This window comes from Saccopteryx leptura, chromosome 1 (genome assembly GCF_036850995.1).
Source record: "Saccopteryx leptura isolate mSacLep1 chromosome 1, mSacLep1_pri_phased_curated, whole genome shotgun sequence".
Classification (NCBI taxonomy): domain Eukaryota; kingdom Metazoa; phylum Chordata; class Mammalia; order Chiroptera; family Emballonuridae; genus Saccopteryx; species Saccopteryx leptura.
This window is the reverse complement of record NC_089503.1, coordinates 212,340,199-213,427,464: the sequence shown is the minus strand read 5'-3', so window position 1 is coordinate 213,427,464 and position 1,087,266 is coordinate 212,340,199. Positions and strand designations below refer to the sequence as shown.

Below are 1,087,266 nucleotides of genomic sequence, written 5' to 3'. Positions count from 1 at the left end.
GATACCAACTGGAGGGGCAAACAGAGGGGGATCCACCAGGGCTCGCGTGGGCTGGTTCCCGGGGAAGCCCTGCCAGAGTGTGGAAAGGCTTAAGATTTGGAGGGGCCAAAGGATTTGATTGAGTCTATCTCTGGCGCAATTTAAAGTTTCACACTGCCTCTTTTTGTTTCCAGTTTGTTCCACTTGACGTATTTGTTTAAAATCTACTCTTGGGATGTAGGGCTAGAAAAGGCAAACTTACTAGATGTTCTATGAGCCTACTTGTGTTTTACAATTATGATAACCTGGTTCTTAGTTGAACATGATCCTGTAATAGAAGTATCTCTTCAAAGTTATTTATGAAAAAGAAAGCCCCAAAACAAATTGAGGAGGTAATATAAATAATAAGATAAAACTGCTAAAAATATTAGAAGATAAATATTTCAGGAAACAATAACCTCAGGCATTTTCTTATTAATACACGTTTGTATTCAGGGGCTCCTCTGAGTTTGAAAATGTACAATTGTATCAAGAAATTAGATGCTGGTGGTGGTGACATACAAAGGCCCCTGCACTCACTGAAGTGGCATTCCGATGATGGCGTAAACTAGTAAACAAACATAAGATCCACATAGTACAGCAGTAATAAATGTGCCCTGAGGGATATAAACAGTGACACAAAAGAAGGAGGGGTTGGGACTAGGTCAGCTAGGATAAGAGAGAAGTGTTCCTGGAGGAGGCATGTAGTCAGGTATTTGAAAGATGGAGAGAGGAGAGATCAGACTTGTTTTGAGGAGTAAAAGGCACAACCACAAGAAGGACTGAGAGAGAAAGAACAAACAAAAGGGTTTGTTGTAAAGACTTTTGAGAACATACGTGAGCGTAATGTTTATGGTAGCTGTTAAACCAGAGCAATCCTCTTTAAGTATGTGGGCACAAATTTTGCCACAAGTTGTCCAAGTGAAAATACGTTATCACTTTTGTTTTCGGCTCTGGCGGGTTAGCTCAGTGAGTTAGAGCTGGCTCTAGAAAGACCTAGGTTGTGGTTTGATCCCAGGTCAAGGCACATAGGAGGAGCAACCAATGAGTATACAATGAAGTGGAACAACAAATGACTGCTTCTCTCTCCTTCTCTCTTTCTTCCTCTCTCTGTCTCTCTTAACTCAATCAATAAATTTTTTTTAAATGTGTTTTTTTCTCTTTTTTTGTGTATTTTTCCGAAGCCAGAAACGGGGAGGCAGTCAGACAGACTTCCGCATGCGCCCGACCGGGATCCACCCGGCTCGCCCACCAGGAGGGGATGCTCTGCCCATTCAGGGGTCGCTCTGTTGTGACCAGAGCCACTCTAGTGCCTGAGGCAGAGGCCACAGAGCCATCCTCAGCGCCCTGGCCAACTTTGCTCCAATGGAGCCTTACTGCGGAAGGGGAAGAGAGAGACAGAGAGAAAGGAGAGGGGGAGGAGTGGAGAAGCAGATGGGTGCTTCTCCTGTGTGCCCTGGCCGGGAATTGAACCCGGGACTCCTGCATGCTAGGCTGACGCTCTACCACTGAACCAACCGGCCAGGGCCAAAAAATTGTTTTTTATTTATCCCATAGGCATAATGTCTGTACACTGAGTCAAAATCACTTATAATTAACATTGGTAAGACTAGTTTATTGTTACATAGCTGTTGGCTTTCAAAAATTTACTACTCCTCCACTCTCCTGTTATAAAGTTCTTTTTAATGAAAAATTGTAATATACATTGTCTATTTAGATTTTGGAAGTTTCAATATATATTTTTTAATATTTTAAATAAAAGATTTAATTATCTTGTTTCTAAATATATTAGAAATTTTTAAGTATTTTTCCCAACCATCAACTATGTTGTTTTAGATTAGTATTTCTAGAGACCAAATAAAGATCAAGGAGAGACTGAAGCTAGATATATCTCTATGTATGTATTTTAGAAAGGAAATTTGCATTATATTTACATTATATGTCATTTTAGATTTTATATATTTATACATTAAAAGGTATGCTGGAAAAACCTATCACATGTAAATATCTTAAATTTCATTCTGGAAATATTTTATGGAATGTCCCAGTATGATCAAGTTCTCAAAGACCCCAGATACCATAGGGAGGAAAGCCAGACCTATTCCTGTACTCCGTATCCTACAGAAAAACATTTTACAGATGATTAAAACCCCTTAACTTCTATAATAAAATTATATTCATATATATATATATATGAATATATATATATATGAATGCAAGAATATATATATATATGTCTTTATTATATGCGGCTTAAGTGTCTATTTGTTGCTGATAGCTTATTGGTTGCTTGCGTAACTGTACTAGCCAATGGGGTGAAGTTGCCATGGCTGAACACAAATTGAGCGGGTCAGGGGGAAGGTGAACATTTGTTTGCATTGGCAATCATCTGTTTTACATAAAAACTACGTCTTAATGTAATTTCTTTTAAGAATGCCTCCTAGAAAATACAGCACTGAAGAGGAGAGAAAAGGAGCTAAAGCTGCACAAAAACGGCTTTCTCGACAGAAAGAAACCACTGAGCAGAGAAAGACAAGGCTTGCTTCAGTCGCAGAGCAAATGCGTCTTTCTCGGCAAAATGAGACTGATGATGAAAAATAATGTCATAATAGCTAAGTCTTTGACTGGCTCCTCTAAAGGTGAAATACATGTCATTCCAAGAATTGATTTGGCTCCATCTCAAACAGGGTTGCCGTTTCAATTGAGATATAGACAATTTTCTGTAAAACTTGCCTTTGCTATGACCATCAATAAGTCTCAAGGCCAAACGCTTAAGCGTGTTGGCATTTTTTTAACCTGAGCCTGCATTTAGACACGGTCAACTTTATGTTGCCTGTTCAAGAGTTCGTGAAAGAACGGACGTAAAATTAAAAATAATTGATGGTCCTCTGCAAGGCGAGCTTAAAAATGATGGAAAGATCTACACAAGAAATGTTGTGTACAAAGAGATCTTTGACATGTGAATTAACATTTTATTATTTAAATCACCTTTATTTAGTGGCTCTTAAGAAATGTACCGCCAGTGGTTTCCTTCATTGCACTCTACTTTAAGCAATTAAGCAAGTAGAAGGGGGAAACCCCGTGGGGCACTAAGCAAAGGGGCATCCTCTCCGCCTGCCCTGGGTAATTCAGTTTGAATTAGCAGACACCTTTGCACAAATCATTTTAATTACAATTTATAATATCTAGAACAGCGGTCATTTTGTATGACCGCCGGGCTTTCTAGTATATATATATGCAAGAAAAACAGAGTCTTATTTGGGTGTATAACAGTATCTACCCCCCCGGAAAAAAATGGGCAGCTTGGGAAAGACTTCCCTTAGGAAACACTTGAAGCCGAGATCCTTAGGATGAGTAGGAATTGGCCTGGCCCAAGAGTGGAGAAGAGTATTTCAGACAGAAGAGAAACTGTTAGGTGTACAAGTTCCCAGGCCAGAGGGAGCTCCTGAGTACCTGAATGAAGGCAGCAGTGAGGTGAGGGAAAGGGACACCGGGTGAGAGGGCAAGGCTCCAGAGGCGGGCAAGGCGGGACTGTGCAGACCCTGGGACAGCATCTCAGAGTTCAGACTTTTCCTCACAGCAAATGACCATGTGATCTCCTGTGTCCTTCAAATCACCTCAAATAATCACCCATGTGACCTCTATCATTCACCTCCAGCCTCCCACTTTATATAGCTTCCCACTTGATCTTTCAAGTTCTTCCTGTGTAATTTCTTCTCAACAGCTTGTGTAGCCTGTGGATACTTCTGTTTTCTCACGACCCATCAGACCTCTGCCTTCTTTATTTCCCCCCTTATCCAGTTTAAATTTTGTGGTTCACATTTTTACTAACTGCTCCCAACTCACAAAACCCCAACTCTAAATGAACCCAACTCAACATTCTTCTGCACCCAAGCAGCCAAGTGATGTTGGGGCAAGTTACACAACAGGATAAGTGACACCACTAAATAGTCATATTCAGTGACCTCAAATAGATCCTCAGCTGTCTAATAGATCCAGGGCCAGACCTTGGTTTTCAGGAACCTGAAGCTTATATGGTTTGAGTAGTCCTTCTAAAGAAAAAGAATATACAATTGCAAACATGAAATCAGGATGAATATGTATTTAGAATGAGAAATTAAAGAACAAATTACTGGAGCCTTGGAGATATAGATGCCTTTCTTTAGGTGATTTACCAGAAACTTTTCATAGATATGCTTCCCCTCCCAACTAGGATATTCTACCCCTCCCAGCAGCTCCCTATTCTCATGGGGTCCTGTGCAATGAGTGGCCCCCAGGTGAAGCCTCATTACCTACGTGGATGTCTCTGCTACCTGGGAATCCTAATTCCTTTATCTAGACCATCTATTCTCTGAAATAACTTCTTTTTAAAATAACTTTATTGAGATATAATTCACATACCATGAGATTCACATTTTCAAGTGTACAATTGAATGGTTTTTAGTATACTCACAAAATTTTTCAACCCCACTACTAACTAATATCAGAATATTTCATTGTCCCAAACAGAAACCCATTCCCATTTGCTGTCACTCCTCATGTCCCCATCCCCTCAGCCCCTGATCTTTCTGTTTCTGTGGATTTGCCTCTTTCAAGCATCTCATATGAATGGAATCATACATTTTGTGACCTTTTATGACTAGTTTGTTTCACTTAGCATAAGTTAACAAGTTTATTCATGTTTTAGCATGAATACTACAGTACTGCATATACTGATACATGATGTATCAGTACTTCATTTCTACTGTTAAATAATATCCCATGATGTGGATACACCACATATTGTTTATCCATTTTATCAGTTGATGGACATTTAGATTTTTTTTTTTACTTTTTGGCTGTTATGAATAATGCTTACAATAACTCTTAAACCTTCTTCAGATTTCTCAAATTTCAAATCCTCCACCTTCCCCATCAACTGAATATCTTCTTTTTTTTTTTTTTTCTGAATAGCTTTCTTATAGCTCAGGGGTTGGGAACCTTTTTGGCTGAGAGAGCCATGAATGCCACATATTTTAAAATGTAATTCAGTGAGAACCATACAATATGTTTAACACTAAATACAAGTAAATGTGTGCATTTTATGTAAGACCAACACTTTTAAAGTATAATAAGTCTCTGAATTCTTTTTAATAATGTTGTTATGCTGTTGCTAACCAGTGATGAATAAAGTACTTCTTACCATTAATGCAACTTCTGGTGCTGCATGGTTTTGCTGATAGCTTTGTAGTCTGGTTAATACGTGGTGAGGTTAAGCTTCATGCAGGCATTGAGACTGCCATCCGTTAAATGTGATCGTAGGTTGGTCTTAACGTTCTTTAGATGTGAGAAAGACTGCTCACATGCATATGTACAGCCAAACATTGTCAGTTCACATGCTGCAGTGTGTAGTATGTGATGGGAAGCGCGTTCCAAGTTTTGACAATCAGCTGGTCCACGGGTTGAAGTTTATTTATTTCTCCCCACTTGTGTTTGCTTGCTATCGTGCAGGTCTTTCCAAATCTTCATTCAGTGACTTGAACTTATTCACCCACATGTTTGAGGCCTTCCGGTCAGCAGCTTGTAGCTCAAAATCTTTGACGGAGACACCGGGGATGTAACTCAGGTCAGCACTGTCCACTGCACACTCTTGTGGATGGGTGATGAACTTAAAAAGATGAGTGCACTCACAAAATTCTCCAAAGCACGCTTTGAATGACTGCAGGAGATTAGATGTGAAGCCCGCTAGCTGCTGGAGATCAAGATGTTGAGCAGGGTCACTTCCTGTGCATGCATCTTTAAATTCTCCCAGTTTTTCAAAGTGTAGTAAATGACCTGTTTCAATGTCAGTAATGAAGAGTTCCAGCTTGTTTTCAAATGCAAACACTGCTTGTTGAAGGGATACGACTGTATTTCCAACGCCTTGCATTTTCACATTGAGCTGGTTCAGATGTTCAGTCATGTCCACGAGATAGTAGAACTTCAGGAGCCAGTCAGTGTTAGCTAACTCAGGATGTTTGATGTTTTTCATTTCAAGAAAAGTCTGGATTTCGCTCAGACAAGCTGCGAAATGGCTGAGCACCTTTCCTCTTGACAACCAGTGCACATTGCTGTGCAGAAGCAGACCAGGATAATTATGCCTAACTTCATCCAGCAGTGTTCTAAACTGGTGATCATTTAAAGCTCGGGCAACAATAAAGTTGACCACCCGAATGACCAGCGACATCACCTCACCAAGCTGCTCGCCACACATCTGAGCACAAAGTGCCTCCTGCTGTACGATGCAGTGAAAACATAGGATGGGTCTCTCTTCATGTTCACGAAGAAGTACTATGAATCCTCTGTTTTTCCCCACCATGCACAGCCTCCATGCGCGGAGCACCATCAGTACACATCGAAATAAGTTTATCCATTGGTAGATTTTTTTCTTTATCAAACTCAGTGAAAGACTTGAATAAATCCTCCCCTCTTGTTGTCTCTTTCATAGGCAAAACAACAAGACTTTCCTCACATAGTGTGTCACCGACAGCATACCTTGCAATCACGCTGAACTGGGATAAATGGCTTATGTCTGTTGACTCATCCAAAGCGAGAGAAAATAATGGTGCTGCATTTATGTCCTTCACTTGTGTTGCCTCAGTTTGATTTGCCATCATGATGATACGATTGTGAACAGTTCTTGCCAATAGAGGCATGCCTTTTATTCATTTGATTATTTTGTCTTTATCCGAAAAGTCATCAAAAAGTTCATTGGCAACATCACGCATGAATGTTTTGGCATACTTCTCATCTGTGAATGGCTTTCCATTTCTCACAACTGCTAAAGCATCAGCAAAGCTAGCTGAATTCCAGTCACCTTGTTGGGTCCAAACACAGAGTTGCTGCTGACTATCTTGCACTCTGTGCAGTAGCTCTTGACATCCTTTCTTCCTGCTTTCCCTCTGCTTATTTCGATGCAAATGTAGTATGGTGTGTGTCAAAGTGCCACTTTATATTTGACCGTTTCATCAATGCAATTTTATCATTGCATATTAGACACACTGCAGAACCTGCTCTCTCCACAAAGGCGAATTCCTCTGTCCATTCCTGCTGAAAAGTACAATATTCCTCATCTTTATTTCTTTTAGCCATCTTTTTCGTCAAAAAGGGTTTCTGCAATTAGCTAGCTGACTACTTGATTAAAAGGAGGGAAGTTTACTTCCTGACCTCACAACGACCCGTGTACGTTTAAGCATTATCCAATAAAAATTTGGTGTTGTTCCAGAGGACAGCTTTGATTGGCTCCAGCCACCTGTAACCATGAACATGAGCAGTAGGAAATGAATGGATTGTAATACATGAGAATGTTTTATATTTTTAACGTTATTATTTTTTTTATTAAAGATTTGACTGTGAGCCAGATGAAGCCATCAAAAGAGCCACATCTTGCTCACGAGCCATAAGTTCCCGACCCCTGTTATAGCTTCACCAGAAAACCATAGTGCTCAAATGGAAACTCCTTTGACCTTTAGCCATCAAACCTCAAACATGTAATCCTACATATATCTTTACTTCCCCCACTCTCCCTCCTTGTTGTGGCAAATAAAGGACATTGCTGTCCTCCTACGAAAGGTCAATCCCTCCACTTATGCTTTAGATTTTATCCCATTGTACTTTCTCAAGAACCTCACTCTAAAAATTATATATATATATATATATATATATATATATATATATATATATATATACACACACACACACACACACACACACACACACACACACACACACACCTAAATACTCTACACTCAATGTAATTTTTTCCATCATCTTCATGTGTGTTTCAGGAAAACTGTATTTGCCAAAAGCAGTGAGGCAGATTTGGCCAAGGGCCATAGTTTGCCAAATTTTGCTTTATACTACCATGATCTGATTGGGTGTACACAGCCATCCACCCCCACACACAGCATTTTAAAGAATGGAGATGAACCATTACTGTGATGCCTTTTAAAGTAGCAGTTGTAAGTGGAAATCTCATATGAAGTTGCTGACAACATGCAGTTGTAGATTATTTAATTCTTTCCTAATATTAGCATTAGTCTTCTGCATAAACTACCAAATAATTAAAATAAAAGTTGGCTGCACTGTATTTGACTAAAGGATTATAAGCAACAGAGTACAGTTCTTTTCAGTTTTAGTGAAAGTAGAATTAAATTGTTCATCACATTTTAAACATACAGCTCTTCTGTTAAAGTATTATTTGCAACCCACTCACATCTCTTCTGATAAAACAATGTGAAAAAAATCTCTGCACCTTCTGTTCCTTTTTAGCTACTGACTTTTCTCTCTTCTTTCACATCCAGACTTCTGTTAAGTGTTGCTATAGTTTCTATTTCTATTTCATCTTTCTTCCCTCCTCAGTCTGCTTCATTCCAGATACTATCCCAATTTTTCTTTAATATTTGCCAAGGTCACTATGACCCCCCACATCACAAAATCAGAAAAAAATATTCAGTTTTTATGTTTTTCAATCAGTCCTTCCTAAAGCTTTCTGTTCTCTTGGTCACTTAGACATTGCAGTTATGTTGAGTGTGAGCCTGCAGATTTTTCTCTTAGTGGTCCGTAACACTCTGGTTTTTCTCTTAATGGTCCTTAACACTCTGAAGTCTAGCCCTCTCTTCTCATTCTGCACTTTCTCATGTATGGTGGTATCCTGCCTTTGTCTATGTATAGGCACTTCACAAATTCCCATCCCTAGCCTACTTCTCGCTCTGAACAACCAACTTGCAAATCCAACTACCCTCTTTATATGCTGGTTGGTTCCACAAAGTCAACAAAATTAGAATCATGATCTCCTCCCTAGCTCTCAGATCAGAGCCCAGGAGATCCCCACTCAAGTGGTCCCTTTAAGTCTTCAGCTGAATACCAACCAGCAGATGCAGGTGAAGAAACACTTGACAATGGGCAAGAACCACTGGAAAGAATTACAAGGAAAAATTGCCAGAGAATCACAGAGAGTAGAAATAGTCCCTGTTCTCCTAGGCCAGAGTGAAAAACATCGTAATTCACAAGGCACTGCAAAGTACTCTGAAGGACTATATCTCAATAGTGGGACAAAATTAGCCCTAGACTAAGTGCTGCTGTGGTCCTGAGAAAACTTAGCAGCAAGAACCCACAGGATCAGGCTGTTTGCAAGTAACTTAACTCTTTCCCAGATAAAAGCTCAATATATTTTATAAGAAAACAAAAATACCTGGTACCCAACAAGATAGTCTTCAATGTTTGACATCCAACCAGAAATTTAAAAGAAGCAGGTAATTATGACATGACCCCAAAATGAGGAGAAATACCAATGGAAGCCAACCCAGAAATGACACAGATGATAAAATTAGTTGACAAAAACAGAACAGTTGTTATAACTATATCCTATGTTTAAGAAACTACAGGGTGGCCCTGGCCGGTTGGCTCAGTGGTAGAGCGTTGGCCTGGCGTGCAGAAGTCCTGGGTTCAATTCCCGGCCAGGGCACATAGGAGAAGCGCCCATCTGCTTCTCTACCCCTCCCCCTCTCCTTCCTCTCTGTCTCTCTCTTCCCCTCCCACAGCCAAGGCTCCATTGGAGCAAAGATGGCCCGGGCACTGGGGATGGCTCCTTGGCCTCTGCCCCAGGCGCTAGAATGGCTCTGGTCGCAACAGAGCGACGCCCCGGATGGGCAGAGCATCGCCCCCTGGTGGGTGTGCCAGGTGGATCCCGGTCGGGCGCATGTGGGTGTCTGTCTGTCTCCCCGTTTCCAGCTTCAGAAAAGTACAAAAAAAAAAAAAAAAAAAAAGACTTTCATTTGTGATTTAAAAAAAAAATTTTGTAAATTGAGAGGTGTATTATTTATCAGAGAGGACTTTTCGGATGATTTTTTAAAGTGATCTGATCTTGAAAACAATAAATACAGCGAAATGTAAAAAAAAATAAATAAAAAAAAAAGAAACTACAGGAATGACTTAACATATTAAGCAGAGACCTGGAGGATATTACAAAGACCTAAATAAAACTTCTAGAGGTGAAAAATACAACAACTGACATGAAAAATATACTGCAAGCAATTAACAACAAATTAAACAGTGCAGAAGAAAAAAAACTAGTGAATCTGAACACCTACAATATGAGAGAACAAAAGATCAAAGATAATAAATAGAACATCAATAAAAATGTGACCACTTCTAGTTGCCTAATATTTATGTAAAAGAAGGGGGAGTGCACAGAAAAATATTTGAAGATATACTGGCCAAAAACGACACAAATCAGTTGTAAATTTAAATCCATAGATTCAAGACATAACATTACTAGGAGAAATTAAAGAAGACCAAAGTAAGATACACTGAGCTCATAAATCAAAATATTACTAAGTTGTTAGTTTTCCCCCAGATGGATCTATAAGTTCAACACAATTCCAATTACTTTCCCAGCAAGCTTCTCTCCCTCCCCAAAATTGCTAAACTAATTTTCAAAGTTATATGGAAATGCACGCAAAGGACTTAGAATATCTAAAACAACTGATACACAACAGAGTTAAAGAACTTGTATGACCTGACTTCAAGACTTTATATAAAGCCACAATAATAAAGACAGTGTAGTATTGGCATCAAGAAAGACAAATGGAATAATGGAAAAAAAAATAGAAAGTCCAGAAATAGACTTATACATACATGGGCAATTGATTTTTGACCAAGGCAATTCAAGGAAGAAAGAATGTTCTTTTCAATAATTGATGCCGAAGCAATTGGCTACCAACATCAAAAATATGAAAACCAACTTCAATGCACACCTTTTAGCACTTACACAGATGTACTCACAATCGATCATACAGATAAATGTAACCCCTGATAGAAATAAAACTTCTGAGAGAAAACAGGAGAAAATCTGTGTGACTTTCACTCAGGTCAATATCTCTTGAACATGATACCCAAAATATGACCCATGGAAAAAAAATGATAAATTTGTCTTTATCAAAATTAAGAATCTCTGCTCTTTGAAAGATACTGTTGAGGGAATGAAAAGACAAGCCACAAACTAGGAGGCTTTTTATTTGCAAATAAAATATTTGATAAAGGACTTGTATCCAGATAATATAAAGAACTATCAGAACACAATAATAGGAAAATGACCTTATTAAAACAGGCAGGAGAATTATACAATCAAAAAAGACATACAGATCACAAAAACATAAAAAAACGTGTGCAAAAATCATTAATGATTAGGGAAGTGCAAATTGAAATCACAATGAGATATAATACACAGATTAGAATGTCTAAAATTAAAAAGATTGATCATATCAACTGTTATTGAGAGTTCAAGCAACTGAAACTCCCATTAACAGTGTATAATGAAAGATGTTTTGGCAGTTTTTTATAATGTTAAAACTTGTGTGCAAATGTTCTTAGCAGCTTTATTTTAAATAGCCCCAGACTGGAAACAACTCAAATACCCATCATTAAGTTAACAGATAAACAAAGTGTGATATAGACATAGGATGGGATACTACTGAGAAATAAAAAGAAATGAACTAAGAATAATACATGTAAAGTTGCGGATGAATCTTAAAATAATTGTGCTGAGTTAAAGAAAGCAGGTAAAAATATGGACATATTATATGATTTCATTTAGGTAAAATTCTAGAAATTACAAACCAACCTACAATAGCAGAAGGTGGATCAATAGTTGGCTGGGATTGAGAAGGATGGATTCAGTATCTTGACAGTAGTGATCTTTTCTTGCTATGCACATTTGCTAAAATTCAAAGAAGAAATAATGGTCTTTTGTATACTTTAAATCAAACTGTACACTTTAAATATGTGGGCTTTATTGCATGTCAATTATATCTTAATAAAGTTGCTTTAAAAAAAAAAAAGCCTGACCAGGCAGTGGTGCAGTGGATAGAGCATCGGCCTGGGATGCTGAGGACCCAGGTTTGAAACCCAGAGGTCACTGGCTTGAGCACAGGCTCATTCAGCTTAAGTGTGGGCTCACCAGCTTAAACTTGCAGTCACCGGCTTGAGAATGGGATCATAGACATGACCCATGGTCACTGGCTTGAGCAAGGGGTCACTGGCTTGGCTGTAGCCCCTCCGTCAAGGCACATACAAGAAAACAATCAATGAACAACTAAAGTACTACAACTATGAGTTGATGCTTCTCATTTCTCTCCCTTCCTGTCTGTCCCTCTGTCTCTCTCTCTAAAACAAAGAAACAAACAAACAAACAAACAAAAAACCCCACAAAAACACAAGATAGGAAAACACTTAATAGGAAAAAAGAGGCAAGGACTTAAACTAATCTGTGGAGTCAGGAGAATGGTTACCTTTGGGATGGTGTGGGGGATATTGCTTCTACAGGGTAGTTTCTTGATGTGGGCGCTGATTACATCAGTGTATTTACTTTTGGAAATTCATCCAAATGAATATTTATGATTTGTGCACATTTCTGAATTTATGTTATACTTCAATTTTTAAAAAAATTACTTATTATAAAAACAGTTATATATACATTTGTCATCATGATGTAGACTTTTGAGACAAGTTGGCTCCGTTTCTGAATAAAGTCTCTGCCACTTGTATTCTGGGAGATGAATCCTCTTACTGTGCTTTTCCAGGTGGTAAAAAAAATTTTTTTCTCAGAAGTTTCTCAGAAAGCTGTTTATTATTTTTATAAGTGAGGGATGTGCCTATTTTAACTTCAAAGAAATCAGCAACCTCTTCCAGACAGGAAATTGCTAGGGAAATGAAATTAGATTGTTCAGAATGTTAATGCGGTTAGATTCCGATGGGATGGTGCCTTGGTGAGCTAGCAAATCTGCCTGTTCAGCTCTTGTGCTGCTTCCTTGCCCAAGCCCACCAGTGTGGATTCCTTGGCCATAGCCTCATTCTTTGATGCTATTGTCTCTGGTAACAGCTGATGGTACCATTTAACATACGGGAAAACAATTGATAATCTGTGCCAAGCCAATCAGATTTACTCTTAAAGGATCTGGATTTGAGACAGAGACTGTAATTGGTTAGCGATGGGGCCCTGGAGCTGGGAAGTCTCCCAGTTCTCCAATGAGGAGAAACGAGATGTCTGCTGGGCACCAGAAAGGCAGAGACAATTCAGGTTTCAGCTTCTGAAAGGGCCACCCTGGAATTCTTGCCCTTGGGATCCATGAGATCCCACGCATTAAATTAAAACTTCCCTTTTTAGTTACTGTAATCTGGGTGGTTTTTACTCTTTGCATCCAAATGCTTCCTGTCTTAAAAAAAGAACAAACAAACAAAAAAATTTGGCACATTAAAATAAATCTAAGTAAGTAAAAATATGGGTTATGCTGGAAGAAGGAAAGAATCCTATCATGCAGAATCTTAGATTTGCAATGAAACTTCGAAGTTTCCAAGCCAAACTTCTCCCTCATTTTACAAATTCCTTCTATGCGATAGCCACTCCATCTTTGCTTGACCATTTCAAGTTTTTTCCCTCTCTTTTCCTCCTTTTCTTCTTCTCTTCTTCCAACAAATATCCACTGAGTGTCCACTATTAGCCAGGCAATGTTCTAGGTGCTTAGGATTAAGCAACCAGACTAAAAAAAAATTAAAAACAAAATCCACTGCCTTCATGGAGCTGATATTCAAGTAAGGAGAAACAGATGATAAAAAAAGAATACATGCAATTTATATAGTATGTTAGAAGGTGTTAAGTCCTAGAGGTAAAGACAGTGAGTAGGATAAGGGGTGTGGAGAGGAACAGTGATGATAGGGTAGTAGGAGAAACGCAATTTAAAACAGGGTGGATCTTACCCTGGCTAGATAGCATGGTGGGTTAGAGCATTGTCCCAAAGCACAGGGGTTGCCGGTTCCATTCCTGATCAGGGCCTATACAGGAACAGACTGATGTGCTTGTCTCTTTCTTTCTCTCCCTCTCTCTCTCTCTCTCAAAAACACCACCGATAATACAAATTTTAAAACAAGGTGGCCTTATTCAGAACATGCCACTGGCAGAGATTTAAGGAGGTAGTGGGATTTAAAGAGAAGAATCAAATGGAGCTGGAGGTGCAGTGGAGGAGGTGGTGAAGTGTGAAGCATGAAAGGGACCAGGTCATGTGGAGCCGCTCTGGCCAACGCAGGGACTGTGGCCGTTACTGTCACTGAGCTGGGGAGCCACCGCAAGGCACTGAGCAGAGGGTATGTCTGACCTACGTTCTGTGGTGAGAACTGATTACAGAAGGGAAAGAAAAGTGAGATTCAGGGATATTGTGGTTGTCCCCAAGGCAGCTACTACCACTGAGTCAAAATCTGTGTTCTTCTTAGTTTCATCTACTATCCCAAACTCAGTCTGAAGTATTTGAAAACTTAATTACTTTTGTTTAAAACAAATTTTTAATTATTTATTCATTTTAAAGAGATGAGGGGAAAGTGAGGGGAGGTAGGGGAGGAGCAGGAAGCATCAACTCCCATATGTGCCTTGACTGGGTAAGCCTAGGGATTCAAACCAGCGACCTTAGCGTTCCACGTCAATGCTTTATCCACTGTGCCACCACAGGTTAGACCTACTTTTGCTTTTAAAAAATGCTTTATCTGATTATAAAACTAGCCATATATGTTCCTGTAGGATAAAAAAACACACAATAAAATAAGAAGTATCCATATACTACATCTGAAGATAATCACATTTTCAATTTTATATAGCATTCTAATCTTTTCATTATACATATATTTACTCATTTTAATCCCCTTCTCCAACAATTCTTCAACTATTTAAAGGCAGATATTTATATTTTCTCCCTTAAGTATTTCATTTTCTAGGCCAGAATTTTTTATTTTGGGATCCATGGATATATTCCAAGGTTTTAGGAACGTTTTGAAAGCATAAATGAAACTCTGTGTGTTTGTGTAAAAGAAAACATAAGTTTCTTCAACTTTTCAAAGGGGTCTGTGACATCAAAGAGAGCTAAGAAACTGACACAAAACATTTTTGGTATTTATCTGGTGCAGAATAATTCATTCATCATTCCCACCTCCATTCATAGGGATGGTTTTCTAGCAGCCATATTTGTCTAAAGCACTCCATTCACTTGGTCTCAGTTGATAGGCACAGGCTTACACACATTGACCATGCTGACACTAAGCAGAATTCCTTCTATCAGGGGCTCGGAAGTGGGGTCAAAGGGTCAAAAGAAAGACAGTTTCTGCCAAGTGGACTAGGGACAGGAGAAAGCTGCCTCACACAGATGAAGAATAAAGAAGTAGAGAGGAGAAGCAGAGAGCCAATACCGCCAGCCTTCCCAGTGACAGTTCATTTCCTGGCTGGAGCCCTTCCTAAAGCTAGGCTGTATTTCTAACCTTGGATGCTGAGGTACTCCTCCTCCTGGGGATGATATTCAAAATATTTAAAGCGGGTATTCTAGATATGATTTCATTCATATGCAGAATCTAATGAACAAAACAAACTAACAAACAGAATAGAAACAGACTCATAGAGAACAGACCGACAGCTGTCAGAAGGGAGGGAGGTTGTGAGGCTTGGTGACAAAGGTGAAGGAATTAAGCAAAAATCAAACAAACAAAAACCCCCCAAAAAATCATAGACACAGACAACAGCATGATGATCACCAGAGGGAAAGGGGTGGGATGGTCGAGGAGGTCGAGGAGGATATGAGGGGATAAATGGTGATGGAAGGAGACTTGGCTTGGGGCGGCAAGCACACAACACAATATCTAGATGATATAGTATGGAACTGTACACCTGAAATCTATATAATTTTATTAACAAATATCACCCTGATACATTCAATAATAAATAAATAAATTGGCATTGTAAGATGTGTTCTAAATACATAAAGCTGGTACTCTGTGGGGATCAGTGAATCAGAGTAGATGCCAGAGATAAACAGCTAGTTCAGCTATAACCACATGTCTTTTCTGAGTGGCTGCCCTGTCTATATCGCTAAGCTTTATGATCCCTTCTTAGCCTAAACCACCTGAGTTTTCTGTTGAACCAACAATGTTTTAACTGATATAGAGCTGCTGCTCTGGCTAAGCAGTTGTCCAGACAACTCCCTGTATAATGGCGAGCCCAGACCTCTTCATCCTGGTTTGCTTCCCCTGAGTTGTCTGTAGTTGTTAATGACCTTCTTCTAGAGTGGAGGTCACAGTTGAGTAGTCAGCTGTTGCCTGACCCATTGAAGGTGAGTCTACTGAGATTATTGCCTTGCATGATTTGGACATGATCCTATTAGTGCAGCCCACAAGAGGATTAGCTTTTAGAGCAGCTAAGTCACATCTCAATGAATTCATAGGCAACAAAACACTTCAGTCTTTTCACATAAAATAGTCAAGCCATTTTTTTCCATCACCTGTATTTATGAGATGGTACTTGGAACCCACACTTAGGGCTATTAAATCTCATTCTGTTGCTTTTGAATCAGCTTTCCAATGTCTCAAGAGCTTTGAAAAGTCTTCATCATGTTAGCCATCTCTCGCAGATTTGTCATTCACAGATGTGAAAACTGCTCTATTGCACCGTAGCATGATTCAACTTGCCTGAAACCCAGTCTGGGGGCATTCTTAGTCAGTGAGCGGAGCCTCAGTTGGGTATCAGATGTTGCCCAATATCTAGAAGGCTGGACTGTGGTCAGACAGCTGAGCTGGCAATGGGTATTCTTGTAAGAGGTGCTGAGATAGGTTTTAGGGGTGTCAGAAATCTATAGTCAGGGACGAGCTGAATTGCAAACCAAATAGAATAACACCTATTGGAGACAATTGCTGACATAAATTTCAAATCCAGCACGGAAGTATGGGGAACCCAGCTATACTGATAAAGGGCTCAGCCAGAACTACTGTTATCTGTGTGAGTGAATGACCTTTGTTGCCTCATTGGCCTCGCTGACCCGGCCACTGGCCACCGGGAGCAGCCTTTTCTTCACCTCAGCATTCTTCTGAGTTGTTTGATGAAAACACTGATCAGGGAAGCATCAAAGACAAAGGCACTAAAACCTGGATATCACTAGATGTGTAAATCTATGAAGAGCTGAGGTTGGGAAGCATGAGAGAAAAGAAGATGCTGAATCTAAATAGGAATGGGAATTCAAGGCTCAGGTCTGAGAAGTGGGCAACAGATCCAGAGAGCGTTTTGCTGCAACGGAGACCCCCGAGGGACAGCTCTTTGACCTCCGGCTTTCAACACCACATCCCCCCCAACTCATGATGCAAAAGTATGGTTGTCTGAACCCAGTGTCTGACTGTGTTCATTGTAAAAGTTATTTTGCACAAATTATAGCCAATGGTTTAGCCACGTTTTACTGTAGTTTCTCTTTATTTTCATGAAATGTTAAATCCAGAGATTTCATCATTAAAAACACTGATGTATTCATTCAGAAATAGTTACATCTTGGAATGCCTGGATAAGTGATTAATGATTTTCAAATTGTTAGTTGCATGACAAAAAGATGAGGCTGGCAATGAGCCAAAAATAAAACAAAAACTATAGTTATTATCTTATTACAATTGTGAGCTATTTTGGGTCAATAAAAAGGAAGTTAACATGTTAAAGACGTGTATACTACTCTGATTTCCAAAAAGTGGTATTGCTTTCTAGTCAAGGTTTTATTATCCTATTATTTCAAAAGATTTTATATCCAATTATTACAGGAATATATGCTATCTTATAGTGTATTAGAAAACTGTTATAACCTATTTATTGTTCTAGAATTTCTTTTTAAAATTTTTTCTAAAGTCATTAAAATTTTTTTTAAATTTATTGATTTTAGAGAGAGAGAAAGAGAGAAACAGCAATTTGTTTTCCCACTTGTTTTGCATTCATTGGTTGATTCTTGTATGTGTCCTGACCAGGGATCAAACCTGCTACCTTATCAGGACAACACTCTGACCAACTGAGTTATCTGGCCAGGGCTTTCTAAGGTCATTTAGAATTAAGTAATAATGTATTACAAAAATTATCCTTCTTTTTTTTTTCTTAAATCTTGGCACTTAGATGCCTAAATAAAAATGTTCAGTAAATTGATGGAAATTCATACATTATCAACAGTATAGAAAGATATAGAACATTTAATAAAGACATTTCCTCTGGTGCCTGTGAGAGAAGTAAGCTCTCTGAGGCCTACTTGGGATAGCAATCACTACAAAGAACTCCATGGTCTATGTCCATTGTTAACATTTAAAACAGAGACCTTAATCTGGACAGAAATTGGAAGCACCTGTGGGAGGGGCTAGGACCTGCGGGAGAAGCTCTTAGTCTATGTCATCACCTGAGCCCTGTAGAAAGAACTCTATACTTACAACCTGGCTCTGTGGCTGTAACAGCCCCTTCCCATGACTTTCTCTTCCTCTCTATAAAGTACTTCCTCTGTCATTGTCTGCTTCAGTTTGTGTATATGGCTTGCCATGACTCCATGTACCAGCTTGCAATCCTTCCTTTTTCCCCAAATAAAAATCCTTTTTGGTGGTGGAATACCTAGTTGACTTTTGTTTAGTAGTCGACACTATAATGAAGACACAACAATGACGAGGTGCGATGTGGACCCCAGAAACGCATTCACCAGCCCCCGTTCATGTGAACAGTGGGCCTTCTTGGGGCTAACATATCCTTTTCTGTCCACAGTGGGACGAAGAGTCTTTTTACCCGAGTTCCCATATTGTGTGTGCAGTAACATAGTGTAGGACATTACTGGTTGGCTTAGAGGAATATATTTCTTTTGGAGACTCCAGTGTGAGAACTCAAATTTCCTTCTAGGAAACATGACTTATTCAGTTACTCATTTATCTTTCTGGTAAAAGACACCACTGGGTGAGGAGATAATAAAAAGAAATTCTGTGACATCATTGCCATCAAGAAGGGTTAATCGCCAGGTTGTAGTGTTAATAGTATCAAGATATTGGGAAAGGGTCCATCTGCTCCCTGAGTCATTTGGTCATTTGTTTTTATCTAGATTGTTCTTTTTTTTTTTTTTTTAATCTAGATTGCCACCAAGATGTCTTCCATGCCTAAAAGGTCTGCATAGACCCTTTAGATCTTGCAATGTGACAGATGTAGATATGATCCGAAATGTGTGTGGGGGAGTGAATGGTCTATCTCTATCTGACAGTTTCTTACATGGATAATTGGAAGGAAGATCAGATAATGCCACTAAATAAAACAGGAAATTTTTTAAACCATGCTCGATTAAACCAAGGTATTTGCTTCAGCATTTTATGTGCTGAGAGTTATCAAAGAAGTGGATATAATGTGCAATGTTTTCTAAAGGCAGATGACCTCCCTTTTGCTTTCTCAAGAGAAGAGAATGAACAATGGTGCAAGGCATCCTCGTGTTATCATGATTATCATCAACCACATCAACTGAAATGGTGTCTGAGACAACGGACCTACCAGAAAACGGAAGAGAGGATGCTGAGTAAAACTGGTAGAGGAAGAATCCCAGGTCTTTGCCAAGTTAGTTGATCTTTCTGGTCCTCTGTGGTTTCTTCATGGTCTCATGGGTCAGGCTCATTTTTGCCTCATTCAGGGCCCAGCTGAAGAGGAAGGAAGCTGGTAAGAGCTGAGGCTGCAGAGTGAGACAGACCTTGGCTTCAGTCCTGGCTCTGCCCCTTCCTCACTGAGTGGCCCCTGGGTAATTATCTAACGTCTCTGATCCTCAGTCTATACACCTGGAGTGAAGAATGTCTATCTAGCTCACCACTGTTAAGAGAGAATGATGTAAAGTTCATACATCTTCTTTAAAATAGGCACTCGGTAAAGGTTCCTTCCTTTTCCTGCCTCCCACTGAGGGAGCCAGTTCTCAGGCCCAGGTTTTCTTCTCTAGAGTTTATTTTATAATACAGTGATACCTCGGTTCTCGAACGCCTTGACTTTCGACCAAATCGGTATTCGACCAGGAAATTCGAGAAAATTTTGTCTTGGAATCCGAACAAATATTTGGAACTCGAACGTCCGAGATTAGCCAAGTTGAGCCGAATGGCGTTCATTCGGCCGAGCGCGCCTTGCCTGCGTCATCAGTGTGAGTCACGCTTTGTCACGCTTTGTGGAGAGAGAGAATCACGTTTTTGTGGAGAGAGTCACGCTTTGTGGTGAGAGTCACGCTTTGTGGTGAGACTCACGCTTTGTGGAGAGACTCACGCTTTGTGGAGAGACTCACGCTTTGTGCACGCTTTGTACACTGAATTTAACCCTTAGACATGGGTCCAAAGAAAGCCAGAAGTGGTAATGCAGACAAAGGTAAGCGGAAAGCTGTGAGAACAACGACTGAGCTGAAAAAAGAAATCATTGCCAAATATGAACAGGGCACACGTGTTTCAGATCTGTCTGCTGAGTATGGCATGCCAAGATCTACTATCTCAACTTTCCTTAAGAATAAAGCTGTTATAAAGGCTGCCAATGTTGCCAAAGGTGTTACATTGTTAACAAAGCAAAGGCCTCAGATAATGGAGGAAATGGAGAAGCTGCTTCTTATTTTCATTAAAGAAAAAGAGTTAGCAGGTGACAGCATCAATGAAGTCGTTATTTGTGAGAAAGCACCAGTAAATAGGCATATTTTTGGGGCTTGGAACAAATTAATCCAGTTTCCATTATTTCCTATGGGTTTCGTTGTTTCGGTTCTCGAACAATTTGGTTCTCGACCGTTCTCCCGGAACGAATTATGTTCGAGAACCGAGGTATCACTGTATCTGCCTTCCAGGCCTTAAAAAAAATACTGTGGGAAAAACAGCTGTGTTAGGCTTGCTCGCTGGTTTACCGGCTGCAAGCACTTTGTGCAGTTACCGCTTGAGCACCTGGCAGAAAGCCACGTGTGTGTCTCTGTGAAAAGCTACTGGTGCTTTCCTTCAAAGGCAATTCTCCCAGATGGCTCTCCCGCCACTGCGAGGTGTAGTTTTCCTGATCCCTTGCCCTCCGCTTCCAAGGCAGGTTTTCCGTTGTTTATTTGCTCACCTCCAATAAATGGTATGGCCCAACGTTTCTGGCTTCGTAGTTTCTCTACCATCTGCCCAAATCCAGTGTGAACCTGCCTGGCCTCAACCACCAGTGTTACAAGCACCAACTCATAAAGGGCTGAAACTTGTTCAAGTTTTATTCTCAGTTGAGAACCCTTGTCAAATCAAGGTCTTCATTTCAGCCTGGTGCTCACCCTTCTCTGTCTCTAGAAATAACCTGTGTTGTTATGCCAAAGGGATCCTGGCTGGTGTCAGCTCTCTTTTTGGCCTTTCAGGGTGACCTGTCTCTCTGGACCTCAGAACCTCCAGTCCTTTATAGCTCCAAGCCCTTGTGAAGGTTAAGTTAGAAAAGAACAAAAGCTCTTGTTGCAGAGAACCAAGAAGCCTGTCAACATGCATTCTCTTCTTCTTCCTCAGTAAGAGGAAGAAGGCACCTCCTTCCTTACCTGCCTTTTGCTTTCTGGGGTTCAGCTACCTACAGTCAATCAATGGTTCAAATATATTAGGTGGAAAACTCCAGAAATAAACAATTCATAAGTTTTAAGCTTCAGACCATTTTGACTAGCATGATGAGATCTCACGAGCCTTGCTCCTTTCTGCCCAGGACATGGGTCACCCTTTGTCCAGTGTCTGCATGCAGCTGCAGGTGCTCCATACCGTTAGTTACTGAGTAGCCATCTTGGGCTGTCGTGGTATCCAGCACTTGTGTTCAAGGCACCCTTGTTTTTTTTTAATTATTTTTTTATTATTTTTATTTATTCATTCATTTTAGAGGAGAGAGGGAGAGAAGGGGGAGGAGCAGGAAGCTTCAACTCCCATATGTGCATTGACCGGGCAAGCCCAGGGTTTTGAACCAGCAACCTCTGCATTCCAGGTCGAGGCTTTATCCACTGTGCCGCCACAGGTCAGGCAAGGCACCCTTGTTTTACTTAATAATATCCCCAGAGTGCTAGAGTAGTGATGCTGGCAGTTCAGACATGCCAAAGAGAAGCCATTCACCTTTTAGGTGAAAGGGTAAGTATAGCACATAAGTTACTTTGAGAGACAGAGAGAGAAAACACACATTCACATAACTTATATTGTAGAATACTATTATGATTGTTCTATTTTATTATTAGCTATCATTAATCTCCAACTGTGCTTAAGTTATAAATTAAACGTTGTCACAGTATGCATGCTTAGGAAAAAACAGCATATCCAGGGTTCAGAGCTACCTGTGGTTTCAGGCATCCACTGGGGGTCCTGGAACGTATTCCCCTCAGATTAGGAGGGATGACCGTCATTTTATCTGGGAAAACAAAGTGCCCAGCTGAAAAAAAAACACCAAAAACAAAAAACTACCTTTCCCAGCCCACTTTGCTGCTAGGTGCGGCCATATAATTATGTTCCGGCTAATGAAGTGTAAACAAGAATTTTTAGACTCTGACCTAAAGGAGACAAACAGCTGTCTGTGATTCAGATGTCATGGCTAGAGCTTCATCTCATGAAGTAACCTTAAGGAAAGGAGCAACATAATAAAGAGGCCTGAGCAAAGAGAAATAGGATCCTATGTCCCTCGTGACCTCAGGTCACAATACCTGCCCTGGCTACCCATTGCTTTTTCCTGTGTGAGAGAGAGAGAATGAGAAAGAGGGAGAAAGAATATTCTGTTTTGTTTAAACCCTGTTATTTCAAGTCTCTGTTATCAGTAACTAAACATAGTTTGTGGCAACAGCGGGCAGATGCCACCCCTCTGCCCCCAACCATTTGGCACAGAGAGCTGATCTTTTTATACAAGTTAGTAGATAACTTATGGAAGGATTAGGCAGGTCTCTGCTAGGCACTTAACATACATCAACTCATGTAATTCTTAGACTAATCCTATGAGGTAAGTATTATAATTTTCATTTTATAGGTGAAGAAAGCAAGACTGTGGAACTTGCCAAAGGTTATATAGCCAATAAGTGGTAGCATAGTGATTCAAACCCCATTCTGTCTGCCTCTAGAGCTCATGCTTTTTGATCTCCACACCACCGTATGCTTGAGCTGCAATTATTCTGATTTGATATTTATCAGTAATCCAAATAATAACATGGCTTGCCCTGTCTCAATGTACTTTTATTTAGAAATAAAAAGACCCCCCTTTTTAAAAGAAGACCAGAGTATTATAGTACGTTTGGCAATTATATTTAATATTGTGAATTAAGTGGGCCCTATAGATCAGCCATTTGGTTACAAGGTTACCTCTACTTGATCATGCTGAGTGTGTATTGCGTGGAAAGTGGAGGACCAGCCGTTGGATCTATCATGCTCAACCAATGTGCTATGCCTCAGAAGTCCCAGGTTAGAGAAAAGCCCCAGCCTGACCCCTCTTTCCTTCTGGCAGCTGTAACCCCTAGACATTCTTGCTGCTCTTTCACGGTGAAAGTGGACAAAGGCCTGTAAGTGCAAATCTAAGCAGCAACCTGAACCCCAGGATCACATCTTCTGACAGTACAATGAAGTGGAGAAATGTTCTTTTCTCGAACTCCAGTAGTTTTTGAGAGGGCAGGCAGGCCTGGTCAGGGGCCCAGCCCGCACTTCCCAGGAAGCTTCAGGTGGTGTGAGTCGTCCCTGAAGGTGGAGTGAGTGTGAGGGAGAGGCCGAGGGGAGGCCGAGGCTGCAGTCTGGGGTTGTACAGTCGCGGCTCTGGGGAACCCAAGGTAGTAACCTCAGGAGAGGCATGGCATGACAGATGTGCTGGTGTTCCCTGGGCAAGGGGCAGGGCTTTGAGCCCGCGCCTACAGGGCATGTGTGTTAGTGTCATAGAGCTGCTGTAGCAAAATGCCACAGACCAGATGGCTTGAACAACAGAAACGTGTTGTCTCACAGGTATGGAGCCCACAGGTCCAAAACTAAGCTGTCAGCAGGGTGTTTTTTCTTGGAAGACACTAGAAAAGGACCTCTTCTGGCTTCTGGTAGCCTGAAGTTTCCTCATCTTGGAGATGGCTGTCTTTTCTTCATGTTCTTCATCTTTCCTCTGTGCATGCCTTTTTCTGGACCTCAATTTTCCCTTTTGAGAAGGACAGCTGTCATGTTGCATTAGGGCCCATCTTTATGACTTCATCTCAACTTGACTACACGTGTGAAGGCTCCATATCCAAATAAGATCACATTCTGAGGTTCCTGGGGTGAGAATGTCAACGTATCTTTCTTTGGAGATGTAATTCAACCCATAACAGTATGAAACCCAGAGTCCAGAAACAGATGTAGGAGCAAAGATAGAGGGAACCAGGGTTAAAAGGCCAGGAATTCTTGGGAAAATGTGGGGAGGCCCTGGGCTCATACAAGCTGTAACTCTGGAAATTCAAAGCAAGTTTACCTAAATCTCCAAGGATTAAGGAGGACTCCTCATAAGATCTGGGCTGCAGAGGAACAGGAAGAGGCAAGGATACTACCTTCTGGAAGGGAACACCCTGTTTAATGGAGCTGTAAGAATCCTCACATTGTGGGGTGGATTCACTGCCTACAGGAAGCACATCTCACAGTTCAATTTTCAAGTATTTTTAATATTGATGTTAAGATTCTTTTCCAGCTGCCACCAGGAAACATTAACTAAAAATACAATCTTACATCATGTTGCAACAACATCATCAAAGTACAGAGTGGGGAAGTGGGAGATAGCCCATGCGTTTGTACTTAAACACAGAAGGGAATCTTGAATAAAGAGAGCTGGGAAATAATGGTTTTTGTTTGTTTGTTTGTTTGTTTTTCATTCTATCTAAGGTAGAGGGTGGTGATTCTAGATCAACAGTCTCCAGTAATTATCTCCAATGGAAATAGTTAGCTTTTTTTCAGCCACCCAGGGTCCCTGCTTCTACTGCCCACAGGGACTCAGATAAGCTGCTGGTTTCTCCTCATGTGACTCAGTTCTGGTCACTTCCCAGAACAAGTCTGACTTGAGGCAGGATTCATTTCGATAGGCCAGTACATGTTCATTGCACATAGTGTACCAAACCCTGCCTCTGTGCCACAAATCTGTCCTGACCACCACGTTTCACGATTTGTAGTTTGCTTCTGTGTGGGGTGGGCTCTCACGCCAATTATGAGGTTGTTCCCTTTAAATTTTTGAATTTACACACACACACACACACACACACACACACACACACACACACACACACACACACCCTTCCCCACTCTCTGGTTCATAAGCCCATTTGGAAGAACCATGCATCTACTTTGGGTTACATTTTGAATTGCCACCTAGCTCATTTATTTGGTTATGTAGTCCTGTGGTGAGTTCTGGAATCTGGCCTTCCTTTGGCTATTTCCTTCTTTCTAGTGGCTGTGGGCCATGCAAGTTTCTACATGCCTATCGCCTTATGCCTAGATTTTAGGGCATTTAACCTAGATTCCCTGTTGCTACGCTAGTCCATCTTGTGCTATCCTTGTTAATTCCTCTGGGATCCTTCCTTGACTTGAGAACATAGAGTATTATTTTTTCTATTTGTTCTCCTGTTGTCTTGATTTGTCAAGTTGGTCCAACTCAGGGGTCAGCAAACTTTTCTGTAAAGGGCTACCATAGCAAACTTTTACACTTTGCAGGCCCTATGGTCTATGTTGCAACTCTACTATTGTAGCACACCAGCAACCAGAGGTAGTGTGCAAACCAGTGGGCATGACTGTGTACCAATACATTTTTATTTATAAAACAGGCAACAGGTGGGATTTGGCTCAAGGACCAGTTTGATAACCCCCGATCTAGTCTGTAACTGGTATCTTTATTGCTTAATCTTCCCTTCTCTCACTCCCATGCCCTCCCCACTCACCCCCTTCTTACTCTTATTACTGAGAGTGAAACATCATGCCTTGATATCAAATCCTAAGAGAAGACATTAATTACCACCAGTTATTTTCAATAGAATTTAGTTTTTGTACCTGAGTAACAAGTCTAAGTTGGTGTCCGCATAAAGGAAGCAGATAGATTAGGGTCCCAGGTGGTTAAGACTTTAATCAGAGGTCATTTAGGCCATTTCTGCTGTTCCTTCCCTAGGAAGCAGAACACTGCCTTGACTCTGATACAATCTAGGTGGTAGCGGACATTGCCACTGGTTGCCTTAGCAAACATGGTTCCTTCCTTATTCCTTGAATAAGAACTCTGACTTTTTTTGTTCGGCTGCGGGAGCAGTGTACTCAGGGAGGGCATATCCCTCCCCAGTGCAGGAAATGAATGTTTACCTGCAGCTCACGTTAGATGATGGTGCCTGGGGACAATCTCCTCGGGGCTTCCAGAAAAATGTTTTTCTCTGTGATAACAGAGAGCAACATGAGGGGAAAGCCACGTCCTTCTCTCTCTCCCTGTCATTGCATGAGAAAGGTATTTTCTGAGGTTGTTAGGCCAGTCTTGAAACCACGAGGGGAGACATGATCAACACTTAAACGCTGGAAGAAGATAAAACTGGGATCTGTTTGATTATGGGAGTGGCTGCCCTATCCTCTCTGAGAAGTAGAGTATATACTTTTAAAAACCTCTGAGAGCCCAAATTCTAAAACATATCTGGCCTGCGAGGTTTTGAATAATGGATTGTGGGCTTGTACTATAATTTGTATCCTGCCTGGGGTAATGCAATCCTATTCCCAGGAGGAAGAGAGCCCCCAGCCCCGGGAAAGCCTGTGTTCTCTATGCTAACATCGAAACAGCCTTTCTGCCCCAACACCTCCCTAGAGTCTTTACCGCGCTAAATTCAGGCCCATAAATGAGAAGAAATGACTGGCTACACCCTGTGAGAATTCGGGGTAGCTCCTCCCTTGGCACCATCTGTTTTCGTGAGAAAACCCTGTAGGAGGGCACCACGAGCTGGGGGTCGCCCTCCTTCCTCAAGACCCCGGGCGGGGAGAGGCAGCAAAGCAGCGTGGACTCAGACCCCTCCTCTCCCCTGGACCTGTGTGCGGATCAGCCTGCACCATGCAATGATAACATGTGACTGATCATTCTCACTGGAGCTTCTCATTTCCACAGATTTCCCCACTGTCTCATACAATTCCACTGCATGTGCTTGCCTGATAAAATCGGTTTCAATTAGGCCCATGTACTTTTGGGCAGTCCATTGCATCTTGGAAATGCAGGCTTTTTGGAAATGCGTCTGCAGCAGGACTCTGGGGGATTTAAATGCGGAGGGATTTGCAAGGTTTGCATTTTTCATTCATTAAGGCTGTATCGCTGCCAAACTTCTCTTCCTGTTAGTCATACAGGGAGGAGGGCTCAACGCAACGGTCTGCTCATAGATTACTGTGCGGCTCAAGACATCCCAAATGGAACAGCGAGGGGGCCGGAGACCTTGGCGCAGGGTTTGTGAACGAGTTCTGAGAAATCCCAATGTATGGAAAAATCACATGTTTACAGAGGAAGGAGAGTCAAGGCTATCTTTAAATTCAGTGGGCCAGGAATTAAGCCTGACCTTTATCTAAACCAGTGTGAGCAACCCAGAGTTATATGACTGTGAATAGTCTATTTTTGTGCCATTCCTTAGGAAAATTACTACAATTAGATGATTCTTTAGTCTTGATCTGGGCTTCTTAACCATTTCTTTCCCCCCTCACCCCCTTTTGGGATCCCTTTGAGGATTGGAAGAAAGCTGTGGACCTTCTGACTAGAAATTGCCCACAAACTTGCACACAATTGTGTACGATTCCAGGAGGTCCGTGGGTCCTCTGAGCCTCATTCAGGATTAACAATCCCTGCTCTATATGCTAGAAGATCCTCGACGGTAACAAGTCTGTCTTTCCGTAATGTCTAATTGCATCTAATCTGCATAATATCCCTCTTGCTTATGCCTAAAATCCCATTACTTACCCCAAAATTCTAGTGTTCCCAGACAGGAACCCACAGAAAAAATAATAAAAAAGGGTGAACCTTCTCTCTGGCTCCAGAATTGCCCTGAACCAAATGTATACTTGGGCAAAATCGAAAATGCAATTGCTGCTGCTGAGAACTTCCCACTAGCTGCGTAACTTCTGCTCCACGTGGACTTTTAAAGGTCTTTCTTTTTACTTACATTGTCTGAGAGCTACAGGGTAAAATATCCCCCCGGGTGTCACACTGAGCAGTTCCAGGAAGCGCCATTCACATAGGTCACCAAGTGGACCTGAACGCTTACTCTGTAGGGGGAGGGCCTCCAGTCTTGAGTCCTTACATGGCAAAGGATGCGTCTTTTATTCACAAGCCCTGGCACGTTTAGTGTGGTCTCCCCGATTCCCTTGAGAAAACCAAGGCCAAGAAAGCCAGAGTAATGTGCTCAAAGCCATAAAACTCAAATCACAATGTCATAGTTTGAGCCCAGTCTATTCTGGCTTCAGCACCCTGTACTTCTCTATTATGCTTACCCTCTTCCGTGGATTTGAGAATTTGCTGAAGAAAATCCGATTAGAGAAGTGGATGGGGAAGAGCTCCATTATCCTTCCTCCTCTTCTAGGGAAAAATCCCCAGGAGATGTGACAGAGGATCTTCAAGACATTGGCACTCCATGCGTACCAGCCAGTGTTCCTGATGACATGTGATGGGATGTCCCTGGGATGACACCTTTGCAAATAACTTTTATTATTGGAGCAGAGTGGAAGAGGAATTGTTGAGGATGATGTAGGGTGGCCCCAGAAAACTGTAAAGCAGGTAGACATGGTCAGTTCTTTCATCCTTCTAGCATCACGTGAGTAACATTACCCTTTTCATAGGTGACAGAGCATTGATGTGGGGAGTTTGGGTGTCTTCTCACTGACCTGTAGATAAGTGGTGGCAGTTTGCTGTACAGGCTTTTGTTGCTAGGTAACCAAGGTAGGGAGTACACAGGAAGAGGGTCTCGCAGAGAAGGCTATGGAATCTGGGAAGTTCAGAGCCTGCTGCAGGTGTGTGTCGAAAGGTAGGAAGGTGGGATTGCTGTGCAAGCTAGCTAAAAAGAGACCAATGTCTCTTTTCTCGGGTCTGATTCACATAGGAGGTGCTTCTGGGGACACTGTGCTGGAGAAGGATTTGTCCTCTAGCCTGAGAACACTAATCATATCACCTGACTCTCTCAGCAATGCTCACCCAACCTTTAATTGGGGAAAGAAAAGAGGTGTGGGCAAAACCAAATTCTGACTAGTTAGTGAAGAAGCTAAAGGAGGATAAACAGATGCTTTTCAGTTTTCTACTTCCAGCTAGACCTTGGGTGATGGAAATAGATTAGCATGGAGTTTATGTCTTAGTGAAGGTGCACTAGAAGAGAGTTGCCTGGCTGGAGCCAAGGTTGGCAGAGTGCGCAGGGCAGAGGGAGGGAGCGGGGAGGCTGTGTGGGAACGTACTATATAGAAATGTTCAGGATAGAAGCATGGGAGCTAAGGTCTAGCCTTCCCTTAATCTCACCATCCTGGGAGAGGGGCCAAAGCCCCCTGGAAACTGCATACTGCCCAGTGGACTTCTGGCCAGCAGTTCTGGCCATTTCAGAGCACTGTCCCTTTGTCTACAAGGCTGGACCCCTGAACGCCAATGGGCAATGCTTTTGTGTGTGTGTGTGGGGGGGGGGAGGCCACTCTGGGATGGTGGTGAAATCTACCTTTGTAGTAACATGAACAACTAAGTTAGTAGAAGTAAAATGCCCCAAGGGTAATCAGGCAACATTTAAAAATTTAACATGGAGGCTCTTTTCTGATTGTTATTTAAACCAAAACTTACATTGAGGTTAAAATATTAGGTTGATTATATTATTGTTTGGAGAGGATTACAAAGCCACAAGCTAGGAGTCTGTTGGAGATCCCCACATGTGAAAAAAGTCACAAGCAAGCTACATTTTTTTTTTTTACTACTCTAAAGCCCTAATATAGACATTGACCTGCAAGGCCACCAAACAAGTTCAGCAACAATCCTGGTTGTCTGAAATCAGGTCTCCTATTCCTTCTCTGAATGTTTAGTATTAGCATATCCCTACTCTTATCCCTGTACAAGTAGTCTCAACTCCGGGGTAGATCACAGCTACCCAAAGGAAAAGTACAAGAATGATAAACTCAATTTCACATTCAAAGCAAAGCAGCACAAGAGTCCCAGAAAATGGAAAGAGTTTTAAAAATATCCTTCTTTGCCTGACCCGTGGTGGCATAGTGGATACAGCATCAACCCGGAATGCCAGGTCCCTGGCTCAATCCTGAGGTGACGGGCTTGAGCATGGGGTCACCAGTTTGATCTCTGGTCAAGGCACATATGAGAAGTGATCAACGCACAACTAAGTGGAGCAATGAGTTGATGCTTCTCTTTCTCTCTCTCTTAAAAACAAAAGTATCTTTCTTTGCTTTTCCAAGAGAGAATAAAGAATATATTCTAGGATTATATCTCTTCTTTACCCTTCTACAATTTTCTTCTCACTTCCATTAAAAACATGTTTTTTTTTTTTCTGATAAGCGTTCTAGAAGGGGGAATATACCAACTATTAAGCACAAATAACTATACAGTAATACAAAGCAGTGGTGGGGTTCCGCCGGTTTGCACCGGTTCAGCAGAACTGATGCCTAATTTTTTTGTTGAGTTCTGCAAACCGGTTGTTAAAATGGCACTTGTAATCAGGGTTCTCTCTAAGGCTGGTGCCTGGGTAGCCGCCCAATGTGGAAATCACAAATTTACATTTCTTACTCTTTTTTAATGTTCATCTGCACAACAGTATATTCTAAGCGCGTGTAGTAATATTCATTCTGTCCATAGGTGAAAAGAATCGCAAGTGAGGACGCCAATCAAGAAGCAATATGGAAATATCTTAAATAACAGTTTTATTGTTTTTTGTCAGGCATTATTTAATATTTTTTCATTAACATTTTAAAACTTTTTCTTATAACATAATCTAGTTTTTGTGTACCTCTTTTATTGTTCTTATTTAAGTATTAAATGCATGAAATAATAAACTACCCTTTGGTATATCTTTTTTTATACTTAAAGTGATCATTAGGGCAGAGAACCGGTTGTTAAATTATTTGAATCCCACCCCCGATACAAAGCCCTTTTAGTAAATACAAAGATAGTACTTGAGAGGCTCCAACAGGGAGCTATGCACCCCTGTTGGGAAGGATCAGAAAAGACATCTCAAGGAAAATAACATTTGAAATGGGCCTTGAGAAATGAATAGTGGGTGATCAGTGGGAGGAAGACAGATTTGGGTGAGTGGGTGCCCGGAGAAGGAAACATCCTGAACAGAGGCCCAAGGACAGAGGGGTCTGGGGTATGGCTGAGCACTAGCGAGGGGACCATGGGGACTGAAGTATATGGAATGTATTGACGAGGACCCCTGGAGGGATGGTTTGCAATAATCTGCTCTTCTGACCCCACTAACATAGCCTACCGCCATAGCAGGTGCCTTAAAAGCCAGTGATTGGGTGGAATGTCACCCATATATGGGTTATAGAGAGCTGGGGGCAAGGCTCTTTACGCTCTCACCTATGTTTCCTCCTCCCACTGTACTTATATCCCCCCCCTTCTCTTTCCAATTGTTATAGGAAGCAAGCTGGGTCTTCACAACAGTAAGGAACCTCTGTCCATTCTGCTTCGGAAAGTACAGCACTGGATTTTTAAATACATAGTTCATTTTTCCTTAACAATAAATCAAAGACAGCCTATGCCTTGGAAGTATGTATCGAGTTTAATATTTCAGCTTCTCAGAATTGATGTGGCTGTAGCGATATGTGTTCTGAGGCTAAGCAAGACAGGACTGACCAGCTCTTCAACAATCCTCAGCAAGCAGCATGTCTGAACAAAGAATTGTTTGACTATATAAAAAATTTTAAGTTTTTTGACATATAGTATTTAATAAAATATTTTCTTTGGGAAACTACACTGTTCAGTTCTTCGGGGGTTTTGGAAATTCCTATGGCTGCCTTGGCTACAGTGGGCTTTCTTGGCATTTTTTCATTTTTGGGTCTATGATTGTTCATGGAAAGATGAAATCTCTTCATTCGGAAGAAACCAGAGCAGCAGAAAGGCTCACCAAGTCACAGCCTGGTAATGTTAGGTCAGACTTTCACAAACTTTCCTATGGGGGTTGGCTGCACAAGCAGTTCTCTTGGAGCTCAGGGAGTGAGAGTGAAGAATGATAGAGCCAGGAAGGGATGCATTGAGAAATTCCTCAGCTCATAAAATTCTCCACCCAGTCTTAGAAATTCACTGAGAGCTCCACACGCAGACATTTCTGAAGAGTTGAACGTACTTGTCATTCGGGTGGTACCAAATATTTTACTCAGATACATTTAACTCTCATTTCACAAGTTGAGTCCAGGTATACGGAAACATGTGGAGTGTGGACAAGAGGGTGATGGTGGGGAAGGAAGGATTCTTTTTAAAGCAAGAGTGTTTGTCTCCCTATTAGTATTAGAGGGGTTTGTTCTTGTACAGGGGAGTAGACACCAGTACGATTGCAGGGTCTTTGTGACTTTGCATGGGAGACCTCACCAAGGGTTTGGAAAACTTGAGGAGCTGGAACAGAGCTCTGATAGAAAGGATTATCTGGGTCCTAGGTGGGGGAAAGGGAGATTGGGAGATGGGAAAGTTGTAAATGCAACATCACCTACTTTGAAATGTTGCTGGCTTGCTGGTGGGAATCACTTCTTGACACTGATAAAAATTTGCAGACAATTTTTGCCCCACTCTGAATGGCTTAAAGTAAACATTGTAGGGCTGTTTTAAATTTGTCCCCTTCCCGTAGTTAATTAAAAGGATCTGGTAGACGTGGTTACTTTGGATGAAACAGGCTCTGATCCTTATCTAAGTTCTGTCACTGATGTGCTGTGTGATGCTGGGCATATTACTTAATACCCCTGAACACCCCCTTATCCCACACGTATAATGGAAGAGGCAATGATTCCTGTCTTTTAGGGTTAATATAAGCACTAAATCAAATTGTGCATGTTTAAAAAGCTCCGCAGGATAGTTTCAATAAATACTACATTTCTTTCCCATTGTGCTTCATCCCGTTTTGGAATTCTGCAAGGGCAATCTCTCAGCCAAAAGGAGGTAGGGCATTGGGGTTATTCTTCATAGGGTCCTCCAGGCCTCAGCTGCAGCCCACACCTTCAGGGCCTTGAAGCTGACTCATTCTGTGGAGGGACCTGGGAGCCGCAGAAGAAACGGACCTTGGTTCGGTGCCAGCTAGAGCAGAGTCTTTCTAGATCTGTCCCAAGCCCAAGGCATTTTCCTGGAACTGGACCAGCCCTGAATGGAAGAAGCCTGGCTTCACCGCGCTTGGCTTGCAGCGGGGTTTCCAGTGAACCCTGCCAGGGTCCTGCCAGACGTGAGATGCTGCTCCCTTTTTCCTCAAAGCACTTTATGGTCATTGATCCAGGTGTTTTGGAGCGAGAACTCTTTATGGAGAGGATATTTCCCACAAGCATTCCAGCCTGCAACACATCTTCCAAGCTAAAACTGTTTTACAGGTTCTAAACCCTAAAACTTCATAAATTACCATTCAAGCTGGAAGAAGTGATCGTATATTTGTACATGTTCCTTACTTGAAAGTCATTTGAGGTAAAAAACAAACAAACAAACAAATGATAGTTATCCCGGCAACTATCTAATACATTATACAATTAACTTCAGCCTCTCTAGTTCGCATGGTTAGATCACTTTCAGAAACCATAGGTCTAAAGAGAAAAAGCAATTGGGGAACTGCCACACATTCGTTCGTTTGTTCTCTTGGTGTGTTGATTCATTTTAGTGTGCGCTTCTCTGAGATGGACAAATAAAATTTCTGAGAGAATATTTGTAGTAGACGTGTCAGCTCCTTTATTTTTATGGTAAACGTCTTCATAAAATGTCATTCATCTGATACAGCCCGAGACTGTAAATCTGGTTAGTGACAGATCCAAGCTTAATTGGGCTCTGCCACTAACGAGAAGATGGATGATCGGGTCCTGTGGTAAGGAGTGGACTTTCTCGGGGAGGAACAAGGTTCATGTTGTCTCCTACTCGTTTGCAAGGGGAGGGGGACTTATTTTGCTCCTCAGATTATTTAAAAAAAATTTTTTTATTTTTATGTGGCTGGTTCAAAGAAAGGTGGGACTGAGGTGGTCCTAGAAAGAACTGTGTAGGGCTCTGGGGAAGAGAGGCATTAGCCAGCTCTTCCTGGCCAGGTGCTCTTTCCTTGCATTGTCTTTTCTGCCCCGCCCCCCTTTTGGAGATGGAAGACCCCGGGACAAAGTTGGAATGTGCATATCTAAGGGCGACTGTCAAAACATGCTCTCCAGACTAGCTGCATTGGCCTCACTGGAGAAGCTGGCATGCACAGTCTCAGGCCCCACCCCAGAAATGCAGGGTTCTCCAGCCTCACCCCGCAACCACTGACTCAGAACCGCTGTGGGTGGAGCCCAGCAACCAACCCATGTTTTAACAAGCGCTCAAGGTTTTGCTAGGACAAGGTTTTTGCTAGCACTCTGGCCTCAGAAAGTTCAGCCTCCTTCTAGGCTAAGCCTGAACTAACCTAGAGGGGCTGTGCCTCCCAGCTCAACAGAAGAAAGAGATCTGGGGTCAAAACCTCAGTGGGTAACGAGGTACGTGGGCACAGGATGACTATATGCCTTTTGGTACAGCGACAATTTCTGACTGAGGAATCAAGATTTTGACTCAATTTACTTCTTGAAGATGCAGTATAGACACCAGCCGTGTCTTCCAAATATATTTTCTGTACTAGCAACTGGGAACTCTGAGCCCTGTAGATGGTTGAAGCACTGCTCTGTTGAAAGACCTTTTCTACGCCATTCTCCCTGCATCGGATGGGGAGTGCTTCCAGCCGGGGCAAGCTTAGCTTGATCTTTGAGGTGAGGCCATTTTCTCCCAGGTGTCTAATGCCCTCATGTTGCCACTTCTATGTTGAGAGCTCTTTTGACTAAAGTGCCTCTCAGGCCCGACCAAAGGGGGTGCAGTAGATAGAACATCCAACTGGGACACGGAAGACCCAGGTTAGAAGCCCCAAGGTCGCTGGCTTGAGTAAGGGGTCACTCTGTTTGCAGTAGCACCCCACCCCCAGCTCAAGGCACATATGAGAAAGCAATCAATGAACAACGAAGGTGCCACAACAAAGAATTGATGCTCTCATCTCTCTTCCTTCCTGTCTGTCCCTATCTGTCCCTCTCTCTGTCTCTGTCACACACATACACAAAAATAAAAACAATAAAAAAGAATAAAGTGTCTCTCAGGACTTTCCCCTCAAGTTCACTGGTTATTATGCTATCCAATCTAGCTAGCTCTTTAAATTAACTAGTTCTTCTGGCGGGCTGGTAGCAGTGTGAACATTTCAAGCCCTAAGTCAGCCCAGTGGTGAAGATTTGTAGGCACTGGTCCCATTTCATAATTCTCAGTCTTGGGACATTCTACCCCCAATATGAGGAGTTGGGAAGTCATTATACAAAGGGTTGTACATATAAACAGCTCTTTGTCATAGATGTTAGTGCAGTAGGGAGAATATAAGTTTATCAACAAGAAAGTCCTAGTTTGAATCCAGGTTCTAGCACTTGGTAGGTCAATGGCCTTAAACAGTTTGCTTAATTTTAGTTTTGTCAACTTGATACAGGGATAATAATTTCTACTTTCTCCATTAGAGTGAATGTAATAATGCCTAATGGTCATTTTTATTGCTGGTATTGATAAAGTGATTGATTACTTTTTTTTTTTAATTTGAAAAATCTTTCCTGTTTGACCTGGAATGAATCATGTATCTTGATGTTGTTTTTCCACTTTGGCTTTATTTTTGCTATGCCATGTTTTGAGGGCTTCTATTAATAACATTTTTTTTCAGTTAATGAGCACTTACATTCACAGGCCCTGAAAGTTACTAGATATATGGAAAAGGCCAGCAGTCACCGTAGATAGCTGACAAACTGTAAGGCTGGAAACTTGAGCCAGAAGTTAAATTTTTTGATCATGAATTTAAAGAGAGGGAGTGTTTCCCCTCATTTCACTGTGCTCTATGTTTTATTGGGAGGATAGTATCTTACCAAGGTAAGTGAGGTTGAAAAGCTGGCTCCTCCCAGCTATGTAACCTGGGGCAACTTGCTTAACCTCTGATACTTATTTTCATTATCTATAAAAACAGACAAATGCCTAGTCTTCAGCGGTGGTGTAAGGTTAGAGAATCCAGGTAACCTCAATGATCTGCCCTAATGGAGGGGAATAATAGATGATCCAAAGATAATAAAATTCTCTTTGGCTTTGGAGGCCTCAAAGGATTCCTTTTTAGCTACAGATTTATCTACTTGATCCTTTGCTTAGGCAGAGATGAAACTTCCTTTATATTGTGAGAATTATCCCCTTGTACTTTGGACCTACACCTCTGTGGCAGGAGCTTTCCAAGGAGATGTGCACGCCTTTTGCAGGCGATTGAGTGCTGTCTGTCGAACACTGGTCCATTCAAAGGTCATTGGCCATTGGAAATAGTGCTGCTTTATGTTACCAGCTGGTGTTTCCTGTGTGTACCTGACAGAGGGTGAGCATAACAATGCAGAGCTGGTGAGTGGGAAGTGCTTCGGTGATCAGGTAGCATGGCTGGCCAAGGTGGGGCCAGAGAGGACCCCTTTCCTTGTGGAAGGTGGCCAGTTCTCAGAAAGTGACATGTGGCCCTGGCCAGCTAGCTCAGTGGTAGAGCATCAGCCCGGTGTGGGGAAGTCCCGGGTTTGATTCCCGGTCAGGGCACACAGGAGAAGCGCCCATCTGCTTCTCCACCTTCCCCCTCTCCTTCCTCTCTGTCTCTCTCTTCCCCTCCCGCAGCCAAGGCTCCATTGGAGCAAAGATGGCCCAGGTGCTGAGGATGGCTCTGTGGCCTCTGCTTCAGGTGCTAGAGTGGCTCTGGTTGCAACTGAGCAGCACCCCAGATGGGCAGAGCATTGCCGCCTGGTGGGCATGCCGGGTGGATCCCAGTCAGGCACATGCGGGAGTCTGTCTCTGTGCTTCCCCACTTCTCACTTTAGAAAAATATGATAAGGAAAAAAGAAAAAAAAAAGAAAGCAGTATTCAGAGACACCATGGGAAAAGTGCAAGGCTCATTGCACCTCAATTTGCTCACCGCACTCACCTGCAGAACAGTGTACAGCATACGCTCACATTCCTGTCCTAAGGATGAAATGAGACAGCTGTCTGCAGCCAGCCTGAAACAGACTACTTTATCAAGGAGTCTCTTCAGACCCTTATTGGCCTTGAATATTTTTCGAGATTTTATGTTTTCGTGTTCTCTCCCAGAAAAGCAACTTCAGTTTCAATCTGAAATGGGATTACAAATGCAAAAACAATTTCAATCTGTAATGCATAAAAGTAGATTATTTCTACCAGATATCTCATACTACATATATTTGACCTGCCAGTAAGCAAATGTCTTCATTTCTTGAGAAGAGCTACCTAATTCTTTCTCTTCATAGTCTAGAATACAGCGATAGCCTGGTCCTTTCTTCCTTTCTAGATAAGACAGGCATGCTAGGTTTTGAGTTCAAACATAAATTCGGAAAACCTCCCAACGTTTTCAGGCCCTTAATCTGTTCAAGTGTCGAACCAAAAAAAAAAAAAAAATAGCATAGGACATGGACCTCTGCAAGAATCTTCACACTTATTTTTGGTCTCAAATTCTAAGTTGTCTTATCTCATATAAGAATACCATTGAGAGTAACTTGTATTTTTTTCTTGAAATATGATAAATCAATCTTTTTCTCAATGATTCTTTTATCAATCCCATTTCGATGGCTGCCATATTAACTTGTTCAGTCATACTTTTTTTGTTCTTTTATGCAAAGTAGAGACTATTGTGGAAAGGCAGTGTGGTGGCGTGGAGATTACTCATGCTCTCGGATTCTGTAGGCCCAGGTTCAATAGACTCAGCAGTCTGCTGAATGCCAGCCATGTGACTTCAGACAAATCACTTCAATCTCTCTGGCCTTCAAATTGCTTATCTAGATAAGGAGGACAATGGTGCCTGTTTCACAGGATTATTGTGGAGGTCAAATATAATATACCAAGGGACTTGCACAAAGTAAACAATAAACAAAGTATAGCTATACTTAAATCCCAGTTTTAGAAATTGTAACATTTGTCTGAAAAGTTTAACGAAATTATGCTGTTCACAGTTACCCTTGTTCTCTTTTTTTGTAGACAAAGGAAAGGAGGCTCAGAGAGGTTAAGTAACATGCTCAGAGGTATGCCTCTCGAGAATGAAAGAACTATAATTCAGCCCTGGCTGGGTAGCTTGGTTGGACAGAGCATCATTTTGAAGCACCCAGGTTGCGGGATTGATCCCTGGTCAGTGCACATGCAGGAACAGATTGAGGCTCCTGTCTCTCTCTTTCTCCCCTCCTCTCTTGCTAAAATCAATCAATAAAAAAAGTTAAAGAACTACAATTCAGCCCAGACTTTATTTTAATCCTAAATTTAGGGTTCCTTTTCCTCCATACCAGCTACCTCCCATGATGAAAACAAAATTCTTTGTGGTTATCATGGGACCAAAAACGGTGAATGCCAAAAACACACACTTTGTCTTTAGTGCTGATTACCTTCTGCCTCAGTATAATTCCTTATGTATATGTAATAGTTTTCTGTTAGTCTATGCAAAAACAAAACAAAACCAAAAAACAAACAAACAACAAAAAAACGAAAAACCAAAGCACAGAACCTGACTGAGCATTCTTGTATTCCCCTTAGCATCAGCAGAAGGCCTTGGAGCCAGTGGGTTCTCGACACATGTCCATTGAACAAATACAGAGCCGAGTGCTACAGGTGTGTACTCAGGTTGGGGTGATTGTTACTTATACCAGCATGCCCATCCACTCCTCTTCTGTGTCTCCCAGAGTTCAGATTTCAGATTATGAAAATAAACTTTTACACCTGTCTCTGTTCCCAGCATGCTTAATGTGGTTCATTATTCAAATTAATCTGTACCTGACTTTGTTGACTCACTTGAAGAGATCAACAAGTTCACATGCTGATGTGAACAAAGAAAAGGGTGGGGACAGACAGGCATTTTATCCTGTGTCAAGCGATAAATGCGGGCACATCAAAACAATTGGTATGCAAATTGATTGAACAAATCAGTTCACAAAAGTACATGTTGCAATCATTTCCAGGCAATGCTGTGAAAAAAAAATTAATGTAGTTCATGTACTTAACAAATCTAAAAGCGTTCATCTGCTTGGCTAAATCATTCTGTGGACTCCTTATTCACTGCCCCTCATCCCCCTCAACCCCCCCCCCCCCGCCATCCTGCCCATAAGCAGCTCTGCTCTCAGTATAGGTTCTAAGCCAGGGGTCCCCAAACTTTTTACACAGGGGGCCAGTTCACTGTCCCTCAGACCATTGGAGGCCGGACTATAAAAAAAACTATGAACAAATCCTTATGCACACTGCACATATCTTATTTTAAAGTAAAAAAACAAAACGGGAACAAATACAATATTTAAAATAAAGAACAAGTAAATTTAAATCAACAAACTGACCAGTATTTCAATGGGAACTATGGGCCTGCTTTTGGCTAATGAGATGGTCAATGTGCTCCTCTCACTGACCACCAATGAAAGAGGTGCCCCTTCTGGAAGTGCGGCGGGGCCGGATAAATGGCCTCAGGGGCCTCTATTTGGCCCGTGGGCCGTAGTTTGGGGACCCCTGTTCTAAGCTATAAATGATTTCGCATGTACAGTTACAGCATTGCTTTGGGTCCATTTCATGCTATATGAACTCGTCCCCTTGGAGAGAGGGTTTAGTCTCAGAACCCACTTAGTGACTCCCAGGGGAATAACATCAATCAGACATCCTTAACACAGTCGAGCATTCAGTTTAGCATGCAGGGGAAATTTACTCTGGCGACACTTGGGCAGGTGTATTTTCAGAAATAACCCCAGGGATAAATTAGGGACTCAGGTGAACTTCCACTGAGGCCACGTGCTCAAGATACAGGAGCCATCAGTTTTCTTCTTCCAGTTCGGCAACTGCCTTTTAGCTGGGCACTATCGTGTACGTTTATTGACTGCTCTGTGCCTTGGTTTGTTAGTTTGTTCACTTAGAACAGTGGTTCTTACCTGACCAGGGAGTGGAGCAGTGGATAGCGTGTCGGACTGGAACGCAGAGAACCCAGGTTCGAGACCCTGAGGTCGCCAGCTTGAGTTGTGGGCTCATTTGGTTTGAGCAAAGCTCACCAGCTTGAGCACAAGGTTGCTGGCTCAGCAAGGGGTCACTTGGTCTGCTATAGCCCATGGCCAAAGCACATATGAGAAAGCAATCAATGAACAACTAAGGTGCCACACGAAGAACTGATGCTTCTCATCTCTCTCCCTTCCTGTCTGTCCCTGTCTCTTTCTCTGTTTCTATCACAAATAAAAAAGAACAGTGGTTCTCAACCAGGGGTCAGTAAGCCCCCTAAAGGACACATGGTAATATCAGGAGACAGTTTTGGTTGGTTAGATACAGATTAATTTGAGCAATGAACCACATTAAGCATTTTGGGCATAAAGACAGGTGTAAAAACTTCCTTTTATAGCCGGACTCTGGGAGACACAGGAGTGGGGTGGCATGACGATTACACAGAGCTGGATATAAACCTGTAACACTCTGCTCTATATTTAGCCTTGGATAAAAGTTGCTATGTAAGTTTTTTATTTAAAAAATCATGTTGCTACAAGTCCCCAGGTCTCAGTGAAGGTTGTTGACAGGGCCTGACTCAGCTTCTTCCCACATTTTAAAGAGTTATCTTTGCTCTCGTTGGGGTTTGTCTTTTTTTAAGCTAGTTTTCCTTCCCTGAGTATTTTACATTTTAAAGGTTTGGTGCTACACCACTGAGCTCTCTAAGTCATTTCTGGCACAGTTACCAAGATTCGCAAAGAGAACTTTTCGAACTCACCCTACCTAGACCGAAGGATGCGTGTTTTGCTGAGGCTGAGGAAGCAGGTGTGCGTCGAGCAGTGATCCCTCGGCTGGCTGACCAAACTAGCTCACCCACAGGTGAGAAAGAGTTAAGTTAGTAAGCGCACACTGAGTCTTTCCCTGCCTCTTCCTTTCAATTCTGGAAAATTCTCTTCAACAACCCCTTGGGAGTCCCACAGAGAATGACAAAGAAGGGAAAAAACAAGGTCCAAAGTAGACACTCACAAGAATTGTATTTTATTTTTTCTGGAACCATCTAGGAAAAAAGAAAACAACCATACAGACAAGACCATTTTAAACCAAGCCTGCTTCTGATTTAAGTCATTTCCTCTCTGCTTGCTGTCAAAATTCAACTGCATCGTATCAAGTTGGTCTGAAAACCAGATTGGTGCAGGAGGCATTTTTGGAAGTGCTTTGACTTTGGCCGAGTCTAGAATATCAAATGTGTCAGAGAATGGGAGTCTAGGGCAATGGAAAAACAAAGTTTATTTTCATGGAAAGTTGGTTGTGCATGTAGGTTGCTGAGAATATTTTTCCCTATGAAAAGACAATTTAAAATAAGGCCAAAGATTGGGGTGGGGGGAGGGGAAGAAATGAAAAGACTGAAGACCAGGCAAAGAAAAAGAATTTCTATCCAAGAATATTGATTTTGGCATAGAAACCTCTACCTCACTACACAAGGATGAGCCCTGACTGCAATATTTCATATTCATTCAATGAATGCCTCTCGTGGATGGCAAGGGTCATAAAAAATATCGTGAGCTGGAGGGCCCACAGGAAAAGCACTGAAGAAAAATGCAGGCAGACTGTTCTAGTACTTGGGAGGCAGGAGCTAGAGAAACATTACCCCTGCCTGTTGGAAACTGAAGTATTGCATCAGCCTTACCTTTGAGGTTCCTGGGATAGACATTTCTCCAGCTTTCTTCCTTCCACTGTATGAAAGGGATTGTGGGAATTTAGCTGGCTGCTAGTGATGACATTAGCTTTATGAATAATGCTTGGGGGCTAGACTAGGGTGCTGAAAACTGCCTGTTGGCTTCCCAGAACGTTTTACACAATGATGTCTGGGATGCCAGGTCAGCAGAGTGACTGTCAGAGGAAATGCAGGCAGCAGAAATCCATTGGAAGTAGACGCTGAAAACAAGACATTTCAACAGAGGATTTTGCAACAGTTTCTTCATTTTGTTTGACTTGTGGTATGGTGGTGTTTACTTTGCCATAATTTTGTTATTCTCTATTCACAGAATTATATAGCTTGAAAAAATATTGCTGCTACTTAAGTGTAATCTCACTTGGTTTCCTGTGATTCCTATGATCTGTCATAGGTTTGGCAGAAATTCATGGTTTATCAAGAAACCAGCAGTCACAGCTATAGGCTTGTTTAGATTTTTCTCTTCCATGCAGACAGTTATTTAAGAAGAAAGTAGTTTCTGCCCCAGCCGGGTAGCTCAGTTGGTGAGAGTGTTGTCCAAGCATATTACAAGAATTAACGAATGAATGCATGAATAATCAGAACAACAAATTTCTCTCTCCCTCCCTTCCTCTCTCTAAAAATCAATAAAAAAAAAAAGAAAGTAGTTTAATCTGATTGATAAAACATTAAAGTAGGTATAGAGCAGAGGTCTGCAAATGTTACCTGGCTTAAAGGACCCATAGTAAATATTTTAGGTTATAGACCATGGGTTGGGAACCTATGGCTTGCGAGCCAGATGTGGCTCTTTTGATGGCTGCATCTGACTCGCAGACAAATCTTTAATAAAAAAATATAAAACATTCTCATGTATTACAATCCATTCATTTCCTACCGCTCATGTTCATGGTTGCGGGTGGCTGGAGCCAATCACAGCTGTCCTCTGGGACACCACCAAATTTTTATCGGATAATGCGTAAGGTACACGGGTCATTGTATGGCTCTCATGGAATTACATTTTAAAATTTGTGGCGTTCTTGGCTCTCTCAGCCAAAAAGATTCCCGACCCCTGTTATAGATTATATGGCCTCTGTATCAAACATTGACTCTGCCATCGTACTGAGAATGCAGCATAGACAATGAATGGGCATGGCTGGGTTCCAATAAAACTTTATTTCTGGAAACAGAAATTTGAATTTCATTCAGTTGTCATGTGTCAAAATAGCATTCTTCTTCTGATTCCCCCCACCCCCAACCATTTAGAGATGTAAAATCTGTTCTGGGTTTGCAGTCCCTGAGGGAGCGCAGCAGACTTGACACTGGTCTGAAGCACAGTGATAGTGGTGTTACTTACACACAGGTTAAAGGTCTCTAGCCTCACCCACCACTAACAAACTGCTCCTTTGCCTGGGAGCCACTTTTCTAAGTTTCAGTTTCCTCAACTGGAAAAGGGGGATGGTAAAGTCTCCCATTTGTGTTATGAATATTAAAAAAAGATAACATAAGTAAAATGCGTAGTACTTTGCCTCTTCTTCCTTAACAGATGGTAGCACGATAGTAAAAACTATTATTGTTAACGACATAACTTTTAGAATCTACCAACTTTTAGAATCACCTACATTTGCAATTTATTGAAATTGTACATTTCTTTGAACCGTAACCCGAGATCACATTTTTCTCACATCGGTCACTTTAGTTTTGGTCTATAAAGATTTTCCTCATCTAAATGCTTTTTTGCGGTCTCCTGACAGGATCGCCAAATCCAGGAGTATAAGTATAAACTGAGATCCGTGTACCCTTTCCCATGGGAATGAGCAGACAGGTTGACAATCAAAGCATGTTTCCCTGAACCTTTCTTACATTGCTCTAGGGAGAAGCTTGTTAGGTTCAGACTGCAATTTAAATCTGAGTTGCTGTGTTCCTGGTTTACTCTTCTCGTCAGACTCAGCAGGACAAGAGTCTTTGATTTCACCTCGGGGCCTTCTATCTGTGATAGAGCAAGACATAAGCTTGAGAATATTGCTTGCACGGTTATGGTGAGGATGCGTAAATGAACACTTGGAAGAAACTTTATTCAGAGTAAGTCTTCACATCTTAATTCCTCAAGGAGCATAGCCTCGCCACAGAGTTTACGGCCTCAAATCTATATTTGGTTGAACCCAGACACTTACCCAGACTTTCTATTTGAAAGAAATACCTCCATCTCCTATTTTGATGCTGCCAAAGCAAATTTGGAGGAACAGTATGATCTATGGGCAGTGGTGGGATTCAGCTGGTTCGCACTGGTTCGGCAGAACTGATACCTAGTTTTTTGTGGAGTTCGTCGAACTGGTTGTTAAAATGGCACTTGTAATCAGCGTTTTCTCTGAGGTGGGTGCCTGGGCAGCCAGCCGCCCAATATGGAAATCACAAATTTACATTCCTTACTCTCTTTTTAAAAAATTTTTTTTTTATTTATTCATTTTAGAAAGGAGAGAGAGAGGGGCAGAGAGAGAGAGGAGAGAGAGAATGGGGGGGGGGGGGAGCAGGAAACATCAACTCCCATATGTGCCTTGACCAGGAAAGCCCAGGGTTTCGAACTGGCGACCTCAGCATTTCCAGGTCGACACTTTATCCACTGCGCCACCATAGGTCAGGCTCCTTACTCTTTTTTAATGTTCATCTTTGCAACAGCGTATTCTAAGTGCCCGTAGTAATGTCCATTCCGTCCACAGGTGGAAAAAAAAAATTGCAAGTGAGGACATCAATCAAGAAGCAATATGGAAATATCTTAAATAACAGTTTTATTGTTTTTTTGTCAGGTATTACTTAGTATTTTTTCATTAATATTTTGAAACTTTTTCTGATAACATAATCAAGTTTTGTGCACCTCTTTTACTGTCCTTATTTAACTATTAAGTGCATGAAATAAACTACCTTTTGGTATATCATTTTTTTATACTTAAAAGTCATTAGAGCAGAGAACAAGTGACATTATTTGAATCCCACCACTGTCTGTGGGGCCAGGATTAGGATTAGGTGAATCACATTCACTGTGGGTGCAAAGTTTAAAGAGTGCTCAAAAGCTCAGTAATCAAGATAAATGACATTTTAACACAACATTAAAAAATAGAATAAAATCCAAAATAAACAAACTTTCAAAATTTTACATGAAGACATGATCAGTAATAATGCTGGCCACGCCATATTGGAGCTTAATGCAAAAGGAAAAGATCAGTAATACCGGTCCAACAGAACTCAGACTCCTCCATAACTATTTCTCCCCTTGGACACTGTGCCTAACCTTACTCTGAAATTAAAAACTGAGTTGGTTCTGTTGTACTGTTTCCCCCTCTTCAGTGCTTACTCTTTCTTTCCACAATCTCTTCTTTGGCTGTTCTTTTCTCTCTTCTTTAATTTGTTGCCACTCACATTTCCCCCCCCACTACTTTCTTCCTGCACAGCAGCTTTGAGCCATTTACTCTTCCTCAGAGTTTGCAAGGAAAATGGTTTGAGAGCTCATTCATTTATAACCACTGAATGGTTTCTTATAAGTCAATACTAGCTCTAAGCCAGAAATGCCTTTCACTGATGGTGGTTTATATCCTGTTGGCGCAAAGCCGACATGGTGACCTCTTGAACAATTCCCATGATTCCCTGGAGAATGGAAGTCTCCAATCTGGGGAACATTGTGCTGTGTGAAAGCTGATAAACCACAAGACAGCCTAGGGGTTTCCCTTTATTCTAATCTATCAGTGGCGATTTTGGAGGAAGCCTTCGTGAATGTAGTGGGTCCCTCCTCTGTGACTCTTGACAGTTATCAGCACATTCTTTAGAGAGGAGAGTTTGAAAACCAAATATCTGAAGCAAGCGCCATTGGGATATGTAGGACCTTTAATGTGACAGCATCTGGCATTTATAATCTGAACAAAAAAGCTCCCTCCCTCATTTTTTAATCTTTATCCCAGATGGGAGCATGGCTCAGTACCAAGAACGTTTTCAGTTTTTCTTCCCAGGGAAAGCTAAGCCAGAAGCACAGAATGCCACAGGGAAGTGAGCATGGGAATAGGGGCCGGAGCTTTTCTGTATTCCGTGCAGTAGCTGGAGTACCATGGGACATAACCTTTGACGAACACGTTTAAATGCAAGCGATTACATTAACACTAATTAAACCCAGCCCTGCGATTCTGTAGCAGATATTAGAGTGGAATCATATTTTGGATGCATTTTTACTAGTATACACTATTTAAAAATATATTTGGCTCCTCTGTTGCCCAAGAGTATATATACACTCTAGTCCTTTTAGTTCAGAAGTTTAAGCTCTCACACAGGAAAAGAATTGTGCCACATGTTTGTGCACATGTTGTCCAAACACACACCAAGAGCTTTTCATGGTTGGTTTGAAGTTTTGATTCTGGTTTTCTGAATTTATTTATTTTTCTTTTAAGAAACAATGTGAATATCCTGTGCTGAGATAGGATGGGAGTTGGGGGAGGTGGCTCTTTCCAGATGATGGGAGAAACGAAATTTAATTCCTCCAGGCTTGGAAAGCTTCCTGAATTAAGTGGATGAGCTTCAACAAAATAAAAAAAAAAGTTTTCTGAGGATAAGGGGAAGCCTTTTTCTTTTCTTTTTTAACGGACTTTTTGAGGTGACACTGGTTGATAAAATTACATAGGTTTCAGGTGTACCTTTCCATAATTCATCATCTCTGTGTGCTGCCCGATGTGTTCAGCACCATCTCCTCTCCATCTCCGTCTTCTCTCCATTAATGTAAAGCCAGGAGGCAGGGCCAAGGCCACCATCAGAGCAGCCCGGCCCATGCAGGTTCGCATTGGATTCGGACAGTCGGTAAAGAAACCATGGAGCCAAAAACTGATGGGCCATAGCCTTTAATCCTACCTTGCACCCGGCGGGCAAGTAAAAATACACACTGGGCTCCAAAACCCAGTCACACTCAGGGCTCACAAAGCCACTGACTTATCCGAGTTTCCTAGAATCAAAGGTTTCTAGCTCACCAGCCTTCTCCTCAGTTCCCCATCTGCATCCTTATCCCAGATACAAACTCTACACAAACTGGCATCTCACTCAGCACTCCGCCATCTTGGCTGCTTCTCCTGGCCTCCTCCACGTGGCCTCCTTTAGCTGCTGGCTCTACTCTCTCCGCTCTCTCATGCTAACCTCAGGAACCAAGAAGCAAACTCCCGCTCCGTTCCCATTTTATAGTGTAGAAATCCAAACCCTTAATCCAATATACATAATAGGGAAGTCTCTAATACAAAGTCACTTCTCTGAGGCATGATAGGATTGTACCACCTTACACCAAAAAGGGTAGGAAAGGCTTAATCCCAAAACCAAGCCCCAGGCTACAAGGATTCTGCCTGCCTTTAGCCCACCCCAACACACATTAATACCACCTGGGCAACGGCCTCTTTAACAAAGTGAGCATAATACATTTTATCTGCCCAACAATTACCATCCGACCCCCTCTAGCCTCTTCTGCTCTCTCTAACCCCCTTTTCCTCCCATAATCACCTTTTATCTCTATGAGCTTTTTTTTTTCTTTGCTTCATCCCTTCATCTTTTTCACCCAGCCCCCAAATCCCTTCAAGGGGAAGCCTTTTTCTGCGTGACTTTCTGCATAAATCCCAGGGAAGTATAGAGCAGTGTTCTCAAACGTTAGCGCGCATAGAATTACCTGAACACGTACATCACAGGGCCCTACCCTCGGACTCAGCAGGTCTGGGTGAGGTGTAAGTACCTTCAGTTTTAACAAGATCCCAGATGAGGCTGCTACTGGTGGCATAGAGACTACAAACTTTAAGAACTATATAGTATTGAGTAAAATTTTCTAATCTCTACTGGGTTATAGATGCCTTCAGAAATCCTTAGAAAGCTACTATTAGGTTCTCCCCAGGAAAACTGCACAAACAAAAATATGAGATTTTGGACCTAGTTCAGTGTAAAGCCAGTAGCCACAGCCACCATCACACAGCCTGGCCCATGCAGGTTTGCATTAAATTCGGACAGATGGTAATGAAACGATGGAGCCATAAACTGGTGGGCCATTACCTTTAATCCAATTTGCACCCGGCGGGTAAGAAATACACACAGTGGGAAAACACTTCCCTTTCCATTTAGGGCTCCCAAAGCCACTGACTTATCCGAGTTTCCTAGAATCAAACGTTTCTAACTCACCAGACTTATTCACCTCATTCCCCATCTCCTTCTCTCTGCACAAACTCTGCACAAACTGGCTTCTCCTTCAGCACTCTGCCATCTTGGCTGCTTCTCCTGGCCTCCTTCATGTGGCCTTTCTCTGCTCTCCTCTATGCTCTCATCTCTAATGCTAAACTCAGGAACTGACAGAGAGCAAGCTCCCGGTCTGCCCCACTTTATAGTGTAGAAATCCAAACCTTTAATGCAATATACAAACAAGGAAGTCTCTGATACAAAGTCACTTATCTGAGGCATAATGGAATTCCTCATGAGAGTGCACCACCCCACATCAAAAAGGGTGGGAAAGGCTTAGTCTTAAAAACTAAGCCTTAGGCTATAAGAATCCTTCCTGCTTACAGCCTGCCCCCCCCCCATCCAATGCAAACATATATATCATTATTTACAAACTTATTTGACCAACATTTCACCCCTTTTGCTTGCTTCACAATCTAAAGTACAGGTATTCCTGCACAAGGAAATTAGGCACATTACACAAATTACAACAACATGACAAATCATACAATTTCAACAATTACAAAATGTAAAGCCAGTAGCCCTGGCTAGCATCACAGCAGCCCAGCCCATGCAGGTTCGCATTGGATTCGGACAGTCGGTAAAGAAAAAATGGAGCCAAAAACTGATGGGCTGTCATCTTTAATCCTAGCTTGCACCCGGCAGCCAAGTAAAAATACACACTGGGCTCCAAAACCCACTCACATTCAGTGCTCACAAAGCTACTGACTTAACCGAGTTTCCTAGAATCAAAGGTTTCTAGCTCACCAGACTTATTCACCTCAGTTCCCCATCTCCTTCCTTATCCCAGATACAAACTCTGCACAAACTGGCCTCTCACTCAATACTCCGCCATCTTGGCTGCTTCTCCTGGCCACATGGCCTATTTCCGCTGCTCTCTGCTCTGCTCCCTCTGCTCTCTCATGCTAATCATCCCAGGAACCAAGAGCGCAAGCTCCCGTTCTGCCCCTATTTTATAGTGTAGAAATCCAAACCTTTAATCCAATATACAAAATAGGGAAGTCTCTAATACAAAGTCACTTATCTGGGGCATGATGGGATTGTACCACCCCACATCAAAACGGGTGGGAAAGGCTTAATCCCAAAACCAAGCCCCAGGCTACAAGGATTCTGCTTGCCCACAGCCAGCCCCCAACACACATTAATATCACCTGGGCGACGGCCTCCTCGTGGGCAGCGCCATCTTTAACAAAGTGAGCATAATATATTTTATCTGCCCAACACAAAGGTACATTTTACTAGTCTCTGAGCACTTTGCCAAAAGTGCAAAATGTCCTCAGCCTTCTTTCTAGCCATGAGAAAAACTTCCCGGGGCAGGAGGGCCTTCAGCAAGGCCCCCCTCCTTCACCCCAATCAGGGTATTTCACATTGTCCAAAATCCGTAAGTCCGTCTAACAAAGGAGTCAGTGCCTACTCTGGTTGTAGGCCAGGAATCAGTCCACACACATGGGGCCTCAGCCACCCCCTTCATCCCTGCCGTCCTGGCAGGTCTTACACTGTCCCAAAGAGGAGCACGTGGCAATGGTAGTCAGCATTTCCATCTCTGCTCCGGAGAGCATGATGGTGTCTACCCCTATGTCCCAAGATCGCAGACCTACCAGGGGTGTAATAAGTATTCCTTGCTGCTGAGCTCTCACCTTTTGGAGACTGTGGATTGCAACTCCAGCCCGATTCTCCTCATCCTCCAAAGAGGAACTGAAAACATCAGCTCCTGCTGTCGGCTCGAGCTCCGGGCTGCCACTGCCTTCTGCTCAGCGGGCCTTGCAGCTCCAGCTCCAGCCTCAGCCTCAGCCCCTGCCTCCCGCCACTGCTGGCTCTCCACAATGTCCAGGGCAATCTGCAACTCACGAACCTGTGATTCCTTCTCCAGCATCTGCTCTATTTCCAGGTGAATCTCACAAACCTGGTTGGCCTCCTCCTCCAGTGCTTCCTTCAGCTCCAGGGTCAGTATCTCTTTCTCCCACGTTTGCTCCAGCTCCTTCCACTGCTCAGTTTGCAGGTCCCAGGCAGCCTCTTCCACAGAGCTCTTGGTTTCCTCACGCATGGCTGTAAAAGTCAGCCAGCCTACGGTCCTGTAAGGCCAGGAACCGCCATTGTGGCCATTCACATGCAGGTTCCCATCGGATTCGGACAGTAGGTAAAGAAACAACGGAGCCAAAAACTGATAGGCCATTATCTTTAATCCTAGCTTGCACCTGGGGGGCAAGTAAAAACACACAGTGGGCTCCAAAACCCACTCACATTCAGTGCTCACAAAGCCACTGACTTATCCGAGTTTCCTAGAATCAAAGGTTTCTAGCTCACCAGACTTATTCTCCTCAGTTCCCCATCTCCTGCCTTATCCCAGATACAAACTCTGCACAAACTGGCATCTCACTCAGCACTCTGCCATCTTGGCTGCTTCTCCTGGCCACATGGCCTCTTTCTGCTCTCTGCTCTGCTCCCTCTGCTCTCTCATGCTAATCATCCCAGGAACCAAGAGAGCAAGCTCTCGTTCTGCCCCCATTTTATAGTGTAGATTCAAAACTTTAATCCAATATACAAAATAGGGAAGTCTCTAATACAAAGTCACTTCTCTGAGGCATAATTGGATTGTACCACCCCACATCAAAACGGGTGGGAAAGGCTTAATCCCAAAACCAAGCCCCAGGCTGCAAGGATTCTCAACACACATTAATATCACCTGGGCGACGGCCTCACGTGGGCAGCACCATCTTTAACAAAGTGAGCATAATACATTTTATCTGCCCAACAGGTCCCCAAAAGGACAGCCATAGGGAACCATAACAGCAGCCAGTCCTCTACTCCACCGCTCTAGGTAGTAGTGGCTCCTTGCTGATCTGTATTGAATCCTGCCACAGACTACACCTAATGTAAAGCCAGTAGCCGTGGCCACCATCACAGCTGCCTGGCCCATGCAGGTTTGCATTAAATTCGGACAGTTGGTAAAGAGACAACGGAGCCAAAAACTGGTGGGCCATCATCTTTAATCCTAGCTTGCACCCAGCGGGCAAGTAATACACACAGTGGGAAGACACTTCCCTTTCTATTCAGGGCTCCCAAAGTGTAAAGCCAGTAGCCACAGCCCCCATCACAGCCGCCTGGCCCGTTGTAAAGCTAGGAGGCAGGGCCAGGGCCACTATCACAGCCGCCTGGCCCATGCAGGTTCGCATTGGATTCGGACAGTCGGTAAAGAAACAGCGGAGCCAAAAACTGGTGGGCCATAGCCTTTAATCCTACCTTGCACCCGGCGGGCAAGTAAAAATACACACTGGGCTCCAAAACCCAGTCACACTCAGTGCTCACAAAGCCACTGACTTATCCGAGTTTCCTAGAATCAAAGGTTTCTAGCTCACCAACCTTATTCTCCTCAGTTCCCCATCTCCTTCCTTCTCCCAGATACAAACTCTACACAGACTGGCATCTCACTCAGTACTCCGCCATCTTGGCTGCTTCTCCTGGCCTACTCCACGTGGCCTCCTTCTGCTCTCCTCTGCTCTCTCTTGCTAATCTCAGGAACCCAGCATCAAGTCCCGTTCTGCCCCCATTTTATAGTGTAGCTTCACAACCTTTAATCCAATATACAAAATAGGGTAGTCTCTAATACAGTCACTTCTCTGAGGCATGATTGGATTGTACCGCCCTACAGCAAAAAGGGTGGGAAAGGCTTAATCCCAAAACCAAGCCCCAGGTTACAACGATCTCCAACACACATTAATATCACCTGGGCGATGGCCTATTTAGTAAAGTGAGCATAATACATTTTATCTGCCCAACACCCGTGCATGTTCGCATTAGATTTGGACAGACAGTAATGAATCAACGGAGCCAAAAACTGGTGAGCCATCAGCTTTAATCCTAGCTTGTACCTGGTGGGCAAGTAAAAACACACACTGAGCTCCAAAACCCACTCATTCAGTGCTCACAAAGCTACTGACTTATCCGAGTTTCCTAGGATCAAGTTTTCTAGCTCACTAGCCTTATTCACCTCTGTTTCCCATCTCCTTCTCTCTGCACAAACTCTACACAAACTGGCTTCTCTTTCAGCACTCTGCCATCTTGGCTACTTCTCCTCTCTTCCATGTGACCTTTATCTGCTCTCCTCTCTAATGCTAATCTCAGGAACCGAGAGAGCAAGCTCCGGGTCTGCTCCACTTTATTGTGTAGAAACCAAAACTTTAATCCAATATACAAACAAGGAAGTCTCTGATACAAAGTCACTTATCTGAGGCATAATGGGATTCCTCATGAGAGTACACCACCCCACATCAGAAAGGGTGGGAAAGGCTTAGTTTTAAAACTAAGCCTTAGGCTATAAGAATCCTGCATGCCCACAGCCTGCCCCCAACAAACATTAATATAATCATGCCCATTCCAAGCAAGAAGAGCAACCAATACCATCACCTGGGTGATGGGCTTCCACGTGGCAGTGCCATCTTTAACAAAGTGAACATAATATATTTTATCTACCCAACAAAAGCCACTGACTTATCTGAGTTTTCTAGAAAAAAAGGTTCCTAGCTCACTAGCCTTATTCACCTCTGTTTCCCATCTTCTTCCTTCTGCACAAATTCTGCACAAACTGGCTTCTCCTTCAGCACACTGCCATCTTGGTTGCTTCTCCTGGACAGAGAGCAAGCTCCCGGTCTGTCCCACATTATAGTGTAGAAATCCAAACCTTTAATGCAATATACAAACAAGGAAGTCTCTGATACAAAGTCACTTATCTGAGGCATAATGGAATTCCTCATGAGAGTGCACCACCCCACATCAGAAAGGGTGGGAAAGGCTTAGTCTTAAAACTAAGCCTTAGGCTATAAGAATCCTTTCTGCTTACAGCCTGTCACCCCCCCCTGCCCCATCCAGTGCAAGCCATTGATATAAGCGAGCAAACATATATATCATTATTTACAAACTTATTTGACCAATATTCAGGATTCCAGTGATCCAGATGAAGGACACCCCTTTAGTATTGCTCAGTCTGAGATGCCCACACTAACACCAACTCCACGGTTCCTCAGTTAGGGACTTCATTGATTCATTCCACCACACTTTGTAAGGTGTTATATAATACTGACTTCAGGGATGACTTAATTAAGGCCCCTGGATTTTACTAACATTTTTGAAGATGGAAAAACTTTTGAGGGGGGGAAATAATTTTTTAAAAGGAAACAAATATTTTAAAACTCTGTGTGGCCCTGGCCAGTTGGCTCAGCAGTAGAGCGTCGGCCTGGTGTGCAGGGGACCTGGGTTCGATTCCCGGCCAGGGCACATAGGAGAAGCGCCCATTTGCTTCTCCACCCCCCCCCCTTCCTCTCTGTCTCTCTCTTCCCCTCCCGCAGCCAAGGCTCCATTGGAGCAAAGATGGCCCGGGCGCTGGGGATGGCTCCTTGGCCTCTGCCCCAGGCGCTAGAGTGGCACTGGTCGCAGCAGAGCGATGCCCCAGAGGGGCAGAGCATCGCCCCCTGGTGGGCAGAGCATCGCTCCTGGTGGGCGTGCCGGGTGGATCCTGGTCGGGCGCATGTGGGAGTCTGTCTGACTATCTCTCCCCGTTTCCAGCTTCAGAAAACAAAAAACAAACAAAAAAAACACAACAAAAACAACAACAACAACAACAAAAAACTCTGTGTAAATGATTTTTACAGAGTTTTTTCTGGTGTACCATAGGTACTCAACCCATTTTTAAATGAATCAAACAAAACTATAACCCTCTTCTAAAGACAGTTAGTTGACTTCAGCCTGGCCTGTGGTGGTACAGTGGATAAAGAGTTGACCTGAAACGCTGAGGTTGCCAGTTAGAAACCCTGGGCTTTTCTGGTCAAGACACACATAGGAGATGATGCTTCCTGCTCCTCTCCCCATTCTCTCTTTCTCTCCTCTCTAAAATGAATAAGTAAAAGAAAATAAAAGACATTTATAGAAAATACTAAAATATAGTAGACCTTGAATTAAAGGATGAAGGACAGCTGCAGCATTCATAAGCTATGTGGAGTACATACGTTTTGTGTCGCGTCATTCATTTATTAATGAAGGGAGGAGATCTCCAGCAAATAAGTAAAGAAAAGCTAATCCTCTCACATTTTGTCAATACCAGGTTATGATGTAAGCAGAGAGAGTACAGCAAACTGCGAAAGATGTGTTTTCTGATCAGAAGATTTAATCTTGAATCCTGGCGTTGACATTTACTAGCTGTGTAACCATGCACGTCATTTCCTTAGACTTAATCTTGAATCCTGGTATTGACATTTACTAGCTGTGTGACCCTGTACGTCATTACCTTCTGGAACACCAGATCCCTGTTCTGTGGAATGAGAATATTATGTATCTATCTCATCTGATAGGTCCCTGTGAAGATAGGATGGACATGTTAGCTTGCCTGGCATATAGGAGTCACTCAATAAATACCCTATGGTGCATCTTTTCTCTTGATTCAATACTGTCCCCTTTGGTCCTGTCAGATGGTTCTTTCACTAAATTTGGATGTTTTCTTCATTTGCATGTGTTCATGAGAACTCTGCTGAATTCTCAAAGGGAACTCTCCGCAGATCTCTGGTTCCCTCTGCATGCAGCTTTTCTGTCTCTGGTCCTTGGTCCTGTGAACTCCTGCCATATTGGTCTCCAGGACTGCCATACATTTCAACTCTAGACATCTCCTGGCCTCTGATCGAATTCCTCCTTTGCTACTCCAGCTAGACACTCTCTCAAAGCGCGAGCATGCTGATGGTAAGGCTCACTTCATTTGTTTCCTGTCTCTCAGGGTTAACTCTCCTTCAAAGACTGATGCTCAGTGTTGGAGACTGTTGTTTCATTTATTTTGTCTATTTTTTTGGTGGTTATTTCAGGCAACAGGATAAATTTGGTCTCTGTTACTCAATCTTGAATAGAAGCAAAGATTTATAATTTTTTAAATTCATTTTTTGTCTTGAAATCTATGATATACACACAAGAGCATTTAAAATCTATATGTACATTTTTAATAACAAAACAATCGAGTTATAAATTGAAGCATTGACAGTGTATTGGAATTTCCCTCTGTCTCTCCCCAATTGTACTCTCTTTCTTTCTCCCAGAGAGAACAATTTCCCTGAATTTTATGTCTATTAATAAGGTGACCAACTTTTTTACAATGAAAAGGAGGACAAAAATAAATTGAAGAAAACAATATCGTAAATAAAAGAAACATTTTACTCATTATAACAATATATACTATAATATGATAAATGCATAATAAAACATTAGTAATATTTTATATTATAATTATGTTTACATGCCTATTAATTTTTAATAATAATTATAAGAAAAAAGTACCCATTTAGATACAAATATTTCACATCACATGCAATGGATTGACTCTGCATCGATCAAATACAGATATTTACAGATTAGTCTTCCAATATCAAAAAGGAGGACATGTAGGAGGACACTTTTAAGGGAGGACGGAACTTACAAAAGAAGGACTGTCTTCCCTAAAGGAGGATGATTGGTCACCTTACTATTAATCAATTTTTTCTTTACATTTTTGCCACCAATGTGTGCATGCTTAATTGATAAATATTTTAGTATTTTCTATAAATGAAACCATAGTGTAAGTAGACTTTTATAAAGACTTGTTTTGTTTTTTATTGTACATTATATTGGTGATAATCATTTGGGTAGATGTAGTTCTTTCTCTTCCACTGCTGTGTAGTAACCACCTTTTATTTATCCATTCGGCTCTTTATGGACTTGGGTGGTTTTAAGCTTGGAGCTATTGTGAACAATGCTGCTTTCTAGTTGTCTCTAGGTGTTCGTGTGCATGAATAATCTAGTCTAGGGTATGTATGTTGGAATGAAATTATGGATATTGCAGTGTATGTACAAGCGTAAATTTACTAGTGATGAAAAGTTCCTTTCAAAGCTGTCATCCCTATTAATTCTCCCCAAAATGTGTGCATGAGAATTCCCATTGACTCACTTCTACACTTCACATTGCCACACTTTTAAAAATCTGCACAACTGGTGGGTGTGTAATGATATCTTATTTTGGTTTTTCATTTGTTTCCCTAATTACTGATGAAGTTGAGTATTTTTTTTAAAAAAAAAGATTTTACAGAGAGAGGAGGGTGGGGGAGTAGTGAGAGGTATCAGTTCATAGTTGCTTCACTTTAGTTGTTCACTGCTTGCTTGTTGCTTGTGGTATGTGTCTTGACCAGACAAGCCCAGTGACCTCAGCATTCCAGGTCAACGCTGTATCCACTGTGCCATCAAAGGCCAGGCTGAAGTTGGATTTTTTCAGAGACAGATTAAGGTCAGTTGAGGCCCCAGGCACAAAAGAAAATATTGGGCCCCTTAAAAAAAAGAGAGACAGGGAAAAGAAAAATACATGTTAACAATATTTTTAAATAAATAAAAAAAATATTTTGTACTATTCATGTTAAAATTGCACATATGAAACCAAACTTGGTGTCATTAAAAAGAAGTATAAAGTTGGGGTTTTGCGGGGCCCTTCAGAAGTCGGGGCCCAGGGTGCATGCCCGGTGCGCCTGCCATTAAATCCACCTCTTTTAGTATGTTTATCTCTTTTTTATTTTAGTGATACTTACCTTTTGCCCAATTTTTCCCCCTCATTTTTAAATTCAATGGTGTTCTTTTATATTTTGAATACCAGTCTTTTGTGCTTATTATGTTACAAATATCTCTTCACATTTTATGGTTTGCTTTTCTACTCTTTTTCATGATGGTTTTTAGAGGAATTCTTAATTTTCATGTAACTGGATTTATTAACTTTCCTTTAAAACTGTCCACTAAGAAAAATCTTTTTAAAAGTCTTGCATTATCCTCAAGGTCATGGAAATATTCTTTGTTATATTCTTACATCTTTATTTTTTGGTTTTCATATTTAGATCTTGACTCTTCTTGAAACTGGTTCAGTGGTGCTTTGAACTGCACAATGACTTTGCACTAAACTGCAGTGCCAACTTGATCATTTATCAGATGACTAGAGATGCATTCTCTTTCCTAGCTTGTTTATCTGTTCCTGAGCCAAAGCCTTACTGTCTTAATTACAATGACTTTACAACAAACATGGCTGCTGGTAAAGACAGTCTGGACTTTCTTTCTGAAGTACTGACATTTTCACAGTAAGTTCTCTAGTCCAAGAATATGATATATACATGTCCATTTACTTAGCCCTTATATATTTTATAATTTTTATAAGAATTTATTTGAGCCTGGCCAGGCGGTAGCGCAGTGGATAGAGCGTCAAACTGGGATGCGGAGACCCCAAGGTCGCCAGCTTGAGCGCGGGCTCATCTGGTTTGAGCAAAGCTTGGACTCAAGGTCGCTGGCTTGAGCAAGGGGTTACTCGATCTGCTGACGGCCCACGGCCAAGACACATATGAGAAAGCAATCAATGAACAACTAAGGTGTTGCAACGAAAAACTGATGATTGATGCTTCTCATCTCTCTCTGTTTCTGTCTGTCTGTTCCTATCTATCCCTCTTTCTGACTCTCTCTGTCTCTGTAAAAGAAAAAGAATTTATTTGAGCCAAACTGATGACAGTTGCTGGGAAGCAGGATCTCAAATGCTCTGCCTTTCTTAATCTGTTTTGAACTGCTTATGATTTTCTCCATAAAAGTTTTCACATCTTTTGTTAGATTTATCTTAGGTGCATATTTTTTATATTCTTGAAAATGGCATTTTAAAAACTGCATTTTATCTGTTTGTTGCAGGTCTATAAAGACGCAACTCATTTTATATGTTACCTTTATATCCAGCTATATTGTAAAGTTCCCATTAATTTTAATAATTTGCCCCTAAATTCTTATGTATTTTCTGTGTATTCACCCATGCCACCTATAATAATGATAGTTTTGTTTCTTTCTTTTGAATCTCCATGCTTTTTTTCCCTTCATGTTTCCTCACTGACTACAGTTTTCAATATGATATTGAGTTTAAGTGGTGATAACGAGTACCTTTATCTCAACTCCCAAAATTAAAGGGATTATTTTATCATTTCACTGTTAGATCTATTAACCGAAGGATTTTTGAAGATACTGTTTTAGTACATTGCATACATTTATAATATTATTGTCTTCAGGCTTTTGTTTTTTTAATGAGCACTTACCTGTCAGTGTAATGTTCACTCTTCTGACCGCCTTTAAAATCCTCTCTGATTTTAGTTTTCTGCAATTTTACTATGAAGTATCCAGTTAAAATTTCTTTTGATTTATCTTTCTTGGATCTGTAAGATTTTTTTAAACTGTGGGTGCTATATGTTAAGAAAATTTTAACTGTTCTGTCATCAAATATTTTTCTCTGCCAAATTCTCTCTCGTCTCTTTTTGGAACTCTAATTAGCTTTATATCAATTTTTCTTGCTCTATTTTTATAACTTCTCTTTTACAATTATCCTCTGTTTCTTTATGATGGCTCCTGAATAATTGAAGCCCAAGGTTTCTGGCTTGAGCAAGGGGTCACTCGCTCTGCTGTAGCCCCTCAGTTAAGGCACATATGAACAACTAAGGTGCTGCAACAAAGAGTTGATGCTTCTCATCTCTCTTTCTTCCTGTCTGTTTGTCCCTCTCTGTTCTTCTCTCTCGCTAAAAAAGAAAGAAAGAAAGAAAGAAGAAGTACTTTATGTAGCTGATATGGGTCCTACTTCGTGAATCACATCATGGCATCACAATGTCAGTGTGTCCCATTATTGATAATAATGAATTTGATCATTTGGTTAAGGTACTTTCTACTAGAGTTCTATATAACAAAAGTACCTTTTATCTTTCATATTAAAATTAATATTAAAGTAAAAGTTTGTGACTGTGTGAATTTTTCCCCAAATAATCATTTACACATTAGGTTTGGCACTCATTTTTAGTTTTTGCTGTCTCAGTTATTACTGTAGTGACTGTAAAAATGGGCATTTCTTATTTCTGTCATTTTTTTGTTTGTTTTTTGTTTTTGTATTTTTCTGGAGCTGGAAATGGGGAGAGACAGTCAGACAGACTCCCGCATGCGCCCGACCAGGATCCACCCGGCACGCCCACCAGGGGCAATGCTCTGCCCACCAGGGGGTGATGCTCTGCCCCTCCCGGGCGTCGCTCTGCCGCGACCAGAGCCACTCTAGCGCCTGGGGCAGAGGCCAAGGAGCCATCCCCAGCACCCGGGCCATCTTTGCTCCAATGGGGCCTTGGCTGCGGGAGGGGAAGAGAGAGACAGAGAGGAAGAAGGGGGGGGGGGTGGAGAAGCAAATGGATGCTTCTCCTATGTGCCCTGCCTGGGAATCGAACCTGGGTTCCCTGCACGCCAGGCCGACGCTCTACCACTGAGCCAACCGGCCAGGGCCCTGTCATTCTTTTGCATTGATCAATTTGTATATTTCTTTTGTAAAGAGTAATTCTTCTTCCACTTAGACTTCCTAAAAGTTTTTTTTTTTTATCATCGTCAATATCAACTTTATGGATCCCTTTTCTTCAATGTGTAACATCCATCCCGGTCCACATTTGTTATAAATGCACTGTCTAGAATGTTGCCAGTTGTTGCGTCTTCATGCTGACCCGTGCTCTTCTCAAAGGCCCTCATTAGTTTTGAGCCCTATCTTACTCTCTGGCACTTTCTGACTCTTCTATAGCATGGTGTCCCAAGCTTATAGAGGTCCCATTTAGGGTCTTTTGTCTCTGCTCATTACACACTGCCCATTCATAACTCAAATCTTTCCCAATTTCTTCCATCATTTTCTCTCCTTACTTTTTCTTATCTCCTTTGATTCTCTCATTCATTTCAGTGATGTGCTGATGACAGGGTGGTCTTTTATAAATATGACAGGTAACCCAAATGTATTGTTTATGCCATAAAACTTGGTCCAAAATGGACTCTGAAATAGCCTCCTAACTTGCCTCCTATAGTCCATTCTTCTAAAAGCAGCCAGAACAATCTTTTAAAAACATAAATAAAATATCAGTTACTTTTCTGCTTAAAACCCTCCAGTGCCCTGGCAGGTTGGCTCAGTGGTAGAGCGTCGGCCTGGCGTGCAGGAGTCCTGGGTTCAATTCCTGGTCAGGGCACACAGGAGAAGCACCCATCTGCTTCTCCACCCCTCCCCCTGCCTGACCTGTGGTGGCGCAGTGGATCAAGCGTCGACCTGGAATGCTGAGGTCGCCAGTTCAAAACCCTGGGCATGCACATATGGGAGTTGCTGCTTCCTGCTCCTCCCCCTTCTCTCTCTCTCTCTCTCTCTCTCTCTCTCTCTCTCTCTCTCTGTCTCTGTCTCTCTTCTCTAAAATGAATAAATAAATTTAAAAAAACCCTCCAGTGGCATCCCACTGCACATAGAATAAAAACAAAACTACTTCCTGCGGCTTCGATGGGGTTCTCTAATCTTCCCTCCTATCGCGGTTTCTCGCTTCCATGCTGTAATTATTTCTCCATCAACACACTAGGCTTATTTTGACTTCTGAGCCCTTGCCCTTAACTTGTCTCTCTCTGGGATACTTGTCCTTAGATCTTTGCACGGGGACTTTTCATCACTTCCTTGTCTTAGCTTGAAGGCCTTTCTTGTTCACATCCAAATAAGCCCACTCACTATATTATCTTTTTGTCTTAGCTTTCGTCAAAGCATTATCATTGATCTTCTCCACCATCCCGGAACACAGATTTCATAAGAGCAGGAGACTTGTCTGTCTTATCTACTGCCATCCCCTCACCCTCTTGAATAGAACTCATAGATGGCAAATAAGTATTTGTTGAATAAATCTATAGTGAGTGAATGAATAAGTCATAGGCAGCGCCTCAGAATATCATCAGGTGTGGAAGGTGTAATCTATAGATGGAGGGAGATTTGAGGTTTTTTGTTTGTTTTGTTTGTTTTACTAGATGCTTAGTTACTTTCCTTATTATTGTTTTATTATTATTGGGTGAATGTGTGAGAACGGAGGGGTCAAAATGACTTCTAGGTTCAGATCCACTTGAAAAACCATAGGGCTCTGGAAGGCTGTCTTTCAATAGCTGAATTTTTACTGTGTTTGTAGATGAAATGAACTATTATATATACATGAGGAGTCTGGCTGTGTGGAGCTGGGTACCAGATGGGAGCTCACTGTGAAAGCACACGAAGAGAGCTCACTGTGTGTCAAGCCATAGGCTCTTCAAGAGCTATTAGATAAGGTGACCAACTTTTTTACAATGAAAAGGAGGACAAAAATAAATTGAAGAAAACAGTATTGTAAATAAAAAAAACATTTTATTCATTTCAACAATACACTATAATATGATAAATGCATAATAAAAACATTTGTAATATTTTATATTGTAGTTATGCTTATATGCCTATTGATTTTTAATAATAATTGTAAGAAAAAAGTACTCATTTAGTAAAACTAAATATCAAACAAAACCACTAATTTGGAGTGATATTCAGGTGTATTTATAATTTTCTAATTAAAAAAATGTCTGTTTATGCAACTATTTAATAAAAATGCATTATTAATAGATATGGTTTGAGGTTAGATTTCTACTTTAAAACTCATACTTTGGGAAAATACTCGTAAATAAAATTATACGTATTTGGAAATTATTAAATAGATAATGAGTTAACAAAACGTGAATAGTGCATACCTGTCTATGATTGAATATTCACTGAGAAAGAAATAATCATGAGTGTACAATGTTGTATGTGCTGTGTTGTGTTTCAGTAAGACGTACACATTTGCGCACTCGGTATATCGCGCGCTCTCTCAAGGTCTCCCGTGTGGAGTGCATGCGTCTCATAATCTCGTCTCGCTGCACTGTATGGATCCTTGACGAATCGTCATGTCAAATACAAATACATCACATCACACGCAATGGATAGACTCTGCATCAATCGAATACGGAAATTTACAGATGAGTCTTCCAATATCAAAAAGGAGGACATGTAGGAGGACACTTTTCGAGGGAGGACAGAACTTACAAAAGAAGGACTGTCCTCCCTAAAGAAGGACGATTGGTCATAATTAGAGACAGTGATGGAAGAGGCCCTTGCCTGGTGCTGCTTGTGCACAAAGGCTACTCCTTCTAGTTGTGAGACCTTTTTTGAAGAGAAGCCTGTGTTACTTAGCGATGCCACTCATACCTCTGTAGAGTTTTGTAGCACTCCAGCCTGCTGGGAGCTACCAGTGTTGCGTGGAAGAAACCTACCAAGACACAAACTGATGTCAAAAGGAAGAGGGGGGAGCCCTGCCAAGGAAGGCAAAGAAGACCTCCTGAATCTCCTTCTCCCTCAGCTTTTATTATCAGAAGCAGAACAGAGGTAACAGGATTACAAGAGAGGGAGGCCAGGTAATAAGGGGAAAGAATGACTAATGGCCATTTTGCTGACATGGAGAAAGGGCTGATTTGGGTCAGTACATTCTTTTTCTTTTGCTAATTAACAAGCACAAAGGAAGGGACAATCTAGAACCTCTAGGCTAATTTTTTAAAGCCGTTCACATGCATTCCTTTGTGTCTGCACAAAGGTCACTCTCTCACAGCTTCTTGGTGTTTGCATCCAAGAGACATTCACTCAGGGCTTTTAATTAAAGTTCTCCAATCCACATACAGGGTTCAAGGTCAGGTGGGTGATTCCTTACAAGTTTAGATACTGAACAAAAATCTCTTTGAGTTATAATTACATCTCTCATTTTCTGTGGAATAGGCTCACAGCAGAGAATACCGGTCCCAAGAACAATATTTTTAGTATTCTAAAAAGAATTTAGAATCCTGATCTTGCAAATGCAAAAAAATAAATAAAACATATACTAAATACAACCTAGTATCCATATGATGGTGGGTACACGTGACAGCTAAGGAAGGGGAATTCAGTCAGGTTTTCTGCCTTTGTCTACACATTTGGTCATTTCCTATCATGTGGACAAACACTGCCTAGTTTTTAAGTTTGTTTTGGATGTTTAGGCTTTCTTTAGAGTTTTGTTTGGCAAATCATTTTTCTTCTTAGCCCTCCAAGTTCTTAGATATAAGTAAGTTTACAAATAATGCTGAGAACTTTTATTACCTCTTCAAATTGCAGTGATAGTTCAGGAGAAAAAGCTAATTGAATTTTTTTCTGAATTATAAAAATGGCAATTATGCAAACTGTCATCACCAAACACTGAATATTTCTGACTTTTTTCACTACTGAGATAATTTTAAAAAACCTCACAACCTAAAAATAAAAAATATAAAAAACAATAAAACACTATTGTCAAATAAAGCTAGCAGAGGCAAAATAAATGTTCACAAAAATTAGGGGATCAGGAAAGTGCAGATACTCCAGTACTTTTAGCCCCCCCCCTTTTTTTGTATTTTTCTGAAGTGAGAAGCATGAGGAGGCAGACAGACAGACTCCCACATGTGCTTGATCAGGATCCACCCTGCATGCCCACCAGGGGGCAATGCTCGATCCCTCTGGGGCACTGATCCACTGCAATCAGAGCCATTCTAACGCCTGAGGTGGAGGCCGTGGAGCCATCCTCAGCGCCCCGAGCCAACTTTGCTCCAATGGAGCCTTGGCTACAGGAGGGGAAAAAGAGAGAGAGAGAGAGAGAGGAGAGGGAGATGGGTGGAGAAAAAGATGGGCACTTCTCCTGTGTGCCCTGGCCGGGAATCAAACCTAGGGCATCCACACACCAGGCTGATGCTCTACCGCTGAGCCAACCGGCCAGGGCCCTTTCAGCCTTTTTGTATAGTGCATTTTCACCAATGAAACAAAAGTTGGTTTTGCATCTCATTTGCATAATCAAACACTTTCTTTGACTTGTCTTTTGCTTTTCTGATGTTCTTGTTAAATAAAAAAGACTCAAATGCTTCTATTTTTTATCACTTCATATTCATTTTGAAATAGCCTTTAGTTTTTGTGAGCAGTATATAATATAGGTGTATATAGAATATATATATATAATTATATGTATATCATATATAAACTTTTTTCCTCCAAATTCTGGGTTCATGGCAGAATGCTATTAATCTTGTGGCAAATTGCTTGTGGGTATTATTGCAAGAGTGACTTTCTTACTCTATTTTTCTGAGAAAGTGGATGAAAAGCCAAAAGCATTGACGCAGCTGGGGCTAGATGCAAATATCAGCTCTTCAAATTCACCAACAAATGGACACTTAAAATAGTCTGGTTAAGTTAATACTTTTGGCCTAAGTACTAATGAGCTAGGTCATCCTCCACCAGTATGACTCCCTTGGACACTTACAGTAGTTGTTAGAAGTCAAAGTGCTGCCTTTCTTTGTGATGATGGCCCTAGTGTCCCACCCTTGTTGAGGCACAAACCCTGGGTGTCTTTCTAATAGTGATGAAGGTTTCTCTTAAGTTCCTCACACACATAAGTCAACCCCCTTGGGGATGAATGCCATGTATTTATGAGGCATAGCCAGCAGTCAGGAAGAGTTTTTCCCCTTGCAAACCTTACTGGCCTCATATTGAGAACACGAAAGTGGTAATTTAAGAAAATGAACTTAGAGACCTAAATCAACGTGGACTTCTTTCTACTCAGAGGCTCTAACATTATGAAATACAATTGTCAACACAAGATCTGCAGCTTCACTGTTTGATTCCCTTTCTTCTCCAACTTTCTATTTAAAAAATGTCCAATCCCACAGAAAAGTCAAAACAATAAGACAGTGAATATTTGTGTGCCCTCTATCTTGATTTAAAAAATTATAAATTTTGCCACATCAGAACATTGAAAGTAAGTTTCAGAGAGCACGACCATATTTCTTCAACATAAGCCTCTTAAAAATTAAGAGCATTCTTTCAACTGCCGTTGCCATGTCTAAAACAATTAACAGTGGCTCCATATTGTAATCTAAGGTCTAGGTCATATTTAAATTTTGTCAGTTGCCACCAAAAATGCTATAAAATATTATAGCTATTTTGTTTTTTTTTTAACCAAGATCCAACATGTTTTAGGAATTAAAATTGGTGGTTAGTCTTCATTCTTTTAAAATCTAGAACAATAGCTGCCCCCTTTTTTTACTGATAACATTTATTTTTATAATTGTCAAAACAATGTATCTTACTAGCAAAAAAATCTCTACTGTTAGGCCTTGGCTAGTTGGCTCAGTGGTAAAGAATCACCTGAAGTGTGGATGTCCCGGGCTCTATTCCTGGTCAGGGCACCTTGGAGAAGTGACCATCTATCTGCTTCTCCACACCTCCCCCTTCTCTCTCTCTCTGTCTTCCCCTCCCACAGCCATGGCCGGATTGGTTTGAGTGCATTGGCCCAGTGTTTAGGATGGCTCTGTGGAGCCTTCGCTTCAGGCGCTAAAAGTAGCTCATTGCGAGCATGGCCCCATATGGACAGAGCATTGACCCCAGACAGGGTTGCCAGGTGAATCCTGGTTGGTGCGCATGCGGGAGTCTATCTCCCTTCCTCTCACTTGGAAAAGAAGAAAAAAAATCTCTACTATCCATGTTATCTTTAAAAGAAACACATATTGGTTTGACCTGGGGTGTCACAGTGGATGAAATGTTGACCTGAAATGGTGAGGTTGCAGGTTCAAAGCCCTGGGCTTGCTCAGTCAACACACATACAAGAAGCATCTACTACAAGTTGATGCTTCCCACTTCTCCTTGCTCTTTCTCTCTCTCCCTCTCTTTCTCTCTTTCTGCTCTCTCTAAAAATCAATCAATAAAAAAGACATCTTTACTGAAATATGTATATTTATTATAACCTTTTAAATCATGGTATTTATCTTTGTTTATACTGTTACTTTGTATTTTTCACAAGTAGCTTTTTAATAGCCTCTACTTATTTTATGCTTATGTATTTTTTTTTGCTTTAACAGATTCTGAATTTTGTAAAGAAGGTCAGTTTTTGGTATCTTTTTTATAGAGAAACTATTTTATGACTCAATTTTAAAACCATATTTTTCAGGTATTTTCATATATAGTTGCTGGTAATATAGATTAAAGTAATCTTTTTAAAAAACTATTTAGGAAGTATCTTTCAAAATTTAAAATACATATACTGTTTGACTAACAATTCTGTACTTAGGAATTTTTCTAACAAATATTTTAGTAAATGAATAAGGATATTTGTATAAGGATAATAATTGTAATATTAGTTGTAACAGCCCAAACTATCAACAATGTACAGGTACATTCAGAGGTGGCTGATTTATTCCTGGTAAATCTACAAAATGGAAAACTGAGTAAATGAGGTAGATTTCAAAATAGCTGTGAGAAAAGATATTCATGAAATATGAAATGGCATATTGCCTAATCCTGTTTTGTTTAAAAAGTTTTATATATGCATATGCTTTTTTATAGTTTTATATATGCATATGCTTTTTTTTAATTGGTACATAGGTATGTTCTTGCATGAATTATATGCATTTATATATGCATGGGAAAATATCTTGAATGTAAAAGTTATTGTGTCTGCTTCAGCTTTTCTTAAGAAACTTAAAATATGTTTTCTCCAGCTGTGAGTTTTGGAAAATGAGGAAAGAAAATCTTCCCTTTTTTTGTCTGTGAACTTCTTTACAGATTGTATTTTGCAATGAAAACATATTGCTTTTATAACTAAAAAGTTAACAAATATTTTAAACCTTTGTCAAATCAAAATAAGTTATATCATATATCAAAATTATTTCCAGAGAATTCAAAGGTAAATGTTAAAATCCAATCTTTTAAAGAAAACAAATAAATATTTATCATTTAAAAGTAAAGGAGAAAATAAATAAGAAACGTTTATAAATTTTATACTTCCATATGTAAACCAATAGGCACCCTAATTAAAAACTGTGCTTATTTAAATATTGTTTTCAATGTTAGATTAAGAAGTTTTGCTAAAGCAAATTAAGTTAGCTTTTAAAAGAGCTTCAAAAACAAGATGAAACAGTGCTGGTGACCTGTTGCATCATAAAAACATCTTTGCCTATGTTTTAAAAAGTCAGAAAGGAGAAAAGGAGGCCCCCATGGCCGACTGTTCTCCCGCTAGAACATTGTATAACAGAAAAGGTTTAGAAGAGGGCCATTGTCAGACTGGGTCAAGGGAGGAAAAGCCAGAAAGAAATGTCTGTAATGAAGGTTACTGTGCTGCCAAGTAGTCTCTTCCCTTTTTTCGTTTGACCACATGTAAAAACCTGAGGGGAGGCGGAAACAGAGCATCCACTTGAAAAGGAACATCTGGTAGACCAGCCTCCTTCTCAGGCCCACCAGCCTGCGTCACGGCATAAAGGGAGGACGCGGCAGTAGAGACGAACACGCTGTGGTTTTGGACACCGATCTGACACGAAAAGCCCCGGGAGGGCCTCACGTTGAAAGGAGACTCAGGGTCAGTGAGGGAGAAAGCCAGCCTGGAGCAGGTGATTAGATTTCAATCAAGCTGTCGTTACTCACAGGAAAGAAAAGGGAGAAAAGCACTTCATTGCTCATATTTCTTTAACCGTTTTTTGTTCATTTTGCTGTCAGTGTAAGCATAGCATTCAGAAATATCAGCTAAGCTTTATGCACAGATTTTTTCCCCCTAAATGAGATAGTTGTCTCAGGTTCACTGCCTCGATCTTCTGTCGTCCTCACCCTCCTGTTGAACCTACCCAGTGAGTTTTTATTTGTGTTATTGCCTTTTCCACTTCTTTTTCTATTTGGTTCTTTTTTCTCTTCTTCCTCTTCTTCTTCTTCTTCTTCTTTTTTTTTTTTTTTTTACTACTAACTTCTGTTTCTTTGCTGAGATTTTCTATTTCTTCATTTGCTGGAAGAGAATTTGTTTTTAACGAAGCATGGTTATGACATCTGTTTTAAAAACCCTTGTCGGGTCGTTGTTACCTTCGCTTTGTCTTGGTGTCAGCCCCCGTTGATAGTCTTTCCTTATTTGAATCGTGATTTGCTTGGTTCTTGGTATGATGGTGATTTTCAGCTGTATCCTGGAATTCTGTATTATGTTCAGCTACTCTGGGCTCCGTTTAAATCTTTTATTTTGGCAGGCATTCACTGTGTTTAGGTTGAGCCTGCAGATCCTGGCCTACTTTCGTGGTCTGTGGTTTTATTGGCAGTTTAATTCCTGGAACCTTTGTGGTGCTATTTTAGTTGGCTTGGGTTACCAGTCCCTAGGGGCATGCATGCTCTGTGCTGGTGCTGGCTGACGGGTGGGAAGGGTGGCCCCCAGGGTTGGGTGCCGAGTGACTTGGAGAGGAGTGGGATAGGAGGCCCCGAATGCCCCCGGCTGCGTCAGTGTCTCTGGGTAGAGGAAAGTCTTGGATTCCTGGGAATTAAGAGGTCTCTTGGACTTGGCTGCTTTCTGTAGCCAAGTCTCTTTTGTCAGTTCTGTCCACCTGCCTCAGTTTCTCTTAGCAGAAAAGGGAAGTCTCAAGCCCTACAGGGAAGAAAAGTGCCTTGCAATTTCCAACGGCTCACCAAGGCCTGTGGACGTGGGCTTTCCTGATGTGTCAAATGAACTCTTGTTCAGTGGAGGAGGAATGCACCTGCTCACACTGCTTCCACTGCTAGGTCAGGAGTGGGAAAATGGTATGTCCAGTGGTTTTCTTCTGTTGGTTTCAGTGCGGGACAGAAGGTATCCTGCCTGTGCTGTTCCTGTCCTCCGGGGGTTGCAAGCCAGCTGGCCTTTTTCTTATCACTTGTAAGTGTTCTTCAGTGCCATTTCCAGAGTTTATAACTGAGCAGGAAAAAAAATAACTCTGTACCTGTCCATATTGGAAGTCTGTGTATGTGTTTTATGTCTCCTACTATTTCCCCTCGAGATGCTGGGCTGGGATTTAGAAACACAGAAAGCTGTTGGATGCAGAAGGCACATATTAAATAAAGCAAGGGAAGAGTTACTTCTCATTGACTTAGAATTTGGTATGTTACTTACTGTTGGTTTATTTCCAGGAGATTTTCCCTTCATTTGCCTCAGAACATTATTTTTCCCAAGCAACACCTTTTGCTCTAGCACAGATTTGTGTAATGGCAGAGGAGTCCTTCTGTTCACACATGCTGGAAGGTCACATGATGTGCTGAAGAGTGACAAACAGCTTTTCTGTCTTGTTTCATCTTACCTTTACTGGCACTTATCCAAGGAACAGGCAATGTTTCTAAGAAGCAACAGACAACTACTTACCTAGTTTACCAAACTTCACACTAGCTTCAGAGTTGTAAACTAACATACATGCAATAAATCAGCAATCATTATCAGGTGAATGAATGATTCATAATTTTGATTTACATTTTTATTTTCTTAGTGTCTCTGAATCCCCGTTTTTCACATTTAGAAAATTGTTTACTCACAATTCAATTGAATGTGTATTGAAACGAGGTTGTGTGTTTTGGCTGTGTGTTTCCCCAGCCAGAAGTCCCGTTCACTGAACTTCTCGTGAACGATGCTCACACTTGTGTTAGCATAAGCATACTGTCTTTAAGAATATATAAAAAGAAATTTATTAAAAGGGACAGTCGGCAAAGTTGAGGAGTTGGAGTAGCTGCAGTTCCTTCCTCCCCAAAGTTTCAGAATGTCTTCAGGGACCCATTCTAGTTGCATGCCTATACAGTCTGGGGCGAGACTCCCAGGATTCTTGTCAAAAAACTCAAAATACTGGGAACTTACTCCACTTCCCAAGAATTCATACTCAACCTCATTTTATGGTATTGAAGCAAACCACATTTCATTTCATCAGGGAAATACCACCCTGAGGGACTCAGAATGCAGGCATACCATCAAAAGAAACCCTTACTCAACACCTCAAATCCTATCACAGGGTGCCCAGTATTTTGTTGTTAATGCTCATTCAATTGTATCTCTTCTCCATTCCAGACTTTAAGCAGTGGGTGAAGAGAATGGTACTAATTTGTCTCTGGTAGTCAACACAGCACATGACACACCGTGGGAGTTCGTATTTAATAATGAATTATTTCAGACACTGATGGTGGTGAGGAGGAGACAAAAAGGGGAGAGAACTGGCTGTTTCCCCATGAACTTACAGCTTTGGGGAGGACGATTAATGGGAAAAAACTAACAGTAGTGTTAAGTCAGTAAAATAAATGCTAGGAAACAATTGAAATGATTGGCCCTGGGAACTACTCCCAGGACAGAGAAGATAATTGCTAAGTTATGGAATCAAGGAAGGCTTTGCAAAGGAAGTGGTTTTCAACGGCATCCGGAAATCATGCTGTCTAGTATAGGGTAGGTTCCTTCTCTAGAATGCAGCCCCCTTTTCCTGACTTCTATTTTTTTTCCTGAAAGGAGAAATTTTTACAAGGTCTTCCTGTTACTAAGGGTCTGCTTCCTGCGGATAGTCTTGAATAACATTCAAAGATTTAAAAACAAAAATCCTCCATGTTAATAATGGATCCAGATCTAGGTGCTTAAGTCTGGAAGGAAAACATTAACCAAAATTTGAACCCAAATACTATCCCTGGGCTTTTGGGAGTCACTCTGTTTTGGTTTAAGCAATTTGTTGTTTTGGCTCATAAGTAACCTCAGTGGGTAACAGCATTCCTAATGAGATCTTAGTCCTGCTGACTATAATTCCCTTAAGAGTGTGACTATTTTATTTTTTTAAAAATGAGTTCCCAATGTTTCTGAATTCTTTAATGACCAGAAGAAATTATATAGACTTCAGTAATTGGATTTTTCAACTGAAGAGCTATTAACTCTCTCAAGAAGAGAGAGAATACATAAATCCATTTGAGCTTTGTTATTGTCTTATAAAAAGACTACGTATTTGTATAAAATATATTGTGGAAATAGTTCCAAGTTTTTTCAGGGCCATCTTACTGATACTCACTAGGAACTTGGTTGGCAAGCTGGGAAAGAAGCAAATCATGTTCTTTTTCTTTAAATGTTTTTTTTCAGCCCAGAAAGGTTAAGTGACTTGCTATTTATTGCACAGCAGACCAGGAGCAGAATCATTAACTGTATCCTATACTATGTGCTTGTTTTGTGGCTATAAAAGAGATTTAGAGAACCTTTGCCCCTGATAATAGAATTTTCACTAACCACTCAGAAAATTAGGGTCTGGGTCAGGGATGGAGGAGTTAGAATGAATCTCCTGAAAAAGGCTAGAGAAGGAGGAGAAGATGACAGAAGGAAGCAGGATTTCTGGAGGCAATCTCTAAGGCCACACCACTGGCCCCTGCCACCAACATGGTAGGTTATGTAACACCAGAAAAGGCTGTGACCGTGGGGTGAGAGGTGACCAGAAAGAGCTGCGGCATAGCTGACTACATGATGGTTAGTTGAATGAATCAAACATTTCTAGGCCTTTCCTCTTTTACCTGCAGTAGTTCGTGGACCATTATTTTCAACAAAGCTTGTTAGGGCCAATGCATTTATTGTCGACTGTACCTCATAATTAGCTCTCATCTACTCATAGCGGCATTTATACCAGCTTCTCCTCAAGTAGACTGTAAACTCCTTAGGCACAAGGACCCAAGTTTATAGATTGTATTCCACAGAATCGGGCACAATTTCTTCTACAAGTTAGGAGGTCAATAAATACCTTTTGCTGGTATTTCACTTAACCGAGAAGGAAGGGATATACATTGTGTTTATCTCTGGCTGAAGACAATTCCCATTCTTTGAGGACCGATGCTCTCATCTTTCTCACCTGTAAGTCATCAGAGGAGGCACCATGAGCCCTGCCATCACTTTGAAGTTCCCCTTGATAGGCCAGATGGAACCAATAAGATTCTTTCTGTAGGCCTTAGAGTTTGACCAAGGGCATTGAGTTTCTTGCTAATGGAAATCTATTCATAGAAGAAAGGAAAGTCCATACACTCCCTTGTTCCCATAGGTGGCACACACTCTAGCTGTCTACCAAGAGGTATAGATAGCTTCTACTCTTTTTTTTTTTTTTTTTTTTTTAGAGAGAGAGAGAAATGAGATGCATTAACTCATAGTTGCAGCACATTAGTTGCTCATTGATTGTTTCTCATATGTGCCTTGGGGGGGGTGGGGAGGGATTCAATGGAGTCAATGACTCCTTGCTGAAGCCAACGACCTTTGGGCTCAAGCCACTGACCATGGGATTATGTTGATGATCCCATGTTCAAGCCAGCAACCTTGTGCTCAAGCTGGTGAGCCCGCGCTTAAGCTGTTGACCTCGGGGGTTTTGAACCTGGGACCTCCATATCCCGGATCAATGCTCTGTCTACTGTGCTACCACCTGTCAGGCCATTGCTTCTACTCTTCCCACTGCCCAACACCATAATTTCCCTCCAGTGTCAGCTAATGAGTCTTTAATCTCATGGAAAATGGGCCTAACTTCTGGTCTAGAAATGGTCATAAACCTATAAGCTAGTACTACCTGAAGCTATTCATAAACCCAGTTCTACATAATGAGACATAATAAGAAGTCTGATGAGTATTTAGTGTTCCTTGAGAAATAAGGAAAGAATAATAAGTTTCTCTCTGCCTTAGCCTCCATTCTCACCCCCTGCTTTCTGCCTTTGAAAAAACTGCCTCGTTAAGGCAGCCATCTTGTGACCCTGAGGCAACCAAACCCCAGAATGATTGCATACAGGGACAGGTGCAAGGAAAGGAGGGAGATCTTTGGTTACTTGCAATAAAATGTATCCTGAGAAGAGACTTTACGACCCAGATATTCCTTATATTCTATCAGATTCACTAATACACTTCCTACAAATTCTTTTCTCCCAAGGGGAGCTGGAGTAAATTTGTATTCTGGGCAGCCAAAGAAACATTAAGTTGTTATATAGAATTTTCACAAAATATTTGAGTTTTTCCTTTACATCACACACAGGAGGAAGTCTGGAAAATATTTATCGATATATACAAACAGTAAATAATACTTCCTCTGTCTTCCTTGAGAGTTTTCTTCTGCAATTTAACTTAACTCTGGATGAAAGCAACGAGGAGCCAATAAGCTGCTTGCTGTTACAAGCTCAGCTTTGAGAAAGAATTACAAAAAAGAGATGAGAGAATTCAGTCACAGCTTAATCAGATAGTAACCAAAGAAATGCAATTCAGAGTTACCACTTTATGTCACCTGAGGTGACAGTGAAGTTTAGACACAAATATGTAGCAAAGAGCATTTCAAATCAGCACATCTCAGTTTTAAAGGGATAAGATAACATTTAGTAGAAGCTACAAAGACATTCACGTCCTTTGAGCAAGTAATCCTACACTAGAGAATTTTTCCTAAGGAAATATTTTGACAGATGTAGGACAGATGTTTCTTTCTGTACTAGTGAAAAGAAACTGAAAAAGAAAAACATTAAATATTCAACACCAAGAGAATAATGGAGTTAATTACACCATATCAATAAGAGGAGTTACAATACAACCATTAAATATAATTATATAAGAAAGGTAAGAATGCAGAAAACATTTGTGACATAGTTTTTTTAATGCACAATATACAATGATATATAAAATATGATTGCAATTATAAATAAGATCTGGAAGGTAGATGAAAAAACAAAAAATAATTTGGAGCTAGTAATTGAAGAGTTCTTTCTTTCTTTTTTTCAGTGCCATTCCAATGTCTTGCATTGTTATGCCAGCACTGTGTCATGCCAAGATTATCACCTGCACTTAGGAGAAAAGTTCTCCCGCTTTCCAACATCATGTGGATGGACTGGAGGACTTGCTCTTTTATGTTTTTACGCTGAATAATGTGAGCGTTGGAAAACCCTTGAGGAGTATAGAACTGAGAATTGACGACACCACCATCAGAAGGGACACAAATGTTCAAAGCAAAGCTCTTTAAGGTCTTAGCAGATGGATGATCTATGGGGGTTTTTTTGTTTGTTTGTTTGTTTTTTTGTGATAGAGACAGAGAGAGGAACAGATAGATAGGAAAGAAGAGAGATGAGAAGCATCAATTCCTCATTGTGGCACCTTAGTTGTTCATTGATTGCTCTCTCATATGTGCCTTGACCAGGGGGCTACAGCAGACTGAGTGACCCCTTGCTCAAGCCCGAGACCTTGGGCACAAGCTGGTGAGCCTTGCTCAAACCAGATGAGTCCACGCTCAAGGCTGGCGATCTTAGGGTTTCGAACCTGGGTTCTCCATGTCCCAGTTCGACACTCTATCCACTGTGCCACCGCCTGGTCAAGCTGATATATGGTCTTAACTGGTATCAGAGTGACCTCCATTCTTTTTAATCCATAATTTCTCCTTGTTGCATCCTGGGAGGCTATTAATCTCTTCTTCTTGGGAAGGTTTCTGAGCCTGCGAAGTCCTCTCCTCAGTCTTCTGAAGCTCACTCCCATGGCTGAGGTTGTGTTCAAGGACACATTACATGTATTGCCAGGAAAATATCTCAATGAATAAAAGTAGGCCCTCCTACTAGAACTGATAGTTCGTTGTTTTTTTTTTATTGGAAAGCATATTGTAGTTGGTACAACAGCAACATCTAGAAAATACTTTGTTCCTTCAGATGAGACAGTGCAGGGATGTGATTGAGGAGGGCTGGGTATGAACTCCTGAGGGAAGAAAACACACTATGTTGTGCCTCCATATTTGTCTGTGTCTTTAAATAAGATAAGGAAATACAAAACAGCAGTGGTCATGTGTAGTGGTCAGAATGGACCCATGTTCCGAGGGAACCACACTTTTAGCAGAGATGAATATATCCCGGGAGAGAAACCTCTGCATAATTAGTAAGCCCTCTCATGTCCCAATTATAAGAAGTATAAGTTGCCTTTCAGGGGCTTCAAGAGATAGCGGTTGATCAGACAGAGATACACATTTGAGGTGTAGTGTCCCTTAACCACATGAGTATCACATCGCGGTAGCATTTGGAAATGTGGGGGAGAATTTGTGCTGTCAGAATGACCGGGAGGTGTTACTAAACTCAGTGAGCAAGGGCTAGGCATGCTAACTTCCTACAATGTTGTAGACTGTCCTGAACAGTGAAGAAGCATCTTGCATAAAATTCTGATAATGCTCCTATAGGGAAACCCTAGGAAATCAAAGCTGGGAATAGTCATGAAATTATTGTCAAGGATGGAAGGAGTAGAGAGGCTACAGAAGAAAAACATATTTCTCTGAATGTTGAGTTTTGTGTTGGTGGTAATGATTCAACATTTCAGGAACGCATCTTGTGTGTTAGGAAAGGCTTTTACTAGAGACCCTTATCCAACCCTGTCCCAGGAAACCCTGCTGCTTTGGAATGCTTCAGTTAGATGCATTCTGGAAAAAGGTGATATTGTTTTAAAGAGGAGCGTACAGGATTCAGGTTTCAAGAAATATACTTGCTGGAATTTTTATCAGCCTTTGTCATTTCTCTGGGTTTTATAATTTTATCCAGTCTTCTGTGATGGTAAATTCGATGATAGAGTACACCAATCAGTGAAAAGGATGTATAAATAATAATTTTCATTTACATTGTGAGCCTAATTCTTACTCAAAACAATCTGCTCATTTTCTGTTTGTTTGTTTGACCTCATATATATTTTTCCAGTTTGTGGGTAGCAGGGTTTGTGCTTATATGTTTAGTTATATAGCATAATAAACTTTCAATGAATAAACCTTTTGCATGATGAACTGATTGAGCATGAGGAAGTCTTTGTAACACATATCCCTTATCCATTAGCTTCATGCAAAGCTATTTCTTTTTTTTTTTTTTTTTTTTTTTTTTTTTATATATAATTTTATTATTTTAATGGGGTGACATCAATAAATCAGGATACATATATTCAAAGATAACAAGTCCAGGTTATCTTGTCGTTCAATTATGTTGCATACCCACCACCCAAAGTCAGATTGTCCTCTGTCACCTTCTATCTTGTTTTCTTTGTGCCCCTCCCCACCCCCTATCCCTCTCCCATTCCCCCCTCCCCCCCGTAACCACCACACTCTTATAAATGTCTCTTAGTTTCACTATTATGTCCCACCTACGTATGGAATAATACAGTTCCTGGTTTTTTCTGATTTACTTATTTCGCTTCGTATCATGTTATCAAGATCCCACCATTTTGCTGTAAATGTTCCGATGTCATCATTTCTTATGGCTGAGTAGTATTCCATAGTGTATATGTGCCACATCTTCTTTATCCAGTCATCTATTGATGGGCTTTTTGGTTGTTTCCATGTCCTGGCCACTGTGAACAATGCTGCAATAAACATGGGGCTGCATGTGTCTTTACGTATCAATGTTTCTGAGTTTTTGGGATATATACCCAGTAGAGGGATTGCTGGGTCATAAGGTAGTTCTATTTTCAGTTTTTTGAGGAACCACCATACTTTCTTCCATAATGGTTGTACTACTTTACATTCCCACCAACAGTGGATGAGGGTTCACAAAGCTATTTCTGTAATCACACAACTGCAGTTATGTTTACGCAACCTATTGTTTTAGGATTTGACTAAACCCTTTCATTTTAATCTCCTTTCCCCAATGACTTATTATTTATTATTATAGAGGATTGATATAAGACAAGGATTAGTCTAGTGATGGTTCCTCCTTAACTGCATTCTACACTATATAATTAGGAAAAGCATAAATTGAAGCATACCACCTATCAGGCTGAGGGCTAGTGAATACCTTAAAAAGTGAATACCTTGCCTGACCAGGTGGTGGCACAATGGATGGAGCGTCGGAATGGGATGCGGAGGACCTAGGTTCGAGACCCCGAGGTCGCCAACTTGAGCTCATCTGGTTTGAGCAAAGCTCACCGGCTTAGACCCAAGGTCTCTGGCTTGAGCAAGGGGTTACTTGGTCTGCTGAAGGCCCATGGTCAAAGCACATACGAGAAAGCAATCAATGAACAAATAAGGTGTCGCAATGAAAAACTGATGATTGATGCTTCTCATCTCTCTTCGTTCCTGTCTGTCCCTATCTATATTCTATCCCTCTCTCTAACTCTGTCTCTGTAAAATAAAGAAAGAAAGAAAGAAAGAAAGAAAGAAAGAAAGAAAGAAAGAAAGACAATTAATAAAAAAATTAAAAAAACTGAATACCTTATTATCAGTATTTTCTGTGTTATTAATATATATGAAAGTTTTTGCAACCCTAAATCCAGGCTTTTCTCATATTAGAGATTTTATTCCCTTTAAAGGAAAGTTGAAGCCCCCTCCCTGCATTCCCCTTCTCGCTCTTGTGAAAAGGGTCCTAATGCTTTCGCTAGTTCTCAGTGTGTTTTTACTCTCTGAGTGCTTTATATAATATTTACCCATCTTGAGTAATAAAACCCAGTGGGTGGGGGAAAAGTCACTTTAAAATCTTAATACAAATTCTCACCCCTTTCCTTCTCTCCTGGCCCAGTTTTTGCCATGCTGCTTTCGGTTGAGACCTCAGTGAGTAGACTGTGAAGGCTGCTGGAGGGAAGGGCTGTGGATCTTGACCAGCCGTGGATCATCTTCCCAGGCGGCTTTTTGGAGCCCGAACTTTCACTGCACTTCCGAGAGAAAGACTCTCTAGGGACTGGAGGAGAAGAGATAAAAGAGTGTTTTTCTTCGTTTACAGATCACAGTAGAAACCTGATCCTTGGCCATGATTTTCCTCACTTCCTAACCCTGAGGAAAACAGGGAGAAGAGGAGGGCAGGGCGCTCCTGTCCGCTTAGGAGGCTCTAAGCCCGTTCCCAGAGGCTCACAGCTTGGGTGGTCAGGAAAGCTCCCTCCTGGAGAGCTGAACCGAGAGCAAGGGAGCGGCCAGAGCATGAGGGCAGGTGAGAGGTTTTGCTTATTCTTCCTTGGGAAGATTGTCCTGGGATCCTCAACTGGGAGTTCAAGTTGGGAGGGCTGATAGAAACAATTCCTTTGTTTTGCATTTTGCGTTCCCTTAAATGAGAGGAACCTGATGACATAATTCCACTCTTCGTTTTCTCCTTAGCCTGACTTCTAGAGTATGTTGTTTTCCCCCCTCCCCTCGCCCAACAGATATCACCCACCTAAGTGGGTTTGTAATGAAGGTCTCTTGAGTGGCTTTGGGAAGACAGGCCAGGCAGTCAGGAGAGACACTTCCCCTGTCTGTACATTGTCACAGACACTTATCGCAGGCTGTTTTTATTGACTTAAATATCCAATGCTTTCTTGTCTGTTCAGAAGACTGATACTAGAATTTCAACCTTCCTCTGCGAAAGGTCACTGGAGAGCATCCACCTTTTCCTCCCCAGGGTCTTACGCCCTCCCAGTGCATCAAATTACACAGCCTTGTGGAAGTAAACCTTTCTTAAAACATCATTCTCTAAGCAGTCCACAGGCAAGCTGCTTATCAGGTTTTGTTCCTTCTGGGGCAACAGGGCAAGTAGTCAGAGGAGTCTACCCAGGCCACTTACTTTTCTGTGATGGCACCTAGAGGTATTCTTGAACATTAAATTTCTAGGAAGACAACAACAAAACTACAAAAGGAGATGACTAAATCCGCAGGATGAATGCAAATGACTTACATTTGGTTATAGACTTAACTCTGTGCTCTCCTTAGCAACCTGCCCACTCTTGTCTATTTCTCTTAGTATGGTAGGGTCTGGAAGACTGGAAACGACACTTTCCAAACTGCTTTGTCATCAGGTTTCTGGTTGAGGTTCCACAAATGGGAGACACTCCTTGAGATTAAAACAGAACATAAGGAGAGAGAGAGAGAGAGAGAGAGAGAGAGAGAGAGAGAGAGAGAGGAACTCTCATTGACTCAGCAGCTATGGACAAGCATGTAAGCTTTGGAAGAGGGTTGACGTGAGGCTCTGTCAGATGCATCTAGGTATTCTTCTGGAAATCACCCACTTTAGTGCTGCAGGAAGCTGGGCTCACTGGCAGAGGTGAGCTTCCTGATTTCCAGAGTGCTAGAAGGCGCTTCCATGACCTTTGTTCTCCCCTCCCAGTGGTTTTGTGTAAGGGCTCTGATTCTCTGCATTAAATTCTTTCCTGCTTAAAATACCTGGAGTGGTTTCTGTTTTCTTGACCAAACTCTGACTGATACAATTTATATAACCAAAGCAGAAAAGATATTAAGAGCTAAAGGGTAGATTTTGATATGAGCTCTTAGCTACTACTCATTGAAGCTCAGATGATTAAAACAAGAGTCATCTTTTTTTTTTAATTTTTTTTTTTTTTTTGTATTTTTCTGAAGCTGGAAACGGAGAGAGACAGTCAGACAGACTCCCGCATGCGCCCGACCGGGATCCACCCGGTACGCCCACCAGGGGCGATGCTCTGCCCCTTTGGGGCATCGCTCTACCGCGACCAGAGCCACTCTAGAGCCTGGGGCAGAGGCCAAGGAGCCATCCCCAGCTCCAGGGCCATCTTTGCTCCAATGGAGCCTTGGCTGTGGGAGGGGAAGAGAGAGACAGAGAGAAAGGAGGGGGGGGATGGAGAAGCAAATGGGCGCTTCTCCTATGTGCCCTGGCCGGGAATCGAACCCGGGTCCCCCACACGCCAGGCCGACACTCTACCGCTGAGCCAACCGGCCAAGGCCAAGAGTCATCTTTTTTTTCTCATGGATCCAAACAGCTCATTCTCTTTTGTGTGTCCCACTTCTGCTTCATGTCTTACCTGCATTATGATTTGCTTTTCATGTAAGGGATCTTACTCTTATATATTACAATGTATTGCATGCAGTAGATCCATAATATTTATTTGTTGAATTAAAAAAAATGAAGTATGCTTATGCCCTTGCTTTAAAATCATTTCAGATACAATATCTGTCAATCGAATATCAAACAAACCAGGTTACTGCACTCCCAAACATTTTTTTTTTAATTGCTGGTGCTTATTATACCAAGGAATGGTTCACGTCAGTTGATCATTTCTCATCATGTGGGATCACTGCTTATTCACTTACTCATATACTCAGTAAATATTTACTGATCATTGACTGCGTGTCAGGAATCACCGAAAGGAAGTGGCACGCCTCAGGGAATGAGACAGGCAGCAGTCTGGGCCCCGTTCCTCTCACTGCTCTGATTTGATCTGAATCCTGAGACTGGTGCTCTTCTCTTTGCTCCTTTGTGCTAAGCGCCTCCCTGTGACTAAGGCAATTGTTCTTGTGGGAATAACAAGCGTCCTGATTCCAGATCAAAATGGAAACCTGGCTCTCTGTGTGAAGAAGAAGCACAGAGTCCGAGAGCCTGTCTTTGAACTTCATCTTCCTGGGGTCCTAAATGTAAGGATGCCACTCCCTGTCTTTCTTGTTACTTGACGTCCAGTAGGTATATGGATAAACTTTCTTCCCATGTGAAAACCTGCTCTCCTACTTTTGATTAGTAACCACGGAGATTAGGCACACTTTCCCCCAAACCTTGGTGAGTGGTTGTTCTATTGGGACGGATAACCCTTAGCAGCACTCTGGTCAGGTTCTTTCTTACCTGTGGGTTACAATATTGCTCTTGTTTATATTTAGACATAAAATAGTTTGGAGTGATTTCAAATTCTACATACTGTGTTTTGTCCTATTTTCACTGAAGAAGCCCTTATTATCTCTGCTTATAAGTGCCCTCTGAGTAATTTCTAGGATGAGACTGACTCATTGCTTATGACTAAGTTTGGTAAATTTGCTTTGAAGTGGATAACTCTATGGTTAATCTCAATACATCATCGTTCTGAAATATTAAGTAATATAGTTGTGGGTAAAGGATGGAAAATGTATTGATGTCATGTATGTCTTTTGTCCTTCTTCGTAAATTTAATATAGGGAGAAGAGAAGTTACTCAATGTCATGTAAGGGGTAATTTTACCTTTAATTATGAATAAAGGTGACTGAAGGAGTTGCTGTCCTCCTGTGGTCCCAGAGAGTGGCCAGAAAGGAAGCAGGGACCATTATCAGTTCTAGTAGATGAAGGCTCCCAGGCACCTCTGCCTTCTTCAGGCTCTGCTTCCTGCCTTCCGTGGAAGGAGTGGAGTTCTGACCAGTGCTGCCAAGGGCGGGGCAGGGAGTGGGTGTGGTTAGATCTGCCCATCTGGCCAGAACGCAGTGGGATCCAGGTGATAGCTTTGCCTATTTTCCAGCCTGAAAGGTGTTTGAACAGCTGGGATTTGGCCCTATTCAGAAGAACCTGTGATTAAAATTGTAACATAGAAACTTGGATTTCAAAAATTCCAGCCAAGTATTACAGCATGCATTATTATTATTATTATTATTATTTTATTATTATTTTAGAATATGGAAAACTTATGCTGCTAGGTTCTTCCTCTCTATGTCCCAACATGAAGATAGAAAACAAAGTCAGGCCGAATGTGTTTTACAGTGTGTATGCTGTTGGCTGCGTGAATATAGAAGCAGGCTGAGCTAGGTAGAAGACCCCAAAAATTGTAAAGGGCAGAAGGAGAACGGAGAAAAGTACTTGAAAAGACTTTTAAATTATTCATAAAAAAATACAAGGAAAGAAAATACAGGACCCCTGCTTTTAAATAACGTCTATGAATTCTTTTAAATTAACAAAAAATTAGGCAATCAACAGCTAATTTTCATATATTTTCTATCCAAGCTTACTTGAGTACTGAAAAAGAAAAAAACCCTAAACAAACTTCATAAGATAGCACACCAGTAGAAAAGTTTATTTTACTGTGTGTCAAATAAGAACAACAATAATAAACAATTTTTTTAATACCTTGCCCGTGGCAGAGTTGGGGAGCAGAAGGATGAGGCTCAAAGGTTGCTCTCTCTTTTGTAGTGTGTTTCCACTGTAATCCATCTATTCACATTCTGTATGGTATTCATATACATAGAGGAAGATACGTAAATACACTAACACAGGAAGGCACAGCTCGTGGGAGGTAGAAGGGCATCAAGCTGCCCTGGCCGGCACATTCCTGCCCTGCTGGCTAACCACCAGGTGGTACTGCGAAGAAATCCCGAGCAAATATTTTTTCAGCTAATGGGCACAATTATTGAAATTTCACACAATACTTCAGTCTTGCTCTGCAGTTCAATTTCCCTTCCACATTCAATATCCAACCTTTTAAAACACACATTTATAGACCAAAATTTGCTTTGACAAGTTTTGAAAAGCCCTACCAAATGGGTGGAAACTTGCTTTGGCCTGGTTCAGCCTGTGAATTTCTTCTCTTTTCCATTTCTTTTTCTCCAGGTTTTTTCCTGTTCTAGTTGAGGGAATGGGTGGAGGGCAAGGAAGAAATGAAGTCAGGAGCAGGGAGGCGGTGTCCGTGTATTGCTACCTGGAATTTCTTTTCTTAGGATGAAATCTCCTCGAGGAGCAGCTGCATTTTTTTTGCTTGTTTTTTTGCTTTTTTGTATTTTTCTGAAGTTGGAAACGGGGAGGCAGTCAGACAGACTCCTGCATGCGCCCGACCGGGATCTACCTGGCATGCCCACCAGGGGGCGATGCTCTGCCCATTGGGGCATTGCTACATTGCAACTGGATCCATTCTAGCACCTGAGGCGGAGGCCATGGAGCCATCCTCAGCGCCTGGGCCAACTTTGCTCCAATGGAGCCTTGGTTGTGGGAGGGGAAGAGAGAGACAGAGAGGAAGGAGAGGGGGAGGGATGGAGAAACAGATGGGCGCTTCTCCTGTGTGCCCTGGCCCAGAATTGAACCCGGGACTCCTGCATGCCAGGCCGATGCTCTACCACTGAGCCAACCAGCCAGGGCCTGCAGCTGCATTTTTTTATATGCCAGTTGACATGTGTTTAATATCTTATCTTCTTTATTTCTACTGAGGTTACTTCCACCAAGATTATTTCTGCCAAGAAAAATTTGAGATTATCATTAAAACCATATACAATGAGGCTTTTGAAGATGGCAGCGGAGTAGGTGGATGCACAGACGCCCAGCTCTCAACACCAAACTGGAATACAAATCAATTTAGGAAAAATCAGCATGAAAAACCAACACTGAACTGCAAGAACAGCTCTCAAAAACCAAGGAGCAAAGAGGAAGCCACAATAATCCTGGTAAGGAGTGCCTGAATCTCCTCTGCTTACAGGAACGGAAGGGGGGGGGGGGTGAGGCTGAGAGCCCAGAGAGGATTTCACAGAGGAAAAAGAGCAGAAACTACTGCTCACAGCCACTTACCTGACGACCAGGGAGCAAGGTGGGTTGAAAAGACCAGCTTATCTCCCAAGTGGAAAGGACAAGGAGAGGGACAGACTGTGAGGGGCTAAGGTATACAAGAAACGAAATAAAAAAGCTGACTCATTCGTGCCGGCCATAGCTGGGGGAGGGACTGAACCTTTCACAAAACAGAGCTGAAGTGCTTCCGGATCAGAGATCTCCGGACATCTATCCAGCTCCAATCAGCGCAACAAGACACAGCTGAAAACAAGAAGTGGGGAGGAGGGGCAGTAACTCAGGTCTCCATGGAGATCTGAGATACACCTCCCCCTACTGAAGCTGAGAAAAAACCCTGCCCCCAGTGAGATTAGTTGGTGGAAGAGACCTTCAGCGTCTCAGGTTACACCCACAGCATTCCTGGTTACAGTTTCAAGGAAGCCCCCTGCTGAGATCAGTTAACAAGACTATCACCTGTTAAGAAAACAAACAAATCAAGACTTCAAAGCTGCCCAAATCCGAAAGTGGATTACAAATAATAGCTGATACCAACCCAAGAAGACCTAGAAATAACACAACTGAAAACTGGAGGCAGACAACACCAAGCCTAGACTCAACCAGTCTACAAATAAAACACCATTATGAGAAGACAAAGGAGTGCAACCCAAATGAAACGACAAGAGACACCTTTGAGAGATGAGCTGAGTGATATGGAAATAATCAAACTTCTAGATGCGGAGTTCAAAATAATGATTGTAAGGATGCTTAGGGATCTTAGAACAACAATGGAGGGGAAGTTTGAAAACCTAAATAAAGATATAGCAAGTATAAAAAAGGATATTGAAATATTAAAAAAGAGTCAGTCAGAGATGACAAATACAATATCAGAAATGAAGAACACAATGGAAGGAATTAAAAACAGGATGGATACAGCTGAGGATCGAATCAGTGAGTTGGAGGACAACTGGAATGAAGGCATGAAAGCAGAGAAGAAAAGGGAAAAGAGACTCAAAAAGTCAGAGGAAACACTTAGAGAGCTCTGTGACAACATGAAGAGAAATAACATCCGCATCATAGGGGTTCCTGAAGAAGAAGAAAAAGAACAAGGGATAGAGACTTTGTTCAATCATATCATAACTGAAAACTTCCCTAAATTAATGCAAGAGAAACTCTCACAAGTCCAAGAAGCACAGAGAACTCCATTAAAGGGAAACCCAAAGAAACCTACACCAAGACACATCATAATTAAAATACCAAAGCTAAGCGATAAAGAGAAAATATTAAAAGCTGCAAGAGAAAAAAAAGTTATCACATACAAAGGAGCCCCCATAAGGATGACATCTGACTTCTCAACAGAAACACTTGAGGCCAGAAGGGAATGGCAAGAAATATTCAGAGTAATGCAGAACAAGCACCTACAACCAAGACTACTTTATCCAGCAAGGCTATCGTTTAAAATCGAAGGAGAAATAAAAAGCTTCCCAGACAAAAAACAACTCAAGGAATTCATTACAACCAAACCAACGCTGCAAGAAATGTTAAGGGGCCTGTTGTAAACAGATCAAAGTTGGAAAAGAATATAGCAAAAAAAAGAATACACCTTTAACGAAGAAAATGGCAATAAACAACTACATATCAATAATAACCTTAAATGTAAATGGATTAAATGATCCAATCAAAAGACATAGGGTAGCTGCGTGGATAAGAAAACAGGACCCATACATATGTTGTCTACAAGAGACACACCTTAGAACAAAAGACACACATAGATTGAAAGTAAAAGGATGGAAAAAAACATTTCATGCAAACGGAAATGAAAAAAAGCTGGGGTAGCAATACTTATATCAGACAAATTGGACTTTAAAACAAAGGATATAGTAAGAGATAAACAAGGCCACTACATAATGATAAAGGGAGTAATCCAAAAGGAAGATATAACTATTATAAATATCTATGCACCTAATATACGAGCACCCAAATATATAAAACAGACTTTGATGGATTTAAAGGGCGAGATCAACAGCAATACTATAATAGTAGGGAATTTCAATACCCCACTAACATCACTAGATAGATCCTCAAGAAAGAAAATTAACAAAGAAACAGCAGACTTTAGTACAACCATTATGGAGGAAAATATGGTGGTTCCTCAAAAAACTGCAAATAGAACTACCTTATGACCCAGCAATCCCTCTACTGGGTATATACCCCAAAACCTCAGAAACATTGATACGTAAAGACACATGTAGCCCCATGTTCATTGCAGCACTGTTCACAGTGGCCAAGACATGGAAACAACCAAAAAGCCCTTCAATAGAAGACTGGATAAAGAAGATGTGGCACATATACACTATGGAATACTACTCAGCCATAAGAAATGATGACATCAGATCATTTACAGCAAAATGGTGGGATCTTGATAACATTATACGGAGTGAAATAAGTAAATCAGAAAAAAACAAGAACTACATGATTTCATACATTGGTGGAATATAAAAACGAGACTAAGAGACATGGACAAGAGTGTGGTGGTTACCAGGGGTGGGGGGAGGGAGGACATGGGAGGGAGGGAGGGAGAGAGTTAGGGGGAGGGGGAGGGGCACAGAGAACTAGATAGAGGGAGGCGGAGGACAATCTGACTTTGGGCGAGGGGTATGCAACATAATTTAATGACAAAATAACCTAGACATGTTTTCTTTGAATATATGTACCCTGATTTATTAATGTCATCCCATTATCATTAATAAAAATTTATTAAAAAAAAAATTAAGAAACTAAAACCAAAAAAAAAAAAAAAGAAACAGCAGACTTATTGGAAACACTAGATCAACTCGATTTAATAGATATCTTCAGATCCTTTCACCCTAAAGCAGCAGAATATACATTCTTTTCAAGTGCTCATGGTACATTCTCTAGGATAGACCACATGTTAGGGCACAAAAGTGCTCTCAACAAATTTAAGAAGCCTGAAATCATATCAAGCACTTTCTCCGATCACAACGGCATGAAACTAGAAATGAATCACAGCAGAAAAGCTCAAAAATTCTCAAACACATGGAAACTAAATAGCAGGGTGTTAAATAATGAATGGATTAAGAATGAGATCAAAGAAGAAATAAAAAAATTCCTAGAAACGAATGACAACGAGCATACAACAACTCAAAATTTATGGGACACAGCGAAAGCAGTGCTGAGAGGGAAGTTCATAGCACAACAGGCACACTTTCAGAAGCTAGAAAAAGCTCAAATAAACAACTTAACCCTGCATCTAAAAGAATTAGAAAAAGAACAGCAAGTAAAGCCCAAATGTAGTAGAAGGAAGGAAATAATAAAGATCAGAGCAGAAATAAATGACATAGAGGCTAAAGAAACAATACAGAGGATAAATGAAACTAGGAGCTGGTTCTTTGAAAAGGTAAACAAGATTGATGAACCTTTAAGTAGACTCACCAAGAAAAAGAGAGAGAGGACTCAAATAAATAAAATTAGAAATGAGAGAGGAGAAATAACAACTGACACAACAGAAATACAAAATATTGTAAGAAAATACTATGAAGAACTGTATGCCAAAAAACTAGACAACCTAGATGAAATGGACAAATTCCTTGAAACATACAATCTTCCAAAAATCAATCTGGAAGAATCAGAAAACCTAAACAGACCGATTACACCAAATGAGATCGAAACAGTTATCAAAAAACTCCCAACAAAGAAAAGTCCAGGGCCCGATGGCTTCACAATGGAATTCTACCAAATATTCAAAGAAGAACTAACTCCTATCCTTCTCAAACTATTTCAAAAAATTCAAGAGGAAGGAAGACTTCCAAGCTCCTTTTATGAGGCGAGCATAATTCTGATTTCAAAACCAGGCAAAGACAACACAAAGAAAGAAAATTATGGCCCTGGCCGGTTGGCTCAGCGGTAGAGCGTCGGCCTAGCGTGCGGAGGACCCGGGTTCGATTCCCGGCCAGGGCACACAGGAGAAGCGCCCATTTGCTTCTCCACCCCTCCGCCGTGCTTTCCTCTCTGTCTCTCTCTTCCCCTCCCGCAGCCGAGGCTCCATTGGAGCAAAGATGGCCCGGGCGCTGGGGATGGCTCCTTGGCCGCTGCCCCAGGTGCTAGAGTGGCTCTGGTCGCAACATGGCGACGCCCAGGATGGGCAGAGCATCGCCCCCTGGTGGGCAGAGCATCGCCCCATGGTGGGCGTGCCGGGTGGATCCCAGTCGGGCGCATGCGGGAGTCTGTCTGACTGTCTCTCCCTGTTTCCAGCTTCAGAAAAATGAAAAAAAATAAATAAATAATAAAAAAAGAAAATTATAGGCCAATATCTCTGATGAATATAGATGCTAAAATCCTCAACAAAATATTAGCAAACCGGATCCAACAATATGTGGAAAAAATCATACACCATGATCAAGTGGGATTTATTCTGGGGAGGCAAGGCTGGTACAATATTCGTAAATCAATCAATGTGATTCATCACATAAACAAAAAGAAGGAGAAAAAACATATGATAATTTCAATAGATGCAGAAAAAGCATTTGATAAAATCCAGCACCCATTCATGATCAAAACTCTCAGCAAAGTGGGAATACAGGGAACATACCTCAACATGATAAAAGCCATCTATGAGAAACCCACAGCCAACATCATACTCAATGGGAAAAAATTAAAAGCAATACCCTTAAGATCAGGAACAAGGCAGGGGTGCCCCCTTTCACCACTCTTATTTAACATAGTCCTGGAAGTCCTAGCCACAGCAATCAGACAAGAAGAAGAAATAAAAGGCATTCAAGTTGGAAAAGAAGAAGTAAAACTATCATTATTTGCAGATGATATGATATTGTATATAGAAAACCCTAAAGTCTCAGTCAAAAAACTACTGGACCTGATAAATAAATTCAGCAAAGTGGCAGGATATAAAATCAATACTCAGAAATCAGAAGCATTTTTATACACCAACAATGAACAGTCAGAAAGAGAAATTAAGGAAACAATCCCCTTCACAATTACAACCAAAAAAATAAAGTACCTAGGAGTAAACTTAACCAAGGAGACTAAAGACTTGTACTCGGAAAATTACAAAGCATTGATAAAAGAAATCAAGGAAGATACAAACAAGTGGAAGCATATACCGTGCTCATGGTTAGGAAGAATAAACATCATTAAAATGTCTATATTACCCAAAGCAATCTATAAATTCAATGCAATACCAATTAAAATACCAATGACATACTTCAAAGATATAGAACACATATTCCAAAAATTTATATGGAACCAAAAGAGGACACGAATAGCCTCAGCAATCTTAAAAAAGAAGAATAAAGTGGGAGGTATCACACTTCCTGATATCAAGTTATACTACAAGGCCGTTGTACTCAAAACAGCCTGGTACTGGCATAAGAACAGGCATATAGATCAATGGAACAGAACTAAGAACCCAGAAATAAACCCACACTTTTATGGACAACTGGTATTTGACAAAGGAGGTAAGAGCATACATTAGAGTAAAGACAGCCTCTTTAACAAATGGTGTTGGAAAAATTGGACAGCTACCTGCAAAAAAATGAAATTAGACCACCAACTTACACAATTCACAAAAATAAACTCAAAATGGATAAAAGACTTAAATGTAAGCTGTAAAACCATAAGCATCTTAGAAGAAAACATAGGCAGTAAGCTCTCGGACATCTCTCGCAGCAATATATTTCCCGATATGTCTCCACAGGCAAGTGAAATAAAAGACAGGATAAACAAATGGGACTTTATCAAATTAAAAAGCTTCTGCACAGCTAAAGACAATAAGAACAGAATAAAAAGACAAACTACACAATGGGAGAATATATTTGACAATGTGTCTGATAAGGGGTTAATAACCAAAATTTATAAAGAACTTGTAAAACTCAATACCAGGAATACAAACAACCCAATCCAAAAATGGGCAAAAGAGATGAATAGACACTTCTCCAAAGAGGACATACAGATGGCCAATAGGCATATGAAAAAATGCTCAACATCATTAATCATTAGAGAAATGCAAATTAAAACCACAATGAGATATCACCTCACACCAGTCAGAATGGCGCTTATCAACAAAACAACACAGAATAAGTGCTGGCGAGGATGTGGAGAAAAGGGAACCCTCCTGCACTGCTGGTGGGAATGCAGACTGGTGCAGCCACTGTGGAAAACAGTATGGAGATTCCTCAAAAATCTGAAAATTGAACTGCCTTTTGACCCAGCTATCCCACTTTTAGGAATATACCCCAAGGACACCATAGAACGGCTCGAAAAGGAGAAATGCACCTGCATGTTTGTGGCAGCATTGTTCACAATAGCAAAGATCTGGAAACAGCCCAAGTGTCCGTCAGAGGACGAGTGGATTAAAAAGCTTTGGTACATATTTACTATGGAATACTACTCAGCCATAAGAAATGATGACATCGGATCATTTACAATAACATGGATGGACCTTGACAACATTATACGGAGTGAAATAAGTAAATCAGAAAAAAAAAACTAAGATGAATCCATACATAGAAGGGACATAAAACTGAGACTCAGAGACATGAACAAGAATGTGATGGCAACAGGGGCGGGAGGTTGGGGGAGGGGGAAGGGGGTGAAGAAAGAGAGAGGGGTTAGGGGAGGGGAGGGGCACAAAGAAAACCAGATAGAAGGTGACAGAAGACAATTTAACTTTGGGGGAGGGGTATACAGCACAATCAAATGTCAAAATAATCTAGAGATATTTTCTCTCAACATATGTACCCTGATTTATCAATGTCACTGCATTAAATTTAATAAAACAAAACAAACAAACAAAAAAAAAACCATATACAATGAATGAGGTAACAAAATCCAGATGTGAATTTAAAAGCCACATAGTACAAGCAAAGAAAACACAATGGACCATGAATTTTATTCAAAACTTTACAGTAAACCAAATAAACAGACACAAGAAAAACAGGCATGTATTAATTGTGTGAGGTCTCGCAAAGTGCCCAGCTCTGTTATCTGAACACAAAATACCACTTATGATCATGCATACTAATGTCCAGTTATAGCATCTTTGGTGTCTTTACTCTGGAGAAAAATTTTGTATTAATTAGCTTTATTCTGACTGTGGTTAACTAAGAACATCAAAACATTCCTTAAGCAACAGTCATGTCTAGGGATGAGAAAAGGTGCTGTTACCATTTGTAATTGAGGAGTCTGGCTCCAGGCCAAACCCTACCCTGACCATGGGCAATGACAAAGCTTCACGTGGCCGACCTCTTGGGGAAGGCTGCCCTGCCACCCTGGATGTACAGTCTGGAAGGAGTTAGAGTCAGAGACGCAGCCCCAACACTGCTGACCTTATCCTTCCACATATCTACCTTCCTAGGCCAAGTTCCTCCATTCAGAAACCTCCTTACAAAGGGCCGTCACGACACTTTTCGACACTCTCAGTGTTCAGCTCTTTTCCACCCCTTTGTCCCTCCATCCCAGGTTTCCCTCAGCAAGGAGACAATGCCCCATACGCACTGACACATCTGACCTTTGCCTGAAAACTGAGTGGGGAGAGGGGAACGGGACATCCAGGGAGCCGGGGCTGCTCCTTGTTCTGCCTCTGGGTCCACTAACCTGGTGGGTGAGTCAAGGCTTAGCTCCTAGTTTCAGTTTGGCTTAAGTCACCACCTTAATACCTGACTACTTAGCTTTTGTTTTATACCCCCTCCCCACCCCAATTCAGCTCTTGGTAATAATATTAAACTTTGGAATAGAGACACAATTTACAGTTCTTACTCAAGGTTGAATGGTTGTTTATCCATAACAGTCAGGCCCCTTCACTGAGTTTCAGAGTCTCTTTGCTCTTTGAGGGGAATTGAATAGTTTTGTAGTTTCATGGACAGGACACAGAACAAAATGTCTGAAGTCTTGGGTTCTAATATACTTTGCTGTGTAGTTTGGTCATAAAGCATCATCCAGATTTTCTAAGTTTCAGTTTTCTCAACTATAAAAGAAGAACTTTGGACAAGTGGATATATGTATATAAGATGCCTTTCACTCTATGGTCTTACAAAGAGAGTGCTCACCTGAGGGATCACTTCTTCATTCCTGGATATAGGTCAAAATACTTATCATTCAACTTGACTAGGAGATGGGAGTGGTGGAGAGAGGAGGCAGGGGCAGAGAGTATAGTCTTCAATGCCTTAGGAACAACTGCCTAGTCCTCAGTGACCTAAAGGAGAGCTAGAGGATTTGATAAAAGTTTGGGTTTTCTCCGAAAACAAGACTAATTTGGCCTGGGAATTTTCCATTTTATGTGTATTTCCCAGAGCAGGCAAGTTCATGATTTAGTTTTAGGGCATCCTCAGGTTAGTTTCTAAACACTTGGTAAATGATACTCTCTCTATTTATGAACATAAGAGATTACCAATTATAATATTTACTAATTGTGCTGATTTTGAACAAACCTGGGAGTAATGAACTGAACAGTGTCCTTCCAAAATTTGTATGTTAAAACCCTAATCTCCAATGTGATTGTATTTGGAAAAGGGTCTTTAGGGTGGTAATTAAGGTTAAATGAGATAATAAAAATGGACTTCCATTTCCATAAGACTTGTATCCTGGTAAGGAAGATCACTGGTGAGATCTTCCTCTCCCTATCTGTGTGTGGAGTAAATAAAGGCCACATGAGGACAAGAGAGAATGTGGCCATCCACAAGCTAGGAAGAGAGGTCTCACCAGAAAACAACTTTTGGTACCTTGATCTTGGACTCCAGAACTGTGATAAAAATCAATATCTGTTGTTGAAACCACCCTGTTTGTGGTATTTTGTTATGGCAGCCTGAGCAGACTAAGACAATGGGGAAAAGCAATCACTGGTATAAAACTCATTGTCTGAATGCCAAGCAAACAAGAAGTGTGGCATGGTATTGAGTGACTGATGAACTGTAAGAAAAGAAAACCCATTTGACCCTGACATTGGAAAAGGTTCCTTCAAAGGGCACAGGTTTATTGATAAAGGATTATGTTACATTCCTGATGTGTCTAATCACATCGTTTGTTCTGTAGACAATATCATTATTTCAATCATATTTTAAATATATACTTATAATTGTTTTTCAGTTTTCATAATTCAGCCTTTTGGCAGTTTAGAACATTTGATTGTAACATTGCATATATGTAAATCTACATAAAATAAAATTATTATCAATTTTAATGGAGTAAAAATAAAAGGTAGAGCTAATAAGCTGGGAGATGGTATAGGAGGAGAGTTGGAGCAAAATGTAGAGAACTAATTCTTCATTTTGTAAATTGGAGAGTAGAGAAATACTATCTGAAGTAGATAAAGAACTAGAAGACACCGTTCCTTAAAGTTACAAAGATTACCAGTAGAAGAGCTAAACAGTTTTTAAATGTTAAGTTCTTGGAGGAAAAGGAGCTAGTTAATGAGCTTGATCCTACATTATTTGTTTTTGTTTTTTGTTTGTTTGTTTTTTTTACAGAGACAGAGAGAGTCAGAGAGAGAGATAGTTAGGGACAGACAGATGGGAACGGAGAGAGATGAGAAGCATCAATCATTAGTTTTTTTGTTGTGATACCTTAGTTGTTCATTGATTGATTTCCCATATGTGCTTTGACTGCGGGCCTTCAGCAGATCTAGTAACCCCTTGCTGAAGCCAGTGACCTTGGGTCCAAGCTGGTGAGCCTTGCTCAAACCAGATGAGCCCGTGCTCAAGCTGGCAACCTCGGGGTCTCGAACCTGGGTCTTCCGCATCCCAGTCTGACGCTCCATCCACTGCGCCACCGCCTGGTCAGGCTAGATCCTACATTATTTGTAAAAATCAACAAACTACTCCAAAAATCAATACATCAAGAAATAGAAATATAAGCATATTATTATAAACTAAAAATCAAAGAGTAATAAGTAGGTGGCATTGGAGTCTCTATCAATATAACCCCAGGTTTCTAAATAAATTGGGGAATAAGACAAGCAGTAAGGCTGATGGGAGATTCATTTCAACTGTACCATTAATAAAGACTAAGTTGGATGGAGCATGTGGCATACTGCAAGAGCTAAACGGCTTGTTTAATGCACTACAGGAAGAGGAACTTCTCCCGTGTAATTATAAAAGTGCTGGAACAGCGCAGCTATTTCCATATTGAGGGAAGAGTCCACATTTGGAAAAGCTGAAGAAAATGCCTTCCTTGGGGCTCCAGATCCCAGGAGATAAAAAGTAAGAAGAAAGGAGTAAATGTCAACTCGATACCATAAGTCTTCAACCCACATCATCTCAGATGTAGAAGTCCCACCTGAATCTGCTGATTTTGTTCACTAAGGCATGGGCTTGCGATGACATCTCATCCACCCTGTTCCATTTTTTGGATGCTCAATAGCCTTGTTTTCTTTTCTTCCATGTAAATAAATCCTAAGAGTGAGAGTTCAGAAAGTACAGACCTTTGTGCCCTTTGAATATTCAAACTTTTTGAAGTCGGGGTGCATTTAAAATCCTACAAATAATTGTAGGCACACTATATACAAATTTCTGAGAAATAAGTTATAATAATTAAGTCAAATATTAAAGAAAAAATATAAAGTCCAAGCGTGCTTTTATGGTAATTAAATGAAATAAGTACGACAAAATTAAATTTGTTCTGACATTAAAAAACATTTTTATGTTATATTTTTTTAGTTATGCTTTTTAGAATTCATAAAAAAGAGGGGTTAAAAAATTAAAAATGACAAAAAGTTATTTTTTATATATATAGATACATTCTTAGTAAGATTTGGTAAATTCAGTAGGTCCCGGCGCAAATGTATTTTTACATTCTTGTGTTTATGAGAAAAATGAGCCTGATGTGTCCTAGTGAATTCTTCAATGTTTGGGCATGTATTTGAAAGGCCAACAAACTCTTATTTCCTCATCAATACATTGAAGAATTCCTCTCTTTTTACTCTTAATTGTGTTGAGGGTAGAAAATCCTAAATAAGATGTTGAAAATTGTAGTAAAATGTTCAAAGCTTTTTTAGATATTGCCACATATTCTTCTTTTATAGAAATCCAAAAGGCTTCAAGAGACAATTTCTTATGTTTAATCATCAATTCAAAACCCTCACCATACATATCATCTTAACTTCACACCAAACAAAGGACAGAAGAAACTTGCCTCCAGTCTTTCTGGAGAACATGGGGGGTAGTGTAAATAATCTAGCACCACAGTTTAACAGCCTTTTGCAACCTAATCAGGCAAGTGAGGTGGGGGGTTGGGCAGACTCTCAGGTTACAGCCAATTCCCCACACCTCTGTCCTTCAAAAATCTAAACTCCAAAAACCCTGTTGGTTTTTTGGTCCCCAATAGGCACATATTTCTTTGGAATACCATAGGGCGCACCTGAAAATCTCCTAAGGCACACCAGTGTGCCCTGGTGCACACTTTGAGAACCACTGGAGTAGGGTCTTCTTCACACAATTGAGGTCTCTTAGACTTGGGTATTTGCGTTCTCTCCAGTGAGATTTAAAGCTCTAGAGAGAACATACTCTTTCAGGCTGCAAGGGAATGATAAATCTTTTGAGGAGATTAGAATTCAAAGGTTCAGAGTTCACTTCCACATGTATCTATTAAGTACCTACTAAATAAATGTCAGATGCTATGGTACATACAAGGATGCAAAGATGTAGAAGTCATTCCTTCAGAGGGAATTTAATCTAGTTGCAGACAGCCATATTCCCAAATATACAGAATTAACAATCAACTGTCTCAACATTTTAAAGAAAGTTGTTTTAAATATATATATTCTTTTAAGAATGCGCAATGGCAAAAAAACAAAACAAAACAAAATTACATCAATCAGCGCCTGACCTGTGGTGGCGCAGTGGATAAAGCGTCGACCTGGAATGCTGATGTTGCCGGTTCAAAACCCTGGGCTTGCCTGGTCAAGGCACATGTGGGAGTTGATGCTTCCTGCTCCTCCCTCCCCTTCTCTCTCTCTCTCTCTCTCACTCTCTTCCTCTCTAAAAATTAATAAAAGTAAAATAAAAAAAAATCACATCAATCAATATATTTGAAGTGTGAAAATTTATAAGAAACTTTCTACCTACAAATGGTGTATCAGAGGAGTATATTCACAAATCAAATAGCTCAGTACATTAATGATTAATGTTAAAAGTTATTTGATAACCATTAAAACAACTCCTCTAGTTGTTGCAGATTTTCCTAATGAAAACCAACGCACTCTTTCATATGCCTGATTACTGGATCAATAGATGATTCAGGTCCTTAATTTTCCCATTTTTCTGTTGTCAACTTTTGGGGCACTTCATTTTTTAATTAAAAATTCTCTTAAAGATGGCAGGAAATGAAGGTGAGAGCAAAGTACAAGTATGCTTGTTGTTCAACTGGCTCCTTGTTAGTCATTCTGTTAAATTCCTATGGAGAAGGTAAGTCATCTACTAACATGAGCCTTTGATGTTATCACCGAAGTCTTCCCAACTCTAATCAGACATCTTTTTTTCTAGTTTTACCATTTTATATTTAATACAGGATGGCTTTGCTTACCATTGCCTTTTGATTTAAAATGACTTCTTTCTTGTAAGTTGCTTTTTTTTAATAAATAAATTTTTATTAATTTTAATGGGGTGACATCAATAAATCAGGGTACATATATTCAAAGAAAACAATCCAGGTTATCTTGTCATTCAATTATATTGCATACCCATCACCCAAAGTCAGATTGTCCTCCGTCACCTTCTATCTAGTTTTCTTTGTGCCCCTCCCCCTCCCCCTGCCTCTCTCCCTCCTTCACTCCCTCCGCCCCCCGTAACTACCACACTCTGGTCCATGTCTCTTAGTCTCGTTTTTATGTCCCAGCAATGTATGGAATCCTGCAGTTCTTGTTTTTTTCTGATTTACTTATTTCACTCTGTATAATGTTATCAAGATCCCACCATTTTGTTGTAAATGATCCGATGTCATCATTTCTTATGGCTGAATAGTATACCATGGTTTATATGTGCCACATCTTCTTTATCCAGTCTTCTATTTTCTTTTTTACAGTGATTAAAGCCTTTAAGCAAACTCTTGGCCAATACAGCAAGAATCCATAAAAGAGTAGTGTCCTTATCATGTTCACCAAGTCCAAGTTGGCACCATCACCATGCCAAGTCCCTGAAAAATGCAACCCAACCCCAGTTCAGTCTGTGTAAGGTGCTTTTTATCAATTAATATATCAATTTTTCAGTTCTGAGTTTAATGACATACAAATTAACATGTTCTTTTTTAGTTCTGAGTTTAATGACATACAAATTAATGTGTTCTTTTTTATGCTGTAATAACACAAAACACGTTTGGAGTGAGTCCTTCAATTTGTTTTTGTTTGTTATTTACTTTCTTTTTTTTTGTATAGGTTTCATGTGTACAGTTTAGGGGTTAGACAATCATATATGTGCAGAGTGTTCCTCTTAGTATTTCCAACACCCAACTGACAGCATACATAGCGCAATATTATTGACTCTATTCCCTGTGCTTTACTTTCCATCCCTGTGACTACTCTGTAACTACCATTTGTAGTTTTTAATTCTTTCACCTCTTTCTCCTAGTCCCCCAATTCTCTCCTTTTTGGTAACCACCAGTTTGCTCTCTGTGTTTGGGAGTTGGTTTCAAGCTATTGCACATATATACAATGGAATATTACTTGGCCTTCAAAAGGAATGAAATCTTACTATTTGCAACAGCATGAATAAATCTAGAGGGTATTATGCTCAGTGAAATAAGTCAGAGAAAGACAAATACCATATGATTTAACCTATATTTGGAATCTAAAGAGCAACATACATTTTTTTAAAAATGAAGATCCTCTATAAACAACACTATCACTCTGTCATTGTTATTTCTCCAAACCACGCCTTCAGTATATGAGGTGTTGGTAACTGATGCTGGGTTGCCTAGAAAATAAAAATATGGGCTGTTTAAGGCATTTATTCTGAGTCACTGGTAGATTGAGGAAGATAACTTATTTGACAGATGTTAGCCAATCTACTTTGTCTTCAATATTTAACACAAACTTAGCCCTTTATACACTTTATATACTTATATGTATCGTCTATGATGAATAGTAAAATACTTATCGTGTTCTAGAAGATTGCTGACCTATTTTTATGCATAGCCAGTGTCACAACAGGACATTTTGAGCAACTGCTTCCCAAAGAAAGATTCTTAGTTTTGCTTGGAATTCTTATCGCTATTTTGTTGGGATATAGGGCAGGGCAGTGGAGATTGAGAGTCAAATTTTATATTGTTATCATCATTATTATTTTATTTTTAGTTTTGTGTTCATCTTAGCCATGTCTGAGGAAAGTAGCAAATTTGTCTCTGACCATTGGCTAATTTGATTATGCAATTGCTTCTGGTATTACTAAAAGCCAAGAGGGTGGAAATTCTCCAAGGCAAGAAGTTATTCGGCAGAGACACACAGAATTGTTGTACCATCAGTTACAACAGAAAATTACTTTTCCATGTTTTCAACCTAGTTTTTAATATTTCCTCATTAACTCTGGACCATGTTTGAGAACAAACTGCTCCAGACAGAACCAAACTAAGGTCAGGTCTGTTCTTCACACAATGATCAAGTTCTCTGGAAATACAAGCTGTCAAAAACACAGCGTGAATAGTATTTAGAAACATGTGCCTTGGATTTAGCCAAGTGTCGGTCATGGAGAAATTCAATGGCAGCAGTGCTCTCTACTGGAATGTTGTGACTTTCATATCAAGATGACATACCACAAGGCAGGCGTCCTGAACAGTGTTCACCTCTATTCTTGCCTGCTTTTTTTTTTTTAATTTTCAATTATAGTTGATACTCATTATTATCTTAGTTTCAGGTATAGTCTGTAAAGAAACTAGTGTCAGTGCTAGGGAGTGGAGGACAGAGTATAATTCCAGACCCAAGATTAAAGTAAACTCAAAAAGAAGACAAGATGTTCTAATAGGGCAAGCAAACATTGGGAGTTATTTTCTTTTTTATAGACATGGACACACTGGTTGAGAAGTGGTCAACAAAAGCAGCATTAAAATAAGTCTATTGCTCTGTTGCCTTAATAACAGAGAAATTGTTAATAAGTTCCTCTTTCAGATATTGTATGCGGTCTATTTTCTAAATATGATTGAGACTGAAATTTCTAAGGTGGGTACCCAGAATTTTTTTCTTAAACATTTTCAATTACTTCATAATTAGAGAATAGATATGTATTTTTTTAAAAGGGTACCCGGACAATCGGTACCCAGGATGGGAAAGAGACATAAGATTACAAAATATAGTTTACTGCCGCCATGGCTCGCCATTGTTTTGAGTTGTCCTGTTTGTGATGATAGCCATGAGCCACCTGGGGCCACTGACCACATAAAGTCTGGCTAGCATACCCATGTAACTGACATTTTAATTAAATGAAAAATACTCAATTTACATATATGCAGACAATTCATTTTCACCCTCCCTGTTTTATGCAACTCTCTTGACTTCTTAACTGCTTTCTTGCCTCTGACCTCACACTTTGCTAGGCCAGTCTCATAAGAACTGCCAGTTACAGTGAAACTTTAAAACTCTTTTCAAAGTCTAAACAGCATACAGAAAAGTACAAAATTGTAAGGGTACAGTTTGATGAGTATGTATTCCTTGTGTCTAGTTTGTTTTCCTCAAGATTATGCTTGCAAAACGTCCACAAAGTTAATTCATTTTCACTGTTCTATAGGAACAAACCACAATGTATTCTTCTTTTCATAAACAATTTGGTTATTTCAAATTTTAGGCTACTATGAATAATACTTTGAACACTTTAAAATGTGTTCGGTGCACACATTTCTGTAGGATCTGTTCCTAATAGCGAGTTACTAGGTAATAATATATACATGTCCAAATTGAGAAGATACTGCAGTTTTCCAAAGTAGTTTTTCTAATTCACACTCTGTAAGTGTATGAAAGGTTATGTTCCACGCTTCCATCAATACTTAATACTGTCAATCTTTAAAAGTTTGTTCATTTCATGAGCTTTTAATGGTGTGCCATTATGGTTTCATTTACATTTCTTGATTAATGAAGATCAACATCTTTTGTATGTTTATTAGAAATTCGTTGTCTTTTGAAGTTCCTGCTCCTCTTTTGCCCGTTCTATGGACCCTCTCTTTAAACGACTTGCGGCAGCTCTTTCTCTACTCACTTTAGGGTGAAATATCCCACCTCATGGCTGTCTTTTTCATTCTGAAGGGTGTTTTTGATGGCAGAACTTTTCCGTTTTATGTTATCCATTTTACCATTGTTTTCCTTTATGACAAAGTCTTTTTTTTAGGTTCCATTTAAGGAATCTTTCCTATCCCTAGGATTTGAAGATATTTGACCAAGTAATCGTTTAGAAATATTATTTTGCCTTTTAGATTTACAATCAACCTGAAATGCATCTTTGCATGTTGTGTGAGGTAAGGGTTTCTTTTATTTTACATGATTATCCAATTATCCCACTATAATTCATTGAAAAGGCCATCTTTTTCTCTCTGTGTTTAAGTGCCATCTTTGTTTAGGGTGACCAACTCATCCTAATTTTTTTCTGGAACTCTCCAAGTTTTAGCTTTGAAAGTTCTGTATGCTTGGAACAGTCCCAGTCTCAGGAAAACCAGGATGGATGGTCATCTTATTTTTGACATAAACCATATGCTCATATAAAGATGATGGGTCTATTTCTGCATTCTCTTGAACAGAATAGTATGCCCACTCTCTCCATTATTTCAGCTTTATCATAAGGCTTGTTATCCTGTATGGAAAGTCATCCTAACTTGTTCTTTATTTCAGAGTCTTGACTATGTTTAGAATTTTTCCATTTCCATTTTAGAATCAGCTTCTTCTTTAATACAGATAAACATTTCAAGATTAGGAATGCTTTGGTTCTATAGGTCAATTTGAGGAAAATTAGATGAACTTTCTAAGCCATGATTTATTTAGGTTTTCAAATTCCTAGACACTGTTTTGTAGTATTCTGTGTGGAGGTCTTGTACATCTACTGTTAGGTTTCTAAAAAACTGATTTTTAAAATATTGTATTTAATATTATTAATTGTTATATTCTAATACATTTTTCTGTTATATTACACTTGAATTTCATACATTGGCTTTATATTCAGGGAACTTATTAAACTCACTAACCCTAAAAGTTTAGATATAAGTTTAACATCCATAAATTAATTATTTTGGATTTTCTATGTATATAAGCAGGTGGCTGGCTCATGAGCTGTATTTGCCAAACTGCTTTCAATCATGTTTAAACTTTTCCTGGGAGCATCTTGTCTGTCTGTGTATAGTGTGCTGGATACACGGTGGCTGCAGCAGGAGGTCCAGATTGCTGCTCATGAGCACAGGATGGGTCTTGAGCTTTCCAAAGCTGTCCCCCTTTTCCTGGATAGTCTGTAAAGTGAGTCAGGTGCCAAATCCATTTCCAGCATACCATTTCTTTGTGTAGTTCCCATCTGGTATCACTTTTCTTCAGCCTGGAGAATTTTTTGTAACACAGCATGTAGTGCAAGGATGAAAAAAAAAAGCCTCTTCACTTTTGTGTAAAAATGTCTTTAACCTTCATTTTGCATGATATTTTCTTTGGCATAATACAGTGACTATTCACTAGGTTGACAGTTTTTCCCCCTGCATTTTTAGATGTCATTCCATTGCTTTCTAGCTTGAATAATTTCTAATAAGACTGCTGTCTTTCTTGTTTTTCTATACCAGGGATTACAAACTTTTTTTGTAACTACTCCAATAACTATTTTTGGCTTTGCAGGCCTTATAGGCTCTGTTACAACTACTCAACCCTGCCATTGTAATGTGAAAGCAGCCCTAGACAATAGGTAAATAGGTGGGTGTGGCAGTGTTCCAATGAATACTACAAATAAAAGAGAGAGGCTAGATTTAGCTTGAGGGCGGTATTCAGTTTGCTGACCTCTGTTGTGTATGTGTTCCTTTTCTCTAGCCGCTTTTAAGTTTCTCTTTATCACTTAAAATTTTTTGCCAATTACAATTGACACAGTGATTCACGTGTGCAACACAGTGATTAGACATTTATATAGCTTATGAAATGATCTCCCCAATAAGTCCAATACCCATTTGGCACCATGTATAGTTATTACAGTATTATTATGTTTCCTATGCTGTATTTTTAATCCCTTGACTGTTTTTTTTTTATCTGGCAATTTGTACATCTTAATTCCTTCTTCCCCGTACCCTCTTTCTCACCGTTTTTAATGACTTTGATTATGATGTGCCTTAGTGTGGTTCCCTTTATATCTATTCTGCCGGGATGTTGTTGAGCTTCTTGGATTTTTCATTTCTTTATTCACTGTGTTCATGTTTTCCTTTACATTCCTTTTAGCTGCTACTTTGTCAACTCCTTCCTTTCCATAATTTCCTGAATGTTTTTATTGATTGTTTTCCCCTGGGTAGGAGTTATATTTTCCTCTTCTGAATGCATGATAATGGTTGATCAGATGCTAGATATTCTGGCTCTTACTTTCTTAAATGCTCCATGTTTTGTATTCCTTTAGGGGGCTGGCCTCTGTTCTCCATGCAGTGAAGTTATTTACGAATGAATCCGATTCTTTCAAGGACTGCTTTTCATCTTTGTTGGATGTAAAGGGTCAGCCTGTACTCTAGGGCTAATTTAGCTCCACTACTAAGCCATAGCCTATTCAAGAAGCACAAGATACAACCTGGGATAAAGGGGAGATCAGACTGTTAGGTTAGTACAAAACCTGAGCATAGTGAAAGGTGGGCAGGATTTGTCACTGAAAACAAGAAGGGAACGGTGGGGTAAGACCTGCATGTGTGAAAAGCAGAGAGATGGCAGGTACACGATGTCATTTGAACAAGAACTGTGCAAGGTTCGGTATGACTGAGGGAAGACAGAAAGAATGGAAAAGATGAGGCTAGCAAAGCTAGTAAGTAGAGACTCAACAAGTATAGCAAATATGTTTGCTAAGAACCATGTTTCTCAACCATTCAGAACACTACCTACATGTTTTAACAAAGCAAGGCAGAACGTTTTGTTGTTGTAGGAATCATGTTGGGAGCGCAAAAGCCTAAGTGACACAGATTGTAGAAATGTTATTTCAAAAAATTCATTGCCTTAGGAAACAAACCACTTTTCTCTAGCCTAGAAGTTCTTGATCCAGGCTGCACATTAAAATCACATGAGAAACTTCAAAAAATATTGATGTCCAGTCTTCACGTAAGTTAATAGGTCTGGGGTGGAGGCTAGAGTTATAGGTGTTATATAATATAGGTGTTACATTAAAAAAGCTTTTTAAAGTGATTTTAACATGAACGCAAGGTTTAAAACTGCTGATCTTGCAAAAAAAAAAACCCTACCTTTATATTCCTCTGAAATCGAGGGGTGTGTGTGTGTGTGTGTGTGTTTGTGTGTTTGTGTCTCTAGCACACAAAGCAAAACATTAAAACGAACTGTTAAGAAAAAACAACTGCAGGCCATAACTGACACCAACGAGAGCTGGCGGCACACTTGGCTGACTTCTTAGATTCTATTTTTAATGTTACATGCACACTGGTTATATAACATCGGGGCCAAAGGTTTTACATAACAGATCCCTTTGAGTTTGTAAACATTATATTGTTGATTTTACAAAAATCTTTACTCCATTTCTTTAAAAAATATTTCCATGGCAAAATATTTTTATTCGGGAAAGCTGCTGTTTCTTTACAAACTAGTGGGTTTTTTTTCAAAGCGCTGTTTATTTTGGATCCTTGTTTTTCAAAATTTCCCCACTTATTCTGAGGTTCATTCACTTCTAAATAGGATTCAATAAGAAAATTAACTTAGTAAAAACAAAATAAAGATAGCACTACGATGATATACAGCAGTTTGAGAAATGCTTATAAATACATAAATATATGGAACTTCTATTTTAGACTTATTTTTTAAACTTGGGATAACTTTGAACTCAAATTCCTTTCTGTTGCACTTTAACTCTGTTTGAGGATCACATTAACCATATTCCTCTAGATGATGTTACTGAGTTATTAGTAAGTTAACATTTCCTAAGTTTTTATAAAATGTAACTTATCCGTCTCTACTTCATAAATATTTCGTTTTAGAAATCTAAACTATTTAGGAAAAAACAAGATGAAAGTATAATATATACAAAGTGGTGTATTCTTATGAGAAAAGATACTATATATAAATGTGCAATTTAGTTATTCTGAAATATTCATTTAAAAAGCTCTCTTTGGATAGAATATATTATTATATGAAGCATACAATCCTAAAATTTAAGAACTGCACCAAAGGACACGACAGTAAAATGGTGGTCTGTGTAAGATCTGTGTACTGGACACACTATCCCAATTGTGTTCCTGAAACTGTGCTGGGCACACAGCATTCCACAATTTTAGAAGAGGGTAGGGAAAAGCTTTTAGAGGTAGCCTATGGAAAACAACTATTTTTACAAATAACATTGTCATAAAAAGAACAAAACCAAGTGAGAAAGATCATTATAGATTTGAGTTCAAGACTTATTTTTGAAATATTTTGTTCTTTCCAAATGATAAAAATATCATATGAGGCATTGTAGACCTGTCACAAGGTCCCCCAATAGCCCTAGACACTACGAAGGACCTTGATTTCTACATCTAAAGGGCATTTCTGCAATCTTACAGTACTGAGACATGTCAGGGGTCTCTGGTCCATGCTTGCCCGAGTCTCTGATTCTTCTCTGATTGTTCACCTAGGTGGTGGGAATCAAGTTATCTAAACAGTTTCAGCATTATTACATAACTATAGAGTTTCATCTTTTTGTCATCATTCTGAAAATTCAATACATATTACTTCGACACATAAACTCCTTAAATGACCTGCTAGTTGTAGATAAAACTGTGTATTGGTCTGCTTTTATGGAAGTTTCTAGAAGCAGCTGAGCCCGATATCAACCCACCAAGCATTAAATGATTTTACCAATTTCAGTAAATGTGAAGATGTATAGAATCTGATTATAAATCATGATCTAATCTGTGGATAACTGAACGCACAGGGAGCTAAGAAATTCCGATTAGAAAAAGAGGAAGCCCATAGGAAAGGAAGTGAGACAAAAATTCCTCTGGTTCATTCATTTGTAGGGAAGGGAAATATTAATTCTGCAAAGAATTTCCAGTGATTAACTAATCCAGTTTCCCTAATCCTCCTGGTGACGGGAAGGTTAGGAGGTGAACGCAGTGGAAGGAAGACAAGGCGTGCTGTTTTTACCCATGACTGTGAAAAGCTTGGGGAAAAAGATAAACCTCAAATCACCAAAGAACATTCTTTCCTTAAAATGTTTTCAAAATAAATGAGACCAGTCAGAACAGTGTATAGCTACGGATAAGTTCAAACATTTAGGAAGGAAGACAATGGGATCACTTCTGAACACTATATTATCAAGACTCGGGAGAAGGGGCTTGTTTCAGTTTCCTGGTCTGACATGTTGACATCTTATCTGAAACGATGAAGCAGAAACAACGATGCAAAACATCACTTAAATGAAAAAGAGAAAAACCAAACGTACAACTCTAAATATTATGTGATCAATGTTTAATATTCTGAGGACGGAGTAACAAAATCAAAACAGATTTTTTACTTGACTAGGTTCATTTCCTCTGAATTCTTCTAAGAGTTAAAAACAAAGTTCACACACTGATTTAGAACCATCAGATTTTACTTCAGGAAAATCTAATACCTTTCAAAAAGTTATAATTTTAATGTCAGCACAAAAAATTACTTCCTAACATTTCATTTGAAAATAGTTTTTCCGCAGCCAAAGATGACTATATTTGAATTACGGTACTGCAAGGCACATACAAAACTCCTTTCTTCAAAACATACAGAAGACTCCCTGAAATAGAATTTTTAAATCCTTAATGATTAGAAACACTACAAAGTTAGCATTTTTAGGTAAAAATGTTGCTTCTATAGGATCATGCACCTTTCTTAAAATCAATTCAGCACGTATGTATAAATAATCCCTTTAAAAACATTTGCACTTGAAATGCAGATACGGTGATGCTGAAGATAACACTAACGAAACCTGAAAGGTACTACAGCTTGATACATTTTGTTATTGCCTTCATCAGAGACTGTATTATCTCCAGTATTTTCAAAGATTTGAACTTAATCATAGGACATAAAGGATTCTTTTCTTTTTAAACAATATTTCCTTCATCTCTAACATAATTCTTTTATAAAGGATGCTAAAATGAATTCTATCTTTTGTTCAGTAAAACTGAGGACAGAAGCATTTAAATGCCTCTATTAAATTCAATGCAGCTTAATTAGGGACCAGGTACATCTTTTTCTCTGAAAAGTTTTGGTCAAGCATGTCTAACTATAAAAGCAAATGGAATTTTAAGAGGTAGATTTTTTCCCCATGATGCATTTTGTTAATAAATGTATTGTCAAGAAAATAAAAACAAGCACTGAGTGTGTTTTCTTAAAGTACAGGGTCTAATGAAAAAAAAAAAAGATAGATATGATACTTATTACAGTCTGACATTTTAACAGTCATAGTATTAGATATTTTGTGACCAGTGCATTTTGAACTCTCTCAGGATCAAAATACGAGTCTGCTGACTGTATTAAATCCTCCTCCACCCCCTCCACCAGTTGGTCCACAGCTTCCTGGTGGGTCATTGTCATCAAATCCATTTGGCCGAAATGAACAGGAGGCAGATGCAGCTTGGAGGGCCCGGGCTCGAGCATTCAACTCTTGTTCCTAAAATTAAAAATAATTTTAACAAAATTAAAATCCTAAATACAATGGATGGACATATCACCTATATAAATATTTAAAAACTGCTTTAATTCTTATAAGCATCCTTCAGATCTTATTAACTTTAAAAATACTGACTACACTAATCCTTTCAAATCTTACTAAAGTATATAATCGCAGATGGAGCAAACGAGAGAGAGAGCAAAGTCTTGGTGTAAGTCTACAGAATGACAGGTCATAAGGGCTGTTTATTTCAATATCACACTTTACAGAAGAAACTGAAGCCCACAGTCCAAAATTTTCTCTACAGAAATATTACAGTTCTTGTCAACACTCATCAACACATACAAGAAAAGATTTCTTTTCTTATACACAGACTGCAGAATTTAAAGGTTATGACAATGGATGATTACTTTCTAACAAGTGGGGCTACTTTGGAAGTGAGTCGTTACAGTAAAAGGTAAGAATAATGAAAAAAGGCTGAATTTTTTTCTACCCTTTCCTTGGACTATTTCCCAGTAAATAAAACATCTCAAAACACTGGAAATTGGAACCTATCTTCTTACAGTAATACTTAAAACTTTTCTCTACCAAACCATTAAAAATCTTATCAGGAAACATATTCACCTATGTGCCAGATACATATTAAGTTCTCAATAAATATCAATGATCTCAAGTTAGAATACTGTTAGGTACTTAGCCACAAAAAGAGAAAAAGTGAATAAATAATGGAAAATTCATTTGGCAAGTTACAAAACTGGGTTCTCAAAACTGGCACAGACTATTTGAAAGAATATGTAAAATATTCTGGCATGTGCCAATACTTCTGGGAAAGAACCTATAACTTTCAAATGAGGTCCATGTCACTAGGTCTAAAAAATGCTGAGATCACATAACCCTTAACCTGTTAGGCATAATCATTCTGAAGAACTTTTGAAATACAATTAACAATAACAAACACTGTACTGTATCCCCCCCTTTTTAAACTAAAAGCCCATTTATTTTGCTCCATCTGGCAAGGCAATGTTACTATGTAATTTCTAGTCAGCTTTTTTTTTCTAGTTAGAAATTAAATAGTTGTCTAGTAATTAAAATTAAGTAGTTAACTATTAAATAAAATTAAATTTTAATTAATTTAGTGATATCCTTTTTGCTTTAAACAATGTGAGACTTAAAATTTAGAACTGCACAACACTGGAAAACTGAATGAAAGTATGTAACACTTTTCCTTTACAGTGACAATAGGACAATAATGAATGGCTCATCACACCAAATACTGTATAATTCGGATGGAACGGGGTAAGCGGCAAGAGAGAGACAGTCATTTAGAACTAGGCTGCCGTACAAGTAGTTGTTACAGTTCTAAGAGCTTTGGGCAGTCCTAGGTCAGAAATTAGACTCGTTTCTCATCTTTTCAAAATCCATGTTTCTCCTTTAATAATATCTCACCCAATCACTGATATATACTGTATTTCCCCATGGATAAGACGCTCCCATGTATAAGACACACCTTAATTTTGGGAACCGAAATTTGAAACAAATGTCTTATATAAAATGACTGAACTCAAGTTTTATTCATCATAAAATTCAATATAACTCCTCATCACTGTTAAAACTCCCACCTATTAGCTTGTCCTCATCTATGTCTGATGACTCTGATGACGAATCACTGTCCTCAGTGATTCGTCCTCAGTTCCATCTATGGCATTTGAAATGCCACCACTGTATAAAAGCACCCAGTTTTTAGACCACAAATTTTTCGAAAAAGAGTGCATCTTATACCTGGGGAAATATGGTAGGTAATTGGCATATTTCCAAAAATTAAGATGGCATCGGCTCATATTTTCTCTATTTTATATTATAAAAATTTTCTGTTTCAACCTAACCCTCTTACACTCACCCTGCCTCTTTAATCTTTATGAACCATACTTAACATGTAGTGTTTACGTGCTATCTAGCCAGGACATGGCTGAATACATTCTATTCCCTGGATCATACACCTTCTGACTAGATGAGAGTCTTTGCGAAGCAGCTCTAACAAATAGTCTGAATTTCTTATTTTTTTCTGTAAAATGTATTGTCATTGTCAATCTAGTACACTGACATACTCCTTTAAAAATGTATCATATTTGAGTATTTTATAATAAATTTCAAAACTTCTGAGAAAAATTCCCTCTAAAAATTAGTAAAGTCAGTACAGTAGTTGACCATTTCTTCTCTCATATTATCTGCTCCTTTTAGGAGTTTTGAGACTTTCAAACACAAAAGTTCTAGAAACTAATTTAAACTCATAAAATTACTTGGATTACCCAGTTAATACACCTACAGTTTCACCTATAATTTACTGCTGGTCCTTTCTATTAATAGCAATTTGACAAGTTTCAAAGAAAAACAGTTCTTTTATCTCCTTGATTTTATTGCTCAGATTGTTAAATAATACTAATATCCTTTCTCTACATATTCCACCTTTTAGTGTCCTTCATTTTATCTATCCAAATGTCAATAAGTAGCCCTTAAAATACTTATAAAGGTCTAGAAAGAATTAACACCAAATTTAGCAGTTGTTTCTCCTGGTAGGTGGAACTAAAGGGAAGAGGGAAGATACCTCCATTTTATTAAACTCTATATTTCTGTATGATTTTAGAATAATCACATCTTCTATAATTAAAAACAAGATCTTTAATTGCTTGAAAATGTAGAAGTTGGGTTTCAAAATTAGGATTCTCATTTAACCAACTGTCCAATGTTTAAGTATTTTCCACAAATGGAGCTTGTGTTTCCAACTTACCTGTAAGTATAGTTTATTGTCTTTTGTTATAGCATCCATAAGTTCTTTCTGTAGAGGTGGGTCTCCATTTATCCAGAGTCCAGTGGTTGATTTATTACCGCTTAAACCATTAGTGCTGTTCTGTTTTCTATACAAAAGCACATACGCTGTGTCCTTTGGAAATCTACTCGTGATTTTCTGGACGGACTGAAATGAAGTAAACGTCACTCTGCTGTCATTAAATAAAAACCACTCTTTCGACACTTCTTTATTTTCCAAATCCTGTTCAATAACTGCATTGGGACTATCTCTTGCGAGTATGTGACTTGGGGGGGAAGCTAATGCCAGAGTGTCAGACTGGTGGCACATCTGGTACGAGGACTCTGTACCGGTGATGTTTCTGGCGTAAGAGTAGTAATGCCCGCTTTCTGAGGATATACCAGAGTGAACAACAACAGAACTTAATAGATAGGGCACCAACTTGGAGCAGCAAGCTTCTTCAGTCCCAGAAGGCTTTAATTTTTTAGCTAGGTTTTCACTAATATCGGTGAAGTCAACATCTACAGACCAACTTTCTGACAATGAAGAGAAAGAAGTAGTTCTTTTAACTGGCAACTCCAAAACCAGTGGCAGTGACACATTGTCTAAAATTTTTCTTCTCACGTGATACTTCTGATCATACGAGAATCTCAGGAGAGTAAGAATAAGGTACTCAGGTTCCTCTGTGATTTGCATAGTTTTCTCGGCATTCTGCAGAGAGGCACAGTTTTCGCAATAATACTGGTTGTCCCCCGTGAGGATTTCTGGAGCCAAAAAATAATTTAGTAAGTCAGTTACTGAAGGTGTGGGTTCGCCTCCTGCTCTCTGAGGTACGTCTTTAGTAACACAAATCTTGCTAGACTCATCAGGGACAGAAGTGTTTTCGTTACAGCAACATTCCTCAGGAGGACGGCCCACCATGCTTTCACTCATCGCTGAGTCACAGACAAAGGCAGCTGTAGCTGGATTATAAAGGCCTGGGTCTTGCAAAGGACCGGGCACACAGGCTCGCATTAGACCACTATCCCGTGCGCTTGGGGATGATGCTGGATCCTGAAAAGACAAGCTGTCCATAGAGGAAGGAGGGCAAAAGGCAAGGGAGAGGTCTGTAAAGGCTTCCACTTTCTGTGAGGTACTCCTGCAGTTCAAACAACAGATGTGAGTTTTTAGTTTTCCTCCGAACATTTTTTCTATCAGAGTCTTCTCACCATCACTTGTGTAAGGGGTCTCTGTCAGTATCGCTGCCTTACTGGCCACTTCCTGCAAAGAGGTTTCAATGCACCCCAGACTTTCAGAAGGCTTGTGTGAGGACTGGACTTTCAAGATCTTTTCTTCTTCATGGAGCCTGCAGGAGAATATATCATTACACAGCTACTTACTCAAGCTTAAAGTTCATTGCTATTTAAAAATATCAATGGCTTATATTATATAAACAAATTTTTATCAGATATAATGTTTATGTATAAAAATCAAATTTCTTCTCTTTTAATCAAGAGGAATATATTTGTGGACAAAAGTAGGTTTACAGTTGTGAGTACACAAAACATAGGTTTTAATCTTGTATTATTATTTATTACCGTATTATTTTCCAAATGAACAACTACAAACCTATTTCTGCTTACCCCTGTATCGACTAGTTTGAGAACATAGATCGAAGAGAAGCTATGGGCTATTACTAGCCTATATTTCATTAAACTTTCCTCACACTACTATTTTATAGCACTTACTACGTTGTAGTTAATATACCAAATCCACCCAATTATGAACCGGTCTAAAGGTTTATACACTTTTTGGTCTCAGGACCCCTTTGTACTCTTAAAAATAATTGAGGAACCCAGGAGCTGAAATGAAGTAAACGTCACTCTGCTGTCATTAAATAAAAACCACTCTTTCGACACTTCTTTATTTTCCAAATCCTGTTCAATAACTGCATTGGGACTATCTCTTGCGAGTATGTGACTTGGGGGGGAAGCTAATGCCAGAGTGTCAGACTGGTGGCACATCTGGTACGAGGACTCTGTACCGGTGATGTTTCTGGCATAAGAGTAGTAATGCCCGCTTTCTGAGGATATACCAGAGTGAACAACAACAGAACTTAATAGATAGGGCACCAACTTGGAGCAGCAAGCTTCTTCAGTCCCAGAAGGCTTTAATTTTTTAGCTAGGTTTTCACTAATATCGGTGAAGTCAACATCTACAGACCAACTTTCTGACAATGAAGAGAAAGAAGTAGTTCTTTTAACTGGCAACTCCAAAACCAGTGGCAGTGACACATTGTCTTATGTGGTTACATCTATCAATATTTACTGTATTCAAAATCTGAGAATAAAAGTAATAACAAAATATGTAAAAACCAATAATAAATCCATTTAACATTTTTACTGAAAAAGTTATATTTCATAAAACCAAAAAAATTTAGTTAGAAAAAGGAAACTTTTATTTTGCAAGTTTTTCAAGTATTTGGCTTTAATAGAAGACAGCCAGATCTTTGAATCTGCTCTGCATTCAACCTAACATGATACGTTATTTTCTAAAAGTGCGTGAAGGAAATCTGGCTTCGACTACATGTCCGCAGAAGTATAATTAGAAAAGACCCTTGAAAGTGTTTTTGGGGATCCTAGTTATTCCTCATACCACACTTTAGACCAACCACAGTTGAATGGATTGTAATACATGAGAATGTTTTCTATTTTTAACATTTTTTTTTATTATTAAAGATTTGTCTGCAAGCCAGATGCAGCCATCAAAAGAGCCACATCTGGCTCGTGAGCCATAGGTTCCCGACCCCACAGTTGGTCTAAAGTGAGAAAATTACAAAAAACAAATTAATAATAAAAAGGATCCTTAAAATACATAATAAAAGCAAGGTATTTTAAAAATTAACACTTGAAATGTATTTTTAAGACTAAAACAATACTGTGTAGAAGTGTTATGAAAGAACACAATTCAAATCATAACTTCAAAAATAATTTTTACCTGTCTAGCAGAAACCTGAGGTATTCAGAACAGTCTTGCTGTGATCTGGGGGTGAACCATGGAGGTCTAGAAGCCTCGAAGAATATCCGAGGTGCATATGCTTCTCTCTTGTTATCAGTAGAGAAAATACAGGAGGTAATTCTCACACCATGAACCAAATAACTGAAATCTTAATATATGGTTAATAAAGATTACTTAAAATTACATTGCGCTTAACCTTTACTATAAGCTGTTAAAATGAGGGCAGATAAATTAATAAAAAATAGATTTAGATAACCTTCAGTTATAACTTCTCACTCTGCAGATGAGAATTAAGATCTAGAGAAACTATGTGACTTGCCCAAGGTCATACAGCTAGCTACATTAGTGACAGAGATTGTATTACAACCCAGGTCTAACTCTTAATGTAATGTTCTTGGTATTATCTTCTATGACAGTCATATAGTTATGTGCTTTGCTCCACAAAATTATGTTAATTGTTCATTACTGTGAAAATCTATTAACTCAGTACCTACAAACTATTAAAAATGCATTTAGGCCCCAGCCGGTGGCTCAGTGGATAAGAGTATTGGCGTGGCATATGGACATCCTGGGTTCGATTCCCAGTCAGGGCACACAGAAGAAGCGACCATCTGCTTCTCCCCTCTTCCCTTTCCCCTTCCTGCATCCAGTGGCTCGATTGGTTCGAGTGTGGCCCTGGGTTCTGATAGCTCCGTTGGTCAGAGCGCCTCATCCTCAGGCACTAAAAATAGCTCGGTACTTGAGCATTGGTCCCAGATAGGGGTTGCTGGGTAGATCCTGGTTGGAGTGTACGTAGGAATCTGCCTCACTATCTCCCTTCCTCTCACCTAAAAAATAAATAAAAAAAAAATAAAAGATTTCTACATGAAGGTGCTTATTAAATAAAAATAAAATTTATCTGTAATAATTAGGAAAATGGGTAAGCATAAAAGGGAAAATGGGAGGAAGAAAAAAAACTGGTATATCCTTAAGTATCTCTTAAGCATTTCTAAGTGGATTTGTTGTGCTGGGTGATATATGATTTCATCAGTTGAAAGGGGCTTTTCAAGTTTGATACAATGTGAAATTTAAAGAATATTATGATATTAACATGTATACTATAGGGCAGGGGTTGGGAACCTATGGCTCGGGAGCCAGATGTGGCTCTCTTGATGGCTGCATCTGGCTTGCAGACAAATCTTTAATAAAAATAATAATGTTGAAAATATAAAACATTCTCATGTATTACAATCCATTCATTTCCTACGGCTCATGTTCATGGCTGTGGGTGGCTGGAGCCAATCACAGCTGTCCTCCGGGACAACACCAAAGTTTTATTGGATAATGCATAACGTACACAGGTCGTTGTATGGCTCTCACGGAATTACATTTTAAAATATGTGGCGTTCATGTCTCTCTCATCCAAAATGGTTCCCGATCCCTGCTATAGGGATTAACATATATTCACTACCTACATTTATACTCACCTGTGTATGAGCCAAAAAGGCAAAGAGATGCTGTAATTTTTTCATTAATGAGTTGCACCCATTTAGATTTAAAGATAATACTTGTCTCCTGAAACTGAAAGACAATAAAATATAATAATTTTTGTACATACACATGCATTTTTTAAAGCTAAAAGGAAGTTAGTTTAAGAATTTATACTCAAAGTAAAGATATTTGTACTTGAGGACACAAACTCTGGCTCAAGGTGAATCTCTCTGTTACACCAAATATCAAATCAAAATAAACTGTTCACAAAAATTAGGGGATATTTTCTCGCTTCATATTCATTTTGAAATATTCTCTAATTTTTGTGAGCAGTATAATTCATAAGAATATATTATATATGATATAATAGAAACATAAAGTAGAATTTATATGAGTTAGTATTCTAATACTTCCTGAGCACTAAAACCACTTTGGTTTCTGAATAAGGCAATTATATGAAAATAATAATATTTCTGCCATTTATAAGAAATAATATGAAAACAATCTTACCAGTTTACATTTCATCAGCATGCATCAATTTTTTCAGTTAAAATGAATATAAAAATGTTCAAATTTAAACTTACTCTGTGGCCATAAACAATGCTTGTATAACACTGTTCATATAACATGTATTTCCTAGATTAATAAGGCCAGTTTTCCCAGTTTCAGATTTTCCAGAAAGTCTGGACAAGCAAGATGCCAAAGCATTGGACTGAGACGTCCAGGCACTTTGATTGAGAATCAATTTAATCTTCTCTTCACTGGGTTTAGGGAAGTCCTGTAGATCATAAAAAAAAAGTTGAAAAATAAACTATTTTTGTTATTAAATTAACTAACACCTTAAAGAAGTTTCTTCCACTGACACTTAACCATTTCCTCCTTCCACTTAGTTTTGATAGTATTTAGTCATCAAAAATAAATGAAATTACCCTTTATGTAAAAATAATTGTCTGAAAAGAAATGAAAAACAAAGTAGGGTTTATCAGTTGAGGAATACTAAAAAACCAAGAATTCAAATCACATTTTTACTATTTGTTTCCAATTTGTCAGCAAAATGTTTTAAAAGTAAAACTTTGAGCCTGATCAGTAGTGGCGCAGTGGATAGAACAATGACCTGGGATGCTGGGGACCTAGGTTTGAAACCCTGAGGTCACTGACTTGAGCCCAGGGTCACTGGCTCGGCTAGAGTCCCCCTGCCCCTGTCAAGACATGTATGAGAAGCAATTAACGAATGACTACAAGTGCTGCAACTACAAGTTGATGCTTCTCATCTCTCTCCCTTCCTGTATCTCTGTCTCTCTCTCACAAAATAAATCTAACTTTGAGATCAGAGAGTATACTGCATTTCCATTCAAAGACAGCAGAAGACTTAAATTAGCACACAATTGAAAAAGCTACACGAACAATTTGCTTTTAAATTTTGTAATGAAAATAAAAAATATCTTTTTCATTCACTACTAATTATTTACCCAGTATTAACCCTTATCAATAAAATTTCAAGGGAATCAGTGGATGAAACATGAAAGCATCTAAGTATTTATACAATGACCTGTGACTGAAAAATAACATTCAATCTCACATTTAACCATATTGAAAATAATTACAAAATACAGACTCTTCTTACCTGCTTTGTGATATATGACATAAAAATTTAAGAGTAAGTAATTTCAAACATGAGTAGAGCACTGGAGAATTAGAAAATCATTAAGGTTCTTTTGTGTTGCTATTATCATCTGGTGCTTATACCTCAGAAAACAAGTAATTTCTGAAGGAATTTTAATCTGTTTTTGTATTGCTATTAGAAAGTGCTTTCCTGGGTTCAGCGCGAGATCCTAAGACTATTTCAGTCAATAGAATTTTCAACAATTAACATCACTAGCTTTCATCATTGGATATAGTGACATCACAGAGAGAGATTAACTTGACTATCAAATCCATGACAAACAGCTCCTACCCCAAAAGACAATTACTTCTGTGTCAAATGTCATATCAGTAGTATGCACTAATTGCTGAACAGTGTTGTGTTCTGGGCTCAACCACTATAATTTTGACTTAGCTAACTATTATATATAGTAAAAATAAAATGTTTTTATTCATTTCAGATACAGAAGTAAAGATAATGAGACCTTATTGTATTTCAGACCTTAAGAAGAAATACTATGGATAGACTGATTTATAATAACTTCTGATTAAGTCCGGCTGAGGTAACCCCTCCAATCCTTTTGTTACACCCTTATTATGCAGTACGTTTACTAAAAGAAAGTTGTGCTTATTGTGACCCATTCTTCAAGACAAACAGAACCACCGCATTTCAGATCCAAATGAACACAACTTGAAAAACAAGGTAAGTTCACAAATCATTCAAGTAAAGATTCTTTGAAATATGGATATTCATGAACAGTCCATAGATAACATGGAATAAAAAGCAGCAAAGAAGCAAAGTCTAATATTTGACTTTCTTGATTCTATGATGCACCTTACATACTTTTAACACTTCTGATATTTAGAGCAATTCTTATGTATACATCACTTAACATGGCATTTCTTTAATAAATGTCCCCAGAAGCTGTTACAAATTTAAAGATATGCCTTATAATTGATAGCATTATAGAACTGAAGAAATATGGTTATTATTTAGATTAGTTACAGAAAATAAGAGAAGACATTATCTCCTAAATATTAAAAAACACTGATTTCAATTGCATTTTCCAAACATAAAGCATATTACCATACAGTAGTAAAATGAGTAGCTAGTTATAGGAATGTTTCACCCCATCATCTATCACATCATGGGCTACAGATCCACAAATATTGGTGCAACTCCTATCATACCTTTATTGCTTCCAGAATCGGTTCATAAAGATCTGGGAACCCAGAATAATGATACATCATACAGTGTATCAATTCTGTTAACTGCACTAAGAAGGCGGTACTGGAGGGCAGACCATCACTTCTGAAGGAGTGAACCAAACTCACTACATGAGGAACAATCTGAAGACAAAAGAAGATAAACATTTCTCAATTCATACAAATTGGCAACAAAGTTTCTAGGCTACACAATCAGCAAATACCTTTCTATATGTCCCGCCAGACTTTTCCTAAAAAATTTGAGAAGTAAAAAATTTCTGGACTATCAAGGTAAATCTACTTTTCAAAGTTACATAATTGTAATTTCATATAAAACCCTTTCTTCATCCTTATTTCTTCATCTAAAACACAAACAAAGGTACAAAGTAGGAGCCTTAGTCACTGCATTCTAAAAAATGCCAAATTGTTCAATGGGAACAAAGTTTTAAAAGATAAACTTAGTATTAGCTTAAGAGCTCCATCTAGTGTAAATTTTAGATCTTTCATCCTTTACACATTATAAAGTTTATGTAAAGAAAAGTCTTCAAAATACCTTATGCATGTAACTAAAATGGCAACTCAGGCTGCAGGATTACCTTTCTTCTGGATAAGCACAGGGGATGTCTCATGCTAGCACGGTTATCCTCACAAAACCACCTCTATTCTTCACTTTAGAAATAAAGGGATTAGAAGCTATTTTTTCTTTCTTTTTAAAAAACGGAATGTTTTGGGGTGACGCTGATTAATAAAATCACAAAGGTTTCAGGTGTATCATTCCACTACACCTTGGGTTCACCACTCCAAGTCAGGAACTATTGTTTATTATTCTAAAGGGATTGAGGTTGAAAACAAAAGGGAAATCTAAAGTGCTTACTGCTCATAAACATACAGGAAATTGTTAGTAGTATAAGCACAACAATGTCCTTTCACTATAAAATTAGACTAAAAAGTCAGTAAGAACCAATTGCATGTTATTAATAAACTATTTTGCTCATTCCATTAGGACAGTGCTATACTTGCTCCCACTAATTATTAATTATAATCTGATACTATCTATTTACATTTCATATGTAAAAGCACCTTCCGTTTGTAGAACATTTTGTTTTTGGTTGCTAACTAGTGATAAAAGTGAAGTTATAGTTCTATGGTCTTATCATCAAAGAGCATTAACAACAATTATACTAATATCCCAATCAATTCCCTTGCCTTCCCCCTGAAAAGAACAACCACATTCTTGCCTTAATACCACTATTCCAAAAAAAAACAAAACAAAAAACCACTATTCCCATTCTGCTCTGTCTGGTTTACACTTATGCTTGAGGTCTTAAATCACATTTCAATTTCTGCACCACCTTCTTTAATCTTTATCAAAGGTCTATTTGGACACAAAACTACCGCTTCCTAATAGGTTAACTCTATTCCTATTGCCTCTTCATTTCTAAGCAAATCTGAATTATAATTTTGTTGCATCTATCAGATACCCCCTTGCTAAAATAGAAATATAAATTTATTTTGTTTCTTTAGAGGTGAAGGGGGAGAGAGATGAAAGAGAAGAAGATAATTTTTAAAATGATTATTTATTTAAGATTCCAAATCTTCCAAAAGCTTTTGGGATGTAAATTTGGTCTTTGTAATCTATGATTACATCCTATATAGTCAAAATTATCACTGACATAGAAATAAGACTAAGTTCTTCACAGGCATATAGATTTATATGCTTGGAAATGGATTATTTTTTTGAATGAGCAAATATAAATATAGGGGTGGGCAAAAGAAGATTTACAGTTGTCCATATGGAAAATATACAATGATTAATAAATAACAATACAAGAATAAACTGTTTCGAGTACTCCCAACTATAAATCTACTTTTGCCCATCCCTGTATTTGTAGATATTATTGTAATCCTCATTAAACTTAAGATACTATTTGAGAAAATGTGTATTAAATTTATTTACTTAGAAGCTTTGATATTTTTATTTAAGTTTAAGTATCTTTCCAATTATAAAAAGCACATGAAAAGCACCTTAGTCCATAATAATACATATAACAATCTTGATTTGCTCTAAAATACTCTAAACATATAACAAATAATGACGCTGGTGATTCCAGATTACTGCTCAACTTAACTCCTAACCTGAGTCCTTTGCTAAGTTTTTAGAGTTATAGGTGATTTAACTACCATATGACCCAATACTATATGCCCAAGTTAATTTGAGTTGAGCGGCAGGTCAGGCTAATCCAAGTATGCAGGCAGTAATAAGGTCTTTGTTTTTAGGCCTTCCTAAGCCAGGTCACATTTTCCATATCAGATCTAACTATTCCTTAAATAAATGACTTCATATTTCCTTACTTTAATAAGTCAAATATTTCAAAGGCAGCCATTTATCTCAACTACCTTTTTCTTCTTTCAGAGAGATTAAGAAATGTGTTCCATGATTAGAGTAATGAACCATAGAGTGGATGATCAAGTCATATTAGAGAATCTCCATCTTGGAATTTTGAAAATAAACTCTTTCTCAAATGGCACACACATGACTGTGTCTGAGACAGAGGAAATAATTGATGGTTTTGTTCCTTGGGAGACTTTGCTAGTCTACGTGCTCTATTAGCCCAAGCCTGAGTCCTGTTTGTATATAAACGATATAAGGTTGTTGACTGATAAGCAAGCTCAACAATTAGGGCAATTAACTGCAGAAGCCACTCATCCTAAGTGATACGTACAATGTAATTACCTGTTAGCAAGGCTTCCTACAAAGCCTGCAAATTTTCCTTCAGCAGAAAGGAGACACTGAGTAGTCTAGGTCAGTATATGGTGCTCCAAGACTAGCTCCATTTCCAGCTAATAATAAGTGAATCCTATGTGTCATCAGTATCCTCCGAATTTGTCTGTGGTGGGTTGGTATTGCCGAGATTTACAATGTTGGTGCACCCATGAGTTCTAGTTCTGAACAACTGAGGAGCAGACCGTGGAGGAGGCGAGTGACCAGATAAATGCACTGCCTGCCTGTGACGCCCGAGATAAATGCAGCTTCCCCAAATAACACCGTGTCATTTCTCATGGGCAGTAACTGAGAGTTCAATTACTGAAGTAAAATCAAATCAAAACCAGTGATGTAGCTGGTTCAAAGTGGTAGGATTCAGATTGTATTTTAAAAGAGGAGTCAACAGAATTTGTAGGCTGTAGTTTGAGCCCTAATTCTGGAGCTGATGTTTTCATGCTTTTGGAATTCTAAAGTGGTTTTCAACCATTTTATTCCTTCTATACTGTTCGCATGTGCAACTGGCAACTGTCAGTGACAATGACATGTGACACCTCACGCAGAGCAGTAACTTCACAATTGCTGGTTGTGGTGACAGGAGGAGTGGTCTTGGTGAGATCCATAATATTCTGACATACATTCCTTGGAGGGAAATCCCACAATCTCAAATTTCTAAGAAGTCATAAAGCTACATGCAAATAGATTTAGAACCAACCTACAATCTTTTCACTATATACAAATGTGACTCAGTATTAAACTAAAACTCTAGGACAGGTTTTTCAATGGAGAAAGCTTGTGTCATAACTCACCAAATGGAACGCCTCCGGAGAATGCTGAAAACTAAGCAGCATGTGAGAAAGAACTGCAAGAGCACCAGGTCTCACAAGAGGAAACCGAAGTCGATTAAAGACCTTCAAAAAAGACAAGATGTCCATCTATAGGGTTTGTAAGGAAGCTGTGAACCCAATCAGAGGTTATTTTCCTAGGCTAAAATTTATTTACGTGCACATTGCCCGTCCTGGAAGGTTCTATCATAACCTGTTACCCTAGTAAACTTTAGGAGCAGGAGAAAGTTGGGAAATAACATGACAGAGATCAAGGGAATATAATGGCCTAACAAACTCTTTAAACCTTCTGATCAAATGGAAACACATGTTTAAAGATGATACTCTCCTCCTCCAGTATTCACTCAATTCTTTCGACACCTGTGTATTGAGCACTCACTATTGCTTAGCACTGGTCTAGGCCCTGAGGGTAGAACAGTGGATAAACCCATCTCTTACAGGGCTTACGGTCGAGGGTGGCTAGGGACACTAACAAGTAACACAGACATAGTGCTGTGAAACAAAGAGTGATAAATAGGAGACGCAGCCTGGCAAAGGGCTCTGCTATTTTATACAGGGGATTTAAAAAAAAGTTCATGAGAAAGGTGACATCTGACTATAAAAAACTGACGGAGCCCAGGCCGGATAGCTCAGGTGGTTAGAGCATAACCCTGAAGCACAGAGGTTGCCGGTTCGATTCCCGGTCAGGGTACAAACAGGAGCTGATCAATGTTCCTGTCTTTCTCTCTCTCTAAATTAAAAACAAACAAACAAAAACCTGGAGGAAGTGAGAGTAAGCCTGACAGATACCTAGAGAAAAGCACAGCAAGCAGGGCGGAGCCCCAGCACTGCAAGGGCTCGAGGCCCACACCCCGCTGTACTAGATACAGCAGGAGGCCCGGGTAAGGAAAGCACAGAAACAGGCAATTTAACACTGGAGACTGGACAAGAAGCAGCAGTGGGCCAGACCAGGAAGGGCCTGGGTGACACCTGTAGCAGACCAAGGACAGGAGCCAGGTGGCTACTGCAATCGTTACAGCAAGAGGTGATGACTTGGACCAGGGTGGTAGTGATGTAGCTGGTTAGCAGTTGTAGCATTCTGGACATGTTTTAAAGGTGGAATCAATAGGATTTGTAGGACAAGGGCTGAGAGAAAGTGAAGAGAAAAGGATAGCTTCAAGGTTTTTGGTCTGAGCAAGTGGAAAATTGAGCGGCCATTTGAGTTAGAGAAGACCAGGTCTAAGAGGAGAAAGAAATTAAGGGTTAGATTGGGATAAGCTGCATCTGAGATCCAATTAGACACCTGGATATGTGAATATGGAGTTTATGGAGGAATAATGGTTTATATTTCTAGTTCATTAACTTAGAGATGTGCTAAGTATGGGCTGAGAAGAAAGTAGATCCAAGAAGAAACTCAAAGGCACTCTAAACATAGAAAGACTCACTATAGAGATGCCAGTTACCAAAAACAAAAACCAGGAATGTGTACGTCCTGGAAACTAAGTGAGCGAGTGATCAACTGTGTCAAATGCTGCTATGAGGGCAAATGAGAGGGGGCCTGAGAAATAACTCCTGCGTTTAGCAACACTGGAAAGTACTGGTGTCAAAGACAGTTTGGGCAGAATAATCTTTGTAAAGCTTAATTAGTTGGATTCAAGGGATAATGGAAAAAATGGGTTTTTGTATTAGATATGAAAACAGCAAGATTATTCTGGTTACCTATGCTTAGATAACATTTTAAATTTCCATAGCCTATCCAAAATTATTATCCAAAGCCAAACAAAACAAGAACCCATTCAAAATTAGATGCCTTAAAGGGGACAACCCCAAAATAAAAAGATTGATTATACGAGTTCATACATTCTAATAGATTTATATACTCCCACTTACCAGTTCTATTTTCAGTAAAGTGACATCTATCAAAATAGTAAACTTTTGGACAGCTGCCAGTCCCTTCAAGAGTGCAATCACCCATGTGTCTACAAACTGAGCCAACGGCCAGGACAGCCAGTCAATCATTCTGAAAAAGAAAAAGAAAACTATTGTTATTGACAATATTTTCAACATTATTTAGTTAGAAGCAACAGGTGATAGTAGATAACCACTCACTTTGTGACTCAATATTTACTGAGCTTGTTTGTGCAAAGCACTGATCAAGACGTAGGAAACAAGTATAATCGGTGCTGGTGCTCAAGGAATTCCCAGTCTCGTAAGCTGAGTTTCTTATAACACATTTCCATAAAAAGAATTTCTGATAAATTATGGTTTCACAACAGGCTTTAAATTTGTTACGTATTGATATTTAGAATTTATTAGTCAAATTTACTCCAAGAAGAGTAGTTCAAATACAGCTATCTGAACTAGACATATGAATGTAAACCAAAATTTTTCCTCTCTGGAAATAGGAAATTCCGTTAAGAAATTGGGCCAAATGTTCATATTATTTGACCCAGTAATCCAATTTTTGAGATTATATAATAAGAAAATAGTAGTGAGGCCCTGGCTGGTTGGCTCAGTAGTAGAGCGTTGGCCTGGTACGTGGAAGTCCTGGGTTCGATTCCTGGTCAGGGCACACAGGAGAAGTGACCATCTGCTTCTTTACCTTTCCCCTCCCCTCTTCTCCTTTCTCTCTCTTCCCCTCCTGCAGCCATGGCTCAAATGGTTCAAGTGAGTTGGCCCTGGGCACTGAGGACAGCTCCATGGCCTTGCCTCAGGTGCTAAAATAGCTTGGTTGCTAAGCAACAACCCCAGATGGGCAGAGCATCCTGCGGTGGGGGCTTGCCAGGTGGATCCTGGTGGGGCGCATGCAGGAGTCTGTCTCACTGCTTCTCCACCTCTCCCTTAAAAAAAAAAAAAAGTAGTGAAAAACAAAAAACAAAAAGCCAGGATTCTAAACTCAGAGTAATCTGGTTTAAAAATTTCAATTCACCATTTATTAGCTGAGGGGCCCTAAATACTTATGTAAATTATTTAACCTCTTTGTGTCTGTTTCTCTCATCTGTAGATTATAGGTAAACATGCTTACTGTATAGGGCTGGTATGAAGTGAATGAGTTAATACATAACACTGGAAAGTCACTGTGATGCCTTTCTTCCATCAAATATTAATGCTGTGGCAATAAGTAAATACTTTGTATAAAATGTAAACTATATATAAATACTAAGTACGCAAACATGACTTTTTTAAAACTAATATTTTAAAAGGACTGACTTCTAAATTGAAATGGTTATTTTCATAACAGCTAAGTTATAATTATAACTGTCTACATTAATTCTGGAGTATTATCTTTATTAATGATTTTGCTCTTAAAATTTAAATGTTCCATTAGACATTAAGAGCAGCCCCAGAGTTCAAATGCATGTTAACTATAAGTTATCAGTATGTTCCCTGTTTCCTACACACATTTTGTTTCCCTTCCAACAACGATAGTTATGTTATTAAAGTAGTTCCTGCCAACTGTTTCACGTCTTCCAGCTACTATTAGGCTGATTTTCCTAAAAGTCTGTGGTCATTCCACACACATCTTTATATATTTGATTCCACAATTTCAGTTTTAAACTGTTTTCCCTTATTGACAAAAACAACAAAATATCTCCTCCTCCCAAATATACAGTTACTATCTATAGCCGTGATAGCGAAGCTATGACACACGTCAGCACTGACATGTGTAGCCATTTTCGATGACACGCGGCCACATGCGGCCGCATACCAGAGAAGTATGGGGCCGTATGCCAATAAGGACGTTTCATCCTCGGCTCCTGCACGGCCAGGTGCAGGAGCCGAGGATAAAACATTTGCTGTAGTGTAGACAGTCTGTGCTGGAGAACTGTAGGCCAAAACAACAGAACTCCGGCACAGAGCATTTAGTTCCAGGACTTCCGGTCAGGCTGTTAGGGGATCTTTGACTTCACTTCTGGCTGGCGGAGCAGGGAGCAGCGGAATGCTGCGGGGAACACATCTCTGGGGGTCCTGTGATCGCCATTACCAGCAACCACATAACCACAGCAACCATCACCCAATCTACTGTTCTGGGTGTTGTGGATTTCTAATTGACCATCATTACTGAGATAAGTGAGGGGGAGGCTGGGAGAGACGAGTTGCCTGTGCTATGGGTGCCATTTCCCGCCATTAGAAATAGCGGCAGCCATCTTAATTTACATAAGATGCAACTTGCAGAATTTCAAGACAGCATCTGGGCTCAGGTGTTTGTCGACTTGAGGTCAAAGCTTGAGAATCTGGAAAGGGGCCGCTTGGAGAATCAAGAGGAGTGCCACTACGAACAGGAAATTTGGAGTGCCTGGAACTGATTACCAGACACTTTTAGCACCCTGAAAAATATAGCAATGGCTTTACTCACAATTTTTCCCTCTACGTATTTTTGTGAGACCTTATTCTCAGCGTTAAATAATATCAAAACCAACAAAAGAAACAGACTGACAGATGAAGTTAGTAGCACTTGCTTGGGCTTGAAGTGTACAAAATACCAACCTTCAATTGAAGATTTAGCCAATGAAATTCAGCAACAAAAAAGTCACTAATAGGTAGGTTAGTTAAGGAATTCCCCTCCCCCTCACTTATCTTAGTTCACGGCACCCCACACAAGTTAAATAATATCAAGAGCAACAAAAGAAATCGACTGACAGGTGAACAAAGAAGTCACTAAGCAGGTAAGTTAAATAATTAGTTTTTGGTTTATTAAATACAGTTATGTATTACAATTATACATTTTTGTTATTTAAACTATAAATATTGTGAATTATGTTTTTTTTCTCAAAGTGACACACCACCCGAGTTATGCTCGGTTTTTTGGTGAATTCTGACACACCAAGCTCAAAAGATTGCCCATCACTGGCCTATAGTGTGATAAGTACCTGCAAAGAGCTTGGGTCATACTTGCATCTTTGACATTGGGATCCGTAGTAAGGCTCCTGATGAGAACTGTGATCATCTGAAGAGGAATATGCTGCACCAGGCTTGCCAACGCTACAGAAGGTTCAAATGTTGCATCTGTTTTTTAATTGAAAAGAAAAAGGGATAGGACAAGGATGCTCAAGTCAAGCATAGAGAGAACAATTAACAACAACAAAAAGTAACTGCAGCAAAGGTGTTCATCAGGAAGCAGTTGCTATGCTCCACATCATGGGTACTCTAACATAAGAGGAATGTTACATTATAGAAATTAGAGAGTAAGAGTAACCATGGTTACTCATTCTATAGACAAAACTATCCCACACCACTATAAAAACTGTTGTTTACTACTGCCATATTTAGTCCCAAAGTTACTTTAGTTTCTTGAATTCTTTGCTAAAATTTTCACTTATAAAGCAGAAATGCAAGGTATTTGAATTCCCACGTTAGGTCCCCCAAAGAAACTTACATCTATTAATTACAGTAGCTTTTAAATTGTACTAACGAAGATTTAAAAAAAATCTTTTAAAGTAGAAATTAAGGTAAATTTTGGAGGGACTCTGCTTAAATAGCAAACTCAAGGTGAGCACTGCGCCTCCAAAAATGGGGCAAAGTGCTGAACCAACAAGCTCAGGGGAGCCCTGCACGGTGGCCTTGCTAACTCGGAGACCTAGAGTACCATACAGGATGATTTGAAATGAAAACTTTCTAATTCAAAGCAGTTCATCGTGGGTAGTCATGTTCTAGGGCGGCATTTTCCTCTACCAAAGGTCTGTACTGACCCTTAACTGAGCCTGTCTGTGGTCTCTCTGCATCTACAATAACATACCTGACTGATAATGCACCTTTAAAATGTTAAGAGTGACCACCCTTTCCTGTCCCTTCCAGGGAACAGGCACCCACCAGAACAGAAACCACAAACCCCCTTGTTGTTATTATCATCTTCATTGTTGACCATCTTATGCCTATCTCTATAAAAGAAGTTTGGAGTCTATAAATTTTTACTTTTAATCCAATCCCAATGATTTCCCCGCTCTGCTTTTTTCTGGCTTCCCTCATCTATCACCAATGAATTTCATGTAACCCTTTTTTGCCTTCCCCTTTGATTCTAATGTATAAAATAAATGGTAAAATTGTCATTTCGCAGAGCATTTTTTCAATCCGTTGAGATTTGGCTTCCTGGCAACTGTTGAAAGTTTGCCTCAAATAAACTCATAAAAATTCTTACAGGTTTGGAAATTTCTTAGGTTGACAGCACCTATACTGCTACAGTTGAAAATGTTCTGGGGAAATATAACAGTTCTAGCAACACAGGCAATACAAGAAAGATTACAATTAAAAAAATAAACCAACTCAGATACTACAAATGCACAGCTGATAATTCTTTCGTAAATGTACTTAGTTCATCAGCATGCATAGAGCTTGTTAAAACTGGACTCTTATTTTTGGTTCTCAAGATAAAGGAGAACATCTCTTTGACAAGTTCAGTTTCCACCAATATCCAGGGAGAATGACTATATCAAGTAGAAAGAAAGTGGACAAGATTCTGGATCTATTGTTTCACAACCTACAGAAATAGAAGCTCCACGTCCAAACAAGAAATGTAAATGTACAGGTACAATTACTGAATGACAAAGCATTTTTTTGGCTTAGTATCACTTGACCCCTCCCTGCTTTCGAGGGATGCAGTTCATGGGCTAAAGCACGAGTGGAAAAACACCTATTTAGGTCCTCATGTTGTTTCCCTTCCCTCATTCTAGCCGCCACCTTTCATGAACACTACACAGACAGAAAATGTCAATATCCAAAAACTACAGAGCTAACTGGCATAAGTCAATAATAAAACAAACTGCAGTCCACGAACTTTTAAAACATGGGAAATTTAAAGATAGGGGGGAACTCATGTAACAAAATGACAGGGTTACAATACAATCAATAATAATATGGTAAGCATTACTACACTACCCTTAGTCACTAATGAATAGAAGCTTTATATAGTAGCTGTCATCCTGGAAGCATTCCGTCACTTGGGCGGAGGACGGGTAATTAAGCAACTTGTTTAGTGCCAAAGGTCTTAGACCTCCACATTCTCGATATATAAATAACCCGAGTAGGTTAGTGGATGGGAATAAAATTTCGGATGAGGCACTCAGATTTTCTCTAACAATATTTTCAGGGTGGGGAAGCAACATGGTGTGTATGAGTGGGAGAGAGAGATTGAATTTCCGAGATTTCCTGGGACTACAATGACGCTTACCCGTGGAAGAAATGCTTGCAAAAATTTCTTGCAGCGAAGGCAGCAGCGTGGAGGGCTCGGCCTTCCAGATGTTCTGCAGCAAGTTACTCACTTTCGTCACCTGAGAGACGTATTCCCGCAGCTCTTTCTCCTGGGTGGACTGGCACTGGAAGTGGCCTATGGTGCGAACCAGCTGTTGACAGAAGGTGATGGACAGTTTCCCCTTGGGGATGCATTGCACGAAGTCGGTCAGGAGGTCGCTCAGCCGGGCACACAGCTGCGGCTCCGGCCTCTCACACACCAGGCGTAGCACCTCCACCTGCAGCAGGCTGAAGAGATCCAGCACCGAGGGGCAGCTCATGATGAGCTTCAGGCCGTTGTGAATGTAGTCCAGGACGGCAACATCCTTCCTGTCCAGCGAGTGGTAGCCTTGCTGAAGGAGGCCCAACACGAACGTCTTGTTGAAGAAGGCCTCGAACTCGGGCCGGTGGTACCGTGCGTAGGCCTCCAGCACCTGGTGCCCCACCTGCCGCTGAAAGGGGTCCTGGCCCTCCAGGATGAGCCGAGTGGTCAGGTCGAACATGGCCTCGCACTGCGCCTTGTCCAGCCAATGCTCGGCCGACTCCACCACCTTCCGCACGATAGCTCGCTTCAGGGGGAGCGGGTGCGAGGAACTCACCAGGCCCTCCAGGATCTTGTCCATTGTCGCCACGCTGCGAGGCCAGGGGGCAGAGGGCGGGCGGATACAGCTCCGAAGTGGGGCAGGCGAGCCCCGGGGCGCAGATGAACTGGGAGCACAGCAGCAGCGGGACCGACCACCGCCACGGCCGCCTCAGCAGCCACATTTATCGGGCAGGGGGGCCCATCCAAGCCCGAGCAGGGGGGGTTGGCAAGCTTGGGGCGAGTCAGAAGCCGCACTGTCCGCGGCGGGTCTCAGGAGCCAGAGGCCCGCACTCCGCCCCGGGCCCGCGGTCCTTCTCAGCATCAGCTCGGAGGCGCCAGCGGGGGCCCTCGGCGGCGGGGGCGGGGGCGGGGGCGCTTAGGCTCCGGGGCTGCGAGCCGGCCGGTGGAGGAAGTGCGCCTCCGCGTCCCGGGACAGGTGTGGGCGTCCGGGCCCCAGGCGATCTTCAGATACAACGGGTCCTGGTCTGAGCCTGGAGTCGCTGTCACCGAGACTGCCGGATCAGCCAGGAAGAGGAGGTGAACACCCTTGACCCGGATTCAGAAGGTCCCGCAAACAGGAAGTGACGTATGAATATCGGGGAAGGCCCGCCGTCCCACCCCCTCCGCCGTCCCACCCCCTCCGCCGTCCCACCCCCTCCGCCGTCCCACCCCCTCCGCCCCGCCCCAACCGTCTCTTCCTCTTCGCTGCGGTGCCCCAGCTCGTCTGCTCCCTCCGGGCTGTGCTCGGACCCCTCCTCGCCCACTTCGCTGCTGTCCGCGCACGGCCGCCTCCAGTCGCGTCGCGGGGCGACGCTCGCGTCATTAGGGATCGAATGTCGAGTCACAGGCGCCTTTCCGGGAGGAGGGTCCGAAGCGCAGGCGATGGCGGTGGCCTTGAATCTAGGATTCCCACCTTCAGATCTCTGTAGGTTCTGTCCGGGTCAGGTTACTCGTTAAAGCCCGAGAAAGTGCTGTTTATGTAAAATCAAAGTTTTGGAAATCCGAGCACTCGGAGAGAATGAAAGGAAAAACCTCAAAACTCAGATTGTGGAGAAATCGGCTTGGCGTATCCACCAAGACTCCTGTGGTGGATTCAAGTTCCCAACCACCTTGGCGAATCCACCAGGGTTCCTAAATGCGAGTGTCTTTCTCCTCTGGGGTTAATAAAGAACCGTGCTGGCCTTGGCGGCATTGGCGACAGTCAGCATCAGGAGAGCTGTGTTTAATCAAACCTCTAGCATATCTTTCTGGTGAGCTTTTGTGGCGTATAGAAAATTTCGAAGCTGTTGAAAAAGAATGGGAGGAGAGTTACGGGAAAATGAAAGACAGCCTGTCATATTAAAGAGTACTTTGAAAATAGAAAACGAGGTGGAAATTTTACATTATTTAATATGTGGATGCTGACATTGAACATGGTTTACAGTAAGGAAGAACAGATCCAGTCATGCTGTACTCATTCAGGTTAAATTCCAAAGATTCACAGTTAAGAATTTAAGCTTTAATCAGAGGCCTTTATATTAGAAAATGATCCCTAATTATAGCTCTCCACAGAGTTGGCCTATAGTAGTTGGGAACTTGAAGCCAGAATTATCGGAGTTTGTGCTGCCTGTCACCAATTCAGCCAAATAAGTAGAGAGAGATAGAATCTTGATGGGTGCTTTATTCAAATGGCCAGTGACCTGGAGAGACAGGGGTTATATAGGTATACCCAAATCATCTCAACACCCTATTCCCAGCCAGCCTTTTTTAGGGGAAGAAAAGGGTAGGTAAGTGTTTGTAATTTTAAGGGAGAGTTCATCAGATCATAATTAAAGCTAATTGGGTCATAGTCAGCAGACATTCTACATCCAAAGTACAAAGGCTTTGCATGCAGTTCCCTGAGCCACAAAGGTGGGTCACTTGTAGATCTGCTGGGGCAGAAAAGTGGATTTCTTGTGATTTCCTGGGGCACAAAGGTGGATCACTCCCAGATCTAATTAAGTCATGTAAACCTGTTCAGGTACCCCAGTTCCTGAAATAAAGCTTTTACTTGCATTAACCATTGTCCCCACTAACCATAAACAAAGCCATCTATTCAAGCTGTAGTTTTAACTCTTGAGTTGCTCTTATCAAACTCAGACATTAATGGCTTTTAATACAGACACAAAAATGGCTTGTTTAAAAAGATCCAATGCAAAAGCAAACAACACTGAAAGCTGTTTACTTTGCTAAATACCATTTTGTTTTTTACCAATTTTAACAAGCCGGGGTTCAAGTTGCCCATCGCTGCTGAGTCGCAGAACCAGGGCCCGAGGGGTATAAAAATGTCTTCTATTTAGATTGCTAGCAATCCGAGAAGGCAGGGGACTCTTGTTCAACAGAACTGCCTTAATAGTCTTGGCTGACTGACGTGTACATCTATTTTGGGGAGACTAGTGATTTATCATAAAGCATGCAGTTAGTCGCATAGCAGTGTGCGGAGGTATGAGATGGGTCTGTTGGAGTGCCTTCCTGGAATGTCCCCCTGATGCTAGCTCAGATCTGTCTGGCATCCTTGCTGTTTTCTCTGGAATAGCCGGGGTTGTGATGCCTCTGGGAACTTGCTGTGAGAGAACTCTATTTTTTGGGCAACCAAATAAAGATTAAGGTTTGTGAATTAAGCTTCTGGTTATCTGCAGTGCCTTAACTCCCTATAAAAAATTCTGTGGCTTAGTCTTTACGATATATTATTACAATAAAATATTGTAATTTAACCCCTTATGTGAAGATTGGTGAACAATGGTAGTGAAGTGATTACTCCAAAGCAGAGCGGAAAAATATATTGGTTACTTAAAAACTTGACAGATTACTCTGAATCATCAATAACACTTTCCTTTTTCTGTTTAATATTATAGCTTCAGAAACTGAATGTTGTAAAATAAGATGTGTGGGACGTACATAGTGCAATTTGTTCTTAGTCTGTATAACACAGATAACGTAATTTCATACTAGCAGACTTCCAAAAACTCCATGACTCAGTATTTTTAAAGTACATCTTGAGTGATAGATACATGAAATAAAATATTTAGTTGGTTTTTTATGCCAAAGTGTTCAAAACATGTTTCCTTCTTTTGCCATTAGTAAAAAAATTTTGCATAGTATGTTCTCTATGATTAAGAATGCAGTTGGGAGTGGTCTACTTTAAATAACCTAATTTATTATATAACCAAAAATTATATAACAGTACCATAGTCCTGTTCAGCATTTTAAACTATTTTCAGAAGTCTGTAAAAGGTTTGCTGTAGTATGCCTTGCCACTAATGATTAGATTAGAAGGTGCTGTTCCTACAGGCTTTAAGATTCTGCGTAAAGATTTAGTCTAAGGCCCCAATTGCTAAATAAATGGTTTTACAAATATCATACATCTGGGAATGGGAATTAAGTGATGGGGATGAAAGAAAGAAACCTCAGGATAGGGAATTATTATTTATTAAATGCCCACTATTTGCCTGAAACTCAATAATTATACTTTATCCGTAGTCCTCAAAACACTTTTGGAAATAGATGCTGATAGCTTCATTTTATAGATAAGCAATGAAGCCTGAGGTTAAAGAAAGAGGTGCTAGGTGAAAATTATGTTTGTTTGTTTTTGTTTGTGATTGGCAAAGAGAGAAAGCATTTCCAGAGGTAGCGGTTAGAATTGGTGGACTGAAACATCTCTGCAATGAGGTTAACTTTCCCTGAGGATATTTATGTCACCCTTTAGCATCAAAAGCTAACTCATTGGATAGATAGAACTCTGATTAATAAATCATTATGTGAAGTAATTATAAATAGTCCTTTAAACATTGTAGTTTATGTTTTTTGTACACTTTATTAATTATAAGAAAAAACTGGAAAGAAATATACCAACCACTTTAATAAGGTGAGTTAATATTTTTTTGTGATTTGTAAGGTACACCAAGCTAATCTCACGACCCTATTTTAAATCCTCCAGTGCTTCCCATTTTATTTAGAATAAAAGTCAAGTGCCTGTCTTTGACTACAACACCTTACATGAAGGGACTCAAATCTTTTTCTGCCACTCTTCGCTTTACTATGTGAGCCACACTGGCCCTCTCATGGTTCTTCCTCAGGTCAAACTCTTTCACGTGTTCGGGGGTTTTGAAACTTTCTTTTTTGGATCCTGTAATTTCTCTGTTTGGAAGTCATCTAATGGAGTCAGTGCTAGATTATCTGCCACTCTACTCTGTATCTTTCTTTTTTTATTTTCCTTCTCTTCCTTCCCTTCCTTCCTTCCTTCCTTCCTTCCTTCCTTCCTTCCTTCCTTCCTTCCTTCCTTCCTTCCTGCCTGCCTGCCTGCCTGCCTGCCTGCCTGCCTACAAGAAGGAAGACAGATAAGAAGCATCCACTGTAGTTGCAGCACTTTAGTTGCTCGTTAATTGCTTTCCATATGTGCATTGACTGGGAGGCTCCAGCCAAGCCAGTGACCTTTGGGATCAAGCCAGCAACCATGAAATCATGTCAATGACCCTGTGCTCAAGCTGGTGACCCCACACTCAAGCCAGCAACCTCAGGGTGTTAGATCCTGTGACCTCAGTGTCCCAGGTCAATGCTCTCTCCACTGCGCCACCATTGGTCAGGCTGTTTGTTTATTTTATTTTTTTTTTGTATTTTTATTTTTTTTGGTATTTTTCTGAAGCTGGAAACGGGGAGAGACAGTCAGACAGACTCCTGCATGCACCCGACCGGGATCCACCTGGCACGCCCACCAGGGGCAACGCTCTGCCCACCAGGGGGCGATGCTCTGCCCCTCCAGGGCGTTGCTCTGTCGCGACCAGAGCCACTCTAGCGCCTGGGGCAGAGGCCAAGGAGCCATCCTCAGCGCCCAGGCCATATTTGCTCCAATGGAGTCTTGGCTGCAGGAGGGGAAGAGAGAGACAGAGAGGAAGGAGAGGGGGAGGGGTGGAGAAGCAGATGGGCGCTTCTCCTGTGTGCCTTGGCCGGGAATCGAACCCGGGACTTCTGCACGCCAGGCTGACGCTCTACCACTGGGCCAACCGGCCAGGGCCATATGTTTATTTTTTAAATTAAAGTATAATTGACATAAGATATATTCACTTCAGGTGTACAGTGTAGTGATTCTACATTTATATACCTTAAGTGAAAATAATGGTAAGTCTAGTAACTGTCTGTCACCATGTGAAGTTATTATGATATTATTGACTATATCCTCTGTGCTGTGCATTACATTCCTGTGACTTATTTATTTATTTACTTCATGAGGTCAAGAAACTAACTGCCTTGGTAACCTTTATGTCTACTACATGTACTGTAGTTAGAACAGTACTTGGCACAAAATAAACAGTCTAATAATATGTTAAATGAATAAACATTTTTTTAAATGAAATGAAATGCATGCTTTAAAAATCCACATAATAACTTCTAGAATAAGTGAATTCAGAAAAGTTTTAGGATATAAGATAAAAGACAAGTTAATTCTACTTTTATATACTAGCAATGAATAAGTGGGAAACAAAATAAAAATATATACCATTAACAATTATTGAGAAACAGAACAACTTTGGTATGAATCTAACATGTACAGAACTCATATACTAAAATCAACAAAACACAGATGGAAGAAATCAAAAAACTAAATATATGAAGAAACGTATTGTGATGGATTGGAAGACTCAATATAGTAAAGGTGTTAGTTACCCCCAAATTGGTATATAGGTTTAACAAAATTCCTGTTAAAATTCTAGCAAGATTTTTTTTTGTAGATTCAGACAAGATTGTTCTAAAATTTATATGAAAAACAAAGAAACAAGAACAGTGACAACAATTTTTATTTTTTATTTATTTATTCATTTTAGAGAGGAGAGGGAGAGACAAGAGAGAGAAGGGGGGGAGGAACTGGAAGCATCAACTCCCATATGTGCCTTGACCAAGCAAGCCCAGGGTTTCAAACCAGCGACCTCAGCATTTCCAGGTTGACACTTTATCCACTGTGCCAACCACAGGTCAGGCAGTGACAACAATTTTGAAAAAGAAGTAGGAGGAATCACTCTACTCAAATTTAATTCTTATTATATACTACAGTAATCAAGAGTGTGTGCTGTTGGCAGAGGGATAGACACATAAATCAACAAAACAGATTAGAGTACCCAGAAATCGGAGCATAGAAATATACTCAACTGAATTTTGACAAAGGTGTAAAGTCATTCAATGGAGGAAGGATAGCCTTCTCAACAAATGGCACTGGAGTAATTGGGTATCCATAGGCAAAACATAAACCTTGACCTCAACCTTCCACCTTATACAAAAATTAACTGAAAGTGGATCATAAATTTAAGTGTAAAACATAAAGCCATAACTCTTTTTAGAAGAAAACATAGGAAAAAACATTTGGGACCTAGGGCTTGCTAAGAGTACATAGAACACCAAAAGCAAATAGGTAAATTGGACTTCATCAACATTAAAACTGTTCCTCAATGAAAGACCCCGTTAAGAGAATGAAAAAGCAAGCTACAGACCTGGAGAAAATATTTGTAAGCTAGGTATCTGACAACAGACTTGTATGTAAAACTCTTAACACTCAACAGTAAAAGACTATTGTATATAAAAGGACACTATCATGAGAGTGCAAAGACCATGCACAGAATAGGAGAGAATATTTGCAAGGCCTATATCTGGTAAGTGACCAATATTCAGGATATAGAAAGAACTTTTACAACACAACAATAGTGAAACAACCCAATTTAAAAATGACTAAAGTTCCTGAATAGATATTTCTTCAAAGAAAATATACAAGTGACCATTAAGCACATGAAAAGATGCTTAACATCACTAGCCATCAGGGAGATGCAAATCAAAAATCACCATGAGATATCACTTCATATGTATTAGGATGGCTTTTATTTTTAAAAAGGTTAGAAAATGTGTTGGTGAGGATGTGAAGAAATTGTGCATTGCTGTTGGGAAACAATTTGGTGGTTCCTCAGAAAGTTAAAAATAGAATTATCATATGATCTGATCCTTCAATTCTAGGTATATACCTAAAAGAATTGAAATCAGGAACTTAAATAGATAGTTGTACACCAGATGTTTATATCAGCATTATTCACAATACCCAAAAGGTGGGAGCAACCCTAATGTTCATGAACAGATGAATGGATAAACAAATATGAGCGATTATATTCTTATATATATGAATGTTATTCAACCTTAAAAAGGAATGGAATACATGCTACCACATGGATGAACCTTGAAAACATGCTAAGTTAAATAATCCAGGCAGAAAAGGACAACTATTATATGATTCTATTTATGTGAGTTACCTAAAATAGTGAAGTTTATAGAGACAGAAAATTGAATGGAGGTTACCAGAGACTGGAAGAAAGAAGAAATGAAGATTTATCATTTAATGGGTATAGTGTTTCTGTTTGGGAGGATAACAAAATTTAGAAGTGGATAGTGGTAGTGATTGTACAACATTATGAATGTCATTGAACTGTGCAGTTAAAAATGGTTTAAATGCTAAGTTATATGTATATTTCATCACAAATTTTAGGGGTAAAATAAAGCAATCCAATTAAAAATGAGCAAAGACACTACATTTCATTGAAGAGAGTATACAGATGGCCAATAAGCACAGGAAAAGATGTTCAACAACAGTAGCCATTAGGAAAATAGATTTTAAAGCAACCAGATGTCATTGCACACCTATTAGAACAGCAAAAATAAAAAATAGTGAGAATATCAATGCTGCCAAGAATGCAGAGAAACAATCTTTGGAATATCTCTGGTAGGAATGCAAAATGATTCAGCTATTTTGGAAAAAATAGTTGGCAGTTTTTAAAAATTAAATATGCAACTACTTTATGACCAAACAATTGTACTAGATCTGTATTCCAGGGAAATGAGAATTTATATAAAAATGTATACAAATGTTCATCACAGTTGTCTTTATAAAAGTCAATGACTAGAAACAACCAAAATATTTGTCATTCGGTGAGTGACTAAATGAACTGTGGTCCATCATTACCACGAAATTCTCCTCAAAACAAAAAGGAGCAAACTTTTGATAGACATGACAACTTGGATGGATCTCAAGGACATTGTGTTAAGCAGAAAAAGCCAATATCAAAGGTCACATAATGTGTTATTTATATAACATGCTTGAAATAAGAAAATATTAGAGAAGGACAGATTTGTAGTTTCTAGGGGTTAAGGAAGGTGGAGGGGGGGGGGGAGAGGAGGATGGGTGTGACTGTGAAGCACGTGGTAATGAAATAGTTTTACAGTTTTGTGTTAGTGTGAGTTCTCCACAGAAACAGAACTAACAGAAATAGAACCATATGAGGAATTGGTTTACACAGCTGCAGAGTACCAGAATCTGCTATTTGAAGTCCCAAGACGGTTGTGATATAGTTCTAGCCTGTGTCTGAAGGCAGTCAGAGAGCGTGAATTCTCTTACTCCACCTTTTTGTTCTGTTCAGTCATGGATCGGATGAGGCCTACCACATTTGTTAGGAAGATCTAGTTTACTTAAACCTATTTAGTCAAATGTTAATCTCATTCAGAAACATCCTTACAGACACAACCGGGATTAATATTTAACTGAATATCTGGGCATCCTGTGGCCCAATCAAGGTGAAAAAATGATCATAAATTCACCCTTGGTAGCCATACACATCTCAAACCATATTCAATCTCCAAATAAAGACAAGATCATAATTCTACCTAACATATATACAACCAGAAACACTAACCCCTTCCCCATAAGAGGAAGCAAAGTCCTTGAGTGATACTTACTCTTTTCCTTGATATCCTGTCATTTAAATACTATGATGTAAAATTAACAATACTTAAATATTGTATGTCATATGTTGTGTTACTTAATAAAGGAATAAGAGGAAAGAAAAGAAAAATATTTGTTTAGATATAAATATATATGCAAAGCTAATATTTTTGTTGTATAGACAGACTAAGCAAATATATTACATAAACATATTCATAACAAAATAAAGGGAAAATACTATGACCATTAGCTTTCATTATTATAACTGGTCCTGTGGTTGTAGATGGTATTTATAACAACCCTTTTACACTATTTTGTATTTCAGCAAACACTTCAGCAGGTTGTGGTTCTTTGCCTGGTGGAGTGACCCAACCCTTTATTCCTGAAGCGTCTGGGCCATTAATAGTCCTGTGTAGATTGAATTGCTGTAGGTTTCCATTGACTTTAATTACAGGGCATGTAATACTAAGAGGTGTCCTAAGGCAGTGGTCCCCAACCTTTTTTTGGGCCACGAACCGGTTTAATGTCAGAAAATATTTTCACGGACCGACCTTTAGGGTGAGATGGATAAATGTATCTCGTGACCGAGACAAGCATCAAGAGTGTTTTAGATGGATGTAACAGAGGGAATCGGGTCATTTTAAAAAAATAAAACATCGTTCAGACTTAAATATAAATAAAATGGAAATAATGTAAGTTATTTATTTCTCTGTGGACTGGTACCAAATGGCCCACGGACCGTTACCGGTCCACGGCCCAGGGTTGGGGACCACTGTCCTAAGGTATCTCTTGTAATACAGACAGAGTACATTCCTTATCACCATTGTAGAGTAACAAACCAATTTCCCCTTGATAGTCAGGATAGTGACCCCAGCCAGCAGAGCCCTTCTTTGCCATTGACTCCTACGTATGGGGAGTCCAAACTGGCTAGTGTTATTCCTAGCTCAGAGTTCAGTGGAATCATTGTGTTTCCTGATGGAAACATCCCTCACTTTGGAACTAAGATTTTTAAGCCAGCAGAGCATAAGATAGGGAGAAAATTTTTTTTTTTTGCTAATATGTTAATAGGTCACTAGGGGTAAGAGTGAGTGATGCCACTCCCATTTCTACCCCTTGATTTTTGGACCTGTGAATCCTGGATATGAGAGAGGCAGCACCACATATCAGATGTCGAGTCAGGGCATATACTGTACAGCCTTCTGGAGAACTTTTCTCAAGTCCTGCAAATTATTGTCACTTAGCTGGCGCTGTAATGGAGTCTTTAAAGGACGATTCCATTGTCTGTCAAGGTAGCTGCTTCAGGATGTTGGGGAACATGGTAAGGCCAGTGAATTCCATGATCATGTGTTATTGCCACACTTCATCTGCTGTGAAATGAATTCCTTGATCAGAAGCAATGCTGTATAGAATACCATGATAGTGAACAAGGTATTCTATAAGTTCACAGATGGTAGTTTTTGCATGAAATATATGCAGGGAAGGCAAATACATATATACATTTAATATATATATATATTTAATATATATACATTTAATATATATATTAAATGTCTATTTTGGTAAAAATAAAACACTGACTCCTCCATAATGGAATAAGTCCAATGAAATCGATCATATCAGGGACTCAGGGTTGGTTTCTGCTATTGGCAGATTGAGTACTCAGCAGTGGCCATAGCCAGGATGGCCTTGTTGAGTGGAAGTCTGTGTTCCTGACCACATGTATAACTTTCATCCCTGTCCCCATGGCCACTTTGTTTATGAGCCCATTGGGTGATAACAGGGGTAGCTGGGAAAAAAGTAATTGGCCAGAGACTGTGAATTGGTATATAACCGTGTGCCTGGCCATTTCTCCTTCCAAGCAATGTGAACAATGAGGTTCATTGCTCAAAGTTATGCCCACTGAGAGAATTTCTTTTTTCCACCATCCTTCAGGGATGTCCCAGAAAGAGGAACTGTCACGCTGCAGTTGCCCACTTTTAAGTGGTGCCTGCATGTTTTCCAAGACTATCTACAAACCAGGCTAGTCTTCTCTTCCCCTGTCAACTGATGATAAGCGACTCCCTATGACAACAGGGATGCAGGCTGGGAGAGAGATGGTAGTGTGCAGGAGTGGGGACTATAGGTAGTTGGGTCCCTTCTACAGGTAACTTGTGCTTTCAGGGTCTGCTTAGGCCCAATCACGTATCATTTCCATCTGAGGATGGAGTTCGACTGTGCATTGTACGTTCATAGCTTGCTGGGTCAGATAATACCCAGTTCATGGTAGGCAACTCAGGTCACATGGTGTCTTGGTGGCTCATGGTTGTGCATTCAGTTTCTAATAAAAATCAATAAGTCAGAGAGCTGTTTTTCAAAAGGAGAGAAGTATATCTGCATGCAGATGTCTTACCAAAGTCTATAGTAGTTACTGCATTTTGTTCACCAGTCCAGTCAGCATAATGTCATCAATTAATGGACTTGTGTGCTATCTTGTGGAAGGGAAAAATGACCAAGATAACTGCAAATTAAATTATGACCTCTAGGTTAAAGCTAGAGAGAGATTATAGTTCTGTGAGGTAGGAAAATGAAGGTGTATTTCTAGCCTTATTAGCTGTAAACAAACTGCTTCTGGTGGTCTTTACTAACAGGTACCAAGAAAAAAACATTTGCCAGATCAAGCGCTGCATACCAAGTACCAGGGGATGTACGTGTTCATTTGCTGCAGCAGTGAAACCGCATCTGGTAGAGCAACTGCAGCTGGAGTATCCACCTGGGTAAGCTAATGATAATCCACTGTCATTCTCTAAGTCTTCTGTTTTGTGAACAGGTTAAATAAGTGAGATAAGTGCAGACATGGGAATCACCACTCCTTGTTGTTGTGAGTCGGGGGCGCAGAGAGAGAGATCAGCAGACGGAATCATCAAGGACTAGCAAAGGACCACCGCTCGCTCAGGCAAATTGCCCTGAGTTCATGCAGTGTCCTAATTTTATTCACAAGACTTCAAAAAGCCTGTTTACTGAGAAATTGGCATAACATCAAGAGTAACTTTTGCTTAAAGATACATAGAGTGCACCTGCAAGATAGCTTAGTAACAACATAATATCAGAAGGCATTAATTGCTATTGCTTCTATGGATCCCACAACATTCCTCTTCTTATCTTAAGCCTTAAGGGATAACCTTGGAAAGTACAGAAATCTTATGAGAATGTTTTACTGAGAAAAGCCCAGCACTGCCTTCAGTCACATAGACTTGTTTCAGTGACTCGCCTTCAAGTCACAAAACAACTTTCTTGGCAAAACATTCTTTTCTTGTTGGCTGTGTTCCCATCCAAGGCCATGCAATGGGTTATTCCGCTGCAACTCCTGCATCTTTCAAGTCCTTGATTGTGGCACTAATCTCGGCTATCTATTCAGGAATATGGCGTTGCTTTTGGCTTGCTATTTTCCTAGGTTGAGGCAGTTCTAATGGATTCTACTTGGCCTTTCCCACTTTAACCAACTGCACTCCACAGGTCAGGGAAGCAGTATGCAGATTCTGCTAGTTGCTGAGTATGACTGTTCTAATGAGGGATTCTGGACTCCACTTGGCTTTTCCTCTTTAATTGCTCTCACTCTGCTGGTAATGGAACAAATGTGGGGATTTGGTTAGTTGCTAAGTGTATGTACTCTAAGTATTAATTCTGGAATTGAGGAGGTAATCACAGAATGGGTTAGGAGACCGACTGGGCCCACTGTGAGACAGACTTGAGCTACAATTCCATTGATCACTTGACTTCTATACTCTGACTAGCGGATCACAGTGATGTTTTGGATCTCCTACAATTAGTGTTAGTTCTGAGTCAGTGTCCAGTAGTCCCTTAAAGCTCTGACAATTATTTTTTATCCAGTGCACAAGTACCCTGGCAAAAGGTCACTTTGGGGAAGGCTGAGAGAAAGATTAACAGCATACATTTTTGGCAGTGTAGTGAGGTCCTTCCTTAAGAGTACCCAGCCTCTCCTTGATTCAGGAGTTCTGGGTCTGCTAACTGGCTTAAGTCTGGGAATTGATTGAAGGGTTATCTCTCTCTCTTATTTTTTATGATTTACATTAGACTTTTGTTCACTTGATCTAGAATTTTCCTGCTTATACAAATAAAGTAAGAATTTAGTAGGCCTCCTGTCTACTTTACTTCTAGCAACATCATGATAAACTAGCCAACTTGATAGGTTTCTGTAAGTCAGACCATTCTGATTGCTGTTTTGACTTTGCTTTCCATTATGGTAACCACGCCCACCTTGCCTGTGGTAATAGAGGGATGCCACTTGACTTCTACCACCCCAAGATCCAATTACTTCCATTGCTTTTAAGTTTCCCAATTCAGTGACTTCAATCTCTGCTGTAAGGTCTGGCCTATGGAGAAGAGCAATCACTGAGCTCTCCAAAGATGTTGCGGTTCCCCACACAAATTTATTTCTCATGCTAACAATGAAAATGAAACCAGAAATATCAGAGTTTGTGCTTCCTGTCATCAATTCAGCCCAAGACAGGGATTGCATCTTTATGGGTGCTTTATTCAGATGGGCAGCAATCTGGAGAGATGTGAGTTACATTCCCAAATCATGTCAACCCCCTACCCCCAGCCAAACTTTTTATTTAAAAAAATATTTTATTTATTGATTTTTTTAGTGATTGGAGAGAGAGAGAGAGAGAGAGAGAGAGAGAGAGAGAGAGGGAGAGAGAGAAAGTGAGGTGGTGGTGGGGAGGAACAGGATGCATCAACTTATAGTTGTTTCTCATATATGTGCATGTGCCTTGACCAGGCAAGCCAGGGGTTTTGAACCAGCGACTTTAGCATTCCAGGTTGATGCTTTATCCACTGAGCCACCATAGGTCAGGCCCTAACCAATCTTTTTATAAGGGGAAGAGTCAATACAATTAGTAAGATTAATGATTAAGGTAAATAAAAAGCTTTATTTCAGGAGCTGGATACTTAAATAAGCCTACATGACTTCATGAGGCTATAAGCAATCCACCTTTGTGCCCCAGGCCCAGGAGGTCCACAAACACAAAGCTATCTAAGCCCTGATGCTCCAAGGACAGGACACTCACCCACTGACAAGGACGCAGATAAAGAAGTATTGGTCAGCAGATGAAGAAATGCTAGAAGAATCCCTGGACTACAACTTAAATTTTCCGTAAAATTCCACCTTATCTATCCCTTTCTTCCCCTTATAAAAAAAGGTTGGCTGAGATGAGGTGTTAAGATGGTTTTGTGGTACAGAAACCCCATCTTCTCAGATTGCTGGCCATCTGAGAAACAATACCCATGAAGATTCAATCTTTGTTTCTACTTATTTGGCTGAGTGGTGACAGGCAGCACAAACATGGGTATTTTTCTGGTTTCAAAATGACAAGTCCACTCTAGCATCACAGTCTCTGTAAGCCTTTGAATCTCTTTCTCTGCCTTAAACCAAGGAAGTTCTGGCATTTCTAGTTGAGATCACTGAGGGAATTTGTGTACATAGGAGAAGAGAAATAGCTCTAAGCTGGGCACCCAAATATTAAGATAGGTTATGAGGAGTGAGAGACAATACAAAGATGTTAGAATAAAGCAATTGTGGTTTCTAGCAGGGTCAGAGGGCGTTGGAACATAGGCAGTGAGCTAGAAAGAGAGGAGATGGTGGTCAAAGAGTGGGATGCTTCAGACTAAGATGGTTGAAAGGCTACAGTTATTGGGCATGACAAGGATTAAGGTATGGTGATGAGAGTAAGTAGCTGGCATAGGGTGGAGGATAAAATTGTTGGAAGACAGGAGCTCAAGGCACTAAGTGAAAATCTTTTAGATTAATCATCTGTGTGAACACAGGTCAACTGAGAATTATGACAGGAATTGGGTTTGAGACAGTGCCTGGGAAATAGAAACTAAAATTTTCAAGAATGGAGGGGAAGGCCTGATACTGACCTGGGTGTGTTTGAGCATTGCAGTAGGGAAACGCTCTTAGTGCTATAGTTTGATGTCATAAAATTTAAATGTTAGTGTTTATGGAAGAGGGAAGAAGGAGTAGCAAGGAGGAAGAATGTCATCTTCTCCACCTGGAGGCCTAGCAGTGGTGGAGTTTGGGCTGCAGAGGAGAGAGCTATGGGATTGAGCAAGTTTTAAATCAAGAAGTGACAGGAATGTTCAGAGAAGGCAAGTTTGCTGCTGATTCTGTCCTAGAGGGCAAGTGGAAAGATTTGAAATGTTGGACAGGGTAAGAAATGGATCAGAAAAGGGGATGTAAGGAGCCTATGGAAATTAGAGTTCCAAATATGACAGGCTTTTTGTGGCAACTAAATTCAACAGGCATAAAAGGCATGATGGAATTAATCTTGATGAAAGTCTTTGATAAAAAAAAACCTTTCAGAATGGAAGATATAATGAAACAAATATGAAACTTCAATGGCTATTCAAGGACAAGCTTGAACTTAAATTAGTCATGAGTGAAATGCCTGTTGGCAAAATGTCTGCCTGGTAAAGGGCACAGGGTGGCATATGGGTTATGAAGAAATCTAAAGTCCTTGAAGATAATCAAGGTTTATTACTCATTACATTTAATTTACATCATACAGCAATTATGGCTGCTGTCTCAAAGACCTTCATTATCATAAGAGGTGCTCTTTCAAAAGCTGGGTGGTAAATTTCTACCTTCTTGCCTGAGAGGAGTTTGAACAGCAGTAGCATCTTGTGGACTTAAAGATATTTTACCAATTGTTGCATTCAAACAAAATTGGATACTTGACATTTAATTTTTTTAAAAAAATCCCAAAAGATCAAAGCAGCCATAAATGGCTAATATGAATTCAAAATAAAGATGGTGAGGGACGCCAAACCTAAAAAATGGACGTAAATGTTTATAGGCACATGAAAAACTAATGGTTCTTCCTATGGTGCCTAAAATCATCAATACATGATGCAGGAAAAAACAGTAGGTGGGACTATTAATTATTGCTTGATTCCTGTTTTGGTCAACCTCCTTATCTTCTCCCTAAGTCTAGACCTGTGTGTCTCCTCTTATTTATAACAGGAATTCAGAATAATGGTTACTTTTGAAAGTTGAGAGGTGAACAATTTTCTGGTCAGGGACAATCAAGGCTTTGACTGGCTTGGAGACGAGATATTTATTACAAGTAGGAGTGAGGTGTAGAGCAGGTGTCTGTGGCATGGTTGTAGTTTAACTTGTTTTGTGGTTTGGGGTGTTGGCAAATCTGAAAACTCATGTATGCTAAGATGGGAAGAGCACTGGAATGGATAATCATGCAATGCTTTTGTACAGGTTTTAAAGATTTAGATGGAAGGCATGAATGAGAACTTTCTCATTTACTGTTTAGGGTATTTTGAAAGGTTCTGCAATGATATTAGTGTGGAAGACACACAGTGGCATTGCAAATGTAGAGAGAATAAACCAGGGTCTGTAAAGCTCATAGTTTTGTGTTGTTGTACAAGTAAATTAAATGAAATATGCAAGTCACATAACCTAAGTCTGGTCTTAAGCTGAAATTTTTTTCCCCTTAAAATTATTGTAGAAATTATCCTCTTAGTTTGGGGAGGATTTATATAAAATAATGACTCTGGTTGCAACATACCTCTCTAGTTATTTAGATAGGCGCTTTAATGTTGTGACTTTATTGTAATGTTTTTCTTCTCATGGTCCTTTTCCCAAGTCTCACCAACTCATTCTTCCAGATGTCAACTGTCCCCTCTTCAGGGGAAGCCTTACCTAACTTTACAGAATAGGTCAAATATTTTGTAAAGTATCTTCAGAACATCCTGTATTACTCTTTAGCAATTATCACAAATTATTTTTTCTTTAATTCTTGAATGTCTTTCTTCTACCCAAGGAGGTAAGTTCTAGGAGGACAGGGTCATGTTTATCTTCCATCCTGCTCCTTGCCAAGCACCCAGCACATGTGCCCCACTGCTCAGCACTCAGTGGTTATTCAATAATGAATTTGGGTTTTAGTGAAAATTCATTTTGAGAGATCCTCATTTGGCATATACCAATATTCTTACTGAGAGATTTGACAGGAAATAAGTTCTGTAGTGATGTTATATATCTTTAGAAATTGTGCACATTAGCTTTCTTTACTGTAACTGTAATATCTGTTGAAGATAACGGTTGAATTTACTTAAATGACATGAACATTGACAACATATTGGTTATTAAATATTTAAATAATATTTTATTGCCTTATTTCCGAGGCTTTCTACATGCTTCTTTTCAGACATGTGTCAACAGGGAGCTTTATTTCTTAGATAAAACAAGTGGGATAGTCGATCATAGGCTTTAATGTAGTAGAAAGTATTTGTATTTTAGGAAAATGGTGCTTGAATCAGCTTTAGTTTTAAAGTAAGTACTCTCATGTAAAGAACAAACCGTAGTATTCATTTGAAGTGTCCCTTCTAGCTCTAAAATGTAGACTGTGGTGGTAGTAAACAGAACCAAAGAATTAGGAACAAAGCAGGCCGAGTTATGTGTTTCTGTTTTTTAATGTCATATACTTTTTTGCTTTCAGACTAATGAAGGCAAAATATTACTTTTTTTTTTTTAAACAGACCTAAGTGTATGGACTCTACCTTCTCTTTTATGTTATGGCTTTGGGTAAGTTACATACTTGGAACTCTGCTTCTCCATCTGCAAGATGAGGCTAGTACCACCTTATTCCCAGAGCTGTTTTGTGGGTTAAATGTTCTAGTGTCTGTCAAGTATCTGACCATAATGGCACAAAAAAATATTTCTTTCCCCTTTTTTATCAGTTAGTGGTTAAAGGGAAAGGAGGAATGAAGAGATAGAGCACAGGGGAATTCTATGGCAGTGAAACTATTCTATGAGACAGTATAATGATGGCCACATGATGTGACACATTTGCTAAATGCACAGAACATATAACAGAAAGAGTAAATCCTAATGCACACTGTAGCCTTTAGTTGATAATGTACCAATATTGGTTGATCAATTGTCACAAATGCACCACACAATACAAGTTGTTAATAATAGGGAAAAATTGGGGATGGGGGAGTATGAAAATCATTTAAACTTTCTACGGAATTTTTTTATAACCCAAAACTGCTCTACAAAAACCTATTAAAAAAAACAAACACATACAAAAGATGTTGTTCAATTTGATTTTACCATGCTGGCAACCTAATCAGTTAGCCTGCTACTGTTTCATTGAGGCAGCAGTATGTTTGCTTCTGTTCCCTTGCCTCTCATTCCCATGGGGCACACGGAGGGCCTGGTTAGGAGCCCACACATGCAGTCAGTTTTCTTATAAGACAGGAACACTGAGCTTGGGAACCCACTGTTTTTGTAGCAAGCAGTAAGCAAACCTTCTCTTTGTGTGGGGCAGGTGTATTACCTTATCTCTCAGTTGCTCTCTGCAAACAACCTGGAGAAATGGCCTGGGCAGGGAGTGGCCATGGCTGTCTGTGCATTCCTGGCACACCCTGAAAGACCATGCAGATGCTAACTGCCCACTGCAGGTTGCTTCTCCTGGCAGGTTCTTTTAGTTCTGGCATCTCTTTCTAACCATACTTAGGGAAAGAAGGTCTTGACATAAGGACTTCTACACACAACAAATAACATCTTTATGTACAGTTGACTTATGTGTAGGTGTGTAAAATTAAATATTAAAATGGGGTACCACTGTCAATTTCCATTTCCTCCTTAGTAAGTATTTTTATCTCTTTTGGTCTGATTTAGATTTATTTTTTTCCATGTCCTAATCTTTCTCTGGAGGGTTCCATGTAGATCTGCCATGGAATGGTGGCATCAAAGCCCTTTTACTATTTGCAGAAATTTTTTTACTTTTGCATCTGCATTTCCTACTGCTTACTTCAAATATGGTCTTTTTTTTTTTTTTTTTTTTTTAACTTTTTAAATATGACCGTTGTGGCCTGACCAGGCAGTGGCGCAGTGGATAGAGCATTGGACTGGAATGCAGAAGACCCAGATTCGAGACCCCGAGGTCACCAGCTTGAGCGTGGGCTCATCTGGTTTGAGCAAAAAGCTTACCAGCTTGGACCCAAGGTTGCTGGCTTGAGCAAGGGGTTACTCAGTCTGCTGAAGGCCCGCGGTCAAGGCACATATGAGAAAGCAATCAATGAACAACTAAGATGTCACAACGAAAAACTGATGATTGATGCTTCTCGTCTCTCCGTTCCCGTCTGTCCCTATCTATCCCTCTCTCTGACTGTCTCTCTCTGTCTCAGTAAATAAAATAAAAATTAAAAAATAAATAAATATGACTGTTGTGTACCTTGTTTTCTTTGTCATGCCCTATTTTCTGTGATGGCAAAGGCTATGGTCTGCTGCCTTTGGCAGGAAAAATTGCTTCCTATTTGATATTCAGACTGAGAACCAAACCACAATGGGCAGAAGCATGGCCACCATAATGCTTCTTAGATAGTATTATTAGATAATCTTCCATTTACCTGCATCAGTGCCAGAGACATTGTTGTTATTCCTTCTCAGTATTGTGTGGATTGTAAAAACCCCTGGAAATAGGACTTACTGCTCAATCTACAGATATTTTACAAAAATAGATGTCCTTTGCTTAAGGAATAAAATGGGATAAGAGTAAATTGAGTGCCTATGGTTTATAACTATCATTTATCCAATAAAGTCTGTGGAATGTCTAAGCCATTTTTAAATATAATTTCAAATCCCATCAACATCTAAATTGGGGGAGACATAATTCAGTCCATAACAAAGACTGTCTCACTGGCATCATTTGGTGAAATGATTGTTCGGCATAATTAACTTTTCTCCAAGTTTGCCAGTGGGTTTGCCATTAGTATTTTAATAAGGGAATTTAAGTAGGGCAACTTTCTTCTTTGCTAGGGGCTTCCCTTTAGTAAAGGAGAGAATGGATTACAGGAATACTGCTAGCTAGTTTCTTTCCAGGCAGGCATAGTATTATTCCCATTTTAAGGCTGAAGTAATTGGAGCACAAAGAGGTTAAGTTAGTTTCATAAAGTCAGCCACCTAGTAAATGATGGAGCTTAGCTAAAAAAGATTATAGTTTATTGAATACCTATGTATATGAGGCCCTAAATCTCATAAACATCTTCAAATTCACATTTAGGTTTTTTAAAAAATATTTTTGTATTTTTCTGAAGTGAGAAGTGGGGAGACAGAGAGACAGACTTCCGCATGTGCCCAACTGGGACCCACCCAGCATGTCCACTAGGGGGCGATGCTCTGCCCATCTGGTGCGTTGCTCCATTTGCAAGCGGAGCCATTCTAGCACCTGAGGCAGAGGCCATGGAGCCATCCTCAGGACCCAGGCCAACTTTGCTCCAATGGAGCCTTGGCTGAGGGAGGGGAAGAGAGAGATAGAGAGAAAAGAAAGGGGAAGGGTGGAGAAGCAGATGGGCGCTTCTCCTGTGTGCCCTGACTGGGATTCGAACCTGGGACTTCCACATGCTAGGCTGATTCTCTACCACTGAGCCAACCAGCCAGAGCCCACATTTAATTGATTAATAACTGAAATTTAAAAGAATATAATACATAAAATATATAAATACATAGCAAAACATTGAAAGAGACTATTATACAAATATGGTCTTCTAGTTTTCCCTTAATGGGAATGACATCAGCATCAAGTTATATAAACCAGAAGTGCTGCAATTATTCAAGACACTTTGCTTTTCTTCAGTCTTATACTCAATATCCTCCAACAATTGTGTTGCTTCTACCTCCTAAATAACTCTGTACGCAATTTTCTTCACTCCACTTTCTGCCACCCCCTAGTCTAAGTACCATCCTTTCTTTCCTGAACTATTGCAATAATAACTTTCCAGGTAAGAAAACAATCTATACCAGTACACTTTTGTGTGTGTGTGTGTGTGTGTGTGTGACAGAGACAGTGAGAGAAATAGACAGAAAGGGAGAGAGATAAGAAGCATCAATTCTTTGTTGCTGCTCCTTATTCATTGATTGCGTTCTCATATGTGCCTTGAAGGGGGCGGGGGCGACAGCAGAGCGAGTGACCCTTTACTCAAACCAGTGACCTTTGGGCTCAAGCCAGCAACCATAGGGTCATGTCCATGATCCCACGCTCAAGACAGTGATCCCACACTCAAGCTGGTGAGCCCGCGCTCAAGTCGGCCACCTCGGAGTTTCGAACCTGGGTTCTCTGTGTCCCATTCCAACACTCTATCCACTGTGCCACCGCCTGGTCAGACTATACCAGTACACTCTTAAGATGTGGTCTCCACACCATTTGCAAAGTGATCTTTCAAAATGCAAAACTGATTGTGTCATTCCTCTACTTAAAATATATTGAGGAGTCCCATTTTTAAAATAAGAACAGAAGTCTTTATTATGGTCTGTGAGACACAGCATGGTCTAGCTTCCAGTGATATTTCTAACTTCAGTTCATACTATGTTCCACCCCTACGCCCCACCCCCCACCCCCAGGGTTCCCTGTGCTCCAGCCACACTGGTTATTTTGCAAACTCTTGCAATTTCAGTGCTTCTTCCTCCACATTTTTGCATATACTGTCCCCTTTGTTTCCTCCTGTGTTTTGCTTGGTTGCATTTTAAAATTTATCCTTCTGACCTCAGTTCAGTTACTTTTTCTCCACTAGTCTGACAAGGCTAAATTCCCTAGTTTCAAAGCAAGAACTCTAGATAATTTCCCTGAGAAAGAGTTAACTAGAATCTATTCCGCCGACCTGTGGTGGCACAGCAGATGAACTGTTGACCCGGAATGCTGAGGTCGCCAGTTTGAAACCCCAGGCTTGCTTGGTCAAGGCACATCCGAAAAGCAACTATGAATTGATGCTTCTGGACCCTCTTCTGGTCTCTTTTTCTCCCCCACCCCCAAAATAAAATCTTTAAAAAGGAGTCAATTCCATGAATGACCCATTTACTAAAAATAAACTTGGCAGATTGCAGAAGACTGCTTCATCACTCTGTTCTAGGATAGTTCTCTGTGTTCTAGGTTGGTTCTCTGCAGCTGACTTTCTGGAAGAGGCAGAGACAAGCAGAAATTGAAGTCTGAAGACCGACCGTTAACTGCATTGAAGGAGAAGCCCAGTATGTGCTTACATTGGGACACTGGGTCATTGGGCACAGGAAAAGAGCTTGGCAGCAGAAATGTGAAAACATGGAATTGACTTTCAGCCCAGACAGACTGTCAAATTTGGGGTTAAAGAGCTGTAATGAAAGGACTGTGCTGAAACGTCTGTGACATGATGACTTAAAAACATCCCCAATAATTCACTGAATTGGTCATTTGGTGAAATTATGATTTGGCAGGTTATGTTTCGTCAAATTGATTTTCCAGAAATTGGCTTATGGCAAACTAGCCCTCAATGAATTGTCTGTTAAAAAATTCAGAGAATTGGTCATTTGGAAAATTAACTTTTGGCAAATTGGCTTCACACAAATTGTTTTTTTGGCAAATTGGCCTTCTTACCTTCATATACCTCACCCTGTAACATTTTTTTGTAGTTAATGTTTTCCATTTGTTTATTACTTGATTGATGGTACTCTTACCTGCTATTCATTAAGTATCACCAGGGAGAGATAATATGTTTTTTTTTTATTAAGACAATTAAATTTAACAGGGTGACATTGGTCAACCAGAGTACATAGATTTAGAGAAAACATCTCTACATCATTTGGACAGTTGATTGTGTTGTATACCCATCACCCAAAGTCAAATCATCCTCCGTCACCCTGTATTTGTTTCTAGATAATATATTTGTATTCACCACTATGTTCTCAGCTCCCAGCACAGTGCTGGCACATAGTAAATACTCAATAAATTTATGTAGAAAAATATGACATCTTTGCTGCAGATAAAGATAAATTTTAGGCACCACTCAGTGAAGATGATTACCATATATCTATAGGAGCTCATTACAAAGCAGTTGCTTTTAGCTAAGTGCTTATATGAATGCTGTATATGTATTTATAAGATGGTACCATTTTAGCTTATTAATAATAGCAACTGATAAACTTCATAGATCACTAAGTTCATGCCAAACTTTACAGTTATTAACTCATTTAGTCCTTGCAACAATCCTATGGGTGGAGTACTACTGTCACCCTCATTTTACAGGAGAGGAAGCTGAGAGTTACGGAGGAGACAAGGAACTGCTCATGTCACCCACCTGCCTGAACACAGGCACTCTGACTCCAGCATTAGCCAGTCTATTGTAGCTCTCTTGATTTCGGAAAACTAAAATTTTGGTCAAAATCAGATGATGGGGAATGAGTAGCTTATAACTTTTAACATCTCTTAAGGTCAGCTCAGGGGAATAAACCACTAGTGAGATCCAGGGTGTGGATACTCCTGTGACCTAGGAATGCAGTTGTGAAATGTGTCATGGAGCATGATGTTTGGTGACGGGGTCAATGACGGTGGGTCACGCTGGAAGAAGGGGGATTTTAAGGTCCTTTGCCTCTCCATCAGTCTCCTTCATAGCTACTTAAACAGAATAAATAAAAACGGGTCGATGTAACGATCCCTCTGTTTTCACTGTAACCAATGCAGCGTCCTCGCTGTATGAACTCAGTTTTAAGACAATTTTTCTGATATCTCCTTCTTACCAGACTGTTGCTCCAAGTTCGTGCTAGGGAGAAATTCTGGAGCTGACTCCAGTTCTGAAAGGGTCACCTGCATGAGAATGAAAGCAACGGAGGTGAGAAATGGATCAATGGTAACTATGGAGCGCAGGGCGTGAAACTAAGCAGTTCACAGAGCTTGTTAGCAGGATTAAAACACAAAGCATTCATTACATTGCTGTGCAGAGAGATAGAGATCCAAAAGAGGGAAAAAAGTTACTGCTTTAATGTAAGCCTTTGTAGTTACCATTTGACAGGAGGGGAGTACATCTATACATGTACTACATCTATCTAATTTTTATAACAAACTGGCAAAGAAAGCATTGTTCTTTCTGTTTTACAAATAATGAAGCAAATACAGGGTAGGTAATTTTTTCCAAGGTCATATATCTAGTAGGTGATCTTAGGATTCTAACCAAGATCTGCCTTATTTCAAAACCTGTGTAATTTCTACTACACCACATGGCTCTTGTAGGCTATTATAAGGTAGGGAAAATAACTGTGTGGAAAAATGGATGTTTGTTCTCAAGCACATATTGCTCAGAATATGAAGGAAAGCAAAGTTTATGATAAGAAATGAGTGTTGGTGAATGATACAAAAGAAAGGGTTAGATGCCTGTGTTTAATAGAGCCCATTTAACTAAATGGAGTAATCTGTCACCCTAGCCATCTGTCAAAACAGCAATATATTAGCAGCAGAGTAATCTTTGGTTTGAATATAAGACTGACTGAGAGGCTGTTCTGAAGAACAAACCATTGAATTTATCTCCAGAAATTGGACATACACTGGAAAGAGATTCAATGCATCAAATGAAAGATAAGCCACTACTTCATGAAAATGTCTTTTCCCAATAAGATGAAATGTTGATTATTGCTAAAGATTTTTCTGAAGAATGCAATAGCTGTAGACCAAAATTAAAAGGTTCAAAATGATTCGTGCAATCTTTCGCAGAGTTTCTCCAGTAGTTTTAATTAGCCTTGCAGAGAATTGTTAATTTAATCAAATTCTATAGAGACAACAGGAATGGATTCATGTATATTTCTTTCACCACATTAAGCTGTTTTTCTCCTGTTGCCACCTATGGGAACTGCTGTTGCTAGGTTAAAGGTTAGATATATTATTGGCCATATTCATTGTTAAACTTTGTTTTGAATTAAATACATTATTTCCCATATGCACTAAAGGTCTGACTGGCACAATAAATAAATATGTATACATCTTTAGACTTGTGCATCTTTTTATTCTAGACAGAGCTAAGGGAGGTATAAACTTGGGTCCAAATTTATTTTTTAATGATTTTATTTAGTGATTTTAGAGAGAAGAGGGAGAGAGAACTGTGGGGAGTAGGAGCAGAAAGCATCAACTCCATAGTTGTTTCCTGTATGTGCCTTGACCAGGCCAGCCCAGGGTTTCAAATCAGCAACCTCAGCGTCTCAGATTGATGCTCTATTCACTGTGCCACCACAGGTCAGGTGGGTCCCAAATATTTTACAAAGAATCCAATGCATTGTTTCCTTTTTTTAAAAATATTATTTTTTTTAAATTTTGTGTGGGGGCAGAATTTAAAAAATACCTTTCTCTTTAGAATTGTTTCTAGTCTCTAGCCATTTTAAAAAAATCTCTAAACAAATTCCTTTCCCAACTCTCCAAATGCATGCATGCAAAATGACATAAATTTGTGACCAGGCTTTTTTGTGTGATGATATGGAAGTATGCCTTTTAACGTTTTTTATTTTTTGTAGTATAATAGCAGTAAAAGTTGTACATTTTCTTCTGTTGCTGTTTGAATAATGCTGCCTCACTAATTTTGTGGTTTCATCTTTGAAGGAACTAATTATGATCTTCATATCTCTATATTTTATAACTTTTTAATAATACAACTTAAGATAGGATTACACGACAGATGAAATTACTTCCAGAAAAAGCAGTAATGAAGACATCAGTTATTTTGTAAGGTTTAGTATGCTGCAAAATCTTCTCAAAGTTGAGCTGATTCAACAGAAAAAAATAAGATGTTCTGGATATTTCTTTCCTCTGGCTCTTCTGAGTTGATAATCAAGAGAGTAACATTGCCTTGTTTAAAGGTGAACAATATGAATTTTCTGTGTGTTTGACTAAAAATGTGGTTAAATAAATAATAGAGAAAATGCTGTTTCATGCAGTTATTTTTTTTTAGGACATGGTATAAAGGTTGATTAAATTTTTACTAATTATTTGCACATTTTTAAAATTAATTCTTTTGCCTTGCTGAACTTACTAAGCAATGCCTTTCTGAAGTATTTTACCAATCTGAGTGATACACATATGTGTATGTTGATTTGATTATATTTTAATCAAGACAAGACAGAATGTGACTGGCAGTTGACATGATGAAGTAGGCTAGAATCTGATAGATCGGTATTTATGGATACAAATGATATTAGCCTGTTCCAGTTTATCAGATTAAGAAGAATTTTCTCTTAACTTTTTTTGTAACACCACATTACTAGGAAGTGGGTTCCATCCTATTTTTACAAAGGTTTCTCCTATAAGGTTTCTCCCACTTTAGAGTAGGGACATAGGATTCAGTGGTGTAATTTTGTTCTTTAGCAAGTTTTTCATAATACAGTGTGTCCGTAACGTCATGGTGCACTTTTGACCGGTTACAGGAAAGCAACAAAAGACGATAGAAATGTGAAATCTGCACCAGATAAAAGGAAAACCCTCCCAGTTTCTGTGGGATGATGTGGCAGCATGTGCACATATGCAGATGATGACGTAACACCGTGTATACAGTAGAGCAGCCCACGGCCATGCCAGTCGAGATGTGGACAGTATAGAGCAGGGGTCCCCAAACTACTGCCCGTGGGCTGCATGCGGCCCCCTGAGGCCATTTATCCGGCCCCGCCGCACTTCCGGAAGGGGCACCTCTTACATTGGTGGTCAGTGAAAGGAGCATAGTTCCCATTGAAATACTGGTCAGTTTATTGATTTAAATTTACTAGTTCTTTATTTTAAATATTGTATTTGTTCCCATTTTGTTTTTTTACTTTTAAATAAGATATGTGCAGTGTGCATAGAGATTTGTTCATAGTTTGTTTTTATAGTCCAGCTCTCCAACAGTCTGAGGGACAGTGAACTGGCCCCCTATGTAAAAAGTTTGGGGACCTCTGGTATAGAGGAAAGTTCAGTGTGTTCTGTGGCTCACTAAATTTGAATCCGTGACCAAAGTGCAACATGAATATTGGCACGTTTATAATGAAGTGCCACCACATAGGAATAACATTACTTGGTGGGATAAGCAGTTGAAGGAAACCAGCAGTTTGGTGGAGAAACCCCGTTCTGGTAGGCCAGTCAGTGACGAGTCTGTAGAGGCTATACAAGATAGCTACCTAAGGAGCCCTAAAAAATCTGTGTGTGAGCCCACATCGAACTGCATTGAATAGGTATGAGACTGGGAGAGTTTTCCTTTTATTTGGTGCAGTTTTCATATTTCTATCGTCTTTTGTTGCTTTCCTGTGACCTGTCAAAAGTGCACCATGACATTACGGACACACTGTATATCAAATGATAACTGTTTTGCCAACATGAGTTAACATTGCCTAGCTTTTAATGGTTGTTCTTAGGTTAAAATAATAAATTTCAACTAAATATTTTTTCAAGCTGCATCACTATAAGCCCTCAAACTTCTTTAGTTTGTTGATAATTCAGTTTTTAAAATGCTTATAAATATTCAGTACTACTCAGCTCTTCTTAGTAGACCTTTGATTTTGAAGACAGTCATCTTCATTATGCTTTTACCAATTAACAAAGAATTAGGAACCAGGGTCTTGTAATAAAATGACCTTCACCACTTGCTTTGGTTAGTTAGACCAAGATTAATGGATATGAATAGTATTTGCTGTGGAAGAAGTTTGCCAATATTTTGCAAATGTGATTTGTGTCTGAAAGTTGATTAAAAGTCTCTTTCTTTACCACTGACCTGAAACTAATTCTCAGGTAAATGCAATTTGGGGAGACTTTTTCACTCCATATGTGATTTATTAAGGGACTGTAAACTGTTCACTTTATAGTTCACTGCATTTCTGTTTTATGCTAATGTGTTTTAGATCAGATTTTTGGACAATGATATAAAGAACGGGCTGAGGAGGGACAAGATAAGACACAAGAAGACCAATTAGAATGTTTTTGCAGACCAGTTAGGGTGTTAGCCAAGAAGGGACAGAGATTTGAATTAATACAGTTTCAATAGGGATGATGTTAATGAAATAATATTTATTTGTTGAATACTTTCTATGTGCTAGACACAGCTGTACATAGATTGTTTCATTTATTACTCACCACATCATTGTGAAGTAGGTTCCATCCTCATTTTACAAAGGAGAAGAATGAGGTCAGGAGAGGTAAATCAACTTTTGTTTAATGTTATGCATCCAACAGTGGTATAGCTGTGATTGGACTCCAGCGCCTGGGCACATAACCACCGTACAACAGGTCAATATATTTAAGAGGTAGGAATTAGCAACTGACTAGAAGCAGGGAGGATAATAATGCAGAGCTCAGATGTGGCTCTTAAGATTCTGTATTGGGCACCCTGATGAATAATAATGCTTGTCTCTGGGTCAAAGAATATAGAATGAAGAACATGTTTGGAGGATTGGGGAGTAATGTATTTAGTTCTGGACCTCTTGAAGTTGAGATGCTTTTGAGACACACAGAGATAAATAAAAATTGGTTTTGTAGATCTGGAGCTCTGGCAGGAATCTGGGCCAGAGTGCTTGGCATGATGCCTGGCATGGAATAACTGTCATTAGACATTTATTTTGGGTGAAATGACAGACAGATGGGGATGGGAATAGAGATAGAGGCAGAGAACAAGATAGAAAGATGGAGACAAGGAGAATAGGTAGCTGGCATTTGGGACTGCAAGAGTGAATAAAGTTTCCCATAGACAGTGTGTCAAATGAAAAGAGAAGAGAATCCAGCAGAACTAACTCTGAGGCCCATCAGGACTTAAGACTCGGATAATGGAAGAGAAACTTGAAAAGGTGACAGAGAAGGACAAAAGCTTCAAGAGTATGCTATCACAGAAGCCAAGAAGATTGAAGATTTCAAGAAAGATATCATTAACCATATTAAATGTCATACAAAGAAGCCCAATAAAATAATGATGATAAATAAGTTATAGGGCACTTAGCATAGGTGAAGCAATACTTTAAGTAATTTATATATATTCTTCAAGTCAAATTTCTGATATAGGTTTTCAAAAATTTTTTATTAATCATGCTTTATAGATAAGTAAACAGAGAGATGAAATAACTTACTCAAGGTAAGTGGCAGAGCCAAGATTGTAAACCCTGAGAGTGACTGCAAAATTGATGTTCTTAAACCACTATGCTATTGTTGCTCACAATAGCAGGAGCTAAAATGTATCTACTGGATAGGGCAGTTAGGAGGCCATTTACAACTGGGGAAGTGCAGTTCAGTGGGAAGGTAATGTCAGCTGAAGCAGCATGCATTGGGAGGTTAGGAAGTTGGAGTGTAACAGGCTTCTCTTCCTGGGAGTTTGACTCTAACCCTCTGAGTAGTATGAACGTTCATGTATGTCCTCGTGCCTCGTGCCATCCATTACAATAATTTTTATTTTAAAAATGTGTAAGGCAACATTAAAAAAGGACAAATGTATATTCTTGTTACCATAAATTGGTTATCAAACAAACATGATTTTAAGTTAATAAAACTGTAACTGGGACAAATTATATTTTTTGAAAAAAAAAAAAAAAGCCTCACTCCTGGGGGTCAGCAAGCATGAAAAAAATTCACCACTCAAAGGGCTAAAGGAGACCAGGAGCTTGCCAAGAGAATACCAGAACTAAGGGATTATTTTTAGGATGAGGGGGGTTTTGTTGTGTCTATGTGATGAGATAAAGCATCCTGGAGAGATAGAAAATGTTTATACTTGTGCCAAATTATTTTCTGGAACCGAAAGGGAAATACAATATTACAGAATATTAAGAAACACAATGACCTTTTAGAATATAAAGTGATGAGTACTGGACAATATTGAGAGGAGTCTGAATTGTGTCCTTTATTATAAAGCTGTAATGCTAAATATAGTGCTTTCTTAAGTGCTGTGAGTTATACTCGTGAATAATTGAACCTCAGGGAGTCATGAGAACCCTTGGATTTGCAGCCATTTGGTCAGGGACCCCCTGAACTTATAGCAGTCACCTGAAGTTAGAGCAATCTTCTGGAAGACTGAGCCTTAACTTGTGGGATCTGTGTTAACCTCAGGTGGTTAGTATCAGAATTGAATTAAAGCACACCCAGTTTGGGTTGAAATGGGATACTGTCCATAATTTGAGATAGACCTCCTTCAGATGGAGTACTGTCATATACTATAGGAAACACCCTTAAGAGTCACGGTAGACATTTGTCTAATTGAGAGTACCCACTAAGTGCCATCTTAAATCTATCTGAGGTCTTAGCAAGGGGTCTTATAGCCACACCCTGGAGTTGATTTTACTTTAAGATTTTTGTTGTTGTTTTGGCTAGAGAGGCTTGGGATGAGAAATGGTTTTATATTCCAAACTAGCAATTCCAGAAGTCTCTATATTTCCTTGTTAACCTGTTTGCAGATTGATCAATTCCTTCTTTTTTTTTTTTTTTTTTTTTTTTTTTGCGTTTTTCTGAAGCTGGAAACAGGGAGAGACAGTCAGACAGACTCCCGCATGCGCCCGACCGGGATCCACCCGGCACGCCCACCATGGGGCGACGCTCTGCCCACCAGGGGGGCGATGCTCTGCCCATCCTGGGCGTCGCCATGTTGCGACCAGAGCCACTCTAGCGCCTGGGGCAGAGGCCACAGAGCCATCCCCAGTGCCCGGGCCATCTTTGCTCCAGTGGAGCCTTGGCTGCGGGAGGGGAAGAGAGAGACAGAGAGGAAAGCGTGGCGGAGGGGTGGAGAAGCAAATGGGCACTTCTCCTATGTGCCCTGGCCGGGAATCGAACCCGGGTCCTCCGCACGCTAGGCCAACGCTCTACCGCTGAGCCAACCGGCCAGGGCAATTCCTTCTTTATAATATCTCTATTTATGTGCCTTATCACATATAGCTTAAGAAAGATATTTGACACTTTCAACATTCTGTCTAACTCATTAGTTGGATCCACAGATTTGTTAGCTACATTATTTAGTTTTCAAGTTACTCCAGGTAACAGTTTTTGCAATTATTCCTCCACTATATGCCATGAGTTTTCATTTTTCTAGACTCCAGTAACAGTCATCACTGACCCTCAGACTCTCTGGTACTTGGCTCACTATTCCTGCAACCATCCTTGCTCGTTTTTTATCCTCTGCTTACCATCTGATCCCAAATACAAGGCGGCACGTTTATGTTTTGTTAAATTAGCACCTCACTTCCAGTTAAAAATTTCTGTATCAATTATTTATTGCTGCATAATTAAGTATCCTCAAACTTAGAGGCTTAATAGAGCAGCTTATTTCCTTATGATTTTGAAATTTGACTGGGTTCAGTGGGATGGTTCTTCTAGTGATCTTCCTTGGAGTCACTGGTGTGGCTGCAGTGATCTGGCTGCTCTAGTGGTGGTATGTCTGTCTGTTAACTTGGGCTATTGGCTGGGGGCTTTTAAAAAATTTCCATATCTTCTTTCGCAGTATAACCCAGGTTTCCTATACAGTTACTGCATACATTCAAGAGGGTAACAACAGAGCTCTAAAGCTTGAGTCTAATGTTTAGAAGTAACTAGCATTACTTTGCCATATTTTATTGGTCAAAGCAAATCACTGACCAGCCCTGATTCAAGGGGTTGGGACACAAACTTCACTTCTTGATAAAATGTAAAATATTTTATAGTCCAATGAAATCTTGGTATTTTGAAATAGTCTTAGTTAGCTCCCTCTGATTAGCTTTCCCAGGCAATGTCTCTCGATTCATCTCCTCCTTCATTCACTTCTTTATTCATATATTCAGGATAAATTTAACAAATAGTTATGGGATACTTACTATGTATCAGACATTGTGATGAGCATTGGTGATGCAAAGATCTATTCTTTGAAAACTGATAAATTTATAAAGTTCTTTTAAAATTGTAAAATTCTCAGAGCTCTCATGGCTTTTGCTTTTGAGTTTTGAATGCTTTATTATTGTGAAAAGCTTATAATTTATGATTCAGTTGAGCTCCTCAGTTGCAAACAAAAGTTATAAAAGCTGAATGAAATGTCAAAATGAACAATGTTTTTTCTGTAAATGAATTTTTCTAACTTCATTTGCAGTATAGCTTGGTTTTAGACCACATACATTAATAAAGAACAAGCAAGGATTTGTTTTTCTCAAAAAAAAAAAGTAAAACCAAAGATATGGCTTTTTGTTTGTTTTGTTTTAAAGGGTAATTTTGTTTGTTTGTATTTTTCTCACTGGTTCAGAGAGGTCCTTTGGATATCCAGGCATTGGGAAATGCTGTATAACCAGTTCTGATAAACTATGAATGGGAGTTATCTCTCTGGATGGAGAATTCTGATACAATGATTTCAGGTAGAATGCCAGACATCCACGATACAGAAATGACTAAGAGACTCTTTTTTTGCCATCAAATTGCCCACATCCAGTAGGCAAGGTAGACATTTAAACAAATAAGGACAGTGTAATGTGATTCATGTTTGTGAGAAATGTTCTTGCTGGGAACATAGAAGAGGAAGTAATGAATGATTTAGGGGAGGGGTGTCAGGGAAGCCTTCACTGTGGAAATAGTTTGTACTAATCCTGAAAATTGAATAGGATTTCAGCACTTTAAAAAACTTAAATTATGGTGATAACAGTTCCAATGTAAGAAATGCTCTTAGCACCCAGGGGTAAGGGTAGCATCAAGAAAAGGACACCCTAGCCCTGGTCGGCAAACCGCGGCTCGCAAGCCACATGCGGCTCTTTGGCCCCTTGAGTGTGGCTCTTCCACAAAATACCACCTGTGGGCGCTACCTCGATAAGGAATGTACTTACCTATATAGTTTAAGTTTAAAACATTTGGCCCTCAAAAGAAATTTCAATCGTTGTACTGTTGCTATTTGGCTCTGTTGACTAATGAGTTTGCCGACCACAGCCTAGGTATGATTGAAGTGTGCAACTAAAGAGTCTTAGTGATAAGGAGTCTCAGTGATGCTTTTAAAATAATTAACTGTTTTTATGTTTCAAAATTTGTCACAAACAGAATGAAATAATAAATAGCTATGTACCAACATAATAGGATATAAAATTAGGAGTTACAGTACTGAAGAGAAAGAAAAGAGTAGTGTGGAATGGAAGGTTCTGAAAGCCTTTATAAGAAATGAAGCTTGAAATAAAGCCTTGAAAACAAGAAAGAGTTGGGTAGATGGGGAAAGAGAGAGGAAGTTGGTCACAATGGTACCATAAGTGCACAGGAAGAAAAGAATGTCAAGAAAGAAGGGATGATTAATATTGATAGAATCAAATATCCCACAGCCCGAAGAGGATAAAGATGGAAAGGAGACCAACCAGGAGGAAATCATTGATGCTTTATTCCAAGAAGAGGATTGGGGGGTGGGTTTTCAGGGTTCATTGTATTTTCATTGCCTTAGGGAATGAATGGGAAATAAATATAGTGAGCAGCATATGAAGAGATACAGTGTGTTCTGCCTTTGACACCTTGGATTGTTTAGTAGGTAGCCAATTGTTTTAAGTTGAATGAAATGTCAAGATGAACATTGCTAGATTTTTAAAAAAGGATTTTATACATTGATTTTTAGAGACAGGAGAGAGAGAAAGAGATGGAGAGAGAGAGAGAGAGAGAGAGAGAGAGAGAGAGAAAGTGGGGGGAGAAGCAGGCAGCTTATCTCATAGTAGTTGCTTCCTGTGCATGCTTGACCAGGTTTTCAAACCAGTGACCTCATTGTTCCAGGTTGATGCTTTCTTTACCCACTGCGCCACCCCGGGTCAGGCTAAGCAGTGCTAGATTAAGCAATAATTAATGGCTGAAGAATGAAAGATAATAGCCTCCCCCCTCCAATGGAAGTTTTATAATTTGAGTTGAAACCCCACAGTAGTCCTAGGCTCCAGATGCCTTTCAACAGCTGATGGTTGGACAGGGCGTTTGAGCTACTTGGAGGTATTGATGTATCAATATCAGTGACTTTCAAACTTTTCTGACTATATTCTTAGTAGAAAATAAATTTTATACTGTGATCAATACATACATCGGCACACACACATAACTGAAAAAGAAATTTAAGAAAGAAACAATACTACTTCTCCTAGTATGAGAGAAACACTGATGCTTTCTCTTCCCTTCAGTTTCATTTTTTTTAATTTTTTTTTTTTTTTTTTTTTTTATAGAGACAGAGAGAGTCAGAGAGAAACAGATAGATAGGGACAGACAGACAGGAATGGAGAGAGATGAGAAGCATCAATCACCAGTTTTTTGTTGCTGCACCTTAGTTGTTCATTGATTACTTTCTCATATGTGCCTTGACTGCGGGCCTTCAGCAGACTGAGTAACCCCTTGCTTGAGCCAGCGACCTTGGGCTCAAGCTGGTGAGCTTTGCTCAAGCCAGATGAGCCCACGCTCAAGCTGGCGACCTCGGGGTTTTGAACCTGGGTCTTCGGCATCCCAGTCTGACACTCTATCCACTGCGCCACCGCCTGGTGAGGCCAGTTTCATTTTCAATTATTGATTATCATGGTTTCTGTTATGCAGTACCCTTGACTTTGGACTCTGTCAATTTGAGTTTTAGCTGTCTAAGATTAGTTTTTGACCATGGAAAGGATTATATATTTAAAAAATATGTGTTTAATATATTTTTAAAATATTTTGAATATTGCTAAAACTTTTCATGTTTGTTTATCTTAGTTTAAATTTTTTAATGTAATAATTCTATGTAAAATAAAACAACCATCTTTTAGAGGACATTTTGGTCATTGTATCTAGCTGAATACGCTCACTTGAACAATAAATCTCATTTACAAATTTAATTACATTTTTTGAAACATTTTAAATTACCTTTAATAAATTTGATATATTTGATTTTCCTTTTAAGTACTTCAAATGCATGAGTAGGCAAGCTATGACTTTCTTAAGTAATACTCCCTGATGTATTTAACTTTTGTAAATGTGCTAAATTAAGATTAAAAATAGAGCAAGTGTCCGGTTCCTCTAGAACTGTTCATGGTATGAAAGAGTCACTCCTAAACTTAGTCTGGAGCAATGTGGTCTCCTAACCTTTCTGGAAAGTGATGAACATTTCTGATGAAATGCTCAAGCAGTTTTACTGATAGATTTGGGAGCCTCTGCTGGGATACCTGCCCTGATTATGAGTCATGGAAGGACCCTTAAAACTTTTAACCAGTCTTGCAAAGAGTAATGATCTTTAATAAGATATTCTTTTATATCTAGTCTCACAAAGATTATCTAATTACTCTTTTAAAAAATCCTATAAAATATCACTAACAGGACACTAATCTTTGAATTGGTTATTCTAGAAAGTCTTCTCTCTTATAGCTAGTTTGAAATAAAATTTAAAATAAAAGAGTTTGTAACATGCTTGTGTTAAAGAATAATTTTTTTAGGAGGCAACATCATGGCTCTTGTACAAATATAAAATGAACATGTGTCTGATGTTTTATTTAGTTAATAAGAAAGCCAGTAATACAGTGTGTCCGTAAGTCATGGTGCACTTTTGACCCGTCACAGGAAAGCAACAAAAGATGATAGAAATGTGAAATCTGCACCAGATAAAAAGAAAACCCTCCCAGTTTCTGTAGGATGTGTGGCAGCATGTGCGCATGCGCAGATGATGACGTAACACTGTGTATACAGCGGAGCAACCTATGGGCATGCCAATCGAGATGTGGATGGTACAGAGGAAAGTTCAGTGTGTTCTGTGGCTTGCTAAATTCGAATTCATGACCAAAGTGCAACGTGAATATCAGCGCATTTATAATGAAGCGCCACCACATAGGAATAACATTACTTGGTGGGATAAGCAGTTGAAGGAAACCGGCAGTTTGGTGGAGAAACCCCGTTCTGGTAGGCCAGTCAGTGACGAGTCTGTAGAGGCTATATGGGATAGCTACCTAAGGAGCCCTAAAACATCTGTGTGTGAGCCCACATCGAACTGCACAGAATAGGTATGAAACTGGGAGAGTTTTCCTTTTATTTGGTGCAGATTTCACATTTCTATCGTCTTTTGTTGCTTTCCTGTGACCGGTCAAAAGTGCACCATGACTTTACGGACACACTGTATGTAAAGCAAAAATGAGCAGCCATCAGGAATTCTGGAATGAATTTGCTGATAGATACAAATACGTTCTTTCTTGGAATGGAGGTGATGATGGTAGTGAAATTGATTGTACTTCTGTGCAACAAAATTCATTTACATCTCTATGGATAAGAGTCATTTATGTGCTATCAGTTCTTTTTTAAAAAATGACAGTTGTATAATAGCTCAGTTTGTTATAATAAAAAAGGTAAGACTCCCATATAATCAGATAACCTGGAGGCATGCACTAGATAATGCCTAGTGTTCTATTGAAAAGATACTTATTAAACTTCCTTTGCCCATTTTGATGACTTTCACAATTTTCTCCACAATTTCCCCACCCAATGACCATAATATCCTCAAAGATTCTTCTTAATTTCTCACAGGTTCACATGAAGTGCTGGTCTCTGGGTTTAGCCTATTTTTTTTTACACAGGCACAGTAGAGTGTTAATATATGCCTCATTGGGTTGGTTTGCAAATCTAGAGTCATAATTCATCTATCCAGAAATTGAAACAACATTCCAATTACTGCAGTAAAATTTCCCACATCAATTTATTCAATTTTATGTTGTTCTTGCTCCACTGAATCTTAGGTTTAGTTATCTGCTTTTAGCAAGTCTTCTGCTTCATGGGAAAAAGTCCTGGAAATCACTCTACTGATAGATTTCTCGACAATGTCGGCTCAGAAATTTGTACCCCAAAGTCAGTCATTTGAAGTGTCAGTAGTTTGAAGTCCCCGTTACAGTCCTTTTCCGTGAGGATCAGGGACACTTCTTTCTCCACAGAGGCCTGTGGCTTTGCTGTTTGTATTTCCCCCATGACTAATTAGAGACATAATAAAGCCAATATAAAGTATTTAAAATATTAAGATTTCAACCTCCCAATTTTCTCAGAATTTTATAAGTGTTTGATTTATGTAAGTGCCTTTCTATTCCTTTAAAGCTATGATTGTGAGTGGGTATAAGGAGATAGAAACCTGCTTAACCATAGGGAATGTACGTAGGAAGGTCTTTTAAAAATATCCCTGCTACACTCTGAGGAAGAGTGATTTAGATGGGAGCCAGATACACTTAGGTTTCTGTGGATTCACTAGGTGAAAAAAAAATCTGTAGACTAGAAATTGATATTTACCCAATTTCTAACAATACATGATTTCTTTAGTGATCCGAGTTATTCCTGGAAATGTAGATATACAAGTTTTATTCTGAATTCTGGGGACACTTCATTTAACTATGGTGTAGTAATTTGAGATTATAGTTTTGTATGATTGTACTTACTTATTGTACTATAATTATCTCTGCCTAAAAGTCTCTCTCTCCTTTAGATTTATATAAATTCAGAGCAAGGACCTTGTTTTTCCTGTTTCCTGTCACCGTATCCCCAGTCAGCATAACACGTGGCACACAGTAAGTGCTCAAAAGCTGTTTGCTTAATAAATGACACCATTTAAACCTATGGTTAACAAAAAGTTTTTCTTTAAAAGTGGCAATATTATAAAAGGCCACAAGATGGGCGCATTACACTGTGAAAGTTTGTGAAACACTCCTGAATCATGAAATCAACCTTTCTTTCATGCAAAAAAAAAAAAAAAATGAGGAATATTTCACATGTTTCTGAATCTTAAAAAGGAATTCAAATGCTTTTTGTGACAAATCCTGACAACATTTAGTCATATTTTTCATTCATCTAAAGACTTTTATTAAACAAAGTCATAGTGTTATTTAATAATCATTGCCTCTTGTGGCTTTGAAAAAGATTAAGGCGTTATCTTTATCACTCTCCTCATATATTTCTTACTATAAAATTAAAATATCTCTCTTGCTGTTTATGGAATAATAAATTATATCTCTTCTTAGAATTTAAAATGGTGTTTGTCACTTTCTTTTTATTCAAAAGTTTATACTTACTAAATTGAATAGCCCTTTTTTCTAAACCAATAAATCTTGAAAAGTAGACTCTATGTGAGGCCAGTCTACATTGTTATCTGACTTGATACCTATCGACCAGATGAGGAAACCGAGTGAGAATCCGAGGCTTGCCAAAGCCACCTAACTAATAATTAGGGCTACATTTTCATGGGAAGGCAGATACAGATCAAAAAGAAAACACAAGCAAACAGCAAAGAAGCAGGAGAGTATGAGCCAGTGATACAGCACGATGACATGATAAAGTGACTGAGGGACGACTTCAGAGTGGCTGGCCTCTGTGAGGAGGTGACATTGCAGCTAAGCCAGGGACGATATAAGAAGTCAGAATTGTGAAGTTCTGGGACTTTTCCAAGCAGAAAGAACAGCGAAGACAAAGACCCACAGTGGGGCAGGTTATTGGATAATCCAGGAATTCTCCCCTTCTCGAGTTCATACCCATCACGACATTGTCAAAGCCCATTTTTTGTCATGTTAGTTTCCAAGGATCAAGTTGTGGACACTTTTAAGGTCATTATTTTGCTACCACACCCTTTCCTAAAAAAAAAAAAAAAGATGCACTGAGGAACGTATACATGTAACTCCGATAAATCCCCTGTAGAGAAATCCTGCTGTTTTCAGTTAAAACTCTTCTTTCATTCCTATCATTAAAAGAACATTTAAAAAAAAATCATTTTGACCAAAAAACAAACCAAAACAAAACCTTTTCTTCTTTCCTTTCTCTCCCTTCCCCGCCCTTCCCTGCAGTTTTCTTCTCCAGGAGATAGATATGGAAAGAAAGGGCAGGGAATACTCTGCTTTTGTCTGCTCAGCTGCTTTTCTCTTCTTCTAACAAAAATATCCATCTCTCAGCCTTTGCTGGGAAAGTGAGGCTTCTTCCTTTCCACTGTAATCCCGATATTCTGCTAGGGCTTTCGGTCATAGATACTCCTCTACCTCCTTGCCTCAGGGCTGTGCTCATTACCCATCCCCTTCTCCGGTTGGACTTTCATACCCACCTGGACACTGTGATTGCTTTGTTAGTGGACATTTAACCCAAGCTGGGCCAATCAGAATACTCGTCTGGAATGTTTTTCCTGTGTGGCTCTATGGTGGAAAATTTCTCTTTCTTTGTTTCGAAAACACTGAAAGTATATGATTCGAAGCTGCTGGTTCTATGTCTCTCACCACTTGCAGAAACTGAGACTGATGAGAGGTAAGAAGAGATGATCCCTGTGAGTCACTCCTTGATTTTATTTCTGGAAGGCTTGTTTCCTCTGTGAGTCTACAACTTATCCACGTTTGTTTCCAATGAATGTCACTTTTGCTTAATCTAGTTTGATTTGAGGTTTGCTTTTTGCAATGAAAAGAGTCCCAATTAATATAGGTTCTTTCTTCTCTCCTAATGCTATGTCCCCTAGCTTTATTATTTATTCTATTAATCCATGGTGTATAAAAGCCAGATCTAAGGTCAGTGATATCAAACTCAGTCATCAGAAGAGGTTCTGAGATGAGTCCGCATGATATTGTTTATGTTAATTTTTAGATCACACTCGAAAAAACATTCCCTGTTTTACAGTTCATTTTGGTTTATGCAACTCAGCTAATTAAAGAGGATTATACAAAGATGCCAGTAATCCTATTACTACAATGACTGTAATATGAAAAGCTCAAAATCTGAATATGTCTGTTTCTACAATCAGTTTCCACACTGAAATTAAAATCCTTAAAATGAAATCTCCCTTCTCATTTTTGTTCTTTTTCTCCAGGAACTTATGTTTTCCTGACAAAATCTTCAAACGCAAGGTATTCTAAACTTAGATCTCTCATGCTTTCCGTTTTTCCAAAGTTCAATAAGATAAATAGAACATTTCTACTGCAACACCATACCTAGAACATTCTGATCCAAACACAAGAATGGCCAATTTTTATAATTTGGATCTTCTCAACAGCATAGTTCTTAGACTCACAAATAGCCGTTTCTTTGTGGATGTTCCTGCCACACGAGCCGAGGCCCAGCATGCACTACCTAATGCATTGCAGCGTCCAGTTCCAGAAGGGAATTGGTGGGGAGATGAATGTCCAGCCAGTGTATGAGGCCAAGCCATTCACTTCATGTTAAAACTCGCGCAGCTGCCCATTGGAGGTGCTGGACTATATTTACTGAGGAGGGTGCCTCTTTTGTGTTCTACTTAAGTATGGGACTAATTCCCCATCTCTTACCTGTGGAGACTACCATCACAAAACCAATTTAGTTTGCTGCTCAGAAGGAGGCGCTCTCAACCAGCTGCTAAATTGGGGGCCTGTCTCAGTTTCCCTAAGAGAGAGTCACGTTTTATGCAGTAAATCAGAATGAGATCTGCCTGGTCCCCCTGATAAGTGGGGAAAGTTCATGTCAGCACAGGTATTTGAGTTAATTCCTTTGCTCCATGGTTTGTCGTGTGCTTGTGGAGTATAAGCTCGATAGTTGGTGTGTCAAGGTGGACAAAACAGGCCCGATGGCAGCTCTCATTGAGCTTGTCGTCTAGAGGGAGACACAGACACCAAATAGATAGCAAATACAAATAAAGTAGTAATTAGTGCTTACTGTATGTGCTATAAAGAAAAAGGGCAGCTTGCTTTTGGAGAGAATAATGGGAGGGACATATTTTAGGTTGAGTAACAAGGAAGACTTCTAGAAGAAGGTGACATTAATCCGAGATCTGAGTTGGTCGACAAAGAGGAACTAGTCAAAGGGAAACCCAGGACATGGGTCCAAGGCAGTGGGAGGGGCATCTAATGTTAAGCTTCATTTTTCTACCAGTTTGAACACTTTTGTCCATATCCCTCCAATTTAGACTTGTTCTCTTGCCCTGCCCCCCGGTAACTATTCTTCTCTTAGAATTGGCAAAGCTGAAATTTTGCTAATGAAGCAGTCTGTGTGTCCTGAGTGTCAAACTGCTTTTTTTTTTTTTTTAAATTTCACCCCGAGCCTCTTGCTTCTTCAGCTAAAGGAGAATGTGTCCTCCCCACGGCTTTCCTTCAGTCACGCTATTGCCTCTCGAACCAGAGGCCCTCGTCTTCCCTAGGGAAGCAGAGGAGTAGCTAATTTATCACTGTCTCTCGAAATTTTATACTTCTGTGGCAACTTCACAGATTGTGAGCATGTGTAAAAGTTTTATTTCAAACTTGCCAGAGGGAGAAGGCTCCTAAGAAAACCAATCCAAAGGTTTCTTCTTAGTAGAGATATCTTCTGGGAGAAATACTTAGATTAAGTAATCATTGTTAGATCATCTCTTTAAAATGCATGTCTACTAAAAGATTGTTAGGCTTATTGCAAGATGACTGTAAGCTGAGTGGCGTTACTCTAATTTCTCAAGAGGAGTTTGAATGTTATTATCATTTATCCAAAAATTGCTCCAGCATTTTATTATGAATCCTAGGTATTTCCCAGAAGGTGCTTCTGATTACACCATACCCGGAGTTCTGTCCCAGCTTGAGTATGGGACACTTTTTACATTATTTTATTTTATTTTTTGTATTTTTCTGAAGTTAGAAGCAGGGAGGCAGTCAGACAGACTCCCGCATGCGCCCGACCAGGATCCACCTGGAATGCCCACCAGAGGGCAATGCTCTGCTCATCTGTGGTGTTGCTCCGTTGCGGCCAGAGCCATTCTAGCACCTGAGGTGGAGGTCATGGAGCCATCCTTAGCACCCGGGCCAACTTTGCTCCAATGGAGCCTTGGCTGGGGGAGGGGAAAAGAGAGAGAGAGAGGAAAGAAAGGGGGAAGGGTGGAGAAGCAGATGGGCACTTCTCCTGTGTGCCCTGGCCAGGAATCAAACCCAGGACTTCCACACATCAGGCTGACACTCTACCACTGAGCCAACTGGCCAGGGCCAGTATGAGGCACTTTTTAACTTTCAGTCTTTTTTTAATTTATTTTGCTGAAAAAAATTTTTTTCTTTTTTTGATGATAGAGACAGATAGAGAGACAGATAAAGGGACAGATAGGAACTGACAGACAGAAAGGGAGAGAGATGAGAAGCATCAATTCTTTGTTGTGGCACCTTAGTTGTTCATTGATTGCTTTCTTATATGTGCCTTGACTGGAGGACTACAGCAGAGTGAGTGACCCCTTGCTCAAGACAGCAACCTTGGGTTCAAGCCCATGACCTTGGGCTTCAAGCCAGTGACCTTTGGGCTCAAGTCAGTGACCATGGGGTCATATCTTTGATCCCACACTCAAGCCAGTGACCCTGTGCTCAAGCTGGTGAGCCTGAGCTCAAGCCGGTGACCTCAGGGTTTCGAACCTGGGTCCTCTGTGATCCAGTCTGACACTCTATCCATTGCTCTACTGCCTGGTCGGGCTACTGAAAAATTCTTTTTAAAAGAACCATCTTGCTTAAGAAAAAGTTTGTGTCATTGCATTTTTATCTTTGTATTAATTGAGTTGGTTGCTCAGTCACTTTTTACATTGGTGAAATTACACATATGTTTAATTGGCACTATCAGCAATCATATTTGTTAATATTCCATTAAACCATCTTTTTACTTAGTATTTCTGAAATCAGGATGACTTACAACTGAATACCCACACACATACCAGTAAAGCTATTGTTGAAATGATAGTGCATCTTAAATACATATGACATTATGCAAATCGGCATATAGTTTTAGATTGTTAGCTTCCTGAGAGGTTTTTTTTCTTTCTTTTTCTGCTTCATTTGTTCAAACCCTTTATGTCATAAACATAAGAAGGTAGGGAAATACAGTCCAGTCGCCATTTTGTGAGAAGCAAGAAGTTGACTGTTTGTTGACAGTAAGCCCCTGGAATGGGAAGACTGTGTCATAGTCCATGTTGCACCCTCAGCACCTAAACAATATCTGCCACCAAGCAAACCCTTCACAATACGTGTTAATTAAATGAATGAACTTCTAGTAATGACTCTCACCTGTCATCTTCAGAAGCATGTCAGGATCATAATGCTGCATAAGCTCAGAAGAATGGACAATTATCAGAATTATGTAAAGGAATTTCAAATATGCAAACAACATGTAAATAAGGAGTCTTTTAGCGATGGAGCATGGTTCACTGGGAGGGGCAGGGGGATGTCAGTGCAAGGTGGGACTGAACAAATCAGGGACCAGCTGTGATAAAACATCCAGGCAGAGAGGTCCTGGGAAACTCCCCATTAATAAGATCTAAGTGTGTTCACAATGAATATAAGAACCCTAAAGTGATGTTTGTTTCTCTGGGAACAGAAATAGAGACTAATAATTACTATTTAAAAAGCAAATAACACCTCTGTATTCATGGTTGTCAGAGAAAAGCTTGTTATATATTAAAATATTTATGTTATTTTTGCTATCACACTGACACACCTTGTCACTTGTACTGTTTTGAAAGAGCAATAAAGCAAGAAAAAATTATTTTATTTATTTGTTTTTGGATATATGCTAAGGATATTTTTAATCCCTAGTCAAAGACTAATTTGAAAGCGTATTAGTTGGTATGGGGATGGTGAGAAATAAAGAAGAAACAAAAAGTTTTTATTTGTTCAGTGCAACATGAAGAATGGACAAAAATAAATAACATGTACTATAGTTACAGCTTAGGGAAATATAAGAAGAAAATAAATATCTAGGGCAAAGAAAGGAAGACATTTTGCACAAGAAAGAAGAGTAGAAATGCTTGCCGGAAGACAAGCTTCTGTCCCGAATGGGCCTGGCCGATGGCATTACTGGTGACTCGGGCTGGAATGGGACTGGGGGGATGCAGGATGCCACTCTAACTGGAGAGGCTGCAGCTCCTCACTGCCGGCTCTGAGCTCCCACGGGACCGGCTGTGCTGCTGCCAGATCTTCAGTGTGTTTTCAAGAGGCACCTGAAATATGGACTGTGAAGTCTTCTTATTTTCAAACTTTGGCACCTGTTTCAGGTTTTAATGAAACTTAGAGCAATTCATATAAAATATATCTTTGGGGTTGAATTCTTGAAAGGAAAGAGGGGATGGTAGAGAAATGCATAGGAATTTTGATTTTGAGGTCCAAGGGGAAAGTGGAAGACAGCCAGAGTAGGAAAAGGAGGAATGAAAAAAGGGGGAGACTCAGTGACAATAAAGGCCCTTTTTTGCCCACCCTGCCTGGTCTCCCTCTCAAGCCACCTGCTCAAAGCCTAGATGAGATCAGCCTGTCAGCACTGGCTGCTGCTCTGGCTTCCCACTGGCTCTCCATGCCCTTGGCTGAAATGTGCACTGTGTCTTTTCAGTGGTCCCACCAATTCCGTGGGTAGCACCTACAAGTTCTGCTGATGGTTTTGGGCATTCTTCAAGTGCTCCACACTATTTATCTTTCCTTCCTTCCTTCCTTCCTTCCTTCCTTCCTTCCTTCCTTCCTTCCTTCCTTCCTTCCTTCCTTCCTTCCTTCCTTCCTTCCTTCCTCCCTCCCTCCCTTCCCCTTTCCTTCCCTTCCCTTTCCTTCCCTTCCCTTTCCTTCCCTTCCCTTTCCTTCCCTTCCCTTCCCTTCCCTTCCCTTCCCTTCCCTTCCCTTCCCTTCCCTTCCCTTCCCTTCCCTTCCCTTCCCTTCCCTTCCCTTCCCTTCCCTTCCCTTCCCTTCCCTTCCCTTCCCTTCCTTTCCCTTCCCTTCCCTTCCCTTCCCTTCCCTTCCCTTCCCTTCCCTTCCCTTCCCTTCCCTTCCCTTCCCTTCCCTTCCCTTCCCTTCCCTTCCCTTCCCTTCCCTTCCCTTTCTTACCTGCCTAATTTCAGCTTTGTACCTGACTTGGTGTCTTTCCTGAGTTACCGTGCTCTCGATAGCTGAGCCAGCTTTCTTGTCTTGGAAAGATTTATTTCTCTCTTCTTCTCTTTCTCCCTTTTTCTCTCTCCCCATTCTTCCCTCCTTACTTTCTTTCTTTCCTTTTAAATAATCCTCAAATAATTCTTTTAAATGGAAAGATGTGCTTCCACTGTCCCTTAACCTTGTCTGGGGATTCATACACACACATACACGTGCACACACACATACTGGCATTTTAAAATTTGACATACATTTATCTTGGGTTTTCAATGAAGTGTTCACAAATGCTTTCCAGCTCCCTGTGGGTTATTGAATTTTTAAATGCTATCATTCAATTTCCCCCTAACTAATCTCTATAGATTCTTCAGGTTCTTTTTCTAGAATTAAATAACTGGGATAGATTTTTGTTTCATTTTGCTTTCTCTCTCTCACCGGTATGCTCAATCAAATTGGTATCCTCACAAATATTTATGCAGGGCCTGCACTGGTGAGGCCCTGGGTGCGGGAATGAAGACCACAAGAAGACTGTGGCATGGCTCTTCTTCTCAAGTTGCTGATAGTCAAGATGGGGAGGTAAGATAGCACATGAGAAGAGAAAATGATAAAAGGTCATGTATGCTAAGTGACAGAAAAGTAATATGAATGATTACTATAGGAATTCAGTGATAGGAACGATTATTATAGCCTGGGATAATTGGGGAAAAAAAGGTAGGAGCAAACACTCATTGAGTGATTATTATGTCTTAGCATTTTCCATGTGCCACTTTTTGCTATTTAATTTTTTCAAGAAACTGGCATAGTTTATACTGTTACCTCTTTTTCAACCTGATGAAACCAAGACTCAGAGTGATATAACCAAGAACACAGAGCTAGGACATTGCAGATACAGGATCTGACATGAACAGTTATGACATGTTTGTGAAGTAAGAGTCTAGAAGTGGAGGATTCTTATGGGGGAGAGAGAAAAGTTTAATGATAAAGACAGGATTGGGCAATGCTTTGCATGCTAGCTTCTCAGTACATACAATACTTAGTACATACTAGAATACTTTTAATTAAATAGTATATGTTATTTTATTATTTTATATTATGTATTACTTTAGAAAGATAATATGTCTACTAAAATATTCTTATTTCAAACTGAAGGTATTTAGAAAATACCTTCTATTTTTTTATGTACCAAACTTTTTATTTTTTTATCTTATTTTTATTAATTTTAATGCAGTGACATTGATAAATCAGGGTACATATGTTCCAAGAAAATATCTCCAGATTATTTTGACATTTGATTATGCTGCATACCCCTCACCCAAAGTCAAATTGTCTTCTGTCACCTTCTATCTGGTTTTCTTTGTGCCCCTACCCTCCTCCTCCCCCTCCCTCTCCTTCCTCGCCCCCTCCCCACCCCTCCACCCCACTCCCTGTTACCATCACATTCTTGTCCATGTCTCTGAGTCTCATTTTTATGTCCCATCTATCTATGGGTTCATATAGTTCTTAGTTTTTCCTGATTTACTTATTTCACTCTGTATAATGTTATCAAGGTCCATCCATGTTATTGTAAATGATCCGATGTCATCATTTCTTATGGCTGAGTAGTATTCCATAGTATATATGTACCAAAGCTTTTTAATCCACTCATCTTCTGACGGACACTTGGGCTGTTTCCAGATCTTCGCTATTGTGAACAATGCTGCCATAAACATGGGGGTGCATTTCTCCTTCTGGAACTGTTCTATGGTGTTCTTGGGGTATGTTCCTAAAAGTGGGATGGCTGGGTCAAAAGGCAGTTTGATTTTCAATTTTTTGAGGAATCTCCATACTGTTTTCCACAGTGGCTGCACCAGTCTGCATTCCCACCAGCAGTGCAGGAGGGTTCCTTTTTCTCCACATCCTCACCAGCACTTATTCTGTGTTGTTTTGTTGATGAGCACCATTCTGACTGGTGTGAGATGATATCTCATTGTGGTTTTAATTTGCATTTCTCTTATTTCTACAAGTCTTTTGCCTAGAAAGTCCTGGTCTAGGTATCTATCCTATAGAAATACTTGCAGAAGTGTGCAAAAATGTATTTAGAAGGTGTTTATTAAAGCATGGCTTTTTATAGTGAAACAAAATGGAATTAACCTGTGTGGTAGACATTGGCTATATACTCATCAAGCTTCCTTTCACTTCCTGGGCATAAACTCAACAAATTTTCTAGCCTTCTTGATGGGCTGTGTGACTAGTTCTTGACAGTAGAACATAAGTAGGAAAAATAAATCACTTCTAGTCGAAGGCAGTGAATACTAGTGTGCCTTTCCCTTTCTCTCCCAACCTCTTGTGTGCTGAGTGATGGCAAAGACGGAAGGGGACTGATTTCTGAAGGGTTGTGTATCCTACTATGGCTTGAGGTCCACCATAAACTTTACTGGGTTAAAATTTACTGTTGAAATTTTAGCATCATTTGTTATAGCTCTTAGCCCATCAGAATGAGTAAATTCTAATGTATGTCTAGGGGACTGTTTAATAACTAATATACCATATTTTCAGGGTTTCATATTTTAAATGCTTTACATAGAACTTTTATATTTCTATTTTTTCATTCTTTTAATTTTTCTCTTCTCTGAAGAAAACTGTATGTTTAATTTTTCAAATCTATATTTATGCATACACACACACGCACGAATAGTACATTCTCTAAGCCAGTTCATCATGTTATCTAGTCTGGGTGTAAAATGATTGCCATATCTTTTTTCTTCTCAAATTCCGAAGATAGTTCTGGTTTCAAAAAAATAGGTCTTTTTTTCATTCTAAAAAGTAATTTATTTCTTAAAATATCTATTTCTGCTTGAATTTTTATAAAATCTTATCTTGAAATTTAAATTTTTGTTTAGCTCATATTTGATTTAGCTTATTGTAAAGCCAGTAGCCACGGCCACCATCACAGCCACTCATTCAGTGTGCACAAAGCTACTGATTTATCTGAGTTTCTTAGAATCAAAGGTTCCTACCTCACCAGCCTTATTCATTTGTTTCTCATCTCCTTTTCTCTGCACAAACTGGCTTCTCCTTTAGCACTCCACCATCTTGGCTGCTTCTCCTCTCCTCCATGTGGCCTTTCTCTGCTCTCCCCTCTAATGCTAATCTCAGGAACCGAGAGAGAGCAAGCTCCCGGTCTGCCCCATTTTTTAGTATAGAAATCAAAACCTTTAATCCAATATATGAATAAAAAAGTCTCTGATACAAAGTCACTTATCTGAGGCATAATGGGATTCCTCATAAGATTGAACCACCCCCTATCATGCAACAGTCAAGGGTGTGGGGAAAAGTTTAGTCTAAAACTAAGCCTTAGGTTATAAGGACCCTGCCTGCTTACAGCCTGTCCCCCACATCCAGTGCAAACTATAAGCGAGCAAACATATTAATATATACCATATTTACAAACTTATTTGACCAACACCTATGTATTATACACTAATTTTGTCTAGAATTGAGTAGGTCTTTTTACTCTATCAATGTCTATACTTTAATTTTTTTCTACTTTAGGGCATTTTTTTTCCTTCTTATGAACTTCACAATTACCTCTGTTCTAATTCTTTTGATTGCTGTTTTAGTGGCGAGGACTACTCAAATGTAGAATTTTCTTCACTTTTTCAGAGACTTTATCTAGGTTGTTAGTAATTGAATTATATGCAGTCTCAATTCTGTACTTTACATGCTACAATATATATTTTAATTATTCTTTTCTTGAGGGTTTCATCACATGTTATTTTTCTCTGCCAGCTCAATTTTCATCTTGTGTCTTATCTCTCATTCACTGAATCCATGATTTCATACATTTCATGAAAATTTTTAAAAACCTAGAAACAATATAAACTTTTATATTTTTGGAAAACTATTATTTTTAGCTAGACATTGCTATGCATTTTTTGGTGATAACTAAGTTCTATCTTTTATATCCCAGAGGTTTTTTTAAATTTTGTTTTTTGTTTTTAAAGGTTCCCTTTACTGATTTCTCTCTAACTTTTCAAACTTGAATGAGGAATTATTTTTCCGGGCCTGGTATTTTTGAAGTAATGTGATAGTTTCATTCCCTTTGAGTTTATATATCATCCAAACCTTTATTGCTAAAACTCCCCCTCTCAGCTCTTAACCTGACATCCAACTTCATGAGTACAACCTCCAACACATTTTGGTGTATAGCAGGTATTCATTTAGGACTGAGTTGTCAGAGTGAGAAATTTCTTCTACTCAGTTTCATTCTTCAAGTGTGAAGAAATAAGTTTATTTTTGGAATTTTCAAAAATTATTTTGAAATTTGTTTTTTAATTTATTTTTTAAAAAATTTATAGGTTTAAATTATTTTTATTTATTTATTCATTTTAGAGAAGAGAGAGAAAGAGAGAGAGAGAGAGAGAAGGAAGGAGGAGCAGGAAGCATCAACTCCCGTATGTGCCTTGACCAGGCAAGCCCAGGGTTTCGAATCGGCGACCTCAGCAGTCCAGGTCGACACTTTATTCACTGTGCCACCACAGGTCAGGCCTTGAAATTTGGATAATTCAAATTTTAGAGGGCATGCTAAGTATTCAGCACTAGAAGTTTCTTCCTGAATGGCTGGAGAAAGAGAGGCAAAGGTGAGCATGGTGGGGGAATCCACAGTAGTAAGTAAAACTTAATATCCATATTTTTTAACCAATGTAAGTTATAATTAGGGATAGATAATTCATCAATAATTTATTTTTGCATGTTTCTATTGCTCTTACAACCCTGATCACTTTTTCCTTTTGTACGGGAAGATAAAGAAATGTGTCAGTTTCAGTTAGCATAATCATGACCTGAAAATTCACCTCAAAGTTGCTTTAAGCCTCTTTATGCTTTGGGGAGACTAGTTCTTATTTTTTGAACCAACAAAAAAAAAATATGAATAAATATGAACTTGGAGCTCAAAGTCATGCAGAACTGTCATTGGCATTTGCAAAGATGCTTAATTGCCTGTGGGAAGGAGTTGTTTTGTCTGAAAATTATCTGAATGCTATGAAAATTCATGGAAGTCAATTTTGTATCTCATTCTGGGTAGTGAGACTGTTTCCTAGACCTTGTATTGTATAGAAATGGTCACAGAGTGTTTTTAAACTAATGCCTTAGATATTTGTAAGAAGTACAAACATTTCTAGCAGCTTAATAGTAATGCATATCCATTTTCTACTTCAAACTTCAAAATGCTTCTTGCACAATAGCTCTGAGGATATAAATTCTTAAGGCTTTGCAAAAGATTCCCAGAAACTAAGAGAATGCATTCACCTGCACTTTGGATGTTGCATACAGGAATACCTCATTTTATTGTGCTTTGCTTTTATTGCGTTTTGCAGATATTGCATTTTTGACAAATTGAAGGTTTGTGGCAACCCTGCATCATGCAAGTCAACTGGCAACATTTTACCAACTGGCTCAGATGATGGCTAGCATTTTTTAGCAATAAAGTATTTTTTAATTAAGGTATGTATATTATTTCTCTAGACGATGCTATTGTACACTTCTAGTATAGTATAGTGTAAACATATTCATGAGAAACTAAAAATATTACATGATATGTTTTATTGAGATATTTGCTTTCTTGTAACGGTCTGGAACAAAACCTGAAATATCTCTGAGGTGACCTGTATTCATATTCTTCATCTAATCAGATGAGTCCATTTAGCATTTTTCAAATGTGAATTCCTTCTGTATGAAGTATTACACACAGGCTTTTATTCTAGAAAGAAGTAGCATGCGTTTCCTCATTGGTCTGATTCCAGTTTTGTCTTCTTCACTTTGATCTTTCATATTTCACAGGTTCTGATTGTTGATGTGATGACTTATCTAAATTTTTGGCAACTGCGTTCTTTCTAATCTGTGACGTTATGTGTCTCGTTTTGATCTCTATGTCCAAGTTGTATCGGTTTCCAACCTTTTCTAGTACTTGACCTCTAACTTTGTCCAAGTTTTACCTTTGGTTATCTGAATTTTGTTCCACTCTTAATGCTGTGTCTCAGCTGCTGAAAGTTCTGTAATTACAGAACCATTGGTAAATTCATATTTAATACATATGTATGTTTAGGTGCAGGGATCTGATTATAGTGCAATTAAAAAATGTAGTTATTATGAGCTTCCTAAATTGTGTTAAGAAACTAGCATTTAAATGAAAAAAAATTTTTTTCTGCCATGCTTTTCTCTCGATAACTTCCAGCAAATTATTTAAAGACTTCAGAATTCCAGAAATAGAAGATTCTGAATTTCCAACTGCTTGGTTTGCCTCAGGATCTAACCCAAGAACACACAGGTATGCATATCCTCTTTAAGTTAGAGATTGCTAAAAACTACTTTATCTTTGTTATGTTACATCCCACTGTACTGGTAGAAATAATAAAACTACCAAATTAAAAGTATCATTAGAGAGAGGGAGAGAGTGTAAGAAAGAAGAGAATTGGAGATATGATACTTATTTTGGGGAAACTGATGAATAAAAAAAAATGATGCTTACCTTGATAAGCCTATTTCCCCTTTAAAATAATGGGGTTGGCTAAGCTTAGGTGGCCTCCAGGGACTAATGACAGGGCTCTTTTTAGACAATTTACTTGAAATTATTGCCCTCATAACATTTTTCATCCCTATGAAAAATAAATGAGGCCTGACCTGTGGTGGCGCAGTGGATAGAGTGTCTACCTGGAACACTGAGGTCACCAGTTCAAAACCCTGGGCTTGCCTGGTCAAGGCACATGCAATAAATAATCAATGAACAACTAAAGTGAAGCAACTATGAGTTGATACTTCTCACTTCCCCTCCACCTCCCTCTCTCCTTTCTCTCTGTAAAATCAATAAATAAAATGTTTAAGAAATATATGAGGACAAGTTAATTTTATACAATATATTTCCTTTTTGAAAGTTGATAATATATTCTAGGGAGCAAATGAGTCACGAAGGTGCAGGGGGCTGACGTTTAATAATTGGGAATATTGTACCATAATTATGTAATGTAATCAATATTGCTATGTTGGCAATCATATTACAATATATTAATATATCAAAGCAACACACCATACACTTTAAACTTACACAATGTTACACATCCAATTTATTTAATTAAAAATTAAAAAAAAATTTAAAATATTAGTGACCATCTGGTAGAGTCAGCATTTATTACAAACATATAAGGGAGAAGCCAGAGTGAGGAGCCTTCACACGGGGAAAGGAATGGAGCCTAGGGGCCGATGGTGAATCTCTTAGGAAAGGTAACTATCGCTGCCATTGTAATTTAAGCGTGGCATTTTACTATTTTGCTTTAAATGCAATTTAAAATCCTTTTTTGTGTGTATGTACACTTAAAAACTTCTAATTTTTTCAGGAATTTATTCTTCCTGGTCTCATATTTGAAACTCCTTGGTGTTGTATTTTGACAAGTTGGCTACTTTCTGTTGGATCCACTTGTTAGCTATTTATATTACAAAATTGTTATTTTTTACTTTAGGGTGTTTTTATTTTGTTTTTGCTCAGCTTGTCTTTTTATTTTTTAATACTCCATCCTTTCTCAGTTATTGTGATTTTCTTCATTTGAATTGATTTATCATCGATTTTCCAACTTTATTACTGTTATTCACTTTTAGGATAGTACCAGAGATGCACCTTATATTTTATATGGTTGTTCAATACAGATAAGATGGGTAGAGCTTTCTACCTTAAAGTATGACGGTTTCAGAGCACCTCTGATACCTGAATAGCTATGACAGTTCTAATGGAGGTAAAAGGCTTTCATGGAAGATTGCTAGTATGACGAGGTCACAAAGTACCCACGTTATGCCATGGTGATAAGAATGCCACCTATAATATTTACTTATTATAGAGAAGTGATGTACCTTCTAATAGTTTAAAACTATATGTCAGCATGCATTGATAAACATAGGAAAATATATGTTAATCTCATCTATTTCCTCACCATATGACAGGGTGGTCGAAAGAAAAATCATTATAGCTCAGAACCCTGGGGCAGCTAGTAAGAGAAACATAGCGTTCGATTTGCAGAAAGCTTCCAGGCCTGCTTCTGTATACAGTAAACTGTTTTACTGAGCAAAGTAAATCAATAAGGAGAAGGAAACATAACACAAGATAGAATACATATACATAGAACTCTAAAGATGTTTTCCAACATACAAAACGACCAGACAAAACCAAAAAGATCTAAATTTGCATCACCCTCCATAATTTGTTTGAAAAATACGTATTCAATTTTTAGTGCCAGAATTAAATTAAGGTATGATATTTATACAAGGCTACAGTTTCAATGTTCTCCTGAGATTGCAATTAAAGTTACCAAAAAACCCAACACTAGTAAAGCTGCTGCCCAGCACCTTGGCTGTGAATCTTCACCTTCTATAAGCAGCTGAAGCCCTTGTGATTTTATATCGAAGATTAAAAAAAAATGTTTTGAAATTCTTCCTATGATGTGAACTTTCTTGATTATTTCCATGATCTCTGCCCAGTAGCTTTATAGTGTCTGTGACTGTGCCCTTGGGTGTTTGCAGAGACAAGGCCATTAAGTCCAAGGCCAATCCTTGTTTTGCAATGGAGGCTGGTCCAGCAATCAGCGCATGTATGAAAGATCACCATATTAGCATACTAACTAACTATTTTTTTTGTTTCATTCTCAACATAATAGTTTTAAATTTCATTTATTCAAGTTGTAGTCTCATTAGGGGCTGAGTATAACATGGGTATTTGTGGAGCATAAATTAAACTCTGCTTTAAACACAACAAACTATAATACATGGAGTTAAGAGGCTGGGCATACAAAGTAGCTTCAAGGAGCAAGAAGAGAAATGCATAGAGCCCTTAATTCTGTTAATTAAGGAGTGTTTTTCTTTTGGAAAAGTTTTAAATTTATTCATTTATTTTCTAAATTCTAAGTGAACTCTGTTAAGCAATGCAGAGTAGGGTGAGTTTAGTTTGATATTTTACTCAAAGCCCATATTCTTAGCTCTTGTTAAAATTAATATTTAAACAGAATCTCTTACCAGATTTCTGTAGACCTTCTTTTCATAAAATTGCCCAGTTCTCATGGATTTCTAGCGTGAAGATTCGGCACAGGAATCTGGACAGGTTCACAGCCCCTTTGGCCCCATGCTCAGACTCTACTGCGGGGAGTCCTAGGCAGCCTGCTTTGTCTGAGATCTGCTCTGCCCGCCTCTCCCTCCTCTGGTTTTTCCATATGTGCTTTAGAGCCAAGATGGGTGGAACTGATGGGCATCTCACCCAAGGACAGTCAGAGAATGGCTGGCAGATTACTAGAAGATGGTTCCTTATGGAAAGTTTGGCTCATGCAAAGTCTACCTGAGCCAATTAGTTCTCGCTGTGGGCCAAGTCAGTTAGGAAGTTCGGTTAGTGGAGGGAGCCAAAGCTACATGGCTGTGGACACAATGGAGGCAAAGCCACGTGTAAGCAGAAGCTATAAGAAGGAAACAAAGATAAACAGAGGATGAAGAGGTTAGGTGGTAACAGATAAAGGAAAAAGTACTAAGGGAGGAGCTCACATTAGTGATGGAACATGAAGGTGCTCCCAGTTTCCTGCTGCTCAGCGACCCAACAGCCTGATCCTCTGAACCGAGACACCAGCCCTACTGCAGTCCTGTTCTCCTTGAGAACTAACTGGATTGTTTGACTTTTTCTTGGTATCCCTGAGGTTGGCCATAGACACAGTTCTTTCTTGTGTTACCGGTCTGGCCTGCTTGCAGGGTGCTCCAGACTTGGGGTGCCAAGTTCAACTGTTGATTCACACTGACATTATAGATAAAACATGGGCACCCATCAGGGAGCTAGCTCAGCAGGAGAGTCAAGTCGCAGCCACTTGCTCCACTGAAGTTAGCCCTTCCACCATGAACTGTGATTCGGCTCACTACGCCATATGCCTTTACCCCTGACGGTGAAGCCCCCTCTGGGACTATGGTTAGTCATTCTCATCAATGGGACTATACTGATCAATTAGAAAGTTTTTAATAATAATAGTCTCAAAAGAGATGAGGTCAAGATCTCAGAGACATGTGCATACATATAATAAAGCAGAGTCATTTCAAGACTTTATATCCTTTAAAAGGACTAGTCATAAAATAAAGACATATGTAGATGTAATTTTTGTCACTTCAGTTTGATTAGATATCCTCTAATGAGAAGATGGGTTGCATTACAAACCCAGATATTTAGTATTAAATTGCAGTATGCCACAGAATTGCCTGTAAGCAAAGTAGAAAAGGACATTTCCTCACTCTGGAAGATTTTGGGCTCATAAATACTATGGAGTAGTAATAATGTATCTGCATGCCATCATCTATATTTTTCTTTCATTAACTTTGTCAAATTCTGTATTCAAAAAGCTCTGTTTGTCCTTAAAGGATAAATTCAACTTGTTAGGAAGCTGGGTCCAGTTTGTATCTTTCCCAGTGGCTGAATTCTCTTGAGATAGGAAACAGAGACATCTAAAGGGCTTTTTAGGAATTGAAGCATGTATATCTACTACCCATTTTGATTGTGTCCCCTGGAAATAAAGTGTTTGTTTATTATGAAGCTAGGAAAACTCGCTTGTAAAATTAAATCTAAAGGCAAAATAATATGCCTTTTGGAGCAACTCAAGTGAAGGTTAAAATCGCCAAAAGTTTAGAATAAAGAGTTACTGGACCACAAATATTAAATTCACTTATTTTTTTTTTAAATAAATTTTTATTAATGTTAATGGGATGACATTAATAATTCAGGGTACATATATTCAAAGAAAACATGTCTAGGTTATCTTGTCATTAAATTATGTTGCATACCCCTCGCCCAGAGTCAGATTGTCCTCCGTCACCCTCTGTCTAGTTTTCTCTGTGCCCCTCCCCCTCCCCCTAACTCTCTCCCTCCCTCCTTCCTGCGTCCTCCCTCCCCCCACCCCTGGTAACCACCACTCTCTTGTCCATGTCTCTTAGTCTCGTTTTTATGTTCCACCAATGTATGGAATCATGTAGTTCTTGTTTTTTTTCTGATTTACTTATTTCACTCCGTATAATGTTATCAAGATCCCACCATTTTGCTGTAAATGATCTGATGTCATCATTTCTTATGGCTGAGTAGTATTCCATAGTGTATATGTGCCACATCTTCTTTATCCAGTCTTCTATTGAAGGGCTTTTTGGTTGTTTCCATGTCTTGGCCACTGTGAACAGTGCTGCAATGAACATGGGGCTACATGTGTCTTTACGTATCAATGATTCTGAGGTTTTGGGGTATATACCCAGTAGAGGGATTGCTGGGTCATAAGGTAGTTCTATTTTCAGTTTTTTGAGGAACCACCATACTTTCCTCCATAATGGTTGTACTACTTTACATTCCCACCAACAGTGTATGAGGGTTCCTCTTTCTCCACAGCCTCTCCAACATTTGCTATTACCCGTCTTGTTGATAATAGCTAATCTAACAGGGGTGAGGTGGTATCTCATTGTAGTTTTGATTTGCATTTCTCTAATAACTAATGAAGCTGAGCATCTTTTCATATATCTGTTGGCCATTTGTATTTCTTCCTGGGAGAAGTGTCTGTTCATGTCCTCTTCCCATTTTTTTATTGGATTGTTTGTTTGTTTGTTGTTGAGTTTTATGAGTTCTTTGTAAATTTTGGATATTAGGTCCTTATCTGAGCTATTGTTTGAAAATATCAGTTCCCATATAGTTGGCTGTCTGTTTATTTTGATATCAGTTTCTCTTGCTGAGCAAAAACTTTTTATTCTGATGTAGTCCCATTCATTTATCTTTGCCTTCACTTCTCTTGCCATTGGAGTCAAGTTCATAAAATGTTCTTTAAAACCCAGGTCCATGAGTTTAGTACCTATGTCTTCTTCTATGTACTTTATTGTTTCAGATCTTATATTTAGGTCTTTGATCCATTTTGAATTAATTTTAGTACACGGGGACAGGTTGTAGTCGAGTTTCATTCTTTTGCATGTGGCTTTCCAGTTTTCCCAACACCATTTGTTGAAGAGGCTTTCTTTTCTCCATTTTGTGTTGTTGGCCCCCTTATCAAAGATTATTTGACCATATATATGTGGTTTTATTTCTGGACTTTCTATTCTGTTCCATTGGTCTGAGTGTCTATTTTTCTGCCAATACCATACAGTTTTGATTATTGTGGCCCTATAATATAGTTTAAAGTCAGGTATTGTAATGCCCCCAGCTTCATTCTTTTTCCTTAGGATTGCTTTAGCTATTCGGGGTTTTTTATAGTTCCATATAAATCTGATGATTTTTTGTTCCATTTCTTTAAAGAATGTCATAGGAATTTTGATGGGAATTGCATTAAATTTATATATTGCTTTGGGTAATATGGCCATTTTAATTATATTTATTCTTCCTATCCAAGAACAAGGAATATTTTTCCATCTCATTGTGTCTTTTTCTATTTCTCTTAGCAATGCCTTGTAGTTTTCGTTATATAGGTCCTTTACATTCTTTGTTATGTTTATTCCTAGGTATTTTATTTTTTTTGTTGCAATCGTGAAGGGGATTATTTTTTTGAGTTCGTTTTCTAATATTTCATTGTTGGCATATATAAAGGCTATGGACTTTTGTATGTTGATTTTGTATCCTGCGACCTTACTGTATTGGTTTATTGTTTCGAGTAATCTTTTTGTGGAGTCCTTTGGGTTTTCGATGTATAGGATCATATCATCAGCAAAAAGTGATACCTTTACTTCTTCTTTTTTGATATGGATGCCTTTTATTTCTTTGTCTTGTCTGATTGCTCTGGCCAGAACTTCTAGCACCACATTAAATAAGAGTGGAGAGAGTGGACAACCCTGTCTTGTTCCTGATTTAAGGTGGAAAGTCCTCAGTTTTACGCCATTTAATATGATGTTGGCTGATGGTTTATCATATATGGCCTTTATCATGTTGAGATATTTTCCTTCTATACCCATTTTGTTGAAAGTCTTAAACATAAAATTGTGTTATATTTTATCGAAAGCCTTTTCTGCATCTTAAATTCACTTATTTACCCTACATTGGAAGGAAATTGACTTATACTAAGCTATTTCTGCTCATATTATATTTTGGTTTTTATTGTATTTGTCCTTAGTGCTATGTATGATATAAGTGCCTTAATAAAAAGAAATAACTAAATTACTGAATTAACAATTAATTGATTGACTAATATTCCAAATATAAATCGGGTGGTTTTCTGATTGATTCTGTTTTAAGTAATAATTTTCATTTCTCAGCCTTTGAATTGATGGGGCTTATAGAAGTTATGACAGAATTGTTTGTGCAAATTTAAAATGTTAATACACACAATGACATTTTCCCCATGAGCTTTATTTTTTCAAATGGATAAAGGTAATAATGAAATTAAAATCTTCTTTTCAAAGACATTTAGATAATGTCTTCTTGTTTGACAGGCTCTGAGTTGTTAAAAGCTTTTCTCTAACCCATCTAATTGCCATAAAATATCTCCATTTGAATTACTTTTCCTGGAAACCCAGGGCCTAGTTCCAAGGCCATGGGAAAGTCAGCTTCTTTAATGTTGTATTAAAAAAATAAATATAAGAAACAATTGCAAACCACACAACAGATTTAAAAAATAGATTCATCTATTTCTTTGTTTTTTTATTTCCTTTTTATTTGATAAGTAGGTTATCATTAAGAAAGAGAAAAAGAAATAAGAAAATAACAAGAAGTGAAGGAAGTGATGTTCAAGCTCTCTGGGTTGTCCACCATTCTGGGTAGTAAAGTCTTAACTGTTAGAACACAGGTGATAGAAGAACATTTCAGAGGTCAGCGATGTTCTGAACAACAGCCAGAGTTTTACTGTTCTTTTAAATTGGACTAAATTCAATTAATTCATGAAGCTATGATATAAATTCAACCACCACCTGGCAAAAGTGAGGAGAAAACCCCCCAAATGACTGCCAATATCTTGTTCAGAGCACTTTGTACATTCTAATGCATCTAATTTCTCAGTTGATTTTAAGAATAGAAAAGCTATTTGTTTTTATGTTTTGATGACCACTGCTGGGTATTTTTAAATGTTTCAAAATAAAGTTAGGAGAAAAGTACAGGAAAGAGAGCTACATATACAATATAACAAAATTTTGCTTAAAAAAATCAAAACATTAAAGAATCAATCAGCTTAACTAAGTTATACAGCAATAGCAAATGAGTCCATAGTCTTAAGAGCACATAACAATAACAGTTTCTTTCTTGATAGCTCACGATCCAATCTATTACAGGCCTTAGTGTCCTGAGACATAAGCTGATGGAGAAACCATCTTCTGAGATGAAGGGAGGAGTGCGATGGGGAAGGAGGGTATGGATCCCTCTGGAGTGAATGGCTTCTCATTTATACTGATACTTTCTTTAACAAAAGCAAGTAAGGGCCATATCCAATACAATGAAGAAGGGAGGTGCATTTTGCCACAGGGAAGCAATGAATACCCGGCCTCTCATGATACTGGGAGGCTTGTTGAAAATCTAGCCTAACTCTTGTGATAGTAGCTGCCTGTTTTGATAAGGGCTGCCTCTGGTGACAATGCCCAGCTCTAGTGATACTATCAGACCTGTCGCAATACTGGCAGGACCCTCATGATACAGCCTGCCTCTCACGGTACTAGCTGCCTGTCATTCTGTTCGGCTGCACCTAGCTTCCCCTTGTGATAGTGCCCAGAGCTGTCACGGACGATGTTGGCGTGTTGTGCCATTCCCTGCCTGTGGTGATATTGTCTGGCCACATAACTGCTTGTCACAATATTTCTAGGTTTTACTTCTTGATGCAAGATCATGTATAAATATATGATGTTATGTACAACTTACAAGAGGAGGAACTATCAATACTGAATTTTGTCAAGCTGCTGCTTTCAGGTTCTCATGTATATTTTTGTTCAGGTTCATGTTCACATACATGTTCTGTTCATATTCTGTCTCTGAATCTGGCTCTGATTCCTGTAACTCTGAGGTTGGGAACCTATGGCTTGTGAGCCAGATGTGGCTCTTTTGATGGCTGCATCTGACTCGCAACAAATCTTTAATAAAAAAAAATAATAACGTTAAAAATATAAAACATTCTCATGTATTACAATCCATTCATCTTCTACCACTCATGTTCATGGTTGCAGGTGGCTGGAGCCAATCACAGCTGTCCTCCGGGGCAACACCAAATTTTTATTGGATAATGCGTAACATACACGGGTCATTGTGAGGTCAGGAAGTAAACTTCCCTCCTTTTAATCAAGTAGTCAGATAGCTAATTGCAGAAACCCTACTGATGAAGAAGATGTTTAAAAGAAAAAAAGATGAGGAGTATCGTACTTTTCATCAGGAATAGACAGAGGAATTTGCCTTTGTGGAGAGAGCAGGTTCTACAGTGTGTCTAATATGCAATGATAAAATTACATCAATGAAACGGTCAAATATAAAATGGCACTTCGACACACACCATACTACATTTGCCTCGAAATATCCAGCGGAGGACAGCAGGAAGAAAGCATGTCAAGAGCTACTGTGCAGAGTGGAAGCTAATCAGCAGCAACTCCGTGTTTGGACCCAACAAGGTGACTGGAATTCGGCTAGCTTTGCTGGTGCTTTAGCAATTGTGAGAAATGGCAAGTCATTCACAGATGGGGAGTATGCCAAAACATTCATGCTTGATGTTGCCAATGAACTTTTTACGATTTTTCAGATAAAGACAAGATAATCAAATGAATAAAAGACATGCCTCTATAGGCAAGAACTGTTCACGATCGTACCATCATGGTGTCAACTCAAATTGAGGCAACACAAGTGAAGGACATAAATGCAGCATCATTATTTTCTTTCGCTTTAGATGAGTCAACAGACGTAAGCCATTTATCCCAGTTCAGAGTAATTGCAAGGTATGCTGTTGGTGACACACTACGTGAGGAAAGTCTTGCTGTTTTGCCTATGAAAGAGACAACAAGAGGGGAAGATTTATTCAAGTCTTTCACCGAGTTTGCTAAAGAAAAAAAAATCTACCGATGGATAAACTTATTTTGTTGTGTACTGATGGTGCTCCGTGCATGGTGGGGAAAAACAGAGGATTCGTAGCACTTCTTCATAAACATGAAAAGAGACCCATCCTAAGTTTTCACTGCATTTTACATCAGGAGGTGCTTTGTGCTCAGATGTATGGCAAGCAGCTTGGTAAGGTGATGTCGCTGGTCATCCGGGTGGTCAACTTTATTGTTGCCCGAGCTTTAAATGATCGCCAGTTTAAAACACTGCTGGATGAAGTTGGGAATAATTATCCTGGTCTGCTTCTGCACAGCAATGTGCATTGGTTGTCAAGAGGGAAGGTGCTCAGCCTTTTCATGGCTTGTCTGAGTGAAATCCGGACTTTTTTTGAAATGAAAAACGTCGAGCATCCTGAGTTAGCTAACACTGAGTGGCTCCTGAAGTTCTATCTCATGGACATGACTGAACATCTGAACCAGCTCAATGTGAAAATGCAAGGCTTTGGAAATACAGTCTTATTCCCTCAACAAGCAGTGTTTGCATTTGAAAACAAGCTGGAACTCTTCATCGCTGACATTGAAACAGGTCGTTTACTACACTTTGAAAAACTGGGAGAGTTTAAAGATGCATGCACAGCAAGTGACCCTGCTCAACATCTTGATCTCCAGCAGCTAGCGGGCTTCACATCTAATCTCCTGCAGTCATTCAAAGCATGCTTTGGAGAATTTCATGAGCATACTCGTCTTTTTAAATTCATCACCCATCCACACGATTGTGCAGTGGACAGCGCCGACCTGAGTTATTTCCCCGGTGTCTCCGTCAGAGATTTTGAGCTACAAGCTGCTGCACTGAAGGCCTCAGACATGTGGGTGAATAAGTTCAAGTCACTGAATGAAGATTTGGAAAGACTTGCATGACAGCAAGCAGAGTTGGCGAGCAAACACAAGTGGGGAGAAATGAAAAAACTTCAACCTGCAGACCAGCTGATTGTCAAAACTTGGAACGCGCTTCCCGTCACATACCACACATTGCAGCATGTGAGTACTGCTGTTCTGACAATGTTTGGCTCTACGTATGCATGTGAGCAGTCTTTCTCACATCTAAAGAACATTAAGACCAACCTACGATCACGTTTAACGGATGGAAGTCTCAACGCCTGCATGAAGCTTAACCTCACCACGTATCAACCAGACTACAAAGCCATCAGCAAAACCATGCAGCACCAGAAGTTGCATTAATGGTAAGAAGTACTTTATTCATCAATAGTTAGCAACAGCATAACAACGTCATTAAAAAGAATTCAGAGACTTATTGTACTTTAAAAGTGTTGGTCTTACATAAAATGCACACAATACTTTTATTTAGTGTTAAACATATTGTATGGCTCTCATGGAATTACATTTTAAAATATGTGGCGTTCATGGCTCTCTCAGCCAAAAAGGTTCCCGACCCCTGCTGTAACTGGTAAACCAATCCTCAGAGCCCCATCAGGGCTGCATCTAACCACCTGATTTTTCTTGCTTAAAAAAAAAAAAATTGAAGACCTTTTGTGAAATCTCCTGAGTTTGTAATGCACTTCCTTAAACTGAAATCAACACATCCTTAATTAGAATTCAAATTCCAAATGTAAGATCTGAGCTACAGCCACTGCAGCCAAAGACAAAGCCTAAACTGAAACTTGATTATGAAGCTGAACCTGAACTTAACTTTGAACTTGAACTTGACTGTTAAGGTTCCCATTCTAGCTCACATTCACATTCAGTTTTTAATTTACGTCCAAGTTCACATTCAGCCCTGGCTGGTTGGCTCAGTAGTAGAGCATGAACCCAGCATATGGAAGTCCCATGTGGTTCGATTCCCAGTTAGGGCACACAGGAGAAGCGATCATCTGCTTCTCCTCCCCTTCTCCTCCCCTTGTCTTTCTCTCTTCCCTCCCACAGCCGTGGCTCGATTGGTTAGAGTGTGTTGGCCTTGGACACTGAGGATGGCTCTATGAAGCCTGTGCCTCAGGTGTTAAAAATAGCTCTGTTGCCAGCACTGACCCCAGATAGAGAGCATTGGCTCCAGATGAGGTGACTGGGTAGATCCCAGTCAGGGCACATGTGGGAGTCTGTCTCACTACCTCCCATCCTCTCACTTTAAAAAATATCATCATGTTCATGTTCATGTACATGTTCAGCTTCACCTTGTGGCTGAGTCCAGCTACAGTTCCTGCCAAGGCTACAGGCAGCGCTATGGCTCAGACTCCAGCCACAAGTGTGGCTCCAACTCTGGAATTTGAAGTTGAACTTGACCATGACTGTGAGCTTGACTTTGAAGTTAAACTTGAACTTGACTGTTAAGGTTCTTGTTATAATTTAGGTTCACATTTAGGTTCTCATTCACGTTCACATTCAGCTTCACATTGTGGCTCCACATGTATTAACTAAAGCATTGCAAATTGTGTTTATACATGTGTAGAATCCAGTGAGCTATTAAAAGTGGAAAGTAGATTAAAGAGCAAATATTACTCTTCTCCAAAACCATGTATTGTTGTTGAGAATTTAGAAAACAGATAAGCAAGAAAGGGGAAAAACATAATCGCAAAATGGATAGACCCATTTTGAGCATGCAGCTTTTCTTTTCCTCTTTCTCTGACCCAAGCTATGCATTATACATAATAACATCTTTCCATGTCATTGTATGTTCACCTAAAAACAGTTGTGGTGTATTATTGTGGAGATAAACTGTACCTATTTAACTAATTCCATATGGTTAAAATTTTGGGTAGTTTCTAAATGTTCAAGATGATAAACAATGGTGCTAAATTATTATATGCATCTGTTTTGTTAGAGTACATTGGGCATTTAGCATTGATAAGTTAAGAGTCCTTTTTAAAGTCTTTAATATTTATTTATTTTTCTATTTATTTACTCAATCTCTACATAGAAACATTATTCCATTTTATATTCCCATATGGTCTTGCTAATGCTAGATATCATTGTTTGTAAACATGTTGTTAATTTTTAAAAGATTTTACTTATTCATTTTAGAGAGGGGGAGAGAGAGAGAAAAAGAGAGAGAAGGGGGGAGCAGCAAGAAGCATCAACACCCATCTGTGCCTTGACTGAGCAAGCCCAGGGTTTTGACCTGGCGACCTCAGCATTCCAGGTCGACACTTGATCCACTGAGCCACCACAGGTCAGGCACATGTTGTTAATTTGATGTCCAAAATAGTGAGTCACCTTAATTTGAATTTTCTGAATTGCTAGTGAAATTAACTTTTTTTTTCTCTTTCTGATGCATGTCACTAACTCGGTGACTGACTATGCCGTAGGGGAGCCACAGTCAGTGAATAAGGTCAGCAGTTCACTCTTCGAGGACTCTAGTATGAAATTAACATATTTTCATAAACATTTTACCTTGAATATTTCTTAGGGCAGCATTTTGTGGGGAACAATTTTTGAGTCAAATGTCAGAGGAAAACAAATTAAAATTGTTTTGTGATCACTAAGCAAATTAAGAATTGTTTACTAGATTAGTATTTTAAAGTTAGTTTTACTTGAAATTTTTTATCACATCCACTTTTCTTCACTGAATAATCTCTATAGATTGCAAGGTAATGAAAACACAAGAATACCAAGAAGAAATATTGTTACAGGAAATTTTAGTCAGAATTATACTTACAGAACATTGGTGATTAAAATATAGCAGCTTGGGTTTTAATATTAATCATTTTTACATTCCCTTCCCCAAAAACCTCTCATAAAGATAGCAGCATGTAATACAATTCTGATTGTTGATGTAGTTCCACTTGTTGGTTTTTCCTTTTGTTGCTTATGTTTTTGATGTCCTATCCAAAAATATCATTGGCAAAACCCATGTTGAGGAGCTTATCTTTTAGGTGTCATTCTGGAAAATTTTTGGTTTCAGATATTACATTTGTCTTTGATCTATTTTGAGTTAATTTGTGAGTGGTGTGAAGCAGGGTCCAATTTCACTCTTTCACACGTGAATATTCACTTTTCCCAATGCCATTTATTGAAAAGACAATTATTATGTCCTCTTAATAAATAACTTCTTTGATCATATTAATTTTAGAATGCAAGTTATACATATAATAGAAATTTAAATATTCCATACTCACATATTGTTAACCCAATTATGGACATGTGATAGAAAGTAAGGCATATGGGCTTAAAGCTCGGAGGAAAGGCCTGGGTAAAGCAGATAGTTTTGGAAGTTATGCATGTATAGATGATTTTTAAATCCACAAGGCTAGACTTTATCACCTTGGAAAAAATGTGATATAGAAGAGGGAAGAGGTCTGAGGACTGAGCCCTGAGTCACCACATGCTAGTGTAGATGAGAAGAAAAATAAAAGAGACCACCAGGGAAGAAGAGGAGAATCAAGAGGAAGTGGCATCCTGGGACCCTTGTAAAGAAAATGTTTCAAAGATCAGTTGTTTAAAAGTGATGCTAGGTAAGCTAAACACTAAGAATTTATCATCGTGTATAACAATGTTGTGGCATTGGTGATCTGACATAAACAGTTTCTATTAAGTGATATTGGCAAAAGCCTGTGTGCAGTGGGTTAACAAGAAAATGAAGTTCAGGACATAAAATTAAGTTTTGGAAGAGTTTGGAATGGAGAAATGAGGCAGTGCCTAAAGAAGAATGTGGAAACAAAGCAGGGCTTTTAAAAATAGTATATGTTTGCCTGACCAGGCGGTGGCGCAGTGGATGGAGCGTTGAACTGGGATGCGGAGGACTCAGGTTCGAGACCCCAAGCTCACCAGCTTGAGCCCAAGGTCGCTGGCTCAAGCAAAGGGTTACTTGGTCTGCTGAAGGCCCGTGGTCAAGGCACGTATGAGAAAGCAATCAATGAACATTTAAGGTGTTGCAACGCACAACGAAAAACTAATGATTGATGCTTCTCATCTCTCTCCGTTCCTGTCTGTCTGTCCCTGTCAATCCTTCTCTCTGACTCTCTCTGTCTCTGTAAAAAAAAAAAAAAAAAAAAAAAAAAAAAGAAAGTATATGTTTGTATGCTAATGGTAATAAGATAAGAGAGAGGAAAAACTGATAATGAAACAGAGGAAGGATAAATGTTAGAGTGACATCTTTGAGTAGGCAAGAAATGGGCAAAGCCAGACACAAGAAGTAGGTTAGACTTCGAGAAGAGCATGGATTGTTCACTTCTAGCATCAAGTAGAAAGGCTGATACAAAAGCAGATATGGTGATGGGAGTTTGAAAAATTTCTCATGTGATCTCATCTGTCGTTTCAGAGAAATAGGAAACTAGTTCATAAGCAGAGGGGTCATGGTGTTGGAGATTTGAAGTCATGGAGTAATTGTCTGAGTGGGGGACTGAATGGACCATGAAGACAGAATGCTTGCTGGGCAAGAGTCCTCTTGAGGTCAGGGATTATGGAATAAAAGGAAGAAGGGTAGAATGGTAATATGTTTTTCTTCGGCTCCATTCAGTTGTCCAGATGCAAAGGTGGGGAGGTGGGCTTAGTGACCACTGAGGTTGAGCCAGCTGACTATACTGGCAGGAGGGAGGGGAAGTGAGTTGGGAGTTATATGGAAGAGAGTGATTATAATAACAAACTATGTTATTTAATTTGGGTAGGCAGGGAAATGGAAGACATGCTGGAGATGAGTGCCAATGAAAAGGTTATTGGGATCATTGGACTGTAGGAAAAGGATCGATGGAATATCTACTTGAGGGAGGGAGAATAAAATATTGGAGGTTTCGGTTAAAGAGTGTATGGAAGGAATGCAGATCAAAATGCAGGTCTGTCTCATCTTATCCACTTTGAATTCTGGGGTCTTTTACATACATAACCCAGTCTGGGTGCTCAATTTTCTCATGTTCAAACTCTTTTCATCATTTTTCTCTTCGCTAAACTGTCCTGCTCACAGGGAGCACTATGAAGTATATTTCTGAAGTGTCATTTGATCTTGCTACTCAAATGTTTAGAAGTCTACAATGATTCCAAGTCCATTTTCAGATCAAATTTTGGTGTTCTTCACAAATAATATCACCATAGCTTCTACTGTGGCCCCTTCTACTCCACTGTATATACTTTTTTATTTTGCAGATATAAATATGCATTTCCCAGGAGTTCACTGAATAAAAAAGGAATAGTTGTCTTCCTTTGTCTCTTACTGATTTGTTTCAAGAAACAATCTAATGTTTTTCTTTTGCTATTCTAAGTCTCTTTGTAGTACATTATCACCACCTCTCCAGAGTAATCGTATCACAGTCTGAGACCTTGATCTCCAAGTTTTGATTTAGTTCCTCCTGTGATATCTTACAGGCTCAAAGCATTGAGAGTCAGGGTTTCGTTTTTAAATTTTTTTTTAAATCCAGATATGTGGTGAGATTCAGCAACACAGTCTTCAAACCGCAGTGAGCCTCTGTCCTTTCTGTGCCCCGTGGCAGTGTGTGCATGTGATTACGTGTGGGATTTCTTCTGGTGTGTCATTAAGGAGTTTCAGATGGAACCCTCCCACTTTGTTTGCTTTCATCACTACAGTTGCTCCAGGCTCAGGTTCTAATTGGGTATCTTTCCTTTCAAAGGGACAGGTATTAGGGCTTTAAGCTATTATTATTTTTTTCCACCTAGTTGACTATTGGGTAATTTTTAATACTATGGATCTTAAAATGCTTTTTTTTCCCCCTCATGCTCACGCCCCATTATTTTTCAGGGCTTTCAGATAAATCATTACTCTGTTTACACTGATAGTTTAAGAAAAATATTCATGATGTTTCTAAAGAAGGATGCAGGCTCAGCAAAGCTAAATTTTGTTAGAAAATGGTTCTTTTGATTTTTGGATGATCCCTATGAAGCCCAATAGAGGAAGCACCCTTTAGTCACAAGACAGTTTTCTTTTTTTCCCCTTTTCAGTAGGCATGTAAGTTTTCTTGGACTGCCACAAGACCCAAAACTAGGGGGCTTAAACAACAGAAATTCATTCCCTAAATTCTGGAGGCCAGATGTCCAAAATTAAGATGTTGGCAGGGCCCTGCTCCCTCAGAAACCTGTAGTGGGGAGGTTCTTTCCTGAGTATTCCAGCTTCTGAGAGCCTAGGCTTGCCTTTTGCCTGAGCACCTGTCTCTGTCCTCAGACGTCGTGCCTCAGTGTGCGTCTGTGTCCAAATTTCTCTCTTCTTGCAAGGACTCATACTGGATTAGGGTTCGCCCATCTCAATTTAGTATATCTACAAGGATCAAAACAAGGTCACAATCTGAGTAGACATGAATTTTTAGGGAACAGCACTCAACCCAGTGCAGTGGAAAAGAGATCTATAAAAATTGCATTATAACCGTTCTGTAGAAAGCTGAATGTTTCAGAATGGTGCGCTGCCATTTGCTGCCCCTCCACCGCTGGGACTAGTCACTCCTTTTATACTTCAAGTTGACAGTAAAGAGGGAAATGACTGGGAGTGAGTGACTCATCGCAGTCATTCGAGATTATTTCCTCTAAAAACTTTCTCCAAATATATGTTTTTTAAACTACTTGCTTTGAGGAGAAATATACACCTGATAAAATATTATTAAAGTGGAAACATTAAGAAATAATGTTCTTTCCTGGATAAATGCCCCTTACCTGTAAAAGAAAAAATAAACAGCGAACAATTCCGCAGATCTTGAATTTTACTTGATTTCACTCCCCGCAGTCGATGCCTAACCTAATTCTCTCATTGGCGGCAGTGAGCTCTGTCCGGCTGCAGAGTTCTCCTCCCGGCTTCATCTCTGCACCCGCCATTCTAGCGTTTTCCTGCAGGAGGAACGATGCAATCTCTCCACCTGGGCTCTGCATCTAACCTCCTCTCCTTCCCCTGAGGTTGCATTCCTTCGATTTTTCTTCTTCTTTTGTAAATTTAATCTTTCTACTAACTCTTTCCCATACGTTGATAAACACATTTAGGTCTCCAACTCCTGACAAACTCCATTTTCTTGACTCTGTCACTAAAATCAATACTGTTTTTCTCAGATCTCAACTCTTTTTTTTTTTTTTTTGCTCTCTAAGTAGCGTTTGCTATGTTAACCATCTTTTCTTTGAATTTTCTGTTCATTCATCTTTCATCTCTTCTTGCCTTACTGATATTTCTTCCCGTTTCCTTCACTGGTTCTTGTCTCTCCTACTGTGTATTAAAGTGAAGGTGTTCCCCAAGGCTCTTGTCTCAGAACTTCTTTTCATTGATGATTTTATAAATTCTCAGCTCTACAACTTATATCTCTCTGTATCTATAGATACCTACATAGCGAGTGCTTACTGTGTGCTATACAGTGCTAAATGCTTTTTCTACCCTTTAAAAAATACTATCTTCTCTAATCCTCAAATAAACTCTATGATTTGGATAGTTTTATTCCTATTTCCCAGAGAACAAAACAGGTTTAGAAATATTAAGCCAATTTTGGAAAATGATATAGTAAGTTATGGTACCGAGAAAGCAAAGGTTCTCTGCATAGAACCCATCAACATCTTGCTAAGCCAGTGCACCTTGTTACGTCCCTTTTTAAATTTGACAGAGACAGAGTCAGAGAGAGGGACAGATAGGGACAGACACACAGGAACGGAGAGAGATGAGAAACATCAGTCATCAGATTTTCGTTGCGACACCTTAGTTGTTCATTGATTGATTTCTCATATGTGCATTGACCAGGGGCCTTCAGCAGACCGAATGACCCCTTGCTCAAGCCAGCGACCTTGGGCTCAAGCTGGTGAGCCTTGCTCAAACCAAATGAACCAGCACTCAAGCTGGTGACCTTGGGGTTTTGAACCTGGGTCTTCTGCGTCCCAGTCCAACGCTCTATCCACTGTGCCACCGCCTGGTCAGGCACATCCTGTTTTTTGTTGACAACAACTCGTCACTCCTCATTTTGTTTATTTCAGGACTCAGGTTCTAACTTTAGGGTTATCCCCCTACTTCCTTTTCAATAGGACTCTTTACACAGTCACGTAGTTATTTGCCAAGTTTTCCATAAAGTCTTGAGTCCAGTTTCAGTGCTGCCACACTAGCTCAAGTCCCCATCTCTTCATTCTCTGTTACAAAAAATATCCCCACCACTCCCTTTGCATCTTGCGCTGCACATGCCTACATGGTGATTAGCCATCCTGAAGCCCAATTAGAGGGTGTCATCCACTTTCTCCTAGTTCTTCAGAATTTCTGTTTCCTGCTGAATTAAGTATAGACTCCTCACCCTGGCAGGCGTATATAAAAAATTAGAGTTTATCCTGAGAGTAAGTTGAGAAAATGCACAGAAAGCATGTAGCACAATGTTTGTGTATAGAAAGGGCTCAGTACACATTTTGTAATGATGGTAATTCAGTGCTCCTTCCAGGGTAGTCTAAACTTGCTCGTCCAGTGCTCGTATTCCAAGGTCCTTCAACCCTACCCTCTCTTCTACCAGGACACATGAACACACGTGCACTTTTCTGCTCTTGTGCTTTTATTCATACTGTTTTCCTTTTCTGGCACTATTTATCTCTGCTTTTGAAATCCTTTCAATTGTAGGTTTTGCTCAAAGGTTATCTTCATGAAGATGTTCTTGATTCAAGATTTGTTGGTGCAAATTGATAGAATTATTTCCTACAATTGCCCCATAACACCTTGTTTATAATTCTCAGATAAAAACAAGGTAGACTAGACTATATGGTAATGTAATTGTTTGGCTACTTAGCTATCTTTTCTGGAAGAAAGTCTCCGAGGACAAAACTTGCATCTAATTAATTCAGCATCTTTATAGAGCCTGACATAATAACTTGCACAATATTCACACTCAATATAAATTTGAATTTAATTTCTATTATCTTTCTCTAAATTTATTAAGATAATATAAGTCTGCCTGACTAGCCAGTGGCACAATGGTGCTGAGGATCCAGGTTCAAAATCCCAAGGTCGCCAGCTTGAGCGCAGGGCCATCAGCTTGAGCATGGGATCAGAGACATTACCCCATGGTTGCTGGCTTGAGCCCAAGGTTGATGGCTTGAGCAGGGGGTCACTTGCTCGGCTGTAGCCCCCTGGTCAAGTCACATATGAGAGAGCAATAAATGAATAACTAAGGCTCTGCAACAAAGAATTGATTCTTCTCCTCTCTCCCAGTCTGTCTCTGTCTGTTGTCTCCCCTCCCCCACCTATAAAAAAAAGACAATATGAATCTGCTACAATAAAAAGTCCCAGAATAGCTTGGGCTCAAATGAGACAGAAGTTAATAGAGAGGTATGTGGTCTGAGGGAAGTTGGGCACCTGAGCCCTGCACAAGTAGACCCGGGGGCCCAGTTTCCTTTGTATTTTTGTTCACTGTTTCCTTGGTTGCCACTTCATCTGCATGGTAGAGGCTAGCTTCACTGCTTCATGTTCTCAGTACAGCTTGTGGGGAGAAGAGGAAGCAGAAAGCAAGCAATTTTCTTGTGAGGAAGTACCACGTAAGTTATACAATGGAGTCCATTTACATTCAAGTGATGAGAGTTTTGTCACATGGTCATATTGAGCTAGAAGGAAGACTAGGACATGAAGTCTGTAGATGAGTGGGTAGTGTTTCTAAAACGAAGACTTGGAGAATAAAAGGTGGGGGACAGTTAGCACTCTTTGCCACACCTCCTCATGAAACCATGTGCTATGTTATATTTTGTTTTTACTCTCAGTATCTTCTTATAACAAGACCACTTAGAGAGTGAACCTTTCTGGATAAATGAGTGTTCTGGATAGCTGAGTATGTTATCTATTAGGATACTAACATTTTTATTTGGCTCTTTTGAACAAAAATCTTTCAATATGTATTGCATCTTTAATTAAATTATTGAGCTTATCTTAATCATTCCTTGGATGCTTGAGGTCATCTTAACTATTTTATTGAGGTGAAATAAAAGTTCTTATAAATGAAGTTTTGAGTTCCTCTTTATAAACTTTCACTACTCTATTCTGATGTAATCAGGTGATACCTTTTGCTACTCACCTGGCTTTTATTCCCATATTCAGAAACAGTTCTTATGTCTATTTTTAGACAGTATCCTTGCTCCCTCCCTTTACTATTAGACTTTTGATTGATGGTGCTTGCTGGTATCAGTGCAAATGCCCATCGAAGTTCTAATCTTCTTCTTTCTTGCTCTTTATAATTGTTTTTAAACTTAGAAATAAAAAATAACACTATGTGCCTGGCATAGTTCTAGGTGTTTTACATATTTTAATTAATTCCATCCTCTAACAACTCTATTAAATATTTTATTATTTTATTTTCCTCCTCTTAGGGTGGTCCAGCAGAGCACTGAGTTTAAGTAACTTGCCCAAGGTCATAGGCTAGTAAACAGCAGAGTCAGGATTCATCTAACTCTGGAGTCTGTTCTCTTAGTAATGACATTGTACTACTTTTAGGTTTCTTTGAAGTCTATTCAAACTAAAAATAAATAGATTCTGAAAGAGAGTGAGAGTCCTTGTATTAATAGCACTTTTGGTCTTTTGAGCATTCTCTCCTTGCTCTATTATATGCAGATTGAATCGAAAGATAGACAAGTTCAACATAGGTGAGATAATATGGCAGCTTGAATTTGGGAAGTTATGTCAGAAAGCAGTGAGGGAGCTTACTCCATACCATGCAAAGTAGGTCAATAATAGAGCAAGGTTTCAGAGGGAATGTCAAGTGTCTCTTCTACATTTGACATCACTGTAATTAGAAACCCAGTTATTCTCCTTTTCACAGTGGCCAAACTGTTCAATGGCTCTTGATTTGGAATATAGGTGAGACTGCTATTTTACATATTGACAGTTTATGTCACCAGAATGTCAGAGGGCAAGTGTCAAAAGAAGAAAGAAAATGTTTAGAGAATGCCACCAGTGTCTTTCTTTGGTGCTAAATATGGAACATATAGTCATGCTTATAAACAATATTGATTTGAAGAAAAGATTGTCTCTTGGTCAGGGACAAAGGTATCTACCTTGTACAGAAAGTTGGTACTTTGAAAGAAAATATGTATTTGAAAAATGAAATGTAAACTATTTGGACACTGTTTTTAACTTAAAGTGTAAATATGGCGTAGACTGTCTTAAAGTGAGAAGATACTAGCTGAGAACAATGCCAATAACCAAGAAAAGTAGTGAAATGAAAAAAATGTTTCATAAATGCTGATGGTAGAAGAAGCACCGTCTAAGATTGTTATAACCTCCACAAGATTGATATTTTCAAATGACTTCGAGACTTTGCTAGTTTATTTTGATGACTAACATCAGTTTTTGGAGTGTTTCTTGGGTATTTACTCATATTTTTGCTTCAAAAACAACCCAGATCATTTTTTGTGTCTGTTTTTATAGCGGAGGTGGCTATCACTGATTGAAAAGTAAGCAGTCTCTTCTCTTTATCTATTGCTGTGAATGGTTTTATTATAAGACAGCAGCATGTTTTGGAGATCCACAATTTTGTTTATTACAAAACAAGCATATAGTAGAATTTACTATAAAATTGCATACTCCTATAACCTCATTAACTGTCAAAATGAGTGGTTTCATTCATTTTTTATAGAACAACATGTATAATTATGTTATAAAACTTGGACTGAAGCATATAAGGGAAATAAACTAGCCCATAGAGCATCAGAATGACTGTGAAGGGTACAGTGGCCTACTAGTAAGAAATTTTATATTTCTAGAATGTGCTATTGGCAGATATATATATTTCTACTTCAAATTACTAGACATTCCTGTCTTCTTCTTCTTCATTTCCCCATCTCACTCAGCTATGAGAACACAAGCTCAAGAAACACAGAGTCTCTTTGGAGTGAGGGGAGAGAATACATTGGTGCTAATTGTTGGCCCACTGCCAAAGTATCCATTAGCTTATAAAGAGTTCCTTAAATTTAAGCTGCAGGGGCCAGTGCCCATTTTCAGGGCTGTGCTAGCTTCAACTATTTAAACCTTTTCAGAGACTTCACCCCTACACTAAATGGGTATAGGAAGAGGTTGTCCAAGATCAAAGCTGAATTTCTTGAGTTCCTATTAGAACTTGAAGCTGACTTAGCCTTGTCTCTTTGAATTTGGAATAAAGCGATGTCTTGTATAGTCCTGAATACTTTATTTTGTCATTTTGGCTTGATCTTTCGAATAGGATTGTTGTCCGTTTGATCTGATCATCTATCAGATTCCCTGGCAGAGGCTGAGGCCAGGCTTCAGCTGCCGTATGGCTTTCTGGAAAGGCTGAGTACCCTTACCACCACTTGTGACTGTGAATGCACACCCAGATTGCCCGGGAGCTTCGTCCTATGACTTTCCTGTCCCTGAGTTTCATCTTCCATTTTACCCCATGTAAACTTAGATTCTAAATCCCATCCTTCAAGGCATTGCAAGAATGAAAATAGCCAGTCATACCAAGCAAGCTTTTAATGAATTTCCTAGAAGTGATTGACCACTTGAAAGTCATTGGGGTGAGTGTATTGTCATGGCCCCTGAAGGGTTTAATTTTTACTTTAAGAACTTCTAATAATTTTATTTCAGCTACAAGAGCTCTCTTCCTTAGAAGGATTACAGTGTCAACTGTCAACTGTTATAAGCTTTACCTTATTATGGGTAGTAGGTTAATAATTTTATTAATTGCCTTCCTCCTCACATCTCTCCTTTCTTCCTTCCCATTTTCCTTTCATTGTATTTTTCTTCTCTTCCTCTCTGCCTCCCTTCTTTCATTCCTGCCTTGTGTGCCTGGTATGTATTAGACACTCTTCTAGGCACTGAGATAAGGGGAATGACTATCCTTACTTTAAGAAGCATCAGTATGGAAAAGGGAAGACTCCCCAAAATTTGCAATGTCATTTCATAGTTGCTAACTTGGAGGACTGCTTTGATAGAAATGTGATTAATAAAAAATACTAGAAAATGAGAGGGTTTTAGGCAGAAATAATAAGTTTGTTTTTCAACTTGGTAAAGTTTTATGTACCTTTAAGACAACTAAAATGAGTAAACTTCAGTTTGGAGCTTTGAAAGAGATTAAAGTTGGAATATAATTTTAAGGATCAGCAGTGTGTGTGTATGGCTAGTAACTGCGGCCACCATCACAGCCACCTGGCCCATGCAGGTTCACATTTGATTTGGACAGACGATAATGAAATAATGGAGCCAAGAACTGGTGGGCCATTACCTTTAATCCTAGCTTGCATCTGGCAGGCAAGGAATACATACAGTGGGAAAACACTTCCCTTTCCATTCAAGGCTCCCAAAGCCACTGACTTATCTAAGTATTCCTGGAATCAAAGGTTTCTACCTCACCAGCCTTATTCACCTCTGTTCCCCATCTCCTTCTCTCTGCACAAACCGCACAAACTGGCTTCTCCTTCAGCACTCTGCCATCCTGGCGGCTTCTCCTCTGCAATGCTAATTTCAGAAACAGAGAGAGGGAGAGCCCCCTGGTCTCCCTTATTTTATAGTGTAGAAATTAAAGCCTTTAAGCCAGTACAGTATACAAATAAGGAAGTCTCTGATACAAAGCCAGTTATCTGAGGCATAAATGGGATTCTTCATTAAAGTGCATCACCTCACATAATGCAACAGTCAAGGGTGTGGGGAAAAGCTTAGTGTTGAGAAGATCTTAATATTAAAAGGGTGGGAAAAATGGTGGGATCTTGAGAACATTATACGAAGTGAGATAAGTAAATCAGAAAAAACCAGGAACTGCATTATTCCATACGTAGGTGGGACATAAAAGTGAGACTAAGAGACATTGATAAGAGTGTGGTGGTTACGGGGGGAGCGGGGAGAGGAAGAGGGAAAGGGGGAGGGGGAGGGGCACAAAGAAAAACTAGATAGAAGGTGACAGAGGACAATCTGACTTTGGGTGATGGGTATGCAACATAATTGAACGACAAGATAACCTGGACATGTTATCTTTGAATATATGTATCCTGATTTATTGATGTCACCCCATTAAAAAAATAAAATTATTAAAAGGGGAAAAAAAAGGGTGGAAAAGGCTTAGTCTTAAAACTAAGCCTTAGGCTATAAGGACCTTGCCTGCTTACAGCCTGTCCCCCACACCAAATGCAAACTATAAGCGAACAAACATATACATCATATTTGCAAACTTATTTGACCCACAGTGTGAGCAAGATTACTTAGGAAAGAAGAAGAGAATAAAAAGAAAAAAGGGACCCAAAAGGATATTATCTTAAATAACATTTAATTTTTACAGATAGGTGGAAACAGAGCCACAAAAAGGAAAAGCAAAAGAGTAAACAGTGAATGCCTGACTTGTGGTGGCGCTGTAGGTAAAGTGTCTACCTGAAATGCTGAGGTCACTGGTTCGAAACCCTGGTTTTGCCTGGTCAAGGCACATATGGGAGTTGATGTCCTGCTCCTCTCCCCTTCTCTCACTATCTCTCTCCTCTCTTTCTAAAAATGAATAAATGAAATCTTAGAAAAAATTAAGTAAAAAGTAAACAGTGAAAGTAAAAAATTACTTGGAGAACAACCTAGTCCATTTCCAAACTCCTGTCTTCCTTTTATGACCTTGAAACCATGAATACATGAGTGACTACTAGCAAGGTAGGATAAGAATAAAGATTAATTCTTTAGGAAAGACAGGAGCTTCATAAAGGAGGAAGTAAGTGACAGGTACAACACCTCACAAACATTAAGTTGACTGAAGACTGAAAAGAAACCATTGAGTGAGTGTTCCGTCTTCCTTACCCTATTGTAGATCCTTTCAGTTCCATCTTGTTCTATTTCAATGACAATGGAGGGAAGAAAGTAACCATCTTTCTCACTTTTCTTGCCTACTACTTTGTTTTTCCACATTTTCCATTAAGTTTTATTTGTTTAGGTATTATTTTGTGAGCCTCTTAGGAATATATTTCAGTTCCTCTAAATATATTTTGTTCCTCTAAAGCTCCCATTAAATTTTTATCTTGACAGAGTGCCACCAGTTGAATTGAGCTAATGCTTCATTTGACCTCTTTATGCTTTGATTAGTTATTGTGATATAGCACTTGCTTATTTAGAGGCATACTGAATTCCTGGATCATAGTCAACTTGTGGTACTTCATTTACATTTCTGCTTAGGCCAAATTTAGTAGATCTTAGTACATCATCATAACAACTGGTTTCAAAGGGTATGATTACAGGAAACCCAAGTATTTTGTTTTGTTTTGTTCTTTTGCCTGGGGTGGAGGGATGAAATCTGAATAAACATAATGGAAAAGACAACACAAAGATAATTATTATCTTATAATTAAATTTATTGAGGTAACATTGGTTAAAAACATAATTTTCAGATACCATATTATTATTTGATATCTTTGTGCTGCTCTATTGCATGCTCACTACCCAAAGTGTGGTTTCTGTATGGTAGGTACCATATATTTGACCTCCTTTACCCCCTTCTCCTTGATCCCACCCACTTTCGCTTCTGGTAACAACCTTTCTGATGTCTGTATGTATGAGTTTCAAAGACAATTATTAAAAAGGTTTTTTAGTTAATAGAATTTACACTGAAGGTCTTTATTTGTATGGTCAAAGATCAGTAATCTTTTGAAATAGACAGTAGTAGAATGGTTTCCAGTCCTGAAAAGGCACAAGAGGTTGAATAGATAGTGATGCTTAAAGACAGCTGGAAGTTGTCTTTTCTTAAGTGAGAACTTTGGATTTGACATCCCACAAAGTGATTTTATTTTGCTATTTTCTATAAAACATGAGATTGGCTTTATAATTATTTTGCATTATTTTATTACCTTAATAAGGATTCTTGAAATAAAGTTCAGTTTATTTTATTCAAGGAGAACAAAAAAGATAAATTGCAATGGGCTGAAATAATTCTTTCTTCTTATATCTAAATATTCATGTACATGGATTTATGTAAAACATTGTGATCATAAGGCCAAAGGGTCTAAAATCTATTTATATTTCATTCTGTTTTGGGAAAAATATATTTCTGTTCTTGTCAAAGTTGGATGCCAGGGTACCTATGACTAAGACTCCAGTCTGACCCATAAACAAATCATCAGGGATGGGACAGAAGCTGCTGGGGGACCTGGCTATAGTCTTCTGGGCCTTGAAGTTTTTCTTTATGCTCATTCATCAAAGGACACAACTGACTGTAGGGACATTTAATCTAATGGGGCTTACCATGTCAGGTGCGATAGGGGCTGAGATGCTGTTTTAAAACATTTTATTATGATATATTTCAAATATCCAGTGAACTTGAAAGATTTTTACAGTGAAAAACCACACTATATACAATCATAACCCCAATTCTATCATTTATATTGTCCTGTATGTGCTCTGTCACATATATATTTATATATCCCTTTATTCATTCTTTAATCCATTTTATCTTTTTGATGCATTTCAAAGTACATTGCAGATTACTTCTCCCTAAATATTTCAGCATGCATATCATTAACTAGAATTCAACATTGGATCCCTGCTATTGATATAAAATTTGCATGTAGTACAATGCACAAACATTACCAGCACATTTACTGAGTTTTGATCAAACACATAACAACATATAGATCACCGCTATCCAAGAAATTCCCCTATGACCCTGCATACTTAAACCCTGCTCTATCTCCATAGGCAAATACTTTACTGATTTTTTTCCACAGTAGATGTTTTCATATTCTTGAATGTCATATAAATGGAATAGTACAATATATAGTCTTTTGTGTTCACTTTTTTTACTTAGCATAATGCTTTTGAGAGTGCTTAAATGCTTCCATCCAAGTTGTTGCATGTATCAATATTTCAGCATTTTTTATTGTTGAGTAGTATTCCATTTTATATATACCAAGAATTGTGCATGCATTCTCCTATTGATGGACCCTGGACTTTTATATTTTTGGGTCATTATGTATAAGAATGGCATGGATATTTTTGTACAAGTGTTTTTTAAAAGCATGTTTTTACTTCTGTTAGGTAACTCTTAAAATGAAAAATTGCTGGTGTCAGGAATAGGAAGAATTTGTTTAGTTTTATAAGAAACTCAAAACTTTTTCCAAAGTATTTATATTATTTTACATTCCTACCAATAAGGTATGAGATATCCAGTTGCTCTACATCCTTGCAACATTTAGTGTTGTCAGTCATTTTAATTTTAGCCAGTATGGTGGGCTTGAGAACCATAGGACTTTAGAGCAAAGCCTCTTCCCATTTTCCCAGGAAACTCTTTCAGAACTTACTACCTGAGTGCAAAGACCATAGACTTTAGAGAGCTAACATAAAATTTTAATCCAAAAGGACTCTGCTTTGTGGGCTTCTTGACTTTGTATACTTTTTCCATTTTTCTTTAGCTCACTACCAGATTATATAGGGACTAATCAGATCAGCTCCCAAACCCTTGCCTCCTTTTTTATGATCTTAACACCACGGACACCACCATTTCCAGCTAGCTAATCTGAACATACAAGTAGGGGAAGAGTGTGGAATAATTATTGCCTTTTCTATGTATGTTTTATATAAGACAGAACATTTCTGCATTGATCTTAGAGTGTGTCAGGTCCATTAAGACAAAGGACAGAGGGTATAACTGGGAGATGGTATATTCCTGGTAGTTCCGCCTATATGCTCTATTTCTGTATGCTCCCTTAAAACTGTATAAAGAGCTCCTTTAAAAAACACTTTTCTTTTGGGTTTCTCAAAAGGCTAGAGTGGTTTGGGTGCATAGGACGAGAAGTGCTGCATAGGACATTGAGCATACCTTGTTTCAACCTCTTGCAAGAAGCATTTTCCTTCCTAGCTCATCCAGGTACAAACAATGATCAGTTTGCTTGTAAGACACAGGGAATTTGGTGTGTTCATTGAACATCATTTCCTAAAGAAGTCCTGATTTTTTTTTTTTTGTATTTTTCTGAAGCTGGAAACGGGGAGAGATAGTCAGACAGACTCCCGCATGCGCCCGACCGGGATCCACCCGGCACGCCCACCAGGGGCGATGCTCTGCCCACCAGGGGGCGATGCTCTGCCCCTCCGGGGCATCACTCTGCCACGACCAGAGCCACTCTAGCGCCTGGGGCAGAGGCCAAGGAGCCATCCCCAGCGCCCGGGCCATCTTTGCTCCAATGGAGCCTTGGCTGCGGGAGGGGAAGAGAGAGACAGAGAGGAAGGAGGGGGCGGGGTGGAGAAGCAAATGGGCGCTTCTCCTATGTGCCCTGGCCGGGAATCGAACCCGGGTCCCCCGCATGCCAGGCCGACGCTCTACCGCTGAGCCAGCCGGCCAGGGCCAAGAAGTCCTGATTTTTAAAGAATGATCTGCTGTTGTAAGGTCCACGGAATATCTTCTCAGTTCTTTTACCTGTTGGAGAAGAGACATGATTTGACGTGTCTAAATGGATTACTCTACTTCTTGGTTGGGAATAAACCGAAGGAGAGCAAGAGTGTAAGTAGGGAGCTCATTTGTCAAAGAAGCAGAATCTTCTTTATGGTTGGAAGGCATGAGAATTTGGGGGTGTCGTAAGGATATAACAGACCAATAAGGAAACTACCATTGTAAAGATGACTCAGAATGACTTTGTGGAAAGATTATAGTATGTTTGTGTCTGCCTTGGTTGTGGGTAAGTATTCGTTGAGCCTAAAAACTTTTTGTATGTTTATGGTGAATAAGTCTGCAATTGTGAATTTATCTTTACCCCTTGATTTCTCCTCTTTGAAGTTCTGTCTGTACTTCAAAAGTACTTTTTGTTGCTTCATTTATGTCTGATGGCTTATCTCAGTGAATATTTGCCCAACTGTCTCTGAAGAAAGTATTATAATTCTGCTCAAGGGCAAAAGCTTTGCAAAAGACAAATAATAATGAACCTGGGAAGGCATTATGTTAGAGGCCCCTCCAGCAGTAATAGACTAGACAATCTCAGGAGAGAAATATTTAGAAGAGCATGGGTCAATAGAAATCAACTAAGTGTTTAAAATAGTAAATATTTTATGTCTAAGAAAAATTAGATTTTAAAGTCATCAAGAATATGGAATTGAAGCAAATAAGAGTTCATTCTTTGCTATGAGAATATAAGAAGAATATCAAGATTCCAGGAAAATGAACAAGATAGACAGAAAAATTACTCATCAGAGTTAGCTATTCCTGAATTGTGGTATATAAATAATTAAGATAATCAAAACAAATCAAACAAAATCTTAAAGTATTAGATAGGTAGTAACTTAATTGCTCGCAAACATAGGAGTTCAAAAATATGATTTTTTTTTTTTACAACTGCAATTAATTTCTGTGCTGTCCCATTCTGCCTAGTGGCACAAGTTTAACCATTGTCCTGTTAGTCAATTCACAAATTTCTTAATCCAGTCAGATGTTCTTTGCATTAGCCCTGAGAGAGCATATGCATTCAAGGGCTTTCCCAGTGCCTCCCACCAGAAAAGGGGGGGGGGGCAACCATACCTCAGCCATTAATTGTCCTTGTTGGCATCTGTTGTTGGTATCCATCGTTATGCTAAACTAAGATTTGATTATTTTGTTCTTCGTATGCTTTGTAATTCCTCTCTGTATATGCCATTGACTTAGTGTGCAGAATGTCTAGGAATAACAAGGACATGATGAGGTGTGGAAGCGCATTCTAAGGTGGCTGGCATCCCTTCCTTCGTTACCTCTGCATCCACATGACTCCCTCATTACTCTTCATCTGTTTCATTCTCCTCCTCTTGAATCTGGACTGGCTCCATTGAATCGCTTGACTAACAGGATGGGGTGATGGTAATGTTCTGAAATTTCCACGGCTAAGCTGTAGGAATCTTGCAGCTCATGACCGGACCTCTCCAAATGCTCACAAGTGGGAACCCTAAACTTCTACCGGAAGTTCAGCTCCTCTGAGACTGTTATTCTGGAGAGGGCACATGTGAGCATTTTGGTGAACAGTTTTAGCTGAGCTCAGGCAGCCTTCCAGCCATCACAGTCAAGGTGCTAGACATGTAAGTGAAGCTGTCTTGGACCCGTTAGTGAACCCATTCACAATCTGTCACCACCAGGTGACATCTATCGACACCATGTGGAACATAAGAAATGCTCAGCTGAGACTGCCCAGATTCCTGACCTATAAAATCTTGAGAGGTGATAAACTACATGTGTTAAGCCACTAAATTTTAGTTTGTAATGCAGCACGAGGTAGTCAGAATAGTAGAGGGGCAATACATTCTTTCATGTCTCAATATTTTATCCCGCTGCCTACTGACATAATCAGGTTGGTACCACAGGGAAATGGTCTTTTCCTTGGAGAGTGGAGGCAGGCCACGACAATTCTCACCACTGTGTACTCCTTCCGTGTGTCCTCACCCACAGACATTCTACGCAGACTTTCACCAGCGGTCTTTTTTGAATGACCATCCATTCTCTTTGCTTTGAATCTGCTCCCCTAGTTTCTCTAGAATCATAGACTATGCTTATGTTCTGCTCTGGTAGACACTGTCAAGCCAATTTCAGAAGTAGTTGTGCAAATATACTTATCTACCCCCAGTGTATGAGAGTTCCAGCTGTACCACATCTGGTTCACTGGTTTATTTATTTATTTAAAAACGGTTAGCTATTCTGGTGGAAATGTAGTGATTTTTTTTTATTATGGTATTAATATTCATGCTCATGAAAAAATGATGATGCTGAACACGTATTCATGTGTTTAAAGCCATCTGATATCCTTTCTGTGAAGTGCCTGTTTAAAATTTTTCCCCATTAAAAAAATCAAGTTGTCTATATGTTTCTAATTGGTTTATAAACGTATTATAAAATTGAGGCCTTTCTTTGAACACATGGTTGCAAATATATTCTCACACTTTATAGCTTCCCTTTTTAACTCTCTTAATGGTGATTTTAATGAAATCTGATTTATCAGTCTTTTCCTTTATAGTTAATGCCTTTCTGCATCCTTTTAAAGAAGTCTTTGCCTACCTCAAAGTCATCATATTAATTTTCTATCACTCCTGAACAAATTGCTATAAACTTGACATCGTAAATAGCTTTACTTCATGCTGTCTTTGGTCAGAAGTCTGAGTGTGGCTTCACCTGGTCCTCTGATGTGGGTCTCACAGGTTGAAACTAAGTTATAGGCTGGGCTGTGTTATCATTTGGAGACTCAACTGGGAAGAATTACCTTACAGACTAACTTGTTGGCAGAATTAATGTCTCGGTGTCCGTATGACTGCTGACCTGGTATTTTTTGCTGGCTGGTGGCTGGTGGCTACCCTCAAGTCGCAGAGGCCACTTGCATTCCTGGAGACTGCCTACAGTTCTTCATCACAGGGACCCTTCAGCATGGCTTCTTACTCCTGCAGGCTTGCAAGGAAAGTCCCTCTTTGAGGGATGCTGGAGTCCTTGTACATGACTCTCACCTGGTTAAGTCATATCCTTACAGAATAATCTCTCTTTTGATAATAATTAACCCTTGAACAATGCAGGGGTTAGGGGCACCCACCCCCATACAGTAAAAAACCCACCTATAACTTTTGACTCCCCCAAAACTTAACTACAGTTTTTCCTTAGTGTCTGCAGGGCATTGGTTGCAGACAACCCCCATACCCCCACAATGGATACCAAACTCAAGGGTGCTCCAGTCCTTTATATAAAATGGTGTAGAACAATGCATGCCATCAGCCCTCCACATCTGTGGATTCCCAACTGTAGATCTAAAGTGCTGTTTTCAATCTGCAGTTGGTTGAATTCTCAGATGTGAAACCCAGGGATTTGGAGGGCTGCCTGTATTTATTGGACCCGCACAGTTTAAATCCTTATTCTTCAAGGGTCTACTGTAACTGTAAATCAATTTATTCGAGACTTTAATTACATTTGAAATCCTTCCCCCTTTGCCATAGGTTGTTGGTTATAAGCAAATCAAAGTCCCATCCAGCTCAGAGGGGATGTGAGCAACAGGAAAAGAAATGATGAGAGAAGCCCTAAAGTTAGTCCCACAATTGGAAGACTTTTTTAGTGTTATCATCCAGAAGTTTTACTATGTTACAGTTAGTCTCATAATTTACTTGGAATTGATTTTTATGTGAGATAGAGGGTAACATTCATTTTTATTTTATGTGAATAAACATCTGACCTCGTACAATGTATTCATCATCCAATGAGTATATATGTTTGCTTATTTTTCTAGCTTCTGGTTTCTAATCATTGACCTATTTATCTCTACTGTGCCCAAACCACACTTGTTATTGCTTGAATTTACAATATGTCTTTGTATCTGGGTAGCTAGCATAAGTCCTCCAAATTTGTTCTTTAAGTTTGTCTTAGCTAGTTTTTGTTTTTGTTTTTGTATTCCCATATAAATCATAGAATCAGCTTGTTAGAGTCTACAAAAATCTCTAGTGGGATTTTATTGGTATTCCATTAAATTTATAGATCAATCTGGAGGGAACTGATAACTTTAGAAAATGGGCCTTTCAATTTATGGAACCTCTTTCTCTCTCTTTGTCTCTATCTTTTAAAATGATCTCAGCACTGTTTTATAGATTTCTGTGTAGTAGTGTTACATGTCTTTCATTAAGTTTATGTCTCTAAGAAATGAACCAGTAATTATACACATAGTTGGAACTTTTAAAAATTAATCTCCAAGGATTAATTGAACCAGGAGACTGGATTGAGGAAAGATGTAATTTCCCTAAATTCCTCAGTCAAAGACTTAAAATATATTTTATTAATAAAAATTGTGACTGCTCAGAAAATTAGAGACTCTAATATTCAAGTACATGGACAAACACAATTTCAAAACAAGATCTAATGACAATTATACTGATAAAAGAATTGGCCTGTTTAGAAGTCTATACCAGCCCTGGCCGGTTGGCTCAGCAGTAGAGTGTCAACCCGGCATGTGGAGGTCCTGGGTTCGATTCCTGGCCAGGGCACACAGGAGAAGTGTCTGTCTGCTTCTTCACCCTTTCCCCTCCCTTTTCTCTCTATCTCTTTCTTCCCCTCCAACAGCCAAGGCTCCACTGGAGCAAAGTTGGTCTGGGCGCTGAGGATGGCTCCATGGCCTCCCCCTCAGGCGCTAGAATGGCTCCTATTGCAGCAGAACAATGCCCCAGATGGGCAGAGCATCGCCCTCTAGTGGGCATGCTGGGTGGATCCTGGTCAGGCACATACTGGAGTCTGTCTGCCCCCCTTACCCCTGCTAACTTCTCACTTCAGAAAAAAAAAAAAGTCTATACCAGGTATTGACAATTTTATATTTGTAAAGGGCAAGATGGTAGTTTAGGCTATGTTGACCGTAAAAGAAATGTTGTTACAAGTAGTCAACTCTGCTTTCATGGCATAAAGACAATCATAGACAGTATTTAGTATATAGGATATGGCAGTATTCCAGTAAAATTTTACTATCAAAACAGATGCTGGCTGGGTTTGGCCCAGGAGCTACAGTTTGCTGGACTCCTGTTCTAGGGCATTGCTTAGGAATTATTGCAATCTATACATATAGTCGATGTAATTGTGGGTATGAAATATTTAAGTGGTAAGCCTCTGAGTCATTGCAACAAAGAAGAATGTTCAAGAGGCAATTTGTTTCTTGACCTCATAATGTTTGCAGGCTAGTCTAAAGGAGAAAGATGCCAGCAAGGACAGAGTATTTCTTGTCCATAGCATGCTAAGAATTTTTACATATTTTTTTAATGAAGAGGGAAAGGAAAATAAGATCCCCACTGTGTATGCATGTTCTTATGTAAGTCTATGTATGCACATATTTGTGCTTGCGTTAATATACAATAGAATTTCTGTACATATTACATGTACTTCTATTTGCACAAATACTTCAAGAGCCAATTCCTTTCTTTTTGATAACTCTGTAATGCACTTATATTTAGTTTGACTTATTTGTGACTATAGACACTATTAATCAGTATAAATTATTTGATTATGGGAATTTTGCTACATACCTTTCGGTGTGCAGTGTTTTAATATAATTACATCCAGAAGATAGAAAATTCTGAACTAAAAGCTACTGATTTGAACTTTAAAAAAAATTTTTTTAATTGAGTTTATTGGGATGACAGTGGTTAATAAAAATATACAGGTTTCAGCTGCACAGTTTCACAATATGTCATCTGTATATTGCATTGTGTGTTCACCATCCCAAGTCAAGTCTCCCTCCCTCACTGTCTATTCCCCTTCTACCCATCTGTACCTCCACTACCCTCCATTCTCATACTGTTGTCTGTGTCTATAAGCTTTATTATTTTTTTCTTTGCTCAATTATTTAAAATGGGTCTTAATTACAGATCATGAAAGAAGATTAATAGGGATGGGGAAAGTACTCCCTAAGCCCAGATACAACTGTGGTAACTAGGATGTGCTTTCCAATATGTGGAGTACATGTCAGGATGGATAGATAGGCTATTATTTCCCATGAATATCTAAAACTTTCTGCTGTCATTTTAGTCTAAGGAAGCACATGGTACCATCTACCTAGGGTCTTGATTTATTTAGTTAGCTATGGTATTGGGGGTACAATTTATAATTTTTATTTTTGGCATAATTTTTTTTTAATTTAGCAACTTCCTTGACACATGGATAGACATTTTGTATACCATAAGCCATTAATGGCATAGCACTGAGGATGGCTCCATCGCCTCACCTTAGCTCTAGAATAGTTTGGTTGCTGAGCAACAGAGCAGCGGCCCCAGATGGGTGTAGTGTACATCTCCCCTAGTGGGCTTGCCAGGTGGATTCCGGTCAGGGCGCATGCTGGAGTATGTCTCTCTCTGCCTCCCCACTTCTCACCCTCTCACTTAATTAAAAAAAAAGCTATCATGGAAAAAAGAACTTGTGATTAAGTCAATCTGGGGTACATTGGATGCTAGCTCATTCTATTAGTGATTGACCACATGCATGAACATATGTGAATGTTTCCAGAAGTCTAGAAGATAAAAAATATGTTCCTGCTTAGCTTAGATTTCTTCCAGACTTTTTGGATGATGAAATGGGTTTGTTTCCCTTATAGAACATTTATATTCTGAAGTGCTAGTGTTCTAAGAGAAAAAGTTTGGGAAATAGCTATTTTAATCCATAATTTATTTTCCCATTTTTTTTTTTTGGAATCACTTCTCCTTGTTTCTGACATTTCTAATCAAAATTGTTGTATTTATTTCTGTCACTTTTTTATATACTTCTAGAGCTAGCAAACTTGAGAATAACTTAGGGAAAGAAATTTATTCTTTTCAGCATATTGATTCTTGATTAGTTGAAGACATTAGAGGCAAGTTAAATTTTGTATTTTTATCAGCAGTTTTAAAAAGTGTATTGAGAGAGAGATTTATCAGTCCAGTAAATACATTGATTATTAGTGGTTTAGTTAAGTATTATATAGTACTTGAAATTTTTATTGTTTTAAAATTTATATAAATAATATAAATTTTTGGAATAAAAATATAATCTTCCCACTCACTAAAGATAATCATTATGAACAGTTTGCCTTCCTTGGGAGCTGCTTTTTAAAAATGTTTATTTGAAAATATTTTCTTTCTGGCTTTTGAATTTAATTATGTAGGTAGAAAGGCCTCCTTTAATACCATGATTTTAAATAAAATAATTATATACTTTCTTTTTAAATAGGGTGACCAGAAGTTCTGTAGCATAAGTAAATATCCATCATACATATCTTATTGATATTGTATGACAATAAATATGTTCAAAGACATTCATGATAGGTTCAGTGTGTTGTCCCTCAATAGTGCTACAGAGTTCAATACACTACAAAGTTGTAACAAATGTGGTACATTAATATGGGATTTTCATATGGACCTGTGATGCATTGATTTATATCTCTGGTTTTCACTGGACAAATCTGAGTCTTTGTCACATCATCAAAGAGCTTCAATTTGTAAATAGAGTTACATTATATTACATTATAAATATATATCTAGAGGTATATTTAATATATAAATTTATTAATGTATTTGATAGATATCTATTAAAATATATATATATCTATACACTTAATGACCACTGTACTTTCACAGAAAACAGTTTTTAATATCTATCTTTTTAATCCATCTAGAATTGAATTTTGTATATGGTATGAAGATAAGATCTACTTTTTATTTTTCAAATGAATCGTCAGTTGTTCTAATACCCTTTATAGAACAATCCACATGGGGGTCTATGTATGCCCATGTTAACATCAAAGATAAAGACGTTTGAGTCCCCCACAAAGACAGGAAGGTGAAAGATGGGCAGGTGGATGAGACCCTGGTGGAAGGGAGTAGGTAAAGGAAGGACAGAGGATGGCTTACCAAACCCAAGACATGTGCCCCTCCAGGGCACAGGAGGAAGAAAGGAGTTCATCCAGAGGGAGGTGGAGGGACCCCAACTGGTGCCTGGGAAGTTACGGATTAAGGAAGTGTCAAGATGAGGAGAGGGCTGTAGTAACAGTAGGTGAGAAGCGAGAGTCAACTGTGAAATGGGTGGAATAACATTCAACACATCAGTTACACAGCTCATTGAATCCTGTAGTACAGCTTTGGGACAACTGGCTTTGGATTACTTTGGATTTTTTACAATTTATTCCATTGTCTGCATCCATGGATATGGATAATTATGAGTTAACTTTAGACATGGTCTGAGTAATGAAGTGAAATTTTCTAAATACATCTTAAAATGTTACTTCATTAAAATTTTATTTGGGCAGTGCTTTTGAAAAATATTTCCAATGAAAAGCCATTGAAGAGACAATGATATAATGTATAGAAAAGAACTTTTGACTTAAACACACCATTATGAATAAAAGATGCGGTTTGTATACACGGCATGTGGTGGCTATTCCTCATTCATCCAGTGAAAATATGAAGCAAGCTTGGCCAGGAATCTTAGCCTCACCATTCTGGTCAGCACCAACAGTAATATTATAAAAGATATTTTAAGCTTGCTAGTGCTTTGCTTTTATAAAACAGTCATTTCTCTGGCCTATTTGTGGCTCAGTTTTTCTTGTTTTCCTCTTCAGAAAGAGGTCGAGAGAGGTAGTGAATTCGTCCTGGTTTAGCTTGGACATACCACTTGATCAGCCTGTAGCCATGCCATAAGGATGATGATCACTCTATAAATACACAGCAACACAGCGTCACACTGGCCTTCCCGGCTGCCCTGGGAAGCAGCCAGTCTGCAAATGGCAAAGCTTTGTGTGCGGCTCTGCTCAGCTGCTCACAGGCTGCGGATGAATGGCTGCGGGACCTGGAGCAGCTGCTCTGTAGCAAGACGCACTGAGAAACATCTATCTAGGCGTGCTCCGAGAAGCCCATCAGAAATGTTGATGTGACACCAAGGGAGCTGCCCTCGGTGATGAATGAGGGGTACGGCCTCTGGGAAGGCAGGGCACACGGCAGTGTGACAGAGGCAGCTCGTTTTGATTCAAGGTACTGAGCCGCCTGCGAAGCTTGGATCAGCGCGCGGTGACAGGTCCTGCACCAGAGCCTGCAGTCGGAAGGCAGGGCTTGACCTGCTAAGCTCTCTGTTTGGAGCAGTTGGCAATTTTTTTCAAAAGCTCTATCCATAAATATGGAAAGTAATATTGCCATCATCATTATAATCAAATATGAAGGAGAGAGGCACACCCATAAATCATACTAATGAATGCCAGCTAATGGTGATGCGCTGAATGTTCTATTCCATAAACGTCTTGCTCTGTCTGCTTATCCTAATTTATTTTCCCCACTGCTTTATCTGTGCAAGATACTTTCTGGTATATCTATTTTGTTATAAATTGTTTCCTTCCTAGTCTCTACTAAATAGAAGTCTTGGGGGGGGGGTGTCAAACCTTTGAACGGTCTTGTTTCCTGCTGAATCCTCAATGCCAAGAACATAGTAATCCCCCAATATAGGTGTTTGTTGGGGGGGGGGGAGTAAAAATTCAGTCTGGCATATGTCTAGTGATTTCCTGTAATATTAGAGAGATTCAGAACATCAATTTAGAATAAGAAATGTACTCGTTAAGTGAACAGTTATTCTCTCCAAAGCAATTTCTCAATAGCTAAGTTTTACGGTATTCACAATGTATAATGCTATATTCCTGATGGATTTATCAGTTAGCATTAACCATTTAGCCAGTCAATTAATTGTTTTGCGTGCGTGCTGCCAAATAAAGGTTCTGACTAAATTTCTCACCTCCCCTTTCCTTCCCACCCATGCTGCCCTGGAGAGAGTGTTGTCACAGCACAAACACCTCCAACTCACTGTCAACACGTTGATAACAGGGATCAAACGATCTACTTCTTTTTATAGAGTGGTATGTCTTCATAAAAGCAGGTGGGAAAAAATACGAGTTTTCCTAGGTAGGGAAAACAAAATGTAATTATTTTAGGTGGAAGTGGTTTGGGCTCTTGGCTTAGAGGTGTTTGAGCAAAGAAAGGATAAACCCTCTCATGCCCAGCAGAGCTGGCAGCTGTTTCTACACCAGCCAGGACAGCAGCATCCTCTGGGAACATTAATAAAGATGCCAATACCAGTTCTCACCAGAAAATCAAGAACAAACAAACAGAAACAGGTATAAGACCCCATGCTGGAGGCACATCTGTGGAGGGACTGGTCTCCATATTGAAAACAAAACAATTTCCAGGTGATTCTCATGTACAAACACCATTGAGAACCATATAAGGCTGGGATTCTAATTTCATATAGGAAGTTGGCCCAAGATCAACCCTTCTCAGGGATCGCCGAAGGGGAACTACTCTCTAGTCAGGCTTCTTCCACAAGGAATTCCAAGTCAGTTTTGCGGGGTTGGGATCCAATAATCTTTATCTACTTTTTAAAAAAATGTTGTAAGATATTTATTTTTCAGGTATATTTAGGATACATTAATCTAGAACAGAGGTCCCCAACCCCCGGACTGCGGACCGGTACCAGTCCATGAGCCATTTGGTACCGGTCTGCAGAGAAAGAATAAATAACTTACATCATTTCTGTTTTATTTATATTTAAGTCTGAATGATGTTTTATTTTTAAAAAATGACCAGATTCCCTCTGTTACATTCGTCTAAGACTCACTCTTGATGCTTGTCTCGGTCACGTGATACATTTATCTGTCCCACACTAAAGGCCGGTCCGTGAAAATATTTTCTGACATTAAACTGGTCCATGGCTCAAAAAAGGTTGGGGACCCCTGATCTAGAAGACCTTAAGGTCTGGTCCAGTCTTCAGCTTCTAGGGTTGTACAAACAATTATCTACTTGGTGTGTAGACTCAGTCTTTCAGAATTATTATTTTTTTTGGTATTAGAAGTCATATACCTAAAATCATAGAAAGTGGGCCCTGGCCGGTTGGCTCAGCGGTAGAGCGTCGGCCTAGCGTGCGGAGGACCCGGGTTCAATTCCCGGCCAGGGCACACAGGAGAAGCGCCCATTTGCTTCTCCACCCCTCCGCCGCGCTTTCCTCTCTGTCTCTCTCTTCCCCTCCCGCAGCCAAGGCTCCATTGGAGCAAAGATGGCCCGGGCGCTGGGGATGGCTCTGTGGCCTCTGCCTCAGGCGCTAGAGTGGCTCTGGTCGCAACATGGCGACGCCCAGGATGGGCAGAGCATCGCCCCCTGGTGGGCAGAGCATTGCCCCTGGTGGGCGTGCCGGGTGGATCCCGGTCGGGCGCATGCGGGAGTCTGTCTGACTGTCTCTCCCTGTTTCCAGCTTCAGAAAAATGAAAAAAAAAAAATAAAAAAAAATAAAATAAAATCATAGAAAGTGGTTTATACATGGGCTTAAAAACAACACGAACAAACCAAGAGGCCCCATTTCATGCAAACATCACTATGTAGTGACATGCCCTGTAGATTGGGGCCCAGAAACATTTTTCGTTTGTTTGTGGGCACGCTCTGCTGTCTTGCAGTCTGTGATGTGTGGAGGTGAAAGTCAACAGCTAGAAAGATGATGACAGGAACAAAGTTTAAATACCAGAAAAGCATGTTGCATGTAAAGCAGTCTTCCAAACCTATAAGACTACCGGTGCCAATTCCTCATTATATTTTTAACGACATCGTGATTACACAACTTGAACTACCCTCCACGTTGACAAACAAATAGGACTTAGAGCAGCATTTCCCAGCAATGGTTCTGGTTTGAATTTTTCTTTTATTATTGATTTTTGCTGTATATATATATTTTTTTGGTGGATCAAACAGAGAATTTTCTTCAAGAAAACAATGTTCAGAGCCTGCTTGCTTCTCAGATGCTTACTCCATGGTCTAGTAAGTCCTTTAATGAGTTGTAATGCTGCAAGATGTTTCTGGTTCTTACATCCTTAACTCTGTCAGCATGTATTTCTGCCAGACTTTCAAAATGAATTCTCTGTTCCCAAAATGGAAAAATTTTAACAAAGAACTTACTGAAAGATTTTATTCTTATTCTACATTTTTAAGATGCCAAATTAAGGTATAAGCTATTCTTAACCCCAAGTAGGATCGAACTATTTTTTTTCCCTAGCCATCTTACATTGCTCTTTAAATTGTAGAACTCTTTGGATAATTACTTTATCTTAACAGACAATAATTACAGAAATATGGAATTTTATGATTTGAAAGAACAGCCACAATGGTTTATTATAACATCTTGTTATAATATTCTCAATTTCCAGATGTGAGAAATGAGACCCAGAAAGACTAAATGACTTGTTCAGGGCCATTTAATTCAAGGAAAGCTAATGTTAGCACCTGGGCATTCAGAAGCCAGACTCTAAGTTCTTTCCAACTCATGGATTGAGGTCAAGTGCCTTTGCCCTAACAAAATCTGTTGGTTCTAAATTATTCTTTTAAACTATTAAAAAAAGAATTATTATGGGTGATTTTTAAAACAAGGTATTTCTGCTTATATGCTATGTGCAAGTATATTTTCAGGTACACCCATGGTGATTATATTCATCATAATACACATGTACAGGTAGTAATAAAATGTCTTTCTTAGAAATGATTTTATGTGGCTTTTGTGTTCTCTTTTTCCTTTCTTTTCTTTACTTCTCCTATCCAACCCTGTGTCTTAGTTCAAGCAGCACCTCCTTAGAGAACATTCCTCTGAATGCTCAGATTAGGTCAGGATCAGTTATAATAAGGATGCTCTCTTAGCACCCTCTAATTTTGCATCACAGCACTTCTAACAACTATAATGGTATATTTATTTGTGATTTCTGAATTAATGCCTGTGTCTCCCCCATTGTAGACTGACTCTCACCATGTGAGGATCGAAGCATCTGCCATTGCTTATGACTGTCCCTTAGTGCCTGGCTAAGTGTCTGGAACTCTTCCTACAAACTCTTAGGAGGAGTTTGTAGAATGGATGAAGAAGGGAGTGAAAGGGCCTCTATCCTAAAATTGATCTATACTTGAAGTTATTGTTCTATTTCCTTCCTTCTTCCTAGTATCACATGTAGGAAAATTATTTTTGATTTGTGTTTTTCCCCCCCAAACTGCAACCTGTTGCCAGTAGTCTTTATTGAAAGCACTTCGAGGTGGTCCCTGTCTGGGGCTTACTTTAGTGGGGTATTCCAGGACAGGCTGATCTGCAGGAACACCACAGCCATCTTCCTCATGTCCTGGAGGTAAAGAGAAGAGGGAGGTGGCCATTCTTGATAGCAACAATGAGAAGCTCCACCAGACCCTGAGCAGAACTTCATCTGTACTTATAGATCAGCATTGCTCAGGGTGGACCCTCAATGTGTATCCCTGTCTGGAGAGGCAGTGCTCAACAATTAAAGACAAGCGTTTCTAAGATTCTTCTTAGGTACTCATGAAATGACAATATCCATAATTTTGTCTCGGCTCTAAGGAGATGGCCATTTCCTCAGAGGGTTTAAGGAACTCCATGGGGCCTATTGAGATATGTCACAATGATCCTTGAGTAGATCAAAGTGAATGAGTCTCTGAAAAGGGGATGAAGAAGCCAGAATGAAATAGGTGATCAAGGAAGGGATAAGGAAAGGCCAGCTGTGCCTATGGCACCTAAATAAAGGCTGGCAGCAGATGCCAATCTATAACCCTGGTTTCATACCATGGGCCAGAGGAAGGCCAGAGAGATGGTGGCAGGGAGACTTCCGCCTGCCCAGACCCACATGTTCACTTCCTGGAGTGCCAGGAGGAAATGCCGCCATACTCTTTAGGATGCTTTCGTGGTTCTGCCTTGGGTGCATATGTGCTTTGGGTAAAATACTAGGACCCTATATTTTAGAAGAAGAGTACTGGAGAAGGGCAGCCATCTTTGAGTGGAGTTGTAGGGGTTTTGCTGAGAAGGTGGAGCATGGGCTGGATGGGAGGTATAACCCTTCCCTCATTCTGGGACCATGAAAGTTGGGTCCTAGATTCCATAGCCTAAACATACAAGGTGTCCCTGACATGTGGGGACAGTGAGAAATCTTGATATTGTGAAACCAAGGTGACCTTGTGTGCCCCAGGAGAGCCACATCAGGAAGTTCAGTCATACATTTATCTCTGCATTGGATTCTTGGTCACCTCTGTACTCTCTGTGAAGCCTTGTGAGAACTTCAGTCTGATCCAAATTGTGCTTTGGGGAAGTAATCAAAGTTCTCATCCCCTGACTGTCACAGGGGGTGGGTAGCCCCACCCCTTTCCCAGCGTGGCGGTGGCACCTTCTAAAGCACATGTAAGAGGCCCTATCCTAGGCCCATCACCTCCTACTATGTTAGTTGCACAACAACCTTAAGCACAGCCCAGCATGGCCCAGGGCAGTAGAGCTTATCTCTTAGCCACCTGCCTGGGCTTCACCTGCAGGCACACAAAACCTGTTCACTCTTTGTGAACACTGTAAGGGTCCCTCTCATGCATCCTGTGTCTTTGTCTTTGTTTCCTCCAGCCATTTTCATGCCCGAATGGCACCATTTTCTCTTGGTGTTTCGTCTAAAGCTCCGAACATTTTTCATCGGTTTGTTTTATGGACCCGTTGCCTAGCTCCTCTTCCTGTCTTTCAAACGCTGGTGTCTCACGTTCTGTCCTCTGTCGACACTATCTCTGGGTGCTCTTAGTACTTCCTTGGCCCTGGCTACCACCAGGATGTCCACAAATCTTAGTTTTCTTTCTCCTCCCAGGTCTTTCTCCTGGTCTAGGGTTTATTAAGATTTTGCTTAAAAAGATGTATGCAATGTCGCCTTTTCCCTGAAAGATATTTTATTGCTATAAATTGTGTATTTTAATAGGAAACAAATACTGTCAGTGGGTCTGTTTATTTAACTATTTTTATTTGAATTTAGAATATAATAAACATTTTGTAGTTTATTTAAGTCATAATTATGTTAGATATTTAATGTGTATATTTTTTATTAGTAATAAAAATCATAATTCAAAAGTAAAGATAAGCCACTCAAGGGAATATGAAAATATTAATAACATCTTAGTACTTATATTTATAGACTTATTCTTTGAAATTACCTTTTCCAAAAAAGTAAAGCCTGAAATGAATTTTTAGATATTCAGTTTTTAAAGCACTTTTATCCATAGAAAAATCTTAGTCCCCAACATTGGCACAAACTTTGTTTATGGAGAAAACCAACATCTTCTCAGTAGGATCCATAAGTTTAGTTACCAATAGAAAATGGCAGCCTGCATTTTCCTTAGTCTCTGGACACATCAAAGGTTTTTATTTCTTTTTTAATGTAAAATGACTTCATGCCCTTCAGAATTTTCTGTCAATAGTTAACTTCTTTGGAGGTAGATCTCAGAGGAAAAGTGATTTCAGAATTATTCAGACCATCAAGAAAATCTTTCATTTCCATACAGAATACATAGTTTAAAAACCATCTCAGTTGGGGCTTTCTTTTTCGCAAAGGTTATGGCCTTAACTTTTTTTATCTTTATTTTTTCAGTTTCCTACAGATGACCTAGGCATAGAACACAAGTCAAGGAGAGGGCCAGGACATAGGTCAACCATTCCGACTGGGCATCACCCTCTGCGGAAACCGAAATGACACGTGCAGAAACATTCATATCACAGTGTATGGTGTCTCAGTAAATTACAATATAAAAGACACAGTAAGTATCATGCAAATGTGCAAAGTAGCACTGTTCTGGCTCCTCAGAATCAGCATGGCAAGTCTGTGTGAGGTCCAGGTGCCCACTTGATCACAGTGATGGTTCAGTAAACAGGCTGTGATGTGGCCAGAGCCATCTGTGTGGTGCTGCAGAGACCCACACGTAGTCCAACGAAGGAATGGCCCCTGAGCAAGGCCACCTGGCCAGGCACGTCCACAGGCTGGGCCACACCTGAGCTTCAAGGTCAAGTTATATCTGTCTGCACATCTGGACCTGTTTGTGAGTCATTCCCACTGGGAGAGGAGGTTGGAGCTGTTGGGATGGCTCAGCTGTTGGAGGCAGCTGTGAATTCAACTGGAACTGAAGAAGTCTCAGGACATGTGCATCTTTATTGCAGAGAAGACCCAGACCAGATACTGAAAGTACATGGAATGTGATTGGCTGGTTTACTCAGAGGAGTGATGTCCTCATTGGCTGGCAGTGCTTTTTGTATAGCAAGGCTGGGAAAGGAAAGGTCAAGGAAGAAGAGAGCAAGAAGAAACATCATAGAAGAGGCGGTGGGGACGTCGAGGACAGTAGCTAAGATGCCGCAAAGGGGAGAGAAGAAACATTTTCGAAGCAGAATGTGAGGCGGATACGAGGTGAGTGTACTAAGCTAGACTGCCAGGTTTCTGACTGCAGCTTTCGTGACCTTGGGAAAGTTATCCTGTCTTTGTCTCAATTTCCTCATCTATGAAATGGTAATAAAAGTAGTCTTCACCTAGGAAGGCTGTGGGGGTGTCCGAGTGAATAAGGCTAGCACTTAGAACAGCATGAAGTGCACGGTAAACTCTCTCGGTATGTTTGAGCCTATATTAGTCCTGTTGTGATAAATGTTCATACGTGGTGCCTGACTCCATCACCGCTCCATGCAAATGCCGGGCACCCGGTACACAAGCCGTGGGGTGCAGCGTGTGGGGACGCGCTAGAGCCCTTGAGTGCATCTTTGTGTTTGTGATTGAGGAATTGCCAGACGGAAAGCAGATCACCTGCTAGAGAGCATGGAACTATTGGAGCTTTTAGTGCAAGGCTATATACATCCTGCCCAGTTGGATAATGTTTTAGGACATTTTTGTAGGAAATGCATGCGTGAACACACACACACTAATGTTGTACACATTCTGTTAAGCACTTTGCTTGTATAATTTAACTTATTCCTCACAGCAGTTCTGGGAGGTAAGCCCAGTTACTACCCTCAATTTAAAGGTAAAGAAACTAAAGTTTGGGTGAGTTAAGGTCACTCAGAATCAAACAGCTGGTAAGTGGTATAGCCAGAGTTTGGGCCTAAGTCAGCCCAGCTCCAAAAAACCAATGCTCCTACCCATTGTACTAGAAGGACAGAGGTCAGAGGTCAAAGGAAGGCCAGGCCACCAAGCATCGCCTGGCATGCTCTGAGATGACCATATTCTCTGTAGTATATAAGCTGAAAATTGTCAAAGCTATGTACGTTATGTCACAGGGTCAACATCTAACAGGTACAAACAAGGATGTATGAACAGTGGAGCTTGGCTTCCTGTAGCTGAGCTGCGCTCCAGCCCTCCCTGCTGTTAATGGTAGGGAGAGGCAGACACCGTGCATCTGCGGACTGAAGGCCCAGGCAGAGATTTCTAGTTTATACCAGCCTGGTTTGGGTGAATGTTCTTCTGACTCAAAGTTCACACATCCTATGAAAGGTTGCTTCCATCCTTCTGCTTCCCAAGACAGGGGGAGCGTGGGCGTCCTCAGGGCGAGGCAGCAGACTGATTCCTCTGGCCGGGCACCATGGGGGTCTTCTCACTCATCTCTAGCTGACAGCCTCCGCACTCTACTTGTCCTCCAGCATGGCTTGACCATCAGAGGTGTGACTTCCGAGGATGCTGTTTCATCCCTGGGCCATTGGTCCCGGGAGTCTGCACTAGAGCGACTTTATTCTTCAAAAGAGGTCCACTCTCCACCCATGGCTGTGCCACAAGTGTGCCGGTTAGCAGCACCCCCCAGTGAGCTTCTCTCTCCCTTCGGGGTGTGGAAACTTCTGCAGCCACTACCCACCACTCTAGCAATAGGTGCTGCCTGGGCGTTTCCCCTGGCCGTTTCTGTGCTTTGGCTTTGGAGCCATGTTGGGAGGTGCACCATGAAGACTGTGGTTCCTCTGAGAGGCTTGCTCAGCAGGGACACGACGATGCCCCTGCTCTGAGCGGTCCCTATGGCCTGCATGGCGCAGTCACCCACCTCCACATAAGCCTCTCTCTGCAGGCAGGGTTTGGCTCCGTGAGAAGGCAGGGTTTGGACTCTTCCCCCAAAGGAGGGAGCCCCTCTGAAATTGTTTACCTTGCCTTCTTGTCTTTCTTTCTTTTCTTCAAAAAGAGGCTTTGCTGTTGGGTGAGAACTTTTAAAAATTAAAAAAAAAATTTTATTGACTTGAGAGAGAGAGAGAAACATCAATTTGTTGTTCCATTTATTTATGCATTCATTGGTTGATTCCTGTATGTGCCCTGACCCAGGATTAAACTCGCAACCTAGGCTTATCAGGACGATGTTTTAACCAACTGAGCCACTTGGCCAAGGAGCCAGGCACATATCTTGACTTCTCTGTTTCATGATCTCCAAATTTTACTGATATTTAAAGAGAGGCTTTTAGAAATCAAGGTGTGTGTGGGTGTGTGTGTGTGTGTGTGTGTGTGTGTGTTGGGGGCAATGCTCTTGCTCATGGAAACCAGGCTTTCCAGGCTAGTTTCTAACTACAAACTTTTAACAAATCTGATTTACCACAGTAAGGTGGGCAATTCCTTTATTCCTGGGCATTGTGGACTCTTCCCCCAAAGCAATGAAGCCCTGATACAACACCTGAGGGGCCAGAGGTTTACATTATTTTCAAACTATTATGGCCATCACATATATATCTGGTTTAATGTGACTTTCTGACTAGATTTACCTTTTGTGACCCTCAATTTTCATAAAATTTTTATTTAACTGCTCCAGGGTGACTTCAGTGGTGGTTTGGACAAGAGGATCAATGGAGAACAACAATACCATCCACCCCATCCAAGGGTGGCAGTGGAACTAGAATTAAGGAGAAGGTGATTTCAGGGAGAACAGAATTGGGATCTGATCCAGCTGCCCATCATTAAGTAAGCAAGTTTCTCCCAATCCTAGCCTCAAAGAGTCTAGGATTCATTTTGCTAATAAAAGGAGGCTAATGGGCCCTGGCCGGTTGGCTCAGCGGTAGAGCGTTGGCCTGGTGTGCGGGGGACCCGGGTTCGATTCCCGGCCAGGGCACATAGGAGAAGCGCCCATTTGCTTCTCCACCCCCCCCTTCCTCTCTGTCTCCCTCTTCCCCTCCGGCAGCCAAGGCTCCATTGGAGCAAAGATGGCCCGGGCGCTGGGGATGGCTCCTTGGCCTCTGCCCCAGGCGCTAGAGTGGCTCTGGTCGCGGCAGAGCGACGCCCCGGAGTGGCAGAGCATCGCCCCATGGTGGGCAGAGCGTTGCCCCTGGTGGGCGTGCCGGGTGGATCCCGGTCGGGCGCATGCGGGAGTCTGTCTGTCTCTTCCCATTTCCAGCTTCAGAAAAATACAAAAAAAAAAAAAAAAAGGAGGCTAATGGTGACCAGAAAAAATTAGTGTTTGGCAATATTTGTACTATTTTTCTGCCCGCTGATGTTAATTTTGCTTCTACATGTGTGTTACATTGTTTGTGGAGTCCAAAATATGCACTATTAATACAGAATATAGAATATTGTTATAGAAGAGATTTCATATGAAGGTTAATCTATCACGTAGGCATCCGGTAGGATTTTAAATCTTTATGTTGTTAAAGATTACATTTCATTGTGATTTGTACCTGGTGTTCTGTTGAAAGTCAAACGTTAGTGAGAACTAGGAGAAAATTGTGGTCTGTTGTGTCTGCAGAAGTGTTTTTCTGATGACAGTAAGGGAAACATGGAAACCTTTGTATAAATGGTCTCCACAATGTGAGCACGTATTTTTGTAACGTTTAGTGGTACTCTTCCCTCCCGGGATCTTCAGTTGCCTCCTTCTCACCTGCCAGCACACCTGCCCCAGTAGGGGATGCAGATGGTCCTTTCTTCTCTTTATGCTTGATTCAGTCTGTGACTTCCAATACTGTCCGCATCTGCTCCTTTTCCTACCGAACTGAGAAAGGGCAAAGGAAAAGTGCAGGGTAAGCAGTGTTGGCTCTCAGGAGATGACCTGTCCATCGCATATAAATAATTTCTGCTCCTGTGACACTAGCCGCACCTCGCTTCAAGAAGGCTGGAAATGTAGCTACTATCTGGGTGGTTACATGCCAAGCAGAAATCTTGTGGATTTTATTACTGGGAGGAAGAAAGGGAGATGTCCTGGGTGGTAATTTGTTGTCACAGCCTTAACTAAGGCATTGGAGGTGAACAGCCAGCAGGCAGTACCTTTAAGGACAAATGAAAGTATGAGAGGGTGGTCCGGAACCCATAAATCCTCTATGTGTGAGGGAGTTAGTTTTTGTCGTGAATTTGTGAGTTGGTTTATGAATTCATTTGGTTTAAGATTTTGATGTGACTATTTGATACTGAGGTGCATTTATTGATCAGAGAGCAATTATGCAGTAAGTGCCATTTTGTGTTCTTGAAGCTCATGGTGACACTCATAATTCATTTTTCTTAATATGTACTCTTTTTCAGTCATTTATTTTTGTGAGCTTATCTCTTATTTATGTTAGCTTTTTCAATTAAGATGTACACTGATGAGAGGACAAAAAGTCTAGAAGTGTTATTGGCATTAAACAAATGTACTTTACTTCATTCAACATGGATAATATTTTCAAGCTCAGAAAAGAACTTTACTATATACTTAGAAAGGCCTTACAGTCTCATATTTTGCTTTTAATCAAATAGTGGGGCAATGTATTTACTCCTATTCATGAAACTCTAAATGCTGTTGGTGGTAAGTCACAAAATTTTGACAACATTTGAAATGAAAGCAATATTAAAAGTACAGTGTGCACCACGATGAAAAGTGCAATGGTGGTTTTTGAAATTATCATTTCTGGCTGATTTTAGGCATGGTGCCAAAGAGATTATTTTTGACACTTGAAATATTATAAGAATGATGCATTGCTTCTACTTGACATTATTATTTCTGATGATGCTGATCTTTCTTAATTTTAATTCTGGAGAGTAAGATAAAAGGTTAGTCTTTTTTAGAAGATTAAATTTTTAAATCTTATTTCTCTGAGCTAAGTAGAGCAAACACTTGAGAACTTCTGTGGAAGAGTATGCAGTATTTTATGATTACTTTACCATGTACGCTGTACTGCTTTATTTACTTTTCCTGTAGTATTAGAGTGTTACTATTGTTTCTATTTTTCAGAGGAATGAAATGATATTCTAAGCTACAATATTTAAATTAATATTTTCTTTAGTATTATTATGCTTTAATAAACCTACTCTACACCATATTTTCTGTTCTTGGGGCTTAGCAACTTAACATCAGGCAATAGTAATGAAAAGCAATAGAAACAATAAAAAATAATAACAAAAGTGAGCAACAAGCACACAATTGCTAACAATATGTTGGGTGAGATGAATTGCAGTCTGTTAACTGGATATTTGTAATGGTGACTCACCAGCATAATTTTCATAGTGTGTACTCACACTTAATGATGTAATGATTGGTAAGAACTTAAAAGAACTCTCTTGAAATTTATAGGTAATATTGCACTTAATCTTAGTGAAATTTATGCAAATGAAAATGATTTCTCCTCTGAAATCATCAGAGCACTTGTAGATCATTTGCTAAGCCATAAGATCATTTTGAAAACCACACATTGAGAAACTTTGCATTAGAGTAGTACCTTGTCTTTTTTTTTTTTAAGATTTTATTTGTTGATTTTTTTAGAGAGAGGAGAGAGAGAGAGGCCAGAAGGGGGAAGGGAGGAGCTGAAAACATCATCTTGTAGTAGTTGCTTCTTGTATGTGCCTTGACCGGGTAAGTGCAGGGATTCAAACTTGCCACCTCAGCATTCCAGGTCAATGCTTTACCCACTGCGCCACCACAGGTCAGGCATGGTATTTAGAGTCTGAAAGAGGCAATAGGAGAAATATAAAAAAAATTGGCACAAGAGAAATAAGGGAGCAGGTGGGGGAAAAAGGCAACCAAGGGGACATAGTCAGGAGCAGTGCATTTGCTCCTAGGATCATTGCAGAATGAGGCAATATATCAGAAATATCAGGCAATACCACCAAGATTTGCTAATTACAATTCAGTTACAAAAAGGGCTTGGTGCTTAGAGCTCAACTACCACACTGGAGAATCCATCAGTTCATTCATTTACTTGTTCATCTGTGTTTACTCATTCAATACATATTTATTGAACATCTACTATGAGTCAAAAATAGAAGCAGAATTCACAGAGCTGAACAAGACAAACAAAACCCGTTCTCAAAATTTGTTTTCTGACGAGTGACTAAGGAAATAGTTCCTTGATTTTAGGCTGGTTATCTACTAATGCTGAGAAGCTGTAAGTCTTCCCCAATACAAGTAATTTTGATTCAGAGTGTAGTGTAGAAAGATGCTGAAAGAGAGGGGTTAGCATTCTTAGATTGGGCTTTGGAGAGATGTGGCAGCCAAAAGTAAAGCTTGTCATTTCCCTGCTTACATCTTCAGAGTGGATGGCTGAGAAATTACATAGTTTTCGTTGAAAATCTAAATTCCTGTAGAAAATTCAGGCTCTCAAACTTCTTTTATTGCCATGATAGAATTGTGTCTTGATGTACCTCGTTATTTCAACATTCCACTTGACTTTGTTATTATAGATCTAGGCTTAAGTGAAGTTTCGATTGAGAAAATGTCTAAGATTTTGCCCTATTAATGGTTGCTCTTAAAAGTAGATGCTTAACAAAGGCTCTGCTCCAAGCATTGCAGATCTGTTATAATTGTCAAATCTTAATGTTATCCTTTTGCCTCATCACTCAATCTAGTAAGTACTTACTAGATTCAAACTCTGTCTTCTGTCAACCACAGAAATATAGTTTCTGTGTTATCTCACTTTCTGGAGCTTTTATAAGCTGACGGATTTATTTTATTTTATCTTATTTTTAAATACTGAAATAGTGAGCACCAATTCATGCAATTACACTGGATAACAGTAAAATCAGACACTTCACTAGCCAGGCAAACTTCTCGTCGCTCAATGGTGAGGGAAAGAGGCTTTATTTCCATTTCATTAAAACTTTGACTGCTACTTTACTTCCTTGAAGAAATAAAATACATTCTCATGGAATTTGCTGGCAGTTTTTAAGACTTATGCAAATTGGTAGCAGAGCTTAAGCAGTTATAAAAGAAGCTGATAACTATGGAAAATATGAAAAACCTAAGTGCTTTGACGTATATACACATATATAGCTACATTTAAAGGTTGAACGTTAACAAATGGTTTAGTTAGGAAAAAAATGAGGTTTTTTTAAGTATGTGCAGTGAGCAGAACGAAACCAGCATGCTTGAGAAGATAATTTAAGTGAAAGAAAGGAAAAATATATATATTTGGGTGTTAGAGAAAATAATGAAACAATAATAGATCATTATATAATAATCCAAGTAAAAAAGGTAGAAATGAAGGCACCAAGTGAGGAACAGCATACTCGTGACAACCTGGGTTGTTTCAGTTTTCCTTTGCCAGAGACAATGGCTCTTACCACCATTCTCACGTCTGTAACAATAGCTCCTTGTCCTAGGAAAGTCATTCTGGATTTGTATTTTGATTTATGTGCCATTTACCTGTTTGTTTGTTTTTTTTGATGAATGCCATTTCTATACTTTAGGAATGTAGATCTTCTTTACAGAACTATTCTTAAACAGTATTTGAAAAACAATGGAATATTTTCAGGGAAAAAAAGCCCAAACAAATCACAGCTTTGCTGACTCTAGAATTCTTGGCTTATTGTTTATTTGTTTCAATTATAATATCTAATTAAACAATAATTCCTGCACACTTTATTGTAAGAAAGATTATGGAGGAGATGCCAAGGTTAACTATTGAACATTTGAGTCTTCAAATGAATGGCGAATGTTGTAATTACATTCATATAAAGAAAAAAGTGTGAATTTGCACTTTTTGGATGTATAAAGCCATATTATAAATGCATGTGGCTTCAAATAAACAAAGATGAATGGAAAGCTCTCTGTCCATTATCCGTACGTACTGGGCTTTGGCACGCACCGTTTGGTTCATAGGAATATGAATTGGACTGAGTGTTGGATTGAGGTGTACTGTCTAGGAGAGTAGTATCCAAACTGAACAAGAACCTGTAATAGAAACCACATCTCTACCACACAGAACAGGAACAAGTCTTGATTTGGAATCAAATGAAACTTACCTAACCATGTCAACTTAGATATACTGTATAAATATTCTGGACCTTGGTTTCTATAAAATGGAAAAGTTGGATTTAATGATCTTAAGGTTTTTTTTTAACTCTAAATATGCAACTTGTTTTTAAGTTCTATATCTGGGCTCTGGCTGGTTAGCTCAGTCAGTTAAGAGAGTTGTCCTCCCAAAACAACAAGGTTGTGGGTTTGATCCCCAGTCAGGGCACACACAGGAAGCAACCAAAAGATGCATGACTTAATGGAACAAACAACAAATGAATGCTCTCCTCTCCTCTCCTCTCCTCTCCTCTCCTCTCCTCTCCTCTCCTCTCCTCTCCTCTCCTCTCCTCTCCTCTCCTCTCCTCTCCTCTCCTCTCCTCTCCTCTCCTCTCTTTCCCCTTTGCTATGTCTCTCTAAAAAAAAATCAATAAAAATGAAGCCTTGGTCAGAAAGCTCAGTTGGTTGGAGCGTTGTTCCGGAGTGTGAGGCTGCCGGTTGGATTCCTGGTCAGGGCACATACAGGAGCAGCTCAGTGTTCCTGTCTCTCTCTCTCTCTCAAAGAGAAAGAAAACAATTCTGCATCTGGTACACTTCCCGGTCAATTCTTTTTTATTATGAAAGCAAAATCAGGTTTAATTTTTGCCATTGGCATTTCAGTCACCCCAATAAATTCAATTAAATAAATTAACAAACAGCAGCAACAACAAAGGATTAGTTAAGACAGTGTTATTCAAAGCTGGTCCTTTAGCCCTGGAATCTGGGGTAGCAGTGCAGAGTCTATGACCCGTCCCATCTACCCAGTCCAAACCTTAATTTTCATGTGTGGTCTGCAGACATGTTCTTTCCTCTGTGGTTCGGTTATGTGTGTAGTTTTATAAATTTCCTTGGGCATTTAAGCAGGGAGTGTGGATTTCTCTAATACTGTTGAATAATGCCTTAGAGCTATCTTATTGTTGTTTAGATTCTTCATAATTTTACTTTTTTTCATCTTCTTGATTTCTCATGGCATGGGAAAATTAAAATCTATTTTGTTTCTAGTTTCTTTGTTTTTTATAGTTTTGCTTTATTAGTTTTAGTGATATATATGTTGCACAAATTCATGACAGTTTATTTTGTATTGTACATTTTGTCTTTGTAAATGGTTTGTTCTGCCTTGTTCAATGTTATGTAATTCCATGAATTCAGTGTTCCTATCCAGACCTTTCATTGGCCTCTTGATTCATCACTGGTTCAGTTGGACTTTATCATCAAGTAGTAGTTTCCATAATCTCTCATAAATACTATATTCCTCAAATTCTTTATGCTTGAAATTGTTTGCCCTTACAGAAGTATGACTGTTCCACATTATTACTATGGCCACTGTGGTGAAAACTTTCCTACATCATGGAATGAACATTGCTGTGAGTAATTATACGGCCAGCCTAATTTTTTTGCCTGAAAAGTGAGTTGACTCTGGCTTTTTTTTTTTTTTTTTTTTTGTATTTGTCCGAAGCTGGAAACAGGAGAGACAGTCAGACAGACTCCCGTATGCGCCCCACCGGGATCCACCCGGCACACCCACCAGGGGGCGATGCTCTGCCCCTCCGGGCAGAGCCACTCTAGCGCCTGGGGCAGAGGCCAAGGAGCCATCCCCAGCGCCGGGGCCATCTTTGCTCCAATGGAGCCTCCGCTGCAGGAGGGGAAGAGAGAGACAGAGAGGAAGGAGAGGGGGAGGGGTGGAGAAGCAGATGGGCGCTTCTCCTGTGTGCTCTGGCCGGGAATCGAACCCGGGACCTCTGCACGCCAGGCCGACGCTCTACCACTGAGCCAACCAGCCAGGGCTGACTCTGGCTTTTATGCCTAAAGATTTGACATAGATGACTATGCGGCCCTGGAATCTGCCTCATATCACTTGCCTCAGATTTTTCATATTTTAAAAATAAAACATTTTCTTTTCTATGCGACTGCAGCCTCCATCCTGAACCCACTAGTTCTGCATGCACGAGCAGAGTTTACCATGCTGTTAAAACCACAGGCTGACCAGCGCTAATCTGTCCCGGAGCTTGTTAGACATAGAATTTCAGACCCCAGTCCAGACTTCCTGAACCAGAATCCACATTTTAATAAGATCCCATGTGATTTGTATACCCATTAAAACCCGAGAAGCACTGTTCAACAGCCCTTCCTCAAGTTGCCAGAACGAACTTGTGTGCCTTCCCGTGCACGTGACTGAGGCAGTGCAGCTATCTGAAAGTCGTTTTTTGGCCGACTGTGCTCATTCTGGTTGATTTATTACTGAAGAAAAAAAATCTTGCTTCGAGCTGATCCAATATTAGCAGAATATGTTTAGTATTGAGGGAATCATGGATTTAGAAGTGCTTTGTTCAAAAATTTAATGGGCTTGCCAGTTGATTTAGTGCGTGTTAACCGATTTATTATTTCTTTGTCGCTGAACATAAAAAGCATACCGGAGAGAATGGATGTAGGAAGCTATGGATAGTTTTATGACATGTAAAGTCAAGCTGTTTCTTTCATCAATTAGCTGATCTTAGTAGCATAGGAGACTGTAGTCTATGCTATTTGAGAAAGAGATCAGGCAGCTGGGCTTCATGTATGTCCCTAGAGGAGGCAAGTCATCTTTATCCTAGATAAAGACCTTACACACATTTAAAAACAAAGTCACAAGAGTATTTCCTGTTGTTACCGTCTTTCATGTGATTGAGAGAGATGTGTGATATCTGCTCTGATTCAGAGCCGGGAAGGGGCAAACCACAACTGGTGCCCACACGCTCCGGGAGCCAGACGGAGGCCATTAGAATCTAGTCAAAAAAAGATTTGGCGCTGCTTAAAAGTTTCTATTTCAGGAACTATCACATGACAAATTTTACCAAGAATCCTACTTTATGATCTGCCTTGAAGCTCCTTGTAGAAGGAAATCTCCCGTCATCTCTCATAATGAGTAATACCATTCAACGTTGAACATGTTAGTGCGGGGTTGTAAGGGGAATTTTCTTTCTAAGTGAAATATAGCCAGCAAATTTCCAACAACTTCAGGTTGCTTTGGGTTAAAGGAGCTAGTGCAAGATACTGATAAGATTGTGTCCAAATGTGGCCCATCGCTTTTTAAAAGCAGGCTCTAAGAATCATCAGGCGAGGTTTGATTCGGGAATTGCTATCTTGTTCTTAGTAGCTATAGATTTCTGGCCTGCTGAGATGGCTATGTTCATTTTGTTTTTCTCACAGATAAAAAAGTCATGAAAGATTTATTGGAGAGTATATTCATAAAGAAGAGGTAATTATTCAATATTATCTATTGTCTGAAGAAACACATGCCGATTTTTATCATAATTTTGTGCCCTTATTTGCATATTTCCTAAAAGAATGTAAACATAAAATAGAAACATATTTGCCAAGAGATATTGCTGCATCTTTTTAGCAATCATAACAGTTTGCAAAGCTATTTTAACTTGTTTTGATGGATTAATTGGTACTTAGAAAAAAGATTTCTTGCATAAAATTATCATTTTGTAATGTTATCTTCGACAATATATGGAAAACATCTCTGTGCTATAAGAAAAATGAGAAATTAACAACAAAATAACTGAATTGAGATACTTCTTCCCTAACGTTTTATATTTGTGTGTTTAACAGAAATGTTTCTATGATCTTTTCTTCAGTGACATGGTATATGATTTTTTACACAAATGTTTTGTGCTCACACATAGTCCTTTACATACTTGTCATACCCCTATAGCTGCCAGTCTGTCACAGTGCCTCAAAAACAAGCAGTGGGGCAGTTTCTTCTAAAGTGAAACATAAATCTACTACACTTTTCAGCAAGTTCACACATGCATATCTACCCTAGATACATAAAAACATATATCTATGTTTAAAAACCTGCATGCAAATATTCTTAGTATAGTTATTCATAATGGTAGAAACAGTGCAAATGTCCTTCAACTGGTGAATAAAGAAAACATGGTATATTCATATAGTGGAATACTATTTAGTAATAAAAGGCAAGTTTTTGTTTTTTCCTCTCTGTTGTTATGTGAACAACATAGCGCTCAAGAGTCTTAAGAAATTGAAGGATAAGTGATGCTTTAAAAGCCTTTGGTCACTTAAAAACTAAATGTTAATGATAAGTGGAAACAACCTGAATAGGTAAAACAATTTTAAAAAATAAAGAAGGGAATTCACTTCTTAATGTGAAAATTTACTGTGGATATACAGACATGAAGATGATGTGGTACTACGATAGACATACAAAAATGGGACAGAACTGGGAGTCTAGAAATAAATCCTTATATTTATGCTTAAAATGATGTCCCACAAAGGTGCCAAAGCAATTCATTTGGGAAAGAATAACCTTTTCAACACGTCATGCTAGAATAATTGGATATACATGTATAAAAAGATGAGAGTTAGACCCTACCTCACCCTGCACAAAAAATGAACTCAAAATGGATCAGAGAGGTAGATATAAAAGCTGAAAAGATCTTTTAGAAAAAAATATAGAAGGAAATCTTTGGTAACTTGGGTTAGGCAAAGACTTCTTGGATATGATCCCAAAAGTATGATTCAAAAGAGAAAAGAATGATCAACTGGACCTCATCAAAATTTAAAACTTTAGTTTTTCAAAAGACACCATTGTCTCCCTGGACGGTTGTCTCAGTGGTAAAACATCAGTTCCAGAGTGTGTAAGTCTCAGGTTCGATTCCCAGTCAGGGCACACAAGAGAAGCGACCATCTGCTTTTCATTCACTCCCCCTGCTCCCCATCTCTCTTCTCTTTGCCCTTCCTGCAGCCATGGCTCAAATGGTTCAAGAAAGTTTGGCCCCAGGCACTGAGGATGGCTCCGTGGCCTCTCCTTAGGTGCTAAATGGCTCAGTTGCGGAGCAATGGAGCAGCAGCCCAGACTGGCAGAACATCACCTGGTGGAGGGCTTGCCGGGTGGATCCCAGTCTGGTCAGGGCTCCTGCGGGAGTCTGTTTCTGCCTCCCTGCCTCCCACCTTTCTCTTAAAAAAAAAAAGACACCATTGTCAAATGAAAATACAAGCCAGAGACAGGAAGAAAATGTTTGCAAATCATATACTTAATAAAGAATGTTTATAAAGAATATACAAATAACTCTTACATTTTGTTAATAAATATAGGCAAATATTTTAATAGACATTTCACGCAAGAAGATATATAAATGGCTAGTAAGCACACAAAAGGATTCTCAACACTGTTAGTCAGTAATGAAATGCAAATTAAAACCATAGTCATACCCACTAGAATGGCTTTAATCAGAAAGAAAGATCACAGGTTGTCAAGGGCGTGGGGAGTCAGCCTCTACACTGTTGGCAAGAATGGGAAATGGTGTGGCTGATTTGGAAGCAGTGGGGCAGTTTCTTCTAAAGTGAAACATAAATCTACTACACCTTTCAGCAAGTTCACACATGCATATCTACCCTAGATACATAAAAACATATATCTATGTTTAAAAACCTGCATGCAAATATTCTTAGTATAATTATTCATAATGGTAGAAACAGTGCAAATGTCCTTCAACTGGTGAATAAAGAAAATATGGTATATTCATATAATGGAATACTATTTAGTAATAAAAAGCAATGAAATACCGATACATGATACAACATGGATGAATCTTGTAAACATGCTAAGTGAAAGAAGCCATACTCCCAAATTTGTGATTACATTTATGTAAAGTAATCCAACAAAAACTAATATGTAGATACAAAATAGATTACTGGCTGCTTGGGTCCTGATACATGGTGTGGAGACAGGAATCAACAGCTAATGGGCATGAAGGATGTTACTGATGTGATAAAAATATTCTAAAATTGGATTATAAGGAAGCTTGTACAATGCAATACATTTACTAAAATTATTGAATTGTACACTTAAAATAGGGTGATTATATAGTAAGTAAGTCATACCTCCATAAATTTGTTGACAAGATAGGTGAACGATTAAAATAAGTCAAGTCTAGATCTCTATGTGTTGATGTCCACTTGGGTTTATGGTTGTCAGAACTTTTATGTGATCTTAGTATTCCTACTTCTGAGGGCCCCCAACCTCCATCAGAACATATTTCTCCTCACCAAAAAACATGCTCTTAATATGCAGGAGACAGCTGTAGGCCCAAGGCAGATTATACCCTCAGCAGCAAGAAGGTGAAATACAACCTTCCTAAAACATAGCTAATTATCCTGTTTTCAATTGTTGCTGGACGTGAAATGCCCTCCTTCCCTAACTTATATTTTAGATATAAGCTCAAATCGTACATACTCAAGGAGTCCTATCTTCTGGATTGGGGACCCTGACCTACCTTCACTTTTATAAAACAGTCCTTTTGTTCCACTGACCTCCCGCTGTCTAGATCTTTGCTTTGTTCTGGACAGCGATGCTATTTACTGCATTACTTTTAGCACAGTAATCCTCTGATACAGTGTGACCAAGAATTGATTAAATCCTAATAACATGGGGTCTGGCTGAAAATGTAGGTTTCTAAGTCTTACTGATAAGACTGACAGCGAGTGACTTTGAAATAAGTGATTTTGAAAGACTCCAAAGATGGTTCTGTGTGTGATATGTAGACCATACACAGTTTTTGAGACACAGAAATACATTGTTAAAAATGGAATTCATCAGAGTATTTTTTAAACCTAACTTTATTGAGGCATATTTGACATATCATGTAATTCACCTATGTAAAGCATAGTATTCAATGATTTTTAATTAAATTTACCAAGTTGTGCAACCATACCCATGAATCAGTTTTAGAACATTTCCATCATCCTGATAATATCTCTCATGTCCGTCCATGTATTGCCAGTGTCCATTTACTGCTAATTTTCATTTCCATCCACACACTCTGCCTTTGGCAACCACTAATCTACTTTCTGTTTCTATAGCTTTGGCTTTTCTGAACATTAAAAAAAAATTATACAATGTGTGGTCCCTTTTGTTTGGCTTTTCTTACTTGGTGTAATGTTTGATGGTTGGCTGTTAAAGTACTAAATGTCAATGATAAGTGAATGAAAAGACTCAGAATAACCATGTCATGACATAGTACATTCCTTTTTATTGCTAAGTAGTATTCCACTGTATGAGTATACTCCATTTTGTCTATCCATTCGTCCATTGATGGATGTTTAGGTTGTTTCCAATTTTTGACTACTATGAAAAATGCTGCTAAAAATATTTATGTGCAAATCTTTGTGTGGATATGTATTTTATTTTTTCTCATAAAAGTGGAATTGCTGGGCCTTATAGTAAATTTTTATTTAACATTATCAGAAACTGTCAAACAGTGTTCAAATTGCTATATACCATTTTACACTTTCTTTTTTTTTTATAAATAAATTTTTATTTTAATGGGGTGACATCAATAAATCAGGGTACATACATTCAAAGCAAACATTTCCAGGTTATCTTGTCATTTAGTTCTGTTGCATACCCATCACCCGAAGAGAGATCGTCCTCCGCCACCCTCCATCCAGTTCTCTCTGTACCCCTCCTCCTCCCCCTCTCCCTCCTTCCCTCCCCCCACCCCCTGTAACCACCACACTCCTGTCCATGCCTCTTAGTCTCGCTTTTATGTCCCACCAATGTATGGAATCCTGCAGTTCCTGTTTTTTTCTGATTCGCTTATTTCACCCCACACAATGCTACCAAGACTCCACCATTCCGCTGTAAGTGATCCAATGTCATCATTTCTCCTAGCTGAATAGTATACCATGGTGTATATGTGCCCCATCTTCTTCATCCAGTCCTCTATTTTTTTTTACAGTGATTAAAAGCCTTTAAGCAAACTCTTGGCCAATACAGCAAGAATCCTTAAAAGAGTAGTGTCCTTAACATGTTCACCAAGTCCAAGTTGGCCCCATCACCATGCCAAATCCCTGAAAAATGCAACCCAACCACAGTTCAGTCTGTTAGGAGCTGTCACAAGGAGCAGGAGTCCAGGAAAGTTCCCCACAGGAAAAGTCCGCATGGCGCTGGAATTGTTGTCACCATTCTATACTTTGCAGCTCATGTCCAAGTCCCAATGACCACTGCTTCTAGCTGGTAATGATTCAGGTAGACTGGAAAAGCCATTTGCAGCATGTGTGGATATGGAGCTTCTGTTCTCCTCTGCCTGGAGAGTTGAGACCAGGTTGCTTTTCCCTGGAGCTCTGTGACTGTGGCCTGGTAAAGAGAACCTTGGGATACACTAAGCTGGGTGGCAAAGGTAAATTCATAATACAAGTTGGCAAAAGGAGGAAAGAGAGCTCTAAATTAGGAGTAGGTCCCAGCCTGAAATATGAGTGGGGCATTGAGGTAGGAGGGATAAAGGAAACACTATATATTAAGCAAAGCAGCAGAAAATAGGACTATCAACACCCACAACAGAGATCTTTGAGGGAAGAATAAAAAACCTGACTATTCAGGCAAAACATAGTTAAGTGGCCCTTGTGCGAATGAGATCAGTTTACCTGCTTCTTGGAAGAAATACCCTAGGCTCGTCCACAGTGTCGTAGATGGGGCCGACGGCCCTGGGCACCTTCAGCCTTCAGTGGCAAACCTCAGCTTTCTGGGCAAGGTTAGGTCATAGGTGGCTGGAGCAGGGCTGGAAGAGACTGAACCCTCCCTTAGAGGAGCGAGGGGGAAGCCCACCTTCCAGTGTCCCTGTTTCCTCACAGCAGAGGCGTGTAAGCCTGGCAAGCTTTAGCTCAATGACCTTCCTTTCCACTATTGAAGCAGGACCCAGATGGCATCCTATGAGACCTCTTTGCGGCGTTGGAGCCTTTAAGGGTGTATCCTAAAAGCTGGTAGTTCCCCTGATCTCTATTGGGCTTTTTCTGCCTCTAGGTATCTTAAAAGCCATTCTCAGAAGATCTCGCTGAGGGGTTTGAGGATCCCCGTCCGCCTATATAAATCTTTTCCATATATCTGGAGCTATTTGGAAAAAAGACAGAACAGTGTTATTAGCTAGATCTAATAAAGAAGGTAGTAGTTTGCAGGCGAAAAAGATTTGGTGTCTCCTGTTCATCAGCATTCAAAAGAAATGTAAATTTTTTTTTTTTAAGTAAAAAGCATGATATGGTAGACCCGTCGGAGTCCTTGGCCTGGTGTGCAGGATTCCCGGGTTCGATTCCTGGCCAGAGCACACAGGAAAAGCGCCCATCTACCTCTCCACCCCTCCCCCTCTCCTTCCTCTTTGTCTCTCTCCTCCCGCCCACAGCCAAGGCTCCACCGGAGCAAAGCCACCCTGGGCACTAAGGATGGCCCCATGGCCTCCGCCCCAGTCGCTAACAGAGCAACACCCCAGATGGGCAGAGCATTCCCCCCTGGTAGGCATGCCAGGTGGATCCCAGTCAGGCGCATGCAGGAGTCTGTCTGACTGCCTCCCCATCCCCATCCTCAGAAAAATACAAAAAATAAATAAATAAAAGAAAAAATACTAAAAAAAAAGGGGAGGGGCATTCCCTTGTGCTAAAGCTCCAGGGAGCATGGAGTGAGCTTGAGTATGTCCTATGAAACATGGAGCTCTATGTTGACATATAAGTCTTTGAAGAAGGAGGAACTGCTGAAATAATTTATCAGCATTTGTCCCTAAGACAGCAGTCTTTATAGTGGGAACACCATACGTAGATATTTGCTGCCTGTCTATAGATTAAGGGGGGAATATGACAAATGCTGAAAAGCCATGATCTTTGTGCCCCTCCCCTCCCCCAACCCCCACCCTCTCCTCCCCCCACCCTGTAACCCCAACACTGTTGTTCATGTCTCTGAGTCTCATCTTTATGTCCCACCTATGTATGGAAACATATAGTTCTTAGTTTTTTCTGATTTACTTCTTTCACTCAGTATAATGTTATCAAGGCCCATCCATGTTGTTGTAAAAGATCCTATGTCATCATTTCTTATGGCTGAGTAGTATTCCATAGTATATATATACCAAAGCTTTTTAATCCACTCGTCCTCTGATGGACACTTGGGCTGTTTCCAAATCTTTGCTATTGTGAACAATGCCGCCATAAACATGGGGGTGCATTTCTTCTTTTGAAACAGTGCTATGGTGTTCTTGGGGTATATTCCTAACAGTGGTATAGCTGGGTCAAAAGGCAGTTCGATTTTTAATTTCTTGAGGAATCTCCATACTGTTTTCCACAGTGGCTGCACCAGTCTGCATTCCCACCAGCAGTGCAGGAGGGTTGCCCTTTCTCCACATCCTCGCCAGCACTTATTCTGTGTTGTTTTATTGATGAGCGCCATTCTGACTGGTGTGAGGTGATATCTCATTGTGGTTTTAATTTGCATTTCTCTAATCATTAGTGATGTTGAACATTTTTCATATGCCTGTTGGCCATCTGTGTGTCCTCTTTGGAGAAGTGTCTATTCATTTCCTTTGCCCATTTCTTGATTGGATTGTTTGTCTTCCTGGTATTAAGTTTTACAAGTTCTTTATAAATTTTGGTTATTAACCCCTTATCAGACGCTATGTCAAATATATTCTCCCATTGTGTAGTTTGTCTTTTTATTCTGTTCTTATTGTCTTTAGCTGTGCAGAAGCTTTTTAGTTTGATAAAGTCCCATTTGTTTATCCTGTCTTTTATTTCACTTGCCTGTGGAGACAAATCAGCAACTATATTGCTGCGAGAGATGTCCGAGAGCTTACTGCCTATGTTTTCTTCTAAGATGCTTATGGTTTCACGGCTTACATTCAAGTCTTTTATCCATTTTGAGTTTATTTTTGTGAGTGGTGTAAGTTGGTGGTCTAGTTTCATTTTTTTGCAGGTAGCTGTCCAGTTTTCCCAACACCATTTGTTGAAGAGGCTGTCTTTACTCCATTGTATTTCCTTACCTCCTTTGTCAAATATCAGTTGTCCATAGAGTTGTGGGTTTATTTCTGAGTTCTCTGTTCTGTTCCATTGATCTATGTGCCTGTTCTTATGCCAGGACCATGCTGTTTTGAGTACAATGGCCTTTATAATATAACTTGATATCTGGAAGTGTGATACCTCCCGCTTTTTTCTTCCTTTTCAGGATTGCTGAGGCTATTCGTGTTCTTTTTTGGTTCCATATAAATTTTTGGAATATGTGTTCTATGTCTTTGAAGTAAGTCATTGGTATTTTAATCAGTATTGCATTGAATTTATAAATTGCTTTGGGTAATATAGACATTTTAATGATGTTTATTCTTCCTAACCATGAGCACGGTATATGCTTCCACTTATTCGTATCTTCCCTGATTTCTTTTATCAATGTTTTATAATTTTCCGAGTACAAGTCTTTAATCTCCTTGGTTAGATTTATTCCTAGGTACTTTATTTTTTTGGTTGCAATGGTAAAGGGGATTGATTCCCTGATTTCTCTTTCTGACAGTTCATTATTAGTGTATAAAAATGCCTCTTATTTCTGAGTATTGATTTTATATCCTGCCACCTTGCCAAATTCATTTATCAGGTCTAGTAGTTTTTTGACTGAGACTTTAGGGTTTTCTATATACAATATCATGTCATCTGCAAATAATGATAATTTTACTTCTTCTTTTCCAATTTGGATGCCTTTTATTTCTTTTTCTTGTCTGATAGCTGTGGCTAGGACTTCCAGAACTATGTTGAATAAGAGTGGTGAAAGGGGGCACCCCTGTCTTGTTCCTGATCTTTTATTTTTTTCCCATTGAGTATGATGTTGGCTGTGGGTTTGTCATAGATGGCCTTTATCATGTTGAGGTATGTTCCCTGTATTCCCACTTTGCTGAGAGTTTTGATCATGAATGGGTGCTGGACTTTATCAAATGCTTTTTCTGCATCTATTGAAATTATCATGTGGTTTTTCTCCTTTCTTTTGTTTATGTGATGAATCACATTGATTGATTTGCGAATATTGTACCAGCCTTGCCTCCCAAGAATAAATCCTACTTGATCATGGTGTATGATTTTTTCCATATATTGCTGGATCCGGTTTGCTAATATTTTGTTGAGGACTTTTGCATCTAAGTTCATCAGGGATATTGGCCTATAATTTTCTTTTTTTGTGTTGTCTTTGCCTGGTTTTGGAATGAGAATTATGCTCGCCTCATAAAAGGAGTTTGGAAGTCTTCCTTCCTCTTGAATTTTTTGAAATAGCTTGAGAAGGATAAGAGTTAGTTCTTCTTTGAATATTTGGTAGAATTCACTTGTGAAGCCATCAGGCACAGGACTTTTCTTTTTTGGGAGTTTTCTGATAGCTGTTTGAATCTCATTTGTTGTAATTGGTCTGTTTAGGTTTTCTGATTCTTCCAGATTGATTTTTGGAAGATTATATGATTCAAGGAATTTGTCCATTTCATCTAGGTTGTCTAGTTTTTTGGCGTACAGTTCTTCATAGTATTTTCTTACAATATTTTGTATTTCTGTTGTGTCAGTTGTTATTTCTCCATTCTCGTTTCTAATTTTATTTATTTGAGTCCTCTCCCTTTTTTTCTTGGTGAGTCTTGTTAAAGGTTCATCTATCTTGTTTACCTTTTCAAAGAACCAGCTCCTGGTTTCATTGATCCTCTGTATTGTTTCTTTAGCCTGTATGTCATTTATTTCTGCTCTGATCTTTATTATTTCCTTCCTTCTACTAGCTCTGGGCTTTACTTGCTGTTCTTTTTCTAGTTCTTTTAGATGCAGGGTTAAGTTGTTTATTTGAGCTTTTTCTAGCTTCTTGAGGTATGCCTGTAATGCTATAAACTTCCCTCTCAGGACTGCTTTTGCTGTGTCCCTTAAATTTTGAGTTGATGTATGCTCATTATCGTTTGTTTCTAGGAATTTTTTAATTTCTTCTTTGATCTCAATGTTAACCCATTCATTGTTTAATAACATGCTATTTAGTTTCCAAGTGTTTGAATGTTTTTCAATTTTTCTATTGTGGTTGATTTCTAGTTTAATGCCATTGTGATCAGAGAAAGTGCTCGATATGATTTCAATCTTAAATTTGTTGAGCCCGCTTTTGTGCCCTAACATGTGGTCTATTCTAGAGAATGTACCATGAGCGCTTGAAAAGAATGTATATTCTGCTGTTTTAGGGTGAAAGGTTCTGAAGATATCTATTAAATAGAGTTGATCTAATATGTCCTTTAAGTCTGCTGTTTCTTTGTTAATTTTCTTTCTTGAGGATCTATCTAGTGATGTTAATGGGGTATTGAAATCCCCTACTATTATAGTATTGCTGTTGATCTCACCCTTTAAGTCCATCAAAGTCTGCTTTATATATTTAGGTGCTCCTATATTAGGTGCGTAGGTATTTATAATGGTTATATCTTCCTTTTGGATTGCTCCCTTTATCATTATGTAGTGACCTTCTTTATCTCTAACTATGGTCTTTGTTTTAAAGTCCATTTTGTCTGATATAAGTATTGCTACCCCAGCTTTTTTTTTTCATTTCCATTTGCGTGAAATATTTTTTTCCATCCTTTTATCTTCAGCCTGTGTGCATCTTTTGATTTAAGGTGTGTCTCTTGTAGACAGCATATATATGGGTCCTGTTTTCTTATCCACGCAGCTACCCTATGTCTCTTGATCAGATCATTTAATCCATTAACATTTAAGGTTATTACTGATATGTAATTGTTTATTGCCATTTTTTTTCTTTAAAATTGTTTTTCTCTTTTGCTATATTCTTTTTTTCCTTTGATCTGTTTACAACAGGTACCTTAGCATTTCTTGCAGTCTTGGTTTGGTTGCAGTGAAATCCTTGAGTTTTTTTTTTGTCTGTAAAGCTTTTTATTTCTCCTTCAATTTTAAATGATAGCCTTGCTGGATAAAGTAGTCTTGGTTGTGGGTTCTTGTTCTGCATTACTTTGAATATTTCTTGCCATTCCCTTCTGGCCTCAAGTGTTTCTGTTGAGAAGTCAGAAGTCATCCTTATGGGGGCTCCTTTGTAGGTGATAGTCTTTTTTTCTCTAGCAGCTTTTAATATTTTCTCTTTATCATTTAGCTTTGATAATTTAATTATGATGTGTCTTGGTGTTGGTTTCTTTGGGTTTCTCCTTAATGGAGTTCTCTGTGCTTCCTGAACATGTGAAATGTTTTCCTGCCTTAATTGGGGGAAGTTTTCCGCTATAATATGTTTGAACAAAGTCTCTATCCCTTGTTCTTTCTCTTCTTCTTCAGGAACCCCTATGATGCAGAAGTTATTTCTCTTCATGTTGTCACAGAGCTCTCTTAGAGTTTCCTCAGACTTTTTGAGTCTCTTTTCTTTTTTCTGCTCTGCTTCCGTGCCTTTATTTATTGTGTCCTCTAACTCACTGATTTGATTCTCTGCTTCATCCATCCTGCTTTTAATTCCTTCCATTGTATTCTTTATTTCAGATATTGTATTTGTCATTTCTGTCTGATTCTTTTTTATTATTTCAATGTCCTCTTTTATATTTTTTATCTCTTTATTTAGGTTTTTGTAATGGCCATCTATGGTTGTTCTAATATCTTTGAGCATCCTAACAATCGTTATTTTAAACTCTGCATCTGGTAATTTGGTTATATCTGATTCACTTAGGTCCTTTTCTGGGGATTTCCCTTGGTTTATTTGTGTTGTATTTCTCTGCCTCCACATTTTCTCTTCACGGGAGTGGCTGTGATCACGTGCTCGGGTGCACAAGGGTTGGTGGCCTTGGCCTTTGCCCCACCCCCGTGTGTGACGTTATGCTCGGTCCTCAGGGCACTGGCGAGCACCTTTGCTCAGCTGCGGGTCTCCGCCTGTTTCCGAGCTTTCGCCCTGCCTTTGCAGGATGATCCCACTCAAGGAACAGCTGCTAGCCTTGGCTCTACCGCTGGGCAGGGCTGCGTGCCCAAGCTCAGCTCCGTAGCGGAACTCCGCCTCTTCTGGGCTTTTGGCTCCACCCCCGCGGGAGGAGCTGGCTACCAAGTCAGACCGCAAGCCCGGGTTGCACGGGTGGGGCAGGGCTGTGCTCCTCTGCCCTTGCTCAGGGGCTGGTCTCCACCCTATCCAGGTTCCCGCCCTTCTCCCGCAGGCTGGATTACAGGCTGCCGGCAGCTGAGCTTGACCGCTTTTTCACACCCCCTTCTCCCCAGCCGGGCAAGATTGAGCTCACACCTGAGCCCAGTGGTGGCCAGCCAGCTTCCACCCCTGCCAGCAGAACCGCGCTTTTGTCTCCCGCTGCCGCCCGCTCTCCGGTGCACCCTCAGCCACGTGGGGGGGGGGGCATTACAGCTCGGACCCTAAGACTCACTACTGTAGACCCAAAAGCTCCCTCCTTCTATGCGACTCCGCTCTGAATGCTGCGGGGGAGCTTGTTTGGCTGCTCTACTGCTGCCCTTTGCTGGTATTGCTGTTTCTGGGGGAAATATTCACTTCAGCTTTGGGGAGTGACTCGTCCCAGGGGTTAGGGTGGCTATCTCCCAAAATGTTTCTCCCTATGCCTCCTAGATTGCACTCTCTTCCTGTTACTGTAGTCCTCTCCTCCCCCCCCCCTCCCCAGGATCCCCAGGTGATTGTTTTTGAGAGAGATGTTCTGCGCGGTCCCTTTAAGAAGGATCCGGCCCTGGCCGGTTGGCTCAGTGGTAGAGCGTCGGCCTGGCGTGCGGGGGACCCGGGTTCGATTCCCGGCCAGGGCACATAGGAGAAGCGCCCATTTGCTTCTCCACCCCCACCCCCTCCTTTCTCTCTGTCTCTCTCTTCCCTTCCCGCAGCCAAGGCTCCATTGGAGCAAAGATGGCCCGGGCGCTGGGGATGGATGGCTCCTTGGCCTCTGCCCCAGGCGCTAGAGTGGCTCTGGTCGCGGCAGAGCGACGCCCCCGGAGGGGCAGAGCATCGCCCCCTGGTGGGCAGAGCGTTGCCCCTGGTGGGCGTGCTAGGTGGATCCCGGTCGGGCACATGCGGGAGTCTGTCTGACTGTCTCTCCCCGTTTCCAGCTTCAGAAAAATACAAAAAAAAGAGAAGGATCCTGGGTCTGAGAAATCAGACTCTCTCACAAACAGTATCCTGACTTGTTTCCAGTTAAATACTGCCCTTACGCCTCTTTTGGGCTCTGGGGCTGCAGGCTGGGGCTTTGTTCCTGGGGCTCAGGACCCTTTCCCCTCTGCTAAACTCACTTCCCGCCACGCGAGTCTCTCCCTGCTGCCGTTTGCTCCGAGGAGCTGGGCAGCCCTCTCCACATTTCCGCGTTTCCGCTTTTCCTACCAGTCTCTGTGTGGCTTCTTCAGCGTTCCTTGGTTGAAGAGTCCTTTTAGTTTAGTCCAAAGTTGGTTTTTCCAGATGATAGTTCATAAAATTAGTTTGTAATCCACTTTGGTTCTGGGAGGTAGATGCTGGTACGTCCGCCTACTCCAGCGCCATCTTGTCTCCCATTTTACACTTTCTACACAGTGTAAGAGGCGTCTTGATTCTTCACATTCTATGGAACACCTGTTATTGTCTGTCTTTGTATTTTAGCAATTTTAATGTGCATGAAATAGTATCTCATTGTGGCTTTAAGTTGTATTTCCCTACTGATTAATCACACAAAACATCTTTTCTTGGGCTTATCAGCCATTTACATATTATTTTTGGTGAAAATGTTTGCTCAAATCATCTGTCCATGTTTTTATTGGGTTGTTTGTTTTGTGGTTGAATTGTAAAAGTTTGTTTGTTTGTTTATATAATTATTTTTGGATATATATCGTTTATCAAATATGTTTTGCAAATATTTTTTTCTGTCTATAGCTAGTTTTTTCATTTTGTTAGTGGTGTATTTTGAAAAGCAAAAGTGTTAAATTTTGAGAAAATCTAATTTATTAAATTGTTTATGGATCATGTGTTTGATGTATTTAAGCAATCTTTACCTAGGCCAAATTCTGAAATATTTTATTATGTTATCTTCTCAGATGTTATTGTTTTAGCTCTTTAATTCTATGACCCACTTTGTGTTAATTTTTGTTTATGGCATGAGATAAGGATCTAAATTCTTTTTTTTGCATGTGGATATCCACTTATCCAGGAATCATTTGTTGAAAGCACAGTACTTTTCTCTATATAAAAAAGAATATTTCTGTCATTATGCCAATACCACATTGTCTTGATAACTGTAGTTTTATATTAAGTTTTTAAATAAGGAAGGCAAAATCTTCCCACTTTGTTCTTTTTTGTTCAAAATTATTTGGCTATTCTAGGTATTTTGCAATGATCTATCTATTTATCTATCTATACTATATCTCATATCATCAATTCCTTTTCTTTTTTGCAAGAGAGAGAGACAGAGACACAGAGAGAGAGACAGACAGACAAGGACAGATGGACAGTAGGAAAGAGAGATAAGAAGCATCAACTCATAGTTGTGTCACTTTAGTTGTTCATTAATTGCTTCTCATATGTACCTTGACCGGGGTACTACTCTAGCTGAGTCAGTGACCCCTTGTACAAGCCAGCAACTTTGGGCTTAAGCCAGGGACCTTAGGTTTCAAGCCAATGACCTCTGGGCTCAAGCCAACTACCATGGGACCTTGTCGATGATCCCATACTCAAGCCGGCTACCTTGGGGTTTCAAACCTGGTACCTCAGTATCCCAGGTCCACGCTCTGACACTGTGCCACCACTGGTCAGGCTCTTATCATCAATTTCTGCAAAAAAAGAAAAAAAAGAGAGAAAGATCTACTGGAATTGTGATAGGTATTGTGTTGAATCTATAGATCCAATTGGGGAGAATTGCCATCTTAACACTACTGAGCATTCCAAATCATGTACATGGCAGGTCTTTATAATCATTTAGAAATTAGTTTTCCTCAGTCATGTTTGTAATTTTTAGTTTACAAGTTTGCCACTACTTTGTTAAATTTATTCCTATGTATTATGTATATTTTAAATCTCACCCAAGTCCTTGGGAATCTGTCATGATTAGAGATTATTTTAAAACTTTAAACCCTAGTATTAATAGTAGTTGTGTCTGATAATGTAATAATTATAATTTTATTTTAAAATTTTTGTTTGTATTTTCCAGAAGATTTATGAATCTGCTTTTAGTTAGTGATGTCCCCCAAACATACTAAATCATCAATAAAAAAGAAAACCCATGAAAAGAAAACCCTTAGCAATAATAATTAAACCTGGTATATGCTATACTCTTTCCATATACCTGTACCAGGAACCATTCCTAAGCAATGTATATGTAGCACTGCAGTTAAACTTTTCAATAACTTCATGAGTTATTGAAAGTTATTCATGCCCACTTTATTGATGTGGAAACTGGGTCACAAAATAGGTTAGTTACTCATGCAAAGTCTCAAGGTGTGTGAATGGCAGAGAACAGTTTGAACGAGCTCTAGATCCCATGCTCTTGACCATTTAATGTTGGAATAAAATCCATAAAAATAGTAATAGTAAATTCTCTGGGTAGGTTATGATAACTATTTTTAATTGAAAATGCTTTCCTGAATTTTCTAAATGAGTGTTAATACTTTTGTAATTAGAAAAAAAATATTCTGAAAGTACCACAAAATAATTCTGCCATAAACTCTATTGGATGGGGTATTTTTTGCTTACCTGATATGTCATCTGGACATTCACAGTCCCAGTGGTGACCCAATAAATAAAACCATTCTTTTTTGTTTATGAAATACCTATTCTATTACTGTAATCAAATTTTTACACTTAGACCTTGTATTACTTTATTAAAACCAAAGGCCATTCCAGTAGCAATTTCAGTTGTATAAAAAGAAACAGTACACATTCATACATTTAGATAAATATAACATAATAAAGAACATAAAAGAAATTCATATATTTATATTTAAATATTTTTTTGAAAAAGACATACAACTCATTTTCTTTTATTCATATCCCATTAAATGAATTCCTATGAGACATTTAAATGGACATTTTCACTCAGATTTCTTTGAATTTTTGGTCTTGTTAGTGAACAGGCTTTTTAATGTCCCAAAGTCACAAAATTGTTGGGAAAGCCTTGTATCTTATAATTAAAAATTGCTGTCCCTTTTAGGTGTTCTGTTCAGTAAAGGCATAGGGCATAGTGTCTTTTTAGAGACATTGCTCCTGAGATGGGAATAAAAGATTTTGACCTTTTATTGCAATTTTCATGAGTCAGAAGAACTTCATTTATTTTAGGTGAAGAGCAAATGGAGCATTACTTATTTTCAGTAATTCAAGAACAACTGGAGTCACCTATAACTTGCCAGTCAATAGTCTTCTATAGCATTTTCCATTCTGTAAAGTATTGTACTGGTCTTTAAAACATCAGTGGCTTTTAGTTAGCAATCAAACACACGCGCACGCGCACACACACACACACACACACGACCACTGTACAGTCACTAATGAACTATAGTTTGAAAAACACTACTCCCACGTGTGAAAATCTTCCTCCATCTCCAATGAAAAGGACATATTTTTCTGACTGCCCCCCCGTTTCCAACTTCAGAAAAATACAAAAAAAAAAAAAAGAAAAGGACATATTTTTCAAAACTGAGAAATCATTCAAATATTGACTCTTTTTTTAATTTCTTGAAAGACATGTTATGGAGAGAGCTTTTAGAGAACAGGAGTTTGGAAGTGTTTCCATTAATATATGATGTTGTTGCGAAAACTTAGGAGTCCTGTAAAAACTCAAATACATGAACATTTAAGTAACTTGGGAAATTGTTCTGACTTGTTAAAAGTTTTTAGTAGTTTCATTGCATGCTAAACCTAGATGTTAAATTTTTTTAATTATAAACCCTCAACAGATAAAAATTTCCTAGTTATTTTTTAACAAAATATTATATATTTACATAATTTTGAATTAGCTTTGACAATGAGTATTATAATTTGGAAAAGATAGTCAAAGATATGCTTTTTTCCATTGAGTTTACATATTATTGGAAGAACCTTTTCAAGTATAACAGCCACTAAAATAAAGTATCTAAATAAACTGAAAATCATAGGTTTTAAATTTTCTACATAATAAAGTGTTAAACCAAGTTTTTGAATTGGAGTAAAGCATTTATTTGGTCACACAATGATGCACAGCTTAGAATTGTATGCTTATCCAGAACAGGATAATATAGCAGTTCAAGTCTCCTGGGCTCCCACAGTAATATCCAAGATGAGATGCTCATTCTCTTCTTTTATTTTTCAATTTTTGTTGAATGTATTGGGGTGACACTGGTTAATAAAATTCTATAGGTTTCAAGTATACCATTGTATAATTTATCACCTATATATTGTATGGTGTGTTCATCAAAGTCATCTCTTTCTGTCATCATTTATCCCCTTTACCCTCTTCTACCTCCCTCCACTACCTTTTCTTCTTATCATAGCCATACTGTTGTCTGTGTCTGAAGTTTTGTTTTTTGCTTAATCCCTTTACCTTTTCTACCCAGACCTCCAGGCCCCTCCCCTCTGACAGCTGTCAGTCAGTTTCTGTATCTATGAGTCTGTTTCTATCTTGTTTACTTATTTTTTTCATTAGATTACACATATAAATGAAATCCTGTGGTATTTGTCTTCCTCTGACTGGTTTATTTCACTTAGCACAATACTCTCCAGGTCCATCCAAGATGTGGCAAAGTAAGATTTCTTTCTTTTTCACAGCAGAGTATTCCACTGTGTAAAGGTACCACAGCTTTTTTATCCACTCATTTACTGATGGGCACTGGGGCTGCTTCCAGATCTTGGGTAAATAACACTGCAGTGAACACAGTGGTGCATATATTCTTCTGAAGTACTGTTTTGGCTTTCTTCAGATATATCCCCAGGAGTGGAATCGCTAGATCATAAGGCATCTCCATTTCAAAAACTGCCTTTTAAATGTAAAATAATCAGAGCCTTGGGGCTTTATATAGTTCAATGTTTAAATGTGAAAAAAGTAGCTTAAGGTCTATTTGATAGTAAGTCAACTGTATAAGCACAATTATTTCAGCTGACTCAGCTTGCTCATATATAAAATTAAGTGCATGGATAATCTCTGCATTTACTTTTATTTTAAAAGGATAAAAAGATAGGATGATAATTGAAATTTGGTAAGAAAAGTTTTTGTCACTTCTAACCTAGTCTCTTAAATCACATTTTAAAGCCATATGTAAGTGCTTAGAAAGCTAAGTTCCCTCTCTGGTTTGTTTAGATCACATGGAATTATGGACCTCTACAAATTATGTAAATTCACAAGGTGTTTGAATTATCTCGAGTTTGGACAGTCCAAGAAGAAGCAAATCTTGCGATGGCAAGTTTAGTCACTAGGATTCACCCCCGCTGCTCTAAACAATCGATATAAATTGCTGCATAATTAGCCCAGCTGCAATAATCCATCGATCACGAAGACAGGCTGCAGGGATCCACAGCTGTTGATGTCGCTGGCTGTGGCACGTTTTGTTAACTGTGTCAAGACCTGGGTGTAAACCCTGGGGAGTGTCGAGTCCGCCATGTCGTCTGCTTCTGCAATTGAAAATGAATCTGGCAACAATGAAAAAGGGGGGTTCAGAACAAACAGAAATGTCTGGGGTTTTTTCAGAGGTTTGAAAGTACAGAGGGTAGGTTTGGAAGGCGAGGTTGAAAGGGACCCAGCTTTTCTATTTCTGCTGGTCGGAAAGCCAGAGTCAATTAACACCTCTCCTGGTTGGGACCTCTTAAAGAAAAAAAGAAAGACTTAGGGATGGTGCTGATAATGGGGAGACAATGTGTTGATTTTCAAAACAGCATGAAAAGAGAAATCCGGAGTGATATTAACAAATTGTGAAGATTATGTAATTTAACAAAACTAATCTGGGAGCAATCCAGAATATATTTTTAGAATCAGATGTGTCAGACACTTTTACACAAAACCAATTTCCTAGCTCATCAAAGATAGACATCCTGGAACTATATGCCGAATACCTAATCTCCAAAAAATATATAGTGGTTGCTTTAGAACAAAATGCCTATTTTTGGTGGCACTAGTGAACGATGCAACAAGAACCTCAAATAGAAATAAAACAGAGTTTCCTCCCCATACTATATTCAACTAGATATGATCTGTGTATGAGATCAGGAATAAAATGCTGTAATGGACCAGTAATTTCAAATCAGGTGGTCAAAGCTATCAGTATTTTTGAACTCCTTTAAGATTTTTCTGTGACCAGGTAGAAAGATCATGGGGTAGTGAGGTAAATGTGATCCTTATGTGATTCACTGATAGAAAAAACACCAACAAACTTCATGAAATCTAATTATGTACAGAAAGAAGCTACATAATTTATTTTGTGCTAGTTTCTTCAAAAAAATTTTTTAAGTTCAAACATAAAGCCTCCAGAGTCAAGGAGTCTGAAAGAAAGAAGAGCTAATTAGAGTAAATCTGGTTAACGGAGGATGACTGGTCCAATAATTAATATTCTCTTGGGGACAAGAAGAAATACTTGAATCAGAAAAGTTATACTGTCTTGTATGCATACCTGAGTTAAAAGGACGATTCAAGATAGTCTTTAGTTTTTAGGTGTGAACTTGATAAATATTAATATTTTTGTTAGTAAGTTTGTAAGGGACAGTATGAATCTCCTTGAAAATTTGAATAGGAATCTATTTAGATTGATGCCATTAAAATGCCTTCATCAGTATACATTGAGATTTGATGCAATGTGTTCAAGTAGATAAGTAGATTGCATTGGGGTTGGATACCCTGGTCGGTCAGATCCTGAAAAGGATGACAAGTGGGTGTAGGAAAAGATCGGCCTAATTAGGGGGAAAAAAAGTGCATGTAAAGAATATGACAAGGAGAAGCAAGTTACAATAGTCTAGGAGAGAAGTTCATATCGAGGAGGAGTGTTAGTACCCAATAATGGGGGGAGGGTGATATTTGTCTGATAGGTGGAGACAGACAATGTATGCTCAGTCCATGGACAGAGTTGTGACAAGACAGGCAGGTGGGGACCCGGAGATCCTGCCGGGAGGCTGCAGGCTGCAGAGTTCCATCACAGGAAGGGAGCCCCCCCGCCCCCCTTTCCCCTCCCCGAAGATGTCTGTGATGGGTGCTACAGACTGGCTGGCTTAACGCTCTGGTGTGGCCTCCCACACTGCAGAGGTTGGTGACCTAAAAATCTACATTTTTCACGTTTCTGGATGTGATTTTTGCTCTGCCAGCTGGATGCTTTTACATAAGACTTCAGCCTGAAACTGAAGTAAGAGTGGAGGGACACATGGCATGAGGCTCTGGTTTGTGCCTGTGTGGATTACAGTGGAAGGGCTTTAATCTTCAGCTAGCAGCTGCCGTGTGACTTCTTGATTAATCAAAAGGCTCCCTGATTATGGCCAGGGCAATGGCACTTGTGCATCATGATTTAAGATGTCTTTTTTCCTGGAAGATAATACTGAAGTCTCTCAGTTTATAAACGATGTTATAAGCCATTTTACTAGCCCAGAAAACAAATTCCTTTCTGCTCATACCATCTAGGGTAGGTTAGTTCTCTAGAGCTGAACCTTCACAGGTGATTATTGGCTGTCTTGGACAAAAAGCAACAGATTCTCAAAGAAAGGAGATGCTAAGACTGGTTAGCTCACCAGTTTGAACGGAAGGCAGCTAAGATCCAGCTAGTATCAAACACTAGACACTGCTACCTCCTGCTGATGTATTCACTTAAATCAACACCTGGGGTTGTTTAGAAGAAGAGGCTGTCACTGGTGGTCATGATAAAGAATGCAAGAGACTGTAGGGTGGATTTTTCTATCTGTTCCAGAGAACTTAAAGGACCATCAATAAAATATGTAAAGAGTTTTGCTTAAGGCATGGTCGAAGAACCAGGGAACTTCCGTGGCTGCCTGCGGGACACTCTCTTGAACTGACAGAGTCAAAAGACAGAACCAAAGCCTGGTTCTTCAAGTTTCTGAATTGCTGTGTAGCGTGAACCCACAGACTTCGTGTCTCTTATGTGAACCCAAAGGCATTTATGGGAAAGAAAGGGACTAGGAAAATGGAAACAGGGAATTTGATAGAGTACCATGTCTTGGAGTACCTTAAAAGCCCGAATTCCACCAAGTATTCCCTGAAAGCAGAAGCGGACTAGTTTCCTATGAAGCTGTTCCTTTCTTGCCAGAGGCCCTGTGATGATTTCCCCCGGGGCAGTTGAGGGAGCAGGAGATGCCCGCCCTGCACGTGCCGCACAATACAGTGTCACTGTCAGAGTCATAAAGAGATCAGTTCTCAGCTCCCTGGTGTGGAGCCAGAGTCAAAGCTTCAGGGAAAAAGTTTATGCAACAAGTTTCACAAGATGTTGCTCGTTTGTGATGGCAAAACCCTTCAATACGTGTGTGGGTATGGACCAAAGAGAGAAAGACATAGTTTTAGATCAGGCTGATGATTTTGCACTGGGTATCCTTGCCGGAGAGTCTAGGTTGAACGTACTCACTTAGCAGCTCGGCAGGTTTGATAAAGATGTGGGTACCGTGGCCGCCGAGGCCAAGTTTCATCCTCTTTCACTAGCTAGAGCCATTTAATGGGGAGGGATATTGTCTGATCATGAGATAGAAGCAAGTCAAAATTTGACTCTTACTAGCCTAACCTCTGGTAGTGCAGTGGATAAAGCATTGACCTGTAACACTGAGGTTGCCATTTCAAAACCCTGGGCTAACCTGGTCAAGGCACATATGGGAGTTGATGCTTCCTGCTCCTCCCTCCTTCTCTCTCTCTCCTCTCTAGAATGAATAAAGTCTGAAGAAAATTTTAAAAAAATTTAATTTACTTTTATTTCTCAGATTTTCAGCAGGAAAAAAAAAATCTCTGTATCAGTAATATAAAAATAGCTATGTTCCAAGGGAATTTCAAAGAAACACTCAGAGATTGCTGAAAACCGTGTAATTGTGTAGTTGTGCAAGCAGAGATGACTTCTTTATGCATTTTAAATTGGTTTGTGCATAATAAAAAATTTAGCCTTTCATCAATACTCGGATAAATAAGCTGCGGCCTCCCTGGAATATAGATTATCAAGGGACAATCAGGCTGTGGTACGCTTTCTCTTTTGGAACTAATAAAAGCCACAACTACATGCTTTATTATAAAAAGCAGAACAAAGCAGGCAGTGTGCTCCTTATTTTAGAAAGACAACACTCAGCAATGAAGAACATACAGTATCAAGAATTTGACCTGAACAGTCAGAGATTTGACTTCCCTGTTGCCATGCTGGCTTAGCCCCATCTGTAAGTGTGGTCTGTCGTGGTGACAACTTGAACCTCTTTCTTTGTGTTCATGACCTTTGGTGGAAACACATTTTACTGGATATGCGTGTGTTTTCACCAGATGCTATTCTTTTAAGTAGTTGTTGGGCAATGAAGTGTGTTAGGCTGGCTCACTTGTACTTTGCCTGACTGGTGCATGAGCACGGGGCAGCACCATGTGTGTACAGTCTGTGTAGGCTGCAGGTGCTTGCCCTCAGGGCGGCAGACTAGATTGAGGACTGCCTGCCACCATTAGGAGGAGCCATTTTTGCTATTGTTTGCCTAAGAGGGGGCCTCCCCCTCCCCTCCCCGACCTGTTTGCATGTCAGCTTGGAGAGAGAGAGGGAAGCAGTCTTCTCTGCCTGCTTGCTTGTCCGCCTTTACGAGACTGTAATAAATGGAATCACCCACCGTCCTCCGGCTCCACGGTTCCTTCACCATCTGCTTGAATCCAGTGTGAACCTGCATGCCCACAACCACCGGCACTACAGTAGTGGAATATGCATTTTTTTTCTCGAAGGACCTTTGCTAACCCAGTGCCCAGAATCCCTCTCGAGCTGGACTCCCCAGCTCACAGTTCCCTGCTCTCAGAAACAGTGCTAGGCTGCCCTTTCTACTCTCTGGAGAAGCGTGGACACCTGGTCTGAGGCTCGCCTAACCATACGTGGGTGGGCAATGGCAATGCATGAGATAGCCTGATGCTAGAGGCTCTAAGAGGAGTGAGATTAATTTCCTCAGTCAGTCTCATGCTGTCCTTGGCCATTTGGACTGTGGACAATGCAGAGCACTCAGTCAGGGCTAGGAGGAGCAGGGGGAACCTTCAAAAAGAAGCATAGACAAGGAAAGTTGCGGACAAGCATTAATGATCAAAGGGAAGGATTCGGAGAAAAGCCAAACTAGTTCTGAATGGCGGTGGTCTCCCACAAGTTTCCTTCATCTCTCCACTCATACCTTTCTAGTACAAGGGGACCAGGACCCCTGTCGCAGCAAAGCCGTCAGCTTCTTTGGCAGAGGAAAATGAGAGATACACAGAGAGGGGACCCCACAGATTTCTAGAAGGTCATGTCTGCCCATCGTATCTCTGTTCCTTGTAACCGCAGCAGATGGGTGTGGTGTTTCTGGCCCCTCGGGATCACACCTCCTTGTGACAGACAGTTATGAATAGTTAGAGATGGCATCTCTTTTGATTTTTGGAAGTCCAGTATTTTTTGATCCCAAGAACGCTTCTGTGTTCTACCAGTTTGTTCTGGTTTAGAGAGTGCCCTCAATGAATCATCTTCTGGTTCCGAATGCAGGCTGGCTTCTCCGTGCTGTCGCTGCCTTCCTGAGCCCCCTGGAGAGGGGACAAAGTCACCAAGGCTCAGCTGAGATCTTCCCGTGGTGTTTAACACACTTCACAAATGCATAATGGGCAAAGAAAGGAATGACAATGAAGGAAGAACAAGCAAACAGAACAGGTGACTTCTGTGAGAAGGGACGTTGGGCTAGGGACACGATGGAGTGGAGAGGGGATGATACTTGGTCTGTCAACATGATGCAAGGAGCATTTTGTATCCTTCAAACAGGCATGCCCTTGAGCAGGCGCCCTGCCTTGAGTTTGGTTTTCTAAAGGCATTTTAGGTCCAACAAGAAACAGATCGGGTTTCTCTGTCATTCATCACTCCTAATCCCCAGTTCTAAAGCTGCTCCAGGAAATAAAATCATCTTCAGAGATTTTATAGAACCTAGAGTGAATAAAACCTTTTTCATTATTATGTGAAGTTGCTTGCTTCCTTATTATTTGAACATCCCATTGTAGAAAAAAACATTTGTTTTTTGGCTTTACCATCGCAAAAAACCACCGAAGTACATTTTTTTCCCCAAAATAAATATCAATCTGATTACATGGTTCAGATTAAGCCCACATTTGGAAAACCTGATAAAAATGTTCACAGTTTTAAAATAGTGGTGTTCACCTGTCCCCCGTTTTCCCCCATCCCAAGCGCTCCATCAAGTGTTTCTTTTAAACATTTGAGTCTACTCTTAGAGCTTTTGCTTATAAAACCAAAATAGGCTAACTTAGGGAGATTTTCGTTTTCATATTATAGAAAGCATAAAATGAGTCACTCATTTGTTTTCATTAAAACTTTCATGAAACTGAAATTCAGTGCTATAAATTGTTATTTCATTTTAGACCAAATAAAACGGTTGTCTTTTTACATCGATGAATCTTCTCAACCTTTTCCTGAGGTTTAAAATGACCCTATTTACCCGTTAAGTGCTGTGTTTCAAAGGAAGAGCCTTCTTGAGCTATCTATAATGATTTTGCAGCTTTTACCTTTGAGAACATTGCATTGTATTCTGTGTGAGAAGCCTATATTATATTTACAAAGAAAAATATCTGCGACTTTATATTTTTTCTGGATATATTGTAGAAATCAATACTCTAGTGTATATTTAAAAAAGTGTCTCTAGAATTTCGAAAGTCTTCACAAAGTTGATGATTACACACACAATCATGCACACACACATTTATCTATTTGTGTAGCGTGGGATAATACTTTGGAAATAACCCAGATGAATTTTTTCTGCGTGGCCACTCAAATTCTCTCCCTGCAGCTTTTCTGGCATTATCGCTCCCAAGAAAGGCAAGCATCGCTGGCACCAGAGAAAGAGGAGGATGTGATATAGGAGACTTGGGGATAGGGTAGGAAAGTGGAAAACGGGGAGGGAGAAAGGGCAGGAAGTGAGAAGAGAAGAAGAATATGGATGAGATTGGCCTTCTTCCCCCCTAGAGGTCAGTCTTCAAGGGTGAGAGAGTAGATATGCTGAGATGCTTTTGAAAACCCCCCAAACATGGCATGTCTCAGAGAAGTTCCACAGTTGGCCCAGGATAGCATGTTCAAGAGCATCAACAGAGGGGGCACTCTAGATGGATGGGCTACGGCTTCCATGACCTTCATGTGCCATGTGGGGCTCTAACGTTCCTGATGACCTTGAATGGAATGCAAAAGTGCTGAAGAAAATCCTGGGTCAGAAGAAGCTTCAAGACTGAATCAACCTCAACCCAAGCAGAAGGTCCAAAAGAGGTAATGTGGACCCAGAGAACTGATTGGTAGACTTTTCAGCTAGTGTGGTGAAAGGTACATGTCGGATATAATTTGATTTAAAAATCAATTAAGTCTAAAATTCCCTAGCTCCAAATTCTCAGAGTTTTCTGGATCCTTCACATCTGTTACATAAAGCTAAATAAAACATGGTTTCTACTCTCAGGAGGACGTTGCAACTCAGCAAAGGAGCCAAATGGATAAAGAAATCCAAGGCAATAAGTAATACAACTGAGCCAGGCTGACAGTGGTAGGGAGGTATGGAAGTTTTAAGTGGATGGTCTTCTAAGAGTAGGTGATGTCCAAATCAGGCCCTAAAGGATGAGTTTCACCAGGTAGACTTCATTCGTCTCTGTGCTGAAAAGCTTCTCGGTGTATTTCATGCCAATAATGTCCCCAGAAATCTCTCACATATAAAACATTGCCTCTTTGGCCCTGGCCAGTTGGCTCAGTGGTAGAGTGTCAGCCCACTGTGTGGAAGTCCCGGGTTCAATTCCTGACCAGGGCACACAGGAGAAGCGCCATCTCCTTCTCCACCCTTCCCCCTCTCCTTTATCTCTCTTTCCCCCTCCCATATCCAAGGCTCCATTTGAGCAAAGTTGGCCCGGGCACTGAGGATGGTTCCATGGCCTCTGCCTCAGGTGCTAGAATGGCTTTGGTTGCAATGGAGCAATGCCGCAGATGGGCAGAGCATTACCCCCTGATGGGCATGCAGGTGGATCCTAGTTGGGCGCATGAGGGAGTCTGTCTCTCTGCCTCCCTGCTTCTCATTTCAGAAAAATACAAAAAAAAAGTAAGTAAGTAAGTAAATAAATAAATAAAATAGTCAAAATAAAATAAAACATTACCTCCTTCATGAAGATTTTTCTGATCCTTCCCATTAGATTTAATTTCTCCTGTCTCCTAATTTTCATGGCAATGTGGCTTAATATCTCTCCTTGTTTTGTACCTGTCTGTATACTTGCTTTGTCCCGTCAGCTAAATTACATGCTTAACCCTGTGTCTCCATGTCCCTACACCTTTTGTCTTCTAAAGATTCAATAAGTGTAATGTCAAAGTAAATGAAGTAGTTAAGTAATAATAAACAATATGTTTAGGAAAATCAACTCTAAATGATGTGCTCCCTAAAGATAAAGTTAATACTGCCGCCTTCACTTCTGTTCCCAGATATCAGCACAATTCCCAGCAGTTAGTAGGTGCTCAGCGAGTGCTTGTCAGAGTTGACTAGGGAAGAGAGTCGTAAAGATACACTGGGAGTTGGAGCAAGCGGCTCTGGGAGACTTTCCATTTCAAACTCTGTAAAAATGTCTTCTCAGACGGCATGGACCTTAGCTACATTCCTTAGCACTGGGTTAGTTTTCACAGGTGCTGACCAGTATCTCTGTGACAAACCTTGAGTTGCAGGTAGAGATGCACTAGGGTAGCCTCAAACATAGAAATCAGAAAGTTTCATGGTGAAACTCTCCCATGTCCACCTTCTTCAGTCTTGGCACAGGGCTCTCGAACAGAACAGATAAGTTGTGCAAGATGTGTTGGCTCATGTCACGTCCTTACATTGTCTCCGAGGAGTCTCACAGTCACTCTGTGAGGCAGGTACCACCATTATCCCCATTTTACAAGTATGAAAACAGAGACGTGGAAACTTTCAGGCGCGCATCATAAGCTCACACAGCTGGTGAATGGAAGCACCACGATTGGTGCCCTGCATCATCTGACTCTGAAGCATAAATCTTGTACTGATGAGCAAAGGAAGTCTTGATGGAGAGGAACCTCTGGAGACAATGACCTGAGGAGTCTAGGCATGTCCCGAAAGTGCATTAAAAACATGAAGCGTAAAGGAGATATTTTTGGAGTTTGTAGAGTGTCTAAATTTCAGGTGCAAAAAAGTGAAACCTAACTTTTGTGCAATAAAGTGAACTTTGAGCACCCATTTGTACTCAGAAACAGAAAGCTTAGTTTCTTAGTCCTACCCAGGAATCGAAACCAATGTATCCTGATTACAAACTTAACTAGTTTAAGATAGTACTTGCTCCTTTTCTTCCTCCTCCTCTCTCACGTGAGAGTGTGTGTGTGGGTAGCTTGTTGGTCCAGATAAGATTTATGAAGCATCATGACACTGGGGGACATGTTTGGGTGCTAGGACCTCTCTTAGGTTCTGAAGAGGTGACTTGGCCTCTGCTATCCAGGTGGGAGGGAAGCATGACATCGCCCTAGTGCACACCCACAAGGGTTCTGAAGTCATTGCCTTGGCCGCCTGCCAGGTATGCGCCCTGCCACACTCTGCATACCAGTCAACAGGTCGCACCTCTCTTAGTATTTTATCTGCTTGTCCTCCCAGATGGCTCCTTTCATGTCCCGGTGGCTCTTTCTCGACTCATCTGCAGACCTCCCAGAGCTCACAGGAACTCCTTGCCCACCACTTGTGCACCCCGAGAAAGCCCAGGGGCTGGACAGGCAGTAGTGCTCAGCCCTGGAGGGTCCAGATCGGACATGCTACCAGTTCTAGTTCTACTTTACACCCCCGTGTCCTGGGCTTTTCTAGTAAGTCAGAGTTTTTCAAAAGACACCAATGGGAAAACTGGATACACGTTTCTCTGTCCTGGGCCCTCTTATTATAAAGAAGAAATCCATACCCCATGCTCACCCCCATATTCTTTCCGGAGTTTGGTGCCATGAACCCCTGTTGTGGGCTGAATTGTGTACCCCACATTTATATGTTGAAGTCCCCAACTGAATGTGACTGTATTTAGAGATAGGGTCTCAAAAGAGGTGATTAGATTAAAATGAGTCTGTTATGGTGGGCCCTCACTCTGGCTGACTGGTGTCCTAATAAGAAGGGAACTTAAGATATACCGAGAAATACCAGAGGGGCTTGCACACTGAGGAAGATCATGTGAGGACACAGAGAAAGGTGGTCATCTTCAGAAGAAGAGAGGACTCAGGAGACGCCGACCTTCCAGAATCTTGATCTTGAACTTCCAGCCTACAGAAATGTGGGGAATGAATTTCTGTTTTTTATGCCACCCAGTCTATAGTATTTTGTCATGATAGTCCTCACAAATGAATACAGCATCCTTCTCCACATTGCAACTTTCTGCCATCCTTCTGAGAGCTTTGTCTTCTTCTATATAAACAAGCCTATAGTTCATCTGTGTCTCGTTCTGGGCAGGAGTGGTGGGAGGATAACCCGTTCCCTGGGTTCTCATAGGCTCCAGCAGCTCTGCTCCCTACCAATTTTCTGGCTTTAACATACTTGGCTTTTTAAACCTTTTGTTCAAGAATCTGTAGTCTTCGTTTCACTTGTTCAAGTGAAGGTAACTGGAGGAAGACACAAGAAAAGTGATGTTGGAAGTTCCAGATTGTGAGTAAATATATCATATATTATCCCACCAATAATGTATGTTCATCTGCTTGTATATTTTTTTGGGGGGGGGAAGAGTTCATCGCTCTTTTCAAATTCTCAAAGGTGTCAATGACCACAAAAATGTTAAGATTCACCACCCTATTATTTTTGACACATAATTCATTTTCAAATATATAATTTATATACATTTTAGAAATGTAACTTTTATGTAAATGAGAACACAATGTTTATCTTCAATAAATGTAAATGGTATCACACTCATTTCTTTCATTAAAAACAAATCTCTTATTTAGTTTGCCGTGAAAAAAAGTAGCTAAAGTAAACTGTCTGTGAAATACTTGATTCCTTCTGCATGCTCATTGGTCCCATGTCAAGAGATCATCAACTCATTTACATGGACTGGGATGAGCTATCTTAGAGCACCAACCACAGCAAGAGGCATTCTGCCTCACGCAGTGTTGAAACGCGCACGTGGGTTACACACACAGACCTCTTGGTCCTTATGTTTCTCCTCCCTGCCTCTTCTGCCCTTAGTGCCAGCATTCACAGAACAACAAGGATCAAGAGATAACAGTGGTCAAAAAAGACCTATACTGCTTCCCGCATTCTGGGAATTTTTACCCTCTCCCTCCTGTCTCAGTGTGCCACTGCTATCCGCTATCCACCTGATTAGGACAGGAGCTGCTAGGAGAACACACTTAACTTCCACCCCCTGGCCATGGTTGTCTGGACAGAAGTTCGACAGCTCATGGTACTTTTTGAGAATTTGGAACTGGTTCATAGATGATGAAGTTCAAGAGCTGTTAGTAACCATGTAACTTAGTGTACACCAGAGAAGCAGAGGAAGTTCTGCATGAGAGGAAGAGAGAGCAAGGGGTGAATGAGAATGAGCAGCTAGTGCAGTGGATAAAGTCCCAATGGCATGTCCCAATTTCCAAGTTGTCACTGATGCCCAGCTGCATTCCTGTTCTTGGGTTCTAGGGACAGCCAGGTACCTATACAATAGTTTTCCCATTTTGCTCAAGTTGGGCAAAATTTCTATGTCTAAGAACATCTCTCATTAATTTAAATACATGCATATGCACCTGTGCACACCAGGTGGTAATCTTAATGTATAAATATCAAAGCTTAACTCTCCCAATGTTAAATTCCTAAAAACTGAGATGAAAACCATGACTCAACCTACAAAGTTATCATTAATATAAATGAACAACTGTGAAATAGAAAAAGTGCCTATGTCATACTTGGCACTATGTTTTAACATGGGGTGTTTAGTAGCAATCACCAAAGTATAGGGTCCTCCTAGTACCATACCAATCTCAGCTGAAGCAAAAGTCTCCAAGAACTATGAATTTATACAATGAAGAAGTATGAGCTACTTCACTAAAAAGAAAAGTGTGACGCCAGCCCTACAGGTCTTGGCTTGATTTCATTGCTTTAGACAGCAAGGTAACTAGTGGGAGTCACCTTTGGCCTCTGGCCCTACAAAGATATTTCAAAAGGAAATGAAAAATATTTTGTTCTTCATTGGCAAATGGAGTTAGGAGGTCACAAGTGACTAAAGTTCAAGGTTTAAAAAACTAGATGAGTTTAATAAGCCACAGAAACATTGGAATCCTCTGGGCTTATTCAAGAAAAACTTGTGCCAAATAACTTTAAAAAAGGAAATACTAGGCTGGTAGATGGGTTTTTTAAATGCCATGTGGTACATGCATCTGATTCATATTCCCTGCCCCTCTCACTGGAATGGAAACTTTCTAGATGATACACACAGGTACATCACATTTTCTTTAACAGCCTGTAATAGGTCTTGGTCAGCATGATGTCTGGATTTTAATTTTAAGAAGGTTTTCTGGGTATCTCGTAATGAGTGTTCATTTTCATAAAGACAACAGCTGTATTATTTCACAACTCTGTCTTTTAGAAGAAGTGGTATATTACCTCTGGTACTGTGGCAGTTTTCATAAAACACACACACACACACACACACACACACACACACACACACACACACACACCTCCATTTAAAGTTAGAGGACAGATATGTTAAACATCTCTTCAATTTAGTGACAAAGGCCCAGCGCTGTGATGTTCTAAGAAAAGGCTGAAACTGTTGCCCAATGAGAAAGTTCTATAATCTGGTTAGTAGATCCTTACAAACAGGATTTATCTATTGCATCAAGCCCCAAGTATGATGGCGATTTTTCCAAAATGGGTATGTCAGCACTGTCCCATGGAGGAGACATCTGTGTAAGGGGCTCCCCAAATGAGATGGCATTTCCACAGTTCTGCATGGACTGTCACTCACCGGCTTTCTTCCTCCCCACCCAGCTCAGCTGCAATGGTGGCTGAGCATGGCAGGAGAAGCTTGCAGAGAAGGAAAGGGAAGGGCTTCAGGAACCAGAGGAGAAAATGGGACAAGCACAGTTTCTGACCCATTGAGTTTGTTAATTCATTCTATAAACATTTATTGAAGCTACAGCATGTTAGGCATGGTTTCAATATCTGAGGAAGACTGATGGGAAAACAAAAGACACCAAAGTCTCTGTTCTCGTTGATAAAGCTTATAACCTAGTGCCAGTTAAATGTGTGGAGTGAATGGATGCCTAGGTGCAGGAAGTGACAGCCCGGTGACAGCTTAGGGGCAGCTACAGCTTCTCACTCTGTGTAACTGGACTTAACCCAAATCGATTTTCCCGTCCTAATTCGGGGATTACAGTCTCTCTGCCTGGCAAATGTAGCCCCTGTACTAGCAAACTCACTCTTTTATTTAAAACACGAATTTCAGGAGGAAAAAGGCTGAGGGAGCTCGTGTGGACGGCCGCTCTGCATTACCTTGAGCAGCTCGCTCAGCAAAACCACTCCACGAGAACCGCCAGGTGGCACTTGTAAGGCGCAGATGGGGAGACTTATTTGTCCCACACCCCACAGCCGAGAATAACCAGGCTGCGTGCCTTCCCCAGAGGGCTGTTTGCGAGGAAGTGGGGGAGTTTTAGCCTGCGTTCAGATTGTGTGATTATGAACCCCGTTTTCCTGACACTGTAAACACTCAGAGTGCAGATGTGTCCCCACGCACCCGGGCTGCCAAAGGCGCACACGCCTGTTGGGATTGGCTCGGCCTCAGTCCTCAGCCACGACATGGGAAGGTCGGTGGGTGGCCGTGGGCTGCTTTGAGCCAGTGCCCCACCAGACCCCTACCTGGGTACTGCGGAGGGGAGTGGTAAGAGAGACGGGTCCCAGGGTGGTGGCAGGCGGAAGACCGAGGGACTGGGGACACCTTCCCCCTACTACCCCACCTTCCGGGGTCTGGCTGACGCTGCCAGTGCCCTCCTCTTGCGGGTTAAAGGACCCTGTGGTTTCTCCCGCCCCAGCCGCAGAGTGGCGGCCCCGGGTCACCCCTCAGCACCACTTCGCAGCGGTGCTCTCCCAGTTCAGCCTGAGCGACCGTCCCCGCTCGGAGAGGGGCCCAGCAGAAGGCCGGGGCAGGGGGTGTCAGCACGCGGAGCAAGCGTGTTTTGGACATTTTGGGCTAGGCGGCCCGGGCACCAACTCTACTCCATCAGCAGCGGGAAGTGAGCTGCGCCAGTTGCGACTGTCGCTGCCACCGCTGCCTCTGTTCTGCCGCTGGTGACATTGGGAGGAGACCACTAGGAACGTGCAAAGGAGGAGGGGGAGGAGGAGGAGGAGGAGGAGGAGGAGGAGGAAGAGGAGGAGGAGGAGGAGGAAGAGGAGGAGGAAGGGGAGTAGGGAGAGTGGGGTGGGGGAGAAAGTAGCAGTTGTGCCAGGGGGCGTGTGAGCAGCCGGAGAGGCAGCCGCGCTGGTGACAACTTCTCTGGGGCGCGTGCGGCGGGGCGGAGAGCGAGCTGGGAGCGCGGAGCCCGAGGGAGCGGCGGCAGCCTAGGGGAGACGCGGCCCGCGCCCTGCGCCGCCGCCGCCGCCGCCGCCGCCTCCGGGTTCGCAGCCCCGGGCGCCCGGCTCTGCTCTATAAATAGCAGGTTACGGCTCGGCTCCGCGCGCACACGCTCGCCGCCTAACCCGGAAAGTCGGGCTCAAAGTGTCTGCTGCTGCTGCCGCTGCCGCCCCCCACTCCGCCTCCGGGAGAGGTAATTACCGCTTGGGATCGGAGGGCTGGCTGGGGCTTCGCAGCGGGCGGTGGGTAACGGGGGCGATTCCGAGGTGTTGGAGCGGGGCTGCGAGCGCGGGGGCTCGTCCAGGCGGGGGGAGCCTGTCTGTTTTGCATCAAGTTTCTCAGTCTTGCAGCCACGATCGCCCCCGCAGCCCTCTCGCCTAAGGAAGGGGCAGAGTGTGCTGTGTCTGGTGGTGGCTGGGGTACCCCTGTGGCTGCGCTGACCCGGTCGTCCCGCGCCCCTCGACCAGGCCAGCGCGCGTGGTCACCCGCACCCACTCACACTCCCTGGGCCCCGCTAACTCTGAGCTCTGGCCTCACTGACCTTCCAAGGCTGCGCCCACCTGTGCGGTCCGCAAAGCTGCCTCCTCCCTCCCCTCCACCCTTTCTCCTCGCCTCACCATTAAGGTGAGGGTCGTGGGATGGGGGCGGGAGTGAGGGGTACTGATCGTGAGGTCTCAGTTGACCATGTCCTGGGGCTTCCTAAAGACTCGGTGACCACCGCCGCCCCACCCGCAGCAACTCATTCCAACAGAGAAGCCAGGCACGTCTGCTCTTGGACACCAGGCATCACTGTCCTATCTCGGAAAGGGCTTAGAAATCCAAGGCCTTGGAGTGAGGCCGCGGTGGGGGACGGTTGGGGGGCCGGGTTGGGGGAGATCGTTGTTTGGGGACTGAAAACTGCGCTGCCAGCTCCACCAGCTCTCCCGGCAGCTCTGGCGGGAAGGCCCAGCCCCGAGGAGGTCCAGGAGCCAGGGCTGGTTCCTGCGCGGACTTTCAGGCTGGTAGCTGGGACTCCAATGACGATGCTGGAGCTCCTCAGACCTGTTTTTGCCGCTCCCCACGCCTCTGGAATCGCCTCCTTTGGGGGGGGGGGTGCTTCCCCTCGCCCTTCCCACCGCTCCCCCCTCCCGTGGAGAAGGACCGGCAGTTTCTGTTTGGGGACAAGAGGTTTTAGAAGAGTGAGGATACGCATATTGATTAGGCTGCTGCTGTTGCCGTTGCTGCTGCTGCAAAAAACTTACTGGAAAAACCCGGGAGGGTTTTCTATTTCTCGGTGAAATGATGCAGATTCGCTCCTTTGCCTCTGTTTTTTTTTTTTTTTTTTCAGGGTGTGTGTGTGTGTGGGGGGGGGGGGGGCCGGGACAGGTTTCCGCTCTCTTTCCGAGATGTTATTTGTGATCATTACATTTTAAGAGTCCAGGTGTTAAATTTTGCATATCTCCTTCTCAGGATGACAGAACTTGTTTAAAAGGCGTGGCTCTAGAAAATAAATAAAAACCTAGAAGGTAGGATAAATTCATCTTTCTTCCCATCAAGATGGGCACCTGGTTGGTTGCCTTTTTATAGGTGTACAACTGCATTTTAAAGACCTTGCTTGGAACAGGAGTTTTCTTTGTGGGTTCTGGACCAGAACTGGTAGTAATCTCACCCAACGCTAAAGCAGTATGTTAGGAGCAAGTATCACCAACAAGACAGTTGGTTGATAGTGTGCGAGAAGTTGAGTAAAAAGAGGACTGGCCAGGTGGGTATCGTCTCACTTAGTGGACAAAGAAATGCATCCTCTCGTGTTCTTTGCGGTCTACTCAAGGAAAGCATTGACATGAAATCAGAATAAATGATCCGTGTTTTTGCGATAAGTCCGTGGATGTTAAAAGTGGAACCGTTTGGATTTGTAGTCATACTAAATGCTACTGCAACAGGATGCTTTTTCAGAGTATTTCTTTAAAATGCGATTTAGAACATTGTCCTTGAAAGGTTATGAAATGTACATGCGAAGGCAGTCTCGCTGCTCAGTGTCATTAGGAAACATGTACTGATCGAAATACTGCTCGAACATGCTCTTTGATTAGGCAAACCAATATTTATATTTGTGGTAAATGAACGACCAATAAGAATGTACACATTTATAACCACATTTTGCTTTCGACCCTTTGATAAAGTATAAGGAAATCCAGACAGACCAAGTTTGGTCTCATCCCTGCAGCCATTGAAAGAAGCCCACAAAGTTATAAGCAGAAAATACTTTTAAAATGTTGGATTTGAACTTCACTTTGGGGAAGCAAAAATGACTTAATTTCTCATAAAATTTTTGTCAAAATACTCATAACATAGACTCATCTGTTAAATTTGATTGTAAAATAATGCTATTATATTTTAGTTGTGTGGAACAGAAAATCATTCAGCTTAGGGAAGAGCCAGATATTTGTTCTAAATTGTGCAAATTGAAAGTAATTAATTTCTCTTTTGAAACCTGGGAGTTTCTTCTAGTACAAGTAATTCAAACCCCCACATGGGTAACAGAGTTAACTTTCTCTACTTTGACGCAAAACCCAAGAGGGCAATTCTCCTCAAGATAGAGAAAATAGTGCAAACTGATCTCGTATCTCTTAGCAACCAAATAGATGTCAGTTTCCAGGCAAGTACCTGATATCTGAGAATACAAAATTAAAAAAAAATTATAAAATCATAATTAGTGAGTAAAATGCTTAATGAATACCTATTACATTTGTTTTTATTTCACAGTGCAGAATCCCTGCCAGTACTAATATTAAATATACAAATATCATAATTATAATATGTAAGAAATAAATTCTTATCTTTCATAACCATGAGGATATTAACAGATAGAAATGTGCTGTTTTAAATAATCTCAAGTTAAATGTTAATGTTTAGTTGAAAGATGTATCTATTTGTCTCTGCTGTATCCATATACAATTTTTTAATTCAGTGAGAGGAGGGGAGGCACAGTTAGACTCCCACATGCTCCTTGACCGGAATCTACCTGGCAAGCCCACTAGGGGGCAATGTTCTGCTTATCTGGGGCCTTCGCTCCATTGCTCAACAACAGAGCCATTCTTTAGCACCTGAGGTAGAGGCCATGGAGCCATCCTCAGCACCCGAGGCCAACTAGCTCAAACCAAAAGAGCCATGGCTGTGAGAAAAGGAGAGAGAGAGAAAGAGAGAGAGAGAGAGAGAGAGAAGGGAGAGGGGGAGGAGTGGAGAAGCTGATGATTGATTCTCCTACGTTCCCTGACACAGAACATCCACATGCCAGGCAGACACTCTACCAATGAGCCAAACGGCTAGGGCCTCTCTTCTGTACTCTGTACCTTAATTTTTCAACAGCCCTGGGCAATCTGCTTCATAGGCCCTTTTGTTACTACTTTCTTATGTTGAGTTAGAAATTTTTTACTATAGAACTCTTTTTAGGCCACACTTATAAATATACATGCTTTCATATTCAGGCTTAAGAAAAAGGAAGTTATTAGACAAATGATTTCAGTTTAATTATTTTTATTTATTTATTTATTTATTTGATTTTTATTGATTGATTTTTTTTATAAAGAGAGGAAGGGAGAAAGACAGAGACAGGGAGAAAGAAACATCGATTTGTTGTTTCACTCATTCATGCCATCATTGGTTAAATCTTGTATCTGCCCTAACCAGGGATTGAACCTGTAACCTCAGCATGTCAGGATGACACTCTAACCAACTGAGCTACCTGGCGAGGACCAAATATTTATTTATTTTTAATGTTTATTTATTGACTTTAGAGAAAAAGAGAAAGGGAGATAAAGAGAGAGATGGGAACATTGATCTGTTCCTCCATGTGCCCTGACCAGGGATTGAACCAGCAACCTCTGAGCTTCTGGACAATGCTACAACCAACCAAGCTATTTGGCCAGAGAAATATTTATTTTTAAATAAATCCAATGATGCTATGATTGCATTTGGTGTGCAGGAGGTACATAGCTTTTGTTTTCCAAACTGAGACATGTGAGAAAATTTTAAGGAATGTTCAGAGTCTCAGGCAGAATTTTCACTTGCATCAAGACTTGTTTATTTTTATACATTTTACCTACCTTGTAGATTAATGGGAACATTTAAAAAATGCTTATAAAGTTTTACTATTATAGCTACATATGGCTATATATATCTTAATATATATATTATAGTTATATATGTATAGCTATATATTATATATGTATAGCTATATATATGAGTATATATGAAACTGCAATGAGATTTTTCTTATATAATGCACAGTTTTAATCACTGCCTTATTTACTGGAAGTTTCTTGTTGTAGATGGTATACCATAAGGCCAATAAAATACCTGGGAGTAACAATTTTAGGCTTTTTGGCAAGTGACCTTGTAATCTGACTGAATACTGAGCGCATGATAGATGCGGTCCCAACAAAAGGTGAAGAGTTAGATTTCAATATAACATGTGTTTGTGAATCATGTTTTCCAAACTAAGTTTCTTGAATTGCAATATTGTAAGTTCTGTCTTCTGCCTTGGGGCAGCCAGCCCAACGCTGGATTCCAATGGTGTGGTGGAGGCTTCACAATAACCCTGAGTGGAACGCAGTGAAACAGACTTGGCAGCAGCCATCTGGGTAAGCTGATTAAAGGAAATCTTGAGAAGTTTTCTAGATCATGTGGCTTTGATCTGAGATTCCTTTGGGAATTATCTAAATTAATGAATTTGAGGGAGTGGAGGCAACACTTCCCTTAAAAGAGAATAAAACTCAACCTCTTTCCCTCTTTCTCCCCTTCTTTTCCTTCCCCTCTTCCCTCCCATCCATTTGTCTATCATCTATCTATCATCTATCTATCTATCTATCTATCTATCTATCTATCTATCTATCTATCTATCTATCTATCATCTATCATCTATCTATCTATTTATACCTGCCCTTCTGGTTATTTAAGTGAAGCAATGCAACAGGACTAATGTTAACTCATTGAATAGTGAGTTCTTAGTTAACCCTTTGAGTGAGGACGTACATGAACATTTGTACTACTCAAAAGGTTAAAATTGCTGGACAATGTCCTGTATTGTCTCCATTTCCAAGAATGGAGAAGTTTGTAGGATGTCCAGGCAGCCTGGACGCAAATGCTGATTTTGAATTACTGGAGTAACAACAACAAGGACAAGTATCTGAGACAAAATAAAAACATAATTCTTCAAAAATTTTTATATGCTAGTGATTTTTAATATATCACTTATTTATAAATGTGAAGTACTTAAGAAGGAGAACCCAAGATTTGTATGTTTCTCAAAAGGGAGTGTGATTTTTAAAAAGTTATGCAACAGTGATTTAAAGGGAATCCTTTTAATACTTTTTACCATGGAAAGCTTAATTGACAGACATATGGAACTTTCCCCTCTCATCTTAGTCCTTAAAATAAGTAGTTACAATGCATTCAGTAGACCAAGCTGGGACCTACCATGGCAGAATACAAGGAAGCAAATCAAATGTACTCCCCAACCATAGTGAAGTCGAGCCTTTGAATCTTTCCTTATTCCACTTTTTCAAATAGTTCTCACTTCATTTTCATGAGGATTTACTTTGCTGAAAGTCAAAAGATCAGAGATGAGCTCTAGCAATTAGCACAACCAAAACACAATGTTTATTTACTGCTTGGAAAATAAAGTAAAAATAAAAACTAGTGGCATCTTAAATTGAAATGATAACATATAGATTACAGCTGTGCCCTTAAGAAAGCTTGAAAGTGTCACCAGTGATTATTTAATATCCTATTTAATATCTTCATGTGCCAAACTTGTTGGATAATCACATATTCATTCCACTTATAGCATCGGCATATATCACGTTCCTAACAGAATCTACTTGATGCCTAGTTATTAAAAAAAATCAACCTTTAAAACTTTTTATTTATTTCTAATAGCCTTCTTATACTGAAGCAATTATGAATAAATGTTTCCAATCTGTCTTTCTGGATCAATTTGTTTTGAAATAGAGCGTTCCTGCTTTGCAGAAGATGTCCATTGTGTATTTACATTCGGAGACATTTTGCACTAGGTGGCAGTGTGCAATGCTTAGTAGCCTTGGGTCATTTTAATTGCAATATAGTCATTATTAAAGCTTTTCTTTTAAACCCAATTTATTTATGTCATGAGTGAGTTAATGAAATTAAAATCCTTAGCTGTATATTTAGTAGAGCTGTTGTTTGTAATACTTTAAAGATTTGATTGTAGTATTTAACATATCCCGGTTTTATGTGGGATCTATGTGAGGAATTGTTAGGAATTCATGGAATTAAATGTGCCAAAATTCTGATTATGACTAGGTGAAGAAAAAAAGAGAAGATTAAGTGAAGATGATAGGAAAAAAATATGGTCTTTAAAAAATATACATTGTATTTACCATTTGCATTTTAATCCTAATCCTATCATTACACGGGTTGAGTAAATTCTTTCTAGGAGTTGAAGCTATGATTGTTAATTTTTCTCTATCCATGGCCCTTGTGATAATGCAAAAAAAAAAAAAAAATGGATTGTCTCACTGACACTTGCGCTGATCCCCTAATATGCTCTGTAACAGTGATGGTCTGGCTACCATGTTGACCAAATTGGATTAGCCATGTAGCGCTATAATTTACTGGTAATTATGACAGCTGAATTTATCTAAACCATTTTTTCTTGGTTAATCTGGATGTAGACATCTCTGTTTTTGGCTGAATGATTAAATTATGGGTCATAGCAGAGTTAATCAATGTATCTCATCATCTGTGCACCAGAAAAAGAGAAAATGAGAGAAAAAAACTCATGGACACTGCGCAACAGTTTGGTGATTGCTGGGGATGGGGGGTGGGGGTGAGGGTGGAGAAAGGGACAGAGAGGGAGAGTAGAGGAGAGGATTGGAGGGGGATAATGGTGACCCAAGGAAACTTGACCTGGGGTGGGTGAACACACAATAGGGTATACAGATGATGGGTTGTAGAATTGTGCACATGAAACCTGTCTAATTTTGTTAACCAACGTCACCCCAATAAATTCAATGAAAAGGAAAAAAAATACCTCTGCATTGTCCAGGAACCTTACTGGAACCTCCTTCAAGATCGATGTGGTAGCCATTTCAACCATGTTCACAGACTGTGGACTCTGGGGGAATAGACAGAGGGTGAAAAGTTAATCAACATAAACTGGCCTCATTATGAAATATACTTCTTTAAAAAAAGAACTTTTTCTCTGTAAAATTTAAACATAATAACAAAAGAATAAAACAATACAATGAACTCCCATGTACTTGTCAGTCAGTTTCAGTAACCCTCCAATCATGGCCATTTTTTGTTCCATCCATGGCCCCAATCACATTCCTCTCCATGGAATCTTGGAAGCAAATCCTAGAAATTATACCAAAGGAGACAGAGTTATGAAGCTATTATTTACAGAAAGAGGGATCATGTGAAGGGCAACTTAAAAAATAATGACTACAGAATAAACATGACATTATTTCATTTAAAAAGTAAAAAACTTTGGCATTAGGTAAATCAAACACTTGAATGTGCTTCTGAAAAACATGGTGGACTTTATATAATTATAGATTGAATTTCAGTTTACATTCCATCATATTTTTTTCCCACCTACTTTAATCCAATGACTGAATTAGGCTTCTGAGATTAAAACCAATGTTAACTGTCTGCATGCCTGATTACCACTGTTCTCTCATATAACTTTGTTTCTACAGAGGCAGATGTTGTAGATATAGCAGACCCTTGGAGTATAAGAATTTAGTTTGCATGAGTCATTATTTTACCACCTGTCTTAAAAGCACATGACCTGTGGTAATCTGTAATTTTGCTAGAGTATAAATTTGAATCACACGGTCCTGAAAAACTGGTCTTTCAGTGTGTGAGGCCAGGCAGTGGCCCAGGGGTTACACCTCCAGGTGATTTTCTGCTCTAGGTGACATGGCACTTCACTTTCCAGGGTTAATTATTCATGGTGAGTATGTTTGAGAATTGGGGGACCTGAGAAATGGTTTGATCCTCTCCTTTGTGGATGTCATAGATCTCCTAAGGTTTTGTATAGAGTTGACATTTTAAATGAGTAGAATTATTTTCAGATCTTAAAAAATTGACAGTAACCACTATATATAAAACTTGGTAATATTATATTCCTAAGAGCAAATATAATTCAATTTTAGAGAAAACAAGTAATTTGTATCTAAAGGGTTTATGTCACACTACATTTTTTTTATGTGTGTAAATTATATAGGGAGCAAAGCCCCTGTGTAATTTTCTTAATATTAGACACATGATTATCTTTGGACTTTTTTTGAAATGTAATGTTTTCTTTCCTGGGCTGTGGTTTAAAGACTGCCTCCTAATTTATTCGTGTTATTCACATTCTTATTTCTCGTTCTATATTTTGGGTGGAAGTGAAGAATGTATATACTGAAAATAGTGTAATGAGAAGTAATCAAACCAATTGGCTTCTAGCTGCTTTCCTTCATTCTTTTTTTCTCTACTAATTTTTTTTTTTTTTTTTTCATTTTTCTGAAGCTGGAAACGGGGATAGACAGTCAGACAGACTCCCGCATGCGCCCGACCGGGATCCACCCGGCACGCCCACCAGGGGCGGTGCTCTGCCCCCCAGGGGGCGATGCTCTGCCCATCCTGGGCGTCGCCATATTGCGACCAGAGCCACTCTAGCGCCTGAGGCAGAGGCCACAGAGCCATGCCCAGCGCCCGGGCCATCTTTGCTCCAATGGAGCCTTGGCTGCGGGAGGGGAAGAGAGAGACAGAGAGGAAAGCGCGGCGGAGGGGTGGAGAAGCAAATGGGCGCTTCTCCTATGTGCCCTGGCCGGGAATCGAACCCGGGTCCTCCGCTCTACTAATTTTTTATTGATTATAAATATAATAAATCTACATTGAAAAAAATTGGCAAGTGGAGAAAAGTCTAACAAGGAAGAAAAAACGATCACCCAAAGACAGTATTTTTAGTGTTTCATCATCTTTCCTTTTAGCGTTTCCTGCGATTCTTTTACATAAAGTGAGGTTATAGTATGTGCCTATGAGTGTATGTTTGTGAAAATGAGAGTTCTGATTTTGTTTTCATTTGAATTCTGTTGTTCAATTCAGTTTAGATATTGATTGAGCACCTACTATGTGGGAGGTACTATGCTAAGCTCTGTTCTGGTTTACAGCAATGAATAAAAAAGGAAACTACTTTTCCCATGCCTCTAAACACTTCTCTGACCTTTTTTGTTTCTATCTGGTAGTTAGGCATATGAATCATTTATTTGTTTAGCTGTCTTCTCAACTTAGGTTTTTACATTATTGGCATTTGTTTCTAATATTACCTTGTGATAAATACTTTTTGTATGACTCCCATTTTCTGATATTCCTTATTTGTATATTTTCTTTTTTAAGGAGTGATCCTTAGAAGTAGTATACTAAATAAAGGGTATGAACCTTTTAAAAACTCCTTAGACACATTGCAAATTGGCTTTCTAGAATGACTGTACTCAATTTTATTTTCCCTGGAAGTATATCATAACTCCATCCTCACCAAAATTGAGGGTTATTATTATATTATTATTGTTATTATTATTATTATTATTATTTTGTGACAGACAGAGAGAGGGACAGACAGACAGGAACGGAGAGAAATGAGAAGCATCAATTCTTCGTTGTGGCACCTTAGTTGTCCATTGATTGCTTTCTCATATGTGCCTTGACCAGGGGCTACAGCAGAGTGAGTGACCCCTTGCTCAAGCCAGCAACCTTGGGCTCAAGCCAGCGACATTTGGGCTCAAGCCAGTGACCATGGGGTCATGTCTATGATCCCACACTCAAGCCAGTGACCCAGCCCTCAAGCTGGTGAGGTTTGCTCAAGCCGGATGAGCCCATGCTCAAGTCGGCGGCCTCGGGGTTTCGGACCTGGGTCCTCTATGTCTCAGTCTGACACTCTATCCACTGTGCCACCGCCTGGTCAGGCAAGGGATATTATTTTTAAAAAATGTTTGCTAATAGGAAAAGTGAAGAGAATTGTAACAACATCAAAACAGTACATCATCATCTTCAGTAACAACAACAAGATTTATTGAGCACCTCCTACAGGCCATCCATCATGCAAGACCTTTGTCTCCAGTGTCTCATTTAATCTCCACAACAGCATCATCCTGTTTTAAAGGTTAGGAAAATTACTTTTTGGGAGGGTGTGTGACTTCCTCAAGGTCACACAACTGATGTCCTGTCAGTTCTTTTATTAAATGTTGTTTTTTTCTTAAAAAAATTTTTTTTACTTTTTTTATTAATTTTTAGAGAGCAGAGAGAGAGAGAGAGAGAGGGGGAGAGAGAGAGAGAGAGAGAGAGAGAGAGAGAGAGAGAAGGGGGAGGGAGGAGCAGGAAGCATCAACTCCCAAATGTGCCTTGACCAGGCAAGCCCAGGGTTTTGAACTGGCGACCTCAGCGTTCCAGGTCGACGCTTTATCCACTGCACCACCACAGGTCAGGCTGTTTTTTTTCTTAATAACTGGTGGAATCGATAGCTTCTTCTTGTTGATTTTCTTTTTGTGTTTGTGCGTAGCTTCTCTTGAGGGTATAAGTAAAATTGAGGAGAATAGCTGCTTTACAAGATTTTGTCTTATTATTCAAGAACCTGGTGTGACTCTCAGTGAAGTTTTGATTTAAGGCATTTTTCATGCTATCCGTAAGGACCTATGTTAGACCTAGTCATTCTTATCTAAATATTTTCCTTTTTCATGATTCACTCATCAAACTGACCAAGGAATTCCACAGCATGCCCTATGCACCATGGGCCCACATTAGCTTTGATCATCCATCGTCATGGGATTGGCCAAGTAGCATCTCATCGTCCAGGACAGGAAGGGGCACATGGGGCCCGAAAGCTTCTCTTTCCCATTACTGGACTACGACCTTGCTTTAAATATATATTTATTCTTAGTTATTTTCTCTTAAATTAGCCTACGAAGAGATATTCACTATAAAGATTTAAAACATTAATATGTATAATAGTTCAACTTCTTCAACAGGTCACTAATGAGATGTCATAAAATTGTCCAAAAATATTTATTGCTTTGTAGATCAACAAAATATAATGCAGTAAGCAGCTCAGTTTGATATTTGGTTTCCAGTTGTCAAATCTGATGAAATTACCAAGAAAGATCATCAATTTTGATCCATTGCAGTGGAGTGTCAGGGTTGGGTAACTAGCCTGAAGCCATACCTTGTCTATTTGGGTCTATACTTCAGTCATAGAGATTTAAAAAAATGTAAATCCAGAAATATTTATACTCATAATTTGTTTATGTTTTCCTTAAATGCTACACAATGATATACTCTTGCTTTCTTCCATTGATCCTAGTATAGAAAAGAGTTTGCTTATTGGAATCATGCAGAAGAGGAAGTTTTGCTTTTATTAACAGGAATCCTCCAGGTTTTCTTCTGCAGACACTTGCTTATTTCAGGCTAATGGACCCTCCTTCTGCTGGTGCCCCATCTCATGAAGCTGCACATAGACAGAGAAGAGAAGTATTGTGTGCGGGATTCTTCAGGCCTACTCGCCTGTCCCTCCAATTCCAGTTGTATTATTCTCAAGGGCAGTTCTTTTGTGTAGTATATGTAGGTTTTAGATGAGTTACAAGCATTGGGGTGTGTATTGGGGTGTGTAAGAACCTCGTTCATCTCCCCGTGTAAGACAGGAAGAGCTTCCCCATGGATGGGTCAAATGTCAGATCCCACTAACACCCTCTCTCCATTTCATAGGCTAGATAATTGAGCTCAAGAACACATGAAAATAAGTGAAAAGCTTATAATCTGCTTCTGTTAAGATTTTCTAATTTTCATGCTTAGGTTTATAGATTTCTTCTTAGTTTAATGCTTAAAGCAACAATGCACTAGCAGTGATGAAATTCCTCTCAGGGCCTCAAGAGAGTAGTTCTGCTTGTTGCAATTTCCCTGTCACATTCTATTGGTGATACGATGCTGAGAAAAAGTTTGTGAGAGAGAAAAGGAGAGGCCAATGTAAACACACACACACACACACACACACACAGAAAAACTCACAGACACTGCCAGTAGTGTGGTGATTGCCAGAGGGAGGGAGAGCGGGGGAGGTGGAAGAGGGTATAGTGTGATAAATGGTGATAGACAGATACTTGACTTGGTGGGGGTGATGAACACACAATACGGTGTACAGAAGATGTGTTGTAGAATTGTGCACCTGAAACCTGTATAATTTTGTTAACCAGTGTCCCCCCAATAAATTTAATCAAAATAAAGAAAAGGTAGACCAGTGTAGACAGTGCACAGCAAGAAATTTACAGTAGGATTCTAACTCATAGAACATTTGACTTGGGATTCTCACTCATACTGATATATGTCACTATGTTCTTTTCTTTTTTTTCTTTCTTTCTTTTTTTTTACAGAGACAGAGAGTCAGAGAGAGGGATAGATAGGAACAGACAGACAGGAACGAAAAGAGGTGAGAAGCATCAATCATTAGTTTTTCGTTGCAACACCTCAGTTGTTTGTTGATTGCTTTCTCATATGTGCCTTGACCATGGGCCTTCAGCAGACTGAGTAACTCCTTGCTTGAGCTAGAAACCTTGGGTCCAAGCTGGTGAGCTTTGCTCAAACCAGATGAGCCTGCGCTCAAGCTGGCGACCTCGGGGTCTCCAACCTGGGTCCTCCGCATCCCAGTCTGACACTCTATCCACTGTGCCACTGTCTGGTCAGGCACTATGTTGTTTTCTGATTCCAGCACACAAACATTAATTATATACAAAAACTATCACTGAAAAAGACAGTCTTAATTCTAGAAGGCACCTTCAAAGACCTCTAGTTGAACTATTACGATGCTCCATTCTAGGATGATCAGCATCTTGATTTGCTCGGGACTGACAAGACTCAGTTCTAAAACCAGCAGAAACTTGGGCAAATGGGTCGGTGGTCACCTTATCTCCAAAACAAGTATGAAAAGTATAGGGAGGGTGATAGGTAAAAGTTTTCAAGTAATCTATTGTACTCAGTAGAAAGAAGAGACAGTTTGGGGCTATGACAGTGTTCCTTGAACATTTTACAGATAACAATTGCCGTGGAGATATTACTGAATTTGGATTCAACTTGTCTTTACTGGCAGCAGTTAGATTTTTAAAAAAATTTATGTATGTATTTAGTTATTCATAATTTATTCCCTGTCTCCTTGTAAGAGTGATTTGAGATAGCTTATAGTAAAACCACATATAAAGGGATTGAGTCTTTACAGCAGTTCAGTAATAATGTAAAAGCTGTATTCAGGAGCTTGACTCAAAATAGTATGTCTTAAAGGTTAAATTTGATAATATGATACTATTCCGTGAAAGACTGGAGAAGAAATATATTGGGACATTTAAAATCACTACCCAAATTTCATGATCTTAGATGACAATGTAGTAATTATTTGGGCAATTATTTGATGTTATGAGGTTCCCACTAGTCTGCGTGAGCTATTGAAGTCATGCCCAATATGGAAGCATTCTGGGCCCATCAAGACAGGATAGGATGGCAGCTTTCGGTCACATGCATGCATTTGATGCAGAAAATATAGCATTAGGCACACTTGTGTTGCGTTTGAAAGACTTGCATGTATTAAAAAAGAAAAAAATACTAATATAAATCTTTGTTCTTCCAAATCTAGACTGGTATGAGTTTTGGGAAGTCATAATCTACCTGAGCCTGTTTTCTCATCTATAAAGTAGAGATAATAACCACTTGAGAGATTTGTAATGAGAATTAAGTGGGATTGTATATAAAAACGATTTATAAACTATACTATACACAAAGAGTATTAAAAATATTGACACTCACTGATATAATTATTATTCTGTTTTATCTCATATTTAGAATGCTCATTTAGAACAGCCCAAGAAAGGTATATAGATTCATTTGGGATGGGGGAGCTGACGAAAAATATTTAATAGAGATAGACTTATTCAAGTTTGCTAACATTTTGAATTACAAATGCAATCAACTGACACCCCGGGTATCATCAATGAAATTGCTACATTTTATATAACACCCACCTAGAATTTCTAGAATAGATGACAAAAACATAAGCATATTTTAAAAATTGAATTTCAACTGCCCTCGAGCAGGAAAACACATTAGAAAAATATTGAGTTTACCTGTCCTTCAACAGAGTCAGTATATTCAGAAGGGGACCGTCTCTGCTCCTCCCGCCTGACCCACTTCACTTATGTGTCTTACTTGCCTGGTATTTTCTAAAGTTTTGACAGTAGAATTTTAAATGAAATCCCATTTTATGAAGTAGATATAATATTTTATGAGTATAGATGAATTTTGTAAGTTCACACTTAAAAAATAGGCTTATTGATAAGGTTGGCCAATAAAAACAAGAAGGTGTCTTTCTGAACATAAATATTTATAAAAGGTGAAACACAAGGTAGGTTTGCGGTTGTGAGTACGCAAAACATGGATTCTATTCTTGGATTATTACTAATTAGTTATTGTATCATTTTCTATATGAACACCTGTAAACATACAAGTGCTCTACCCTGTATGTAAAGTCTGGGTTTGTAGCTAATAGTTGAACAATTATATCAGCTTCATCATACAATTTATTTTATGTTTTATTTAGTTTCTTAGTTTTTTAATGCGGTGTCTTTGTTTGATATTGGTTTATTTGGGGGCTTTTTTTGTGTGTGTTTCTGTTTGGTTTCTATGGTTTTTCTCCTCTTAGACTGCAGATTTTTCAAGGATGGGGATCACCTCCAATTTCTGTTTTGGACCCGGTGCTCGATAGAATGCATGGGCCATGGTAGGCCTTGAAAATGTTTTTCTAGTTTTTCTGAGAAAGAGCACTATGTTTTTTTTAAGGCCAGTTGGTACATAAAGGAATTAGATCTTGAAAGAGACAGAAAATGATATAATTAAATAACATCGAAAAATCGTGCTTTCTTGCTGAAGGTCTAGAAGAACTTGAGTCTGTTAGCTAAGCTCTTGGTAAACTCAGGAAGAATCTGGGTTTTGAAAAGTACTTGTGTGTGTGCATGTGCCTGTGTTGTGTGCACATATTCTTGTTCCTTCATGCGTGTGTGTTTACAAGGGTTGGTGAGGGAGGGACACAGTGAAGAAAATGGGAACGGAGTAAACAGTGTTGGGTCCTGCCATATGTCAGGCGCTTGCTAAACACATTACCTTGGATATGGTCCACCCTCCATGAGGATTTTTGCTGCATCAGAGCCTGTTGAAAAACGGGCACTGATACTTACCTGGCAGGGGAGATGCCGTGATCATGAAGGGGATTTTCTCAGGGTGAGGCTCACCCATTACACTCTAGAGGTGCTGACTCCTGTGATTTCCCCTAATGTGGGGAACGTGACTGCACAGTTTATTGTAGTGGGGGACTGTGTTCATGCTTTTCCTGAAATAAAAGGGAAAAAGAAAAAAAGAAAAAGAAGAATGCCCACTGAAATGTTTATTACACTTTGGCAGCCAGGCTATGGAAAACAATTGCAACTATATATTTGTAGAGCTGTGGGGTCAGCTTGTCTTCTTGAGGCGGAGTAATTTGCAGAGTTCTTTATCACACCTGTCTTATCCACAAGAACCATCAATAAAAGGTAAATGGGGGGAAATGTATCCTAATGGGAGCTCACCTGATCTATTCTGATAAAAAAATAGCCCCTGGCCAGTTGGCTCAGTGGTAGAGTGTCGGCCTGGCATGCAGGAGTCCCAGGTTCGATTCTCGGCCAGGGCACACAGGAGAAGCGCCCATCTGCTTCTCCACCCCTCCCCCTCTCCTTCCTCTCTGTCTCTCTCTTCCCCTCCCGCAGCCAAGGCTCCATTGGAGCAAAGTTTGCCCGGATGCTGAGGATGGCTCTGTGGCCTCTGCCTCAGGAGCTAGAATGGCTCTGATTGCCACAGAGCAAGGTCCCCAAATGGGCAGAGCATTGCCCCTTGGTGGGCATGCCAGATGGATCCTGGTCGGGCGCATGCGGGAGTCTGTCTGATTGCCTCCCTGTTTCCAACTTCAGAAAAATACCAAAAAAAAATAAATAAATAAAAAATAAATAAATAGCAACAGCTAGCATTTACTGAATGCTATGAATGATTCACTCATACTACCTTTCTTACTCCCCACAGTTGTATGAGGTAGGCACTGATATTACCCCATTTTACCGGTGAGAAAATTGAGGCCCAGACAGGAAGTGTAACATGCTCTTTAGGAAGTGATAGATCCAGGATTCTGAGCACATTCCCTCAGCCCCCACCATGCAGGATGCTACTCTTGTCATCTGACTCATGGACCCTCAGCAGCAGAAGTAAGAGAAAGCCTCTGTGCTTGCCTGTCCCATGTGGGGGGTCTTCACGGCAGCCCCAACTGATGGGAAAGCAGCATAACTGCCCCCTTGTGGGTGGTTTGCAGCCATGGTGCCGGGGGCAGGTTGCTCTCTCTCCCTGCTGTGGTCAGGCCAGTGTGAAGACGCTTGTGTCCGTCCAGGGGGGACCTGGCTGAGAACAAGGTGGCTATCCGTAGGTTCCTTCCCTTTGCATTTGTTTCTATTTTAAGTTAGGAAAAATGGTTATTTAGCTCTGGTTGGATCAGTCTGTTAATATATACATACATATATATATCCTGAAAAAATATTATATATATGTATGAAATACCTGAAAACCCTATGATGATTATAAGCATAAACTGCCCCACAATTGGAAACCTTTATGCACTTTGAACATTCTTGCCAAGTTTCTTGGTGGCCTGAAAAATCATCATCGGTGGGAAGAAACATCTGCTGTGTTTTTCATGAGAGCTGCGGAAGCTGATATGCTTCATTTACATGGTTATTGTACGTGTGTCGGGCACACGTACAAATTTTACCTGTCACTGAATTTTCTACTCAAAACAGTTCGTGTCAATGAAAATGAACATTCGCCACTATGAAATCCGTGGGTTAAAGCCACCTGTAGACATTGGAAGCCAAACATATGAAAACCGCTGTACCGCCTCGGTTGTTTTTCGCTCCTGCTGTCTGAGAAAATAGATCTTGAGCCCAAAATATATTTTGTTTTTAGGAAAGATTTGTTTACACCGTATGGTGCCCATGATGCTAAGGTTTATTTGTGCCATGGCTACAGATACCATGGGACTTTACCAACACTGTTAAGAACAATGTATTTGAAGGCCTTGGCCAGGTAGCTCAGTTGGTTAGAGCATCGTCCCGATATTCCAAGGTTTTAGGTTCCATCCCCAGTTGGGGCGCATACAAGACCCAGCCAAGCAATGCAAGCAGCACATTGATGCTTCTCTCTCCCCCCTCCTCCTTACCTCTTTCTCTAAAATCAATCAATAAATAAAAGTTTGAAAAGAATAGTATGTTTGAAGAAAACAAGCACATCTTGGATGACAATGTTTCATTAAGATAAGCATGCATTTAGTCTCACTCTTTGAAGAATTCTCTGTCTTATAATGGAAAACCCTGTTGCGAGTTAGCGTTGTGTGACCACTGCAGATTTGTTTGCTGGTCTGTATGGGGCGGTCGCCCAGCATAAGGCTTAATCATGGGAAGAGGAGAAAATGCTTTTGAAAAACGCTAGAGGAATTGGTGTTCTCAGCCTGATCATAATTCATTGAAAGCACGAGAGGATCTGTATGAACCATGTTCTTTAAATTAATGGATAGTGAGAGGTCTTTCCTCACCCTTGTGAATCCTTATAGAAGACGTTTGCAGAGAAATTACTGGAGCCGCTCCCCCGTGGGGAGATTAATGTTTTAATATGCAAAAGCAGACAAGTCACAATTTCTTTGCTCGATGGCACTCTGAGCTGCACAGTCTTACTGCTTCATTTTCCCCTTGTGGCTTATCTTCCTAAAAACTTCTGTGGAGTCGGGTAGAGCCATTGAATGCAGAGCGATATCCTTGGTCTACACTTGAGGACTCTGCTACATGGAATCACCAAGCCATCTGTGACCCAGATCTGGTGGAATAAATGTCTCTGTGAAGGTACTGAGATTTTCCAGTGTATTTATTTGAATTTATTACTTGATTTACCAGCATCAAAGTTAGGCACTCGAAAATGGTGTTAGGGAAGAATGTATCCTTAGGCCCTCTTACCTCTTAGTTTCCAGTAAAAGTCAAAGCCAATAAAAGCATTACCTTTAATAACCCACACCAGTCTACTCCACTCACTCACGCACTGGTCCCCACCCTGTCCTCCTTCCCACGCGGCCTCCTGAAATCGCAGAGGTCTCTGCCTGGCCATCATTCCTTATTTCCTGTATCTTCACTTCTCTCTGCCTCCTTCCAACGAGCAATGAACATGCTCCAGATTTGCACACGTTCCAATGAAGAAAATACCTTCTCTGCTGAGTATTTTCACTCCAGGCACCTTCCTGTCACTTCCATAGGAGAGCCAGGCATCATGGAAACGACGTGCAACATTTCCTCTGCTCCCCCATTTCATCGTGGTCTGTGCTGTACCCCACAGCTCCAGTGGACCCGCTGCCGCCAGCGTCACTGAGATCCTTTGCGGCACCTTTCACAAGTAGCTCTCCATCTTTCTCTTACTTAACCACTTGGCAATAGCAGCATGTGTTAACTATTCCGTTAAAAAATTCTTTTTTTTTTTATTCTGAATTCTCCTATTCTTAAATTTATTTTTTCAATATAAAGTATGTTGGATAAAATGTATATAGATAGGTAGATGGATGGGTAAAGAGTCTGTATTATAAAAAGTAATGATGGAACACACTTGTGCCCCTTCTCCCTAGTAGGTCCCTCTCTTTGATTGAAATTGCACCAAATCCCTAGATCAATGTGGATTGATTAGGCCTCTTATGCTGTTGATTATAATCTTTGTATCCATGAACAATGTATCTCTCTCTTATTTAGTGTCTTTTGAGACAGTTTAAACATTTGCTCTTTAAAGGTGTTCTACATCCTGTGTTAGTTTTATTTGGTACCTCAATTTTATTGTAGTTATTTAAAATGGTATCTCTTCTAATGCTACATTTTCTTGCTATTTGTTAATGGTATATAGAAATATTGGTTTTAGGGTATTGATCTTCTAATCAGCCACTTTACCACCCTCTCTTATTCTAGTATTTTTTTCTCTGTAGCTTTCCCGCTTTGTAAGTATATTTATTATAGCCAAAAGTTTATTACTAGTAAACGCTCTTGCTTTCTGTTTATTTCAGGCCGCCTTTGTTTTGGACTTGCTGTTGAATAATAGTGTTATACAATTCCAAGCTGACAGCTTTTCTCTCAGCGTTTTGAAGATATTGTTCCACGGTTTTCTGGCTTCTACCGTTACTATTGAGAATTTTGCTGTCAGTTTAATAGCCGTTTCTTTGTAGTGATTTATCTTTTCTCTCTGGGTAGGTAGGATAAAGAGGAGCCGCAAGGAAGAGTATAACAGCTCAGGAATAACAGCAACAGAACAGTCAGAGAGGGACAGGTTACTGGGAACTGGAGGAAGGGAGGGTTGTATAGAGCGGTGCCTTTCTGTGACCTTCTGACAAGAGGCCCAGCTAGCCCTAGAGACATCACAGAGAGGGAACCCAGGTTATAAACACCTAGACTCACTCCCCTCCTCTGTCTTTTCTCTAGCCCGTGCTCTGCATTGGCTGGTCAGAAGCCAGGGGTCACGATGGGATTGATATGATGGTGGATACGGATCAGGTAAAAATGGGACTTGAGCATGGTGGGAAGGGTGGAAAGAGTGGATCTGGGATTTCAACGTAAGATATTTAGCTCATTCTATTTAGTTTTCTTTTCAAATTTCTCTTGGTGACTTTGGATCATTCTTGGCCTTTCTTGAAATATAAAGCCTGTCTTTAATTTCTTTAGTCATTTTATGCGTTGTTACTTATATTATATCTGTTAGGTCTGATGTTTAAAGCTTTGAGGTTCTATTGTTTCTGCTGATTTTTGTCACGATGGCTTGTTTTCTTGAGTTTTTGTTAATCTGAGTACATTTCTGGCTAAAATCAATCTGTGCAATTCCTAAGGGAGCTGAGTTGATGGTCCTTTTCTCCAAAGAGGATTTGTATTTATTTCTGCAAGATACCATGGACCTCCACACCTTCCCTGTGTGAGCAGTATCATTGAAAGCTGGGACTCTTGTGAAATAATAGCTATATATACACTTTTTCAGAAAAGGGTTTCCTTCTTCTTTTTCCCAGCTCAGAACTATGATGGAGGCGGTGAGATTTCCTCACCTGTTCCCTTGGTTGATGTGTGGAGTGTTCCAGCTCCACGTTTTACAAGGAGCTCTGGGGGATCAGGGTCGTGCTCCACTCAGGACACAGGTCCAAGACTTTATTTTAGCACCTGTTCTCTTATATGGGCACTTGACTTCCCCAAGGTCTGGTTTCCTGGTATTAACATTTCTGGTGCTATCTTGATTTATTGTTCATTTTAATTTGGTGTGAAAGCAGATCACCAGTTCTCCTGTTTTTCACTCCATCTCTCTTTTTTTTTTACAGAGAGAGTCAGAGACAGGGATATACAGGGACAGACAGACAGAAATGGAGAGAGATGAGAAGCATCAATCATCAGTTTTTCGTTGCAACACCTTAGTTGTTCATCGATTGCTTTCTCATATGTGCCTTGACCACGGGGCTACAGCAGACCGAGTAACCTCTTGCTCGAGCCAGCGACCTTGGGTCCAAGCTGGTGAACTTTGCTCAAACCAGATGAGCCTGTTCTCAAGCTGGTGACCTCAGGGTCTTGAACCTGGGTCCTCCACATCCCAGTCCGACGCTCTATCCACTGCGCCACTGCCCGGTCTGGCTCACTCCATCTCTTGTCTTCTTATCCTTCTCAATGTCATTTCCCTGTTTATCCTTTAAATTTCAGGTCCAAGTTTCTCAACCTATACCATCTTATATTTATGATCAATTATTACTTTGATTTGCCACCTGTTGTGCTCTCCATATGGGCAGGGATTGTATTGATAATTTTCACCCACATCTTCTTAGTGTTTAGCATACTGTCTAGCACATGGTAAGTGTCCAGTGCATGTTTGTTGAATGACTGAGTGAATGAAAGGACTGTTAATGTGTCTTGATTGAGACTGGTTGGTTTGTTGTACTCTGGTTGGGGGAGGTTGGAACAGTACTGATAATATACTGGATAAATATTTTCAATTTACTTCAGTTTCTTGAAGTTTGTACTTTTCTTCAGGAAATATGTCTATGCCTTTGGATTTGTCTCTACTTCATACTGCAGGAAATGTTAAGGATATTTTTTACACCTCCCTTAAAAATATACATGTCTGTGATGTACGTGAACACGGACGATTCCGAACAGCTACCATCGGTAGTGGGACTTCTCTGTCTGCCAAGGGGGATGTTATTGCATCCCTTCTGGTGAATGGTAACAAATTATTATTGGCGTTCTTTTCCAGTTAATATGAGGACCTTCTAGTTTGCGTGTGACTTTATTAAATTTGATGATTGGGCTTGTAGACTTAGCTGCAAGTAGAGCAGATAAAATGAAATTAACTTCTGCTAATATTCAGGGCATGCGTCACCTGAATATATGGGAAAGTGCTTTAAGTGCAGAGAGGTAGAGGGCTTGGGTGAAATCTGTCTTCATTAATATTGCACAGCTCTTATGCTAACAGCATGGGACTGGCTCATGTCTAGAAGCTTCTGTTCTCAAGGGACAGTGCAGAGAGCAAGCTACTGTTAGGTAGAGGTAAACCAGAGGCTGACGCTCCAAATAAAGAACTTCTGGCTTTTCCAAACAAGAGATGACTGACCTCAAAAGCAGGCGACAAGGCAAGACCTGGTTTGTTCTCCTGGGTGAGCCTTGGAAACAATGGTGGGGACGATGACTTTGGGAGTCACAGATACGGCAGAAAGTCACCAACAGGCCTGTGGACAGAGGTGTTGCTGTGAATTTCAGTAGCTACAAAAGAAAAGCTATTTCAACAGCGATGACAAGCTTCTAAGGATCTTTTAAAGATGAAAATGGTCATTGTACTTTATCTTGGCTATTTGTGAGAGCTTGCTGGGTTATTCATTTTTCCTGCGCATTGGAAGCTGGAGAGTTGGAGCTGTAAAGACCACATTGGTGAGAGAACTTGTCAAAGCGTATAGGAACACAGGCTTTGCTGTCTGTGAGCGTCTGCAGAGACACAGCAGCTGAAAAGAACAGTATTATGGTTGAGGACACTGTAACCCAAATGTCAGAAAGGCAGAGCCTGTGCAGGGGGGAGATATTCTGATGCAAGTAGGAAAAAATGTTGTTTGTGTTTAAGAAAACAGTTTTGCATGAGGAGAATGAAGAAGGGGACAGGGCCATGCCTACTGGGACTGGAGACTTGAGGACAGCTGGCACACACTCCAGGAGCAAACCTAAGGCACAGCAGCGTCTCAGGTAAAACGCTGGAGCGAATGCTATGGATTCTTTTGTAGCATTGTCCTGAAATACAGGAGTATTGCGAATGAAGACCTTGTTTTATACAATTTAAGGGTGTCTGAGCCTCTTTCCCCTGTGCAGGCAAATACAATACATTTACGAATATAATTTAACTGAAGCTTAGAAAAGGGATTTCTCATCCTTAAACATTGTCTTTTAGACCTGGATAAAGAAAGACATGGTAGTTATTTCTCATGTATAAGTATATTTCACAGGTGAATTTGTTACCTTTCTCTCAAACTACTGGCATTGAAATTATGTTGGAGTGTGTCTGTGGAAAAATGGGCAAAATAATCAACTTGAGAAAAAAGTGTCCAGAACAGGGTACGTAAACAGTGAAGTGCTTTTATTATCCACATTCTCAAAAGTAAGGTACCGGACAAAGGGTCCTTGGGATTCCTTCTAGCCTGAGCATTGGAAGGCTCTGAGAAGCCGCAGTGTGCATTGTCCTGTGCTCTCCATGACAGCCCACAGCCAAACAAGACTGCTTGTTTCCCCCAAATGCACCCTACTGACTTGTTCATATCTCCTCTTTTCAGAGTATGCTTCTTTTTCAATTTTGTCTCAGAATTCTGCCCAGTCTTCAACGTCCAATCCAGGTCCTAAGCCACTCTTCTGCAAAGCTGTCCCCAAGTTCCCTTGCTGAACGTGGTCCCCTGGTACTATGCACAAAAGCCCTGTGGTTCCGTTATAGGGCTTCCTGCACACTTCTTTGTATCATGCTCATTTGTTTGCGTGCCTACTCTTAACATCTCTACCGGCTTAGAAACTTCTCGAGGGCAGAGGTTCTGCTGTTGTATGCCCAATAATCTGTAGTCCCTGCTTTGCACAGAATAGGCCGCCCTCTCTATTTATATGTTGAATTGAAAGTTAGGTAAAGAAAAACAATCTGCTGGTAGATTAAAACCAGCCAGATAAAGCGACAGTAAAATCTTAAATTTATGTCCTATCTTTAGTGAAAATGATCAAAATATATGATCTTGAGTCTACAACAAGTGAATGGGAACTGTTTTTGGATCTGCAAATCCAAAAATATGAGTACTGAGGATCTAACATTTCATGATCTGCAAATGTGATAGGATGGAGCCGCTGTTTCCCTTTCACAGTATTTATATCTCTTTGGAAAGTGTGGGGTTTCTTCTAACATGACTGAGAAAATAATCGAGATGAACAATCCTACAAGACTATGATAGTATCTATCCCCAAACAAGGCATCCAAGTAAATAAAATAACAACATTTTCATATGTAAGCTTTTTAAAAACATAGACCGAATTTCTGTCGCTCTCAGTAATCTTCAATAATAAATGTATTTCACTTTAAAGTGCTTTGCTGTTGTTCACAGATCATGTAAATTGCCAAGTGTTTTCTCTTTCAAATGACCTTCACTTTCAACACTCATTCACAAAAGATGCAACAGGTTGGCTGCTGTTCTGACTGGACTGATGGCGCTCCTGCATAAGAGCTGAAGCAGATCTCTATTTGCAGATCATGAAACGTTAAATCTTCAGTACTCATATTAAAGTCATTCTATAACCACATCTCTTCTTGGAAAAGTACTTAGGCTTCTGGAAGTCAAAAGAAAGAAAATTAAAAAAAAAAACCCTACTATTTGGTAGTTTATTTACCCTTTAAATGACTTGCCCTTTAAAATATGTCAAAAACAGCATGGTTACTGGAGAAGTCTGAGATATGCTTTATTTAGCTCATCAAAGAGATTAGCATACAAATCCAAGGTTGTAGTTATTACCCAAAATTGCCAACCTTTTGACCCTTCCAGTATATTTCCGAAATAAGTTTTTTTTTTTTTTTTTTTTTTTTTTTTGTATTTTTCTGAAGCTGGAAACAGGGAGACAGTCAGACTCCCGCATGCGCCAGACCGGGATCCACCCGGCACGCCCACCAGGGGGCAACGCTCTGCCCACCAGGGGGCGATGCTCTGCCCCTCCGGGGCGTCGCTCTGTCACGACCAGAGCCACTCTAGCGCCTGGGGCAGAGGCCAAGGAGCCATCCCCAGCGCCCGGGCCATCTTTGCTCCAATGGAGCCTTGGCTGCGGGAGGGGAAGAGAGAGACAGAGAGGAAGGAGGGGGGGGTGGTGGAGAAGCAAATGGGCGCTTCTCCTATGTGCCCTGGCCGGGAATCGAACCCGGGTCCCCCGCACGTCAGGCCGACGCTCTACCGCTGAGCCAACCGGCCAGAGCCCAAAATAAGTTTTTTAAAAGTCCTCAACACTTTCTCAAGAAATGTTATCTCCAAACCCAAAGACAAAGGTTCCCGTTTTAAACATTTTATAATTTATCTCATTATAACTAAGGTGTAATTTTTAAAATTCTGAAGATATTTTTATAAGAAAATATCCTCTTTATTTAAAAAATTCATTTATGCCTTGGCCGGTTAGCTCAGTTGGTTAGAGTGTCATCCTGGAACACCAAGGTTGTGGGTTTGATTCCTCTTCATGGCACATATGGGAAGCAACCAATGAACACATGATTAAAATGGACCAATAAAGGACTGCTTCTCTCTTTCTCTGTCTCCCTCTCACTCTAAAAACAACTGATAAAAAAGATGTTTCAAAAATTCATTTGTATAAAGTGGAACAATATTGAGGTGATCAGACTGTCTCTTGGCGAGAGAGGTATAGAAGCCCTGTACCCGAATAAAGGGTTGGGCGGGGAGAGTGCGTGACAGCTCACACCCACCCCAGCAGTTCACACTTCTGATTCAGCAGAGGGGCTTTTGGACAGTGCCGGCAGAGGGAGGGATGCATGCTGGGAAAGCCATAGCTTTTGAAGTTGGAGTTATAGCTGATTTTAAATTTCAAAGTAGTCACTTATTTAACTGAGTGGGTTCAAGACAACACTTAGCAACTAGCTATTGTTAGCCTATTCTTGGGTGTCATAAGGCCTGGAGGATTTAAAGGAAGCAAAGGGTGATTAGAACGAGAGCCCAGAGGACTCCCTGCTCCTCCATGTTGCAGCCTCCACTTTCTTGATGGAGATTCTAGGGCCAGGATCCAGCTCTTATGCAGGAGCACCATCAGTCCAGTCAGAACAACAGCCAACCCATTGCATCTTTTGTGAACGAGTGTTGAAAGTTAAGGTCATTTGAAAGAGAAAACACTTGGCAATTTACATGATCTGTGAACAGCAGCAAAGCACTTTAAAGTGAAATACATTTATTATTGAAGATTACTGAGAGTGACAGAAATTCAGTCTATGTTTTTTAAAAGCCTACTTATGAAAATGTTATTTTATTTACTTGGATGCCTTGTTTGGGGAGTGGATAGATACTATCATAGTCTTGTAGGATTGTTCATCTCGATTATTTTCTCAGTCATGTTAGAAGAAACCCCACACTTTCCAAAGAGATATAAATACTGTGAAAGGGAAACAGTGGCTCCATCCTATCACATTATGGTGCTGCCAAGGACTGTCGCTGCCTTCTCATTTCCTTAGGGAACATATTTTGAGAAGCTGTGAGATTTTGGCAGCTTTTGAATGAGAGAGTGAATGCTTGAAACTTTGTAATGAAAATGTGGTTGTCATTAGTTCCATTCACCAAGTGTTTCTGGCTCTTCTGCCTTCTGAGCGATCACAGGATTGAGTTTGCTGCTCCCTTGTGTTTGGGTGGCCAAGTGACTAATTCTGACCGGTGACTTGTGAGTGAAAATGGCAGTGTTCCTTCTTTACCTGAGCATTTAATTGCCGGTGTGGCACCCTTCAGAGCACTCTCTCTTCCCTCTGCTGTGCTCATAAGTATCTTTCCTTACAGTGCTGCTCCGGCAGCCCAACCTATTGTTAGGAGATGGGGACCAGGTCTCCAGGCCGACAGTGATAAACATGTGAGTGTATGAGGAAGAAACCTTTGTAAGATGACAGAAAGATTTAGGAGTTGTTTGTTCATGTGGTATAACTTTGCAAATTTTGACTGATATAGAGGGAATTTCAAAACCACAAGACTAGGATAGGAGACTGTAAAAGAAATGATAGTGGTTTCCAGGTCTTGGGTGCCATGAATAATACTGCAATGAACATAGGGGTGCATACATCTTTACAAATAAATGTTTTCACATTTTGGGGGGAGCTACCCAAAAGAGGGATTGTAGGGACATGTGATGGAAGGAGACTTGACTTTGGGTGGTGAACACACAATGTCATATATAGCTGATGTGTACACTTGAAACTTAATGTAATGTTATTAACCAGTGTCACCCCAGTAAATTTAATACAATTTAATAAAAAGAGATGGGCTGTCCAACTGCACTGGTATTATTGAGGGGGCCTGAGTCAGGTTTATCCTGTCCTCAAGGGCACTGTAACTCAGCAGTTAAGGGCTGCTGTCTAAGGCATCGAGTCTGAGCCGTATTTCCTTGTCTGGGAAAGGGGAGTGATTATCTTAGCACTTCCCTCCCAGAGTCGTGGTGATGATGAGATGAGATGAGGCACTCGATGTGCCTCACACACAGCCACAGGATGGCATGCTGTGAGCTTTAGTGTTTATTGCTTTCTGTTATAACAGTTGTAAGGAATCTTGAATTCTTCCAGTCAAACTTCCCAGCAAGTCAAGGGATCACGTTTACAGCTTTGACTGGAAGTCTCCAGTGACCAGGAACCCCCTGCCTCCTGTGGCAGGCAGGAATTCTTCCACAGATGGAGAGAGAGTCTGTCATCCCAAAGCCTCCACCCATTGGTTCTCATCCTGGCCTTTATGGACACTCAGAGCAAAATCTAGTCTTCCTTTCAGAGAACAATGCCTGTTCCTTTAGCCAATATTTACTTTAGGTGGTATGACTTTCCAGATGTGTTCACTGCTTTTTGTGTCAGGGACCCATTCAGACTGTACATCCTGACCTAAACCAGCGACACCGTGTTGCGTAATAGTTGAGCTAGTATTCAGCAAGATCTCAGTCCCTGCCCCGCTATATTGTTATAGCTGGAAATTCACAGAATAAACTGTAAAATAAAAATATGTTAAATAAGGTGATAGAGTTGATGACAATTTGAAAAAGAAAACATGATAATAACAATATGTTAATATTAATCCGATAAACCAATAGCATAATGCAGGAAAGGTGCGTTTTTATCGGACTGATTAGTAACTTCTTGGACAATATGAAGCTACACAGAAAGAACATTATCCTCCAAAGAGTGTATAGCCACACTGTGGTGTGATTTTAATTCAGGCAGGGTGTATTTTTAATATAATATGTGAAAATAGAAAATTGACTGAAATATAAATCTAACTGTTCTGTGAGAAAATAGTTTATAAATCAAATAAATAAATGCACTCAAGGGAATTTAGATTCAAGAGAATGTAATAAATACTATATCTTCATTGAAGTATTTTATAATGTTATTACTAAAAAGTGAGAACTAAAAATAAAAAAGCAATTGACCAAGTTCTCAAGAGGCATTTTAATTCCTAGGAGAAATAACTGACTGGACAGGAGCAAGCCTGCATATTGTGAAGATAATTCACACAGTTTGCTAATAAGATGCAGGAGACAGATTAAGTTCATAACCGACTATAACCAATATAATGTTATAATAGAAACCATGAGATAGAATCCTCTTAAAATTCAGCAAGTCCACAAGACCAACTTCATAAAACAAACAAAAAAATTGAAATTAGAATAAAGGGACTTTGAGTTGGCTAAATAAATGTTTTCTTTAAGCTTCTGAGTCAGCCCTTCTACATTAACCAATTACAAACAACTACACAAACAAAAGCAAACCAACCAAGGGCATGCGTGCAGAAAAGGCACAAAGGAAGAAGGTGTTCCGGTTCTGGTACATTTCAGCATTCATTTGCATCGAGCATTTTGCTCCAGTAACTGCCACCACAGGGCTGGACCATGAGCTTGTCAACTGAAACAGGAAACGTTTTTCCTCCGCATTCAGTATCTTTGTAGTTCTGTAAACTTAGACTCGGTTAAATTCAGGTGGCCTTCAATGAGGTAGGATTTGTTCTGATTTCATCTCAGTGAAGCCGTTCGACTTTTAGAATTTAAGTCAATGGCCTCACCTGGATGGAGTGGCGTTTTCTGCCGGGTTTTCAGAAGCCGAGCCTGAGATGGGACTCCAGCACCATGAGCTATGGAGGGGCCGCCCTGAGGGAGGGGCTGCAGGGAAGGGGGAGAGGTGCAGGCCAGGTGGGGAGGGGAAGAACTGAGCAAGGCGGTGGCTTCAGGTCAGCTCTAGTCTTGGCTACATGTGCGTTTGCCGTGGGGCTGCCCAGAGGGACTGTGGAGGCACAGACCACACCACACCTTGTCAGCCAAGGGTGTCAGTCGTTGGGTGTGGGCTGTGTATGTATATTTGTGTGTATGTGTATGTACGCGTGTGCGCACTCCCCTGCGCAGGGTACCTGTGCGGAGGGTAGGGGACAGGTGGTGAGGTGATTCCTGTCTACACTGGCCCCGTCAGTGGGAGTCTGGCCAGGGTGCCAACACAGCCTCCACTAATGTACCTTTGAATTTTACCTTCACCAACTTGAAGGCTTTCAGGAATACCTTTTCTTTTCTGTCTATCTTGCTGAAGGAGGGAAATGCAGGTAGAATTTGTAACTTAAGAATTATTCTGGTGTTTTAGCCAGATTGGAGGATAGCTGTAGATTTAGATAAAGTAGGTAAACGTCTTCATTTAGAACTCTGGTGTCAGAGTTCCCTGAGACTCACTGAACTCTCTTTTTTTTCCTCTCTCTCTCTTTAATTTTCATTAATTTTTAATTTATTGTGTTTACATGGATTCAAGTGTCCCACTGAATATAACTCCCTCACCCCCACCCGTCTCCCTTTTTATACCCCCTTTGCCCCCCTCCCCGAACTCCCTCCCCCTTCCCTCTGGGATTTGCTGTCCTGCTATCTGTATCTCTGTGTTATGTGTTTATAATTTCACTAATCCCTTCACCTTCTCGGATCCCATCCCCTCATCCCCCTTCCCTCTGACTGTTATCCCTCTGGTCCCTGTGACCCCGTCTCTGGAGATTATTATGTTAAGTGAAATAAGCCAGGCAGAGAAAGAAAAATATCATATGACCTCACTTATATGTAGAAGCTAATGAACAAAGTGAACTGAGGAACGGAATGGAGGCAGTCAGTTGGAACTTTCTAGTGGCCATTTTGAGACCTCCCACTTGGTGTCCTTAGTTTACTATATGTGCAAAAAAAAGGACAAAAGAAAAAGGTGTTCTGGTACATTTCAGCATTCATTTGCATCGGGCATTTTGCTCTGGACACTGTCACAGCAGGGACAGGCAATGAACTTGTCAGCGGAAATAGGAAAGTACGTGCATGCTTAGTTCCCTTCCCCGGTGCTGGGAGGGTGACTCAGATGCTAACCAGACCCTGTGCTCTGCAGTCAGCAGGGCTCACGCCATTACAAGTCAGTTTGAAAGAAATGGATCAAATGTCCTGGCGCATTTCCCCAGGACACGTAATAAGTCTAACAAGAGCCCGGGATGCTGGCGTTTTAACATTTGAAAATGAAGTTGTTTATTGCCAAATCTGCTTACTTTCATCGGGATGTACTTCCTCCTCAATCCTGGATCTTTCTTCTACTCCAGAGCACCGGAGTCCAGGCAGGCTGTGAACACTTGTGTCCGAGTCACTTTCTTCCAGAGTGAATGCTACCAGGTGACTCCAGGACGCAGCACCAAGCTGAGAGTCATTCAGTCCTTGTCAGAGATTCACTGTGAGCCTGTGAGAGCCAGGTGCTCTTCTAGGGGCTGGCTGTGTGTGGCTATGAACCCAAGTGGCAAAGTCCCCATTCATGGCATTCATATGTGGACCAAAAGCTCACAAGTTAACATAATGGTGTATCGATGGGATTGTTACAGTGTGGGCAGAACTGACACAAGACAAAGAGTTCAGGAGTGTTGGGTGGTTGCTCTTTTATATATTTAGATGAGTGAGGGAGAAGGGGCTCTCTGCTAGAGGAACAGTTGAGCAGAGACCCGTAGAGCCACAGGGTTGGTGGATTGGCGTTCCTAGTAGCAGGCAGGCCCTCCTGAGTGTGGAGAGCCATCCTGCGGGGAGACTGTCATGGTAGCCTGGTTGGGGGCCAGCTGATGTCCAGGAGCTTACCTACCCGCAAAGGCCCTTTATTGCTAATGTCATATTGATTTTTATCTTATATTGCCATGTTTACAGTAAAGACTTTGAAGCATATTACTAATGTTATTCAAATTATGGTTCCTACAGAAATTGCAAATCTACTGAAATATAGACAGAAATATAATTGGAAACACACGCACACATATACACGCACACACATATATGTATACATTTAAATTGACTTACTTTATAAATAGAAAAAACCAAACCCTGGAATAGCCTCTAATAAGGAAAAACCACAGAAATTTGACTTTGGTAGAAGTGTCAATAATGGAATCAACAGCTGCCCTTGTGTTCTGGGGAAGCAGGCTTTGCTCAACGAAGGAATGATGGTTTTGAAATTTGGGCGTGAGCAGAGAGGAAGAGAAATGCTGGCACTGGAGGGGGATTAGCATGGAGTCGGGGCTCCACAAAGTTCAAGGGGCTCCTCGTGCTTTTTCATGTGATGCCGAGAGGAGCAAGTTTCTTACGGTCTTTTCGTTCTGTAAACATCATTGAAGGCACATTTTCTTATTATTTTGATGACCTGAACCCCCTCCCCCCCATCCTGTTGCTTTCTTGTTATTTAAAAGCCTTTTTTCTCCCTTTCTCACTCTCTCTCTCTCTCTCTCTCCCCCTTTCTTTCTCCCTTTCTCAAAAGCTGGCTGTTTAGGGTTTTGTGTGTGTGTGTGTGTGTGTGTGTGTGTGTGTGTGTGACAAGAGACAGAGAGAGGGACAGACAGACAGGAAGGGAGAGAGATGAGAAGCATCAATTCTTTGTTGCAGCTCCTTAGTTGTTCATTGATTGCTTTCTCATGTGTGCCTTGATGGGGGGGAGGGTGCTGCTACAGCAGAGCAAGTGACCCCTTGCTCGAGCCAGCGACCTTGGGCTCAAGCTGGTGAACCTTGCTCAAATCAGATGAGCCTGTGCTCAAGCTGGTGACCTTGGGGTTTCAAGCCTCGGTCCTCCACGTCCCAGTCTGATGCTCTATCCACTGTGCCACCACCTGGTCAGGCTGGCTGGTTTTTCTCTATTTCTAGTTCAAGGAAACCCCAAAACCACCCAGATAAGTTTATCTAAGAAGTTCAATATCCTGGTGTCTGTTGTTATTTTGGTTTCCTTTTTTAGGTCAGTATATAGCAGTCATAAAGTAGGTTTAGATGTTTATATTTTTATTTTTTAGGCAGATTCATCCGGAATACAAAGTTGCCCAAGTATGATAACAGAAGAGACTCAAGAAATGTTAACGTTATGTAAAATGGATTTAATTCTCCTGGGAGGCCGCCTTGCTGGGTGCTGTGCTGTGAGAGGGGCCGTCTTCCTTCCTGGCTTCTGGCATATGCGATTTGGCACGCTAAGCATTTAATCAGTTAGTCAGTACTCGACGAAGGGCCTATGTGGCCCAGCCAGCCTGTCACCTCCCTGGCCATGCCCCTTGGAACAGAGATGAATTAGACGCGTAAAAATGTGAAAGGGCTGGGGACATCTGAAGCAGCTGCATGTGCAAAGATGAAAGCATTTCATCTGCAGTCTGATTTTGAAAACACTGAATAATCAACGAGGAAGCGAGGGGAAGAAAGGGGCTTGTCAGAGGCAGCTTGCTTGGCTTATGGAAACCTGGCGGGTCTGTGACCGATAATTCCATTTCACACGTCTTTAGTTTTATGTTGCTTGTTAGCCATGGCTGGAAACCTCACTCAGAAAACATTTATCCTTTAACCAGAAGGATCAACCACCTTGTGGGATGGGTGGGTGCAATGCAAGGTGTAGGAACAGGTCTATTAACAACAAAGTCCTGTCTCTCTCTGCCTTAATCCCCATCTCAATTGCTCGTGCTCCATAGAACAACTGTTCTGATACAGAAGGCCTGGTGTTTACTGGCTTTTTAAAGGGTTCTATGGATTCTTATAGAAAGTCTTGTTTGTGTGTATCTATGTCACCCTCTGTGTTAGTCTCCTGTATTGCTGCTGCAATACAGTCCCCCAGACTTGGTGACTGAGAACAACACAATGTGTCCTCTCATGGTTCCAGAGCCTGGATCAGGGCGTCTGGTGGGGCTGTGCTGTCTCTAAAGGCTCTGTGGGAGGGTCCTTCCTTGCCCCTCTTCTCGCTTCTGTAGTTGCTGGCTGCCCTTGGCTTTCCTTGACTTGTAGATGGATCATCTAACCTCTGCCTTCACTGTCACCCGACAGTCCCCGTGTGTGTTTCAGTACAAACTCCTCTTAAGGTGGCAAGTCTGCAAAGATCCTGTTTCCAAATGAGATTCACATTGGGAGGTGCAGGTAGACATGAATTTTGGGGGGACACAATTCAACTTAGTATCCCACTAGATTATCAGCTTTTTTGAAAGACCTGACTATACCTTATCTGTTAATGTATATATCTACAGTGGCACTTGGAACAAAGTAGATGCTTAATAAGTGGTCGTTATGTAAAATGATGGTTTTACTTTGGGCATTCAAATGTACTATGTACAAGGAAAAAATAACCTAAGAGTCAAGTGGTACCTGAGAAAGTTTTTCTATATATAATTTTCTATATATAATTCACAGACATATGCATGCATGTATCTTTTTATATATGATTTTCTTAAGAACTTAGGCACCCAGAATATTGTTACTATTTGTCTTTTCAAGATAGAAAATAGTTTAAACCTGAAGGAAATGACTAAGTAGATCCTTTTTCCTCCCACTGACTCTTAACGTTTCCTATAACAGCATGTTTGACACAAGGGTATGGAAAGTATGAACACATAATTAAATATTTAAAAAGTATCATCACCACGTCCTTGATGGAATAATTTCTTATGAAATAAAAATTGGGAACTTAAGAGTTTAACCTGCATTAATCTATTCTGAGAATTACCTTCTTCACTGAAAGTCAACCTGAAGAGTGGAGAGGGGGAAAAATATTCCTTCACTCAGATATCGATGGCGAAGGACTCCATCAAGGGTCCAAGAGGTCCCCCCAAGAGAAGAAGCAGAGACATGCATTTCTGTTTGGTCCTGGAGTGGTCCCGATTGCATTTCTGACATCAGTTTGTTGCCATAGAAACAATGAATGTGACACAAATTTAGCATTATGACTTCACAATAGAAAGTAGAACTTTCCTCTCTTTACACAGTAGGGGGAAAAGATTCACTGTGAAAGGAAAAAAAAAGCATTGTGAGTACAAAGCCAGCTATTTACAAAAGTGAAGAGACGATTAATGCGTACCTGTGGAAAGACAGAAGGGTTTTAGGCAGTCGGTTTTCACCTGTCCTTCAAAGCAGGGCATCTAAATGTTTGAAATATGTCTCCAAACAATCCACCTGACTTGTAATAAACAAAAATACATAGAGAATGGAGCTAATGCATATAAATATGTATGGAATTAAGCTAATGTACTGTCTAGCTTATTTATCTCATCTGTCTTTATAAGGTTAAGAATTTAATCACTGCTAACTGCCTGCAAAAAGACATTGTTTGATTGGGATGTCAGATTTATTTTTCCATCACAGCTTATGTTTAATAGAATGATAGAATGAAAGGTAATTGTTTTGTTAAACTGAAAATTATGAGTGGCATAATAGATTTATATTTGCATAACTTTTGTTAAAATACATTTTCTATTATAGAACTGCATTGGATTCTAAAATCCAAAACCAATATAGAATTCCAATGGACTTCACACTCAGTATCCACTACTAATAACATCTTACATTATTATGATACTTTTGCTAAGATTAATGAACCAATATTGGTTCATTATTATTAACTAAGTCCAAGCTTTATTCAGATTTTCTTAGTTTTTATCTAAGGTTCTTTTTCTGTTCCAAGATGCTGTCCAGAATTATATTTGAGTTGTAGTGTGTCCAGAGGCTCCTCCTGACTGTGACTATTTTCTCAGACTTGGTGTTTTTGTTTGTTTGTTTGTTTGTTTTTTGTACTTTTCTGAAGTTTGAAATGAGGAGGCGGTCAAACTCCCGCATGCGCCCGACCGGGATCCACCCGGCATGCCCACCAGGGGGCAATGCTCTGCCCCTCTGAGGTGTTGCTCTGTTGCATCCAGAGCCATTCTACCGCCTGAGGCAGAGGCCACAGAGCTATCCTCAGTGCCCTGGCCAACTTTGCTCCAATGGAGCCTTGGCTGCAGGAGGGGAAGAGAGAGAGAGAGAGGAAGGAGAGGGGGAGGGGTGGAGAAGCAGATGGGCACTTCTCCTGTGTGCCCTGGCTAGGAATCGAATCCGGAACTCCTGCACACTAGGCCGACGCTCTACCACTAGGCCAACCAACCAGGGCCTCAGACTTGTTTTTGATGACCTTGACCAGTTTGAGGAATACTAGTTGGGGATATTGTCCCACTATTGGAATTTGACATTTTCTCATGATTTGACTGGGTTTATGTGTTCTTGGGAATATAATGCCATTTTCATCATGTTGTATCTTGAGTCCATTCTGTCCACTTGTGTTATCACTGTGGAGGTTACCTGATCATTTGGTGGGGTAGTATTTCTTTACTGTAAAGTTATTCCTCCAGAACGCTTTTCTATACTGTGCCCCTTGGATTGGAGTTACCAGGTGCAGCCCATACTTAAGGAGTCCTGGGGGTGGAGGTTAAACTCTGTCTTGAGGGTGGAGTATCTACATGTAGTATTTGGAATCCTCTGTACCAGAGAATTTTCTCTTCTCTATATTAATTTATTCAATCATTTATTTGTATTAGTGTGGCTTTATGAATATTTATGATTTGGATTACAATACTATACTACTTTATGAATTTTGTTGCTGAAATCATTCCAGCTCTGGCCACTGGGAACTCTTTCAATTGACTCCTGTGTCCTATGTATCATGTAGAGCATTGAATTTTAAGTCCATGACATTTCTTTCTCTCTTCATACACTAACTATATAAAGCAGTTGTGGAGAAGAGAACAGATTATTTGGCCATGGTAGTAATAGGTGGCTTGACCAGCTAGTAATAGATAGAAGTATCTTATTTTATGTCCTTGTTTTCATTTTTGTCTTAGCATTTGGTTAATTTCTGTGGTGTTAAGAGAAACAGATGTATGTTTTGCAGTGTATGTTGATGTATGTTTGCCAACTATTTCATGCTCTCATTTTTTTTTTTTTTTTTTTTTTTTTACCTTTTAGGTGTTGGGAAAAGCCTGGGGCTGTGGTTGGTGAAGGCACTGCCCCCTCACAATTCCCTTGTCTTCCACTGACAGTGTACTTTTTTGCTTGAAGATACTGTATTGAAAATATGATTTCTTCCCTAGAGGAAGAGGATGTGTGGTCTTATTTATTCCTCTCATCTGTTTTCTTATCATTCTTCCCCTTTTGTCTTTTGCACAGTGATGAGGAAACGCTCTGCTAGGGCCAGGATTACGTCCTGTGCCCACCATTGCCCGTTCACAGCGCCCCCTTCAGCTGGTAGTGGAGCGCACCTTCCAATCTGTTCCCCCTGGGGGAGCGGTTAGATGCTTTTTTGATGACTTTTTCCTCCTCTCAGGGACAACATCAGATTGGAGATAGTCTGATGGTTTGGAGTTAGAACATTTTTTTAGGATTTACAGAGAAATTGGTATCATGATTTTTAAAGCAGTTACTACGATGTTTTATTTGGTATTAGAAGTTCAGTTCATAATATAAATACTGCCCAGAGACAAAATGCAGCCTTCTAAAAGGAAAGGAGAGATAAGAGGTAGAGTTCTTCAGTCACTCTGTGCTTTTATCATGTATAGGACACCGATATATTGTAAATTTAGTATTCATTTATTTTGTTGTTGGCACTATAATCTTTCAAAACGGAACTTTCTATTAGCTTGGATTTATAATCTGTGTAACTAGAAAGCATTGCCATCTTCTTTTATGTGTTATTATTTCTTTATCTTTTTATTACCAGCGACATGGCACAGAGCAAAGTTTAACTGAATAACACAAAACACCATTCCATCTCTTAGCAACATGGGGGTGAAGGAAAGACGTGAGGAAACTGGTATTAGAGAAATGTGGTATTATATTTACCTCACTAACCCAGCTGTCTCCTACAAGTAAACTCTGGCCTCTGTTCATGTAGAGATACTTTAACTCCATGTGACGTCTAGTCTGGAGAGGTTTTTCCTAAAACACACACTGGAATTTCTTTATCTTTTATCAGATGAATGGTGAGGAATAACAGAATAACAGGTTGCTATGAGTATGTTTTGAAAAAGATGTTAATTTCCATTCTGAAATGGTATAATGTTTCTGAAAGGGTAGTAAGGTTTCAAGGGAATATTATCCTCCTCCCCCCATTATGGAATAGTGTATGTATTCAGTCTCCTTGCTGGAGGCTTTTAAAAGGCTTATATCACACCAGAGTGGAGTGGAAGAAACCCCCTTTACAGTGAGATTTCTTTAAAATTTTGACATGTTTTTAGAGTTAGATCACAAATATTTGGGTAGAAACAGGCATTAATAATTTGAGGAACACATGGCAGTAATACCTGGATGTGCCTCTTGTTATGGGTATGTTTGATGTCAGTCATAGGAAAGTTTTCCTCTTTTGCCATCTAAAAGATAGATGAAAATCCTCCATCTGGAACTGGTCGAATGTTCCAGAAGGGTGTTCTTCTAATACTTATAAAGGATTGTTACGCTTCTGCATCCGCATAGCTGAAGAAGTTGGATATGGTCTATGGGTTCTAGAAGTCTTTATTGCTCAAAAATATTTCACTAAAATTGGGTGTTCTGACATCTTTTTTTTTTTTTTACCTTATTTTGTTATGAATAAGTATAAATAAGGCACCAGGGAGGTGATGTAATTGTTTCTATTTTTCTTGTATGGTCGGCTAGGTATTGTTTAAACCCTTTAAGCATCTTTGTTCTTTGCTTCTCAAAATGAACAACATGTGTGCACATTTGTTACCACACATTAGGCAAGAAGACCAACATGTTTGCAAGAATGGGATTTAACAGAATTTAGTGGAATTAGTGAAACATCTATATTCATTAAGAATGTATAATATTTTCTAACTTTAAAGAGGGAAAAGCAAAGCAAAAACAAGAAAGTTTCTGATGAAGCAGCTGTTATGGTTTATAAAGCCAGAAAGTGTGATACCTTCTTTACCTGACAGCTTTGCAGGAGAGAACTTCTAGAACAATGTTGGACAGGCACCATCCTGAAATCCCAAACCATTTGTCCACTGTCAAGGTTAAAGTACCCCAGGGCATGGCCATGTATGCCTACTGTTAGGCATATCACTTCCAGAAGAGCCTGCTGTCATTAGTAGAGATTTAATTTTTATCAAGAAGCTCTATTTCGCATTTGATTTTAAGTAGTTTGAGAGCAGGAACTGGATTCTTCCTTATACTGGCCATAGGATTCCTATGGCACCTTATACTTAGTAGGTTTCCTTTTTTATTTTTATTTTCCAAGTGGGAGGAAGGGAGATAGAGAGACAGTCTCCTCCATGCACCCTGACTAGTATCTGCTGGCAAACCTATCTGGGGCCAGTGCTCTGCCCATCTGGGGCCATGCTTGCAACCAAGCTATATAGTACCTGAGACAGAGGCTTCATGGAGCCATCCTCAGAGACCAGGTTGATGTGCTTGAACCAATTGAGCCATGGCTGTGGGAGGGGAAGAGAGAGAGAGAAAAAGGGAGGAGGGGTGAAGAAGCAGATGGTTGCTTCTCTTGTGTTTCCTGACTAGAAATTGAATCTGGGACTTCTGCATGCCGGGCCAACACTCTACCACTGAGCCAACCAGCCAAGGCCTGGATTTTCAATCATACTTCTTTGAAATTGAATTGTTTACTTTGGATCTAGGGGAGTTGCAAAATTAAAACTGCTGGTAGACTATGTATTTATCCAATTATTTAATCATTTATTGCATAATATTTCGGGCCTGTTAATGTACCAGGACTATGTTTTCCTTTGGAATCGGTTGGCAAACAAATCTAGATGTAGGCCCTCACCTCACCCAAATGGACTGGGAGTAAAAAGAGCAAAATGACAAAATAATATTCAAAATATTGCTAACCAGATGTCAGGTCAGATAAATTAACATATAAATCAACCCACAAGAAAACATTTTAAATAATTTTTTTTATTTTCTAACTTAACTGGCATGTGTATTAAGACAACTTACCAAGCATTTTAAGTTGTAAAGTCATTTAACTTTATCAAATCATTCCAGCAACTTCCAAATCACTGGTTGATTTTTAAATAGTATGAATGTGATATTTTGTTCGAGGAGGTCGTCAATAGCTTTGGTGCCCTTTTCTCCATCGTGATATAGGGTAAATCACAAGCTTTCCCAAAGGCCTCTTCATTCAGCATCCCCTAGTCAGCACTTCTGTGCAGCTGGAGGGCAGCTGGCACAATGCCCTTGGCTCAGGGCAGGACACACATTTGGATGTCAATGGTTCCCTTACCGCCTGGACCAAGGAGACTCTGGGTTGACCCTCTGTTAACAACACCTTCCCCAGTACTGCCTACCCTGCCATCTACACCCCCAGCCTGTTGTTGAGGGACTGCTCTGAGCAGTGACAGCCACTGCCCATGACTCCACTGCCATGGCCACCCCTTGGTGCACGAGGCAGATGTGCAGTGGAGGGAGGGGACACATACTCACCAGCATTGCACCCGGTTTCATTCCCAGCCTCTCCTGCCACTGGTCCATGGCAGTATTCTTAGGTAACTCCTGAGAAGGCCGTTAAGTGTAGACTTTAACAGTTGGTATTTTAACAACCGGCGCAGAAAAATGTCAGTATTGTATACTGGTACCTATATACGTAATATCTTCAATTTGTAAATTGCTAGAAAAGAGCCCTCCTTTGTCTGGACCTGTAAAATTAGTAAAATCAGGAAGAGATACTTTTAAACTAATATATCTCTGTTAAGTGACAATTTGTACGCAAAACATTTTTTTTTATTCCTTTCGGGCTAGGAAGATTGAGGGTCAGAAATAGGTATAGAGTACATAAGATAACAGGATTTGGTCTTATTTCTATAGGGACTTGGGGATCACGATGTTAATAACAGCCTCACATATGAATATACCTATAGTGTGAGTGTAAAGTTTACGAGCTGGTCAGCTATATATAGAGATGATAGTAAAAGTGTCTGGGAGAGTCCTTTGTGCTTTATAGAAATTTAGTAGGTATCAGTGAGCTGAATTCTATGAAGCCACTGGTACAGTAATGAAAACATGATTGTATATATTAGCTGGTGCCCATAACGGAAATGTTAATCTCATTACATTGCTGCTCATATTTATGGCAGTGAAATATTTATATTCTGCATCAATAAATAATGCTGATGGATGGATCAAGGCATTCAGGATTATGAATAAAAGAAGAATACAATAGGATCAAAACTATATGTGGGTACATAGTGAACAAATGTAAAATATATTATTTTATAATTGATAAATGACAGCACTATTAATCAGTGGTTTGATAAAAATTTTTTTTTTTTTTTTTTTTTTTTTTTTACAGAGACAGAGAAAGAGTCAGAGAGAGGGATAGACAGGGACAGACAGACAAGAACAGAGGGATGAGAAGCATCAGTCATTAGTTTTTCATTGCGCATTGCGACACCTTAGTTGTTCATTGATTGCTTTCTCATATGTGCCTTGACTGCGGGCCTTCAGCAGACCGAGTAACCCCTTGCTCGAGCCAGTGACTTTGGGTACAAGCTGGTGAGCTTTGCTCAAACCAGATGAGCCCACGCTCAAGCTTGCGACCTTGGGGTTTCGAACCTGGGTCCTCGGCATCCCAGTCCGAGGCTCTATCCACTGCGCCACCACCTGGTCAGGCGATAAATTATTTTTTTTAAATTTGTGGTAAAATATGCCTATCAAAATTTACTATTTTAACTATACAGTTCTGTGGCATTAAGTCTTTTTACATTGTTGTTCAACTTGATGATAAATTCTTATTAAGATCAAGGCCATGTTTATATCCTATAATTTTTTTGTTTGTGTGTTTGTTTTAAACATGGGAGAACCAGATCCTTTCAAAAGTCTCTGGTGATAGCTCTACTGAGTCTTGTTGACCCAAGAACATCAATAATAGGAGGATACAGGGGAAGAATGCTGATGAGTTGGTATAATCTTCATTAGTTTGAAATAAATCCTAGAATATATTTTCGGGTGTTTATATAGTGTTTTTTTTTTTATAAATGGAAATTTAGTCTATGAATCCATCCTCAGTAATCTGCATTGAACCACATGGGCAGTGCTTGGTACCTGTTTTTGTGGAAACACAAAAATATGGGTAAGAAATGTACTGAAGGATCAAGCATTCATCCTGAATGTAATGTTGAAGGTCTTAGAGACAAATGGCGCTCCAGAGTGTTTCCTAACCAGCTGTTTTTTTCAGAAGATCTTTGTTTTTCTGAAGAGTGAAATGAACATTAATAAGTAGGTATTAAGGCCATATGCAAAGTGATGATTAAAATTTAGCCCTTGTCTTTAGTCCTGTTAATTATCTTTTCTTATATTACATGAATGGAAAGTAAATGTGAAGAAATATGTTTATATTTTGGGATCTTAAATGTTTTTCACCTTTTTCTTAAAATGTAATTATTGACCATTTTCCTTCTTATGCTTTTTTTAAATTTACATTAAGATGTCTTTAACATGCACAGGATTCCAGAACACATTTACCATTTACTGATAAGAATAAACTTTCCTTCTTTAGTAACAAGGATTTAATCTAGGACAACTGGTGAAATCACTTCATATGCAGATACTGGAAAAAGGTGAAAGAATTAAGCAGAAAAACCTGAAAAAACAAAACAAACACAACCTCATAGACACAGACAACAGTGTGGTGATCCCCAGAGGGAAGGGGTGGGGGGGGGGGTAGAAGAGGCAGAGGGGGTGGATGGGGATGGAGGGGGCTTGACTTGGGGGGTGAGCACACAGTATTGTGCACAGGGCTGTGTTGTAGAAGTGGGCACCTGAAACCTGTATAATTTTATTAACCAGTGTCACTCCAATAAAAATTTAAAAGAATAAAACATAAAACTTTTTTTCTTGCTGTAAGCATGAAAATCATGACTTCTAAGCTCTTTAGATACAAGAACTAAAACCCAAAGTTTCTGACATTATTCTTAGCCTTAAAAACTTGAAATCTTTTCTTCTTAGAAAGCAATTTATCTTTTATTTATTTTATTTTATTTTTTTGTGAGCGAGACAGAGAGAAAGAGAGAGAGAGAAGTGCAGATAGGAACAGCTAGACGGGAAGGGAGAGAGATAAGCATCAACTCATAGTTGCAGTGCCTTAGTACCTCATTGATTGCTTTCTCATACGTGCCTTGGCCATGGGGTTACAGCAGAGCAAGTAACCCTTTGCTCAAGTCAGCGACCTTGGGCTTCAAACTAGCGACCTTTGGGCTCAAGCCAGCAACCATGGAGTCATGTCTATGAGCCCACACTGAAGCCAGCGACCCTAGCTCAAGCTGGATGAGTGCGCGCTCAAGCCAGCGACCTCAGGGTTTAGAACCTGGGTCCTCTGCATCCCAGTTCAATGCTCTATCCACTGCACAACCACCTGGTCAATCTATCTCTTATTCTTTATAGTCCAATGATGCTCTCAACCATTCTGCATTCCTCTTCCCTCCCTCTGTATTGACCCTTTGCCACCGGACCCTAGCGCTTCAGGTGCTGAGCCTGCCTCTGGAACTGGTACGAAAGCAGTAAGGAGAGTCGGGCAGAAGCTGGGAACATGCCACACGAAGCGTATTACACTGTCTAGTCTTTCTAATGCATACTTCTTATCACTGTAATGTTTTTCAGAGTATGCAGAGAATTCCAAATTTCTTTTTATCATAATCACAATGTAGCAAAAAGTGGTGTCTAAAAAATGAATTTTTCACAAGAGATGCATAAAAATGAAACCGGGAACTTAAAACTGAGAAGAGGGGAAGGAAGGCAGGTCCGTGACAGTGGTCTGTGCACGGTGCCGCAGTCCCCCTCTGGCACAAGTATTACTAATATGGAAGCTAGCCAACTTAATTTAAAATCACGCTGCTTTAAAAAAGGTTAGCAGGACAAAAAGAAGAAATGCATCATTCCAGCTGAAACTGACTAGCAAGTAAGGTATGGATGGCCTTTCTTCAGTAATTCTTTTTTTTTTTTTTTTTTTTTTTTTTACAGAGACAGAGAGAGAGTCAGAGAGAGAGATAGGGACAGACAGACAGGAACGAAGAGAAGAGAAGCATCAAACATTAGTTTTTTGTTGCGCATTGCGACACCTTAGTTGTTCATTGATTGCTTTCTCATATGTGCCTTGACCACGGGCCTTCAGCAGACTGAGTAACCCCTTGCTCGAGCCAGTGACCTTGGGTCCAAGTTGGTGAACTTTGCTCAAACCAGATGAGCCCGCACTCAAGCTGGTAACCTCAGGGTCTTGAACCTGGGTCCTCGGCATCCCAACCTGACGTCCTATTCACTGTGCCACCACCTGGTCAGGTGACTTCAGTAATTCTTTAAAGCACACTAATTAAATTCTTATTGTTAATGGTTATTTTCTCATGGAAAGTCCATATTCCTGAGGTTCTCTTCCTTTTATTGTTATATTTGTTATGTTTAAGATTGTAATGCCAGTGGTGCACCCCTTAAATGAAGACTTGCATCCTAATTTATAAAGCTTTGTTTTCATTGAATCCATAGATTCTTTTCTCCCTTGCACAGTCTCCTGTCCAGGCTGCTTTTGCATCTTTGACTTGCTCTACACTTCTCAAAGTTTATTAAATCATAGATGGGAAGTGTTCATCTAATGTAGCCACAACCCTCCACTTCAGATTTGCATCTTATTTGTGCCAGTGACTGGCCTGGGTGTTTCCAGTGGCATGAGAGTCACTTTTATAAGGTGACCCATTCCACATGGAACAACACTGGCTGGAGGGAAGTTTCTTCCCATGATGAGTAAAAGGTGTTGCCTCCTGTTTCTGTCTACACAGAGTCAGGGTCTGTTCAAACCAGCACAGCCAGTGCGAAGGGGGTCAACCTATGTGTGGGAATAGGGTCAACAGTACAAAGATGGTGCAGCTGCAGAGAACTCGTGAGGGACAGGCAGTGTGCACACTGTTTTTTCATGATCAGAGGGAGAAGTGCCCACCTAGTCATCCCTATGGGACAAATCTCTGAATGAACAACCTCTCCGCCCTCTGCTTCCCTGACAGCCCCGCTCACACGGGCACCCAGTCCCACCACTGTCTTGTTGAAAACCTGCCAAGTTTTAAGAATGGCTCACGTGCACATAAAGAACCACAGCAATGATACTGTGCGTTTTTAAAAGCCCTTTTTAGCAACTTCAGTGAGCATTATGAGATTGATTTCTCTAAAGCCTCTAAGGTCTTGAGATAGGTGAGCGCATGGGCACTCTCGATATTTGTATTAATTTTATATTCGCAACTGAAAAAACCATCCCACAGCACGTGACACCTATGTGAGAAGTTCATAAAGATCAGATTCAGTCTAGACAGAATCAAATTTTGGTTTAAATCAAAAATTGTTCTTTTTCTGCAGTGTATGAATGCCTTAATTCATTAGTGCTAAATGTATGTGTCCTCAGCATGTATCAAGTCAAAAGTAACATTGCTTTCCTGTCTTGTTTCTGCCACCGTTTTGTATTTTGAATATGTCCTATTGATTCTACCCTGAACATTTATTTGAATTGAGAGGACTTCTCTCAATTCCATCTGATATTCAGCCTTAGTTGGAACTGTCATTACCACTCTTGTGAAATTTTGTTGAAAGTCAGAGATGATTTTATCACAGGTAAAGAGGCAGATACTTAGCTTTGTGGAATTGGCATTAATAAACTGTGAAAACAGTATTCACTTAAAGAAAAGATGTAATTCTCTCTAAACCGAACCTGAACTTATTCAAGCTGTCACAGAGGTGTCAGAAGTTACCCTATTCTTTCTTTGCCTGCTGTGAATATAAAAGTAACGAGACTTATTTAATAAACAGGAGCTCATTTCTCTAAGGAGCAGTGTGGTTTGCGGTCACCTGCTGCAGACTTCGTGTCTGGCTCAACTCCCTGGGCCTGGTCTCTTCTGTTTTATGCCCTTTTGTGCTGTTTGCCCCAGGACCTAATGTCACCACACGATTTTAATGGTGTTCTTTCTTTTCATCCTTTTTGCTTTCCTTCTTTTCCTTTCTTTGTTCATCTTTATCTCATTCTAGTCAAAAGTCTACTTTTCTGTTCTTTAAAAGCGAAATATAGCCTCCTGACCTCTTATTTGGAACATGGGACAACTTCTCATGGTTTCAGGCACAACTTTTTTTTTTTTTAATAATTTTATTTTTTTAATGGGGCGACATCAATAAATCAGGATACATATATTCAAAGATAACAAGTCCAGGTTATCTTGTTCAATTATGTTGCATACCCATCACCCAAAGTCAGATTGTCCTCTGTCACCTTCTATCTAGTTTTCTTTGTGCCCCTCCCCCTCCCCCTTTCCCTCTCCCTCTCCCCCTCCCCCCGTAACCACCACACTCTTATCAATGTCTCTTAGTTTCACTTTTATGTCCCACCTACATATGGAATAATGCAGTTCCTGGTTTTTTCTGATTTACTTATTTCACTTCGTATCATGTTATCAAGATCCCACCATTTTGCTGTAAATGATCCGATGTCATCATTTCTTATGGCTGAGTAGTATTCCATAGTGTATATGAAGGCACAACTTTTTATTCTATGAACATGAAACATAGAAAAAGAGGGAGGGATGCCACCCCGGAATTGACCTCATTGTGTCATGCTGGTACAACGTAATAATAATAATAATAATAATAATAATAATAATAATAGCTGGGAATTGTAGAGTCATAAGAAGAGCAGAAAGAAAAAATTTCTGCTGGGATGGTTAAACATATCAGTAAGGTATCGTCTTCTTTTTTCATAGCATTCTTTGATCTGTGCTATTGATTTAAATGTTGTAGATTCCTGTGGACCCTAAATGATGTGGAGTTTGTATTCCAAAAGTTTGTTTATAAATGTCTTGCATGGGTAACTAAACATTGTTGATAATGTTCAGTGTGCCAAGTTAGCCCACCAAATACCATTCAGCACATTATAATAAATTGAGGTTGTAATTTTAATAATTTCAATACTTATAACTGGTATTTATAAAATTGTCTCAGAAAAAAAATTCTGATTTCCATCTTAAGATGCTGGCGCCATTTGGCTGTGATTTCATTAGTGACTGAGCTGGAATGGGCTATTCGTGGTCACCTACAAGTCAGGGACATATTAAGTCTACTTATGCATATGGAAAGTTACCTTTATGTTTACATAAAATAAAATAAGTTGGTAGTTCAGCTTACTCCTCTGAAGCTTCATTGCCTCATGTGCATGGGGGTGGGCAAGTGCAAATACTATGAATGGAGACCTTCAGTCATCTTTATGAATGTCTGAACAGATCTCTCATCCAATATTAAAAGTCATATATTGCCTGAGGAAAAAGTTACATGATGGAGTGGTTAGGAGGAGCAATTTGTAAAAAGCTGTAGACTCATAAAAATGAGATAGAAAACAACTATAATGCTGTCTCATCCCTAGAAGGCAAACTGTATGGAAATCTTTTCTGAAGTAATGATTCCAAACAAAGTAACGGTGGTGAGTTATATATGTGCCTTGTTGGAATCACCAGAGAGTCTTCTTCAGTTTACCCACCTGCTTGAGTTCTTATATCTTCTTCCGTCCCCAACACTTACCCAGCTGAGCATCTCTGCTGTGATGTTTCTGATACTGGGTGGAGTGTGCAGCATTGCTCAGGGATTCTTAGATGGGAGGAAGTTCTCTAACGATTGGGTTTGTAAGAGTAGGGTAATACGATGACAGATAGCTTTTTAAAAAAGTGCTGAGATGTTTCCAAATCTGTAAATCTTTATTTAGCTTGCCAAATTTTAAAATGAATAAAATAGGAGGAAGGATCTGAAAACAACTGACAGGTCTCAAACGAAATGATCACCTTTTGGTTTTACCTGTGACCACTGTGTCTTTGGACAACTAAAGTTGCTATATTATCTGTGTTTGGAGGAAAACAGAATAAGGAAGGATGTATGTGTTTGAGGCTGATGGTTCAATAATAAGCAGACCCAGAGGAAGACTGAAAAAGAGGGTATTTATTGAGTACCTACGCTAGAACAGGAACTTCCACATGCATGCAGTTCACACTATTATGTGCTGCAGTTACTGCATGACATTTTCTACAGAGGTGTACCTTGAGGCTCAGTTTACCTAATTTGCTCAAGGCACATCTAAGATGGCAGTAAGACCCAGCTTCATGAACAGCCACACAGGTCCCTGTTCTTAGATGGGCCCAGTGCTTGCTGTAAGACTCTGCTGTCACCATCTTGTAATTCTTTAACGATTTTGAAAGGGGCCCATGCTATTGTTTTGCACCAGGTCTTAAGAATTACATAGCCAGTCTTTATCGTAGGCTATGCCAATGTCTCCATGGAGATCCCTAATGACAGACACTGATAACTCCTAAGCCTAGTAAGAAGGAGAGGTACGTAGCTCAAGGGGCTTGGATGGCAAGGATGTTGTATTCTAGAATCAGGATATTAGGCCCAGGAGGCGTGCCTCTCTCAGAAATTCATTACTTTGTATGATAGCCTAGGTGCTTTCTGGGTGCCAATGTAGCTTGATGCTTTATATTATCTTCCTTCTGCTCTGTAGCAAATCACTGCTTAGGCCAACACATATTATCCCATAGTTTCTGTGGGTCAGGGATCTGGGCATAGCGTGGCTGGGTCTCCTGCATAGTGTCACCAAGGTGCAATCAAGGTGTTGGCAGGACTGCATTCCTGTCTTGACCTCAGGGTTCTCTTCCAAGCTCATGTGGTTGTTGCAGAATTCAGTTCCTAGGTATTGTAGGACTTAGGCCCTAAAGATCAGATTGGACTAGACTAGGTCTCTGAGAAGCCACCCACGGTTCCTTGACATGCAGCTCTCTCCATAAGCAGTTCACACACAACTTCTACTTCAAGGCCAGTGGGAGAGCCTGTCTGTCCTTTTCTTTCCCCAGTCTGCTATAATGTAATCATAAAAGTGACATTCTATTACCTTTGCCATATTCTATTGATTAGAAGCAAGTTACAGGGAGCAATTTACACAAAGGAGCAATGAACACTAGAAGGTGAGGGCTATCTGGGATCACCCTAGGGTCTGTCCATAGTTGTAGAACATTCTGTTTAAGTGGGCCTCTTTCTTCACTCAGATTTCTAGACCGCCAAACACTGGACATACATCCATGAGGTAAAAGGAAGGTGATGTAGAAATTCACTCCCCATCTATGTTTATCTCATCTGTATTTTTTGCATTGCTTTTTGATAGTTTAGGAATAAGTCAAATTAAAAGTAGCCTTGAACTGAGTTCTGATTATTCACAATCATCTTCAAAGCCATGCCAGAATCTATGGCTGCCCCAGTTCACTATTAATGGATAGATCTGGTTTCTGTGTCTCTGAAATTCCTACTCTCCACTGGGCTATGAAATTTATATGTCTTACAGGACCCATTTTGAATAAGAGAATACAAAATAATAATTTACAAGAGTAGATACACACTGAATATTTAAAATTAGAAAAGTCACCACAAAATTACTCAAACCTTGGAGATTTGTCCCCCCCCCCCCCCCGAGATTTCTAAGTACTTTGCAGAAATGCTTATATAGATATGCTTGCGTAGAAATGTTTTTTAATTGCAGCTTGGTTTCCTCCCATTCACCTAGAATATTCTATAGCTCCTGGCAACTTTCAATATCCCAGGAAGGCAGTACAAGTGATGATCCTTGAAGCTTCATTGGCTGCCCAGGAAATGGGCCTCTGCTTCTCACTGTATTCGCACTACTGAGCAAGTGGTTCACAGACTGGCAGCATCACCACCTCTGGGAGCCTGTTACAATGCAGAATCTCAGGCCCCACCCACACCTTCTGAAGAAAATCCCACATTTTAGTAAGATCCTAGGTCATTTCTATGCACATTAGTGTTTGAGAAGCACCACCATATACCACATACTGAGCGGCAGCATTCTCCCTAGGGGCTACACCCAACTTGTTTTTTCTTGGCCAGCGCAAGTGGGTAATAGACCTTAGCCCACAGCTGGAAACAATTCTGACAAGAAATGGTAAGAGCACGTCAGACTGCTTTATATTAATACAAGTCTCCAGGGTCAGACAAATTACATCCTTGGGGTATAGAAAAAATTTATAGCTGTGATTAGAGAGGCACTGCGAGTGATCTCTGAAGAATCACAGGGAACCAGAGAAGGGCTCTTCCTTTTCAAAGAAACAAAAACATAGATTCTGAAAATTACTGGGTAGTGAGTCTGACAGCAATTTCTTACAGGATTCTGGAAGAAATTATTAAAGAGGTAACTTGTCAGATCTTAGGAATAAAATGGTGATCACCAGAAATTATGGTAAATTAGCTTCATTTGTTTTTCTTATAATGTGTTTAAGATGGGGGAAGCCCAGGCAAAACTATATCTGTGATGTTTGGGATTCTAGGTAGGTGATCACAGGTCTTCTAAATAATATTCTTATAGACCACATGCAGAAAAGTGGTACTGACACTATCATCTTCAAATGAATTCATGATTGGTTGAATGATTATCTCCTGTAAGTTGAATCACAAGCCAGAAGAGGAAAGGAGTTGATAGTGAGTTCCTTTATCAACCAGGATGCAATTATATAACCCCGGGGATCAATATGAAATAAGGCATTGATTACAGAGCTTTGACCTTGTGTAACCCTAGGAACTGGTTAAAGTTGCTGGGCAACTTTATGTCAGCGCAGCATAACATCAGGAAGGAGGACGGATGTGGTGGGGGTAGCAAGGACAAACGACTGTTTGGGGAGGATGGTCCGGATCCTGCTTCAGCTTCCAAGTTTCCAATTCTGATGATGCAGGTTTCTGGCAGGAGAAGCTGAGGTCCCAACGTGCACCTGACCTGGAGTTGGAGAAGCTGAAGGAGTGTGGTCTGGGCAGCTGCTGCGTGCCAGTGAGGTCAGCCAGCCCATGCATAACTGATCTGTCTGTAGTCGCTGCAGATGCACATGGCCCAGTGCCAACCTTCCAAGCTTAAAGATGGTCCCGCTCCACTTTGGCCTTCCAATCTCGCCTGAATTTCTCTTGCAATCAAGCACAGCTCAGAACCATGAGGGAAAGAAATTCTGATATTGTTCCTGCTTAGCTGAGTTGACAGAGTTCAAAGCTAATATAGCCACCAAGCTGTGTTCTTGGTCTTGCTCTGTTGATTATTTTTCATAATGCAAAATTGTGAATGAAAATACATGCTGGTGATGGGACTCCCAGGACAGTCTCTATAAACTGAGTTCTTATCCTTCAAGCATTACACGAAATGTAAGAGTCCTTCCTGACCATGCTCAGTGACCTGGCATTTCAGCTTCCCTTACCTCTTTGTACTGCCAGGCCTTGCTCTGTTTTCTCATGGTCCTTATTAGGATTTTTTTTTTCAGAGACAGAGAGAGAGTCAGAGAGAGGGATAGATAGAGACAGATAGACAGGAACGGAGAGAGATGAGAAGCATCAATCATCAGTTTTTCGTTGTGATACCTTAGTGTTCATTGATTGCTTTCTCATATATGCCTTGACTGCGGGCCTTCAGCAGACCAAGTAACCCCTTGCTCGAGCCAGCAACCTTGAGTCCAAGCTGGTGAGCTTTGCTCAAACCAGATGAGCCTGCGCTCAAGCTGGCGACCTCAAGGTCTCGAACTTGGGTCCTCGGCATCCCAGTCTGACACTCTATCCACTGTGCCACCGCCTGGTCAGGCCTTATTAGGATTTGTTGTATGTTGTGATTGATTTATTTATGCTTTGTCACCTTCACCAGAATGCATGTTTTGTGAGAGCGAGGACATTGCCTATTTTGCTCAGTGCTCAATTCCCAGCATCTTAGAATAGAATGGCATATAAAAGGCACTCAATAAATATTTGTTGAATGAATTTATAGTGAAATTTAATCATAAACGTAACATTAAGGAATAAAGACCCAACTCCCAAGAAGAGAGTGGATGGGATTGAAATTAAGAATAACTCAGGAGAGAAAATAAACTTGGGATTTTGTGGATAGCAAGCACAAATTTCCAGTCAAACTGGAAAATTAACATGTTTTATTTATCTAAGTAGAGAGAAACAAGGTAATATTCCCATTATACTCTAGGTGGAGGGACAAAAGTTACCATAAATTTAAAAGACAAAGAACTACCATATCAACAGGCCAAAGAAGAAAAAATATATGCTCATATAAATTGATGCAGAAACAGCATTTGACAAAATCTGCTACTCATTTATGACAAAAATACTTTTACTAGATTATGAATAGAAGAAATTCTTCAACTTGATAAACAATATCTATAAAACAAAACAAAACAAGACTCTATTTAACGTTATTGCTAATGGTGAGAAACTGGACACTTGCCTCCTAAGATTTGGAACAAGGAAAGGATATCCACTGTTTCCACTTCTATTTAACCTCATACTGGGAGTACTAGCTAATGAAGTATAACAATAAAGTGAATTGTATACAGATGAGGAAGGACTTGTTCGCAGATGACATGATTGTTCATGTAGAAATCCCAAAGGAATCCCAAAGAAATAAAATCCCAGAAGAAATAACCAAATGTAGCAATTTAGCAGGATACATGGAAATTTACAGAAAACTGAGTGAATCTTAATGTATGCAAACTTTAAAAAATCATTAGTATGTTGGGGAGATTTCAAGGAGAGAATGAAGAATTTAATAAAATAATATGACAGCATTACAAAAGGATAAAAGTGGCCCTGGACCGTTGGCTCATTGGTAGAGCGTCAGCCTGGCATGCAGGAGTCCCGGGTTCGATTCCCAGCCAGGGCACACAGGAGAAGTGCCCATCTGCTTCTCCACCCCTCCCCCTCTCCTTCCTCTCTGTCTCTCTCTTCTCCTCCCGCAGCCGAGGCTCCATTGGAGCAAAGTTGGCCAGGGCGCTGAGGATGGCTCTATGGCCTCTGCCTCAGGTGCTAGAATGGCTCTTGTTGCAACAGAGCAATGCCCCAGATGGGCAGAGCATCGCCCCCTGGTGGGCATGCCTGGTGGATCCCGGTAGGGCACATGCGGGTGTCTGTCTGACTGCCTCCCCATTTCCAACTTCAGAAAAATTCAAAAAAAAAAAAAAAAAAAGGATAAAAGTATCTCACTGAGTGGGGTAAGAGGAGAAAGGTAACTGTCATTAAACTAAAGTTGAAGGAAACCAGGAATAAGCACTACTTAAAGTTGTTTCTCAACTGATGACTGGCTGTCAGTTCTGATATTGCTGTACAGGTGTACTGGAATTGAACACTTAAATAAATGGGAGATGGATGGTGGGAGCCAGAATTTTCAATGTTGGAGTAGAAATTTACAGAAAAGCAAGGGAGGAGGCTAGTATGAGTCAGGTGATAATGTATTAGAATTGGAGTCACCAATATGAACTTATATTTAGCTTAATATTGGTAATTACATTAGAGATGTTTTTATATATTCCTGTAACATAGGTAAATATGCACACACACCCGCACACAGACACATATTTGCTCTGTGAGCTTAAAGGATATAGAAGCAAACATATCCCAATAGCAGTAAGCACACCTAAGTCTTAGTTCTTGGATTCTAATGCCGTTATACAATGTATAAAAACAGAATCTAGGAGGAATGGGTTATTTTATATGTGGGGCAGAAAATATGTAAGATGAGCCCAGATAATCTTGTAGTGACTGAAAATGAGGATTTGAACAAATAGTTAAACTAAGTCAGACAAACAAAAACCCTCCATGGGGGAGATATCTTAAAGAAATATAAGAGCCAACAGAAATAGCTTTCAGTAGCCAAAGCTATATAATGCTTTGGTATGAAATAAATATGAAGAGGTCCATACAGATAGTAAATATATGACTTAATAAATAAGTAAATGGGGACAAAGATAAACATTCCATGCAATGGAATTCCAGATAATGTATTTTGATACCCTACCCTGGAGGAGATGGAGCTTAACTACCCACTCTCTAGATGTAGGTCTGGAGAGTGACATTTTCCCAAAGAATACAGGATGGAAAGGAGAGGGGGGGTGCAGAACATTAGAGTGGGGAAGTGTGACAAATACTACCTCACCAGGGGACCAAGGTCAGCATCAACAGTGCTGTCATGTTCTTAGTATGTACCTTTAATACGCTGTGTTGAAAATACCTCTTTACCTCTATGGTCTCTCTCTGTAAGCCCATACCCTAGTGTAATCACGAGAAAAACATCAGACAATTCCCACCAAAAGACATTCTGCAAGGTACTTGGCCAGTATTTCTCAAAAGAGTCAAGGTCATTAAACAGAAGAAAGGTCTGAGAAACTGTCACAGTCAAGAGGAACCTAATGTAATGCTGTAGCTAAACAGGATCCTGTCACTGGGTAAACACTAAGACAATCTGAATAAAGTATGGAATTTAGTTATGTGTATTGTATGTAATGTATCAATATTCATATAATATATACGATATATGATGTATCAATATAAACTCATTAATGGTGACAAGTGTCCCATATTAATGTAAGAAATTAACAGTAGGGGAAACTGGGTATGCATTATATATGGAAATTCTCTCTTCTATCTTTGCATTTTTTTTGTAAGGCCAGAAGAGGGTGGATGGTGATGGAAGGAGACCTGACTCGGGTTGGTGAACACACAATACAGTGTGCAGATAATGTATTATAAAATTGTATACCTGAAACCTATATAATTTTATTAATTGGTCTCACCTCAATAAAGTCAATAAAAATAAATAAAATACTGAAAATAAAGAGTTTATTAAAAAGAAAAGACAAAGTGCAGAAGACAAAATCAATGAGTGAGCCTGGCAACCAGGTTATAGATGAAATGGTTAATTAAAAAAACAAAACAACGTAGAACATGTATGAGGGACTTACAATTGAATAAATGCTTGTGAGGAGATTTTAAGTGGAGGACTTATCATTCCTGCCTTTGAGAAGTTCGGAGGGTCACGTTCAATGCAGTTGCCGGTGGCTGAACAGGAGCAAACTGATCAAGTTGTGTTGCAGATGTTAACTCAGACTGGAAGAAGAAATTTACGATTATTAGAGCTCTCCAAATATGACTGATGTGCCTCTGGAGGGGTCAGAGCGCTTCTCCCTGATCTTCGGGTAGAGAGAGGCACAAGGAACCGCGCAGCGGAGAACAGTTGGAGGAGGAGCCCGAAGGCGTCTTCATCTCACACGCTGCGCTGGCGCTGCCGTGGGTCTTATCCAACTCCCCCGCCACCGCCGGATTCCAGTGGCTGCAGGCAGGTCCCAGAAACGAGTGATTTTCTTACGACGTCCAGATGGCGCGATTTTCTCTGATCATCCTGGAATGGCACACTCCAAATAGAAAGGGAGAAATAATTGCTGAGCGCTGTGAGGAGTGGGCTTAAGAAAAGCCTCTGAGATTCTATTTGCGTGCATGCGCTCTTTATTTTTCGTAAAAAAAAGTACGCTGAAAAAATTTAAGGAATACAAAATTAAGACCTGAAACCAAACCTCACCGAGGTTTTATATTGGATATTACTATCTCAGTTTCAATTCTCTCTGGTGGAATGATGCCCGAGGCCAGTGGGTAGGATTAACTTTGCAGGGCAGGCGTCCCTGGCTGTTATCCATGGGACCAGATGCCTCTTACCCTCTGGAGGTCCAGATGAATTTCATTTCCTGGGGAAATGGCACAGGCAGCAATGGTGGCCACCGCCCTTCCCTTCTGCTACCACTGGCAGCAGAGCGTGTTCTTGCTCGCGGGTTTCCATGCTCACGGGCTGCTACTTCACACATCTCTACTGTGATTCTCTGGAAATTATGGGACTTCGGGAATACAGACATGATTATGAAATGATAGTGTCTTCTACCACGTCTGCTCTCTAACAAGTGTCTAGATACCAAAGCTGAGGCAAACATTAGCCCTTCCAGTAAAAAAGAGTTTAGTCAGTCTATCTCAGATCAAGAAATATCTAATATAGCGAGGGTAATGGTGCATGTGTCTGTTTGTGTGCATGCGTGTGTGTAGCTCATGTGATGTTTAATAATAAACAAAGTGCATTCAATTAGAGAGTTCTGCCACCTTGAAACATAAATGTGTAAGCTCATGGTAAGTAGCTGATCTGTCATTTGTAGGCTCTGTGTTCCTCAGCAGTTGTTTGCATGAAATAGCAGAGGTAAGGTAATTTTTTAGTAGAAGACCCTGACCTTTGGATTTTATGTCCACTGTCATAGCACATCAGAGTTCTAATTCTTTTTGCTGATATTAATTGTAGTTAAATTAATGTTGTAGTGAATAACAAAGAGCCAGAGACAGCACAGACCGTTTTTTGTTGTTGTTGTTGTTGTTGTTTTTCTTGTGTTTTTTTTTTTTTTCAGTTGAGCATTTTCAGACATAACAGCAAATGCTCAACTCTGTCTGGCTCATCTCCCTCTTATTTCTAGTCTGGGAGAGGGCCCTTACCTTATCCTCTCCAGCACCAGTTTCTAAGTGTTCCTTTTCTGAATTCAGACCCTAAGAGCAATTATACGGCTGGATCTTTAAAGCATCAGCTTTCACTGAGTCAGTTTGCTCTCTCTCCTCCTTCCTCCGTGTGCCTCTCTGACCCCGGCAGACAGCTGCTTTCATGGCTGGTGCACACGTAGGTCTCCTTGTGCAGACTGTGCGCCTTTCGTTCTGGGGACGTGGTGTTTATCTGTTTGTTCCTTCCTGTTCCACGAAGGTGTTTTGTATTTGCTTGTGTTCCACCCTGCTCTTGCCCACACTGGACCTTCAACCCTTTCCTTTTTCATCCACCTACGAGTATCAACACATTATTTAAGGGTCACCTAAAATGTCATAGCCTCTGAGAAACAGATTGTTCGGTTGGAATTAATAGTATCTTTCACTACATACCTACTCCACTTTGCTTTGGTCTCTTGTTATATCTGTTTCCTTCTGCTGTGTATTTTACTTATTTATGGCACACACCCACCCCGGAAACACACACGTGTACACACTCTGTTGTAAGCTCCTTAAAGACAGCCATCCTATTTATCCCAGCACAAGGACTGGTATCTGCCTCACACATCGCAGATACCTTTTAATGTGAGTTGAATGATACAGCTCAGGGTGCTAAGATAGTTTCAGAACCACCTATTATGTGATGGCTCTCAAATTTTTATCCCCAGCCTGAACCTCCCTTTTACCTCTCTTTACTCTTATAATCAATTATCTACTTCTCTCCAGCTGGATTTTTAAGTAGATTCTCAAACTCAGCATGGCCGGCAAACTCTTGTTTTTGTTGTTTCCTCACTAAGCCTTCCTCATCTCTGTAAAAGTAAGAATACCATTTACAGTGTTACTCAGGCCAGACCCGAGAGTAAGCCTTGATTTTCCCTTTCCTCACATTCCATGTTAAATTCATTAATAGACCCTGGCCGTTTCTTACCAAAACACATCCCGAATCTTACTCATTTTCACCATCTTCTTATCCCTAGCCCTGGTCCACGTCTCTGTCATATCTGTCCCAGATTACTGCCACCATCATTCACACCTGAGCTACAGACACAGTCTCCTAATCAGTCTTTGGCCTTCACTGTTGCTCCTCTGAAACCCATTTTCTGCACAGGTGCCAGGGAAAACTTTCTAGGACCTACCTACATTAGACCATAGCATTCCCATTGAAAGCTTCCCAATGGCATCTACTTACAATTGCATGTAAATTTCTAACCACATTATCTGAAGGTGCATGTACTCTGACCCCAGAGAAACCTGTCACTTTTCTTCTTTCTCTGTCCCCTTTGTTTACTCTGCTACAGTGACCTTGACCCCTTCCTGTCTGTTAGACATGAAAAGCTAGTTTGTTGCTGCCTAGTGATTTTGTTTTTGCTGTAGTTTCAGCTCAGAGCTTTGCATGGCTATGTTTTTCTTCCACTCCTCAAGGAAACCTTCTCTGATCACCTTGGCTAATGGGCGCCCTCAGACCTCTTCTTTCATGATTTCATCTTTTCAAGCCCTTCCTAGGTGCAGGGTACTTTCGTCCCAACTAGAGTGTGCTCTCTGGCCTCTAAAAAGCATCTGCCTTAATAGGCATTTATTGACTGACTAGCTGACAGATGGACTAATGCCACCTTGTTGGCAGCCTCTCTTGTTTCTTCAGGTACTTGGTTCCTTTTTCTGTAGTTGAGGATTTTCACCATCTTGTAGCTGTCTGTGCTGTTTTGTCTTATGCTTCACGGTGAGCCCTTGGAAGCAGACCCCACTCTGTGTCATTGCTGTTTCTCAAAGGACGTTGCAGAATGGTACTGAATGGACGAGCCTGTGTGTTTCCCCTGTGATTCTGTGACCGCTTTTCCTCTCTCCTCTTTTCCTACTGGAATTGCTTGTTAGTTATAGGAAACTTAAATTCCTATTAGAGTCTCTTAAAACTGAGATTGGGGAATTGATGAGGCCTATAATTGGTAAAAGAAACTCTGACTTAAGGTATTTGCTTAATGAAAGAATATGGTAGGAGGGCAGTGGGAATAGTTTCCTTTAATAGAGGAGATGAAGATTTGATGCTCAGGGTACCAGTTTATTGGGCAGGAAAACCGATGCTATTAATTCACAGAGGAGATGACTGTCAGAAAAGTTTCTCCACTCTAGAAGCTGAGAGACCAGCAGAGGTCCCATAAATCACACCCTTTTACTTAGGGTAACATGCTTAAATAAAGATTTATCTTCATTATGCAATTTTACTTTATATACCATAACATTCTAAACTGAACATTGGTCTTGCATCTTACATTTCTACCTTCACTGCCAACCAAGAAGATGCGTCAGAAGGTTACTTTGCAACTTCTCAAGGTCAAGAAACCATCTGATTTTGTAACAACAGACAGACAAACACTGTTATCAGTATTCTGTAAGCATGACTCTGCTTTCAGTGTCTCCACTGTAGTTTTCTCAGACTGCACACTACACTGTACCCGATTTTGAAACTTGAGCCCAAAGAGCTAAACCAGTGAAGTCAGCCTTTAGTTATTTTCCATTTCTATGAACCCCGTCTTCAACCCAAGTCACCGCCCCTCCAGAAAGGAGCTGGACCCCTTGATGATGACTAATGATCCCAAAGAGAAAGGAGTCTCTTAACATCCCATCCTTCCCATTTGCACTAACCTCAAAGCTCCTGTTCCCTAGTGCCTCTTTTTTTCAACTAGATTAATGAAGAAAACCATGGAGTTGCTATGAGTTATGACACCTCAATGTGTGGACCCAAAGGTATTTGTACTTTTAAAATAAAACATCCCCGGAGAGGATAATATCTTAAGAGTAATAAATCATCAGTGGTGGAATTTCAGACACAACATGAATTCACATGATATTCTAAAATACCCATCATGCACCTAACATGTAATCTAATGATGATGTAGTAAATTATTGGAGTTAAAAAATGGTTGGATGTAGCTTGGAGTTTCCTAAAATATCAAGTCTACTTATTAAGGTCTACTTTCAGTTTGGGGCCCAGGAAAGTACTTCAAAGTGCCCTGCAGAGCATCATGGGAACCTCACTGGGCCGTTCTCACTTCCTTCTGGCTGACGTTACAATGGAAGCAGGCATGAGGTTGATAGGTCCCTCAGAGTCAGCATATCCAACATGAACTCATTTTCTTTCTCTCCTGCCCCGCCATGTAGTCTCTTCTTTATTTTTTGCCTTGGTTGAAAATATTACTAAATAACCAATTACTTAAGCCAGAAGAAGTTCATCTTAGAAACATTATTTTCCCTCAACTTCCATATACATTTGGTCACCAAAGCTTATACAGTTCTTATCCTCACTGCTAGTCTTTCAGATTAGTGTTGGCCTTTATCATCTTTACCTCAGATAAAGCAGGCCCAGTAGCCTCCCATCTGATTCTTTCAGAAGCAGTTGTTCTCTGCCAGTCCAACCTCCACACTTCTATCAAGTTCCTAAAAATTAAATCCTTCCATTGTCCCCCATTACCTGTCAAATTAATTCCAAACTAAGGCCTATGAGTTGTCCTTCCTGATGCTGCATTGTCTCTTCCTGATATAGCATTGTCTCTTGACACTCACTCATGGAATTCTCCACTCCAGTCCCCTTGAGCCCCTTGTGACCCTTTATAAGAGCTCATGTTTTCTTGCCCCTTTGACATGCTTTGGTATATGTTGCTCTCACTACTTGAAATGCTTCTCCCACCTGAGGCCATTCCTACTTATATGTCAAGATTCTATGAAGATACAATGTCTTCTGTTAGACCTTTTCGATTGCTATGATCTCCTGGCAGAGTGTGACATCCCAAGACACCCCAAGATTCGTCTCTGGCTGCCTCTGGTCAAGTTGGAAGGATGGGGCTAGTGGATCTCCTCTGAGGTGGAGGTGCCAGTCAGGCTTCAGAAAAGGTGGCAGATGTGGCCCCCACACCAAAGTCCCATGTCTTAGTTTGTCCTGGTTTTTCCCCAAGTTCAGCAGGGCAGAGCCAGTAGGAATTGGGTTGGTAGATCCTTGGAGCCCAGAGGGTGGATCTTCCAGCAGCCAGGAGAGTGGTTTTTCTGTTAAATCTTTTGGGAAGGGGAGGTACCAGTCAGATTCTCAGGAAAGTGGGGGGAATGGCCCCTGTCTCTAAGCCAGACAACTAAGTTACTGAGTCTGTCCAGACCCCTACTCCCTGGCCAAGGCTGCTGACTCCTCAGCAGGGCCTAATCTTCTAAGTGTGTGATGAGAGAGAGACCAGAGGGTGGGACGATTGCTTTCCCCTGGGCTGATGGCACACAGAGAGGAGTGCTTTGCCTAAGAAAGATGGCGACTGCGGTATGGGAGGATGACTAAGCACTGGGATTTTGGTAACTGTTCCCTCCTCCTACACACCCCTCAGTTTCTCTTTCTATAGGCACAAATCCCAGACTCTTCTCTTGCAACTCTATTCTGCTTGGCCCTCCCTCTGCTTGAGCCCGGGGTAAGTGGCTGTGAATGAGATTTTATATTTTGGCCCTTTAAAAGTGTGCCTGAGTCTCTGAGGACTCCTGTCTTTTTCTGGCAGACAGAAACCTTGCTGTTTTTCATAGCCTAATTCTCTGCAGGTGCCTAGTCTTGGCTCTGGTGCTCTGGGCTGGGTAGCCTGGTTTGGGGTTTAGGCCTCACCTTCTTCAGAGGAAATCCCCCTCAGCTGAGATATCCCTCCAGAACCTTAGCTGTGGCTCGTGGGAGGGGGGCACCCCTTTTTGCATCCCTGCCCGTCCTGCCAATCTCAATGTGGCTTCTTCTGTGCATTTTCGGTTATAAGACTCCTCTTCATTTGTCTTGAGTCAGTTGTTCAGAATGAGTGTTCTTAAATATAATTGTAACTCCAGTAGGGGCCTGGTAGGATATGAGTGTAACATCCACCTTCTCCACCACCATCTGGGATCTCCATTGCTCTTTTCTATAGGAGGTTATAGTGATTTAATATTTCTGTTTTCTTTAGAGAAAGAAATCTCATTAAATGATAATCTAATGGGCTGGAAAAAACTAACAGACCAACTTCAATGAACTAAATATTTATTGAAAAAATACAGAGCTCCTTGTTAGCTGGAAAAGAATGGTAGCTTGGATTTACATCACATTCTCACTATATTTTCATAAAACTGGTACCTTGTTGAATATTTTTTTGAGTTGCAATTCTAGCTTATAAAAGAGAGATAGTGATGATTAAAAGCAATGCTCAATTTTAATTCAGGTACATAAATTAAAGACAGATGTTGGCATACTATGCTATAGTACTAGATTAGTTAATGTTTTTCTTAAGAACTATAGAAATTATGATGTCATTAGCTGTGACAATCCAATACAGTTTTCTAAATCTAACCCCCCAAAATTTAATTTTGTTAATTTTGTTTTGAACCAAACTGGCTCTTGGGTGATTGATTGGAGGAGTGTGAGGAGATCTGTCTATTCCAACTATAAGGATTACTTTCCATCTGTCTACCGATGGAAGTTCTTTCTTCAAATACAATCAAAGTGATTTGTCCAATCTTACATTCTGTGCTGTATTTGGAGAGAGTGTTTTGGTGCAGCCCATCACACATCACTCAATGTGCCTAAGGACTCAGGACATACCAGGGTAACCATGACTCTTGTGTTATAATTTATAGCCTTATAGATTGAGTCTTCAACCCCCTCCTATATCATCTTGGGTCATAATTGCCTTATAGACTTCACTGGCTTGCTTGTCCCTCTGGACCCACGGTTAGTCATTTCAACACTTTCATTTTCTTGCTAATCACTAATGTTTGGTTACCCCATTATCAGCTTTCTTTACTCTCTGGCAACCAGGCCTTGTTGCAGAAAGCCATGAAAACTTTTGGACTGAGGTCTGTGTAACATTGTGCTCTCTCCTCTCAGCTATGTTCTCAGTGTGGCTTCATCTCCTATTTATATATTATCGACTTTCTAGAATATTGTTGAGAGTCACTGCACCAACTCTGTTTATTTTCAAGAACTCAATTGTCACCCCACCCCCAGTAGATGACTTACTCTACTTTACTGAGAACACATAGTTCCCTTGATTTTATGCCTTAGTAGTCCCCTATGGCCTTTCTGACCAAGTCTAACTTGGCTTTGTATTCAAGACCCCCCGTGCTCCATGCTCCTGTGTATGTATCTGAAGGTCTCCAGTTTCTTAAGTTTCCTGAGGAGCTCTTGTTCTCAGGGTAGAGTCTGAGATCCATGGCAGTGGGCAGGAGGGTGGGAATAGAGAGGATGGCTCTGACTCTTTGGGTGTTGTATCATAAAGAAATCCTCAGAGATCTACGGTGTCACTCGAGAACCTTTTTTGAAGAATAATGGCCCTCTGGATTCTAATATGCTCCTAGGAGGAGAGCTGGTTCCTCTTTGTTCTTATCAAAATGAGATGGTTATATTCACAGGGTGGGATCCCAGGGTCTTCAGGGCCCAAACTAAGTTATTTCTTTTGTTTGAAAGTAACCATAAAATCAACAGTTTCTTTGATGTCAGCCCAGTACGGTGCTGTGCCAGCTATTTTCTGATAGTTGCATTGAATTTTTCATTACTTATAGAAAACAAGAAATGACCTTTGAGGGTTTCAGTATCTGTTTGATGTATGTGCTCATTCATATACTTTTCAACTACCATTTTAAAAGGGTCCAAAAATGAATGCAACGATTTTTTGTAAGAAAAGAACTTTTGTTGTTTTTGGTTTATTTGTATGTTTTTACTTACAAAGTGCAGATTAAATGTGGTTTATGTTTTGGATGTAAATTATATAAAGTGTTGCATACACACATGCAATTTTGTCTGGCACATTAAAAACGGAGAGAAAATGTCTTGAGAATGTGATAAAAATTTTTTTTAGGAAATACAAATTTATTCTTTCATAAATTAAGTAATAAAATTAGCATTTCATCATAACTTCTTGAAGTTGAAATAAAACATCCTAAAACTGGGTAAGCTCAAAGAATTGTAAACAGCAGATTTTAGCTTTTAGGAAGCTGTTGATGAATATATTTAATTATTAATTTTGTCCAGAAATTTGTTTCCGTCTTGTAAGAGCTGGACTAATTTTATCTGTGTTGACTATTTGCTTTGCTTTTATTTTGCTTCCCCCTCCATCATTTGAATGCTCCTTCTTTTAGCAAAATTTGTTATTGTCTTTGGAAAATTTTCTAGCTTCAGAGAGAAGTAAGTGTAACAATTAAACCTTAGTTAAAATTGTTCTGGTGCCACTTTTACCCTCGTGGTAGAGCTAGCACTTTGATTTGTGGTTACTAGTTTCCTATTTCTTCATTATAATCTTTATTATTCCTTTTAAAAAGCAGCAGGTTCAAGTTGAATATATTTGATTTCTGAGTTTTCCCCTTAAGATGTGGTATTATGTTGCATCACAATTCTCAAGTTAAATTTTCTTTCCCAATCATGTGTCAGTTTCTTTGGTAAAACTCTTCCCTCGGTGTTTGCCAGGACAATATCTTGGTGGTTTTTAATGTATTCTGTTGTTTGTAGCTTGGTATTACATCTTATTATTCAGGGTTAAATTAAAAAAGGGGGGGAGTTAGTATATATTGAAGTATATTTCTCTGAAATCTATCGCTTTTATTTCATAAGTAAATTATACTAGTAACTTCTGTAAAATGATGAAAGGCTTGCATTAGTGCTGATGAGTAAATATATTTGAGAAAAGACTTAGAACATATTTAATTCACAGTATTTATATAAGTTTCTATTAAGAATGTAGTTGCAAGCAGGTAGAAATTTATGCATAGAGAATTTGAATGGCTTTTCCAAGAGGACACAGCTAGAGGCTAAGCTATTCTTGTTCTGATATCCTTTCCTCTGGCTAACACCTCTTCAATGTATGGTCCCTGCCACCCCCATTTGTACACTGCATTCTACTTCAGTGATTAAAGAGAACATCATGTTCTCCCTGTCTCTTAGAGCAGTGTGCTGCAGTGAATTGGATCTGGGCTTAACCAGGCAAGGAGAAGGATGGAAAAATTTAGGCTGGCTTACTGCAGAGTGCTTCCATAGGGTTGCTTTGCTCCTGGCAAAGTGCTGTCAGCCAGCTTAACCAGAGGAGGGTTAGCTCAGGCCAGCTATTTTTAATTCTTGAATAAACTCACCTCATAGGATTATGATGTCTCTCCGTGTTACACTGAGATTTCAAATACTAAGACGATCTACCTTCTCAAGGTCCTTCTGAACTTAAACAAGCTGTGTATATTTGTGTTTGAGGGCGGGTGGGTGGGGTAACACACATGGAGAACTGAGATGCATGTGGTCATGGATTTCTTTTGCTCAAGTCTAACTTCAAACAGTGTTTTCAGGAGCCCCACACTCTAAATGGCTCTAAAATGCTTTTAGAATGCCAGGGGGATACAAAATGAGGGCCAGGGCACTTAACACAGAACTGGAGACTGCATCCGGACAGACAAACGGAAAAAGTGTGGGCATGCATGTGCACACTTGGCACATTGTTATAGATCCCTCTGGCAGCATGAGATCATTAAGGGCATCCATCCTGAAATTTAAACTTGAGGCAGACATCCCTCAAGTTATGTAATACGTTTTTGTTTAAAATTCAATTGTGTCAGAGTCTCATGTTGAATCTAGAAGATCAGAAATGGTCGTTTTTGGCTAGCAAGCTGAACTTGGCCAGCTTCCATGTCTACACAGCTGGTCTTGTGTTCTCAAAGATTCTAAATTGTTTTATGTTCCACCCTTGGCTAAGACCTATCCTCTCTTAACTGTCCTTATGTGTGAGTGATTCATATTTGAAAGGACAGAAATTCAGAGTTACCCCAATGTTCTATTGTAACAGGGAATCCATAATGCAGTCCAGTTTATATAATATCTGACAAAACAGATTGTGTAATATTTCTACCTCTGTCAATGTGTGAAAAACAGGAAATAACAAATATCACACGTTTGGTCAGCTTGACAATAACTTTCAAGTGAATGTTCCTGATGTGGAATAGGCTTGAAAAATCTGTTGTGTCAATTATTGCAATGAGATCCACTGTGAACATTTATTTAAAATACAAAGTTAATTGATAAAAGATGACTTAGTCACCTGAAAATATTGTTATGCAAGCTAAAATGGACACATTTCTCAGTCTTGACCACATGCCATCATGGTATTTTTGTTGATAAAGGCTGTCATGGTAATTATTTAAAATAAGTTATATGATACATGTTTTTCTGGGTTTTTTTCTTTTCTTTTTTCTTTTTGTGTGTGAGAGAGAGAGAGAGACAGAGAGAGGGACAGAAAGGGACAGACAGGCAGGAAGGGAGAGATGAGAAGCATCAATTCTTCGTTATGACTTCTTAGTCTCCTTAGCTATTCATTGATTGCTTTCTCATATGTGCCTTGACCTGGGGGCTACAGCAGAGCAAGTGACCCCTTTCTCGAGCCAACAACCTTGGGCTCAAGCTAGTGGCCTTGGGCTTCAAGCCAGTGACATTGAGCTCAAGCCAGCAACCAAGGGATAATATCTATGATCCCATGCTCAAGCTAGCAACCCCTCGCTCAAGCCAGATGAGCCCACGTTCAAGCCAGAGACTTCGGGGCTTTGAACCTGGGTCCTCTGCTTCCCAATCCAATGTTCTATCCACTGTGCCACCACCTGTTAAAGCTGTTTTTTCTGCTTTCAAAGTGGGAAACAAATATGGAAACTATCCAAAGGGACCTATGCATCAAACATCAGTGTTCAATTGGTGGAAGGACTGAGGATTTCTGCTATACTGGCCAGCAGATAAAATAAGGAATGTTACAGAATACAACTAAAAATGGTCAAGAAGATTTAGATGTTTTCTTAACCAAAGGCAAAAGCAATTACTTCTTTTTATGACAACATATGGATTCATGAAAAATATGTGTGTTTGTACTATGTTCTTCATAAGTACTAGATGCTGTGTCCTGGCCCAAATGGAGCTTATAGTCTGTGTGTGTGCTTCTGCACGTGTGTGTGTGTGTGTGCATGCACACACATTACAAGATGCGGGGCGTACAAATAAATAAGACATGTTGAGACAGTGGGCTTTATGCTATATTAGGGGCCTGCACAGGGTCCTAGAGCTGGTGTTCATTTGGGGGGGAAGTTCAAGGAAGAAATCTTGAAGTTAATAACATCGTCTGAAATGTAAAGTATGAGTGCAGTGTAGGCAGAGATGGATTAAGGTCGGTTGAATCCTCAGGCACAGAAGAAAATATTGGGCCCCTTACATTAGAAAACAGCGTAAAGTTGGCGTTTTGCAGGGCCCTTCAGCAGTCAGTGCCCAGGGTGCAGTGCCCCCACCATTAAATCCACCTCTGAGTGTAGGCAGAGGAGAGGAATTGTGAGTGGGGCGGGATGGTTGACAGAGGTGTTCCTAGACGTGGCAGCGCCATTGTTTGGCCAAGGCAAAAAAGAGAGCACAGTATGTTCAGGCAAGATTTTCTTTCAGAAAAACTTATTTTCAGTGCTTTTTATACCAAATTATTACAAGAATAGAATCATTGACATAAGATTCATTTTTATTATTTACAATGAACAGTTCTTCTATGTTGGGCTTAGAGCATGACTATTCCATTTTTTTTTTGAGTCAGTCGCTGAAAAATTTTTCAGCACAATTTATTGCCCCTTAAGAGTATCTTGGCTGTTTGGCATAATTTCCTTTCTGGAGTTGACTGTGAAAACTTGCATTAATGTTGACTCAAAGTTCAAGTGCTGGCCGTTCATGGAAATTGCCAGTTTATATAAAATAATAACCTTACATAATAATATGTATTATATATATATGGCCATGTTTTTCTATCAAGTTCTCTAATTTTTCATTCTTTTCTTTGTATCTATTGTGAGAGTTGAAAGGCATTTTCTTTTTTGTTTTTTACATGTGACATGGTAGAGAAGCTATTAAAATGATTTGTTGATTTTTTTTTTAATATGGTGACATATTCCAGATTTAGTATGATGACATAAGGATTTCTAGCATTTTCCAGATTTATTTATTCAGGGAATGTGTTCTCAACTCCATGACATTATCTACTTAATTTGAAATGTTGGTTTCTGGATATACATGAACTTTGGCGATAACTCTTTAGTGATTGCCTTGCCAGATCTCAGGTTCAGGTGCTTGAGCTTGGCTTTAATTTTTTAAGGTGGAAAATCATTCAAACCTATGATATCAAATAGATTTTCTGGTTTTAAGAAAACAGAAGATTTGTCCTTAAAATCTGTACCTGGTTTTTTTTTTTTCTTGCCTCTTGGAAAGCTGGATCAAAGGTTTTTTCTTGTTTCTAGTTATCTAAGTTTGTAGCAGAGTCACTTCACGATACAATAAAAAAATAATATCAATAAAGCTGTTTGTAAGACATAGGCTCAAGTTCTGATAGAAATACAAATTAGTTTTGTGATCCTGTGCAAATCACTTAAAATCTTTGTGGTGTTTTTTTATTCATTTATTTAATCAAAAGATATTGACTATATACTTTGTGCATGAAATGCTTTCTATTTTGTGGGGAACTTTAGAAATTTGTGGAAAAAATTAGGTGTATACAAAAATTGTTCTGATGCAGATCATGCACACACGCACAGTGTACAAAGCAGAAAGCGTTAGTTCTGCAGGACAGCTAGCATAGCATGCGGTAGGCTTCTCAGGATGGAAAGCTTACTCTGAACTGAGGAGGAAGGGGGCTTGAGGGGAAAATATTTGAGTTGGTCCTTGAATAGAATTTGAGTTTAGAGAGATGAGGAGAGTAGAAGAAATGGTGCACAGCTTTAATATAAGGCTCAGAGTCAGGAGACCCTGGGCTCAAAAGGAAACAGTGCAGTTTAATTGGATCCTATATTGAATTAAGGGTACTGATGAAAGGTAAGCTTGAAAAGAGAGGTTGATGAAAGATCATAGAAGTTCTGGAATATGAAATAGGGAGTATATTTGTTTTGTAGACTTTGAGAAGTCACTAGGGGTTGTCATTTAAAAAAAACAACAACTAAGGAGTGGCTTGGCAAGACTTGGCTTTAAGTCCTATCTTTTCCACTTACTATTTAAACGCTTAAAGTAAGTTAGAGACCTTCCCAGAAAGCTGGTTTCCTTATCTATAAAAAAGAACTAATGGTATGCTTTCTCTGGGTTGTAAGAATTAGGAAAATTATATCTTTGTGTAACCCACAGTTCTGCTCCTACTATAATCTTATTATCTATTCTATCATGGTTAATAATTTTTAGAATTATTTTATCACAGTGAGGGAATAATAATCCTTCACTACATGATCTTCAAGAAACTATATTGATTTCTTTTCATATTTAGATCTACAATGTACCCAGATTTCATTTTTGCATATAGCTTGAGTAGTTGATGTTCAGCCTTCTTTGTCCATTGGCTATCCTATTGTCTCAGCCACATTTTCAGAATATTTCTTCAAATAGTCTGCCCTATTATAATCTTTTCATAAATCAATTGTTCATATACTCCTCTGTTTGTAATCTGTTCCACTGATCTGTTTTTGAGCTAAACCCTCGTTATCTTAATTGTAGTAGCTTTAAATTGACATTTAGTAGAGTAAATCCTTCTACTATGTTTTTCTTTTTCAATCGTGTCTAATTCATCTTAGTTTTTTCAATTTACATGCATGTGAGAATCAATTTGTCAAAGTTTCCTTTCTATTGACCTAAAATCTGTGACCTTCCAATGCATGTGCTAGTCCTCTAACCAGTGGTCCCTAACCCCCGAGCCACGGACCGATACCGTTTCGTGGGCCATTTGGTACTGGTCTGCAGAGAAAGAATAAATAACTTACATTATTTCCATTTTATTTATATTTATGTCTGAACGATGTTTTATTTTTAAAAAATGACCAGATTCCTTCTGTTTTTTATTTATTTGTTTGTTTATTTATTTATTTATTTTAAAATTGATTTTACTAGGGTGACATCAATAAATCAGGGTATTTATGTTCAAAGAACACATGTCCAGGTTATCTTGTCAATCAATTATGTTGCATACCAATCACCCGAAGTCAGATTGTCCTCCGTCACCTTCTATCTAGTTTTCTTTGTGCCCCTCCCCCTTTTCATCTCCCACTCTCCCCCATAACTACCACACTCTTATCAATGTCTCTTAGTCTCGTTTTTATGTCCCACCGACATATGGAATAATACAGTTCTTGTTTTTTTCTGATTTACTTATTTCACTTCGTATAATGTTATCAAGATCCCACCATTTTGTTGTAAATGATCCGATGTCATCATTTCTTATGGCTGAGTAGTATTCCATAGTGTATATGTGCCACATCTTCTTTATCCAGTCTTCTATTGAAGGGCTTTTTGGTTGTTTCCATGTCTTGGCCACTGTGAACAATGCTGCAATGAACATGGGGCTACATGTGTCTTTATGTATCAATGTTTCTGAGTTTTTGGGGTATATACCCAGTAGAGGGATTGCTGGGTCATAAGGTAGTTCTATTTTCAGTTTTTTGAGGAACCACCATACTTTCCTCCATAATGGTTGTACTACTTTACATTCCCACCAACAGTGAATGAGGGTTCCTTTTTCTCCACAGCCTCTCCAACATTTGCTATTACCTGTCTTGTTAATAATAGCTAATCTAACAGGTGTGAGGTGGTATCTCATTGTAATTTTGATTTGCATTTCTCTAATAACTAATGAAGTTGAACATCTTTTCATATATTTGTTGGCCATTTGTATTTCTTCCTGTGAGAAGTGTCTGTTCATGTCCTCTTCCTATTTTTTTTATTGGATTGTTTGTTTGTTTGTTGTTGAGTTTTATGAGTTTTTTGTATATTTTGGATATTAGGCCCTTATGTGAGCTGTTGTTTGAAAATATCATTTCCCATTTAGTTGGCTGTCTGTTTATTTTATTATCAGTTTCTCTTGCTGACCAAAAACTTCTTAGTCTGATGTAGTCCCATTCATTTATTTTTGCCTTCACTTCCCTTGCCTTTGGAGTCAAATTCATAAATTGCTCTTTAAAACCAAGGTCCATGAGTTTAGAACCTATGTCTTCTTCTATGTACTTTATTGTTTCAGGTCTTATATTTAGGTCTTTGATCCATTTTGAATTAATTTTAGTACAAGGGGATAAACTGTAGTCAAGTTTCATTCTTTTGCATGTGGCTTTCCAGTTTTTCCAGCACCATTTGTTGAAGAGGCTTTCTTTTCTCCATTGTGTGTTGTTGGCCCCTTTATCAAAAATTCTTTGATCATATATATGTGGTTTTATTTCTGGAATTTCTATTCTGTTCCATTGGTCTGAGTGTCTATTTTTCTGCCAATACCATGCTGTTTTGATTGTCCTGGCTCTATAATATAGTTTGAAGTCAGGTATTATAATGCCCCAGCTTCATTCTTTTTCTTTAGGATTGCTTTGGCACTCGGGTTTTTTTGTAGTTCCATATAAATCTGATGATTTTTTGTTCCATTTCTTTAAAAAATGTCATTGGAATTTTGTTGGGAATTGCATTAAATTTGTATATTGCTTTGGGTAATATGGCCATCTTGATTATATTTATTCTTCCTATCCAAGAACAAGGAATATTCTTCCATCTCATTGTATCTTTTTCTATTTCCCTTAACAATGGTTTGTAGTTTTTATTATATAAGTCCTTTACATTCTTTTTTTTTTTTTTAAATGAATTTTTATTAATGGTAATGGGATGACATTAATAAATCAGGGTACATATATTTAAAGAAAACATGTCTAGGTTATTTTGTCATTAGATTATGTTGCATACCCCTCGCCCAAAGTCAGATTGTCCTTCACCATCCTCTATCTAGTTCTCTGTGCCCCTCCCCCTCCCCCTAATTCTCCCCCTGTCCTCCCTCCCCCCACCCCTGGTAACCACCACACTCTTGTCCATGTCTCTTAGTCTCATTTTTATGTTCCACCAATGTATGGAATCATGTAGTTCTTGTTTTTTTCTGATTTAGTTATTTCACTCCTTATAATGTTGTCAAGATCCCACCATTTTGCTGTAAATGATCTGATGTCATCATTTCTTATGGCTGAGTAGTATTCCATAGTGTATATGTGCCACATCTTCTTTATCCAGTCTTCTATTGAAGGGCTTTTTGGTTGTTTCCATGTCTTGGCCACTGTGAACAGTGCTGCAATGAACATGGGGCTACATGTGTCTTCACGTATCAATGTTTCTGAGGTTTTGGGGTATATACCCAGTAGAGGGATTGCTGGGTCATAAGGTAGTTCTATTTGCAGTTTTTTGAGGAACCACCATACTTTCCTCCATAATGGTTGTACTACTTTACAGTCCCACCAACAGTGAATGAGGGTTCCTTTTTCTCCACAGCCTCTCCAACATTTGCTATTACCCGTCTTGTTGATAATAGCTAATCTAACAGGTGTGAGGTGGTATCTCATTGTAGTTTTGATTTGCATTTCTCTAATAACTAATGAAGCTGAGCATCTTTTCATATATCTGTTGGCCATTTGTATCTCTTCCTGGGAGAAGTGTCTATTCATGTCCTCTTCCCATTTTTTTATTGGATTGTTTGTTTGTTTATTGTTGAGTTTTATGAGTTCTTTGTAAATTTTGGATATTAGGCCCTTATCTGAGCTGTTGTTTGAAAATATCATTTCCCATTTAGTTGGCTGTCTGTTTATTTTTATATCAGTTTCTCTTGCTGAGCAAAAACTTTTTATTCTGATGTAGTCCCATTCATTTATCTTTGCCTTCACTTCTCTTGCCATTGGATTCAAGTTCATAAAATGTTCTTTAAAACCCAGGTCCATGAGTTTAGTACCTATGTCTTCTTCTATGTACTTTATTGTTTCAGGTCTTATATTTAGGTCTTTGATCCATTTTGAATTAATTTTAGTACACGGGGACAGGCTGTAGTCGAGTTTCATTCTTTTGCATGTGGCTTTCCAGTTTTCCCAACACCATTTGTTGAAGAGGCTTTCTTTTCTCCATTGTGTGTTGTTGGCCCCTTTATTAAAGATTATTTGACCATATATATGTGGTTTTATTTCTGGGCTTTCTATTCTGTTCCATTGGTCTGAGTGTCTATTTTTCTGCCAATACCATGCTGTTTTGATTATCGTGGCCCTATAATATAGTTTAAAGTCAGGTATTGTAATGCCCCCAGCTTCATTCTTTTTCCTTAGGATTGTTTTGCCTATTCGGGGTTTTTTATAGTTCCATATAAATCTGATGATTTTTTGTTCCATTTCTTTAAAAAATCTCATAGGGATTTTGATGGGAATTGCATTAAATTTGTATATTGCTTTGGGTAATATGGCCATTTGGATTATATTTATTCTTCCTATCCAAGAACAAGGAATATTTTTCCATCTCATTGTATCTTTTTTGATTTCCCTTAACAATGCTTTGTAATTTTCATTATATAGGTCCTTTACATTCTTTGTTATGTTTATTCCTAGGTATTTTATTTTTTTTGTTGCAATCGTGAAGGGGATTATTTTTTTGAGTTCGTTTTCTAATATTTCATTGTTGGCATAGAGAAAGGCTATGGACTTCTGTATGTTAATTTTGTATCCTGCGACCTTACTGTATTGGTTTATTGTTTCTAATAATCTTTTTGTGGAGTCCTTTGGGTTTTCGATGTATAGGATCATATCATCAGCAAAAAGTGATACCTTTACTTCTTCTTTTCCGATATGGATGCCTTTTATTTCTTTGTCTTGTCTGATTGCTCTGGCCAGAACTTCTAGCACCACATTAAATAAGAGTGGAGAGAGTAGACAACCCTGTCTTGTTCCTGATTTAAGGTAGAAAGTCCTCAGTTTTATGCCGTTTAAAATGATGTTGGCTGATGGTTTATCATATATGGCCTTTATCATGTTGAGATATTTTCCTTCTATACCCATTTTGTTGAGAGTCTTAAACATAAAATTGTGTTGTCTTTTATCAAAAGCCTTTTCTGCATCTATTGATAAGATCATGTGGTTTTTGTTCTTTGTTTTGTTGATATGGTGTATTACGTTAATCGTTTTGCGTATGTTGAACCATCCTTGAGATTCTGGGATGAATCCCACTTGATCATGATGTATTATTTTTTTAATATGTTGTTGTATTCGGTTTGCCAGTATTTTGTTTAGTATTTTAGCATCTGTATTCATTAGAGATATTGGTCTGTAGTTTTCTTTCTTTGTGCCATCCTTGCCAGGTTTTGGTATGAGGGTTATGTTGGCCTCATAAAATGTGTTTGGAAGTATTGCTTCTTCTTCAATTTTTTGGAAGACTTTGAGTAGAATAGGAACCAAGTCTTCTTTGAATGTTTGATAGAATTCACTAGTATAACCGTCTGGGCCTGGACTTTTATTTTTGGGGAGATTTTTAATAGTTATTTCTATTTCCTCCCTGCTGATTGGTCTGTTTAGGCTTTCTGCTTCTTCATGACTCAGTCTAGGAAGGTTGTATTGTTCTAGGAATTTATCCATTTCTTCTAGATTGTTGTATTTAGTGGCATATAATTTTTCATAGTATTCTACAATAATTCTTTGTATATCTATGATGTCTGTGGTGATCTCTCCTCTTTCATTTTGGATTTTATTTATTTGAGTCCTGTGCCTTTTTTCCTTGGTGAGTCTTGCCAAGGGTTTGTCAATTTTGTTGATCTTTTCAAAGAACCAGCTCCTTGTTTTATTGATTTTTTCTATAGTTTTTCTGTTCTCTATTTCATTTATTTCTGCTCTGATTTTTATTATCTCCTTTCTTCGGCTGGTTTTGGGTTGTCTTTGTTCTTCTTTTTCTAGTTCCTTAAGGTGTGAAGTTAAGTGGTTTACTTCGGCTCTCTCTTGTTTGTTCATATAGGCTTGAAGTGATATGAACTTTCCTCTTATTACTGCTTTTGCTGCATCCCAGAGATTCTGATATGTCGTATTTTCATTTTCATTTGTCTGTATATATCTTTTGATCTCTGCGCTTATTTCTTCTTTGACCCATTCATTTTTTAGAAGTATGTTGTTTAGTTTCCACATTTTTGTGGGTTTTCCCCCCTCTTTTTTGCAGTTGAATTCCAGTTTCAAGGCTTTATGATCAGAAAATATGCTTGGTACAATTTCAATTTTTCTAAATTTGCTGATATTGTCTTTGTGGCCCAACATATGGTCAATTCTTGAGAATGTTCCATGTACACTAGAGAAAAATGTATACTCTGTCGCTTTGGGATGAAGTGTCCTGTAGATGTCTATCATATCCAGGTGTTCTAGTATTTCGTTTAAGGCCACTATCTCTTTATTGATTCTCTGTTTGGATGACCGATCTAGAGCCGTCAGCGGAGTATTGAGGTCTCCAAGTATGATTGTATTTTTGTTAGTTTTTGTTTTAAGGTCAATAAGTAGCTGTCTTATATATTTTGGTGCTCCTTGGTTTGGTGCATATATATTAAGGATTGTTATGTCTTCTTGATTCAGTGTCCCCTTAATCATTATGAAATGACCATTTTTGTCTCTGAGTACTTTTTCTGTCTTGTAGTCAGCATTATCAGATATGAGTATTGCTACACCTGCTTTTTTTTGGGTGTTGTTTGCTTGGAGTATTGTTTTCCAGCCTTTCACTTTGAATTTGTTTTTATCCTTGTTGCTTAGATGAGTTTCTTGTAGGCAGCATATAGTTGGATTTTCTTTTTTAATCCATTCTGCTACTCTGTGTCTTTTTATTGGTAAGTTTAATCAATTTACATTTAGTGTAATTATTGACACTTGTGGGTTCCCTACTGCCATTTTATAAATTGCTTTCTGTTAGTTTTGTATCTAGTTTGATTCTTCTCTTTTGTTTTTCTATCATTTGTTTTTGTTTGTTTGTGTTCCATACTTCTTTCCTCTGTTGCTACCTTTTTTAAGTCAAGTGTTTTTGTGGTGGTTTTTTCTAGGGTGGTTACCATTAAGTAATGAAAAGGGTACCTACCATATTCATTGTAGTACCCTATCTTATAAGTATTTCTGCACTTCATCGTCCTTTGCTACTGTTAATCTCCATCCTCTCCCCCCTTTTTTTCCTTTGTTGTCACAGTTTAAGTTTGGTTTTATTGTGTTCTTGGTGGAGCTGTTACTTGTGGTGTTGTTTTCTTTTGTTCTTTGAATCTGGTTGGAAAACCCCCTTTAGTATTTCCTGGAGTGGGGGCTTTCTGTTGATAAATTCTCTCATCTTTTCTGAATTTGTGAATGTTTTTATATCTCCTTCATACTTGAAGGATAGCTTTGATGGGTATAGTATTCATGGCTGAAAGTTCCTCTCTTTCAGGGCTTTAAATATTGGGGTCCACTCTCTTCTAGCTTGTAGAGTTTCTGCTGAGAAATCTAATGATAATCTAATAGGCCTTCCTTTATATGTTGTACTCTTCTTTTCCCTGGCTGCCTTGAGAATTTTTTCTTTGTCATTGGTTTGTGTCATCTTTATTATGATGTGCCTTGGAGTGGGTTTGTTGGGGTTAAGAAAACTCGGTGTTCTGTTTGCTTCTTGAATTTGAGGCTTTAGTTCTTTCCTCAGGCTTGGGAAGTTCTCATCTATTATTTGTTTCAGTATATTCTCCATTCCATTTTCTTTTTCTTCTCCCTCTGATATACCTATTATTCTTATGTTATTCTTTCTGATGGAGTCAGACAATTCCTGTAGGGCTTTCTCGTTTTTTATTATGTTTGAGTCTCTTTCTTCTTCTCTCTGTTGTGCCTCAAGTTGTTTGTCTTCTATTTCACTAATCCTATCTTCAATCTGGGCTGTTCTGCTAGCTAAGCTTGTTACCTCGTTTTTCAGCTCGTGAATTGAGTTTTTCATTTCTGTTTGATTTGTTTTTATAGTTTCAATTTCCTTGGTAATATATTCTTTGTGTTCATTGAGTTGTTTTCTGATCTCCCTATATTGCCTTTCTGTGTTTTCTTGTATATCTCTGAGTATTTTTAAGATTTCTATTTTAAATTCTCTGTCATTTAACTCCAAGGCTTCCAATATGTTAAGTCTTTTCTCCATAGATTTTTCCACATCTATTTGTGTTACCTCTCTTTCTTTTGTATCCATAATACTTGATTTCCTCTTTATTATTGGCATCTGAGGGTGGTCTTGTTGATAGCACTAATTAGAATTAATAAAGAGTAAAAAGTAAAAAAAAAAAAAAAAAAAAAAAAAAGGGAAAACACCCCACAAACAAAAAAACAGTAATAATTTATTATTTCCCCCTTTTTTTCTTTCATCTCTTTCCCTCCTCTCCCCTCCTCAGGGAAATATCGTGCCTATAATTGAGGGCCTGATTTGGGGTGAAGAGTTCAAGGGGCAAAAAAAGGGGAGTGGGGACCTACTAAATGCAAAAAAAAAAAAAAAAAAAAAAAAAAGGAAGAAAATCTTAGACAAGCATAAGATGATTTGCTTGTGAGTGATGATCAACTAAGAGATATAATGAGAGGGATAAGAGGGAACCAGAAAAAAGGACAAAAAAAAGAATAATAAAGAAGAAAAAAATAAAAATGATAAGTAAAAATCTGTTGTATTAAGTGGAGTGAAGACTAAATACAATGGAGACCTTGGGTTGGGAGGACCCAAAATGCCACAAAAATAAACAAACAAGAAAAAAACAAAAACAAAAGCGAAAAAGAAAAATAAAGCCAAAAAAAGCCTTGAGTCCCAAATTAACTAATTTGTTCGTGATTGAGGATTAAATGGGATGAAAGTAAAACGAGAAAAGAAAAAACGAATAGAAAGGAAAAAATAAGAAAAAGAGAAAAACGAAGGAAGAAATAAAAAAGGAAGAAAAAAAAACAAGATAAAGCAAAACAAAATAAAACAAAAGAGGAGAGAGTGAGAGTTAAGTGTTTTGGAGTATAACCTTAAAGGAGGGTGAGGATGAAGAAGAGAAATAAAATGTAACACTTATGGGTAGTGTAGTTCAAGAAAAGGGAAGCATAAGATGGGCAGAGAATAGAAGGACCGAGGTGGAGGAAATAAAGGCAATAAGATAGAAGAAACAAACAACAACAACAACAAAAAATTAGTGGAACAAGTTGTAAAGTCTGTGGATTTTTCTTGATTTTGAGATGTTAACTTCTTCCTTTTTCTTTTCTCTCCCTCTTCCTGGTTGGTGACTCTACCCCAGGCTCTGCCCCTGTGTCACACTTAGGTAGGGATTTGCAGTTGATGGGATTCTATGGCAATGTCATATAATTGGCTTTAGTCTTGCTGGTAGTCAAGGCTTGTTGGCGTTTGCAGGGTCCAACGATGAGAGAGTTTGCTTTCCTGGATTCTCCCTCCTAGTCCCCCCTTCCTGAATTAGCAGCCTGGTGATCCAGCTATAAGGCTGCAACTGCTTCTGCCTGGGGAGTAAGAGGCTCAAAGAGCTGGGAAATCCCCACTCTATCCCCACTCAGTGCAAGGCTTTGGGAAAGGCTCTGGCAGTCAGGGCCTCCAGTGTAATCAGGCGGGGGTGGGAGTCAATTGTTGTCAAGGTGACTGTTCAGCGCCTAGCATTCAGTTGGACCTCTCAACCCAAGCTTTCCACACTTTGTAGCCTGTTTCGGCTGGGAAGAAGAGGCACTAGTGTCTGCTTGCGACTAGTGTAGTATAGATCTTATTATCTGCCAAGTCCTTCTTGTTAGCGTTTATCCCTGAATATGGAGGCTCTATCAATCAGAAGTTGCCCCCGCCCCTTTAGTGAGAGGCACTAAAAAATATCACGCCTCTTGTCTTGGGTCGCTGAACTGAGAGAGATCTTATCAATTAGAACCGAGGGTGCGCAGATTTCACGGGTGAAGCTAATTTCAGTGATTGGGTCGCAGCTGTGCTCCCGAAGGTATTTCAGGCTGCCTGCGCGCGCCCCTCCCCCAACGCTTGATTGTTAGCTTGAATGGCTGGGTGAGGTGCCCCGCCCACGGAGAGAATCTCCCAAGTAGGGAATACCGCCCTGGGGCCTCTCCCGCTCCCCCCGCTGCTGGCGGCTGGGGCACACCGGGTGCAGAATGATGGGGCACCCTGGGTGTGCAGGCCAGCAGGGCGCTCTGGGCGCGTGGAATGCCCAGGGTACACGCACGAATGGGGTGCTCCGGGCACCGGTGGCTGGCGACTCTCACTCACAGTGCGCGGGCCTCTGGGAACGTTAGCGGTGCTCGCTCTGCAACCGGACCGGGCGCGCCAGCGGCTGCTCGCCGCTCCGGGGTGTGGGCGGTGCTCGCTCTGCAACCAAACCGGGCACGCGCCTGCGGCTGCTGCTCGCGGCTGCTCGCGGCTGCTGCTCGCGGCTCCTGAGTGTGGGCTGACTCACCACAGGCGCACTTCCTCGGGGCTTGAATGAACGTCCCTGCGGTAGCTTCCTCCACACCCTCGTCTCTCAGATTCAAATAACAGTCCTTTCGCTTTCAGTTTTTGTGGAACTCCCGGAATGCTCCGAGGATAAATTTTCCTGTTTCTAGTTGATAAATTTGTTGTGATTTTGGGGAGATCTGTCGGACGCGCTGCTCACGGCGCCATTTCCGTGACGTCACTCCAAGTCCTTTACATTCTTTGTTATGTTTATTCCTAGGTATTTTATTTTTTTTTGTTGCAATCGTGAAGGAGATTATTTTTTTGAGTTCGTTCTCAAATGTTTCTTTGTTGGCATATAGAAAAGCTATGGACTTTTGTATGTTAATTTTGTATCCTGTGACCTTACTGTATTGGCTTATTGTTTCTAGTAGTTTTTTTGTAGATTCTTTGGGGTTTTCAATGTATAGGATCATATAATCTACAAAAAGTGTTACCTTTACTTCTCCTTTTCTGATATGGATGCGTTTTATTTCTTTGTCTTCTCTGATTGCTCTGGCTAGAACCTCTAGCACCACATTATATAAGAGTGGAGAGAGTGGTCAACCCTGTCTTGTTCCTGATTTAAGGGGGAAAGTCTTCAGTTTAGTGCCATTTAATATGATGTTAGCTGATGGTTTATCATATATGGCCTTTATCATGTTGAGATATTTTCCTTCTATACCCATTTTGTTGAGAGTCTTAAACATAAAATTGTGTTGTATTTTATCAAATGCCTTTTCTGTATCTATTGATATGATCATATGGTTTTTGTTCTTTGTTTTGTTGATATGGTATATTAAGTTAACCGTTTTACGTATGTTGAACCATCCTTGAGATTCTGGGATGAATCCCACTTGATCGTGATGTATTATTTTTTTAATATGTTGTTGTATTCGATTTGCTAGTATTTTGTTTAGTATTTTAGCATCTGTATTCATTAGAGATATTGGTCTGTAGTTTTCTTTTTTTTGTGCCATCCTTGCCAGGTTTTGGTATGAGGGTTATGTTGGCCTCATAAAATGTGTTTGGAAGTATTGCTTCTTCTTCAATTTTTTGGAAGACTTTGAGTAGAATAGGAACCAAGTCTTCTTTGAATGTTTGATAGAATTTGCTAGTATAGTTGTCTGGGCCTGGACTTTTATTTTTGGAAAGGTTTTTAATAGTTTTTTCATTTCTTCCCTACTAATTGGTCTGTTTAGGCTATCTGCTTCTTCTTGACTCAGTCTAGGAAGGTTATATTGTTCTAGGAATTTATCCATTTCTTCTAGATTGTTGAATTTAGTGGCATAAAGTTTTTCATAGTATTCTACAATAATTCTTTGTATATCTACGGTGTCCGTGGTGATTTCTCCTCTTTCATTTTGGATTTTGTTTATATGAGTTCTTTCTCTTTTTTCCTTGGTAAGTCTTGCCAAGGGTTTGTCAATTTTGTTGATCTTTTCAAGGAACCAGCTCCTTGTTCTATTAATTTTTCCTATAGTTTTTCTGTTCTCTATTTCATTTATTTCTGCTCTGATTTTTATTATCTCCTTTCTTCGGCTGGATTTCGGTTGTCTTTGTTCTTCTTTTTCCAGTTCCTTAAGGTGTGAAGTTAAGTGGTTCACTTGGGCTCTCTCTTGTTTGTTCATATAGATCTGAAGTGATATGAACTTCCCTCGTATCACTGCTTTTGCTGCATCCCATAGATTCTGATATGTCGTATTTTCATTTTCATTTGTCTGTATATGTCTTTTGATCTCTGCGCTTGTTTCTTCTTTGACCCATTCATTTTTTAAAAGTATGTTGTTTAGTTTCCACATTTTTGTAGGATTTTTTTGCAGCTGAATTCTAGTTTCAAGACTTTATGATCAGAAAATATGCTTGGTACAACTTCGATTTTTCTGAATTTGCTGATGTTGTTTTTGTGGCCCAACATATGGTCAATTCTTGAGAATGTTCCATGTACACTGGAGAAAAAAGTATACTCAGTCACTTTGGGATGAAATGTCCTGTAGATGTCTATCATATCCAGGTGCTCTAGTGTTTTGTTTAAGGCCACTATATCTTTGTTGATTCTCTGTTTGGATGACCGATCTAGAGCCGTCAGCAGTGTATTGAGGTCTCCAAGTATGATTGTATTTTTGTCAGTTTTTGTTTTAAGGTCAATAAGTAGCTGTCTTATATATTTTGGTGCTCCTTGGTTTGGTGCATATATATTAAGAATTGTTATGTCTTCTTGATTCAGTGTCCTCTTAGCCATTATGAAATGGCCATTTTTGTCTCTGAGTACTTTTGCTGTCTTGTAGTCAGCATTATCAGATATGAGTATTGCTACGCCTGCTTTTTTTTGGATGTTATTTGCTTGGAGTATTGTTTTCCAGCCTTTCACTTTGAATTTGTTTTTATCCTTGTTAATTAGATGAGTTTCCTGTAGGTAGCATACAGTTGGATTTTCTTTTTTAATCCATTCTGCTACTCTGTGCCTTTTTATTGGTGAGTTTAATCCGTTTACATTTAGTGTAATTATTGACACTTGTGAGTTCCCTATTGCCATTTTATAGATTTCTTTCTGTTAGTTTTGTGTCTTGTTTGATTCTTCTCTTTTGTTTTTCTAACTTTTGTTTTTGTTTGGTTGTATTCCATACATCTTTCCTCTGTTGCTATCTTTTTTATCTCATGTGCTTCTGTGGTGGTTTTTTCAATGGTGGTTACCTTTAAGTAATGAAAAGTGTTCCTACCCTGTTCATTGTAGTGCACTATCTTGTGAGTACTTTGCACTCCATCATTCTTTGCTACTGGTAATCTCCATCCTCTCCCCCCCTTTCTTTTAGTTGTTGTCACAGTTTAAATTTGGTTTTATTGTGTTCTTCTTGGAGCTTTTATTTGTAGCTTTGTTTTTTTTGTTCTTTGTATCTGATTGGAGAACCCCCTTTAGTGATTCCTGGAGTGGGAGTTTTCTGATGATAAATTCCCTCATCTTTTCTGTATCTGTGAATGTTTTTATTTCTCCTTCATATTTGAAGGATAGCTTTGATGGGTATAGTGTTCGTGGCTGAAAGTTCCTCTCTTTCAGGACTTTAAATATTGGGGTCCACTCTCTTCTAGCTTGTAGAGTTTCTGCTGAGAAACCTGATAATAATCTAATGGGCCTTCCTTTATATGTTGTATTCTTCTTTTCCCTGGCTGCCTTGAGAATTTTTTCTTTGCCGTTGGTTTGTGCCAATTTCATTATGATGTGCCTTGGAGTAGGTTTGTTGGGGTTAAGAAAACTCGGAGTTCTGTTTGCTTCTTGAATTTGAGGATTTAGTTCTTTCCACAGGCTTGGGAAGTTCTCATCTATTATTTGTTTGAGTATGTTCTCCATTCCATTTTCTCTCTCTTCTCCCTCTGATATATCTATTATTCTTATGTTATTCTTTTTGATGGAGTCAGATAATTCCTGTAGGGATATCTCATTTTTTAAAATTTTTGAGTCTCTTTCTTCTTCTCTCTGTTGTGCCTCAAGTTGCTTTTCTTCTATCTTACTAATCCTCTCTTCTATCTGGCCTGTTCTATTAGCTAAGCTTGTTACCTCATTTTTCAGCTTGCGAATTGAGTTTTTCATCTGTTTGATTTGTTTTTATAGTTTCAATTTCCTTGGTAATATATTCTTTGTGTTCATAGAGTTGTTTTCTGAGCTCCCTAAATTGCCTTTCTGTGTTTTCTTGTATATCTCAGAGGATTTTTAGGATTTCTCTCTTGAATTCTCTGTCATTTAACTCCAAGGTTTTCAAAATATTAAATTTTTTCTCCATAGATTTTTCCTCATCTAGCTGTGTTACCTCTCTTTCTTTTGTATCCATGATATTTGATTTTCTCTTCCTTAATGGCATCTGAGGGGGTTTTGTTGATAGTATTAATGAGATTTAATAAAAAATAAAAAGTTAAAAAAATAAAAAATTGAAAAGAGTTTTTTAAAAAAACATTAATAATGAAATAAAGAAAAATAAAATAAAATAAAAATTTTTAAAAAAAGGAAATTATTCCCCCCCCCTCCTTTTTTCCTGTCCTCTTCTCTCCCCTCTTTCTTGAGAAAATCTTGTGGTGAACTGTGAATTATATTGTATTAAATAGAACAAACAATGCCTGTAATGGAGGGCCTGAATTGGGGAAAAGTAATAAAGGGGCAAAAAAAAAAAAAGAAAAAAAGAAAAAGGAAGGGGGTATGTGGACCCACAAAAAGCAAATAAGGAAAAAATTTGGGTCAAGAATAAAATGATTTGCTTTTAGGTGTTGGTTGACTAAGAGTTATGATGAGAGGAATAAGAGGGAAACAGGAAAATGGGGGGACAAATTAAATAATTACTACTGTATTTAGTGGAACAAGAACTAGATAAAATGGAGAGCCAGGGATGGGAGCACCGCTAGTGAGTTAAAAAGGTGAAGTAAAAACCCCCCAAAATGCCACAAAAATAAGTTTGAGTCCCAGATAAGATAATTTGTTCATTATTGAGGTTTTGAATGAGAGAAGACGTAAAGGAGAAAGGAAGAAACTAATATAGAGGGAGAAAAGAAAGAGAGAGAGAGAGAGAAAAAAGAGGGAACCACTAAAAGAAGAAAAAAGAAAACAGAGGAGAGAGAGAGAGAGAGTTAAGGGTTTTGGAGTGCAACCCTCATAGAGAGAAAGGAAGAGGAAAGAAAAGATAATGGCAGATGTAATACTTATGGGTAGTGTAGTTCAAGGAGAGGAGAGAGTAAGACCAGCAGAGAGTTAATCGACCAAAATGGAGGAGGAAAAAAAATATCAAGAATGAAGATAAGAGAAACAAACGAACAAATATAATTAAATGGGATAGGTTATAAAGTCTGCAGATTATTCTTGATTTTGAGAGGTTATCTTCTTGCTTTTTATTTTCTCTCCCTCTTCCTGGTCGGTGACTCTGTACCCCAGGTTCTGCCCCTTTGGCACGCTCAGGTAGAGGTTTACAGTTGATAAGTCTCTATGGCGATGTCATGTATTGTGCTTTAGTCACGTTGCCAGTCGAGGCTCATTAGCATTTATAGGCTCCACCAGTGAGAGAGTCCGTGTTCCTGGAGCCTTTCTCCTAGTCTTTCCTTCCTCATTTAGTAGCCTGATAATCCAGCTATGGGGTTGCTACTGCCTCTGTCTGGATAGTAAGAGGCTCAAAGAGCTGGCAACTCCCCACTCTATTCCCACTCAGCACAGGGCTCTGGGTAAGGCTCAGTCAGTCAGAGCTGCTAGCATAATCAGTCGGGGCTTCCGCCCACTCAAAGAACTCTGGCTCTGCCACTCTGTCCGGTAACATGGGCGGGCGCCCACTCCCTGGGCGCTTGGAGGAAACTCTCGCTCACTATCTGCGTGCGCAGACCAGGATATCAGGCCGGCAGTCTCACATTCTGAGTGAAACCCCCACCTGCATGGAAATGTTCCAGCGTTGGAATTGGCACTCGCTCCGTCCCCGTGCGTGGCTTTTTCAAGGCGCTGGGGCAGCCTGAGATTCCGCTTTTGGCCCACACAAAGGCCCCTGACTCTACTCCTCTGTGGGATAACACGGGCACATACTACCGAGGCAATCAGAGGAATCTCTCGCTCACTATCTGCGCACGCAGACCAGGATATCAGGCCGGCTGCCTCACCCTCTGAGTGAAACCCCCACCTGCAAGGAAAAGTTCCAGTGTTGGAATTAGTTCTCGCTACCTCCCCATGCGCGGCTTTCCCAGTGCACTGGGGCGGTCCGGAGATTCTGCTTTCGGCCCACACAAAGGCCTCTGACTCTGTCCCTCTGTGGGACAACCCGGGTGCCCACTCCTGGGGCTTTGGAAGGAATCTCTCGCCCACTATCTGCGTGCGCCGACCAGGGGATTGGGGAAAATGACTGCCCCACTTGTCTTTCTTTGTCTGGGTTTGGCGTGAGTGTTAGCTTGTATTGCCCAGGTTGCCACAGGAACAGTTTTTCCTCGGCTTGGATCTCCGTGCCACAGCCTGGTTCTGCCGTTTGTGCCGTGGCCTGGATCTATTCACCCCCTTTGCCCACCTTAGTTTCTATATTCTCAGTTCCCAGTGAAAGCCGCCCTGTTTAGGTTAGTGAGGAAGGCGGAGCATTTCCTACTCCCTATTTCCTTCGGGGTTTGGTTATATATTTAGCCAATTTTTCTCTCGACCATACCTTCGGGTGTATTGCGAAACATCTGGAGGCTCCAAGGATAGGTTTTTCTGTTACTGGTTGAAGATCTTGTTGAGTTTTGGGGAGATTTATCGGTATCACTTCCTACCCCGCCATTACTCTGACCAGATATTTACATTCTTTAGAGGACACGGCTGATTATGATATTTAGTTGGGGCTGAAAATTATCTATGTCTAGACACTATACTCAATTAATAAAGGAAGATTTCATAATGTTTATGGTGGCCACATAATACTATTTGTATGTGACAAATTTGGGAACAACTAAAACCACTAGGGCTTTTTTTTAGTCCTTTTCTAAATTTGTGCACTGTGTTCTCTAGGACCTAGACCTAAGATTTTATACTTATTCCTATTGCATCTCATTGATGTCATTTCTGGCTCTCGTTCTATTCCATAGACTCTTGTATTGTTTTCAATCTTACATGCCTTATTCAGATAACCTTTAAGGATTTAGTCATTCAGGGTAGACATTTCAGAATGATAAGTATAACAAAAGTTTCAGATTCAGGTCTGTCCTTTATTTATTATCACCAGTAATACATGTTATGTACTACTCTCACTTTTTCATATTTGACGTATTTGTTATTTTGCCTAATGCTTTATGCCACCCTTCCTTTCTAAGTTATAGTAACACATGTCTATAGGTTGGAAGCTGAGAGAGAATGGGCTTAGAATGCTATACAATAAGAACAAGGCTTCTAGCCTAGCACGAGAGTGATGGACATGTCCAGGCCTTTGCAAGCATCTTGTAAAACAATATTGCTGTTGCTTCATTAGGCTGATTTTTGCTGCAAGTATCAGAAACCCCAACTTAGCATATCTTAAATAATGAGGGGATTCATTATCTTACATAGCAAAGCTTCCAGATCTAGGACAGCCCCAAGGTTAGTTAATCCAACAGCAGTTTTTTAATGTCATCGAAATCCCACTTTGCATTGTTCTTTCTACTCTGCCTCCCTCCACCTCTCCTTTCAAGCTCACCTCCTTCAGGGACCCAAGACTGGCACTGCGGTTGCTTGACAGCATGCAGACCTGATGACACCCAGGGGCAGAAGGGGAGCCCTTTCTCCAGTCTCTCTTTATAATGCTGTCACCAGTCTGAGCTGTGTCACATGTCCCAGCACAGAGCAACTGTGGGCACAGGCCACTGAGCAGACTTGGGTTCACGCCTATGTCGAGTGCCGGGCCTGGTTCCAGAAATAGGAGCCTCTCCCTGGAAGCCAGTGATGGATTTGATGCCCAGTAAACATTGTTGTTTAATGAACAAAATCTGAACAAAATTGGGATTCTGTGAGTCAGGAAAATGGTGGGTGTAGAAGTAACTTCTGGGTGGGCAACTCTGAGTGTTCATGATGCTCCTGATTCAACAGTATTTTCCTTCTTCAGAGAATAGATGTTGCTAGAATGCCACTGAAAATGTTCTCAAAATGGTGAGACACTGTAAGGACTGGCTGGTTGCTGAAGCCCAGGGAACCACTTTCTAGGGCAGAGGGAACAGGATAATCGGTTCTGCCGACCACAGGGTAACATTTTATTTCTCTCTAAAGCATATTAAAGCCCGTTTATCCAAATAATCTCTGTACAGCTCCAGATTCAACCTCTGGTCATGCTTGTTGGTTGTATGTGCGGTGCTCCACCCTTGACAGGGAGGGAGGACATTCGGCTCTCAGAAGCAGCAGCTCTTGATTTTTGTTTTTTATTTTTATTTTTGTGACACAGATTGAGACAGAAAGAGGGACAGAGAGGGACAGATAGACAGGAAGGTAGAGAGATGAGAAGCATCAATTCTTCATTGCGGCACTTTAGTTGTTCATTGATAGCTTTCTCATATGTGCCTTGACTGGGGGGCTACAGCAGACTGAGTTACCCCTTGCTCAAGCCAGCGACCTTTGGACTCAAGCCAGAGACTTTGGGGTCATGCTGGTAAGCCTTGCTCAAGCCAGATGAACCTGCACTCAAGCTGGTGACCTCGGGGTTTCAAACCTGGGACCTCTGCATCCCAGTCCAATGCTCTATCCACTGCACCACTGCCTGGTCAGGCAACAGCTCTTGATTTTTAATGTTTTTCTTCAGTCTGACGCCAACTCCTTTACAAGGAGTTAAAATTATGGCATTGCAGTTGGGAAGTAATGGGGAAAAAAGGCTTAATTGAGATCACCGACAGGGAAGAAACTATCTGGGAGAAAAAATATAATCTTCAAAGAGCTGAATAATAAAACACAAAAAATTGTTTGAAAAAGTTTGTAAAAACTCAATGTAATGTTGTTTCTAATTGATCCCAGTGAAGTCTAGAGTCGGGAAACAGAGAAATTGACATAGGCACAAAATAGAGTCGGAGGAGTTCACACGCCCTGAATTCCTCAGTGCTTTTCAGAAAGAAAGCGCGAGGGAAGGTCTGTGGTTGTCTCTTGATTTCAGTGCTAACTGGAAGAACAGACTAACAGGTAATATGAGAACATATAGAATAGGAATGTGTGTCAGCTACAGAAGAAAATGAGATCAGGAACGGGAAGAAGAGTTTCCATTTATTGTGACCTACGTGTGTGTCAGGATTTCCCTGAGTTGTTTCACCAAATCCTTGCAAACCTGAGGCAGTTGCGGCCAAGGCAGGTATAATCATGAGCAGTTACATAATTTGAAATTGTCATGTGTCAGGCAAATAGAAGATATGTTTAGCCCCCCCCCCTTTTTTTGCATGCATGTCAGGCTATTGTTGGGCACACAGGCTCAGCTCAATTCTAAGGTGAGTGTACAAAAGCCCAGGCGTGGGTGAGAGTTCATCTATAGGAGAATTATTAAGCAGTTTTATCTGATACATGTTCTCAAAGCCTTGTTTTACTTAATACATGCAGTAAAGCCGGGGTTGCAAAATCAAATTCACCAGCCATTCACCTTGAGACTGATATACATATATTTTAAGTTGATAAAATATAGATATATATACATCTTCTATATGTAATAGAAGAACCCCTCTTGGGATTAATTACTTCAACAACTTTGAAATTAATGTTTTTTTTTGGAAAAAGATACCTCTTGCTGATTAGTATAGAACTGAATTTCAAATACTGCTGCAATAATTTTTAAGCCTGTCTATGGTGTAACTGTGAGAAAAAGACGCTAACCCAAGAAGAAATAATGGTGTGGACAGAAAGTGGATGTAGAAGGAAAGAAAAGCAAAGAGGTCTGTACCTCAAAGTGCACTTGGCTTTTTCACATAAAAAGGCACCGTTTGGGTTCCCAGCAATTATTTTTACTGCTTGTCAGCACTCAGGGTCACCACTGCGTCAGCCCAAATATGGAAGCTCATTAGTAAAAGATGGCCTAGAGAGCAGTATGACTCATTTACTTGAGAAATCGAAGGCAAAAGAAACCCCCAGCTAATAATATTTTGGAGTTATTTCTGAGAAGAGGAGCGATACCGAAGAATTGCTAGAAGTGTAAAGGGGAATTCTGAATGTAAAAGTCATTTTGGAGCAGCTAGTTTGGAAATGAGCATGATTTCCACATATGCCATTAAATACGACCTCACTTGGAATTGTACCATTGTTATGCTTTTTATTTTTCAGTTGCTAGAGGTGAAAACCAGTCTCCAAAGTAATGCAGTCTAGTGCTGTCTTAGGAATCCTTAAGAACCAGCCTGAACATTTGTGGGGAAAAAAAAAGAAGAAAGACCCAGGACAGAGGAGAATCACAGTTGAGATTTCAGGAGGTGTTAACAAGCCATCTCTAGAGTTTCTCAGGAACATTGCACATACTAAGAATCCTAGAACTTTTTTTTTTTTTTTTTGGTAGCAATTTGCACAGCAGAAAATAATACTGATAAAGTTCATACATATTTTCTTTGGCATAGACATCTTGACATAAAGCTCATTTCTTTTCTTCCCATGGAGGAAAGAATTTATTTTTAAAAAATGTTTTATTTCCTCTTTGAGAGGCATATTTCTATTATAGATGAGCTTTCAATAGTAAAATTCATCCTGAAAACAAATTTGTGAAAGATTTCAGGTTTTCGCTCTTTGAAAAGACATATACTCCCAAGGGTCCCTACATCACAGCGAGCTTCAAATACAGTCAGGAAGAGACAGGGAGAGATGGAATCAATATGCAAATTTGCCTTGAGGGGTTCTCCTGGGCTGACCTGTTCTTTGTCATACCAGCTGGACTGCTGATGTCAGGGTGATAATCAGCAGGTTGACAACCAATCGATTTTGGCTTCACTCTAAGAAGGTGCGAAAGCCCACAGTGTCAGCAACCTGCCGACCTGAAGCCAGCCACCGAGTAATGTTGGACATGCTGATGTATTTCAGGACAGCGGGAAGACAGAGGCATCCTACGTCATCATGGCTGCCCCAAAATACAGTCAAAAGTTTAACCTTGACAAAAGTAAGGATTTGAAATAAAAATGGAGCTCACATTTTGTTTTTTTTAGATCAAGCGATAAACAGTCAATGTTAGGCCAACACTGATTGGTGCGAGTACTGCCGCTGTACTGTGTAACTAGTCACATCTCCATAAACGCTTATTCTCACTAAGAAGTCCTGATTTATACATTTCTAGGTCTGTCAGAAGAAAGGCTCGGCTTAGACGTGCCCCCTCCTCAGGGAGCTGTGTCCCTCGGACAGGGTACGCCAGGAACCATGTGTACTCCTCTGAACCGGATTGTTGCAATTAGCTCAGTGACCAATCAGAGGACATGGATACTCAGGAAGTGCTTCCTGGGTCCCTGGATTCTAGTAACTCTCCCTCCATATGTGCTGTGCTTTCTCTTTTCCGTAGACACATAAGGGAAAGCTGCTTTTCTTCAGAGACCTCTGAGCACGAGCAGGCCAGTAAAGAAGGCGCCCCGGCCCTCCTTTGTTGGGGGAATTTCTAGGAGGTAGATTCCCAGCTGTCAGGCCGTGGGTAACTGACAGCCTAAAGTAGGACGCTATTTGCAGAATTACGGAGGATCTGTGAGACCCCCATGCAACTCTAGCTGCCTGACAGCTATATTCTGTGACTCTTCCAAGGGCAGGAAAAGGGCTCATTAAGTCCCGAATTTCCCCAGCCACTTGCTTAAAATCAAAGAGTAAAGCAGCGGAAAGGCAAAGCCACCTCCGCCTCCTCCGCCCCGGCAGCCAGCAGGGCAATTCACTTCTGCCACATGGAAGGCGGAGTTCGAAGCCTCAGGGACAGGGCCTTGGGCAGAAATCTGCCTGTGATTCTTAAATGTGGACAAGCTGCAGCTGGAAAAGTCCTACCAATGGGGAAACTAAGGACATAGGTGGCGTGTGGACCTCTCCACAAAAGAGATTTTATTTATTTATTTATATTGATTTTAATTTGTTGTGTTTGCATAGATTCTAGTGTGTCCCCCTGCCCCATATTCCCCTCAACATCTCCCTTGCCCCCTTTGCACATCACCCTCCTCACTTCCCTTCAGGTTTATCCCTTCCTCTCATCCCCTTTTCTCTGTCCCTTTTTCCTCTGGTCCCTTTGATCCCTCCTCTGTCTCAAGAAGGATTTAATGCTGATCTTTAGAAGATTACCTGGCCGGCCTCCTCCCCGATCAGAATGTCATGTCCCAGGCCAGCATCCCCTGTCTGCAAGGCGGCTCGGGCCTCCGAAATCTGTGCTCTCCACATGGAACAATTTAATTTTCTTTTTCAGCTGCATATGATGGGATTCACTGATCTTTCCTTATGTGGCTGGCTTGCATTCTATAGCTCTGAAATAAATGTCTGTTTTCCTAAGCAAGTCTTACAAGAAACCTCAATGTTGGTAGGCTTGTGGTATTTGTGTTTTAGCCTTACATGTTATAAGGCAGGCTCCCAGAAAGGAAATAAACAGAATTCTGCATCCTAAAAATATTAAATAGTTTAAAATGGATTTTTTTTTTTGAAAAGCAGGTATGTCTTAAGATCTGGCCGCAATAACAAAGTACCATCAACTGGACGGCTTATAAACAACAGAAATGTACTTCTCAGAGTTCTGGAGGCTGGAAATCTGAGATCAAGATGCCGGTGTGGTTGGGTTCCGGTGAGGCCCTCTTCAGGGTTTCAGACTTCTCATTGTAGCTTTACATTATATCTTCACATCGCAGAATGAGAGTGAGCTAGCTCTCTGGCTTCTTCTTATAAGGGCACTCATTCAATTCATGAGGGTCCCGCCATCATGATCGAATTACCCCCAACAGTTCCCACTTCCTAACGCTGTCATATTGGGGATTAGATTTCAACATATGAATTTTGGAGGGACGCAAACATTCAGTCCATAATAGGATGTACACGGGATATGATACATTTTGGGGAGGATGAAATAAATAATTTCCAGAGTACATGAAAAAGTATTCAAGTGGAAATATGATAAAAAGTGGAACATAGGCCGAGTGAAGCAGCACCTAGATCAGGAATAGGACAATCTGAGTTTCTGACTAACTGCCTCTTTGAGCGGGGCCCCTAGACCTCCAGGCCTCAGGAACAGTTTTATAGGAGGTGTTGCAACCCCAGTGGTGTGAGGGATACTGTTAATCATTTTTAAAAAATTAGAGTCAAATGTGGAATGAGTGACAAGACCAAGACCGTAATATCTGTCACCCTTAATTGCTGGTCACCGATCTGCACATTCCAGCCCATTTCAAAGGCCCTCTCATTCTTCCCAGCTCTGCACACGGCACACCACAGGCAGAAGCCTTGTGCTTTGAGGATGACCATGCTCATGGGGTGGGAGAGTGAGACCCGGAAACCTGGGATCAGCCGTGTCTTGGGGTGGCCTTTGAGGAAGGTGAATTTATGAAGTCCCTGGAGTGTTCCTGCTTCTTGAAGATTTCCATGGAGTCGAGGGGCGGGGGAAGAGAGGGGAGTGGAAGGTCTACATTGGAAGAGGCATTATCACTTCTAGGGGAAGTCCGTCTTACTTTCCTGTGGAAACCCCTTTCCTATTACAGAGAGCGGCTGATCAGCATTTCCCTCTGTGGCTCTATCTGTCTACGCGAGGGCCTTTGCTACTATTGGGCTTAGTTTGTGACTCCATTTGGCCCCCATTACTTAGGCTCTTTTGGAAAACAGCCACAACAACACACTTTTGTTTTTGCTCCTTTGCTTATACTATTGCTGTTTCTCACTGATGAATGCAACCACCCCATGAAGTTCTGATTGTATGTCCTATTCTGGCCCTTTTTGGTCATATTCCTTTTCGATATGTTTCTTATTATGTTATTTTAACAGTTGTACTCCAAATATGACAGGTGTCTACAGAGTCTGTAGGTGTGTCTACAATATGTATATTTAGTTGTTTTGCATACTGCATTAATTGCTGAATCTTTGGTTTCTTCAGAAACTTTTCCTCATTAAGTTCTCTCATCTGGTATTTTGCATTTTATTTTATTTTTTAATTTTTATTTTTTATTTTGCATTTTATGTCCCTGTTTCTAGACTCTTCAGTGTGTTTCCCATTAAATGGTCTAAAAGATAATAGTATAGGTTGAAATCCTTCCCTACGACCTAAAAACATACTGTTTAAATTTCTTGACTTGGCATCCGTGGTCATCATCTGACCTAGTAATTACTCCTGTTCACTGTTATCCCTAAAAGACCCCACCAATCTGCCCAGACTCATCTCCCCAGAGCCCCTCTTAAATGGATCCCATAGCCTGTCCCTGTGTCTCTGCTGCTCTCCCACCTGTTTTCTGACCTCTTCCTGATGTTCCCAGTGATCTGAAGCCCCCCCATACTTTGACATAGCCTAGGGACCCCCTCCTCTACCCTACCCTGCCACCCTCTGTGTGAGACTCCTGCTTCCGCTAACTCTGTGTCTGCCCTCAGAGCCATACCCATTTAGTAAGTATTATTATAAAATGGGGCAGAGCAGGATTTTTGTCTTTTTTTTTTACCATTTTTATATTGAATTGTGTCATTTTCTTTAAAAAAAAAATAGGCCCTTATTGTTTTGTCAAGGTTAATAGAAATGAGTTTCAATTTTTTTAGCACAATTATGCAATCATGAGTGATTAATTTTCTTTTCTACATGCTTTTGTCTTTCCCCAAAATATTGCAGTTAGTGTTCTTTTTTAATAAATTTTTATTAATTTTAATGGGGTGACATCAATAAATCAGGGTACATATATTCAAAGAAAACATGTCCAGGTTATCTTGTCATTCAATTCTGTTGCATACCCATCACCCAAAGAGAGATTGTCCTCCGTCACCTTCTATCTAGTTTTCTTTGTACCCCTCCCCCTCCCCCTCTCCCTTCTTCCTCCCCGCCCCCCCCCCCCCCCCCCCCGTAACCACCACACTCTTGTCCATGTCTCTTAGTCTCGTTTTTATGTCCCACCAATGTATGGAATCCTGCAGTTCTTGTTTGTTTTCTGATTTACTTATTTCACTCCGTATAATGTTATCAAGATCCCACCATTTTGTTGTAAGTGATGCAGTTAGTGTTTATTAATAGTAACAACAAGCCCTTATTACATGGTTACAGACATATAGAGTAGGTATTCCTATCCTTGTTATACATGTGAGGTTAATTTATTTTAACCCTACCCAAATATGTCTATCTCCAAAGACTAAGCTCTTAACCATTATTGTCCTTTTAATTATTAGGGGAAAAAAGAGCTTTATTTATTATTATTATTATTTTTTACTTTTTTGAGAGCATCAGTAATCCCTTTTATGTATATCAATTACAATACTATATGTATCTGCCACTTCTTTAATCAGGGTTCATTGCAGATTGTATTTTGGCCATGCCAATATCATCCCACATGCCTTTCTCGTGTGACCAAGATGCTGAATATGGGGTCTCTTACTTCCCATTGAATCTGTGAGTAGAGGTTTGTGACTGCTCCAACTAGTAGCCTATGTATGTTGAAAGTGATACCCTGTCATCCATAGCCTATAGTTGCTGGGTCATAATGTCTGGTCCTCTCTCTCTCTCTCTCTCTTTTTCTTTCTTTCTTTCTTTCTTTCTTTCTTTCTTTCTTTCTTTCTTTCTTTCTTTCTTTCTTTCTTTCTTTCTTTCTTTCTTCCTTTCTTCCTTCCTTCCTTCCTTCCTTCCTTCCTTCCTTCCTTCCTTCCTTCCTTCCTTCCTTCCTTCCTTTCTTTCTTTCTTTCTTTCTTTCTTTCTTTCTTTCTTTCTTTCTTTCTTTCTTTCTTTCTTTCTTTCTTTCTTTCTTTCTTTCTTTCTTTCTCCCTACCTCTCCTTCTTTTGGAACCCAGTCACAACAGATAAATATGACTACTGAGCAAGAGGATAAATCTGGGAATAGAGCAGAATAAACAATACTTTAAGAAAGAAGTAAATTATAGAATTTCATGTAAAGAAAAGACATTGATTTTGAGGAAACAGGGAAATCAATTTTTAAAGAAGCAGACATGAGGAAAGGCTAGGGCAAGAAAGAGATGAGGGGTACTCTCTTGGACATGTTTACTTAGGCAGCACACAGATACAGTTTGGTTGTAGCATCGTGGCAAATGATGACAGTGAGAGTTAATGAAGGGTATAAGCGCTAAGGAGAAGATGCATTGTTCCTGACACTTGTCATTTTTTTTGAGTGTTACATTCCTTTAACTTGATAAATGATAGCATCCTTAATCATTCCCCTTTCATTGGGCAGTTAGCTTATTTCTGATTGCTTTTCATTGAAATCATGTTGTACATAATTTATAGTCTGTGAGGTGATTTCTTTTTTTGTATTTTTTAGCCTGTATATTAGTTCATCTGCTTTGTTACTTGTCTGGAGAAATCCAGCTATTGATTACTTACAATTTCCCTAAATATTTTGCAAAATAACTTATTTCCACATAGTGACATTCTATTTGTTGTAGTTTTTATTTTATTACATTTTAGTATGCAATTTTAACATGTATTTAGTTAATCTCTCCTGTGTCTAAGGATTCTCCTTCATCTCTGTAATAGTTAAAAGTTTTTATCTCATGAATGGGACTACATCAGAATAAAAAGTTTTTGCTCAGCAAGAGAAACTGATATAAAAATAAACAGACAGCCAACTAAATGGGAAATGATATTTTCAAACAACAGCTCAGATAAGGGCCTAATTTCCAAAATTTACAAAGAACTCATAAAACTCAACAACAAACAAACAAACAATCCAATAAAAAAATGGGAAGAAGACATGAATAGACACTTCTCCCAGGAAGAGATACAAATGGCCAACAGATATATGAAAAAATGCTCAGCTTCATTAGTTATTAGGGAAATGCAAATCAAAACTACAATGAGATACCACCTCACCCCTGTTAGATTAGCTATGATCAACAAGACGGGTAATAGCAAATGTTGGAGAGGCTGTGGAGAAAAAGGAACCCTCATTCACTGTTGGTGGGACTGTAAAGTAGTACAACCATTATGGAGGAAAGTATGGTGGTTCCTCAAAAAACTGCAAATAGAACTACCTTATGACCCAGCAATCCCTCTACTGGGTATATACCCCAAAACCTCAGAAACATTGATACGTGAAGACACATGTAGCCCCATGTTCATTGCAGCACTGTTCACAGTGGCCAAGACATGGAAACAACCAAAAAGCCCTTCAATAGAAGACTGGATAAAGAAGATGTGGCACATATACACTATGGAATACTACTCAGCCATAAGAAACGATGACATCAGATCATTTACAGCAAAATGGTGGGATCTTGATAACATTATAAGGAGTGAAATAAGTAAATCAGAAAAAAACAAGAACTACATGATTCCATACATTGGTGGAACATAAAAATGAGACTAAGAGACATGGACAAGAGTGTGGTGGTTACCAGGGGTGGGGGGAGGGAGGACAGGGGGAGAGTTAGGGGGAGGGGGAGGGGCACAGAGAACTAGATAGAGGGTGGCGAAGGACAATCTGACTTTGGGCGAGGGGTATGCAACATAATTTAATGACAAAATAACCTAGACATGTTTTCTTTGAATATATGTACCCTGATTTATTAATGTCATCCCATTACCATTAATAAAAATTTATTTAAAAAAAAAAAAAAAAAAGTTTTTATCTCATTCTCAGATGGGAAGAAAAACTCTTTTATATTAAAATTGTTTTAAATTATTTGATCTTTTATAGAGCCAGGAAGTTGTGAATTATGGATTTATATAATTATTTTCTACACTGTCATCTTCATTAATAGTTATTAATATCAATTCTTTCATCCATTCTTGTGTTACTTGCCATTTGGCATTTATTAAGGTCTTATAATAATTTCTTTTCTTTATTATCTTTTCTAGTCTATTAATTTACTTTTCTGTGTTAATTACTTTGTTGTTTCAGTGATTTTCACTTTAAAATGCAGGTAAGCATCTTATAAGGTAAGAACCTCAGGGCTTTAATGCTATTCTCATATAACTTTGTCTTGCTTATTCTTTCAAGTGAATTATATCATCACTTTATAATACTGTCATTGTGGAATTATCTGAGATAGGACATGAAGTGCTTGCTTAGGGATCAAGGTACATTTTAATAATCCTAACCAGGGACAATGTAAGCCTTTACATTTATTTCTATCTTCTTATATTTTCTTGTTATGATTTTTCCATGTATTTCAATAACTCTTGTATTATACACAGAACTAATACTCATAAACTGAATGTATTAGGGTTAAATGTAGAATATGCTCTTTTGAAAAAAATTAAATTTATTGGAGGGACATTGGTTATTAAGATTATATAGGTTCAGATTTAATTTCAAAATACAGCATCTGTACATAGCACTGTGTACCCATCACCCAAAGTCAAACCTTCTCTGTCACCTGTGGGTGGAGCACAGAGTGCATTCCTAGCAGCTGTGGCTGATGCAATGCAGTGAGAATACTCCAGCTCTCAGAACCCTCCTCGGCATACCCAGGAAGGAAGCTCGCCTGCTATAAAGAAGTGAGTTAGCGCCAACCACGCAGCTCCCTGATCTTTTCAGCTATTGGCTTTGAAGAACACGCTGTAACACCCTATAGGCTAAACCCATGTATATAAGCTAGCTCACTTCCTGAATAAAGTGGATCTGCGTCACTGAACCTGGACCCCAGAGTCGGGTCTTTGCGTCTCCATTGTCCTCACCCCTGGCAGGACGTGTCCACAGTCACCATCTATTTAACTCCCTTTACCCTTCACTACTCCACATCCCCCCACCTTTGTCAACCACCACACTGTCATCTGTGTAAGAATCATTCTCTTATTGTATGATACATTTCTAGCTCCATTTACTTCAGTATACATTGCAAGAAGATAAGGAAGTTTATCTTACATAACCACAGTATCATCATGGCACCTATCAGATAATTCATTCCTTTTCACCATCTAATACCTAGACTGTACCCACATATTTTTATTTTTCTGTTGGTGAAATTTTAAGAAATGATTTTCCCCTTATATTGTAAGCTCAATTTCCTCAGTTAAGAGCCCATTCTAAGAGCTAAGGTAATAAAGAAATTAGACATATATTTTTTAAAGATATGGGTGCTGGCACTTCATTGAAACAGTAGAAAATAGGCCCTGGCCGATTGGCTCAGTGGTAGAGCATTGGCCTGGCATGTGAAAGTCTTGGGTTCGATTCCCGGCCAGGGCACACAGGAGAAGCACCCATCTGCTTCTCCACCCCTCCCCCTCTCCTTCCTCTCTGTCTCTCTCTTCCCCTCCCACAGCCAAGGCTCCATTGGAGCAAAGTTGGCTTGGGCACTGAGGATGACTCCATGGCCTCCACCTCAGGTGCTAGAATGACTCCGGTTGCAATGGAGCAACGTCCCAGATGAGCAGAGCATCACCCCCTAGTGGGCTTGCCGGGTGGATCCTGGCCAGGCACATGTGGGAGTCTGTCTCTCTGCCTCCCCACTTCTTACTTCAGGAAAAAAAAAAAAAGAAAGAAAGAAACAGTAGAAAGTACTTACCAGCACAGAATTTTTTCTTACATTTTTATGGTTCATTTTCTTTTGTATTAATTACTGTTTTTGAAGCTTATTGTGATGGTTTTCAATATGGATATTTCTCTTTGTTTGAAGGTTTTAGTATTATGTTTGGTTTTGGTTTTGTTGATAGTGGTAGTTTTAGCTGGAAACGATATTCTATATTATTACTAAAATATTTTTCTGGAACCTTTTCAGGTCAACTTATCTATATAAAGCCAATATACCTCAGGGCAACTTATAAGTGAATATCGGAGAACTAAGAAATCTGGGAAGAATTCACACAGGGATTGAGATCAGCATTGTGCTACAATATAGCACAAAGTCTCCCAGGATTTTGAGAAAACAGTAGCTATTCCACTATTGATCTTTTAACTTAAGCACTCTCCTAGACATTTACAAGGCTGCTCACCAGAGCTAAAGCAAGTCAGCTCTGCTTTTTCCCAGTTGATAGCGTCTGTATTCACTTGTGGAGAACCAGGCAAACAAATAGCTTTTCAGACAACCCTTGAAGCGGGGCCTCTGTTTTAAGTCCTCAATAGTTCATTCAGCAAAATTCAGTAACATTGCAGGCAGTAAAGCTGATAGAGACAGTGAAACCCTCAATAATGATTTTAACAGGCTGAAAGACTTTATGATAAAATTGGTAAGAATATCTTTCAGGAAACCTATGGAAATAAATCAGCTGAAGCCAGGATTTAAAAAGCCTTTAGTTTAGAAGACTAATCATTAAAGTAGGTTTCTTAAACTTTAATATGCTTACAGATCACCTGAGGTTCTTATTAAATGGAAGGTTCTGACTCTGTTGGTCGGGGTGGTGCCTGGAATTCTGTATTTCCAACAAGCCTTCCAGGTCACGGTGATGCTGCTGGTTTACGGACCGCCCTTTGAGAAGAGAGGGTCTAGACTCTGACATTGGCAACAGAATGAGTTAGAAGATGAGAAATTGTACAAAAAACTATATGAAAATCAATTCAGCGACTAGTGCTGGATGAGGATGTCTGGTGAAATGGCATGATACATGTAATTTGCTTTAAACTCTTAGGAGATACTCCCCACTGTAAAGTCAAAGTATACTGTGTTTAGAGTTCTAGTGAATACATGAAAAATAAAAATAAAAAATAGCAAAAACATACACAGGATAGAATTTTTTTTAATAAAAAACATTCAAAGTAAAATGGAAGACTTCACAATAAGAAGGAAGTATTATATTTAAATACTTAGACATGTGCTCATCTGGAAATAGCAGAGGTACACTAGCTCCACGGAGGAGTCCAGGGACGGGATTGGTGACAGCTACTTGCTGCCTTCAGATTCTGCCTTTGCTTACTGGCTCTATGGCTTGGGTAACTTCTAGTAGCCAAACAATGCCTCGGTTTCCTCATCTATAAAATGGGATAATAGTGCAACCAGCTAATAAGGTTCTTAGGGGTATTAAATGTGTAAAACAGCGACTCAGAATGATGCCTAATTTGTATCTGGCAATACTAGATGTTTATTTCTATTAGTGCAATAATAGCAATAAGGCACTTCTAAAACAATTCAATTTAGAGATTTAAAAAATAGTTTTTAAAAAGTAAAAGTTTTCTTGAGTCCATTTTACTGCTGAATTGCCTATGGGGAAATATTTTGATTCTATGAATAAACAACAGAGAATGAAAATTTATGATTAAGTAAATAAAAAATTATTGGTGAAATTAGAATATAGCATTTAGAGAAGAAAATTTTCATCAACCGAGTAAAAGGTCTGATTATTAAAAAATGAAAGAGCAGAGATGAATTATTTCTAGTGTTCAATGGTTAGTATGCTGTAGCCATGGGTGTGGCTTTGGTGCTGTTGTTACTTTGTATCTGCCTTTCCTGTGACACAGATTAAGGATACATTTCAAAATGCCTGAGCATTTTGATTATTACCTGTGTAATTTTCCAATATTGATGCTTTATCTAGGGATAATTATAATTCAGAAAAGAAAAAGTGTTTTCTATCTTACTGTGTGCAGACAGAGATAAATAGGTGTTTATTGTTCTTCTTTTTTCAATGTATGTTATCTTTCCAAAGTGTAAATGCAGACAAGTATAAAAACCCATAATTCTAAACCTTTGTTTTGTTTTGTGTTTTTCATTTTCTGAAATAATTGTTTCATAAAATTATAAGCCAGGGTAAATTAGAAAGGAATTCAATTGGTAGCAGTTTTAGTATTTGCAAAAGGAAATAACTTCAAAGGTCAGGAATAATACTTATTATCTGACTATAGATGTTTTTTGGCTAGTGTAGCCCCAATATTACACATTTCTCAGTGTGTACAAATACACAGATATGTTTGTATGTTTAAAGATACAAATATGCTTTAAAATTGAATATATATGCATTTTATGGTAGATTTCCTTTTATTGATGCAAATGTAAACAAAGCCAACAATGAATAAATAATTTGAGGAGGAATGTTATACATTGAAAATATGGACAATGGCCCTGGCCGGTTGGCTCAGCGGTAGAGCGTAGGCCTGGCGCGCGGGGGACCCGGGTTCAATTCCCGGCCAGGGCACACAGGAGAAGCGCCCATTTGCTTCTCCACCCCCACCCCTCCTTCCTCTCCGTCTCTATCTTCCCCTCCCGCAGCCAAGGCTCCATTGGAGCAAAGATGGCCCGGGCGCTGGGGATGGCTCCTTGGCCTCTGCCCCAGGTGTTAGAGTGGCTCTGGTCGTGGCAGAGCGAAGCCCCGGAGGGGCAGAGCATCACCCCCTGGTGGACAGAGCGTCGCCCCTGGTGGGCGTGCCGGGTGGATCCCGGTCGGGCGCATGCGGGAGTCTGTCTGTCTCTCCCCGTTTCCAGCTTCAGAAAAATACAAAAAAAAAAGAAAATATAGACAATGGCTTGTGTTCCATTGAAACCACCAATGTTGTCCCCACGTGCTGTTCTGAATGACCACACCTGTAGATGGTGAGGAAGAGCATTTGAAATCTCCTTTTTTATTTCTTCCTGGTTATCTTTAAAATCAGGGAGTATCTTTACAGTCTATTTGTGCCTCTTTTTTTTCAAGTGGGTGGGTATCCCAATGCAGCTTTAAAAGGTACATTATTGAAGTATAACACGCATATGGAAAAGTGAGCAAATCGGAAGTGTACAACCATATACATGTTTGCAAAGTGAATACACCTGAAGATCCAGGTGGAAGCTCAAGAAAGAATAGCATGAGTACCTCCAAAGCTCCTCTTCTCTCCTCTCCTGGTCCGTCACCAAACAAGAGGTGCCCCCCCTTTTACGTAAATGCAATCATGTAGAATGTACTTTTTTCTTATGATCTTTTACCCTAAATATTGTTTGTGATATTTATGCATGTTGTCAATGTAACTGTGGTTTGTTTATTCTCATTAATGTATAGCATTTTATTGTTTGAGAATATTTTAATTTGTTAATCACTTCTACTGTTAATGGGTATCTGGGCTGTTTCTAGTTTGTCTCTACTGTGAAGAAAGCATTGTCGTATGTAATTTTGGCAGCCATCGTATGCCTTTATAGTGGTTATAAACCTAGAAGTGTTTTTTGCCCAGCAGTACCGTGTGCATATGTCCACCATTAGTAGATATAATACTATCAAATTGTTTTCTAAAATTACACCAATTTTCACTATCTGCTTCCTTCAGGTGGCGTATGACAGTACCATTGCTCTATATCCCTGCCAACTCTTAATAGTACATGTTCTTTTTATTTTAGCCACATTTGTTTGCATAAAATCATGTCTTATTGTGATTTTAATTTGTATTTCCAAAACACTAATAAAGTAGAGAAAATTTTAATATGTTTAGTGAAAATTTGAATGTCTTCTTTTGTGTAATTTTTATTTAAGTCTTTTGCCCGATTTTTCTATTGAGTTGTATGTCTTGTTCTTATTGATTTGTAGGAGTATATTTAAATATTCTGAATACTAGTCATTGAAAGGCAGAAACCATGGGCTGAACCAAAAATACGAGGCTAGTGTGTTCTGAAAGGAAAGTTGACTTTAAAAACACCTGGGTGCATGTGGCCACCCAGGGAGGGATGGGGCAGGGGTTATATGGATTCATCAAAGGGCCTTGGGCAAAGACAGCTGCAAGATCACTTCTTCTGTTTGTGGTTGAGAGTGGCACCACCGTTCCCCAAAATTGTCTTGATCCAATGGTCCCTTATCAGCATCCAGCTACAAGGGAGGTCTGAGCTGAATTACTGAGTAGGCAAGTCCGTCCTCCTTCAGGCCTGCTTTGTTCTTAAGAATCATGGTGGCTGAGTAGCCATTTTATCTATCAGTCATTATCAGATGTACGTATTGCAGATTTCTTCTTGTGCTTTGTGGCTTTTCATCCTCTATTTGGCATCTATTGATGAATAGAAGTTCTTAATTTAAATGCAGTCAAACTTGTTAATTTTTCTGTTTATGGTTACCACTTCTATGCTGTATAAGAAAGCATTGCTTACCCCATAAGAAAGGTGTTACCTTCTAAAAGTGTTAATGTTTTACCATCTACATTTAGATGTACAGTCCTCTGAAACTGATTTTTATATGGGTAGGAATTTAGATTCACCTTCTTATCCCAAATAGAGCTGTAATTCCTTCAGTATCCTGTAGGTAGAGAGATTGCCCTTTCTCTACTGTTCTATATCATCAACTTGCCACAATTTATTTGTGTAATTATTTGTCATAATTTGTGTGGTTTTATTTCTGTACTCTCTGTTTCATTATATATCTGTTTATCTGGTTTTGTACCAGTTATACATTGTGTTAATTTCAAAAGCTTTATACTAAATTTGATATCTGGTAATTGAAGACCTCCAGCTTTGTTCTTCTTGAACATCTCTGTGGCCAATCTTGGCCCTTTGCCTTTCTGTATAAATGTGAGCTTGTTACCTTGAAAAAAAAAAGCAACTACTGGGATTTCAATTGTGATTACACTAAATACATGGGTCAGTTTGAGGAGAATTGATGTCTTTATAACATCAAATCTTCCAAAATGAGCATGATATGCCTCTTTCCATGTATTTGGCTGGTTTATTTTCTCTAGATAATGTTTTGTAGGTTTTGGGTGTAGAGGTCATGAACATCTTTTGTTAGATTTATTCCAGGGCATTTGATATTTTTACATTCTATTTTAAATGTAGTTTTTGTTTTAAAATTTGTTACATAGGAAGTACAACTGGTTTTTGTACAATGACCCTAAATTTAGTCACCTTACTAAGTTTAATAATAAACCTAATAGGTCTTCTGTGAACTTATTATTTATTATTTTAATTTTAAGTGTATTTCATTTTATTATAAAAAGTGGATTTAGAATTATTATCTTTATTGGAATATTTATTTTTAAATATTAACTAAATAACAACATTAATTGATATTCATAATAAAAAATTCTGGATTCTAGATGAGAGTGTTGGATAGTGTGTTATTATTTCATCAGATGCTAGAAAAATTGGAATATTGCCTCTTCTCTGTCCTCACATGCATAATACTCTTATGAGCAAGTCTGTCAATCTGGTCTTCAGTTTCTTCATCTTTAAAATGGTGATATTGGACTAGATAAGCTTTAGTTCCTTTTTTATCAGGGTGGATGACTCAGACAACTTTTGGAGAAGTGTTGTGCTTTAGGACTTTTTCCCTTTCCTTTACTGTTCTCCTGATGGCACTGTGGCTATGGGGGCAATGGGCCTCACAGGAGCTCATTTGGGGGAAGAGTCACAAGTGGGACCATGCCCAGTCAACACTCCCATGTCTCTTGCTCAGGGCTCTTAGAAATTTCTTTCTCTGCTGGACGCCACACATTGGCTCTAGGGACAATGGAGTTTTGTCTTAGGTTCACCTCTTTAGACACCTCACTGTCTGCTGTAATGTCCTCTGTCTGCCCCTGTGTCATGTTAAATACGGAATGCTGGTCCTCCCAGAGCACCTGAGTTCTCTTCAGCTTGTCCTAATGTGGTGACATCCATGTGCACCTGGAGGTTTAGGAGAAGGGAAATGAAGACTTGATGTTTGCTCTCTTCCTCCTCTCTCTGTCCTCTTATCCAAGCAGCTTGTAAGCCCAGGCAGTTTTCGTATCTTCTACCATACCCTATGTTTTCTCCACTGTTAGAATCACAAAACTCCATGACCTAGTTCTCTAGGTTTGACTTCTAATATGTTGGTGGCAACTAAGCTTGTGTTTTTTAAAAATCTTTTTCTTTCAAAGGAAAGCCTGATATTCAAAACCAGCGTCTTGGATCCAGAATTCTTGCTGGATGTCAAACTCTAGACTCCTGCTTTCTCATTTTATTTATCTTGGAACAACCTGAATTCTCCTAGAGGCAAGTACTACCTCCAGGAGAAAGGCAAGGTCAAACACAGAGAAATGCAAAAGCTTTGCATGTGGATATATTTCTAACTATTAGCATCTTTGTTATATTGATGCCCCACATCTCTCTCCTGTTCCTTTGTTTGCTGTCTTTTTCCTGTTTCACATATTAGTTTGTTGAAATGGTCTTTGAAATTTTTGTGACAATAAGGACTTGTTATACAATTTATGTCATAGGACATGGAAGATATTTATGCCACATAAGTTAGCTCTGTCTTTATTAATAGGTATTTAATACATAGCAAGTGGGTGTATACTTATTAGGAACCTCCTTGCTATGTGCTAAACATTGAATTGAGTACCGAAGGGGACAGGTGAGAAGCAAAAGATGCAATAATGTCCTTGAGGAACTGAAAATATAGTTGGGGAGACATGACAGCACAGACCACCCAAGAAGGCAAAATAAATTATAGGCATTAACTGTAATTGCTATTCGAGGTCAGGGAGTCATAAATCAATAGAGTCCAGAGTATCTGGGGATCACTTTGTGGAGAAGTTGGCATTAAAGCTTTGACAGGGTAGTAAATTTTGAAGGTGCTGAAAAGAATTGAACCGCAACCCAGCGGAATAGACGAGGAGAATGGAACTGGGAGAGATAACATGGGAGCCATTAGCCCTCTGCCTGACTCAGTAGGACAGATTATATTGACGAGCAATGGAAAATTCATGGAATGCTCAGGAAACTTTTAAAAAAGTATATCTAGTAGACATAGTGTACAGTTTTTAGCTGCTTCTCCCATGGGTCTCTTAAAGCTCAAATGATAAAAGCTGATACCATAGGATGTAAAATTGGAAAATTTTGACCCCTTAAGGGAATAGCTATCAAATACCAAAGTGATTTATGAAATAGATCACCTTGTAGAAATTCACTAGTAGGAGCATGAGAACTTTTAGATAACTCATTCGTACTTAAACAGGGGTAGAATATTTGGAGATTAAAAGCAGATTTTTGGGGGGTGAACTGAAGGTCCACTAGGAGTATCCACAAGGAGGTAGGTTGTAGGGTATTCCCCTGTTTCCCCCTCTCATTGCTAAAAAGTGGTACTTTGAGGAGACTCGGTGAGACTGGAATGTGTGTCTCTTGAGGTTTTGGGGTGGTAGTCAGAACACTAGACTGGTTTCTGGTGACTCTGCAGACTGCTAGATGAGCTAGAGAGCCGTTTGTGGTAGAGCCAAGTGGAGATGTGTATTGGGGTTCACCCGACTTCTCGGGCTTTGTTACTGAGTTCCCCGGGGACCCAGGGGACCGAGAGTGTATGAGCATGGTCAAGAGGCTGTCCGGGTCCTTCCCCGTTTGGCAGCTCAGGGACTGGACTGGTCTCAGCAGACAGAAGACAAAGGTGTCACTTGGAGCTGTGGCTGTGGGAGACAGAGTGACTCATATCAGGGGTAGTACAGACTAGAAGCCCCCAGTGGTTGGAGAAGGGGGAGCAAATACCGATTGAGAATCAGCTTTTAGTACATACCAGTCCTCTTAGCTCAGTGACAACTGACTTTCCATCTCCCCCCCCCCCTTTTTTTTTGACAGAAACAGAGTCAGAGAGAGGGACAGACAGACAGGATGGGAGAGAGATGAGAAGCATCAGTTCTTCATTGCGGCATCTTAGTAGTTCGTTGATTGCTTATTCACTGATTGCTTTCTCATATGTGCCTTGACTGGGGGGCTACAGCAGAGTGAGTGACCCCTTGCTCGAGCCAGTAACCTTGGGCTTCAAGCCAGTGACCTTTGGGCTCAAGCCAGTGACCCTAAGGTCATGTCAATAATCCCACACTCAAGCCAGTGACCCCTCGTTTCAGCTGGTGAGCCCGCACTCAAGCTGGAGACCTTGGAGTTCCCTACTTGGGCCCTCCGCATCCCAGTCCAACACTCTATCTATTGCGCCACTGCCTGGTCAGGCTCCACTTCCATTTACTTCTTCTTTTCCTGCCCTCCCTCTTTCACTCCACTCCCATGTTGTATAGATGAGGACCTAGTTCTTATTGGCTCAAAAAATGTTGCATTAATTTCCTAGAGCTGCCGTAACAAATGACCATGAATTGGGAGGCTGGCTTTGAACAAGAGGCATTTATTTTCTCACAGTGCTGGAGGCTTCAAGTCCATAATAAAGATATCAACAGGGCCATGTTCTCTCTGAAAGCTGTAACAGATAATCTGTTGCATTAACTTCCTCTTGGCATCTGGTGTTGCCACAATGCTGGGCACTCCTTGGCTGTGGTCACATCACTTTGATCTCTGCCTCTTCACATGGTGCTCTCCTCTATGTCTTTGTCTGACATGACCCTCTCTCATGTGTGCGCTCATGTTTATGTCTCATCTTATAAGGAGACAAGTTATACTGGATTAAGGGTCTACCCTAATCATATGATGTCATCTTAACTTACATTCTAATAACATCTGGAAAGACAGTTTCCTGAGAAGATCACATTCACAGGGACTAGGGTGGTACTTCAACACATCCTTTGAGGGACACAATTCAACCCATAACAGATGTTATTCTGCATGATGTCTATATCCTGGAGGTAGGGGATGTTGTTGGTGTGAATCAAAGTCCCTTCTTAGTTTGTTTCTTAATCTTTTGTGCCCTACTCTTTCAAAATATACAGAATGAGTTTTGAGTCTAAAACAGTGTTTCTTAATCATCCCTGTCAGGGAGGCAACCACTGGAGAGGCGTCTTTATATTTTGTCCGTTTTCCTCCCAGTGGTGCTACTTGTGTTTCTCTCCTTTACTGTTGACTGAAAATTGTAATGAGTGGAGGAAGAGAAGCGGGCGCTTCCGGTCAGCCCTGTGGCGAGCCGGTCTCCATGTTTCCGAATGCTTCCAGTTCTTCAGATGCATTGCCTGTCACTCCTTACTGGCCTGTCAGGTTTTGTCCTTCAAAGTCCTTCTCATGTGCATTTCAAGACAGAACAGAATGGATGGTCAGCCTGTGTGCACAAGTTCAGCTGTCCTGATGAATTTTTTAAAGGTTATTTTTTAAATCCCCCTTTCCTGACTGCAGACTTTTCTTTCAGTCCTTTTTGTTGCTTCAACACATCATGTATTGTTTAATGATAGTACTCTCTTCATTCCTTGAAATAATTGTGTACAGCTATCTCCTCCTTTGAGCTGTTTGTTGAGTCATTTTTGTTTATTACAGTTTCTCTGAAGTCCAGTATGGACTCCAGCTTGCAGAAGGGAGGTCACTAGGTGTTTTCTGAGTTGCACTGAGTGTCGACAGGAATAGAAAAGGGTCAGTGGCTCTAAGTGAGTCCCGCAGTATATCACAATTTCTCGGAGGATTCCTTCAATTAAAACCCTCAGGAGAGTGAAGGGAAGCCATGCAGTGAAGTGGTTGGCAGCTTACTCATCTTCCTGAAGTGCTTTTAAACCTTTTTTCCTCACCTGTCCAAAGACCTTTATTTTGTTTGTCATACAGAGTCAGATTAATCAATAGGAAAATTAGGTAATGTCCAGTATGAGATTTACTGGGGTGACATTGGTTAATAAAATTATATATGTTTCAAGTAGGAGGGAGAAAATAAAGGGAAAAAGGGTCAAATATATGGTGACAGGAGATTTGACTTTGGTTGGTGAACACACAATGCAGTATACAGATACTCTTTTTTTTTTTTTAAGGAGATGATGATTAAAAGGGGTAATAATGATGTTGATAATTATATTAGCTGACATTCATTAGTTCTGTATTCTTAGTACATATTAATCTCATTTGCTTATCCTATCAGCTGTATGGAATAGAAGAAATTATCATTCTGATATCACAGAGGAAAAATGAAGGCATACAGAGTCTAATTTACTTGCCTAAGTTCACACAGCTAGTAAGATATAGTGATTGCATTTATATGACTATGCTTATAATGGCTGTTATAGCCAATTAATCAGTGTTGCTTTTAACTGGTAACATTTCTTCAAATAACTTTCTTAAGTGGTGAATTTAAATTTCTCACCTATCTTACCTGACAGTCCTCTCTGGAAGACTATTACTCAGTCTTGAATTTCTTATCCTCCAATCTACATGTTCAGATAATGATGCAATAAAATCTTTTATGGGATACTCAAGATTATTTTATGCTAAGGGAGGGAACAGATATATTTTCATAACTTTTGACTTCTATAAAGTACTTTCCTCCTCATTGCAGCATGGAATAGCTCTAAAATCACATCTAATGGGGAGAGTAATCCGCAATTATTTACAGAGACATCTCACAAAATCTCCTTTTATCACTTTTGTGGAAAAACAGAATAGAAAAGCAACCAAACTTTCATGAATATTTTAAAACCCATACAAACTAGGGAGGAAAGAAAGTAAGTTTGATCATTACAAATTCCATTTAGGTCAGCTCTATTCCAAGTACAAGTTCTATCTCAACGTGGCTTGTGCCTTGTTTTTCCCGTGATGGAAGCAAGTGCTCCTTGCTCAAGTGTGAGTCTTGTTCCCATGTGAGGAAAAGGGGAGAAGCAAAGAAAAGTGGCTGGGTATGTGCCACTGTCACCCATGTTCTTAGGGGCAAGGGGACCTTTGGGGAAGTTATTTGGTGTGTAAGCAAGCGGTTCCCAAGGCAGCAGCTGAATATTTTGTTAAATGAGTCTCTTCTCTAACCTTTATTACTAATGATTCTTCCTTAAGAAGCACTTAAAGAGTAAGAAGAAAGGTTGTGTTTATTAATCTCTTTTCCCTTTATCCACAGAACCCAAAGAAATGGTGTTACCTGGCAAGAGATCAGCACTCTTTTATGAAAAATCACACCAAGGTAATACTTAACTGTGAATTGATATTTTTTTAGTCTGCTTAATCCTGATATATTAAACTCCTTGGCTTTCCTTGATTACTGGTTTTAGCTATTGAATAACCTGTCAAAAAAGTAAATCATTATCGGAAACCTAGAAGGAATGGTTTATAGTGATTACCATATTTGTAAGTAAGAGTAAAATTTGAAATATATTTTAACTTATCAAAACATTGTGGATAATGGTTAATTTTCTGACACTACTCCTTCATTCATATTAATATATGAATAGGATCTTGACTAGAAGATTGTATTCTCTTTGTCTGGAAATAACTCCAATTAGTGTATCATATTTACAGTGATAGACAATAAGAGAATTAGATTTTTGTCAGGAAACAGTGATGAGAATTTTCTCGTCGGATGCATTTACATACTACTTTTTGAATATGCAAAAAAAATTTAGTACAAATTCCTCCAAAACTTCATTGAGTTGTATGAAGACAGCAGCATACAAAACATTTTTTTTTGGAAAGACTGAATTATATCCTACAGTTGTTGAATAGCATGCCTGATTATGCTTACCAGTTACATATTTAGTTGCTAAATTTTCAAATTGCTATGCCATTTATTTACATATGTTGGCTTAAAAATATGAACACTCATGCAAATATCCTAATGCTATGTATGTGTAAACAAAGTGTGAGATACAGATATACAATGTGTCCATATTTTATGAATGAAGGTACATACCATCTAAAGGAGTGTTTCTGAAAAGTTTCTAAAGGTTAGAAATGTCATGGGAACTAGACCCATCTATTCAATGTGATTTATTTATATGGCTGTGAAGATACAATGTTATTATATGTATGTATACCATAGATTTACTGAAATGTACATTAGATTGCATACTAATTGAAACTGATAGTGTTTCACTTTTGACAAATCCTTGAATTCCTAAAAACAAGTGAGTGTGAAACAAAGGTAGCATTTAAATTTAATGGACATCAGTAGAAAAATTATTTCTTCACTGGAGCAAAAATAAATTGTTAGGTTGAATGACAAATTGGGGTGTTTTTACCTATTTTTGATTTCAGTTGATTCTTAAAAAAAAAAAGCATAAAGCCTCAAGAAAACGACTTCTCTCTCCTAAAGGAGATTTGGAGTTATAGGCACCCTATCAGGTTTTATCTATAGTAAAATATTAATTAAGTCTACAAAATATTGTTTAAATGGCGAATGACATCAATGGAGGGCTGCCTTTTGGACAGACCTATTAGCCATGACTCCCCACAGAGATATTACAATGAGCACCGATACCTAGACAATCTGTGGAAGATGTTGAAACTGAGCTATGTGATGCATACAGGCATAGGGAGACAAAGAATAGAAAAGCATTTTTAGAGGAATTGATGAATGATGGAACAGTGAAGAGAAAGATACACATTGAAAGAGATGAAGCCAGTGAGGAGGCTGAAGGGTTCACACCCTTTAGAGTCAAAGGATAAAAGGGAGCACAGACTATCCAGGAAGCAGCTGTGTGAAATTATTTATTTAGAGGCATATGCATAGGAATATATTTAGTTCTATTAGGCTTTTTGTTGGTTGAAGATATGGGAACACTTTGAATTGAATGTAGGAAAGGGAGAATGGGGGTAGAAGGGGAGAATTTTCATCACATGATGAAATTTCCAGCATTCTGTACCCAGAGTACAAAATGCATTTCCTCCCAACATGAGAATAAAGAAACAGTTCTGCATCTTGCTGTAATCCCAGTGCTTTGATCTGATAGAACTCCCGAAGAGATTCTGCTCCAGGACGTGTGTCTGTTGGGAGAGGAGTGGTGTGTACGAGTGACTTGGGATGGGAAAATGATGTTTATGTTGTGATCTCTCTAGACTGGTCCTTTGGATTTGGTGAAAAAAGCGTGTTTGCAATCTTATAAACAGTTCCTTTTAATCAGACAATGAGTGCTACTGTATTGATGCTCTGTCTTTATTATCTCAGATGGAATATGTACATTTAAATTTAAATGTTTCAATCATAGGCTATTAAGACATATCAGTGAAGGTGCTATTTCTAGATGGCTGGGACTGGTCAGTTTTCTCAGCTGCACATGATGACTAACCTACTTATTTTGCATAGGATCAACCCTACCGGTGCAGCTCAGAGAGCAGTCTGCTGGATTAACAGACACCTTTGTGTGTATAGATCCTGAGAGTTCTGTATTAAGCCTTTTTAAAATGAGTACTTAAATAACTCTTCATATGATGTTTTATTATGTGAAACTATTTGTGTCAATTGGTCACAATATTCTTCTGAATTTTATCATCCAGAGAAAGGCAATTTATTTTATTTTATTTTTTTAGCAAGAGACACAGGGAGAGATAGAGAAGACAGACAGGAAGAAGAGTGATGAGATGCATCACTTCTTCATTGTGATACTTTAGTTGTTCATTTACTGCTTTCTCATATGTGACTTGACTGGGAGCTCCAGTTGAGCCAGTGACCCTTTGCTCAAGCCAGCGAACTTGGGCTCAAGCCAGTGACCCCATCTGGGTTTTGACCTTGGGTCCTCTGGGTCTCAGTCCATCATTCTATCCACTGTGTCACCACCTGGTCAGGCCAGAGAGAGGCAACTTTAACTAGTCACATCTAAATATACTTCTATCTAGTATGATTATGTAAAAAAAGAAAAGACTGTTCTTCTGTTCTATTTTTATATAGGTTTATATATCCTAGAACAGATTGAATTTCAATTAAGAAAATGTCATGTCTGCAATTTATTTTTATTATGTAGGAATATTAAGTTTTATTCTCACATATAGCTGACTTTTTCTGTAGGAAATTGTACTTGTAATATCAACTTTTAATTAATACTAAGGATTCAACAATTTTTTTTGATGTCCTCTAGGTTGAAATCTAGGCTTAATATGAACACAATTTTGAGACATGGAAATCAGCTGTTGTAAGGCTGGTATATAGGGTTACCTTGTGTTCAAGAGCGCTAAAAATAAGTTATAAAGATATTTTTTAGAGGTGTGTTTCATTGTGGTTTATTATTACTGGCTGCACAAAATCTTGTAGGGGTAATAAGACTTGCTGAGATTTGAAAGGATAAAAGTCTTCTGATATTTATAAGGGCTTACCACAATTATATTCTATTATTATTTCTTACATACCTATTATAACATAACAATGGAATGTAAAGCATCAGAAGTTGCAGGTTGATTAGTAAGTTAATGATCATGTAAGTGAGAATTAGAACTACCTTTACAGCATGTGATGAAAGGAGTGATGTAACTGTCACATTGCCTGAAGGAGATTCCACACATGATATATGTGATGATTTATGGAAATATGACTACAGTATCCAGCAAAACATGCTCCTAAAGAGAATTTAAACTAAATGTCAGAGAATAAATCATTGACTATTTTCTTGGAGACGTGATTAAAAAGTAATTTTTTAGCCCGGGCTGGATAGCTTGGTTAGTTAGAGCTTCATACTGAAGCGCAGAGGTTGCCAGTTTGGTCCCCAGTCAGGGAACATACAGGAGCAGATTGATGTTCCTGTCTCTCTCTCTTCCTCTTTGTAAAATTGATAAAATACACATTTTAAAAGTACTATTTTAAAAGATGAACTTACATGAGAGGTGTTTTTTTTTTTTTGGTTGTTTTTTTTTTTGTATTTTTCTGAAGCTGGAAACGGGAGGTAGACTCCCACATGCGCCCGACCGGGATCCACCCAGCATGCCCACCAGGGGGCGTAGCTCTGCTGCGACCAGAGCCATTCTAGCGCCTGAGGCAGAGGCCACGGAGCCATCCCCAGTGCCCGGGCCCTCCTTGCTCCAATGGAGCCTTAGCTGCGGGAGGGGAAGAGAGAGACAGAGAGGAAGGAGAGGGGGAGGGGTGGAGAAGCAGATGGGCGCTTCTCCTGTGTGCCCTGGCCGGGAATCGAACCCGGGACTTCTGCCCTCCAGGCCGACGCTCTACCACTGAGCCAACCGGCCAGGGCCTACATGAGAGTTATTATGATAATTTTTATGGATTTGCCTTTTTGATTTTTATGATTTTTTGCTGCTTGCAAAAGTGCCTGGTATTTACTCTTCTGAGTGTTAGATCCTGTGGGAAACTTCATTTTCTTAAAACTTAAGAAAAAAAAAACTCCCAAGACTGTACGCCTATACTCAGCTCCTGCTCATATGCAAGTGTTTCCACCGACTCCCCACCCGTGTTTCTTTTTTTTTCCCCCACCCGTGTTTCTGACCTTGTTTCTCCCCTACTTCATGACAGACCCTAAACATTCTTGTCTTTTCCTGACGCCGTAACTCCACTCAGAATGCCCGATCTTCTTTCTCTTATTCCAACGGCTGCATCACCTGACAGCTTCCCTTTACAGAACCTTCTGAATTCCTCATTCTACTACATCAGGTTCTCTCCTTAACCCGTATTCACTCAGTAAGGTCCCCTCTCATCTGCCACACTATTTGCATATGTTGCTATGCAGTAGTTCTTGTGTGTGTGTGTGTGTGTGTGTATACAATTTCATTTCATTTATTAGAAACGTACGCATTCAGATATGAGATTTCCCCCCTTCATTATGATTGTAAGGAAGATCCTTCAGTCATCATTTTTACTCCCACTTGTGAGTGAAGTAGACACACATAAATGAATGAGCTCCTTCCATTTCTAGAATTTCTATTGAAAGAGTATTTAAAAGGCTAAAAGATTTTTTGGAATTATGTGAGTTAGCATTTAGCCATGATTTGTATTATTTAGGACTACCTTGAAAATCTACTCTCCCCTTATTACATCTTTCAATGAGAATAAAATAAAAATTTAAATATACTAACTTATAAGCAAATAATTTCCAACTATTGAAATTACTCTTTTCACCAAATTACTCTCTTCACCAAAGGGAGATTGTTCAATTGTATCACCTGTTTGCCTTGGGCCACTTTGCACACATCATTGGAGAAATGTCTAACCTGAACTACTCAAAGAAGGCACTTTTGCCTAAGAGCAAACATCACCTTATGCGGATATTGTATCTCTTATATCAGAATCAATAGAAAAGATGTGTTGTACTCTGCCAACTCATTCATTCATTCATTCATTCATTCATCATTTCATTGTTTACCTACTACATTCACAAGTGCTCTAGCTGGAGTGAGAGTATGTGAGAATTTGAGAGTCTGTCTCTTATTCTAGACACACACACCACACATAAATACATATAAAGGCTACAAAATATTTTTTTTTACAAGCAGGTAGGAGTTATCTCTATGTTCCTTGTAATTTTTTATATCAATGTCCATTTCTGTATATCATCATCCATGTGGATAGTTGGAAATCATTAAAGCAGTCTATGATAGCTATTTTTAAGTTTCAATAATTGTTGAATTTCATGTCTAGGAATTTTGTGGCCCTTTTGTATTTTTCTGAAGCTGGAAACGGGGAGAGACAGTCAGACAGACTCCCGCATGCGCCCGACCGGGATCCACCCGGCACGCCCACCATGGGCGACGCTCTGTCCACCAGGGGGCGATGCTCTGCCCCTCCGGGGCGTCGCTCTGCCACGACCAGAGCCACTCTAGCGCCTGGGGCAGAGGCCAAGGAGCCATCCCCAGCGCCCGGGCCATCTTTGCTCCAATGGAGCCTCACTGCGGGAGGGGAAGAGAGAGACAGAGAGGAAGGAGGGGAGAGGGTGGAGAAGCAAATGTGCGCTTCTCCTATGTGCCCTGGCCGGGAATTGAACCCGGGTCCCCCGCACGGCAGGCCGACGCTCTACCGCTGAGCAACCGGCCAGGGCCTTGTGGCCGTTTTGAATGTGCATGTATGTTTACAGATATTAAGTCTGACATATCATATTGCCAACTTTACAGCAGAGTCTCTTTAGGCTAGGACTTTGGAAGTACCTCAACTCTAGGTGTAAAAGGGGGAAAGGACTAGGGTTATTTGGGAAGTTGAAATGAAATCAGGACGATTAGGCCAGGGACTTTGGGCAGTGGGGCTGTCAGAGAACTGGCCATTCCTAACAGAGGACCAAGGACTTAGAGGAATTGGTTCCCTTCAGGCTTTAGCCTTTATGTTTCTAGTTCTTCAGCTTTTTAATACTAGAAGTACTTTGGAAGAAACAAGTCATCAGAGGCAGAATGGTGTGGGCAGAGGCAAATAATTTGTAATGTGGGATGTCCATTAGACTTTGCAAGTGTATTATAACGGTGTTGGTTCCTTTCTCTCTCCAGATGTCTATTTTTTTTTTAAAATGCATTTGGTATTTTAAAGTTACTGCCACTAGATGTCAGCAGTAACCTCCTAGGGTTCCTATGGCTTTAATTGGTAAAAACAAAAAACAATTGCTACTTTATTAGAACACCTGTTTTGAGAATAGTAAGTACTTACTTTGAAAGTGTAAGTAGTTTTTGAAATATGAGGAGGAGGATTACAGGTATCATAAAATATTTAGAAATTGTTTTTCAAAGTGGGGATTCTGTTTACATGTAACAGTTCTTGTACTTCCAGTATTCTGTCAACCAGTGAGATGGCATGAAGGACCATGTGTGAGGTTGAGTAATTTGTCAGAAATTACCATATTTTCCCATGTATAAGACGCACTTTAATTTTGGGGCCTGAAATTTGAAAAAAGTGTATTACATAAAGTTATTGAACTCAAGTTTTATTCATCATAAAATTTATACAACTCCTCAAGCAGAAAATGCAAGTAACAAAACTACAACCACTGTATACGATGCATCCAGTTTTTAGACCCCCAAAATTTTGAAGAAATGTGCATCTTATACATGGGGGAATACGATATACATGATATCAGAGTTTCAAACTTCTCTTTCAATACCCTATGATTCAATTTATGCCAGGATTGCAGGAGTATTTGTGCTTTGCGTTTGTTTCTTTCTGTTTTTGTGGCAGAAGCATTTTGGGTGTTACAGCCCCTCAGAAGATTGCGTGGTATTCATTTTTCAGCATTCACATGTGTATGCTGTTTACTTAGATATGTTTAACCTTTTCTGGATCTGTGTTGTATTGTTTCAAAATGCTTAGAACATTTTGAAAGATGCCAAAGAGTGTTATGGGTGTTTGCTCACCAGTTGAAAAACAATCTAGAAATTGGAAAAAAAAATTTTTTATGAACTACAATACACACATTTGTTTAGTACTTACAACATCAGGTAGAAGTATCTCAGAATATTTTCCCCAGAAATTCATAAGAAAATTACAGTATTGGCCAATGTTCAACTGAAACAAATAATGTTATTTTTAAATAATATAGTTAATACCCAGTCAAATCAGATTCACACTATCAGGAAGACTCAGACTAATCTGTTGGATTTTAATCATCAGCTAGAAATCAGTCTTAGGGCTATGGATTGACCAAGTACAACGCAGATTTTAAAATAATTGTTAAAAAGGTAAACTTATCCCCATTTTTCTCCCTTGGAAAAACTCTACTTTTAATGCATTTAAAAATATTTTAGAAAAAGCTAGGAAAGAGAAATTTGAAAACATGTCCTTTCTTGAATCCAGCTGTACCAAGGGAAATACTACTGCAGGTGTTATACCCTTATTGCTTTTAAGATTTTTAGAAGATTGTTTTAGTTGCTGCAGTAAGGTGGTAGGTAACTCAATTAGTACATAGGCTAAAGAAATAATTTCATTTTACTGAAGTTGTTATAGTTGAGAATTATTGGTTTAAGTTCATAAGATTATCATTAAATTTTAGGGAGGAGTTTGTTTGCATTTTCTTTTTTTTGGTGCATTCCTATTTTAGAACCACTACTAAAAATAACTTACCAAGATTTTCCTCATGGTTGTGGCTGAGTTATGTTTGTAGGTGATGAGCCAAACATTTGGAACTATGCTGCAGTTACATGACCCATGTAATCTCCTCTCGGGGAGCAGGTGCAGTGGGTGAGTGCAGCCCATAAGTGGAAGGCACATCGTTAGCCAGATGTTCAGTGAAAGCACTCTCGACAGAGAACCTGGTGTGGGAACACAGGGTGGGCGTGATCTGTAACAGTCCATCTGATGCGTCCAGGGCTTAACCCCCAGAGGGGGTCAGGGCTGGGATGTGATTGGGAAATCTATCTTCAGTCTGTTGCTTTCTTTATCACTTACAAATAGTTAAGTGATACAGATGTTCGTGAAGTATTTTGAATTAGAGACGATGCCAATTTTAAGCCAACTGTTTTAGCGCCACATGAAGAAGTGAATTCCCACTTCCGTATGCACTAGTGAGTTTCTCCTCAACATGTTCATTTGTCTGTGCAGTGACACAAATTAAATTAAAATATAGAGAGGGTCAGGCTCCCTCTGGGCTGTTCCGGAAATTCAGGCACCTCGGCCTGACGTTGAAAGACCACTTTTCTGCTGCTGCGTCCCAAACGTCTCCTCACAAAGTGTGCTCCAGTGAAACCCAGTACTGTGGCATTCAGCGTGTGCTACATAAAAAGGCACCGAAGGAGAAGAGGTCTCATGGCCCACTAATTTTAGAAAATGCTGGGTTAAACAAAGTTAAACAGGTTTCTTTACAGCAGGCTTTTCAGAGACTAATATTGAATGTGCATCATAAAACTACAGAAGGAAGATATAAAATTCAGCATTTTCCAAAATTACCTGGTCAATTAATCATGTAATAAAAGTGTTATTGCCCTTTTTGCAGGCAAGAGGTTTGATGGGTGATGCAGTTGGTGATATGATAGCTGGATGTGGATCAGATATTAGATATTTATGCAGGATGTGCGGAAGGCTTTGGAGATCATTGGCTTCTACTGCTTTGACAATTTACTTGTTTCCTGTTATGAAAATATGCTTACTTTTTCTTATGAATTTATTAAAATTGCTCTAAATTTAATAGATCTCATGAAACTCGTGGTAGACATCTCACGTTTGATTTTGTTTGTTTTTGGACTTTAGCTTAGGAAATTTGTTTTAGGAAGTTATCCCTCTCATATCCTATGCAATATTGACAAATTGTGGATAATAATAATAGCAAATATTGACTGATTACTTATTTTATGCCAGGCACTGTTCTTAACACAGTACTAAGAATTAGGTCCCACTGTTACCTCCATTTCAGTTTCGTCGTAATGTTGCAGGAGAGCAAAACCTTGGAGGATTGACACTCAGATAGCTTATAAGAGGAGAAAGAGAATTTTATTAAGCCGGTGGAGCACGCGAGCTATAGCTACAAAGACACGTGCTCCCCGAAATTAGATTTATTACATCTTACATACCCTGTGCAGAACGTAAGTTCACATACATGGATCTTGTGATTCCTCTGTCCTCAATTACATGATTTCAGGATGGGAGGGCCTTACAGGATGCCAGAGGATAATCATTTGTAAATCACCTATTAAGGAGAAAGAAAGGGGAGAGGAAAGGACTGCTCAAATCTCCCTTCCCCCTCCTATATTCCTGGCTGTTTACCTTCTTCCTCACAGATGTGGAGAAGGGAGGGGGTCCAAGCCTCCTTCCTCCTTCTATTCAAAACCTTCTAAGTATGAAAACCTGTTTATTCACATTATAACAGCCCTTCCTAAGCAGGAATATGACCGGCCATCTTGAGATTTTGTAAATTACACAAAAAATCATATTTACAAACTCTCTCTGAACGCTTGGCCTAAATTATAAAATATCCTTGAAGCCTCTTATCTAAAGGGGGGGGTCTTCTTCCTCAGTAATACTACTGTGTAAAAAACACCCGATGAGCATAACTCATTGGCCCAAATCTGCAAATTGTGTGGTTGAGTTCAGTCCTAGCTGGGTTTGCTCACGTATCTACAGTCATCTGGAAAGCCAGCTGTGGGCTAGCTTGGCTGATCTTGGCCGAACTCTCATGTGTCTATGACTTTGGCTGGAACAAATGGGCTGCTGACTTGTCTTTGCTCCACGGGATCTCTCTTCCTCCAGCAGTCTGCACTGAGCTTGTCCTCATGACGGTGTCAGTTCTGAGAGAAGAAGAGCAGGAATGCTTAAGGGTTCTTGTGACCTAGGCTTAGAACTAGCACAGAGCCACTTCTACCACATTCTTTTGACCAAAGCACATCTCAGGGCTGGCCAAGAATTGAGAGATAGGGGAAGAGACTCCACCACTGCCTGCAAAGAGTGCAGTATCACATTGCAATTGGCTGGATAGTGGGGCAGGGAAACTTGGAACCATTTTTGCAGTGGGTCTACCAGAATCTCCATTCTACACGTGAGCAAACTGAAATGCAGCGAGATTAGGTGACCTGCCACCGGGGTGACCTCTAGGTGCCATACAGTGAAAGTTTATTTCTCAGGCCCCTTACGTTCTTTTCTAGCTCCTGGACATGTGGACATGGTTTATTTTCTCGGCTATATCGGTTTTCTTTCTTCAGTTCCGCCTGATGTTCCAAATGATTCAATTCACAGAAGTCATCTTACTAACAAAAGGCATCCCTCTGAAAATATTTAGCAGCCCTGTTCTCCCAGTAGAGAGTCCTCACAAGCACACAGGGTTTCTTTTGGCTTCCACGTGAACACCGGCTCTGGAGTGGATATTATACCCTTAAAAAAAGAACAAGAATAACTTCTAGGTAAAAGGGCCTTTCTTCTCCCTGGGTTTAAGTTTCCTTGAAAGCTTGCTTATTGATTTTCCTCATAACAACTAAGCTTGCAAGCTATAAAACAAACAAAACAAATAGAAGCAGGGAAATAATATCAACGATCAACAAGTTGACTCATCAGCTTTATCGCCTTTGTAGTCAACCACACTGGCTGTGGAAGAAAAGGCACCATGCCTCCCATTCCAGGGTTTATTGTGGAACTCATAGAATTTAGTTGGTCAAAAGGGGAAAGCAAACCCTTGAACTTTTAAGCAAGGGTTCATCCCCGTTAGAAGTGATCGTGCCCGGAGGAAGGTCACTGTGGGAGGAGAGTGGCGTACTGAAGAATGTGTGCGAGGCCACCGGGGACAATTGCGATGGTACTGAGCTTGGTCTCTCATCCATGTCCCTTCGCCCAAGATGACCTTTGTGAACAGTGTCTCTATAGGAAGTCACCTTCCTATATTTCTGATCCATGTAGTGACACTTTTAATAGTCCTGTGACCAGGTGATTTTCGACAATGCTGAATTTTATATATCTTCCTTCTGCAGTTTTATGATGCACATTCGGATATTAGCCTCTGAAAATACTGCTGTCAAGAAACCTGTTTAACTTTGTTTAACTCAGCGTTTCCTAACATTAGGGGGCCATGAGACCTTTTGTACTTTAATATATTGTTAGGTAGCCTCATTGAATTCAGCAGTACAGGGGGTTCTCAGGTTACAATAGTCTTGACAAACAATGTTTCGAGTTTACAATGCTCACTCCCATAAAAACTTTAAAAAATTGAGACATGAATGTTTCAGTTTACACTACGTGGGTGAACTAGTTTGGCTGCACATGGTGGAAGAATACGCAGTACAGATTATAGAACAGTATATTTATGTCTTTTTCCTTTTCTGTGGCTTAGTGGTATTTTTATGTTCTAGATTATGATTTTACAACTGTGTTAGGATAGGTACGTGATGCAGGCTAGGGTGTGTTTTGACTTATACCAAATTTGGGTTACACCACTGTCGTAGGAACAGAACCGTGTTGTAACCCAAAAACCCTCTGTACTGGGTTTCACTGATGCACACTTTGTGAAATGCTGCTTTAGAATGTATTCCCAAGAGGGCTTGTTTCACAACGCAAAAGTTACTTGGTATTCATCCATACAGATTAATTTTTCTAAGTAAGCTGGATCCTAAGCCCCTGATGATGTGGATATGGCCATCACATGGAGTGTTTTCCAACAAGCTCTGTTTTCAGGAGGGTTCCTCAGAAGTGTGGGGAATGGTCATCCATCGCCAACAAGGTCTGTCCTTGGACACGATTCCTTCAGAGCTATGTCTTAGGAAGGTCAATGTTAGATAGCATCAAAAGGGAGATGATTAGTTAAGAAAATTTTAACAGCTCCTATGGTTTCCAGATAGTGTTCAATCACTTCTTTCCTTTCAAACACAAGCGTTTCTCCAAAGAGTAGATTACTTTCCACAGTTTCTCCTTCCTCACCAACCATTTGCTCTTTGACTTATAACAATCTTCATTCACCCTTTCATTCCAGTGAAAGGTCTGTTTCTTAGATAACCAGTTAGTTTCTGTTTTGCAAACAGAGTGAACTCTTCTTGGATGAATGTATCAGACTTGGTGATTTTGAATCCTACCTTATGCTTCTGAATTCCACATTTACATCTACAGCCCAGGGCACAGTTCTTAGCTTCCAAATTGTGTTTCTATAGGCACCTTGAACTTACATCTGAAATTGATCTGATAAACTTGTACTCTAAACCTTCTTCTTCTGTAGGTCACTGAAAAAACCATCATTCACTAGTCGCCCAAGCCAGAAACCTAGGCATCATCTTTGACTTCACCTATTGCTTTTAACCCACTCACTACCATCACATTTCTCAAGATAGCTCCTCTAGCCCATAATCCCTATCTCCCATTCTTTAGGTTCCAGAATTAAATCATAGCTCCTCTATCCAATATGACCTTAATAACCTTTCTATTCTTTTAAGTCTCAATTTTTCATCTGCACTGATGGGGATAACAGTAACAGTAAGTAAGAGAGTTATTCTGAGTTTTTGAAAATTCAATGGGAAGAAATTAGGGGAATAGAGATTTTTTTTTTTTTTTTTTTTTTTTTTTTTTTTTTTTTTTTTTTTTTAGTGAGAGGAAGGGAGGCAGAGCGACAGACTCCCACATGTGCCCCGACTGGGATCCAGCTGGCTTGATGCTCTGCCCATCTGGGGCTTTTGCTCCATTGCAATGGGAGCCAGTTTTTAGTACCTGAGGCCAACTTGCTCGAGCCAGTTGAGCCATAGCTGCAGGAGGGAAAGAGAGAGAGAAAAGGGGGAGGGGTGGAGAGCAGATGGTCGTTTCTCGTGCCCTGACTGGAAATTGAATCTGGGACATCTACACGCCAGGCCAATGCTCTACCACTGAGCTAACTGGCCCCGGGTAGAGAGAAAATTAAATTGACTTTTTTTTGTCTCCCGATTGAGAGGAAAAAAAGTACTTTAGGGGAAAAGCCTTAAGGATTTAGTGTTTTTACAGGGGAAAATACCTTTAAAATTCTATAGTAGTGAATAAAAAGCCAAGGTTGTGAACAGGTTATAATTCATGAGGAAAATAATTTATTAGTATTTTTCTCCTTTTGTTCCACACTCATCAGCTTTTGAAAGAAAAATAAAGAAAGGAAACTGAACTGTCTTTAATACTATTTAGGCCAGTGGAAGCATTTGTGTAAATGTTGAAGTAGATATAAAAAAGAAGTATCCAAAAGAAGCATCCTTACGATACTTGAGGAATCTGTTTAGCCTGGACAGCAACTGGGTGTCTACATCTCATAAGGTTAGGCTGCTGGAACCCTGCTAACATAAGATTAAAATCTGGCTATGAGTTTCAGACAATTCCCTAGCGGTCTTTCTTATTTTTTTGCTTAATAGCCCAAATCCCTCTTAAAAATTATATTACTTATGGAGATAACTGCATAGCATAGTGTGGGAGTTACATAGCTATGTGTACTCAGGCCTATTATCATCATACAAAGAATTGACGATAGTCATTCATTTTTTTTTCAATGTTTTTGGCCTACTAGTATGGCTACCAATCCTGAATGCTGGGGATGCAGTAGTCTACAAAATAGACAGAAATCCTTGCTCTACTGGATCTTATGTCCCAATAAGAGGAGACAGATGCTAAACAAAATACATAATGGTATCATATTTTAGACAGGGCTATGGAGAAGAGTAATCAGGAGAAGGAGACAGGGCCTCTTGTAATGGCCGTAGAGTCATGTATTTACAGAGGGAAGCCTGGAAGTCCTCACTAAGCTATTTGAGCAAAGATCTGAGAAAGGTCACAGGGCCAGTGAGTGGTTCTGATCAAAGGAATAAGATGATCTGACTTTCCTTTAACCAGGGTCACTGTGGCCACCCTTTGACAACAGACAGAAGGGGAGACCGGTCACTAGCTTATTGCAGTTGTTTAGGCAAGAGATGGTAGTGGATAAGGCCAGGAGGTGAAATGTGGCAGAGACAAAGTTCAGTCTTAATTTATGTGGTATGTCTGGGGCCCATGCTCTGTTCTGTAGAAATGCCAGGATTTCAGGGGAGGACTGAGGGAGAGGATCCAGAGATCAAAACCTAGAGAAAAATACCAGCGAGATGGCAGCAGAAGCGTTAGAAAGTGATGTCACAGAAGCCAAAAGCAACACAAATTTTAAGAAGGAGGAATGATCAACATTCAATGCTGCTGAGAATTCATCTGAGAACGTATCTGAAGGGGGCACATTGGAACTGACTGATAGGAGGCCATCAGGGACATTATCCAGAAGAATTTTAGTGGGTTTGCTGCGGCAGAAACAATGGATTGACATTGGAAAGTGAAAAGGCACTAACAGAGAATGTAGAGTACTCATTTGTAAAGCTTGGTAAACACAGATCAGTGTTATACACACACACACACACACACACACACACACACACTCCACAGTAAGAAATACATATTCTACCGTGATTCATTGTGCGCATGCACAGGCACACACCAATATATGTACATAGTTTTTCACGACATAATTACTGCTTTTTATATATATGTAACTTGCACTCTACTTTTTATTTTCTTCCATATAACTTCTTTTAAAAAGTGCTTGCCACCATCCACTGAATTGATTTTGTAACCCACTCTAGGGTCTTAACTCATGATTTGGAAAACATGCTCATGGCAGCAGTCAGGGTAGAAGATCTCCCCTGAGAACCACGTCCCCCGTTCCCTACATGCCTGTCAATCTCCTGTCACGGCACTCGAGTTGAAACTTTCAAAAACATGATCTCTCCATTACATACGGAATTTTCACCCTTTCCTCTGTTGTCACAAACTAAAAACCAATAGACTAGCTAATCCCAACTGATTCAAATACAGCTTTGGGCTCAGTGCGCAGCACAAACATTGGCTGTGTTCACAGATGAGTGCTTCCTGCCAGCTAAACAATCTGAGTGCCTTTCCCACTTGGATTTTATTCTGTCTTTCTGACATGTGAGCTGGAGACCCCAACCCACAGCAGAATGTTAACTGTGCTGAGGGGCTTTAATATCAGTTGCAATGTAGAACGGATAGTTCGTGAGCAGTGCTTTGTATATTTTAATTGTTTGTTTGTTTGTTTATTTACTTTTTATTGATTTTAGCCAGAGAAGAAAGGGGAGCAAGAGAGAGGAACATTGAACTGTTCCTGTATGTGCTCTGACTGAGGATCGAACTGGCAACCTCTGAACTTCAGGCGGAAGCTCCAACCAATGGAGCTTTGCGGCCAAGGCTAGGCTAATAAGTATTTATCAACTAAGCAATGACATTAAGTGGAATATATATATATTTGAAAGTCAAAAAACATAGAGTAGGTCAGTAAATGATTTATTCCTGTAGACATTAGGTACCTCCTGCACCCCCGCCTCAAGATGATACTGTTACTAAGTTGTGCAAAAGGAGAAGGTGAAGATCTTTGAGGTAGGAGAGAAAATGAATGGAGGGGCTTTATTAGGGACCTTGGCAGGAGGATTTCTCTTAAAGAGGAGAAGGTTCCCCTCTCCTTTGAGGTTGGGTGGTTCCAATCTTCGTTAGGTGAGTAGACTGTGTTTGGGAAGAAGAGGCGGCTGTTTCCCAATGGCCGTGGGTTCTCTTTGTGAATCAGCAATGAAAATCTTTTGCTGAGAGTGAGAGAGAGAGTGTTAGGGGTGAGCTGAGGACAGCATTACCTGGCTAGTCAGTGCTACTTGTTAACCATTTTTCATTTTTTGAGATGTGTTTGGTGATCATTTCAGCCTAATTGCACCTATGGGAGTGTGGCTGTGCTCAGTGTTATTGAATCTGTGTAGCATTCCTTCAGAGATGGCTTGTAGTTGACCTTCATGGTTTTCTTGGCCATAACACACCCTTTTAAGGCACCTTTTACTGTGCAGACACTGGGCAGGAGGGGGTGACCGCTAACCACTGTGGTGGTGGAATGGGTATGATTTCCTCTCCTTTAGTCTTACAACAGTCAGAGGGTGGGGATAACTGTGACAGAACTTGGCCGCCATCTGCGCAGACTGTACTGACAACAGCATGCAGACCAAACTGTTCTCACTCTGTGACTTTTTCTGCAATTCTGGTTGCCTTCCCGGGGCTTTCCTGTTCCCACCAGTTTTCCGAAGACTGGCCCCTAGCTTCTCATCCGCCCTGACATCTTCGTCATAAATTCCATTATGGTTTAAGGTAACCAGAGACAAGTTCTGTTTTAACAGTTTGTAACTCTGACTTATACGTGATCTTAACATTTTCTGAGATAATAAATGTGTAAACTATCTGAGTTTCAACATTCTGCAATATTTTAGGTACAATATTAACTAATTATCCTTGGCCCAGATAGTTTTTATGTAAAAACTGGCATAAAAATATAAATTCAAGACATTTCACTGATGCTTAACTACAAAACCACACCTAATTTCAGAGGAAGGTCATGTGACCTATTCTAAGAATAGATTATAATCTGAGGTGGTAAAAAGCACCTGCCTCAAAAATTAAAGATATTAGTTGCATGGGGATGACCTGGCAGAAAAACAAAGGATGAGTAAATTGGACAAATACACAATATCTAGCTTTTTTCTTAATAAAAATGCTCATAACTTTTTAAAGGAGAAGTAATGATGGGGGGTAATTGAATTTGGAACAGATATTTGGAAGAAAAGAAATTCTCTCATCCACAATGGGAAGAAATACAGAAATAGAGTTCTATAGAAATCCAACACACTGCTCCCATTTTTGAAGATCTGGTTCCCTATAGATTGAATATTAGGTATAGCACAGAGAAGAATTAATGAGACCATATTCAACTCTGTATTGTGTATTTAGGCAAAGAAAAATTATGCATTCTCTCCATCCAGTGTATTTTTATGTTGAAAATGGCAGCTCATAATTTAGTACCTTAATTTTAAATAACAAAGGGTTTATACAAATACCATGTTAAGCCAGATTCCTCATTTATTGAGCAAAATCTTCATAAACTCTGCCTGAGCCTTTTTGGCTTTAGAAGTTACTACTTGGCATCACCACGACCGTCAGTCAAAGACATCCTCTGACCCTTGGATCCTATCTTAACTAGAAAAGCAGATATCACTTTCAGTTGCTGGAAACTTTGCCAGTTTTTTAGCTATTAGATCAGCAATTTTCAACTGGTGTGCTGCAAGAATTTTTGAAACATGCAATAATGGACTATTTAGTCAGGGGCACTGACTTATTTTCCCTTAGGTTGTCAAATGAAACAATGACAACAGCTAATATGACGATAGCCCTCTGGTGTGAATGAATCAAAGTTATATTTATTTTTTATTTTGTCAGATCGGCAAAATATACAATATATTTTTTGGTGTGCCACAGAATTTTAGTAATTAGTTTGTGTGCCATGAGATGAAAAAGGCTGAAATTCACTGTATTAGTCCGTGGGTACATGAGTATTGGTTATACAACTAGGATATCATTGGTAATATAACAACAGAAGTTTTGATAGGATGATGAAAACAAAAGTTTGATTGGAATGATTTCAAGGAAGAATGGAAAAGACAATTTGAGGACCTAGAGTATAGGAAAATCTATTAAGATGCTTTACTGGGAGAAAGGGCATGTTTGCTAAATAAAGTATTTATAAACAAGATCAGAATTTTAATAGAATAGAATTTTCATTATGTATTTTACCTTTTTTTGTAAATTTGAACAGGTGTTCCATTCTGAGAACCTAGTCTTAAATTATATAGCTCTTTATTTTGTTAAATATTAAGTGTTCTGGGAATTTGAAATTCCCAAATGGAATCTTTATAATCTGAGTTTATCTGGTAGGGATGTTTGTTATCATTATTCTTATTGCTATTTACCTATGAATTCAGGAGAAAAAAAGGATTTGAGAAGGCAATGCCTAGAGAGTGGTCTGCAGTGTCTTGTCCCTGCATAAGAACTTTCCCCAAGTCTTAGTGATCTGGTGTTTATACTTGAGAGCAGTCTGGGGACCTGAGGATAGTTTACTCACAAACCTGGGAGTTCTGTCGGCTACATTTCCTTCCACTTTTCCCACGTCTCCTGTGTTTTTGTAGGTTCCTGGTATATGCTCTGATCACATAAAGCAATGAAAAGCAATACTCTTTTGTCATTTAATCACATAAAAAAACTCACTAAGAATATGTTGCCCAAACCATTTTCCAGTGGAGTTTACTTGACCGTTTTATCTAATTGGGTTGGGTTTTGAAGAGAAGAGCAACAAAACATTATCATGTGATTCAAGCTTACTGCCTGAAACAATAAATTTTGCTTCCCTAGTCTGTTAGACTATTATTTTGCTTTATATACTAACATAAATATAAATAAATGATATAATAATTTACTTTCTTAGTTGATTTCACCAGATGTTTTCTTTCTTATTAATGGCAACTCCATAAATGTAGGCAGTTTTTCCAGGAATGATGCCAGTGACATTGGCGTGGCTTGGGGGAAAACTTAACAGTGTCAGTGGAGGGGGCAGTATTGGGGCCACCTGCCCTGTGTCCAGTGACAAGTCAGTTTTCATTAGAAGTCTCTTATTCAAATACCTCCTCTTCCTAGATACTGTGAAGCATTGTACAACAAATAATTTAACAACATAACTTAGGCTGCCTACAACTGACATCATCCTGTACAAGATGTGATCCCAAGACATTGCTTTCTTTTAAATTTGGTATTAGTATAATAAACTATAACTGACATACTTTTAAACTAAAAGCCTCCGTTCTCATCCCCGGGTGTTGAAAGTGCAGGCTCGCCAAGGACACCATTGTGTTTCAGTCTCTCTGACTTACCAGCCTAAGAATAAACACAACAATGGAGTGTGCTTGGCTGCACACGGAAGTTTTATCCACTCCGTGCTGGAGGAAAGTACTGTACTTCTATAAAAAACAAGTAAAACATGCAAAAGAAAGTCCTATAATAACTAATTTTACCATACAAGAGTGGAACAATGAGCCTACTTTTGCTTAGATACCCTTGGTGTTATCTAGTTTGCCCCCTGACTAGACCCCTCAACTGGCTGGCTGGTAGAGGGGTTGGTGTGTTGAGAAGCACAGTGGTGGAAGGCTGTGTGGTGCCTACTCTGGAATGTAAGTAGTAGCTGATGGTAAGACAGAGGGTGACAGGCACTGCAGATGCCAGGATAAAAGAGTTTAAACAGGGTGTAGAAGTGAAGTAAGTGACGAAGTTGGGTAACCATGGATGGTGTAGTTTGTACAGAGGTGGATTTAGGACAAGGTGGGAAGGGGAGTGTTTATACCAAAAAACTTAGGTGCTGGGTCAACTATAGCCTTGCACTGATGTGTATGAACAGCGTGTCCCAGATAGCAACATCAACTTGTTATATGAACAGCATGTCCCGGATAGCAATGCCAACTTGTTATACATTGATGAAAGACCAGAGGAACTTAACTCTTGTTAATGTCAATTAGCCTACAGTAAAATGGGTTTCATTATATTTATATGTTGTTTCACTTAAAGTCGCAGAACGGATCACCATTAAGCAAGCATACCTACATATATTGTCCCCCCAGCTAGATTTTGTGCTCTGTGGGGAGGCAGCCTGGGTTTCTAATTGCCTCCTCGAGCTGCTGGGCCCAGTTATGGAATGAGGTTGGTTTTTGCACAAGGATCTGTTGTGATGCTTTCTTGTGATTTCCCCTCTTCTTCAGGACCACAGTAGGTAGTAGGCTCAGAGACTCTCTGTCGTAGAGGACATGGTACAGGGCAGAGGGGCAAAGGCTTGTTTTAAGATCAGAGTGAGCTTTAGTTCTTCTATGATAATGTCACTAATGACTTTCGGGACCCAAAACACTGTCTTTCTAGACTTATCGTATCTTTCTAACCTTTTCTTCCTCTATGGGCTCCTTTGGCACCTAACATATTCCAACTTGACCTGGGGCATTTGTCTAATTATCATAGTCCCAGCCCACTCTTCTGAACTTGATCTCTGGCCTGATCAACAGGGTCTAGGATTGGTTTTTTTTCTGGCCCATCCTGTCCCTTCCAACCCAACATCCTAAAGAAACACTATAAAAACACTATAAAAAGAAAGAAAGTAAAACATGCAAAAGAAAGTCCTATAATAACTAATTTTACCATACAAGAGTGGAACAATGAGCCTACTTTTGCTTAGATACCCTTGGTGTTATCTAGTTTGCCCCCTGACTAGACCCCTCAACTGGCTGGCTGGTAGAGGGGTTGGTGTGTTGAGAAGCACAGTGGTGGAAGGCTGTGTGGTGCCTACTCTGGAATGTAAGTAGTAGCTGATGGTAAGACAGAGGGTGACAGGCACTGCAGATGCCAGGATAAAAGAGTTTAAACAGGGTGTAGAAGTGAAGTAAGTGACGAAGTTGAGCAAATGACACGTGTGTGACCACTGAGATTTATGCCAGACAATTACATTTTGGTTACAGTTAGTCCTGTGGTTGGATAGCTTAGGACTCCACTGGATACACTACTGTAGCTGTCTTAATGAGCATTATACAAGAAAATTTAATTCTGCTGCACAGTTTATTAAATCATATATATTGGATAGGTTCCCGCCTTTGAGGCCTGCTGTTAACAACTGGATACAACAAATTATTTTTCCTTCAGCCATTATTTTCGATCATAGACTTGTGCATAATATTTTAGAAATAAACTAGTAATTTACAGGTAATTGCATGAGGAAAGTGACAGTTGCCTAATTCTTGATCCTTTGCTTAAAAAACACATTAAGAACGAAGACATTCAGATCTTCCGCATGGGAAAGAATGTCTTCAGCATTATTAAAATTTATTTCAGTGTGTTAATTTTTTTAAATTTCTTTTTAGGGAAATAAAATAGTTATTTAGCTTAGCAGAATTATTTGTTTTTAACTTCCTGGCTAATGGAATGCATGATTCAACATTTGCAGGACAGTTCAGGAATTAGCTGCATGTTTGAGACTCTACTTTTTGGTTCATTTTTGGACCTCAATTTCAGAAAGCCATAGCTTTGTGCAACCCTGAAGCAGGGTCAGTGGTTTTGATTTCTCCATAATGGAGATTATTCCACCAGGTCATACTTTATGTAATTTATGGATAATTTTATTATTTTCACTACATAGGCACAGATATTAACTCTAAAAAAGGAAGTAAAGTAGATGATTAAGAAGTGGTTCGAGGTACAATAAATTGCATTGCTAGTTTCACAAATAACTCCTCCCCTCCTTGTCTATTGTACAAAGACTCTATGCTAACACTGGACCTATAATGAGGTATAATTTTTAAATAAGAAATTGGTCACTTCTTAAGTTTTTGCCCCTAGTGGAGTAAAAGATTTTCCTCAGGGATTTTACCTGGTATTCCTGTATATATAATAAAAGCAAATATATTTTTCAAAAGCGTTAAGTAATTTAATCATAGAACATTTCGCTAAATTTAATCTGAGAACATTTTTGGGTTCACTGTAAATCTTGTTAGCAAATGGAAGGAAATGAATTTTGAAATGGGGAGAGGGAGACCGTCTATTCGTTTTTTTAAAATAAATTTTTATTAATTTTAATGGAGTGACATCAATAAATCAGAGTACATATGTTCAAAGAAAACATGTCCAGGTTGTCTTGTCATTCAAGTATGTTGCATACCCATAACCCAAAGTCAGATTGTCGTCCATCACCTTCTGTCTGGTTTTTTTGTGCCCCTCCCCCTCCAGTAACCACCACACTCTCATCCATGTCTCTTAGTCTCGTTTTTATGTCCCACCTATGTATGGAATCATGCAGTTCTTGGTTTTTTCTGATTTGCTTATTTCACTTCGTATAATGTTATCAAGATCCCACCATTTTGCTGTAAATGATCCGACGACATCATTTCTTATGGCTGAGTAGTATTCCATAGTGTATATGTGCCACATCTTCTTTATCCAGTCTTCTATTGAAGGGCTTTTTGGTTGTTTCCATGTCTTGGCCACTGTGAACAATGCTGCAATGAACATGGGGCTGCATGTGTCTTTATGTATCAGTGTTTCTGAGTTTTTGGGGTATATACCCAGTGGAGGGATTGCTGGGTCATAAGATAGTTCTATTTTCAGTTTTTTGAGGAACCACCATATTTTCTACCATAATGGTTGTACTACTTTACATTCCCACCAACAGTGAATGAGGGTTCCTTTTTCTCCACAGCCTCTCCAACATTTGCTATTACCTGTCTTGTCGATAATAGCTAATCTAACAGGTATGAGGTGGTATCTCATTATGGTTTTGATTTGCATTTCTCTAATAACTAAAGAAGATGAGCATCTTTTCATATATTTGTTGGCCATTTGTATTTCTTCCTGGGAGAAGTGAGACCATCTATTCTTTATATTTATTTTTGCCTTTGATGTTTAGTTAGTTACCTTCTAATATGTTTTATTTGTTTGTTCCCAGTGACCTACATAAAGTAATGATGGACAGGTGAGAAGCCAGCCTAACCTGTCCCATCAGTGACATCTGAATAGAAGCCTTTACTGGGACAGAGAAGCCATTTCACGTAGCCCATTTTTTTTCTTTGTAAAGAACCTGTATTAATCTGTTTTGAGAACACTGGGTAACTCTTCATTGATTTTAAGTTGAAATGGGTCTCTTGGGTTATCTGGTCAACCCTCTTCAATTCAGGAGAGACAGTGAGGCCCAGAAAAGTGAGGAGCCTGCCTGAGCCCCATGAGTGGCAGAGTCAGAGAGGGGGCTCAGACCTCCTAGTTTTCCCCACAGGTCTCACGTCACACGTGGAAGTTTCCTGGCACTTTTGCAAAAGGGGTCTTTGCAATCCCAGTCAATAGCTTAGGGGTTTTGTAGTTGAGAGGGATCCACTTATTTTCTGAATTAGCCTGAGAAAGATCAGAGAATAGAAAACAAAAGCAGACTCTTCAGGGATCATAGGGTAAGTTGAGGTTATCTGTGTCAGGGAACTAGAATACTGACATTGTTTTCTTTCTAAATATGGATTGTCAATGGGTAAACAAGTGTGATCTTTTTAAAGATTTTTAAAACATTTATTGATGTTAGAGGAGGGAGCGGGGGGGGAGGGGAGAAAGTAAAAGAGAGAGAGAGAGAGAGAGAGAGAGAGAGAGAGAAAGGCGGGGCTGGGGCAAGCCCAGGGTTTTGAACCAGTGACCTCAGCATTTCAGGTCAACATTTTATCCACTGCGCCACCACAGGTCAGGCACAGATGTGATTGACCATATTAATGGGTTTGAGACACAGGGTACCTGCCCTGACATTTACTTCGGCGGTCTGTCCTACCTCTACCTGATTCTAATAAACATACATCATGGTTTGACCTTAAAAGGTATAACCTGAGTATTACAGTATTAATCAGAGGAAGTTTTTCTAGTACCATCTGTTTTCCGAACAGGGGCCTTGTGGCATATGTTGTATTATGTGGAGCCTGCGAAAGGAGAATGAGCAACCAAAGGCTACCCTTTTACACATTCTTTTACACATTTAGGATGCATTGCTTTTTTAAAAAAATTTCCCCCAAATGCTTCAAAATCACATTCAGGCCTTGGTGTCAGAAGGGTCGCCCTTGGGGGTTTTTTTTCAGTGGAGTTTTAGAGAGTGTTAGAAAATGTGATGCTAGTTGCAGCTAAAGATAACGTGAAGATGAGAAGGGAAGGAGACCCACTGGAGGGAGGGCCGCGGTGCGGTGCGGTGCGCTCAGACGGATTTAAACAGATAGTTCCCCGCCTTGCGTCAGGCAGGTCAGCTGCTCAGCGCACACGCAGTCGGAGCGTACGCTGCGGAGTGACAGAATTCTGTTCAGAACGTGAACCAGAAGAGTGACAGAGAGCTGCTGCTGGCCGTAAACAGCTTTTGGGTGTGCTTTTCTAAAAATAGATCCAGGGGCAAGGTTCTGCCTGCACCTGTGGTTCCGGGTCTGGTGGTGGGTGTGCAGAGACATGTGGCAGGGTCTCTGGACCAGTTGTGTGTGTGTGTGTGTGTGTGTGTGTGTGTGTGTGTGTGTGTGACAGAGAGAGAGAGGGACAGCTAGGGACAGACAGACAGGAACAGAGAGAGATGAGAAGCATCAATCATTAGTTTTTCGTTGCGACACCTTAGTTGTTCATTGATTGCTTTCTCATATGTGCCTTGACCGTGGGCCTTCAGCAGACCGAGTAACCCCTTGCTCAAGCCAGCGACTTTGGGTCCAAGCTGGTGAGCTTTGCTCAAACCAGATGAGCCCGTGCTCAAGCTGGCGACCTCGGGGTCTAGAATCCGGGTCCTCCGGGTCCCAGTCCGATGCTCTATCCACTGCACCACTCCCTGGTCAGGCTAGACCAGTTTCCAACCCTGCGCTGGGCTTTACACAAACGTCACTCTCTGTATTCACTGGAATGAAAAAGCTGGTATTGGAAGCCCTTTAAAAGTCTGAGTTGGTTTTTGTAATGAAGTTGGAGGCGCCGGAAGGCTCTCTTGGAGGAATGGGGGACGACCATTACAACTTCTTGCCTGGTCCTTTTTGCCAGTTCCCCAACAGTTCCCTGCAGGAGAGCCCGGTTTCTTTCGACAGTGTTTCAGTGTTAAATTGACACTAAATCAAGAGCACAGTAAGCCCCAACCTGGTCTTTTTAAGTGAAGAAAATTTTGAAGGCAGCCAGGTCGCCTGCGGCGAGCTGGTGCAGAAATGGGAGACAGCAGGTGATGCCGCGGAAGGAGTTGGGGGATGGGACCTCAACAATAAAAGGTTTCTATATTTCTTTAAGAATATGTCCTTTGCTATATGTCTTTTCCACACTGCAAACTCTTGTAGTGCTTGTTTTATATGGGGAATATTTTCCCCTGGTCTAAAAGAACAAAAATTACCTTTGGAACATTTCCTTTGTGCTGTCCTTAGGCCAGGACACTGTCGATAGCTCGTTTTCTACCTGCGTGATACCTTGTTGGCTCAGGGTTCCAGGCGGTGTCTCTGTGCTCTGCAACACATCCGAGTCATATAGTAATGGGTCAATAAAAGAATCCCTATTATGTCTTCAAAGGATATTAAGAACCAGCTGGTGCTGATGGTGGCTAGAGTTCTTATCAGCAAAATATAGCAAGGATGTCACTCACTTTCTTAAAAAAAAACGCTAAAGCAATAGACAGGATGGTGCATCATGGAAAATATTTTTAACTGTATAAATGTTCATTCATTTTGTTATACAGATGGTAGTTGACATCTCTGTCTATCTATTTATCTATCTGTATTTTGCAAGATAAAGAAAGTTTGTTTGACTTAAACATTGCATCAAAACAGAACTTAGTACTTCCTTGTAATTTTAGCTCTATAGCAAAGGAAGATAAATATTCTTTTCTAAAGAATTACTTAGCTGTGCATGAACATATGCATTTATGTAAGACAGAATTTGTTGATTCACAAATGTTGATCTCTAATAACTGTGAGGCTTTGTAATGCTTTCATGCGAACTGTATTGTGGCCAGGCCATACCATCAGCTTGGGCCACTTCTTTAAGAAGGTCCAAGCCCTGGTTGGTTGGCTCAGTGGTAGAGCATCAGCCTGGCATGCAGGAGTCCTGGGTTCAATTCCCGGCCAGGGCACACAGGAGAAGCGCCCATCTGTTTCTCCACCTCTCCCCCTCTCCTTCCTCTCTGTCTCTCTCTTCCCCTCCCACAGCCAAGGCTCCATTGGAGCTAAGTTGGCCCGGGCACTGAGGATGGCTCTATGGCCTCTGCCTCAGGTGCTAGAATGGCCCTGGTTGTAACAGAGCGACGCCCCAGATGGGCAGAGCATCGCCCCTGGTGGGCATGCCGGGTGGATGCTGGTCGGGTGCATGCGGGAGTCTGTCTGACTGCCTCCCCGTTTCCAACTTCAGAAAAATACCAAAAAAAACCCCAAAAACAAAAAACAAAACAAAAAAAAGAAGGTCTACATCACACATCTTGAGAATTAACTCCACTGGATAGAGAAATGTCACTAGCTCTTCAAACATTCTGCAGTCTTTTTGTTCCAGAATGATCTTGAAACAACCAGTCTGGGTAACTCTGTTGAAAGAACTATAATTTTTTTAGGGGGGGGAGGGGTTAAACTTGACCAAACAGGTTATCATTAACAGACAGCTTGGCAATGCCTATTGAAAGGACTCAACATATTTTTTGAATGAAGGATTGTAATTTCAGAAAATTGTATTCATTTAATAAATATATACTGTCTTCCATGGGCTGAGGACCTTTGCTTGGTCCCGGGTAACAGTCCTTCATCTAAGGGGTTCATAGCAAATAGACATGTGAGTTAATTGCCATGAGAGGTTCCTTTGCATCATGTATATAAGAGGTGCAGCAGGGACACAAAAGGGGACCTTTGGCTTACAGAGATGAGGTGGCTCAGGACATGTAGCAGAAATTGGGGGGAACCCTGGAGGAGGAATACTTTTCCAGAGAAAAGCATCCTAGAAAAAAAGGAAATAACAGGTGTAGAGTTGTAGAGACAAGAAATGTATCACAGCCTTATCAGAGAACTTTACATAGCCCTGCAGTGTTTCCTGTCAAAATCTTGCTCTCATTTTAGTCTTTACAAAGAAAACAAATTATACTTCCTGTAGCAGATGTGAGATACGTAAGTCCAGGAGATGATGGCTTTCAGTTAGCTGCTGAAGAGAATGACTGGCTATTGATCACACGGTTTATTCTGGTCATAAAACGAATCAGGAAAATGTGCTGAAGACAACACTTTCTGAAAATCAATGCTGTAAGATACAAAAAAAAACTGATGACGGAAGGGACAGGAGTCTGCAGGGGAAGGCTGAGTGCAGCTTTCGTATCTATCCATGGACCGAGGGTCATGGGAGAAGGAATAAGCCAGGTAGTGTGGTCAGGCAGAGGCACAGAGTGACGTTTAGTCAAGTCTGTCACAATGAGCCCGGGCTTCCATATAGGACAAGGTAGAAATAACTGGGTGAACAGTGAACAGATGAAAGGTATGAGAAGGACAAGGCAGACGTTGGTATGGGGACAAGGATAATGTCATCCTGGCAGTGGAGGTGGATGCCTGATCATGGCAGGGATAAAAAGTGTGGGGCCTGGAGTGTGCATATGGTGACTGAGAGTCTCTCAACGTCTCATTCTGTTTGCAGAATGTCAGCAGGTGCCACCCACACCATGCAGTCACCAGGACTCTGTCTGCTAGCCCTAGCAATTTCAGTGCGGTGACCAACAGGCCCTGGTGTTCTGCAGGCCTCCCACTTGCTTGCTGTTTCCAGCTGGCCCCTCCCTGCCAGGCTCTGGCTGCAGAACGCATGTAGCCCATACTGCCTGGTCCAGCCCAAGGCTTCTGTTTTTATTCAAGGGTTTTCCCTAGGAGGGGCGATTGTGTAAGAGCAAGAGTTAGCAACCTCACTGTGCTTGCATCCCTTTTTCTTTGGAATCCTGGAAATATTCAAGTGGAGCTGGTTTCCCAGATCCAGCAGCTTCTAGAAGACCAAATGCAATGTATTTATGTGTGCAAAGGCCCGTCAGAGCTGTACTAGATTTTCAATGAATATTTTCTCTCTTTCTCAGTTTTTCTTGCTGATTAATTTTGTGCTTTGACACTGTCGCTATTTTAGAAAGTCCTTCTGAAGCCCTTTGGAAGTGAATTAAAAATTAGGAAGTAAAAGTATCAAACACCCTTTATAATCTCATGCGCCCTTTGATGCGATCTTCCCCACTCTTCCCACCTTGGAGCACTGTCTTGATTTCTTGTCGGTGGGTCAACTTCACATCTTCTTCCCTCTTATGTTCCTTCTTTCTTTTTTGAAATGAAATTTATCAAGGTGACACTGGTTAATAAGATTACATAGGTTTCAAGGACACAATTCTATAATATAGTGTGTGTGTATTGCATTGGTTGCCCACCACCCCCAAAGTCAAATTTTCTGTCACCGTATATTTGACTCCCTCTACCCTTTACTACCTCCCCTCATGCCTTCCCTCTGGTAACCACCATCCTGTTGTTCGAGTCTCGTGATTTATTTGTTTGTTTTTCCTGTTTGTTCACTTGTTGCTTTCAGTTTTATGTTTCACACATGGGTGAAATTATGTGGGTCTGACGTGGCTCGCCTTAGCATGATATTTTCCCAGTTCATCCATGTTGTGGCAAATGACGGTGTTTCATTTTTCCTGTGGCTGAGCGGGTTCCGTTGTGTGTAGGCACCACATCTTCTTTATCCAGTCCTCTGTCAGAGTACATCAGTTATTTCCCTGTCTTGGTCACTGTGAATAATGCTGCGATGAACATGGGGGTGCCTGTGTCTTTACGTACCAATATTTTCACATTCTTCAGGTAGTTACCCAGAAGAGGGGTTGCTGGGTCATATGCTAATTTATTAGTTTTTTGAGAAGCCTCCATACTGTCTTCTGTGGCAGCTGTTCTTTCTTAGTAACTCTCAGCATTTATACCTTTAATAATAATAATATAATACATCTTCTTTCATATTAGTGGTAAAACTCTTCATTTATTACTAATTTTCTCAAGAATCCTGATAGTCTTTCCCCTTGAAGTCATCACGGTTTTCAGCAAACAGGAAAGGAAACTTTGCCAGACAGCTATTTTCTTCTCTAAGTCTATTCTTAATAACATGTCTTGGTCATCATCCATTATCTCCTATAGATTGATAATTTTGCTCTTTGTTTAGTTCTTGGGTTGGATGGCTTGTTTTCTGATTTCTAGGTAGTTGAGGTAAAGGGAAACAATCATTTTTCTGCTGGAGTTATTTTCTCTTAACAAAGGCTTATTTTTTCAAATTTTAAATCACATATGGAACCTAAGAATAAGCAACAATTGCCACTTATAAATGAAGTTGTTTTGGGGGTGTGCTCCACAAGCTTTGAAACATGTTTTATATTACAGCAAAGTTCCAAATGGCTGACAGTCGTCAAAGATGAACAGTATTTGGAGGATAACTGATATTCTCTTGGCATGAAAATGGTGTGACGAGGCTGTTGCCCCATGCTTTATTACTCCCTTGACCTCATCTGTTCTCCAGCCTTCACAATGAATCCTGATCACTGAGTGTCAGGGAAGCTCCCACCGAGAGCCAACTAGACTCTTGGTCTGGTTCTCAACTTGGACTTTATTTCTTGGCTTTAACCCAAGATACGACTATATATTGCTTATTCAAGTTGGCAACCAAGGTGGTCAGAACCAGTTTTTCTCTTGATTCCAGGTTTTTAACCTACAGTTGGTGACTTTGTTATGTCCTGCCTAAGCTTGTCTCAACTTTCACCTTCTGTTCAATGAACTCTAGAATAGTAATCTATGCCACTTAAACATTTAAACTCTAGCATTGTGGAGAATTTGAGAAATACTTAATGGCTGTCCAGGGAGCACAAACCACAGCTTCAGTGTCTTGGTAGCATTTCCAGTCTCTATTCCCACTCGATTCTAGAGTTAAGAAAAATCTGATCAATGTCTTAGGGGTTCAGTCATATCTATTGTTGGAAATAAGCCTGGGATTTATAACATCAGTAATTTAGTTTCTCAAATCAAATATCTTTTAATGGCTCATAGGTGCTATGCAGTTAACTTTTTGTTATTAGGCAGCATTGGATAATTTTTTAGTCTTACCTATTTAAATCAGTTGTCTTGATAAATATTTTAAAACACTGTAGATAAACTTACCCATAGGAAAGCTATTTGATTCTAAAGAGAGTATAGTTGGTATGGGAATTTAAAAGTTACCTTAGCTTGGTAGGAACATTCTTGACCATTTGTATTTGTAGAGACGATAACAGATGGTAGAATTTCAGTGAAATGACAGTACACCACATCAAAAAACCATATTATAAAATTTTTACCATGGAAATTTCTAAAATATTGTTTATAAAAAATATATTCTTTTCACCCTTGAGCAGTCTTTGAAATATTACTCCCTAAAAATGTCTCCCCAGTAAAGGATTGTCCTGAAGTACAACTGGCTTTTTTTTTTATCTTCTCTGTAGGCAGGGAGGATTTATAAAACGGTAAATATTCACATGCTTTTCTCAGGAAGTGCTCTCCGTTTCCCTGTCCCAGGAGAGTAGGGCATTGTGTTGGCAGAAGTCAGGTCCTGCTTCCTAAGTGATAGTGTTATGGCAATACGCTATAGTATTGCTTTGATATACCACTGACTAGGATGCCTTTCAGAATTATGGAACGCATCCTTAAGCATGAAGCAGGGGATAATGTCAGAGAAAATAAGTATCCTTTTTTTTTTGGCAGCAGTTTAAAATATTAAATTTTAAAAACATTCAAAGCCACATATATGTTCTTTGATTTGTTCCTTTTATTAATATATAACCAGTGTGCAATGTTTAAACTGATCTTTTGATGTTTACATTGTTACTCTGATTTATACCAGTTTAGTCCTATTACCATTTTGCCAAAGAACTAGTAATGTGGAAGTGTCTTTTTCCTTTTGGAGGAATAATGTGACCGAGATGCACCTAAGGACATATGCTTTGGCTCTTCATTTCAAGCTGATGTGGCTGTGGGTGAATATCAAGGCCACCTTCTCAAAAACAATGTCCCTGACCCCTTGGGAGAATGCAACGAAATGTTAAAGACATGTACTAAATCATAATTAAATGGTCAGCTTTTGTATTTTTTAAGTTATCAAACCCCCATTCTACACTCTTGTGAGTTATCAGGCCTTTGCCAGTTTTGTGGCTGTTGAGCTCTTTGGACTTACTGGTCGTAGAGCTCTTCTGTCTCAGTAGGAGTGGGGGAAGCGGGGAAGGAATTTTTTAGATGACTGCACATTATTAGCGTAGCCTGACCTCTAGTCTGAGCACATGGTCATATTCTTAGCTCTGCAAACAATCAATCATATGTGTTTGGACAAGTTATATAAAACTTTGTGGTATTAATACCTTGAATTTTTACAAAGGGATCATATGTGTGCAATCTTCTTTAGTTGAACCATTCCTGAAGGTCCAATTTGCCTTCTAAGAATGTCTCACTTTGTCCTGTTTCACAAAACCTGCCTGAAATCTTGGCACACCTACCTGCGTGGCCGCCGTGTGGGCTGGAGGCCACTCCCACCGTGAGTATGCATGCTAACCACAAAGATCCCAAAGAAAGTTTTATTCTGCATATCAACTGAAAGAATTTTGCAATGGACAGAATGCAAGCTATACCTTTATTTATTTATACACCAGATTTATTTGCTGTCATTTCTCCTCCATGAGTACCCTGTGCTGTGGCCTCCCTGAAGCATACTGGTTCTTGAGCAACTATCCTCTCTCTTGCCTCTCAATGTTTTCCTGGATCGCCCATCAAGCCTGCTGCTGCGGGTGATGGACACTCAGTTGTCTTGACTCGATCTAAACACCAATTACTCTGGGAAGCTTTCCGAAATTTCCCTCTCTTTCCTCAGCACTTGGCTTTAAATCATCCCATATTTATACCTGTTGTAATACTTAATAGATTGTAGTGAGATCTGCTGGTTTGTTTGCACGTGTGATTCATATATCTCCAGGTCTTTCCAGCCGGGAGAGAAAAGCATAGGGTCATGATAACGTGACAAAAAGATAGTCAGCTGACTTATTTCCCCAAAGTTGGTAGTCCTGGTCTGTCTCCTCTGTGCCTGTTGTAATCCTCTTAGCTTACAGCTGGTAGGGAGTGTTTTTCTCTTCTACCGTGTGTTCTACTGATACCCCTTAGAAGTCACCAAAGCTCAATACACTTTGCTGTATCTTTTCTCCTTCATGAGGAGGCTGGTCTGGTGTTCGGTTTAAATTACCATGCTCATTCTGTGCACCAGTGCCCTCCAAAAGCCTCCCTAACGGGAAGGTTCTTTCACTCCCTCTGGGCCTGTGGCCTGTCCCACTGTCACTGAGAAGTCCTGTTTTGTGCTCTCAGTGCTTGACAGCATTTGAATAAAATGACTCTTCTAGTGGCTCTCTTTCTCCTCCACACACACAACAATGCACCCTGGGAAAAGGTGCTCTTTTCCTCCAGGGCTGGGACACCTACATGTTGGATGTTGTCTGTGTATATAATATACACGTGCTCTATTGAAAATGACTCAGAAGTTCAAGAGCAGTATTGCTAGAGAACCAAAATCTGAATGAGAAAAAATTTAGCTGAATTAACCTTTACTTATGTAGAAGAACCATGTCTCACATTTTGAGAGATAAACTCTCCAGAAGGGCTTTTTATATTATCACATATGTATGTGTACATATATACGTAATATATAATCATTGAAATATGCATATTTCACAATACAGGTTTTTCTGGCCATCCCAAAGAGCCTTTTGTTTTTTTCGTTTTTGGCTCCGCCCCCAACCCTGCTGATTGATATCTTATAAATATTGACATTATTTTCTATAGAATATTGATATAATCTCAACCTTCCAAAATGGAATTTGTACCACTCAGTTGTTTTTGATGATGGAATGTCACTTGTCAGTTCCTTGTCTGTCTTTCAGAATCCCACTGTCAGAGTCCCTGGGAGGAAGATACTTTTCACTTGACACTCCAGGACTCTCTTGGGATGTTTTCTAGTCCCCAGTGGGGAAAGGCACTGCTTATTCAGACACTGAGTCTTATAATTGTTAAGTAAGCAAATTAAGAGTTTTGAAAATTGGTAAAATATGGATGCAAAAGGAAAGAGAATTGGCCTTTTCATAAATTAATTGACTTAATTAAGCTAACTTTGAATCTTCTGAAGAGACTTCATATAAACTATGAGAATTGGTGTGGAAAGAACTTTGATAGAGAGAAAATCTAAAAATCTAGATTTATTCTAAATCACATTGCAGGCCCTGGCTGGTTGGCTCAGTGGTAGAGCATCGGCCTGGAGTGCAGGAGTCCTGGGTTCGATTCCTGGCCAGGGCACACAGGAGAAGTGCCCATCTGTTTCTCCACCCCTCCCCCTCTCCTTCTTCTCTGTCTCTCTCTTCCCCTACCGCAGCCAAGGCTCCATTGGAGCAAAGTTGGCCCGGGCGCTGAGGATGGCTCTGTGGCCTCTGCCTCAGGCGCTAGAATGGCTCTGGATGCAACAGAGCAATGGCCCGGATGGGTGGAGCATTGCCCCCTGGTGGGCATGCCGGTGGATCCCGGTCAGGTGCATGTGGGAGTCTGTCTGACTGCGTCCCCGTTTCCAACTTCAGAAAAGTACAAAAAAAAATCACATTGCAGTGCAACCTTTAAATTCTTACTTTTATCTTGGGGATCCTCAAGACTACCCTCAGGAGTGTTGATTCTCTGGCACTCAGAAATCCTGTTGTAGTCGTAGTTACAGTTTATTCCCGAAACATACAGATGAAAGTCAGTGAATGGAAAAGGTACATAAGACAGAGTCTGGGAGACACCATGCATGAGTTTCGATTTTCCTCTCATAGTAGAGTTGCATGGGCAACACTGAACTTTCTCCCAGCAATGATATGTGATAGGTAGAAAGTGTTCCCAAACAAGGTAGCTCACTTGAACTTTGTCCAGGGTTTATTTTGGGAGTCATCCATGTAGTCGTGGAGAGACCACCTAACTGACCGAAACCACTCAGTCTCCAGCTCTCCCTGAAGTCAGTGATATGGTGGTCCAGGGCCCCAGATGATTGACAACAAAACAAAAACAGACCACATCACGTGGTTAGCATAAAATATTTGCCAACACCCAAGTGCCTAGGTACATACACGTGGTCGTATCAGGGCAAGACATTCTAAGGACTTACAGATTAATTCCCAGAAGCCAGTGAAGAACCAGCTCTTTCTTTGGCAGGTGCAAAGTTTGAGTACCATGTGTCTGGTAAGTTAACCCTGTTTTGCACGCCTCACTTCAGAGACACCCAACCTGAAATGCTGCCATATGGTTGCATTTTCTTTAAGAAAGACAGAGTGGTTCACCAATCAGAGTTGGTGTACTCAGAGAAAAGGTCATATTCCAACCTCAGAGGATTGGTAGATATTATAACATATGTCTATATTTTCAGTTAAAATGTTTAAAGTAGTATGCATCATTGTTTTTATTCCTCCCTTAAGTTGGCCTTTTAATTTCCTAACTACCCAATCTCATCTACTAAAAGCCTTTCTCATGAGCTTAAAATGATTTTAAAATTCTCACATCCACGAAGTGGCACACAATATAAAAACAGAGTGAAGATTAAAAAAAAAATTATGTGGGATATAAAACTGAAACTCACAGACACAGACAACAGGATGGTGGTTACCAGAGGGAAGGGGCAGGGGCAGTGAAGGGTAAAGGGGCCAGATGTATGCTGATAGAATTTGGCGGTTAGAATTTGGGCGGCAGGCACACAATGCAACACTCACATCAGGCATCATAGAAATGTACACCTGGAAACTATATGATTCTATTAACCACTGTTACCCCAGTGAATGTCATAAAAAAATAAAGTAACCAAATATAAATACTGTAAAACTCATCATGCAACATGTTTCAATACTGACCAGCTCCTGATGCTCATGTGTGCACAGGTATATTTCCAGGTTTCAGTATCAAACATAAGGTACTAAAGGAGGTAGACATGTAAGGAAACAAATAATAGAGTTTTATAGTGAGCAGGTGGAGAGTCCTCTTTCTGTCCTACCTTGTGCTCCAAAACATACTCCATGTAGCTGACGTGCTCCCACTCCACTCCCACGCAGACTCTAGTGCAGACAGAGGCTGTGGCTGCATCCAGCAAGCCAGTGAGGTCAGGTCTTCTCCTTGCTGCCCACATTCTGTTTTTCAAAGTGGTGTGGGACTTCTCTCCTAAAGAATCTCTCTCTTCTGCACATTGAAAGGGACATTGCCAGCTTTCTTAAAATGGGGTGGGGAGGGACCATCAGCATGACTTCTTAAAGATGTTTAACTGTGCAGTATAAGAAAGCCAGAACTGCGTGTGGAAGTCCCAGGTTTGATTCCTGGCCAGGGCACACAGGCGAAGCGCCCATCTGCTTCTCTATCCTTCCCCCTGTCCTTTCTCTCTGTCTCTCTCTTTCTCTCCCACAGCCAAGACTTCATTGGAGCAAAGTTGGACCCAGGCGCTGAGGACGGCTCCATGGCCTCCATCTCAGGTGCTAGAATGGCTCGGGTTGGAATGGAGCAACACCCTGGATGGGCAGAGCATTGCCCCCTGGTGGGCATGCCGGGTGGATCCTGGTCAGGTACATGCAGGAGTCTGTCTCTCTGCCTCCCCACTTCTCACTTCAGAAAAATACAAAGAAAAAAAAGTAAATAAAATAAATAAGAAAGCTGGAACTGCAGTGCTGGCTTAATATTAGATATGGGCCACTGGTCTGACATGGAAGCCAAAGACTGTCAGTCAGTGAGTGGGCCATCACTGTGTTATAGACCTCTATCTCTTATTAAGTCAGATGTAGAGCAGTACTGATGAATTAGCAAGAAGTTACTCATTTGGATTATGCGGTGCTGAACTTTCAGCAATCCAGACCTCCCAAAGCTCAGGATTCAATCTTAAAGAAAAATTATTCCTATGCATAATTCACAAATTTATAGTTATTTTGGGGGGGTGTTTTCATTAGAAATCTTTGCACATAGCTTTAGTAATAATGGTAAAATAATAAAATTAACATTGTAAAATCCCAAACTGGCTTCAAAATAATTTTAAGAAAATAGAAGGACTAACAGAAAATAATATTAATATTCACATTGGTGAATAAAATTATACAGGTTCCAGGTGTACAATTCTGTAATACATCATTTGTGTATTGCATTGTGAGTTCAAAAAATGTTAATAGTCATAGTACTTTTTATACCTGACAAAGGTGCACAATAAATGATTGATTTAGTGTTTATGAACTTGAATTTATCTTGAGACTTCTACCTTAGTTAGGGGAACAGCTAGAGTTTAACCTCTCTTTACTGATTATTAACCTAGGTGAGATTAGAGCAGTTCTAGGAGATACAGGATATTGACATTTTCTTCACAAAGATGTCTGGGCATGCAATTTAATTGATTCAACAACTATTTATTGCCATTTCTGTGAATGGAAAATACTAGGTGCTATGGGAAGGAAAAATCAGTGTTGTATTGGATACACGTAGCAAAAGAATGGTGTGTAAGAAGGACACCTTCATATAGAAGCAAGGTAATACATTTTGTTCCAAAACAAATATTAAATATTCAAAATGTTCACAAAACTATGAAGCTATCTTTTATGTCATGTCTCATTACTCTTTCTCCATCTAAAAATTCCCATAAAAAGTCATCAGCTTGCTCTTTCTTATATTTCATGCATTGCATGAAAACAGTATTTTATTATGTGTTGGTGGCATATTTCTACAAGTTAAGAAATTATTTCATCTCCCAAATCTTGTTTTTGCCTACATAACCAAAACAGTTACTCCGTGATAAGGCCAATGGCTTATTTTGCCTGGATAAGGTTGTGAGAGAATAAATGAAAATAATTTTTATACATTTGTATAGAAAATAATTTAAGAATTCTGAATCTGACATACTGATTTTGACCTCTTATAAAATTACGGTTCATTCTCTTAATCTGTATTATTTATTTTGGTTGATATAACTTTGTCTTATTCAATAAAATAAGTTATTGGTTTTTTTAACCATAAATTATTACAAAGTCTGTTTTTCTTCTGTCACTGAACCCTGGTTAGATGAGGAGCTTATTATTCTATAACCGTGATGTGCTTCGGGGTGTCAGGGTCCTAGCGTGATAACTGGGTACCCACGTTCTTCCTGTGAGGCTGGCTCTGCAGATCTCTCTCTCTCTCTCTCTCTCTCTCTCTCTCTCTCTTGTCTTTGTATGAAATCGACACTGTCCGCTTTAGGTAGGAGTTACTATGGATGATGATTGGTGCTATTTCAATGAAAAATAGATTATAATTATATTATCAGTGACATAACTTCATGATTCTTAAGGATTATTATTTTTGCTACCTATTGTAGGAATATCACTCCTTTTCCCAGTTTATTTTTTATTGACATTATGACAGAGTCTTCCAAAAGAAAGGGATATAATAATACTTCAAATCTATAATGTTATTTTTAAAAATAATCTGTGCTCAAGGTTAAATTGGATAGGTATGTTTATAACAGTGGAAGGTGGGGGAGATGTTTTTGCCAAGTAATTACATTACATATTCTCTGGGGAAAAAAGTGTGAAAGAACTGGGAAAGTCATGGAAACTGATAGAATAAATTAACTTCTTGTAAATCATTTTCCACATCATTAGAATGCTTGTTTTCAAATGTCAGAAGCAGATGAAATAATTTCACTACAGATATGGCTTTCAGGATGAGGCTACAACTCACAAAGTGCTAGAACAATGGAGAATAGAAACCCTTCCAAAGGCACACATTAAGATTAAATTGCACACTGAGCAGAAAAAAAATAGTGCTCATTATGACTGAACTTTTGAGTTGTTTCTGCATGGATTTGGAATAATTATACATGATGGAATATTGTAAAGTAGAGACAGTAATATCTGCCAGTCATATTTATTAAGATTGAATGCACAAGGAGTATTAAAATGTCGTACTATACAATTTATTATGTTGAATTTTAAGAAATTTCAAGGCAGATTAAAAAAAGATATTAGAACAAGTCGACTGAATTTGCCTTCTGCTAGAAATCTTCCCAATATTGTTTTTTTTCCTCTCTCATTATTAACAACCCTTATTTCTTTGGCATGTGCAGACATCATCTTCTTGAAAAGCTTTTTATTCTCTCTCTGGCTTCTATTATCCAGATGTTTGTTTTAGTGCCAAAATTAATGACACATTTATATTTACTCTTTTGTTTTAAGCTTTAGATACCTGACCTTTTCTGCCTATTTAATCTCTTATTTTTCCCCATCAGCTTTACCCACTAGTTAAAGGCAGAGAATTAATTAGCAACCACAGCAGAGGAGAAAGGTTTGCACTTGGTTGCAATGCCTTTTATCTCAATATGGAATTGCATGTAGAATTTCCTAATGTCTGGTTTGGTGCAGTGGGCTCTTCTATGTCTGGTGAGACACTCGTCCCTGGCATCCCAGGTTAAGTGGAATCTAAGACTTTGAATGAGATGCTTTTCTTTTTCACATGATAATGGAGCATAATGCCTATGTTAGGAAAGGATGTTGACTTCAGATCCATGGCTCATTAAAAAGACCAGACAGAGTTTAACAGAAATGGTGCTAACATAACTGTGTGTTTTAGACCAGTGGTCCCCAACCCCCGGGCCTTGGACCGGTACCGGTCCGTGAGCTATTTGGTACCGGTCCGCAGAGTAAGAATAAATAACTTAAATTATTTCCATTTTTATTTATATTTAAGTCTGAACGATGTTTTATTTTTAAAAAGTGACCAGATTCCCTGTTACATTCGTCTAAGACTCACTCTTGATGCTTGTCTCGGTCACGTGATACATTTATCCATCCCACCCTAAAGGCCGGTCTGTGAAAATATTTTCTGACATTAAACCAGTCTGTGGCCCAAAAAAGGTTTGGGACCACTGTTTTCTACTGTTTAAAGGGCCATGTAATTACAGTCAATGTGAGTATATGCTGAACAAAATGACAGCAAAGTAGCATTTTATGAAAACAACTAATACGACAACATAATTTTATACATTGTCTAACAGACTTGAATGGAAACTCAGTCAGCCCAGTAGCCTTTCCACATAAATGTGGAGTCATGATACTGGCCAGGATTACTCCCCTTGGCTCCGGAGAAGGTTTCTTCAAGAGCAAGTTACTGAAGAGCAAAGGAGACATGGAATTTCTGACTCTTGTGAATGTTTGTGAAGAGGGTCTGGCTCACCTTAGGGTTGTGGCTATATGTCAGAGCACACCGGGAAACAGGACAGGCCCTGGAGCACTGAAGTAGACCATGAGTGAGGGAGGAGAAACACGGCCCCTCAGCCAGCTCTAGTTTGCCCTGGTAGAACCTCTCCCAAGTCCAAAGCCTAAAACCATGAGATACACAAGGAAGTAGGAAGGCAGTTGGGAGGACATTTTTGGTGTTGGCTGCCCAGTTTCTAGCACTGTATCTGGAGAACTAGCACATCACTTGTAAAATAATTAGTACAGAGGTACTTTTCGTTTCAGTGACTTTGATTCCTAAATAGCTTGAAGGTAACCTGTTAAGTAAAAAGGCTTAAATTACACACTTGCTGGAAACTGTTTCATGTCAAGCAAGAGTCTTTGATTCTACAATTTTTCGTCTTTTTCTTTTTCGTGGTTATAGAGAGCTGAATAGGCAGCTATAAAGAAAGATTCAGGTTGTTTCACAGTAGTAGGTACTTGACAGGAGGAACTGAATGCCTTTCTAATTTGGAAGCAAACCTAAAACAAACGATCATGTTAGTTGAAGAGCTTCTCTTGGGGGATGCGGTCGGTGAGAATGGGCAGTAGGATTTGGCATGGAGTAGGGAATTTTAGAATGCTGTGTAGCTAGGAAATATTTTGATATGCTTTCCTGTTGCTTTCTTGGCTGAGGCATCTGGCCCATAGTGGGGAAATCAAATTAATAGGAGTATGTAAGTTTTAATATATCATGTTAAACTGTCATTTTAAAATTAGTTTAGAAATAATCAGGTCTAGTTTGAGGTCCCCAGCTAAGAGCTGCTATCTGAAATCAGCCAGCTGGTGTCCTGAGAAAGAGATGGGATAGAGAGAAGAGAAGCTACATCTTCACTAAGAGCTGCCATCCCTTTCTGGATGAAACTGCTCAAGTCTTAAATGTCTAGATAAGACCATAGGGTATCTACTTTTAAAATATATATTTTACACAGGGAATACTGTTGGAGGTTATACAGTACTTATTGACCCCTTGACTGCCCAATAGGAATGTTCCCTTGGTGTCATGAGAGTGATCATTAGTGTTTCCTGGGTAAGGACTGAATCTTATGTTGATAACCGAAAGGGTGTTCCGTAGAATAGTGCTTTCTGCTAGATGAGGGCTCTTCCACTCTTCGTCTTCTGGTACTCTGATGGGCTTGAGGTGCTGATGGTTCCAGAGAAGAGACTGCCTAGGCTTCAACACATGCCCCTCTATAGAGGACCCTTGTAATGATACTGATGTTACTTAGTCTTTTCTAACCTTTTTGTAACAACTATTTTGGAATACCTGCTTGGTAATCCTGAAGTAAAATTCAGAATTAATGCAACCCACCTCTCCATATAACTTTAAAAAAATCAGTCTAGTGAAAAGTAAGTTATCATAAAATAATATCTTTCAATATAGGCCAATACTCATGTAGTGTTTTACCAGAGTACAAAAATAGCTGCACAGTTTCTAAAGCCATTTAGATTCCAAGAAATTCTTAGGTGACAGCTGATCCCGTTAGGTCCCTGCTTTAAAGAAGCCTGCTATGTCTTGTCAAGCTGTAGGATTCTAGGTAGATGTTTCACTGACTTGCTCTTTTCCACAGAAATCCAGTGCAGAGGTGTAATATATAAATAGTATGTAAAGCAGACAATAGGTCTTTCCAACTTCTGTCTACCACAGCAGCCATCTCTGATGCATCATCGCTGGTCAAGGGGTCTGGATATCTGACTGTTTCAGTGACATCTTGAGAGCTAAAAATAAGTTGAAGGAGATGAAAGGAAATAATGTTTCCACTAGTGAGGAAATGGTTTCTTCCTTAAACTTTCTTCTTTTTTTATTGTTAGAACAATAGAACAATTCCCTCAGCCTTACTATCGAAAGGAATTTTTCAGGATTAAAGAGATCATATTAAGGTCTCTTGGGAGGATGTCTCAGGGATGTTTTATGTAATCCATCATTGCAGTTAAGGAAATAACAAATGTTTAAGTGGATGAGATAGTCAACTCACTAAACGCTGGTGTAACTTCAGATCAGTCACTCATGTTTAAATTAAAGCCATTTGAGGACATGTTTTCTAATATTTCTTCCTGTTCAAAATATAAATTAAAATATATATCTCATGAATGGATGTGTGACATGTACAATTTCCTTTTCCTGAGCTTTTTCTATCTCTTCCTGTGTTTTGTCAGATCTCTCTTATATTTAGTTTTTGTTTTTGGAGCAATGCATCACAGAAGTAGCACAATTTAGGGTCTGACGAAGCCTAAAAAATACCTACCCCAATCCCAACATCTAAATTTTAAAGATATAAAAACAAAACCTAGAAGTGTAAAGTAATTTGCCCAAGGTAACACATAAAATTAATTGTCTAATGAGAAACACATGCAACCAACCACAGAATCAATACCATCTAAAACTCCCCTTCCAGGAGGAACTTAAATCATTACTAGTTTGAAAATTATCAGATAATTGGAATTAAATATTTCTTCTAGCCAAACAAGATTGGTTTTATTATCTGGCAAGAACCAGGAGTGTTGCAGGACTAGAGGAAGTTTGAGCCTGTTGACCTCTCTGGTCGACTCACTTTTGATTATATTCCTAATGGCCAGTTGGCAGGCCTTGTTGGGCTTAATTCACCAGTCCATCACCATAGTGTTCTAATAAATAATGTCATTGTGGTCTGCCTTCCAATTTATATTTCTCCTGAAAAGATAAATTCATACTGATTTCAACATCACTAGGGTCTTTCCTCATCTACTCTTGAATACGGAGTTAGTTCCTGAACTGTGCTCCTATGCACAATTATCTCTACCTAGTCTTCTACTCTGAGACTTTCTTCTTGGACAGAAGGGCCTGTAGGCTCTTGTCAGTCATTCTTCTTGCTCTTGAAGTTCTTATTTAAAAAAAATTTTTTTTCCTTTTGTTGATTGATTTTAGCAAGGGAGGAAGGGAGAGAAACAGATAGAGAGAAAGGGGTAGAGAGGGAGAGAAGCAGATGGTGGCCTCTCCTGTGTGCCCTGACCAGGAATCAAATCCAGGACATCCACCCACACACCAGGCTGATGCTCTACCACTGAGCAAACCGGCCAGGGCTGAAGGCCTTATATTTTTTACTCTTCACCGATAGCCCACTCCTAGATCCATTTACCAAGTGCTGACCACACGTCTGGCTCCTCCTATGGAATCTCATTTAATTCCCAACTAAGTCCTTCAAGATATTTTCTTAAAAGGAGACACAGACTTAGAGAAGTTCAGTGACTCATTCTTGTCTACACAGTAAGCAGCTGAGACAGGACTGGACACAGTAGAATGACTCTAGAGCCTACACTCCTGACCTCTCCAATGTCCAGGTAGAGGCCATATTCAAGAAGGCCAGCAGAGTGCATCGTAGTTACTGGTCATGGGAATCTGTACTTTGTGGAACCAGATTCTGTCAGCATCGTGACCAGTACCTATCCTCCAATATGTAGCTATCAGAAACCTGCCAACTGGCTCATGACTCTAGAGAAACAGACTGGAGGACAGTTCAGGAAACCAGAAAAGGCCAGAACACGAAGATTGGACAAGTATAGCCGGAACTGAGGAAAAGGCCTCAAGTTGGGCAGGCACACAGGTCCTGAGAGCCATCCCCAGTTGCACTGTGAAATCTTTGTGGTGACACCACTTGGTGGCAGTTCTTGAGACCATTATTGTGTCATTATGGTTAGCAGTGCCCCAGAATTTCAGCCTTAATGTACCTAACTGAAATGGTTGATCCATGCTCACAAAGGTAGGTGTTGACAAACACATGTCACGTTCAGTGACTTTTTTTATGAAGTCTGTACTTTAACAGGGGGGTGGGGGGAGAGAATTTTGTGTATGTCTTTATAGCAGCTGAACCCCAGCAGCCATTACAATCTGACAGAACAGAATAAAAGTAGCTTCAGGCTGTGTTGACCTTCCACTCCTATAAAATGACTTGTTTATCAAGTGCATGAATATTAAGGGTTATTAGTCCTCATTAAGGGATTTTATCAAATTAAAAGGTTGATAGATAGCCCTTGTCTTTAGCCCTTTGTTTCTAAGGCTAGTGATGTCATTGGCCATTAATAAACTGTAGGTGCTCAGAAGCAAGGACAGTAAGCGCTCTCACGCGCATGCATGTGCGCGCACATACACACACACGCTCAATGTCATGTTTAACAATTTATTTCAGGGCTGAATCTTAGAAAAGTCTCAAAAATGTTTGAAAGGGAAATTCTTGTGATTGATTTGTTAAATATATCATCTTTCTCTGTGATTCTATGTTGTGAGCAAGGACGCTGGTGAATTTATTTATAGTTATAGAGTTACTCTAGCTCAGGGGTTGGGAACCTTTTTGGCTGTGAGAGCCATACAACAACCTGTGTATGTTATGCATTATCCAATAAAAATTTGGTGTTGTCCCAGAGGACAGCTGTGATTGGCTCCAGCCACCCGCAACCATGATCATGAGCGGTAGGAAATGAATGGATTGTAATACATGAGAATGTTTTATATTTTTAACGTTATTATTATTATTATTTTTATTAAAGATTTGTCTGTGAGCTAGATGCAGCCATCAAAAGAGCTACATCTGGCTCGGGAGCCATAGGTTCCCGACCCCTGCTCTAGCTGCTCTAATTAATAAACACCATTAAAAAATGTCCCCATGTTGGAAGAGTCCAGTGCGGGTTCTCCTGCTTAGTAGGGCAGCTTTAGTGTTCCTCCACAGGATGATTCCAGGGACCCAGGCCCCCTGCCCCTTTGGGTCCCCTCATCCCGAGGTCTGTACCTCAGATCCATCTCCTTTTTAAAAGCTGCAGGACAGAGCTTGTCAGTCCCTTCCTCTACATCCCTTTGGTGGGACCTAGTCACATGGACAAACTTGAAATGTATCTCAGATTAGGCAGCAACCTCCCTGCATGAGCACCATGCTATGAAATAGGGAGCATATTTTCGGTGGATACTGAGCCGTCCATGCCACAGAAGATGACAACTGTGAATTCTCTCAAAGATCACACAGGTGATGCTATTTAATAATGATACAATAATAAGGGGGGGGGTCGAAATTGTTCAAGAATCTTTTAAGAACATGACCACATGTATGCCAAGGGTCAAGCTGCTACATCTCTCCCGTTCGTCTGACTGGTTGTGTTAGAGAATCATGTTCACCTCCATCCCCATCTGACTCCCTGGAAGACGCGCTCAAGCCAGCACTTACTGGGCTCCATCTACTAATATCTTGCCCCCAGCTATGCATCTACTACCAGCTTCAGTTGGTCTGTCTCCTGCTTTGATGGAGAGACTTTAGCATCTGTTAATTCAGCTGGAGAAAAATACAGCCTATTTCCTAGTCAGTAGCTGGGGCATTATAGGTGTACACGGTTGAAAATTTCCCATTTTAAATAACCATCCATAAAATCTGACAGAGCATGAAAGAAAGATCTAGTTGTCTTTTTAAAGGGTTTTTCTACTCTGAAAGAACTGCTAAATTAAGAAGCCCCCATGGCTTACCTGTCACAACAGATATAACATTGCAAGTGGAAAGGCTCTCAAACAATGCCTTCCTGGTATTGAGATTGTAATCTATTTTTGAAATTTCACCTCATCTTGTTGATATTCATTTTAAGGGCTGAATATCAAGAATTTATATAGTGTTTGACTAAGTCTTCATTGTGGACTTAAACTCATTGTCCCATGAGTAGAGACAATTGCTGGGTACGGTACTTAGCATACTGAATTTTATTTTCTCATTGCCCCTCTGTTTTTTATTCTCTTATGGATAATTTTAAAATCTTCCCCAGGATTATGATTTAATTTTGCCCTCCATCTTCAGTATCAATTTTATCTGTATTTTTGCATTTCAGAATTAATGAATCAAATATTCTATACATCTGTATTACTGCCAATATTTAAGGAATAATATTAGCTTCCTAGCTGACAATAAGTCTTGCTTTTGAACCCAACAGAAATGCAGGAAGCTAGTAAGAGGACGAGTGAAAATATTGGTAGATTAGCATACTGGGAAGCTCCCCCTGCCCTTCCTGTGGACTTTCAAAGAATAATGCACGTAAATGAGGAAAACCAAATTAAATTAAGTTTATAACTTACAGTATGTTGCCACAGACTCCAATTTTTACACTTGTATAATTAACTGTGCTACTCATTAACTTGACAGAAAGTCTCGTTATTTAACCATAGGCTCATGCTAGTTAATAAAGGAAAATGTAAGGCAAGGTTTTTTTTGGGGGGAGTGTTTTTTGAAACAATTCATTCTAGTGCCTTAGAACACTTAATATACAGGGTGTGTACAAAATTAGCTGCACTTGTCAGATAATTTTCAAACCAGGATCCTCTCACTTAGATTTGGGCCAACTCTGAAAGACGGTGGTCCATTGAAATCATGGTGTGCTCCATACAAAAGGAGAATTCACCCAGGACAGAAAATGTTAATCTGCTGCTTCCTGAAAATGAAAGCTTAGAGATTAAAAGGACAAGAACTGTACCACTGTGGAGATAATGGTGCTCACCTACTGAGCTAGACCACCAAGAGAGATAATTTTCATAAGTATCCTTTTAACCAGAAAAATTGATGCCATGCAGCAATGATAAAAGGAATCACAGGAGGTTTTTAAAACTAACTGTTGTTGTTGGTTTTAAAGAGCAATATTTTTGGAAACCATGCTAAGATGCAGAAAACCCAAATTCACCAAGTATGTAACATTTCATTCTACATGTGGTTGTTGTGGGAATTGAATGAGACAATGTATCTAAAAATGACCAATGCAGGTACTAAATTCAGGAAGCTTTCAATTATGTTGTTTATTTTTGGAAGCTCTAAGAGCAGGTGTTCTCTATTGGTGTCCCTGGGATTTATCTGTTGTGAATTGTACTTAATTGGATATTTGTATCCCTTTGTGTCTTGGAACATTATTTTGAGGACAGGGTCTCTTTCTTACTCAATATTTTATCCACCTCATTGTTGAGCACAGTTCTTCCAAAATATCTTCAAAATATATGTTTTGTTACTTTAATTGAGTAATTAGGTTTCAAATGAAAATGAAGTTGTAGCCCTGACTTTGCCTTCTTCTTTGTACTGTTAGGAAAGGCTGTTCTGGGGAGGAGGGAAATATGGCTTTGAAGACAAGAACTTTATGAAAGCAGGTGGACGGCTGTTGGGGCTGCGGGCTGGGTGAGGGGGTAAAGGGATTGAGCAAAAGAGGACAAAAAAAGAGAGAGAAGGACTCGTAGACATACACATCAGTGTAGGGATTGAGGGGGCGTGGTGGGAAAGTAGAAGTGGAGGAGGGTAGAGAGGTGATAAATGGACCAAAACTTGGGGCCATGAACACACAATACAGATTGCAGAATTGTGTTGTAGAATTGGACACCTACAACCTGTATATATGAGTTAACCAGTGTCACCCCAATAAATCCAATTTTCAAAAGGATGTTATCAAATTTCCAAATAAATGGGCTTTTCTAGAAAAGAAGAACTTTGGAAAATCCCAAAGAATGTGGAATGGGAAACAAAAAAATGTAATCAAGCAAGCCCTTCGACAGTTCCTTTGAAATGATGCAATTCTACCACAGTTCTGAGTGTGTGGATCCCTGTAAGATTTATTCATTTTCACTGTATTTGCAAAGAACTGTGCAGAACAGACAGCAAAGAGAATAAGAGAACATTGCCCTTTATGGTCTTAGTTCACTAACTTATTTTATGTATTTTACTGCTAATCTGAGCCAATTCAGTTTCATAGCCCTGCAATAAAGGTAAGCGTTGCAGTTTAGCAGTGCATTAGGCAAACTAACTGAGAAAACGCCCTTTTGTAGTGGGGATGGTGTACATCAGCAGTGAGTTTCTTTGTAAGAAATGGATTCTGCATTTGGAAGTTCAAAGTTGATCCTAACTGGGACGAGAGAGAGAAGGGTGGGAGGAGAGAGAGAATTTGTATGCACACAAACAATAAGCAGATTCTTATTTAGGATTTATTAGTCAACAAATCACTTGCTACAAATAATAGGAAGCAGTGAACAATGAAGGACGAGAAAAAGTAACTTTGATCAGCATCTGCTTTGTCAGGGCCCTCCATTCAGTGCTGTTTGTTCATTATCTTATTTGATACATCAGCCCAGTGTGGAAGATATTAGCACCCCCCACAGCACTTAAGAGAAAGCTGAGGTCCGCGAAGTAACTTGCTTAAGGTGACTATGGTGATAAAGGACAGAAAGAGGGTTAGAAGTCAGAACTGCTCTCCCCCTGCCCATGGCCTGTCTGCTCACTGTGCTCTTGGGGACTGACGGACCACGCAGGGTTATCAGCAGGACTTCGTATGAGCTATAAGCACCAGAGCCTGAGAAGAAGATGAACTGTCTCTGGTGGCAATTTTATTTCCTTTTTTTGTATTTTTCTGAAGTGAGAAGAAGGGGGTGGCAGAGAGACAGACTCCCGCATGCACCCAACCAGGATCCACCCAGCAAGCCCACTAGGGGGCGATGCTCTGCCCTTCTGGGGCTTTGCTCCATTGCAACTGGAGCCATTCTTAGTGCCTGAGGTGGAGGTCATTGAGCCATCTTCAGTGCCTGGGCCAACTTTGCTCCAATGGAGCCTTGGCTGCATGAGGGGAAGAGAGAGACAGATAGAAAGAGAGGGGGAAGGGTAGAGAAGCAAATGGGTGCTTCTCCTATGTGCTCTGGCAGGGAATCAAACCTGGGACTTCCACATGCCAGGCTGACACTCTACCGCTGAGCCAACCAGCCAGGGCTCTGGTAGCAGCTTTTTCTCTGCACATAACCAGGCAGGCTGTAGGCAACATCAAATGGAGTGAATAATAGTACCTGTTATCCCAAGTGATTGCCGCTGACCTTTCCCCTTCTTTTCTTGGCATCTCTTCCTTTAGGTCCTCTGTCTTCCCTGTATCAGTGAAAACAGGAAAGGGGTGGTGTCAGCTGTTAGATGTGTGGAATTTTAGTCCCTGCATGAACTGCATTTTGTTCTTAAACTGTATTTGTTTTAAGAAATAATGCATGCATGGAGCTAAAATGTGCTTCACGTGCAACAACAACAAAGCCCGGCAGGCGCCTGCCCCACCGCAGCTGGGTGTCCAATCCCACTTCCCGGAGGCAGCCTCCTTCAGCTGTTAGAGCAAGTTCTTTTAGCATCTTCTCTCTCTCTCTCTCTCTCTCTCTCTCTCTCTCTTTATCTTAACAACAGGCCTACACAGTGACATCTTTATTTACGCATTTAATTTTAAACATTGTCTATTAACTCCTCTCCACAGAAGTTGAGGATTTAGATCTCAATCTTCCTCTACACAAGCCCTCCTTCCTACCCAGCAATCACAGTTGTAATCACAATCTTTGGTGAAATCAGTGTTTCTCAGTGTCACATGTTGCTCACAACTAAGCCACCTGTGTATTACCATTTTAGTCCTTTTTTTAAAAAAAGAAAAGAAAAAATTTTCCATTTTCCTTAGTGTTTTCAGTGTTAATTAGTTCAGGTTCCACTGCTAAAAGAAAGACCAAAATGGCAGTGGCTTGAAAGATGGAGTTTACTTCTGTCTCATGCCACAGTCTGAACAAAGAGTCCAGAGTGGATGTGACAGTCCCAGTGGCAGGGACCCCGATTCCTGCTAACCTTGGCACCTGGCTTCCACTCATGGGCAAAGATCACCCCTCTACCATGACAGTTGTGTCGGCTTTTCTAAAAGTAAAAAAGGGATAGGAGGATGTGGAGAGCACACAAGTTGCAAGACCATGTTTCCTTGGCCAAAATTTAGACTCAGTGTTACAATGACTTACTCAGCTAAATCTGGAGGTTTTATACTAAAGGAAGAAGAGATATTTGAAAATTAATAACTATATGAACTGCCTTGATTCTCACTCAAGTGTTTTTTCAGATTTCTGCCTCTACGACTGCACAGAAATTGTCCATCCCAAGATCACTGCTACATCTTAATTGTCAAACCCCATGATTTCTTTTTGGTCAAAGAGAGTATGGGTAAAGAAAACTACAGAATAAATGTGAATATGAATGCAAAATTCTCAATGCAATATTAATAAACCAAATCTAACAATATATAAAAAGAATTATACACTATGGACAAGCAGATATATTCTAGGTATGCAAAGCTATTTAAACATTCAAAAATCAGTTAATGTAAACCCTGTCAGGTTATTTGTTCACAGTCCTGTAGACTGGAAGTCTGAGCTTGTTGTAACTGTGCTCTCGGGGTCTCAGGAGGCTGAGGTCCCAGTGTGAGCTAGGCTGAAGTCCTGCCTGGGGTTCAGGGTTCTCCTCCAAGCTCTCACGGTAGTTGGAAGAATCCAGTTATTTGTGGATGTAGAACTGAGGTCCCTGATATACCCCTCACTGTTGGCAAGGGGCTGATCTGAGCTTTTGAGGCCGCTCTCAATCTTTGCCACGTGACCTTCTCCAGCCTCAAAGCCAACATTGGAGAATCTCTCACTTCAATTTTCTCTGACTTGAGGAAGGACCATATCCCTTTTAAGAATTTATCTGATTAGGCCACTCCCTTTTGAATAATCCAAAGCCAACTGATGATTAACTTAATCATGGAGATTATTGTCGGGAGCCGATCCACAACTGCTGGCTGACAAGGTCACAGCAGAAGAAGACCCACAACTGCTGGCTGACAAGGTCACAGCAGAAGAAGATCAAAAACTGCTGATTGACAAAGTCACAGCAGAGAAGACCAATGGCTGCGGGTTGACGAAGTCACCCAAAGGAGAGACACAACGATACTTCCCCCTTTGACTTTTTGAATTAATCTGGCCTTATATCCCCCCTCTTCTGGGTGTGTGCTATTATTTATGGCACAGGGATAATAGTACCGTGCTTTCCCTGTAGATTCGTAGTGATTTCTTTGGAAATGAGACAGAGGGTGTGAGTTCCACAGAAAAGCCTGTAAGCCCCTTGAACTGGGCTCATAGACATAAGAGGCTGGCTATGATATCCCTCGTAAAGGGTTAAGTTTGTAGAAGAATTCCTTCTTAATCATGTTAGAAAGAATAGATTGTGACTTGTGAATGGGTAGAAGGCAGTGGCTGTGCACAGAGCACCTCTCGGCCTTCACTTAATTCAACATTTTTCCTCCCTAGCCTTTTCATGTGATAGAGTAGAGAAACGTTCCTTTCTTCTTGCTTATTTGATCTGCAGATAGTGGTACACTCTGAGAAGAATAGAGTTAGAACTTAACTAGTGTTTAAATACAATAAATAAGTAATATTTGACTAGACAATAGTATCTTAGGTAAGGTATAGTAGAATGGCCCATTGTATGGCCTAGGATGAGAGCGCAGTCAGCAAGAAAAGAATGTTTTACTAAGAGAATTGTCTTTTGACTAAAGGCAATTGCTAGGCTTTCTCAATGAGATGTTCTCATGAGATTTACATACTTTCCAAAATTCTGTAATAATGAGAAAAATGTAGGGAAATCCATGGAAGTAATAACAGTTAATGTCTTGTGTTGCTGCTGGGCTATCTTGCAAGTGCACTCTGCATATCTTTGGGTGAAAGCTATTCTTAATGTTATGTTAATTTCTTTAGAGGCAAGCCTTTTAGAATCTTGTGAGAAAAAGTAGGACACTGCATAAACTCAAGGCCATTTACCTGAGCAAGCGGTGGTCCATTGTTAGTTGTCTGCTAAATCTCTCTCTGCCCCTTAACTCACAACAGCAGTAAAGTTAGTTAACTATTAGTACTAATACTTTAAAAGCTTTTACCGATGTTGTTATCGCTATTCAAGTTATTTTGTATTTTGAATGATTTGCTACCTGGTTTGTGATTCATAGATGTAAATTAACTGTTATCTGGAAACATGCAAACATAGTGAAACAAAAGCAATAATTAACACCATGTGATTGTAACTCAGTGTGCGTGTATAAAAAGGGAGCTATACTAGCATTTGGCAGAGATGCCTGGCAGTAAATGCTAACCAGAGAATAAAGAGAAAGAAAAGAATCCGGCTCTCTCACTCGATTTCGCCGACGCCGTCTCCTCCTGTGGGACCCCTGGATCCCCCCCGGGGCTGGACCCCGGCAGATTATAGTCATTATAATCATAGTTCTGTCCATATACTGGAGACCATCTGAGAAATCTGCCACCGCCGTGAATCTCTGTTTTAAGAGAGTGACCCTGAAAAGCAGGAGTGATAGATCAGAGTGGTGTGAAGATATAGCCAATAGGTGCCATCTTGCTTGTCAACTCCAGTTACATGATGTGGTTTCCCAGAGCATGATTCTAAGGGGTCACCAAGATGGAACCATTCTCATGACTGAGCAAAGGAGAGGGGTGAGGCAGCAAATGTACCACTCTTGACTTCTAGGATGTATGCAGGCAGGCCTGGAAGTAGGTGATGTAAGCCTGAGCCAGAGCAGTACAATAGGAGTGCAGAATATGCCGAAGAAATATACCCCAGGAGGCTGAGATAGACTTGGGAGAAGGAGACGGAGGAGAGATGAAGAGGATTCTGCCCTTGAGGCAGTTCCCACTGCTGCCTCAGGCAGTCAGAAGCACACAAGAATCGGGGATAGAAGAACATCTTTAGAAGCCTGTAAAGGAGTAGATGGGTCAAAGCATCCTTTTCAGCAGAAACTAATTTGCATGGTATTAACACAAAAATTTTTTTATTTTTATTTTATTTTTCCAAAGTTAGAAGCGGGGAGGCAGGCAGACAGACTCCTGCATGCGCCCGACTGGGATCCACCTAGCATGCCCACCAGGGGGCGATGCTCTGCCCATCTGGGGCATTATTCCCTTGCAGTGGGAGCCATTCTAGTGCCTGAGACAGAGGCCATGGAGCCATCCTCAGCACCCAGGCCAACTTTGCTCCAATAGAGCCTTGGCTGTGGGAGGGGAAGAGAGAGACAGAGAGGAAGAAGAGGGAGAGGGGTGGAGAAGCAGATGGGCGCTTCTCCTGTGTGCCCTGGCCGGGAATCAAACCCGGGACTCCTGCACGCCAGGCAGACACTCTACCGCTGAGCCAACGGTAGAGTGTTAGCCAGGGCTAACACAGATATTTTTAATAAAAAAAGAGGAGGGTCTGAGCTATATCCCATGCTAGCCTACATTTTGCACAGAAGTCACAGTCTGCTGTGCTGTGCCAATGTTCCTTCTCTTGTTCTTTCTGTTCTTTGTGCCCTTTCCTGTTCTGTTCTCTTGATCCAGGGAATTTTTCCGATGAGTTCCTTTTTCCTTCTTCACACAGGTTGGCTCACAGTCTCTCTTCTCAAAGTAAAGTGATCCATTTATCCGATTGAACTGCAAAAACATCCGCTTTGTTCTCCGTGTCGCACCCTATCACTTTATCTGCCCCAGTTCCCATCATTCTAACCATTGGGCATCTGGTTCCGGAATTCAGGGGAGAAGTTAAAGGCTAGAAACTTTTTTTTTTAATGTAAGCCTTCACTCTTGATTAACATCAGCATTTAAAAGAAATCTCTGGCCCTGGCCGGTTGGCTCAGCGGTAGAGCGTCGGCCTGGCTTGCGGGGGACCTGGGTTCGATTCCCGGCCAGGGCACACAGGAGAAGCGCCCATTTGCTTTTCCACCCCTCCCCCTCTCCTTCCTCTCTGTCTCTCTCTTCCCCTCCCGCCGCCAAGGCTCCATTGGAGCAAAGATGGCCTGGCCGCTGGGGATGGCTCCTTGGCCTCTGCCCCAGGTGCTAGAGTGGCTCTGGTCGCGGCAGAGCGACGCCCGGAGGGGCAGAACATCGCCCCCTGGTGGGCAGAGCGTCGCCCCTGGTGGGCGTGCCGGGTGGATCCCGGTCAGGCGCATACGGGAGTCTGTCTGTCTCTCCCCGTTTCCAGCTTCAGAAAAAAAAAAAAGAAAAAATAAATAAAAGAAATCTCTGACTTCACTGCATTGGTGAGGGGGAAATGTAATGAAAAGTATCACAGTGTTAGCAAAATGGTTTTATTTACATCATTAACATTTGTAGTCTTTTCCCATTTGGAGCTTCTGGGAGTCCAGTGAGGTTAGTTTGCAATAAAAAATAAAAAGCTGCAGTTACAGCAGCAACCATTAATTAAGCACCCACTCTGTGCCAAGCCATTTAGGCAAGAGACCATAATAGTGAAGTTGTTTAAGCAAATGGGCTCTGGAACCAGAATGTTTGGGCCAAGCCTCAGTTTTCCACTGATGAACTGTGTGACCTTCCGGAAGTTACTTAACCTTCTGTGTCTAAAGCTTTCCTAGCTATAAGCTGAGGATAGCAGCACATGTCTCTAAACTTTTCTGCAGACTGTACATTATGCTACTTAAAGCACTTAGAATAGTGTCTTGAACACGACAAACACTAAATAAATGTTAAATGTGATTATTTACATACATCATTGTATTTAATCCACACAGTTATCCAGCAAGGTAGAGAAGATTTTTCCATTCATCAGTTAGAACACTGAAACTCAGAGATGTTAAAAAAAAACAAAACAAAACAACTTGTCAAATATCTCAAAGTAAAAAAGAGACAGAGAGTGAAGTTTCAATTTGAATCTTAATGAGTAATTCTGGCAAGCACGTCCTTTCCACTCTGCCATGATTTTCTCATCCTTCTCCCATGTTTTCATTAAATACAGATGATTGACATAAAAATAGATTTCTTTTTCTCCAGAATGATTCTCTGGACCAGATATAATTGACACTTATATAATGCAGTCTAATACACAGAAACTCCATAGATGGTGGGTAGTTATAATTATTTTCTATTTCGCTATGAGCCATTTAAGAATAACTTAAATGGAAATAATTTTCTAAATTTTTAATAGATCCATACAGCTTACTTCTTCAGTGGTAAGCTTCTCACACACACGACAATTCTCTTTCTCTCTGTCTTTCTTTCTCGGCAGATTTGGCCTTACATTTCATTCTTATTTCCTTATTTTACATTTATGTTTGATAATAGAAGAATTGCATAGACTAAAATTGTAGGCCACCAAATACGACAGAATCAATGAATAATGGACAAAGGGATTAAAATACCCTGTATTTTATTCTTGGTTCTGTTGGAAATAACTAAGAAATTGTCATATAAAAAATTTAGATATGTTAGGTGAAAAATAATCAGCTCCTTCAATAACATTGAAGGTTATTTGTAGGTATTTTTAATTTACTTTTTGTGGTGTACAGTTCTATAAATTTTAAGACATGTATATAGACTTGTGTAAATACCACTATAATCAGAATACAGAGCAATTTCATCCTCCCAAAGAGCTCCCTCAAAGGTCATGTTTTAAATGAGTCATTGGAAAAAAAAGGAAATAAAAAGGTTAAACTGAGAGACTCAGGGAGAAATGGAAAAATAACTAAAAAAAGATTTAAAAACTTGAACAAAACCTGAAGACCAAATTCTCCTGACTTTGTGTAATTTTGTGAACATCCTTAAACTTTTTAAAGCCCCAATTTCTTATCTTTAAAATAAGGAGGTTAAGCTAAATGAGTCCTACAATTCTTCATTGGTTTCGAATTCTAGACTTAAGATTCTGTGTTATGTATGTAAACCCAAATATTTCAGAAAGAATCCTTTCTTTAGTTTCTACATAGCTATATTTCTTTCATTCCTATGATCTACCCATAAGATAGAGTCTTTAGTTTTATATTTATATTCATTTTTAATCTACTCATTGGAAATGTTACTACAGCACATAAAGTATATAGACACATATTTTAATTCCTTTTAGAATGTATGATTTGAAATACAGTTTCATCATTGTAATGACATTTTGCCATATTGCTACTTACATGTGATATTTTGATTGATAAATTGTTATACTTTTTGATAGCCCATCTCCAGCAAAAGATGAAATCTGAGGAATGACAAGTGACAAAAGAAACGCCCACTTGCAAGCTGTTCTATTGCATTCCCTGGAAGTTGCGTTAATTTGATCCTCCTCGGCCAGGCAAGGTGAGGGAAACTGAGTGGCCCCCACCCAGGGTTTTCTATAGGCTTCATGTGCAGCTGACTCTTCTAGAAAATGCTTTATTCAAGGCCTCCTCCCCGTTTCATCTGGGCTGTTTCCTTTGAACTCCAAGAGACACTATGCTTGGGATGTAGGCACTCAGAGCCTGGAATCACGCCAGCCTTTTCCTTTATTGCTCCACAGGCTGAGCTTTATGAAATTAATGGCAGAGCCTCCCCTCATTCTGTCACTGAAGCTCATTTCCCCCGACTGGCAGTTCAGTGTCCCTCTTATGGGAAGGTCTGACTGGAAGGTGGCTCCCTGCTGTGAACAGCTTCCCTGATGCTGGGCACCCTTGCTGGCTGCAGGGAAGGGAGAGTGCACGGTGGGCATTGAGCAGTGGTCCATGTGCAGGCATGCTCCCCTCCCCCCAGCCCCACTAGAGGGAGGCCGTGCCCCTGCAGGAAGGGGATGCAGGTAACTATGAATGAACGCGAGCAAGTTGGAGTGAATGTACATCAGCTGTGTTCATGTCTCCACAACCAGGGAATGGGTGAGATCTACCTTTCTCTAGTATCAATTTGTTAGCAGAGACAGTGGCTATAGGCAGAGAGACTTCTATAGGAAGTCCTGGTACTCCGGGTACTGAGTGGAATGAATCATTATGAGTTAGGAATGTAGGGCTCCCACCATGAGCATGCTGGGAACAGTTGAGGGCCTCTTTTGACCATCACCGCTGAAGTCAAGCACGAGAATCTATTAACCAAGAATCTTTCAATAGCATAGTGTGATGAAGTAGGAGACTGGCTATTTAATACATTATCCCTTGATATTTGTGGGGTCAGCATTGGAGCACTCAACCATTTGCAAGCAACCCTAAAGATTATGACATATGATTTCTTAAAAATGAAATATAGGCATGTATTTATATTTGCATAACATGCACTGTGAGACTGATGAACAAGACTAAGTCATTAGCCAATGAGTGAATCTACCCATCCACAGGCGTCTAAATAGTGATACTTCTTTGGATTCTCAATTTGTTACTGTATAGCTTTTTGTGTCATAATTTAAACATTTTTCCTTTGTAATATGCGATGAACATGTATATTCAGAGACCATGACACTCTAGGCAGAAATTATATTTGTGGAAAATTAAGGGATCTTTTCAAAGATGTATGGTTTTGTGAACTTCAGTTTTCCCAAGGATATATGGCTATAGATTTCCAAAATATTGAGTCTACTGTAATATAATTAGTGTATGTATGACGGTAATCCATTAACCTTTATTCACTTAAAGTAGAGATGACGTTGGTAGTAGAATGTAATGGTCCTTTATCCCTGTAATCCTGAAGCTATTTTTGTACATGCTGTCAGAGAAAGAGCATGTATATATTATATGTATGTTAATTTGCACTTTATAAAAATGCACTACTAATAAATCTATATGTTAAGCTTAAGCTTTTTGTATCAGCTGCATACAGTACAATAGAAATATTATTTTAGACACAAATAGTAGTGTCTAATAGTAGAAGAAATTTTATATTTCCTCCCTGTGAAATCGGGAGGTTGGCAGTCGAAGGCCGTTTGGTAGCTCCACGTGGGCATCAGGTACAAAGCCCTCATCTTTCTGAACTTCCCTCCTCACGTGGTACAGAGTAGCTGCTCGATCTCTGGCTGTTATGTTCACATTGTAAGCAGCAGCACTGCGGTTGCATCAGAGTGCCCAAACCTTAGCTGCGAGGAAGTACAGGAAATGACAATTTTTTAAGTGGCAGCATATTGAGCTAAATGTTGGGGATTTGGTCCCAGGTAGGAAAAGGAAAATGGATTTAGCAATCTATACACTGTGTATGTTAAATGTTTGTGACGCTTAATTTTTCTCTTAGTTTTTATACAACACTAAATGTAAGTAGTACCATAGTTTTTTTCTTTCTGTATACAAATGGATTACCTTATACACCTGCCAGGGTGTGGACACTTCAGCTTAGAGGCTGAAGTAACAGGGATACTGAGCATGTTTTATAAGTCAGTGGCCATTCATGTGAGAAGCACACCCAGGAGGCAATGCCCTCCTTCTCCTCTTCCTCCTCTTCTTCCCCTTCCTCCTCCTCCTTTTCTCCCTCCATCTCCTCCCCCTCCTCCTCCTCCTCCTCCTCCTCCTCCTCCTCCTCCTCCTCCTCCTCCTCCTCCTCTTCCCAAAGTGGTTAGTTGGGCAGAACTACTGACATCACACCTGTGTGTGCTGTTCTGTGGGCTGCAGACACCAGTCCCACAAGAGGGACCTCCCAGAGGATAACTGAAGCATTTGAGAATCTATTTTCTGTTTCTGTACACAAATAAAAAAAATACAAGATGTTTATTTTATAAATACCCAGGCCAGAGAAAGTGCTTACTTCATAGTGCGTGTTACATGTTTGCCATCACTTGCTCTTCTGTGAAGCAAACAAAACAAAACAAGATCTGCAAGGTTACAGAGTCTCATTTGCACACACCTGCATAGATGAAAAACTTGTGGACCAGGAACACTTACGAACTAAGCTTTCAGCATCAAGATCCTAGTCATTTTAAGAATTGGTGACAGTGGATCCTAGTTTTCTTTCATTGTGTCTGCACTGATGTGCTACTCCCCAGTTTGCCAATGGTTCAAACATACTTATTTTTTCTCATTTGATTTCCCCAAATATCCTCAAGGTAATTTGAATAGCATGAGACTGCTATAGAATGAAGTAATTTCAAAGTTGCTGATCATACATTCTACACTTTTAAGGTCCCAAGATCTAAAGCAATTTCCCCAAGACCACACAACTAGTTAAGAATATAGCTGCAAACGCTTGTCTTCTGACCCCCGGGAAATATTCTTTCCAATTATATGTTGTTATTCACGCAGAGATATCAACTGCAAGTATGAAGAACATTCACTGTTAACAATAAGTGTCATTTTATACGGAGTATTATTTACTTATCCTCTGTGACTTCAGTAAATGTATAACGTAGCAGGATTGATTATAGTGAAATGACTCTGTCCAATATGGTAGTCACTAGCTACTGGCTGTTTCATTGGACAACAATGAAAAATTCAGTCCCTGAGATTCACTAGCCACATTTCAGATGCTCAGTAGCCAGAGATAGCAAGTGGCTACTGTATCTGACAATGCATATTCCATAGCATTTCCATCATCATAGAAAGTTATGGTTAGTGCTGTGTTAAAAGGCTATCATATTCCTTGCTTATTGGTGAATGATGGTTTCTTATTTCACCTGGTGCCTGGCAGAATGGCAGGAGCAGTGAACAAACAAACAATATCAAAAGGGCTTAGGAAATCGTTGGATCTTCAAGAAATATTTGTCCTATTCAGGAGAAAATGAGTGTCTGTGAAATTAGGGTAATAAATACAACTAAACAGATTAAGCAGATAATTTTTAAGAAGTCATCAGCAAAATGGATTTTTTTTTCCTGAAGTTAGAAGCTGGGAGGCAGTCAGACAGACTCCCGCATGCACCCGACTAGGATCCACCTGGCATGCCCACCAGGGGGCGATGCTCTGCCCATCTGGGGTGTTGCTCCGTTGCAGCTGGAGCCATTCTAGCACCTGAGTACGGCCGTGGAGCCGTACTCAGTGCCCGGGCCAACCCTGCTCCAATGCAGCCTTGGCTGTGGGAGGGGAAGAGAGAGACAGAGAGGAAGGAGAGGGGGAAGGGTGGAGAAGCAGATAGGCACTTCTCCTGTGTGCCCTGGCCGGGAATTGAACCACATGCCAGGCCGATGCTCTACCCCTGAGCAAACCGGCCAGGGCCAGCAAAATAGATATTTAAGGTGACACTCTAGCTAAGCTTTTTTAGGGAGAAACCAGTTTGGATCACAATTTTTATTAGCAATAAAGTGTTTTGGAGACAGTGGTCATTTTGAGTCTTTCTCAGTGAAGTTTAAATACTTGGAATGAATATGATGTCTAACAATGTGAAGCATGGTAATATTTCATAAAAAGGGAAATGAAGTATCCAGAGAGAAACAGGACAGAAGGCTGGGTTCTGTCTTTTAGGATAAAAGCATAGATTTACTTATGCACACACAATCATATACTCACAGGCCTTTGTTCTTATGGAGCTGAAAGCTCAGATTTGTTCTCTGATATACACATAGCAAAGATGTGCATCAGACAGGACCTGGATGGTGAGTTAAATTAGCCTCTTACCAATTACTACAGAGCTCCAGTGATCTCTGACCCTCTCATGGTCAGTCTCACAGCCTTCATTTTAATCACAAGAAAACACCACCAGAATATTGTCAGAAGGTTTGAGGGAGGAATCTAGTGATTGCAAAGATGAACCATGGAAAACAATAAAAGAATGAAGGAGAAAGAAAATGTGAATTCAAAGAAAGGAAATCTCGCTGTAGAGTGAGAACAGACATGTCACGAGGCAAGATTTGAACTTCCTTTGCAGCATAAATGGGATTTTGAGGGAGAAAGAAAGGCAGACTCTTCTGAGTCAGCAACCGTCCGTCCCAGAGATGGGAACTTGCTTGCATTTTGGTAAGGACAGAGGTTGGGAACAGACCATGGGAAGGCCTGGCAGGAATAGAAAATGTTTTTTAAGATGGTGATCACAGCATGGGCTGGAGAGGTAGGATGTAAAGAGGTAGAGAAGGACTCAAAAGCAAGGGTATTGGCTGTGGATACTGTTGTGATAGGTGTCTTATTGATTCCTGGAGAAGGCTGTGACCAAACTGGCCTTTCAAATAGTTAATTCTGGAGTCTGTTCTTCAAGGTGGATCAGACAGATGGAGAGTGACCATGGAGACCAGAGGTACTACTATAACCTAGGAAGCCCACTAATACTATATTTTCATTATAACATCATATGTAAAAATGAAAAGAGTTGAATATATGTTAATCTTTTTATGTGTATGTGTGACAGAGATAGAGAGTCAGAGAGAGGGACAGATAGGGACAGACAGATAGGAAGGGAGAAAGATGAGAAGCATCGTTTCTTCGTTAAGGCTCCTTAGTTGTTCATTGATTGCTTTCTCATATGTGCCTTGACCAGGGGGCTACAACAGAGCAAGTGACCCCTTCTCAAGCCAGTGACCTTTGGGCTCAAGCCAGCGACCATGGGGTCATGTCTATGAGCTCACACTCAAGCCAGCAACCTTGGGGTTTTAACTCGGATCCTGTGCATCCGAGTCTGATGGTCTATCCACAGCACCACCACCTGGTCAGGCTATAACGTTAATAATCTTTATAAAAAGTTATATAGCTTCATTTTATTTATGTTTTATATTTATTTATTTGTTTCTATTTTTAGATTTTCCAATTATTCTACCTTGGGTATATAATCTCTTATCATAAGAAAAAAAGCCCTAGAATTTAAAAACATTTTTAATCATCACTTTTTTATTTAAAAAGTTTGCCTCTGGTTTTCACTTAAGATTTACACATATGCCATACATAGTTGTAATTGTCATTTTCAGTACTTGTCATTTTATAATTTGGTCTAAATTCAGAGCAAACTGATTTCAGAATTCCTTTTGCTAATGAAACGTAAATACTGCCAGCCGCTTCCTGGTGGAATTTTAGCACTTTCGAGGCCAGACAGAATGTTATGTGTTAAAGGATTGAAAAGTTTCTTTAGGCAAATAGTCTTAAGATCCAAAATATTTGAAAATATGTACTTGAACAGCTGTGTTTTAATCTGGTATTTTTAAATTGTTTAGCTCTTTTGATGTTGGAAGTTTGTCTTGGTCTTTAAAATTTTTTTTTTGTTGTTAGAATAGTGCTTATTTCTAGAACAAATTTACTGTGGAGTTAGGGACATTTGTTGATCAAACTGTAGATTCTTGTTTATAAAAGTGAGTTAGCTTCAGGCTTGGTGGTACTTTATTTAGTGTTGTTGCCTGTTATGGCTCTTGGTGTTCCAGAAAAAGACACAGTACCCATAGAGACAGAGGGTAGATATTTTACCAAGGTGACACAAATTGTTAATGAGTTACCACTGATTCTTAAATGACACGTATCATACTATTCATTCAATTTCTCCAAAGGAAAGATGCTTACAGATAAAGGGACTTTTATGGCAGCAAATCTGCTTTCGAAACCTGCTTACAGTCACCTTTCAGAATTTAATCCTATCTCAGGGAAATGGTTGCGGGCAGCAATTTTCAATTTTTTTCATCTCATGGCGCACAGAAGGCAAATTACTACAGTTCTGTGGCACACCAAAAAATGCACTTGTTGCTGACCTGACGAAAAATAGGTATAATTTTTATTGATTTACAAAATAATAATAGTAATTACTTATCCTTTCTTTGCTCCAAAATAACTTCCTAAAAAAACAGGTGCTTATATTTGAGTATAAGGAGGCATGGTGCCAAGAATGAACCAATCAGACACAGCCTTATTATGTGATGTGACCAGTAAGACGCAACTCTGTTATATGACCTGCATATTTATAGTTCAAGACAGGGCATCCATGTCCCGCAACTATTGCTGTGTTGGCTGTTGGTACTCTTTAATTTGACAATCTAAGGAAAAGGAGGTCAGCACCCTGACTAAACAGTGAGGTATTTAATTTTTTTAAAAAGTCTTGTGGCACACTGGTTGAAAATCGCTGGGGAATGTAAAAGAGAGTTCTGAGTGGTTCAAAGAGTCATTCAAGTGAATGACTAGGATCTAGGTCTCAGTCATCTAAAGTTGCACATTTATTCCAATTATTGTGTCTGCTGAAATTATCTGAAAAGCTTATAGAATTTGCTGTGAACTGTTGAAGAACCGAGCTGAGCCTCTTCTGAGCCCTAACTGCGGTGAATGGTGGCCTGTTGATCTGCAGAGTTCTCCTCGGGGGAACCACGTGTCTGCAGTGCCCAGGGAAAGACCCTTTCAAGAAGTCAGACCCCTGCTCACTTTGGACATTCAGACAGATACAAATAAACAGGAAGTCCCACAAGTTCTGGTGGAAGGTAGTCCTTGAATGGGACTCCCGAGCCTCTCAGTTACTATATAGGGAAACTAGAACAAGGAATTTATTCTCTCCAGTGCCACCTAATGTTGAGGATTGAATGACATAATGTAATTCCTCCAGCTCAAGACCTGGCTCATCATAATGGGAGATGTTAATGAATGAACGGAGACTCTGGAGCCCAGGCAGGAAAACGTGTTGCTTTTTGGGGGCTGTGATGCCGTTGATTTTTGGAGGCTAGAACAGAAGGCAGAAAGTAGTGCCCTCTAATCTGTGCAGGTGTGACACCCACCTGTCAGGGCTGAGTGGAACTGACCTTGACTTGGTGCACACTAAACCTTTACTTCCTTGGTTTATACTTTATACTGAGGAGGGCCCGGGGCAGGCCTATGCTGCTTTAGCTGGTAGCAGAGAAGCCATTTGCTATTGATCCTGGTGGTTTTAAAACCGGCACCATCTTTAAAATTTGGTGCCTTGGAGAAATCCCGAATAACTTCATTGTAATTATGAAACTACAAGGGTTTAAAAGCTCTGGAGGGGATAATAATTTAAGTATTTGTTACACTTATCCTCTGTTGTGTGACAGACCAACCCCAAATGACCTTGTGTAAAGCAAAACATGATCCTTTGTGTGTCATGACGGTGTGGGCTGCCTGGCAGGTATTCTGCCGCGCTTTCCTGGGCTCGGCCGTTCCAGGGTGGGTCAGCTAGGGTGGGTCTCTGCCGGGTGGGGGGCGTGAGCTTAGCTGCTGAAGCTCTCAACCTGAGCTGCTTCATGGGAAGGTGGTCTCAGGGCACAATTCCAAGAGGGCAGGGGAGGCAGCTGCCCAGTCCCTGAAGGCCTAGGCCCTCGGCATCACATAACGTCACTTCCACCACATGTTTCTATTGGTCGAGGCAAGTCACCAGACCAGTCAAAACTCAAGCAAAGGGAAACATGGGAAAGTAAGTTTTGCTTTTTTATGGAATAAGTAGCAGAATTACACAGCCAACCAGCATGAATAATTGTTGTGGCCATTTTTGAAAGAAAAACAGCAACAACAAACAAACCAGAATTGAACTCAGCATTTCATAAGAAGTAAGGCAGAGCTTGACCAGATAGTGGCACAGTGGATAGAGCATCGGACTGGGATGCAGAGGACCCAGGTTCGAGACCCCGAGCTCACCAGCTTGAGTGTGGACTCATCTGGTTTGAGCAAAAGCTCACCAGCTTGGACCCAAGCTCGCTGGCTCGAGCAAGGGGTTACTCGGTCTGCTGTAGGCCCACGGTCAAGACACATATGAAAAAGCAATCAATGAACAACTAAGGTTTTGCAATGAAAAACTGATGATTGATGCTTCTCATCTCTTTCCATTTCTGTCTGTCCATATCTATCTCTCTCTCTGACTCTCTCTCTGTCCCTGAAAAAAAAAAAAAAAAAAAAAAAAAAGAAGTAAGGTAGATTTATAACCAAGAACGCGATGCTAGGTGACCCCTGCAGGACCACTGTGGGGAAGCAGAGAGCTCCCTCAATGACTCTCTGATCGCTTGTGCACTGCCAAGTGGATTGTTTTGTGTGATGTGGATGACGGTATGTCTAGGTTTGTTCAGAACAGTTTTGTTCATGTCTGCTGACCCAGATAAAGGTATCTTCCTTTGCCCTCTCAAAATATCCAGCTGTGATGAATACATTTTACATTTATATTGAGTGTAATTCAGCTATAGACTTTGCACCTCGAGATTCCGCATGCTTTGCTAAAACTCACTTTGACAAACGTCTGACCTTTCTGCACAGTGGACACTTTGGGGGAGGGGTGTATCTGGAGAAGGCAAATTAGAACAAGTCTGCCCTCTCAGGGACTTCTGTCACTGACATATTAGTTTATAGCTGTGGGAACTATTAGCAGGAAGGGGCCTGCTGAGTGAGACTCTGTGGTGGAGCTACCTGAGGACAAACTTCATCTGAGAGCAAGAATCAGACAGAATTTGGCAGAGGGAGGGGATCCACCAGGAAAGCAAGGACTCAGTGCTCATTTCCCCATCACTGCGTCTTTGGGAATGTGGCAGATCTCCCATGTTCCGACTTAAAATGTCATTTCAACTAATTATTGTAAAAATATACCTAAATAGGCATCTCACTTAAATAATGCAATTGTTAATATTCTACTTACGAAAATTAGGGGATATTTTATCACTTTATATTCAATTTGAAATATCCCCTAATTTTTGTGAGAAGTATACTAGAAAATAACCAGGAAAGGCCCTGGGAGCTTTCTGAGATAGCATTTGGGGGAAGAAAGGGTTATCTAAAACAGTGGATTTGAAAGCGACTTCATGACACAAATAATGTTATATCTTGATGTCTTTCTACAAATCCAGCTGCTTCAATAAACTGGCTCAGTGTAATATTTACTGGAGAAATGAATGCATCTACGCACAAACAGGTATTTCAGTAGACTGAGCCCAGAGTCACGTGCTGTCTGTCCATCCCCCCACCTCACAGTCATCATCAGCACGTGTTTGCATTCCGGTGTTTGCTCGGGGCTTTGTGTCTGGGACGCCTGTGCAGAGGTGTTGAATGGGGTGAAGGATGGGACGAGAGAGAGAGGTGGTTGGAAGGGATGGCAGGCATCATTTCGGTGTTCAGTTCCTAGACCTGGGTGATACCCCATGCAAGCAGAGAAGAAGCTCAAAGACTCCCTTTGGGACACTGGCAGATTCTAGGGGAACCGGTGGGGTTTTCCTAGCTGATGGGCTGTTCATGGCCCCGGTGCAATGTGCATCACAGAGCTGGGAAGTGGATGGTGTTTCCTGGCGCTGCAGGGAAGCCAGCACTGCTTCAGCAGGTTGAGGACCAGCAGATTTGCAAGCATCTGCGGGTAGCCAATGTGGCAGAACAGAGGTGTCAGCACTGTTCCTTCTGCAGTGGTGGTGGTGGTGAGCCCCTTCTCTGAGCAGGGTGTGGGCAGCAGGGTGTCGGTAGAGCAGAAGAGGAGAGGGAGGATGACTGAGTTGATAACGCCCCTTTTCTGGAGTCTCCAAAATAGCTGATAGCGATTTTATTGAGGCAGGTAGGATCTCAGAATCCTTGTCATTTCGGCCTAAAAATAATTAGGACTCCATTAAGAGTCAAAAGTTGCTGAGGCTAGCTGGAGAGGCACATATATGTAATGTGATCTTTGGAGGTAAAAGGTACAATATTATTCTTATATCCGCTTTTTCAGAAAAAGAAAATGAGGCTTGGATAAGTTCAGATTAAGGGCACGAAGCTAAAAAAACTAGTAAAAGTGAGACTCGATCTTAGTAATATCTTCTCGGCGCCATATGCGTGTCATCCAATATAAATGGTAATTCCTCTCAGGTTGGGGGAAGGCATGCATCAGCTGGACAGCACCAGCAAGATGTGCAGCCCACAGCCTGCCAAGCCCTTAGCTCTGTGACCCGATCCCACAGACCACATTACTCATCTCGGTTTCATAGGGGACTTACGGGAGACATTGACCTTTCCGTGATTCTTAATTAGCGGGCACAGATCAACAAGTATAAAGGATGCCAAGTAGGGAGACTGCACCAGGCCTCCCACAAGTGAGCTGGCCCGTGCCCCTTTCAGAAAGAGGTTTTTTTCCCCTCACACTCTCCATACTCACTACCAAAAAGGGCCTTTGACAAAAGAATGCCTTTTCTTTTTGGTAGACCGTATTCTTTTATTTTTTTTATTTATTCATTTTAGAAAGGAGAGAGAGAAGAGAGAGAGAGAGAGAGAGAGAGAGAGAGAGAGAGATAGGAGGAGGAGCAGGAAGCATCAACTCCCATATGTGCCTTGACCAGGCAAGCCCAGGGTTTCGAACCGGCAACCTTAGCATTTCCAGGTCGACACTTATCTACTGCGCCACCACAGGTCTGACTGGACCGTATTCTTTATGGATTGGTTATGTTGCTATTAATATCTAGCACTGTCCCCTTTATAAGTCATTGAATTCTTTTGGAACATATCTAGTTCTGGGTGACCCAAGTTTCAGTGTGTATCTTTCCTGGCCAGTTTCTCCCCCCACACTGGGCAGAATAAAGTTTCACAGACCTCTGGCCACCGGGGTGACCTCCCACCCACCTGAACAGATCCACCGGAAAGCAAGTGAACGTTCCTGGGCTTCTTTCTCTTTTCCTATATCTTTGTGGTTTCACCTGACAGCTTTCAAAAACTTCGGGCACACCTTCGAGGTCCAGGCTCAGGCCTTTGACGACAAATTTATCATTTTCTAACATCTATCACGCACCCCCTGTAGCCATCCCGGAAGAGATTTATTTTCTTAGCCACTGGATGGTTCTGTTTTCTGCAGGTTCGGCAAATGTATGTGGAAGGTGTTGTGGAGCACCAGGGCCCCCGCGGTGGGAACACGTTGGCAGCAGCAGGTTAACGTGTTGGGGAAGAGGGCGGCATGTACCGCATGGCCAAATTGCTGGGTAATATACAGCGGTGGCCAGCTCCCACCATGCCTAGCTGCCGCGTATCTTTTTATGTGTGTCAAGTAGACTTTTTCCTCTGTGTGAGTAATGTGCTTTCATTTTAACACAATTGCAAAAGATGGTGAGCGTCTCTCAGCCAGCCATTACCTCGAGTAATTTTCAAGTAGCGTCCACGGCACTGCACCGTCTTCAACCCCTGTGCTTCCCGGGTCAACTGATGCAGGAGACACATTGTTGCAGGACATGGGGTCATCTGATAGGAAGAACAACATGTGGACACAAATGCCCAATTTAGAATGATTCTAATAGTCTATTTTTCTATCAGGTAATTGGAAGGAAGATGAATTGTTGGAAATTATTATGAACATCTTACTGGTAATGTTGGCTCTTGGGTCTTGAGTTTAGCTTAGAAGGAATTCAGAGCTAAGAATTCCAGGGCAAGAGGAAGTTTATTTAGCATGCAAAGCAAACATACACTCAAAGAGAAGATTCTAGCCAGCTGCTCAGAGAACTGCCTTGCCTTTTGGAAAGAAAGTCCCAGAGGCAAAAGTAAGCCAGCTGGGCTGTGTGAACTCAGGAAACAAGTTACAGAGGTAGACCAGGGGCCTTGGAGACAAGTACAGGGGCTTAGCCCAGGACAAGCTGCTGCTGCCCTGCTGCTGCCCTGGTTCAAGTCTCATGGGGACCCTTAGGGCTTGGAAGAAAGAAAGATACACACATAACAAAATCAGACACAGGCATGCTCTAGATCAGGCATGCACTGGGATCTTTGTTTTAAGGGATCTTTTTCTGTTTTCTAAAGGCAGGAATTTTAGGGAAGATCTCAGGGGAGAATCTCAATAGGATATTCATTAGCTTTCCAGGTGTGTTCTTTAATATGATGATTCATCAAATGAGTGTATGTATAGGGTTAGGGTTATGTCTGTACTGATTGGAAGGCTCTGGGGTAGGGAGTCATTGGTCATTACATCTTGTCCTGAGGTCAGCCATGTCATTGCTTCATCCAATTATGCTGCTATTATGGACTTGGAACTGAAACACAACTGAGACCTAGATGTTTTCTCTATTTTGACCACATTCTGTCTCTGGGGTCAACAGAGCCAAGGCTTTGTTCTTAAGGTTATTTGATGCTGATCAGAACCTCATTGTCTTGAGGGCTTAAGGGAGTGGTCGTGCAAGGGAGAAGGAGGCCAGTGAGACTGGGTGCAGGATGGGGCCAGCTTGAATCAGTTACCTATCTCAGTTTCCCATTCCGCTTGCCTCTTACTCTCTTGCCTCAGAAAGAACAGAACTACTCTTTTTTTTTTTTTGTAATCCAAAGTTGGTGGAGAATTGTTGTTTGCTGACCTTGGTATTCAGAAGATAGCATGTTGATCAATACCCTGTTAGTGTGACAGGAAGTTGGGTAGTCTGTTTGCTAGCTCTTGATTTCCAATAGGACTTGGGAAGCTGGATCTGAGAGATAAGTGCTGGGTAGAAATACGTGGGCTCTATTCTTTTGTGGCAGAAAACTTGGAGAAAAAAATCCCTACAGCTCTTTGGGGAATATGAAATACGTTATTTTTGCCCTCCTGATTTCACATGCTTTTTTCAAAGAGTAAACAAAAGTATATTTTTCTGAATATGATAGATATTTCTTAGTTCTCTTTTCTTGGGTTCTGTTTTTACACTGAAAATAATGACGAAACATGTCACTTTCTTCCCCTTAAACCCCATGTCCTACACTTATTTGAGACATATTTTGTTTCAGACATCTCGTAGAGATGAAGTAAAACAGGAGTCCTGAATTCCTCCTTGATCTAAGGATGAGTCCTATACATATTGTGATTTAGAAAAATGTCCTCAAGCCAGGTCAGATGCTGTATAATAACACGAAACCCCACAAAACAATGAATGCATTAGATCCGCTGAATTATGAAACAGCACCTTCTAATCTGCCCCAGAAAATGAAATTGTGTGAAAGGTAGATTAAATTATTTTGACCCAATTTATTTAATGTAGCTCTCTGTCTGGGGCTTAACTTTATCCCATAAAATGGAATAGTTCTGTCTTCTCTAATCTTGTCAACATGTTTCAGGCATTTTGGGGAGAAGAGGAGAACTAAAGGGAGAAAATTGAATATTCAATACATGTTTCTTGCCTTTTAATATTTGAGCACAAACATGGACTACCTAAACACATTCTTTGTGACCTGTATTGGGATTGTTTCTCCTGACAAAATTAACATCTGGATTTTAGCCACAGCTATCCCATGAAGCCTTTAAGTCTTAGCCTTCCCCAGCTTAGCTATACCTCTTGTTAGTGATCCTTAATCAAAGAAACTTTGTAACTATTAGAAGTTCTTCAGATGTAGGTTTATGCAAGAAGTAACAGAAAGAGAGAAAAGAGGATATTTGCTGAACACAGACTCCATGCCAGACACCCACGTGCCTGTGCCTTATGTTGTTTAACTCATGTAGTCTTTGCAATGACCTGCACATGGCACAACCCCTTGCTGCTTTCGAAGCTGAAAAGTTGCTGCTTAGTTAACACAGCCAGTGAGCGGCAGAGGCAGGACTGGAACCCAAGCCTTCATCCACACCCACCCCCTTTGCTATTTTGACCATGAGGTTTATGTCTGTGTATGTCAGCTATGGGACAGCATGAGCCGGAGCTGGATTCTCCGTCCCCTGTCCCCATTACTTTCTGGGTTCTCTTTAGGGCCTCCTACACACCCAAGTCTGCCTTGCCAGGGGGGTCTCTGCATTTGCTGGTATCTGGTTGGGAACCACTGTCCCTTCCCTCTTTACCTGGTTAGCGCTTTCTCATCCGGTGGCCTGACATGGGATGTCTCTGCCTCTGAAAGGCTGTCCCTCACCATTCACCCGCTGGTGGCTTTCTCCTCCCTCACATAATGAAATATATGAAATCCCAGCCCCTTCCTACTGTTTATCCCATTTTCTATTCACATTACAAGTGGGGTACATGTTTATCTGCTTGCTTGTTTGTCATCTGCCCCACCCCCACCCCCTGCCACCAATGTTTTCCATGGGAATGTTGGCTCCATTAATGCAGAGAACATGATGCTTTGTTTTAGGGACTCAGTAACTTGTGAGGGATGAATTAAGACAGATGTTCAATACAATGTCACTGGGTTTAGCAAAATTGCAGTTATTGGTTGTGTGTGTTTATCTTTTTGGTAGGGATAGATTACAAAACTAAGGCCTGTTTACTCTTCAGTTAGAGGCGTCCACTGTCATAAATCTCCTGAGAATGTAAGAGGAACATAATTTCTCTCTGAGAGTTAAAGTTTCACATGGCACTTAATGGATCCCAGTCAAGATGGGAAAATCACTTTAAAGAGGTTTACCGACAAGTGGGATCCAATTGTAAGCTGACTGATGTTCCTACATTTCTAAGACAGCGTGTGCACAGTGGAAAGACCATGTGAGGAGGCAGGAAGAAGGCAGCTGTCCAAAAGCCAAGGACAAACACTGCAGGAGGAACTGAACCTGCCAGCGCCTGAATATCAGACTTCTAGCCTTCAGAACTGTGAAAAAATAAATTTCTGTTCTTTAAGTCCTTCAGCTATATATCTTATTAGGTAACCTCAGCAAACTAATGCACCATCTAAGAATCAGAGGGAAGTTGGATATAGTGATGGAGAGAAGACAAGGCAAACTTTGTCAATAACTGTTTAACTATTACTCAAGGAAAGGAGAGCCCAAAGAGGCTGTGCCTTCTCATCCCGTTGGCAAGACTGTCCATGCCGGAGAGGAGATGGGTGGAGTCATCAGTCTGTCTTGGCCTGATGCCATCACGTATTCTATTCTTGTATCATGCACAAAACAGACATGGTATAGCACACAGACTTTGAAAGTGGCCCTTGGGATTCACAGTGTCTGGTGTTCACACCCTTGTGAGTGAGATCTCCTTCTGAGTGTTTGCTTGGAACTGGTGTCTTGTTTCTAACCAACAGAACCTTGCTGAGGTGGCCGGTTATACACTATTACATGCATAGAGTATGTCACATTGTATGTATGTTACAAGAGATTTGGGCACCCATCTGGCTTGAGTCTCCTTTGCTAGCTTTGAGAGAGTAAGCAGCCATGTTGGAGGACCCCACCAGGCAAGGAACTTCAGGTGACCTCTGGTGTCTGAGGGCAGCCTCTGGCCAACTGCCTAAAAGACAGTGACACTCTCACTCTTTAGTTGAAGTGTTCAGTTTCACAAGAACTGAATTCTACCAACAGCCTGAGTGAGCTTGAAAGTGGATCCTTCCCCAGTCAGGCCTCGGATGAGACCATGGCTCTGTCCAACACTGTGGTTGCAGCCTTGTGAGACCCAGCAAAACTGTTCCAAGATTCCTGACCTGCAGAAACTCTGAGATAATAAATGTGTGTTTTTTAAAGTCACCTAGTTTCTGATAATGTTGTTACCTAGCAGTATATAACTAACATACTTGGTTTCGTAAATAAGCCTCATTGTAGAGAAATAATTCACTAGTTAAACCAGCATTACAGATTCTAGGCCATGTGGTGGTAATTTCTCATTATAAATAAGGAAGCTTTCTAAATGTCCATTTTCTTTTCTTTTTTTTAATTTATTTTATTTTATTTTATTTTATTTTACAGAGACAGAGAGAGAGTCAGAGAGAGGGATAGACAGGGACAGACAGACAGGAACAGAGAGATGAGAAGCATCAATCATTAGTTTTTCATTGCGTGTTGTGACACCTTAGTTGTTCATTGATTGCCTTCTCATACGTGCCTTGACCACGGGCCTTCAGCAGACCGAGTAACCCCACGCTCAAGCTGGCGACCTCGGGGTCTCGAACCTGGGTCTTCCACATCCCAGTCCGACGCTCTATCCACTGCACCACTGCCCGGTCAGGCTAAATGTCCATTTTCATACATGGATGTTTGATTACTGGGGAAAATTGGGTTAGTCATGTTTTCATGATTATTCAAGTTTGTATATCCATTATAGTTTTCATTATAGATTGTCATTTTGGTTTTCACTAGGCTCACAAGCTTAGTGGTTATGAGTCAGCTCCTAAGACATAGATATAGCCATTAAATAACAAAACGTGGCTTCATCCAGATACCAAATATTGCTTTGAGGGGTTTCTTTGGACACTGCCCCTGCCTTCTGAATGGGCTTCCTTTCCATATCACCAGATACCGAGAGAGCCTTTTCCTACTGATGTTTCTCTATTCACGCTTACATGTTCAGCGTATTTAGTCTAAATGCTTGTGTGTTCCTGGTGTTCCAACCTGAGAGTAAACACAAGTCTTTATGGGAATTTATTTTTATTTTATTTTTTGTGTGTGACAGAGACAGAAGGAGAGACAGAGAGAGGGACAGATAGGAATAGATAGGCTGGAAGGGAAAGAGATGAGAAGCATCAATTCTTCATTCCAACACCACAGTTGTTCATTGATTGCTTTCTCATTGTGCCTTAACCAGGGATGGAGCTCCCGCGAGCGAGTGACTCCTTGGTCAAACCAGCAACCTTGGGCTTCAAGCCAGTGACATTGGGCTTCAAGCTAGTGACATTGGGCTTCAAGCCAGTGACTTTTGAACTCAAGCCAGTGACCATGGGGTCATGTCTATGATCCCATGCTCAAGCCAATGACACTGCACTCAAGCTGGTGAGCCCACATTCAAGTTGGATGAGCTTGCACTCAAGCCGGATAAGCCTGTGCTTAAGCCGGCCACCTTGGTGTTTTGAACCTGGGTCCACTGATGCTTTATCTACTGTGCCATTGCCTGGTCAGGCAATGGGAATTTATTAATGTTAGCTATTCTTGACTATAGTTTGAGTAATTGAACTAAAATGACCCAAAGCAGTACTAGCAGGTGAACTGTAATGAGGTAGTTAAATTAGTAGTTGTTTAAATTCAGTGGGTTTTCTCATTTATGGACAAGGACTGAAAATGACCACTTTTGTAAAGTTACTAATTGGACTTTCAAAATCAAGAAGCACTTTCTAGCGAATGATAAATAGGGTGAAGAAATACGTGACATGTTTTTCCATGTTCTTTGTATTCTTCCCAGTAAGAAATTAAAATAGCGTGTGAGAAAACATCAAACCAAAGTATAAAATGCCATTTTTATATTTGGGTTTTACTCTTCCTTGACCAAGTGTTACTGAATCTAGGCTATTTAATACTTAGAGCACTTATTGGATCTCTGTGATGGATAAGGCTCTGTGTCAGCTACCCTGGGGCATCCATACTAGATAAGCGAAATGTGATCCCTGGTCCCAATGACAAGAAATAAAAAGGGACACATTGCTTCTTGTGCCTCCATATGTGTTCCCCTAGAAGTATTCTGAACAACTCAATTTTTCACAGGACCACACATTCTCCTACCTCATCTGTCTGGGCCCATTTTTGCTCCCAGATGTTCCCTAGGCTTACTTCTGTCCATTCATCACAACTAGCTCAGGTGGTACTTTTTGGGAGATGTCTTCCCCAACCATTCCTTTGTCTAAGGCTGGGTTAGGTGCCCACGCCATTCTGTGCCCTCCATGACCAAGGGATGGCAAACCCACGCCACACCACTTCCGAGGCCCCATTGCAGTTTCCCTTGTCTTTCTCCTCCCTGCTCCTGGAGTGGCATCCTTCTCTCCATTCCAGACAGGAGGGTGGCTGCTCACCCTCCCACACGCATACATGGGTGTATATATAGTACATATCGTGTATGCACGTGAATGTATAAATAGATACAAATGCATAAATTCCTTATACATCTTACAGGCATAAAGGTGGCATATGACTTACCAATAATAAAATATGCAAAGTCCTATTAAATCCTACACAGTCAGCTTCTCAAATAAAGCATGTTATGTTTGAATCGTTCCTTCTACCTGTAGGTAAAGAGTCTGGATTTAGATCTGCTATTTCTGTCGCAGCAGGTGTGGAGGGAGAAGTGGTACTCTGCAGTGCCAACCCTGCGTGTGATCCTGAGCCACAAGTGCTGCTTTCGCTTTAAAAGATTTAAGTGGAGACAGAGTCAGAGAGAGACAGGTGGGCATGTTAGAGATTAGGTGAATGGCCCTCAGAGTGACTTTTGTGACGTTCTCTTTCCATGGGTGGCATAAGTTATGCCTCTCTTTTAAAGATTTGGTATTTCTGCTTTAAGTTATCTGTGATTATTATCCTCATTGCTAATAGATTTTTCTCTTGTTATTTCTTTTGATGTATTATTCTCATCTGGATTCCTTGTACAAATAAGAAAGTTCAAGGCATATCGAGTGAAATAATTGGTCTTAATGTAGAAGCCAATCCCAAGATCTTACTGAATACCTTGCACAATTTCAAGGTGAAAGAAAAACTTTTATTTAAAGAAACTCTTTATTTCAAATGTAAGGGCAGCTTATCATTGAGCTTAGAAGATGGCATTTCCAAAGGCTAACCACTTTTATTTCTGCCCTTTCCTATTCTGGATCATTATTCTACTAGAATGTCGTCCTAATATGTCAGGGATTTTAGCTTGCTTTGTTCACTGCTCTATCCTAGCGCCCAGCAAATGCCTGGTATGTATTAGAAACTCAGTAGGTATCTGTTAAATAAACAAATTTGCCCTGGCTAGGTACTGAATGGGACCAAGCGGTTACATGTGGACCATTAGGGCCATCATTTTAAGTCATAAATGATGTTCAGGCTAGTTAAAAAATAGTTGAGCTCTTATTCTATAACTCAATGCATTTGCAACAGCCATGAGGGCACAGGCAGAGAGATTCAGTTTCTTAAATGTAACATGGGTGCATACAGTATGTCGTTTTGCATACAGCACCTTGAATTATTGGAGCAGCTAGGTAGGTGATATACAGAACAGCTACCACAGGGTCAGAGGTGTAATGGTAGAGCATAGTTATCATTGGCTTCATTTTTGAGGACATGGCAGCCAAGATGTTGGGCTTGTATTAGTTCTGTTTTCATGCCAGCTTTCCCTGCAGGGTCTGTGTTGAAATCGACGTGGGTTTGAAGCAGAGGATAGTGGCTGAGAATACTAATACTTATTGAGTGTTTCCTATATGCCATCTCTGTCCTAAGCTCTTTATACTCATTATATGTAATGCTGACAGAAGCTCTGTGAATTAGCTATTGTGATCACTCCACCTTTTTGATGAGGAAATAGAGACTCAGAGGTGTTTATGTTATTATTATATGGTTATGTTATTATCTTTTACTGTAGGACTTTTAAATTCATAACAGAGCAGCAATAGAACTGTGTTCGAAAGGCATTGCAGTCCGGTGGAGAAGGTAGATGGTTGGTAGAAAATCTTGATTCAGTTTACTAATTATGTTCGCCTCCCAGCCTACTCAGGGTCTTAGTCATCTCATCTGTGACATGAGAATAGGTCTTCAAACTCCTCTGCAGTTTTTGTTTTTTTTAAGTTGCTATCATTCTCATTTTGATTTTCTCCTTGAGTGATTCCATCTATCGTTTTCATCCAATGGCAATGCTATTGTTGTCCTTTTCTTTCCATATCCTTCCCCTTTTCTGGCCTCTCATTGTGACTCTGCTATACAGTGGGTCAGATGGGATTTGGGGCTGAACTAAGAGCCAAAATAACAAGGCTTCCGCTTCCTAAGGGAAACCGTATTCCACAGTCAATTTCTCTTCTTTTGACCCTTATCAGAGTTGAAAGTTTTTCAGCTGAATTAAGGATTAACAAGGCTATTGTTGGATGGCTTGAGGCTCTCAGAGCTAGCCAGATGTCACTTAGGAAAACTGTGTTATACTTTCCACTAACACTACATTTCCACCTAGTCATTCATTCATTTATTCATTCATTCATCTGGCTATGTAACATTTAGTGACTCCTGCCTGTCTGGAGACAGTGCCATCGTGGGTCACAATGAGTGTCACTTTCCTTATGTCCAGGGAACTGTGCCGCTGAAGGCGGGAGACCGCTGTACAACTTAACAAACAGAACCTTCCACAGCGTGCGGTGGCGAGTGCTCGTTATTACGAGGATATGAGAAAGCTCACTACATTCTGATTCCAAGAGGCAGGGAAGCCCTTCTTGAGGAGAGGTTATTTAAGTTGAATCTTGACAATTTTAAAAAGTACTAGATGCGGGTGATTTTCTGTTCCCACTGACAATGCCATGGAAGGTGATGCGAGAACACAGTATCTCAGGATTAGCCCTCATCTCTTGCGCTTTAAGGCACTTTCTCCAGCCAGGGTGAGGGTGAGAGTTACTGCAGAGGCAGCATCTAATGCCAGGAGGGCCTGCTCGTCATGTCCACACGAGAGAGAAAATCACTGTGCAGGGTGCTGAAGAACGGAAGGCCAAGAGAGGTGGTGGTGATGTGGGAAACCTTAGCCCAGACAGACTGGAGAAGCCGTTTCTGAATCTCCATCCCCTTGAGGGCTCTGTGCGGGTTGATTTTTACTGCTTTTCCCCTTTATAACAGTTTATTGTGCTTGCAGTTTCCACATATATGCTTGGCTGGCCAACCCACGGAGCCTTGGCCCCACTTCCAGTCACTAGGCGGCGTGTACATACGGAGCCCTCCACCGCGGTCAGCAAGAGGAGGCACAGTGCGCTAGAGGGGCAGTGCCCCAGGTGACGTTACTGCCATCCATCGTTTCTGTGATAAGGAGCTCAGTACCGGGGCTGGCATTTCTATTTCCCTTCCTCCTGCAGGAGCAGAGTCTTTGGAGGAAGATGGCAGTAGGTGGAGGCAGCTTTGGGGGAAGGAGGGCCACACCTGTGTGACCCACCCAAACCAACCAGCCCTCCCTGCCTCTGTAATTCTTTAAAATATAGCTGACCCTGGAATGACATAGGTTTGAACTGCGCAGGTCCACTGAAATGTGGATTTTTTTTCAATAAATACTGTAATTGTATTTTGTCTTATAATTTCCTTAATGACATTTTCTTTCTCTAGCTTTATTATAAGAATATAGCAAATAATGCATATGGCATACAAAATTTGTGTTCATCAACTGTGTTATCAGAAAGGTTTCCTGTCAACAGTAGGATAATGGTTACATTTTGGAGGAGTCAAAAACTATACATGAATTTTCAGTTGGGGTGTCAGTGCCCTAACCCTGACATTATTCAAGATTCAACTGTACATATAAGCATATCTCCATATTACATATAATATATAAATATATACTATAATACAAATGTATAATATATACTATACCATTATATAATATATGATAAATATATAATTTATATTATACAATATAATATAATAATATAGTATATACCATATTAGATAGTACTACTCACAAAAGTTAGGGGATATTTCAAAATGAATATGAAGCGATAAAGTATCCCCTAATTTTTGTGAGCAGTATATAGTATGTAATGTATTATGTAACATATAATACATAATTATATTATATATAAATGTGTATATATGCATGCATATATATATATATTTGCATTTATGAGTTCCTGTTTAATGCTTGCCGGTCATTCATTGAGTATTTACTAAGTCCAATCATGGTACTCACAAGCACGGGAGGTGAGCTTCATTTTCTAACTTTTACAATGGAGAAAAGAGAGATACAGGTACAGGAAGTATAAAAATCTAGTCTTAGATCAGAGGGTAAATAAGAGAAAGAGTGGGAACCCTTTCACCCGATAAAAGATTTCATAGTTTAAAAAAATCTCATTCCTGGCCGTTGGCTCAGTGGTAGAGCATCAACCTGGGTTGTAGAAGTCCCGGGTTTGATTTCTGGTCAGGGCACACAGGACAAGTGACCATCTGCTTCTCCACCCCTCCCTTGCTCTCTCTCTCTCTCTCTCTCTCTCTCTCCCCCTTCCACAGCCATGGCTTGAATTGTTTGAGAAAATTGACCCCCGAGTGCTGAGCATGGCTCCATGGCCTGCCTCAGGCAATAAAAATAGTTCGGTTGCTGAGCCACAGAGCAGTGGCCTATGATAGCAGAGCATCATCTGGTAGGGGACTTTCTGGGGGGCTCCTGGTCGGGGCACATGCGGGAGTCTGTCTCTCTGCCTTCCTGCCTCTCACTTAATTTTTAAAAAAAATCTCAAATCACTAAATGCTTTCTTCTTTCTCTGAATCCATCCTAATCCTATGAACAGAGGAGCAGAGACAGTCTTTCTATGTAAATAATAATCACATGGAGATTTCTTAGTGACCTGTGCTTTTGCTGGAACACAGTGTTGTAATTGTGAGAGACAATATTGTATCTTGTTGTCTTTCCAACTTCCCACCAACTCCTTGACTACCCCATTTTTATGCCAACATCAACGTAACTTCTCACTTATTTCTGGAGAAACCTTAAGCAGTGGAGATACTCAGTTGCTACCTCTTACTCTCAGACCTTCCTGTATGCCAGTGCCCAGAACTACTCTGGAGACGAGGCAGCATACTCTCCTTACTACTCCGGCTGTTGTACAGAATTTTATGTGCCAGTGACATAGAGCTTTTTAGATCTAGTTGAATTCAACAACAAGGCAGTATGACAGGCAATCTTCAAAGACTGAAAGGGCTTTGGGAAGAGAAGGTAAAATTAATGAAACCTACTACTGATAATCCAAGAAAACTAAATCTTTACTGTTGACTGACTGAAGCAGTGATACATAACTGAAGAATGTAGGAAATGGCTATATATTTTCAAATTTATTTTAACAGCCTGGTAGAAACCAGGAAAGCACTTTATTCATTCACTTATTCAATTAGTTAATATTTACTACATGTTTTCTATATATCAGGTACTATGTATCAACACAGCCTTTACAAATATCACTTGGCTAAAATATCGGTCTATGTTTTCTTTAGCTACCTTGTGTTTTCTTTACTTTTGAAATGATCTAATTTGAATTACCTCTTTGCCATACCCTTTGTCAAAACCATCAGGGTATCATTTTATTTAATTCCATGGCCGTTACTCAAACTTACTTTTCCACAGGCTCTGTATTCATTCTCTAGAAAGGTGTGAAACAATGCTTCTTTGACTTTTTTATTGCAAGGAAATAATTATGCTCCTTATGCAAGAACTAAAAAAGACTGAGCACCTGTGATAAGAATGGAGTGTTGTGATTTGATAAAACTCATGACAAAGTTTCTTAGGCATTTTATGATTACATATCTTTATTATTGGCCTACTTTAAACCTAAATGCTAATCAGCATATGTGAATAAAGGTTAGCTATCTTCTTTTACATAACCAAATCAAAACTTACTCTGGGTGACCGACTGGTTGGTGGGGTGAGAAGTCAAGGTGTGGGGTCACAATGATGACTCAGAGGGAGGAAGAACAGGAAGGACAATGATGTCTACGGCCATACCACCCTGAACGCGCCCGATCTCGTCTGATCTCGGAAGCTAAGCAGGGTCGGGCCTGGTTAGTACTTGGATGGGAGGAAGGACAATGAGGCAATGGGTGGGCATGGGGGGTTGAAGCTTTCTGAATGCATAATAGGTTTCCAACGAGGGGTGCCCAGACCCCCTCATCTTCCCCTCTCCACCTGCTGCCCCACTTGGCACTCTTCCATTTCTGGGAGACAACAAAGGACTGAGTGAGGACTTCGGGAATCTTTGGGTCAGTGGGCCTGGACTAGTGAACGGAACCAGTTTTAACGGGGACCAGGTAGAAAACAGGGGGGCAGTTATAAGGTGCAACTTTAGAATAAGAGAGAAGATCTGATAAGGAACTTGGCATTGTTATAGGTTGGAAGAGGATATGTCGTGTGTGTGTGTGTGTGTGTGTGTGTGTGTGTGTGTGTGTGTAGTGAGATATAGAGAAGAGAAATGAAGCCTGAAATGAAAGAAGTATAATTTATGAACAATTAGGTGTGTGTGCTACAGTGTAGGCGGCAGGTGGTATAATCTACAATGAAAGGTTCATCTGAGGTCTGTGTAAGCATTTATTTATATGCAGAAATGTTGGAGTGACATACTGTTTAAAAATTGCTCATATGTTTCTTCCTCTTCTTTTTTGAAGTAAGGTTTACAATGACTCAATCATAGATCATTTTCTGGGGGTTGGGCATCCAGCTCATGATCAATGCACGTCCTGCCTTCAGGGAACTTGTGGTCAATTGTAGGGTGCTAAGTCTTCCCTCTCCTGTCAAATTAACTCAAAATTATTTCTACTAAACTTTCAGTCTGTATGTTATCCCCCCAAATTATGACACATTAATAAATGTTATTGCTATGACTTCATAATGAAAAAAATTTGCAGTAGAATATTAATTAATTTTCACAATGCATTGAAAATTTTCAATGGATAAAACAGCAAGTGTAATGAGGGTTCTAACTTAATTTTCAAATGAGTATTCAGGGATTTAAAAGAAAAGGGGGAGCAAGTAGTGTGGCCCCTGGGATGTGGTTGTTTCACAAGGGAATGCATTAATGTCATTGAAAATTGCTTCATTATTTGGTTTGAAACAGAATACTTAAAGAAGCGATTTTCATTTCTGTCTGTTCTTTCACCAACACTAAAAACTGATGTGACTCTTTTAGCATGTATTGGAGTTCCCTATGGGAGATACAAGCTAGTTTTTTTCTGAGTTTTATTGATTCCCTACTTTTTTCTACATTGGAGGGAGAGGGTGAGAGAGTGTTCTTGATTCTTATACCTAGGTCCTCACCCAGAGTAATAAATCATCTTTCCCTCCCATCTGGAGTGGGAGGGAAAAATCATCTCAGTTTTATTTTCCTACCTTTGTACTTCTTGTATATAGACAATATATGTTTGAAAGGTAGCATTTGTTAAATATATATAAATAAAATGCATACGTGTATTTTTAGTGGATTGCAGCACTGTATTCGTGAGTGGTGAAAGGAAAACATCTTTCCTCTTCTGTGTTGACCTGTGTTTTACAGGAAAGCTTTTCAGGAAAGAAAGCACATTTTCCATAGGCTACAGAATACCAGAATGTGAATTTGGATGTTGGTGCTGACTTTGCCATTCATCGCAGAATACTATCCTCATTTCTTTTTTAAGAGTTGCCTACCTTTTAAGGAAATTTTTGCGATTATCTAGCAGAGAAAGGAAGCAATCACCAGCACAGCGTCATGGTCGGAGTAGAGATCCAGTTATAGACCAGCTGCGTTTCAGCCCTGGCCCTTCAGCTCAGTGTCACCCATCTGTAAAGTAGGTGCGATTACAATGCTCACTGTATAACATTGGTTGTTATGCAAATTGATTGATTTGATATTTATAAAGCACTTAGAACAGATTTGGCACATAGCACTGTGGGGTTGTTAATAAATAAGTGTGTGTACATCAGTCCTTGATGGATTGGGACTATAGTTAAGCAACAGAGGAATATATGTAAAGGCAATCAAAATTCATGCTTCTTTGCAGTGGTAGTTATTTTTGCATATTTATAGGTTGTTAATTTTTTCCCTATGTCATCTTTTTGTAGCTCTTTGATGCTGATGTCCCAGAAACTTCTGTTTCTCTCTTTTTTTCTTTTTGAGTTTGCTACATATTGTAAAATCCAAATATGGTAGATTGTTTACAGTGCCACATAAGAAAGACTTTTTTCCAATTGCATTTTCATCAGGCAAGCCTCCCTGCTGGGGGGAATAAATGGGTAGGGTATTGCTCTGAAATGGATATTCTCTGTTCCTGCAGGCTATAGAATGGAAGAAACACTGGCTAGAATTACCCTTCACTTTTTCCAAATGTAAGGTCAACATTGAAATAAGTAAAAGAAGACTCTGTAGTTTCCTCTTTCCTTCTTGCCACCTAGTTGCCAGCTGGAATTTATATGTCATGGGGACAGAATTTGTGTGTGTGTGTGTGTGTGTGTGTGTGTGTGTGTGTGTGTGTGTGTGTTTGTCAGTCCTCTGTGATGGAAAAACAATTCTTTCTTATTCATGCCCAAATACAGACTAAATATGTAGGTGCTATATTAAAATAATTAATTTGCTATCTCATTCATCAAATTTTATTTATAAGTTTGAAGGGAAATATTACAACATTTTATTTATAAGTTCTAGTTTCAGCAAAACAGTGACATTTACAAAGGTCAACACTACTGACCTCTAAATATTAATAATCCTTTCACAGCTACCGCAGTAGATTATTCTATATGCCTATAAAATGTTGCTTAGAGTGACTGGATTTTCACCTACTGAGAAGTTCAAAATGATCTATTTGATATTTTTTTTCCAACTGGGAAGCAGTTCTGCCTCAATCCCAGGAGTTCTGAATTGTATCCTGAAGTATGTCCCATCAAACAGTATCATCGTTAGCAGCTATTACTTATATTTGTAATTATCTAACAAGATTCTGAATGCATTCCTTCTGCTCTTGATACATCAATGATTGGAAGGTGACCATTTTTTTTTCTTCTTTGAGATGTGCCACTTTTGAGTATTTTTGGAAAAATACCTTAAGTGTTTAGTTTTCGTTGACTTCTTTGGGACACTTGGAATATTGCCTGACAGTAAGGAGAAAGGAAGCGATGATGGTAGCAATGAAATCTAAGAATGGAGTCCTTGCTTTATTTCTTCCTCTAGTTCAGTGGTTCTCAACCTGTGGGTCACGACCCCGGTGGGGGTCAAATGACCAAAACACAGGGGTAGCCTAAAGCCATCGGAAAATACATATTTATTATACAATACATTTTTAAATAAAATATGTATTTCTGATGGCTTTAGGCGACCCCGCCAGGGTCGCAACCCACAGGTTGAGAACCGCTGCTCTAGTTACTGCTTCAACATTTCTCAACTCCATCTCCATAAGAGAGGAAAAGGGGAGAGTTCCCACAAGCAAGCTGATTTCTGGGTGGGTCAAGCATCCACTGAGTGCCGCAGCAGACTTTGGACCTCGGTGAGTCACCAGAAGGGAGAAGGCGCAGATCACACCATGTAAGATGGGGCTGGGAACCAACCTGAAAATGAAAGAAAGGACTTGAGAAAAACAACTGCCTTGGTAAGATCAGGCTGCTCTTTCTTCATTTGATTTATTATTCTATCCAACGGCAAATAGATGAGAGAAAAGGGAAAGGGAAAGGGGTCATCAAAACCAAACTAAAATCAGAGGCCACAAATGCAGAGCAGAAAGCGTCAACTCTGAGCTTACAGGTTCCTCCGTCGGAGCTCCTGAACTGTAATCTTTTCATTGAAGCTTTGTCTCTTCCTAAGCACTCAGCTGTTACTAACAAATTTTGCAGAGTGTCTATTTTGAAAACAGGGTTGTTGTTTCAGGAAGGCCAGGGTCTTAAGTAAATTTGTGTTTTAATTGCGAGAAGGTCGAGTACCTAAATTAGAAATGTTTTTTTATTCCTCTTCAGGAGCATAAACCAATAAACGGCCATAATGAAAAAGCTTCTTTAACGTATGTAATGAACTGTGGTTACGGACGGATTTAAAGGTGATTACTTTGGCTGTGGTAATTTAAGATAAGCGCTGGGCTTGAGTAAAGGATGGGCCTTTTTGTGCATTTCTCCCAACGTGAACATATTTATTTCACAGTTATGGCAGGTATCAGAAATAAGAAAGAAATACTTAGTGGGAATAAAACTTACTTGTTTCAGCATATATTTATTCAACCCATTAATGGATTACTAAACTGAAGAGATTTTCCTCATTCATTCTGTGCTTTCTGCAGGTGGTGGGGGTTGAGGGCTCTGTGTCTCCCAGCCTCACTGGGGTCTCCCTTAAGGGAGAGGCTGGAGGGGGACAGTGGTCTCCACAGCTCCCCTAACCACTGGGGTAAGCTGCTAGAAGATGACTAGTTGTAGTTAGTGATCAGCATCTTCTGCTCTTCTTTCCTGTCAAGGCTGAGTGATGCCTAAACCCCGTGGGTTGAGTGATGGGTCTCCTGCCCACCCTCTGTGCTGACCTCGGGTATGTTGCTGGATGTGGATTCAGGTGTATTCAAAGGATGTCACTCTATTCCCACGTAGTTATTCGCCAACACTTTTGCCTATTTATATAGGAAATTGAAACCTAAGACTCTTAACTCCCTTCTGCTCTTAAAATAGGCCAAGAGACCTATTGTGATTTAAATTGCATAGGTCAGCTTTCTTTCCAACTGAGTTACATATAAATATTTGAATGTGCAGGATCAGATACCTGATCTGTAAAGTGATAACATTAGAGGGAGTGAGGTCTGAGGTCGCCCAGCCTCTGACAGTCAGTCAGGTGGGTGGAAAGCCCAAGAAGGATGTAAACATGCTCCTTACTTCTGCATAAAGCCCAAAGCAACATACAGATAAAAACGGAAATTTGCTTATTCTTTTACACTTTTTAGGAGTTGCTTATAATTTTGCATGTATGTCTGATTGTTAGTGCAACTCGAAACTGACAGTTGTAGAAGTTTGCGGTTCTTTCTGATCCCTTGGGGTGTCTCAGTGGTCACAGAACTTCATACTCACCGTAGAAGCGTCTGAACTTAGATTTAAGTATAAGTACTTGTTCTGCCCCTTACTGGCCTAGTAACACTGTACAAGTTATATGTTCCTTCAAAATTAGCTTCTGAATGGGCCACGCAACCATTCCTATGGATTCTCTCTCTTGCCCAGACTGCAGACTGCCTTTCCTCTGCCTGCTCCGTCCAATAAGCAGGGGCCATCTTTTCACCCCTTTGCCTTCAGTGAGTGGAAGATAATTTTGATTCTTCTTCATATTCTTTTTCATCCTACTCTCCTCTTATTCATTTCTATAGCCAGCCCCCTAGTTGAGATGATGCCAATGTGCCTGAGCTGTTGTATAACGGATCCCCAACAGGCATGGATGTCTTTGGCAGCTGTCACATTTTTTTTTCTTCTTGATTATATTTCTTTTCTTTTCTTTTTTTTTAAAATAATTTTATTTTTTTAATGGGGCGACATCAATAAATCAGGATACATATATTCAAAGATAACAAGTCCAGGTTGTCTTGTCTTTCAATTATGTTGCATACCCATCACCCAAAGTCAGATTGTCCTCTGTCACCTTCTATCTAGTTTTCTTTGTGCCCCTCCTCCTCCCCCTTTCCCTCTCCCTCTCCCCCCTCCCCCCGTAACCACCACACTCTTATCAATGTCTCTTAGTTTCACTTTTATGTCCCACCTACCTATGGAATAATACAGTTCCTGGTTTTTTCTGATTTACTTATTTCACTTCGTATAATGTTATCAAGATCCCACCATTTTGCTGTAAATGATCCGATGTCATCATTTCTTATGGCTGAGTAGTATTCCATAATGTATATGTGCCACATCTTCTATATCCAGTCAAATATTGATGGGCTTTTTGGTTGTTTCCATGTCCTGGTCACTGTGAACAATGCTGCAATGAACATGGGGCTGCATGTGTCTTTATGTATCAATGTTTCTGAGTTTTTAGGGTATATACCCAGTAGAGGGATTGCTGGGTCATAAAGTAGTTCTATTTTCAGTTTTTTGAGGAACCACCATACTTTCTTCCATAATGGCTGTACTACTTTACATTCCCACCAACAGTGTATGAGGATTCCTTTTTCTCCACAGCCTCTCCAACATTTGCTATTACCTGTCTTGCTAATAATAGCTAATCGAACAGGTGTGAGGTGGTATCTCATTGCAGTTTTGATTTGCATTTCTCTAATAACTAAAGAAGATGAGCATCTTTTCATATATCTGTTGGCCATTTGTATTTCTTCCTGTGAGAAGTGTCTGTTCATGTCCTCTTCCCATTTTTTTATTGGATTGTTTGTTTGTTTGTTGTTGAGTTTTATGAGTTCTTTGTATATTTTGGATATTAGGCCCTTATCTGAGCTGTTGTTTAAAAATATCATTTCCCATTTAGTTGGCTGTCTGTTTATTTTGTTATCAGTTTCTCTTGCTGAGCAAAAACTTCTTAGTCTGATGTAGTCCCATTCATTAATTTTTGCCTTCACTTCTCTTGCCTTTGGAGTCAAATTCATAAAATGCTCTTTAAAACCCAGGTCCATGAGTTTAGTACCTATGTCTTCTTCTATGTACTTTATTGTTTCAGGTCTTATGTTTAGATCTTTGATCCATTTTGAGTTAATTTTAGTACAGGGGGAGAGACTGTAGTCCAGTTTCATTCTTTTGCATGTGGCTTTCCAGTTTTCCCAGCACTATTTATTGAAGAGGCTTTCTTTTCTCCATTGTGTGTTGTTGGCCCCTTTATCAAAAATTATTTGACTATATATATGTGGTTTTATTTCTGGACTTTCTATTCTGTTCCATTGGTCTGAGTGTCTATTTTTCTGCCAATACCATGCTGTTTTGTTGTCATGGCCGTATAATAGAGTTTGAAGTCAGGTATGGTAATGCCCCCAGCTTCGTTCTTTTTCTTTAGGATTGCTTTGGCTATTCTGGGGTTTTTATAGTTCCATATAAATCTGATGATTTTTTGCTCCATTTCTTTAAAAAATGTCATTGGAATTTTGTTGGGAATTGCATTAAATTTGTATATTGCTTTGGGTAATATGGCCATCTTGATTGTATTTATTCTTCCTAACCAAGAACAAGGAATATTCTTCCATCTCATTATATCTTTTTCAATTTCCCTTAACAATGGTTTATAGTTTTCATTATATAAGTCCTTTACATTCTTTGTTATGTTTATTCCTAAGTATTTTATTTTTTTTTGTTGCAATCGTGAAGGGGATTATTCTTTTGAGTTCATTCTCAAATGTTTCATTGTTGGCATATAGAAAGGCTATTGACTTCTGTATGTTAATTTTGTATCCTGCGACCTTACTGTATTGGCTTATTGTTTCTAGTAGTCTTTTTGTGGATTCTTTGGGGTTTTCGATGTATAGGATCATATCATCTGCAAAAAGTGATACTTTTACTTCTTCTTTTCCGATATGGATGCCTTTTATTTCTTTGTCTTGTCTGATTGCTCTGGCTAGAACCTCTAGTACCACATTAAATAACAGTGGAGAGAGTGGACAACCCTGTCTTGTTCCTGATTTAAGGGGGAAAGCCTTCAGTTTTGTGCCATTTAATATGTTAGCTGATGGTTTATCATATATGGCCTTTATCATGTTGAGATATTTTCCTTCTATACCCATTTTGTTGAGAGTCTTAAACATAAAATTGTGTTGTATTTTATCAAAAGCCTTTTCTGCGTCTATTGATAAGATCACGTGGTTTTTGTTCTTTGTTTTGTTGATATGGTGTATTACGTTAACCGTTTTACGTATGTTGAACCATCCTTGAGATTCTGGGATGAATCCCACTTGATCATGATGTATGATTTTTTTAATATGTTGTTGTATTCGATTTGCTAGTATTTTGTTTAGTATTTTAGCATCTGTATTCATTAGAGATATTGGTCTGTAGTTTTCTTTTTTTGTGCCATCCTTGCCTGGTTTTGGTATGAGGGTTATGTTGGCCTCATAAAATGTGTTTGGAAGTATTGCTTCTTCTTCAATTTTTTGGAAGACTCTGAGTAGAATAGGAACCAAGTCTTCTTTGAATGTTTGATAAAATTCGCTGGTATAGCCGTCAGGGCCTGGACTTTTATTTTTGGGGAGGTTTTTAATGTTTTTTTCTATTTCTTCTCTACTAATAGGTCTGTTTAGGCTTTCTGCTTCTTCTTGACTCAGTCTAGGAAGGTTGTATCGTTCTAGGAATTTATCCATTTCTTCTAGGTTGTTGAATTTAGTGGCATAAAGTTTTTCATAGTATTCTACAATAATTCTTTGTATATCTACGGTGTCCGTGGTGATTTCTCCTCTTTCATTTTGGATTTTGTTTATATGAGTTCTTTCTCTTTTTTCCTTGGTAAGTCTTGCCAAGGGTTTGTCAATTTTTTTGATCTTTTCAAAGAACCAGCTCCTTGTTCTATTGATTTTTTCTATAGTTTTTCTGTTCTCTATTTCATTTATTTCTGCTCTGATTTTTATTATCTCCTTTCTTTGGCTAGATTTGGGTTGTCTTTGTTCTTCTTTTTTCAGTTCCTTAAGGTGTGAAGTTAAGTGGTCACTTGGGCTCTCTCTTTGTTCGTATAGGCCTGAAGTGATATGAACTTCCCTCTTATCACTGCTTTTGCTGCATCCCATAGATTCTGATATGTCGTATTGTCATTTTCATTTTTCTGTATATATCTTTTGATCTCTGCACTTATTTCTTCTTTGACCCATTTATTTTTTAAAAGTATGTTGTTTAGTTTCCACATTTTGTTCATTGTAGTGCACTATTTGGTGAGTACTTTTGCCCTCCATCGTCCTTTGCTACTGTTAATCTCCATCCTCTCCCCCCCCCCCCTTTCTCTTTGTTGTTGTCACAGTTTAAATTTGGTTTTATTGTGTTCTTCTTGGAGCTTTTACATGTGGCTTTGTTTTTTTTTTGTTCTTTGTATCTGATTGGAGAACCCCCTTTAGTAATTTCTGGAGTGGGGGTTTTCTGATGATAAATTCCCTCATCTTTTCTGTATCTGTGAATGTTTTTATTTCTCCTTCATATTTGAAGGATAGCTTGATGGGTATAGTATTTGTGGCTGAAAGTTCCTCTCTTTTAGGACTTTAAATATTGGGGTCCACACTCTTCTAGCTTGTAGAGTTTCTGTTGAGAAATCAGATGATAATCTAATGGGCCTTCCTTTATATGTTGTATTCTTCTATTCCCTGGCTGCCTTTATAATTTTTTCTTTGCCGTTGGTTTGTGCCTATTTCATTATGATGTGCCTTGGAGTAGGTTTGTTGGGGTTAAGAAAACTCAGTGTTCTGTTTGCTTCTTGAATTTGAGGCTTTAGTTCTTTCCACAGGTTTGGGAAGTTCTCATCTATTATTTGTTTGAGTATGTTCTCCATTCCATTTTCTCTCTCTTCTCCCTCTGATATACCTATTATTCTTATGTTATTCTTTTTGATGAAGTCAGATAATTCCTGTAGGGCTATCTCATTTTTTTTAAATTTTTGAGTCTCTTTCTTCTTCTCTCTGTTGTGCCTCAAGTTGCTTGTCTTCTATTTCACTAATCCTACCTTCTATCTGGCCTTTTCTATTAGCTAAGCTTGTTACCTCGTTTTTCAGCTCGTGAATTGAGTTTTTTTATCTCTGTTTGATTTGTTTTTATAGTTTCAATTTTCTTGGAAATATATTCTTTGTGTTCATTGAGTTGTTTTCTGAGCTCCCTAAATTGCCTTTCTGTGTTTTCTTGTATATCTCAGAGTATTTTTAGGATTTCTATTTTAAATTCTCTGTCGTTTAACTCCAAGGTTTCCAATATATTAAATTTTTTCTCCATAGATTTTTCCTCATCTATCTGTGTTACCTCTCTTTCTTTTGCATCCATGATATTCAATTTTCTCTTCCTTAATGGCATCTGAGGGTGGTTTTGTTGATAGTATTAATGAGATTTAATAAAGAATAAAAAGTTAAAAAAATAAAATATTGAAAAGAGTTGTTTTTTTAAAAAAAATTAATAATGAAATAAAGAAAAATAAAATAAAATTTAAATTTAAAAAAAGGAAATTATTCCCCCCCTCCTTTTTTTCTCTCCTCTCCTCTCCCCTCTTTCTTGAGAAAATCTTTTGGTGAACTGTGAATTATATTGTACTAAATAGAACAAACAATGCCTGTAATGGAGGGCCTGAATTGGGGAGAAGTAATAAAGGGGCAAAAAAAAAAAAGAAAAAGAAAAAGAAAAGGGGGTATGGACCCAGAAAAAACAAATAAGGAAAAAATTTGGGTCAAGAATAAAATGATTTGCTTTTAGGTGTTGGTTGACTAAGAGTTATGATGAGAAGAATAAGAGGGAAACAGGAAAATGGGGAGACAAATTAAAAAATTACTATTGTATTTAGTGGAACAAGAACTAGACAAAATGGACTGCCAGGGATGGGAGCACTACTAGTGAGTTAAAAAGTTGAAGTAAAAACCCCCCAAAATGCCACAAACATAAGTTTGAGTCCCAGATAAGATCATTTGTTCGTTATTGAGGTTTGAATGGGAGGAGACGTAAAGGAGAAAGGAAGAAACTAATATAGAGGGAGAGAGAAAAAAAAGAGGGAACCACTAAAAGAAGAAAAAAGAAAAAAGAGGAGAGAGAGAGAGTTAAGGGTTTTGGAGTGCAACCCTCATAGAGAGAAAGGAAGAGGAAAGAAAAGATAATGGGAGATGTAACACTTATGGGTAGTGTAGTTCAAGGAGAGGAAAGAGTAAGACCAGCAGAGAGTTAAACAACCAAATTGGAGGAGGAAAAAAAAAAATCAAGAATGAAGATAAGAGAAACAAACGAACAAATATAATAAAATGGGATAGGTTATAAAGTCTGCGGATTATTCTTGGTTTTAAGAGGTTATCTACTTGCTTTTTCCTTTCTCTCCCTCTTCCTGGTTGGTGACTCTGTACCCCGGGTTCTGCCCCTTTGGCACACTCAGGTAGAGGTTTGTAGTTGATAAGTCTCTATGGCGATGTCATGTATTGTGCTTTAGTCTCATTGGCAGTTGAGGCTCATTAGCGTTTATAGGCTCTGACAGTGAGAGAGTCCTTGTTCCTGGAGCCTCTCTCCTAGTCTTTCCTTCCTCAATTAGTAGCCTGATAATCCAGCTATGGGGTTGCTACTGCCTCTGCCTGGATAGTAAGGGGCTCAAAGAGCTGGCAACTCCCCACTCTATTTCCACTCAGCACAGGGCTCTGGGTAAGGCTCAGTCAGTCAGAGCAGCTAGCATAATCAGGCGGGGCTTCTGCCCACTCAAAGACCTCTGGCTCTGCCACTCTGTCCAGTAACATGGGCGGGCGCCCACTCCAGGGGCTCTTGGAGGAAACTCTCGCTCACTATCTGCGCGCACAGACCAGGATATCAGGCTGACCGCCTCACCCTCTGAGTGAAACCCCCACCTGCTCAGAAAAGTTCCAGTGGCCTGACCTGTGGTGGCGCAGTGATTAAAGCGTCGACCTGGAAATGCTGAGGTCGCCAGTTCAAAACCCTGGGCTTGCCTGCTCAAGGCACATATGCTTCCAGCTCCTCCCCCCTTCTCTCTCTCTGTCTCTCTCTCCTTGCTCTCTCTCTCTCTCCTCTCAAAAAAAAAAAAAAAAAAGAAGAAAAGTTCCAGCGTTGGAATTGGCTCTCGCTCCTTCCCCGTGCGCGGCTTTTTCAGGGCACTGGGGCAGCCCGGAGATTCTACTTTTGGCCCACAAAAGGCCCCTGACTCTGTCCCCCTGTGGGATAACACGGGCGCCCACTGCCGAGGCACTCGGAGGAATCTCTTGCTCACTATCTGCGCGCGCAGACCAGGATATCAGGCCGGCCGCCTTACCCTCTGAGTGAAACCCCCACCCTCATGGAAAAGTTCCAGCATTGGAATTGGCTCTCGCTCCCTCCCTGTGTGTGGCTTTTTCAGGGCGCTGGGGCAGCCCAAAATTCCGCTTTTGGCCCACACAAAGGCCCCTGACTCTGCCCCTCTGTGGGATAACACGGGCTCCCACTCCTGAGGTGCTGGGAGGAGTCTCTTGCCCACTCCCCATGCGCGCCGACCAGGATATCAGGCCGGAAGTCTCACCCTCTGAGTGAAACCCCCGCCGGCACGGAAAAGTTCCAGCATTGTATTTAGTTCTTGCTCCTTCCCCGTGCGTGGCTTTTTCAGGGTGCTGGGGCGGCCCGGAGATTCTTCTTTCGGCCCACACAGAGGCCTCTGACTCTGCCTCTCTGTGGGATAATACGGGCGCCCACTCCCGGGGTTTTCGAAGGAATCTCTCGCCCACTATCTGTGCGCGCCGACCAGGAGATCGGGGAAAATGACTGCCCCACTTGTCTTTCTTTGTCTGGGTTTGGTGCGAGTGTTAGCTTGTATTGACTGGGTTGCCATAGGCACAGTTTTTCCTCGGCTTGGATCTCCGTGCCACAGCCTGGTTCGGCCATTTGTGCCGCGGCCTGGATCTGTTCACCCCCTTTGCCCGCCTCAGTTTCTATACTCTCAGTTCCCAGTGAAAGCAGCCCTATTTAGGTTAGTGAGGAAGGTGGAGCATTTCTTACTCCCTATTTCCTTTGGGGTTTGATTATATATTTAGTCAATTTTTTGCTCGACCATACCTTTGGGTGTATTGCGAAACATCTGGATGCTCCAAGGATAGGTTTTTCTGTTACTGGTTGAAGATCTTGTTGAGTTTGGGGGGAGATTTATTGGTATCGCTTCCTACCCCGCCATTACTCTGACATCATCTCCAGCTTTCACTTTTACCCCTTTTCATTTTGTAGCTTGCCCTCGCTGCCAGCTTAATCTTCTCAAGGCTCGGTTCTCATTCTGTAATTTTTCTTCTTAAAAGTCTGTAAATGGATCTCTCTGTGAACTGAATCAGGGTCAAACTGAAAGTGCATCTGACACATAGTGTACCCTAGTGTGTCTAATATTAGGTTGGTGGGGCTCTGATGATCAATATTTAAATTCAGGTTATGTACGTTGGCAAATATACCAGAAAGTGAGGTTTCTGACCTTCTCAATACATCATATTAGAAGGCATTTGATGTCAATTTGTTTTGTTACTGAAAATGGTAACTATGATCACTTGGTGAAGGTGGTGAGTTCTAGGTTTCTCCATTGAAAAGTTGCTGTATTTCTTTGTATATAACAAGGCTCTTAAGGGAAATAATTTGAGAGTATTTAAATATCTTGTCATTTATCTCATTTACCACTGATTTTAGCATTCGTTGATGACCTTGCTGGAAATAATTAATACTGTGGTGTTTGCACAATGGTGACATATTTTTTTATTTCAATAATTCTTTAATTTAAGATTTTAATTGGAAATTTATAGTAAGAAAAAGTTTACTATTCTTTCTTTATTTATTCATCCACTTATTTGTTCATTCATTATTTTTATTATATGGGTGAATGAATTCTTATTTCATTTCCCGGGTTATAATCCATCATAATCATTATTTATTTTGTTGTTCAGTTTCCTCAGATTTGGCCTTTGCTACTCACCTTCAAGTTGGCTTCTGTATCTTTTCAGAATGTTCCCCCACCCTCTTTTCAAGCACTTCCATATTTTCTGACATCACAAGACACTGCAGGCTCATCTTATATTCTTCCTGCCCAGGCTATTTCCCCAAGAGCTCATAGTTTCCTTTTATTATAGCCTGGTATTTAGAAAGCAAGATTTGGACACTAGGTGGGTTCATTGGTACTGGGGTATCACAGTGCCTAATAGTCTTGAAAATTGTCAAGGTCATGAAAAACAAAGACTGACATCCTGCTTGTGTTAAAGGAGACTAAGAAAAACATGACAACTAAATGCAAAGTGTGATTTTGGATTGAGTCCAAGACAAAAAAGAACAACTGTGAAACAATTTGAGAAATCTGAGTAAGTTCTGTAAGTTAAATAGTATTCTATATTGTACTCTATACATATTTACCTTCCTGTCACGATCAAGTCAGAATAACATGACTAACTGCATAATAACTGATATTGAAAAGAAATTTCTCAGATCTCAGAAACTGAAGAAACTGACCTGAGTTGGGGGCCAGATGATTCAGAAAAGAAATAAAAATGTACTTGATGCTGTAACTTTACCATTTAGGAATTTTGAAATGAAGTGTGATGTGTATGAAAAATTATGTAATTAATCTCTACTGGTGAGCATTTACATTGTTTCTATTTTTCTAGGATGACAGAGAACTCTGTATTAAATACATTTGTGCATACATTTTCAAACATTTGAAAACTTCTTTGGGATACATTTTTTGAAGTGAGGTCGGTTAAATCATAGTACAGTCATAAGCAGTATAAAGTCATTAAAATTATGGTATAGATCCACAGTGGGCAAACTACAGCCTATGGGAAGATCAACCCTGTGCATCCACTGACATCTTGTCCAAGGATGCTTGCGTGTTACAGTGCCTGGACAGAGCCGGGCATTGCACCGAACACCATGTGACTCAGAAAGCCCAACAGTTTCACTATCTGGCCCTTTACAGAAAAAGTTTCCCCGCCCCGATATAGATGATTAACATGTAAGTGACGATATTATTGAATAAAAAAGACAAACTTTATTACAAATTATATATATGGATATATATAAAATCAAAGATCCTATTTACTTAAAATTATATATGGACAGAGAGATTCTGCAAGGCTGTTTGCCAAACTGCTTAGGTAGTTACATACATATTTTTTGCATTTTTCTTTTATAATTTTCTGCATACCTCCTAATTTCTTAAAAGGGTTGAATAAGTTCTGTTTTCACAGTTTTTTTACCTCAGGGTAGCTACTCACACCGCTCTATTCAGTTTCCTACCCCTGGCATGTAGGGAAATGAGCCTGGCAGTGATCACAGGAGACTCTGAATGACATGTTCAGCTGTTAAGTAGGGTGACCATACATCACGGTTAGCCTGGAGCCGTCGGTGCTGGCATATGGCTGCTGGGACTGTACCACTGCTGTCGCCATGTTTTAACTCTGCGGTAGTTATTCTCTGCCTCCTAAGCTGCTATTCATCTCTTAGATGTCCTTTAAATGTTGATGCACCTCTGGAGTCTGTCATTGGCCAGTCCCTTCTCAGTCTCCTCACTCTCCCAGGGTTTATACCTGTATGCTGATGACCCCTAAATCTATAACTCGAACTTCCAAACCAGTGTATTCTGGACATTTTTTTTTTAAGATATCTAAAATCTAATTTCATTTAGGTGCCATCCTGGACACTTCCCCTTCCCTCTCTGTCTCTCCAGTCATCAAAAGTCCCTGGCAATTTAACCTCCTAAGTAGGTCATGCATCGGTCCCCACACTGACTACCACCGTCCTAACTCTGGTTCCCTGCCACCTTCGCGCAGTGCCTTCAGCTTCCCTGCCAGACCGCAGGCAGAAGGATCAGCCTGAAATGCCTGAACATCATCCAGATAGTCCCGAGTGCCCCCATTTTAAAGATCTCTTCAGGAGACCTCCCGTTGCCTTGCGATGTTTTTCAGAGTGTGGTCCATGAACAGTCACAGAGGTCCCCAAACTTTTTACACAGGGGGCCAGTTCACTGTCCCTCAGACCGTTGGAGGGTCGCCACATACAGTGCTCCTCTCACTGACCACCAATGAAAGAGGTGCCCCTTCCGGAAGTGCGGCGGGGGGCCGGATAAATGGCCTCAGGGGGCCACATGCGGCCTGTGGGCCGTAGTTTGGGGACGCCTGGCACCAGACATTCCTGGGTCACATATTAAAAAGGCCAATTTAAAACATTTGAAGCCCCAAACCTGGCCTCCATCATGGAGTTTATGGCTAGAGCCCTAGAAATTTCTATTCTTATCTCCACCAGGTTACTTTCAGTCGCCCTACTGTTTGAGAACTACTGGTCTGTTCTCGATCAATATTCCTACTCTTTTGCAAGGTATGTAGGAAGGCATCCAAAGCCTTCCATGGTCCTGTTCTTGCTAACTGCCCTAGTCTCATTTCTTGCCATTTCCTGACTAAAATTTTACGTTCTACTAATATAAACACCTGTATCTTCCTGTTTAGGCCTTGCTGTTTAACTTCTGTTTACCTTTAGTGTTTCCTCTGAAATACCTCTCCCCCCTTACTTCACTGGGCCCACTCATAAATATAGTTAAGTCCTCACTCAGGTGTCCTTGTCTGCAAACCTTCAGGGCATCCTCGGAATGGGCTGTGCCCCGGGGGGGGGGGGGGCGTTCTGTATCCATAAACACTAGTACTGAGCTTTGTCAGCCTTCTTGATGCATAGTTAATAGTCAGTGAAGGTTTGGCACACTGAGCCAGTAATAGACCTGTGAAGCTTTTTAGAAGATAGAGATTCCATCCATTATCCTATGTTGCACACACACACACACACACACACACACACACAAAATAATCACAAAACTTTGTGGCTTAAAATAACTGTGTCTTATTTAGCTCCCGATTCAATGGGTTGACACTTTGGTCTGGGATCAGCCGGCCAGTTTTTCTGCTGATACAGCCAGGGTTGCCTACAGGTCTGTGGCCAGCTGCTGTTCGCCAGGTGGCTCTGCTTCTGGGACTGGCTGATGTTGGCTGGAGCCATGGTGACAGCTATGCAGTGACCTGACTCCCTCGTCACGTGGGGACCAGCCCAGCCCAGCCGGACCTGGGGCTTGTCCAGATGGAGGGGGCAGACTCTGATAGAGAGAAAAAGAGGGGGAGAAGGCAGCAAGAGAGCAAAGTGCGTGCTCTTCTGAGGCTTATTCTCAGAACTGGCACAGTATCATTTCTGCCACTTTCCATCAGCCAAAGAAAGTTACAGCACTAGCCCCACTCGAGGGGTGGCAGACAGACTGCACTGTGTATGTCGGAGGCACTTCAAAGTGTAATGGCCGTTTTGGCACTCTACTCCGTGGGTCTAATGTATGTGAACTCGTAATTGTCATGTATGATGCAACTGTAAACTGGATTCTACATTGTTATTTCATTTCCTCTTCCAACCATCCCATTGCCGAGTGTCGCTGCTCCTCACCCAGTGCTGCCTCCGCACCTCCCTTCGATTAGCCTGCCCTGAGGTTCCCTTTGGGCCGTATTGCCCCACGGCTAAGATGCTCCCATGGATAACACGCACCTTAATTTTGGGGCCCAAAATTTGAAAAAGAATGTCTTACATAAAGTGATTGAACTCAAGTTTGATTCATCATAAAATTCATACAATTCCTCATCACTGTCAGAACTCCCGTCCATTCGCTTGTCTTCATCTGTGTCTGATGACAAATCACTGTCTCCAACAATGAGCGCAAAAACAAGCGCGAAAAAGTGGGAAAAAACCCTACAACTACTATATAAGACGCATCCAGTTTTTAGACCTCAAAAATTTTGGAAAAGGGTGCATCTTATACTTGGAGAAATGCGGTATCTCTCCAGGAGCAGTATAAACAAGCACCCCTTTGTTAATTTATTGGATTTGGTTAAATCTTAAATTGAGGCCAACATTTCAGGAACAGCAAACGACAGACTTGAGTAGGAGACTGGACATGTTGCCAGTAAGAAAACACACCATTCTTGTATCCCTGAATTTTACCTTTCAGTTTCAACTTTACTGCATTAAAAAAAAAAAATTGACAGTATCTAGCTTTCATTCTGTCATATCATTTGACCTATTTTCTGTTTTGAGAGTGATATTCATCTTTCTGCCTACTTGAGTGGCTCTCCGCTGCTAAAAAAGAAAATGAAAAAAAGCTCTCTTTAAAGGGCACAGCTGTCTAAGGTCAAGGCCAGTGCCCTCTTTGCTGGTGAGGTGAGCTGTGCTTTGACTTAATGCCCTGCTCTGAGCGCTCGCATTCATTAAGGCAATCCCCGCGTTACTGCTCTGGTTTCCGTGGTTAGTCCAGGACCTCGAACCTCACTGGCATTTAATCTCAATTTAATCTCATTTTCTCACCAGACCTTAGAAGGAAATCTAACAACGTCTAATATTTGCAAATAAAATGAGAAGAGAGAATGACATTGGAATTATTAAGTGGGCTTTTGAGATTTCTACCTTAGGACTTTTTTTTTTTTTTTTTTTTTTTTTGGTGGAGGGGGGGCAGGGGGAGGAGACATTGCCTTTCTAACTTTCCTCCTCATGGATTCTGAATTAAACTCTCAACACTCTTTCAATTTTCTTTTCTTTAACACACAAATGGATTTTCTGCAAACACCTGGGAAGTGGACAGTGTAGTTTACAAAAAGCTACAGACTATCTTATTTTTGAGGGCACCTTGGTGCCCAGGAATTCTCGCTGCCGGTGTCATTGAAGTTTAGTATCCAAGTCCGTCATTCACTGAGGGGAAGGAGTCCTCCAGTTTGCTTTGTGACCTGGGATACACGGGCTGTAAGTGTGTGTTACAAAACTTAATGCAGAAAGCTGCTACTTTTGATACAGTCTGGCTCATGGCGAGATGGGATTTAGCTGCTTGTAATGAGAATTTGATGTGACTGGAAATTGAACAGAAACATCTTTTTATCGAAGGAGCTGAGCCTTATAACAATCGTCCAGTGGCAGAAGTGATTGTTTTTCATGTTACTTTGCAACTATACAGCCTTTTGGAGCCTCATAAGAAAATTCCTGTCCTTATTCAAGCAACAAAAAACTTGGTAACTTTTTCTTTCCATCCACATAAAGTAAAATAATGTAGTAACATCTTCCCACCCTCCTCTTTAAAGATCTGTCTCAGTTTTTCTCTATGTTAATGGTCTTTTTTCCTCTTTCTAGGTCAGAACTGTTTGATAAAAATCTCATTTTCCTTTTTCTCCCCCCTGTGAGATTCTCAAGAAAAAAAAATAGAAAAGTGAGAGAGAAAAAAGAGAGAAAAGAAATTTAGATATGATGCTGGAGACTTGAAATGTACACAGGAACTCTTTGAAAAAATTAAAATGATGTTATTTGAACTTTAGTTAGAAACTCTCCAAAAATGTGTGTGTAAACATTTCAGTCTTTACAAATCTTTAGAAGTACCAAAAATTCTCAAATCATATATTTGAATTAAACTTAGAAGAAAAACATTCTTTTTCTTGCTCCCATTTTTAAAACCCCTTTTAGAAACTTAAGCAAGTCATATAATTGTCTCCTTCAGTTTTTTTTTTAAATTTGTAAATTGGGTATCTATTCAAGTGAAATAATTTTGTGAAAAGATGTCTGCTTTGAAAGTATATTTTTATCTCCCCTCAAGTCTCTTTTTTTAAGCAGTAGGAATATTTTATTCTTCCCCACCAGAAAATATGTCTAGAAAAAATCAGTGAGTAGAGAGTTTTTTAATTTTCACTCTTTGGACTTTCAGATATGATAAAAAATATTTTAAGTTCGAATATCCTGCAAATCTATGAGTTATGTCATTAGTGGGTTTAGTTCTAACATGTATTCTGTTAAATTGAAGTGTGGTCTAGTTACATATCTTTTTTGGGGAATTTATAATGCTGGCTTGGCAGCTATTTCCTACAACAAAAACAGGTAATATCAAAAGGGTCACTTCAGTTATCACCAAAATGACAGTAAAGGTTTTACCCTCCTGTGTGAGACTGGTTTTTAAAAAAATCAATACTAATGTTTTTAAGCTTTCAGGATTAAGAAGTATCTTAAATTCCATGATCAGGGCTGGTTACCTTGTGTCCGTGCTCCCTCACACCTGAAGGAGAGAGGACAGGTCAAAAATATCATCCTCGTGGGGACCCACGTCTGCTTAGGAGAGGCTGTGGGAAAAGAGGCCTTCAGAAGATGTCTTACACACTAGAGGCCTCTGGGTTGAGGACTAGCTCTTGCCATGGTGAACGCCATAGAGGAAACATTGCTGGATAAATACCATTTTGTGAAATGCAAGGAGAAATATTCGTTTATTTGTATTTCCTGCTGCTCATCTGATGTGATGTCTAGAGATGGGATGAGGCTCTAGGGAGGCCAGTTCTCACCCACCACTCAGATGGCTCTGGGAAAACTGGATGGACAGAATTAGAGCTGCCCTAATCCTATCATAGGCTTTTAAAATGTATGAAAGCCATGGCCATGAATTAAATATAAATAAATAACCCAAAACCTTATTAACATATAGGAAAGAGAGCAAGTAATAATAGAGGGTAATTTAGCAGCTTATTTTTCTCATTATTTTAAGCATACTCTTGCTAATGTGTTTGATTTATACGCTGAGAATTTTAAGTATTTTAATGCCAGGTCTAGGTAAACTAGTGTTATAATTAATATGGCTCTGATTATAAGTTGAAATATGTGTAGAAGTATAGCTGCCACTCTAGAATTAAATCACAATATTGATAAAACTGATGTGTATGATTTTACTGTTAGCAAGCCAGCTGTTGTATCAAACCACTAAAAGTTGCTTTTAACAAGACATCCTTGCTATTTTATGCTTTGGAATATATTATATATATATGTGATTACCTATAAATGTGAGAGATAAATGCTCCATTTGAAATCCTGGTTTATTAAATACAAGGTACACATTAAAAACTACATTAAAAAATCATACTCAAGCCACAAATGTAGAACAGACAACAAAGAATGGTGAAATAAGATTGCAGCTGCACAACTACTCTCTGGTAGCTTAGTTAGCTCAGCTTTTAACACATGCACTGTCATTTCCTTCTTATCAAACTTATCATGAACTTTGCATATTGTCAATTAAAAATAAGAAACATTGTCACAATGGCCAGTGCATGATCCCTTTAGCTAATGCAACAGTTGCAAGAATTTTAGAGCCATGAGGGCTGAAACTGTGCACCAGTGATTCTAGCATTCCTGGCCTCCAGTTCCTTTCTCCTTGGGGCACATGGAGAAAAGGTGGGCTCCTCAGCCCCTCTGCAGAAGCAAGGGACCCTTCACCCACCTCTAGCTAATGGGCTGTGGGAGGAAGTGATAGGTGTCCGTTTCAGGATAAGGCTCTGAAAACACCCTTGTGGTCATCCAGTCTCTCTCACCTGCCAGGAAATCAGGGGGACTTGCTCCTTTTCAGGACGCTCAAGAAGTTGAGACTTGTATCCTACGTAGCACAAATTCTCACCCACCTTCCAGCACACACTGAATATAAACCAAGATAGAGAAATAAGTCTTTCTCATAGTAATCCATGGAGATTTCCAAGTAAATTTGTTAACAGCAGCCTAATGTAGCCAACTTTGAATAACACTGGGGAACAAAATTTTTGGTGCATTCACAAAAACACTTGTTCTTACTTAATTCAAGTGTGCTGATCTCAAATCTGATGTTAGTTTTTCTCTGTAAGCTACAGTTTTTTTTGCAATTCAAGATTTTAGGTTTTTATCTTATTGTAAAATTTGAACATTTAGTTTAATATAATGAAGTAGAATGTCTTCTTGGGCATCATCTTTGTGAAAATATAATAATTTATATAATGCAATAAATACACTAATACACTAAAAGATATGATTGCATCAGAACTTGTCTACAATTTCGAAATAGAACATATTAAAACACTTATTTTAATCATAAAATTTGCACAAAACTTATTTAAACTCTATTCAGGCAAAAATTTGCGTTTGTAGCTTTTGCATTTGTGTACTTGTTGAGGACAATCTCATTTGATGCTCCAGCAGTAGTCTGCTCATCACTAACAGCTCCAAGATTTTCGGGAAACTTATCAGGGTGACTGTTCAGGAAGTGAATCTTAATGCTCATGTTACATCTAATGCCGCGGAAAGCAAACAGCATCCTTTGAACCAGAAGTTCATAGTTTTCTGTTTTTTTGATGCCAAGAAAGTTCTTTGTAACTGCCACAAAAGACTGCCATGCTGTTTTCTCCTCCTTATTCATCTTCCTGGCAAATTCTTCATCATGTATGAAGGTTCGAAGCTGAGGTCCATTGAATACCCCTGCTTTTATCTTCTCAAAAGACAAGGCAGGAAAAGCAGAAATAATATGTTGAAAGCATTCACTTTCTCTATTCAAAGCCTGAACAAACTGCTTCATTAAGCCAAGTTTGATGTGAAGTGGGGCAAAAATGATCCTGTCTCGATTAACTACAGGTTATTCACAATATTTTGCATCCCTACTTCCAGAGCTTCATGTTTCGGCCACTCCTTCTGTGTCCAGTGTTTCTCCTGAGCTCGGCTGTCCCACAAACATAGAAAGCAAGGATACTTCGTGAAACCTCTCTGTTGTCCTAGCAGGAAATTTACCATTTTAAGATCCACACAAATGATCCAGTTATGCTTCTTATACTTCAGAAAGTCAAGGACAATTTTTATGTCATTTTCATCTTCTCATAGATGAGTTGAATAACCAATTGGAACCGCTGCATAAACATTACCGTTGTGTAGGAGAACACATTTCAGACTCCGTTTAGAGCTGTCAGGAAATAGCCGCCATTCTGTTCGACTGTAAGTGGTAACACCTAGCTGGCTGAGAAGACTACTCATATCATGACAGTAAACAAAATGTTTGTCTTCAGAAAAAAGTCCACAAAAATTTGTTCACGCTTCCTGAAATGGGATACTTGAGCTGACCGGTGAAGTTCCTTCTTTTCTTGAAGCCTGGAGGCTAATAACTCAGCTGCTTTCTTTGATAGGCCCAAATCTCTTACTAAGTCATTCATTTCAGGTTGGCTAAACTGCTGAGGGGTTAATTAGACTGCTTGGCATCAGACGAAGACTGTTCAGATTCTACAACCATTTTCTCATGCATCTTATCAAAATACACTTGATCACCATATTCACTTTCTTTGTCCTTAGAAGAAATAAAACCATTGAAAACTGGAACCGGGAGTGTCTCAGAGTGCAAGATAGGTCGTATTGCTGAAGGAATATTAGGATATGCGATCATATGCTGCTTTTTCTTGCTGATGCCCTTTGTATGGATCAGATAGAAATAACAGTCACTGCTGTGGTCCTTATTAGGTTCATGCCAAACCACGGGAATACCAAAAGGCATTCCTTTGCATTTATCTTTTGTCCAGTCACGAAGCATTTCCTCACAATTATGACACACAATATGAGGAGCCCAATTCTTGTCTTGATCGCCAAGGGGAACTTGAAAATAGGCAATATATGCATGTGTCACAAATGATGAAATATTGCACCTTTGATGTTGAAGTGTGTAACAGCCACATATATAACAGAAGGTGTCAGGACTATTCTTACATTTACACCTACTCGAAGAAGCCATGATTCAATCTTAAAACAAAATAGGAAGGTGTTTTTATTAGCTAATAATTTTTTACATTTAAAAACAACTACAATTATGTAAAAGTGATATTTGTAAATCATTAATTTCCTTGTGGTTATGTTCAATCCAAGAATTGTTGCCCTTTAACTCCAATTTAAAAACCAATGCATGCCATTAACTGTAACAAAAAGAAATTAAAATTATTAATACATAAAAACTAGAGCATGCGCCAAAAAACGAATTTCAGATTTGGAATCAGCAATGCAGATATATATAGAAACAGTTCTAAAACTTCATGCAACAGAAAATGAAAAAAAAATTGTTCCCCAGTGTAATTTTTATGGATTTTAGAATTTTCTTACTTTTAGGCTTCATATATAAGGCATATTAGTAATAACAGCTTCTAAAAGAAACCTTATTTTCTCCTTAACTTTTTGTTTTTACCTTTCTTCTTTCCTGATGCCAAAATCAAATTGTTGCCAGTGTCTTATTGGGGCCTGAATGATGACATTTGGAAGATAGTAAGGGTGAAAGGAAGGGGTACAGGACAAAGTAATACCATGAACCCAGAGGGCAGAGCAGAGTCATTCTGGACGTCCAGTCACAACAGATAAAACGGGCAACGAGTGACCTGAATACACAGGCAGCACTCGGGATTTGGGGGTCAAGGTTGTAAAGAGGACTCAGACAGAGGAATGATACCAGAATTAGAGCCAGCAGGCTCTTCCAGAAGTTTGAGATGACAGGTGGAGCATAGAATTTGCATTGGAAACTGGGACCAGTGTTTTAGGGTTGCAAAGGGCAACCCTGGTCATTGTGGTTGGTACCAGGGCTGAGGGTCAAAAGCCTGCTGAGGAACTAGGGCCACAGAAGTAGAGGGATTGAACGTCAAGGTCAAGGCCAGCCCCAAGCAGCTGCGCTTCCAACACAGGGCTGAGCAACAGGCTGCCTGTCACTGAACGGCTCGGGTGGGGTTTCTTGTGGCCCCTGGACCTAAAAGGGGAAGCAGAGGGCTGAGCTCCCAGATGAGACCAGGAACTCTGCAGGGGTAGGTGTTAGTTAGACATCATGGTCATGGACAACCCTGCCATTTCTGATGGACCTGTTTTTGGGATTTCAATTCATCTCATATATTATATGGAGTATAAGTTATCTCAATTCCATCTCATATTTTATATGGAGTAAAAGTTATCTCAATTCCATCTTATATTTTATCACAGATATTCTCTATAGCTACCTCTGCAATTTATTCTGTTTATCAGCTACCTATAAGGATCCTCCATAATTTTGGAGGTTTACCACGCCCACCTCTTTAACTGGCTTTGTGATGTAGTGTAGAAAGGTAAGAAGGTCAGCTGGTGTGTGTGTGTACAATCCTGTGTCTACACCAGGGTTCTGCTGCTGACAGCTGCCTATGTGACCACCTGTAGGTCATGTGACCCCCAGCTCACTCTCTTCCTGGGTGGAGCCTGTGTTTCTGTGTGTTCCTGGGAGGTGGGGAGATGGCCTTGAACTTCAGAGAACTCTCCTCTGAAATAGTTCTCTGCGGTGAGCCTGCGTTTCACAGAAGTTCTGTTTCTGGGAACTAAAGGAGTTTCTGGGAACTAAAAGAGTCTTCGCCTCTTACCTTTGTTTATCTTGCTGTCTGATGAATTCAGCTCCCACTTTTATCCATTCCTCACGTTCTCCTCTCCATGTCTCTCTCCCACCTTGCCGACGGCAGCCTCCCCCAGCGAACTACCCGTTCTGTGGGCAGTGCTGAGTGCTTCTGAAGGTGCCACTTCTGTGCCCACAGCCACCTCCAGGGGCCCTCGAAGAGCTGTCGCAGGCCGAGCAGCTGGGGTGCTACAGGGGCCTGGCTGCGCCCCGGGGCTCCTAGCAGGGCAGTTTGTGCAGTGTCAGTTTTGAGACGTCAGAAAAAGAAGAAAGAGCCCCTTGCAGCCTCTGTCTGCTGTTCTCCAGCCTGAATCCATGGGGACAGTGCAGCTCAGTGATGGGCAATCTTTTGAGCTTGCTGTGTCAAAATTTGCCAAAAAACCGAGCATAACTCGGGTGGGTGTGTCACTTTGAGAAAAAAACCATAATTTTGCGATATTTATAGTTTAAATAACAAAAATGTATAACTGTAATATATAACTGTATTTAATAAACCAAAAACTAATTATTTAACTTGCCTGCTTAGTGACTTCTTTGTTCATTTGTCAGTCAGTTTCTTTTGTTGGTCTTGATATTATTTAACTTGTGTGTATGGGGTGCCATCAACTAAGATAAGTGAGGGGGAGTGGGAATTCTTTAACTAACCTGCCTATTAGAGACTTTTTTGTTGCTGATTTTTATTAGCTAAATCTTCAGTTGAAGGTTGGTATTTTGAACACTTCAAGCCCAAGCAAGCACTACTAACTTCATCTGTCAATCTGTTTCTTTTGTTGGTTTTGATATTATTTAACACTGCAAATAAGGTCTCACAAAAGTACATAGAGGGGAAAATTATGAGTAAAGCCATCGCTATATTTTTCAGGGTGCTAAAAGTGTCTGGTAATCAGTTCCAGGCACTCTAAATTTCCTGTTCGTGGTGGCACTCCTCTTGATTCTCCAAGCGGCACCTTCCCAGATTCTCAAGCTTTGACCTCAAGTTAACAAACACCTGAGCCCAGATGCTGTCTTGAAATTCTGCAAGTTGTATCTTATGTAAATTAAGGTGGCTGCTGCTATTTCTAATGGTGGGAAACGGCACCCATAGAACAGGCCCTCGCCTCTCCCAGCCTCCCCCTCACTTATCTCAGTAATGATGGTCAATTAGGGAGAATGTTTTATATCACCCGGGATGGTTGATGTCGTGTGGATGTTTTATATCACACGACACCCCAGAACAGTAGATTGGATGATGGTTGCTGTGGTTATGTGGTTGCTAGTAATGGCGATCACAGGGCCCCCAGAGATGCGTCCCCCATGGCATTCCGTTGCTCCCTGCTCCGCCGGCCGGAAGTGAGGTCAAAGATCCCCTAATGGCCTAACTGGAAGACTCAGAACTAGACTCTCTGTGCCGGAGTTCTGTTGTTTTGGACTACAGATCTCCAGCACAGACTGTCTACACTACAGCAAATGTTTTATCCTTGGCTGCTGCACCTGGCCGTGCAGGAACTGAGGATGAAACGTCCTTCTTGACATGCGGCCCCATACTTCTCTGGTATGCGGCCACATGTCATTGAAAATGGCCACGCGTGTCAGTGCTGACACATGTGTCATAGGTTCTCCATCACCGGTGTAGCTGATCAGAATGGCCACCGTCCTTTCCCCGGCAGCCTGGGCACCTCCTCAGGCCTGCGTCCTTCTTGCTGTAACCGCTAGGTTCGTCTTGCTGACTCAAAGTGGAAATAAAACCATCCCGGGTGATATAAAACATTCTCCCTAAATAACACATCAGCAGGTCATCACACTGCATGCGCGTCCGGCCCTCTTCTCAAATAAGTTGTCCCTGACTGAGCTCCTGCTCTTTCTCCCTGTGACCTGGGATGCCTCTCCTTCCCAGGTGACCCATCTGAGCCAGTGGTACCAGCTTTCCTCCCGGTCTCCAAGTGTTAGCTTCTTCCTCAGTACTTTTTTTCCTCCTTATCCCTTATGCCTAGTCAGGCATCAAGTTCTTTCATCGTTTTCCCAAATTGTCTCTAATACTTGCCACCCTTTTTTAAAATTTCAGTTACCATTACCCTAACCCACATCCTTATCTAAAAACCAATGATTGTTTCTCAGCTTGCATACGTATTGACTCGGGTCTGGGAGAGCCATCCGGCCACGGGGTTGCCTCGTGACGCAGGGGCACTGCGTGTGTTGCCACCGCTCCTCTGTTGGTGACAAGGGTACAGAGCCTGCTGAGACCAGAGACGTTTCTTGGTCTTGCTGGTACGGGACAAGGAGACTCATGGGGGTCTCGTTCAGGCTTTGTCCCTGGACCACAAGTGGCGGCGAAGGCAGAGCTTCCTGTGGCCGGCCGAGGTCCTGGGTTCTGCCTGCCGCTGTGGCTCTTGCCCTACGAGAAGCGAAGCCCTGAGCCTCAGTTTCCTTAATGCCATGGAAGAGGTTTTCATTCATGTCATCTCTGCAGCCTTGTTTGTGTGCCCACAGGTCACCCACAGCTAAGAACTCTCATCTTGCACCGAATGGGGGGAAAGTAAACGTATGCGTTCTCTGCCAGTAGGCGGAAACATCGGACTGCTTTTTTTTTTTTTTTTTTCCGGACTGCTTTTTAACGTTTTTTTTATTCCATCCAGCCTCAGGGGACTGTATAAATACTTTAAATGCTCACTTACAATTAGTTAGTATCTAATAAGCACAGGAGACGGACAGCACTGTAGCGAGTCACACGGCCTCAGCTCTCAGGCCTGCCTGTCCTCTCCACTGGGCTTACCGGCTTTCACTCCGGTCGCTGCGCTGGCTCTCTAAATATGACATCATGGCCATATTCTGTCCGCCTCCAATCTGTCTTTCACATTGTGCTGGAACGTCTTGAGAAAGCCCTGTGACCTCACTCTGATGGCCAGAGGAACTGCTGCAGGTCCACTTTCCACGCTCTCCCTGACAGACACCCTTTGGGTATACATGGTGGGTAGCCATCTTGCATCCTGATATTTGGATTCTATATAAATTTTTCTTGCCATCTTTCTCAACTGAGGGGTGTGGAATTCTGCTCAACTACGTGTGGTGCTGCCTGGAAAGGCAGTCTTGCAGACCCTGACCCCCCACCCAGGGGCCCCAGCGTGGATGCAGTTGTTATCCGGAGGTTGCATGGGCATTCCTAAGCAAAGGGGCGGGGCTTTCCAGGCAGAGGGAACAGCATCTGCTAAGGCTCAGTGGCAGGAGAAAACATGGCATGGTCAATGCATCATTTTGCAAACTTCTTTTGACTGTGGTGTTTAGTTATAAAAGGGTTTTACATCGTGATGCAGTACACATATTATTGAAAAAAAACTTCTGGAAAATAACACCCTGATGTGTTTTTCTTCTCCCATTTCATTAAAATAAACTGCTGATCTTGACCAACTAAATTGTTTTCACACTTCACTAAAATCCATTAGTGAGGTTGAAAGTACAAAGTGCTGGCTTGAGGTCCGGCCTGGACGGCGTGCGGGGTGTGCTGGAGGAGGGTTTATCACAGAGAAAGCTGAGAGAAAAGCCAAGCGAATCTGTGCCACTGTTTCTTCTGTTTCAGCTTGTTTGTCATTAGCCTAAAAGCCACGGAAAGCCACCGAAAGGGTTAAATACAGGGTATCTGGGAGTTGTGACATGAGCAGATTTGCATAATATTCTTTAATATTCTTGCTGCAAGCTGATTTGAGAGAGGCAAGAGTGGGTGCAGAAAACCAGTTTCATGGGAGAACGATAGAGACTGGACTAGCAGGTGGCGGAGGAGATGGAGGAGCAGACTCTGAAGCTATTGAACAGAGAGAGCTGTAGGACTTACTGAGGGTGAATCTGGAGTGGTAAGTGGGCCGGAGAGGTAGGGATGAATGAGTTACCAGCCAGTGGATCCAGGCTGATGATGCATCTACTTAGTGGGATGGGAGGACTTGAGGAAAATCAGGTGGAAGCTATGTCATGGTGTGATCTTTTCCAGAAGCAGACTCCAAGACAGGTCCAGGAGCAGGTGGTTTATTTGGGATTGATCCCATGGGAAGTGAGGCAGAGAAAGACAGGTGGCCAGAAACAGTGCATTTTTGAGGAACTCACTATGGTGTCTAAGAGCTTATAACTGCTGGGGACCTCTAGATCTGGTAGGTACCGTGGGCATCAGGGTTACCCGAGCTCCCAGCTGGGTTATCTGTGACCGGCTCCTCCCCTGCTCATCATTAGCTGACCAGTGGGCATTGATCCCCACTGTTTTCTGCTTGCCACGCAGGAAGGGTAGAGTAGACTCCCTGTGACCGAGGAAGGCCTTCGGACGAGACATGCAGGTGCTGGGAGTCGGAAGTCAGGGGTGCGAACAGAAATAACGAAGGTCCGGGGAAATGGGTAGGGCACCGGCAGCAGTCTCTGCCATGAGGTGGTGCATGGAGGGGGAAGATGGGACAGCCATCTTGACATGCTTGTGGACCTATTGCATCTGACCTAACTTACAAATAGAGACAGCAGATTGGATAGCTGTGTCTAGACTTTGAAAGAGAGTGGAGACCTGGAATCATCTCAGTAGAGGTGATAATCAAAGAAGTGGTTGACATTGACTATTGGAATGAATTACAGAGCAGAAAAACAGAAAATACTCTGCTCCAGCCCTGAGGAAACCCAATGTTTAATGGCGCCATGAGGAAGAAGGATACTGGAAAGAAAACCAAGAAGAATTCTAGAAAAATAGAACAGAAACAAGGAGAGTCTGAACACCAGGGGAAGACAGTACTTAGAGAAGAAAGGAGAGCTCTGCATTATCCATTACTACTTAGAGGACTGAAATGTGCATTGCATTGTGGAGATTATTGGTCTCTATAGCAACAACTATTTTAGTGGAGCAGTGGAGAGAGAGAATGGAGACAGCATAGTGGTTATGAGTGCAGACTGTAGAGCAGGACGGCCTGTGTTCAGACACCTGTCCTGCTGATTAGTAGCTGTGTGATCTTGGGCAAGTAACTTTCCCTGCCTGAGCCTCAGTTTCCCAATCTCTGAAGTAGAGATAACAATAGTTCCTACCTCATACAGTTACTGCGATATTAAGAATTGAGTGATAAAATACTTAAAACGACGCCTGGCAGATGGTAAACATTTAACAAATGGCAGCAATTATTTTATTTGTTATATTCTGTTTAGTTCTCTGGGAGTCAATGTGGTGGCTTCTCTAAATCCTTGAGAGTCCTTGGTATTACACGTCCCCACAGGATTCCTACTTCTGGGTGATATGTGATGCCTTCCAAAGGCTCAGAAGCCGGTCTAAACACCACTCTACTTACAGGAATCCCATTTGCCTGCCACTTGCTCTGATAGTTGTTGCAAGTTTCCAGTAAATATCTTCTTTATTTTTTCTTCCCAAAGACTCCAAGTATCAAGGCAAAACACAGAAAGGAAAATTCTCACTACTATGATGTTAATTTGTTTAATAAATGTCAGGCTCCTCCACTGACCCCAGACAGGCAGCCTGGCATGCTCTGGGACCTGGTTAGCCACGCAGAATCCCAGGTTCTAACCCTGACCTACTAAGCAGAATCTGCAATTTAACAGATTTCCTGGGTGGTTCGCATGCATACCAAAACCAGAGCAGCATGGTCTTCAGAGCCCATATAGCATTGCATATGCTTGGATTTTTGCCACAAGCATTCAACCTCAAATAGCTTCCTTACCCAAATTCTGTAAGAGGGAATTCAGAACACTTTGCACAACTTCCCTTTGACTTCGTGGGAGAAATCCCATGGCCTAATTGGCAGATGCTGAGTTAATTGCTACTCCTCTGCACTAGGCACCCCACAGTATGCTATCGTCTGCTCCTGGATCAGAACCAGACAGGGATGAACATAAAGGACTTAAACTGTCCATTATGTCAGCGTTCAAACGAACCTGAACAGGACTGCAAATAAAACTCCAGCATCAGCTGGGGTCTCCCTTCCCTCCCAAGTAAATAAAATTGGCCCAAATCCCTATCTCATGCCCTAGGACAGTTCTATACTCTCCAACTTTTGGAGTTTTTCTGCATGCAATAGATGTTCTCCAGGCTGTGTGGCACTGCGAGCTCATCCATCTCCTGAATTGGTTTAGTCCAAGGATCAGTGTGCCAGTCTTTGCATGCGGCACTGACAGTCAGTGTCAACGCAGAAACAGAGCTCCACACTTGCCAGCAGAACAAACAGAAACACTCATCCAAGATCTTTGTGTCCAGGACAAATTATAACGGGTTTGAGGAGATGGAAAGGACTTACGTCACTTTTGTGCAAACGCCTTAATGGAGGACTGTTAGCCCAGTCTGTGCTGTAACATGCCACTGCATCATTTTTACAGTTTGGGGTCCCGCTTCCTGCCTCGTCTTTCCACCCTCCCCTCTTTCCTCCCTCTCACTTCTGTGCAGCCTCAGTAAGAAAACACAGAAGAAAGAATCCCATTAACTCTTCCCACTGTGTGTCACTGTGATGTAGCATTCAGGCTCCCTTTGTAACCCAGACTCTGCTGAAGCTTTGAAAAGGCTACGTACCAGGCCACGTAACCAAAGCTGGAGTAAATGTCCTCAGACACACACATGTGGAGCGCGGGGGACGAGGGCTTAGCCGAAGAAATTGGCTAAGAAACAAGTGTCCGCTTCCTTCTGTTTCCTAGTCTTTCTCATTCTTTGGGTGGGACACTGCTGGTTCGTGTTGGCGCTTATGACTGGGTAGAAAGTACCTAATGGGTGCCAAGCACACTGTGCAGTGATTTCTACACAATGAGTCTCATACTCATGACTCCATTGGCAAGATGAGTACTGTTGTTGCTTTAAACTTGAGCAGCCTGGGGTTATGAAACTTAAGTGTCTGAGCCATCGTGACAGAGCCAGGTCATTTACTTACTTCTCTGTTTGTCGAGCTCCACTGTGGGCTTTTGTGAAAGCAAGAACCTCATTGTCTTACTCTGTCTTACTCTGCCTTTGGTGCTTGGTCCTCTAGTAGGTGGGAGGCCCCGATAATTGTTTGGATTGAATGAATACTTCAAAGCATAAGGGATAAGATGGAAACCTTGCTTCCTGGCAATGAAATAAAAGATTCATATAGCTGTATGTGGGTTTTTTTTTGTTTTGTTTTTTCATAATAGAAGTGAGATGAAGAGATGTGTGTGTGTGTGGACGGGGGGGACTTGAAAAGAACTCCTGTTCTGGGGGAGTTTCCTTATTGCTGAGAATTTCAGCTCTCCTGCCTCAAAGGCACCGACATGAAGAACAAGGTCAGTTGCCCTCTGAGCCACACCTCTCCCAAGATCACTAACATTCTGGTTTGTTCGTTTTGAGCGCACAGACCTAAATTATATACCGCCTAGCATAAATCATGCTGTGCCTACAGAGAATGCCAATTTGTCTCCCAGACTGTGCAACAAAGCAAACTGTCCTTCTGCCACTAGAGGAAAGAAGTGAGGAAGAAGGCACTGGGTCGGAGGGATTTCTCTCCCATATGGTAACAGCCTGACCTATGACCACCGCTTGGACCACTGGCTCTCCTCGTGGATGCTTTGAATGAGAGGCAATGGCCTTGCCACTGTGTCACCATGGACGAGTCATTTACCGTCTGCCCCAGAAGACTTGGTCACTTCATTTTAGACAAAAGAACAATTCTTTCAGAAAATGCGACTTCCTTCACCACCCTGCCAGGACAGGCTCGCATGTGGCTGGCTGCCTTTCAAATGCCCCTTTTCCCTCCGCCCGCTGCATTGGGCCATCACCTTACCTGATTATTGCTATGGAAACCACAGAATAGGTAGCACCTCCCCTACTCGGAGTTTAATTGTCCTGAAACTTCAGAGGACCTGGGACAGAGCCAGGAAAAGCTGTCACCAAGAAGTAAACCAATGAGACTTCTGAACCAGCCTGGACCCAGGCCTTACATCTGGCGCCTGGTGTCCCTGGTTCTATCCACCAGGTGACCTCCTCAGTCTCTGTGACACCCATGTATAACCATGCAGGGGATGAGTTCTTTTCTAAGCCACATTTGAGTCAGGATTGGCTGAGAAGCAGACTCCCTTCCTCCCTCCCTTCCACTGTGTGTATTTTCAAAATATAGTCACCCCGGAGTGGGGATAAGAGGAGGCGCCTTTGTCACTGGACTTTCCATGGACTGCCCCCAGGGCTTCCTCCTTCCTGTGCCTCCGTGTCTCTTTGGTCTCTGCTCCTCTTCCCCACACTGGCTCTGCATGCGGCTCTGACTCCAACATTTGGTTCAACCCGTGGATTGAGGTCCAGGTTGGTTTTAGGTCACTCTCCTGCATTGTACCTGGCGCTCCCCAGAACCCAACTTCAGGCCAGCACCTTCTGGCAAGCATGGGCTGCCATGGCAACCCACGGTGAGGGCATTGCAGGGCTCATCACCGGGCACACAACTATGGGATGGGGGAGAGTGAATCACCAGGTCAGTGAGCACAGACTATAACAAGGAGGAGAGAGGAGAATTCAGAACAAAACAAAAAAAACAAGCAGAGGAACGAATGACAAGCACAGATCATGGCCGGTGCTTTGAGGTGATTAGAAGGGCTCTGGAAAAGAATATGGGAGACCTGAGGGGTCACTGTATATGTCTCTTTTATTAAATAACATCATTCCTCTTTTGACAGTGTCTTCATCTGTAATTGAGAAAGCTGAGCAAACTTTTGTGTCCTGCTTAATTCTGACATTCTGTAGTTTTAAGGGCAAGAGAGAGTATACATTTCTGAGGGCCTCCCAGATGTAATTGTATTATAACGTAGCCTAATAATTAATATTTACAATGATGGGTCATCACAGAAAATTACATTATGTTCAATGTACATTTAAGGAAGGTCTCATGATGTTTAATACATTTTAGAATGATTTTCTGTTTGAATGTTAAATGAGAGAAGTATACACTGTATTTGGTACTTAGGAAGGGAACCCCTCTGTTATGCTGAAAATATGCCATCTAGAATGACTGAACGTTCCAGGGTTCTGTAGAGTGAAGCTTTAGGGTATCTATAAAGCCTCTGATCAAAATGACTGCTTCATACCAAAGCGTTTGCCAATACCAGAAAAATTTTCCAAATTAAACAATTGAGATGGGTTGTTACGGAGGCAGTTAGGTTTGCTTCCTCATTAATATGCATTCAACATTTTAATATGTTAACCTCGTGCCATACTGATTTTTCTCTGTAAGGCAGGACCATCTGAGTTCGCCTCTTCTGCTAATTTACATAGTGCTCTAATCAATTATATTTCAAGAAGTAGACTTTTTCTTTGATGACTTTTTTTTGATTCTGCATGGATATTTATATTTTTGGAATGTTTTGGCTATTGTTCCATTACAGGCAGAAGAACTTAAGGTGCTTGAATTGCTGCTTAGAGGTTCCACTCATTTGCCATCAAGCCCACATCTCTATCAGGATTCACCCATGAAGGAAACATTGCTCTGTAGTGACTGGTACTTGGCGACTTGGCTCTTCTGCTGCTGAAGCGTTCTGAGGAGATGCTTTCACAGCTTCTGGAGGGGAGTTTGGGAGGCGTGTGGACCTTCCAAAGCTGTTCCTTTGAGCTTCTCTCCATTGACCAGAGTCAGTCTGTCTCCCCCCACAATAGGAACTGTATTATAATAATAATCCTTAACTTCTCTAAGAACATTGAAGGATTTTAGCTTTTTTTCTCCATCTTTAAGCTTGTAGGCTCTCACAGAAAACACTGCTAATAAATACATGAAGTTGGGCTGCTGTTACCTGAATTTTGCAGAACCTCTGATTTCTTATGGGTTCCCCAAATACTTCAGTCTCAAAAAGAGACCAGATATCCTATATCACATTCTTAAATTTTTTTATTATTTATTCATTTTGGAGAAAGAGGAAGGGAAAGAAAGAGAAACATTGATTTGTTGTTCCATTTATTTATGCATTCAATGCTTAATTCTTGTATGTGCGTTGAGCCGGAATATCAAACTCGCAAACTTGGTGTATTGAGATGATGTTCTAACCAACTAAGCTACCTGGCCAGGCCCTAATATATCACATTCTACATTGGTCCCCAAATTTATCCTCCTTAGATATGAAAACAGGAGGTGAGGAGTCAGCATTTCGATGTAAATAATTAGAGGTGGTATTTTCCTTCCAGGAAAGGCAAAAGCAGTCTTTTCCTACCAGCCAGGCTTTGAGTCTCACTCAGTACACTTGTTACGTCAGCCAAGTGACTTCACTATCATGGTGTTTAGTTTTCCTGAGATATAAATGGGTTAAACTCAGTGACCTCCAATGGCCCATTTGGCTCTTTCTCTCTCAGATCTGCTAATGATCCACAAGACACAAAGGTCCCTTTGTTTTCGCCAAATGTTGCTAACTGGGTTGTAGAAAATTTAGTGCAGCCTGTTGGAGCCCCTCACAAGTAGTTAACATTTCACTGTTGTGCAGGCAGTCTTGCAAAGGTATAGGGGTTCAGCCGCTGAAGGATCCTTTGATACATCTGAGAAATCCCCAGAGCTTGGCAGGGGTAGAGCATGCTCACTATTTAGATAGATGGTTTTTATTAAAAAGGGTCTGGCTATCATCCTCAGACTTCTGAAACTTCAAAAATACTATTTGTACAATATTGATTTAGAGATAAGCTCTTGAGTTTCCTGGAAGTAACTGCTCAGCTTTGTGAGCTTATGTACTGTTCTGGTTGCCTTGGATTTTTAATGAAAAGTACAAAAAGTACACAAAAAGCAACACAACAGAATCAGGAAGAGGGGATAAAGAACGTGTGTATTGACATACAAGGGAAAATATACAGAGAATCAAAATTATGATTTTGAAGAGTCCTGAATGAAACCAACAAATGCTCAAAATAGTAAGTAGACCTAAGTAAAACATATGATCTTAATTTTGGACAGGAGCATAAAATATTAGTGATGTTTGCATCTTGGTGGTAAAAATTAAGGTATTTCTATATTTTCATATTTATTGATAGTATCTCACTATTATTCATAAGGTCTGTATAACTTTTATATACTGGAAAATGAAATGTATTGGGAGCTCAGAATCCACTTGCTTCCTCTGTGTCCTCAAGGGTGTGTGCTGTCCAAGGTGCGTTATTGTCGAATGGTATGACCTTGTATTTTTCAATTAACAAAGGATGTAAAAACTTCAAACTATCATTTGAGGATTCCCATATTTGTAGCTAACACTATGGGCTACAAATATATTACTGATTGGCTTTTAAGCACTTTCACTTTTACTTTCCAGTTTGACTCCTCAGACATTATTTGACAACATAACATTATAGTTTTCCTAACTCCCAAAGGCACATTATCTGACATCTATCACTGTGTCATCTCAGACACATAGATTTCTCCATTTGGGATATATATTCTGGTCAAAAGGACTCCATTGTTTGTATTTTACTGTTCTCAGATCAACATTAGATATAATGAAGAAAATGGATTTTGAAAAGTGGATGTCGTGGTTATTTTCCCTTGAAATTTACATCCCAAATTATTTGAACTACAGACCATTTGGTATAGTTATATCTATTATATCTAATATCTCTTGTTTCTCACATAGACAAGATAAAATAGTATGTGAAAATGAGCATAGTTGAGGCTAAGGAGGCTCTCTGAGAGCATTGCTTTCAGTCAGAGCTGGGTCCTACAGTAGACTGTCTTCTTGACCTCTCTTTCTCTCTGGTTATCATAGAGATTGGTTGAGTTTCTTCTCCATCAGTTATACTTATTTAGTGACCTTAAGTGACTTACTCAGTTACCTTCTTTGTGCCTCATTTTCCTTCTCCTTACAATGGGGACAATAGAAGGTGGATGAGAGCATTATGCAAGTTCCCACTATAAAGTGCTCAGGATTATATTTGGTACAAAATAAGCGCTTAGCCCATATTAGCTATCATCATCATCATCAAGCATAAAACTGCTGCACTGTAACTACATTGAATCTTTATCACACTGTGTCTTGAATTAACATAGGTGTTGTTTCCTTGATATATTGGGTTCTCATAGGGCATACCCACAGCACTTTGGGCACTGATATAGGTACATTTCTTCTTCTTTATTTCTTTTTTTAAAAAGATTTTATTTATTCATTTGAGAGAGAGAGAGAGAGAGAGAGAAAAGGGGGGAGCAGGATGCATCAACTCCCATATGCGCCTTGACCAGTCAAACCTGGGGTTTCGAACCGGCCCTTTACCCACTGTGCCACCACAGGTCAGGCACTGGTACATTTCTATAAACCAATAATTGCTGGGTCTTTTGTTCTACACACTTATAATCAGGGTCCCTGAGTTTAAATATAGATTTCTATAAATAATATATGTAACTGAAAAACAGAAACACAAATCCCAGAACAAAACCATAACATCCATCTGATTGTGTTTCCCAGTGTCCCTGTGAGATCTCTTCAGTAGGAGAAATTTCTCCTCCATTACTGAATGAAAGCTTCAACAAATTCATTACCTTTGGGTAATAGAAAGTCCTAAGGTTACTTATTCGCAAAATGCAGTCCCGATTCAGAAAATAGGCTGTCTAGTCCTATCTCTTAGTCAGCACTCAATCTCCATTCGGTCCCGTCCTCTGGCTGAGGCACAGTTCCAGGGAGCCCCCTGCCTGCGCCCATGTCTGTTCAGCCCTCTCTCTCTTCACACCCACTTCCTCCTCCTTCCTTCCCTCTAGAGCCAAAACAGGGTGGGAGAGGGGAATAGAAGGGCATGAAGATTGTTCCTTCTTGCGTGAAAATGAGAACCTGCTTTGTTCTTTCTTCTTCTCATAAGGGTGTTTAAACGATTTCTTTTCCCCGTGGATGGTTCTATAGGTTCTTTGGACGGCCTCTTCTGATGACAAAGCTTCCCAGATGTTCCATCCAGCTGTGGCAACCCACTCCACCTGTGGTTTTGTGGTGGGTCCTCCACACAGCCTCTTTCCACTCCCTCTCCTCTGTCTTTGCCTCATGGAGTTGTACATCTGACCCACAGAAAACACTTGCAAGTCCATTCTGATGAACTCTGAGAGCCGGGCTGGTTCCAGCACATTCAAAACGCTCTGGTTATGCTGCCCGACTAGTTAGTCATTCTCTCTCTCTGTGGACTTTACAGGACAGAGTCAGCCAGTGGCATAGCGAACATAACTGGCGAACCCCTCCCCCCTAACTACACTTCTGCTACGCTCTTCTTGTGTGTCTTGGAGACCATCTGGCGCTCCTCTGAAAGTGGCGCCTGGGGCATGGTAGACCCCCTCCCCCCCCCCCTTGCTACGGCACTGGAGTCAGCCCCCCGCCCGCATTGTCCCAGACACATGTGCACCCTGCACCAACCTCGCTTAACACCTGCCAGGGAGACCCGGGGAGAGCCCCTCCCTCAGTCTCAGCTACTGGGTCCAGCTTTCTCAGAGAACACGTCCACGCAGACTTTTCTCAGAATATTCCACTTCTTCCTCATTTCCCACCTGCACACAGGGTAGGGGCCACCGTAGCCGTGCCACAGGCTCGCGGTGTCTCTTCTGAGCTTCCTTCTGGTGGGCACCCACACTTTACTTTGGTGCCTGTTATCTTTAGCATCTTGGCATCTCATTTGCAATCAGGTTTAAAATCTATTTTTATGGAACAGGTAAGGATTGTTTTGTAGAGTTCGCCTATATTTCAGAAACATTTCTACAATCTCATACAACGTATAATCTGTCCAGATTCCAAATTAAAAATAACTAGGTACACCTAAAAGATTAAGCAATTGAACTTTGGGGAATAGTTGAAGCTTTTAAAAAGGAAAAAGGCCCTGCAGTGAAGGAGAGCAAACTTTACTAAGCATCATCAAGAGGTTGTTGTTTTTCTTTTGTTTGTTTGTTTGAAGATGCTGACTCTACAATTGAATTCTAAGATTAAGAAGAAAAAGAACACTTATAATACAATGTAGCAAATAACCTTTTATTTATTTATTTTATTTTTTCTTTTTTTTTTTCTGAAGCTGGAAACGGGGAGAGACAGTCAGACAGACTCCCGCATGCGCCCGACCGGGATCCACCCGGCATGCCCACCAGGGGCGACGCTCTGCGGGCGATGCTCTGCCTCTTCGGGGGGTCGCTCTGCCGCGACCAGAGCCACTCTAGCGCCCGGGTCAGAGGCCAAGGAGCCATCCCCAGCGTCCGGGCCATCTTTGCTCCAATGGAGCCTTGGCTGCGGGAGGGGAAGAGAGAGACAGAGAGGAAGGAGGGAGGGGGGGTGTGAAGAAGCAAATGGGCGCATCTCCTATGTGCCCTGGCCGGGAATCGAACCCGGGTCCCCCGCACGCCAGGCTGACGCTCTACCGGCTCTACCTGCTGAGCAAACCGGCCAGGGCTGCAAATGACCTTTTAACTGCACTGTTTGAAGTTTCACTAATGGATTTAGCTCCAACAGGAAGAAAAGTTCTATTTCATTTCTGCCTGTCAGCCACAAATCTCAGGGATGGTGAGGCGAAAGGGGAGTTCATCGTGTGTCAGTGGAAATGAGTTTGCATAAAAATTCATTTGCTTGAAAATAGAAACGCTCATAGGTACCAACAGTGCAGGTAGCTGAGAAGAGGTGATGGTGAAGGCAGAATTAAACCAGAGGACCAAGGGCTCCACTGAATGCACTGGGAAACGCATTTACATGGGGTTGACAGAGAAAGACTGAACATGTGAACAGCAGGAACGCAAGGTTTTCTGTTGGGATCAATACATTCAAGCACAGGAATATTACACGTGAACGTGTAGGTATAAACCAGATGCACTTTGAATAGTGCCTGTGCGTCAGTACTTTGAGAAATGGGCTTCCACTCCTCAGCAATGTTATTTTTTAGAGTCAAGAAGTGTGATATTTACAGAGGCTTTTGTTCACCCATGATAATGAGAAAGATACTGTTTTGAGCATGTAAATAAGCATTTTTTCTTTTCTCTGAACATCTGCTACCTTTTTTATTATACAATCAAATCATTGATGCTCATTTTGAACAAGGGAGATTTACAGTGTTTACACTGTGTAAGAGATGAACTCACCCAGTGAGTTTTCATTGGTATACATAGATCTTCTTTCATTGGAATTATGTGTATTAAAAGAAAACAATCTAGTTATTACTGATCTGGAAATATGGCTTTATTGGTTTATAGTACTCTTAATTTGAGAGGAAGATGAGATTCATATAAAATTGGTTATTTAAAAAAACCAAACAAACAAGTATCAAAAAGCCACGGCCTTGGAATTCAAGATTTATTTGTAACCTAAGAAGGGAAAAACATTTTATAAAATTTAACTCTTTAATATTTGACTCCAGGCCCTGGCTGGTTGGCTCAGTGGAAGATCATCCACCTGGCATGTGGAAGTCCCAGGTTTGATTCCTGGTCAGGGCACACAGAAGTGACCGTCTGCTTCTCCATCTCTCCCCTTCCCCTGTGTGCGCTCTCTCTCTCTCTCTCTCTTTCCCTCCCTCCCTCCCACAGCCAGGATTCTATTGATTTGAGCAAGTTGGCTCTGGGCACTGAGGATGTTTCCATGGTCTCACCTTAGGCACTAAAATAGCTTGGTTGCCAAGCAACAGAGCAACAGCCCAGATGGGCAGAGCATCACCTGGTAGGGGGCCTGGCAGGTAGATCCCAGTCAGGGCACATGCAGGAGTCATTCTCTCTGCTTCCCCATCTCACACTTAATAATAATAATAATAATAATAATAATATTTGACTCCAAAGTCCTGAATTAAGTTTCAGATACCAGACTAAACAATTGCTTCATGAATATTAAGCAAAGACAAGCAAGATTATTTAAAGATTCGGAGAAATTTCAGTAATTTTCATACATGAGAAAAGAAATGAAAGCATCTTACTTTCTAATAAAAATGTCATATTTTCTGATAAGGCAGAAGAAAGATTTTGATTATTCATTCACTGAAGGTCCAATCAGGTGATGAAAACCACACTTTAATTTGAACAGAGAAAGTTTAATAGAAAGAAATATCAATTGTAACAGAAAATTGGTATAACTAATATAAAAATAGCAGCTGTAAGGAGCAGTCACTTTTTCCAGGGCTGAGACCCAAAGAGAGTCTCCTCCCTCCTGCCAGCAACCCTGAACAGGCAAAACTATGGTCCCAGGATGGCAGAGAAGTTGCCGTGGTGCCACATAGGCAGACCTTGCTGGAAATGTGCCATCCGGAGCTTGTGGGAAAGCCACCCTGTATTTATAGGGTAGTCTACCCCCAGAGGCACTCTGCCCCAAAACCGCCTGAGGGGTGTGCCAGGGGAACCGGGTCGCTGGGGAGTAGTGTTGGCCATCATGAGCTCCAGGCGCTAGATGCACGAGCTGGTTAATTCAAGCCAAGTAGTTATCACCATGCACTTACCAAATGTTCAATAACTATTAGTTTTTGTATTAATATAAATATTAATTATTAATATTAGTCGTTGTTATTGTTGCTCTTGACCTGAAGAGATGCTCACACTAGGAAGTCTCCTGCGGGAGCTCCATAGGGTGTAGACGGCCTTACCATCACAACACGGACCACTATGTCCTGTCGTCCAAGCTAGTGGTACATTGCCCTTCTTAATTTAAACAAAATATTTCAGAATAAGTGGAAAGGCAGGATGGAAAAATGTTGGCTTTGTGGCCAGAGCACCTGGCTTCCAAATCAGGCTTTTTCAATTATTAGCTGTGTGATTGATCTTTGCCTAATTACTTCAATTTTCTCCTTCATAAAGTGAATGTGTATATATATATATATATACACACAAACCTATATATATGTAATATAATATAAATAAAGTGTACATAATTAGTTTCTATGTCATATATTATTTTTATATATAAAGAAGGAACATACATTGTGTTTATATAAATACAGACACACACACATAAATTACACAGTGCATTAAATAAGCTAATGTATATAAAGCACTGAACATCATTCCTGGCAAAACAAAGATATTCAACACCTGTTAGTTACATTTATTATAAAGTAAAGCTTCCTGTATGTTGGTAAAATAAGTTTGTAAAATATGATTTTTATGGTTGCTCACTTACAGTTTGCATTGGGGGCTGGGCAGCAACAGGTGTATGTGATCTATGAAATTGAAAATTACCTTCCTGCTTGGGAAGGGCCATTGTTTTGCTAATGTTTGCTGGAGAAGTTTTTGCCAGAAAGCTTTGAAGAGAGAGAGAAGGAGAAGAGGCAGAAAGAAGCCATGTTTGCAGAGTGAGAGCAGAGAGAATGCAGGGTGCTGAAGAAGAAGCCAGTTTGTGCAGAGAGGAGAAGGTGTGTAGATGGGAACCAGAGGTGAGGGGCTTTGCAAGCTCCGCTGAGACTGGTGAGGCCTTTGATTCTAGGAGGAACCTGAGAAGATTCTCCTGGTTGTGGAACCGGACAATGTGTCAGTGGCTTTTGGGAGCCACGTATATTTGCTTATCTGCTGATGCGAGACTTGAATAAAGGAATGGCCCACCATTTCTTGGCTCCACGGTTTCTTTACCATCTGTCCAAATTCAATGAGAACCTACATGTGCATGGCCACGATGGCCCAACGGATGCTCGACGGATGGCGCGATGACTTCCCTGACTACTGGCCGTAAACGGGCAGACCACCTCACGCCTCAGCTGAATGGCTGAGTATTTCTCGGCCCAGGCTGATGTTGGACTCGAGGACAGCGGGGAAAGGCAGAAAAAAGGAGCAGGGGTCCAGTTTGGAAAAGGGGGAATGCAGGAGTAGGACTGCTGGGGTTCCCAGCTCTGGTGTGGTCTTCCCACCCGTGGTGCTGTGTCCTGGGAGGGGGATTGTTTCCCTGCCTGCCCCCCACCCCTCCATGCGGAAGCTGCTCCAAGACCCGCTGAGAAGTCCCGTGCCCCATTGACTCACACATATGACCCACTCTTTGGAAATTAAATAGGCTGGACTCAGTAAACGGAAAGAAAACATCTTCTCTTTTATGTCTCAGGGTCTCTGCTTTCATCTCTGCCTGAGACAAAAGGTGATGCGATCATATAATTTGAGATCCCGGACTGATAAGTGGCCCCGGAGTGCTTTTTATTCCTTTCCACTCCCATTAAAATAGACACTGAAGCTTGTCTGGTAATCCTAATAGACAGGGCAACGGCGGAAAAGTTCTTCCTCAAATAGTGATTTGAAGTTAAGATGGACAGAGAACAAGAAACCTAAAAATCGGAAAGTTGAAAAGGAAACGCGTTAAAAAAGTTAACAATTCTATTAGTATAGTTTTTAGAGGCTGTCTGGCACCTGTGCAGGTTATAATTGATTTTAATATTAAAAAAAAAACAAAAAAACATCTGGCTGTGCTCTGGAAAATGTTGAAACCCAAGTGGATGTGCATTGATCCAAGATGTACCAAGAATTCTGTTCTCCACTAATAAATAGGTGTAAGTACAAAGGACCTACTGAAGATACCAGGCAGAGTTCTCCTCATTTTCAACTGGAGGGTGTAAATTTCACAGTTCATAAAATGTAGGGATTAAAAGGCATGATTCTGTCTTTCTATACTAATCTCTTTTAAACTCCTGTTCTGTCCGATGGAAGTAAACATTATCACTGCCAGTTCCACGTAACTCTCTTTTGGGCCCTGGCTGGTTGGCCCATTTGATGGAGCACCATCCCAGTGCTCCAAGTTTGTGGGTTTGATCCCTGATCAGGGCACATACAAGAAGCAACCAACGAGTGTACAACTAAATGAAACAACTAAGTGGAACAAGTAAATGCTTCTCTCTCTTTCTATTTCCATCTCTCCCTCCCCCCTTCCTCTTTCTCTCTCAAATCAATGAAAAAAGTAAAACAAAACAAAAAAACTCTCTCTCTTAGTTTGAACTCAGGCTGTTCAGAATCATTCACATCTTGTCCACTCTCGAGCTGCGTAAGTCCTGGAGGATTTATATCACATTCTGGAATAAAGAGTGGGGCCAGGGGGATGTGGTCCCTGATATTCCTTAGAATCTCCTCCACCCTCTGATGCCTATACCAGTGTAGTGTGGGTACCCCCATGCACCTGTGACCTCCACGGATTCCACATAAGGTATGTGGCACAGATGGCTATTTCCAGTTTCTCTAACATCTCTGGAGTGAAAGTTTCGGTCAAAGTCTTTCAAAAACTTTTTTTCCCTGGCTTTTTTTTTTGTTGTTTATGCTTGGGTCTGTCATTTTTTAAAAAAATATGAATTCAGGCATTTTATTGCTTTTGTTTTGTCCTGGCAACTTCTTCCTGAGGCAAGAAGAGTCTCTAAGCCAATCTGTGAAATATACTATTATTCCTGTATTGTTCTCATTCTTAATGATTCTTCTTGATCTGCTTCACAGAAGCAAACCAAGTATTTCAGATATTGTTGGGGAGACTCAAATGAGACTAACATTCTGTGATTTGAAGAGTACATGCTTATTTATAGAGCCCAATACTACATTAATGTCAACATATGCCTCAAATATTGGCTCATTAAAATTTAGTAGAACTGACACTGATACATTTTTCCTTATAAATAGCCTTCCTATTCATACATATGCTTTGGATATTAGAACCAAAGCATGGATTGAAATATTAATTGTTAAGTTTCCCACATACTAGCTTTTAAAATCTTTGGGGAACATGATTTAGTCATTTAATACAGTAGTCCCCATCCCCCGGTCCGCGGACCGGTACCAGTCCATGGGTCATTTGGTACCGGTCCACAGAGAAAGAATAAATAACTTACATTATTTCCGTTTTATTTATATTTAAGTCTGAACGATGTTTTATTTTTAAAAAATAACCAGATTCCCTCTGTTACATCCATTTAAGACTCACTCTTGACGCTTGTTTCGTAAGTTCGACAATTATATTTAAAAATATCACAGTTTTTACGCCAGTCACATAATTTTATTTTGTGCATTTATCCATCCCACCCTAAAGGCTGGTCTGTGAAAATATTTTCTGATATTAAACCGGTCCGTGGCCCCAAAAAAGGTTGGGGACCACTGATTTAATATATTTTCCATTTCACAGGACTTGATGCTTTCTATAAGTGTGAGAAAGTTACTGTCTATATTTGTATTCAATTCATTGATTAAAATTTTAAACAGGGCTAGGCCAGGTGTTGCATAACCTAAGTTATAAACAGAATCAGTTTTGGTTAACTGAGACATTTTAGTTCAATCTAACTATAATATTAAGCTGTATTATCAAGAACTATTATCAAGAGTGATAACAAAGTGAGAAAAATGCCAACTTTTTTTGTTTATTGTTGTAAAACAAACTCATCTTCTTCTGTCCCAGGAGTTTTCAGCTGGTGATGATTCTGTACCCAAACTCCCAGGGATCATTTAGCAAAGTCTGTGTGTTTTTTAATTGTTACAACTTGAAGTATCTCTGCTAAATATCCTTTACTACATAGGACAGCGGCCATAGCCAAAAACTATCCAGCCTAAAGTATCAACAGAAGACCTATTCTATAAGAATATCTACATTACTCTTTAATGCTTACTATGCTCATTAGATTTAAAGGAGATTTTTTTTCCCCACTAATTTTGGAGGGATCTGCACAATTAATGATTTTCCTCCTTCAATCCCATTGGCAGGAGAACCCTAATGCTAAAAGGTCATTATTTTCTAAACTATGTACCAATTCAAAAGATACTATTCATAGTTTTGGAAAGTAGGAATTTCAAGATCATTTGCTTTAGTTAGATTCATGTAACATATTAGCATTTTAAAATTTGAAGTATTTAAGAAAAGAAAGTTTTAAACTTTATTTATGAAGTAAACAAGCTTATTTTTATAAGGGCTGGATATTCCTCAGCACATCCACTTATTCAATAATCTCTTTCTCTGAGAACATCCTTTTGATTAGTGTTGACAGCCAATCTAGTCAAGGCTAGAAGCACATACATTAATTTGGTACTTAAATTAAAAGTTGTTCTTGAATTAGTTATGGTAACATTCATTGTTTTAGCATGTATCCCCAAATGTATGTCTTAACACAGCAGAAGTATATTGCTTGTTCATGTCACTGTCTAATGCCGTAGGCAGGCATGGATGGTGAGAACTCTGCTCCACAGAGTCATTCAGGGATTACTGTCACCTTCAATTTTTAGTGCATTCATCTTCAACACATGACCTTCAAGGTCATTTCAGGAGAAAGGAACTTAGAGAAGGCACACTAGTATGTAACCATTTTAGCCCACGATGACTTAGTCTTACATCCCATGGCCAAACCTGTTATAAAGCTGACCTAAATAAAAGAAGATGAGGAAATGTCACCCCTGTCTGGTCACTACTTCCCATCAACAGTTGTCCACTACAAAAAGGAATAACAAAACTTGGATAGTCACTCTGTCATTTCTACTATACAGAAGAAGAGTTTTTTGTTGTTGTTGTTATTGCTGTTTTTATAACAGCATTCTGGCTAGGAAGAGAATTATACTTACTTCAAAGAAAATTTGGGGAAAGCTATGTGAGACAAAGAGTAAAATGCCAGACACATACTAATAAACAAACAAACAAAAAAGAAACAATACCTTCAAAGTTCTAAGGATGTCCTTTGTCTTGCTGATCATTTAGATGAAATTGTTTACTCAGGTTGAGGATAGAAGCTGGGGCAGTTGATCTACTCTGAATGATAGAGAAGAGAGAAAATTGAAATTCAAAGATGTTTGAGCGTTCGTTGGAGGAATGAGGAGCCTGGTAAAGACTGAGGGAAGAACAAGGAAGATAAGCACCAGGTGAGGCATGCCTGCAGGAATCCTTTGAAAGTTAGAAAATGTTAAGAGGAATACCCAAAGAGTGGGCTATTGGAGTGTATGGCCGGGAGCAGGGGAGGGCAAGGAGAGCAGAGGAGAAAATGGGAGACATAGACATAGATCGTTTTAAGAATTTGAAGCAATGTTTAGCTCTGTGTTCAGCACAAGGTAAAAACAGAGATGACACAGGACAACAGCAAGGGAATACAGGCATGAGTCTCAAATACATACTCTGTAAATATATATTTCATCATCATCCAAAACACACAGAACACACTCTCTCCCTATATAATGGCAACTGTTTTTCACTTAAGGTCCAGTGCAAGAAACAGAAACAGCTCTAGGTTCTTTAGCCAAAAATGGATTTAATACAAGGATTACGTGCTGATAGAATCTTCAGTAGGCGAGTGAGTGGGAGTCAGGGAGCTGCCCTGTAATTTCTTGCATCAGACTTTTTACATGACCGCAGAGGTCAGGGGCTGCTGCTTACCACAGCCACACTGCTGCCAAAGTCACAGCCTCCGCACATGCAAATGGGGAACGTGAGGTCCGGCTGCTTCTGACACCCACGTCTGCTGGAGCCCATCTGCCCCTCTCTGTCACTGTCTCCCTTGCATTTTCCAGACCTCAGTATGGGGCAGCTCCTTGGCAGAAACTGAACTGCGTCCAGAACATCACAGCAAGGGAGTGGAGAGGCCCATGTTTGCCTTCCATGTTCAATTCTGACAAGCAGCAGAGCAGAGGAGGGGATGGAAGTGGATCCAATGTCTATCACAGTCATTTTATTTTCATATACATTGCTCTTTTTTTTCCTGAAATTGTCATTTTTTTCTATTACATAGTATGTTAGTATTTTTTTCCTTCTTTTCTAAGTGAGAGAAGGGGAGATAGAGAGACAGACTCGTGCATGCGCCCTGACAGGGATCCACCTGGCAACCCCTATCTGGGGCCGATGCTCTGCCCATCTGGGGCCATGCTTGCAACTGAGCTCTTTTTAGCACCTGAGGTAGAGGCTCCATAGAGCTATCCTTATTGCCCGGGGCCCATACACTCAAACCAATTGATCCATGGCTACACGGTGGGAAGGGAGAGAGAGAGAAGAGGGAGGAGAGGGGTGGAGAAGCCTGATGGTCGCTTCTCCTGTGTGCTCTGACCAGGAATTGAACCTGGGACATCCACATGCCAGGCCAACGCTCTATCACTGAGCCAAGTGGACAGAGTTGTATGTTAGTATTTTGAAAAGTCATCTAAAATGGACTAATTCATTTTATCGTAAATATAAGTCTCTCCTCTGCCTGTCAGTTTCCCCTTTTCCCCAGAAATTCTTTAATCAAATGTCCTAAACAGAAGCACAAAATATAAAAGAGACTCAAAAGGGGAATTGTGACATCAGAGCCAGGAAATGATGTCAGGTTTGTTCAGTTTGGCCATTCTCCTGCTTACCACGTTGTCACAGGCATTGTGACAGGGAAAGCCAAGGAGGAGACTTTGAAACTCATGGGTCTCTATAAAATAGCATAGGTTTTATTCTCACGTCAACAGGACTCAGTGTGAGAAAGAATCAATCAGGGCAAGAAAAAGGAGGAATCAGTAGTTTAAATTGTGTTCTTTACCAGGCTACTGATCAAATATTTTGATTGAACTGAGAGTCAGTACAATTGAGCTCGAGTTCTGTGCTTCCAATGAGTTTATCAACTGTTAGAATTTACCTCACTGACAGACTCGTTGACTTTAATGCAGGTAAATCTTTAAAAGCAAAAGCATTCTTTCCGTCTGGCAAAATTTTCCATTCAAATATACTTTTAAACATGTTCTATTTCAGTAGTGTTTTTCTTTCTTTTTTTCTGTTATTGTTGTTATAATTTCATGTATACATAAGCAAAATAAACATCATCTGGCTGTCTTAGGACTACCCCCGACACTGAGGTCTCTGGGTGACAAGTATAGCGAACGTCTAGCAGGTGGGTCAGCAGCCCGAAGCAGGCCTTGTGTTCTCCACCTGGAAATCCTCCAAGCTCTCTGGTTTGAGAATGAAGGCGCAGTCCTGGACTCCATCTGCAGTTAACAAATGTGGGTCTTCTCGGGGTGGAATGTATGCCTGTGTCTGTGGCAGGGGGTGGGGGTGGTAGCTTGTTTCTCATTGACGTAAAAAGAAGCCTGAACAGGGCCCAACCCAGCTTCATATAATTTATGATCCAGTTTATACAATTTCTAACCTCAGCTTGGAATCTTCCACCACCTTCTCTTTTGTTAAAAAATTTTTTGAGCTGATTCTTTTTTTGTGGTCACTAGTAAAAGAATGTGTGGTTCATAACTAAAGGTCTTTCTGCACTAAGTTGAAGGAAGTTTTATTTTGATAGGGAAATTATTTTGCTGAGACGATTCTGGGCAAAGTATATTTTTACCTTCCTTAACCTGCATGCCCTTGCCTGCAATGTGGATACGTAAATAGACACTTATCTTGGGAACAGTTAGCATTTCAAAGTAGCTTGTTCACCAAGATGCCTTTTATATGCTTCTCAGTGTTTATAATAAGAGGACCCTGCAAAATCTTTAAGGTTAGACTTAGCATGAGTTATATATTCTTCAACTGTCATAATTCAGTCAAGGTATCCTTTTAGGATCTCACAAAGAATTATGATACCCAGCATTGCAGGTACTTAGGCAAAATAAATGCGAATTTGCTCGAAAGATATTTAGCTTTGTGGTTATGTAAATTTCTATTATAACTTTTTTTTAAATATGTATATATAGTCACATACATATAAGCCTAATGAGTTTACTAGATCATAATTAGAATGTCAAGGTTATTTTTATAAATCTCTGCCCTGTCACAGAGTTTGCAAGAAATTCTTTTTTAGTATGTTACCATTTTAACACACACCAGATTGTTGGCTGCCCTTCTTGCCATGTGGAGCTAACCAATTTAGCAGTTAGTGTTGAATACGTTTGTGTTTTAAAAATAATGCTTACAAAGAAGGAGTGTGGGAAGCCACTGGCCGAAGGCTTTAGGAGGGTGATTGGCGGTCACAACTAGGCCATGCCTTTTGGTGCCTCTGTCATAAAGGTCATCCCTGATGATCGTTCCCCAGAATCTCCAAGTTTAAGTGAGGGTTTTTGTGGTCCTTTAAGGTACAGGTTTCCAAGAAAGATGGGGAGTGATAAATTCCTTGAAATAAGAATCTCTACATCTTGAATTCTAACTTACTTCAGTTTTCCATCGTGCCTTTTTTGAAAGCAGGATTTGAAAATTCTGTGTGAATTTTGGAGTAGTTAAATATTTCTAGAGTTTGTATGGGTAAGATGTTTTTCATCTTGCCTGTGTGTGTGTGTGTACATTATCTCTGATTTCCTTCTGTTCAGTCCCTTTTGACAACATCTTAGACATGTTCTCAAACTCCATCTAAGGTGTATACCAACAGGGTCTGCCCGCTCTCCTGCCCTGCCTGGTCCCTATTTCTCCCACTCCCCATTCCAGTCTTTGGAAATCTGTATCTAGCTGATCGTCCAACGACTCAAGAGCTTTCAGTTTGAATATATACCACGTGCTCAATTTGAAAGGTTTCCCTTGCTATCCATGAGTCACATTTATTGTCCTGCTAAGCATAATTACCATAATTATCTCCTCTTTCCTGGGACTTATGCCTACTAAACTCCTGGAAAGTTATTTGCGATATTTTGGAGTGGTTTTGGGTGGAGAGTGGGAAGCAGAGGTGACAGGTCTCATTAGAGAGGGCCACATTTCTACAGCCATGCTTGCCCAGCTCAGCCCCAGTTAGGCCTCAGAGGGAGGTGTGCTGGGAGCTGACTACACGCGCTGAAGCCCAAGGTGACTGCAGCGCGTGTGGGAGACAAGCTATTTCATTTCCTCTCTCGCCTCTCTCTGGAGTTCAGCATAACCGAGTTCAAGGAGCAATAGAGGAATTCAATGTAGTAGTTTGAAAGATTCGTTTCAGTGTTGAAGAAGTGGCTCCTGGCCTTTACACTTTAAATCTTACATTAAAGTAGCATGTTTGGTTTTGATTAAAAAAAAAATCTATCTTTAATTAGCTGAAAATGATTATTGACATTTACAACATGGTAGTATTTATCAAGTTTCTAAAATTAATCACTTAACAAAAAAAAAATGCAGTATGTTTTCTAGATGGTACATTTTTCTAAATACCTTAACTTTATCTATAAAATTTGTCTTATAGATGTTAACTATTGATCACTGTGATTTATAAGAATGCATGCTGTAAATATCAATTTCAATTTTAAGAGTTATGTTTGGGAGCCATAATTTGGTTTTTAACATCAGCAGGAGATTCAAGGGAAGATGCAAGTTTTGTGTACAATGTCAAGTGTGGGTAGACCACATACTGAGTAGCTGGACCAACACAGAAAACACCTCAAGTAAAACTATAGTTCATTTTAAATAAATTAGATAGAAGTAATGCTCGGCCATTTACTTTTTGCGGCAGCAGTAGTTTCAAAACCATGATGACAGGAGCACAAGGAGGATAAAATGTTAGCCTTTAGAAATTTCACGGAATAGCAATGATATTTCAAACCACTGAAGGGGGTAAAATCAGAGATATTAAAAATGTTTTCAGCCCTGGCCGGTTGGCTCAGCGGTAGAGCGTCGGCCTAGCGTGCGGAGGACCCGGGTTCGATTCCCGGCCAGGGCACATAGGAGAAGCGCCCATTTGCTTCTCCACCCCTCTGCCGCGCTTTCCTCTCTGTCTCTCTCTTCCCCTCCTGCAGCCGAGGCTCCATTGGAGCAAAGATGGCCCGGGCGCTGGGCATGGCTCTGTGGCCTCTGCCTCAGGCGCTAGAGTGGCTCTGGTCGCAATATGGCGACCCCCAGGATGGGCAGAGCATCGCCCCCTGGGGGGCAGAGCGTCGCCCCTGGTGGGCGTGCCGGGTGGATCCCGGTCGGGCGCATGCGGGAGTCTGTCTGACTGTCTCTCCCTGTTTCCAGCTTCAGAAAAATGAAAAAAAAAAAAAAAAAAAAAAAATGTTTTCATGAAGAGTAATCTTCATTGATCACTCAAGTGATTTTACTTGGTTAGCTGCTACTTTTGTTTTTGTCTTTTTTTCAAAAATATACCCTTTTTACATTTTTATTTTTTAAGTTAAATTTATTGGGGTTACATTGTTAATAAAATTATATAGGTTTCAACTGTACAGTTCTGTAACATATCGTGTTACATTGCACTGTGAGTTTACCAAAGTCAAATCTCCTCCTGTCACCATTTATTTGACCCCCTTTACATATATTACCTCCCTCCCCCCACCCTTTCCCTCTAATAACCACCACACTATTTTCTGTGTCTATGAGTTTTTGCTTGTTTTTCTTACTTGTTCATTTGTTTGTTTTTTTACAGAGACAGAGAGAATCAGAGAGAGGGATACATAGGAACAGACAGACAGGAACGGAGAGAGATGAGAAGCATCAATCATCAGTTTTTTGTTGCGATGCCTTAGTTGTTCATTGATTGCTTTCTCATATGTGCCTTGACCGTGGGGCTACAGCAGACCGAATAATCCCTTGCTCGAGCCAGCGACCTTGGGTCCAAACTGGTGAGCTTTTGCTCAAACCAGATGAGCCCGCGCTCAAGCTGGTGACCTCGGGGTCTCAAACCTGGGTCTTCCACATCCTAGTCTGATGCTCTATCCACTGTGCCACCACCTGGTCAGGCGTTACTTGTTCATTTGTTGCTTTGAGTTTTACATCCCACAGATGAGTGAAATCATATGCTTCTTGACTTTTTCTGTCTGACTTATTTTGCTTAGCATGGTATTTTCAAGATCCATCCATGTGTTTTCCAAAATCAGATGATCCCATGAGTCATAACACACAGGCAAATGGAGAGAAATGTATTTGGCACTCATTTCTCAAAATCCAACTTGTAGCATGTTTAAAGTTCCCACAGAGTGAGCATTCACTCATATGGGAGCAGAGTTTAAGATGCAAATGTTTAGTGAGAGAGGAGGAAAGAGAAATCTGGAAAAGTTTAAGTGACCTGCCCAACTGACCTGACAAATCCTTGGCAAGGCAGAAAAGAAAACCCATGCCAGCTCCCCCGACCTTGGCTCTTTGGCCTGCCTAGAGTCACGCCCACTGATGACAGAAGGGACACGCCCAGCCTCATGGTTCTGATGCGGCACCTTCCTGTTGAGCTTGGCATTGCCTCGATTCGGTAAGTTCTGGTCGGAGCTGTTAGTGAAGTGCAGAGAGGGGACTTCAGCTCTGTTCTAGAAGTTTTCGGGCACATTACTCTATGTGCAGCTGCCACTTCTTTCGATTTGAGAAAATCATTTTTCCATTTAGAGGGAAATAAGATCCTTAATTGTAGAAAGGCAGAAAATGATGATAATATAGTCTTTTGTGATTTTCAGGTGGTTAATTATCAGTTGCATTAATGGTCATTTATCTTTCCCTTGCTTCAAAATAGTTCAGTTCCAATTTTTAAAAGTTAAATCAGCAATGATTTCTGAAGTGGGAAATGGAGAGAAGGGGGGCAGCAGATTATCAAGGCATACATAGAGATGGGTTTAGCACATCAGCTAGCATTGTTTAGAGAAATATTAAATATAAGACTTCGTTAGACTTCACGAATCAAGTCTTGAATGTTTACTTTAATTTTTAGACAGATAATCGGGAAGTTTAGTTTTATACAATTAATCTGGCAGTAATTTTTCTTGCCCTTGAAAAAATAGGTCAGTTACTATATTACCATATAATAGGCCTTTTAGTTTTGCAGATTTCTTGCTCACTGGGGAGCAGTGCAGTCAGAGAAGGGCTAGGAAAATCAGGCCCCTGGCCAAGGGTCAACCTCACCCATGTGTAAGGCTAGTCCTGGATGGAGGGTATGATGCATGATGCAGGCCTACAGAGTTTGAGAAAACAATGGGACGTCCAGTTGAAAATATTCTAGAGGAAACTGAAAATAACAGCTTGGAGATCAGGGGTGAGTATGTAAATTTAGGAATCTTATTTTAGAGTTGATAATGGAAGCCAAAGAGTAAATGAGATTTCCATGGAAGGAAAGCATGGAGTGGGAAAAAGATGATGAATGAGAATCAAACTTGGGAAATACACACACATATATTTTAATTTAGATAATAATAATAACCTTGGTAATTAATTATAATAATTACCATAATAACAATTATAATTTATGGAGCCACTGCTGTGTGTCGGGCAGTTTGTATGGATGAGCTCATGGTATCCTCACAATCCTGTGATGTAAGCAATAGTATTAGCCCTAGAGTGCAGATGAGAGAACTGCTATAGCTCAATTATTTTTTTCCTATTTCTCCTTAATGAATCAAGAATAGAGGTCCCACAAGCACACTGCCTGCTTTTGCTATACTGCCATAGAGCTGGCTCTCGTTTATGTAGAGGTCCTTCTGAGAAAAGGCTGGAGATCTGCCGTGGACACAGAAATAGGTACCAGATTGCCTGAAGTCCCTGCTTGAGAATTTGTTTTTTGCTGAAACGACATGGAAATTGTTGACATTTATCTGGAAGCAGGAAAAAGATGTACCCTGCTCTGTGTAGGTGGATGAACTAAACTCTCCACCAGCTTTTCTGTGCCTCTGAGTTGTTAATTAACTCCAGGGCCATCATCAAATGGCAGACAATGAGATGCATTTCTAAGTGTTCAGGGACTTTCATTAGATCCTCAGCTGATGCATGATGTTCCTAATGTTTGGCATTCCTAATGAAACTATGCATAAGTACAGTCATATGTGCAGTCCTTCAAGATGATACGTACTCCTTTTGATAGTGTATGAACACTGGTGTTCTTTTAGATGTTTTCAATATATATCATTTAGGCTGGGCTAGGTTACACTAACTGAACTTCAACTTTTAAAAGCTTAAATGAGGAAAGGTATTAGATTGGAAAGCTCTGGAGAAGGAAGGAACCCTTGCCTCCCCAAAGAATGTATTTTAAGAACAAATGGTATAGTTTTCAGTAACCAGTAAATTCTGCTGTACTTCTGCAGTAATGCATAACAAGTGCTGTACTTTGTCTTAGATAATTCTAGAAATACATGCGACCTTCCTCTCTTAGGTGGAAAGTTTAAAAGGGAATGTGAGAGAGATGTAGAGTGAGGAATGGTAATGAATTGATACCTGAAGACAGTTTTCAATTCTTGCACTCCCAGGTCTCTTTTGTTCTGTGAATGCCTGTATGATCAATATAAACAAACAAACAAACAAAATGTGTCATAGTATAAAATTTAAAATTATTTTTGATAACTTGAGTGTGCAAATATATAATTCAAGATGGACTAGGTTATGCTAGAGAAATGAACACATTAAACCACTAAAAGCTTAAACAAGCACAGGCATATTTCTCACTCAAGAAATACAGCCACAGTAGGTTGGCTGGGGCTCTAATTCATGACTTTAATATTGGAGGCCCCGGATGAAGGTGTTTCTACTGTCTGCAGCAATGCCAGCACAGTGGCGGTAGGAACGGGACCTTGCAGATTGTGCACTATCTGCTAAAGCTTTCCGTTCCCAGTGACACACATAACTTCTAACATTCTGTTGGCCAAAGCAAGTTCCTAGCCATACTTAAATGCAACCCCACTGTGTGCACAGAAAGAAAGACAGAAAGAAGGTATTTGGTGACTTGTACTGTGCTAAACACACTAGCCTCATTCTCCCTATGTGTTCAAAGAGGCAAATGGGGGATTTGCATGCTCACAAGTTGCCCTCACAATTTTTACATTGGGCCAGATTCCTGCTATTTCTTATGAACACATTATTTCATTTGTTCAAGCATTTTGCTGATGAGGTTCAGGTGAAATTGTTATTACATTCCTGCTCTGATTTACCTCACTTTGTTCCTGAAAATCAAATTGTTCTAAGTCTAGTCTTTTAAGCAGTATATGGCAGTAGGGCTGAGTGATTAAAAATGGGTTTGTTCCTTCTTAGCAATGTCAATAATTCTTACCATGTTCATAGGAATTTTGGGGTAAACTAAAACTATAAAGCCTGACATTTTTTCATCTGATTTTTTTCAGAACTATTTTTTCACATTTTAGAATCCAGGGAAACACTGGTTTCTTTCTTTTTAAAATTATTTATTGAGTGTATTGGGGTGACATTGGTTAATAAAATTATACAAGTTTCAGGTGCACAGTTCTACCAAAATCATCTGCATATTGCGTTGTGTGTTTCACCACCCCAAGTTAGGTCTTCCTCCCTCATTGTCTACCCCTCCGCCCTCCTCCACCTTCCCCACCCCCTTGCCCACCTATTATCCCCACACTTATCTGTGTCTATAAGTTTCTTTTTCTTGGTTTCTGTTTGTTAAAAATCAAGACAAATGGCCCTGGCTGGTTTGCTCAGTGGTAGAGCGTCGGCCTGGCGTGCAGGAGTCCTGGGTTCAATTTCCGGCCAGGACACACAGGAGAAGTGCCCATCTGTTTCTCCACCCCTCCCACTCTCCTTCCTCTCTGTCTCTCTCTTCCCCTCCCACAGCCAAGGTTCCATTGGAGCAAAGTTGGCCCGGGCACTGAGGATGGCTCTGTGGCCCCTGCCTCAGGTACTAGAATGGCTCTGGTTGCAACAGAGCAATGCCCCAGATGGGCAGAGCATCACCCCCTGGTGGGCGTGCTGGGTGGATCCCGGTCTGGCGCATGCGGGAGTCTGTCTGACTGCCTCCCCGTTTCCAACTTCAGAAAAATACAAAAAAAAAAAAAAAAATCAAGACAAATGTCCAAGAGCTTATTGTTGTAAATTTAAACCAGCTGAAGATCAGATGAAGAGTCACTATATATTCTTCCTGGAAGAATACACAAATCTGTCCCGCACTGTTTTGAAAGTAGACCACCTTTTAAGCAGCGCTTTTCTATGGAATGGTCAGAACAGTTGTCTTGTGTATATGTTCATACAGTGGACACTGAGCTCATTCAGATTCTGAGATATTTTACAATACGTTTTGAACATTGGCCTCCAAAGCGAGGCCAATGTGAATGGCACAATCACTTTTTAGATCAGTAATTTTGGGCATCGTGGCACTGAAAAAAATTTCTGATTAATTTATTTCTTGAGGCTCTGTTTTTGAAGTGTGTTTCATTTGCTTTCTAAGTGCACTGATTAGTGGCATTTGAATCTCTTTCTTAGCACTAATGTAAAAACACTCGTACTTACCATTATAATTTATAACTACTAACTTACAGCAAAATAAAATTGTAAGGTATTCTGAAAACCCAAGAGTGGCAGGCCGACTGATAAGTGGCCTTTGAGTAAAATCAAAAGATCTTAATTTATCAGGCCTCTTTTCCTTCAATTATCCTTTTCACAATTACAGTTAATTATTTAAATTTCTAAATGTCTATCTTTCAGTTTTATTCAAGTATTTTGGTATATTTCATTTTGACTTTTATTTTTTTAACTTTTTTTTTTTTCTCTTTTATTTTTTTTGTATTTTTCTGAAGCTGGAAACGGGGAGAGACAGTCAGACAGACTCCCGCATGCGCCCGACCAGGATCCACCCGGAACGCCCACCAGGGGCGACGCTCTGCCCACCAGGGGGCGATGCTCTGCCCCTCCAGGACATCGCTCTGCCGCGACCAGAGCCACTCTAGCGCCTGGGTCAGAGGCCAAGGAGCCATCCCCAGCACCCGGGCCATCTTTGCACCAATGGAGCCTTGGCTGCGGGAGGGGAAGAGAGAGACAGAGAGGGGGGGTGGAGAAGCAAATGGGCACTTCTCCTATGTGCCCTGGCCGGGAATCGAACCCGGGTCCCCCGCACGCCAGGCCGATGCTCTACCGCTGAGCCAACCGGCCAGGGCCTTATTTTTTTAACTTTTATTAAATATTCCTCACCCTGGCCAGTTGGCTCAGTGGTAGAGCATCAGTCTGGCATGTGGATGTCCCAGGTTCATTTCCTGGTTAGGGCACACAGGAGAGACACCCATCTGCTTCTCCAGCCCTCCCCCTCTCCCTTCCCTATATATCTCTCTTCTTCTCCCACAGCCATAGCTCATTTGGAGTGCATTGGCCCTGGATGCTGAGGATGATTCCATGGCCTTGTCTCAGGTGCTAAAATAGCTCAGTTGCTGAGCAATGGAGCAACAGCCCCAGATGGGCAGAGAATCACCAGGTAGGGGGCTTGCTAGATTGATAACCGTTGGGGCATGTGCAAGAGAGTCTGTCTCTCTGCCTCCCCACTTCTAACTTAAGGGGGAAAAAAGAAATAAGTATTTTTCTTCTTTTATCTTGTAAATAATTTATATATACATTTAGTATTCATCAAATAGTTCCTGAGTGACTATCTTCCTCTGTGGCAGGCTGGTGAGCTTCAACTGCCATGGGTGCCTCCCTCTTGAAGTCTGCCATCTGGTGAGGGAGACTGCCATTAATTAAATAATTTCACAGATTAGTTCAAAGTTGCTACCTTCTAAATGCTATGAGCTAGAGAATGGGATGATTAGAGCACTTACAAGGGAGAAGTGACCTCTTCAGGGTAGAATGAATGATCAGGGAAATATTCCCTGAAAAAGTCAGGCAGCATGGCTAGAGAACTGATGGATCAAGGTGAGCTGAGGGAAGATGAGGATTAAGAGTGTCCCTGCAAAGGGACAGGACTGGTCTTGGAAGAGGCAGAGTCAAGAGCGGTAAGAGCAGGAGGGTTCTGGTACTGAAGAGCGTGGAGGGGCCAGTTGCTGGTATGTGCAAGTCCTCAGGTGTTTTTCATTATCCTATGAGCCAGTAGAAGCCTTTGAAAGTTTTTAAGATGAGGGAAATATTATGCAGTTTGAGTTTCAAAGAGGATCATCTGATTCCTCTGCAGAGAAATCTGGACAAGAGCTTGTCACGACGGGTGCGGAGCTCGGGAGGGAGGACATTGCTACTCCCGGCCACAGATGTCACAAGCTTGGACCAGGTGGTGGTGGTGGCAATGGGACAAGTGGATATATCTTAATAATAATAATCAGAAAATAGAAATAATATGGTGATACATTGAAAAGAGATTGGATAGTCATAACAAAATTTTTTGATGTCTGTCTTAGTGCAGCCTAACTCAGGATTTTTAATGTCTGGATTTTAATGTAAAAGTAAATTAAAACAAAAATACTATTTATTAAAAATTTTCTCATACATTAAATAGAGGTTGAATAATGTGTATGCTTATTAGTTCTATTCAGTTAAAATCAGTGCTTTAATATCAATATTTTGGAAGGAAACTGAGAACTGGCTTTTGTGGCTGGCCCCAACCAGTTCTGGCTCCATTACTGAGAAACAGTCTACCTCTGACTGGTGTCTGGGTTTATGTGGTATATAGTCTTTCCCCTTTGCCTGAGATGGTGACATTGACAGCAAATATGACCTTCATACAGGCTTGTTAAGAAATCTATTCAGAAGGAATTTTATTCTGTTCTGGGGACAGTGCCGTTTTACTCAGGTGTGGATTAGCTAACAATAAATCATGTTGTAATAATGTCCAAAGCTACATCATCAACTTGGACTCATAAAAAAGAAATTACTTCTCATAGATGACACCAGTGTGCACAAGCAACCACATGCAGATGATTTGCCTAACACCATTTCAAGTTTTTGATGCTAGATAAGCATGTTTTGATTATAGAAGATTCATCATTCTTCTGATTGATATCCAAGGACTTCCCTAAGTCACAGAATTAATTTTCCGGGAAAACCTATCCATTCTGATGCAAAAACCCTTCAAATGAAAAGTTGGGTAGCTAGAAACTTCATCTTGATAGCTTGCTTCCTTCTTTCCCTCCCTAACGCAGTAATAAAAGATATATTTTATTAGCCTACTTTTTTGCAGGCTATTCTATAGATTTTATCTTTTAAGTTAACCTGTACGTGTATGCATGCATGTGATACACAAATCACAAAGCAAAAGGAAAAACCACAATAAGAAACAGATCAGAATTATCTTGCATTTGTAAATAATAGCAGTGTTAAGCCAAATTCGGAGGGACCCAAAACATGGAAGACAGGAACACGGTTCGTCGGTTACACATCAAAGCTTTATTGTCTAGCTTGGCCAAGCGGTGGGAACTCCGACAGAAATCTGACGAAGAGCGCGCCTGCCCTTTGTTCTACTTAGTTTTTATAGTTTTGTAAGTGGGAAGTACAGAAGCAAAAATTGCAATTAGGAGCCCCTTACCACTATTGGTTATAGTCATATGTCCTTTAACATGATAGGACCACGTTCAATTTGCAAGCCGTACATCCTTTTGGGGAAAACAAAGTTTACAAGCCAACACAATGGTAGAAAGATGTCTTTTTACATATTAAAAGGCATTCCTATATTATCTAGTGTTTATCTGCCATCTCTCTGTCCAGAGTCACACGTGTTAACCACACGCATTTACATAGGAGAGGTAGTTTTGATGGGGACAAATGCCTGCAAATGGCTCATTGCTATGAGAAAAGGTTTATTTTGGCTTTTCTCTCCCTGTACCTGGCTAGCCATTCACCCCTTTCCCCACAGGTGTGGTGGAATGTCTGGGGATCCATGTTTTCCTCCCCTCTGCATTTGCAACACAATGCCAAGGGCCATCCTGACTATGCCAATCACACAGTACAGAGACTATTTTCACAATTTCTCTGCACATCTTAACCCATATCAACAAAATGTTTCTCAAGCCTCCCAAAATATTAATATTAATTCTGTAGCTTTTCGTACTTTACAACACCTGCGGGTGAAGTGGCTCAGTGGCTCCTCAGCAGTGCCATGTTTCAAGCCCCTGAAGATTGATTTTGTTTTATGAGACGTGGATTCCCAGATGTTACAAGGCAGGCGGCACTAGTCTGAAAAGCAGGTGGTCCTCCCATAGGCGTCCAGCTCCAGACATACCACGGTGGGTTTACTTATCTCAGAGGTCTACACAACTTCTTCTCGTTGCCATGATGGAGCTGATTCTTTTGTAATTGGAATTGACATATCATGGCCAAAATTAGTAAGTTGCTCAGGTCTCTGTTAGGATATTGTAATGAGAGCTCTCATTATTTCTCCACCTCCATTTCTACCAAAGAATCAATCAAACTCCCCCCAAAACAGTAGAGAGTGGAGAAATATGAAAAGAGATAAACATTTTCTATGGCTGGCTACTGCTCACCTCACTTCTTTTTTCATACTTACACCTATTGGATTTAAGGCAAAATTGGTTTTTGCAAGAAAAATTCTCTCAAATAGTACAGATAAACAGCATGTACTTTGCAGAGTTCTGTCTTTTAGGGACCAGGGAAGGGTCACTAAACATACATATATTATTGGTAACTGTTTTATATCTAATGTCCAGGGATTCCTACTGTTGAAAGCTGGGATCCAGGCTATTACTACCCTCATTTATTATTTATAAAGCTCTGTACACGTACATGACATTTAATGTTGGATGAAATTGTGCCAGACAAATTGCCTTCCCTGAGGAGACTGCAAGCTCAAAGCAGGAAGACGTGTGGGAGGGAGACGGGGAGAAGGACTGAGAGTGATTCAGGGCTGCAGACGTGGCATTGTCTTGTCGAGTAGGTGGGCTGCAAGGGGGGCTTGGAAGCTGAGTAATGATTCTGAGATTGGGAAGCTATTCAGTAAAATTAAACCAATAACTGGAAGCACGTAAAGGTGTCAGAAGAGCATTCTTGCCCTTTAACTGAGAAATCTCCATCCACAGCTCTGACTTTGCCTCGTGCACCTGGTTCACCTGGTTTCCCAACATTCCTGCATACTCACCATGTCACAAACCAGTGGGTGGCAAACCGGAGCCTGCACACAATAACCTGGGAAGGAGGGGTGTTAAAACAAAGATTCCTGGGCCTTAGCTCAGTCAGTGTCTGAGTATGTCTGGGGTCCTGATTTTGCCTTTTTAACAAGGAAGTTCTCAAGAATTGCTGCTGCGAGGGCCACACTTTAAGAGCCTGTGTCCTAAAGTGGCATCTTCAATCTGTTTTACGTCATGTCCTCCAGCTCCCAGCTTGGAATCATCTCTAATCCTCACCTTTATGGTCAACCAGCACTGCAGTTCTATCTTTTGTTTTCCAAGGAGTTTCTTTCAGATTCGTTTCATCTTTTCCAATTAACATCTGCTAACCTAATCAGGCATCACTACCCCTCTTACCAGTGTTACAAGCAACAGCAGGAACTCCAATTACTACTAGAAACCTTGCACACCTACTGTACATAAGACAATAGGGTAACCACTTTTAAATATAGTATCTCGTTAAATAATGCTATTAGATAATCCATATTGTCTCCATCTACCAGAGAAGAAATTTATTTGCAGCGATATGAATTCAGTTGTAATGAGAATTACCAAAGGGATATAAATGAAGTTCTGTCCGACACCAAAACCTATATCCTTATGTTCATCCGGTATTCACACCCTATGTGAAGGCCACTTCTTGCATACAGTCCCTCATGTGTAGTTATGTAAGTGCAATGGTAAACCATGTCCCTTGTCTCAATTACTAATGGTGCCTTCTGTATTGCAGTAACTTGGAAATCAGTATGGAAGGTTAGCTTAATCAAGAAATGTCACTGAGATAATTAAATGCCTGTGTGAAACAATAAGTAGCAGATGGAATAAAATCCTTAATATGAGAAATAAACTTTAAAAATTTTAGAACAAAATATACCAGTGTATATGCTTTATAAAGCTGACAAATATAAAAACCTCTCAATATACAACCCAAGAAATAATAAACAAATGAAAATTAAACCATAAACCAGGGAAATTATTTGCAGAGAATTTGAACAGTGAAGGATTAGTTTAGGAAATATCTAATCAACCCTGTCAAATTTTTACAGTTCACAAGAGAGGTGAACCAGATGGTCAATACTTTTATGAAATGTGTTCAGGTTTCAAAAACAATAAGGGAAATTAGCATTGTATATCAGCGCAATATAAATTCATTCACGTCAGATTAGTATAAAGTCATGTCTGAGTGTCTGCAGAGAGTGCCTGGAAATTGCTGCAGTATGATGGTTGATGTGTAACTTAGTTCAATTACTTTGGAGAGAAGTGTGAAATTTCTACTAACATTAATAATGTAGGTACCTATGACTTACCAATTCTACCTCTAGGCATATACTTTAGAACATCTCTTCAACAGACATCCAAGGATGTAGGTACAAGGATGTTCACCACAAGGTGTTTGTAACAGGAAAACATTGAAAATGAGCCTCTTGTTTTTAATAGTTTATTGGAGAATTATTTTTTGTGGTGTATTTATACGAAGAACACAATTAAAACAGATGAACAAGTCTATATGCATTATCATGGATCTATCTCCTAAATATAATGTTCACCAAATTAGTAAGTCACAGTATATAAAAAATGGTATTCTTGTAAATTTACAGCACAAATACTATATATTATCTGTGGACACAAATATACGAGTCAAAGTAAATATACAAACAAGAAGAATATATACCAATTTTAGAATGATAGTAACTTTCGGGGGAAGGATTGAAGAAAAAGGGAGGGCTAGCCTTAATTGTATAAGTAATCTATTATTACTCATTAGATTAAAACATCTGAACTAAATATGGCAAAATGCTAAGGCTTAAAAGAATAATGTGGCAAATACTTGTGTTATTTTTTTCCTTTTTACTTAAGAAATCTTTGTGATAAAAAATAGAACATTTTAACTAAAGCTTCCATGGTTAAAGAAATTTTGAATATTCTTGGTTAATCAAACTACAACCGTTTTCTTTGCTGGAAAACATTTCAGTCATTAATATGCTAATAGATATTGTGCATTGCCAAGAGAGTAGTGTCTTAAGAACTATTTCCCAAACTTATTTGACCATGGGAGACTTTTTAAAAAAAATAAAACATCTATTAATATCTCATGGATCTTTTGGGATATGCTGTTATACATCATAGCACTTAATTCTCCCTAATTGTTCCATATAATTTAACTTGATTTCTATGATCATATTTTCCACGCCCTTGATGTCAGGACCTAAGTCTTGTTACTTTTCGTTAGGCCTGTAATGGACGTGCAAGTAATAGTTTGATTTTTCTGAGAAATTATTGTGCAGATCTTTATCCTTGATGTAGGTTTTGAGGGAGAGGGAAGAGTAAAAGTAGTCCTTGCACACAATTCTATATGTCAGTAAAAAGCAAAGTCAAGAACACAAAGATCAACATAAGGATAATGGAAGTTTTCAAACAGATGGAGGATAGTGATCCCAAAACATTGCCAGAACTTATTTCTGAAATCCTCTTTCTTCATTTATTCATTCATCTCTTTCAACAGCTATCGTGACACCTGAAGAATAATAGCTTTGTAAGATATCAGAAGTAGATACAGTCCAACGCATAAAATTTCTCAGAATTAAATCAATGATTTTTCAGAGTAAAATGACTCAATTTTTTTTTGAATGATTTAAGCATAAATCCATTCACAATTTTATTTAAGAAAAAATTCAGGTAAAGATTTATAGATACTAGGTAGGTCTTAAATCCCTTGGTTCACAAGGGTATAATTTTGATGCAATAAATTAAATTGGCCTGACCAGGCAGTGGTGCAGTGGATAGAGCATTGAACTGGGATGCGGAGGACCCAGGTTCGAGACCCTGAGATCGCCAGCTTGAGCACGGGTTCATCTGGTTTGAGCAAAGTTCACCAGCTTGGACCCAAGGTTGCTGGCTCGAGCAAGGAGTTACTCAGTCTGCTGAAGGCCCACGGTCAAGGCACATATGAGAAAGCAATCAATGAACAACTAAGGTGTCGCAATGAAAAACTGATGATTGATGCTTCTCATCTCTCTCTGTTCCTGTCTGTCTGTCCCTGTCTATCCCTCTCTCTGACTCACTCTGTGTCTATGAAAAATAAATAGATAAATAAATTTGACTCAACAAAAATTTGTTTACTGATACTTTATTTTTTTGTTACCCCACACCTAAGAACTTCTCTGCTAACTTAATAAACAGAAGTGAACGTCCTTCATTCTTACCCATTTGGTAATTTATTATGTATTAAATATAGATGTTGTGTAAATATCAAACAAAATTTAAAAATTAGATATGTGAGATCTAGTACCAAGACCTAACAAGTCAACCCTTAACCATTTTAGTGATTGAGAAAAACAGATGGTCATTTTCATTCTGTAATCATTACCCTTTAGACCACTTTCTATTTAGTAAAATTCTGCTGCTATTTGCTTAAGGATAAAACTTTTGAATCCAATTCTTTTTGAGTTTTTAATTTTGTTCTAATTCTTACAGTTTTAAATGTCATTGTTTTTAAACTCATAAAATAAAAAAAAGCTCCTGCCCTTTTCAGTAGCTAAATTTGCATAGAGTAAAATCTAATTTGAAGTACACTTCAATCCCTTTCGTATTATTTAGATTAATTTATAATCTAAATTTTTCTAAGAGAAAGTCACGTCAATCATAAGAACATAACCTGTGTTTTCAGGCCTATTATTTTGTTGGAATTTCACACTGGAAACAGTTTTTAAGTGGTTTTACTCAAAAAAGTCCTCCAGTTATTCAAAAGTTTTTAGAAATGTGATTTTTCATGTTTTGATTTTTTTCTTCTCTAAGTTTATGTATGTTTCTTCTATAGTTGTATGATATTTTAAAATTGATCTGATCTGTTAATGATAAATCGATTTTATATAGAGAAGAAAACAGGTGGCAAGAATGATATATTTATCTGCTGTGGGTGCTTCCAGTATTGTTAGTATTTTAGCACTCTTGGTATAATGTCATTGTGACTCATAGTAAAGTTGCAATGAATAACTGTTTGAAATTTTACTACAGCTGAAGAGACTCATATTAGGTTTAAATGCACTACTAGACCTTTGTAGTATTTCAGCCAGATGTCCCTCTTAACCATCTTATAGTTTCAGCTGAGATACTATGACTCGATTCCAGCAGTTAACAAAGGAGTTGATGTCAGGACGGTAACTCCCTACTTATAACTGTCTGGGTAGTAAAATGATGTCACCATTTCCACTCATGCTACCATAAGACAATGGAATAATCTACTGAGTTGTAAGTAAATTAGAGTTATATGCATTTTTAAAAGCAAACATGTGGTATTTATTTTTATAAACAATTTAATGGATGAGGACATTTTTCAGAATGACTTTCATTGTTTGTACTATGAATGAGGCAACTGTGGACATGTATATCTTAGTGCATTAATTCTTTAATATTGTGTTATTATCAAAGTATGCATAACCCAGATGTTTTACTATTCTTCTGTATGGAGGGCTTGCTTGGAATATGGATATATGTGTGTCAGCATTGGGGAAAGGGTAGATATGCATCCAGGATAAACCTTGAATAGAGTAGAAAATCAGAATGAAGAGTATTTTAGTTATCTATTGCCACATAGCAAATTACCCCCAAAATCTTTATGGATTATGCCAGTATATATTTATTATCATATGCAGTTTCTTTGGATCTAGAATTTAGGAGTAGTTTAGCTGAGTGATTCCAGTTTGGAATCTCTCATGAAGTTACAGTCAAGATGTCAGCTGGAGATACATTCATCTGAAGGCTTGACTGGCGTGTGAAAATGTGTTTCCAAGACAGCTTAATCCTATGACTGGCAGTTGGTGCTGGCTCTTGATAGAAGGCCTCAGTACCTCACTATGTGAGCTATTATATTGATCAACCAGTTTCAGGGTTGAGTGATACGAGAACAAGGCAGAAGAAAAATGACTTTGTGAATTTACTTTGGAAATCACACACTATCATTTCTGTAATATCTTTTTGGATCTACAGGCTAGCCCTAATTATTATGGGAGAGAGCTATGTGAGTATATGACTACCAGAAGGTGATGGTCATTGGAGGAGGTCATTAGAGGCTGGTTACTGCAAGCTGGAAGGGAAAGAAATAGCATGTGTAATTTGAAAGAAACACTGCATCTTGACTATTTCATATGGTGAGGATCTCAGTCACTTAAATTTATTTCTGACTATTCTCTGCAAGGGGAAGTAGCACAAGGCTTTTTGATATTACTGATTTTACATATAAATCACTTCTGTTCTTGCCAATGAGTCTGTGGGCCAGGTCATACAGATAGTTGTCATTTTATAGTGGAAAATGTCATAGTGGGAGAGCTCTGTTGTCACACATCAACATGGCGCAACTAGAATTACAGAAATAAGATACAGAATTTCTGTCTTTTAATCTTTGGTCATGTTCATTGTTTCCTTCTAGGCCAGAAGTATGCCAAGAGATTCCTCAAATACTTGTTGCTATAGTGGGTCAATATATCATGCATCCATCCCCAGCCATTGTTCTATGAACCTGTAACTCAGAGCAATGTTCATTTGTTGTATCTATCCCACTGGTCTTGGACCACTAGGAGGATGAACAAGTGGGTCCTAGAGTTAATTTAGCCTGAAACATTGCTGGAGTCTTATAATGACAAAACTGAAGCTGTCCTACTTCAGGCACATCACAAGAAGGCAGGTTCTTTGGTAAAGATGATAATGTTGGGAAAAATAGAAGGCAGCAAGAAAAGAGGAAGATTAAATATGAAATGGGTTGACTCCATAAAAGAAGCCATAGGTATGAGTCTGAGTTGGGCTTTTGAGGACATGACATTGGAACATCACTCATCACAGGGTCACCAGGACTCAGAGTCTACTCTGTGGTATGTAACCAACACACACACATCCCACTGATAGTTGTGCATGCTCAAAAGTTTTAAGACCTTTGTGATGCATTCTGACGATGAAGCAATAATGTTTTTAAGCAAAGGCAGTGAATGACACACATTTAATTTTGCATTTATCAAGTCATGGTAAAAGGAAATGCATCCTGCTAACCAAGTCAGCAGAATTGTGGCCGTAAAGCTGAACTTTCCACATGGACACCAGGAGTGAAGCAGAAAGGCACTGTCCGCTAGCAAGGTGGGTTAGGGAAGAGGAGTTAGGGAACCATAGACATATTTTTTTCTTGAATTATAACTCAGTGTGTTGTTTTCACATCCCTTCAATGGAAATAACCTACCTTCTTACCACAGGGTGAGCTGTTACGGTGAATGCTAAGATCAACTGGAGATGTTTTGAAAAAAGAGATGTTATATCAGTTCAGATGCTCCATGTCTTTGAGACATAGTCATAAGCATGCATTATTTCTGATAAATGGCTGATTGGATTGAAGGGAAAAACAAGGATGCACCTGGTCTCTTTTTGCCCCATGGAATCACATTTCCTGGATATCATTTACTACCTGGGTCCAGGAAACCAAATGTCTAGTATTATCAGCTACATTGTATCAGATATTTGTGTCTTTAATTAGGCTGTCTGATTTATGAGACTTAAGTCAAAGCTTCAGTCAAGTCATTTAATTTAGAGAGACTTAACACCCAAGATGGACAGGTCTGTTACTATCTTGCTGCTTGACACTTGGGATGCTTTAATAGACCCCATGACTATGATTAGAATAAGGATGCTGTTCTATTTGTAGACCTCAATTCCTGATTTCTTAAAAAAAAGAGAGAAAGAATATTCACATATGCTTTAGTAGGTGGATTTCTTTTTTGGACAGCTGTAGAATTTATCTCCTGGGCCTCTTGTGCAGAGGCTAGGAAGTGGGGACAGTGAGGGTTATGCTGGACTTTTGTGTGTGTGTGTCCAGTGATATATGAACTAAATAGAGAAATCAATTTTCTGCTCAAGTTCTTGGAATGGTGATTTGAGGAAAGTTTAATCAAAGGACTGTTTATGAAGATGTAGTCAAGGGTTAGAGGAAATAACAAGTATGATCAGTGCCCCAGCAACTGTAAGGGTGGGGAGCTATTGTTCTGGCCGGGCAGAGGAAGGGAGAGGGAGAGAAGTGAGTCATCTGACATGAGCTGTGGATTCAACAGACGGATGCAGCTGACCCGTAGGAACCAGACTGGGGCAACCAGGAAAATAAATGCCCCAACCTTCCTCTCCCTTTGACCTCTGACCTCTGGCTATTGCCAAACCCAACCGGATGCCCATTGGGTGCTATCCGTATAGGCCAGACTCTGGTGCACAGAGCAAGGTAGAATGGCATGGGGTGTGGATCCGGAGGAGCAAAAGGAAGATATTAAACACAAAGGCATCCATATTATTGGCAGAGTTCGGATTAAAATATATAATCTTCTTCCTAGTTTCTCTGAAAGTAAAAGCTAAAACATCGTTTGGAGATCTTTCAAACCTGATTGGCTAGGTTTGAATCTTAGCCCCAACATTGACCTTGGGTGGATGGATGGCTTATTCGCTCTGGGTTTCATCTGTCAAAGAAATAATCATGGTGCTGTGTCCCTAAGGCTGTTTTCAGGAATGAATGAACCGATGCATGGACAGCACTTACCAATCCTGGCAAATGGTCACAATATACATCCTGGGTCTTATTATTTACTTAGGTTTCATACAGGATCCTGCCTTTGTGTTGCTCTCTTTTAGGGTAAATAACGGACACTGAGTTAAGTTGGATTGATGTTGTTATTATTTTTCAATATTCCTTTAGTGTTTGGCTATAACCTGGGATTAAATATCCAGGTTGCAGTAATTGAATTGAGATCCTTAGAGCCCTCACTACAACCAAAGGAGGCAGGGGATATGTCCCCAAATACCCTCATAACAACGAGGAAGCGTGGTGAGTTTCTTTATTGCAGAGGACGGCTGACTGGGCTGACCCTGTGTGAATTCAGTTTGTGACAGAAGAGTGTAGTCAGCTGCTCCTGCCTTCCCCCATGAGCGGAATCCCTCTAGGAATGTCTTTAAACGTGCTTATTGCTCAGAATGGTAAAGAGAAAAAGGGATCTGACTTGGAACAGTGCCTTTTCTTGAGATTAATTCCTAATTAAGCAATATCCCAATAATACAAGCATTTAAATTTTCACAGGAACCAAGGAACAGCAGTAGTAATACTACAAGCTAGCATTTGTAAATCATAGGACTGTTTACAAGGGGCCTTTTCATTGTGGCTCTGTTTTTAAGCTCTCATTTTAGGCATGGAATGCTTTCAACATCATGTCCTTGTATATACATCATGTGAAAATGGACGTTCTGAGTCAAGGCCCTGTGCTCAGCCCTCTTTCCCCTCCTCTGAGGTAACTCCGCTGGACGGGTGCTGGGTTTCTACGGACAGTGTGAGAGCTGCTTTAGTAGTTTCTGAATTCCCTCCCTTCCCTTGGGGTAGGACTCAGGCACCTCCCTGCCTTTGGAGCTCTATTCCAAATGCAGAGTTCTGGGCCTCAGGGCAGCCTTCTCTGAGAATATTTATGTCAGAGTGGAGAAAGTCACCTAATGAGGGTTCTGAGAACCAAAGGAAACAGGAACACTGGGAGGACTCACTCTTAGCATCACTATTTCATGCCCGATTATGATTGTGTTTGAAACTTGATATGATGTCTGTGTCCAAGAGTTGGTGGAGTGTGAGATTTCAGGTTCCCCACATCCAAGTAAAGATCGGTGGACAGCCCTTCCTAGTCAGCAGGCCCCATGCAGTTATCTAAGTGACAGTTTCAAGAGGCTCTTCACAGAATAATGTAAAAATAAAAATAGACTTATTTTTACTGCTACTAAATAAAGTCTTTATACATGCAGTATTTCAAATAACCTCAAGGGTGTGTGTGTGTGTGTGTGTGTGTGTGTGTGTGTGTGTGTGTGTGTGCGTGCGCGCGTGCGCGCGAGAGAGCAGTTTCTCTCTTTCTCTCTCTACCCATCTGACCTATTCGCTAAGGCTTGGGTGTGGCGGGCGCTAAGCTGAGTGCTGTATACCATTTCTTTAAAAACTTCACATTATTATTATTGAAATGAGAAAACTGTGATTGGCCAAAGTGGTTTTGGTTTGGTCCTGCCATTATAATCTATCCATCGTCCTTAATTTTCACTGCAGTACTAAACCAGTTGTCCAAGCTTGATACATTTCAGCTCCAACACTGACAGTAAAAAGAGCAGCACAAATTTGAAATATCAAGAATCAATGGTAAATTTTTAGGAACAATAAAGGACAACATGAATTTTAATTGGATTATATTACAAATTCTAACTACATCTTTGGTTAGAAGTTTAAGGATGAGTTTGGTCACATCAGTCCTCCTGTGATTGGTGAGCAATGTAATGGGTGAATGTAACGTCTAAGTGGCTTCTGAGGAAAAGATGAACAAAGTTTGAGATCTGACTCAGGAGAAAACATGTGAGGCCTGACACGGAAGTGACGTTTCCAAGACTTGCTCACCCTTTGTCTGTACCTCCATGTAGATCTATTCCAGGTTACTAAGAATTTCCAGGAAGACGGCATTAATCCACTGTACTTACATTTGCATATCCCTTAATAATTCCACATGGCTGATTCCTGCTTCTTTTTTTTTAAATTTTATTTATTCATTTTAGAGAGGAGAGAGAAAGGGAGAGAGAGAGACAGAGAGGGAGAGAGAGAGAGAGAAGGTGGGGAGGACCTGGAAGCATCAACTCCCATATGTGCCTTAAACAGGCAACCCCAGGGTTTCAAACCGGCGACCTCAGCATTCCAGGTCTACGCTTTATCAACTGCGCCACCACAGGGCAGGCTGATTCCTGCTTCTTATCCCGATCTCAGATCACACATTCTCTGTTTGGAGATGGATATTGCCTGAGCACCTGTCCTCTCTAATGAGCCCCCTCACCAAAATCAGAACCCCACGATTACTATGACAAGAATCACTATCTGCAATTATCTATTTGGTTTGATGTCAATGTCTGCTTCTCCCAAGCAGAATATAAGCTTTACAGAAAAGGAATCCAGTCTTTGTTCCCTTCTGTGTATATTTGTTCATTTAATTAATATTCTGAAGCTCTTGAAGTGCATTGTAACATTAAGAATTTCAGCCATATACCACTTCAAATACATTTTATAAGGAGTTCTTAATGAGATTTAAAAATTCTTAAAATGTAATGTGAAGAAAATTTAAAAGCTGCATACAGAATTTAAATTCAGTACAGCTTTAACGGTAAAAGCTTGAGAGAGAAAAGCATGTAAAGATGTCCAATATTAAATACGCTTGCTGTGGTGGTGGAGTAATTTTCCCTTGTACCTATATGCCAGTATAATAAATATAATTACTTTAATAAGGGAAATATAAAATAATCAAGAACTAAAAAAGTTCTAAATAGATTAACATTTTTTCCAATGCCAATATTTTTGCTTTCAGACACTTTAAAGTTACATTAAGAGACTCCGCCTAGCCTGACCTGTGGTGGCGCAGTGGATAAAGCGTCGACCTGGAAATGCTGAGGTTGCCGGTTCAAAACCCTGGGCTTGCCTGGTCAAGGCACATATGGGAGTTGATGCTTCCAGCTCCTCCCCCCCTTCTCTCTCTCTGTCTCTCCTCTCTGTCTCTCCCTCTCCTCTCTAAAATGAATAAATAAAAAAAAAAAAAATTAAAAAAAAAAAAAAAAGAGACTCCGCCTAGTTAGTTGTGACAATAACAGTGATGATGATGATGATGATGATGGTGGTGGTGGTGGTGGTGATGAAAAGGAGAGGCAGTGAGAAAGCAAGAAAGGAACAGAAATTGGGAGAAGTGGAGATATGAGAATGGGTTACCATGTAATATTTTTGCATAAACCTACACAAGCTCAACTAGCAGTGTTTACATTATGCCTTTTCTTGATCTTTTAGAAGATGGGGTATAAAGAAAGACATAGAATATCAACCACAATTATCTGAAAATGTTGTGTTGTATGGACAGATGACAATACATTAGGAAGTTACACAATCACCTTGGTTTTCCAAACAAACTAACATGCTAACTTGAGCTAGGTCAGGATCTATAACTGGTATTAAGTGATTTATAGAAAAAGCCCTTCCAAAAAATGTCTGTGGAAGATTTCTAGATGATAAAAAGTTTTTCCTTTAGATGGAATGTCAAGCATATCATTTGTCTTCATACTAGGGTAATTCTGGAGTTTGCCACTGTTAATAATTATTTTTTAAGTCCTTCATAGCATAAGTGTTCTGATCTGTACCTCACCGAAGTTACATTGAACGCTCCCCTTTTCAAAAGTACATTAGAGAGGACTAGTACTTTTCTTTGACTCTACATTTTAGAATAAAATTGAAAAACAAACTTAGGAGAAAATTAAAGTAAAACTAGCATATTGAACTCACCAAGATATGCCCTCTGGAACTCATAAAGAGGGAAGAAATTTAAAAACTTTAATACATCTCTACTTTATCTACAATAGAATATGAAGCAAGATCGTCTTTATTTCCCAAGACCCCAGATATCAAAATCATTTTTAATTTGGAGCTGACAAGTCTATCTGAAGAAAAATTGTGTTAGAAATTTCAGGCAAAGATACCCGTTGTTTTTGAACTGTTTCCTTTAGTTTGGTGGTTTAAAAACATCCTTTATATACTGATTTGGTAGTGGATGATTGACTGGAGACAAGGGATTTCATGCTTTTACTTCTCATGTACTGATGCATTTCTAATTTTAAACTATAGCTCTTGAGGAAACGCAGATACTCTTTAGCAAATTGCCAAGAAGGCATATGACGAATATAAATAGTAGAGGCTCTTAATGTGGGACAAATAAAAATAAGACAGTATCTCAGGTCTATTACTTAATGTGTAGTTGAGAATGCACCAGAGCCTGACATTACAAAACAAGCCACATTCATTTACATCTGAACTACATAGAACCATTTTAAGTCAGTTTGTCCTGATGTGAATTTTCTAGCTGTGTGCAAAAGAGGAGGAGGGAAGGTGTTTAATATTTTTTTATTGTTTTATTGCTTGCCAAATAAAATGAGATCAGTGTGTCACAAGTGAATTAAATCGATGCTTGTTCTTTATTATTGTGACAATAACTGCTTTTTGAGTAAATGAAAAGGAAATCGGTAATCTGTTTAAGTTAACTTGCCAGCTACTAAGAGAACATCTGCCAACTCATTCTTCTGAGGGAGCGATGGGCTAAGAAGAACCATTCTTTTGTCAGGAACATAGTGACAGGTGGTGGCAATCTATATATTAATCTGTGTTGGATTAATCATAGTTACTAGTGTACACATAAATTAACTGAGATGAAGCTCTAAAGGAGGTAATGGCAGAGTGGCAGTTCATTAGCCTATGAGGACTAATTAAAAACATCTAATTATATTCTTACTAGGAAATACCTTTAAGTGATTATGAGTTCAGAGTGACTCAGTGAGTCCACAAATTGGATTATCTAGATCTGAAATTCTTATAAAAATAATGGTGTTTGAAGAGTTAGCTTGATCCCAAAATATATTAAATGATAAGCTTAGGACTTAATTAGATGTCACTTATTTCCTCATTTATTAATTAAGTAGTCAATTCTGGGATCCCTATCTTTCTTTCTTACTGTGGTGTTAAAACCATCAGGCATCTGCTGAGAGCTTACTATAAGTTAGACAACCGCCTGAGCATTGAACATGCATCATATTTGGTGGATCTTGACAGTGACACTGAGGCAGGGGCCACTGTTCCACTTCTGTACCCAAGAGAAAACTCAGCCTAAGACTTAAATAACTGGCCCATGATGCCTCAGCTAAAGATGGCAGAAGCTGCGCATCAGCAGCAAGTGAACCATGTTCTATATACTCATAGAGATATGGTGGAAAAGTAATAATTCAGTGTTCTGTAAATGTTATTGATTCTAGTCAGTTTTCTTCAATGATATGCTCTTTAAGAGCTATTTATAACTATTTTTCAGTTGTCTGCTCTTGTCGTAGCTACTACAGTCTAACTTATTATGGTACAGGCTTTTTGGCACAACCTAAGTGCTTTGATCAAGTCAGATTTAGGGAAGAGTGCTATTATCCTATTGCTTAAAGCAGGGTTCTTCAGCATGCATTATGAACGTTTGCACCACATTATTCTCTGGTTTGAGGGGCTTCCCTGTGCATTGTAAGTGTTGAGTAGCATCCCTGACTTCTTCCCACTGGATGCAAAGAGAAAATCTAATTGTGTCCATCAAGAATGTCTCTAGACTTTATCAAATGTCCCCCGTTGTGCAAAATTGCCCTTGGTTGAGAATTGCTGGTTTATAGGGTCAAGAAACTTTGTTGAATATTTTACTAATCACAACTGTTACCACCACTACATTATGGTTGAAGTGCTCTACAGTGGCTGTCAGAGAAAAATTGCACTGAGTAAAGTTAAACAGGCAAGGCGGACTTTCACCAAGGCTATAGCAATGGGATGAGGGAGTGAACTCAACTCCACTGAAACAAAAGGCAGAAGAATTTTTCAGCACTGTGGTGAGCTAGTGGGAAAGTACTGGAGGGCATTAGTGGGGAGGCTGGTCCACACGCAGTGTGTTCAGGCCAGCTGTGTTTGCTAATTGAAGCTTTTGGTAGTTAGGCTTCTACCTTCCCACAGAGATTGGGAGGTAGAAGCACTATCTTTTTTCATTTGTTTTAAATTTAAAAACTATTTTTAAATTGAATTTATTTGGGCTACATTTGTTAGTAAAATGATACAGGTTTCAGGTGTACAGTTCTGTAACACATCATCTGTACACAGTATTGTGTGGTTACCACCCCAACTCAAGCCTCCTTCCAGGTTTCAGGTGTACAGTTCTGTAACACATCATCTGTACACAGTATTGTGTGGTCACTACCCCAAGTCAAGCCTCCTTCCATCACCATTTATCCCCTCCAAACCCTCTTCAACCTTCTCCCACCCCCTTCCTCTGGGGATCACCATACTGTTGTCAATGTCTATGATTTATTTACTTATTGCTTAATCCCTTTACCTTTTCACCCAGTCAAGCAACCCCTCTCTTAATGATTTTATTTCAAGGAATGGCTTCCAGGTCCTTAAGAAAAATATTCCTGGGTTGTAAAATTGGCCAGAGACTGGGAAAAGATTAATATATTAAAGAAGTAGAGAATGAATTTACAGCTTCAAGAATTGACTGTTCCAATTACTTCTTGAAAACCCACTCAGTTCTCAAGTCTCTCTGTAATCTCCTGACCCCAAGAGCAGGGTGACTCAATCACCCTGATGTATTTTCACTACCCCATAGGGTCCAGGGGCAACCTTATTCCATTCAGTCATCCTGCTCAGGAGCACCTAGGTTTTTGCATACCAAGTTTGTCTGCAAAAATAGAGTTTATTGCGTTTTGTCCTTGGGCTTCAATGAAGTTCCTCACAATCTTGCCAACCCTGACCCTTTAGGGAAGAAAGCATATGCATTTCTCTCATTGCCTGGCCTCTGTAGCTTCTTAAATGCTGGTTGTCAGACTCAGAATTGGCAGAAATCCTAGAGCTTGGTTTTGGTGGAAGAGGTTGTTTCACTCTGTTTCCAGAATCCAGTCTGCTTCTTAAATGGAAGAACGTTTTATAAGGCTACACAGAGACATGTCGTGGAAGACTGGGACCAGGCAGGGGATTGGGCCTTCAGGCTCTCATTAGTGATCTCAGGGAAAGTCATACCGTGGGGTGATAAGGTTCTGTTCAGATGCAGAGCTGGGGTTGGGAAAAGAAGAAGTAACGGTAGGGAGTATATAGATTACTCATTCAAGATATAGTAAGACTTAAATAATTTCATAACCGCCTGCAGATTTGATCTTTTTTAAAGAGAAGGATACTTGGAGGATGGTTGAATTGGAAATTGGTATCTTTCAGCAATCGTGACCCCTGTGGGGTGATGGTAGCAGCGTTCTCAGGATAAATAATTTCATGAGATGCCTGAATAGTCACGTATTCAGTTTTCTGGTAAAAAAAATCTACTCCTATACAGTTTATCTTAGACAAAAGATCACTTGTAAGTAAAATCACTAGAATAAAAGCAAAATTGTCTCCTAACCTGAGTAACATGATCAAATCTTAGTTTGCATTGTGAGTGTTTCCATCTAGGCACACTATAGCTTATGTACACATTTAGGTTAACAAAATTAAACATATTCTCAATTTCACTTTGTTTAAAATTTATTTGAGAGAGAGAAAGAAACATCGGCTTGTTATTCCACTTATTTATTCATTCATTGGTTGATTCTTATATTTGCCTTGAACTGGGATCTAATCCGCAACCTTGGTGCATTGGGGTGACTAATGCTAATCAACTGAACTAGCTGGCTAGGGCTAAATTTTATTTTGCATTACTTGAACTCATTGAGTTTCTTGATTAAACCTCCTTTAAGTCAAGTTATCTATGCTAAGAATAACTCCTTGTTTTCAAGTATTTGTTCCTTATGATTTGACATGGTTGAGGTCTCTATTAAATATTTTTTCCCCTCAGCATGATGAGTTGTTTACTTCTTGATAAATCAAGTAAAGAACCAGAGCTCTTCTGAGTAGTATTAAACCTCAGTTGCAGCTTTCTAGATAGGTCGAATGGGTTTTATGGTATAGAAATTTTTTTCTTTATCCTTGAAGAGTCAAGGCAGATCACATCACCCAAGTAGTCATCTACTTAAGCTTATTTTGGAGTTGTTGTTGTTTTTTTGTTTGTTTGTTTTCATTTTCTATCCATGTTATAGGTGGGGAGTGAGTAGACACCTATTAGAAATAAATCTGCATTCTTCTATTTGGCAATGTGCCAAGAATGTTATAGCCTTCCAATGCAATGACTGAAGCCAGTGATAACATACTGGTAGAAAAAGATGAAGTCTATTATTTAAAAATATTGTTGTTTCAGTATAATGTTGGAAAAATCAATGACGTTGAAAGCAAACCAAGAATTTAGAAATGGTTTTTACTATTATGGATGTTATTATTTATAACTTTGATCTTTGGGATTTTTCCTGTGTCTAGCCATGAAAGCATTCCTTAAAATACATTTTAGGTGAGGCAGAGATTAAACACTGTAACACATTTTGTGGATTTAAAAGCCTATTTGGAAGTCTTGAAGCATATTAGTCTCTTCCGTATAAATTTGAGGCTTTTATCATTAACAGATGTCACCTTGATGCTCTGTTATACTTTTTAAATGTAAATTTTTCAGAAGACAGTATTATGAAAACATATTATACTGGAAACTGTTTGACTAAATGTTGAGATAAATATCATTTGGGCATATTGCATTGCCAGTTGGTTTGGCATTGTGTGAGTCTAACAGTTATGGTTAGGCTAGGAAAACTGGAACTCAACATTGTTTATCACCTGCCCTTAGTCACAACTTAGTGATCGATGTGACATGGCTAACAAAGTGTCAGTTAAAAAGGCATGTTTTAGATGGGTAAGCTACAAACATGGTGGCCACAAACATTCAGATGTGGTATTTTATGAAAGGCCAAAGGAAGGCAAAAAAACAAAACTAAAACAAACAAAGGGTCATCTTATTAATTATGGATTCACTTTAGTCTAATTATATACCCTATAAACATTTTTAATACAGACATTTCTTGTTCTTCCTCTTTTTTTTTGCTATTTACCAATTTATACTTCTCTCTACAGTGAATCTACAGTGTTCCAATTTGTGTTATAAATATCAGTCTTAAAATGATACTTATTATTATATTGAATACTGAGAGGTAAATCTGTTGATAAGGAGTTCATTGTTGTGATCAAGTTAAAGCTTAATTATTTACGCTAACAGACTGAAGTAGGCATGCAAATAATTCAAAGTAGGACCAATCCAGAGTCATTTATACCCTATGTCTAGGACAGAGGAAATGAAAACATAAAGCACAGAATCTATGGGACTATATTTGCTGTAAATATCACAGTTAATGTCTTTATTACATATAAGATTTATCTAAATCAATGGAAAACACAATATCCCTATGAAGATATGGCAGAGGGTCTTTGAGGAGAATACAGCCAACTAAAAATATACTTTTTATATTTTATATAAAAGTATAGAGAATTTTACATTAAAAATTAAAAATATAAAAATGGAAACTCTCACCTACTACTGGTTTAAATGTAAATAAGAAAAACCACTTTGGCTACTACATGTAAGCACATATGTATCCCATGGCCTAGAACTACCATGTACATCTAAAAATATATGTTTAGCCCTGGCTGGTTGGCTCAGTGGTAGAGCGTTGGCCTGGCATGCAGGAGTCCCTGGTTTGATTCCCGGCCAGGGCACACAGGAGAAGTGCCCATCTGCTTCTCTACCCCTCCCCTTCTCCTTCCTCTCTGTCTCTCTCTTCCCCTCCTGCAACCAAGGCTCCATTGGAGTAAAGTTGGCCCAGGCACTGAGGATGGCTCCATAGCCTCTGCCTCAGGCGCTAGAATGACTCTGGTCGCAACAGAGCTACGCCCCAGATGGGCAGAGCATCACCCCCTGGTGGGCAAGCCAGGAGGATCCTGGTCGGGCACATGCAGGAGTCTGTCTGACTGCATCCCCGTTTCCAACTTCAGAAAAATACATATATATATATATATATATATATATATATATATATATATATATATATATATATATTTACATAGTCACAAAAAGACTTAAGACTTTTCAAAACAGCATTATTCATTATGGCCAGAAAGTACAAATTCCTCAAATACTCCTTAACAGTAGAATGTATAAATACAGTTTGGTCCGATCATGTAGTGCAATGCTCTCCAGCCATGAGAAGGTGTGTGAGGATGTGGATGGACATCTAAGAAGAAAAATATTGTGCAAAACTAGCCAAACAAATATAAGGAATATACATCATAGAATTCAACTTGTATTAATTTCAGAACAGGCAAATCTTGGTTTCTCTTTTTGAGTGCATAGAATGTATTGAGTCATGTGAAGCCAAAAAAACTGCTGACAGAACTAGAAACTCTGGATAGGGTACAAAAATCTGATTTCATCTGATTTTCAACTATCCTAGAAAGCTGTGGAGGCAGTGGGCTCTAGATACATTAAATTGGAAGTCCAGGAAGGGGAAACCATTTCCAAAGTGAGCTTACGATGGCAGCTGTTTATTCCCCTACAGATTTTTCCTTCTCATATGGTCTAGGGCTGAGGGCCAGGGAGTTACCCAAGAAGACCTCTCCAACCAGTGAAGTCTTAGTGAGCACTCAGCACAGAGGTAATGTAGTTAGAGACATTAGCAACTTCACACACAGGTCAGGTTTATTATGTGGTCATTTTGAGGCTTTGCATAAAACTAAGGTGCCTAGACCAAAAGCCTCTGAAAGTCAGAGTAAAGTTACTCTCCCCTCAAACTTAGGATTTAAAATAATTGAAAACATTGGTGGAAAAGTACCTGTGCCCTCTGGCTAATTAAGGTTTCTAGGATAAGCGGAGGCTGAGAATTCAGGCTAGCCACCGGCAGGGTAGTTTCAGGGCCATTTATCAATTTATTATTCTGCCTTTCCAAAGATTAGTACTGAATTCATATTATCTTTAAATTTCTTTATTAGGAAACAAAATAAAATATTTAATGTGTTTAAGTATGTAGAAAAACTTGTATTCTATTGCATAACTAATAACTATACATTGATGCAATTGTTGTGGAAATAATCTATATTATCACATATTATATTATCATATACAACATTTTATCCTCTTTTTTTGTGGTTGTTGTTTTCAAATCAGGTTTGAAGAGATTACTTTTTCAATGTTTTCAAGAACCAGAAATATACTCTTACCCTTAATCAATTTCTGGGAATCAATCACAAGGAAATTTTACTAGAGTTATTAAGAAATACATGTATAGCTTTATCTATAATATACAAAAGTGATTAAAACATATATATTAGTTAATACAAAATTATAATTAATGTGCTACTTCAGAACTTTGTAGCACATTAGTCATTAAAAAGCCTATGATATAAAACTTTTCCTCCATCGGTGACAGGATAACAAGTTTTCACCTTACCTTCCCAGTATAAGCAGCTACCTACCAACAGGCAAAATCCAGTACATGACCATCTGCTGTCATTGGGCAAGAGTCAGTGCAAGAATTTGATCCTCGTACAGAGGAAAATGTGTGATCTGAGGCTCACCTTCTTTCAGTGTTCTCACTTGAAGCAGGAAAGTAATCTTGTACAGAGAATGGCAATCTCATTGAGAAGAGAGGGTAAAGATTGGGTTGGAGTTGAAGTGTCTGGCACAAGACTACTGTGAGGTTTCATACAGGGATAAACGTAGACTGGAGTACAGGAATGGCGCAGTGCTACAGAGGATGATTATCTGGCCATCCAGAACACGATCTCAGTGATGGATACCTCAATTAACTGAAACGCCAGAAGGTTCATGCTTTGCAAATAAGAACCATACCATAGAATGAGGCCCACATCCCAGGTCTGAACAAAACCGAAGAACATCTTTCCTAAGAAAGAATAAAAAAAATCAAGACAGATGGGATGAGAGGATCTTCCAGCGATTTAGCTGCCTGTGAAAACTAAAATCAATATTATTTTCAGAGTGACGTCATGGAAATGGCGCCGTGAGCAGCGCGTCCGGCAGCTCTCCCCTAAATCACAACAAATTTATCAACTAGAAACAGAAAAATCTATCCTCGGAGCATTCCGGAATTCCACACAAACTGATAGCAAAAGGACTGTTATCACTTGAATCTGAGAGACGAGGGTGTGGAGGAAGCTACCGCAGGGATGTTCATTCAAGCCGCGAGGAAGTGCGCCTGTGGTGAGTTAGCCCACACTCGGGAGCTGCGAGCCGAGCCACCGTGAACCGAGCCGCCGTGAGCCGCCGCGAGCCGCCGCGAGCCGAGCCGCCGCGAGCCACGGGGCGCGCGCCCGGTCCGGTTGCAGAGTGAGCACCGCTTACGTTCCCAGTGGCCCGCGCACTACGAGTGAGAGTTGCCAGCCACCGGTGCCCGGAGCACCCCATTCGCGCGCGTGCCCTGGGCATTCCACGCGTCCAGAGCGCCCTACTGGCCCGCACACCCAGGGGGCCCCATTATCCTGCGCCTGGTGCGATCCAGCCGCCAGCGGCAGGGCGAGCGGGAGAGGCCTGGGAGATTCTCTCCGTGGGCGGGGCACCTCACCCAGCCATTCAAGCTAACAATCAAGCGTTGGGGGAGAGGCGCGCGCAGGCAGCCTAAAATACCTTCGGGAGCACAGCTGCGACCCAATCACTGAAATTAGCTTAACCCATGAAATCTGCGCACCCTCAATTCTAATTGATAAGATCTCTCTCAGTTCAGCGATCCAAGACAAGAGGCGTGATATTTTTTAGTGCCTCTCGCTAAAGGGGCAGGGGCAACTTCTGATTGATAGAGCCTCCATATTCAGGGATAAACGCTAACAAGAAGGACTTAGCAGATAATAAGATCTATACTACACTAGTCGCAAGCAGAGACTAGTGCCTCTTCTTCCCAGCAAAAACAGGCTACAAAGTATGGAAAGCCTGGGTTGAGAGGTCCAACTGAATGATAGGCGCTGAACAGTCACCTTGACAACAATTGACTCCCACCCCCGCCTGATTACACTGGAGGCCCTGACTGCCAGAGCCTTTCCCAAAGCTTTGCACTGAGTGGGGATAGAGTGGGGATTTCCCAGCTCTTTGAGCCTCTTACTCCCCAGGCAGAAGCAGTTGCAGCCTTATAGCTGGATCACCAGGCTGCTAATTCAGAAAGGGGGGACTAGGAGAGAGAATCCAGGAAAGCAAACTCTCTCATCATTGGACCCTGCAAACGCCAACAAGCCTTGACTACCAGCAAGACTAAAGCCAATTATATGACATTGCCATAGAATCCCATCAACTGCAAATCCATACCTAAGTGTGACACAGGGGCAGAGCCTGGGATACAGAGTCACCGACCAGGAAGAGGGAGAGAAAAGAAAAAGGAAGAAGTTAACCTCTCAAAATCAAGAAAAATCCACAGACTTTACAACTTGTTCCACTAATTCTTTTTTTGTTGTTGTTGTTTGTTTCTTCTATCTTATTGCCTTTATTTCCTCTACCTCGGTCCTTCTATTCTCTGCCCATCTTATGCTTCCCTTTTCTTGAACTACACTACCCATGAGTGTTACATTTTATTTCTCCTCTTCATCCTCACCCTCCTTTAAGGTTATACTCCAAAACACTTAACTCTCACTCTCTCCTCTTTTGTTCTTTTTGTCTTGCTTTATTTTGTTTTTTTTCTCTTCCTATTTTATTTCTTCCTTCGTTTTTCTCTTTTTCTTATTTTTTCCTTTCTATTCGTTTTTTCTTTTCTCATTTTACTTTCCTCCCATTTAATCCTCAATCACGAACAAATTAGTTAATTTGGGACTCAAGGCATTTTTTGGCTTTATTTTTCTTTTTTGCTTTTGTTTTTATTTTTTTTCTTGTTTGTTTATTTTTGTGGCATTTTGGGTCCTCCCAACCCAAGGTCTCCATTGTATTTAGTCTTCACTCCACTTAATACAACAGATTTTTACTTATTATTTTTATTTTTTTCTTCTTTATTATTCTTTATTGGTCCTTTTTTCTGGTTCCCTCTTATCCCTCTCATTATATCTCTTAGTTGACCATCACTTACAAGCAAATCATCTTATGCTTGTCTAAGATTTTCTTTCTTCCTTTTTTTTTTTTTTTGCATTTAGTAGGTCCCTACTCCCTTTTTTTGCCCCTTGAACTTTTCACCCCAAATCAGGCCCTCCATTATAGGCACGATATTTCCCTGAGGAGGGGAGAGGAGGGAAAGAGAAGAAAGAAAAAAGGGGGAAATAATAAATTATTACTGTTTTTTTTTTGTGGGGTGTTTTACCTTTTTTTTTTTTTTTTTTTTTTTTTTACTTTTTACTCTTTATTAATTCTAATTAGTGCTATCAACAAGACCACCCTCAGATGCCGATAAGAAAGATGAAATCGAATATTATGGATACAAAAGAAAGAGAGGTAACAAAAATAGATGTGGAAAAATCTATGGAGAAAAGATTTAACATATAGGAAGCCTTGGAGCTAAATGACAGAGAATTTAAAATAGAAATCTTAAAAATACTCAGAGATATACAAGAAAACACAGAAAGGCAATATAGGGAGATCAGAAAACAACTCAATGAACACAAAGAATATATTACCAAGGAAATTGAAACTATAAAAACAAATCAAACAGAAATGAAAAACTCAATTCACGAGCTGAAAAACGAGGTAACAAGCTTAGCTAACAGAACAGCCCATATTGAAGATAGGATTAGTGAAATAGAAGACAAACAACTTGAGGCACAACAGAGAGAAGAAGAAAGAGACTCAAAAATAATAAAAAACGAGAAAGCCCTACAGGAATTGTCTGACTCCATCAGAAAGAATAACATAAGAATAATAGGTATATCAGAGGGAGAAGAAAAAGAAAATGGAATGGATAATATACTCAAACAAATAATAGACGAGAATTTCCCAAGCCTGTGGAAAGAACTAAATCCTCAAATTCAAGAAGCAAACAGAACACCGAGTTTTCTTAACCCCAACAAACCCACTCCAAGGCACATCATAATAAAGATGACACAAACCAATGACAAAGAAAAAATTCTCAAGGCAGCCAGGGAAAAGAAGAGTACAACATATAAAGGAAGGCCTATTAGATTATCATCAGATTTCTCAGCAGAAACTCTACAAGCTAGAAGAGAGTGGACCCCAATATTTAAAGCCCTGAAAGAGAGGAACTTTCAGCCAAGAATACTATACCCATCAAAGCTATCCTTCAAGTATGAAGGAGATATAAAAACATTCACAAATACAGAAAAAATGAGAGAATTTATCAACAGAAAGCCCCCACTCCAGGAAATACTAAAGGGGGTTTTCCAGCCAGATTCAAAGAACAAAAGAAAACAACACCACAAGTAACAGCTCCACCAAGAACACAATAAAACCAAACTTAAACTGTGACAACAAAGGAAAAAAAGGGGGGAGAGGATGGAGATTAACAGTAGCAAAGGACGATGAAGTGCAGAAATACTTATAAGATAGGGTACTACAATGAATATGGTAGGTACCCTTTTCATTACTTAATGGTAACCACCCTTGAAAAAACCACCACAAAAACACTTGACTTAAAAAAAGTAGCAACAGAGGAAAGAAGTATGGAACACAAACAAACAAAAACAAATGATAGAAAAACAAAAGAGAAGAATCAAACTGGATACAAAACTAACAGAAAGCAATTTATAAAATGGCAGTAGGGAACCCACAAGTGTCAATAATTACACTAAATGTAAATGGATTAAACTTACCAATAAAAAGACACAGAGTAGCAGAATGGATTAAAAAAGAAAATCCAACTATATGCTGCCTACAAGAAACACATCTAAGCAACAAGGATAAAAACAAATTCAAAGTGAAAGGCTGGAAAACAATACTCCAAGCAAACAACACCCAAAAAAAAGCAGGTGTAGCAATACTCATATCTAATAATGCTGACTACAAGACAGAAAAAGTACTCAGAGACAAAAATGGTCATTTCATAATGATTAAGGGGAAGTTGAATCAAGAAGACATAACAATCCTTAATATATATGCACCAAACCAAGGAGCACCAAAATATATAAGACAGCTACTTATTGACCTTAAAACAAAAACTAACAAAAATACAATCATACTTGGAGACCTCAATACACTGCTGACGGCTCTAGATCGGTCATCCAAACAGAGAATCAACAAAGACATAGTGGCCTTAAACGAAATACTAGAACACCTGGATATGATAGACATCTACAGGACACTTCATCCCAAAGCGACAGAGTATACATTTTTCTCTAGTGTACATGGAACATCCTCAAGAATTGACCATATGTTGGGCCACAAAGACAATATCAGCAAATTTAGAAAAATTGAAATTGTACCAAGCATATTTTCTGATCATAAAGCCTTGAAACTAGAATTCAACTGCAAAAAAGAGGGGGGAAAACCCACAAAAATGTGGAAACTAAACAACATACTTCTAAAAAATGAATGGGTCAAAGAAGAAATAAGCGCAGAGATCAAAAGATATATACAGACAAATGAAAATGAAAATACGACATATCAGAATCTCTGGGATGCAGCAAAAGCAGTAATAAGAGGAAAGTTCATATCACTTCAGGCCTATATGAACAAACAAGAGAGAGCCGAAGTAAACCACTTAACTTCACACCTTAAGGAACTAGAAAAAGAAGAACAAAGACAACCCAAAACCAGCCGAAGAAAGGAGATAATAAAAATCAGAGCAGAAATAAATGAAATAGAGAACAGAAAAACTATAGAAAAAATCAATAAAACAAGGAGCTGGTTCTTTGAAAAGATCAACAAAATTGACAAACCCTTGGCAAGACTCACCAAGGAAAAAAGGCACAGGACTCAAATAAATAAAATCCAAAATGAAAGAGGAGAGATCACCACAGACATCATAGATATACAAAGAATTATTGTAGAATACTATGAAAAATTATATGCCACCAAATACAACAATCTAGAAGAAATGGATAAATTCCTAGAACAATACAACCTTCCTAGACTGAGTCATGAAGAAGCAGAAAGCCTAAACAGACCAATCAGCAGGGAGGAAATAGAAAAAACTATTAAAAACCTCCCCAAAAACAAAAGTCCAGGCCCAGACGGTTATACTAGTGAATTCTATCAAACATTCAAAGAAGACTTGGTTCCTATTCTACTCAAAGTCTTCCAAAAAATTGAAGAAGAAGCAATACTTCCAAACACATTTTATGAGGCCAACATAACCCTCATACCAAAACCTGGCAAGGATGGCACAAAGAAAGAAAACTACAGACCAATATCTCTAATGAATACAGATGCTAAAATTCTAAACAAAATACTGGCAAACCGAATACAACAACATATTAAAAAAATAATACATCATGATCAAGTGGGATTCATCCCAGAATCTCAAGGATGGTTCAACATACGTAAAACGGTTAACGTAATACACCATATCAACAAAACAAAGAACAAAAACCACACGATCTTATCAATAGATGCAGAAAAGGCTTTTGATAAAATACAACACAATTTTATGTTTAAGACTCTCAACAAAATGGGTATAGAAGGAAAATATCTCAACATGATAAAGGCCATATATGATAAACCATCAGCCAACATCCTATTAAACGGCATAAAACTGAGGACTTTCTACCTTAAATCAGGAACAAGACAGGGTTGTCCACTCTCTCCACTCTTATTTAACGTGGTGCTAGAAGTTCTGGCCAGAGCAATCAGACAAGACAAAGAAATAAAAGGCATCCATATCGGAAAAGAAGAAGTAAAGGTATCACTTTTTGCTGATGATATGATCCTATACATCGAAAACCCGAAGGACTCCACAAAAAGATTATTAGAAACAATAAACCAATACAGTAAGGTCGCAGGATACAAAATTAACATACAAAAGTCCATAGCCTTTCTATATGCCAACAATGAAATATTAGAAAACGAACTCAAAAAAATAATCCCCTTCACGATTGCAACAAAAAAAATAAAATACCTAGGAATAAACATAACAAAGAACGTAAAGGACCTATATAATGAAAATTACAAAGCATTGTTAAGAGAAATCGAAAAAGATACAATGAGATGGAAAAATATTCCTTGTTCTTGGATAGGAAGAATAAATATAATCAAAATGGCCATATTACCCAAAGCAATATACAAATTTAATGCAATTCCCATCAAAATCCCTATGAGATTTTTTAAAGAAATGGAAAAAAAAATCATCAGATTTATATGGAACTATAAAAAACCCTGAATAGCCAAAACAATCCTAAGGAAAAAGAATGAAGCTGGGGGCATTACAATACCTGACTTTAAACTATATTATAGGGCCACGATAATCAAAACAGCATGGTATTGGCAGAAAAATAGACACTCAGACCAATGGAACAGAATAGAAAGCCCAGAAATAAAACCACATATATATGGTCAAATAATCTTTGATAAAGGGGCCAACAACACACAATGGAGAAAAGAAAGCCTCTTCAACAAATGGTGTTGGGAAAACTGGAAAGCCACATGCAAAAGAATGAAACTCGACTACAGCCTGTCCCCGTGTACTAAAATTAATTCAAAATGGATCAAAGACCTAAATATAAGACCTGAAACAATAAAGTACATAGAAGAAGTCATAGGTACTAAAATCATGGACCTGGGTTTTAAAGAACATTTTATGAACTTGACTCCAATGGCAAGAGAAGTGAAGGCAAAGATAAATGAATGGGACTACATCAGAATAAAAAGTTTCTGCTCAGCAAGAGAAACTGATATCAAAATAAACAGACAGCCAACTAAATGGGAAATGATATTTTCAAACAACAGCTCAGATAAGGGCCTAATATCCAAAATTTACAAAGAACTCATAAAACTCAACAACAAACAAACAAACAATCCAATAAAAAAATGGGAAGAGGACATGAACAGACACTTCTCCCAGGAAGAGATACAAATGGCCAACAGATATATGAAAAGATGCTCAGCTTCATTAGTTATTAGAGAAATGCAAATCAAAACTACAATGAGATACCACCTCACTCCTGTTAGATTAGCTATTATCAACAAGACGGGTAATAGCAAATGTTGGAGAGGCTGTGGAGAAAAAGGAACCCTCATTCACTGTTGGTGGGAATGTAAAGTAGTACAACCATTATGGAGGAAAGTATGGTGGTTCCTCAAAAAACTGCAAATAGAACTACCTTATGACCCAGCAATCCCTCTACTGGGTATATACCCCAAAACCTCAGAAACATTGATACATGAAGACACATGTAGCCCCATGTTCATTGCAGCACTGTTCACAGTGGCCAAGACATGGAAACAACCAAAAAGCCCTTCAATAGAAGACTGGATAAAGAAGATGTGGCACATATACACTATGGAATACTACTCAGCCATAAGAAATGATGACATCAGATCATTTACAGCAAAATGGTGGGATCTTGATAACATTTTAAGGAGTGAAATAAGTAAATCAGAAAAAAACAAGAACTACATCGTTCCATACATTGGTGGAACATAAAAATGAGACTAAGAGACATGGACAAGAGTGTGGTGGTTACCAAGGGTGGGGGGAGGGAGGACATGGGAGGGAAGGAGGGAGAGAGTTAGGGGGAGGGGGAGGGGCACAGAGAACTAGATAGAGGGTGGCGGAGGACAGTCTGACTTTGGGCGAGGGGTTTGCAACATAATTTAATGACAAAATAACCTAGACATGTTTTCTTTGAATATATGTACCCTGATTTATTAATGTCATCCCATTACCATTAATAAAAATTTATTATAAAAAAATAAAAAATAAATAAATAAAATCAATATTATTTTAAGCAAAATGCCATACTGAAGACTCCTTTCGATGTAAAATCTATAATGTCTAACATAAAACAACATCAAAATTACTGACCATGTGAAAAAAGGAAGAAAATGTGCTCCAAAACTAAAAGGCAAAATAGTCAACAAGACGGGTCTATTGCTATTACCCGTCTTGTGGAATCCTCGATGACTAAGATGTTGAAAATAAAGTACTAAAATGTTTTATAACAGTATATTTACAGTTAGTATTTAAAATAGCTATCAGAAATATAATCAAGAGTTAAATAATAAAAATGAAGTAACAGTTGCAGCAGAGAAACAGAAGCTATAAAATTCATATTAAAATTCAAGAACTGAAAAGTAATAAATATGAACTTTAGCAGCAGGATGAAACTATAAAAGAAAAGGTGAGTGATCTTGTCAGGATCAACAGAAATGACCCACTTGGAAGCACAAAAAAAAATTTTCAATAAACACTTGTCAAAGTAATGTCAAAAAGGTCTAGGGTGTAAAAATAGAGTCCTTGTAAAAGAGGACAAAGGGGTGGGGCAATAAAATTTCTAAATAGATAATGGCCCACAACTTCCCAAATTTGCTGAAAATAGCACAACTAAGCTACAGGATCGAGAAGCTCAGAAGACCACAAGTGGGATGAGTACAAAAGAAACCTTTCCTAGTGATATCATAGTTAAATTGCTGAAAAGCACACATAAAGAAAAAATGTTGTGCAACCAGAGAAAAATTGCCAGTTACTTCTCAGAGAACCATGGTACAAAGTATTGATGTTATGTTTTTAATCAGAAACAATGGCAGGTAGAAAGTTTTAAGGTTTTAAAAAGGAAGTTTTAAAGTCTTTAAAAAGAAAGCAAAATCAAATCCAATAAATATGTATATGCTTTATTGAAGTTGAAACAACATTTTCTGATTCGAGGGAATGTTTGCAGAACTGTAATGCAAGAAAAGTTAAAGTAGGTCCTACCAGCGGGAGGGAAGTGATACCAGACAAGGACTTGTGTTAACAGGAAAGAATGACAAGCACTCAGAATCATAAATATAAATATATTGGCAAATATAGAAGCCTATATTTTATATTTTTGTTGTTATCTTTAACTGAAAACTTATTATTTAAAGCAAAAGTAGTATTGTCTCTGCATTTTTATGGTATGACAATAATAACACAGAGAAAAGTAAGCAAATGGGATTATGCTGTTATTTTAAATACCTATATTTTACTGAAAGTGATGCAATAATAATTAGAAGTAGAATGTGATAAATTAAGGAGTTGTATTGGGATATTTAGAGCTACCATTAAAAAGTTATACAAAGAGGGATAATATTGAAAAGGCAATAGAAGAAATAAAGTAAAATATATGCCGTCTATAAGAGTTGGACGCTTAATATAACACATATTTTGATGCAAATGATGGGAAAATAATGTAACATGCAAATGGCAGTCAGAAATTAGAAGGTTAATATAAAGTAAACTTCAAGGCTAGGATTATTACTTGAAAAGAAGAAACATTTCATAATGATAAAAAGGCCAATATATTAGTTGACATAACTATTCTCCAGGTGTATGCAACTGAATAAAAAAATTTAAAATACACAAATCAAAAGTTGGCAGAATTAAAGGGAGAATACTCAAACAAATGCTGATCATAGTATTTTAACATTCACTGTCAGTTAAAAAAAAACAGTAATCCTGAAAATGCCATCTATCAAATTGTTCTGATTTATATTTGTAGAATACCAATCTTGACATCTGCAGCACATACACATCTGCAATACTCTGGAGCACTCACCAAAACAGACCATATGCTGGGCCATAAAAGAAGTTTTGACATGTTGGAAAAGTATGACATTTTACAGAGTAGTTCCTCTGAACACAATATGTATAGAAGATTAAATTTAAATACATATGTGTGTGCGTGTATGTGTGTATATAGATATCTGGAAACTCACCAAATAATTGGGAACTAAGAAATACATATCTAAATAACTCATTGGTGAAAGGAAGAATTCTCAGGAAAAATTAGTAAACACTTTGATCTAAATAAGAAAAATAAAACATGATTGATTCCCAGTCAGGGTATGCTACCATCTGCTTCTCTCCCCCTCCTTCTCCCCCTTCTCTCTCTCTTCCTCTCCTGCAGCCAGTGTGTTGATTGGTTGGAGCATGGCCTTGGACATTGAAGATAGCTCTGTCACAGCAGGACAGTGTAAAAATTGCTCAGTACTCAAGTATTGGCCCCAGATGAGGTTGCTGGGTGGATCCTGGTCAGGGTGTATGTGGGAGTCTGCCTCACTATATCCCCTCCTTTCACCTAAGAAAATACAACATAAAATTTGTGGGATGCAGCTAGATCAGGGTTTGGAAATGAACACTTTTAAATGCTTATATTAGAAGAGAAGAAACAATTAAAATTAGTGACCTAAGTTTTCACATTAAGAAGCCAGAATAAGAAGAGTAAATTAAAGCCAAATTACATTAAAAAAAGGAAATAAATACAAGACAGAAAATCAATGATAGAAAAAGAGAAAAAGTAAAAGAGCAGAAGTTACAAAAGATCAATCAAGTGGATAAACCCCTAGCACAGCTGATCAAGAAAATGAAAAATAAATTACCAATATTGGATTTGATAAAGAGGATAATAGTATATATATATCCCAAAGTTATTAAGAACAATATAAGTGAATATTATGAAAAATGAACCACTTTTAGATCAATAAATTCTACAATTTAGATGCAATGGAGAATTTTCTTTACAATAACAATTTATCCAAATTGATACAAGAAGAAATAAAAGATATGAGCAGTCTTGTATTCAGTAAACAAATTAAATTTGTAATTCAAAATCTTCCTATAGAAAAAACTTCAGTGCCATGTGGCTTCATTGATGTATACTATTATAAATTTAAGGAGTAAAAAATTCCAATCTTATATAAACTTTCATAAAGTATAAGAAAACTGAGCAGTTCCAATCACCTTGTTAAAGACATCATGATTTTAAAACTAAAGACATTAGAAGAAAATACATTCCTTGATCCCCCATCATTCCTTGATCCCTCATTCCTTGAACAGAGATGAGAAACCTTAACAAAATATTGGCAAAATAATTCTATTATATATAAAAAGGGTAATTTATTATGAGCATTTGGAGTTTATCCAAGGAAGGCAAGATTACTTTTACATTCAAAAATTAATAATAGGCCCTGGCTTGTTAGCCTAGTCAGTTGTAGTGTGGTCCCAAAATACCAAGGTTGTGGATTCTATCCCTGGTCAAAGGTACATGTGTAAAATGACCAATGAGTACACAACTAAGTGGAACAGCAAATAAATGTTTCTCTCTCTTTCCATCTCTCCCCCTCCTGTCTCTGTCTCTCTAAAATCAATAAAAAAAAAGAATCATATGTTGTACCACATTAGTAAAAGAAAGGAAGAAATGAGCTGATCAATTAAAATGTGTACTCAACTCATCAGCATTTGAAAAATTCAACACTGACAGCAAACATCATTTTTAATGGTGAAATTGTGAATATTTTTCCAGCTAAGGTGAGGGACAAACAATGTATCAGTACTATTTAACATTGTCCTGAAGGTCCTGGTCAATCCAAAAGGACAAGAAAAAGATATAAAAGTCATAACAATTCAAAGGAATAGTTAAAACTGTCTTTGTTCATGGAAGATATATCCATGTGGGAAATCCTGACAAATCTAAAAGGCAGCTATTGTAAATAAGTTAATGGGAAGGTCATAGGACACAAAACCAATTTTACACAAATTTATTTCTATACATGTGCAGAAACAATTAGAAAATTCATTGAGACATTATTTATAAAAGCATCCCCCAAAGAGAAAATACTCCAGTAAATTTAATAAATTATGTGCAAGACTCCTACAATAAAAATTATAAGATTTTGCTCAGAGAATTTAAAGAAGATCTTTACTCCAGGTTTATGGCTTCAGTAATTCGATTTTATTAAGGTCAGTTCTCACAAAATTGATTTATAAACTTAATGCAATCCCACTCAAAATCCCAGGAGACTATACTTTTTGTGGAGGGGAAGTAATTGACAAGCTAATACTAAAATTATATGAAAATGCACAGAAGTTACTGTAATGCGATTCTTATCTAGAATAAAATAGTGGCATAAAATAAAGACAGATAGATGAATGGATCAAAATACTGCCCAGAAATAGACCGACATATAATGGTCAATTGATTTAGGAAATTCTTTGCAATAAATGTTGCTGGAACCGGATAAACCTATGTTACAAAATGAACATCAGCCCTTACTCTCATTAGATGTGCTATATTCCAGATTACACTCGCTAAAGTATAAACCTTCTAAAAGCCAACAAACTAGACTATTCTCATATACTTGTGCAGGAAATGATTTCTAATATATGGCTTTAAAAAAAGCACAAACCATAATAAGAAAGACTGATAATTGGAATTTATTTGAAAACAAAATGGCAAGTCACAGATAGGAAGAAAGTATTCTCACAAAAATCTATTTCAGCAAAAACATATTTGACAAAAGATTGTGTCAGAGTATAAATGCTGCTATCGCACAATAAAACAAAGATAAACATCCCAGGTAAGAATGGGAAAAAAGATTAGAATAGATAGTCACAAATGAACATGTAAAAAATGAGTGATAAACCTATGGAAAATGCTTAAAATGATAAGTTATCAGGAAAAGGCAAATTAAAACCACAGTTGTCACTGCATGTGGATGGACTAAATGTCTAATACGAATAAGAGTAACAACACCAAATATTGGCAAGAATATGATGCAACTGTAACTCTCATACTTTGCTGGCAGGGGTACAAAATGACCTTCGATGTGTAATATAGGAAGCCAGGTGTCTTCCTCATTCAGCTGGACTATAATGAAAGATATTATAGTCCAGGTCTGGAATCCATGCACGAGCATCTGTCTACACACTGTCAACCAGATCTCAGTCATGTGCCTGCACCTAATTGCACCAAAAGCTCGGGATGCCTTTGTAGTCTTGGTATGGGCCCAGGAGCAAAGGTAAAAGGGTTGGTGAATGTCTAATGTCTAGCCTTTATTCACACTCCACTTAGTTGTGAATGGATATGGGAGGTGATTTGTATAACAAGAACACTAGTTTGAGAGTTTGTTAGTTCTAGTAGTCAAGGCATGTTAGTTTGGACAAGGAATTTAAAATATAGGGGTTAAGAGCATGGACTTAGAATGAGAAGGATTCATTCAAATCCCAGTTTTTCAACCTAGTTGAACTTCTCATTAAACCTGTCCACACAGTGGACTTGATAAAATAGGCAGCTATTGATAAGGTTCCTAGTTCTTACAGATTGTTTTTACTTTTGCAAAATGGAAATCATGACACCTGCTCTTATACACTCTAGTATTGTACTGAAGATCAAATGAGATAGTGCCTCTGAACTATGCCATAAAAAATAAATTACTTTCCTTTTTCGCTGACAAAGGAATAGAGATCTATACAACATTTACATAAAACATAAAGCAGAGAGCCCTTTTGGAATGAGTATCATTATTTACTTTTGTTGTTGTTGCTCAGAGGTATACTACGAGTCTGTAACTTAAATACCTGTCTTTTTTTTTTTTTAAATGAGAAAATTTCCACTCCAGTGAGGTGTTCAGAAAAACATTTAAATGAAGATTGAGGCTAGGCCTGGATTCTGATTGCTTTGTTCTCTTTTCTCGGCTTTTTGGCCTAAGATCAAAGTCTTCCCTATCAAAGGAACTTTATATCTCCCTTAGTGTCAGGTTAAAAAAATGTATCTGAGAGCTATTTCTGTTCCCCAGAAAGGAGCAGACTGATCTCTAAAATCCTGCACAGAGCAAAGCTTTCCTGGTGAGCAGTCCTTATCTCTGCTTAGGGCCCAAACTGACAAATCCATTCCGAAAAGTCAGTTCCCCCTGATTGTTCAGGTATTTTAAAAATGAAAATCATTATTCATCAACAATTAATGACCCCTAATTGCAATTGTTCTCATAATGTCTGAATAAAGTCCTTTTTTTTTTCCTGAGGAATTCCCTTATTTATAGATGTTTTCTTTCAAAATATTAGGTATCAGCTCTTGTTTAAATTGCTTTTTTTTTTTTAAGCCGTTCTGGGATTTAATTAGTGTTATATTCAGACCCTTCTAATTCTAGTGTTTGATTGACATTGGACTCCTTAAGATATGGTTATTGGAAGTTTTAGCTTTTAATCCTAAAGATAAGCTATATGCAAGGTTTCCATTAATAACTGCCTATGGCTTAGTTTTGAATAAATCTGACAGATTCTTGTCAGATGTATGTGTATTTCCAGACTGTATTTCTAACTGGTGTTACGAAAATGCTGATGATCTTATTTCCTTAGCATATTCCTTTGCCTTAATACGTTAAAATTTGTTGAACAAATCTATATTAAATGTGTAAGTTATATTGATTTTTAAGCTGCTCATTTCTATGTTTATGTTGATGCTATTTTTCAGCTTCTGTTTTTCTGTGAGCAAAGTTTTCCATTTTAATCTGACTACATATGGCAGACTTCACACTTCATTCCCCTGATGGTTTTAGGTGCTGTTTTCTGTATCTTCCTAACTTTTAAAATACTCTTCTCAAGTGACAGTGATAAGAAATGTACATTATGTTTTAGGGAAGAAAACATTTTCTAATGTTTGTACAGTAACTCTTTCACGATGCACAACATTCTTTAGTTTTTATCAACTGTTCTTTGTTCCCAATCAGCAGTCTAAAGTTCATTTTCAGACCCCATCCTGGCCCTTTTTAATTAATTAGGGTCCCAGAGTCTGGGTAGATCACCTTTTCAGTATCACAAATTCCTTTAATATCCAAATAGTGATAATCTTGAGTCCTCATTCTATGCAATAGTATAAAACCCAAGAATGTTCTAGACCAGGGGTAGTCAACCTTTTTATACCTACTGCCCCCTTTTGTATCTCTGTTAGTAGTAAAATTTTCTTACTACCCACCGGTTCCACAGTAATGGTGATTTACAAAGTAGGGAGGAACTTTACTTTATAAAATTTATAAAGCAGAGTTACAGCAAGTTAAAGCATATAATAATAATTTGCCAAGTACTTTATGTCATATTTTCACTAAGTTTGGCAGAATTAATCTTTATAAAACAACTTACTATAGTTAAATCTATCTTTTTATTTATACTTTGGTTGCTCTGCTACCGCCCACCATGAAAGCTGGAATGCCCACTAGTGGGCAGTAGGGACCAGGTTGACTACCACTGTTCTAGACTCTCTAGAATTGAATTCCACAGGTCTATTCTGGGTTTTGGTCATCCATTACTTTATATCAAGTGTCTCTAATCATGTAGTTGTAGTAATCCTGTTTTAACTTTTGCTTTCCAATTTGATGCAAAATATATCCACAGGCTTCACATTAGTCTGCAAAGCACAAGATATCAAGTTGACAAAGCTGACTAAGACCTCGGAAAACTGATTCAAAAGTGAAAATCTAAAACTGAGTATCAGATATTACTGTTTAAGTCTACTCACAGAGAGTTCTTAATAGCCTTTGCTCTATGAACCTCAAGAATGCCATGACAAGGAGCTATTCTGGCAAAGAGGTAAAGGGAGAAAAACTTGCTCACAAAGCTGTTCTTATCCTGACTCTGCCACGTTTTCTACAGCACTCAGCACAGTGTCCGACGTGACACTCAACAAATGGTGGTGGTATTTCTGGCCCGAGTACCATGATTATGTACTTTGAATAATTTAGCTAACTCGACTGTCAGACCATTTACATTGGCCTGTAGAGTGCAAGCAGAAGCGCAGCATGAGTTCAGCCATCATTATTAGTTCCTATCACTATAACCATTATTCAGTTTCTATTCCCAGAGACTATTACACTCCTCCAAACAAGGGTTCCTCTTTTACATGACCCTTATTTCTGGGGACAATACATAGAAGAGGCCAAAAATTTAATGTACATCATGATCTCCACTCATACTAGAGATAATCTTTTATGTCATCTAATAAAACAATGCATTATTCCTTTATTGAGCATATCATCTCAGCGCCTGTCATTGTTCCAAGTGCTGGAAATAAAATGATAATTGAAAGATACATGTAGTCTCTTCCCTTATGAAGCCATAGAGTTCACTGTTTAATGGGAATTGTACACTATTTATTATGAATAGCACAAATTAAGATATGATGTGTCATAAGGGAGAAGAAATAGATGCTATGAAAGCAAATAATGCAGGATTAGACCAACACAAAAAGGTCAGGGAAGGGTTCATCTCAGTACACAAAGCACTTTTTTTTATATATGATTTATCATCTAGCCTTAATACAACTGATACACACAGTGCTTGTCCATATGTCTAAACGTATCATTCAGGTTGTCTCTCTCAAAACAGAGTTCACCACAAACAAATTCTACCTGGAACTTCTGATCAAAATGTGGAGCATTGAAATTTTGAGGAAGTGGGGTCAATACATTATTTTTCTTTTTCCTCCATGTTTTAGAAGGAACTGATTAGTAGGCACAGGAATCGGACACACGAAGCTCTTAATACCAGCTCCCTGAGTCCTAAGTGTTCTCTTTGGAGGACTATAATCATCTGTTCACTGAGCCTCCAATCTCCCTTCCTTTATATATTAAAAAAAAAAAAAGAAAAGCTTTTTATTTTATTTGACATTCCTTGAAAGGTAATCTTGTAAGTCGTTTTGGAGGAAACACTGTATTCCTAGATGATACTTGATCTGGAGGCTATTGTGAAGGTTTCCTTGTCATCATTCTGCTTGTCTTTCCATGTTTTCTAAGATGATTTGTAACATGCGACCATTGATGGCATTTGACGGGTACTATTTATGGCTTGTGCGTGAAACTAAGCGAAAGAGCAAAATTTCGAAGCTATATTACAGCTCAGAATTGATAGAGCTGGTTGAACTTTAAACCAGTGTAACCCTGTACTTCCCCCTTACAATCACAGCATTGTTTCCCTTGATCAGCCGTGCCTGTGGTCTTTACACATGGCGTGCATTTGCCCTGGGCTCACGGTAAGGGCTCCAGTAAGCAATCACCAGAATTCTTGTAGGCTATTATTGATTTTTTTTCTATTTTAATGTAACAAGATTTCCCAACTAGTACCCACATATTGCTGCCATTTGTCTTTCTCTCTAATATTTAACTTTTTCTTTTGTTTCCTCCCTCTCAGGAGGGGACTGAAGTTACTGTGATGATGATGACTTGGGGGCTCACTCACAGTCATCCGTTTTACTACTTCCTTTCCACTGGACCACACCAAATGGAATAAATGTTACCCTCTTGAGCACTTTTAATTACTTGTTCTCAGAAATGGATCCCAGTTCTCCCTAAACTTTCCAGTGCTACATCATATGCCCATCAGTTTACATGTGGGTAACTCAGGTTACACCTGAGCTCATTGTGCTTTTTTCTGAAATGTGGTTTCACAGTGTTACCTGAAATTTAGCAGAATTAGTCTTCTGCTTTCCCCAAAGCTAATGAAACCAGCTCATCAAGAACTTTCAAGAAATGCAGGACACCCCAGTTTTACTGATGGATACTCTTGAGTCCTCAAGGAATTCTGGTATGCAAAATGTTTAAAAACCACCAGTTTAATGTATAAATCTGGTTACTTTTCTAGTCATTCCCTCAATAACAGTTTATTTTTTTCAACTATATAAAAGGAGATATGATAGTATAAAGAATAAAAAAAGTAGATTTGTGTAACAACATACAGTAAATAACCACATAATAAGCCACCATAACATAAATAAAATGGAAATTCCAATGAGGAATAGTCCAGGAGAGGCTGTTCCAATTTTTAAATATTCCATATTTTAACCCTAATCAATAAAATTCAATTGAGTTTAATATCCCAAAATTGTTAAAAGAGAATTTTGTATTTTGTACTTACAGAAAACATTTGTCCTCATTAAGACAAATATTCTACTTAATCGTTTATTGTGAAGGTAATAGGTGTTAAATAAGGCTTTTTGTTTGCATTAACTATGGAAGATTTATTTAGGTGACCATTTACTTTGGTGGGTTTGGGTCAATGTTGGTTCTTGCTACGTGGTGGGAACTGCCAAGTCATAATATCAGAATGGGACAAAACCAGTGTGAAAGACTCGGGCTCATGTAACACAGTCTCTCCTTCTGCACCGTGAACTTTTATTCTTTGGATTTGCACAGTTATTCAGTTTACATATGATGTATTTCTCATCACTGTTGGAGGTGGTAGCCTTCTTTTGGACGCTTTCCTTGTATTTTTGAAAGTTATTTGAAGGACTTCATTGGACACTACGGACCATATGAAAGTATTTTGACCTCCATTCAGCCACACTGAAGGATAGATTTATTAACTTTGCAGATATAATGGTAACTCAAAATATCAAAGAGGTGTGCAGTCTGTTTTGGTGATAAGAACAGGACACTATGTAGAACAGAGTACTATTCTGAGCTTTAGATGGATTTTAAAAAAAAGATAAAAGAATGAATTGTAGTTTTGGTCAGGTGTTAGTATAAAGCACTACTACCTCAGACACCTAATGACAATGACTAATAAGGCTAAAACATTTTTTGCAAAGTCTACCTAAATAAAAGCTTGATTATAGCAAACATGATTTTTCTACATAACTAGCATTTTATTTTTCTCTTTTGTGTTTAGAAATCAGTAGATGATTTGCATTTTCTTTAATAACACCTGAGTGATTAGTTTCATGCTTTAGCCTATTATGAACTTTTTTCTTTATCTTTTCTTTAACTTAAAAGCAACGCTGGATGGATCAGACTCAAAAAGTTAGAAATCTTGAGAAAAATTGTGGTGAGGTGTTTCGTTTTTCTTTCCCCAAATTATATAAGTCCTGGTATGATTTAAAGTTGACTCATTGTAGTTTTCATCCTTATAGATTAAAACTCATACAGAATGGGGAGAAATATATGAGAATGTAAGAAAAATCGGTATCACATCTGCACTGGAGGAAAGTTTGTTTTAAATAAAATACAGTGGTTAAAGAAGAACTTGAACTCACAGTTGTTGGTCTCTTTTTGACAGATAAAATAAAATTTAGGTAGTTGATAATAAATTTGCATTTAAAAAATTATCATTCCTGATAATACAGTAGGAAAAAGAACCAGGCGGCATTTTTGATGCACTTAGTAAAAGGCATAAAAAACAAACAAGTATTCTGATAAACCATATAACATAGTAGTAAAATGCCCAAACCTGGAACTGGACAAATTTAAAGACTGATAATTAAACTAGCTAGGAGACTCTGATGGAATTACCTCTCCTTTCTTTGCCAATTTCTCTGTCTATAAAATGTGGATAATAGGCCTGACCTGTGGTGGCGCAGTGGATAAAGCGTCAAACTGGAAATGTTGAGGTCGCTGGTTCAAAACCGTGGACTTGCCTGGTCAAGGCACATATGAGAGTTGATACTTCCAGCTCCTCCCCCTTTCTCTCTCTCTCTCTCTCTCTCTCTGTCTCTCTCTCTCTCTCCTCTCTCTCTCTCTCTCTCTCCTCTCTAAAAATGAATAAATAAAATAAAAATATATTCTATAAAAAATGTGGATAATAGTAAAACCTCCTTCATAGGTTGGTTGTACCCCTGTTAGAATAGGCAGGTAGTTAGATATTAACAAGAAAAGCAGAAGCGAATGCAATAAAACATCTGACTAAGTAGGTGAATAGCTCTGCTGTCACGGTGGGTACAGGGGCAACTAACATAGTGCCACCAGCTCAACGAGTGTAGTGGGGAGAAAAGGGCAGAGGGAAATTCCTATTATTAGCCCATGCACATGTCACCTCAAAGTGACCTCTCCTCAATACTACCCAGATTATAGTAAATTAGCATATCAGTTTTGCCCCCCTCCCTCTGTTAACAAGCCTAGAGAATAGTGGGTAGAAGCCAAACTGGCAGGACATTGCCCAAAGGAAATCAGAGGACAGAATTGGATAGTTCAAGATAAACCTGCTCTTTTCCAAGCCCAAGAGAATGAAAAGTGTATCCCCAAGGGATTGTGCGGGTGCTCTTCCAGCTGCCCGCTTTCTCTCTCTCTCTCTCTCTCTCTCTCGTGCACTTTGCTTTAATAAATCTTGCCACTGACGCTTGAACTCCTCCTGTGTGTGTCCCTGTCCCACGACACCCCTATGGTTACCCACAGGTTCAATGATTTGCTGGAGGGGCTCCCAAGATCCCATAAAGCTGTTATTTGTACGGTCATGGTTTATTACAGTGAAAGGATTCAGATTAAACTCGGCAGAGGGAAACGGCACATAAAGTGAAAATCCAGCTGCCACCTCTCAGGTGTCTGCTCCCAGCAGAGTTACACGGGGATTTACTTAATTCTCCCAGCAACAATGTCTGAGAAGACATGTGAAGTGTGATCAGCCAGGGAAGCTCAACTGAGCTCTGGCATCTAAGAGTTTTATTGTGGGTAAGTCACGAAGTCTTATGAGGGGTCTGTCACATAGGTTTGCAGCACTAGAGAGATGGTTGACCTCAGTTATGCTGACTTCAGCCGCCACTTCCTCCAAGCCCAAACAGCTATTCACTATAAATCAAGGATTTTCAACCTGTGTGCCACAAGAATTTTTAAAACATGCAGTACCTGACTGCATAATCAGGGACAGTGACTTCTTTTCCCTTAGAGTGTCAGATAAGAAATGGCAACAGCCAACACAATAGCCATCTGGTGTGAATGAATCAGAATTTTACCTTTTTTTTTTTTGTCAGATTGGCAAAAAATTTATATTTAGGTGTGCTGCAGCATTTTAGTGATTTAGTGTCTGTGTGCCCTGAGATAACAACAGTTGAAAACGGCCGCCATAAATTTATCTGGTCAAAGGGGAAGAGCATGGCCTCGAGCAGACGAAAGCTCTACCAGGCTGGCTATTCCAGAGGTTGTCTTCCAGGAACTGAAGACAGGCCCTTCTTTGGAACGTGCAGGGTTTGCCTAACTCAGGACTGCTGAGCTAACCCTGGCCTTCCCCGTGGCTGTGAGGAATGAATGACTTAATCCATGTCATTTAGATAGTGCCCAGTCATGTGGGCAGATAAACGGGGTTCCTTCTAGGGGGAGCTCTGTGAGCGGAATGAAGCGGACTAATTTGGAATGCAAAGAAGAAGCGGCTCAGTTCCAGGGATCTTGTGACCATTAAGTCATCAGGTTCGGAATGATGGGCATTACAAGCATATTAAGTATTTTGGCGAGGGACGATTTGGTAAGAGCAGCTCCCAGTGAAAGACCAGCCCTAACATTTTGTCCTTCTGTCCTTACAGAGCTCTGAAATCAGCGCAGGAGTGTCAGGGAGCTCGGCTGAGGGACACAACAAGATAGCAGGTACCCAAGTGATTCACAGTCACTAACACACAGTACTCATTCAGCTCAATGACTGATCCAAACTTACAGCCCCTGCTATTGAAGAAGTATTTTACAAAAATACCAGTTTGTCGTCTTAGAATGTGTATGACTGCATGGATATAGATAGATGGCTGACCATATCCTAAGGGGATTGATTTCTGTGAATACATTAATCAGGTATGAGGGTTTTAGTTAGGCCAGGCCTAGACATAAGTGTGAAGGAAGTGACTAAGTAATTATTAGCATTGATTATTAAAGGACTGTTCTGTTGCAAACAGTCCTGGGTGAGGTGTTTGGTGACTTTGCAGAGTTGACCACAACTGACCGGCATCGTCCTTTCCTGCCCTCGTGGTGCTCACAGAACAGTAGAGGCGACATGAAATAAATAAGCAGCTATCAACATGTGAATAAAAAACATAATTAGTCCTACAAAGAGAAACAGCAGAGTTCTGTGCGGAAACGCTGGGTGACAAGGGAGGAAGCTACTGCAGACCGCTAACCAGGAAGACGACAATGAGCTAGGAGTTAAAGTGTCAGAAAAAAGTCCCAGGCAGGTGGAACAGTGGTGGGTAAAGAAAACGACTGAAAAAAAAGGGTAAGGTGGTATAACAAAGTCACAGAGGCAGAGGGAGACAGAAGAGGAAGCTGGGTAGAAAATGGGATGAAAAGCAATATGGAAACCGGCCCAGTCCCATAGGGCCTCAACGGCCATGCTGAGGGAGATGCCTCCGAACCAGCTCTGCCTGGCCGCCCTCTGCCCTTGGCATCTGGTCTTCTCTCTTGGTCTCCGGAATATTCATGCTTTTCAGTCTGTTACCCAACCCTGCCTTCCTTCATCTCCTGCTAACGTGCAGTGTAAACGTCTTATGACTGTGAAAAGAGGTTTTCAGATGTGTTCACTGCTCTGAACCCAGGCTCCATGATATAGTTTTCCATAAAATGGTTTGGGTGTCAAGACTGTTTGAAAATTTCTGAATACTGAAGCACTCTCAGGAGCTTTCAGTGCACACTAACATATTACAGGTTCTGGAAAGCTCTAAAGTAAACCTGTATATGATATAGGTATGCAGGTGTGCATATGTACAGTATGTGTGCATGAACCATAATTTACCTTGACAGTTCCCAAAGTTATTTCCAGGTGTACATTAGAAAATATTTCAAAAGTTTATTTCTTGGAAATATGCATTTTAAGAGATCCCTTATACTCTGAAGGCTGGCCAGTTTTTAAGTAACTGACTTATTTCATGGCTCTGCATATTAAATTATAATAGATAACTTTCTAGAATCTAGAGAATTCCAGCCAGAAAAAAAAATCTGTTTGCTTCTACAGTTCAGTTTTCTTTTTAGGCAGATTTTTCTTGACCGGACTGATATGGTTAATTGCTTAAAATTCTGATTATACTTTACGTGTGAAAATATAGCCTTCAGTACCAATAAGGAGCACTGGAGTAAGAGCTTACTAAGTAATTTTCAATATTAGTAATATCTGTTCTCTTAAAATGAAACAAAGAAAAACCACAAAAAAAATACTGTTTGCTTCTCAGCTGTTTCGAATCATTCCTTTCCACTGAAAATGCTTATTCTTCTTGATTTGTAAAATTTTCATAATTTCAGCAAGTCTTTAATGAGAAAAATGACTTGGGATAGTGCCTACTATAGCACCAAAGACTGATCTTATTTGATATTAAAAAGAACAAACAAAACACAAAATTTCAAGGCCCAGAGTATGAGTTAATATGCTTATTTCAGAAGAAAGGTTCTCAGCATCTGTGATGGGAAGGGCACTGACTTTGTAAGATCAAGTCAGTATCTTTTACCACAGTTAATTATTATTAAAAATTAAGAAAATAAATCATGGACAAAATTTCTAGGATTTCAGAAACAAAAAAGCCTTGTTTTATGCCTAGAAAGATAAGAGACAGCTGTCCCTTAATTGATACTTTTGCCATTCATTTGTTTTCTATCAGAAGATGTGTCTCAAATTTGGAATATAATTAGAAATCTTAGCCTGACCTGTGGTGGCACAGGGGATAAAGCATCAGCCAGGAATGCTGAAGTTGCCTGTTCAAAACCCTGGCCTTGCCTGGTCGAGGCACATATGGGAGTTGATGCTTCCTGCCCCCCCCCCCCCTTCTCTCTCTCTCCCTCTGAAATGAATAAATAAAATCTTAAAGATATACCTATATCTTTTAAAAAATCTTAAAATGAATTTTTAAAAAGGAAAGAAGATCAACATGGAAACATAGAAGTTGGGAAAGCTAGAAATGGAACATTCCAGCCAAACTGGATAATCTATGTTAACGTCAGCTGGCCCCTGGGGAACATGCTGTTTCCGGTTTCAGGAGGAATTTTCTCAACCAAATGACAAGTCATTTAATCTCTATACACTGTAATTTCCAGGAATTATATTTTGCTCAGTATATAAACAACGGTTTTAAAGTTTTGAGGCCTGAGTTAAATCCTAGCCCCCTAACTTCTTCCCTGTCTGACCCTCAACAAATTTTCTAACTATTCTCCGTCTCAGTTTACCCATCTCAAAAATGGAATTACTAAACCATTAAAAGTAAATGGAATTACTTTTTTCCTTCTTGCAATGTGGTTTCTTTCTTAATTTGTCTTGATTTAACACACAGACGGGTATGTAGCAGCAGATCTTGAAAGGAAGAAGAGAAGAAAGTGAAAAGGAGACAAAGCTATTTGCAGAAATCTATTGTAATATCTAGGGCAGACTATTGCATAAAGTAAACATTCGGAGATTGCTTATTGAGTCTATGCCCTGGAGGCCAAAAACTCAAATCCTTTTACTGAAGTTATTTTTTTTCTTGTAGATATTTTGGCGTCTCCTCTCCAGATTGTTAACCCCACTTAAAGGCATAGTGACATATTTTTTCTGAATTGCAGCACTTTACATGCTGTTAGGCATGATAGTTGCTCAATTAATATTTGTTTAATTGAATGAAGCTGTGAACTAACGGCGCGGGAAGTTGGATCGCCCAGCTTGTTCTAGTTCCTGGTTTACAACCTCCCTATCTAACATCTGAAGCAGGAATGATTTCACTCAGTGATAGTGCACCCACTTCCTGCTGCTTCTCCATGCATCTGCTCCCAGCAGATTAGTTAATTTCCTGTTATTTATGCCTCTACTACATGGTGGCTTTTGCCTGCATTGCCTCCATTTTCATTATTTCTTTCCCTGTTGTTTTTTATTCTTCCTTTTCCCTCTCTTCTCTCCCTTTCTTTAATCTATCCCCCCATTTTGATGTTCATATCCCTTAAAGTTCGATCAGATACTCTCTCCTTCATGAAGCAGTCTCAGGTATCTCCCGAGATGATTAATTTACCCTCTTAGATTTGTTTTGTTTTGTTTTGTTTTGTTTTGTTTCAGCTACTATTTCTGTTCCCCATCTGTGACCCTGACACTGAGTCAGTGAAAGCCCAGCTCCATATGTTAGTGAATCTGTCCCTCTATCCTCTTCTCCATCCTGTTACCTTTTACCAAAAATACCCACGAAAGGGGTGGACATCTGACACCGTGTGCTGCTTATGTCCACACTGGTTACTGGTGGCATGAATTCAGGCCATCAGTGCTAAGCTGCAGTCACATCGGTTTTCTGAGCCTGGTCGGCTTTCTGAATGTGTCCTTAGCTTGGGATGCTGTGTCCCTCGGAGTCAGGAGCCTGGCTCTGTGCTGGTGGTCTAGGTGCCCTGACTTCCAGGACACCTGTGTGCACCCCTTTCCCTGTGGCTTACCTCACTCGGGTACCTTCCCTGATCTATGATGTGGATGCCCAGGTCACGCTGGGCACTGCAGAAGCCTGCTGCACACTTCCCATCCCCACCTCAAGCTCTAGGGGGCCCTATGTATCGATCCCCATTTGGGTCAAACTTCAGTTTATCACTTACATCTTAGTAATTTGGACTCTTAGCCCCTGTAAATCAATATTTCTTTCCCAGTTTATTCTTCTTGGTCTTTTATGGGACAGCTTTCTTTTTGCTTCCTTTTATGTCTCTGCATTCTTCTTGGTGGATTCACATTAGTTATTATCAAAGCAATCCAACTGTACCTTTCTTAGGCCATTCTTCCATTTGTCCAGTCATGTCTAATAATAGTAACTATTGATACTACTAATAATGTGAGTTATATTGACAATTTGCTAAATCTTCTAATATTTTTTGTTTTATATTTTGTTTCTAATATTTTGTTTAGAGTCTACACAGTAAAATTCATACATTTTAATGTGCAGTTCTAGAATTTTTGACAAATGGAAACAGTCATGTGCTCACTATCCAATCAAGATTCACTACGTTTACATCCCCCCAAGTCTCCCTTCTTCTACCCTTTTATGGTCACCCTCCCTTGCTCACCTCCAGCCACTAGAAACCAGTGATCTGTGTTCTGTCTCTGTAGTTGCCTTTTCCAGAATGATGTAGAGATTGAGTCACACAGTGTGTGGACCTTTGAGTCTGGCTTCTGTCACTTACCATAATATGAAAACATATGTACATGATTTTAATCTTTTAAAATTTGTCACAGTTTTATGGCCAATGTCAAAAAACTTAAAAACAAACCCAGAAAGTAAAAAAAAAACCCTCCAAATACTTAGGGACTGCTTGTAGGTCAAAACCACAAGAAAAACAGAAGAAAATAAGAATTTCCCCCTATATGGTTTAAAACTTCTCCAAGTTTTAGCTTTCTCTCACAATTTTCCTATTTTTGTTTATTTTTCAAAATCCTCAGGTGGCTTGCCTTTTGTGTTTACTTCTAATCAATGGGAGATACAGTGTTTAGTTGCCTTGGTCCATTTTTACTCGAAATGGGACATCTAAAAACTTTACATATATGAATTTATTTTTCCTCACAATTAATGGGACAGATATTAACATATTCTCCACTTAAGATGAGGATGCTAAGGGACAATATAGTTAAGTAAATTGCCCAAAATTGCAGAGTCAGCGTCAGAGCCTCGGCAGTCCGGATTCATAGTAAGTCTCTCACCCGCTTGGCTATACAGCCTCTCTCGTGCTCAACTGCTGTAATAGTAAGTGCATGGGGGAGGGACTCAGACATGCGCACTACACTAACACAAAATTAAGTTATAAAAGAAAGATCCAGAACAAGCACAAGAAATTAGTCTAACAAAAGCACGTTTGTTAACTCGTCAGACCAGGGAGCAAAAACTGGTGAAGAAATTCTCAAAGTGGTTCACTGAAAAGAGCCAGAAAGTGTTAAAAGCTAAAACTTCCGTGTGGGGGAAAGTAGCGGTGAATGGGGAAGGAGAGAAGGGTGCGGAGGTAGGGGTTACCCTGGGTGTACGATTGAAGGGTGGAACACTAGTATTTTGGCAATGACAGAATATGCGAGGAAACATTTTCATGTATAACGGTATGTTTCATATAGTAGATGCTCAACAGATGCACGTCCCATGAATTGATGGTTACGGTATTTCTTTTCCTTACTCTCCCTTACACATGGGATCAAAAGCAGTCCTAAAAGTTGGAGACCTCCAGCCTGAGATTGAGAAAAGGGGAAAGAAAGAAGGCAAGTCCACCGGTGTTCAGCATTTGGGCATAAATTGATGACATACTTTTCACGCCAAGCCTGACCTTGAACTCCATACTGGCTCAGTGGTAATCCTTCTGACACTCCACATGATCACAGCAGATGATCAGTTAGGATTATAGAAGAAATTTATTAAATCAGTTCATGCTTTTGTCTAGTTCCATGAGAGGCACCAGAGAAACGCTGGTTGGATTTGCAGATGGAAAAATGGCTTAGCCTTAGAACATCACTGCACAGCCTTATCATTTTTGTAGCTATTTGTCCCAATTCCAATTTAGTCACTGAGTTTTCTTTTTTTAATGCATAAGGTTTGTTCACACTTACATTGTAGTGCAGTGTTATTGAGTAGCATTTTAAGGTAGAATGTGTAATTCTGTACATATTAGAGTAAGGAAACTGCTTATAGTGAAAGAATTAAAATTCATTATCTGTATGCAAGAGGCAGTATGAAGGGGAAAACTTAGTTATGCCATATTATATTCCTGGAGATACCCTCGGGCACTCTGTGAACTTCTCTGGAGAGCTAAAATGAAATTAGAATAATCACATATACACATTTATTCTTGCCTGTCATAATAAAAAGCAGAAGATAAAATTTTAATTAAATTCATTATCTGTCTTCCTTTGAAATTTCAATTTTCAAAAGAAAATGAGCAATTAATCATCAGAAACTATAGATCATTTAGTTCATACTAATTTGAACCTAAAATGGGTCATCATAAGGAATTCAATCAGTCTGAATTAATGACGCTGATGTCTGTATTGGACATGCCCTGCGGATACAATTGCAGCTTCAGGTTGGCTTTTGCCTGAGCACAGGGTACTTAATGGCCGTCGGTACGGGAGTGTGACAGGCTTCGTAAGGGCATTGAAACAATTGATGTTGCTGAGGTGGCCCTTCCTCAGAGTCCTCATATTTAGTAAAAGTAAAAAAAAAAAAAATCAACCTCCACCCACCCAAATTAAAATTCTCTCTATACATCTTTGCTGTTCAAGATAGGCTTGAAATGGGTGGTTTGGAGTCATTATATGTGGAACATGCATTGTTTTTGTTTGTTATAATTTTTTTTCTTGAATGTATTGGGGTGACATTGGTCAATAAGATTATTCAGGTTTTAGGTGTACAGTTCTGTAACGCCTCACCTGCACACTGTGTTGTGGGCTCCCCACCCCGAGTCCAGTCTCCTTCCGTCATCACATGCCCCCTTTAGCCTCTCCTTCCTTCCCCATCTCCTTTTGCTTTTGTAATCCCCACACTCTTGTCTGTGTCTGTGAGTTTTCTTTCCCTTTGCTTAATCCCACCACCTTTTTCCCCAAGATCCCCAACCCCTATTGTTTAATAAAAGTATCAGAGGGTAAAACAACAACCTGTTATTTTAAGTGTAGACAATAAACTCCTAGTTTCAACTTTGTTTATCAGATGACAGTAAAGGCTGTTAAAAAATACCCAAGCTTCTACTGAAGTGCTGTATAGCTGTTTGTACTATTTTTAAAAGACCTTTTCTGTGTGATGCAATTTTTCTTTTTTAAAGCAGATTTGGGGATTCAAAACCAGGTGTTTACAAGTTTTGTTAAGCAAAACCCAATGTATCACATGATGTTTTATAGAAGAAAAAAATATTAAAATAAATTTTTAAAAAGATTTTATTTATTGATTTTGGAGGGAGTGGGAAGAGAGAGAAAGGCGGTGTGGAGGAGGAGGAAACATCAATGCCTAGTTGCTTCTCATATGTGCCTTGACCAGGCAAGCCTGGGGTTTCGAACCGGTGACCTCAGCATTCCATGTCAACACTTTATCCACTGTGCCACCACAGGTCAGGCTAGCCGAAAACTTTTATAGGAGACATCAGTATTTTGTTGAAACATCCAATTTTCATCATCCTTTTGGTGGCACGTGGGAAGTGTCAAGAGTGTCCTTCTGAAGGGAAGGGTGCAAAGCCCTCCTCAGAACACAATGCCTTCTTCTGAATCCCATGGGGTCATTAGCCAGCTGGATACATGGAGCTCTTCTGTCCTGTTTCTGAGCCTCTGTGTTCTCATGCCCTAACTGGGATGACCCCAGATTCCTTTAAGTCTCTTCAGTTCTGTATTCTCTTAAAATATTTTATCCCAGATTTTAAAGTGATGATAGACATGTTATCAACCTATTGCAGAGGTGACTAAGGTCAAATCAAGCTTGTTTCACATGCTCACGTTGTAATTTTTCAGGATGCTTTCATCTTTACGACTAACACAGAATATTTTCTAACACATCAGATGGCTGACTAGCTATACAAGAGTTGGTCTGAGAGTTCCCCCTTAGGACATCATCAGGTCACTGTTGGAGTCTATTTAAATTCTGGTTCAGAAATGTCGCAGTGCTGAGGCAAAGCCCCGGAGTTCTCGGGATTAAGGGTACCTTGTCACAGGGATCAACAGAGACTCTCTTTTACTTTATAGACAGTGGAGACCAACATTGTTCTCATCCTGATTTGCGAGAGCAGAGCCGCAGACGGACCTCTGATTTATAATGAACCAGAGGTACAGTCGGTCTGCTTGTGGGGCGGAGTTCTCCGCATTGCGCTTTTGTGTTCTGTCCTTCTGAACATCAATATTGTGCCTGTTTCAATGGTCATTTAATACTCATTTTTGAGTTGAGGTTGTTATTTGACTGGATTGTGATCCCCAAAAGGGAGCCCTGTGAATCAGAGAAGCAAAGGAGAAAACACTTCTCCTTTCTGAAGTAACCAGAATGCTGGACCTGGAGAATCGGATATGTTCAATCATTAGTTTCTATTTTCAAACTTCAATTATATAGAATTTCTATTCTTGATATTTTTTCATGCTGCTTTGTCCACTGAAAATGTATTTACATCAGGACCAAGCAAAAGAACCAGAGATGCATATGTCTCAATCAGAAACGATATTATAAATAGAATTATAAAAAATATCTATCATACCCTGGCCAGGTGACTCAGTGAAGAAAGCGTTGACCCAGTGCCAGAGGCTATAGGTTTGCCGCCCAGTCAGGGCATGTACAAGAAGCAATCAATGAGTGCACAACTAAGTGGAACAACTAAGTGAAACAAAGACTTGATGTCTCTCTTTGTCTATCTCTCTCTCTCCCTCCCTTACTCCCCTTTTCTCTCTCTCCCTTCCTCTTTCTCAAATCAATGAAAAATTAAAAATATATATCTTGATATGGTTTTCTCTTCCTTGGGAGTTCTTGTACTTAGGCATTAAATATTATATTAATAGGCTATCGGTTTTCCAGAGATTTTTATTTTAAGAAAGAAAATAATGTAAATGAAAGCATAAATAAATGTCTCCTAGACCTCCCTTTTTTCTCTCTATTGCCCTAATTTCTTTCTTAAGGGATAATAAAAGTTTGTAAATTTTTGCCAAGTAAAATTAAAAGACATGGTAGGTAGAATAGAGAAAAGGCTCTGAAATCAGACACTCAAGTTCACAGTCTTAGTTCTGTAATTACTAAGTGGGACCTGGAGCAAATTTCTTTTTACCCTTCAGTTCTTCACTTGTAAAGCTGGAATTCTATCTTAAATTCGTTATGAACATTAATTTAATGCATATAAAGTGATGGCACAGAGCATCACACATAATATATACTCAAAAAAGGCAGCTAAATACTGAGAAAATTTGGCTAACATGAATTTCGTAAGCGGTGGTACAGAGCGAACTTTGTGAAAACTGGATGGGTATTAGTAGAGTCCCTTTGCTTTGATATTTGCAAGGAGGAAAGGGAAGTGTATCATGCTGGTCAGTTGTGTCTTATTGAATTGATTCTTTTGTCAACACCCCTCCTCTCTCCCCTGTTTTTTTTTGTTTGTTTGTTTTTTTCTGAAGTTGGAAATGAGGAGGCAGTCAGACAGACTTCTGCATGCACCCGACCAGGATCCACCTGGCACACACACCAGGGGGCGATGCTCTGCCCATCTGGCGCCTGAGCAATTCTAGCACCTGAGGCAGAGGCCACAGAGCCATCCTCAGCGCCTGGGCCAACTTTGCTCCAATGGAGCCTTGGCTGCAGGAGGGGAAGAGAGAGACAGAGAGGAAGGAGGGGGGGTGGAGAAGCAGATGGGCACTTCTCCTGTGTGCCCTGGCCGGGAATCGAACCCAGGACTCCTGCATGCCAGGTCGACGACGCTCTACCACTGAGCCAACTGGCCAGGGCCCTTCCCTATTTTGATGTGTCACAATAACTTGAACTCTTTGTGCCCCAAAACCCACAGTCCAGACATTTTCAGTGAATCACTAGACAATGGTCCTACATTGATGACCTGAATACACCAGTTTTTGTCATGAGCTGCCATATAAGTGTCCTTACCAAACATCACCACTGTTCTGAGTGCGGCATGCCATGACCTGGCTCCGTTTAGCCCGACAGGTACCTTGGTCTGACCCTGCCAAAAGTTGAGTAGACTGCCAAGAGTCAGGCTGCAGAGCTGAGGCTGGTGAGAGGGAAGATAAAATCAAGTCTGAGTGGAGATGGAATGTCGGCTGGGCTAAGACTCGTCAGTGGCAAGGGTCCACCACAAAGAGGCCAAGCAATAGGTGGGTGGGAGGGTGGGCAGGTGTCAGGGGTCCCCAGCAGATAACCAAGAGTAGAAGAACATGGGAAGAAAGGAGCGCTGGAGGCAGGAGGTGAGTCCACGGCTGGGGCGACCAGAGTCCAGTCGGGAACCATGACAACTCCTGGCACCAGTCTAGAAAGTCTGGTTCAGTGACATGACCTTTAGCCCCTATTGACTGAGAGAGGCAGAGAGACAGGCAGGAGGAACATTGAGCTGCTCCTGTAGGTGCCCTGACTTGGGGATCGAACCGGCAACCTCTGCGCTTCAGAACAACACTCCAACCAACTGAGTTATTTGGACAAGGCTTATTTTTTATTTTATTTTATTTTATTTTATTTTATTTATTTTTTATTTTTTAGAGACAAAGAGAGGAAGGGAGAGAGTGAGGAGGGGGAGCATTCACTTGTTCCACTTAGTTGTGCATTCATTCGTCACTTCCCGTGTGTGCCCTGACCGGGGATCAAACCTACAACCTTGTTGTTTGAGATGATGCTCTTAACTGACTGAGCTAACCAGCCAGGGCCTCCCTATTGACTTTTTAGCTACTGGAACTCCCTATGCACCTCTCCCAGCTTGTGAGCCTGGAACCTGGGTGGCCCTCTATGCCTTAAAATGTGCATAGAAATTGAATGTGCATAGAAATCACCCATGCTACAATACGATTCTAATTTTCTATCTCTGGGTCTGGCTCCATGGTCTGCATTTCTAACCAGCTTCCAGGTAATGCCAGTACTGCTGGGCCAGGGACCATGTTTCAAGTGGCGAAGCTGAAAAGACTATTGCTGTTCAGTCTTGCTACCCACCCCCCAGTCTTCTGTTCTGTCTCAAGTCAGGCCTGCTTCCTCAGGGTCAAGGTGAGGAGAACGTTGCTGCCTAGTTCAATACTGAGCCCCAGCAGCAGGGCTTCTGATCAGACTGGAGCCCTGACGACTCTCATCTTTTTTCTCCCGTGACAGAGCAGGTCCGCACGGAATTTAATATTGGTAGCAAAAGCCTACTGAAGGCCTGGAGAATTCAATTGTCTCTGATGCAATTGGTTTTCTTGGGCCAAAGAACACTGCCCCAGAATGCTAATCCATCGCTCTGACAGGAGTTACCTTCTGCCTGGCCGGGGACCTCATGAGAAGCCGGGAGGGCCTTGACCTTAAAAAAAACCAAAACGCCTGATTGTTTTTTTGGGTAAAATATCAAATTTGTCAATTGATGCCACTTTCCTCAAAGGGAGCCTTTTCCTGAAACCTTTGTTTTCATTCTGCTGTTATTTTTGAATGATTTTATAAAAGAAAAGATAAATCCCTGGTACCGAGAATAGGGGCCTAGTTGCAAAACTTTGAATATAATTATCCTGCAATGACGGTAGCCTTCCAAGTACCCTGACATTTCCTGTGACGAAAACCGGGCAGGGAAGACAGAGGGAAATCCCACGTGGGTCATGTTTCTGCTTTTGCGTCTTCTTGGCTTTATATAGCCTTCGGCTGACCTTTAGAAGCTCTGCCCCCCTGCACTCCTTACAAATTTCAGGTATTTAGGTTTTAAAGTGATTTGGCATCATGACTTATATCTGGTTGACCAGACTGTCCTGGTGTCAGAATTTTTGGGACACTGAAGTGAGCAAGTTTAGTGGCTTTGATATTGAAAGTCTACACCATCAACATAACAGAGACTGGCTATTCTATTTCTTTTTGAGATGGCTCAGAAATAATGTGATTCAACACTTCATATCAAAGCACTGTTTGGAAAGCTAAACAAAAGCCATAGGTGCATAGCATCATCAGGCTACCAACAGTCCCTGCCTGGATCTCAGCCTGAGCAGGTCAGGAAACATTGTTAACCAGAGGTCCACTTAGAACCCAAGATCAGCCCGGCGGCGTATGACGTGTCACATCCTAAACCTCAGGCTCTTGCCCATTGAGTCATCCCATTTTGCTATGGGCTTATTTGGCCATGACTCAATCTTCCCTTGATCTTCTCACCTTTAAAATATTACATAGTGTTTATGGGGGCTTTTGTTTTTGTGAAAAAAAAAGCCTCAGTTTTTATCTCTTCAGAAACTGTTTCCTTTGTCTGAGATATTTTGAGTTCACGGAAACCTGGCTTTCTGTTTCCCTGCTGCCCACACTAATGCCACTGGTCACATACCACAGCGCCTGGAGGCACAAAGGCCCCCCACAAGCTGTTAAAACCTCATTTACAATTGTAGACCTCTACCCCTATTGATCATGCTCCAGGGCAAAACGCTTGTTCTCTTGAGACTTTTCCACCAGGCATTTTGTCTTTCTCTGGTCTCCATGTCCTGCCTGCTATCCTCCTGGGAGATATCAGTTTCCATGGAAATGACCCATCTAATATCTTTGATGCACAATTTCTTTGTCTTGCTGGCTCTAGTGACCATTAACTCCACTCCAGTTCCACCACCCATTTACCCTGTGGCTGTACCTGGTTTTTCATTGGTCCTTCTCTCAGCTCCCAAGTTGCTGTGGCTTACCCCTCTAATGATGTCCCTGTCCAGCCTAGATGCTGTTCTGTCACATTAATAGTATTACATTCTTGGCTTTACCCTTCTGTCACTGCATCTGCAGATAAAACGCCACCACTGTCCACTAAACTGTTGTTCTCCACCAAGCTGCTGAACACTGCTGGAGACAGAAAGCTACACAGCTAGTCCGACTGAGACCCCCCAAATCTGTGGGCTCCAGGCCAGCTGGACCCACACAGTGGCCCATACCAGTCCCCTCCTCCAGTGCTCATAAAGGCTAGCTCTGAACTCCACCCTTTGTCTGAAAGCTCCGACCCCACTTCCTCCCGATTTCCTCTGAACGCATGCCTTTGCCTCTTTCTAATTAATTAAATGCATAATGAATATTTAGGACATACCAAAGGTATAAAGAAAAATATAGTAGATCTTTTGTACCTGTCACCTGGTTGAATAAATAGTTTTCTTAATAGAGTTGTAGAGCCCTGAGTTCTCCTCCCTGATCACATCTCCCGAAAGCCTCCTCCCAGACATCATAACTCTTCCGATTTTAGTGATTATCATGCATTTATCTGTGATTGTATGCCTTGTGTATGTACTTCTACATAACATAGACTTAGAGTATTATTTTGCATGTTTCAAAATCTTCTATAAGTGCCATCCTATCCCACCCCCCCACCCCCATGCTTCTGCTCCTCCTCACTCTAATCCTCTTCTTCTCTGTGCTTGGTTTATGAAATTAATTACTGTTGATACATGAGATGACAATCCATCCTATAGAGAATGAATAAACAACAATATATTTCTCTGTTTTCCTATTAGTGAGCATTTAGCTTGTTTTCAATATTTTATTATCAGAAGTTGATTTGCTGTGAACGCCCTGTCTTTTGGTATGCATTTGCAGGGATACCTCTAGAATATAGCTTAGTGGTGGCATGCTGTTCAACTTAATTCAATATTACCAAATTATTTTCCATTGTGGTTAGGACACCAGTAGTGCAGAGAAGTTTATATTGCGTTAAATACTCATCAATATTTGAGGTTTTGAGACTTTAAAATTTTTACTTATTGATGGTTATATATTTACAGCTCATTTGGTTTTAATTTGCATTTCCATGATAGCTAGTGAAGTTGAAAATCTCTTCAATTGTTCCTTGGCAATCTAGATTTGATATTTTTGAGTTGCCTGTTCACATATTTTGATAGGTTTTTCCATTGGGTTGTTCTGCTAACTTTTAAAAAAATATATTCTAGAAACTAAATCTTTATCAGTTATGTTTATTACATACATTATTTGCTTTTTCTTCTTGTTTTAGGTTTATTTTGCTTTTTCTAGTTATATGGTGAAAGCTTAGATCATTGCTTTGAGATCCTCTTTTCTAATATAAACATTAAATTTTCCTGCAAGCATATTTTATTATTTGGTATAGTGATTTCATTCTGATTCATATGTGTGTGTGTATCTCCTGTGAATAGCCTCAGAATAGCAAGAGAATGTATATACATGTATAATTACTTAGAACTATATTGTTTAATTTCTAAATATTGAGGATTTATCAGATACTTTTTTGAATTCTAGTTTAATTTTATTATAGTCAGAAAATATACTTGCTTTTATTTTAATTTTTAAAAATTTGTTAAGGTTTGTTTTAGAGCTAGGATATAACCTTAGTGAATGTTCCATGTACATTTTGAAAAAAAAAATCAGTGTTCTGTTGTTGAATGATTTGTGTTATAAATGTCAATGCAGTCAAGTTGTTAGTAGTGTTGTTCAGTCTTCTATATCCTCACTGACTTTCTGTCTACTCATTCTCTCCATTACTGAGAGAAAATGTTGATGTCTCTAAGTATATCATTGTGGATTTGATTTCTCCTTTCAATTTTTGTTTGCTTCATGAATTGTGAAGCTCTGTTGCGGTGCATTTATATTTAGGATTAAGTCTTCTTAATGAATTAACCATTTTATTCATTGTATAATATCCTTCTGATATTCCTTGATATAAAACCTGTTTTGTCTGATATTAATATAGCCCCTTAAGTTTTCTTTTGATTAGTATTTGCATGGTATATATTTTGATCCTATTACTTATAACCTTCCTATGTCATTATATTTAAATATAACGACACATATAGTCAGATCTTGTTTTTATTAATTTTTATCTAAGTTGATATTCTCTGTCTTTTTTTAAATTCATTTTAGAGAGGAGAGAGAAAGGGAGAGAGAGAGACAGAGAGGGAGAGAGAGAGGAGAGAGAGAGAGAGAGAGAAGGTGGGGAGGAGCTGGAAGCATCAACTCCCATATGTGCCTTGGCCAGGCAAGCCCAGGGTTTTGAACCAGTGATCTCGACCTCAGCATTTCCAGGTCGACGCTTTATCCACTGCGCCACCACAGGTCAGGCTTTCTCTGTCTTTTAATTGGTGCATGAAAATGTGTGTGTAAACTGTTAGCATTTAATATGATTATTTATGTGGTTAGATTGAAAACAAACATTTTGCTAGTTTTCTATTTAGTCCATGTGCTATTGTTTTATCCTTGCTTTTAGATTTATTGCATATTTTCTCATTCCATTTTATCTCCCCTATTGGCTTATTATTTATACTGTACTTGTGTTTTAAATAATTACCTCTTACTCTAGGAATTACTATATACATTTACTTAATCACAGTCAACCTTTAAATATTTTACTGATATAATTGTATACAAAATTTTTGGTATAAGAACTGTTCAACCATAATCCCCCTTTCCTCCCTTTCTTTTTTTTTACTATTGATGTATAAATGTCAATGCTATAAGCATACAATGCATGGCTACTATTTTTTCTCTAGATCAGTCATTGGCAAACTCTGTCCTGTAGTCCAGTGGTCAGCAAACTCATTAGTCAACAGAACCAAATATCAACAGTACAACAATTGAAATTTCTTTTGAGAGCCAAATTTTTTAAACTTAAACTATATAGGTAGGTACATTCCTTATCGAGGTAGAACCTGCGCGTGGTATTTTGTGGAAGAGCCACACTCAAGGGACCGAAGAACCGCATGTGGCTCGTGAGCCGTGGTTTGCCGACCACTGCTGTAGACCAAACCCTGAACACTACTAGTTGGTTTAGCAGATACAGTATTGTTGTAACAGGGCGAGCCCATTTGTCTGTCTATTGTCAATGGTGCTTTCATGCTACAACAGCAGAACTGAGTGGTGATCCAAGCATCTCTCTCTTGTCATGCCTGAAGAACTTCCTTCAATGTTTCTTGCAGTTGCAGGTCTGCTGATAATGAATTTGTTAGTTTTCATTTGTCTGCATAAAGATCTTTATTTCTCTTGGTTTTCACAAGTTATTTTTACTTTGTATGGAATTCTGGGTTTACAATTTTTCTTCTTCAGAAATTTAAAAGTGTCACTCAGAAACACCATGATTAAAACTAAACTCATCATCCTTGACTAACTTTCTTCTCTTTCTTTATTCTCCAAATAGTTTATTGGCCCATAAATTACTGGGTTGCATCTGACTGAATTTCTGTCTTTCTTTTCCTCAATTCTAATACCACATCAAATGCCATCACAAAAGGCAGGTAATTCTAGTTCAGAATTTTCTTTGGAATCCCGATTCTCTTCTCTAGTCATTTGCTTTTATTTTTGCTTTGATCCTCGTTATTATTTTATTTTCCTAGAATATTAAAATAACCTCCAAACATTTTGTATCATCAAGTTGACGTTTTCCAGTATATTCTCTACTTAAACACCAGTAAACTTTCTAAAAATCAAATATGATCATGTTACTCTCTGTTTAAAGAATATTTAATGTGGTTTCTTCATTTCCTAGGAATTAAGTTTAATGTCTCTAGCTGTCTGGTTTAAATATATTGTGGTATGGGATTAAGTGAGAAAAAAAACCCAAAAACCAAAAAGAAAAAAATAACCTCATAGACACAGACGACAGTATAATGATTACCAGAGAGAAAGGGGGATGGGGGAGCTAGAAGGGGGTAAAGGGGGAGATGTTAACAGATATCAAATCTGAAATTTGTTCATCAATGCAACTAAAGTAGAATGAAAGTAATAAAATTATGAGGTCATATAATCCTTGTTTTGTATATGTGACGCCATTCTTTCTAAAATTGAGGTTATTTTTCAGTTAGTATATAGCTTTGAATTGGTTATATGATGCTTAAAATGAGACCATGTTAATAAGTTTTTTAAGCATCTTATTTCAACTCTCTCTACTCACCTCCCATGAGTTCATATTTATGTTATTACCTGTTCACCATGAGTGTGCAGAGTTGTGATTCTGTTAGGATTTGTTCATATTACCTTATTTAGGTGTCTTTTAAAAATTTTAAGATGAGTGGTCAGCATTGGGGGTTGAGGCTTTGGTCAAGAAATATAGAGATGTTAACCAAATCCTGTGTCTATTTCCTACATGCATGGCAGCCTTCCACAGATATTATCCCACGAATGCTAATGCATTTGTCATAGGTTCTTGAGAAAATGTGGTACAGTGACTACATATCCGTCCTTACCTGAAAGACTTCTTAACTTAAATAGTCATAAATAAATTAGAAAGCCTTATGTTAATTCAAAATTGAATTTTCAAATTGACAGAATATGGTGCATTGACCCCAGACTCCAGCAAATATCCCTGGTTATATCTTTAGAAGCCAATGGGTATTTATCTGCAACTTAATTGTATTATTTTCTAAAGATTCAAGATGCTTCCTGGGTTTAATTTTTGCCAGATGATCTTAAACAGTGGAGTTGAATTATAAATGAAGCCGCTTTGTTAAGAACAACAGAGGGTAAGGCTGTGGGTTTGTGGAGTTGGGAGACCAAATTGGTATTCTAAACCCAACCTCTATTGCTGCTTTCTCATTAAACAGCATTGGGTAGACATTTAAAGATTTTTTATACATTTTAATTCAGCTGGACACTTGATTTAAAACTATATTGATTTTTTTCTAAGTCATTCTTGATAATGTATATAATGCTAAATATCAAAATAAATTTGAAACTCTTGGAGGCTGCCTGTATAAATGGATATTGAGGTCTTGGAGAAGCTTTCTTTCCCCGTGCTAATCTCATCATTTTGCTGTTGCTTTCATTTCCCCTTGAGCTTTAGCTTTTAAGGATTATTATTCATTCTTTTTAGCATCTACCTCGATCATTAAACAATTAAACCTTTATCAGGCAGAGCAGCAAGAGGCTCTGTGGATAATGATGAGGTTGGAAACTCCCCTGCACAACCTGTTGGCTCATCTTAGAAGAAGAGAGTCATGCCAAATTATCTTTATGTGCTCATGAATAATATTCTAACAAGGATATGGTTGGAGGGATGAGCATAAAGGGCAGTTCTAATGGAAAGAATAATAGTAATATTCACCTTGGCAAATCATTATAGCACCTTGACAAGATGCTATCTGTTCTTGCTGCTAAATTAAGTACATTTAAGTTAGCAGCCCCTCTAGCTACCTGCTATTTTACAGAATGAGATAGAAAAGAAAGATTATACCATGCAGGATTTAGATTTCCCTTGCATGACCATAAAATAATTGCAAAGAAAACACCCATTGAGCCCAGAGTTCCTGGTACATTAACTGGGTGGGTTGGTCTTGAATGTAGGAATGGTATAAGCAGTAAGGACATTCACAGGCAAGTAGTTATAGTCTCCACCCATCATTAATACTTTGTTTTAGACTGAACTCAGAAGTGACCACCATTTCTGCTGTTTGTTTCCAAATTGCAGAATTTCAGAGTGGAATATCAGGTCTTTAGTGTGGACATACGTCGATATCAAACCCAGAATCATTGGTAGTGACATCTGGGCAAAAAAAGTTGGAAAACTAAACAACTGTGAAGGTTGATCATGGAAATCAAAGAGGAAGGAACATCAGAAGAAGGCCAGCACTTCCTTCCCACACCCCAGGCAAATGATTCTGCAGACTTTCAGTTGACAAGTAAGTATGTGCACGCCCCTCCTTGGAACTCTCTGACAATGCACGTGGGGTCCACCAAACATACATATGCATGTGTACTCACAGAAACTGGGGTTCTAACAAATGGCATGAGATAAACTTATTTTTTTTCCTTTGCACTACTTATTTTGGTGTTGTGAGTCTATGAAATCCTTCTTATCTTTTATGAGAGAGATGATAGTCCATGAGACCATTAAATAGAAAAGGGTAGAATCAAGAGGTCTTGCATGTGTATTAAGACACTTAACAACCCTGGCTCATTGGTAGAGCATCAGTCCAGCATGTGAACTTCCTGGGTTCGATTCCCGGTCGGGGCACACAAGAGAAGGGACCATCTGCTTCTCCACCCCTCCCCCTCCCCTTCTCTCTTTCTCTTCTCTTCTCACAGCAATGGCTCAATTGGTTTAAGTGCATCAACCCTGAGTGCTGGGGATGGCTCCATGGAGCCTCTGCCTCAGGCACCAAAAATAGCTAGGTTATGAGCATGAGCCCAGATGGGCAGAGAGCCCCAGATGGGAGTTGCCAGGTGGATTCTGGTTGGGGTGTATGTGGAAGTCTGTCTCTCTATCTCCCCTCCTCTCACTTAGAAAAGAAGAAGAAAAAAGACACTAACAAATACTTTTTAAGTACACCTTCTATTTAGCATTTGTATAATCTCATGTGGAATTATTTTTGGAACATAGACATTTTCTCTTTAAAACCAAAGATATGTAAGTGGAAAGCATTAGGGCAAAATGGTTTCACTGCTGTCACTGCCCCACCCGAGCACACAAATAGAGCAAGCTTAGAGATCTGGACAAGATCTACATCTGAACAATACAGCTGGGATTTGTGCTACTCACATAATTAAAATCGTTGGAAAAATTGTATGTTTTACTCTCGTGTTTAAAATTCTAGGGTCCAGGTTTTATTGTTTAGCATGAATTGTCTTTTTCTTTTATTTTCAGAAGATTCCCATTGCCCAATTATTAACACTGGCAAATGTATAATTTACATTATAAAAATAATCTTTAGAAAATGGTATTGGTTGGATGCACTTTTTGAAAAATTTGGTTGTCAGAGCTTGCAGCAGAGTTAATTGTTAATAACCTTTTAAAAAATCCACAATATTTGAAATGCACAAAGACCTACCTAATGATTGTCATTCTAACCTCTCTTGGAGAGTCTAAAATTATTAACCATAACATTGTTAAATGTCAGCAGGAGAAAAAATAAAATGGTTACCATGCAAAAAAACTGTGAACTCTATAAATAAAAAATGGATGATTTTTATGCAAAGAGGTGGTTCTACCAATATATTAGTGACCAGGTACTATTAAATTTAAATTGTGTCTGATGAATCCACTGGTAAAATAAATGAGGAAAGGACTTGTATAATATTTCTACATTTACTGCCAAAATGGCTTACTTTTCCATAAATTTGCTTTTTGCTTTTTGTCCACCCATGAATGGTAACAGATGGCAATCCAGTCTTCATCCACCCTTGTTTAGGGAGCCCCTTTCTTGTGTGTAGTCTTTGGGAATCCACCTACCGCATTTATTGCTTCCCACAGCCTGGTCTTTCTACCTTTGACTGTTAGATGTTCCCATTTCCTTACCTTTGTTCTCAGACCCACTTTTCCTTCCACTTCATCTTAAATCATTGAGCCATGTTATTAGATTTCTTTTTTAATCTCCAACAAACGATATAGAGTCATTGGGCATAATGTTGATTTGAGCTACCAATAAGTTGGTGGTATAACCACCAGCGTAATATCTTTATAACCTAACTAGAACTATCCCTTTAATTAATAACCTAACACGTATAGCAGGATTAGAGTGGTTTGAAAGACAATTCTATATGGAAGAGGACTTTAGAGAGGTCATCCTTTTTTGATGGTTCTATCTCTGCCTGTATGCATCCAAAAGAAACACACAGTTGGAAAATGTCATATTTATCACAGCATATAAAATACCTATCTCTGAGATTTTGATGTCCATGGAGCTAAATTGGTTAGTCAAATCTTTAGTCATATTTGGTTATGCTACAAATATTGTGTCCTCCCCTGAGAACCCACTGCTTATAGGTCTGATCAACTGAGTTTATTCATTCTGTCAAATAATGTATTAATATATTTGGGGAATGGTGAAACATAGTTATACTCAGTGATATATTTTTGAGAATGAGTTAAATATCTTTAACCTGAATTCTTATCTATTATTTATAGGTATTCAGAAGACACCAAATGAACCACAGTTGGAATTCATCCTTGGTAAGAAATTGCATCTTTTTTATACTGATAAATATAATAATTTATATATAAAGTTTGCAAATTGTAGGTATATTATTTATGTCATTATGTTTTTACATTTTTTTATGTACATTGTTCTATAAAGATTTTTATTCCACAGAGTAAGTGCCATTTTCCTAATTTTTATATAAAGAATCTAAACAGAGGACTAAGTCAGTTCCATACCCCAAGGATATAGGGTTCAGTGGTGACAAATTTGGGCCTCTCAGCCAGGTCTGGTGACCACAGATACGGTGCCCAGAACTCCTTCTCATACAGTGACTGGGTTTTGTTGCTAATCAATCCTTCTGGAAATGGTGTCTCTACCTCTTTACTCCTCAGGCTGGAGACTGACCCAGTGTGGAGTTTTCTTTGTTTTCCTTTACAAAGTTCTTGCCCTTTTTGGTCTCAGTTGCTCAAAAATATCATTTTACTCTTCCATCTTGAAGATAGAATTATGCTTTCGTTTTGAGCAATGATTTATTGAGAAAATGATTATATATAACTTTTCATTATAGTAGTTTGTTTCTGTTTCTAATAGACTTTATTTTCAGAGCAGTTTTAGGTTAACTGCAAAATGTAGTAGAAGGTTTAGAGCGTTCCTATATACTCCCTCCCTCCACAAATGCATAGCCTCCCTCATTGTCAATGTCCCTTGCCAGAGTGGTACCTTTGTTAGAATTGATGAGCCTACCCTGACATCTTACTCCCGCCCAAAGTGCATAGGTTACACTGGAATTCTCTTTTGTTATTGCACGCTCTGTGGGTTTCCATCAGTATAGTATCATACAGAGCATTTTCACTGCTCTGAACATTCTCTGTGCTCTACCTTGTCATCCTTCTCACTCCCCTAACACCTGGCAACCACGGATCTTTTACTGGCTCCATAGTTTTGCCTTGTTCAGAAGGTCAGATAGTTAGAATTGTACAGTAGATAGCCCTTTCCGATCGGCTCCTTTCACTTAATTATATCGCATTTAAGCTTACTCTATATATCTTCATGGCTTGATAGCTCATTTCTTTATAGCATGAATAATATTCCATTTTCTGAATGTACCACAGTATATCCAATTTCCTATGTCCTTGGAAGGACATCTTGGTTTCTTCCAAGTTTTGGCAATTATGAATAAAGCAGCTATTAGCATATTGTGCAAGTTTTTGTATAAACATAGCTTTTCAACACCTTTGGGTACACACCAAGGAGATCAATTAGTGGGTCAGATGGTAAGAGTATATTTAGTTTTGTAAGAAATTGTCAAACTCTCTTACAAAGCAGCTGTCTTTTTCGCATTCCCAGCAATGTAGGAGTTCCTGTTGCTCCACAGCCTCACCAGCATTTAGTGTTGTCAGTGTTCCTGATTTCGGTATAATTTAATTTGCTAACATTTAATTTTTATTACATATGTAGCTAAAAAGTGCTGTAAGTTAAAGGGTTCTAGATTTTTTTTTCTCAAGTATTGAAAGCAGATATATGAAAACGCAAGAAACTTGTGTGGTAATACCAATGAGGTGATAGATATATTTTTCCTAGAGTTCTCAGATTCAGAAAGAACTCATTTTCAGAAAGGCAGCTGCAGGGAAAGGAGGCCTAAGCACATCTTGACTGACCCACTGTAACTCTTACTACTTGAGACTTTGCCTATCTTCTATTTATAATGAGAAAAAAATCATTATTTGACATCTTTGACGGGACTTGTGTAAAATGACGATTTGTTTGAGTGATTTGGTGTATTTCAGAGCACAGATAAAGTCTACTTATTTGCATCTGGAGAACAGGGGTAATCTGAAAAAGGCAGAGCAGTTGGAGTAGAGGATGTTAGGTAAACCTGCTGGCTGACTTTCAAGAGACAGCATGTCTGGGCCAAGCCCCTGGCTTCTATTTAAATGAAAGTGATCTATCTTGATCAAAGACATAACTGTGCTATTTGTGTTAGAAGTCTAGTCAAGTTCAGGAGCAATGCTGTTATCACTTATATTTCTGGCTCTGGATCACAGATTTAAGAGATAAGCAGCTACAAGAACTGGCTCATAATAATAGTCCTCCCATTTAAAAAAAAAATAAAACACCTCAAATACTTTTTTTCACATTTACTTAAAAATAAAGTAGGATTCTTAACAATAGATAACTTTATCTTATCACAGAGCAGGAAATGTCTGATGATTAAACAAAAGAAAGTTAAAAAAAAAGATTTGTTGATCTGGAAGGATAACTTTCCCAAGTTCTTTGTTACGTCTCCTAGTACTTTAAGATCCTCAACTGTATTATGTTTTGGAAAAAAAATACTTTTATACTACTCTCTAACAGACACTATAGTTTTTACTGTATAGTTGTCACTTTTTCTTTATTTTTATTTTTTGTATTTTTCTGAAGTTGGAAACAGGGAGGCAGTCAGACAGACTCCCGCATGCGCCCAACCGGGATCCAGCTGGCATGCCCACCAGGGGCGATGCTCCGCCCATCTGGGGCATTGCTCTGTTGCAACCAGAGCCATTCTAGCGCCTGAGGCAGAGGCCACAGAGCCATCCTCAGCACTCGGGCCAACTTTGCTCCAATGGAGCCTTGGCTGCGGGAGGGGAAGATAGAGACAGAGAGGAAGGAGAGGAGGAGGGGTGGAGAAGCAGATGGGCGCTTCTCCTGGTGCCCTGGCTGGGAATCGAACCCAGGATTCCTGCATGCCAGGCCGACGCTTTACCACTGAGCCAACTGGCCAGGGCCCTTTTCTTTATTTTTAATCCCACAAAATTCTTTAACACTTCACCAGTCATATAGTAACTTCATTTCGTAAGGAATAATGAGTAATCATTAAAAAATTTTTTTTTGTTTGTTTGTTTTTTTTGTATTTTTCTGAAGCTGGAAATGGGGAGGCAGTCAGACAGACTCCCGCATGCGCCCAACCAGGATCCACCCGGCATGCCCACCAGGGGGCGATGCTCCGCCCATCTGGGGCATTGCTCTGTTGCAACCAGGGCCATTCTAGCGCCTGAGGCAGAGGCCACAGAGCCATCCTCAGCGCTTGGGCCAACTTTGCTCCAGTGGAGCCTTGGCTACTGGAAGGGAAGAGAGAGACAGAGAGGAAGGAGAGGGGGAGGGGTGGAGAAGTAGATGGGCGCTTCTCCTGTGTGCCCTGGCCGGGAATCAAACCCGGGACTCCTGCACGCCAGGCCGACGCTCTGACACTGAGCTAACCAGCCAGGGCCAAAAATATTTTTATCATTGTTAAAGAATATGAATATTCAATTAGAAAAATATACAGCATCTTAAAAAAAATTTTATCAAAAAAACAAAAAAGAATAAAAAAATAGAGAGCATTTTCCAGTTCATTTTCCAACAAAATTTTTGATATTTGATTCTCAAGTCTTTACCAATGTATTCACATAAATTGAGAATTCCAGTAGCTTTGTTTTTCACAATTAGAAAACAGCCGCACTAAGTTTGCTCAGTGTCATATTGCTTTAGATAAGTTATTTTCTATTGAGGATTTGTTTCTGCCTTGTCTGTATGCCACTACAAAATCTCCATAGCTTGCTGAAGTGTCCCTGCTACATCTTTATTCAACTAAATGAGGTAGGAGATGCTTAGTCAATTGAGCAAAGTAGTTGGCTAAAAATATCTTGCATTGCAAGATAAGCATGTTCTGAAAAAAACGAGTATCCTGTGTCCATTGTCAACTATAATTCTAATGGTTGGCTGCATTTAAATCATATAATTCACCCTTACAACTGCAACTCTGCTTCCTCATTTCTTTCATTGTTTCATCTGAGTGTATGGAAACCCTTTTTATTTTCACAAAGGGAGAAATAATGAAAAACCCCAGAGAATGCTTATTTTGCTTATGGCTTAATAAAATTGTTTTCATTTCAACAAAGCTTGCATTTAAAAAGAGTGATCATTTCTTAAAATCTGGGTTCATTTCTTTCTGGAAACTATCATTGAAAAGGTCTAGAGAGGATTCATCTTGTCAATGATAGAGAAGAAATTTCTATGAACTCTTTCTTAACTTCATCTCCCTGATTATGTTTATAATACTTATGGTCATGTGCCTCCTTTTACTATCTCCAGAATTAACAGACTGCTTTTGAGAATGTGTTTTCATATTTTATATGGACACCACATATATCACAAATTGAAAACAGTGGGCACTAATGTGACACGTACCATCCTAGAGTTCAGCGATTAAAAATCAGTTTCATCATAGCATGTCATCATACAATGACAAGATGTCCTTAAGTAGGTTATGTCAAATAGAGTGGCTTTAAATAAGCACAGATGATCCTCTTTGGTTGTGAAGGCTTTGTCCAGGAAAGTGCTGGTTCTAAATACTCTGTTCTCTCAGATCACGTACCACCCGAGGTGTGCTGATTTTGTATAAAGAACCTCATCATTTCCAGTAGCCCACTTAGAAAAAAGAAAGTCATGTAAATCATGTGATCAGTTTTCTGCCTTCAGAATTTGAAAACATATATAAAAATGTGCCCAAATTAATAAGCTGCATAAAACAGCCTTTTCTCGTTACGGACACAGCTTTTACAGCTCGCGAGAGCCTGCATTAACCTGCGTGTCAGGTCCATTTATATTTTATGAATTGCTATAACTCAGCCATTGTTTTATATGTTTCTCTGAAAGGGAAAACTCTTAGGAGGCCAAACTTACTAATTCTCCCACGTTCACACTTGCTCTTCTGCTGGTCTGTGTTCTATAAATGATTATAAAGCTCTGACTTGTTTAAAGCTCCAGGGGACAGTGGAAGATTTTAGTATATCTTCTTCAGTATTTTTACCCTCTATGTGGTATGCAGGCCCAGCTAAAGGGAATACCAAGCACAGAGGTACATTTTTCTATTTAATCTATTGATGAAAATATTACTTCTTCATACAAGCTGCTCGATAATCTTCAGGCAACAAAGAAGCAACTGGTAAGAATTAGACAAGGCCTCTGTTGGCCCTGTTTTGTTGCCTCATTGTAAATTTATTATCGTGTTCTTGATTCTTAGAGTATGATGCTTTCTTTACGAAACATTGGATTTCACTAAATAGTCGTTTTGGGCACATCATCTAATGACAAGTGATTGTGCCAAGGGCTGGGAGAGCCCAGAGATAGCACAGTAATAGCTACCAGTTTCTGAGTATTTACTATCGGCTCACTTCCTTATAAACAGGGGCTTTGTGTTCCTCACCACAACTCTACAAGTGGTAGATAACATTAAAAGTACCTAATATTTATTGAGAGCTTATTTGCTCACCACACTTCGTTCTAAATAACTTATATAAATTATTTTAATTTTCATTATGAGATAATTGCTCTATTATCATCCTTGATTTACAGGAAAAGAAACTTAGACATGAACTGGTAAAGTAATGAGCCCCACATCTGAACCAGGAGATCTGAGTGCAGAGAGCATGCTCTCTCATATTGTCTGTACTCAAGATATAAAAAAAGTCCAAAATTCCTCATGGTCGAGTTCCCAGAGAACTGACGGAAGTTGAATGACAGTGAGGGTCTAAGTTGTGCTGTTTCTGATTCTGAAGTTCCTGCTTTTAACCACCGGGCTGTATCCCTCCTTACTGATTCCTACTTTCCATGGATTTCCATGAGGTGGTGAGACGAAGAACTGTAGAGCCAGGTAGATGGTGATCAGGGCAAAATAAAGGCATAAGCCAAGAACTCTGAACGGACTGCACAAGCAGTGGTTAAATATAACCATGGCATCAGAAACAACTTCTCAGAGGAAGTGGCCTTTGGACCAGGTCTGGAAGAACGAGCAGGATTTCAGTCAGTTTTATAAGGGGCACAAGGAATAATTCACGCAAAGAAGGTAGCTCAAAATGTGAAACAGAATCCTAGAGCTCATCTTCCAAGTTAATGCATTTAATACTCACTTACATTTCCCTCTTTAATACTTTTAATCCCACTCTAAAAATAAATTAAGTTTCAAGAAATCCTCTTGCAATATTTTATAATTGTTGCACACATATTTGGAATTTATTTTAAAATTCTAAGTGAACACAAGTCTTTGAACATTGTCTTCTTGCTAACAAATTGTATTTAGGATTCAGGAAAAATTGAGTCTTACTAACACTGGGTTATGCTAGATGAAGCTTGGAGAAGTTCAGGCCATGCTGGGCTGGACACTACAGACTCTGTAGCCATGCTGTGCCCCTGACAACTGCCTACCTGTGCAGAGTTTACACATAAAAGAATCATCCCAATGTGTCTGTCTTTGAGCTGTCTCAATTTTGATAGCAACAGAGAACTAGCAGGTAATACAGAGATGTCTTGGTACCCACAGGGTATTGGTTCCAGGATCCCACTGGATACCAAAAACCATGGATGCTCAAGTCACTATGTGAAATGGTATAGAACAATGCATGTAATTAGTTCTCCACAGATTCCCAACCCTCGGATGGAAAATATTGTTTTCAATCTGAGTTGGGTTGAATCCGCAGACTCAAAATGTGCTGATATGGAGGGCAGACTGGACTTTTGTAAAGGTATTTTTTCAAAACAGTATTTACCAACAATACAACAAACAAAATAATAGACAACTAATAAAAATGTGTTTATATTTCAGGCTCAGATTTAAGTTTACAATCTCAGTTCAGAGGCAGTCTAGCTCAATGCAAGTACAAAGCCGACCACTAGGATTTGAATTCTGTCTTTGTTAGTACCTAGCCATGTGGCCTTAGAAAACTTACACAATGTCTTTGAGTCTCTGTTTCCCTATCAGTGAAATGGGAAGGATATCTGTATCTAATATATAAAGTTTTTATTAGGGTGAAATGAGTTAATATACATAAAGCTCTTACACTGGTATCTGACATGCACTTACTGATGGGTTAACCTTCACTGTTTTGAATGTAACATTGGCCGAAGTACCTCCTCACACTCAGGGAATACTTCCTGGAGCAGAGGGTCTTGACATCGCATTTTCATGAAAAATAATTGCTATCGCAAGTATTAGGCTGCACCCTTATCACTTTGAATCTCTGCTCCTACAACAGACCTCCCACTATTTATGTTTCACAGATGAGTTTAGTCAGTAGCCCAAGGGCATAAGGCAAAGAAGTGGGAGATTACAGATGTTAACTTCAAAGGCCATGTTCTTTGTGGTTGGTTATTAAAAGTACAGGACTGGGAAAGGGAAGACAATAAAAAGTTATCAAAGACCGACATAATGTTTTTGTGTTGCTGGAATAATTAGAGATTTTATTGAAAGAAGAGAAAATGAACCAATTAGAGCTTCTTAACCGATCCGTCACGTGGGTAGTGGTTCCTGGGGACTTCAGATTTACTGTGAGCTATAGTTGGAATATAATCTGTTCTTCCTGAGGCTGGTCTAAATTCTAGTTTAGCACCACTCTTAAGGAGGTTGAGATACCTGACACCAGTGAATAAATGAGAAGTACCTGAGATGTCAAACTTTTCTTCTTCCTTCCTTTTTGCCACTACTGTATTATTTAACGGAATTTTGCCGTGATAGATTATATTTATTCTTCCCGTCAAATTTCCTTCTGTGTAATACATCACAGAAGCTTTTAATTAAAGGAGGTCTTTGACCGAGTCATAGGCCTAAATTGATTGTTCCTCGCAGGTTTAATAATTTACTTGTTAGAATTTATTTTTCAACGTACACTCTCTAACTTATTTATTTCTGTCTTTCATCCATGATCAGCATGCCCCATCCAGTTTCTTTCTCTTTAAGAGTGGTGTGCCTAATTACATTTTTCCTCCACTAATTATCGAGAGCGGTCACTTGCTGGATCAGGTCTACCTTTGTGGCATCTGTTGTTACATGGGGGTGACCGAGGAATCAGGACTGCCTGGGAACTTCGTTCTGTGTCAAGTCTAAGCCGCCGAGGGTAGGAGGGTGCTGTCTGTGAGATTGGATTTTATCAGTCAGCCTAATTGTTGAGCAGATGGCATCCGAATATATCCTGGGCCACCTGGGTGGAGTGGAGCGCAGGATTTTAAAACAAACAAACAACCTTCCTGTTTTCATTGTACAGAACAGTCTCTTCCCAAAAGCTTCACTTGGGCTTCGACCTTTTGCAGCTGGCCAAGGGGTGCCGCTGCCCTTTCACATCTCAGATACGGACTCGCGGAGGGTTCAGTGACTTGACCGCCCTTGAGTGCCTGGCCTGGTTGGAGAAAGCCCAGAGCTGTTCAAGTGCTCTGCCCCTTCCTCCTGTGTGACCTCTGCTTTACCAGGGGCAGAGCTTGCTTTCGGCTGTGACCTGCAGCGGTGGGATGGCAAAAGTCAGTCTGAACAAAAAAGGTATCCCAACCAAAACTTGCCCATTTCAGTGTATGTGCTGCCGGAGCAAGCACAGCTTGTCCAGTTCAGAATATCAGTTTTATCCCAACACAAAAAATTTGAACACGCTCTTGATCGAAGCAATTTCAAAGGTCCAAAACAATTGGACCTTTGTTTCCAAAATTTGTAAATCTTGCCTTATTTTTCCATGGAGCTCTCTACTTTCATTTTCAACTGGCTAGCAGATACCTCCGCTAGTTTGCCTCTGAGGTATTTTAAACTGAAGATAGTTAAAACCTGATTATTTGGTTCCCATTCCTGTCTTTCAAAACATTTTATTGCCCCTGATGCCCATTTCTATAAAATACATCACCATCCATTCAGATACATAAATCCCCAAACTATAAATCTTTCTTGATTCCTCTTTTTCTCAAACTTCACACCAAATACATCATGTCCTGTAACTTCTTCCCTTTCCTTAACTTTCTTTATTTATTTTATTTACTTATTTTGAAGGAGGCAGGGAAAGAGAGACAGAAACATCAAGCTGCTCCTGTATGCGCCCTGACTGGGGATCGAACCGGCAACCTCTGCACTTCAGGACAATGCACCAACTGACTGAGCTATCTGGCCAGGGCTTAATTTTATTTATTTATTTTTCATTTTTTTAGAGACAGAGAGAGGAAGGGAGAGAGCTGGGAGGGGAAGGGAAGCATTCATTTATTCCAGTCAGTCCTGCATTCATTGTTTACTTACTTTGTGTGCTCTGACCAGGGATTCAACTCACAACCTTATCGTTTTGGGATGATGCTCTTAACTGACTGAGCTTGACCAGGACCATGTCCTGTTATTTCTATGTTGAAAGAAATACTCCAAATTTGAACACCTTTCTCCATTGTGAGCCACTATCAGCTCTTACCCAGGCTGGTCAGGGCAAGTGAGGGATGTCCTCATGGGTCCCCTGGCATCCACTCTTGGCCCAGCACGGTTCCTTCCAGTCAGAAGAACCAGATAATCTTTGTAAAAATATAAACGTGATTACTTCACTTTCCTAGTTAAAATCTTCCATGGGCTTCAGTTTCCCTTAGAGTAAAATTGAAGTACCTTACCTCACTCTACAAGGGTCTTGAGCACGCTGTTTTCACCTTGCGGGGCTAATCTTCTAGCTCACTGTGCATCAACCTCATTGGCCTGCTTCTCAAAGAGGCCAAACTGTTCCAGAGTCTTTGTATTTATTTGTTGCTCCTCGCCCCCATGCACCAGTACCACCAAGCTGGCTCCTGGGTATGTTTAGGTCACATCTCAAAGTCACCTCTTAAGTGATCCATACCCCTGCCCCAAATTCTCAATTTAATCACCCAGTTTAAAATTCTCACTAAATTATTTTTTTAAACTTCATGTTCCACTATATTATAAGCTCCATAGAATAGGGAACTTGTGTTCTTACTCACTGCTGTGACACTGTCACCCAGAATCATGTTGGGCGCATTTAGACAGTCCCTAAATATGCGTGAACTGAGTGCACGCATGGGTGCCTTTGCTTTGTTCCTCTCACATTTCTTCACAAAATAAATTTATATCTGTAGATACACTTTTGAAATGTTTTTCAATTCTTGCTAGTACAGTTGTTTGTAACGAGCCATTCATTTTAGATTTCTCAAGGTATACAATTATTTAACCATTGATATTTTGCTGTTAGTAAATTCTATTAGGAAGGATGGAGACTTACTGCCTTTGGGGTCCTTCTAGAGACAACTGACAGGAAGAATCAATCATGTGCTGAGCTGAACAAATGAGTTGGTAACTAAACTGAATAGCTGACGATGGCTTACCTGTATAGAATTTCACACCTACAGTTCTTCACAGAGTACATTTAGGTTGTCTGTATTATGACAGGAAGCAAGCAATCTTGTTATGGTGATGTTAAGAACAGATAGGTAGATAGATAAATGGATGGATGGATGGATGGATGGACGATGGATGGACAGTAAGACGCATAGCAGATATATAAAATAGTAGAAATGAACTGGGGTTCAGAAATTTGAGGTCTCATTTCAGCCTCTAGCACGTAACCCTGAGCGAAGGTAGGACAAGTGTTTGACAGCGTAGGCTGAGCTGCCATTAGGAGAGTGTTTGAATCCTCATTCTGTGGATTATGCGGCTCTGCACAATTTATCTTTACTGGATTGTTTTGTGGATTGAATGAGGTAATGTACTGTAAGGCCAGTAGTCACTGCCGTCATGGCCATGCACATGCAGGTTCTCATTGAATTCGGACAGATGGTAAAGAAACAGTGGAGCCAAAAAAAATGGTGGTCCATTCCTTTATTAAAGTCTCGCACTGGCTGATGAGCAAACACACAGGGAAAACACTTCCCTCTCACTCAGGGCTCCCAAAGCCTCTGACACATTCTCCAGTTCCACAACCAGGAGAACCTTCTCTGGTTCCTCCTAGAATCAAAGGTCTCACCAGTCTCAGTAGGGCTCCCAAAGCCCTCACCTCTGGTCCCCATCTGCCCACCTTCTTCCTTCTCTGCAAACATGGCTTCTCTCTCTGCTCTCATTATGCAAACATGGCTTCTTCTTTAGCACTCTGCCTTCTCTCTGCTCTCACTCTCACTCTGCAAACATGGCTTCTCCCTGCCTCTTCTCCTTCTTCTCTCTTTTTTCAAAACTTTCTGGTGTGAAAACCTCTCCTCAAACATTAGCAAAACCATGGCCCTTTCCAAGCAGAAATGCAATCCGCAATTTACAATCAACTGCCCTGCTCTGAGGGCAAGCACACACGCAGCTGCCCGGTGCCATTTTTAACAATAAAAGTGAGCAAACTAAAAAAATACAAATTTTACAAACTCATTTGCCCAACATGTACTTAAAGCACTAAGAATGGTGCTAGGTGTTTATGTTACCTCTTAATAATAGTAAATCTAGTTATTTTCTTGGGTGAAGTTTTTACCCTTTCAGAAACTCTGATTCCTTATCTGTAAGTTGTGGATAATAAGTCCTATTTCATAGGGTATTTGAATTAATATATATGAAATTAAGAAGTACTTTATTAATACATTATTAGAAATTTAATCTACCTAGTTTTCACATATATAATTGGATCTTCACAAGCACTCAGTGGCAATAACTATAATTATTGTCCCCCTTTGCAGATGAGGATACTAGGTCTCCATCACACATTGAAAATCACCCAGTCAGGACTGTAATCTATGACCCTGATCCTTTGGGTGTTTGCCACACAAAGCATGTAAGAACTGCCATGGGACCTTCTAGTAGAAGGTGTCTCATCTTCTTATCTTCCCTAGTCGATCACGTGTCCTGGAAGAGCTGAGAAGATGGTTCTTCTTTAGTTTAATCTGAGGAGTGTAATCTACTTCTCCTTTGTTCTAAGACTTCCTGTGTGGCTAGGGCCCTGAAGCATTTTCCGTCCACATAGCAGGCGCTCTGCTGAGTGTTCGGTTTGAACTGTTCTCCTTGGAGATCCCAAACATTCGGAGACATGCTCTTTGTGCTCTTCGAACTCTGTTTCTCGCAGAACCACTCTCTACCACTCTCAAGTTATCTGATTGATGTCTTTTTTGATGAAGTGTTAAATTTGTGGCTTTTGCTCTGAATAATAGACCTTTTGTGCCCTCCAGCCTGTCCACATTTGTTTTCTCACCTACAGACTAATCTTCCTCCTCTTGTCTCATGTCTCCTAGATCACTAGTCATTTCTAGCTTTAGCTTATCTGTACCAACCTCATTTCACTTCCTGTGAGTCAACTATCTTCTGACAGAAAAACTGCCACCCCTAAAACCCTATGTTGAACACAAATATTGAGATTTTCTTTCTGCTATAGGAAAATCACACATACGATTGACTCAAGAGACTCAAGAGAAGCAGGAGTTATCTTTTTCAAACTCTCTAAAAATTGTCTTCTCCCAAAGAATGTTCTAGATCAGTGGTAGTCAACCTGGTCCCTATCGCCCACTAGTGGGTGTTCCAGCTTTCATGGTGGGTGGTAGCAGAGCAACCAAAGTATAAATGAAAAGATAGATTTAACTATAGTAAGTTGTTTTATAAAGATTTATTCTGCCAAACTTAATGAAAATCTGACATAAAGTACTTCATAAGTAATAAGTAATTATTATTATATGCTTTAACTTGCTGTAACTCTGCTTTATAAATTTTATAAAGTAAAGTTACTTCTCTACTTTATAAATCACCATTACTGTGGAACCGGTGGGCAGTTAGAAAATTTTACTACTGACAGAGATACAAAAGTGGGCGGTAGGTATAAAAAGGTTGACTACTCCTGCTCTAGATGGAGAAAATAACATGAGAGGCTGATTATCCTCTCAGAACTATCTATTAATCCCATTCTTCCTTTCACCCCATATTTCCTCTCTGTGTATGACTTTAATACTTTCAGTTGACTTGTAAAATATTTGGCATTTGAGGGACAGAAATTTCATAAAGACACCTAATAATTCCACATATAATTACCAAGCCTAATACGTTTATAGGGAAAAAATTACTGAAATTTTGAAAATTACTCTAAGTACCACCTTCTAAAATTTAAATGTGTATGTGCAAACATTTTGGTTTGGGAAAGAAATCATGTGTAAAAATTGCTTCATTCAGGATAGGGTGGAAGCCAGACCACAAATCAATGTGCTGTGTGTGAAATCATCCAGATTGAATAAGTGTGTTCCAGCTGGCTTGCTACTTCCTGCCCAGACAAATGAACCGCAGATTCCCTCAACAGAGTATCAACTCCCAAAGGCGACATTCCAGGCTCCTATTTCCTTTATTCTTTCTGAAACTCCCACATACCTGGATACCTCCTAGACATCATTTTGTGTTCTCAGTTGGAGTTCAACAATTTTGAGGATAACTCTCTTAGCCATCCATCTTTGGTGACTTGGGCCCTGATTTTTCTGTCTCCCCTCCTATAACTAATTGTGTTCGCCAGCCATGCTGGCCTCATCTTTAGATTTGGAAGTAAATCAGGTAAGCGGCCCTCCCCACTAACCCACGTGCACTGCTGGGTCCACTGATGGGCTCTACGCTTGTCCTTAACGGGAATCCTATAGCCTCTCGTGTCAAACTGGTAGTTCTGGAAAAACGTTGTCATCTTGGCTTCTGTGAGGGTCAAAAGCTTAAGGTTGTACCCTGTGTTGCTCCCTCTTACTTTGCAACCCTACCCTTGACACTACAGATTTCCACTTATTGACTCATGAGATATTTCTTTTCGTATTCAGAGGGACCAGCTCCCATTCTTAGAATATCATTTTCATTCTTCCTTAAGCAGCACATAGATTCCTGCTGAAAAGAACAGCAGAGAGCTGCGAGCACTTGTTCCTGAAGTGGAACGTGGGTTTGGGGCACAGCATGCCCCCAAAGAACCAACAGTGTATGTCACGTCAGGCTAGGATGCCAGACCAGTTTGGGGTTTACCGCAGTTAGCGTGGGATCTCAACACCAGAAGAGACGCAAGCATAGGCTTGTTTTAATTCAAAGGCTTGAGGCTGGAGTCTCAGGCCCCTGGTAATATTCATAGAAATAAGACAGAATAGAATTTTCTGAGGCTTGACATGGCGAAGCTGTTGCAGTGGGGAATAGCTAGAGAAGGAGAGTCTTCTGGAACTGACAGTACTGATTTAGACCAAATTTGTTCTTTTCATATGCAAATATACTGTCTTCTGTACATCTGTCGTCTTCATTGCTCCCCAACAGGGAGTGTCAAAGAGCATTTCCTGAGAGAGTACCATTGTCCCGGGCAGAGGCTCCTTTTATCTCTCTAAATTCTTCCATGATACTTAAGTTGACAAACGCTACTAAGTGGGTAGTTTATTTTAGTATGTATAATGTTCCCAAAGAAGGAAGTGACTTTCATCTTCTAAGCCACTTATTTTTAAAAAAGGCTAACATGGTTTTTTTGTTTTCTTTCTTCTTTTTTGTGTGTAACAGAGACAGAGAGAGACAGAGAGAGGGACAGATAGGGACAGACAGACAGGAAGGGAGAGAGATGAGAAGCATCAATTCTTTGTTGTGACACCTTAGTTGTTCACTGATTGCTTTCTCATATGTGCCTTAGCGGGGGGGGGGGGGGGGGAGGCTACAACAGACCGAGTGACCCCTTGCTCAAGCCAGCAACCTTGGGCTCAAGCTGGTAAGCCTTGCTCAAATTAGATGAGCCCGTACTCAGGCTGGCGACCTCAGGGCTTCGAGCCTGGGTCCTCTGTGTCCCAGTCTGACGCTCTATCCACTGTGCCACCACCTAGTCAGGGCTAACATGTTTTTATGCAACACACACAGACACATATAAAAATATGCTGGCGTGTCTTTATATTGTTCTATTGGTGGTGAGGGGGAGTAACACATATTATTTCAGGACCTATTTTTCTTTTTCTGAATCTAGCTTTTAGCATTAAAGAAATCAGTTTAATTTATAAGTGAATTCATTGAAATGAAATTTAGGAGTAGTGGTGCTCCAATCTTAGTGCAGCTAGAAGTCTAAAGCAGTATTTCTTTTTTTTTTTTAATTTGTTTTATTTATTCATTTTTAGAGAGGAGAGAGAGAGGGAGAGAGAGAGACAGAGAGGAAGAAAGAGGAGAGAGAGAGAGAGAAGGGGGGAGGAGCTGGAAGCATCAACTCCCATATGTGCCTTGACCAGGCAAGCCCAAGGTTTCGAACCGGCAACCTCAGTATTTCCAGGTCGACGCTTTATCCACTGTGCCACCACAGGTCAGGCTAAAGCAGTATTTCTGTCACAAAAATCTCTTCAGTTTTCTCTGGCAAATTATTGCCTATATTCCTCAATAACTGTCACCTGCCTTGACCCTATGGCATTAGTATCATCCTTTCCTCGATTTTTACTTGAATTCTGTTACCAGTATATTCAGAGTCTTAAAGTTTTTGTTGCAAAGTGAAATCACCACTGAACACACAGAGGACCAGATGGATCAGAATGATGTTATTGACAACATATTAACTCAGGGTGCCAAATATTGCGCTACTGGTGAAAATAAATAAATAGTCTTCATCCTTGAGCCGTATGTTGTGGTCTACATGGTTGACTGATATGTTAAAAATACGGACCTGGAAGTGTGGGGTAAGGCAGCAGTAGGCACATTGTAGCTCTGGACAAGAGCTAACACAAGCACAGGGTAAGCCTGACACTACCGGGCACATAGTAAGTGCTCAGTAAATGGTGCTTCCTGCTCCCTCTCCATATGCTTTGCAAGCTTCATGTGTAATCTTCAATGAGAACAACCTTAAAAGTTGTCTGGTATTAGCATTTTATTGTGGCAGTATAGAAGCAAACAAAAGCATTATTTTAGTGCATGTAAGGGATTCTCTTATTCGGATGGCTTTATTTCTTCATTTTGTGTGTGTGTGTAAATGTAAGATTTCTTATCTTGAAACATTAAACACTGAATTACTTTTTTACCCCTAACTTTCTGGAAACCTAAAATTAATGCTGTTTGTTCAAGTTACGTGAGTATATTTATTTTCCTTGAAAGACCCTCCTTTTGAATTTAGAATATTAATATTTTGAACTCAATCCACTAAAAAAAACCAGAAAAAAGTAAATCCAAATTTTTAAATAATTTTTTCTGTACCAACTTAATACATTTTTTCTTTTTTTCAAAGAAAAAAGTATTGCTTATGTTGACAGCTACGCATGGTTCACATATTATTTAAGCAACTGTGTCTTAATTAAAATCTCCCTCACAATCATTAAAAGGAAAAATAACACATTTTTGTTTTATTTCTATAAAGGCTTAAAAAATAGTTACTCCACTGAACAGAGAAGCAGTGGTTTGTTAAGAAAGTTGTATTTCTGACCCTAATAGTCCCAAGACCTATGAATATACAAGTGATGGCTTTGATCACCTCCTCTTTCAGACTGAAGAGAGAAACACATGTTAGGGAGGATGTTTGAGATAGCAGAGGACACAAAGGAATAATATCAAATCAGGAAAATTATAGAAAATAGGCCTATCAGTTGAAAATAAGCTAAAAGGAACAGGGAGGACAAGATGTGACACTCAGCTCAATTAATTAGACTCCTACAGATTCTGTACAGGAGATGGAACAGACAAAGGATGGGTATGAATGGCTATAAGTCAGCTTGGTATGATACCCAGCCACATTTTTCTAAGAAATAAACTCAAGAAAGTATTCAAGAGTGAATAGTGTTCTTCACTCTTTAGGAAATGCTCACTGTGTGGACATTAGGATGAGGCAGGGTCAGTGTATTGTCAGTCCTTTATTACACACAACTGAATCACCGTGGAATGCAGTGCCCGGGACCGAGGCAATACTGACTTCTGAATCTACTCATGGGATCTGAACTGTAGAGGTTGAGGTCCTAGTCATTAGAAGATTGTGGTTTTAATATTCCTGAGAAAAGGAAAGAATAAAACACAGACAGGCAGAAGCAACTTTTAAAAAGGAAAAGATTTCATAATGGCAAAGTAACTAGACAGAAGGGCTATTAGGCTTTTCAGTGCTACATAGATCTTTTCATGTATGATGTAAATTGATTTAATCTAGATGTAATTGGTGATATAGAATGGTAAGTGGGAAACCATATAATGAATTCCAGTAATTTACTGCACTGGAAATATAGCCCAAATTGTCGTATCAATTGATCAGTGGCATCTAATTTTCTAAGTACAAATAACAAGATATCAATGTGATGTTTTGGAAACCTGACCAAATATGATATTAAGAATTTGAAAAGTAGCCTGACCAGGTGGTGGTGTAGTAGATAGAGCATCAGCCTGGATGCAGAGGACCCAGGTTTGAAAACCTGAGGTCGCCAGCTTGAGCGAGGGTTCATCCGGCTTGAGCGCGGGTTCACCAGCTTGAGCACGGGCTTGCTGGCTTGAGCAAAAGATCATGGACATGATCCCATGGTTGCTGGCTTAAGCCCAAGGTTACTGGCTTGAGCAAAGGGTTACTCACTCTGCTGTAGCCCCCTGCCCCACTTCAAGGCACATATGAGAAAGTAATCAATGAACAACTAAAGTGTTGCAATGAAGAATTGATGCTTCTCATCTCTCTTCTTTTCTGTCTCTGTCTCTATTTGTCCCTCTTTCTGTCTCTCTCACAAAAAATAAAAAAAAGGAAAAAAAGAATTTGGAAAGTATATAAAAAACTGTTCTCTAGGATGGAAGACTCTACCCACACCACAGCCTTAGGGTCGTGGCTGATCCTTTCAGTGGTGGTAAGATCAGAATGGGAATGTTGGGGGAAGCTGGAAGCCAGATGGTTATTTCCCCAAAGTCCTGTTAGCAGAAGGCTAATAGTGTTTCTACTCAGGATGTCTCCTGTCCTCTCCACCTTGGCCTTATTTGCCCCAGAGGGACATGGATTCATGTCTTTCATTTCCCCTATAAATAGTCTTTAAAGAGTATAAAAAGTGTGCTTCTATGGAACTGTATTGGGATCTTGATGTAACATTTCTTTTAAATTGTAAGAAAAAGAAGCTTTATTAGAATTAACAATCTTCCTTTTTGATGAAGGAAGTATGCAGAGCAGAAGAGCAAGTGTTTCTGTGACCCCTCTAGTCAGTTGTTAAGATAATGCCTCCATATGGGGTATTGTCCTCAGAGTAAAGTAACTTACTTCCCAGCTTAAACCCTTCTTATAGGGTGAGTTGACTATTTACATGTAGCACAACTGAAGGCAGACAGAAAATAAAGCTTTCTTTTATATTTGGCTTCTCATTTGGAAGTTCCAGGTCACAGGTGAAATTAACGAAGGTGAGTTTGTCCATCTGGCTGCACAGAAGGGGATAGAGTCATGAAACCTATGATGTCTGAATTTAACAATTCAGTAAAAAGTTTTCACATTTCTTTTACTTATTCCCATGAAAACAAGGAGGTACACAAAAGTCACAGATATACAGTGTAATAAAATGATTTTATTGAGAAAGAATAAGGTTACACATAATCAAGACCAGCCTGGACTATCTTGAGCACATAATTGTTATAAGAATATTGACTAGGGCCCTGGCTAGTTGGCTTTGTGGATAGAGCATCATCCCTGCATGCAGATGTCCTGGCTTCAATCCCCAGTCAGGGCACACATGAGAAGCAACCATCTGCTTCTCCCCCTAATTCTTCCCCTTCTATCTCTCTTTCCCTTTCACAGCCAGTGGCTTGATTAGTTCAAGTGTCAGCCCTGAGTGCTAAGAATAGTTAGGTTGGTTTAAACATGTCAGCCTCAGGTGCTGAGGATAGCTCAATTGACTGAGCATTGGCCCCAGACAGAGATTGCTAGGCAGATCCCAGCCAGAGTGCATGCAAGAGTCTGTCTCTCTTCCTCTCACTTAAAAAAAAAAGAATATTGGATAGATAAAATCCATTCTTGTGTCAGTGTATAGCTATATTCATATTAATGTTAATAATAATTTTAAGAGCCTACTATGTGCCTACATTCTATGTACTTTACTTAATATGATATTTATAACAAAACTATAAAATTTGTTCTTTTATTTCATTTTAAAGATAAGAAAGAGGCTCAAAGAGATAGAGTCATTTATCCTATCCTTAGACTAGGTCCAGGTTTCAAATACAATTTTATCTCAAGTAAAAATAAAAAATTAATGTGTATATGTACACTGTGTACTTCCCCTCTAGCCTAACTTTTCTATGGCTAATTGAAGAACAGTACTGCAGAAATGTGGAAACAGTTGTTAAAATGCTCCACCCACATTTCCTCTGCTTGTGCCATTGCTTTGTTCTGAAGAAAAGAGCATTGCCTTTGTTAGCTGCCACCAACACTGACTAGCAAGAAGAGATGAAATGGAGTGAGGCAGGAAAAATGACCTGATTTCACAGAAGACAGAGTTCTTATGGGGAAAAGGACAGTTGCTTGGAGTGGACAGGGGACTCATACCACCCTGGTGGGTCACACCACTGCTATCGTGAGCACTCGTGGCAGGCACCTTTGCGGATTTGTGCACTCCACATCCAGGGCATGTCTTAGAACTACTAGGATGTGGTCAGTGCTGCTGTATTCAAAGGCACCTGAAAGAACAGTTGTGTTTTACTTTGAAATGGTATTGTTGGGACTGAGTTCTCTGTTAGAGGAGTCAAGAGACAGTTGTAGGCTTCCAGCCAGAGTTGACTAGAATAATAGAATGATTCTCTGGACTCGACAGACTTGGCATGATTTAGAAAGATGGCTGAATGAAACAAAAACTGATCTTTTATAAAAAATCATTTTTTCCCTGTCCAGTTGGTCCAGTTGGCATGTGGATGTCCTGGGTTTAATTCCTAGTCAGGGCACACAGGAGAAGTGCCCATCTGCTTCTCCACCCCTCCCGCTCTTGCTTCTCTCTCTCTCTCTCTTTCTCTCTCCTCTCTCTACCCTCCTCCTGCAGCCATGGTTCAATTGAAGTGAATTGGCCCCGGGTGTTGAGGATGGCTCCCTGGAGCCTCTGCCTCAGGCCTTAAGAAGAGCCCAGTTGCTGAGCAACAGAGCAATGCCCCAGATGGGCAGAGCATCACCCCCTAGTGGGCTTTCTGGCTGAATCCTGGTCAGAGTCTGTCTCTGCCTCCTCTCCTCTCAATGAATTAAAAAAACAAAAACAAAAATACCCCAGCATTTTTATGTAGACACAATATTAATACTGTAAGAGCCTGCCCTTTAACTTGTAGACTCTCAAATACTTGAAGAACTGCTGGGAAAAAGATGCTCTGTGGTCTCTTCCTGAGAATCCCAGCAGTAGCTTTAAGCATCTAGAACAGAGGTTGGCCACTTCTGGTTCTTGGACCAAATTGAGTCACAGATGAATTTGGTGTGGCTCTTACAGCTTTAGCCCTATGCAGTGGCTGGGATTTCAAACTTTGGACAAATCCTCAGATCATGCCACTGTGGGCTTTTGTTTCTTTAGGCAATGAATTTGAACAGCAGTCCCCTCTTCTGACACAGCCTAAGCTTGCCATTTGACTCAGTGCCTAGCCCTCCCCTGAGATGGTAAAGCTCCATTTGTTTTTATCATTCACTTCTACTGAGGATTTTCTTCTAGCAGAATGAGCATCCTCTGGCTCCTATACAAATCGGAGCTAGAGCTGCCCATCGGCATCTTACTTACAACTGATAATAATAGAAAGAGGGCCCTCACCGTACTAGTAATTATAGCAAAGTCAACGGGAAAAATAGTCTCTGGTAGCTCTTTTGTTTTTCATAAATAAATATTTAAAATTATAATTTTTTGAAAAACCACTCACTACTTCTAAACTGTTATTTTCCCCCTTTTCAGTAAAATAAAAAAGTAGTCAATTCAATGGACATAAGCCATTTAAATCCCAACCTATTAACATCTTGTGTCTTTTAACTCTTCTGGGCTCTGAGAATACTTTTAAATGGCTTAGTCCAAAACAAAGCCAGTAAAAGGCAGAAATAAAAGTAAAAGTCTACTGATGAATGACCAATTGCTAAGAAGCATTTATTTATCATGACCTATTTGATTCAAGAATTTTTTAAAAATACAAAACCACAGAAGCAGGTCATTTATGAGGGTCATTCCTAGAGCATAGTTCTGCTTGAGTAATGGGCAGTGGTTAAGTATGGCTGGCAGACCAATAGAACATTTTTTTTTTTTTCTGAAAACAGATTTTTCAGGCTTCTTACTGTCTATGAGTAATTCCTGTGCAAGTTAGACTTTACTGTGATTGACTGAGTAACCTCTGCATGAAACAGTACAATCACTCATCATTTCTCACCCTGTCCAGTGGGACAGTTTTAGTATGTGCAGAGCCATGGTGTGTGTGGGTTTCACATTATGAAATGCAATGAATGACTCATGTCCTGGGTTTGGTAAATACAAAGAACTGTTGGAGCTGGTGACAGCTCTTAAGGGGTTATGTGAATAGGACTGAGTCAATAAACAATTATTTTACAGAATAACACAACACTACATAGTGGTCAATTTGGAATTAATATTGATAAATATTGGTATAATGATATTAGTAAACTTTATTTTGCATTAAAAAAGTCCCTGCATAAGAAGGGCATAATTCCTTCCTCACCTCCATCCAGAGAAACAGGTGGACAGATTAGGAAATTGAGTGTCTTAAGAGTTTGAGACTTGCCCTGGCCAGATAGCTCGGTTGGTTGGAGCATCATCCCGAAGCAGAGAGGTTGCTGGTTTGATCCCCGGTCTGGGCACATTCAGGAACAGATCACTGTTTCTGTTTCTGTATCTCTCTCTCCTTCCTTTCCTCTCTAAAATCAATAAAATAAACATTAAAAAAAGAGTTTGGGAATTAATGTCACATAACTAGGAAACAGGGAATCTGAGATATACAGCTCAAATTCTTACCAATCCGAGGGCCTTTGCATGACATCATGCTCCATATGCATTAGGGAGCAGTCAATTCTCCGGGGTGTTGAGAAAAGAGATATGTGTACCCCAGCGTTTGACTTGAGTCATTGTTTTCTATACCTGCTTTTAGTTTTAGAATGTGAAGAAACACGAAGTGCCATTATTACTGTTTTGGCTTCACCTGCATTGGGGAAGCTACAGATGGGTTTGGACAGATCATTTCATTCGAATGGAGTTTTTCTCTGTTTTTATTAGGAGTGAGTCTGAGAATCTCTCTGATAAAACGGAGAACAGCTGCTCACTTCTGGGAAATAACCACAGCCCACAATCAAGTCTGATAAGAAATCAGAAGAGTAACTTATTTTGAGCCAAAGTGTCATAAGGTAGCAAGGAGACCATAAAGTGAGAGAGAGACATGGGTTTGAAACAAGAAGACTCCAGCTTTAAAATCTAAGGACAGATATATGTCAATACCAGTAAATGGGGAGAGAGCTGTACAGGGTGAGCTGAAAACCAAGAGTGATAAAATTAAACACATTCATATACAAGCAAAGGAAATGATCAAAATAACCACTTAAGAACAGTAAAGTCTAAATCTAACTTTTTTTCCCCCTTCCGGTGATATGTTGACAGTGTTGAAACCTCATATGAGTACTTTATAAAACTGTAGCTCTTTTGGGTTGAGCAATAAAGAATACTGCTAAGGGCTCTTCCAAACAGCAGCGCCATTGTGCAGGAGAGGAATTCAGAAGGCCAGGAAGAGAAATGGAACTAATGGTGTGTGATGTAAGCAAACCACCGAGAGGTCTAGTGATATAAATGTAACTGGCTAGTATTTTCAAGCTGCTCATTCCTAATATGTAAAACTGAAATAATTCAAAACACCATTTGGAGAAATAAAAAGATAAGTACTAAAATGCTTCAAAAAATAGTGAGGGTTAAATGTGGCTATTCTTTTTTTCCATACATGCTTCCCTAAGCTAGTGCATGTGGTTTAAATAAGGAAAAATGATGACAAAATGCCATACAGGAATAAAAGGGTCTCGAAAAGTCTTGCAAGATGGAGTTAATTAAGTTAACTTTGCCCAGCACTGGTTAGCTGGTAGGACTCAGGGAAAAGCAAGCCTGCTTTGTTCCAAAGCTCCTGCTGTCCCATTCTGATTCTACCAAATGAGATGATCTGTAAGCAATTGAAAGGTGATAATTATTAATACTTTGCTTTCAAGTTGCAGAGTTAGCCCTAGTCCCCCTGTCCCAGTAGTTTCAATACACGCCTCCTTCCTTCTCTTCCTGCGCTGGTTAGAGGCAGAACCTGGGACCAGGGCTACTTCTCAGTTTCCCCACAGCTCCAGCCTGCATAAAACCACACCTGAGCCAGGCTTGAACCCCTTCAGTGAGGAAACTTTGCGTCACACTTCAAGTTGCAAGTGTGGGTAGTCAAGTTACTATTTCAAAGCCAAGAAAGGAAGCACACTGAGAAGAGATGTTGGGCTTACGGCAAAGGAATACATATATATTTGGGTTTTTTCTTGGTCAAATTGTGAGAATGGTATGTGGGAGGAGAAAACATCCACGTATCTATGGGATGTGGTGATGAGAGTCTGTAATATGAGCCTGGTGTCTCAAGGGAAATTTCTTACATTGGTGGCCCCCAGGCCGGAATATAACCCATCTTTATTCCACATTTCTCCCTCCCAGACTTGGCTGGGATCCCAGACTGAGGGCGGGGTTGTTGTTTTTAACCCCTCCTCTGCCTCCTCCTCTGCCTTTCCCTAGTGGCTGAGCCCTGCCTCTCCACCCAGTTTCTGTCCCAGTGTCTGTCTATCCGAGGCTAGCTCGAGGGAATAGCTAGGTAAGGGGCTAGTGTGCATTTCAGCCTTTACACTAATCCAGCCAGTGTCAACACGGGACAGCGAAGTTTCCTGACTCAGTTTCTTTAGTCCAAGAGTGAGAATTAAAGACCAGGATTAATGACTCTTTAAGGTCCCTCAAGTCCCTGGAGCTGTGTGTGCCTAGTGACACACGAGAGCTGGGGATCCCAGGGCAGTCCGGACTTGCAAGAGCTGCAAATGTGGCCAGTGGAAATGAACTCTCAATTCAGCTCCGCAGCACGTGACTTCCTATTTCTGTAAGGTACTTCCAAGGGACTTCCTCTGTAAAGTCAGCCCGAGTCCCCACAGATTTCATTCAGCGCCGGTAGCTAAGTTTACTTCCAACTTCGAACAGAAGTTTTCCCCGAGATACGGAGTCAGTTTCTTTTCTTTCTCTTTGCTCTGCCTCTGCCAGCGTGCAAGGATCTGGTGGCTCCTGTCCGTGATCGGAAGCTGAACACCCTGGTGCAGATCTCCGTGATCCACCCCGCGGAGCAGGGGCTGACAAGATACTCCAGCACCGAGATTGTGGAGGTGAGCTCCCGCGCGCTCAGTCTCTCCGGGATTCTTGCAAGCCGCTGAAAAAAGTCAGTCCCCGGCCTGCGGCTGCGCTGTATTCCTGCCCTCTGCCCTTTCGGAACACATACCTGAGGTTATAAAGCTTGCATTGGTCACTTCCCAGAATCAACAAATGGGGGAAGAACTTGCCTTTTTCATAAAAGACCTTTTTATTTAGTAAACAGAAAGAAAAATCCCCACTTGGAATCCTGTAATAGAGAAGCAAATAGGAAAAAACACACACACACACACATTAATATAATATAATATAATATAATATAATATAATTAATATAATATAATATAATAACATTATATATATTAAATTAAATGGAATGAATGTTTATTTGGGGGGGGGAGGAAGTCGTAAAATACCCAGGGAAGTTTTAAACCTGTTGAATGTTTTGGGGGTTTTTTTGCCCTTTTCATTTTTTTCCTGTGTTCTTCAGTCTGGCTGTGCAAACTATTCTCAGCTGTTTGTGTCTGTCTTTTGAAAGAAAAATATTTTCCAGAGAGAGGTACGTGATGATTCTGAGAAATTAATATTTCTAGGCAAAAGGTGTAAATATTACTCATCAGACGAGAGATTTCCTATTTACATTTATTAGTGCTAACAGAACATTCAATATGTGTCAAGAGGAAACTGGTTATTAGGTTGGATCAGATTCAAAAGAGGAAGTGTTTCCCTTTTGATTATTTTGTTCTTATCACGTGTATTTCACAATGTTAGCGGAGGAGAGATAACTTGTTTGAATGTCTGGGACTAAAGACAGTGCTAAGACCTATGAGCCCTGTCTGTTTTGAATGAGGACTTGCTCTGTAAGAACCCACCTCAGGCCCGGCTGGCTCGGAGCTGACCTGCGTCTTGATGCACTTAGTGGAATAAATGATTCGGACTGAACTCTCATTTCTCCAATGGAAGTGAGTGACCCAGATCCTGCACGCCGCCCTGAGTCTGCCCGGTGGAAACTTTGGGCTCCAATGCTGGTGTAATTTTGTAGTGAATGCTGGAGTTGAATAAACAAAGAGAGTCTTATTCATATAAAGAAAATGACTGAAATTGTAAAGTGGTGCATTTTCTGTGAAAGAAACTTTTTTTTCAAGTATGATTCCAACTCCATTATTTTAAAAATGTCATCAGAATGTAAAAGAAAGCATTTATGATGACACACTTCCAATTTTTAGATTTGAATATATATATATATATATATATATATATATATATATATATATATATATAGTATATATATGTAGTTGTTCGGGGCTGTTTTATTCGCTTCCTGTTCTGAAGTGTCTAACACAGTGAGGAACAAAAGTAGTATTTATTGGATCAAGAGAAGAAAGAATGAATGAACCAGTGAATTACTTGGGCTTACAAAACTCTAGCAAACATCTCCATGATATTCAGCAATACTATAGATACTTAGATATAGATATGAAATTTAATGTTGGATATCAGCTCTTTAAAAATTGAATTCTGAGACAGTGAGATTTCCTGTGCTCTCTATCCTGAGCTGGTCATTTCCCAGCCCCCAATTCGTCATATTTAGTTTCTTTCATTAGTTTTCTAATTGGTCTGAGAAAAACAACAACAACAACACAGCTGAATATCTAAAAACAAATGGGCATTATCAGAGCATGACTTTCGATGGAATCATTACAGACAGGAAATAAATGGACAGCGTATGCTTCCCAAATGATTCTCTATAAGAAAACTGCTTCATTTTAATGTGATCAGTCAATACCTTAACCTGTATGCATCCATTACAGATTCTATTCAATACATGTATTCTAAATGGATGGACTGCTGACCCCAAAGAAGGGTTCTGCAGATAATGAAAATAAATTGGTTTTCAAGAGGATTAGCAGCTTGACAAGGAAGCAGGGCCATGTACTATTAACATCTTTATCAGGACGCTGGGGCCTTGGATCCTATTGTTGCCTCCCAGTATCATTTGCTAATTCAGGTCTTTCTTCATAGAACAGTTTCCTAGAAAAACAAACAGACCAGCCACCCTTTCGGCCTTCTCATGTAGTGCTGCCTGCTGCCACTGCAGTTGCTGCCTTGTTGAATCAAAGTTGTCTGCCTGTGCTCTTCCAGGGAACAAGAGACCCACTGTTCCTGACGGGTGTCACATTCCCATCGGAGTATCCCATCTATGAGGAGACCAAAATAAAGCTCACAGTCTATGATGTCAAGGATAAGTCTCATGACACTGTAAGTACTTGTACTTCTTTCTGTCTTTTGCAAAGTTATGCTTTTACACACTTTTTTAAAAATGTAACTGGCATTTTTCAAAGAGGGTATTTGTGCTGTGTCGATGCTTGTCTTCTCTTTCTAGTTTGCCTGAATTTTTTTTTCTCCAAATTCCTTTGGCTTCATGCCAGATTGGCAATTGGGTAAGATCACAAGCTTCCAAAACAGATTTTTCTCTTTTTTGGGGAGGCTGGTTTGATCTTTGAGTTGATATTTTTGTTGTTGTTTTAAGAAGTTGCTGAAGGGAGTAATACTGTGGGTAGAATGCTAGTGGAAGAAATTAAAGAATGGTTCACAACTGTCTGGATATTGTAATTACTCTGAAATGAGATTGACAAAGTGGTCTACCTTTGCAGTTTATTCTTTTACATACTGTACAGAGAGAAAGTGCCCCTGTATTTCCTGAAGTTGTTTCTGGCAGCCAAGCAAACAAAGAAGATAATGGAAGCACTAGGCAGGAGCCTTCATTCTCCTCTTTCCATGAAAGTCGTATAAAGTCCCAATGACTTTTTTGTCCCTGATTCTTCAGTCTTCCTATCTGGTCTGACTTTTCCTCCACTTCAACCTGGGTAGATAGTTAAATACCCAGTCATTGTCTCTGGAGGCCTTTCTTATAATTTCTGGACTGGAGAGAATGTGATTGGTAGGCATCAGGAACGGGGGTTAAAATGAGCCTTCTCCTTTAAGTCTCCTTTAAGATGCCTAGGCAGGGCATCTGTTTCCAAGGCAGGGCATCTTGCTGGTCAACAGGGAAACACAAACCAGGAGACACTTTGAAGGCAAGTAGGCCAATAGGTTCTAGGAGAATTCTGGATGAAGTCCAGGGATGCTGCTTGACCCAGAGAATCACAGGGCATCTTGTCCAGGGAAGACTGAACTTTATTTTATTTTTTTAAGACTTATTCATTTTAGAGAGGAGAGAGAGAGAGAAAGCGGGGAGGAGCAGGAAGCATCAACTCCCATATGTGCCTTGACCAGACAAGTGCAGGGTTTTGAACCAACGACCTCAGCGTTCCAGGTTGATGCTTTATCCACTGTGCCACCACAGGTCAGGCGAGAAGACTGAACTTTAAACTGTACCTTCACTGAGGCATTTCTGTGTTGCTCCTGACTCTGTCTTCCCTTTCTGTTCCCTACCACAAAATATATAACATAGATGGATGGTGAGTATATTTAATAGAGAAAAATATAGTCTGTATTGAAGGAATTTCTATTCATCTTAATCCCAGAAAAGTTCATTTTAAAAAATTGCAGAAGAAATGGCCTCTTAAATGCACAGCATATATGTGGAATAGAAATATTTATGGTGGAATAGTCTGGTACACCTCTTATAAAGGCTGACTGTCTGGTCTCGTTACATTTACTAGCTTTGTGACCCTGGGAGAATGAATTCTCAGTGTCTCTGTTTATTTATAGTATTTACCTTTTGGGGTTGTAAAGGTTAAATAAGTCAATACAGGTAAATATTTACAAGACTAAAAGTTACAGATTGATAAGTGTAGGTTGCTGCTTTCATCGTCTTCTTGGTCTGACTGCTGCCTCACAGCCCCTCAGAAGTCATACAAATAAAAAAGGGAATATTAACTAAATCTTTTTCTTTATTTGCTGTTTATTTTTAAGAGGGCCTATATTTATTATTTCTGATTTCCTTGGAGAAGAGGGGAAAGATAAAAACATTTTGCAATGTGAAACTGGGGTTCAAACTGGTAACCAAAAAATATTTGCTTGGGAGTTTTGTTTATTTTTTCTTTCCATTTCCCTTGATTTTTGAGGTCACGTGTGAAAAAGGAGTGGACCACTTGGACTGATCTGACAGGGTTGAGAGACTATGCACAAGGCCTCCGTGCGCAGATTGATGGCCTATTTCCCTCTGTCAGAGAAGAGAGAAAAATGAAGAGAACGGGGACAAATCATAAAGTTGGGCAGGAAAGGGAGATGGTGTAAATGGCCCGGGGGGAGGGGGACATGTAACTGTGCAGAGAAGTAATAAGCAGAGAAACAGTCAGGATGACAGGGAAGGAGAAGCTGTGACTATGAGGCTATGTTCTCTCAAGCACATGGTCAAATTCAATCTTCCCAACAGGCCCGGGGCATAGACAGGACAGAGGCTATGGGAGGCACCGAGTTCTAGAAACTCTATGCTACAGACATCGAGATGATGCTCCGAAACTCTTGGGCTTGATAAGTCTTCAGAAATATTAGCGTTAGAAATATGAAACACCAAAGGTGTTCCTGTCCCCTCCTCCCTCCCCTTGTTTATGATGTGCATGTATGTTAATGCTTTAGGGATAATTAGTTTACTCATCGATTATGCTTTTTTTGTTGGTTCTATTTCTGGAAACTAATCATATAAAGACTTTCTTCCTCAATCAGAGGTATTACCACGTGAGAGTATTGGGTGCACTGGAATCCCTGCTGTGAAGTAAGACTTGTGAAATTGGAACATACCTAAGAAAAGCAACCAGCTTTCATTTACCACGTGTTGTTAATTAAGGTATAACTTCGTCCTTAAAATAACTAACAGTTAACTCTGGTGTTGTAAATAGCAACACAGTTCATTAATATGCTAATAGTCCCCAGGGACACAGACTCTTCATCCGGGCCCTTTTTCTCTCCTGGCTGAAGTGTTTCTTTGGGGTGGAGTCGTGTGGGGGAAGGGGTGGCAGGAAGTGAGTTTAAACTACAGTTTATAATTATGAACATTTATTAACTTAAGCTTTTTAGGAACATAATACTTTTAAGGCTTAAGAAATGAGATTATGAATATTTATGAGTTTTGGAAAGTTAATGAATTGTGTGAATCCATATATTTAAAAGTAGCTTTAATATTTGATCCTAGCAACCATGGATCCTATTAGCTGACCCCGTATTATTGGCTGAATTCTAGTTAGTTGAGTCAGATGACTAAGTTGCTTATCTTTTCCTACTGAGTGTATGGTTACTTGGAGTTAACTAGTCAAGTAAATTTGTTACTTTTTTATTTTATATTCATTTGCATACATGTTACTATTAGATATTTTTACAGAGAAATGATAGCCTGTCATTTGTGCCCTTGATACAGCCATGTCTAACTAGCTGTTCTTCTTGTATTCCTCTACTAGACCTAGGATTGATTGTTTTACTAAGGTTAGTAGAAATGCAATTAATCATTGTAACAAATGAGAAGAGTCTAACTGTTTATTCAGAACGACTATTGTTTCCTCCTACTCTTTTTCATCCTCCCCATTCACTGCAGTATGGAGAGGTGGCGTATGGGGGCCATAAGGTCATCATGTGAATGAGAGTGACTTTATTATTTTCCTCACCACGAGGAAATTATTTATTTTCTGAAAATGGGCTGCTCTAACAGTCAGCTGTTTGGTGGGGACTTTAGTGTTTGAAATTAGACCCCAACTTTAGGGTATGAGAACCCAACTTCTAACAGTGAAGTTAATGTCTTCTGGATATATTCTGGTTGTATGCTCTATTTTAAAATTCCCTGAGGCCTAGCTGTGTAGCTCAGTAGGTTAGAGTGTCATCCCAGTACACCAAATTTGTGAGTTCAATCCCAGGTCCGGGCATGTACAAGAGCTAACCATACAGGGCACGTACAGAAGCATAAATAAGCAGAACAACAAATTGATGTTTCTCTCTCTCTCTCTCTTCCTCTCTCTGTAAAAATATCTCAAATTAATTTTTTTGATAAAAATGAGCTAAGTATCAAAGTTGTCTTTTTCCTCCACGGAATTTAGTTGGTGCCTTGACTGGTAAATCAGTTGTCTACTGATACATGTGGATTTGTTTCTGGATGTTCCATTCTGTCCCATTGATCTCTTTGTCTGGCTTTATGACAATAGCATGATTATTTTAGCTTTATAGTAAGTCCTGAAATTAGATAACTCAAGTGATCTATCTTTGCCAGCTTTGTTCTTTTCATCAACATTTTGAGTTTTTTCGTTTTGTTTTGTTTTGCCTATTGTAGAGGATTTGTCTTTCCTTATACATTTTCTGAAAGGTTGTCAATTTCTTCAAGAAAACCTGTTGGAATTTTTTATTAGAATTATGTTGAATCCATAGATTAATTCAGAGAGAATGGATATCTTAACAATATGTAACCTATTGATTTATAAATATGGTAGGCATATAAAATTTGATTTATTTAGATATTTAAATTTTATCAACAGTGTATTTGTGTTCAGATCATTTGTTTGTGGTTATAATAATTTTTTTTAGATTTATTTCTAGGGATATTTGATTTTTTTATACTAAGGTAATTTTTAAAGCATGGTTTTCAACACTTGTTTGTTAATAGATATAAATACAATTGTTTTGTATATTGGCCTTATATTCTACTGCCTTACTAAATTCGCATATTACTTCTAAAGGATTATTTTTAGATTACATAGAATTTTGTAGATACCCAATCATGTTATCTGTGAATAGGAAAGGTCCGTGTTCCCCTCCAGTCACTGTGTACTTTCTCTTCCCTTACGGCACCGGCCGAGGCACTGGAACGTCAGGGCAATAGTCATAGGAGTGAGAACAGTGCAAATCCTGGTTTTGTTCCTAAACTTAGCAGAAAAGTGTTTAATATTACACCAGAAAGTATGTTTTCTCATGGATTCCTTTTATCAGATTAAGGGATTTCCCTCTAGTCCTGATTTTCTGTGTTTTTATTATGAATAGTGTTCAGTTTAGTCAGCTAATTTTTGATATGTATTAAGATGCTTAAAGGTTTTTCTTATTTATTCTGTTAATGTAGTGAATTACATTAATTCATTTTTCTACATGAAACCAAGTTGAAGATTCTTGGGGCAATTTTTTTTCAACTCCCAACTGTCCCCCTTTTCCCTCCCAAGCTTCAGCCTAGGACATGGGCAGATCCCATGTCCTGCACGGGCATTGGAAAAAGCCCTGTAGAGCCCAGGATGAAGCTGTTAGCTCCCCTGGACATTGACATACCCTCCTTCACCGTGTGAAGTCTAGTGAGAAAGAGTAGGTGGATGGGTGAGACTCACGCTATGGCTGGGGCTCCGCAGGACTCAGACCTCTCATGCCAGATCATGTGTGCTCATTAAAGGGTCATTACAAGGCCAGCTGGTTTCTACAGAGGATCCCCTTTTGCCTGCTCTTCCCGGAATACCAGCAATGGGCATCTCTTCCACTAGGTCTGGTCTGTCACTCCCTGGACTTTAGTTCATTTTGGCTTATTGACATCCTCAGTTTTCTGATGGGTTTAACAAAAGCTTTGATAGTGTATCTGACTTGTCAGTATTACAATGGGGATAACAGCCTCATGGCAATTTTTTGCATCTTTTATTATTATTATTATTATTATTCAGTGTGAGACAGGGAGGCAAAGACAGACTCCCACATGCGCCCCTACTGGGATCCACCCAGCAAGCCCCTACAAAGTGATGCTCTGCCCATTTGGGGCTGCTGCTCCATTGCTCAGCAACCAAGCTATTTTAGCACCTGAATCCAAGGTCATGGAGCCATCCTCAGCACCTAGGGACAATTTTGTTCAAACCATTCAAGCCATGGCTGCGGGAGAGGGAGAGAGAGAAGGTGGAGGTGTGTGGAAAAGCAGATGGTCACTTTTCCTATGTGCCCCGACTGGGAATCAAACCCAGGACTTTCCACACACTGGGCAATGGTCTACATTAGGGGTCAGGAACCTATGGCTCTCAAGCCAGATGTGGCTCTTTTGATAGCTGCATCTGGCTCGCAGGCAAATCTTTAATAAAAAAAATAATAATAATGTTAAAAATATAAAACATTCTCATGTATTACAATGCATTCATTTCCTACCACTCATGTTCATGGTTGCGAATGGCTGGAGCCAATCACAGCTGTCCTCCGGGACAACACCAAATTTTTATTGGTTAATGCATAATGTACACGGGTCATTGTATGGCTCTCATGGAATTACATTTTAAAATATGCGGCGTTCATGGCTCTGTCAGCCAAAAAGGTTCCCGACCCCTGCTCTACTAGGTTACTTCTGTGTGCCCTGACTGGGAATCAAACGTAGGACTTCCACATGCCAGGTGATGCTCTACTGCTGAGCCAACCCTCCAGGACCCACTATTTGCTTTTTTTTCTTTTTTTTTTTTTTTTTTTGTATTTTTCCGAAGCTGGAAATGGAGAGGCAGTCAGACAGACTCCCGCATGCGCCCGACCGGGATCCACCCGGCATGCCCACCAGGGGGCGATGCTCTGCCCATCTGGGGCGTCGCTCTACTGCAATCAGAGCCATTCTAGCGCCTGAGGCAGAAGCCACAGAGCCATCCTCAGCACCCGGGCCAACTTTGCTCCAATGGAGCCTTGGCTGCGGGAGGGGAAGAGAGAGACAGAGAGGAAGGAGAGGGGGAGGGGTAGAGAAGCAGATGGGCGCTTCTCCTGTGTGCCCTGGCCAGAATCGAACCTGGGACTCCTGCACGCCAGGCCGACACTCTACCACTGAGCCAACCGGCCAGGGCCACTATTTGCATTTTAACCAGAGCAGAAGTGCTACATATTTAAGTTCTTCCCTTTGACATTTATGCACTTCTATCTGTCTTTTATTTCCCCTTGTCTGCAGTTTGCATGTCCAGTGCAGTGTATTCTGTGCCCCTCCTGACATTCTTTTCCCTTTCCTTGCGTATTTCTGCTCTCACTGTGTGCTGCTGTCATCTGCACTCGCATAGTCCTTGTTCTGTGTCATCTATTCAGGGCATATGTTAGTTTTTTCTTTTTTGTTTTCATTTGGGCTTTCATAATAAAGAAAAGGGTAGTCATGGATACCTCCTCACTTCCCCCTAGAAAATGATGCTGTTTGGCATGGAGAATGACTGACTCTTTGACAGTGAAATAAGGAATTGAATTTACTCATGAAACAAAACAAGTTTCCTACAAATATTTTTTTTGGCAATAGCAGAGCAGCTGTTTGCGAGGTAGCCTCCTCATTCATTCATGGAGCTCAGCACAACTGTCATCTCAGTACCTTTGCTGTCTACAGATGTGGAAGTTATAGAAGCATCATTTAACCTAGTCTTAAAAAGAAAAAATAATAACATCAAGAATTAATTTGCCTTTTTCTAATTAAAATAGAAACAATTAGGTAAGGCCACTTCCCCTTCTCTTGTCAGAGCTGGCAACTTCATTCATGTTCATCACAAACATGGAGAAGCCTAACCCACCCTGTGTTTCCTAATCGAATGCCGGACTCTTATTCTACACAGTCCTACCTCCATCAAACAGTCAAGAATGGCTTTTAATTTTCTACTTTCTTTAAGTGTTTAAGCAGTGAGCACTTTTATTTTGAAGCATCATGAGATATTATTGAGAAGAGTGGCAGAGGGAATTGCAGGGTGATTCTAGTTGGAGCCTGTTGAGTCCACAGATTGGAATGTAGTCATATCTACATAAATCTAATTTGATGGGTATCTTCCCAACAGTTTTGAAAAGCTCTCTGATTCCTTAGCATAAATGAACAGAAATTTAGGTAATGAGGTGATCTAGAAACACAGCCTAGATGGGAAACAGTTACTCTTTCTGGGGCATTTGTTGGCACTGTGCTGGGAATCTCTATGAATCATTGGTACCCACACAATATACCCTGGTCATAGTGGGGGGGGGAAAGAAAGCTTCCCCAGTTCATTTTGTAAAGGCTAGATAAGTTTAATACCATAAACTGATAAGTGCTAGAAACAAAAGCTATAACCAAATTTCAGTTAAAAACACAGATACAAATATTACAAATATTTATAGTATTCAGTAGAATTCATCTGTGTGGAAAAAGTTAAATGGTCTGACCAAGCAGAGTTTATTTCAGGAAAGTAATATGGTTCGATATAAGTACATCTGTCAACATAATCCATTTTATTAATAACTGAAGGAGAAAACTCATTTCATTATGTCATTGCATGGTAAATAGGCATTAAATAAATCTAGTTGCCATTGCTAATATAAAATAGATAGTATTATAAAAGCATAATAAAAATATCTTCTAATAAAATAATATAAATGTTATAAATAAAATTTTAAAATAATTTAAAATAGACAATTAAATACTATCATTATTATTATTCAGTATTTTCTTGGAAGCTATAGAAAATACAATGGGGTAATTATATTATTTGTATAAAATTTGGAAAGCAAGAAGCAAAACTAATTCTCTATTGATATGAGATATATGATACTAAAATGTCTAGAAAGCCTAAGAGACCAAATATGATTATTTGGTAAGTTGGTTGGCTACAAGTTAATATATTTAAAAGTCAATAGCTTCTCTCTTTTGTAGCATAAATTACATAGAGAAGTATAAAATATTATTGAAAAATGTAAAATAAGATTTTTTATAAATGGGAAAACACACTTGTGTGGGAAGAAAATAAAATCATAAAACAGAAATTGTATCATAAATTCAGTATAATTCCATATAAAATATCAAAAATATTTTTATGGAGAGGGATATTGAGGATTGGATAAAATGATTTTAAAGATTATTTTAAAATGTCAATATCTAAGAATAGCTAAAGACACATTTAAAATTGATGAGTTTCAAACCCCAAAACATCAAAACACTATAAAGCCCACTGCAATCAAATTTGTATGATCATAGGAATGATTAAATATGAGAACTGAAGCTGGATATCAAATCCTGAAGCAGATTCCAGGATACATGATAACTAACTCTATGATTTAGATGGTTTAAACTCAGTGGGCAAAGAATGGATTATTTAGTATAAAAAAAGTGATGGTTAAATGACTATCCATCTGGAAGAAAAAATATTTCAGCCTCATTCTATTTTACTTATAAAAATATATTTCAAGTGGATTAATTAAATATATAGACTAAATGACATTAAAGCTCTTGTAAAATAATGGAAGAGACTACAGTCTAGTGGGGAAATTTTTTAAAGAAAACTTTTAGACTATGGAGAAAGCTACCCATTTTACAGGATCAGATATGGCACAAACAAGAGGGAAAAAGTAGAAGTAGAAAATCATATCTATGCAAGCAGAGATGGTGGCTTAATTTCTGTAATATTTAAAAGTTCTTCCATGTTCATTCAGTGGAAGGGTGGGAAAATTGAACGAAGTGTTTGAATCAAAGTGTTTGAATCAAAAATATTGATTTTGCACAGGGCTGTCGGTAGTGCTGGAAGGCTATAGGATGTGGAGGAGGGCGGGGCTTCAGTGCCAGGGCAGACAGGAGGGACAGACTGTCAGAGGTCATCTGTAGGGAATGAAACATCACCCAGAGCAGAAGAGGAAGAAAATGGTAATCATTTGCAATACTTGGTGCAACCCTTGGGAACTCTCCAAAATAACTAAGGAGAACTGGCTGGGGACAGTCCCAAGTGGGAGCATCTTCATGTGCTGTGTTCATGTCAGGAAACTGGGTGATGTATCCATTTTTCCAGTTTGCTCTAGGAGCATCTGTCTTTTTATCTGCTAACAGCAATCAAGTGATGGGAGAATGGACCACTGAGATTTTCATAGTCTAACTAGGACCCTGAACTGAGAGGCATTGGTGCTTTGCCTCACTTCTCTCAACTCGGGAAGACTGACATCATTCTTAGACTTTTCAAGTATTTCCCAGTTGTCCAGTGGCTTAGGCCTTCAGCTCCTGACTGGCCAGCTCCGTCTGGTCCTGCAGCAGCGTTCTTGTCACTTGTCACAGCTGGAAGTGCAGGTGGAAGCTTAGTGAATGCTCTCTGTGGACGCACTCCCTGAAGCGGACCCACATGGGCACAGAGGATATGTGCCTCGCCTGGCTTCTCATTCCCTCTTGGTTTTGTAAAGCTGAAATGTGACGCTTGGCCAAAACATTTCTTTTCTGATTAGAAAGGGCTAGAACCCAGTGATTTAAAAGGTTAGTCTGCAGCAGCTAGGAATAGCTTTTAATTATCATAAGTTTATATATGTTGTGGCAGAGCGGAACTAAGGGAAATTCTACGGAAATGTAGACTTTCCTTAGAGTTATTTGAATGGAATGATAATTACAGCTAGGGTCAGGCTGGTATTTAGAATCACGTGAAAATTATTTTTAAGCTGACTGAGAAAAGTCATGTATACGCAAACAGAAGGTGATGTCACGCTGAAAAATGTTAAGGGACATCTGTTTCCACATCACAAAGATTTCCTTTTCATGTTGCCAGAAGTCAGGTTACTTAAGTTTCATGGTTTTAAGTCAAGCTGTCTGTTAGGATGTGCCCGCCGAGGATGGCGCCAAAGTTGAGGTGGCAGCTGTTCGTTATATCATGTCCTGAGGAATTCAGCGGGTGGAGTCACGAAGATATTGGTCTTTCATGCAAACTTGACTAATGGTTTTAACCATGATAGAAAAAGCAGCTTTTGGAAGTCACTTATGAGATTTGCTTAATCAGATATGGGGTCATAGGGATATTTACAATTTTGTTTATTTATTTATTTTGAGAGAGAGAGAATTATCAACTCGTTGATCCACTTAGTTGTGCACATTGATTGCTTCTCATATGTGCTCTGACCAGGGCTCAAACCTGTGACCTCAGCGTCGAACTGGTGCCCTTGGGATCGAATTGGGGATGCCAGGATCAAGCTGGCAAACCCCAATCAAATCAGTGACCTTGGTGCTTTGGGACACCACTCTATCTACTGCGTCACCATCCAGGGTAGTATATTTACAATTTTAAAGAATGTACTAATATTTTTTTAAACTGCTATTTGGGTTTTTTTTACAAAGGGCATTGATAGTCATAATAGTGTTTTGGAATGTATGAGAGCAGTTTCTCAAGAAAATCTTAATTGGGTAGTATTTAAATATAAACCAGAGCTCACCTACCTCCTCGAACCCTGTCCCATCCCCACCCAGTGAATTTGAAGCATAGGTTATAGCTTCTGCATCAGCTTTTCGTTTACGAATTTAGGTTGAGGCACAGTAAACTGTGCCTTGCAGCTAGCTCTGGCTTCAGAGCAACAGAGAGCCTGGGGCCACATATTAGAAAGAGTGTGCATCTTCCATAGTCACACGTACATGTGCACATGGCTTTAACTATGAATGTGCACACTGAGTAATAGTCACAAATGTTTACGTATCTGTACATTGGGTTAGGCTTTAAACTTTAAGTTCCATGATCAATTTCATTTGTTGCCCAAAAAAGCCAAAAATATCCTCAGGGTAATGTTGATCTTCGGAGAAATGTCCTTCAGTCAGGGAAGAGAACCTTTTTGGGTAGTGTAGCCTTAAAGGCAGAAGCATGTCTTTCAGATTGTCTTTCCCTGCCTTTCCCATTCTGCGCTGCCCAGCACACATCTGGAATAATACTGTATTTTTCACTCCATAAGACTCACCTGACCATAAGATGCACCTAAGGTTTTAAGGAGGAAAATAAGAAAAAAAAAATTTTGAACCAAATGGTGTGTTAAAATATTTAATAAAATATACCACAATAATATTTCAACAATGTAAACTCAACAGCAGTATTAATAACCATTAGCACTGTTATTAACAAATGAGAAGAGACTTTAATGTTCAAATACTCTTCTAGTTGTCTGAGAACCCGCAGCAGCTAAAAAAAATAAGTAAATAAACATTCACTCCATAAGGCGCATGGGCATTTTCCCCTCCACTTTTGGGGAAAAAAAGTGCATCTTATGGAGCAAAAAAATACGGTAAGTTGCTTTCCCTTGGCATTAGTTTCTTTGATTTTGAACTTGCAACCTGAACAAGTATCTGAGAAAAGACAATAAAAAAATAGAGATAAACTGTTACCATAGAGAAGACCATCTGAGGCATTTGAAAACCCCACCAGCGGATGGAGGAGCAGGGCTTCTGAATGCCATTGTGGGGCAATCAGGTGCAAGTGCCGGAAACAACTGAAGCAGGGACATTTTCAAACTCAGGGTCAAGGATACAACTCTGTCCCTGCAAGGATTCCTTCTTAACCGGGATGCCACACTGAGAACCAAGACCATAAAAGTTTAGACCCAGAAGCTCTAATCTTCGGTCTGCTACACAGGTTGTGAGACTTTGAACATAGCACCCCTTTTGGGTCTCTGGCTCTATAGTGGAAACCATGATGCCTGCTCTGTCTACTACTGGGAGAAAAAAGCCAGCTTATACATGGAACAGCACAATGGAAACTAAAAATGCAATAGATCTGCAGGTATTAGCATTATTTATCGCAGTTTTTTTTCTTGGACTCAGGAGGATCTTTCCTGAGTGATACTTCTGTATTTCCAAGAGAAAGCTTAGTGATTTTGTGACATCTGACTTCTCAAGGTTGAGCATGTTTCCAGGGAATTGCTCCGTCTGGATGTCTCATGTCTGTTCTTGTCAGGTGATTTGTGGCTGAGTGCAGAGCCTGTCCTAGTACTCCAAAGATGTTTCCACTTGAAACATAAGAACAGCTATGAATAAGAAGCTCTTGTCTCTGTTTTTGTTTTAGTGTTTCATTAATCTGATCCTCTGTGTTCTGATACTCCAACATTCATTTCCTGAGTATTTCTTTCCAAAAGGAGAGAAAAAGAACCCTGAAACTGATGATGACTGTGAAGGCATGTTCACATTTTCCATTTCCATCCTGCTACCAGATTTTCACCTTCTGCCTTGGGTTGCAGACAGCAGGTCTGTCTTCTGAAGCCAAACATGACAAAGAATAAGAGAGGGAAGTGGCTTTCTTTTTTTAAGATTCATCTTTCAGATCATACTTATGCCTGATGGGCTGACCAGCAAATCATCCTGTCCCTCTTTTTCACTCTTCCAATTCTGATTCATCATCCAGTTTGATTTTCAAGACATCATTCAAACTGCTGCAAATGAAAGGCTTTTATAGGATTCTTTGACTTTGGTTATAGCAGAAAGTAAAAGCGGCACATAAAGAATTCTTTTCTCTCTTATGTCCATTATTGGGCCCCATGGTCACCAATAATAGCAAGGGAAGCCAATGAAACCAGTATTTTTTCTTCCAAACTATCTATATTATAATGTTCAAAAATGCAAGTTGGAAATGACTTTTGAGTTAGGTCAGTAACTACAAGATTTTTGAATAAAGATGTGGAAGGCATCCTGACGGAAGTGATCTTTGAAAATGAGAGACTCAAAAAGAAAACTAGAAGGAAATGATCAAAGTCAGAATCTCTGGAAGAGTTGATCTCAGGTTTCAGTAAAATGATAAAGGCGACTTTGTACCTGGTAAGGTGGCTACTGTCAAGAAAACAGCAAATAACAAATGTTATTTCTCCGTGACTAGGTTGTGGGGGAATTGAAACCCTTGTGCACTGTTGGTAGAAATGCAAAATGGTGCAACTTCTATGGAAAACAGTCTGGAAACTCCTCAGCCAATTAAAAATAAAATTATCATAGGATCCACTGAGCTAACTTCTGAGCAAATATCCAAGAGAATTGAAATCAAGATCTCAAAGAGATATCAGGATCCATGTTCAAGCAAGCACTATTTATAATAGCCAGGAGGTAAATGCAACCCAAATGTCTGTCACTGGATGAGTAGGTAGACGGTGATACATGCATACAGTAGAATATTATGTATTCTTAAAAAGGGAGGCACCTCAGTCACATGCTACAGCTGGATGAGCTTTGAGGGCATTATGCAACATGAAACAAGCCAGCAGAAAGAGATAAATACTATATAAGTATAGATATGTTCTATCTACAGTAGTCAAATTCATAGAAACAGAAGGTAGAATAGTGGTTACCAGGGGCTCGGGAGGTGGGGGGGGAAGAAAAGTTGTTTAATGAGAATAAAGTTTCAGTTTTGCAAGATGAAAAAGTTTTGGAGATCTGCTTCACAACAGTGTGAATATACTTAACATTCCTGAGCTGTATACACTTATACATGGTTAAAATGGTACATTTTATGTTACATGTTTACCACAATAAAAACTACCTCAGCTTTTTGCTTTGGTAGGTTTGGGCTGGGGACCACAAAGTTGAACTCTAACAAGCTCCCAGGTGATGTCGCCCACCAGATCATACTTGGGAGTCACTGCTCTAACATGAGATGTATCATTCAGCACCATAATCCTCTCTGTATGTCCCTAATTCCCCATCAGACTTTGATCTCGTGGAATAAGGACCATCTTGTACAAAGTTCCTAACAGTGTTCTAACCCACTGTTTGTCCCTGAATAAATTTGTGTTGAATATACAAGATAAAAAATAAAAGAAAAAGCAGTAAGGAACAATGAGTGGAGCCAGAGAGTGGAGTGTCCTAGAAAACACATTAGGGTAGAGCTCTAAGATGGAGAGAAAAGTTCATGTTGCCTAGACTTGCCGATATCAAAGAAGGTGAAACCAATGACTGGATGTAGGACTAAAAGGTTGCTAGCCTTGCAGAAAGTAGTTAGGAGCTGAAGAGAAGCCAGAGTCCAAGGGAGTAAGGAGTATGAGTGCTATGATACTGGGAAGGGAAAAGAAAGAAGAGTGTGGATGACAGAGTGTTTTAGAGTAAATGCGGACACACTTGTGTGTGGGTGGAGCATAGAGCGCATTCCTAGCAGCTGCGGCTGATGCAATGCTGTGAGAATACTCCAGCTCCCAGAAGCCTCCTGGGCATACCCAGGAAGGGAGCTCACCCGCTATAAGGAAGTGACTTAGTGCCAACCACACAGCTCCCTGATCTTTTCAGCAATTGGCTATGAAGGACACGCTGTAAACATCCTATTGGCTGAACCCATGTGTATAAGCTAGCTTACTTCCTGAATAAAGTGGATCTGCGTCACTGAACCTGGTCCCCGGAGTCGGGTCTTTGCGTCTCTGTCATCCTCACCCCTGGCAGGACTTGTCCACACCTGTAGAAAAGAGCGAGGCCACCTCAGCACACTATGGGAGTCCCCAGGAATCCTGGAGTAGTGGGTAGTCAGGGTTCCAGAAGAGAGAGCTGGAGATTTTTTGATGAGCGGTCTTGACTTTAGTAGAAGTTCTTGATTTATTATTTTTTTAATTATAAACTTTCTCCTGCAGCAGCATCTATGTTACATTCCCTCCCACAGATCAGGTGACCAAATGAGAAATAATGAAACGCTCACCTTGAACCCGTCTCTCACATGGGCAGCAAGTGGAATTGAGCGGTATTTTTTTTTTTTCATTTTTTTTTTTCATTTTTCCGAAGCTGGAAACGGGGAGGCAGTCAGACAGACTCCCTCATGCGCCCAACCGGGATCCACCCAGCATGCCCACCAGGGGGCGATGCTTTGCCCCTCTGGGGCATCGCTCTGTTGCGTCCAGAGTCATTCTAGCGCTTGAGGCAGAGGCCACAGAGCCATCCCCAGCGCCCAGGCCATCCTTGCTCCAATGGAGCCTCGCTGCGGGAGGGAAAGAGAGACAGAGAGGAAGGAGAGGGGGAGGGGTAGAGAAGCAGATGGGCGCTTCTCCTGTGTGCCCTGGCTGGGAATCGAACCCGGGACTCCTGCATGCCAGGCCAACGCTCTACCACTGAGCCAACCGGCCAGGGCCTTGAGCGGTATTTTTATGTAGCTGGAGATTCTGATGGGGAAGACATTGTGTTATGTGAAGATCACCAGGATTGTGACTTCCATAAATAACATGGGTGTTGTCTAATTGTTTCTTCATATTTGCCATAATATCAATAAACAATATTGTTTTAGCTAGTTTGAAAAGGCATAGGAATCCATGATAAAATAAAATAAATGAGAAGTTTACAAGATGAAATGAAATTGCATGGAAGAATGAGGGAAAAGAATATATAGGAAATTTTATTCAATCGTGGCTTATTTGCTCCTTCCCCATACTATCTCAAAAATAATGCAAGATGGAAGAAAATCATCCCCCCTTCTTTGGGGGAAGAAATCTTTATGTTTTCCCAAATGAGTTTTGCTAAGAAATCCAGATCCTTAAAAAAATGATAAGGAAAAACATTAGAATGAAAAATGCATCTTTGGTTTAAAACAGGAGTCTCTGAGATTATGGTTAAGATTATGAGCTGTGGTGTTCTGAACCAGGTTTGACTTCCAGGTTCCAACACTTGCTCATGCTGTAAGCATGGTTCAGTTACTTCATCCTTCAGGGCCCCGGCTCATTCAGCAGTAAAATGATAAAAAAAGACACTACATAGGGTGGTTGTAAGGACAAAATGAGATCGTTGTAAGTCTTCTAGTACAGTGCCTGATATGTAGTAGCTACTGAGTGTGTGCTAGTTACTCCTGCTGCTATTCTTAATATTATGATGATGGTGGTGATGTTTATATGTTAGTACCATAATTAACTTTGCAAAAAGTTTGTTTTATTATTTATTGCTTTAGCAATAACTTTAGAAAGATTCCCAACTGGGAACATGATAAAAGATAGTATTCCCTAAATGACTCTTTACCTTACATATTTATGCTTAAATATTTATATTTTAATCCGTGATCATCATCTGCCTTATAATAACAACAATATTTTAATGGCACTAATCTGTGTCACACATACACACTGTTCTCTAGGCTTTATATATAATATATAATGCTCACAAAATTTAGGGGAGATTTCAAAATAAATATGAAGTTATAAAATATCTCCTATTTTTTGTGAACAGTATATTTGCTCATTTAATTTTCACAAAATACTATTGGTATCAACTCCAATTTCCAGATGTGAAAACTGAGGCACAAAGAGATTAAAAAAAAACAACTCCTAAGTAGGAGTGCTTGGATATGAAGCAGGATACTTAACCCCAGAGTCTGCTCTTAATCACTAGATTTTAAATAACCATAAAGAATATGATAAATAATATTGATATATATTTACTGTCTATTATGTTTTACTGCAACGGTATTTTTTCTTGTAAATTTTTAGGTCTCAAAGGGAGCAATTCTAACAATTTCACGAAGATGTATTTTTTTTCTCTAAGTATTTGAGATTTATGATCTTAGGTTTTCAGAACCTGAAAAGGTCAAATGTTGTTACTCTATTCATCTTCTCCAACATTTTCTGCTTTATGAAAGGGCACCGTCTATTCAATATAGATGCAAAAAATAGAATTTATGACACATACAGGTCTTGGCTCTTCAATCAGAGCTCTTTCCACTATGCCGCATACATAGAGTCTGATTTTTAAAATAGTAATTGTGAGAGCCTGCAGCTATTTGAGACTGATCCCTGTTTTGGCAAGAAAAGGAATGATTCCGTTTAAAAATCCTTTATATTTCAAGTCCAGAAGAGCAGCGCAGTGCATGCCCTTGTATTTATTTATTTGTAGGCAGACACAGGAGGGTAAGTCTTTGGCTCAGGGCTGAGACGGAGGAAAAATCTACCTCAGCCATCATGTGAGATGCTATTCGTGGTGATACCGAGGCCGCAGGAGTCAGTGTAGTGAAGTACTTGGATATGCACTTCCAATACTGGAAGACGGAGGAAATTCTCCTTCCTGGACAAGAAACACTTAGGCTGATGTGGAGGAAATGATGTCATCAACCTTATTTTTTGTCCTTGAGAATACTGTGCGGCACCATGGCTGAGCTGTTTGCACTGGGTTAAGTTTCCTTCTTCACAGCACCCCAAATTGAGGATGCCTGTTGGTGTTTCTTTGCACCAGCGACCTTGAGTTGACATTCTGTAGCCACTGCAGTTGGCCTTCCCCACCGCTAGTGGGAGGGGAAGAGGGAGGGGCCACGCTTACTGGGGACCTGCTGAAAGATAAGGGTAGAAGCAGTGTTGCAGGACTGAATAGGAACTGTAGCAGGAGATGAAAACAGCTGATTACAGAACCAGGTCTGCTTGGAAACAGCTCAGTAGAGATACAGTGTGGTTGTGAAAACAGCATGGCTGTTAGGAGGCCCTGGGCCGAGGTGGCCTTGGTGGCAGGCCCCTCTCAGGCTAGATTGCTCTGCTCTGCCCTGTGCTGTCTGCTCTGCTCCAGCAAGACATCTTCTGTGTTTTATCTTTGGCGTTTCAGGTTCAGCCCAGAAATGCAGTCTTCTGTGGAAAGTGAGTGCACTCTCAGACCCAGAACGGAACTGACTTATATAGACAGAAGTTCCCACTGATGGTCCCTAATTCGTGTGTTCTCATGCAAATGAGGACTTCAAATTCTTGTAGTTTGATAGGTCCAAAAGACACTGTTCTGATTGGTCAGAATGGAGCTGCTGTTTGGTTAGTAAAAATGCAGCTGGCCATATAGCTGTGCAACTCTGATTGGATGGGGAAAGCCTCAATCCTATTAACTGCGATGTAACTCCAGGAATTCCTTTATAAGGGCTGGCTCAGAGAGCCGGACTGCAGTACCAGCAGGTGGTTCAGGGCAGAGGTAGATAATTCACTGCAGGCTTCTCCCTGAAGTGCAGTTTGTATGAGAGGCCCCTATGTGGAAATGACTGCTAAGCTCTGTTTTTGTTGTTGTTTTTGTATCTAATTTAAGCCCAGTTAGTCCCCAGGAACCCTTCTTAGTAGGTACAGTATCTTCTTTCTCAGGGTTGCCAATACCCAGATTTTTCCCTGGGTCTTCTTGTATCTCTTGACCCTCCTATCCCTCTCCAAGTGGTCTTTTTCTTTAGTCCTCTTCACTTAAAACATCTTGAGTTTGCCATCTGTTTCTTTGTAGGTCCTGACTGATAACAGCAAATATGACTTACTTTATCATATAAGTAAGGGAATACATTGTTACCTAGCATTTTGCTGATGGTGATCCCTTCAAGCTGTAGGCCAGTGGTCCCCAACCCCTGGGCCACGGACCAGTACCAATCCGTGGGCCATTTGGTACCGGTCCTCAGAGAAAGAATAAATAACTTACATTATTTCCATTTTATTTATATTTAAGTCTGAACGATGTTTTATTTTTTAAAAATGACCAGATTCCCTCTATTACATCCATCTAAGACTCACTCTTGATGCTTGTCTTGGTCACATGATACATTTATCCATCCCACCCTAAAGGCCGGTTTGTGAAAATATTTTCTAACATTAAACTGGTCCATGGCCCAAAAAAGGTTGGGGAGCACTGCTTTAGGCCATTTATATTTGTTTCATTTTCCCTCTTTATTGACTATGTCTTATTTATCTTCGTGTTTCTGAGTCAACACCAACCCTCAACACATTGTATCTCTCACAGGATGTGTTAAGGAAATCTTTGTTTAGTTGAGCTGAATTGTATTCTTACTTGTATTGCATTGGATACCATCAGTAATAATGCTAAACTGCATTATTGGAGGTGGATTATGGAGTAACAGTTTGCTTACATAACACTAAATAGTCATTATATAACCATGTTGCATTTTATTTCTCCTTTTTCATTTATGTGATTTATCTTGTTCTCATGCAGAAACTTAATGAGTCTCTTAAATTAAAAAAAATTGCTGCCTCTAATAATATTTTACTAGAGCCATTTATTCTTTAATATTTTATGCAAAAATTATGATTGTTATTTTCTAAAATGAGAAAACAGTTTTTAAAGTTGTGGTTTAATTAAGGTAATTATAGGGTCAATTTATATAACAAGATGCAAGGTCAGATGGAAGTTACCCTAAACAAGTGGAAAAATAATTATTTTGACCAGTATTAGTAATTTGGAGAAGACCACTGTAAACATTGAATATATTTTTAAAATAGTGATGCGTGATTTATAATGCTGCTTTGTGGTTTTATGCCTCACTGAATCTTGGCTGCTTTTGCAAGATGCATGCATTATAATGAACTGCTGTGTGAAATGAATAATGTTGTGAATACTCGTCGCACTTAATTGACGAAGCTGCATGTCTGAAATAAATGTTCCTTGTAGTGTCAAGTGTAAACCTTTTTAGATTCTTTGCTGTACACTGCTCACATCTGAGTGTAAAAAAGTAGGAGTCTGAAAACTGCAGCTTCTGCTGAAACGGTGGGCTGCAAACATTCCCTTTTTTGTTTCTTCTTCTGCCTGTTTCTTATGGGGTGTTTTTATTCTAGTAAATCATCTCTGTAGAGAAGCCTAAATAATATTCTCTTTCACCGCTAAAGCCTTCATGGTCTCAGTTGATTTTTGCATCTGCATATGCTCAGTAGGGAACAGACATAGAATGGTTTTATTTTTCACCCATTTCTGCTCCCCTGTTGTGTTCTGTCAAATTCCTCTTCCCAGCTGGGTAGCAGATCCCTTAAAGACATCCTCGGCGGATACCAGAACTCACAAGTCATTTACCATTCCTCAAATTCTGGCTAGTTGGATATTCCAATCTCATTTTTTGTTTGTTAGTTGGTTTGTTTTTTACGAAACTTCCCCTCCAACATCATGGGGAGGAGGCGAGGCTCTCCTGTCTGCTCTTCCTACCTGTTCTTCGCCTGGGAGCCCAGAGGAGAATGGGTTGGCTGGCCTTCGGACATTTTTACTCTCACTCTTTCTTGTGTGCTGAGATAGGAAGAAAGAACAGTTGCTTCTTACCTGACTGGCACTGTTGGTAATTTCCTCTTTGCTGACTCCTGCCATTTTCCCAGGCTACCCCTCTTTTGGGGGGCATCCTTGAGTTTGTTGGAGAGCTCTGTGGGGCTTCCCTTCTGCACAGTCCTCAACACCGGATCCTGGTCATGTGCTCCGCAGCCTGAGGCCCTTCACCTGGCCAGCAGTCCTCTGCTGTGGGATGCTGGTCGGTGGTTCCAGTCCAGCTCTGTTCCAGGGTTCCCACTTGACAGGGGGAACCAAATACTGAAATACAAGCTGCAATACCCACATCACCTCCTTCTGCTTTTTTGTCTTTTGTCAGTTCCCTGTTCCTCTACCAGGAAGACCTTGAACTAAGGGAAACCAATGAGATACTCGAATCCCTATCTCTGTTAAGAAATTCCCTCGGATTCCTGTTCTTTGGCTTGTTTGAAGGGAGAGGTTTTACTTCCCATTAGTCCAAGTGTCTGTGGCTCTTGATAACCTCTTTGCTCTGTCCTTTCCCAGTTCCTTTTCAACAGACAGGTGAGAGAAGTGGGGGACAGGAGTAAATGCTGGGTCAGCAGGGCCACTCCAGCTGTCTTAGGGAGCCCTGCAAGTTAGAGACCCTTATTGTTCGCAGTGCTCTTTAGAATATGGGATACTTACATTCTTTTCGTTCTTAGCCTTAAGCAAGCGCCAATCATCAATTTAGAGCGACAGGAAAAGTCTCCTTAAGAGCCCGTTACCTGTCCTTTAATATTTCTATGGGCAGAGGCACAAGAGTACTGGTGAAATACCAGCATTCTGTCCCTTCTCTGTGTTCTCCCCAACCTCACTCCACTGTGCCCCCGCTGCCTGCCCTCAGCGGGCCTGTTACCCAGACCAGTAGATGGAGCCCTGGGAGGGAGACAGCCACTGGGATCCCAGTCTGAATGATGCAGAGCTCAGCAGTGCACTGTGACTTTGCCCTTCCCGCCCTCGTATAATCCATCTTGGAGAATGCAGATGAACCCACCTGTCCCTACCTATCTTTCGGTGCTGTTGAAAGACAAATGAGATAATATCTGAAAAGCCTCTGGATGAAATGTGATGTATAAATCTAGGGTGGCATTATATATGGGACACCACCTTAATCATTCTTCTACCTGCGATGAGACAAGATGTCTTTGTGCTGTTCTGGATGTAATGGAAAGTTCCCAGGACTCAATGAGTTTTGAAATCCTGGTTCTGCTTTGCTTTGAGCCATAACTGACTATTTCTTTAGGCAAGTTATAACATCTTTTTATATTTACTTCCATATCTATAAAATGTCAGCAGAACAATAATATCATTTACCTTCAGAGGCATTATGAGGGTCAAAAACACAAGAGTTAGTGAGACATAACATTTTGAAATATATAAATATAGGTATAAAATAATACAGCTCTATTGTGATTATATATAATTAATATACTTATACCTTTCCATACACAGACATATATGTCACATACATCCTTTCCATTTATGTGAAGTACATGGCACAATTGGAATTACATAGACAGCTCACTGCAACACATTTTTATAATAATTTTAAAATCTGCCATGAATGCCTGTGTGTGTGTGTGTGTGTGTGTGTGTACATGTCCGTGTGTATGTAATACTGGACTCCCTCACAGGTGACTAAAATCGATTCTAAAGCCAGACTTTATTTTTCTTGTTTTATCTTTCTGTTAAATAGCTAATCATCAGTGTTCTTAACCTGATAACCAACTGATTTCTGCCTTGACTGATTCTCATAGTGACTCCAACCTTGTACATATCCCCAGCCACCAGCGAAGCTTTTGATAGAATTTGTGCAGGACACCACATCTCTCCCGTCTCTCCTTTTTCTGCCTCCATGATGTGTTTCCTTAAATCAGCCTTGTTCAATCACAGTTACTCTTATTCCTAAGAACGAACTGGATCCTTACAAGGTGCTACATTCAGTAAGGTCTTCTAAGAAGCAGACAAATAGGAAAGATATACTTGCTTTGCATCTTTTTTTTTTTTAGATGGGCTACTCACTGTCCTCGTACCAACTTGCACTTTTTGGACGTGCCTTTGGAGTTCCTTCTGTCTGAACTGCTTTGGTTCCTACTGTTTGCCCTCATCCACTACTACTATTGCAATAACACTCAGTTTCATGGTCAGCGTAGACAGCCTCCAAGGATATGCTCCAAACACTCCAGTCATTAGGGATTTCTCTCTTGAGTTCCATAGCATCTCTACCTGTATATGTCACCCTCCTCCCTTTATGGTTATTTGTGTACATTTTTGCACCAGACAATGCATTTCTTAAGGGTTTGTTTATTTAGTATTATATTTCCCATGTCACCAAGCATGGTATTAATAATACTTTAACAAAGTAAAATAAGACAAATTATTGACATACATTTATGATAAAGTTCATACTGCTGATAAAAATTTACAACATTATTATCCAGTTAATTCTTTTGTCCAGTAATCTTTGCCTACTGTGAGAGATGGCAATATGCAGTGGTAAACCAGGCGTAAGTGTTCATTACAATCCCAGAACTTATAGAGAGGTCAGAGAGGCACAATCCAACCAACACATTCATAATCTAATTGCAAACTGCAGTCGACGTTATGACGAAATGGGACTTTGAGACAGAAATTGCCAAGAGATCATTTCATTTCATAAAGGGTAATTAGGAAAGCATCTTTGCAAAGGTGACATTCAATTAGAAACTTGAGGGAAGTCCCTCAGCATATACATGCATTTACATCTCATTGACTGAAATTTGATGGTCAGCTGTAACTACAGGGAAAGCTGGGGAAATTGCCAACCCTAAAGAAATAGGGATTCTAGTAGTAAGGACAAAGAGGCGATTTGACAAAAGTTGGGCAAGTAACGGGGCTCATCCTACCTACCAAACACATTCATGACCTTTGTTAGGGATTAGTCTGGTGACATAAGTAGTGTCTAGAAGATATTTTAATTTGATTTATCTTACTTAGGATAATTTAATTTTATCTGATTTAGGAAACCACTGAATGGCTTTAAGTAAGCAAAAGGCATAATCCTATTTGTATTGTTAAATGATCACTCTAGCAACTCTGTGGAATATGGACAGAAAAGGGTTGAGCTGAGCAAGTAGAACAGGTGACGGTGGCTGGACCATTGTACTGGCAGTAGATTGGAGAGAAGAGGTTGGATTGTAGATATACTCAGGAGAAAAAATAAATGAGGCTGAGTGAGCCATAGGATAAAGTAGTCAAAAAGAGAAAGTGTCAAATATGGCAGCCAAAGAATATACACAAAAGATAGCACATGTAAAAAACTATTTAGAATAACAACTACATATATATATATATATATATATATATATATATATATATATATATATATATATATATCTTGTGCATTAATTTAGTATTTCAGATTTCACATATAAGTGAAATGATGAAGTATTTGTCTTTCTCTGACTCATCTCTCTTAGTAACATACCCTCTAAGTCCATCCATGTTGTCGCAAATGACAAGATTTCATTCTTTTCTATGGCTGAGAAATATTATGTTGTTTATATATGCCACATCTTCTTTATCCATTCTTCTTTGGATGGACACCTAAAGTTGCTTCCATATCATATGCTGGGATTCTTTGCGGCTCCTCCTATACTTTTGGAATCTGGTCTGTCCTTACTTTGACCTGCAGAATGCAGCAGAAGGGACATCACAGGATTTAAAAAATCTACTTTTGTCCTCTTGGGATATGCCCAGCATCATGTAAAGAGCCCAGATAAAAGATTTCATGGAGAGAGCATCCTGGAAGTTACAGCTGTCCTGGCCATCCTAGCTGAGGCCCCTGACATGGGAGTGAGGTCACTTTAGAGCATCTGGCCTACCCAAGTCTCGAGATGACTGAGTCCCCCAACTGAGCCAGATGGAAGGAACAGAGCTGCCCAGTCAACTCACAGAATCATGAAGAATAACACATTATTGCTATTTTTAAGCCACTGAATATCCAAATGTTTTGTTACACAGAATTAGATAACCTATACACTGATGTTATCATTATGTTAGTTGAGTACATTTCACTTGGTGGAGTGTGCACAAGGAGAATTTTACATTTGCGTAATAGCATCTACAATAAACCCAAAATACAGTTATTTCAGTGAAGGTTTGGACCTCTTTGAGTTACAGTTTCCTAATTTGTAAAGTGAGGACATTGGATTAAATGCATTTAAGCCCTGGCCAGATGGCCCAGTTGGTTAGAGCACTGTCTGGATGTGCCGGGGTTGCGGGCTCCATCCCTGATCCGGGCACAAACAGGAGCAGATCCATGTTCCTGTCTCTTTCTCTCTTTCTCTCCCTGCCTCGCTCTTTAAAATGAATAAATAAAATTTTAAAAATGAAATGCATTTAAGATATTTCTTTGATCTGTCTTCCATAAAGCAGTTCATTTTCATAATTGGATCTGGAAGAACTGCAAATCTTGATTCTATTTTTTTTCTCTGTTCTCTGACTGAATTGTTTTGGCCATTTTATTCATTAAGTGTCCGGATAGATAAAATATACAAAATGGAAATGGGAAAGAGCTCCAGGTCGATGGGTGACAAGAATCCTCCCACTCTGCTTTTCTGTGAAAGCCTTTTTCCTCCTACATAAAATGAGGTGTACTCATTCAGACCTGTTCTGAGTTGCTACATGGCCAGAGCATAAAAAGCTGCTGGCACAGCCAGAAAGATGATTTGTGCAAAGTGTCTGTGCATTCCACTGAAGTTTTGGTGTAAGAGTCAGCGTGCACATTTGCTGAACCCGTGTCCCAGAGCTCTAAGAAGCCTGTCACACATGTTACCCAGTATGCTGGATTAAAGGCCGGTTGTGATCTGCTGGTTTAGGTTGGTTTTGGCTATTGTGTACCAAGTCACTGCGGCCAACTGGTCATGTGCATTTGACTTGAGTTCTTATGTGCTTTGCTGGATGTTTTGGGGTTTGCTCCATGACTTTGAGTGGCATTATGTCAATGAAATCCCAGTGGGGAAATTACTCAGACTGCCAAGAGTTGTTGAACAAAATTTCACTTACCATTGAAAAGACACCGATGGAGATGAAATGCATAAAATTCTGGAGCCAGAAAAAGCACTTCAGAAACCATTTACATTTCTGAATGCATAGAACATGATGATACGCCCAAAGTCATAAAACTAGTTAATGATATTCTGTTCAGTTTAAAAACAAACACTCTAGACTATTCCTCCATGGTATTAGAAATCAGAGAAAGATCTAGAGCACTGTCATATAATGGCCAAAGCATCAGAAATGCCACATATTCCTTTGCACAATATTTGCCCTCAAGAACATGGACTTGGATGGCTGAGCAGAGGCAATAATCAGATGATCCCAGGTACATTTGAATATGCATGTGTGTGTATGTGTGTGTGTATGTATAAATGTAAATACAGATATACAGAGAGAGAGAGAGGAGATTGCCGGGGTAGTGATTCAGCCAACTTGCCCCTTGGAAACAAATAGAGAATATGAAGAGAATGTGATTGCTTATGCTGACGTTTAAATAATCTGAAAGTTCCAGTTCTACAAGATGTGGTCCAATCAATGTCATGGAATCCTACCAGTGAGATCATTTACCCTAGAGCAGTTGTCCCCAGCCCCCGAGCCACGGACTGGAACCGGTCCTTGGGCCATTTGGTACCAGTCCGCAGAGAAAGAATAAATAACTTACATTATTTCCATTTTATTTATATTTAAGTCTGAATGATGCTTTATTTTTAAAAAATGACCAAATTCCCTCTGTTACATCTGTCTAAGACTCACTCTTGACATTTCTCTCGGTCACGTGATACATTTATCCATCCCACCCGAAAGGCTGGTCCATGAAAATATTTTCTGACATTAAACCAGTCCGTGGCCCAAAAAAGGTTAGGGACCACTGGATTGGAGATTTCTCCTCTACTCCTGACTAGCCTATAGGAAAATTAAGGAGAATAGCCTGGATTAGAGGCTAATATTTCTATACACAACATAAAATACTGCAGCGTGAGGACAAATTTTAACAGGATATACATCTTGAGAGAACAAGGTAAGAAATGAGAGAACAAAAGGAACCCTCCCACTTCTGTTCATTGTTGTCTATTAATCAAACACCTGCGAGAGAGCAACATGCCTTTTTTTTACAGCCCCGACATGCGCAGGATTTGCCATGGAGAAACTCATGCTGGGAGAACAGTCACAGGTATATCTCATCAATGAAAGTCTGAAGACATAGCTATGGTTTCTTTAATGATGGTCATTTAGAAAATACAGTTCATGACTTTTTACCTTTTGACTTGTGCTGTAATAGCACATTTAGGTTCTGTGAGACACATTATCAGATAATCTCCAAAGTCAAGTGCATGGGGATTTAGCTCTCTGAGCAGTGAGTTAAGAAGACTCCACCTTATAATTCTCAACACTCTAGTCATAACTGACGAGGCCACTTGTCACCAGCAAAGCCTCCTGCAGATAATTTGGCACACGGCTGTTGTAGGACACCGTCCCTCATTCGGCAGGCTGTATGTATTCAGCAACAAACAGAGGCAACTCAGACACTTCATTCAGCATGAGTTTCTCCATGGCAAATCCTGCGCATGTCGGGGCTGTAAAAAAAGGCATGTTGCTCTCTCGCAGGTGTTTGATTAATAGACAACAATGAACAGAAGTGGGAGGGTTCCTTTTGTTCTCTCATTTCTTACCTTGTTCTCTCATTTCTTACTTTGTTCTCTGTCAGTGATGCGCCGTAAGCCTCCATAAGGGAATTGAAGTCGGGTCCTATTAAATTAACAGGTGAAGTTGTTTAATTCCTGGTTAGACAGATGAACATATGGTTTGGGAATACTGTTTAGTGTAGAAAAAATACTATCTATATTTATCTTCCTATCTCTCAGGAGCAAAACTTTTATTTTTATATCAGACAAGATGTATATTTTAAAAATATATTTATATAGCATAGGCGCTGCAAATGTGACTGTACCTGTCATCTGTTTTTCCTGCGTTTCAGTCCTGAGCATCTAGGAAGAAATGAGGGAAGAAGAACAAAAGTTGATGTATTTGTTTGTGCCGTTTGTCTTCACTTTTTTTTTTTTTTTTTGCTGTAGTCTGGAGGCAGCCAGTGTGGAAGAAGGCCATTTGGGAAGTATATGCGTCTTTTTTTTCCAACTTGGTTGGGCTCAGCCCAGGCCCTCCAGTTGTACAGTAAAGGAATTGCTGTGATTTATAGGAACACAAAGCATCGTTGAGAAACACGTTCAACCAAGCAGGCGGGAGGAAGAAACAGACGTTGTGGCCAGCCAGAGTAAGGAAGCCCGTGTCTGCGAATGCTGAGCGCCCCCTCAGGAAACATTTATTACTTTCTTCTTAAACAGCAGCTCCCAAGATCTATTTTCATATTTATCGAATGTGTGCAACAAGCGCATGTAATACTGAGAGCTACTTTTTGCTTGGTATTTCGCTTTTGCTTTTTAAATTCCACTTTTAAAACTCCATAGGAAATAATGAGCTCACAAGGATGGTTTTGATGGTTGTGTTCATGAGCTCACATTTAATGAATCATGATTGTTTATTATACCACAGGTATAAGAATGCATCTCAACCCCAACTCTTAAAACTGTTAGAATGAATTAAAACTAAAGAACTTTTATGTAAAAATTAACTTGGCGTTTTGTATGAAAGATCTGACTTGAAATAGCCATCTTATCTGAATCACCCTGTATACTTTCTACCTACCTGTAGCTCCTGATGGCATGTGTAGCGTATCTATGAGAAATGCTTCATTCAGGTTGCACGTGGAAGCAGTTTCTATGCACAGTGGGCTAGGGTTGGTGTTTGCAGGCTGAGTTCAACTCCCAGGTTTCCCAGGGTTAAACTATACCTTTGTGAACATCTGTGAAGTGGGAACAATAATGCTTGCTGTAACTGCCTTCCATAGGTTATTTAACCAGTCAGGGCCCAGGTGGGAGATAGAAACCACACCAGTTATTCGGACGTAGATATTGAATGTAAGTAAGTAAGTCTGCATACCTTTTCAACAACAACAACAACAAAAATGATCACAAAGATGGCAGCTAGCAAAAGTGGCTGTCCCCTCAAGAGTTGGAGGAACAAAGGGAAGAGTTTGGAATTATGAAAATTTAGAAACTTGGAGGAAAGGACCAGTAGACTTCAAATTGAGCTCACTGTTGATGAACTTGGACAGTAAGTCCTGTAGACCCAAAGCCCGCTCTGCAGTCAGAATACAAGCAGGCTAGTGCCTGTGTCTCTGAGCAGGTACGACAGGGCTGCAAAGGTTGGGAGTATGGCAGACTCTTTGGGTGCGTGCTATAGACTGAAACAGCTGCTCCCGGGGTAAAGAAGCGTAGCTAGCACAAAGCTCTGAGGAGCAGCAAGAAGACTGGCAGCTAGCCTGCAGGAAGAAATGTGTTTCTTCCTCCTGCAGACTTTTCCATCTCCAGCTAGTGCTACCTGTTGGAAGAGCCTGGCATAGCGCCAGCCAGGAAAGCAGAAGTGTCTCCGGAGTCTCAGCCTCAACATCACGAGGCAGAGTGTAGACGATGGGTTAGGAGCCGAGAGATCATCGGCGACACAGTTGTACATCAAACTGCTTTGAGAACTGAGATACAAATACAGAGTATACTTTTGCAATGTCAGAGTAGAATTTATCATTTATTTTATAATCATGAACAGTTTTGCTCTTTTAAATCTTGAAAAATAATAGCGGCTTACATATTCTTAAACGAGTTCCGTATCATCACATATCTTACCAACAGCAGGGTATACTGAATCTTTACACCACACGAAGCCCTCTTATGGTGGACACTCAGAGGCTTCTGAGTAATATGCTAATTCTGCTATAACAAAGAATTAGAGCATTATTGCAGAATTAGGCCAATGTAGGGTAAGCGGAAGTGGGGTGAGAATATGTATCGCATTAGTACTGGTGATGTGTAAGGCCAACTGATGTAGGTTTTAGTTCTTTTGAATGGTCAGGAAGAAAGGTGATATTGAATGTTATGCTGTATGTGCTCTGATTGATGTTCTATGTTATCTTAGAGAAGTGGCAATTGAAACATGGACACCAATTATAGAACAGGCAATGTGACGCCAATTATTCCACTTTTGCTGTTTTGCTTAAATAAAGCAAGGGCATACCATATGTTCTCAATGTAGCACATCCCTGAAGATGCAGAGGAAGGCTGATAGAGTGGGCTGCTCTTAACAGTGGAAAGCAACACACAGCCCCAATTCTTCAGCCTCGCATCTCCTGGTAATTTTCTTTCTGTGGCTTATTGCACCTAAGAGCGTAAGAAGTGCCTTTGATTGGGATGAAAACTGCATGTCCTACAGCATGATTATTTTTAGAGTGCACTGAGTATCTTTAAAAAAAACAAACAAAAAAACTCCACACTTTTATTTCTGTTTTACATTGAAAAGAATAAACAGAAACTCTGGTCAGATAATGATGAAATGGTATTTTTTTTTACAACTTTTTTTGACAAGATTGATTTCAGAAAGACCTAGAATTATTTGAGCATAAAATTCTTGGTTGTCTATTTTTTGAGGTAGAGCTAACAAGTAAAGAAGTGATGTGTGATTCCTCTATCCCTTGGTGGTAGGGGTGGCAGGGAGGAGGTAATGATGTGATTTTTGTGAAAGACAATTCTTGATATTATACTCAGATACAGTGGGGCCTATTGTTTTCCTCAACAAATTTTCTTCTTCAAAGAGTATTGTGTTGATATATAATCTTCATAAGATATTTTATTTTCATAAATGATTGATGTTGAAAAAAGGCCTGTATTTTATGTTTTTAAGAAACATAATATTCTCATGCCTCTGTAAGAGAATGAAGAACCGGAGACATGAGACCCCCCTCGTCCCCACTCTTGTGTCCAGATCAGTCTCTGGTTTTAAGCTCTTTGCTAAGAGAGTAGTTTGACTTTCATTCTCTTAGCTGACCATCAGTGCTCAGCTACTATGAGAAAGCAGATCTTTCTTCTCAAGATTCTAACCTACAGAGAGTCCAAGAAACAATACCAAAAAGAGCTTCCCTTTTATGTTATCTTTCTTTTTAACCCTCATTCAGAAAGTGGCTCACAACTGTTTCTTTTATCTTTTGTGTATTAGTTGTTTTTACTGTCGGAGGGGAAATCAAGAGGTACGCTGAGAGTGGACTACCTTCCCGGATGCCGGAGATTATTACATCTAAATCAGTGTATATTGCTGCTCATGGACCCATGTTAACTTATTTTACTCAAACTCTCAATAAAAGGCTATCACCATGACGATTATGGCTACTAGACTATATAGCGACAGTTAATAAAGAGCCAAATATGGTACCGATTTGGAAGAGGGACAGGAGCCTTTCCTTTCCAAAAAAGTGTAAAAGCGTGAGGACAATAGAATCTGCTCTGCTCTGGCTCCCGGCCCCCCTCTCTGGGCTGGCTGTGGAGTCTATCCTCCCCGTAGAGGGACAGCTCTTGGGAGCAGGCTCCTCACTGAAGTGGACAGAGGGGATTCAGCCACAGAAGAGGTGCTGCTTTGCCAATCATCTGTGGCTACAGAGGGAAGGACGCTTAACTTCGATTGTGCACTAGGGATGTTTTAGACAGTCACTGTCTTGGATGGAGCCCATTCTAGTTTGCAGCCCTGCAGCTATGTGACTTTACTGTGTCACCATGCTGGCATTGAGAGAGATGTTTTTTTATTTCTTTTTATCCCAGATTTGCACTTGTCAGTTGTGAGCACAGGAAAAGAGCCTTCTACGCCCTAGCAATTTCTAGTGTCTCCTTAATCATCTATGTTGAGGAAGAATTGGACAGCAAGACAAGTGGCTGGTTCTGGGCTCCACGTTGAACGTAATTTGAGTCCACAGCTTGAGTTCAAAAGTTGACTGGCTAATGATTCTTCCTCTAAGGTAAAATAGACCAGAAATACAAGATTTTCCAGAAATGAGACCAAACACTAAAGCGACTAGATGGTGAATGTTTTAACTTCATTAACAGGGCAAAAGCCAACCCATTTCTTATCCTCTTATTAATTCAAGAGAATTAGTAGTGGAGCAATTAATTTAGAGGTCAGTGGACACAAAGGCTCTGCCTTGGTGACCCCTTTTTAATAGTAGGGTTGGGATGGGTCTTTTAAAGTGCCCCCCCCTGAGGTGTCTGTCCTCCCACCATGGCATAAGCAAAGGCTTCAAGATGGAAGAATATTATTATTCACAAGGTGGAGCTCATAGTTTATCTTTGTTATTGATATGCATTTTGTCAAAAACGTGGGATGTATATGCACTTACAAAAACAGAACTCTGAGTTTGTCTTATAATTATGTAGCAGAGTTCAGAGATGTCCCATTTAGATGTTCTGACATGTTTCTGACAATTACTGTTCCCTGAGTCATCTCTCTTTCCCTTGGGATGTCATGAAAGTGTTGTAACTTAGGGTGGGAATATTTCAACTCTAGGTGGTAGTTCTGGGACCCTTCCAACTGTTTATGGAAGATTGTCTCCCTTTTCTGAACGACCTCTCCTGTTGTACATGAACCTGAACTAAGAAAAAATATTTGCCTAGTGGACTACCTGTCTATCTCATAAATGTTTTCATATTTCATTTCCAGTCTTCTGTGTCATGGCAGCAGAGAGGTCTCAGGAGAAAAGTTCACATTGAAAGTATTTGCTCAGATATTTTAATTAATGGATTATTTGTAATAAATTTTTTATTAATTTTTAATAATTTGTATTTTGATTTTCCAATTTGGAAGTTAAACAAACATCATAACAGCTCTGCTAATCTAGCTAGAGGCAAATAAATTAATTTTGTTTCCACCCATGTGGCAGGTGCTCCAGCCAACGTTTACTTGGCTTACCCTCACCTTCACTTGGTGTCAGCCACGATGCAGCACCCTGAGTGCTTCCTAATGAGAAGAGCTGTGCTTTCCAGTCAGAGCACTGGCCAAATAATACTCGGGTAATTGGAATAGATGTGACATTTTCACCTGAAAATGCACTGACTCTTTAAGACTGTCTTTGTTATCCTCTTAAGCAGTGAGGTGAAGAATTTTGGTCTCTGGGGCTGGCATATAGTAGGTATTCAATATATATTTGTTGACTATCTATTAAAGTTGAAATATAAATCGTGACAGTATTTTATTTAAGCATTCATTTGGTTAATTTGAAAAATAAATTATTGGCCATGGCCAGTTGTAGAGCATCAGCCCCGTGTATTGGTTTAATTCATGGTCAGGGCACAGGGAAGAAGCGACCATCTGCTTCTCCACCCCTCCCCCTCTCCTTTCTCTCTCTCTCTCTCCCTCCCTTCCCTTCCCACAGCCATGGCTCAGTTAGAGCAAGTTGGCCCCTGGGCACTGAAGATGGCTCCATGGCCTCACCTTAGGGGCTAAAATAGCTAGGTTGCCAAGCAATGGAGCAACTGCCCCAGATGGGCAAAGCATCGCCCCCTAGTGGGCTTGTGGGGTGAATCCCAGTTGGAGTGCATGCGGAAGTCTGTCTCTCTGCCTCCTTGCTTCTCACTTAAGAAGATAAATAAACAATTTGCCATAAAAGGGAATCACATTGAATATGATAAAATTAAATATAATAACTCGATCTTTTCTTCACATTTAAAAGCATGGTTGCTTATCTAGGAATTTCAAGACCACACACTGGTTTGTAGAAAGGTTGCCTCGGTGTTCTTATAAGGGAGGACTGGGCTACAGCAACACAAAGTGAAATGAAAAATTAAAGGAACCTGTATAATTTAATTAAACCTGGTATCTTTACCTGTTACGTCAGGGTGAGTCATGAAACTAAACCTAGTCAGTGACACGATGTCAGGCACTACCAGGCTCTACCTTTTACATCACTTCGAATGGGGGACTCCACTTGGGGAACTGCTATTTAACACGCACCTTTATGTGAAAGTGTTAAGAAAATCCAATTTAAACTGAATAGTTCAGTTATTTAGATAGTATAGGTTTACATTACTTAATATTTGTTTTAGATTGGTCATTTTTGCTGAGTTGCTAGAGCCATAATTCCATTTAGGAAAATTTATTTTGCTTACCAGCTTCCAAGCCCTCTCTTTTTCTTTCTTTTCTTCTTCTTTTTTTTTTTTTAATATTTTTTATTCCTCATTTGTTCTTGGCCTAAATTTACAGTGTTTGATCACTTTGTTCATCCAGCTCACCTCTCTTACCACCTTTGTTTATTTGGGTGCCAGTTTGGATAATGAGAGTGACTTGTATCTTTTCCACCTCAGCAATTTGTCACTTTTTTTTGGTCTCATTTTGGCTTCTATTGTCCATGTTATTTAATGTTTGAGGTCATTTGTCTTTTTTTTTTTAATTCCCTCTGTAAGCCTTCTGGTTCCCAAAATTCTCTTTAAATTATGGAATGACAGCGGGCAGGCAGGAGTCAAAAAGGAGAAGAGTGAAATGGAAGAAACCTAATAAGCAGTTTTTCTCTCGAGTTCTAATTTGGATTTGATTAGGAAGCCCACAGGGCAGATCTCTGTTCTTCTCTTGGAAGGGAACAAGAGTGTGCTACTTATGTTTTAGTTCATAAATTCCTAGGCTGCAGAGATCCTGTCTATTTAAATTAAGTGCCCAGCTCAGCACCATACAAGATGATGATAATGATGTGAATAAATTAGAGCTAGTTGTACTGCTGTCTGTTTCCTGCTACAGTCCCATTTCCTGTTGTTGTGGCTGTGTATATGTGACTTAGATGGGTTGCTCCTGTATGTTTACATCAGCAAATTTAGGTGGACAGCTGAGATGAGAAACAGTTTTCCCAAGAAAGATCTAGAGGCTGTTTACGCAAAAGTTCACTCACTAGGCTAGGTATACGCTGTGGGAGGTGAAGTATTAGCTGTTGTGGAGAAAAGGGACAATTCTAAGCCCTAAATCTACTATGTAAGCATAGCCCTCCTTTTTTTTATTTTTTATTATTCTGGTTCTTTTGATCTTTGCTAAAGTAAATCAAATATGAATTCCTGGGACTCTGTTTTTTTTTTTTCATGGAGACCGCTGGAATTTATTGGAACTGGGCTATTTAAGTTTGACTTGAATTAAATGAATTACCTACCTGTGCTCAGATGTTATACTTTGTGATTGATGTGGTTGTGATTCATTTGGGATGCCCACCTTGTGCTTGTTTGTATGCATGTGTACTATTTCTAGTCCAAAGGGCCATGTGCATTGAATGATGTAACCGCATCCCTTTATCCACACCTGCCTTTTGTCATACCTTTGTGAATGAATGTATGTTATATATATTTTTTTCTCTACACTTTTTGTATTTTTATTTTTATCTGTTTGTTTCTTTTTCTTAAGTGAGAAGCTGGGAAGCAGAGACTGACTCCCACATGTGCCCTGACCAGGATTTACCTGGCAAGACCCCATGGGGCAATGTTCTGCCCATCTGAGCCATTGCTCATTGCTCAGCAACTGAGCTATTTTAGCGCCTGAGGCAAGGCCATGGAGATATCCTAAGTGTCTGGAGCCAATTTGCTCTAATTGAGCCATGACTGTGGGAGGAGAAGAGAGAGAGAGAGAGAAGAGGAAGGTGGAGGGGTGGAGAAGTAGATGGTTACTTCTCCTGTGTGCCCTGACCAGGAATTGGACCCAAAATATCCACACACTGGGCCAACACTTTACTGCTGAGCCAACTGGCCAGGGCAACTTTTTGTCTTTTTAAATGCTTGATTTTCCAACAGTTACCCCCCCTCCCACACACACACATGCACAAACACTCTGGCATTTTTTAAAATTAAGAAATAGTTATCTTATAGTGAATACAGATCCTTCTCACCTAGAAATGCCTTATTTTTCAACAAATTTGTCACCTTTAGTGTGTTTTGTAATAGAATCTAATTAGTTATAAGTATGTCTGTGGCTGTGTAATGTCTCTTTTTCTAGTAAAGAATAATATTATGACTTTGCAATGCACAGATACCTCCATAAAGAATTTATTATTGTGCATATTTTCCCAAATATAAGTGATTTAGGTGCACTTCAATGTTATTAAGTTGTGAATTTAATATGCATAGAAATAAGCAGCACCAAGCAAAGTTAGCTTAGAATAATTTAAGGAGAGCTTATAAAGCACTTCATACAAATCAAGTGAGACGATAGACACCAAGAGAACAATGTTTTATTTTGAATTACTCCACCTAGAGAAAATAGTGTTGTGTGCTAACTGAATGACATGAAATGGCAAAAAAAAGAAATGTAGAAATTAAGGATAATTTTACATCTTTATGTTTTAAAGAAAAACTATCAATATCTTAAGTGATGTGGTTATCACCTTGTCAAATATCTTATTCTTTGTGTGACTGATGAGTATGTTGCTGGAAAAAGAGTTGAATTGCTTGATCTAGCTAATATCATTTTTCCAGTCTCATAAATTTATGCCTCATAGAAGCTATATTATTGTGAACTCCATGGTTGTGCTGAGCTACATGAGAACAAGCATGATAGACATGGGGAAATTTGCACCATCCTCTTTTCCCAGTATGGGATTATCCTTTGGATTGCTAAACCTTGTAGTATGAGTAAAGCGCCTATACAACACTTTATATACAAATATACATTGTGTAAAATTTTGTAAGTATAGGTAGCTTTTAACCTGCTCCTTAGGTTCCCTGTTCTACAGACTGGATCCGGCTAGATTATCTGACTGTTAAGAAGACTAATGCTCTCTTTTCCATCTGCAAAGTTTTTTTCTTATTTCTGTGTTTACTTCTCTTTAAATGTATGCTATCCTTCACAGGAGGGCGGGGACTATTATAGAAAATGTGAATGTATTCAAACTAATTTATAGTGATTATTAGAAAGATAACCAAAGCACACTCAATTTTAAAAACAGCAAGTTGGTGACATCTCCAAAGCACAGTGAATCGCATTGTTAATAAATGTTATTAAATCGCAGCTTATCACTTAGTAGAAGTGATAAGTGAGCTACATATGAGCCAGAAATGGAATATTAATGTTTAATAGTAATTTTATGTTCAGTGTGTAGAGTGCCTTGCTGTTCTCAATGTGTTTTCACACATATTATTGCTCTGAGCCCCTAAAGAAAGGAAAAGAACAAAGGATAGTTTCTCTCTTTTACTAGAGACAGAGGGTGAAAGAGATAAGGTGCTTTGATCAAATTTACAATTAATTAGTGATATGAGCTAACACTAATAACAAACTATTTGAACTTAGAATTCTAGTTGAGGAAGTAAATCAGAATATAGGGTAAATAAAAGTGAGTATAAATGGTATTTGGGTACTCTGGCGCTATTGGTCATTTTCCTGTCCAATCAGCTAGGAACTCTATTTATGGAATTTATCTTAAAAAAAACAAAAACCTGGCAAATTCCAATTTCCCAGGTTAGGGAAAGACCAGTTTATATTAGTTTGATTTATTATAAATTTGCAGGTATTTTTTAAAGCCTTCACAGGTATAGGGATTTATGTGAGTTCAGAAGCAAAGAGTATTTTTTTCTTTTTTAAATTTTATCTAGAAAATTAACTTTAACACGATTACATTGATCAATAAGAGAACATGGGTTTCAGGTTAAAAATTTCTATAGCATTTGAACTGTTGATTATGTTGTATACCATCACCCAAAGTCAAACCATTTTCCGTCACCTTATATTTGTCCCTCTTTACACCTTCCCCCCACCTCCTCCCCCACATCCCCTTCCTCCTGGTAACCACTTCAACTTATCTATGTCCATGGGTCTCAGTTTTATGTACTATCTATCTGTGAAATTATACAGTTCTTAGCTTTTTCTGATTTATTTATTTCATTCAATATAATGTTCTTAAGGTCCATCCATATTGTTGTAAACGTCACTATATCATCATTTGTTATGGCTGAGTAATATTTCATTGTATATATATGTACCACATCTTCTTTATCCAGTCCTCTATCGAGGGACACTTTGATTGTTTCCATGTCTTGGCCACTGTGAATAATGCTTCAATAAACATGGGGCTGCATGTGTCTTTACATACCAATATTTTCAAGTTTTGGGGGTAGATACTCAATAGAGGAATTGCTGGGTCATATGGTAATTCTATTCTTAATTTTTGAGGAACCAAAATTCTTCCATAATGGTTGTACTAATTTGTATTCCTACCAGCAGTGAATGAGGGTTCCTTTTTCTCCACAGCCTCTCCAACACTTGTTATTACCTATCTTATTGATAATAGCTAATCTGACAGGTGTGAGGTGGTATTTCATTGTAGTTTTGATTTGTATTTCTTAAATAGGTAGTGAAGATGAGCATCTTTTCATATATCTGTTGGCCATTTGTATGTCCTCTTGGGAGAAGTGTCTGTTCAGGTCCTCTCACCATTTTCTTTTATAAATAAATTTTTATTAATTTTAATGGGGTGACATCAATAAATCAGGGTACATATATTCAAAGAAAACATGTCCAGGTTATCTTGTCATTCAATTCTGTTGCATACCCATCACCCAAAGTCAGATTGTCCTCCATCACCTTCTATCTAGTTTTCTTTGTGCCCCTCTCCCTCCCCCTCTCCCTCTCCTTCCTTCCCTCCCCACCACCCCCCGTAACCACCACACTTTTGTCCATGTCTCTTAGTCTCATTTTTATGTCCCACCAATGTATGGAATCCTGCAGTTCTTGTTTTTCTCTGATTTACTTATTTCACTCCGTATAATGTTATCAAGATCCCACCATTTTGTTGTAAGTGATCCAATGTCATCATTTCTTATGGCTGAATAGTATACCATGGTGTATATGTGCCACATCTTCTTTATCCAGTCTTCTATATATTTTTTTACAGTGATTAAAGCCTTAAGCAAACTCTTGGCCAATACAGCAAGAATCCATAAAAGAGTAGTGTCCTTAACATGTTCACCAAGTCCAAATTGGCCCCAACACCATGCCAAATCCCTGAAAAATGTAACCCAACCCCAGTTCAGTCTGTTAGGAGCTGTCACAAGGAGCAGGAGTCCAGGAAAAGTCCACATCCAGGAAGAGTCCGCATGGCACTGGAATTGTCACAATTCTATACCTTGCAGCTCAGGTCCAAGTCCCAATGACCGCTGCTTCTAGCTGGTAATGATTCAGGTAGACTGGAAAAGCCATCTGCAGCATGTGTGGATATGGAGTTTCTTTTCTCCTCTGCCTGGAGAGATGAGACCAGGTTGCTTTTCCCTGGAGCTCTGTGACTGTGGCTTGGTAAAGAGAACCTTGGGTTCTCTTTACACTAAGCCAGCGATTCTCAACCTGTGAGTCGTGACCCTGGCGGGGGTCGAATGACCAAAACACAGGGGTCGCCTAAAGCCATCGGAAAATACATATTTATTTTTTCTATTTCTTTAAAAAATGACATTGGAGTATTGATGGAGATTGCATTAAATTTGTATATTACTTTGGGTAATATGGCCATTTTAACTATGTTGATTCTTCTTCGAACATGAAATATTTTTTCATTTCATTGTGTCTTTTCAATTTCTTTCAATAATATTTTGTAATTTTCAGTATATAGGTCTTTCACATCCTTTGTTAAGTTTATTTCTAGGTATTTTTGTTGTTGCAATTGTAAAAGGAATTTTTTTTGAGTTAATTTTCTGATGTTTCATTGTTGGCTTATAGGAAAGCAGTGGACTTTTGTATATTGATTTTGTATTCTGTGACTTTATTGTATTGGCTTATTGTTTCTAATAGTTTTTTGGTAGAGTCTTTGGGGTTTTCTATGTATATACAGGATCATGTCATCTGCAAAAAGTGATACCTTTACTTCTTCTTTCCTGATATAGATGCCTTTTATTTCCTTCTCTTCCCTGATCACTCTGGCAAAAATTTCCAGAAGTATGTTGAATAAGAGTGGAGAGAGTGGGCAACCTTCTCTTGTTCCTGATTTTAGAGGAAAAATACCTTCATTTTTCACCATTTAGTATATTAGCTGATTGTATGTCATTTATGGCCTTTATTATGTTGACGTATTGTCCTTCTATTTAAATTTTATTGAGTTTTAAACATAAAGGGATGTTGTATCTTATCGAATGCCTTTTCTGCATCTATTGATAGGATCATATGGCTTTTCTTCTTTGTTTTGTTGAGGTGGTGTACTATGTTGATTGATTTCTGTATGTTGAACCATCCTTATGCTTCTGGAATGAATCCTGCTTGTTCATGGTATATTATTTTTTTAGTGTGTTGTATTCAATTTGCTAGTATTTTGTTTAGGATTTTTGCATCTGTATTCATTAGAGATATTGGTCTGTAGTTTTCTTTTTTTGTGTTGTCTTTGCTAGGTTTTGGTATGAGGGTTATGTTAGCATCATAAAATGTGTGGGGAGTATTGCTGCTTCTTTTATTTTTTGGAAGACTTTGAGAAAGATAGGTACCAAATCATCTTTGAATGTTTGGTAGAATTCACCAGTGTAGCTATCTGGTCCTGGACTTTTGTTTTTAGGGAGGGTTTTTGATAGTTGTTTCAATTGCCTCTCTGCTTATAGATCTATTAAAGTTTTCCACTTCTTCATTGACTCAGTCTAGGAAGATTGTAGAGTTCTAGGGATTTACCCATTTCTTCTAGATTGTTGAATTTGATGACATATAATCTTTCATAATATTCTTCTATGATCCTTTGTATATCTATGATGTTAGTGGTGATTTCTCCTCTTTCATTTTGGGTTTTTGTTTATATGAGTCTTTCTTCTTTATTCTTTAGTGAGTCTAGTGAGTGGTTTGTAGATTTTATTGATCTTTTTAAAGAACCAGCTCTTTGTTGTACTCATTTCTTCTATAGGTTTTTTTGTTCTCTATTTCATTTAGTTCTGCTCTAATTTTTACCATTTCCTTTCTTCTGCTGACGTTGGGTTGCCTTTGTTCTTTTTTTTTTTTCTAGTTCCTTAAAGTGTGATGCTAGATTGTTTACTTGGGATCCCTCTTGTTTCTTGATATAAGCCTGTTAGGATATATACTTCTCTCTTATTAGTGCTTTTGCTGCATCCCAGAAATTTTGATATGTTGTATTGTTACTTTCATTTGTCTGTATATATCTTTTGATCTCTGTTTTTATTTCTTCTTTGACCCAGCCATTTTTAAGAAATATGTTGTTTAATTTCTACATTTTTGTAGGATTCTTTACTTCCTTTTTATAGTTGAATTTTAATTTCAAAGCCTTATGATCAGAAAATATACTTGGTATAATTTCAATCTTCCCGAATTTGTGGATGTTAAGTTTTGTGGTCCAACATATGGTCTATCCTTGAGAATATTCCATGCACACTAGAGAAGAATGTATAATCTGATGTTTTAGGATGAAATATCCTATAAATGTCTATTATGTCCATTTGGTCCAGAGTGTCCTTTAAGGCCAATATTTATGGATTTTCTGTTTGGATGATCTATCTAAAGCTGTCAATAGTATGTTGAAAATCCAAGTATGATTGTGTTTTTGTCTGCTTCTATATTTAGATCAGTTAGTAGATGTCTTATATATTTTGGTACTCCCTGGTTTGGTGAATATATATTAAGAAGTGTTTTGTATTCTTTTTTTTTTTTTTTGTATTTTTCTTAAGTTGGAAATGGGGAGGCAGTCAGACAGACTCCTGCATGCACCCGACCAGGATCCACCCAGCATGCCCACCAGGGGCGATGCTTTGCCCATCTGGGGCATCGCTCTGCTGCAATCAGAGCCATTCTAGCGCCTGAGTGCCACAGAGCCATCCTCAGTGCCCGGGCCAACTTTGCTCCAATGGAGCCTTGGCTGCGGGAGGGGAAGAGAGAGACAGAGAGGAAGGAGAGGGGGAGGGGTGGAGAAGCAGATGGGTGCTTCTCCTGTGTGCCCTGGCTGGGAATTGAACCCAGGACTCCCGCACGCCAGGCTGACACTCTACCACTGAGCCAACCAGCCAGGACCGAAGTGTTTTGTATTCTTCATACAATGTCCCCTTTATCATTATGAAATGTCCATCCTTGTCTCTGGTTACTTTTGTTGTCTTGAAGTCAGCATTGTCAGATATGAGGATGACTACATCTGCTTTTCTTTGGATATTATTTGCTTGGAGAATTGTTTTCCAACCTTTCACTTTGCATCTACTTTTGTCCTTGCAGCTTAGATGTGTTCTTGAAGGTAGCATATGGTTAGGTTTTGCTCGATATGCTACTCTGTGCCTCTTTATGGGTGAGTTCAGTCCATTTACATTTTGAGTAATTATTGACACTTGAGGATTTTCTGTAGCTATTTTTTGTTTTGTTTTCAAGTAGTTCTGTGTCTTGTTTGGTTCTTCTTCTTCTTTTTGTTTCTGTTCCTTGTGTTTGTTTGATAGTATTCCAAACTTCTTTCTCCTGTTTGTTGTTTTTTTTAGGCTGTGTGTTTCAGTGGTGGCTTTTTGAGGGGTGGTTACCATTAGGTTCTTAAGAAAAAAATGTTCATATGTACAAGAGTCCTTTGTCTTATGAGTGCCTCTGCACTCCATCCTACTTTTTTATTGAAGAGCTTTATCTTCCCCCCCTTTTATGTTATTTATGTGACAGATTATTCTTGTTTTTATTGTGACTTTGTTGGAGTTTTTACTTTTGGTTTTGATTGGTTTGTTCTTTGTATATAATCAAATATACCCCTTGAGTATTTCCTGTAGTAGTGGTTTTCTTGTGATATGTTCCCTCAGCTTCTGTATATCTGTAAAAGTTTTATTTCTTCATCATATTTGAAGGATAACTTTGATGGGTATAGTATTATTGGCTGGTAGTTCCTTTCTTTCAGCATTTTGAATGTTTAGATCCACTCTGTTCTGGCCTGTACAGTTTCTGCTAAGAAGTCTGATGATAACCTAATGGGCTTTCCTTTATATGTTATGTTCTTTTTTTCATTAGCTGCCTTGAAAATTCTTTCTTTGTCATTGGTTGTTGACAATTTTATTACAATGTGCCTTGGGGTAGGTCTGTTTGGGTTTTGGTAACTCGGTGTTCTGTTTGCTTCTTAGATTCGAGGTTCTAACTCTTTCCATAGGTTTGGGAAATTTTCATCAATTGTTTGTCTGTATAAACTCTCTATTCCCTTCTACCTCTCTTCTTTTTCTGAATACCCATTATCCTTATATTGCTCTTTCTGATATAGTCAGACAATTCTTGTAGAGCTCTCTCAGTTTTTTAGTTTGTGAGTCTCTCTCCTCTTCTCTCTGTAGCATCTCTAGTTGCCTGTCTTTGATGTCACTGATTCTTTCCTCTATCTGGCTTGTTCTATTAGCTAAACTTGCTATCTCAGTCTTTAGTTCATGTATTAAATTCTTCATCTGTTTTTAACGTTTCAATCTCCTTGGTAAGGTATTCGTTTTGTTCATCATTTGTTTTTTTGAGCTCATAACATTGCCTATTAGTGTATTCTTGCATCTTGTTGAGTATTTTCAGAACTTCAATTATGAATTCTCTATTATTTAACTCCAAGGTTTCCATGTGTTTGGGATTTTTTTTTCTGGAGATTTTCATTTCCTTTATGAACTACATCTTTGTCTTGTGTAGACATGGTATTCAATTTCTTCTTCCTTGATGGCATTTGAGAATGATAGTGTTAAGAACCCTAACAAAAAATAACCTAGAAAAATAAAAAATTTAAAAAATACAATAAAATATAAAAATTTTGAAAATTATGACAAGAAAAGCCCCAGAAAAAGATCAAAAGCAAACAAAAAAATAAAAAACAAAACACCACATAACATAAAAATAAAAATATAATATTTAAAGAAGGTGGAACTCAAAAGAGAAAATAAAGAATAAGAAGGGAAAAAAAGAAAAGAGAAATTTATGTTTTGGGAGATTTCTTCTAGTAGGTGTCACTGTATTACAACTTTTGGCTCTGTCAGGGTCCTGGGGTCTCCACTGCTGCAATGATGTAGGCGAGGCTGCAGTCATGTTGGTGGGCGGGGCATGTAGTGAAAGGTTTATGGCTTCAGCTTATGGCTTCAGCTTTTCAGCCATAGCAATGGTGATCTCTGGTTGTTCCTGCCCACATCTGGACAGACCTGGGGACTGGATATGGAGCACCTCTGTTTTTCAGAGGAGAGAGTAGCTCTGGCGAGCTATCTGTGGGGTTTGTCTCTGCTACTCTCAGTACCACAAGGTAAGGGAGGTGGGATCTGGGTGCCTGGGGGCTGAACTTCAGCTCTTTCTGTCTCTGCCAGTGTGGGCTGCAGGCTGACTATGGGTACACTGGCTGTGACCCCGCACTCTGGTTTTTCTCCCCCTCTGTCCCTCTATCTCACCACTCCTCCCAGCAGGAGACCCAGTCACTTGGAGTTTCCTTCTCAGTATCCCTCACACAAAATCCAGAGAGCCCAAGCTTCCCTCCTCCCCATACTTCAGCAGAGAAAGAAAAACCCAGTCACTCCAGGTTTGTCTTCTCTCCTCTACAAAGCCCACTGTGAGAGCATTTTACCTGCTGCCCCCTTTCCACGCTGTCCCACCCTCAGTCCAGTTGGTGTGTGGATCTTTCAGGCATGCCTGCGAGCCCAGCTGGGGTTCCTTCACTATGTCATAGTTGTTGAATTTGTTGAAATTTCAAGGAGAGATATCAAGAGTATTTCTTACGCCACCATTACTCTGATGTCACTTGCAAAGGAAACTCTGACATCCATTAAATAAATATCCTATATCTGTCCCTTCATCCCCGGAATATCAATATCTTTGCCACTACAAAATATGAACTACACCCTTTAGAATGGGCTGTGCTGTCTACTCAGTCCTTGAAATGCCTGGTTAATTAACCAATTATGTTATCTATTTCAGTGGTTTCTGTTTGAGTGGTTATATTGGCAGCATCCTGTTTGCTCTATAGGAATAAACTGAGACCAAAAAATTGTCTCACACCAGCTACTACTCTGTTAATATTCAAATTTCCTATAAAGAGATGGTTAAATAATGGAATAATTTCATCTCCTTACTGATGATTTCTTTTTTCTGATAAAACTGAGATGAAGAAAATGTTACCCTTTTAGGTTAATGATATTGATTTGTATTGGACACTATCTTAAAATACTAGTTATTTTTTGCATTGCATTTCCCAACTAAGAATAGGTTTTCTAACCAAATTTTTTTTATGATAGCATTCACTTACACAAATTGTTATAGAACTTTTGGAACGAGGCCACTAACTATTCTAGCTTTAAAAGCATCCACATAAGTAATAACCCATTCAGTATTGGTACTTGCCTTTTATCGGTAATTAAAATGAATAATAAATAAAACTCAGTTTCTGAGATCAAGGCAGTAAGCAAAATAGTTCAGACTGCTATTAAGTAACATGATTTCATTTTCGGTACAATTTCTCTGTACAAAATGTATGAATTCTATTTTGACATTTTTATATATTATGAAAATGTTCATAGTCTTATAAACATTTTCCTGTAATTTTAATTGAACATGGGCAAATACACAACAATTCTTACATCCTGGCAGAAAAGGTTTATGTATTTCTGGTGCAGCATAAGCAATTATAAGATTTGCTACCTTAAAATAGATTTCCTGATCCTCAACATAACACCCCCTACTAAAAGATACTGAGTGCCTAAGAGCTAAGAGAGTATGCAAAGAAGTGTGTGTGTGGGGGGTGGGCTTTAAAAGAGAAGGGGAGGGCACCCAAAGCCATTGTCTTCCACTTCTCAAATTTGTTCCCAGAATCAGATGTAATAAAATTAAATTTGTCAAGTTGTTTGTTAATCGTTACTCTATTTGATTGCATCATCACTATTAACATTAGTAGATCTCATCTCTTTCTAAGGCCTATCTTATATTCACTCTTCTGAGATTTCACTTTCCAGTATACAATTAAGAATTGGGTTACCACCAATTTTTGAGAGCCCTCTATGAGCGAGGCCCTGGGATATGTGTGTTGAAAACAATATTGCATTTACAGCTTGCAACCGCTCTTGGAGGTTGTTTCATTTCTATTTTACATGCAAGGAAGCTGAGGCCTTACCAGGCGATGGTGCAGTGGATAGAGCATTGGACTGGGATGCGTGGGACCCAGGTTTGAGACCTTGAGGTCATCGGCTACAGTGCGGGCTCATTTGGTTTGAGAAAGACTCACCAGCTTGAGCCTAAGGTTGCTGGCTTGAGCAAGGGGTCACTCACTCTGCTGTAACCCCCTGGTCAAGGCACATATAAGAAAGCAATCAATGAACAACTAAGGTGCTGCAACAACGAATTGATGCTTCTCATCTCTCTCCCTTCCTGCCTGTCTGTTCCTATCTGTCCCTCTCTCTCTCTCTCCCCGTCATAAAAAAAAAGGAAGCTGAGGATTAGAGAAGTGTGTAACGAATCATCACAACTTGAGTACCTTGAAACAATATGTAATTCTCTGGGTTGGGATTTGCATTTAGCTGAGTGCCTAAGGTCTGCAATCAAGGTCTTTTTTTGTTTTTGTTTATTTCTTTTTAATTTATTGTGTTGACATTGTTTCAAGTGTCCCACTCAATATAACACCCTCAACCCCCCTCAATGTGCCCCCAATGTGCTGCCCCATGCAAAGTCCCTTTCCATTCCCATTTCACCCCCTTTTCCCACCTTCCTCCTACTTCTATCCCCTCTTTTCTTCTAGGACTTGCTACCCTGTTATCTGTATCTATGTGTTATGTAGATATAATTTGGCTAATCCATTCACCTTCTTTGATCCTGTGCCCTCTTCTCCTTCCCTCTGACAGCTGTTCATCTGTTCCCTGTGACCCTCTCTGTTTCCATTTTGTTCTTCAGTTTATTTTGTTCATTATATTCCACATATAAGTGAGATAATATATTTATCTTTCTCTTCCTGCCTTATTTTATTTAGCATAATGATCTCCAGGTCCATCCATGCTGTTGCAAAATGTAAGCCTTCCTTCTTTTTCACAGCTGTGTAGTATTCCATTGTATAAATATTCCACGGCTTTTTTATCCACTCATCCACTAATGGACACTTGGGCTGTTTTCAGATCTTAGCTATTGTCAACAATTCTGCAGTAAACATGGGTGCATATCTTCTTTTGAATCAGTGTTTTGGGATTTTTAGGATATATTCCTGAAAGTGGGCTAGCAGGGTCAAAAGGCAGTTCTATTTTTTTTTTTTTTTTGTATTTTTTTCTGAAGTTGGAAACAGGGAGACAGTCAGATAGACTCCCTCATGAGCCCGACTGGGACCCACCTGGCATGCCTACCAGGGGGCGATGCTCTGCCCATCTGGGGCATCGCTCTGTTGCAACCAGAGCCATTCTAGCACCTGAGGTAGAGGCCACAGAGCCATCTCAGTGCCCGGGCCAACTTTGCTCCAATGGAGCCTTGGCTGCAGGAGGGGAAGAGAGAGACAGAGAGGAAGGAGAGGGAGAGGGGTGGAGAAGCAGATGGGCGCTTCTCCTGTGTGCCCTGGCCAGGAATCGAACCTGGGGCTCCCGCACACCAGGCCAACGCTTTGCCACTGAGCTAACCGGCCAGGGCCTATTTTTAATTTTTTGAGGAAACTCCATACTGATTTCTACAGTGGCTGCACCAATTTGCATTCTGACCAACAATGCACAAGGGTTTCCTTTTCTCCACACCATTACCAGCACTTGTTGATGTATTGATGATAGCAATTCTGACAAGTGTGAGGTGATACCTTGTGGTGGTTTAAATTTACATTTCTCTGATGATTAGTGTCATTGAGCATCTTTCCGTATGTCTGTTGGCCATCTGTATGGGTTCTCTTTGGAGGAGTGTTTCCTCAGGTCCTTGGGGACTTTCTTCATCCTAGTTTACTCCTAAAACATACATATATGTTTTATCTCATTTGTTTAGAAACACAAGAGTAGCATTGAATTAGACACCAAATAACATTGCCAGACTCACTATTGCTTTCAATGAAGTAATGAGTAGGGTCAAGGGACAGAGGAGAGTGCCTTTTCCAATCAAATTAGTATATTTATACATTCCCTGCTAAGCACAGTGAACCTTAGTAATATCTTTCTGTTTAAAAAGTCTCACTTAGTTTTTATTGTCAGAATCTCTAGTAAAATAATGGCATGTGCAATATGAACTGCCCTCGGCATTCCTGGAGTTCAGTGTTGTAGCTAGGAAGTCTTAGCTGTCTGTTTCCTTTTTTAGTTCTTGAGAAGAAAAGCAAAAGATCTACAGTTCTCTTTTTCTCCAGATGGTATTTCAAGACTATTAGAAAGAGCTTCTCCATGAGGTCATGCCTGCGTTCGGGGCCTTCAGCTCACTTCCCACTCAGCCCTATCGTTGATTGCTGACAGAGAGGAAGCATTCCAGCTGGTAGAGGCAGGAGAAGGACCCTGGCCAGGTCATGTTTGCAAGGAAAGGGGAAATCCTCACTCAGAGGGGAGACAGGGGCTGCCTCTCACACCCTCTGGTTCTGGGATACCTGACACTGCATCTAGAAAGTTGCAGAACAACAGTTCTGAAAGTCAGCCTTCCTGTCTGTCTTCTCTGGAAATGAAGCAGCCTCATCTGTGGGTGAACAGGTGGGGAGAGTCCCCCCCCCCACAGCATGTCATTCATCAGATGCACCTGATGTATTTCCACTTCGTAATTTCAGTTAATGAAATCTCTCTGTTTGATGTGCTTTTTGTGGTATTAAACATAATGCTAGTTTGAAGGGACTTTCATTTCTGCGGTACAGAAATCATAAGGTTTGTTCTTAAGAAGACAATCTTGTAGCTGAGGAATAAAAACATTTCTTTCTAGCATTCTGAACTATTCTACTCATGTAATTAATTATAACCTGCCCCCCCCCCATGTATAATCATTGCTGTTTTGAGTTTTGCATGAACTACAAATAAGAGGAGAGACTTTTGTCATTTAAAACTGCATCAAAGCATGAGAAAAAAGGGAGCCAGACAATGGGGGATAGATAAATAAGCAGCAGCTGAACTTCCTTTTTTATTTTAGGGAAAGAGGAAAAAAACCCAGTAAGAAAAAAACAAACAACCACTGACTGACGTTCAGAGCCAGGATTCATGGGGTCACTGAAAACACAATTCACTTTCCTGCACTAAATAATGTTCCCTTTCAGTTTCAAAATGTGGCAGTGAGCATGGCTAAGGTAAAGAAGAGGGGGCCAAGTACTGTTGTGTGAGGGACATGCTTTGCACCTGCCCCAAATGGTAAACAACTGGCAGGTAATGATTAGAGTCTGCAACTTAGTCCTGGTATAAAGAACCCATCCTTCCAAGGGGAAGAATAATTTAGTTCGTCATTATTTATTATACTCCCAAGGCCCAACATCATTTTTTTGCTCCCTAATTATTCCGTTAGCGCCATAGAAAAGAGGACTTGTGCCTATGCGTGCTGTGTGTGAGCCCAGGAAGGCAGCTCTTATGGTAATCTAGCTGGATGCTTTGTTTTGCTTCCCTTTCTGCTCACACACATGGCTATTAAACCTGTATCAGTCACAGTCCCAATAGGAAACAGATGGCACTTGCAAATTAGGATAATTCCAGGAGGGTTTATTTACAAAGGGACTATTTGCAAAGTAGAACCACAAAAGGTAACATGGTAACCTGCTTTAATAACGATGGAGCTGTTATCGCTCCGTGGCCCAAAAGACAGGAGGTGGAACCATTTCCAGAAAACAGAGAGGCTTGAATAGAGGAGAGCAGTTTGGTGAAGGGCATGGCTGACCAGAAGCTAGCTGGCAGGAAGGGAATCAAGGGCATGCTTATCCCCACCTCTCTCTCTCCTCTGGGTCCCTCCAAATTACTGCCAGGATCCCCACTGTCAGAACTCAACTGAAAGCCAGAGGACAAGGAAGCCCCTCATTGTGGTACACAGAGCTCCTTGGGGGCAGAAGTCAAAGTAGAAAGGGGTAGAGTGTAGGACCTGGAAGAAGAACTAGGATTTGCACATTTGACACAAATTTCAATGTGTGGAAATTAGAATATTTCAAATGCAATTTTCTTTATGGCTTGTGATAATCAAAATAGATTAATAGCAAATATTTAATACTTATGAGGCCTTTAGGCTGTGAGAGCCTTACTTTGTTGAATATGAAAGACAGGGAAAAAAGACAACTCACTCATTAGTTGGGCCTATGTCAAGGCAAATGAGCAGACTTCGACATGCAGGATGTTATTTTCTTTCAAAGTTTTCTTTAGTTCTAAACTACTAGGACATTTGGATGGCTAGTCTCTCATGTGGCACTCAATCAACTGGATATTTTTATTGGAGCATTTGTTAGATATAGGTCAGTATCTAAGTATTAGGGTTCCATGGAAGGGAAAGTTTCAGACACATATGGGAAGTCTTAGAAGCATTTGCAAAGTAACATGTAGGCAATTTTAAGATGATACAGTTGAAAGTAGGAATTTAAGTGCTGAGACATCACTTCCAGGATGCAAAATTGGAGATAATGATATTGGATACATTCTTGAGATATAGTCTTTTAAAGGTGTAGGTTGTATAGTTCTTTTTTCTCATACTGTCTTTTTTTCTCATCTTATATATGCTTTCAGATATGGATGTTTAAGAGAGTCAGGTGAAAAAGAGTGAAGAGAGCTGTGGCACATTAGCACAATGGAAGACTTTGCACCATAAAAAAGAAGGAAATCTTACCTTTTGAGACAGCATGGATGGGCCTGGGGAGCATTATGCTAAGTGCAATAAGCCAGTCAGAGAAAGACAAGTACCATAGGATTTCACTCATATATGGAATCTAATGGACAAAATGAACTAACAAGAAAAATAGAGGCAAATTCATAGAAAATAGGCTGACAGCCAAAGGGTGGGTGGGTGGGTGGGGGCTGAGTGAGGGCGGGAGAGGGATTCAGCAAAAAAGGACTAAAAAAAAAAGAGAAAAAAACTCATGGACACGGACAACAGTGTAGTGATTGCCAGGGTGAGGGGGCAAGTGGAGCAGGGTCTGGGGGGCCAGGTGGTGATGGAGGGAGACTTGACCTAGGGGACTGAACACACAGTACAGTGTACAGAGAAGTGCTGTAGAATCGGGCACCCGGAACCTGTGCAGTGATGTTAACCAGTGTCACCTCAACAAATTAAATTTTTTGAAAATGAAAAGACAAGTTGTAAAGTGGGGGAAGACATTTGTAACACATATAAATTATAAAGGACTGAGATGCATTCTGTATATAAAAGGTGTAAAGCACAGTTACAAATCAACAAAAAGAAGACAAATAACTATAGAAAAGAAGGATGAACTACTTCAATGAACCAACTCACCAAGAAGAAAATTCAAGTGACTGGTACACATTTGAGACTCGGCCTCATTCGTAGTAGTCAGAGAAATGTTAAATGAGATATAATCACATATGAACAGTTGACAAAAATTAAAAAGTTGAATAGTTTTATGTATCAAAAGGTATGTGTGATTTTCATGTGGTTGGAAGTAAATGCTCTTACCATTTTGAGAAACCATTTTGCATTCTTGTCCAGTTGGAGATGTGATCTCTGAAGACCTAGCAGTTCCTCTCCTGGGTAATTACCCTAGAGAGTGATGTGCATATATGTGCTCCAAAAACATGTGCAAGAATTTCAAAAGCAGCAGATCGTTCTCATTCATTCCGGCCAATACATGGAAATAATCCAAACATCCATCAGAAGTAATAGGTATAAATAAATTGTGGTGTAGTCGTACAAGAAATTACTATCTGGCAATGAAAATAAATGAACCTTAGTTATATGCAACAACTTGGCTACATCTCAAAAAAACAATGTTTGGTAAACAAAATGAGACAAAGGATGGGTACAGAATCTTTGTATTTTATGTTAAGAGAACAGGTAGACAAAAAGAAAACCCACGCTCTTGTTTACAGGTACATTCTGTAGGGGAATAGGCTGAGGAAATGAAAGGAAACCATTACAAAAGACTATGGTTATCTCCGGTGGAGAAGGTTGGGGCTGGGTTGGGGGAAAGGCTCAAACGGAGGTTTACAGGCTGCAGGGTGAGTTATTTCTTTCACAGGTGGTGGTTACACTGGTGATAATTTGTACTTATTGAACTGTGTGTGTGTATTTTACAATATATATATGTAATTATCCAGTTTTCTTTCTGAAAAAAATAGGTTAACCACTTTTTAAAAGTCAAATGACTCTCCATTCTTCATGTTCCTCAATTTTATGGTTGACTCTGCATATCTCGCAAAGGCATTGAAAGCCACTATTTTTTAATTTCAGACTGCATTTAATGGTTGAGAACTCAAATATGAATACTCTAACAGGAAATGTGATTATACAGTAAATACCCACTCTCTTTGCACCCATATTTCTCTCCTGGCATATGGAAAGCAAAGACATCCTTAAGGCATGCATGAAAAGCTTGGGGTTATGAGGAAGAAGAGCATTTTTGCTCTTAATGGCTAACTTTTAGAAAGTAAGATCGTTGAGGGAGTGTGGTGAGAAGTTAACACAAGGTACTTTGGACTAGAACAGTAACAGGAACAGAGCTGAAGTGAGGGAACGAGAAGCATCCCAGACCCCAAACAAATGTTAGGAACCAGATCATTAGAGTTTTTGCCTTTGTTGTTGAAAGGTTTAATCTGAGTTACTATTAATAAAGAGAGTTGGAGAAGTGAAGAAACTCCCATGGAAATGGAGCAAATGCCTTTCTTTTTATAACTCCAACTGCTTTGAGAATTCTTGGATGCTTGCAGAAACTCAGTTTTTTTCTGCATTTTTCCCAGGAAGTAGAAGACAGAGCATTAGCAAGCCTGCTTGAGTTATAGCTGGCATCGCTGGGAGATGTTGGGAGGCCAGAATTCTAGAGAGATTTCAGGGGAGTGTTTGTCACAGGTGTGGTTTCTTCCTAAATAATTTATTCACTCAGTATTTAAAGGCATTTTACCCACTGCCTAAACGTGTATTAAATATTTAATTCAGTATGTATTTAAACAAAACACACAAGAAAGCAAACAAAAGACATGTCAATCTAGTACCTATAATAACAACATCATGCAGTTAAGTTATGCTATTGAATTATATGATCTTTATGTACAAGTCTTTATTTCTTCTTATATATGAGAACCCTGTTTGATGTAACATCGTAAAATATATCTTTATAGATTTAACTAAATGTAATTTTATTTTCCAGTTCTCTGGATTTCTAAAAAACAGAATTTTAAAAAATTATCTAAAGGAATAAAGGAAAGATTTAGTCATTCAGCAAACTGTCCTTCATTCTGAAAGAACGCATTCATTGTCTTGGGGTTTCTCAAACGTTAATGTACTGAGGTTACTTGAGCTGCTAATTCTGCAGGCTGGGGCAGGACTTGAGGTTCCACAGCGCTAAACGGGTCCCTGGAGATCCCAAAGCTGCTGATCCAAGGATCTGACTTTGAGGAAAAAGAGCACAGAGATCAGTCCTGGCTGGTTGTCTCAGTGGTAGAGTGTCGGCCTGGTGTGCAGGGGTCCGGGGTTCTATTCCCGGCCAGGGCACACAGGAGAAGCATCCATCTGCTTCTCCACCACCCCCCCTTTCTCTCTGTCTCTCTCTTCCCCTCCCGCAGCCTAGGATCCATTGGAGCAAAGTTGGCCCGGGCACTGAGGATGGCTCCATGGCCTCTGCCTCAGGTGCTAGAGTGGCCCTGGTCACAACAGAGCAACACCCCAGATGGGCAGAGCATTTTACCCCCTGGTGGACATGCCGGGTGGATCCTGGTAGGGCACATGCGGGAGTCTGTCTGACTGCTTCCGTTTTCAACTTCAGAAAAATCCAAAAAAAGCAAAAAAAAAAAAAAAAAAAGCACAGAGATCAAATGGAAGTCCCTGTTGATTTATCAGACAAGCCCACGTGCCCTCCTCACACCTGTGCTCAGGATGTATCTGACATGGGGTTCTTCCTCATGGTGGGATTCAAATAATTTAACAACCTGTTCTCTGCCCTAATGACCATTTTAAGTATCAAAAAATGGTACACTGAAAGGTAGTTTATTATTTCATGCATTTAATATTTAAATAAGAACTATAAAAGAGGTACACAAAACTCGATTATGTTATAAGAAGGAGTTTCAAAAGAGTAATGACAAAATATTAAATAATATCTGACAGAAAAGCAATAAAACTGTTAAGATATTTCTATATTGGTTCTCGATTGGCATCCTCACTTGCAATATTTTTCACCTGTGGACAGAATGAACAGTATTAGGGGCACTTAAATTACGCTGTTGTGCAGATGAACATTAAAAAAGAGTAAGGAATGTCAATTTGTGATTTCCACATTGGGCGGCTGCCCAGGCACCCACCTCAGAGAGAATCCTGATAACAAGGCCATTTTAACAACCAGTTCACTGAACTCAACAAAAAATTAGATATCAGTTTTGCCGGACTGGTGTAAACCAGCTGAATCCCACCACTGGGTTCTTCCATGTAGTCTGTCTTATGTTTAGAAGTTTTCTTACAGGTACATGTCTGTGGTTCTATAAGTTTTTAAAGGAATAAGTAGAACATTGAGTCTAGTCCTAACTCTTTTCTGAGCTAATTGTGAGACCAGGGCGACGTTGGTCAAAGTATACCCACTTCCAGGTATAAGGTAAAGGTCCGGGGACCTAACGTACAGCGTGGTGACTAATTAACAATACTCCATTGTATGCTTGACAGGTGTCAAGGGAGCAGATCAAAGGTGCTGTAACCACACTCTCAACGGTAGCTAACATGGGGGGGGGTGGAAGTGCTAACTAGCTGGACAGTAATCATTTTACAGTGTATGGCTATAGCGAATCATCACTTTTTACACCTTACATGCATACAATTTTTATTTGTCAGTTATACCTTAATAAAGCTGGAAAAACAAGAATTTTTATTTTGCATTTTTTAAGGTGTTGGATTAAATGATTCCAAATGCACCCTCTGGTGCAGTGCCCCTTAACTCATCAGTTTTAGAACACTCTGATGTGGGTTTTCATGATGATGAACTGTCTTTTCTCTATGTGTTTTTTTACTTTCTTACTATATGCGTTTTTCTTTTTCTCCCTCTTTAATAAGTTTACGTATCTGTTTCCCCAAGTTGTTGAGAAATACTTTTTTTGCTTTAAGAGTAGTGCTTCATCCTCTTCTGTTCCATTGTTGTTTTTATGAATATTGATGTGTCTGCAAAGGCTGGTAATCTGTTATTACAGAACCTATTCCAAATGTCTAGCTCTGTTTACTTCCCTTATGTTTTATTTGAAGGAAAGGGGGAAAAAACAAGAATAAAGTCTCATTATAGAGTCATAAATTTCTTTTTTTAAGTATAAAATTGTCTGAAGTCCATAGAATGTGGTAATATAAACACACACTATCATCTCATATGGCTGAGTTTGGAATTAGCTGTGAAATGAAACTTACACAGACAGCTGTTCTAAAAATGAGGTTTTTCTTAAACAGGCAAAATTATCAGCATGGTTCATTCCCTTTAAAGAAATTTGAACAATTTTTAAAACATTTCTTTGTAGAAGACTTCCTAAGAGTTTAGACTCTGGAAGTCCTGGTTATGAATACGTTTATTTATGGACGAGGGGATAGACTGGCAACCTCAGGTTTTTTCCAGCTACATGGTACGTTCAGTGAAAATACTTTGCTAAACATTGATACATCACATGGTCTGTGGCCTTTAACAATCGTAGTCACAGGCCCTGAAGATAGATCTTTTGAAGCATCCAGTAGCTCGCTGCCAGGGCTTAGAACTGACCCTAGATCTGTGGCCTTTAAAGACCATAGTCACAGGCTCTGAAGACAGATCTTTTGAAGCATCCAGTAGCTGGATGGGCTTAGAACTGACCCTGGAGCCCAGAGATGTCATGAGACTGACTCTGGGAAGCCAGATTCTTGGTGTGCTTCTGCATCTTTCCCGTGGCCAAAGTTTCCGTTGATTTGAGAAGAATTTCTCTCTCAGCAGTGACTGCGAACCGATTGAATAGCTAGTACCAGTCACCTCTTGGACAGACATTTGAATTCTGCTGAAATTAAATTAAAATCATTGTGTTTTGAGTAATGGTCTTATCCCTTGAGATGTGATACTAAAGATGGTTTTATTTACCAATTGCTGTGGGGAATAGAATTGTGTTATATTAAGTTCATTCTGAAATGGATGCCTGAGCTAGCCGTGGCCAGGCTCACAATACACTGGGATCTCAGGCAGCCTGGGTCCGCAGGCCTTCTGCTGTGCTCACTTCCCCACTGTGACCCTGTGAAGGTGTGCTGGAGTCTGCTTCCACTAGCCCTAACGAGCTTGTCTTGCACATCTCCCAACTCTACAGGCAGTTGTCTTAGGTTGGTAGCTTGAAACAGGCCAGGGTGGGAGTATTTACACCACAGAAATTGGCCCACTCTGTCCATCATAACTTCCCCTCCCTTCCTCATCTTCAGCTGATAAACATTTACAAGTACACCATGTTCCTTAAAGGCAGAGTCCCATTCAGTATGATTAGATTAAAGCCCCTGCATATCCAGCAGGTGGTCTTATCTGTGCAATAATGAAAACCCTTATCTGAGAATGTTTGAAAGTTTATTTCCGAAAGCCTCAAAGGAAGAAGGTCAAAAGGTAAAAGTACAACTCTTAGTAAGAAGGGTGTATAAAAATGCCCCTTGCTTCTTTTATCCCTGTGAGGAGACTTTGCCAAGAGCACGTGGTTTTCAATAGTTTCCTCTCGAATGTCTGAACCCATTAGCTCCAATTTTGCCTGCCTCTTTGGGCACGGAAACAGCAAGAGTACCAGGTACACACTTGAAGTATAAAGTATGCATTATAAAGAACAGAGAAATTCCAACTGTTAAGCGTTTTAAGTGTTAAGATTCTAGGTTTCAGATATTTTCTTGAGACAGTCAAGTTTTTAGACATCCAAGAAGATATATTTTAAAAGCTCTGACTGGTTTGGGGGAGTAGGAATGCTTTGGCATTGATTGAATGATTAGTCGTTTATGGAATTGAATTGCTTTACTGACTACTTCTGTGCATTTGTGAGTGCATATGTGTGTGTGTGTGTGTGTGTGTGTGTGTGTGTGTGCATGTACGCGCGTACTTGGTTCTGACTGCCGGTTTACTTTGTAAAACAGACAGAAAAACTTTGATTAGAAAATCACAGAGCCATTTAACAGGCAGTGACTAGTCCAGTGTAGATGTCAAATGTTCCACAACCTTAACTTAAAAAGCCCAGAATTGGATTTCTAAGGTGTATTTTAAGTCAGGCTCAACGATGTGCAAAATTGTGCCCATGTGAAAAGATGCTATGCAGAAGCCCTGTTAATGGGTCTCCTGTGCTAGAAAGAAAGGGTTTGGTTCAAAAATGAAGGCTGTCGCTTCTTCCTTTTATATTCTTTCTAACACGCATCACTATTTGCTATTTACGAGTCTTCAAAGCATGGCTTGCTGATCTGGCTCAAATGCAAAGATGTAACAAGGAAGATATTTTCTGAATACTACTGTCACAGGCACCTGCCACAAGTGCTGAATCCATCCATAAGCAGTCGTATTTGTAGGGCTTTCTCTTGTATTATAATTAGATTATCACCACTCAGTTTGTCTATAATTTCTTTTCAGGGAGTTGGGTTCCCTCGTGCTCTAAGGTTCTGTGCTTATTCTGAATGTGTTATTCAACTGCTGTGCTATTTTTTAATATCTATAATGTAAGGAGGATATAGTTAGTGCCATATTTCTTATTTATCACTAAATTTATTTAAATAATTATTCATTCACAAATAATCTTGGGACCAGGAGAGCATTATTATCCTCATAGATTAATGTAGCTGTACATATAGGAAATGTATATAATAACTTCATTTCTCTGTCATTATCAAAGTGCTTTCTATAAATATTCAGAGACATTAAATGACTCAAGGCTATGCAATGATTATCTCTGTGGTACCTGAACACTTGGCTTGATCTTGACTATAGAAAAAGTAGAGTAATGGTAATAAAACTAATTCACAAATGACTCAGATTGTTCATCCTTTCCGCTCTTGACCTTCTGTAGTCTGTTCTCTGTATAGAATAAGAGTAATATTTTTAAAGCATAAAAAAGATCACATAACTTCTTGGCTTAAAACCCCACTAGAGTTTCCACTGTAATTAGAACATGGGCTCTGTTTAACTAGAGCCTGCTTTTCTTTGACTCAGGGCCTTTGCACTTGATATTGTCTTGGCCTAGAATACTATTCCTTCTTCCTCATTTTTTTTGTATTTTTTCTGAAGTGAGAAGTGGGGAGGTAGAGAGACAGACTCCTGCATGCACCCGACTTGGATCCACCCGGCATGCCCACGGGGTGGGGGTGATGCTCTGCCCCCCTGGGGTGTTGGTCTGTTGCAACCGGAGCCATTCTAGTGCCTGTGGCGGAGGCCATGGAGCCGTCTTCAGCACCCAGGGCCAACTTTGCTCCAATGGAGCCTTGGCTGCAGGAGAGGAAGAGAGAGACAGAGAGAAGGGAGAGGGGGAAGGGTGGAGAAGCAGATGGGCACTTCTCCTGTGTGCCCTGACCAGGAATCGAACCAGGACTTCAACACACCAGACTGACGTTCTACCCCTGAGCCAACCAGCCAGGGCCATACTATTCCCTCTTAATTTTTTTTTGTACTGGCTCCTTTTCTTTAGGAAGGAAGGTCTAAATCAGGGGTCTCAAACTTGTGGCCCGCTGGCCGCATGTGGACCGCCGAACAATTTTGTGCGGCCCGCAGACTAATCCACGAAGTACAAAATATTTTGAATAAAATTAAGTAAGCCTAGGGGCCTACTTGTATTTTTCATTTCTCTAGCATCTTGCTCTGCGGCCCACATGCTGAGTTGAGTTTGAGACCCCTGGTCTAAATCAAAGTACCCTGCTCAGAGAAACCTACTCTCACCAATATAGGTTAAATACCCCCACACCATTAACAGTTTACTCAGCTACCCTATTTACTTCCATTTTGCTATTCACCATCTCTTCCTGATACTAGAATCTGAGTCCATGAAGTGATTATTCCTTGTTCATGACCATAACCTTAGTGTTTACAATGACAGGTCAACATATGCAAAGGCATGGAGAGAGATGAGACCAGGCAAGATCAGGGAACCACAATGATTTAAAGAGGCTGATCAGGAGGTGCACATAGTAAACATTACATCCATCTCTGAAAGAGACTCTGTAATCAAGTCGTTAAAATGGTCAGATTGACCTGGTAAGCACAAAAGACAAATCCTAACTGTTGAGGCTTACCTATAGCAGTGTTTCCCAAACTTTCGGTCTCAGGTCCCTGTTACATTCTTAAATATCATCGAGCCTGGCCTGTGGTGGCAGAGTGGATAAAGAGTCGGCCTGGAATGCTGAGGTCGCCAGTTTGAAACCCCAGGCTTGCCTGGTCAAGGCACATATGGGAGTTGATGCTTCCTGCTCCTCCCCATCTTCTCTCTCTCTCTGTATCTCTGTCTCTCCTCTCTGAAATGAATAAATAAAATAAAATAAAATAAAATAAAACAAAAATTTAAATATCATCGAGAATCCCAAAGGGCTTTTGTTTGTATGGAGTTTAAAATCTATGAGGTTTAGCACGTTAGAAACGAAAACTCAGGGAATTTTAAAACATCTGTTAATTCATTTAAAATAGCAAATAATAAACCCAATATATGTTAACAGAAACAATACACGTTTTTAAAATTACTGTGTTTTGGAAAACCAATAACACATATAGGAAGTTATATGATATATACTGAGAGAGTGGCATTGTTTAACATTTTTGCAGATTCCATTAATGTCTGACTAATAGGAGAGACCTGCATTGTTATGTCTTCTTCTGTGTACAGTCTGGTGAAATCACATTTCTTGTATCCTCTGGGGAACTCCACTGCATACTTGTGAAAGAATAAGAGTATAAAAGGGAAATACCATCTGAGGACTATAATGAAAATAATAGGACCTTGTAGATCCTCTGACTGGGCCAGACTAGAGAACTGCTGATCTATGGTTTTAATAAATTGCAGGCATTTTGTGTCCCAGGTGCTACGCACAGGTGACAGAAGTCAGTATTGCTATTACTGTCCTGGGGAGAGTTAACATTGACTTGAACAACTTGAACTCTTTCAGGACTGAGTGAGCCACACAATGGACCCTGGCCACTTGCTAACAGTGTTCCTTTGAGAAGAGTCATTTCTCATTCCTGTTTGAGATGCCACAGTCACATTGCCCTCTTCTACAAGGAAACTAGGAACTTGGCCTCAGTTTCCCTTCATTGTCTGTGCAGAATGGACGTGTTATGATATTTCAGCCCAAGGTGCAGGCAACACTGCACAGGGGTTGAAAGCATTGGTTTTTTTGGCATAAACAGATTCACGTAGGAATATTAGCTCCTCTACTTCCGAATCACATAATCTGGGGATAATGTTACTTATCGCTGAGTTTGGTTTTTTTTTTGAACACTACTTGAAGTGTAAGCCTTAGTTCCCTTATAAGGTTGTTCTGAAAATTAAGTGGGAGTAAAAATTTTGAGTGATTAAAAACAAGTCAATTAAAGGAACAGGTGGGGCCCTGACATCAGCATTTTTTAAAGCTTCTTCAGGTGATTCTCATGTGCAGCCAACATTGAGATCCATTGATCAAATTATTAGCTATTGGTAGAATTTCATAGAGAAAGAAACTGGTGTGACAGTAGAATAGAGCTATTGCAGTTGTCTCATTTTTACCTGTGACAAATATGTCATTGGATAGCTACATTGAAAGCTGTTTGCGTATATGTCCATATTCACCATTTTTTCCCCAGTTTTACTTTGTGGGTTGATATTGTATAAATCAACTGATCCTTACCCAGGACTTAGTCACTAATCTTCTTTTGACTGGGGTTACGAAACCCTGGGTTGTAAATGATCCCTTAAACCAGTGGTCCCCAACCTTTTTTGGGCCACGGACCGGTTTAATGTCAGAAAATATTTTCACGGACCAGCCTTTAGGGTGGGATAGATAAATGTATCATGTGACCGAGACAAGTGTCAAGAGTGAGTCTTAGATGGATGTAACAGAGGGAATCTGGTCATTTTTTAAAAATAAAACATCATTCAGACTTACATATAAATAAAATGGAAATAATGTAAGTTATTTATTCTTTCTCTGCAGACCAGTATCAAATGGCCCATGGACTGGTACCAGTCCGCAGCCCGGGGTTTGGGGACCAGTGCCTTAAACTACTGAATAACATCCCAATAATTTTGTTTTGTTTTAAAGCTACATAGAAATTATTTAGCCTTGTAGTGTTGGGAATGATGACTTGCAGGGAGCAACAGATTAATATACATGTGAGGGTGTTGATATTACTGTCTTTCTCTAATAGCTTGTTCATTAACTCATGACTGTGTTCTTAATTGAGGACCGTTACTACATTAGGTTGGTGTTTTTGAGTCTAGCAATGTGATACATTGTGTCTGTTTCTATTCCTTGAGGCTAATAGATCTTTGTTTTTTTAAAACTCTCATTAAGCTTGCCCAAGGGAAGACAATTAAAGCCACCATCAGCCTGGGCTCAAGATAGGCCCACTGCTGGGGACTTTGAAAGCAGACCTTTTCGTCTGATCTGCAGCTTGCTATTGAAGCAATCCTGGGCAAATGACTTCAGGTTCTGAATGGAGTTTTCTCATCTGTAAAATAGGCAAAACATTAATACCACAGCCCAGAAACAAGTGAAGACATCAATATATGTAACTGAGATAATTAACCCAGCGGTCCAGGAAGTATCTTTGTTATTTCCTTTGACTCCATTATCCTTGTTTATTAATTTTAAGCTTCTTATTATTTCCTTCTGGGCAAGTTCATACTTAATCCAGATCTAGTGTTGGAATCAAGGGGTCAGTGCCAGGGACACCCTTTCCACTTTTCTGAGGAAGGGCGCGATTCTGTTTGCATATTGGGAGACCAAAGAAGGAAGAGGAAGAGGGATGGAAGCAGTAATGGACGTCTGACCTGACAAAAAACTGTTCACATACGCACAGCATGTTTGAATTGAACCCTGTACATATTTCACATGCTGATTTTCTCATGTAGGGCTTTGCAAGTCAGCAGGAATAGAGCACCCATCTTACAACAAACAGTTGTTTAGCAAATTATCAGTTAACGTCTTCACTACCTATACAACAAGTTTTACGATTGTGTTTTCACAGTGGAAAGAGCTCCTCTGTTCTTTATTTTCAATTTAAAAGATACCTCAACATCTCTTAGTAGTAAAAAAAACCCCACAACTCTGTGGTCTTAAGTTGTACAGCTCTTTAGAGGTTGGTCCTTCTTGCTGTAGGTAAGTGCCCTGGACAGGCTTTGGCTTATAGACGCAGAGCCAGAAACCTGATGGGGTTAGAACAAGACTGCCTTTCTCAGCCTGTGTCCCTTTCAGGAAGGCGCAGGATGTGAGAGTTTGGAAGGCAGGAGAGGAAGCTCTCAGAACAGCACGAGTAGAGAGACCTCTTTTACTTCTGGGAAAGCCAGACCTCAGTGTCAGCACCTCTCGTATTGAGCCAAGCCTGCCTCTCTCAGAGATGCTCTGACGATGGAAAGCAATGTCTGAAGACATTTTTGCTGTTTCAGTCATTTTTCACCCACCTGTAATAGATCTCTCTAATAGTCGGCAGGGGGAATGGAATAAAGTGTGGGTAATGGCAGAGATACTCAGAGTTATGCGGCCCCCGAGCCACATTTGTCGTCACTATTAACCTATAGAACCACACGACTCCTGTGTGATTGGTAGAATTGAGTATAATGGCGTATTCGTATAGCAAAATTAGAAGTCTTAAAGAGCCACTAATTAAGCATAAAGGGACCCATGTGACTAGAGAACTATGGTGTGGACATCATGGTCTTAGGAAAATGAAAAACCTCTAAGATGAAATGCATCCAAACTAAAAAGAGTGCTTATATTTGTCTTCCTGTTTTGGGCAGGAAGTCAGACACAGAATGTTCTTGTGTACATAATTTTGTATAATATGTTTGGATATGTGAAAGATAATCAAACTTACCTGGTAAACACCAAGACAGCATGTCCTACTAAATAATTATTGAATTACTTCTGGATAGTCTCAGGCTTCAGGGTAAACTCTGTCTTTACTAAGAGAACTACCTGCAATTATGCATTTGTAACTAGTTTATCAAAGACCTACCTCATTAGACAGACCAACATATAATGGGATTTCCCCACCCCAATCGTATTTCACTATGCTCTGTTAATTATTACTTTTCATCTCCTAAGCATATTTGAAAGATTTCTTATCTGTCCAATAACTTTCATATATTACAAAGTTTACTTTGGTTAGAACGTTGTAGGAGGGGCATGCAATGAGCCAACTGCCAACAAGCTAGAAACAAGCCAGCCATGTTACGTTTGAAAACTCTATCAAGCTATGAAAATAATAGCGATGAGATAAACAAAAATTCCTGAGAAAGGTGGACTTTTGGGAGCTGAGCTGTCAAGAGCCTGTGGTTTTTCCTCTGCGGGCATTTGGTGATTCTCAGAGTAGGCTCAAGAGGAGGGCTTTGCCTGGATGCAGGGCTGTTGCTGATCAGAAAGAATCTGCAAAGCTTTTAAGCAGTTAGTTGAGTGAAATGAGAAGTCATGACTTCAGAGGCCTCAAGTCTATTTCCATTTTTTTCCCTGAAGAGACCTGCTGAGATGCGAGCTTGGCAGGATGCGAATGAACCCTGCCAAAAGCTTATGAAAAGCGGAGGGAGACCTCCTGCTCTTGCACAGTGCCTGGGAGAGTACTCACCCCAGGGAAAGGGACCGGGGAAAACAAGCAAGAGACAACGTCCTAAGGACAGGTGCTGAATTGACCCTGGAGGGACTAAGAAGCCATTTTTTCACCTGAGAGCATTTCCTGATTCTCCCTTGAGTGGAAGTTGTAACCCAAGGTGGGAGGTGAAAGACAGCCAACCCAGCAGATCCTTTGGTTTTCATGTGTAGCTGAAGTGACATTTTGGAGACTGAAGGGGACTCCACTTCATAGCTGGTTTGCCTATAGAGACATTTGTCAGATTTGGGCTGTGGGGGGTGCAGTGCAAAAACAGGTGCTGAGACATCTGAGGATATCTGGCACTCTTTCAGGGTTGAGCAAAGATGAGCTGGGCTCTTGGGTGAAAGTCCCAGAGGACCATACCCTACAACACCGATAGACTGACTGTCTACGTTTGCTAGAACTACTGCCCCAAAGTGCCACAGACTGGGTAGTTTCAGCAATAGAAATTTATTTCTCAGTTCTGGAGTCTGGATGTCCAAAAACAAGCTATTGGCAGGGATGAGTTTTCTGGAGGCCTCTCTCCTTTACTTGCAGACGGCTACCCTCTTGCCGACTTTCACATGGTCATTCTTTTGTGTCCACACCACTAGTATCTCTTCCTTTTATCAGGACACCAGTTCTCTTGCATTATGGCCCCACTCTAATGGCCTTGTTTTAACTTAATCACCCTATTTCCTATTGTAGTCACATTCTGAGGTATTGACATTTAAAGCTTTAACATATGAATTTGGGATTGGGTGGGTAGGGAGGGGGACTGGGTGGGGCGAGGAAGAATCAGCCAACACAGAATCTTACCAGCTTAGTCTGACCCAGATAGATCCCTGACTTGATGATCAGAGAAACTGCTCTCATTTGCATAACAAAAGAAAGGGCATCTCTGATCAAAAATATTATCTGGAGCTTTTATAGATACCTCAGATTGAAAAAAAATTTACTAAACATAACCAGAAGACTAAACCCCATTTCTTATCCCACTCATTTTTATGGGCTGATGTCTATCCACAGTTCTCATCTGTGTCCTAGTTCACTCATAAACTCTCCTCTAGATCAGACCTTCTCAAACTTTAACGTGCAGATGAACTACTTGGGAACCTCATTAAAATGAAGACTCTGACTCAGTGGGTCTGGAAGGAGCCTGAGAGTCTGTATTCTATACCAGGTCTCTGACCAGCTGCAGACCAGTCGGTGATGAGTATGCACACGGGAGTTTAAGAACCATTGTCTGATAATGCCCAAGACCTCTTCCAGATCTGAAATTCTATTCACCTTTTTTTTTAGAAGAATCTTTCTGATTTTCTCTCATTACAAAACATCCTAGGTGATACAATACTGACTGAGCAGTTCCCTCCTCTGTGAAAAGGGGCTAAACAGTCTGTCCTGTCAGGTTTTTCTGAGTCTGACTATTAAGGAGTTCTGTGTTTCATTCCCAGTAGATGTGATATTATTAGACTATATTCTTACTTGAGATGCATAGCAAATTAGAGTAATATTATAATTAGTAAAAATGGCTGTGTTTCAATGGGCTATTCATTATCAGAGACCTTACCAGATGTGACATGGTGTAAGAAGGGCATCTGGGCTCTCTCTGTGTCCCGAGAGCATTCCTCTATTATTGTCGCTATCTCCTGCTCTGCCTTCCAGGTGAGTGTCCAGGGAAGGGGTGCTCCCTTCTCGCTGACCATGGGGACAATGAGGAGGTATATTTGCACAGACTGGGCACAGCCACTCTGCAGAGTCGTGGCAGCATGGTCTTCCCTGCTCTGGATCTGGGTACCGATGATGTCCTAGCATTTGAGGCAACACCACCTCTTTACACTCCACTCACCCTCAAGGGAGTAGTGCCCATGCTGTTTGTAAACGAGGTGGCTTGCTTGGGGCGTTCTGCATGGATTTGAGCAATGGACTGCTATATTCAGCAACTGGCATGGTAGGCCAAGCAGCCTCCTGCTTGGAAACAATTAGGCTTTCTGACCTAGTCGGTAGGGATTTGACGAGACAGTGAGTATAATTCACTGTACGAATGGTCACCTGGTGACCATTCGATTTTTCAAGGTCAAGTTAATATGTAGAATTTTGAACTTATGAAGTCAATAGAGAAGGAAATGAATTTGTTTGACATGAACTTGGAGAAATATTCAAGATGGAATTATAAAGTCTTCTGTATGATCACTCCTATTCGTTGATTTGTCTTGTTTTATCGAGTGTCATAAAGGTTTAGACAAAAAGAAGTTCTAAAGTTTTTAAGTGTGCAGTCAGACAGATGTTCTAATGTTCCAGGAAGGGACAGGGAGGGGTATAAGGATAAGAACTGATAATGAGACCAAAAAAGGGAAAAGGAATTCTTGCAGAAAGCCAGTAAATCTCAGGAGGCTTGCTGTTGCCACGAACTGAAATATTCCAAATTCTGCAGTGACAACCATTTCACTGTCCCTTCCTCAGCAAGAGGTCTCTTCTGAATCTGTCCAGGGCTTAAAAATATTTTTTCAGTGACATTTTTCTCTCCTTTCTCCCTACCTTCCAATTCCCCTGTCTCTCAGTCTTCCTCCTTTCTCTCCTCTGTCTTCTCTTCCTTCTTTTGATCTCCTTTTTTCTTTGTCTTGCTTCCTTCCTTATTGCCTCTCTTCTTCCTTCCCTTTCTCTATCACTTTCTTCCTCTCTTCCTCTGTGTCAGTTATTGTTCTAAATTCTGAGAAAAATGTAATCCAGCAACTGCTGAGGTCTATTACCCCCTTGTCAAAGATAACAAACAACGCAAAGGGCAACTGGCTTAAAGAGGTTAAATAATTCTCCCAACGTGACATGGAGCAGAGTTGGGATGATTTAGGGGGCTCTGATTATGTCACTCCTCTACCCAAATGCCTCCCATGATTTCTTATTGTTGCTTATAAATTGCATAAAGCCTTTGATAGATAGATGGCCCTTGACAACAAATAACCCCTAACCTGTCTCCTCAAATGTATCTACCTCCTGCCCCTTCCATGAAGGTCCCCATATTCTAGCAGCATCAGAATACTCTCTCTTTCTCAGACACAACTGGGCTTTTACAACTCTATGATGCATGCTTTTTACACAACACCCTGCTTGCTCTGTCATATCCTTCATTGCCCCAAACTCCTACTCATCCTTCAGAGCTCACGCCACCTCTTCTGTGAAAGCTCTCCTGACACTTACAGGCTGAATTAGTTACTTCCCTCTCAGGGTGCCCATGGGGAAATGCTCCCATTTCCATTATAGCATTTATTTCATTGTACTGGGTTATTCAGACAGTTGTCTCGCCAGCTGGACTCTGAAGTCCCAAATAGAAGTAATAGCACCTTCTTCACTGATGAAGCTGGTGCTCGCCACCTGGTTTGTGTTCACTGTACTGATGTATATTATATAACAAATGCATCATTGTGATCTGTGTGTCAGTGTAACTTATATGGCATGGTATCCATAGTACTGATCTTAAATATAAATGGTTTACAGCTAGACATACATCCTAAAATAAATAAATGTTTCCTATGAAAATCTGATTTCATGAAATTTAAAATTGGTTTACAAAAGTATTGTCTTTCAGTTTCTTTAAATCAATGATTTAAACATGCCTTGATTTAGGAAAATGTGACATGAATACTTTCACAAATACTTCTATTAAGTAAACACAGATTTCCACATACTTGTTAGTTATGATACTTTTTTCTGTGAATATCTTTAGATTTTTTTCATTATGTATAACTTTGAGTTAAGAATCTTTTTCTCTTTAGTTCATATTTATAACAAGTAAGTGTTCTACTGATAAAATCAATATAAACTTAGGAGTTTAAGAAGCATGTTGCAAGAATTGTCAGTATTAATTCTAAGTTTGTCCAACATTATATCACATAATATATATATATATTTTATGTGGTCCTACATATGTTGACCTATACCAGCTTGTGACTTTCACTTTATTTCTAAATTCAAGCGTATTCCTTCGATAATGTTGTTTTGGTGTTAAATATTTTCTTAACATGGTATATAAATACACACATATATGTATGAGTTTATGGATTGCATGTGTGTGAATATTTATTCACTGTCTATATAGTCCATTCTAATATATGTAACATGTGTATATATCAATATACACACTATGTATATCCTTCACGTATTCATTACACACACACACACACACACACACACACACACACACTCACAATGTGGTCCGTTCCCGCCCAGCTATAGAGAGGCTCCTCATCCCCTGAGACCAGCCGACGATTTCCATGTAAAGAGGCCGTAAGGCACCACCGAACATTCTGGACTAGAAAACGTTGACACGGTTCCCAGCCTGCTCATGCTCTCAGCCGTAAGCGCTGCGACATGAAATCTCAACTTGAGTTTTTTGTGCAGATTGTGTTATTTACCCTGTTCTGTCTCTTGTCGTTTGTTTTGTGCTCTGGTGGACAATCTTTTCTTTTTTTTTTGTATTTTTCTGAAGCCGGAAACGGGGAGGCAGTCAGACAGATTCCCGCATGTGCCCCACCGGGATCCACCCGGCATTCCCACCAGGGGGTGATGCTCTGCCCATCTGGGGCTTCGCTCTGTTGCAACCAGAGCCATTCTAGCACCTGAGGCAGAGGCCATAGAGCCATCCTCAGCGCCCGGGCCAACTTTGCTCCAATAGAGCCTTGGCTGCGGGAGGGGAAGAGAGAGACAGAGAGGAAGGAGAGGGGGAGGGGTGGAGAAGCAGATGGGCGCTTCTCCTGTGTGCCCTGGCCGGGAATCGAACCCGGGACTCCTGCACGTCAGGCCAACACTCTATCACTGAGCCACTGGTGGGCAATCTTGTGTGGTAGCGATAGAGCTCAGTCTGTCTTAAAGCAACAAAGACTTGTTAAGCTGCAAGTTCAAATGTCCTGCTTTACCGACCATGGCCCGGGGGTTTCTTCAAGGGACTGGAAGCCAGGTGCAAGATCAGCAGGCCCTTGGCGGTGGGTTCGCATGCTTCAACATCATGAGGGTTATTTTCCACATCCCCTCACCTGGGAGAAGTGGCCCAGTTGGGTCGGGTATGTCATGATGTAAAGGATTTGAAGAGCAATATGATCGGCAGTGCTGCCCCCACAGAGGGATGACAGTGTCGACCCAGGTGCCCGGGGTCCCTCTGACGCATCCCCCCAGCCCTCCACTCTCCAGTTAACCCAAGTGTGCTTGTGTGTTGATCGTCTTTATTTAATTCACCTCATCCTTACTTCAACTAAGATACACCAGGGTTAGGCTTTACGTTTTCTCTTGCTGTCACTAGCTCTTCCTAAGTGAGAAAAACAGCCGAGATTTCTTTTCATTTGAAACACCTTTGTCTCAGATAGATGTGGATGAAAAAGAGGCCACGGACTAAACCTGTCAGGCCTGCATGGTAGCCTTTCAAACCCTGAGACAGAAAGGAGCCATCCAGGATGGCCTGAGCGCCCAGACTCCTAGCTGACAGCGGGTCACGGTGGGTGGGCACCTCCTGGACCTTACACTTCCCCAACACAGGTCAGCCTTGACCATTGAAACTTATCTATTGTTTCTGTGCATCTAAGAGAACATACCTTAGAAAATGTCAGAGTAATTTTCTTCTCTGGACGCCTCGAAGGCACAGCTGTGGGCCCCAGCAGGAGACATTGTCATTTTGCTCCCCGCATGCATGCCGTCTCCTGTGCTGTCCACGTGACCTCCTGCACTCGCCACTGTGCAAGGAGTGGCCCTGCATTTGCGTTTTATCCAACCCCAGCGGTTCCCCTCTTTGATTTCTCCAGCCTCCTTCATCCACCACTAGTGAATTTCACACATCTGTGAATGCCTCTTCCTAACACCTTTGCCTTGATTCCAATGCATAAAATAAGCTGCAAAACCGCCATTCTCTGGAGCATTTTCTCAGTCTGTTCAGATTTTGCTTCCCATTAATTGCTGTCAGTTTGGCTCAGATCAACTCTTACAAGACTTTTTCTTAGGCTGAAGGTACTTTTGTTGACATAGCGAACTGTAGACTCTGCCGCTGAACATTAGAATTCGTATCTGGGAAAGATCACCAGGAGTTTGCAAAGGACCTGTTGGACAAACAAGTGTGTTAGGCTGGCTCGCTTGTACTTTGCCTGATTGGTGCATGAGCACGGGCAGCACCACATGTGTATAGTCTGTGTAGGCTGCAGGTGCTTGTCCTCGGGGCAGAAGATCGTAGACTGTGGACTGCCTGCCGCCATTGACAGGGGCCATTTTTTGCTATTGTTTGCGGGAGAAGGGGTGTCCCCCGCCTCTTTGCTCATCAGCCCAGAGAGAGGGAAGTAGTTTTCCCTGACTGCTTGCTCGTTGGCCATAGTGAGACTCTAATAAACAGGATGGCCCACCATTTTCTGGCCCCACAGTTCCTTTACTGTCTGCCCGAATCCAATGGGAGTTTGCATGGCCAGGGCCACTGGCCTTACAGGACCCCAGTAATTCTAATGCATAGCCAGCCAGGATTAAGGATCACCGCTTGGTGGAAGATTAACATCTATCATCTATGTTGCTGTTTCACTTGGAACACATTCCAAACTTGTGAAAAGCCTACCCAGATGACTATTTTACACTATTTCTCTTTCCCCAAATTGAGAATTCACTTTCAAGGGAATCTAGATAATGGTATCTGACAATTTGACCCACAGTTCTCAAGTGGGAGGGATGACCTACAAGGACTGTGGGTTTGCATGCTCATTCAAAGAATACATATTCATTGAGCATGCATGCAATAACTTCCTCTACACCAGTGCTATCCTTTCTCTTCAATATTGAATAGGAACGTTGCCCTTTAAGGAAATGAAAGTCAGTTCAGCTAAAGGCCAGATATCTCTGGATTTGGTAAGTGCTGATGGGGTAAGGATCCAGGCAGCTCTGTGTACCTAGAAAAATCAGGAAATCTATGAACTATAAAAGGACAGCTTCCTTGCTTTGCAGTGGGTGTTGTATACAGTTCTTCGATAATGATTAACCACAGAGTCAGAAGTGACGTCAGGTGGGGCAAAAATAAAAGCCAGCACCTGTGAAGTATCTGCACTAGTTTCTATGCCAGAGCCTTATTGAAAATGCTTGTCTTTCTCCATAGGTTCGAACCAGTGTCCTGTCTGAACGGAAGGATCACTTGCCAGAAATTGGGGTAAGTGTTTCTTTTGTTTCCAGAAGGCACATACATCCCTTCTAAGTTAATCATTTGGATTTTCCCCGGCACCCTGCCTCGGAGCTGACGAATAAGATTGAGTGAACTTAACAGGGTGTGACTATGTGAGGAAGCTCAGTCCCATATTTGCTGAACTGCATGGAATTCATTTCTTGTTTCCTGGAAATCATCCTCAGATGAACCCGTCTGTAGCTCAGCTGGCTGGAGATGAGTCCAGACATGGCCCTGCAGGTAGCTGAGATGCGGTTCTGAGCTAACATTCCTGGGCCGACAGGAGGCTAGGGAAGTTGTAGACGAGAGTTCTACCCATTCAGCAAGCAGGCAGAGAACCAGCCAGCTACGGCACTGTGATGTGTTCTGTTCCCTGCCGCTGAAACATGTCAAAACAGTGACACAGGTTGAAACAGGAGCTGCCACCTATGTGCAGTCCAGGGTTGGAAAATCCAGCTGAGATTTCCTCGCTGCCTGTGAATCATCGCATCTCAAGCTTTGAGAAGTTTGGGGAACAAGATGGTGATAGGGGATGTTTGCTTACTCAAGGGTAGAGTAGGCAGCGGCAGGCTGAAAGATAGCCTAGCAGGCTAAGAGGGATCTGTGTATTCAGAAAGGAGGGAAAAATCCAGAAATGTTGGGTCTAGGAAGCCCTGGGGCCAGCCAACTGAAGAGCTCTTGAAATTCCCCGAAATCCTTCAGGTAATTGACAGCCTTCTCCAGTCCAGTGTGGGAGCACTGCACAAGGGACCATTCATTGCCTTTCTTGGCAGTAGCCACCATCTGAACCTGTCGGGGCAGCCCTTCAGAAACATGCAACGAAGTGCCGGATGCATTGACCGAGAAGAATGTCGGCCATCTCTGCATCTGATAGAGAAGGAAGAAGGTGCCTGGTGCTCTTTCATGCCTAACACATGCTTCTGCTTTCTTCCGGAGGGGGCAGGTTGAGTACCTCTGAGTCAAGAGAATCTCTGAGCTTTTTCTCTGCCTTCCCTTTCACCCCTCGGGCTGCTCTCACTTCCATGAACAGACTCTGCGTGCAGACTACAGAGGCCTTTGTTTCGTTTCTCCAAAGGGGCTGCTAAGTCTTCCCGGCCTCTGGCCTTCATTGCCACAGGTCCCCCTCCCAGCCCAGGGCTGAGGTCAAACACCTTTTGCCGAGGACCACCCTAGGCGCCCTCCTTCAAACTAGGTCCTCCCTTGCGCGCTTGTCATCACACCCTTTACACATCCTTCATAAAATGTGAAACCTTCTGAAGTTGTGGCTTTCAAGTTAATAATTCTGTTAGAAGGAATTCCATTGATTTTCTGACATTCACGATGCGATGGTTTAATTCTTTTTCTCCTCGAACAGCTCGCCCTCTCCCCAACTGCTCTGTGTTCCACCCCCCTTGCTTGAAGCTTTAGTGTTATCTTGACCTACTTGTGTACATTTCCCCATTATCTTTCATCTCATTCGGGTTCTTGGAATATACCCGAGTCTCTTCACTGATTTTAAGTTATTTTCTTTCCTCCTCTCCTGCCTCCATTTTCCACCACAGGGTGGACACCTCTGTGCCTCTAGCAACTTGTGGTGGAGAGACAGCAGAGTCTGTCTCACGCGTGTTCTGTCTTTTCTTCCTCTTGTTGCTCAGGGCTGTGGTGGGGGGGAGGGAAGGCCAGAGACTCCTTTGTGTTTCCATGGTGATGGTGAGGGTCCCTTTCTGCTGGTGTTGATACTTCCCCGACTAATGCCACCCATCCGAGTCCTCTGTGTGGCCGATAATTTAAATGCTGGCTCTCTCCTGGGAGCGCAGATATTGGCGTGTTGTCCTTTTTCAGTGGGACTACTTCATGTATCTACTTTCCCTTCCTAGAAGGTGGGGAACCATGTAACGTAACTATTATGGTTGACAGTGAAGAAAAAGTACCTGGACTCTGAAAAGGGCTTGTCTTGTAGGTTATGGGAGGAAGATGTTATGTGTCAGCCTCATGATGACATCTTCAGCTCTTCAAAGACAGATGGAAGCGTGCACCATCGTTCCTGTAGGTAGTTTTATAAGAGTAGGTCAAAGTGTTATTGCTATATCCATTTAACATCGAAGCCAGCACTATTCAATAGAAATAAAATGCATATTATATCTGTGATTTTAAACTTCCTAAGAGTCTAAGCTTTTAAAGAAGTAAAAAGAAATGGGTGAGATCAACTTTACTATTTCATTTAACCCAATACTTGTATGCAAAATATAATAATGTCAAAATCTAATCAACACAGTTAATTATTGATGAATTATTAATCACACTTCTTGTTTCATGCCACATCTTATAGGTTTGATGTCTATTTTATACTCAGAACACATCTCAGTCTAGAGCTATGGCTTAAGCTAGCAGCTACACATTGGATAGTGCAGCTCTAGACAGTACTCGGAAAATCTTGGGAGGTCCACGCAAAATTTACCATAAAGAAAGCCTGTACTTTGTGTAAAGTCTTTGTGAGATGAATATACATTATGGAGGTTTGGCAAGCTCATGGTCATGTGTATGAGTTTGTACATTCTCTGGCTTCTTACTGTTCGTCCAGGGGATCACTGAGGACCTGCTCGGGAAGGTGTACAACCCAGTGAGTGTTCAGGATGTCTGTGACTTGCTCAGAGTCCCTGCAAGGGCTGCTGATAAACTGTTTATTTGTACACTGCCCATAGAGAGCGGCCAGGGACTGAGGCAAGTGCCTTCTTTTTATTCCCCACCCTGCTTGATACTTCTCTCCAGGCAGGTGAGTGATTGAAATTGTGCATCAAGCCATTTAATGATCATCTGCTTTGAGTGCTTGGACCAGCATGATAATTGTGAGTGTTGCACTGTCATGAGCAGGCCAGAAAGGTCAGAGTCGCGTGTGGTGCAGGCAGAGAGCTTGTCAGAAGGAAAGGGGATTGTCACTTGTCTTGGAAATGAGGCCCAGCATGATGGGGATGAAGGAATGCTGGACTGAAAAGCAAGAAACCTAGACTTGAACTTGGCCTCTGCATATTAACTAGTTCTCTGGCCAGGTGTCAGCCAGTTAACTCCTTTGGGCCCAGTTTCTTCATCTGCACACTGGCCATCTTAACAAGCCTTAATAATCTTTCATTCTGGCTGGGCATTTCTGGCACCTTGATGAATATTTCACCTGGTGAAATTTGAGCTATATAGAATCATAGGTATCAGTGCTCAACAACAAAATCTATATTGGAGCATTCAACCTTTGTCTCTTTTGTTTTCTACTTTTTTTTTAGTGTTTTTTAATTGATTTTTTTCTGTTTCTATTTTTTATTTTTAAACATATATATATATATACACATATGTATATTCATATAAATGTATTTTGTTGCAAGAATTTCTCAGAAACTATATGAAAAAATATATAATATATATATATATTTTAAATACTCTGACTTTTCCAAAAGTATTTAAGGTAGACTTATAACACTTTTAAATCATCTGACTTTTGGATACATTGTATATTTTTTTCTTTTAAAGGCCAAAGGAAATTAATTTTTATTAATTTATTTATTTTACTTGAACACAATAATTGTTATTTATTTATTTATTTAAATGGAATCAAAGTTAGTATTACAGATTACTTCCTGTTTTCTCAGCAATGTACGAAGACTTTTCCTGGATAGCTTTGACTCGACTTGCAATGACTATGAGAAAGGTATGAAGTGACCATGTGCATCTTTTTCATGCAGAAACAAGGCCCATTGTGGCAGAGTAACTTGCCCGAGATCACAGGCTTGTGCAAGAGAAGACAGAAACTGGCTCCCCACGCCATCAGTGGGGAGCCAGTATGAGGTCTGGGAGAAGTGATTTAATTGCCCTGATTTCTATTTTATACGGAATAGTTGATTTAGGACTATACTTGAGACCTTTGAGCTCCAGCTCTAGAGAGGTTTTACATTTTTTGTCTTTTTTTATTTTTCCCTTGATAGTGGAGCTCTCAATATAAAACCTTTAAGGTGAGAATTTTAGAAACTATCAAAGGAGAGATGCAAAACATCATTTTTGAGTGATATTTGAAATATGAAACGATTTTTAAAGAATCATGATTATGATTACCATGACAAGATGAGATAGCTTTATATATTTTTTTGTTTGTTTTTGTTTTTGTATGTTTCTGAAGCTGGAAACGGGGAGAGACAGTCAGACAGACTCCCACATGCGCCCGACCGGGATCCACCTGGCACGCCCACCAGGGGGCGACGCTCTGCCCACCAGGGGGCGATGCTCTGCCCCTCCGGGGCGTCGCTCTGTTGCGACCAGAGTCACTCTAGCGCCTGGGGCAGAGGCCAAGGAGCCATCCCCAGCACCCGGGCCATCTTTGCTCCAATGGAGCCTCGGCTGCAGGAGGGGAAGAGAGAGACAGAGAGGAAGGAGAGGGGGAGGGGTGGAGAAGCAAATGGGTGCTTCTCCTGTGTGCCCTGGCCGAGAATCGAACCCGGGTCTTCTGCATGCCAGGCCAACGCTCTACCACTGAGCCAACTGGCCAGGGCCGAGATAGCTTTATATTAAGTTATTATTTTCCATTAGGTTGAATAAAGTTATTTATTTTAAATTCTTCTGCTGTTATCTATCACATGAGAATTCAGTTTCTGAAAATAGAGAAGACCGTTTTCCCTCTAATTCATTCCTTTATTAAAAGTCAAGTGAACATTAATGTGACTGAATGATGTGTTTTCCAATTTGGGGGAGTACAGAGGGTCCTAATTTTTATTTATTTTGAAGTAAAGCAAATACATAAAAACCTTCTAGAAAACAAATGTATGGGCAATGCAGTTTTTGGTGTTGCAATGTGAAACAATTATGCATTGTCATAAAATATTGGGATTTCATCCATGCATTTTATGTAGCATGTAGTCCCAATGTGCAGTTATTTTTAGAATAAATATGATAACATTTATACTTAAATAACACCTCTCTGTATTTTCATATACTTAAATAACACCTCTTCTGTATTTCATGATGTATTTTCATAATGTAATACTATTATGCCCTTTCCCAAATCAATTCATGTTGTATTATTTCAGTAAGATCTCTTGTTATCCTTTGAGGTTAAATCTGTGGCTACAGTTTTGATGAATCAGATTGACTCATGGGCATTCTTGGCACATTGGAAGCACTCGCATTGCTGGCTTTGTGTTCCAGGCATGGGACTTGACTCAAAGATGGTGAAAGCAAGGTCCACAAGAACTCCTGTCTGGGAGACAGGAGAGACAGTCAGTGGCTTATGTCACAATCTCTACTTGCAACTGTGCCTCATGGTCTGTCTGTTGCTCATATCTGAAAATAGCCACTCCACCTGTCTCTCCTTGCTGCATTTCAGCCTGGGGCATTTGTTCTTTTCTCTGAACAGACACAGACCACAGTTACATTCATGACATGTGTAGTTTCTTCATCATTATTATTAGTTCTAAAACCGTCTCTACCTTTGAAATCTCAAAAGGCCAATGTTGAGGGAATTATGAAAGTACTGATCAGTTAAGAGTTTTCTTGGAGTAAGGATAATGAGTGAAGGGTGGGGATTTAAACTAAAAACACTGATTATCAGTGAAGAGAGAGTGAGACCTTTTTACAATAACAAATGTTGAATGAAATTTACTACAACAGTATACAATCTACACACTAAAGTTGTTTTTGATTCTCCACCTTTCAGTGATTTATAGTAGTTTGTAAATACCTGCAGAAAGAGCATCGCTCCTGAACCTAATAGAATAACTTACTTGAAGCTAATGCCTATACCATTCATTCATTCATTGTCAGTAAATATTTATCACATGTCCACTGTGTGCTAGGCAGTGGGAGTTTATCAGAAAACAAAATAAAGCTCCTTGTGGAGCCCCAAATATTAATTATTTTAGGGGAGTTACAAAATAAGAAAGTGTGTGTATTTGTGTGTGTGTGTGTGTGTGTGTGTGTGGTGATGGCGGTGATTGTGGTGATAAATGCCATTAGAGAAAAATCTAACAGGACAGGGAGTAGAGAATAGCAGAGCCTATACGCTTTTCTAAAAAAGAATGTTCTAGTTGGTGTCTCTGATGAAGTCACGTTTTGTTCAGTTGGCTCTCTCCTGGGCTCTCTCTGCCCTGCTGAAAACCTGCCCTACATTGCTGCATATGCTCTGTTCACACAGCTGTTGGGCATCCCTCCCGCCTTGATTCACTCTCATTTCCTCACTCATTGACCTGTCATCGGGGCTTGTTCTCCCAACAAGCTCTGTTTTCACCCAACATTCTCCACCTAATGATTTACTCCTCAGATTCTTCTGGCTTTCGTGACTCAGTGTCTAAGCCAGCTCTTTGAGTCTCAGGTTAATTACTTGGGCTTATCATTACTAACATAGAAGCATCTCTAACTTTGAAACTAAGTTTATTTCACATGTTTGCCTTTAAAGCCTTTTGGAATAGTTCTTCTATGTTAGAACGTTGAAAAGAGGGAGAAGAATTCTGACCAGAAGCCTTCCTTTTCTATCTCAACAAGCGCTCAGTGTAGATGCAGCCTTTTGTGTGTGGAGTAATTGTACACTTTCCTCTAAAAAGACTCAGTTGGTCTCCCGTCTCTCATTTTAGTGCAGCCTAGCAACAAACTGATGAAGAGAGAAGGTTCCGGAAAATGTAGTGTTGACTCTTGTAGCATATTACAAGGTGGTAGGCAGCAATGGCATAGTTAATAATATGGGTTTGATATTTTTATGCTTACTTCTTGACCTTGAGGAGAGAATGAGAAATCCCATATAAGATATACCATAATACTGTGACTTTTAAATCCGAAGTCGCCAGGAATGTTAAAAAGAGATGAAAGATTTTTATCCTGGAAAAGAAAAAGCAATTTAGAGTTTTATTCTTTACATTATGAGTCAAAGAGTGGAGGAAGTAGATATTCATAGATAGTCAACACCTTGTAAAATAGGGTAAAAAAGCAATTTTAGAAAAACGTAACTGAACAAGTGTCATTCTTTTTTTGTGTGTCAGAATAAAATTGTCCCATGCTAGCATAGAAATAACAAAGGAAACAAATGCTTTCAAACATTGCTGTGATGGGGGAGAAATAGAACATTTCTATTTATAACTTGTCCAGAGTCCCACATAAAAATAGCTCCAACTAACAGTTTTGCTCATATCTGGAAGGCAGCGTTGTTGCTGCCAGGGGTTTGAGGAATTCTAGTAAAGACGACAGCGGCGTGGGTAAATATCAAGTCTTTCATCTTTCTTTACCCTAGATCTCATTTGGGGAAAAAATTAGCTAGTGAACAAGTTCTAGCTTCTGTATTACACGTTTTGTTAATTTCCAGGCTATCTTTCTTTGTTTTTAATGAAAAGGATGCATTTGCACCCCTTAAAGTTATCCCATGAGGTGGATCTATTAATGATGATTGTTTTCCTGTCCGTGAGTTGTTTGTCAGGCTAAGAGATTTAACATTTTATTCTTCTAGAGACTAACTTCCTGCAGTTGGTGTGACAGCAAGACTATTAGGAACCTCAGATGTTAATGAAAACTCTTCTTTCTGTCATTTTCAGCGAAGCTTCCTTGGCTATGCCAGTTTTAAAGTGGGAGAGCTACTGAGGTCCAAGGAGCAACTGCTTGCCCTGAGCCTGAGGTGGGTCTCCCTGTCGGCCACGATCGCAGGTTCTTGCGGATGTTTAGATGTCAACTCTCAAATGGCTTACATCCTCCATTGCAGCACGTTATATTGAAATGGCAATTATTCAAGTTCGCTTTCAAGTTCACGTTTCAGAATGTCAAAGGTTATCAGCCCTTGTAGGAAAAAAGATATTGCATTATCAGTAAAGTGGTGACATTTTTGAAAGTAAGAAAGCAACCGAAATGTTGATCGTGTTATTAAATAACTTTTGTTACTTATCAAAATGTTACTTTTTAAATCAAGTACATTTCTAAGATTGAAATATGTTGGCTAGAGGCAGCATTGCAGATATTTTAATACTAGAGGTAATACTGGTTATTGTCTTTTCTTAAAGCTTATTTTGTTGCTATAGTTTTAAATAGAAAACATAACTCATATTGAAATAGACAATAGATAAACGCTAATTTTGAGTATGAGTACAATTTATTTTGATATAGAAGATGAGATCATCTTCAGGAGGTTCCAAAGTGTTTTAATACTAGGAAGAACATTGAAAAAAAATAACTTTTTCTTTTTAACTTCATAATACATTTGAAACAATATGTTGTTTTCTAACGGTATAATAGCTTTTACAATTGTGTATACTTAGAGAATAATGCCTTGTAATATTTGTATAGTATATAGGTAAATGAATATAGAGATGGTATATAACCCTGTGTGTAAACTTAAGACAGTCTTTTTTTGATGAAACAGAGACCACTCTCAGGGAAGAGAGAGTTTCTTAAGTTTTTTTGCTGTCTGACCCAGCCTCCAAAGGACCCCCTTGTAACCAATCATTTATTTGGGTAAAAATGCTATTACTTATGCTGGAATTTGTATGGCTGGCTGTCCCCTCTTCTGATATTTCCTAATTTGTGCAGTTTTGCATTTTAACTTAATAGATACTGCAAAGTAATATAAAGTAATTCATATTCAGGCAGAACAATAAGTGTTGGTGGGCTCATTGAAGCTACTATCTCCTCCCTGGCTTCCTTTAGGCTGTGTCTCTTATCCATCTGTTCTTCTTGTTGTTGTATTTTATTGGGGAAGGCATTTTAAAATATTTATAGTTTCGGGGTATTATTCCCAATAAAGTTTTTGTTGTATTTACTTTCCGTTTGAAGTATGTCAGGGCCAGCTGCAAAGTCTAGCTTTCAGTGCCACTGATACCCTAAATACCTGTTACCAACCTGCCCGGTTCGTTAGATCTTGGCCGAGTGCTGCTGGAGTCATGATGGGAGGTGGTAAACCCTGAGCTCACTTCGAGCTAACCAGGCACGTGTCCTCTAGATAAGACACCTGGCACTTTGCTCCTCCTTTGGCTGATTCACAAGCTGCAGCTTTGATTTTACCACGGCTGCCATCAACAGCAGCATGCTATGTATCACATTTAGATACTGCCTCTGAGACAGAAATCAGGAGACCAGAAATTCTTTGTGAAGCGATAGTTAGTAAACCTATACGATGCTTTTGAGGGAGAGCAGGGACAGGAGGGTCAAGCTTACAGTAGGAAGAAAATAGGATATAATTATTTCATAGAAACAATCAAGACTAATTTCCATTTTTGGTTTAATACTTCTAATTCCTATTTATTTGATTAATTTATTTGATTAAATAATACTTCTAATTCCTATTTATTTAAGAAAAGCATATTTAACGAGTTGCATTTTCTAGAGAATATAATTTTTGAAAATCAAAGTTAAAAAATTGTACTGAATTTGTTGGGGTGATATTGGTTAATCAAATAGGTTTCAGGTGTGCAATTCTATGATACATCATCTTCATGTTGCATTGTGTGTTCATCACCGCTTGTCAAGTCTCCTTCCATCACCATTGATCCCCCTTATCCCTCCCCCCCCTTCTGCCCCCTTTTCTTCCTGTAATCCCCATACTATTGTCTGTGTCTGAATTTTTTGGAGTTTCCTCCCCTTTTTTGCTTAATCCCTTCAACCATCAGATTGAGGGGAGGTTGAGAGGGCTGGGTAAAAGTCAGTTTTGAAATGGCTAGGTTATTATTTTTTTTCCTTTTTGTGCTTTACCAAACTTTTGGATTTCCCTTCCTGTGAACCAGACACATTATAGACACATTGTAGAATTCTGATGCTTCAAGTTTTTTATTTCTAATATAATTTATCTTTTTTTCTGCTGACTGAATGTCTCTGAAGTACTGAGTGGAAGAACATTAGGTCAGGGATAAGAAGCATGTTTTTGGTTGTTTGTTTTGCTTTGTTTTAAATATCCCTTCATGCCGATTATATCTGACTTTTATAGTCCAGACATTTTAAAAGCAATAGAATTCTCAGATTGTTATATTTTGTAATATAAAGATGTGTGGGAAAGGCTATTAAAGAAATAAACATTTGAATTCTACTGTTTATTCAACATTTTGCCCTATTTTATGTAACATTTATCGGTCTACCTTTTCATCTATATAATCATAGTACAGGTTGTTGCATATGTACTTGTTCATATATATAATTTTAGGACTATTTTGCTTTCTCACAAACCATGAATGCTTATTTCTTCTTATTAAATATTTGTGCTTAGAGAAGGGAAGTTCCAAATTATGATGTCTTTAAATTTTTATTTTTTGTTTTGTTAATTTAACCTTCATAAAAACATACACACACTTCAGTTTTGTTCGTAAAAATTAAGAAACAACAGAAACACGCCACACGTTTTTAAATCCGCCCCCCAAAGGCAAGTTCTTCACTTGAGAGCCGGCAGGAAGGATCAGGGAAGGCTCCTTCAGCTGTGACATAGTTTTCTCCACAAGTGCACTCAGCGTGATGAAGAGATGATACTGTCGCTATCATCTCACATGTGGGGAGCCCAGGGGTGTTTTAGAGGCCACAGGGTCGTGAGTCAGAATAACTTTGTTCTTAGAATCCTATGAGTGTGTCTGAACCCCCACAGTGACCTGAGATCAGCCTTGCCCATAGACTGACAGTACAGTTTGAAATGATAATTTTTTTCCCTATTCCAGTGGAATTAAATGTGCTTATAGTTTTAATCTTCTACCACTACTCTTTTCCTACACACAAATTTAGGTTATGTAAGTCTTCTTACTTTAAATATCAGATATATTCTTTAAAATTCTATGTGTGCCCTGACCAGTGGTGGCGCAGTGGATAAAGCATAGACCTGGAACGCTGAGGTCACTGGTTTAAACCCTGGGTTTGTCTGGTCAAGGCACATATGGGAGTTGATGCTTCCTGCTCCTCCCCCCTCTCCCTCTCTCTCTCTCTCTCTCTCTCTCTTTCTCTCTCTCTCCTTTCTAAAATGAATAAATAAATAACATCTTTAAAATAATTCTACGTATGATTGAATACTTCTGTATTGAACATCTTTTCAATCTATAGCTACTTGAACTTCAGAGATGATTTTAAAAAACCACATTGAAGCATCTTAATAGTTACATATATTTTGAATACATTTCATGCTCTTTTGAAAGTCTTCCATTTAGCCTCTTTAGGTACTCGAAAGTGAGAGTGTGTAGCAGAAATTTCAGATGGTTTCACAACACTAATTGTTAGGTATGTCTAAGCCATTTTCTATCTTAAATAAGGGCAATAGACATTGACTGGTGACCAACAGCCCTCTTTGAGAGAGAATCGTATATTTGTGATTAATTATTAAAGAGAATGGTATTATACTTTATTGACTGTACCAGTGGAAAAGTTAGAGGATATGGATGGCATGCAAACTGCTAACTTAATTGACATTTTTGCATAGAATTTACTAAGAATGCACATCAGAAACCCTGAATGTATGCATGAGAATGCCTCATTATTTGTCTCTGGGCACAAACAAGCAGGGAACTGGGAAGTCAATAGCAAATGCAGGCTCATGATTGATCCAGACACTGGAGTGCTTCCTTCCCTGGGCTTTCGGTGTGATTCAAGTGACCCGGGCAGCACGCTCTTCCAGGCCGGCTCCTCTGATCCCAATGCTGACTCGGACTTTCGGACTTCGTGGACCTGTAGGAAGTGGTAACTAACACTACTGAGCTTTAGAAGGGGTAAGCCTTTCAAATGTCTCATCTCAGTCTATGGGCAAGGTAAGTCTCAGGTCCCTGTGGGGTTCAGATCTTCTAATAACCTTGCCTGGAAGGTGATATTATTCTTCTTTGACTATTAAACAAACTGAGGAAGAGCAGCTGGACTTCTCAGGTCACACAGCTGGGATGGGCTAGAAACAGGAGGCTGGGAGAGAAGAGCTCTTGATAGCAAGGATTTCCTAGAGAAGAGGTATTTTGCTTGGAATCTAGAATGAAATAATTGTAGACCCAGAAGAGACCTTGGCACTTCATCTTCTTCTTGGATACCTTCAGTGGCAGGGACTCCGCCGCGGGAGGCCCGGCTTTTTTCCATTTGCACAGAAGCGGTCCCCTGCTCTCCTTCGGGAGTTAAGTAAAACAAGTCTCATGCCTTTTCTCGGTGATCACATTTGAAAGCAGCTATTTTGTCCAATTCTAAATCTTTTCTCCTTTTTATTCTTGAGAAGGAATGTAATGTAATAGAACACCAGATTTGCATACCAGCCCTGGCTGGAGTCCTGGCTTTGTCAACAACTCTGTCACCCCGGGCCAATCTACTCTTTAATATCTGTTAATGGAAATAGTAATGACCTTTTTCCCAGGGTGATTCTGGGCAATTCATAAATGCAGTCATATTCTCTGCACTTCCTTGCTTTAACAAAAAATGTTCTATAAATACTGTTTTCCTCGCTTCTTGTTTAGTTTGCTTGCTTAAGTCTGTTGAGGCTCTCTTTTGAAATGGGACATCCACAATTCTCTAAATTGGTCAGTGGCAGAGATGATTTTACTTTTACCCTGGACATATGAACGTAACTTTTCTATTATCCGAGGAGCGGATACTTGCCCGAAACCTGAATTCAGATTTTAATCACTTGTCACATGTCTTCTTAGATGCAGGTACCAGCAGGAGGCATAGGAGAGCAGTTTGTTTGGCTGAAACAGGCAGCATCCCAACAGAGTTGGGAAAAAATAAATTTGTTTTGTCTTTAATACTTTAGCAATATAGCACAGAAATTCATAAACGCAACACAGAGTGTCAACTGCTGTTAGAGTTTACTGATGCATTTTACTGCTGAATGTATCAATAACCACCCAGAGAAGTCCATTCTCAGGACTGGACTGGGAGAATGAAGGTAGACATCCAGCAGAGAAGTATGGGCATTTGCTTCTGAAACTGATTTTATTCTTTTATGGAATCGTGTTCATGTCTTTTAGGAACATAATTGCTGAAAATTGTAAGAAAGGGTCTAACACAGGCCACTTTGTCATAACTGTTAAAATTATAATGATTTATCATAAAATCAGAGAATGCAAAATATGCAGATATTATCAGATCAGGGCACTGGGAAAGCAGAAAGAACACATTATTTTGAAACATCTCCGAGATGAAATCCTAGCTCTTCTGTTGCCCTGCAGGATGGCTAATTACTCTGGACTATTTCTTCTCTGAAATGTGGTCAACAGGGGGACCCAGCTCCCAGGGCTGCTGTGAGGCTCACATGAATCATTAATATAAAATGTTTACCATTACACCCAACACATAGTCAGTGCTCCGTAAACACTAGCTATCATTTTTATCTTCCTTTCTTTTATTAACTAGTTCTCTAGCTTCAAGCCGTGCGTGTGTGTGTGTGTGTGTGTGTGTGTGTGTTTTCAGGTGATGAGTAGGCAGACATGTTATATACAGCCCATGTTGTGTACCTGAAATGGCATCTGACGCAAAGCAAGGCCTTCATCATGCTCATTACCTCTCACTAACATTATTAGCCTCAGTGTTGTTATTCTTTATTTCATTCAACTACACTGTCTTTCACGTATTATTTAAATGTCCCTGCAGTTAAATAGTCTGCATTATTCTTTATGTTCCTAATCCATTTTTTTGTAAGTATGACTGTGGAAACCAATTAGCACTTCTCTTAGTTTACATTTTCTTAGTTTGCATTATTTAAACAATGTGTCTGCTGAATTGCAAAGTGGACTTTTCAGTCACTGAAGGGCCAGCACATACCTAGAGTACTTCAATAGCAAGTCCACCTCTATAGAAAAGCCTGAAATCTTCCCTCTTTTAAAATGCACTTTACACCAGGGTCAGTCCTTGTGCCCGAAGACCAACCTGCCTGGGAAGTTTGAGAGCTAATTTAACTTTGGAGGTAATTTCCAGAAACGATTAGGCCTGCAGGGAATTCAGTGTGACCTTAAAACTGTGTATTGCACTTGTCCACATTTCCCCAAAGCCACTGTCATCATTGTCACCCTGAGTTCCTGCTGCTCTGGACACATGGATATCAGCTTTTTCCAAACAGTTTTTTTTTTTTCTTGGAACACTAGAATCCTTTTAGTTATATGTATTATGTTTTTGAATGAAGACATTTTCTGGTCAAATAGGTTTGAAAATGCTCTATTTTTAAAAAGTGTGGCGGGCTTCCTTGCTCTGGGTCTTCCAGGGCCTTCATTAGTCCACAAGGCCCACTGGGACAGATGGACTGTGCAGAGGACAGATGCCACCTGCAGCTTTACCAAACAAATTTGAATTCGAGAAACTATCTTCATGGAGCAGCTATTCACACCCAAGAGGCAACAGCTCTGTCGTTTAGAAAATACTGATTGAAAGCGAGAACAACTTAATTTTGCGGCGAGTTTCCCGAAGGACTGTGTGTGTTTGGCCTCTTCCCCACCCCCAGCGTATTCTCAAACACACGTGTCTGCAGGCAGGCCGTGGTCTTCACCCAGATGAACACTGGCGCTTATGCACACACCTCCACCCTGGTGCTGTGTCCGTGTCTGCATGCAGTAACTCACCCCCGTTTCTCCCATTCCCCATCATGATCCACGGGCATTACCAGCTGCATGGCCTTTTACATGCCACTCACGCCAGCTCCTGTATTGACAACAGCGTGTGGAACTTATACAAAATGTACGGGAAAGAAGAGACAAGATACACACTCCGTCTTTTATGTTCATCGGCAGACTTTCTAAAGCTTGCCTAAGTGCACCCACACCTCATGTGCCGACGCCGAACTGACCTTAGCTCTTCCCCTGAAAGCTCCGCCTTCTGGTGCTTTTTCCTTCTCAGTTCAACTAAGACCCATCATTTTCAAACGACTTTTTCTGAAATCCTGATCTGACCATGCTCTTTTCCCATTTGAAACTTTATATTCCTTCTTGTTCCCCAACCCTCCACACACAAAAAGAACAAGACCATGAACGGGAACATCTGCAAAAACCTTAACCAAGACATACAGGGCAGCAAGTCTGCCTTGTAGCCTCATCCTAGCCAGCCACATTGCTCTCGACACTGATCACCGCTCCCTCCTCCTTCCCAGTGACTGTGTGCACTTTGCACTTTCTGAAAGTAGAGTCAGAGACCCTGTGTTTCTCTAGAAACCCTTTTTCTCAGGGGTTTGAGTTTAGTTTCAACATCCCACAGCAAGAGACAATGTTTGGGTGTCAGTGTTACAACTTAGATTCTTGCCCACACTGCCTTCCAATTATTTTTTCTCCCTTTGTGATGCCCCTTGCCCAAGGAGTACGTATACCCAGAAGGCCCTGCTGTTCTCCAAATTTACTCTCAGTAAGAACTGAGAGGCAGCAAGCAATCTTCACGCATGTCAGTGAAAAGGTCTGGTTCAATCCCCACCATGGCTTACCATTAGCTCCTCAGTTTCCCATCGCCAAAGGACCATGTTTCAACATCGGGCTTTTGAGTGGGTGTCCAAAAAGCAGGTCAGAACTCATCGTCCCCACTCCAGCTAATGGAAGCTAATGATTCCTGGAAGGTCAACATTTTTTAACTGTGTTTCAAATGAGGTTTGATTTTGCTTTTCCACTGACATGTTGTCAGTTCTTTGTATATAGGACAGGGCTGTGCTGGAGGTATGCCTGAGAAAATACAGAAGGTGACACACCTTTGACAATGTATTCCCTCTCCTGAGAGGCTCTATCCCAGGATTTTCTGCCCTATCCTATAAGTAAAATTCATAGATGTCTCTTGTTCTGTGGCATAGCATGGCTTTCTCATGGTGAAAGTGGTTGAAAGAGATTGTTTGCAATAAGACTTTAGTAAGGTAAAGTATTGAATCGGGAAAAGGAAGAAGAGTACAATTTTATGAATGGAAGACAGGGAAAAAAAACATTAAAAAAATAATATGTTAAACGATTTTAAGAAGAATGAAAAGAAGTATGGGGTCAAAGATAAAATGATGAGTTAAGAAGAGAATAGCAAGTTTATTTTGCTTCATTTTATAACATTTTGCACCAATAGCCACATAAGCAAATTGTTTTTCTCAAGGCTCTGTTACGGTGGGTGGGGTCGGGTTGCTTCCAGCAGTGGGCCTAACCTTATTATAGGTGATCTATTGGGTCCCTTGATCAATGTACTTAAGTTTATTAGAATTCAATAGAAAATATTAGGTAACTAGGGATTCTTCTTTATAACTTTGTGTGGCACTGACAGTTGTACCATCCTGCACAGAAAGATTTTTAAATGAACCCAAATGATTGAAGACAGATTTAATTGAACCTGACCTAGGTGTTACTGGGCCTGTACTACATTTTACAATAACAAATGAAACAACCAAATTGGCTTGTAGATACGTGCTGAATGTTACTTCTTTCTGATGTTTACATATGTAAATTGGAAAGTAAACAAAAGCATTTCATTATACTTAACATTGCCAAACAGAAATTTAAGGTGCCAGAATAAACTTGGTTTAATCTTCATCCATCCATCGAAGACATGGCAGATAACTTAAATTTCATTTTATGTATTTTGATCGTCCCCAGTGTGAATACAGTCTCTCTAATTCAAAGCAGGATTTAAAGTTTCAGTGCTCAATTTAGAAATGGTATATATAGTGGGGATTATTTTTCTATTATCAAGAATCAAATTAAAGATTTTCCAAGGATTTACACACTTAAAATAGAAGAGACAGTTTCTAAGGATCCTTGGGGTTTGCTTGTTTGTTCTGCAAAGTGCCAGCTAACACTACATTTCCCAGCTATTGAGACTTATTTCTAGGGCTACCAGAAACAAACTGCTTCTAAGACCAAGGGACAGAGTCTGTGACTGTGACATTGGAGAAAGCAGGGGTTCCATTACTGTCCGCAGGAGCTAATTACTTCACTTAAAATTTCCCATCTGTGAACTAATGACAATAATACCACTGAGATGAATTTAAATGATGTGTTCATAAGGCAGATTTTAAGTAAAGGATCCTTTTGTCAATTAATAGAAAATAAAGTTTGCTCTCTATTCTTTCTCTCCTGCTATCTCTTCTTTCCTCAAACCTCACTGGTCCTTGAAGGAAGTACAGTTGAATGACGTTATTTTCCTGCCGAGTTCATTGAAAATTACGTTGAGATCACAAAGGCTATATTAAGTCTCTAGCGAGAGGAAAATAGTACAAATACAGATAATTGGTAGGTTTGTTGTGAAAAAACACTTTTTAGACATTTTTTTTTATAAATTCTTTGAGTTCAAAAGTGCTAGTCGTGGATGTAAAAGGAAGCAGCCTAATTTTCCTTGTGTTCCAGAGCTAAGGTGAATGAGTGACAGGAATTGTGTTTTTCTGGAGAGTGTTGCTTCCTTTTTTGCACCCTGCATTCCATTCCTCAATGCAGGTCTTTCACACTCTGCACCTGATGTCTTCCCTGCACAGTACAGCAAGATGGAATGGAAAGGGCAAATGGATTTTCAAGTGTTAGGAGAGTTTTCTTCTGGGACTAACCTAAGGAATAGAATCCTGGGAGACCCGTAAGCTAGAGGAGAGGCCAAGAATGGAGAACACGTGACATTTTACATGTGCAAATGAGTATAGAGTCTGGGCAACAGTCTCCCCTTCTGGCTTGAGTTATACCTATTAATAATCAGTGCACAGTGCTGACCGTCAAGTGTAAGTGCACATGGTAGGACGGCCGTGTGGAATACCTACGGCATTAGCGGGGACTGGGAACCAAGTCGCATCACTCCTGAGGACTGTGGTCCAAATTGTAGCATTCATTAGACATGTTTCCAGGAAGTAGATTTCTGTGTGTGTGTGTGTGTGTTTCAATATTGGTCATTATATTTATTGTCCTAGTCTAAAATGTTTTCATTGAACTGTGTTGGTTTGGCTCAACCCCCAACAGCTCCCTCCAAAGCTGATAAAAACCTTGCTTTCTGAGCTACTACCTGATCTTTCTTCCGAGCAACAGACATCTTGGCTTCTGGATGCGGGCCGGTCCCCAGAAAGATTGAGCCATGGAAGTTTCGGCTGCACACCCCATCCTCCAGACGGTTTAGGAATAGTGTTAAAACAATGTGGCAAAACCAGTTAACACCAGAGAATGGGAAATTTCAGGTTCTGTAGTGTTCTATAACTTGTGCTGCCCTGACTGACTGCCCATGCAGATTTTGCCTAGCTAAATTGAATTTCTGTAATGTAGCAATAACTGTGACTCATTCTCGGATCCCCACACAGAAATCCTTCACTCGCATGACCACCCCTCATTTTCTCTGTTTGTCCACTTCCTCCTGGCCCTAGCGCCCTCTGCTCCCCAACTCCACTGTGAGCCCTCCTAAGCCCATCCCTTAGCCTCTGTCACATTTCTTTCTTTATCTGGCAGCTGGCTCCCCCCCCCCTCCCCGACAGCCCTGCCAAGTGGCCGCCGTTCACATCTGGAGTGGGATGAACACCCTCGGAAAGCCCTGCTGGATTGGGGCTCCCAGCCTCAGACATTTCACTGGATTTCTCGAATTACTGGAATGACCTAAGGTGTCGCCTCCCCTCATTTCACGAGGATTTGAACTTGCAAATTAGCACGGCTCCTCTTATACCCCTTGTGATTCCATAGCCATGTAGATGAACTTTTTTATTCCAGAGGCATTTGGGATTTTCTCTATCCTACTTTGTGACTCACTCCCAAGGTTATTCCTTAGATATTTGTCATTAATCCCACCCCTCTGGAGTCTTAATTTTAAGTAGTCTATTTTTTTATTTTCATCTCATATTTTCCCAGTATCCTCCTAGTTGCTCCTTGACTGTACCAAGTCACTGATCCTTTACTCTTCACAGATTTCTACCCCCTCTCCAGTATTCTTACCAGTTGAGAGTGCATGGCCCATCACCGAGAAATCACAAAACAATCTCTTGCATTCAACCTCAACTCCGATGCCACTCTTCTGCTACTGTGCTATCTAAGCAGAAGTGGTTGGATGGGTAGATGGATGGAAGAAGAATGTTTGGGTAGGTGGAAAAAAATAAAAATAAAAACTAAAAAAACAAAAATTGTGGTTCAATCCAACATTCTGTTTACCTTCTTCATACTTGCATCCTTGTAGTTCTGTGGGCTAGGATAACCTGACTCCCATGCTTCTCAGTCCCATTGGGGATCATGACCCCTGACTTCACGGGTGCTCTCTATACTAGTCTGTTGTCCTACTAGATTTCCCTGGTCCATTTGCTCTCCACTCTCCTAGGCCATTATTTCACATCTCTTTGTTCCCAGACTCTCCAAAATATCTCCCCTCTTCCTCATTCTAAGCAGATTTATCTGCTTTCTGTTTCACTGAAAAGAGGAATCTGACAATTTCCCATGTCTTATTTACCAAATTACCGGCATCTATCTTTTGTCCTTCTATTGTTATAGAAGAACTCTGCTTCACGTCTAAAATCAACCCCTCTACTCATGTTTTAGGTGGCATTTTTTCTCAGCCATTCATGACCTTGTTCCAGCAATTATCCTTTTTTCCTCTTGTATCATAATTATTTCTGCTGTACTGGGTTATCTGTAATGCTGCCAAATCTCCCACATCTCCTTCTAACTTATGCTCTGTTTCCCTGCTCTTTATAGAAGAACCATTTTGTGAGCTCTTCACTTTGCCTCCTACACTGATCTTTTGAACCCATTTGCAGCAGGCTTTCATCCCTGTTACTTCCCTAGTGTAGCTTGTGTCAGGATCAGGAATGAATGGCCTCCACATTGTTAAATCCAACAGATAGTTCTCCATTTCCTCCTTTTGGGCATGTCTGCACAGTGGCTTACTCCCTCTTTTCACTGGGCATCTGAGATGAATGTCTTAGTGGTGTCTTAGCAGACTGGAGAGAGGGATTCTCCTGCTGGCCCTGAAAAAGCAAACTGTCATTTTGAGAATAGCCTATCTACGGAGAGGACCACATGGTAAGCACCTAAGAGTAGCCTCCAGGAGCTGTCATCTCACTGATAACTAGCAAAAAAGAAAGAAAGAGAGGAAGGAAGGAAGGAAGGAAGGAAGGAAGGAAGGAAGGAAGGAAGGAAGGAAGGAAGGAAGGAAGGAAGGAAGGAAGGAAAGGGAAGGGAAGGAAGGGGAAGGGAAGGGAAATCTGAAATAAAAAAAAGAGATGTACCTTGGCTATACAGCCAAAAAGAAATCAATTCTACCAATGGTTTGAATGAGCTAGAGAGAGGAGTCTTTTCTTAGAGCCAAATGGGAGAATGCAGCTCAGCTGACATGTCGGTTTCAGTCTTGTGAGCCCCTGAGAAAGAGGACCCTGGCTAGACATCTGGTCTATGAGACTGTGAGATAACTAATGGTGTGGTTTTCAGTTACTGAATTTGTGGCCCTTTGTCATGCAGCAGTATAAAACTAATGCATAGCCCTCGGACCTCGTCTTCCCGTGCTCTCTGCCCTACCTACCCAGCTAAACCCCACTGGTAGACTTTGCTCTTCCTTGAATGTAGGGACCGTGTACCATTACCCGGCCTTTACAGCATCTGCTTCAGCTTCCTGGAAAGATCTCCCTCTGCAAAAGATGTATGGCTCACTCCTTTACTGCCTTTACCTGCTGTTCAAATGGTATCTTATGACCGAGGCCTTTCCCAACCACCGGACATGACAGAGCAGCCCCGACCTAGTGCTTTCCGCCCTCTTATCCTGCTTCCTTTCTCCACGGCACTCACCATATTCTGATGTACTGTTTAGTTATTTGCCACCAGAGTTCAAGCTCCAGGGGGTAGGGACTCCTGTGTTGTTTTCTCTGTTGTATTCTTGTGCGAGAAAAGTGCTTACAGCATGGCAGGTGCTTGCTAAATATGCGGAATTGATCCATATTTCTTGTTATTTTGACTTTATATTTATACTTCTATGGAAAATTATAATTTGGAAACAACTTCTTTGTTTAAAAATGTCATATTAAAGGAAAATAAAGAAAAGTATTTTTAAAATCACAAGTTTTTTTTTACTGAATAACAAGAATTTAAAATAAATCCAATTGCAATTAAGCATAAAAATATAGTCACTAAGGAGTGCTCAGTTTCAGAGTGTATGCCTCACTGTTTAATTTAGAGTACAGTGAATTTCTTACTACATCCAGCATGAAATACATTATACTCTAAAATTATGTCCATACACTGCATAACTTTGACTTTTTAATGCTGGCTTAAAAAAAAAATCTCTGCACTATATATCCTGTTATTAAACATCTGACAGAGCCTGACCTGGTGATGGCACAGTGGATAAAGTGTCAGGCAGGGACGTGGAAAACCCAGGTGTAAAACCCCGAGTTCACTGGTTTGAGCATGGGCTCATCTGGCTTGAACATGGGCTCACCAGCTTGAGTGTGGGATCATAGACATGACCCCATGGTTGCTGGCTTTTGCCCAAAGGTTGCTGGCTTGAAGCCTAAGGTCACTGGCTTGAGCAAGGGGTCACTCACTCTGCTGTAGCCTCCCAGTCAAGGCACGTATGAGAAAGCAATAGATAAACAACTAAGGTGTCACAATAAAGAATTGATGCTTCTCATCTTTATCCCTTCCTGTCTGTCTGTCCCTATCTGTCCCTTTCTCTGACTGTCCCTGTCAAAAATAAGAAAAATAAATAAACATCTGAGAGAAACCAAAAACAAAAAATATTAAATATGTATAATTCAAAATTTGAATATTAAATATTGACACTAGTATTTAATACTAATTATTTAAATATTGAATCCTTTACATATCTGTACTCACACAGTATGTCTTCTTTTGGGACTGGCTTAAGTCATTCAGTCTAATGCCTTTGACATTTAGCCATGTTGTTGGGTGTAGCAACAGTTTTCTTAAATTGCTGAGCAGTATTCCACAGCATGGATGTACCACCGTTTGTTTAACCATCCACATCATTAAAGGATAGTTCAGTTACAGTGTTGAGTGATTGTGAACAGAGCTGCTAAAATACTCATGCATACGTTTGTCTGAGACCTGAAGTTTTCATTTCTCTGGGAGCAATAGCCAGGATGGGAATTTCTGGGTCATTTCATAGGTGTGCGTTGAACTCTGTGCTCTACAGGGAAGCACCGTGCTGGTGCCCCACCAGCAGTGTGTGGGGCCCACTGACTGCATGCTCACCAACTGTGCTAAGGTCTCTAGTGCTGTCTCACAGTGCTTTTGATGTGCATTATCCTAATGACCAATGATGTTGGACAGTTTCCACAAGCTATTTGCTGTCTATATATCCTCTTTTTTTGAGACATGTTGGTTTAACTTTGCCCATTTGTTAATGATGTTCATTTTCTCGCCTTTGAGTTTTCAGGGCTCTTTATTTTGGATGCATTTTCTTTGTCAGATGAGTTGTAAATATTATATTCTTGTCAGTAGCTTGTTTTCATTCAAGTAGCAATATCTTTCACAGAGAACATTTGTCAATTTTGATGACGTTTATCTTTTTTATCATGCTTTTGGTGTCCTATTTAAGACACTTTGACTAATTCAGTCCAGGCAGATTTTCCTCCTATATCTTCTCTTAAAGTTTTATATCTTTATGTTTTACATTTAGGTCTATGAATCATTTTAACTTCTGTTTTAGTTGTGAAGTTTAAGGGAAGGTTAATTCCCCCCCCCCCCACCACCACATAGATGTTAGACTGTTTCAATACAATGTATTGAAAGAACTATTCCTTTTCCATTGAATTGAATGTAACTGTGTAAGAAACCAACTGGCCATATTGCCTCTCCATTGTTTTGTTTATCAGACCTTTTCTTTCACCAATACCACAGTTTTGATTACTGTAGATTTACAGTAAGCCTTAGAATCAGTAGATGCAATTCCAAAGTTGTTTTGACTGTGCTATTAACTTGGTATCTTTCCCAACTTTTTGAATCAGCTTCTTCATATCTGTAAAAAATCTTGCTGCGATTTTGATTGGTATTGTATTAAATTTATAGGTCAGTTTGCAAAGAATTGACCTTTACAACATTGAGTTTTCCAACACAGGCGCACAGTTTGTCTCTCCATTTAGATCTTCATTGATTTCTTCCATCAGCATTTGTCATTTTCGGCAGCTAGGTCTTGTACGTTTTTTGTTAGATGTCTACCTAAATATTATGTATGCTTGGGAGCTACTAGGAATTATGTATAAATTTTAGTTTCTAATTATTTAATACTGGATATTTGTGTGTTGACCCTGTGTCCTAGCAAACTTTGGAGTTTCAACATCACTTTTGTTTTCAAAACTTTTGCAATGATATTGGGCCCTGTCCCTTGTGTCAATCACCCAGCTGGCAGTCTGGGACCTGGGGCAATGATCTAGTCCACAGATTATTTCCCAGAGTCTCAGATATGCTATCTGCATCCGCACGTCCGCAACTTGGGCTGAGCCACGTGGTTCATGAACATTTCCGGACCTCCTTCCTCTCCACACTCTCCTGGCGCATCCCTGTGGGTTCCTGTTGTGATCCTCCAGCGGAAAGGCTGGGGTTTTATTTTTCCTTTCCTGCAAAGCAGCTGTACCTTCTCCTGGGCCTGAGAGGCAGGGGAAGAGAGAGAGAGAGAGAAAATAGAGGGCATTTACCCCACATCCTTGAGATCACAGTTCAGAGAGGAAACTCTCTCCGTCTTGGTTTTAGGCCCCTGCAGGCCCTGGCTGTGGTCCCCACTGGGACAGGAGAGAGTGTAGGAGAGACAAGGATTTCCCCGTTCTTCTGAGTGCTGGGGGACCTCTCTGAGCCAGGACTGGAGGGCTGCTCTTGGCTCTCTCCGTCTGACCCAGTGCCCACCACTGGGCCTGGGGCTGTTGCATCTGGATTGGGGGATACCAGATGGGGGGGAATGCTAAACTCACTGCTGGTTCAGTGGTATTTAAATTCTGATTTTCAACCCCCGGTACACCTGGCGCTCCTTGCTGTCCTCAAACAGCAGCTAGGTGTATTCTGTCCAGGTTTCAGAGCTGCCTTCAGCGGGTGGGACAAGGCACAGTGCTGACTCTATCTCATCTGCAACCTCTGACCTACCAGTGGGCAAATCATGGCATCCTGTTAACTTTAATGTTAACCTGGATTGTCTCTGAATCTCAACAAAAACATTTTCAAGATGCCAGTCTTATTTTCTCACCTTGCTGACAGGACATCTCTTTACATTCAAGGAGATGGTTTGGATTTCGCATTTAACACTGAAACAGGAAGTTTCCAAATATAACTTACTACCTCTATAATAGAGTCAACACGAGGGAAAGATTTGCTTCATCTAATTTTATTGGGGGAATTTTGCAGTATTTAGCCAATCCGTCTGAAGAATGGATAGTCAATCTATCTATGATGTGCTCTTAAAACTTTGCACCCCATGCTGTGTAACTGTAGCTTACCCTACCCTAAAGCATTTTTATATTGAATTTTAAGATATTTTATCTTTTGGTCACATAAATCTTGGGAGATAAGTAGGATGGTTTGCAATCTTTATATTTATAGCTAGGAATATATTATAGGGGCTAAGTTTCCTGTTTATGACCACATAGCTCTTTATTAACAAGAGCCAGCACTGTAACAGAGAACTCTTATAAAAGTGCACTGCCCTTCCTACTGAGTCACACTGTTAGTTAATGGTGTGTGTCGTATGGACCAGTTTGAACCAAAGATACCATCCGTATCTTGCGACAAGTCCTAATAGTAAGGCCTCTGAAGACAGACTATACTTCAAACTCTGTGGGTAGGCATAGGGCAATATCTAAGGACTTTAACAAAGGCAGGGAAGTAAAATAGTGACAACAGGGCTAGAAGAAGAGAAGCAGACATGGATAAAATGGAAGAGAAAGATACTGGAAAGTGGGAAGCACAAGTTCTTCAGGTTGAACAATAACAGGTGACGAAACTGATTGGGATGTTGACATTGGAGAGGAACATGTGTAAGAAAATTTACAGACAGGATGTGGTGACTTATTGGAAGGTAGGGGCAAGGCAAACATAGAGGTGGAATGGTCTATGGGTTTGGTCTTTGGAGAAGGGTAGGCCATCGATATGAGTTGGGGTTTGAGGAAATGAAATGTTAGGTTCCAAACTTATAGAATGTGAAATGAGGATATCAGGACAAAAGGCAATTGGAGTTCTATATCAGGAAATCAGGACAGAGCGGGAAATACAGAATTTGTGGAAGATTCTTATAGAAGAGATAGTTGAATCCCATAATAGTGGATGGAATTTCTGAAGGCCAGCTTATGATGAGAAAAGAGGGGAAAAAACAAGGACTAAACCTTAGTGTGTAAGTTCTAATAGTACCAACTAGTGAAAAAGTTTTATTTGAATTCTAGTTTGAAAGTATCATACGGCTTCTTACAGGAATGAATTTCAGCCAGAATAGAGGTATGTTAGTTATACATAATTAAATAGAATTCTCACTTTGTGAGCCGTAAATAAATCTAACATTGCCAGATAAATGGATTCACTGGAAAGTCTTCAGGGTGCGCTCACTAACTCTGTTTGTTTACTTTCAGCCTTTGTTTATTTTCCTGCCCGGCTGAGACCTTCATTTCCCAGTGCCTTGTCGGGGTGGTTTAAATGCAAGGCATATTGTTCAGCTGCAGAACTCTGTGTAGAGCACCAGGCTCCCTTTATATTCACAAAGACTGACGGTGCTAATGATGGATTCTCCCTGGGTGTTTACAGAGTCATTTGTTGGTTTGTATCTCTGTGGCATTTCCAACGTAGAGGAGTTATTTACATGTTACTGTTTAACATTTCCAGAAGTAGGGCTTTTTTTTCTTTTTCCTTTTTTTTTTTTTTTCTCTATGAAGAATGGTATAATAAATGGTGAAGAAGTTTAAAGGAAGAATGTCATTGAATCATCCTTTGTTGGGAGATGGACTCCCATCCCCTTTCTTTTGGTCTTCTAAAAATGTTTGTATGTTTCAGCATAGGAAATTGAATCTTTCATTAGGAAGGATTAAGGGAGTTACTTTACAGACAGATTATTAAAGAATCTTAATCATTAATGTATTATGCATGCAGAAGATCTAAGTGAGAAGAGAGTATAGATTTGTGTTGCTGAAATGTTCCTCTACTTTGTCTTCTGTCTTGTTGGCATGGTTAAATATTTAAGTGTATCTGCTGAAGGAAATAGGAACTCGATGTTGTGATTGAAATATTAGAGCGGTCATAAGCTACCCATCTTTTCTTTCCCTTACAGCTCTCTGCATTAACTAGTGGTAATGACCTGGCAATAGACTGAAATTGCATAGGGTTTGTTTTTTTCCCTTCATCTAGATTGAGATAGTTATTTATTACTACAGCCTGTTTTTATTGCCATATAAATTTTTAGAAGAGTGTTTCTTGGTTAAGTCAAATTTGTATCCTTGTAAAAATACCAAGATGCAATGCCATAGTGCCAATAAAATGTGTATGTATGCACTGGATATAAGAAAAAGTAGCACTTTTTTATTGGACTGTAAGATCTGACTATCTTCCCAGACTTAGCATGCATTCTGTTTGTTTGATTTATTCTAGGGAAAGGTTGGGCAGGAGGGTGGAGAGTGAGGACAAGAGGCTAGAATGTGTCTGAGATTTTTTTTTTTCTTTTTATTTATGTCTGAGATTTTTTCCCAAGGATATAGCAAACTATGATGGCCTGTGGTACCTTTGATAAAACCATACTGTGGAATCACAGGAGTGATTCGTGCATGGGGTTTGTTGATGTTATAGAATAGCTGTTAGAAACGGACTCTTTGTTTTGCAGTAAAGGAAACACAAATCCAGAAAATTGAGGTGATATGTCCTTTGTCACTTAGCTAGTTAGCAGCTGAGCTGGAAGTAATACTTAAGTTTCTTGATTCCAAGTCCAGAACTCTCTTCAATATGTCTTTTATACAGATATGAAGAATTTCCGTTACATAAGATTCAGTCTAATTTTTGTAATGAATAATGGCTAAGCTATTATTACCAGCCTCCCCAGCCTGATGGGTTGAAAGCATCATTAAGCAGTTAAGAATTTTTTTCCCCCTGAATTTTTACAAAATGATCTTTGAAACAGCTTTTGGAGACATGGAAAAGATATTTTAATTGTGACTCTCCTGATTGGAGAGAAGTGTGGATTATGCATACTCTGGGTGTGGTAAATTAATACAGTGTAGGTAAGAAGCTGCTCTACATTTTAACTACCAGCTCATTGGCAAGGTGAACCATGCTTTGGGTATCCTGGGTTCAATTCTTTAGTTTATAATCTAGATTCCCTACTCTGTCTCCCACAAATCTCAGATGAAGAGGCATGCTTTATGGCATTTACAGTGTCCTATCCAAAATGGTTTTGGGGAAATATATAAATATATAAATTTTTATTTTATTTTTTGTGGGGAAATATATTGATTCTAGAATCCCTCTAGTGTCACTAGATTAACCAAGCTCTGTGCTTTGAGTTGGCTATGGGACTAAGGGGGGGGGGGGTGTCTTAGGAGATAAACAGAAGTAGGAAACTCCAAAGTATAAAAATTATTGGAAAAATCGCCAGGTTTCTATTTAAAGGGAATAGATAGAGCTCTGGTTCAGAAGCTTATTCCCACAGTATATTGCTCAGTCATCTGCTTGGGCACTTTGAAATGCTTGCTGTCATTGTAATTATTTATAAACTTGTGTTCTTTATACTATTAAGAATGTAAACTTGATAACATCATCTTTTATTATTAGGATTTCCTATATTTAATGAGTACTTAATCACTGTTGAGATACATATGGCATGAGATCCTATAATCTTTTCCTATAATCTTTAATGCCTATTTTAGTAAATTATTCCTGTAGAGATTCAGATTAAATAGAATACAGTACATTAATGACAATAATAATAATAATTCTGTGGCTGCTGCTACTACTACTTGGAAGAAGCGGCAGGGGAGAAGGAAGAAGCACTTGTATAAAGCATTGTTCTAAAGCCCTTTACAAAAATCATGTCACTTAATGTAATCCTTCCAACAAAGTTACTATCATCTCTATTTTACATAGGAAGCTTCATGTAGCTAAGTTCTTTGCCCACTGTCATGCATCTAGCGGATAACTTCGATTGCTGAGTTCATATGTTTAACAATTATGGCATATATTGGTGTAGTACCCAGCCATGCGAGAGGCTGTGGAAAAGCTGCTTTCTGTTTCAAATCATTGTGTGCATTATTTGGATTAGCTCAAGGAAAAGATTCAGAATATTATATATAGGATTCACAGTAAGCTACCTCAGTTTGTTTAAACAAAAGTTTTTAAGCAGTTCTTATGAAAAGAAACAGGTACCTTTAATTGTTTTTTAATGATCAGTTTGGGGAAAAATGTCTACAAATCTCTTAGAAAAAATATTACGTGTAGTGCCAATGAAGATTCGTATTAATAAACAATTTAACTCCCAGGTACCAAAAAATTGTACAGAGCTATATCATATCATAACTTATAACAAGTTATTATGTCATTTTCAACTGGGAAATGGTATAATGAGTTATTGAAAACTACTCCAGTATTGAAGCTCATAGAGTTTTTCACAAAATCATAGATAATACTGTCATCATGTACACATCTTTTCTGTGACGAATGGTTAAGTTTTCTACATTAATTTCACATAATTAAGTCAATATTATGATTTACACTGATTTAAAAATTGCCAATAAGCATTTTTATTTTAGTAAATCTTAATATGCTATTTAACAAGTAAATAACGTTTTTATGTACATAATCTTTATTTTATTACATTATAACATTAGCTGTGTACATCAGCAGAATTTTCTACTTCAGTTTTCTCAAAAGCATAATTCATTATATAGTAACATAATTGTTACTTAACTTAGTCATAATTTTAATTAACATTTTGGTAAACTACTTATACTAAATTTCCCATTTCTCTTTTCTATAATAAAAAAGTGACATTTAGAAGGAATTGGTTGAAAGAAAGTCAGTGTTGATATTCAGGTTAAACTTAAAAACAAATTTCAGAAAAGAACATGAGTAAATAAATAAAACTGTCATGTGACTACTGTTAGTCAATTAGTCTTAGACAGAAGTTACAGCCACAGGTCATAACTATGGGTGGCTTTCTACCTATAGTCAAAAAAAAAGATTCAAGCGAGAAATATCATTACATGTGATCATATTTCTGTGGTATGATGGTGTCATTTATTCTGCATAGTTTCTTGTCCAGAGAAAAAAATTAGAGCATCTTAAAAGATGGGGGTTGTTCATTTTATTTTTTAGCTTTTTCTATTATTATTGTCAATTCTAATATTTATACATTGAAGACAATAATGATGGTGAAAATCTTAATAATAAAATTATCATCGTTAAATAGAGAAGAGTTGTTCAGTGACCACGTGGTGGTTCATAGTCACTATCACATGGATGCTTGTATCAAAATTAAGGAAGGAGGCTTTAGAGGGTAGGCAGGAACTAAGAGCAGAAGTAGACAGATAATGACGCCTGGACCTGTGGCCATGAGCCAGGAAACCAGGAGCAGACACACATCCCATTTCAAAGTGGGGCTACTTTCCCTGCCACTGGTAATTGACAGAAACCTGGGTTTTTGGTTTTACCGCATTACCTTGGGCAAGCCTTTCCATGTTTTTAATCTGTTTTTATTTTGATCTGAAAACGTGCTAGGTTGTAATAAATGATCTTTCACCTTCACAAAGTTGTTTTTAACAACCTATGCACTGACCTCACCAATTCACTGTTAATTTCCTTTTGAAAATAAAAAAACAGCATTAACATTAACATGCTTTGATGTGTTTTAAGCCAATTTGTTTAATTAAAACCAATGAAGTAAATAGCAATAATAGTGGTTTTCAGAACATACATGTGTGGACAAATTATAGTCCCTCCTTATCAATGGGGGATGCATTTCAAGGTCCCCAGTGGATGCCTGAAACTGCAGATGGTACTGGACCCTACATACACTGTGCTATGTTTTCTTTCTATACATACATCCCTAGGGTAGAGTTTAATTTGATGAATTAGGCACAGGAAGAGATAAACAATATTAACTTATTGTACTAAAGAGCAGTTATAACAATATACTGTTGCAAGACTTACATGAATGTAGTCTTTCTCTTTGAAAATAGCTTATTGTATTGAATGCACCGCATGGAGATGCTGCCAAAGGGAAGAGTCACAGCCCTGGCGGGACGGAGCAGGACTCTACGAGATCTCATCACGCTATTCAGAATGGCATGCATTTTTAAAACTTGTGAACTGATATTCCTGGGATTTTTCTATTTAATATTTTTGGACCACGGTTGATAGCAAGTAACTGAAATGTGGAAAACGAAGCCGCGGGTAAGGGGGGACTACTGTAATTTAAGGAGAGAGAAGCCGCTCACCTTTCCATTTCATTTGTTTTTGGTTGCAGAACTTCAGATGGTGGCAAAGTTGTCGGCACCATAGAAGTCAGTGTTGTGAAGATGGGGGAGATTGAGGATGGGGAAGCCGACCACATCACGACAGATGTGCAGGGACAAAAGGTGGGTCTCAGCCAGCTCATTGCACAAATTAAATTAGAAAGGATCATCTTTGCCAGATGCCTGAATCATCAACTCCTCTGTGGGGTATGAAATCTCATTATTCAAGAGCTAAATGAAAAGTCAGCTCTGGAATTGGAATTCCATAAGAGCATTTCATCCTCCAAACCCAAGGGCTGTTTGCACGGAGTTGCGCAAAGCAAGGCAATGCACAGGAACGCCTTCCTCTTCCCCGTGGTCTCCTGTGTGGACTCTGCTTCTTCTCAGTTGGAATGAATGTGTTGATCATGGTGGCATTCTGCCATAGTTAACCCCTTGGGAGACGCACAGAATATTCCTGGAGGACCAAATGTAACCACTTCCCTACTCTCAAAATCCTCTTTGGAAAAAGAGGCAGTTTGGACTTAGATTTCGTTTGTATGTAAAGGAGGGCAGATTTAATGACATTGTGCCTTATGAACCTGGAGGGAGAGAAGCAGGGCACAGCATACAGTAGAGGGACAGCTCTGGAGGCCAGCAGCTTCCCCGAAGTCCAGGATAAAGACCCAGCACATAACCAGATGTATCCAGGATTATCTCTTTCTTTCTACTTCTTTTCTTTAAAAAAGAAAAACTTGATATTAATGATTAGACTAAATTCTTGTTTTAGGAATGCAATTGTCTGTTTTATTGAGGCCCAGGGGACAGACTTAAAAACTGCTATTTTTTTTTTCAGGAAAGAAAATAAGTTTGTGTATATACTCATTCCTACCTTTTCATCAATGAACATTTTTGTTTGTTTGTATGTGTGTATATATATATATATATATTTTTTTTTTTTTTTTTTTTCTGAAGCTGGAAACGGGGAGAGACAGTCAGACAGACTCCCGCATGCGCCCGTCCGGGATCCACCCGGCACGCCCACCAGGGGCGACGCTCTGCCCACCAGGGGGCGATGCTCTGCCCCTCCGGGGCGTCGCTCTGCCGAGACCAGAGCTACTCTAGCACCTGGGGCAGAGGCCAAGGAGCCATCCCCAGCACCCGGGCCATCTTTGCTCCAATGGAGCCTTGGCTGCGGGAGGGGAAGAGAGAGACAGAGAGGAAGGGAGAGGAAGGAGGGGGTGGGGTGGAGAAGCAAATGGGCGCTTCTCCTATGTGCCCTGGCCGGGAATCGAACCCGGGTCCCCCGCACGCCAGGCCGACGCTCTACCGCTGAGCCAACTGGCCAGGGCCCAATGAACATTTTTTAATGATAAGGCCTATTATGACTTAATTCATGGCTTAGTGTCTCTTATCTGGGAACATTTGAATTTTGGTAGTAAGAAAACAACTACCTGGAAAGTAGTGTTTATGTAACATATAAGAAATCATTAGCACTGGCCAGTTGGCTCAGTGGTAGAGTTCTCACCTGGCGTGTGGATGTCCCAGGTTTGATTCCTGGCCAGGGCACACAGAAAGAGTGCCCATCTGCTTCTGCACTCCTCCCCCTCTTGCTTCTCTCTCTTTCTCCCCCCCCCTTCCCTTCTAGCAGCCATGGTTCAATTGGAGTGAGTTGGCCTTGGGCACTGAGGATGGCTCCCTGGCCTCTGCCTCAGGCACTAAAGAAGAACTCAGTTGCTGAGCAACAGAGCAATGCCCCAGATGGCCAGAGCATCGCCCCCTAGTGGGCTTGCCGGGTGGATCCTGAACAGGGTGCATATGGGAATCTGTCTCTCTTCCTCCCCTCCTCTCACTGAATAAAAAAAAGAAAGAAGGAATCATTAACTTTACAAAATATATCAAAGACTGCTTTTCAAAAATATATTTTTCTTCCTCCAGGTTAGGCTAAGGTTCTGTCTGCTGCCTCAAGCCTTGTCTCTCTGTTCCCCAACTCTCTTTTGGGGCATATGAAAACATTACAGGGAGGCCTGAGTTTGATCAGGTTGCTTTCCAATGTCATGGTGAAGTTTTGTAGCATATCTTAGGATTTGTGTGATTAGGACCCTGGTTTGGGGCTAGGTTTCTTGTGTCCTTTGGAGTTCTATATAAGACCCATCATAGTCACCACCACGTGGATGCTTATATCAAAATTAAGGAAGGAGGCTTTAGAGGGTAGGCAGGAACTAAGAGCAGAAGTAGACAGATAATGGCACCTGGACCTGTGGCCGTGAGCCAGGAAACCAGGAACAGACACACATCCCATTTCAAAGTGGGGCTACTTTCCCTGCCACTGAATCTACTACTCGCCACCCCTCTGTCCTCAAAACCCATCCACAAATTCATCTACCCCTCGATTCCTTTACTCTGTTGCTGTTTGGTTGTAGAACAAACTGAATCATGTTCTTTTCATAACTGGAGAACTCGATACACAGGAATATGCCCCTCCGAAGTTCTACTTTATGTTTCTGACTTAGAAATGTAAACTTAAAAGAGACTAAACTGAGCTGTTCTAGAAATAGGAGGCAGCAGTGTTAGCACAAACTGTGTAGGAGTCACAAGTGACAAAAATGGTAAGCACACCAAGCTTTGTTGGCATTACCTTCTTCCTGTCTGGATTCTTAGTAAACCTTGACCTTTTGCAAATTATTTTAATAAAGTTGCTATAAACTCTGTTGGCAGTCCCTAGGAATACTCATGATTGAGTGAAGAACATGTAGTAAGTTCACTCTGCATGACATTTAGAAGAGCTGTGTGGAAATAACTTTATCTCAGTGGTTTTCAAAGAGTTCTCAGAGTCGTCTGGGGTATTTTATGGAAATGCAAACGCAGACCCTTTTGCAGATTCTCTAAATCAAACCACTGCAGTGTATTACCACAATTTGTTACTAATGGCGATTAAGTCCTGAAGGTAGTGAATGACTGACCGAAACATATGAAAAGACAAAGCTACTGAAAGATAGGATGTCCCTAAAATAACATCCCTTTCACTGATTTGCATGAATAGGGTGGAATGGAACTACACTTAGATCCACAATCATGTGGGTGAGCCACAAATGGTATCCCACATATATATTGAAGCAGATAAAAGATTAATACCTATATTAATCAGCTCAGCTTCCATAGTAAGATATCATAGACTGAATGGCTTAAAAACAGAAATTTATTTTTTCACAGTTCTGGGACTTAGGAAGTCCCAGGTCAAAATGCCAGATGATTCAGTTCCTAGCAATTGCTCTCTTCCTGGCTTGTGGGCTTGTGGCTGTGTCCTCCCGTGCCCTTTCCTCGGCACATGTGCACAGAGAGAGTACAAGTGAACCCTAGTGTCTCTGTCCCTTCCTGTAGGTCACCAGCCCTATCAGATTAGGGCCCTAGCCTTAAGACCTCGTTTAGCCTTAATTACCTCCATAAAGGTCCTATCTCTAAATACAGTCACATTCAGTGTTTGGGCTTCAACATATGAATTTTTTTTCTTCTTTTCCAAGTGAGAGGAGGGGAGATAGAGAGACAGACTCCCGCATACACCTGGACTGAGATCTACACAGCAGTCTCGACCTGAGGCCGATGCTGTAATCAACGAGCTATCCTCAAGCACCCAGGGCTGATGCTTGAACCAATCAAGCCATGGCTGCAGGAAGAGAAGAGAGGGAGAGAAGGGGGTGGGGGAGCAGTGGAGAAGCAGATGGGCACTTCTCTAGTGTGCCCTGACTGGGACTTGAACCCAGGACATCTACACACCTAGCTGATGTTCTACCACTTAGCCAACCAGCCAGGGCCCAACATATGAATTTTAAGAAATACAGTAGAGTTTATAACAATACCTCTGATATAAAATGCTACATTTTAATTTTGAATTTTACATAGCCTTCAGAGTATAAAATAAAATATTAAAAAATCCAATCTCTCTTCTTACCTACATTTACTCACTTATTTCCTCAACTACATTATTATTATTTTATAGGGTAGGGCAAAAATAAGTTCACAATTGTTTATATGGAAAATAACACAATAATTAATACATAATAATGCAAGAATAAATTGTGTTTCATGTACTTATAATTGCAACCCTACTTTCTCCCTAGCCTGCATATTTCTCATCCAGGGAACACTGAGCAGAGGGTCGTTCACCATATTGCACTGGTTCACTTTTATGTGATATATGCACACAAAGAAATAGAAGACAAAGTATTCACATCACATTGCAGTAGAAAGAAAAATTCACAGACAAAATTCTGACATTGTCCTTTAACAAAGCCAATATACCAGGTGAAATATTATATTGCATTAGGTATCCAAACTTTTTTTTTTTTAATTTGGGAGTCATGTTGACTCCTTCCTTCTCTCACATTCACAGTTAATATGTCTGTGCAAATCCTATTGATTCTGACTTTACACGCATCCAGAATCCAAGGGCTCATGACCCCTTCATTATTACTGACATTGACTGGCCCCTATGTTTTTACAGAATTCTCTGAAATGTCTCCCTGAATCCATCCTTTCTTCTCCCAACACCCTCACCCCATAATAGTCTGGTCTCAGGAGAGCACTTATTAAAATGTAACATTGAACATGCCATTCCTCTAGTGGCTTCTTAACTCCCTGAAAATGCACACCCAGTCCTTCCAGTGAGCTGACTTCCAGTCCTCCAGATGCTCCCTGCCACTTCCTTTACCTCATCCTCTACTCCTCTTTTTTGCTCACTTCCATCCCATCAACATTTCCTTGTCTGTCCCTCCTTGAGTACCCCAGGGATATCTCCAGCGCAGGTCCTCGACTTAGCTGGTCATGCTGCCTTGGAAGGCTTCTCCCCAGGAAACTGTGTGCTCACTCCCTCACTTACTCCTAGTATTTATATGCAAAATGTTGCCTTCTCATTGAAGCTCCTCTGCTACCATGTCTAAAGTTACAATGCCAGCCTGAAACTTTCTGTCTACTCTCTCAGTGTTATTTTTGTCCTTAATACTTATCACTGCCCAACATCCTATATATTTTGTTTATGTCACATTTATTGTTCATTTCCCTGACCAGAATTAAACCTCAGGAGAGGAAAATGTTTGTCTGTTTTGTCCTTTATCCGCAGTGACTAGAACAGAGCCCAACACAGGCAAATTGAACAGATCAATAAATAGCAGTCAATTTTACTCTGAAGAAATAAAATCCAAAATTGTATCCTGGAAGGGAAAATATTTGGTTGCATATAATGCTGTACAAACGGTTCAATAAAGAGACTGGAGTCAGAATGTAGTGAAGAGTGCAGGATTATGAAGGAAAAAAGAAGAAATTATTTTTGAAAAACAGCCTTTAAAGTAAGCATCCAAGAAAAAACTCTACTAGGGAAAGGAGAACTAGGAAGCAAAATCATCGCATCAGGGCATAGATGAGAAATCCCCTGTCAGTAACAGCCAGCAGGTCATGTGAGACAGCCACAGTCCTCCACTTTGCCGCTGCCATCCTGGGCTTCCTGTCAGGGCAGAAAGGGTGTTCGTTGGCATCCTCCAGTGGGGCTTTGCAGGAGCTGAGTCCAGCTCAGTTCTCGCCTTGTCACCCCTTTTGTTTCATGTCTAGATGATACCTGGATGTGGCACAAACCAAAATAGTGGTGATTTCTACAAGAGGAAGGAAAGTGCCTTACTTATTTATGACAGCGGCAAAGATGGTATAAATGGAGTCACAGCACATCTCCCTTTGACTAATCGGTATTTTGATGATACCAACTGCCCTTCTCAGATTAATTTGTCCCCGTACTTTGAAATGATGTGTTTTTTTTGTTTTGTTTTTCATCTTTGCCACATTATATTAATACATTTGGTTCTATTAACACACACTCACATTCCCCAGGTTTATGTCTTTGCTCATACCATTCCCTTTGTCTGGAATGATAATTTCTATTTCCTACATATCTGTTAAATATTTCCAATATCTTTTAAATTTGTATACTGCCTTCAAAACAGTTTTTAAGTGCCATGAAATGATGTTTTAAGTGGACTTTCATCAGCCATATCAGAGAAAATGTTGAGTACTTTGGTAGCTAAGGACCGGTCTCAAAAGGTTCCATCTTTTATGTTCCCCAAATATAAAATTCAGGGTGTAAATGAAGATGAGTTGGATCAGGGTAGTATTGATGGGTAAAGTAAAACACAGCTCGACACCAGGTACAAGAATAAAATTACTATTTGTTGTGATTAGGAAAACTGAGAGAAGCAGCTTGGGGAGGACAGGAGATTGTGAGATTTTGAAATTCCTCTTAGACTTCAAAGTGTAGATGTATGTGAGCACTTGAGGGTGTGAGTCTGGGATTCATGTGAGATGTCCAAGCTAGAATTATATGTGTGTGAATCAGATGGCATTTGGATGGTATTTAAACCATGAGACTGAATGAGATGAAAAAAGCATGGAAATTTTCATATTTTATACTTTTAAAATGTATATTTATGTGGATTTATCTATTGATATTTACCCTATTAGAGACTTTACTTATTTGGATTATATCTATAGACATTTATTACATTAGAAATGCAAACAAGAAATATTTAAAATAGAAGAGTCACAAGCACACATATCATTAGCTCTCAAATAATTATGTCCTATAGCCTCTAGACAAATTCCTCTATATCCTTTTAAGAGAAAGAGAGGCAAAAAGAAAAACGATGTTTTAGTATTCTTACGGAAATTATATCATCTTCACCCTTGCTAGATGCTACAGAGGATGCAAAGACAAAAGTTATCAGGGGAGAAAAAAAGTTATCAGGGACTTCCTAGAGATTCCAAACTAAACATAAAGAACCCATGAATTAAGGAATAAACTAACAGACATGAATGTGCTTTACCCAGGAAATATGGATCTTGGATGGATTCATACAGACCTTTATGATCATTGTTTTAATAATTCAGTTCATTTTCTAGCCCAGTGCATGGCAAATTGGTATGTTAGTTGATATTTAAGATCATTAAGCTCCAAGAATGTTATATATCTAGTTTCTTCTCATTGGCCACAGTTACTATGAAGTGACACTTTTTAAAGTATTCATCAAAATCAGTAGTGTATGGTGTTGATGTTTGGTACAAAAAGTGTGTGATGTTTGTTATTCCTGATGAGAATCACAAATGTGAAGTCATTACATTGGGAGCACACACCCTGTAATTGTGCAATGCTACAGATACCCATCATCGTGCTAGCAACGAACAGTCTATGTCGCTTAAGCCTCCTTAAACACAGATTCCACATCTTTGTAATCTTTGCATCTCTGTACCATCTAACATGGTGGAAACATGATTCTAGAGTTGATTGTAAAATAATAATAATAATAATAGGCTAAGAAAATAAGAAATATTGTTCTTTGCTTCAAAAACCTTTCAATCTAAATAGAGACAGAAGGTCCACTCAGGGAGAAATTGAAGAAAATAATTACCAAGTCAAAGATTTGGAAATGTTAAGTTAATAAATATTTATTGGATATTTTCTGTTTCTGTTTCGTAGATTTACATCTTGAGGTCATTTTGAATAGCAGAGCTTTAAAGTACAATATGACAATTGCAAAATTAAGAATGCAATTTGGTTAAAATTCCCCTGAGCATCTGCCTTCCAGTGAGGATGGGAATGATAGATGTATGAAAACCACATTTCTGTGTCTATTTGTTAACTAATGCAGGCCTTCTGTCAGGAAACAGAAAGTCATCGTTGATTACACAGAGGCAGGGTTGCCCCTGTGGAGGGAAGTGGTTTCTCAGGAGTATAGCCCAATCCCTATGAATAAGGGGACTTCTTCACTAAGAGTCTCATCTCAGCTATTCCTCCAAGTTATATTGTAGGTGATCATTTGGAAAAGAGGATGGCCCACAGCCATCTGCCCAGTTTTATGTGGAAGGACGGCAGAGACAAATCAGGAAAGGATGTGAAGTCCAGTCCGAGACGATAGGATTTGATTGGGCAGGAAATAACCATTGTACGTTCTAGAACAGAACATTGATATGATGAATAGAATGATTGTCAAAGATTATTTTAACAGCCCTATCTATCTAGGCTGAAAGGAGTAGAGGAAATATTGGACATAGGAGAAATAAAGGCTTCTCAAGATGTTCAAGCATCGCTTCAAATGGCTCTCGTGATTCAGGAAGTGTATTTACGAAATGGCTATAGATTAAAAGAAGGGGTCTCCTCTTACTTCCGGTGGGTCAGGAAGAAGACCATCAAATTTGAAGAGCTGTTTGCAGTTATTCATTCTTTCCGTAAACTAGGACCTCACTATAAGCACTAAAGAAATTATGGAAAGCACATTTTTCCTCCGTAAGAGACTTTCTTAGTAATGTGATAAATGATACCATAGAGGAATAAGGCAGTAGTGGACTATCAGAATACAGAAAGTAATAGTTAAATCAACAATTAAATTACGGTCTCAAAAATACATATATCATCATTACCTGTGACCTCAGTGGTCATGATTCTCAAAAAAGGCCAGAGCCTGGGGGAGGAAGGGTGGAGGGGACAGATAGTAGATAGGATATTAGGAACCAGCCCCAGACATTCTGATACACTCCTCGGAGGGCTGGAGGGCTGTCAGAGTCTTGGAACCTCTTAAGCACAGCCACATGCACTCTAGTCTAGAGTATGGCTGTTTCCCTTACAACTCATCACAAAAGAGCTTTCCGGAGTTTTGTTGGTTTTTATCTGCATTCATTTGTTAATTTGTGTGACATATTTGCTCTGAAATTCATTATTTTCCTTTTTTAAAAATTGTGTTAGGTGTAGAAGGAAACTCATTTGAAGAAACAAACACTAGTGTTTCTGATAAATAGGTCTCTTGGCAGCCTCCTAGGGCCAGGAGAGTTTTGCTTCATCTCTCAGTTACAGTCTCGTGGGAAGCTGAAGGAAGGTCCCATACTCACTAAGAGATGATCTAGGATCTTGTCTCTCACTCGTGGTTTATTCACTGGGAACCTGGTGATATATATGCCCCTCTGCCTCTTCTCTCTTCTGTCTGGAGGGGTGTCAGCTCAGCAAAGGCTCCTGAGCTTGCTATCTCTGATCAGCTTATGTATAAACGGCCCCTCATACTCTAGGACCAAGTGTTTGCATTGTTTTGCTGGAGACAAAACGTTCCTTTTTCCTTATGTGTTTAGATGCCACAACATATTTTTGTTGTTGTTGTTTTAACATTGCCTTTGTCTAAAACCTTGAAAATAATTTGCTTTTTATTGATTCAAAATCATCCCAGCTGTCAGAAAAACAAAATCCTTCAGTCTTGAACTAGAACTGAAGTGTAGTCTATAATTGTATAATACAATTCTATTATGTATAAATAATCACAAGTGAAACAAGATAAAAGCTGAAAATAGTTTTACCAAAATGTCTTATTCGGAATATTTTGAAACCTTGTACATAGCCTCATGTTTTGTAAGTAAAATAAAAGAATTTAATTTTGATTAGTTTCCAATATGTTTTCTTTTTCCTTTTCTCTTACCCTCGCCTAGTGTTCACTGGTGTGTGAATGTACAGTCCCGGAGAGTGTGGGCGGAAAAGACCACTTACCTTTTTTGAATGCAGGTATGTACTTCTCAGTCCTAGAAACTTACATTGGTTTCATGCGGACAGAAATTTTAATGTCCTGTGAAGTCAGTACTGAACCTGGGCAGCATTCTCACAGAATGCATCATTTGTGAACACTTAGTAATTGAATTGGTAATCGTGAGGAGCCAGCCGGGGGGGGGGGGGGGGAAAGACCCAACAGTTCCATAAGAAAGATATCAATATAAAAACCTTGGCTATATGACAAAACCAAACCCTATGAACTGTTGGATTTTATATTATCTGAAACAAGACATACTGGGGTATTAGAAATGTGAAGCTCTTATTTAGTTTGACTTTGTTATTTCAGAACTCAGAATAAAGTTGCTAAAACAGGTAAATATGTGGTTCTGGTAGGAAAAATTCTTAGATGTGTTTGCATTCTTGGGTATGTATGTGTAGACTATATTACTTCTAGTAATGTATTTGAATTTCAACAAGACATTAAACTATGTGCTAATTTATAAACTTGTGACTCAAACTGAGACATGGTACAGTTAAAAAAATGTGATGAACTGTATATATAAATTATGGAACTAATATTTAAATAATGTAAATTATGATAATAGCACCATAATAATTGTAAATAATAACTATGACAATGCTAGGCAATATGCTTAATGCCTTTTATGCCTATCTTACCGTGCTCTCTGATGGCTGATGTGTGCTATGAAGAAGGCACTACCATTATCCCCATGTGGCAGATGAGGTGAATGGTCAAGGTCACCTCCTTAGCAGTTTAAATCCAGGTTCAGAATTTAAATCCAGTGTGGATGCCAAGACCTTTGTTCATAATTACTGGGCAGTGCTATTACTAAAAAGTCATTAATTAATATGTTGATTTAACAATAAAATAAGCTTTGATATTTTTCTAGTTCTGCCACACTGTACATTTAAACAGGCATAGATATCATTATAATCAGCTTAAGGAATGATACCAAACTTCAAAGGCTAACTAATACACATCTCCCAAACTATGAACAGTTGTTCCCTGAAGGAAGCCACTGACAGCAGAGAATGAGAATGGAAAAAGGGAAGACAACCCTTTGACTGTGTTTGTACATACAGAAAACCCAACATAAAATTTAACAATAACAAAACATTAACTCTACTTATGTAGAATGAGGGATTATACCAAAGAAAGCAGCGGCATCTCAATTTATGACCAAATGACAGATTTGTATTTCATTTTATTTATTTTAAAGGATGTAATATTAGAGGGATGTTCATTAAACAGTGAAGGGTCTACCAGACAGTTAGACTAGCCATGCACGGTCAAAGTACTTGATAAATTATCAATGTGGTTAAAATACCTAATGTAGACTCAAAGGGACCTCCTCACTTTGATTTTTCCACCAGAAAGTTGACTAAACCTTTAATACTTTTTAAAGTATATCTAGAACATCTATATAATTTGCTAAATTTTGAGAAATGAAATCGAGTGTGGGCAACGTTAAGTTTATTTTCAATACACATTGAATGAATCAGGTTAACACCAAAATCACCCATACTATCATTTTTTTAACAATTCACTTATGTGAACCTGGTAGATTTTTTTATGCACACACAAAGAAATGTATTTTAAAATATCAATGGGTTTAATATAAATTCCAAAGAGATAGAGAAAAATGGCTAACTAAGGGACCATATCACCTGAGGAGGAAGTAGAGGCAGAGAGAACACAGGGAAAAATAAGTCAGAACACCCTGGCACTTGTGCGGTAACATCTGGAAGGCACAAGTCTTAGAGTTGCAGTCTTCCAAATTACGAGAATACTGTTCCTAATGTATAAATTGTGATGTGACAAAGACAGCTGCCACCACGTTGACGGGAGCAGCTGCATTCTGCAATTCAAATATCCTTACTTAGTGGAATGAGACATGATTCATCATTGCTTTTTTTCATGAAGGTGACAGTTTTGGGGGTGATATGCCACTTAGTTCCAGTGACATTTTTTTAATCTCCTTAGTCGGGTCAACCTGGAGGAGTGCTCAGAACCTGGGATATATGCTGCACATATTTTCTTTTAGCCTTTTTTTTTTAGGCAAAGATAAGACTAAATGACAGTCAAAGGTTATAAAAACTAGATTTTCAAAGTATCTATTAGGGTGACGTTGGTTAATAAAATTATATAGGTTTCAAGTGTACAGTTCTATGATACATCATCTGTCTATTGCATTGTGTGCTAGATTTTTAAAAAGAATTAAAAAAAACAACTAAGTAGTGTTCAGGAAATGTTTCTGTTCAAAAAATATAAAAATGCATTGTGCAGGTTTAGAATATGCATGATTTTGACCTATGTGTATCTTTGTCTTTTTGTCTATTTTTTTTTTATCTGTCTTAACTCGGCAACTTTGGAATGAATCCATTCTATTCCCACTTAGATTTTTTTTTAATCTGTTAGCAAAGAGAGTTATCCATATTCTTCTCAAGTCTGTGCATTAATGTGTTGCATGGAAGTTGCCAGCCTCCAGTGAGTTATGAAGTACTTATTGAGTGAGAAGGAGAGAATGTCATATCTCTCAGCAGCTCTTCCCTATTCTATTTATATCTCCAGAGGTTTCATTTATAATTCAGAAAAGTCACTTATCTGTTGTAAGACTGCAAAAGAAAAAGCTCTTCCCCCTAAGGTCTCCCTTCTTGCCCGCCTTGTGTCTTGCAAGTTGAATGTGTCTGGGGAAGGGAGGGCAGGAGAGGGAGGAGGAGGCAGAGGAACGAGGCAGAACTGATGGTTCCAGGAGCCAGAGAAGTGCTTCACTGTGTGCGCGACCGAATTCCTTGGAGCCATGGGATTTTGTATTCCCTGAAGCAAGACGCCCTGGAAGGCATTAAATATTACAAGGGGAACGCTTTTATTTGGTTTGACTTTCCAATGATAGAACTCATAGAATAAAGTGGTTGAAATGGTACGTTTACCTCTTGAATGATCTGTTTATTCATTTATGCAAAATGGTAGTGAGAACACAGAAATCTAGTTCTTGCTGGGATGGGGCAGGAAAGGAGGTTCACTTTGGATGTAGAAGAGTACAAGACAGTGATGTCCTGCTCAGTCACATCACTGGCGGCACCTTGTGTCCAGCGGAACAGTCACGAATGGGCTCTCGTCGTTGTCCTACAAGAACCTCGGATGGGCCGTCATATGTGGTGTCAGAGCCTAGGGTTGCCAGCTAGCAGTGTGACCATGGCAGACAGATCAGCCTCTCTGCATGGCAATTTATTTCTTTTTGGCTCTCAACTGTTTGAAGTAGTTATAGCTTAGTTTAGCTTTTGCTTCATATTTTTTCTTTTTTTTAAAGAAGTATTCTATAAAGGTATATATTTTAATGAATTTCACAGGGTCACAAATGTCTTTGTCATTGACAGTGTCTTTCTCGGGAGTGAGTTATATCCTGTAAGCCTGACCACAGATATACATTTTTAAGTTTTTGTCAGGATGATAACTATCTCTATGTTGAATGTTCCCAATTTTCCTTGAAAGAGTACTTCAGTGCACCCTTGTATTATTGTGCCAGATCTGTGGGGCTGGTGGCCCTTGTCCCAAAGTTTCCTATTATCTGCACATTTCGAGTGAGTTTCCCCCGTCAGTAAGTGTTACATCAGATGTATTGTCTTCTTTGATTGAATTCCATACTTCTCGAGTCATGAAATTATTCTGTGCATTCTTTAAAGACCACTTTCATGCTGTATATACATGTGTACACCGTCCTTCTTGTTCACCCAGAGTGTGTCTGCAGCGTTGATTCCCATGCTCTGTGAGCTGGGATCTGAACACAGGTGAGGATACGGCCCCACCAGCCATCCTGAATTCATGCACTTCTCCCTATTTAGAGAATATAGTGGCATTTTTACTTCTTGCTTCACAGATGAATCACACCTCTTCACAAAATGGGCCACTATATATTTGGTTCTTTTTTTTCCCCCAAAATAAGGTTAAGACACTGCAGTTGCTTTGCAGAAGACACGAAAGACACGAGAGCTTAAGCTATTTAAGAGGAAAGAACATTGCTTGTTTATTTCTGTACCTTGAGGACCAGGATACAATAGGAACTCAATAAATGCTCGTCAGATGGCTGATAACAGGCCTATCTTATCATTTGAATTTATGCTTCAGGTAATGAAAAACTGCACTGTTATTTTTCCAGGAGAAAGATGTTCAAATGAACTATTTAGGCTGGAAAGAAAATATTTTTTTAAGATTATTAGAAACAATAAACCAATACAGTAAGGTCGCAGGATACAAAATTAACATACAGAAGTCCATAGCCTTTCTCTATGCCAACAATGAAATATTAGAAAACGAACTCAAAAAAATAATCCCCTTCACGATTGCAACAAAAAAAATAAAATACCTAGGAATAAACATAACAAAGAATGTAAAGGACCTATATAATGAAAATTACAAAGCATTGTTAAGGGAAATCGAAAAAGATACAATGAGATGGAAAAATATTCCTTGCTCTTGGATAGGAAGAATAAATATAATCAAAATGGCCATATTACCCAAAGCAATATACAAATTTAATGCAATTCCCATCAAAATTCCTATGAGATTTTTTAAAGAAATGGAACAAAAAATCATCAGATTTATATGGAACTATAAAAAACCCCGAATAGCCAAAACAATCCTAAGGAAAAAGAATGAAGCTGGGGGCATTACAATACCTGACTTTAAACTATATTATAGGGCCACAATAATCAAAACAGCATGGTATTGGCAGAAAAATAGACACTCAGACCAATGGAACAGAATAGAAAGCCCAGAAATAAAACCACATATATATGGTCAAATAATCTTTGATAAAGGGGCCAACAACACACAATGGAGAAAAGAAAGCCTCTTCAACAAATGGTGTTGGGAAAACTGGAAAGCCACATGCAAAAGAATGAAACTCGACTACAGCCTGTCCCCGTGTACTAAAATTAATTCAAAATGGATCAAAGACCTAAATATAAGACCTGAAACAATAAAGTACATAGAAGAAGACATAGGTACTAAACTCATGGACCTAGGTTTTAAAGAGCATTTTATGAACTTGACTCCAATGGCAAGAGAAGTGAAGGCAAAGATAAATGAATGGGACTACATCAGAATAAAAAGTTTTTGCTCAGCAAGAGAAACTGATATCAAAATAAACAGACAGCCAACTAAATGGGAAATGATATTTTCAAACAACAGCTCAGATAAGGGCCTAATTTCCAAAATTTACAAAGAACTCATAAAACTCAACAACAAACAAACAAACAATCCAATAAAAAAATGGGAAGAAGACATGAATAGACACTTCTCCCAGGAAGAGATACAAATGGCCAACAGATATATGAAAAAATGCTCAGCTTCATTAGTTATTAGGGAAATGCAAATCAAAACTACAATGAGATACCACCTCACACCTGTTAGATTAGCTATGATCAACAAGACGGGTAATAGCAAATGTTGGAGAGGCTGTGGAGAAAAAGGAACCCTCATTCACTGTTGGTGGGACTGTAAAGTAGTACAACCATTATGGAGGAAAGTATGGTGGTTCCTCAAAAAACTGCAAATAGAACTACCTTATGACCCAGCAATCCCTCTACTGGGTATATACCCCCAAAACTCAGAAACATTGATACGTGAAGACACATGTAGCCCCATGTTCATTGCAGCACTGTTCACAGTGGCCAAGACATGGAAACAACCAAAAAGCCCTTCAATAGAAGACTGGATAAAGAAGATGTGGCACATATACACTATGGAATACTACTCAGCCATAAGAAACGATGACATCAGATCATTTACAGCAAAATGGTGGGATCTTGATAACATTATAAGGAGTGAAATAAGTAAATCAGAAAAAAACAAGAACTACATGATTCCATACATTGGTGGAACATAAAAATAAGACTAAGAGACATGGACAAGAGTGTGGTGGTTACCAGGGGTGGGGGGAGGGAGGACAGGGGGAGAGTTAGGGGGAGGGGGAGGGGCACAGAGAACTAGATAGAGGATGGCAAAGGACAATCTGTCTTTGGGCGAGGGGTATGCAACATAATCTAATGACAAAATAACCTAGACATGTTTTCTTTGAATATATGTACCCTGATTTATTAATGTCATCCCATTACCATTAATAAAAATTTATTTAAAAAAAAAAAAAAAAAAAAAGAAAATATTTTTTTACTCTTCTTAAAGATCATTACCAAATTCTCATTTTGAAATGTTTTCTCTCTCATATCTCAACACAGATGTTAGTTGCCTTTCACAGTGTCACACAGCCGAGCCACTCATTCCGGTTCCATGTCCCTTACCGTGCCACCAGCAGTGCAATGCATAACTCAGAGTATTTTAAGAGCTTGTCCAAATTTTCTCTCTATACTTGACTCCTAATGAATTCCAGGAAAAAAACCAAAACCCACCCCCATTTTTCCTCCTTTAGGTGCTAAATCTACGACCTCATCAAATTATTTATTTATTGTTGGCTTATAAACAACAAACGTTTATTACTCACAGTTCTGGAGACTGTAAGTTCAAGGTCAGGACACCAGCACCACCATACCGCCCTGAACATGCCCAACCTCGTCTACCTTGTCACATTTTTTATGTCATTTTGTATTAACAAAGGTATCTCTGCTGTATTTTATCCATATCAGTTTAAGTAGATGTTCCCCTTGTATTTCTAACTCTCTGATATATAAAATTTGGAGTCGTTTTGGCTTCTACCATTGGCCCTTGACCCTATATTGCCACCCAGATTTCTTTGCCTTTTGCTGTTTTAACAAATGCAATGGAGTCCATTAACCTTGCTGTTTTTGGAATTCCTATATATTTTCATTACTGTGTGCTAATATATTTAGGATGTTAAGTACCTTCGATGAAAGAGTGAATTTCACCACCTAATATTCAATGGAATCACCTGACCAGGCGGTGGTGTAGTGGATAGAGCATTGGACTGAGACATGGAGGGCCCAGGTTTAAAACCCCCAGGTCACCGGCTTGAGCGCAGGCTCATCTGGTTTGAGCAAGGCTCACCAGCTTGAGCCCAAGGTCACTGGCTTGAGCAAGGGGTCACTCTGTCTGCTGCACCCCCCCCCCCATCAAGGCACATATAAGTAAGTAATCAATGAGAAACTAAGGTGCCGCAATGAAGAATTGATGCTTCTCATCTCTCTCCCTTCCTGTCTGTCTGTCTCTATCTGTCCCTCTCTCTGTTTCTCTGTCACACACACACAAAATCAATGGAATCATCTCTTAGACACCTTTAAACACTTCTACTATCTTTCTGAATACATTACCTTCTCCAGTACTCACTTTAGGTAAACTAGAAAAATAAAGGCAAGAAGGTAATGGAAGCAAAAAGTTAGTTAGTGTTTTGTGGATGAATGTGAGGAGGCCCTTTTTCATTCTGATGCCTGTGCTGTCCCTTGAAGTGAGGTTCTGATTATGTCCTTGCCGCTTGCTTTGACCATCTCCGCCCTCCCCCCTCCCCCCTCCCTCCTCCCCCGATGTACACTGTACGCTGTGAGTGTTCTCCTCTTGGGGAAAGTAAAGCTGGGGAATATCTGAGTTGCAAGATTTAAGCTCCTTTCTGTGGAATGTTTCCATTTTCTGGGTCCTGTTCTGGGTACAGGAGATAAAATGAAGATTAGGAAAATAGCACAGTCCTGGCTTTCACAAAGTTCACCTTCTCATGGAGGACACACACACAAAAAGTAAACAGTCCATAATAGAGATGGGGATGCGAAGTACAAAAGAGAGACACCTGTGAGGAGGCAGGGGACAGAAGCCAAGGAAGGCTTCCTGGAGGAGATGCTAGCTGAGCTGAGTTTATAGGATGATTACCAAGAAAGAAGGATGTTTCTTTGAATTGCAGGGAATGCCTCAAACAGAGGCAAATGAACAAGAAACACTGTATGTTCAGTATACTACAGGTGGTTCCAAGTTGCTTATCATGAAATATGAGCCAGCTTCTTCTCTAGTTTTGTCCCTGTCCTTTATTTTAATGTTTAAACTAGAATTGAACAGAACAGATCAAACTAGAAGGAATTAAGCAAATCATTTTCTTGACCACAGAAAATTTAACATCTAAATTCTACACATTAAACTCAGCAGTTATCATAAGTTGGAGACTATAGTTCTACAAATGTTTTTATATTTCATTCTGATATCTGTTATAGATTCTTTTCATTCTTGGCCTTGAATTGAAGATGGAGGATCAAGAATTTGTATGCATTTAGCTACACTAGCACTTTGTCCAACTCAGCTCATATTCTATTTCAATTTTTTTCCCAACACAACAACACGCATAATAACAATTTAGTTTTTATAACAAATCTAGAGAATAGTAACTAAAACTTTCTCGAGAGTTTCTTTTTTAAACAATTAATTTCATCTTTATTATTCCTTTTTAAAATGGTTATTAAATTCATTGATGACTGGTTAATGAAAGTATTTAGGTTTCAGGTGTGCAATTGTATAACATCGTCTGTATATAGTATTGTGTGGCCACCACCCCACGTCAAGCCTTCTTTCATCACCACTTATCCCTCTGTCCCCTCTTCAACTTCTCCTAGCCCCCTTTCCCTCTGGTAGTCACCATACTATTCTCTGTGTCTATGAATTTATTTTTCTTAATCACTTCACTTTTTTGACCCACCCTCTAATTCTCCCTGTCTCATCTTTATTATTTTAAAAAAGATATCTGCTGTATTTCCAGAGTTCTGTCATGTTTTCTTACCTTTTGTTTTCTGTTAACCATGCTTAGGATAGGATTTTAGTGATTTTTATTCAGTTATTTTACCTAATATTAAAAAGACACACCCTACATTTATTATGTATATAAACCTAAGATATTCTCAAGTACAAATAAGGGTCAGTATCTAATTGGATTACACAGGCTCATCTCTAGTAAGTATAATGTAGCATTTGGAGAATAGGCGATATATGTACACTTTAGCTGAATAATTGAACTATTACACAACTGCATAACTAAAAGCTACAGAATGAATAGATTATCTACAAAAATCTGCAGTACATTAAAGTAATGATTTTATAAGGCTTGAAGCCAGTAATCTAAGATTCCATTTAAATGTGTGACTCTTACCACCTCTCAAAAGCAAGCAAGTACATGAAGATAATCACAGATGAGCTTCCTCTGGAGAAATATGCTAAAGAAAATTGGTGAAATCCAGCTTTTTAATGATCTCCTTGACCCTGAATCCAGATTTCCAAATGTTTCATCCAGTTCTCTGACATCCCTAACAGAGACACAAAAAAGAGAAAATCACTCCCATGATTCTCTGGTTTATCCTTTCTTCCCCAGGTTGTGGGAGCAGCCATTTTTTTGTGTGTGTTGTCCAAGTGGTGGCTTTATTGAATGTTTCCTTGGCATCTTTACTTTGATAATTCAGAATTGGAGCAGGTGGGCTTTCACAATTTCTGAATCCCATTAAAAAGCAGTGGGTGCATTATCTTGTTAAAGAGGCCCGGTTATGGGATCTGGGAGAAACAATATAGAAATCTGGGTTGTGCTTCAATTTGGTCCGGTTAGCGGGGTGGGGGTGGGGATCTGTCATTTACTTTCTGTCCCTGTGTTTGTTCACCTTATGGAGTAAACCTCAAGGGGAATGTATCCCTATCTGGAGCAACTTAGAACTTGACTAAGTCATCACAAGACCATGATGTGCTGTCTCCACTGCTTTCCTCCTGGTAGAATCTGTCACATGATATTTTTAGTAACTGTTTTAGAAAAACTAGTGAAAAAGATGAAGAGAATACACACAAGGCTCTCCTTGAAGTATGGAGGGGGGAAGAACTTATAGTAGATGTTCGATATTGTTACTAGGTTGAGCCTGTTGTATGGTCAGAAATGCATCTTTAATCATTTTTTATTTTTAATTGCAGTTGACATACAATATTATATTAGTTTCAGGTATATACCCCAGGGATTAGACATTGTATAACTTTTAAAAAATATTTTTATTTATTGAGATTTAGGGAGAGAGAGAGAGAGAGAGAAATATAAATTTGGTGTTATTTATACATTCATTGGTTGATTCTTGTATGTGACCTGACCAGGGATCAAACTCACAACCTTGGTGTATAAGGTTGATGTTCTAACCAACTGAGCTACCTGGACAGGGCCGACATTATATAACTTTCTATGTGATTATCCTGATAAATTTCATGTTTATCTGATACCATACAGTTATTAGAATGTTACTGACTCTATTCCCTATGCTGTATTTTCCATTCCCATGACTATTCTCTAACAATCAATATGTACTTCTCAGTCCCTTCACTTTTTCCTCCCATCTCCTCCTATCTGAAAGCCCTAAAATGTTCTTTGTATCTATGAGTGCTTATTTCTGCTTGTCCATTTATCTATCTATCTATCTATCTATCTATCTATCTATCTATCTATCTATCTATCTATCTATCTATCTATCTATCTTTAGGTACAATTGTTGAGAGATATGTATTTATTGTCAATTTATTGTTTATATGTTCATCTTTTTTTCCTTCTTCTTTAAAGAAGACCCTTTACTAGTGTATGTAGTACTGGTTTGGTGGTGATGAACTCCTTTAGCTTTTTCTTGTCTGGGAAGCTCTGGAGATCAGTGGTGGCGTCAGTAGGAAGCCAGGGAAGCCGGAGCTGACCATGACAGACACCTTGTACAGCTGGAGTGTGTGTGTAGAACTGTTCACATTTATCTTCACTGTAGGGCAGAAGCATTGAAAAATGACAAAACCTTTCATTATATATGGCTCATTGTTTAGTATTTGACGCATGAATACCATGCTTTTAATTTATGTAAGGATAACAAAATCTCCCCACTATCAACTCAACAAGAATTTTGGGTTGAGATATCCTATCTGGTCATTTTGGTAACCAATGCAGCAAATTTTCATGGTATTTATAAGTCAGGCTTCATATATATATATATATATATATATATATATATATATATATATATATATTAAGTCAGATACCATTTTATGGTATTTTAGAATACAGAGTAGTTATTCTTGCTTTATACATAGTAGATTTTCTTTTCTTTTTTTTTTTTTAATATTTTATTTATTGATTTTTAGAGAGAGAGGAGTGAGAGAGAGAGGGGGGGGGAGGAGGAGCAGGAAGCATCAACTCCCATATGTGCCTTGACCAGGCAAGCCCAAGGTTTTGAACCGGCAACCTCAATGTTCCAGGTCGATGCTTTATCCCACTGCGCCACCACAGGTCAGGCCATAGTAGATTTTCAATAAGAAATCCTGCTGAATCAAATTGGATTGAAAGTGGATCACATTATATCTAAATTGAGATCCTGATAAATATATAATATTTAGTATTAATGTTTGGAGACTTGTTTCAAAGAGTCAGACTTATATCATAAAAGTTGTATAGGAGACATTATTAGGTATATATATATATATTATGATCAAGTTATCTGACATTTTAAATTACTTGCCTATGTGTTTTGCTTAAAAACAGCAGCATTCTCATAGAGTCCTTGGATGTTGTATACTGGATGCACAGAGGAGAGTTCTGGGGCTCTCGATTTCTGCTTAAACTATTTCAATAAAGATTTACATTTATACTACAATGAAAAACATTAAAGCAAAACCAGTAAAATCAGAACTTGAAGGACTAGTTTTGTGATAACAGAAAATAGAGAATTTTATAATTTGTGAATTAATTCAAACTATAAATTATTGTTTTATAAAAGGCAAGAAAAATCCAAGAATTTTTAATCAAGGCTTGAAAGATGCAATAATTCTGTATACTATCTTTAAAAAAAAGGTTTAAAAAGGCAACAGATATTCTGAGTATGGATTAACCAAGCAGTTGAATATTTATTTAGGTTAATAAAAAAACAAAAAGTTGGACATTTTGGAGACTGAGATTTTGTCTTACTATAAAAGGATGCATTTATATTCCTGATCATATTAACTATATTAGAATGCATGAGATCCCAGGAGTGGTTTAACCTGACTGACACTACAGTGAATTCAATACATACTTCTTTTCTTTCTCCAACTCTAGAGATATGATAATAGATGTTGTAGTTAAATTCTTATATCTTTGAAACATTGTCACATTAAAAATGAATGAAATAACCTAGTTTTTTTTTACTGACTTGCTGTGAGTTTTTACATTTTAGATAAAATAAAATGTATCTGATAAAGCCTAATATCCAAAATATATAAACAACTCATACAAATCACTAGCAAAAGAAACAAACACTCCAATTAAAACATACAGATAGCCAACAGGCACATAAAAAATGCTAAATATAACTAAACATCAGGAAAATGTAAATCAAAATTACAATAAGATATCACTTCACACCTATTAACATGGCCATTATCAGAAGACAAGAAATAACAAATGTTGGCGAGGGTGTGGAGAAAAGGGAACCCTTGTGCACTGATGGTGGGAATGTAGATTGGTGCAGCTACTATATAAAATAGTATGGAGTTTCCTCAAAAAAAAAAATTAAAAATAGAAATATCATATGAGTCAGCAATTCTACTTCTGTATATTTATCCAAAGAAAATGAAAATAAATACTAAGTAAAACAGAGAGATGCACCCCCATGTTGGTTGCAGCATTTTTTTTAATAGCCAAGACACCGGAACAACCTCCATGTTCAGCATTGAAATGAGTGGATAAAGAAGATGTGGTGTACACATACAGTTGAATATTTAGCCATTTAAAAGAATGAAATTCTGCTATTTGTAACAACATGGACAGACCTTGAGGGCATTATACTAAGTAAAATAAGTCAGACAGAGAAAGACAAATACCATGTGATCTCACTTATATGCGGAACCTCAAAAAAACAAACAAACAAAAAACCAGAAACAAAGCAAACAATAAAAGAATAATTAAATAAATAACTAGAAGGTACTTTGCATTAATGCTTTTGCTAACTGATCTTCATCTAATGTCCATACCTTGAAAATCTAACCATTAAGCTTTTTTTTTTCTTCCTCCTCAGTGTTAAAGAACCCGGTGTGTAAACTATATAGATTTCCCACATCTGATAATAAGTGGATGAGAATCCGGGAGCAGATGTCAGAGAGCATACTTTCTTTTCATATCCCTAAGGAACTGATCTCTCTTCACATAAAAGAAGATTTGTGTAGGTAAGAGAAAATAACTTATGATTATCTCTCACATTGGTTATTATTTTCTATAAAATACATTTTTCTTAATGTCTGACAATAATATAAAATTCTAGACCTGCACTGCCCACTTTGGTGGCCATTAGCCCTAGGTGCCACCTAGGCTAATTACTTGATATGTAACTAGTCCAACGTCTCTGGTTCCAGCCCCAGTCAGGGCTTAATTCCAAGGGCGCTGGCTTGACCCCTGAGCTAGTTATGTAAGTGTAAAAGCCACACCAGATTTTGAATTTTTATCACCCCAAAAAACAAATAAAAAGACTGATGTCATAATTGGGATTAAATGAAGACATTATTAATTTCACCTGCTGTTACTAATTTTCTTAACATGACTACTAGAAAACTTTTAATAACATATGTGATGCTCCTTTGTGGTTTGCATTATATTTCAATTCAATAGCTTGAAGTCTAGCCAATAATCTGAGCTTTGACCTTACTAATAACCCCTGTGTCTTTACCTCATCTGTTTTTGGTTACTGTTTTTCATAAATTCCTTCTTGACTCTTCTTTGCTACTTATCTGTAACAAGACTCTGATATCTGTTGGTCGGAAAACCCTAAGACATGATTGATAAAGTATGCTATGTGAATGGACAGTATTGTCATACAACAAAATTAAATCCATTTCTGTAATCAAACAGAAGAATGTGAGATGAGAAGTTCTCTGAGCCATGACTAATCAATTTGTTTCTCTGCCTTATATACCTCCAGTGACTTTAAAAATGATGAATACTGTATTATACTAGACACTGTTAAGGCCTTAAATCTCAGAAAATTAGCAAATATTTTTCATAGTTAACATTTTTTAATTGCTGAAATACACAGCCATAGTGAAATGTCCAAAATTTGGATTTCTGCTTTATATGCATATTAGTACATCAAAGTACTTAAGAATATCGTACCCCTTTGGTATACTGCACAGTCTCCAGAGATGCCATATTGACATAACCCATGTTCACACCATGGACAGGGCTGATAGTATCATCATAATCCTCATAGCATTTTAGTCATTGATGGGCCACATATACAAGTGTAGTCTCATAAGATTATAACAGAGCAGAAAAATTTCTGTTATCCACCTACTGATACCATAGCTGTCAGAAGGTCATACCAACACCAGGCATCCCTCACGTGTTTGTGGTGAGGCTGGTATAAAGAAAGGCACTGAATTGCCCATCCTAGAAAAGTATGGCACATACAATCATGTATAGTCATTATACTTGATAATGATTACAAATGACTGTGCTGATTTATATATTTACCACCCTATACCTTTTATTGTTATTTTAGAGTGTACTTTTTCTACTTATTAAAAAAATTGCTATAAAACAGTATGCCATGTTATGCCAGAAGCAACCTCAAATATCTCTTGTTTACTATGTCTCTTGATTGCATCATATTCTCTTGTGCTTGATTTAATCTTGTGTTGTTCTGCACAATAACATGCTGTATGGGCTTGTAGCCTAGGAGCAATGGGCTAGACCCCTGGTCAGCAAACTGCGGCTCATGAGACACATGTGGCTCTTTAGCCCCTTGAGTGTGGCTCTTCCACAAAATACCATGTGCGGGTACTACCTCAATAAGGAATGTACCTACCTATATAGTTTAAGTTTAAAAATTTGGCTCTCAAAAGAAATTTCAATCGTTGTACTGTTTATATTTGGTTCTGTTGACTGAGTTTGCCGACCACTGGGCTAGACCATTGAGTGTGTAGCAGGCTATGCCATCCAGGTTTGTGTAAACACACTCTATGATATTCACACAATGACCAAATCATCCAATGACACATTACTCAGAATGCACCCCCGTCATTAAGTGGTGCATGATTGTATTTGTTAGGGTAGGAATGACTGCACAAATACTATATACGTACCCAAGTGAAAAGAACAAGAAACAGTATTGGGTTTTAGGGGAAAATCGGACAGAAAACAGCCTGGATTTAGGGAAATAAAGATTGAAAGTTGGACAAGAAGGTGGGTATTTGAAAGTAGCAGAGTGAAGATGATCAAGCCACAGAAATCAGACAACAGTTATTGGCTGGGGCCAACAGAAGCTGGAAGATGTACAGGAGTTCTACTTAGCAGACTACTTCGGGAGTCAGCTGCAAGAAAGAATTACTATAAGCCAAATTATTCAGTTCTGTCCCTACCTAGAAATACATGGTATTAATAGTAGGTGATGGGCAGAACAGATCTCAGGAACGATATACAAGTTTGCATGTTGGAGTAGAGAAGCCCAGAGTCTAGATCAGGGGTCTCAAACTCGCGGCCCGCTGAACAATTTTGTGCAGCCCACAGACTAATCCACGAAGTTCAAAATATTTTGGATAAAATTAAGTAAGCCTAGGGGCCTACTTGTATTTTTCATTTCTCTAGCATCCTAGCTAGATATTAGCTTAGTTAACAGCAGTTGTGATGCGAACTATAGTTTCTGGTCGTTTTGTGACACTGAGTAAACTGCATGTACGATTGTGCTTGTTGTACTGATTTTTTTTTGTTTTCAACTGCAGTGAGAAAAGTGTTGCGTAACAGTTGCCTTTTGTAGACCTAGTGCAGCCCGCCGAATGGCTGTGATCTTGCTCTGCGGCCCACATGCTGAGTTGAGTTTGAGACCCCTGGTCTAAATCGATGAAGTCACAAAAGAATTATCATCCTCAACATTTTCGTATTCTAGACTAGCGGACCCTGAGAACCACTCTGACTAGTGTCATGTAAAGGTCACATTTCATATGGATGGAGTGGAGAGAATAAATGTTCCTCACAGGGTCTATAGAATAGGGAAGGACTCCCACCAGACAAGCCATGTTAGAGGAGTCAGGCAGAAATCTTCATCTCCACTTCAGCTGAGAGCCACAGAGGAGGATTATCTGGGGAGGCAGATAAGTGAGGCTACACCTTACCCTCTAAAATGGACTTACAACTGCATCTGACTCAGCTCATCCTAAATTCCCACCAGGATGTCTATATAAAGACACAAAATGGAAAATGATGACCTTTCACAAAACACTGGACTCTATTAGTAACATAAGGCTATATATAACATAATGACTAATGATTAGGCTGATATTTTGGGGTTGAAAATATTAGTTGATGGACTGCTAACGCCATTTCATCTAAAAATACAGCAAGCTAGTGAGAAAGAAAGTGCAGAGCAGGATGCCTGCTGCCGCCCCATCTGTCTTTTGTCATCAGGTTAGAAATCCCAGAAAGGCTCAGTGCCGACCTTCTGCTGCTTCCGAGGCATCCCCAGCGCTCTGCCTATCTCCTGCCCACACTCCCAGTCCATGCACGGCCCTCTGCCTGTCCATCCCTGACCGTGAGTCCCAGGGGAAGAGGGTGTGTCAGAAATAAGGAGAGAGCAGTCACCAAGCCACTGAATTTCAGTAGGCATAGCCTCTATAATGATTGTTTTATTAACTTTTTAACACACTGAAGTGTTGTCCACCATCTTGTTCTTTTGTCTTTCTCTGTATCTCTTTTTTTTTTTTGCTGTGCATTTGTAGCCAAAAAAAAAATAGAAATAAAAATTTCAAACACATGGAAAGGGTTAGTGGGCAGTTTGGATGGAGACAAAGGAACAGTGCTTGCAAATTATTAAGTTTCCTGGCAAGGGACAGAGCTAGGAACGGGTCGTCAGCATCCACTGGGAATTTCTCATAGAAGAAAATCCTATTTCAATCCTATGAAACTAAACTGTCTAGAAAACCTATTCGATTCTGAAAGTTCTCTAGGTACCGTGATGACCAGCCCCTCCCACATACATGTTGGTTTCTCCTACTTCTTTTCTGTGGAAAGCTCCCATGACTAGATTGTGTTAAAAATATTTTTAACAATTAATCTTTAAATTTTCATAAAGAAAGGGGGAAAGAAAATTCATGCTGAAAGTAGAATTTTTCCTAACATTGTAGGAAAGTTGACTCGCCATCTCAGGAGAGTATAAGAAGGAGTGGTTGTTATGAAACAGGATCAGAAAGCCACAAGAAAAGAACCATTGTGCTTTGGGGAACATGGTGGGAATCATGCAATTTTAAAGGGCAGCGGCCACATGAAATCCACCTCGCCAGCAGAAAGATTTGAAACAGAGACATCTTCTCAGTAATGGGGCAGACAAACATGACAAGCTCTCCTCAAAAGCTCAACAAGGGTGAAAAAAGTTTAAAACGATGAGCAAGAAGATATTAGATATTCAGGGCACAAAGCTGGAAACTACCAAATAATTTTAAGCATTCTTGGGGAAGAACAATTAGTACAAAAGCTTGAGGGGAAAAAAAACCAGTGAAAACTTACACAGGTTTGTCTTTTTCTTTTACAAGCCTAAGTCAGGATCACATTACGTTTTCCTGCAGAAGCCCATGGAGTAACATCGAGTGACTTTTGAGAGAAAAAGACTGTGACCCCACTTTATCTTATAGGGTCAGGTTTTTAATTTTTTATGAGTGAAGGCAATGGAAATGACATACTTCAGTGTGCACTCAGAAAATGTCAGCCACAAAACCTTCTTGAAAAATCTATTTGAAGCTATATGCCATTCAACCGAGGATGCAACTGAAGAATTATATTTATCATAAATTCAAATTAATATAATATAAAAGTAAGTAATATTATAATATGAAATTAGCCTGATGTAACATAAGAAATTAAATTAAGATTGTAAGAATGGGACATTGTCTTGCAAAAGGACTTTGAAACATTTTTCTTGGTTGGCGGCGTCTCCAGCCTAGACAGAGCTTGACTCTAGAGTTCTTTTCACAGCTTCTTGTAAACCTAGTCTGATTTCGAGCCCAGAAAGTATTTCACTTGCCTCAGTCTCCCTCCTACCCCACCCTGTTTCTCAAAACCATTTATTTTTTACATTTTTATTTCATGTACTCTAAACCTAACCACCATTATTTCTGGCCTGTGATAGTATAACAGTCCACTGATGACCTCTTGTCCAATGGCCTAACTTCCTTAGGCTCCACGGCTTCCATTGCAGACTCACACTATCTGCTTGCAAATATTATATAATGCAGATTTCCAGTAGATTCCTGGAAACAGACTTCATATTTAACCTTTAGAGAGCTAGACTAGAATTATGTGTCTGAAAGGGAAGAGGGGGAGGTTCTGCTTGCAAAGCCTTCAATATAAGACCTTGCTACTGATGAGTTGACTGGATTGCCCCGCAGTCAGGATACTTGAAGAATTTGGCACTGAAAAGCAGACCAGGTCTTTGATCTGCATACGTCAAGTTAGGGGGATAAGTCCACTGGTTTATTATGTAGTTATTATAATGGAAAGAAAAGGAGAGCGCCATGTTGAAGACAGCTCAGAGATCTTGTGTGTGTGTATGCGTGAGCGTGTGTGTGTAGGTCTTTGCCTGTGTTTGTAATGCTTTAAGTTTCCCAGTCCTTCCATCTGGGTTGCGTGCAGACAAATTATGTAGGTTTTGGCAAACCACCACCTATAAAAGTTTTATAGTTTGTTTTAATGTTGCTACATATTTTCTTTACATTATTTTCTCCATATGTTGTACTACTTCAAAGTTTTGCTGTGCTCGGTCTACATTGAAATACGTTAGTTACTAGGTAAAATATTGTACCCATAGACTTGATGCTCCATGACAGCTACAAATATAGCATTAAATCGTGGTGTGCACATGGATCTGTTCAGTCGGGAGGCTCTGGTGGCCGTATAGTGTTTGGCTTTATCAAAAAGGTAACATTTCTGCACTATAAAATGATATTTGAAAATCTATAATGGTACAAAAAGCTTTTTTTAAAAAATGAAGTATTTCAGGAAAAATGATTCCCATGATTCATAAAACTCCCCAGGAAAACATTAGTTCGGTCTATATCATGCCTTATCCTCCTTTTTCCTTCTTCATTTCTTTCCCTACATATTTTTCTTCATGATTCCAAGTGTGGAGAAAGAAAGAAACTCTCTAGCATATAGGTTAGTAGTTTAGAATAAAGGATAAGGATATTTTATAACAATTAACTTGAAGACTTTCTTAGGTTTTATATAAAACATAACACTGTGTGTATCCTGCAGAAAAACAATCTTGAATATAAAAAAAGACTAAAGCAAAATACTTCAATAGGAAAAATGTGCTAGAATTTGGGATACATATTTCAAAGTTTTATTACCACTTCTTTGAGAAAATGTACATGCTTTGTCTTAGATACTGATGTTTGTAATGTACATGGACTAAATTCATGGTGATGAAATATTTTATATTAATGAAGGCAAACACTTTTATGTTCAACACTATATACTTCAAATACTGTATATTTTTATAGCTATATTATTGAACCATGATAATTGTGTCGCTATAGCTATATATTAATCTATTTCTTGAACAAGTATTTTTTCATCAATGAAAAAGACAGTAAGATATTTTTAAATCCCAGGTTAAAAACTTAACTGTTGCACAGAAATATATATTTCAGAGACATGTTCTACATTTTTACTTCCATAGTATCATATGCTGTTAGCGTGGTATTCTAAGCACTATATCTAGTTTAAGAGAAACACAGAAGATATTTAATTTTCTGACCTTCTGTCTTACCTTACACCATTTTGTGACCACCATTTAAAAATAGGTTTATTTTATTTCAAACTAATAACATTGTAAGAATTCTTTTCTAAAAATGATGCAAGTCTATATTAGGAATTATATTCAGATAAATTTTATTTTGAAAACATCTTCACTATACAAAAAGATATACAGTAGGATTTTGCAACATTGTGACCCACCCAGTCCGTTTAACATGATTTGGCATTCTGATATATAATGTATGCTCCGTTTTCAAAATGTATGCATCACCAGACTAGATTACCCTTCACATGTACTCGCAGGCAAGCAGGGCCGCCTGTCTACCTGCTTCTCCAGCCTCTTCTTCTGCCTTGTACACTTTGGCATGGCTGAATTCAACACATGCCTTTGAACATGTCTCTACCAGTATTTTCATACTTGGATAAAATGAAGGCACACTGAAAATCTTTACTGACCTTAATGTAACAGTGATTAGTAGGAAAGTCAGAGACTAGCTATGCTATTTAGAATTCCTATATAACAAGTAAACCTCAAACTAATGAGATCACATGGATGCTGTATCTCTTCTTCTTTGTTTCTCTTTGTATTCCTTTCTCTGTCTCTCTTGCATGCTCTCTCTGAGAAAAATCTTAAGTCCTATAAATCCCTAAGGGATGCATAAAAATATCCCAGCAGGACTCCACTGTTGATTCATACCTGATCAACGTTATTTCCTCTGTTCGTTTTTCTCCACGCAATGTTGATGCGCAGTTGGGATACTGTATGGTATATTATTTATCACAAAAAGTGCATTTGCCCTCCCAACTCCTAGTATTGAAAGCAGATGTCAGGTGCCATTAGGTTCATTGTTATGGATTCGTGGTATCATTTAATGAGAAGTCCTGTAGAGCACTTAGCATCACCAAGCTAGCGACAGTAATATGTGTTTGATTTTGCTGTTTGAGTTTTAAATATCCCCACAGAAACAAAAATGGCAAAACTCATTTCGAAGCACATTTTTGTCTATTGTGCCAAGATTCTTTATTTCAAATGAAATGAGTAGGGGAGATTGATTATAATGATAAAAGCCCAAGATTGGAATTATTGTTGACCTGTGTTCAAAACCTACATCTGCCATTTGATAAATAATGATAATTTGTTTTAAATTACATAATTTCCAGGTTGTTTTTTTTAAACTTTTTAGATAATGGCATTATTACTTGTCCTACAGGGCAACTGTAGTAATTAAATGAGTGGTCAGAAGACTCTATTACCTATAACTGTAGAGCTGTGTGTGTGTGTGTGTGTGTGTGTGTGTGTGTGTGTGTGTGTGTAAATACAGCTCTAAGTTTGGATGCTGGCTCCCACAGCTCCACTTAATAACTCGGTGACATGGCACAATTTATGTGAATGCTTTCATCTTCAGTTTTCTCAGTTATAAAGAAGGGATCAAATAATAAATGCACATGGTTATTGTGAGCTATTGATGAGAGCCCCTTGTGCCTGTATACGTAGGCCTGTTATATGTGGAAACCACTTACATCATTTATGTAGAGGATCATGTACACAGTACATACTCAATACATCAAAACTGTTATTGTTGTTGTCACCTCAGCTAACAGTTGATAGTGTTTCAAACAAAAAGGTCTATAATTTATTTTAATCTCCTTTGGCTTACTAACTGAGCACAACTATGGTGCCACAAATTCCCAGTGGACAGAAAAACAGACTGGCCATGTCGTCTCCTAAAAGCTGCTACTTGGAGTTGAGACAGTGATTTGGGAAGGAAAGGCCTTCAGATTAGTTAGGGCCTTCTGGACCACAGAAAAGGAAGAACTTGTCAATTGTTTTTATTGTTGTTAAATGAATGGAAAATAAATAAGAATTCTGTTTTGTTGTTCGACACTTCAGCAATTATGGTCACCAAGGCTGTGTGCTAAGTGCACACTCGAGCCAAATATTTGAACCAGCTCCCTGTTGACCTGGGTGAAGATTAATTCAGATGAGGCCTTCAGGGGTAAGATTTCATTCTTGTCCTCTTTTCAGGGATACTATCTTAGAAGAAACCACAATCACCAGGAATTACAATAAAAACAATAACACGATTTGCTGTCACCAAACCTGAGTACTGTACAAGTCTTCATTCTACCACTTCCTAGCAATATGATATTACACAGGTCACTTCACTCTCAGTTATGTTCTTCTCACTGGTCCCAAGCAGTGTTGTTCAGTAGAACTTCCCAGGATGAAACGTTCTAAACTGCAATCTAATATGATAGCTGTATATCTGTTGAGCACTTGACATGTGCCCAGTGCAACAGAACTTTTAATTTTGCTTAGTCCAGGTCTGGAACAATGATCTCTGAGGATTGTTTTGAAAAAAAGAAAAAAGACATACATTCTGTACCTGGAAAGTCCTATGGTATCCACCAAGCAACCCTACTACTGAGAATTTGGTGGGGTCTCTTGGATTCCATCTACTTATGAAACTTAACTGGGTCACATCTGTACTCCAGCTCCAGGGCTGGGAGTTGGAAGAGCGTCTGTCCAGAGAGGTTTGCAATTTCTAAAAGCATGGACAAGAATTGTAAAAAGGGAATGAGTATTTTAGCTCACTTGCTTCCTTTACTAGCCTTCCAAGTGCAGTTGCTAATTTTCATGGCTGTCCACAGCTAAAAGGCATGTAATTAATTCATGTGGATTTAGGAAAAACTTTATATAACATGCACCATTTTAAACATAAGTGAAGCACTGAGCTTTACAATATTAAAAAATAGATGTTGTTTATGTTTGACAACTTTAAAACCAATTTTAGAGAATAAATAAGACATTATTTCAATGTAAACACCACATCACCGTTATCAGGGACAGAAATATAGACTCTTAGGATGGAATAAGACATACCTATTATTCCTAATCTTTTTCTAATACAATTACCTAAAATTAAATTATAGAATTTAGCTGTTTATCTTGTACAAACAGAGTCTGTGGTTACAACTAAATCTGGAGGTGACTGTGCTCCAATTCATAGTCTCTGAATGTAACTTGAAACCTCCTTGAGTGTACAATATCCGCTTACATAGTACGACATCCACTTACTTTAATGTCAAGTGAAAATCAGAGTGAAAGACCACTCTAGTCATTTTTCATTGAAATAGTGGCTCATGGATTGCAACATTAACCGCATTGTCATTTACAAAGAGGCATTTTTTTTTAAAGGCTATGATTTATGGATGCAGTTTTCATTCTGGTACAAATTAAAGCGCAGGCAGTTTGAATTGTGGGTTAAAAATACTATGCAACCTGACATCAAGTTGAACCTTGTTCAGTTTTATGGTGTCACCTGACCACTTTATGAAATTGAAGCCACCCACTGGTCATTTATGTTGTCTATTCTTCATTGGCTATTTAGTATTTAATTTTTTTTCCTAATGGGTACATTCTTTATTACTTCTTTTGTGTTTGAGTTAAGGTCTAATTCTGCACAGTGAATGAAAGCAGATGGCGATTAAACTTTCCATCTATTTATACCCATGTGTAATTTTAGATTCTGATAGATATTTTTATCCTACAAAATGGTATTGTACAGTTCACTGGAGGAAAAATATTTCTATTTCTATTTACATGCATAATAACAATTTCAAATAACGTTTTAATGTCTTTCTTACTGGGTCATATCCTTTAGTATACAAATTTTCACTTGGTGTCAAAAAAAACTCTTGTAAAAGAATTAACTATTATTTTCAGGCACTCTATTAAGATAATTACATTTCATAATTTCAGGAATCTTTGAATTTACATGTCAAAGTTTATAAAGTTTGACATTTTAGGCTCAGAATCTCATAAAATAGGTGCTCACATGTTGAGCTTTGGCCTCAAGACTAGAGATTTCCTGCGCGTGTCCCTTAGACAAGCTAGGCATCTCTGTAACCATTTTTTTTTTGAAGAAGTCAACATGGTATTTGTAAAATACAGTGGGAGGGATAAAAGGCCACAAAAGAGCCTAAACTATCTTCTAGATGTTTTTGTCTCAATCTGTCTCCCAACTTCTTTTGCAACAAGCAGAGAAAAGTCTTTGTGATGGAATACCTGTGTAGTTTGTATATTAATCAAAGTTCTCCAGAGAAACAGAACCATAAAGCATGTTGTGTGTGTGTGCGTGTGCACGCGCATGCATACATATGTATGTGGAAATGATGGTGGCTGACAAGTCCTAAGATATTCAAGCTGAGTTGGCAAGGTGGAGGCTCAGGAGAGCTTATGCTGTATTTCTAGTCCAAAGCTCAGCAGGCTAGAGACCTAGGAAAATCCAATATTTTAAGACCAAAGGCTGGAAAAAGCCAATATCTTCATCCAGAGTCTGGGAGGAGTTCTCTGGTTGTATGGCAAGAAGAATTCTCTCTTACCCCAGGAAGGTCAGCCCTTTTTGCTCTATTCAGGCTTATAACTGATTGGCTGAGGCCCACCCAAAGTAGAAAAGGCAATCTGCTTTACTCAGCCTAAGGATTCAGATGTTGATCTTATCTGGAAACACCCTTCTAGAAACCTACAATAACAAGCTGGGCAACCAGTTGCTGGACACCTTGTGATCTAGTCAAGTTGACACATAAAATTAACCATCACAGTAAGGAAGTCTATAAAAAGATATATTTTCAAATCTTTCTCTATCCTTAAGGAAGACTTGACTGTTCCAGGATTACAGACCTAGATCATTCACTTCAATCATTTACTGTAGCTACTATCCATTTCAATGAGTGGAGAGCTCAGCATCCTACTTTATATTCTGATATATATCAAATTTTCAGGAAATCCTAAAAACAATAATCTTTAAGACAACTTCTCATTTGCCAGTCTACAACATACTGAACATTTTGCATGGACTGAGAACTGTGGTTGGACAGAAAGATGAAAAAGACCAGTCTCTGTCGCTCACAGGCTCAGCACATATTCCCCACATTGGAATTCCTTCCTTGAATAAATACATCATCAGTAGACTTTCAAACTATGTCTTAAATAGAAGTTTTAAATAGAGGCGAAACTTTCTCCTATTTTTACTATGTTCTATTTTAGTAGATTAGACCCAGTTTTATTTTTTTTAGCAGCAGAAACTTTTTCTTCTTCCTGAACAAAACTATACACAAAATTCCAATATTAATCAAAGAGATTGAGTGGAAGCTGGTTGTCTGGTGGGGAAAGGGCCCAATGCTGGTCCACTTACCTGGTTTCCCTTTTGTTCAACACTCTCCCTTTCTCCCTCGGCCACGACATCCCCAGGGGTATAAGGAACAAAGTTTGAAAACCATTTATCTATTTAATATTCTTGTCAATGCTTTTTGTAGTATATGTAAAAAAAATAACTTTACGGAAGGTTTGGCTATTTATTTTCCAATTCCCCTATGCCTCTTTCTGTGTTCAGTTATTTTTCTTCGTTCTTATAGAGCTGTTTTTTTTAAAAAAAAAAAATCTCATTTTTTCTTTATGTTATTCAATGGTATGTGTTTCAAACATGTTATATACTTAGTAGTGTGTTTCATTTTATGGGGGGTTTGGAGGATCTTAGTGACCTCCAATAACTTGATATTATATTGAAGAGGGAAAGCATGTGTTTTTGAAATATTTAAACAAGGTAAGACAAAATGAAGCATACAGGCAAAAAGTGTTCCTTACATTTACCTCATCAAGTATGAAGAATGTCATCCTTTATGGTTGGAATGTCAAGAGGCTTTAGTCTCTGAGGCTTTAGCCATCACCTGTCTCCTTTAGATATATATTTTAATAAATTTGCCTTTTATTTTTGTAGGTAGCAGAGTGAAAGGGGTGAGATTGCAGTAAGTGCCAAAAAAATGTTTTCTGTGTACAGAGCCTAAGCTTATTAATACCTGCATGTTTAGTCTTTTCTTTCCGACTTTCTCTGTCTACCTGTTGGGCTCTCAGAAAATTGGAAGGGACTGGAAACAGGCTAGAAGATTTTTCTGTTAGAGATAGAACTCCAGTGATTCATAAGAGTGCCTGTGGTTAGCAAACCAGTGAATTTTCTAGAAAGAAATATTGTTCTTGTTGCAAGGTCTCAATTAAAGGAGACATCTTTGGGAAGCAGAAGCTGTTGTTACCGTGAGTAAAATAAAAGTGTTTGTAGGTGGAGGAGCATTTATAAAAATATTCTTCTATGGCTGAAAAATGCATATACCTAGCTCACCACCTTGGCCATTCATATCACCAGTTCATTAAAGATATGTAACTATTGAATTATAACCTTAATGCCAGAGTTTTATTTGGATAAACATGGCGCCCTGCAGACCGGACCACAGTGGCCGTATTGATGGATCTCATAATACTGGACAGCACGATGCACTTGAACGTATTGTAGGGAATACCATTTACCATGCACAGCATACCTAGTGGCTGTACCTTTCAACTAAAAGACTCAGAAGTGAAAATCCCAAACTAGAATTTATCCTTTGTTCAAGTTTAATGTTAAAAGTTTACAAATGTTCATTCTGGAAGTTAGTAGGCCAAGATTCTAAAGCCCTTTTACTCGACTTGTGTTCCTTAAGTACCTTCAATAAACAAGCCTTTCTGCTCTTTGTTAGTTTGTTTTGTGTTTGCTTTCCCAGTGCACAGTTAAACAGGGTGAGGAAAGGGTAGACAGGGGGTATAGTCAGAAAGCTTTATGCTGTTTTAGTGACTCTGAGACTAACAGGCAGCATCATTCAGTGCCTCCATCTGTAAAACTAGAGCTTTCAAACTATCCTCAGAACTTCCAACTGTCACATTCTCTGAGCTCATGTTGTTGTTTTCTTTAACTACATCATAAAGGATATATTAATTCTGATATTCTATAACATAGGTAATCTAATAGGATATTCTGGCAATGTAGGAGGTGCTAATAATTGCAGTGGAATAAGGTGTAAATTGATACTTATGGCTACCCCCCCTCCAACATATGTTGGGACAATGACAAATAATGAGGGAAGTCAGTAATATAACACGTACACATACAAAACCTTATTCATCTGTGCACATAAGTAATGATTGTGTTTTTGAACTGTTTATCATGCACATATCATTAAAACTTTTTGTCTGGTGCTTAACCAGCCACTAATCACGTTGTGTAAACCATTAGTGGATACACAGAGTGTGTCAAATGGAGCCCAAGCAAGAGGGACCCTCCCAAAGGTCCTGTGTTGGGTACATGACCTTGGGTACATGGCCAAGAAGATCCAGTGAGGCTGCAAGTGTCTGTGGTGAGAACCAGTGCTGCCACGTGGAACATTTGGAAAACCTAAATAGGAAAGTTCAGTGGAGGCGGTTAGGGTTCTAGAATGTACCAGTGCCTCCTGTGTCAGGAAACTACTTTTCATTGGAAAAAGTGGCCCTGGGATGATGCTGGGCCCTTGCAGTAACCTAACCCCGATGATCAGACACAAAGTGACTCTGTTACTGGACCTGCCCCTTATGAACTGGGCACCAATTTGCTCCCATGGTGTGGTATAAAAGTAATGTATCATTGCACGGAGGTGGTGCATTTGGAATGGGTGCCAGCAGATCTGGAAGTGTAAGCACATCATTATATATCATGAAGAGATGTCTGAGTCTCATGTCATTGGCTGAGTATCAGGACCTCTATTCAATGGTGCCTCCCTCTCATCTCACCCCTATAGCCTCATGGGAATTTCCATCTGACTTATTCATGGAGTATGAAAGTATTCAAACTCATATAAATATGGGTCATCCTGGTGTGTTAGGTGGACATGAAGGTCAGTAGTGAAGGAAATCCACTCAGTGGGCAGATCTGCAAAACAGCGTTGTTGTTACTGATTTAGAGGGAGAAGTGACCTGAGGCACAGATACACATCGAGTGTTGGCAGAGTGAATGGCCACAAGGGCCAGGAAGAAATAAGACTAGAAGATTGGCTTCATGGGATCTGAGCAAGAAACCAGTGGTTGGGTTTACCGGAGTGAGCAGAAAGTGCCTCTGTGCCTTGGAGCTCAGAGGTGCCCCATTAAACAGGTATGAAGGGGAACGGCAGCAACCCAGAGTCCATAGGAGCAAGGCAACAAAGGGCCTTGTCCCTTCAGATTAAGGATCCTCACAGGGTGGCAGCCAGACGAGCTGAAGTGCCAGCGGAATATGAGGCAGTCTGGAATATCTAGTGGAGGAGGTTGCTGACGAATGTTAAGTAAGGCCCCAAGGATCGGCAGGAGTATTAGATATCATAGCTTGGTTCACTGCATCTCCTTAGACCTTGGGAACTGCAACTTGTTAGGACTTTGAAGGACTGCCCTTGAACGTCCCTCTTTGGGAAGATTTGAGGAATGTTGCTTTATATGCTGTCTGGATGTCTGAAAATGATGCAAGTGCATCTGAGTAGTGCAGGGGGGCACCTTTCCTGGGCCAAGTTCATGTGCTTTTCTGTACTTGCTCAAGTGTAATATGTCTTCACTTTTTGACCACTTACTCAAAGGAGAGCCCCATATATTGTCACCATTGTTGTGTAATTTCCCAACACCATCACCTGTATGAGGCTCCCTGAAGATTAAGGCCATACATTAGCATGCCCCCAGTGGAACCTACCATGGAAAGATCCAGAGTGGCTCTGGCACCTCTGTCTTATCAGACTGGATCCAGGCAAGTTCTGTCTCGGCTGCGATATTACTTCCCCGGTGGCGACCCCATGGAGACAGATTCCACAACCAGAGTGCACAGGAGTTAATGTCCCATAGGCTGAATCTTTACCAGTGAAATATAGGAGAAGGTAAGGAACTAAGGTAGATATGTCTTTTCCTTCCTCTGATAAGCAGTTCCAAGGTGCAAAGATTCCATATGACTTCTCTAGATTTGTTCCATGTGACCTTACAACCAGCCATGTTTCCTTGTGAAGTTCTGCCCAGCTCAGTAACAAGTCAGCTGTGTCAGCTTCCTTTTCTTCCTATACCACTTCTCTCCTCCCCTCCTTCCTGCTTACCCAGGGTTGCTGGATCTCAGGCTCTGCCTTCCAGAGAACCTGGATTGAGACATAAAGCAAGACTTTTTATTCACCAAGTAACAGATTACAACATGGTATGAACAGCTCTGGCCTTTCTGATTGGAGAGGTTTCTGATTTTGCTTGTACCCAATTATCTTCTCTCTTTTTATCTGTTTTAATATATTAATGTAAGGAATTCCTTTCACTTTTTAAAAATCACACCTACTTTCTTACTCTGCCCTCTGTGTTTTACCACTTTTTCATGACTCTACTTGGTTTATTAGACCTTTCTTCTAGAGTTCCCTTATATTTGAACTTTTTTTAACGCAAAGACAACTTATGCTGGTTATTTGTCTCTTTGAGAATGTGCACCTTTTCAATGCCATTTCTTAGAACAAGCAAAGAGTGAATGCCAGATTTCTCTGTGTATTTCTGTGTATAAATTTGGACATATTGGAAGAATGTAATAACTTTTAAACAAAAGTTTATGAACTGATCCCAGCATATCTCAAGTCATTCCCCACGGATCACTAAACTTTTCTGACCACACTTCACTGGGCTTCTCTTAAGCAAGGAGACGTACACCATCTCAGGGTCCCGCAGGTAGTAAGGGTCTTCACTGTCACTCTTCATTCCCTCACCCTCCCTTTTAGATTTATTATTTCTGATAAGGGTTCAGAAACAACATAAATGGTAAAGCTATTAGTATAAACATCTATTAGTGCATCTGTTAGTATTAAGTAGGGGTACTTAAGTAATATTTTCATCATATGTGTATAGTGGAGCTACAGCCTGAAACCTTATGTAGTAAATTTGAAATATCACACTTGCTCTCCATCTCGGATTTGCCCGGTTTCTAGACTTAGATATCTCAAGCTTTTGAAATTATTTCTTTGCTTTTGTGGCTATTTTCTGTCTCAAAATTAAGTAGCCTGCAATTTGAGTGCATGCAGAGAACTTGACTCCCCAATTCTTCAACATTCCCTCCCACCCCTTGTTTGATCACAAACTTTCTTTACTCTCACTGTCTTTTAATTAATGGCTTCTCCCATGAATGTTGGATGATGACAGCTAATGTATGGAACAGTTGAGAATGAGCTTATTGTTCACAAAAATTGTAAAGACCTCCGATGAAAGATACAGCAGAACTACATTGTATCGCCATTGAAACAGAACAAAGGCAACTACAGACATTTAAAACCAAGCCGCATTTTTTGCACACCATCCATGACCCTTGCATTTAACAGGACGTTAAGGATTCTACATCTTCTGACTTTATTAGCTTGCTATTTAGCATGTTTCAGAGCCAAAACAGTAAAGAAGTTTCATTATTGCTGGTTAAATTAGCCTCGTGAAACTGTTATTGGTAAAAGATTACCAAAATGAATAAGAGATCTAACAAAGCAGCATATTAAAACCATTTATCATTATAATTTTAAAAAGGCAATCTGATGATTTAAATTAACTTGGATAAAGGGTAGAGAATTAGATAAAAGTTAATAATTAAAACCTAAATGGCATGATTAGCTTTTCCTTTTGAGAAAGAAGGAACAAAATATATGCAGTATTTACTTAAATTGGCCAATAAAAATTATTCCAGGTCATACCATTTATGGACTTTAAAAAATTACATTGCTGTTTTGTATAAAGTAGATTACCTGAATAGCTGTGTTTCCTCCAGACATAGTCCAATAATCCTTCTCACATTATTTCATTTGGGGTGGTTGAACCCTAGAATTTAGCCATTTTCTGTTGAGGTTTAGTGTTTGTTTGTTTTTAACAGAATGGCTTCTATTTATATAAAAGATTGTCTTTGCCACCTTCATGAAATTTTTATCAGTGAATTTAACCTGTATCTTTTTCTCTTGACATACAAAATTTTTAATGTTTATATGACCTAAACTATTCATCTATTTTGTGTTAAAAATGATTATCCCCCCCCTTAAGAAGCACATAGAGGTTTCCCAGAAGGAATGGCGAATCAATTTCTTATTAGTTTGACAACCCTGATTAAGCACTTTTAGTCTATGGATGTCAGAGCAAAAGAAATAGTTTGTCCTCTTTTCTGTTTCTGACAGAAACCAGGAGCTGAAAGAACTTGGTGAACTTTCTCCACACTGGGACAATCTACGGAAAAACGTCCTCACTCACTGTGATCAAATGGTGAACATGTACCAGGACATTCTGACCGAGCTCAGCAAGGAAGCAGGTGCGAAAGCAGTCACTTCACACGTTTCACCTGACTTGCATTTCATGCGTGTTACATAAAAACAGTAATAAACATTGTTAGGAACATGGAAGAGTGGAGATTTTTTTAAAGCATTTTTATCTCTAACAATTCCATTTTGGCATGAAAATATAACAAAGAAAAAAAGATGCCCTATTTTACTCCATGGTGTTTTTATAAGCATCACTGAGAGTTTTTCAAAAACTTAAATTTTTGAGAAGAAAAGCAAACCATATAGTTACGTCTTTCTTTCTGAAGTTTTTATAACAATTTTCGAAGTAATATTTACTTTTCAATATACATACACACACACTCATTATTTATTTACTAATAACATTTATTATTTTTTCATCCAGGGTCCTCTTTCAAATCAAGCAGCAGCAAAGGAGAGAAAACATTAGAATTTGTTCCAATAAATCTACATCTGCAGAGAATGCACGTACACAGTCCTCACTTGAAAGGTATTAAATAATATTTTATTCAAAATGGTCAAATTATGTTACTATGTTTCTTTAAAAATTTCCACTCTAAGCATTTATATAAAGATGAAGATGAAAATTTGAAGCTGATAATAACCCTAAATACTACAAAAGGGACTATTATGCTTTAGTTGCTGTGTTTCTAAGCAACTCTGTAAATCTAGCCCCTGAACTGAGTTACAGGTTAATATGCAAAATGACTATTAGCTTCCTTAAGTAGTAACAGTGATGGCTAATGGCTATCAAGTGTGCTACTGTTTGGATTAGAAAAAACAAACAAGTAAAAAACAAGACTTGTTCATTGTATACCTGTGTTGAGAAACCAAAGCCCAGAGTTGGACTCAGAAGCCACTTCTCTTAGTGGTGACTCTCTCCAGAACCATCTTCTTCCCTGTAGGAAGGCCATTCTCAGATGGAAGGTGGCGGGATTCAAATAATTTAACAAGCGGTTCTCTGCCCTAATAACCATTTTAAGTATAAAAAAAGATATACCAAAAGATAGTTTATTATTTCATACATTTAATACTTAAATAAGAACAATAAGGGGTACATAAAACTAGATTATGTTATAAGAAACAGTTTTAAAATAGTAATAAAAACATTAATCAATACCTGACAAAAAACAATAAAACTGTTACTTAAGGTATTTCCAATGACAGCTTGTCACCCCCTGGTTGTTTGGCACTTTTTCTCTTTACGTTGTATGTTTGTTTACTGAAGTAACAAATGCGAGGGAATTAAAATGTAGTACATCAAAGGTATAATAAGTTTTATAAGATGAATAAATAAATTACACAAACAGTTCTATCAAATTTTTTTTCACCTGTGAATGGAATGATCATTACTATGGGTGCTTAAAATACACTGTTGTGCAGATGAACGTTCAGAAAGAGTAAGGAATGTCAATTTGTGATTTCCACATTGGGCGGCTGCCCAGGCACCCACCTTAGAGAGAACCTTATTACAAGTGCCATTTTAACAACCGGTTCTCCGAACTCAACAAAAAATTAGGTGTTGGTTCTGCCAAACTGGTGCTAACTGGCTGAATCCCACCACCGGTGATAAAATATTTTGAGGCACTCAGTTGTGGTAAACATTTTTTAAGAAAAAACAAACATGTCGGTTTTCATATACATACCTACCTGAATAGGGTCCAGAGTGAACCATGTGGCATTGTAGTCACTGTCATGCTACAAAATCCTTACCATTTGTCAACAATATATATGTTAGGATATTCTTCTCATCTCACTTTTTCTTTAACTCCTTGCTGTATCAGTTTTATGCCTATTTAGGATGACTATCTGCCCCTATTGACCAGCGAAGTCCTATATTTAGGCCTGTTGTCACAGCATTCTTGTTAATAATGCCCTCTGCCTCCTTCCTGCCAAGAAGTCTGTTCCAGTGATAAATGCTGTGACCTTTCTACTAACCATCCTTGAGAATCACATTACCTTAGGTCGTCAAATTCTTTATAATAAGTGTATCATCAACACATGTATGCAGACAGACATGGAGACATTTAAACATGCATTCTAATGCTCTATTTTGTAGTCATTGTCACAACATATAGGTTAGAGGTTTTAAAAAGTTAGAATGGATTTTTTGTTCTGCTTTATAATCATCTGAAATTTTATAATTGGAAAAAGTAAACATTTCTCCTAAGCTTGTGCATACTGATCGTGTAGGCATAACCAGCTTATGTGCTAGTTTTAGTATAGGTATAATTATAATCATTCTGATGTATAATTTTATTACCCTCATTAACCCTTATCAACTATCTGAAATTTTAACTTAGGTCCTTTAACCAAGAAGTATATGAAATGGAAAAACTAAAATAAAAATTAGATGGATAGGCCCAAGGCATTTAGGAACTTTTGATTACTAAGTGTCTGTCAGTAGTTTTAACATAAAGTGTAATGGTTTTAAAAATCATTAAGAGTATCAACAAGTAATAGAGAAGCTAAAGTACTTACAACTACCTGAAAACCATGTAATTTTTTCCCCAAGGGCCAATAGGAAGCAACTTTTGTGATATAGTAAAATGTTTGTATATTTTGGAGTGGAATAGAATTGGAGCTTCACCAGTTTTATATATGACCTAAAGTCTGTTATTTACTCTTTCTAATCTGTTTTTCTCTTCTGCATTAAGTGAATTCGATCATGTAAGACACCTACAATGGACAGTAAGAGTTTCCATGATACACACGGTCTTTGCCATCACCGGAACAAAATGGATCTGTCCGTTTTATCACAGCTGCTGAAGTTGATGAGTTAAGAGACAGTAAAATCTGAGGAAGCAGCCAGATTTCGAGGACAGATGATTTAGAGAGGCAGAGGCATTTGGGGAAAGTCATCACGTGCAAGTGCTTAATGACTGATAGAATGATGCAGTGGGAGGACAGAGTGACGGAGGTTACAGCCACGGATGGATGATAGAAGTATCATCAAACAGATAGCTTGTTAGGGCCAAATCAATAGAAATTTATATTTAAATATGCATTCAAATATTTGGTGATGGTTCTTAAAACACTTCCACCAAACAAAGAGACATTATTATCCAAGTGGTCTTTTACATCATGTTTATTTCTTGAAAATGGCGGAACCATTTACATAATGCTGCCCCCTCCCAGGACACTGTCTGAGAAACAGGCTAGAGCGAGTGAGGATGAATACAATGCCTTCAGTTGCTGTTTCTCCAATTTGAAAGGAAGAAACTGGAAGATAAAAGAAAAAAATTAGAAAAGCAAATAAAATTGCTTCTAATTAGTTTGGTTTGGGACATGTTCCGGTTTTCTAGAGCTTCCATAACAAAGCACCACAAACTGGGTGGCTTAAACAGCAGGATTTTATTGTCTCACAGTCTTGAAGCTACAAGTTCCCTGAAAAGCAGGTGTGGGCAGAGCTAAGCTCCCTCTGGAACCTGTAGGGACCCTTTCTTGCTCCATTGCACCTCATTTTTTTTTCTGGCAATCTTTGGTTTTCTTTGATTGTTGATGTATCCCACTGAGTCTCCATCTTCACACGGTGTTTCCCTGTGTCTTTACATCACCTGTGTATGTCCTCGTCTCCGTGTTCAAACTTCCTTTTCAAGATGCCAGTCATATTGAATTAGGACTCACCCTAATATAATAGCCTGATTTCAATTTGATTAAATCTGTAAAGACCCTATTTCCAAATAAGGTCAGAGTCTAAGATATTTCTTGGGTGGGGGCACAATTCAACCCATAACAAGATATATGAAGAATTTTTTTTTTTTTACCTGTCTTAACAAAATCAAGCATTGAAGAGAAAAGCAAGGCTTTGATGTTATAGACCTAGGGTACAACTCATTAGCTGGAGGTTTTCTGACATAGTTGTTTTCAGAAAAACTCATTCTTCCCTTTAAAGAGCTAAGGAGAAAATGTGGGAAAGGACTAGATATCCTAACGGCCAAGAATTAATGTGAAAGTATTGAATTTTATTGTATAATATAATTATATTACAATAGTATGTATATTGTATACATAAAATATGTATAACATTAAATAATTTATATGTTTTAAAATATTTATGTTTTTATAATAACTTTAAAAGTTATTTGGAGTAAGAACTCAGGTAAAGTAGATGCCTTATAGACTAGATCACTAACTATGTATGTTATAATAGAAATTGAAAATGATTGAATTTTTAGAGCCTTATTACCACTTTACTTCTTTGAAATTGACCAAGTGAATAACTGCTCTGAGTTTTGGTTTACTTATTTTCAAAATAAAACAATTAAAAGTTGAAAATGGTGGTCAATCAAATTTTCTCCTTGATTATAGAATATGTATTTAGCAGATTTTTAATTGCAGTTAAGTTTATTTAAGATCCACAGTTACTGATTTAAATGTTTAGCTGAATTACCGACAACATTTTGTAAGGTAATGATGCAAGTAAGATTTGCCAAGCCTTAGTATTTCCCTGGTGAGTTATTTGGATATGGCCTACATTAATTTTCATTCTTACCATTAGTAAATTGCATCTCTTCACCTTTGATTAATGTGCCTGCTATACGGATAGAGGCAGCTTTACAAACAATAGTAGGCAGATTTACCAATTACCAAGGCTGATGTCTAGCTCTTGAAACAAGTAACTGAGCAGAACTAATGTTATCATGTCTCATACTGACAAATGAAATAACCTCCATTTAACTTCAGGTGCCCTCTGACCCACTAAGTTAATTTGTCATTCTTATTCATTACTCAAATTAAATACAACAAAATAGAATACTCATAACAATAGAGATACAGCACTGACAACAATAGCAAGAACAAAACCCTGAAGTTAAGAAAAAAATTTCCTACTCCTATATCTCGGTAATTTTATTTTCTTGGAAAATTGGTTGTGAATAGTATAAAATATGGATTCTTATGATATTAAATGTTTATTTTATATATTACAAATAATAGCATATTATAATACATAGCAAAGAAAGGAAGGAAGGAGGGAGGGAAAGAGGGAGGGAGGAAGGGAGGGAGGGAAGGAAGGAAGGAAGGAAGGAAGGAAGGAAGGAAGGAAGGAAGGAAGGAAGGAAGGAAGGAAGGAAGGAAGGAAGGAAGGAAAGAAAGTAAAAGAAAGAACCTACTATGTGATATTATGAAGCTGTAGCTGCAGTCAGGTACAACATGACCAGAATTTTCTGTGTAGCTATGGATGAATCAGCTGACCTTTTGCCTCTGAGACTTCTAATCTGTACAATGAAGGAAGAAATAAACGATAGGAGCTCCCTGATTTCTGCATTTTAAGAGTCTGGGTGTATCACCTCATCAGTGAAACATAATTACCTTTAGATATGTTTCATGATGATTCCAAATTTCTTGGGCTGTTTTGAAACAGATTTCCCTTAAAAATTTCTATGGTCTTTGTGATTCACATCAAAGTCATCCTGTGGGCCATTTTGAAGTCAGGGATTATACTTAAATTGTTCCTTGAAATGAGATCAGCATGTCTACATTTTTTTATTAGCACTATTTTTATAGTAATAGGAATTTTAAAGATATATTCTGGGAAAAATAGTCTTATTATCTCATTTCTATTATTAAATGGCTTTTAAAAGGTTATGCGGCAGCCCTATTATTAAATTTTAAATCAGCCTAGTATCTTTAGCTTGATGAGACAATTTGAATTTCTCTTCCCAATTATAATATATACTATGCCATTTTCACAAAACCGAGGACAATATTTGAGGTATAAATATCAAAGAAGACACGATTATATTTTATAAAAAAGGAAAAGGAACTTGAACTTTATTGCTTAAATTTTCTGTAAAATAAAATGCCCACCTAGATTTCTACAATTGTCTCTTAGGACCAAAAATTAGAAAGCTTTTATTATACACAGTTAAAGGCTATTCATGTCACAAAGATACCTAATTTAAAGATGGGGAAATTTTAAAAATCAGATCAATATTACTGATCAGATTGTTACCTTAAATTTTACTTTTTATTGGGCTTTTTTATATATCTGCTCTCTCCTAAAGGAAAACAATCAGTGGAAATTACTTCTAACTAAATTTAAAGGAGTATGTATGCTTTGGCCAAAAATAAACATGGTACTTTAAGGGTATATCATTTTTCATTAACTAAACTAAGAGACCAGGAAATAAATTCCATGATATACATAACTCTATCTTATTTGTATAGTAATTAATTGCAAGTGAAATTCAACGATGAAGGGGCCAAAATAGGTAGCTGTTTCAGTACAGTGATATTGATAACTGATAATTGTCAAATAACAATGGCAAAATATTAAGACTTCCTGGAGTCTTGTATTGAGTTGTAGGAGCACCTTACATATTTTAGAGATTAACCTCTTATCAGATATATGATTTGCAAATATTTTCTCTTATTCTATATGTTACCTTTTCACATTATTGTTTCATCAGCAGAAGCTTTTTAGTTTGATGCAGTCCCACTTGTGTAGTTTTATTTTTGTTACTTGTACCTTTAGTGTAATATCTAAAATCATTGTTCAGACCAATATTATGAACTATTTCCCTATGTTATTTTTTCTAGGAGTTTTACAGTTTTAGGTCTGAGGTTGAAATCTCTAATGCATTTTGAGTTGATTTTTTTGCACAAAGGGTCTAATTTCAATCTTTTGCCTGGAGATAATTTTACGCTTTCCTTGTTATTGAACATGTTTTCTGTAGAGATATATGGTTATCTTCCTCCCCTGGAAGAATAAGTATATTCCAGATTTCAATATGTTTTCTATTTTTTTGGATAGTGTACTTAACCATTTTATTCTTCAATTAAGAATAGTAACTATCTATGTATAATCTAAAGACAAATTATACAAACTGAATTCAACCTCAAAATGTTTATTAATTTATTAATGATCGCTGAGCCTCTACAACACACATGACAGAAATTTGGCTGGTCTTCTAATCTTTGAAATAGATGAGGAGAACCGAGGCCCATGTTTTGGGCTGTGTGAGGAATGGCCCCCACACAGGAGCAGCAGTCTGCCCTGTGGACGCAGAGACATGAAGATTGAAGAGGCAATAGTGATCCTCACATGAAACAAGGGAGGTTAGAATTAAAGATAGTGCACAGTGATAAGAGGGAGTAAAATTTGGGGAGTCAAGTTGTTGGAACTGTTCAGATAAAAATGTTGAGGCAAAAAAAGCAAAGAGCAATTGAAAATGGTCTTGAGATCCTGAGAAATATAGTCCGGGAGGCTTAAAGGCATGTGGTGTCTGTTCTGGTCACAGGAAGTGGAGGGGTGGGGGACAGAGGGCAGACTGAAAGAAAACAAGTTAAGCTTAGTAGCTGGCTGACAGAGATGTTTGCAAGACAGTTAGGACTTGGATTCTTTAGTGAGGAACTAGCCAGAAATGGAAATATTTTATAGCCTTTGGTAAAAATATAGTGTTAAAATCCTAAAAGAGATGAGTTCATAAATAGAAAATAGGATGGAAAATAAGTGCAGTCAAAACTTTGGATCTGAAAGAGTTTGTTCATAACATTGAAAGTTTCTTTTTGTTGTTTTTTTTTTTTTTTTTGTTTTTTTTTTTTTTTTTTTTACTGTGAATGGATTCAAGAAACACAAATTCCTTTCTTTAGACTTTAAAATAAATAAAAGCTGTTGATTATGAGGAGTGGGGTGTATTTGAGCAGCTTCCTTCTCTTCCTTTACCTGCCTCTTCCAAGGTTCTTGGTTTCATCAGGGATGACTAGAATTCCTGAGATTCGTGAGGTGGATGAATGAAGAGGAAGTTTCTGTGCCTAGCAAGTAGTTTTCGAAAATGTTGAAACTCTATGGATTCGCCAAGAAGCTCATAAAGCTTAAGTTCAGGGCCCTTCATGTGAGTGGGCCTCTTACAAGATCTCAGTGGGTCCTAGAGACCTGTTTGCAGTCAAATGCTTTTAAAAATTTCACACAAGTAAGAAATTTGAACCTCCAACAGTTAAGAATGCTCTCTCTTTCCACTCAAATTCATTCTTCCCTTCTTGCTGGATGAGGTTAGAGAGACAGCAAATTTTTTTGGATCCAGTCAATCTATAGACTTTTTTTTTGGTAGTTGAGTTAAAAATGCATTTAGTTTGCACTTAGGGGCACACACGCATAAAGCTTTTAGTTAGTTCTGTATATTTTGGGTATTGCTGGTCACTCAGGTTTTAACAGAAATGCAACGTATTTCATTGCAGTATCATGATGACTTTCCTTTTTGCATTTAATTTTTTTTTTTTACTAACTTTATTCGGGTGACATTGGTTAATAAAATTATATAGGTTTCAGGTGTACAGTTCTATAATACATCATCTGTGCACTGTATTGTGTGTTCACCACCCAAGTCAAGTCTCCTTCCATCACCATCCACCCCCTTTACCCCTTCTCCTCCAACCCCTTTTACTTCTTGTAATCCCTATACAGTTCTTTGTGTCTGTGAGGTTTTTTCTTTCTTTTTTTTTGCTTAATCCCTTCACTGATCTCACCCAGCCTACTAACCCCCATGCTCTCTGACAGCTGTCAGTCTTTTCTCTGTATTTACAAGTCTGTTTCTATTTTGATTTTTTTATTGTTTTCATCAGATTCCACATATAAAGGAAATCACATGATACTTATATTTCTTTAACTGGCTTATTTCACTCAGCATAATTTAAATAAACATAAGAACTAATTCTCTTCAGAAGATTGAATCTCTGCATCACTTTCTTCTTCAGACTAAAATGTTTATTTTCATGGAGAAATAAGCATGAGTTAAAATATCACCTTTCTTTGCTTCGTTGGTGATATTACTTTAGGTAGAAATGATAACCATAGATAATAATAACTGAATGCATCTTACTTTTAACTACTTTCAACTAGCATATTTCCTCATGTATAAGACACATGTTTTTTCAAAAAATTTGGGTTCTAAAAACTGGATGCGAGATGGGAAGATGGCAGCGAAGTAGGTGGATGCACAGACGCCCAGCTTTCACCACCAAACTGGAATACAAATCAATTTAGGAAAAATCAGCGTGAAAAACCAACTCTGAACTACAAGAACAGCTTTCAAAACCCAAGAAGCAAAGAAGAAGCCACAACAAACCTGGTAGGGAGCGCCTGAATCTCCTCTGCTTATAGGAACGAAGGGGAGGAGGAGGCTGAGAGCCCAGAGGGGATCTCACTCCAGGGAAAAGAGCAGAAAATATTGCTCACAGCCACTTGCCTGGCAACCAAGGAGCGAGGTGTGTTGAAAAGACCAGCTTATCTACCAAGTGGAAAGGACAGGGAGAGGTACAGACTGTTAGGGGCTAAGGAATGCAGGAAATGAACTAAAAAAGATGACTCATCCGTGCTGGAGGCGGCCATAGCTGGGGGAGGGACTGATCCTTCCCCACAAAACAGTACTGAATTGCTTCTGGATCAGAGATCTCCGGACATCTCTCCAGCTCCAATCAGCACAAAAAGACACAGCTAAAAACAAGAAATGGGGAGGAGGGGCAGTAACTCAGGTCTCCATGGAGATCTGAGATGCACCTCCCCCTACTGAAGCTGAGAAAACACCCTGTCCCCAGAGAGATTAGTTGGCTGAAGAGGCCTTCAGAGTCTCAGGTTAATCCCATCACATTCCTGGATACACTTTCAAGGAAGCCCCCTGCTGAGATCAATAAACAAGACTATCACCTGTTAAGAAAACAAACAAATCAAGACTTCAAAGCTGCCCAAATCCAAAAGTGGATTACAAATAATAGCTGATACCAACCCAAGAAGACCTAGGAATAATACAACTGAAAACTGGAAGCAGACAACACCAAGGCTAGACTCAAAAAACTCTACAAATAAAACACCCAAACACAATGAGAAGACAAAAAAGTGTAATCCAAATGAAACCACAGAGATACCTTCAGGAGATGAACTGAGCGATATGGAAATAATCAAACTTCCAGATGCGGAGTTCAAAATAATAACTATAAAGATGCTTAAGGATCTTAGAACAACAATGGATGGTCATTATGAACACCTAAATAAAGAAATAGCAAGTATAAAAAAGAATCAGATGGAGATGACAAATACAATATCAGAAATAAAGACCACAATGGGAGGAATTAAAAACAGGATAGATAGAGCTGAGGATCGAATCAGCAAGTTGGAGGACAACTGGAATGAAGGCATGAAAGCAGAGAAGAAAAAAGAAAACAGACTCAAAAAGTCTGAGAAAACTCTTAGAAAGCTCTGTGACAACATAAAGAGAAATAGCATCCACATCATAGGGGTTCCTAAAGAAGAAGAAAAAGAACAAGGGATAGAGACTTTGTTCAATCATATCATAGCTGAAAACTTCCCTAAATTAATGCAGGAGAAACTCGCACAAGTTCAAGAAGCACAGAGGACTCCATTAAAAAGAAACCTACACCAAGACACATCATAATTAAAATACCAAAGCTAAGCAATAAAGAGAAAATATTAAAAGCTGCAAGAGAAAAAAAAAGCTATCACCTACAAAGGAGCCCCTATAAGGATGACATCCGACTTCTCAACAGAAACACTTGAGGCCAGAAGGGAATGGCAAGAAATATTCAAAGTAATGCAGAACAAGAACCTACAACCAAGACTACTTTATCCAGCAAGGCTATCATTTAAAATTGAAGGAGAAATAAAAAGCTTCCCAGACAAAAAACAACTCAAAGAATTCATTACAACCAAACCAATGCTGCAGGAAATGTTAAGGGGCCTATTGTAAACAGATCAAAGTGGGAAAAGAATATAGAAAAAAAGTAATACAGCTTTAAAGAACAAAATGGCAATAAACAACTACATATCAATAATAACCATAAATGTAAATGGATTAAATGATCCAATCAAAAGACATAGGGTAACTGCGTGGATAAAAAAACAGGACCCATACATATGCTATCTACAAGAGACACACCTTAGAACAAAAGATACACATAGATTGAAGGTAAAAGGATGGAAAAAAACATTTCATGCAAATGGAAATGAAAAAAAAGCTGGGGTAGCAATACTTATATCAGACAAATTGGACTTTAAAACAAAGGATATAGTAAGAGATAAAGAAGGCCACTACATAATGATAAAGGGAGTAATCCAACAGGAAGATATAACTATTATAAATATCTACGCACCTAATATAGGAGCACCTAAATATATAAAGCAGACTTTGGTGGATTTAAAGGGCGAGATCAACAGCAATACTATAATAGTAGGGGATTTCAATACTCCACTAACATCACTAGATAGATCCTCAAGAAAGAAAATTAACAAAGAAACAGCAGACTTATTGGACACACTAGATCAACTGAATTTAATAGATATCTTCAGAACCTTTCACCCTAAAGCAGCAGAATATACATTCTTTTCAAGCGCTCATGGTACATTCTCTAGGATAGACCATATGTTAGGGCACAAAAGTGCTCTCCACAAATTTAAGTAGATTGAAATCATATCAAACACTTTCTCTGATCACAGCAGCATAAAACTAGAAATGAACCACAACAGAAAAGCTCAAATATTCTCAAACACATGGAAACTAAATAGCAGGTTGTTAAATAACGAATGGATTAAAAATGAGATCGAAGAAGAAATAAAAAAATTCCTAGAAACGAATGACAATGAGCATACAACAACTCAAAATTTATGGGATACAGCAAAAGCAGTACTGAGAGGGAAGTTCCTAGCACTACAGGCACACTTTAAGAAGCTAGAAAAAGCTCAAATAAAGAACTTAACCCTGCATCTAAAAGAACTAGAAAAAGAACAGCAAGTAAAGCCCAAATGTAGTAGAAGGAAGAAAATAATAAAGATCAGAGCAGAAATAAATGACATAGAGGCTAAAGAAACAATACAGAGGATCAATGAAACTAGGAGCTGGTTCTTTGAAAAGGTAAACAAGATTGATGAACTTTTAAGTAGACTCACCAAGAAAAAGAGAGAGAGGGCTCAAATAAATAAAATTAGAAATGAGAGTGGAGAAATAACAACTGATACAAGAGAAATACAAAATATTGTAAGAAAATACTATGAAGAACTGTAAGCCAAAAAACTAGACAACCTAGAAGAAATGGACAAATTCCTTGAAACATACAATCTTCCAAAAATCAATCTGGAAGAATCAGAAAACCTAAACAGACTGATTATACCAAATGAGATTGAAACAGTTATCAAAAAACTCCCAATAAAGAAAAGTCCAGGGCCTGATGGCTTCACAACTGAATTCTACAAATATTCAAAGAAGAGCTAACTCCTATCCTTCTCAAACTATTTCAAAAAATTCAAGAGGAAGGAAGACTTCCAAGCTCCTTTTATGAGGCGAGCATAATTCTGATTCCAAAACCAGGCAAAGACAACACAAAGAAAGAAAATTATAGGCCAATATGTCTGATGAATATAGATGCTAAAATCCTCAACAAAATATTAGCAAACCGGATCCAGCAATATATGGAAAAAATCATACACCATGATCAAGTGGGATTTATTCTCGGGAGGCAAGGCTGGTACAATATTCGTAAATCAATCAATGTGATTCATCACATAAATAAAAAGAAGGAGAAAAACCATATGTTAATTTCAATAGATGCAGAAAAAGCATTTGATAAAATCCAGCACCCATTCATGATCAAAACTCTCAGCAAGGTGGGAATACAGGGAACATACCTCAACATGATAAAAGCCATCTATGAGAAACCCACAGCCAACATCATACTCAATGGGCAAAAATTAAAAGCAATACCCTTAAGATCAGGAACAAGGCAGGGGTGCCCCCTTTCACCACTCTTATTTAACATAGTCCTGGAAGTCCTAGCCATAGCAATCAGGCAAGAAGAAGAAATAAAAGGCATTCAAGTTGTAAAAGAAGAAGTAAAACTATCATTATTTGCAGATCATATGATATTGCATATAGAAAACCCTAAAGTCTCAGTCAAAAAACTACTGAACCTAATAAATGAATTTAGCAAAGTGGAGGATATAAAATCAATACTCAGAAATCAGAGGCATTTTTATACACCAACAATGAACAGTCAGAGAAATTAAGGAAACAATCCCCTTCACAATTATAACCAAAAAAATAAAGTACCTAGGAGTAAACTTAACCAAGGAGACTAAAGACTTGTACTCCGAAAATTACAAAGCATTGATAAAAGAAATCAAGGAAGATACAAACAAGTGGAAGCATATACCGTGCTCATGGTTAGGAAGAATAAACATCATTAAAATATCTATATTACCCAAAACAATCTATAAATTCAATGCAATACCAATTAAAATACCAATGACATACTTCAAAGACATAGATCACATATTCCAAAAATTTATATGGAACCAAAAAAGAACACGAATAGCCTCAGCAATCTTAAAAAAGAAGAATAATGTGGGAGGTATCACACTTCCTGATATCAAGTTATACTACAAGGCCATTGTACTCAAAACAGCCTGGTACTGGCATAAGAACAGGCATATAGATCAATGGAACAGAACAGAGAACCCAGAAATAAACCCACAGTTCTATGGACAACTGATATTTGACAAAGGAGGTAAGGAAATACAATGGAGTAAAGACAGCCTCTTTAACAAATGGTGTTGGGAAAATTGGACAGCTACCTGCAAAAAAATGAAACTAGATCACCAGCTTACACCACTCACAAAAATAAACTCAAAATGGATAAAAGACTTAAATGTAAGCCTTAAAACTATAGGCATATTAGAAGAAAACATAGGCAGTAAGCTCTCTGACATCTCTCGGAGCAATATATTTGCTGATTTATCTCCACAGGGTAGTGAAATAAACGAAAGGGTAAACAAATGGGACTATATCAAACTAAAAAGCTTTTGCACAGCTAAAGACAACAAGAGCAGAATAAAAAGACAAACTACACAATGTGAGAACATATTTGACAATACGTCTGATAAGGGGTTAATAACCAAAATTTGTAAAGAACTTGTAAAACTTAACACCAGGAAGACAAACAATCCAATCCAAAAATGGGCAAAAGAAATGAATAGACACTTCTCCAAAGAGGACATACAGATGGCCAATAGGCATATGAAAAAATGTTCAACATCACTAATCATTAGAGAAATGCAAATTAAGACCACAATGAGATATCACCTCACACCAGTCAGAATGGCGCTCATCATCAAAACAACACAGAATAAGTGCTGGCGAGGATGTGGAGAAAGGGGAACCTCCTGCACTGCTGGTGGAAATGCAGACTGGTGCAGCCACTGTGGAAAACAGTATGGAGATTCCTCAAAAAATTGAAAATCGAACTGCCTTTTGACCCAACTATCCCACTGTTAGGAATATACCCCAAGAACACCATAACACTGTATGAAAAGAAGAAATGCACCCCCATGTTTATGGCAGCATTGTTCACAATAGCGAAGATCTGGAAACACCCCAAGTGTCCGTCAGAGGACGAGTGTATTAAAAAGCTTTGGTACATATATACTATGGAATACTACTCAGCCATAAGAAATGATGACATCGGATCATTTACAATAACATGGATGGGCCTTGATAACATTATATGGAGTGAAATAAGTAAATCAGAAAAAAACTAAGAACTATATGAGTCCATACATAGACAGGACATAAAAATGAGACTCAGAGACATGAACAAGAATGTGATGGCAACAGGGGTGGGGAGGGTGCGTTGAGGGGGGATGGGGCGAGGAAGGAGAGAGGGGTTGGGGGAGGGGAGGGGCACAAAGAAAACCAGATAGAAGGTGACAGAAGACAATTTGACTTTGGGGGAGGGGTATACAGCCAATGAAATGTCAAAATAATCTGGAGATGTTTTCTCTCAACATATGTACCCTGATTTATCAATGTCACTGCATTAAATTTAATAAATAAATTTAATTTAAAAAAAACTGGATGCGTCTTATACAGTGTTTGTAGAAGTGTGGCATTTCAAATGCCATAGATGGAACTGAATACGAGGCAATATATGAAGACAGTGATTCGTCATCAGACACAGATGAGCACAAGCCAATGAATGGGAGTTTTGACAGTGATGAGGAGTTGTATGAATTTTATGATATATAAAACTTGAGTTCAATAACTTTATGTAATACCTTTTTTTTTTCAAATTTCGGGCCCCAAAATTAAGGTGCGTCTTATACATGGAAGCATCTTATACATGGTGAAATACGGTATATCTTTTAGCTGAGGAAACAGACTTGGAGTGGTTGCCTTTCCCAACGTGAGACAACTTCCAGGTGGCAGAACTGGCTTCCAGGGTCAATGACCAAGATTACCGTCAGTCAGTTAAAGCTCTGGCTCTCCAACCTGAGACAGAGTTTGAAGACCTTGGGTGTAAGATCTGGGAATGTTAGAGAAAGCAGGTAACTTCTCAAGGTCCTCAGGTTTCTGTTGGAGAAATGAAGGTGGACTAAAGTTTATAGTTCATAACTTTTGGGTGATCTCACAAACATTTGCTAAAGCTGTGACCACTTTCCAGGAAGTAGAACAGAGACACTCATAAAATTTGTATATGTTCACTGACACCTGAAACCCTTTTTTTCTTAAGCATATGTTAAAATCCCCTGGACAAAAAAAAAAAAAAAATCTTTAAATTTAACAGAAGTCTGATGTTCTGTTATTTTAAGATAAGCTGACTTCTACTTTATTTGCCACGTTTTAAAAGAGCAAGAGGCCCTGGCCGGTTTGCTCAGTGGTAGAGCATCTGCCTGGCATGCAGAAGTCCCAGGTTCGATTCCCGGCCAGGGCACACAGGAGAAGCTCCCATCTGCTTCTCCACCCCTCCCCCTCTCCTTCCTCTCTGTCTCTCTCTTCCCCTCCCGCAGCCAAGGCTCCATTGGAGCAAAGATGGCCCGGGCTCTGGGGATGGCTCCTCGGCCTCTGCCCCAGGCGCTAGAGTGGCTCTAGTAGCAACAGAGCGACCCCCCGGAGGGGCAGAGCATGGCCCCCTGGTGGGCAGAGCATTGCCCCTGGTGGGCGTGGCAGGTGGATCCCAGTCAGGCGCATGCGGGAGTCTGACTGTCTCTCCCAGTTTTCAGCTTCAGAAAAATACAAAAAAAAAAAAAAGCAAGAGATTACCATTCCAGCAATCTATTAAGTGATTTTTCAGGATTTGCCTTATCAATGGGTTAATTTGGGTTGTTTTCTGGTTTGTGTGTGTGTATGTGACCTTGCATTTTAGAGACATTTTTTTTTTATCAAGAAGGCTATTTCAGGTGCATTTAGATTGAACTACTATGGAAAAGTTATGGTGCTTACCTAAAGCTAATATAATAATTTGTTTTCCCTATAAATGAGATCTGAAAAACAGCCAATGTGTCAACACCAAAATCAATTTGAAAAGGATCTACTTTGAAATTAGGTTTCTCAAATAAAGTATAGTCTAACAAGAGGGCATTCACTCTGTCTTTCCTCTAATAGGGATACTTTTCATGCCAATGTTAAAATGATGGCATGTTTGAAGCCATAAAATTAATATGTATGAAACTTGATGGCTTTCAAGATCAAAGGATTGAGTTTCAATTTAAATGTATGGATACTTTGGTTTTTTTTTTAAAAAGTATCTTGCTGGAAAATAGATCAAGAGATATTTTGTCTATTCTTTCTGTGTCACCGAAGGAAATTATAAAGCATGTATTAAAATTGTGTGAGATTTAGCATACACAGGCAGGAACTACTCTATTTAGATGTTTGTTAAATGCACTCATATGGTTCTGGCCTTGAACCAAATTCCTTCTTTCCTCTGTAAATTTTGGTTGAAAGATTCATTTTTGTTGAATTTCAATATGATTGCAAATTAAATGATGCAAAACTCAATAAAGTAAAATACACAAAAGACCAATTAGGCCGTTATCTCAGTAAGTATACAGAAGAATGAGAGAACACACTGTTCTACACAGTAGCACATAATTAAGATGTAGTCATAAATCAAGGAAATAGGAGAAGTTGCTTAGGTGCACAGGTGGCTTTTAGGAAAATAGATTAGCTCTTCTTGCCCCCTTGAGATTCAAGTTCATAGTTATTCCTGCAAAATTAAACAAAATAATGTCTCAAACTCCTGACAGTGTGTACGGTTCAGTGCAAACAGCACGCCAGAGAGAAATGTCTGCGGAGTATTCACCTCCCTGTCCATTCCTGTTCCAGATGCTCTGTATGATGTTATCACTGTGGGAGCACCAGCAGCCCATTTTCAGGGATTTAAGAATGGTGGTCTTCGGAAACTACTTCACAGATTTGAAACGGAAAGAAGAAAGTAAGTGATAACAGATGCATTGATTATGTTATCTTCCCTTTGGGGAAGTTTATACACATGTTTAGAATAAAGAAACTTGGTCCATCATAATGAATAGTTCTGATATCTAACCTATTTGGTAACTTAAATTTTGTTGAACTTCCAAAAAAAGATACTCAAGCAGAAATTAAATTAGAATAAATTAAAGGCCTGAGCATGTTGCTTGTTGAGGAATGCTGTCTGGCAGAAAATGTTTGTGAGAACAAAGCTACTAAAAAATAGTTCATGTTCTAGGATCAACTATTGCTCATTCAATGGAATTTCATCCAGGCAGAGATGTAGCTGAAAACGTAGTCTAATGTAACTGTAAAAGCCAGATACTTCATGGAGATCATGAGTCCTAGTTTATGACTCTTACCTCACTGGTGATGTCCACTGTGGTGTGAGGCAAGGCGTATAAACTGCCCTGTGGTTTCAGTGCACCATTTGAAAAAAGAGACATCAGTACAGAACTCTTATCAGTTAAGTGATGAGATGAAAAGAGAAAACATTCCTTAGGGAAAAGGCATGACACAAAAACCAAAGTGTTATTACTGGTCTTTACAGTATACCTCCTCAATTTTTGATTTCTTGGCTACTTAAAAATATTGCATCAGTAGTTTCTCCCTCATAAATAACCAGTGAAGTTTATCTTCTAGTGCCCTCTGGCTAGGACTGCACATACGTAAACCATAGCGATTGTTGTCCTGATAGGAGTGGCAACTTGTCTCTCCAAGTAGTTACTCTTCTTAGATTAGGAACCTGAATTTTGAAAGTTAGGGAGAAATTTTATTCTGTCATCATAGTTGGTTTAGTAATAAATAGTATTAGAAAATCTACTTGAGTAGCAAAACCAGAACCTTCTTTTTTTTTTAAAGTTTTATCACATTTATGACATAATAACACATTTGTTATCAGGTATTCCGTGTTCAGGACAAAAGTATTAAAAGTAACTTAGAATTGAATAACTGTTATACTATTATATAAATATATACACTAACAATGCACATATATTTTTCTTTCTTCTTTTAAAGAAATTAACTTTGGTCTAATACTATAACTTAGATACAACTCAGATTTCTCCAGATTTTTTGTTTTTGTTTTTTTGTTCATTTGTTTTGTTTTGTTTTGCTTTGTTAGTGAGGTGGATATGTAGTTCTATGAACTTGTATCACAAGTGTAGATTATAGTAATCATCACAAAGAACTGTTCCATTACCACACACACACACACACCCGTTTAGGTTACGCCTTCTGCTACAGAAAACTGTTCTGTTGCCTCATTATTGCAACAGGGAGGGGAAGTCAGAGTTTCTACCCAGGCCCCTGCAGGGAGAGGCCCCTCCTGTTTAGTTCATGGGAGCTGGAAGTCAGCCTGGTCACAGACCCGAAGGGGAAAGAGATGCATGTATTTACTAAAATGGGAATGAGGTGGAATATGGTCTCTGCCCATAGTTTCCACTGGGAACAGTGCTTCTCATTGAGCTCCTGCTGTCCCACCCTTCGAGTGGGGGAGAGACCCTGCTATTTTTGTGCTATTCACCCCAGAATAGGCAGGTGTGGCTAGAAGTTTTCTTTCTATTGGGCCCCTCTTTTACTAGTCCTTTGGTTTTCCTTGGGTTCTGTTTTGAGTTGGCATTTGCTGTGCTGAGTGCTTGTCTAACACGCACGCTGGGTTATACAGTGGGCAAGGAAACACTTGAAGCTGTCCCTGCCATGCCAATTCTTAGCCCCGTACCTCCCAGCCAGTCTGCCTTCTCTGCTCTGAGTCTTCTGAGAAATGAGTTGTAAGTTTTAACAAGAGTATTTTTTGTGATTAGCAGAAGTAAAATAGATTGTGTTTACTTTATCTTGTCTGGAACTGGACATCTGTACCTTGAGAATTCAATTTATTTTTTTTTCTCAAGCCAATTTTAAAGTATATAACACAATTAGAAGACTGAATATTGTCCACAGGGCACATAGATTCTAGTTGAACCTATAGAGCCTTGGTGCCTGAAACATGGAACCTCACCATATAATTTCATAAAATCTTACCCATGTGCTACTGGCAAATATAAATGTTGAGTTTTATGGTTAGACTCTGAATAATATATCTTGTTCTAAAGATCTTCATGAATATCTGAATTCTTCTGTATTCTTCACTTCTCACTGGGATGTTTATATACATATAAACACAAGCACATACCTGTAGGGTTAAATTTAAAACAAAAGAGAAGTATTTTCAATACTTAAAAACATTGATTCACCTTAGGTTTTTTATATGTGTTATATATCCTATTGCTTTATTGATAAGTTTATTGATAAATGCAATGAAATTTTTTAGAAAGTAAAAAAAATAATAACCTGGTACCCTCTCCAGGACAGTGGTATGGGACAAACATAGCTTGCTGAGTAATACACAATGAATGTGACATCAGCCTGTCCACCAAGATAAGAGCTGACTTGAGCAAAGATGTTATGACTAAAGTTATATCACACTATGCAAATTATTTTTCTGCAGGTTTTCTTTAGCCACAAATACTGCATTTGTTAGTCAAAAGTGCTAATGGAGAAGTAAATGTTACTATGTGACGTGGGTAACTTAGACTTCGTCATTGACATGCGGTAGTGCAGAAAATCACACTGAGTGAACTAAATGTTCTTTGCCTCTTTTTTCTTTTGACACCACCTCTCAGAAATAGAGATAAGTCTTTGGACCTTTTTTTTTTAGGGGGACTGCCACAGCCATTGTACTTCACCTTCATTTCTTCCCAGTTAAGCCAATGAGTAATGTCACCGGAGTACAGTAATTTATGTGTCTGTTTCTTAGTGATCTATTGTTTGATAAATGCATTGGCCACACGATGAAAAGGATTTTAGCATAAGAAAGCCTTGCTTGCTTGTATTCATATAATGTAATTTAGATCACATAAAAACGTATTTTAAAAGCTACAAGAGAATTAATTAGGCAGATTGATCTTTTTAAAGCACAAGTGTCTGAGTACATTGCTTCCCTTCTCAGAAATCTTCATGGAGTCCCGTCTCCTCCACTGAGCATTCCGAGCCTGTGACCTCACCCCTCCGACTTCCTACCTTCATCACCCCCTTCTGACTGGAGTTGCTTCTTAAGGGCTATAAAACTATTTCCTTAAAGGACTTTACACTTTCCCACTTCTTCTCTTTTCCTCACTCTGTTCTCTTTTACTAGAAACTCTTCTGATCTCATCTCCCCACTAATTACATTTCTGTATTCAAAATTCTACGCATGGCCAATCCTAAGATTTTACCCTCTCATTATGTTTTCCTGATTTCTCAAGTTGATTTGACTCTCTGCCCTAATACTTTATTTTTACTTCTCTTATAGCCTTACTAGGTCCTGGTTATGGTGTGTTAGGTTTGTCCTTGTTTAATACTTCTGTAACACTTTGTGATGTCTTTGAGTAAGGGATGACATTCTCCTGGATTGTGGATCTTCTGGAGTGCTCCACAGAGTACTTAGCATACAAGCATTCCATGGATCAAATTCAACAGGCATTGGGTTCACCTGTGAATCCAATGTAGTCGCTGATGGAAAGTGTTGAAAACTCCAGTGGGGAATAAAGTTTCACAAATAACCATAATGCACATTAAGATCAATAGAGACAGCAGGGATGCTCAACCTTGGCTGAACTCTAGAATCACATTTAGAGCTTTAAAAACATTTTAGGCATGCCGTGATAACACCCGAGGCAAATTAAATGAAAGTCCTGGGATTGGAGCCCAGGCATCTGTATGTTTTACAAGCTTTCCAGGTGGGTCTAATGGGTAGCCAGGGTTGAGAACCACTGACCTAGATGTAAGTGAATAGTCCTGGGAGAGTTCAGATGATGGGTATGGAGATAGAAGGAGAAATAGTGATACAGATGACTTGAACTTGAAAAATATATAAAGCCTCAATTAGGCCTGACCAGGCGGTGCCACAGTGGATAGAGCGTCGGACTGGGATGCGGAGGATCCAGGTTCAAGACCCTGAGGTCGCCAGCTTGGGTGCACGCTCATCTGGTTTGAGAAAAAGCTCACCAGCTTGAGCCCAAGGTCGCTGGCTCGAGCAAGGGGTCACTCGGTCTGCTGAAGGCCCGCAGTCAAGGCACATATGAGAAAGCAATCAATGAACAACTAAGGTGTCGCAACAAAAAACTGATGATTGATGCTTCTCATCTCTGCGTTCCTGTCTGTCCCTATCTATCCCTCTCTCTGACTCTCTCTCTGTCTCTGTAAAAAACAAACAAACAAAAAAAACCTCAATTAGTATATACCAGAAGCAAAGAAAATCCATGTCAGGGGATATGTTTGAAAGGAAGAAAAGTATTACAACTTGCTTACCAGATACTGTTGTTTGAAGAATCTCAAATGCATTAAACATTTGCAAAATGGAATAAAGGTGGGAATGCAGCTGTGAGAATTTTGATCTGGGAAAATCTGGGCCTGAGTAACTTTCAACAAACAAAATTGACTATAATATAGAGATTTTCATGCTATAAACATGAGATCTTTCTAGGAGGACCAAAACTCTAACTACACATGTATTTTATCTAAAGACCGGGATGTGTGTAGCCCACGTGCTCACCCATCACGTCCAGCATCGATGTGCTCCTGGCAACAGTGATTCACCTGTGTTGTGTTTTGAAGGCTTGTGCAGCTTTCGCAAAATATAAATCATTTTTTTACTTTCAGTGTTGTTTAAAAGAAAGGAAAAAATGACCACAACACTTGTTTTGCCTGCTTTGATCATATCCAGTTTCAATAGGAACTTCAGATTCAGCCCGAAGGTTCACTGAGTGGGACCATGACCTAAAAGCACATACAGTAGCTCCTTCAATAGGATAAAAGGACACCTCACGAAAACAAAGAGCCTTTGTAAAGAAGAAGTATTTGTATGATACCGTCGAGGGGAGCCCTCTGGGAGAGGAGAGGGTCTAAGGCTGAAAAGGGGACAGGAGCCAAATCCGAAGGACACTTATTTGCTGTACCAAGTCCTGGCAGCTCCTCCTGCAGGCTGTGGGGACTCAATGACACTTTTTGTCTGAGAATTAACCGTGATCAGATTCACATTTTGAGTGACACTGGGGAAAGAATTTAAGGGTAAACATTAGACTATTATAACAGTGATTGTAAGAGGAGGTAGTGATGACTACTGAATCAGAAAGGGTTTTTAGGGAACTTTTAGGATGTACGTTCACTTGAGGGAGGACAGACAGGGCTGAAGGAGTCTTAGGTGTCTGTTTTCTCTAACTGGGTAAGTGACAAGGCCACTGGGAAAAGGAGTAGAGGACATAAACCATTTGTTTCCATTGCTTGGTTGTCTATATATTCAATATGATAAGAAGTTTTGGGAAACAAGAAAACCATTTGTTGAGTCTGTGCTTTTTTCTCCATAAAGAATTCTTTAAATCTTAGAAGTAACAGGGAATCTCAGACATCATAAATTCCCCTATTTATTTTATTGATGAGAATACTGAGGTCCAAAAATTGAATCACTCATACTGGTAATGATGGAGCCAGAGGTAGAAAATTAGTCTTCTCTCCCCCCTCAAGGTCATCCGTACTAATTCACTCTGTTACCATCAGCAGATATTCAGCCCAAATGCATCTTCTTTAGAAATGAACAATGATAGTTCTAACGAATAATATTCGCTACAGATGACCTTTCTGGGAATTGATTTTGCTACCCACCAGATAGAAATTTTTAAAAATTGCTCCATTCAATCTTTCTGGGGCTTTTATGAGAAGATAATTTTTAAAGTAAATTACTTAACTGTATTATTAAAATAAAACGTGAATCAATGTGGCAGTTTGCACTCAGGTCAGTTAGTATTTTAATCTACCTAAAATTGCTGTGGGCAGCAGTCAGTAACACTATTTCTAGGACTTTAGCCTTAATGGTTCTCTATTTATAGCTCCTCCCCCCCCCAATACACCCGAGGGAAACCACTTCTTTAGGGATGTATACCTACAATAAGAATAATAAAAGGAAAAAAAAGAAAATTTTCAGAGATGTTTATTGATTTGATTGATAATAGTAAAATATTAGAAACTACTCAAATGACTGGAGACTCAAACTGCTCTCCATCATCAGAGTGGAAGGCTATACATTCCAATTAGTATGTGGATCATGCGGTGTGTAGGGATGTATATAAAAAAATGTGCCTGAAAGAGTTCATAAAGTTATATGTACACAGAAGACATCAATTTAAACATATTGGTGAATGTTTTCAAAGGCTAATATGTTTATTTTGGGTGGGATCACCTTTTTATCTAGTTGTAGAAACAGAGAAATGTCTTTGTAAAACCCTCTTGCCATTTCCAGCAAATATGAGAAACTAGGTGGTGTGAAAGGAAACCACCTCCAACTACAAACACCTAGGAAAGGGGAATGCACTGTGGCAGCCTTTTCCATCACGTCTAAATGACTGAGCTGGGGTGTCAGGAGCTATAGTGCTGAGCGGTTAGTAAGCCAGTCCTGGAACTACGGCTTCCCTGAAGGATGTGTGCACGCAGCAAGAATACAGAGTCATAAGTCTGCCAGGGCTTGTGGGAAGAGGACGAGGCGAAGAAGTTATTTCCTCTCTCTCCGTCTCTGCTACCAGCCCTGGTGGCAGCATTCTGGGGAGGACATTACTACCCTCACCCACAGACTCCTGGAGGAGTGAGCTTGAAAATACCAGTAGCCAAACTAAGAAAAATAGAACTGACCAGCCCCTTGGAAGTTGACAAAGGGAATCAGAGCAAGTGAATTCAGGGATTATGGAAGTAGACAATGGGAGGAAGTGAAGGTTGTATAATTGTGTCTGGGAAACTTCCTTGGGGCAAGGAAGAGGATAGATGTAGAAAAGCAGTATTATTGGTCAACAAATTGCAGATAACAGCTTGCAAACAAAAACATGGGCTCCTAAGAGCCACTGTCATCAGAGCTGATGGGTAAATTTCCTCTGAGAGTAAAGTGAATCGAAGTGAATTTTAGGGTTTTTTTCCCTATTCATTGGCATCACGGATCACAGAGATAAAAAATGGCAGAATTCAGCCTTGCTCAAAAACGCTGATTGTAAAATTAACATGAAACCAGTATATTTTTAAATGAGCAGTTTCAGAGATAAACATCAATATAAGTATATAGATCATGTAACTCCTTTAACTATATGAGTGAGCCTGACCTGCGGTGGCACAGTGGGTAAAGGCATTGACCTAGAACACTGAGGTCGCCGGTTCAAAACCCCGAGCTTTCCTGGTCAAGGCACATATGGGAGTTGATGCTTTCTGCTCCTCCCTCCCTTCTCTCTCTGTCTCTGTCTCTCTCTCTGTCTCCTCTCTCTAAAATGAATAAATAAAAGTCTAAAAATAAATAAAAATAATTAAAAAAAATAATTATATGAGTGAAATCCATAGGAGGTAAACAGAACAAATCCTGTATTGTTCTCATTTGTGTCTCCAAGCCATACTTCTAGAAAAAGAAAAAGAGGAAAAAAAAAATACTGTATGGGCCAGAGCAGAGAAGTTGTTTATTTTTATTTTTTCTTCTTCTACAATTTCCTGAAGCACATTGTTAAACCCAGGGAAGCCAGGAGGGCATATTCAAATGCACTAAGGTGTAAATTTTCATTTATTACCCACATGATTTTTGTTTTCTTTGTTTTGTTTTGGGGGTTTTTTTTTGTTGTTTTTTTTTTGTTTTGTTTTGTTTTTTCATTTAAAACGGGAAGCATGTCTATCCCTCCCTCTGGATTCAAGGGATTGTTTTGTTTGTTTGTTCCAGGGTTTTCTGGTTTTTTGGGTTTTTTTTTTACACATCGTACTTGAGTTGAGAAAAGATAAGTGGAATTTGTCCCTAGATTTGTCTCTGGAGATTTAGTTCTGCGCCTGCAGCAGATGCATGTCACTGTGTGTCATAGTGCGCTATGCTCGTCTTCCGCCTGGGCCCCTCCCCCTTGTCATTTCCTCCCCTTTGAGCCTTGCCTGTTCATCATCCCTCATCTGTATTTGTCCATGACACCGTTTACCAGCGTACTAGCTTGGATGAGCAAGTGGGTTCAGGCGTGGAGCAGCGGTGGCGGGGTGGTAGAAAGAGTAGGTTAAAAGGCAGAAGGACTCCCAGGATCTGGGGTGTGGGCAGGGAACCGGGGAAGAACTGCTTTACTTCTCTCTCCTCCTGTCTCCTTCAAACCTAACCAGGAGTCTCGGATTTCAGTGTCTTAGAGTAAGGGTGGAGGTAAGGAGGTGGTTTGTAGGCTATTGCAGTAATCCAGGTGGCAGATGATGGTGGTGGCTTGCACCAGAGTGGTCACTTTGAGTGTGGAAAGAGGTGGTTGGATTTGGCATGTGCTTTGAAGGGAAAGGCAGAATTTTCTGAAACTTTGGAGACAAGGTAGGAGAGAAAGCGAAGAGACAGATGCTGTAGAGGGACTGGCTGTGAGGCCCTGCAGGGAAGAGGGCAGGAGCTGCTGGTCAAGCAGGGGGGTCTCCCCAGGGGCCCGCTTGGGGCGTGTTTCCTTCACCATGTATCGTTTGCTTTGTTGGATTTACAGATATTTGCAAATATGAAAGCACAGTGGTCAGGCCTTCTCTGGGTTGAGGCTATGCAACCCTCCTGTCCTCTCCAAATGCGTCCTCAAAGGCTTTGCAGAGGTCAGAACATCTCCACGTGGATTGACTCCACAGCACAAGCCCCCAGGAGTGCTCAGTATCTGTATTTTGTAGAAAAGTCCTTCAGGCACGTGACTAGGCCACGCTGTTTGTGGTGCCTGGGTGCGCAGTCCCGATGATGTCCACCATCTCCTGCTTGTCTTCTGTGGCCCAGCTGGTCTGGTTGTTGCTGGCACCGAGGCCAATCGTGATGTGTTCATTCCTGAAGAGAAATGTGACAGTCCCCTGATCCTATAGCTCATACATTCTGTTGCAGTCAGGTACTAATGTAATTTCCACAAGATAAATAACTGCAAAATGTTTATGCTTCTCCACCGTGCTGCAGAACCTCAGCAGTTTTCATGTACGTAGGGCCCACATTTGTGTCCCAAATGAAAGACTACTGCTCAGTTTTCTTTCAAAAGGATGGCCTGACCCACTGGCCAGCTGTTGTGCAAGTGCGGGATCACGTAGGACATGTTGACGTCTCAACTGGCCTCTCCACCAACACAGGGCCTCTCGTGTGATAGCCACAGGGGCATCGGAGAGCTTGCTTTTTTCCTTTTAAATTTTTTTCATTGATGAAAAGAGAGAAAGAGAGAGGCGGGGGAAAGGAAGGGAATGAAACAGTCATCAACTCATTGTTACACTTAGGTGTTCCATTTAGTTGTGCACTCATGGACTGCTTCTCCTACCTGTGCTGACCGGGGGTCTAACCTGTGACCTCTGGCACACCTGGTTCACACATTAACCACTGAGCCACCGCTCCAGGGCTGGAGAGCTTTTGTTTTTAATAGGACTTCAGAAAAAAGGTCTAGCCTAGACAGCTGAATTTGGGGATCACAACTGAGGTATTTAAACCACAGATTAAATGAGAGTATTTAGGAGGGACATGTAGATTTAAAAAAGAAAGAAAGGAAGAAGAAAGAAAGAAAGGGAAGGGAAGGGAAGGGAAGGAGAAAGAGACAGAAAGAGAAAGAGAAAGAAAAAGAGAAAGAGAAAAGAAAAGAAAAAAGAAAGAGTTCCAAGGACTGAGCCCCAGAGCAAGACAACATTAGGGGACAGGGACACAAGAAGGACCAGCAAAAAGCAACTGAAGTAGGATATATACTCAAGAATATACAATCCTCATTTTTATTGTATTTTGGTAGCAATTAAAGTATATGACTCTGAATATCATTTCACGACATGCTTTATTTTCTTTATATCTTCAAAATATGACACCCCAGTAACAACATGCACACATGCACATGTAAGTATGTGTGTTCTAATTACATGATGATAAAGAATTTACATATATACACTTTAATTGTTGAAAAACTATTATGAAATTTCAATTTTCATTATCTACAATTTGCTGTATTATTTACATCCTAGAAAACATTTTTTGTCCAAGCAAATATTTTGTTTTTTCTGCTGGTTTTGTCTGATTGATAGTTAATTCAAGTGTTTGGATTCAGTTTAAATTTCAGACCACTATAAAAATGAGTTTAGCTATATGTGTATTCACTTTATCTCGATAATTAAATTATACTCATAGCTTTCCATTTAAGAAGCTGTAACTGTTAAAATATATGGCATGTTTAAAGAGGAAGGCACTGACTAGGTAGACAAAATTTATGTGTACTTAAAATTATTTTGTAGTGGCGGTATTTTTTCCCCATACCATACTATTTCATCCTGGACATCAACATTGGCTTTTACTGTGGAGAATGAATCTTTCAACCTCACTAGATAAGGTGCTCATCCTTAAAAGACCTAATCAGGAGAGCTGAAGCCTGCTCCATAAGTCTGTTCCAACAGAGACTGACTGCGGAGCAGGGGAGAAGTTGTGCTGCTGACCCACAAGGGGGACTGCAGAATGTATCCGGGCAGGAGAGGAGGCTGGCGGGGGCATATTGGGAGGGGGCGGGACGAAGGGGTGATGGACAGATTAGAGGAGGCAACGTGGGTAATGGGAAGGGAACCGACGCATCTTGTGCTGAAGATAAAACTGGAGTGCCTGAGTGGCTTTGTCACAGGTTTGGGAGAATCAGACTCCGTTAGGGATCAGGAACTTAAAATAAGAAAGAGTGAACTTTTGGGGAGGGTGTTGTCTAGCGAGGTGAAAAGGGTGAAGGGATTAAGCAAAAGAAACAAAAACACTCCTCGTAGACACAAACCACAATATGGTGACTACCGAAGAGAAAGGGGCGGGGGAGGTAGAAGAGGGTAAAGGGGGATAAATGGTGATGGAAGAAGACTTGGGTGCTGAACACACAATACAATATACAGCTGTTGTGTTATATAATTGTAAACTGAAACCTATATAATTTCATTAACCAGTATCACTCCACTAAATTCAATTAGATGAAAAAGAAGGGTGAACTTTTATTGGAACCCCTGTATAGCATGACCCAGGGTTCAAAGAGGACAACAGTCAGAACGGGGACAGCGGGCTTCTCTGAAAGTGCTCTGCTCTCCACCTACCCCTCTGTTACCAGTGCTACAACCCGTTGAAGCAGAATCACCTGGCGTTGCCAGGGAATCTGCATTTTTTAAAAATTAATACCCACGACCTGTCTTGTGCCTGCTAACCTGTCTCGTGCCTGCTAAAATCTGAGCACAGCTGAGCTTCATGGAAGGAATAGACATGTGAGAAATGACTCTTAAAAATGAATGTGTAGTCATGTGAAGAGGAGGACACAAAGGGGGTTGGCAGAGTAAGAAATACATAGGAAAACATCCAGAGCATGGCTCGTGCTCAGGAAGATGGCAGCGGTGGACTGCCGGGACAGCATGACAGGAGGAAAGACAGATGGCGATAGCGATGGGTCAGGAAGAACGCAGAAGGGAGTGATTGTGGGAGAGGGGCCGGGGTGGCATCCTCAAAAGGAGGACAGTTATGTACAGAGAAAAATGAAAGCTCTAGCTTTCCAAGCAAGAGCTCAGCCATGGGAGGCTGTCCGTACCCATACGATGGCACCAAAGAGCACATTGTGATGGCAGGAAAGCAGATCAGTGGACGGGGATCGCGGAGCAACTGCTACAGGTTGCCTTCCGTGTCACGTCTGTAGTAAGTCCTTCTTTCCGCTGTCAGAGCTGCTGACCTCTTCCCCTCCCTGGTGACCTGTCGGAAATTTCAGATAATCATCTTTCCAAAAACATCATGGGGTTGTTTGATTTCCTAAAGAATGTGATAGATTGCACATGGTGCCCAGTCTGAGGACAGAGGAGTAGGGGACATCCCAGTTTGTGATTTTTGTTAAAGGCCTTAGCACACTCCTGCCTAGGAGCCCAAGAGCTGGAAAGAGGCATAGATAATAGGCAGGGACATTGTTGTCTTTCTTTTCCTCACCATTGTGATTTGTCTAGTGCCTAAATTTGCATTAAGATATATATGACATGCAATTAAGGGATGTTTTATTTTTAAGCTTCTGCTTCTGAAATTTAAGTCACATACAAAACTGAGAGCAAATTCTCCTGAGTGCTACAGACTAGCAGTTGTTTTCTTCATAAACCTATACCCCTCAGTGACTTCTTGGCTTGTCTTATGAATAGTCCAAGCAACCAAGGACGTTCCTTTTCATCATTGTGCAAGAAAAAAAATTGTATATAACATATTAGAAATATTTATTATATGTTTGAAAAAGAGTATTATTTCTCCAAAGAAACTGTTACGGTCTCCTAAGTGTTGTTTGTGTAAAGGGAAGGGGGAGATACTTCCTAGATATGAGTTGTTCTTATTGAATCCCAATGTTTCAAAATAAGAAATGGGATAATGGTAATTTTAATAATTCAGCTGGTAAATATACAGAAAATATTTATCAAATACTCAATACATGTTGCAAGGTATTATAAAAAGTACTTTGATTGTTCGATGCCAAGAGATATAAGCAGGCTTTGCACCAACCATGTGAATGCATCAACCGTGACTTCTCTTTTCTTCTCCGTTGACTGCTGTTTTGCTATTTTATTCCTCTCCCTGCTGGAATGCTTCCTTTATGTTCCGTAATGAAACTGGCCCCAAATTTCTTCCCTCCATGGAATCTTGACCCCCATAACATGCTTGGCCAGTTTCTAGATGATGGGTATATGAGTCAGCAATTCTTTAACTAGCAGTCAATTTTAGATGGCTTTATTACTTAAATTAAAAACCACGAGGACAAAAAAAAAAGGTGATTATAAAACAGCATCCTGGAATTTTTCTGCTGGAAACATCTGTTTTCTATCCAATAAAATTCTCTATATGCCCACTTGACATTAGTTTCTTTTCTCAGCTATTAAAATTCACTCCCTTTCCCCAAAGGATCATGGGAAGATGTAGGTAGTAGTTACTGAATGCTTGCTGTATGTCAACACTGTTAGCCACTTCCCATGAATGATCACCTATCCTATCCACGTCTTATAATTATAAATAATTATTTGCCTAATTATTACCACTTTTCTCACAAGGAACCAGAGGCTGCTCAAGGCCACCTAGCCAGCAGGTGCTAGAACCAGTGTTTATACTCAGATCCCCTGAATGTAAAGCTCAGACTTTCCTCTCTGTACTATGTGACCTCAAATTCATTAGTAATTAGTACTAATTTGTGTTGAATATTAATACTCGATATGTGTAATCATAATGAATGTTCCTAGTGGTTGAGTAAAGACTGGATTTATTTTACTAGACTTAAAAAATATCTTGCTCATTTTACTTAAAAAAAACGCTTAGGACAATGTAAAAATCTCTTAGAACTGTTCTTACTTTTTTCAATAGGAAGTAATGCTAGGTGGATTTTTGCCATCCTATATTAAGGGCTGCAGGTTCTTTCTGCTTTATATGTAACTTGCCTCTATCTTTGTGGTTGCAGTACTGGATACCAGTTTATTTACTATTCACCTGAAAACACAGCCAAAGCAAAAGAAGTTCTCAGCAACATCAATCAACTACAACCTCTGATAGCAACCCATGCAGACCTACTGCTTAATTCTGCAAGCCAGCATTCTCCAGACAGCTTGAAGAATTCTTTAAAGATGCTTTCAGAAAAGGTAAGATTCAAAACATCCCTACAGTGGGGAAAATGAAACACCCCAATCCCCACTGGTGTTGCTTTCTGCATATATTGCCTTTCATAGAACCTGGAAATGTAAAATAGACTAAGTTAAAAAAGTAAGCTTCAAAGTTCTGCCACAGGATCAAAATGAATTGGCCTCATTTTCTTTTCAAATCTTACTGAGTGCTATTTTTTTTTCCTAGTAGGAAATGAAACCTGTTATTGGATGTTATATAGTTTCTTCTTTTCCTTGGCATCCTTCATTTTCTTTGGTTCATGCTCTTATAAAATGAATTAAATTAGATTTTGAAAATTACTTTATTTTCCTCTGGTAATCATCTAATTTTTATGCCTATGAAGGTATACTTTTGAATAGAAATGTCACTTCATTTGAAAGCAAGACTTTGATGTGGGTTCTTATCAGTGGCATGAGGTCATTTCTCTGCCTGATCCACTTTCAACATTATCTACCCCGAGAAGCTTCTGGAATTTTCTAGAAATATTAGTTATTGTTTGCAGTGTAGTGGGACCTAAGCCGTTATGTTTCCAGAAGTGACTTGCAGCTTATGTGCAGATAGGAAAGGTAGCCTGGCGTAGGGCAGGTACTCAACACCAACTCCCATAACTCGTTAGGGCAAATGAATGGTGCAGAGAGAACAGAGATGGAAAAATAGAAATTGAAGCTTGATTTTAAAACTAAAACCAAGTGTCCTGGAGTCCAAGTCCAATACTCTCATCCTTAACCTCTGCATTCTGAGGACACCTGGCAATTTATTATGAGATACTCTTGATAAAAATGCCCTTGAAGAAACTGACCAAAGAAAATCCATATGGTATCATTTTAGAACAAAATAACAGTGTAGCTTTTCACATCCCTGAAGAACAGTTTCATAGAAACCTGGATACTGTGTACATATATTTTTTATTCAGATATGCTCATTTATACTAATCAAACCTTGCACTTGTTTAACATTTTCAAGTGTACATTATGATACATTTTCTCATAAGATACAACTAATATCTGTTTTCATTAAGAATTATCTAATATCTATTCAAAAAAGTCAAGTAAATTGTCTAATACATTAAAAAGTAAAAATATCAAAACCCAGGACTTTCCAGTTCAAAAGGCAGCGTTCCTTCTGTGTCAGAACAGGTCCTCCATCATGACAAGGTGGAAAAAATTTACCCAAATTTTACAAGTATTGACTTTGTCAAATACTGTGCCTAGGGGTCTCATAACTGATGTTATTTCTTTCTTTTTATTTTATTTATTTTTTTTAGCAAGAGAAACAGAGAGAGGGACAGACAGGAAGGGAGAGAATTGAGAAGCATCAGTTCTTTGTTTCAGCACCTAGGTTGTTCATTGATTGTTTTCTCATATGTGCCTTGACCAGGGGGGTACAGCCAAGCCAGTGACCCCTTGCTCAAGCCATCGACCTTGTGCTGAAGCCAGTGACCTTTGGCTTTGAACCAGCGACCTTTGGGCTCAAGCCAGTGACCATGGCTCATATGTATGATCTCATACTCAAGCTGGTGATCCCGTGGTCAAGCCAGATGAGCCTGCGCTCCAGCCAGTGTCCTCAGGGTTTCGAACCTCAATCCTCTGTGTCCCAGGTCAATGCTCTATCTACAGTGCCACTGCCTCGTCAGGCAAATGATGTTATTTCATTTAATTTTGAAGAGGTGGGTTTATATTATTTCTCTTTCACAGAGGAAAAGAATGAGTCTCAGAGAAGTTAGAAAGTGTCCAAATCATGGAGGTAGATTCAGACTCAGCAGTCAAACCAAACAAAGTTCCCATCCACGTCTGGTTGGCTGAGTCTAGCTTACTGACAGGGGTGGTTTCCAGGCTGGAGCACAGGGAGGGAGAAACAAAAAAGGGAGGAAACTTTTGGGATCCTCTATGTAATATACATGTTTTGATATTTCCATATTTTAAATAAAACTGAAAGTTTTAGACAAACTCTCCAGCAACACTTAAGTATTCTGATAGTCAATAAATATGTCTAATAGTCAGTAAATATATTGTGGCCAGGAAAAAAAAAGAGGGCAGAATTATACACAGTAAAATAATATAAATATAATGTTATTTTGGTTCAGTTCTCTTTGGAATATCTAGGTGAAAGTGAGGTTTTCTGGATTCACCTAAGCAGAAAGTGTCAGTAAGTAGCACATCACTGCAGCAATCACAGAACAAACATATCTACATTCTTCCTGTGCATTGGGCAGAGACTTGTCATTTCATACGTCATTCACAACTTGATGCAGTGATTTGGGTGGCAGGTGGGAGCCCGAGGCCAAGCATGTTTTTCTCCTCTTTCAATTCAGCATTGCTCCAGCTTTTCCTCCTAGATGTTTTCTATTGAGTAGATGAGCTTCATCTACTAATCAATCTGTCAGCCCTTGAAACCAGGAGGATCTTTTTAAGTTAAGTTTGCAAGCCGTGCCTTGCTTTTTTCAAAAATGCCTGGCTGGAATTTTAAGGTATTTTTCAAGTAAACAGAATATTCCAGAGTTTATGAAGACAGTAACTCATGGTTTAAAATTAAGTATAATTCTTTCTGTGTAGCCACGCTGCTGGTGGTTCAGACTCCATGCCCCAAAGCCAGTCTTCTATTTGGTTTGGGTTTTTTTTTCTTGGTTTGACTTTTTTGTTCTAATACTTCAGTTTTTAGTATATCTTCTGGTGTGTAATTGGGTTTGCTTGCTGTACATTAGTTTATGAAAATATTAAAGGTTATTACTTAATCTTGTTACTGGGTTCAGGGTTCTTGGGTTCCACAAGGTAAAAATTGAGAGGAAGCTCCAGAGATGTTTCCAGACAGATTTTTTTCAGCTTATGCTCGAGCTCAAGGGAGGCAGCACAGAGGAAAGGAAGGTCCTCCAATCCAGCAGAGGGGCTGGCTCAACTTGGCTGCTTTTATAAGCTGGGAGCAAAACAGGCATGCAAGAAAAAGAGGGCTTTTTGAAAAAAGCACACTTGTAGAATTTTCATTTCAAGGTTCAGTGTCTTCCTTTTCTAGCTACACCTGTGCTGCAGGGGCAAGATAGCAGACTGCTTATGACCACCTCTTAAGGAAGGTCACATAGAAGTCAAATCTTGATCAATTGCCTACGTGGGTCAGTAGTTTCTACATCTGCAAGGAACTAGACATTTAGAAATGAGTAGGGCATAGAGAGGTGGTAACATTCTACAGTCAGCTTATCTGGTGTTTCTCCTGGCCACCTGATCTTAACTGGGCTTCCTGGCCACCTGCTACTTGTAGATCCTAGTCCCAAGTCCCTATACTGTCTTATTTTGATATAGGAGCATAGCAAAAGACAAATTGAGTTTACATGAGTAATTACTGTAGACAAAGCATAGGCCAAAATTTTAACATAAGATATAAAGAGTCGGCCCTGGCCGGTTGGCTCAGGGGTAGAGCGACGGCCTAGCGTGCAGGAGTCCCGGGTTTGATTCCCAGCCAGGGCACACAGGAGAGGCACCCATTTGCTTCTCCACCCCTCCCCCTCTCCTTCCTCTCTGTCTCTCTCTTCCCCTCCCGCAGCGAGGCTCCATTGGAGCAAAGATGGCCCGGGCGCTGGGGATGGCTCTGTGGCCTCTGCCTCAGGCGCTAGAATGGCTCTGGATGCAACAGAGCGATGCCCCAGAGGGGCAAAGCATCGCCCCCTGGTGGGCATGCCGGGTGGATCCCAGTCGGACACATGCGGGAGTCTGTCTGACTGCCTCCCTGTTTCCAGCTTCGGAAAAGTGAAAAAAAAAAAAAAAAAAGATATGAAGAGTCAATAATAGAGCGGAATAAAAGTGCATTTTTCTTTTTACTAGGTTAAAAGTATTCAGTGCTCTCGATAAAAAAAATAATAAAGAGAGAGAGAAAAACGTAGTATAAAAAATTCAGACTGAAAAAATAAGGGCCTATGGTAGGCAATGTAGAGCTGCCTCTAATAGCTAAAATATATGTGTGACATTGGTTTCCAATGCCCATTGCATCCTTCATTCCACAGAGATTAATAGATCTTGTTTAAATAGTAGTTATTATTCTGCTCATCACAAGGCAATACTGAACACCTAATTGAGTGTGGTATGATACTCAATCCTATAGGACAAATGCTACATAGATATGGTCCTTAACTTTTGCAATGTAAGAATTTAAAAGAAGGGAATGTTTCACAATATTACATTTATGAAATGGTAAACAATAACAGCATAAAGGATTTTGTCACAAATATTAGAAATGCTCACAGCATATGAGTGAAAATCCCACACATTTCAAATCCTAAATCCTTTCAGCTTTAGCATAGTATACCAAATCTTTCCATTGTATTCAATGAAGGAAAAAAGCATTTTTTTCTAAAAGTTAACTCAATATGATCTAGTCACTTCTCTCCTAGTAACCCAAGAGAAAGTCTATTTAGTAGGCAATGAGAAGGTTGTTGAGTGTTGGAGGGACTAGAGGCAGGCTCTGTAAAGATCATCCTCAATAGCAAAAGGCGGGCCAAGCTAGGACAGAGGTTTTGAATCATTGAGCATCACAGAATGTTAGTAATGCTTCCTGGAGAGCTTGCTAAAGTACACATTCCAATTCATCAGTTCTGAGCCAGGACTCAGAAGTCTACATTTTAATATTGGTGGCCTTGAATAGCATCCTGCAAAAAAAAGAAAAGTTAAAGTAAATCAACTGATAAGGAGACTATGGAAGGTATCCACATGGAGGGTAGAAAGGATTAACTGGGATTAGCTGTGGGAATATAATATAAGGGTCAATCTTTGAAAGTATTAGAAAAGTATAACTAAAAAAATCAATGAGTAATTCAGAAAATAAATATTGCTGAAGACGGTTCAAATGTTTGTACTCTGAGCTGCTGAATAGCAATGATACTACTCAGATGAAAAAATGGATAAAATAAAATAAAATAAAAACCTTGAGATCAGGCTGGAACTTCTAAACTCAGAAGACTTTGAGATGGGAACAGTTGACAGTGATGGTTGAAGAGGTGAGTAGGAATATATTTTAAGGACCTTGACATATGGATAAAAAGTTGAAGTTATAGAAGGAGTTACATCACCAGTGGCAGGGAGTGGGGGGAGAAATGCCTTAAGAAAGCAGTTTAAAGTTCCTTAGGGTCCTCTGAGCAATCAGGATTATAAATCAACAAAGTGAACTGAAAAGGTCAGTCAAGAAAAAGAAGTATACATAGAAAAGTGCACCTTACAGTTTACAGTGAACTCCCATAAAGGTTTCACAGGTAGACATTGTAAATTTGTACAAACTGGGGGAAAATGGTTGTGTGATTTATCCAAGGTCAGGGGACTAATTTATATGGGCTACCCAGGTGTCAGGTAACACTCTTGGCTGGAAGTTCTTTTCTTTACAAAATGTTATGTGATGTGTGTAAATATAATCAATGCAGTAATGTCAGCATATGGAACTATTGCCATGGGAAATAATTACAGCATATCAAATTTAAAAATAAACAGGATTATTTCTCACCATATATATGACAACTAAAATGATCACCACTTGTTTACACCATTAGCTAATTCCATATTGCAGGTGGGATGAGACATAGCTTTGAATTTTTCAGTGATGGTAAGGTCATTTTTAAGAGAATGGGATTTGCATAATTTGTTGAGATCTTCAGTTAGAAAGAGTCATTTTAAATGAACATACTCAAACTATGCTTCTGCCATTAATATTCAGGAAACTAGGAAATTCATTCCCAAGAGGAGCAATTTTTAGTAGTTTTATACTTGCAGATAATTCTGTAAGTTACTTTGAAGAATATATACATGAAACTATGAATTGGAGGAATGCCAGTAAGGCAAAAGTAATTCAATTTTCAGAGAACAGTTCTCTCTTTTCTTAATATCAAACAAATGAAATAGGTTTGCCTTTGCTTAAGTTTATGCTTTTTTAACTATATTTTTAAACTGACATTTTAAATGAATTGTTTTGCCTACCCTTACAATAACATTTAGACAGCTTTTTTTTTTTTCATTTAATGTAGCATGAACTGAGTCAGAAAAAGAAAAAGGTTTTCAGAATTTCAAGTCAATAGGCACAGTCATGGTCATATTCTTGTCATGACTTTTAGCTTCCCTGGTGGCCTTTCATTTGCAAGAACAACAGTATACAGGTGTGTTGTATGGTATGTCTATATTAATCTTGTCAAGCTGATGTATTTGACTATAAAACATCAGGGTGTACAGTGGTCTACATTTGCTAGGTAATGCTGCTCAAGAAAATTGAGAGGGTTTTTTTCCAGGTCATGTGGGTAGAATGTTTTCTAATTTTTAACAGAATGCTATATAGATGTACAGTATCTTGGTGATCTAAAGTTTCCCAGGAATCAGATAGATTTTTTTTTCAGTAAAACCACAAAGTAAAAGATTAGCTATGATTGTGTTTGCTTAAGATTTTGTATGTATTATATTTTGTGTATTATATTATATTACAACTCAAAAATTCTGGGTTGTACAACTGTAAGAATCTATGGTATTATCTCCCATGTTTTCATGATAAATCAGTCCAAATGAGATTTGAATAAATGAAGTGGAATCTTTGTGTGTGCATGCTATGAGAAGAAAATGATTGCAATTATAAGAACTGTGCAAGATTTCATGGCGTGTGAATAGATATTCAGCTACATGATAATTATGTGAGTGATATGGAGACTAGCAATGTAATAGCAGGAATTCTAGAAGGCAAACTGATTTTCTCTAAAAATAAATCAAAAGATTTTATTGAAATTATCAACAGAAAAATAGTTTAGTTAAACTGAATGGAAGTAAAATTCCATTTTTACTGTTTACATTAACATTGATAGACTCATCTATGCTGTATGGAAAATTACATAAACAAAAAATTTCCTCATTTTGCTATAGCTATACTGAATTGTTCAAATACTATCGAACCAATTTTTTTTGGTTTTTTAAAAGAAAAGTTGTTTTTTATTTTGACTTCCTAGTTAATTGTCAAAATGTTTTTCAGCCTTTTCTTTGTATATAGCCTTTTCCCCTCAGATTTCTTGTCTACTTACCTTTAAAGTGGCTTCAACATGACTACTAGATTAAAAAAGTATATAAAACATCCAGTAAAGTGTAGCAGTGAAGGTAGTTATGCATGTAATTGTGGACACAGTTAATTCTGAGACCAGGAAGCTATTCAGAACCCTTGAGGAGGCTGAGGTTGGGAAGAAGGGTGAGGACAGAAACGTCTAGGTTGATGATGGCTGGTGGGCAGTGGGGAGTCAGGGGGGAAAGCTGTGCATTTATTAGAAAACTTAGGATCTGTTCCATTTGTGCTGCCAGTAAGCAGTCTGCTTTGGACAGGGCACCCTACTTCTTTCTTAGTTTCCTTATCTGGTGAATAAAGAGGTCCACTTTAACCCTTTAACATGTGAGGGTTTTTTTAACCCTTTGAGCAAGGACGTACATGAACGTTCGTATTAACTCAAAGGGTTAAGGTCCTTTTTTCAGTTCTTGAGTTTCAGGATCTATGGCAAAGAAGAGCTAAGCTATACAGATACCATCTTAGTAGGCCCTTGTTCTAAACACGGTTTAACTGGGTTTTTTAAATTGTATAGACACAACGAGGAGCTTGAGAGAAGATTTAGTAACCAACTGTTAGGCATGGCGGCATTGACTGCACAATGAGAATGCACCAATAAATGGTTACCTAGAGTTACAGCCACCGTGAAGTCAGCCATATATACAAGAGGGTCTCATTAAATGGAGATTATATCAACTGTTATTGGAAATAAATAACACTCTGAGTGAAGAGACCCCTTCTTCCGAAGAGATCACACAGTGTAAATATGAGAACAGTGGAGGTCAGGGCTTGAGCTGCTCTCCACTCTTTGAACAGATTGTGAGACCCTGTGCCTGTTAAGTGTACTGTAATACAGAAAATCAATTACTGTCCCTTTCAGTATATTATGGGGTGAAGCTAGTAAACATTTATTCAGGAAATTGAAAAGTACAGCTGTGAAGTTCTTTATTGTTGGGAAGCTGTCATTACTCCAGTACTTAGCAGGTATTTACCATCAGCTTGTAAAATCTACCATGGCAGGTTTTACAGTAGCCTCATTAAAATAGTGCATTACTGAAACCATTTGTTGGAGGAGACAGGCTGATAATAAGGAAAAAAAGCCAACTGTTTTCATGGGGAAGATGGCTTGTGTCATCCCTACTGCTGAAATCTGTCTATGATGCTAAAAAGAAAAAATATCTCGTGCCTCTCGTTTCTTTTCTTTTTTTTTTTAAAGGCATGTCTTTCTTTAGCCTTTAACTCTGTTTAAAAATATTGAATATCCATAGTCTGATTACATTTTCTTTGAAGGTCTGTTTGGGATTACTTGAAAGGTAGATGTTGTTCAAGTGATTATTCCCAGTGAAATTAATCTGCAAAGATAGAATGTGGGATGAAAAGAGAGGGTTTGAGGAGACAGATGGTGTTTATCATGCACACAGAACCTCAGTGTTGACTTTTAGAGCAGGAGGACTCAAGGTCTGGGCAACGTCCCCAAACCGAATTATGTTCAACTGATGGGTATGAATCATTCTCTCTCTCTGTTGGCTATACTTTTCCCACCATCCACACCGCTCAAGTGCCAGCAGATCTGCAGTTGATCTTTGCCTAACTCTATGCTGAGATGCCCACCATGGTGTTTCTAATCCTTGTCAATTTCTTTCCAGACAGAGCTTTTCGTACATGCCTTTAAGGACCAGCTGGTCAGAAGCGCTCTGTTAGCACTTTACACGGCCAGACCAGGAGGCGTCCTTAAAAAGCCACCCTCTCCTAAGAACAGCACGGAGGAGAGCAGTCCTCAAGATCCACCCCTGCCAATAAGAAGACAGGACTCCATTCCTCATCATTCGGACTACGATGAGGAAGAGTGGGTAAGTCTCTTGCACACTGCTTGCCTCCCAATGTTCAGCCCCGAGAAATTCAGTCAGGGTGGTAAGAAATCTCTGCTTTTCATCAAGACAAGTTAGAAGGCAGTCACAATACAGATAGTGGATAAATAAGACACATTTTTCCTTGGGGAAGATTACAAATGGAAGTTTTATTCCTGATCATGTTTCTTTGACATAAAAATTTCTTTGCTGTCAAATAAATCATATTATACATAACCAAGACTGTGTCATCAAAGTGAAGATGTCACAATTGCCAGGTTCTATAATACTTTTTCCTATTTATTGCCAAGGGAATATAAGCCATTAAAATTGCTTTTTGGGGCCCTGGCTGGTTGGCTCAGTGGTAGAGCGTTGGCCTGGCATGCAGGAGTCCCGGGTTCGATCCCCGGGCAGGGCACACAGGAAAAGTGCCCATCTGCTTCTCCACCCCTCCCCCTCTCCTTCCTCTCTGTCTCTCTCTTCCCCTCCCGCAGCCAAGGCTCCATTGGAGCAAAGTGCCCCGGGTGCTGAGGATGACTTCATGGCTTCTGCCTCAGGCGCTAGAATGGCTCTGGTTGCAACAGAGCAACACCCCAGATGGGCAGAGTATCGCCCCCTGGTGGGCGTGCTGGGTGGATCCCAGTCGGGCGCATGCGGGAGTCTATCTGACTGTCTCCCTGTTTCCAACTTCAGAAAAATAAAAAAATAAAATTAAAAAAAATTGCTTGCCCTGGCCGGTTGGCTCAGCGGTAGAGTGTCGGCCTAGCGTGCAGAGGACCCGGGTTCGATTCCCGGCCAGGGCACACAGGAGAAGTGCCCATTTGCTTCTCCACCCCTCCGCCACGCTTTCCTCTCTGTCTCTCTCTTACCCTCCCGCAGCCAAGGCTCCATTGGAGCAAGGATGGCCTGGGCGCTGGGGATGGCTCTGTGGCCTCTGCCCCAGGCGCTAGAGTGGCTCTGGTCGCAACATGGCAACGCACAGGATGGGCAGAGCATTGCCCCCTGGTGGGCGTGCCGGGTGGATCCCGGTCGGGCGCATGCGGGAGTCTGTCTGACTGTCTCTCCCTGTTTCCAGCTTCAGAAAAATGAAAAAAAAAGTTGCTTTTTGGGCCTTGGCTGGTTGGCTCAGTGGTAGAGCATCGGCCTGACATGTGGAAGTCCTGAGTTCAATTCCCAGGGCACACAGGAGAAGTGCCCATCTGCTTCTCCACCCTTCCCTCTTTCCTTTCTCTCTTTCTCTTCCCCTTCCACAGCCAAGGCTCCATTGGAGCCAAGTTGGCCCTGGCACTGAGGATGGCTCCATGGCATCTGCCTCAGGCACTAGAATGGCTCCGGTTGCAATGGAGCAATGCCCCAGATGGGCAGAGCATTGCCCCCTAGTGGGCATGCCGGGTGGATCCTGGTCAGGCTCATGTGGGAGTCTGTCTCTCTGCCTCCCTGCCTCTCTCTTCAGAAAAATACAAAACAACAACAAAAACAACAAAAAACCTGCTTTTTGGAAAAAGAGTCAGAAATTATCTACAATGCCCTACTTGGATGCAACAAGTATTTCCATTCTTGTAATCCAGTGTTTTAGTTCTGGGCATACTTAGAAAGGATTGTGTTTACATGGCAGTGTACATAAAAATCTCTTACATCCCTCTCATTCATGGTTTGATGATTTGAAAGAAAATATTATTCCAGGTGTTCTAAAATGAGCAGGATGGCCACATAAAACCATTTGGAAAAAAATAAAGCTAAGTAAACAAAGGAAGCCAGCATAGGTGGGGACTCCTTGGACAGAACAAGTCAGGAGAAGCATGAGGTGCTGGCTCAGGGGGAGCAGTGTTATCCCTGAATCAATACCTATTCATTATCCAGGATCCTTTCACATTATATGCACACACAGAAGGAAACACTTTATCATATGTTGAACCAAGAAAATAGTATGCTAGCTGTATTAGATATTAAACAGTGAACAATGACTTTGCCTGCCACCCTACACTTCAAACTGTTCAGGGAGTAAATTATTTGAAAGACCCCGATCTCTCAAAAAACTGCTGTGTGAAGGGCCATGTAGAGAAGCGTGTTCTTTCTTCTGAAAAAGCTTTCCATCACAGGAAAAACAGAGCTGGGTCCAGGAGGTAAATGCTGAATAAGTATTTGTTGTTGCTGATTAAGATTGCATTTCTCCCACAGAAGCATTTTCAAAAGAGCAAATCTAATATTTCTACCTTTTACCTCACCTTCTTCTTCAATTTATCTACAGCTCTGAGGCATTCGCACCTCTTAACCTCCCTGAAGTTCAATTTTCTCAACTGTAAAGTGAAACTAACAGCACCTGTTTGGCTTGGGGTGGTCATGAGATAAATGATTTACCTGTGCCATAATGCTCTATTACCTGGAAAGGCCTGGGCCAGTGCATGGGTGCAGTATAGCTCTGTTTTCTTTATTTAAGATATGTAAATATATAATCTTATCATGAGAGTCAGTACTACCTCTTCAGATAAATGGGAAACCTTGATCTACCCTAAAATGTGTACTGTAAACTTTAAGAGTTTGGGTGGATAATAAATAAATATCTTGTATTTCTTTTCATTAAACATGGTGTTAACCTTTTCACATTTTATATTAAACCAAGTGAGAATTTGGGAATTGGATATCTTTCCTTTATATAATTTTACCTCACTGTGTTATGCAAACCCTTCCTCAGAACTTGCCTTTTCCCTGCTATACCAAAATGTCCCTTTTCCACCCTCCCTCCTTATTTTCTTTTCTTTGGATCATTTTTGGGACTTTCTGAATCATAGGTAATTCCTAGGTCCTTAGGTCCTAGAGCAGAGAGAGGTCTAGTGGTAGATAAAAACATGTTATCGGGCCCTGGCCAGTGGTGGATGACCTGGGTTTGATTCCTGGTCAGGGCACAAAGGAGACATACTCATCTGCTTTTCCACCCTTTCCCCCCCGCCCTTCTCCTCCTCTCCTGCAGCCATGGCTCGATTAGAGTGAGTTGGCCCCAGGGTGCTGAGGATGGCTCCATGGCCTCCACCTCAGGTGCTAAAAAATGGCTCCATTGCAACAGAGCAAGGGGCCCAGATGGGCAGAGCATCGCCCCCTAGTGGGCTTGCTGGGTGGATCCCGTTCAGGGTGCATACGGGACTCTGTCTCTGCCTCCCCTCCTCTCACTAAATTAAATGTTGTGACAATAGTTGAAGACAGCAAGTGATAGAAGGTAGGCTCCATTAATAGGACTTCAACTCAACGTTGACATGCAGAACCTTCTGATGATGGTGAGTTGAGGAGGTTTACAGTGAACCATTCTGTTCAGTGGGGTATTGAGCTCCTGTTCTGCCTGGTTCATTTCTTCAGAGCACTGTGGAGAAAGGAGCTCTTCCAGGCCTGTCGTCGGCTTGCAGGTGGTCAGCTTCACATTCTTGCGACATTCTCCTGGGACTTCTCCAAACTCCCCTTTTTCATAGGGACACAGGTGAACCCCTCAGGCTTTAAGGACTCCACAGCCAATTAGGGCACTAGAGAAACAAGTAGCAATTACAGTACACCTGAGGCTTATTCATGGGCTAAAACAGGAGTCCTGTGGTCATGGTCAGATTTCCAAAAGTAAGGTTTAAATGTGCGTAAGAGTTAACCATTCAAGAAAGTGTATGTATGATGTGGCCTTTTAGACATAACAGGGAGATAGAGTTTATTATTAGGTGTTTTCTTGGTAAACATTGAGGCTGTTTATAGTCCAAACGCCATTTGACAGTCAGAGAGGCAGTGACTGATAGAGCGAGGTCCTCACCAAGGAGAGAAGAAAGTCATTTCCAGTACACAGGGGGAGGGCAGTCCCAGGCAGAACTCATTCTTCTGCTGCGTCTTCAGGGAGGGTGAGTGGGCCTGGGTGCTTTCTTTTTGTTGGTTTGTTTAAACTGTTTTTTCCATTTTATTGATAGTGATTGACATGTAAATTGTATTAGCTTAAGATGTACAACATAATGATTTGATTATACATATATACTGGGAAATAATTACCACAATAAACTTAGTTAACCGTCGCCATTCACATAGTGACATACTTTATTCTTGTGATGAGAACTTTTTAAGATCTACTCTTTTAGCAACTTTAAGTAAATAATTACAGTATTAATATAGTCACCATGCTGCACATGGCACTCCCAGAACTCAGGCATCTTACTACCAGAAGTTTTCACCTTTTGACCACCATTACTCACTTTCCATATCCCTCTCCTCCACCTCTGCAAACCCCAATCTGTTTTCTGTTTCTATGAGCTTTTTTTTCCTTTTAGATTCCACAGAGAAGTAAGATCATATGGTATTTATCTCTGTAACTTATTTTACTTGGCATATGGCCCTCATAGTAAACGGCTGGATTTTCTTTTTTTTATGGTTGAATAACATTTCATTGTGTATATGTACCACATTTTCTTATCCATTTATCTGTCAGTGGACACTTCAATTTTTTCCCATATTCCGGCTATTGTAAATAATGCACCAGTGAGCATGGGGGTGCATGTTTCATTTTGAATTAATACTTTTTGTTTTCTTTGTATAAATACCAAGAAGAGGAATCACTGAATCATCTGGCAGTGTTGTTTTTAATTTTTTGAGGAACTCTATACTGCTTTTCATAGTGGCTACACCAATTTGCATTTCCACCGTTAGTACAGGAGCGTTCTCTTTTTTCCACATCCTTGTCAACACTTGTTATCTTTTGTCTTTTTTTCATGAGAGCCATACTGACATGAGGTGATACCTGGTCATGGTTTTGATTTGCATTTCTCTGATTGTTAGGGAAACAAAAACCTTTTCATGTGCTGTTGGCCATCTTCATGTCTTCTTTGGAAAAATGCCTGTCCCGTTCCTCTGCATATTGTTTTTCTACTGAGTTGTATGAGTTTTTTGTATATTGTGTATTAACCTGGATGGTTTGGTTTATCCTTAAAGTAGAATCATGTACAAAGAGAAGGGTACAGGAAGGATGGACTGAGGAGAGTGGTTCAAGTTCCAGATGCACACCAAAGAAAGTGGGCAGAGGAGATTATTAGCAGCCAAGGCTGCAGTAGGAGTCTGCATGGTTGCTAGCTCACCCTTCATCATTCTCTGGGGACTACTTCAGTAGCCTTGCTGCTAGGAAAAATTCTCCCTGATTTTTTCTTCCAGTCGGTTCAGTAGTATATTCTCAGCTTATGTTCTCTTGGTTTCCTTCATAGGCAGAACAGTAGAGTAATAATGAAGCTATGTATCTTCCTCTTCATTTCCCTTTGTATAATTTCTGAATTTCCTCCGGAACCCATTGGTATTAGAAAGCATATACATGCTTTGCCTAAATTTACCACAATTACTAGGAAAGTCTTTCCCACTCAGAAAAGTTACTCCTCTTCCTAATGTAAGTTTACTCTGTCTGTCACCAATAACCAGGTCTGATTGTTAGATAGCATTCTTATTGTTAACCACTTTCTATTTAAAGGATTCCTTTGTCAAGAAATGGAAATCACTTTAAAAAACAGAAGAAAATTCTCCAAAGTTGTAACCATTTACCATTGCTTCCAAAGCCTTATCTAACTTTGAGAAATTGTGTAAATTCAAAGAAAATACAGCTAATTGAAAATGCCTTTGAAGATTGTGCTATTAAATGAATTGGAAACAATATTGTGTATCACTCTTCTAGTTAATTAGGTGTTAGAAAAGTTTCAGCACTGATTAAAAATCTAGTCAACTTCCTGAATCAATTAAGTGTTTTAAATTATTTTAATTGGGTTTTTGTGATATCATATGAAAATATTCTTTAATCACTTACATTGGTTTAGATTTAGACCTAAGATTACAACAGCTCCATTTTAAATAACCTGTTTGCTTTATTTATTCTCCTGTAGTGACTATATTTTTAACTATTCCCTAACATGAACAACTGCATTTTAGCTTCCTATAATACTTTTTTTGAAAGTTAAATACGTTAGTAAGTAACTCCTGAATTTTACTCTGCTGATGCATGTAAAAATCTTTCTTTTTGAGGTCATGAGAAAGAATCTCTGTTAGTTCTAAATCAGTGTGAAGCTGCCTCTTTTCAACTTGTTTTGTTGGCAAAACTGATGACATAGATCTAGGTAATAATTATTTAGTCAACATGGAAGAGATTGAAACTAAAATGATCACTGGTCAAAAAATGTCTGTTATTTGTTTGATTTTACTTATTAATGATTGAGTGTTTTAAAGACTGATTTTCTTGAAACTGTGGTAAAAAATTAAATTTCAAAGGAATATTGAGATTTTATGACATTGTGCAAAGAAATAGGCTAATATAGCATTCTTCATTTTATAGCTGGAAAAGATGACATTACTGCTTTTCTTTCTGACATTTCTACAACAGATGCTTCCAACAGCTGGGATTCCAAGATTAGTTTGTCCAAAATATGAAAGCATGTCATCCAACCAAAGTATTAAGTTGACCCAGTTTTGTGGCTTTCTGTAATTATACTATTCTCTGTAACACTGTGATTTTACTTCAATATTACTCCACCGATGGGCTTGGGGTTAAATCTACCTACACTTATTCAAAAAATTGTTTAAAAAAAGATAAACTTCTGAACCTTTATATTCAGATTCATTCTAGCAAAGAGCAGAATAGAGAGCAATTCTTATTATTTAGCTATATCCCAAACCTATTTTTAGTTGAACTATACTTCTGTATCAGACATTTTAGCATTCAAATTACCTAATTAATTCCCTTCTTCGTGTTGTAAATGTAAATCAAATTTCAAATTTTAGTTCTATTCTTAAGCTAAGGGAACATTTGCTATGCCTTATTAAGGTAAAATGTGTTTATGTCACATGAACACCATAGATGATCCACATTAATACATAGTAATTTTTCAATTATTTATGGGGTATAGAAACAATAGCACAGATTCACAGTAATATTTATGTCAAGCATCCTGATAATAAAGCCCATTTATAACCTGAAAAAAATGTGGTTTTTCTGTAACTCAATACTCCCAAAGGTTGCATTTTGAAATAAGATTTACACAAACCAGTTTCGGATATATTTTTTTATCAACATCTCACAGTTCATTTGATATTACAGCTTTCTTTAATTTTAATTTGTCTAGAACAAATATGAATGCTTAACCTTGTCAGAAGGATTGATAGAGCTATTTATATTACTATAATTGGTAGCAGAGATCACAGATAGCAATGCAAAACATTACTAACTGTTGAGGACTAACACATTTTGCCAGATACCTCTACAAGCAATCTGCAGTGATTTGTATTCTCAGCATCTCTTGCCAGTTTATGTCTTCATCCTAGAAATTACCTCTAGGGAATGTCATTCAGACCATACATACACAGAGATACCTATGCAAATTGATTTTCAGAAGAGATTCTGTTCAGTTCTCTGACTGGCTAGAAATATACTTTGTGGAACCATTGACCTGATCTTAATAAGAAGTAAATCAATCATTCTCATTTTTTTAGAGGTAATTAATTCTTGTAGCCAACTAGACACTAGCCTATGATTTAACTTCTAAAGCAACACCTGATAGTTTAGTTACCTAAATGAGTAAAAAGTTCACTAAATTATGGCCATTTATTTCCAAAATTTATGATATAGGTAGACAGACAGTAAGCGTGCGTGCGCGCGCACACACACACACACACACACACATTCATATATGCATTCAGCTCCAAACATTTTGTATAATAAAGCATTATTCTTATATCCCGTGGTCACTCAGCCTCATGAACACTGAATTATAATCAGTTGTTTATATGTCTGTTTCTTCCATGTGTTCATGAACTTTATAAACTTCTAAAGGGTGAAGACAATGTCATTTTTGCTGTTGTAGCTCCACAATTAGCAGAGCACTTGCACATAAAAAGGTGCTCAATACTCATTTGGAGAGTAAATTAATGACGTTAAAATTTGCCCACAAGTTACTGTTCTTGTTTACCTTTTTATTTTGAAACACAGAATATTTAAATTTAAGATAACTCTGCACTCTGTCAGGTAACTTTTTCTCCACTAGAATTCATGAATTATTTCAAGGGTTTTGTTTCTCTCTAAAATACTCAGTTATGTCCTCACCCCTTAGTGCATCTTTTCTGGTTGCATTATCACCTCCGAGGTGACTATTTAAGTCATCTTCAAAGTATCACCAACCGTAGGAAGTGGTAAAATTCTAGATGAACACAGACATCAAAGATGGCAAAGCTAAGAACACGGTGCACTAAGGCCTCTGGAAACTTCTAGAAAGCCAGTAGTGGCAATTTTAACCTCATTTGATTATTCATATGCCTATTACAAAGGTCCTAGTTACACAGAAATAATTTTAGATTTTCCCAGCAAATATGAGTGGAAGCAACTATTTTTCCATTGTCCCAGAACCCTTTTCTTTTTTCATTCCAAAGTCACACTTACTAGGGTTGTCTGGTCTGTTACCTTGTAATGAAAAAGTGACAGTGACAGCATCCACTCTACCCAACAGAAAGGGCAGGCAAAGATGGAAAATTAGGCCAGTTCCCTATATGGCCACCGAGTGTGTCCTATCATCTGTTTTTTTGATGGATGGGAACATTCCTGAACTTCTCCAGTCCATTTCATCGAGGAGAAATGTGCTTTGAATACTTATTTGATATTAAAGTCCACACAAGGTGATTAAGGAAAGTTCATGACTGTCCATTAAAATGCACAAATGTTCTATTAAAGAAGAGCAGCCCCAAATGAGATCTTTATGGGCATGCATATTCATGACACTCTGCCAAATTTTAGATTTTCCTACATGCCGTTAATACGTTCACCTTCAGTCCTCTGTTTTGTAGCACCTAATGCAGTGTTTTGTCCATACCAGTGCAATGTATTTTTTCAGAGTGAATGTAGGAATAAGTGATTGGATGATTTGCTGAGTCAGGAATAAGTGATTGGATAGATTTGCTGAGTCAGCAGTTCATCATCCAACTCAAACCAGTATTTTTAGCAAATATTTTATTTTTGTTAATGGAATGGAGATTTTCCTGTGGCTTTATGTTGGATTGTATCATCTCCCTTAGATATTTTCCTAATTTGTACAATGCCTGGTTCAGTGTCAGATATTTTAAAGTGCCCATGTGTAATAAATATGCAGACTTGCATACACACACTTAAAAAATTTATAATGACATTTAAATCAAGTGCCCTTAAACTTTAATGAATTTTAATGTGAATAGTCAGACATTATTCCATAAATAAAAGTTGTTGAATTCTCACAATTTAATGAATTGTTAAAAGAAATGCTGAGGTGTATATAGGCAGACTATTGATATATTGGGGTACATTCAGTTGTTTTTTGTTAATCAATCCTGGAAATTGATTGTATATACCACACTGACTGATAATGTCATATAATTCAACTAGTACAACTATCTAGTGGTGTACAAAGAACATCCAAATACCAATTTAAAATTTAAAACTTTAACCAATCAGTGGATTTTTTATTAAACAAATGTTTTATTTAATATTTATACTGAATTGAATGCTTTAGCATGATGTGGCATTTATCAGGTGAACTCAGCTTATGAGTTATAGTTTTGTTCTAACTCTAATATGAAGATGTAGTAATACCTCCTATACTTGTATCTCAATTACTTTTTATTTCTAAATAGCAGGTTATTCAGCCAATCAACAGATGTTAACTAAACATCAGTGGTGCACAGCAATGCTATAGATCCTTGTGGGAAAACATATTAAATATAAAATGTGAATTCTGACCTCAACAACCATATTGTCTAATTCAAGTGAATGGCCAGCACTCATAAAACAAGCAGAGATATTGAGATAGATCCCCAGAAGAGAGGTGGTCGTGTGATACATATTAAAAATGTTGCAATGATTCAGAGAGAAGTTATATGAAGGTTAGAGACAATGAAAAAATATAGCTCTTCATTCATTCATTCATTCATTCTTTTATCATCTGAGAATAAAAGGATTAATAAATAATGATCATTTTTCTCCATGAACCCACTGTCTTTTAGAAAGAAAAAAAATGCATTAAGCAGAGGGAATTAACACAAATGGTTCTTAGAGATGGTGAGACTTGAAAGGGTTAGTATTCGAATTGATGGAAGAGAGAAGAAATGGTGTTCTAGGCATCAAAATCAGCATGTGTCCAGATAGAAATATTAGTTCTTCCAAGGTGTCCTCCATGTCTCCCGTGTTCAGCACTGAGCAAGTATATAGCAGTGCTCAGAAAATATCTATTAAGCTGTTTAACAGCATGTTGCTAGGATAGCAAGATGACCAATCTAGATGAAGTTTTCATTTTGAAGACTAATGAGAAATAAGGAGAATTTTCTAGGTTGACTCAACTAGAGAAGTGCTCATAGGCTGAGAGCAGAATGGAGACACATTGCAGTACTTAGCCTGCTTCTGGCCAGAGGAGTGATGGCGTGAGCATGGTGATTAATGAAGATATATGTGGCACTTGTGCTTATGCCTGTTTGTGTGATAGCTGATATATAGGTCCAAACCGGGGACTATGGAGAGGTCAATTCTGGAGAAATAGCAGCTGGTTATCTGAATCCACTGTGTGGTTGGGACTAAATTTCAGGATGAAGCCAGCAGTTTGGTTGTTAGAAAGGAAGATCAGGGATTTTTTGCATAAGTTAATAGGTAAAGTTAAGCAGGAGGTTCAACAGGAAGCAAAGGTTGGGAAATCTCATTTAATTCTGATGGATGTTATGTGCCTGGCTATTTTTGGTATACATGATGTGTGTGTGCTGGTGGTTGTGTATTACATAGCTGGGCCATACGGGTGCCAGTGTTTTCCCTAGAGCAGTGGTCCCCAACCTTTTTTGGGCCACAGACCGGCTTAATGTCAGAAAATATTTTCACGGACCGGCCTTTAGGGTGGGACGGATAAATGTATCACGTGACCGAGACAAGCATCAAGAGTGAGTCTTAGACGGATGTAACAGAGGGAATCTGGTCATTTTTAAAAAATAAAACATCGTTCAGACTTAAATATAAATAAATCGGAAATAATGTAAGTTATTTATTCTTTCTCTGTGGACAGGTACCAAATGGCCCACGGACCAGTACCGGTCCATAGCCCGGGGGGTAGGGACCACTGCCCTAGAGTATTTTAACTGTAACTCCTTTTATCTAACAGTCCTGTTATACTGAGATTAGAGAAAAGGGCTATCAAGCTATTGTAAGAACAAAGGTTTGCAACGTTGAGTTAGCCAGTTTAGTACAAAATTGCTTTCAATCAAGGATAAACTGAAGCTTCATTTAAAATTTTTTTTATTGATTGATTTTAGAGAGGGAGGGAGAGAAGGGGGAAGAGAGAGAGAGGGAGAGAGAGAGAAACATCGATTTGTTGTTCCACTCATTTATGCATTTATTGATTGACTCCTGTATGTGCCCTGACGGGATCGGACTGGACCCTTGGCACATTGGGATGATACTCTAACCAACTGAGCTGCCCTGCCAAGACTGAAGCTTCTTTTTGAAGATGGCAGTTGGCCTTGTTAGTCCCCTGGCCAGTACTAGTCAGAGTCCTCAGAAATTGCCAGTGACAAGTAGGCATGGAGGTACAGATATGACAGGGCTACCTCGGACCCCATGCCAGCTCTGCTTTAGTCTTCACATTCTTGCTGATCAAAAAATTGGACCTATAAAAGTTGATTGTTTAAGCAGTGCCAACTTTTCTTTTAAGTTAACCACTGATCCAAATCAGTCAGGATTTCTCTTGATGTTTTCAAGATCAGAAATGTGTGGCGTGCTGAGCCAGCACCCTGGTCCCTGTCCGTGTGGCTCTCTGCCAGGTGCCATATGCCCCTGACTACTTACTGCTACATCAGTCAGATTTTTGCATCTATTGCTACTGAGTTTGACTTTTATGTGAGCTTAGGTCGTAACCCAGAAATACAGAAGAACCAAGATCAGCACCTGACTCAGAATGAAATACATATTACGGCTAGTTCTTTGTTGACTTGGCACCCTCGGGGTATCTCTGGGTTAAAGTCATCTCTCTCCCCTCCCCTCATTTGTTCCCTCCAACTCCCTCTGCCTTTCTCCCAGGTCCTGTGCAATATATTGAGGATACAGCTCCCAAATAATTCATAGTCAGTTATTAGAGACAGAAGTACAAATCAAATCAATAACTATAGTCCACTTTGTAGAAGCCATAAAATAGAAGGAAGCATGACCAGCAAAGTTCAGACCTCTCTCACGATCAGCAAGGCAGGATCTCCTCCCCAAAAGATAAAGAATAAAATGAGTCTACTCAGGACATGCTGCCGCGTGGGACTTCAATAAAATATCTGCTCATGCACAAACTGTGTATTACAAGTGCTCAATTTCTCGCCCCCAACCAGCACCCTCCCGGCTCATGTGTCCTTAAAGCATTTAATGACTTAAATGTGTTTCTGCTGTTTCCCACAGAACCCTTTATTGTATGGTTGTTGGTCTTGGTCAATGAACATGCTTCACTCTGCTAATCATGCCAGTAAAGATCCTTCTAGTGGCTATAAAGGTTACTTTTTCTATTGGTAGAATCCTTTAACTTGAGGTAACCGTAAAGGAAGAAAAGTAACATATAGATATAAAATGTAAGATTATCCTCTCAAATTATCTTCTGTTCAGACTCTTCAGAAATGTGATTAAGTTCAGCTGATCTATGCCTTGTATTCCTTTACATCCAAAAGGAAGCACGCAATCCTGCTCGTTTTATTTTTATCAAAATGCTAAGTTCCTCTCACCATGGGCAACAGAAAGAGAGCTGACAGTTTATCTCACATATAAAGCTGGTCTGGGAAATTAAGAGCAATCCTCTCTCCACTCTTCCCTCAATAGCAGGATGTATTCCCACTAGCCGGAGACCACACTTGCAGAACTCCCATTTCCTAGAGTAGTCAAATTCATGGACCCAGAAAGGAGAATGATAGTTGGCAGGGGCTGAAGGAGGGAAGAAGGAGTCCATGTTTCGAGGGACAAAGTTTCAGTTGGGGAAGATGAAGAAGTTCTGGAGATGAATGGTGGTGATGTCACACAAGAATGTGAGTGTACTGAATGCCACTGAACTGGGCATTTAAAATTGTTAAAGTGGTAAACTCTATGCATATATTATCAGAAGAAAAAGAAAAACAAGAATTTCTAATGCAAGTGGTGGGCGTTCTTTAAACATATTGGCATGTCTTTGCTTTCTTAGTAAGTATTGATAAGAAAAATAGATACATCCAGTTTAAATTTCATACTTTGCACTCAATTCTGGACTAATATTGTATGGTAGTTTATCATTGCTTCATGACAGAGGAAAATAACTAAGTAAAAAAGCTTTATAACACCTCAGTCTTGCTTTATTAAGAGAAAATGGATTCCTTGTCTATCCATAGTCTGGCCAATTGAATGGGAATGTCAGAACTAGTCAGTCACTCACTCTATGATTGCTTGCTTCTCTACTTGTTTCTCCAAACCGACTCACCAGATTTGATGAGTCAAAAACTCATCTTACCTTGTTTGTGCAATAAAAATGTGTATTGATACTCATGCTCTTTTCAGGATAGGGTGTGGGCCAACCTGGGGAAGAGCCTGAACTGCATTATTGCCATGGTGGATAAGCTGATCGAAAGGGATGGGGGCAGTGAGGGCCCCGGTGGCAGCGAAGATGGAGAAAAGGACCCTTCTGCCGCGGACTCCAGTGTAACTCAGCCAAGGGGTAAGGGATCTCTTTTTATTTCCCCCAAACATTGCCTGAGTAAACAAAATGAGAAAGTCATGATAAAATGAGATAGAAAAAGAGGACTCAATAGTGCCTTTGATGAAAGTGCCGATAGGCTGCTTTTCCACCGCTCTGGCTTGGATGATGGAAGGCCATTTATCAAATTGCATCTCAGTTGTGTTTTCAGAACTGCTTGCAGTGCTCTTTTTTTTCCCCCTTTTGCTACATAACAACCTTCTTGAAGAAAGAACAGTGTTTTCTTTTGAAGAATCTGACACAGTTTAATCTACTTTTATGCATTCCTCCAAAATTTTATTAGAAAGCAAAACAAGCATCTGATCTTAAAACTCTTAGAAACTTTGAGAAATATCAGGACACAGTATCTCGTAATGGTTCCTGAAAGAATGCCATGTGATAGATAAAATACTTTTTGCCTTATTCCAAAAAATAGTTTTTGTGAATTATTTCAAAAAGATATAAGAAGGTTTGAATCCTTGTAAGAACGATTTGCTTGTGTATTCTTCGAAAGACAAATTAGTAAGTCTAGATTTTTATGTAAACAATCATACACACACATGCATATATATGCATACATATGTGGGAACATATGTAGATAGGCAGGTATAGAGATAAATAATTTCAAATGTATGGCTTATTACAAGATTGTCTAGCAAATATAATAATCAAATTTTTAACTATGGTTGTGTCTCTATAAATGGCTTCTTTTGTTCAAATCTTTTTGCTAATGTGATTAATTTTGACAGCAAAAATCGAGACAAACACCTGTGTTTTTGTTCATGGTATACAAGTGCTATTGGTGTTGCCCAGACCTTTGGCAGGACATCTTACGTGCTTAGGGACAATAAACAGTGCCACCCACCCTTTTCTCTTGCAGTCTGCTTTTCTTTTTTCTTTAAGAAAAAGAGTTACATGAAAAATATGGTTGCTTATATAATTAAATGTGTGTTTTTCCAATTTGTTTTCCTGATTTTTCATTACTCACATTTTCATCAGGAGTTTAATTATATGAAACATCAATCTTCCATCACTTGATTAACAGTGGAGCCGTTTCTAAGTTATTTTGGAATCTATATTTTGAAGTAATATAAAGCAAATGCATAACCTAACTTATTCATTTACTTATAATAGCCCCAAACTATTTCCGACAGAGATATTTGAGATATACAGTCACTGATGATACATGCCCCAATTTACCTGAATTTTAAATTTTTATTAGAAAAATAATAATTTAGAAAATGTGCAAAAAAAAAACACCCCAAATGGGATTATGTAAGGTTCTTTTAATTTCAATCAGACACACTTATATTAAGCATGTCCTATGTTTATACACATATGCACACATACGTTGTAATCAAATTGGCATACACATTATAATTACAGATGTCCTTCTTGCTATTCTGCATATCATTATATTCTGAATATTTCCTGACTAACTTATCAAAAAATAAACTGTCATTTTAGGTATATAATTAAATTGTGCAATTAACACATAATAAGCATCTTTGAACATCTAAGTCTTTCCATGTTAGATTGCCAGGAGTGGAGAAAGTTATCCGTTCTCTCCCGGGTACTTATTTATACAATTATTTCTTTATATCAGTGTGGTTTCATGAATAGTGACTTTATTCTTTGGTTTATAATCCAATACTATTATTATTTATTCTGGGCTCGAATGTTCTAGAGTTAGCTCTTGGGAGCCCTCCCAGGTTGGTTTCAGTGGCTTTCAGACACTTCCCACCACAGGCTGTTTACTCTCTTTTTTTCTTACTTTCTTATTTTTTAATTCACTGCTTTACTGCTGACACATGAGCTTCTCTAGGCTCATGTGTCTTTTCCCTGCCCCGTCTCCCTTGGTTCAGCCATTACTAAGCAACCCTGGTGTCTTTTATTGGAGACGAGCATTTAAAACCAACATTTAGGTGGGTAGGAGCATTCCGGTGGTTCTCTTTAACAACAGGTTACTCTCACTAGCAGTATCTGCTTTGAACTACAGTCTTCCTAGCCATAAATATTTTCACTGATTTCATACGCCTTTAGATAAAAAATGTCATATTGTTGTTCTAGTTAATTGTGAAATTTGACATTATATGAGTTAATAATATATTTCAAAGTATGATTTATGATAATAAGATTGATTTCTCCAACAGCCCCAAATTATCCAAACCAATAACTCAGATGGAAAAGCCACTTAATTCTTTTCTTTTTATAATTAATTAATGAATTAAGTCAGTGGATGACTCGAGTCATCTACAATTGATTGGAATGTATGATATGCTACAGACTGATGGGCATCTGTTACATCACTTACTAGTTCATTGTTTCCTCATGTTGTATAGGTTTTCTTCTGTTGTTTTCTTTATGGATTAAATACTTTTATTTTTAATCAGTTTCTGGAATTTTCATTCTGTTCATTTATATTTTATATTGGGATACATTTTGAAATCTTGTAGGGTAAGTCAACCCCGTGACAGTCGGTTTTTATTTCTTCATCACCATCCTTTGTTTTTACATTTCAGCTGTAATTAGTGTTTGTTTCTGGTGTATATGTAATGTGGTTAAACAGCCGTCTTCCGAATTGTTGCTGCTTCCATCTATGTTTTATGTTTCTCTCTCTCCTGCAACTATTTTTTTTTCAAGTTGCAGAATTTCCTTTTATAGTGTGTATTTAATAATGTTTTACATCTGTGGTGTCTAAGGTTTTTTGTTTGTTTTAGATCCAGGATTTATAATATACCTTACTCCATACAGGTTTTTCCAGGATTAATACAAATGGTGCAGAAAGAAGTAGAACCTTTTCTACTGTTCTGAACACAAATAGTAGAGTAACTGGTCCAGTGGTTCATGGCTTATATGTCTTTATATATTTTCTTTATGAACAAAATTGACCTTTTATTTTTTGTACTCTTAAACATACTGTAAGCATCAACTGTATGCATAATACCAAATGACTTCACTTTCATAATAAATTGACGACTCAAGGATAAAATCAGAAAATATTAGAATCTTAGAGATGTGCCCTTAAAGATTCTGTGGCCCTGGCAGGTTGGCTCAGGGGTAAAGTGACAAGCTGGTATGTGGATGTCCCAGTTTTGATTCCCAGTCAGGGCACATAGGGAGGCACTCATCTGCTTCTCCACCCCTCTCTCTTTTCTCTCTCTCTCTCTTTCTTTCCCTTTCCTGCAGCCATGGCTCAGTTGGAGAGAGTTGGCCCCAGGCACTGAGGATGGTTCCATGACCTCTGCCTCAGGCACTAAGAAGAGCTCAGTTGCTGAGCAACAGAGTAACACTCCAGATGAGCAGAGCATCGCCCCCTACTGGTCTCACCGGGTGGATCTTGTGAGGGGCTCATGCAGGAGTCTGTCTCTCTGCCTCCCTTCTTCTCACTGAATAAAAAAAAAAGATTATATAATAAACCTTCTAAATTATGTTAAGAAGCTTACCTACAGTATCTGCCAATTTTTCCTTAACCTGTGACACACATCTCCACTGATAGAAAACCTTTTATTTTCTAGAATAGAAGACTCCAGCTGTTGATCAAAATACATTTCTTTTAATTTTACTCATACTTAGATCTAATCCTTTGCCACAAACAGAACCAATTTACTTCCTTTTCCCCTTATTATCACCTAACATATTGTAGAGAAATCATCATGTCTTTTTTGTTGTTTATAGCTATATCCATATATATCTATATCCATCTTTGTGAAGGAAAAAAAAAATATATATATATATTTAATTTAAGTTAGGAGGGTGTAAACAGGCTTCCACATGTGCCCGGACCACGATCCACCTGGTGACCCCGATCTGGGGCCAATGCTCTGCCCATCTGAGGCCATGCTCACAACTGAGTTATTTTTAGCACCTGAGGTAAAGGCTCCATGGAGCCATCCTCAGCACCTGGGGCCAATGTACTAGAACCAATCAAGCCATGGTTGTGAGAAGGGAAGAGAGAGGGACAGAAGGGGGAGGGGGAGGGACAAGAATTAGATGATTGCTACTCCTGTGTGCCCTGACTGGAAATTGAACCCAGGACTTCCACAGGCTAGGCCAATAATGCTCTACTACTGAGCCAATCGGCCAGGGCCTATATCTGTATATTTTAAACTTTGGACAGGAGGATAGTGTATACACAGGAAGATGCATACACATAAGTGTACAGATTGAATTTTCATGAGAAACATATTTAGTTTTGAATTGCCACTTTTGGTCATTTTTCAAAGGAATAGCATGGAACACAGAGTGACGCAGTTAGGACCACCTTCTTATTTTTAGATGCTATCCTATTAATGATAGCTTAGTTCACATTAGCTGCTTTGACAGCCATATTTTACAACAAATTCCATTGATATCCATAAACCTTGCTAAATGTGACCTATCTTTCAGGCTTCTCAAGATTCAAGTAATCTTTAAGCACCACTATGTGTTAAAAATTGTGAAATATAGAGGTACAAGGAGATTAAGACACAGTCTATCTCAATTCTACTGAAAAGATTGATGTCTAAACCCATGACTGCAGTATAATACACTTTTGAGTACAGTCTAATAAATACCTATTTTTTTCATCCATCATATCTACTGTCCTACCCAGGTTTATTTTATTCACATTTTATAAATATTTTCTGGCAAATCACAGAAGTAATGGATAAAAATGATGGGAAAATAGAGATAAATACAGATCTTTGAGGAACATCACTAAAAAAACCCTCTATGCTTTGAAATAATACTTGTTAATCACTACTCTTTGGGAATGTGTGTTCAACTTCCTATGTATTTATCCGTTCAGCTCATTGCACAGCCTGTATCTCCCTGTCTCCAGAAGACTATCATGAAATGCACTGTGGGAAAGACCAAATACCTAGGTCACTGAGTACTCCTTTCTAATGTACCCAGCTATAAACCCTGACAAGAAATGTTTTGGCAGGTTTTTTTTTTAATTCAAGTAGAGTTGGGGTACAATATTATATTCATTTCAGGTATATGACAAAATGATTCATCATTTATATACCCTACGATGTGATCACCACACAAAGTCTAATAACCATCTGTCACTGTGCAAAGTTATTAAAATGTTATTACCTATATTTCTTTCTCTGTTCACTACATCTCCATGGCTTATTTATTTTCTTTGGGCAGATTTTCTTGATATTATTAAGTGGATGTCTTCAGTACATGGGCATATTTACACATACCTGCAGGAAAATCATTATATTCCAGAACTTATTCTCAACATTAAACAATTTATTTTAGTGGGTTTATAATATATAACAAATCTGTTTTATTTTGTAAAATTATAAGCAAAGAACATTATTTTCATCAAAGAACTTAAATATTAATATTTCTGAACTACATGAATATTTAGAATTTTGTGAGAAAGAGCTTGGCTTCTGGCCCTTGCATTCTTAGTTGATAGCCTGCCCTGTTAACCACCAGTCTGCACTGGTCTGTTCTTCCCAGGAAGAAGCGTCTCTAATCTTTCTCTCTACAGAATATTTTGCTATTACCCTTTTAACAAAGTGTTGTTTAATCAGACACAAATTTGTGACATTTTGGGATAACTTTATGAAAACCCATCCTGTACGTATGTCTCAAACTTACTATGAAGTTGTCCCTTAGGCAGAGGTATCGCCCTGTATTCATAATTACACTTGAAAAGCTACTGAACTTTTTTCTAAATCTGATGATGTTCACACAGAGAAACTGGGATAGGGAGAGAATACAGATTCATATCTCCCCATCCGGGAGTTTGGGGCAGCTGATCATAGAGTGGAATAAGAAATGGGGCCCTGGCTGGTTGGCTCAGTGGTAGAGCATCGGCCTGGCATGCGGGAGTCCCGGGTTCGATTCCCGGCCAGGGCACACAGGAGAAGCGCCCATCTGCTTCTCCACCCCTCCCCCTCTCCTTCCTCTCTGTCTCTCTCTTCCCCTCCCTCAGCCAAGGCTCCATTGGAGCAAAGTTAGCCCGGGCGCTGAGGATGGCTCCTTGGCCTCTGCCTCAGGCACTAGAATGGCTATGGTTGCAGCAGAGCAATGCCCCAGATGGGCAAAGCGTCGACCCCTGGTGGGCGTGCTGGGTGGATCCCGGTCGGGCACATGCGGGAGTCTGTCTGACTGCCTCCCCATTTCCAACTTCAGAAAAAAATACAAAAAAGAAAGAATAATAAAAAAAAAGAAATGGTACTGTATACATTATGTTTGGTTACTTGCCTACTTACTCGGCACTTGTAGGTTAATCTATTTACATGAGGCTTTGTTGTGTTTATAGAAGTATTTCTTTTGAAAAATGGTTCACTCTACTTCACTCGCCTTCAACTTTGCTAAGAAAAACAACTGAACTCATCTAGTTCATTCACTTCAGGATAAAATGCATCTCCTCTTGCCTCCCCTGGATGCCTGTGCTCAACGAGCCCTACCTCAACTTAGTATCATATCACTACCCGTCTCTTCTCTATCTTAGTTACTGGACAAAACGATAAGAGCTCTCTGATGCATATGTCTTAGTGATTTCAGGTTGGTCAGTGACCTCTGACCTATTCAGCTTATTCTTAAATCCTCGGCATGTTTATAGGGCCTAGTCCTGAAGTTATAGTTTCCTTAAGGCCAAAGGGCAAAATAAGCCCAATGCGTGTGGATGGGTGACTCCTCCAGGTCCAGCATAGACCCCCATTCAAACGTCATCCTGCACCAAATACAGAGCTTCTTTGATGAATGGATTTAGTTCTTGGAAACTGTTTTAGCAGAATTTACTTAAGGTTTTCAACTTTGTGCTACAAAATAAGAAGTTGAACCAGGATATCAGTTGATGCATTTCCTTTGCTATTTTTCTAAAAGCAAGACTGGAAAGTTCATGACACTGTGTTCTCGGGCTGGCGGGGTTTAAACAAACAGGACTCCCTTGACATGAGAAAAGGTTGCCTTTGTTCTTCTTATAGCAAGCTCTTTGTCTCGAGTGGGACAGTATACTCACTTTTTAATACATCTGGAAGGTGTCCTGATCAGTCACTTACTTGGATCACAGTTCAGTGGACACAGGATGAGTGCATTTAAGATGTATGCGTGTCCTCTGTGTGAATACCCTTGGTGCCTTTCAGACTGCCCTGAGGCAGAGGCACAGGAAGGGTCAGCATAACTCCCAGGGTTACCAGACAGCTTGTCTCCGTTTGCCCTGCTCGAGACCTGTTGTTTCTAGATTTGGTCTTGTGTCTTACCTTTTGGTCCTCTGCTCACACATACTCCATACCTTCCCCATTCTCCCCCACCCCTACGTCCCCTATCCCTACTCCTACTATGGTGACTGTCCACCTAGTCTTTCTTTTTATTTTTTCCCATAGCTTCAGGCTCAACATTTACCTCTACTTTATTCAGCCTTTTCCAAGTCCTTGAGTCATCTCAACCCCTCCCTGCCTCCCATCTAGTGCCTCTGCGGCCCCTCCGGTTTATGGCATCTGTTTATGGCATTTGTCATCTTCACACCAGGCACCCCTCCCAGACTCAGTTCCTACAAAGCCCCAGTTTTGGGTGCTCACTCCCTGCAGACCATCAGCTTCCCAGAACACCCTCCACCTAGGACATTTCTTCAGCTGTTCAGTGAAGAGTGTGACAAAGAGGTGCTCTCTCATCTCTGAACCCTTCCCTCTTCCAGACATGTTTTGTCACTGTCTCATCTATCATAGCACTAACCATCCTCCCGGATATTGTAGGCATTACTTTACACCTCTTTCCTTCTCTTCTACAGTTTAACCTCCTCGCGGGCTGGGGCCATGTATTGTAAATAGTAGCATCACCCATAGGACCTCGGCCAAGAAGTTCTATGTGTCTAACAGTAACGAGTATATTTCTCATGGTGGCGGTGGAAAAAGGGAGAGAAAGTCATATAGGGAGGATAGGTTAGCATTTGTTAACGAAAGCTATATGCACCTCGATTTTAAAATTCCTGCACCAAAGCCAGGAGGTGGACACTAAGGGATGGGCAAGAGATGAGGAGAACTTGGAGGAGGGTGTCTGAGTGACCAGGGAGGACTCTCTAGGCAGCTGGGCCTCCACAGGTGGTTTTCTTTCCCTGTTGTCTGGATTAGCCGACCCTCTGTGCTCCAGAACCCCAGGGTATGTCCGGACAGCTGGAGGCCTCCCATGAGCACGTTCTGTGACCCAAGTGGGCCGTGGATGTTATACATAGACCAAGGAATTTAGCCGTGAGGTGTCTGGAGAGGAAGCCTTATCACGAATTGCCCCCTCCAGGGATTGTGCTCATGTTGTAAACTGTACCTGAAAGGCAGGGTCTTCTCTTAGAGGTCACAAAGGCTGCCACATCGGGATTGGTGTGGGACACGGGCCCTTGGGAAGCAGCAAGGACTCTGTGTGCAGGGGCGCCACTATCCCTTACCTCCAGCCCCTGACCATGAGCCCACTGCCATTGTTCTGTGCTCCCTGAGATGTGGGCATTATATCAAAGCCCTGGTGGCTGGGGGTTTGGGCTCCGTTCAGTTTCATCTCCCTCCTTGAAGGCCTGGCGTCACAGTTCATCAGCCCTCCAAGCTGGGCTCATGTCTTCTCCATCTTTTGCATGGAGTTTAATGGGCATGTGATCTTCTAGCCTCTCTTTTTTCTCAATGTCTGAAAAGTTGTGATAACACAAAATAACAATGGCCACAAGCTTGTGTGGAGTTAATTATTTTAAATGAGCAAAGAAGAACAAGCCCCTGAGACGAAAACGGCTCAGCAATTGGAAAGATGGCATTACACCCTGCTACCGTCGGTCAGTAGTTGGCTCTTTTATTTTTCTCCCGAGTAACATCAGTGCCCCTGGGCTCAGAGGACCTGAGCATCCCGGACTGGAAGTAGATGGTGCATGGAGGAGGCGCGGGGCAGCCGGCAGGCCTCTGACCCCCCAGTAAGCTCCGCTGGAATCCGCCATGGGACCCAGGGGACGACCGGGAAGCAGACTCCGCTTGGACAGCTGCCTGCACACTCCACAAAGCTCCGGAAATGCCCAGCTAAGCCACACACACTTGTTTTCCTGAGGAAGGACTCTGCTCGCTGGACTCGGGGCAAAGGAGTTTCCGCAAGGTTTTATACAGGCCCTATCATGTGCTTCTTTTGTCTCTTCCTCTGTGCCTGAAAAGAGCCCAGGGGCTGGAATCAGAAATGTGGTCACCTAAGTGCCAACTGGTCCCATTAGCTACCGGAGTGGTGTTTGTGCAACAACGAGCTTCACTGGATATATTGTGTGTGTGTGTGTGTGTGTGTGTGTGTGTGTGTGTGTGTGTGTGTAAACTCTTGGTTGAAACTTGAAGAAACTACACTCAGGATAGTGGATGGGTACATCTCAGAGTTTCCTACTTTGAATAGTGCAGAATGAAGACCATCTTCGTCCCTATTAGGAAATGGCTTTACCACAATGACAGTGTAAACGAGAGGTCACATGTGATGTATGGAGAGACGCAAAGGCTGGGGAGAGTGACAACAGTCTCCAGACTGTCAAAGACTGCAGCTTTTTCCTTTGCCCAGAACATATTTTTCAGGAGGAAACGTAAGCATTTGCTGTCCCTTTGTGAGAGTGATGGGGACTGCTCCCTGGAGCAAAAAGGCCATTTAGGAACTGACCTCGGCCTTTCTTTGGCCCGTCATCCCCACTGTGATATTTCAGAACCCGAGATTCCCGCTGAGTGAATACTACCAGGGACAAGACCCAGAGTCACTGCAGTTTGCCTATGCCAGTGCAGTTTTTTTTAATCCACTGAACTCTGTCTCTTTTCTAGAAACAACAACAACAAAATAGATGTATCTTAGCTCTCATTTGCTTCTATATAAGAAGCTTACTACTATTTTTAAGACGTTCTACCTTGCAGCCCTGGCTGGGTTACTCACTGGATAAAACATAAACTTGGTGTGCCGGTAGTCACATGTTTGACCCCGGTCAGTGCGCTGATGAGAAGCAATCAGTAAATGCACAATTAAATGGAACCGCTAAGTGAAACAAGGAGTTGATGCTTCTCTTTCTATTTCTCTCCCTGTCCCTCTCTCTTTCTCTTCCTCTCTCTTGCTCAAATCAATGGAGAATTTTTTTTAAAAAAGACATTGCACCTTGCTCAAGAACTTATTTTCCTTAAATTTTAGCCATAAAAATGTATATAATAACAGTAAAGGTAGACACTGGAATACTGTTAGTATCAGACAAGTACCTAACACTACCCCTATGTTTAGAATATCAGCGTATTTATTTTTATTTGTTCCTGGTTTTCACTTTAAACTAGTAGGACTAAAAATTAGACCTTTTTTGGTTTTACTATCTGATTGCAGTTTATTATTAAGAATCAGCTGGTCAGATAAGTGCAAGGATAGGCTTAGAAATGAATAAAGAAAATTATCCCGATGCTAATGAAGAAATCTGTGATGATTCCTCATTCAAAGATCTTTGAAAAATAAAACCAGCAGCCATATTTAATTTGAGCTGTCACCTGGTATCTAACAAGGGGGATGAGGGGGACACAAGTCAGAATTCCATTTTCCATCTAGAAAGAGCCTATCACCCACATGACCAAGTCTTTGACCATTTGGCAAAGACAGTGTGATGCGAGATGCCTAAATAGTATATAAATGCTGGTTGGGAACTATGCACATGTACAGAGAAGTTTGAGTCAGTTATTTGAAAGAAGTGGAGAAGTGCTTCTACTTCAGCCTAAGAAAGCAGCGCCACCTGCTGCTCAAGCTTTAGTTTACCTGTGAGAATTCTTAACTGATCTCTCCAACTACACACAAAACATTGGCTTGTAGTCTGTTATCCTTTAAGATCAATATCTGGGTCCATTTATTGAAATATTTGTTTTCTTTGTGTGTGCGTGTGTTGGTCTACACATTCATATTGGGAGCGAAAATAAAAGAGTAGGAGGTAAAAGGATATAATTTGAAAAACTAGGAATATAAAGTATTCTTTCTTGGTGTCTATTGATAGGTCTTTTATTCTGAAACAAAGTGACATCCCTCCATTTGCCTTTTTATATGTAGTAATGATATGAGAATCGGTAGATAACCAATGCTTGTTTAAATGGAACCTTTGTTCATATTTTATTATAAGCTGCACAAAAGTGAGTTCATTATTAAATGATTACAAACTTACTAGGCCTTTGTTGAATTCCTCTTTCACTAGTGTTTTTTATCTATAGTATAGCATGTAACTGTACAATAGTTTCAGTAACTCCCAGTGTTCCTGATGTACTTTTCATCATAAAATCACATTGGCATTTACATAGACTATTAACAAGAGCACATATTTTTATGAAGTTGAGGTTACTAATTACCCTTCCAATCATTTTGATTTATTGCATTTAGTTTATAATACCACAACGTAAAATATAAAAGTGACAGTAGACATGGTACAATAGAGATTATGATTCTTTTTGTTGTTCCTTATAACTCTTCCAAGGTCTTACCTAGATACTGACCACTGACATCACTCATGACAAAGCTCAGACTTCTGTGCTGAGAAATTCATATAATTTTAGATCCTGGTCCATAATTAATTTTTCAGGATGCACTCAGTTCTTTAAATTGTATCTGTCATACTGTTAATTTATTTATATTTTAATGGAATGTCACAGTCCAGTCCAAAATTTGTAATATGTATTTGACATTTGTCAGGGTTTTGATCTTGTAGCGCACTGAAAATCATATCTCTATCATATGCCAAAGTCATAATTTTATAATTGGAACGTATTAGAAATCAAGACAAACCAAAAATAGAGAGCTTCCAATTTGGTATCTTGGTTTGAAGAAAAACCTACTCTCAAATTGCAAATATTGTAAAAAATATGGTTTCCTCACACTTGTCTTTATGTTAAAAGACTTTCTTTATACTTTTTTGTAACTTAACTCATTCAATTAAAACTGATTGAGCACTGGCCGGTTGGCTCAACGGTAGAGCATCGGCTCAGTGAGTGGAAGTCCCAGGTTCGGTTCCTGGTCAGGGCACACAGGAGAAGTGCCCAACTGCTTCTCCACCCCTCCCCCTTCTCTCTCCCTCTCTCTCTTTTCATCTTCCAAGCCATGGCTCAAATGGTTCAAGCAAATTGGCCCTGGGCATTGAAGATGGCACCCATGGCCTTGCCTCAGGTGCTAAAATACCTCAGTTGCTGAGCAACAGATCAGCAGCCCCTGATGGTCAGAGTATCACCCAGTAGGGGGCTTGCCAGGTGAATTATGGGCAGGGCACATGCAGGAATCTATCTCTCTGCCTCCCCGTCTCTCACTTAATAATAAAAAAAATTGATTGAAAACCTGTTATATGTTAGACACTATGCCAGGTTCTCGAAATTCAATGATTAAACCATAAATCCCTTGTCCTCAGAAGGCTCCCTTTCTTGCTGAGCAACAGTGTATAGATAATTCTAGAACAGTGAGGGAAAGGAGTTATGGTCAAGAAAGGAGGTGAACTCAATCCAAACTGTGTTATGTTACTGTTGCTTGTTAGGGGGCTATCCCAGGAGAGAAAAATCCTGAGTGGAGTCTGCAGATAAGATCAAGTGTTTGTCAGGATGATAAGCAGAAGGAAGTTGTACCAGGACTGGAGACAAGATTCTGCAGAGACACGGAGATGAAAGAGAAGGACAGGTCTGGGGAAGCGTGTTGCTTTTTTCACTGGAACTTAAAACTGCAAGTGAAGAAGTTCTGAGAACTGAGACCAGACAAGGAGGCAGAGGTCAAATACAGAGGATCTTTTATGCATTTGGACTTTATCCTGAATGCTTTCATATTGGAAACATATTCTAAGGAAGGAAGCTGGAGTAGTGAGTGATGGGGTGGGATTCAATCTGAAGAGCAAGCTGCCTCTGGCAGTGCGGTTAAGGGAGCATGGGAGTGCAGTGGAGCTGGAGGGAGGGAGGTTAGTTAGGGGGCGGGAGAGAGAGGGATCCAGGGAAGTTATGCGTGCTGACGGTGCTGATGGTGCTGACGGCAGAGGCCAGGGGGAAGGACACTGTTGGATGGGTTATTACAATAGGAAAATGAATTCAACAACCCAGTAAAGGTGAGGACTGCAGAAGTCCGGGAAGGCTTGTGTTTCCAGCATGGGAAGAGTCTGGTGGCACCGTCCACTAACATAAAGGCAGTGCACAGATTACAGATGAGCACAGATGAAAAGAGGTGCCATGGTGAACGTGTTAAATACACCCAAGCAAAGAAGTCCATGGGTGGCTGGGTATGGACTTCTGGAGTTCAGAGGCAGGATTTCAATTGAAGATCTTTAGATCTAATCTTTATGAATCCTTAAAAATATGTGCAAGTCGACTGAAAAAAAATCTTGCCAAACCTTCCGTCATCTATCCCGCTGTGTTTGCACCCCTCTCTCCTCGCAGAGGACTGGTATGAGCAGTTGTACCCCCTCATCCTCACCCTGAAGGACGGCATGGAGGAGGTGGTGAACCGAGCCCGGCAGTCCCTGACCTTTGTGCTCCTTCAGGAGCTCGCCTACAGCTTGCCCCAGTGTCTCCTGCTGACCCTGAGAAGGGACGTCGTCTTCAGCCAAGCGGTGGGTCCCCGTGTTGCAAGCCCCGCACAGCGGTGGGTGGTTCACTGCTATCCTTGGTGAAGGCAGAGGTCTTCCCTGGGCAGTTTAATTTTTAAAGGGACCCTTTCCTGACAGGTTTGGTACCTGGATTCTCTTATTTGTAATAAACATGAAGCAAAAAAGTGCATGGAAACAGTTGATAAGACGTCAGTGTTTGTCTGTAAAGAGGTGGCCACGCTGCTGAAACATACAGTCCCTTCTATTTCACGGAGCAGAGTCTGGGAAAGGAAGGGGTAGCCATGCTGTCATCGTGTTGTGCCTTGGGGTCTCCGCAGAGGGCACAGCAGAAGGAAGGGGACAGCTGCCTTGCACTGCGGGTGGCCAGCTAGGACCGGAGACAAGGTCTGTCTGCAGCAATCGCTACTTATCCAGCTCCCTCATGAATCCCAGGTCGGGCCTCATGATGATCTCTCTTTTTGTTTATAAAGTGAATTTGCCGGAAGGGAGGCTTGAACAGGAGGTTTGACAGGACCACCTCCTTTGCCTATACCCAACCTGATTCCAGGACCCCAAGGCCAGCCAGCCTCCATCACAGTGGCCATGCGGGGGGCCTTCCTTCTCCTCTCCTCCCTCCGCCCCATGATTGAATTTTATAGACAGACATGAGGGAGAGAGACAGAGGCCTCTCTTCTAAACATTCCAGGCAAAGGGGATATTTTAGCCAAACTGTCCCTGTCCTCTACAATTTCATGGATGGCCCAGTGACAAATGGAGCTATATGTCAGGCACTATCTTCTGACTGATACACATTTCTTCACTGAGTCTTTTCATTGACTCTACGAGATGAGTACTCTTGTCTCTGTGCTACACGTGCACAAAAATAGTTTTACAATGACAGTATTTGTAAGTGTTAAATAGCTTGTTATTTTTTCACCACAAGAAATGGTAGGGACAGGATCTGTAGACACGACAGCCTGACGGCAGAGCCCAGCCTCATTCCGCTCTCACAGTGCTGTCTGCCCCAGGCCTTACCTGGTCAAAGACTGTCAACTGGTTTCAACACAGATAGACAGAGTTTTTTATCTGTCCTTGAAAATTCTTAATTAAATCTCTGATGCCTCAGAAGTCTTCAATATTTTTAAATTAAAGTTTGCTGACCCCCATCCATTTCTTCAATGATTTCCTTTTCAGCTTGCTGGACTGGTGTGTGGTTTCATCATCAAATTACACACGAGTTGGCATGACCCCGGCTTCCTGCAGCAGCTTCACACAGTGGGATTGGTAGTCCAGTATGAAGGACTGCTGAGTACATACAGTGAGTATGGCTTCTGTACATGTTAAAGTCATATTCCTGTGCATGGAATATTTGGTCCTTGGATTCTTCAGTAAAAATGAGAAGTAAAACTTCATAGCATCAAGGCCCTGGCTGGTGGCTCAGTAGACAGCGCATCAGCCTGGTATGTGGAAGTCCCAGGTTTGATTCCCAGTCAGGGCACACAGGAGAAGAAACCATCTGTTTCTCTCTACACCCCCCTTCGCTTCACACACCTTTACTCTCCCTCTTCCCCTTTTGCAGCTGGAAGCTCGATTGGTTTGAGCATATCCCTGGGTGCTGAAGATAGCTCGATTGGTCTGAGCATGTGAGCCTCAGGTGCTAAAAATAGCTTGTATTCAAGCATTGGCCCCTCGATGGGGTTGCAGGGTGGATCCAGTCAGGGTACATGCAGGAATCTGTCTCTCTGTCTTCCCTCCTCTAAAAATTTTATTGCATCAAGCGTTACAAAAATAATGTCACTTTTTGTTTTTTGCATTCGCTTCGTAACTGTACTTTTACCCCTATTATGTTATGAAAATAGAATTATAGATTATTTTATAGTGGAGACCTAAGCAGCCATCTGGCTTTTTTAATAGAAAAGGCTCTTTGCCAACCTAGTTTCAATGACTGGATTTTTAAAGCCCAAATCTCTCATGCCTAGAGCTGTGCTGTTCAGTTCATAGTCTAGTGTGGTTGTAGAGCATTTGAAATGTATCTGGTCCAAACTTGTCTCTACTAGGTGTGGGTAACAGATTTAGAGACTACTCAAAAATAGTTTTATATTAACAATTAGTTATTTTATATTGATTTACAAATGACATGACATTTTTGATATATTGCATTAAAGTGTAGCATTAAAGTTAATTTCATCTTTTTAATTTTGTCTTTTAAAAGTAGACTACCAGAAAGTTGACAATTCTATGTGTGGCTTGCGTTCCTTTTCTGTTGGACAGTGCTGATCTAGAATCTTACTTGATTACCTCCTTCTTAGGTTGTACTTGTCAGTGTATTGAGATATAAAACTAGCATGAGCCTAGCTAGGATCTTCAATTCAGCCAACACTGCTATCTCCAGAAATCAATATCACTCCTGCCAATGGAAAGAAATCTGCACAACATTTTATTTCATAAAAAAGTCAAAATGACAACTGAGGAAGTGAGGAGACTGGGAGAAAAAAGGTGAAAGGATTAGCCAAAAGCCATGTTTACATAACACAGATACAGACAACAGGGTAACAATAGCCAGATTGGGGCTGGAATGGTAGGGGAAAGAGATGTGGTGTGTAGATGGTATTTTATTGAGTTGTACTCTTGAAACCTATATGGTTTGGTGAACCATGCCATCCTAATAAATTAGAAAACAAAAACGAAACAGTTGGCCCTGGCCAGTTGGCTCAGTGGTAGAGCATTGGCCCAGTGTGTAGAAGTCCTGGGTTCGATTCCTGGTCAGGGCACACATGAGAAGCGACCATCTGCTTCTCCACCTCCCTCCCCCTTTCCCTTCTCTCTCTCATCTTCTCCTCTCCCACAACCATGGCTCAGCTGGAGCAAGTTGGCCCTGGGTGCTGAGGATGGCTCCATGGCCTTGCCTCAGGTGCTGAAATAGCTCAGTTGCCAAGCAATGGAGCGATGGCCCCAGACAGACAGAGCATCACCCCCTAGGGCAGGGGTCTCAAACTCAACTCAGCATGTGGGCCGCAGAGCAAGATCACAGCCGTTTGGCGGGCCGCACTAGGTCTACAAAAGGCAACTGTTACGCAACACTTTTCTCACTGCAGTTGAAAACAAAAAAAAATCAGTACAACAAGCACAATCGTACATGCAGTTTACTCAGTGTCACAAAATGACCAGAAACTGTAGTTCGCATCACAACTGCTGTTAACTAAGCTAATATCTAGCTAGGATGCTAGAGAAATGAAAAATACAAGTAGGCCCCTAGGCTTACTTAATTTTATCCAAAATATTTTGAACTTCGTGGATTAGTCTGCGGGCCGCACAAAATTGCGGGCTGCACAAAATTGTTCAGCGGGCCGCATGCGGCCCGCGGGCCGCGAGTTTGACCCCTGCCCTAGGGGCCTTGCCAGGTGGATTCTGGTCAGGGAACATGTGGAAGTCTGTCTCTCTGCCTCCTGGCTTCTCATTTAAGAAAGAAAGAAAAAAAAAACAGTCAAAATGTCTCTCCAGCTTCTCCTTTGGCACGGCTCTTATTTCACTGATGGAAACCTTCAGCCTGTGAGGAGAAGCACTGAGAATGGACTCACTGCATTCAGAAACTCATTCACTAAAATGCTAGAGCAGATTCCTGCAGTGAGGTGGACTTCTGAGTGGCATTGTCTTCAAACAGTATGCCCGTAACCAGACTCCTTTCCCCCCGTATAGGTGATGAAATCGGAATGCTGGAGGACATGGCAGTGGGCATTTCAGATTTGAAGAAAGTTGCATTTAAAATAACTGAAGCCAAATCCAATGATGTCTTGCCAGTTATAACAGGAAGACGGTAAGTGGTGCCCATTTTCTCAAGACCAAGCTTTGTTAGATATTTGTTGACTTGACGAAGGAGCTGAGGAGAGCTAAGCTTTGCTCTGGAAATTTTTGTTTTGTTCTCTTTTCCTTTTTGGTGACATGACAGGGGATGATCTTGAAAATCTCTTAGAAGCCTCATGACTATAAATTGTATGGTGGTGAGGTGAGTATGGTCTTGCCTCCCCATGAAATATGAAGAATTCAAAATACCAGCTTGCATGAGAACACTTTTCTCTTTACTACTCTCTAGTGTAACACTCTCTGGGTATTTTTACTTTCACTGGAATTTTTTGGTTACTAGCATCAAAATTCTTAAGATGACTTCACATTGAATTCTGTTAAAAAGCAGCAACATATTAGAAAAGCCGTATTTTCTATGTCAGGGACATATACCACCATTTTTCTTAATTATTTTTGACAATTCACTCCCAGGCTGAGATTTCTGAGAATGGTTTTAGATAAATGGCTTTGAAGGTCAGCATATGATGGGCAGAATATCAGAAATAATTAAGAAAAATGATTATGTGTAGTATAGACCTCCCAAGAGAAGAATTATACCCTATGGTAAATCATTTCAATCATGATTTCTCCAAATTATAACCATTCTGGTGTTAGCACTTTTCAATGCTTCCTAAGGATATTTGAAATTTGAAAACATTTTCAGACCATAATGAGTAGTCTGAGAATATGAGTGTACTATAGAGAGAACCTTGTCCATGCTAGGGAGAGAGGAAGAGACTAAGTAAATTCAAACTAATCTTTTTTTTTAACCATAGTAAATATATGATAATTCTTTTTATGATGTGTGATGAATGACTTAAGATACATGGTTGCATGAAAGGCAGCTGCTTCTTATACATAAAGAAAAACCACATTCTCTTAAAACTAAACATTACCTCTGTGCACTCAGGCTTAATTTGCCATTCATTGGAAGAAAGAGGAGTAAAATGACTCATACACACACTTGGAAAATAGTACCACTCTATAACATGATAAAGATTATTGTTGAAAGTGAGAAACTAATACTTTCATCACAATTTGTGAGGGAAGCTTACCAGGGCACTTTATATAGGCAGAGTGCAGGTGGCTGTTTCTAAGGGCATTCTTCAGGTTGTACCGACTTCAAACCGATCAAACAAAAGAGTGGACTTCCAGAATGGCCAAGTGAGCAGCTGGGCAGATCCTCTCTTCAGAAAGCAACATTACTCATGGACAGAATTGTCTAAGGTTGTCCTCTGAGGACTACAGGAATAATGCACACACTAATTAGGAAGCACGTATTCAAGGAAAACTTGTGAGCGTTGCATGATACAGTTGGGGTCTGTGGCCTTTTCGCCAAGGGCTGCTCCCGTCAACCCAGGTCCATCATTGCAGTGTTGCTCTGGGTGGGTGACCCATGAAAACCAGCAGTTTTGCCACCAGAGACGAGAGGCTGACTTGACTTGAATTGTAAAGCAAAAAAAGCACACTCCTGAAAAGTTGTCAGAAACAGGGCTGACTTAGATCATTTCATTCACAGCAGCGTCAAAAAAAGAATTGCATCGGCTGAATTCGACAAAGTACTCTAAAAACTGAACACAGAACAAACAAAATGTTGCCTGGAGAAATTAATAAGATCCAATAGGTGGAAAGATAGCCCAGGCTCACAAATTAGGATTCTCAATATTGTGTAGATGGCAATTCTCCATGAATTGATCTGTAGATTCAAAGTAATTGCTATCTAAATCTCAGTTGTAACTTTTTGTAGAAATCGGCAAGCTAAATCTAAAATTTACATGAGAATACAAAGAACCCATAATGCCAAAACCAATTTTATAAAAGTACAAAGTTGGAGGACTTGTACTTTCTGATTTCAAAGGTTACTATGAAACTCTAGTAATCAAGACTGGATAGTTCTGGCATAAGTACATACATATAGATCAATGGAAAAGAATGTGGAGTCCAGAAATAAACTATCAATATTACCTTTAGGGTCAGTCAGTTTCAGCAAAGGTGCCAAAACAGATCAATAGAGAATCTTTTCAAAACATGTTGCTGTGACAATTGGTTATCTACATTCATAGGGTAAACTAAAAATGTTTCACAAGAGGTTCTTTAATTGTTCTGCACTTCTTATCCTAACCCCAGCACTCTGAATAGTCCTGATATCACAGGGTTTTCCCAATTTCTGGGTAAAACACTCAACATTTCTAGATACAATTTATACTTCATCAGAAGATGTCAAGATTCAAAATACAGGAGTAGGTATTCTGTTGACCATATTTTCTGAATCCTAATTTAAGTTTTCAACACTAAGCACTATGAATAGTTTGAATGAAAATTTCTAATTTCCAAAAAATATACCAGTGATACACTAATGTTGACAAATGATAAGGAACTCCCAAAAGCTAATCTTAAATAATGAAACTATTACATTGTCATCAGGCCATCATAAGTAAATAGGTTCATCAATAACAACCTAGCTCAATTGGTTAGAACATTGTCCCCATACACTCAGGGTTGCAGGTTTGATCCTGGTTGGGGCACTTACGAGAATCAACCAATGAATGCATAAATAAGCAGAAGCATAAATCAGTGTTTCTCTCTCTCCCTTCCTGTCTCTCTCTAAAATCAATGAAAAATAATAATAGCAATCAGTTCATGATTATTAAAAATGTTATAAATTATTTGGCTTGTTAGATTCACTATATTAAAAAAGTTATCATTAAATTATTTTGTTATTCTAGTTACTGGTTCAGTTTTTAAAAAATAACTAAATCAAGAAAATAAACATTAAGGCTCTATGCACATGGCCCTGATATACAAAAAAGAACTAAAACATCCTTCCTCAGAATAATGGAGAGAAATCAAACATGTAAACAATCCTCCATGCCAAGTAATTTAATAGTGAAGTGAATGAAATGATGATTGAATGAATTAAGAATAGAAAACAAGCAGATAGCCAAAAACCTAAATCAGTGCTATATTCCAACTGTTTTATTGTTTGTGGCCAATGAATCTAAAATAACATAAAGATGAATGACACAAGCAACGCTTCTTCTCTGTCTTCCGCCTTCTTCAGTGAACGTTACGTGGTGGAGGTGAAACTTCCCGCAAGAATGTTTGAGTCTCTACCTCTACAGATTAAAGAAGGGCAGTTGCTTCATGTGTGTCCTGTGCTTTTTAACATCGGAATCAATGAACAGCAAACTCTTGCTGAGAGGTAAGCTTCAGGTATAATATTGGGTCTTTGAATTTTCCTTTTATTTTTTTATTTTATTATTTTTTTAAATTACAGTTTACATTCAGTATTATTTTGTATTAGTTCCAGGTCTACAGCATTGTGGTTAGACAGTCATATACTTTACAAAGTGTTCCTCTAGTATTTCTGGTACCTACCTGGCACCATAATTAGTTATTACAATATTATTAACTATATTTCTTATGCTGTACTTTACATCCCCGTGACTATTTTGTAACTACCAATTTGAACTTCTCAATCCCTTTACTTTATTTAAACATCCTCCAAACCCCCTCCTCTCTGACAACCATCTGTTTTTTGTATCTGAGTCTGATTCTGTTTTGTGTATTTGTTAATTTTGCTATTTAGATTCCACATATAGTTGAAATCATATGGTATTTATCTTTCTCTGTCCAACTTATTTCACTTAGCACAATATTTCTAGGACCATCCATGCTACCGCAAAGGGAAAAATTTTATTCTTTTTTTACAGCTAAGTAACATTTCATTGTGCATATATCTATATAGCATATATATACCACAGCTTTTTTATCCACTTGTCTATTGATGGGCGCTTGGCAGGTTTTCTTCTTGATTGTTACATATGTGCTGACCAATTCCTATGTTTCTGCACATACAACTCAGATTTGTATTATAACTAACAATTCCCTTCCTGTCAGTACTAAGTTATTTGAAACAGCAACAAAAAAATACTTATATTTAAGGATTCTTGGCCCCCATCAATTTTAAATGTGTCAAATGCTGTGAAAAATATTACTGCCAATAGTAAAATACTCACATGTTGGGGTTTTTTTGTTTTTTGAGTGTTTTCTTTTTTCTGAAGTGAGAAGCGGGGAGGCAGAGAGACAGACCCAACCAGGATCCACCTGTCATGCCCACCAGGGGACAGTGCTCTGCCCATCTGGGGTGTTGCTCTGCTGCAACCGGAGCCCTTTTAGCACCTGAGGCGGGAGGCCATGGAGCCATCTTCAGCACCTAGGCCAGCTTTGCTCCAATGGAGCCTTGGCTGCAGGAGGGGAAGAGAGAGACAGAGAGGAAGGAGAGAGGGTAGAGTGAAGAAGCAGATGGGCACCTCTCCTATGTGACCTGGTGGGGAATCAAACCTGGGACTTCTACACACCAGGCCAACACTCTACTGCTGAGTCAACTGGCAGGGCCTCACGTTTGTTTGTTTGTTTTTAATATTCTTTATGTTTCTAAATACATATGTATACTTCAAACTTTAGAATTTTTTATGTTCATATATACTTCAGAATTGTAAAAGTTAGCTAATTGTATCAGCACTTCCTAGACCTAAAGCACAATTCATTTTCCTATTTATTTTTTATTCAAATAATTGTTAGTGGGGAATGCTAAAACATTTTTTTGTAATAACCTGCTTAGTCAAACAACATTTGATTGTGTATAATCCCACAAGTCACTGTCAAACTTTTTTTGAGCAGAGAGAGAAATTACTTTTGCATCTTACATGATTCACATGCAGAAATGATTGAAAATGTAGATAACAGTTAAGATTAAAAGAACACATTTTTAAAAAGATTTTAGAGAAAGAAATTATCATGTTATTGTAAAGCCTGAATGGAGGAGTTCCCCCACAGGTAAAAATTTGGAGAGTTCAATACTTTTGAAATTTAAAATGCTTTCTTGTCTATAATGTACTCTCCAAAGGTCTCCTTCCTCCTGGGAAACAGTTTAAAAGTTCCTAGCTTATTCTTTGCGTGACTTGATCAGTATATTTTAGGGCTTTACCAGTGTTATTTACTATGCTAAAAATATCACTCCATTTTCAGTCATCTTGAATTCCAGTGATGGTCAAGGTGCCTGTTCTTATCTATTATTTCCAACAATTTCACCTGCTCCTCCTCTCATCCAAAATTATATTTTCTGTACCGCATAGGCTTTTATAATTCTCACTTGCCAGTGACAAAATTAGATCCCGACTTTGTATTGTATGTTTAATTTCAAACTGTGTGGAAGCTATTAATCTCTCTTCTTGTAGTATACATCAATAAGACTATATAATTTTATTCATTGTGTTGGAGAAGACGTTTCATAATTAAGCACTTTTGTAAATCACTATCAAACATCAGATTATATCCCAGTCATTTTTATATTATTTGTCTCATAGCAGGTTCAATGGTTTAGGTCAGCGGTTCTCAACCTGTGGGTCGCGACCCCGGCTGGTGTTGAACAACCAAAACACAGGGTCGCCTAAAGCCATCAGAAAATACATATTTTATTTTAAAATGTATTGTATAATAAATATGTATTTTCTGATGGCTTTAGGCGACCCTGTGTTTTGGTCATTCGACCCCCGCCGGGGTCGCGACCCACAGGTTGAGAACTGCTGGTTTAGGTGAATGATATTTATGAATATAAATTACACAATTTGGGCAAAGAAGAACCAGCACTCTAAATTGATTGTTTCTTCTTTGGTATGCTAGAGTACTGAGTGTTTGAGATTTGAACTAATAAGGGCCATGAGTGTGGTCTTGAGAGAGATGTAAGACTCTTTAATAAAATGTGAGCCTTTTCAAATAATAGATAGTGCGGTATTTTCAAGCCTTCTAGATTAGGTTAGTTTACATCATTCGTGTTATTGTGACTATTTAGCTGATAGTCACTTTATTTAAAGGTCTCTTCCCTTTTCTCTCATCTCTTTTTACTAAAAATTGCATTTTTTTTCATACTTGAAAGCTGTATATGATACATAAGCCTTGAAAAGGAGGCAAAATGATGACATAGGGAAAAACACGGAGAGAAGCAGGAAGGCTGAAATTCTGATACCAACCACTGATTTGAGCAAATCATTTCTCCTCTGTTCTCAGAGCCTCATTTTTCTGATTCAGAATTCTAACCTTTACCAGGCAACCTCTGCACGTTAGGTGTGCTATGTAATCCAGCTGTAACATTTACTATTTATTTACCCATAGCTCAACCGTATGTTATATATATCCATTCTTAAATGATAAGTAAGCACTAATTAGTCTGCCTGGGTTACCATAACAGACTATCACAGACTGAGTGATTTAAACAAAAGAAATTTATTTCTCACAGTTTCAGAGAATAGGTCTAAGGTCAAGATTCTAGCTTATTGGGTTTCTGGTGAGAACTCTTTTTGGCTCTCTTGCTTCGTGCTCACATGACCTCTTCTATGTGTGTACACAGAAAGAAAGCCAGCTCACTGGTGCCTTTTATTTTATTTTTTACAAAGACACTAATCCTATTGGATCAGGACCCCATCCTCATCACTTCATTTAACCTTTATTATTTCATTAGCTGCTCCATTGAGGATTAGGGCTTCAACATATGGCCTTAGGGTGGACACAAAGCATTCAGTCCATAATACTAATATTACTCTAGCAGAGATGATAATTTTAAAATATGGTTAATTATAATGTCTGAAAAAGTTAGAATTGTATATTTCAGAGTATAGGAAACTGTAGATATTCCTGGGTCTATATTCCTGTCCTTCAAGTTTAAGTTTGTATCAACATTGAACATTGACTCTGTACCAGGCACTACTCTGCCAAGCTGTGGGGCACAGGGAGCATGGGATGTAACAAGAGGAATGGGCAGGATCTCTGTTCTGAAACAACTTACCATACAGTAAAGAAGACAGGTCAGCAAGATTTCATTTTGATTCATGTAGTAGTAAAGAGGTGGAAAGGACAGGGATAGTGGAGGAGAGTGGTTCATAGATGGGAGTAGATTTTGTTAGGGAGGTGTCATAAAGTAGATGAGTTGCCTTGCACAGGGCTCTGATGGGATAAATCAAGCTAACAAGGAAGAGAAGATATTCTAGTTAGAGGGGGAGAAGATGTGAAAAGTCCCAAAGGCATTGAAATACCGCTGCAACTACATGTATTCCCACAAGGATTTTGATAGCATTTGTGGAGAAATAAGATGCTACCCTAAGGAAACTGGACTTTGTTCTTATGGGAAGAGGAGAAACAGTGATGTTTAGCAAGTTGATGTGATGAAACAGGTGTTAGACGAACTTCTCCAGCATTTCATTTACATCAACTATGTGCCTGGAACATAGCTGATGTTAAAGAACTATTTGTTGAAGCAATGAATGATCTGACCATGACGTAAAAGATAGATTGAAAGGGAAGGAGACTGGAGGCGTAGCACCTGGGTATTTGGGAGGCTTTGCATTCACTCTAGACTAGAGATAATGCAATACCTGATACTGAATTTACAGTTGCAATACAAATAAATAATACAATAATTATATAACACAACTGTAAACCCCCTCTTGCCCACCCCGTATAATGACAGCAGTAAAGAAAAAGAGGGAAAGGAAATCAGAGATGAGAAAAGATCAGTGAAGAGTGGGTGAGGTGGGAAAGAGTAGGGAAATCCAAACAGGGGCTGAGACTCTGAACCAGTGAGCAAGGCAAACTGTATTTATATTTATTTTTATTTTTTTTTGTATTTTTCTGAAGCTGGAAACGGGGAGAGACAGTCAGACAGACTCCCGCATGTGCCCGACCGGGATCCACCCGGCACGCCCACCAGGAGGTGATGCTCTGCCCATCCGGGGGGTCGCTCTGCTGTGAACAGAGCCACTCCAGCGCCTGGGGCAGAGGCCTAGGAGCCATCCCCAGCGCCCGGGCCATCTTTGCTCCAGTGGAGCCTTGGCTGGGGGAGGGGAAGAGAGAAGCAGAGAGGAAGGGGGGGTGGAGAAGCAAATGGGCGCTTCTCCTATGTGCCCTGGCCGGGAATCGAACCCGGGTCCCCCGCACGCCAGGCTGACGCTCTACTGCTGAGCCAACCGGCCAGGGCTGTATTTATTTTTAAACAAAAGAAGGAAGTCGTTTCTGGTTTCGGTTATGTTACATTTGAAGTGGGCTGGGATAATAACACTGAAATTTTTCATTGACAACTGGAAAGACAGATTTGAATGGAGATATTTAGATGGAGACACACACATCTGGAAGCCATTTACACAGCATCCTGGTGTAGAGAGTCAGGTAGATTTTAAGTTTAAACCTAGGAAATGCTTAATGAAGACATAAGATCAGTGATATACAGGTAGAAAATTTTATCTTGAGAAAGAGGCAGAAGAGCATCTGTACAGACGGTTTAGGCCTCATGGTGTAAAGCAGGGGTAGTCAACCTTTTTATACCTACCGCCCACTTTTGTATCTCTGTTAGTAGTAAATTTTCTAACCACCCACCGGTTCCTCAGTAATGGTGATTTATAAAGTAGGGAAGTAATTTTACTTTATAAAATTTATAAAGCAGAGTTACAGCAAGTTAAAACATATAATAATAATTACTTACCAACTACTTTATGTTGGATTTTTGCTAAATGTGGCAGAATAAATCTTTATAAAACAACTTACTATAGTTAAATCTATCTTTTTATTTATACTTTCGTTGCTCTGCTACCACCCACCATGAAAGCTGGAACGCCCACTAGTGGGCGGTAGGGACCAGGTTGACTATCACTGGTGTAGACAGAAAAAATAATTTTGGCAGAACTACTTCCTGGGCAATTGAAGGGCTCTGCATGTGCCCGTAGCACTTGACGGTGTGCATTAATTAGGTGGTGCAGCCCAGTGTCCAGTCCTGGTCAACTGGATCTCTCCTCAGGTATCATGGGTGAACAGGAAGATCTGTCGGGTAAAAAAGGAGGAAGTTTTTTTTGTTATTTGTTGTTCATTTGACCTCAGAAATACAGCCATGCAGAGATGGGAAGACTAACATTAAGTGAATATCAATTATATACAAAGTACAGGGACTGGTGTTTTAAACTTGATATTTCATTCAAGTGTATATTTGGTGATTGAGAGAATATTTTGGTGTGTCAAAAGGGGTTGATGGAATCAGGGCCAGTGGGAACTAGAACGTGTTTGACATCACCATTGTGCAACGTTGCTTTAAAATGGAGAGAGACTCCATAGGAAACTATATATTACCATCTGTGTAAAAGGAAAAGATCAAGTATATTCCTTTCAGGTACTATTTTATGACCTATAATGGTTTTCTTTTTTCTATTTTTAGGTTTGGAGATGTTTCTTTGCAAGAAAGTATTAATCAGGAAAACTTTGAACTTCTAAAAGAATATTACACGATATTTATGGAAAAGATGCCTCCTGATTGTAAGTCTACAAATTATAGGAAACAGCAATAATAATTTCTTGACTGTAAATCTTCGGAAGAGGTCAGCTATAGAGGTCAATAGAAGAAAGAAGCGTGACTGGTGATGTGAGAGCGATTCTGAGATTATTGGAGTCGAGAAGGCTGATTGCCAAGGTGGCATGGCCCACCACACCTGCCTCATTGCCCTGATTGCTCTCCGGAATGTGCCCTGCCGCTCCAGGCTAGGGCATTGGTGTCCGTGCCACCGGAAAATGCCAAAAGTTAAAATAAGGAACTTGTGATTAGAAATCTCAACTGAATCCAATAGAAATTTTGTGCCCCTTTTAACCATGAAAAGACTTAAATAATGGTTTAGGTTTCTGACTTACAAGCTACATCAGGTGTATCATCCATAGACAGGGAGAAAATCGAATAAATGCAAGTTCTACAGGGGCTATAAAGGGATATAAAGTGAGGAACCAGTTTATCATATATACTTACTATGATAGTTATGTGAAAATGTTAAGGCATCTAAACCTATAGAAATTTGTTTTACACTTCTGGGGTTGGGGGGGGCATTGTTCATTTCTGTTCTTTTTTCCTACAACACTAAGCACATAATATTTGAGCAAGTTCAAAGTCAGAGAATGAAGAATGTCTTTGGGATTCATACATAAGTAGTATAAATATGTTAAGATATTGAAATAATTCACAATGATAAGACACTATTTTAGTAAAGTAAGAATTTTTTTTTAACCAAAAGCTGTACTAAAAGCTGTTGCCAGATCACTAGCAATCTGTTCACTGATCTGTATAAGGTCTCACACTTTAGTTTGAACTGTCTTAGGTGACTGTTTAGGTCTTTCTTTTTGTAACAGTGAATCATGCCTCAAAATATAATGGCATATGTATGTCCATGTGTGTATGGTTAGAAAATTTCACCTGCAGTTATTTTATTTCATGTGAAACCATTTAATGCCAAAATGAAGTTCAGTGCAGGGGATCCTTTGGCAGCCAGCACGTTTATGGATTTCAAACTTGTTAATTATTGAAAACTTAATATACACAAAACTATTTTGCAATAGGAATTAATGAAGAAGGGGTTTATTTAAGCCAAGTATAGTGCTCCCAAGAATGGACAGAGCCTTTCCTATAAATCTTTGCTGACTCTTTATCTGAATCAAGAAGTCCATGTGTGGAGCTGGTGTCAGAGAGAGCAGGGTGACTGAGGTCTCTTTGCTCTGTTTGGGTACTGAGTGCTGTGGGTTTCTCCCTCCGCGTTTTCTCTGAATAGGGATGTAGCTCCCAGACAGTTGTCCCCTCTACCTTAAGGCACATGAAACCGTCGGGATCCCCTTCCCTCACACCCTGCCTGACCTCTAAGATCTACTGGGGAAGCTGCTGCCGCAGGTACAAGGGCTTCTCCCGCTCCTCGCTCTCTGATCTTTCCGTTGGGTTTCATGATCTCAGGAACCTTTCAAAACCCTTTTTGTGCCCATCTGGATTATTAAGATGCTTAAATTTGGGGTTAGCAAATAAAAAGGGATAACGTACTTCTAAAACTCACCAGCACAAACTGTTCCCTGTTTTAGCATTACCATCACATTTGCTACCTGATTTGGAGCAAACACAATGGTGATTTGATTGGATGAAAGGCTTCTTTCTCTACCCTTTAAATGAGGAGTAAGCAAGTATCAATTTATCATTGCAGATCTCTCTGTTTTCTCTTGATAAAATGCCTATCTCTTGCCCTTTCTCCAAACAAAGGAGAAAGATGTTGTCATACAGGTCTGTTGGAATGTTTTCACGTGTTAACTCCTCTGTCAGTGTTCTAAAGGTGAGATAAAAAAGAAAAGCAGTCAGGGCCCTTTGTGAGCTAAATATTGTAAATTGTCTTTACAATACTTCATATCCTTGTTCAATATATACTTCCCTTAATGGCTCTGCAATATTAAAATGACACCCTCACCCCACGTCATTACTCTGCTACCGTTCGTGTTGACATATCCTACATCCAGCCCTCTGTGACTCAAGGCTGGCTGGCATGAACTGTTCCCGTGGTCAACAAAAGAGACAAAGAAATTTGCTTCCTTCTTGCATTTTACAGTGTCCTGGACCATCACAGGTCTCTTGCATACCCCTGAAACAATTGCTGATGTCAGAGTCAAGCTCTGATTGGCTTAGAATTAGATGCACATCTCTGAACGAGTCCCGATTTCCAGGGTGATGGGACCATACCGACTGACTTCAGAGTGAGATCGGGGCTGATCCCCTATGGATTTGATGCCTGCTACACAGTGGGAAATGGTGGGACAGGGATGGGAGGGCAGCTGTCATTTCCATTTCATCTTGGAACACTAGGACAGTCTAACGTCATTGACCATACGGTGACGCAGCCGTTGCCTTGGCCTTATGAATGTTTCAGTTCAATCAGCTGAGGGTCCGCAGCCCACTTCTGTTCACTTGTCAGCACCTGTCTTTGATTCAGGTCAAGGTCATACTCAGAACTCTTGTTGAAGAAGCGCATTTGACAAAACAAGGAAAAGGGCCTACTCACAAATTCTCAGGACTTGTCTGTTGTTCCATCGGGGAGTCACTGGGTTTGTGAATGTTTGTGACTGTACTTCTGTGTGTGTATGTGTAAGAGAACATTTTTTTTTACTTTGGAGAAATTCTGCCATTTGCCTGAGAAAGTAGGCATCCTATCAAAGGCTATGAACTCTCTTAAAAGCTACTAAGGTCTTCATCTGTTTTTTAGAATTGGCACAGAATTTAATGTAGCCTCTTCCACCAAGACTTTTATCATATTAATTGTTTTCCAGTACAAGTCAATGAAGCTTGATGGGGTTATTGTCCTTATTTTGCAGTTGAGAAAATAGGGAGAGAGAGTGATGCAACTTGCCTATGACCACAAGTCAAAACGGGCCGATTTGGCATGAAAAATCATTTTTTTTGTCCCTGGAACTTTGGCTCAGTGCTTTCCTTAAAAATAATTATGGAAGCCCTGGCTGGTTGGCTCAGCGGTAGAGCGTCGGCCTAGCGTGCGGAGGACCCGGGTTCGATTCCCGGCCAGGGCACACAGGAGAAGCGCCCATTTGCTTCTCCACCCCTCCGCCGCGCTTTCCTCACTGTCTCTCTCTTCCCCTCCCGCAGCCAAGGCTCCATTGGAGCAAAGATGGCCCGGGCGCTGGGGATGGCTCTGTGGCCTCTGCCCCAGGCGCTAGAGTGGCTCTGGTCGCAACATGGCGACGCCCAGGATGGGCAGAGCATCGCCCCCTGGTGGGCAGAGCATCGCCCCTGGTGGGCGTGCCGGGTGGATCCCGGTCGGGCGCATGCGGGAGTCTGTCTGACTGTCTCTCCCCGTTTCCAGCTTCAGAAAAATGAAAAAGAAAAAAAAAATAAATAAATAATTATGGAAGTATCAAACAAATAGGAAAAATAACAGATCGTGCAGTAATAAACACTTGGGAACTCATCCCTCAGCCTCACAGAAATTTTAAGAAAGAAATATTTTCAGTTAAAGGAGAAGTCCTTTCCTGTTTCCGTCTCTAACTTTCCCGCCTCTGAGAAGGTCAATACTCAGAATTTGGTGTTTTGCATCCTCATACACATTTTTACTCCAAATGAATGTAACAAGAGAAAATATTGTACAGTTTTGCACATTTAACTTTATGTTATTGCTCTTATCTTGTATGAATCCTTCTATAATTTGCAATTTTTGCTCATCATAGTTTTTAGTATAGATCAATTTTATACATATAGCATTTATTTATCTTACCCACAGTATATTACTTTGCAACACTGTGTAACAGTTTACTGTTCTCTTTATGAAACTTAAAACTTTTTTTTAATAGTAAATGATAAAGCAATGAACATTCTTGTACCTTTCACCTTTTGGTGATATTCTTCAACCCCATTTGAATCAAGACTAGTCCCATGGAGATAGACATAGAGACTCATTGCTCTGTCTAAATCTGATGTTAGAGGAATGCAGGAGTGAGTAACAAAAACAAATTTTAGTGGCTGTATTTATATTTGAGAAAACTGATTTTCAATCTAAAACTAACCCATATGCCAAACCACACCAGGATTTTTAGTGGCTATATCAGAATCTATTATAACATCTTGAAATCTCACCGATTCATCCACAAACTAGCCAATAATACTTCTTTCAGGAACCAGATCTGAGTTTCTGAGGCCTGTAAGATTTTTGTCAGGTTGAAAAAAACAATATTGTCAACAAGCAAAGTGTTAGATTGACAGGGATGTGCTCTGAATATCCAGTTTTATCATTATGGAAACAGAAATAGTGGCCTGAGCCCTGGCCGGTTGGCTCAGCGGTAGAGCGTCGGCCTAGCGTGCGGGGGACCCGGGTTCGATTCCCGGCCAGGGCACACAGGAGAAGCGCCCATTTGCTTCTCCACCCCTCCGCCACGCTTTCCTCTCTGTCTCTCTCTTCCCCTCCCGCAGCCAAGGCTCCATTGGAGCAAACATGGCCCGGGCGCTGGGGATGGCTCCTTGGCCTCTGCCTCAGGCGCTAGAGTGGCTCTGGTCACAACATGGCGACGCCCAGGATGGGCAGAGCATCGCCCCCTGGTGGGCAGAGCGTTGCCCCATGGTGGGCGTGCCGGGTGGATCCCGGTCGGGCGCATGCGGGAGTCTGTCTGACTGTCTCTCCCTGTTTCCAGCTTCAGAAAAATGAAAAAAAAAATTAAAAAAAAAAAAAAAGAAAGAAATAGTGGCCTGAAAACTGTAAGCACATTAAAATTATGTCCTTTTGAAAACCATGCCCTGGGGTGAAGGGGTCACATGATGAAGAAGCCACCTGTCTGTCTGTGCTGGGGCTAAGGCTGGCCATTCGGTTTCTGTTTGGTAGCTTTATGGTCGGTTTCAAATGGCATGTCAACAAGGAGACTCATTTATTTTGAAAAAATTATGATGCTTTCTTCTGGAGTCTCAGAATCCAAAGAAGCTGGTCTGCTATGTTAAGGCTGGAACTGCTTTTTAGGACCCACCACTAACTGTGGCGACACTAGCACCGACTTGGGGGAAATTACTGGCATAAGAATTGGGCAACTTGGCCCTGGCCGGTTGGCTCAGTGGTAGAGCGTCGGCCTGGCGTGCAGAAGTCCCGGGTTTGATTCCCAGCCAGGGCACACAGGAGAAGCACCCATCTGCTTCTCCACCCCTCTCCCTCTCCTTCCTCTCTGTCTCTCTATTCCCTTCCCGCAGCCGAGGCTTCACTGGAGCAAAGATGGCCCAGGCGCTGGGGATGGCTTCTCGGCCTCTGCCCCAGGCGCTAGAGTGGCTCTGGTCGCAACAGAGCGATGCCCCGGATGGGCAGAGCTTCGCCCCCTGGTGGGCGTGCCGGGTGGATCCTGATCGGGTGCATGCGGGAGTCTGTCTGACTGTCTCTTGCCGTTTCCGGCTTCAGAAAAATACAGAAAAATAAATAAATAAATAAATAAATAAATAAATAAATAAATAAATAAATAAATAAAAGAATTGGGCAACCAGGTTTTTTTATTTGATTCTGGCTCTGATTATGAACCCTGTGGAAAGGTCACCTAAGCGGCATGGACATGGCGTTGTGCTAAATCAGTGCTTTGCAGAATTTTTTATTTACCCTGTATATTCTCTTGATTCAGACTAGCCTTTCTGTGGTAAGAAATGGAAGGTTATAACTCATGTCTCGCCTATGCCCTGCTTTGATGGAAGCAGGCATCCTCATTAGGAATGTTTTTCTTGCCAGTGTAATAGTATTATATGACCGCTTGACATTACCACAATTGCACAGAATAAGGAATGGGGAAACTGAGACATGTTTCTAAGTAAAGGATAAAAGTAGGGGATTAATAAGTGCAATTATCTTCCCATAGTTCGCTCCAAATAGCATTTGTCATTATTTGCAAATGTATTGAGGGAAATTTCATGAGCAGCTTACTCCTGTTTTCTTTTTTTTTCTCCTTTTTTTCAGACATTTCGCATTTTCAAGAACAAAATGATTTAAAAGGATTACTAGAAAATCTCCATCAAAATATTCAAGCCAAAAAAAGGAAGAATGTGGAAATCATGTGGCTGGCTGCTACGGTAAGCACTGTCCTGTCTGACTTACTCGCTGTCACCGTGAGGACCGGCAGGCATTATTGGGTGTCTACTAGGTTCGGGTCAACCTATGCTTTCTGAGTGACCAGATGTCATCCTCCATGATCTAAGAGATTAAGCATTTTCAGTGCCGTTGGTAGTGTTGTCAGTAGACTAGAACACAAATTTGAAAAAGAAGAACTCATTGAGAATGAATCCTACTCTTTGGCTTTTCTCACAAATCCTGGGTGTGTTTGACACTTTGTGGTTGAAAGGAAGTGTGTTTAGTTTTCTTGAGGTTGCATGTTTCGGTGTCAGTCATCCACATCATGCTCTAGAGATGTATGAGTTCAACAGAGTATAGTTACCAGATCTCTGACTTACAGTCTCAGTAAAACTCCTGGATATATTGTTCAATTAATGAACTGAGCATTTGTTTGTTAATTTAGATATTAGCATACAACGTATTACTGATGGATTGCTCTTAGGGTAATGAGTTGTATGTGGTATGGCACTTACTCACTTAATAGCTCCTCAGGGTAGATGGTCTTCCTGCTTTCCCACCCCAGATTTCTACAAGAGCAAGCAAGAGAATCTTGCCTGTGTATTGTGAGCTCTTATCTGGCACATATATATGATATATACCAGATATATATACGGGCATAGCTCAGATGAACTTAGGAATTTTGCTAAACATTCAGACCCTCTGGAATAAATCTTTTCATTAAGAAAGGCACACCTTGGAGATCTCTATGATGAATTCTATGCTTGTAGTTACTTCTCAGTGTTGCTCATGTAATTTGGAATTAGGTTAAGCCCCTGGTTGGCAAACTGTGGCTTGCGAAGCCACATGCAGTTCTTTGGCCCCTTGAGTGTGGCTCTTCCACAAAATACCACGTGCAGGCGCTACCTCAATAAGGAATGTATCTGCCTATATAGTTTAAGTTTTAAAAATCTGGCTCTCAAAAGAAATTTCAATCGTTGTACTGTTGATATTTGGCTCTGTTGACTAGTGAATTTGCCGACCATTGGGTTAACCCATCCTCTAAGCATCCTCTATTCATTCTCTGTCAATAGCATTTAAAACAGAGCCACCCCCCCCCCACTGTCATTGCTTCCATTATAATTCAATATTAGTCCCTCTCTTCTGCGGAAAAAGAATGGATGATTTACCATGAATCTAGATATAAAATAATTTACAAGAGCAAGGCAGAAGAAAGTTGCTTCAGTTTCCCTTCCTGCCCCCTTGGGGCCCACGGGAAGAACATCAAAGGGCACTATGAAATGTGGGTCCCGGCAGCTCATTTGCACAGGTCGCACTCAGCACCTCAGCACTGTGCTGCGTGTGTTACATGAAGGTTGTGTTTATCAGTTCTTTCCCCAGTGTGGCTGCTCTTCATATCTTCAAACACTTCTGCGGTCGTTAATTCTCACAAAAATTCGCAAAGGCATGTAAGAAGTTATTTTTGCTCTTTCACTCAGAAAGTGATAGCATGAAAGAAGTTTGATCATTTCCCAGGGCTGCCTGACCACTTGGGGACAGGTGCATGTCGTTATAGCCAGACCATGCAGCTGTGGAAATAGGAAAAAGAAGGATGCACATGTGCAAACACAAGCGTATCTTTTTCCCTTAGTATATGTACTTGCCCATATGAATATAGAAAGATGTTTTCCCATAAATTCCATTCATTCCTGAGATACTTTTCTGGAATATCTATACTGACCGCATATGGGTTACTCACAACTTCCTGTGGCGTGGATGGATACATAGCACCCGGAGTGTGGACATTTAACAACCCATGGGAACTCTGACTGTATTATTACTAGAATGCCTGTAGGCTGAGACCTCCATAAACCAAGGACCAGGATAGTACTCTTAAAATGAAGAAATATAGGCCCTGGCCGGTTGGCTCAGCGGTAGAGCGTGTGGGGGACCCGGGTTCGATTCCCGGCCAGGGCACATAGGAGAAGCGCCCATTTACTTCTCCACCCCCCCCCTTCCTCTCTGTCTCTCTCTTCCCCTCCCGCAGCCAAGGCTCCATTGGAGCAAAGATGGCCTGGGCGCTGGGGATGGCTCCTTGGCCTCTGCCCCAGGCGCTAGAGTGGCTCTGGTCGCAGCAGAGCCACGCCCCGGAGGGGCAGAGCATCGCCCCCTGGTGGGCAGAGCATCGCCCCTGGTGGGCGTGCCGGGTGAATCCCAGTCAGGCGCATGTGGGAGTCTGTCTGACTGTCTCTCCCCGTTTCCAGCTTCAGAAAAATACAAAAGAAAAAAAAATGAAGAAATATAGGAATCCCTTTTGATATTTTCCGAAAAGCTTTTACTGCTGCCTCTATTTCTTCTCCCCCCTCTTCTTTAAATCTATTGTATTTGTGAAAATACGGCTTTTGATAAAGTTTTACATTCTAATCGAAAAATATACAGCTATGTGGTTTTATCTTATCTGAGTTTTAAAAAATAAAAAATGAGGATCTAGAGACCAGCTGCCAATCAGATGTGTTAAATTAGGCTCATATAGTTCAAAAAAAGTAGAAATGCAGAAACCAGGATCCAACTGTCTACTCTAATAGAATTGCCCCTGCCTCCGCCCGACTTTAAACACTAAGTACCCTAAGTAAGATATTGCATATAATAGTGACAATATAGATATTCATTCTTTTCAAAAATCATATCTCATAAGTGGGCATTGAGGTTTATATTTTATTACCACAAATATAATCAAACCTCTGTTATTTTATATTAAAAGTTTTGAAATACTGTTCATTTGAAAGGATTAGAGTTCTCTAGATGAAAAATGACTATATGGTGAAATCATACTCTCACATTTCTCCAGTCACTTCTATTGAAAATAGTGAGAAAGTACCAAAGGTCTCATAAGGACTGGTAAATCCTAGGTTACATATAAGAATATGTAACCTTAACAAACTGTGCTATTACATCTTCCCCTTAAAGCAGGCAACTGTTAAAGCCTCCTTGAGGGAAGATGGTAAGGCAGACTTGTATTACGTCACAATAAATTTATTTTAAATGCATGTTGCTTAGCATTGCTGATGCTGAACTTGACTGTCGGTACCACATATCAGGTTCTGTTATAGGATAGGGAAGAGAAAGGAATGGAATAATTCATGTGTTAACCATTAGGTGACCAGAAGAGAGATGATTGCTTCTCCTTATTTACATCAGAAAAACAAAAAGAATTACAGAGGAAAACAGAATAGAATGGAGAATGGAAGTTAAAGACTTGGTTCTTAGAATTAGGTAGACTTACATTAGCATCCTGGCTCTATTCTGTTGTACACAAATTACCTAACCTATCCAAACCTCAAGGTCCTCACTTGTAAAATGAGAATAATTTACCTTCCTCCAGGGTTCATGTGCAGGAAATTAAATTTCAAATCTGTATGAAATGTATTAGCATGGTACCTGGTACACATTAGATGTGCAATTAACAGTGGTCATTTAGAAGGGGGTTTCTTATTTTGTATTAATGAATGGTTAGTGGTGCCCTCATCTGATGTACTGGTACCATATAGATATTTGAAATTTCATAACATAAAACCTGAACTAGCAAAGCTTTCTTAAAAGTAAAGTAAGACAATATTAGGCATTTAGGATTCAAATCAAGTGTCTGATGTTCTTCACAAGTGAGCTGTTGTTCCTAAGCTGTGGTCATTATGGTTAACCACTGCAGCCGGGGGCGGGGGGAGTGTGCCCTTCCAAGGAGCTTTGCTGCTTCTGCTGGATACTTACCATTCTATATGCCTTCAACAACCCCCTCCCTACACCGGTCAAAGAACTACGTACCATATTTCCCCATGTATAAGATACACCCTTCTCTGAAAAATTTCCCACTTTTTGGCAAGGATGAGGAGTTGTAAGGATTTTACAATGAATAAAACTTGGGTTCAATAACTTTATGTAATACATTTTTTTTTCAAATTTCAAGCCCCAAAATTAAGATGCATCTTATACATGGGCGCATCTTATACATGAAGAAATACAGTAAAATCTATTCCACTAGCTTCATGAGATGAGAAGGTACTGTTTTTACATTCAATAGGGCAGAGTGAACCAATCGACTGTCATAGTAACATAAATCTGGCGTGTTTAGATGGTGAGGAGTCCCACACTTTAGAGCAACCAACAAAAGAACAATGAATGGGTTGTGCATCTGTGTTACAGATTTGTCGCAAACTAAATGGTATCCGTTTCACCTGCTGTAAAAGTGCCAAAGACAGGACATCGATGTCGGTGACACTTGAACAGTGCTCAATCTTGAGAGATGAGCACCAGCTGCACAAGGACTTCTTTATCCGAGCGCTGGACTGTATGAGAAGGTATTCCGCTTGTCTTTAACTTCCTCTTAAAGTTGTGCTAAGGTTTTTGTTGATTTGCTTGTTTGTTTCCCAGATACCGATTTTATGGGAGGACTAACCATTTAGTCACTTCACTGCATTTCCATGCCTTATACCTCATGACAGAAAAGATAATATACTTTTAAATATCCCCCCTTCTCACTTTTGGCAATAGAAGAGACTGTGGCTGGATTTTGATTACATGCATGGAGGTTCTATTTCAATAGCTCATTCAGACCTAAGTTAACAGGCTCTGGTCTTTTCCTGTATACTATTGGAAGAGCACAGCTTCTTTATATGTAAGTAGTTAGGAGCATGCACAAAATAAAACTGTCATTGTCTGAAGAAGACCTTTACAAATAGCAGCTAACAGGTGATCTTCTCATGGGTTGGTAGCCTCCTTCTTAAAATTATTTTCACATCACTCGTCATAAAGATGGGATGACACTGATACTTTAAAATAGAGAATTAACATTGTTACTCCGCTGACATTTAAAATGCTGTGCCTGAAGTCATGTTTCTTGATTCATTTCCACAGTAATTAAATCTAAAGTCAAAGCCATAATGGGAAGGGAAAAGGGCCCCATTCACAATGTCTGTCAGCAAGGACACATGTTAATTAAAAAGTTAAATGAAATTGTCTCTTTGCTACAGTGACTGATTCAGAACAGCAGGCAGCAAGGACAGACTCCTTGTCCCCAGAAAAGACTGCCCTGTGATGCTCTGGAGAGGGCTGCTTCTTATCTGCCATGTGCCATGTCATTAGCTTCCATGCTCCTTTCAGAGGCTCTAGTCTTTCAGTGGAGACTTGGCTGCTTTCTGTGCCTGCGTGTTTTCCCGCTAATGAGAGGGTTCTGAAGTCCTCTCTTTTACCCCATTTCATGTCTCCTGGCATCTCCATTGTTCAGTGGTGTTCTATGATAATTTTTTTGATAGAGATATGAGGATGTCTGGAGGCCTGACATGAACATCTCAGCCATATAAAACATGTTTCATTGATATATATTTATATATATAAAACTTCTTTCAAAAATAATCTCTCTTTTCAAAATAATCTATCAGGACTAATGGGGGAAATTCAGAATCAGAGTATGAAATCTGCTGCTGCACATAAAAAGAATAAAAGTGTCACGGTGGGTGAGCACAGGGGCTGGAGAGGAGGGCAGGGACATGTGACATGGGAGATGAGACACCGGAGGACCAAAATTATTCAACCAACATCAATTATCTGGAAGGTGAAATTGTTACTTCTTTTTTTTCTTCTTCTTCTTCTTTTCCAAGTGAGAGGAGGGGAGATAGAGAGACAGACTCCCTCATGCACCCTGACCAGGATCCACCCAACTACCCCCGTCTGGGGCATTGCTCCCAAACAAGCCATTTCAGCTCCTGAGGCACAGGCTCCATGGAGCCATCCTTAGAGCCCAGGATGATGTGCTTAAACCAATCAAGCTGTGGCTGCCGGAGGGGGTGGGGAGAGAAGCGAGAGGGGAGGGGTGAAAAAGCAGATGGGTGCTTCTCCTGTGTGCCCTGACTGGGAATCCAACCAACCCAGGACATCCACATGTTAGGCCAATGCTCTGCCACTGAGCCAACCATCCAGGGCCCTTGTTACTTCTTTATTGAAGGTGGAGGTAATGGGGTTTTTTTGACAATATTTTTCAGTGTCGCAGCTTTTTAGGAAAGGGAGAGGATTTGCAGGGGCCACGCTCCAGTGGTTATAAAATGCACAGTAGAATCGCCTTTTTAAAGGAGTTTAATTTTTATCTTTTTGAATGCATTGAAGTCTTTTTATTTAACATCAGTCGCAATTGGTTTTACCTTTGAATTATTCTAACCACCCTTCGGGCTATTTGCTCTGGACTCTGAATTTTACCAAGCGTATAGCACTGCTTTCCTACTTTTATTTTTTTTCCTTCTCTATATTAATTTTTCCCATTTGATTGTATTTATCTTTGTAAGAGTTTCAAATTAGTATTTGTAGTTGAGTAAAACGTGTTGATGAAGAGAAATAAAGCTTTGCCTAGCTGCTTATTCAGAAAACCCCACAGCAGCATAAGCTGCATGAGAAGATGTATTTCTTTTTTCTTTTGTTCAGTGCAGTGACGGCATGCCTAGAACAATGCCTGGTAATATGTAGTCAGTTCTTAATAAATATTTTGTGGGTGAATGAATGAATGAAGTTCAGGTTCTATATATTAGGAAGTTTTATACATACAAAGGAATATGGAATTAAATATATCAAATGATCACTCATAAGATAAAAGTGAGAACTTCAGAGAAGTTATGATACAAAATCATAGCAAACAGGCTATAAACAGCCTACCTTAGGTCACATTCTGCATCCACCTTTTGTACAGAGTACAACAATGTCATTCTCTATTTTCCTACCTATCCAGTATTTATTTGCAGCTGCACACTCCTGACATGAACCTCTAGTTAAAATCTGTTTGAATGGCATGGGAGAAGAAAACCATCTTCAGATTAGAAAGTTGGCAAGGTGTCTGAATTGATCTGACTCTGTAGGGAACTCTTAATAGTTGCTAATATTACAAGACCAAAACAATGATTCTCAACCCTCATTGCCCATTTGAAACCCTGGAGGCTGAATGTGAATGACAGGAGTCTCACCCCAGACCAGACCCTGGAATGGAGCCAGGGAGGAACCACATGACTAGAGGCTGCCTCACTTACCCAGACACTCTTCAGTATGGTCAGACTATAAACCTGGTCTGTGTGCCCTTTCCTTGAGCTTTGATTGTCTGTGTATTATCAGATTCCCCTGTGATCATTTACAGCAGAAATTTTAAATGATGACTACAGAATCAGCAGATTTTTTTTTTTAAAAGAAAGGAGGAATTCACTGTCAGCACTCGGTTTTCAGGTACAGACTCTCCATCGAATACCATCTCATCCCAGTGTGTTTGCAGAAAACCTTTTGGGTAGGGATTTCAGACTTTTATTTGATTACTAAATGATTAGGATTGGCATTAAAGTACAAAATTGGACTGGAGTAGAAAATGTCATAGTTTATCCAAAAAAAAAAGAAACCGTGTTGGGAAATTTAACTACCACTAAAAAATAAAATAAACACGCCAGTGCACTCTTACGTCCCTTACAGACTATCTGGCATTGTGTGTTTACATAGTGTAACATGGTGACACCCTATTACTTCATTGTCTGTCTGTAACTTTTAATTCCCTTATGCTGCCGTACTCTGCAATCTGTCATTCTCTAATGGCTACTTGAAATTAAGATAGCTGGTAGGTCATTAGTAAAATTAATCAGGGTACGTTTCAGCCTACAAACTATTTATCACCCTTAAGAGACACAGCTCTCATTATTCTAGTTTAGTAATTATTTACTTTGTGAAAGAGAGACTGAAAAGCCCATCAGCCCAAATGAGTTTTATTTTCTTCTTGAATGTCATGTGCTCAACGTGTTGTGCCTGAAGTTTTTATTTGGGGGAGCAAAATTTATGAAATGTCCTGCTTTGTAAATAAGTGGCCCTTAATCAATTGATATAGGTAAAGGTTTGGTTTTTATTTCTCATGACTCATTTCTCTGTTGGTATCCCTTTTGTGTTAAGTAGTTCATTTGCATTGAGATAGAAATTTCTATCTTTCCTTCGTCTTGATCCCACTTTGCTTTTCTTCGCTTTGGTTATTAGTCAAAGAAGAACTGCTGTTTTTTCCTATTATCCCCCTATTTCAAATATAAAAGTGAATAATAAACATTGTAGATATAGGTAATTGAAGCTTTCAGTTATTTCTTGACTATTTGAAAAGACGTGTTTGCGTTAAACAGCATAAGTGGGAACAATTTTCCCATTATCACTAAGTGTTGGCTTTTCCCTTGAGAATTTCAGGAGTGTGTTTGCTGTATTACTTTGGTTCATATCTGTGAAATAACAGTAGTAAGTCCAAATGGAGGCACCGTCATTTTAGGATTGCTAATAATTACATGAAAACCAACCCGATTTAGGATGTTTCTGCTGCAGCTGATGTTAAGGTAAAAGATACTGCAGAGAATGCACTTCTGTAGAAATCATATTGGAGCAAGTAACTCTTAACAAGATATCCACCAACAGAGAACTGATCTTACTGGTGTGGTTATACTAACTGGCACAAAACTTACAACTTCTGAACAAAATGTATGTGCTAATTTTTGGCAATCTTCTTCATACATTTATGGGTGTCCTATTATTTTATTACCAAAAAAAGTAGTAGTTTTAAGGTCAATTTCTTCTCCCTAAGTTGTCTGGTATATAATGTTTGTTTTCTGAGAATTAGTAACTTCAGACCCTATGTCAAGCATGTCATGCAGAGCAGCTGCCAACTTTATACACACCATTCCAAATAAGTCATTTCTTTCAATTCTTGAAATTATTCACTGAGGACCCAGACGTAGAAGTTTATGGAATATATGTTTTTCATTCAACTCAATGAAATCAAGTATAAATATAAAGGAAGCTAGTTAAAATAAACAGATTTAACTTCTGCCACAAATACAGGCTTTTAACATCAAGAAAACGTGGTTAAAAATCTATATTCTAACATTTATTGTCTGTGCAGCTTTGGACAAGTTACTTCATCTTCAGGCCTCAGTTTGTTCATCTGTAAATCGGGGATTACAATATCCTTCTGTTCTATACATGTTGTCAATTGAGATCACGTATATAAAGGCCCTATGGCCGGGAGATAGTAGGTACTCTGCTAACTAAATGTTCCTCTTACTCCTCATGCCTTCCCCTTCTCTGTCTGCGCTGAGCTCTGCCCCGTGTTGCTTTGTAAGTACCTCCTCTAAGCCTCCTGAGAGTGAGGGATTTCTCTGGTCTTCAAGGTCTTGGAAGAAAACTCCCAGGATTAATAGTTGATTTCTAAAAGGCTTAAACCATTTCTCCATGATGATGGGAGAGAAGGTTTGGGTTTCAAGGGTCAGCTGAGCCTGGAACAGGGGTTATCTGTGCTCCAAAGATAGTGTCTGAACACTCAGGTAGGGAAATACAAAGCAGCCGAAATCTTGAATGTCCACAGACGTTATCTGCAATTTGGAACATCCAGGAAATAGTGAGCCAGGATCCCATGCCAGGCAATGACATGGGCAAATATATCATTAGCGGAAATATGTCAGTGTCATATTCATAGTCAAAAGTAAATATATATTGAGTATCTACTAAGGCAGAGTACCAGGATAAACATGGGGAGAAATAACTTTGTGACAATAAATAGCAGCTAAATGTCAATGAGTTCTTGCTATGCACTAAAATGACATTAAACATTCTGCATGAGGAACTTTTAAAACCCCACAGTGCTAGTACAAAATAGAGGAGGCTACATACATAGGAATCACTGTGGTCTGGGGTGGTCCTTGGGGATGTGGGATGGGAACTGAGAATGATGTAAGTAAGTAGCAAGGAGGAGTTAGGAGTTCTTGACCAGGACTATCTAAGTGGTTCTGGTCAAAATAGTGTTTATTAATTCATCACATTTGTTAAATGCTTTTTGTTTGCATTCATGGTATCAGAATGTGGGTCACATTCGACAACATATTCAGCTGATATCATGTTTTTGAGATCTATGTTCATACATAGAGTCTAGCTTTCTCATTTTGACAGCTACATAGTATTCCGTTATATATATAGAATATAATTTATCTATCAATATTTCCCTATTGAACTTTAGGTTGTTTTTTATATTTCACTATTATAAGCAATAGTGTAACAGACATTCTCAGATGTATACCCATGAATACAAGTATGGGAGTTTCTTCAGTTCATAAACCTACACATAGAATGGGTGGTAGTTTATTTATATTTTCAATATTAGTAGATGCTACCAGATTGCTCTTCAAAGTATTTTTACTAATTTATACCCCACAAGCCAGATACATGCATTCCCGTTTTCCACATGCTCCAATATTTGCGCTATAAGAGTTTTTACCAATTTGATGTGTAAAACATGATATCTGGGTTAAATTTGTATTTTCCCAATGATAAGTGATATTTAACATATTTCTAAACATTGATTGGTCATCCAGGTTTTCCCTTCTAGCCTCTCATTTTTAACATTATATATTTTGGGAGTTAGCACATATAATTACAAGAAATAATTCCAGCTTTTATAAGTCATTGGGTTGTTATGTTTAAATAAAATTTTAGAAAACAGGATTTCAGAGTGGTAGTTTTCTAAAAATATATTTTTTTAAAGTGGAAGCATGGCAGAATGGGATACAAGGTTCTCTTGAGTTTATATAGAGAAATGCTTTGTGGGCCCTGGATAGTTGGCTCAGTAGATAAAACGTCAGCCCAGCGTGCAGATGTCTCAAGTTCGATCCCCATACAGGGCACACAGGAGAAGCAACCATCTGCTCCTCTCCCTTTCCCTCTACCCCTTCACTCCCTCTTCTCCTCTTGCAGCCAGTGGCTTGATTTGTCTGAGCATCAGCCGTGGGCGCTGATAGCTTGGTTGATTTGAGCATCAGCCCCAGATGGGGTTTGCTGGGTGAATACCAGTCGGGGTGCATGTGGGAGCCTGTCTTGGGGGGAGGGAGGGAGGGAGGGAGGGAAGGAAGGAAGGAAGGAAGGAAGGAAGGAAGGAAGGAAGGAAGGAAGGAAGGAAGGAAGGAAGGAAAGAAGAGAAAGAAAGAAAGAAAGAAAGAAAGAAAGAAAGAAAGAAAGAAAGAAAGAAAGAAAGAAAGAAAGAAAGAAAGAAAGAGAAAGAAAGAAAAGAAAAAGAGATGGTGTTTTAACTGGAGCAGAGAGAGAGGGGGCAGAGCTCCATTTTAGACAAGGGAACGAAACTTCCTCCTGAGACACAAACAAAAACTTGTAGGCAATTAAGAAGATGATTGATGCTTTTGCAGTTGGAAAATACGGTGTAGCAGGACGTAGTCCTAGAAAGGACTTGTTTTCATTAGAGAAGCCTGAGATGCAGGCAGCCCAGGTTTGAATGACGTGTACAGAGCACTTATACCAGAAGGTAGAAAGTTTGTTTATGTTCCTGGAAGGCTGAGACACAGGAATCAAGGCAAACCTGAACATTATACCATGTTCAAAGAGAATAGCAACTCAGAATTAAATACATGGATGTGGAACCAATATCAAGGTTCTATTTCAAGTCTCTTAGAGTTTACAAGTTAATTAGGACATTCAGATCCCATGTGTGAATGCTTCCCAAATCTCAGTTATTCATTTAACCACCTAACGATTGTTCACAAGTGTCACCTGGACAGTCATTTTGTTAGCCACCATGAATTCACGCACTTGAGGTGTCTGTTATGTTTGTCCTAACACACATGAAAATAAATCCAAAACTATTCAAATCAATGTACTGTCAGTTACCATTTTGGCCTTTACCAGAGGGCCTACTATCCTCTGGTAAACACTGTCAAATAAGGGTTTCAACCCTCTTTTTAACTTAGATTTTAGTTACTGTGCTCCCGTCTGGGAGAACAAACTAGTCTCCACAGGACATGCCTTCATGAAGACTGGCCGGGGAGGCAATCGTTGTTTTGGAAAAGCAGCACAAATATTGCAAACTCTTCTCCTGGTTGGAATATCACAGATGACAGAAAAGTTCAAATGTCCAGCCTCAGACATTTGTGCCTGAAGGACAATGGTCTCAAGTCCTATGGAAGAAATGTGTTATGCACATTTACACACCATTCCCTCCCATTCATTGAGCCTCTCAGAATTCACGTCAGTGTGAGAGACATCATTACAGAGATCGAGAGTTTCATTTTGAAAGCATATCATTTGCAAAATTAGTAGTTTATTAGTAGCAACAAATCATTGTTCAAGTATCACGGCATTGTTTGGGGGCAATCACTGCTTTGAATCCTCTAACATCTTACAATGCAGCTCAGTGGAGAGCAGGGTGAGTACAGTGTGATGGTCAAGAGCAAGGATGTTGGAGGTAGACCATCTGATTCTCCATTTCTTAGCAGTGGGAAGGAAATTCTCAGAGCCCCTGTAAAGTGAAAAATATATGAAAGGAAATTGGTAACAGACCACAGTGGTCGGCAAACTCATTAGTCAACAGAGCCAAATATCAACAGTACAATGATTGAAATTTCTTTTGAGAGCCACATTTTTTTAAACTTAAACTATATAGGTAGGTACATTCCTTATTGAGGTAGTGCCTGCACGTGGTATTTTGTGAAAGAGCCACATGTGGCTCACGAGCCGCAGTTTGCTGACCACTGCTATAGTATGATAAACTGTGATAGTTACTTGATAGAGTAATGGTCCTGGTGGTCATTTCACCAACGCCACATCCTCCTCTCAGAGAGCTGTGGTGAGGATTAAATTCCATAATGATCATGGAAGCCCTTAACTTGTTACATAGTAAGGACCAGCAAATATTAAAGGCTGCTGCAGTTGCTATTGAGGCTGTTATGGTGGCAACTGTCATCATTATTACGATTATTGCTGCCACCTTCTTTGTCATGATGACCTCTCGTTGAATTATCTAGACTAAGCTGTGCATTGCTGTGATATACTCAAACTCTGTTGATGAAAGCATAAGGAACAGCCCTTTCTATCCTCCAGATCGTCTTTGCTCTAGTTCTCAGAGTGTTCTGCAGGCCAGCGGTTTTAGCATCACTGAGGAAATCCCTAGAAATGTAGATTCCCGGGCCTCCCCTCAGACCAACTGGATTAGAAACTCCAGAAGTGGGGCCAGCGAGCAGTGCTTTGATGAGCTCTCCAGATGAGGGTGATGCATATTTTAACAGTTTTATTGGGATATAATGTACTTACACATACACATACCATGCCATACAATTCACCCATTTAAAGAATACAATTCAATAATTTTTAGTATATTCACAGAGTGGTGCAAATATCAACACAATCCAACATTAGAACCCATTCTAAAAGTACCTGAAAAGAAACCCTGTATCTATTAGCTGTCTCTCTCCAACCTCCACCCCTCACCAGAGGCCACCACTTACTTTTGCCAATTCTGGACATTTCGTGTGTAATCAGAATCTTACACTGTGAATGACTCCTATCACTTAGCATATTTTCAAGGTTCATCTGTGTTGTCAGACAATTATCTTGTGAACTTCCCTCTTTGTGACGATTCTTTGCATTTGTTTCTAGAGCATTTACATTAGCTTGCTTATAATTCTTCAGAACAATGCCAGTGCACACATGCATAAATGGCAGGGGCAGGGGGAGCTGAGTGTGATTGCGCGCGAGTGTGTGCTTGTGCATGCACGTGTGTGTGTTTTAATGTGTTTTAATGGTGTAGTTTCCCTTTTGTAGAGACTATTTTAAAGCTTAAGGCCAATATAGGGAACCATCCACTTCAAATCTACAGCATTCTTTAATAGGCTTTGAAAAAAATATATGCATAATAGCCTCCTTTCTAGTTCTGCTTTATAACATAACCCTTGCATTTACTGTTTCTTGTTTTTCATTCTTGATATTGTATTGAATTAGGTATCCATTTAAATTGCCTTACATTCTTTTTTTCTAAAAAGAAGGCAAGATTTGAATACTGAAAATGCAATTACAGAAAGCACCCCTCTATCCTAAGCTCAAGACCCTCCCTGAATTGCTCTTCACACTCATTGAACCAAGCTAGATCATACTGGTTTGTCATCTTTACAGAATACAAACAAATATATATTCTAGTCTCCTAACATCTTAGTTTATGTTTTACACTTTCTAATGATGCCCATCTTCTCAACTATTTGAGAAAATAATGGTATATTTTTCTATGCCTCAGTGTTTGCAAATTACCTTGACCGATCTTTTGTTCTAGAAAATAGAAATACAATGGATATCATCTTTTGTTCAGTTTCTGTTTCATAATTTAATTTGATAACATATATTCAAAGATAGAATTTGTATAACACAGATAGTTTTATTTGATTTTTGTGATAGAGATTTTTTTTCCTCTTGGAAAGACCAGAACAAAAGTGAGAAAAAGATATATTAGAGCTGTCAAGAGATATTATTTTTGCCAGAAAAGGTGGGTGGGATATGCCTTCCTCTTCACACGGCTGAACTGCTTTTACAGCAGCTGCTCGTGAAAGAGATGCATTTATTGAAAACTCCTTCCATCTCTAGTCACTATAAAGAATAATTTTCCCTATAAGACAGAAACCTCACCGCATATATGCAAGGTGTGTATGATTAAAAATTGCATGGTCATAAGGTCAAAAGGCAACCGAGGCAGCTGTGAAGACCCATCATGGGTTGGCAGCCTGTGGGAAGCCCAGACTCCAACAAGCTTTGCTGGGTTTATTTTCTTATCCTTTGTGGCTTGACTATACACATGTACTGTACATCTTAATAATTTTTAAGTTGTTAATGAATTGTGTAGCTCCTGAACAGACTATAGATACTGTATATGATTGGAAATTGATTCTCAATCATGGAGCTTCGTCTGGAAGTTAAGTGTTTCTATTTTTAGAAAAATAATATGATTTGATATTTAAGTTGTCAGTTATAACCTCCCCAAAATGCAATCCTTAAAGTTTTTTGATAAATCAAAATTTTTTATTACCAAGTTATGATTTCAGACCATAATGGAAAGTGGAAACTATACTCCATTTCTACTTGTGATAAGGTAAAAGAAAGTCATGTTTCTTCACAGTCTGATTTATAGAGTTTTATATTGAATGTGTGTCTGTTAATTTTCCACCTTTGCCCACATTTTCTGATAAACAAAAGTAGGATACACTACCAATCTTGGTATGAATTCTAGGATGTAAAGAATATTTGGTATTTCAAGAGTTCTGGGATACTGAAAAATTAGTAATGAAAATAAATTTGTATGTGTGTATTTTTAAATTTTTAGGCTTGATGTGAAAGTTAATAACTATCTTCTGATAGTCTTACCTCCATCTAAATGTTAAAATGGTATCTGGACATTTTTGCCAATGTTGAATTCCACTAATTTCCTCCTGGAGATTGATTAGTAATAAAAGCAAAATTTTTATACCTAATTTCATTACTCTCAATAAAAAAACAAAACTAAGAGATTCCTGAAAGAAGCTGGACCTATGTGTGAGGAGGGTAGGAGAGAAAAAGCAGCTTTCGGATCAATATGGGTTTAACGAGGTAAAGGCATGTGCCATCTTTCATCTCTACTATCATGGTGCCCTGGCCAGGGCAGGTGGTGAGAGTCTTCCTGGAATACGGGCTCTCTCTCCCCAACACAGACACAGCTTCTGCGTACACAGTCATGCAGACTGAATATTTTCCCCAGCAGATAAAAGAGAAAGTTGCTATAAGTAAGGTAGTCTGCAGTCCCCATAGATGTTGATTTCTCTGCTAGGGAAAATGCTTCCCAATCCAACGTTCTTGCCATACCCCTGCAAAAAAATAAAAGAAAATAAAACAACTGTCGAAGCAGAGTTCTTAGTCACGTATAAAAGAAACCTTTTGCATCATTCCCATTTTGTGGCCTAATACTTCCTTTGGTATGAAGGCACCCAAAGGCAAAACATAATATCGCAAACTAAGACAAAAATTTTATCAAAGAATCTGAACAAATGTAGGTAATATTGTTTTTCTCTTTTCTGTCGGGATATATACCTGAGGTTTATAAATATGTTTTCCTGTTGGAGGGGACACTGGATACTTCTTGTCCAGGACCTGACCAGCGTCTTCTATTAATGAAGACATGCCTAATAAAGGAATTCTGTCTAAATCTAGATATTGCTCTTAAGTTTATAATAGTCCTTCAGTTAGTTTTCGTGGAAGGGTTTTCAACTGAAGATCCTGTGCCTTGAATCTCTTGTGATTGTCGCAAAGAGCTGACGTGCTGAGGCCCTCACACATTCTCTTCTGGAATCTGAGATGACTGCGCTGTGAGCAGATACTCTTCTCTGAGCTGCAGCGAGATTTATGCAGAATTACTGGAGCAAGGTTAGATCTCAGTGTTGGAAGAAATCATCTCAAGCCACTTTTCTTTTTTGACAAAATGACTTAGACAACTTGACAAAATATCTGATCCAAATAAAGAAACTAAAATTGAAAAGTGAATTGTGATGAACCTTTTTAACATTACTTTTTGACTTATTTTGGAGGCCAGAGTTATAGATACTAAACAAACAAACACATATATATATTTATATATTTAAAATTCTATATAAATACATATTTATAATTATATATATGTTTGTTTTATATATAATTATATGTTTATATATAAAATTAGATATATATGTGTATAATTTTAATATTTGTTTTGCTTAGATCTAATTTGATCTTGTTTGTGAATTTTACTTTCATTCAGGTAACTCAATCGTTAGGACTTGTAAAAAAGACGCTTATTCTTTTTTAAAGTTTTTGTGTTTGTTTTTTTTTGTATTTTTCCGAAGCTGAAAACGGGGAGGCAGTCAGACAGACTCCTGCATGCACCCGACCAGGATCCACCTGGCATGCCCACCAGGGGGCGATGCTCTGCCCATCTTGGGGCATCGCTTTGCCACAATCAGAGCCATTCTAGCACCTGAGGCAGAGGCCACAGAGCCATCCTCAGCGCCCGGGCCAACTTTGCTCCAGTGGAGCCTTGGCTGTGGGAGGGGAAGAGAGAGACAGAGAGGAAGGAGAGGGGGAGGGGTGGAGAAGCAGATGGGCGCTTCTCCTGTGTGCCCTGGCTGGGAATCAAATCCAGGACTCCTGCACGCCAGGCCGACGCTCTACCACTGAGCCGACCAGCCAGGGCCGAGATGCTTATTCTTAAACGACTCTTTCAGCCATTAAGTTTAACATTAAGAAAGAATATTTCAACTTTGTGTTATCTCATTAAAATGAGACTATCTGCAGAAAGAATAACTGTATATTGACATATCAACTTCCCCAAATATGGCAGACTACTGACTTTGTTCCTTATTGTCTATGGATTGGGTAAGGACTACAGCTTTTGGGACAGAGTAAAATGCTGTTTTTCAAGGCCGGGTTGCTATTCTCTTATAAGTCAATTTTCAAGCCACTTCTACTTCTCTGCAATTGTGACTTTTCATATTAATGTTATTTTAAAGCTGCAGGACTTGGAGAAGACCTTAAGAGATTATCTAGTGATTCTGCCAACCAAGGCAAGGATTCTTTATACAATATCCCTGACAGATTGTCAGGTAACCTTTCCTTGCACGTGTCCAATAGCAGGGAGCTTGTGTATCAACCCATTCCGTGGTTGGACAGCTATACATTTCATTATACTTACCTTTGTGTTAAGCTGAAATCTGTCACCCTGCAATTCCCAGTCATTAATGCACTCATGGGTCTGGATCAACAAGTCAGCATCTCTGTCCTTATGTCGGCCTGCCAGTGTTTGAAGGTGGTGGCTGTGCTCTGCTTAATTGCTTTCATCCCTTTTAGATGTGAAAATAGATACAACTCCTGCTCTTGAGAAAGATTATTCCACCATCTCTCACCACTTTCTTTGTTTTTAATGCCCTTTGTATATAATTACAAGCAAAACTGGACACCATGCTCTAAACTAAATGTAATAGGCAGAACACAAAGTAAAGTCGGGCAAAGGTCTGCGTGTCCCTCTCTCCCTCCCTTCCATTACATAATGTTTACCATGTGCCAGGTACTTCTCTAAGCACTTTACAAATATTATCTCCCGCAAACCTTATTTTGATGCAAAGGATTAATTCTCTAAGTGAGGAAGCAGCCACAGAGGGATTATGTGACTTGCTCAGGACCTCAGAGCGAGGAAGTAGCATGAGACCCTCTGACTCCCAATCTGTGCTTCTAAGAGCCTCAGCTGCCTCTCTTGATCTCTATTTCTCTCTTTGTGAGCCATAAATTACATGATCTTTATAAAAATGACTTTGTCTTACTGCATAGCAAATTGAAATCTGTAGTTCCTTGTTGTATATACTGCTGTCTAGCAAGGTTTATCCTGGGCTCTACTGGGGTAATTGACATTTTGCAATGAAATAGAAATGTGTATATTTTTATTTTGTCAACCTTATCCCTGAGATAAGTATGGTGGCCTAAATAAATGTGATGGACACATTATATATTTTCTGTGCTTTAAGAAACGGGGCTGAGTTTTATGATAGAACATACTTCTACTAATGATATCCAGTTGACTGGTAATTTAAGGGCTCTTCAACCAAACATGCATATAAATAAGTAAAGAAGTGAATATTTAAAAGAAGTGTTTTATGAGGCAGTTTCTTTGGGTCTGATGAAATACCTATATTGATAAATCATAGAAAGTATAAAGCCAGCAATTAGTCATGTGTTCATAGCATGTAGCTGCTTCAAAACCAATCTGTGGTTGATTCTTAGGCTGAACCAGACCCCAAAGTCTTGACCATGTTTGAAAAATTGGTGAAACAGACAATTTGGATTGGTTCAGGTTTGCTCCAGTTCCCCACTGAACCATCGGTCAGAGCAAACAGGAAATCAGTGAAGAGTCGTAGTTACCTGGGACCTGCCTTTTCCTCATGAAGACCCACCCTGTGAGGTGGGATATCAGAGTTCTGAGCTAGCTCTTAATTTATGCCATTGGGGTGGGGGTGAAGCCATGTCTCCCTCATGGGTCTACTTACCACCACAAAAGACAATTACAATTTGATGTTGACCTACCTCTGTGCTCTTCCTGCAACATAGGGTCTACGTAGGCTGATTTTTGGTTAATCACAGCCCTAGTAAATGTTTCTACAAAAACAACCTCATTTATTCTGGGTTGTTCATCCAGTATGGTGAAAGCCATTCATCATAAGAAGTAGATGGCTCTGAATACTCTCTTATTTCAAAGAAGTCAGCAGTTTTTGAGTGCATATTATTTACCAAGAACCACGCATCTTACTGAAGATACATACATGAATATGATGTGTTCCTCTCCTCAAAAAGCTCCCAACCTATCAGGAGAGAATCACACACAAATTAATAGTGATGAATTAAATTTTTATAATATTATACATAAAGAGATTTTAGAAACTTAGATATGAGTACAGTTAACTTGTCAGGTAGTGGAGTGAGTGTGTGGCACTGTCCGGGCTACAGAGAGAAGGTGACCTTTCAGTTGGAATTATTACAAGACAGGTACATTCAAAAAGGACATATGGTATTCCACCCACAAGAGACTTTGATGCCTTTTAATTTTTCAAAAAAGCTATTGATTACTCTAGAAACTTCAGCATGGTTTGTTAGAGGCCTAAGGTTGAGGCATATTGACAGTAATTATTAAAAGTAGACTATTTTATGAAGTTATGATGTATGAGAAAGCAATGATGTTATGAAAAACTAGAAAGTGGCTTTTGTGAGTATCCAGGTTTAGGAATCCTTATCCTTGCACAAAAGCATTGATTTCCGAGGTAATTTCTAACCTGCCTGCAGTTTCCCCCTTTACAACTGGCTCCATTAGAGAGAGACAGGTGAGACAGCATATCAGGGAGATATGTATGATACAAACAAAAACCCGATCTAGCCCATTCGCTTAGGTTTAGTTGACCTCCTCTCAACACGTGTAAACACAATCACCACTCAACCAAATTAACCTCCATCCTTTCTTTCAAGGATGAGCGAGAACTGTGTTGAAGCCAGACACCTTACAACAGATCATCAGAAGCTGATTTTGTCCAAGAACCCTCACCATTTGTTTTAATACAGGAGTAAAACTTTTTAATTATACTCAAAATATGTCTTCTGTCAAATAGAATTTCATTTTAGTTTTTCTATTTGGTTTTCTAAAATCTCATACCCTTGTTTTTGAGTATCTAATTCACAATTTTTAGGTAAGAGGGGTATATGAATTCTGTCTGCCATGCTTTAAATATAAAATTAAACTGGAGAGTGTCTAGCTTCTTGTACAAGTGTGTGCTGGTGGCCTGACCTGTGGTGGTGCAGTGGCTAAAGCATCGACCTGGAAATGCTGAGGTTGCCGGTTCGAAACCCTGGGCTTGCCTGGTCAAGTGGTCAAGGCACATATGGGAGTTAATGCTTCCAGCTCCTCCCCCTTCTCTCTCTCTGCCTTTCCTCTCTCTCTCTCTGTCTCTGTCTCTCCCTCTCCTCTCTAAAATGAATAAATAAATAAAAAATAAATTAAAAAAATTAAAAGAAAGTATGTGCTGGTGGATTGGAGAATAGATTGGACCTAAAATAGCTTCCTCAATGATGCTCTAAGAAAAAGAACAAAAATCACAATCTGAAAAAGTGATAGCTCAGTGATGGAGTGATGTTTATTTCAAAAACCATTTGTGAAAATGAAGGATTGTTTTTATTTGAGTGACTCCATAAAATCAGAATTAATCCTCATTTTTAAAGTCTTTTTAATAATACAAACTAATTAAAATCTCAAATAAATATATAAATATTACTCCAATTCTCTGTATTTTGCTAATGAGCTTCTGTATTTACTAAGACTAAAGCATAATCAATTTCAATCAAATACGTTTATTTATTAACTAGCTTGAACATGGCCCCAGTGCAGTGTACTTATCAGAGAGAGCAATGCTTGGCTCTAGGGGGACCTTGGCTGGAGTGGTACTTTTAGATACAATTCGTGAGTAGAAGGCACATTAGGTAGGGAAAATATATCCCTTGCCCTAAATAACTTCAGTCTAGTTAGAGACAAGACATACACAAATAGAAATGTGGGGCTGAATGTGGTGAATGCCATCTGGGTGGAACCAGAAAGAACCCTAAGTGCTCTCAGGAAGGTGAGATCCTCTTGTGTGCACTTTGGAGCATTTGAGTTGGAAGCATTTGAATAATGGACTGATTATATCTGTCTATATTTTAGTTTTAGTCTATCTTAGGCAGAGTGGATTCTTGAAATGTTTACTAAGAAGCAAAAAGAACACTGCACAAAAAGAGAATGGATTTGCAGAAAGTTTTAGAGCATAAGAAATCAAATTTTGATATAATTTTAAGCATCAGTAGCTCAAGGAAATGGAGTATTGCCAATTTTATGCCTCAGTCCTTTGCCTCCATGTATGTAAGAATTTCCATAATCTTTATGCCCAAGCAGATTTATTTCTGGTGGTCTAAGAGTCTTTACTGATGTTCATGTCAGTACTGACTGACTTCTTAATTTTAAAATTAAAGTTCAACACTGGGAGTATATGTGTCAAAGTGTCATATGGAAGAGCTTCTACATATGGAAGAGCTTCTGAGACTTTTTTGGATTGTAAGTGGAAATAGATAAATTCAGCTACTTGCTTGAATGAAGCTTTGTTTTAGTTCTCGCCTTCAATGATTAACCAACACTGGGGAGGAGGAAAAATACAATTGTACAAATGGAAGCCAGTGAAGATTTTAATTATAGAATTATGTTTCTATAACTTTAGAATGAGATAAACTGATAAAAATAATGCGAACAGAAAAAGCTTATGATTGATTTTTAACATCTTCAAATCAAAACAGAATATTTTTATCTTTATAAACATCACTATGAAATGTGCTGTATTTCCTAACCGTAAGATTGTTATGTATTCATAGGTCCCCATCTGTAATCAGTAATTTCCATGGAGCTTGTCATTTTGGAATACTGGCATCTGACATAACAGAGGGTAATAAAATTTAGAAGAAAAAATTGCCTCCTTTTAGCATTTTTTACCTCTTGATCATTTGTGTAATTGACAGGTTAGATAGGTGTGCTAAATTTCTCCAGTGAGAAGCTCCAGGTTTCCATGTAACCATGACAAGACAGATGGCGCATTAGAGTTGCAAAATTCAGGTTGAAGTTGATGTGTCTCCTTAATTTCTTCTTGTCACTAGCATTGTTTAGATTTCTGGAGGCGACTAGAGGGCAGTAGACTTCCAACCTAATCAGTGTATCCTATTATAACCATGAGTATAAAATATTAATGTTACCAACCCTTTGCAGATTTAGATTTGCCAATTTAACACTTGAGGCTGTCCATTTCCCTATAAAACATTTGTGTGTCTTTAGGCTAAATTGCTTCTGCTTATCTTTGGAATTTTGTTACCGACTAAAACATCCAATAGTAGCTTCTTTCTAGGGCCGAGAACTTGGGTTGTCCTAGGAATCAAATGTCCTTCTTGCTAATTTTTTTTCATTTTCTTCTTATTTCTGTAGTAGAATTAAATCTTTACAAGTACCTTATCTTCTCTTTCCCAAACCATTGCATCTAATTTATTCATAAAAGTCTCTTCCAAAAATTAATATTTTGGAACAGAGAGACACCATTTAACATTTATCATCTTGAATTTTTTTAAGTCAAATTTACTTACAGTAGTATCAGTGTTTGTAGTTTAAGTATTTAAACTCATATAAAATAAGCATTTCCAACTCATAAACTATTCAAATACTGGTTGTTTTTGTTTATATTATCTTCCATAAAACAAAATTTTCTATAAGAAGGAGACATTTTTGTAGAAAATTAAATAAGATTTTTAAAGTATTGAACAATTGCTATTAACAACACATATTATTTAATATGACAACTTAATGTTGACAAGTCCTGTTGACCCATGATGTGATGTATATAGAGCAAAGTATCTTGAGTGAACTCAAACAAAAAGGTAATTCCCTTTGTGTGCCTTTTAAAAGAATCTAATGGGCATTATCTCATGTAATCTTAATGCGGATGTGAGAATCAGGTCAAGGAGAGAAAATAGCTTTGTTATTTGACAAAGACCTTTTTACTTTATGAATTCGGGGTTGGTAGTTGTATATATCCTGGCCCCTTCTTCATAAAAAGTTCAGAGCCATCTTACTTCAGAGTCCTGTGAATCATCAGAAATGAAAAAAGGAATGCAGAGTTTGCAACTCTTTTGAAGTGCTTCTTAGAAATCAGTGATCGTCAGTATTGATAAGTCTATTTAACTATCAAACCAACTTCAATTCACTACGCTATGGAAAATGGATGCATAATAGTTAGCGTCATGGTTCCTATGACTTTGGAATAATAAATGCATAGAGTAGGTTCACCAAAAATACTTATTGAATTAATGAGGCAAAACTAGAATCTAGAAGATTCAAGCTAGTCAATTGTAGTTTAAGTATTTAAACTCATATAAAATAAGCATTTCCAACTCATAAACTGTTTTACACACACACACACACACACACACTTGGTCACTCTTATGTTATAAAGTTTTACACACACACACACACACACACTTGGTCACTCTTATGTTATAAAGTGCCTTAGTAGGCAACCTTCAGCTAGTAATTATAGTTTAAATTAGCTGATTTACAGCATCCGTACCAGCTCAGTAGAACAGATTATTCTGAATAACGCGCCACGTTACAGACGTTCAACTATTCCCATTTCCAGGCAGTGCGTAATCAAGATTGTGACCCTGCTGCGTATCGTTATTGCCATCTCCTCACTTCTTGAGGCCCAACAATGCCTTTATCTGTCTGTGGGTGTTTTGAAGTGTGTGTTAGAAATCCTTTGTGACTGTCCATCCTCCGATAATCAGTACTAGTAATGGATATGAAAATGTTAAAATAAATGTTGTAGATCCTTAATCCAGGCAAGCGGACACCCACGAGTAAGTCAGTTCCTGGACTCCCTGGACTACCTTTAGAATGACCTGATTTTTAGATGATTGTGTATGTGTGTGTCTGTTGTGAACCATTTCAAATTGTCTTCTCAGACCCAGAGGCAGTCGCTCTCCCTATCACTGTGAGCCATCTTTCTCTAAGCAGCCCAATAGGGATAACAAAAACCCATCTCGGTCTCAATTTAACTTTAATTCCCAGCTGCAATTTGAAATGAGACTGTAATGAACTTGAACTTGCAGCAGTGATTATCTCATACATGCACCTAAAAGCGTTCGGATACACTAGGTGCTGTTTCCAGCTGCTACTCGGAATGCGCTCACCTCTACAGAAGCAGATTTTTAAAAAAAATAACAGTATGATGAATCAGCATATTATTACTTTGAGCACGGAGGTGTTAGCCAGGTTTTGTTGTACTTTACTTTATGCATAATAGAGGCTGACAAACAGCATATAGGATGATCAGAGGATTTTTTTAAAAATGACCTATAGAATATTTCCATGAGAAGTTTCTAAATTAATAGCATAAAAGGTTAGCAATGTTATCTGGAGAAAATACAGGAAGAAAAAGGTTGATAATCTATAACAATATATAAATAAATACATTAAGTGATAAGTTGATTAGAATTATAAACTATTTCTCAGAAAAAGAACAGATCTCCCCAGTGTCTATATAACTCCCTAAAACCATTTAGGCTTTTAGGAGACACATTCATTTTATCCAAAGCATCATTTAGTATTTTATTATTAAAATACAAAATTACATTCCATGAACATGAATAAATGATCATGCCTACTTATACATTTTTTAGGCTAGCATTCAAATAGGAATAAGTTATGCCTCACGGGAATGAGAGAATGATTGCTGGTAAAAAATCAACCCAAGAAAGACCTGAATTTGGGTTCTTATTTAACATTCTTACTCTCTGGTAGAGAGGTTGGCGATTAGTAACTTACTGTCCACCCTCAACTTTCTAGGTCTAGGTTATCAAGAGATAACTGTGACACCCTGGAGAGAAATTGAGACCTGCAGCTCAATTCTGAAATAAACACTCAAGCATATTTCAGTATTTTCTGAGAAGCTGGGCCACGACTATGTTACACTCTCAGCTTTTCTTTATGTAAAGATGTGGTGGCCTGCTTTGGAACGAAGGAGACAGGATCTTCCATTTTTTCTTACAAAATACCAGCGCTAGCACCAGTATCACTAGTGTCCAGCAACTTATGGATGTCCTTTCTGTTAGTGACACAGAATGTCAGCATCCACATGCTATATGCTTTAGACTAAGCATTACCATTTCTCACCAGATTCCCTCAGAATATCTTAATGCCTAATGTGAGAGTATTTATATTTATAAAGTAAAACACACATGTACATTTCAACAATTATAAAGTGAATACCTGAGAAGCCACCACCCAGGTACCAGAAATTGCATGTTGCTAGCTCCTAAAAGCCCCAAACAGCTTTATATAGGAATTTTCTTAGGAAAATTCCACCATAAAGAAACTGGATTTTGTTGACCCAGCACTGCATATCCATCAACACTGTGGGACCGCATTGGAAAATTGTGGCACAGGAAATGAGGGAATTTAAGCACTGTCAATTTTGGCCAGTAGATAAAAAAAGGCTTTGTGTTTAAAAGAATGGTGATGGACAAAGACTTGACTGGGGGTGGGGGGTGAGTCACAATAGGGTGTACAGAGATGTGTTATAGAATTCGGTACCTGAAACCTGTGTAATTGTGTTAACCAATGTCACCCAGTATAATTCAATTTAAAAAAAAGAAAGTATTCAATGTATTTTTCACTAGAATTGTTCAGAGAAATAATATTATTTTAGAAATGTGTGCCTGTCTATAGAGCAGTAGAGAGAAGAGAAAGAAACCTATGTATTTGTTTTAATTTATACCTTTGTACAGTTGCGCTAGTTTATTAACAGAAGAACATGGGTTATACTTGAGTAATCAGGTAGCAATTTCTGGAAAAATAAATTTTAAGTAATATCTAGGAAATAAATAAGCTAGTTTAATAATAAAAGAGCAACATCATTTCTCTTTAGAAATCATTAAGCATTTTAATAATTCAGTCTGCAGCCAACCTCTCTAAATATCATTATCTCAATTATAAGATTAAATACTTATAATTATTCTGTGTAAATATTTAAACAAAATTCCAATATATATTAATAATTTTGAGTCTTATAGAAAATCATTATCAGAGTTAAATGATTATTTCAGCTACACTAAGATAAATCATAAGTCATAAAATCATAAAAACAAAGCATTATCAGAAATGATAGCTAAATACTCCTTTCTTGAAAGCATTACTATGGACTATGACTTTTATAAAAATAATTGTATGTTACATTGTATGTTTTTCAAAATTTCATTAGCCATCTTGTAGATTGTTTCTGTGTCATTTATTTAATAAATAAATATAATGACATTTGTAATGACACTACTAATTATAGTCATCATTTATTGAGTACTTAATATATGCCAGAGATGTTAAACATACTATATGGGTGCATGCTTATTTGTGTTTGTATTTAACTTTTGTTTCAACTTATGTATAGCAATACTATATTATCCCCATTTTAAAAATGACGGAATGGGAAAAGTTTAGCAAAATGATGTAGCTTGTCCAAGTAACACAACTAGCAAGAGGCAAAGCCAGATTCAAATCTAAGATTTTTGCTCTCTTGTCCATAAGCATCATGCTACATATAAATAGAGAATCTCTTTATATGATATATGGTGTGAGCTACTGGGAACTTTAAAAAACTATAGAATTTGTAGAATTAAAAGAAACTATAGGTTAATAATTTGTATTTTGGTCTTTAATCAACTATTGACTTTTTATCGATCTTTATTCAATGGCAAGTATTTTAATAAGGTAATGTGTCAGCTAATTCCTCTCCTACTAAATTAGAACCCATTAGAATACAATTTTTTGAAACAAATGGGTAACACCCCAATCCCTTTTAGCTTCATATATCTACATAAGAATATTTTAGATCACTATCAAATTAACTTTGGAATCATATTTATACAAAGTCAGTTCTTCATGATCCCCTTACCATATTGACAGCTGATTTTCAATAAATTACTTGTCTTAATTTAGGAAGAGGAATGAAAGTAAATATTAGAGCCATGAAGTTTTGGAGCTCAACACTACCACCGGACTAAAAATCTAAAGTCAACTCCTGAAATCAATGGATGCAACTCATGGGCCATTTGTTCATTGTTCTGTTGTTTTGGACAATTAGAAATGACATCTGGATTGTCTTCAATATTTCTTCTTAACACTTTGTCTTTTAATGTATCTTGAAAATTGGCATTTATTAATCTGGTCAGAAAATAAATTTCTGCCTATTGATATATTCACATTTCTGGAAAGAACTACATATATTTAATGTCCACCACATAACCACAAGTTCATATTTTAGCCAAGCTTAGCTATTGTGCAAAGTAATGAACATCAATCAAAGCATATATAATTAGTTTTATTACTTGTATTTCTTCATTCTATGTTCTTCCACCATAATTTGTCATACACAATATATCCTTCTTGATGTGAGCTCAGCTGCTGCTGTTAGTGTTTCATTCCACATTTTCTTTCTATCTCTTTGCAGTTTGATTTCCAATACATCAGTTCACATAAACTGTTACGTTACACATCACCAGTAACTACTTCCTTGTCAAAGCCAGGGATATAAAAAGCAATCTTATTTGTATAGATCACTGTTTCTCAAATTTGTGTCACGTGTTGACCTCTTTAAGAAAAGTAATCATTGCATACCTTCCTTTCTGACAAAAACATATTTTTAGTATGATGCCACCTACATATGCCCAAACATAAAACCAGGCATAAACTCCTTATGCCTCTAGCTCCTATATAACTATAAAGCCAAACCATATGTACAAATTATACAGAGAAAAACCAACAAAAATAGAGTTAGCAAAATTTGTTTACTGTGACATAGGACTGTTTTGGCTGAAGATAAATGGCATGTTCTTTCTGTGTTCTATGACGCAATTCTCCTATCGCTTTTTTAACAGGTATACAGCTTTTTGGCTCCCATCACTTAATCCAAAGCTCCATGAGTGCATTAAGCCAACTTTGTCCTCTCCCTACCCATGACTATGGCATCTAACAAGCGGGGCTGGTGTCATCGTAAACAACGATGCATGTCTCAATTTCTTGTCTGTCAACTGAAATTCTGCCACTTCTTCCCCTTGGTGTGCCCTTTGCCTTGGACGAATGGTCCCTGCCACCCTGTTATTTGCCTCACACCTTGATTACGTCATCATTGTCCTCACTGGCTTTTCTGGTTCCAGTCTCTCTGCTTCAACTACCCTGTGGAGTATTGTCCAACTCGTTTTTCTAAAACCCAGTATATCCTGTAGAAGCATAAGATCTTGTTGTGTTTCAGCCCTCCTCGTCTCTGTCCTGTACTACCTTCTATGTTCCTGCTACCCTGTCACATAAACAGCAGCCCCTACACAGTCACAGAGCAAACATGTAACACATAGAGCAAAACCACACATTCCGGCCTCTGCCTTATTCCTTTTAATTTCCTTTATAATACTGTATGCTTTTACCTAGATGCCCTCCAACTAAGTCCTGCTGGGGCAGTAGGCATCCACTGGGGTAAACTGGGCTGTGCGGGCACCCTAAGCCTGAGTCACACTGAGAACCTCTTTAGATTCAAAACCTTCGTTTCATTTACGGTGATGCTCCACGTTATTCTCTAAGTCTTCCGAGTATGTCTAGCAGTCCTGGGTAGACTGTAAGGCCACGTGTGCAGGCGCTGTATCGACACAGTTTCTGTCACGATGCAGAATGTAGAAAAAGAAATAATAGCACAGTTGTTAAGAGCACAGACTTAGACCTCAGAATTAACCCGATTCAAATTCTGTCTCTGTCTCTTATTACCAGGGTGAGCTTGGAGATTCTACCTAGTACCCCTGAGCTTTCCCAGTTGCAAAATGGGTCTTGGTCCCCACCTCACAGTTGCGGTGTGAAAGGCAGAGATCACAGGGTGAAGTGATCTATCTGCAACTGTAAAATCAACGGATCACCAGGATCTGGGTACCTAGGGGATTTGCCAGTAGTTTGCAAATACACATACTGCTGAAATGAATCGCTGGGCAATTTGTGTTGTTGGAGGTGAATGTTCAGGTGTAGTCTCAGATATCTGGTTGCTGGATGAAATAATAAAAACACAGGAAGTTTATAGTACATGTTTGTATTCTCCTACGTTGGGTGGTACCTTGGAATTTCCACGATCAATATATCAATCAATATATAAGAGTAACTAAAACAGATCATCAGTATTCAATAAATGGTAACTTCATCATGAACTTTCTATGAGCCCAGACAATACTTTATTAATGAGTGTTATAGGAGCCCATCCATTAATTTTCATCCTTCCTAGAATTATCTGTGGTTTGTAAGTTAGAGCAGCAGCAGCAGAAGCCACAGCGGCAGGTTCAGAAAGGCCAATTTCACGTCCTAATTGTCTAGAAAAAGGAACCAAAAGCCAGAGGGACTGATGAGGAACAAAGAGATTGTAATGAGTCACGTCTGCATGGTCCCCAGCTCACTCTCTCTGAAATCCCCAAGAGCGTTTTCTCACAAGAATTACCCTCACCATGTGTAATGAGGAGACAGAGTCCCAAGTGAGAAAGTGACTCCTGTCCTCTCTGTGAGAGATGGAGCGAGAGGAAATTGTTTCATTGTGTGGGAACGGAAGACTCTCATTAATCTAATTGTTCAGCACACAAGCCCAGCTCTGCACCGCTGTGCTCCTGATGAAATCCTGGCCCTCCTCAGCTTTCTCATCTGAAAAATGAAGAGTTCGGTCCGGGCCATCTCTAGGGTTCCCTTCTAGCTCCAATAGTCTGAGTTGTAGAAAGGCATTCAGCCATTCAGAAGTAGCCAAAACAAGAGAAGAGTAGAACATACTCTTTTCTGAGTTCACTCTGTGTCTTTAGTACTAAATCGAACAGAAGAGAGTCGATCCACGTAATGATTTCTGACTGATGTGCAACGAAGCACAAAACAAGAGGCTAGGAAAAGAAGCCGTGGTGCCCTTAGAAATCTCCTGGTTCTACTAGAATGAAACCACTGACACTTTATCTTTAATTTTGACCGAAAAAGTTAACTCTAAGCAATTACCGCAGCTGGCTCTGAGTGATATTTTACATGTACCCTGATAGTCATCTGTTTGACAAACAGCAGAGCCATTTTAAGAATTATTGCAGAACATTGTTGCAAGTGTCAGAAATGATGATTCTGTTAGACTCAGTCTGATTATCTGCATCAGTGTAGTTACAAAAGGGGACAGAGAGGAAAGAATGCATTTAAGATAAAATACTCTTTCCTGAGCATCACAATTTATAATGGCTACCATTTTCCCCAAGATGTCAGTCACTCCCACTTCCCATCTTTTATATGTGGTCTTTCATTCATTTCTGCTTCATTTGCTTTATTCCAGACCTTTATTACTTTATACCTGGTCTCCTTTTTTTTTTTTTTACTTATTTATTTATTTTCAGCAAGAAAGGAAGGGAGGGAGAGAGAAACAGACAGGAACATAAAGCTATTCCTGTATGTTCCCTCACCAGCAATCAGGCCGGCAACCTCTGTGCTCCAGGACAGTACTCAAACCAACTGAGCTATCTGGCCAGGGCTTGCAGTAGTCTCTTAATTGTTCTCTTTTCTCTTGTGTCTTACCTTCCAATCTACTTTATACATTCCTCCCAAAGTGTTTTTCCTAAAGTTCAACAGGGATCATGCCACTACCCACTATATAAAGAGGAATGCTAAAATTCTTTAGCCTAAAATCTGGGGACCTCTGTCATGTTAGGACCAATCAACTTTTCTGATATCATTATCCTTCTTCCTTATTACTCTTAGACTACCATCATTTTGAACTATTCAAGGCACAAAGTAGGTAAAAATATTTCTTGAATTAATACATAAATAAAAAATTCTATTTGAATTTTTAACCTAGAATTTCCCCAACTCACTTCATCACAGATATCTTAGGAATGATTATTTTTATAGAGTTGCAGTTTGTATCTTTAGAAAGGCTGACAGGTATAGATTGAAAAGGGAAATTAATCAGGATCTATAGTCAATTGAATATAACTGATATTAGGACAGAACCAATGTTGTACAAAGGAATTACTCAGCATTAAACAGAAAAATAAGAGAAAGAACCCATGTGGCCAGTAAAAAACAGCTGGGCATCTCTTAGAATCACTTATTCTCCCCAAGTAGTTACCTCTGGGAAGCCAGTTGTAAGGCATTTCCAATGACCATGATCAGGAATAGTACATTATACACAAAATCTAGTGTAAGATAATTAAGGTCATTAGCTGTATTAGAAAGTAAAAAGAAAGCAGAACCATGAATTATGCATAGTCATTTGTGTTGATAATGTGCTTCAAATTAGTAGTGTTTATGTTTATATGTTCATTGGAGGGCTTCAATTCAAACAACCATATGAAATAGGAATCCATTCAGGAGAAATATACACTTACACTGTTTGAAATTTGTATATAAATGCATAAACTCTTGGGATCTACATGGCATTGGGCTTTGAAATTATATACAATACTCTAATCATGCTAGCAGCAATAAAAAGATATTCTAATTTTATGTGACATTAATGGTTAGTGTTAGGTTCACCAAGAGGAATCACAGGCCAAGGATGTAAAACAATGGATTTTATTAACAAATCTGGTTGCAGATGGGCTGAGGCCAAAAATTGTGTCAGCCTCAATAGGAGGGAGTCTGGAGGCTCTATAGGGTTGGAAAGTTCTTGCTGACATGTGCTGCTAGGGAACTGGTAAAACCGCGTCTGCTCCTGGGAATTCAGGTGGGTCAGCCTGTGGTTAGTTGGTTGCAGGAGCACCAGAATGGTGTTTACCGCCTTTAGGTCTTCCAACCATGTCCATTCCTCTCGGGTCCGGGGTCCGTTAGATTGTGATCACTGTGACCAGCACAGTTCTAGTGAAAATGGGAGTTAGGAGGGGCAAAATAGAGCTGCTTTTTGTTCTACCTAACAGGTGATCAGAAATTCAATCTTGGCTTTATTGTCTTACTAAGCCACTGAGAACATACTGCAAAAAGTTGTGATTGTGTCACAAAATGCAAAGAGGTTAAGCTTCTAATTACTTTATTTTCCCATATTCCCTACCCCCCCATTATAACCCCTAAATGCCTTTATCTTTCAGTTCCATATTCTGATGAGTCAAGGGGGGCAGTGCTTTGAGGTGAGTGGATTCCCACTTAGTAAGGACTTGTTGATAAACAGTAAAAGCTCCCTGTTCTAGAGCTAGCCTTCAACCCATAAATAGCTACTCTTTTCCCTGAAAAAGAATAAAATGGCCAACTGTCCTGTATTGTTGAATCTTCCCTGTCTCTTTCCTCTGTGCCTCCGAGCATGCTCACCTGATATATCCTGAAACTGTTTCATTAGTCTGGGTGCCTCTGGGAAGCCCAGTGCTGCCGTCCTTCTTCCTCTCCCTGTCCCACCTCTGGACGCAGAAGCAGAAACAGAACTGGCTGCTGCCTCCCAGGCACCGCCCCTCATTCATCAGTCACTTGTAAACTAATTTCTATTTCTAAAATTATGCTGAGGGTCAAAGGTTGCAAGTCACATAATCGAATCCAGTGACATTTATTTACTTTGCAACCTCCTTCCTCCTCCTGCAGTTTTTATCACTTCAGTTAACACCTCCTATCTTTGAAATGGTGACTGTTTTCTGTCACTGCCTGTTCCTCCTTCCTTCCTCACTGGCCTCGCCCCTGCAGCCGTTCCCCCAGAGGTTTGCCCTCAGCCCTCCTCTCTGCTCATTGTCTACTCCCTACATGCATTGTTTTGTCTAATTAGCCCACCTCTGGCAGGAAACTTCCAAATTTAGGGTATAGAACCATGGTATAGGGTCTCTTTCTGCATCTATCTTTTATTATACATATCTCATTAAAGTCTTGCATCAAAGATAACATACTTTGCAGGATGCATTTTCCTCTAAAAGCTAAGCACCTTTTTATTTATTTATTTATTTATTTTACTTTTTCCTCTCCCTGATCTTCTCCTATCTAAACTTAAGATATACTCTATTTTTTAGATTCCCGCTGTTCTAGAATCTGTGACTTCCTCACCCTTTCCTTCGCCCCAACCATGTTCAGTCCTTCATCACTTTTCGCCTTGATTATCATAATAACCTCCCCCATGTGGTGGTCTCCATCTCTAGCTTATTCCGTTCCTGTCGCCGTCCTGGCTCACCCATCTGTGGATGACACTCGAACCTACTGAACTACCCAACCAGGGCCCAACATGTTTCCTTGACTCAGCCTTTTTCTCTCTGACTGCTACTTTGAAGCAGTTAAAATGAAGTCATTTTGTTGGTGCCCTGGTACAAAGAAAGGCTAGTTACATTTTATGGGAAATAGCAAATGGGTGATAGGTGCATATCCACATCTATTTATTTCTTCGTAGAATTGGCCTGTTTACCTGCCTAGTCAGGTTGCAGCAATAGAGAGGGTGCAAAGTGGTCTGATTGGTTGATGATATGGAAGGTGTGATGTTCTTGGTTTTCGTCACGTTTTGTTTTCATTTCTTGAAGCCAGCTTGCTTCCAACTTCAGCTCCCCGCCAGCCAGAAGTATGGAAAGGCGGTCTCTATTGCTCACCGCTTGCCACAGGCCTTATCTTGCACTGTAACTTCTAGAAGGCTTATCTGTACCAGTCATCAGCCCCTGGCGTGTCCATTTCCTTTTCATTATGGTACCTATAAGCCCCTTCATTTCGTTGCATCCCGGCCTAGCTCTAAGACAAGGGGATGCTGGGTGGAGCTGACAGGTGATTCAGGACCCGCCCCCCGGGATGCATCCTCCATCTCTACCTCCGGCCCTGGACGCCCACCCCCGCCCCCCCAACCAGGCACACGCAAAACAATCCACAAGGCTTCTTCACCCTTCCGGCTTCAGCCGTTGTCCCTTTGTCTTTTCCCCAGTGATTGCTTCTTTCTCTCCCTCTCCCTTGCTTCCTTTTCTCTACCCCCTTCTCAGCGCTCAAAGATCCTTTCCCCCTTCCATGGACACCTCACATTTTCTCCGTCCTGACGTTCAAGAATGGTGCGTCTATGGAGTTCCAGCCGCTCTGGCTTTCAGCACCGTGAACAGCATTGGGGCACAGGCTTTATACCACAGCCTAACAGATGAGAGCAGAACACAACCCAATAGCTCAGAAATGATTTTTCCACTGTCTCACCTACAGTTAAATGCAGCGATCACATTGCATAGTTGCCTTCCTTTATCCAAACAAAATTCACCTTAAAGACTTCCTCACAAGCTTTTTTCCCCCCTTCAGTTCTTTGATCATTTTTTATAGTTCTTTCTGGACCGCTTCCAGATATTCTCCTTTCTAAAATTCAGAGATCAAACCTGGAGTCAGCTCTCTGATAATGATCTGATGGAAGCAATCACCTTCCACCTCATCACGTCTCTCTCCCTCTCCTTTTCTTTTCTAAATTTTGTAAAACACATCGCGATGTGTTCCCAAGTCACCTGCTTGTCTTTTCTTGAGTTGTTTCTTTCTGGGCCCGTGTCCTTTCTTCCTCCGCAAAGCAGTGCTTAGATGCTATCTTGAAAGTATCATTTCTGGAGCCCTGCTTTTTCTGACAAGCAGCTATTTCCATTTTTTGGGTATTCTGTAAAACTAAAAGAGTGACATGGGAAGAAGAGTATATAAAAAGTGACGCCCAGGAGGAAGTACATTGAGACAGTCAAGTGGATCCGTCTCTTTTCTCTTGATTCAGAAACCGGAATGTGGATGTAGATAAGTCTGAGCAAGGACAGCCTGAGAGAGGAACCGCAGCGCCAACAGGCTTCGCACTCTTTCCTTTTAGCGTGCTACCCCAACTGTTTCTTCCTAAAATGTCACCTATTCTGTTGGTAGAAAAAAATATGCATCCCCAGGTACCGCAGTTATGTTGTAATAGCATCAAAGGACCACAGGAAGGTAGAGATAAAAGTGATTTTAGAGGTCACTTAATCTAATCTAACAAATGGCAGTAGATCACACCTGGCAGTTTCAGAGACATGGTGAGAAGCCTGTGCTTAAAGGATCTCAACTGTAAAGCGGAAGGAATGTATGTTTTTTTCATTAGGTGGGGATAAAAATTTCTTATCTGCTATTTGGACCTGTTTTGACACCCTTTTGAACCTGTGGAGATACTAACACCAACCCGTCTGACCTTTTGTAAGGAATGAATACACTAACGTCTATAAAGTTAACTATCACATGATAGTCTGTGGTGAAGGGAGATCTCTTTTTTTTTTTCTGAAGTGAGAAGTGTGGAGGCAGAGAGACAGGCTCCCGCAAGCGCCCGACTGGGATCTACCCGGCATGCCCACCAGGGGGCGATGCTCTTTTGCAACCAGAGCCATTCTAGCACCTGAGGCGGAGGCCATGGAGCCATCCTCAGCGCCCAACCAACTTTGCTCCAATGGAGCCTCTGCTGCAGGAGGGGAAGAGAGAAATAGAGAGAAAGGGGAGGGGAAAGGGTGGAGAGGTAGATGGGCACCTCTCCTGTGTGCCCTGGCTGGGAGTCAAACCCAGGACTTCCATACACCAGGCTGACGCTCTACTTCTGAGCGAACCAGCTAGGGTAGGAAATGTTTTTCTTTATTTCCAACACTTTCATTGCCTTTCAAGGTAGCCCAGACTTTAAACGGCAGAACCTTTGACTATTGAAATCAACAACCATCTAACCATAAGGTTTCCTCTTCTCCAAGCCAGTGGAAGTCTTCTCATTGTCATTGTCTCAATCTTTCCTAATATGCCAGGTTCCCAAGTCCACTACCATCTTCCTGTTACCGTGCTTTGCTGGCCTCTAGTCCACAGTAGCTCCCCCTTAGCATGACATGTCTAGAAATGCATGCTAAGTCCCATGGTGAGGACTCACACTTCATCTGAGAAAACATTTTGCTTAATACTGCTCTTATATAGCAAACTTGTACAGGATTATTAGAAACACTCAGTTATGTGACATAGTCTTATGTCTCCCAAGTAATTTCTTCATTTAGGGGCTTTTTCTGTGGTTAACACAATATATTTTTAATCAGATTCTGAAATCCAGTTGGAATAAAGAAAGCATATTTAAAGTGGCTGGTGGCCCCAGGGCCACAAAAGCTCATCTTCTAGGTCACTAGAAATTATCCCACACTTGATATGCTTTTATTAAAATTTCTTCTATATTTAAATAGTTGGCATAGGTTTTAACAAGTTCTGGAAATCTTGTTTTAATAATCTAATTATAAATCAAAATTTTGGAAAGATTTGGTAGATAATTTGTCATGTAAGAGTATTTTCAGTTGTTAAATTTTATGGACATTGATCTGGACTGAAAACAGGAAGTCCTTCTCCTTTATCTTACCAGACTGTGATAGAAGTAGACTGTGAGCCAGGGAAACCGCCTTCTCAGCACCCTTTCCTTGCACCTTGCTGTGGTAGAGGCGTAGGCAAGGACTTTCAGTTTACCTTCTCACCTGTAAAATGTGTAAGTCAATGTGAAAAAAATTTTAAAGTCACCTTTGCATCAGAGAATCTATAATTATAATATCTCTGTACCACTCTCTTACTGATACCAGAGTTATATAATATTTACTTTTAGACAGATATGCCAATTTAAAAACTGACACAAGCTAGCAGTCCATGGCCGGAAAATGATGCTCTATTAAAATTGATTCATCAGATGAATGTGGGGTTCAATAAAGCTCTGGAACAGCGGTTCAACCTGTGGGTCGTGACCTCGGCAGGGGTCGAACGAACAAAACACAGGGGTCGCCTATAACACAGGGGTCGCCTAAAGCCATAGGCGACCCCTGTGTTTTGGTCGTTTGACCCCCACCGGGGTCGCGACCCACAGGCTGAGAACCGCTGCTCTGGAAGATATTAATTCTAAAGTCTTGGCTCATAATTTCAAGATGGTATGTCTGTATTTGGTGTCATTAAATGTGAAATGATCTCATGTTAGCATGGGACAAAATCAGCTTTTTAATTAGAAGGACAGATTTTTCCATTCAGTTTTTATAATTAAATTTATTGGGGTGACATTGGTTAATAAGATTATATAAGCTTTAGGTGTCCACTTCTATAATACATCATCTGTATATTACATTGTATGCTCAACAGCTGAAGTCCAGTCTCTTCCACCACCATGTATTTGACCTCCTTTCCCCTCTTCAAGCTCCCTCCCCTACCCCCTTTCCCCTCTGGTAACCACTTCTGTTGTCCATGTCAGTGAGGTTTTAGTTGGTTGGTTGTTTTCTGTTTATATCCCACATAGGAATGAAATTATATGGATCTTGTCCTTTTCAACCTGACTTATTTTACTTAGCATTATACCCTCAAGATCCATCCGTGGTGTTGCAAATGGCAGTAGTTCATATTTCTTATGGCTGAGTGGTATTCCATTGTCTATTCAGTTTTGATTGGTGATTTTCCTTTGGGGAGTTGGAAGAGCTGCAGTGGTTAAAGAAATAGAATAGCAAATAGCAAAACTATTAATGAATAATTACCCAGCAGGGGGAGATAGGAAGACTCTAACTTTTATTTGCAGAGGTCAGAATGATTTGAGAGGCTATCTACAGTAGACACTTGTGATCTAGGATACATCAGTCATCGTGGACAGAAGAGAGGGGGAAATAAACAAATATCAAGTCACTTATGCACATTGGGTTTTATTTAAGGAAATGTCTCCTCGTGTAGGCAGTGATGTGTTTAAAAGTGAGACATTTCCTTTAACTTGTTTCTATTTTAAGTGATTGCTTTTGACAAGTCTTTGAAGAAAAAAAAAATCATTTTCTCTCCTGCAGATTCAGTAACTGCCCTGTCTGATCGTGTCACGTTTTCAGTGGAGGCAACATTGTGTGTCAGGTTTTCGGTGGAGGCAACATTGTGTGTCAGGTTTTTGGTGGAGGCAACATTGTGATTTGCTTCCATGGAGGTCTTACCAATCAGTGATGGCTGCAGCTAGTGACATGATTGTCAGGGCTCCTTTCAGGGGATCGCTAATTAATTGTTGGTCATCACCTCCTGGTGAGGAAATTACAAATATTATTACTTAACACATCCTTTGCAGTTCTCACTTGCTTAAAAATTTATTTGTGCCCATGAAGAAATGACCATTTGTGCTATTCTTAGCAGGAAGCAAGGAGACAGGCCCAAGGTCACTGGTGTCCACTCTGGGGCACCGCTAGGGGCCACAGGCTGTATGTACGTTCTGTGGCAGCCTCATGGGCCATTGCTTTCAATTCTAGTTAAAGCATAGAATGATTATACATGAGGCATTTTTAATGTATTATTGTAATCTCCAGAGATTAAAGCTAGTAAACAACAAATTGATTCAATTATAAAAATGCCCCTCTGGAAAAAAAAAAACCTTTTAATTTAGTACTTTTTGCTTGGAAGGCACATTTACAACTAGCAGACTGGAAAGTGTTAAATGTGCTCTGGTACTTATAGGGATAAAAAGCTATCTGACATAAATTATTCTCCTGCATTTAGAGTAAGGAATGTTACAAGATCCTTTCAGCCAATGATTGACTCCTCGGCCAGAGCTTATGTACATATAGCCTCTGGGAAGGAGAGTATTTCTGCAGTACTATATTGATAGATTGTGATTAATATTTAAACTAAATTTTTCATCAGAATCTAATATATATACTACAATAAATAGATGATAGATAAATATATAATTGAATACATATATAGCTAGATTATAGTAGGGTAGATAGGTAGGTAGGTAGAGAGACAGACAGACAGACAGAGTCTGTACTTCTCTGCTAACAGGGTCCATTGGATATGAACCAAGGTTTCAACAAAGTTTTAGATTTACTACAGATAAAATTCGCCTTAAAACTGGATGGGAGGGAGTGTGAGTGAGGATAATACTGGTGATGATAGTAATGACAGTAGCTAACATTTATGCCAGCCTTGTTTTATACCTGATACTATGTCTCAATCCTTTTAACAATTCCATTATTCTGGTGCATATAGGGAAATTATAATGGAGGAGCATTTGCTCAAGTTTTTGTAGCTGATTGGTGCTGGAACTGAGGGTAGAAAAATGGCAAGCATTGTTTTCGAGTTTTTCTCTTTACTTTGTGCATTGGAAAATCCAAGGGGACCTTAAAGTCATCACCCTAGGCTCCCTGGACCCATATCCCAGCACCCCCACCGGCCAGTGCATGTTTTGTGACTGAACCCTTCCACAGCTACCAGACTTCTTTGAAAAGTGTTCTTTTCCAAATTCCCAGAATTGTTCAAACATGAATTAGACCAATTATTTCCAACTATTTCTTTTCAAGCAGACTATAGCATGGTTGATTAGGCATTTTAAACTAATTGAGATTGCTATGTGGTCTTTTTGAAATAAGTATGATTGCTGTTTGTACAGATGTGGCCACTAAGTGGTACACAACCAGATCCTTTTGCAGAGGCATAATCAGCTGCTCTGATCGGCCCGCTGCGCCTCCAACCCCGCCCCCATGCCACGTCCACAGTTGAACACCAGTGGGTTGGATCAGTAACTCACAACCTCCTTTGATTACATTTCTCTACTAATAAGAAAGGTCCTCGCTATACTACCAAGCTGTGTATTTCTTGGTCTACAAATGATAAAAAACAATCCTAACCGTTATTGAATGTTTATTAAATGCTGGCTCTGTTCTAAGAATGTTGTAAGTGTTGATTTTCAACACTTCATAGCAGCTCTATGAAGTAGATATTATTAGTAGTAGTAACACTATTTTACGATAGAAGCATTGAGACTTTAAGTGTTAAATAATTTGCCCTGGGCCACTTACCTAGCAGATGAGTGAACCAAGCTTGAGACCAGGTGGTCTGACATCAGGGTTCATACTCTTATGGACTAAACATATCACATCTACGTGTGTTACTCTACTAACATACTATATTCTTATGGGATATATGAAAGCTAGAAATTGTAAAAGAATGAGATACACATTGGTAATAATTGGTTGAACAAATGAATAAAACATTTCTCTGGGATGAGCAATGTAGGGATTTCAAGGCCCCTGACAAGCCGATTAAAGAATTTACATAGGACAGGAAAGTTTTTCTTAGTCACAGTCATAGGTCAAAATACCTTAAAATCTACCACACAGTTCCTACCTAGTGTGCAGCAGAACGTTCAGCAAGTAACCAGGTTCCTTGCACAATTGACAATAGAAATTATGCAAATCCAAAATGACCCTCCCTTTTACTCAATAAGTCATTTGTCTTCCAGATGAGCTTCGACTTCATGTGGTCACTGGCTTTAGAGTCCTTACATCTGACCAAACCGTGGGAAACACTAGCGGGCACACAGCATGATCGATGTGATGTTTTAAACTAAGGTCATTGTTTGAAACAGTCATGACTACTGTTTCTCCAGATGTGGCCACTGATGGGGTCAACACCTGGTCAAAGATTTCTGTCTGGGAGGTTTGCAGGGGTTGCAGCTGGTTAAAAGGGGGCCCTGGCAGCTACGGGCTTGTTTAGAAGTTACCTTCCAAGTAGAACTTTTCATAAGACTGAGCAAACCCCGGGGGAGCTGATGGAGATCAAACAGTCCTTTGCCAGTGAGTCTGATTAAAATTCTGAGTACTCTGAATACTGATGAAATATACTGTAGAAAGGAATTTTTATTTTCAACATGTATCAGTATGGCATATTTTAGATTTGTGATCATTGTAGCTGCTTTTTATCTGAATTACAAATGCCCACTTTTTACTTACACAGAAAACACACAACCTGGACATTCAGAATCTTTGATTGGTCAAGGTGTCACTCTGCAAAGATGAATCTCTTTTAAGTTCGGGAGTCCATAGGAGATAGGTATTTAAGTAAGATGAGCAAAATACAATGTAACCTAAGGAGCCAAAGGAATAAGAGGCACGCTGATTTGGGTTTTGTTAAACTAATCTTATGGCTGGTGAGGATGACATGCCAGATAATTCATTCATTTTCAATACCAAACCATGTCCATAAACCATTTTTATAATGTGAAACACGTTATATAGGTACAATACCAGTAGAGGCTGTGCTTAAATGGGTCAGACACATTCTTTTGCTTCGCTATGTATTGTTTCTCATTTCATTTGCCAAAGATGCGTTTATCAGATAATTTTTATGGGCTGATAATTTTTATGGGCTGATCCAGATTTTAGTTATATTCATGGAGTCTTGTTTATTGATGCTGTTATGCTTATTTAATTCTTCCTGGTACATAGTTTCAACCCATGTGAATATCATCCAAGTGTCACTCTCTTCTTTCTTGCACCAAAAGCAGAAGAAATCTTCTTTTGTAATAATGTGTGTCAATAAGAAATACATTTATTAGTGAGGAAAAAAATACACAAGATGTATTTGGGGCTGTTTAGCATAGAAATTTTATCTGAAACAGCTTTATTGTATAAAATAATGTATTCTGCTTCAGAATGTTTAAGGTTGAGTTTCTTTACCTATGAATGCTATACTATTTTCTTTTCTCCCCTAACTCCCCCACCCTGTTTAACAGCAGACAAACCCAGGGAGCCCTGAACGAATCCGATGATCCTGAAACAGGCTGTCTCTCTGATAACAAGCCAACTTCTCGACACTTCTATCCTGTCGCCTTGCTGCTTGTCAGCTCACACCTGCTAGTTGTGTGGCTTATTTTAAGTCTTGCGTTACTGTTAGCCAAATACCAATAAGTTTTACGTTGCATTCCTTCCTTTTCTACAAATGACAATGGACTTTATGGGGACAATGCTGTAATATTTCTACATTTTAAGATTCAGAGAATTTAAAACAAACAGCTGTTTGAATTGTCAGTGTTTTCTTTGTTCTTTCCTAAAATCTAGAGGAAGAAGTACTATGCATTAAGTGAATTACTTTGCTCTTCTGTTCACGGAGAAGTGTTTCCCACTGTTAACTAGCTCAAGAAGAATTTTTAAATTTACTGTCTTTGGAATAAGACCAAGAACAGAATCCTGAAAGCTTGAAGGTCTGCACCTCCCGATCCTCTTCCCACTCCAGTTATTAAAGAAATTGAGACTGAATTTGCACAACACTCTGAGACTCTGAGACAAAGTCCTAGGGATGCGAGAGGTTCCAGACTTTATTTCCACTGTGCTCAAATCATTGTTGCCATCAGCCACTACAACCTTCTGTTTGATTTCTTAACCTGTTAGTTCTTGTTATTTCTTTGCTGCACTTAACCCCTTTCTGTCAAGTAAATTTATGGAGAGAATGGCTATTTCTGTTTTGTAATTAAATTAACGTGTTTGTAACTATCGTTTGGGTTGATTTGGCTTTCCAAGTACTTTTCTATTCTTTTTAATAAGGTCTTGTTTGTGTCTTGATGTTCCATTTTCCGCACCTGTGACTTTTGTACCCTCTGTGTGCTCTTCCTTTATAAAGCGGACACTTGGACCAGGCTGTTCCGGAAGCCATTTTTCTCATCGTTGCACAGCTAAAATAATGAAGTAAAATAGAGATTGAACTTTCCTTTAAAAATCTATAGGGCCAGACTTAATAAATTAAATGCCTTATTCCTAGAACCTGTATCCTTAGGGCTACATATAGATTTTAATGTGTTTTAAAAGAAATTAATTTGTGAAAGAGTTATAACAAAAAAAAAGGCAGATATATTTATGAGATTAAAGTGAAGTTGTATTGTGGAGGAAATTATATTTAAAGAGTTTATTCAACCTTAAATATCTGTTACGGGCAAGGAGATTTGAATCCATCTCTTTCCGAGGGCAATAATGGTATCAGGCCTGGCCTAGGATTTAATTTTGTAAGATGTATCATCATTTGTGGAAAAGAAAGAGAAAATGTAGAGTTGAATCTTTGTTATTTTTACTTGGACTGTTGCTGCAACTCTGCATTGAACAAATAAAGCATATTTATTTATTCCGTTTCATGAAGTTGTACTTTTTCCCCTTTCCCAGAGAAGGATGCCGCATAGAGAATGTACTGAAGAATATCAGATGCAGAAAGTATGCTTTCAACGTGCTGCAGCTGATGGCTTTCCCCAAGTACTACCGGCCTCCAGAGGGGACTTACGGAAAAGCCGACACCTAAGCTTACCAACCTGTCAATAAACAGGAACACAAGTCCGTTTCACTTGGATAATTTCTACCTTTTCTTTCTTTCTTTTTTTTTCCTTTTTCTTTTTTTTTTTTTTTCCATTGTTGTGAATTTGTGAAGGGAGACAATCAGGGATGTTTGCCCAAATCTAGGCGTGACTGGAATCCGTGATTGGCCTATTACTCTGAAAGAAATCCATTTTTAAAAATCTGACATTAGATTGTCCTTTCTGGCTCTAAGCTTCTATGGGTCAACTGTTGCCGGTTGATGTCAGCTTGGAACCTGCAACTTTCATCTGAGGGGTATTTTAATGAAAGGCATTCTGAGAAATCGATGCCACAGTGGACTAAGGGGGACTCAGAGAACCGTGATCTCCCTCCAGAATGAAGCTAAGAAAGTAGGAAAGGGAGAGGGACTTCGGGATATTATTTCATAGCTTTTCTCATACAGACTGTTAAAGGCTGTTTCTGAGGTTAAAAAAAAAAAAAAAAAAAAAAACATTTTTCTAGTGGGTTGAAATTAGATACAGTTAACTCTTGATCCTGACTCCAGAACAATTTACAGGTATGTCTGTAAAGACTTTGTCATCCAATTGAGATGTGACAGTTCCTCCTAAACAGTAGATGAACAGTGTAAGCAAAGCAGGAAAAATACTTTGCATAAACCTGGTGTCTTTTCAAAGCTCTGACTGGGTTCTCTGACCCTGTTGTGAAAGTGGCAGTGGAGGGAGTTTAATAGGATCACAGGCAAAACGCCGTGAGGAACAGAAACTGCGAGGAAGCTACAGATGGTCAGCCCGCTGACGTCCTAAGAGAAAGCCCCACCAGCCTGAACTTTATATGGTCAGGTTCACGACAGTCAATAACATGTCTTAGAGATGTGTCCAGCAGTCATCCTGCTATAGAATATAGATGGTGTAATCATGCATGGCCTCCCATAGGTTAGTATATGTGAATAAACCTTCTAAAATATATGCAACCATAACTAATGTTGAGCCAAAACAATTATTTTTGTTAACCTGAATTTCAAATTTGTCCTTACTCAGTAAAATAACACCATAAAATTGTCTAAAATCTTAAATGAGAAGCTTCCTTAGAGATTATCTTATGTAGCACCTTCATAAATGGTAAATTTATGAAGATATGCCCCCAGTCACCTAGCTAGGTAATTTTGGAACCATGATTACAATCTCTTCTTATCTTCCTCCCCTGGCTTATTTCTTGTCCAAGTTGCCATGCCAAATATGCATGAAAATGATGGGAGAATGCTAGTTAGTTAAATTAAAATTCACATTTGTGGCCATTACTAAAACTTAGATTATAACACTCTGAACAAATGAAATCTGTTTCCTCCCAATTTTAAGAATTTATTGTTTTTCCTTTCTCATGAGAGAAGCCTGCCATCCAGAGCATAAATCGCCCTTGGAAATGCCAGGCTTGCTACATAGACGTCTCTTTGCTATGACACATTCGATGGGTGACATTATGAGGCTTTCCATAGCTAATTTGATAGCTCCTTGCTAATACACTTGTTGAAATAAGGGTTCCAAACAGAAATCTAGATTCTTGAGTTATTTTTTTAATTAATACAAATGTTAGATCCTTTGGTACCTTTAATACTAGAATTATTTTAGCTAATGACTGGGCATTATATTTGAGACAGTTGCCAAACTACCTACAGCCTTTTGAATAAAAAGAGGCTGTGTGCAGTGGATCTATCCATGGGTAAAGTTATCTTGGTATTCTTTTATTTACACCTCCATTTCTGTGATTAAATATAATCTTTAAATTTTTTGATTTCCTTTGGAAATGGTAGGATTTGTGGTTATTTTCAGTGTCCCACTGAATTTAAGGTAAAAAGATTGGATAAGAATAAGACAGGTTTCTTTGAATATCTCTGAATCCTCCTGCAGTTTATCAAGGGGTAGTCTGAGTTCCAGGAGACTGAGTAGTTTGTCATCCTGTAAATATTCTTATAAACAAGAACTTTTGTTTGCATTTGTAAAAGTGAAAATTCTTGACTCACATGTGGAAAAAATACTCAACTAGAAAGCCAACAATAAGGGTGTCTTTATTTTGGAGAGGCATTTCAAAGATTTTTTTTTCTTTTATAATTAGTACTAATATAGATGCCTCAAAGGGTGGAGATTACTATACTACAAATGCATATGAATTTTTGTTTATTATTAACATACTCATCTGCATTTCTCTACAGAAAGCTTATATTTGTACATACTATTTTTTTCTTCTTTTCCAAGTGAGAGGAGGGAAGATAAAGAAACAGACTCTAGCATATATCCCAACCAGGATCCACCTGGCAACTCGGCCATCTGGGGCCATGCTTACAACTGAGCTATTTTTAGCACCTGAGGTGGAGGCTCCATGGAGCTATCTTCAGTGCCCAGGGTTGGTGCACTCAAACCAATCGAGCCATAGCTGTGGGAGAGGAAGAAAGGAGGAGAGAGAGAAAGGGGAGTTGGAGGGGTAGAGAAGCAGATGGTCACCTCTCCTTGTGCCCTGACCAGGAATCAAACCTGAACATCCACACACTGGGCCAATGCTCTACCACTGAGCCAAACCACCAGGGCCTGTACATATTTTTAAAAGTGAATTTCATTAAGGAAATTCATGCTTCATATCAACATCGATATTGCCCCTTTCCTAAGAGGTATTCCCAGTATCTTTAGAAAACCACTTCATTGTTTCTTAAATGATTAAGGCTTTCAAAATAAAAGAGACAAGGTTAAACAAAATGTTTTAAAACTACCTTGTGCAGATACAGCCTCAGTCATGCTTGTATATCTACATTTTCATTACAAGGGACATACACCAGCAGGCTGACTTTAGGAGACCATGCCAAGCCAGTCAATGAACCAAGAAAATGACATTTCCAAACATGATAAATTTTTTATTTGCTCAAAAAATATTTCCCTCTCATATCATCAAATGTAGGTATCAGTTCCATATTTGCTACTGGCAGAGTATTATAGAACACATAGTTACAAACAAGGGAAGGTGTAATCCTGACTACATTTGATCCAGGGACAAGAGACCAAGGGCCCCAGAGTGTTACCCAGGGCAGCTGATCCCAAACATTTGAAGTCTTCGTTTGAAGCAGCCCTGCACTTACGGGCACCCATTCATTTCTTTTCAATTGGGTTGTTTTTTTCTTGTAAATATTGCCATGAGTGTGTCTACAGCCTGCCAAAACAATCCTTTGATGTGACTATTTTGGTCAGTCCACTTATCCGGTGAGTCAGCGCAGTCCTTTGAGCAGCTGACAGATTGTGCTAGGATGATCAAGTCCAGTTAGAGCACTGCGCCCAGTCTCCGGCCTCCAGGGCTTACTGATGAGAGTAACACCTTTTCTTCAAAAAACAGTGAAATCTTAAAAGCTAGCATCTTCCCAGAGGATAATTCCCTTTTCTCCTTCAACTAACATGGTATTTGCATAAAATAAGACTCTAGATGGAAAATAAAAGAATTGTATGGACTGATGGTTTGATTTCCAAGCTACCTGGCTAGACCTGATTTATCCCAACTCTTGACGATGTTTATGTCCATTTTATCTGTACAATCAAATGCTACATTATGGAGTGCCACTGAGGGTTTCCTCCTGGCTCCCGTCCAGTGACATCACAATGGTAGCTTGAAATTGACCACAGTGGGAATACTTACACCACAAATATCCAGATGCTACAATACACGGCCTTTAATCTCTGGAAATCCAGTTGTTAAATATTTACTGGCATATAACTGAACACCACCATCCCTTTTTCTCTGCAAAATACATAATCGGAAGCTGTATAAGGTGGGATTAAATATAATCACTCATCTTCAGATGGCTGTAATTTTGTTTCCATTTTTAACCTCTCTGAAGACTCTGGTCAGACTATAACTAACATTTTATGTTTACTGTTTTTTATAATTACTTCATCATAGACGTGTGTTTTAAAAACATATCCTGACACACTCCCAATTCAATTAAAAAAAAAACAACAAAAAAATGATTAAAAAATAAAAACATATCTCTCCATGATACTTGGCAAGGGCAGTCTTGGCAATGCAGCTTGAGTGTAAACAGTTCAGTAAATTCAGGGAAATGTTAGACTAATTAGAATATCAGTGAAAATGTGCTTCTGTACCCGTTTTTAAGTTTATAATTTTAGTGTTTGCTGAAAGCAGAGGAAAAAACCCAGTAGCATAGAACTGTGCCCAGATTCTAATAAATACAGCTCCATTGAAACCCAGACTGGTAGATTATACAAATTAAACTCTGGCACTGTACTAAGGCATCACAGATGTTTTAGACATTTGATTTTCAAACAGGCTGGTATATCAGTGGTTAAATTCAATATACAGGGAGCCTTGGATAATCTGGTAGGAAGTCTATTAACTTTTAACTCAGATATAAGAAACTGGTCCAAGATAAACTGTGATCAGCAGTTACAAAGGGAAGCAAACTTATTGAACCCAAGTCATCCTTAAGAGCTGGAGGCTTTTCAAGTTCTGCACTATTGAAGAGAATGATTTGCTGAGAGTTGTGTCATCGATTGACAATTTTAGCATGATCTCACATTCAGTTAGCTCAGCTGGAATCTGCAGAACCTATGCGTTTTACCCTCATATTTATGTTCCATTGCTATATAAAGAAAGTTTCAACATATTCTTATTTTTTGTTTCTTTGACAGTTTGAAGTTAGAACTTTCCAAATGGATGCTACCAATAGCAAAAAACTGTCAGAACAGGGAAATAAAATTAATGTTTTAGATAAAATATTGCAAACCAATTATAGAGTTAAGGCATGGAAATTTAGCTTTTTACTTTCTGAGTCATAGCACACATTAGGCACTGAATTTTATTTCTAAGCATGTAAGAGAAAGCCTAATGCATTTGTGATGTCAAAGAAACAAATCATATCTATTAGTGACAAGGAAGTAGGAAAAAATGTATAAGGTAATAATAACCAAATAAAAAGTATATGCAATTAGCTCATCTGAGCTTGAATTTTTGTAGATTACATGAATGTTTAGAATTTCAAATTAAAAAAGGAAAACAGGGCTCACAATTAAGTATAGTACCCAGAGAGAGAGTGAATGTCAAGGGGTAGAAGACCTAATACAAGTGACATTGCCTGATAAGCCATATCTTGCTTATCTTTTAGTAAATAGATGATGTTGCATTTTCACACTCATAGTCTCAATACATTCACAGTCTTCCTGAAATCATCTAAATTTTTCCAAAGGATGTAATCCAACAATCTATCTTTAATGATGACTCAATGCAGTATTGTTAACTAGCAAGCAATGATGACTCAAATATTGTCAAGATTGCAGTATTAGCTATATATGATAGTTCTGGGACACTTTTATTTTATTTATTTTTTTATTCAGTGAGAGTAGGAGAGGCAGAGAGACAGACTCCCACATGTGCCCCAACCAGGATCCACCCAGCAAGCCTAGTAGGGGGTGATGCTCTGCCCATTTGAGATATTGCTCTGTTGCTCAGCAACCAAGCTCTTCTTAGTGCCTGAGGCAGAAGCCATGGAGCCATCCTCCATGCCCAGGGCCAACTCACTCCATTGGAGCCATGGCTACAGGAGGGGAAAAGAGAGAAGAGAGAGAAAAAAAGCAAGAGAGGGAGGGGTGGAGAAGCAGATGGAAGCTTCTCCTGTGTGCCCTGACTAGGAATTGAACCTAGGACATCCAAATGCTGGACTGACACTCTACCACTGAACCAACTGTCCAGGGCCCTGGGATGCTTTTATACCACTATCAATATTTTTAAAATTTCTTGTCAAAGAACTTTCAAACTTTTAAAAGACAAACTCCATGTGTTTATAACTCTATGACACCCATTTCTCTGCACATGTGCAATCCTTTGCACACATATACTTCTCGTGTAAATATTTCATGATTTTATTTAATCTAACATTTAATTTTCAGTTTCTTATGGTACTTATCTGAAATGTTGGCATTTGTTTTCTTTTTATGTTAACTGTATATTCTAGGTGAACCAATAATGTGTATTCCTAGGAAATGAGGCACAGATAGGTTAGATCATTTTATATTTGCATTTGGAGAAGTATCATTTTGTTTTATTGTTCTGTGGAAACCATATTCACTGTACACTGTGTGTATTTTTGTTTAAATAAATGTGACTTTTATTTTTTATGTTTTTGTCTTTTTCTCCCTATCATACATTCTTTTTCATTTTCATCAATATAGCAATGTCCAAAAATTAATGAAAAGATTAGAAGTATAAACTACACAATATTTCAAAGAGAATAGACTACTTTTATGCTATACCAAAATTACAATGCAATATTTGCATCAGTACAAGGTTAGTCTCATAATCACTAGCAGAATGCACCTTGCGGGGTTACTATTCTATGGAAGCAAGATCAACCACAATTGTTTAAAAAGTTCCAAGAACCAGATGCCAGTATTTCAACTTTGAACAAATCACTGATCCTTGTAGTCAAGAATATATGCAGAGTCATGTGAGCACAGGTGACAACTTTTCTATGTAGCTATTTGGATCTGATTAGTTATGATTCATTATAACAGTTGATAATAGAAGGCAAATCCCAATGAGTTTCAATTAGATCTTGTTGCAAAGGAATTAACCAAATGAAGCCCCTGCTTGTGTTTAAAGAAAGAATAAAGTTTTGCTATCTGGAGAATTTCAGGAACGTATCTGATCCTACAGCAAGAAACATTCCCCTTATATACATTGTCATCAATATATGTTGAAACTAATATGTCTTTCTACATCTGAGCAAGAACAATGCCGTCAGTAACCCGTGCATAGTGGTGACGCGATGCATAGTGAATTATAGCACATTGCTGCCCACCATCAAACCAGAAGAGTCTCCTGGGAAGATACTGTGCTATCTTAAACATCTGTGCAATGGTTCCTTGAGTGTTGTAAGAGACTGACACTCCCACTCAAAGTCAAGAAAATTTGTTCCAGGGCTATATTTTGGTATCTCCAGAGAGTAGAATCAGGAGAGTGGGTGGGTGGAGTTGGAGCATGTCAAGCCAGTACTTACTCTAAGCCAAAGTAGCCAAGTGGCCGTGATTCTTTGGCTCCTTATAACAACAAACACTGAGTTCTTCATTTTCTCAAAGCCTGATAACTGAGGATGACACAAGAGCAAGTTTTTAAATAATCATTGAAAAGCGAAAGGGCTAGGGAAAGGGAACATTTGGATAGAACACTAGGAACGTGGTAGTCAACCTTTAAAAGCTACCTTCTCTCTTAATAGGTATGTTAATGCCGTTATAGCCATTACTTTCAGAAATAATGGCAATGACGATAGTGATCTCATTTTGTTTAGCATCACAGCTTCTCAGTTATTAAACCAATCGACCATTGAACCTGGGGGAGAGATGAGATTAGAGTTAGCAAAGCCTTTTAAACCAGAAAAAGGAATTCAGGGTTTATGTGCAATTAGAAGCAATTACAGGGCTCCAAGAAGAGGACTACCTGTGACCTAGTTTATATCGTTAAAGGGTGACTCCAGGTGCTGTGCAGAAGCTGGATTACAGGGAATCAAACTGAAAGCTGTGAGGCAGTCAGAAAGCTACGACAGTACAGTGAGAATTGGTGTTAGACAGTAACGATAAAGAGAACTAGAGGAATTCATGTACTATCTGTAGAGTAAAAATGGCAGGATTTAAAGGGACTGATGGGTGGCGGGCAGTGGGGAGAGTGAAGGGAACCAAGCTATTATAGTAAGTTTCATTTCTGATTTTACAGGCTGAAAAGAGGTGGTAACGTACCGAGACGCTGAAGAAGGAGGCAGGAGTAGATCTGAGGAGAAAACCAACTGTTTGGCTTTGACCCTGGCCATCCATGCCAAGAAGAAATTCCAGTATAATCAAAGAGATGAATATAGGGTTTAAAGAAAAGTCTAAAGTGGGAAGAGAGTAGTGTAAGCTTTCAGGATATGTAAATGAATAAGAACACAGAGCAGTAGTCAGCACTTGGCTGAAATGACAAAATAACTAGCTTAAAAAAAGGCAATTTCTTGACTCATAAACTGAAAAAGAGCTGGGATTGAGCCTTTGGCACACCTGCTTCCTGATGTTTACATGATGGTTTCAGTTTCTCTCTTTTCTCCTCTCTCTCTCTCTTTCTCTTATTTTCTACCCCCTGTCACTGGCTGTTGTTTTCTGCCTTGGTATAATTTACACAGATTCTATGCCAGTTACAGGCTTACCTAGTACTTTCAGCTGTTGTCTTCTAAGAAAAAAGACATTCAGCAATCATATCAATCCCCAAAATGACCGTTCAGGGGCCAGTTTGGGCCACCTCTCCACCTTATGGCAGGTGGAGTGGGGCACTTTGAATGATCGCCTCACCACAACACGGGACCCTGGGGAAGAGCAGTTCCACAAAGGAAAAGGCATGGGAAGATGGACAGCCATTTCATCTGGGGTGTGAGTGTGATGAGGGAAATCCTGAGACCAGCCCCTCAGGGGCCCAGACAGTCAGAGACTGGGTTATAATAAAAACATCTGGGGTGTGAGTGTGATGAGGGAAATCCTGAGACCAGCCCCTCAGGGGCCCAGACAGTCAGAGACTGGGTTATAATAAAAACATCTGGGGTGTGAGTGTGATGAGGGAAATCCTGAGACCAGCCCCTCAGGGGCCCAGACAGTCAGAGACTGGGTTATAATAAAAACATCTGGATATTGATAAGAATTACTTTACTGTAAAATTGCTTATTTCTTTATTAATTTTCTTTTTGGAGTTAGAATCTATCTATTACATGAAAACAACCAGAACACTCATATGTTGCTGCTGGTGGGAATGCAAAATGACACAGCCACTTGGGAAAACAGTTTTATAATTTCCTAGGAAGTTAACATATGTTTACTATATAAGTCAACCATCCTACCCTTAGGCATTTATCCAAGAAAAACAAAACATATATTCATATAGAAATCTGTACACAAATATTTGTAGGAATTTTATTTATAATTTCCAAAACCTGGAAACAATTTACATGTTTTTCAACCACTATATGGATAAAGAAATCATGGTAGATCCACATACTGGAATATTACTCACCAACACAAAAAATTAGCTATGCCTATGCACAACAAATTTTTTTTAATTCAGTGAGAAGGGAGGAGGTAGAGACAGACTCCAAGCACCCCAACTGGGTTCCACCCAGAAAGCCTACTAGGGGGCAATGCTCTGCCCATCTAGGATGTTGCTTTATTGCTCAGCAACAGAGCTCTTCTTAGTGCCTGAGGCAGAGGCCAGGCAGCCATCCTCAGCATCCAAGGCCAACTTGCTCCAATTGAGCTATGACCACAGGAAGGAAAGAGAAGGAGAGAAGTGAGAGGGGGAGGGATGGAAAAGCAGATGGGCGCTTCTGTGCACCCTGACCAGGAATCAAACCCAGGACATCTACATTCTGGTTCGACACTCTACCACTGAGCCAACCAGCCAGAGCCTATGCACAACAATTTTGATAAATATCAAATTTATTTTGCTGAGTAAAAAAAAAAAATCAGAACCAAAAGACCACATACTTATATTTATATGACATTTTGGAAAAGGAAAATATTAAGAACAGAAAAAAGATTGACAATAGCCAAAAATTGTGTGTGAAAAGAATACTTGATGGCAAAGGTATAGCATGAGGAAAATTTTGGAGGTGAATAAATTGTACTGTCTTGATTGTGGTGTCATATAGAGTTGTGTATGCATTTGTCAAAATCCACAATCACTACAAAATGAAGAGTGAATTTTACTATTATATTTTTAGACTGCCAATTTTTAAATTAATCAAAAATTTATAGTAAAAATATTAAAGCTCAAGTTAAAACCACTGCTACCACTATATACCCACTGGAATGACTAAAATTGAAAAGACTTCTTATACCACATGTTGACAGGATGTGTATGAATCTCAAAATAATTGTTGAGTGAAACAAGGCATACAAAATAAAAGTATATTATTATAGTTATGAGAATTCTAGTAAATACCAGCTAATCTACAGTGATATACTAGGGCAGTGCTTGCCTGGAGATAGCATCGGAATGGAAAAATGGATTATGAAAGAGCACGAAAAAACTTTTGGGGACAATAAATTACCTTGATTATGCTGATAGCTTTATGATATAGATACGTAATTAGAGAGAGATGATAGACATTTATCAATTGTACACTTTAAGTGCCATTTATTGTATGAAATGTATACTCAATAATAATGCTCTAAAATGAAAGAAAAATAACACCAATCTTATAAAAACTATTCCAAAAAATATAAAATGAACACTTTCCAGCATGTATTTGATGAGAAGAGCAACATCTTTATTACAATAATTGGTAAAAATATTACAAAGCAATATATCCCCAGCCAGCAATCCTTATTAACATAAATGTCAATATCTACATAGAATATTAGCAGCTGAATTTATTTGTAAATTATGTATTACAACCAAATTGTGTTTATTCCAGGAATACAAGATTGGTGTTAACAGTCAGGTTCCAATCAGTATCATTAAATACATGTAGAGAACAAAAGAGTAAAAATCATGATTTTCTCAATAGATGCAAAATAGGTATTGGATAAAATTCCACAAACTAGACGTAAAAGAGAACTTCTTTCATTTGATGAAGAGATATCTTAAAAACTTACAGCATGCTGAATGGTGAAATATTCATATCAGCCACTTGGAAAGGTTCTAATATGTACCATAAGAAAAAAAATATATATATATATATATGAACTGTAAATGCTAAAATAAAACATTATACATAGGCAACATGATATTTAATGTAAAAATTTTTAATTAGAGATAAAATATGACAAGAAACAAATTTAGCTTGTCATTAAATAAAAAAAAACATAAAAAAGCAATTCTATTTTCATAAACTAGTAAATGAAAATTAGAAAGTGCAGATCTAGCAGTATACAATACACAAAGAGCCCTCAATGTCCACAGTTGGACAATAAAAACATCAAATGCGATAAAACAATTTAACAAAAGCGCACAAGACATCACTGCAGAAAATCTAAGCATTAGTGAGAGAAATTACACAGTGTATAAATAAATGGAGGTCTTACCATTATCATGGATCATAAGACACAATAGGGTAATGAAACCAATACATCCCAAATGGATCTATATATTCAAAATAATCCCAAGCAAAATCGTAAAAGGTTATTTTAGTGAAAATTGACAAGTTAATTCTAAAGTTTATATGGAAATGTGGAAGGTACCAAAAAATCAAGGCAAACTTTTGAGTAAGATAAACAATATAAGGAACCATGATAACTTGGATAAATGTTTTATTCTGGGGTGGGGGGTGTTATAGAAAATACAAGATGAATCTGGACCATCTTGACATGAAAGAAAGTAAAGACAAAGTAAATAAAGCAAGAAAAATATCAAAGCAAAACACGGAGGGAACATGTCAAAAGAACAAAAGGACTAACTTGAAAGAACTCCCAATGTCCACAGTTGGGCAATGAGCTCCATGAAATAATGATAGTAATTTAATTATTAACCAAAGAATAAAATAAGCATCTGTGGTAGAAAAAAAATTAATGTTTGCATAAATAAATAAAGGAGAGATAAGAGACAACTTACCCTTATAGGAATTCTGATTAATTAATATAGAAGGAATGAGAGTAGAAAAATCCTCATTATGAAAATTACTCCAGTAGTTACTAGTAATGAGATACATTGATATCACGCACCCTGTTATAATGTAATAAGAGGAGCACATGACCTCTTATTCCCTCAGTCTAAAAATGAAAAGGTATCAGGCGGATCCAAATTAAGGGACAATTACAAAATACTCAAGCAATGTTTTTCAAAATTGGGAAGCTCATGAGTTATAAAGAAATATGGAGGAACTGGGACAGAGTGGAGGAGACAAAGAAGACATGAAGACAATGCAATGTGGGATTCTGCTCGGGAGTTACCGGTTTGATTGCGTCAGGACACACACAGGAACAGATTGATGTTCTTCTCTCTCTCTCTCTCTCCATTCCTCTCTCTCAAAAATCAATAAATAAATTGAAAAAGAATTTAAATAAATAAACGAAGGATTCTGGATTGAATCCTGAAACAGAGAAAGAACATTAGTGGGACGTCTAAAGAAAGTCTCTGGCTATTGCACCAATGGTTATGTAAGATGGTAATATCAGGAGAAGCCTGGGAGCAATTGTACAGGAGGTCTCTCTACTAGCTTTACCATTTTCTGTAAGTCTAAAAGTATCTTCATCTCTGGCACCCTTGCATCTTGTCTACCTGCTTATGTGCACAGGAAAAGAAGATGTTATAGATTAATTCTCTAAAATCTCCCTTAATAAATAACTTTTGTGGGATTCATTAACTTATAACACTGTAATATAATAATGGTTAATAGATTAAGTGATTTTTCTAGCAAAATCTTTATCACTTATTTTTTTAAAAATTGTCAGACACTTCAGAAGATTGTGTATGAGAATTTTACTTGAATTATTTCTCTCTTTAGGAAATCTTCTCAGCAAATATCTTTCTCAATGTACTGCTTCAGGAAATGACTAGACCAAGAGACCATCTATAAAGATGAAAGAATACTAATAGTTTGAATATGATTTTTTAAATCTTGATTATATTTTGAGGTATTTCTTGAAATTAATAGTTCTTAGAACATTCTTCTGAGGAAGAAAACTGCAAGGATATTGAATTATTTTGCACTACACCTGAGGAATAACTAGAAATTACTTTTTAACTGTGTATTTAAGATAAACACATTTTTTTCTGCCTTTATGTTGTTTCTATACTAATATCTTTTCTAGAATGAATTTTTCTCCATTTAAAGAATATGAGCATTAGCCCTGGCTGGTTTGTTCAGTGGTAGAGCGTCAGCCTGGAGTATGGATGTCCTAGGTTCAATTCCCAGCCAGGACACACAGGAGAAGCGACCATCTCCTTCTCCACCCATCCCCCTCTCACTTCTCTCACTCTCTCTCTCTCTCTCTCTCTCTCTCTTCTCCTCCCCTCCTGCAGCCTTGGCTTGATTGCAGTGAGTTAGCCCCAAGCACTGAGGATAGCTTCATGGCCTCCGCCTCAGGAGCTTAAAAATGACTTTGGTTGCAACAGAGCAAGGGCCCCAGATGGGCAGAGCACCACCCCCTAGTGAGCTTCCGGGCGGATTCCAGTTGAGGCACATGCAGGAGTCTTGTCACTGTCTCCTCTCCTCTAACAAAATAAAAGAAGAAAATAAGAATATAAACCTTCAACATTTACAATTAAGAGGGTTAGAAAAAGCTTCTCTATATAAATTAATGCAAAGTTCATGGACATTGCATATATAATGGTATTAAATCTTTACATCAGCTTAGACCAAATGCTAAAAATGTTCTGGACAAGGAGAGGGGAGAAGCACTTAAACAAATGTAAGCAAGTGAACACATTATCTGACTCTAAATATCCTGGAACCTAAACCAAAAAGATACTATTTTTTTTTTAAAAACCCACATTTTTCAATATATTAAGATGCACAGTGAATTTCTGAGAAGAGGAAAAACAAGCTGCATTGATTTTCCTGGCAGATGCTGCACTAGAAAAACATTTGAAGGAGACAAGAGTCAGTCATCAAGGAGGCTAAAAGGCACCTGCTGCTGTGCCATGGTGATTCCACCCTCATTAAACCCGGAGGCAGGAGATGAGCAAAGAGAGATGACTTCCTTGCATAATACAATTTTAACTACTTAGAAGGTTCAATGTGGACTTTGATGTAAATTTTAATACATTATAGGTATCCAAGAACTGCTTAATGAATTGACCTTTGATCAGAAAAGGCTGTGTTCATCCTAAGGTATGAAATAAAACCTATTTCTTCATTAGTGGGGAAAAAGGCAATAAAGAAACTGTTATTTAAAAAGAGACAAAATTCAACTGAGTCAATATTCAAGATCTTATTGGCTTTATTCAATGATTCATGAATCAGGGAACAGCCAACTTTAACAGATAGAAAAGGAGCTCTGAGGAGCAGTACAAATGAAAGACTTTTATAAGCAGAAGAGTGCGGGAACGTGGGACTTACACAGTACAAAAAAAGCATGTTGGTTACTGCAAGGTCACTTTTCTTAAGGGGACAGCAAGGATCTATTAGGCAGCTGACCTAACTAGTGCTGATCAAGTGACTCCTGATTGACTGGTTTAAGATTCCATTTCTGGGAGAGCCTAAACCTTAATTAAGTTAGATTTTGGTTTGGTGATGTGGGGCTTAGCGTAAGCAACTCCATTTTGGGCCTGTTGTCTTGTTTTTAACACCACTCTACCCTTTTCTATTGAGTACTGCTTATTGTACAGCAAATCTCTGTAAAGTTATTTGCAATATAGGGATTTGTAGACTATTTTTCCTAGCTTTTGTTTTTCTTGATTTTGTTTATTAGTTAGTAGACAGATAGCCATGTGCCTAAAATGAATGCAGGTGTTGGTTTATCTGAAGAAGATTATGGTCAACCAAAAATGTATTCTATTTTGCTCTATTATTTGTGCTCAGTGTAATTTTATATAAATACATTAGAGAAATGAGTCTCAGAGACATAACTAGTAAAAATGTAATACAGGTTTATTCTCCTATAGGCTTACTAGTATTCCTGTGTCAGAAAGGTAATAATTCTTTTGTTTAGTTTCCTCCATTTTAAATGGAGTCACTACTGCCTATCCAAAACACACAGAAATAAATGATTTGCTTGGGTTTCTTTTTAGGTGAGAGGAGGGGAGATAGTGAGGCAGACTCCCGCATATGCCCCAACCAGGATCCACCCAGCAACCCCAACTGGGGCCAATGCTCAAGTACCGAGCAATTTTTAGCACCTGAGGCTGATGTGCTCCAACAGAGCTATCCTCAGTGCCCAGGGCGAGGCTCAAACTAACTTAGTCACTGGCTGCTGGAGGGGAAGAGAGAAAGAAAGGGGTGGGGAGAAGGAGATGGTTGTTCTCCAGTGTTCACTGACTGGTAATCAAACCTGGGATGTCCATATGCCAGACTGATGCTCTATCCACTGAGCCACTGGCCAGGGCCACGATTTGTGTTCTTGAAAGAATAAAGATCTTGCGCCATTGAATCATGAATATAATTTATGGATAAAATATTACTAGTTGCATTATAAATTCTTTTTTACAGGGCACTTTTAAAGTGAATTTATTGGGGTGACACTAACAAAATTATACAGGTTTCAGCTGCCAGTTCTACAACACATCCCTGTATACCATATTGTGTGTTTATCCCGCCCCAAGTCAAATCTTTTTTTTTTTTTTTTTTGTATTTTTCTGAAGCTGGAAACAGGGAGAGACAGTCAGACAGACTCCCGCATGCGCCCCACCGGGATCCACCCGGGACGCCCACCAGGGGGCGACGCTCTGCCCCTCCGGGGCGTCGCCCTGCCACGACCAGAGCCACTCTAGTGCCTGGGGCAGAGGCCAAGGAGCCATCCCCAGCGCCCCGGCCATCTTTGCTCCAATGGAACCCCGGCTGCGGGAGGGGAAGAGAGAGACAGAGAGGAAGGAGGGGGGGTGTGGAGAAGCAAATGGGCGCCTCTCCTATGCGCCCTGGCTGGGAATCGAACCCGGGTCCCCCGCACGCCAGGCCGATGCTCCACCGCCGAGCCAACCGGCCAGGGCTCAAATCATTTTTTATCACCATTTATCCCCCCCATACTCTCCTCCATCTCCCTGTATCCACCCCCCATGCATGGCATATTTGATAGATAAGATCTATATCAACTTGAATGAGTAAAATTGTTTTCTGATTTTTCAATTTCCTAATAAAGGACTTTTAATGTATCTTCTTATTCTAGTCCTACAAGATACCTAGAAATGTCCTTAAGACATCTGCTATCCCAAATGAATAAAATATTATTGAATATTGGACTTCTATTAACTAAGAATTTTATTTTTACCTTCGCTGGCATTCTTCTCTTTCCTATTAATCACACTTTATACATTATTACCAAATCACAGTTCTTCAAGTCATCTGCTATGTCTACCTTTATCCTGCAGAGTTGCCAATTTGATAATTGGGACTGTCATGTAAATGACAATTCTCTCAGAGAGGATGAGCTGTTATCAATTCAAAAATCATCTTTTATTTGTCTGATGGCTCAGGGCAAGTGTGCAGGTCCCTTCTGCGAGATAGAAAAAAATAATCATTACTTTTATCTTGCAAAGCAGAAAACCAAAAACACCGCATGAAACTTATCACATGCACACACGGCTCACATCTCTGAACTCATCCCGTTGCAAATTGCATGTTACAATGTTTACAGTTGAGTATGTATCACTCTCCTGGATAACAGAGCAAGAAGCTGGAAACCCACCACTGCTACACAAATCAGAATTTGCTTTCACAATAGTACCTGTCAATGCCTCCTTCAGGTAAGTCATGCATGAAGAAACATTCTTCTCAGACTAGTGGTAAATTGGAGGTACCTTTGGAATCTATATAGTTAGATAGACTCATAAAGGAGACCAAGAATAGATTCGGTTTAGTTCAACAAATATCTCTTGAGCATGCACTATACACTGAGCAATATGGTAGTGGATTGGATTCAGGAGTAAGCAAGGTTTACACAGTGTAGTGACTAAAACAGACAAAGTTACAATTTTAATATTATGCAGAGGGATTTAAGGGTACAGAGAAAGAGCATTGTGCCCATCCTATATAGAAAAAAGGGATAAAGGAAAGTTGGCTGGACACCACAGTTAAATCCAGAAAGATGAACGGGATTAGGAAGTTAGAGCTGACTGACATTTTGTACCAAATCACCTAGCAAAGCCACAGAGTGAAAAATTTGTGTGATTACTAGCAGCTCCATGCTTGAAGTCAAGTGGCAGTTGTGACAAAATGATTTAGAGGAAGGGTAAAAAACAAACAGGTTTAATTTAGAAGATGAGACAAGAGACAAAGTACTTCTTTTACCAGAAGGAACATGGCAGTCCTGAGCTGTCTTTGGGCATGCCCCAACTGACCACATTTTTCAAAGTCTGTCTATTCATATGCTAGTATATGCTCCGTTTTAAATGTCAGATAAAAAGCTAATCTTTAAAAGTGAAAACAACCTATTTATATTTATTTATTCATGAGAATTCTAAATGAATAACCACAAGATGTGCTCACACAGTTAAAGATGTGTATGTGTACACACACATCCCAAACAATACGACTCTATTTGCATTAAACTTATTAAATCAGATCAATTTTACAGACATGTGGGCTAGAGCTTTGGCACTTAATTCTTCTTGATCTTCCACCTGGTAAATTTCATTTCCCACTGTGTTTCTCTTCCATTTATTTTGAACATTGTATTTGTTTGGACATCATTAACAAAGAAAATAGCGTCCTGGAAGTTATAAGATGCAGAAGAGCATTTCAGACATTTCAGAGAGAAAACAATCAAATAAATTCACATACTCAGCTCTTTGGTCACACGGTCAATTTAAGTTGGAAATACATTCTGCTCATGCAGTCTGGGAACATCCAACTGTTAGGCAGACACCAAGGATGTGCACATTGATGAGCCTCAGAGGGATAGGGAGAAATCCAAACCATACTTCCGACGCCAGAAATGGATACTTCAGATGGGGAGAACCAACTGCTATTTGTTGAGCATCTATTACTGGCTGACTCGATGATAAACATTTTAACTTTACCACACTTTTTTTTTCATAACAGCACTGGAAGGTGTAAAAACAAGGCTCAGAAAGAGAACATGGTTTTTTGTCTACCGCGCAACAAGGGCTTCTGAGTTCGTGACCAAAGCTCACTGTATCACGGCTGCCACAGTCACAGCAAAGAGTGGATGGCAATAATATGGCTTGGCTCCCCCCACAAGAAGATACAGGTTTTGAAAACCCAAGTTCATAAGAGAGAAAAGTCAGGAGATACTTGTATTTTAAGAGAATTTGAATAGGAAATTTGAATATTTGTTGATTGTCAACAAGTATAAGTCATTTACTACATGCTAGGCTTTGTGCTGATGCTTTATGGTGATTTTCTTATTTATCCTCGAACTAATTGTATCTGGCAGAATGTTGTACCAGTGAGAGGGAAAGGTGGCCTTAGCCCTCAAGAGTAACCTCTGTGGGTCCCAACTCCCCTGCAGCCTGCTCCCCAACTTCCTCCCACACTGGTAGTCATGATAGAAGTCACCTTGCGAAGGAGGTGTCCCTCTCAGACAGCGTATGTGAGTGGCAAACTAAAAAAGTTAGAGATGTTTTTCATTTAAACAATATTTTACAATTTTTTTTTCTGAACATGATTTAGGATTCACCTCTAAAAGTCCAAAGTGTGATGTTAAACTAACATTACTATAATAGGAATATATTTTTATAGTATAAATGACTCTCAAAGATTTGTTTGTTGGTTTGTTTGTTTGTTTTAAATTCTGCATAACATATTCAGTAAGATTCCTAGTTGTATTGCAGATCTAGTGTAAGGAATTTGTTTATATGCCTCCAAGAACTTAAAACCCAAAGTAAACAATATGGACACTTAAGAGTTGAAATAGAGTAAGACTCTAGCCTGTCTGTTCACTACATCTCATCTAGTTTCTAAGGGAAATGAGATGATGAGAAGAGTTAAGAGAAAAGAACATAACTTTCGCGTCAATCAAATCCCAGTTTTCCACTTCCTGGCTGTATGAACTTGGAGACCTTCCGAAGCAGAATCTCATTCCTCGTCTGTGAAAGGGGATAGTAATGTTCCTGTCATGGAGTAGTAGTGAGGATTAAATAGAATAAAGAACATGTTCTTGACACTTAAGAGGTAGCTCTTAAATAGAAATTATAGTTATAGTTATTATCAGGAGGATTTTGAAAATAAAAATAGGTTGTTAGTATTTTTATTTTAAATAAGTGGCAAAGTAAAACCAACAATTCAGAAGATTTACCAGTCCAATATTCTCCTTTGTTCTGAGTGTGGGACATTTGTGCCTTGGGTTTATAAAGATGAGTAGAGTAGAAAAGCTATTTAGTCTCTGACTACAAATATTTGTTTTCTTGTTTCTTCTTCTTCTTCTTCTTTTTAAATTTGCTTTGCTTTTGCTTTTTTATTTTTCCTGCCCTGGTTGTTTTCTTTAGGGAAAAAATGGCTTAATTGATTATTAGCATTTCACCTATTAGAACAATATTATAGTTACAACAAAAAAAGAAGACAATATAAATACTTAATGGAGAAAATAAGGTTTTTGTCTCCATGGTTGTGGTTTGCATTTTTTTAATCCTATTTTTCTTCCATTTTGTTGCGTGCAGAAAATGGAATGCAGGCCTTCTATCCAAAGTTTTTAGGAAATGATTGTTTTCTTAAAACACAGATCAATACCACCCTCCTCTACTCTGTGGGTGTAAGAACCACCTCTCTAAGAGTCCTTTCTTGAGGACAGATCTTCAATACCCTTGGAATGAAAGACAGAGAATAAAATTGTTAGGCTATTGATTTACCAGCAATGTTTAAAGGCCCATGTTCAACAACAGTTTGCTTTAAATGGCTATAATAATCTCATGAGGAAATTCATGACCTAATCTGTTAAAACCACTTTTGTATTTTTACACACAGCCCATCTTTGTTACCAATTCTCATTAACCTGATGAGAAAAATGTTGACTTCAGGACTTTCTTTGTTTTAACTTCATTTGAAAACTCGAGCAACCCAGCATGCTTTAGTACAACACAATAATGAAAGGCATTGTAGAAGTGGACACAATAATTCCTAATCTCTGTGTTGCAATTTACTGTTTACAAATAATCTTTCATGTAAGCAGAATATGTAGCTGCTATGTTATATAGATTGATCCAAATATTTTAAATGTGGTACAGTATTTACTTTCCTTCATAAAAGAAATGCATATGAAGTGATTACATAATTGAATCTGACAGTAGAATGAAAATGCATTTTTCGATGTGAATATTTTCTGAAGGTAATGAAAAACAATCAACAGTAATGCCTTCTTCCTCTGTTCCTAGGACGCTAAAAAAAAAAAATCACTGTTTTATGAACTTGTCCGTGGTGGTTGGGCTTTTCTTAAAATTACTCCATATGCAAAAATGACACTCAAAGACAAGAGAGCAAATGGGGTTGGATTCCTAAATTGCTCTGCTAAAATCTGCTAGATTCACTGTGAATTACTCATAAAGCCACCTACTCTCAGAGGAGACCTTAAAGATGTTCACCTAGCCCAGGATAGAGTTGGATTCTTAATTCCTTCTGTATCATCATTTAAATTAACCTCCACATTTCTCTGCCACATCTGTAGTGTTGGGGAACATACTAAACAGTGAGGTCCCGTCACACCCCTGGAGAAGAATGTGCGGCCGTGCAAAGAGCTCTAGATTTCGGATGTGGAGTATAACGCCGATTGGTTCTTCCTGTTGCAGGTGGCTCTTGGACTTAACATTCCTTATCTGTGAAATGAAGGAGTTGAGCTAAGATAGGTCCTGAAGAAACTCTTCACTTCAGCTTAAGTTATTCTGTGATGTCAATTGCTTCAAAGCCTTACTGGTCTAAGTTTTGCAAATTCAAAGGTGAAATCATGGCCATGTCCTGCCCAGAGTTTTACAATGAGCATTTTCTCAACTCTCTCTTTGTCTGGTTTCTACCAACAAGAAATTAGAACTAATTTTTGCCTGAGCATGCATAATATGTAATGTTGGATACTACATGGCATCACCTCAGAAAACTTATTTTCTGGTTGACCAGTCCTGGGAGTTCTGGAGATTAATTGAACTAAGGGGGTGACAAACTGGCTATTTCATTGTGAAGTTATTTTTCTCCCTTGCAAGCCAGGATACTGAGAAAAGTGTTTATTTACATTCCCCACCAACCATTCACCTGATTATTTTAGGTGATAGTTTTTACCTGGATCAGTAATATCATGAGAGGTCCCAAAATGAGAATATGTCACCTTATAATTTCATCTATTTTATTATCTGGCCTTCCCTATAACTCGTTCGTGAGTCTAGTCAATTTGCTAAGGGCTGTATCCCACTACCTTGAGCCTACTACTTACTTGGTTGCTTTTAAAACAGCACCACACGGCCTATGCACACACTGACATTTGACCTGTGGTGACCCCCAGATTGCTCTGTTGGCTGTCATAGCCCAGTGTTCTTAGTTCCTCCATCTCTTCTGCAGCCCATTTTCATCAAAGAATGTATGACAAAAGGTGCCACTCCAATCTGTCCCTTGTTTTTATCAGGCAGCACCAGGGCTCATGCCACAGAGAACTCCGTCCCCTTTAGTGCCTTTAGTGCGCTGGCCACTCAGTGTGTGAGAGGATTCATTTGCTAACATATATGCTTGTGACTTGTTCTTAGCCCTCTTTAAAATTGTAATTGTCTCCCACTCAGTACTCTCTCCGGACCTGTGGATTGCTAAGCCACAGAATTTTGTTTTTTGTTTTCATCAAACAACACCTACTTTAAAGGGTAAGTTGCCTACTTAATATCTTTCTTTTCAATAGGTATATTATATACCATAATGGCCTTTTTTTCTCTTTATTTCTAGTGAAAGAGAGAGAGAGAGAGAGAGAGAGAGAAAGACAGGAAGGGAGAGAGATGAGAAACATTAGTTCTTCGTTGTGGCACTTTAGTTGTTCGTTGATTGCTTTCTCATGTGTGCCTTGACTGGGGGGCTACAGCTGAGCCAGTGACCCCTTGCTCAAGCCAACAACCATGGGCTCAAGTCAGTGACCTTTGGGCTCAAGTCAGCAACATGAGGTCATGTCTATGATCCCACACTCAAGCTGGCAATCCCGCACTCAAACCAGTGACCTTGGTGTTTTGAACCTGGGTCCTCTGCATCCCAGGCCAATTCTTTATCCACAGTGCCACCACCTACTCAGATTACCATAATAGGCTTTTAAGAAAGACTTTAAGGTATATGTAATATGAAATTTTAAAGTCAATTTTATTACCTCTGTAATTAAATTAATAAGTCAACTAACCAAATAAAAGTGTGTTAAGTAGCTATATAATGCACAGCTTATTGCCTTAGTTTCCAGACAAGTTTTTATTATTACAATGACTTTCTTTATGCAGACCTAATTATTTTTAATTTTTTTATAAACATTTTAAAGTAGCAATGCATTCAAAAGAACTTCTGTGGAGAACAAGTCTCATTTTTCTTGGCTTCATGTAAGCTTAGGTAGTTTTGTTTTGTTTTGTTTTGTCATTTAAGTAGTTAATAGGGTTAACCATAGTTAATAGAAATGTCTGAGCACGCTGAATGTAGACTTTCTGACGAATGTTCTCTCCATTTAAACTCAGCTGCTCAGACTACATACCGTAATCACACTAAAGCAACCTCAGACTTTTAAGCAAGAGATCACTTTCTTTCCTTTCTAAATTACGCTTAATTATTTTCATGAAATTATTTTAACAAAAATCATCTCTTCTGCTATTTGTTCCAACTTATTGTTAAGAAGGCAAAATGTTAAGTCATGAGACAAATTTGAGTGAAGAGACTGAATTCATGTAGGGTCTAAGGAACTACAGTTGGCCAGAAGACACTCGCTTCCCTTAGGGCCAGGGTAGACAGATGGCAAGTTTTAATGGGTTTTCCCACTTTTTTAGAAGATCATAAATAAAATAGCATGTTTTACTTAATACACTGACTTCCTGATTAAGGACCCATTAATTTTCCTACATGAGTTAATGAACACTTAAATGAAAAGAGCTGAAAAGGCAGCCTGTCACATTTTATAGATAATTACAAAAGAAAAGAAAAGAAATGAAATGAGTAAGCAAATAATGATAATTTTGAAAATGTCTTAAGCACTGACATTGTCATAACTTATTTTGAAAGGAAAAAGTTGACTCCAGTAAAATGATGCCATATGCAAACATTCAAAATTTCTGACTTGACAAAAATTACAAAATAATGAAAATATAATTCACTCTTACCACAGTTTAATTATATATATATTTCAATGTATGGCTATTCTCAGTTCCCACAGGCTAAAAATAAATGAATAAAGTGTTAGTTTAACAGTCAGCCCTATATAAAACTATCAGATCCAAGGAATAATAATTGTAGAATAGATTCAGGAATTTTGAAATATTTGATGTGTAAGTAAATTGTTTCGATAAACACAAATATTGTCATTTAAACCTCACTGACTTTAAGAGCCCAAGGGCACATATATACATAGTCATAATGCCACTGCTCCCTCCAATAGAAACATTGAAGTTCTAGGTTTGTATGTTTGTTTGTATAATCAAAGCTTAATAGATGAAACAAGTATCTTTTGTTTTCTTTTTTTGACAAAGACAAAGAGACGGTCAGAGAGAGGGACAGCTAGGGACAGACAGACAGGAAAGAATAGAGATGAGAAGTATCAATTCTTTATTGCAGCACTTTAGTTGTTTGTTGATTGCTTTCTCATATGTGCCTTGACTGGGAGGCTACAGCTGAGCCGGTGACCCCTTGCTCAAGCCAGCGACCTTTGGGTTCAAGCCAGCAACCATGGGGTCATGTCCATGATTCCACACTCAAGACAGTGATCCCCGCACTCAAGCTGGTGAGCCCACGCTCAAGCCAGCAACCTCGGGGTTTCGAACCCGGGTCCTCTGCATCCCAGTCCAGTGATCTATCTACTGCACCACTGCCTGGGCAGGCAAGACAAGTATCTTAGTTGAAGGTGATATTCAAATATTCCTGTGCTCTGCCCACCTCTGTCTCAGTAGGATAACAGAGAACTCCAAGTAATCTTTCACAGGGAGTGTGTGTAAGACATGAGCAATAGCAGTTGCTATGGAATTTGATTTATTGTAACATCAGAGGAAGTAGACAGCTTTGGAGTTAGGTAACGTGGATTCAAATCCTGAAATTCCTACCTACTAATTCAGGCAAGTTACTTATTTCTGCCTAAACCTGTGTCAATAGCCATTATTATATCTACCTTACTCAATTATCTGAAAATGAAATGAACTGATGTTTATGGAAGAAATGAAGAAACTAGATGTGTGTTGGGATAAATAATTCAAACAGAGAAATACCAAGACAGAATAAATTTCTGCTTTTAGAAGTGAAAGAAGATAGTAAAACTCTAAAAATATGGGGGGAAAACACATTAGAAAAATATATACTGACCTTGGTATGAAAAAAAAGGTGACTAGTACACAGTTTTGTTCCAGTGTCCCTTTCTGCCTGCCTTGTGTTATCTCAAGCCAACAGTTGAATAAATAAGTTCAGTGCATTTGTCTTTGCAATAGAAGGCTGAGTTGTGGCAGAAATACAATATTCTTGGATCAATTTTAACAAAAGATCTGTGTACACTCCAAATTTGAAAACAGCTCCCTGAAGAATCACATCTGAAGAATTTTGATGTTTGTAAAATAAACATATGTGCTATTTCAACACTTTCTCATAAACTTTGTATCCAATGGTTTATTTTTTATCAGAATTGGTTGGACTAAAATTCTCTTCACCTTATTCTGTGCTTTTGAGTATAATATACTTAGGTTATAAAAATATTCAGTGCTATATGTCAAGCTTATATATCTTTAGTAATCAGTGGAAAAGAAGCTAGACATTTTAATAGTGAGAGTATGAAGCTTTTAAAAAGTATTTTGGGAGACCTAATGAATATTAATATGAAATCACTTTACACATATCCTTCCTTCCTTCCTTCCTTCCTTCTTTCCTTCCTTCTTTCCTTCCTTCCTTCCTTCCTTCCTTCCTTCCTTCCTTCCTTCCTTCCTTCCTTCCTTCCTTCCTACTTTCCTTCCTTCCTTCCTTCCTTCCTTCCTTCCTTCCTTCCTTCCTTCCTACTTTCCTTCCTTCCTTCCTTCCTTCCTTCCTTCCTTCCTTCCTTCCTTCCTTCCTTCCTTCCTTCCTGTCCTATCCTATCCTATCCTATCCTATCCTATCCTATCCTACCCTATCCTATGTAACAAACTCACTGATTCTCTCCTTCAGGAAGCCTCAGATTGAGGGTATTTCCTGCAGGGTAATAGCTAAATACAAAAATTTATCAAAAGACAAAACACACTGACCAACTGACCTTTTAAGTCCAGGCCTTGGTGCTTCAACTCTAACTGCAAGTGTCTAGATCATTACCATTCATGAGTCAAATGTTACTTCGCTCGCAAGTTCCACACCAGAGTTTCATTTGTCATATCTTCACATGTCTCTCCCACTAGAAAATTGCTAGTGCCTCTTACTCAGTGGTCTCAGTAAGAAGGCACTGGCTAGAGGAAACAAAATTAGAAATGAAGTGTAGTAGTGCCTTAGTGCTGCTATAGCCAATTACCATAAACTTAGTTAAAATAATACAAATTTATTACACTGGGAACAATTTTATTTTTTCATTTTCTGTTGCATGAGGTTTTAGAACTGTTTCTATATATTTCTGCATCGCTGATTCCAAATCTAAAATCCATTTTTTGGTGCATGCTCTAGTTTTTATGCAACTTTAATTTCTTTTTGTTACAGTTAATGGCATACATTGGTTTTTAAATTGGAGTTAAAGGGCAATGACACTTGGATTGAACATAAGCACAAGGCAATTAATGTTCTACAAACATCACTTTTACATAATATTAGTTGTTTTTACGACACCTTAGTTGTTCATTGATTGCTTTCTTATATGTGCCTTGACCATGGGCCTTCGGGAGACCGAGTAACCCATTGCTCGAGCCAGCGACCTTGGGTCCAAGCTGGTGAGCTTTGCTCAATCCAGATGAGCCTGCACTCAAGGTGACAACCTCGGGGTCTTGAACCTGGGTCTTCCGCATCCCAGTTTGATGCTCTATCCACTGTACCACCACCTGGTCAGGCTAATTGTAGTTGTTTTAAATGTAAAAAAAAATATTATCTGATAAAAACTCACTCTTATTTTGTTTTAAGATTGAATCATGGCTTCTTCAAGTAGGCATAAATGTAAGAATAGTACTGATACCTTCTGTTTTATATATATATGTGGCTGTTACACAATTCAACATCAAAGGCGCAATATTTCATCATTTATTACATGTGCATATATTGCCTATTTTCAAGTTCCCCTTGGTGATCAAGACAAGAATTGGGCTCCTCATATTGTGTGTCATAATTGTGAGGAAATGCTTCATGACTGGACAAAAGGAAAATGCAAAGAAATGCCTTTTGGTGTTCCCATGGTTTGGCATGAACCTAAGGACCATAGCAGTGACTGTTATTTCTGTCTGATCCATACAAAGGGCATCGGCAAGAAAAAAGGGCATATGATCACATATCCTAATATCCCTTCAGCAATACGACCTATCCCACACTCCAAGACACTCCCGGTTCCAGTTTTCAATGGTTTTATTTCTTCTAAGGACAAAGAAAGTGAACATGGTGATCAAGTGTATTTTGATAAGATGCATGAGGAAATGGTTGTAGAATCTGAAGGGTCTTCTTCTGATGCCAAGCAGTCATTAACCCCTCAGCAGTTTAGCCAACCTGAACTGAATGACTTAGTAAGAGATTTTTGCCTATAAAAGAAAGAAGCTGAGTTATTAGCCTCCAGGCTTCAAGAAAAGAATGTGGCCCTGGCCGGTTGGCTCAGTGGTAGAGCGTCGGCCTGGCGTGCAGAGGTCCCGGGTTCGATTCCTGGCCAGGGCACACAGGAGAGGCACCCATCTGCCTCTCCACCCCTCCCCCTCTCCTTCCTCTCTGTCTCTCTCTTCCCCTCCCGCAGCGAGGCTCCATCGGAGCAAAGATGGCCCGGGCGCTGGGGATGGCTCCTTGGCCTCTGCCCCAGGCGCTAGAGTGGCTCTGGTCGCGGCAGAGTGACGCCCCAGAGGGGCAGAGCATCGCCCACTGGTGGGCAGAGCGTCGCCCCCTGGTGGGCGTGCCGGGTGGATCCCGTTCAGGCGCATGCGGGAGTCTGTCTGACTGTCTCTCCCCATTTCCAGCTTCAGAAAAAATACAAAAAAGAAAAAAAAGAAAAGAATGTACTTCACTGGTGAGCTAAAGTATCCCATTTCAGGAAGCATGAACAAATTTTTGTGGACTTTATTTTCAAAGACTAACACTTTGTTTACTGTCATGATGTCAGTATTCTTCTCAGCCAGCTAGGTGTTACCACTTACAGTCCAACAGAATGGTAGCTATTTCTTGACAGCTCTAAATGGAGTCTGAAATGTGTTCTCCTACACAATGGAAATGTTTATGCAATGGTTCCAATTGATTATTCAACTCATCTACAAGAAGATGAAAATGACATAAAAATTGTCCTCGACTTTCTGAAGTATGAGGAGCATAACTGGATCATTTGTGTGGATCTTAAAATGGTAAATTTCCTGCTAGGAAAACAGAGAGGTTTCACGAAGTATCCTTATTTTCTGTGTTTGTGGGACAGCCGAGCTCAGGAGAAACACTGGACACAGAAGGAGTGGCCAAAACATGAAGCTCTGGAAGTAGGGATGCAAAATATTGTGAATGAACCTGTAGTTAATCGAGATAGGATCATTTTTCCCCCACTTCACATCAAACTTGGCTTAATGAAGCAGTTTGTGCAGGCTTTGAATAGAGAAAATGAATGCTTTCAACATATTATTTCTGCTTTTCCTGCCTGCTCTTTCGAGAAGGTAAAAGCAGGTATATTCGATGGACCTCAAATTCGAACCCTCATACGTGATGAAGAATTTGCCAGGAAGATGAATAAGGCGGAGAAAGCAGCATGGCAGTCCTTTGTGGCAGTTACAAAGAACTTCCTTGACAACAAAAAAGCAGAAAACTATGAACTTCTGGTTTCAAGGATGCTGTTGGCTTTCCACGACATTGGATGTAACATGAGCGTTAAGATTCACTTCCTGAACAGTTACCTTGATAAGTTTCCAGAAATCTTGGAGCTGTTCATGATAAGCAAACTACTGCTGGTGCATTAAACAAGATTGTCCTCAACAAGTGCACAAACATAAAGACCTACAAACGCAAATTTTTGCCTGAATAGAATTTAAATAAGTTTTGCGCAAATTTTATGATTAAAATAAGTGTTTTTATATGTTCTATTTTGAAATTGTAGACAAATTCTGATGCAATCATATCTTTTAGTGTATTAGTGTATTTACTGTATTATATAAATTATTATGTTTTCACAAAGATGATGCCCAAGAAGACATTCTACTTCATTATGTTAAACTGAATGTTGAAAATTTTACAATAAGATGAAAACCTAAAATCTTAAATTGCAAAAAAGCTGTAGCTTACAGAGAAAAACTAATGTCAGATTTGAGATCAGTGCACTCGAATTAGGTAAGAACAAGTGATTTTGTGGATGCAACAAAAATTTTGTTCCCCAGTGTTATCTTACAGTATCGGAGTCAGAAGTTCAAAATGGGTCACATGGGGTTAAAAATCGAGGTGTCAGCTGAGCAGCGTTCCTTCTAGAAGTTCTAGGGAAATGTAGTGGGTTGAATGGTGACCTCCAAAAAGGTATGTGCATATCCTAAACCTTGTCTTTAATATGGTAGCCACTAGTTACATGAGCCTGCTGAGCCCTTGAAATATGGCCAGTCCAGATTGAGCTATGTCTCAAGTGCAAAATCAGCACCGGATCTCAAAGGCCTAGTGAAACAAAAAGAATGCAAACAATCTCATTAATAATATCAAGTACATGTTGAAATGGTAAAATTTTGAAAATATGACATCAAATTAATTCTACCTTTATAATAACTTTTTTAATGTTGCTAGAAAATTTGACAGTACTCGTGGGGTTTTTTTTGGGGGGGAGGTATTTTTCTGAAGTTAGAAGCAAGGAGGCAGCCAGACAGACTCCCGCATGTGCCTGACCGGGATCCACCTGGCGAACCTACCAGGGGGCGAATCTCTGCCCATCTGGGGCATTGCTCTGTTGCAGCCGGAGTCATTCTAGCACCTGAGGTGGAGGCCATGGAGCCGTTCTCAGGGCCAACTTTGCTCCAGTGGAGCCTTGGCTGCGGGAAGGAAACAGAGAGATAGAGGGGAAGGGTAGAGAAGCAGATGGGTGCTTCTCCTGTGTGCCCTGACTGGGAATCGAACCTTGGACTTCCACACGCCGGGCTGATGCCCTACCACTGAGCCAACCAGCCAGGGCCTCATGTGGATTTTATTGCTCTTGGACCATACTGATTTGTATTCCTGACTTTAGTTCTTAGAAGAGCAAAGATTAATCTAAGTGCACAGTGACAGGAAGGAACATTCTCCTACTTTGGTTCTAATTTTCTGTATTGCTCGTAATTTTTCCAAAAGAATTAGGTAATGGAGAGCAACTTTCTCTTCATAACCCCAGCATCATTAACTTGGGACTTAATCAATATATAATACAATAAATAAGTGAACCAATGAATTGAACAAATAATCATTCAAGTGAATAAATATATGAGGCAGCACCTAAATCATACATGAAAACATTCAATCTTTTCTCACTCATGATCAATTATTACAGTATATTTTGAATATATATACATCCCTTAATTTTGTGAATATGTAATTAGAGAAAAATGTATTTTTATTCAGGTAGGACACCCCTCCAGCCTAGTGCAGTATGTTCTAACCTTACAATAACAAAAATGACATATATCTTAAACTATTCTTTTAGTTTGTATTAGTGATTTGCAGCATTTTTTCTTGCTTATAAACAAGTCAACTGATATACTACTACTTGTCAGCAACTTTGAATGTGAACAAAATTCTCTAGATCCTTTAACCCTTAGTGGACATACTATTTTTTAATTATTTTTATTTATTCATTCATTTTAGAGAAGAGAGAGAGAGAGAGAGAGAAGGGGGGAGGAGCAGGAAGCATCAACTCCCATATGTGCCTTGACCGGGCATGCCCAGGGTTTTGAACCTCAGCATTCCAGGTCGATGCTTGATCCACTGTGCCACCACAGGTCAGGCAGTGGACGTACTATTTATCAAATAATTCTATGTATGAGAAATCCTATGAGAAGTCCATATGACAAGCAACACAAACTAACATTCATTGATTTAACATGTTATTATGAGTGCATCCCATGGACCAGCCACGGTGCTACTTAATCATTTGCATAATTTCATTCAATATTTAGAATATTCCAATTAATCTTACCATTTCCACATTTTACTAATAAAGAAACTAGAGTTTAACGAATCTGTCCATAGTAGCATACAGAGCGGGCATGTTAGACACTGTCAAAAGAAAATTCAGAGAGCCTTGTTTGATACAAATTATTTTTTTTGCACAAGAAGCAAACTGTTAGCAAACAATAAAACTTCAAAATTGAAAGTGCTCATTTCTCAGCATTACAGGTCAGGAATGAGAAAGTGCAGTATATTGTTTTCTTTCTTTTTTTTATTTTTTATTTTAATGAAGGTGGGGAGACAGAGAGATAGACTCCCACATGTGCTCTGACCAGGATCCACCCGGCAAGCCACTAGGAGAGGATGCTCTGCCCATCTGGGGCTGTTATTTCATTGCTCAGGAACGGAGCCATTTTTTTAGCACCTGAGGCAGAGGCCACAGAGCCATCCTCAGTGCCTGAGGCCAACTTTGCTTGAACCAATTGAGCCATGGCTGTGGGAGGGGAAGAGAGAGAGAGAGAGAGAGAGAGAGAGAAAGAGAGAGAGAAAGAGAGAGAGAGGAGGGGGAAGGGTGGAGAAGCAGATGGTCAATTCTGTGTGCCCTGACCAGGAATCGAACCTGGGACATCTACATACGGGCCGAAGCTCTATCATTGAGTGAACCAGCCGGGGAAGTACATTGTTTTCTACTGTGATTGTTACTACATTCCTGTCAGGGTTTGGTGACATGGATTTAAAGATAGCTGAGTTTTGTTTGAAGTCAGAGTCAGCAAGACCGTTTAAGTTTTGGTTTGGTAGCTGTGGGATTAGGATTATACTCAAACTGTGGTTTCCACTTGGGGTTTTCTTTAACATCACAATTCAGTCTTAGCACTTTTTCTAAGGACCCTGCTCTACCACAAGAGCTTTCCATATACATTTAAAACTTTATAGAATTTAAATAATTCTTTGATAATCATTTCTAAAGAAGCAATGCTATAGTCAAATATTAAATCTATGTAATGACCGCTGTGAATTTTAGCAAAATGCTCCTTAAGCAGTTGCAGAAGGAGTTAACAGGATTGGAGGGAGGGGGCACGTGTAAAATCCACACCTCTGAAGGATTGTCTTCCGTGTCTGCCATCTCGGTAGCCTTCTCCACTCTTTCTTTGTTTGTTTTTCTAACAGTGCATCGAATTTCCTTTGGAAACTGTACCCATCATGTTTGAACTAAGACGTGTGAACTTGTGCTTTTGTCACAGAGCAAAGCTTTCAGAGATCTGAAAGAAATAAGTTTTGGACTAAAATTCTATATCCAGCCAAATTTTTCAGTCAAATGTTTGGAATAAACACAGTTTCAGACATACATGTTTTTAGAAATACCAGTTCCCACACATGTTAAGCTCAAAAAATATAAGGCATTAATTCAAGAAACACAAAGACAAGGTCCAAGAAAAGAGGCCACCCCCCAAGGAGAAGTCCCAGGGTGACTACTTGGAAGCTATCCTAAAACTGATGTGTCCAGATGACAGATGAGGGACAGAGTGCTTCAGGGGAAAGACAGGAAAACAAAGGAACAAACTCTCCGTAAAATGTGTGATAAAACAAGCAGTTGAAATATAATATTAGGATAAAAGGACATGGGGATGAAAAGAATAATTAGAAACTCTCGGTAAACGAAGAAAAGCTGCAAAGGAATAAGTTTTCAAGTAAACTATGCTCAGTTTATTGATTTAATTAATTAAAAACAATGATTTAACGATACTAGGCAGTTGGTAGATTAAAAGACAGAGTACATAAATAACTCCTAAAACTGAGTAATTGAAAACCATCAGTACAAGATAGTAATTAGGAATGATGGAAAGGACAATAAGAATCAGTTAAGAAATCAGCTAAGAATCAAAAGGTGCCAACTTCTAATTATAAAATAAATGAGTTGTGGGGATGTAGTCAACAGCATGGTGACTGTAGTTAATACTGAATTGCATATTTAATAGTTGCTAAGAGAGTGGATCTTAAAAGTCCTCATAAGAAAAAAATATGTAACTGTGTGTTGATGGGTGTTAACTAGGCTTGTTATTATGAGCACTATATACAAATGACATACCATTATGTTGTACACATGAAATTAATATAATATTATATGTCAATTATATTTCAATTGAAGAAATAAAAGAATCAGCTATAAGATTTAAAAGGGGTTGCCTCTAGATAGTCAACCTGGAAGATGGGGAGGAGCAAACACCCTTTAATTAAGCCCTGCTGTATTACTTGATGTTTTCACCAAATTTGTGGTGTATTGTGATTTAAATATTTTATTTATTTATTTTTTTAAATGAGAAAAGAGGAAATAGTGAGACAGACTTCCCATATGCCCCCACTGGGATCAACCCAGCAATCCCTGGTTGGAACCAATGCTTGAATCAACCAAGCTATTGTTAGCACCTGAGGCTGACATGCTCAGACCAATGGAGTATCCTCAGCACCTGAGGCCACATTCAAACTAATTGAGCCACTAGCTGCAGGAGGGGAAGAGGGTGGGGTGGGAGAGAGAAGTTGATGGTCACTTCTCCCGTGTGTCCTGTAGTGAGCTCAGGATATCTATAAGCTGCGCTGACACTCTATCCACTGAGCCAGCAAGACAGGACCAAAATATTTTAATTTTTAAAAATTTGTAATAAGTTTAGAAAAGATTCTAAGTGCTTTTATTATATGACATGGAATACATATTACTCTGTAGAGTATGATCTAAATTTAGTAAAATAAATACTTGATATGTTTTTTTTTGTATATCGAGTAATTCGTTTTATTTATTAAAATTTATTAGGTTGAATATATATGTGTGTTATATATTTTTTACTAAATTTGATATATATATGTATTTTATTGACTTGATATCTTTATATATATTATATATGTATATAAAGCCATATATGACTGAGAACATTGAAAAAGTAGACAAGAATTTGGAAAGCCACTTTCACGTGCAATGAACTGAGTGACCTTGGTCTTTAGTGTCTAGACAGGAAGTTTTGACATTGGTGATCTGTAGAGTATATATAAGGCCAGGTAGATTTTCAATGAACAAAGCTAGCTTTTAACTGCTGACACCTAGCTAAGAGTCCTTAAGCACTAGTCACTTGGTGTTTTTGACTTTGTCAAATGGTTACAACTCACTGTGGCTCTGACCCTGAAAGACTTTCGTAGAGATGGGGCCAAAGGCATGGGCCTATAGCCAGCACAGATGGCCCTGACAGTGCAGTTTGTTGCAGTTAGACCTTGAACTTGTAGTGCAAGACAAGGCCTGCAGCAAAGCAGTGTTACAGCAGGTGCTAAGGCCTCAGCCCACAGGCTGTAGGCTGCTGTGGTTTGTTATGATGCAGGCACAGCTTGGCCTAGTTTCACTGGCCATGCTAAAGTGGGACTATTAGCCGCATATATAGGGCAAGTCAGCAAGGTTACACACGAGCCACAAAACACTAGGGAGCTTGTACCATTAAAGTTTTTAAATATCACGTGGCTAAGGCTTAAGGTCTTTTGCCTCATGTGGTAAATAGCACTTCATTGTGCATTCAAGGCACAGGTTGAAAATGTGGAGCACTTGACCTTAAATTTGTACCTGGCCCAAAATCCCAATCATAGAAAATGAAAAGAGTAGAAAAAAATGTTTGGGCAAGTTTCAAAATAATAATTATTGCAGCTGGGCCTGGGAGAATCATAGTGCCCAAGGAATTTATAAGGAGAGGAAAAGAAGACACTTGTCTATACTTTAGAGAACCATATGGCTGAGGCACCAGCTGTCATTAGGACCTCAGGGACACCCACGTCCAACAGCTTCCAACAACCTCAATAGCAACTTCAATTAGAAGAAATTCTGAGGGTACTTTTTCAGTTGAAGCAATTGCGGCTCTAAGGTGAAATCCTTTTCTAAAAGGCAGGGTTTTTGTTTTTGTTTTTAGGCCGAATTAATTCCATTGGAAGAGGCAAAGAAAGTGTACCATTATACACAGGCACAAAATACAGCACAGAATACCTGACAATAGGTCTCATCCTCTGGAGAAAAGTGCTTAAAGGGAAATGGAAATTAGAAGGTTTCCAACACATTGGGTGAGAAAGAAAGGATTTTCCAATGACACCCAGTTTGAGGGAAGGGCTACCACCATTCCAAACTTGTCAATATCCTCAAGGCCATGCCTCTGAGGAGACAGTAGGCTTCTGGATGCCCTACTTCCCCAGGGACACACATATGGATAAATTCAATGTCAGAATTAATCATTTGCTGAGTGATTCTCACCAATTAAACACACATGATGTGGATTCCAGAAAAGTAGACTGGCCGACAGCCCAAAGAAAAGTCAAGATATTTACCACCTGGCCCTGGCCAGTTGGCTCAGTGGTAGAGTGTTGGCCCCACTCCTGGATATCCTGGGTTCAATTCTCAGTCAGGGCACATAGGAGAAGTGACCATGTGCTTCTCCATCTCTCCATCTCTCACTTCTCTCTCTCTCTCTCTCTCTCTCTCTCTCTCTCTTCCCCTCCTACAACCATGGCTCAATTGAAGTGAGTTGGACCTGGGTGCTGAAGATGGCTCCATGGCCTCCCCTCAGATGCTAGAAGAACTCAGTTGCTGAGCAATGGAGCAATGACCCAGATAGACACAAAATCAACCCCTAGTGGGCTTTCCAGGTGGATCCCAGTCTGGGCACATGTGGGAGTCTGTCTCTCTGCCTCCCCTCCTCTCACTAAATAAATAAACAAACAAACAAACAAATGAATAAATGATATTTACCATCTACCACGTGCCTTCCTTTCTAGGACAACAGTAGGACGTCCTTTGAGGACACTTACCACAGGGTATAGGGAGCAGGATTGATACCATGGTCATTATTCTAGGGCAGTGGTTCTCAAAGTGTGCACCAGGGCATACTGGTGCGCCCTAGAAGATTTCCAGGTGTACCCTATGGTATTCCAGAGAAATGTGTGCCTGTTGGGGACCAAAAAACCAACAGGGTTTTTGGAGTTTAGATTTTGGGGGACAGAGGTGTGAAGAATGGGCTGTAAGCTGACAGTGTGCCCATCCCCCCACCTAACTTGCCTAATTAGGTTGCAAAAGGCTGTAAACTGTGGTGCTGGATTGTTTACACTACCCCCCATGTTCCCCAGAAAGACTGGAGGCAAGTTTCTTCTATCCTTTGTTTGGTGTAAAGTTAAGATGATTTGTATGGTGGGGGTTTTGGATTGATGATTAAACATAAGGAATTGTCTCTTGAAGCCTTTTGGATTTCTATAAAAGAAGAATATGTGGCAATATCTAAAAAAGCTTTGAACATTTTACTACAATTTTCAACATCCTATTTATGTGAATTAGGATTTTCTACCCTCAACACAATTAAGAGTAAAGAGAGGAATTCTTCAATGTATTGACAAGGAAATGAGAATTTGCTTTCAAATATATGCCCAAACATTGAAGAAATCGCTAGGACACATCAGGCTCATGTTTCTCATAAACACAAGAATGAAAAAACTTAACACATTCACGCCAGGAACTGCTGAATTTACTAAATCTTACTAAGACTGTATCTATAAATATAAAAGATAACTTTTTGTAATTTTTTTTTATTTTTTAACCCCTCTTTTTTATGAATTCTAAAAAGCATAACTCAAAAATTGCAACATAAAAATGTTTTTTAATATCAGAATAAATTTAATTTTGTCATATTATTTTTCTTATTTACCATAAAAGCATGCTTGGACTTTATATATTTTTTCTTTAATATTTGAATTAATTATTATAACATATTTCTCAGAAATTTGTATATAGTGTACCTACAGTTATTTGTAGGATTTTAAATATGCCCTGACTTCAAAAAGTTTGAGAACCACTGCTCTAGGCCCTAGAGCAGTGGTCGGCAAACTCATTAGTCAACAGAGCCAAATATCAACAGTACAATAATTGAAATTTCTTTTGAGAGCCACATTTTTTAAACGTAAACTATATTGGTAGGTACATTGTTATTAACTTAATTAGGGTACTCCTAAGTTGGCCTTTGCTGAAAACATGGTATTTTGTGGAAGAGCCACACTCAAGGGGCCAAAGAGCCGCATGTGGCTTGTGAGCCTCGGTAAGACAACCACTGCCTAGGGGCTAGGGTCAGGCTTATATTCTAACTTTGGTGGGTGTGGGGTTAGGGTTACTTACTGAGTCTTATTTTAGAGTCCAACTGGTGTAAGAATGAAGAGTCTTGACATTGAACTACGAATTTCTGAGAACCTAAGAGATATCACACTTTCCAGGCTGCAGTTGATGAAAGCAAGTCTGACTCTAGCTGGGAGTGGTGAATTCCTCTGACTGAACTGAGCAGAATACAAATTGGAAAGAACGACTTTGGGAATTTATTTCTAAAACTCAACGGAACTTGATTTTAGAATTTGTATCATTTGGGTTTAACTTGCAAGAGTATATATTCTTTGCACTTTCGTTTTTCCCTAGAAATTTAATATTGTCAGAGGGTTTAAAGGTAAAATTAGGACACCAATCATTGTTGGAATTTTATGAATAAAGAATCTTTATGCATTTTGTGATTGGAGTATCATACCATTCCCATCTAATTTCATTGAAAAACTTCCAATATCCTATATAGAACACAGTGGCACAGTGATTATGATAGGGGAAACCAAAAGTTAGAAATTTGGCTTCAGTGATGGTAGCTTTTCAGGTGAAATTAATAGGAGATATGTAAGGGTTAGGAAATGGTTAACCTGCTTGCTATTCTCTCTCTTAATGGCTCCCTAGCCTTTGCTTTGAAATATAACAAAATGTTTACCATTGCAGGAATATCAGGAAAAGTTTACATTGGGAAGGGTCCTGACAATTAGGTGAACTTAAATCACAATAGTTGTTTATAAAAGCCCAGGCACAGGATTTACTGTGAAAAGTTAAAGTCTATAAATTAATTAGAAACTTAGTTCACCAATCTTAAATCTTTACTTTGTATCCTAAGAAACAGGGAGTATTTCACAGGTAATTCCCAGAGGCAGATGGTCCCAGAGGCACCAGGTCCCAGCTGTTCCTGGGAGACACCTGACTTCAGCTGTCTTGAAGATTCACCAAAGACACAGATAGGACCATGCTGATGGGGCCTGTGTTACATCAAAAGAACTTGCAGAGCAGAAGTTTCTGCAGCTGAGCCCTCACCTCTTGCATATTCTTAAGTGACTAACTGCCCGGACTTTTCCTTTTGCTCCGGAACCTTGTAGAAACCACCAGCACCAGGAGAGTGTTAAGGCAGTTCTTTTGGACAGGAGTCACCTGCCCTCTCAAGTTGCTGCAATATGACGACACCCCTTATACCTACTCGGTCCTCGTCTCTCTTTATTGGCATTAAGATTGGTGGATAACCCCGAATCCAGCTTTGTTTTCTGGTTACAGTTAGAGCATCAACCTGAGATGCTGAGGTCCTAGGTTCGATACACTGAGGTTGCCGGCTTGAGTGCAGGCTCACTAACTTGAATGCAGGGTAGCTGGCTTGAGCATGGGATCATAGACATGACCCCATGGTCACTGGCTTGAGCCCAAAGATCTTTGGCTTGAGCCCAAGGTCACTGGCTACAGCAAAGAGTCACAGGTTCATCTGAAACCCCTCAATCAAGGCACATATGAGAAAGCAATCAATAAACAACTAAAGTGCCACAACAAATAACTGGTTGTTCTCATCTGACCTGTGGTGACGCAGGGTATAAAGCATCAACCTAGAATGCTGAGGTCACCAGTTCAAAACCTTGGGCTTGCCTGGTCAAGGCACTTATGGGAGTTGATGTTGCCTGCTCTTCCCCCTTCTCTCTCTCTCTCTCTCTCTCTCTCCTTGCTAAAATGAATAAAGTCTTAAAAAATAAATTAATTAAAAAAAAGAATTGATGCTTCTCATCTCTCTTCCTTCTTATCTGTCTACCCCTGTCTTATCTCTCTCTCTTGCTAAACCCCCACCCCCCAAAAAACTGGCTAGACATACTTTTGGGGGTTGAAAATTGGAATAATAATACTACACTGAATTTCTATATCAAATATATTTGTACATATAGTATATGTAATGTTATCACATATGCATCGCATAATTGCATTTATCTATATAAATTCGTAATGACTAAACTCTGCTCATACTTTTCCCCTTTTTGGGAACCAGCCCACTTACAGGGAGCCTCAGTTCTGCTGTGCTCCCTCAGGGCCAAGCCATCACCTAGTGGATGGAGCCGGGTCTCCCAGTGACCCGAATTGCCTGTGGTTGGAGGGAGGGAGTTAGTGTATGACATTGGACTTTAGTCAGCTGACCTTTGGTTTCTCATACAAAGCTATGTTCTCCAACTTACTCTTTGTCAACAATAAAGACATTATTATAACCTTTCTCTTCTACTCTTTTATTTTTCAATTAAGGACCTGAGCAGGGAAGAGGGGCATCACTATTTAGCACCCATCTGATGCCACAGTGGTGTTATGCACATGTGCAGAACATTGTTACATCCGCGCATAAGGAAATAAGTATATGTACATATGTATGTTAGATTCAAGGAGTACTGACATGCTGGGGTTGCCAAGAGTGTACAAGGTCCCTGTGACACTGAGAACAAAGAGTTCAGCAACATCCTGCATTGAGTCAGAGACCCTTATCAGAAGTTTATGTTTGAAATTCTCCACTGAGTAATACCCCCCCCTGTAACTGCGCACGACCTCCCTAGCCAATGACTAACAGCCACATCAGCTTCTGTATGATGCTTGCTCATCCTAGACAGCCACCCTATAAAAAGGAGCCATTTTAGGAGCTTGGGTTGCTGCAGTCCCTGTGCAGGTTTGGGGGGCTGCAGTCCCTGCGCAGTTTGTTGGCTGCGCAGGTTTGGTTGGCTGCAGTGCTCCAGTCTCTTCGGAGGCGTGGGTTGCCTGCAGTCCCTGCGCAGGTTTGGGGGGCTTCAGTGTTCCCCTGTGTGGGTTACCTGTATCCCTGTGCAGGTTTGGGGGGCTGCAGTGCTCCCTTGTATGGGTTGCCTGCAGTCCCTGTGCAGGTCTGCAATAAAACTTATAAAATTCACTTTGTGTCTGCTGTGGCCTTTCTCGCTAGGATGTAACAATGTATAAAACACAAATGTGTGTTCAAATATACTATATATGTGCACACACACATATATATATACACACACATCAATGTGTGATATATGTTTATGTGGAATTACTAGTAATATTTTATTTGTCTTATTTATGTATTTTCATATTTCCAGGTTTTTCCTATGTAAATTCATTAATCAGAAAAAAGTTTCAGTGTTACAGTGTTAAGACTAAGTTCAATTGTCATCATAACTTGTGTCTTGTTTCTTCCTACTTTCTCCATGTTACTCTCTTCTTTTCACCAAACGACTTCATAAAACTCACCAGATCTTGTCCCAATGAGTTCTATTTGACATACACGTTTTCCTCTTCGCTCGCCACCATGACAGTATGACCTACATAAGAGGAAGAGTCATGTCAGTTTTATCATGGGCACGTGACAGCAGGCCTTGCATAGCGTGAGCACTCATTAACTTTTTGTAGCTATTAAGATTTGACCAGATAAAAACTTTTTCCAGGTAATTGGGTTGAGAGCCAATGAAATAATTCCAGAACATAGGAGAAAAACAACACGCCCGTTACATGCAGTGAGGTAATTCCACACAAGGGCCATCAGGGTTTCAATAAGGTTGTTCTGGAAGATTTAGAAATAAAACGATATTCCGTGAAGCAGCAGATTCCACCCAGGCTGGCGCACCATCTCTGCTGTGTGGCAAAATAATGGGCATGTGCTTAGAATTGAGGCTAGGCAAAGTGATTATGGAAACATAGCGAGATGAGCTTAATATTTCCTTAGAGGCCATAACATCGCCTCTTGCCAAATCAACAAATCCCATTATCCCATCCCTTGGGAGACTTGATGATTGAGTAACAGGCTGCAGATGTGAAATCTTTAAGCTTGTTTTCCCTTGGAGGAGCCCATCAGGCATGGCATAATGTGATCACTCCCCCCCAACCTGCGATGCCTCAGAGCAGCCCAGCCCAGCCTGGGGAGCTCACTGAAATAACTTGGAAGCTATAAATATGGCTGACATCTGGCTCCCAAACAACTCCTCCCAGCCCCTCTCCCCCAGCTTCTGACTTAATTGACCAAATGTGCCGCCTGAGCATCCAGAGTCTTCACACCTCCCCGGGTAACTCTAATGTGCAGCCAACAGAGACGACCACTCCTTGAGGGTCTCTTGGAAGTCTTAATGCCTTTTTGCTCTGTTTAAAGGTTGTTCCAAACAGGCACACCTACTTTTGGCAGATGCAAGTGGAATTGCACAGGTTGGTTCATGGTTGGCTCGGAATTGTAAAGAAAATTTTTGTTCACCTGAGGGCTTCATTTCCAGTTTAATGATGCTCCACTCGAGTCACCAGACTCCCTCAAGAAAAGTGGGCTTTTGCTGCGTGGACTGCTAACCTGTTATATGCAGGTAAACAGTTGGGAACGAATAGCACACTAAAAGTTAGGAAGAAAAAATATATAAGTAGTTTTGACTATGGAGACTCTGTTTTTCCTGTCTTACATTAAACAGTTTCACAGATTCCTATTTGTCACAGCTATATTTTACAATTCCTTGATTGAAGAAAAACATAATGTAAAAAGTATTATAATAAATACTAAGAGCAGTAAAAAATGTATTTAGCCCTGGCCGGTTGGCTCAGCGGTAGAGCGTCGGCCTGGCGTGGGGGGACCCGGGTTCGATTCCCGGCCAGGGCACATAGGAGAAGCGCCCATTTGCTTCTCCACCCCCCACTCCTTCCTCTCTGTCTCTCTCTTCCCCTCCCACAGCCAAGGCTCCATTGGAGCAAAGATGGCCCGGGCGCTGGGGATGGCTCCTTGGCTGCTGCCAAGGAGGCGCTAGAGTGGCTCTGGTCGCGGCAGAGCGATGCCCCGGAGGGGCAGAGCATCGCCCCCTGTTGGGCAGAGCGTCGCCCCTGGTGGGCGTGCCGGGTGGATCCCGGTCGGGCGCATGCAGGAGTCTGTCTGACTGTCTCTCCCCATTTCCAGCTTCAGAAAAATACAAAAAAAAAAAAATGTATTTAGTAATTCAGGTAAGAGTGACATTTTTGGAAATAAATGCAAGCATGTCTCTTTCTAGATATCTAACATACAGAAATATTTAGTACACATGCAAATTCATGAGATCTTCATTATAATGCCGTGTCTCCTCCAAGGTTCATTGCTCCAAGACCAGCGACTGTTCTACAGTGTTTGCATGTGGCACCGTAGTTTGATGTGTTCATTCTACCACTTCTAAGATATTTATCATCATATTAGCTGGTCCATGGTGGGCCCAAAGTTTGAAAGGTCATTCTCATACCTGCTCACAGATCCCAGAGTTATCTAGACATCATGGCATGGCTCAGTTCCTTCCTTCCTCCCTCCCTCCCTTCTCTCCTTTCCTCCCTCCCTTCCTCCTCCCTCCCTCCCTCCATCCCTTCCCTTCCCCTCCCCTCCCCTCCCTTCCTCCCTCTCTCCCTTCCTCCCTCTTTTCCTTCCTTCCTTCCTTCCTTCCTTCCTTCCTTCCTTCCTTCCTTCCTTCCTTCCTTCCTTCCTTCCTTCCTAAGCTCTCACTGGTCAGTTTTTATGCTTGGTTTGGGAGCAGTAAAAGCAATACTCAAACTGTAGATAGTTGGTCCTTAACTATCTTTTCTGACTACAAACCGTATCAGTAATGTCACATATTTTCTTGGCCATGAGGGAGTGAGGGAACTATCAGAGCAATCATTTATGTGATGAAATATAGATATAGCGTTAAGTAAAATACAGCTGTGGGAAGTTAAATAAACCTACAGTGTGTTAAATCTATCTATAGCTTGAAAGAGGTTTGCTTGTTAATATAAGAGCCGACCCAATCTGTAATACTGAGGAAAATCAAGGGCAAGATTTCCGTGTGAGAGAATGGAGAAGAAAGACAGCACCCTGCCTTTAAATGCACATTCATTGTGGAGAATGTAAGTAAAGATTGTCCTGGATTCATCTTCAGAGGCTCTGGACATCCTAGCAATTCCTCTTACCATTCTTATCTTTCTTCCTTCACAGACATGATGGATCCTAGTGGGTAATGTATAATTTGCATTTGGATCAGTAGTTAAGGACACATAATTCTTATTTTCACGTATTTTTTTTTAAAGCTTACAATCTCGGAATAGCTGTGCACTCAGTTTCAATTTCTTAAATGACTCCAGTAAATCATTTTTATTTGTGCAGTTCTAATGGTCACCTAGTTACATTTTACATTCTCATTAGCCTAGAAAAATTCATTCTGTAAGTGAAATTTTTTTACTATCTTATCTTCTGTTCATGTCACCAGTGAGGCACATTCTCTGTTCTGGCTATAAATAGAACCTTAGATTCCCCCATTTTCCCCAGTCCCTTGAAGCAGATGGCTGCTCCTGTGTGCCCTGACCAGGAATCGAACCCGGGACATCCACATTCCAGGCCAACACTCTACCACTGAGCCAACCAGACAGAGCCTTGTCATGATTCTTTGCATTGACTGGGCTCAGTTGGGCAGGTTTTACCTAGCATTTCCCTATGGCTGCAGTCACAGGGTGGATGGGTCTAGATCAGGCGTGGCCAACATCCAGCCTGCGGGCTGGATCCGGCCTGGATAATGAGTTTATGCGGCCCGCAATTAAATTTTTAATATTCTCTGCTACTTTATTTTATTTATTCATTTTTAGAGAGGAGAGAGAGAGAGGGAGAGAGAGAAACAGAGAGAGAGAAGGAGGGAGGAGCTGGAAGCATCAACTCCCATATGTACCTTGACCAGGCAAGCCCAGGGTTTAAAACCAGCGACCTCAGCATTTCCAGGTCTATGCCTTATCCACTGCACCATCACAGGTCAAGCTTCTCCGCTATTTTAAAATCTCAGCTACTCAGAAGCGGAAAGGGTCTTTGATTATTAGAAATCAAGATATTTAAGAAGATAGTAATACATGGAAAAGAATTCCGCATGTGACTGATCTAGGATTAACTTCCAATAATTGGTCTAATGGATTCGCGATACTTCTTTATTTTTAAAAAAAATTCCATTATAAAGATTTACAACTTTTGTACTTGTCTGTACTCAATATGAACTGTTTGATATTTAGCAGTGATGTGAAACCCACATTCTTTCTTTTTTTTTTTTTTTTTGAAACCCACATTCTTTTAGGCGGAATTTGCCAGTGCGCACCCAAGTTCAAATAGTTTGTTATTTTTGTGGTCAAGTGTGCTGAATCATGTGACACTGTAGCATATAGACAATAGCTGCAGTTGATAACTGAAAACGTGTCCAGGCTGTTTGTAAAATGAAATAATTGTTTTATTTGCAATATAACCCTTTTAAGCTCATTCTATTAATTAAATATTGTTTCGATGGATTGTGATACAGTTTGGATATTTATACAGTATTCATAAACAAATTACATAATTAAATTTTGTTTACTTAAATGAATTGTATTTGTATTTAACATTTTTTAATTTTATTATTATTATTTTTTTTTTTTTTTGTATTTTTCTGAAGCTGGAAACGGGGAGAGACAGTCAGACAGACTCCCGCATGCGCCCGACAGAGATCCACCCGGCACGCCCACCAGGGGCGACACTCTGCCCACCAGGGGGCGATGCTCTGCCCCTCCGGGGCATCGCTCTGCCACGACCAGAGCCACTCTAGCACCTGGGGCAGAGGCCAAGGAGCCATCCCCAGCGCCCAGGCCATCTTTGCTCCAATGGAGCCTTGGCTGCGGGAGGGGAAGAGAGAGACAGAGAGGAGGGGGGGGGGAAGAAGCAAATGGGCGCTTCTCCTATGTGCCCTGGCCGGGAATCGAACCCGGGTCCCCTGCACACCAGGCCGACGCTCTACCGCTGAGCCAACCGGCCGGGGCCACATTTTTTAATTTTAATATTTCGTCCGGCCCGTGAAAAAAGTTTTCTTTCTAATCTGGCCCGGGGGCAAAAACTGTTGGCCACGCCTGGTCTAGATTCAGCTGATTGGATGTGTAAAATGACTCAGAAGTCTAGCACCTCAGGCAAGATGGCCAGATCAGCTCTTTTTGTCCCTGGGGTCGTTCCACCTGGCCACTGAGGTTTTCCTCACAAAGAGGAAATGGGGATCTTATGGTATGTAAACTTCTTACTTGGTGACTAGCTTCTCCCTTCATTTGTGTTTCATGAGTACTAGGCAGGCACTGTGAGGCCTCTTCTCACCTAGACTTGGAAGTCACAAAGCATCACTTCTGCTCCGTTTTAAAGAGTATGTGGGAACAGTCCGGATTCATGCAGGAGGGGCCAGCAAGGACACCAATTCCAAAAGTCTGGGTACACTGGGCATGGGGGGGGAGGGGTGGTTAGCACTCCTGTAATGTTGGAAACATGGATGTTTGCTTGTTATAGGCAACCTCATTTTTAGGATATTTATTGGATATAATGTATTTTTTTCACCAAAAATTTTAACTGCTTTTCATAGGAAGCTGAAATATCCTCACCCATCCTATGATGATTAAATGCTAATTATGATTTCATTCAAAGTAGCACAATTTATTCAATAAGTTTTAAAGATTGTATTTTTTTTCATTTTGAAAGCCATATGACTTTCTTCCTTGTGTATGTTATTCATTTTTTTTAACTTAAGTAAATAAGTAATTCTGCTAATTTAATTTTAAAGCACAACATGGAATCCACTGTTTCCACAGCAGGAAAATCTTAAAAAGTGTAAAATGCTTATATGACCACAAGGAGATGGTAATAACCAGAGCTGGGGATGCTCTTCTCTAGAGTCAGGCATGTGGACAACTGATGCCAGAGAGCAGGGTGCAGTAGAATCCTGAAAGACCAGATGGCGTTGCTGAATCTGTGTTTGGGTGACAAGAGAGCACCTAGTTCTAGTCTGATCCTCACACCAGCATGTCTAGCCAGTGCCTGTTACTTGGATCAGGCTTCCAGAGCAGAGTTCAAGTTTCTGGAGGGACTGAGAGAGAAGGCAGGGTCCCATAGAGCAATTGGGATTTAGGGCCAGTAGACAGGGACCAAGTTACCAGGACTGTAATTTATTGCAGGAGCACGTGTCTTTGATTTTGAGAAGGTAATTATAGTCACTGTAATATCTAAAGCACCAAATATTAGTGTTATTTTTTAATAAGAGAACTTTATTTTCCACTTAAGTTTTAAATGAGTGTTTCTGATTGATGAATGTCTGTCCATCAGCAGCAATGCAGAAACCCATATACTTTCCATCTTACGACTGTCAGTTTTATCACAAGGATTTCAAGGTTGTCATGCCCATGTGCACACAGCAACCAAGATAAGGGGAGCTAAATAAAGGGATAATGAGTAAGAGATTTTCATGGGCCAGCAATGGAAGTGAAACACTGACTTTGATCACACTCCTCTGGCCAGACCTCGGTGGTATGGCCAAAGCTAACTGGGAAATGGAACGTCAGCCATGACAAAGATAATGGGGAATGTGATGAGCTGTGTGCCCAGGAGGAGGGAAACAGGGCTTTGGGGAGTGTGGAACTAGCAGTAGAAAAAGAATTAGAAAGGCTCGGCACTGAACTGACTCTAAAGAGCTCTTGACTTTGGTGTTCTTATGTTTCCTCTTTCTCTTTAGGCAAGGAGAGTCCCAGGATCTTGGGAAGGGCTAAGTCAACAAGTAGGCTCAGTGAGCCAGTCCTATAGCTTAAAAAGACAAAATGCAAAACAAAACAAAACAAAAAACCATGTAAGCATATTGCATATGTAAAGTTTAATTTTGACTAACACTAATTCTCCAAATCAAAAGGATAAATGAATGGCAGTTGACTTAGAGAGCCTAAACAGGGACCAAATAAGTGTTGTTGAAGAAGTGTAGAATAAAGAATATATGCTGAGAGGTATGTCTATAACAAAAGAAACAATAAAAAAGAAACAATAATAAAAAGCTGCTCATAGACACAATGCCATCACATAAGAAACTTAAAATTTGGTGGGTGCTGTCTCTCTTAAACCTAAAAATTTCCACTTCATTAATTTTCCTAGTGAAGATGCACAATGATGATTGACTTATGGGCATTTATTTTACTTTGATTACCCCCATCGGACATGATTTTGCTATCAGCAGAATAAAATGCCTCCACTAAAATCAGACTTAATCTTCCCTTTCATTCTATCAGCCTCAAGAGTTAAATAACAGTTCTCTGAAAGTTTTCCCTTTTGTACTTTTCAGCACATATGCATTTTTATCTTTGTTTTAAATTTACTCTATTTCTTAGCTTTAAGACATTTAGATTTTTCTACACTAACTTATCATTTGCTTTGGAAGAATAGATTTTCTGTTATTTTGGTGACTCCTGTGTACAGGAAGCACAAAGGGACCACAGATAGTAAGGGGACAAGAGAATCAGGTCCCCGTAGCCAGACCAAGCAGAATCCTTACGCCTGAAGGCTGAGGGTGAGAACTCGCTTCTGCAATTCCTTCACGAGGCATGCATGAACCTGTGAATCCCCAAAGGAAGTAACAATATAGAGAGGACATATTCTTTACAAGATATCCAAAAGGCAGTTGGTTATTTTCTTAACCAGTGTTCATCTAATCCATTTCCTAAGCATCGTGGCTTTGTGGCAATTCAAGAGGGAGAGAGGAAATGGTTGCTTAATTGCCCAGAAGAATTTCCTAGAGAGGCTTTAGTAGTAATAACTTGTCTTCCTCTGCTCGTGGTCCATGAATAACAAAACAATTGAAAAATGAAAGTCAGACAGAAAATATTACCATGGCATCTCTAGTTAAAATAAAGCAGAGCCGTGAAATAATTATTTGAATAAATCATACCACACTCTCCACCCCCCAAAAAACTCTATGATTTCCATAGCTCCGCTTGAAGCTTTCTAGTGCTTGAGACTAAAGTATCATTTAAGTATTTTCTTTACTTCATGTGTGAACACATTCAGCCAAGGACTAAAATGTCAAGAAATATTCCATTTTTTCTGCTCAACTATCTCCCTCTCCAGCCTGGGCATCATTTTCCTTAGAGGCAACTCTGCCATGAAGGAGTCCTGACTTGAGAGACAGACTGGTTCACACTGTCCCTCTGTCCTTAGCTGTCACTTCACTTGTGGATAAGTCACTCCATTACTCTGGATCTCACCGTTAAAGTGAGGAAGATGGAATAATCACTAGGACTTGATTCTATCATTTTATTCTGTCCTTTTAAAGCAGCGGTCCCCAAACTTTTTAAACAAGGGACCAGTTCACTGTCCCTCAGATCGTTGGAGGGCCAGACTATAAAAAAAACTATGAACAAATCTCTATGCACACTGCACATATCTTATTTTAAAGTAAAAAAACAAAATGGGAACAAATACAATATTTAGAATAAAGAACAAGTAAATTTAAATCAACAAACTGACCAGTATTTCAATGGGAACTATGCTCCTCTCACTGACCACCAATGAAAGAGGTGCCCCTTCCGGAAGTGCAGTGGGGGGCTGGATAAATGGCCTCAGGGGGCCACATGCGGCCTGCGGGCTGTAGTTTGGGGACCTCTGTTTTAAAGAAAAAGCTCCTAAGTGTAAACTTTAATGCAGCATCCAAACTGTAGGGCTCTATTTAAAAACCTGGGTTGTTGACATTATATTCTCTTAGACTGAGTCTTAACAAAATTCTGTTGGGCAAAAAAAATCCAGTTTTCTTTGACTTGTCATTATGTACCAATGGTAGACTTTTCAAAAAATTTGTCAACTGCTTTTGCCATCTCAAAGAAAATTTTTTTTCTTCTATGCAGAGCTATCTGGGTAATACAGACTAAACAAACAAGTTTTACCATAATTCAGTTAATGTTTATTGCTATATAATTTTTTCCTGATCAAATGAGATCATTAATATGAGAATATTTTTGCAAGGTTCCAAATATGATATTTGATTTTATGGACTCTTTTAGCATCCTATGATGTAAATCAAGCCAACTGGTGCTCAAGTAGGACTTTTGCGATTACATTTTCAAACTAAATCACGTGTCTCTTTCCCTCTAGAGTCTGCTCCAATCTTAAAGCATAAATTCACTCTTGTTTCAGAGCCACCCAGAATTGGTCTCCATAAGGATATCCTTAAGGTGGACTAAAGAAAACAGGTTTTTGTCTCTAGACTGAAATAATTGAAATGCAAATATGAATTGAAACAAAAGAAAATGAATTTTTCAGAGTGCATAGAAATGGTTTAATTGATTTCAGAATGAATTGTATTATTTTACCAAGGCATGTGTGCCTTTTCATAAAGATAATAGATAATAGCCCCCAAAATGATTATGTCACCTGTCATATTTCTTGTGCTCTTTAATGAAGAAAGCGAGCGGCCTCGTGGTAAATGTATATTTAACGGTGATAATGGTATTATCTTTCCTGTGTGCTAATGAGGCCACCTTTCAGGTGTTTCACAATCAGGAACTCTATTCCATGAGTCTATGTAATATTGGCTTTTTGGTGAAGAAAGTTAACCCTAAGAGAAATTTTTTTTTTTTTTTTTTTTCAATTTCAAAGTATAAAGGGCTGGTAGAAATAGCAGCTACATTTAATAAAAATTATGGTTCAAGCACTGAAACTTCAGTTTCCTCAGGAGTAATAGCTCCTGACTTCCCAACATTGTAGTAGATGTTTTAAATATATATTATTTCTAAAGTTCACAAAAATGGTAGAGCTATAAATGATTCCCATTTTATAGTTGCTGGAACTGGCATTTGGAAAGCTTGAATTTCTTCAGTGTCTCAGTTAGTAAGTGATTGAACCAGGAAATATATCCAGAACTGTCCAACTCCAAAATCTTTCAGCCTCTTGACCTGTGCTATCCATGTCAGCAGCCATCAGTCACAGGTAGCTTTTGAGTACTTGAAATGTGACTATCTGAAGTGATATTTTGGAGACTTAGTACTATGAAATGTAAAACATCTCATTAGTAGTGCTATGATCTGAATGTTTATATCCCCCCAAATTTATATTTTAGAATTTGAATGTTCAACGTGATGGTTTTTTTAAAGTGGCGTTTTTGGGGGTGCTTAGGTCATAAAGATGGAGCCCTCATGACTGGGATTAGTGCTCTTATAAAAGAGACCCTACAGAGCAGAGCGTCCTTGCTTCTGCCATCTGAGGACGCAGTGAGAAGTCTGCAGCCTGGAAGAGGGCCCTCACCTGGGCATGCCGGCATCCTGACCTTAGACTTCCAGCCTCCGGAATGGTGAGGAATCAATTTCTGCTATTTATAAGCCACTCAGTCTGTGTTATTTTGTTACAGCAGCCTGAATAGATTAAAACAAATATTTTTTTATATTAGTTATTTGATGAAAAATATTATTTGGGGTATTTTAAATACAGTATTAAAATTAAATTCATCTTTGAAATGTAGCTACTAAAATTTTTTTAATTAGGCCCTGGCTGGTTGGCTCAATCGTAGAGTGTCAGCCTGATGTGTGGATGTCCTGGGTTCGATTCCTGATCAGGACACATAGAAGCATCCATCTGCTTCTCCATCTCTCCCCCTCTTGCTTCTCTCTCTCTCTCTTTCTTTCTCTCTCTCTCTTCCTTTCCTACAGCCATGGCTCTATTGGAGCGAGTTGGCCCCCAGTGTTGCGGATGGCTATATGACCTCTGCCTCAGATGCTAAGAAGTATTTGGTTGCTGAGCAACAGAGCAATGTACCAGATGAGCAGAGCATCACCCCCCTAGTAGGTTTTCCATGTGAATCCTGATTGGGGCACATGTTGGAGTCTGTCTCTCTCTGCCTCCTCTCCTCTCACTGAATAAAAACAATTTTTAAAATTAAATAATGATATTTGTAGCTCACATTAAGTGTATTTCCATTGGCAACATTGTTCTCTACCACATTATCTTTCATAAAGATTTATAACACAGATGATATCCTGACCATTACTGTCTCACAGGTTTTGGCCAAAACCAAAATTAGTGCCAGTAACATGTATGGACATTAGAAATACCTTCTTAATAATATCAGTTAATAACAAGCTTTTAATTATCCCATGGAATTCAAATTAACTTAGTAAATCTAGTCATTACTTTTTAAATTATCTTAAGGCAAGTTTCTAGGACTACTACTCATTAAATTCATTTCTTTTTTTTTTTTTTTTTTTTTTTTTTTTTTTTTCTTTTGAAGCTGGAAACGGGGAGAGACAGTCAGACAGACTCCCGCATGCGCCCGACCAGGATCCACCCGGCACGCCCACCAGGGGCGACGCTCTGCCCACCAGGGGGCGATGCTCTGCCCCTCCGGGGTGTCGCTCTGCCACGACCAGAGCCACTCTAGCGCCTGGGGCAGAGGCCAAGGAGCCATCCCCAGCGCCCGGGCCATCTTTTGCTCCAATGGAGCCTTGGAGCCTTGGCTGCGGGAGGGGAAGAGAGAGACAGAGAGGAAGGGGGGGGGGAGTGGAGAAGCAAATGGGCGCTTCTCCTGTGTGCCCTGGCCGGGAATCGAACACGGGTTCCCGGCACGCCAGGCCGACGCTCTACCGCTGAGCCAACCGGCCAGGGCCAATTCATTTCTAAATAATCTGAATCACAATGGTAAATTAAATACTATCTTTTTAAAAATATATCTTTGTTCCTTGAGGACTTTCCCTAAATTTTTTTTTAAGAGAAAAGATTAAATTATGCTGGCTAATAAAGAAATTATCCAAAATCCATGAGTTTAAAGTCGATTATACTGTACCAGTGTGTTGCTGGGTTTGAGGCCAGTATTATTCAATTCTTCTTAAAATAATCTCCATAAAAAAAAATTCAGCCCAAAATATAAGACAAGTCATTTTGACTGGAGTAGGAATTAACCTGAAAACTTCTCACAGTTGAAGCGATGTCATAGAAATTCTGACTGACATTTCTCATCTTCCTACATTTCTCTAACATTGTGAAAGGGAACACCTTCCACAAGCTGTGTTTCTGAATCAGACTTCTTGCCCCTAAATAATAAGTTTCATCCCCCAATGTGGGTAGCTGCTTTATCTGTAGCTTGGGCTTCAAACTTCAGAGCTGGACTCAAGGTTTATGTTATGGCATGGTTCCCCTGCCCACACTCACCGGGTTGTTCACTGGGAATTGTGTTTTGAAAGCCTGCCCTGTGCCTGGTACTGCTATAGGAGCTTACGGTGTATCAGTGACAAAGAAAATCAGCTCTCCACCCTCCTGGAATTTTAAGTTACACTGTAAGAACTTTCTGGTGTAGAGTATAAACACCCTGAAAGATTCCAAAGTCTCAGGACTACTACAAGAAAATCAGAGTTATAAAATAAATGCTTCTTATCATCGATCAGCTAGATTTATATCTTCAACAGGCACTGAGTTAAGTCATTTCATATGTGTTATCTCATATAATAATAGATTCTAAGTGATGAGTGCTAAGAAAAAGTCATAGATTTGAGTTCATTTGAAATAGTTTTTCTGCAAAACAATCTCATTCTGGTAAGTATACAATAAGCTTGTACAAGATATAAACTTACAATTAGAAACAAATTCTTCAAATAGCAGGAATCACGGCAAATCAAATGGAGGAACTGGGGGAAGGGAGCATATGGACTGAAACACTATACATGTACTCCATAAGGCCCGTATTGAAGCCACACGCCACGTGTACATCATTGCCTGGCAATCCGAAAAGTGAAAGACACCGTTCTTTTCTTTTTGTAATCTTATTTTTATTAATTTTAATGCAGTGACATTGATAAATCAGGGTACATATGTTCTGAGAAAACATCTCCAGATTATTTTGACATTTGATTATGCTGCATACTCCTCACCCAAAGTCAAATTGTCTTCCATCACCTTCTATCTGGTTTTCTTTGTGTCCCTCCCCTCCTCTCTCCCCCTCTCTCTCCTTCCTTGCCCCCTCCCGACCTCCCCCCACCCCATCCCCCATTACCATCACATTCTTGTCCATGTCTCTGAGTCTCATTTTTATGTCCCATCTATGTATGGGTTCATATAGTTCTTCGTTTTTTGTGATTTACTTATTTCACTCAGTATAATGTTATCAAGGTCCATCCATGTTATTGTAAATGACCCGATGTCATCATTTCTTATGGCTGAATAGTATTCCATAGTATGTATGTACCAAAGCTTTTTAATCCACTCGTCCTCTGATGGACACTTGGGCTGTTTCCAGATTTTCACTATTCTGAACAATGCTGCCATAAACATGGGGGTGCATTTCTCCTTTTGGAACAGTGCTATGGTGTTCTTAGGGTATATTCCTAAAAGTGGGATAGCTGGGTCAAAAGGCAGTTCGATTTTCAATTTTTTGAGGAATCTCCATACTGTTTTCCAGAGTGGCTGCACCAGTCTGCATTCCCACCAGCAGTGCAAGAGGGTTCCCTTTTCTCCACATCCTCGCCAGCACTTATTCTGTGTTGTTCTGTTGATGAGCGCCATCCTGGCTGGTGTGAGGTGATATCTCATTGTGGTTTTAATTTGCATTTCTCTAATGATTAGTGGTGTTGAGCATTTTTTCATATGCCTATTGGCCATCTGTATGTCCTCTTTGGAGAAGTGTCTATTCATTTCTTTTGCCCATTTTTTGATTGGATTGTTTGTCTTCCTGGTGTTGAGATTTACAAGTTCTTTATAAATTTTGGTTATTATTCCCTTATCAGATGTATTGTCAAATATGTTCTCCCATTATGTAGTTTGTCTTTTTATTCTATTCTTATTGTCTTTGGCTGTGCAAAAGCTTTTTAGTTTGATATAGTCCCATTTGTTTATCCTGTCTTTTAGTTCACTCGCCCGTGGAGATAAATTGGCAAATATATCACTGCGAGAGATGTCAGAGAGCTTACTGCCTTTGTTTTCTTCTAAGATGCTTATGGTTTCACGGCTTACATTTAAGTCTTTATTCCATTTTGAGTTTATTTTTGTGAATGGTGTAAGTTGATGGTCTAGTTTCATTTTTCTGCAGGTAGCTGTCCAATTTTCCCAACACCATTTGTTAAAGAGGCTGTCTTTACTCCATTGTAATTCCTTACCTCCTTTGTCAAATATCAGTTGTCCATAGAGCTGCGGGTTTACTTCTCGGTTCTCTGTTCTGTTCCATTGATCTGTATGCCTGTTCTTATGCCAGTACCAGGCTGTTTTAAGTGCAATGGCCTTGTAGTATAGCTTGATATCAGGAAGTGTGATACCTCCCCCTTTATTCTTCTTTTTTAAAATTGCTGAGGCTATTCATGTTCTTTTTTGGTTCCATATAAATTTTTGGAATATGTGATCTTTATCTTTAAGTATGTCATTGGTAATTTAATTGGTATTGCATTGAATTTATAAATTGCTTTGGGTAATATAGACATTTTAATGATGCTTATTCTTCCTAACCATGAGCATGGTATATGCTTCCACTTGTTTGCATCTTCCTTGATTTCTTTTATCAATGTTTTATAATTTTCCGAGTATAAGTCTTTAGTCTCCTTGGTTAAATGTACTCCTAGGTACTTTATTTTTTTGGTTGTAATAGTGAAGGGGATTGTTTTCTTAATTTCTCTTTCTGACTGTTCGTTGCTGATGTCTAAAAATGCCTCTGATTTCTGAGTATTAATTTTATATCCTGCCACCTTGCTGAATTCATTATCAGGTCCAATACTTTATTGACTGAGACTTTAGGATTTTCTATATACAATATCATATCATCTGCAAATAATGATAGTTTTACTTCTTCTTTTCCAACTTGAATGCCTTTTATTTCTTCTTCTTTTCTGATTGCTGTGGCTAGGATTTCCAGGACTATGTTGAATAAAAGTGGTGAAAGGGGGCACCCCTGCCTTTTTCCTGATCTTAAGGTGATTACTTTTCATTTTTGCCCATTGAGTATGATGTTGGCTGTGGGTTTGTCAAGGATGGCTTTTATCATGTTGAGGTATGTTCCCTGTATTCCCACTTTGTTGAGAGTTTTGATCATGAATGGGTGCTGGATTTTAACAAATGCTTTTTCTGCATCTATTGAAATTATCATGTGGTTTTTCTCCTTCCTTTTGCTTATGTGATGAATCACATTGATTGATTTGTGAATATTGTACCAGCCTTGCCTCCCCAGAATAAATCCCACTTGAACATGGTGTATGATTTTTTTCCATATATTGTTGGATCCAGTTTGCTAATATTTTGTTGAGGATTTTAGCATCTATATTCATCAGGGATATTGGCCTATAATTTTCTTTCTTTGTGTTGTCTTTGCCTGGTTTTGGAATCAGAATTATGCTCGCCTCATAAAAGGAGCTTGGAAGTCTTCCTTCCTCTTGAATTTTTTGAAATTGCTTGAGAAGGATAAGAGTTAGTTCTTCTTTGGATATTTGGTAGAATTCACTTGTGAAACCATCAGGCCCAGGACTTTTCTTTGTTGGGAGTTTTTGATAACTGTTTCAATCTCATTTGGTGTAATCAGTCTGCTTAGGTTTTCTGATTCTTCCAGATTGATTTTTGGAAGATAGTATGTTTCAAGGAATTTGTCCATTTCATCTAGGTTGTCTAGTTTTTGGCAAACACTTCTTCATAGTATTTTCTTACAATATTTTGTATTTCTGTTGTGTCAGATGTTATTTCTCCACTCTCATTTCTAATTTTATTTATTTGAGTCCTCTCTCTTTTTTTCTTGGTGAGTCTAGTTAAAGGTCCATAGATCTTGTTTACCTTTTCAAAGAACCAGCTCCTAGTTTCATTGATCCTCTGTATTGTTTCTTTAGCCTCTATGTCATTTATTTCGCTCTGATCTTTATTATTTCCTTCCTTCTACTACCACTTGGCTTTACTTGCTGTTCTTTTTCTAGTTCTTTTAGGTGCATGGTTAAGTTGTTTATTTGAGCTTTTTCTAGCTTCTTAAAGTGTGCTTGTAGTGCTATGAACTTCCTTCTCAGTACTGCTTTCACTGCGTCCCATAAATTTTGAATTGTTGTATGCTCATTATCATTCATTTCTAGGAATTTTTTTATTTCTTCTTTGATCTCATTCTTAATCCATTCGCTATTTAACAACCTGCTATTTAGTTTCCATGTGTTTGAGTTTTTTTGTTGTGGTTGATTTCTAGTTTCATGCCATTGTTATCAGAGAAAGTGTTTGATATGATTTCAATCCTAAATTTGTTGAGACAACTTTTGTGCCCTAACATGTGGTCCATCCTAGGAATGTACCATGAGCACTTGAAAGAATGTATATTCTGCTGCTTTAGGGTGAAAGGTTCTGAATATATTTATTAAATCAAGTTGATCTAGTGTGTCCTTTAAGTCTGCTTTTTTTTGTTAATTTTCTTCTTGAGGATCTATCTAGTGATGTTAGTAGGGTATTGAAATCCCCTACTATTATAATATTGCTGTTGATCTTGCCCTTTAAATCCACCAAAATCTGCTTTATATATTTAGGTACTCCTATATTAGGTGCGTAGATATTTATAATAGTTATATCTTCCTGTTGGATTGTTCCCTTTATCATTATGTAGTGGCCTTCTTTATCTCTTAATATATCCTTTGTTTTAAAGTCCATTTTGTCTGATATAAGTATTGCTACCCCAGTTTTTTTTCATCTTCATTTGCATGAAATGGTTTTTTCCATCCTTTTACCTCCAGTCTACGTGTATCTTTTGTTTTAAGGTGTGTCTCTTGTAGACAGCATATGTATGGGTCCTGTTTTCTTATCCACACAGCTACCCTATGTCTTTTGATTGGATCATTTAATCCATTTACATTTATGGTTATTATTGATATGTAGTTGTTTATTGCCATTTAATCTTTAAAGCTGTATTCCTTTTTCCCTATATTCTTTTCCCACTTTGATCTGTTTACAACAGGCCCCTTAACATTTCCTGCAGCATTGGTTTGGTTGTAACAAATTCCTTGAGGGTTTTTTTTGTCTGGGAAGCTTTTAATTTCTCCTTCAGTTTTAAATGATAGTCTTGCTGGATAAAGTAGTCTTGGTTGTAGGTTATTGTTCTGCATTACTTTGAATATTTCTTGCCATTCTCTTTTGTCCTCAAGTGCTTCTGTTGAGAAGTTTGATGTCATCCTTATGGGGGCTCCTTTGTAGGTGATAGCCTTTTTTTCTCTCACAGCTTTTAATATTTTTTCTTTATCACTTAGCTTTGGTATTTTAATTATGATGTGTCTTGGTGTAGGTTTCTTTGGGTTTCTCTTTAATGGAGTTCTCTGTGCTTCTTGAACTTGTGAGAGTTTCTCCTGTATTAATTTAGAAAAGTTTTCAGCTATGATATGATTGAGCAAAGTCTCTATTCCTTGTTCCTTTTCTTCTTCTTCAGGAACCCCTATGATGTGGATGTTATTTCTCTTCATGTTGTCACAGAACTCTCTAAGAGTTTCCTCAGACTTTTTGAGTATCTTTGCTTTTTTCTTCTCCACTTTCATGCCTTCATTCCACTTGTCCTCCAACTTGCTGATTCGATCCTCAGCTCCATCCATCTTGTTTTTAATTCCTTCCATTGTGGTCTTCATTTCTGATATTGTATTTGTCATCTCTGATGCTTCTCTTTTAATATTTCAATATCCTTTTTTATACTTCCATTTTTTTTATTTAGGTGTTTGTGATGGCCATCCATTGTTGTTCTAAGATCCCTAAGCATCCTTACATTCATTATTTTTAACTCCGCATCTGGAAGTTTGGTTATTTCCATATCACTCAGTTCATTTCCTGGAGGTTTCTCTTGTGGTTTCATTTGGATTGCACTTTTTTGTCTTCTCATTGTCTGTGTTTGGGTGTTTTGTTTGTAGATTTGGTTGAGTCTAGGCTTGGTGTTGTCTGCCTCCAGTTTTCAATTGTGTTATTTCTTGGTCTTCTTGGGTTGGCATCAGCTATTTGTAATCCACTTTTGAATTTGGGCCGCTTTGAAGTCTTGATTTGTTTGTTTTCTTAACAGGTGATAGTCGTGTTTACTGATCTCAGCAGGGGGCTTTCTTGAAAGTGTATCCAGGAATGTGGTGGGTGTAACCTGAGACTCTGAAGGCCTCTTCTGCCAGTTACTTTCTCTGGGGGCAGGGTGTTTTCTCAGCTTCAGTAGGGGGAGGTGTATCTCAGATCTCCATGGAGACCTGAGTTACTGCCGCTCCTCCCCATTTCTTGTTTTCAGCTGTGTGTTGTTGTGCTGATTGGAGCTGGAGAGATATCTGGAGATCTGTGACCTGGAAACACTTTGTCTTTTGTTTTGTGGCAGGATCAGCCCCTCTCCCAGCTATGGCCACCTCCAGCACTGGATGAGTCAGCTTCTCAGCTTGTCCCCTGCATTCCTCTGCCTTTCACCACCTGTCTCTCTCTCCCTTTTCTTCTTGGAAGACAAGCTGGCCCTTTCAACACCCCTCGTTCCCTGGTCACCTGACCAGTGACTGTGAGTAGTATTTTCTGCTCTTTTGCTTGTAGTGAGAGCCCTTCTGGGCTCTCAGCCACACACACACCCCTGCTCCATTCCTGTAAGCAGGGGAGATTCAGGGCTCCCTACCAAGTTTGTTGTGGCTTCTTCTTTGCTCCTTGGTTTTTGAGAGCTGTTCTTGTAGTCCAGAGTTGGTTTTTCACACTGATTGTTCATAAATTAGTTGTAATCCAGTTTGGTGGTGTGAGCTGGGAGTCTGTGCATCTGCCTACTCTGCTAACATCTTCAGGTCTCTGACACTGTTCTTACATAATAGATATTTCTAGGCTAGAGATGCAACTGAATGAACCACCGTCACCAGCTTCGGTAAATTCTTACTTTGGAACTGACTAGCTGGGTAACTTCCAAAATATGACTCATATTTTCTGAGCCTCTGGGTTCTAACTTGAAAAATACAAGAATTGACAGGATTTCTAGCATTCTGTCAATGCTTCATAGTAAATATTTCTGTCAAGGGCTTCATAGTATATATTTCTTAAGTTTGACAATGAAATTTTTTTTTCAGTCTCCTTCTCTACTTCTATAAAATCCTACACTAGAGAAACAAAGATTTTAATGTTTTATAAAAGAACTTAGAATTAAAGAGAAAGTATAGTTTTTTATTTAGCTTAAAGAAATCCTGCTTTGGAACAAGAGTTCTCTTGGTCACATTTTAGAAAGCAGATAAACATATACTTCTTTGTATAAGGGTTCACTAGTTTCATGTAAGAGCCCAGGGAAAAGATCTTGTCATGGTTTAATTTTTAAAAGTTGATAGAGGTAAAGATATAGATACAGATATAGATGATGTAGATACAGATCAAGTTTCCTGGAGAAAGGTGAAGGGTATGAAGATAGTATTCTCCTGGCTCCATTCAACCTTTCTGAATCCTTTATCTTTGTGTGTATGATAATTGTACTAATTCCCTAGTGAAAAAAGCATTGTAGATTTAAAGAAAGAAGGGATGTCTTGTTTGCTTCTCTAAGATGCTCATGCCATCCCTAGGAAGTCAACTGTCAAAGGAGACAGTGATTCACTTGAACATTTGCCACTCTAATCTGGGATTGCATCTTCATTTTGATAATTTTTATGTCATTGTTATTGTGATATAAAAAAAAAATTTATCACCAAATTTTTCTGAAGATATTTTGAACAAATTAACATTGCCAGCAACATTATATAAAAATCCTCTTTCAGGGCATTCTCTCTAACATTGGAAACTACTTTATCTTCTTTTTTGTGTGTGACAGAGACAGAGAGAGACCAAGAGAGGGACAGATAGGAACAGACAGGAAGGGAGAGAGATGAGAAGCATCAATTCCTTGTTGCAGCACCTTAGTTGTTCATTGATTGCTTTCTCATATGTGCCTTGACCAGGGAGCTCCAACAGATCAAGTGACCCCTTGATTAAGCCAGCAACCTTGTGCTCAAGCTGGTGAGCCTTGCTCAAACTAGGTGAATCAACACTCAAGCTGGAAACCTTGGGGTTTTGAAACTGGGTCCTCCGCTTCCCAGTCCGACGCTCTATCCACTGCGCCAGCACCTGGTCAGGCTCTATCTTCTTTTAACTGTCAATTTAATAAGGTTTTGTGCTTTTAAATGTATATCTTTGATTACTTGTGAACTTAAATGTGATTTAACATGTTTATTTCTTGTTTTGAGAATTTCTTGCTTAGCTGTTTCTGATTTATCTTGGGGGATTTTTATCACTTAGTGTAGGTTCTTTAAGGTTATTTTAAGTGGAGATGATATTTAGAAGCCAGTAAGTCAAATCATTTTCATTCTCAAAAACTTCTATTACCTTTTCATACTCCAGAGCTCCAGTTAGATACACCTGGAGAATGTAGAAACACATATTTACCATATTTTTCACTCCATAAGATGCACCTGACCATAAGACACACCTAGGGTTTTAAGGAGGAAAATAAGAAAAAAAATATTCTGAACCAAATGGTGTGTTAAAATATTTAATAAAATATACCACAATAATATTTCAACAATGTAAACTCAACAGCAGTATTAACAACCGTTAGAACTGTTATTAACAAATGAGAAGAGACTTTAATGTTCAAATACTCTTCTAGTTGTCCGGGAACCCGCAGCAGCTAAAAATAATGAACATTCACTCCATAGATGCATGGGCATTTTCCCTTCCACTTTTGGGCAAAACAAGTGCATCTTATGGAGCAAAAAATACAGCATTCCATGGGCTTTGGAGAGAATTTCCACCTTCTTCCTTCACATGAGAGCTAACCAGGAGGCTTGCTGCTGTAGCAGGGGAGGATATGACAAAGAGAATGGAAGCACCTTCCCCTCTGGGACAAGAGCAATGTAGAAAGAGGGTATAGAGCAGTAAAGGAAGAAGAAGATCATCCTAAGGGGTCTGTCTTTACTCCAGACCCTCAGGGATTCACTTCCCAGGGGAGGAAAGCTGTTGTCTTCAGAAATAGACAGGTAGGCAACACATATCATTAGACCAGAAATGTGCTTATATAACAGATATAGGAAGCGGTGGTAAGCCCCTTTACCTACAAATACTCTCACCTTCATAAGTCATTTACCTTTTGTTCTCCCTGCCATCTCTCCCTTCTCTGATCTCATGACCTCAGAGGTGATGAGTCCTCAGATAGAGCTTGGGGAGTGGTTGGGCTGATTGGTCCTTGGACTAGTGATGGCTGAGTGTGATTGGGTCCCATTTAGTAGTGTGAGCATAATAGGCTGGCATCTTTCATGAGAGTCCCTGACTCTGGCCATTTGCTCCTGGTTTATAAACCCCTGTCCAAGTACCTTTCTGTTTCCTCAGTAGGCATATAGGCACCTCTGTGTCCCTTGTTTGACATGCATAGGACAGTGGAAACCAGAGATACTATCTGAGCATCTCTCTCACCATCTAATATCAATTCTGAGCCACCACAGTACCATGATGGAAGTAACCACATGTTACTTCTAGTATATAGCAAGCCGCTTACCATGTGGTCTACTCCTTAACTTTTTAGATGTTTTAAATCTGCTCCTCAAAACTATACTTTCAGGGATCATTTCTATAGTTTGTTTGTTGTATCTGCTTCTCAAGAAGTAGACTTGATGGATGTGAGGATAGGGTGGTAGACAGTGACTGACAATTCACAGTCTTCTCCACTATGTCTTCTTTGCCATTCCCACAACTCCTTGGGCCACAAGGAGTGCACATATCCTTTCTCTACAGAGATTTTCCTTCTACTGTCAAGGACTGTAAGACCCATGGCTGAGTATTTAGGTGACGTTCCCCTAATTGGAAATGGGAATTAGCAAGGGCAAATATAACATCTCCATTACATAACTAAGGGTAAAAACTACATCCATCATGTTTATAACAAATATTATTCTAAAAATGTCTTTTCATTTTCATCAATGTTATTGTGAACAAAAATGTTTTATTTTTATGTAGAAAAATAGATATTTATAATTTTAACAAAACGTATCTTGTATGTTTGTGAAGTTCTCTATTCATATATCAAAGAATGTTTATATATATCATGTATAGCATTTTATATTACTTTTGCTATAAACTTTTTAGTATATCTAAAATTTATTTTGACATATGGCATGAACTAAAAATCAAACATTATAATTTTCAAAGTAATCATTTATTACCCACAATCATTCAATGAATAGTCCTCCATTCTCTAATAGTTGTTAGCTTTATCACAAAATAATTATGAATAATGGCGTTATTTATTTTTTAATTCATCTGTTGCTCTTTTACCAGTATTATATGTTTGTATTTTAAATTTTTCTAATACTAAGCTCTCCTTTTTTCTTAGACTTTTAGGCTTATTTATTCTTTCGAATGGTTATTGTGTCAAAGTCTAAATAAATCTAGTTAAGATTTGATTAATTAGAATTACATTAAACCAAAACATTAATTTGGAATGAATTTTATTTCTTTGAAATATTGTTTGACATAAAAAAATACTGTATACATTGCTCTCTATGTGTTCAAAATAATTTTAAAGTTTTTCATTTCTCATATGCTGTGCAGTTATTATAATGGTTGATCCTAAATATTTTGTACTTTTGTCGACATTTTATTATGACTTACTATTTGATTTTAATTGCTTATAGCTGATAAAAAGCTGTTGATACATTTAAATATCAAGAAAGTCAAACTGTGAATGCCACTTGTTGGTAGCAAAAGTCCTAAGGATAATAGTTGTAATAGCACTTTAAATCATATAAGCCAGCAAATGAAAGCATGTTCAACAAAGTCATTAAGGCAAATACCCACTCAAAGCAGACATAAGAGCCCTATAATACCTCCAGTAACTGTTATCTCTAAAGAACGTTGTATTCATTGTGCTTAGTTTAACTCAAAATGCTTTTAAGAGTAAGCTCCCTTGTGCTGAGTTTATGAAATGCGGAGGTAAGAGTCCTCGGGGAGCGTATTGCAGGCTGTTATAAGAGACACATATCATTTTAAACTAAACCTGCAGCATCTGTTTCAGGCTCCTATTACAAATGATGAAACTGACAATAACTTACACTTGCCCCATAAAAAGGAAAGGTGGTGATTAAGAAGAATCTGTGATCTTTATTCAAGGCAAACTACACCTGCTGGGTTTTCTCTTCTGCCTGAGTGTCTGGAAGAAAGGCTCCCTGTTCCCAGCACAAGGGGGAGGGGACTGTCCTGCCCTTTGAGGTATCTGACTCAGTGTCCATGTTTTTCCTTCCGTGCATCTTAAACCAGGTCATTTTCTTTTTCATCCTAAACTAGATAAACTCTTTAATATAAACATTTACTATGAATAGGGTTTAAAAATGTAGCTCCAGTCATAACCCACATATGGCATATGGGCTGTATGAGAGATTTCAACCTCTTGAGGAACGATATCAAAGCCATTCTAATATGCTGCCCCTGCTCACCACCTACATGCTTTTCTCTGAGTCCAGGGTTTTGCATTTAGGTCAGTTTCAATGGTAGCAGTGGGGCAAAACCTTTGCTATCCCTTGAAATCATCTTAGGAGTTAAAAATTACATGAATGCCTGGGTGCCTGAAGTTCTGACATAGTTTTCTAGGAGGCAGTTGTAATGCCAGGTCTTTTTAAGAGAGCGAAGCTGGAAAACCATTGTATGTATAGTATCTCCCTGACCAACTGAATTCACTCTTGTTGCTCATTGGAGCTATTTTAAGATTTTTATCTTTCAACTAATGTACTACTTTTGACCCACTATTTTTTTTCAAGTGAGAGAAAGAGAGACAGAGAGACAGACTTCCACATGCACTCCAAGCAGGATCCACCTAGCAAGCCACTTATGGGGCAATGCTCTGCTCATTTAGGGCTGTTGCTCAGCAACTGAGCTATTTTTAGCACTTGAGGCCAGAGATTCAGAGCCATCTTCAACACCCGGGGCCAACTCACTTGAACCAATTGAGCCATGGCTACAGGATGGGAAGAGAAAGAGAGAGAAGGGGAGGGGAAGGGTGGAGAAGCAGATAGTCACTTCTCCTGTGTGCCCTGACCAGGAATCAAACCCAGGACATCCACATGCTGGGCTGGTGCTCTACCACTGAGCCAACCAGCCAAGGCCTCAACCTACTATCGTTTCTCCTTCTTCACACTCACTACAGCCTTCCAAGTTATAAATCTTGTGACATCAGATACATTTATTTACCTGCTCATGGACTGCACTAGACCTAGTTACCTGAATAACAGCTATATGGCAAGCTTATTGACTGTAAAGCTTTTATTATTTACAAAGGGTTTAGTAAACTCAAATTGCAGTAGGAAATCAATTTCAGGTCTATTTAAGATTTTCATTTACAAAACACTTAGGATTGCAAATTCTAGGTGAATACAGCCAGAAACGTGGCTAAGAAGAAAGCATGTAAACTATTTTGCAAAGATCCCAACTGGCTGCAAAGGAAACCAAACCAAGCACAGTGTGAGGACTCACTGGCAAGTTGGTTCATTGAGTCTGCTTTAATTGCCATTAATATAAATCATTCCTTGGTGCCTTGAGTGAAAGAGTCCAAAAACAGATTATATGCTCACATATTCCTTATTTATATGTTATCTCTGTCATTTATTCACTTATCAAATATGCATTGCTTGTCTTGTATACATAAGGCCCATTTGTAGCCACTTGCTTATACATGCATGAATAAGGTATCCCATAGATGCTTGACATTTGTCAGAGAATGTGTGTGGTGTTTGTATGTTTGCTTCTAACAGGGAATGTAAAGTTGGGTAGAAGATATCTAATATAAAACGTATAACAGAATGTGTTGGGAGTAATAATAATGTATGGATGTTTTAAGAAGCATATCTAATATTGTATTACATTATATTTTTAAATGTAAAAAATTTTTTAGCCTGACCTGTGGTGGCGCAGTGGATAAAGCGTTGACCTGGAAATGCTGAGGTCGCTGGTTCGAAACACTGGGCTTGCCTGGTCAAGGCACATATGGGAGTTGATGCTTCCAGCTCCTCCCCACCTTCTCTCTGTCTCTCTCTCCTCTCTCTCTCCCTCTCTGTCTCTCTCTCTCCCTTTGTCTCTCCTCTCTAAAAAAATGAATTAAAAAAATTTAAAAAAAAATTTTTTTATAATAAATTCAACAAAATCTTCATGGCATTGATATAAGGTTATAAGTATCAAAATACCAGGAAATATTTTAGTAATGCAAGATAAATTATATTCATTTGTTTAATGTGATATAAACAACATAGAAATATGGAGTAGCAATAGAGTACATCCACTGGGAAACTCAGCAGAGACTCCAACTGAGATGACATGACAAACTCACCTTAGCCAATCTGGCCCATATTGTTAAATATGTTTCATACACTGCTACAATATCATACAAGGGTTGTACTCTAGGTGTTTTTCCAAGTACAACTTGGAATTTCTTGTTGTCCAATACTTACCTGAAGCTCAGTGGAGGGAGGTAGCATTTATAGTTGCTGGATTAAAATTTAATATCATATTTTTTTAACTCATGCCCAACTCCTAGTAAATTTTGTAGACCTTTACTCTAGTGTAGGGGTAGTCAAACCTTTTTATACCTACCACCCACTTTTGTATCTTTGTTAGTAGCAAAATTTTCTAACTGCCCACCGGTTCCACAGTAAGGGTGATTTATAAAGTAGGGAAGTAACTTTACTTTATAAAATTTATAAAGCAGAGTTACAGCAAGTTAAAGCACATAATAATAATTACTTACCAAGTACTTTATGTCAGATTTTCACTAAGTTTGGCAGAATAAATCTTTATAAAACAACTTACTCTAGTTAAATCTATCTTTTTATTTATACTTTGGTTGCTCTGCTACTTCCCACCATGAAAGCTGGAATGCCCACTTGTGGATGGTAGGGACCAGGTTGACCACCACTGCTCTAGATGCTATAAAATCTATCCGTTGATTAAAACAGAGGCACAAACACCCCATCTCTTCCAGCCTTCGTGTCAGGCATCATACCACTGGTCAACGTACAAAAACATATGAAACAACCTTAGGAAACCTATTGCCATATTTATCATAAGGACAGCATTTAATATATTGCAATGTGTCTACTTCTTGGGACTCACATGAACAAATTCTCTCTCATCTCAATATCAAGACAAGCCATTGTAATCCTCATTAGCTAGATAGATTATTTTCCTTCTGAAATCTATGACTTATTTAGCCAATCATGTATGTCTCTGCATTTTTTGCTAGACTATTTGAACCATATTTGGGGCCCCCTTCTAGCAACTGCACAGGGCCTCACTGGGTATATCTCATTTGGGTCCTGCTCTCACTCTGGGCTTTCTCTTATTTTTCCCACTTTTATTTGTCCCCGTAAAGATTTCCACACCTGTCTTTTGTTTTGTTTTGTTTTATTGATGTATGTATGCTTTTATAATTTACTTTAAATACTTTCTGGGAAAAGATCAGACAAGCATCCATACATGTACAAAACTAGGTATCTTTGCTAGCTAAAGATAGGGGCATTATTCTTCAAGATATAAGGACATTATCAACTATTTTTTTGGTGGAGGCTGACATGGTCAAATTTGCCCTATAGAATGAGCGCTCTGGTATCACTGGAAGAATGGGTAGGGAGAGGTTGATCTAGTAATGTTTATCAAAATGTGGTTTAGGCCCCTGTCTGCATTTCCTCAATATTTTGTGAATAATGCAATTTCTGGGGAAGATCCAGAAATGTGTTTTTCAAATGACATTTTGTTCACACTTGACTTTGAGAACCACTGGAAGAGACCGTTGACGGAGAGGATTCTAGTTGAATTCCCAAAGCAATGACTTCCTAGGCAGAGAGGCCACGTAACTTGAATTCCAGAATTTGAGCATAAATGTCTAGTAGTGACTGAAACTTTGTCCTCAGACTCTGTTCTCTTCCTCACAAGGACCCCAGGATTCTTGCAGTCTGTACAATGGACAACTTAATAAATTAATTTGTAGAATAATGGCTAATGCTTTCCACACTGTTGGCTTAAACCCCCAATTCCCACCTTGGGGTGTGAAAAGTAGACACAGAGGGTTTCCAGATGATTGTCAATGATAACATTTGGCTTGCCTGCCATCACCACGCAGTTATGTTGGTTGCTATGTATGCATTTTTCATTGGTTCTGTGGAAAACCCTGGAGATGTGATGGTTTGCTCTCTAATCCACTGGCTTTCAAGCTTTCGCATGTATCGTCACAATCACCTGGAGCGCTCTTGAAAACACAGGGTCTGGAGTTTTTCCTCAGTGGGTTTTGTGGTGGGATCTGAAAATATTCATTTCTAGTAAGCTTCTGGTGATGTTGATATGTTTATTTGGAGAACCAGAATTGGAGCACCACTGTGGCCCTATGTGGACTTATCCAGATTCTATCTCTAGGATACAGTCTCACAGCCAACAACTAGAGGCGGTGATTCTGATACAATGCTGAGAGTTAAAAAGCTTAACAATAATAAAAGGATTTTATATTTATCTACAGTTCAGCTGCCATACGGTTAACCAGAATGCAGTGTGTATTTCCTTTGGATGGGGACAGAGGGTGTTTCAGTCAATAACTGGTTAGATGAAGTTAACCAAGGGGTCCTTGATGAATTACTTGAAGAACAAGCTTTTATTTAATATATATCTAGAAAAAAAGTTCCTAAACCTGATGTCTAAGAAGGGAGGAAAAAAGTAAAGAGAATTTAGGCAGTGACAGTGTTAGAAGACCGTGCCTGGAGGCAGAGTGTGGACCAGTTTCCCTGTAAAAGTTCCTTTAAGTTGAAAATTTGTGTATTTCCCAAGTCGACACGTCAGGCAATAAATCATTTTGTAAGGAGGGTAGTGTTGCTTAGAGACACTCCAGGATACCAGATTAATCAAAATTTAATGTTGTCCCTCAGCTATCTTGAGTTTTTGTCTCACTTTGTAGTTGACTAGATCTCAGGTTCAAATCGAAAACTCTAGTGATTTATAAACACCTCTTACTAGGAAGACATAAGCCAAAAAGTATCTGCCTGTCAAAGCCAAAAGAATATTTTTGAAAGACACAAATATGACAGTTCAAGGTACTTCCAACTCGGTGTATGTGTCTGGACAAAGACAGAAAGTGAGCACAGAAATGGAAGCAGACACGCTTGGCTGGAGGGGAAAGGTGTTATTCTTTCAATTGCTCTTCTTCCCAGCAGGAGGGATGTGAGGCTTGAATTTCAAATTAGTTGTACTGTCTTGAGGCAAATATCAGCTGTGGTCAAGGGAAAGACAGAATCCCAGTATCACCTGAGCGCCTAATAGTACCCACTGCAGAGGGCTGTGGTCTTTTATGTTTTCGTAGCAATTTGTGAGATGGTTGTTATTATTTCTTTTTCACATATAGGAAACAGGCTCTAGAGGCCAGTGATGTCCTGATATCACCTGCTAAGAAGTGGTAGAGAAGTTATTTGAGACCAAATCTGTGTGGCTATAACTGCCATGCTCCTGCCTTTATATCCCCTGGCCAGGGTCTATCAGAAATTCCATCCATTTCCCCTCAAGAAGCAGGGCTGAAATGTGCAAGAAGCATAAGGCTTAATGACAACTCCGGCAGCTCACCCTGTCATATCTTTCACTCAGAGGCTTTACCCTGCCCTGGCCTCCTGTGTTGGTCTACACTCGACTCTGTGCATTCTACCCAGATCACGTGCTTTTGAGCTAACTCTTTACTAACCGTTCTGACTTTTTCACTGACTTAGGCCTTTGCCTTTGAAAAAATGCCATAAAACATTTTGGTTTAAATATCACCAAAGTGAAGTGCAAAATATAGATGGTTTAAATAGAAAGTCTTAAAAATAGATGTGAGAAAGTTAAAAAGGAATTTAAAAAAAAAGTCTGAACCTCAAAGTTCAAAGCTAGTTCAGCAAAAACAGATTTAGGGAAGATTGGGCAAAAAAGAAGAAAAGTGGAGAGACACAGAAGAAGGAAATGGAAAAGCTAAAGTAGCCTCTGTGGAATTACTAGAGAAATCGGTACAAATATCAGAAAAGATATAAAGTCTGATGGAATGGAAAAGTGCAGTATAGGCCTGACCTGTGATGGTGCAGTGCACAAAGTATCGACCTGGAATGCTGAGGTAGCCAGTTCGAAACCCTGAGTACATAGGGGAGTGGATTCTTCCTGCTCTTTCCCCCCTTCTTTCTCCTCTCTTTTTCTATCTTCTCTAAAATGAATTTTTTAAAATTCTAAAAAATAAAAGCACAATATAACTCTCATATAAACAAGGAGAAAAGAAAATTAGGAGTAAATTGATAATCATTAAAAATAAGGGAAAATAATAAAGTAGAATAAATAATACATAAAGTAACATGTAAGTAATAACATCAAGTAAATTAAAGTACTGAAGTACTTTCTTTTAAAGAGCAAACTATTTACATTTAAAAATTTTATTCTGTTCATAGAGAACAAAGTATTATATATGGGTTGAAGAGATATTCAAATGTTGTTGTAACCACTGAAAAAAAGCCAAAATGGCTATATTAACATACAGAGAGGGGTTTAAGATTAAATTCACTTACCAATAAAAAAAGATATTAAAAAGTAAAATATGTGAAAAAATCATACATTTGAATGAGACCTATATATATCTATAATAAAAAATATTTAAAGAGCAAAGATGGAAGTCCTGGGTTTGATTTTCAGCCAGGGCACACAGGAGAAGCGCCCATCTGCTTCTCTACCCTTCCCCCCACCTCCTTCCCCTCTATCTCTCTCTTTCCCTCCTGCAGCCAAGGCTCCATGGGAGCAAAATTGGCCTGAGTGCTGAGGATGGCTTCATGGCCTCTACTTCAGGCGCTAGAATGGCTCTGGTTGCAGCAGAGCAATGCTCCAGATGAGCCGAGCATCACCCTCTGGTGGGCATGCCGGGTGGATCCCAGTCTTGTGGGAGTCTGTCTGTCTGCCCCCCAACCTTCTCATTTCAGAAAAATACCAATAAATAAATAAATAGCAAAGAGAACTTATTAGAAACAACCGAACTCAGTATTTTTTTTAAGAAATAGAACAGGTATTATAAATAAGAAATAAGTAATAATATTCAACTCTCAAATTTCCTAGGATATATAGAACTTTAAGTAATTTGAGAAAAAGTATTTTTGTATGTTCATTGAATATCTAAAAATCCTGTTTATCAATTTAGACAAAAAATACCTTAAATTTAAACATGTATAAATCTTATAGACCATTACTCTAATCTTAACTAGATAGAAGGTTTAGGGGGAAAATTTTATTACATAAAATTAGAAAATTAATTTTGGGGGCTGGCTGGTTGGCTCAGTGGTAGAATGTCAGCAGATGTGTGGAAGTACTGGGTTCAATTCCTAGTCAGGGCACACAGGAAAAGCTACCATCTGCTTCTCCACCCACTCTTCTTCTTGTCTTGCAGTCATGGCTCAATGGTTCTGTAGGTTGGCCCCAGGTGCTGAGGATGGCACCATGGCCTCACTTCAGGCACAAAAATAGCTTCGTTGCCAAGCAACAGAGCAGTGGCTCCAGATGGGCATGGCTCCAGATGGGCACAGCTTTGCCCAGTAGGGATCTTGCTGGGTGGATTCTGATTGGGGATCATACAGGAGTTTGTCTCTGCCTCCCTGCTTCTCACTTATAAAAAGAGAGAAGATGAAAAAAAGAAAGAAAGAAAGAAAGAAAGAAAGAAGGTTAATTTTGAAGTAGTGGTTGAATCAAACAGAAATTTAAATTTAAGAAGACAAAGTAAAAACAATATAAAGGCCAAATGGTTATAAAAATCTATTGGATATAGCAAAAGCTCTTCTCAGAAATATATATATACTTATGTCAGACTTAAGTACTTGCATTACCAAAGCTCCATTGGAGCAAAATTGGCCCAGGTGCTGAGGCTGGCTCCATGGCCTCCACCTCAGGTACTAAAATGTCTCTGGCCACAACAGAGTAACTCCCCAGATGGGCAGAGCATCACCCCCTAGTGGGCATGCTGGGTGAATCCTGTTCGGGCGCATGTGGGAGTCTGTCTGACTGCCTCCCCCTTCTCACTTTAGAAAAATACAAGAGAAAAATTTAACAGAATCTATTCCAGTAAATTGAAAATAAATACTGTATATCAAAGAATGTATGAGGATTAACTTTATGTGTCAACTTGACTAACCCATGAAGTCCAGCTTTCTGGGACAACATTATTCTGAGAATTTTGATCAGTGTGTTTCCAGATGATATTATCATTTATATCAGTAGACTGAGTAAAGCAGACTGCCCTCTCAATGTGCATGGCCTCATCCAGTCAGTTGAAGGCCTGAATAGAACAAAAAACTGACTCTCCCCCAAGTAAGAGAAAGCATTCTGCCTAACTACCTGGAACACTTATTTTTCCTGCTTTTGGACTCTAACTGAAACATTGGCTCTTCCTGCGTCTTGAGCCTGCTAGCTTTCAGACTAGAACTACACCATTGGCTCTCATAGTTAACAAGCCTTTAGACCAGCGGTTCTCAACCTGTGGGTCGCGACCCACAAGTTGAGAACCACTACTTTAGACTCAAGCTAGAATAAGACCATCAGCTTTCCTGGGTCTTCAAGTTGCTGACTCACCTGCAGATCATGGAACTTGCCAGCCTCCATAATTTGCGTGAGCCATGCCTTATATAACCTCTTTCTAGAGATGGAGAACCCAGACTAACACAGGATGTCTCTGAGAAGGTCTAGGAGGCCCAGAGAATCGCGTTTAGAAAAGAAACAGAGTCGAACCACAAAATTCCAACCTCTGGGTTCCACCAGCAAAACCCTGCTCACTTTGACAGGGGGCAGAAGTGCCAAGTCTGAACCTGACATCTTCCCCTTGCACGTGTCACTGCTGTGCCGGAAAAGTGATGTCTCTGGTAATAAAGCATTTCACAAGTGCTGTCATGACCCAGCATTGAAGTTGTGGCTAAAACTCAATTCCCCTTTGTGGACAGTTTGCTAAGGCCCCACCACACCCACTCCCCTTCTCAGGCTATGAGGCACACACCCCAGTCGCCCCCAGTACCGGGTACCAAACGACTAGGGACAGCTACTACAGCTCAGAGACTGATTATTTAAATGAGCCAATCCCTAGGAAGCCCTGGGAACCTAGATTTCCTGGATCTACTTGCCATATGAAAGTCTGAGCCTACAGTTCCAGCTTGCTGTCATGTGTCCCCAACTACAGTCCCATGAGTGACCCTGCTTGGCAGCCTTCTCATATTATATGCAATAATTCCACCTAGATTCAGAGCTTACATTAAAATAAAGTAATGAAGAGGATCTAAACAGGGAAAGGGAAGAAAATGTTAATGTTAACTCAACTCAATATCTAGGAATGAGCATTATATTTATCTAACTGAGTCTGTATTTGAGACTTAAAGTGACCTTAATTTATATTCAAGGTCAAGGAAAGATTAAACACCCTGAATAATTGATAAAGAAGAGTGAGAGACAAGAGACAAAAAGCAAAGTTTGTTTGATTATGTCATTAATCATGCTTGTTCAGCATGCTGATTTTATCTGAATAAAGACATTAGAAAAAATGGCAGGACCACGATATGTACAATTTATCAAAGCAACGAGCAGAGAGTTGTTTTAATTAAGCAAAAATAAATACACACAGAGAAATTCCACATTTGTAGGTATGCTTGCATGTATATATACAAACAAGAAGCAAGCTAGGGAAAAGGTTGATTAGCATTGATTTAGTTTATTTGGGGAATAACAAGAGGGGTTTTGTTTTGCCTTTATAAACCTTTATGTTACATAATCATTTTACTGGTTATGACAATCTCCTATTATTATTATTTTTTTATCTTTTTTCTTGTCCCCCCAAATCACAATACAGACCAGGCAGCTGGGGTGTATATGGGGTGGGTTTACTATGCCTCCTATTTCTGTACAGTCAGTGTAATAACACAGCCTACAGTAAGCACCAGGAGGTATATTATTTGAATCTGAGGCACAGAAAATAAAACATTTGGATACAGAAGCTAAGTAGTATCCCAAGCAGCCTACCTGCCAGTCAAAGGATCACCAATGTCACTTAGGTGAGAGAACTTCAGCAATGTGACATCTACGAACCCATAAACCACCCTACAAGGAAAAGTACGAGCAAAGTCAGCCTCTGTCACAATTGTGATTAAATTGTGCCTGATGCCAAAATGCAAGTGCAAAAAATGTTGTGTTCTCTTCCTTCCCATCCTGCCCCTTGCAGCCACATGTAGCAGCTGATTAGTGGGGGGGAGTGAGGGACTGAAGAACAGAGAAGCCACCTCCAGTGTCCTTGTCCACCAGTGTCCTGCTTGAGGTGAGCCCATGCTGGGAGAGGGGAAGTCTTTAAGCTGGGTGAGAATTTGGATTTCTGAGGCACTTTCCCTTTCCACAAATATTTATTGAGTAAACACCGGTAATGTGCTTGCCACTGTTTTAGGTTCAAGGGATCAATCAGTAAACACCATCCACACATGCAGAAAAGGAAAAGAGCCCTTAACCTCAAGGAACTGACTAGTGAAGACAACAGAACGCAAATACAACCTGTGAGTTATTTATGAGAAGGTGGAAAAAAACAACTTGGAGATGATTATGGGATGTTGGGCTGGAAGTAAGCCTTGGCATTGTAGTAAGATGGTCAAGGAAGGGAACCCTTGAGCCAAGACGTGATGGATGTGATAGTTAACCTGACAGAACTTTCTAGTACCTAAAAGAAGAGAGAGAGATTTTATTATCCTAGAGTGATTCGGAACACTATGGAGTTTTCAAGAATTTGAATCCAGGGGTAAGAAAACATATTTCACAGAGAGAATTTAGTAGGGACTGGCAAAAAAATAAAAATAAATAAAGTCACCTACGAGTTCAAACTGACTCACTATAATAGAGTGATTATGTAAAATTTAAGGACAAGAGCACCCAGAACCAGGTTCTGCAACTGCCAACATTCTCTGCGCTTAAAATATGCTTGCTTGATGTGCCATTTTCACTCAGGAAAAAAATATCCCCACAATAATAAATAAGGCAGGATCCAAATCCCTTCCTAGCTCTTCACACAGTTGGACTCTCCTCTAGTCCAGGCATAGTTGTACAGTTTTCAGGAGCGAGACATGGCCATTCTTTGAGTGAAGAACGTACCTCATCTCTGTGGACTGTAGATAAGAGCACACTTTTCAGGGTGGATGCCTGGAGGACTGGTTTTCTATGAATTCATTGTGTTCCTAAAGGTCAGAGCTTTATCTCTTACTTCTCTGAGATGCAACCTAAGTATCCTAAGACAGGCTCCCCACTACGTATTCCTAATTCATCGGCTCTCAGAAATGAAAAGAGACCTGCTCTGTTTCACTGGGCATGTTGTCAGTACAAACTATGAACATGCCGACCATTATAAAGAGAGAACATGATGCAAGTTCTCCCAACCTCGTCATCTCATCCACGTTTCAGATAAAGGACAAGGCTATTTCTGAAGCTTATAGGTTTGTAGAGAGACCCCAAAGCACATTTTTGGGGGGCCAATAATTTTATAAATAGATAGATTGCCTGTCTTCACAACAGGAATGTGACCTTTATGAGGTCTATCACTTTGTCTTATTTATTATTGTTTTTTAAAGGAAATGAAATTTTCAATGTATCGTAGAATTTTTATAATAAAGCATATAATTAAATGTATTCACTTATTCCATAGATAAAATGTGTCTTTTGTAACATAAAAGTTACATTAGTCTACTGCATGCTCTAAAAAACCCTTGGATGTAGATGGTATGATTAATATTGTCTCCATATTTCAGGTTTAAGAAACGAGGCTCAGAGTGGTTCAACAGAGGTGCGCCAAGTGACTATGGCAGATTAATAAACACCACCTTCTTCTATTGAGGTAATTGGTAAAATCAGGTAAGTCAGAGAGAAAACTATGAAAACAATCCCTTAAGACGGCATGTGCCTGACCAGGTGGTGGCACAGTGGATAGAGCATCAGACTGGGATGCGGAAGGACTCAGGTTCGAGACCCCGAGGTCGCCAGCTTGAGCGCGGGCTCATCTGGTTTGAGCAAAGCTCACCAGCTTGGACCCAAGGTCGCTTGGCTGAGCAAGGGGTTACTCGGTCTGCTGAAGGCCCACAGCCAAGGCACATATGAGAAAGCAATCAATGAACAACTAAGGTGTCGCAACAAAAAACTGATGATTGATGCTTCTCATCTCTCTCCGTTCCTGTCTGTCTGTCCCTATCTATCCCTCTCTCTGACTCTCTCTCTCTGTCCCTGTAAAAAAAAAAAAAAGCCTGACCAGGTGATGGCACAGAGAATAGAGCATTGGACTGGGATGCCGAGGACCCAGGTTCGAGACCCCGAGGTCGCAAGCTTGATCGCGGGCTTATCTGGTTTGAGCAAAGCTCACCAGCTTAGACCCAAGGTCGCTGGCTCCAGCAAGGGGTCACTCGGTCTGCTGAAGGCCCGCGGTCAAGACACATATCAGAAAGCAATCAATGAACAACTAAGGTGTTGCAATGTGCAACAAGAAACTAATGATTGATGCTTCTCATCTCTCTCTGTTCCTGTCTGTCTGTCCCTGTCTATCCCTCTCTGACTCTCTGTCTCTGTAAAAAAAAAAAAAAAAAAAGACTGCATGTGCATATGGTTGAAAATTGTTAGACCCTGGAACAAGGTAGAGCAGTGCTTCTCAAACATGTCCAATCATAAAGTCATCTTGGGGCACAAGTTAAAAATACAGAAGCCTAGGCTGTGTATCCCAGACCTCCCCAGTTGGAAGCACTTGAGTAGGATTCAGGAATCTGCATTTTAACTAGCACTTAGATGACTCTTATTGACAAGCAAGTCTGGGAAACACTGAACCAGAGTTCTTTTCACCCTAAATAACCCCAGACTGTCAGGAGAGGGGAAGAATAATTCCACCCTGGTTCCCTTTGTGTGTACAAAGAACAATTAACTCCTGATGCTCCAATCACCTCTCTCTCTCGGTCGGAGGACATCATTTTATTTCTATATACATACATATACATATGCATATACATGTATACATACACATGTACATAAATAGATGCATATACAGTCCCACCTCCCCTGACCAGCGAAGACTGTAAGACTGTTCCTGACATTTGGATCTAGCACAGAACAGGGCACTTGTAAACAGTGGTGTGAGCCGGTGTTCACATTATCATAATTGGGGTGCCAAGGTGATGTCGGAGCTGGTAAACCATTTTATGCATTAATAGGATGGAAAATAAGGAAGTCTGTCAAGGTTTATAGTTAATGCAACTTCAAGATATGGAAATCGAAGCTAAAATCTATCTTAAGTTCCTTCAAAAAGAGGTCTGCTCTTGGGGAGTTGAAGGAACTTGCTCAATGATGAGATGAGAGCATATCGTTGGCAAAGGCTAAAGGAAGATGCTGTAGGTCATGACCTCCTTTGCTAGGCTGCTTAGCACCAATCCTTCTGAGTGCCTGTGCTTAATTACTTTGAATTTCCCCAAGTTTCCTTTTTCCCTGCAAATATGAGGTATTGTGTGGGCAAATTAAACCCACTTACAAGGAGTAGTTTCCACAAGGGCCTGTGGGTACGGCGTGGATGGGTGTCTTAACCTCCCGTGTCAGCCACTCTTTGTCATAGTATAGCACCCACATTTTATGTGGCAGCAGACCCTATAGTTTAAAGCAGTGGCTAGAGCTGACCTTGAGGGGAAAGGAGAAATGAAACAAATTTTCCTTAAGTAGGTGAAAGGTTAAGAGAAAAGCTCTTTCAATCTTTTAGGTCACTGTTTATTTCTATTTGGTATGTTTCCTTTATAATCATGTTCTAGTTAAAATGGCATCTTTGTTTTCATTAATCACAATTCTTGCTTTTATTATATATTTTTTCTATTTTCTTTGAGTTGACTCCAGTATTCATTTTCTAAATACTAAAAATAGGTATTAACACAATTGACATTATGTATTTCTTTTCTACTGTAAATATTTAAAGCTATGATTTCCTCTCAAAAGACTACTTTGACCGCATCTCACAGATTTTGTTTTATAGTTTTATAAGATTTTTATTCTATTACCATACAATCCTAGGAATTATTTCTTCTCTTACTCTTTCATTTATATACCATCCATTAGTAAGCTGTTTAAAAATTCATATATACAGGAATTTTTTTCTTTTACCTTTTATAAAAGCTGCCTAAAGGCAATACTATTTGGTTTCCTCACTGCCATATTTTCAGTATTTGGAGAAATACCTGGAATGTAGAAGAGATCAATAAATGTTTATTGGTTTATCTAGTTAATTAGTAAAAATATCATATAGAATAAAACCACAATAAGCTTTGAAATAAATATATCTGTATTTTCCATATTGATATGGTGACAGTTGGAAATAATTAAAAAATCAACAAAAATTATGACATTTGCTTGAAGCATTAAAGTCAATATAAACTATATTGATTTTATTATATGTCTTCTCCAATTTAAAAAAGGATGAGTTACAAATCTTTCAATTTGGATTTTGACAGGTATTTGAATGAGTCTTAAATTGTGGGCGGGGCAAGAAGCCCATCTTTTACACTCTCTGGACATCCAGGAAACATCTGATCAGCAGGAAATTCACAGCAATATTAAATTATCTCAATAGAATTTTTTTTTTTTTTTGGTATTTTTCTGAAGCTGGAAATGGGGAGGCAGTCAGACAGACTCCCGCATGCACCAGATGGGGATCCACCTGGCACGCCCACCAGGGAGCGATGCTCCACCCATCTTGGGGCTTCTCTCTGCCGCAACCAGAGCCATTCTAGCGCCTGAGGCAGAGGCCACAGAGCCATCCTCAGCACCGGGCAAACTTTGCTCCAATGGAGCCTTGGCTGCAGGAGGGGAAGAGAGAGACAGAGAGGAAGGAGAGGGGGAGGGGTGGAGAAGCAGATGGACGCGTCTCCTGTGTGCCCTGGCCGAGAATCGAACCTGGGACTCCTGCACACCAGGCCAATGCTCTACCACTGAGCCAACTGGCCAGGGCTTCAATAGAAATTTATCTCTACATTGATGCTCACTTTAATGTCATTAGTCTTCCAGAAAATTTTTTCAGATACTAAATTGAAATCTCCAATGGTTGGTTAATAATTATTTCTTCTTGTCCTGGACTCATTGAAGAATAACAACTAATCATTATTATCATTTTAAGGTAAATAATGACTATTAAAAATGTATTATTGTTTGTTGTTCCACTTAAATCTAATATTACACATATGTACATATATATGTGTATACATTTATATTTTCTATTTAAGCCTTCAAAATAACCTGCTTTGCAAAAATATTTTCTCTTCCAAGCATCAAATATTGCTCTTATATTTAGAAAAGTCATTAACACACACACACACACACACACACACACACACAGACAAAACGATAAGTTATACCTCAGAATATTAGACCCCATCATTAATGGATATAAAAATTTGTTTTCCTAATTAATTAGGGAAAACATTAATTATCTTTGTCTGGGGAAAGAAAACCCAGTTACTATCACAGAAATATAAAATTTAATAAACTCCCAACATTACCTTCATTGGCTGAAATTGTAGAAACTCAAAATTGGAAGACTTCTTAAAGTTACCTATTTCAATGTTTGAATTAAATGGTTTAAGTGATTCTGTCAGGTTGTGCAGAGCTGACACAAAGAAAAGTGACAACTAGAAAAGAATGTCACAGTAATAGCTCATCTTTGGAGAAAAGCTATCATGCCCTGGATTTTAAAACTACCCTTTTAGGCTTTGTTCCTGCCTGAGAGCAGAGAGAGAAAAGTCAAGCAAAAATTCCTATCACCTTGTATTACTGTCAGAAGGCTACTTTTGTCCCTTGATACTTTATCCAACCTGAGGCGCATTTATATTGTATATGGCTTGCTTCTTTCTCTTAGCTATAACAGGTCCCAAAGCAACAGCAGAAGGAAAGCCTGGTAGTGATTGCACAGAGGAACACCAGAGATCACAACACCCACATTTTTGCTCATGTCTCACAGCTTATTATATAACTCTTGTCTGTAAAAGGTACCTAATGGAAGCCCAAGGGGATAGGAAAAACATCTCTCACTTTCTAAGACACCAGGGAAGGTTGCACATGTGATACTCACATGTTCAAGTTGCGTTATATAACTTATTTGATGACAATGATGACGATGAATTGTCTCTGTCTGACCGCTTTCTCAGTACTTTCCTGTATTAGCCCATTAGCCCCCTCAGCACTCATATGAGAGAGATGTTCATACTTATTACCATTTTATAGATCAGGATACTCATACACAGGGAGACTATGCCTTTTGAAAATGCCCCACAATTTTTGGATGTTCTGTTCTGGTTTTGGGATTGTTGGTTCATTTGTTAATCTTTTTTATCTTTGCATTTAGTTCTGGGAAGTTTCTATTGACCTATCTTCAAGCTCACGGATCCCTCAACTGTATCCAGTAGATTGATGCCCATCAAAGGTGTTTTCATTTGTTACAGTGTTTTTTATTTCTGGTATTTTCTTTTTATTTTTTTCTTAAAGTTTCCGTCTCTCTGCTGATATTATCCATGTTTCACATTGCCTGCTTTCCCAAAGATCCCACTATCTTCCCACTAGTATAGTGTGAAGTCCTCCACTATACTTTCCCCTTGGTGAACTTATCAGATTTCAGAGTTTTATAAACACAGATTTTTATCTCTAGCCTTGTGTACTTTCCAAAATCCCTATCTATATATCTTAGAAACCTTCGTAGATTCCACCCTGAATGATCCAACATTGTCTTAAATATCAACACATCCAAAACCTAATCTAACATTGCATCTCCTCCATTCCCCAGACTCCCCCTATTCTACTTCTTCTAATGTTAGAATCATTAGGTAAGAAAAAAGATTTTGAATTTATCCTTGATTCTGTTCTTATTCTCAATATCTACAGCCAAACATTTGGCAAATGGTAGATTCCTCTACTGCTCTATAGAGGAATACCTTCCTTTCCAATTTTACTTTCAAGTACTAAGTTCATCTGGCTTTACCTTGACTTTTCCAATCAATTGCCTAAGTACCCAGTGGCCCTAATTATAGATTAACCGTATGCAACTCAGATCATATTATTATATGTTTTTAGCTGCCTCAAAGAAAACACCAAGAAATCCCTTTGGGGAACTAAACAATACATGCAGTTTCCTCTGCTCTGAACTTGGCGTGATTAAGCCCATCTCTCCTGTCTTTCCTTCCTTCAGCCTTCAAATGCCACTGGTTCATCATCAGTAAACTTTGTAGATCCTCGCCTCCACGCTCGGTCTATGCTGCTTTTGAAGGCCTCCTTTGTTTTTTTTTTTTGTTTGTTTTTTGTTTTTTGTATTTTTCTGAAGTTGGAAACGTGGAGGCAGTCAGACTCCCGCAAGCGCCGACCGGGATCCACCCAGCATGCCCACCAGGGGGTGATGCTCTGCCCATCTGGGGCATTGCTCTGTTGCAACCAGAGCCATTCTAGCACCTGAGGCAGAGGTCACAGAACCATCCTCAGCATCCGAGCCAACTTTGCTCCAATGGAGCCTTGGCTGCGGGAGGGGAAGAGAGAGACAGAGAGGAAGGAGAGGGGGAGGGGTGGAGAAGCAGATGGGCGCTTCTCCTGTGTGCCCTGGCTGGGAATCGAACCCAGGACTTCCGCACGCCAGGCTGATGCTCTACCACTGAGCCAACCGGCCAGGGCCCTCCTTTGGTTTTTTCCAAATCTTTTTCCCCCTCAACACCCATCTCATATTTTCCATTCTCTTCCCCCAAGACTGATGAGAATTTCTGTTTCTTTGAACCCTTACAAAAGTAGTTATCATTCTCCGTTGTGCTTTAGTGATATGTTTCTCTGTTATGTTTGCTGTTCTCAGCCACCATTTGCACACTTATTAGAGCAGAAACAGGGCAATAGTCACGTTTGTATTGCGTTCCCACTGTGCTTTCTGACACTTAATAGTTATTTAATACGGCTATATTTGAATCGAGTAGATATACATTTCCTCTCCCTTTTCTAGTTCAGTTTTATATATATCATATATATATATATATCATATATATATATATATATAAAATGTCTATGTGGAGTGGTAAATTAAGAAAGGGACAAGCGGTGAACGTAAAATATTTGTTCAAGTTTTACTTTAGAATGCCAGAGTTTGACAGCTTCACGAGTTAAATAACAAGTGTGATCATGAGGACTATCTAATAAAAGCAGGTGATGATGGCTGAATCCCAACACCTCCTGAGTCTCAGCACCTAGCAAATCCATGCATTTGATTATGCCCAATGGTAAGCCTTAATACCCTAACTTTAAAATTGATCATTACATGTAATGAGGCTGCTGAAAGTTTTTTGTTTGCTTCCAGACTAATAGCGCCAGCTCTGGCTCACATTCATTAGGAAGCATTTCTTCTTGGGAGTTTCATATTCAGAAAGTGTCTTGTGCCAATAAATTTCTCGTGTGATTGATGCCGGAATGCAGAGCTCTGACGGCCTTAGGAACCATGATCGCCAAGCCCATACTTTACTAGCGTGGAAAGTCACTGGTGCTTACAATGTAACTTCAGAGTGGAAAAACAGACAGATGAAAGAGGTAGAAAATCCTAGGAGCTAGTAACAGCCTAGAGGAAAGCAGAATGTCTCCTAACCTCTTGCCAAGCTGTAGTGTATGTGTCTCCCTGGCTTTTGGACTTTTCAACTGAATTGTGTGAAACTATCTTCATTTTCAAAAAGTTTTCCTATTAAAAAATGCGAATGCCAGGAATTGGGTTTTAGATCTTTAGTTTTTTATTTTGTTTTGTTTTGTTATCTTTTGGTCTGTGTATACATTCATGGTGATACTCAGGCCCCTGGCTTACAGTTTCTCTGGAAACATTTTAGTAAGCAACAACTCTACTAATTTTTTTTAATTTTTAAAATCTTTTTTTAATCAGACATCTTTGAACACTGGCCTGAGAGGAGAAACTTCTGTCTCCGTCGCTTAGGTAGTAAACCTAGGTAAGAAAAACACAACTTTCCTACCATTTTATTAAATTTCTGAGATCTTTTGCATTCCTTATTTCATTTCTTGACTTTTCTCTTTCTTGTTGTGTTTATTCATGCAAATGGCCATTAATCTAAAAGATCTGTTTGTGTCAGGCACATACAAAGATGAATTAGGTTCTTAGCCCATAAGAAGATTACCATCTACATAAGAATAGAAGAGGCACATGAACCAGTGCAAGAGTGTGTTATGAGTACTCTGATCTAAGGAATTCTAAATACCTTAGAGGCGAGTCAAAGGACGAGGCGATCAGTTTCACCTGGATTGGGCTTGGAAGGTCTTCACAGAGAGAGTGATGCATTAGTTGAGTCTTCAATGCTGAACACATGTCTGGTAAGGAGACAATGGGTCACGGAAGCAACGTGATCAACAGTTTGGCAATGCCATCCAGGTTGCCACATGTCATTCTGTCTGGCAAGGGCACAGGAGGCCTGTGACAGGCAGTACGTCTAGATTATACAGTGTCTGATGAGCCTCTTCGCACCACTGTCAAAAGCGAACTCTCCTTTCCTGTTGGGTTTCAGGTCCCTCTCGCCTTTTCTTTCACATGAGTCCCGTGCTATGTTTCCTCTGACTTTCTCTTAACTCTTCACATTGCCCACAGCACTCACCCTTCACTCCTTAGCCCCTACTTGCCCTGATTCTAATAGTGAAGGCTTGCCTTGCTTTGTGAATTTTCTATCTCCAAACTTTTTTATATGCCATGAAATTCCAGAAGAAAACTTCAAATCCATGCTCTGGCCCACGTTCTTCTTGAGCACCGGTGTCATCCTGCAGACATTAGCACTGTCAGGGTGTTAGTTAGAGACAGGGAGAAGAGCAAGCATCGGTGTCTGTCATTATCATCTCTGATAAAAGCAAAATTAAGTGTACATCTACCCATTTATCTGTTACTACATTCCCAGAGAGTAACTGGGTGGGTTTTCACCAAATGTAGCCTGACCTAAAATACAGGAGAAGAAGGTGTTAGGATATCATTTAGGGGTGGGAGGAATCATGAAGAAGTAGGCTTTCCTCTTCTCACCCTAGTAAGGGTTAAAGAAAGCCCAGGTGATTATTAGTCAGGAGAAACATGCCATGCTGTTAAAATATTGTGCAGGAGAGAGAAACAGGCTTCAAATCACAAACAAGAGGGGAAATACTTTGAAATCCAAACTTATTATTATTTTTTTGTATTTTTCTGAAGCTGGAAACGGGGAGAGACAGTCAGACAGACTCCCGCATGCGCCCGACGGAGATCCACCCGGCACGCCCACCAGGAGCGACGCTCTGCCCACCAGGGGGCGATGCTCTGCCCCTCCGGGGCGTCGCTCTGCGGCGACCAGAGCCACTCTAGCGCCTGGGGCAGAGGCCAAGGAGCCATCCCCAGCACCCGGGCCATCCTTGCTCCAATGGAGCCTTGGCTGCAGGAGGGGAAGAGAGAGACAGAGAGGAAGGAGGGGGAGGGGGTGGAGAAGCAGATGGGCGCCTCTCCTATGTGCCCTGGCCGGGAATCGAACCTGGGTCCCCCGCACACCAGGCGGACGCTCTACCGCTGAGCCAACCGGCCAGGGCCAAATCCAAACTGATTTTTTAATCTAACCACTTCTGCATGGGAATCCTTAACTAATTGTTCTAGAGTGAGTTGAATAGAAATGCATTTTATTTATTTATGCTCCCTTCACCATCTGTCTGTCAAAGGTTGTGGTTCTCCCAAACAACACAGGATAAGCCAAAATTGTTACCATTTATTTAATGCCTAGCACATGTTCCATGCACAGCCTGTAGGTCTTATACTGATCTACTAGTCTTTCATTGGGCTATTTCTATAGCCCTGTGCATTAGCTGGTGTTATTCCTATTTTATAGATTATATAAATATTAAAAAAACAAGATTTTAAAAATTAACAATGTGACCTAAGTCCCATCCTGTGTTTAGTAAGCGGATTTGGTATCTGGCCCCAAATCCAAAGCTTAAAAACACATTGATTCTCATAAATAATCTAAATAGAGTTCTGTTTAGAGGAAGGTTGAAGCATATTATTGTTTGTATTTATATATAGTAGAAACCATTCATTCTGACTCTGGAAGAGTCCGTTTTGTGGAACCAGGACTTTAATCTTGCACTAAGAGTTAGCAAAATGACCTAAATTTGCATTTATATGCACAAAAACATCTGCTTCCACAGAGGTCTGTTGATAGTGGGTGTGAGATACCTACAAGTAAGAAGAATTGGCTAGTGGACTATTCCTAGGAGAAGTCTCATTTTCCCACCTTTGCCTCTCACTTCTTGTGTAACCAATGTAGTCTAATATTCCTTCATGCATCTTACTGAACTTAAATTTTATCAAAACTTTAAGTAATATCTGTGGCCATCTGCAGAATTTCTGAAGGATTTTGACATAATGTAATGTAACATTTAATAGAACCACCTAAAGCTATAGTTCTTTACGTCAGGCAACACAAAAAAAATATCCTGGGAGTGTTATTGCTTCTAGTGTTCAATATATTTTCTCAGATATCATCTTTTTATTTTTACTTCTCAGAAAATTCAACTCAAAGTTCTTCTCCAGGGACACCAATTCAGTCCAAACCCCTAGAATTTTTAGGGCAGCATTCCAAAACAAGTAGTATTACTGAAGAAATAATTCTTTATACGATAATTTCCTTAAAAGTAAAAGCTGCCACAGTATCCAATTTGAGTAGAATACAGTACACTGTCATGAAAATAACTAATTTAAATACAAAACCAACAGCAGACGTCTTATTTCCAAGATTGTAGCTTGTATGGAAGCTTACTCAGAAATCACAGGACTGTGTTGGAGATCTGTGAGAGGTTTTCTAAAATGACAGCAAATAATAAAAAGATGCATCGTAAGACAAGTGAAAAATGGAGCAGTCATCTTCTTTATTATACCTTGTGTGCTGATGGGTCCACAGGACCACTCCAGGTTTGATGATTCGTGAGGAGGACTCACAAGAACCAGGAGATAGTTGTGCTCCTGGCTTTGACTTATTACAGTGAAAGACACAAAGCAAAGTCACCAAAGGATAAGGCACAAAGTGGTGTGAGGTCTGAAGGAAACCAGACACAAGCTTCTAAGAGTCCTCCAGCAGATTCCTGTGGGATTCACTTAATCCCTCTACTAATATGTGTTAATTCACTGATATTCTCTGCCAGTGAAGCTCGTTAGAGCCTCAGTGCCCAAGGCTTCTTGGGGGCTGGCCCCATCTGCACCCTCTGCCTAACACATGCCAAAATTCCAGACACCCAGAAGGAAAACAGCTGTTCAACATTAACTATATTATTTGTACATGCACTTTAGGCACAGTGAGTCAGTTTTGTTCATTCTCGGAATGGTAGGAACCATCCCGAAATCCAAGGTTCCAGACATCCGCCAAGGCCAACCTTGCAAGCAGGTTTAACTCGCTACCCAAAAGGTAGCAAGCCCCCATCAGCTATGCTAACTCTGCACACATTGCCAGCTTGAAAATATCCCCACTTCCAGCCCCTGCCCCTGACACTGGCCCCAAGCAGGACCCAGACAGAAAATGGAAATCTGTAGGGAAGGAGAGGAGAATAGAAGCAGGCTCCACCATGTAACATCTGGCAGCAACGATTCCTGAGCTATTTCCCCAAGGCCTGTGAGTAACTCAGAGCTACACCTAATGACGGAGCTGAAAAGTCGGGGCGACTAACCTTGCTCACGCACATTTACTCTCAGAAATAGTAATTCATTATAAAAGATTCCGAGCACCTAAGTGGCAGTCATTCCTGCCATTCTTTGGGGGATGACTATACGCCTCTTGGTGCATTGCCTGGCTTCCCCATGTCCCCCCTCCCCTCCAGCAGCTACAGCGCAGAGCAACAAGGATGAATTCCAGTCGGCCAACCTCAGGGAGAGTGGGAACTAATTTAGTTCTTCGTGATGATGGGATAATGGTCCTTCTCGGGGACATGGAATGGAAATGGGCTCCCTTGTGCAATAGCAAGAAAGAGGAGAGTATGGAACCAGAAAATAAGTTTGGCTCTTTAAGGCTGAATTTTGCTCTTCTTCCCTCAGCCCTGACACTGTATTTGCATGAGGCTTGCATTCGGTATCAGCAGAAAAAGGTAAAGGAGACAGCATGCCTGTGGTTACCACTGCGACAGCTCTCCATTTTCCCTGGGGACCAGTGCTTAAGAGGAACAAAATGGATGACAATTGGCTAATTGTTCTGAAGTGTTGCAGACAAGTCTGATTTTATGATAAGGAACACAATTAAATTCTCAGAAATATGCTCTCCAACAGAAGAACTTCTCCCTGGGGAGCGTAGACGCCAAGAGAAAGAATTCACAAATGAGTTTCTGCAAATTGGTCTGATGATCTCCATTCCTACCTTATAGGCTTTGACAAAGCAGAAGATAATTTGGGGGAAACTTGAAACACACCTCAGTAGATACTTTTTAAAGTATGATAGACTTGGACCTTGCTGTTTTAAATAAGCTTTTGATTTTTGGTCAAAGTATCTTGCTTTCTTTGTCTCTCATCTCCAGCAATGAAAGAAACATTTTTTAGTTTATTGACTTTAGAGAGAGAAGAAGGGGAGAATGAGAGAGGAAAACATCAACTTGTTCCCCTTCTCGTGTATTCATCTAAAGTCTAAAGTATGAAAGGCGTATTTTTCATTAAACAATGTGAGAAGCATTTGATGTTTACATTTCTTTGTGATTCTAAAGATGGAACTCCTACAGGCCCTGGCTGCTTGGTTCAAGGTAGAATATCGGCCTGGTATATGAAAGTCTCAGGTTCAATTCCCAGTCGGGGCACACAGGAGAAGCACCCATCTGCTTCTCCACCCCTCTTCCTCCTCCTTCTTTTTCTCACTCTCTCCCCCTCCTGAAGCCATGGCTTAATGAGCAGGTTGGCCCCTGCTGAGGATGGCTCCATGGCCTTGCCTCAGGTGCTAAAATAGCTCAGTTGCCAAACAACAGAGCAACGGCCCATGATAGGCAGAGCATCAGCTCCAGATGGGGTTTTCCAGGTGTATCATGGTAGGATGCATGCAGAAGTCTGTCTCTCTGCCTCCCTGCCTCTCACTTAAAAAAAAAAAAAAAAGGAATTCCTGCAGAGGATCATTATCCTGGCAACCAATCATGTATGTGCGATCTCCCTTCAAAGCCTGACACCACTGCTGGCAGGGTCTCTCAGACTTCCGCCACGGTTTCGGGGACATCTTTCCTTCAAAGGGAATACTCCATTTCTGACTATTGCACTAGACATCCTTCATGTATGAAATCCTTCCACTGAAAACTTTGAGAAAAGCAGTCATCTGGCTTAAATTTTACAAAACATACTAAAACATTGTTTTCAATGTTATCGAAGATGTGTATTTATTCTTTTAGAACTGTCACTGTAAATGTTAAAAGTAAAGCCCGACATAAGGAGGAAGATGGGTTCTCATTTCTGCAGACTAATCCATGCTGTTGGAACACGTGTACAAAACTAGGCAATTTAGACATACCCGGCCTTCGAAAAGATGAACAAACAAAGAATATTGAAGAACCAAAGGGGACAGCTGGGCGACAGTGTGAGCAAAGGGCTGTGTACGTACAGACTGTGACCAGGAGTAAAGTGGATTCGTCTACAGGTCCCCTTCCCCATCCTAAAGTATAGCATTCCTATGAACCCTTTCCTAAGCTGAAACAGCATACAGTGAAGAAGCAATTGCCCTTAATGCATATGAAAACATGTTTAGCATTCCAAGACCGCCCCCAAAATAACCTACCATATCATACTGAATATGTGAATTATGTACAGTTTTATCCTAAGCATAACAACCTCATGAGCGCTCTTTGGCTTTTCTGATATCTCAGGGCACTTCTCGCTAAGGGATGCACAGGATGAATAGAGACAGCACAGACGCGGTTCCCAGCCGTGGGGCTGGAGGCTGAGATGCTGAGGGTGGTTGTGGGAGAGAAGCGTGGTGGGGCCACGCCCCCGGCTGCTCAGGGCGAGTGCCGCCTCTGTAGCGCTGCCTGCTAAAGCAATGCTGAGCCCTAGTGTCGTTTTTCACCTTGACTCCTAAAAGGGAAAACCATCCTTGGACTTTTCTGGGGGGGAGGAGGGGAGAGGGGTAACAAAAACAGGTACTAATGCAGGTTTTTCCTAAAAAGCAAAGTGACATAATGCAAACCTTTGAAAAATAGGAGGAACACATAGCTATAGAAACTAAAAGCCCAGGTTCGTAATATTGGTGAAGTATCAGCTATTATGTTCCCAGCATGCCTCCGAATAAGGATCCAAAATTAGATTTTATTTCTACTTTGTCCAAACTTAGACGCAACTGGCAATGAAATCTATTTGAAATAGGCCTTCGCTTAATTTAGATGGAATTAGCAAACCTAATTTCTTAATCTACATTGGCAGATTATTACATTTTTTCCCCCTCTTGGAAATGGATGTTGACAAGACATACCGACAACTTAAGCTCGGCCTAAGAAGTGAGACGCTCTGGTGCCGGAAAGGCTGTTTTAGAGAACGTAATTAATTGTCTTCCTTAATTTAAAATGAAAAGCGGTGCTTTTCCACTGGTCAATACCATCTGGCGAGAAAATTGTTAATGATTGTGAATTGTGTCATTTTTCTTATGAAAGATCAAGAAGTTTAATCTAATAATAATTCAGTCACTTCTTCCCCCAACCTCTGAACAGTTAGTAATCCCTTTTCTGACAGTTTTAGGAAGGAATAAACCAGTTAGGCTGGAGTTTCCACCTTATCCCCACCATAAGGTATTTCCTCCAGGGGTGGAGCCAGGTTAGTGAAAGCCTATTTCAAATAGATAGAAACTGTAGAGGAACTGGAGGAAAGTTGCTGTCAGCACTGACCGTATACTTTGTGGGGCTCAGTGCTAATGAAAACGCAGAGTAGCCCTGGCCGGTTGGCTCAGCGGTAGAGCGTCGGCCTGGCGTGTGGGGGACCCGGGTTCGATTCCCGGCCAGGGCACATAGGAGAAGCGCCCATTTGCTTCTTCACCCCCACCCCCTCCTTCCTCTCTGTCTCTCTCTTCCCCTCCCGCAGCCAAGGCTCCATTGGAGCAAAGATGGCCTGGGCGCTGGGGATGGCTCCTTGGCCTCTGCCCCAGGCGCTAGAGTGGCTCTGGTCGGGGCAGAGCGACGCCCCCTGGTGGGCAGAGCGTCGCTCCTGGTGGGCGTGCCGGGTGGATCTCCGTCGGGCGCATGCGGGAGTCTGTCTGACTGTCTCTCCCCGTTTCCAGCTTCAGAAAAGTACAAAAAAAAAAAAAAAAAAAAGAAAAAAAGAAAACGCAGAGTTTCTTGTTCAGAAATTACCGTATTTTTCGCTCCATAAGACACACCTCGGGTTTTAAGGAGGAAAATAAGAAAAAAAAAAATTCTGAACCAAACGGTGTGTTAAAATATTAAATAAAATATACCACAATAATATTTCACAATGTAAACTCAACAGCAGTATTAATAACCATTAGCACTGTTATTAACAAATGAAAAGAGACTTTAATTGTTCAAATACTCTTCTAGTTGTCCAGGAACCCACAGCCGCTTAAAAAAAGTGAACATTCGCTCCATAATATGCACGGGCATTTTCCCTTCCACTTTTTTTGGGGGAAAAGTGCATCTTATGGAGTAAAAATATGGTAAATACGGTGACAGCAGAGCACTAAATTAAGTGCAGGGCTCTTCAAGTGTAATAGTTTCCATCAGAACAGAAATGTAGTATGACTTTTGCCAAGGGAAAAAAAAATAAACATTTGATTAAATATGCTGTTTATAAAAAGATAGGACAAAAGAGATATCCATATTATTGCAAAGTGTTAATTTTTATTAACACTTTGTGCGCACAGACTGCACACCCACAGAGCTGACTGGGGTCCAGCATCAGCCACGCATCCTGGAGCTCATCTTCCTTCTTCTGCTTAGGCCCCTGATAAGGGCTGGCCCTGCCTGTGAAACTTGTTCTCCTCTTATGGAGGTCCCTTTCTCAGGGTCCTCTTGTTCCTGGTGATGGGGTCCTTGGGTTCCTCTAGATAGAAGCCAAGAGAAACCACCAGAGATATTCCAGACAAATTTTATTAAGCTTATGCTCGAGTATAAGGGAAGCGGCACGGAGGAAAGGAGGATGCTGGGAAGTGGCTCTCCGAATGGTTCTACTTGGCTGCTTTTATAAACTAGAAATGAGGCTTGTGCTAGTGCAAGGGATGGGCAGAGAATGGAATTCTTCTGTCGGGGTCAAGCTACTTCCTCTTTTTGGGGGGTTGCTTAGCAACTATCTTCACCCTGTGCTGTGAGGGCCCAGATGGCAGATGGCTCACTAGGGCCACACAGGAAGGTCATATGGTGGTCAAACCTTCATCTGCCTGTGTGGAACAGTGCTTGGGCATCTCCAAGGAAGTAAGTGGTTAGAAGAAAGATTAAAAATAACTACTTTTACATTTTTTTTCTAGGAAGTGGAGAAAGAGTTACAGTCTTGCAGTCAGCTTATCTGATGCTCCTTCCGGCCATCTGGTATTCTTTACCCTGCACCCCAGTCCCTACGCCGTCTCACGCAAAGGCACCTTCTGCAATGGCGTAAGGATGTCCCTTAACCAAACATTTAAGGTGTGTGTTCATATGCTTAAAGCTTAGTCTAAAACAAAATTTAGATAGTTGACACCCCCCTCCCCCAGTTGTGGTAGCCCCTCTGCTCCCACATGAATGCAAGTGACTAAGAAGGGAACTGGGCCGGCCAAAGACGAGGACTACTGAAGACCCAACGCAGGGTATGTTGGAAGCGGGACACACTGACTCCTCTCAATGTAACCAACCCCACCTTTCCCCCTGGCACTTTCTTCAACATGCCCTACAGGAAGCCCTGACCCATGCTTGGTCTATACAGTATACGTGCTTGCGAGACACAGCAATTCAATCTGTTCAGGTGCAATGACTCAAGCAACTACTGCCCTGGTTTGGTCTCTCTCAGCGTCCTTGTGTTGAGGAGTTGTGCGTCAGCCCAGCATTCCCGCTGCCCCCTAAGAAATCATTTTCTTACGCCTTCTTTTCTGCCCAAGTACTTGGCCAGGCTTTAATTTAAGATTTAAGCACTCATTCACATGAAAATTTTAAGTGCTTCTAATTGCAGCGGTGGGCAGGGGGCATATTCACTGCTCAGGCAGCCCAGTTGAAATGGCTGTTCAGCCCACATCCCTGGATCCCCTGCAACTGCAGTGTGTCGTGTCAGGACAACCCTACGCTGAGTCATGAATGAGTACTTCAGCGCTTCTAAATACTCTTCTTTTCGAAATCCAATCAAATCAGGACAAATAAACTCTGCTTGACACATAGATAAAAATTTGGGGGAGAGGATATTTAGAAGGGCAATGGGACTGGACTCAGCTCTGGTTAATCCAGCATCATCTCTTATAAGAATAGTGGCCATCAAATTTGTTCTCGCCTTTCTCAAAAAAAAAAAAAAAAAAAAAAGTAATTAAAATGCAGGGAGAGGTGTATGAAAAGGGATAGGATTATTTAGAAAAGTTTTAGAATAAATTTTTCTGGGTCAGGAGATTTGCCCGAAGGCAAGAATTTAATACATAAGCATAACTCCTTAGAAAGCTCGTGCTTCAGGGACACACACCCCCCCCCCCCCCACCCTCCTACCCTACCCGGTGGACCTTGAGGAAATGAAAAATTTTCAAAGAGATGTTAGAAGTGGATGGGCAAAACCCAATTTGATCTCCACTATAATGGTATTATTCCATTTTCGCATTAAAGAATAATATCCGTAATGTAAAGATTATGCCAAGTACCCTATAAAAGGATACAAACCTTGAGGCAGTCATCTCTGACTTGCTTCCAGCTGTGCTGGGAATGACACGCACACAAAGATATGCCAAGAAGTGCAGTGTCAGCAAAGCGTTTGGGGCCGGCAGGTTGTAGAAATGACTAGTTCCATCCTCCCCCCCCCCAAATCAGAAACCAATTCTGTAGGTCGGAAAAAGAACTGTCATTTGGAGTTTGAAGAATTTGTCTACCAAATAGGTATGGATATACTTAAAGTGTGAGATAATTATAAATTTGGCTTCCTTGATTTAAAAAAAAATAGTATCTCATATATAAAAGTAGATATACATATAGATATATATACATATTTCATACATGCAAATATATATAATATATATGTACATGTATTTTTAGCATACTGTATATATCTTTTGAGACAAGTCACATATAAAACATTGAAAATGTGTTGATGTCCAGCAGAGCACCCAAATATGATAGCCCAAATTTCACCTTAGTACCATTTTATGCTAATCTATATCACTGTTCCTATCTATATAAAAAGTTCAGAAACTAACCGGAAATAGCAGTTGGGGTTTAAGTCACATGTCAAAGCTGTTTATAGTGGTTTTCTAGAGAGTTGTGTTAAAAAGAATTATGTCTGTGTTTGAGATCAATAGGGAAGATTACACTGATTGATTAGTGATCAGTCTTTCATGCCACACAAGGGAAAACTTTTTGATGAATTTTTTTAACTCTGCTTTGGACTTAACCAAAGTTTGGGAAATAGATGGACAGAGGTGGATTTATAATTCGGGGTGATGGAAGTGGTTGGTGGTCATGGAGGTACATATTCATTTTTTTAAGAGTGACCCAGCTTGCAACACATTTGGGATCCAAAAAGCCATGAGCTTGCTGGCTTCTCCCGGCTAATTGATGAACGTGGCTGGGGCACTAGAGCCAGGTCGTTTCTACTTGACGTTGAGGCTCTTCCAAGGAGCAGTCTTTGCCCAGAAGCCCCTCACTAGCCTGACCTAAACTTTCTCAGAGATGCACTGCAGTTTGAGACTCCTCTTATCCAATCCTCCTTCCCTCCCTCTCTCCTTTGACAAGCCCCATTCCTGAATGACTTCTGAAGGCTCTCCCTGCCTACTTCTGTTCTCTCTCCCTTCTTTCTCTCTCCCATAGTTTTCAGAGATGTTTGCCCAATCAACATCTGAACTCCACATTCTGTCTATAGCATCTTATTCTTAGGAACCAAGAATTGACACACAAGATAAAAGTTAACCTTACATTTGGAAGACTATCTTAATAAAATAAAGCTTATTCCCTGACTCCCTTCCCCATTTCAATAAAAATCAAGTAGTATCAATATTGATTGATATACAACTTAACACAGGAGCTCTTCTATATAAATTTTTCATAGAAACAAACAAAGCTTTGCATGCAAGCAATAATGCACGGTCAACACCCATCACTAATAGTCTAACAAAGTAGGATGACTTTGGGATTACGGGTTTGTGTACACTTTACCCAACCTGTTGTTTGTAAGTGGGGAAGATTCTCCAATGATTAGACTGAGTGCAGAAAAAGGGGATCTGTCCTTCAAATCCAATGGGTTCCTGACACTGAACTTTGAATTTTATCTACATTTACTGTGACAGAAATAATTTCTATATCTGTTATTGTTGGCTCAGAGGTACTTGGTTTTGAATCTGACAAAAGAGCTTGCATTTTTTTTTAGCATGGTTTATACCTGGATATAGATCAGATGAACCTAGCTCTTGTAATCACTAAAAATCAAGACACTGCTCCGAGTCAAATCAACCTCAAACAATGTAACATTGACTAAGATGATGGCACAGAAGCTGCCATTCTCCCTTGCTTCCAATAGCTGCACTTCTCCAGTCCTGACCTTGCATTGTAGGCTAGGTCTGGATGGCAGGGAACTTCCCACGTGGATTACTTTTTCCCACTGCAGTAGACCTTCTTGGGCTTGGCTTATTATAGTCAGCTTGATTCCCACCCTTCATGAACTTCTAGGCTTTGACACTCATTCACTCCTATGATGTAAACCTGTGTGATCTGATCCAATTTTATTACCAGCTATTGTTCCATACTTCCACACATGGCTGAGAAATGACAAGTCAAACCCATAGTGTTCGGTCAGTTCTAATAAACAGGAGTTCAAGGTTTTAAAAGAGCTTTTTGCAAAACACACATATTTTATAAAGGGATGTGCACTGGATATCCACTTTAAATAGTAAAAGCTTCTCATTGTGTTTGGTACCAGATATAGATTCCATTTAAATATTCATGAGCATTATGGATTCTTTCTCTTTAAATTTTGTTTCTTAATGTTTACATCTACAATCGTATAAAAAATCTCAAGTAAGGGAAGGACATAGAGGTACCTTGAGAAAGAAGCTAGCAGACAGTATATAGAGAGAAAGCTTAATCTCTTCCAGACTTGAACAGAATTACAGCAGCTCTAATAAAGAAAGACAAAAGGCCCATTTTAGGCACATGTGTTACGGAAAGATGAAGGAATCACTTCCCCACGTAGTGGGACACACCTAATGATCCATTTCTTAGGTAGCAGCAGGTTATTTTCCTGTTAGGATTTTAAAAGCCTATTTTTTCTTCTTCTGGTGAATAATTTATTTTTTCTTTCCTCCCATATTATTTCAGATTACTGCAGATGCTTCTAAAATTCTTTTCATAAGATTGAATTTCATTTTGCTTCTGGTGAATCCCTCTGAGAAATCAGGAAAAAAATAATGAAAGTCTATAGGCTTGCTTTCAGATTACGTCTGTGATGTGGACTCATCAGTAATGTATGGAATATTGATTAGAGATTAACCCTTTGAGTAGTGAGTTTTTTTCATGCTCGCTGATCCCTGGAAGTGAGTTGTTGTTTTTTTCCCAAAAATTGATATTAGTTTCAGTTACAGTTTTATTAACTTAAAATCTTGTTTGTTTGATAACAAATTTATGGAAACAAAAAGAACATACATTTGCCTTTTTTTTAATGTTGCCTTCCACATTTTAAAAATAACTCAATCATACTCTGGAGAGTCAGGAAGCAAGAGAAGAAACATGAACGTTCATACTACTCAAAGGATTAATTAAAAAAGAACCAAACAGAGTCCCAGGCAAGAGTTGACTCTGCTTTGTATGTAACTAAAGTACAGATAATAGTTTCTATTGAAAAAAAATCCTGTGCACTTTTGTTTGCTATCCATAACATACTTCTGGAATTCTGATTTACCAATTCGTAGTTATTTGTTGAAGTCTCCATTTAAAAATACACATATCATTTTTTGGACCACATCATTGAACATTTTTAGTTAATTTTAACCAGGGCATTTAATCTTTATACTGGTTGAAATCCATTATTGAAATCAATAGTTACTATTTAGTTTAGTTTATTGACAGAAGTTTAATTCTTTAGGGAACTACATATCTAAGATATCTGTGATTAAAAAGGGTACCAGTGGATTAAATGAGTCCAAAATGTAGTTCTTAAAGCTTTTGGTTTCACATATATGGTCATCCATTAAACAAATAACTAAAGCCACTTTAATGCCTAATGTGTCTATTTCAGCTGTTAGCATTATGCATAATCTTCTCTTAATCCGAAGGAATGGATGATAAAGTGAATGCTTTGATATTATTCTTTAGTTGCTAGGGGCACATAGAGTCTATTAGGTTCCTTATACAGAACAAAATGGCACTGAAGTCAAAAGGCTGAATTTTCCTTTTACAGAGCATTGAAACAGCAGATCACAACGGTAAACTCCACAGTCTACCTTCTTACTGAGTTGCAACTTGTTCAAGGTTTTTGCTTCTCATTTCTCGCTTTCTACTTTGGGTTCATCTTGTTTCCCCCTCTGACAGCTATGTGATCTTGAGTAAGCTAGTCACCTCTCTAAGCTTAAGATTCCCTGTCTAGATATGGAGTTAAAACACCAACCTCAGATAGACAGACAATCTGAAAAAAATATAGGTATAATTTTGATTCATTCTTACTGGACAGGAATAGTGTTGGCTCTTGTCATTATTTAAATTTCACAATCTACAGGAAAAGAGGTCAGTGCTCCTGACTGAATAGTCAGGTATTGTGTGTTTTAAAAATTCTTGCCCTGGCAGGTTGGCTCAGTGGTAGAGCATCAGCCTGGCGTGTGGAAGTCTTGGGTTCGATTCCCGGCCAGGGCACACAAGAGAAGCACCCATCTGCTTCTCCACCCCTCCCCCTCTTCTTTCTCTCTGTCTCTCTCTTCCCCTCCCGCAGCCAAGGCTCCATTGGAGCAAGGTTGACCTGGGCTCTGAGGATGGCTCCATGGCCTTTGCCTCAGGCTCTAGAATGGCTCCGATTGCAGCAGAACAACACCCCAGATGCGCAGAGCATTGCCTCCTGGTGGGCATGCCAGGTGGATCCCGTTTGGGCGCATGCGGGAGTCTGTCTGACTGCCTCTGCCATCTCCCCTCCTCCACTTCTCACTTTGGAAAAATACAAAAAAAAAAAAATTCTTGAGGCGCATTGGTTGAAAATTGTTTATACAGGCAAATACAGAATCCTGTAACACTCTAATTGTAGTAATGTAGACAAACACTAGAGGACTCAAGTGATTATGAACTCTAGAAAAAAAAATCTGCAAACCTCTCTAATTTACACACATAGGTCCAGAGAAATCACATCCATTTTCACTGTGGCATTGGTCACAGCAGCCAAGATATGGAAACAACCAAAATGTCCATAGACAGATGAATGGATAAGTAAATATAGTATATACAAACATTGGAATATTATTCAGCCTCAAAAAAGAAAGAAATTCTTCTGTCATATGCTACAACATGGATTAAACATTGAAGTCATTATACTAAGTGAAATAAGTCAGTCACAGAACAAATAAATACTGCACGATTTCACTTGTATGGGGGTATTGAAGTAGTCAAAGTCATTAAAGCAGAAACAGAGAGTAGAATGAAGTTGCCAGGGGTTGAGAGGAGAGGGAAACACAGTAGTTTTTCCATGATGCTATGGACTGAACTGTGTCCCTCTCAAATTCATATGTTGAAGCCCTAGCCCCTGTGACTGTGCTGAAGATAGGGCCTTTAGGGAGGTATTTACGGCTAAATGTGGCCGTTAGAATAGAACCCTGGTCTGATGGAATTAATGCCCTGTAAAAAGTAACACAGTAGAGCTTTCTCTCTCCCCTCTTTCTTTCTCTCTCTCTCTTTCTCTCTGCCCCCACCCCTAAGAAGAAGTCATGTGAACACATAGAAAGAGGGCAACCACTGTGAGCCAAGAAGAGAGATCTCATCTCACAAGATACCCAGAAACCCATGATGCTTGCTTCCTGATTTCAGCCCTCCATCCTCCACAAATGTGAGAAAATAGCATGTCTAAGCCGTCTGTCTACTGGAGTTGGTTATGGAAGCTTGAGCTCACTAATACACATGGGTGTCGAGTTTCAGTCATGCAAGATGAGTAAGTTCTAGAAATCTGCTGTACAAAAGTAGGGATATAGTTAACAATACTACACCATACACTTAATATTCTGTTAAGAGGGTAGATCTCATTCTATGTGTATTTTACCCAATAAAAAACCATGCAGCAGTATTTGTATAAAGCCTCATGTTGCCCCAATGGATTCCTCTCCTTTAAGCCCAGGTTCCGTTCCCGCATACAATCAGCCAAGCCTTTCCACCTCCATCCAGCCCAGGTTCTGTCAACTACCGCCTTCCTTTTCTCATTATTACCCATATTCTATTTTTTTTTTTTTGTATTTTTCTGAAGTTGGAAACGGGGAGGCAGTCAGACAGACTCCTGCATGCGCCCAACCAGGATCCACCCGGCACAACCACCAGGGGGCAATGCTCTGCCCATCTGGGGTGTTGCTTTGTTGCAACCAGAGCCATTCTAGCGCCTGAGGCAGAGGCCATGGAGCCATCCTCAGTGCCTGCGCCATCTTTGCTCCAATGGAGCCTTGGCTGCGGGAGGGGAAGAGAGAGACAGGGAGGAAGGAGAGGGGGAGGGGTGGAGAAGCAGATGGGTGCTTCTCCTGTGTGCCCTGGCCGGGAATCAAACCCGGGACTTCTGCACGCCAGGCCGACGCTCTACCACTGAGCTAACCGGCCAGGGCCCCCATATTCTATTTTTACTGTTTCTGTATCACCTTCATTTTATTCTTACTTTTAAAAATTAATTTTCTTAAAAAAGTGAATAAACAAACAAAAGAAAACAGAAACAGACTCATAGATACAGAGAACAAACTGGTTTTTGCCAGAGGGGAGGGAAGGGGAGTGGGGGGAGGTAAAAAGAGTGAAGGGTGTTAGGAGGTACAAACATCCAGGTATAAAATAAGTCACGGTGGTATAATGTACAGCACAGAGAATACAGTCAACAGTATTATCAGAACTTTGTGCAGTAACAGACAGTTCTTAGAAAATATGAGGTCCACGTCGTGTGTTATATAAATGTCATGTCACTGCTGTACAGCTAAAACCAATATAATACTATATGGCAATTATACTTTAATTTTTAAAAATTCATTTTAAAAACTAATAGAAATGCATGGTATAAATCATTCCAAATAAGTACATATAAGGCCTACCTCATTTTTAAAGATGCAAACAGTAAAAATACCTCATTCTTTTATAAAACAAGACATGTCTATGCCAATAGCTTTGAAATTAGGCTCTGAATTCAAATTCCAGATCCACCGTTTACTATTTTTGTTATCCTGGGCAAGTTTCTTACCTTTCTGTGCCTCAGTTTCCTCATTTACAAAGAAGGGTAATGTCACCTGATCTCATAGGTTCAAAGAAAATAAAATAATCAATACAAATAAGGCCCTTAAAATGGTGCCTGAGCCTGACCTGTGGTGGCGCAGTGGATCAAGCCTCAACCTGGAACACTGAGGTCGCCGGTTCGAAAACCCTGGTCTTACTCGGTCAAGGCACGTATGGGAGTTGACACTTCCTGCTCCTCCCCCCTTCTCTCTCTCTCTCTCTCTCTCTCTCTCTCTCTTTGTCTATCTTCTCTAAAATGAATAAATAAATAAAAATAATTTTTAAAAAATGATGCCTGATACACACTAAGCACTCTACACTTTATTATTCAGTTTCCTATTGAAAGACATTAGCTTAATTTCAATATTCTGATGTTACACATAATTCTGTAATAAATATCTTCATATAAAGTTATTCTGTACTTATGCAAGAATATCTAGAGGATAATTTCTAAAAGTAGAAATTTCTAGGTCAAATGGAACACGCATTTTATATATTCATGCATATTGCCAAGCACTCTCCATTCAGATTACAATAATTTACTCCCGACCAACAGTGACGTGATAGTGCCTTTCCCCTCACCACTGCCAGTGTGACAGTTAAAAAATGATTTTGCAGCATAACTCTAATTTCAATTACCTTTTTATGCTAAGCATTTTCTCATGTTTAAGAGCCTTTTGCATTTCAATTTCTCTTTTTTTAAGGATCAATTCATTTATATGCTCACCCCACTTTTTATTCCTTTCCTTCCTCTAGCTATCACATTTTTCTAAGGTGCAGGTGGCCAGTGCAGACCCTCTAACTCATTTCCTTTCCATTGAAATTGCAACCTCTGCCTTCACAATGCTTAGAAGCTGCTCCCTGGAAGTCACCAGTGACTTCCTAGTTACTCCGTTTGGTCACGTCTTCTCAGTCAGAATTCCTGCTCTTCCTGCTGTGTTGGCCGTGCTTGCCTGCTGCCCAGCTCACTGCCCAGTCCAGGACGTTCAGGGACTTCTGGGTCATACGCCTTTGCTTCTCCTCAGAGCGCTCCGCCTGCTTTTCAGTGTGACCAGGTGGGCCACCTGCCGGTTAGGGTTAGGGTCACCATATATCTCACCTAAACCAGGATACTTTTCAGAGATTGTCCATTCCAAGGGCAAACCAGAATATATGCTCACTCTACTCAAGCCCCGTACCTATCTCTCTGTCACCTGTTTTCTTCCTTCTCAAGTCTCCAGAGCCTTCCTCTATAACTTTGGTGATTTAGCTTTGCCATTGATATCTTGTTGTTTCTCTCTTCAAAGATGAGTTGAGGGGTAGAATGTCTTCCCCTCAGTACCCCATTTCCATGCTGTACCTCAAATGGAGCATTCAGTCGCTTGGAATTTTAAGGATTGTTGTACTACTAACTTCAGGGGTATCAGAGAGAGTATATTATCAGACATGCCCATCTCTGAAACAGTGACCTAGTAGCTAAGGAGTCAACTTAAGACAAAGCATGTGGCTACAGAGGATGAGTTGACCTCTTAAAGGTGGATACTCAAGGGAGATCCCGAGCCCACAGTGGCCACCTTTTTGCAACAGATGATACGATGTGTAGTTTTAAGCCACTTAAAGACCTTGATATTGTGACTGCTCAGTTGTTTTAATTTTTCTTTAACCCAAACGCTGTGGAAACCACCACAGTTGTTTTAATTTTTCTTTAACCCAAATGCTGGAAGGAATTCACGCTCTGCCCAGACCAGGACACTCTGCTGGTGGAAGGCAGACCTCTGGGCACAGGGCGCTGTGGACATTGAACTCCACTGGCAGGAAGGGAGCTCGCCTCCTTCCCCGACCTGCTCCTGACATTGCCCTCAGGCTGGATGTGGGCAGCACCAGTCAGCCTTGGCTTCATCCCTTCCTACATCCACAGGTAAGTCTGGCTTACAGGGATCGCCTTGTATTCTTTTGCTGCCGATAAAAGGGATTTTTTTGTGGTGAGAGGCTGTACTCTCTGGTAGAAATGGTAAGCCTGTGGAGCAGGAATCCGGAGGGTGGAAACTGATTCACCTCTATGAATAACTTCATGTGGAGGCCGTGTCAGGCCTGTGGCCACAAGCTTGTTTTCTCCCCCTATTAAAGCCTCCGTAGAGATCCACCTAACGGCAGGAGAGGTCTCTCAGCGGGGAAGGAGGAAATAAACAGCTTCAAATACAAAGTGGATTGTCTTAAGATTTAAGGCTATGTCCTTCTGCAGTTTAGTATAAATCAAAGTTCTCATTTACTCGTGTGTCATGAGCATCTCACAGGCACGGAGCGCATGGGTTTGCCAGTAGGGCCAGGAGGAGGGGCCTGGGAATGAGAAGGCTGAGAAAGAATTTATGTGGACCCACAGGCAGCGGACATACATAGACAGTGTACAAACATAAAATAATTGTTGAGAAGAGCAAAGGCAAAAAAAAATGTTGAATATGAAGTCCACGTAGGAAGATGCGGATAATAATGGACAGAGAAAGCAGTAAGGTTAAAAGGTGACAAGACAGATTGGAAGCAAAACACAGTCAGATGAAAGACTGAGTTTAGATGAAGAGTCTAGGCTAAGGGGACAGATAGGGCCCAGGGAGGTTCCCCTTTACTTGCAAACCAATGTGTGTTTCCTGAGGAATGTCTAATGACTTAAATATGTGGCACAGAACTGATTAAGCGTGGAGCCTCTGAATTCCGTTCGGGGTTTCCTAGACTTGGACAACTAAAAATCTAACCTAGTGATTTCACAGTGAAACTAGCTATCCCTGCTGTTTGCCTCCCCAAAATCTATTCCTGCCTTCTTCCTCCCTGGTACAATCTGAGTGACAATGACACTGACCTCACAGTGTGGTTTTCTCACTTTCTCCTTATTCCAATCCATTTTATACACCGCTTCATTCAAAGGTCAACATTAATCATGCTGATGTTTGACTAAGAAGTCTGCAAAGATTTCCCCAGTTTCTATGAAAAATATTTAATAGATGCATTATCATTTTTCTCATTGAAAGCGTAGTACATGAAAACTACTATGTATTAAGCAAGTTTTAAGTTTTTTAATTTGCAACCATGATTCATTTTCAAACAAAGCCACAGAGAAAGGTACTCAAGACACATGTGGCCAACCCAGTCTCTGACACCTGCAGCCCCCTTTCTGGAGGCCACCCCTCTCTTCTGCTTGGCCACAAAAGCCAGCTCTCCATCCAGCGTCACTGCTGCACGGTCACATTCAGGACATCTGGGCTTTTCCTGTTGGTTTTCTGGAAAAAGATGGAATTCATTGCAGATTAGTTTCATTGCTGCATAGCCAAACGGATGAAGCCTTAAGTCATGAGAGTTACATAATCCCGAGAAAGCCCTGTCATCATCAGAAATCAGAGGTAGATCAGGGTGTGTGTTGGGGATGTTTCATAGATGAAGCAATAAATGCAAACCTATAAATCTATAGGACCACAACTTTGCAGTAAAGGGTTAACTCAACCTGTTTGAGGAGCTCAAACCCTGCACATTCCAAATAAAGACTGGCCTCTGCTAGTTCCTACGAGATAAGGTCAAAGCTCCTTGGACTATCCTCCCTGATAATGGTGTCTTTTATGGGCCTTAGGCCACACTGGAGAGTTCACGCTAACAATGTCATCTGTGGTGGGGGCCCTGAGCCACACTGTATCCATGTGATCTCTGAAGAAGCTGAAGGGTAACTAAGGTCAGACACCAGGATGCACTAAGCCAATGTGGCTGACCCCTGTTAAAACCCTGAACACCGGCCCTGGACGGTTTGCTCAGTGGTAGAGCATCGGCCTGGCGTGCGAGAGTCCCGGGTTTGATTTCTGGCCAGGGCACACAGGAGAAGCGCCCATCTGCTTCTTCACCCCTCCCCCTCTCCTTCCTCTCTGTCTCTCTCTTCCCCTCCCGCAGCCAAGGTTCCATTGGAGCAAAGTTGGCCCAGGCACTGAGGATGGCTCTATGGCCTCTGCCTCAGGTGCTAGAATAGCTCTGGTTGCAACAGAGCAATGTCCTGGATGGGCAGAGCATTGCCCCCTGGTGGGCATGCCAGGTGGATCCCGGTCGGGTGCATGCGGGAGTCTGTCTGACTGCCTCCCCGTTTCCAACTTCAAAAAAATACCAAAAAAACCCACAAAAAATGAAGGACCCGGGTTCGATTCCCGGCCAGGGCACACAGGAGAAGCGCCCATTTGCTTCTCCACCCCTCCGCCGCGCTTTCCCTCTCTGTCTCTCTCTTCCCCTCCCGCAGCCAAGGCTCCATTGGAACAAAGATGGCCCAGGCGCTGGGGATGGCTCTGTGGCCTCTGCCCCAGGCGCTAGAGTGGCTCTGGTCGCAACATGGCGATGCCCAGGATGGGCAGAGCATCGCCCCCTGGAGGGCAGAGCGTCGCCCCTGGTGGGCGTGCCGGGTGGACCCGGTCGGGCGCATGTGGGAGTCTGTCTGACTGTCTCTCCCTGTTTCCAACTTCAGAAAAATGAAAAAAAAAAAAAAAACCAAAAAAAAAAAAAAAAAAAACCCACAAAAAACCTGAACACCAAGTTTCAGGTGAGCTTCCCCAGTTGACAATACTCTGTATGTCTTATTACACATTGTTGCTAGGGAAAAATGCTGTCGGTATAACTCCACTGGGAGAGAACAGCCCGGAGTTAGTCCCTGGTCCTGCCTGGACCCTGCCATACACACCTTCTACCTTGATGATTTTAATCTGTTTGTTTTCACTGTCATAAATCATAACCGTGAGTATAAAAGCTTATCAGAGTGAAGGGGAGCCTAAGAGCACCACGTTTACCTGTGGCATGGTGAATGGACCTGTGAAATCGCAGGAGGTAACATGCTCTTTATTGATCCTTCCAAAGCTATGTGAATGGATATTATCTTCAAGTTTTTAGATGAGAGACGGTATTAGTTTTTATTACTATGAAAAAGAAATTACTTCCAAATGTATTGGATTAAAACAAGTATTACCCCACAATTTCTGAGTCAGGAGTTCCTGAGTGGTTTAGCTGGATGATTTTGGCTCAAGATCTCTCTTGGGGTTTGGTCACCTGGGGTTGCATTGTATTGGAAAGCCCTGACTACAACTCCAGGCCCTGCTTCTGAGAAAACTCACTCTGATGGCCATTGGCTGGAGCCATCCGTCCCCCACTGGCTGTTGTTCGGAAGTCACGGGTTCTTTCTGCGTGGGCCTCGCCACAGGGTTGCCTGATTGGGCTCAAGTCAAGACAGCTGGCTGCCCCCAGAGTACCTGCTGCCTAAGTCAGACACTGCAGTCTCTTAAATATAACTTAACTTAAACTCAAAGGTGACCTAACGTCCTTTCCACCATATACCATTGATCGCACAGATGAAACCTTGTCCAGTGAGGGAGTGGATTATGTAAAGGGTTCCTGAGAGCCACCGTGGAGCCCGACCACACCAGGACCTGGGTTGCTAGCTCACAAGGAGATGGGGACGGTCACACCAGGAGAGGCAGAGCCAGGAATTGAATTCCAGTCTCTGATTCCAACTTCTTTCGAAACTCTCCAAGAACTGAGTCCTAAACATTCTTTTTGGCTATAGGGAAGGGAAGCACATTTGAAAAGCTAATTTAGGCCTTGTCTCACAGCTCTAAGTAATGATTATTATCTCATTTTAAACATCAGCATTGAGCTTCAAAATAGTTACCTTGCTCAAGCTATTATGTAATAAAGCAGAGGAGTGTAACCTAATCCAGCTTTCACACATTTCCATAAACTGCCCCTTTTTCATGCTATAGAAGCAATCTCTAAATCACCACACTGTTCCTCCATTTCTCCACTTTCCATTATTGTTTATCCAAACCAGGGGTAGTCAACCTTTTTATACCTACTGCCCACTTTTGTATCTCTGTTAGTAGTAAAATTTTCTAACCGCCCACCGGTTCCACAGTGATGGTGATTTATAAAGTAGGGAAGTAACTTTACTTTATAAAGTTTATAAAGCAGAGTTAAAGCATATAATAATAATTACTTACCAAGTACTTTATGTCGGATTTTTGCTATTTGGCAGAATAATCTTTATAAAACAATTTACTATAGTTAAATCTATCTTTTTATTTATACTTTGGTTGCTCCACTACCGCCCACCATAAAAGCTGGAACACCCACTAGTGACAGTAGGGACCAGGTTGACTACCACTGATCTAAACTGAGATGTCAACAACTGCACTACTAGGAAAGAATGCTGCTCATTAAATTATGAATCAATGCTTTAATGAATTCCTGCACAATTCATGTATTAGTCACACTAGCCTCTCATTGCTTTGGCATTTCTTTTCATCTCTCCTGAGGAACATGCCAATGTCCCCAACATCAATTGCATTGCTTGGAATCTAAAAGGCAATAATTTTGCATATATCCCATTAAGAGAACATATTAGAGCTTTGTTATTGTTTGTCAGTATTTTTTTCCTTTAATCTTTTACTTTGCCAAAAAAAAGAAAAGAGAGAAAAAAGAGAAAGAAATGTATAAATATAATTTTTGTTATTCTGCCAGCAATAAAAACTTGTTTCATCACAAACAAGTGTACACCCTGCTGCATAGTTTCTGTGCTTTTTGCTTACCTCCCAACTCTTCACTCAATGCCAATTAGACTTGACTTGCAGTCAGAAAAATGCATGTATTAGTATGTTAGTCGAAGTGACAAAATTAACAATAGTTACATGGCCATGTTGTACACAACTTTCTGGCTGTGAGTGGTGGTAAAATGCCATCTCTTCTTGAATGTTGATTTCTAATGTGTTAACTGTCTTAAAATCAAGAACATTCTATTACTGGCCAAATTTTACTCTCATAGTGCTTGTCTGGGACGCAACTTGGTTAATGTCAAGGTGCAATTCAACCGAGCCAAATCCAAATCGGGCTTCTTTCACCTCATCCGTTAGACCTTCAAGCAACTTTTCTGTTACACTAGGTTTAGGATCTCTCAGTTTCAAAATACTAAGTGTGATGTCCAAAGGAGAGTTAGAGATTCCGCCATCAGAACAGTTTACATCAGCATGGACCTCCACTGACCGAGCCTGGCAAGGCTTATTTGGGTGAAAGGGAAATTGAAAACAACTGATCCTGCAAAGCAAGGGCTTGTGTATCTCTTTTTAACCAGCAACTTCAACAAGTGTGGGGACACTCTCCGGAGAGGTCAGGAATGCCTTCTGCGCTCTAATGGAGTGAGATGGTCTGAGAAGCAAACGCCATGTCTCATTATGTCACCCTGACACAGACACAACGTTTAGAAGACATCCTTTGTTTACTTTACAAGCATTTGTCTACAGTGCAGCTCTGTCCCCTTTGGCAGAATTTGTACTGGTTTCCCAGTTGCTGCCATAAGTAATTACCACAAGCTAAGAGGCTTGAACCCACGCAGATTTTTATCTTACAATTGGGAGGTCAGAAGTCCGATATAGGTCACACTGGGCCAGCATCCAGGTGTCAGCCGAGATGGGTCCCTTTCCGGCGGCTCTAGGGGAGAGCAATGCTCCTGTCTTTCCCAGCCTCTACAGGTCACCCTCATTCCTTGGCTCATGGCCTCCTTTCTCCATCTTCAAAGCCAGAGATGTTGCACCTGTCTGTATCTTTCTCTTGTAGTCACATCTCCATCAGATCCTCTTCTACCATCTCCCTCTGCCATTTGTAAGGGGCCTTTGTGGTTACATTGGGCCCACCCATATAATCCAAGACCTATTTTAAGGTCTTATTATAAGATCCTCTGATTATTAACTCATTTAATTCCCCTTGGTGATATAACCTAACATATGCACAGGTTCAGGGATTAGCTCATGGGCATCTTTGGGACCCATTTTTCTGCCTAACATACTATTTTTGCTTTTAAGATGGTTTCATATTGTAATGACAAAATCATCTCACATTTTTCAAATTTCTCATAGTGTGCTAGTGATTTTAGGCTCACCTATTTCACAAAGCATATTTTTAGTACTCACTGCTGGTTTCATGAAAGACCACCAGACTGAGTTTTAAAAAGAAGATTGTAGTTGCTTTTTTACTATTGACTTTTGGGGGCAAATCACATCACTTTTCTGAATGGTAGCTTGCTGCTCATAACACGTGGGTAATTTCCCATTTTCCACTCACCACATGGCATTATAATAAGAGCAAATATGGTTTCTAATATTAATTGTCCTTGCTATACAAATATGAGACAACGTATGTGAGCAATAATGTTGGTTGTAATCATTTTAAATATTCCAATTTAACTCCTAGTTTCTTATCACAGAGCTTCAAGATACTAAACATTATTGGAGTTAGTTAAAGGCCCATAGGAAAACGTCTCCTGCATTTTCAAAAGATAAACTATTATGTACATACAGCATTTCCTTGACGAGTAAATGTCTTTAGAGAGCCCTAAAACTCCTGTAATCTCCAGGGTGCCTCATCTTCCAAGGATCTGCTTTAAAATAGACCATAGACCATCTGTATTCCTGATGTAAACTGTGGATCAGTTACGATTGGCTACATCTTCCACCTTCTTCAGGTAGCCTCTCCCCCCTCTCTATACCTCCCATTGCATCAAGAAAGGAGACTGTTGCTCGTTTCAGTGTGAGGATGCACACGGTTGGCCAGGGCCCATGTCATCAATTTAAGGGCACACTTTCATTTTCGATGCAATTAGCTGTCTAATTGAGCATCCAAATTTAGCAGTGCATTTGCATATGTAATTAATTATGACTTAAAAGCATTCTACGTTAATGGTTTCTTTTCCATTATCTACAACTGTAATTACTGAAGGACGGATTGCATTTGGAAATCATTTGGGAAAATGTTTCTACTCCCCCGGAGCCCAGTGCTGTAAGTGTAACAGTGGAAGCAGAATACCAGACCCAGAGACATACGGCTGGAAAGGGGGCGGTTCAGGAAAGAGGGGCTGTAAAGAGGATCCGATTGCTGACTTGGATATATAGTCATCTTTTTCTTGCTCACTGGAATTTACTCGAATTATAGTCACCTTATGATTTCACTCAGACAGAAAAGAAATAACCTCTGGATTTGCAAAAGATTTTATTTAAAAAAAATGTTTCTGAGAGAGAGGGAGAGAGAAACACCAGTTTTTTGTTCCACTTATTTATACATTCATTGGTTGATTCTTGTATGTGCCCGACCTGGGGTTAAACCTGCAACCTTGGCATATGGGAATGAAAATTGAGCTAACCAGCCAGGGTCCTGCAAAAGTATCTTTTAGAGGGAAAAAATAATTCACACAAAAAAAATTTCTAAAAAGAGGCCCTGGCCGGTTGGCTCAGTGGTAGAGCGTCGGCCTGGCGTGCAGAAGTTCCGGGTTCAATTCCCGGCCAGGGCACACAGGAGAAGCGCCCATTTGCTTCTCCACCCCTCCCCCTCTCCTTCCTCTCTGTCTCTCTCTTCCCCTCCTGCAGCCGATGCTCCATTGGAGCAAAGATGGCCCAGGCGCTGGGGATGGCTCCTTGGCCTCTGCCCCAGGCGCTATAGTGGCTCTGGTCGCAATGGAGCGATGCCCCCGGAGGGGCAGAGCATCGCCCCCTGGTGGGCAGAGTGTCGCCCCCTGGTGGGCGTGCTGGGTGGATCCCGTTCGGGCACATGCGGGAGTCTGTCTGACTGTCTCTCCCCGTTTCCAGCTTCAGAAAAATACAAAAAAAAAAAAAAAAAAAAAATTCTAAAAAGAAACAATAATTTAATAATTTTTTATAAATCAAAATTTATAGCTAGTTCAGCTGAGGAACATTGTATTGTTTTCTTGATTACAGAACATTAAAATATAACCTTAAAAACTGAGATAAAAGTCAGATTAAGAGCCAGTTATAATTAATAGAGAACAAGCTGAAGACACATTTATTGGGAGAAATGTAAACATTCTGAACAAGCAGACCATGTCCTTTCCATTTGCTGAACCGCTGAAATATGCTACTATTGTTTCCTAAGGAAAAAAACATTAAGCCCTGTAATTTCAATAAATGTCATGCCCGGAAGTTTGCTGGGAAGAAGGAAGTTCAAAGCCCATCATGGACCGGAAGCTCTTTATTCCTGCCCCCACAGAATACAAAGAGTGAAGGGTGCAGGGACAGTTGCCTGGATTTCCCTCCAGAGCTTAGTGAGGAAGGAGTCTGGCCTCCTTACTGGGAGCTGATTGGGAGAAAAGTGGTCAGTGAAAAAGGGAGGGGCCCTTCAGAACATGGGAGGCGGCGAGAAAGGGAAGGAAGATGGTGTGAAGGAGAAGTTCTTGATCATTTATGTTGTTAGTTGTAGTTGTTCAAAACAAATTGTTTTAAATTTTTATTTAAAATTTTATTTTAAAATCATCCAATATTTTCCATACTCCAACTTAGACTGGCACATTCTTTCTACCTACTATATTCTTGAGACCCAAATGTTTAGAGTTCTGCTATTTTGAATTACGATGTTGAACAGTGAAGGAAAGACTATGAATTTTCTATATCATTAGAGCATGCTGGTTATATGACTACTGGCATGAAAGTAAACTGTTTCTAAATACTTTAGAACTAGAACATACTAAATAATATCATCCATCTGATTTATGCCTAGACCTTCACACATAGGAGATGTCCACAAGAAACTTTCAAGTTTTATCTTGGTTTTAGCGAGAAATGAAATTTCTAGGCCATTATGTCGGAACTGTGTGAAAGGCTTCCATGATTTGCCAACAGCATCAAGCAGCAGGAGGGGGCTTTAGTGGTCTTCTAACCACTCAGTGAGGAGGGATAGAAGGACAGGTGAAAAGACGGAAGGAAGGAAGGGAAAAGGGAAGGACGGAAAGAGGGTCAACATGTACATGACAGTTCCATGCTCTAAGCTGTGGGTTACTATTGAGTGTACATAAATTCACAGAATTAGTATGGACGATATGCTTCCCTAGGTTTACACGTGGCAAGGCAGAAGGGTTCTTTCTCTTCTCTGCACGTTTCCAAGTAGGAACAGCATCACTCCTGCTGCTGCACAATTCCACGTCCACAGAATAGGGTGCTATCAGTTCACCAGTCCCTGAGGCAAAGGCACAATCTCTGGAATCTCAGTCATCCCAGTTCAAAGCAACTGCTGTTTGATCTTGCATTTCTGTCCTCATTCCAAGCACACTTTAGTTCAGAGATTAGAGCCAAATGGCCTCAACCATCCCAGGCTGACTCTGCACACTTTCCATTGGAAAGATGAGAATTCAGCACATTCATCCTCGATTTTTCTTGTTGGTGTCACGGGTGGAAATGAGGGTGCCAGGAAAGCATTCTGGGGACCCACGGATAGGAGATTACAGTGTAGTGGTAAGATTTATTGTAGACACAAACTCAAAGGACTGTCCTGGGTTCCCAGAGCCTCGTGTCTGTCTGTCCCACTGTGGAAAAAGTCCAGCCTCATCTTCATCAAGCCCAGAGGAAAGACCAGTGTCCAGAGAGTCTGTGCCTTGCTAAGGCTCAGTCCAATTAAGACACTGTCCCCATCTGGCCAGCTTAGTCTAGTCTGTTCCTGGGTGAGCCTCAGCTGGCACTGTGCCCGGGCCTGCTATTGGAGTCCGCACTGCTGACCCGGGTGGCTGCTAGGCCTGTATGGCTACTACAGAGAGATAACACGTGCATGCACAGGGCGAGGGCACTTCACCTGGCAGAGAGAACTCGTCTTTGTTAGGTGGATTATAATCTCTGGAGCTTGGGAAGGACCAGGCGCCCTTTCAAACTAACCCATCAACTTCCCAATTTTTCACAGCATTGTGTTTAGTCCTTCCCTCAACCAATCCATTTCCCTGATCTTCCAGGTGGTCCTTATCCAATTAGACTTTTTCCCAGGGCTAGGCTCTGCCCCTTATGGTCACTATTTTCGTTCCTACTGCTCATGTGCTTACCTTCCCCTGTGCCAGCTCGGCTTCTACTGGGCATGCAGCTAGCAGAGGAATTTCCCATTTGTTATTTTCTCTGTCCCTTGGTAATCCTGGCTATTGGCCAGTGACAGATTCTTCCTGCCCAGTTTAAGGGTTAGGTCCTGAGGGCAGAGGATGTAGCAGTCCCATGGGGAGCCCACGAGTGCTACATTTTCCACACTTTATCAGGCTGAGCCAGTTTGACTCCCTTTCTTTAGTAATATCTATCTACCTATGCTAACATTGGGCAGATGGCTCAAGTTTGGGAGTCAACTGGGATTACATTAGGAGAAACAAAGTGTGTATTGGCTAAAGAAACTTAATATTAAACTTAAGAACTCATCTTCGCTTTTGGAGTCAATGAGGGATTGAGTTTATTGAAATTTTGGGAGATGAACACTCGCCTCTCCAAAATTCCATTACACTTGAAATTTAAGAGTCTTAAATGGTTGATCATTTCAAGTTGTTTGCTGAGTGTGGAAGCTTCATGATTCAAATTGATGCCATGGCTGCTGTCTTCACCCCCATTGTTTTCTTATTAGGAAGCAAAGCTTCCCATATGTTTCCTTGTAAGACAGAATGATTCAGGCATTTTATATTTAATGCTCCCTTGGATAGCTGCTTTAGCTTTTATATGCTGGTACAAGAATACAGCGATCGACTGTGACACCGTCTGTTGATGAAATGTGGAGATGGCCCTGAAGACAGAGTTTTATGTTCTGGTTGAAAATATGCAGAAAATCTGAGTCTATTCAATACTATTATGTACCAATATCTCTCAAATGGACTCTTCTTTCCAGCATTAAATGTAATCAAATACTAGAAGTGATGAGATTGCCTTGATGAGTGTAGAGGTCAGATGGAAGATGCTTAGCCTCTACTCCTCAGCAGCGCGGAGTGTTTACAAGAGCTCACGGTGGACACTGAAGGGGAGAACTAGAAGAGAAATTCCATTCTCTCAAGAGGAGGTCTGCCAAACTCACCTATGACAACATTCTTTTCTCTGCAGACTGTGCCTTCAATACACATAGGGAAACTTTGTCTGAAGTATATAGTTTGTGTAGGCCTCCAAATAGCAACCCAGAAAGCTGGATTGAGGAAAACGTCCTTACCCAGCTCCATTTTTCTACATGAGTTTTTTACACCCTTCATCAATAAGTCTTAGCACCATTCATTCAACCAAAAGTTTGATTCTTGTAAAAACTATAAGAAAAAAAACCCACCTTTGAGAATCATCCTCCATTCATATCTAAAAATCCATAGTCACCAAATCCTATAAATTGTGCTCTCTAAACATTTCTTATTCCTAGCTCTTCCTCTGTTAATTTCTTAGTGGAATCCCAATAGCTCTGTCTGCAGATGTTAAAGATTCATAATCACCTGCACTCAGAGACCCGTCCTCATTATCTGTAAGATAATTAGCCACACTGGTGTCAAAATGAATAAAATGGCACTGGACATACATAGCAAGAAAGACTTCATTCTAGACTATTGCAATAGTGAAGACAGACTGAACTCTGCTAGAACAAAGGCTAGAGAATTTTTAAGAGCTTGGGTTGGAGGAGTTGTATGCTACCTACGTTTGCCAAATGACCTTACCCTGTTGAAAAGTAAACTCTCACCTATCTTCATGACAGGCAGTAGTTTTACAACTTGGAACAAGTAGCCCAATGTAGTTAGATCCCTACTTTCCACAGAGATTATGAGATAAGAGAGCGAACTTTCTTTCTTCCTCTCTCTCTCTCTCTGTCTCTGTCTCTCTTTTCTTTCTTCCCTCCTTCCTTTCTTCCCTCCTTCCTTTCTTCCCTCCTTTCTTTCTCTTTCTTCCTTCCTTCCTTCCTCCCTCCCTCCCCCTCCCTCCCTCCCCCTCCCTCTCTCCCTCCCTCCTTCTTTCTTTCCTTCTTTCTTTCTTTCTTTCTTTCTTTCTTTCTTTCTTTCTTTCTTTCTTTCTTTCTTTCTCTTTCTTTCCTTCCTTCCTTCCTTCCTTCCTTCCTTCCTTCCTTCCTTCCTTCCTTCCTTCCTTCCTTCCTTCTTTCCTTCTTTCTTTCTTTCTTTCTTTCTTTCTTTCTTTCTTTCTTTCTTTCTTTCTTTCTTTCTTTCTTTCTTTCTTTCTTTCTTTCTTTCTTTCTGAGGCAGGGAGAGAAAGACAGGAAAATTGAGCTGCTCCTGTGTCTTCCCTGACCAGGAATTGAACTGGCAACCTCCACTCTGCAGGATGACACTCCAACCAACTAAGCTATCTGGCTAGGGCTTAATTTTTTATTTATTGATAGAGATAGAGAGAGGGGAGAGAAAAGAAAGGGAAGTATCCATTTGTTGTTTACATTCACTGGTTGCATCCCGTTTGTATCCTGACCAGAGATAGAACATGCTATGTCCATGAGAATTCCAAAGATAGTGAGGCAACATTGGGTATATAAGACATCTTTGGACAAAGGAAAATAAAAGGGGGAACTAGGTATTAGATTTCCGAAGTGAGTGTGGGTGGCTTACAGGTAGTTGAGGAAGGGCAGGAAGGTCCTTGCTCGGTGACTCAGAACAATGGGGTATGGGAAAGATCTAGCTAACAGGCACTGCCTGAAGCCCTCTTGCTTGCCATACCTAATTTAAATGGAGGGAGGGCAGCACCCTACGATCTCCTCCTGGAAGTAAGTTTCTCTGCTTGAATTTCTTAGGCAGGAAAGAGAGGAGATTCAAAGGTTCTTTCTGAGTTGAGTCCTCTGTTGCTTAATAAACAACTTTAAATCAATATCCCAAAAAGCAGCTTCAGGTGCAGAACTTCTTTTTTTTTTTTTTTTAATAATTTTATTTTTAATGGGGCGACATCAATAACTCAGGATACATATATTCAAAGATAACAACTCCAGGTTATCTTGTCGTTCACTTATGTTGCATACCCATCACCCAAAGTCAGATTGTCCTCTGTCACCTTCTATCTAGTTTTCTTTGTGCCCCTCCCCCTCTCCCTTTCCCTCTCTCTCTCCCCTCTCCCCCCGTAACCACCACACTCTTATCAATGTCTCTTAGTTTCACTTTTAAGTCCCACCTACGTATGGAATAATGCAGTTCCTGGTTTTTTCTGATTTACTTATTTCACTTCCTATAATGTTATCAAGATCCCACCATTTTGCTGTAAATGATCCGATGTCATCATTTCTTATGGCTGAGTAGTATTCCATAGTGTATATGTGCCACATCTTCTTTATCCAGTCATCTATTGACGGGCTTTTTGGTTGTTTCCATGTCTTGGCCACTGTGAACAATGCTGCAATGAACATGGGGCTGCATGTGTCTTTACGTATCAATATTTCTGAGTTTTTGGGGTATATACTCAGTAGAGGGATTGCTGGGTCATAAGGTAATTCTATTTTCAGTTTTTTGAGGAACCACCATACTTTCTTCCATAATGGTTGTACTGCTTTACATTCCCACCAACAGTGGATGAGGGTTCCTTTTTCTCCACAGCCTCTCCAACATTTGCTATTACCTGTCTTGTCAATAATAGCTAATCTAACAGGTGTGAGGTGGTATCTCATTGCCGTTTTGATTTGCATTTCTCTAATAACTAACGAAGATGAGCATCTTTTCATATATCTGTTGGCCATTTGTATTTCTTCCTGGGAGAAGTGTCTGTTCATGTCCTCTTCCCATTTTTTTATTGGATTATTTGTTTGTTTGTTGTTGAGTTTTATGAGTTCTTTGTATATTTTGGATATTAGGCCCTTATCTGAGCTGTTGTTTGAAAATATCATTTCCCATTTCCTCCCTGCTGATTGGTCTGTTTAGGTTTTCTGCTTCTTCATGACTCAGTTTAGGAAGGTTGTATTGTTCTAGGAATTTATCCATTTCTTCTAGATTGTTGTATTTGGTGGCATATAGTTTTTCATAGTATTCTACAATAATTCTTTGTATATCTATGATGTCTGTGGTGATTTCTCCTCTTTCATTTTGGATTTTATTTATTTGAGTCCTGCGTCTTTTTTCCTTAGTGAGTCTTGCCAAGGGTTTGTCAATTTTGTTGATCTTTTCAAAGAACCAGCTCCTTGTTTTATTGATTTTTTCTATAGTTTTTTTGTTCTCTATTTCATTTATTTCTGCTCTGATTTTTATTATCTCCTTTCTTCGGCTGGTTTTGGGTTGTCTTTGTTCTTCTTTTTCTAGCTCCTTAAGGTGTGAAGTTAAGTGGCTTACTTCGGCTCTCTCTTGTTTGTTCATATAGGCCTGAAGTGATATGAACTTTCCTCTTATTACTGCTTTTGCTGCATCCCAGAGATTCTGATATGTCGTATTTTCATTTTCATTTGTCTGTATATATCTTTTGATCTCTGCGCTTATTTCTTCTTTGACCCATTCATTTTTTAGAAGTATGTTGTTTAGTTTCCATAATTTTGTGGGGTTTTCCTCCTCTTTTTTACAGTTGAATTCTAGTTTCAAGGCTTTATGATCAGAGAATATGCTTGGTACAATTTCAATTTTTCTAAATTTGCTGATATTGTCTTTGTGGCCCAACATATGGTCAATTCTTGAGAATGTTCCATGTACACTAGAGAAAAATGTATACTCTGTCGCTTTGGGATGAAGTGTCCTGTAGATGTCTATCATATCCAGGTGTTGTAATATTTCGTTTAAGGCCACTATATCTTTATTGATTCTCTGTTTGGATGACCGATCTAGAGCCGTCAGCGGTGTATTGAGGTCTCCAAGTATGATTGTATTTTTGTCAGTTTTTGTTTTAAGGTCAATAAGTAGCTGTCTTATATATTTTGGTGCTCCTTGGTTTGGTGCATATATATTAAGGATTGTTATGTCTTCTTGATTCAGTGTCCCCTTAATCATTATGAAATGACCATTTTTGTCTCTGAGTACTTTTTCTGTCTTGTAGTCAGCATTATCAGATATGAGTATTGCTACACCTGCTTTTTTTTGGGTGTTGTTTGCTTGGAGTATTGTTTTCCAGCCTTTCACTTTGAATTTGTTTTTATCCTTGTTGCTTAGATGAGTTTCTTGTAGGCAGCATACAGTTGGATTTTCTTTTTTAATCCATTCTGCTACTCTGTGTCTTTTTATTGGTAAGTTTAATCCATTTACATTTAGTGTAATTATTGACACTTGTGGGTTCCCTATTGCCATTTTATAAATTGCTTTCTGTTAGTTTTGTATCTTGTTTGATTCTTCTCTTTTGTTTTTCTATCATTTGTTTTTGTTTGTTTGTATTCTATACTTCTTTCCTCTGTTGCTACCTTTTTTAAGTCAAGTGTTTTTGTGGTGGTTTTTTCAAGGGTGGTTACCATTAAGTAATGAAAAGGGTACCTACCATATTCACTGTAGTACCCTTTCTTATGAGTATTTCTGCGCTTCATCGTCCTTTGCTACTGTTAATCTTCATCCTTTCTCCCCTTTTTTTTCTTTTGTTGTCACAGTTTAAGTTTGGTTTTATTGTTTTAAAAACCTCCCCAAAAATAAAAGTCCAGGCCCAGACGGTTATACTAGTGAATTCTATCAAACATTCAAAGAAGACTTGGTTCCTATTCTACTCAAAGTCTTCCAAAAAATTGAAGAAGAAGCAATACTTCCAAACACATTTTATGAGGCCAACATAACCCTCATACCAAAACCAGGCAAGGATGGCACAAAGAAAGAAAACTACAGACCAATATCTCTAATGAATACAGATGCTAAAATACTAAACAAAATACTGGCAAACCGAATACAACAACATATTAAAAAAATAATACATCATGATCAAGTGGGATTCATCCCAGAATCTCAAGGATGGTTCAACATACGCAAAACGGTTAACGTAATACACCATATCAACAAAACAAAGAACAAAAACCACATGATCTTATCAATAGACGCAGAAAAGGCTTTCGATAAAATACAACACAATTTTATGTTTAAGACTCTCAACAAAATGGGTATAGAAGGAAAATATCTCAACATGATAAAGGCCATATATGATAAACCATCAGCCAACATCATATTAAATGGCGTAAAACTGAGGACTTTCCACCTTAAATCAGGAACAAGACAAGGTTGTCCACTCTCTCCACTCTTATTTAATGTGGTTCTAGAAGTTCTGGCCAGAGCAATCAGACAAGACAAAGAAATAAAAGGCATCCACATCGGAAAAGAAGAAGTAAAGGTATCACTTTTTGCTGATGATATGATCCTATACATCGAAAACCCAAAGGACTCCACAAAAAGATTACTCGAAACAATAAACCAATACAGTAAGGTCGCAGGATACAAAATCAACATACAAAAGTCCATAGCCTTTCTATATGCCAACAATGAAATATTAGAAAACGAACTCAAAAAAATTATCCCCTTCACGATTGCAACAAAAAAAATAAAATACCTAGGAATAAACATAACAAAGAATGTAAAGGACCTATATAATGAAAACTACAAGGCATTGCTAAGAGAAATAGAAAAAGACACAATGAGATGGAAAAATATTCCTTGTTCTTGGATAGGAAGAATAAATATAATTAAAATGGCCATATTACCCAAAGTAATATATAAATTTAATGCAATTCCCATCAAAATTCCTATGACATTTTTTAAAGAAATGGAACAAAAAATCATCAGATTTATATGGAACTATAAAAAACCCCGAATAGCTAAAGCAATCCTAAGGAAAAAGAATGAAGCTGGGGGCATTACAATACCTGACTTTAAACTATATTATAGAGCCACAATAATCAAAACTGTATGGTATTGGCAGAAAAACAGACACTCAGACCAATGGAACAGAATAGAAAGCCCAGAAATAAAACCACATATATATGGTCAAATAATCTTTGATAAGGGGGCCAACAACACAAAATGGAGAAAAGAAAGCCTCTTCAACAAATGGTGTTGGGAAAACTGGAAAGCCACATGCAAAAGAATGAAACTCGACTACAGCCTGTCCCCATGTACTAAAATTAATTCAAAATGGATCAAAGACCTAAATATAAGATCTGAAACAATAAAGTACATAGAAGAAGACATAGGTACTCAACTCATGGACCTGGGTTTTAAAGAACATTTTATGAACTTGACTCCAATGGCAAGAGAAGTGAAGGCAAAGATAAATGAATGGGACTACATCAGAATAAAAAGTTTTTGCTCAGCAAGAGAAACTGATATCAAAATAAACAGACAGCCAACTAAATGGGAACTGATATTTTCAAACAATAGCTCAGATAAGGGCCTAATATCCAAAATTTACAAAGAACTCATAAAACTCAACAACAAACAAACAAACAATCCAATAAAAAAATGGGAAGAAGACATGAACAGACACTTCTCCCAGGAAGAAATACAAATGGCCAACAGATATATGAAAAGATGCTCAGCTTCATTAGTTATTAGAGAAATGCAAATCAAAACTACAATGAGATACCACCTCACCCCTGTTAGATTAGCTATTATCAACAAGACGGGCAATAGCAAATGTTGGAGAGGCTGTGGAGAAAAAGGAACCCTCATACACTGTTGGTGGGACTGTAAAGTAGTACAACCATTATGGAGGAAAGTATGGTGGTTCCTCAAAAAACTGCAAATAGAACTACCTTATGACCCAGCAATCCCTCTACTGGGTATATACCCCAAAACCTCAGAATCATTGATACGTAAAGACACATGTAGCCCCATGTTCATTGCAGCACTGTTCACAGTGGCCAAGACATGGAAACAACCAAAAAGCCCTTCAATAGAAGACTGGATAAAGAAGATGTGGCACATATACACTATGGAATACTACTCAGCCATAAGAAATGATGACATCAGATCATTTACAGCAAAATGGTGGGATCTTGATAACATTATACGGAGTGAAATAAGTAAATCAGAAAAAAACAAGAACTACATGATTCCATACATTGGTGGAACATAAAAACGAGACTAAGAGACATGGACAAGAGAGTGGTGGTTACCAGGGGTGGGGGGAGGGAGGACGCAGGAGGGAGGGAGGGAGAGTTAGGGGGAGGGGGAGGGGCACAGAGAAAACTAGACAGAGGATGACGGAGGACAATCTGACTCTGGGTGAGGGGTATGCAACATAATTTAATGACAAAATAACCTAGACATATTTTATTTGAATATATGTACCCTGAATTATTAATGTCATCCCATTAACATCAATAAAAATTTATTTAAAAAAAAAAAAAAAAAAAAAAAAAGAAAATATCATTTCCCATTTAGTTGGCTGTCTGTTTATTTTGTTATCAGTTTCTCTTGCTGAGCAAAAACTTCTTAGTCTGATGTAGTCCCATTCATTAATTTTTGCCTTCACTTCTCTTGCCATTGGAGTCAAATTCATAAAATGCTCTTTAAAACCCAGGTCCAGGCCCTGGCCGGTTGGCTCAGCAGTAGAGCGTCGGCCTGGCGTGCGGGGGACCCAGGCTCGATTCCCTGCCAGGGCACACAGGAGAAGCACACATTTGCTTCTCCGCCCCCCTCTTCCTCTCTGTCTCTCTCTTCCCCTCCCGCAGCCAAGGCTCCATTGGAGCAAAGATGGCCCGGGCGCTGGGAATGGCTCTTAAACATAAAATTGTGTTGTATTTTATCGAAAGCTTTTTCTGCGTCTATTGATAAGATCATGTGGTTTTTGTTCTTTGTTTTGTTGATATGGTGTATTACGTTAACCGTTTTACGTATGTTGAACCATCCTTGAGATTCTGGGATGAATCCCACTTGATCATGATGTATTATCTTTTTAATATGTTGTTGTATTCGATTTGCTAGTATTTTGTTTAGTATTTTAGCATCTGTATTCATTAGAGATATTGGTCTGTAGTTTTCTTTTTTTGTGCCATCCTTGCCTGGTTTTGGTATGAGGGTTATGTTGGCCTCATAAAATGTGTTTGGAAGTATTGCTTCTTCTTCAATTTTTTGGAAGACTTTGAGTAGAATAGGAACCAAGTCTTCTTTGAATGTTTGATAAAATTCACTGGTATAGCCATCTGGACCTGGACTTTTATTTTTCGGGAGGTTTTTAATGGTTTTTTCTGTTTCTTCTCTACTAATAGGCCTGTTTAGGCTTTCTGCTTCTTCTTGACTCAGTCTAGGAAGGTTGTATTGTTCTAGGAATTTATTCATTTCTTCTAGGTTGTTGAATTTAGTGGCATAAAGTTTTTCATAGTATTCTACAATAATTCTTTGTATATCTACGGTGTCCGTGGTGATTTCTCCTCTTTCATTTTGGATTTTGTTTATATGAGTTCTTTCTCTTTTTTCCTTGGTAAGTCTTGCCCAGGGTTTGTCAATTTTGTTGATCTTTTCAAAGAACCAGCTCCTTGTTCTATTAATCTTTTCTATAGTTTTTCTGTTCTCTATTTCATTTATTGCTGCTCTGATTTTTATTATCTCCTTTCTTCGGCTGGTTTTGGGTTGTCTTTGTTCTTCTTTTTCTAGTTCCTTAAGGTGTGAAGTTAAGTGGTTCACTTGGGCTCTCTCTTGTTTGTTCATATATGCTTGAAGTGATATGAACTTCCCTCTCATCACTGCTTTTGCTGCATTCCATAGATTCTGATATGTCGTATTGTCATTTTCATTTGTCTTTATATATCTTTTGATCTCTGTACTTGTTTCTTCTTTGACCCATTCATTTTTTAAAAGTATGTTGTTTAGTTTCCACATTTTTGTGGGATTTTTTTTCTCTTTTTTGCAGTTGAATTCTAGTTTCAAGGCTTTATGATCAGAAAATATGCTTGGTACAACTTCGATTTTTCTGAATTTGCTGATGTTGTTTTTGTGGCCCAACATATGGTCAATTCTTGAGAATGATCCATGTACACTGGAGAAAAATGTATACTCAGTCTCTTTGGGATGAAATGTCCTGTATATGTCTATCATATCCAGGTGCTCTAGTGTTTTGTTTAAGGCCACTATATCTTTGTTGATTCTCTGTTTGGATGACCGATCTAGAGCCATCAGCAGTGTATTGAGGTCTCTAAGTATAATTGTATTTTTGTCAGTTTTTGTTTTAAGGTCAATAAGTAGCTGTCTTATATATTTTGGTGCTCCTTGGTTTGGTGCATATATATTAAGAATTGTTATGTCTTCTTGATTCAGTGTCCCCTTAGCCATTATGAAATGGCCATTTTTGTCTCTGAGTACTTTTGCTGTCTTGTAGTCAGCATTATCAGATATGAGTATTGCTACGCCTGCTTTTTTTGGATGTTATTTGCTTGGAGTATTGTTTTCCAGCCTTCGCTTTAAATTTGTTTTTATCCTTGCTACTTAGATGAGTTTCCTGTAAGCAGCATACAGTTGGATTTTCTTTTTTAATCCATTCTGCTACTCTATGCCTTTTTATTGGTGAGTTTAATCCATTTACATTTAGTGTAATTATTGACACTTGTGAGTTCCCTATGGCCATTTTACAGATTTCTTTCTGTTAGTTTTGTGTCTTGTTTGATCCTTCTCTTTCGTTTTTCTATCTTTTGTTTTTCTTTGGTTGTATTCCATACATCTTTCCTCTGTTGCTATCTTTTTTATCTCATGCTTCTGTGGTGGTTTTTTCAAAGGTGGTTACCTTTAAGTAATGAAAAGGGTTCCTACCCTGTTCATTGTAGAGCACTATTTTGTGAGTACTTTTGCACTCCATTGTCCTTTGCTACTGTTAATCTCCATCCTCTTCCCCCCCCCTTTCTTTTTGTTGTTGTCACAGTTTAAATTTGGTTTTATTGTGTTCTTCTTTGAGCTTTTACTTGTGGCTTTGTTTTGGGTTTGTTTGGGTTTTTTTTGTTCTTTGTATCTGATTCGAGAATACCTTTAGTAATTCCTGGAGTGGGGTTTTTTTGATGATAAATTCCCTCATCTTTTCTGTTCTGTGAATGTTTTTATTTCTCCTTCATATTTGAAGGATAGCTTTGATGGGTATAGTATTCATGGCTGAAAGTTCCTCTCTTTCAGGACTTTAAATATTGGGGTCCACTCTCTTCTAGCTTGTAGAGTTTCTGCTGAGAAATCTGATGATAATCTAATGGGCCTTCCTTTATATGTTGTATTCTTCTTTTCCCTGGCTGCCTTGAGAATTTTTTCTTTGCTGTTGGTTTGTGTCAATTTCATTATGATATGCCTTGGAGTAGGTTTGGTTGGGTTAAGAAAACTTGGAGTTCTGTTTGCTTCTTGAATTTGAGGCTTTAGTTCTTTCCACAGGCTTGGGAAGTTCTCATCTATTATTTGTTTGAGTATGTTCTCCATTCCATTTTCTCTCTCTTCTCCCTCTGATATACCTATTATTCTTATGTTATTCTTTTTGATGGAGTCAGATAATTCTTGTAGGGCTATCTCATTTTTTTTTTTTTTTTTTGAGTCTCTTTCCTCTTCTCTCTGTTGTGCCTCAAGTTGCTTGTCTTCTATTTCACTAATCCTCTCTTCTATCTGGCCTGTTCTATTAGCTAAGCTTGTTACCTCGTTTTTCAGCTCGTGAATTGAGTTTTTCATCTCTGTTTGATTTGTTTTTATAGTTTCAATTTCCTTGGAAATATATTCTTTGTGTTCATTGAGTTGTTTTCTGAGCTCCCTAAATTGCCTTTCTGTGTTTTCTTGTATATCTCGGAGGATTTTTAGGATTTTTATCTTAAATTCTCTGTCATTTAGCTCCAAGGTTTCCAATATATTAAATTTTTTCTCCATAGATTTTTCCTCATCTAGCTGTGTTACCTCTCTTTCTTTTGTATCCATGATATTTGATTTTCTCTTCCTTAATGGCATCTGAGGGTGGTTTTGTTGATAGTATTAATGAGATTTAATAAAGAATAAAAAGTTAAAAAATAAAAATCGAAGAGTTGTTTTTTTTAAAAAAAAATTAATAATGAAATAAATAAAAATAAAATAAAATTAAAATTAAAAAAAAAGAAAATTATTCCCCCCCCCTCCTTTTTTCCTCTCCTCTCCTCTCCCCTCTTTCTTGAGAAAATCTTGTGGTGAACTGTGAATTATATTGTACTAAATAGAACAAACAATGCCTATAATGGAGGGCCTGAATTGGGGAGAAGTAATAAAGGGGCAAAAAAGAAAAAAGAAAAAGAAAAGGGTGTATAGACCCACAAAAAGCAAATAAGAAAAAATTTGGGTCAAGAATAAAATGATTTGCTTTTGGGTGTTGGTTGACTAAGAGTTATGATGAGAGGAATAAGAGGGAAACAGGAAAATGGGGGGACAAATTAAAAAATTACTATTGTATTTAGTGGAATAAGAACTAGATAAAATGGAGAGCCAGGGATGGGAGCACTGCTAGTGTGTTAAAAAGGTGAAGTAAAAACCCCCCCAAATGCCAGAAATATAAGTTTGAGTCCCAGATAAGATATTGTTCGTTATTGAGGTTTGAATGAGAGGAGACGTAAAGGAGAAAGGAAGAAACTAATATAGAAAGAGAAAAGAAAGAGAGAGAGAGAGAAAAAAGAGGGAACCACTAAAAGAAGAAAAAAGAAAAAAGAGGAGAGAGAGAGAGAGATAGAGTTAAGGGTTTTGGAGTGCAACCCTCATAGAAAGAAAGGAAGAGGAAAGAAAAGATAATGGGAGATATAACACTTATGGGTAGTGTAGTTGAAGGAGAGGAGAGAGTAAGACTGGCAGAGAGTTAAATGACCAAATTGGAGGAGGGAAAAAAAAAATCAAGAATGAAGATAAGAGAAACAGGTGAACAAATATAATAAAATGGGATAGGTTATAAAGTCTGCAGATTATTGTTGATTTTGAGAGGTTATCTTCTTGCTTTTTCTTTTCTCTCCCTCTTCCTGGTCGGTGACTCTGTACCCCGGGTTCTGCCCCTTTGGCACACTCAGGTAGAGGTTTGCAGTTGATAAGTCTCTATGGTGATGTTGTGTATTGTGCTTCAGTCTCGTTGGCAGTCGAGGCTCATTAGCATTTATAGGCTCTGCCAGTGAGAGAGTCCGTGTTCCTGGAGCCTTTCTCCTAGTCTTTCCTTCCTCAATTAGTAGCCTGATAATCCAGCTATGGGGTTGCTGGTGCCTCTGCCTGGATAGTAAGAGGCTCAAAGAGCTGGCAACTCCCCACTCTATTCCCACTCAGCACAGGGCTCTGGGTGAGGCTCAGTCAGTCAGAGCTGTTAGCATAATCAGGCAGAAGCCCACTCAAAGACCTCTAGCTCTGCCCCTCTGTGGGATAACATGGGCGGGCACTGCCTAGGCACTTGGAGGAATCTCTCACTCACTATCTGTATGCGCAGACCAGGATATCAGGCCGGCCGCCTCACCTTCTGAGTGAAACCCCCACCCGCACGGAAAAGTTCCAGAGTTGGAATTCCTCTTGCTCCGTCCCCGTGTGTGGCTTTCCCAGGGTGCTGGGGCGGTCAGGAGATTCTGCCTTCGGCCCACACAAAGGCCTCTGACTCTACCCCTCTGTGGGGTAACATGGGCGCCCACTCCTAAGGCACTCAGAGGAATCTCTCGCTCACTCTCCATGCGTGCAGACCAGGATATCAGGCCGGCCGCCTCACCTTCTGAGTGAATCCCCGTCCCGCACGGAAATGTTCCAGCATTGGAATTGGCTCTCGCTCCTTCCCCGTTCGCGGCTCCCTCAGGGCGCTGAGGCGGCCCGGAGACTCCGCTTTCGGCCCACGCAAAGGCCCCTGACTCTGCCTCTCTGTGGGATAACACGGGCGCCCACTCCCGGGGCTTTGGAAGGAATCTCTTGCCCACTATCTGCGTGCGCCAACCCGGAGATCAGGGAAAATGGCTGCCCCACTTGTCTTTCTTTGTCTGGGTTTGGCGCGAGTGTTAGCTTGTATTGCCTGGGTTGCAACAGGAACAGTTTTTCCTTGGCTTGGATCTCTGTGCCACAGCCTGGTTCGGCCGTTTGTGCCGCAGCCTGGATCTATTCACCCCCTTTGCCCGCCTCAGTCTCTATATTCTCAGTTCCCAGTGAAAGCCGCCCTGTTTAGGTTAGTGAGGAAGGCGGAGCATTTCTTACTCCCTATTTCCTTTGGGGTTTGATTATATATTTAGCCAATTTTTCGCTCGACCATACCTTCGGGTGTATTGCAAAACATCTGGAGGCTCCAAGGATAGGTTTTTCTGTTTCTGGTTGAAGATCTTGTTGAGTTTTGGGGGAGATTTATCGGTATCGCTTCCTACCACGCCATTACTCTGACGTTATCTCTCTACAGAACTTCTGTCCCTTCAGGATGTTTCTTACTCTCTTGTGGGCTGGAGTAAAAATAAGTTGAAGTTGTGTATTTTTTATATTATCTTTCTAGCACTCATCACCTTAAAAGTATTTCTTTAATATCTTTCAACTAAATTAAAGAAGCAGTTTTAGAAATAATACCAAGACATAAAAATGGAGCTCTTAAATGTTCTTAATGGGAGCACATTGCAGTCTTTTGAAGGTAGAATTTTTTAAAATAATAACCAAGTGTAATTTGGAACTGTAGTTAAATAAAGAATGTGACTAAGTCAATTTAAAGAAATCTGTAATAAACATTTTTCTTGTGATTTAAAAAAAATCAGCTCTTAAGGCGTTAAGCAAAAAGATTATCATTTAAATCAGGACTTACATCCAAGGGCTTTCAAGGACAGCACTGACTTAGATAAATGAGTTTGACATGATCGTTCACAAATTAGTTCCAGCCCTTTATGGGTATCTGAAAAGCAACTCCCTTGGAAGGACTGTGTCTTCTGTGAGTTTGTAGTAAATATACATTGACTCAATATTTCGGAACATCCCATTGTTTGAGACATCACCGCAAAATAGGGATTAAGTCCCCTGCTTAAAAATTTTAACACAATTGCTGCCCTGTAAAATCATGCTCCATATGATAATGAAACCATTAGTCAGGCTGCTTGTAATGCTCAGACATCTCCCCACCGAGCAGCAGCTGCCTTCCACCTGCTAGCCAAAGAATTTCACTCGCCAAGTGTGCTTAGTTCAATTTAACGTTGGGTTCATATCTGTGAACGTGAATTATTTATGTTCCCAAAGTCTTAAGAGGAAAAAGACATTCTTTAAAAGTTTTTTTTTTTTTTAAATAGATCAAATCTGGCTTTATTAACTCCACAGATGGGGAAAGATCTCAGGTCATGTATATTTGATAAAAGGTAAGATGGCAAAATTCTTTAAAAATTTTTTTGCTGAATATAATTTACATGCAGTGAAATACAGAAGTCTTCAGTGTACATGTTGAGAGTTTTGACAAATGCATGCATTTGTATAATCCACTTCCATCAAAGCACAGAATATTTTTATCACCATGGAAAATTTCCTTGTGGCCTTTCTTGTTAAAACTACCCCTGAAGCAAATACCATAGATTTGTTTTCCTTGTCCTAAAACTTTATATAAATGGAATCTTACAGTAGGTACTCTATTGGGTCTTTCTCCTTTTATTTAGCATAGTGGTTTTAATGAATTTTATAACTGTAAATATGAAGACCCCCCCCCCATATTGTGGCATGTTTTAGTAACTTGTTCTTTTTTATTGTTGGGTAGTATTAAATTGTATCACTGTACCACATTTTGTGATCCATTCTCTTGTTGGTAGACACGCGGTCTGTTTCCAGTTTGAGGTAATTATGAATAAAACTGCTATAATGTTTTGTCCCTAGGAGTGCAGTTGCTGAGTTTTATAAATATTGCTAAAATTCCTAAGAAATAGTCAAGCTATTTTCTAAAGTTGTTACATAATTCAACACATCTAGATAAAATGAACAAGACACCACATCCTCTCCAACGTTTGGTGTTATCAATCTTTTTCATTGTAACCATTCTAGTTGTTGTGTACTGGATTCTCATTGGGGTTTTGAATTGCATTTCCCTAATGGCTAATGATTCTAGGCACCTTTTCACGTCCCTATTACCATTGGTTTATCTTCTCTGGAGAGGTCTCTGTCAAGTCTTTTACACATTGGATTCCTTATCTTTTTATTAAGTTGTAAGAATTTTTTTTTTTATTCTGGAAAAATCCTTTGACAGATGTTTGTGCTAATAATACTTTCTCCGGTCTGAGGCCCACTTATTTGTTTTCTTAATGGTGAATTTTCATGAGCACAAGTTTTAATTTTGATGACATGCAGTCAATCAATATTTTTCTTTATGATCAATGCTTTCTGAGTCTACTCTAAAAAAGATTTGCCTAAATCAAAATAGTGAAGATTCTTCTATGTTATCTTATAGAAAGCTTTATGCTTTTAGCTTTAGGCCTAAGACTGTAATTCATTTCAAATTATTTTTCACTTATGGTATGAGATGCTCTTTTTTTCTACGTGGATATTCAGTTCTTCAAGCACTATTTGTTGAAAGATTTTGGTTTCTCCATTGAACTGCTTTGGTATCCTATTTGAAACCATTCGACCTCATACATGCAGGTCTGTTTGCAGATTCTTCAGAAGAGACTGCCTGGTCTCCAGTATAACTTGGGGTGCAAGGGGTTCCCTCAGTATTCTTCCTCAACCACAGTGCCTTTCCATCTGTGTGTGGGGTTTCTCTCAGCTCTTAGTCTTCCTCCAATGATTGACCGCCATTATGTTGCGCTATGTGGGAAGCTGGGAGTTCCTGAGAAGTTTCTCTCAGATCTGCCTCCTGCCATCATAATGAGATGGGCTCCTCCTGTGTGCCTCAGAAGGTCTTTCTCAGCTCTCTGCCCCATTCCATAGACTGCTGCCATCTCATAGTCAATACAAAGCCTGGAGCATGGGAGGGTTTCTCTTAGTTATTTTGTTCTGCCCTCAGACTAAAACCAGTGGTACCCTTGCACTTTAGAAGGCTCTCTTAATCCGGCCACCAGGGTCTCCAGTTGGCTCTCGGTGAGGTCCTGTGTTGAGATGAGAGGTTGACAGGTAGTTTCGATTGCCCTGTGGACGGGACGCTCAGGGTTTCTGAATTTTCCACCAGCCTCTACTCAGCTTTGAAATATTCTTATGAGGTCACCTGTCCTCTGTGAACTCCATTATCTTTGTTCCGTTTATAACTGAAGCCTCTTATCACAGACACACTCTGTTTTAGTTATATTAACTTTATCCATACAGTTCTATTCTACTCTGCTTCTTTCTTTCTTTCTTTCTTTCTTTCTTTCTTTCTTTCTTTCTTTCTTTCTTTCTTTCTTTCTTTCTTTCTTTCTTTCTTAGAGAGAGGGAGAGGGAGAGAGAGAGAGAGAGAGAGAGAGGAACATCAATCTGTTCCTGTATGTGCCCTGATGGGGAATCAAACCAGCAACCTCTGTGCTTCGGGACCATGCTCCAACCAACCAAACTATCCAGCCATGGCTTAATTTTTATTGAGTTTTAGAAAGACAGAGAGAAGAAGGGAGGAAGTGAGAGGAAAGGGAGGGGGAAGAGAAGCATTCTTTGCTTTACTCAATTGTGCTTTTTTTTTTGGTTGCTTTCTGTGTGTGCCCAGACTGTGATTGAACCCACAACCTTGTTGTTTCAGGACAAAGCTCTTAACCAACTGAGGTATAACTGGCCAGGGCCCACTCCATGCCTTTTTAAAAGACTTTACAAAACTTGAAATTCAGCATTCTGTGCAAGGTAAAACTTTTCCTTCACATTTTTTCCCCAAATCTAACCAATCATGTTATCATTTTTACTTGTTAATATTGCCAATACCCTCAAATAATAAGAATAACATACAGATGAAGAACAAACATTAAAGAGAGTCTGGGAAAAGATTTCAGTATCTGTGTGGAAGAAGAATCATTTAATAAAATGCAGTTGCTTGACTTTGGGGGGAAATAACTACCTGAAAGTAGAGGGTCAAATTATTTTGAAAAATTATTGTGCACAGTGATTATTTCTTAAGTATTAGTACTGTACTATGCAAGATTAATTTTAATATTTTCTCTATTAAAACCTGAATTATCTAAACTTCCCATAACAGCTATGTATGACTTAGATCATTAAAAAATAATAATAATGAAAGAAGAACAGTTGATTGGGTCAATCACAATGGACGGCATAGCTGTGCCTGGAATAAAAGAACAGCATGCTTTCTGGTTTATGCCAGAACGACTTCCCAGCCCCTCAATAATTGACTGTAAAAGCTTTATTTGGGCCTCTTATTAGCAATTGTTATTGGTCTCTCTCAAGTGGGTCTCTTCTAAATTACTAAATGGCACCTGACTTTATCTTTTCTTTTTAACCTTATGTCATTCACTGTCACTGGCAGGTGAAGTAATGTTGGAGATATGCAGATTCACTCATCTATCCATCTGGCCGCACATGTTTGCAAGCAGAATGAAGTTATGATTTCCTAGTGCCCTGGGACTTCAAAAGAGAAAACTATTTCTCCTGAGAGAAACTTCCTGCCAACCTGATGCCCCTTTTGAGAAACAAATCATACCTGCCTGAAAAGAACATGATCACACTCACAGAATAATATAAGAACGTGGCACGATGCATAGGTTTTTGCAGAGCATTATGAAGAGTGTGACAGATCAGAACGTCCTAGGGTGTCACAGCAAAAGTGTGTTGGAGAAGGTGCTGATTACCCTGAGCCTTAGGGTACATGGGATTTGGACTCACAGAAAGGAAGGACTTGGTTATTCCAGGATGGCACAACTGATGAAATTAGGGGATGGGAAAATTTTAGGAAAACAAGAGAGATAAAGTTAGAGAAGTAAAGTGGACTCATATGATGGAAAGTTTCAGAATCTAGACTGAGCCCGACCAGGTGGTGGCGCAGTGGATGGAGCATCGGACTGGGATGCCGAGGACCCAGGTTCGAGACTCCAAGGTCGCCAGCTTGAATGTGGGCTCACGTGGTTTGAGCAAAAGCTCACCAGCTTGGACCCAAGGTTGCTGGCTCGAGCAAGGGGTTACTAGGTCTGCTGAAGGCCCACGGTCAAGGCACATATGAGAGAGCAATCAATGAACAACTAAGGTGTCGCAATGCGCAACGAAAAACTAATAGTTGATGCTTCTCATTTCTCTGTTTCTATCTGTCTGTCCTTGTCTATCCCTCTCTCTGTCTCTGTTAAAAAAAAAAGAGAATCTAGACTGAGGAATTTTTATTGAACTTCAAGAATTAAGAGAAAATTTTCAACTAGCCTCTATAAGTCTCTGTAATTCTTCCACAACTTCCCTATGGAGCCCATTGTTGGGGGCTTTCAGGGGGGCTCAAAGCTGCTCCTTTTCCATTCTATTTCCAGACAATACCACACCCCAAGCAACAAGATTCTCTCCAGGACTACTGTGCAAGGTGAACGCCCAACACTTCTCTTCAGCCACAGAGAAACATCATGTAAATTCAAAGACATAGTCTGGCTAAGCTCAAAGATATTCTGTTGGGCTGTTGTGCTAAATAATGCTGCAAAGTTTATGTGACGGGGAAGAAACTTGAGGTCTGTGTCAGTGTGTGTGTGGAGGGTGTTATTTTGACTCTTCCTTCTCTCCGGGGACTCTTGTCTTCTTGTGATGCTGGTAATTTAAGCCACCCTAAGAATTCTTGGCTTGTGTAGTCAGTCAGGCTAACTCTCCTCTAAAGATGAAAGAAATGTTCCATTCATTGTTTTTCCTCACTGATATATTTTTTAAACCCTCCTGACCTTGGTGCTGAGCATTGAGATTCAAGGCATGGGCTTACAATGTTAAAGTCAAGAGGGACCAGAATACCATTATCCAGATTCTCTACTGGGACTTGGAGTGCCACAGCCCAAGGTAGCGACAGCTGCTAATACAAGATGCTGACTGCCTTCTCTTTTTTGTACATATATCTTTCTCAGAAAGCTTTCTGGAAGAGGTGGTTGGCCATCTGAATTTGTGCTTTAAGTCCAGCATTTCTAAGATGACACTTCACTGTGAAACCTAAGTGTCATGGTCTTTAAGTAGCTGTGCAATCAAATGGCTGTGAGCCCACAGAGTTATATAGATATGAATGAGAAACAGGGATCCTATGCCATTGATGTAAGAGACATAAGAGTCAACCGAGCATTCCATAAAGCCACAAAGTGACCTCAAAAAAGTTGCCACTATCACTCAGAAATATCTGAAATGTCAAACACACACACACACACACACACACACACACACACACACACACACACACCATCTAACCCAGTCCCAAAGGTTATTAGAAAAGCCAGGGGTCATATACTCAATAAATCTTCCTGGAATAGAACAGCCTCCATATGGAATGAACCACCAGAATTTCCCAGCGGACTGTGTAGGCTCTGTCCATCTGAGGACCTTGCTTTCTTTTCAAACACCAATCATTCTTTTGGATTAATTTTTCTGTGTGTGATGGCTAGGACATTCAAGTCAGGTCCTCCTGAGCAGTGAGATTCAACAGGTATGCTGGGAGAATGTTTAAACATGCAATCCCTGACTATTTAGTCAGAAGCACTGACCTCTTTTCCCTTACATTGTCAAATAAAAATTAAAAAAAAAAAAGAATGACAACAGCAAACATGACAATAGCCATCTGGTGTGAATGAATCAAAATTGTATCTTTTTTGTCAAATTGGCAAAAAATATAATGTAATTTTAGCGCACCGCTGAATTTTAGCAATTAGTTTATGTGCCAGGAGATGATAAAGGCTGGAAGTCACTGCTCCCGAGTAACAGTTTTGTTCTTCAGTTATTTGGGGAAAGAGCTGTACAGCAAAGATCAAATTCTGAGTCCTTGGGGAAGTGATGGTGGGTAGAAAATAAAACATAATATTGTCCTGGTTCCAACAGAGAACAATCTGTGAAACACTAGGGTCAAAGGATTGAAGAAACTTTACTCTAAAATGAGCCTGGAATGGGAGTTGTACAGTGGTCCCTCGTCTATCGCAGGGGTTAGGTTCCAGAACCCACTGCAATAGGCGAAAATCCGTGAAGTAGCAACCTTATATTTATTTTATTACTTATATATATATTGAAGGCTTTCTAAATCCTCCCCACACTCTTATAAACCTTTCCCACACTGTTAGTAACCTTTCACACACTTATTCTGCTTATTTTACCACAAAAACAATTAAAATAATAAATATATAAAAATACCTATATACCGCAAAATCTCGCAATATAGCAAAAAATTCACGATACAAAATTAGATATATACAATTTAAAAATCCGCAATACAGTGAGACCGCGAAAAGCGAACTGCAATATGGCGAGGGGCGGCTGTATGCATTTTGGTAAGAGTGAGGAAGACTGAGACAGACATAAGACAGGAGCAGAGAAAGAGGGCAAAGCAGGTGAAAGTGATGAGGGTAAAGGGGCAACAGAAAAGGGCCTGCAGTCAGAGCAAAGGTATTGGAGTGGTCTTTTCCAAGTACTTTTTTTTTTAATCTTATTTTTATTAATTTTAATGCAGTGACATTGATAAATCAGGGTACATATGTTCTGAGAAAACATCTCCAGATTATTTTGACTTTTGATTGTGCTGCATACCCCTCACTCAAAGTCAACTTGTCCTCTGTCACCTTCTATCTGGTTTTCTTTGTGCCCCTACCCTCCCCCAACTCCCTCCCTCTCCTTCCTCGCCCCCTCCCCACCCCTCCACCCCACTCTCTGTTACCATCACATTCTTGTCCATGTCTCTAAGTCTCATTTTTATGTCCCATCTATGCATGTGTTCATATAATTCTTACTTTTTTCTGATTTACTTATTTCACTCCGTATAATGTTATCAAGGTCCATTTATGTTATTGTAAATGATCCGATGTCGTAATTTCTTATGGCTGAGCAGTATTCCATAGTATATATGTACCAAAGCTTTTTTTTTAATTTATTAAATTTAATGCAGTAACATTGATAAATCAGGGTACATATGTTGAAGAAAACATCTCCAGATTATTTTGACATTTGATTGTGCTGTATACCCCTCCCCCAAAGTCAAATTGTCTTCTGTCACCTTCTATCTGGTTTTCTTTGTGCCCCTCCCCTCCCCCAACCCCTCTCTCCTTCCTCGCCCTGTCCCCCCTCCCCCCACCCTCCACCCCGGTTGCCATCACATTCTTGTCCATGTCTCTGAGTCTCATTTTTATGTCCCATCTATGTATGGATTCATATAGTTCTTAGTTTTTTTCTGATTTACCTATTTCACTCCGTATAATGTTATCAAGATCTATCCATGTTATTGTAAATTATCCGATGTCATCATTTCTTATGGCTGAGTAGTATTCCATAGTATAAATGTACCAAAGCTTTTTTATCCATTTGTCCTCTGACGGACACTTGGGCTGTTTCCAGATCTTTGCTATTGTGAACAATGCTGCCATAAACATGGGGGTGCATTTCTTCTTTTCATACAGTGCTATGGTGTTCTTAGGGTATATTCCTAAAAGTGGGATAGCTGGGTCAAAAGGCAGTTCGATTTTCAATTTTTTGAGGAATCTCCATACTGTTTTCCAGTGTGGCTGCACCAGTCTGCATTCCCACCAGCAGTGCAGGAGGGTTCCCTTTTCTCCACATCCTTGCCAGCACTTATTCTGTGTTGTTTTGTTGATGAGCGCCATTCTGACTGGTGTGAGGTGATATCTCATTGTGGTCTTAATTTGCATTTCTTTAATGATTAGTGATGTTGAGCATTTTTTCATATGCCTATTGGCCATCTGTATGTCCTCTTTGGAGAAGTGTCTATTCATTGCTTTTGCCCATTTTTGGATTGGATTGTTTGTCTTCCTGGTATTAAGTTTTACAAGTTCTTTATAAATTTTGGTTATTAACCCCTTATCTGACGTATTGTCAAATATGTTCTCCCATTGTGTAGTTTGTCTTTTTATTCTGTTCTTGTTGTCTTTAGCCGTGCAAAAGCTTTTTAGTTTGATATAGTCCCATTTGTTTATCCTGTCTTTTATTTCACTTCCCCATAGAGATAAATTGACAAATATATCACTGTGAGAGATGTCAGAGAGCTTACTGCCTATGTTTTCTTCTAATATGCCTATAGTTTTAAGGCTTACATTTAAGTCTTTTATCCATTTTGAGTTTATATTTGTGAGTGGTGTAAGCTGGTGATCTAGTTTCATTTTTGTGCAGGTAGCTGTCCAATTTTCCCAAAACCATTTGTTAAAGAGGCTGTCTTGACTCCATTGTATATCCTTACCTCCTTTGTCAAATATCAGTTGTCCATAGAACTGTGGGTTTATTTCTGGGTTCTCTGTTCTGTTCCATTGATCTATATGCCTGTTCTTCTGCCAGTACCAGGCTGTTTTGAGTACAATGGCCTTGTAGTATAACTTGATGTCAGGAAGTGTGATACCTCCCACTTTATTCTTCGTTTTTTAAGATTGCTGAGGCTATTCGTGTTCATTTTGTTTCCATATAAATTTTTGGAATATGTGATCTATATCTTTAAAGTATGTCATTGGTATTTCAATTGGTATTGCATTGAATTTATAAATTACTTTGGGTAATACAGACATTTTAATGATGTTTATTCTTCCTAACCATGAGCACGGTATATGCTTCCACTTGTTTATATCTTCCTTGATTTCTTTTATCAATGCTTTGTAATTTTCCGAATACAAGTCTTTAGTCTTCCTGGTTAAGTTTACTCCTAGGTACTTTATTTTTTTGGTTGTAATAGTGAAGGGGATTGTTTCTTTAATTTCTCTTTCTGACTGTTCATTGTTGGCGTATAAAAATGCCTCTGATTTCTAAGTATTAATTTTATATCCTGCCACCTTGATGAATTCATTTATCAGGTCCAGTAGTTTTTGACTGAGACTTTATGGTTTTCTATATATAATATCATATCATCTGCAAATAATGATAGTTTTACTTCTTCTTTTCCAACTTGAATGCCTTTTATTTCTTCTTCTTGTCTGATTGCTGTGGCTAGGACTTCCAGGACTATGGTGAATAAGAGTAGTGAAAGGGGGCACCCCTGCCTTGTTCCTGATCTTAAGTGAATTGCTTTTAATTTTTGCCCATTGAGTATGATGTTGGCTGTGGGTTTCTCATAGATGGCTTTTATCATGTTGAGGTATGTTCCCTGTATTCCCACTTTGCTGAGAGTTTTGATCATGAAAGGGTGCTGGATTTTATCAAATGCTTTTTCTGCACCTATTGAAATTATCATATGGTTTTTCTCCTTCTTTTTGTTTATGTGATGAATCACATTGATTGATTTACGAATATTGTACCAGTCTTGCCTCCCGAGAATAAATCCCACTTGATCATGGTGTATGATTTTTTCCATATATTGTTGGATCCAGTTTGCTAATATTTTGTTGAGGATTTTAGTATCTATGTTGATCAGGGATATTGGCCTATAATTTTCTTTCTTTGTATTGTCTTTGCCTGGTTTTGGAATCAGAATTATGCTCGTCTCATAAAAGGAGCTTGGAAGCCTTCTTTCCTCTTGAATTTTTTGAAATAGCTTGAGAAGGATAGGAGTTAGTTCTTCTTTGAATATTTGGTAGAATTCACTTGTGAAGCCATCGGGCCCAGGACTTTTCTTTGTTGGGAGATTTTTGATAACTGCTTATATCGCATTTGGTGTAATTGGTCTGTTTAGGTTTTCTGATTCTTCCAGATTGATTTTTGGAAGATTGTATGTTTCAAGGAATTTGTCCATTTCATCTAGGTTGGCTAGTTTTTTGGCATACATTTCTTCATAGTATTTTCTTACAATCCTTTGTATTTCTGTTGTGTCAGTTGTTATTTCATCCCTCTCATTTCTAATTTTATTTATTTGAGTCCTCTCTCTCTTTTTCTTGGTGAGTCTAGTTAAAGGTTCATCAATCTTGTTTACCTTTTCAAAATACCAGCTCTTAGTTTCATTGATCCTCTGTATTGTTTCTTTAGTCTCTATGTCATTTATTTCTGCTCTGATCTTTATTATTTCTTTCCTTCTACTACATTTGGGCTTTACTTGCTGTTCTTTTTCTAGTTCTTTTAGATGTAAGGTTAAGTTGTTTATTTGAGCTTTTTCTAGCTTCTTAAAGTGTGCCTGTAGTGCTATGAACTTCTCTCTCAGTACTGCTTTTGCTGTGTCCCATAAATTTTGAGTTGTTGTATGCTCATTGTCATTCGTTTCTAGAAATTTTTTTATTTCTTATTTGATCTCATTCTTAATCCATTCGCTATTTAACAACCTGCTATTTAGTTTTCATGTGTTTGAGAATTTTGAGCTTTTCTGTTGTGGTTGATTTCTAGTTTCATGCCATTATGATCAGAGAAAGTGCTTGATATGATTTCAATCTTCTTAAATTTGTGGAGAGCACTTTTGTGCCCTAACATGTGGCCTATCCTAGAGAAGGTACCATGAGCCCTTGAAAAGATTGTATATTCTGCTGCTTTAGGGTGAAAAGTTCTGAAGATATCTATTAAATCCAGTTGATCTAGTGTGTTTTTTAAGTCTGCTGTTTTTTTGTTAATTTTCTTTCTTGAGGATCTATCTAGTGATATTAGTGGGGTATTAAAATCCCCTACTATTATAGTGTTGATGTTGATCTCACTCTTTATATTCATCAAAGTCTGCTTTATATATTTAGGTGCTCCTATATTAGGTGCGTAGATATTTATAATAGTTATATCTTCCTGTTGGATTACTCCCTTTATCATTATGTAGTGGCCTTCTTTATCTCTTACTATATTCTTTGTTTTAAAGTCCATTTTGTCTGATATAAGTATCGCTACCCCAGCTTTTTTTTCATTTCCATTTGCATGAAATGTTTTTTCCCATCTTTTTACCTTCAACCTATGTGCATCTTTTGTTCTAAGGTGTGTCTCTTGTAGACAGCATATGTACGGGTCCTGTTTTCTTATCCACGCAGCTATCTTATGTCTTTTGATTGGATCATTTAATCCATTTACATTTATGGTTATTATTTATATGTAGTTGTTTATTGCCATTTTATTTTTTAAAGCTGTATTCCTCTTTTGCTATATTCTTTTCTCACTTTGATCTGTTTACACCATGCCCCTTAACATTTCCTGCAGCATTGGTTTGGTTGTAATGAATTCCTTGAGTTGTTTTTTGTCTGGGAAGCTTTTTATTTCTCCTTCAATTTTAAATGATAGCCTTGCTGGATAAAGTAGTCTTGGTTGTAGGTTCTTTTTCTGCATTACTTTGAATATTTCTTGCCATTCTGTTCTGGCTTCAAGTGTTTCTGTTGAGAAGTCAGATGTCATCCTTATGCGGGCTCCTTTGTAGGTGATAGCCTTTTTTTCTCTCACAGGTTTTAATATTTTCTCTTTATCACTTAGCTTTGGTATTTTAATTATGATGTGTCTTGGTGTAGGTTTTTTGGGGTTTATTTTTAGTGGAGTTCTCTGTGCTTCTTGAACTTGTGAGAGTTTCTCCTGCATTAATTTAGGGAAGTTTTCAGCTATGATATGATTGAATAAAGCCTCTCTCCCTTGTTCTTTCTCTTCTTCTTCAGGAACCCCTATGATGCGGATGTCATTTCTCTTCATGTTGTCACAGAGCTCTCTACGAGTTTCCTCAGACTTTTTTAGTCTCTTTTCTTTCTTCTTCTCTGCTTTCATGCCTTCATTCCAGTTGTCCTCCAACTCGCTGATTCAATCCTCAGTTCTATCCATCCCATTTTTAATTCCTTCCATTGTGGTCTTTATTTCTGATATTGTATTTGTCATCTCCGACTGATTCTTTTTTAATATTTCAATATCCTTTTTTATACTTGCTATTTCCTTATTTAGATGTTTGTGATGACCATCCATTGTTGTTCTAAGATCCCTAAGCATCCTTATAATCATTATTTTGAACTCCGCATCCGGAAGTTTGATTTTTTCCATATCACTCAGTTCATCTCCTGAAGGTCTCTCTTGTGGTTTCATTTGGATTGCACTTCTTTGTCTTCTCATTGTGTCTGGGTGTCTGGGTGTTTTCTTTATAGAGCTGGTTTTGTCTAGGCTTGGTGTTGTCTGCCTCCGTTTTTTACTTGTGTTGTTTCTAGGTCCTCTTGGGTTGGCATCAGCTATTATTTGTAATCCACTTTAGGATTTGGGCCACTTTGAAGTCTTGTTTTTTTTGTTTTCTTAACATGTGATTGTCTTGTTTGCTGATCTCAGCAGGGGGCTTCCTTAAAAGTGTATCTAGGAATGCGGTGGGTGTGACCTGAGGCTCTGAAGTCCTCTTCTGCCAGCTAATCGCTCTGGGGTTGGGTTGCTTTCTCAGCTTCAGTAGGGGGAGGTGTATCTCAGATCTCCATGGAGATCTGAGTTACTGCCCCTCCTCCCCACTTCTTGTTTTCAGCTGTGTCTTGTTGCACTGATTGGAGCTGGAGAGATGTCTGTATCTCTGTGACCTGGAAGTACTTTTGTATTTTACTTTATGGAAGGATCAGCCCCTCCCCCAGTTATGGCCGCCTCCTGCACTGAAAGAGTCAGCTTTTTATGTCATCACCTATATTCCTCTCCCCCTCACCATCCGTCTCTCTCTCTCTCTCTCTCTCTCTCTCTCCTTTCTTTTTGGAAGATAAGCGGGCCCTTTCAACACACCTCGTTCCCTGGTCACCAGGCAAGTGGCTGTGAGCAGTACTTAATGCTCTCTTCCTTGGAGTGAGAGCCCAGCCTCACCCCCCCTCAATCCTGTAAGCAGGGGAGATTCAGGTGCTCTCTACCAGGTTTGTTGTGGCTTCTTCTTTGCTCGTTGGTTTTTGAAAGCTGTTCTTGTAGTCTATATTTGGTTTTTCACGCTGATTGTTCATAAATTAATTTATAATCCAGTTTGGTGGTGTGAGCTGGGAGTCTGTGCAACTGCCTTATCCGCTGCCATCTTCAGGTCTCTTCTCCAACTACTTTTAACAAATTTAAACTCATCCATTAAATGATCAATGTTAGGCCCTTTGAAAGACATGCTTTAACCTTTCCAGAGCACTCTGACCTATGCCCCAAGGGGATAGTACCCATCGCATTAATGGCTGTGGCTTCCAGCGAAATCTCAGAAGCAACATGCATCATCACTGATGTACTTGAGAGCTCAGAGGCCCTGGTGAAAAGAGTATTCATTTTGTAGCTCATGTAAATTACAGTGCCTGTCTTGGTATTACAGTGATTTGAAGTAATATTCTATTAAAGATGTTCCTGACATAAACAGGATTGGGTGGTAATGGGACCATTAAACAAGAATTATGCCTGGCTGGTAACCTTGAGCCTAAGAGTCTTCAAGAATAACACAACAGTCTTCCTCTCGCTCCTTTTTCTTTTTTTTTTGCACTATAATCTCTTTTTACAAGCAGCGATCCAAAAACTGAAAAATTATAGATTAGATCCTCTGTTTTCTACAACAATTGGTCACTGCTATATGATCAGAGACTTTTCCAATGATGAGAATTGTATAGTAGATCAAATTAATGTACGTTCCACGTTAATCACAAACTTGATATCTTGCCAACAAAAAAGTAATGACCAAATTGTCCTGCCTTTGTAGCTTAATGATGAGAACATGAAATCCTTCATTATCAAGGGAAAAATGATCTACATTATAAGAAGAAATAACCATGATCTCTTCCAAAACATGTAAATCCCTAGCTTCACTCAACACAGGACTTGGGATGCAAGGCAACCTGGACATGTGTGATTCTTGACAATCTGAAAAGAACAAATTAAGATCAGTTACCAAGGTCACATATCAAACCAATAATTAGTATTGGTAATGTAAATGAGCTATTATATTCAGTGGGAGTGGTAAGGTAAAATTGCAATTTTGGCTGTAGTGAGATAGGTGAAATCTAGCAGATGGAATAGCTTGAAAGTGAGTTGGGAGAGAGAAAAAGAATTTGGGCATATTGTAGTGTTCTCTGTAGGAGTTGAGAGTGAACCAACATAACTGGTGCAACTAAGTGTTGAAGTTGGAATAAGGTGAGAGAAGACAGTGGTCAAATTAGCTTCAGGCCATCGTTTCCCAGGGCTACCAGCTGCTAAGCCAAAAAAACACAGAAAATAGAATTTGTTTTGGCAGTTGACTGGCAAAATTTGATGGGCAGAAAAGGCTAGAATGCTATTTCTCTTGAGACCAGGAGATATACAATAACAAGAACTTTTTCAAGAAAACTCTGGACATATAAAATGCTATTCTTGTTTCAACCTGAATTTATTCTCAGTTTTGCTGATTTTAACTCCTCACTAGAGTTAAAGGAAGCTAAAAAGTGCTCAAGGGGGGTGATAAGGAAGAAAGTTATGCAGTACTTACTCTGTCCCAAGAACTGTGGTCAGCATCTAATTTAATTTACAATGATCCTGGTAGGCAAATAATATTGTAATTGCCTTTTTAAAGATAATAGAATAGGCTCCGAGTGGTTAGGCACGTTGCCCAGAAATAGATGGTTGAGACCACATCTGGTCTCTTTGGTGTCTATTCAGTTATGGCTGTGGCCTCTTGGAATAGTTCAGAGGTAAAAGCTCTGATGTCAGACTTTAGGAGTTGTATACTCTTGTGGCTCAATGTGTGACCCATGGACCAATGGCAACACATTTCCTGTGAGCTAATGAGCCAGGAGCTGCCTTGTAACAAGACCCTGAGATGTACATTAAAGCATGATGCAAGTTTCACAAGATAAAATACTGACTGACCCTTTGGCTTAATAGGGAGAAAAGGGGATTCCCAAAGTGTCATTCCTAAGTCCCTTGGATTCATGGAACACCCTAGGAATCTGATGAAAACTATGGACACTTTCTTGAAATAAAAATATGTATACACTGTCACACATACTTATATTCTCTTCCTGAGGCTTAGAGAGCTCCTGAAACCTATGCGTGTACAACCTAGATATCTATAGACCCCAGGTTAAAAATGTCTTTGAGAGGTGATTAAGTTGACAGAGAGATCAAAGCAGTATAAAGAGTGGGAAGAGCAAAACACATGCCACCGCCCAGGATAAAGAGAAAGCATGGTATTGCTGGCCCAGGAAAAGATCAGAATTCCAAATTCAGAGTGTGGTTTCTACTTGAATGTGTACCTCTTTCGCACCATCATAAAGACAAAAGTATCATTAAGTTGAATCACTGTGAGTCGGGACCATCTGTATTTTACCACCGGTATCCTTTAGAATCACTGGCACATAGTGATCATAAAGACAGAGAGACATCCTGTCAGTTTTTTTAAAATTTATTAAATTTACGGGAGTGACATCAGTTAATAAAATTATATAGGTTTCAAGTGTATAATTCTATTATTGTTTTTCAATTCTCTATACACAATGCCCCCTGTTGGAGCCTCACCTGGGACTCCCATAGCCGGTCCTCAGTACAACACTGTTTACAAATACTTATTTTTTGGGCACATTATATGTTTGTTGCTGGAAATAAAATAAAGATGACTAGGAATGAAATGAATCCCTTAAGGACAAATTGGCTCTGCTGAGAAACAGTGTGACTTTATGGGAAACCAAGTTCCTTAGGGACAGTCTGAAGCCCAAACAGATGTCTCTAAGAAAAGTGACTCCAAGGTGATGATAAGGTTCCTATTTTCTTTCCTTTTCTGGTTCAGACTTCACAAGACCTCTTCGTGAGGGTAAGGAGTTCTTCTGTTTTGCAATCCTACTCTCTCTTGCCAAAGGAAAACTCCCTTCTCCAATGCCCATGTCACCCATCAAAAAGCCATTCAACTGAAAAGCAGATAATAGCATCATTGTGACCATTTAGATAACGTCTGTCTGCGGCGGCCTGTAAACGTTCTGTTTTCAGAGAAAGTTACTTTGTCGACCACCCTACTCTTAACCTGTGCAGCACTGAAAAATCTGAGTCAGATGACTGGCAAAGACAATAACTATTTAAAAGAGTGCTGCCTATGACTGCAATTTTGAACTGAATGCCTCTCCTATAAAAAGTGGGATATTTTTCATATTATACTGCGGTGTGGATAACAGGTCTGTGTTTTTCACTCTTTAATAAACTCCGGGACACCATGAGCCTACATTATCTTGAGAAGAGTGGATTTCTTTTTAGCTGAGATGTTTAAAGCAATGCTATTAATAATGCTGTGTATAACAACGGCTTTTATTTATTCATAAATACAGCACAAACATCATACTTGTCAGAGGGAAAGGATTTTCTTTTACTATAAAAAGATAATTAATTCAGACTGCATAAACTTAATGGTGCACTTGCCATCTGGGCAAAGCAAACAAAACACCAGGAAAGAATAGTGTGAAGAAAAAGGAAGAATCAAAGTATGGAATAAAAATGCGTGCTTAAACTCTGTTTTGATTTCTTCAACTACAAATAATTTTCCACCCCAAGTGTTAAGCTTATGCTTATTTCAAAGGAAATATAAAAGACAATAGGGCATAGAATAAACACACAAATGAATGTGGACAAAAATTTCAGGTAACTTGTTTCTTTTCTGTTTTTTACACATCAGTAACATACACAAAATGTTTCCTAGGCTCTGTATCTCTTCATCTATACCCACAAGAGACGGTAACGCTTATAAGATAAAATAATACAGATAAAAGTGCTTTGTGAACTTTAAAGGACCGTAAAGTGTAAGAGGATTATTATTTCCGTCAGCCAGGGGTGTCCTCGGAGAGCCACACTGCAAGCTTCGACGTTGTTAAATCAACTCGGAAAACTGAAGTTGGCCGATGATCATCGTCTTTAAAACCCTTGGAAAGACAGTGCCTGTCATGTGGATTCATCACTGCACCGACATTTTAGTCTCACCTGTAGGCTCTTCGCTGTCATGTATTCAGAAATACTGCTCTTTTCTTACCCTCTCCTGAAAGACGTCAGCCTGTGTTCCTCCTAAGCCACCATGCAGCTCACCCCGGAGAGTCCCCGCTTGCATGTAGGGTGCCTGCGCCTTCTCTCCCTCCGCCCTGTGCACCTGCTTCACCTCTTTCCATTTCCCATTTGAACTGGACCCATCACCAGCCGGCAGACTGCTAGTGTTACAGGTACCTGGTGCCTCCCTCGACCTTATTTTTCTGGAGGAGAAAGATTGGTCTCCATCATGTCAACTAGTTCTCGTTAAAACATGACTTCGAAAGTCCTGTGTTGCCTGACTTGTGGTGGCGGCAGGGGAAAAGGCGTGGACCTGGAACGCTGAGGTCACCGGCCCGGAACCCGGGCTTGCCAGGTCAAGACACAGATGAGAAGCAGTTATGAGTTGAGGCTTCTCCTTTCTTCTTGCTTCTCCTCCCACCCCTCTTTCTCTCTCTCTTTTTCTCCTCTCTCTGGAAAAGTCAGTAAGTAAAATCTTAAAAAAAAAAAAAAAGTCCTTGGTTCAAGAATCCTCTGTGTTAAGATGTTGACCACAGCTCATTTCTGACAAGGCTGGCTTCCATGTTTACCCTCATGACCTTTGTCTCTCAGTCAACAGGTCTGTTGTTGTCAACAGTGAATAAATAATTACTTGCTGAAGTCGGTCTCCATTAAGTGTTGCAAGGAATTGGTGAAGTGACTGCAGTAACGAGGCCCGCTCAAAATGATGTTACTAGAAACGATTTATTATTCCTGGATAGAGTGGTAAGGAGATTTTGACTTCAGCTCTTCTCTGGACACTAGAAACAATACCTTCAGTATTTTTTTCTACATTTCAGAATAAGAGTCTCTTTCTTTTGGAGTATAAAGCAAAATCCTTACCAGAGCCCAGGAGTCTGGATGATATTTACTTACCTTACCAGTTTATGTCAGTGTTTTCTCTGACCCTGACTGCTCTGGCCTTCCTTTCACTCTTGTTATTTATTTATTTATTTATTTATTTATTTATTTATTTATTTATTTATTTTGGTGAGAGTGAGAGAGACAAACAGGAAGGGAGAGAAATGAGAAACATCAACTTGTAGTTGCAGCACTTTAGTTGTTCATTGATTGCTTCTCATATGTGCCTTGACCAGGGGGCTCCAGCTGAGCCAGTGACCACTTGCTCAAGCCAGGAACCATGGTGTCATGTCTATGATCCCACGCTCAAGCCAGTGACCCTGTGCTCAAGCTGGTAAGCCAGTGCCCAAGCCAGATGAGCCCGCACTCAAGCCGGCAACTTCGGGGTTTCAAACCTGGGTCCTCAGCATCCCTACTCCACGCTCTATCCACTGTGCCAACATCATGTCTTCCTTCCGCTCTGCGAACTTTCCATAACCCTTCTTGACCAAGGTTGTGGGAGGCAATTTCTCCAATTGATTCTTTCCACACATACCCAGATTAACTCTTTTTTTGAGAAGGAGAAAGAAGCAGGGAGAGAGAGAGGAACATCACTGCTCCTATATGTGCCCTGACCTGGGAATCCATCTGGCAACCTCCACGCTCTGTGAAAACATTGCAACCAACAGAACTGTCCATCAAGGGCTCAATTTTTATTGACTTTTAGAAAGACAGAGAGAGGAAGAGAAAGGGGGGAAGGAAAAAGGGAAGCATTTGTTGTTCCACTCAGTCGTGCATTTTTTAGTTGTTTCCCATGTGTGCCCTGACCGGGGATTAAACCTGAAACCCAGTTGTTTCCCGACAATGCTCTTAAGCTGACTGAGTATCCCACCAGGGCCCAGGTAACTCTTGATTATCATTATAGCTGAGCTCAGATGTCACTGTCTGTTGGGAAAACAGCCGTGTTAGGCTTGCTTGCTGGTTTCCTGGCTGCAAGCACTGTGCTTGAGTAGTGCGTGAGCACGTGGCAGTGCCACATGTATATAGTCTATGTGAGGCTGTGGGTGCTCCCGCTCAGGGGGGCAGACTGGGCATGGCGAATTGCAGATTGCCTGCCTGGCACGGTGAGGGGACGTTTTCGCTGTTCATTTTCCTGAGAAACAAACAGTTTTCCCTGCCTATTTGCTTGTCGGCTATTGCAAGACTCTACTAAACGGGAATGGCCCTATGCTTACTGGCTCTGCCATTCCCCTGCTGTCCGCCAGAATCCAGTGTGGACCTGCCTGGCCTTGGCCACCGGCATTACATGGTCTCCATGAAGCACTATTTCTGCTGTCTTGAACAAATCGACACCTCCTTCTATGCTCTCCCGGTGCCCTTCACAGGACCGATGCTCGGGTGACCCCTCTGGCAATACGACTTTCTTGCTAGAATGTCAACGGCATGAGGGCCGAGACCACGACTGTCTCATTCATAGCTGTAATTGCAGCACCCGGCATAATGTGCACACAGGTTTTCAATAAATGGGATTACAGTGTAACTGAGGGAGCGAATTCCTCACTGAAAGAAAGCAGTGGTAATGATGAAGACAAAACACCTGGAGGGCGATGATGATGGAATTTGGAAAGTGCTGACAGCGTGTGTGAAAACCCAATGTACAGTTTTCAATTCTGCTTCTGTGTAACAATTTCCTCTTCCACTCCCCTCAAACTTATTTGGAAGTCCGGAATTGAGAAGTGAAATATCATGACTCTTTAGTACTGATGCATTCAGTTTTCTTCTGTGTTGCATCAGATAGCTTATACAATTAGGGGACTTTTCAATGAAGCTCAAGTTTATCTTGCATAATAAACTGCTTCATGAAAACAACATTCAGACACACTCAGAAGCATTGAACCAAATCTCTATGGAAATGGGATTTCCTCTGGGCATAATATTTATACATGACATGCATATGCTCCCTGTGACTCACATATGAGTGCAGACAGGAAGCCCAATATAACACAGAGGAAGGAACACAAAAATGCAGTCTCTAGTGTTTTTGTGCGTAGGGTGTGGAAAATATTACTTGATCATAAAAATATTGCTCCATTTCTTATTGTCCATGGCAGCTTTACCTTAGGATCCATTGAATCTGGGGCCACACACAGTAACACATCAAAGCAGAAGCTCCTCTCACAACAGCAACAGTAGCAAAAACAGAACAATTCCATTGATTCTCTGTTCTAGGATAAAGAATGAGAGTATCTAACACTAGACCTGTGACTGGGTTTTACACTCTGGGCTCCCCCATTCTGTCTTGTTCTCCTTCGAACTGCCATACCCTCTACTTCCCAGTCCTTTTCGCTTATTACAGAGAGGTTAAAAAGAATATTTTGTCATATATAAATATTTTTGTATCTAAAATGAAGACGATAATTTATCAATCGAACTTCAGACTGTAAACGTGATTTTTATTTGCTTTCCCTTTATTATTTGAAGTTCTAAACCCACAGATTTGTGATTTATTATATGATATATGGCCAACACTTTCAGCATTTCGGGCAGTAGGTGAAACATAAACACAGTCTCTTTGTCTAGCCTGGTTAATTATGGAGAACTCAAGCAGGGAAATCTTTGAAACAGACATGAAAGTCTGACTTTGTTAAGAATACAGGAATGGGCCCTGGCCGATTGGCTCAGTGGTAGAGCGTAGGCCTGGCGTGCGGAAGTCCTGGGTTTGATTCCCGGCCAGGGCACACAGGAGAGGCGCCCATCTGCTTCTCCACCCCTCCCCCTCTCCTTCCTCTCTGTCTCTCTCTTCCCCTCCCGCAGCCGAGGCTCCATTGGAGCAAAGATGGCCCGGGCGCTGGGGATGGCTCCTTGGCCTCTGCCCCAGGCGCTAGAGTGGCTCTGGTCGCGACAGAGCGATGCCCCGGATGGGCAGAGCATCACCCCCTGGTGGGCATACCGGGTGGATCCTGATAGGGCGCATGTGGGATCTGTCTGACTGTCTCCCCGTTTCCAGCTTCATAAAAATACAAAAAAAAAAAAAAAAGAATAAAAGAATACAGGAATGAAAAATAAATTGTAATGTTTTAAGGAGTTGCTCATCTCTACAGTAAACAGCTGTGTTAGGCTTGCGCGCTTGTTTTCCAGCTGCAAGCACTTTGCATGATTACTGCATGAGCACGTGGCAGAAAGTCACATGTGTGTACAGCCTACATAAGGCTACTGGGACTTGCCCTCAGTGCAGATTGCAGGCCCGCCACGGTGAGGAGGACTGTTTTCCTGGTTGCTCACCTGCCACGGTAGGGGCGGTTTTCCTGTTTGCTCACCTGCTGCCACGAGAAGACGTTTTCCCTGCCTGTTTACTCACCTGCTATTGTGAGAACCCAATAAACAGGAATAGCCTGATGCTTTTCAGCTCTGTGGTTCTTCTGCGCTCTGCCCAAATCCAGCGTGAACCTGCCTGGCCTCAACCACCAGCTTTACAACATTTACGCCTTGAGTTTCTTAAGATTAACTGAAGTGATTCATGTTAAGCAACTAATGGGGGAAAAACCTAATTTTGAGGACTAAAGAGTGCCAAATTTTAAACCCAATTGCATGTTTATTTTTTTTTATTTTTTATTTTTATTCATTTTAGAGAGGAGAGGGAGAGACAGAGAGAGAGAAGGGGGGGAGGAGCTGGAAGCATCAACTCCCATATGTGCCTTGACCAGGCAAGCCCAGGGTTTCGAACCGGTGACCTCAGCATTTCCAGGTCGACTCTTTATCCACTGAGCCACCACAGGTCAGGCCTGCATGTTTATATAACCAGAATGGATAGTCCCTACAAAATATTATTGGTAAGGTAACTGCCGTTATAATTTTTCTTCTGCCATCCCAGCAGACACTGAAGGGAGGTGAACATTTGTCTAAGGATTGAATCGGAAACTTACAGTTTAAAATGGTGCCTTTTTCCTACTTTTCATCAATATAAAAGCCAGGGGAAAGAAGGATAAATTTTAAAAATTCCATCTCAGATAGAATTTTAAATAGACACACACACACACACACACACACACAAACACTTACACAAGCAAGCAACCAAACAACTACCACCATTCTGATCCATAAATATGAAAGTGTGACTGCCCAATACTATTCGTCTGGGCTGAGATCAGGGAGCAAACTGACAGCTAGCACGTGCCTCTTTGAAAGTCAAATAGAACAGAGATTTCTACAAAACGATCTTAAAAGAAAGTTTTAAGCATACATTGATTAGAACAATGAGATACAGGAGCAGGGATGGGGCTCTGGGTGATAAAAAGCATGTTTCACTAGAGAACCCATTTGTGCTGCCAAAAGGAGAGAAAGAAAATTCGTAGCAGATCAATTCCTACCTTCGTCTCCCTGTGAAGACTGTCAGAAGTGCATTGGGTGAAAGAAATGTGTCATGAGACAAGACTATTTCATTTTAGTCATAGTCCACTGAATGAGAGCTTATGGATTTTAGACAGTATTTTGCAAAAACATATAAACTGTTATTTTATGTCAGACAGTGTTGGCTCTAAGAAATCTGCAGTTAATTATAAAAATATGGCAAAGAAAAAAAAACCCTGAAAATAGTCCCGTACTTGGGAAAGAATGAAGTATAAAACATCATTGCAAACATACTATTCTACTATCAGTGAGGGTTTTATTGCCACTCCTACCTAAGATTTACTGATGCACATTACATGCCAGGAAATTGCAATTTCTGTCTTTCATAAAAGTTCTTTATATATCGATAACTAAATTGTAGAGGAGAGCCCTGGTTTCACACCTCATTCCTCCTCTCGCGTTGGTAGTCAGTCAGTTCTTCCTCTGGGCGCCCCACGTAGTGGAGAAGTCACTGAAGGCTTGTCCTCAGCCGTCCCACACCAGCTGAAACATACTGTCAACCTGAAGCAGTGGTGCCACCCCAGAAGTTGTTAAATAATTTGACTATCACCCTTGAATAAATGCCCCTAATTTTCTTATCAGAAGTAAAACACCAGTGCAGTTTCAAAAGATAAAATATGTACACCATTTTATTCAACATTTTACAACTATGTACAAGTTCAATAATAAATTAAAAAATAAATGAACAAAATAAGTCTGAGGAGAGTTCATAGACACCACATTCCTCAATGCCATTTTTTCTGCCTTCATTTCTAAGAGTTCATCTGATCCCAGATCCTGGTCATCTTCTTGCTAGAAAACCTTGTTTCTTGAGCTTGTCAGAAAGGCCAAGTGCTTGGAGGCCTCTGAGCACCGGGAAGATGTTTGCCGATAAGATAACATAAACGCTGAAGAGGATCACTGCCTTCCAGAAGAGTAGAAGAACTGCACGATCTGTTTAAAACTCTGTAAGAATTCTTTAACATTTTTTTCTTCCAGCTCCTCACATTCTTTGCATCCCGTTTCTGTTATATTCTGTCAAATAAAAAGAAAGAAAGAGAGTGAAAAGTCTGATCTATTTCTTCCCTGGGATATCACATTGTTTGAACCACATAGGGAGGTGTTGACATGTGAAAATTTGGGCAAGTTTATATCATATGAGAAGGAACTGGGAGATTTGATGTGGGCTTATATTTTTTTATAATCGATAAAGGACGCTGAAAGAAAAAGTAAGGTATGTCTATCAGACAATGGACTTCCTGTGTAGAGCCCTTCAATGGTTTCTGACCACCCATCCTAGGATGACGTCCATGACTTCCAGCACAGCTCAGAGGCTCTCCATGTGCTGTTCCCTGCTTATTTCCCATGCCTTTCCCCACTGCTTCAAACATTATGCCCCAGGAACACAGAGCTCATTTCTTTATCCCCATGCATAGGCCATGCTATTAGGTGCCTCACTGCCTTTATCTTTCTCTCTGTCTGTTCAACACTTGCAATTTCAGCTACTGTTACACCAAAGATCACTCAGCTGTGGTCTCCACTAGGAAGTCTTTCCTGAACCCACGAGCTCCTGTGATTAGGCTAAAGGTCCCACCGCTCCATTCTCAGATTCCCTGGTTTGGATTTTCCCTCACAGCACTACACATATTATTAAACCGACGTTACAAAGTTTATGTTTTTTATACAGCTGTTCTCTAAATCCTTCCAGGAGAGGAAGGCTGTGATTTTTGTTTCCCTAGCATTTTGCATAGGACCTTACATGTAGTACTCACATAGTCATTACTATTTAGGTGAACAGCACAAATCCTAATTCAAACACAGTTTCATGGATAACCAGAATATTCCAAATATAGCAATCATCAATACACTTTCTAGAGATCAGCTGAACCATAAAGGCTGTACCAGCAAATATCACAATTAGATTTGATGTCCATTAAGCACTTGCAATTCAGATTCACCAATATCTATCAAGCACAGATTCCATGCCAGGCATAGATTCTCTGTCGTGGCCCATAGAATGCTTTCTTATTTGATCCTGAAAATAATCATGTCAGATAGGGAGGCAGAGAGATTAAATGACCCCTCTCAGTTGACATAATCGATGAAATTCTCCATGCCTGGGCCTTCAGAGCACACAGCTGTGCCCACCCCTTCCACAACGGGTGCCACACTATGCCACGATGAGGGCGATTATTTCCAGCTCCTGATCCCTCCAAGTCAAGCCAAAATCATGTTAGAGCTGTACGGCTATCAGATAACTCACCCCATTAGAAGACAAGTTGCTGTTTGCTAGGATGATAAGGTTTTGAACTGTGTCTCTAATGTCCATGTCATTCGACTCCTGACAAATAACGTGCAACTCTAGGAGGAAGCACTTCATCGCTGTGACGCTGCAATTCGGCTGAAAACAGAATGACAAAGAACCGTTTTTGAAAAACAAATTATTTTCACATAGATACAATTTGGATGGTTTTCAAAGTCAATCTAAATATTTTATAAAGAAACAAAAAACCGCCAAAAAATGTTTTACCCAAAGAAGCAGCTTGGTTTTTCAGCTTTGAAATTGAAACCAAAACAGAACTGCCATCAAAGCAGTCAAGAAGTATGGTAACATGGTGCATAAGAGGGAACAGGAACCTGGAAAATGTGGAAGTCACAAGCCACCTTTACCCACTGAGCACATTTCCTCTGTGTGAAAGGTGATGGTATTGACTCGAGTCTCTGAAAACACTAATAGTGACAGAAGAAGAATTTTTAGAATCAGCTTCTACTGTTAACATTTTAAACAGTGGTAGTGGCCAGTCATACTCTTCCTGCAAGGTCCAGAGTCTCAGAAGCAGATGTGATGCTAAGAAATCTATTAACAAAATCAAAACAGGGACGGTACCTGGTTGGTCAAACCAGAAAAGTACCTTTTAAGTACCACAATAACACGTTTTCCACCAGGGTTACCTGAACAAATACCTCAACTGAAAGGAAGAGAGGCATTTAATGGACATCGGGGGACTTGCGCCCAAGCCTCGCCGGACTGGGTGTTCTCCAGGCCTCGCACAGGGCCTGGGACCCTGTGGGCCCTGAACAGGTGCTTACTGCAAGGATGCGTGAAAGAAAGAACGTGCTCGTGGGCCTGGCACTGGTGGCCCAGGAGCCCTCTTTTATCTGTGGTTTTGCTTTCTGTGGCTGGTCAACCACAACCCCAAAATATCAAATGAAAAATTCTGAAAATAAACAATTCATAGGCTATAGTTCTATGATGCTCTTGATGTACTGTCAAAAGGTCCAGAGTAACTTAACACTATGTCACAATACCCTACATCATTCACTTCACTTCGGCCGGTCACACATGTGTGGCACCATCTCACGTCATCATAAGGAGGGTGAATATGGTACAATAAAATAGAGAGAGAGAGAGAAAGAGGCCGTGTTTATATAACATTTTTACAGTATACTGTTGTAATTGTTCTATTTTGTTGTTATTTATTGTTGCTAATCTATTACTGTGCCTGACTTAAAAAATAACTTAGCATATATATTTATGTATGTACAGAAAAAAACATGGAATATATGGAGTTGTGTACTACCCACAGTTTCAAGCATCCGCTGGGGGTCTTGGAACATATTGTATCCCCCATGGATAAGGGGGGACTAATGTATTCCTTTCCCCTACAACAGCTGGTCAGCATTGAAAAGGTAAATACTATCACCTAGTTGATAATAAGATAAATCATAAATAAAATAAAATCAATAAAACCAAGGTTCAGACATGTTTAGTGACTTCCAAGGCAACACAGCTAAAAAATGGCTGAGTCAGGATTTAAATCTCAATTTCAAACTCAACTTCTTTCTACAAACCCATGAGTTGCAAGGTTATCTATACAAAAAAAAAAAAATAAGCACCACGATCTCAGGATGTTGAGTGTTGGTGGTTAATTGCTTTCTATTTAAAAAAAAAAAACAAAAAACAAAAAACAAAGAAAAATGAAACAAATGCTGAAGACAAAGGAGGGAGACAATTTCTGAGCAGCAGCACCATCTACAAGGCTGATGAACATCTGTTTTCCTGGTTACCGACTATGGCTTCTTTCCAGTGCTTAGAAAGTCCTGGTGGGGACAAAACTGTCTATTTCAGGGAGGTTTTAATTGAGGGATGACAGGGAGGACTGAATGGACATAACATAGAGTTTGTTTTCCACGAGGTGAGGAAGTCCAGGATTTGTTTCTTGGTTTTAGTAGCCAACCCAGAGGGAAGGACTAGCCACAGGACAGAAGCCATTCCTGCCTCAGGCAATACCAATGTATTCATGTAACAAATTCAAGATGATCTTTGAATTTTGATAGGTTTTCTGGGTAGTGTTTGGTTCTTTTTTCATAGTGTAACCGGCCAGAATCCTTTTCTGACAATTGTAGAGATTCGTGCAAAACATGAGCCATAAATATAAATGCATTTAAGCAATTTGTAGAAAATATGATTAAAGATGGTAATAAACTATAGCACTGGAAACAACTGATACGTTGGATACTTTTAAATGAATCAGTTAACTTGATTCTTGCATTTAATTGCATCATGATCTAATTGCATCACAAAATTACATATTTTGTTTGACATTGATGGAAAAGGCTTTTATATATTTTACATAAATAACATCTTTGTCCCCAAGTCCCACAATCTCAACAATTCCTTATAAAAATTAATCAATCATATGTTACAAGAACACGCCAAAATTCAGATTTAGAAACTATATCTATTTCAGTAAATTTATAAAAATATACTTAGACTTCTGAAAACTGGAAAATATAGCAATTTTGGAAAAAAAACCCACTATACTCACTTGAATATCACTTTCAGTATATAAAGTGGCATCAATATGTGTAGACTGAAAGGGAACAAAATTAGATAATATGAAAAACTATGCACTGCTTTAGATATAATGAGAACAACCTGCTGACATTAAATTAAACTTCTTAAATCAAATATTTTGAGGTAATCTTAGATTTGTGTGCAATTGTAAGAGAAAATACAGTGAGACCCTGTGTCCTCTTCACCATTTCCCCCAATGGTAGTATCCTGCATAACCACAGTACAAGATTACAACCAGACACTTACACTGATACAGTCTACACACCTTGTTCAGATCTCATCAGTTTTATGTGCACTAAAGTGTGTGTGTGTGTGTGTGCGTGTGTGTGTGTGTGTAGTTCTATGCAATTTTATCACTGGTTTTGTATTTCTGTTATTGTGATTTTCATTTCTATAATTTCCATTTGGTTCCTTTTACATACTATATTACTCTGCTAAGACTTTCCAATTTTTTCAGTTGTTTCAAGAATATTTGCAATTGCTTGCTGGTGCATTTTTATGCTAGCTGCTTTAAAATCCCTGTCTAATAATTCTGACTTCTAGTCTATGTCAGTTTCAGAGTCTGCTGAATACCTTTTCTCATTCAGGTTGTGATTTGCTTGCTTCTCGATATGATGAGTGATTTTCAACTCTGCTCTGGTATTTTGGCTATTACATTAGGAGACCATGGGCCTAGGTAAAGCTTTTAATTCAGCCTGCAGCCACCTTGATCGGGTTTAGCGTGCAGGTTCTGCCCTATATTTGAATGACAGTTTAGTTTTCAGAATTTTTGTGGTGCTAATTTGGAAAGGTGGCTCACTTCATGCTCCTGGGACTCCCCTTGTTCCTGCTGCACTTCCCACTGGGACAGAAGACACTTCTTGTCAATGAGTTCCTCTTCTCTGTCCCCTGCATCCTATAAGTTCTACCAGGCCAACAGGTGACTTTAGGTTGGAGAGAGGTTTCCTAACCCACAGAGGAGAGCCTTTCCCTGGACCAGGTATTACATTCCCCTTGCAAGTGTCACAAAGATGTCTGGGTCTTCTAGTAGAAGAAGCGTATCTCTGGCCTGTGGTGACACAGTTCTTCATGCTGGGCCATTATAAATTGAGCTGAAAGATCATTAGCATCTGAAAATTGTAAGGAAAATATTTCCTTTGAGGCTGTACAAGGCTCACAAATTTCTACAGAAAATATTGTTACAAGTGAGATCTCATTAGGACTGAGAGCAAAACACAAGGACAGGCAGACTCCCCAACAATTATACCAGAGACTTTATGGGAAAATAAGTACTTACTTGAATAAGAACTTCAAGCCTTTTCAAATCACTTAGTACGTAAGGCCAGTTTGCCTCTGTTTTAGGAAGACCTGCACTGATGCAGCTGAAAGCAAAACCAAAAGGCAAAGCATTCTGAATGAGCGCAATATTGTCTTGAATGATGAATAAATACTAAAGGCAGAGAGCAATCAGGAGCTTTTTTTTTTTTTTTTTTTTTTTTTTGTATTTTTCTGAAGCTGGAAATGGGGAGACAGTCAGACAGACTCCCGCATGCGCCCGACCGGGATCCACCCGGCACGCCCACCAGGGGGCGATGCTCTGCCCATCCGGGGCATCGCTCTGTCGCGACCAGAGCCACTCTAGTGCCTGGGGCAGAGGCGAAGGAGCCATCCCCAGCGCCCGGGTCATCTTTTGCTCCAATGGAGCCTTGGCTGCGGGAGGGGAAGAGAGAGACAGAGAGGAAGGAGGGGGGGTGGAGAAGCAGATGGGCACCTCTCCTGTGTGCCCTGGCAAGGAATCGAACCCGGGACTTCCGCACACCAGGCCAACGCTCTACCACTGAGCCAACCGGCCAGGGCCAATCAGGAGCTTTTTATTCTGACTGGTGAAAAGATGGCTATTATTCTTGCCTCTGTGCATTCAACAGCCTTGGAAATGAACAGACACACGAGGCACACAAGACAACCTTCACATTTGAAGCTGATTTGGGGAGTGATCTGCACGGATTAGAGAAAAGCCTAATTTGAAGAGATATATCTTACAAAACTGGGAGCCATTTATTAAAATAAAATAGAAACAGTATCTGATGTATGGGTAGTGCTCAGTGAACATTGCTAAATGAATTACTAATATTCAGTAGTAGAAGTCCCAGCAGACTTTTATGTCTAATAAATAAGCAAACTCTTAAAATAAGCAATAATCATTTTCATATAATGGTTTGACTTTAAATGTTCTTTACAGCAGTAGATTAAACATGCTGTTCACGTATTGCTATGCCTGTAGCAGCTTTACCCATAAACACAATAGACTTTAGCCCAACCAAGCCTGAATGATCATATATTGACTCATTTTGCTAAAATGAAAGTTTACTATCTGGATAGAAGACACATACCCTACTCAAGTGGCTCGGGAATGACTCTTAAAACTTCCAGGAAACTAGCTGCACCCTGATGGATTCTTATGGGAGCACTAGAACCAACACTAATCTTTCTTGCGGGGAAGAATTACCTGCACAAATCTACGATCCCCCACACCACGAAGAAAACAAGGAGAGTAAAACTGAACGGGGTCAGATTACAGAACTACGGGTTGCGTGCTTAGCCCAAGTGTACAGTGCAATAGTGGCATCTAAGAAAGAAGAAAAGAGTTAATAAGCACAGAAAATATGAATGTTCATTAGGAGGAAAAATAAAAGGTCTAAAGAAAGAAAGAAATGCTTCCAAATGAACTAAGGACTCAAAGTCAGTGCCAGGGAATAAGAAGTAATATGAGTAAGTCCGAAATATCTATTTTTTTTAGTGCAACAAAAATCATTCAGGTTATTAATAAATAATGCATTTCCAAGTGTAATTATATATCAAGAGATCCAATATATCTGCAGGATGTTGCTACGCCTTTCTATATTACTAGAATGTAGAAATGCTCAGTGTTTACCAACAGTCCTCCAAGTCTCCATAGTCTGTCCTCAAGTCACACCCCACATACTGATTTCCTAAGGCATAAGCGAACTGAGCACAAACCAAATTAATAGAGATGTTGATGAACAATGGTCATGTCCATTAATTAGCCTGATGATATTTATGCCTGAATATAGAATTACCCGAAAATGAAGACATGAATGCCAGCCTCGGTTAAAAAATGACTGTTCAGAAGTAAACACAAATAGCACTGGATGGACGTACTTCTCAAATATGGTTTCTGAAAAATACAATCATTGAGAAAGTGATTAAATTAATTTAGTTAAAAAGTGATGTTTAAATTAATAGTTTATCATATCTTAAAACAAAATTTAAGAGTTAATGTTCCTTATCAGAATTAATAAAACTAGAATTTAGCTTTCTTGCTCCCTCCACTCCAGCTCGGTGTCTTCTCGGCAAAATTCTTTCATATGTTTTTAATACATATTAATTTTAATAAAATTTGCATATCTACTAAAACCACCACTAATTTTTTTTCTATTATCCTTAATCTCCCTCTCATCCATCTTTCATTTTAATAGTAGTTCAACATATTTTATACAGCACAGATTAACAACATAAATTACTAATAGAGGTTCATACTTCTATATTAATTTCATGCAGCTTTTGTTATAAGTTAATATCACTTAGAGAAAAACTGGATAGAAATGGAATCAGCTGGAAGACACTCTATGACATCATGAGAGGCACTACATAATAATTTTTCTTGTTGAGTTAGAAATATCACTTATCTCAGGACTTCCCAGAGCTTTGATACTTTTTTGTCTGTCTCTTTCATGTGGTTGAAGCTTTAGAATTTCAGACTGTTAGTTTCACCACTAAGGATCTGTGCTTCATTTGGTCTATGCTGAAGGGCTGAGTCACACCCAGACCTTGTCCTCAAATACTACACAATTCACTGAGGGGATAGGTATTTAAAGAAAAGGGTGAAATAAATAAAATAATACATTTACAAGACAAGAAGGGCATTTCAAGGTTGTGAATAGAATTTTAAAGAACCTATTATAGTTACTTTCAAAATAACAAAAGTCTACGGGGAACAGACCTCTGTTACATCCCCAGATCTTTACAGAAGAGTCATATTACAAAGTATCTGAGATTTAAGCGACTATTTACAAAAGTTCATACACCATCTGCATCTAATTATTCTTACCGAAATTCTCATTACTCAATGCCAGGGGAAGTCCTTAAATATTGAAGAAGAGCTGGCTATGGCAATGGGTTTCCGGCAGCCATCCATCCAGAATACTTCCTACAATAAAATCCACGGGAAAGAATTGACCCATTAAAAAACCCAAGTGACCTAGTGGGGGTGTGAAGGAAGAAAGGGAAGGGAATTAATATTTACTGAGCACATACTTTTTCAAGGGCACTCTATCAGTCACTTAATATATGCATCACATGTAATCCTCACAACAATCCTATAAATTAGGGTTAGCAGCAACCGGCAAGCGGCCTGGGCCCCAAAGCAAGTAAGTACAAGACAGCCAGGATTTGAGACTAGGTCTGATCACAAAGGCCAAACCCTTTCCAACATATCAAGGTCCTGTACTGGAAAATTCTAAAGTCATATTAGTGAAAAGTAGAAGCAACAAAATGCCTGGCTTCATATAAACTTGTGACAATTTAATTTACGACAGAAGTAGCAACTTCTACAGAATGGATTTGCTTCCTGTGTGTGCTCTGACCAGGGATCAAACCCACAACCTTGTTGTTTCAGGAACTGACTGAGCTAACCAGCCAGGACCAGATTTTTTATTAAAACTTCAATATTACCTTTGTAATTTCATACCAAATCCTCAAATTCTCTACCTCCTTTTTTTTGTGTGTGTATGTAGTATCCCAAACTCCATATTGTTCAAAAAAAAAAAGTATCTATTGACTTGGAACTGAACAAGTACTAGGGTGAATAACTGTGATGTTTTCTGTCTTTGAAATTGTGAAAGGGGAAAGAATCCTCAGGCCCCAGACGGCGTCACTTGTGCTAAAGTCCACAATAACGAACTTAGACTTAAGGCCTGATTTAATTACTGATTCAAACTCCCAGAAATAGAGTCATCAACCAGTGTGGAATTTTCTGGGCAACAAGGAGGTAATCTGTCATGTGGGCCCTCTTAAACCCCCATTAAAAAATGAGTCAATTCGCATGATAAGAACTACCTTCCTTCAATCAATACCCCACACCGAAAGATCTTCTGGTCTAAATACAATCCTTTCTTTTTTGTCCTTAGATAGTTGCTGCCCAATTCATGAATCACTTAATAAAGCCAATTACGTTTTCACATTTACTCGGTTGAATTTTATTCTTTTCTTTTTCTTTTTTTTTTGTATTTTTCTGAAGTTGGAAACAGGGAGGAAGTCAGAAAGACTCCCACATGCGCCCCATCGGGATCCACCCGGCATGCCCACCAGGGGGCGATGCTCTGACCATCTGGGGTGTTGCTCTGTTGCAACCAGGGCCATTCCAGTGCCTGAGGCAGCGGCCTTGGAGCCATCCTCAGCGCCCGGGCGAACTTTGCTCCAATGGAGCCTTGGTTGCGGGAGGGGAAGAGAGAGACAGAGAGGAAGGAGAGGGGGAGGGGTGGATAAGCAGATGGGAGCTTCTCCTGTGTGTACTGGCTGGGAATCAAACCTGGGACTCCTGCACACCAGGCCAACGCTCTACCACTGAGCCAACCGGCCAGGGCCAAATTTTATTCTTTATGAAATAAATCACTGTTAAGTGAAACATCATTTGAGAATTTTGTAAGTAATAAGATTTTATTTTTCTAACTCAAAAAGGTGAAGAATGTGATTACAAAATTTCCTATTTGACTCCATTTTATTAAAAAATCAAAAAGCACAGCATATATAATATAAGCAATGAAATTTTTCTCTCTTTTGGAAAATAGTGTGCATTTATTGACTTCCCCATGAAAAATTAAAATCTACTGCATCCTTGACATAAGTATTCACTGCAATTAAATTCTGTAAACTATTTTACTTTTCAGATGTTTCTGAAATATAAAAATGATTACTCTTAAAATATATAACTCTTAAAAGGAAAAACCAGCATTTACCTAGGTAGTAAACAAACTGCTATAAGAGAATATATCCAACAAGAAAGCCTTTTCCACAACACATAGTGTCTAATTCTTCTGTAAGATATGATCTCACCCATTAATTGATTTAATTAAAGCAAATCTCCTTTTTACTTTCATAATCATTCTCTTGGTGTATATTATCTCACTGCTTCAGATTTTTATTTATTTATTTATTTATTTATTTTATTGAGAGAGAGAGGACGAAAGAAAAACAGGAACTTTGAGCTGCTCCTGTATGTGCCCTGACCAGGGAATCAAACCAGTAACCTCTGTGTTCCAGGTCGATGCTCCAACCAACCAAGCTATCTGGCCAAAGCTTAGTTTTTATTGATATTTAGAGAGACAGAAAAAGGAAGGATAGAGAGTGGAAAGGGAAGCATTTGTTGTTCTACTCAGTCCTACATTTTCTGGTTGCTTCCTGTGTGTGCTCTGACCAGGGATCAAACCCACAACCTTGTTGTTTCAGGACAATGTTCTTAACTGACTGAGCTAACCAGCCAGGACCAGATTTTTTATTAAAACTTCAATATTACCTTTGTAATTTCACACCAAATCCTCAAATTCTCTACCTCCTTTTGTGTGTGTGTGTGTGTGTGTGTGTGTGTGTGTGTGTGTGTGTGTAGTATCCCAAACTCCATATTGTTCAAAAAAAAAAGTATCTATTGACTTGGAACTGAACAAGTACTAGGGTGAATAACTGTGAACAAGCCTTAGGAATCTACTGAGTAAACAATGGTGATGTCAGCCCTGGGCTTTTGCATCAGTGTGAGTTTCAGACAAGCAAGGTACTCACTTCTTACCAATGTCACAGGGGACTTTCACTGCCCTGCACAGCTACCTCAGGCTGGTGGATGGTAAGGAAGACTCAGTGTCTTAGCCAGAATGCTCCATGCCAAGCATGGTGGAATGCATAGAAACAGCCTCAAAATCTTCTGACAAATGATGATAAGGGAGGCCCAGTGTAGCTGAAAAGAAAACATTTATTGTTTGTCACCTAGCCAAAGACTGAAGTAGTTTTCTGGGCTGACAGCAAAGAATCACAATTTCATAGCAGGTTTGGCAGTATTCAATCTGACACTTACTATAGGTCTATCATTCTGTGGACTGATTTTTACAAAATTGTGTGTATGTGTATGTGTATGTGTTGGTGAATCCATTTTGGTCAAAAAAATAAACCCCAAAAAGGTAAACTATTCTATTCTTTTCTCTTTGGCCAGGACTCCATGTGACCTACTAATATAATTATTATCAATGACAGTGATATTAACTAGACTAAGCAGAACTCAAGTTCTTTGCATGCAGTATCTCGTTTGACTCTCACCAAAAACTTGTCAAAAGAGAAGTGGCTGAAATGAAGTTAATTACTTGATGAGAGATAAATGTAGGGAGAGATAAATTGTCCACTTCCTTTTCTGTCAAGTTTTTGGAGACTACAGAAGCAGGGTTTAATTGTGGCTTACGAATTGCACGTGGTAGTCAAATGCCCTCCCAATCAGCATCTTTGGTTTGCCTTCAGTTCTCCTAGGTGCCTGCATCCAGGAAGAAAAAAGCCCTCACGGGGCTCATGGACTTCAAACCAGATTTTTTAAAAGTCCCGTGACTGGGTTTCACTGCAGAGTGCTTGTTGACCTCATGACCTGCTGTTGACTAGCACTGCTAGCCTACCAGAATGTCACTGCCTAGAGTTAACACATCTGGAAGAGTGGATAGACACATCAACACATGTGGCCAGTTCTAACAGATTTAATTCTGGAGTGACTTGCGAAAAGAACTGTAAATATGCTATATTCTATACTGATATTGTAGTTTGTCCCAGGGAGAAAATATAATCTAACATATTGCTGTTTTTGTTTTGTTTTATTCTGCCTAGTAGTCACAAACAAAAATAACTTTTTTGTGTGTGTGTGACGGAGACAGAGAGACAGAGAGAGGGACAGATAGGGATAGACAGACTAGAAGGGAGAGAGATGAGAAGCATCAATTCTTCATTGCAGCACCTTAGTTGTTCATTGATTGCTTTCTCATATGTGTCTTGACCGGGGGGCTACAGCAGACTGAGTGACCCCTTGCTCAAACCAGCGACCTTGGGTTCAAGCTGGTGAGCTGTACTCAAACCAGATGAGCCCACACTCAAGCTGGCGACCTCGGGGTTTCGAACTTGGGTCCTCTGCACCCCAGTCCAATGCTCTATCCACTGCGTCACTACCTGGTCAGGCTCAAAATAACTTTAATAGACTTAGCAAGAAGAGTTATAAATATTGGGTTATACAGGCAAGATATTTATTTATTCACTCAAAAATACTAAAACTGAGGGCAAGCCAAGGTTGAGTGTGGAATATCAAGACTGTAAGAGAGCATAGCTGTTCTTTGCTGGAAAGTTGGTAGATCTGATGTTAGTTCTTGACTCTTGCTTTAATTTTCTCAATCAAGATTAAAAGTCCTCCGCAGAGAGTGAGGATGGGGAATAAAAGAAAAAGCCATCACAGTAAGGAGAATGAACTAATAAAACTGTAGGATGAGAGTCACACCTATTGGGAGTCAATGGTTATGGATGGCCAGAGACTAGGATGGTCGGCATGGCCAGCCACATTAAGCTGCAAGGAACAGGCAGAAAATTACTTAATCATACTTTTGTAGAGAGAGCATGTGTTAAGGAGTGTAAGGGAGTTATGTCCAGGGAAGTTGATTTTCTTTTTAAAATTCATGGAGGAAGTGTTGCTGGAATCACACATTCAAGAATGGGTTGATTTCAGATACGAGTGAAAAGAAACATCATTTTGGGCGGAGGGAAGAGCCTGAGAGAGAACACAAACAAGCGCCGGGTGTATTCAGACAAAGGTGTGTCACTGGTACCAGTGTGAAAGTGTGGCGGGTAAGAGTGGGCAAAACAGCTGCTATTATATAAAGCACGGATTGGTAAACCTTTTCTTTAAAGGGCCAGGCAGTGCGTTAGGGTTTGTAGGTCTTGCAGGGTTGATGACGACCATGTAAACTCAGTTTTACATGTGAAAACTGCCACAGACAATGAATGAATGAACGGGTATGACTCTGTTCCAACATGATTCATTTAGCAGAACAGATGGGCAGTGAATTTGACCCACAGTTTATAGACCTATGACTCCTATGGCTATTTTAACCAGTCCCATTTGAGTACAGCTGAGAAGCTAGTATCTTTAAATGTCTAAATTTTCCTGTCATTAAGGGTATTAGCATTTTTCAGTAATTGCTTCAAGCTGTTTTCAATTGATACCAATATTATGAAAATGTCAAATACAAAATTTCATGAAACAATCTGTGTTCACCAGTAAGTCTAAAAGACATTATGAACTATGTTAACATGGTTACGACTATGATTCTGAAAAATTAATTAATACAAATATAAGAAGTGAAGTTGGTATTTAATGGTCTCATAAGGCCACACGACATGATAATGGGACCTATAAATTTCACAGTTTATTGAATCAACAACAAAGTGGTTAGGTAGGACATTTATTCTTTTAAAATTGCTATTTCATACAAGGTTTACAAAATTTATGTATTTTAAATATATATGTATATATATATACTTTAATAAAACATTTAAGCTCTTGGGAATACTTAAAACAAACAATGCAAATTGATTAATTATACTGAAATGTTTCCAAAGCAAATTGTAAAAATTTAAATATCTAAACTGCTAAGGACAAAAGTAGTGATAAAATTTGAACACCTTAGTTATCATAATTACTCAAAAAAAACCCATTAATTAAAGAGATGGCATTATAAAAGGGGAATATAGAATCACCTCAGGAAGTTTACCACATAAGATAGACAAATGATGATGCATATATGTAGCTAGCAGGCGTATCTCTGATCATAGTTCTATGTAGCAATATATTCATGTGTTTTTATATTTTTAAAAAATTAGGTCTAGGCCCTGACCATTTGGCTCAGTGGTATAGCGTTAGCCCAGTGTGTGGAAATCCTGGGTTCAATTCCTGGTCAGGGCACACAGGAGAAGTGGCCATCTGCTTCTCCACCCCCCCCCCTCTCTTCTCTATCTCTCCTTCTGTTCCTCTCCCATAGCCATGGCTCAAATAGTTCGAGCAAAGTTGGCCCCAGGTGCTGAGGATGCCTCCATGGCCTCACCTCAGGCACTAAAATGGCTCAGTTGCTGAGCAACAGAGCAGCAGCCCCAGAGGGGCAGAGCATCACCTGGTTGTGGGCTTGCAGGGTGGATCCCAGTCCGGGTGCATGTGGAAGTCTATCTCTGCCTCCCTGACTCTCATTTAATAATTAAAAAATATATTAGGTGAAAACATTCTTGAAAAAGTTTCATGGGTTTTTGAAAAATGCTAGCTAGCACAATTCTCTAAAGCAAGTACAACGGACAGCTTCCCTAGAGCATCGTAGCTGTGATGCTTCACCTGCTGCCCAGGAACTATCACCCGCCACTGAGACCTGTTACTCCAGCCCACTGTCCAAAAGTGCTGCATTCAAAATATGTGGTAAAGGGGAAGAGTGTCTTCCAAATCACAGTACAAAATGAAAAAGAGTCGAAAATTATAAGCTAGGTCTAGAAATTCAAACCGAGTATTGAAAAGGACCTCCCAAAAGAGCAAGGAGAACAGAGAGGAGGAAATAATCACAAAAATGATAAAAGGAAATTTTATAGAGATAAAAAAAACACTAGCTGTCACACTAAAGGGGGATAAAAAGGATAAATTAAAATTATGGTAGTGTTTATTTTTTTAATGTTTATTTTATTGATATTGGAGAGAGTAATGGGGGGGGGGGGAGAGTCAGGAACATCAATCTGTTCCTCTATGTTCCATGACTGGGGATCGAACCAGCAACCTCGGTGCCTTGGGATGATGCTCCAACCAACTGAGCCATCCAGCCAGGGCAGGGTAGTTTTTAAATAAATTTCTTAATTACTAAAGAAAACCATCCTCATAGCATCCATGTAATAGAAACAAGTACTTAAGGACAAGAATCAGAATGTATCTGATCATGACACTTATAAGACAAATAAAACAAATCTTCCAAGTCTAAGAAAAAGTGAATTCAAATCTAGAAAGCTATTAGTATTCAAGAAAGAGGGTAAAGAGCATTCTTTCAGATCAGACCTTAGAAAAGATCCGCAGAATATTTTCCAAATAATTATATGAAAGTGTATTCCAGGAAAATATAAATGTTATGCAAGAAAAAAATAAAATAATAATGTGAGGTTTAAGGAAGTATGGGGCATGAACCAAGTTAACATTTATATTTAGGTCTAATTAACTAATGGCTACATTTGTGGTCAGAAACCTTGTTCATCTTGTTCAGTCCTGTACCTCCAACACACAGAAGTATCCATGATACATAATAAGCACATATTCCATGTTTGTTGGACTTAACTTTTAATTTGTTTGTAACTACATTGCCCGCCTGACTGGGCAGTGGTGCAGTGGATAGAGCATCGGACTGGGATGCAGAGGACCCAGGTTCAAGACCCCAAGGTCGCCAGCTTGAGCACGGGCTCATCTGGTTTGAGCAAAGCTCACCAGCTTGGACCCAAGGTCGCTGGCTCCAGCAAGGGGTTACTTGGTCTGCTGAAGGCCCGCAGACAAGGCAGTATGAGGAAGCAATCAATGAACAACTAAGGTGTCACAACGAAAAACTAATGATTAATGCTTCTCATCTCTCGCCGTTCCTGTCTATCTGTCCCTCTCTATCCCTCTTTCTCTGTCACTGTAAAAAAATAAAATAAAATAAAAATAACTACATTGCCCCCACTCTCACAACTACCTGCCTCTTAGCTGCATTTGCCTCCCCATCCAGCAGGGGTCCCAGTCAGTCACCTTACTGTCCACTGTAATACTATCGTAAGTGGCACCCTAAATGTCCCCATTTCATCTTTCTGTTACTTTTATTTTACCAATTTCAAATTCTAAGCTACAAAGTATTGCCAGAAAAAATGTACCATTAAAGTTTCTTGAGATATAACCTCACGAGCCTTTTCTATATCCTATATCTTTGCTCTCTCTGACGTTCACTACCACACTTTTAATATCAACTCAAAGATAATAAAATATGCCCATTTTAGGTATATGATATATATGAGTTTTAACAAGTGTATACCGCCATGAAATCACCACCATGACCATGATTATAAAATATATTTATCATTTCCCTCACTCTAACTTGCAGCCACTCCATTCCCAATTCCCACCACCAGGGGCAACCACCGACCTACTATGATGCACTTTTCTAACTAGCAACATGGAAGAAAAATTATGGGAAATGATATGGGAAAAGGAAGAAGTGAACTCATGTTAAGATTATAATTTTATTTGGAGAATGTTCAATACATTCATGATGATTAATTGCAACAAATCAAGAAAAAAATTATTGCAGGAAAAGAAAACCCTAGATATATCCTTATAATTTACAAACCAAAGAAAAAAAAATAAAAACTAAAGCTATCTGGCCCTAGTCGGTTGGCTCAGTGGTAGAGCATCAGCCTGGTATGTGAAAGTCCCGGGTTCAATTTCTAGCCAGGGCACACAAGAGAAGTGCCAATCTGCTTCTCCACCCTTCCCCCTCTCCTTTCTCTATCACTCTCTTCCCCTCCTACAGCCAAGGCTCCACTGGAGCAAAGTTGGCTCGGGAGCTAAGAACACCTCCATGGCCTCCTCTTCAGATGCTAGAATGGCTCCTATTGCAGCAAACCAATGGCCCAGATGGGCAGAGCATCGCCCCTTGGTGGGCATGCTGAATGGATCCTGGTCGGGTGAGTGCAGGAGTCTGTCTGACTGCCTCCCAGCTTCTAACTTTCTAACTTTGAAAAAATACCAAAAAAAAAAAAAAAAAATCACCAGTAATTTGGTGGGCCACCCAATCAGGGGTATAGTGTTCTTAGTACAAAACAAAACAATAAAACAACTTAAGCTATCTAAAGGAAGGCAGTGGTAGGCATAAAAAAATATTAAACAAAAGAAGCACAGTAAAACTACACATAAAACATAACGTGAAAGGAGTCCGTCTAAACACTCAAGTTCATCCACCCACACAGGCAAAGACAGGATAAAAGCTCTATCTTCTTACTAAGAGACAGGAACTTAGATTGTGTTTTAAAAATAGAGAGGCAATAAGACAGGGAGTTAAATTTTAAAATATGCTATTTATAAGAGGAACAAAAATAAAATGGTACAGACAACAGTATGGTGGTTACCAAAGGGAAAGGGGGTGAGGGGGAGGCTAGAAAACAGTAAAGGGAATTAAATATATCGTCACAGAAGATTTGGTTTTGAATGCTAAACACACAATGCAATATACAGATAATGGATCACAGAATTGTACATTTGAAACCTATACAATAATTTTATTAACCAATGTCATCCCGATAAATTTAATTTAAAAAATTTCTAAATAGTTACAAAAAGTTTGAAAGTGCAAGAAAAGAAAAAGATGTCAAGCAAATATAAGTATAGTAATAACAATATTAGAATAATTATAATTCAAATGACAAGTACTAAGCAATACAAAGGAAAATGCATAGGGATAAAAGTTACAACCTATGATGAAATATAACAATATGAACTATCATACACCTAACAATATAGCTTCAGATTATATAGGTGAAAAATAAGGTTTCTAAACATTTTTTTTCAAGAATTTATACATAAACGAAAATGAGGAGGGCTATGCTCTGTGGGACGTAAGTAGGCTGGCTCTCTCTCAAAAACAAACAAAGAAACCCACAGAAATTTGTAATATGTGCCAATTTCTGTTACGTAAGTATGCTTCCACACTGATATCAGAATGGCTCACAAATTGCCTCTCACCACTGGCTCTCACAAGCCTGTTTGGGCTGGCTCCCACACACCACTGCCTGTGATAAATTTTAAAGCACAATGGATGCTGTTTTATGCAGTAAAAATGATGTTAGGTTAAATATATAGAGATAGAGAAAAATATTCTACCCTACAGAAATAGCACATATAACAGTCATAAAATGAGCTGGGACTAGAAATTCCAACCAAGTATTGAAAAGGAACTCCCAAGAGAGCAAAGAGAACAGAGAGGGGGAAATAATCACAGAAATGGTAAAAGAAAAGTTCATAGAGGTAGAAAAAAAACTAGCTGTCACACTGAAGAGAATAAAAGGGATACATGAAAACCATGTCTATGTGCTAGACCTAAAATAAAGTCTCAAAAATTTACAAAAACCTGAAATTATATCTGACACATTTTGCAATCACGAATTAATATCAATAATTTGATTATTGAATGATATTAAATTATAAAATATCAATCATATTTAATTAACAATCAATCATAAAAGACTAGAAAAAATTCAAAAATGTATTCACTTATGAAAAATTATCCTTTTAATAATAATAATCTAAAAGAGATAGTCAATTTGAAAATTATATTTCATTAAAAAGTACCCATTGAATATGGCAAAAGCATAATCATAAAGAATTCTATAATCTCTCATAGAAAACAATTACATTAAAATGTTTTATTATGCATCAATCTCAAAAATCTGTAAAAATAATAAAATAAAAAATAGGATAAGTATTAGTAAAGATGAAAACAAAGCTCATGAAGTAGAAAAAGTTATTAGGAGAATTAAGAGATGGTTCTTTGTAAAACAAGTCTGATGAAAACTAAAAAGGAAAGTTTCAAATTATATTAAAATGTAAAAGGGGCCATTATTAGTATAATTTTTATAAATCATATGTTCATACAAGTCAGTTTGAACATGGACTTTCTAAGAAAATATATATTATCAAAATAGATTCAAAAAGATGACTAAAACCTGATTGAGGATTAATATAAATATATGTAATAAAAACACTGATTTCTTCATGAAAGTTTTATCAAACATTGAGGGAACTTATAAATCCTTCTGGTAATATATGCTTATTCTAAATCATGGCACAAAAATCTGATAGCAAAACTATGTAATGATATCCTAAGAAAGAAAACCATATAAGTCATATAGCAATTTCTTACCTGAGCATAGAGGCAAACTTCTAAAATAAAATATGAACAAATGTCATCAAGCAGAGTGTGTTAACAGAATAAAATTAAATGACTGAACAGGTTTTATTCTTGAAATGAAAGGATGTGGACATCGTGAACTATATTAGCGTGTTCACTACATTAATAGATTCAAAGGGAAAAGTTAATGATTGCCTTTGGAGAAGGAAAAAATATTTGACAAAATTCAGCATAAGTTCTTTAAACAGAAAACGTGGAAATATCCTCCATCTGATAAAGGTTGCCTAATGCAAAGGACTCTTACTATGGGTCATTTTCACTAAGTACAGACACAGAATGAGGAAGCACACAATCAGGGCGGCCGGTCAACACTAACGCGGTCACAGCTCTCTGTGTTCAAGTCCTGGCTCATGTTTACTCTCTAGGTGACTTCAAGACATGTACAAACCTTAGTTCATTTTCTCCACAAATCACCAAAATGGAGACGATCACTGAACATATCTATGATTACTATGAAGATTAAAGTTTACATATAGATTGTGCAGGATGCATAAGGACTTATACCATCCATTAATATATATTACACTGGCATTTTATTAAGAACCTTTGAGAAAAATATGGTAGGTATCAATTAATATTAGCCTCATTTTACAAATACTGTAAAGGAAAACTCAGAGAAGGTGAGCAATTTGCCCAACATTATACGTGCCAAGAAGGAACATGGTTAGTCCTGGTTCCTTCATTCACCTGCACGTTCATCAGATATCTATTGTGCCCCTAGCATGCACCAGTGCCCCTTTCTCTAAGGACAGAGCACTGAAAGGAAAAAAAAAGTCAGAAAACAAATAAGTAATTATAAAGCATGACTGATGGTGTACTCAGTGACTGTGGAGAATAATAAATACAGTGTATGTGAAATAAACATCTGTAAGGTGACATTACATTCCAGCACAGACCTAAAGGAAGAGAGTCAGAAAACCGTATCTGAGGAACTAGCTTTTCAGGCAGAGGCACCAGGAAAAAGAAAGACCCCGTGGGAGAAGGAGAAAGGCAGGGGAACTAACGGAACCAGAAGTGCGGGAGGTGAGGTCTGGGTTAGGTCGGGGAGTGGGTAAGGACGGACCTGGCATTGCATTAGGGAACATTTATGAAGCATGTTGCGCATAGAAAGGATGTGAACGGAGGCCCATGCAGAGCCGTGGCAGAGGCACATCTGGCCACCTCGATAATACTGTGTGCAGACGAGTGTGGGCGGAGGCAGCCGGCTGGAGGGTTGCTATGATAATCCAGAGGCATAGTAATGGAGATGGAGAGAGGAAGAGAATTCTCTGATGAAAGAAAGAAGTACCAAGGTTGACACAAATGGGAAGGTTACCGTGGATTAAAAATGAGAGAGGCTACAAGAGGAGCAGGTCTGAGGAAAAGTCTGGAGTTCAATTTTGAAAAAAATTAAGTTTCATGATTATTAGCCAATTTTATTAAGATGTTGGGAAGAGAGCTGGATTTCAGGACAGAGATCCCAGAAAGAATCATGGAAGATTGATAATATACTAAATAAGCAATGAGTCAGTAAATGCAAAGAAAACCAGGGACCTATTATCTTCACTATTCACTTCCGTTCAGCAGACATTTACTGAGTACCTTCTGCGTGTCTGGCCCCAGGGTCACAGAGGTGAGCAAGCATAGTCCCCATCCTTTAAGAAAGGACATCAATATACATAGCCTTTCATCATCTTATAAAGGCTAGGGCAAGTTGAGTATCAAGATTCTGAGGTTGAGAGAGAACATTCTAGAGGAGATGACAGAAAGAAATGACCTCAGAGGATGATTACACTTAGCTGATCTCAGGAAGGAGTCAAGGGCTCTCCAGGCAGAGGGAAAAGAACAGACCAAGGCACAGAGGCACGAAGCAACAGGAAGCACTCCGAGCACTGCAATTTTCCTAGCACATCAAGCTGGCGACAGGGCGTGTTAGTGGTATGATAAGTGATAAGTGGGTTATGGGGATAGCCTCGCCGGACTGGAGAATTTGCTGCTCCTGGTGTTCATGAGCGCAATGGTGTGATCAAATGGGCATCTGACGTCCACCATCTTGACCTCTGTGCAGAATACATATTTAAAGGACTCCAGACAGAAGGTAGCAAAATGAGTCAGTTATTATTGTAGTGGTCCACCTCAGGAGCTAAACCGAGGAAGGAGTAACAGGAACTGAAATGCAGTGATAGTATTGTTTATTGGAGTATATGTTCCTGGCAAAATCGTCAAGATGTTGTTGGCTGTCTGGATATGTACAGTGAGGGAGGAGGAAGAGTCTAAGATGACGAACAGGTTTTATGGCCAGGGCAGTGGGGCCACTAATTGACACTGGACACAAAACAGGGCTGGTGTGAGGGGAGGATGCCTCACCCAGTGTTGGACATGCTAAGTTTGGGAGGTCAGCGGAATAGCAAAGAAATGTTCAGTCGGGCAGATGAATGTGCCATCAAGGGATGGCAGGGCTGGAGCCAGACGCATTGGCTCAAAACCTTGAGTTCAGAGGAGGTCAAGCTAAGAGAGGGTGTAAAGGGAAAACTGCAGTGAGAACAGGAAAGAACAACAATCTTTAACCTTTCTTCAGATAATGGCTTCAGTGAAAGTCTTCTAAGTGCTTCAGGTCATTGGTGGCAGCCAGCAATTAAAGTGTTTGCGTGCACCTAATGTACTTGAAAGGAAGAAGCACGTTTTTGGGTGTGTGTGTGTGTGTGTGTGTGTGTGTGTTTTCTATTTGAACGTTTCTGAACTTGGATCACATTTTATAAATGATGTCTATCCTCATCCCCAGAAAAGCTGTTATTTAAAAGATTGTGATTCTTAAAAAATTGATGGTGTTCCAGGGCAGGTTCTCTGGGAAGGAGAGTCTGACTGATTGATGTGCAGGAGGCTTACCGTGCGTAGGGTATGCTTGCCAGACCACTATCTGCAGGGGAAGGCAAGATGGCTGAACTGGGGGAGGAAGGAGTGAGGCCACCGTGCAGTCACCCACTGGGCTCTGTGGTGCTCTGAAGCTGGGTGGCCCTCTGCAGTTGTGCAAGTTGGGGGAACAAGGGCTTTTATAACACTCCCTCCCCTCAAAGAACACCGGAGGCTGCCCCTGGGGGGTGGGGATGAACTTTGACAGGAGAGTTTCTCCCAGAGAGGACTGTCAGCTGAAAATGCCACCAAGCAGCACTCCCAGAGCCGGACTAACAACTTCTTCGTGCCTGAAGCAGAATATGGTCACAGCACACGGTGTCCACCACAAATGATGTTTAAGAATGAAGGAAATACAGTATTTTTATCTCAATAGGCTTAGATATTTTTATGACCATGAAGTATTAAACACAAATTTTGTCTGGCACAACCCATTTAAAAATCCATTTTAGTGAAAGTTCAAGTCATCTGAAATCTTACCCTGTTTGGGATAAAGTGGAGAGAAAAAATTATTCTTAAAAATTAAAAGCCCTGGCCGGTTGGCTCAGCGGTAGAGCGTCGGCCTGGCGTGCGGGGGGACCCGGGTTCGATTCCCGGCCAGGGCACACAGGAGAAGCGCCCATTTGCTTCTCCACCCCCCACCCCCTCCTTCCTCTCTGTCTCTCTCTTCCCCTCTTGCAGCCAAGGCTCCATTGGAGCAAAGATGGCCCGGGCGCTGGGGATGGCTCCTTGGCCTCTGCCCCAGGCGCTAGAGTGGCTCTGGTCGCGGCAGAGCGACGCCCCGGAGGGGCAGAGCATCGCCCCCTGGTGGGCAGAGCATCGCCCCCTGGTGGGCGTGCCGGGTGGATCCCGGTCGGGCACATGCGGGAGTCTGTCTGACTGTCTCTCCCCGTTTCCAGCTTCAGAAAGAAAAAAAAAATTAAAAAAGCTACATAAGATCACAAAAGATATTTATTGCAAAATTTGTAGGGACTTACTGAAAAGTTATTTGGTGATGAAACAAGAAAACAACAATGGTCAATGTTGACTTAAGGAGCACTTAGACCGAGAGGCAGATTTAACACAAAACCAGGGGACTCCAACGTCTGTGTTCTGCATGGCCTGTATGAGGAAGCCCTCGCCCTGGGGGTTAGGAGGAGAGAGAGGGTGGCCCCTGAGGGTGGTCATCTTCTACCTCCTGTGAGTCATCTTGGGTTTGCAGCAGGTTCTATCAGCAGGCTGGCTGCTAGCACTTCCTTCAATCTCTTGGGACTCCAAGGTCAATCTAACGCTGAAAGACCTCACAGAGCACCTGGTCTTTATCTGTGCCTCTAACTATGTGAGTACAATGCATCAGGGATACTGTGTCCTCTGCTCTCAGCCACTTGATCCTCCCTCCCATCAACTCTTACAGCAAGACCTTCCCATAAGGTGGGGATGGGGGGGTCAAGCATGAGCAGTGAGAACATAACCAAGCTGGAGCCATTGCAGAGGCACTGGCCTCTCTGAGACCATGCTACGTAAAACCCAAAAGCTAGGTTTCTCCCAGGCTTCCTCCAAATGAGGACTGTCTGAGCATGAAGCCATGGAGGAAGATAGAAATGTGTTATTTCCAGTAATGCATTATGAAGGCAAATGAATATTTCCTAAACCATCAATAATATAAAATAATAATAAATAATAAAAATAAAATAAAAATTCAATCTATTTTGGTAGAGAAAAGAATAAATTCTTTCCATACTCTCTATAGAAAATATTATAACTCCTTATCATATAAAAGAGAAAATATGAGTATATTCAGATAAAAATTTGTAGAAAATAAAGTATATAAAGATGGATCAGCATGTTTATTAATCTTGATGGCAACATTTTGTGATGTTTATGGTATGTTTCAATTTTCTTACATCTGTAATTTGTGATCTCTTTCCCCAGTCTAAATAAAGCCTTAAATGTTCAGGTTGACACAGTTTGTATTCATAATTTAATGCTCTTCTCCTTAACGATGGCCTGACACCATACAAGCTTGAGGCCTCATAAACCTGGATTCTCCCTAACTTACGATGTGCTAGACACTTTTCCAAGCACTTAATTTAATCAGATAAATTTATGAGGTAGATGTTGCCATTGTTCTACTTTACCAATGAGGAGCTTGAGGGCAAAGAACTAAATAAACTTGCTGACAGTAACTCACAGAGGAAAAGGCAGTATTGAGATTTGAACCTGCCACCTGTACTACACTGAAATCAACACTGTACAGATTATTTTGATGCACTTGATTTGCATACTTCACTTATCATTCAACATTTATTAAGCTCCTTCTTGGTTAAAGGACTGTGTTAGGTGCTGTATAATATTGAGTGGATTTGAGAAACTCCCTACCCCCACAGAGCATGAAAATACAACACATAATAAAATACAAAGGCATTAAAAATGCTATGAATCAATAAAGGAGAAATAATAAATTAAACATTCTGATCTGTCAAGTGAAAGAAATGTGAGCAATGACATATAAATATCAGATAAACCTTCCTTTCATTCACGGAACATTGGGGAGAGAATGCTCTAATATTCTAAACTTTTAACTCAAGATAGTGGATGTATTTGAGACAGCACATTTTAAAAGTTTCATTTCAGGACTAACGAACAGATGTTTTCTGAATACCCATGATGTGACTGGCATATAGACAGGCATTTGGTGATCTAATCAAGAAAAACAAATTTTAGAGCTAGAAAGAATAATCGAGCTCCTATAATTAAGTTGCAGTCAACAGGAGACACCAAAGCAGCCATAGAACTCCCGCCTGGTTATGTCTCACACTATCATAATCTCTCCTTAAAAACAAAACAACAAAAAGCAATCATTGCCATGATGATCTCACTTTTATAAGGAGGTAAAATACATATTAAAATACAGTCTCAGTCAATTCCCGGCCAGGGCACACAGGAGAAGCGCCCATCTGCTTCTCCACCCCTCCCCCTCTCCTTCCTCTCTGTCTCTCTCTTCCCCTCCTGCAGCCAGGGCTCCATTGGAGCAAAGTTGCCCCGGGCGCTGAGGATGGCTCTGTAGCCTCTGCCTCAGGCACTAGAATGGCTCTAGATGCAACAGAGCAAGGCCCCAGATGAGCAGAGCATCGCCCCCTGGTGGGCATGCCAGGTGGATCCCGGTCGGGTGCATGCAGGAGTCTGTCTGACTGCCTCCCTGTTTCTAACTTCAGAAAAATACAAAAAAAAAAAAGATACAGTCTCAGTATAACTACTTGGATATGACTATACATGCAATAAAACTCACATACAGGAAAAGACAGTACTTGCAACAGAAGAGGTACTCAATAAATATTTGTGGCGTGATTGTAAGTACATGAATAAATGAATAATAAATAAGAATGAATAAATGCTGCTGTAAACAAAGAAGGATTCGGATGGGGTCGCAGTTGAGGTTAATACTAAAATTTGAATCTAAAGTAGGAGGATAGTCCAGCTAATACAGACCTGGCATAACTAATACCATTTGAGTATCAAAAAACCTAAGAGGCACCACCAACTGGAAAGTATTGAAAGGAAATGCACTTGACTAGGCAGGTTGGAGGTGGACTGCACATGACCTTCAGTGTCAAGCTCTGGAATTTGATCTGATTTTCTGGGCAATGAATACAACTGTAGATTCTAAGTGATGTAACCTACTAGTTGTACCTGACATGATTTAGTCATTCAATGCATAACCAATGAGAAAATAAAATACAAATCATTTTTTAACATCAGCAGGTGTAAGCATTCAGACCAGTTGTTTACTTATTAAACAAACTGTCACCCTAACCCAGTGGTTCTCAAACTTTTTGAAGTCGGGCGCATTTAAAATCCTACAAATAATTGTAGGCACAGTATATACAAATTTCAGAGAAATATGTTATAATAATTAATTCAAATATTAAAGAAAAAATATAAAGTCCAAGCGTGCTTTTATGGTAATTAAACAAAATAAATACAACACAATTAAATTTATTCTGACATTAAAAAACATTTTTATGTTACACTTTTTGAGTTATGCTTTTTAGAATTTGTAAAAAAGAGGGGTTAAAAAATTTAAAAATAACAAAAAAGTTATCTTTTATATATATATAGATACATTCTTAGTAAGATTTAGTAAATTCGGCAGGTCCTGGCGTGAATGTGTTTTTCATTCTTGTGTTTATGAGAAACATGAGCCTGATATGTCCTAGCAATTTCTTCAATGTTTGGGCATATATTTGAAAGGCAAATTCTCATTCCCTCATTAATACATTGAAGAATTCCTCTCTTTTTACTCTTAATTGTTTTGAGTGCAGAAAACCCCCACCATACATATCATCTTAACTTTACACCAAACAAAGGATAGAAGAAACTTGCCTCCAGTCTTTCCCAGGAACATGGGGGGTAGTGTAAACAATCCAGCACCACAGCTTAATAGCCTTTTGCAACCTAATCAGGCAAGTGAGGTGGGGGGTTGGGCCGACTGTCAGCTTACAGCCAATCCCCCACACCTCTGTCCCCTAAAAATCTAAACTCCAAAAACCCTGTTGGTTTTTTGGTCCCCAACAGGCACCCATTTCTCTGGAATACCATAGGGCGCACCTGGAAATCTTCTAGGGCACACCAGTGCGTCCTGGCACACACTTTGAGAACCACTGCCCTAACCTGTTAACTAGTCTTTCTACCTTTATAACTTAATTTATGATTTTGGTCACCCACACTCATCCTTTATACAAGAAAGGAAAGACTATTGATTCTTCAAGAGTGAGAATGTGTAGTTGATTGCATGATGAGCCCATGTGTTGTTTATTAGCTAGATGAGTGCACGATTGGGTCACAATTAGTTGAGATTCAACATGAAATTTCACAGCCTTCCCAGCACATATACCGAAGAGGAACTCCCATCGTACTGTGGCACTCTTTGTTACTGTTGCCTCCTTAGCTATATTTTCAAGAAAAGTGCTTTATAAATTATTCCTATTGTTTCTGTATTTTGACCTGCCTATTAAAGCCAGTCACGATTTCATCTCTCTACAAACCCATTCACAGTATGTTTGGGAGACTGCCCCTTTTAGAACGCTAACTACAGATCATAGTGAAAAGCAAGCAAAGCTATCTTTTCCCAGAAAGTTTGCACCACCCTCTCTGCAGCCTAAAGCTTTATTCTTCCCCTTTAGCATACCAGTCTCCACCTTCAAACAAATATCATACTGAAGACTGATATAAAAGTAAATTTTAAATGTTGTCTTAATATAAAGACAAAATAGGCCCTGGCCGGTGGCTCAGTAAATAGAAGTAGTTTTGTTCAAAAGCTTAACAGGAGAAAAATCAGTAACTAGATATAAAATTAATTCTATTTGTGGAATTTAATCATCAAGCTTTTCTGAGGTTAAACTCAGCAAAGGAAATTCAGCTAGCCATCATAAAGTGTTTCTAGAGTTTGCATATTCTTTTAACAAATGTGGATATTAATTTAAGAAGAGAGGGGTATAAATAAGAACAAAGGTGGATGTTAACATTTTAATCATTTATATGGGAAGATGATCGTTGAGTTTGTCTCTGTGGCTGGCTCTGCATAAATGTTCAGAAAATCCTACAGTTCAGCATTAACTATCTCTAAAGCAGAAAAGGTAGATCAAAAGAAGGGAGTCTTACACTAATAATCTATAGTAGAGTATAGCGGAGTTCAAATGTTGTATCAAATGTTGACTGTTAACCAAACAATCTGAACAACTGTCTAGAAAAATCACTTCTCAGTAGAAATCAATGCAACATAAGCTGTAAGTTTGTGAATTAAATTGAAATCCATGTCTGTATGATGCCAAAAGAAAATAACGATTCTTGGCCTCAGAAACAACAAAATGGGTCACTTAAGGTCTGGAGTTCTGTACAACCAAAGGAGAGGATAAGCTTGCTGTGCTAACAGCCCCTTATATCCAGCCAGTTAATGACTGAACTTGAGCATGAGAAGAGGTCCTGTGGGTTATCATCTGAAAAGAAAAGAAGTCCCATCCTAGGGAAAAAGACCATGCACAGTAATTGCCTTTTGGGCGCGCGCGCACACACACACACACACACACACACACACCTTTTTTTCCCCATTACCAGGACAAAGATGTGAAATATAAATTAAATGTGAATAAAAAATATGTTAAGAATAGTGCTGCTTCACTTTAGTTCCCTGGGATACTTATTGTTGAGCTAAGAATGAACTATGTATATCAAATAAACACTGCTAGCAGAAAAGAAGATGAAAGAAAATTCTTAATGGCTACCGTGGACCATTGAGGCACAAGGAAACAGCCTGTCTGGACAGGACTGCCGCTTACCCTTTTATTTATTTATTTTTAAAGGAAAACGTGAAGAAAGGTCTGCAGAGTTCAGACTCCATCCTGGATGCTGCACAACCTGTTTCCAGGGAGAGCAGAAGATTACTATGGATCCTATTTCTCCTAAAGAGAAGTCTTGTCCCTCTTCTTTTCACTCAGGTTGTTTAAACCTGTCATGTCATAAGAAAAAGAGAGAAAGAAAGTGTGTTTCACAGTGCATCTCATACAAGACTTCAGAGTAACAATCAAAAGGTATTCCGGGCAAAGAAGGAAAATGGACAATCATGGAGGACAGGCCCTCTCTCAGGCTCTGCTTAAATAACATCAAATAAAACATTAACAGCCCTGGCTGGTTGACTCAATGGTAAAGTGTCGGCCCAGCATGTGGAAGTCCCAAGTTCAATTCCCAGTCAGGGCACAAAGGAGAAGCAACCATCTGCTTCTCCATCCTTCCCCCTTCTCTCTTTCTCTCCCCCTCCCTCAGCCATGGCTCAAATGGTTTGAGCAAGTTGGCCCTGGTCACTGAGGATGTCTCCATGGCCTCACCTCAGGCACTAAAATAACTTGGTTGCTGAACAATGGAGCAATGCCCCAGATGGAGGCTTGCCCAGTAGGAGGCTTGCCAGGTGGATTCCAGTTGGGGGCACATGCAAGAGTCTGTCTCTCTGCCTCCCCACTTTTCACTTAATAAAAAAAATAGATCATTAATTAGTCCAGAATTACAGGGGGGATAGAAGTGTGTACTAGCTGAGCTGAATATCAAAGTGCCAACCAGTAAAGTTATAAAACCAAGGTGATATGGCCACAAAATGCAAGTGGAAAGTAATGAAGTTTTAATAAGGAAGAATCAACATTAAAGTATACTCATTTCAGTAAAACAAAAAAATCTCCCCCAAATGTTCAATTAATACTCATTGACGACTCCCTGGAAGGAAGTACTTTTTAGGAGCTATGTCTAGAATAACAAGAGAGGTGAGTGATTGAACATAAATGGTATATGATTTTGACAATGCAAATAGCCAAGGAAGATAACCCACAAAGCTTGGTTCTAACATAAAGCAGGGATGGGCTGCACAAGGCTACTGAGTCTCTGAAGAAAGGCTGGTGGGAGAGATGTTCTGTAGGAAGAAAGTGGTAAGATAAATGTGTCTAAAAGATACACCGGGCAAACACAGCTAAGAGTTAAAACTAACGCTCCAGTTCTGAGCTTCTAATAGTGCACAGGGCAGTGACTCATAAAGAAATTTCCCATCAGGTTTTATGGAACTTTGCTTTATCAGCAAGACATAAAGTCATCCCATGAAAAATGCTTTATAACAAAACTTTCCATCAAGTGTTCAAAAGAAACAGAACCATCTGACAAGTCTCCGATGTTCAAACAATAAAATAAAAATAGTAATACAATATTCATTCAATAGAATGAAGCACATAAAACACAGGAGATAGCTCACTTCTGGACACGGTGTTGGGGGCATTAGACTTCCTGCCTGTAATACTCCTAGTCACACACTCCTTCCAGCTATAATAAAATATTGCTATCCTGCTAGAAAATCAACACATTGGCTTCCAGAGCACATGGCCTCCATAGTTTTCCTATGAGAATCCTGCAGCTTTATGAAGCCACGTACTGACAGAATGGCAGTGTTAACAGAAAATAAAACCAAAGGAAAAGCAGATAAACATCTGTTTCCCCTTGCACGAAGCCATCATTGCAAATACACAGTAGAGAGGTTCTTGCATAGTGAACATTCCTTTTGTTCTTTACATACTGAACGGCATCGTGAATAGTTTTTTTCTGTTCTGGTTGCTATTTTCTCAACTTTATCACCAGAAAGATCATTCCCTATGTGCATGTTGCCCATAATATCCTCCCTTCCAGGGAAAGAAGTTATAGCTCAGACCCCATTTCTAATTGAACTGTTCATGTAATTTTCTTTAACACTTTAAATTGTCATACGGATGCTTTGACTTGTCACAACTGGGCTATTAAGTTTCGAAAACCCATCAGAATGACAACACCAGTGTCTCACACAATGTATTTCACAAAGAAAGAAAAAAACAACTTTGCTAAGACAATGCACAGCCACTCTGGCCACAGCCTGCCATCATGATGTCTGTGCTTTAATTTTGCAATTTATCCTAGATAGCAGAAATATTCATGTCTCATTAAAGGAAGAACAATCATTGCATACATTGTGACCAAATAGCATTCAAATACTGTAAAAGATATTTCTGGTGAAATAAGAGAAAAAGGGAAAAAATGGAAAATTTATGTGAGAAGAACAGAATGTGCAATGTATTGGAACCAAAAAAATACTTTTATTGTGTAAAGATCGAAAAACATTCCTGTAACTTATGTATGATAAGCCCCGTTTGCTATAATATCACATACAGTGTAAAATTTTTCAGATGTCTTTATGAGATCCAACAAACAAATATCTAAACAGTGAAGCTGAAATATATTAAATATTTCTAGGCACTTGGAAACTGACCAAAGTATATCAAACATGTGTTTAAAAGTCACAGCATTTTGAAACTTTTCATTTTCTAGTTGGGGACAATGAGTTTCAGAGATCTCTAATGATCTGTCCCAAATGACTTAGATATTGAGTAAGCCAGGACTGGCCTTTGTTTCACTCACAAACTATGCTTCCTAACACAGGTCTATCTGACCTGGTAAATCATGAGAAAATAAGATTTCTATCATTGTCTTAAGGAAGAAAAAAGAAGATTTAAAAGTTGTCAACAGAAAATCAGTGGGGTTTTTTTAAATTATACACTCAACAGCCTAAAAAATAGGTCATATATATGCTTAAGTTATTTAAAATCAATAAAAGAACATTTAATTGTTCTTTTCTTCATTGTGTGCAGATCAAATATTCTGCTTCATAAAAGCCCATGTGACCTCAAGTTAGCAGTAGGTTTACATGTTCAAGAGCAAGAGTTTTCTTGATTTTAGTCATTCCCTTAGCGCATTGCAGGAATTAAAAGTCAATTATCTCTGAAAAGTATTTAAATAAGAAGAAAAAAAACTATAATTGTACTCAAGTTTCTAAAAGAAGCTCTAATGAGCATGACTCTTACTATCCAAGCTTTTAAAGTGTGTTCATAAGATAAGCAGAGGGGAGAGACAGGGTGCAAAGTGCAAGTCAAAGCTTGAAATAAAATAGGGCAAACTAAATTGACATCAGTAAAATTCACAAAAATATATAGGGCACCATAAAACCTGATTCACATGATTCTTGACTATCCGGATCATATTTTACAGGACCAGTGTGTATGTAAAGTTTGTGTTGCAGCCTTTTAAGGCAATACATTTTATGGCACTCTGTGCTTCCAAGAGTGTGGCTATGTAGCAACAAGGCTGGTTTCCGTAATAAATGCCCATGGATAAAATCAGACCCTTTGATGAATGCAGTATAACGACATGCTCTGTAGCTCGACCAAATCTAGGCTTCACCTCCAAATCCGTCATTTGTTGTTTTGAGTAATAGAATGTGGCAAGCAGAATTATACACCCCACCCCCATCCCACCCTAAATGTGCTTATGATAGTATTCCTGGTTGTGTTATGTTATATGGCACAGTGAGGAGATTATTTGGACTGAGGGAAGAGCGAGAAGTAGTGACTAATATAATCACATGAGCCCTTAAAAGCAGAGTACATTTTTCTTGCTGGTGGCAGAAAAAAAGCTAGCTAGATAGACTCAAAGGATTATATATGCCTTTGCTGGTCTGAAGACTGAGGGAGCCATGAAAGAGGGAATACTGGTGGCAAGGAAACAAGGACCTCAGTTGTACAACCACAAGGAACTAAATTTTGCCAACAACCTGAATAAGGTTGGCAGTGGATCCTGTCCAGAGCCTCCAGCTAAAAGGCCAGACTGGCAGACACTTGATTTTGACCTTGTCAGATCCTGAGCAGAATACCCAGTCAAGCTTCTCTGAACTTCTGATCTGAAAAACTGATATAATCAATGAGCGTGATTTTATGTCATTAAGTTTGTGATGATTTGTTACACAAGATAGAAAACGAATGCATAGGGCAATTTGTTTAACTTCTAGAGATGACACAAATCATAAATGGCTGTAATGAGGAGAATGAGATCATGCATGCAATGTGCCACAGTATTTAGCATGTAGTAGGAATTTAAGATGCGTTACTATACTTTTAAATAGTTTATTTTATGAAACTTCAGAAATTTCTGACACATTTTATATATAACTTATCTGGGAATACCCTGCAAAATTGTCTAGATATTCTGCATAGGCTCCCTTATTCCTTGAAAAGACTTACAGGTTTGTGAAATTAAAATAAAATTTCATATAAGATATCACAATAAATTAAACAGGTGATTCCACAAAGCACATGTGAAAGCACATGTGAATATGAGTCTGGTAATTTGTATTTGCATTCTAAAAATGCTACACCAGTTGAGCATAAAACAACAACAAGAGCAAACTAAAAATGCTAAAAAAAAAAAGGGCCCTGGCTGGTTTGCTCAGTGGTAGAGCGTCGGCCTGGCGTGCAGGAGTCCCGGGTTCAATTCCCGGCCAGGGCACAAAGGAGAAGCGCCCATCTGCTTCTCCACCCCCCTCCCTCTCCTTCTTCTCTGTCTCTCTCTTCCCCTCCCGCAGCCAAGGCTCCACTGGAACAAAATTGGCCCAGGCGCTGAGGATTGCTCTATGGCCTCTGCCTCAGGTGCTAGAATGGCTCTGGTTGCAACAGAGCAGTGCCCCAGATGGGCGGAGCATCGCCCCCTGGTGGGCATGCCGGGTGGATCCCGGTTGGGCACATGCGGGAGTCTATCTGACTGCCTCCCAGTTTCCAACTTCAGAAAAATACAAAAAAAAAAAAAAAAAAAAAAGCTAAAAAGGATTAGGATCTTAATAAATTAACAAAGGTCATAAGATGTGTTGTTCTACTACTTTAAAGGAAAAATTGAGGTATTTAATTTGAGTAAGCATAATTCCCATAGCAATGTGCTAAGGGAACTGCCAAAAATAAGAAGTTAATCAAATAACATCATATCTTTGATCATATAAAACAACTATTTAATGAAAGATCATATGAATACTTAAACTGAATGTCTAATCTGTTGCACACAATAAGAACACAGAAATTTGCATGTTGTCTCTTACTCAATGCCAAACAACTGATTCCTGATTCAGAAAAAAGGGGCTTCTATTGTATTTTTAATTAGATAAAAAATACACAAATGACAAAACAAGATTTTATTCCAGTCTACTCCCAATTAATTCATTCAACAAACAACGATCGCCCACTAAAATGCTCTAAGTGTTGTGCTATGAAGTGGAGCTACCACGTGATCAAGGTCAACATCAGACCTGGCCTCACTGAACTCAGAATCAAATGGAGAAGACAGATAAACCCACAGAATTATATGAGAGTGGGCATATTAGAGAGAGGTCTTATGAAAACACAACAGAAATGAGGCTTTCTGGAGGCAATAACATGGAAGCTGACTTACAGGGCAAGCAGACATCTCTGAAAGAAGAGAGTAGGGAATGTTCCAAGCTGAGGGGTGGCGTAGCTAAACGTCAAAAGATTAGGAACTGGATTGCTCTTTCAAGAAAATCAAAGCCAATCCCTATAGCTAGAGACCACAATCAACATATATAACTTTCTACAAACTGGAATATTTTTGCTGTGTTATCATTGTTTTACATTTATTTTTTTTTAAATCAGGCAACACTGAACCGTAAGTGGTTAGGAGTGTTCCCTGTTATAATGCATTAAGTCTACTGTTCAATCCAGATCGTATGAATATTTGTCAATGGAAAATTCTTGCTAGTCACAAATATTTGAAATCTCTTATTTTGAGCAAACTGGATAAGTTTGTGTTTCTGTTTTGTCATACATAACCCTCAATATTTTGTGATATATATAAATTATAGTCATTGAGATTACAAATCAACAAAAATGCCATGAAATAATATTCTGTTGTGAAGTCATTTGAAAAGGAAGGAGACTAGCTAGTCAGAACTGGCATTGAAACCACTGAAGTGAAAGGAGAGAGAATACAAGGTCACTCCACATCCCAACGCAATGCTCTCTCAGCCTCAGGTAGACGCTGAGATAAAAGGAAAACAAGATTAAAATATATTGATCTTTTTGTCATGAAGGAACAAAAGGGACAGCTATTAAGAGACAATTTATTTCTTATTGTTAAACCACTGTATACAAAATCAACAATGAGACTTTAAAACTCTCAAACTAGTACATTTTCTCACACATACAGACAGATCCTTGGTGCAACAGGTAGTTAGAAGTTGTTAAAATATTTCATCAATCATAAACAACTAAAGATTTATAAATTACAATGAACTATATAGAATGCTTTAAACTATACCTTATTTCATATCATTAGTTGCTAGTAATGATTACTGAAACAAAAAAAAATACAACTTTTAGCCATTGTATATAGAAAAATACTTATATTGATCATTTTACCCTATTCTATGTTCTATCTTCAAATATATCAAAGGAAAATAATTTTTACCATTAATAATAGTTAAAGAATAATTGTTAACAAATATCAAATACTACTGATCAGTTACTCTTCTGAGCTGCTTCCTTATTCACTAATTTTTTCATTACAACAACTGTATAACAAAGGTCCTGTCACTGTCATCACTGTAAAGAGGAGAAGTCTGAGGAACAGAGAACTTGCCCAAAGCCTCCCAGGGAGTGAGCGGCGCCCTGGAGCAGGAGCCCTGGAGCAGGAGCCCTGGAGCAGGAGCCCTGGGCAGGAGTCCTGGATCAGGAGTCCGGCAGCCAGCTTCCAGCCACTCCGTTGTGCTCCTGGATTTAACCAGTGTCACCGCCTCCTTGGAAAACCCCTGCTGTCCAACTTTCCTGAGGCATCCACCTTGAAAATAACACTTGATGTAACAGGTTTTCCCAGAGTACAGGGTGGAAACACTGTCTGTCTATGAAGGCAAGAGGGCAGATTACCCACAAAATCAAAAAGATGTGTTAAACCTATGTACTCCATCTATTGATCAATGTCACCCCACGAAATTTTATTTTCTAAATAAAAATTTTTTAAGTACAAAAAAGGCTGTATTAATTAGATGTTTCAGCCAGGAGAGTGTGTGTGGGAGGGGCGGGGAGAGCTAAGAGAAACAGAGGTAGAAGAAGACACCAGTGAGGTAAACACTCCATGCAAGGTTTGATGCCCTGGGGGGGGGGGGTAGGTTGAGAGTGCATTTGGTGGCAGTCTTAATTTTGCCCCCTACCCTCCACCCCCTCCCACTTAGGGATTACTGATAAATACCAACATGAAGGGAAGCTCCACTCAAGAGGCAGCCAAATGTGACCAGAATGTAAAGGTGAGAATTAGGCGGAAAGAAGGATTGAGCTAACACACCCAAGCTTCTACTCTGGAAAGAATCCAGAAGTTTCTGCCAAAACCCATAGGGAATACAGAAGACGGCTGAAGAGAGAGCCAGAGCCTTGCACGGGTGAGGCAGTGGGGCGGCCACACAGGGAGCTGAACGCGGCATCCAGACAGCAGAGGACCCGAGGAGCATGGCCTCGTAAGGTGCACGAAGGCGCGGAGCGTCTGCCCCGTCCGGCCTTCCAAGGGCGCTCCGACCTAAAGAAAATATCGCTTGACAACAAAGGGCTTCGAGTTTCCAGCCTATGTGGCGTTCAATGTTATCTCTATCACAAAACCAATCATTTAACAATTTTTAATAAAATTATAAAGCGATGTAACCACAGCTATACAATACGTATTAACAAAAAGTAGTCATCTATGCTGTACACGTTTTTAAATGCACAAATTATATATATTTCTGTAAAGGGAACTGGACTAACAGTGGCAGCAGACAAAGCTTAATGTCCCATAAAACAGTGTTATCAATGTCAGGTTAAGGTTCCACAGAATATTTAGATAACCTATTGTATCAGAAAATTAAAACTGAGGATGAAATAACCTTACTAACGGTAGACAGGGATAGTGAGGATCATGCTTTTATGTGTAGGTGACTAACCCTCATAGTTTTTCCACAACTTTCTAAATATTATAGAGAGAGAATTTACACTCCACACTGGGGGCACTGCTGAGCCGGGGAGCTGGGCAGAAAAGACAGGTGCCTGTGGCTGCAAAGAGCAGATTGGTGGGTGCCAGATCAGGGGGCGGGCCAAAGAGGTGGGTGAGTGGATCAAAGGGCAAAAAGAAAAAATAAAATTAAAAACAACAACAATTAAATAAAAAAACCAAACAACCAAAAAAGATATCATAAAATCCAACCTTATTTTAGGTTGCCTACCTTCTAATGAGTTTGGTTAGCTGGTTTCTTAGCCCCTATTAGATTACTAGTTAAAACAATGGCTAGCTCCACCACATGCTAAGGCCAAGCATTATGCACCTGCTGGAGCCCCAAGCAGTTTTAATGGAGAGAGATTCTCCCATATCACAATTTTATTTCCATCCATCCTTCACCACAGTGGAATTGCATTTCAAATTTTGCACAAGAGGTCAATGGTTAATTAAGAACTACTCATTACACCAGCTTTTCTGGGCAGCAGCTATTATTTAAAGCTAAGGCTATACTGATCTATCTTGAGCCACATCAAATGACACAGAGTACCGAGTAGTCCTTGGGCCTATTAACTTCAGAGATATGTCACTAAAAGCATCGTATTCTGTCTCCCACTCACTATTCTCCCACCTGTCACATTGTTCCTTGGATCTCAGTTCAAACCACCATCCAATTTCACTTAGACTGCTTCCTAACTGCCCCTTCACTCTCCAAGGGCACCCTCCTCCAAAATTCGTTCTCCTTGGATCCTGGTAAAACAGATTGGATCGTGTCTCTCCCTCCTTAACAAATCCTCTAGAAGTTTCCTGTTGCCCTTAGGATTCAGTGCAAAATAATACCTGGAATAACCTCTAAGATGAAACATGATCTAGTTCTTGCCTACCTCTCCAAACTCATTACAAGTCACACTCTACCATTCTCACAATAACATTCCTTCCTAGCTTATCAAAAATAAAAATAAACAAAACAAAAAAATGTGTGTATACACACATTACATGACAAGAAATAAGCACGTTCCATATTATCCCCCATTATAACTAATAGAACCCAAAAAGTTTCAAAAATTAGTATTTGATTCAACTCCACCCTTCCTTCCTATAACTAAATAAACTTAACTCTGAAAAGCAGTAAACAAAAGTGTTTCTTAATCTTGCAGGCTGCACAAAGCAAATCTACTTTTTCCCAAGGTGAGTGGCATACTGAGAATAAAGCATATATATAGAGAGAGTGTGAACTGAACCACTGGTGTGGAAATGCAGGGCAGACAGATGTTTGCTCTTGATAAGATGAGCCATGGTTATCTGAGATTCAAGTCAGACATGCTTTGCTCCCATTCTTTGGTCTTAAATTGACCCATAAAAAATCATGCCATCATCTGAACAGATGACAATAATAGCTATTGCTTATTAAGCACTTACTATAATAATCCAAGGGCCATGCAAAATAGGGTAAAGGTTTCAGTTCATGTGCTGTTTATTTATAGAACCACCGTGAGGCAGGAAAGATTGCTATGGCCAACTGACAAATAATAAAACTGATACCCCTGGACTAATAGGCAAAGCAGGGCCTCATATCCTGGTCAACCCGAGCTCTCAATGACTATATAGACTGGGCACTTAAAAAGCATTTGACAAAAGTCGGCACGCGTTCTTTTTGTAAAGATAGCAATTCTTAATCAAAGGAATAGAAAAATAATTCCTTAAGATTATCAAATCTTTCTTAAGCTAATACCAACTTCAAAACTACAAGCAAACCATTATAAATATTTCTGTTGTATTCAGTAACAAAAATAAGATATCCTGGTGATATTTTTTGGCACTTTTCTGAAATTTGTGATTAATACAAAGAATGGCAGAAAACTAGAAACTATAGTTATAATTATTCAAAAAAAATAAAACTAGTACTGGTACATTCTACAATTATTTAATTAACCAAGTTAAACAAATTATATAAGGTATCATCAGAACTAAAATAGCAAGTTCTATGAGATAGTTTAGAACAAAGTAAATGATAAACAAAAATTAAATAACCAATAATTTCTATATTCAGCATTCTATTTCTTAGCAATATGTAGAAAAAATTATCTGGTTCACATTAATGACAAAATTATATAAAACTTTGGGATGAATATGTTAAAGGATGTATTGAATCTATATAAAAAGTAAATAAAACCAGACAATTAAATAATTTGAGAAGCATACTTTATTCTTGGATGGCAACACTACATATTAAGGATATTATTTTTCTAAATTATTTAATAAGATATAAAAGATAAGAATTGAATAAATAGTTAAATCAATACTATGATTCTGAAGTCGACAGGGAAAAATCCAATGGTGAAAATAATTTTCAGATAGAAAAGTAATAAAGAGGAACTAGATCTAGTAGATGTTAAAATTTACCATAGAATAAAAATAAGTATATAACTGATGTACGAATTGACGACTGAGTGGAACACTGAACAGGTAAGGGAACTTGATCATTTAACAAAGACTCGGTAAAGCCATTGGTTAGCTATTTAGGAGAAAAATAATACTCTCATCTCACATGTTATGACAAATTCTAACTTAAAAAAAGACATCTAGAAAAAGATATATAAGTAACTGTCTGATTCTGGAAAGGTTTTAAAGCATTTTTTAAATACTTAAAAAAGTAAGACTGATAGATTTGACAAAATAAAAATCACTAAGTCCTGTGAATTAATGTATAGTAAACAAAATGATAGAATGAACAGACTAAAAATAAGTGAAATAAGTATGTTAAAATGTATTGGTTCCTTACATTGCAAGAGATTGTAAAATTTGGTTTAAGAAAAAGAAAAATATCTCTAAATATCAGGCACTAAAGTTAATTTCAAGATGGAAATGTAAATAACAAATGAACACTTTTAAAAAAATCAATGTCTACAATAATCAAGACTACAAGATAAAATGAGATGCAATTTCTCACTTTAAAAATTTGCAAAAGAAATACATCTTATAATATTTTTTCTATAAAGGTAATATATTCATATGGTTGAAAAACAAACCAATACTAGAGGTATTCATTTAGAAATCCTGCCCCGATTCCTGTCCCTGTCCCTCCACTCTCTCTTCATCTAGACAAGCATTTTTATTAGTTCCTCCAGATCATTGTAAGTGTCCTTATGAAATGCAAGCACATTTAGAAATACATGTATATATCCCCACATTCCTTAAATAAAATCAAATAATTAGCATTTTATATGAGGTTGAATATTTTTATGAGTCAAAATGCTATTTGTATTTCTTTTAAAGCATACTGTCCACTCATGATCTTTGCCCACTGTTCTACTGCTTTGTACTTTCCCACACTCCTAGAATTTTTAACATACAGGGAGAACTCTTGGTGATTTGAAAGGCAGATATTTTTTCCACAGTTTAACATTCTTTAGAATTTCCCCAGAGTACACTTGAGTTTTTGTTTTGATTTAGTTAGTTTTTGCCAACCAAAAGATTTTTTTATGAGTCAGATTTGTCTTTTGGTTTTCTCTTTTAGATGCTGAAATTGAGTAACAAAATTTTTTCAGATTCTTTTGGGTTTTCTAAGTATTAAATCATCTACAGATAACAGTTTTACTTTCGCTTTTCTAAATATTATCTTCAAATGTCTTTTTCTTATCTAGCTTTGCTGACTAATAACTGTGGCAGAGTGTCACGAGAAGAGGTGACGATTGTGCACCCTCGTTTCATTTGTACTTAAAGCAGAGACAATAGAAATGCCATTTTGACATTATTTATAAGGCTGTTTCGGGCTCAGAGGTGTATGTATGCATGTGTGTTGGTGCAGAGTCTGTCAGTCTGTCATAGCTATAAAATGTTTAACTCTTACTTTATTGAGTTATTTATTTAAAAAAATCCAGAATGGTTATTTAATTTTGCAAATGACTATTCAGCATCTACAGAGATTAATGTATGTTTTTTCCCCCCCTTAGCTCAACTAACATGATGAATGATCTAATAGAGTTCATAACCTTTCTTTCCTGGAATGAACCCTACTTATTATTATGATACCTTTTTTTTTTTTTGAAAAGAAGTACGCATGTTTTTATTTAAGAATGTAATGGAGCCTGACCAGGTGGCGGCACAGTGGGCACAGAGTTGGCCTCAGATGCTGAGGACCCAGGTCCAAAACCCCGAGGACGCTGGCCTGAGTGCGGGCTCATCTGGGTTGAGTGTGGAATCATGGACATGACCCCAAGGTTGCTGGCCTGAGCCTAAGGCTGCTGACCTGAGCAAGGGGTCACTGGCTCTGCTGGAGCTCTGGCCCCAACCCCCACAGCCTGTCAAGACACATATGAGAAAGCAATCAATGAACAACCAAGGCACCACAACCATGAGTTGATACTTCTCATCTCTCTTCCTTCTTGTCTGTCTGTCCTTGCTTCTCTATCTCTCTCTAGCTAAAAAACAAACAAAGAGAAAAAAAAGAAGAAAAAATAAATTTGAAAAAATTCTAACAGCTTATTTTCTTTTCTCTGACTTGTGACAAAACTATTTTCTTGATACACTGCCTCAGTGTTGCTCAGCATAGCTTTGAGAACCAAATTAGAAATTCACTGGCATATTGTGGGAATTATCTGAAACAACAATTATAATGCAATTATAAGTAGAATTTTAAAAATTCTTTCTTGCATTAATAGTTTTTGTTTTTGACATCTTACTTTTTTAATGAGCTGGTGGATTCTTCAATGGTCACAATACCTGATGTGTGTGTATCCCTAAGACTGTCAGTAAGTTTCTTGAGTGTAGGGAATTTTTAATAAAAATTCTAGGAAACAGAGCAGTTTCAAGGAAGAATATGAAGTCAGAGGTTAAATTTTTACTTTGTAGGTAATGTTGGGGAAAAAAGCTGTGTTCTTCATACTTTTTCTTTCAATTTATATTGCCTTTACTAGAAATAATTGCCAAGACAGGAATTACCATTTCCCTGCTAAGATTCTTGTAAAAGGTTTCAGTTTTCATAATTATTTTACTTTTTATACACATGCTCCAAGATTATTTTCTGAAGGAGTTAAAATAACTGAAAGTATAAAGAAAAATGTGTGTTCACTTTATCAAGAGAAAGCTGGTTCCTTGGATTTCCATGTCTATAGCTTTATTTTGTTTAGTTCTTGAGACTGAACTTGATTTTGCTTTATTCCCAAGCATTTCTCAAAAGTTTCAATAAGGCATTCAAAAAACCTAATTTATGTTATGCTCTAACTTCTTGACATTGGTAAAATCACTCAGAAATTGAGTAGTTGAATTACATTTATTATTTAATTTGAAGAATTCCAGTCCCTTGAAAATTAACAAAATAACTGCACAAAGTGAGATGCAGATTTTGTTCCTCTTACATGCCAAGGGTTGACACACTATGACCCATAGGTCAAACCTCACCTGGCACCGGTTTGTAAATAGTTTTGTTGGGAAAGAGCCACACCCATTCGTGTCTGTGGCTGCTTTGCAGCAATAAGGTAGAGCTGAGTAGTTATGACAGAGATTACTTGGTTTACAAAGCCTAACATATTTACCGTCTGGCTCTTTTCAGAAAAAAATAATTGCCTACCTTTGATATATGCAATGTTCTCTGTCCTCAGAAATGCCTTAAATATTCTGTGACAACTGGTATTTTCTTTTTTTAACCAAGATACTCATTTAAAAATTGCTGAGTGTGTGTGTGTGTGTGTGTGTGTGTAAAACTTCACCTAGTTTGTCACATCTTTATTGTTAATTATATAATTACATTATTAAAAGATCTATACTACTACCTGATATAATTCTAAAAACCTTACTTACGTGACTTCCTGTATGCTGGCTATATGTTAACATTGACTTCTTTGCGTCCTGTGACATCACCAGCATGGCACATGATAGGACATTGCTTCAAAGAGCCAGATGGTCATATGCAGAAATGGATTCTGTAGGATTCAAAAGGAGGGATAAAAAGATTTAAAATTATGTATTGAATGAGCCTCGCTTCCACAGATTTAGTTATATCCATGACAATCACGCTAGATAAGACAGGAAGACTCAAATGAAGAAAGCTTCAGAAGTCAGTAGAAATTTTCTTGCATTAATCTTTCTTAACACCTTCAGACTTCCCCAGAACTTAACTCAAATCCCTGAGAACTAGAGCACCTCATTTTGGAAGACAAGTAATCGTACATCATTGAAAGTAAACTGAAATGTTTCATAGAGTTCTCTAGTAAAATATTTTTCATTTTCCCACAATAAAAGCACAAAGCAAATGAGATGTCAAATGTATTTGTGGACTCAATGTCAAGTTACTGACCACCTCGAAGGCAGATGCTGAAAATAAGCTGCAAACATCTATTCTAAGAGAGAATTCACAAAGTCTCCACTGAGATACTCAATGTTGAAAAACAACATTGTTACTTCATATTTTCAAGGAATACATGATTTTTAAGGAGTTTAAATATGACAACAGTTCACTCCATTAGAAAACCGTAATGTAATATATTTTCTGTTTAAAAGGTAGTCTAACCTATTTATGCATTTTAAAGAGTTAAGCATTTTAATTCTTATACTGTTTTAGGGAAAGTTTAATATCAAATTCAAAAGGTTACACTTTCAATATATATGCCTGCACACTGACACCATCCTGAATTATTTATTTAAAAATAGTTACTCAAAGCCGTATTAAGGTCCTACTGAATAACTGGTTTTAATCCTTAAGGAACTCACCAACCAGGGTGGAAAAATTTTCAAACAACCAATGTTGTTGGTGTTTTAAGAGAAAAGTAAAGAAAGCTCCATGAAAAAACAAAGTGAGGCAACCAATTCTATAAATATGAGTAAGATAAGGAACTTAAAAAGACCTCAGGCCACTGAGCTGGCCTGGAAGAATGAGTACTGTTATTCTAGGCAAAGGAAAAGTTGCTAGCAGAGGTCCAGAGTGCAAAAGGGTGAATAAGGAAGGGTATTTTCAATTGGACTTTGAATGTGGTTTTACATTTGCCATAGAACCCGACATTGGAGATAAAGAAGCATTATTAGGCCCTGGCCGGTTGGCTCAGCAGTAGAGCGTCAGCCTGGCGTGTAGAAGTCCCGGGTTCGATTCCCGGCCAGGGCACATAGGAGAAGCGCACATTTGCTTCTCCACCCCTCCCCCTCTCCTTCCTCTCTGTCTCTCTCTTCCCCTTCCGCAGCCGAGGCTCCATTGGAGCAAAGATGGCCCGGGCGCTGGAGATGGCTCCTTGGCCTCTGCCCCAGGAGCTAGAGTGGCTCTGGTCGCGGCAGAGCGACGCCCCAGAGGGGCAGAGCATCGCCCCCTGGTGGGCAGAGCGTCGCCCCTGGTGGGCGTGCCGGGTGGATCCCGGTCGGGCGCATGTGGGAGTCTGACTGTCTCTCCTGGTTTCTAGCTTCAGAAAAATACAAAAAAAAAAAAAAAAAGAAGAAGCATTATTAGGTTGGCCCACATTGTAGAAAGAGTTTCAGAGCTATGGTCAGACACCTGCTCCAGGGCTAACTCAGAGGTCAGCAGACCCTCACTGTATCTATGACTTACAAACCACCAAAACTCTACTTCAAGACTCCATCCCCTGTCCACATACAGGAGATGAAAATACTGAGACAGGAAAGGCAATGATCGAAATCACCAGCCAAGGACATTATTGGAAGGGCTATGGGGCTGGACACAAGAGAGACTGTGTTATGGACTGAATTATGTCTCCCCAAAATTCTCACATTGACACTCTATCCCCTAGCGTTATGGTATTTGGAAATAGGGCTTTTGGGAGGTGATCAAGCCTAACTGAAGTCACAAAGGTGGAGCCCTCTTCATGAGATTAGTGAGACACTAGAGAGCTCCCTTCCTCTCCCTCTCTCCACCATGTCAGGACACAGTGAGAAGACAGCATCTGCGATCCAGGAAGAGAGTCCGCACCAGAGAACTGAATCGGCAGGTACCTTGACCTTAGACTTCCCAATGTCCAGAAGTCCAGGTATGGTATTTTTTATGGCAGCTGAGATGATTAATACAAACTAGCATCTTGTTCCTTGGCTGGCTTTTATATCAGTTCATGGGATTGTTGATTTGTTTTCAAACTTACCTGACACACAAAAAAAAGAGATGATGAAAAAAGGTATAAGATTGTTTTCAGTGCTTGAGCCAGCAAAGCTGTGATCAAGCCTGTCCCCCTGCAATGGGACTTAGATCATTAGATCTGGTGAGCTGCACCAGCAGGGGAATTTAAGCCTAACTGCCCACAGAGGGCCAGGGGGAGGCCACTACATGTGTGAGGAGGCCACTACATGCATGGGGAGGACTCACATGCATGGGGAGGACTCACATGCATGGGGAGGACTCACATGCACGTCCCATAGGAGAGGCCAGCTGTGGAACTCTCCCATGCAGAAGGTATCAAAGCTTAGTTACTGGCAGCCAGCAAAAGAAGCAACAACCGACAGAGGATGGCCTAGTTAAGTCAGGAGACATCTGGCCCCTCTGCCCTATGCCACCCTTTCAGTCCCCAACTCCTCACAGTTAGAACCAGAAGGAAGAGGCTAGAAGACATGAAAATGTGGACCACACCCCCTCCCCCTAGGAGTCTAGTAACACAGTTATAACTTGAACTGGGGGAACATATGGAGACGAGACTGGGATTTTAAATAGATTAGACAAATATTTGGAAATGACCAGAATGCTATAGGATATGACACTCCTGCAAATGGATCATTGTAAATGGATTATAAAGTCGTGGTCCCAGAACATTTCAGAGTTTGCATCAATAGGTCTATTGTGGAACAAAAATGAATAGTCTATGATTGTTAAGAAAATATTAAAAATTAAAGGCAAAACATTGCAAAGTATTAGACAGCAGAGGTTTGAATTCTTTGTGCAATCATCTATGAAGAAACTCTGAAAAAAAAATAACATATTCGTCAGAGTTACTTGGGCTCTGAGCCCCTTGAGACAAACCACAGCTCATTTATTTAGATTGTTCCAAGCCTAGTACAGAGCCTGAGCAGAGGAGGCAGTCACTAATTCATTTTTTTAATTGAATCTTACTACTTTCATACGGCAACAAATTTGACACTTTTTTTTAATGTGGGATCCAGGGAAACTCTAGAAATGGAGAAAGAATAGCATATTCTATCAATGTATTTCCTGGCTTGGTTTCCCCATTACCTTACAGTCTGCAACATTCAAAGAGTCTCCGGAGCTGGGCTGTCCAATTTAGTAGCTACTAGCCATATGTGGTGACGTAAATCTAAACCTAAGTTAATTAAAATAAAATGAAACTGGAAATTCACTTCTTCAGCTGGCCCAGCCTCATTTCAAGCACTCAAAGCCACACGTGGTTATTGGCTACCGTTCTGGACACAGCCTGTACAGGCCATTTTCATTGCTGCAGAAGTGTCTGTGGCACAACACTAACCTAGGTACTTGTTTCAAACAGATCTGGGTTTGAAGTCTGACGCAGCCACTGACTAACATTAAGGTTTAGGGGAAATTAATTAAGCTCTTGGGGCCGCAGTTTCTCTATCTGCAAAGTGGGGAGAATGTGAGAGTACCTACTTCACTGGGTCTCTGTAAGGTTCAAGCGAGCTCATTCATGTAAACTCCACAGAACAGGTCCTGACATACAGTGAGCACTCAACAGTGTTACCTCTTATTAGTGATGATCACCGCTGTGAAGACACACCTCACCGTGAACCAGCCACCTGGTCCCTCAGTCAGGCTGTTCCATCCCTCCCATAGGACTGACAAAAGGAAACATGGCCATTAACATCCCTACAGCGTACTTCAGTGCTATTGAAAGACTTCCCTGAAGAAGGAGTGAGTATAAGTTGTACAGTGAATTAAACTTGCACTCATTTCTTCTTCAGGAGAGTCTTGCTATAAAAAAAAAGTGTCAGGTGAACCAAACGTGTGTATGTGATGCGACTGACTTACATCCTGGTGCAAAGTCTTTCTTGGATCAACTACTGAAAACAAACATTTTAATACTTTGATTTGCAACAATTTAGTTAACAAGACATACCCCTTGATAGAATTTTAAAATTCTCACAAAGAGAAAGGTTGTCAGAAGGCCATGTAAAGGGCACAGCCTAGCACAGCAGAACAGAAAACCAGGTCAGTCAAGGTCAGGTTTTTATAGCTGATAAATTTGAGCTAAGTTTCAAAGAATATAAAAGTCATGATGGGGCAAGAGAGATAAGTGGGTGGGTAAAGAAACAATACCATGAGATGGGATAGAGAGAAGGGAGAGAAGACTTGTAGTATCAGCCCTTCAAGAAGAAGGCAGCATTTTCCTTTTATCCCTTATAAACTTGTGACTTCCGACAACAGAAAACTAGAAAGAACTACATTTAATAATGGCCACTTTGGTCCTACTATGTAACATCTTCATGTAATAGGAATACTAAACATATACAATTTTTAACTCTAAAATATAAATAGATGGAAAGTTATTTTGGTGACTTTCTGACCCTTTAAAGATTTGTAGTTAAAGACAAATGAACGAACCAATACAAAGTACATGTTTAAAATGAATTTCCTTCTTTTGAACTGTTCAGGTTATTTATATAAAAAGATCGCCATAAAAATTACTCTCCTTCGTAAAAATCAGCCAATCATTACCATACAATTTTCCAGTATTGCCACTATAGATAATTGTTTAACTATTAAAATGTATGTTATGATTTATAGCAGCCATAATGACTCCAATCTCCATATGATTGCTTGGTGCTGCCACGGAAGACATCCCTCATCTGTTGTAGCATGAGATGCCGTATGACAACCTGTAGTGATGCACATTTCTTACTACCTGCTGTTAATGGCCTATCAGCGACAGCGACAGCTTCATTATATTGCACACCCCCTGCCGACAAATAACTGGATTCGAACATCTCTATTGCTTCTCACCCATCCCTTACAGAAGCAGAGGAACGAACGACTACCACAATCCTCAGAAATAACACTGACAACTGAGTTAAAAGTCTAAGGCAAAGCTGATCTTTTATTAAACACAGATGTACTTTAGAGCACAAAATCTCTTACTACGTTGTCTGCAGACAGTTTCACTAGAGTAGGTTGTCATTCTTCCAGTGTTTAATTATTCCCACTGATGAGACCTCTGGTATTTTCCACTCCAAATACTGGGCTTCTTAATATAATGTATCAAGTGATTTACCCTGAACTTGGAATCTCTGAATCAACCCAGAGGCCACAAATCTGTTGTAGAAGCCCCTTAGGTCTGGTTTCTAAAGCACCGCTTGCCTGGCCGTTTCCTGACAAGTGACTGGAGCTTCTCGAGTCTGTGTGGCAAAGCAATAGTGCTTCTAAAGCTGCTGGGAGGTGTACTGTCTCTATTCATGTGCTTTGTTTGGCAATTGGTTGGGTGCATGGACTCTTGAGTCACCGTGTGGTCCCGGTGATTGTTTGCCTTCCTTTCCCTGGCTGTCACAACATTGCTGGTCCTTCCTTCTCCCCCAGGGCTGTGTCTGAGTATCTGGGACACAGCTACCAGAATGCCGGCCCCTGGCTTATGAGACAGTTTGCATTCTTTATCTCCTCTTTCACTGGTCTCATTCAATCGTCTTTGCTTAAATAGTAGCTCCCAAAACAACTACTATGAATAGACCATTGTACCTTTCTTCTTCCTAATCTTTGCTCTCTGTTTTCCTTTCTCATGCACCTCAGTTTTTATACAAAGAAAATGGGCTGGACAGATATCATCAAACACCTCATCATGTGCCCCCTTCCTTCTGTAAGATGACACATTTGTCACAGTCTTAAAGATTTTGACCTTTTCTACTGGGTGTACTTTGGAGGGCGTTTTTAGAAGGGGGCATGGAGAGGTATTGTGGCTAAATGTAGTGGTCGCTCCCTGCACAAGAGCCATCCTTAGATAACTGAGGCTGCACTATCTACTTAAATGACAAAATTACTAATAAGGAGAGTCTTTGACAAACATGGAGTGGGGACAAAGGAAATTGGACAGTCTTGTAGGTTAGACTACATTGAAAGTTATCTCCATTCAGTTATAGAACATAGCCTTCCAGGCAACTAACATTAAATGTGTCGGTATCCTATCTACTTCTCCACCCCTGCCCCTCCTCCTCTCTTTCTCTCTCTTTCCCTCCCACAGCCACAGCTCCACTGGCCCCAGTGCCTCAGCCCCAGGGGCTGAGGATGGCTCCATAAAGCCTCTTCTTTAGGCTCTGAAAATAACCTGGTTGCAAGCATGGCCCCAGATAGAGGTTGCCAGGTGGATCCCGGTCAGGGTGCCTGTGGAAGTCTGTCTATCTCCCCTCCTCTCACTTGGAAAAAGAAGAAAAAGAAATGTGTCATTATCCTGTGCCTGGACCACGTTCATTTCTATTGATGTGGACTTGTGTAAACAATGGTGGTGGTGTTCACCGTCTTGTCTTGTACAGGACTCCATGCAGACTATCATCTTTCTATTCTATGCATGATGAGCACGTTATCATTCCAAAACTGTAGTGCATGTAATAATGAGAGTGAAGACTCTTTGCTGACATTGGGAGCCTTCTTAACCTTCCCCAAACCATGGAGTGTTCTGGAAGCCTAGAGACTTGGGCCCTGGTCCTGGTTCAGTCTTTAGATAGTTATGCAACCTTACCAGGGTACTTCATGTCTTTTAACCTTAGTGTCTTTATTTTTAAAATAAGAAGGCTAGGCTGGACCATGTCTGGAGTCCTTCCCAGTGCCTACATACATCTATGAAGGTCACAGATTGGTCATCAGCATATGAGTAAATTCACCTATCTTGTGTTAAGCCTCAGAACCAACAGATTTGACACCTGAGGGAATTTCTCTAGTCTAATCACCCTAATTTTCCAGAAGAGAACACAGAGGTAAAATTGGGGTTGGCCATGTATGTTGGGCTCCCAGTTTAATTCTTCACTAGTAGTTCATCCAGTGAACAGGGAGCACAAGGCAAGGGGGACGCATGGTGCTGTCTCTACGTACTAGCTTCAGTTTCCAAAGAGGTCAACGTAGCTCTAAAATCCAGGGTTACAGTAGGCCAGGGAGGAGCTATGTAGCCCCATATATATGGACCATAACTGAAAGGCTGTACTAGTAGATTTTTTATTGCTTTCATTTCGGATCTTAGATAGAACTATCCTGCATCAATGCCAGCACGACCAGCAAAACGCTTCTAGAATGCAATCTACTTAACTCCATACAGCAACTTTCAAGGTCACAACAACTAACGTAAGCATGCCATCCACAACTGCTCCAAAACAACCCTGCTTCCTCCCAACTCACTGCAGCCCAGTCACCACTTTCCTACCGCGGAAAAAGGAGAAGATGGAAGCTTCACAATCTCCTTCTCACTGTCACTAACCGCCACACTCGTGCGTTCACACTCAGACCTTTGTCAGGGTGCCCTGATGAGCATAATGGCAAATGTAATCATATATTTACACAGCTTCTGTTTCGTGGAAGGGTCAGGTGGGCAGAGGGATAGCACTTAGTCCCAGTTCCTGGGGAGATGAAGAACTGGCAAGGGCAGCTGTCTCTCTCTTTGGAGGGCATCTGTCTCTCTTGTTGGAAAGCCTCCCTGTGGGTTCCAGAGAAATAAGGTGGTTTGTGGAACGCCAAGCCATGCTCAGGAATGATGCCAAGTCTATGACAATCCCCTGGGCTAGAGAAGGGCACTGTATCTCAGCTTGGCAGCCCAGAGCCAGAAACTCAGGACCCAGAAGTGGAGGATGAGATGGAAAGGAGGTTCAGGTTGCTGTGTCTTGTTTCCGTTCTCACCTTCCATGAGAGGTAGGAGTGGAGAGGCAGCTTCACTGCACGTTAACTTGACTGGGACTTGCTGTCTGGGCCTCCGGGCCTGGACTGTGGGGCACACAGAACCTGAAAACTGGCAACACAACTGCCCAAGTCTATACTTCAGATCTAAGCAATTGCACATCCCATCACTGTCAATGGATAGAAGGAGACCTACAGCAAAAGACAGGGAAGGATCCTTGGGGAACAAGGTATTGGAAAAGCAGAGTCGTGGACTTCTTAAACCTAGAATACCACAGTATGGGCTCTTTAGTCGGCTATTGGTGTTTTTTTTTTTTTGGGGGGGTGTTTTTGTTTGTTTGTTTGTTTTTTAGCAAGAGAGAGACAGGAACAGACAGGCTGGAAGGGAGAGAGATGAAAAGCATCAATTCTTTGTTGCAGCACCTCAGTTGTTCATTGACTGCTTTCTTATATGCGCCTTGATGGGAGGCTACAGCATAGTGAGTGATCCCTTGCTCAAGCCAGCAGCCTTGGGCTTAAGCCAGCGACCATGGGATCATGTCTATGATCCGACGCTCAAGCCGGCAACCCCACACTCAAGCTGGTGAGCCTGTGCTCAAGCTGGATAAGCCTGTGCTCAAGCTGGCAACCTCGGGGTTCGAACCTGGGTCCTCAGCATCCGCGGCTGATGCTCTATCCACTGTGCCATCGCCTGATCAGGCCACTCTGTATTGTTAGGAGACCTGTGGTTTGTTGAGAGCCAACCTGTATTCAAACCCACAGATCTGGAAGCAAATGTTTTATAAACGTTGGAGGCTGAGAGTCAGGTGCCTTGAATTAAGAAAGAAAGGTCAAGGTTTTAAAAGAAAAGTACCTCAATATTAAATCTGAAAAGCCGTCATAAAGTCACGTGTCTGGAGTTTTAGAGGACCTTCACAAAACAGTGAGGAGTAGAAGCTATAGATATTTTTAATCTGTCATTTGGGATTATTGCATATTTTAAAGTGACAAAGTAATGTTGTTATGACTGTATATTTGTTCTCTTGGATTCTCAAGAGAAGAGGCATTCAACTATATAACTATTTTTACAAAATTCTCTCTTCTATTTTGCCTATTGAAATTTTTTTCAAAACACTTGGTAAATACAATTAAGATGATGAAACAATTTTGATTTGAAGGAAGTCAGAGAATAAACTGTACCCTGTTTTTATTTCCTTTCATTTACAGAAGAATTTACTTCGCAATTTATAAAATCAAACCATCAAAAATACAACTGGTACAAAATGTTAAACGGTCCTTTTTTTTTTTTTTTTTAGTTCTATAAAGTTCATGCTAATCTAATGAGCTCATAACCATCATCCTAATAATGAATGTAAGGTTTTTATTTGTAACCTGGCCCAAATTTGGCCCTGAGACAATTCTGTTTTTCTTCTCTGAATATACTGGGAATGTTTTGCCAGAGCTTTGTGATCACTGATGGCTTATTTCCAATCAAATCTAGTCAAACTTCTTTTCTCAGAACCTTTTATTACTTGACCCCTCAGCAACATGTGATCATTACTGACAATAAGAATAACATTATTTAAGGTCTACTATGTGCTGGGCAAGGTGTTAGGCACATAAGGACACAATGTTTCCCAAGCTTCAGCCATTCCAACTCCACCCTCTTGTTCTTGCCATCCTTAGTACCACCTTTATCATTTACCCCACAAGTCAATATTGTAAAATACTGCACATCGTATTAGAAAAGTATCAATCAAATGGCAAGAACACAAAAGAGGGACGTGGTCAGTATTTCCAGGGGCCCAGGGAGGTGGTAAAGCTGGGGTTTTGCCAGAACTTTATACAGAAGTGACTCTTTAAAGATGGATATATAGTTTTTAAGTGAGCTAATAGGTACACAGTACATATCGGTGGTTGCCAGGAGCAGGACTGGGAGTGGGTGAAATGGATGAAGGGTGTCAAAAGGAACAAATTTACAACATGACGATTATAGTTAACAATACTGTCTTGTGTATTTCAGTGTTGCTAAGGGAGTCAGTCTCAAGTTTTCATGACAAGAAAAAAAAAGCTGAGTAATCCTGTGCGGTGATGAATGTTAGTTAACTGAACTTATTGTGATGATCATTTTGACATTTGTGCAAGTACTGAATCATTATGTTGCACACCCGAAATTAACGTAACGTTTTATGTCAATTATACTAATTTTAAAAAATGATGAACACTCCCCGGCTAGCTCAGTGGTAGAGCATTGGCCCAGCATGTGGATGTCCTGGGTTCAATTCCTAGTCAGGACACACAGGAGAAGAGCCCATCTGCTTCTCCACTCCTCCCCCTCTCGCTTCTCTCTCTGTCTCTCTCTCCTCCCATAGCCATGACTCAATTAGAGCGAGTTCACCCCAGGCACTGAGAATGAGTTCCATGCCCTCTACTTCAGTCACTAAGAGTTCAGTTGCTGAGCAACAAAGCAACACCCCAGAAGGGCAGAGTATCACCCCCTAGTGGGCTTGGCGGGTGGATCCCAGTCAAGGAGCATGTGGGAGTCTGTCTCTCTGCCTCCTTTCCTCTCACTAAAAAGAAAAAAAGAAAAAAAAGAATGAAAAGATGAATATATAAAAATAGGCATATGCGATATATAAAACCCATCATGAGGGCAGCAGACAGAGTAATTATGACAGGCAAGCAAGGACTTAAAGGTGTGAAAAGTCTAACATTTTCTTTTGAAGACCTAGACACTGGCCAACATCTTTTTGAAGACATTTCCTGAGCATTTCTTCTTTCAGAGTGCCCAACACAGTCACATAACAGCCCCTCTGGTCTTCTTATTTGACTCCAAAACTTTTATGTGTGCATTTGCCTCTTGACGAAATACTCTGACAGTTGCTTCAGTCAATAAATTTTTTACTATTAACTCACAAGCCAAAATCTCTTGCATAAGTAGCTCACCCAATCTTCAGTCCACTACTTCCAATAAATTACAAAACATAGGTAGCTGTATGTTCCACTTTTCTCTCAATAGGCTATTTGTAAAATCAAGTTCATTCATTTCAGTGGCTGACCCCACATCCTTGCAGTAATCAGTATCTGTTCCTACAATGTTTCTTTTTCCAAGATTAAAAGCTTGGAAATCACCAGGACTCTCTCTGCATTTTGCCCCTCCCACCAAACCAAAGTCAATCAAGTATTTACAAGAGTGTCTGACCCATACTTGGCACTCAAACTTATCTTGCTGAAGGAAACAAACCAATTCAATGAATAAATAAATTTGATCTTCCTTGAAACAACTCTTCTTTCCCTTCCCCATTACCCTTAGCATACATACACCAATATTTCACATCCATTCTACAAATATTTATCATAGACGACCATATATACTAGGCACTGACAGATGATGAAAGTGTAGCAATGGGCAAAATAGCAAAACTACACGCTCTCCTGTGGCTCATGTTTTCATGGGGAAAGGCAGTGATTAAACAAAGAATCAAATAAAACGTATGTAAGTCTCTATCTGAAAATCTTAAAAAGGCTGTAAGAACGAAAAGTTTCACTTAATTCATAGGTTAACCAAACATGGACTGAACTGACATAAGACTATTTATAATTAGTTTTTAGTTCACTTTTGGGGAGGTACCTGAATCAGCTTGACCGTTGCACGGTGTGCATGAAAGGCATCCTATCACTGTGTTAGTCTGCTCTGCGAAGGCTGCCGTAACGGAACAGCACACACAGGGTGGCTTAATCAAGAAACTTGATCTTGGCTGGAAGCCCAAGGTCAAGGTGCTGGAAAGGTTGGTTTCTGGTGAGTTCTTTCTTCTCGGCTTGCAGACAGCCACCTTCTCACTTTGGCTGCACATGGCTTTTTCTCTGTGCATGTCCACCCTTGCTATCTCTTCCTCTCATTATAAAGACACCAGCCTTATCAGAGTAGGGGCCCACCTGTATAACCTCATTTAACCTTTATTACCTCCCAAAAGCTCTTTATTCAAATACAGTCCCATTGGGGGTTAGGGTTTACACATATGAATTGGCACAATTCAGTCTATAACAATTACCTTTCCAAAATATGAAAACAAATATGAATGTTAAACATATCTGATTCCAAGAGTTTGGGCTATGGCATTATAAAAAATGGGTGGATGTCAGATAATTACAGGCGTGCGGAGACGAGGCTAGGTCCAGCGTGCTGGTGGCAGTGGGGTCTGAAGGACAGCAGTCAGGGAAAGCCTCGCCCGAAGGGGTATTTGAGCCAGCACCTGAAGGAGTTAAGACCTGAGAGAACAGTATTCTAGAAAGGGAGAACACCAAGTTCAAAGACCCGTACAGAAAGCCAGAGCAGTATGGTTGAGAAGAGAAAGGTCATCAATGTGGCTGAATTGGCGATCTAAGGGAGAAGTAGCGGATGAAACGATAGAGGTACAAGTAGCTTAGGGCCTCATTGCAACGGAATTTGGCTTTTAATGAAGTGAAGTGAGAAGGCAGTGGGAGAAGAGGAGTGGCATGACTTCATGTTTAAATAGGACCACAATGTGTGGCAAATTCCCAAAAGATAGTGCACTCAGTCAACGCCTTCCTTCCATCAACAAACAGGGCACACCACCTATCAAGAGATGGGGTCAACGTCCTCGCCCCCTGATTCCGGGAGGACCTTCTGACTTGCTTTTCCCAATAGAATGAAGCAAATGTGACAGTCCAGGAAGTCCATACCCAAGCCTCTTAAGAGCATCTGAAGCTCCCACTTCCTCTTTTGTAGAAGCTGGATGTTATGTAAGGAGTCTGACCACCGTGAGGCCATCATGCTGTGAGACAGCTCAGCTGAGCCTGAGGAACAGCAAAGAGAGGAGAAAGAAGGACTCAGCCACCAGCCAGAACTGAGGCCCCATATAGATTACTCGATGTCATGAGTCATCTCAGTCCTTGACCTTCGCAGTCATACCAGCTGAGACATTGTGGAGTGGAGACAAGCCTCTGTTTTCTCTCCAAATGTCTAAGATGGGAAATGAAATTGTTCTTACCTTGTACCCTTAAAGTCTGGTGTAGTTTATTACATAACAATTAAGTAATGACACAGAGATTGACATGAAGCCAGGTGGTGGGGAGACGCCTGAAGGGTATCAAAGGGTAACGAAGGCTAGAAATGCACCGACAAAATTATATATTATCAGACACTGGAGAGAGGGCAACACATGCTATCTAGTAGCAAGACGTCTGGCAACGCTGTCACCAGCAGTAATCCAGAATTAAGGAAATGTATCTCATGAACTTGTGGACCTGGTTGGCCAGGACATGGAAACAACCAAAAAGCCCGTCAATAGATGACTGGATAAAGAAGATGTGGCACATATACACTATGGAATACTACTCAGCCATAAGAAATGATGACATCGGATCATTTACAGCAAAATGGTGGGATCTTGATAACATTATACGAAGTGAAATAAGTAAATCAGAAAAAACCAGGAACTGCATTATTCCATACGTAGGTGGGACATAAAAGTGAAACTAAGAGACATTGATAAGAGTGTGGTGGTTATGGGGGGAGGGGGGAAAGGGAGAGGGAAAGGGGGAGGAGGAGGGGCACAAAGAAAACTAGATAGAAGGTGACAGAGGACAATCTGACTTTGGGTGATGGGTATGCAACATAATTGAACGACGAGATAACCTGGACTTGTTATCTTTGAATATATGTATCCTGATTTATTGATGTCGCCCCATTAAAAAAATAAAATTATTTAAAAAAAAAAGATTCCTAAATTTGATAACTGACTTCATTTAGCTGCCTAGAATTAATTACAGGAAGAGAAAGATGAACTAAAGTGTTCAGGCAGAATTTAGAGAAAATCGTTCCACCCAGTACTTAGTCTGTAGGAAAATAAAACTTATTGCCATGCTTGCCTGTCTAGGCAGCAATAGATTCTCAAAGAAAGAAGTAGTCTTAGGGCAAAGATAAAATCCAGAGTCTATTAGCACCATGTGTTCAGGTTAAAGATCAATTCAAGTGTGCAGCTGAAAAAAAACAACCTTCATTATGCTCTCAGAGGATTTAAGACGTAGTGCCTCACAGACTCTGCCAGCAGGACAGAAGCATCTCTGAAGACGCCCAGGGCTTCTCCTACAGCATTCTGACTTGCAGCCAAAGCAAAGAGGAGCCTGTCTTCAGAGTTTCATGGACGTGTCTTTTTCTAAGTGAATGAACCTCAGTAAAGTTTATAGGAAGCCCCCAAGGTTTATAAAAAAAAATTGTACTAAAAAAATACCACCAGCCCTGGACAGTTGGCTCAGCAGCAGAGCATCGGTCTGGTGTGTGGAAGTCCCGGGTTCAATTCCTGGCCAGGGTACACAGAAGAAGCTCCCATCTGCTTCTCCACCCCTTCTCCTTATCCTTCCTCTCTGTCTCTCTCTTCCCCTCCTGCAACCAAGGCTCAATTGAAGCAAAGTTGGCCTGGGCGCTGAGGATGGCTCCATGGCCTCTGCCTCAGGCGCTAGAATGGATCCTGCTGCAATGGAGCAATGCCCCAGATGGGCAGAGCATTGCCCCCTGGTGGGCATGCCAGGTGGATCCTGGTCGGTCACATGTGGGAGTCTGTCTGCCTCCTTGTTTCTCACTTCAAAAAATACAGAAAACAAAACAAAAAGCAAATGAACAAAAAAAGTACCACAAGCCAAACAACAGGGAGATCACAAAAGGTCTTTATATTCCTAACTCTCTATGAATAGGAAGCAGCCTTCTCAAAGGGCTCTATCTCATGGACAAAGAAGAAAGACTCAGACTTGAACTTTCCTGCCCGCCCAGTTGAGGTGCCAGATATATGAGTGATGAAACCCTGAATGTGTCATCCTTGAGCGTTTCATCCCCTGAAACCTAAACGGAACCCAGTCACTGAGGGTAACCCCATCTCAAAATAATGACAGCTAAATAAATTATTGCTTTTGTAAGTCACTGGTTTCAAAGGTGGGTTTTGTTGTTGGGTGGGTTTGCTTGTTTTTGTTATTTAATGCAGGCAGGGCAGGTAACTGGAAACAGGTGAAGTGAAACATTCTGGCTCCTGGGTTATAGAGAGAAGGGGGTCAGGTGGGGATGACGTGCAACAGCAGGGAGACCGACTCTTAAAATAATACCACGAGGTGTGAGAGCAACTGCTGGGACACGGCTGGCACAGTAAAGGGGGTGAGAGGTCAGCATGGGAAACAGTCTGCAGGCATAGCTCAGTGCCTTCGTGGAAGGTTCATGTGAGGTGGGAGAAAAAGAGACGCATGCGACAACTCCCAGATGCACTGGTTGTCTCCGCACCTGAAGAAATGGGGATGGGGAAGACGGTGGGAGAAGCGGTCTGGAGCTGAGTCAGGAATCCCGTGAGTGCTAGAGACCCGATCGGGGATGCTGAAAAGACTGTTGGCTCTCTGAGTCTGGCGTTCAGAGAGAGGTCACGATTGGAGGTATAAATTTAGAAATCATGAGTATGGGAGACACTGAAAGCCATGAGACTGAATGAGAGCATGGAGGGAGTGAGGACACAGAGAGAAAAGGCTTAGGGGCTGTGGCCCTCGGGTTCCTAGATTTCAAAGGTTAAGGAGAAGAAAAACCAGCAAAGAGGACAAATAGGTGCTGGGGGGTAAAAGGAAATAAGAAGAGGGGGGTGGCCTGCAAGTGAAACCCACGACTCTTTGGGGACACTCAGGAAGGAACCAGGCACTGCCCATTCCCTTTAGCCCGGGGGTTCTTGGTCCCTCCAAGTCTATTTTTAGTGGAGCCGTGGGGACCACAGCCGGACCAGTTCAAGAAGAATATGAAAAGAGAAATTGGAGACAAGGAATAGAGCTGACTTGGAAAACTCTCCATGAAACAGGGACAGGAAAACCAGGCAGTAGCTGGAGAGAAACATAAAGTCAAGAGAGTTGGGTTTCCTTAAAAGAGAAAAATATAGCATGGCTCCATAGTGATGGGAGAGACCCGTACGAGAGACGAATGGCGATGGAGGAGAGAAAGAATGGATGATTAGAGCTATGTCCTTGGGCAGATGACAGGAGGAAGGCGACATGCCGAGAGACAACCACGAATCCTCATCTCTAATTGCTTTTCTTCCTCAAGAAATCCTACCCTAGACCAAATTTCCTAAAGTACTGCTTTTATCATAATAGTTTATCATTCTTTTTGCTGTATTATATATTTTTCTGCATATTGTACATTCCTCTGCTTAGCTGTCAGGCTGTTGAATGATCTAACTCACTCTCACTGAAGTCAATACAACTCAACTACGTGACCAGCCCTTGGCTGGGGGGACACACTATCCTATCTGTATTTAAAAAGTAACTGTGGAGACATAATAGTAAGAGGACTTTACAGAAATGAAAGCTGTTATAGGGGAATGCAGGCAAGCACTGCTGTATTTATAAAGTAAAATGAATTTACATAAGGGAGAAAATTGTTCACTCTGGGCAGTAGAAGGGGCAACAGAAGTTATAGCGCAGGGGTCGGGAACCTTTTTGGCTGAGAGGGCCATGAATGCCACATATTTTAAAATGTAACTCCGTGAGAGCCATACAACGACCCGTGTATGTTACGCATTATCCAATAAAAATTTGGTGTTGTCCCAGAGGACAGCTGTGATTGGCTCCAGCCACCCGCAACCATGAACATGAGAGGTAGGAAATGAATGGATTATAATACAGTATGTCCATAAAGTCATGGTGCACTTTTGACAGGTCACAGGAAAGCAACAAAAGATGATAAAAATGTGAAATCTGCACCATATAAAAGGAAAACCCTTCCAGTTTCTGTAGGATGATGTGGCAGCATGTGCGCATGCACAGATGATGACGTAACACCGTGTATACAGCAGAGCAGCCCACGGCCATGCCAGTTCAGATGTGGACGGTACAGAGGAAAGTTCAGTGTGTTCTGTGGCTCGCTAAATTCAAATCCGTGACCAAAGTGCAACGTGAATATCGGTGCGTTTATAACGAAGCGCCACCACATAGGAATAACATTACTTGGTGGGATAAGCAGTTGAAGGAAACCGGCAGTTTGGTAGAGAAACCCTGTTCTGGTAGGCCAGTCAGTGACGAGTCTGTAGAGGCTATACGGGATAGCTACCTAAGGAGCCCTAAAAAATCTGTGCATGAGCCCACATCAAACTGCACTGAATAGGTATGAAACTGGGAGAGTTTTCCTTTTATTTGGTGCAGATTTCACATTTCTATCGTCTTTTGTTGCTTTCCTGTGACCGGTCAAAAGTGCACCATGACTTTATGGACACACTGTACATGAGAATGTTTTATATTTTTAACGTTATTATTTTTTTTATTAAAGATTTGTCTGCAAGCCAGATGCAGCCATCAAAAGAGCCACATCTGGCTCATGAGCCATAGGTTCTCGACCCCTGTTATAGAGGGAGAGCATTCTGAACAGGACGCAGAAAGGCCAACATGGAGTGACAAGGAAGAGCAAGAGTCTGGAGCTCGGAGGAAGTGTGACGGGAGCTGAGGCTGGAAGACACCAAGGTGCAGAGGCTCTCCAAGCCCCAAGTCCAGCTGGACCCTATTCCCAGGCCCTGCCCCTTTAAGCAGGAAGCCCTTCTAACAGCCAGACTCTGTCCTTCACTGTCCAATCCCCACCCACAGTAATCCAGAAACCAAGGGTGGGGGATGGACAGTAAGCATGAACTGGATGAGAGATCTTTCAAGTGAAGGACAGACACTCCTGGGGAAACCTAGGACTTTTCAAGGTCTGCATGGGCCTAAGGAGTTTTCAAGAAACCAATTTCCAGAGCCACGATGTCCATAGAAACCCCTTTTTAGGAGTGATGTGCCTGAAATGTGCCTGAGGCAATCAGATTTCTAGCAAGTTCTCCTTTCCCTCTTCCCCTTTCAGAGTCACCCTTCTCCCATTTTACGAAAAGAAGGCATCTCGCTCCCCATCCAGAATCTTACCCTGCGCCTTGTCCCCTCGGGGTGCTGAGTGTCAGGCAACCTGAAACACTGATGTTAGCAGGGGCAGTCAACCTTTTTATACTTACCGCCCACTTTTGTATCTCTGTTAGTAGTAAAATTTCCTGACCACCCACCGGTTCCACAGTAATGGTGATTTATAAAGTAGGGAAGTAACTTTACTATATAAAATTTATAAAGCAGTTACAGCAAGTTAACGCATATAATAATAATTATTTACCAAGTATTTTATGTCGGATTTTCACTAAGTTTGGCAGAATAAATCTCTATAAAACAACTTACTCTAGTTAAATCTATCTTTTTATTTATACTTTAGTTGCTCCACTACAGCCCACGATGAAAACTGGAACGCCCACTAGTGGGTGGTAGGGACCAGGCTGACTACCACTGTGTTAGAGCAACCCTCTCTAATGCAAGTGTAGGTACCAACCCCTGCCCATGTCTGCATCTATACAGCTCTTCACTTCCAGCACAGTTTAGTTTTTTGGGTTTTTTTTTGGTTTTTTTTTTTTTTTTTTTTTTGCATTTTTCCGAAGCTGTAAATGGGGAGGCAGTCAGACAGACTCCCGCATGCGCCCGACCGGGATCCACCCGGCATGGTCACCAGGGGGCGATGCTCTGCCCCTCTGGGGAGTCACTTTGTTGCATCCAGAGCCATTCTAGCGCCTGAGGCAGAGGTCACAGAGCCATCCTCAGCGCCCGGGCCATCTTCGTTCCAATGGAGCCTCGGCTGCGGGAGGGGTTAGAGAAAGACAGATAGGAAGGGGGGGTGGAGAAGCAGATGGGTGCTTCTCCTGTGTGCCCTGGCCGGGAATCGAACCTGGACTCCTACATGCCAGGCCGATGCTCTACCACTGAGCCAACCGGCCAGGGCCACAGTTTAGTTTTATGTCTAACAAGTTCTTACCGTAAGTCCATGAGTTCTTTGGCTAACCGCACACTAATAATTCTCAGAGTAACATAAAGAACAGTTTTTAACAATAAAACTATTTGAGAATTCAATTTAAATTCTTATAGTACTTATTTTTGTCACTGAGGAAGGAGAGCAAAGAAATGGGAAAACTATATTGCAGAATTCCTAACTATAAAATGTTCTATTAAGGAATATTTACATACTTCAGAAGTCAGTGTTAACTTTCTGCAACGGGCATTCCGTCTCTCAAATTTCTATGAGGCAGCTTCTGAGCAAGATGCCTAGTGAGGAGAAGGAAGTGATGTAAGCAATCACTGGGTGTGTCACTGGTGGTCAGTAGAGCTTCCCCTCCAAACTTTTAACCACCGTGTTTTCCTCTTCTACAATCATTTTCAGTTTCAATTCCTTTATCTGAGGCAAAACACTGGAGAACATATGCAAACAAACACTCTGCCTCCTGATAGAAAATGTATACAAGTAGAATTGCTGAATTGAACTGAGATCAAAACCTCTGATTTCCTACTTCTGACTTCTAGCACTAAATAACATTTTTTTAAAAAAAATGATACCATTTCTTGAAACAAAACAAAGTAATAAATACAATAGTTATATAGTTATAAATAGTTCATTAGTAAAATTCACCATGGAATACTTAGCAGAAAACACAGTCCATGACTAGATACAACTCCAAACGTTATCTCAACTCTCCTATGGAATTCCCCCACCCCCAATCCATCAAATAAGGTAGCAGCAAGCACTTGAGCAAAGTTCAGTCTAACAGTCTCATGCAGTAATCTGTAATCGCGGGGTAAACTAATCCAAGAGCTACTACTGAGCTAAAGAAAGAAGCTGGCTTCTCGCCAATTCTCATACCATGAAGCCTTCTGAAAGGGGGGACTTCCCAAAAGCTGACTCTACCACCTAGCTGAGATATAATAGGAAAGCACCCTGTCCTGATTTCGCCCTAATTCCCAGGCTTCTGCTTGGATGAATGAATAGATAGATCGATAGATAGATAAAACATATAGATGAATCCACATTTGCCCACTATCTATCAAACTCTGCCAGCAAAAACTGGTACAAATTAGAAAAATATTCTCATTCAGGAACCATAAAAGAAATTTTTCTAAAGAACCAAACACACAGACACTCATGTGAATATTATTTGGCTGTAAAGTTTATCTTTAAATTCATCATTAACAATGTCAATAATGTAAGTACCACATAAGCACTGCAGTAAACACAGCACTCTGTCATTATAACACTGTATCAAAATGAAACAGTGGCTGATTATCACTGTCAACTTTTGGGAAGTATTTCTATGGAGAAAAAATATCCTTTATTAAAAACCAGTGATCAAATCTGTCTGGGTTCAAATCCAAGCTGTACCACTTTCTAGCTGTACTTTGGGAAAGTTATTTAATTACTCTATTCTTCCATTTCCTCAGCTATAAAACTACCACCACGTAAGTTTATTAGGACAATGAAAAAAATGCATACATTCTTGGAATAACGTATGATAAGAACTCAAAAAATTAGCTAGTATTATTTTCCCTAATTCAAGCTGTGGGTCCAAAGACAGTACTCTGTGTTATCATTACTTAACCTTCAAAGGAATGGTTACATAATGAACAAAACTTAACAGCAAGTATAGAAATAAAAATAGGACAGTCTTCCAAATTTTAAAATCTTTTAAGAAGTGTTTTAGGTCCAAGACCCATTTAAAAAGTTGATTAGAATTACAGGTATTTTCCTCAGAAAAATCCACTGAGACACAGATTTCAGGGTCTCACTCACAGACTTCCTGAGGTCTACTCAGAGCCAGCAAACCTGAGGTGGAGAACTTTCTAGGGTTTAATATCCTTCAATCATCTAACTTTTCCCCATCCTCCAAAGAAATTCATAAGCATCCATTTCATTGACAAATATTATGTTTTGTGATACAGCTGTGGACATTTATATATGAATCTTATGAATTAAAACAAAAAGCATCACATTGTCTTTCTTAAACCCACTAGCAATCTATAGGAAACTTCCAAATTTCAGAAGTATGGCTTCAAATCAGGTTCTGGAGTTCCCAAGCCACATCAGCATGAATTCAAATGTTTTAAAAGCTGCTTTGGGTCCAAGAGCCATCTAAAAAGCTGAGAAGAATTATGGAAACACTGCCCATTACAGCTTCTCAACCAGTGGCCACCCCAAAACCCCTCACTCTGTCCCAAAGCAGATGTCACTGCAGGGAAGGTTGCTCTGAGTACAACCAAAACTTGAAGAAGACCAAACCGAGAGAGAATGTTAAGGCAATGACATTAAAACACTATCATAAACCTTCAGAATTTTCTGAGACTTCTGAACTATGTGAAGTAAAATGAAAATTTTTTCATCACTTTTAAAATCTAAAATGGTTATTGCTTTGTCTTCAGTCCTTTCCTTTACATATATTTATGTTCTTTATTTACTAACTTCTCCTTAAGTTCACCATGCCCACTGAAACTGCTTTTTAAAATAAAAGAACAGGAGTTTAAAATTTAATCCACAGCGCATCTTGCAGCTTCTGCACAGCAGGATGCTGTAACCATGCAGACCTGACCTGTTTGTTCAGTCCAGTCAATAAAGCCTCTCCAGGCACGCCGACACGATGAAGATGCCTATCAGCTACCAGTTGATGCCATTAAAAGTATCATAACATTAAAAAGTAGCTGTATTATAGAACTGTATTCCTGAAAGCCATATAATTTTATTAACCAACGTCCCTTCAATAAATTTAATAAAAGAAAGGAGAGCAGCTACAAAAAACACAATCGAAAATAATAGCGAGTGACAATCACTTCACTTCCAGTTTCAAAACTTCTGACTCACCCTTTAAGAATCTGCTATAAGCATCATGAAGAATAACCTTGCTTTATACACACGCTGACGTGAACGAACTCTGCTTAAACGCATGGAATCACATAGTTAAATTCGAATAAACTGTATCCACTCACACCATGCAGTCTCAAGAACACCGGAAAAAATCAACTGGATTTTCATTTAAAGCCGCCTTGAATAAGGATTCGATCGCAATACAAGACTCGTGCATGTCTCACAAGTTTCTAATACTGCTTTTCTAAGCGACAAGTGTCTTGTCCAGGGTTGGAACCAATAATACAGACCCAGGGCTGACTGCCAAAAAGTGGCCATTCCCGCAAATTCCTCTCCCTTGGTAAGTCAAGGGTCCTGATCAGAGAAAAGGAGGGTAATTTGATTTTGCCAGCAAAGGTAGTCGCGCGCGCAGGCTCACAACACACACGAGTGCACCGGCCGGCACCGAGTCTGGAAGGGGGCAGGGAAGAAGCGGGGAGCTGCGGTACCTTTCTTGAACTTAATGAGCTCAATTAGGTGAGAAATTCAGCGCTTTGTGCCGCCAGACCCAGTCTTCTCCGAGCCCGCGGGTGGCCAGGCGCGCGTCCCTGCTTGCGGCCAACCCGCCCTGCAGTCTCGCCCGGTGCCGGCAACGCGAAGGTGGCAGCGCAGTGGAGCCGGGGGACGGGCGAGCGCGCAAGCCAGCTGCGCGCCTCTGGATGGCGAGAAGAGCCCCTGGGGCAAGTAAAGGGCCAGAAAGGTTGGAAAAGCGTCCGCACAGGGCGCAAGCGAAAACTGAAGGCGCGGGGAAAGTGTTCCCCATAAAAGGGCGGGGCGGGCTGCCGGCCGGCAGCCGGTCGGGGGAGACGGGTGGGTCCTGCTGGGGCTGGGAGGGGCCGAGGCGGGGACTTTGGGGCAGAAATTGTGTCGGGCTGTCAGCTGCCAGCACCTCTCTTCCCAAAGCAGAGAAGCGGAGCTCAGTACCTCCACGGAGTCGGGGTGCGGTGTGGGGGGCGGCAGGCAACGCGGCGGGGTAGCGGCTCCCGGCTCCCGTCCCTATTGGGCTGCGGCGACAGCGAGCGAGTGAAGTGGGGTTCCCTTGAGCGCTGTGAACCCAGGGAGCCCCAACCCCCCCCCCCCCGGCGAAAAGAAAAGCGAAAGGAAAAGTGGAGCAGAAGCGAAGATAAACACCCCCGGCGACTGGGGGAAGGGAGCGATGGCAGCGGCTCCAGGATAACCGCCCAGGTGGCGCGGCCCCCCTTCCCCTGGACTTGCTCGGCTCAGGTCTCTGCGCGGCCACGCCCTAGGGCGCAGGGCCTGGAAGGCGATCGAGTGGTGGACGGGAGCGCTGGCCCCGGCCTCAGCCCGTACCTCCTTTGGCCACCTGCAGAGAAAGCTGGAGGAGATGGCCCGGGGCCCTCCCGCTGTGTCCACAGAGCCGGGCATGGCGCAGGATGGTAGCTCAGCGAAGCCTGGAGACCCGGGCGTGGTGCGCCCCCAAGCCGCCCAGACGAACGGGGAAGATGTGTTGGATGGGGATGGGCTGCTTCCCCAGACCAGCCCCTTGGCTCGCCTCGCAGGGAGGAAGAAGGAAGTCTCTTAAGTCTTAATGGAGAAAACGCTGGGTAACTCTTTTGTCCAAGGCAATTGGCACGGTGGGTGAACTTGAAGACACCTGAAGTGTCTGTTGATCACTTTATCAGTCTAGTGCTTAGCCCAGTGTAAACGTTGTACATAATCCCATTTAATGGGATCTTGTGAAATTTTATTACTGTAGTATTTTATTGTTGACACTAAGTGATCTGCACGCTAGAGTCAGCAGAAAGGCCTCGTGTCCAGTTTTGGAAGCACTTCAGAGAATCTTGCACACGTGGGAGCCACCGGAAACTCTTACTGGAAGGTACTTACCAAATTTTTCAAGGTTATGTCATAGAAAATAATGATAAGCCTCCCTGAAGCTTAGTAAAATACTCATGTATGCATCTTTTGCATTACATATATGTTAAAAATAAAATAGAAAAATCTTAGAAGTGATTTAAATAATTATTTGCATAAAGTTCCACATAAAATCATTTCATATTTTTTATGGAAAGGTTGAGCTCTATATAGTTATTATCAACAAAATAAATGAGATATAAAAATGTAAAAACAATTTCTTACAACTATTCAGAATCCTACCATAGGAAGAAATTATAAATAAACAAAACACCCAAGCTTTTCTGTCCAGGATGAGATAATGTTGAGTTTTCTTGCGGTGAGAACAATGACTTCTAACCCACTCAGATTTTGCACAGCAATATGCTGCACCTTTGATTTGCAGAAGGAGCATGCATTGTGAGAGCCTGAATGTGAACTGGAGTCCGTTGCAAAAGATGTGGCAGCCACAAAAGGACTAAAGTGTGCATCTATGTGGATACAGAAGTTAGAGATGGATTAATGGATCTGTGTCCGCAGCCTCACCTTCGACGACAGCAGAGCTTCTTGGGCTCTTGCAAGGTGAACGCCTCCCATACCCCTTACTTCTGCCACCAGCTGTTATGTGCTCTGCAGCTGGTGGCAGAAATAGATGTGCAGACACTAAGGCACATCGATGGTCACACTCAGCACCAATTAGCAGAGCCAGAAAAAGCTGCTGACGAAGGATACATCATATCCTAAAGCTTGCTGCCCAAGCAAGCTAGAGGAATCTGCTCTTAGCGGGGCTCACCAATGGGTGGACTCCAGAATCTCGTCAGCTGTCCCCAGGGCAAAGGGGAATCAATGGCAACAGTGTGCTTTTAATATATGGCCACTTTGAATGTTCTAAACTAATGAAGAGTTTTCACAACACTCTGGAAACTGATGGGGATGATCTTCACAGAGCTGAGCTTTAAAGCATCATCTGAGTACATGAAATAATATAAGTGGCCTGCAAATGTTGACCAAGCTTCAAATATATGTAAGTTGTGGAAGATGGGCAGAAGGATATGTAAAACATTTTGTTAGATTAGGGAGATAAAATAACATAAATAACAATAAAGTGAAATGGGAAATGATTATAGTCATAAGAAATGCTTTGTTCTTCTACTTGTCTGCAAAATATATAGGTCAATACTGTTTTCTTAATTACAGAAAGAAAAGTATCTTTGAATTAGTTATGTAAATGCCTATAATTCAATAAAGTTGGGTTTTTAGCATAAATTGTTTTGTTGCACTGCACACAAACATAAAAAAATTTAATATATGCAACTTGTTTTTCAGTTGCCACAGGGAGTTTGGCAAGATACTGAAAATTACTCATACCAATGAACAAGTAAATTCCACTGTATAAATTAAAGGCACAGACCAAGATTGATGAAATCATTTGAAACTCCCTTAAGAGAACTCATAAAATTATAATGTGGAAAGCAGCAAAAATTAACTAAACTCACAGAAGTGACCATAATAATATCTCTTTGAATATAAAGAATCAACAATAAAAGTATAGTTTAGTGAATTTTAGTGTCTGACTTTTTTTTCATTCCAAACACAGCTTAGAAACTGGGTAGTTGCCTCTAAAATTGCTATAGCTTCTTGAGATTACGTGGAAGAGGTTGAAAGTCAGCTCATCTGATTTGCTGTTCAAAGTCCATGATTATGACCTTATTTATTATTCTCCCAAGAACAAACCACAGGCCAAACAACAAATTGATCTTCTGCTCTTTGAAAAACACGGCCCAGGATCTTTCCGTTTCCATCTTGGTTAAAGCATATGTGAAATGAAGCCTCACCCTGAGGATGATCCCACCTCTGACTTTTTTGGAGGTCCTGACAATAGAGTCATACTCAGCCTCTTAAAGATTACTTAAGTTTTCAAGAGTTTCTTAAGCTACCGCTTGTTCAGAGCTATAGCAGTACCAGTTAATACTTCTGTAGTCCTTATGGAGTGTCCCCAGGGACTTGTTAAGTGCAAATATTAACTCATTAAACCCTCACAGCAATGCTGTGATGTATGAACTATTATTATCTCCATTTTACACATGGAGAAATCAAGGCCCAGAGAAATCACACATCTTGCCTAAGGTCACCTGCAGTTGAGTGGCCCAGAAAGGATTTGAACTCAGGTGTTCTGGCTTGAATACACATGCCATTCCTCTGCAGCCTCAAACTGACAACCCACCACTGCTTCTAACTTAGAAAGTTCTTGAGGATAAGAGCCTGGCAGGCGGTATATCTAGGTCTGATTTTGATTGCTCCAGAGTAATTGTAGCCACTGCCAGGGAGGAAGATCATCAGTTCCCTCGAATTTATGCTTCCTAATCTCACAGTGTTTCTGTAAAAAAGTCAGCCTAGGTGTTACAGACTTCTACAAATAAGTAACTTTTTAAAAGTGACTGACAAAATGCTGGCAGAGTTAGAAACAGCAGAACTAGTAGCTAACAGATTCTGGCAAGGTCCTATTAGTGATGGATGCTTTTGTTTGAACTGCTTTATAAAAGTGTACTCATGGGAAGGGGGAAGGGGAACCTAGTTTCAAGCTCAAGGTTAATTAAAAACAGTTATATGATAACACACTTAATTCTTAATATATTTAAAAATAATACAGAATCTTTTACTGTTTTGATACCTAGTAGGGGGGAGAAGGGGCTTTAATAAAATTAAAAGACGACGTACTCACAATACTACTATGAATAGTCTTTTAAAGATGACCTTATCAATCAAAATCTAGTTAAAATTACCTTGCTTAGATTTATAATACGAGAGTTTATATATCTACACCTATATCCATCTAATCTATATCCTTACATGGATATCATATGAGAGTGTATTATTCACCCATTCCTGAAGCTATCCTCTATCCATGCTTTATATTCCAAGCATCTCTTATAGCCTATATTTAAATAAGAATTGATTTAATAGTTTCCCAAAGTGTGTTTGAACAATTTTCCAAATTAAACAATAAGCCTTAATTAAAATCAACCATGTATCAAAGAAGATATCACAGAGAAAATGATGAAATATTTTGAACCGAGGGATAATGAAAATAAAATATATCAAAAAATAAAGGATCTAACTAATGTGATTCTTAGAGAAGAACATATGGTTGTCAACACTTATATTACAAATAAAAAGGTTAAAATTAATAGAATAAGATTTCACCTTCAGAAACAAGGGGGGGGAGAAGAAAATACACAAAGAGAACAAAGGGTATAATAGATAAAAGCTAAAATGAAACAGAAAATCAATGAAAACAAGTTTTTTTTGAAAGATCAATAGAATTGGTGATTCTCTAGCTAAACTGAGCAAGAAAAATGAGGGTAAGTACCGAATTACCAATATCAACATTGAAAGAGGAGACATCACTACATACACTATAGACAAAAATAAATGAAGACTATAAAAAGCATTGTGGCAACAAATTTGATGACTTGAACAAATTACTTATAATTCACAAGTCATGAATGCTGATACATATACGTACACATACACAAAATAGCATGTTTAAATTAATCTATACTCATTATAGAAATTTAATTCATAATTAAAATCTTTCCCACAAA

General features: G+C 39.7%; 4 protein-coding genes, 2 non-coding genes and 3 pseudogenes across 28 annotated transcripts; 4 read left to right on the top strand and 5 right to left on the bottom strand.

Moving 5' to 3' along the window:
- Nucleotides 1–104,658: 104,658 nt before the first annotated feature.
- On the bottom strand, nucleotides 104,659–127,099 carry USP38 (ubiquitin specific peptidase 38). The gene is made up of 10 exons (XM_066385817.1): nucleotides 126,413–127,099; nucleotides 124,119–124,254; nucleotides 121,138–121,267; nucleotides 119,233–119,334; nucleotides 115,648–115,806; nucleotides 113,400–113,593; nucleotides 112,812–112,905; nucleotides 111,325–111,431; nucleotides 108,331–109,693; nucleotides 104,659–105,545 (listed from the first exon to the last, which is right to left on the bottom strand). Exons 1-10 carry the CDS (start codon nucleotides 127,092–127,094, stop codon nucleotides 105,384–105,386), a joined length of 3,129 nt encoding a protein of 1,042 aa, XP_066241914.1. The 5' UTR covers nucleotides 127,095–127,099; the 3' UTR covers nucleotides 104,659–105,383.
- A 138,705-nt stretch (nucleotides 127,100–265,804) lies between these two features.
- On the bottom strand, nucleotides 265,805–267,259 carry LOC136388208 (uncharacterized). Its single transcript, XM_066360169.1, has 3 exons — nucleotides 266,817–267,259; nucleotides 266,269–266,444; nucleotides 265,805–266,187 (listed from the first exon to the last, which is right to left on the bottom strand). Exons 1-3 carry the CDS (start codon nucleotides 267,257–267,259, stop codon nucleotides 265,805–265,807), a joined length of 1,002 nt encoding a protein of 333 aa, XP_066216266.1.
- On the top strand, nucleotides 265,987–877,116 carry INPP4B (inositol polyphosphate-4-phosphatase type II B). 14 transcript variants are annotated; one of them, XM_066385724.1, is made up of 27 exons: nucleotides 265,987–266,260; nucleotides 285,675–285,746; nucleotides 373,446–373,508; nucleotides 553,754–553,814; nucleotides 572,175–572,385; nucleotides 574,611–574,655; nucleotides 598,552–598,670; nucleotides 600,795–600,911; nucleotides 671,013–671,063; nucleotides 678,605–678,684; nucleotides 701,313–701,424; nucleotides 710,785–710,857; nucleotides 723,854–724,001; nucleotides 741,598–741,728; nucleotides 742,103–742,207; nucleotides 758,826–758,934; nucleotides 772,424–772,601; nucleotides 781,305–781,508; nucleotides 795,040–795,196; nucleotides 808,567–808,739; nucleotides 809,910–810,033; nucleotides 812,412–812,529; nucleotides 815,617–815,757; nucleotides 821,812–821,909; nucleotides 827,867–827,979; nucleotides 832,154–832,308; nucleotides 869,389–870,728. In XM_066385724.1, the coding sequence occupies exons 5-27, from the start codon at nucleotides 572,295–572,297 to the stop codon at nucleotides 869,561–869,563; spliced, it is 2,817 nt and encodes a 938-aa protein (XP_066241821.1). In that variant the 5' UTR covers nucleotides 265,987–266,260; nucleotides 285,675–285,746; nucleotides 373,446–373,508; nucleotides 553,754–553,814; nucleotides 572,175–572,294; the 3' UTR covers nucleotides 869,564–870,728. The 14 variants fall into 14 exon arrangements, with proteins under 14 accessions (XP_066241821.1, XP_066241813.1, XP_066241842.1 ...); XM_066385716.1 differs by lacking the exon at nucleotides 285,675–285,746; XM_066385745.1 differs by lacking the exon at nucleotides 553,754–553,814.
- LOC136390027 (U1 spliceosomal RNA) lies at nucleotides 281,329–281,492 on the top strand. The gene has a single exon (XR_010748555.1). It is a non-coding gene; the product is annotated as a U1 spliceosomal RNA (small nuclear RNA).
- On the bottom strand, nucleotides 767,644–768,067 carry LOC136389137 (thioredoxin-like protein 4A pseudogene; annotated as a pseudogene).
- Nucleotides 877,117–911,677: 34,561 nt separating the features above from the next.
- On the top strand, nucleotides 911,678–911,752 carry TRNAP-UGG (transfer RNA proline (anticodon UGG)). Its single transcript has one exon. It is a non-coding gene; the product is annotated as a tRNA-Pro (tRNA).
- A 19,641-nt stretch (nucleotides 911,753–931,393) lies between these two features.
- On the top strand, nucleotides 931,394–931,500 carry LOC136390127 (small nucleolar RNA U3; annotated as a pseudogene).
- Nucleotides 931,501–942,666: 11,166 nt separating this feature from the next.
- LOC136389898 (small nucleolar RNA SNORA51) lies at nucleotides 942,667–942,789 on the bottom strand (annotated as a pseudogene).
- A 74,608-nt stretch (nucleotides 942,790–1,017,397) lies between these two features.
- Nucleotides 1,017,398–1,083,923, bottom strand: IL15 (interleukin 15). Of its 10 annotated transcripts, none has more exons than XM_066385617.1 (9): nucleotides 1,082,732–1,083,923; nucleotides 1,082,257–1,082,482; nucleotides 1,060,113–1,060,234; nucleotides 1,026,074–1,026,172; nucleotides 1,025,043–1,025,140; nucleotides 1,023,242–1,023,326; nucleotides 1,021,937–1,021,981; nucleotides 1,019,371–1,019,508; nucleotides 1,017,438–1,018,142 (listed from the first exon to the last, which is right to left on the bottom strand). In XM_066385617.1, exons 4-9 carry the CDS (start codon nucleotides 1,026,083–1,026,085, stop codon nucleotides 1,018,026–1,018,028), a joined length of 495 nt encoding a protein of 164 aa, XP_066241714.1. In that variant the 5' UTR covers nucleotides 1,026,086–1,026,172; nucleotides 1,060,113–1,060,234; nucleotides 1,082,257–1,082,482; nucleotides 1,082,732–1,083,923; the 3' UTR covers nucleotides 1,017,438–1,018,025. The 10 variants fall into 10 exon arrangements, with proteins under 10 accessions (XP_066241792.1, XP_066241783.1, XP_066241714.1 ...); XM_066385627.1 differs by having other exon boundaries at nucleotides 1,082,257–1,082,462; XM_066385637.1 differs by lacking the exon at nucleotides 1,082,257–1,082,482.
- Between the last annotated feature and the right edge of the window lie 3,343 nt (nucleotides 1,083,924–1,087,266).

What these genes read in the sequence shown, in the direction of transcription:
- LOC136388208 (XM_066360169.1), bottom strand. Translation starts at nt 267,259, where the DNA reads ATGCGTATCCTCACTCTTCTAAAACCTCTTGTCCCCAAACAGAAACTG. An exon ending in CAGACGTGCCTGGCTTCTCT is followed by an intron (nt 266,445 to 266,816) that starts GTTGGAATGAGT and finishes CCCCTTCCTTAG; the next exon opens with GCGAGAGGGCTGCGGGGGCG. An exon ending in CAGCCCTCCGATCCCAAGCG is followed by an intron (nt 266,188 to 266,268) that starts GTAATTACCTCT and finishes TTTCCGGGTTAG; the next exon opens with GCGGCGAGCGTGTGCGCGCG.
- USP38 (XM_066385817.1), bottom strand. Translation starts at nt 127,094, where the DNA reads ATGGACAAGATCCTGGAGGGCCTGGTGAGTTCCTCGCACCCGCTCCCC. An exon ending in CGATTCTGGAAGCAATAAAG is followed by an intron (nt 113,594 to 115,647) that starts GTATGATAGGAG and finishes TATGATCTACAG; the next exon opens with GACTTCCCTAAACCCAGTGA. An exon ending in ACAATAAACTATACTTACAG is followed by an intron (nt 105,546 to 108,330) that starts GTAAGTTGGAAA and finishes TTTTAATTTTAG; the next exon opens with GAACAAGAGTTGAATGCTCG.
- IL15 (XM_066385617.1), bottom strand. An exon ending in ATTCATGTCTTCATTTTCGG is followed by an intron (nt 1,023,327 to 1,025,042) that starts GTAATTCTATAT and finishes TTTTGCTTTCAG; the next exon opens with CTGCATCAGTGCAGGTCTTC. An exon ending in GGCTTGAAGTTCTTATTCAA is followed by an intron (nt 1,021,982 to 1,023,241) that starts GTAAGTACTTAT and finishes GTTCCCTTTCAG; the next exon opens with TCTACACATATTGATGCCAC.
- INPP4B (XM_066385735.1), top strand. Translation starts at nt 572,295, where the DNA reads ATGGAAATCAAAGAGGAAGGAACATCAGAAGAAGGCCAGCACTTCCTT. An exon ending in ATCACTTGCCAGAAATTGGG is followed by an intron (nt 671,064 to 678,604) that starts GTAAGTGTTTCT and finishes TGTCATTTTCAG; the next exon opens with CGAAGCTTCCTTGGCTATGC. An exon ending in CAGATGTGCAGGGACAAAAG is followed by an intron (nt 701,425 to 710,784) that starts GTGGGTCTCAGC and finishes ACCCTCGCCTAG; the next exon opens with TGTTCACTGGTGTGTGAATG.